Genomic DNA, 1,153,433 nt, shown 5'->3' on the forward strand with positions numbered 1-1,153,433 from the left:
TTCTCCCAACATGTACTCCTGCTTGCTGTCTTCGCTCAGAAGCTTGGAATTTGTTAGTTGTTCCAAGCACAAGACTAAAGATAAAGGGGGGCAGAGCTTTTCTGTGGCACCAAGGCTACCTCTACAACTACAGTCAGTTGACTCTTAAAAAGAAGTAAAACGTATTCTTATTCAATCAAGCTTGCTGTTGGCTTTTTTTTAATCTACCTGTTTATTTTCATTGTGTGTTATTTTATTTTTTATTGGCTTTTATGGAAACTAATTTTAATAGCTATTTTGTTTGTTTTGTGTAAAGCGCTTTGTGATAGTTTTGGCAAGAAATTAAAATACCGCCCTCCACTGTGTTTTTCTATGATAATGAGGAAATTTAAAAAGGAACAGTTTCTTCAAAGTTTGTTACAGCATTGTCTGATATTGATCTACTTTAAAGAAATTTTCTTTCAGGTGTGGAGTAATCAGTTAAAGTAAACTCAGGGGTTATCAAAAAATGGTCAGACAGGACCATATTAATGAGGAAATACTGTTATTTCTTTGCAATCAATGGCATATGTCAACACAACGTCCAGAGTATAAAGGCAAAAGTGGGTAGGTTTGCGGATGTTTTGACCAAAGCCAACTGAGTCTAAGATAGCATTAAAGGCTTTATTTAGGCATTCACTTTCAGTGTCAACATGGATGTTAAAATCCCCCACTTTAATGACCTTATCAGTATTTAACACTAAAATAAGAAGTCTGAGAACTGATCTAAAAATTGAGAATAAGGGCCACATGGACAATGCAAAACAACAAACAGAAATTGTTTTAGTACTTTGCAATTTGGATGAGGAAAACTAAGATTTAAATATTACAAGGAATTGTAGTTATTAATTGGTCTGGGACTAATCAATAAATCAGACTGAAAAATGGTTGCTACTCCTCCTCGCCCAGTATTACAAGGTATCTGAAAGTTTAAACAATTAGAAGGAGATGAATCATTTATACTAACATAACCCTTTTGCTGCAGCCAGATTTTTTTAGTAAAGGGGCAGTGCAGTCTGCCAAATGTAATCTAGACTCATGAAAGACCACTGAAATAGCAGAATAATTTGGCACTGAATTATGAGGTAAGAAAACAAGCTCTAGATACTAGCTTCAGCATCCTCTGCCACCAGTGACAACCAGAGCTACACTTTCTTAATTTTCTTGCAGTGCTCACACTAAGCACAACACATGGGAGGGTCACCCTCTTTCTGTTGACGGACAAGTAATCAGCATAAACCTCAACTGGGGTGCAACTGGCAGATACTTTTTTTTGGCTCACGATTCCCCTCCCAGCTACGCCCACAGCTGGAAGCCCTATGATCCATTAAAAAAAAAGTCACAAATAAAATAAAAAATTCTGAAAAAAAATGTTGGGAAGGAGGAACACTTTCCTAGGCCTTCTTGTAGAGAGGCATAATTAATTGTGTCCACAAAAACATTTTTGACATGACCATCTCAAGAATCCATCTGCAAAATAAAATCTGTACACCATCACCTCACAAACCACATTTTCTTGGCATGAACCAAATACTCACAAACTTTAATCCAAAGAATCATCCTGTCGGCTCCTCTAATTTCCTTTGTTATCTCTTTAAAAATAAAAAATAAAATGCATAATTTTTTATGATAGCAAAGGTTTAAATTACAGGGGGAGGTGGCTTTCACACTTTGTTTTTGTATCATTCTTTGTGTTAACGGTAGATGGCGACAAAGTAACCTAAACTGCATAAAAGAATTTACTGTGTATTTGGACCTCAAACAGATTTTTCACTTATTTACATCTAAACATCATATATCTGCGGGTTAGTTTTAGATGTGTATTTACATTATAACAAGATAACAAAAGATACTTACTTTAGCCATTTTACAGCTCTAATTTCAGAGACTTGAGTGTGGTATTCCTTTAAATTTCAGATATGCATTTGTGCTCTTGCTGAAACATGTTTCAGTTCTACTCCTATGGTGGTTGCAGCCAATGACTGTTATTTTTTTTAATATACTTTTTTGGCACTAGTGGCCTTTATTTGTATTTTTTGACAGTAGGCAGACAGGAAACAGAGGTAGAGAGAGGGGGAGACATTCAGCAACCCTACACCATCAACGCCACGCCCAATGACTGTTATTTAATAGTTCTACAGATGGAGGATCTCTCAATGTTTTCTGTAGATAGGTCTAGGATCTTTGTCGAAAGTCCAAGGAAGTCCAGTTTTTAAAAATTGTGTGGTGGTAATGTCGTTTATTCACAATAATCTTACAGGGAGGGGAAGGCAGGAAGACATGCAGCAAAGCTTCCAAGGTTAGTAGTCAAACCCCGGAGAGCTGTGTCTATAGTGGGCACCTAGCCTACATCAATACAGTGCCCCGGCATGAAAATCCAGTTTTAAATTTGCAACGAACCATGTAAGTGTTGTACAGATGTGGAAGTAAGTGCTCTGGTCAGATTGTTCTGGTCGGATGAGAACAAATGGAACTTTTTGGCCTGTAGCAATACCGCACATCATCCTCAACACATCATCTTCACAATGGAACATGGTAGTGGAAACATTTTGCTATGGGGATAAGGAGGATAGTGAAGTTGGTCAGAGTTGATAGAAAGATAGATGGAGGTAATGAAGCAGAACTGGATGAAAGCTTGTTAGTGGCCTTAGACCTTGAGACAAGGGGGAAGGTACCAGCAGGACGACGTCCCTAAACATTCAGCCAAAGCTACAGTTGAATGCATATCAAAGAATATTTGTGTGATAGAATGAACCAATCAAAGTCTAGATCTAAATCAAAATTGATGTTCACACTCTCTCCCTTCTTTCTGACTGAGCCTGTGCTATTTTGCAAAAAACAATGAACAAAAGTTTTAATTTCTAGATGTACAACGTTGGTAAGAAACAGACCCTAAAAGATCTGCAGCTGTAATTGCAGTAATTGTTATTCCAAAAAGTACTGACTCAGGCAGTCTGAAGACAAATGCACGCCACACTTTTCAGATTCTCAGTTGTTAAATCATGCGTCATTTTGCATCTACTGCACAATAATACTCTATTTTATGTTGGTCTATCAGACAAAGTTACTAGTCAATAGTATTTATATTTGCTGCACATTTCTGCTTAACATTTTCTACGTGGGGTCAAAGTACAATCAGGGGAGTGTAAATGATGATTAGTACAAAGTATGTTTACTGTTTATGTGATATGCTTAAACAGAAGGGTGCATGTAGCTTAACTCAAATCCTTAAAGTAGATTCTTGTTTAATCTTATTACATAAAGCACTGGCATGATATAATAATAATGCCTATTTATGTACTTCATGCACTCAATGGACCATCTGGTGTTAGGTTCATGAACTGACACCAGCAGTTTAAAGCACATCTCACACATGTGAGTGTCACAACTGGAATGCAGTGATCGCCTGTTAAGCACAAGAGAAGCAGTTTACCATAGAGATATAAGAATAGAGCGAATGACTGTCCACCTCTTACGTCAATGTTGCTGCCATGTTGCGAGTGGCATTTTTGATGAAGCAAATAAAAAACTTTGTAAGACAGTTTGTACTAAAGGCTTTAGGTCATTTTGTGTGACAATATGGTCTGTTGTGATACTGTGAGGCATTAGCAGCACTTGGCTCTTCTGTTTAACATTACGTAATGTTTTCAGAAATAAAACGAAGGAGAAAAAAGTCAAGATAAATTCAATGTCTAAATTTCTTTTTACAAGCATTTACTGCAAAAACAGAAGAAAATACTTTACAATTCAACTTTACTGTGAATTGCTGCAGTAATATTTAGTTATGTAACCATGGTTTCTAAGAACTGCTTCACATCTGTTTTACATGGAATCGACCAACGTCTGGCACCTCTGAACAACTATTCCAGCTCAGGATGTTAGGACAGCATTTCACAATTTCTCTGCATGTCTTAGTTTTAGGGGCTGCATGGTGGCGCCGTTGGCAGCACTGTTGCCTTGCAGCAAGATGGTCCTGGGTTCAATTCCCAGCCAGGGGTCTTTCTGCATGGAGTTTGCATGTTCTCTCCATGCATGCGTGGGTTCTCACCGGGTACTCCGGCTTCCTCCCACAGTCCAAAGACATGCCTGTTAGGTTAATTGGTAACTCTAAATTGCCCTTAGGTGTATGAATGAATGAGTGTGTGCATGGTTGTTTGTGTGTTGCCCTGCGATGGACTGGCGACCTGTCCAGGGTGAACCCTGCCTCTTGCCCATAGACTGCTGGAGATAGGCACCAGCTTCCCCACGACCCACTATGGAATAAGCGGTAGAAAATGACTGACTGATGTCTTAGTTTTAACTCTAGAGCTTTGATGTCACCCCAATTGTTTTTTATTGAAATATGGTCCAGGGATTGGGCTCGCTACTCTGTAACATTAATCTTGTTAGTCTTGAACCACTATTATGTTTGCTCTCTGTTGTGTCCATTCATTTTCATTTTATTTTTATTTTGGTCAATTGTTAATTTTTTGTTTTCTTCTAAAACACCCATTTCAAGGGCATTTCTTCTCCAGTATAAGCTAACATGAACTCTTAAATTATTTTGATGTTTTCACACTGAGACAATATGCCTGATATGCAATAAAAACAACCCATTGCATTGTTTGAGAACCCCCATTGCGTAAAGCCTGAGCCACCATGCTTGAAATGGGACTTGGAATAAGGGTTTTGTGGTTCCATGATTCAAAAAGCACAATCTTGCATCTGACCACAAAATGTTTCTCCATTTCTCTTCAGTGTGTTCTTTGGCAATTCAGACCATGCCTTTTTTTATTTTCTTAACAAGGTGGCTTTCCTGGGGCTTCTTGACAATAGTGTGGCTTCACGTCATCTTTTGTCGTTTTAGTGTTACATTACTTAGAGTTAACTGTAGACATTCTTTGATTATCCTAGACATAGGCTCTTCTTTGATCCATTGAAATGAATTTTTCTTTCCTGCCTCTCTGGTAATGATTTCAATATATATCTATATCTATATCTATATATATAGTCAAGTTTATTTATATATCGCTTTTCAGCAACAAGGCACTCAAGGTGCTATACACAAAGAAAAACATTACAATGATACAGAAAATCAAACAACAGAGGTAATTAAAGAAAATAAAGAGAATAGAATAATGGATAAGAAAACGAAAAGAAAATTGGACTGAAAACTTAACTAATAATGTTAAGATAGCACATTCAACGGCCACTCTAAACAAATACGTTTTTTATCTTGATTTAAAGCAACTTAGGGTTTTGGCGCTTTTACAGTTTTCTGGGAGTTTATTCCAGATTAGTGGAGCATAAGAACTAAAAGCTGCTTCTCCATGTTTGGTTCTGGTTCTGGTTATGCAGAGTAGATTTGAGCCAGAAGACCTGAGAGGTCTGGGTGGTTGATACACTGACAACAGGTCTGTAATGTATTTTGGTGCTAAGCCATTCAGTGATTTATAGACTAACAGAAGTATTTTAAAGTCTATTCTCTGAGCTACAGGGAACCAGTGTAGGGACTTTAGAACCGGGCTGATGTGCTCCACTTTCTTAGTTCTAGGGAGGACGCGGGCAGCAGCGTTCTGGATCAACTGCAGCTGTCTGATCGACTTTTTAGGCAGACAGGTGAAGACACCGTTGCAGTAATCAATTCTACTAAAGATGAATGCATGAATTAGTTTTTCAAGGTCTTGCTGAGACATTAGTCCTTTAATCCTGGAGATGTTCTTTAGGTGATAGAAGGCCGACCTTGTTACTGTCTTTATGTGCCTCTGAAGGTTCAGGTATGAGTCCATCACTACACCCAGATTTCGAGCCTGATTGGTGGTTTCTAGCTGTATTAAATGAAGTTATGTGATAACTTTTAAACGCTCTTCCTATTTTAGCCAGTTTCCAAACATAGTTGTGCCGATTAATAAAGCGAACCTGCTACACGCATCATGGAGGACGCGCTGACCCATTGTTAGACTCTACCTGCCTGTAAATCTATGCATTCTACCACAGACAATACACCATAAATTATGTCCTCGCCATGTTATGATTCGTGTAATTAATATACCAAAACCATTTGTATATGAAGGATAACATCCGAATAATGTATTTATCCTTTCCTATTTAAAGGCTGTAAGAGGCAATCAGTTTTTTTCCATTTTGCACAGTCGCTGATTGTTTCTTGTCGGACGCGTAAAGGAACGGAAACTAAACAGCCACGTAGTAAAAGGCGAAGCTGACCGAAAGGGTGAGTTTTTATTGTCATTTAGGGAATTTGTCATCTTATCATTTGCACTTGGGCGTGGTAATATACTTACATGACGTTGGGAAATTCGTTTATTTGCCTAAAATATTCCAGAAAACACATTTCAAGCGCCGCCGTTTATTTTAGCTAGCAACTTAGCACCTTTAGCTTCCCTTTGAATACAAACCAAGCTGTTTTGTTAGCATGCTAACTAGCTTTAGCCACATACAGCCTGGTCTGTCATTTCCTTCTCGCTAATGTTTGTCAACCTAAACAATCAAGCACACTAATGTCGATGAAACATCTATAGTCAGTTTATCAGGTATGGGTTTGAACCGTGCTGCATACCGTTGCTCTACAATAGGTAAATCCAAGTCAAAGGTCATCAAAGTGATTGATAGTCTACAGTAATAACATGGAACACAGAGGATGTTTTGGATCATACTGTTGTCTAGCCTATGATTTCGATCTCCTGAGTTCTAAGATAAAAGTAACATATTTGCACAGTAACTAACAAAATGACACTGCTCGTATTCGCTGAACTCGAGATTTTTTTGCATTTACTGTATATTTGCGATGTCTTGTCGTTTTGGTGAACACTGGAGTAGATTTTCCGAAAGGATGAAGCCTGTCATTTAACTATTTTACCCTTTTGAGCAGATTAAATACGGAGCCCTTATGATTTACGTGGTTTTGTCTAGGCTGCTCCTTCACAACGGAAAATTTGGCTGACAGACTTCATTCAGCTGCTTAAAGTTGACTTTGTCTTCACCGGCCGCTTATCAGTAGCCACAGGGTGTCATCTCATCAGATGCTCAACATGCGTTTGGTTGCGTTGCTGTGGTTCGCAACACCTGCAGCGTTTAGAGGAAAAGCTTTGTGCTTGTTTAAAAATGTTGGAAACTTAAGTGTTAAACGATTGTTGACGTCATTGATTCTATCGACTAGTCGAGGCAGCCCTATGTACAATTTAAGCTTATTTCAAGGGTACACAATCTACTTAACTGTTGTGGCAGCTTGTTTTAGTGCTGGATTCTAGCTTATGTTTGAAGTAGGCTGTGCTGTTACATAAAACAGGCGGTGACTGTGAGAAGCTGCCAGATGACTGGTTTATTAATTATCATCATTTTCTCTCCTCGATAACCTAAGATTAAACTGCTCCTCGCCACAGACATGTTCCTGGGTAGTGTCCATCACCAGAAGATGGTTTAAACAAGACCTACTTTGCAATAAAAGACCTGCAGTGCTGTGACTGTTCCTCTTCTCAGTGGAAGTGGATAGTGGCCAATCAGAGGTTGTTGAGATGGAGGCCAGTCAAGAAGTCCACGTTGTAAGATGCAAGGAAGAGGAAGACTTCACGGTGGAATGTAACACGACATTACAAAAAGGGCTAGAAAACATCCTGAAAACAAATGAAATTCTAAATGGTAAGTGCTGGTGCTGTTCTGATTGGATGAGATATGGTTTTTAATATGTTATTCAAATTGTGTGGCTTTGAATGAATGGAATGTGCAAATGTAGCTCCCCCGCCAACCTACACTGCCTGCCTGTGACATAAAGGAGGTCACTGGTCATGACGGATAATGTACCGCTAAATCTAAACTCCTTTGAGCCTCCTCCTCATTCATGCAGAGTATCAGGTTTGCCTTGTTTGGTTTTACCTCTGCACTTTGTTCTGCAAATGTCATTTTCTTTTGGTATATTGCTGCTCGTTTCCTTATTACAAAAACTAAGCTTTTACTGCTCTGTGTTACACAGCCCTTTGAACTAAGATGCTAAACAGAAGTCTCATTAGTCATCATAAAGGGGGCAGCTATATTTATGTTCTGCACAAAGCAAGCTTTAGGAGAAAAAAAAAAGTTCCCTGCGGCCTCTGTTTTGATTTTTGTGTTTTTAATATCAACAGCATTTACATTTAAGGAACCTCTCAGCTTAAAATCTGTGAACATGAGGGGTGATTGACTTTTAATAACGAGGCACTGTAGGACGAGTTTTCCTTTTTAAATGCAGAGCACAGCATTTGCCAACAGGACAAGATCACATACAGGTCATCAGAGAGGTTGGGTTTATGAGACAGTTGATCACTAGCAACCTAAACGTGCAATAAAAAAACAATGTAGGACTTCCTGCTGGTTAATACATCCTGGTATTTATCATTTTCTGCAGATTTTTTGGCTGTTTTTAATCATTTAAAACAATGCTTTCCTTTTAGCACTAACATAAATCAGGCACATGGTTCAAGTGGGCATCCATCAATCTCACCAGTGGGGAATAAGAAGCTTTTGATATGTATATAGTCCACATAAATCCCAAGTTTGTTCCCTTCCTCCCTTTTTATTTTGTGTATTTCTAGCACTCTATCAGACCTTCAGCACCTTGGGTGCTGTAATCTGGGTCATGAGGGCATTCACTGCGGTGAGGCTCCATCCAGCAGCCTGAATATTTTATTGTCATTCACATGTTGAACTCTTGACACTTGGACTACAATGGCCATTGGTCTATGCAATCCAATCGTCCTAAGCGATATTAATATTGCACCCAGCAATATAGCGATCATAAAATGTACCATTTTCCTTCCTGGATGACAGTGGTGTCCACATGTTGAATGAAATGTTAACAAGTGCACAGTTGATGGTGACTTTGCATTCCTACATTTACCCTTTAAATGAACAGAAGCTTAAATTAATAGAAGCTTAGCTACTTAAATAAAAATGTCTTGCCAAGAAAATATCCCCCATACCATTACACCACCAGCCTGAACCGTTGATACAAGGCAGGATGGATCCATGCTTTCATGTTGTTGACACCAAATTCTGACCCAACCATCAGAATGTCGCAGCAGAAATCAAGACTCATCAGACCAGACAACGTTTTTCCAATCTTCTAGAGCAGCCCGTCTGGCACCAACAACCATGCTACGTTCAAAGTCACTTAAATCACCTTTCTTCCCCTTTCTGATGCTCGGTTTGAACTGCCGCAGATCGTCTTGACCATGTCTACATGCCTAAATGCATTGAGTTGCTGCCATGTGATTGGCTGATTAGAAATTTGCGTTAACGAGCAGTTGGACAGGTGTACTTAATAAAGTGGCCAGTGAGTGTATAGTAACATTAAAAATGCTCTTACTTATGTGCTGTAAAAATGCTTTGTAGGTTTGAGCAATTTTGATTGTCTGCTGTTTAGCAGAAAGAGCAGAAATCCTTCAAAAATCCTAACAGTTTGTGAAAGAGGTGACGGAACGTATTTGACAGATGAAATACGTGTCTTTTCTGTCCCTCTGCGCTATGGCCACTTCAACTGGTGAGAGACGTTATTCATTTTACTTATTGTGCAAACCTCTTCAGCCTAGGAAGAAAAACATCCTGCATCATGCGTGCTGCAGCGTTGATGTAATCGTTTACTGCCCGACGGAGCAAATGGATTCATATACAGTTGTATAAAAGTAAATGCATCTGCAAGAAGGATTTGGAAACTAAGTGTTGCTGGAGTGTTGCCGACATTGTTGCTTGACGGAGTTGTTTGGCCAGTTTATCAGGACAATCACAGTCACTATAGTTGGGTCATGGGAGCCAATGGCTAAGTTTCAACTTCCGTAGAGGAAAGTTCACCTTGCAGGATTTTCACAGACAGATGTAAGAGCCCACAGAAAAGTGGCTCAGATCAGAGTAAAATCTGAGAGGTGTTCATCAGTATGAAATTCATACAAGTGTTCAAATATTATCTGCAAGGCTTGAGGACACCTCCCAGGCTCCAGAGAAATGTCTGCCATGACATATTTTGAAAGAATCTGTGAGGGAAGAGTTGTGTAAGATGTCACAGCTAGAAGCTACAGGCAATAAGAGTGCAAGTGATGAGATGTGGGGGATTTCTCTGGAGAGTATAATAAACAGGACAGAGCTTAGTAAAGAAAGGATTGTTTACCAGACAGCGGGTATTTGTTTCCAAAGTGCAATGTCACAACACAACTGGTAACAGCAGATGTTTAGAGGGACTGCCAGTGGTCTTAAACCTATTGCTTACAACAGCACGAATGCTGACTTTAGACATTTTCTTTTTGTCTATTTAGGTCCTCGCACTTCAGATGTGATGCCAAATGGAAACGGCCCAACAGATGGCTTTGGTGCTGCAGGAGGCACCCTCGCAAACGGATCTCCTCCACCGAGCAGCAGCTCCCAGGAGTCATCCCCAGGTGTGGCTGCTTATCCACCCACGATGGTAGAGAAGGCTGAGGGGTCTAGTGCAGAGGTCATGGTTCACAAGGGTGATGCTTTGCAGTCGCTCAAACTCAGTATGCCTATGCAGGAGACTGAACTGTGTAAGCAAAAATATATATATATGGTGTGAATGCCCCCCACCTGCTTGCCCTAATCTGTTTTTTTAATCCCATTTCATTCTTGAATGCTTTGGGTTTTAATCTTATTTTGATTACAGCTGGTAGACGGATTAATTTGGACTCTTTTAGTTCCATAAGTCTATCATCTTTCTACATTTCAAATCCGACGTTGGCTGCTTGATCAGTATATGGTGTGGGTGCTACATTTGGAGCATTGTGTGGGACAGTGACTGTTTTGGAACTAATCCCTGTGTTATGTTAACATTTCTTTGGTGATGTTGCTGTTTGCTATTATATGTGATATTTGCAAGCATGAAAATGTTGGTTATTTAGTTTGCCTCCACATTGTAACTTCCACTGGAAAATAACAGCATGATTCTACTGAATGTGTTACATGCAGAGTTCCTACACTGTCTTTCTTTTAGCTTTCTCCAGGTCTCAATGAGGATGGAAAAATCGCAGGACTGCACTGTATTATTATATTACTATATTTATTACTAATATCTTTTGCAATTGTAATATTGCATATATTGAAATTGCAATGAAAACTGCAATTCAAGATGTTGTGCATCTCTAGAAAAATGTTTTCAGATTTTACTCTTCATATTAGCTTATTTAAATGAGCTTTTTATATTTTATATAAAAGCATAGTCATAGTTTTAGTTAACATCACAGAAAACATAATGAACCAAACGTGTCTAAAAATGTGCAGATCGTTTCTAACTTTTAGGACAGTCTGGTCAGTCACAAGTCGGTGCAGTCCTAAAGTTTCAGAAGCTTTTTCTGTTTTATGCTAATTGGAAACAGTTTTACAAAATAAATATGATCATGTTTAGAGAAAGGCTTTAAGATGATCATCTCATGGGAAATGCAGAAAAGAGTGAACTTCCAGAAATGCTGTTACTTGTTCTGTACATTCAGTTTAGCATTACATACAGTATTTGTAGTTGCATGCAAAAAATGTGCATCTTGTCATGTCTGGGATATTGTAATGGGAATGTGTTGGAACCCTGGACGTGTCTTTACTATTCCATGGGGATGTTGTGTTGCTCTTCTTTAAATACTTTGTTTTCAAACTGGCATTTCGGAGCACAATTCCAAGAAGCTTTGTCCATCAGCATGCACCAACAGAATGAACAGGAACAGCTTCCTTGGAATTTATCAACTTTGTTGTGATTACACTAGTTTTGTTGTAAATGTCACTGTGAAGAACCGTCTTCAGTTTGGCTTACTTTCTCTCACTACAGCCAACCAGAAGCCGTCGCTAGAGATGGAAAATGAGGAAAAGATTCGTATGGAAGCTCGTCGGCGTCTGGAAGAGCAACTCAAACAGTATAGGGTTCAGAGACAAAAGGAGAGGGTGGGTGTATGCTGTCTCTGCTTTGGAGAGCTTTCGTTTCTGGTGTTTTTATGTGATTTTAGAAGAATTCAAGTTTGCTTTTAAAACGATTCATGCTCACTCAGAGCATTCATATAAATAGAATTGTTGTGCTTGTAGCCTGAGATTATTTTCACACAAATGATACATGCAGTGTGTTAAAAATATTTAAACCCCTTTTAAACATTCGCACCTTTTTTCACATTCCAAACGCAAAGGTTTTTCATATTATGTTTGGATCAATGGTGTGTTTTTGTGAAGTGGAAGGAAAATGATTCCTGGTTTACAGATATAAATAAAAATCTGAAATGTGTGGCTTACATATGTATTCAGTCCCCATTAGTGAGGTTGGAGTTTGTCCTGTAACCGGTGACTTGCTGGTTTGAACTCCAGCTCCGTACGTCTCAGTAGCTGTGCCCTTGGGCAAGACACTTCGCCCGCCTTGCCTGCTGGTGATAGTCAGAGGGCCCTTTGGTGCTGATTGAATGGCTGCCCCACGTCTTTCAGTCTGCCCCAGGGTAGCTGTGGCTACAATGTAGTGCTATACAAGTGCAGGCCATTTACCATTCTGTTTTGCTGGCTCAGGTTCTGCCAGATGGGATGGAGATTATTTGTGAACAATTGTCTTACCACAGATTTTTTGTTACATGGACATTCTAATTAATAAATGTGCTCTGATCTAGACCATCCAATTGTAGCTATGGCTGTATGTTTAGGGTCGTCTTGTTGGAAGGAGAACCTTCACTCCAGTCTCCAGTCTTTTGCAGCCTCTGACAGGTTTTCTGCGAGGACTGCCCTGTGTTTAGCTCCTCCCAGCTTCCCACCAGCTTGTTTAACAGGTTATCCCATCTGACCTGTAGATCTCCACAGCTCCTCCGTAGCCTGTTTGGTTCTTCTCTGATTAATGCTCTCCTTGCCCTTCCTGTCAGTTGAGGTGATTGATCACGTCCTGGTAGGTTCGTAGTTGTAAGGTACTCTTTCCATCTTTAGAAGATGGCTTGAACAGTACTCCATGAGATGTTCAGGGTTTGGGATGGTCTCCTACATGGCTGTGTCAAACTGCAAACAAGATGATCATGGTTGTCTTCTAGGCATTATTTGTGGCCTTTATATGTGGCCACAAATACAGGTCCTTCTCAAAATATTAGCATATTTCATCCAACCAATAAAAGATAAGTGTTTTTAATACAAAAAACGTCAACCTTCAAATAATCATGTACAGGTCCTTCTCAAAAAATTAGCATATTGTTATAAAGTTCATTATTTTCCATAATGTCATGATGAAAATTTAACATTCATATATTTTAGATTCATTGCACACTAACTGAAATATTTCAGGTCTTTTATTGTCTTAATACGGATGATTTTGGCATACAGCTCATGAAAACCCAAAATTCCTATCTCACAAAATTAGCATATCATTAAAAGGGTCTCTAAACGAGCTATGAACCTAATCATCTGAATCAACAAGTTAACTCTAAACACCTGCAAAAGATTCCTGAGGCCTTTAAAACTCCCAGCCTGGTTCATCACTCAAAACCCCAATCATGGGTAAGACTGCCGACCTGACTGCTGTCCAGAAGGCCACTATTGACACCCTCAAGCAAGAGGGTAAGACACAGAAAGAAATTTCTGAACGAATAGGCTGTTCCCAGAGTGCTGTATCAAGGCACCTCAGTGGGAAGTCTGTGGGAAGGAAAAAGTGCGGCAGAAAACGCTGCACAACGAGAAGAGGTGACCGAACCCTGAGGAAGATTGTGGAGAAGGGCCGATTCCAGACCTTGGGGGACCTGCGGAAGCAGTGGACTGAGTCTGGAGTAGAAACATCCAGAGCCACCGTGCACAGGCGTGTGCAGGAAATGGGCTACAGGTGCCGCATTCCCCAGGTCAAGCCACTTTTGAACCAGAAACAGCGGCAGAAGCGCCTGACCTGGGCTACAGAGAAGCAGCACTGGACTGTTGCTCAGTGGTCCAAAGTACTTTTTTTGGATGAAAGCAAATTCTGCATGTCATTCAGAAATCAAGGTGCCAGAGTCTGGAGGAAGACTGGGGAGAAGGAAATGCCAAAATGCCAGAAGTCCAGTGTCAAGTACCCACAGTCAGTGATGGTCTGGGGTGCCGTGTCAGCTGCTGGTGTTGGTCCACTGTGTTTTATCAAGGGCAGGGTCAATGCAGCTAGCTATCGGGAGATTTTGGAGCACTTCATGCTTCCATCTGCTGAAAAGCTTTATGGAGATGAAGATTTGATTTTTCAGCACGACCTGGCACCTGCTCACAGTGCCAAAACCACTGGTAAATGGTTTACTGACCATGGTATCACTGTGCTCAATTGGCCTGCCAACTCTCCTGACCTGAACCCCATAGAGAATCTGTGGGATATTGTGAAGAGAACGTTGAGAGACTCAAGACCCAACACTCTGGATGAGCTAAAGGCCGCTATCGAAGCATCCTGGGCCTCCATAAGACCTCAGCAGTGCCACAGGCTGATTGTCTCCATGCCACGCCGCATTGAAGCAGTCATTTCTGCCAAAGGATTCCCGACCAAGTATTGAGTGCATAACTGTACATGATTATTTGAAGGTTGACGTTTTTTGTATTAAAAACACTTCTTTTATTGGTCGGATGAAATATGCTAATTTTGTGAGATGGGAATTTTGGGTTTTCATGAGCTGTATGCCAAAATCATCCGTATTAAGACAATTAAAGACCTGAAATATTTCAGTTAGTGTGCAATGAATCTAAAATATATGAATGTTAAATTTTCATCATGACATTATGGACAATAATGAACTTTATCACAATATGCTAATATTTTGAGAAGGACCTGTAGATTGTTGGTCAGATTTTCCCACTTGAGCTGTGTGAAGCTCCCACTTCAGCAGCTTTTTTTAATAATAATCATCTTTGTTGGTCATTGCACATGTACATTACAGAACATTTAACCCATCCCTTATAGGGAGCAGTGGGCTGCCATTGTGTAGCGCCCGGGGAGCATTCTGGGGCTAAGGGTCTTGCTCAGGGACCCAGAGTGGCAATCTGTGGGATTGGAACCTGGCCCCTTGTGTCACCTCCAGAATGCAAACCTCTTGTTCTAACCACTAGGCCACCACTCCTCCAGGGCTACAATGACCCCGCCACTGTTTCTCTGATTAGTGCTCTCCTTTCCCAGCCTGTCAGTTAAGATGGACAGACATGTTTCCAGTCTTACTCATTTTCAGAAGATTGATTGAGAGCTCTGTTTGATGTTTAAAGTTAAGGATATTGTTTTATTTTTTTAACCCTACTTAAATCTGCTTCGCAACCTTATCCCTGACCTGTCTGCTGTGTTCCTTGTTCTAAATCATGCTGTTTGTTCACTCAGGTTGTTCTAGAATCCTCTTAGGCCTTCATAGAGCAGCTACATTAATGCTGGCAATAAATTACTCACAGCAGGACAATTGGTTGCAGTGAATTTCCTTTAGGATATCAGAGTAAAGGGGGGTAAATATATACATATGTAGGCCACGCTTTTTGGATTTGGTTTAATTTTGTTCCTTATGACAGTTGTGCACAATGTCATTTTGTTCTATTACATAAGGTCCCAATAAAATACATAGATGTTTGGGGCTGTGACTTGGGGGTTGTGAATACTTTTGTAAGGGACTGTAAATTACTTAATTAGGGAACTGTAAAAATGTTCTCACGTTGGACTCTGTCAGTCCAAGAGTTTGTATCTACAATGTAGCCGTCCATTTGATAAATTGCAAAAATGTATAGTTTTTCTGATTCTATTTTCCAGGCTCACCGTACCACTTCTAAAAGCAGGCCTTTCAGTACTCTAGATCCTGAACTAATGCTCCATCCTGAGGCACTTCCACGGGCTAACACAGTTGCCATGACCAAGGAGTATTCTTTCCTCAGGACCACCGTTCCACGTGGCCCCAAACTGGGTAGCCTGGGAATTCCCCCTTCCAAGGAGAAGAAATCCAGATCACCGCGCCCCAATAAAATTCATTCCTTAGCGGACTACAGGTCTACTGAGAGTGATGGTGGAGGTGGAGAGGGAGGAGGTGGTGCTGGCACTGGTGGGGACATGACCACAGCAGATGTCAGCCAGGGCTCCCTTCGGTCCTCCATTAGCTCCGTGTCTACACTGTCTGAAGTCAGCACGATGTCAGAGAGCAGCACCTGTGAGACGGACACAAAGGCTAGTACTTCTCTTCAGCTTAATGATAATTTGTCAGAAATCGATGGCAGTGAAGCAGGAGCGAAGGCAGGGAATGATGGCAATGATAGTGACAGCTCCACCTACAGCAGCGTGTCCACAAGGGGAACCTACGGTATGCTCTCTGCTGCAGTGGAAAGGCAACAAGGGCCGTACACAGTGGAGGGGAGGGAGATTGCTCCTGAGGCAATGGGTCAGTTCCCATCCCTACAGGAGGTGCTACAGGCAGCAAGTGATGAGCAGCATCTGCTGGAGATGGAGCAGGAAAGGAATGGGACTGCAGAGCCTCGCAGCCGGAGGGACAGTTTCTCCAGCAGGTATTTTATATTTGTGAAGAAACATAATGACATCAACTTAATACTATATTTTATTAGTCATTGCGCTTTATTTCTAGGTTAACATTTTCTTTTACTAACTCTGTTGCATCTGCAAAAATATTTTTATTTGATTCAGTGTTTCTCTGGAGAGTTCAGTGATGGGTCACGATGAAATGCTCCAGGTGCTAAAAGAAAAAATGAGGCTTGAAGGGCAGCTGGAATCCTTGTCATCTGAGGCCGGTCAGGTAATATAAACAGGGCATTAATCTCATTTTGTTCTTCTTCTTACACAAAATATTTAACTGTTTAATCACCCGTTCTGAACAAAATAATCTGGAGGCTATTAAACGTCGCACAGAAAACGTTCTACATAAAATAAGAATAATTGAGACTTTCAGCCCCAGTTATGGCAAACTCTTGGAATAAACCGATAAAACAAGAGGTCAGGAAAATACAGATGGGCCCAACACATTATTGGCTGTTTTATCCATTTTAACTCAGTGTTGTCTGTTTTTCTCAATAGCTGTGAGAAAACGCAAGCACACCCTCTTTCCATGGTAACACAACCATTGTGGTATTACTATTGGGTTTCTGCCTTAAAACAGTTACACGTCGTTAAAACTTTAGTGTGTTATATTAGTAATTAGCACTGTTACTGTATCTAGTTTCACTAAAACTATAGATTCCACTTGTATCCCATGGATGATGAAAATCCTTACCTTAATGAAAAGTTTCAGTCCGGATATTGCAAACACCATTCTACAGAAACGGCTTATTTAAAGTGTCAAACGACATCATGACAGCTGCTGACTCGAGGAGGTCTACAGTGTTGGTCCCACTAGACCTGTCTTCGGCCTCCTACACGGTTGACCACCGGATTCTTATAAACAGGTTGTGGAATCTGATTGGCATGTTGGGCCCAGTACTTCAGTGGTTCACGTCATATTTGGCTGACAGGAGCTTCAGTGTGTCAGCTAACCACATCATGTCAGAGCCTGGCAAAATGCTGTGTGGCGTGCCTCAAAGTTCTGTCTTTGGACCCCTCCTGTTTTTTATATGTTCTTCTTCTCGGTCAGATAATCCAACAGTTCAGCGAGGTCTCATACATTTATTTGCTGATGACCTCCAGTTGTACGGTTCGTTCAAGGTGTCAGAGGCTCACAAGAGAACCTCCCTAATCAACTGCCTGACACAGGTGAAGCAGTGGGTGGGCAATAATAGTCTACAGCTGCACTCAGAGAAAACTCTCATCATAGCCCCTGATAGTGCTATCCCTTCCATTAAACAGGACTTAGGTGATCTGAGCCTCTCTGCTAAAAACATACTGAGGAATCTTGGGGTTATCTTTGATGAGGCCATGTCACTGGATCACCATGCTAACCAGCTGGTTAAGAACTGCCTCTTTATCTGCATAAAATCACCAAGTTAGGATCCGTGGTGTCCAGAGAAGAGTTTAAAATGATAACTCATGCATTTGTGTCCTCGTGGTTGGACTAATCCAACAGTCTCTTTACTTGTCTTAACAAGAAAGAGCTGGCTCATCTGCAGTTAGTTCAAAACTCAGCTGCAAGACTTTACACCAGAACCAATAGGAGGGCTCACATCACACCTGGGTTAAAATCTCTCCATTGGCTTCCTGTTACGTATCGTACTCCGTTTAACATTTTATTTCTAACTTTTCAAGCCCTACATGGACAGGCTCCTGCCTACATTCGTAACCTAATTAAGCCTTACAGCTCGACTCGTAGTCTGTCATCCGGACAGAACCTGTTAATGGTTCCACAAACCTTCTTTAAAACAAGGGGTGACCGTTCTTATATAGCTACTGCTCCTTGACTCTGGAATGAATTTTCTCTCGAGCTGAGCTCTCTGGACACAGTTGATGTGTTCAAAAAGCTCTTTTAAAACGTATTTGTTTAAACAAACATTCCAGTCTTAACTGACCCAATGTTGCCACTTTTGTATTGTTCCATTTTAATGTTTTATATTGTATGTTTTGATTACTGTGAAACACTTTGTGACTCTGTGTTTGTGAAAAGCGCTATAGAAATAAAGTTTACTTACTTAATCAGTGTTGAAATTTCAAAAAGGCTGCCAGTGTTTCCAAATCGAGCCTTTTCTACAAGACTGAAGTTGAAAGCTCAAAGGGATAAAACAAATCAACTTTGGTGTTTTTTTCAGCCTTCCTGTTATCTGATGAAAGTCTTGCACTCTCCCATTTTCTCACAACCTGAATGAACTACTGATGTCTCTACATGTCACAGATATATAAAGCTCTGTGCTTCGTCTGACTTTGTTTAAAACGGCTCACTGATGCCAAACACAGCAGGTCATCCAGCCCCAGTGCTGTGGTCAGGACGAGTTGGTAGTGCTTAGTAATTGTGGGTTTAATGGACCAGAAAAAGGTCCCACATTGGTTTCCAACTGGCCACTGTCCAGACGATTTCTCTGGATAGAGGGTAGAGAACAAATGAGACACGGTTCACAGTAAAAAGTAACTTCTTCTGTCTTAATGCAGTAGTAGACAATACATTTTCCACTTGTCATCCCAGTACACCCACTATTTATAAAATGGGGCCACATCACAAGCCAAGAGCCAAATATGTAGATATTACCAGTATTTACCTGAAGCCTGTCACCCATAAAGTATTGTTATACTGGAAACTCCAGGAAGACTTTGCTTAAATGCTCTAATTACATACTCTCACCTCTAGGCTCTCAAAGAGAAGACTGAGCTTCAGGCCCAGCTTGCAACTGTCAATGCTCAGCTGCAAGCTAACAAACAAGAGGCAAAACTCAGCCAGGAGAAGCAAAGTGCTCTCACCACAGAAGTTGGAACGCTGCGACAAAACTGCAGCCAGCTAGAGAAGGCCATGGTGGAGCTCCAGGGCAGCTTGGAGAGCAAGAATGCCAGTTTGACTTCTCTCAGCAATGACCTGAAAGTTTCTGAAGACCAATATAAAAGGCTGATGGTGAAGGTGGAGGAGCTGCAAAACACTATGACTTCAAGGGACAGCACAGGTGATTAATGGAGACCTTTAGAGAGAAACATGTTTAGGATACCTTGCCCGTGTTTTTAAATGTCATTATTTTTCTGCAGTTCACGACTTGCGTCAGCAGATGGGAGGCCTTCAGAGTCAGCTTCAGCAGGTCCAGCTGGAGCGCAACACCCTACAGAGCCGACTGAAGACTTCACAGGCTGAGATCGACTCCCTCCAGCAGGTCAGACAGTGGTACCAGCAGCAGCTAGCAGTGGCCCAGGAGGCAAGAGTGCGACTGCAAAGTGAAATGGCGAACATGCAGGTAAGATCCAGCAGTGTGGCATTGAACATGGAACACATTGTCAAGACATTCCAGAGGGCGGTTCCCTTTAACATCTTTCTGTCTTTCAAAGGCTGGCCAGATGACTCAGTTTGGTGTGATGGAGCACTTGAAGCTGGAAAATGTGACACTTTCCCATCAACTGACTGAGACCCAACACCGTTCCATTAAAGAAAAAGAGCGTATTGCTGTACAGCTGCAAAGCATTGAGGTATATCGTCTTATCATCCCTTGTAAAAGCAAATGAAAGCTAATTGGGAAAACTGCTGAGTTTTGAAACACTTCTCTCATGCATTTTGAGCTCTGTTTGAATCGTTGGTGTGTGATGCAGGCAGACATGATGACCCAGGAGGCAGCCTACAAGCAGATTCAAGATGCAAAAACCATGGTGGAAGATGATCTGCAGCACAAACTGGAGGAGTTTGAGGAAGAGCGAGAGCACTTGATAAAACTTGCTAACACAGCCACAAGCCTGGAAAGAGAGCTTGAGCAGGTAGTCATTGCAAACTGAAGAGAAACCTGTGTTCTCCTGATATGGGCTGCAAACATTGTACCCTCCTCTAAACTACATCTTTCATTTCTGTGTTAGGTAAAGTTGACACTTTCCCAAAAGGACTTGCAGCTACAGTCACTTCAGAAAGAACATCTGGAGTTGATGCGCCAGCTGACAATAACTCAGGAGAACCTACAAACCAAAGAGCAGTCCATCAACCAGCTGGAAGCCAGGTACCAGGAACTGGAGGCCCAGTTGGCTGAGCTGCAGACTGAGAGCACTGCTAAGGAGGACACCATCCAGTTTCTCCAGAATGAAAAAATTGTCCTGGAGGTTGCACTGCAGGCAGCCCGGGCTGACAAGAGCCAACTAGATGAGGGAGCCGAGCGGCTGGGAGAGGACGTTCTGGTGGCTTCGGATATACTGGACCAGCTCAGACAAGAAGTTCAAATCAAAGGCAATCAGGTAAAAGATGGCGTGGATTGATTGATCACATTTTCAACACTTTCATGGGAGTTATCAATTCACAAATGTTTCAAAATTCTGTAGATTGAAACTCTGCAACAAGAAAATAATTCCCTGAAGAAACAAGCCCAGAAATTAAAGGAGCAGTTCCAGCAACAAAAGGTAAATGCATCTTCCTGCTTTATTCGTGAGTGCGTAGATTCTCCTTTCTTCCTCTGAAGATTTTAACAAAGTCTCTCAAATGTGTCTTACATTTAGAGACATTTCTCATAAATCACCCTGCTGGCTAATGCTGATGGTATTGTGGGAGGATGTATTGTAGAGCCAAACGGCAGTCAGATTCTCTGACGAATGCCTTTAGTGCTAGTTGACATGCCTCACTAAATGGAGCAATAAGTTGCTTTATTGCTCTGACAAGCTGTCACAGAGAGGGTGGAACTGATTGACAGAACAACAAAAAAGTTCAATGTACTGCATCTTTAAAAGTTGGTGCTTTTGTAGAAGCATCAGCACCCGTGTTTATCAAGTTAGTTTGCCACTGACGATAAAGGTTTTTATGAAAATGCTGCCTAACAATCTGCATGGTAGCCAGCATCATGTTGTCATATGTGCTTTGTGCTGAAAAGAAAAAAGCTGCATCTTACCTATTTGTATTACTTCCGCAAAGCAGAATTAGTTTGTTTTTATTGCTTTATCTCTAAACATTAATCTCACAGCCCACAGGAGTAATTTTATCCACAGTAACATTTGTAAAGCAAAATAAATGACTTTGGATTTTAAAGGTTCTGCACGAAGAGAACAATTTAGCTTTTTTTGTTTTTCTGTAATAGTTTGACTGTTCTAAAATAGACATGGATTGTCGAGTCTAAAACATGGATTAAAGTCTTGTAACCAGAGTTTCTCATGTGATCAGGCCTGAAAGTCAGTTGGATACTCAGATACACTTTTCATCAGAGAACAGGTGCGTTAAATTAGCCGGCAAGCTTCACAGACTTTGAGCTGTTAACCTGTAGAGATTATATTAACTGCATCTTCATAATGATGATCACACAAATGAATGACAGTCTTTATCAGATGAATTCAGTTTTTTTTTTTATTACAAAATAAACATAGCTTACTCCAACATCTTGTTCTCTTATGGTTAAACAGCAGAAACGTGATCACAAAGAGGCTTCCAGGGCTTTCAAATAAAACTACTTCCTGTTCTGACATTATCACGCATTTACTCACTACTTAATAGGAACAACTGGTACAAAGGGATTAAAAAGGCGTCAACTTCATTCTAATCGTTTTAGAGAAATTAAATGTATTTTCTTATTTGTTATGCTTTATCCATTTATATGTACCCGTTGTTACTGCTTAGACTGGATGCAGGTTTATTCAATTTCTTAATAGCTTTGCAGCCATCATACTGTTCAGGAAGGAGACAGGTTCTGTGTCCTAGAGACGGGCGTATTTTGGTATAAAATATACCAACGCTAGCTGAACACCAGAAGACCTCACGAAGACGCTGGCTGAACCTGGTAAGAGGGGGTCATTAAATACAGTGAAAGATGTCCTATAAACACTATAAGCCAGTATTTCAAAAAAATAAACAAATAAAAAGCCTGCGGACAAAGAGCTTAAATTTTGGACAAATTCTGTGGTCTGATGAAACTAGAACTGAAAAGTTTGGTCATATAGAACATTGTTACATTCTCAAGAAGTAGAGGGCCTAACAACACCATCCCAACAGTACAAGTGCATCTCAATAAATTAGAATATTATAGAAATCTAACAAACGAGCCTCTTCAGAACACATCTTCTATTTGCTGAGATGTATATGGGACAATGAAAGCAACATCTCGACTATAAATGGGTCTTCCAAATGGACAGTGAACCTAAGCATGCTGCTAATCTGGTTACAAAGTTGGTTAAGGACAACAAAGCCAATGTTTTTGCGGTGGTTATCAGAAAGCCGTCATCTTAGTTCGGTAGAAACTTTGTGGGCAGATCTAAAAATGTGTTTGTGAGCAAGGAGACAATAAACCCTGATTCAGTTGCACGAGTTCTGTCTGTAGGAAGGGGTCAGTTTTCTACTATACTGTTGTAGAAAGATCGTGGAAGGATACGTAAAACATTTCTCCCCAATACTATAGCTAAAAGGGCATTGCTATCAAATATTAAGAAATATATGTACATTTCTGATTTTTTTTTTTTTTAAATCTCATTATTTTGGCATATAGCAAATAGAAATAATGTTGGTAATCGTGAAACAGGAAGAGTTTAGCCTTGAGTTAATCGGAATCAGCTTTATTAGCCAGGTTTGTTCACACAAAGACTTCGGTTCCACTGGTAAGTGCAGCTGAGAGCAGGACTCCCGATGTGGAGACGATTTAAGTATATAAAATTTGGTTTAAAAAGTTTAATTTGAGACGAGGAGGAAAATAAGGTTATATTACTTTTTACACAATGTTATGTTAACATCCGGTTTCAACCGCATCTGACCTAAATTCACGGATGATGCAGTAGGATTCAAACAGTGCCATTTAATTATAAGGCCTGTGGCGTTTCCTGGTCAGTGCAAATATAAGCAAGACTTGTGACATCTCTTAAAGAAAGAAAAAAACTCCTGAGCTTAGTTCTGTTTAAACCTTTAATCAGACTTAAATGTTGTTTGATTCACAGGTGATGGTGGAAGCGTACCGCCGGGATGCCAGCTCTAAGGACCAGCTCATTAGTGAGCTCAAATCCACCAAAAAGCATCTGTTGGCTGAAGTGAAGGACCTGAAGCAGGAGCTGCTGAGCATCCAGGGTGAGAAGCAGCAGGCAGAACTGGAGCAGGCCCGGTTACAGAAGGAGGTAGCAAGAGTCCAAGAGCAGATGAACAACATGGAAGCCCATCTGCAAGCCATTCAGATTGAAAGGGATCAGCTTGAAACCCAAATTCAGGTACTGTCATTTATCCAGTTTTGTTTTTAGCAAATATGCAATTTATTAGGGGTATTTTGTTGTAAAGGAGAATGTTGTGTTTCCCTCATTACTCAGTCTCTACAGTTCGATCAGAGCCAGCTAGCCACTGTGACTCAAGAGAATGAGAGCCTGAGAAAACAGGTGGAGCAAATGGAGGCTGAAGCCAAAAAGTGAGTCATTTGCTGCTTAGAGATTTCATGAGTTTGAAACATTCCCAAAGAAATGATCCATGTAGAGTTTTATTTATAAACACAAATACAAGATGGTTCTTATACAATGTCTGATCCTCTCATATGAGTTGTACATTTACATCAACATCTTAATCAGGTTATTAGCATTTATAAATCTAGTATTGAAGAAGCATAGTCTGCCCACCAGCAGTGGCCATATTTTCTGCTGGCAAAGCAGCCTGGTTCATTTCTTGTGTGCACTGAAACAGGGCCATCTCAGAGCAGAAGGTGCGCATGAAGAGGCTGGGAACAGACCTGACCAGCGCTCAGAAGGAGATGAAAGCCAAACACAAAGCCTACGAGAATGCTGTTGGTATTTTGAGCAGAAGGCTCCAAGAGGCTCTGACTGACAAGGAGACAACAGAGGCAGAGCTGGTCAAACTCAGGGCCCAGGTATCAGATGGTGGAAACAACCATGCCTTACAGGTAATGTCCAGAGTTCATAGATCTTTACAATTCTTAAATAAATCAGCTGCTTCAGCATTCAGCCAGACATTGGGTATAAAAATGGTATTTGTGTCTCACCACAAAATAATTCTGTAAACAGGGGATCCTAGTGTAGGTAAATGTGTTTTTATTTGTTTTTTCAAGCTGAAACTTCAACCCTTACTAATTCTTCCAGCCCAAAAATATGATTAACTGATTAAACTGTTAATACAACATACAGTTTTATCTTTTCTTCAGGAAAAGATTGAGGCTCTACAAGCTGAGCTGCAGGCTGTGACCAAGAGCAAGACCATGTTAGAAAAGGAGTTGCAGGAAGTGATCACTCTCACCTCCACAGAGCTGGAGGATTATCAGGAGAAGGTCCTGGAGCTTGAGGATGAGGTGAAATAACGATAATCAATATCACCTCAGGGTTTTGCACTAAAACAGTTTTTTTGTATTTAATGATCCATGTATGAGCATGTATGATTTCATGTTACGGGTTGTCCTCACAGCTCCAGGAGTCACGCTGTTTCAAGAAGCGGATCCGGAAGTTAGAAGATGCCAACAAGAAGTTGGCACTTGAGCTGGAACATGAGAAAGGGAAACTTGCTGGTTTATCACAGTCCCATAATGCACTGCGGGACCATGCTAACATTTTGGAGTCTGCCTTAGCAAAGAGGGAGGCAGATCTTGTCCAGCTAAACTTGCAGGTGAAAAATCTCATCTCAGTATAGAAAATGCAGGTGAGAAGTTGGCTACATTGATTGTTCTGAAGGAGCCTTGTTTTACCCGTTTCTTTAGGTCCAAGCTGTTCTTAAGAGGAAAGAAGAGGAGGACCAACAAATGAAGCAGATGGTTGCAACTTTACAGTTAGCTTTGGAGAAAGAGAAAACCAAAGTGAAGGACTTAAAGGAACAGGTATGATGAATATCAGGATGAAGTGTGAATTGAAGCATTTAAAAATATCAGCGCAGCAGATTTTGGGGTAAACGGTGATTAGGCTCCTAAAGAATTCAATCCACTATGGTGGAGTCGTGTTGATATGCTTCCATGAAAGGAGTTCAACTTTTGGATCATAGGCCAATAATTTAGTTTAACACCTCTGGTTTTTCCAAATTTATCATTTAAGTCGGACAAACTTTTGGAAAAATTAGACCTCTTAGGGTGTGACAGTTAAGAAAAGATCTTGGCTTTTTCAAAAAATGTTGTTTCTTGTAAAGTAATTAAATTTTGTCTCAACATATGATTTTGCAATTAACGTTCAGTTAATCTAATCCATTGGATTTATCTAAACATCTGAAGAAACCAAAGAACTCACTGCTACTGCATGTCTGTTAATGTGTTAGCCCACACCAAATATAAAATATCTCAGAAAGGCACCAAGATCTACACACGAGGATTTTATGTACATGAAGAATGACACAACTTCAGACACTTTTGCTTGACTACTCCAGAAAATCCAGAATTTTTTTTTTTTTTATCTTCTAGCCCCATAAGGACCCTCTAGAAAATAAAAAAGTAGATTTTTTTTGATTTTTTATATGTTACATCTGTGTCACATCACATTTTTTAATTCCTCATTAGAATTAGGAGATTGTGTAAACCTTTGGTCTTTTTGGGTTGTAATTATGTGATGTGTCCTTTAGGTGGCAGCAGCAAAGGCAGAGGCAGCCCACAATAGACGGCACTACAGGGCAGCCATGCTTGAGCTGTCAGAGATCAAGAAGGACTTGCAGGCCAAAGAGGACCTGGTTAAAGCTCTGCAGAGCGAAGCCCAGAAGTTACAGTAGGTGCACCTTGCTGTGACTGAAGATTGCAATTAATAAAAAAATTGTGTTTTTAATACATGGTTGTGTTTGATAATGCACAGGTGCTGCACAGTTTGCTTCAGGTTTATTGTTGAATGCATCACACTCTCTGCAGGGCTCAGGATGACCAGCATGCTCAGGATGTTTCCAGGTTCCAGCAGGAGCTAGCTGAGGCTGATTCTCAGCTCCAGATCTTACGAAAACAACTTGATGAGGAGCTAGCTAAGCAGCCCCTCACCAACCAAGAGGTATAACACCCCACCCACACCTAAAATATAAAATCAAAGAAAAGCAAATAATTCCTTCCTTTGTTTTTAGGTAACGCTAAGCTTGGCCAGTTCTTTTCTTGTAGCTTACAGAATTGTGCTTGACACCAAAGTTTGGTTGTACAACCTTTCAGTTTTTCTCTCATCCATGCAGATCAAATGTCTCTGAGTTGCATGGATGTCTAACATATTCTGCTGATTCAGGTTGAGGACCTGAAGTGGGAGGTGGAGCAGAGACAGAGGGAGATTGAAGCACAGAAGCAGCAGCTAGAGATGATGGAACAGGGCCACCACAGAGAGCTGGACAATTTACAGATTGCACTGCAGGCAAGATTTCACTTTATTACATATACACACAAAACCTTATAGGATAGTTTCCAGCTTAACTAATGTTTATCTAATTTTACTGTGCATGGCATCACTTTGAACAAAGCTATCTCTTAATTTGACAGGAGGACAAACATGACATTGTGCCACTACTGCCACCTTTTGTTTTTGTAATGTAGTTTAAAACTAAAGTGAACCTGTCTGTTTCAGAACATCAAGGTGGAGCTGGACACCGTGCAGGGAGAGCTGAGCAGCACCAGAAAGGACAAGTTCATGCTTCAGGCCAAGGTGGGTGAGCTGCGGAACAGTATGAAGACCGTCCTACTGCAGAACCAGCAGCTCAAACAGGAGCTCAAACAGAGTCGTCTCAGGAAGGTAAAGCACCGTTGGCTGTTTTTTATGTAATGCTGTTTAAGAATTGTGTGCTGCGTAGCTAAGCATGTCCCTTTTAATGATGTTGTTGGAGCAGCAGCGCATGGAGTTGAAGAGTGAAGGGAACCCATCAAACCCAGTAACCCCGGTTAAAATCCCAGACTGCCCAGTGCCTGCCTCACTACTTGATGAATTACTGAAGCCGTCAACGTCTGTAAGCAAGGAACCTCTGAACAACCTGCACAACTGTCTACGACAACTCAAGTAAGCTAATTCTTGTGTCTAAAAGATTTAATTAAATGTGGTCATCATACTTTAGTAGTATTTATATCCCTTAAACCCTTCCACATTACAGAACATTACTACCGCAAACTTTTGTGCCATTTTTTGGGGATTTTATGTTAGACCATCACAAAGCAGAACATCATTGTGAAGACAAATAATAATTTAAAAATGTCAAGAATAGAAATCTGCAAAGTGTGGTGTGCATTTTTACTCTGATACCCATAAATAAAATCCAGTGCAGCCATCATTTATTACTTAATTAGTAAATATAATTCAGCTCTGTGTAACTCAGTCTCCAAATAAATCCAGCTGCTCTGTGAAGCCCTCAGCGGTTTGTTGAAGAACGTTAGTGAACAAACAGCATCATGAAGACCAAGGAACACAGCTAACAGTTCAGGGATAAGGTCGTGTTAAAGATTAAAGCAGGGCTAGGTAATAAAACTTTATCCATTGCTCTGGACATTTCATTGAGCACTGTGCCATCCATCATCTGTATATAGAAAACGTTTTGGTAGGTTTGCATTTATACCAGACACGGATGTCCACCTAAACTGACAGGCCAGACGAGGAGAGCATTATTCAGAGAAACAGGGCCATGGTAACTCTGGATGAGCTGTAGAAATCCACAGCTCAGGTGGGAGAAGATTGTTGAAGGACAACTATTTGTTATGCATGCCACAACATGATAGGGGCAGAATCAGGCTCTGCGGAAGTTTTTCTTTAGCAGGGACGGGGAAGGATGGATTGAACCAAATACAGTTTGCAACACCTGTTAGAAGCTGCAAAAGACTTGGGAGGTGGTTCACCTTCCAGGACAACAACCCTAGAGTCAGTTCAAAGCATATTAATGTGGTAGAATGACCCAGTCAAAATCCAGACCTAAATGTTACTGAGAATCTGTGACAGCTCTTGAAAATTGATGTTCAGAAGGGTTCTCCATCCAATCTGACTGACCTTGAGCTATTTTGCAAAGGAAAATGGGTAAATATTTTAATCTCTATGTGCAAAAGTGATTGATACATATCCCAAAAGACTTCAGCCAAAGGTCATACTCCAATGTATTGACTCAGGGGGCTAACCATACTTTTCCATTTTTCTTTGTTTTTTCACCGCTTCACAACTGTGGCTCTACTTTATGTTGTTTTTTTTCTCTGCCACATAAAATTCTGGTACAACCATAAACATTGCATTTTAACACGACAAACTGTGAAAAGTACATGTGGTATAAATACTGTCTTCACATTTAAAAAGCCTTTTTCTTCGTGCTCTCAGGGAGGAGATGGACAGCCTCCAGAGGCAGATGGAGGAGCACACAGTGACTGTACATGAATCAATGAACTCGTTGACATACACAGAAGAGGGACTGGCTCAACTGGGATTCCAAAACAATATCTCCAACTCACCAAGCGCTGTAAAACGCGTTGTTGAAAATAATAATGAATCAGAACAGCAGCAATCATAACTACACAACCTTTTTCGGAGGGAATGGGAGAGTATTATCCACACAGGCACTTTTGAGCCCCTTACTCCCTTTCTCTTAGAAATTGCTGCCAACATTTGGCAATTCTCCCACTAGCACACAAGTGCTTTTGCAGAGTAATACTTTCTATACCATAGCTTTATTCTTTTGTTTTTATTTTGTGGGTTAAATTTGTTATGTATTTGCCATGTTTATTTATTAAAATTTCTTAAATTAGAATATTTAAAATGAACAATTTCCTTATACGGATCCTCCATCTTTAGTTTTATTCCATTGGTTCCCTCACAAATTAGCGGTTTTCTTCTCTAGATTCCAATAAGTCCTCCTTGTAAAATCAGTTGCATTGATGCTGCTTAATGATGAAATCCTAATTCTAAAAAGTGTTTTTGATGACAGAAACTACAACCTGTTCTTCCATTTATTTGTGCCTGTTTACTTGGAATGTTGCCCATCTATTGTTTTGCTAAAATTGATTAACATCATTGGTTTGTAATGAAACTCACTCCTGTTCGTAAAGTTAGAAGTCATGTACAGTTAAGCTCACATATTTTTTGATTGCTTCTTGTTAAAATGCAGTGTTTGTAAGGTAATCATATCATCCTTCATTTCCAAACTGTAAAAAAAAAAATGTCTCAGTTATGTTTGTCTAACATGGACTAAAGTAATTTGTATGCAAAAAAGCCTTAAGCAATGTTTGAAATTCTGTACAGGACTTGGTTTTTTGGAATGACTGTTTTTTTTCTGGTCAGGGTGTGTGCAAGATGAGATGTTATTGTATAGGTAAACTAATCCTTACTGAAGAGCTGTCTATTGTAAGTAAAACACATGAAGTGATGTTGCACACTAGATTATCAAAACTGAACTGACGAAACAAGCTGTAAAAATGACATGTAAAGTTACATCTAATAACAGGTGCAATTGCTTGTTTATTTTTGATTGTTACATTTGGTACTTTCCAAAAAAAGAAAAAAACAAATTCACCAATGTTGGACTGTTTATGGGGTTATGGGAAAGTTCAGTTTTTCAGAGGGGTTGTAATTTCTGCATGCAGTTGTCCTGCAGCCCCTGTGTTCCAGGATCATAACTCCTTTGTCCTATACCACTTTATTCTTATAAAGGAGACAAAAATAATGCCTATTTTGGGCATTAAGATCATATGTACTCAGATTATATTATAAAATTATTTTGGGTTGTCTGCATACTTACCCTGGCTGTTTTTTTTTTTTCTCTAAAGACTGGAATTATTCCTGATTAAACAGTGGTGTTGGGAAATGTCATTGCATTCACTATAAAGAAAATTGCACTATTTATATTTCATTTCATGTGTTCCTTCACTCTGTGTGTGTGTTTTAATATTTCCCGTAATCGACGTTATTGCCGTAATTTTGTTCAGGCAATATGTTGGACTACAGCAGGTCCTGACGGACAGCATTTTGAAAACGTCGCGGTGAGAAGACACGTAGCTTAGCAGCCGGGGAGAGGAGAGGAGAAGGAGGAGGTAGACATGCTTTACTTAAAATATTTTTTTCGGCCGGTAGAGCATTATGTTTTAGCCCCCTAGATGTTTATAAATGTACAGTAAAGTCACAGAAAGAAAGGTCATGGTTCGTCTCGAGTGTTTGTGGCGTGTAACCACTAGCTTGTCATGCTAAACGGCTAATGACGCTGAACAAACAGTTCCCTGCATTAAATCAATAGGCTGAAATCACTAATATTTTTTCACATGAGGCTTTTGTTTTCAAATCCCTTTTAGAGCGTTGTGTACTATGTACATGTTGGCCCATAGACAATCAGTCTTTACGTCCCTGCATGTTCGAAAGTATCGTTCTGAATTATATCTCTTGTTGACGAGAAAACCCTGACATTTAGTTTATCGGGTGTTCATCAGGTCTTGCGTTTTAGTGCAAGCGGAAAATACGTACAGGCATAACATCTTAGTCATCTGCCCAATGGTGTGTTGGTTCAGTAATTGATGCCAAAACGGACCATTCTTTTGTAGTAGGAGACTTTATCCTGCTGATAGAGGCCACAGCCACTAGAGAAAACGGTCTCCATGAAAGGGTGTAGAAAGGCATCCGACAATGCTTAGGTAGGTGTTAGGTATCAAAGTAACATCCACGTGGATGGCACAATCCAATGATTCCCAGCAGAACATTGTCCAATACATTACACTGCCTCTGTCGGCTGGCCCTCCTCCTGTAGTGCATCGTGGTACCATGTATTCCCCAGATATTCTTATCCACACGATGGAAAAGAAAACATGATTCATCAGACCTCACCACCTTCCATGGCTCTGTAATCTGATGGTCATATAACCACTAGTGGTGGACAGGGGTCAGCTTGGGTACCCTGACTTGTCTTCAGCTATGCGGGCTCACATGCAGAAAACTCAGTATTCTGACACATTTCTTTCAGAACCAGCATTAACGGATTCACATGGCCCAACCTTTGCTCGCTCCCTGCATCAGAGACCGTCGGTCGCTCATCACCCTGTCATCGGTTGAATGGAAGCACCCCACAAGACTTGCTGTTTTGTAGATATTCAAACTCCGGCATCTAGCCGTCACAATTTGGCCTTTGTCAAGCTCGCTCAAATCCTTACGCATGTCTTTTTTTCTAACACAACAGTAAGAACAAAATGTCTACTTGCTGCCCAATAGATCCCACCTACTAACAGGTGCCATAATGTTGAGACGAGCACTTTACTTGTCTGATCATAATGTTATGCTTAAATTGAACATGCTTGTCATATTTTGTATTTGTTTACAAAAGGTTAGAATGGTTAAGAAACGATTCCCATGCTGTATAAGTAAATCACTGATACTCTTTTAATGTTGGAATCAGCTTCTGCTGTCCTATATTTGTTTGACGTTTATATTTAAGTAGTGTTTTTTTTTTTGGTTAATCGTTTTCTGCTCGGCGCTCGTCACATTCAAGCCGTGCTGTAGGAGTTTTCCTACTGGCCTTGAACGCATCGCGCGCCCTCCCTTTACAGTGAGCATGCGCATGACATGTTGTAAACAATGAGACTATTCCAGACCGTCTTGAGCTTTGTGTCTAAGTTTATCTGTGCAAAACTAAACGGTAGCCCACAGCTCTGAATCTTTGAAGCGAAATGTTTATCGGTGAGTACAGGGACGTTATCACAGATAGAAGCCGTCACTTACACGTGGATATTTATCAGCATCATTACCGCGTATCAGATTTGTTACGCTACAGTCCGAAAACCCATCTCGTATGACATACTTGGGCGTGACAGCATGCGAGAGAACAGACAAGAATTGACTGCATGTATCCAGCTTGCTATGGGGGTTGCGTTCCTCCTTTATTCAGCCGTAATCGTTTGGGCTATAACAAAGCAAAGCAGTTTGATCTGAGTCGTGTGTTAGCTTTTATATGCTCAGTCCCCGGCTTCTTAAGCCCGATGCTTCTGGTTAGCAAGCTAGCCAGCTGAGGCTAGCCCAACTTTAGTATCGTCTGTTCTCTGAAAATGAAGCGTCGATTAACACTTTTAACATTTGTAAACGTTTTACATGAGTGCTCTTTACGTTTCTATTTATTAAAATTGCATTTAAATTAATCTGAAGGGGAAAAGCTATAGTAAACGTTAAGGAAATTCGACCTAATGAGAGAGAGATAATGACCCCTGTATGTCACATCTTAGTTTTGCTGTGTTTTTCCTAAATGTGGTGGACCTTTTTTAAAGATACAGAAATTGGAAGACTTCTTATGCATGGTTATCTATAGGCTTACAATTTAATGTACTACATTTTTTGACATCGTAGATCTTATGGTTGTTTGTCTGATACATATATAAAGGCAGACAATAATATTCAATATTATTCTTTCTGACTGTGTTGCCAAGGTCGGTGTTCTATTTCTTTATGCGTAGAGATGCACCAATCAGGTTGGCCCTTGCTGGTGTGAATAGTGATCTGCAAGTCAGATACTTGAAAAACTGAAATATTTATCTTCATTATTTGTTGAACAAATTTTACCTACGATCTGTAACCATTTTCAGTATGTAAACACAACAACCAACTTTGATAGACTTTTATTTTTGAGTCTGATTAAAAATCAAATAAAGCTTGGGAAACGTATTCTTCGATGAATAAATGAGGACAATCTAAATTTGTCTGTAATCGGCCAGTCAGACTTCGAAGAAAACCGGAATCAGTCCAGAAAAGCCTGATTGGTGTATCTCTTATTCTTTCACGTCCTATTTCGTTATACTGTGTTTATTTATTTGCGTTATGAATGGTAGCCGGTCATAGCTCAGGTGTGTGTTGTGTTACAGGGAGCTGAAGCATGGAGGCGGTTCTGAGTAGGCTGAAGGGGCTGAGTGCTGCCGAGCTGTCTGAGGAGTTTGTTCGAGCAGACCTAAAGTGTGGCCCCATCACTTCTACCACCCGAGCCACCTATGAGAGGAAGTTAGCCCGTCTTCTGGCTGGACAAGAGGGAGCTCCTACTGAAACAGACAGTGGCTGTTCATCACAGAGCACAGATGACGTGGCCAGTTTCTCCAAACCTGTGGCAGGTGCCACCTCAGCAGTTTCACTTGAGACTAGTGCAGCCAGCAGCAGCTCCTCTCAGAGAAATGGTGAAGATTTAGAATTTGGTTATGGTGTGGGTCTGAACCCTCCAGAGGAGGAGGAGATTTCAGGAAAGTCAGACTTCAACAGCTCTCGTGACTACAGCAACTCTCAATTCAAAACAGAAACGCCTTCAAAGCCAGCACAAGTATCGCCAACTTTGTATTATGGAGTCTGTCCCCTGTGGGAGGATGTCTTGGCACGAAATGGTAAGACAGTCAGAAAGCCACATATAACTGATTCCACTGGGGTTCATGTTCTAAACTGTTTCCTTTTGGGCAGGAAATAACGCAGAGTTTGCTGATGAATTCCTAATATAAAAATAACTGTTTAAATCTGTCTTAGCTCTGTGATACTTTTAACTAACTGACCTTTTAACTAACCGGTCTAAAGTCCTCCTGAAGTTGATCCTGATTGTTTACCGATGACAACATTGTGAACTTTTCAGGTTCGTCTTTTCTAACTCGGTCTGTTTTTCCTTCTGGGTGTTAAGTGGATAGATTTTTTTCTTAGTTTTTGGTGTAACCAAATCAGTTTACTTTATATCAACTTGTTATTGTAGCAACGACTCATGCAGAGTTTTATTTAAAAAAATTCTTTGAATAAGCTCAGAACACAGATGGGAAAAGAGCCCAAAAACCTTCTGAATGCAAGACAAGACAGAAGCGTGAGGCTGGCTGCTCAGGACATTTGGCTCATGCTCCCTTCGTGGCCTTTAATGCCGGCCAGACACCAGGACTTAGCAGTGTTCATTTGCAAATATTAATACCCTTTTTCACATTTTGTCACATTGCAATAACAAACTTGTTTCTATGTAATCGATTAACACAAGGTAGCACATAACTGTGTAGTGTATGGTAAATAATACATGGTTTTTAAAATGTTTTACAGAAAAACAGTGCGGCATGCATATGTAATCACCCCTCTTTGAGTTATTGCTGAGTACAATAACCTTCTGCTGCAATTACACATTTCAATCATTTAGGAAATGTCTTTTGCAACCTTACACACCAAGGGACTGACATTTATACTAATTCAGTTTTACTAAATAGCTTCAGCTCAAACATGTTTTATGGAGAGTGAACATCTGTCAAGTTTCGCCACAGATTCCTAATTGAATTTTATTTAGCTCCATCTGTCTTCTAATTAACCCTGACCAGCTTCCTTGTCTCTGCTGAAGTAAGGAACTCACAGCTTGATGTTGATACCATCATGTTTCCCTGTGGCGATGGTGCATTCAGGGTAATGTGCGCTGTTTGTTTTTCCCCACACATAATAGTGTCCATGTCGGGAAAAGTGTTTAATTTTTGGTCTGATTCGTGACCAGAGCATGTTCTTCCACGTTTGCTGTGTCTAGAGTTGCACGATATTAGAAATTCTTGTGATGGTGACAATATTACTTAGTATTGTGATGATGATATAAAGTGCAACATATGTCTAATTTGGTCTCTCCTCTCTTTCCCATCTGGGCTTCCATCACCCTGAGACCTTTACCATTTTGGGTGATGTCATTTGTATCCACTAAGCATCTACTGCCCTGAGTCTGTCCAACTGGCTAAATATTACATTAGCATGTTGGCTAATATATTCCATAGAACCTGGAATATATTAGCCAACAATTATTGCACTATAAACAGTCCTTGGCGATATGGATATCGCACACACTGATATCCCGATGACGATATGTTGTGGGGCCCTAGCTGCGTCCTCTCATGGCTTGTGGCAAGTTGCAGTTGTGACTTCCGTTTTTTTTTTTCAACACAGATTTTCTTTGGAACATTTCCATAAAGGCTAGGTTTATGGAGTGCATGACTAATAGTTGTCATGTCAGAAGACTCTATCAACTGAGCTGTGGATCTATGCAGCTCCTCCAGAGTTGCTAGAGGCCTCTTGGTTGCTTCTCTGATTATTGCTCCTCTTGCCTGGCTGCTAAACACAAATCTGACCAGTAAGATGTTTATTTGTAGACAAAATTGAAAACCATGTCCACATTGAAGTGGAAACACAGTTGTGATGTTACTAAATGTGAAAAGGGTATGAATACTTTTGCAATTCATTGTACATTGAGGAAATAAAAATGTGGTCCCAGACAGAACTATGAACACCCAATAAAATAGCTATCATCTAACAGAGCTGGTGACGTGTGTGTGTGTGTGTGTGTGTGTGTGTACTGCAGAGGGAGCACATGTTTACATGGATAAGAAAGACGCACTTCAAGCTGTAAAGACCATGAAGGGGGCACGCTTCAAAGCATTTAGTAACCATGAAGATGCAGAGAGGTTTTCTAAGGGACTCTGTGACTATTGCCCCTCTCCAAGCAAGTCCACAACCTGCATCTCTCCCATCAAACTTGGACTGGTCGTCGGGAAAGGTAGGAAGTGTTTGGGTCACAATCAGACTGGTTGGGTTAGATGGAAAGCTAGAATTAAATAGCCATTGTTGCCTGTTCTCTGTGTTAACTTAAGCCTGCTCTTTGAACTTAATAGCATTGTTTCAGAAATATATATAAATGAATATAGTAAACACTAGTTTTCTTTTCCCTGTCACATCAGAAAACCTGGAGGTGGACACCATTAACAGGGAGCGGGCCAACAGTTTTAAGAGCCCACGGAGTCAGGATTTGACAGCCAAACTACGGAAAGCTGTGGAGAAGGGGGATGAGCAAGCCTTCAGCGAGCTCATCTGGAGCAACCCACGCTATCTTATTGGCTCAGGAGATAATCCCACTGTTGTTCAGGTGAGAATATGAAGCTAATATTTTGGTGTTACTCATCTCATTTTCTGAGATGCAGTGATATTGCAAGGGAAAGTAATAAATGCATTGAGTCCTTTGCAAGTTTCATGCATTGCTTCAGTGGATGGTCAAAAACACGGTTGGGGTTTGTGGTCACATAGTTCAGCCTGCATTTGATCAATTCAAAAAATGTAGCTTCTTGTGGACATTTGCTTGTGCTTCTGGCAAATTCCCATCAGCCTGTGCTGTCTTTATAGAGCTTTTAGTTGATCGGCCTACCATAATGGTCTGATGGGTTCTGCGGTGCACTCATGGCCATCGCTGTGGAGTTCTCTTTAAAACTCAACTCAAAGACCTTTCTCATCAGTACCTTGGTCTGTTGCCGAGCTGTCAAACAGCTGAAGCAGGTTTGTTGGGTTAATACAGGTTTGCTGCAAAGGTTTTCTTGCACCCTTCTCCAGATCAGTGCCTTGATAAATTCTGGCCCCAGAGAGTATGACTGAATTTGACCTGTTGTTCATAAAGAAAATTAGATAAGAGGAAGAATTTAATCATGCGGCAGTGTTTGAAAAGGGCACACTTGCATTGATTACGAGCATTTGCCAGCTTCCTTAACCAAGGGAAAATGTGTGAGACTAAATGTCCAGAAATGTATCTGCTTTCTGATGGAACATGTTGCATCAGGTTTTCTCCTTTGCAGGAGGGACAGTTAGTCACAAGAGGTGTTGTATTTAGCTGAGAAATCAAACTTTGCAATAATATCTGCAAACAAATTGCTGAACATTCAACATCTAATATTGTCTCTGGTTTGTGTGTGTCTTACTTAAATGGGTTTGAGTTGTTTAACTGTTTATTAAAACTTGAAATTCTTCACACCTAATAGGTTCTTTACCTTGAAGCGCAAATTTACCTGACCAATCACTCTTTGTCATGCACTTTGTTTTGTTAGGTGTTAGTTTAGACAACTTTAATCACTTTTTATTTTTACAACATTGATGTAACCCTCCACTTTTTTCACATTTTGTCATATTAGAACCACAGACTTTGGGATTTTCTTGGATAGTCCTGAATAAAATCTTTCGAAAGTTACCAAATTTGTAAATGGTCCACTTGTTAGTAATTTATTCTCAGCCTATATGGACTTTTTCTGAGAAGTTGGATGGAGAACTTGTAAACAAACAGAATTAAAACCAAGGAACACACCAGAAAATCCACAATACGATTGTTTAGAAGTATAAAGCAAGATTTTGTTCTAAAACAAACTTTAACACTTTACTCCTTTACATCACCCTGAACACACCATCTTACTGTGAAACAGTGGCGTTGATATGAAAACTGGTCAAAGTTAATGGTAGAAAGGTTGACCTAAACACCGGGCGATCTTAGAAAAGAAGAAAACTAGATGGAGCCTCCAATGGCTTGAGACTAGGGCATAGGTTCACCTCCCAGCAGAACAACAACCCTGAACATGCAGCCAGTTATAAAGCAGTTGTTTCGATCAGGGGTGTCCAAACTTGATTTCTTTTTTTCTAAGCCTGCCTGCCCCAGTGTTTGTGCTTATAACATGACAAAATGTGGAAAAAAGTTCAAGAGGTGTGAATACTTTTGCATGGCAGGTGGGGGGAATGGATCCGTATTAGGACAGATCTGAATAACATGCTTTTTACAGTGAAAGGACTCTATTGGTACTGATCGTTCTTTGAGCTCGTAACATTGAAGCCATAGTTTCACAAACTCTGGACTGGCTCCTCTATAAATAGAGAAACTCAGTCCGACATAGACCCATGACGCGTGTTGATACATAAACATCTTTTCCATTGTCAGCGGCAGCCTCCAGCAGCGACATGCTTTTAGCCAGCATCAAGAATAACTGTCGGTGTTAATGCTGTAAGATTTTCTCATCAAAACATGAAGTCCTTTATGGTTTTCTAAATGCACTATGTAGTGCCACCTCGGGAGGTATTTTAACATAACACTCCTAGCTGCTGTAACACAGCTAACAACAGCTGGTTCTTGATTCCTAGTCATTAAAAATAAAATAAGTAGAAGATAAATCTGAGACATAAGCTGGCAAAGCTGGTTTCAGATGCCGGAATATGAAAGAGAGAATAGACTTGAGATTGAGTGTTATGTCCATGTAATAGTTGTTCTGTGTGGTACCTCCAGGAGGGCTGCCGGTACAACGTCATGCATGTGGCAGCCAAGGAGAACCAGGCAGGGATCGCTCAGCTGCTACTGGACACCATGGAAAACCCAGAGTTCATGCGCCTCATGTACCCAGATGATCAGGAAGCCATGCTGCAGAAACGAATCCGCTACATTGTAGATCTTTACCTCAACACTCCAGATAAGGCTGTCAGTTCTATGTCCATACATGCAACCCACTGACCATTTATTATTTCCAGATGTATAAGCAGAGTTCATTTTATTTCTGTTTCCCTTCTGGTTTAGAGCTTTGAAACACCTCTCCACTTTGCCTGCAAGTTCGGATGTCCAGATGCGGTCAATGTCCTGTGCTCGCACCCTGACATCGATAAGAACTGCAAGAACAGAGATGGCCTAATGCCTGCTGATGTAAGGAGTCAAACACTTCATCATCTTGGTGAAACCACAGTTACTGGCTTGTCATAATGGAAATGATTCATTTCTATGTGAATATAGATATGGGAGCTGTCAGGCAGCTAACTAGAAAAACAATCTGCTGCTGTTAACCTGGGTGTAGCCGCGGAGGATGTGACCTTTTTAAAATCTGTTGGCAACAGCCACTGACTAAATGGCGCCAACTCATTTTAGATGGGCAAATTGTTCTGACAACAGTTGCTTGTGTGGACTTGGCTTTATTCATTTGTCGCCCCTCTTTCCACAGCTTATTTGTAGCAGAAAAAATAAAACCACAGAGGTGAAACAGAAAATAAGTGACTACCTGGAGGGTAAGGATGATTTTATTCCAGTGTTTGTTCTTCCTTCTCCCTACTCTTCAGTGCATGCAATAGAACGAGCTGGCTAATGAGATCTGTTACATGTTCTTCAGTTTGATTTGGACTTTTCAAGTTTTGTTGTGGACCAAAATATTTTTAAAGCTAGGATAGTGATCATATATTTAAGGGGATTTTGAGCCTGTGAACAGGTCCGTGTGTTAGCTATAGGTAAAAGGAAGGACCTGTATTTGCAGATTTCCAGCTTGCCAAGAGAGGCAACTATAATTTGGGCATTTTATTATGATCATTTTCTTGTCTAAACATTTCAATTTACAATTTATCCAAAAAGTAGAAAAGACATTTTTGGTTATTATTTCTATAGTTTGAAAACTATAGAAAGAAACTTTTTACAGTTGACTAAAAGTGATACTTACAGGTCTAAGCTTTAGAAAAACCAGTAATTTTATAAATGGCAGTTGTAGTGTTAGACCAGCACTGTAATGGTTTTAGAACCTGGACATTGCATTTCCTAAACAGCCACCAGCTAAATTAGCCAGCTCACGTTCTGGTGCTGACCAGTAGTGTGGCAGCACGCTCAGATAAACTTTGAGCTGGTTTTCAACTGAATATTTTGTTCTGCAGAGCAGTCTGATTAAGAGTCCTAAAGTTTCAGTTGTGCTGTCTCACAGACCGCTGCTATATCCCATTACTGAGGGCGACCGACAACACCTCCCAGCCCATCATTGGTGCTCCATGGTCGGCAGATTCCTCAGAAAGCCTGGCGCTGATCCAGCGGCACACGAGAAGCCCCATGGATCCCTGGATGACAGTCACAGCCTTCGCTGGCCCACTTAGCCCTTCTAAAGCAAGCTCACTACCCTGTTGCTTGAATATGTTTTATTATCAAATGCCATTTAAACCTGTTGCTGACCGCAACGTATTGTCATAACCCGCAGGCAGATGATTTTCGGCGATCCTGGAAGACGCCACCGAGAGGCCAGGCGGAGCTTTTCCGCCACATTCTTAAATCCGACCCAGACAGAGGGGCTGAGAGAGTTGGCAGGTACATCCGAAACCTTTCTGTATTTTTTTCTTTTAATATACAACCTTTGCGAATAGTGTTTTTAAAATAAACAGTTGCACTGTTCAGGCATAACATTACGACCAGCATGGGCACCCTGACTGGTCTCCAGCTACGCAGCCCTACACCCAACATAGTGTGATGTACTGTTTCTTCTGTCACCTTTCTATCAGAACCAGTATTAATTTATCTGGCAGTGGAACTACACTGGCTCATCTGTTTGATCAGATGACATGGAAAAGCCTTCAGTATTTTTACCAGGATGGGGATAAGGTTCATCCTGTGGTGCACAGGGGTGGCAGAATCAGGCTGTGGGAGTGCTTTGTTATGAGAGTTACACATGCAGTAAGAACAACATATACTACTGGTGGGAGTTGGGCGGCAATCTAAAAGGTGTTTGCAATAGTCAGTGTAAGGGTCCTGTAGTCTAACCAATAAATTACTAATGGATATCTTCTTGAAATTCAGAGACCTTGCTCACAGGATGGGCCATCCCTGGGCTGAGTATTGGGGCTTCCTGGACTGTTTTGTGGATCTGTCCTCCCATGAGGGGCTCCGTAAGCTGGAAGAGTACCTGAGTAAGAAGGATTTCAGTCACAGGGCTCATGAGGGGGCTGGACCGAATGAGACCAGCAACAGGTTCAAAACACCCTCTCCAGGTACCTTCTGCATGCCCTGACAAAGCCTTACTTATTGGAATAGAAAATAGGTTATGTACATATCATTTGTAATTACCTGAATAAATGTGTTATTTGAAATCTAATGATCAGATGCAGTTGCAGATTAAGTCGACCTTTTTTGATGAAGTGCACAATATTAATGGCTTTATAAATCCCTTTTGATTATTCTTTATGGTCTTAGGCAAGCCCAAAAAATTCTGCAACTCAATTTCAGTTGGGGCCTTCCTGGATGAGGGAGACGACATCAGCCTGGAGGAGATGAAAAATCGTCAAAACGCAGCACTGTCCAGTATCACCTCCTCTGTTGCGTCCAAAGACGCCCTGAAGGGAGCTGTAGGCGGGCGAGAGTTCCACATACCACTGCATCACCGCGGAGCGGACCTGATTGAGAACGCCGCCGAGCAGGACCTTCTGTGCTGCTGCAACGATGGCCTCCTGTCACCTGGAGTGGTCTGCAAAAACGAAGTGTGCTCTTCCTCCAGGGATCGAACTCACAACGGAGACAAGGTGTCCCCGCGCAGCTCCCCATCCTCCTCCTGCATGCTGTCGCCCATCTCCAACCTGATGGCGGAGTTTGAACGCATGACGCTCAAAGAGCCTTCAGACAGCCCTACAGGCTGCAGGGAGAGGAGGAGCAGTGGCAGGAACCGGCACAAGGACGTCCGACACTCGTGCAGCTCCTTCTCAGCTACAGACCTCAGCTCGGGGCTGAACCGCCTGTCACTCTGCCAGGAGGGCAGGGATCGAGCGGAGAGGAGCAGCAGTGGCAGCTCAGACGAATACTTTACCGCAGAGGAGAGTCTGGAGTCGCTGGGGAGGACTAGGGGGTCAGTGCCAGGGGTGCGCAACATCTGTGCAAGATCCAAGTCATGGGACCATGGAGGCAGGGACCTGAGCAGCTCTGGCTCCTCTGGCTCCTCTTATAAGTCTCTAGATGACTCCCATGAGTTCTTACCCAGGACCCCTCCGAACTTTAGAAGAGGACTTTTTATTGAGGGGTGAGTCACATTGGTTTCTTTCCTGTTTGAAATGTCAAACTACAGATTATTACTGCTTAAGTAATTCTCTAAAAGGTAACAAGTAACTTTCATATTTTAGGGTCTGTTAAGTCAAGCTAAATGCAACATATCCACAGTGGACGATAACTGATGATTGATAAGACTTTTGCTGATAAATCCTGCATGCTTTAACAGGGACTCGCCCACTAAGCTGGACAGCGAGGTCCTGTCTGCATTAAAGGACACTGATATAGATCCACAGAAGTATCCCAGTGTACATAAGTGGAAGAGCACAATGAAGTCATACTCTCCATCGGACATGCAGAGGTTAGTGGGTCAGCTAACGTTGCATTGCAGTCTGTGTTGTTTATGTTAACCTTACTTTAATGCATGTCTAGAAGAGGCTTTACTAACTGTCAGTAACTGATGTATTCAGATCATTATATCAGGTTATAATCATGTGCCCTCTTTATAAGATACTTTACTCAGTTTTGTATGATAAATGTATCACATTTTTCCATGTTACAATAACACATTTCAGTGTATTTTATTGGCCTTTAATCACCTAAATGTGCATTATTCCCTGTGAGAACAATGCTAACCACTCAGTGGAAAACGGGTCATAAACCTGCCTAATGAAGACTGTTTTTACAACCTTGTTCAGTGCCTTCTTCCAGTCATACCAGTTAAACTCCCCCAACACCAAACCAACTGACTGAATGACGTTAAGACTGCATAGTCCAGTGCCTTGCAGAACCATTTATACGCCCTGAACATGTTGTCATGTGACAACCACAAGCTACACTGGATTTTATTAGGTACACCTGATTGTAAAGCAGAAAGACGATGCGCGCTTTCTATATTTTTCTTACTAAAAATAAGTGAGGCACACGTTTGTGTTGAGCTCCCCAGAGTTAGAACTTTGTAGAACCGGCAGGTCTTTTTGGGCTTTTTGAGAGAAAATTCTTGCCAATTGTATTTTGCGAAATGGCTCAAGCTCAGTCAGATTAGATGCGGTGAATGGCAATTTTCAAGATGTGCTACAGGTTTCGTTAGATTTGGGTTTGGACTTTGACTGTGCCATTCCAAAGCATGAATATACTTTCTCAGCTGTGCCATTGTAGCTCTGGCTGAATGTTTTGGGTCTTCAGGGTGTTTTGTATGTTGGCCACAAAGTTCAGTTTTGGCCTCATCTGACCAGAGCAGCTTCTTCCACATGTTTGTTGTGTCCCCTAGAAAGTTTGTGGCAACTAGAACCTTTTATAGATTTTCTTTTATTAATTGATCACTCCTGGTTCCTTTACCATAGAAGCCAGATTGGTAGACTGCCCGATTAAAAGTTTTCTTAGAGACTGGAGTTTATTCTTTTTTTTTTCTCCTCCTCAAAATCCTTTTAAGTGCTCAAACTGGTTCACAACGTTCTCCCTGACCTGCCTGCTGTGTTCCTCGGTCTTCACCATGCTGCTTGTTCACTAATGTTCTCTAACAAACCTCTTCACACAACTGGGTTTATACTGAGATGAAATTACAGGATTGATGACTCTGTTTACTGATCAGGTGACTTCTGAAGACAATTGGTTGCATTGTGTTTTATTTAGGGGTATCGGAGTAAAGGGGTCTGAATACAAACGCATGCCAATTATTCCGATTATTTTTATTATTTTTATAAAATGTGTGTGTTTGCCACTTGGCAAACACACACTGCCTGGTGTTTGGCTGTCACATTGAATCCCAGTAAAATGCATTGACGTTTGTGGTTTCAGCATACCTTTGCAAAGCATCGCATGTGTCTGTGAAAGTTCAGTTTGTTGCCTTTTCAACAGGTTGGATACAGGGAACTGTAACCCATGTTTTGTGTGTTGCATAGTTGGCCAAGCCCTGCAGTAAAACCCAGACTCAGGATGCAGCATCAGACCTCCAGCTCCCCCAACAGCGGCTTGATGTCTCCCACCGGTCGCTTCAGTCCTGTCCGCCACGCTGCCTCACCAGACTTCAGCCCCAGCCGCTACAGCCCCGCCAGCATCGGCTACATCCAACGCCTCCGCTTCAAGCACCTGAGCGAGCCACTATTCTAAACTGCCCTCTCCTTCGACCACTTTTTCCAGAACTCTTCCTCGATTCTACAACCCCAGTTGCACCCAGGTCACAACAGCAGAGCGCAGAGACCCCAAACCTGACAGAAATATGCACAAGTGTCTGGAAGATTTGTATTGACGATGTATGGTACTACAACGTAAAACAGGAATTCTCATCACATTAGACTGTAAAAAGGAGAATCTGAAATGTTCGTTTATGTACTGTATGGGTGTGGACTATGTTGAATTCATGAAAAAGTGTTTGTGGCAACTGTGAAACACCTTTATCATAGCCGGAGTCGACGTTTTTTGGAATATTGTGAACCCAAGCCACACTTCTCCAAAGTTTAGCTGGTCACTAAAACCATGGAATCCTCATCAGGGTTCTGTCACCGAAAGATGTTGTGGAAAATACTAAAACAAGTAATTTGTCAATATTTTAAATATTTTTTTGTATGTTTGTCAGTAGCACAAAAAGTAAATGTTTTTATTAATGGTGTTTAAAAACTGCCATTTCCATGTTGTTCCTCAGTTCAGGAATTGCCTTAATTTTCTGAAGTGATGAACCCGTTTTCAGTTTAGACGCATTTAAGCTCATACATAAAATGGAAAAACCAGATCTTCCATATTTTTAGGTTAATCTGTAGTAAAATATTTGTTTTATGTCTATCTGGTAGTTCCTGGATGTCTTGACGTTTTCTTTGTCCCATTAAGGGCAGCCTTAAAATGTGCCATTTCCTTTTTTTTTTTTTTGTCTTTTTGGATTCTATTTGCACAAGCATGTCCTTCAGTGCGAGTTCAATTTGTTCGGCCTGTGCTAAACCTAGCCTGAGATCACCTTTTAAACTGGGTTTTTAAGCACTAGAGGGCAGCGTGACTCCAGAAGTAAACCCAACACCACAATCCAGACCTAATCGTTTAACAGGCCTGTTGAGATAACATGTCAACTAAGCAGAAGCTGCCTTATGTGATTAGAGCGCTGCATCATGTTACCAGCTAATTCCCAGTATTATAACAAAATGTGCTCCACAGAATCAACGTACTGGGAGTCTGTTCTGGCTCCAGTGTCCCAACTGTGTCCTCATGTACATGCGACTGGTTGAGGTTGTTCACAACCAGCTCAATGTTTAGATGAGGGAAAAAACAACTCTTGAATTTCCAAATTGACCATACTCTCTGAAGTTGAGAATGTTCTGAATGTATTTTTCTAACCTTTATCTAAGAGCACAATCCACTTCACTAAGATTGTATTGTCATTCTTGTGCTCTTAGGTGAGGAGATCAAATTCTGGTCTCTGAATGTTAATGAATGTGGAACTTTGAAAAAAATGCACCTAAAACATTTTAACATGCTTCTTGTGCTTTTAGCATTCTGTACTTTATTAAATTGGACTTTCATGATTTTTCTGTATGTATGGACTTCATTTGCTTTTATCTAATCAATAAATCTTCACTCCCACCTTCTTTGTGTATTTCTGGTAATATTTCAGAAAAACAAAAACAACCCGAGACATTTCAGAATTTATTTACCGCGTTACAACATATCCCCCCCCCCCCCCCCCCCCCCCCCACTGTACTATGTACACCTAACAGCATGCATGGACAGCTGGCTAGATAAATAGACCCTTTTTGGTTTAAAAATTAGTCACATAAAAGTCCTCAATTACATTCAGCAGGTGTTGCAGCAGTTTTTCACTTCTCTTGGCAATGGCATGGAAGTAATCACAACAACACAGTCTCACATCATGATGGTAGATTGATTAGAAAATGAATTCATCAAAAGTTTATTTTCAAGACACTTGAGGAAAAAAACTGAGATTTAACCCTGAAACCCATCTTTTTTAAAAGAAACCTGCTTTTCTCTGAGCCATTAGGTCCGTGTTAACTTGTCTGGAGGCATGAATCCTGCATCTCCCAGCGTCCTGAGGGCCACCCTGCCACTCGGGCGGATGGTGAGCCAGGTGATGCTGCCGTTGTGCAAGCCAATACGCAGCCAGCCCTCAGGGGGGAACTGCAGAGCCCTGAGTGGGAAGAAAGATAAAATATTACAAGGGGAAATATACACGTACAAGTTTTACAAATGCCGTTTGACGATACTATCTTTCAGCGTCAAATTTGTTTCCACACTAAAATGTATTTTTCTACACTTATCCTGACTTGGAAAATGATGGAATTAAATTCCAGGCTGTAGGAACCCTGCTCATAAAGAGCATTTAGTATTATGTTCAGAGGAACACTAAAGCTGGGAACACACACGACCTTCACAGTCGTCCCAGATTCTGAAAAGACCCGGTGTTCACACTAACAGACTGGTTCACGACTGAAAGACTGGAAATCACACACTTAACTGGACCTGCGGCTGGATCACACACTGCAGGAGTTATCAGACCAACTAAGGCCAAACTCTCATGAGGGTGTCAGTTTGAAGGAACAAACATACCAGTAGGTGGCGCTTTTCGTCTAAAATAAATGAGATACATTTTAAAATCTGTTAAGTTGAACCCACATGTGTTGACTGTGCTGTTTGTTAAACTCATGGTGAGAGGTTGGAGCATGTTTGCTGTAATCTTATTTCTACCTGAACAGACTAGATCATGTTTTGGCTGGATGGCAAAAATTAACATTAAGGAGGCATGATATACAGGTCCTTCTCAAAATATTAGCATATTGTGATAAAGTTCATTATTTTCCATAATGTCATGATGAAAATTTAACATTCATATATTTTAGATTCATTGCACACTAACTGAAATATTTCAGGTCTTTTATTGTCTTAATACGGATGATTTTGGCATACAGCTCATGAAAACCCAAAATTCCTATCTCACAAAATTAGCATATCATTAAAAGGGTCTCTAAACGAGCTATGAACCTAATCATCTGAATCAACGAGTTAACTCTAAACACCTGCAAAAGATTCCTGAGGCCTTTAAAACTCCCAGCCTGGTTCATCACTCAAAACCCCAATCATGGGTAAGACTGCCGACCTGACTGTTGTCCAGAAGGCCACTATTGACACCCTCAAGCAAGAGGGTAAGACACAGAAAGAAATTTCTGAATGAATAGGCTGTTCCCAGAGTGCTGTATCAAGGCACCTCAGTGGGAAGTCTGTGGGAAGGAAAAAGTGTGGCAGAAAACGCTGCACAACGAGAAGAGGTGACCGGACCCTGAGGAAGATTGTAGAGAAGGGCCGATTCCAGACCTTGGGGGACCTGCGGAAGCAGTGGACTGAGTCTGGAGTAGAAACATCCAGAGCCACCGTGCACAGGCGTGTGCAGGAAATGGGCTACAGGTGCCGCATTCCCCAGGTCAAGCCACTTTTGAACCAGAAACAGCGGCAGAAGCGCCTGACCTGGGCTACAGAGAAGCAGCACTGGACTGTTGCTCAGTGGTCCAAAGTACTTTTTTCGGATGAAAGCAAATTCTGCATGTCATTCAGAAATCAAGGTGCCAGAGTCTGGAGGAAGACTGGAGAGAAGGAAATGCCAAAATGCCAGAAGTCCAGTGTCAAGTACCCACAGTCAGTGATGGTCTGGGGTGCCGTGTCAGCTGCTGGTGTTGGTCCACTGTGTTTTATCAAGGGCAGGGTCAATGCAGCTAGCTATCAGGTGATTTTGGAGCACTTCATGCTTCCATCTGCTGAAAAGCTTTATGGAGATGAAGATTTCATTTTTCAGCACGACCTGGCACCTGCTCACAGTGCCAAAACCACTGGTAAATGGTTTACTGACCATGGTATCACTGTGCTCAATTGGCCTGCCAACTCTCCTGACCTGAACCCCATAGAGAATCTGTGGGATATTGTGAAGAGAACGTTGAGAGACTCAAGACCCAACACTCTGGATGAGCTAAAGGCCGCTATCGAAGCATCCTGGGCCTCCATAAGACCTCAGCAGTGCCACAGGCTGATTGCCTCCATGCCACGCCGCATTGAAGCAGTCATTTCTGCAAAAGGATTCCCGACCAAGTATTGAGTGCATAACTGTACATGATTATTTGAAGGTTGACGTTTTTTGTATTAAAAACACTTTTATTTTATTGGTCGGATGAAATATGCTAATTTTGTGAGATAGGAATTTTAGGTTTTCATGAGCTGTATGCCACAATCATCCGTATTAAGACAATAAAAGACCTGAAATATTTCAGTTAGTGTGCAATGAATCTAAAATATATGAATGTTAAATTTTAATCATGACATTATGGAAAATAATGAACTTTATCACAATATGCTAATATTTTGAGAAGGACCTGTATAGGTTTAGTCTATAGGGACAATGTTTTATTAAAAAATGTCAATATTCATTAAATGAAGTCCCATTCAATATGTGAATTGTTCAATAAGGTCATTGATTATGTTCTGTGTTTTAGTCTTGAAGATCCAAGTATCTCTCTGTTGTACTTGACAGCTAACAGTTTGCATCATGCCCAGTGCTGTTATTCATTTATGTTCATGTTGTTTGATAGCTACAAATAAAGTTTGCAGAAAAAGTCAGTCCCAGCCTCTACGAGTGTGTGAGGGGAAGCGACCCGACCTCAGCCACACTCAGACAAACGGGTAGCGTTTGCAGCTGGGTCCGTGATCCGTTCACACTAGCCGACTACATCATTCAACATGTTTGCTTGACTGCGACTGAGGTCAGACTTTGGTCTTCACCTTCTCTCACGCTTACAGATTTTTGTGCCGACTTGCCCTGCAGACTGACTGCAGCTGCTTTCCCCGGCTGGGAATCGGGTGTGGTCCCGGCTTTATGTGCGCGGGACTTTTTATTGCGATCGTAATTTCCCCTCGGGGATCAATAAAGTATCTCTGAATTTAATTTGAATTGAATTAGCGACCCCTGTAGTTTTAAGTGGCAAGAATTACCCTTTTCGAATTTTAAAAGTAATGCACATCATGTATGAAATTGATGGAAAAACCACTGGGAAACAACTTTTGGGGGTAAAAGAACAGCAGTACAGTCTGTTGGACAATGGTTAGCCAAGCAAAAAGCAGCAAACCCAAACTGGTTTGAGTTGAGGCGCCGCCACCACAAACCTGCAGACAAAATAACGGATGACATTGGCATGACACACGATGATCTCATAGCTGTCCTCTTTCTGCTTGGGGTCAGCCCGGTGGATGTAGCGGCGGAAGGCTGCCTCAATGCGAGCTCCGTCTTCATGGTACTGCTGGAGGACGGTAAAGAGGTTGAGAGCTACCTTTGCTGAATGAAAGGGTTCAAACTGAACCCTTTCATTCAGGGCAAGATCAATACATGGTGCTGCTGTGCACTGCAAGGAATGAATGATGGCTTTCAGTCCAAATACATGGAAAGCCTCAGAAAAATACATGCGGTCAAAATTTACTTCAAGGGTCCTTCTCATGATTATTTCCCAAAATCCAGACATCAATAACAGTTTTATCTAACATCACATTAATTCAGAACTGGAAAGCTCGTTTTTGAATTTTCAGCATAAGTACCAGCTGACAACTGAGTCCAAGATCACTTCAACATGCTAGAGTATTCCCAACCCTTGGACTTTTCCACATTTTGTCACATTGCAACCTCAGAGCTTCAATGTTTTTAATTTGGGCTCTAAGTAGTAGACCAACCAAGTAGAATCTAGTTGTGAAGTAAAAGAAAATGGATTCAGTTTTCTAAATTATTTTACAAATAAAAATCTTAAGTGTGGCATGCATTGTATGCAGTCCCCTTTAATCTGATGCCTTCATGGGTCACTTCAGTCCACCAATGTGTCATTTAATGTCTGTATAAATCCAGCTGTTCTGTGAAGGCCTCAGAGGTTTGTTAGAGAACATTAGTGAACAAGCAGCATGGCGAAGACCAAAGAACACAGCAGACAGGTCGAGGAGAAGATTGTGGAAAAGACTAAACCCCAGTTAGATTATTAACCAATCTGAAAATGGAAAGAGTATCGTACAGCTGTAAAACTACCGAGACATGGCTGTCCACCTGAACCCACTGGCTAGGCAAGGAGAGTTTTAATCAGAAGCAGCCAGGAGGCCAATGCTGACTCTGGAGGAGCTGCAGAGATCCACAAATTAGAACGTTTTGGCCTACATGCACAACACTACGTTTGACAGAAATCACAACAAATACAGGACAATTTTGGAAGAAAAAAAATACCTGAGACTGGGATGGAGGCCAACATTCCAGCAGGAAAACAACCCCAAACATTCAGCCATTGAGCTGCGATGGACTGGTTCAGATTAAAGCATAAGGACACATTGCAATGGCCCTGTCAAAGGTCCAGACCTAAATACAACAGAGAATCCGTGGCAAAAATGGTGTACTGATGTTTAGAGACTCTCCATTTAATCTAATTTAATTTGAGCTATGTTGCAAAGCACAATTTCAGTCTGTAAATGTCCAATCCTAGCAGACACATACCCGAAAATACCTGCAGCTGTAAAAGCAGCAAAAGGTGGTTCTTCCAAGTGTTAACTTAGAGTGGCTGAATATAAAACAAAATGCATCACACTTTACAGATTATTCTTTGTGATCAGGTTGAAAACCTCGCATCGATTTTGTTGTAAAGTGACAAAATGGAAAAGCTTCAAGCTGCATGAATACATTTGCAAAGCATTTTAAAGGAACAAACATTAATCAACTGATCAACAGCCCATTCCTGCGCCAGTGCACCGATGTACTGGCCATAAATGCTTTAAGCCTAAACCAGTGCTTCACACGACACCTGCTCACCAACAGGAAGCACACTCACTGAGCTCAACACGAATGTACAAACACAAACAGATGGAGCCAACAGTCCTTTCTATGGTCAGAGCCAGAGTGGGTTCACTCACCACAGCATCAGGCTTCCAGTGGGTGACTGGTGGAACTGGTTCTATAGGTGCACCCTCTCTCAGCAAGTCACAGCTCAGCAGCTCCACACCTACATTGGAATAAGATTTGGAGTGGAAAAAAAAAAAAAACAGTAAATCATGTTTATTTTGAGTTTCATCCTTTTCAATAAAGACAGAGTGAAGCTTCTGTGGTCAGGAACGTTTCACCACTCAACTACCTGGGATGTGTTTACTGATGATATGCGCAGTCTCAGTAGCCCTGGTCATGCTGGAGTGGATCAGGACATCGTATTTTAAACCTAACGCTGCTAACCTCTGACCCGTTAACTCAGCCTGCTCACGGCCTGAGAAAAGACAGAAACATAAAAACATCTGTGCAGGGAAATAAACAGACTGAGTGTTAAATGAAACAGTTAGGATGCAGTTAAGACCTAAAGGTGTGAGGAACCTCTCCGTGTCACCGTTTCCACTCAGGTTGTATTGGGAATGCCTGATGAGGAGAATGTGGCGTGTGGCTTTGGGTTTGCTGTTGTCCTGCTCTGAGCTGGGATCTTCAGTAACGCGCTCCTTCTTCCTTCCATTGGACAGCACAGATGGGTCTCTCCTAACAAAAAGGTGATTTTGAGATCAGTTGAGGCTTTAGTTAAAGAGCAGAAAACACTGTTGACCTAACAATGATTCAACATCATGAGCACTTTGAGGAAAATCTCCTAATGTGGCCTGACAAATCCCTCCACTCACCTGGACTTAGACTTTAAATTGACTTACATGCCACTGACAATCCATCTTGTTGAATAACAACCACACTAACCTAATTCTTGTAATCACGTCTTGACTTTGTCCAGAACCGGGTCAGAATTAGGTTCTCGGGAGTATGGTCCAAATCGACTCAGCGTTTACACATCTCAGATCCACCATAGAAGGCGATCAGTGTTTTATCAGCCATCGGATGAAGCAGTAAGCCAGAACAAATGTGAAGTAGTGATACGACAAACTACAGGGAGCAGTAGAACATTATTCAGAGAGCAAGCTGAGCGTCATCACTTCCTGACCCTCCACTGCCCGTCTGATGCGAGAAATGTGTCGACTGACGAACAGCGAGGCAGACTTTAACACGCTGAGGATGATGCACTGTTTAAAGCACTGAATGCCTTTGGACAGCCTGCGTGAGGTTTGGGACGCAGAGTTCAGACAGATATTACACATTATATTAAGCGTTAATTATGCTTTTTTTGTTGTACATGCTTCCTTTTTTAATTTAGGATTTTGTGCATGCCTACTTGTCTCAGGTTGTTTTCTACACATTTACTCCTAGACTTGTTTGTCCATTTTGTTTTGCTCCTTAATCAACTCTTTTCTGCAGAGACAAGTGAAATTCTCCAGTTAGAATCAATAAGGCTGTCTTATGTCATGCTTAGTTTGACATTATAACCAGCCCTCAAAGATGCTAACTCTTTATACTGGACTTAAGTTCTGGTGACGCCAACTATGTCAGCACAAATATACAATTACAGTCTCTGCAGTTTTAAGAAAACCTATTAGTTCATGATATGCATTCTTGCTTGAAATGTTGTTAAAGCAAAAGTTTGGCATTTTCCCTCAAGGTTACCATAGCATGATAATATCTTTCATGTCCATGATATTAGGAATTGTATTATTATTGGACTTTTGAAGGTGATGCAAAACCTTTCTAGGCTTATTGTTTAGGAATAAACTAAGTACTAGTTTCAGAGATGAAACAAGATGACTTCAAATAGGTTTGTGATATTACAGAACACCTTCTAGTTAGGCCTTAATTAAGAAATATCTTCTAAAAGTGATGCCAAATTTGACTGGATTGTCGTTCAAACACCATCTGATGACGTCAAACGCTTACTGTAAATGTCTCCTTAAGGATTAGGACAAAGTCTGATGTATGCTATTCAAGTCTCACTTTCAGTCTTCTATGATGTCCAGTTCTCCAACTGAACTTTACCTGAAATGAAGCACAGGCTAAGAACAAACAAGCCCAGTAGCGGTTCGGTCCATTCACTGCATACCAACTGAATTATGCCGGAAGTTTTACATGCCTAATTTTATTTGTAACAAAACCTAACAGCGAATACTAAAAGAAGAGGGAGCAAAGTTCGGTTTCTGTATACACTCAAAGAACCAGACGGTCGTGAAGATGTAGAGGAACCTACTTGTCCCAGTTGAAGTCCCAGCCAGGTCCGGTTGGGGCTGGTGTGTGGGTGGCAGGGGTCCAAGCCGGCTGCGCTGCATGAAGGACGCCAAATCTCGACCACCGGCTCGCCCCCTCTCCGCGGTGCTCCCCGAAGTACCCGCGGGAGTCGGCGGCCACAGCCGCGAACACGAGCGCAGCGGAGCCTCCAGCGAAGCTGCAAATAAGTTTGAAAGTTTTCCGGTACGACATCCTGCGTAGCCGTCGACGAGCAGGCCGAATAATACGGGCTAATTAGCTGAGCTTAACGGGTATCCTGCAAACAAGACACGGCACTGTTTAACAGCAGCGTCTCTTCAACTAAACGACGTTTAGCTGTTAATTTTAAACTTAGCAGTGTAAACCAAAACAGTCGTCGTATCAAGATCCTCTTATTATCTGAACAGTTGAAAAGTGACTGAATGAGAAGAAAAGCTAATCAACACAGACGCCTACTAAAACTATGGTGGCCCGTGAGAGTCAAAACGGTTTCGTTTCTCTCAAATCTCAGTGTTTACCACAAGAGGGCGCCCTTATGCACAATAGAAAAAGTCTGATTGAGAGAGTACATTTACTGGGAACAAATACACGAGCTTCTGCGACGCTGGTTTACTGCTTTAAAAAATAGCATCATTTTTCTTGAAATTTTTCCTCCGAAAGAGTCCCGTCAATCCAAAAAGTTTGTTTTATCTGCTCAACACCCCAAATATCTGCTGGTTGGAGGGATCGTGACACAAGAGGGCGCATCTCTTAGCAGTAAGCAGGAGGATAAAACCAGGTAGCAGTGATGCTGCGGATTGGGAGGAGTTTTCTTTAACAGACGATCTATAGTTGCAACGAGGTCAGGGGCGACCTGTCAGAGCGATCTGAATTCATTACCGTAATATCCTACAGGTAAACGTGAAATTATTAGCCAATCTGTTTTTATTTTTAGAACACTTTTCATACAAAAGGAGTGGAAAGACACAAAGAAAAAACAAATACAGCAAACACTAAAGAAATGGCGAGCTAAGGCCAAGCAATGTAAAGAAAAAACATACAGAAATGTTTTGCTGACAGAATAGTAGAAATATAAATTCTAAGAAGCATAAATTCTAATCTCACAGAATTCATCATATTTTGCAGATTCCCTCACTTTATTCATTACTTAAGATCCATCATTTAATCTCTGGACTGAAACAACTTTATTATGTTTATAGCGGCCACATGTTCCCAACCCACAGGTGCCTCCAGAAGGTTTTTAAATGCACGGTCAAAAATGAGCTACTGTCAATCAAACTTTTGGTTGGCAGCGCCAAACCCAAAAGCTTTAACCGTTTTATGGCGCAGTCGTGATTTAAAGAGGGCAGCCTCAGGAGTGAATAGGTGCGCACCATTTGTAGCCCAACCAAACACACTCGATGGACTAGATGGGCGTGGTTTGCACATCATTTCCAACCAGCATGTAAAGTGGACAAGCTGCAGACCATGGAGAAGACCTCACTAGGAAACGTGTGACCTCCACTTAATAACACGTGACCTTCACTTTTTACACGACTATACATGGATTGAATCTCTGGAAGTTTATGTTTTTGTGTTGTTTTTTTTTTTTTTTTTTTTTTACTGCAAAGAATATTTGACAGTTGTAGATCACCTGTTTAGTTTATACAAATAAAAATGTATCTTTAACCGATTCATTCTGATACAAATAGATACAAATAGTTTTAGGTATAAATCTGATTTTGCACCACACCAGTTAAAATTTGACCAGAAGGAGGCCAACATTTACATATCCTTTTAAATTAACGAATCAAATTGATGTTTCTGATCCCAGAGGAATCCTGATTATTCCCTGGTTGCTGTGCAGACCACGCCTAGCCCGCGCATCGATTGTCTCGCCGGGTTACAAATGGTGCGTACCCACTAACTGAAGACGACATTCAGTAAAGCGATGGTGGGTCTGGAAGTTTGTGTAGGCTGTAAAAGGAAACTAAGTAACATTAAACTGGCACAGTCTTAATGAAGTTTGGTGTCACTCAACACAAGATCAAATAACGGATCGGAGCGAATTAACAGATTTTAAAATCTAGGATAGATTTTGATGGCAAATTATTTTGACATACATTAAATTGCGGGCGGGAGGCGGTTAGTAGCCTGTAAAAGAAGACAGTATTCTTTAGCTCTTGATTTAAAAAAAAAAAGCAAAGAATACAATACAACAGTATATCTCCAAACATGTTATGACGCTTTCAGGTTTTGAAGGGAAGCTCCACCTTTTCTAGCGGTTCGGTGACCTCAGCAAGGGGCTGGATTGGAAGGGTGGGATTTCCAGGCTCTCGCAGAGCTCAGCGTATTCCTGCCTATTAACGCCTTGGACCTATGCGGCTTCAACGACAGCAGAGACGGATCGCTTGTGCCATTAACAGCCACAGAAAGGCCCGCATCTATACCCACCGCACGCTGGACGTTTCATTTCTTCATGCGCCTCCGACCGGAATAAATAATAGAGGAATGTGGAAAATACAGAATGCCCAACAGCGCTGGAAAGAGATTTAAACTCACCAAATACATCCCAGTGTCCACTGCTGCCACGCTCCTGGTGGGATCGACCACTTTATTTTTCGTTTTCACGTAAGTTTGCACCGCTCCTTCCACTCGATTGGTGCGTGTCTAGCTTTCCCCAAACTGTGTGCCCGCTGGAGTGCCCATTCACCAGTGGGACCATTGTGGCTTTAAGTTAGGACGGCTGGATTGAACCACCTAGATAGGAGAAGCGGTGATAAGGTAGAATGTCTTCACCGGCTGACCACCAGTAGCAGGTCTGCAATTGTGATGCGAGAAGCAGCCTTCTTTGTGCCTGAATCATTGCAGCTTCAGAGATTATTTTTCTGCGATGTTTTCCGGGGAAACTTCCTTTGACACATGCCAGTCTACTAACCCCATGATGGTGTCGGCATAGGCCGCAGATACTCACTTGGTATGATTTGGATTTGAGTCATGCATGGTTTATTGTAGTTAGAGTTTTCTAGGGAGTTTGTTGGGATTCGCAATCACAGTTAGACGCATTATGGGTGCCTGCAGTGGCGGTCTTTTCATGAATGTCGCCCTGGGCGAGCAGGCCCCTACATCTGCTCCCTATACATTAGTGTAGTCTCTTAGTGTTTTCACAGCTAGAACGGCCCATTGATTTGGAATTCCGAATGAAAAAGTTGGAATGCTAACATGGCTGCTGCTTATGTAAAAGGTAGGGGACGTTTTGCCTATAAACTATTTATTAGCACTTATGATTGTTTGTGTGTAAATAAACCAGTGACACAAAGAGTGCTGTACAGCCTGTGCAATGTTTCGCACAGTAACATATTCTTTAATTCACATACATTGTGATTGACATCGGAATCAATAATCAGTTAGCTTAGCAAGTTAACTGATTATTGAGTTTGATCAACTCCTGTACCTATTTTCATCTAGTTTCTGTACAACACATGGGGGTACCACACCAAAGTCTTATAGACTGGACCTGCAAATACGTTGTAGAAACCTCAGTGGGCTGAAATTTTTTTTTTCTTCAAGTTCCACCTCATGATGGAAGAACCCCCTGGACTGCTAGCTGTATCACCCAGATCTTTAACCACCACTGGGCAGGGCATTGTCTAAATTGTGAATCTGGGGTTCCTTTGGTGGAAATGACAAGTTCATCCAAACAGGGCCAGTAAAGTCTGCAATCAGAGCTTTGTTACACAGTTGCTAGGCTTTTGCTCCACACTCCCCCATCTGAGGAATGGGGAGGTCAGTGATGTGAGTGCAATACTAAGCTGACCGCAAAGAGAGTGATGCCATTGGTCTGAATTATACCTCTCACATATATTTCTACTCGCAGCGAATCCCATCAGGTTATGAATAAAATCCACATCCTGGTCTAACTTTATATCTGCTGTGTATCCTGAGGGGAGTTGGAAATGATTCTCGAAATGTCTCAACAACAGAGGTCTCTCACATCTGTATTCTAGAGAAATAAAACTGCTATTTGGGATGCCTGGCACCAGGGAAGCTGCAATACTGCATGTTAAGGATTTGTTCCATCAAGATGATTGCAGGACAAACCCAGAGCAAGCCTCCAATACTCCCTGAGTGCTTCTGTTTTCTCACACTCAATTCAGTAGGTGAGACTAAAGGAAGCATATGTTGTTTTTGTGCTCGACGTCCAAATGGGATTGTCTCTTTAAAAATCCATGCACTTCTGGTGTGCTGCTTGTGGGTTTGCATAAGCAAATAGGTTTTCTAACAATTCTCCATAAAGAATGAGTGCATTCTGGTTTAATAGTCCATAGAGTTACAATGCTAGCGAACATTTGAAAGCATTTGCTTTTCATAGAATCATTACTCTTTGTTTGGTTGGGTTACTCATTCTAAAGATGCATCCTGGAACAGATGGTTCAAGGTTCAGGATTAAGACTTCACTAATTTGCTCTTCTGTCTCCTTGCAAAAGGCCTCGTGCTTCTAACCAGGACGTTCCATTAAGTCACACAGCATCGATTACAGTGAACCCAGTCAGACCTCATCTCTTGCAGGAGTAGAAAGCTCTGCAATAATAGTGCAAGCTTGAGAAAGGCAGCATGCCTTTATCTAAAATCTCTGAACCAAAATAACATGAATCCAGTGCAAAAACAGGCGCCTGGCATGTGACATGGCCAGCAGATGTCAAGAACTCAAATGTATTGGTCTGTCATGTAAACATGTACAATATTGCCCTGGATACTGAGGCATGGAAACTTGTTCATTATTGTTGTTAAACTACAGCGCCTTGTAAAATCATTCATATCTCTAGGTGTCCCACCACAAACCGTACCATATTTTACTGGGATTTTATGTGATAGGCCTACACAAAGTAGAGCATAATTGTGAGGTGGGAGGTTAATGAGGTATGATGCTCAGCCCCAGCCGCAAGCCTTTGGGAGCCCTTAACAGGTTTTCCTTCCATATGTCTTCCCATCAACGCTGACCAGCTTCCCCCACCTTAAATAAAGCATCCCTCCAGCATGATACTGCCACCACCAATATTCTTTTAGCACAAATATAGATGTACTTTTTCTACATTTTTGTAAATCAACCTCCTCAGTTGCACATTTTGCTTAATCTGAGTATGCTACTGTTAGTAACTGTACAGTATATTCTATCGTTGCTCTCGGGGATGGTGTGTTTAGTTGGCAAAACTTGATTTTTGCCTTCGAGCCCACTGGATACGCATCCCCACGGCATGAGGATGCCATCACCATTATTCACCCTGCTGATGGTGTGGTACGTTAAACATACAGAAATGTCTTGCTTTATTTATTTTTTTATTTGTAAAAAACAATGTTTCATCTTCTTCAGTATTATAAAACACATACAGGTTTGTGGTTGTTACATGACAAAGAATTATGAATACTGAAAGGCACTGTTCGGTAGATTGAAACCCAGAGTTGCCAGCTGGCTAATTGGTGTCAAATGGTAAACAGAGGTTGGGAGCTGGTGCTTCCACATTAGCACAGCATGATCACAGCAAAGACTGTAGTTTCAACCTTTTCTGTGCCTGTGCAAAGATTCAGAGTCTCAGTGTCGCTCCAATTCGCTCCAAATCATCATTCCTGCAGTGAATAAGACTTTTTTTTTTTCTCATAACTTTTTTAGTGATTCCTCACAAAGGCTTAATCACTGCCTTTAGGCCATATGTCACATGGATAAATTATCCAGGAAACCAAACAGCCAGCTTGGCCTGTGCTGCCAAGCCTCACAGTACACATTTTGTTGAAACAATTAGATCATCTGGACAGGGCCAGTGTTCACCGGGTTCTTTTTTTTTTTGCTGTGTAGAGGTGAGTTATGAGAGAGGCTGTTGGTGGTGGCAGCCGGAGCCTACACACAGCACCGGCCCGGGAACAGAGCTGAGCTGCACGTGAGAACAGGCCTGAATGGAATCTAATCTTCAGCTTCCACAGCTGTTTCCTCCTTTTCACTGCAGAGCCAGTGAATCAGACATCATTCAGATCCATCCCAGCCTGTTGTTGCTCGCCTGTCCTTTAATCTGAGGTTCTTGTAGAGATTTTGAAGGTATTTCGGCATGTTTGTTGAGGGATAACAGAATTGTATGAACATATCAAACTGCAGTCAAAGCATCATTTTTCTATAATCCATATGCCTGTTGAATAAAAGCCTTTTTATTTCTTAATTCAAAGTGTTTTTTCTGGCTTCAGAGCAGAAATTCTTTTGAGTGGGACAGTAATTGAAAATCTTATGTCACGTCTGTTCATTGATCCTAATCTGCCTCTGCCGCTGTCCTCTTTTTGCCCCAGGGGTACAAGATTATGTAATTATTGCTGCTGTGGTCTTCATCTCTGGTGTCCGTCCTGTGGGACGTTGTTTCTTCCAGACATGCTGAGTTTGTCTGCAGCTAAATGAATTGTTGCTTTAACTAAACCTGTTTTAAGCCCAACATGGTGGGAGTCAGTCTGCTTTAAATACTGCTTACATGAAAGGAAACTACTTTGAGTTTATTTTGCTTATTTAAATGTGTGACTGCAGCAGACACTGTGTGTTGCTGAAATTGAAGTTGTGGCAAGAGTAAAGCATTTCCCTTAACAAGGAAACTGATTTACCATGTAGGAATGCCTCCAAGACTCTGTCCTCCTGATGTGATGCTCATTCCCAGGAATGATTGAAGCATCTAAATAGTGTTTTCTGTAAAATCAACCAATCCCATAAACAAGCTTCCACAAATACGTCTCTGGTGACATCACATAAGGCATAAGGCAAGTGATTGGAGTTACTTTGATGTGTTTTTTATGTATTTATTTCTCCGTCATAGGTGTTTACTTGTACTTTTTACAGCAAAATATTTAAAGTTCTCAAGGCATTCATTGTCATTGTTTTAATTCACAATCCACTGCAGTGTCAGCCATGGGCTGGGGGGCATCTGAGTCAAACAACCATGTTTAAGCTACTCAGATGCTACAGTATTTATACTGAAATCTAGCAAAGGTTGCTCACCCGCCATAACAATGACTACTGTCAACTGATTAGCTCTGGTGCCTCTTCTCATATCATCGATCCGAATACAAACAAAGTGGAATTAGGCAGGAAAAAAACACACCACTGGATTGTATCTTTAAAGACCAGTGCTGCGAGGGGTAGAAAAATTCCTCTCAAAACATCTTACCATGAGAGTAAAGATCAGTATTCAACTTTGCCCTGTCCCAACACATCAGGTATACATGAAGTATTCCCCAAAACAGTGTAGTATCATCACCCACTTTAAGTTTCAGCCTCTTACCTAACAGTCTAACAGTCACCACTGTTCGAAAGAAGGCCCAGCAGAGACTGTACTTCCTGAGGCAACTCAAGAAGTTCAACCTTCCACAGGAGCTGCTGGTCATCTTCTACACTGCCATCATTCAGTCTGTCCTGTCTTCATCCATCTCAGTGTGGTTTGGCTCATCCACAAAACAGGACAGGTCCAGACTGCAACGAATAATCAGGACTGCAGAGAGAATAATCAGGGCTGACCTTCTCTCCATCCAGGACTTATACAGGTTTAGGGTCAAGAAAAGAGCTGCTAAAATCTCTGCAGACCCCACACACCCTGCACATAAACTGTTCAGAGTTTTACCTTCAGGCCGCCGCTACAGAGCAGTGTTTACTAAAACCAGCCGTCACAGAGACAGTTTCTTCCCCCAGGCTGTTTCTCTGTTGAACATTCAATAGAGTACAAAACAACAGCATACAGATGTTGCAAATGCACCTTTTTATTATATATGTGTATATTGTACATTGTAAATATGTATATTCTGTAATACAAAAACAAAACCAAAGAGCAAAGTGTACCGGAGTCAAATTCCTTGTTTGTATGTACGAACTTGGCAATAAAGCTGATTCTGATTCTGATTCTGAAGATATGTGAGAGGACAAGCCTGTGCTCATCTTATACCCAAGATAAAATTCTGATGATCTGCACGAGACCAAAAGAAGTTGATACAGGTGCACCAGAGCCACAATATCTCTTTAGGATCACTCATAATATCCATGTGGGGCAGATAGCTGATGTAGTTTATTAACTGTACACAAGACCAACGGCAGGTTGTAGCAGAGGGGCTAGCTTTGACAGATTAGATAAGGATGTAATATCCTCTGCAGGTCCTCATTCGTCAGCAGCTTGGAGTGAGGGCCTGGAGGTTGACAGCTGCACTGCAGCACTGTGTCACTGGGACCAGGCACTGATAACTGAAGAAATGGGTCCTAATTCACAAAGGCAGACAGTGTAACCATAGTTGAAGGCTTCTTGTTTAACATTACACTCTGAATGGCCTTTAATAGTAAATCTTCTGTCTGTCCAGTGGTTTCTTGTTAATTTTCATTCTAATTGTGGTTTATGGCTTACCACAAGGCATATTTCCGCCCTACCCTGTAATTGTAGTCCGGTTGACTGACGTCCCTGCTTCTGCATCTACATAGTGATATACAGTGCCATGCAGGAGCAGACATACTCCTGAAACCTTTCTTTTGTCTCATTTAACCACAAACAGAGTATTTTATTGGACTTTTATATGCTAGATAAGCACATTATGGTGTGTAATGGTGAAGTAGATGGAAAAGGATTTATAGTTTTCAAAAATCATTTCAGTTTTAAATATGGTGCGTCTTTTAGGATAATTCTGAATTTCCATTTTAAAATATATGGGCTGCTTTAAAAATTGGATCTATTTGGAAATCATGAAACTCAATTGGAAATCTTCTATATGACTGAGCTCATTTGAATATATATTTCTGTATATACACCTTATCTGTTTGTCTTAAAAGTGCCTTGAAATGGCATGTGTTGTAAAGGGGTATGATCTAAATGAAATGAATTATCCTGAACTGACTTCAATTCAGAATCAAAGTCACACACAAGTCTTAGCCAACATGATCTGCAATATGTCACCCGGGTCTGTTGGGCCAAGGTATGTCCAGCTGTTGTGTCTCCTCAAAGTAAAACAAATGTGGTCCTCGTTGAGTGTGTTAATGCAGTCCCACAAAAATCTGTTAAAGGCTCATGGTGTGTGTTACAGTACATCAACAAGGATTAAAAAACCTTTAGCCCCTTCATGTAGGTTCGTGTGGCTGTGCAGCAGGCTGCTGGCAGAGCATTCAAGTCGTATGACGATCGGTATTATTGAGTAAAACCGACCCAGAGAATAAACGGGCAGCTCATTTAATCTAATTTCTTCTCAGTCTACCTGTCACCGCTGAACAACTAGGTGATTGATGATGATACTCGTCCATGGCACTCTGACAGCGCTCTATGCTAAACACACATGCTGCATTATTTTTTAGATAGTATAAGCACATTTGCTGGGTTGTAAACACTGATTTTTTACAATAATGATTATATTTGATCATCAGCAACCATGGCTGGGTTGATGAGTAATGTTTTGCTCAGCTTGTGCCTGATCAGAATTTCAAAATGCCAACAGGGTGAGATCATTGTTTGGTGATTATCATGCTTTATAAAAAAACAAATTAAATCAAGAACATCCTAATCTGAAGCAGCGGGTTATTAAGAATCTCATTTATGTGCTTAATAGTCTTATCTTGATTTTTCCAGCACATTTAGAGAACCAAACTTTTTTATTAGTTTGTCTTTATTTAGAACTGTGAATTGTCTTTTGAAGAAATTTTGCAAAGATGGTGTCATGATGTGACATAGCTTTGTTCAGGTGTTCCGATGGGGTCTTGATCAAAATCTTTCAGGGATCATTTGCAGTGATTTACTTTTTCTCTGCAGGTTTTATCTGTCTTTTTGTTTAAACTCAGTTAAAACGTATTTTAGTCATTGCAAAGCAGTACATTTTTGGGATCTCTGATGCTTGCCAAAAAAATTAATTGTTCCTTGTGATACCTTTGTTGAGCTAAATATGTCCATGTGGGTTGAGTGCACAGCAGTGTGTGGGCGAAAAGTCCGGGAAAGTGCAGCAAAGTGCTCTCAAGAGTTTTGCCGCGCTCTGTCACCCTCCCACCGGCTGAGCAAGCCCTGGCTGTCTGTAAAGTCTCCTCCTGGGGAACATGTGGGATCAATTTAGACCTCCAGCTCGTCCCTCCTTGGGTGTCTCCACCCTATTTCTCATGTTCTGCCGGAGGGAGACTGTGACTGGTAATAAGCAGAAACAGAGCTCTGAGTCCTAACATCAGAGGGCTTTCTAGGAGATCAAGGAGGCCATAGAGATGAGGCTTTTGGTGTTTACCAGGTCGTTGTGTCCATCTATGGGACGCAGAGGAGGACAGGGAGATGCGCTCTGAACAAACAGAGATGGTCTATGTGTGGAGTAGAGTGCAACCATTGTTCAGACCAGACATCAACATTCTAAACTCAAAGGCGGATATTTGACTTCAAATGACTGAAATCACGGTAGAGTTGTTAAAATACATTTGTTCGTTACTAATACAATTGTGACTGTATAACAATCGGTGATATGGACCTAACATTTTACCACCACATTCGGTGGTTTTTATTGCTGTGAAAATAAAACTGATAATAAAAGGTATAGAATAGCCATTGATGTTTTTGATTATAAATCTGCCATTGCATATCGGACATGGGCACAGGTTACAGGTACTGGCATATATCAATGTTTTCACACTGTTACGTTTTCAAACCTGCTAAAAATGTTTCTGTTGGACCATTGGTGCGGTTCCTAAAATCCCTTCAATCAGATACAAAGGGAAGAGCGGAACTGACCCGCATTTTCTTTAGCCCTGTGGCTATGGTGCCCACTGCCGTTCAGCTGGCTGAATTAAGTTTGCTACACTGTTTCCTTGCCTACAAGAAAGTTAAATTTGGCTGTTTTGGATATTTTTATTCATAAAAAACACAGACAATCATGACTACTTATGGAGCCCCACCCATAACTCTTCTTTTTTAAGGTTACACTGCAAGTAAATTTTATGCTTGCATTCCATCCTTATTGTAAAAGGATCTAAGTGCCATCTTTGCAAATGCAGGATCCATGTACCTGCTCTGACTGCAGCTTGGAGGGATTGCTGCACGAGGACTCAACCACCTGGACATAGATTTTTTTTGGTTTGCTGCTCCAGCACTCACACTCATCACTCTCACCAAGGTTGTTTCAATTCAATTCAATTCGGTTTTATTTATATAGCACCAATTTACAACACACGTTGTCTCAAGGCACTTCACAACCGTCAGGTACATACATTCCAATTAATCCTAACCATTGAACAATGCAGTCGGAGTTAGTTATTTATTCAAATTGGATAAAAAGTTTTTCTATCTAAGGAAACCCAGCAGATTGCATCCAGTCAGTGACTTGCAGCATTCTCTCCTCCCGGATGAGCATGTACGGACAGTGGACAGTCACTGGCATTGACTTTGCAGCAATCCCTCATACTGAGCATGCATGTAGCAACAGCGGAGAGGAAAAACTCCCTTTTAACAGGAAGAAACCTCTAGCAGAACCAGGCTCAGTGTGAGCGGCCATCTGCCACGACCGACTGGGGGTTTGAGAGAACAGAGCAGAGACACAAAGAGAACACAGAAGCACTGATCCAGGAGTACTTTCTATGGGAAGGAAAAGTAAATGTTAATGGATGTAATTCCTTTAGTCGTTTCACCTAGAAAGAAAGAACAGATAAACTCTGAGCCAGTTTTCAAGGTTAGTGTCTGAAAGAGAGCACATAGTTTGTTACAGTTAAGCTCAGTCAATCGCCATATCTAGGAGACAAAAAGGGTTAAACACTAAAAGACAGGGCCATGTGGATCATCGGTAGAGGGTGAGCATTAAGTTGTTGCCAGCAGAAGCTCAGACGATTCCCCTCTCCAGAAAGGTGTCACAGGTAGACACAGAGTCAGGCCACGTGTAGCTTATAGGAAGAGAAAAGAGAGAACAAGGTTAAAAGCTGAAATAACAGCTAATAATGCAAAATTGGAGAGTAGTGTGAGAATGTAGCGAAGAGGGTGAAAGTGGTCGTTATGTCCTCCAGCAGCCTAAGCCTATAGCAGCATAACTACACAGATAGTTTCACTTCAGATTATTTAGTTAAACGGCGCTTATTTATAACAATGTCGTCTCAAGGAACCCCACAAAGGGTCCCACTGATGGTCATTGTTATACTAAAAACCACAAGGATCGGGATACCTCTCTCTGTCAGACTGATTATAACCATTGGAAAAGAGAGGGGGTCATACAGCTAGCAGAAATGGAGGGTGTGTTTGCACCTCAACCATAACTGAGCCGGTTTAGGCTAAACCTGACTTCCCCTTACTCCAACCAACAGGGAGGGAGGAAGATGGATGTAAAAAATAAGGAAGATAGCTCAGGATAACCTAAGCCACTCTAACTATAAGCTTTATCAAAAAGGAAAGTTTTAAGCCTAGCCTTAAAAGTAGACAGGGTGTCTGCCTCACAGAGTAAAACTTGGAGCTGGTTCCACAAGAGAGGAGCCTGATAACTAAAGGATCTGCGTCCCATTCTACTTCTAGAGACTCTAGGAACCACCAGTAAACCTGCAGTCTGAGAACGAAGTGCTCTGTTAGGAACATATGGAACAATCATATCTCTGATGTATGATGGAGCTAGATCATTAAGGACTTTATATGTGAGGAGGAGAATTTTAAATTCTATTCTAAATTTAACAGGGAGCCAATGAAGCGAAGCTAAAATAGGAGAAATGTGATCTCTCTTTTTAATTTTCATCAGAACTCTTGCTGCAGCATTTTGCATCAGCTGAAGGCTTTTAACTGCATTTTGTGGACATCCTGATAGTAAAGAATTACAATAGTCGAGCCTTGAAGTAACAAATGCATGGACTACACACACACACACACACACACACACACACACAAATTATTATTTAATAACTTACTAATAACAGCTGTGGCAGTTAAGAAAATCCTGTTTTCACCATAAATAAGTAATGCATGTTTGTGTAACAGACAATATATCAGTTTGTATAGCTTTTATTCCAAGCTGATATACTTCTACCATTTCCATAGGGTGCATAAAGTGACACCCTATAAATACAAGCTCTGACTCTAGTTTGAAGCCATGAATCCACGGGGGATCCAGTCAGTCTTACCTCTTGACTTTTCGTAGTTCCCTTTGTAGCTCACTTTTCAGAGGTGCAGCCTCTGTTGAATATTATTTGAACACGTCTCTCTAAACACTTAAAAACAATTATCAGCTCTACATTAATGCAGTTGATCAAAAATAGAAACTTGCTTTGACATCCTGGAATTTGTTTTGTTTTGGATCTAAACATGTTTGAAAAAGATAAAGCCACGTGCTTTGCTTGTTTTATTTTGAGTTTATTTGAACGAGTAAACTAGGTGTGCTAAAAGGCTAAGAGTCACAGTTATAGTCCCGCAGTTGTGGTACAACTACCACTAGTAGTAATTAGGCTGCCTTTAATGTCACTTAGAAGGACGTTTATTAGCTAAATATGGTTCAGATTGGATGTTATGGTGTGGGCTGCTGAGAAACGTCCGACTTTCGCACTAGGAAATCTAACTTCACAGGGATAGCTTTGGTCATTGTTACAACCTGAAACTTGTCAATTTAAAAAAAAATGCAAGGCATAATTAAACCTAATTCTTTAACCAAGCAGGCAGTGCTAATAAATGACCTTTTTTCTCTTGTTCCAAGTACTTTTGAACTCTTGTCGACAAGTTTCTGTCAATGTGATGGTTTTCGGAAATCTGAATCTAGTTGAGGTGGTAAATAAAAGTTTGAACCTCTAACAACAGGTACAGTAAATTTTCAATGATAACCAATGAACCTCTGTCACTGGTATGTGTTTAAAGGTTTAAAAAATTGCTTGAATTCCAAAATTGCCTGTGGATAGTGTGTACGCTTCAGCTTATTTTGGAAAAGAAAGGAAATATCTCTTCTACAGTTTGAAACTGTTGCATTGGTTTTTAAATGTTAGAGTTCAATCCAGCCTGATCCTGAATCAGATTGACATCCAAGACTTTTTGCAAATCAGTCATGATAGCCGGGCCATCTGGAAGATTTTAGTGAACACTGTGGAATGTAGTTACATCTGAAAACTCCTTGTCTTATCTTTCCTGGGATGCAGATGTTTTCTTTTTGTTTTACTCTTGTTTCAGGAGATTCTAATGTCCTTAATTTCCCACTCTTAGAGATGAATCGTTTTCTTTATAGCCTTGTGAAACAAAACTTATAAAAAGCCAAAGCTAGCCCAAACACTCTCTAACAAGGTCATATTTAGTATGACAGGGATAAATTAGCTTGATAAAGTCTAGTTGAAGAGTAGCACGTCTTAGTTACATTTATGAGAGGTAATATTACATTTCTCACTGTATATTAGTTTAGTGGGCCTGAAATACAGGTGCAGTTGCTTAAAGTTACTTAAAATTATTTAATCTCCACTGCAAATTAGGTTTATTGGCAAAATATTAAATTACCTGCTTGCAATACAGATAAAATTAGAAAAATGTATATAGCTCATTATAAATAATATTACATACAGTTTCTCCTAATTAAACACAAAATTCCACTTTAATGACTACTGTAGTCTCAAAATTATTCAACACCTTCATGACTAGCAAGTTTTGACTTATTTGAGCACCCTTATTCATAGGCAATGACGGCTGGTGATATAAAGATTTTCGAGGTCGGGGATTACAGCACAACAATAAACTCCACTTTAACATGAATCCGTCCACTGCACCTTGCCAAATTGGAGCTGACCTTTTTTGTGCTTTTGGGTCAGTTGTGGTGTACACCTTGGAGTCAGGCATGAAGCTCTTTAGAACGTGTCTTACTGTGAAAACTGAAACCTCAGTGGCTGCTGCCACCAAGTCTCGCTGCAGATCTTTTGCAGTCGGTCGAGGCTTTTTGACCACCTGCTTCCTCAGAAATCTGGTGGGCACTCCGATAGCTTCCTCGTTTGATTTTTGCCTATAATCTACTTTGCAGTAAAGGTTAAAACTGTAAGTACAACAGTAGCTTAATCTTTTTTCACAAAAATACCTTTCTAGGTTGTGTGTAAAACCTTTTCTCCTGTCATTGCAACCTGTCTTTTGTGTTAAAAGAAGGAGTATTAGCTGTAGCAGGAGTCATTTAGTAGAGTTGGACATTGAATCTGGGCCCAAGGGTAGAAGCTTCATCCTATTTCAGGATGAGTATACTGAGATCTGATATCTGATTGTAGGCTGTGCGGTGGCGCCATTGGTAGCCTTGCAGCAAGAAGGTCCTGGGTTCGACTCTCGGCCAGGGGTCTTTCTGCATGGAGTTTGCATGTTCTTCCCATGAATGCGTGGGTTCTCACTGGGTTAATTGGTTTCTCTTAATTCCCCTTAGGTGTGAATGAGTGTGTGCATGGTTGTTTGTCCTGTATGTCTCTGTGTTGCCCTGTAATGGACTGGCGACCTGTCCAGGGTGTACCCTGCCTCTCGCCCGTAGACTGTTTGAGATAGGCACCAGCTCCCTAGTGACCCACTATGAAATAAGTGGTATAGAAGATGAATGAATGGATATACTCTGATTGTTTTTCCTTTTATCTTGACTGAATTGGCCCAGTTTGAAAGCAGGCTCAGAACCTGCTGTCTGACCTTTTCGGTAAAACTCTTTATGTCAACAGGCCAAATGAGATGGGAGCCTAAAATCAAATCATTAGGTCCGGTTCTGAGAGCCACTTTACTCCAAATTAGGTTCTTAGTCGGAGGCCTTAATCTGACCAGAGTTTGTGATCTAATTCAGTGACCTCGTTGCGCCTAATATGGTCAGCAGTAAGCCTTTTTATGAAAACTAAAGCAAAAAGCAGATTTTGTTGTTGTGCAAGGATGTTTCACCACCCCATTGCTTCTACCACCATATTCTTTCTGAACAGCATGAGTAACTGCTTAAATCCTTATTAAACATCTGTGGAGCTAGTAGGCTCTCAGCCAAATACTGACTGATTCTTTAACTTGTTTTAATTGTTGTTCCTTCTGCTATAACTGCAACTCTGGGGCTAAAGGCAAGAGCAGTAAGTCAAATGTACACCTGCTGCTAGTTGTGTCACATGAAGTAGTGGGTGTCTGGAGAGCCTCAGTGTAGAAGTGCGGAATTTGATTGGTTTTGCCTTTGATGCGTTTATGGAGGTCAAGTCAGCTTAGTTTTTCTCTAACTGAAACAGTCCACTTCAACTTTACTCACATTTTTCTTAATTTCAATAACACAGCAGAACTAATGTAACCTTTAGCATTGTTCCCAGGAGCACTCTTGCTTTTAGCATTTCTGAATATCGGGCAGAATAACCACTGAATATCAAATAGTTTCATTAATATCTGTAGGTCTTATTGAGCTCTGCACCTGCTACGCTTCTTAATTCACTTTGTACTCTGATCCTGGATATCTTCCTTCCACCTTGAGTTTTAGACGTCAGCTTGTGTCACTTCACATTTTGTTTCTACTCAGGATCTCCTCCACAGCTGCTTTGACCTGCCTAAAATCTTCACGATCTACAGCCATCCACAGGACACTACAGCTGATTGCCTTCTCAGTGAAAAGTGCAGCATTAACATTTAGGCTTGCAACGCTTACTCATGTGTGTCACAGCTCCAAACATGGCAGCTATATTCAGCTAAGGTCTATGAAATGCACTTATTTTAGTTTTCTTCTTAAGGTAGATTAAAGAACTTCCTGTGGGCGTAGCCTCGCCATGCACAATATATCTCACTTCATATTAATGTTCATGTTCAAGGTTGTGGAGTTTATTTCTGGTGCCTTGATGATGTTTCTACTTTCCATAAGCCAGGTTGATGTGATTTGAGAAGATTCCCCTGAGAATGTGTGCAGAATGTTATTGGCTCATATTGGGTATCCCTGGTGAGCTGTCACATTTTACACAGAATAGTTTTTTTGCACCTTCTCAGTTAAAGAGCTGCAAGTAAAATAATGTAAAATGAAATTATGCCCTTAAAAACCTAACAATTTGAACACCTTGTAGATGGCAGGTAATTTCATTTTGCAAAAAGGCTTTTCGTTTTCACTTGTTCATTTATGGTGCACATATAAAAACAACCTAAAATGATTTGCAGGAATTCTAAAAATTGACCTACACAATAAAATAAGAGATTAATCAAAAATCTGATACAAGGAGTTACTGAAAGAAAACAATTTGCAAAACCAATAAACGAGTAAAGATACAATGTAAGCGATCAAACCAACAAAAAGCCAGCTACGGTATCAGATTCAAATCCTGTTCAAAGAGATGTGTTTACAGGAGGCGTTTAAATTATTCATATTCCTGGACAAATTTACTATGAAACAGAAGACTGTTCCTGATGGCCAGTCCAAGTGGACATCTAAACAACTTTAATCTGATAAACATCATAGCCATTCATGCTAACACTGTTTTATGAACCTTTAAACTGTAATCATGTTTGCACTGGGTGGTTATTTATAAACTAGAAAAATTTGCATTTCCTGCAAAAATGCAGTGTGAATGCTGTTTGCTGAATTTGTTTGCTGAAAGCTGGCAGAAACAAGCGGACATTGCAGAAAATCTGCTTAAATTTAATGAATTAGAAGACAACTCCTGTTGAAAGCTGGCAAAAGTGGCTAAGGTTGACAGCAAAATATCAACTGAAATCTGATAAATTTGTAGAAATAGCAGAAACAGCAAAAAAAAAACTGTCATCTGATCTGTTTGAGCAGGAAGACTATTAGCTATAAAACAGCTTAACAATGTAAAGTTACCTCAAACCTACTTGATGAAAGAGTTGTTGAAATGCAAGAACTGACAAAAACTTTAAAAAAGCAGGAAAGAGCTGCCATAGATGAGCTGAAAAAGCATAGACTGAAGCAAAAATATAGCCTAAGAAGTTGAAGTCAGTGCTAAAATAAATTAAAAAAATGCAGAAATTTCAGAAAAAAAATTAACTAACAAATACGCTTAAGAAACACAAAAACAAACAAGAAATTGCCTAAAAAAAGTAAAAGTTTTCTTCAGCTAAGAGAAAAGAGTGGATAAAGAGAAGGTAAAATGATAACATTAGCATATTGGCTATCACTAGCATGAAGGCTGATATTAATTTAACCCATTTACCATGCAAAAAGCAATGTGAAAGCTAAAATTAGCTAAAATGCTAATGCTTACTACAGCCTATATTCAAAAATCTATGAAATTGCCATTTAAAATTATTCACTCTTCAGCATCCACACAATAATAATAATAATAAACTAGAAAATTTCGGAATAAATTTAGACGGGGCTTGCCTCTTGGTGCGTGCTTCTCGGACCAGAGCCAAAGGTTGAGGGGCTGAGGTACAGAACCAAAGCAACAGAACTGTGTGCATCACGTTTGAGGGTAGAAGGTTAAGATGTCTATCTAGACCTGTTCTTGTTTCAACAGTAATCATGCATCCTTGCATTGCTTTGGCAGTCGCCAATAAATAAAGAGTCCAGTTCAGAGATGTGTAGTAATAGGTGCCACCAGCCAATGGCATGGGAGTCAGGCCACTCACTGTTCTCCCTTCATTGCTATGGCAGGCCCCAACTAAGGAATTTTGAGGCTTTTATTTTGTAAATATCAGTGAGTTTATTTCGAAAGGATAAAGTAGATCCATTTCCATCACAGAGTCCCAGCAATAGTGTTAAGACCAATGCTGCAATTATCGCTGTGTGAAATATGAAGACGTTTATTTTGTAGGGTATGTCTAGGTGTTGTTTTGAAAGTCCAGTATAGTTGTCCTTTCAGGTCTGGCGTACTTCCACTACATATAAAGAACCTGGTTGCTATTCTAAAATCATTATGTATGCTATTATCAGCTTAAAAAATTACTACTACCTCCGGAAGACTGAGGCTTTAATTTTGAATGTTTCAGTAAGCTTTAGTTTAAAATGCCAACATGGTCCTATTTCCAACACTGGGTGAGCTCCAACAGTAGTATGAAGCCCAGTCCTGCAATTATTTATAATTTAAAATGTGAAGGCTTTTATTTTGTAGAGCATGTTTTGTCTTATTTTGAAAATCCAGCATGGTTGTCCTTTCAGGTCTGGGTTACTTTCATTAGTTACATAGAACCTGCTTGCTATTCTAAAATAATTATGTATGCTATTATCAGCTTAAATAATTACTAGTAACTATTAAAGATTGAGGCTTTTATTTTGAAAATTTCAGTAAGCCTTATTTTAAAAGGCTGACCTGGTCCTATTTCCTACACTGGATGAGCTCCAACATTAGTGTGAAGCCCAGTGCTGCAATTTTCTATATTTTAAAATGTGAAGGCTTTTATTTTGTAGAGCATGTTTTGTCTTATTTTGAAAATATAGCAGCATTGTCCTTTCAAGTCTTGGTTATTTCCATTAGTCATATAGAACCTGCTTGCTCGGCTGAAATCATTGTGTATGCTATTATCAGCTTTAAAAAATAATTTGTAAATATGGAAGGTTGATGTTCAGTGTAAAAAAAGGTCTTATTTTGAAAGTCTAGTGTGGTTGTCAGCTATGACTGACTTATTGTGATCACTCATGGAAGCTTCTGGTCTGAGCTCAGCCTCAGAGCCACTCTCTGTCAGAGGTTACTTAAGTTCACTGGCAGCTGTGTTCTGTTGATATGGTAATTAATGAGTGCCCAACAGCTGCTGTTTCTCACTCAGGCAGCACCACACTTTGTGTCTCATCATGGGCTGACTTTATAACATGGTGGCACATGCTCCTGAACTACTGCCCATAACTCGGAAACCGTAAGGGCTATCAACGTCATTCTTGGACGGTTTTTCTCAGAACAGACAGGGGAATGAGAATATTAACAAATTTTTGTTAAAAATATAATAATAAAGGCACAACACTAGGTGAAAAAAGGGAAAAATGGAGAAAAACGCAAAAATGCCTGTACATGCTCTCGAACACCGTCTAATACCTCGGAAACTATAAGGGCTATCAATTTGATTCATGCACTGTATTAATCAGCAGGCCCTGGTGAACAATCATGGCGCTTCTCAATTTTCTACAAAAATCTGTCTGGGAGGTGTAACCCTGTGAAAAAGTGGATAATTTTGACAATTTTTAACCTGAGTGAAGGTGAATTTTTCACTGTCAAACATACCTACTTCACAAGGAAACGATAAAAGGTATCCAAATCATTTTTAGACCGTAGGTATCAACAGGGATCTGTGAACAATCCTGGAGATTTTCGTGTGTCTACATAAATCAGTGTAGGAGATGTGACAGTGTAGAAAAGTGGATAATTTTTAAATTTTTAAATTTCAAGCGATTTTGGGAAGGACAGTTTTGGTACTCCTAAACAAACCTTTTTTATGACAAAATGATAAAAAGTATCAAAAAAATTTCTTCACTGTGAGCGCCAGCAAGGTCTGAAGATTAATTGGAGCAGAGCTCATGTCACTAACTTGAACAGTTTTGGAGAGGTAACAATTCGAAAACGTGAGTTTAAGGATTTTTTGCTCTGATTTTTTCTGAAATTCCTATAGGTTTTCCATTCAGGGTGTGTTGACTTTGCGTTGCTCCCTGGCGTGTTGCGTGAAATCCATTAGTCCCACATTAATGATCGTGACATTTATTGAATCATGAAAGAGCATCCTACATTTTGATGCCTAATTTGTGCCAGTAGAGTGAAAATTGAGCGAGTGAGGAGAGTTTGTTCATTCTTTCTCAGGTTCTTCAAAAACCTAGAGTGTACACTCTACCAACTGACGAATTCCGCCATAGGATTACATTATAAGATCAAAAACGTCACAAATCTTGCCTAAAATTTGAATCGCAATTGTAGAAGAACTGTAATAGATATCAAAAAGCTGAATCATTTGAAGATAGCTTAATGTCTTGTGAACATTTTAAAAGTTGAATGGTGTTTCTAGCTGAAAGTATGCAGAAGTAGTAAGCTGTTAAACAGCACAAGGTTTTAGCAGAATTTAGCAGAATGTTTAAGATTTTCCATTAATTTCAATGGGCCAAAAATTGGCACAAAAAGCTGAATATTTTAAAAAGTATAAAAAGTATTAATACTAAAAGTCATAGCCGTAATGTCCTAAATGAGCTGAACATTTTAAAAGTTGAATGGCTGAAATAGCACAAAGGATGAAGGAGGAGATAGGTGCCAAAAAATTTTTTATATATACAGGAGTTGGACAATGAAACTGAAACACCTGTCATTTTAGTGTGGGAGGTTTCATGGTTAAATTGGACCAGCCTGGTAACCAGTCTTCATTGATTGCACATTGCACCAGTAAGAGCAGAGTGTGAAGGTTCCATTAGCAGGGTAAGAGCACAGTTTTGCTCAAAATATTGAAATGCACACAACATTATGGGTGACATACCAGAGTTCAAATTGTTGGTGCACGTCTTGCTGGTGCATCTGTGACCAAGACAGCAAGTCTTTATGATGTATCAAGAGCCACGGTATCCATGGTAATGTCAGCATACCACCAAGAAGGACAAACCACATCCAACAGGATTAACTGTGGACGCAAGAGGAAGCTGTCTGAAAGGGATGTTCGGGTGCTAACCCGGATTGCATCCAAAAAACATAAAACCATGGCTGCCAAAATCACAGCAGAATTAAATGTGCACCTCAACTCTCCTGTTTCCACCAGAACTATCGGTTGGGAGCTCCACAGGGTCAATATACACGGCCAGGCGGCTATAGCCAAACCTTTGGTCACTCATGCCAATGCCAAAAGTCGCTTTCAATGGTGCAAGGAGCGCAAATCTTGGGCTGTGGACAATGTGAAACATGTATTGTTCTCTGATGAGTACACCTTTACTGTTTTTCCCACATCCAGGAGAGTTAAGGTGTGGAGAAGCCCCAAAGAAGCGTACCACCCAGACTGTTGCATGCCCAGAGTGACGCATGGGGTGGATCAGTGATGGTTTGGGCTGCCATATCATGGAATTCCCATGCCCAATACTTGTGCTAGATGGGCACGTCACTGGCAAGAACTACCGAACCATTCTTGAGGACCATGTGCATCCAATGGTTCAAACATTGTATCCTGAAGGTGGTGCCATGTATCAGGATGACAATGCACCAATACACACAGCAAGACTGGTGAAAGATTGGTTTGATGAACATGAAAGTGAAGTTGAACATCTCCCATGGCCTGCACAGTCACCAGATCTAGGCCAGTCAGGAAACGTTTTCCTCCACCAGTATCACGTAGTGACTTGGCCACTATCCTGCAAGAAGAATGGCTTAAAATCCCTCTGACCACTGTGCAGGACTTGTATATGTCATTCCCAAGATGAATTGACGCTGTATTGGCCACAAAAGGAGGCCCTACACCATACTAATAAATTATTGTGGTCTAAAACCAGGTGTTTCAGTTTCATTGTCCAACCTCTGTACATAACAATAATAAAGAGAAACAGGATCTCAATTGTGTGAATGCCTTCAGCACTCACACAAAAGCAAATTATTGTATGCAGGAAATACAGGTCCTCCTCAAAATATTAGCATATTGTGATAAAGTTCATTATTTTCCATAATGTAATGATGAAAATTTAGCATTCATATATTTTAGATTCATTGCACACTAACTGAAATATTTCAGGTCTTTTGTTGTCTTAATACAGATGATTTTGGCATACAGCTCATGAAAACCTAAAATTCCTATCTCACAAAATTAGCATATTTCATCCGACCAATAAAAGAAAAGTGTTTGTAATACAAAAAACGTCAACCTTCAAATAATCATGTACAGTTATGCACTCAATACTTGGTCGGGAATCCTTTTGCAGAAATGACTGCTTTAATGCGGCGTGGCATGGAGGCAATCAGCGTGTGGCACTGCTGAGGTCTTATGGAGGCCCAGGATGCTTCAATAGCGGCCTTTAGCTTATCCAGAGTGTTGGGTCTTGAGTCTCTCAACGTTCTCTTCACAAAATCCCACAGATTCTCTATGGGGTTCAGGTCAGGAGAGTTGGCAGGCCAATTGAGCACAGTGATACCATGGTCAGTAAACCATTTGGTTTTGGCACTGAGCAGGTGCCAGGTCATGCTGAAAAATTAAATCTTCATCTCCATAAAGCTGTTCAGCAGATGGAAGCATGAAGTGCTCCAAAATCTCCTGATAGCTAGCTGCATTGACCCTGCCCTTGATAAAACACAGTGGACCAACACCAGCATCTGACACGGCACCCAGACCCTCACTGACTGTGGGTACTTGACACTGGACTTCTGGCATTTTGGCATTTCCTTCTCCCCAGTCTTCCTCCAGACGCTGGGACCTTGATTTCCGAATGACATGCAGAATTTGCTTTCATCCGAAAAATTACTTTGGACCACTGAGCAACAGTCCAGTGCTGCTTCTCTGTAGCCCAGGTCAGGCGCTTCTGCCGCTGTTTCTGGTTCAAAAGTGGCTTGACCTGGGGAATGCGGCAACTGTAGCCCATTTCCTGCACACGCCTGTGCACGGTGGCTCTGGATGTTTCTACTCCAGACTCAGTCCACTGCTTCCGCAGGTCCCCCAAGGTCTGGAATCGGCCCTTCTCCACAATCTTCCTCAGGGTCCGGTCACCTCTTCTCGTTGTGCAGCGTTTTCTGCCACACTTTTTCCTTCCCACAGACTTCCCACTGAGGTGCCTTGATACAGCACTGTGGGAACAGCCTATTCATTCAGAAATGTCTTTCTGTGTCTTACCCTCTTGCTTGAGGGTGTCAATAGTGTCCTTCTGGACTGCAGTTAGGTCGGCAGTCTTACCCATGATTGGGGTTTTGAGTGATGAACCAGGCTGGGAGTTTTAAAGGCCTCAGGAATCTTTTGCAGGTGTTTAGAGTTAACTCGTTGATTCAGATGATTAGGTTCATAGCTTGTTTAGAGACCCTTTTAATGATATGCTAATTTTGTGAGATAGGAATTTTGGGTTTTTATGAGCTGTATGCCAAGATCATCCGTATTAAGACAATAAAAGACCTGAAATATTTCAGTTAGTGTGCAATGAATCTAAAATATATGAATGTTAAATTTTCATCATGACATTATAGAAAATAATTAACTTTATCACAATATGCTAATATTTTGAGAAGGACCTGTGGATGGTAGAGGTGGTGTGCCTCCAATAATCTTCCTGTGTGAAACACATTCTGAAGACATTCACTGCTAATACCTTTGTTTCTTAGCACTTACTGTTGTGTCAGATGGATACCCTGATCAAAAAGTAATTACATTTTGTGTTCTCAGTACCCTTTTTACACAGGAAAGATCACTGGTGGCGCACAGCCTCCTACCTCCATTTCCTGTTTAAATAATCATCGGCTTCTATGTAAAAAAAACAAAAAATGCAAACACGATGGCAGTTTAAAGGTCTACAAAAAGTGTTCACACAAATGACCAACGTCTTTGAGATTGTTGTTTTAAGAAGGTAGAAGTCTGCTTTTGGTTGTGGCCCCTCTCTGACAATTAGCTTCAGGTCAGGGACCAAGTAATCCAGATTTATAAAAAAGGACGATGCCAACACTACTACTACTGCATCTACTGTCTACTGCAGGTAAGACAGTTTTTCTCCTAGGAATGTCGTCTTGGGGGGCAAGATCAGAGCAACTGACACAAACACTTAAAGGAGACAAGATTTTTATGACTTTATTTTAATAACAGCAATGTAACGATTGTTTGAATCAATTTCTACATATTTTACATTCCTATAAAACTATTTTTATTACTAATATTAATGAATTCATTATGTATCTTTATCTATGTATTTATATCTGTCTTTCTACCTTCATCTATCTGTCTCTCCATATTTCTGTCTTTACCTTTGCCAAGAAGGTTATGTTTTTGTTTGGGTCTGTCTGTCTGTCCGTTTTTCTGTTTGCAAAGTATCTCAAAAAGTGATGAACAGATTTGGATGGAATTGTCAGACAATGAGCATATTTGAACAAGGAACAGATGATTAGATTTTGGTGGTGATGCGGAGTACATTCTGGACAACTTGGAATTCCCACATGGTTCCTCACCCTGTCAGCAGCTGAGATGCAGTGGCCAGAAATCTTCCAGAGTATAGCTCATCAGTCTGGAGAAAAGCTGACATGTGTCAATGACCCTATTGGCTTGGGGGAGTTCTGCATCCTTTAAGTGCTTTTCTGGTTCTATATCTTTATCTTTTTTTCTCCTTCTTTCTATCTTTATCTATAATGAGAATCTGAATTTTCATATCACTATGCAGTCTTGGAGATTCTGTGTGTAATTTGTATGATCAGTCTGTATGAGGTGATTTAAACATTCACTGGGTGTCATATTAAAGGGAAAACCAGGGTTTTAACCATGAATTTTGGTTTTTGGTTTTTCACCAAGAGTTAAAAACCCTGCTCATATTTTGTTTTTCCATATCTTTTTTCAACAACCAGAGTTCTGTAGATGTTGCACCAGCTTGAGTTCAATTTCAACCCAAAACATTAAGATCCCTGGCAAGTTTAGATTGAAAGCAATATCTTAATTTTATCAACATGTTTCTCCTGAGTAAAAATAAAATAAAAATCAAAAAGCAGATTTTGTTGTTGTCCAAGGATGTTTCACCACCCCATTGCTTCTGTCACCATATGCTTTCTGAACAGCATGAATAACTGCTAAAATCCTTATTAAACTTCTGTGGAGTTATTAGGCTCTCGGCCAAATACTCACTGATCCTTTAACTTGTTTTAATTGTTCCTTCTGCTATAACTGCAACTCTGGGGCTAAAGGCATGAGCACTAAGTCAAAACATACACCTGCTGCTAGTTGTGTCACATGAAGTAATGGGTATCTGGAGAGCCTGCTAGACATGATCCCTGGCAAGTTTAAATTGAAAGGATAATCTTAATTTAACCAACATGTTTCTCTTGAGTGAAAGTAAAAAACAAATTTACGAGCATCCCACCCAGAGTCCGGACTTCAATGAGACCGATAATCTATTCAATGAGCTATAGATAAGGGTTATGGCAAGGAACCTTCAAAACTCTAAAAACTTTGTGCTATTTGTAAATTAATTGTCAAAAATAGCAGAAACATCCAGAATGGCTTGCCAGCTATTATAAGAAATGTTTCATTGCCCTAATGCCAATAAAGGCTTGTCCATTTAATATTGTGAAGGGTGTGAATAAATGCTGACAGGTCATTTTATTTAAATATTCAAAAACTGGATGAAAATTGTGAAAATATGAGAGAAAAATAGTCTTCAGATGCCAGAATGTCTTTTTGTGTTTTCAGTTCGGTCTATCTCCAAACATCTACAGTATAATAACGAAATATTTATTCTGGATATAGTATACGTGTCCCTGTGGTAAAGACCAAAGAGAGTGTTGCATCACCTTTCAGGAGCTCGAAGACATAAAATCCTGAAAATGAGACAAAAGCGTTTTTCACAGGTCATTTAGTAGTTCAAGAAATGTAAAAATATAACCTAAAATGCACAATGTAAGAAATTATATTTGTATATTTAAATAAATATTCTTATGCTACAATTTGTTTATTTATTTTATAATATTCTATTGTGTTTTCCTTAATTCCTACACTTGCTGAGCATTCAGAAATCACACCTGATCCCAGGAAAGCCACTGGTCAGCTCTATGGTGGGGATGGGGCCTGGAGTGTAGTTGTTGGGTCTTGCAGGAGCAGCTTAAAAAGAGGTCTGTCTCCTAGGAGGGGGTGACATGGAGTGTGACAACAGCTGGCTGGGAAGCTTTTGCTTTGTTGTGGCATGGGTTGAGGTTTGGCGACAGCTGGCTTTGAAAAACACATAGAGATAATCAGAAATTAACCTGTGAGGAAAACAAGAACTACGGATGCAACTATTATTTTGGCAATCAATTAATCTGCCAACTATTTTTTTGATTAACTGATAAATAATCGAATAGCAAAAGATGCTTAATAGGAGATTTTAAATATAATTTGAACCACGTGAAGCTAAAACTATGCCACTTGATGAGATCTGGATAGAGCATATTTACAGACTAAGGTTTTTCATCTTAAGTGCAAAAGATATAAATATTTTTGTACAGTTTTGGCCTAATTATTCCTGAGAGGATTGTTCTTTTAGCAAATGACATGTTTTAGAGTCTGTATATTACAGTTACCGATTATTCAATTAATTAGTTATTAATTAAATTAGTTGACAATTATTTCAATATTCACCATTAATTTGATTGTTTCAGCAGAGACAAGAACTAGGAAAAACCATGCATCTGTGCATTAGTCTCTTACTACTACTGTAGATTCTTGCAACATAACATTTCACTCACTTTGGAGTATTTGTATAAGCTGTCTATCATGTTGAATTTAGTTCTTTTTGCCATTTATTTCCTGTCTAAAGTTTAGAATTAAGCAGAATAAATTAGAATCCTGTGGAAACAATAATGAACAGACTATTCCCATAGAAAATGGCACCTAGAGTTTCTTGTGCTGCAAATATACATGAATTAATTTCCAAAACTAAATATATTCTGTTACTTCTGATAAACCTCATATTTGGAGACACATGCACTTTTTGAATTGAAACAAAACATTTACATATGGATTTGTGTAGTATTTTTAGGGACTTGTTTGATTAATAACATACATTGAATACAAAGCAGTATTTATAGTAGATTTATAGTATCAAATCTCAGTATGGATTTCAAAGCAGAATCTGGACCGCAGAGTGAGATTCAGTAGCTTAGCTTGCAGTTTCCCTCCTAAGCTGGGGGACCTACAGAAAAATGGCAGTGGAGAATCAGGCTGGGGCTAATACATTCTCTGGGTCATGCTATGGGAAGCGTCCTTGCTCGGCTGACTTCACATTTAATCTGTGAGGTGGTTGTAAAGGCCTAATCAGTGCTGTTATGCCAGTCAGTCAGTCAGTCATTTTCTACCTCTTCTTCCATAGCGGGTCGCGGGGAAGCTGGTGCCTATCCCCAGCAGTCTATGGGCGGGAGGCGGGGTACACCTTGGACAGGTCGCCAGTCCATTGCAGGGTTGTTATGCCAGCATAGTTTTAATTTTAGACCCCTTTCCCCAAAGAACTTTGACTAATAATAACATTTAAGCATAGTTGGAAGAAAGCTGCTACTGTGTGTTCAAGACATGAGCCAGTATGAGATTTTCATGCTATGATAGCCTTGAGTAAAAATGTTATCACGGTATTTACAATTTACAATTGTAATTCTGAAAATAAATTTGCTTAATGGAAATATGACAGTTAAAATAAAGAAAACTAAAACTTGTTGCTAAAAGATTTTTGTGCTAGGATGACGTGGTTTTTTAGCCATATCAAAATTGTTGTATTTCTCAAAACTGCTATGGAAACGCTTGTTTCCCATTTCACAATTCACGTGATCAACAACCAGATGTTGCTACTGGCCAAAAAGACAAAGAAGATGACAGAAGGTTGTAGGAGGATGAAGGCACCGCATTTCTGGATTCTTGAGGAGAGTAGTATTTTGTACGTTTAGTTCGTGACAGGGGTATTACGAACATATTGGATTCGAAACAGCAAAGAAATATGAGCATTTACCAAGATCTTAGCGCGGCCATGAAGGAAGAGGGGTTCCACAAGCCCTGGCAAATCTCACATTCAAAATGGAAAACAGAAATACCTGGTGGAGAAAAGAAAGCTCGGCAAAAGCAGCACCGGTGAAAAAGATAAAATTAGTTTCAAATACTTCTACCATTCTCCCATACCTTTTTCAATGAGTTATCAGGCGAAAAAACCTATTCACTTGTGATTTTAATTACAGTCAGTCAGTCATTTTCTACCGCTTATTCCATAGTGGGTCACGGGGTAGCTGGTGCCTATCTCCAGCAGTCTATGGGCGAGAGGCAGGGTACACCCTGGACAGGTCGCCAGTCCATCGCAGGGCAACACACAAACAACCATGCACACACTCATTCATACACCTAAGGGCAATTTAGAGCTACCAATTAACCTAACAGGCATGTCTTTGGACTGTGGGAGGAAGCCAGAGTACCCGGTGAGAACCCACGCATGCACTGGGAGAACATGCAAACTCCATGCAGAAAGACCCCCGGTTGGGAATCGAACCCAGGACCTTCTTGCTGCAAGGCAACAGTGCTACCAACTGCGCCACCGTGCAGCCCATTTTAATTACATTTCTTATTTATTTGGATATAATTGTGAAATTGTGTTTTTTCGACATTAGCGGAATATCGCCAAAGCTTTGTGCACACTGAAAGCACTTTAAACCATTGGAATGGCATGAAGGACATGATCTAACTGCTTTTATTTAAAACAATAAAGCGACAATTACTGCTATTTTATTTACAAGTATAATATTCTCATTTTGATTTTGATACAAAGACTTAAATGGAAATATGGAATGAAGACCCACTAGAATTAGTTGCATGGTCAGATATCATTTAGTGTGTTTTCACTGGCACAGAGGGTATGTACTGGACCCTGAGGCAGAGCACTATGCTGTAGCAGACATGTGGCTCCACCCTAACACTGCTCCGCCCACCGCGAAGGCTCGGTGCTTACAGCACACGCATTGGAGCCATGTTGAGGTAATGCCCGGTGCTTCAGCCTGATGACCCACAGACAGAATGAGCAAGGGTATTGATATTCCTTTCATTGCATGAAGCAGGATTTACTCTACAGACTACACAGTGAAATTTTAAGTTTCTGTGACTTTTTGCCACTGTTTAACAAAAAACCCTACGCATAATGTTTAATAAATACATAATTCCAACAGTTATATGCGTTTCTCAGTTGAATTTGTCAGAGTACAGTTTAATCAGCATGCATTTACCTGTGAAGGTCATTTATCACGATCCTAGTCACCAGGAAGAACCACTTCACCCCTCAGTGTCTGAAGGCGCCTCGCTCAGCTTCAGTACGGGCCCTTTTTGCCACTGTCCATCTTTGAAATGCACTTACAGACATTGACAGGTTGGAGCAAGCATACAGTTCTATGGAACAACAGGAATGCTCTTGTACCTATCTGGTGTGCATGTAGACCCTTAATGCATGGTAAGCTTTTTTTGCTCAGCTTTCAACATTAGGCTACTGCTTTGTATTCAATGTATGTTAAAGCTCAGAGAGCCAGCAACAAGGGATGCCATTCAGACACTTCAGTCTGCTCATTTACAATCTGTTCTCCATGTTTCCAGGCTAAGTGGTGACTGAGTGAAGCCTATTTTTAACTTTTCCCTGTAACTGGAGCACGTCGATCTCTCATTGAAAGTGGTAACAAGACCATCAGGCAGGTAGTTGTCAATCAGCAGCCATGACAGTTATTGCTTATTTTAACTTGCCTTTGTCTCCTTTTTCTAAACATTTAAGTGGAATGAGAAAAAAAGATTAAAGTGGCAGTTAAGCAGTCTTGGGATCTGTTGTCTATTAATACAGTTGTTGCTGCAGCAAACATTTAGGTGCTTGCATTGAATTTAAGAAAATTAGTTGTATCTTTTGGGCTCACGCTTATCTTCAAGCCATGCCCAGAGGGAACCTAAAAATCCTTACTTGTGCTAAAATAAAGAATCTGAGGAGGCCTTCTGAATTTGCAGAGTAACAGGTCTAATGAAGTTAAATGTACCTTTTAATTATAGAAAAGCACATACTAATTATAATTTTTTATAAGGACATCTAGATCTGGACCTTATCAGGAGTTGAAAAACTTGGCAGCAATGTGCTTGATGTTTAATCACCCCCTGCCTATCAGCTAACCCGTAACGCCTGTCTATGGCTGCGATCTGTCTGCTGGAGGTATGAATGAAACAGATGGGCCTGGAGCTTCGGTCTCTCTGCAGCTCTGTTGATGACACCTGTTCACCACAAGTGTTCCTGGTGGAGCCACTTCTGCATGTGTCTGTGTGCACTCGTTGATCTTCTGCTGTAGATTGCGGTCAGATCAGACTCAAGCAGATGGACATAATAAGTTGATTTTTGTCGACCAGTATGGAATCATGTTGTTGCTCCAAACAGAGGACAAAGAATTTAGCAGGCTTTTGTATCTGTAGATTGTTCATTTTTAGAAACTAAAGTTGAAAGGTCAAAACAAACAGAGAAATTCTTTAAAACAACCAGCCTTCTGGTTATATGATAAAGTTGGCTCCAGGTCAGTATGCTCCTTCGCTGGTTCGTGAAAACATGCCAAGTTGGGCAGGAATTGACATCCTGTAGTAGCAGACAGCTCCTCTTTTTGACCATTCTTTTTTTTTGAAGGGGGGTTGCCTGGATGAACAGCCAACATGTCATCGTGAAAACAAATGTTCCTTTTTAAAAAGCTTCTTACATCATTTGTATTCATCTGACTTCCTTTTTAAATTTCTTATTCTTACTGAACAGAGCTGACTTTGAGTCGTTTTCCCACAGTCACAGCTTCCTCACCAAAGAGCGTTGAGCTTAGGTAACCTGTTATGTTTACTAATCGTCTGATTTTCAGACTTTCTGACTGGCTGGTGACCGTTCATGGCCACTTAAGCTGAAAATGAGCAGATTGCTAGATTTCTGTGCCATGGATGCCTTGCTTTATCCCTTTTGGTAAAGCCTTAACACAGTTTCTAAAAATGAATGTTACAACTAAGATTAACATAGTTTTCCTGTAGAAATATTCTTTTACAAAGACCAACAATCTTAACTCCAAACTGAGCAAATTGTGCATTTGTTGTAGATCATTTTCAGTGGCACAATGAGCAAATATTGTAGCAGTAGGATAGTGTATTACTTACTCACTGAAACTAAGTGACTAAGAATAAATTAACACGTCACTGTGACAATGTGGCTCACTGATGTGCTTTTAATGGGTTTTGGTCTCAGAGGAGCTTTACAACACAGAAGCACAATCTATATTAAGCCTCGATGACACAGGCAATGTCAAAGGAAGCAGTTTTTTGTAACATTTCATCGGTTATATTTGGAAACATTTTAAAATGATGCTCATCCCGGATATTTACTGAGCTAGAAGTCTTACATATGAACAAATTGAATTTGTTCGATTTTGCGAGATTTTGAGAGATTGCTGATTAGGTTGAACTGCAATTAATGTCAAGCAATCCTTCTCTTTAACAGTGTTTACCAATTTATTTAAACCCTCTTTTTTGCTGAGTTGTAGTGGACTAAAATAAATTTGCAGTAATCAGCATTGGGTTTAGGCAGCAACTGCTTGCCAGATTAGGACATTTAAAAGACCACAGTTTAAATGATTTAGAGCATCTGAGTCCCCCTCATTTTTCTGTTCTCCACTTACACCTGGAGCATCTCACCTGCATTCTATTTCTTCAAGTCCTGCCAGTCTCATGGTGCCACGTTTCCAACATCAGACATTGGCCCAGCAGGTCAGGATCAGAGCTTTGCCAGAGGCTACTGCCCAGGCTATTGCACTTTGTGTTCCAGACACCCATGTACATCTGTCTCTACACACCTAGCGAATTCATTTGTGCAATAATACTAGCCATGATGTCAGCACTTCGCAGCTTGAAAAAGGGCATATGTTTGCATATTTGCCACCTACATAACATGCTGCCAAACAAGCTATGCACATGTCTCCATATGTGAATTAAACAACCATGTTTGGTCATACTTTGGCACACACACAAGCCTGCCCCATGCCGAGTTAGTACATTTATACACACACACGCACACACACACACACACACACACACACACACCAGTGGCTCATTATCATATTTCAGCAGATTTTGCCTGGAAAAACACAAACAGCTGGTAAGACTGGAGCTTTGAATAGAGGAACGAGGCTCATTGTTGTAACATTTTGTCCCCCACTTCATATAAACAGTAGAATATAGCACATCCAAAGGTACTTTTTAAGACAGAATGTCAGGTCATTTGTTTGATCACGAGAAAGGAAGTTTACTTTCGTTTTCTCAATTTGAACACAACTCCAGCTATTCTTTCTACTGTCAGAAGACAAAAAAGTCCAAACTTTTTATCCAATTTGAATAAATACCTGAATCTGACTGCACTGTTCAATGGTTAGGATTAATTGGAATGTGTGTACCTGACTTTTGTGAAGTGCCTTGAGACATGTGTTGTGAATTGGCGCTATATAAATAAACTGAATTGAATTGAAAAACTTATACTTCTGTTAATTATGATTTAAACCAGAGATGCACCAATCAGAGTTTTGTGGCAGATTTCCTATCTCTGTGTTTTGTAAAGCTCTGAACAACCAAAACTGATTGTAGCTGACCACAAGGTTTCTTTAAGAACTTTAATATTTGAAACTTTAAGAGCAGAATTCAATACATTTTGTTCAAGCCTTCCTGATATGAGAAAACTGTAATTGTTTTATATTAGGGGCAAAGATGGTGTCATGTTGGCTGTGAGAGAGAGAGCAATCAATTAATCAGAGGTAGAATGATTACAGAGTTAAAATTTTAAGCTGTCTTTACCTGACTATGCAAATAATTAACTCAGTTAACATTACAAAAATGGCAGTCTCCATGTATATTCCCTGGACCAGCTGTACAGAAGTCAGAGTAGTGATTATTGCTAATTCGCTATATCATTTTATAGAGAATGTCACTTTGCAGGATCCAATAAAACAGGACGGACTGACACGTCTGTATCTGCAAAGAGACTGACACCTCCTTGTTGCTTCATGCTACCACAGGTCGTCTGCAGCATACAGTAATTATCACATCCGTTATGAAAGTGTCAGCAGGCCAGACAAAGCGACATAAGCCTTTGTATGGCAACATTTTTTTAAACAACCCATCATGGAAGAGTTAAGCTTTGAGGTGAGCAGAGTGGTCAAATGAGCAGTTCAAAGAAACAAAAGGCAATGTTGGACTTCTGTTCCCAGTGTAGGTGCTTAAACACAAAGGTGGAGGGAAATGTCTTTTACAGTGAGATCTGACTGCACGAAAGAGTAAACGGGCTGTGCACAAACACTGAAGGGAAAGCTGAGAGCATGCTTAATCAAGGATTTAGATCTGTTTTTTTTACTTTTTGTTCTGGAGCGAGTGACCGGTCATGGGTTTGAAGAGGTGTGATGTCATGGGAAGGATGAGCGTGGAAGCAGTGTCTTCTTTCCCCTGACTAATAATCCCTCCTGGATGAGATTTTTCACTCCACATAATCACAGCACCTTCTTTTGTCCCCTCTGCACATTGTATCAACGCATTCTGCTACTTTGTATCATGTATCTGCTATTAAATAAATGTTTTAATCTAAACCATATTTGTTGAGACACAGGTCATACAGGTCCTTCTCAAAATATTAGCATATTGTGATAAAGTTAATTACTTTCCATAATGTAATGATGAAAATTTAACATTCATATATTTTAGATTCATTGAACACTAACTGAAATATTTCAGGTCTTTTATTTTCTTAATACGGATGATTGTGGCATACAGCTCATGAAAACCCAAAATTCCTATCTCACAAAATTAGCATATTTCATCCGACCAAAAATAGAAAAGTGTTTTTAATACAAAAAACGTCAACCTTAAAATAATCATGTACAGTTATGCACTCAATACTTGGTCGGGAATCCTTTTGCAGAAATGACTGCTTCAATGCGGCGTGGCATGAAGGCAATCAGCCTGTGGCACTGCTGAGGTCTTATGGAGGCCCAGGATGCTTCGATAGCAGCCTTTAGCTCATCCAGAGTGTTGGGTCTTGAGTCTCTCAACGTTCTCTTCACAATATCCCACAGATTCTCTATGGGGTTCAGGTCAGGAGAGTTGGCAGGCCAATTGAGCACAGTGATACCATGGTCAGTAAACCATTTACCAGTGGTTTTGGCACTGTGAGCAGGTGCCAGGTCGTGCTGAAAAATGAAATCTTCATCTCCATAAAGCTTTTCAGCAGATGGAAGCATGAAGTGCTCCAAAATCTCCTGATAGCTAGCTGCATTGACCCTGCCCTTGATAAAACACAGTGGACCAACACCAGCAGCTGACACGGCACCCCAGACCATCACTGACTGTGGGTACTTGACACTGGACTTCTGGCATTTTGGCATTTCCTTCTCCCCAGTCTTCCTCCAGACTCTGGCACCTTGATTTCTGAATGACATGCAGAATTTGCTTTCATCCGAAAAAAGTACTTTGGACCACTGAGCAACAGTCCAGTGCTGCTTCTCTGTAGCCCAGGTCAGGCGCTTCTGCCGCTGTTTCTGGTTCAAAGGTGGCTTGACCTGGGGAATGCGGCACCTGTAGCCCATTTCCTGCACACGCCTGTGCACGGTGGCTCTGGATGTTTCTACTCCAGACTCAGTCCACTGCTTCCGCAGGTCCCCCAAGGTCTGGAATCGACCCTTCTCCACAATCTTCCTCAGGGTCTGGTCACCTCTTCTCGTTGTGCAGCGTTTTCTGCCACACTTTTTCCTTCCCACAGACTTCCCACTGAGGTGCCTTGATACAGCACTCTGGGAACAGCCTATTCGTTCAGAAATTTCTTTCTGTGTCTTACCCTCTTGCTTGAGGGTGTCAATAGTGGCCTTCTGGATAGCAGTCAGGTCGGCAGTCTTACCCATGATTGGGGTTTTGAGTGATGAACCAGGCTGGGAGTTTTAAAGGCCTCAGGAATCTTTTGCAGGTGTTTAGAGTTAACTCGTTGATTCAGATGATTAGGTTCATAGCTCGTTTAGAGACCCTTTTAATGATATGCTAATTTTGTGAGATAGGAATTTTGGGTTTTCATGAGCTGTATGCCAAAATCATCTGTATTAAGACAATAAAAGACCTGAAATATTTCAGTTAGTGTGCAATGAATCTAAAATATATGAATGTTAAATTTTCATCATGACATTGTGGAAAATAATTAACTTTATCACAATATGCTAATATTTTGAGAAGGACCTGTAAGTGGACTTGGTGCAAACTCCACGGTGCTGTAATGTCCAGCTTTTATCCAAAGTGCCTTTATTAGATGGAATGTAAATTTAGCATGGTTGCTGGCTCCAGGGATAATGGAAACTCTACCTATGGCAGCATAGAAAGAGTGAGGCGCAAAATAAAACCTGGCCTAAAGTTAGTTTCAACTTTTAAACTGGGAATGCATGGAGCTCTAATTATATCTTGTTGCCAAGCAGTCAGGGGTAAAGGAGAAAACTATTACTGACTTAATCTAAAACTGCCTCCTCACATGTTTGCAGAGAATTTCAAATTTAAACACAGCACAAACTTTATAATTATTACTTTTAAACCTTTCAGTGTCTGTAAATAATTAGACAAATGAACAGGCAGATGATAAATGTAAGCACCGGGGTGATCAAGCCTTTTCTGTGGCAGCTTCTAGACTTTGGAAAAAAAACTCCCGGCTGATTTAAGACTTATCTCTTACCTGGACCTCTTCAAGTGAACACTTATCTGTTTAGGATGGCTTTTAATGCCTAGTAACATGGCTTTGTTACATCTTTCAATTTCCCTATTGTTTCTTATGTTTCTTATTCTAATACTGTTTTAGTGCTTGTGTTTTGTTTCATTTTGCTTACCGTAAAGCATTTTGGTTAACCTAGTGGTTATTGTAAAGGGCTATATAAATACATGTGTTATTATTATATGTTTGAGTTGCTTTTTTTTAATTTTTATGTAGCCTCAAATGTGAAGTTAATAAGCACATTTTGTGAAACATTAATAATTTTGATGTATTTTCATTTAAATGATGCATGGGTATAGTATGTAACATTCCTGTGCCTGTTTGGTATATATAGTGTATATTGGGATGAAGGGTGTTGAAAGCCAGGAATAGTACATTTTTGCTGTGACGTCACCATCTTTTTCTTTTTTTCCATCCTTAATTATCACCCCACTTTTGGGCTCAATATTCGATGCTCTTTATAGTGTACGAGTGCCACCAAGTGGTCAAATCGTTATTAGCTGAAGTAATCAGATAACTGGGCCAAGTCTTCTGCACACTTTTTTCTTTTATTATCATCAGGCAAACTCATGTCAGATATCTACAGCACAAATAGAAATGTTTTAGTAAATACTTTACTTATTAGAACAACAAGAACAAAAACCTAGTTAATCAGTTCAGAAGTACAGGTAATTGATACATTAACTGTCCAATGATAAGAAAATATTTATATAAAGTAGAAGATGCATAGTCAGTGGAATAGACGATTGCAGGACACGAGGGTGAAGAGGATCACTGGAAGCTTTTGGGAAACTGCAGACAAACTTGGAACTGTGTTCTCTCCTCCTGCAGAGCTGTCTGTACATAACAATGAAAAAGGGACAGTAAAGTGTTCACACTCCACTAAGTTAGCTTTATATGAAAAGATGCTTTATGTTCACCTTCAGCTGCTCAAACTGATAACAGGTAGTGGGAAATCCCAGAGTGTTGTGCCGAGATTAGGCAATGGGCTTTGGGGAAGTCCCAGTTCAACCACCCGATTAGCTTAGTTTAGCTTAGCTTAGCTTAGTTTAGCTTAGTTTAGCTTAGCTTAGTTTAGCTTAGTTTAGTTTAGCTTAGCTTATTTTAGCTTAGCTTAGCTTAGTTTAGTTTAGCTTAGTTTAGCAGCCATACAAGCCTGTAAGTGGAGCTCTGCTGTTCAGAAAACTCCAAAAGCATATTTCAAAGTGGGATCATTCTTGATGAACTGACTGCACAGATGAAAATTTGAGGTCTACTTTCTCCCTTAAAAACATCTTGAAATCACTTTTAAATGGTATAAAAATTATACATTTGTACACTTTCTTCCGACATTACTGCTGCTAGTGGTGGATTGCCTTACTGCACACAAACTCGCCCCTTTAACAATCCCAGGGAATCTGAAGTCCTACCTCAGACCAGACCTTTTACCTGGGAAAGTGAAGTTATCTGGGTAAATTTGTATCAAAATGTGCCCTGGGCTTTTCACAAGCAATGGCAAAGGGGCTGTCGCCAGTTAATGCAGTTAAGTTCTGATGTCAGTTGTTGCTATGGGCAAATTACCATGTGCAACTTAAATTTATGCACTGTTTAATAGAGTTTCTGACATTCTGACTGTTGTTTTTGTTGAAAAGGATTACCTCCTCTCACCAAAATACTACAATATTGCCTGATCTGAAAGCCTTTTTACCATAGAGGAGAGGGACATTTAGGTAAAATCATCACTGTTTCTGTGTGGTATTAATGTATGAATGTGTAGGTGGATGAACCAAAGAGAAAAAGGGAGAAAAATGGGACAATATATACTTTTCAAAAAGCTGCTGGTTATCAGAATATCCAGTTTCAACAAAGCATTGCACTCTAACTGTTTTAGAACAATTATTACCATGAGCAGTATGCAGGAAACCCACTTCTCCTTGCGCTCTGCAGTCCTTTTTAAGCATTTTATCAACTACCAAAATATTCATTATTTGCATCTCTAGTCACAAGCAGAGGAAAAAATATCTGCTAGAAAATATCAAGAATAGTGTAGTAGGGCTCAAAAAATTATCTTCAAGCTGAACAAAAAATTGTTATAAGTTGTATTATAAAAATACTGGCTTTGATGGTCAGACTTAGGTCCAATACAAGCTAGAAATGCCCGATGGTCATCTTGCAAGTCCTCAGCTGAGTGACATTTCGTTCCTGTAATAGTATTTTAGAACATGAAAGAATTAGCAGCTGAACTGCTGTATACATTTCTTGGATGATGTGACCCAACACAAAGCTAAAAGAGAATAGATATTGGGTTCCAGTACAGAGGATGGGAAAGCTAGTAACTGAGCAAAAAGTATTCTCTTTTTATACAGATCTTCCATGTTTATAGGAATCCTGCTGCCTATTAAGGTTTTAGGTTTACTGGTAGTACAACAGGGTTCCTTGAAATTATTCTTTGCAATCAAAAACTACTTGCAGAAAGATGTCTTAGTCATTTTTTGCCATTTAAAGAAGCTTTATTCTTAACAATACTTTTGTGGCATGGGTTTTTGATTTGGAGGTCATTCTTATAATATACAGACCAGAAGGTGAGGTATCTACAGCAGATAAGATATTGACTGCTCTAAACCTCTTAGCAGAATCCCTCTTGGAAAAATATGTTTTCCCTTTAAGTCTCCCACATTACTTTTAAAAGTTTGAGTGTTGCATTTATAATGATATTTTGGCTGAATTGCAACATACTATTAATAACAATGTATTAAGTTCTTGATTTTTATTTAAATGTATTTAAAAAGAATAACAAAGCATAGCATTGTATTACCAAATCAAAGCATGTTGTGGATCATACAGCTGACGCTGCCACCATATTTTACACAGCCATATACCTGCAGTAGCCCTGAGACAAATAAAACCTGGGATCTTGAATAGAGTTTTGTATTTTTCACAGTCATGGTTGTACTGGGGTTATGTGAAAATATATACAAAAAAGAAGATGTAGTTGTTTACTGCTGACTACTAAAAGTAAAACATATGGTTATTCCATCTTTCTTTTTAGTTGCAAAAATAATCTTAGCTCTGTTAACCATTATAGCGTATGATTAAATAAGGCTGCACTAGTCTGACACTTAGCTGAACTTCTGCACTTAAATTTCCTGTATGTGGAACTCTCAGTTATAAGCTTTAATAAACAACCTACATAGACCCATACTGTGTAGATGAACTGCTGTAGTATTTGATGTGGATCACATCCTTCTGCCATGTCAGAAGGCCCTTTCACCCTACCTGCCGTTGGCTGTCATATTTTCCACTGTGGGCTGGAGCAACAGAATATCCTGACCAATAGAGCCCTCATTCATTCAGTACACCGGGGAAGAAGGTTGTAGGCTGCACTAAGTAACGGCTACTTTTACCGCCATTTTTGCGAATAGTTAAAGGCTTTGATGTTTCATGAAGAACATATTTTATGCATAAAGAGCAGTGCTAGTCATAAATAGAATTTAAGGAGGTAATGAGAAAATATTTTGGGGTGCTAAACAGACCTCTCTGTGTCGGAGGTTAATTTAATATGTTGGCTATTTATTGTAGTGATTTGCAAAACTATTCCTTTATTTTGAATTTGTCACCTTTTATAAACACAAATTTTAATGTATTCTATTTGAATTTTATATGATAGGCCAACACAATGTAGTCCATAACTGAAATGGCAGAAAAACGATATATTGTTTTTCACATTTTTACAAATAGAAATCTTAGAAATGTGGTATTACACATACATGTGTATTTGTCCTCCCTGAAACAGTACTATGTAGATCCAGATTTGACTGAAATTATGGTTATTTGGAGTATGTCTTTAGGATCTTTTCACGTCTACACATTGACATTTCATAACAGTTTCATGGATAATGTCTGTGAAAACTAAATACCAATTCTTGCCACAGATTTTGAACTGGATTCTGATCTGGACTTTGACTGGGCCATTCTAAACTCATGAACAGTGGCGGCTTGTTGAGGGGGGGTGCTGGGCGCCAACTCCATCAAAATTGCAGGAAAAAAGTGTAGACAGTAAACATAAATTACACAATAAAAGGTCATTATTACATCTGTTCAATCATGACATGTACTTTGACCTAAAACACTCTATTGTAGCTCTGGCTGTGTGTTGCCCCTACTGGTAGGTGAACCTCCATGTCAAGTTTTTATGTAGCCTCTAACAGGTTTTCTTCCTGGATTCCCCTTTATTTAGATCCATTCATCTGTGGACAAACTTACTCTTAGCTGCTTGCCTGTAACCAGCTGAAGAAAGGCATCCCCACATCATGATACTGCCCCCACCATGTGTTACCTTGGGGATGGTGTGTTTAATGTATTATGCAGTGTTGGGTATAATCCACACATAATGTTTTGCATGAAGGTCAAACTATGGTTTCATCTGAGCACAATGGTGATGCTAGGAAGAGTTAAAAGGATCTTTTGTTTGTTTAGATCACACCGATATCCTGCATGTATAATGCAGGTTTTACTCCGCACCTTTCACCTACATCTGCTTCTATGATTAATGGCTTGCACACGAGATGAGTGCTTGTTGTTGGCAGTGAAATAATTAGTGGCTTTTCTCTATTTAATATTATGAGACTGTGCCTCACCACCTCCCCAGGCATCACTGACAAATAAGCAAGAGAAATCTTCCAAATAATTCCCTTTTGACTTTACAATGTTGGTTAGTGCAGTTTCCTGGGGTTCATTTCTAGTTCATGTTCAAGAAATGGAGAATATTTTTGTTTCAAAGCTCTAAAACGTCTGACATCCTCGCAAAGTGAAATATTAAATACAACTCCCACCCCCAACACATGTAATCTGTTTAAAAAGAACTGAATTCCTGTTCGTTCTGCCATGAGGGTAAACTGTTTGACTCTGGTTTGATTTTGAACTGTGTTGCCAGCAAGGAGCTGATTCTCTTTCTGAGATAAAAAGGCGAGGAGTGCTCAGCATCTAAGTTTGAAAGTGACAGGAAGATGAGATGGAGATAAAAGTTGTGCAGTTAAAAATAGCAATGTAGTAAATCTTGCCAGATGAAGGAGTTTAAAAAAACTGCGATGTGGAGATGGTCTTTGTTGAAAGGCACAGAAAAGGAGCAGATCAGAGCAGAGTTTTATCCTTTATTCACTGTGCAAAGCTTGAAAAGTGTAATCACATTGACCGGTGTCTCCTTCTGCCTTCCCTTGCATCTGCCACCATCGGGATATTTAAATTAAGTCTTAAACATTAAACAAGTAAACATTTCTTTAGATGTGTTTAGTGAATACCCTGTGTATTCTGCTGCATCAAGTTGGCTTATGAAAAATATCCACAGGAAGTGGCGTTTGACCTGACTCATGATTCTTCTGCTTTTCTGTTTTTGCTCAATAATAAGAATTGTCTCAGTAACATTCTGAGCTTCCTGACAACATAATTCCTCCACAGTCATATGTACCACGGGATGTTCCTGTAGTAATCATTTCATGTGGGATATTTTGCCCCCTGATAGTGTGTCATGAGTTATGCTGATGGTCTCAGGCCATAATCTCAATGTTAAAGCTGTTCAGTGAGAGGCCTGATGGTCAGATCTATGTGGGTCTAGCACCTTATATGGCAATAAAGTTGAAAAAGAGCAACACTTAGGCTTATGTAAAAGGAGCAGATGCAGAATGTCCTTTCATGCCCATTAGCTGAGTCTCTCTCAGATGTCTAAAGCTATCTACTAAGAATCACTCAGAAAAATACTGAATTCTGAACAGAAGAGCACTGTATACTTCACTTTTTTTGCTCTTTGGAATTTTCAGCTTGACCAAATATTGGATTTGTTTGTTCTCTATAGGTAAACGTATAGAAATAATTAAGGTTCCAAAAAACACAGGTAAAATACTGTGACTATATATTCTGAAAGTTCCAAATTTGTACATAACTGGAAACTGGAAGCACCTTTGGTACTGCTGTGTTGCAGCATCAAAGCTTAAAACTCAACTTACATGTTGATGTTGATTAGTCCTCTGAAAGTGCAACAATTAGTCAGATTTGAGAAAAATTAACAATAACTTTAGAGACTGACGCAATTCAACTGCAAAATCAAATGTGTCCACTCTTTTGTTCCTCACTCTGGTGGGAGAAGTGTCACCACACCCTCTGGTAGCAAATCAAAGAGTTTCCATTCTTTTCTATCCCACCTCGAACATTGAGTGAACGAGGTCATTGCTTTGTCTGTTTTGCGCTGTATTCTCTCAGTGGATGTTTGCTGGGCTGTGTGTGACTGGGATTCATTACTGGGACTCAGACGGTGGGTTAAATGGTTTTCCGCCAGCAGGCCACTCATTCTTGCTGATGAAAAGCAGGGTTTTAAATCTTAGACTGAATATTTAGCCCGAAGGATGGGTTTTTCTTTCGGTAGGACCCAGTTTTTCACTCCCAGATGGTCCTTTAAACTGTTAGACACAGTTTTACAGACATTCTTTTTACCTGCTTTTTAATGAATTGTGACAACGTTTAACCTTGACACGGCTGAAAACTTTGATGGCTTTTGCCATCCTCTGTTGTAGTTTAGCAAACTATCGTTTTTTGTTTTGAAGATGATGACTAAGAGGAACTTTATAAAACTAACTTTATCATCCAAAATTGGTTACATTGAAAAATCTGTTTAGATAATTAGGAGCCCAGGGAAGGAAATGAATTGTTCTACATCACTGAACCATTTTATCATTGTTAGTCTCTTCTTGAGCTTGTTCCTCTGGTAAGAAGATCAACCTTCCTTGGTGAGCCAAGCTTTGCTGGCTTTTTGAAAAAGTCTATACATGCTGTCACCGTGATCTGAGATCAGGTTTTTATTTTAGCAAACCAGTAAGAAAATGTCTGTAAATGCCCACAGCATGATGCCACGCGCACACCAAAGGACCCCAAGCCTAAGTATGGTAGACACTTCACTTCTTCCTATAAAGAACTCCATATACTTAGTCCAAGTGTGCTTCCACGTATCTACTAAGATTAGTGAGATAACTATTTCCCAGTGCTCACTTTTACATTGCAGCTCTCCTGTTAATTCCACCAACCTGTTCACTGCCATTAATCTGAAGTTTAAAACATGGAGAGAAAGGGGACAGGTGTCATGCTTGCCAGGATGAATGATAGATGAGTCCACACACCAGAACACCAGAGGACCTTTAGAAGCCATTGGTCTTCTTTGGTGAAGGATTCAGCTTCCCAGTATTCTTAGCATGTGATAGCACTGGGATGCACAATCGGCTGCTTTACACTCACCAGCCACTTTATTACACACCCGTTAAACTGCTTGTTATCCAAAACAGCAACGCAGCCAATCACATGACAGCAACTATGGTAACATAACCATTTAAATAGCAAGTAAACCCTTTTCAGCATGTTAGTTTGCTAACATGAATGACTTTGCGAGCATTTTTGCACGCTTTAAAATTTCAGCTATTAATAAAACAATTTTATTAAACCAGATTTTTTTTCTGTACTATTAAAGACAGCATAAAAAATATAGATATAAAACAAAACCATTTGAGGAACTTTTGACAAGGAAGGCTTTTAATTTAACATGAGGAGAAAATATATAATTGTTGATGTAAGGATGTGTCATAAGATGTTGCTACATTAGCATTGACTCACTTTTACATAAAAATGTAAAATGGCTTTGTTGTTTATTTTTCATGCTGAACTCATCTCACCCATGTATAGAAGTAAAGGAGGTTTTTGAGAAAGTAAGGAACACTGTCCCGCTCCCTAACACCCCCGGCCTTTTCCTTCTTTCTGTTTGCTGCTGAGCTGAAATGGCCCATGGATGTCACATTGTGATCACAACAAAAGCCAAGACTACCCTGGCTGTACCAAATTCATATTTAGAAAGGTCATGATTGTGCTTGTGTGAATAGCTGGCTCCAAAGACTGCCCCAGGGGCCTGTCAACCATGTTCCACCCCTAAGATTGTAACAGATGCGGACTACTGCAATAAAATCCTTGTCTGCATATTTACTAGCTCCTTCTCCCATTTATAGTGAGATGAGTAGAGGGACTGTGATCTCTGCACTGTTTAAGGCTGATGTAGACACCACCACCCACAAGTTTTTCTATCGTCCTGATAGAGAAGGCTTGGTGGTTTTGACAATTTGGTTTCTGACCCAGGGGGAAAAATTAAATTAGCAGACCTTGAGCTCAGCTCCTTTTAGTGAGACCTTTGGTTAGTCGTGCTTCAGCTGTGCCATGATAACTCTGCACCAAGAAGGGTGTAATCAGCCAGACTTGCACCATGTTGACTTGTCACTTGCTGTCCGGCAAGTGTTGTACCTTCTCACAGGCTTTCCAGCTTCTCTTTAAACCTTAGTCAGAAAAAACACAGAAAGGTGTAAAGTAACACTTCCTCACACCCACTGACTCCCTCTTTTCCAATCTCCTTAATTTCTTCTGCTCCAACACTTTGTCTGCTGTCTACAAAGACAAACCCTGTTATTTGCAACCTTAACAGTCAGGAACACATGTAAAAGGAAGAAATCCAGCTGGAGTTGTAGTTCGAGTGACCCAAGCATGGCTATCCACCTAAATTGGCAGGCTGGGGAAGCGACAAAGCAAACATGTAGAGGAAGGAGTTGTAACCCTGGTATATCAGCCAGAGGTACAATGTAACAATTTAGACCCAAGTACAGTACAGACCAAAGGTTTGGACACACCTTCTCATTCAAAGAGTTGTCTTTATTTTCATGACTATGAATATTGTAGCTTCACACTGAAGGCATCAAAACTATGAATTAACACATGTGGAATTATATACTGAACAAAAAAGTGCGAAACAACTGAAAATATGTCTTATATTCTAGGTTCTTCAAAGTAGCCACCTTTTGCTTTGATTACTGCTCCGCACACTCTTGGCATTCTGTTGATGAGCTTCAAGAGGTAGACACCTGAAATGGTTATCCAACAGTCTTGAAGGAGTTCGCAGAGATGCTTAGTACTTGTTGGCCCTTTTGCGTTCACTCTGCGGTCCAGCTCACCCCAAACCATCTCGATTGGGTTCAGGTCCGGTGACTGTGAAGGCCAGGTCATCTGGCGCAGCACCCCATCACTCTCCTTCTTGGTCAAATAGCCCTTACACAGCCTGGAGGTGTGTTTGGGATCATTGTCCTGTTGAAAAATAAATGATGGTCCAACTAAACGCAAACCGGATGGAATAGCATGCCGCTGCAAGATGCTGTGGTAGCCATGCTGGTTCAGTATGCCTTCAATTTTGAATAAATCCCCAACAGTGTCACCAGCAAAGCACCCCCACACCATCACACCTCCTTCTCCATGTTTCACGGTGGGAACCAGGCATGTAGAGTCCATCCGTTCACCTCTTCTGCGCCGCACAAAGACACGGTGGTTGGAACCAAAGATCTCAAACTTGGACTCATCAGACCAAAGCATAGATTTCCACTGATCTAATGTCCATTCCTTGTGTTCTTTAGCCCAAACAAGTCTCTTCTGCTTGTTGCCTGTCCTCAGCAGTGTTTTCCTACCAGGTATTTTACCATGAAGGCCTGATTCACACAGTCTCCTCTTAACAGTTGTTCTAGAGATGTGTCTGCTGCTAGAACTCTGTGTGGCATTGACCTGTTCTCTAATCTGAGCTGCTGTTAACCTGCAATTTCTGAGGCTGGTGACTCGGATCAACTTTTTGTCCGTAGCAGAGGTGACTCTTGGTCTTCATTTCCTGGGGCAGTCCTCATGTGAGCCAGTTTCTTTGTAGTGCTTGATGGTTTTTGCGACTGCACTTGGGGACACTTTCAAAGTTTTCCCAATTGTTCGGACTGACTGACCTTAATTTCTTAAAGTAATGATGGCCACTCGTTTTTCTTTACTTAGCTGCTTTTTTCTTGCCATAATACAAATTCTAACAGTCTATTCAGTAGGACTATCAGCTGTGTACTGTATCCACCTACTGCACAACACAACTGATGGTCCCAATCCCATTTATAAGGCTTGAAATCCCACTTATTAAACCTGACAGGGTACACCTGTGAAGTGAAAACCATTTCAGGTGACTACCTCTTGAATCTCATCAACAGAATGCCAAGAGTGTGCGGAGCAGTAATCAAAGCAAAAGGTGGCTACTTTGAAGAACCTATAATATAAGACATATTTTCAGTTGTTTCACACTTTTTTGTTCAGTATATAATTCCACATGTGTTAATTCATAGTTTTGATGCCTTCAGTGTGAAGCTACAATATTCATAGTCATGAAAATAAAAAAAACTCTTTGAATGAGAAGGTGTGTCCAAACTTTTGATCTGTACTGCATATTCAATTGTTAAATCGTTAAATCAATTGTTAAAGCCCAGGGTCCATTTTCACAAAGAATGCTAGGACTAAAAGTAGCTCCTAGTAATGTCATTTTAAGGAAAATATTAAAATCTCTCAAATTCTATGTTTCTTATAATTTTACCTCGATAAGACAAAAGTTATTCACAAAACACCTTAGTCCTTAAGAGAGCTCCTAAAGTGAACAAATGTTAAGTGTAGGAATGAGGATTCTTAGTGAGTCTAAGAGTGTCTGAAGCAGACAAAATGGCATAAAGACAGAGAGAACGTGGAGATATTCTCTGTTCAATGAACAACAATGAATTAATTAGATCCCTGCACGCTCGATCATGCAGGGATCCACCCACTAAACAGCCGAGTAAATGAGCACATAATAGAAATGGTGGGTTAATATAAATGTACAACACAGTTTTCAGATTTGTAATAGTAAAAAAGGAAATAAAAAAAAAGTAAACTCCTACTTTAGTCCCAATAAAATACACAATACAAAGTGGAAGGTGGATGAATATTCTTGCAAAGAACTGTAGTGTACCTTTAAAATTAAGACATACATTCTGAATTAAAATATGGCCTTTATTTAAAATATTTAAATTAAAGTTTCCCCAGTGATTTCATCCAAACATTAGTATTCATCCAGAGTTAGGTTCCTCATCATTTCAAGTCCAGTATAAAGTCTTCACTCAACATAGTTTGAATGATAATGAGAGCAGTGGAATCGAACAAAAACATTTCTTTTTGGTAAAACAGAAACCCAAGATGCAGAGTAAGAAAATACCTAAATAGCTTTCAAAATGTATTAAATGCCTTCATTGTATCGATGGGTCAGTGATTATAACTGTATTATTACCAACTAGCAGGCAGAAAAGAAATCAAATAGAATTTTATTTATAAAGCACCTTTGAACACAAAAAGATCAAAGTGCTTTACAAAAAAGACTCAAAAACCATACCAGATATGACGGAAATTCAGAGGAATGTAAAACAATTTGTTAAAAACAACATAAGAAATCAATTAAAGGCTCTTCAAAAAGAAGTCTCCAGTTTTACCTTGAATGCTGAGAGGGTCTCAGCATTTCGAACCCAGGCTGGCAGCTGATTCTACATGAGAGGTGCCTGGGAGCTGAAGGTTCTGCCTGATGTTTTATGTTTAGGTACCACAAGGTAAGTTAAGTTTATTTATATAGCGCTTTTCAGACACATACAATTACAATACAATCACAAAGAAAATAAACACAGATACAGACACAGAAAAACAAATCAAATGATACTACAATCCTTCTAAGAAATCAAAAAATCTATGAATCCTTCTGAGAAATCTAATAGTCTCATCATTCCACTGAATTCTAATTAGGGAAGTTGAGTCACTGGTACAAAACAGCTTTAATCCACATTTTCAGGTGCTAATGATATATTGCTTTTACTGGTACTGAAGTTGAACTAAGTAATAACAGTCCATTGTAGTCTAATTAAGAAAGCTGGGTCATTGGTGTAAGAGCAGCTAAAGTCCAAATTACTAATAATATTTGGCTTTTGCTGGTAATCCTTCTGATAAAACAAAAAATCAATGAAAAAGTAATGAAATACTAATAATAATTGGCTTTTGCTGGTAATCCTTCTGAGAAATCTGAAAATCTATGAAAAATAATGAAATCACACATTTAGGTAAAGTAAGATAGCACGAAAAAAAAAATCATATTTCAGACAGTCTGAAATAGTACAAAAAACCTCAGCAGGGGTAAGCAACACACACATAAGTAAAGATTTAGCAAGGGTACGGTGGAATCTTGAGGGTGCGAATATATTTAAGTCTGAGTGTGTTTGCAAGAATTAGACTGTCAACACTGATAGAAGCGCCATTGTCCTTGAGAAGAGAGGTGGACGTTTTATCAATCGGCCGCATAGTCCTATCAGCACACAGCTGGTAGGGGAGTGCTGGGGAAGAGCATAGTGTTTATATAACATCCAGGAGATATTTTGTCGATAGCCAGTTAGCAGAAGTTGCCAAGGCCACATTGGGGCGCCAGATTTAGAAAAAAAATAAATGTTGTGGTTCAGGCAGTTGTGAATTTCCAACTACCTTAAGAGTTTCACTGGTATGTCTCAATTGCGAATCCAAATAGCCAAATTTCTGGTACTTTCCGCAGATCTCGAGCATACAACTTCTCCAAGATTATATCCTTTAACCTCTGAGTCCAACCGCTGCCAGGCTGCGATTCTGTTCAAGAATCGTGTCCAGCTTGCGATTCTGCTCTCTTAACATTTCAGTCTGAGTGTTGATTGCTCTACAGACTCCATCTAACATCGCAGGCAGCTTTGGAATGCTTTGAACAGCCGCCCACGTTTTGCGAATCACTTGATAAGCCAGGTAACCACCAACTCCAAAAAGCAGAAATCCTGTTATCAAACGTCCAAATATGTACACATTTTCTATGTCCTCGACCGACATTGTAGTCAGGCACACAATCTTCCACTGGTGCCAAGAATCCATTGCGTATCCAGAGAAGAACGTCCTGTCTGGACAAGAGGGTCTCCTTTACCCTGTCTTCCCGTTGAAAAGAAAAAAATTTGATCACTTACGTTGAGAGTCCAGCAGACCAAATCCATAATTTAAAAGTTTGGAGGATATGCAAAGTGAGGCTCTGAGAAAAATACAGTCTAAAAACAGAAGCAGGGATCAGCAGGGAGGGAGGGAGAGAAAACACGTGTCTTCCACCGAGAGCAAGAGAAAGAGCCACAAGTAAGTCTGGGAGCAAAGTGCTCTTTTTGGACAGTAAGGTACGATAATATGTTTAAGATAAGGAGGAGCAGAGCCTTTCAGAATTTGATTAGCTAGGGTAAGAACTTTAAGCTTAATCCTAAACTCAACAGGAAGCCAGTGGAGGACAGATAAAACTGGGGAAATGTGGCCTCTTCTGTTAATTAACATTAAAACTCCTGCAGCAGTTGTTTGGATCAGCTGAAGCCCTCTCAGACTAGCTTTGGAGCAACCAAGTAAAAGCGAGTTACGTTCAAACCTAGACGTTACAATCGCATGAACAAGTTTCACTATGTTACCTGAGAAGGAATACTTCTGATTTTAGCTGATTGTGGTGAATGACCAGTACCACTTCACTATTGTGTTTGGAAATGGAATGCTCAGTAGAACATCCTCCGAGAGTAAGGGTGGTGAAAGCCTTAAATTTCTTAAGTGTTTTTCCTAAGGCACACTTCCACAACCCATTCAGGGCTCCTTTTGTTTCCTTCCCTAATCAACAAAACAAAGTGAAAAAAACAAAAGGAAAAATGTATAATAGGAAAATACACCACAAGGAGTGGTAGGGGAGGCGCAGTGCTGGGAGACCAGTGGGTGGATTGGAGAGGATTTGGTCCTTTAAATAGAAGCACCTGTTCAGTTTGGATTAGTACAAAGCAGAGCTCTATTTTGGTTCACTATGGATGTTTCCTAATCCTGCTCTGCGACCTGACGGCAGCCTGGGTGTGAAGCTGCGTTGTGATGCTCTAATTTGAGGTTGTGGCAAGTTTGAATCATGGTATCCTGGTTTGACACCAGAATGTTACTGGTGCAGATGTCTGCATAGGTTGGAGGAAGCTTCCCTCTTTGTACAGCAAGTGTTGGAGGGTAAATTATACTGCTTTGCAAAAGTATTCACCACCCACAAGCTTTCTTACATTTGGTCACATTGCAATCACAAACACAAGTCGGTTTTATTAGGATTTTATGTGATAGACCAACACAAAGTAGTGCATAATTGTGAAGTGAAAAACATCACTAGCAGTGCACATTCCCCCTGAATCTCCATCTCCAAGGTGAATTATGCTAGTGGTAGCATAATGCTGTAGGAATGTTTTTCTTCATCTGGGAGAGAGAAGCTGATAAAAGTTGAGGAGAAGATGCCTATCACATAAAACCTCAAAAAATGTTCTGATGTTTCAGGTTGTAACCTGGCAACATGTAAAAAGTTCAGCAGGTATAAATTCTTTTGAAAGGCACTGTATTTACAGCTCATTGGTTAACCTCTCAGATACAGGTGTTCATGCTGTGAATGTTTAAATTGTTTAAAAAAGGCAGTTGTATTTCAAATTAATCTGGGTTAAAAAGGCTTCAAAAGTCTTCTACACAAACATCATTGGATGCACATGTGCACTTGGCCTTTCGGCCTTACATTACAGCTATGTGTTCATGTGATGCATATAGATCCACAGCTTTCACAGTACATACAGATTGTGGATTTGTCTAATCATCTGGTTTTAGTGACACTTTGAGACTACGTGGTATCGCTTTGCTTTTATTAGTTGACATAAATATAGTTTTCTGCTAAATTTACCAAATCATCATGACATATTGTATATGCACTCAAAAATATCCCCCTGTTGCAGTTTATAAAGCAACGTCTGTTATCTAGTGGCTGGCATCTTTTTATATCTAGCCCTAATTGTTTTCAGAAGATGTCCTCGTCCCACCCCGCCAACTCATGAAGATGTTTTTTTTTTTTTTGGCTGACTTCAAACAAACAAAATCACAGATGACTCTACTCCACCTGTAATTAGGTCAGCATGTATATTTATAGACCAACTCTTTTTTTTTTCCAAGTCCAAAAACGCAAAAACCTAGCTAGTTGGGCCTAAATGGCCCAAATTATGCTGATAGGAAACAGTTATTATCACTTTCTCTCATTAGTGTCAACCTCACAAGGGGTAAAATGAAAACTTCAGCAACAGTTGAAGTACTGGTAACAGACTTTATTAGCAGTCTGTTCAAGAACTTCAAGTGTTGCTTAAGGTTTTATCTTACCAGTTCGTTGTACCTCTTCGTGCACTTTGGAAGTTGGTGAAGTTATGTCAGAGACATTTGAACCTCACAAGAGGAAAATGCATCTCATCTAGGCTGCAACTAAGACATGCAGAGCAATGCAGGCTGTGTTTGGTTTCGTGTAATATTGCACAACTGCCATTTTCTGCTTGCTGTGGTAAGCCTTGCTCAGTTAAATGGCTTGAAATTATGATGTAGTTATTAAATCCTGCACTGTTCCTGTGAATGTGTTGTTTCTGTAAAAGCCCAGCTGTGCAGCCCCAGAAAAAGATCTCAGTAACCCCTGTAAGCGGATCAAGCCTCACATATTGCTTCACAATTTCATTAGGGGGCACAAACACAGGGCTGTCAGCACCATAATAAACTCCCCAGTGCAGCCGGAGCAGATGGTAAGACCTGAGCACCAGGGAGAGCCATCCATGGGAATCCCTTTAATAAGGGAAGTAAGCCACAGCAGGCAATTTGCCTGCTGCCTTTTCATATACAACATCCTTTAGTTGGCCTGTAAAGACCTGTGACACTATAAATTATTGACAGGATACTACAGGGCCATGATTTTTGTTTTTATCAAGTGTTGGTCAACAACAATTAGCTGTACATTTGTACTTTGTGCTATCAGTTTCTGTTATATAAATATATATAATATTGTTTTTATCAAAGATTTGGTCAGTTGTTGTAAGATTTCAGGATTTTAAATGGTTACGTAGACATTTTTTGCAGTGTATTTTGGTTATGGGTCAGAAAAGGTTATGTTGAGTTTGACGCATTTCAGAAGGACATACATAAAACACAACTTCCAGACTTGCAATACAAATATACTGACAGGACATAAATGCCAGCATTCAAAAACTGTCCATGCGAAAGGGTTTGAAGTGAGAACTAATCAATATGTTTGATAGACATAACACCTGTCAAGAGCCACATACATGTGGTGTATGGACCTTATACCGCTAACTTTGATTGCTGCTGGTAAATACTGTATAAATGATCAAAGTTATCTCTTTGGACTTGGAATCCAGTAGTTACTCTTGGACTCCAAAGACCCCTTATCTCCTGACCACAAGTTAACACTCCTTCCAGTTTTAATTTTTGAGACTTTCCAAAGAGCGACACTGCTACAGCTACAATCAGATGGTTTTAAGGTACTAGGTCTATCGTTAACTGGGACTTCATTTCTAGTTGTTTGTGAAAAATCACTACAAATTACCTACAAAGGCATTATTCTGCAGTTGTATTAAGCTGTAGATATTAGAGATGCACCGAGAAATTGTCTTATGACAGAAATCTGTCATTATTCAGCTTTATTAGTGAATTGGCCAGCCAGCAACTCAAAAATCTGATCAGTGAAAGCACCATACTAAGCGTTACCAGGTCCCTCTGGCAAAACTGTTTGGTGTGGATACTGTTACTGTGGGCAAAATATTTGGCCAGCTATTTTCTGTATCATTAACATGTTTAAAAACGAAGTCAGAGAAAACAGAGATGTGATAAGCTATTTAAAGGAAGACTGTATTTTTTCTGGCAAGTCTGCCATTCATTTAGGCTTTAAGAAAGAGCAGGATTTTGATCAGATAACAGTAAGGTGTGCACGGAGTGCAGCTAAATTACTGTTTTATCATTTTTATGTTGTAGCCTCTGTTATGAAACATGCTGGATTTGGAAATGTTGGCAGCATTTTGGAGTTAAGGTAAGAATGTATAATACACACATGGAGATTAGTCTTTTTTGTAATTCTAACCACACTATTTGTGCTAAATGCTTATACAAAAAAGCATTTAAAAATGTTAAATAATGGTTGAATTGTATTTTACACTATCTGTTCACTGGCAGACGTCAGCTCTGCTCCTTATATAAATAGTAATTTATGAATGCACTCCACAGGAAAGGCTGGAACACAAATATTTTGGAAGCTGTTCTAATTTCTTGCTATATATGATTCTGAAATAAAACTCAGAATCAGCTTGAATTAGTATCAAAGTGATTGTAAATGGGCTATAAAATTCTGATCGGTACATCTCTAGTGACGGCAGCTTTTTCTAAGCCACCCATTTCTATTATTTCTTTGGTCTGCAGGTTTATAAATGATTTATGCTGGCAAACATGAATGCTCTACCTACTCTGCTTATTTTTGTTGGTGGTGCCTAGATGCTGTAATAGGCACTGTGTGGGTTTAATGTCAGCAGCCTATATTTGCTGCTGTTCTATGGCAATCTGTTTGCCAACTAAGCAAAGCTCAATGGGGAGTGGTGTGTAAACTGGGACTTGTTGATGCTCTCATTTAAATGCTAACACAGTGAAAAACGGCTCCTGTTCAGGGTGAATGTGCTCAGTTGTGTACGTTGTAGTTCTGCATGTGCAGAAAGCAGGTCAGTAGAGTTTACTGACCCTCCAACCCACTTTCTGTTCCTTTCTTTGTTCCTAAGTTCTCAGAGAACACAGATAGGATTTTGCACAGTGCTGCCAGCCATTTTCACTAAAAGGAATCATTGTGTTGTCTTGTTGTTGCCTGAAATCAATGAGATTCTTTGTTCTCTGTGCAGCATGCAGGACGAGGAGGCTTATATAGACGTGTCATGTTTGTAGCATGCTGATTGTAGAATCAGCAGTTTGTGTTAGGGTTTTTTTTGTGTGTCCTTTGTGCTTTTAGAACAGTTGCAGAAGAACCAGCGTTTTGTGACAATTCATTCCAGACCATGCAGCTTCCCAACCAAAGTAGAAATGCAGGAATTATGATTTCTGAGTTGCCATAGTTCCTCAGAGGATTCCTACCACACTGTTTCTGTTTCTCAGCCCCTCTAGAATGAAATGTTAGAATTCAATGCGCTTGATTATGTTATATTCATGCATCTAGCTGTGGAGGTTCCCTTAAGCATGTGTTTCTATGTGCATACTTTGCTGCCTTCCGTGCCTCCAGCTGAATTAACCACCCTCCCTTGCTGATAGAAAAAAATACAAATCCCTGTTTGACAATACATGATTAAAATTCCTACAGATGTAAAGCAACCACAGATGAGTTCCTCCTGTTGGAAAGAGTGTGGGGAGTGTGCAGATAGAAATAAAGAAGGAAGAAGAATGGGTGGAATTGATGATCTTTAGGGAGGTTCAGTGAAAGCACCTGCCTCACCTCTGGGACACATGATGGATGAAGAGAAACAACTGAGCAGGGGATGCAGGGAGGGGAAGGTGGTTTGATTTTAAGGCAAAGAACATTTTGTTCTAAAACGTTCCCTTTAGGCTCAGCAGATCAGTGCTAAACATGGATGGGCTTCATTTGTGTTAAATTAACAGAACCAGTTCAAGAACAGTTTTTTTAAAGCACCTAAGGTTAAATGCCTATTGCTTTGTTAATCTCCTGAAACACCAATGTAGCTCTCATCAAATTCAAATCTTCTAAACAAATCTGAATAACCAGGCTCCAAAACGTCTGTAGCCTGGTTATACCAAATGTATGCTTTCGCCAGTGTAACTTTAGTACTAGTTCTTGTCTTCTGGCATGAATACATCATTACTACATTCTTCCAAATCTACCTAGAGTTGTAACAAAGAAGCAACCAGACTGGCACATTAAACAAAGTCTGCTGCTTTTGGTGCTCATTAGTAGGACACAACAAGATTAGGAAGTAGCGTTTAGTGCAAACATCACAGGAGTAGTTTTTTTTTTAAACACAATAAAATACACAGTTTAATCATCCAAATAGGAACAAAATGTATTATCTGTATGAAAGAATACTCATCATAAGCAAAAAATAGCCTTAACCTGTAACCTAATGAGGGTAACAGAGCAGATCATACTGAGCTGCTACCTCCGACTATTGGCAAGCAGAGCACTGACTCACACCAGTTGAGGGATCATTCAGGCGTGAGCGTGGAGGATGCAGTCATCTACCTGCAGCACTGAATGCTTCAACATCTGCTGAAGTCTGTGAGGGCATTTCCAACAGACAGTAGTTTGCACAGCTTTACAAAAGTTTTTTTCTGTGTGGTAGGGTGGAGTACACAGTCGGGAATCCATCGTAAGTCTGCTTGCTTTCAAAGAAATGAGCAGTCTTTCAGGTTTTTGTGGTGGTTTAATTTTAATGGAAAGAATAAAAAAATCTTGACTGCTGTTTGGCAAATCAAAGCTTCAGGTTGTCAGAACACGTAAGAACAGAGCAAGCAATAGTACATGGAAATCACTGCCGGTTTTAATGAGTGATGTTACCCTAATAGCCCAAATATCAGTGTCACACAGACAAAAGCAGATGATTCCCTGACCAAATCAGTTTACTTTTAAAGTTTCAGACATTTTGTGAAGTACCTAGGCTCTTGCATCAACAGCAAGCTAAGACAATGCTAAAGGTCTCATTTGTTAAGAAGATTGAGGAAATTTGAGTGTGTGTGTGTGTGTGTAAGCAGAACAATGCCTCAAAACCCTTTCTGATGCTGCTGAAGGTTCAGAAGCTTTTTGTGTTGTCCTTTGCTAGGCAATGGAAGCTGTCTAGAAAGACAGATAATTTATTTTTCTTTCTTTCTTTCTTTCAATGTATGCAGACAAAACATCGGCAGAGCATTTTCACATTGGAACTATTGGGCACCACTAGTTGTTTAGAAACAGCAGATAGAAACTGTCATGCTTTTTATACTTAATAAATCTGTTTAACCAAATGTTGATAAGGAGTAGTTTGACAATAGATTGGATGATCAGAGTTTAAATGATGACATTAAAGTAACAGAATTTTTTTTTTATTTTTAATAAAATGGGTACTTCACAAGAAGACTTATTATCAGTTTTTTTTTTTCTTGAATAAGGAACTGTGTTGGACTTGTGACTTTTCCACTGTTTTTCCCAGTTCCTTATCTTACCCATTGTCTAAACCTTCCATCTGTCTGTCCATCCATCTATTCATAGTGAACCTCTGTCTTGATACTTTAAAAACTGCTGAAAAATTGAGAAAAAGAACTAAAGTCTAAAATTCTGACAAAAACCTGTGGAAATCCTGGAATTAAGTAGGTTCAAAAAAATTAATAGATTGGATGGATTTTATGTATTATTAAACAATGTATCTAAAAGTTGTCTTCTAAAACTGCAGATGGAAAATTCTGTCAATACAGTCTAGGTTGAATGTAGGTTTATCTCTCTCTGTATTTCAGTTTTTATGCCTAGTGACATTGGAGTTGTCTAATATATCCCCATAAGTGTAAACATTTTACATCGTATGACTCAATTCTCATGTATAATATCAACAATCATGTTGAAGCTCATAAAGGTGACAGAAAATACCCTCAAAATGAATAACACACAGACATTTGTTGCTGTTTTTATATAAGGCATGAGATCAAGATCCACAGGGAGGCACATCTGGACATCTGTGCTGGGAGAGCAGGTCGGGTCCCAGGCGTACTCTATCATAATGGATCCAGGAATGTAAGCAGCCATGGAGGAAGGGCTATTATGGCACCCACTACCACACCACAGAAACCTCCCTTCAGATATGGAAGTGGTGCACTTCATATGGAACACATACACTCCATTGTAGGTTTTAAAAACACACACTTTAAAAATACTGAGGTGCTGGCTTACTGAACAAAGAGACCCTTGTACTGAGCAGAAACCTTACATTGTTGGTGCCTGGTAAAAGGGTATTTCAGGATTATGAGGAGGAGGTATGTTCTGATTTTTGAGGTAAAATTCGAGCCAAGCTGAGGTGGGTGGCAATAAGTTACATTTACTTGAGTAACTTTTTGAAGAAAAAAAAAATACTTCTAAGTTTTACTGCACTTTTCTTTGCTTGAGTAATATTGCTTTGAAGAAAATCTACTCTTAAACACAATTTTTGGGCTTCTCCACTCATAGCAGATCAATTTACTGAGTGTAGAACAAGAACATTTTAACCACATACACAGACACAAAGCCACACAGTTTATGGTAAAGTGTGACTTCTTGCATGATGCACACAAGCTTTTTCCAATTTTGTTTTTTATCTGCTGAGACTGCTATGCCATTTGGAGCGCAAGTAAATCAACAGGCACTCTTCTACCATACCTCATTTACCAACTGTAGATAATAGTTTCAAAAGCTTTATGTTGAAATGCAGGCTTTACTTTTTTTTTTTCATTATTTGAAAAATACCAGAATTTGTACATTATTTTATATGTTTTGTTTGTCCAATTACATAATTTCCAAACACAATTCAACAAACTAGACATTACATTTAAACAGTGACTTGAACACTTTCTTTACTCTCACTTGAGTTGTTTTTTTTATGATGACGTTTTACTGCTGGCTGAGTAAAATTATTGAAAAGTAACTCTACTTTTATTGAGTACCATTTTTGGTTATTCTGCCCACTTCAGGAGCCAAGTAATAAAGTAGTTGGAGCAGAGGCTGTGCAATATTGCAGCTCAAGGCGATACATTCATCAAACTCACCTGGGAGGGAGTGTTGCAAAAACATCTGAGTCTATGTGAAATACCTGACATCTCTGAAAGACAAGTGGGTAGAATATTCCTTGAGTGTAGGAAACAAGACTGTGACAAACTACTGTAGGAATGTGTGAAGCTGTACTTTCTGCCATCTTTTTGTGTATGAAGCTCCAATGGGTCGTGCATGACATACACGTCATCGTTGAAAACTGTGGGTGAGGCTGTCTTTATATGAGCACATCCCTGGACATTTTGTAGTAACAGTGTAGACTCATGCACGACATGGTTCATTACATATCCGACCTGTCCATGCATATGTTTGCAAACAATTGGTCCATAATTTTATTCTCCTGAACGACACCAACACCCGTGTGTAAGGTAGAAGAGCAGGAGGGAAGTTTGAAGATTGTGTGTGCAACTAGTAACAGAAATGAAATACATGAGTTAGCTTTTAAAGCACTTCTGTTTATCCATCTGCTCACAAATGGCGGGATAACATTGTGCAAAGTTAATAATTGTTGCCTGAGTTTAACTGACAATACCTGACTTTCAGGGACTGTAATGTTGTGGATTTACCAAAGATTTTATATCCATCATCAGACATTTATGTCTGATTTCAGATCTCCAAAGCTTTGACCTTCCTGTTAATCTCTTACTGGCCGGGTTTATTTTAAATTATATAAACAAATTCATTTTTGTGGTTTGTTGTTAAACAAATGCTGGTTTAAAGGGGACATATCATGCTTTCAAATCCTTCCTTTTCACACTTAAATCATTCATTTGTGGTCTATATAAAGTGGAACCGCAATGCTTTGGTCTGAACTCCTTGTTATTGTAGCTCCACAGGCTCCTCTTTTACCCCTGATCTGAGGTGCGTCTGAGAGCAGCTTGTTTTAGTGCCTTCTCTTTAAATGCTATTGAGGCCCTTCACTCCCCAGCCTGTTCGATCTCACAGAGCGTTCCACTTTAACCTATTACGCCATTTTTGTAAGCAGAGGTACAATTATCTAATGCCACAGAAACAAGACAAAAATGACAAAAGCAATGCCAAACTGTTTATGTAATAATATTCAAAACACGCAGTATGGTTCTGTCCTCAAGGAGCTAACAGTGAGCACACATCGCTAACATAAGCAGAAGGAACGATGTTACTGCTATCACACCGATGGCCAGGACGTCAAATCAACACACAATAAATTCATGTCTAAAATAAGTTTTGTTGTCATTTTAGCGTTATTTACAGCCTACTGCTTTGCTACATCCGTAGTTTCCATAGAAAGACAGAACTGACACCTTAATCACATGAAATCTCTCAACAAATCCTTCTTGATACTGGAGGAGGTTGCTGAAGACACTTGTCCTTGAAGTGGGGGAAATAGTGATTTCACCACTGATTTGGGTTCATTTCCATGAAAAAAACAAATTTAACCAGGCACTTTGAAGAGGTACTGATGCTGGGGAACGGTGTAATGATTTGTGTAGGTTAATGCACCCATCAACCGAACATTTAGACTTATCATCTTCAGTGCTTGGACTACAAAATCACAGCAAGAAATAAAGATAGCAGATATGCGAAATTGATCAGTCAGATGTCCATGACCATATTTAGCTGTTCTGCAGCAAATACTGTGATGTAATAGAGAATAAAAATGTAATAGAGAATAAATAAAAAATGATCAGATTGAAAAATATGACCGAAACAGAATTTAAAGATATCTACGCAGCACCTGAAGAGACTAAATTCAACGTTTCTGCATTTCTCCCGACTCCCAAGTGTATACAACAAAATGTATTTAAGGGCTAAAGAAGTGTATTTTGCATGATATGTTACCTTTAAATAAAGATTGTTAAATATTGACAGTGTCATAGCAGAAACCCACGGTAGATAACTTTGACCGTGGCTGTGACTTTTTGTTTATTTTGCTGGCTTGGCGATTATAGTGATAGGATTTTTTTGTATCTATAATGCAAACCTGTTGATCAATCACAAACTACTTGATTATTATTGATTTATTTTCATCATATACGTGACTTGTTTTTAGAGGTAAAAGGAGGTCCTGAACTCTGTCAGAGTGGGACACTGACACCACTTCCAGTAGTAGATGTTTGACAACAAATCTACTCAAGCCTTGCCTCTCTTTGCAAGATGATGCCAGAAATTATGGTTTGAAACTCTTGTTGGCACTGAAGCTGGATTGTTTGCTTTATTTCCTGGTGCTCAAAAGGACTTAATATGCTCTTATTTCAGACTAAAGCATCAGCATTAACTGGAGATGGGTCTGTGTTAGAGTCTCTCTTTTTCCTATTACCAATCGAGTCTTATGTCATCCATCTCTGCCACACTCTGTATCAGCTTAGGCCTGAGGCTGTGCACATTAAACTGATTGATAAACAGCTTATTAGGCTGATGGGCTGTGCAGGGGCCCATCAGCCTAATAAGCCCAATTTGCTGAGATTTGACACCAGCTACATTGTCGGTTCAGCTTGGTCCATTAGCTGAATGTAAACTGCATTATCACCGCTATGACTAACACTGTTATTTTCACACAGTGGCACCACGCTGCATAGTTTAAAGGTTATGGGTGGTTTTTTTTTTAAGTTGATAAATTGTGTTTATGCTTCTGATTTAGGCCTTGATTACATGATAATGTTGGTCTGGTGAAAACAGGAATAAACATTCCTGTTTTCACCAGACCAAAAACATCCGCCGTTGTCGTGTAAACGAACAGTTCGTTTACACGACAACGGCGGATGTTTTTCCAGAAAATGGCACAATTTGAGAACGAGCTCCAGAGTCTAATGGTTTGAAAACGTTACGGTCTCCGTTGTTGTGTAGATGGAAAAAATGTCATGTTTCTTACCGTGAAGCACTGGCTCATGGGTAGTATGACATGGACTACAGAGTACTTACTTGCGCGGCTGACTCTTGAATCTAACAACGGATCTCCAACAAAGTGCTCATTTTCTCATCTGTTTTGGAAGCAGGAAGTGTGTTGTTGAGTTTCAAAGAACATACTGCCAACTAGTGGCTTGGTGAGGGAATTACATACTTTTCCACATCTACTGTTGCCGGGTGAACGGAGATTGTAATTAAAATGTTGTCATTTAAATGTGTTAACAGAAACGGAAATAAAATCTGTTGTGTCAGACTGGTGAGAGAGTTCTACTTTAAATTTCTCTAGGTATGGAATCTGCATAGGTAATCAGTCTTCCTGTCTGTATAGAGGCAATATGACAACATATCTCACGCATCTGTGTAATTTATCTATTCTCCTATTAGCTGCAATTCAAATACTTGCAAAGGCATTTTGAAAACCCCAAAATCTTCACAATTGTTATGTTAAATTTGCAGTAACACTAAGTGTTACCTTTATTACAGACAAACATAATCATTAAGTACAGGTTCTGCCTTGTTTTAGGGGATTTTAGACTCCTTTGGCACTCTTATTGCAGTAGCTGTAGACTAAAGGGTGACACAGGAGTGGATTTTCTCTCCTGTCCCATCCCACTCCCACAGAAAAATGTCTTGTCCCATCCCAATCCCAGGCCAGCATAAAAAAAAAATCTTGTCCCATCCCACTCCTGGTAAATTGACTCACTCCCATCCCGCTCCCATTTAGAATGACTCCCACTCCTGTGCCACTCTCATTTTTGTTTTCTTCATTTAGTCTTTTGGCAATTTCTTTGAAGGACCAGTTAAGTCCCTGTTTTTAGCTGTAGTAAAGGCCAATTAAAGTAAAAAGAATAATAATGAAGAAATAATAAAATATCAAACAAGGAAACAGACCACGCCTATCTTAGCTGAATAAACAAAATGTACATAGTTGTATTTTACTCATTTATTGCATGATTGTTTCCTTTGAACAATGACATTACTTTTATGTTTCAAATTGCTGAAACGAAAGAAAAATGCACCTAGCAAGAGAAATGTACTTGGTGAACAAAAGTGCAAAAAGGCATTACCTTCACAATTTAGAAACTGTACCCCAATGGTTCACAGCCCTGGTCCTAAGGGACCGCTTCCCTGCAAGTTTTAGATGTGTGTCTGCTCCAGCACACCTGATTCAAGAATGGAGGGTCAAACTGGACAAAATTAAAATGATAAAATCATCAGTAAATAAATAAATGTTGTGAATGTCCCATAAGTGAAGTAAATGTAACATGAAAGTAATATAACATTAAATGTGCCATTAAATTAAAGGTACCATTTAATACATCATTATAAACAATAAATGTACCATTATATCATGAAATGGACTATTATGCAATTAAATGTGCCACTGAATAATTAAGTATAATTTTAAAGATGACATGACATAATTAGTGGTACACTTAATATTTAATGATGTATTAAATAAATAAATAAATAAATTGTACATTTAATGGTACATAAAAAATTTTTCTGTTTCACAACGTATTTATTTAATATATTCCCTTGATGAAGCCTTTCCCTTCTACTGTGGCAAAGGCTCTTAAATCTTTAGTGCACATGTGAGTAATTTTGTTTGTCAGATGAGACTTGACACATGATGGTACTTTTTGTTTGACGAATGAAGGGATGCACGGCTGATTCAATCCAGAATTTGCCTTACAAGTGTCCCTTAATCACTGATGTACTTGATTACGACTAAACACGTTTTACAAGCAGCATACTGCGTGTTAACACCGCTACATTCAACTCTCTTGAAGTTCGGTAATATTTGCGACTTTCCTGTGAGCTCTACGAGTTTAATAGATAACTCCTTACTTCTGACTTCACGTTGCAAATCCAATTTTACCACGTCCAGTTCTCCACCTGCATTTGCTCCCTCCATTGCTGCGTTCTGAACGCAGGTGGAAAACGTCAATCTGAAGCACTGTTGGCTTGTGGGTCGTGTAGTTCGTTTGACTCGCATTATAGTATAGGCTTCTTGGGAAAAAAACTACACAATGGCGGTGTCGATCCAAGTTTTTTTTCTTAAAGTTTATAACAAAGTTTCAGTTTTACATTTCCAAAGACAATTGATCCTAGTTTGTTTTCCCTCCTATTGGTTAGTTCCCGCTCCCGTCTGCTCCCGTTCATTTTTTATCCTGTAACGTACCAATCATGTGATCTTTACTAACGCTGTCTCCCATCCCGTGGGATTCCCATGGGAATCCCGTGACCCATGGGATTCCCGAACAAATGTCAGCCTCTACTGTGGACTAAGGGGGCTGTTCTGTTTTCTAGAGAGCAGCTTGTGTTTGTGTCATTTTGTGCTTGACCTCTCACAATTCAACCTCAGTTTCTTTTAGGGAGTTAAAAGAGAATTGGACTGACCTCACCAGTGTGGATGGAGCAGATTTTAGACAAAGTTCACTGATATGTTACTGTAATAGTCATAGTTCTACTGGACAGGGGGGCAGTGAGGGTGGGCAGTTATGGAAATTGAAGGGTCATTGTGCATTCAGCACACAACAATTTAGGTCAACAGCTTCTTGACTTGGTTCCTAAACTCTGTGAGTGCTTTGCGTTGATCTAACTCCTGCCTTCAGTCTCCATGTCTCTTTTGCTCTCTATTTATTCCTCAGCCTGTGAGTCTCTGTACCGTCTGCTGTAATTTTGGAATTCCTCCTCGGGTTTCAGCTCAGTTCCACTTACGTGCTCTTTTTCTAGCTTTTTCTTGGAATTGATATGGAAGCTTGATGGGGTTAACAGGTTTTTTATTGTTGCTAGCTTCTTAAATGTAATTAAAAATGCATTTATTAGACTCCTTGCCTGTAGCTGTCAGCTAAAGATAATGTGTGTACACTTGTGGGTTTAGAACAGTTTTAATCAGTGGTTCACAAACTCTTCAAGTAACATCTCAATTTATACCAAATGTATAACATTGCTGCAGTTAAAGAAAAAACCCAAGTAAAAACAGTACATTGCACATTTGATGATTTGTATTTGGATAACTAAATTCTTTACACACAGAGCCAAATACCTTTCATGAAATACAAATGGTCAGATGATAATAAATAATGTTTTATTCCTGCAACCTAACTATGTTTTATATGCATAGAAGCCATAATGAGAAGGGACTTGGGGATGCCTGGAGCCTTCCTATTTAAAACATCGGAAATTTGATTTCAAGGAGTATTTGAATACATTTTTCTGATTTGGAAGAATTTTAACAGATTATTTTTTTAAAGTTCCTTGAGACGACATTTGTTCTGAATCGGTGCTACATAAATAGATCAATTGAACTGAAACTGAAAACCTGACTCTCTAAAGTGATCCAGTATTGTAAGTAGGTTCTATATTAAGAGGCTCACAGCTGAGCATATTTTAGGAAGACCAGTTCCTCTGGACCACATTTGGTGTGACTGGTTTCACTACTGCTTAAGATTAAAATCTTTTTTCTTAAAAAAAAAAAAAAATAAGTAATGGAGTCCAACAGTTTTTACCACAGATCTTTAAGTTAAACACCATTCATTGCCCCTGTTGCCATAACAACCGTCCAGTTCCCAGCTACCTGAAAACAGGCTGCAGACCAAAATGAATTACTCTGTTGCCTCCCCTTGAGTTGTAACTCTCAAGGCTTCTGACAATGGTTGCATATGTGGGTTGTGGTGCTGGGAGCCTAGAATAAGATCAGTGAGGAATGTGACAGAGGAAGCCAACTTCAGCTGCATTTGCTTTCTTTTCTATGTGTTGGCCTTCATGACCACACCCACCAATGTCCAGTTGTGCTGGCACACACTTCTCTGGTGCTTCAGTCCATTTACCCACAGATATTTACTACACTTGTCTTGTTAAGCCACCGTCTGTTTTTAGCTCGATAAGCCTCATTTATTCTGGCTGACCCATAGTTCTGTACTGGTTTTCAGTTTCCCACGGGGTGCATGAAAAAAAGCCAACGCACATGTCCTCGCCCGTTGGAGAGCTCTGACCCTGCCTTACACAACACACATTGGTGTGTGTTCCCTCCAAGCTGTCTTTAATTAGGAAAAGTAATTGACATTTATTTACTGGATTATGAGAGCAGGCAGTGGTTATTTGTTGTGTTCCCTGTCAGAGACATTTCTCCCAGAGTCCTCATTAGAGGCATGATTGCCAAGATGAACAAATCCGTGGATTTCCAGTAATGCTACAGTTTAAAAGTGTTAGTAAGAGGATGAGAGAAGAAAAATTGAGGTATATATTCCTTTTGTTAGACAAATACACATTTGAGAGCTCACATCCCAACTCATTCTTTTAACACAAAGTAAACATTTTGTCTGATCAGCTGGAGCCATCTGCTCATTGAAATGTTTATCTACATTTACAGAAAGCTTTCAGGGGATTATTCGTGAAACATTATTTTCTGTGGTCTTTGATTCAGAATGGTTTTTATTTCACATTTACATTCAGATGGTCTTGCAAGGACAAGTCCTAATCAAGTAGTGAATGTAATAGAAATCATTCTTTAATTAATTTCCATGCCCTCTTGCCTGCTAGTCACTGTATGCTTTGTTCTATGCATCCTGATTCGGCCTCTCCTGCCAGGGCAGTGCGAAAACACTGACTCTCAGTTTTGAAACGTCTCAAGAGTGTAACCTTTGTTAAATAATCACAAGTTTTGACTGTAGAATTCCAGGTTGTAATCCTGACCAGAACTTTTTCTCTTCTACTCTGACCAAGTAAACAAGGACGTCTGTGTAGGCAAACTCATTTAAAGTTTGTCACAGTTTCACCTTTCCAAGGAGTTTGGTGTGACTTTGCAGAAGATATTCAGTGTAATCACTGTGACAGAAGTGTAGTTTATAGTATTGCTGCTGAAAATCATAGCTTTTCACTTCCAGAAAGGGAAACATTTTTCTTCTTCCACACCAAGTGTCTAAATAAAATTCAATTCAGTTTAATTCAGTTTATTTATATACCACCAATTCACAACACAAGTCGTCTCAAGACACTTCACAAAATCAAGTACATACATTCCAATTAATCCTAACCATTGAACAGTGCAGTCAGATTCAGTTATTTATTCAAATTGGATAAAAAGTTTTTCTATCTAAGAAACACAGCAGATTGCATCGAGTCAGAGACTTGCAGCATTCATTCCTCCTGGATGAGCATGTAGCGCCAGTGGACAGTCACTGGCGTTGACTTTGCAGCAATCCCTCATACTGAGCATGCATGTAGCGACAGTGGAGAGGAAAAACTCCCTTTTAACAGGAAGAAACCTCCAGCAGAACCAGGCTCAGTGTGAGCGGCCATCTGCCACGACCGACTGGAGGTTTGAGAGAACAGAGCAGAGACACAAAGAGAACACAGAAGCACTGATCCAGGAGTACTTTCTATGGGAAGGAAAAGTAAATGTTAATGGGAGAGAGAAAGAGTTAAACACTGAAAGACAGGGCCAAGTGGATCATCGGTAGAGGGTGAGCGTTAAGCTGTTGCCAGCAGAAGCTTGGACGATGCCCCGCTCCAGAAAGGTGTCACAGGTAGACACAGAGTCAGGCCAGCTGTAACTTCTAGGAAGAGAAAAGAGAGAGAACATAAAGTTAAAAGCTGAAATAACAGCAAATAATGCAAAATTGGAAAGTAGTGTGAGAATGTAGCAAAGAGGGTGAAAGTGGTCATTATGTCCTCCAGCAGCCTAAGCCTATAGCGGCATAACTACAGAGATAGCTCAGGATAACCTAAGCCACTCTAACTATAAGCTTTATCAAAAAGGAAGGTTTTAAGCCTAGCCTTAAAAGTAGATGGGGTGTCTGCCTCACGGACTAAAACTGGGAGCTGGTTCCACAAGAGAGGAGCCTGATAAATAAAGCACCTGCCTCCCATTCTACTTCTAGAGACTCTAGGAACCACCAGTAAACCTGCAGTCTGAGAACGAAGTGCTCTGTTAGGAATATATGGAACAATCAGATCTCTGATGTATGATGGAGCTAAATCATTAAGCGCTTTATATGTGAGGAGGAGAATTTTAAATTCTATTCTAAATTTAACAGGGAGCCAATGAAGGGAAGCTAAAATAGGAGAAATATGATCTCTCTTTTTAATTTTCATCAGAGCTCTTGCTGCAGCATTTTGAATCAGCTGAAGGCTTTTAAATAACACCAAGGTTTTTTACTTTATTATCGGAGGTTAATTTAATGCCATCCAGGTTAAGTGATTGACTAAGCGGTTTCTTTTTTAAAGACTCCGGTCCAAAGACGACAACTTCTGTCTTATCTGAATTTAGAAGCAGAAAATTTAAAGTCATCCAAGTTTTTATGTTCTTAAGATTGAGTCTAACATACAAGTTGAAGGTTTAGATGAAGCTAATATTTCTGATAACTCAGGAAGCTCCACAAGATCAAAACAGTCCAAACACAGATCAGGTTACACAGTTACTTCCAATGTTGTCTCACTTGCTGAGGATGAAGTAATCATCTTGGGGAGTATGTCAATGGTTTTATTTTTAATAAAATCAATTTTGTTTAAGAAGAATCCCATAAAGTCATGACTGCTGAGAGCTAAGGGAATGGATGGCTCAACAGAGCTATGACTCTGTGTAAGTTTAGCAACTGTACTAAAGAGAAACCTAGGATTATTCTTGTTCTCTTCTATTAATGATGAGAAATAAGCTGTTCTAGCTTGGTGAAGTGTCTTTTTATACAACAGTAGGCTATTTTTCCAGATTAAGTAGGAATCCTCTAGGTGTGAAGAGCACCATTTTCTCTCCAATTTTCTAACATTGTGCTTTAAAGTACGCAACTCTGAATTAAACCAGGGAGCAAGCCTGCTATGAATAATTACCTTCTTTTTCAAGGGGGCTGCATTGTCTAATGCATCACGCAATGATGAAGAAACATTATGAACAAGATAATTATTTGTGAAGGGGCAGAAACAGAATTATTGCCCTCCACTGTGTTTTTCTGTGATAATGAGGAAATTAAAAGTGGAACAGATTCTTTGAAGGTTGTTACAGCATTGTCTGATAATGATCTACTATAATGAAATTTTCTTTCAGATGTGGAGTACTCGGTTAAATTAAACTCAAAGGTTATTAAAAAATGGTCAGACAGCATAGGGTTATGAGAAAATATTGTTATGTCATTATACTCAATGCCATATGTCAGCACAAGGTACAGAGAATGAAGACAAAGGTGGGTAGGTTTGTTAATGTTTCGAGCCTAAGATAGCATTAAACGCTATATTTAGGCTATCACTTTCAGTGTCAACATGAATGTTAAAATCCCCCACTATAATAACCTTATCTGTATTTAACACTAAATCAGATAAAAGGTCTGAAAACTGATCTAAAATTGAGAGTAAGGGCCTGGTGGACGGTACAAAACAACAAACAGAAGTGGTTTTAGTGCTTTGCAATTTGAATGAGGAAAACTAAGGATTAAATATTCAAAAGAGTTGTAGCTATTGATTGGTCTGGGACTAATCAATAAATCCGACTGAAAGATGGTTGCTACTCCTCCTCCTCACCAAGTATTTCAAGGAATGTGAAAATTTAAATAATTAGTAGGAGTTGACTCATTTATAGTAACATAATCCTCTTGCTGCAGCCAGGTTTCAGTGAGGCAAAATAAATCAATCTGATTGTCACAAATCAGGTCACTAACTAGCAACGTCTTTGAAGAGAGAGATTTTAGGTTCAGTAAGCCACATTTAATTGTTTTATTTTTCTTTTCGGTCTTTTATTTTTATAAGATTTTCATTATTTCCTCCTTTTAGATTATTTTTTAACCTATTAAATTTTGGCCGTGGGTGAGACACTGTCTTAATAGGGTAATGGGTGGGTAGCAGTACAGAAGCTGCAGAGAGGAGTGTTAGACTACGACCCTGCTTTCTGGTCTGAACCCTGGGTTGTCAGAGTTTTGGAGAACTAATAGATTCGGCCAAAGTTTTGGAGAACTAATAAATTCGGCCAAATTCCTAGAAAGAAGAGCTGCTCCATCCAAAGTGGGATGGATACTCTCTCTCCGGATCAGACCAGGTTTTCCCCAAAATGTTCGCCAATTATCAATGTAGCCCACATCATTTTCTGGACACCACCTAGACAACCAGTGGTCAGGATTGGTACAATAGATTTAAAGTTACACATTTCTACAGAGTTTGAATCAATAGTCTTGTAAACTATAACCCCTCTGAATCCATCAGAGATCAGTGCTGAGATCTTTAAATGGCTTTCTAAACTTGTTGCTGTGGCCGGTGATTCCTCTCCTCAGAACAATGAAAAGATAGTAATGATAGAGTTTAATTATTGTATTTGCAAATACGTATTCCCACTGATAAAACTAAAATGTAATAGATTGACAGGCAATATTAACTGCATTTTACTTCTTGTTTTATTAGGGTTTTCAAAGTACGGTATTGACTTAAAAAACTTTAAAAAAACTTTAAAAAGACTTAAAAAAAAGACTTAAAAAAGCTCAACAAGCTGATAAAAAAGGCTGACTCTGTTCTGGGGACTCCTCTGGAACCTCTGGAGATCATTGTGGAAAGACAGATTCTTCATAAAATGAAGAACATTGTGGAGAACCCTGAGCATCCTCTTCATGAGACTGTCCTACAACAACAGAGTGTCTTCAGTCAGAGGCTTCTTCAGATCTGCTGTAAGACGGAGCTCTACAGGAGATCCTTCCTGCCCACAGCCATCAGCATCTACAACGGCTCTTTGAGGAAACCTTCATAATATGAGCTATAACAACATTTAATTTCCCTTTGGGATTAATAAAGTATTTTTGAATTGAATTGAATTTGAATTGGAAAGCATACTAGAAACGCACACAACTGATGAATCTTTTAAAATAAAAGGTTTCAGGGGAAAAACCTTCCAGAGCACATAGTTGAAAAGGAACAATAGTATGTGACCTATAGTATTTCAAACATGGCTCTTTATACACTCATTGTCTTTCAAATTGTTGTTTTAAAATGAGTATTGCCTAAAATAATACTTTGGGTTTTGTGTTGTTTAAATATCTACAACAGCTCTTTGAAGAAACCTGTATAATAACATTTAGTTTCCCTTTGCGATTAAAAAAGTATCTTTGAATTTCATTGAATTTTATGTTATTTTTTATTGAAAATTAACAATAATTTAAAGATATTTTTTTGGCACTAGTGGCCTTTATTTATGTATTTTTTGACAGTAGGCAGACAGGAAAGAGGGGTAGAGAGAGGGAGCAACATTCGGCAAATGTCACCAGGTCTGGGACTTGAACCCGGGACAGCCACTTTGAGGACTGTAGCCTCTGCACCTGGTCGCGCGCTTAACCCCTACACCATCAGCACCGCGCCCATTAACAATCATTTAAAGGGGTAAATTACAAACTGCCAAAGAAATGCAGCAAATGTCATGCAGCATGGCTTTATTGTAATGTAGTGTGCAAGCTGCTTTTGTGGAACAGAAAAAATTGTTTTCTTCACCAGGCAGCGGGTTGATAAATATGTAAATATACAGTATAAGAGGACAGACTTTGGGGCCAAAGTACTTCATTGCTTTTCATGTGGCCTCCTTATGCAATTATTAAAATGCAAATGATGCTGAGCTCTGAGCAAAAAATGCAGATGGAGATGAGCATGCCTTGTAGAATCTCAGGATCCTTCTTCATTGTGTGAGAGGCAGCCTTCTCCTTAGGCCCCTGGTCGCTAAACAGAACTCAAGAAGAACCTTGTTTTGTATTTCTAACATTCGTTTTCATTCACATATCTGTGTGAGCATTTCAACAATACTAAAAACAATCAATACAAAATAGCAATCTTAGTTTAAAAGTGTTCGGCGGCAAAATTCATTAAAGCAAGCTTAATGGCCACTCATGTTACTGTAGGACCCTGACATATAGCCACAGAGATGGGTCAGAAATTTAAATTCACTCATCATGAGCATGCATGTCATATTAATTGTAGGTTTTTATTGATGCATTTTAACCATTATTTGTTTCAGTTCGGAATGATTATACAACCTACAACTTCTCTGAATTTTAAAACATGAATTACTTGCACACGTTTAAACTTACAGAGGATTTTCTGTAATTCACAAAGCGTCAAAATTACACAAACAAACTTACAAAGCTGTCAACGAGCCTGGCTGTCGTGATTGACAGCGTAAACTTTCCTAGTTTGGCACCTTCCCGGCCCATAGAGATTTAAAACTTGACTCATTGAAACCTGACGATGTGGGCTTCCCTTATCTTTCGGTTCATGCCAGACTTTGGTGGTTCTTGGATTGTTCCTGATCATTAAAACTCATTTTCAATCATTTTACCATTCACCTAACTGCTGGATCTGAACTTTGAAACTTGGACAGAGTTAGATGTTCCAGCAGAACATTGATCCCAAAGAGGCATCAAAAACGGTTTTGGAATGAGAAAAATTGTTAAAAATGCATGAACTATTAATGGACAATTTACCAGTTTCTCCAAATGGTCATATATCCAGCCAGAATATCCCAGAAGCTTGGTGATGACTACATAAAATGTTGGGATGGTCGAGGTGCAACTTGCTCAGAGACATTTAACCCAATCTCATTAAAGGGGTATGAGCTTTTTAAAGAATTAAAGGTCTATTTATGATCCTGTGCAGTCTAGAGAATACCCACAATAAATTCAAACGTGTGCATCTAATTCTTGTTTTTAAACAGTCACTGAAGTTGTATAATGTAGAGTCATACCACCCAGAAAAGATTGTTTAAACAGTGATGAGTGTCTGAGAACGTCTCACCATGTGAGTAAAACTAAAGTTCAGGGTCAGGGGAACTCTAGAAGAACATTATTTACACTTTTTAACATTTTAGAGCAGAATTAAAAATATAAAACGTTTAAGTTTTTGCCTGTTACATTTTCTGTGTTCAGAGCTCACATTGAAATTGTTCTGCTCTGCTATTTGGGGTATGCATGAAAAACTCTTCCTTTATGAATGACACTGGGCCCGTGGAGCTGAACTTCATCTTGCCTCTTCAATCTGGGAAGTTCTGTTCTTGGCCTGACCTTCCTGGGACTGTGTTCAGCTCTCCCCCATCAGAAAAACATCACCCCTGTCTCCTCTGACAACAATCTCTGTGCTGATGTGTGTGAGAAATACTGAATGCTCTCTGCTGGGATGCAGAGCTTCAGGAGAGTGGCGCATCCCAAGAGTTGAGAGTAAGCAATGCTGACATTTCTGAATTCTAATTAGAGAGAGAGCAAGCGAATAATGAAGCAAACATCCATCAGAGCCCAATGTAGGGAAAAAACCTTTGAAGGACCTTTTTTTAAATTAAAATCTCCTCTCTGACAGGTGGAACAGATCTGACCTTGCAGCAGATTCTGCATCAGTGTCTCGGTGTAAGAATGGGCCTCCCATGTGAGTCCTGCTGAGTTCAGACTTATTTAACTAATCAATAAGATGGCTTTCTCACCAGGAGCTGAATGCATTACTGTAATTGTTCCCAGTGGCCCAGCAGCATTGCTTGGTGTTACAGGTGTCTGTCAGATTCAGCTTTAGCTCTAATCTTATAAAAGGTGGTATTCACAGCTTTAATAATCCCAAAGGAAACAATTAGAACATTATGATTAATATGTATGTAGAAGTTTAAGTTTGTGGTAGTTATCAAAACAGACTGAAAACTAAAGCACGTACCTTTGTACATACAGTACATACAATACAGCAGGTACATTTAAGCTTGAAAAGTACATTTTGTTGTGCACATTTTTGGGCATTTTACCAGCAACACAAAAGCATTCTTTAACCCTTGTAAAATAATAAATTAGTGCATTATATGACTGAAAGTCAACAAGGAAAACAGAACATTGAAAATGTTTTTCAAAGACATCCATTGAATGTGAAAAGATTACTAAAACATATTCCCCTTTTAGGACCTTTTGGTCATGTTTCTGAAATGATGTCACCAGTGTGATTTTGGGCTCTAGTTTAAGCAGTCTGCTTTAGTGATTTAGGGGATGAACTTAAAAACATAAAATAATTAGTTTTCCTGATTCCTGTGAGTTTGGTAGCTATGGACTTCAAGCTGTGGCAGAGGTAATCGGACTTTGCAGAAGGTAACTGTGGGTATTTTGTGTTATTTGTGCAAGTGTTTGCTAGATGTCATTTTCCATGTTTATTTTATTTCTCCAAGGTATATTTCAGAGACTTACTGAAAAGAGATTTACGCCTGCAAAATTGTTTGGACTTGACTTTCTAAACTGTTATATAAGGGTTCAGCCTGGTTAGCATGATCAACCTGAGAACAGAGGTCCGTACAATTAATTAAATCTGCTCTAATTTCAATCTCTCCACCTGTACTTGAAAACAATACAGTTTGTGCAATAAAGGTCTTAATCCGAACAAAAAAGATCTCCTGATTGACTTGATCATTTTCATATTCAGCTTTTTTTCCTTTTTCTCAGTAATACACTGGTCCATGTGAAAAGTAAAATAGATTTAGGAGATCTTGCAAGTTAAGAAATGATTGGCCATTGATTGATTATCAGGCTACTACTACATTCATCTCAGGTCAATTTAACTTCTACACCTTGTGCTTGCTCACTATAAAAAGGCTGGAGTACTTGTTCCTCCCTCTCAGGCTTTATTGCACGGTTCCATTCGGACTTTACCTGAACTGTTTAAAAATAAATACACATTTAACTATTTCATTTTTGGACAAAGAAATTTCATTGAACAGTAAAAGTTCACAATACGCAATTACTTGCTAAATTTCTGATTGCTGCCTCAGTCCAATGCCCAGCCATCTTTGTTTTTTCTGGTTGTTTTAATTGGTAATGGTGATGGTGAGACCACTTTGACTAATCTTTCACTGATTAGAGCAGCTGCTGATGTAATAAAGTATTAACTTTACTCCATTTTTTGCAGCTGCTTATCTGGCTCAGCAGCTTCCCACTGTGGGCAAAAATACATGAGCCTTTGAAAGGTAAATGCGTTGTTTTTGTAAGATGTTGGAACTGCTTGCTATTGCATTTTTGTGAAGATGCTTTGAAAGATTTGTACCAGGCCTGCTTGTTGCCAAAGATGTGATGACGGCGCAGTCCTGCGCACGAGAGCCTGCTGAGTGAAGTCAATTCCACAGAGATCCACTCTGATGTTTTTCTTGTAATAGTAAATACGATATCTGTCACAAAATGAGCCACTGAAGCTGTGTTCAGAAAGGAAGAGCACATAAAACGGACTTTTAAAATATTCTAGTTGTGGAGTCAGATAGTTTTGTGTTTTTGCCAGTACTTTTAACTGACTTAAATGGGGAAGCAGGAGTTTATTTTGAGGCATCTTACAACTTTGAAAATCTTACTTCAGTGCTGTCATTTATTACAGTGTATACAAAATCAACTAATTCTAGCACTGTAGAAAAATAATTTATACATATACAAATCGCTGGGTAACTTGTCAGAGTGCCCCATTTTCTTTCTTTTGCCTAAATCTCACAAAACCACTAAACTTCAACACAAGATTGTATTATTGCTGGAATAACATGAGTTTACTGTTTCAAAATTTTCAGTAGTTTGTTTTGATAACGTCCATCAAGGAATGATGAGGGTCTGCATGATGAGCTGTAGGGCTGAAACAATTAATCGGATTAATCGTGATTAATTGATTATTGAAATAATCGTCAACTAATTTAGTAATCGAATAATCATTAACTATAGTATACAGACTACAACATGCCATTTGCTGAAAGAACAACCTACTCAGAGCAGTAATTAGACCAAATTTTACAAAAAAATATTTACATCTTCATTTAAGATGAAAAAACTTCTTTGTCTGTAAATATGCTTTCTAGAACTGGCATAGTTTTAGCTTTAGCCTGGTTCAAATTCTGTAAAAAATCTCTAATTAAACACCTTTTGCTATCCGACTATTAATCGATTAATCGAAAAAATAGTCGACAGCCCAATCGATTAGCAAAATAACCGTTAGTTGCAGCCCTAATGAGCTGCAAAATGTTATAATCCTCTTCAGAATACAACAGATTGAGGAAAAAACATTTAGGTGACGTAATGATGTGGCACCAAGCTGTCTCTCTGGCTGTGGAAAACCAAACAGGTCCTTTTTAGTACAAGAAGTTAAGAACTTGCTCCAGTGCCATCCCCAGTTTAGCATTCAAACTGCTTTGGTGGAAAAATCCTATAAATGAGAAATCCCAGAAAATTGTCATCTTTTTGAATCAGTCCTGCAAGCTACTATTCCACATTTATACCAGTTGATATCTGTAAATAGAACTCAGTAATTGCTCCACTTTCTTTCCGTTCAGCACCAAACATTGTTACCAAGATTTTAGCAGCTATGTTGTAGTGGGCGCCAAACGGCCATTGTGGGCTTTCTCAGCTATGATAATTCAGAAACATTGGGCGAAAGAAAATTAATATTTACAGAATCCCTGAGGGAAGTCAGACATGACATAGTGAAATGAAACCTTCAACCAAGTGTCACGGTGTCACAGAGAGAGGCCAGCTCCTCCTACATAGCACCTTTTTATATTCTGCATAAGAGGACTGTTAGGAGGGTCAAGTGAGATTATTGTAAAACTTTATTCAAGTGGCTTTGAGGGTTGGAGTTTTAAAAATATGGCAGCGTGAGTGTGGAACCCCCCTTCCTTTATTTAGCCAAACTTCTTTACGAGTCTCTGGCTGTGGTAAAACCACAGATGAACAACTCAACTTTAACATGTCTAGAGTGACCACACAAACATTATAATTCACTGACACGATCCCATTTGGCACCAGTTTTAATATTATTTGATTTCAGCTGATAATATTTATTTGCTCATTAAGAGGAATTGCTGTAAATTAAACAGCTCCAGGCAGTTAACAATTCAATTCAATTCAAAAATACTTTATTAATCCCAAAGGGAAATTAAATGTTGTTATAGCTCATATTATGAAGGTTTCCTCAAAGAGCCATTGTAGATGCTGATGGCTGTGGGCAGGAAGGATCTCCTGTAGCGCTCCGTCTTACAGCAGATCTGAAGAAGCCTCTGACTGAAGACACTCTGTTGTTGTAGGACAGTCTTATGAAGAGGATGCTCAGGGTTCTCCATAATGTTCTTCATTTTATGAAGAATCTGTCTTTCCACAATGATCTCCAGAGGTTCCAGAGGAGTCCTCAGAACAGAGCCAGCCTTCTTTATCAGCTTGTTGAGATTTTTTAAGTCCCTGGCTCTGATGCTGCTTCCCCAGCAAATGATGGTAGAAGTGATCACACTTTCCACAACAGACTTATAGAAGATATGCAGCATCTTGCTGCAAACACCAAAGGACCTAAGCTTCCTCAAGAAGTACTGTCTGCTCTGTCCCTTCTTGTAGATGGCTTCACAGTTGCATCTCCACTCTAGTCTGTTGTCCAGGTGAACACCGAGGTATTTATACTCCTCCACCACCTCCACTTCTTCTCCCATGATGGAAATAGTTTTTGACTTATTCCTGTTTCTCTTCAAATCTACAATCATCTCCTTTGTTTTAGTCACATTCAAAATGAGATGATTGTTTCCACACCATGCCACAAAGCGGTCCACCACCTTCCTGTACTCAGCTTCTTGTCCATCTCTGATCCACCCCATGACTGCAGAATCATCTGAGTATTTCTGCAGATGACAGGAGTCTGTCTTGTACTGGAAGTCTGAGGTGTACAGAGTGAAAAGGAATGGTGAGAGTACAGTCCCCTGTGGTGCTCCTGTGCTGCTGACTACCTCGTTAGACTCATAACCCTTCAGTCTCACAAACTGTGGTCTGTTTGTCAAGTAGTCTTTGATCCAGGAGATTGTTGAGGCCTCCACCTGAGTCTTCTGGAGTTTCTGACAAAGCAAATCAGGTTGGATTGTATTAAATGCACTGGAGAAATCAAAGAACACGATTCTCACAGTGCTGCTGGCTTTGTCCAGATAACAGTGGGTTTGTTGAAGCAGGTGTATGATGGCATCTTCAACTCCAACTCCACAGCAATAAGCAAACTGAAGGGGGTCCTGATAGTTTATTGTTTGCTTACTCAGGTGGGCCAACAGGAATCTCTCTAGGACCTTCATGATTTGAGATGTTAGGGCAACAGGTCTATAGTCATTGAGGACTGATGGGTGAGTTTTCTTTGGTACCGGAACAAGACAGGAGGTCTTCCACAACCGGAACCTTCTTCTGTGCCAGGCTAAGGTTAAAGAGGTGCTGCAGAATCCCACAGAGCTGCTCTGCACAGGCCTTCAGGACTCCAGGGCTGACATAATCTGGACCTGCAGCCTTATTTCGATTCAGTCTCTCCAGTTGCATCTTCACTTGACTTCTTGAGACACACAGGTGGAAAGGGGAAGCAAAGGAAGCATCAGCATTTTCTGATATGGTTGAAGGCAAACATGTAGAAGCAGAAGTGTCTAGGGCTGAGGTGGAAGATAAAAAATGTGAGGTGTTACTGGACAGCTGTGGGTCCTGTGGGTCAAAGGAAGATGGAATGTCTGTTTGGGAACTGAACCTATTGAAGAATGTGTTCAGTTCATTGGCTCTGTCCAGACCTCCATCGGTCTGATCTTTTTCTGCTTGAAGCCTGTAATCTTCTTCATCCCTGTCCACACATCTCTGATATTGTTTTGCTGGAGCTTGCTCTCCAGCTTATTCTTGTACATCTCCTTGCTGTCTCTTATCTTGACTTTAAGTTGCTTCTGTAGCTTGCTCTCCAGCTTCTTCTTGTACATCTCCTTGCTGTCTCTTATCTTGACTTTAAGTTGCTTCTGTATAATCCTCAATAATTCTCTGTCTCCCTCTCTGAAGGCTCTTTTTTTCTTGTTAAGCAGGTCAGGTCACTGGTGATCCAAGGTTTATTATTGGGGAAGCATCTCACGGTTCTGGTGGGGATGATGTTATCCACACAGAAGTTTATATAGTCGGTTACACACTCAGCCATGGCATTGATGTCCTCTCCATGTGGCTGGCACAGTGCGTCCCAGTCTGTAGCCTCAAAGCAACCTTGCAGAGCTTCTTCAGCTTCGTGTGACCATTTTCTCACAGTCCTCTTTATTACAGGTTGTCTCTGAACAAGGGGCTCATATTTCGAGCAGAGAAAAACAAGATTGTGATCTGATTTGCCTAGAGGAGGTTGTGCTGTAGAGATGTATGAGTCCTTGACATTTGCATAAAACAAATCTAATGTTTTGTTTTCTCTGGTAGAGCAGCTGACAAATTGTTGAAACGTTGGAAGTGTAGCAGAGAGTGAAGCATGGTTAAAATCACCAGAAATTGCCACAAAAGCATTGGGGTTTTGTGTCTGTAGCTTAGCAACAACTGAGCTGATGGCATCACATGCAGTGTCAGCAACAGTGGAAGGTGGAACGTAAACTGTTACCAACATAACACTGTTGAACTCTCTGGGTAAATAATATGGACGAAAACTTACTGCCAACAGTTCAATATCTGGACTGCAGAGATGACACTTCACAGTAACATGTCCTGGATTACACCATCTGTTGTTCACAAGTACTGCCAGTCCACCTCCTTTACATTTGCCGCTCCTCTTTAAATCTCTGTCTGCTCGTATGGTTAAAAAGCCCGGCAGAGAGACGCTGGAGTTGGGGATATGATCCTGCAGCCATGTCTCAGTAAAACACATGATACTGCATGCCCGGTACTCTGGCTGGGTCCTTTGTAGGGCTTGGAGTTCATCCAACTTGTTTCCCAACGATCTCACATTGCCCATCAAAATCAACGGAAGAGATGGTTTGAACTTCCTCCTTCTCTCTCTTCTCTTAGCTCCTGTTCTGCATCCACGGCGTCTCCTTTTCAACTCATCAGGGATTTGGGGTTGTAGCTGAAGTATTATTTGAGCTTTTGAGATATTAATCAGCTGCTCCCGGTTGTAAGAAACAACCCCGTTGCCATGGCAATGCATCCTAACAAATGTCCAAAAATAGAAAGTATTAAGAAAAATCCTCCAAGCTGCGTAGCATCTGACACTGGAGCGGACTGTCATACAAAAAAAATCAACTGTATCCACCACAAGAGGAATAGTTCCCAAAAAAGAATAAATCAGAATCAAAAGTAACAGAGCTACTCCAACCTGCTGCCACCTTGAGCGGCGCAATTCTAGAATTAACCATCCATTGTTGCCACCTGTTTCCTCGGGTTGAGAGAGTGCTGCAGAGTCAATGACATGTTGCAGTCAGCTGGGGTTCATTGAAACAATTTTTTACCAACTGGTATAATAAACCCCACCAGTGTTGTATGTTAACAAGGGTTGAACTGAAATGTATGGAACTGAATTTGACTTGATTGAATATTTATTTATAAAAATGGTACCTCTCATCTTGCAAAGTACCTTAAAATAACATTTGTTTTGTATTAGCTATAAGTAAACTGAATTGAGTTATGTTATTTGTCTTGTGACAGTTTGGATTTTGAGCTTTTAGCAAAAACAGCATTTTTTTTCCTTTGTGTATCTTAAGAAGGTTAGTTTACATAATTGTAAATCAGATCGTTTCCTCATATCCCTGGCAGACCCAGGCACTGATGCAGCTGCAAATGAAAGTTAAAGCAAGTATAGTTTAAAGCATATGCGTTTAAACAGCAGATTCCCACAAATGTGTGTTTTTATTTGTGTTTTTAGGTGTCCCTGGTTGATGAAGGTAATCTCTCCAGCTGTGCCTCTCTACAATGGCCTGGTCTTCCTCTTTGTCTTGGCCAACTTCAGCATGGCAACCTTCATGGACCCTGGTGTTTACCCCCGAGGTTTGTACCCACATCTGACCTGAATGTCTTCCCACATTTGTCCTTCAAATATATTATCTGCACTATTGTAGATGAAAGGGACTTATGTTTCCATCCTTGTTAGTCCTGGAGTGGAAAGTGGATCTTTTATCGGCGGCATATTTATCACAGCACCAAGCTACAGTACACAGTGTTTCACTGCAATGTGCTCAGAAATGATAAGAACCTGTCAGGAGGAGGTTATCATTTTTCTCTTTACAAAGGGGTAATAATCAGCAGCTTGTAAAATCTGTGCCTGTTTCATCTCTTCATGTCTTATTTTGTTGGCAGCCCAAGTGAAATCATGTTAATTAAACACTGGCACCTAAAATGCTGAAATAAATCTCCAGTCAGCATTGTCAAAGTGTGTGTGAACGCTTGATAGCATGCACACTGTCCAAATGTTCTACATTTCTTGCCTGTAGGGAAAAAAAACATTTTTTGGATTGAAAATGGTTTGATGAGGATTCCAGGACTTTCCAGATAACTTCATCATGAGAAGAATATTTATATTCTCGTTAATCATTCAAACGAAGGCTGGCTTTGCTAATTTAAATGGTCAGAATAAGCAGATGAGTTTTTTGCACTTAATAGTGTTTGACTTGTAAGATGGAACAGAAAACTAGAGGGAAAAACATTTCTATTTAATCCTAGATAATATTCCAAGGAAAGGTGCAATAAAATATTTGTTTAGAGATTAATTAACATTTGTTAAAACAATAACTTTCCCCTTATCTGGACAGGATGTGTGTGTGCCCTTAACCCATCCCTTTTTGTCATTTGTGTAGTTTCCTTCTTTAGCTTTTTTTAAACATTAAAACTCTGCTACACTTAGCATTTGCTATCTTTCCAACAAAAACGGTAACAGCCAGTAATGAGCCCAAAAAAGGCAAGAGAGCATTGATAGTCCAACTTTTTATACCTCATAAGAAAATACCTTAAATAAAACAGAGTTTTAGGCATTGGCCAATTACAGGTATGAAGGTAAACCAAAAAAAGTTACGGTTTCAAAAAACGCTAAAATATTTGTCCCCACCTGTTGCTGAGCACTGCAGGTCAGCTGCAGATCTTGCTTACAAGGGAGATAAATCCAACTGTTTCGAAATTTTTCCGGTGAATTCTGGTGGTGAAAGTAAAGAGGCAACACATAAACCCTTAGGATAAGGATAACACTGTCTCAAAGCTATGATTATGAGGTTCGACCACCTTGTCTGTAAAGGAGCTAACTGCAGGCTGGCTAGCTGAGCAGATGCCTAACTAATTAACCAGCCAATATTTGCTCATTGTACATTTGTTACAGCAGAGACGTGTAATATTTTCCACAATAAGCCCTGGCAAACCACGAGTTTGTTTAATTTGTCTTTTTGATTAAATTCATATATCAATATAATGATAAATAAATGTTTGCCACAATGTTTTAGCTGCAGTAGGAATAGTCTTTTTTCAGGGAATGTGTTCCAAACAGGTTATGTTTGTTATGTTAGCTTATTATCTTGGTATTTTAATGTGTAAATAGCCTGTAGAGTTCTTCAACAGTTAACCAGAATATTACGGGTGATACCAGTGTCACAGTTTGAGAACCATGGAATTAAAATACTTGCAAGCAGTAGGTGTGGTCCTGGTTTTCCTATTTCCTATATTTCTGGTTCAGTTTGTTACTAACCCCAAACAAATTGAGCACAAAATGAAACTGTCTGCCACAGGACATTAACTACCAACCATCCATTATTTTATAACAGGGTGACGTTTTGTACCTACTTTGGCAACTGAAGATTTAAAGTATTTTCCATAATTTACTTGCAGTTTACTCTAGTGTGAGGAAGGGTAGTTGTGTGACTTTACTACGCAGAGGTTACTTAATTATTTTTGATTTGATCAATGTTTCTTTATTTTTTATGAGTCATTTGACCCAAACGAGAGCGAGAACCACAATAATTTGAGGTGAGACCTAATACAAAAGTTTTCAGCAAATAATATACATTCAAATTAAAATGAGATTTGAGCATTTATGGCACTTTATCAACATAAATCATTCAAATAAATAACTAAAAATATAAATAAAGTGAAACTCAATGGTTTATGTAGATTGCTGTAAATATGTTTGTTTACAGGTATAACAATTTAGGAGCAATTGTGCGTAAAATGGGTGTAAAGATCAGTGAAAGGGTGTCAGCTGGATGAGTTAATTGCCAACTCTTTCCTAATTTAAGCTTTTAAAACTGTTTCTAGCTTTAACTGTTATGAAAAGTAGTTTATAATAAAATCAATATAATGTTTAAGGGAAAAAACAATTACTACATGTAATAAAATGTAAAAATTCCTGACGAGCTTGATAATGAGGCAGCATAACTGGAACATGGGCCATATTGTTGATAAACTCCCTCAGCTATGGGTAGTAGCTACTGGCAAAAGCTTTGTCAGTAGTAATTAAATGCTAGCTGCTAGCTAACAAGAGGAAAATCACAGCATTTATATGGTGAGGTTGTTATTTATTGCTAATAAGTTTGTCATCTTGTATGAGGATGAATTTTCCTCAACTCATATCTTCCAAAGATAGTCAATCGAAGCCACTGTCTATAAATTTCAGCTGACATTCACATGAGCAATAATTCAAAAAAAGGATTAAAAATCCTCAAAAACAACCTAAAACGTACACTAAGCCTGCATTGTAGTTGGGTTAGTCTACGCAAGTGCAATTTAGACAAATTAGGACAAGGTTTCTCACTGTAAACATAATTCAAACTGGGTTAATAATCTGACAAAACAAATTAACATGTTTTTCAAAAACGGTGGAAAAAACAAACACTATACTTTCCCAGTTTCCTGTTTAAACGAATAAACGTTGAGAAGTGCTGCAAAATGTATGACATGGGCCAGTATTTTGCCTAGTTGCTTTAGAACAAATAGAAGAGAAGCCGAGAGAGAAGATGCACATTGCAGTTTGTGTCTGCTGTTTTGGCTGGCTGTTGCCTGCTAAAATCCATTTAAATTGACTTGAGAGCCATTATAACACAGCAAGTCTTCTTCTATGGAACTACTTATTTCTGTGCTCTGTCTTTTGTTTCTTTTGATTTGCTTTTCCGCTCTCTTTCTTTTTTATTTTACATGCCTTTGTACATGTTCTGCCACAGAACCTACCTGGCTTTCCCTGCGGTTATTATAGCACTGTGAAATTATTTTCAGTTGAATGTACCGTTTGATCAGGTGAAAGCCTTTTTTTTCTTTTCTGCTGCAACTAGGAAACAAAAATGCTTTCAGTCACAAGGTTAGGTTTGCATTAATGGGACAAAAAAATGCAATAAAAAATGGTTAAAGCTTGTGGTTTTTGTTACCATTTTTGGCAAACAGTGAGGACATTCCTACTAAACTAGCATGTAGAGAAGCTATTCATTCTGTACATAGGTCGCAACATGCCCATTAATCTGTCCTAATGTTCACAGCTGACTAAATAGCTCACGTCCACAGCAATGTTCATTTTTCTCTGTGTGTTTGCTCTCACTGAAGACAGCGAACAGCAGGGATGAGCTTCATTTAAGGTGCTTCCCTGTTGTCCCTGTCAGATGGAATCATAAATCAAAACCCTGCATCTTTCTGTACGTCTGCATTTGTCATCCATGAGTGAACTAAATGATTTTTGTCACGATCCATTATGTGTCTCTCTGCGTGCTGATAATGTCTTTGTCTGTGAATGTGTGTGTGTGCTGTAGCTGACGAGGATGAGGACAAGGACGACGATTTCCGAGCGCCGCTTTACAAAAACGTGGACGTCAAAGGCATTCAGGTCCGGATGAAGTGGTGTGCCACCTGCCACTTCTACAGGCCGCCTCGCTGCTCGCACTGCAGCGTCTGTGACAACTGTGTGGAGGTGTGCATGTGTGGACACAAACACACCATGTTTGACTTCAGCACACAGGCAATCCAAGCATGTACCAAGGTTACACTGAAAGTTAGGCTAATAATAGCATTTTTCACAAATCAGAAAAAAGTGATTCAGCAAGCTTGTTAAAATACTGCTGGATTTCATCTAATATGACTGGAAATTGGTTTATCTCCCAAGAACATAAATAAATTGGCATTGGTATTAAAGACCATAATTACTGGCATACTTGGTCACTTCATCCACATAATGCTGTTTTCAGCATCACCCTCTAAAATCCCACATGCTGTTAGACTAAATCAAGAGAGCAAATAAATGCACAGACATCAGGATGTTGTTATAGATCTACATACAACACATCAGAACTTTACAATGTTGCTCCAGCATCCCATTTTCTTAAGACTTCTATTGAGGAAGCAGATGTACATAAATGTTTAAATGTTTGCCAAAGAATGTCACTACCATAGGTTTACATAGACTGTATAAAAAGACTGTCTGACATTAAATTAGATTGAACGTTTCCTGTTTTAAGGCAGTTCAATTTTTTTATTTGCTAAAGGCTAGAATGTTTAGAGAGATCCTTTTTTACTCTCTTTAAATTCCGAAGTTGACCTGGATTTCATTAGTATTTGGTAGAATTGCCTTTTAAACTGTATGACTTGGGTCAAATGTTTTGGGTATCCCTCTACAAGTTTCTTACCATCGTTTGCTATAATTTTGGACCGTTCCTCCTTACACAACTGATGTAACTGAGTCAGATTTGTAGGCCACCTTATACCTCTTCAGCTCGACACACACATTTTTTTTGGGACTGACATAAGGGCTTTGTGATTGCAACTCCAAAACATTGACTTTGTAGTCCTTTAGCCACTTTGCAACTGACATGGCTGTATGCTTAGGGCCATTGTTCGCTTGAAAAACCCATTTGCATCAGGGCTTTAACTTCTTGGCTGATATCTTAGGATGTTGCGTCATTATTTTCACACAATGTTCTTTCCACATGATGTCATCTATTTTGTGAAGTCCACCAGTCCCTCATGCAGCGAAACAGCCACTCCTGATGCTTCCACCACCATACTTCACAGTTGTGGTGTTGTTGTCAGAGATGAAACTTTCCCTCTGTTTCCTTCTAATGTGACAAAAGTTGTACTCATCGTCTTTTGCTTTATCTGGGACTGGGTCGTGGGGGCAGCAGACTTGGTAGACGGAGATGCCCAGGAGACGCCCAGACTTCCCTCTCCCCAGACACCAATGCGTTCCCAGGCCAGCTGAGAGACATAGTCCCTCCAGCTTGTCCTGGGCTGCAGGTGGACCTCCTCTCGGTGGGTAGTGCCGAGGGAGGTGTCCGGAAGGCATCCGGTATAGATGTCCGATCCACCTCAACTGGCTCTTCTTGATGTGGAGGAGCAGCGGCTCTACTCCGAGCTCCTCCCGGAAGTCCGAACTCCTCATCCTATCTTTAAGGGAGTGCACGGCCACCCTATGGAGAAGCTCATTTCAGCCTCTTGTCTCTGGGATCTTGTTCTTTTGGTCATGACCCAAAGTTCATGCCCATAGGTGAGGGTAGGAACGTTGACCGACCAGAAAATCAAGAGCTTCACTTTTCAGCTCAGCTTTCTCTTCACCACATCGGACCGGTACAGCGTCCTCATTTCTGCGGCAACCGCACCGATCCATCTGTCGATCTCCTGCTTCATTCTCGCCTCACTTGTGAACAAGACCCCGAGATACTTGAACTCCTCCACTTGAGGCAGAAAGTGCAACCTGAAGAGGGCAAGCCACCCTTTTCTGGTCCAGTGTTCCACGGGTGTGACGAAAACCACAATGTTCCTCCTAAAGCTGAGGTTCGACTATTGGCCGGACTGTCCTCTCCAACACCCTGGCATAGGCCTTACCAGGTGATGAACAAGTCCAACTCCGAACAGTAAGGTAAGTTTTGGATTTGGCCTTGGGTTGATACAAACATTTCTCAAGAAATATGTTCATCTCTTGGACACAGAACCTGTCTCCTTCATGAACGGTAAGATTGTTGGATGTTCTGTTGATACTTGAATTTAACTGTTCGAATAGATGAACGTGGCTCCTTCAAGCATCTGAACATTGTACCCAAAGATGAACTAGACTTCAGAGGTCCACAGATCTCTTCCTGATATCTCACCTGATTTATTTTGATTTTTCAAGGAAGCAGTGTGTTTGAAGTGTTGTCCTAAAATACATCCACAGCTTTGCTTCCAATTAACTTAAATGTTGTGAATTAACCCATCATAAACTTACAGAGCATACGATACATAAGATCATTACCTAGGTTTTTCCAACATGCTGTACATGTCTGTGTTCTTTTTTCTAGTTTTTGTAAATATCTGGTTTCATCTTATCTTTTGTGGTTAAACAGCTCACTAATAGGGAAAATGGCTAACAGGCTTTTGCACCCAGTAACAACCTCCACACTGAAGCGTGTCATCAGTATTGTATGTTTTTTATAATGCATGCAACTGATTGGTTAAAAACTAGCCTGGCTTCATAAGCTATTATTTCCCTATCTTTTAATTAATATCATAAACATTTCCATAAGTTTATTAGATCTCACACATTTCTTTAAGAAAACAATTTAAGGTTTGACTATGGAGGCCTATTTGCCTTCATTTCTTCTCTTTCGCTATGTCATGGTAAATTTACCATTGTGCAGACTATCAACAGGTTAACTTACATCACTTTCTATTTTAGCATGCAAATAAGTGGACTCACATTTTAAGCAACCTCTTCTTAGTTTAATGCCAAAACCAAATTTAAATCAAAAACAGACAAATCAGAAATGTCTCTGAGGCTGAGAGAAAAACTTGAACACATTCACCACCAAGCCTCATGAGGTTCTCACAATAAGCTATTTTTTGTTTTCATGAAAGTGTTACTGTGTACTATTAATTCAAAATACAGTACAGACCAAACGTTTGGACACACCTTCTCATTCAAAGAGTTGTCTTTATTTTCATGACTATGAATATTGTAGCTTCACATTGAAGGCATCAAAACTATGAATTAACACATGTGGAATTATATACTGAACAAAAAAATGTGAAACAACTGAAAATATGTCTTATATTCTAGGTTCTTCAAAGTAGCCACCTTTTGCTTTGATTACTGCTCCACACACACTTGGCATTCTGTTGATGAGCTTCAAGAGGTAGTCACCTGAAATTGTTTTTCACTTCACAGGTGTGCCCTGTCAGGTTTAATAAGTGGGATTTCAAGCCTTATAAATGTAGTTGGGACCTTCAGTTGTGTTATGCAGGAGATGGATACAGTACACAGCTGATAGTCCTACTGAATAGACTGTTAGAATTTGTATTATGGCAAGAAAAAAGCAGTTAAGTAAAGAAAAACGAGTGGACATCATTACTTTAAGAAATTAAGGTCAGTCAGACCGAACAATTGGGAAAACTATGAAAGTGTCCCCAAGTGCAGTCGCAAAAACCATCAAGTGCTACAAAGAAACTGGCTCACATGAGGACCGCCCCAGGAAAGGAAGACCAAGAGTCACCTCTGCTGCGGACGATAAGTTCATCCGAGTCACCGGCCTCAGAAATTGCAGGTTAACAGCAGCTCAGATTAGAGAACAGGTCAATGCCACACAGAGTTCTTGCAGCAGACACATCTCTAGAACAACAGTTAAGAGGAGACTGTGTGAATCAGGCTTTCATGGTAAAATAGCTGCTAGGAAACCACTGCTGAGGACAGGCAACAAGCAGAAGAGACTTGCTTGGGCTAAAGAACACAAGGAATGGACATTAGACCAGTGGAAATCTGTGCTTTGGTCTGATGAGTCCAAGTTTGAGATCTTTGGTTCCAACCACCGTGTCTTTGTGCGGCGCAGAAGAGATAAACGGATGGACTCTACATGCCTGGTTCCCACCGTGAAGCATGGAGGAGGAGGTGTGATGGTGTGGGGGTACTTTGCTAGTGACACTGTTGGGGATTTATTCAAAATTGAAGGCATACTGAACCAGCATGGCTACCACAGCATCTTGCAGCGGCATGCTATTCCATCCGGTTTACGTTTAGTTGGACCATCATTTATTTTTCAACAGGACAATGACCCCAAACACACCTCCAGGCTGTGTAAGGGCTATTTGACCAAGAAGGAGAGTGATGGGGTACTGCGCCAGATGACCTGGCCTCCACAGTCACCGGACCTGAACCCAATCGAGATGGTTTGGGGTGAGCTGGACCGCAGAGTAAAGGCAAAAGGGCCAACAAGTGCTAAGCATCTCTGGGAACTCCTTCAAGACTGTTGGAAAACCATTTCAGGTGACTACCTCTTGAAGCTCATCAACAGAATGCCAAGAGTGTGCGGAGCAGTAATCAAAGCAAAAGGTGGCTACTTTGAAGAACCTAGAATATAAGACATATTTTCAGTTGTTTCACACTTTTTTTGTTCAGTATATAATTCCACATGTGTTAATTCATAGTTTTGATGCCTTCAGTGTGAAGCTACAATATTCATAGTCATGAAAATAAAGACAACTCTTTGGATGAGAAGGTGTGTACAAACGTTTGGTCTGTACTGTATTTCTGAGCCATTTGTCTGGAAATAATATCACAAGGTTGGATCTATGTCGACAGGTTTAAACTACACTTTTGCTTTTAACCCTTTAAAGACTATTGTCGCAAATTGGCCTCAAGCCGCCACAGCCCAGGTGGTGTATGTAGTGTCGCACTAATAGCTGCAGGTTTATACAGTATTCTACACAGACCAAGTATTATATTTAATATCGCTTTCTAGAGGTCAGAGTTATGCCGAACTACACCGAATTTAGCAAATTTGCATATGGAATACCTTTTGTTTTGTGCTGTATTGAAATATACTTATTTTAGAAATCTCCTTCACAGCAAAAATTCATAGTTTATTTTGTTGTATAGTGTAAATACATTTTGGCAGTGAGGGGTGAAGATCTCTTTTTAGATACAGGAATTTGCTATTAAGGACATTCTTAGATCGCATAATAAAAAATATATTTCTTCAAATAAAACCTTTTGGGATAAATTCCTGCATAAATGTCTTTTAAATATCCAAACGTTTCTTCACTGTGTTTTTTACAGTGGGAAGACATATTTCCCTGAATTTAGGAATGTTTGACAAACAATGTCAAGCTTTTAGGTGTCTTCTGGACCTTTGCCTGAGGAGGCTAATCATTTCAACAGCAAGATAAAAAACACATTCAAGATGCTTGAAGCTCACACAAAAACTGCCACCTGAGTCTAAATTCATGAATTTGTATGCGTCATATTTCCTCCCTTCCTCAGGACTTTGACCATCACTGTCCCTGGGTGAACAACTGCATTGGTCGGAGGAACTATCGTTACTTCTTCCTCTTCTTGCTGTCGTTAAGCGTTCATATGGTGGGAGTTTTCTCCTTTGGCCTCATCTTTGTCCTTCACCACAGAGAAAAGCTGGGAGGACTTCACACCACTGTCACGTATCCTTTTACTGCCTCAAGGCTAAACTTTAGTTTATACCCCAATAAAATATGATGCTCTGTAATGGATAATGGCCGCTGAGCAGTATTCTGTGTTCTACCTTGACTTGTGCTTCTAGCATGGTGGTGATGTGTATAGCAGGGCTGTTCTTTATTCCAGTTATGGGCCTCACAGGTTTCCATATGGTGCTTGTAGCTCGGGGTCGAACGACTAATGAACAGGTGAGGAAGCAGATAAATGACTCTGTATTAAAATCTACACGCATGTTTAAAGATAGCAAACAGAGACCTAGAAAGAAACTGTACACATGTAGCAAAAATAGTGCATTCCTTTCCTCTCTGATTTTTCTGATTATTCTCTTCTGTATTGAATTGTGCAGCCACATTGTCTATAAGTATTTGTGTGCACATTTTGTGTGTGGAGTGACCTTGTGGCTGCGCTAAGTGACGCATTGTGCTCCTCAGGTGACGGGCAAGTTTCGCGGGGGAGTAAATCCATTCACCAAGGGTTGCTGTGGCAACGTGGAGTATGTCTTATGCAGTCCCCTGGCACCCAGGTAACACGTTATACTCTGCTGTTTCCACGCATTCGTCTGCTTGTATGCATTTGAGAAACTTTTTTCTTCACTACTGACACGTGCAACATTTGTCTGCGTATAAGTGCAGATGTTCTGTGGGTTTGTGGCTCAATAAAAGCTCATGACATCTATGCTGTTGCACAGACTCAGCCCCACCCGATCACTGCAGTGATTAGACAGACCGTACTACGAGCCCCAGGACTGAGTCGGTTGCAGTGGTATTCTTTAAATGTAGTTCTGTTTGAAAGCAGCCAGCAAAACCCTGGAAGGAGCCAGATGGCTGAGAGATTTTACTCACTCTGCACAGAAACCGTTAGAGGGGGGCAAAGGCAGCCAACATTGTTTTTAGTCCAACTGAAAATCCTTAAAATGCAGAGGTTGAAATCAAAGTGAAATAAAACCCATCTGTATCTGCTGTTAAACTGTTGCTGGAAGATTTAATGAACCACTGGCTCAAATCGTGTTTAATCTGACTGTTAAAGGAAGTGCTGGTGCTGAAAAGCTTTTTAAATCTGGCAGCCAGTCAGTGATGATGATTTAACAATTTATCTTAACAGCAGCAGACTGCTTTAAAATAGCAAAAAACTATTTTTTTTTTTTTGCTCTATCCATATTAATTCAAGACCAAACATATCAGAACATATTCCCAATTTGGAAATAATGTGTTAGGATTTGGCTTAAACTCTTGGTTTTCAAACTTCTTATAACACTACCGCCAGATATGTTCAAAAAGCAGTATAATACGACTTATAGTTAAGCCCAAACCGATTCCTACACCTAGATTTAAATTTCAAATTGTTTTCATCCAACCAAGAAGTTGGTTTCTGACAGGAAATCAGACAGACTTCTCTGAAAAGACCATAAAATAATCTCAAAGAAATATTATCTTTGAAAACAAAAATCTGTTTTTATCTACATGCTATTAATAACAATTGTACCCTTGTCATTATTCAAGGGAGAAATGTTTGCTGGTATAACAGCATTAAAACCATTTTTTCGTATAATTGCTGACCAGCTTTCTGTGTGTTTCCACTGGTATTTTGCCAATCAAACTTAGGTGATAACGTCCAAGTCTTTGAGGTTAGAAGACCTCCTAACCGTCACTCTAATCTTCAGCTTCCTCCATAGATTCTCTATCAAATTTAAGTTGGGCTCTAGCTGGGCCTCTCCAAAACGTTCATATCATTTCTAAAGAAACATGCTGGTCAAATTAAAAGAACATTTTAACCCTAAATTTGCCAGAGGAATGAATCATTGTGGGCTTAACTGTATACTTTTTCAGTTTGTTGTATGATGTTATAAAAAGAAACAAGAAAAAAGTATCCTTTGTTACTTGCTTGATTGGTTGAAAAATACAGTTTCATTGTAGGTTTCATTTTTATTCAGAGCTGACATTTCGAAGTTGGAAAAATTATCAGAATGGTCTCCAAAAGTCAGAAATCCTTTGACAACCTTGACCTCAAAATCCAATATGGCAGTCTTCCATATAATACTTAGTGATAGCAGCAGTAAAGAAATTGTTTATTTGCATTCCTGACAGTTGTATTTTATCAATTCTTTCGCACACGGTACTATACAACCTCCTTTACTAAATATGTGGCATCATTGTTTAAAAGTACAAAATGCAGAGAAATACTTTGCATAGTTCACAATAGTAATAGTAGTTAGCCTAGTCAATGAGTAGTATGTTTTAGCTAATCCAACGGGTTTTTGAAATTGGAACTGAAATATGGTTAAGTTGGGTTTGATCTCATTCGCTTTCAAGTTCTGTTGAGGGGTAAATAGAACCCAACCTAAGTAGCCACCAGTACTTGATCACTTGTTCCTGGTTCACCGTGGTCCGCTTCAGTTCAGATTGGCAGTTCTCAAAAACATTCTCCACTGAACTTCCCTTTAGAGACTTTAAGACGCTGTTTTTACCTGGCAAATATTTGATACCAACATTTCCACAAAAAGCACAGGTGGTACCTGTACCAGAACATCGGGCCTTATTTTACTTTTACTTTAGATGATCATTTTAATTGTCTAAAGTTCAGTAGATGTCAGAAAAAAGGAGTCTGAGATGAAGATTCTGGTTGTTCATGTGCTGCGACTTTCTGCAGGTACGTGTTGGACCCCAGGAAGAGGCCCCGCATTAAAATCCAGCCCCCGTTCATTCGACCAGATCTCTCCGATCAGCAGATCACCATCAAGGTCAGCAACAACGGCATGCACAGCACCATAATCAACTCCAAGGTGAGCAGCTTGCAATTACCGCTGACCACTCCGGTCTTAGATTTACCATTTACACCTACCACTACATCAATCACAGCACTCCATATCCTCAATTCATGTTGTATTTCCCAATTTTAGACACCATAGTTAGTCATTTTCCATATGATTGCTGTAGGATGTTATTAGATTCTTGACTTCAAAAACAAGTGACTCAGGTGGGACACGAGGAATCTGATAAGTGATGATCCGGAAAGGTTGAACTGTTTGTCTGGTTTCAGTGCATGGCTAAACTAAGAAGACGAAAGCAAATATTTTACATTTCTGGTTTTATATCTTTAGTTATCTGTTTTTGTTGGCCACATGGAGACAGATTTACTTAACTTCGTTTTACAGACACATAATGATACCAATTAAAGGAGCTCTTCAAATAAAAACATGTTCCAAGAATCCATTTAAATGTCACCGCGATTAAGTGGTATCATTCCACAGTAAAAAAGTCATATATATCTATACATTTGAACATCTCAAAAAAGCATTGCACAATCCAAACATGGCTATCCACCTAACCCGACAGGGTGGGCTAGAAGAGCATTAATCTGAGAAGAGGCCTATGTTAACTCTAGAGGAGCAGCAGAGATCCACAGCTCAGGTGGGATAGTAGGTTGACATGATACTTATACACTCCACAACGTTTGCCTTTATGGAAAAGCAGAAAAACAAAACAAAACAAAACTTTTGAAAGAAGAAAGCCACGAGATGTCTTGTGTGCAGTTTGCCACAAGATGTTTAGTGGACAAACAAGTGAAAAAATGGCAAATAAGGCCAAAGATTAACCTTTTCGCTTACATGTAAAATGATATTTGTGGCAGAAAATGACATTGAAAATCACCCTGGAAACACCATCTCCATCATAGCAGGCTGATGCTCTTCATCCAATCTGACTGAGCTTGAAGTTTTTGCAAAGAATAATGAGCGAAACATTCTCAAATATCCCCAAACACTTGGACTATCATGATAAATCCTAATGAAATACATCAAAGTATAAAAAGCGAAAGGGTTTAAGAGGTATGAATACTTTTGCTAGGCACACCTGTTTAATTGTACTAAATTGCTAAGTAACAAACTGATACATCACTTTGGTTTGAATATTGCAAGTTTAGAACTGCACTAGATTTCCACAGCTTCCTTATCTCTGGTTGGCAAACAGCTTAATCCTTCATTAGCTGCTAGCAGCAAAACATGGCTGATTCCCACACCGAACAGTGTTACACAGCCCTAAACTTAATTAGCAAAATACTTGTGTAAGATGCAGAAAAATTGTATAACATGTATGTTTTACTTCCTTCATGAGCCTCCCCTTAGAAAAGAATGTATTTAACATGAACAAGTTTAACTCTTGCTTCACGCAGCCCTCCGTGGGAGTTGCATTAGTGCATCCTTAGCAACAACAGATGGTCCTCTGTTAAATGTGCCAATCCGCCACCTGTTCTGGTTGTCTTTAACACTCCCTCTCCTCCTCACAGTCCAAAAACAGCATCGACGGGCTGGACAGCAAAGAAACCCAACCGCCGCTGCCCCCCAAAGCTGACAGGTACAACCAGCTGAAAGGCCAGCTGACCTCAAGTGAAGGTAAGAACCCCCGCCACTCCTTCCCTTCCATTCATGGTATTCATGAGTCTTTAGTCCTCTTTTCTGCCAGGTTGCACCAAAAGACAACTTTCACAAACTCCATCCAAAGATCACAAGTGTCCTAGTTTTTGAGTTGGCTGTAGATGAGCAGTATAATAACTGTTCAATCCAATGTCCTTGGCAGTCGAGCCAGGCTTGATCTGTGGTGAAGAGAGCAGCTCTGCACAGTGAATCAGCATCAGATTTATGGAAAAAAAAATTAAGTGAAATTTTGCAACACGAATTGCTGCCTGTTTTTCATGGATGGTCCAAGAATTATTCCTTTGATTAAAAAAAGACTTTAGAAATCTGTGTAAAAGGTACCAACTGAGTAGGTAGAGCTCCATTCAACAGCATGAAGTGTCTGTAATGAATAAAGCAGTGTAAACAGCAGGTCATCTCCTAAGGATCCACAGTGTCATGCTGCATTATGTCAGAGAGCGCCTACTGATTATCCAAAGAGCAACACTGCCACCTGGTGGTGCTTTTAAGTGCTGCTGTTGTTTCAAATGGATCACCTACTTTGTGTAGGCATTGAAAAAAGGTCTCAATGTGTGGCGTGGAGATCTATTGATTGTTGTCATTGTTTTTAAAGGAGCAATGCATATTAACTAACATAAGCACTTTACTACATATTAGTATGTCAGATTCATTTAAAGAGCTTTATTTCCTCTACAGTCTGTGGCAGGTTGATGGTGCAAAAAAGATGAGAAAAACATAAATAACATAAATTACAAAATAATGAGTAACAAAATATTGAATACAAAACTTTATATGGTTGGTATGCAAAGGTCTTCTGTATAAGAGTAGGTGACTGCCCAAAAGCAATTCCTGTGTGGCATCTTAGTCTTTGCTGGTTACAGCTCTCATGGACAAGTTTTGATTTTGCTTAATGAATACATTGAGTGGGAGGAAGAGGGAAAGCCAAGCAAAGTTTTAAACCGTAATAAAATAACTGAAAATGCAATCTTATTTTTACTTTATTGAGTTAAAACTCTGCATTGATTGTAAGAGTATGACGTTTTATCCATTTTAAAATTAATTCCTTTCAAATCTTTCTATTGATTGCAATGCACACCTTCCTGTTGGTGGCTAACTGGTTGGACAATAATTCATCTGATTAAATCATGGCTCTGATTGAACTTATAGAAGCCTTTCTATTTAAATTGTTTCTTATGTGCCTAAAATATATAGAATTATACTTAATTATATTTGTGACTTATTTAACATTTGTTTTAAAGTATTCAGTTCAGTGTTACAATGGAATACTAACAATCCTGTACTACTGACAATCTTCCCTGCCACTATAACATCTGAAAGTCAATTAAAAAACTTTAAGAAGATCATAAACAGTTTTTAATATGAAGATGCAAGCATGAGCTACAGAACCAGTCAGAGATCTTAACCATTGTAGTTGACTGTTTATCTGTACCTCATTGCTTGTATTTTACTTGTGAATACACAATTCTGCCATCTGGATACATTTGACCGGTACCATGAAGCGGACAACGTTCAGGAAACATTTTACAAAATAAAAAGCAGAGTACCCAGTGTAAAACCCAGAGGTACACCAACCTTACTATCAACCATTTAAAAAAAATTGTCATCTATGCCAACACACTTGTTTTCTATTACATTTTTTCACTTCTTTTTATGCATTCTTAGAGCACAGCAGAGGTCATTTATAAAAAACAAAACAAAAGAAAGTTGTTGTTTTATGTTTTTTATTCAGAAAGTTCTGTTTCTGGAAAAACCCACCCTTCCACTCCAGCCATGTACAGATTCAGGCCGTCCTTTGGCACCATGCCGAAAGTACACTACCACACTGCTGGAGAGAAGGTAGGTAGAGTTAGTTTTTTTTTGGCTATAACTATAATTTTAAGGTTTACAAATGTTGTTTTTCCTTCTTTGCTCCTTAGATCATTATGACAGATGATCGAAAGAATTCAGCAATCATGGAAGAAGGTGTACGAGGTCATGACTACCGATCTGAGCCAAACCTTGACCTACCTGAGTACGCCAACGCTCCGCTCCACCGAACTTTCCAGTCCTCACCTCACCAGCTAGACTTTGATCCCGTCAGCAATCGCGCGCTCAGCCTAAAGCAAGGTCACCGTCGGTTGGAGAAGGGCCAGCTGCATGCAGTGCCACCCCAGTCAGTCACTTCTACACCATACAAGGGGGTTTTCTCTCCAAACACTCTCTCCAACCGTAATGGCAGTCTGTCTTACGACAGCCTGCTTAACCCCAGCATCTCTCCAGCCAGTGCCAATGAGTGTATTGCACACCGTGGTATGCCATCCGTGGGATTCCATTCACCCTACCTGCCCTCCAAAATGTGCCACATCCGGGAATCGGAGATCCATAGACAACAGGTTGCTCAAACGTACAGTCCAGTGATGCTGCCCAGGGGGATGGGCAGACAGTCCCCTCATCTAAGGGACAGAGAGCCATCTCCGGTGCGCTACGATAACCTCAGCCAGACCATCATGGCTTCCATCCAGGAGAGAAAGGAGATGGAGGAGAGGGAGAAGCGGCAGATGCTCCATGAACGCTCCCAGACCCATATCTATGCCCAGGACTCTGGCGTGTTCGATGCAGGTTATGGCCTACCTGCCAATGTTGGCTTCTCAGATGGACCTCGTGGGCCTGGCTCTAGAGGCCCGACACCCCCAGCATATGGAGGCTCGAGGGACAATCTGATGGGGGTCGGGCTGGTGAACTACGGCCAAAGAACCCCTGTGTTGCGCCACACCGGTTCCACTCTTGGCAGAGCCCCGAGGACTTCATCCACCTCCTTACACACAGATCACAGCAGCACCAACAGCAGCCAGGGCAGGGCCCCCAGCCACGAAGGCTCCTATCGTTCCCCTGTCCACAAGCCCCACTCCCCAGCCATGCCCCGATCCCCCTCCTACTCCCACCAAAAACTCTCCTACATCAGTGCTCACGACAGGACAGACTCCCCTCGGTTAGGGGGCCAGAGGTATGAATCCTGACATTCTGCCCCTCCCTGGGGACTGCATGCATTGTAGCCATTCAATGGGAACTGTTGGACTTTATAAGCAATCTCACTGGAAGCTCTGCTTGTTCTGGTGATCACAGCCAGCACTTCATCGGCTCTAATGTGTTACTCCTAACTGAGGCAACATGTAGCATCTTTGTCTGGTTGATGGTGTTCTGTTCTCTCCATTTATTCATTTGTTCTGTCGGTGTGACTTTGCACATGTTTCCTTCTTGTGTATGATTGCCTTCTAGAAAAGAAAACACCTTTTTGTTTCACAAATGTCTGTTTAATAAAATGATCAGAGTCCCCATTTGTTTTTCACGTGCATGCCTTTCACCTACTTGTCTTCCATCTCTTTTTCTCTCCACTAACAAATACACACTGAATGAAATAAATGTCATTCTTTGAGATCCAAACAGGTAATTTGCATGTTTCTGCAGTCAGCATTCTTCAATCTGCTTTGAAGCGCTTTTGTTGTTGAATCATTTTCTTTTTTTTTCTTTTGTCTTTCCACCTAGAGAGGCCATGAAAGTTAACGGGCAGATGGACTGCCACCTGAGCCCCAGTCGCCATGGCAAAGTTAAAAAGGTGACAGGCGTCGGAGGCACCACGTACGAAATATCCGTGTGAGCGAGGAAAGCCCCTCAGCTTTTAACAACAGCAGTGTACTGCAGAGAAATTCTCTTTTGTCCAATCAGGAGTTCTGTTTTGAGTTAACTTTCCAATCAGAGAATCTGATCGTGGGGGGCTGTCAAAACAATATCCGCATGAATCTGTCCTGACAGAGAAGGATCATAAGAACGCCACAAGCAGTGCTCTGTGTGTGTGTGTGTGTGTGTGTGGTGGGGGGTGTCGTCAATACTTCTGACTCATCATCTTGGTTGGTACAACAGAATATGAAGCTGCTGAAGGTCTTCACCGTGAGCTTCTGCAAGAAGTCTCCTGACCGAGTCCAGAATTCATGGTGCTTCACTTTTTTTCCTCCCGTACTGTAACATCATCTTCAGGGTGTTGTGATGAACGTTTTTGTGGCTTTGAGAGGTGATGAAGTGTAGAAAACAATACAGGAGTGGGCAGAGAAGGCTAAAGAATCCTCATCTAGTCTGATGGTTGCATTCCAAATTTAATTGCTTTTGATAAAAAAAACGAGAAACGCTAACTATGTGTTTGTTGAAAATATTTTTCTCAGGAATTAATGCAACCAGCAGACATGCTAGTTGACAGGAATTCATGTATAATGAATGTGTTGTTTTTTTTTTTTTTCTTGATATTTAGCGCAACATCTTTTTACCTTTTACAAAACGGCAGCTTGGAACTATTCGCCCTTGTTTTCAGAGAGTAAGATGTGGTTTCGATCTGACCTACAACACAAGAGCCGGTCTGTTATGTTTGCGTTGTGAAAGACCAGAATGCCTCATCACAAGATTTCTCCCGGTTTTCAGATGAGTCCAGACTTGCACAGCCCCAGAAAAAATCTCATGATCAAGTTTCATCAAATAAAGGAAACATGTATGTAATTTGTGCTTTAATCATGAGAACATTAAAACTTTTTTCTTGTGTAGGGGAAAAAAATAACTCATCTCTTTTCAAAATTTAAGGCTATGTTTTTTTTAACATGCCCATTTATTTGAAACGCATTTTGAAGTTGCTTTTTCGCTCAAACATTACCAGCCTCAATAATTGAGGCCCTTCTGGTAGATATGCTTGAAAAAGGTCTTAAAATGAATTACGGTAACCCTAAATTGCAGTAACATAATCTCAACCTGTTTTTCTTAAGAAAAGTAGCCCCAGAAAGCAAGTCGGGTTGAACAGTGGCAGTGCCCTGCTCAGATGGGTTAAATGCAGAAGACAAATTTTGTTGGAATGTAGTAGTGCAAAGACAAATAAAGATTAATATTATTACAGAAAGAACTACAGGGGTTGGACAATGAAACTGAAACACCTGGTTTTAGACCACAATAATGTATTAGTATGATGTAGGGCTTCCTTCTGCAGCGATTACAGCATCAATTTGTCTTGGGAATGACATACAAGTCCTGCACAGTGGTCAGAGGGATTTTAAGCCATTCTTCTTGCAGGATAGTGTCCAGGTCACTACGTGATACTGGTGGAGGAAAACGTTTCCTGACTCGCTCCTCCAAAACACCCCAAAGTGGCTCAATAATATTTAGATCTGGTGACTGTGCAGGCCATGGAAGATGTTCAACTTCACTTTCATGTTCATCAAACCAATCTTTCACCAGTCTTGCTGTGTGTATTGGTGCATCGTCATCCTGATACACGACACCGCCTTCAGGATACAATGTTTGAACCATTGGATGCACATGGTCCTCAAGAATGGTTCAGTAGTCCTTGGCAGTGAACGCGCCCTTCTAGCTCAAGTATTGGGCCAAGGGAATGCCATGATATGGCAGCCCAAACCATCACTGATCCACCTCCATGCTTCACTCTGGGCATGCAACAGTCTGGGTGGTACGCTTCTTTGGGGCTTCTCCACACCGTAACTCTCCTGGATGTGGGGAAAACAGTAAAGGTGGACTCATCAGAGAACAATACATGTTTCACATTGTCCACAGCCCAAGATTTGCGCTCCTTGCACCATTGAAACCGACGTTTGACATTGGCATGAGTGACCAAAGGTTTGGCTATAGCAGCCCGGCCGTGTATATTGACCCTGTGGAGCTCCCAACGGACAGTTCTGGTGGAAACAGGAGAGTTGAGGTGAACATTTAATTCTGCCGTGATTTGGGCAGCCGTGGTTTTATGTTTTTTGGATACAATCCGGGTTAGCACCCGAACATCCCTTTCAGACAGCTTCCTCTTGCGTCCACAGTTAATCTTGTTGGATGTGGTTCGTCCTTCTTGGTGGTATGCTGACATTACCCTGGATACCGTGGCTCTTGATACATCACAAAGACTTGCTGTCTTGGTCACAGATGCGCCAGCAAGACATGCACCAACAATTTGTCCTCTTTTGAACTCTGGTATGTCACCCATAATGTTGTGTGCATTTCAATATTTTGAGCAAAACTGTTCTCTTACCCTGCTAATTGAACCTTCACACTCTGCTCTTACTGGTGCAATGTGCAATCAATGAAGACTGGCTACCAGGCTGGTCCAATTTAGCCATGAAACCTCCCACACTAAAATGACAGGTGTTTCAGTTTCATTGTCCAACCCCTGTATGACAATCAGTGCTAGCCCTGACCATCACTTTAAAATAACTGCAACTGAAACATTTGTTTTTATCCATACTTTAAGATGATCAGAGTTTCTATGAACTTATTAGTAATCCATGACTCTGTTTCCCTGAGGTAAAAATATCTGACATACAGGTCCCTTCCTCTTCATAAACCTGGTCACTAGGCTTGATGCGGACCTTGCCGCCCACAAAGTGAGCAGAAAAATTTCCAAAGACTGGCATCTTATCAAGTCTCTATAGCAACCATTTGACACAATGTAAACAGGTTGTTTGGGATAATGCCTACCATCACAAAAAAAAATATGGAATTTGTAAAGCCTTTCTGGGACAATAACAAGAAAGCTCAATCTGTCTTCAGATCAGACTAAGATTGAACTTTACTGCAACATATTTAAGACATTTTAAATAAAATTTGGACTTCACCAGTAATATTCCCTCTCTTTGTATTCCCCAATCTTTCGAATTGTTCTAAGAGAAGACTAAGTGTTGTTCTTTTGACAAAAGGGGGGTGTACAAAGTATTGATAGCAGGGTTACCAGTAATTGGGCCACCTGTGATTTTGTTAAATACAATATTCTAACATGGTTTTGTCTACTGAAAAATTGTACTCGAATGATTTTTCAGTCAAATTGTGCTACAACAAAAGATCACCCTATTTTAAGTCCTTTTTACACATCTTTACCAGAGGTGCCAATAAATGCGTCCAGGTCTGTAAATATAAAATCACTATGAATTCACTAAATAATTCAGATCATGGATAATGGGTCAATCTAAATATTGCTTGTTTTACGTTGATGTGCAAGAATAAGTGTATGATAACTCGTAACTAATAGATTTGTGTTGTGGAAAATAATCTTAAAGTCACACGACTGGTTCTAATGGACAAACATTAAAGCTGCCTTGAGTAATCAATGCTGAATGTGGCTAAACGTCTCAAATACAGCAAACAGGTGACATCTGAGTGGAAAGAAATTGGACTATTTGCAGAGGCTGTCTGGCACAGCGTAGTGACATATTTTTTTGCTGTTGGAAGTGTAAAATATATAACTTTGAATAAAAGAGGAATTGATAAAAGCTACATGTTAGATTTGAATAAGAAAAGCCACTGTTGCCTTTTTAGTAGAGAAACTGTTTTCTACACAGCTGACTGTGTGTGAAACACTGCTGTACGCTAGGAGAAATGCAATCCTTGAGTAGGACGGAGCAGATAGTGACTCTGGAGAGCATTTTGGACTGGGCCAACCGTTTAAAAACATACCACAAAAGAGAACAGCTGCTGACAAGGTGATTCGAACATGCAAGTTATAAAATCCCTTTTCCTTTTATCTGGTAAGTTTTCATTTCTCCAAATTAAACGCAGAAAAGCCAGGGGGCGTGGTAGTCGTTTGCCAACACCAAGTTCCAACAGTTTGACCAACATGGTTTCTCTTTAAGGTCTCACCCAGCTGCCTTAACAAAACCCTTGTTGTGAGGCTGTGGTTAACAGGGCTATTTTGGCAAATCTCATGGTTAGGTGAACAAATAGAGACAGCTGTTTTGTTTACGTAACCCCTCTTTGACCTTGTGTCCAAATGCAAACAACTGTCATTCCACCTTAAGATGACTGCCATTACTCCAGTGTTCCTTTCCTAGGCTGGATATCACTGCAGGTCAGGGCCCATTCCTGGGCGGACAATAACCATCAGCCACATGCTGAATTTGTTTCCAGAACATATATGTATAATAAAGAATAAACTATAGCTGTATATGTGTTCCTATTTTTGTGAAGAGGAAATATTCCCAATGACCTGAAAGAATAAAATTTCCAGCTCTGAGTGAATCGGATTCATTTTTTACCACCTGCACATTGTCACAACTATTACCCACCCAGCAGTCGGAATCCTTAACCAGTCTTGGAAAAAAAAAAAAAAATGTACATGTCAGCATCATTACAGCAAATCAATTCAAAAAGTGAAAATGTGATTTATTAGTTTCTCAGAAAACTGGAGTGGAACATAAAGCCAATAAAAAGTGATGTGTAAAAATACTAAAATATGGAATACATAATCATGGAGAAAGACTACCAACCTAACAGTTGTTCAGCAGACAGTCACTGTAATGGAAAGCTAAGTGGAAGAAAAACATCTAGTGCAGTTGACCTGAGAGGATTGTAAAGGAAAGCCCATTTAGGAATTTGGGCCAAACAAGCTTATTCGTTTCATGGGCTACAACTTTTTGCATTGATTAACCATCCTTTAATCAGCTTCATGGCAATGGTTTTAATTTCGAGCAGGACTTGGCACCTGCCAAAAATGCCATAACCACTGTACAGGTGTGCTGGACTGTCCAAACAGAAACTATGGGGTATTTTCAAGAGAAGACACACCAGACCCAGTGATGCAGAGCTCAAGGCTGCTATTAAAGCAGCCCGGGTTTTCCTGAACACCTCAGCAGAACCACAGGCTGATCGCCTCCATACCACACTGATGCAGTAATTCATGCAAAAGGAGCCCCAACCAAGTACATACTGCAAAGTACATGGACAGTTTTTAGTAGGCACTAATTTCTGCATGAAAAAGATTTTTTTGTATCTTATGTTTCCTTTTAAAAAAAGATTTTTTTTCATTAGCTATGCTCCATCAAAATTAACATCATAAATATCACTATTAGTAATGAATCTATATAGTTTCACTTTTTGAGCTGAATTACTGAAATGTACAGGTCCTTCTCAAAATATTAGCATATTGTGATAAAGTTCATTATTTTCCATAATATGATGAAAATTTAACATTCATATATTTTAGATTCATTGCACACTAACTGAAATATTTCAGGTCTTTTATTGTCTTAATACGGATGATTTTGGCATACAGCTCATGAAAACCCAAAATTCATATCTCACAAAATTAGCATATCATTAAAAGGGTCTCTAAACGAGCTATGAACCTAATCATCTGAATCAACGAGTTAACTCTAAACACCTGCAAAAGATTCCTGAGGCCTTTAAAACTCCCAGCCTGGTTCATCACTCAAAACCCCAATCATGGGTAAGACTGCCGACCTGACTGCTGTCCAGAAGGCCACTATTGACACCCTCAAGCAAGAGGGTAAGACACAGAAAGAAATTTCTGAACGAATAGGCTGTTCCCAGAGTGCTGTATCAAGGTACCTCAGTGGGAAGTCTGTGGTAAGGAAAAAGTGTGGCAGAAAACGCTGCACAACAAGAAGAGGTGACCGGACCCTGAGGAAGATTGTGGAGAAGGGCCGATTCCAGACCTTGGGGGACCTGCGGAAGCAGTGGACTGAGTCTGGAGTAGAAACATCCAGAGCCACCGTGCACAGGCGTGTGCAGGAAATGGGCTACAGGTGCCGCATTCCCCAGGTCAAGCCACTTTTGAACCAGAAACAGCGGCAGAAGTGCCTGACCTGGGCTACAGAGAAGCAGCACTGGACTGTTGCTCAGTGGTCCAAAGTACTTTTTTTGGATGAAAGCAAATTCTGCATGTCATTAAGAAATCAAGGTGCCAGAGTCTGGAGGAAGACTGGAGAGAAGGAAATGCCAAAATGCCAGAAGTCCAGTGTCAAGTACCCACAGTCAGTGATGGTCTGGGGTGCCGTGTCAGCTGCTGGTGTTGGTCCACTGTGTTTTATCAAGGGCAGGGTCAATGCAGCTAGCTATCAGGAGATTTTGGAGCACTTCATGCTTCCATCTGCTGAAAAGCTTTATGGAGATGAAGATTTCATTTTTCGGCACGACCTGGCACCTGCTCACAGTGCCAAAACCACTGGTAAATGGTTTACTGGCCATGGTATCACTGTGCTCAATTGACCTGCCAACTCTCCTGACCTGAACCCCATAGAGAATCTGTGGGATATTGTGAAGAGAACGTTGAGAGACTCAAGACCCAACACTCTGGATGAGCTAAAGGCCGCTATCGAAGCATCCTGGGCCTCCATAAGACCTCAGCAGTGCAACAGGCTGATTGCCTCCATGCCACGCCGCACTGAAGCAGTCATTTCTGCAAAAGGATTCCCGACCAAGTATTGAGTGCATAACTGTACATGATTATTTGAAGGTTGACGTTTTTTGTATTAAAAACACTTTTCTTTTATTGGTCGGATGAAATATGCTAATTTTGTGAGATAGGAATTTTGGGTTTTCATGAGCTGTATGCCAAAATCATCTGTATTAAGACAATAAAAGACCTGAAATATTTCAGTTAGTGTGCAATGAATCTAAAATATATGAATGTTAAATTTTCATCATGACATTATGGAAAATAATGAACTTTATCACAATATGCTAATATTTTGAGAAGGACCTGTACTTTTCCAAAGACATTTTATTTGACTGAGATGCAGTTCATACATGGATACAAATGTGTGATCTTTACCAGCTTTTATTTGAAGTTGGAGGAAACATTTCAGATCATCTGAGTGCAAACGAAGAGCAACATTTCATCCATATATATGTATTTACAGATGCACTGGCACTTGGATGCACTGAAGAGTCAAGGCTGAAAACTTGTTGGGTGGAAAGAAAAGGAGTGGGCGGTGAGCACACAGATCAAATGGGGCACACTCCATTACATACACTTTACATGCTATGAAGTCTGGGAATGTCATGAGCTAAAACATACAAACTAAGTCTCCTGATCAGGAACATGAGTGAAGAAAAAAAGCTGCACAAATGGATGAACTGTTTTTACTTTGGACTTAATAAATTTAAAGACTAAAAGAAGCAAATATGAGATTCTTAATTAAGTGCATGTTATCCGTCTTTAACCCATAAGTGGACACTTTGATCTTGTAACACTCATCTGACACTCTCCAACCGTCCAGAGGGAAATCCTCTTGTAGTCAGCCAACTGAACTGAGCAAAGAGGAATCCAAGAGACAATTACCTCAAAGAGAAGTTTTTACCTTGTGATCTAATAGTGGAAGTGTGGACAGGATGCACAGGCCCACAGAGTGTCACCAGTGGGTTTCACCTTTACAATGCACCTCCATAATGCCTGGTTCCTGACCTGGTGCTGCTAAAGAGCAGGCTACATTATCCTCTCACCCTACAAATGAACTCTGCTTTAAAATAACAAAACAAATACCCCAATGTGGGAATCATTGCTACCACAAGCCTCTTTTCACAGTTTGTCAATAGTAATGTTGAACTCTCGAAAGTAAGGGTAGAAAGTGAGGGCTTCCACTGAGCAACGCGGGAACAGGGTCAGAGAAAAAAGATTTGTTATAAACTTAGCATCTGATATTTTCTCCAGTGGCTTGAAGGACTTGTGATCTTGAGGCAAAACAGATAAAAAAAAAACTAATATGCAAGAGTCCAAATTCAGTTCATATAGTCTATTGTAGAAAAAGAGGAAAAACTGAAAAAAAAAAACTGAAGATCAGCAAAGCAAGTTCTTGGTTCTTAATTCTTCTCCACAGCTTTCACCTCCTTTTTCTCATCTTCATTCTTCTCGGTCTCCTTTTTGACCTCTTCCTTCTTTCCCTCAGATGCCTTATCTTTTACTGAGAGCTCCTCCAGCTTCTCTGCCACCTTGTTTGCACTATCAGCGTTGCCTGTGGCAAAACAATACAAAGCATCGTGAGCTAGGAACATTTTAAGCAATTTTCTTGTCTTTCAATATATTCAGATTTCCATCACTGTTTTTCATGCAGCTAGAATGTGCTACCTCTTAAAAACCCAAATATCAGTACAGAAACACTTAAAAAGAAGCAGTAATGTAGCAGAACACAACACCAGCGTTTAGGTAAAGCTAGCGACGTTGCATTCTGCCAGTTTATGTAGCAGACAGAAAAAGTCCCAGGCTGAAGTAAGCAGCAGAGAACAGAGTGTGTCTGCATACTCGTGACACTTTGAGTCATATGCATCTTCACATGAGAATCTCACCAGCACACTTTGAAACATTCAAAATATTTTTTAGATCTCCAAAAAAACAAAACAAAAAACTACAAAGCTCTTATATTATGTACCTGATCCCTCTAGTTGTTTTTTGACCTCCTCTTTGCATTCATCGAACTTCGCCTTGAACTTCTGAGCATCTGTTGAAGGAAAATGCAGCTCATCAGCTAAAGCAAACAGGAACGGACCTCTTTAAATGGAAAATTAGAGAACAGCTGTGAATTATACTCACTTTCTGCGTTTAAAAAGCGTATTGCCAGGAGTTCTGGTTTGGGGCATTCGTCAGCATAATCTGCTAGTGTGTTCCACACCCACGCTCTGTCACTGCCGGCGTTGGGCTTCAACTCCATTTGAGGGCTGACTGCAGTTTACAAGAAGACGATAATGTTAGCAAGGACTGGCCAAAAATGCAGGCACTTGATGAGGAAAATACTCCTACAGTTCTATGAGTGTCGTACATTTAAACCAATGTGACATGTTACTTCAGTCCGTCGGAACCAGTTAAAAAGATCCCAGAACAAGAACTGATAAAAATGAATTTCCATTCATTCAGATGGGCTCTTCTAAAATACAGGTCCTTCTCAAAATATTAGCATATTGTGATAAAGTTCATTATTTTCCATAATGTAATGATGAAAATTTAACATTCATATATTTTAGATTCATTGCACACTAACTGAAATATTTCAGGTCTTTTATTGTCTTAATACGGATGATTTTGGCATACAGCTCATGAAAACCCAAAATTCCTATCTTACAAAATTAGCATATTTCATCCGACCAATAAAAGAAAAGTGTTTTTAATACAAAAAACGTCAACCTTCAAATAATCATGTACAGTTATGCACTCAATACTTGGTCGGGAATCCTTTTGCAGAAATGACTGCTTCAATGCGGCGTGGCATGGAGGCAATCAGCCTGTGGCACTGCTGAGGTCTTATGGAGGCCCAGGATGCTTCGATAGCGGCCTTTAGCTCATCCAGAGTGTTGGGTCTTGAGTCTCTCAACGTTCTCTTCACAATATCCCACAGATTCTCTATGGGGTTCAGGTCAGGAGAGTTGGCAGGCCAATTGAGCACAGTGATACCATGGTCAGTAAACCATTTACCAGTGGTTTTGGCACTGTGAGCAGGTGCCAGGTCGTGCTGAAAAATGAAATCTTCATCTCCATAAAGCTTTTCAGCAGATGGAAGCATGAAGTGCTCCAAAATCTCCTGATAGCTAGCTGCATTGACCCTGCCCTTGATAAAACACAGTGGACCAACACCAGCAGCTGACACGGCACCCCAGACCATCATTGACTGTGGGTACTTGACACTGGACTTCTGGCATTTTGGCATTTCCTTCTCCCCAGTCTTCCTCCAGACTCTGGCACCTTGATTTCCGAATGACATGCAGAATTTGCTTTCATCCGAAAAAAGTACTTTGGACCACTGAGCAACAGTCCAGTGCTGCTTCTCTGTAGCCCAGGTCAGGCGCTTCTGCCGCTGTTTCTGGTTCAAAAGTGGCTTGACCTGGGGAATGCGGCACCTGTAGCCCATTTCCTGCACACGCCTGTGCACGGTGGCTCTGGATGTTTCTACTCCAGACTCAGTCCACTGCTTCCGCAGGTCCCCCAAGGTCTGGAATCGGCCCTTCTCCACAATCTTCCTCAGGGTCCGGTCACCTCTTCTCGTTGTGCAGCGTTTTCTGCCACACTTTTTCCTTCCCACAGACTTCCCACTGAGGTGCCTTGATACAGCACTCTGGGAACAGCCTATTCGTTCAGAAATGTCTTTCTGTGTCTTACCCTCTTGCTTGAGTGTGTCAATAGTGGCCTTCTGGACAGCAGTCAGGTCGGCAGTCATACCCATGATTGGGGTTTTGAGTGATGAACCAGGCTGGGAGTTTTAAAGGCCTCAGGAATCTTTTGCAGGTGTTTAGAGTTAACTCGTTGATTCAGATGATTAGGTTCATAGCTCGTTTAGAGACCCTTTTAATGATATGCTAATTTTGTGAGATAGAAATTTTGGGTTTTCATGAGCTGTATCCCAAAATCATCCGTATTAAGACAATAAAAGACCTGAAATATTTCAGTTAGTGTGCAATGAATCTAAAATATATGAATGTTAAATTTTCATCATGACATTATGGAAAATAATGAACTTTATAACAATATGCTAATATTTTGAGAAGGACCTGTAGTTTCAGTAAATTTATTTCTGGTCAAATGTGATATGTTCAGGTGGGTTGGGGGAATACGCTGCAACCAGTGGAGCAAGGAACAGTGGGGGACAGGCGTAGCAGAGGCTACTCTAATGATGTAGCTTGACATCCACCTTACCTTTACCTCAGGCCAACAAGCAGGTTTTGGGTGGGTGTGATTATGGTGGAATGCATATTTATAAACTCAACTGTTTGCACAGCATTCTTAGCTTTGTAGAAACCAAGCTAAGCTGCTTATATATGATTTTTATTGTGTGATGTTACTCAGATTTAGACACAGGACAGCTCGAGAAACTCCCGGTATGATAACATTTTAAACAGGAAATTTTCTTTCTCGTAGGCAAGAGAAAAGTATTGGCATTCTTTCAGCCAGTTGACCAGCAGTTCACAGCAATATTTGGGGAAGGAGCAATACAGTTATTGAATGCTCCACACAGACGAAACAAAAATCTCTTAGGGCTTTGAAGCAATTGGGTTAACAATTTTGAAGATGTTGGCAGCATTGCTTTTATAAACTTTGGTGTATTTTGATAATTTGGTGAGCACACTATGTCTAGAGGTAGACAATATTCTGCAAACTGACTCACTATGATGATTGGCACAAATCTTCAAGGTTCGGTCTCTCCTCATCAGGAGGCGGATCGTGCCCTTCTCTTTGTGTTTCAGCAGCTTCACGTCACCAGTCCCCCTCTCCTTCCACTCTGGAGGATCATTCTCAGAGGCAAAACGATATAGTTTGGCCCGCCTGGGTAAACAGCAGCACTTTATTAAAAAGATACCAATGCAACTGAACTGCTGTGTTTCTAATCACAAACATGATTAAATCTGGCAGTGGGGTTTCACTGCTTTTAGCCAGGTGGAACAACCAATTATCCAACTTGGACTACATTAAATAAATTTTTTTTATCACAATTTAAGATCTGTGAAGCTTTTGATTGTAAAAACTTTTTTCTTTGTTCCAAACCTTGAAAAATTATAAAACAAATTCCATGTTTCAGGGACTGCTTAGGAACCTTGCAGCCGCACATAATAAGTGTGTCCAAGCTCATGTCTGGTGATATAAATATCCACTAAACTAAGTGCTGTATGTTTTCTGTAACAAGATTTAGCTGTTAAAAAGTGACAAAAACTCATCTCACATTTTAAAGAGCACCTCTTCATCCTCTTCTAATGTTTTAACATCCTGCTCAGGAAGAGACACGATGGGCTCAAAGTGGGGATCGTGATTGGTGTCCTCGGCACCGTCTCCAGTGGTTTCATGGTCTTCCTGGTCCTTTAAGAAAAAGGAAAATCTATTTTTTCCAACAATAAAAAGGGCTGCCACATGTAAGCAACCCCATTAAATCAAACTATTTTGAAATTATGTCTGATAGTGTATCTTAAAAATCAACTGAAACAAAGTGCTTTTTGTGAAGGCACCAACAGGCCATGTTTCAATGGGGGGATTATATGTGTAGCTTTTGCCACAGAGGGAACAGACAAAGCCTTTTGTACGTGGCTGCTGCTGAGCCCAGCCAACTGAATACTGTGTGACTTTATGTGATCTAAAATTAGGGAAGACATAATATCTTAGGAAGTAACATCAACAATAATTATTAAAAGGATACCAAGTTTAAAAGCAACAATTAGTTTAATGGTTTAAAGTTTTTTAACCAGCTAGAAGACACATATGTCGGTTTAGTTAGAGTGTTATAAACTTGGAGCTGGCGGTTATTGTGATCTCATTTGAATTTAACACCAGTCAGCAAACAACCTATTTTACTTGAATTTTCTGTCAACTTGTAAACTTACCCGGCTTATTAAAGAGGCCTCTACCTCAGCAGGCTAACACCTAATTGTTAAGCCTTAACGCTACTTAAACTCTTACTAATAAATCTACGGTATGTGGTAAATTACAAATGCAAACATGAACATAAAGCTACACGATGATCTGGTATAACATTATGCTAAAATACAACAATAAACGGAGTTTCTTTCTTAGGCGCTCTACCATTACCGCTAACATTAGCAAGCTAAAGTTAGCTACCAACATACTAGGGCAAAGGTATATTACCCTACTGAGACCGTTGTTTATGTGCATGCACACACACATGCACATTGATTAAGTTCAACTAACCTACAAAACAATAATAATCATATTATAATGAATTTTATCCACTGCTTAATGATGCTAGTGAGTAAAGAGGCTAACATGCTGACTGCCTGCACACTTCACAGGACTTCTCCGAGCTCGAAAACCTCAACTCTAAAGCGACGTGTTAAGGAAAAACAAGTATCGCAGCAGTCACGCACTTTTTAGGAGTCTACAAGAAGCTAAATAAATTCTCACTACGTTTTATGTCTGAGAAATCCATCTAAATGTATTTTCTAAAGTCAAATGGAATCAATGTCGGCTTCTCTTTTTACCTTTCTAAAATTTAGCAAATTTCCGCAACAAAATACAACTACCGTCAAAAAATTCTGGCTTTAAATAAACACCTATATATTAACCAACCTTAAATGCGTCATCTTACCTTCTGGTCTGCCATAATAAAGCAGATGTTAACAGATTATAGAATTTGTGTGAGAGGTTCAAAACCCAAACTGGCCGCCGTTTGTGTTCAGCTGCTCTCACTTCCGGCTGTAGCTTTCGCGCGCCGAATTCTCTGCGCATGCCTGCGCGCGCAGCGCGCAGCATGACAGCGCGCGAACAGACTTCCCTTCATCAGGAGCAGGAAATCTGACCCTTCGATTTTATTTCACGAAAAAGATACCTGAGGTGAAATAAATATTTATATAATAAACAAACGCGTTTAGTTTCAGAACTTTAACTACCCAAAAGCTGCCCCTGAAATCATTATATGTGGGAAGATTTCATTCCCAAACAAAATTACAAGAAAGAAAAACAATTTCTTGGGAAACTGCGGCCATGCAGATCAGCTGCCAGTTTTGCCTTGTTAGAAATGTACATAAATTCAAAGATTTCAAATCCCCATAGCAAATCATCTTCTACAAATTGAATCGGTTATTCACTTTACAGCAAATGACCCTAGGGTGGCACACCAAAAGTGAAAGGCATAAAATAACTTTTATTTTAGTTTTATTAGGGTGCTATCATATAGAAAAAAGGTGAAGGGTGGAGCCAGGAAAGATTGATTGATTCAAAAATGACATAAGTATGAACAACTCAATTTTGTAGGCCTAATCCTGAAAATATAATTAGGGTGCAAGATCCATTCCTACAAGATCAAGGCCAGTTATAATAAAGGAATAAAGAAATGTTTATATATATATATATATATATATATATATATATATATATATATATAGTGTTGGTAGCACTGTTGCCTTGCAGCAAGAAGGTCCTGGGTTCGATTCCCAGCCTGGGGTCTTTCTGCATGGAGTTTGCATGTTCTCCCTGTTCTCACCGGGTACTCCGGCTTCCTCCCACAGTCCTTAGACATGCCTGTTAGGTTAATTGGTCACTCTAAATTGACCTTAGGTGTATGAATGAGTGTGTGTTTAGTTGTTTGTGTGTTGCCCTGCGATGGACTGGCGATCTGTCCAGGGTGTACCCTGCCTCTCGCCCATAGACTGCTGGAGACAGGCACCAGCTCCCCCGTGACCCACTATGGAATAAGCGGTAGAAAATGAATGACTGACTGACTGACTGACTATATATATATATATATATATATATATATATATATATAAATTTCTTATTTATATATATATATATATATATATATATAAATTTCTTATTTTTATATATATATATAGTCTATGCCCAGTTCTGCTTATCTAAACAAGCAGTTTGTCTCTTACCTAACAAAGAAAGTGACACAAATACACAATTCATATTGTGACTTTTTATGATTTCCACAAATTTATGTGCAACAGATAGATAGACACGCAGACAAACAGACAGACAGACAGACAGAGTGTGGCTCTATTTTGTACTTCCAAATATGTTGAAAAGTAAGAGCCTGTTTTGTTGACGGCGCACGAGTCTGAAAGTGACACTGTCACTTTAAGAATCTCACAGTTGACGCTGCACGTGGTCGGACCAACATGGCGATACCCTGTACAGTTTAGGTGGAAGTGAAATCAACGTTAATAGCCGTCTAAAGGTAATTCAGTTGGAAATCATCCAGTAATATTGGGACAAAGTCCTGTATTGAAGTTGGTGAAATTAATACCGTGTGAAAAATCTGATTAATACCAAAAATGTTGACGTTTGCAAGTGTTTTAAGAAGCGTTAAAATCTCGTATGAATAAAACATCTGTGTCTTATGACAGCCAGCAGACTGATGGCGGATCTTGGTTGTGGTTCCACATCAGAGGCTTCATCCTCAAAGGAGGGTAAACCTGAAGATCTCACTCAAGAGTCCAAAACTGATGATCCCAACCCCGAAAGCATTGAGGCCACTTCTGACCCCAACATGTACCGTTACATCAAAGAATACCTCTTCACCTCAGAGATCTATAAAGTGGAGATCAGGAACCTGCCCAAGTTCATCGGCTTCAACGACCTGAAGAAGTTCCTGGCCAAGCACGGCCTGAACCCGCACAAGATCAAGCTTTTTGGGAAGCAGACATTTGCCTTTGTTACTTTTAAGAATGAGGAGGAGCGCGACAAGGCAATGAAGATGGTACATGGCATGCAGTGGAAGGGCCAGGTCCTGAGCGTCAGGCTGGCCAAACCCAAAGCGGACCCTATCATGAGGAAGAGGAAGCAAGAGGAGGGAGAGGGGCCTGGGGGGCAGACGGCGTCCAAGAAAACAATGGGAGGTGAGGAAGAGGAGCCGCTCACTGTACAGATTGCCAATGCTGTGACTCCTCTCTGGAATGTACCTTATGAGGAGCAGCTGAAGATAAAGGAGCAGGAGGTGGTGGAAGTTCTGCAACGACTGTCCAAGTAGGTGGTCCCATTTATATGGATCCATATCGGAGCTTTTTAATACAGCAGCAACGCTGAATGATGATGGATGCTCCAGACCCACTGAGTGTGTTCTTGCTCTGGATGACTCATTCCAATTCACCATCATGTTTGGGATGTTTTAGGGAGATAGGCAGCACCAACAAGGCCATGTTGCCGTGGATCTTTGCACAGAAAGGAAAATTCAACAAAATGTGTTGTCCTCTTGAAGCTATACGACCTTCTCCGACACAGGTATTTATCTACATTCTAAGAATGCAGTGCATTTTCTCCCGGTTTTATCATTTTAGTTTGAAAAAATAATAAAACAACTCATCCTCTGCTAAAGTGAGACAAATAATACATAAAAAAAAATCTATAGATATTACATCATGCATTTGTTCAGTAAAAACAAAGCCAGTGCACAGAGAGTTTGGAAAAAACCCAATATTTAGTCTTTGAAAAGAATTCAAGCCTAGCGGCAGTTTAAATTCACTTGGTAATCAGCAAGTGTTGGAGCAGAAGTCTGGATTATTTACATCGAAACAATGCCTAGAGGAAAAGTCATGAGGAACTGTCGGTGACCATCACTCTCAGAAGTTTTGTCAATTTTCTGAAAAATCTGGAGTTTAGTATACTGAGAAAATGATCTACCCAAATGCAGATCATTTCCGACAGCCATCAATCCTCCCAGGAATAAACGTTCTGGAAAAGCTACCCTAAGGTCAGATCATGTAGTAAAGATTAATGAGCTTTGAGTCTGTAGACCTAAGCATAAGGGGAATGTATGTTAGGAAAGGTTTGAGTAAGAATGGCTGGTTAGTGCCAGGAAGAAGCATCATCTCTCTGAGCAAACATGGAGGTGTAGCTTAGGTTTCCAAAGGTGGATCTAAACTTCCCTCAGGTCTTTTAGAAGAACATCTTTTGCCTAAACTAGAATAAAGTGTTGATGATCTGCCATAATTCAAGGATCTATGTTAGCATAAAAAACAGGAGATCATTTTATCCACAACATGTGGTGGTGGAAGGCTGATGATTTGGTGTTATCTTGGAGACACAGTTTTAGGGAGACGTTTGAGGCCATTTCTCTGACAACTGAACCGTGGTTGAAACCAAATCATACTGCCTTCCTCCATCAGTTTCTTTTTCTGTACCCACCACATCTGGTTCAGGGTCATGCAGTGATTAGCAGGTGAGCCAATCACAGTAATCAGTCATAGAGCCCATCCATGTCTAAATCAAAAAGTGTTCCTATTTAAGTTTCTTGTCCAATATGTCTTATTTGTTCGTAAAGTTTTCTGCTCGTGTTTCTGGCTCTTGGCAGACAGAGTACAGAAACAAGTGTGAGTTCCTCATCTCGGTGGGTGCTAACGGGGAGGATAAGACCATCGGTTTCCGCTTGGGGAAGTATAAAGGAGGCTCCTGTGCTGTGGTGGGACCAGCGGAGACCTGCCATGTGTCCCCCGAGGCTAAGACGATGGTCCGCGAGTTTCAGAGGTTTATCAGGTGCTTTGACTGCAAATTACCAACCTCCACAGGGTGTCTGTTGCCTTCAATATTTCATATATTTTTATTTTCGGTAACTTTGGAAACAGGACAACGCCATATTCAGTGTACAGTCCTGAGACATATGAGGGCCACTGGAAGCAGCTAACTGTACGCACTACGAGGACCAAACAAGCGATGGCTATCATCTTCTTCAACCCACAGGTGAACAGATATTTTCAGTTTAGCTGCATTTAATGTACTGTTGATTTCTCCCTTTTGAAGGTGTTTACTTTTAATTAAATCAATCAATCAATCAATTTAATTCAATCATAGAAACTTGAAGAAGAGGAGCTCAACACCCTGAAAAGCTCCATGAAGACCTATTTTCTTGAAGGAGAGGGTAAAGAAAGTGGCATGACCTCTCTGTACTTTGTTCGAGAGGGTCAGAGGTAAATAAAATCAGCATTTGATTAAGTGAGTCTCCAGATCAATCTGGATAACAAAGTTAATCACTTGTTTTCGACTTTAAAGAACATCTCCCAACCTAGAGGACTTGCCCTGTGAGCTTGTGGCTGGAGAGAGCTGCATTCACGAGGAGCTGCTCGGGCTGAAGTTCAGGATATCCCCTCACTCCTTCTTTCAGGTAAGCTGAAGGAACAGCTGGAGATTTTGTACATCGTGGCCGTTTCTCCAGATAAATTGGAGTTCAGCAACTGTTTCAGAATCAGACCAGAAATGGAGTGATTGTGTAAAAACCTCCTTTGGAGCAGTATCATAAACTGATCTTAATGATGAATACAGTGCTGCCCTCGTTTATGAGCACACTTGCTAAAAATATGTAATTACTAAAAGAAAAATGTATTCTTTTATTGCTGTAACATAATATCACATATTTATTATTCTCCTGGCATTTCACTGAGTTCATGATGTCATGCTCTCTAACATGGTTCCGAAGGTCCTTGGAAAAAGAATCAAGCCCACAGCATCACAGACCCACCACCATATTTAGCAGTGGGCATGAGGTGCTTTTCCACTCATCGATCCTTTGTTTTACACAAATCCACCTGGAGAGTTTGTTGTTGATTAGCTCAATCAGTCTTGTCTGAAGAAAAAACAGCTCTAGCTGAAGTCTACTGTGATGGAAATTCTGGCAGTAAGCATTCCACAGTGTATGACCTTTTTTATCTTACTCCTCAGAACATCTGTGTTAGAGGAAGAAGCTGTAAAAGCCATTATCAGAAGTTTAATGGTTCAGACCCATCTTTTAGGACGATGTCAGGAAGGGCAGTTAGGTCTGTTCCTAGATAACCTTGTCACCTTTGAACTCAAGAAGGGTTTGGGTCATAAAACACAGACTCTTTGCAGTTGAGATAACACTGTCTTGTTCTGGTATAAATACTGTGTGTAAATAGCGTTCGGGGCTTTGTTTAACTGACTTGCTCGGTGACATAGTCATTCAAACGCTGAATGCCTTTGAATAAAGCTTATTAAGACAAAGTCCGGATTTTCTCTTCTTGTGAGTCAACTTCTACCCACTTTGATAAGAAAATTCCACAACACTACATAGAGTGTAATGGATACAACACATGTATGTTTGTGATGGTAGGATAAAAACAACTTCTTCCTTTGGCATCGTTCCCAAAATACCAGTTAGCATGGAGCATCTAATAGTTGTTCAATTCAAGAATATTTTTTATTCATCCCAAAGGGAAATTAAATGTTGTTATAGCTCATATTATGAAGGTTTCTTCAAAGAGCCGTTGTAGATGCTGATGGCTGTGGGCAGGAAGGATCTCCTGTAGCGCTCTGTCTTACAGCAGATCTGAAGAAGCCTCTGACTGAAGACACTGTTGTTGTTCAACAGTCTCATGAAGAGGATGTTCAGGGTTCTCCATAATCTTCTTCATTTTATGAAGAATCCGTCTTTCCACAATGATCTCCAGAAGTTCCAGAGGAGTCCCCAGAACAGAGCCAGCCTTTTTTATCAGCTTGTTGAGTTTTTTTAAGTCCCTGGTTCTGATGCTGCTTCCCCAGCAGATGATGGTAGAAGAGATCAGACTTTCCACAACAGACTTATAGAAGATATGCAGCATCTTGCTGCAAACACCAAAGGACCTAAGCTTCCTCCAGAAGTACAGTCTGCTCTGTCCCTTCTTGTAGATGGCTTCACAGTTGCATCTCCACTCTAGTCTGTTGTCCAGGTGAACACCAAGGTATTTATACTCCTCCACCACCTCCACTTCTTCTCCCATGATGGAAATAGTGTTTGACCTATTCTTGCTTCTCTTAAAATCTACAATCATCTCCTTTGTTTTAGTCACGTTCAAAATGAGATGATTGTTTCCACACCATGCCACAAAGCGGTCCACCACCTTCCTGTACTCAGCTTCTTGTCCATCTCTGATCCACCCCACGACTGCAGAATCATCCGAGTATTTCTGCAGATGACAGGAGTCTGTCTTGTACTGGAAGTCTGAGGTGTACAGAGTGAAAAGGAATGGTGAGAGTACAGTCCCCTGTGGTGCTCCTGTGCTGCTGACTACCTGGTTAAACTCATAACCCTTCAGTCTCACAAACTGTGGTCTGTTTGTCAGGTAGTCTTTGATCCAGGAGATTGTTGAGGCCTCCACCTGAGTCTTCTGGAGTTTCTGACAAAGCAAATCAGGTTGGATTGTATTAAATGCACTGGAGAAATCAAAGAACATGATCCTCACAGTGCTGCTGGCTTTGTCCAGATGACTGGGTTTGTTGAAGCAGGTGTATGATGGCATCTTCAACTCCAACTCCACAGTGATTAGCAAACCGAAGGGAGTTCTGAATGTTGCTTGTTTGCTTACTCAGGTTTTACTTTAAGGCTTTCGATACATCTTTACCATAACCCTAATGCTCAATGCCTGTCCAGGTGGTGAAAGTCTGATGAATATTGTGTGTTTCCATCCAGGTGAACACAGGAGCTGCCGAGGTACTGTACTCAGCTGTGGGGGAATGGGCTCAGCTTGATCAAGACAGCACAGTTCTGGATGTTTGCTGTGGGACCGGAACCATCGGAATCTCACTGGCTAAAGTAATTATTGTTTTTACTGTATTTAATCAAAGCAGTCATGCGGGTAGTATTCACGTCTTCAGAATAAATTGATCGTTCCTTGATCATTTGACATCCGTCCGGCTGTACTAAACACATTTTAACGTTGTGTAACTTGTTAATCTTGTGGAAGATGTCAGCAACTACATGATGAAGAGGGTTCATCAAGTTTCAAATCTTTTTGCTTTTCTAGAGAGTTAAAAAGGTGATTGGGATTGAGCTCTGTCAGGAAGCAGTGGAGGACGCCAAAATGAATGCAAAGCTTAATGGTAAGACTCCGGAAACTAAACCACAGCTAACTTCTTACGTGTTAAAGGTGTCTCTTTTTGGTGGCCTATCAAATAGACATGAATTTATCTTTTCTTTGCATCTGAAGATCTTAGTAATGTTGAGTTTCACTGCGGAAAAGCTGAGGATGTGTTCCCCAACATCCTGAATGCTCTGGTGTCCCCCAACGTCACAGCAATCGTGGACCCACCAAGGGCAGGCCTGCGTGAGTACACAACGTAAAGAAATGGGAATGCAGTTTTTTTAAGAGTTGTTATGAGATACTTTCTTTTTTTTTTTTTAAAACACAGACTCCAAGGTCATCCTTGCTATCAGGAGAGCAGAACACCTGAAGAGGCTGGTTTACGTGGCATGCAATGCCAAGGCCGCCATGAGCAACTTTGTTGAGTAAGGATTTGTTTCACTAGACATGGGCAGGTGACTGTTCACAAGGTACACCAAGGTTGCCATTTCACAGAAGGAAGGTAACATTTATACAACCTTCACAGTTTGAAGTCCTTTTTAATGAGTTCTTAGAAAAATTGCTCCCCACCTGTTGCTGCAAACTGCCAGTCAGCTGGCTGAAAGAAGCTTATTATAGTGTCCACATGTTTACAAGAAGACTGTGGAGACTAAAGCAGCACCACCTATCACTCCTGTAAAGGCAACTTCGTTAAAAACTGAAATTGGACAGTGACAAATGTCGTGTCCATTAAGCTGCTGCCTGCTGGCTCTACTGGAGCAGACAGCCTGACTGATTAACCATCGCCTTCAAAAAAATAATTTAAAAAATACTATATTTAGTTTGTGTTTGCTATAGTTTTGATTTAGCTACCAAAATAAACATTGATAAAATATTTCCTCAGCTGTGGGAATAATTTTCTTTTCCATTTTAAAATAAACCATTAAAATGTTTTTGATATCTAGACGGCACTAAGACAGCTGTTATACAAAAAGCTGAATGTTTTCTGGACTTAATGGTGCAACTTTTTTTTTTGTCCTCAGCTTGTGCAGAGCTCCCTCAAACAGGGTTCACGGCGCTCCGTTCCGTCCGGTGCGAGCTATGGCCGTGGATCTGTTTCCACAGACGAAGCACGTGGAGATACTTCTACTGTTTGAGAGAGTGGACTACAACTCCCAGCAGCAGACTTAGCGTTGACCAGAAACAGATTCTCTGTAGTTTCGGCTTTCCGTTCTCTAAATGTATGCACACTTACTACCTTTAAGTTGACACTTTTTCCCTCTTTGGAAGTTTGTATCTGAAAATTAACTTAAGAAATGAGGTCTTCAGATGTTTTGTTTGGACATGCAGCATTTTTAGACAAGAACTAGCCCAGACTGTGTGAAGACCAAAAAAAAAGAATAAAGAACTAAGTGTGGCTGAATAAAACAAAGCACGTCTTTTTCTCAGTAAAGACATTTTATTTTGCATAACATACCATTGAAGTCAAGAGTTCAGGTTGCAACACAATTTCTAGGCAGCAACTTTTTAAACAATGTATTGATACAACTCCACATAAAACCAGTATATTATTTCTCTCCTTACACCAGGCTTGGTGAGACAACACGTACAGATGGGAAAACACATTCTTAAAGCAATTCACACAAACACAAGAGCATTGCTTAAACGTATGCCTCCTAAAACTGTTTTGTAGAAAAAGCACAGCAGTTTGTAGTTTTTGCTCCAGCTAGTTCCACAGGTTTTCTGCAACATGTAGATTTCTATAAAATGCATAAGACTGGATGAAAGCTTTGGTATACACTGCTCCTCCAACTTTTACAGGCTGCCTCTGAGTTTTTTTTTTTCTACAGTTGGCATAATCTACTGTAACAATGATGGAAAACATACAGAAAGTACATAACCCATTAAGACAACTCTGAAAAATCTGCACATGCTGTAGAGCACTTTCAGCTTGTCTCGACTTAAATGTACCGATTGCCTCAAGAGTAAATACTTTATCAAGTAAATAGGGCTTGGTCTTTCCACTTCCTGCTGAAGGGGGTTTTAGGTCCAGTATCTTCAGAGTCTAAGCCCTTCATGAAATGAATTAACTAAGGCAACATGTCGCTGTTTTTTTATTTTGAGTGATAAAACAAGAAGTGGTAGTGTAGAATAAAAAGCACCCAGAAGGAAACTTAAAATGTTTAACCTAGCATTACTTTGACGCTGGAGTGGGTTTACTGCAGTGTCAGGATGGAGGGAAGAAGAAAAACAAACCCAACCCTCCTGATGCATCACATCTGACCAGATGTCTCCCAGTTATTGACTGACCAACAGCAAGATGACTGAATATTAATCCAACCAGACACAAGTACATAAAAATACTCACTTCATGACGCATGTTCCTGTCATGCAAACGAACGCCACAACTTTTCAGTTTGATGATGAAATAAAGTACACTCACTTTTATTTGCCACTCATAAAATAACTATCATTGAAATACCCAATGAACAAGAATTTGCGTTCCAATTAAGTGAATGGTATAAATACAAGCATTAGTAGTCCTTCTGAAAACTTCAAGCACTACAAAAAAAAAAAAAGTAAAAGATTAGAACTTCAAAAGTAACACTTTGACAATATTTTGACAATGTTTGCATTGGCTTTTACAGCTAAAGAAGCATGCATTTCTGTTCTGATGCAGTTCATATTCTACCAGGTCTCGTTTAGGATGCCTCTAGAGAGGTAGACAGTTTTTCAATCTCTAGGCTCCAATTAAGTACATTCAGTCTTACTCTCACACCTACTTGCTCAACCTATAAAATGTAGCTGAAGGAAGCAAGCAGCTCTACCGCTCTGATCAGTGTGACACTATGATTCCTCATTGGATGTCAGTGATGTGTTTGTTTGGACACCATGATGCTGTGTGATGTTAGACAGTGACTGGGTTTCAGTGCTGTGGTTCATCAGTGATTCTGAGACTTAAACATCGACAGTGCAGAGGGGCTCGCTCCCAGGCTGGGCCGACTCCATTATGGTCATCTTGGGTTTCTTTCTCGTTTCCTCCTGATGTGGAAACAAAGCAAGTAACACATTTAGAGTGGCAGCTACTCAAGTATAGCACTACTATACAGGTCCTTCTCAAAATATTAGCATATTGTGATAAAGTTCATTATTTTCCATAATGTCATGATGAAAATTTAACACTCATATATTTTAGATTCATTGCACACTAACTGAAATATTTCAGGTCTTTTATTGTCTTAATACGGATGATTGTGGCATACAGCTCATGAAAACCCAAAATTCCTATCTCACAAAATTAGCATATTTCATCTGACCAATAAAAGAAAAGTGTTTTTAATACACAAAACGTCAACCTTCAAATAATCATGTACAGTTATGCACTCAATACTTGGTCGGGAATCCTTTGGCAGAAATGACTGCTTCAATGCGGCATGGCATGGAGGCAATCAGCCTGTGGAACTGCTGAGGTCTTATGGAGGCCCAAGATGCTTCGATAGCGGCCTTTAGCTCATCCAGAGTGTTGGGTCTTGAGTCTCTCAACGTTCTCTTCACAATATCCCACAGATTCTCTATGGGGTTCAGGTCAGGAGAGTTGGCAAGCCAATTGAGCACAGTGATACCATGGTCAGTAAACCATTTACCAGTGGTTGTGGCACTGTGAGCAGGTGCCAGGTCGTGCTGAAAAATGAAATCTTCATCTCCATAAAGCTTTAAAGCAGATGGAAGCATGAAGTGCTCCAAAATCTCTTGATAGCTACCTGCATTGACCCTGCATTGACCACAGTGGACCAACACCAGCAGCTGACACGGCACCCCAGACCATCACTGACTGTGGGTACTTGACACTGGACTTCTGGCATTTTGGCATTTCCTTCTCTCCAGTCTTCCTCCAGACTCTGGCACCTTGATTTCCGAATGACATGAAGAATTTGCTTTCATCCGAAAAAAGTACTTTGGACCACTGAGCAACAGTCCAGTGCTGCTTCTCTGTAGCCCAGGTCAGGCGCTTCTGCCGCTGTTTCTGGTTCAAAAGTGGCTTGACCTGGGGAATGCGGCACCTGTAGCCCATTTCCTGCACACGCCTGTGCACGGTGGCTCTGGATGTTTCTACTCCAGACTCAGTCCACTGCTTCCGCAGGTCCCCCAAGGTCTGGAATCGGCCCTTCTCCACAATCTTCCTCAGGTTCCGGTCACCTCTTCTCGTTGTGCAGTGTTTTCTGCCACACTTTTTCCTTACAACACAGACTTCCCACTGAGGTGCCTTGATACAGCACTCTGGGAACAGCCTATTCGTTCAGAAATGTCTTTCTCTGTCTTACCCTCTTGCTTGAGGGTGTCAATAGTGGCCTTCTGGACAGCAGTCAGGTCGGCAGTCTTACCAATGATTGGGGTTTTGAGTGATGAACCAGGCTGGGAGTTTTAAAGGCCTCAGGAATCTTTTGCAGGTGTTTAGAGTTAACTCGTTGATTCAGATGATTAGGTTCATATAGGGCTGGGCGATATGGCTTAAAAATAAAATCTCCGATTTTTTTATACCAAATCCCATTAATCGATTTAGGATATTTTGACCCCCTCCTTGAACCGTCACCTTAACGTGGTGGAGGGGTTTGAGTGCTCAAATGATCCTAGAGGCTATGTTGTCTGGGGCCTAAATGCCCCTGGTAGGGTCTCCCATGGCAAACAGGCTCTAGGTTTTGGGTCAGACAAAGAATGGTTCAAGAACCCCGCATGAAGAACAAAATATCGAGGCACGCGACGTCGCCCGGTACGGCGGAGCCGGGGTCCCACCCTGGAGCCAGGCCCGGGGTCGGGACTCGTCGGAGAGCGCCTGGTGGCCGGGTTGCTCCTCGCGGGACCCGGCCGGGCCAAGCCCGAACGAGAGACGCGAGGCCATCCCCCAGTGGGCCCACCACCTGCAGGGGGAACCGTGAGGGACTGGTGCAAAGAGGATTGGGTGGCGGACGAAGGTGGAGACCTCAGCGGCCCGATCCCCGGATGCTTAGGCTGGCTCTAGGGACGTGGAATGTCACCTCGCTGGGGGGGGAAGGAGCCTGAGCTTGTGCGGGAGGTCGAGAGATATCGACTAGATCTGAATCCGAGTGGTGTTTTGTTATTGGACTTCTGTGCTAGTCACGGATTGTCCATAACGAACACCATGTTCAAACATAAGGGTGTCCATCAGTGCACTTGGCACCAGGACACCCTAGGCAGGAGGTCGATGATCGACTTTGTTGTCGTATCATCAGACCTTCGGCCGCATGTTTTGGACACTCGGGTGAAGAGAGGGGCTGAGCTGTCCACTGATCATCACCTGGTGGTGAGTTGGATCCGCTGGAGGAGGAGAAAGCCAGACAGACTTGGCAGGCCCAAGCGCATAGTGAGGGTCTGCTGGGAACGCCTGGCGGAGCCCTCGGCCAGGGATGTATTCAACTCCCACCTCCGGGAGAGCTTCGACCAGATCCCGGGGGATGTTGGAGACATAGAGTCCGAGTGGACCATGTTCTCTGCATCTATTGTCGATGCTGCTGCCCATAGCTGCGGCCGTAAGGTCTGCGGTGCCTGTCGTGGCGGCAATCCCAGAACCCGGTGGTGGACACCGGCAGTAAGGGATGCTGTTAAGCTGAAGAAGGAGTCCTATCGGCTGTGGTTGGCTTGTGGGACTCCTGAGGCGGCTGACGGGTACCGTGAGGCCAAGCGTGCTGCGGCCCGGGCTGTGGCAGAGGCAAAAACTCGGGCCTGGGAGGAGTTCGGTGAGGCCATGGAGAAGGACTACCGGTTGGCCTCGAAGCGATTCTGGCAAACCGTCCGGCGCCTCAGGAGGGGGAAGCAGTGCTTTGCCAACACTGTTTATAGTGGGGGCAGGAGACTGCTGACCTCGACTGAGGACATTATCGGGCGGTGGAAGGAGTACTTCGAGGATCTCCTCAATCCTGCCATCACGCCTTCCGTGGTGGAAACAGAGGCTGGGGACTCGGGGTTGGACTCTTTCATCACCCAGGCTGAAGTCACCGAGGTGGTTAAAAAGCTCCGTGGTGGCAAGGCTTCGGGGGTGGATGAGATCCGCCCTGAGTACCTCAAGTGTCCTGATGTTGTAGGGCTGTCATGGTTGACAAGCCTCTTCAACATTGCGTGGCGGTCGGGGACAGTGCCTCTGGACTGGCAGACTGGGGTGGTGGTCCCCCTTTATAAGAAGGGGGACCGGAGGGTGTGTTCCAACTACAGGGGGATCACACTCCTCAGCCTCCCTGGGTATTGGAGAGGAGAGTCCGAACGATAGTCGAACCTCGGCTTCAGGAGGAACAGTGGGGTTTTCGTCCCAGCCGTGGAACACTGGACCAGCTCTATACCCTCTACAGGGAGCTCGAGGGTTCATGGGAGTTTGCCCAACCGGTTCACATGTGTTTTGTGGACCTGGAGAAGGCATTCGACTGTGTCCCTCGTGATGCCCTGTGGGGGGTGCTCCAGGAGTATGGAATCGGGGGCCCTTTATTAGGGGCCATCCGGTCCCTGTACGAGCGGAGCAGGAGTTTGGTCCGCATTGCCGGCACTAAGTCGGACCTGTTCCCAGTGCATGTTGGACTCCGGCAGGGCTGCCCTTTGTCGCCAGTCCTGTTCATAACTTTTATGGACAGGATTTCTAGACGCAGCCAAGGGCCGGAGGGGGTCTGGTTTGGGGACCAGTGGATTTCGTCTCTTCTTTTTGCGGATGACGTGGTCCTGCTGGCCCCCTCTAGCCAAGACCTACAGCATGCGCTGTGGCGGTTCGCAGCCGAGTGTGAGGCGGCTGGGATGAGGATCAGCTCCTCCAAGTCCGAGGCCATGGTACTCGACCGGAAAAGGGTGGCTTGTCCTCTTCAGGTTGGAGGGGAGTTCCTGCCTCAAATGGAGGAGTTTAAGTATCTCGGGGTCTTGTTCACGAGTGAGGGAAGAATGGAGCGGGAGATCGACAGACGGATCGGTGCGGCTGCCACAGTAATGGGGGCGCTGTGCCGGTCCATTGTGGTGAAGAGAAAGCTGAGCCGAAAAGCAAAGCTCTCAATTTACTGGTCGGTCTACGTTCCTACCCTCACCTATGGCCATGAACTTTGGGTCATGACCGAAAGAACGAGATCACGGATACAAGCGGCTGAAATGAGCTTCCTCCGTAGGGTGGCCGGGCACTCCCTTAGAGATAGGGTGAGGAGCTCGGCCATCCGGGAGGAGCTCGGAGTAGAGCCGCTGCTCCTCCACATCGAGAGGAGCCAGTTGAGGTGGCTCGGGCATCTATACCGGATGCCTCCTGGATGCCTTCCTCGGGAGGTGTTCCAGGCACGTCCCACCGGGAGGAGGCCCAGGGGACGGCCCAGGACACGCTGGAGGGACTATGTCTCTCGGCTGGCCTGGGAACAACTTGGGCTCCCCCTGGAGGAGCTGGAGGAGGTGTCTGGAGAGAGGGACGTCTGGGCGTCTCATGTACATGGTACATGTACATACATTTTGTATAAATATGTATTATTTGATGAAAATACATTAATTGCTTATGTATTAAATGTACTGTGTATTTTTTGTGGGAAAATGGCCATGAATGCATGTCAAATGACAAAAAAGACGCTATGTATGACATGTATATAAAATACAAAATAAGATTTACGAAATATATATAGATTTGATTCTTACGTATGGCATTATGTAGTTTATGTCCAAAGCACTGGAGGTTTGGCCACCCGATGTCTTTCAGAGCTTTAATAATGTTGGTGCCGCTGTCTGTTGTCATACAGATGAGTCGGTCTTCTGAAAGGTTCCAGGAGTTCAGAGCGTCTTTTAACCCCTCGGCAATGACCTGACTTTTGTGATCATCGGGAAAGTAAGCTGTTTGCAGGCAGACACTTCGTAGAGCCCAATCATCATCGACAAAATGCACAGTCAAACTCATATATGGCTCCATTGTCCGACTGGACCACAAGTCTGATGTGGCAGAGTAAAAACTTACAGCCGCCAGCTCTGTTGCAATCCTTTCACGTGTGCATTTGTACAGGTGGGGCAAGGCAACTTCAGCAAAAATATTTCCGGCTAGGTAGTACATACCTTGCGTCTAAAGTTTTCAGCAGGTGAATGAAGCCAGACTTTTCCACTGTATAAATAGGCACAGTATCTTTGGCAATAAACAACGTGACAGCATCCATGATCGCTTTCCATCGGGTCCCAGTCTTTTTGTAGGGAACACTGTATGAAAATGATTCCCCTAAGGTGGGTTGTTTCTTGGCAGGGATTTCTGGTCTGTTGTTGTCCTGAGCTTGTGTGTTGAAATTAATTCGTTGTGCTTCCACCTTTAGTAGCAACAGGCTTTAAACAGATTTTACAACGTGCTGTGTGCTGCTCCAAGTCCGTGGTCGCGAAACCGAACCAGTTCCATATAATTGATGAAGTCGTGCCTTTTTTGGGAACAAGGTCTTCCTTGCTAGATGCCATTTTCGGTGTTTCAGCGAGAGACAGGTCTACTGATGTCACTCAGCTACAGAGGCCCGAGGAGTTCAGAAAAAAAGTCAGATTTCCCAAAAATTAAATCTTCATTAATTGCAAATTCGAATTAATCGATAAAATCGATTTATCGCCCAGCCCTAGGTTCATAGCTCGTTTAGAGACCCTTTTAATGATATGCTAATTTTGTGAGATAGGAATTTTGGGTTTTCATGAGCTGTATGCCAAAATCATCCGTATTAAGACAATAAAAGACCTGAAATATTTCAGTTAGTGTGCAATGAATCTAAAATATATGAATGTTCAATTTTCATCATGAAATTATGGAAAATAATGAACTTTATCACAATATGCTAATATTTTGAGAAGGACCTGTACTTAATCTCTAGATTGTAATCTGAGAGAAGAAAATAAAATGTCATCCTGGTATAAACTAAGAATCATTGCAAACTACATTTGATTAGAGAACGATTAAGGCTGCTTTTCTAAATGGGACTAAATGCAATTATTGTCTACTGTTTAATATTAATGTAGTACTGTTTGTAGTGAAGGAACCTGTTTAAATAATGGGTCAATTTTATTTTTAGACAAAATGTGTGCATTAAGCTCTGAATGTAAGCAGGGATTGGTTTATAACGTTGGCTTTAAGGCTGAACAAGAACAGGTGTTCAGTCTACCTTCCTGCTGAGTCTTAAACTCCTGATCTAACAAAGCTAAGATTTTTTTTCTGCTAAGTACGCTGAAGGAAATACATGCACACGTTATGAGGACGAAACACCAAATACACAAGACAGCATTGAATCTCACCCTCTGAGTTGCCAGTTTCTTCATTTCTTCTTGCAGTTTGTTCAAGATGTGAAGGTTTGGCTTGTTCTTTTTGGCATACTGCTGCAGCTCTATTACACTCTTGTCTGAACTCTCCTGAAAAAGATCCTTTCATTTATGCTGTGTACTTGCAGAATAAAGTAGTAAAAGCTAGGCAGCAATCCACCCGTGTTTTCCTTTACAAAGTAAACCAAAATGTTGCAGCCATCAGGTAGAAAACATGCTTATTTGATTCTGGCGACATCTCTCACCTTTTTGACCATCTTGTTGCTTTCTCTGCCATACATGCGCAGCAGCGAGCCCCAGTTCTTAACGTGGGGGTGAAGCATCTGTAGGATCTTCTGAGATGCTAGTTGTTTGCCAACCCTCTTGTTCTTGCCTGGTGGCAAAGAAAACCAAGGAACAGAATTAATTGAAATCTCTATTTGTGTGATAAGTAAGGAAAAAAAGACAGTCTAGACTGACAGGATTTAGCGTTGCCCCAGGATTTGAATCTACTTACACCAGCCTCGCACTGTGTGTTTCCCACATGTCATAACATATTCACTCTTCTGGTTCTTTCCTGGGATCACCTCAAATTTAATGCTGGTGTCCCCCATTCCATGGTTTCTGCAACAAAAAAACATTTCTTTTCACAAACGTATGAAACCTCTTGGGAAACACCGAGTCCTCTTGGTGTTACAAAAAAGCTGCTAATTAGCAGCAGGAACTCAGTCACCATGCTTATTTAGGATGATCCCCTCTGATTCAATTAACTGCAGTCACATACCCCCAAATAAACTGTTTTCCTCCCGTTAGCCAAAGTTACAGGGCAATGTTCAATACGATGCAAATAGAATCCGGCTAATTTACCTTTTAAGGCACTCATGAAGAATCTGATATGGCGAAAGTAGACCTGCTTTGTTGGTCAGCTCGTATACTCGTGAATCTTCTATACTGATATGATTAAAATACTGCAGGACAGAGCACAATCAGCAGTACAACGGTTAGATCAAATTCAAGAGCTGCATTCACATCCAGCGGGAAGGAATTGTGTTGGAAACAACCTGCCCTACAAGGCCTCACTGATGAGGCAAAAAACGCAGCACTGTACCTCTAGTTCATCGCCCTCGACAGGTTTCTCCTCTGAGGTCTGCTTCACAAAGTCGGGGATGAGGATTTCCAGTGTGGCTCGGGCTGAAGTACAGCATGTTACAAGTGAGTGCAGTCCTACAGTCGCATCATCTCACTTACTCAATGTACCACTACGTGTATTTCCTGCCTTCATTTTATCATGTCACTGCACTCATTCATATGCAAGCATATAGAAATGAATAGATTTGCTTTAAAACAGGGTTCCATTCAAACTTAAACACTTTTCCAGGCTCACATTTCTATTTTTTCTCCTGTAGTTTTAAAAACATTGTTTAGCTTTAAGTATACCGTTACTTGGCATTTAACCCCGCCCAGTTCAAGTAGCAGAGGTCCAATTTAACATAGATGTGAATTTATCTTACATCCAAGAAGCAGTTAAATGTCCCTTTTATATTTGTATGTGTGCATGCAGTCCGTGAACCCTGGATGAAAATACAGATGGATTAAAACGTCCATCTGTATTTCATTCTAAATCAATGTACCACAGTATTTGTTAGGCTTTAGATTTTTTTTGTCTTTTTAAAAATTGAAGATCTGAATTCAACAGGAACCCTGTTTCCATCAGTTAACATCAGGTTGTCTCTAACTCTAACATGCACACAGACAGTTGACCCAAAGCTACTTCACCTTAGACAACAGCACAGAAAACTGTAAATGAAACATTACCAGCTTTGTTTTTGGCTAGTTTTTTACTGCTCGCTGTTCCTGTGCCGTAAGTGACTCCGTCTATAATCACTGAAGCACCAAAGGGCTCACTTGAGTTCTCTGTGGGGCACAAAAATACAGTCTGCTGAAAGTATTTACAAAGATTAGAATAAAACAAAAAACCCATAAAACTGCACTAAAATGTAGCGAGTGAAACAAGAATAAAACACTAGGGCTAAAAACCTTCCTGATGGGTAGGTAATAGATTGGTGTGTTTTATTTAAGTAAAAACAGACCGTTTCACCTGATGTGTCTCCAACTCACAGCTAAACATGTCAGTTCATCTCTGTTGCAAATTATTCAGTAATTTTCTAGACACATCAGAAAAGTCCTTGAAGTGCCAATGCAGTTCATTCCAATCATCTTCTTAAACTTACATCAAATGCAGCTAGAATGTACATATTGCAGGGCACATCCAGGTTACTGTACATAAAACAGCAGCCTTGAACGAGCTCCACTAACTTCAGTCACTAAAGATCAACTTACCACAATCAAAAAAGTTGTAAACAGGCCGAACCTTCAGGACCCGCTGCATATATTCATGCAGGATGCAAACTTCAGACTTCCCATTAGGATTGATGACAAACTCTGTTCAAATACAAACATTTACCTGCATCATGACTGTGACATAACATCCAGGTACGCGTTGTATGGGTGTCAGTATGGCTACACATCTCACCCTTCTTAGTTGGAGCATCTTGGACTGACAGTGTGATGAGTTTCTGGTTAGCAGGAAGGATCGGCCGCTCTGATTCTGCTTGCTTCCTCTTCATGTCTCTGTTGAACTGTCTGCGCTCAGCCCAGGTGCGAAACTTCTTGACGGTGACTTGTTCGAAGTCGAAGCATTTTTCCAGGTAAAAACGGAATTCTTCAAGTTCTGCAAGAAATTTTTATAAATATCCTGTAATAGGTCAAAAATAGAGAAGAACAAACTTCCATAGCCCGTCCATCATTGTCAAAAGTCCTTACCTACAGATTCATCTTTGCACACCTCTACCTTGGCCTTAACCTGGCCTAAGGCTCCTTGAGCAGTATCGTACGCCTGTGCCTCTTTTTTCTGCGTGCCGGTGTCATCCACACACTCTCCATCTTGGCCACCTTCATTGACGGTGGATGAAAGGTTCTCACCCTGCTCCTCGGCTGACTTGTCTGCTTTCTCCACAACACTGGCCTTCAGAGCAGGCTCCTCCACATTAGAGGTCACCTCCCCGTTCAGCTCCTTCTCCTCCTGGTCCTTCATTTTTTTGTAGTGTAGGCAGGGGATGCTGCTAGTAGGTGGGTCATGTTTCTGAATGAGAAACACCATGATTTCAGAAATATGCTTTAACATCTGATTGCCTTTCTGGTGTAAGATTATCTGTTGCTGACACTGAAGTGATCTATTGGAGAATTCATTTATTAGTCAATACAGGTTTTCATTAATCATTCCTTAACATGTGTACAATTATCACTGAGTCGATGCATGCCAGCAATACTCTTATTCATCACTGCTGTTCCAATATGACACTTGCTGCATCTCACCCTAATACTGCCCGTTCCAAGGAAGTAGGGTCTGGACCAGGTGACCACCCTGGTCTCTCTGTGCAGGTAGACTGGAATGCCTGAATTATGGAATGTCATGATCCACCCATCAGGAAGAGGCTCAGTTGGCGGACGGCCTCGACCTGCCACACAAAGAAAAGCAAAGGCAGGTAGGTCACTGCTACTGTGTGGCAGATAAGGAACAGATCCTGTGCTGAAGACGCTTAAAATGAATGAAACTGGTAAAAAGCCAAAAGCAGATTTGTTAGAGAAAAGCAGCTTTTTATGATGCAACATTTCATCACTGCATGTAGCGCTTTTTATCTTAGTATCAGAATGTGTTATTTATACATTTTATACAATTTCAATCACACCCACACCCTATTTATTTACAGTGTTTGTTTGCATCCCTGGTAAAGAAGTATAAAATGCCTTTAAATTAATCTGGATTTTACTGTAGTAGAATCAACTCAAACTGATACATTTAGGAAAATTGAATCTCTATATGGAGTACAGTTATTGGGTGGAAGAAAATTCATTGTTAGGAAAAAGCTGTTTTTCATTAAATCAACAGCGGCACAATTATCAGTAACCCCTAACAAAATTCATACAAAATACAAATAAATGCAGCTGCAGCATTTCTTTCATTTACACCCCAGTTGGATGTCGCATGAAACAAAGAATGCATATGTGGTAAAACACTTCATGGCTGCTGTTTGGTTTGGTGGAGGATCTGTGATGCTGCGGGCCCGTTTCACTCCTAAAGGCCTTGGAAACCTTGTTACGGTGCATGGCATCATTAACCTCTTGAAAGGCCAAATATTAACTAAAGATCTGGGCAACTCTACCTTGAATGTAAAAATGAGTCATCATTGGATCTTTCAACGGGGTCGTGACAGAAAAACACGTGACCAAATCAATGTTCTTCCCTGGTCATCTCAGTACCCACCTCAATCCAACCCTTCTACACATCTTAACTAGGAGTGCAAACAAAATGGTCTGTTATGTATATACAGACGCTCATAGTCCAGACGCCACACTCAACTATTCACCAAGTGACAACACCAAAAGTTCAAGCATGTCCACTACTCACTCTTCAAGACAGTCTTGATTTTGGTCACCATCGGCTGGACGCTCCCTTCACCGTCTCCGTCGGACTGATGATCACTGTCCCCGGGATATTTGTCCTCTGCTAGACGCATCTTTTTCGGGACTGGCATGCCCTCTTCCAGAAGAGCATCCACATCGTTGTCAAAGCCCTCCTGGAAGAGGAAGTGGTTAGGACCCGCAAATATCAACAGCCCGAAATACAGTCAAGAATGCTCACTCTTGGGGGGAACACAGAGCGAGCCACACCACGTATAAAGGAAGACTCGTCAGTTCTTCTTGAGAGCATAAAACAGAACAAAAAACAGATGATACAAAGGGACATTCTCTAAATTAAATACCATTTTATGCACAGTTGATTACTCCATCAAATGAATGATCACTCAGATTTTATAGGCAACTCAGCATTGAAGAAATATCCCACCCGTTACAGATTAGAAAAAGCTACAATTTCTTGCAAAAGCATCCAGACAGCATGTTAAACTTTGCCACATTTTTTTTAATTACAACCACAAACCTAAAATGTATTTAATTGGGATTTTGTGAGATAAACCAACATAAACGGGAGAGGAAACTCATTCGTTGTTTTCAAAGTTTCAGAGCAGGTTTTTAAAAAAATAGCACCACGAAGCCCAAGGAACACAGTCAGGGATACAGTTGTGGAGACGTTTAAAGCAGGGTTAGGCTCTAGAACAATATCTCAAGGGATATTGTGAGAGAATCTTTTATAGAAGAGTGACCTAAAAAACGTCATCCAGGCAGGGGAGACAGCAAACACGTGAAACAGGGTGATCTGGTCAGAGGAGATAACGACGGGCTTTTCTGGCACACATACCCAGTATGGTAGAAAAGTAAACCATCACTTTGAACACACCATCCCCACCTTTAACCATTGAGATGCGCTTTTTTCCCCAGCTGGGCTAAGGGAGTTGGTTAAAGCTGATTGGAAAAGAAGTGGTGCTAAATACAAGTTAGTCCTGAACGAAAACCTATTAGAGGCTGCAAAAGACTGGGGCAGAGATTCACCTTCCAGCAGGTCAAGCCTAAGCATACAACCAGAGCTACAATCATAGATCCATGTGTTGGACTGGCACAGTCAAAGTCCACACCTAAATTTAACTGAGAATCTGCAGGAAACATGAAAATTGATGTTTAGAGATGCTCTCCATCCAATTTGACTGTACTTGAGCTATTTTGCAAAGAATAAAGAGCAGAAACTTTTGTATCTAGATGTGCAAAGCTGGTAGAGACATACATAGCCCAGAAGACCAGGAGCTACATTTTTAAAAAGATAGTATTTACTCACTAAAGTTTGAGGTGGTATTTTTACAGAAAGGAAAGAAGACACATGAATCATTTTGCAAGGCACTGTATGTGGTTGTGGTACAAAGATTAAATATTTTTTTCCCAAACTCTCTCTTGTAAACATCCAAAACTACAGTGAAACAGAGCAATGAAATGACTTCGGAGTCTGAACAAACCTGAGTTTGCTCTATAGAGGGAGAGCCGTAAATGACCAGCCTCAATGCAAAAATGAGCTCATACGTACCTCATATGTGTAGGCCGCGGTCTCATCACCCACTTGCTCCTGCTGAACGATGGCATCAGACGTAAAGACATCCTGCTCCCCGTCATCCCGATCCAGAAAGTTCTCATAGTAGTCCTCCAACTCATCCAAGACAGCAAACTCTACCTTATTTTCCAGGTCTACCTCACTCACCTCTGACTTTCTGTCTCCTGCGTTCCCAGCTCCACTGCCTCCCTCAGTAACATCTAGAATGCTTGTCACATCTTGTATTTCACCATTGAGACACATTAAGTCATCATTACTTCCTGTCTCCTGTCCCTCACCTGTGTATAAAACCTTCCTGTCTTTGTTAGTACTACTACTACTACTACTACTAGTGCTGCTGCTGCTTTCAGTGAAGCTTACACTGATCTTAACATCTCTGAGCTGCTTCAAGTCTGGCAGAAACTTGGTGACCTGAGGAGCGTGGCGGGCTGTTCTGGGGCACCGTGGGTTGGGACTGGTCTCATTGGAAAGGTGGCTACAGAAAATTAGTGAGCCCTTGCTCATGAGCTCCTGCTTCTTTGCTTCCTCGTCCCCTGGGGTGTATGAGTGTCCATCACCACCAGAGCTAACGTCCATTACCTCTGCGTCACTGGACGTTTGCAGGGGAGGTGGTGGAGGGGCTCTGCCCTGGTCTGGGCCAAAATCATCAGGTGGCTCCAAGGGGAGAGGGGGGAGAACGTCGTCTATATCCATTTTTGTTTAAATTAAGACCCAAACTATATGGAAACTTGATGACTATGACAAAATCTCTACAAATTCCCAACTCAGAGAACATGCAGAAGCTCATCCCTGCATAGACGTACCAGAGGTGAATATGCTAAGCTGACTACATTGATCTTTTCATTAATGTAGACAGCTTTCAGAATCACTGTCTCAATTATTGGAAATCACAATGCATTCAGCTTATTTTGGGACAGTCACTGATCATTCTCCACTGCGGCCATCTAGGAGATAAAAGGAGAAAATTACCACAGAATAGATGTCAGATTAAAAATACATTTAAGATACAGGTTTTACTGTTAATGTAAAGTGCTTAGGTTTGTTTGGACGGCAATTTGACAAACGTTCATCCAAAAGTAAAAAACTAACTAATCGTAGCTTAAAATGGAGAGTGAGCATCCCCTCACTTTGTAGTTGCTCATACGGTAACGCTAGCATCGATGCTAACACGCAAACGCACAGACGTATGAAAACACACTTTGCAACCTAGTTAACAGCTCAGTAAAATGCTGAGGAAGTACTCACTGATAAATATGACAAACGTATCTCGTCTTATGGTTCTACCACCTTTTAAAATGATTTATTATTCCAACTGCCGCCATACGGTTCCAGCAGCAGACCCGCCATCTTGAGGGGAAATGCAACGGCAGGATTTACTTTTTATGATTGGTTGGTCAGCGGGCCAATCGCTGCGTCAGGCCACTGTTACCACGCAAGATTCATCCAATCAACAGATTGTCTTCAGAAGGAAGTTATGGATGCAAAGTTTTACATTTTCAGAGCGCACAGAGGATTTAGGCTTCACATTTTTTCATTGTTTTTGTTTTTATTTTATTTTAAAATTTATTTAACTGTATTGGCTTTTTCTTCTACCTGTTTTGTGATGTTGAAATAAGGGTGTTTCTTTCTGGCCGGGAGATGTCGCTATTTGCATGCCGTTTTAAAATTAGCTATATTGCCAAATTGTATAACTGAGACGAATTGAAGTTATTTTTTTAATGCTATTTTTGTGAAAGATAATATTTAAGCACCTGGTTTATCATATTTAGGCACAGATAACATTAATGACTTCACTCACCTACAGTTGCAGCCAGACGTTTACAAAAAATCATCATAAAGATAAATATTGTATTAATTTGGGGTTTTTAATAATGCATTTAATCCATTCTGTGTCCAGGATGGAATGATGATGGGTCATATATCTTCAGAAATGGTAGGCCTCATTTAAATTGTTTAAACTGGTTTCCTGACACAGAGCTGCCTGGAAACCAGTTTCAAGCATAGTGCATAGATTTTCAGTGGGGTTTTGGTAAGAGCCATTACAAAGGCTTAATGTTAGACCACTTGATCAATTCTAAAACAACTTTTTGATTAAGCTCTGGAAATTAGGTGAAACTGAATACTTTCGATGTAGTACTCATTTGTTTTTCCAACAACTGTATGCAATGCACCAGTACCACTGACAGCAGTACTGACTGAGCATGATGCTACCACCGCCATGCTTGACAGCTAGAACAGTGTTCTCAGGTTTGAAAGCCACAAGCAAAATGTTGAAACCATTTTCAGCCATTCACTGTCCCTCGTTGGCTTTTTAGCTCATTTGAGCCAAATGTGAGTGTTTGGATAAACTGCTTCCCTTGTCAAATAGTTGTATTCATTATTCAACCACAGGGATGCCATAAATGTATTACCTGAACCAACTTGCATTCAACACTGAAACATCTGTTGTAGCCAACACTGTCGTTTCAGGATTGTGTGACACCACTGAAAGACCCTAGTGGTTGTCAAAGTAATCAAACATGGAGCGAGTTAACGTCATCTGTAATCAGCAATATCAAAGTAGTTCTGCCCTCAAACTTAGATAATGTGACTTTTAAAGATCAAGTCTAAAAACTGAAAGAAAATGTATTTTTTGACAGTAATATAGATTTAATGTTAAACAGTCTGACTCCAACATTAGAATGAATCACAAGGATTTTGTGGTAACCATAATATAACAATAAATAAGACATTCTTGAGAATCCCAACAAGTTTGTTCTGTGACATGAAAATAGAACATTTTTATTCATAAAAATGTAATTGTCCTTTGGCAATTTATTTAAATTAGCACACTTAAAAAAACATTTCAAATCAAATCAAGGACAGATAATTCATGTTGCTGATGTAAATGAAGCAGCTAGCGTCTAGCTGAAGAAAATGTGCAGACAAGTTTTCCTGCTCATTGCACTGAAAAAGGGAAGGGCAGCTGCAGCAGAGTGGCCGACGGAGGGATGGAAGGGCAGGTGTTGCAGAAAGGCACAGAGTGGGTCTCCTCTCACTATGTCTTCATGCCTGGAGGTTGAACTGAAAAGAATTGGTGCTCCATTTGCTCGTGTCAAAGTCGAGCATTGTGCGCTCTGTGAAGGTGACGTTCCCTTCTGCATCTATCAGGATTATCGTGTTGGTCCTGAATGGGAAGAGAAAGGAAAAAATAACAATGGTAACTCTTAAAGAACAAGTCATCCAATAGTGATCAGCCAGGGTCAAACAGTAGCTCACTGTTTTTTATGAAGAATAAAAACATATGGTGCTTAACATAAGGTATTCTTAACCCTTAAATCTTTCCACATTTTGTCACATCACAACTATAACCTTTAATGTAATTTATGGAGATTTTATATGATTGACCAACACAAAGAAAAAATGATTTTTAAAAACCCCAACCTCTTGGCTACATTAGAGTCTGTATCTGCTAATCCACAGACTGTACCTATTCATTTTCTTACTGTGAAGGAGTGATTACAGTAGGGCAAGGGGTGTCCACCAAGTTGGCTAAAACTCGGCAAACCTGAAGCTAAAAAAACATGAATTTCATTGTAATTTTTTTTTACCTTTACATCTTTAAGAATAAACGTAACATGGAATATGTTTATAAAACAAAGTAGGCAGGCTTTTGTAGAAAATGGATCTGTAATTCACGTTAAATCTGATGAATAAAAAGTCTCACAGGTTCACCTTATCAAAGGAAAGGCATATCATTTTTGAACACTTTGGATCAATTGTTATTAGCTTTTCTGAGCAACAATAACACTACATGGGTCAGTCCTTCTTGAAAAATTGGCTGCAACTTTGTAACTGCCTGTGATGGTGCATCAAATTTGTACTGTTCTTGAACTGCAAGCGTGAGCCCCACAAAATTATTTTGGTGGCCACAAATGACCCCTGGGCCGCACTGTGGACACCTCTGGGGACTTCCAAGTCTCAATAATTGTCTGTTCCCTGCAGCCTAGGTATCCTTCCTGGCACAGCAGGTGGGAACAAACAGAGGGTGAAAGATAGAAAAGATTTGTCAAGGGTGGGAGACACTGACCTTGTGCCATAATGAGGAGAGCGGACACATACGGCTGACAGAGCCTGGATCAAGGACTTGCTGTAACCGTCACCCTGCTTCTCTTGAATAGGGTCAGGTGTGTTCCTACGAAGGGAAAAAATCTCTAAATTTCCAGACCCAAATATTTGCACTACATATTTAACCTAGATTACTTAATAAGTTGAACACTTATTAAAAAAAAGTTTTCTTTTACACTCTTAAGTGTGTGCAGGTTGATAAATCCCATCGCAGTGTGTTTTGTATCATGCTGTGTGTGTGCGTTAATCACTCACAGCTCCTCATTATTAAGGACGTTGAGCAGCTCTTGGACTAGTCCATCGCAGGACAGTGACTGGTCATTGACGATACTAGTGAAGAGCTGCTTGCCTTTCAGCAGCTTCTTCCACGGGGTATCCAGGAGGGAATTACTTAAGCCATAGATTCCTGCTGAAGAGACACATGTACAATACAGAGAAGTCTACACAATGTTTACCACTAGTCTGCTGGTGTCCTTTTGGCATGTACCTGAACAAATAACACAATCTGAGAGCAATACAAAGAGAAATGTCATGCAAACATGGACGGGTCAGTGGCCAGGAGGAGAGGTGGATGGGAGAATGAATGGTTTCTACAGCAATCATAATAAAAACACAGACCTGGATTCAGACGGATTGGTTCAGAGCTGCCTCTGTTTCCATAGTAACACACAGTGTCTTGTTTGACTCTAGATGGGACAAAGCATCATAGAAAATTAAACATTGCATTTAGAAAATTTTATGTATTTATGTGCAGGTGAGAATGCTGTGGCAAGAGTGATAATACATGTATGCTAATAAAATAAAAAAGTACAGCAAAGATGACTCTATAGGGTGAAAACAGCAGAACATAATACGTATGTTACACTATACTCTAAATAATTGGAATTAATAAGCTTGTATCACTTTAGTAAACAATTCAAATTGGAAAAAACTGAAGATACAATAACTGCAGGATTAAACATTGTGGCATACTACTGGGAAAAATGTTTGATTCAATGCTGCAAACAGCATTTAGCTAAAGTGTACGTCTCCTTTCGAACTGGCTCATTGCAGTGAATTAATTCATTTTGAAAAATCTATCCTACATCAAGGGCATCTGTCACAGATTTAGTACAGCAGGGAAAATCATAAATTATGACCAAATCTTTTGAAGTAGAAGGCCAGTGAACTTTTTGATGTCAGTTTTATGACAGCCATAGCTGTGGCATCAGTCAATCTGAAATATGTTGCAACACTGCTTCAACATCTAACCAGGGTACTATTTCATGAAGAGCTGGCAACGCAAGGACAGAGCATGCTGCCAGGCTTGTGATTGTAAAAGGGAAAATGTCATACATTAAACCTATGCATACCTATAGCTATACATAGTCTAATTATAAAACATAAACAAATCAAAATTCATTGTTTTTTAAAAATAAATAAATAAATAATTTAAAAAATCACTTATGTTCTTTGCCTATACAAAACATCCGATGTCCACAGATTGCATTAACTCAATAAACATTTCTCCAAACAGGTCCTCTGTATGGTCATCAACAACAATTGGCTATAGCAGCAGTTCTTTTTCTCCATGTATGAGCCAAATGAAGGAGAGAAGATTTGATTACAGGTGGCATCTTCCTTTATATCCACTACATGTTTGGCATTAGCTTGAAGTACCTTCTTAACGCTGCAGTAGGTAACTTTAGTAAAAATGTATTTTTTACATTTTTGTTAAAAGGGTCACTATGTCCTGACAGTAGAATATTATACAGCTGATCTGTGAAAAAAACAATCAAGCTCCTGTGGCTTCTCCCAGTGGTCCTACTGCCTTTTGCAGAAATACACTGCTCCCGGTCAGAAACAACCAATCGGAGCTAGGAGGAATGTCCTAGCAGTGTCAATCACGTTTGTGTATGCGCTGCTCACAGATTGCTTGTGTGCTGCAGTTGTGCTAATGTCTGTGCTGAAGGTGCTGTGCTAATTAATGGGGACCAAGTTTGTAGTCAAAGTATGGACAGGCCATTGACAATCTTAAGCATATTGTTGATGTTTCGTCCCTATTAGTGAATGTGTCATAACTGTTTATCCGCCGTCATCGGTGACCCTGCTTACTAGCCTGCATGTTCATGGCAGGCTAAGCTGTGGGGAAAGAGCGGTGAAGGAAGGGCTGTAGCACAGCAGAGTGCAGGGGGGCAGCTTTAAAGGCAGAACAACATCTTGTGGACACACTAACTGCAGATGAACCCATACAGTTTGAGTGGCATAACAGACAATGTACTGTAAATAGTGTTTTAACAGCTACATTGCTGCAGTGTGTTTGAACCCTAACAAGTAAAACACAGGCTGATTATGTGGAGAAAAGTGAGACGTACACAATCACGCCATGGCTGATATAAAGTAGGTTATTCCAGTGCCAGAGTTTTTTGGAACATCTGATTTTGCCATCAGAATAACAATGGTGATCAAAGCTTGAGCATTTTGACATGCGTCCAAATAGTGGCAGAATTTTGGTAGTTTTGAATGGCAGTTCTGGCTTAGTCTTAGCCATTTGCCACTGTTGTGACTGGGTAGAGTGTGTGTTCATCCTGAACGCTTGTCCCTATAGAAACAAATGAATATATTAAATGAACGTTCCCTTACAAAAGAGTATGGATGGATTACTTAAAATCATCAACAGATACAAAATGTCCTCAAGGTGGGTGCGAACTGACGCAGTTCCTGTTTGTACCCAAAATAACTTGGGTACAAAAAAAGGCCAAAACTGTAAAAGTATGTAACTGAGAAAGGAATTAATGACCAGCACCCAGCCATAAGCTTTAATATAAGCAAAACCACACCACTCTGAATAAAATATACAAGGATAGCCTTACAAAAGCATATCTAACACTTTTTAGCAGAACATGTTATATGTGTCAAAGAAAACCCCAGACAGACAGCAATCCTCTAAGCTGCCAACTGACATTGCAAAATCCTTCAGACAACAGCAATTCCACATCCTTAATATTGTTTCTTGTACCCAAAGCCAGCTAAACATCATAAATAAACAACAACAACACTGTCTGTGTTCCTATGGTGACAGTGAACATAGCAGCAATAGATGGCGTTGACACGAGGGATAACAGACACGGCTCCTACCAAGCACTGATGATAGCCATTGAATAAAAAAACAGATGGAAGTGTCATCTGAAGGAAAATAAAAGAGTTGGTGAGGGTTTTATTTGTCATCAGTTCTACAGTAACCAAGCACAAAGCATGAAATATTACTTTTGTTCTTGGTATTGTGACCTGAACTAAAGACCCCTCATGTCTGTGATGTGGATCAAATTGACCATGGAGGAAGCAGGTGGAGGGTTGGTGGAGAGAGAAGCCATTGCTGCAATGTGAAATTGGCTGGAATATTGAGGGTCCCATCAACAGGGTTGTGGGTTGATTTAGGCAAGGATGAGGAAGCAGCAGGGGATCAGGACCACTGGACACAGAAAGAGAGAGAGTAAAGAGCAAAGAGCATTTTTTTTTAAAGATGTCAGGCAGAGAGGTAATGAGTATGCTGGCTGGGAGCTGCTCTAATGAAGAGCCCTCTATGCTGGGACTGTAGAGCAATTTCCCAATCGCCAGCTGTGGTACTTGGATGAGCTTTCAGCAAAGGCAATGATGGTTACGCTTTTAGGCAAGAACAACATGCACTCATCACCTGACATCAGCAGGTACACCCACAAATACAGATATACAATAAAAGCCAGGGAAAGGAAACATAGCATCCCCCTTTAACACATGGTGTTGGCTGCAGCATGCTGAGTTGATGCTTTTCTTCAGCACAGACAGGGAATCTTGTCAGAGCTAATGGGAAAATTGATGGATACAGGGCAATTCTGGAAGAAAAGCCTGAAATAGGCTGCAAAAGAGTTAGAACTAGAGCCAAAATTCACCTTTTAGCAGGGCATTGCCCCTAAACACGCATTCAGAGCTACAACGTAATAATTTTGATCAAAGCATATTCTTGTTAGAATGACCCAGTCCAAACAGAAATCTAACTGAGAATCAGTAACTAAACTTGAAAAATTACGTTCAAAGATACTCTCCATCTCATCTGATGTTCTTAGGCAAAGACAAATCAGTAAATATACCAGTCTCTAGATGTGTAAATAGTGATCCAAAAGAATTACAGCTGTAATTGCAGTGAAAGATGATACAAAGTATTGAGTCAAGTGGGTGAATAGAAATGCATGCCACACTTTTCTGATTTTTATTTATAATAACAATTGAAAAACTATTTATGCTTTTCTTTTCACTTCACAATTATGTACTTCATTGTGTTGACGTATCAAATAAAATCCCAACAAAACACTTTGAGGCTTGTGGCTGTAACCAGACAAAATGTGGAAACATTTCTGGGGTTGAGGAATATTGTTGCAAAGCACCGTAGATCCACCTTAACTTAGTCTACTGCTGTAATTCAGCTAGGCTTTTCATATTCTGTAATAATGTTATTATATGTAATGTTTGGAACTTGTTGCCATATCAAAAAAACCATGAAGTCAAAACTTTATAAAATGCAACAGTTGGCCATGGCATTCTCCCAAAACCAACCACATTTCCCTCAGTGCTTCTGCTTGTGTTATGTGGGACCTTATCAATAAGAATATCTAAAAAATACATTGGATTAAAAAATCCTTTTTAAGGAAAAATAAATAGGTAGTTTAAAGGCCCACTTATATTTTTCATCATGAAATAATGAGCTCAGCAGAGGCTTTTAAGTTATTTTCTTTTATTTTCTACACATGAAATGTTCTTTTCTTCAAATGAAATGTTCTTTTCTTCAAATTCATTAGAAACTTGTTTTCCTTAATTTCTTCTTATTTGAAATCACTCAGTTAATGCTGAAATATACTGTGATCCATGACTAGTTTTATTCAGGACAAAGCAATGCTTTGTTCTTTAAAAGAGAATCTCTATTGTTGTACGCTTTTCACAAGGAAGAAGAAAAAGAGATTAAAATAACAAAACTCATTGTAGAGGTTCCTTTAAAACGGTTAGAGTTCATCCAGCCCTGATTCTTTGGAATATGTATTGTTGGCAGCACCACAGTGGTTCGAGTAGGTTTCTGCCAAGAATCACAACGCATGCTATTAGGCAATTAGGTTCAGCTAATTTCTGGAGTAATAATTTTAAAACCAGCTGCACTCAAGCTGGAAGCAGATTAAGTGAGGAATTTCTTAGTAGATAAACTTTAGAAGAAGTATCAAGTTCAGCAGATAGGTCTTAAGACTTTTACTTTATAGCAACGAACACCCCTAACATTGGCTCCAAATCCAAAGTTATCAGCAATATTGGAAATGGAGGATTAAAATATCAAACCAGGACTGATTTCTTTACATTTATTTCATTTTCCTTCCATTTTCATGGTTTTAGCTTCTTGGCAGGATGGCTAAAACCCTGGGAACTATAAGGTGGCCGCTGATAAAATGAATCACAACTCAATCAAACATGAGCCCATTTTCCATTGCTTGTAGAAAGCCCCAGGCTATGAAAAGCCCAGGTCGGGTTTCAATACAAATTTACCTGGGTAATTTCACTTTCCCAGGGCTTTACTTTTATGGGTAAATGGTCCTACTCTGGAGATGGTCTTTTCAGCTTTCCCTGGGCTTTACTAAACGGGCGGAGCTGTGCGTAGCGAGGCTTGGCACCAGCAGCTTCAGTAATGGTGGAGGTTAGTATAGAAAACAATCCTTTTTATACCATTACTTTGTCACAAAAAGTAGTTTTAAGATGTTTTTAAGCAAGAAATGAGACCTCAAAACTTCATCTGTGCAGTCAGTTCATCAAGAATGAGCCCATTTCAAATGTTTTTCGGTGTTTTCGGAGCAGAAGAGCTCTGCTTACAGGCTGGTCAGGATGCTGAGCTAACTGGGCAGTTGGACTGGGACTTCCCCAATGACCGCTGCCTGATCTCGGCATTCTGGGATTTCCCGGTACCTGTTATCTGTTTGTGGCGAAAGAAACTGAATATAAAGCGTTTAGTAGATATGTGGTGAATAACCACGAGTACCAGAAAATAAAACTGAATATTTTTGCCAGATATTTGTAACATTATAAGTCATTGTTGGCATTAATCATAAACTGTTGCACCACAGTTCAGTAAGACAAATGCTTTAATGCAGTGCTGATGATCAGAGCACTTAAAATTTTCCATTTATATACGATATATGTACATGCATACGTCTGTACTCTCGCCATTCCTCTTCACTCTGTACTCCTCAGACTTCCAGTACAAGACAGACTCCTGTCACCTGCAGAAATACTTGGATGATTCTGCAGTCGTGGGGTGGATCAGAGATGGACAAGAAGCTGAGTACAGGAAGGTGGTGGACCGCTTTGTGGCATGGTGTGGAAATAATCATCTCATTTTGAACGTGACTAAAATAAAGGAGATGATTGTAGATTTTAAGAGAAACAAGAATAGGTCAAACACTATTTCCATCATGGGAGAAGAGGTGGAGGTGGTGGAGGAGTATAAATACCTCGGTGTTCACCTGGACAACAGACTAGAGTGGAGATGCAACTGTGAAGCCATCTACAAGAAGGGACAGAGCAGACTGTACTTCTTGAGGAAGCTTAGGTCCTTTGGTGTTTGCAGCAAGATGCTGCATATCTTCTATACGTCCATTGTGGAAAGTGTGATCTCTTCTGCAATCATCTGCTGGGGAAGCAGCATCTGAGCCAGGGACTTTTAAAAGCTCAACAAGCTGATAAAAAAGGCTGGCTCTGTTCTGGGGACTCCTCTGGAACCTCTGGAGATCATTGTGGAAAGACGGATTCTTCATAAAATGAAGAACATTATGGAGAACTCTAAAGCTGGTCATCATCTATTATTTATCAGCTGAAACAAAATAATTATTAATTAGCTAATAATCTTTTAAACCAAATAAAGAGTAATGCCATCTACTGGTCTGAAGGTGAATTGCAGTTTTCTTCACAACTTTCCCATTCGTCACAAGGCTGATTTAAATAAACGGTCCGTAGTAATGGAAACAGAAAGTACGAGATTCCCTGGGACTCCTATTACCCGGGTTAAACTGGAGCTTTCGGTGGAAAAGGGGCTATGGTTAGAAATTATTATTTAAAGCATAATTAAGAAGAAGTCCCAATTTTTTTCAAGCCAAATAAATAGACATTTTTTCTAAATTAATTGGAAAGCCTTTATCCTTTTAAATCAAAGTGCCAAAACAAATTCTAGACAAATCAGCAGAGACAAAACATCCATTACAAAAGAAGGCTGACCTTGACCTAAACTCCAGCTGCATTTGAAATAATGTCGCCTCTGACAAATGAATAAAAGAACCCTCTAATTACAATTATAAAGTAGAGTCAGTCTCTAGCCACTCGAGGTGTTATTGATTGGGGAAGAAACACAATATTTCTTTAGCACTGCAGCGGAAAAGAAATAAATCGCTAATGTTGGTGGTTCTCTAAAAGATGAAGCCTTTCTTTCCTTCCCTGTGTTTCCTCTTTATCTGCAGTGAAATCAGCTGCCATCAGAGGTGGACCAGTATTTTATATATTTGCTTTATACTAAAAACTAGACAGAGCAGGCAAAACAGATGAGAAACAGTTTCCCGTCTTTAGAGTGAGTTGGTGCTGAAATTCCTTCACACAGCTCCAACTGGTACAGATATGAAAAGGGTATGTACAGAAAACATGAAACCACCTGATTGGGGGTGCTTTTTGTTGTGTTGGAGCTGCTGCTGTTTGGCTACCGGACAAAGATCTGCTTGGTGGATTTGTAGATATGTTGATCAAACAATGTAATGAAAGAGAAGCACAGGCTAGTTTCAGACCCCGCTAGAGGCCATGTTACTAGGATACAAACCTTCTGACTCCAAACTCCTCAGTGAAAAACTACCCCCCTCACACCTTTCTCACCCTGCAGGAAGTCATTTTAGTGTGTTTGAACGCATCTTCCAACCTTTCACTGGCAGACAGTGATACTTGTTTTCCTTGTCAGTTGCCTTCAGGGACCTCTAGCCGTACTACTATCTTAGCTTCCACTGAACCCACTTGGATTTCTCTCTCCCAAGCAGCTCACTAGGTTCACTAACTGTAGGCTGCTGAAGACGAATAAAACAGGCCAATAATTTTAATGTTGTCTAGATATTCTTTGTTTAATAGCTAGAAATGTGTCCAGGTATTACTTGTCCCGGCTCAACATATTTTAGTTATTCTTTGTGCTTAAAACGGCACATATTAAGAAGCTGTTTTGTGATTCACTTTTACACAGTGGCCACACATTTCAACAAAAGACAAAAAGCTTAAGCTATTTTAACACTAGTGTTTATTTACTAAATATCCAAAGCATTTGAAGAGTCCCAATTTTTTACCACTATGGAGATATATTTTACCTTATGAAATTACATACAGAAAGGTAATTGTTCCTTTTCCAACTATAAATATGCTTCCACGTAGACCTGACTCACCTGTGTCAGTGGAGAGAAAATAAAGGCTTATGTCAGCCCACCTTTCACTCACTTGAACTCAGCTGTAATGAGATTGAAGCCGTTGTACAGGTGGCCTTCTGCAGAGATCTTCTTCAGGTAGGAGAAGCTGTCTACATCCTTATCCATAAGGTAGTTAGATACAAGAAACCCTGCAGATCAGCAAAAGTTACTTCAAACAAAATTATTCTTTAAATTCACACTAAATAAACCAAGCTGAATTGTTAACAATAGATGCATACACTAGGGAGGTCCTGATCCAGTACCAGGCCTCAGCTCAGGGTCGTGATTGGGGCATTATTACACGATGGGTATCAGAGGAAACTCAACTCCAGGCTTCTGTTGTTGGTATATTGTGTGGATTTTATGCTAGCCATAACCCCCAGTGAGATGTACAAGCCGCATTTTAAAAATCATGGCCTATTTTTAAGGGGAACATTTGTGAAACTGTACTACAGGCCATGCAAATTTCATTGGATAATTTTTCCTAACAATCTAAGCTCTCTCATGACGAAATGTACTGTAAAGGGGAGACTACAATGACTGCTGCAGCTCACGATCTGTGTCGCTGCTCTGTGCTCATCCCCAACAGTCGGGGGGGAAGGAATCTGAAATACTAGTTATTAATTTTTTACAATAAAAGCAAAGGGCTAGCTGTAGGTTTTATCCACACACAGACTGATACCAAATTGGCAAATGTTACGAGTCATTTCAAAACAGACAGTAAACATGCTAACATTAGCCTAGCACGTCACCTAACCACTCCGAAATGAAACATCATCAGTAACATCAGTAACAGCGAGAAGTTCATTGAAGGGTGTAACTGTTTGAGTCAGACGTAATGCACGTTTCAATTGATGTCATATCAAAACACAATAGGTTTCTTAGCCTCGTTGACCCGTGTTGGAGCAGCGTATTAAGGCCGAGCTGCAGCAGCTACCGTTGGCACAAAATATCTGTTGCTGTCAGGAAAACCAGACACAGCAGCCTCCTGAACATCATTGGTGAGTAAGTTAAACCAGTTAACACAACATTAATTTAAACCATGTAAACACTGATAAAGATTTAGTGTGTTATTTTAAGTGCTAGCGAGGTATTAGCATATTCACGTCAGTATTTTAATCAAGGACTAGGACAAAAGCCTCCCTAAAAGAACCAAACAACAAACGCATTGATTCTGAACAGGTTGATTAACAACTAACATCACAGACATGCAGGACGGTTAATAGGAGTTTTGGGCCAGCATGTAATCAGTACATATACTCACTGCGGAGACTACGCCAACGCAGGCTTACCTCTTCCTTGTGCATTAGAGTTAGGATGTCCTTCCATGTAGTTTGTGATGGCAGCCAGCTTGCCCCTCTTGCTAATTCCTAGCCATGATCCACCTTCTTTACCATACTCTAGGTCCAGACCTGGTAGGAGGAATTAGTGGACTGTTTAATCTACAGAGCCCTGGAAAGGTGTTCGTATTCCTTCAATTATTTCACATTTTGCCACATTACAAACACAAACCTGATTATATTTTACTGGAATTTTATGTGGTTAACATAATTCCATGCGAAGTGTAAGGAAAATCTGACAAGTATGGGTTGCATTCCAATCCAGCTCCCTTTAATTTGATTCCTCTACATATAATTTGGTGCAATCATTTGCTTTCAAAAGTCACCTAATCCGTAAATCTGTAAATAGTGGACTCTGTGTACTAAGGGGCGAGGTGAAGTTTAATTTCAGCATTAATAACTTCTGTGAAGACCTCAGATATCTGTTAAGAGCAGACTGGTCCTAAAAAGAATCTGACAAGAATCTGACAAAAACTGACATGTTATAAACTTTAACAGACACCTTTTATTAAAATAAAGACCTTAAATCTTTGGTGTTATTTTAATAAACATCTCAATTAATGACTTCATAATGAAGTAAAGCTTATCCAGTTTAAAATACACTTTTTAAATCATTTTAATTATACCTTACATCCTTTATGATTGTATGTGTAACATGGGCCAAGAAATAGCAAAAACTTGGTCCTGTTAACCAGATAATACTGAAATATTTTTCAGTATTACCAGGATTTTTATATAGCAAGGACTACTTTAACATGTTGCATCCCCTTAAATGAAACCGAGTCAGCCCATAAATCAATTAGCTTCTTCCTTTCTGGATTACTCTTCTCCTTCTCTTCTTCACATTGTCCTATTAAAGGTGAGTATGTCTGCAGTGCTTCCTGGTGATCAATTAAGACAGGTCCTCTCCACTGAGAGCTAAATGGTCCCATTCCTCTTGGGGGGTAGATAGCTGCACAGATCCCACTGGGAGCTGTGGCTTACTTCCCTTCATGGTTTGTCTCCTTCAGGGTCCTGCTGCTGCCCCCCCTCCCCTCACGCCAACACTACAGATAAGGCAGGGCCATTTATTCCCGTCACATCGCATAAAAACAGCCATCAATTACGGACCCGCTGGTGGAGTCCTGACCCCTCTATTAAAGCGGTGAGAGTAGATTGATAACCAACGAGGTTATTTCTGTGTTTCCTTCTCACACAGGAAGAAAACAGAAATAAATTGTTTAAAAAAAAACAGCAAATGATTGATTTACTCTGTTTGGTTAAAATGTCCATTGGGCACCTGCAAATTGAATGTAGTTTACCTTAAGGTGGGTGGTGCTGTTCTATGGAAAATGAGAGGAAAACTATATTGTGAAGTAAAAGACAAATTGTTCCTTGACTATTGAAAGCCATTAGGTGAAGAATGTAAAGGCAGTCAGACAGTGATTAAAGGCTGTAAATATTCTGTAACTTGGATATTACATAGCAGCCGGTCTCTAATATACCAACTCACCACTGAGGATCTCACTGTTGGTCCCCCAGAAGTCTGCAGCTTTGGATGGTCTGTTGTAAAACTCATCTCTATTTGCAGCCAAAATTAGCCTGAGGAGAATGACAGAGCAGTCACAGAAGGTATTTTGTTAGATTTGGTCAATGAGCACAAAGCTACTGAGCCTTCTGGTGACAGGTGAGGGTTTTTTAAATGCACTGAAATAAGTCACAGATTTCAACATTATTAATCAGAAGGCACTGGGTGGCTCAGGAGGCGGACATGTTCTGTGTTTTTAATACCGAATTTATCTTAAATATCAAGTGAAGCAAAAAATGTGTCCTTTATTGTAACAATGCTTCTACTACCGTTGCATAATCTGTTGATTTCCCTTTAAATGGTGACACATTTGTAGGGAGAATCCATTTATGGACTTAGATGCAGGCTATTTAAGTTGCACCCATGAGAAACTTCCTAGATCCTCTCTACCAAAGCTTATTCTGTACTGACTCTTGTTAAGTGTATTATAGGACTGAATGATTAATGTTCAGAGAAACAAGACATTAGCAGTTTATTCTCTTAGTGTGTGGGAGAACTCTACACAGCCACATAAGCTTGGCACCTCCTCCCCATCTTGGTTACACACTGCTATGGGATGGCATCCCAGTCCTCAAAAAGCATCACAAGTCAGTCAACGTGGTTGTGTTGGTCACTGTGGCACAAACGACACACCTGAGGTGACTCCACAAGCGCTTAATGGGGTTAGAGGTCAGAGTTTGGTCTCTAAGAGGGGAAATATGAGATCTGCCACTGGTTGCAGAATCTCAACTTATCTTTTTTTTCACTGAGATTTCCTGCTGCTCAACCCACAAATGCATTTATGTGACACTATTTAAGGTGAAATAAATAGGACTTCCAACAGCAATATTTATTGGCAAGAACTCTTGTTAAAAGAATCAATCAACAAAACTCCAATGTTTTTAGGTTAAGGTTACAAACACAGCCAGTATGATTTTTAGAGAATTGTAAATTTCAAAGACTCAGCAGAGAGAGAGAGCTTGTTATTGTAATAGAGAAACATGACATTAAAGAGGTAAAAGTGATCTAAAATTGAACGCCAAAATAAACGAACCTATACTTCACTTGAAGCTCCCCTGATGTAAATGACCACTACGGATGTGCCCATTCTCTATTGGATTTTAATGGCGTTCCATGACTTCAACACAAATATTTACTGCTGAAAGCTAATGTTAACAGCCGGAACAGAAAACTGGTCTACAACGAATCTCCTTCAGTGGGATTGGCAGAGTGTGCAGGCAGGTTAGGCTAAGTGCTGAACTTTGACCCCGTTATCATTCAGACTGACACAGTGAGTAATGATGCCATTATGTTTATGCCATTAAAAAGAGAGACTATGTATCTGCTGCTACAGCCGTTACACCCTGCTAGCCTGTCACCATAAGTAAAGTACATTCACAGTGAAACAGAACACCACAGCAGGTCTACAGTACCGGCAACTTTTATTAGCACTACTGTGAAGATTTATAAAAAGGCTTTTAATGAACTCATCTTTTAATGCAACAGCCTCATTTTCCTTTTTAAAGAGAAACATTAACTTTAATATGACCCTAACCCTATATTATTTCAGTGCAGAAAAAAAATCCCATTTTAAGAAACGACTGGTTTTAACAAAATCACTGGGGAAATTATTAGTTTTACAGTTTCCTCAAAATAAATGTAACTGAAGCCTTTTTTTAAATGTATACTTTGCTTTCCTAATTTAATCAGAGCTCATTTGAACTTCAAATCAATTATCCATGACTTGCTGTTTCCCTGGGGTATAAATACACCGTGACACAGAGGCAAATACCACTAGACTTGACAGGGACCCATATTTATGTTGTGACCAGGTAAAATAGCTCACTGTTGTAAAACTGCAGCACAGTCACCAAGTCTCCATGACAACCATTAAACACTATGTACATGTCAACCGGTTGTTTGGAGGTAAGACCAGAAAGAAAGCGTTTTCTGTCCTACCATCACAAATGTAAACATGTGGAGTTTGCTGAAATATGTTTGGACTTTAACTGGAACTGTGTGTTGGTCAGGCGAGAGTCAGACTGAGCTTTTTAGCAACAAACCCTACAAGTAAATTTGGTGTGAAACAAAAATGTAAATACATTAAAAAGTATCTTATGTTCATTGTTAGGAGGATCAGTGATGCTGTGGGATGGGTTTTCTTCCAAAGGCCCATGAACTATTATGACATTTTGAATAGAAATATGATGAATTCTACCCGTGAACTGAAAAAAACTCGTTGGCTTGGTTCCATGTTATGCTCAATGACCAGGCTAACCAACATTAGCAACACAAGCTGATAAAGTATCTCTCTGCATCCTGTAAACTCAACACTGCACCAACATGCTCAAGATAACAGAGGCTACATAACACAATCATGTTTAACCGAATTAAAAATATAAAAATGAACAGTAATACAAATAAACAGTTTACCATCACAGCTTTGCAATATTTTAAACATGTGGCAGCCCTAATTAATGCTGAGGATTTTGCCACTTACATTTTAGACTTCAGGGCTTTTCCTGTTTATTTTTGCAACTCTGAACATGGATATTGCAACATATTCATCACAAAATAGCAAAAATCCAGCTCCTGTTACACTGCTGTTTAGAAATGGCTGTCAGGAAAGCAGCACTTAGAACTTTGCTTTCACGGAGGTGTTACTTAAAGCACTGCTGTAGCTTGAAACAAATGAAATGTTTATTTGTCAACAGAAATGAACATTTTACCTCTAAATTCTATTTCCATTTATTTTTATTTATTTACATACAAACTTGCATTTTATAGAATCTTATTGGCAAATATTGCAATTCTGCAAAGCAGAATGGCTTAAACTGACAATAAATGCACTGATTTAATCAACAGTTGAGCTTGGCTGTGGTCCACTGATAACTCTTTCAAGATGGCCGCTAAAACACAAGACCAGACTATCCTAATAGGGGTGTACCAAAGGCTAATGACAGCTTCTTGCAGCCGCGCTATGTGAGTCACCACTGTTACTGGAAACAAAGCAAACTCTAATGATGCTACTCAGGGCAGAGCATCTGCTATCGGCTCTTAAAGGGACGACCCCAGGCAAGCATCTCCATTCACAGTGTCAGCCAGCCAGCTGTATCATGATAGAGGCATGGTGGGAACCAGAGAAGGATTTTTTTTGTCCAACAAATAGAGCTTGTGAGCTCGTGTGAAACATGCCTTACAATGTTTGTGTGCCCCTGGTGATTTATCTCAAACCCTGAGGAAAGCTGGCATGCATATGAATTCTATGAATAAACTGTAGTTGTGTTTATTTGTTGTTCACTGATAACACAGAATTTATTTTTGTATTTGTAGACTGGGAAAAACCATTATTTCAGTGGCAAATCCGGGTGAGTGACAAAAAAATACATAGAGTCACCTAATGGTAGGGTGCAGGTTTAGTAAAGTGAGTGGGCGCCAGCCTTCCTGAATAAAAGATGTTTGAAAGAAACTTTACAAAATATAGTCAAAAAATTGCCAATGCCGGCGAATTTTCTGCAACAGATACAAAGGAGGTAGTAGGGCATTACATTCTCAGTATTGATCTGACAAATACTGAGCCAAAATGGAGGAACACGATAGAAAATCATTTTTATTTATGAAAAAGCTTATACAACTACCTTTAGCAGCTATATGTTGTATTACTTGTTTTTAGTATGAATGTGTTTCTGAAGTCATGTGGAGGAATTCTACCTTATTCTTCTACCCAACAACGCCTTGTTTGATTAACACTTGGGCTGACCAATCAGGTTTTTACTGACTGATACAGATTTCCAGTTTTCATTAAGATCTGACCTTCCTATACTGATTTTGAGAGATGTGGATTTTGTTTTATTATTTGAAGGACTATAACACAAAACTGTTCAGCTGAAAATGAAGGACTTCCAAGATTATCACAGTTTTTCTAACTATTATCTGATTTAAATGCACTCAAGAAAGTATATTAAGGTAAAAGTTGTTGGTTGACGTGTCGATAGTCCAAACTGGGGTTTTATTCTTGGTATTTGGCCAACCTATCACCAACCACATCTGTTTAAAAGAAAAATGGTCAGTGGCGATCTCTTGCCAACTGATTGGTGCATTTCTGGTTTTTAATTAGTTTTTTATGACATAAGACAAGAAACGTAAAAGTCCATGTCCTGTTGTCTATTAGTAAGATGATACACAAGAAAACTTTGAAAAAAAATTTGAGAACCAGAGCACTAAGTCCTTTAATGAGGCAGCAGACGATGGAAAAGATTCAAGCCCCAAGAACAAACAGTTGGTATGATGAGAACCTAATAAATGATGGTGGAAAAGACTGAGGTAGAAAGAAAGGACAAGCCAGTAACGGAGTAACCAACTGCCAGTCATAACAGAGTGGAAGCAAATTACAACATACCGTATGTTCCTTCCAAAGACATGATTATTCCTCTTATGCAGGCAGTGAAGGAATATTTAATGTTACACACAGTTCCTGCTGTTTGGCCTAGTCTTTGTTGAATAAATAACAGGTGTGTGAGGTTGTATTTGCCAGTTTTCAAGGCTGGCAACAATTATAGTATTTTTACCAAGCTGAATGAGGATACATCATTTGAATTGCAGTCCACCATCGGTTCACAACGTGCTCCACAAAGAGAGGAAACCTGTTTAAACACAGCTCTCACAGCAGCTGTATGTAAGGGAGCCACTATTTTTGTGATCGGTTTATTGCTTATTTATATTTTGATTGCTTTACTTATGGATTCAATAAATGCAACAAAGCACTACTGTGGCTTTAAATAGGTCACAAGCACATTACATTGCTGCTTGGGGAATAAGTTTTGTTGAGCCAACTTGCAAAAGCAGGAAAATACCAATACAAGCCAGAAATTGGAATTTAAGATAGAGAAATAACAGCATGTGGACAGTCATTTAGGCTGATTGGGATGCCATTTAACTCCTGCAGAAACACTACTGGTGTTTTGTTTGGTAAGGGATTAATAATTGCACCTAATAAAGCTGCAAATTAGTTTTAAAAATGCTGAATATTCTAGTTTTCTATTTGCAAACTATACTAGGCTAAACATAAATGTATCAGGACACAATGCATTTCACCTCTCCCCAGGTCCCTGTTAGTACTCATTACACAGCTCTGCTGTCCTCCCTTAGGCAGGGTCAGGGTTGCAGAAGGACCATGGCCAGGCAGAGTGTTCGCCCTTAACCTCTGGGGGAATATTATAAGCTTGATCTCCGTATTGCACCACAGCCCACACTGACGGCTTGTAGCTCGCCAGTCTTCGCTTCCAACTGAGAAGAGTTACCATTTACTGCTGGGCACGGCACATAGAGACTGCAGAAAAAAATCCAATGCCTTCATAAAAACTGAGGTCTTACATTTTTTTTTATATGAATAACTGTCAGAACAAAGCTTTTGTTGAGGAAGTCAGTTTAACATGTGAGTTGTAATACATTTTAATTATTATTGTCAAATGAATCTCATCTGAACCTCTAACTGAAAACACGCTTACAAATCACACAGCAAATAAACCCCCAAAACATACACTGTATTCCCAAAAGTATTCGCTCGTCTGCCTTCACATCCCTTTCCTAATCCATAAAGTTTAATTTGAAATGGACCCACCCTTTGCAGCTATTAAAACATCACATCCTCTGGGAAGGCTTTCCACAAGGCTTACTGTGTTTATAGGAGTTTTTGGCTATTCAAACAAGAGCATTTGGGAGGTCAGACACTGATGTTGGATGATATGGCCTGGCTCACAATCTCCACTCTAATTCATCCCCAAGGATCTCTATCAGGTTGACGTTAGGACTCTGTGCAGGTCAGTTAGTTCTTCCACAAAAAACTCAGTGATCCATGTCGTTATGGACATTGCTTTTTGCAAAGGTGCACATGTTGGAACAACCTCCCCAAACTGTTTCCACAATGTTGGGAGCATTAATTTGTCCAAAACGTCTTGGTATGAAAGCATTATGATTTCTTTCAACTGGAACCAAGGTGTCGGGTCCAATTCATGAAAAACAGCCAAACTTTACACAGTCAGGAAATGACTGTTCTCATGGAAAGTGCCAAACCCAGACTCATCCATTAGATTGCCAGACAGAGAGGCAAGATTCATCCCTCCAGAGAACACGTCTCCACTGCTCTACAGTTTATTGGCAGACTACTTTACAGCACTTCCTTCAATGCTTGGAGCTTTTTTGGCAATGTAAGGCTTAGATACTGCTGCTCACCCATGGAAACCCATTCCATCTCTCTTTATATGATTATATTATTCTTGAGCTAGTCTGAAGGCCACATGAAGTTTGAAAGTCAGTATCTATTGACCTTGCAGAAAGTTGCCTACCTCGGCAGACTATGTGCCTCAACATCGACTAACCACCCTCGGATTTTACATGGCCTTCCAGTGGCCGCTAATTCCAATCATTTCCACTTTGTTATACAGCCGCTAACAGCTGACTGTGGAATATTTAGTAACGAGGAAATTTCACCACATGACTTATTGCACAGGTGGCATTGTATCATGGCACCAAGCTGGAATTCACTGAGCTCAGGAGAGCGACCCATTCTTTCCCAAATATTTGTAGAAGCAGTCTGCATGTCTAGGTTCTGGAGGTGATTGGAAAACCAGAACTAAACAATTAGGAGGGGTTAGGACCTACTTCTGCTTTACAGATGGGCATCTGCGGTGATAACTCTTAATAACCGTTAAAAATCGGTACTGTTTTGGATGCAGCATCCAACAACGAGATGTTACTGCCTGTTCAGTGAAACAGGCAACAAAAGCTTTGCAGGCTGTATCAAAGGACTGTGTCTAAAAACACCTGGACAACTATTTTAATCAGCGCAGGAATTAATGAACAGACAAAACAAACATACAAGTATCGAAACAAACACATTTATAAATAAATACATAACTAATTAAATCACTTCAGAGTTCTGTCAACAACATGATCAGCCCGGACTACAGTACAGTAAATAACCAGTTAGTGTTAGGATCACTATGTTATCAGTACCAACGTGACACTGTCAGAAGATCACCAAAATGTTCATATTTTCTATCAGCCTACGGAATGTCAGAATGCTACGATAGCCGTACAGGCTTCAAATCCATCAGGTGATGGTGGAGATGACCAGTGGGTCACTGCAGACTAGCAACGGGCTAACTGAAATTAACACAGCAGCTGCAGCCCAACAATTTTCATTGTAGTAGTTCAGCAAACCTTAAAAGAAAACTACATTTCTTTTTAGATCATAAAAGAAAAAGTGGTTATAATAGAAAGAGATAAAGTCCAAAATGACATAAAGCCAAAAAAGCCCTGTCATTGAAATGAAATGGACCAAGTCACTTGTTTTATATTGTCTGCCTTCAGCGATTGTGCTGATTCTCACTCTGGGGCCTTCTGGTGGTTGTTTTGCGTGGCAATGCCTGGTGGCCCCATCTCTGTTGTGTCCCACCCCTGGCATTGATACCACTGGCAGCAACATCCTGTCTCATTATTTCTGGAAGAAGCAGCAGCACCCTCCAACAGGTTGTAATTCTGGGGCACTCTGATGCACCTGTTGTGAGAGCCTCTTATTTATCTTTACTGATTTTTTCCTGTTAAAGCAGCTAGGCTCCATCTATTGCGTTTCAGCCTGACAGACAGTGAGTTCACAAAAAGGGATTCAACAAAACCCTTTTTGAAAAAGTTAACTGGTTATGAGGCAGAGATACTTGAAACTACCACATCCAATCTTCTTACACCATCTGGGCCATGGATCCCCAACCAAGAGCAGGCTGACCAGGCACATTTTCCAGTTAATTTTCAACTGTTTTTCTTTTTTCCTGTTTTAGAGCTTTGCCACAACCCATGGACTTCCTGTTTGCCAAGGTTAAATTATCCCAGCAGTGATGTATAGGCTTCGTGTTTAATTTTGCTTAAAGAAAAGCAGCAGATAAAAGCTCCTAAATATTCTTCTAAAGAGTTAGATACAGAAATGAAAACCAAAGTGCAGGTCTTTTTAACTCACCTCACTCTAAATGTATTGGTGGAGTTGAAATTCAAATGCCTTTCTGCAACATGACTGTGAGTGACTGAGCCCAGTAACTTGTAGAATGTTTTATTGAACAATGTTTTATTGCTTTTTATAATCTGTGAAGTCCTGCTGGAATACTTTGCTGTTTTAAGTTAAATGAGCTCCTGTGTCACAATCTATTAAAATATGTCTATTTATGTCTCCCACTCTGTTGTATCCAAGCTGTGATTATAAAAGTGATAAGGATAAATGTTCTGCAAAATCCGCATTTTGTAAGATGGCTGATACATGAGCTGAGTTGTGACATTTTCCCCTTAACTATAATTCAATTTTCACTGAAATCTTACATAGCTATTTCACAGTGAGTTTCTTCAGATTCAACATGTATTTCATCTGCAGAAATATCATGGAGGACATTTTAAAGTTAATCTCTATAAATAGTTACGTAACAAAAATGCAACCCAGGTAGATTTTTTTTCCCCAACTCAGAAACGTTCCTGGACAGCACCTTAAAACAGCATCAGTCAAAGCTCCTACAACCAACTCCAAGCGACTGGGAGTTACACACAAACAAACCACTGTATTACTTAGCTTCTAGAACTGGCAGGCTGTTATGTTATGCATTGATCTGAGAACTGCCTTAAAACATAAAGCTAGCTGCCTTACTTGTGAGTATTTTATGAGCTTATTCATAGTTAATGTAAATGCATGGGCACAGTGGGAATTGGACTGGTTATTCCAGAGTAACTAATAAAGGTAGCCCGGCCCTTCCTGGTCTTCCTACTCAAAATCAGATTAACGACATTAAGCTTCCTTAACTCTTTTAGGACGTTTTTACATCGAAGCATGGAGCATCTTTGCCTTACCTGTAGGCATTTTTGGATGCAGGCCGGGGATCGAACTTTAAGAAGATTATACACATGGATGTTCTCAGACTTGATGACAGGAGTATCACTCAATCCACATCTGTCTTCAATTAAAAGGTTTATCTGAGGCAAAAGAGAAGAGGATGAAAAACATTGTTGCCTGTGCTTAGACCTGAAAGGGTATAATAAGGCTATTTCAAAGTGCACTATTTTCACCACTGACACCATACTGGGTGAGTCAACATAAAGGTGCTTTTATAGTGGAAAAAAAATTATAGTTTACACACATGAAACAAACATACCACACTGTTTACTGGAATTTGAACTGTATCTAAAAAGGTCATGACCTACTCCTTAATAGGTACAAAGAACTCCATGTAGTGAAACATAAATTTAAGCACATTTTACAATGAACTCTCAGCTGTACCATCTCCACCCATTGAAGGCTATAGTGACTAGCAAAAGTATTCATACGGTGTGAACCTTTTCACAACTTTTGCCCATTCTTCTTTGCCAGGCTTAAGATGTGCACAGGTAAACAGTTGTCCTGTCGACAGATTTTTCCACCCGAGCTGTGCATCTCTGCCACTCCTAAAGAATTACTATGGGTGTCCAGGCTGTCAGTTCAGGTTGATGGCCATGTCTTGGTAGACTTAGGGTTGTTGCACATTCTTTCCGTTTCCAGATGATGGATTGAACAGTATTCTGTGAGATATTCAAAGCTTGGGATATTGCATAATAACCCAAGTCTTGCCATTGAACTTTCTTATAACTTTTTCCCTAACCTGTCTGGTGAGATCGTTGGCCTTCACGATGCTAACTTATTAATGCTGTGATCCAACAAACCTCTGAGGCCCTGTACAGCAAAATAAACACAGTGGGACATCTGAAGGCGACTGATCGCACTGAATTTCATTTAGGGGAATCAGAGTAAAGAGAACTAAACACAAATGCATGCCACAGTTTTTTGATTTTATTTGAATGAAAAACATGTGCTCTTTTCCTTGCTCTTAAAAATTATACACTTGTTTTACATTAACTCCAAATGAAATATGTTGAGGTTTGCCAGTGACCGAATGCCAGTAAGTTCAAGCGGTGTGAATACTTTAGCAAGGTACTGTACCTAACAAGCTAAAGGATAAAGGCTGAGAGCTTCACCGTATATTCCACTTTATCGTTTACAATAAAAAAGGTCGAACTGAGTCGGCGAATGACATTGACAGAGACTATCGGTATTCATTTGTCTGAGCTTGCTATTCAGAATTCACAAACATAACTGTATTAATAATCGATGATGAAGGCTACTTTCGACATAACTTAAACCAAGTTAAGTCGCTGCTTAATAACTAGCTAACGCTAGCATACCAACAAGGCACTGCGATAAACACCAAGGGAAGTTCAGCTGCCTACCTGACCAAGGTGACACTACAGAACAGACATGGTCATTTGTTCAACAAAGTGTTTCCCAATCGGATTGAGCACCATTTACTGCTAAGAGCTACTATTCCGTACCCATTCACATTCCTTGTTGACAACTAAAAGGAAGCGCTTCCAAACAGTCGCCTCGATTTGTTCTTTCGGCCTCGCCAACGACGTTTGTCTGATTCACCATTAACCCCGCCTATCTGAGCATTTTAAAATAAACAAAACGAGCGCACATCTAACAGGGCAAAGCGTTTGGACGTTATCCATGGCTCCGCACCATTTAGCCTTCGGGGAGGCAAGCGAGACGCCATTTAGGAGGAGTTTACGCTCCACTTCAAACAACATAGCAATATTAGGCGGAGAATGTTGCACGGCCATCAAGAATGTGACCGATATGGAGTAGATGTCCACATTACTCTGCTGGCTTGTAATAATCAAACAGATTCAGTTAGTCTGCGTAACACAATTAATTTCAGGCAATGCGTTAACCTGCACGTAATCTTTGAAGTTTAGATTTTTATTTCCCTCATTTAGGTTGTCAGCAGTTTATGACCTAAAGAATTTTGACGCTGAATGACACATCTGCGATCCATTTAAGAGTTAAACGCTTCTCTTCCATCCAAATCAGACGACGGCTGGCGGTTAAGGACCACGAACTGAACCGTTGAAGACGCATCGGCTTCGTTGCTCATTAGAAACGATACGTCAGTGCGTCCGCCATATTGTGAGTGTCAGGTTAGCCGCTGAAACCCAAACAACTAAAGGGATGATTAGAACATTTAGGAATAACTAAGATATACGGTCAACAATTTTTGATAAGTCGTTTTTATACAATAATATATAATCACACACAACTATCAATTTAACAAAAAAGGATGATCAGCCAGACAATAAATAATATTCGCAAAACATAATAAGGTGCAAGAACGCGCTTTAACCGTCCTTCAGAACCATTACAATTAATTTAATTTTGTTTATACGAACTAAACTTATTGAGTGTTACTATTTCGTTTTATATGGAGGTGAAATCTCCTAATCTGTTTTTTATCCATTTTTTCTTATTCTTCTTCTAATTATTATTATTATTATTATTATAGAGTTTTATACAATACATTTAAATAAGCGAACCCATGACGCTCGTTTGGCAGATTAAAAGAATCATTTGAAAATAACCTTTAGCAGGTACTAAACATACTTTCATTAAGCCAACATTTCCGCATCAAAATGTTTTTATCGGTCTGTGAAATATTCTAATCCAAAATGTCCTGTTTTGATTTTCTGTAAGTGAAAAACATTCATGGTTAACAAAAATAAAGGCTTGATAAAATCAGTGTGTAGTTAATCGTTATATGCGTTTCGCTGAACATAAATGCAGTTTTCAATACCAGTGCAATTTAAGGAATACGACTATATTTGACTATATAAGGTATTTTCAGCAGCGCAGTTGACTGAACTCATTAGAGTTAATAACATATCCCGAGGATAATCTAATTATCAGTGAGAAATTTCCTCCAATACTGGTCGAGTGGCGGTGGGGCGGAGACACACCGTGACCGACAGCACCAGCACTTTTGTTGATGAGGGATAAAGCCTGCTCTGCTTTTCATTCAACTCAACGTCGCAGTTGATCATTTACTGTTAATAATAACCGCTTCGAATGCAACTTTGTTGCCAGTTGAGTTACTTTAGTTCTCGTACGAGACTCTCGACCGAGGAGACACACAAAGCTGGCAGGTACCACCGGAGATTTTGGAGATTTAAAAAAAAAAGAAACGAGTAGTCTCTGCTGCAGCCAAGTTGCATGCAAAATAACGGTTTTCCTCTGAGGCTCCGGGTCTACTCCGCTCCTCACAGGGGGCAGCGTCACTTCGCATTCGAGGACAACGATATGAACAGGAGAAACTGAGGTACAGTTGCAATACAATACAGCTCCCATTCTGTGCGCTGGTTATAATGCCAAGTTTTAGCTTGTGTCGTCGCTGCTCAGTAGGAGGTGGGTGTGACATAAATTAAATAGCAAGCATGTACTAAAACAGTCAAATAGCACCGGAAACGCTACATGGAACTGCGCGCTTCCATACAGAGGAATTACTTAAGGAACCGTACTGGATAGGACGCAAGAACCTGCTGTGTTTCAGCTTTGTTTACAGGGCTCTAGTTAAAATGAGACTTGGAGGGATGATTTTAATGTTAATGAGGGATTAACTGCGCAAAATAGGCAGACAAATATATATATATATATATATATATATATTTGTTTTTGCTCGTAGCTAGTCCTGAACCCGTTTTGCTAATGGATGCAGTGATTTGGAACGAGCACTAGCCGCAACGAGCTGTCAATCATCTTTCTAGTAGTCCATTGTTTTGCTCCTCCTGTTAGTGACGGAGTTACCATGGAGAGTCTTCCGGTCTCCCTCCGGTAATTACCTTATTTGGAGAAGGGGCGGCTATAAAACAGTTTGACCGGTGGAGTTGTTGTTTTAATGCGTAGTAAACGCTGTGAATGGAAGGGAAGGCTACAAAACGTACATCAGCCAAGACCTCAGACAAAGTAGGATGCAGTTAAAACCATTTACTGTGAGCATGGGGATTCACTTTGAAACTCAAGGTTTGAGATATTTACCCAGAGTGTGAACGTTGTTTCCTTGTATTTGTTCTTTTACTCCTCATGTTGGCTGCGCAGAGAAAGTTGGAAACACATTTGTTTACACTTATTCTCAATATTACTAAAGTAATACTTTGTATGCCCATGTAGCTGAATTTTATACCAAGGCAAATGAGTGGATAATGGCAGGAAGACCAAGACATAAGCCAGTTTGAGCACAAAAGGGTTACAAATGCGCAGTATAAGTATGCTCTTCGTTTCATCCCAAGAAATGAGCACAAAATGAAATCTGACTTAATGGCTAGACAAATTCAGTATAAAAGTGCATTTGAATTTTGGAAAGAAGTTATGGCCATGAAAACTAAGGTTTCTCTGCCATTTGTTGTTGAAGGTATCTCTGGTACAGATAATATTTTAGAACTGTGGCGGCAACATTACAGGAGGCTATTTAATTGTGTACATAGTGATTCTTGTAGTGTAAATGACATTGATAGCGCAGATGCAATTTTGTGTCATGAAGTCCATAAAGCGATCACAAAGCTGTCAAAAAAATAAAGCAGCTGGGGAATATGGTATCTCAGCCTCGCACTTAAAGTTAGCAAATGCACGGTTAGCTCCTCTGCTTTCCATTCCATCTGCTTTACAGCTTTTTTCACACATGGGGTTTTACCTGACTCTATCCTCACGGTTTTGTTAGCCCCTCTTATCAAACATAAAGCTAGGAAAATAGGCAGCTTGGAGAATTAAAGACCAATAGTGTTGACCAGTATTATATCTAAAGTTGTTGAAATAATTCTGATGGACAAGATCTCAAAATTTGTTGTATCTTCAGTTAGTCAATTTGGCTTTAAAGCTAAGCTGGGTACAGATATGTGTATCTTAAAGAAATTGTTGCTAAATATAAGACACAAAGTTCCTCAGTTTTTATGTGCTTCTTGGATGCTTCCAAAGCCTTTGATCAAGTAAATCATGGAAAATGTTTTAAGAAATTAATTCAAAAGGGTGTACCTAATTTTACTGTAAGAATCTCAACTTATTGGTATGCTCAGCAAGTGATGCTGGTCAAATGGACAAACGGTGTGTCTGCACCATTTAATGTTGGCAATGGGGTCAGACGGGGGGATTTTATCTCCTATTCTTTTTCATTTCTATCTGGATGAACTGTCAACAAGACTTAAGTCCTGTAATACTGGATGCACAGCTGGCAATCTTGTTTTAAAACAATTGGATGTATGCTGATGACCTGGTGGTTTTCAGTCCGAGCACTGCAGGGCTGCAACAGTTGCTTAACACTGCTTAACACATTTGTTCAGGCTATGGCCTGGAGGATGACCTTCAATACAATGCAGTGAAAAGTGTGGTAATGATACGTAGAATTAAGGAGGATAAAGTACTAAATTTCCAGATTTTTATCTGTCAGAAACAGTGTTAAATGTAACAAATAAAATAGAATACAGTGGGCATATATTTGTCTGATGATGAAGACATAAATAGTGTATTTTCAGAATGTAGAAGATTATATGCTCAGGAAAATACAATAGTACGCAAGTTTGGATCTTGTACAGATAAGATGAAAATAATGTTTAAATCATTCTGTACACCTCAGCCCAACTCTGGTTCAAGTATAAAAAAGGAAGCTTGCAAAGGCTGCAGGTGGCCTATAATGACACTTTACATGTGCTTCTCAGGAGGCCTAGATGGACCAGTGCAAGTGAGATGTTTGTCTCAGTAGGATTAAACACCCTGCAAGCTAACTTGCGTAAACTTATGTATGGCTTTATTTGTCAATTGAATGAATCTGTGGATCAAGTTATTATGTCTCTAGTTGATATCAGATGTAGTGCCATTCGTTACCAGTCCAGGATGTGGAGACACTGGTACATTTGTCTTTTTAATGTGCCTTTTTAATTTGTTGGATTTTATTATTGTTTGTTGTGTTTCTTTTTGTATATATTGGACTTTGAGTCTGTAATAAAGTTTGAATTGAATTAAATTGTAATATAATAAAAGGTGCATTGGCAGTATTATTGTTAATTATTGTGATCAGTTATTGCAATCAATCATATTTCCTAATTCCTCTCTTTCTCATCTGTCATTATGCTTTCAATACTCCCTGGGATCTTGGAAATTATAATCTGTTAGGTGTGGGTTTCCACTGCAGTAAGATTAAATAGGCTGAATATATTATTGGCATCCAAAGCATAAATTCCAAACACCTGGAACATTGTAGCCAAGAAGTGTTGAATTGCAAGCAGAGCTTTGTGATATTAATATTGTGTTGCATTAACTGATATCGCAATGACGTAATATATGTGATACACTGTGCAGCTCTGAGTATTATTGTTTGTACAGCTTTAACAACCAATGTTGTTTTTCTTTTTAGCTATTTGTGAAGACCCATTTTAGGATACTGGTTCCTTAGGGTAGGAAAGAAGCACAGTTAAAGTTGATTTAAATATTTGTCCTTTGCAAGAAAAAAATCTATAATTTGAAATCTACAGTCTGCACTAAAAGTAAATACATTTAGTTTTGTTCTTGTTGACTTGTACTGTAAATTTCTGAGGAAAACCATAAAACAGGGTGCAAAGCAGCACAAGAAAGGCAAAGTGAGAACTCGAGGAATTTGAGAACAGGGCCAGCCCAAGATTTTATTTATTTATTTTTGCAAAGTTTTAATTCCTGTAGCTGCTGCTATAGTGTGGAGGTTATTACCCAATAGCTGTTGATTAATGCCTAAATAAGTACTGATTTCTCTTTTGTTAGTTAGTCTCTTAAAATGAAATTCTATGTAGGCACATTTAGATTTTAACAGAATACACTTTGGGCTCATTTGCAGTCAGGAAGCAAGTTGTTCTGAGATTAAAATGTTTGCAGAGCAGTTTCTGGACATGACCAGAATCTATAGCCGTTAAAAAGTGAGCAAGGCTCCAGAAGAGGACTAGACATTAATACTAATGTTAAAATATATACATATGTTTGTTTGCTCTTACACCGACGCACAATGTGCTGAAGAAATATTTATGTCTGTCCTTTTTTTCAGTTCTCATTAGTTAACTTTAATGAAGCCCTATTTATTTTGTTAATCAAACTTTTCTTTACTTTTTTCTTCCTTTTCTGCTGTGACGTGCTAAATAGAGTAGCACCAATCTGTCTTTTTTGTGCTACCAATTGACAGTTTTTTTAAGTTTGATGTGACGATTCCCATTTTAATCATTCAATTTTTTTTATTCAAAAGACCATAACACCAACAAGATAAAAAAAATATATGTTGCAGGTTCTTCGATAGAAGTAGTAGTTTTCAATCATCCCTATTTATGCATCAGAACATGCCCCTAACCTTTTTTTAGATTTTTTTTAAATAAAACTCAAAACAAGTCCATCAACCTACATGCTGTTAGTTGATGTTTTTATAGACTGAGAGAGTTACAGTGGGGTGAACAAGTATTTGATACACTGCCAATTTTGCAGGTTTTCCCACTGGCAAAGCATGTAGAAGTCTTTCATTTTTATCATAGGTACTCTCCAACTGTGACAGAATCTAAAACTAAAATCCAGAAAATCACATTGTGAGATTTGTAAGTAATTAATTAGCATTTCATTGCATGTATTTGATACATCAGAAAAACTATACTTAATATTTGTTACAGAAATCTTTGTTTACAATTCCAGATATCAGACGTTTCCTGTAGATCCTGTAGGTCTGCACACACTGCAGCAGGAATTTTGGACCACTCCTCCATACAGATCTTCTCCAGATCCTTCAGGTTTCAGGCTGTCGCTGGGCAGTACGGACTTTCAGCTCCCTCCAAAGATTTTCGATTGATGATGATAAATAGAATCCACCTGTGTGTAATCAAGTCTCCGTATAAATGCACCTGCTCTGTGATAGTCTCAGGGTTCTGTTCAAAGCGCACAGAGCATCATGAAGACCAAGGAACACACCAGGCAGGTCCGAAATGCTGTTGTGGAGAAGCCGGATTTGGATACAAAAAGATTTCCCAAGCTTTAAACATCCCAAGGAGCACTGTGCAAGCAATCATATTGAAATGGAAGGAGTATCAGACCACTGCAAATCTACCAAGACCCGGCCATCCCTCTAAACTTTCATCTCAGACAAGGAGAAGACTGATCAGAGATGCAGCCAAGAGGCCCATGATCACTCTGGATGAACTGCAGAGATCTACCGCTGAGGTGGGAGAGTCTGTCCATAGGACAACAATCAGTCGTACACTGCACAAATCTGGCCTTTATGGAAGAGTGGCAAGAAGAAAGCCATTTCTCAAAGATATCCATAAAAAGTCTCATTTAAAGTTTGCCACAAGCCACCTGGGAGACACACCAAACATGTGGAAGAAGGTGCTCTGGTCAGATGAACCCAAAATCGAACTGTTTGGCCACAATGCAAAACGATATGTTTGGCGTAAAAGCAACACAGCTCATCACCCTGAACACAACATCCCCACTGTCAAACATGATGGTGGCAGCATCATGGTTTGGGCCTGCTTTTCGTCAGCAGGGAGAGGGAAGATGGTCAAAATTGATGGGAAGATGGATGGGGCCAAATACATGACCATTCTGGAAGAAAACCTGTTGGAGTCTGCAAGAGACCTGAGACTGGGACGGAGATTTATCTTCAAACAAGACAATGATCCAAAACATAAAGCCAAATCTACAATGGAATGGTTCACAAATAAACGTATCCAGGTGTTGGAATGGCCAAGTCAAAGTCCAGACCTGAATCCAATCGAGAATCTGTGGAAAGAGCTAAACACTCTCCATCCAACCTCACTGAGTTCCAGCTGTTTTGCAAGGAAGAATGGGCAAGAATTTCAGTCTCTCGATGTGCAAAACTGATAGAGACATACCCCAAGCGACTTGCAGTTGTAATTACAGCAAAGGGTGGCGCTACAAAGTATTTACGCAAGGGGGCCGAATAATATTACACGCCCCACTTTTCAGTTTTTTATTTGTTAAAAACGTTCGACACATCCAATAAATTTCATTCCACTTTACAATTGTGTCCCACTTGTTGATTCTTCACAAAAAATTTGAATTTTATATCTTTATGTTTGAAGCCTGAAATGTGGCAAGAGGTTGACTAGTTCAAGGTGGCCGAGTACTTTTGCAAGGCACTGTAGTTATATTCCCACACTAAAAACAATGTAGAAGTTAATTTGTGTCACAGAAAGTGTACTTTTCACAATTTAATCACAGCTTTTGCCAGTGTGGTCCACCATGGCTGCCCCAGCATGACCAATCCGCTTTGACCCGCAATGAATCATGGAAAATGATGGACCGCGAAGGATACTCACGACCCATCCTTCAAATCGGGCAAAAAAAGGACACATTTGTCGGCCGCATTTGAAGGAGTCTCGGAAGAATTCACATTAGATTCTTCAGGAGAAATACAATGCATAACACTTTGGTGTGAGGAGTAGACGTATGGAAGCCCTACAATGTAGCTCTTAAATGTAATCAATAGAAAATAAATTACCTAATACAACAACCCTGTGCATCTCAATGTAGATGTTTCAAGTAATGTTCTACAGGCAGAGAAAATGTTATCTTATTTGTATTAGCCTTGGGTCTATCTCGATGTAGTTTCATGGTCAGTGTAGCATTTCATATCCACTTGTGAATAAGGTTTAAGGAGCAACTGGAGTGCTTTATAGTTTTCCTAGTGTCTTGATCCTTATTGAACTGTGCAGAAATTACGTACTGGCCCTCTCTGAGTGCATAAGGTATCGAGACTAATAGAAGGTACAAATACATTTGTCAGTCAGTCATTTTCTACCACTTCTTCCGTAGTGGCGCGTGGGGAAGCTGGGGCCTATCTCCAGCAGTCTATGGGCAGGAGGCGGGGTACAACCTGGACAGGTCGCCAGTCCATCACAGGGCAAACAACCATGTACACACTAAATCACACCTAAGAGAAATGTAGAGAAACCAATTAACCTAACAGCCATGTTTTTGGACTGTGGGAGGAAGCCGGAGTACTTGGTAAGAACCCATGCATGCACGGGGAGAACATGCAAACTCCATGTAGGAAGACCCCCGGATGGGAGTCGAACCCAGGACCTTCTTGCTGCAGTGCTACCAACTGTGCCACTGTGCAGCCCTAAATAAATCTGTAATATATTTTATATGATTCACATCGAGCATTTATTGAATAGAAGAATCTAATAGTACAAACCCCAAATATACTGTCTGACAGGTACGTTTACATTCCTGTCAGACAGTATATTACATACATTACCAATATATTATTAGCACCTGAAAATGTGGATTAAAGCTGTTTTGTAGGAATGACTCAGCTTCCCTAGTTAAAATTCAGTGGAATGATGAGACTATCAATATTATCATCTTCTTTTAGCATAAGATGCTTTATTATTAAGAGTGGCTTGAAACCAATTTCTACCAGTAAACTTGGAAGGATTATTAATTATTCGTACTCCCAAGGATTATAAGTGTCATTTGATTTGTTTTTCTGTGTTTATTTTCTTTGTGATTGTATTGTAATTGTTCTTCCTCATGTACAGCGCTTTGAATGTCTTGTTACTGAAAAGCGCTATATAAATAACCTTACCTTACCTTACCTTACCTTACCTTACCTTACCTTACCTTACCTTACCTTACCTTACCTTACCTTACCTTACCTTACCTTACCTTACCTTACCTTACCTTACCTTACCTTACCTTACCTTACCTTACCTTACCTTACCTTACCTTACCTTACCTTACCTTACCAACATGTTTGTGTATGTGGAAGCTGAAATGACTGTGATTCAGAAGTTCCTCTGCTATTATGGATTGTGCATGATAGATTGTGCATGAGAAGTGTGTTCCGGTGGCTGTGAGCTGACTGAAGTGGTGTGTAATAGCAAGTGGATGGGACAAAGCCAGTCCAGGCCCAGAGTCAATGGTTCTTTGTGGAGGAAGCACCTGCAGGGCTCTGCCTTCTGCTCCTTAAGTGATTAACATTCACCTCCAAACTCCATGCTCTTCCCACCCTCCAGCCCCTCAGCCACCCATCCTGACTCTGCTCTGTTGACTTGGCACCTGCTCGGCATCATCCGCCCTGCAAAGCCCATTACTCATGTCTTTGTCTTGATAGCCAAAGCAATGTGACTAAAAAACTTTGTTCAGCTTGTGCCCATTCAATTATTGTCTTTCCCGTAAAATCAAGTCTTTATCCCTGTTTATTTGTCCAATTGGTTAATTAGGTGTTGGATGGGCACATAAAGCATCTGTTGGGTTAAAATGCATTTGTAGGAAAGGAACAGACTTAATGAACAGATTTACTGATGTTCTCAGTGAAGAAGCAAAATAATTTGTTGAAATCCAACATGGAGAGGTTTTGAGAGCTTCTCAATTTTATTTGGTGCATCTATTCAAACAGTGGGATGTTTATTTGAACCAATGAACAAAGTCTTAACTAAAAAGCATTACTTTAATCTGAAAAGTCAGAACCTTTTTCTGCATGTTTTGGTTGAGACTTCTGACTTAGTTACAAGAGAAAGTTAAGTTTGAAGCTAATCTCAGTAATAAGACTGAGAGACTTTGACATAAATAATTAGAACAAGAAAAAATGGTATATTTTAACAGTAATAAAACATGTTTCAGCAAACCTATCTACAAGTGCACTACATGGTTTCTAATTGTGTGTCTGATCTTGAATGAAACTGGGTCTGTTGAGCTAGTCCACCTAGACTCATCATGGGATGTGTATGTTGATGGTATTGGTTCACTCGCAAGTCGCTCCACAGTATCTCAATAAGATCAAGGTCTGACTCAGGACTTTCCAGGGCACAGAGTCCAGTTCTGCTTCAACTTTAATTTGCTTTAAAGATGGTCTCACATTTCCCTCAAGCACCATCTGATCCTCAGTTGACTTCCTGCATCTATGTTGGTGAGCTGGCCAGGTCCTGAAGTAGCACAAGCATACCCAAACCATGATACTTCAGCTCTATGCTTCACAGTTGGTATGAGGTGATTTTCATGGAATGCTGTATTTGGTTTATGCCAAATGTTTTCTCTGTTCTGGTGTCAAAATAATTTGTTTGTAGAATAATCGGTTCAAAGAACATTATTGCAGGAGTTTGGGTCTGAACACAGCTATTAAATAAGCATAGACTGCATTTAGTTATTTTTATTTCAAAATCTAGATTGCTCAGACTGATCAAACGTAAACTGGATAATTCTACATGCAAAATAAATTCTTTAAAAAAAAGGTTGAACTTAATTCTGTTTGCGAAAGGTAAAGGTTTCACAAATCCTCTCCATGTTTGAGTAGTCCATATATTCCATTTTTGTTTGTTCTGTCTAATTCTAAGGTACTTCTGATGCTTTTCATTGAAAACCTTCCTTTGTCAGGAGTTTTAGTGGAAATGGAATCGGGCGCATACAGGAGAATTGGAGCCTTGTATGAAGGATGGAAAATGTATTGAGAAAATTGTGTGGTCACACCCGTAATCAGAACAGTAATATTTTTTTAAAAATCCATTCATTGGAAGTTGAATTCAGTCAATGAAAAACACAAAATGTTCCCCTAACACATCTTTGTTAATACCAGTGGCATTGGTTTTAGGCTATACTCAGATGCTGCTATTGCTAGTCATATTCTCAGTGGGATTAATTTTTCTTTCTCAGTGAGTGGTTGTGTCCTTAAATTGCAGGGTCAGAGCAGGCAGCACCCTTCCATCACACACACAATGATGCTTGTTTCAAATTGGTTTTAAATCAGATTTTCTCAGCATCATTCCCCTGCCCAGTTGTTGGGACCTCCGTCTGCTTTGTTATTAGAGCATCAAGCGGCCTGAGCTTTGTAACATGCTGACTCGCTGATAATCCACTCCCCTTTTCTGACGCCGCCCCTGTGTCAGGGCTCTGTATTAACAGATAGTGCTGATTGAATTCCTCTCCTGAATATTCCCAAGCCCTGCCCACCTTCCCACCTCCTCCCCCTCTTCCTTGGTGGATTGAAAAAGCTTTACATCTCTGTTAAGTCTGAAAAAGAAACATACACATACACACACACACCCAATAAGATGAACAAACACATGTTTACTCTGAATATTCCCCTTGACTGTGTCATAATTGGATATTTATCAGTCTGCTGCCAACTGAGATGCTGGTAAACAGAAACATGTTTGTCTGTTTGTCAACTCATCCTGCTAGCTTTCCATATATGCTATAGCATACCTCCCTGCTCTACTCCCAAGATCTGGGTCTCTGTGTCACTGAAGGATTACCCCACCCTCCACGTTCTGGTGTGCCTTGATTATGTCCAGGGGTAAGAGCCGCTTAATTGTAATCACTGGAGCTGCCCTGAGCACTGCAAACAGAGGAACAGAGATCAGCTCAGGATGCACACTGAAGCACCATGCGAAGAACAGGAAAAAGCAACACTACTGCTCAAATTACCAAATATTATGTCCTAGCTCTTGAAGACAATTATATTTCAGTTAGCTTAAAATGTTTAGGCATGTCCAATGTGTCATTTTAAGTGATTTTAAATTCTTGCATGCAATTATCTGTTACTGACAAAACTAGATAACGCAGTTTTACTCTTTGAATTATCTGAAGAACTGAGGACAGCTGAGAATGTTTTTAAAATTTTTTTTGTTCATTTCCTAACAAAGCACTCATTGTCTAACAATGAGTGCTTTGTTAGAGAGTATATCTTTGCTCAGCTGTTAATTAGGCTTGCATTTGAGTTTTAAGAGTAATTACAAAAATATGTTTCATTTAATTTCAATCAACCTTTTGGCATATTCTTGGCATTTATTAGAGTAATCTTTTTTTATCTGCATTTTTTTTGCATATACATGTACCTTTATTCATATTAAGAATGTTATTTAGTTTATATATGTTGTTTGTTTTATTATTATTATTATTTATTACATCATATATAGGGATGATGCAATATATCTGCATTAATATATCGGTATCTGCCCCATAAGTAAAACTTGGTTGATATTAACAGCTGATTTTTATTTCTGTATTGTTGCCTTTTGTGTGTTGGTTGGCCATGTGGTATTTGTTTGAGGATGTGAAAGCGATAGTGATGCAGCACAGGACTGTGGTGTGGTTGTTTTTTCACAGTGTCCAAAGGGTAGGGAAATATCGGTAACATTGGTTATCGGACAATATTTTCAAATTGGTGCATTGTTTTCACTTTTCATCCTTCGTATTGTAAAGCTCCTCAGCAGCTTTGCTTCTGATATCTGATATCTGGGATGTTTATCACTGCATTTAATTTGTGTTGTTATGGCATGTATGAAGATTGTAGATTGCCTTGCAGCACAGAGGGATGAAAACACACTGATACTAGAGTGAAGGCATGAAGTTTTTTTTTTTTTGTTTTAGGAAAATTGAGTTTCTGAATTCCTGTAAACTGTGTAAATTAGAAACAAAAATAACTATTATTTACTGATCGAGATCAGGAATTAGGAAGAGTAAATGGAGGAATTATTAATATGAAGACGGTTTGGTTGTCATAAAAAAGCACAGGGGGATTTAACACTACACCATGTCCTCCTCTGCTCATATAAGGTTAGCCTCAGGTTAGCCTCTCTTACTGTCATATTTCCTGAAGTGGTTTATTGTTTTTGGACATAACCAGGCCAGTATTTAGGTAAGATCTAGGTCTAAGCCAACATGTGAGCTCGGTGTCTATTTTCTGTCAATTTTATCACTTTAGGCAGTTCACTGCAGAAGACCCCTCCCTGACAGACTGTGGCCAAGCTGGGGTCTCCTAACAATAGTTAGGGGGAAGGTCACAGAGCCCTGAGAAGGCTCTGACTCTTGGTTCAAACATGGACAGGTTTTAAAGGAATATCTCCCCGTTACCCAGATGCATATTGGGCCAGAAGAGTTTCTCCCTGCCTCCTCGCCAGGGAGAAACGTATGATTTTATGTTAAGAAAACATATGGACCATCAATCATTGGTATAAACATGAAATTTTCTGACAGGAGGCTCATTCGGCCCTAAAATATAAATATTCATAAATTTTGTCTTTAGTCCAACTTTTCTTTACGTTTTTTAACTTTCCTTTTCATGCTATTGCAATTTACTTTTTTATGATTTTCCATCAGTACAAAGTACTTTTTTCATATTTTAAAGCACTTTGAATTGTATTGTTCCTGAAATGTGCTATATAAATAACCTTCCTTGCCTTGCATGAACACTTTTAGAATGACTCAAAATGCCAACCTTCAATTGATACAATACAAAATCCTTCATGGAAGGCACTACACAAGAAAAAGGATGTTTCAAATGGAGTGCTCTTACCAACACATGTCCAAACTGCATGGGAGATTTACCTGATGAGTATCTACATGTTCTCTGGCGCTGTCCACCAGTCTGTGGCTTCTAGCTAAAAGCATGTGAAGACCTATCAACATGCCTAGAGTTTACAATTCCAACCTGCCCCTCTCTTTGCTTCTTGGTGACACCACAAAAGTAGATATGGAAACAAATAGATGCCACATCCTTTTTGCAGTCTTAAGCATTGTCTCCAATAATTGAATACATCATCACGTGGCGTAGGGGGTATGGCCATTGTCACCTCAGTATCAGTGTCTGGGGGTTATGGGGATGCTATTTCCAGGGTGGTGCTTTCCCTAGGTGGACTACACATTTGGGCTTTGCCCTGGGGTGGCGGTGGGTCTGGTATGGCTGTGTTGGCAGTGGGGCAGGGGTGCTGTGGCCGCTGGGACTGAGGTGGCGCTGAGCCGTGGGCCACTGTGCCCTCTTGTCTGGCCTGGTTCTCGCTGGTGTGGGTGGGTCCAGTGGACTGGGGTGTCAGGCCATGGGTGGCCCAGAATAGGTTCTGGGGCTGGAAAGGGGGTTTAAGGATTTTGGTATGTCTGGGTGGACAGTAGGGGTCTGGAGGCCTTCGTGGTGCCCGTGGCACTGGCTGGTCTGGTGGATCTCTGGGTCCTGGACTGCCAGCAGTCAGCTTGCTTCCTCATGGTGCCTTTGGAGATCTCTGGGGGTCCCTGGCCTCAGTCAGTGATGGGCTGGTGTAGGGACTGGGGCTAGCAATGTGGCTAGGTTGGGGGGCTCGGTGCCATGTGTCTCTCTCTGTGCTTCTTTGAGTTGGGAGCGTCTGCTCCTGTGCTGGCTTGCAACCTACTTCTGTGCTGGGCTTGGCTTGGTGCTTATTGTCTGGCTGCCTGGTACTACTGCTGCCTTCCGGAGAGGGCCTACCTGCCCTTTGTTGCTCTTAGGTGCAGTTTGAGTTCTGTTTACTTTCTCTGCACTGCCAAGCTCTTCACTTGCTATATTTCAGTTCATCAGGCCGGGGGGTCTTCCAGCCAGGGGTTGGTGCGGGTTCCTTGGCCGCCGGGGACCAGTTCCTGGGCTTGGCCTGCGCGGCTGGGGCTAGCAATGTGGCTAGGTTGGGGGGCTCGGTGCCATGTATCTCTCTCTGTGCTTCTTTGAGTTGGGGGCTTCTGCTCCTGTGCTGGCTTGCAACCTACTTCTGTGCTGGGCGAATGGCCAGCTTGGCTTGGTGCTTAATGTCTGGCTGCCTGGTACTGCTGCTGCCTTCCGGAGCGGGCCTACCTGCCTTTTGTTGCTCTTAGGTGCAGTTTGAGTTCTGTTTACTTTCTCTGCACTGCCATGCTCTTCACTTGCTATATTTCAGTTCATTCAGGTTTTTTTTTTTTTTTACCTTGTCCTGTCTGGCAGAGTAGCACTCAGAATCGTTATCTGAGTGCCAAGAAAAAGCTCAACAGATTTCTTTTCACAAGTGCTAACGCCATAATGCTCTGCTTGATATTTAGAAAAAAAACATTATTAGAAACTGCTTTGGGATTATTTAAAATTTTATAAACACGGAGATGGAAACGAAAAGAGAGAGAGGTTGGGAAAAAAGGAAAAAGGGAGAGAAGGAGAAAAGAATGGACGAGAGAAAGAAGGATGAAGAGTTGTAATCTTTTGAGTTGTAACACCCTAGAAGATTGCTTCTACACCTGCAAATACATATATAATAATAATATTTTTACCAAAAAGTGCACGGGACTAACAAATGCAAGATGTATTTAGTGGTAACTGCAGCTCAATATAGAATATCTGTGTATTTGTTAACATCTGAATCTAAACACCTGTGGGTTTAAGTGTGAGCGTGCTTGTTTATACAAGGTTTCTCCATAAAAATATGAAATAGTGAGTGTGAAGAGCCACAGACCTGCCCCCCTGGACCCGAGACAGACATGGAGGAGATCCAAGCCACAGACATCCAAAAGCCCCCCTGGGCATGTGAACCCCAGGAGAATCACACCTGGGAGTACAGCAACCCCCCAGAGAAGGAGGCGTAGACGAGGGGAGACCTTGTCTATGCCAGAGCAGATCCAGCCATGGACCTAGAGAGACCCTGGAGACCCTGGGACACATCAACCCCGCCAGGCCCTGGCAAGCAGGCACTGAAGACAGGCAGGCGGCTCAGACTAGTGCCGGCACTGCCTGAACCGGAGCAACCCCGGCCCAGACCCCATTCTGACCCCAGCCCCCAATGACCCCCATCCCCACCCGGAGAGGCGGCCATGTACAAAAGAGGGGTCTCAACCCCATGAGCCCCAGTATGAATCTCCCCACAGGGCCATCCCCAACCAGGACACAGATATCTCCCGAAAAGCCGATGAAGACACACCCACACAGTGCAAGCTCCACCCACGGCCCACTCCAAGCACCCCTGCCGCATTCTGCCCCCCACCACACAGCACACTGCGACGGCAAGGCAAGGGCCCCGTGCAATGCCACCCCAGCCTCCGCCCACAGGCGCAACAAAGCAGACACCACCGAGCACCATGCTCGCAACAGAAGGTTTATTAGACTCTATTGTTTAGGTGTTTGTTATTTCCCTGGATTCCTAGGTTAGATGTTTTAGTTTGTATTTTCTTCTAGATCTGTTTTCTCCCTGTTTATGTTCTTTTGGTAGTTTCATTGTTTACTTATTTCTGTTCACTTAGATGTTATCTCCCTTGTCTCCCCTGCTCATCTATGCTATTTTGCCACTCTCTATTAGTTGCCTTCAGTCTCCCTCCACCAGCAGCTTCTGATTCCCTTTTGATTAGCTCCCTTGGTTCAGTGGTCCATTCTCCACTCACCCTCAGTATTTATACTGTCTGGTTGTCATTGTTCTCCACTGGTTCCTCCTGTAAACTACCCTGTTGCCTCCACTACCCTGTCTTGTATTAGTTTGTAAGTCCTTTTATTATTATTATCAAAGACCATATTACTCTCCTTGTGCCTCCCTCACCGCTGTCTGCATTATGGTCTAACATCCACTTCATGACATGATCAGATTAAATCGTGAAGTAATTAAAGATTCCCACCCCAAACAGAAAGGATATTAGCCAACTGGATCCAGCCTTTTACTCAGAGATATTTTGCATTAGAGGCTCGTTGATTGTGTACCATGATCTATAAAATGATAAAATGATGATAAATGATCTATTTTCAGTAAACATAAATTCAGTAAACATAAATTGTAATAAATAAGAATAAATAGTGGTGTAGCTGTTTTGTGCAGGTTATCTTTCATCAGTGGCTCTTTTGCACCACTCTCACTTTATTCTGTGTCCTTCTCTGGTTGGCTTTATAACTGCTATATAGCACTGATGTAGCAATCATAAAGAAAGTCTATAATAGACATTTCACCAAGTCTATCATATCCTATGGACTGTTTAGGGTTTCTTTTGATTTCCAGCGACAACTTTCTTTTGTATCTTTCAGTTTCCTAACTTTTGGATTCTTCCTCAGTTTCTTGAAGTGGCTGATACCTTTCTTACTGATAATTTGCGACTTTGTTTCTATTTGATTTCTGCGCTGGAGCTTCAAAGTGTGAAATGAGGTTGGCACATCATCAAATGGTTTCCTGCTGAAGGGGGGGGATAAAGTGTCTGACTGGTACATACAATTTGTCTGCTTTAATCAGTAATTGCTTCAAAGAAAAAAAACGGAGGAAATTAACTGGGAGCGAAGGGTATTTTAATATTTCTCTGTTGCATAGTATAGTCAGTCTCCCAATGTCCATGCCTTCTAAACCTCATCAAGAAAAAATGTGATATTAGGTCTTTGCTGTCCGTGTTTCTCTAACATTTTAAGGATCCTGCATTGGTTTTTCTTCTTATTTGACTTGATTTGGAAGACCTTTCTCAATTCTCTAAATTTTTATGTTACTTAAGCCTCTGTTAAGAGATACTGAGATCTCTGCTTCCTTCTGCAAACGTCAATGGTACATGCAAACCGCAAAATGGTAAAATTAGGAAATGAACTGAAATGTGGTTGTGGCTATGGTTTTCCAGTCACAATGACCACCCAAAATGCTTTTATATTAAAGTTTACATTCATGAACGCTCACACATACTCAGGGCAACTCAGGGTACAATTCTTGCCCAAGGCCACACCGACGTGTGGTGGGGGAAGTTGGAATTAAATCCACAACCTGTCAAATGACTGCTCTGTCCTCTAGAGTTTTCTATGCAAATTCCAGCTCTAAGGAGGGTTGATACAGGTGTCTGTTCACAGAGATAATGACTTAAGTGTCAGAATCAGCCTCGAGTCGCACTTAATTCAGTAAAACATTTTGGTTTTATTTCAACAGCACAAAAAATAAGGACTTTGTGTTTAATAATTATTTCCTTGTTGTAACCGTGAGTCTATAATTCCCATACCGTTGGAAAACCTGTTTATTTCCCTTTTCCTGTAAGGAAAATGTTTTTTCTGAATTGAGCATCAGAGTTGACTATATGGGTAGCGCCCATTATATCTTGCTAAATCCTCTCTGCCAAGTTCAAATAGCCTATTCTGCTTTAGACTCATTTTTGGATTAAATTATTGCAGTTTGAAAATAAAAAACATTTTGGCATTATAACCGTGTTTAACAGCTAGGGGGCTCAGTAGTGTGTGGAATAACCTTCTTAAAATCACAATAGCCGCAACCAGGAATTGTCATAATTGAGGCAATGTGGTTGTGTTGGTCAGTCTGGTATGACCGGCATGTGCAAGCTGATTCCACAAGTGTTCAATTGGGTTGAGGTCAGGACTGTAGGCAGGGCGTTCCTAACTCTTCATTCCCTAATTCTGGAGGTAGCCTTTGATAAACTCCAGTCTGTTGGAACAAGTGCTGACATCTTAAGAGTATATAGTTCTGTTCTCTGATAGTGATGATATGGAAATGCCACTGGTTGCAAAATCTCATGTTGGCATCTCTCTGCAACGCAAGCTACAGACAGCTGATGTTTCACTGCACTTCGTGTTCATTGAAAAATTTAACATTCTCTTGGATTCGTTCACTCCGTTGCTCCTTGGTCCTTTTGTTCTATTTTATAGCGTGCCTTAGAACATGTTTATTGTTTAGGCATGACAACAAATGCTTTAAATCTATAATTAGAACATGGTTCCCTATTAGAATTAAAATCTGACTCAGAATGAGGAAGGGAAAGGTTTCATATACAGTGCACTATACAGTAAAGGAGTAAATAAAATGAAGACAAAATTAAAAGCTTGTTTAATTCGTTCAAATAAATTGACATTCAAAGCATTAATCTCTTTATATTATATCTCCTCAATTATAAATACATATTTCTGTTTTTAATGGATAAAAAATATGCTTCAGTAATTTTGAAAATAATTTAAAGCTGTCCATTATATTTTTTGCACTTTGAATTAAATGTGAAAAGATAAAAAAAAATTGTAGATAAATGATAAAACATTAATAATGTGTTCAATTATGCCTAAAGACAAATAGTACAGAATATGAAAATCATAACTTACAGCAACCTTGTGTTATAGGTAGACATGATGGCATGTGTTTGATGAGAAAATATTTATTTCAGTCATTTCAGACCTGAAGATTGACATTTGGACACCTTTGGTTTGCAGAAACATTTTTATGGTCAGAGCCCAATTTTGTCTCCATGGTGCTTAGATATTTACATGGAAAAATTAAGTTGAGTTGTTTTAAAAATTGCATTAATGTGTAGAGTATCTAATACTGTACCACAGCACTTTTTTTCACATACCCTGTAAGAAATTTGTTACCTTTTAATTTATTATTTGATGTTACATTTAATATGCTGATTTACATACACTCATCGTAGGCATGTATATCATATTCATACTTTAATTTTTTGTATCTATTTGACACACTATTTCCCGGGTGGATTAGTAATTTTTTTTTTGTCGTGGATTTAATCTTAACTACAGAGGGTCATAATAAAACATACATACTGAAATATAGACATGCAACTCCACTCATATTTTGTTCCTTAGCAAGTTGCATAGAAAGCAGACATGTTCTAGCTATTTAAACATTCCCTGACTAATTCTGGCTTGATACTGTATTCTATCACTCTTATTGACAGAAGTAGGGGAGCTCATTTACACTGGTTTGTGTGACATGGACCAGGCTATTAAGCAGAGTTAATAATTTTTCAACAGGTTTGAGGTTAGGGTCACACCCAAAACCTAACATTAGACGTCTTTATTGATTCCAAAACCAGCTTGATACATACTTTGGGTCATTGCCCTGTTAGAACACCCAGTTGTGTCCATTTTGAAAATGGATAAAGCAGGCTTATATTCAGCTTATGGAATGGCCTTGATCCCAACTCAACAGAAATTGTGCTTAGAAGTTGAGCCTATGGCAGAAAACCAAGAATTTTAACAAAATTTTACTAAATTTGCTAAAAAGACTTCTGAAATATCATACATCATTATGACAGAGAACTACTAATGGCTACGAAGAGTGTGTGTTGGATCTGGAGCTTGCTGTGGGACATTTAATCAAATATTTTTAGGTGTGTAGGTATGTTTAGATATTTCAGCCCGTATGTATGCTTCTGAGCCTGTGTGGATCAGAGAAAATACACAATGAATGATAATGAATTTAAACAAAATAGATACCAGTGTTTGTGTATATGCCAAGCTTTTTTTTAAGAACAATCAAAACTAGTCACAGGAAGCTGAAATAAGACTGATATGTTTCATTTATACTTGGAAGCTGCGGTTCAAGTGTCAGTAAAAGAATCTAATACACCTCCTGAAGTTAAAATTCCAACTTTGATGTTTGGGGGTTTCTTAGAAGCACAGACCTCAAAATCCGACATGGTTGCAACACATATAAAACACAGTGATAGCTACAGAAATGGAGTTTAACAAAAATTCAGACTGAAAGATTCACCCTCACCACCTGCTCCTTCCAATGACTCCTCCATGCATCTCCCCTCCATCCAATCAGCATCAAGTCTGCATGCCTCTTCAGCCAATCACCCTCTGACACTTCGCTTTTAAGGATCGCCAGTCATGGATCCCTCCTGCTCTTCAGCCGAGCTCGACTCTCCTCCACCCCACCTCCACCATCTTCCTTCCAATCTCCTCCCGGTCTCCTCACCTCCTCTGGCCTTCACCCCACCATCAGTCGGATCCCAGAGGGAAGACATCTCTAATCCTAAGCATAAGATGTCCATTCAAGCTCATGATATTCTCAGCAGTCATGTCTTCCTCTGGGGTCCGAGCGCCAAATAAATAATTACTTGCCAATAAACGTCTTTGATCGCCATCTTTGTGTTTCTTATTGTGAGTCTTTTCAGGTTGAAATAAACGTTTTATTTGCTGCTTTGAATGATCCGCTAGTCTAGCCTCTTTTAGCAGACCTGTTGCTACTGTTCGTAATCGTTCGTAATCAGTTTGTATTTGTAATTGTAGCCCTCTCGCTGAGCTCATCAATGAGCAAATTCATGGGTTTTCTGACTCACAACTGAAATGCTGTTAAGTGATTATATTTGCAGATTCAGATTCAGGCTTCCAAAGTAACAAGAAACAACGGGAAAGCCTTGAAATTGAGAAACAGCTTACATTACCTTGTTAAAAAAGTTTGTTTAATTGTCATTCATAAGGCAATTTTTCTATTGATTGACTTTTCTAGTACTTGATAAAAACAGGTGCGGAAACTGAAGTGCTCCTTCGGGTGTTACCATGTCACATTGGGGAAAAGCAACAATAATGTTTTCTGCTAAGCAAAGAAAAAAACAAAAAATCTATACTTTTTGAGAGAATCAAATCCCACATGTTACATGATAATGACAACGGGGAACTAAAGCAATGGGTAAGGCAAAAAAAGAAATCCCAATAAAATTTTTACTTCAGCTTTCTGAATGAGAAAAGAAAAAAAAAGAAGACAAAAAATCAGTTAACAGGCTAAAAATACTGTAATGTAACTCAAAGAGCAAAAAATGTATATTTACAATTAAATCGTGTTGCATTTTATAATGACACCCCTATACAGACAGACCAGAATTTATTGACTGGAAAAAAAAGGTCGAAAGAATCATACAGGTGTGAATATGTGCAGATTCAGTACGTGGAGCCTCATTAGACACTTAAGGTCTTTATTTTCACTTCACTGATGTTTTCTTTCCTGCTGCACTGTTCATTTTTTCTGAACATTCACAGGAGGTGTAATTTAGGTGAGAAAGGTGACAGAGTGCATCAATAATTTCAGATGATTTAAGAGAGAATATCATACCACAAATAGTCCTAGAAATTCGCCTATAAATAAGTAATGAGATCAATCTTTCGCAATGTTTTCAATGTTGCTAATGACTGTTTTCTGACTTTTAATGAGCTATAAGGATAGCATGTAAAAAAAAATGTTTTTATAAGTATATGACAGGCTTACAGCCATTAGTTTAACTTTGCATAAAAATGTGATACAAGTAAGAAGCAGCAACAGTGCTGCTGTCTTCATATAAAAAGAAAAAAAGCCTGCCTGTCAGTACATTCAGACTTTATTTATGCCTGCTTTTACCCATTGTTTTGGATGATGCGAGGACAATTGGTCAACATTGTTCTCACCAAGCCTGATGTGTCACCACAATAGTCCCAAGGAAATACTTTAGATAATATCTTTTTTTGTGGCACTAATGGCCTTTATATTTTTGTTATTTTTCAAAAGTAGGGAGACAGTTGGTGGGGTGGAGAGAGACTGGGACTCAAACAGCTGGGTTGAGGACTGAGGCCTCTGTATATGGGTTGCACAGCCTACCGCTACACCACACGCCGTGCCCCAAGATCAGACTTTCTTGCTCTTTACACAAATGAACCTGGACAACATGCAAAACTGTCTCATACAGATCTGGTCATTGCAGAGTAACAGGACATGAGGTCCTCCGATGTCTCAGATTATGTCTTAGTAAGATTAATTGATGTAGTAAAATTTCTTTGAAGACAGGAATTCATACAGAATTCATACTTGGAAGTCGGACTTTCTGACTTCCAAGTTGGAAATTTCAACTGCAAAACCCTCAAAGAATTGGAATTACGAGTTGGAAAGTCGGAGCAACAGGACCATACCCGACTTCTGCATTCAAGATGGCTGCTACTCACATCAACAGTGTTGTGACTTTTTTTAGCCGTTGTGTATTTTTTTGTAGTCAGATGTACACACTACTTTTCAATTATAATAAGATGTGATGTTTCAGCTGTGTTTGCATGCATACAATAGTGCATAGAGCAGTGTTTATTGTCATTGTTATTGTTGTAAGACTGCTGTTACAGCTGCTAGCAACACGAACAAAAACAAAGAGGAAAGTGGAACGCTACAACTTGGAGATGACGTAAACTCCAACTTCCAAGGTTAATGGAATGCACCACAAGGTTGGGAATGAAACCCCAGTTAATTTATTTTGTGTTCATTTGTGTTAGTAATATCTTGCCGTATTAGACAATTCCTTTGTGTTTAGTTACTAATTTAAGGTCACTAGTTTTATTTTTATTTTTTTGGGGTTCAGTTCAGGGTAGTTTGCTGGCTAATCAAGCACAATAACACCATGGGCACTGAACACGCTTTTTGCCTTTGGCAGTGTGAGCAGGTGTCAAGTCCTGCTGGAAAATGAAATCAACATCTCTATAAAGCTAGTCAGCAAAAGAAAGCGTGAAGTACTCCAAACCTTCTTGGTAGATGTCTGTCTGGACTGTGGACTCCAGGGAACCCAGTGGACTAATGCCAGCAGATGGCTTGGCACCCAAAATCATCACTGACTGTGGACATTTCACACTGGACTATATGCAACATGGATTCTGTGCCTCTCCACTCTTCCTCCAGGCACTGGTCCTTGATTTCCAAATAAAATGCAAACTTTCATCTGAAAAGAGGACTTTGGACCACTGAGCAACAGTCCAGTTTTTTTCTCCTTAACTCAAGCAAGACACTTCTGATGTTGTGTCTCATTCAGGAGAGCTTGAGACAAGGAATGCGACATTTGTAGCCCGAGTGTAGGATTCTTCTGTGCGTACTGAATCTTGATATGCTGACCCAGCCTCAGCCTGAATGGATTTTGCTTGACAATTCTATTAAGGCTGTGGTTGCTGGTGCACCTTTTCTACCATACCTACCTTTCCTTCCACCTAGCTTTGATGAATATTATTGGATACGGCACTCTGTGAACATGATGCACATGATTTATGTTTATTTCCATGTTGTGGCCAAGCAGCATCACGTACCTAATTTATGCAGGGGTCATGTGAGACGACCTCATGAAGAGGCTGTCAGATAAAGACAGGAAGATGTTTTTCTCCCCTACTTAAGAGCTGGCAGTGAGAATAAAGGGACACTGTCACAACATGAATGTGTTGAAGGAGATGCCAGCTTATTCATCAATGCCAGGCTTTATGTGTGGGAGGGTCTTTGATGTGCAGGGCTTGCGTTGCAGAGGTCCGCTGTGGATTGCGAAAGCCAGGAGCTTTGCCCAGCTGGGACAGAGTGATGGTGGATGCAAGCTGCTTTTCCTGCCGCCTACTGCAAAATGTTCTTGGTGAGAGGTTAACAGACCATGATAAAGAAGTAGTTTCATTATGAGAGATTGGGTACGAAAAGATGCTCAGTTTGAGTTTTGAGTGTTTACTTTAGAATTTAAGACCATCTTTAGTGATAATTTGTCATAGCCTAGTCTCTGTTTGAAATGTTGATGTCTCGTAAAGGGAGCTCTGTGTTTTTGTGTGTCTGTGCTGTCCAATTTTTTGATTGTGATTAAATCAATTCTTGCTGCTGCAGAGCTTTGCAGCATAGAGGGCAGTGCTGCAGTGGTTATGAAGCTTTTTCAGCTACTGACCGACATATACTGCAGTAATGTACAGCGGCTTCTACAAACACAGATTTAGGTAATTATGCCAAGGACTTCTGTCACATGATTTGCAGAATAATATAAGCACTAGAATCCACATAAAGCATTTAAACTTGACTGCTGATTGTTCTAAAATAAACAAAGACTGTCTTTGCATTTTTCCTTCCCTACTTTGACAAGTGTGTTGAATAAATTTAAATGCATGTCCTCAGTTGTTGCTATGGTATCTGTGCAAACACCCCTTCATCTTATGTGCCTTAAACACTGTAATCCTCTCATTCTGGTAGTTGCCCCACTTCAAAACCTCGGTTCCAGCAGCCCCTCTCCGAACTGTTGCAGTGTGGGGCCCTGTTTGTGCCAAGGTGCTGAGCCTGTGTTACTTCTGCTCATTCAGCCGAGTTCACTGTATTCACAACCGTGCTGTACCACCAGGGAACACCACGGAGGCCTATAAGAATCTTTATAGGATGAACTGATATGTGTAATGCCAGTTTTCATGTCCATGCCTGTGTAAAATTACAAGCCCAGTGTTAGTGCTAGCCCTGCAGCCTGTTCATCCATTGTTCTTATCTATAGAGGAGCTACTGTATAGGCCTGCACTTGGTTGCTGCTGGGTAAGTGATGGGTGATTACTTTGGAGCTCCAAACTGAGCTTTGGATTTCTCTATGAGGAAGCAGGGGAGTGAGAGTGAAAGAGATGAAGGGATAGGGAAGACTTTTCATCAATGGAGCATGGGTTGATTTATTCTGTCACTGTATTTGTTGCTGTTTCTTGTGTATATGTTCATCTGAAGACCTTTGCACTGGAAAAGGAAAATGATGAGGAAATCAATAGTCTCAGCTTGTGTGAAAATCAAACCTCTAATCTTTCAGACTTAGCGCATTCCGGTTGCAAGTCGGAAAACCAGTGCAATTTGCTAAATGTGGCGGTGGTAACCACTATCCACATTATGAGTCAATAACTATGTATTTGTTGCCATAGTATGCGCTCAAACACTAAAGAGGTTGTACTGTCCTATGTGTTCCACTAGTTTAATGAGACCCAAACTGTCAGTGGTGCCAATACATAGTTAATATCTACAACATTCACCACATTTTTTATGCACTGCAGCCATGTTGTAGGTGCATTTCAGGCTGGGAACTTGGAAAACCAGATTCCTAGTACAAATAGCATTCATCAAAAGACAAAAAGGTAAATGTGTATTGATAGTCACACTGTTTAAAATCAGAGCCAACTATTACATGTTCTAATGTTGATGAGTAGATTTTAAGTAAATATGATTATTGCTTAAACCATTATGCCTTTTTGTCATTCTGTTTTATATAGAATACCATCAGAAGTAGCTAAGTAGTTAATTAGCTGGATTATCTGCTTGGGTACCCAGCCTGCAGCAAGCTGTTTTACTGACATGCTACTTGTAAATTACTAACTGCCAACTCAAAAATGTTTAGGTAAGAATAATGGGTGGCACATGTGTATTTTTAAAAATTCTGGGTCTTGTTTGCTGGTTCTCCATATCAGAGTTTAAATCTTTAAGAAGCAAGTGAATTCTTTGTAGATGTGTCACTTAATGCAGGAAGCACTGAGACAGCCTATAGATTGGAATGGCAAGAAATGTGTGTAACAATGGGCAAAGTACCTTCTAAAGATAATTCTAAGCAGTGAACAAATAAGTAACTCCTGAAAGTTTTGCAAAACATTGCGTTTTACTTTTTGTTTTGTACTTTTCTTGTGTTTCTCTTACAAAAACATTTTTATTAACTCAAATCTAATGTTCTTATGTTTTCTAAACTTTGCCAAGTCACGAGTTAAAAATGAAGAGAAAGGTAATGAAGCCTCACCACCTTTGGTCTTTGGGAATTATATTAATACTGTGTAATGTCTTAGGACATTTACCTAATCGAGCTCCAACATTTACTACACTGAATTCTAAAAAAGCCCCAGATATTCCTCTGTTTGAAATATTTATTGGGCAGAAATTCAGTTAAAATACTTAATTTAGTTGTTCAGTCCACATTTCAGCTGTGTTATAAGGCAAAACAAGAATTCAAAAAATGCAAATGTCAACTTGATTTCTCTGAGCAGAATCAGGAACATAAAAAAATAAATTCTCTATCTGATTTGTTTGTCTTTTATTGCCTTGCTTTGATTAAAGTTTGTGTACCGCATGTTGTAGATTAAGTTAAATGCCCCACATTACCGTGCTGCCAACTGTTTCTGCAGAGAAAAGCTTAAGGCTGTGTCTGCTTGAAATGTTCTTGGCAAGAATGGTTCCATCTTGTAATTGCCTCAAATAATCTTCAGTCCCAATAAAATGCTGGATGTTAATGTGTTTTTTTCCGTGTGTACTAACGGCCCACGTCTAAGGAACACTGATTCAGAACGATATTACAGAAATCTTTTGTGACTGACAGCGGGGAGTATATTTCAATTTCGCTTTCAGATGCCATGCCATCTTCTCATAGGTCCATGGCGTAGCTGCTCCTGCTGGGTCTGCAATCTGCATTCAGCTGTTTGTGACACAATATGACAATTTTGACTAGTTTTTTTTTCAGAAATACCACTGCATCCTTTTGTGATTAAGGAATTTGCTAAAAAAATTATCAGAGACAGCACCTTTACACATGTCATGTGTGATGGATAGACACAGAATCATCACTGCAGCTGGGCCTTTAACATGTTCCAGTTTTGTAATGAAAGCTCTCCCCTCTCCTCCCCCTTATATCCTCTTTCTTCCTGTTTCCTCATAATCTGCTCTTTTGGGTTTTAGCCTATGGCATCTTAAAGCCCTTCCTCTTCAACAACTGGTGAGGACACAAAGGTTGCTGTCTCTGGCCACTACAAGTGTCTTTGATCCCTGTGTGTTTTCCAAACCTGCTACAATCCACTGTCTGCAAGGGTTCCTTCACATGCCAACCAACACATAGACTTCTTTAGACTCCACATGCACTGAGCTCATCAGAGTTGTTCAGTTCATGGCAGAAACAACATTCAGAAACTAAGAAAGCTCAAGGAAATCTGTGCTTTTTTTACAATGAACATTTTAGCTCATGTGCAACTCCTTTTTTTGCAACTGCCTCTAGCTCAGCTTACATAGTTGGAGGAATATTTTAAATCCAAATCCAGTCAAGTGTTTGTAATTCTGTTATATTGTGGGCTGGAATAAATCTCAACAGCAGGGACGGTTGGGTGCACAAATCATATGCACAGTGTGCATTTCTTAGTTACGTGTAGAGATGGACTCATCACAAATCTAGATTTTTTTTAATCCCCTATCCTTTGCAGTATCCTTTGAACACTTATAAATTGTTTATATCATTAATGGATGCAACATCACACCTTATGTGGGAGACAGGAATCACTACAAAAAAGGATTTAACTATCATTTCAAAACAAAGATTTTGTAATTATTATTGTGATTATATTATATAATATTTGTTTTAACAATAATTCAGTCTGTGAAGTGTTGTTCTGTGAATTCCAGCCCAATAAGGCAGTGATATTAGGACAGTAGAGAAAAGGGAGAAATGTGCTCTGGCATTACTGAACAGCAAAACTCAAACTCAAAACACAATTTCTTAAAATACAAGAAGTTATTAACACAAATAATTCAACTCAAAGTTCAATCAACAAACTCTTTACTATCCTAGAACAATCCAATTAAAACTACTAAAAATGAAAGAATAAGAAAAGCCAATTAACTACATACAAACGAGGAACAAGGGAATCAATACAAATAGTTAAAAACCATGACCAATAGAGTGATGCAACATTACCATTCAATATTATTTATGTGTGAGAACCATGGATTATCTTGAGGAACCTAAAATTAAGTTAAGTTAGTCTTAGAACTAACTTAAGAGTTGCACCTTTTGCCTGCAAGAAGACATTTGCGTGCAGGGTGTCTCCCCTGTCCGGCTCTTGCCTGAGATCTGTGTGGTAGTGACCACATGGAAGTGGGGATAGAGTTTTTGTTAAGGGATTTCAGCTCTGACTCCTCCTCTTCCTGAGCTGAGCTGGAAGTAGGTTAACGTGATTATCGAAAGGTGCAGAGAGGTTCATACTGGCATCTGGGATTCCGACAAAAGACAACATTATTTTGGAGTTGACATTTTAAATAGGCCTTAAGTTAAGTTAGCCCTTAGTATGATTAGATTTGTTAGCATTGCTAACCACGTCCCTAGAGCCAGCCTAAGCATCCGGGGATTGGGCCGCCGAGGTCTCCACCTTCGTCCGCCGCCCAATCTTCTTTGCACCGGTCCCTCACGGTTCCCCCTGCAGGTGGTGGGCCCACTGGGGGATGGTCTCGCGTCTCTCGTTCGGGCTTGGCCCGGCCGGGTCCCGCGAGGAGCAACCCAGCCACCAGGCGCTCTCCAACGAGTCCCGACCCCAGACCTGGCTCCAGGGTGGGACCCCGGCTCCGCCATACCGGGCGACGTCACGTGCCTCGATTTTGTAGTCGTCATGAGGGTTCTTGAACCGCTCTTTGTCTGACCCGTCACCTAGAGCCTGTTTGCCATGGGAGACCCTACCAGGGGCATTTAAGCCCCAGACAACATAGCCTCTAGGATCATTCGAGCACTCAAACCCCTCCACCACGTTAAGGTGGCGGTTCACGGAGGAGTAGAGCCGCTGGAGGGACTATGTCTCTCAGCTGGCCTGGGAACCCCTTGTGCTCCCCCAGAGGAGCTGGAGGAGGTGTCTGGGCAGAGGGACATCTGGGCGTCTCTGCTGAGTCTGCTGCCCCCGCGACCCGGTCCTGGATAAAGCGGAAGACGACGAGTACGAGTACGAGTACGAGCATTGCTAACCATAAACAACAGTCTCTGTTTGTATTCATGCAGAATGAAGTTCCTGAATACAAAGACAGCATTTCCAAATCCAGCATGTTCCATAACAGAGGCTCAAAGGTATAAAACAAAGGAACTTTAATATGTTCAGGTCAGTTTGCCTCTTCGGAATTTGATAAAACATTCCCAAGGTAGGTACAAATTCACATCCTGCGGCCGATGGGGCCTTTTTGTATCAAAAAACGTCCAGTTTGAAGTGGTCTGACCTGCAAAAGTGAAAATGATGAAGCAACAAAATGACCAGCAAATCCCTTTCTTTTAGTGTTATCTACTCCTCAGTTAGTAAATTAGCTACTGGTTGTCCTGAAGGTTGCTAGAACTACAAATGAGTCTCCTTTAGGGCTTAGGACCTGCAAAAGTTACTCAATGTTTTCATTATTATTATTTTTATTATTATTAGTAGTAGTAGTTGTATTTTTGTTTGATTGTTTGTTTGTTTGTTTTTTTATATAGATTTACTTTAAGTCTGTTTTGATTTTGAACCTTATGGTCTCTACTTTAAAGTCTACATTGAGTCACAATAAAAAATGAACATTTTTAAAAACACGTGATTTTATTTTTTATTATACAATCTTTAACAACAATGTAAGTAAACCAAAAAATGATAGTACAATAAATTTACACTGGCATGTGTGATTAATTTGCAGACTGGACAAGGACAGAGGGCTGCACGATGGTGCAGTTGGTAACACTGTTGCCTCGCAGCAAGAAGGTCCTGGGTTTGATTCCTGGCTGGGGGTCTTTCTGCATGGAGTTTGGATGTTCTCCACGTGCATGCGTGGGCTCTCACCGGGTACTCCGGCAGTCCATTACAAGGCAACACAGAGACACCCAGGACAAACAACCATGCACACACCCAGTCACACCGAAGGGCACCTTAGAGAGTTCGATTAACCTAACAGTCATGTCTTTGGACTGTGGGAGGAAGTACCTGGAGAGAGCCCATGCATTCATGGGGAGAACATGCAAACTCCATGCAGAAAGACCCCCGGCCGGGAGTCGAACCCAGGTAGTCGAACCCAAGTGTAGACATTCAAAATGCTTGTCAGCTGTAATGAGAAGCACTCGGTTGCTGTCTTTGCCAATAAAAGCCTTTCCACTGATTACGTATGAACAATTTTGCAAATGCCATTTGTTGGTCCAAATTTAATAAAAACTAAGAAACTGTGCTTTTTCCACAATAATGCCACCTCTACATTGTCATCTTGTCTTCAGGGAGATGCCTCTGTGATTTTCAATCAGATAGCGACTTCGTAGTTGAATAAATATACATTTCAGTCTAGATCTGCCAGTTACATAAATACTTTTGGAATTTACTATATTTGTGAACGAAAACAAAAAGACAGTTCATTATTTTGGCAAACTTTTTGAGTGAGAAAAATGTGTCAGTTTTGCTCAAACACAGTTTGGCTTTCACATGTAACTGGGCTGTTATTACCATTGACCCCTGATACAATCATTGAAATCTTTCTTAGATGCACTGCAGTTGAGAAATGTCAGGAGAATTCTGGTCACTTCGCATGTACAATTAATAGTTGCAGTGGTCCCGTGTGATGCACAGCCAAATTAATAAGCGCGGATGACCTGTGCTTCACCTTGCAGTACAGGGAAAGTTAGCAGACCTGTTTCTAGAAGAGCAACAGTTCCATTCTACTTTCCTCGTTTTTTCTGCCTTTTATCCAGATTCTTTGCTAAAAGCAATACAGACTTCTCTGTGGGTAAATGCATTCTCGATGTTGCAAAGCTTGGGCATGAAAGTAAATATGAAGTTGTAATTTTGCAATCCTGAGCCAAAATGTACCACTATTCATTATTTCCTGTTAGAAATTGTTGCAGCATAACGCTTCAGTGGCACACAATGGAAAGCAAAGCAGTGCATGTAAAAATCTCAGGGCTGCTGTAACCCTGGTAACGTTAAGAGGGAATTTGGAGGATGGCTTGTAGATTATTCACAGTGTGCAGCCAATAAGTTAATACAGAATGTCTTTCACGTGTGTAATTTTCACATTTGGGCACTGAGCAAGTCTCCTGTGGCTTTTCATTTCAGCTTTACCACAGCTGAAGTGAGTCTTGATTTCAGGGGAAGATTAAAATGACCATTCAGCAGCCGGCCAGTTCATCGCACTGTATCTCCACTGCTGTGAACATCTTTCACTATGGTACAATTATTTTTCCTCACTTCAGATGTTTCCTTGTGCTTCATCTCAGTCCTGCTGAATGCATTTGATTTTTGGACTATTGAGCCATAAGTTCCAAGCACGTTTTGTATTGCTACAAGCATTATAGACATTTAATATCTCTGCTGGCTTTGATGCTTCGCATACATTCCGTTTTACCATGTAGCCTTGTTATATTTGTGTGCCATAGTGGTACTCTGCAGTTTATTGCAGGGGTTTACATGTGTAATCACCACCATCACATGCATCTGCCCGAGGTAGGAGTGAAGTGTCTGCTGTTGCCTCTGTGTCTTTTCAGGCTCGGTTCCAATACTTCAGGACACTCACATCTTTCAGAGTTTATTAATGAGAAGCTAAAGGCCTCTTTGTTAAATAGACACTCAAAAAGACTTTAAAGCACATGGTTGGTTGGCTTAAACACAGGTACAGTTCCTTGCAAAGGGTTTTATACCCCTTGGACTGTGGCCCAGTCTGTCACTCATTTCATTTGGATGGAAAGCGATGATCAACACAAAATAACACATGATTGTGAACTGAAAGGGAAATAACTTTTTACAAATAAAACTGGGATGAGGATCAGCTCCTCCAAGTCCGAGGCCATGGTACTCGACCGGAAAAGGGTGGCTTGTCCTCTTCAGGTTGGAGGGGAGTTCCTGCCTCAAGTGGAGGAGTTTAAGTATCTCGGGGTCTTGTTCACGAGTGAGGGAAGAATGGAGCGGGAGATCGACAGACGGATCGGTGCAGCTGCCACAGTAATGGGGGCACTGTGCCGGTCCATTGTGGTGAAGAGAGAGCTGAGCCGAAAAGCAAAGCTCTCAATTTACCGGTCGGTCTACGTTCCTACCCTCACCTATGGTCATGAACTTTGGGTCATGACCGAAAGAACGAGATCACGGATACAAGCGGCTGAAATGAGCTTCCTCCGTAGGGTGGCCGGGCACTCCCTTAGAGATAGGGTGAGGAGCTCGGCCATCCGGGAGGAGCTCGGAGTAGAGCCGCTGCTCCTCCACATTGAGAGGAGCCAGTTGAGGTGGCTCGGGCATCTATACCGGATGCCTCCTGGACGCCTTCCTCGGGAGGTGTTCCAGGCACGTCCCACCGGGAGGAGGCCCAGGGGACGGCCCAGGACACGCTGGAGGGACTATGTCTCTCGGCTGGCCTGGGAACGCCTTGGGCTCCCCCTGGAGGAGCTGGAGCAGGTGTCTGGAGAGAGGGACGTCTGGGCGTCTCTGCTGAGTCTGCTGCCCCCGCGACCCGGTCCTGGATAAGCGGAAGACGACGAACGAACAAATAAAACTCAGAAATGTGTGAGGTCTTAACCCCTTTTACAAATAAAACTCAGAAATGTGTGAGGTCTTAACCCCTTTCACTTTGATACGTAAATTAAATCCAGTGTAGCCAATTGCATTAAGTGTATGGGGCAACTGCAAACCTACGAAGACATGGCTGTTCACCTAAGATGGAAGGCCAGGATAGGAGAACATTAATCAGAGAAACAGCCAAGACATCCGTGTTAACTGAAGGAGTTGCACAGCTCAAATCAGGCCTTTATGGTAGAATAGCAAGAGAAAAGCCATTGTTGAAAAAAAGCCAAAAGAAGTCTGTTGTTTGCCAAGATGAAGATCCAGCATACATGTGGAAAAAGGTGTTCTGGTCATGTGAGACTTAGTTTTACTTTTTGTGCAAAATTATTTTGGTGCTGCAAAACTAACAATGCACCTCACCCTGAACACACCATCCTTATGGAGATAGGCAATGGTGGCAGCAGCATGCTGTGGGGATGCTTTTCAAAATGGACAGGAACGTGGCCAGATCTAATGGGAAGAGGAAAGGAGGTAAAAAGGTCTTATAATATAAATATAAATAGGTTACCCAACCTATTAGCATGAGTAGAATTTAGCCCTCATTGTGAAAAAGAAATCTGACAACTCAGATCATTTGACTAGTTAGGTTCAAGCGGAAAAACGACAAAGTTATCTGCAAAAAGACTTAGTTACATTAGTTTTATCGCCTATGATCTTGCAGCCTTCTTTGGGGTCCTTTATAACAGCAGTCTCCTCGGTCAAGCAAACAAATAAATAATTAAATATATTGAAGCTAAAAAAGAAGTTTATGAATAAGTTTACCTTGTTCATCTATGCAGTTGCTAATCTAAAATAATCTTGTTCATCTATGCAGTTGTTAATTCTTGGCTTTTTCAAAACGTTGGATGGATTAAAGGAAGAGAAAAGATTACCTCGTTTAAAAACATCACTGGCACATAAAGGATCAATTCTTTCTTCCTTTAAACCAAAGTAACCAAATTCTTTTTTTCTCAGACTCGGTGCTACTTTCATTTTCATTCTGTTGTGCCTCATTGACATTGGGCTTCATAAAGCAAATTAACAGAGTGCAGAGAAAACCAATACTGTAGGATGTGATTCACAAAAGGGCAGCAATTTATTTTAATTTTACTGTTATGACAGAAACATTAATACAATCAGAAACAGTTCTGTTTGAGTGTATGAAAAAGTCCAAGTTGTCCTTGTCAGCTTTGTGGTTCCTCCTACTTCACAGAGGAGGTTGTAATCAGTAATGATTACATGCTCGAGCCATATTCTGCTAAGGAGACTCTCAGATTAACACTACTGCAGCATTGCATGTGTGCAATGTTAATTTGAGAAGAGACCGAAAAGGTGCTTTAGTGCTGGATTGCTCCTACTATAGCAACTTAGCTTATTTAAATATATTTGCTAACAATATGTGTGCAAGATGAAAGAGTTTACCTTTTGTAGCATGGCTGCGACCTATCACGTTCCAGTTTACCAATGTTAAATATGAAAACCTTCACAAAGACAGGAAGAGAGCTTGTACAAATCTATGCGTTTCATTGCTTCATTTGCAATCATTACTGTTATTTTCCCCCTGCTTTTATTTTAATGCCTTAACTCACCTTTTGCAAAAATGATTGTATGGATGCCTATTGCACATTGATTCTCAGGCATTGTAATACCAGGGTAACAGTTTTACCTTTACCTAAGTAATTACTTGCAAATACTACTTTACATCTGTTTAAGAGCTCATTTTAAGGTGTTATTGCCTTATTATTAGTAATGAAATATAAGTGCCTGCCCGAAAAATCATAGAATTCTTCATAAAACCCTCGAACATGACTCACATGTTCTTGGGTTTTACTCTTTTTGAAAAGGAGATTACAGTCCCTACATTAAACTCACAATAATGAATTAAGTGAGATTGAGGCTTGAAGAATGAGATGGAAATGCTGACAAACGGAAAAAGGGTTGGATTCAGTCTCATAGGATGATTATTGGAAATTTTCTTTTGGAAAGAGTTTTACAGGCCGATGTTAAAGATTAAAATAACTTAAAAGACCTTCAATTTGCAAAGATGCTTTTTTAAACTCTTTCATCAGATAATTTTGCTCATTGCATCTACAGTTAAGTTATATTCCAGAGGCAAGGCCCATGCTATGCTTGCTTTATAAATGAATAAATAGGGAAGGAAAAGTGCATTGTCACCATAATGCTCTTATCTTGAATACATAACATTTTTTTTTTTTATAAAAATGAGAACATCAATGCAAAAGACATCACTATCATGTATCTTGTTCTTTTCACAGTGAAGAAACAGCTTCTCTGAGTCAGGGATCACTATTTTGATTTGCTTTGTCTGAAACAAGATTGGAATTTTAATTTTAACCGAATTCGGGTTGCATTCCTTTGAAGGTGCCATAGCTCCACAGGGTCGGTGCTACTTAGCTGCTTTCCTAATGGCAAAGTTCAGCCCAAAGAGAACAAAATACTTTGGTTGTTGGATGCTGCTGTAACTTTAATGTTTGCAACTTTAAGCAAGTAACAGAGTGCTGTTAATTCCATTATCCATAAATGGGAATAGTGTGGTGCAACTGCAAAGCTACGACGTAGGGGTCCACCTACACTGAAAGACTGGGTAAGGAGAGCATTAATCAGAAGAGCAACAGAGAGGAAAATCATAACTCTAGAGGAGCTGCAGAGAAGCACAGCTCAGGTGAGAGAATCTGTTTACAATTGAAAGAAAAGAGGATGGTCAGTGCCTAAAAGTGAACAAAATTATGTGTACATGGTTTAGAATAACATTCCAAAAACTGAGAACTAGAGATATTGTATTTTCAGTATTGGATAATGTCTTTCTGATAGACCGCTGTAATCCCAAAGCTGTTGACCAATCTTCACCGTGGCTCAAAGCCAGCTTCTTTTCTCCGAATCTCAGTGTCCGCTCTTCAACAGCTTTGACTCTGAGCACAGTCCTGTTCGTCCAGTAGCCATCGATGCAGCCTGTCTGTAAATATCGAGGTCAGCATAAGCCACTCCACTGTGGCACAGCACCCATCACGACTGCCAGGGAGTTGATATGTGGTTCACACAGCAGCTGGGGAAGGTAACGAAAGTGCACGGTGTCAGCTAAATCCCTCCCTCTTCGCAGCTGTAGTGTGGACCATAATGACTCTTACTGACAATGTCATTTTTTTCTCATGTCTCGTTTTAATGGACTTGCAGGACACTGCTTACAGTTTAGAATGAAAAAGTGGCTGATCTGCACTGTGGGAGTGAACATCACTAACAAGTGCATGGAGGTGCATAGCGAGCAGCCAGGCTGAGCCCTCTTCAGCTCCGCGTATGGACACACTGTGCCTTACCTCTGAGCACTGACTGCTTAGACTCTTCAAGCTCCTTATGTTACAGCGCACATTTCTGTCCAGCGCTTGAACAGAAAGAACAAGGTTTTTACTCTGTCAGCTTTAACATATAGCTAAATGTTAATATAAGAAACCTGACTATTTTACAACTGCTGGAAGCTTAAGAAGAAAACTAAAATGCTTTGACAATTGTGAAATTCCTAAAGGTTCATCCTCACCGCAGGTGCAAAAGTGGAGCACTCTGACTAGTAGGCCTTAAGGAACATCATCTAACAGGTTCCTGTCGCTCTGCAAAAGGTTACAAAGCAGTTCTTCTCATAATAGAAAAACTCTTTTTTGAGCTTCATATAAAATGACAGTCCAATCTCTTTCCCTCCCCTCCGACTTTAAAGCCTAGAAAACAATAAGCTGGTATAGTCTGTGTCATCACATCTTTTTCTTTATGCGTCAGTGTGAGTATTGTTTTAAGACTATAGTCAGTGTATGATGTCACCCAAACACTGTCCTGTCTTTGAACTTTATGACATTTTGTCTATTACAACCATAAACTATTGGAAGTTTGCTTTTCAAACAAGCAATATATAAGGTATATATGCAAATTAAGAGAACATTTATGTGTTCTTTCAATTCTTTTTTTTTTTTTTTTAATCTGAAAGTTTGTATTCAGCTTCCTTCCCTCTGACACCCTTATATGAAATCCAACAAGCTGCTTTCAGGAGTAACATAATTAGTAAACATAGTCCACCTGTGTGTTTTAATTTGTATAAATCCAGCTGTTCCATGAAGGCCTCAGATGTTTGTTAGACATTAGTGAGCAAGCGGAATCCATCAGACAGACGTGACATTTAAAGCAGGATTATTTTCTAAAGCTATGTCCAAAGCAACATGTAGAGTACTGTTTAATTCATCATCTGAAAATGTATGAAAATGACACAACAAACCTACCAAGACGAGCTTGTCCACCTGAACTGACAGGAGGAACTGCAGAAACACTGCACAACCCCCTAAATACGCTATCCCTACTTTGAAGCATGATGGTGGCAGCATCATGTTGTTAGGATGGGTCTCGTCAGAGGGGAGAGAGAAGATGGTCAGAGTTGATGGGAAGATGCTCTCCATTCTTTCAGACTGAGCTTGAACTATTTTGGAAAAAAGAATTGGCAGAGTTTCCAGATGTGCAAAGCTGATAGTCATACCCTCAATAGCCTGCAGCTGTAACTGAAGCAAAAGGATGTTTATAAAATATTGGCTTAGGGGAGCTGAATGCAGATGCAGCACACACTTTTCAACTTTTCATTTGCAAGACATTCTATAAACCTGTGGCTGTATTCACAAAGAATCCTAAGGCTAAAAAAAATCGTAGAATTTCTCGAATTCTAAGATTTTTCTTAGAATTTTACCTCGGTAAGATTAAAGTGATCCACAAAGCACCTTAGACCTCAAGAGAACTCCTGAGGTGAGGAGGACTTTAAATGAGCCTTAGAGTGTCTTAAGCAGAGAAGATGGTGGAAAGACCAAGAGAAAGTAGAGATATTCTCCAAACAATCAATAACAATGAATTAATTAAACGTATAATCTTTTATAAAAATCATACAATTATTAATATAGAGATAAGGTAACCCTTATCATTCCCTTAGAGGGAAATTAAATAGTTTCAACAGTAGTACAGAATAAGGTGCACCTCTAGTAAGGTAATATTAAATTAAATAACCATAAATAAAAAGTGAACAACATTGCAAACAATATAATACATAATTATTTAAATATTTGCAGACTGTAAAATATTTTTAAAAATAAAATTGGAAACAATTATAAAAGCTCTCAAATATATATATATATATATATATATATATATATATATATATATAGTGCATATAGTGCTACCAACTGTGCACTCTTGCCTCGCAGCAAGAAGGTCCTGCCTTTGATTCTCGCCCGGGGGTCTTTCTGCGTGGAGTTTGCATGTTCTCTTTGTGCATGCGTGGGTTCTCACCGGGTACTCCGGCTTCCTCCCACAGTTCAAAGACATGCCTGTTAGGTTAATCGGTCACTCTAAATTGCCCTTAGGTGTATGAATGAGTGTGTGCATGGTTGTTTGTGTGTTGCCTTGCGACCTGTCCGGAGTGTACCCCGCATCTCGCCCTTAGACTGCTGGAGATAGGCACCTGCTTCTACCTCTGTTCTAGCTTCTGATCGCAGCACCAGACCTGCTCCATTCCACGCTGGTGCTAAAACAGAGGGAACAACGCATTGATCTGCTCGGGAATGCCTGTTTGTTTGATCCCAGGACCAAATCTACCTTTCAACACTCCTCTCTTCTCCTCCACCAGCAGGCTCTGCTCCTCTGTTCAGTTCGGTTTTCTCCACCTTTTTTTCTCCGTTTTATTTTGGTCATTTTACCAAACTAAACCTCATTATACAATAAGGTCATCACAGTAAAATGCTAATTTTTAATATTAGTATGAAATTAATTAATATTAAATAGATGCAATGTGAAAACAACCAGCATAGCAAGTAAACATAAAACTTAAAATAATGATGATAATGTATATATGCTACATTCAAACATTTTGATGCTGTGTGACAAATAATTTCATTTTGCTAAGTTTTATCATCATGATTTACACATTTCTAAATCCAGTCTAAATTCTATTATCAATTTAATAATTTTTCTCCACTGATTCTCCACTGTCTTTTTGCAACAACCAATCACAGCTCTTAGAAGACAGCATCACACCTAACAATGGGGTCAACCAGACCTCCTCACTAAGATAGGAAGTTCTGTCGTCTCCTAGCTTAGAGTCGCTCTCAGCAGCAAAGTGAATCACTCTTCAGTTAGGATAATTTTTAGGATAAGTTAGGAGTTCTCTGAGAGGACTCTGAGAATCTTTGTGAATACGGGCCCTAGTTTCCATTTCCTTCTATTTCATTATTTTTGCACTACTTTGTTACATAAAGTTCCATGAAACTACATTGAGGTTTGTACTTGCAATGTGACAAAATGTGAAAAACAATTCCATGGGTATCTTTTGGCAAGTCACTGTCCATGTGAAGGACTGAATGAAATAGTGATCATTTTGTTAATATTCTGGAGATTTTGTATTTAGACAGAACTGTGACAACACTGGGCTTGACATAGAATAAGGAATTGCACCTCATAGTTGTTCATTTGTAACTCTAAACTGACACTATCCTACTATAGTTTGGTGTTCCTTTTTATCCATATGTCATTTAAATTGGACAAAAGCAAAAAAAAAAAAAAAAAAAACGCAAAATCTGAAGTTTGACATCTGTAAGCAGCCTTTTTTTGAGAATTCTATCCAAGGATGGACAACATTCAGACCTCCAATATTACTTTTCAGTCTTGTCTTCCGTCTCCTCCTTGCCTTCTCTGTCCTTCACCCTTCTCCTTTTCTCTGAAACCCGACTGTCGCTGTGGCTTTGCTGTCATTCCTTTGAGGAGCTTCCAGCACATGGGAGCTGATCACATTTAAAATTGCTCACTATCTTGCTGAGATGAAATCTCGCTGCACAGGGATTTTCTTCTTAAGACGGCGCAAGGATTTTCTCGCCTTTACAGTAGAGACAAGCTCAGTTCTCCTTATTTCTTACTTCCCTTTCATGCTGCCGCCCTCACATTTCCACGGATTCCTCTGCCGAACATTATTCTGTCCATCATACATTTCTTCACAGTAAAGGTTTCAACCATGTACAGCAAGTGCTTTGTTTATAGAATGGCTTTGTCACTGAAGTTAGGTGATAACATAGGGATTTATTTTATGCTTTTATATTCCACCATCTTTAAACAGATCCCATGTCATTTCCTGGCATGTGCAGGTCAGATGATTTATAGTTGTGCTCGGCTGAGGGCCCAGGTCAGACTGACAGGTGTTAGAGTGATAGCAAATCCTTGGCAAAGATCATTTGGATTAAATGCTATGGCAGTGAATAGGGGGGGCATTTTCACTGCAGTCTTTATCTGCAACACACCAGTCCAGACTTTTATTGTGGATCTGATAAAATATCAGCCCATAGTGACTGAAATTGAAGCAACCTGAGTCTGAGAAGGCAACATGGTCACAGGTTAGTCAGCATATTGAACTGTGATTGACACCAGGTGATTTTATCTTTCTATGTGTACATGGCCCCTATTAATGTACTCTGCATGGATTAATGGCTTGATCCTCCCTGAGTGGCCTTTCAGCCCTTGTCAGTACAGGACTTGTTTCAATGTGGATAATCAATAACTTTAGCCAGGATCTTCACATGGTCTTGCGCTGTTATTCTGGGGTCTTTAGGTACATTTCACATCAAAATGTTCCTCCCTGAGATGCAGAACCTGTCTCCCTTCTAAACAGTAGGATGGATGGACATCACCATGGAGTTTAAACAGGCAAGTAATTGTTTAACGTGCGTTGTATTAATGTGACACCTTCAGACTTCTGGAAATTGTCCCCTAGGATGAACCAGACTCGTAGAGATCCAACATTTTCTTCTCAGTATCTTGACTGATATGTTTTGATTTTTCAATGATATCACACAAGAAAGCAATGTTTAATGTGTTCCTTAAAATACATTAACCGACAGATCTCCATTTAACTCAAATGTTGTAAATAACCTATCAACGGCTTACAAATCCATTGCTTCTGCATTTGAAGAAAGTTATGCTTACCCAAACAATGAAATGTTTTATCTGATTTAAGGTCAGTGGAAAAAAAAATGCTGTATGTTTTTTTTTACAGTGTATGCAAATATCAGGTTTCAGCTGTTAAGTCCGTGCTGGTTGTTCAGATCTGATCAACCTGCAGCAGTGACAGGGTAACTTGTTTTTGCTATAGGAGACATTCATTGAAACGTCTTCCTGGTGAACATTTTGCAAACTCTAAATAGACTTATGCATTTTACCAAAATTGGCAACAAAATAAACTATTTCTTTTAAGAGTTCAAAGCTGACAACTGTTACTGAGCCATATTGTCACCTGGGGTGAAGACATGCACATGGGCTAAATTTAAAGGCACTTTACAGTCATTGGGGTTAGAACTGTTAAGATCTCAGATATAGACACAGTAATGTCAGATTAATAATACTAATTAGATTGGATTTGAGTTTCTTTCATTAGAGTGAGAGCAATATTACAAATCATCTGTCTCAGTCTGACATTCCTTTCATATTTTGTAACGTCATCAGACGTCCATCTTCAGCTTTTACTCTCACTTTCCTCCTTATGGAAATGCTTCCTTGGATATTTCATGTCTTAAATCAGCTAAACCTCAATAAACAGATTCTGACAAAGGAATGAAAATACAATGGTTTTGTTATATATCTCCTAACTCCTTAGTTATTCGTTATTGTGTTTGTTTCATTGTGTTAAAACACCAAATGTGACAAATTTAATGTTATTTTCCCTTTAAGTATACAGCAATTTAATTAAATATAAATCAAGTATTTGCTATGTATATCCTCCATGGTTTTGTCTCTTTTAACCACATAACAAATGACCATTAATCTAAATGCTCCTCTAGGACTGCTAGCTTCGCTCTTACTTTTGGTTTTGTGGTCTTGTAGTGTTGCAGTACATAAGAATTGTAAGAAATATGGCAGATACATTAAATATGGCATCAACTGGCAATTAAACATTAGGGGTTTTCATTCTCTTTAGCCCCATTTCTACTCATAGTTACATATTAAAAGGCTGTGCGGCTTCAAAGCTCAGGTTACATTTAAAGAGAAGTTTTAATAAAAGCCAGAACCAGCTTGGGATTTGCCTCTTCATTTAGATTTAACACTTATGCCACAGGTGCCTGTCATATTAATTTGCTTGATATAAATGCTTTAACATTTTAATGTAAGATCCAGAACAAGTGATCCATGGGGCTTTGACTCACCCATTATTGAATCATAATGAGGGTTATTGTTGACTCTTCTTCTCTTCAATCTGTTCATCCTACCTGATCCTGTACGCAATGATAAACAGACGTTTTGCTGCACCCACTCAGGACATCTGGAAACTCAATAGGTTCAAATGCATGTCCAATATAGGCCATGTGTGTTTAACGTTCCTCAGCTCATCGTTTTAGGCTTTGTCTCGGTTTGTTTCCCACTCTAAGTTTGCTTGGGTGTTATGTAAGGTCAGCATAGGCTAACAGGCAGCAAATCGTTCAACCATCATTAATGCTGGATGTTTTCTCAGCATATCAGCCATCTGGAGGGTTTTAGTCAGAAGCAGAGGTCATCAGTTTTGAGATTTATGAGGAATTATTATTTATAGGTTCTGAGTCAGGTATCTAGTAGGTGGCTACTGTGTTCTGGAGACTCAGGATTTCTACTTTGCATTCCATGTATTTCAATGTATGCCATAACAGGCTTAGAGTGGTCACATTCCCATAAAAAGGTCAGCTGTTGATGCTTAGGACCCTTGCATGTTGAAGTGTCCTCTGGCAAGAAGCTGCCCCCTGCCCCAGAAATGCTCAGTGACGTGTTACTCTAGAGAAAAAGTGCTGAACTACTGAAGTGCCTATAAGTGTAACAGAAAGGCCTATAGATCCAAATGTCAGGTTTTTTTGGATTAGATTTGCTAATCAAACAGAAATGCTCTTCAAACATTTGATCAATGTGATAAATGTTATATGGATAGACATTAATACAAACCATAATTAGACTGATGTGTAACCAGAAGGGGAATTTTTAAAATCATTAACGTTACTCTTTAAAAAGTAAAGCTAATGTTCATCAAACTACTGAATTGAAGTGGCACAAGTGTACTGTTCTGACATATCTGTGATGATTTAAAGTGACCTCCATGAGCAAGTTTGTGTGTGGCTGATTTTGGCAACGGTTGTAATATATCACAGATTAAAATGTCATTTTTGGGAGCAAGTTTGGAGTTCATTAAAATGATGAGAAGTGTTGAAAATGGGATTGAGATTTTTATGCAGTGGATGGTTTTATTATGACGCCTTAGCTGCTTCAGTTAAGCAGTTGGAAGGGGCTTGATTAAAATGTCAATTAGTTTTCATATTTTATGGGAGTCACAATGACATGAAATGGGAAAATGTAAAAAAAAAAGAAGAGTTTTTTTCTCATTGCTTGGCTTTGACCCCTTTAAACCAGCTATTTCGTGTTGTTTTAGCCACAAGTTGGCTGCTAGGATACATTTTCATTATTGAACTTGGACCGAGTCTCTGCATAGCTCTAAGAGAACACTATCTTAAAGATATAAATTATGTATGGCAGGCCCTGTATTTAAATGGTGGCTGAGAGACTAGATGTGCTTACATTAAGCAATACCCTACTGATATAAAACAGAACGTGATGGATGGTCACAGCAGTTCAGAAATATTTTGTCTCTAACTTACAAGAATGGCACTGATGAGACTGCACAAATAACTTAGAATCCTTAAACTGCTGAGGCACTCACAGTCTGTACTGAAAATGGACTTACATATAAGAAAGTTATTTGAGTTATTGGGATGTGCTTCCATTTGTCCTAAAGTTTCCTTTGTGGCCCATACTGGGATTGTCTTGTAGTTTTACATTTAAGTCCAATTTGTATATTTTAATTTTCCCAGTCTGGATATTACACTGACGTGACAACCGTTACAGCGCTATCCCTGATAAAATAAAAACGACAAGGTGGATCCACTGCAGAAAGTTAACCTTGAAACTTTATTTTATAGTGACCATTTGAGCATCATAGTAAGAAACGATGAAAGAAAAACCTGTCAGTGCTCTCATTGATTGGAATCGACTTTGCATCCCAGTGTTTTTGCTCATGAGGCTTTCACTGACACAATGTATAACCATGACTCAAGGAGTTTATATAAATGCCAAGCACAGAAAGAAAATAAATATTGTTCCTGATTTTTGAAAACAATATAGAAAAAAGGTAATGTAAAAGTTTTTCTGTGTGATTCTTGATGCTAATTAAGTACTCTATTGTTCAATTTCTCATTCATTTGTATGTCTATGACCTGCTGCTGTAATGTTCTTTAAAATGTATCTATTACAGTGCCCAATTCTATACATTTTAATTTTAAATTCAGATTTCCTGTTAGCATGTTGGATGCATACTCTCAGCGTTTTAAAGCTAATACCTACTTTTGTAAAATAAATGAAACTCAGATATACAGTAGTTTGTCACCAACAGAACAACATGTCATAGTGAGCTTTTATATATATATATATATTATAATTGTTTTGCTATTTTGTCGTAAATCATTATTTAATCAAGACAAGTCTACCCTCCAACAAACAAGTGTCCATGCACACATACAGGGGTTGGACAATGAAACTGAAACACCTGGTTTTAGACCACAATAATTTATTAGTATTTTGTAGGGCCTCCTTTTGCAGCCAATACAGCGTCAATTTGTCTTGGGAATGACATATACAAGTCCTGCACAGTGATCAGAGGGATTTTAAGCCATTCTTCTTGCAGGATAGTGGGCAGGTCAATACGTGATACTGGTGGAGGAAAACGTTTCCTGACTCGCTCCTCCAAAACACCCCAAAGTGACTCAATAATATTTAGATCTGGTGACTGTGCAGGCCATGGGAGATGTTCAACTTCACTTTCATGTTCATCAAACCAATCTTTCACCAGTCTTGCTGTGTGTATTGGTGCATTGTCATCCTGATACACGACACCGCCTTCAGGATACAATGTTTGAACCATTGGATGCACATGGTCCTCAAGAATGGTTCGGTAGTCCTTGGCAGTGACGCGCCCATCTAGCACAAGTATTGGGCCAAGGGAATGCCATGATATGGCAGCCCAAACCATCACTGATCCACCCCCATGCTTCACTCTGGGCATCCACAGCCCAAGATTTGCGCTCCTTGCACCATTGAAACCGACGTTTGGCATTGGCATGAGTGACCAAAGGTTTGGCTATAGCAGCCTGGCCGTGTATATTGACCCTGTGGAGCTCCCGACGGACAGTTCTGGTGGAAACAGGAGAGTTGAGGTGCACATTTAATTCTGCCGTGATTTGGGCAGCCGTGTTTTTATGTTTTTTGGATACAATCCAGGTTAGCACCCGAACATCCCTTTCAGACAGCTTCCTCTTGCGTCCACAGTTAATCCTGTTGGATGTGGTTCGTCCTTCTTGGTGGTATGCTGACATTACCCTGGATACCGTGGCTCTTGATACATCACAAAGACTTGCTGTCTTGGTCACAGATGCGCCAGCAAGACGTGCACCAACAATTTGTCCTCTTTTGAACTCTGGTATGTCACCCATAATGTTGTGTGCATTTCAATATTTTGAGCAAAACTGTGCTCTTACCCTGCTAATTGAACCTTCACACTCTGCTCTTACTGGTGCAATGTGCAATCAATGAAGACTGGCTACCAGGCGGGTCCAATTTAGCCATGAAACCTCCCACACTAAAATGACAGGTGTTTCAGTTTCATTGTCCAACCCCTGTACTTTCAGTCGTGCTGAGAAAAAAGACACTGCAACCATAATAATGAATCACCAACTCATTCAAACATAGGCTTGTTTGTTTAGTCGCCTACACACACAACCAGCTAAGTCACTCGCTTTGCACATTAAACTGCTCATTCATAAGATCGCTCTGTCTTGCAGTTGTTTGATGTTAATTTCAGCTGCTATATCGCCGATAAACAACGAAAGAAGCGCAGAATATGCACAGAATGTGTCAATTCATGAAAGGCCCCTGAAACTGGATGTGCTCTTTAACCTTACCTAACCTGCAACAAGGTGACTTTTAGCCTTATTTATAGACTGCATGAATATGTCTGCCACGTTGAATGCTTACAGTTTAATTTCTTATAATTTTTTATTTTTATTTTTTTGGGATTAATAAAGATAATATCTAAATGTGTACATTTTCCACTAATAAATGTACATGAGTTTGCTTCCTCATAGATTTCAGAGTTCATCAGAGAATCTGAAGCATTGTAATTGCATTTAGGTGCACAGCGTTCAACCTTATGACTTATGACCCACAGTTTGACTTTGATGACCCCAAGCCGAAGTAAATGGTAAACAATGGCAGTGAGCTTCTATAACTTCTTTTTTTTATGTAAAGGAATGTTTTAAGACCTAGTGGCCTTTGTTTTTAATTTTTGTTTGTAAATAGCTTGACAGGTAATAGGGTGGAGAGCAGGGGAAGGCAATGCAGTTAACATCGAAGGGCCGGGATTCAATTCCGTGACAACCTGTGTCAAGGACAAAGGCCTCTGTACTTGGGTCCCATGCTTGACCCCCTGCAGAACCAGCACCACAATCAAGCGTCTATAACTTTAATTGGTACAAATCGATTCTGGCTTCAATTCTTCTGTGTCATTGGTTTCCATGCATGAAATGAGTAAATTCTGTATCACCTTAAATAGTGACATAATTAGTAAGTTCAGTGGCTCTCAAACGACTTCTCTCTTTCTGTCTGCCAAGTGATGGTCATTCTTTCTTTCTTCTTTCCTCTGTTGTTGACTGGAATGATGGCAATGGTAGAGGCTGTACTGCAGGTACAGGGGTTGGACAATGAAACTGAAATACCTGGTTGTAGATCACAATAATTTATTAGTATGGTGTAGGGCCTCCTTTGGCGGCCAATACAGCGTCAATTCGTCTTGGGAATGACACATACAAGTCCTGCACAGTGTTTCAGTTTCATTGTCCAACCCCTGTATTTCTTCAATGTGTTTAATATTTTCTAAAAGCCCAGTGATCTGCATTCCAGTAGCCTATAGTGGAGCAGTTGTTGTCATAACTGGTGCAACGCTATAAAATTCTGCTTTTCTCCCAGCTTGCAGCCTCACTCCTTAAAAAACCAATGAACCCTGTTCATGCTCTCTTCCCCGCCTGAAAGCTCCTCAGCTTTTCTGCTGCCCCTGGTTCAACTTTTACTACGGTTGACAGGGCTGGAGACGGAGCAGCCAGGTCAGACCCTTGCTCCATTACCTGACGTCAGCTCCTGTAATGGTGGGAGGTATTCAGCCATCCTCACAATGCCACTGTGATATACAACACATTTTGAGGAGATTTTTAAAACAATTCATTTTCATTAGTTAGCATAGTTTATTGTGAAAACTTCAAAATCGACCAGTATTTATTACAAGCAATAGATATAAACTAGCCTTTTTCAGCAGAAAATATGAGGTGACGTCTATGCAGCAGCATCTTAGACTGGTATAGGATGTTTGTGATTGGAGTATCAGTTTTTAAAAACAGTAACTAAGCCCACTGCTCCACCATGCAGCCCAGCAGCTAACTAGCCGTTTCCCTTTAAATGTACTGACAATAGCTACGTTGCACAGGTCCATTTGAGACCAATTTTTTAAAACATGCACTTGTCTTGCTTTTGACAGAAAATGTATTCCAAGCTGGAATCTTCACATACTCCATCTGTCCTGTCAGGCCATAGCTGGCGCACACATCACAGCATGTTGGGTTTGCTTTAGGTCAATACCTGGAATAAAAGGATTCCTACTAACGATGCACTGATCACAATGTTGTGGATATCTGCTCTCTTTTTTTTTATAAGATTTGTTTTGTGACACAAGAAGCCTTTATTTTGTAATTTTTCTTGAAAAGTAGGCAGACAAGAAATGTGGTGAAGAGAGAGGGAAGCAGCAGCAGGGACTTGAACCTGTGGACAGCCGCAACGAGGGCTGAAGTCTCTCTACACATGGGCCGCGTGCTCTACCACTGTGCCAGCGCCACACCGTGCTTTCTGTTTGTCTTGATAAACTTTGACCTGCTGATACAGATTTTCTAGCCAATTCTGGTTCTGGCAAGAATTCCTAAAACCTTACTCTATTTTTTCTATAGAACGTAGACCTTTACCTTAACTCTGAGACTTCCAGAAAATTGCCATCATTTCCAAACTATCTTTTAAATAACAGAAGTTGAGCTCAACAGTTGCTGTAGTACCTTCAGGCTTCCTATTATCTGCTGAAAGCTTTGTTCTCTTTCTCAGCCTAAATTTAAAAAGCATTTAACAGGTAAAGTGCATCCTCTGACTTAGTTTAAAACACATTGTTGATATTGAAAATTGCACATTTAAGTCTTCACTTGGTAACTCCATCCACACCGAGGAGTGTTCTGGCAAGTTAGACCAAGTAACAGGTATGGTCTGCTCACTGGTGGAAATAAATTGAGATTTAGATTTGTTTGACTGGCTAAACACTGTCAGGACTGATTCTGGTGATCAGCTGATTTCTCTGTGCATCTCTGCGTCTCCTCTGCCTCGCTCCAGATTGACATGCTCCATGGATCTTCTCTATGTTCTGTTGTATGAAATGTTTTTACAGACCAGAATTGTGTGTTCCCAGCTTTGTTATTCATTGTTTGTAACCCTGTGTGGTAGCAATGAGAAAAACACAGCATTTTCTTTGTGCTATGTTGGACTTGACCAGTAAATAACCAGAACTTTAAAACAGCATGCAGCTTGGTGCTATGGGAGTCTCACAACATATTCTATAGGCATGAGAAATTATGTAAGCCCACCTCAGATGCTTGGCATTCCAAGCAAGCAAGATCTGTTCTTCGGCATGGAGAGCCCGCTTCTTTCACTCATTAGCTGCAGCTGTTTGATAACATTGACTAAATAGTGTCCTGCAGCAGCAACTCTCTGGCTTTTCCAGCCAGTCTCTCCCCTATTCTGCCTGCGTTTACACCCATAGGTGGCAGCTGTGCTCTCTACATTTCTCTCTGACAAAGGGAGCAAACCCTCAGGTTCCCAAACAAAGATGTGTGTGTTCAGGCTCTATTGCACTAACACTAACGCTGCTACCTTCCTAAACCCAAGATTCATCTTGGTTCTTTCTTAATGACGACAGACATTTGCCACAAACAGCACAATATTAAATCTAGTAGTACTGAACTCTTCTAATTTGTCCCATTCTCATTTATCTCAGTCAGAATTTTCATATTGGCTGAGCTAACATTGCAGGACAGTAAACACTGATTATTAAAGAACAAGGGTAATGAATCATAACACAGTGGTCATTCAGCCTTTGTTGTTCTCCAGTAATGCAGTTGGCTTGGTAGAAAGACTCATGAAGATGCAACGTATTCTGGTAAAGCAGATGCAGCAAAGAAGAAAGGGATGGAACAGAGTAAGCGCTGGCATGAGATCAGCACTTGGAGGTCCGGATCTTGGCAGACGCTGGACTGTAATAAACCAAACAATATCACATTAACACTCAATGTCCAGCTTTAATGGGGCCTGGCTCTGACCAGCAGACAACACACAAACACAGACTATTGTTATGATCCGCTGTCTCCCCACTGACTGTTTAATTCTATGGCTCATTATTGCTTAAAACAAATTACTGAGCTTTTCAACACCCATTAATTTTCATGGTATAATAAATTAATCAGCTTGCTTTTTTCCCCCATCCTGTTGAACCCAATGGACACTTTCTCGTTGGACAAAATATCCGTTTATGCTATGTTGTGTATGTAAGACCCTCGTCCAGCCTGTCGTTGAAAAGCGATTAAAAGATACATTTTAGGCAGGAGGTAGACCATTGCTATTATGTAAGCATACAATGCCTTGCATAAGTATTTATGCCTTGAAGTATTTCACATTTTCACATTTTGTCACAGAACTCGATATTTTTAAATGGGATATTATGTGGTAGACCGACACAAAGAAGTACGTAATTGTGAAATGAAAGAAAATGCAGTTTTCAACATTTTCTACAAAGCAAAATCGGAAAAGTGGGTTTTGTATTTGTAATCAGACCCCATAAGTCAACGCTCAATTGTGAATCGGCTGGGACCATAAGTTCATATTGCTACACAGCTGATGCAAAATCTTTCTCTCGACTTTCTTGGTCGAGAGATAGTGAACCAACGAGTCACATCTGATTTAGTGGATTGATACAAAAGGCAGGTCTAACCAAGGTAACTTAATACAGACAGCTTCATCCCCTCAGAACCTCACCTAAGAAAATATCTGATCTAACCCTTTTAGGGTTATCCTGCTGTGCAGGTAACCTGCATTATCAACCTTTTTGCAGTCTGCAACAGGGTTTCTTACAAGATTGGCAGACATAAAATGTTGCATGCAAATATAATATGGCCAGAGCATCTTTTTCCCCTTTCGTTTTGTCTTCTATAAGGCAACTACAAATGAAAGTTCTTAAGACTTTCTTTCAACAATTGCTTTCTTTTTGCCACTCTTCTATGAAGGCCAGGTTTGTGCAGTACACAACTAATAGATACCGTAGACAGAATCTTCTACCTGAGCTTTGTATCTCTGCATCTCCTCCAAAGGCACCAGGGGCTGCTTAGGTGCCTCTTGGCTAAGGCTATCCTTACCACGACTGTCAACGTAGGTGGATGGCCATGTCTTTGCAGGTTTGGAGTTGTGCCACACTCTTTCCATTTTTAGATAATGAATTGAACAGAGCTCTGTGAGATGTCCAAAGCTTGGTATATTGTTTTACAACCTAGGTCTGCTTTAAAGTTCTTCACAACCTTTTCCCTGTCTGCTGTGTTCATGATGTTCACTAATGTTCTCTAAAAACCTCTGAGGCCTTCACAGAACACCTGGATTCATACAGAGATTGAATTACCCACATGTGGATTCTATTTACTAATTAGGCACCTTTTGAAAGTACTTATACATTTTATTTATATACATTTTAAAAAAACATTTACACCCAGTCAAATGTATGGACATACCTTTTCATTCAATAGTTTGTCTATTTTTATTAATACTTGTGGGAAAACCATTCGAGGTGACTACTTCATGAAACTTATCGAGAGAATGACATGAGCATGCAAAGCGGTAATCAAAGCAAAGGGAGGATATTTTGAAGAATCTAAAATATAAAAGATGTTTTCATATTTTTTTGTTTGCCACATAATTCCATATATTTTGCTTCATCATTTTGATGTTTCCACTATGAATCTACAATGTAGAAAGTAATAAAAATAAGCAAAAGCCTTTGAATGACAAAGGTGTGTCCAACCCTTTGACAGGTAGTGTACCTCTAAATATTTTACCAAGGCATAGTCATAGATACATATTACAGTACTACACAAATCTATTTTCATTGTAGGGTGACTGGCCTAAAACATATATATTATATAAATAGTTTGACATCAGCTAGCTACATTTCACCATTGTCAATGTCTCACCTAATGCTGTACCTTGTAGTTTTCAGTTGGAGCAATCATGTGCTTTTAATCAGACAGTTGCATAAATATTGTTGGTCCTATTGTAGAGAAAGCAGGATTCACAGTCTTCTGTCCATTTCATTGAATTTCCATTGTGTCCACATTTGTTACTGACAATAGCTGTGAGTGTTAAATCTAAATGAAGGGGAGCAGGTGACAGTGGTGACCTTTTTGAGTCTCAGCACTACTCTTATGGCTCCAAAGTGACGCCATTTCATGGAAGGTTTAGCACACTGGAAGTCACAAAATGTCGAGACACAGAACAGCAAGCTTGTAGGAATCCAGTGATTTAATCAAAGTTTCTTCTCTAGAGTTGAGTGCTGTAGCAAGTGTCACAATGACAGGCTGACTTCAAGTGGTTACATGTGATATGATGTGCATACCCAGCTGCCTCTACATTGTGCCTTTCATCCATCCTTAGATCCAGCATATTCTGTGTGTAATATCCCTTTTGTCAGTTGAAGCTCACCATAGCTTAGCTGTCAGCCCATAACAGGGCTCAAACATTTAGACAATCAATCACACCTTTATTTACGTCTCCACTTAACCTTATCTCCACTGGGTGGATAAAATGATTGACTCTACTTTAGCAGTACAGACAAACACAGTTCCACACTGCACTTTACTTCAATCTGACTTTCGTTGTCCTCCTTTTAAGATGAACCTACAAACAAGTATTCCAGCTGTGAATCATTGACGGGTTTTCATTGCTGCTTTGTGGGAAGGTTTAAAATACCAAAATATTTTGGACTTAATACCGCAGATCTAATTACTCCAGTTCCAAAAATCAAGAGCCACTGTCCTGCATATTATAGGCATCATCCATCCATCCATCATCCATCCATCATCCATCCATCCATCCATCCATCCATCCATCCATCCATCCATCCATCCATCCATCTATCCATCTTCTATATCTGTTTCCTTCATACAAGGTGGTGGGGGAGCTGGTGCCTACATCCAGAGGTCTACAGGCGAGAGGGGGGTACACCCTGGACAGGTCGCCAGTCCATCGCAGGGCAGCACAGAGACACACAACCATGCACATACCCATTCATACTTAGGGCAATGTAGAGAGACCAATTAACCCTCCAACAAACCAGATTCAAATAGTTTAGTAACATTTTCAGGATGTCATCAAATTTAGCAGAGGCCATATAATGAGTTATTAATTTAAAGCTGTATTGAAGCAGGAACACATCTAAAACTTTCGGGACACAAAGTGTTTAGCATCTGTTGATTCTACTGAGTTACAACTTCTGCCTTTCAGACACTTTGTTTCCTGGAATGATATAACTTTTTGCAGGTCCGATTTTGAAGATCATGAAATTAGTCTCACACCAAAGATGTTAAAGTGGATGATACACTATATTCAAAAAGATATGTTGTCTGTGTTGCTCTCAGTGTCAATACACAATCAAAGGTTCAGACAAATTTCACTCAAGTTTAGCTAATAATGAAAATAATGTTTTTTTTTTAATTCTTCTTAAATTGTAATTAATTTCAGAGCTGACATTCCTTCGCCATGCAGAGCTATTATTCTAAGAACATGTAGGTCTGGTTCACACAGTGTCAATCCAATCTCCAGACACACGGGGATTAAAACCAGCTCAAAGTATTGCCTTTATAACCTGTGGTCAAACGTCTGTCACTCAAATCATCACATCTTCTGTTTGTTCTTAGGGATTATTGTTAAAAATTAATGCTGCACAACATATTTAATTGGTATATGCAATATTGCAATTGCAAAGGACTGCTTGTATGTCATTTATGGTAGGCTATAATGTATGTGGCATGCATTTAAACTCTGCCTGCCAATAATACCATTGGCCATATGGATGAACTTTCCCTGCCCTTTATACCCTTATTGGATCGACGTCTCTGAGATCAGGATCCAAGAGCTCAGGGCGAGTGGTGAGAACATTGTGATGTCGAGAAATAAGCTAAATGTTAATTGCATTTAATATCATCATTTTAATATTCAAAAACAGTATGCTGTGCTTTTTTTATAATCACACAGCCTTGCTAAAATATTAATAAACTGACAGAATCTAAACAAAATTCACCATTCATCTATCTTTTGTCAGCTTCTGTTAATGTGTTTGTGCTTCAGCCAATAACAAATGCATAATATCATTTACTTGGCAAATGACTGAAAAAAATAAACCAGTAAAATCCTGTATAATAACATATAACAAGTCCTAGTTGAGCAATTTTATCACAGAATTTGCAGATAAGAAACTTCCCATAATTGTCTTTCAACACGGGATGGCATTCCAGGATGGGATTGCACGGGCTACTATTTAGGGGCGGCTAGACTAGCTGAATTGGGCGAGTGAAGACGCGTGATATGCGGTGTGCTCGGAGAAGGAGGCTTGTCAGTAGAGCCATTAGCTGGGCATGGATTAGAGCTGACTTGCAGGGAATAGCTGCACCACTGTTGCTCATCCTTTAAATAAAAGGAGACATTTTTCTCAAGTACACACACACCATGTGCACTCGCAAGTATAAGTGACTGTTGTGTTTTTGTCTGTGACTGTCATGGTATCTAGCCAGATATTAGCTACTAGCAGGCTGGCAGCTCACATATTTAAGTCCCCATGATAAAGTGGTGGGTGTGCTGCAAAATAACCTGATGCTGTGTGGTGAGTGTCTGAGTTAAAACCTGAAGCAAAAATAGATGAAGCAGTAGCTACAGCCACCAGTTGGCCTGCATAACAATGGGTTTCCATGGAGACTAAAAGCAACATTATTACTGACCAAGGAGTTTCACCGACTTCTTAGGTAACTCTTTTACTGCATAGGTATCCAGTGATGTACCAAGTGACGCTCCACTTGTGAGTTCTGTTGGTCTCCTAACCATCAAAAGGAAGGAATCTTCTTCATCCATCTGCTCTGGATAGGAGAAATAAAATGTTTTGTATTTTAGATGCATAGATGAAATTAAAGTTAACCTTTTGTCCCTTGTTATTTAAGGTACAGTAAATGCAAGGTGTGCCGTCAGAATTGCCGTCCTGTAGCTTAGTTGTTCATAGCATAAACTAAATTAGATGTGGAGTGCTGTTTCTAAATTATTTGACGTGTTTCTGAATCTTCCTCCAATTGCGTCATCAAACAAATAGCCTATTAATGGCATCTGAAACTACCATTACTCTCGTATTGTTAATGAAGGCAGGAAGGACTAGTGTTTCTGCTTATGTGAGAAGGTTCCTCATAGGAAGCTCTGCTACCATGTTATTGACTTCATTGCTGTATAAACCATACTTTGCAAACTAAATGTTCATGCTCCTAAAGGATTTTGCTTTCGTCCTTGCTGTCAGTCACAGCCTTTCATGTGTCACGCTCCAAAAAATGTCCAGTAATCATCAAGTTTGCAAAAATAATGTGGTTCCCTTTTAAAGGAATATTTTCACAGGATGAAGAATTTACATTTGTTCTGAGAATTCATCGTGTGCAAAGCAGTGGTCTAGGAAATTAAAGCTCCTAATTGTCTTTGTAGTTGTATTTTGCAAACTCATTGTATAGCTGCTAGAAAAATCCCATGTTGCATCTGACCTGGGGCTGTTTGATAGCATCACTGACAGTCTGCAAAAACCTGTGGCACAACCACAAGACCTTCCTCTCTAAGTCCCGCTGGGCGCTTCCATCTACCCTCTTTACATCTTTATTTTATTTCCATCCCATCCTTTGTCTTTGTTCATTCGTGTTTTTCATTCCTTTACCTATTCATACATTGTTTTATAATATTAGTATCTGTCTTGTAGCGACCTCCAGTTGCTGTTAAAATTAGGCAAAGTTTATGCAGCTGATACAGCCAGAGCAAAAAGTGGAAGACGTGATAAAATATTTATACCTCTATCTACAAACAGACGCAATGGATTTTGGGCTGACAGTGGGCCATAGCTACTGCAATAAATTCATCTTTTATTGCAGGAATTTAATCCTAAACTGAAAAAAGAAATCAAAACTTGAATTTTATTTATTTTATTGTGTGAGGAAAGACATCCAATCCTGGGAAATAATTGTTTTTAACAAAACCAGTGGTGGCACAATTGTTGGTATGACATTTAGTTTTGACTTTTCCAAGGTTGCAGCATACAGAAAGAGGGATCTTTAACCATTTTTCTTTGCACAATCTCTCTAGATCATCCAAAGTCCAGGGTTCTCTCTAATGCTCTCTTCTCCTTAGCTTACAGGTTTTCTATAGGATTTACGTTTGGGGACTGTAATGGCCAAGGAAGTAGGTTGATTTTGTGTCTGGCAAACCATTTGTACGGTGATTTGGCCTTACAGTATGTAGTCATGGCTTGGTTTGAATTCCTTGTTATTGTATCTCTCAGAGCAAGTCGTTTTGGTGTGGTCTCTTTAAATTCTATTGAGGCACTTGACACCCCGCCCCCCCTGAGGTCGCAGAGCATTCCACTCCACCCTGTTCGGCATTTTTGTAATTTGATAACAGATACAATTATCTAGAGGCGCAAAATATTTTTTATTCCCAAATTGATTAAAAGATGTCAACAAAGGAAGACCTATCCATTGAGCCTTACATGTTCGAGCCAGAGTCTGACCCAGAGCGCCTTCAAATGAATACATTGCATTGGTGTGTTATTACTGTATTTACACCTTCTCCATCTATACCAAGTAACTACATTAAGGAGCGTAGTTTACACTTCAAATCGGTTCTGATTCTAGGGGACACTGTCATGAAAATGTAACTCAAACAGAATAACAGATATCTACGCAGCACCTACAGAGGCTAAATTCAACTTTTTTTGCACTCCTACAGACTCCAAGTACACAACAAAAGGGCACTTGCACAAGGTTCCCAGGAAATTTAGAAGAGAAACAGGCCCACAGAATCACTGATCCTCCACCATACCAAACAGGGGCATGAGTTGCTTTTCCAAATATTTATTTGATGTTTCAGGCCTAACGCGGTACATACATAGTACAACTATGTTAGTTTTGTATGGATAGTATCCATGAACATGTGGATAGTTTGTGGCTGAATAGCTAAATCTTACTCTCATTTGATAGCACATGGTTCCAGTTACAGTCCCAGTAGAAGTAAAAACCTGTGTTTACACTCGCTATGGTCAGATGGAAAAGGTTTTTTCCTGGCATGCCTCCAAAACATCCAGCTGGAGAATCTGCTCATTGTTATGGAGACTTGGTGACCCCTTTGCTGCACCTTTCTAATTGTGAGCTACAGAGATTTGCGTGTGGTAGCAAGATAAATATGGGTTTTACATCCAGCCTTGTTGTGCAGTTCCAGTTGTTTTAAACATATTAGTTATTGCTCTAACTGTAGATTTGGGCACATTTAGGTGTCTGTTTTTCTGTTGCTCTTTTCTAACTGAAGATCAACACATATCTGCCTTACTTAAACAACATAGTTTTTTTTTGTTCCCATCTTCAAGATTGAGTAAGAGAAATCAGTTTCTGTGCCATGTCATATTTATAGCTAACGGAATCAGGAGGTCACTGATTACTGTTTGCAAATTTTCTGGACATTTTGATAAATCTAAGTAGAGCTTAAATAAAAGTGCCTTGATTACATTTACTGTATTTCATAGAGCGTGTTACATGCTCCATTAAGTGTTACCAGAGCTTCTGAAAGAAAAAAAGAAAATCACCTAATTTAGATGTCTTTCCTTCCACTGAGCAAATGTAATTTCTAAGTGTAAGACTGACCTTCTGCAACAAACAATAAAATTATTTAAAGACTTTTTACCCATCTTTACCAGGACCAATAGTTCTGTGGAGTGCTGTAGGTGTGTGTATGTGTGATGATGAGCCTTAATGCCCATGGTAGACCCAGAGTTTTGGAAACAGTGTAATAGTAGCAGAGCTGTCGGCTACCTTTCACAGCTCCACTGTTTGGCTGACACAAAAGAAATGCCACAAAGGATGCTGACCAGACCAAACCTTCATAGGTTACTTAAAGCAACTTGAGACAGTTTTTTTTTTTTGCCATCTTTCTACTTCCTCACACACGTTTCTTTGTTATTGGGCTCTGCAGCTCACCCCCTGTGCTCTGCCCCAAAGACCAATGAAAAAAAAGTTAAAAAAAATATTGCTATTTCATTTTATGAGCAAAAGCAGCTGGTGGCTATTTTTACACCTGCCGCGGCACAGAGCTGATATGATTTGGTACAATGTGTTTCGTTTACCTTTATATAATAGTTTGGCCCATACTTGCAGCTTTAACTTTAGAAGCCTCTGAGCTGAATACAAATATGTGTGGCGCTGCTGTGCTGCTGCTTCTGCATTGGTGTTTACCACTCCTGGAGCATCTCCAGACTCAGATGTATATGGGTGCAGGGTTGCATTTATGCCAGAAAGGTCTGTATTTGCAGTTTTGTAAGTTTGTGGAGTGTATAATGCAGCAAGGGGTAAAGTAGGGCAGAGCAGACAGTGCTGTGAAAAAGTATGAACACCCTTACTGATTTTTTGTACATGCCAGTTATTTTGTTAATAACTGATAATAAGTATTTTACATCACTGTGAAAAATTGTTGGCACAGTAGTCTTTACAGAATTGTTGTAATTGAGCCACACTGAGAAGGCTTCAGGTTTACCCTACCGGTCAAAAGTGTTAGATACACTTTCTCTCTTAGTGGGTCTCTTTATTATTATGATTATTTACATTGTAGATTCTCACCAAAGGAAACAAAACTGTGAATTATACACATGGACTTATATAGAAAACAAAAAGTGTGTAATCACTCTAAACAATTATATATGTAGCTGTTCTTTAAAACAGCTAGCTTTAAAATATCTACACTTTTGCTTTGATTTGCACCCTGCAGTCTCTTGATGAGATTCATGAGGTAAAGTCACCTGAAATAGTTTTGAAAAAAGTCTTGAAAGAACTTCCCAGAGGTTCATTGAGAGACGGCCAAAGGTTAGTATTTCAGTCAACACAGCAAAGGGTGGCTACTATAAGGAATCTAAAATAAAATAAAAACATAATTAAATAATTATTTTACAATTTATCTTTTGCTACATAATTCTATATGTGTTTATTCACAGTTTTGATGCCTTCAGGAAGAATCTAAATACAATGTAAATAGTCATAAACATAAAAAAAACAGTAAATAAGAAAGTGGTTCTGAAACCTTTGACCGGTAGTGTATATAGACTCTTTACCATCACCGTCCCAGTCTGATTTAAGTCTGGACTTTGACTATGCAATTTGGTTGTTATTTTTAAAGCCATTCAAAGGTGGGCTTGCTGGGGTGCTTTAATTAATTTTCCTGTAGCATGATCCATGTGTGCTTGATCTTAGGATCATAAACTGATGGAAAGACATTCTGTTTCAGGATTTTCTGGTGGAGAACAGGGACAAACAGGACAAACAACCTTGGATGCACACACTCATTGAGAGAAACCAATTAACCTAACGGTCATGTTTTGGGACTGTGGGAGGAATGCATTAGAAGAACATACAACCAGAAGACCCTAGGTCGGAATTCAAACCCCGGACATTCTTGCTGCAAGGCAGCAGTGCAACCCACTGCCCCACTGGGCACTGCTGCAAAGGTTACCAAATGATACAATTGTGGATATTGGCTCTCGCTGTGGTGCACTGGAGTCCCAAAGCCTTGGAAAGGGCTTTTTAACCCTTTCAAGTTGGATAGATGTCAATCACTTTCTTTAAATCAGGATCTGATGTGTTGCTTTTTGAGGTCTGTAAACCTACTTTGTGTTGGCAGACAGGTTTTATTTACATGATTTGTTGAGATCATGCAGTAATCATTCCAGGATGTGGCTTGTAAAATTCTATTAAAACACGTGGTCAATTACAGTTAATTCATGATTTACCATGAGGAGATCATTTAGGTCTAGACTGGTTTAGCATTTGGTTTCCCTGATCAACAAAATCATAATTTGAAAACATTTGTTTTGTGTTTACTCAGAGTATATTTGTCTAAATATTCAATTTTGTTGGATCAAACATAGAACCAAAAACAGAAAAACAAATCTGTAAGGGGACACATATATCCTCGCTGACAATATAAATGACACAAACAGCATTACATTAGCAGGACGTTTAGGACGTATTCTTGAGGAGCAGATCTCCCCTGCCTGATGTCACCTAATGTATCAAAGTTAGGCATGGTTCTCAACCATGCTTGTCCACAAGGAGAGGGACAAAATAATTTTTTCCTATTCTCTGTTTTGTAAATAAATCATCGTTGACAACACAGAATATCTGAACTTGCAGTTTTGAGTGCCACAAACCAGAAGTTGGAGTAGGAAACACATTCCTTGGTGCATTACCAGTATGAATCGATTATTGCTGTCCTCCAGTTTTTATAACAGTACCTTTAGTTTCTTGTGACACATTTTGCAACTATCATTTCACATATTGCTTGTGCTCCAAAAAAATCCAGCTGCAGACTGTGTGTGTGCATATGCTGTACATATGAGTCAAGAAAATCAATAATCCTTATTAGGACTTTTGATGCAGTATCCAGCTGAAGTGTTTTTATCCCTGGTAGTCTCCATTTTATAAACTACCAGGGGTGAGATGAGAGGTTAGACTCTGTGCTTCAAGTTGCACTTTGCTGCTGTTGGATTGATTCAAAAATGGAGAAGTCTTACTCACCTTTCACATTCACGATGGAATTTATGAAAATAAGGAAATAAAAGAAACCAGTAATGGAAGTATAGCATGTTTTTTCACAAAGACAGCAGTAAGACTCGTATTCATGTGAACGTAAAAAATAAATGAATCATTTCTGTCTGAAAATTACTCTAGAGACAGTAGGTGAAAAGGTTAAATGATGACACATAAAAGCTTTCACAATTTGACGGTTGGATCTGCTGTCTACAGAGAATCCTTTTGATACATGAAAGGTAACAAGAACAGAGGGACGTTTTGTAGTTTTATTCATATCTCAGCTGAGCTGTTTTAAAGAACAAAAAGAGAAATCTTTGGTGTGTAAGGTAAATTAGTTATTTAGTGGTTGATTTAAGTAAACAGCAAGAACTACTAAACTACTACTAAAGAAACTAAAGCTTAGGATTGTGTTTGAGATGATTTTACTCTGCTTTTTCCTCCTCCACCAGCAGTGAATTCATGCACCTCTGATACAGCATGTGAGGTCAGTGAGGTTTTTACTAAAGACATCAGATAATGCCACAATTTCTACAGGAAATTCAGGCTTTTGATAACTTTGCTACAAAATGCAGATGTAAAATTTTCAGTTGGGTGAAAAAAAGGAGATGCAGTTCTATTTTTTTTTCTAATACAATTGTCTCTCTCTTTTTGGTCATTTTGATCCTTAATTTTCCTACTTCCATATAGAACCCACAGCACTATTTTCATTATGACTGTATCCTGCTAAAATGATTGCAGAAAGCCATGCTCTTGCAAAAATAAGAGTTTGATTCATCTTTGCTGATTGGCTTGATTGCATTTTTATTCAGAACTTGTTGAATCTCTGCCCAAATTACATTCTGATAATACAGTACTGCATATTATCTATTTATTAAACTAAACCAACATTTAGAATCAGCATATGCTCAGTACATTACTTAAATCATCAATCAGCAGGTGCATGGCGCGAGGCTGTCAAGAGGGGGCAATGCCCCCTCAAACAAATGCCTGGCCCCTTCAAATCAATTCTCAATCAAATAAGCACAAGCCCATGCCTTGCCTCTTCCTCCCCTCCTCCTACACTTAAGGACAAAACATAGTCGTGCGTACTTGTTTCTGCGCGGACGTATGTGCGGACATGTCCTTGCAAGTTTCATTTTGTTTTTTTAACCGTGTTCTGTCTGGGAGAGTAGCCCTCAGAATTGTTGTCTGAGTGCAAAGAAAAAGCCCAACGGATTTACTTTCACAAGTGGAGCATTACAGCTAACGCTAACTGCTTTCGGATTATTTCAATTATTATGGACATTATTAAGAAAAAAAATAAGATGCACAAAAGAGAGAGAGGTGGGGCAAAAAGGAAAAGGGGAGCGAAGGAGAAACGATTGGAGGAAAGAAAGAAGGATGAAGAGAATACAAGATAACACCCTGCTTGCTTCTATACCTGCAGAAACATTCATGTTTTTACCAAAAAGTGCACGGTACATATGAATGCAAAATGTATTTAGTGGTAACTGCGGCTCAATATAGAACATTTGTGTATCTGTTAACGCCTGAATCTAAACACCCGTGGGTCTGAGTGTGTATGCACTTGTGTATACAAGGTTTCTCCATACAAATATGCAATAGCGAGTGTGAGGAGCCACAGACCTGCCCCCCTGGACCCAAGACAGATACAGAGGAGAGCCGAGCCACAGACATCCAAAAGCCCCCCAGAGCACAGGAAACCCAGGGGAACCACTGCCGGGACTACCGTGTTGATGCGTGTTGTTGTAGTGTGCATTTAAAAAGAAAAACAGGTGGGGAAGAGGGTCTGCCACGTTGTGGCGTTTACAATTGACCAATATAATTTCACAGTGACAGCTAATTAACCAATGACAATCACTGATTGATGATGTCAAGTTCAACAGATTCTCTTTTTCAAAATAAATGAACCATTGATATGAGTAAAAAAAACACAACATTTAGAAATTTTGAGATGTGTAGGTTTTTACATTTCTGCCACACATGGACAACTATTTTCATAGAATTTTCTCATGAATAGTTACTAAAAACACCCCAGATGTTATGAAAGCAGGCCAAATTTTAACAATCCTCCCAAAGCTATTTTTTTCCAGCAAACATGTTCAAAAGAAGCCCAACTGATGGGAGACCAGTCCACCTGGGCAAATTGCACAGCACTACAAAGTTTACCCCAATAAAGAAAACAGTAATCAACAACAACAATAAACATGCTGGAGCCATAATGTGAACACATGATGATACCCCCTTCACAATCTTGCCTGCCCCCTCACATATGCATGCCTAGAACCTGCCCTGGTACGGCGTAGCAGCATAGAGCATGACTCATATACGGAGGCTTCAGTCCTTAACACAGCTGTCCCAGGTTCAATACAGACACCGGAGACCTGTGCTACATGTCTTTCCCCTCTCTCCACCCAGGGTATGCTGTGTTTGATTATTAAATATGCCAAGATGTGCAATGTGACTAATTATCTCCACCTTTACCTATTTTTTATATGTATATTTTTGGCACAAGTGGCTTTTATTGACAGTTAAAAGACAGGAAATGGGCAGAGAGGAAAGGGGATTAAGAAGTGCAGCAACAGTCTCAAGATTGAAAATCAAACCCAGGACGACTGCATCGAGGACTATAGGCACCATTTATGGGGTGCCCAATCGAGAATTTGACTGAGGAAAATTGTTTTTGAGATCAATATTTAAGACCCTATGCTATGCTTTGAATGATCTTATGAGAATTGAAAAAGCCTTTATGGCTCAGACCAACAAATGGCTGAACAGTTAAAAGTGCAATTATTAAGTGGCAAATGTTTATCTTTTGGTTAATCTCACCATATGTATGCTGCCAAAACACAACTTTTATGTCTCCGTTTAACCATTGGACCTTACCCCACTACACTCACTGAGTTATTGTGTTCATATCAATGGGTGGATGGGTAAGAATCTCCTCCAGCTTGAAGCAGACAAGATAAACACCATCGCTTCTGGTCCTACACATGTGTGGATCAAGATCAGCTCAGCCAGACTCATTGTGGCAAAATACCAATGACCACGCCAGGAACCTGGGTGTAGTTTTGGACTTGGATTTAAATTTGACAGCCACTTAAAATCCGTTACTCAATCAGGTTACTAAAATCTTTAAAACATTGACAAAATTAAGGGGTTCCTGTAAAAACGAGACACAGATAAACTGGTTTATGCCTTTATTTTCAGTTGGTGAGAACAGTGCAACAGCTTCTTTCCTGGTGTTTGTAAAAAAGGCAGCTGCAGCTTATCCAAAATGCCAGAATCCTGACTAACCCCTGAAAATGGATCATATCACCCCGGTTCCTAAATCACTGGACTGGCTACCTGCTTTTCACATAATAGATTTTAAAATTCTGCTATTGGTCTATGAAGCATTAAATGGTCTTGGGCTGAAATATGTTTCTGGGTTGCTTTTTCCCAGAACCAGAACTAAACAAGGTGAGGCAGCATTTAGTTTCTGAGCACCTTAGCTCTGGAACAAACTCTGTGAAAACCTGGGATGTGCACAGGCTGTTGGTTCCTTTAAATCAGGACTGATGAGCTGTTTAAAACATTTGTTTCTTTTCTGCCTTTAACATCTATTTCTTTTGCTTATGCTTTTTTTTTAATGTCTTTCCATTGATGTCTAGTATCAAAGGAAGCCTTGTGTATGACATTGTGTATGAATGGTACCATATAAATAAACCTGCCCTGTCTTGGCTTATTGGAAACTCTGGGTTGGGCTGTATATAATATGTTTTGTAGACAGTTTTGATTGGTTCTATTTAAAGTTAAACCCAATTCAGCCGTTGTTGTAGGATTTTCCAGAGTTCCCACTTTTGTATCCTTTCACTAAAGCAATGGTTTGCAGAGAGGTGAAATGGATCAAAAGGATCTCATTGTACACAGGAATGAGTCAGGAGACGGCAACAATAAGCACCACATTATTATTTATATACTATCGTACAATGAAGACAGCTGTCAATAATTGGAGAAAATGTGGGGCAAGAGTATCTCAACAAAACTGGACATTTCTCCAACAATATTAAAAAGACAGAGAAGGCAGGAACAGGTCAAGGATTCTGCCAAGAGGCTGAAAGCAAAACTGAAGCAGCAACAATTGTCCTGATGTTTTGATTTTCTATTGTTGTCTCTGTTGCTCCGTGTTTTCCTTCCTTCCCGTGTTACTACTCTCACCGTTTTGTAAAGGACAGTTTTTTGTAAGTTTTTTGCTCTTATTATTGTTCAACAAACATTCAGACTGATTCTTGCCTGTTATGTGTCTGCATCCCTATACTAAACCGTGACAGCAATATATGTGGTCTACATGTGACAACAATCTCCATATTCTCTATATGTATGATCTAAGGAGTGCGTTTCCTAGACAGCAGCCTTTTTTTCCAAAGACAACATCCAGACCTTTCTAAATACTTCACTAAACCCTAGCATTTTGACGAGGGTGTGGATTCTTGTTCATGCATTCGGTAGATGCTTTTATCCAAATCGAGGATATAACAATGCAGTTAATATCAAAGCTAACAATAGGCTGCTAAGAAGGAACGCCAGTGGTCAGGTTCTGTAAGAGATGTCACAGGTGACAGTATAGGAATAGAGTGCATATGCAGAAGGAAATTGCTCAGGAAAGGAGGTAGGGTGCCTTTTAAGAGCCACTCTGTTTTTGTCGTTTGTGTGCAACATTAAGATTAATACAACAAAATATTACAGCTAGTGCTTGGGAAAAAAAATATTCTTTCTTTAATGATTAGTTTTGGTTTTGTAAAAACAGAAAACTAGGAAAAACACAAACATCCAAGAGCTCAAGTATTTCAGTGTCATTTAATTCTGAATTTTGTCCATGTTGGACATTACAGCAATTAACAGCCAAAAACAGCTGCCTTATGTTTAGTTAAATCTGTAGTTAGTTAAATTAGTAAGATCAAACCTATGGCTGGAAAGCAAATAGTATTTTGCATTCTTTTAAGATAACTCTTACATTTTGTTTCATTATAAAACTTATTAAAATCATATATCCTAGCAAATTAAACTTCATATCATTGACTGATAGGTATATTTTACCATAAAAAATGAGCATAGCTTTGGTGTGCATTTAGGCATTAGACCCTGCAACACATAGTTTGGTCAGAGTCACTTCTGTTAACTCCCCTCCATGTGTTTTTGTGTGTGAGTGGAACTGTCAATAATAACGAAGCAAGGTTCCTCTCTGATAGACTTCCACATTAGATAATCTGTCAACATGTATTAACCTTCAATAAACGCCTGAAGCTGAACTTTACAGAGACCAAGAGGACCTGTCAATGGCAAGAATCAAAGACAGCGTTTTGAAAATTTCTACAATGTGATGTAGAAAACATTGCCTCCTACATCTTTGCTTCCTTTGACTTAACTTTAACCTCTTCAGTGATACTGAAAATAGTTGACTTTTAATTTTCTATACTCAGTAACATGTGTTTTGTGGACCTGGAGAAAGCATTCGACCGTGTCCCTCGTGATGCCCTGTGGGGGGTGCTCCAGGAGTATGGAATCAGGGGCCCTTTACTAGGGGCCATCCGATTTCTGTACAAGCAGAGCAGGAGTTTGGTTTGCATTGCCGGCACTAAGTCGGACCTGTTCCTGGTGTATTTTGGACTCCGGAAGGACTGCCCTTTGTCACCGGTCCTGTTCATAACTTTTATGGACAGGATTTCTAGATGCAGCCAAGGGCCGGAGGGGGTCTGGTTTGGGGACCAGAGGATTTAATCTCTTCTTTTTGCAGATGACGTGGTCCTGCTGGCTCCCTCTAGCCAAGACCTACAGCATGCACTGGGGCATTTCGCAGCCGAGTGTGAAGCGGCTGGGATGAGGATCAGCTCCTCCAAGTCTAAGGCCATGGTTCTCGACTGGAAAAGGGTGGCTTGCCCTCTTCAGGTTGGAGGGGAGTTCCTGCCTCAAGTGGAGGAGTTTAAGTATCTCGGGGTCTTGTTAGCGAGTGATGGAAGAATGGAGCGGGAGATCGACAGACGGATCGGTGCGGCTGCCACAGTAATGGGGGCGCTGTGCCGGTCCGTTGTGGTGAAGAGAGAGCTGAGCTGAAAAGCGAAGCTCTCGATTTCCTACCCTCACCTATGGCCATAAACTTTGGGTCATGACCGAAAGAACGAGATCCTGGATACAAGCGGCGGAAATGAGCTTCCTCCATAGGGTGGCCGGGCACTCCCTTAGAGATAGGGTGAGGAGCTCGGACATCCGGGAGGGGCTTGGAGTAGAGCCGCTACTCCTCCACATCGAGAGGAGCCAGTTGAGGTGGCTAGGGCATCTATACCGCATGTCTCCTGGACGCCTTCCTCGGGAGGTGTTCCAGGCACGTCTCATCGGGAGGAGGTCCAGGGGACGCCCAGGACACGCTGGAGGGACTATGTCTCTCGGCTGGCCTGGGAACACCTTGGGCTCCCCCCGGAGGAGCTGGAGGAGGTGTCTGGGGAGAGGGACGTCTGGGCGTCTCTGCTGAGTCTGCTGCCCCCGCGACCCCATTCCGGATAAAGCGGAAGATGACGAGTACGAGTACGAGTACGAATATAGTCTATATGGAATCAGTTCTAAGTTATCAACTTTGACTAGCCACACACAGGGCTAATCACTGCCTGACTTGCAGCATCATTAAATCCCTTAAAAAGAACCTGTCTGACAACATGAAGTAGGCTAAAAGATCTCAAAAGGCAAATCGTCATACCTAGAAACAGATAATAAACAAAGTCATTGTCATCTATCAGTGTGGAAAGGGTTACAAATACATTTCTAAAGCTTTAGGATTCCAACGAACCACAGTGAGGGCCATAATCTACAGATGGAGCAAATGTGGAACAGTGACGATTCTGCCCAAGAGTGGCTGGGCTACCAAAATTATTCCTATACTTGCAATCAACCGACCTGGCAAATGTGCGTTCCCTGGCCAACAAGATGGATGAACTGATTCTCCTCACTTGTAAAAACTCTGATCTCTGTGGATCTGCCACCTTCTGCTTTACCGAAGCCTGGCTGAGTGAGAACACCCTGGACTGCGCACTTCTGATACCGGGCTTTCAGCTGTTTAGAGCGGACCGCAATGCGGACTCATCGGGGAGAAAGCGAGGAGGCGGAATCTGCTTTTATATAAACGAAGGTTGGTGGAGAGATATCAAAGTGTTGAAGAAGACATGTAGTCCTTTCTCATAAACTGTAAACGGGTTTAGTCACCGAGGGAGTTCACCTCATTTGAACTGGTTGCAGCTACCACCTCAAGTCTTCATTTCAGATGCTGAAAAACAACTGGCTGAACTGATAACAGATGTGGAGAAAGACATCCAGACTCTCTCGTCATTGTTCTTGGGGACTTTAACAAGGCAAACCTATCCAATGAACTTCCCAAATACAGACAGCACATTATGTGTCCCACCAGGGATAAAAACACTCTGGACCTCTGCTACACAACTTTAAAGGATGTATATTATGCTGTCACCATGGCTGCTTTGGGACTTTCTGACCACTCTCTGGTCCATCTCATCCCAACCTAAACCTCAAAGCAGATTTTACAGACCTGCTTTGACTGCACAGATTGGACCGTTTTTTGAAACTAGCCACAGACTGTTTTTGAAACTAGCCACAGATTTAAACTAACTTACTGAGGTGGTGACATCATACATAAGTTTCTGTGAGGACGTGTGTGTGCAGACCATGACCTTCTGCACATACAATAACAATAATCCTTGGTTCACTTCTCATCTGAGGCAGCTGTGCAGGGATAAGGAAGAGGCTCACAGAAATGGGGACCAGGCCCTGTTTAAGCAGATCAGGAACAAACTGACCAAGGAGATAAAAGCAGGGAAGAGAAGCTAAAGAAAGGCTTCTCACATGGAGACACTTCTGCTGTTTGGAATGGTTTGAAAAACCTGATTGCCTACAGGAGACCTTCCCCCAACCCTGAGCAGAATCCTTGCTTGGCAAATCAAGTTGAATGTCTTCTACTGCAGGTATGAAAAGCAACAGGTTATACCTCAACCCAACTCCTCCACATCCCATTCAGACTCAAATTCTTGCCATATACCAACCATGCTCCTACCTTCAGACCCCCTATCTACAGGTCCTTCTCAAAATATTAGCATATTGTGATAAAGTTCATTATTTTCCATAATGTCATGATGAAAATTTAACATTCATATATTTTAGATTCATTGCACACTAACTGAAATATTTCAGGTCTTTTATTGTCTTAATACAGATGATTGTGGCATACAGCTCATGAAAACCCAAAATTCCTATCTCACAAAATTAGCATATTTCATCCGACCAATAAAAGAAAAGTGTTTTTAATACAAAAAACGTCAACCTTCAAATAATCATGTACAGTTATGCACTCAATACTTGGTCGGGAATCCTTTTGCAGAAATGACTGCTTCAATGCGGCGTGGCATGGAGGCAATCAGCCTGTGGCACTGCTGAGGTCTTATGGAGGCCCAAGATGCTTCGATAGCGGCCTTTAGCTCATCCAGAGTGTTGGGTCTTGAGTCTCTCAACGTTCTCTTCACAATATCCCACTGATTCTCTATGGGGTTCAGGTCAGGAGAGTTGGCAGGCCAATTGAGCACAGTGATACCATGGTCAGTAAACCATTTACCAGTGGTTTTGGCACTGTGAGCAGGTGCCAAGTCATGCTGAAAAATGAAATCTTCATCTCCATAAAGCTTTTCAGCAGATGGAAGCATGAAGTGCTCCAAAATCTCCTGATAGCTAGCTGCATTGACCCTGCCCTTGATAAAACACAGTGGACCAACACCAGCAGCTGACACAGCACCCCAGACCATCACTGACTGTGGGTACTTGACACTGGACTTCTGGCATTTTGGCATTTCCTTCTCCCCAGTCTTCCTCCAGACTCTGGCACCTTGATTTCCGAATGACATGCAGAATTTGCTTTCATCCAAAAAAAGTACTTCGGACCACTGAGCAACAGTCCAGTGCTGCTTCTCTGTAGCCCAGGTCAGACGCATCTGCCGCTGTTTCTGGTTCAAAAGTGGCTTGACCTGGGGAATGCGGCACCTGTAGCCCATTTCCTGCACACGCCTGTGCACGGTGGCTCTGGATGTTTCTACTCCAGACTCAGTCCACTGCTTCCGCAGGTCCCCCAAGGTCTGGAATCGGCCCTTCTCCACAATCTTCCTCAGGGTCAGGTCACCTCTTCTTGTTGTGCAGCGTTTTCTGCCACACCTTTTCCTTCCCACAGACTTCCCACTGAGGTGCCTTGATACAGCACTCTGGGAACAGCCTATTCGTTCGGAAATTTCTTTCTGTGTCTTACCCTCTTGCTTGAGGGTGTCAATAGTGGCCTTCTGGACAGCAGTCAGGTCGGCAGTCTTACCCATGATTGGGGTTTTGAGTGATGAACCAGGGTGGGAGTTTTAAAGGCCTCAGGAATCTTTTGCAGGTGTTTAGAGTTAACTTGTTGATTCAGATGATTAGGTTCATAGCTCGTTTAGAGACCCTTTTAATGATATGCTAATTTTGTGAGATAGGTATTTTGGGTTTTCATGAGCTGTATGCCAAAATCATCCATATTAAGACAATAAAAGACCTGAAATATTTCAGTTAGTGTGCAATGAATCTAAAATATATGAATGTTCAATTTTCATCATTACATTATGGAAAATAATTAACTTTATCACAATATGCTAATATTTTGAGAAGGACCTGTATACTAAGGATCTCAGAATAAGATGTAAATATGTTCTTTCAGCACCTGAAGACAAGGAACGCCTCAGGACCTGATAATGCCTCCGTATCATGCCTGAGAGCCTGCGCAGACCATCTGGCACCCATCTTTACTGAGATCTTTAACAAGTCACTGAAGCTTTGTGAGGTCCTCATTAATAGCAAAGTGTAGTCAAATTCCTTGTTTGTCTGTACAAACTTACCAATAACTGGACTAATAAGGTGTTGAGCTGTGTCATCAGTTATTAGGTTAAGGGGGCAATTACGTTTTTACATACTACCAGGGTGATGTGGACAGGTTTTTTGCAAGATTTATTAAATCGTAAATTAAATCATGGTTTGGGAACCTTTGTGTATATTACCTTTTGCTATATTTGTCTGATATTAAAGCTTGTTTGAAGGCCTGAAACATTTAAGTGTGATAAAAAAAGCATTAACAGAAGGTGGAAGATACTTTTTTTCATTGCACTGTATACATCTTCATTATTTAAATACAGTATAACAGAATAGAAAGAGACATGATTATTTTCCACAGGACCACAATCGTGAGACTAACTGCATCACATCTCAGAACCCATTACTGTTTAGTATTTTTCTTCAGAAACCATTGACAGAAAGAAAGAAAAAATTATATTGTGACTTTTATTTTAAAACTGTTCAAAAATGGCAAACATGCTCTTAATTCAAACTCATCTGAGCTAACCTCTTCTTTTCTTTCTAGAAGAGATTTAGACTTTTTAAATGATACCTAACTCATACAGTTGGGTTTTGGAGAATATGCTGTTTGTATTCCAAAAACCATTTTTCAGAGAGAACGGAAGTAACTGAAAATAAAATTTTATTATGTAATTTCTGTGTGGAAATGTTATTTTATGTGCAGGTGTTTAGGAGCACCTTACATTTTTTTCTAAAGTAATTCAGTCCTGTAATTTAGTGTTTAATCAGTGTGCTCTATAGAAGACATTTGTATTTATTGACCAGTGTCACATAAATTTTCTTTGCAATTCCCTCATTGTCCTCTTGGTTCATTTTGTTATTAGGTTCCTTTTGGGATTTCTTCCAGTAGTCAGAAGGATACAGTCACTACATTTGATGAAGACCATAACGTGTAGACAATTCTGTCCCGACAAGTAGTTCATGGGTGTAATTATATAAATTTATCAAAATGCAACTTGTGGTGTTACTGGTTTTCCATAAACTGGTTGTATGGTGTTCAGTGTTAGAGTAGTGAAACCAGCTCGTTGTTGCTGTTTTCTAAGCTGTAATGGCTTAGGAACATACACCTCACAGTAAAAACTGGTGAAAAATCAACATCTAGCCTGCTTTTTCGATGTACAGGTTCATGTTCCTATTGTGTTAACTTTCAATATACCTTCCTGGATTTTGTTAAAATAAGGCATAGATTTTCTTTGTGACCAGCGGTGGTTGCTCTGATCTTTCTGCTTGGTTGCTTTTACGTTGCCCATCAGACTGTGAATGAGGCTCAGAGAATGTATGTGAGAATGGGGATCTTGCTCTGGGGTATGGATGAGCAGGCGGGACTGGCATTCATTAGAGGTGTCATGTGGGAGCAGAGGTGCTGTGAGCAAATTGCTTTTTAATTTATCATATTCCCTTTAAGAGCCACTCTCAACAGCTATTTGCCTACCTCTCTTTCTGCTTAAAAGCTGTTTGCATGTTTGCTGTGTATGTATTTGAGATCTAATAGAGGAGTTTTTATTGACCTGAAATCAGGAATAACACATTTTCCACCCTCTCATAATTCTGATGGCTTTGCATCCTAACAAGCAGTGAAATGTGAACATATCAAACTGTTCCTCCGTCAAAAGAGAAAAACCCACCACAGGGTTACTATGGTTGCTAATGTGATCTGGTTCTGAGCTCCATCTTCTTACATCTGGTTTATCTCACGCAACCCGACCTCTAAAACCTATGAAATATTAACCAGTGTAACGCTAATGGAGAATGCTCGATGTGATTTCTAAGCTGCATTCATTTCTTAATAATGTTCCTCTTGGGGCATTTGGAAGTAGGATGGTTTTTGACTAGTGTAGGCCTGCAGAACAGATCTAGGGTATACTCAGAGAACCTAATACTGACCAAAGAAAGTTGCGCAAGATCCTAAACTGAAATTCAAAACCTACATTTTGAACATTCCTAAATATTTTGATAAAGCTTTGGCCACCCCCAACCCGACTGTCAACATAGTCTTTTTTAATTTAATATAAAAGGAAAAACTAGTTGCCCAAATTTCTGTCTGAAACCATCAGGTGAGTATTTGTATTTTATCAAAAGCATCAACACAGCAGATGAACATCAAAGCTTTACAATGAAAACCTTGTCATCATTTTCGTAATAGATCTGACCCACATACAGAAGAACACTCCGGAGAGATAGATTAAGTAAAAAGATGTTTTTATTGTGCCAACAATAATCAGGAAACGTGAACTGAAGAATCTTCAACTGTATGGAAAGAGGGGCAAGAGAACTGGTGAAAAACAAGGATCTAAATGAGACAGAGCAAACTGCTTACTAAGTGGGTGCGGTCAGGTCGCCAGGGGTAGAGTGATTCGGAGTCCAGGTTGTCCAAAACAGAATTTGTTCAGATGATTTCTTTGGTGCTCTTTGAGTGAGCTTGGTGATTTCAGGAGAGAGCTCAACATGCAGATACTTGTGTTGGAGGGTGGACAGCCTATGCTTATTGCTAGGTCCAGGAAACAGAGGAAGCAGGAAACTGCCAGCTTGGTCTGAATCCAGATGGAAACAGTTGTTAGGAGACAAAGTCCTCAGAACGTAGGTAATCTTGTTCGTCCAGAAACTTCCGGACACAAAGTCAATGTTTAGAGAAGTAAATCCAGAGTTCAGGTTTTCAGCCTGCAAAGGAGCATAAAAAAAGTTACTTGAAAACAAAGAACAAAGCATAGCGTTAGTGTTGGCTGAGGTTGTTACCACTGAAGGCAAAACACTCTGGTGTCGAAGTGCTGGCAGCCTCCTGCTTACGTACTCCTCCAAGTAATCAGTGGAATAAGTCACACCTGTCACCCAGTGCACCTGAGAACTCCAGCACCATCTGAAACACTGAACACATGTAGCAAGCACAAAATACACAAACACAACCCAGATCCCGACACCTCGATGCTCTGAACTTCACATTCAATTCAATTCAATTCAAAAATACTTTATTAATCCCAAAGGGAAATTAAATGTTGTTATAGCTCATATTATGAAGGTTTCTTCAAAGAGCCGTTGTAGAAGCTGATGGCTGTGGGCAGGAAGGATCTCCTGTAGCGCTCCGTCTTACCGCAGATTTGAAGAAGCCTCTGACTGAAGACACTGTTGTTGTAGGACAGTCTCATGAAGAGGATGCTCAGGGTTCTCCATAATGTTGTTCATTTTATGAAGAATCCGTCTTTCCACAATGATCTCCAGAGGTTCCAGAGGAGTCCCCAGAACAGAGCCAGCCTTTTTTATCAGCTTGTTGAGTTTTTTTAAGTCCCTGGCTCTGATGCTGCTTCCCCAGCAGATGATGGCAGAAGAGATCACACTCTCCACAACAGACTTCTAGAAGATATGCAGCATCTTGCTGCAAACACCAAAGGACCTAAGCTTCCTCAAGAAGTACAGTCTGCTCTGTCCCTTCTTGTAGATGGCTTCACAGTTGCATCTCCACTCTAGTCTGTTGTCCAGGTGAACACCGAGGTATTTACACTCCTCCACCACCTCCACCTCTTCTCCCATGATGGAAATAGTGTTTGACCTATTCTTGTTTCTCTTAAAATCTACAATCATCTCCTTTATTTTAGTCACGTTCAAAATGAGATGATTGTTTCCACACAATGCCACAAAGCGGTCCACCACCTTCCTGTACTCAGCTTCTTGTCCATCTCTGATCCACCCCACGACTGCAGAATCATCCAAGTATTTTTGCAGGTGACAGGAGTCTGTCTTGTACTGGAAGTCTGAGGAGTACAGAGTGAAGAGGAATGGCGAGAGTACAGACGTATGCATGTACATATATCGTATATAAATGGAAAATTTTAAGTGCTCTGATCATCAGCACTGCATTAAAGCATTTGTCTTACTGAACTGTGGTGCAACAGTTTATAATTAATGCCAACAATGACTTATAATGTTACGAATATCTGGCAAAAATATTCAGTTTTATTTTCTGGTACTCGTGGTTATTCACCACATATCTACTAAACGCTTTATATTCAGTTTCTTTCGCCACAAACAGATAACAGGTACCGGGAAATCCCAGAATGCCGAGATCAGGCAGACACCAAAGACATGTAGCCTTTGGAAGTTTATTTAAACATCTTCTCTGCTTTTAAAAACCATCTTAATATTGGTTTGATTGGATATTTGTACTCCTGACATAGCTCAGCCCCAGACATATTTTTTCATTTAATAAATGAACAAATATGTTGCTTGTGGTGGTGTTTGCAGTAAATTTACTGCCACCATCTTAAATGCTAAGAATTCTGCCGATTTTTAACTTCTTATTTATCCTTTCATTGAACTTTTTCCATGCAGCCAATCTCATTTAGACAGGTTGACAGACTTGTTATAAAGCATAAAAAATTAGAATGTAACAGAGCAGAGGTTTTGTATTTGGTAGTGGGAGTTCACATGTTCTCACAGTGAATAGGGTAAAATAAAATGAAAATTTGGGCAGCAGATGGTGTCGAGGTAGAGCATGCGTACCATAAACAGAGGGCATTTGTTCTCAAACCAGCCGTCTGGGGTTTGATTCATGCCCCTGTGACCGTTGCTACATGTATAGCAATCGCAATGTTGTGGGTTTGATTCTAGCTTCTTCCAGCCACATTTCAGTGTGACCCTAGGCAAGGCACCCTTAGTTGCCTACAGATCTGTGTATTGGCTTATGAAAGTGTGTGAGTTCGACTAGATAATTTAGTTCTTTACTCTAATAGCGCTACAAAACATCAGCTCATTTACCATTATTTACATTACTGTGAGTCTTTAGGGTGAATACTAAAAAGTTTACTTTTGATGTAATATTCTGGCGAAACTGTGAAAAATGTGGGTGACTTAAGTGTTGTGGCAAAAACATAGGCACACCAGTGTAGCCAGTGGAAAAAGTTGGTGTGGGCACAGTAGGAAAGGTGTTACATAGACTGGATCTAAATATTACCTATAAAGAACAATTTTAAAATGGCCTCAAGTGATCACTTTGTTTTAAAATGTACAAATGACACAGATAAAAGCAGATAAAAAACCTGTGTGGAAACCCATTTTTGTTCAGTTTGGTTTTAGTGAACATTCTGAAGTGCCCCAACTGTGGGAGGCCATAAAGGACAGAATTAAATAAATGTTATCAAATAAACAAATATAAATATGCCATGGAACAAATAAATGTCCCATTAAATAATCAATTGTACCATTTATTTATTTAATGCATCAATAAATATTTAAAAATACCATTAAATTATGAGATGCACAATTAAATAATTAAATGTCCCATTTATTCATTTAACATACATTTTAAATGATTAATTAAATATATTTAATAATAATACAAAATAAATTCTTTTAAATTATATATAATTATTTCACTCTATATTTAATAATGTCATGGCTCCTGTGCAGCAGTGTCATCATGAAGTTACTGAAACTGTTAACTTGAGCCATCAAACTCAGTGGGTGAGTTAAGGCAGCTCCTTGACAGATCCTGACCTCTGATTGGCTGAATGAAATGAATTTATTTTAAAAAAAGGACATTTAATTTATTCATTTTATCATTTAAAAGGCATATATAATGGGGCATTTAATTATTTATTTGTGCAGGTCATAATTTAATGGTATATTTAATGATGCATTAAACAAATAAATGGTACATTTATTTATTAAATGGAACATTTAATGGTACATTTATTTATTCCATGAGAGATTTACCATTATTTATTTCATGATATATTTATTTATTTAATTTTGTCCCTTTTGGTACTCCATACAAACCAACTCTGTTTGCAGGTATAGCAGTAGCAGAGATTGTCAGGGTAATTAAGGAGCTCAGAGTGCAGAGAGGTAAAGGGCTAAGATAAAGAGCCGTATCACCTGCTCAACTGCAGGTCATGTTTTGTCATCATCTTGGCCCCTCAACAAACCACCCCATGTGGTTGTCTGTTGTACCACTCACACAGAGGCTCGTATTCTGCCCGTGTTTTGTTTACTGCTTTTCCTCTCCTCACTCTGTGTCTGTGCAACCCAACGGTGCTGCAGCAGTCCACTCACTCAGTGCAGTAGCACACTGAAACAGTCAGTGAATGTTGATTGTAAATTATAAATCCAACAGTCATTGCAGTCAACTTCTGACATGCTGGTGTATCTCCTTAACCCTAGAAAAAAATCAATTTGTTGTCATGATTAATGCAACTCATCTAGACAGTAGAGCTGGCTTGAGGGACTTTTGTTTGGCAGATTCAGTCTGCAGACTCCAAGTTAGGGTTCTGTATGGCAGTGTTAGGAAATGCATACAGTTAATCATCATGCAGGACTAAAGAGACATGAAGGCAGACGTTCCATATCATGACCCAACCAACTTTGTGATCAATTGCGTATGTTCTGTGTTTTGGGGTTTTGTAATTTGAGTTATTTCTGTATTTTCTATATTAAGCTCTGTTTTTTTTTTGTGTTTGCTTGTACTTGTAATTATTCCATGTTTCATGTTTCCATGTCATTAGTCCAGTCTTCTCAGCTCCTAGTCTTGCTCCCCACTCAGCTGCAATTCATTCTGTTGATTGTAGTCAATTGATTTCCATGTCACAATCATAAGAGAATTTAAGTACACCCTTTCATCAAACTTTTTGACAGGTGGGTGGGACTTCCGGTGAGGGCGGGACTTCCGGTTGGCGCCATGTGGGCGCCATGTGGGTGCCATGTGGGCAGGAGGTCACATGGTCAAGCAGGTGGTGTGTGCAAGGGGGCGTAACCGTGGATGCTGATTGGTTGTCGTCATTAGGGGCAATACCTTAAATGAGTCAATTAAAACACAGGGGTGTGTTTGTTATAAATAGAACAAGACAAATATGGTATTATCGGAAACTGTTTGGCATCAGCACCAATTAAAAATAGAGGGGGTGTGTTTGTAAGCATCGTTAAACCTTGAATAACCCAATGAAAACAATAGGGCGTGCTTTAGTGTTTACTTTAAATACAGAGATAAAACTCTGCATTTACATGCAGCATTCGTTGGAAAAAATAACTCTCGTTCAACAATGGCTAGAGTTAAGAGAGTTTATCGTCAAGCGGAGGAGAAACGCAACGCGTGCCAAGATGATGATGATGAACAAGCAACTGCATCATATACTTCCTCAACGGAGATACCTATCGGTATTCCCGTCATGACATACTCTACCAATGAGGAGGATCCAACATCAACTTCAACAACCATGGTTGAAAATCAGACCTCGTGTCGGCCAAGAGGTATGTCAGTTTTGTGCGAAACCCCAGTGACCGTCTACCAGTATTCATCCTGTGAATTGAATGCTCCTAAGAAATCAACATACTACATCTGCAGGGTACAAAGACCCCTGTTCGACACTCTGCAGGAAGAATGGTCTTTGGAGCCATATAGCCTGGTTGGCAGCTGGGGTTATATTTTCATGTATGAAATAGGAGAGCTTTGCATGTATCAATTGGATCAAGATGAGGTATTTAATGGATCACTGGCTCTGTGTACTCTCATCCACAGCGACTGGGCTGTGTTAAGGCTTGCAATCCCGCATCTTAATGATAGCCCTGAAACAGTCTCAAGGCAGGAGAGGGAGGAAGAAGAAGAAGAAGAAAATGAACTGTCTCCTCGACCTGTAAAACGGGCGAGAATGTTTCATATACCATCCGATGTTGAAATAGCTGAGAGAGAACCTCTCTTTAGCGCAGTGTGGGGGTCAAAAACCACAGCAAATGGCCGCTGGTCTTTTCGGGCAAGCAGACGCAGGAACAACCGGACGAGTCCCTCAGATCTGTTTGTGTTGGAGGCTTTCAATCAAGACTGCGGCGTATTCAAGACAATGCTGGCTCTGCCGTTTGAAGCTTGGGCAGAGAAGATGAGTGAAATTGGACATCGTCTTTCCGACCTTTTCCAAAAGTCACGAAGTTGGATCAATGTCATGTCAGTGAAAACAACGCTGACGTTTCCTGTTTTACGTTTAGAACGAACCCTCTTCTGAGGACACGCCCCTTCCTATGATATATATACGGGGGGATAACTGCAAGCTCACAGACACTGAGAATCGTATCATGAGAATGAGTGGACCGACACCATACAGGGATCTCTACAACCACCGAGCAGAGATCCACTTCTCTCCTGAGCACGATGAAAGCTTCAACATTGGACCATATCATCCGCCTTCCCCTGACCTCTTCTCACCATCCACCTCAACATCCTCATTCTCAGAGAACCACTTCAGTCCTGCATCACCTACAGGATACAACATGAAATATCTACCGCTTTCTCCAGACCTCTGCTCACCATCACCGCTATTCATGGCTGAGTCTGTAGACGCGAATGTCCTGCCTGAAGACATGAAGGTGGTCGTGGAGGAGGAGGTAGCCACCGGCTACTCACCCTCTACCGAAGCCCCTACACAAACCCTGGGACCGATGGAGGACCCTCAGCCTTCAGCAGAGGATGAGAGTAACCAGGAGGACGAAATTGACGGTTGGTTCTCAACCACCCTCATCAATACGGTGAAAACAGCGATACTTCATTTATTCAACATAACCTCTTTGAACTATCTCAGAGAAACCTGCTATGGATGTATAACGAACCACCCAAGCCAGCGTCAACACCATTGCCTGGAGGTACTGGGGGAGGATTATTACCAAGTCAACTTTCAACGCATCGTACGACGACTCGTAACCCCCAAACTCATTCCTGCTATTCAGAATCTTCTGGTACTTCGAAGCATACAAGCGGATGACTTCAGAGTGAAGACGATTACCAAGACGGTTTTATATGAACTGAAATCGGTACAAGGCATTCACAGTGCAATAGCGCACGTTTATGATCGCATGGTCGATGAGAAACATCTCAAACAACTTAACTCTGTTTCAGAGTGCTATGGACTGACAAACTGATCTCACATGTTTGATGACTTGTTGTATCATTTTTTTTTTAGTATTCCAGTACTTTAGTTAATCTGCATTATATGATTTTTCTTCTTTTTTCTTTTTACTATTAAATACAATTAAAGTAGGAACATAGTAACCTTTCCCAAAAGTGTTGTTTAAAAGCTAGTAGTGTTTGAATTCATCTGCATTTTATCTGATTTTGTTTTCTGGTTGTTTTTTTGTTTATATTAAATACAAAAATAAAATAAAAAAAATAAGGATAAATCTACCCTCCTGTGTGTTTTTTCTCATTATTTAACAAGTAATCGGCAGAGTGAGCATAAGGCAGAGATGGCAGGAAGACGGCTGATGAAGAAAGTATATTATAGCCCTTCAAATCCGGGAAGTTTTGGGGGTGTAGATAGGCTGAGGAGGGTTATGCAAGATGAAACGGGAAAGAAGGTTGCGGTTGAAAAAGTTAAAGATTTTTTATCAGGAGAAGATACCTATACTCTACATAAACCTGCAAGAATAAAGTTCCCGAGAAACAGAGTTTTTGTCACCAGACCATTGAGGCAGTTCCAGGCTGATCTCTGTGACATGCAAGCTCTGGCCATGGAAAATGATGGTTATAATTATTTATTAACAGTCATTGACATCTTTTCAAAAAGGGCGTATGTACGAGTTTTGAAGAGGAAAACAGCCGCTGAGGTGGTAAAGGCATTTGAATCAGTTTTTACAGAAAGTCAGATACCCAAAAAACTTCAGACTGATTTTTTAACAAGAAATTTAAGGTTTTAATGGAGAAACACGGTATTTAACATTTTGCCACAGCGAGTGAAGCAAAAGCTTCAGTGGTCGAGAGATTTAACCGCACATTAAAAACAAGGATGTGGAGATATTTTACAGCTAACAATACCCGGCGGTACGTCGATGTACTGCAAAACCTAGCTAGAAGCTACAACCATTCCTACCACTCCAGCATTAAAATGAGCCCTATGGAAGTGACCCCAGAAAATGCCTTTCAAGTGTTTCAGAATCTGTATGATGTCAAGTCCAACAGATATTGCAAGGACTCAGTGACAACGTTTAAACAAGGGGATCTTGTCAGAATATCCAAGGTCCGTGGAGTGTTTGACAAAAAATACAAACAGAGTTTTACGGATGAAGTGTTTACAGTGTATGACCGGATACCCCGTTCTCCTCCTGTATACAAACTCAAAGATTTGGATGGAGAACCTATCGAGGGTTCCTTTTACGCTGAGGAACTTCAAAAAGTAAAAATATTTAACGACAAGATGTATCAAGTGGAAAAAATATTAAAACGACGTACGGTCAAGGGAGTCAAACAGGTTTTTGTAAGGTGGAAAAACTGGCCTGAGAAATTCAACAGTTGGATCAAGTTTGATGAACTTCGAAACGCATAAAAAAGGTTTGCACTAAACATCACAGTTGACACAGCATCATGAACCGTCAGGTAGAGGATGATGGCTTTTACGTTACTCTTCCATCTAATGCTAGCATGGAAGTGTTTAAAAATAATACCAGTTCAAGTTTCCGTGTAAATTTAGCTCAACATATTGATTTAGAAGGCCAATGGATGGTTGCATTAGCCGAGATTTCATATCCTCATACATGGCATAATTTACCGGATTATGATGCCTACTTTGAATGGAGGAAGGTTGGTGATGTGGAGATCAATACGCAAAGGATCAGAAGTGGCTACTATAACAGCGTTATTCAACTCGAGACAGAGATGGAAATGTTTTTCAAAAAATTTATATCGGGTTTACGCATTAAATTCAGCAAAGTTCAAAAGAGATTTGCATTTCAAGCAAACAGTCCGTATGAAATACGCTTCTTCAGCACTCTAGCTTATATGATGGGCGTGAAACCAGGGGAATGGATTCATGTTTCTGAACCAAAACTGGCTCCTTTTCCGGCGGATATAAAGGCTGGTTTCTATCACCTATACTGTTACAGCGACGTGGTCAGCCCTCAAATAGTAGGCGACACTTTTGCACCTTTACTGCGGACCGTCAAAGTACAAGGCACATTCAGTGATATGATTACTCAGACGTTTAACCCCGCCCACTACCTTCCAGTCTCCAGAAGACATATTGAAAATATCAATATAGAAATTAAATCGGACCAAAACGTTCCTGTAAATTTCGTCTATGGAAAGACCGTCATAAGACTACACTTCAGACCGGTGATATCACAACGTAGCCTGAGATAAATTTTATTTGTATAAACTATTCCAGAGATATGTATATAACCTCTAAGATTGATTGGTTATCATTCATATTACGCTGGTCATTCAACACTGCATCAAGCAGGCAAGAGAGAACATGGCACAGCCAAGTCTGAGACGTGATCCAAATCGCTTTGTAAATTACTATGTAAGTCAATCAGGCGGTAATCTGCCAGGGTTTTATGGGGCCCCGGTCATGTACGGACGCGGAATTGGATCATTATTTTCAAAATTATTCCGCTTCGTATCCCCTCTGGTTAAAAAAGGATTTGCAATTGCAAAACCCCATCTTAAAACGGCTGCATCAAATATCGCTTCGGATGTCATTGGTAGAGCCGTGAGTAAAATGAGTGGTTCTACACGCACCGACGGTCAAGAAGGTTCAGGAATTATGGTTTTATCCAAAAGACCCAGAACAAGACCCCCTGGTGATCGTTTAAGGACGGTTAAAAAACGACAAACGCGAAAAAGGAGATCAGTCGCAGCTGACAAACGAAGAGGAAGGAAGTCATCCGCAAGTTTTGATATATTTAAATAATGGCTCTTTTACATAACAAATCATCAGAGTGCACGCTGGCAGAGTTGGACTTATTTTCTGCCCCGATGACACAGCTATCGATCGAAGATAAAATTTACACCGAGATCCAGCCTTTATCAGCAATCACAGATGGAGGGCCGATCGAGTTTTTCATTCCGGGAGACGGAGAAAAGTATCTGGATCTCAACGATACGCTGTTGCATCTCAGAGTGAAAATTACTAACGAGAATGGAACAAACCTGCCAGATGATGCACCTGTAGGGCTCATCAACTACCCGTTAAACACCATCTTCAGTCAGTGTGACGTCACTCTCGGAGATCGAATGATTTCACAATCCAGCGCTACACATCCATATAGAGCCATGATTGAGACATTGTTAAACTTTTCTGACGATTCTTTAAAAACCCAGTTTAGCTCTGGTCTTTTTTATAAAGACACTGCAGGTGCTCTGAACTCTATTGTTACAACTAACGGCCCTAACCAAGGACTTAACAGCAGAGCAGGCTTTACGGCAAATTCCAGGGAGGTACATCTCCTAGGCCCCCTGCATGCAGACATATTTTTCTGCGAGAGACTTCTTTTAAACTCTGTTGACCTTAAAATTAAACTTACAAGAGCCAACGATGCCTTTTGTCTCATGGCCGCAAGAGACTCCACTTACAAACTCAGGATATTAGGAGCATCTCTTTTTATCAAAAAAGTTACTGTCTCTCCAGCTGTACGACTGGGGCACGCTTCAGCTTTAATGAAAGCAAATGCTCTGTATCCACTTTCACGTGTGAATGTAAAAACATATTCCATCCCTGAAAATTCAAGGGTATGCAACCAAGAGAATCTTTTCTTAGGCGTCTTTCCCAAGTATGTGGTGATTGCGTTACTGGATCATGACGCTTTTACAGGAACACGCAATCTCAATCCGTTTGACTTTAATCATTTTGATATGGAATATTTAGCTTTGTGTAAGGATGGCAGACAAATTCCTGCTAAAGCCTTCCAGCCAAATTTTAACCAAGGTCATTCAGTGAGAGAGTATTACAACTTGTTTACAGCTACAGGACGACATCTAAAAGATCTTCCACTGAGTATAACACGTCAGGAATTTAATCAAGGATACTCTCTATTCACATTTAATCTTAACCCGGGCGAGGACACAGATGCTCTATCTCCAGTTTCCAGTGGGAATTTAAGATTGGAAATGCGCTTCAGAAACCCGTTGCCTCATACCACCACGCTGATCATCTACGCTTGTTATGATTCTATTTTAGAGATTGATTCAAAGAGGCGTGTGCTGGTGGATTATTATTAATCTAATCAGGCATGAATAATCATGAAATTGAGAGCCTGATGCGTCATCTGCTGGGAGATTTGTTTTGCAGTGTGTGGCCGTGCGACCAGCTGCCGCTGCTAGCTGACAAATTCCCAGGGCCGGGCTACTTTATTGTGAATACACATCCTTCACACATGCCGGGGGAACACTGGCTAGCTCTGACATTGGATGAGAATGGTCAATCCAGCTTTTTTGCCTCTTATGGATTCTCTCCCGATTTCGAGTTCTACCCGTCAAGCATCGTAACATTTTTAGAAGACAGATCCTCAAAAATATTGTATCATAATAATCAGCTTCAAAACACTCTGTCCACTGTGTGCGGTCACCATTGCATTTTTTATCTACAGGTCCTTCTCAAAATATTAGCATATTGTGATAAAGTTAATTATTTTCCATAATGTCATGATGAAAATTTAACATTCATATATTTTAGATTCATTGCACACTAACTGAAATATTTCAGGTCTTTTATTGTCTTAATACGGATGATTTTGGCATACAGCTCATGAAAACCCAAAATTCCTATCTCACAAAATTAGCATATCATTAAAAGGGTCTCTAAACGAGCTATGAACCTAATCATCTGAATCAACGAGTTAACTCTAAACACCTGCAAAAGATTGCTGAGGCCTTTAAAACTCCCAGCCTGGTTCATCACTCAAAACCCCAATCATGGGTAAGACTGCCGACCTGACTGCTGTCCAGAAGGCCACTATTGACACCCTCAAGCAAGAGGGTAAGACACAGAAAGAAATTTCAGAACGAATAGGCTGTTCCCAGAGTGCTGTATCAAGGCACCTCAGTGGGAAGTCTGTGGGAAGGAAAAAGTGTGGCAGAAAACGCTGCACAACGAGAAGAGGTGACCGGACCCTGAGGAAGATTGTGGAGAAGGGCCGATTCCAGACCTTGGGGGACCTGCGGAAGCAGTGGACTGAGTCTGGAGTAGAAACATCCAGAGCCACCGTGCACAAGCGTGTGCAGGAAATGGGCTACAGGTTCCGCATTCCCCAGGTCAAGCCACTTTTGAACCAGAAACAGCAGCAGAAGCGCCTGACCTGGGCTACAGAGAAGCAGCACTGGACTGTTGCTCAGTGGTCCAAAGTACTTTTTTCAGATGAAAGCAAATTCTGCGTGTCATTCAGAAATCAAGGTGCCAGAGTCTGGAGGAAGACTGGGGAGAAGGAAATGCCAAAATGCCAGAAGTCCAGTGTCAAGTACCCACAGTCAGTGATGGTCTGGGGTGCTGTGTCAGCTGCTGGTGTTGGTCCACTGTATTTTATCAAGGGCAGGGTCAATGCAGCTAGCTATCAGGAGATTTTGGAGCACTTCATGCTTCCATTTGCTGAAAAGCTTTATGGAGATTAAGATTTCATTTTTCAGCACGACCTGGCACCTGCTCACAGTACCAAAACCACTGGTAAATGGTTTACTGACCATGGTATCACAGTGCTCAATTGGCCTGCCAACTCTCCTGACCTGAACCCCATAGAGAATCTGTGGGATATTGTGAAGAGAACGTTGAGAGACTCAAGACCCAACACTCTGGATGAGCTAAAGGCCGCTATCGAAGCATCCTGGGCCTCCATAAGACCTCAGCAGTGCCACAGGCTGATTGCCTCCATGCCACGCCGCATTGAAGCGGTCATTTCTGCAAAAGGATTCCCGACCAAGTATTGAGTGCATAACTGTACGTGATTATTTGAAGGTTGACATTTTTTGTATTAAAAACACTTTTCTTTTATTGGTCGGATGAAATATGCTAATTTTGTGAGATAGGAATTTTGGGTTTTCATGAGCTGTATGCCACAATCATCCATATTAAGACAATAAAAGACTGAAATATTTCAGTTAGTGTGCAATGAATCTAAAATATATGAATGTTAAATTTTCATCATGACATTATGGAAAATAATTAACTTTATCACAATATGCTAATATTTTGAGAAGGACCTGTATGTCATAGAGCGTGCGGATTATCAATGCAGCAAGTGTTGTCGAAATACACCGGAGATGTGATTAAGAATGATTTAATGGTATCTAACTTTGTGAAAAAATATCAGAAATGTGTCATTAATCAAAGTTGTACATTTTATACTCACGGAACATGCTCTTTGGAGATGTTTCTGGATTGTTATGGAATTTAAAATGTCTTTTTTTTTTTTTTTTTCATTGTTTTTTTTTCTTCTTATGATTTAATATTTGTGTAATGATATCATATGTTAGTGTGTGAAGTAGAGAACGAAGTTAGACTTGAAAAATATAATCAATAAATATTTTATTGAATAAAAGAAATAGACTACATGTTTCATTTTCTTATAACGGTTTATGGTGAAAATGTAATCCATGGTAGTGGTAGTGTCGTCTTACGAAGAGACCTTTTTGATCTCCCATCAGCATTTTTTGGATCTTCCAGCTCAGATCTCGACCAGTAGGGAGAATGAGTTCTCTGCCTTCTTCTTCTTTTTCTTCTCTGCTTAACGCTGGGGGGTGTACCCCCATTTTCAATCGATGTACCCTCTGTTTTGAAACGTCTATATTCTTCACGAGCATAAGGGTTAATGACTGAAGATATAGGTATGTTTACTTCTGACATGGAGTGTAGAAAATCAGACCATCCTCGGGTTTGTGATGCTCCAGATTTTTTAAACGGAAGCATGAGATTTTTCAACAAATCAATCATGTGGGACCCCTTTATAATATTTCCGTTAAATACAAATTCACCTCGCGAAGTCCAACTCTCACTTCTTTCGGATAATTTCTTCAAAATGTACTCGGCATTTTTACGATTGTGTTTAGGAAGGCTTTTCAGTACTTCCGTAAGAACCTGATCCTTAGGGGCCTCGTCCTGCCCTGGGCCTTGTTTTTCTTGGGACCGCTCATGTTCAGGAACCTCTGTGTCACGCTGCAGCGTTAAACTGACCCACTGTTTTTCTTCTTTGACACCTTGCTTAAGTAAAGTCAGATACCTCTGGAGAAGAGCATCGTATCTCTTGATTTTTTCATAAGAAGTCAAACCCGGCTCGTTTAATATCGCTCTCATTTCAGCATCCAAATTCTCCTCCGCCGTCTGTCTGATGGACGTGTCTGACTGGGTCAGACGCTTGAATTGATGAGGTGAAATGAGAAACATCTTCTGCGATGTTCTGAGAGACATTATCTCCTGATGATTCCACCCACTAGATCACCGATCAAGGGTGCAAGAGCCGTTAAGATGGGCAGAATAAAACCACCTCGTTGCTTTTTGAGAGCCAACTGTTTAGTTTTTATCCCGGTTCTTTTATCACCCAACAATCTGATGATATTTCTTTGTTTCTTCAATTGTCAGTGTTGAGAGGGTGATAGTTTAATGTTACCTTTTAGGATATTCAGTGCAATCTCGCACAGAGCCTGAATAAAGTCGGGAGAGCAGTGTGCGAGAATATCTTTACGTTTCTGTGGACAGGCCTGGTACAAAGCTCTGAATAATGGTAAATTCCTTTTTATACGCGCAGACATGATGACTTACTTTGTTCTGGGTACGTACACAGCAGGCCACTGCTGAGGAAGTATCCCCGTTCTCAGTCTGAAATGTTCTGGGCAGGTAGGCGTAAAATCGATGATTAAATATCCATGAGCTTCTCTCGTTGCGTCTTCAAAACTCTCCAAGAAGAGACCCTTTTGAGATGGAAACATTTGGCGGGCCAGTATATTCAGCTGGAGTTTATCTCTCGGGTTCTTAAACAACACCATATAATTACAGTTCAAACTAATAGTGCGACTGAACTTTCCCTGATGAAATACATTCTGAGTCAACATCATAACACTCATATTACGATGGTGACGAAACTGGGTAAAGACCTTCATCACGTTTTCATCATCTGAGGCTTGAGCAATAACATCGTCTAGAATAATCAGATGATTCTGTTCAGGAGGAAACAGGTTTTCATCTTCAAAAGAATGAGGCAATCCTTCCACAAAGGTAATATTTTTATTCATCTTCTGCAATTCAGCATACATGGGTTGAAAAGATGTGTAAATCCATACAATATTTTCTGGAACAATATCCATGACATGATTACAGTTTTGTAAAATACTTTTTACAAAGAAAGTTTTCCCGCAGCCGCTGGGTCCAACTATCATACATGAGAAAGGTGCTCTAAATCTAGGATCAAAATCAATCTCCTGTAAATCCATGTGACTTTTTATTTTCTTTCTTCTTCAACTCTAATAACCGAAAGGCAGAGTTGTCCCGTCAGAAAAAAGACGTCTCTTATCATACACCAGTCGAAACTTTTTAAGAAATGTCGCGTTTGTCAAACGGAATCTCTTTTTATCCCTCCTGATCGTGTGCTGAGGGATTTCAATGACATCCTCACTTGACCCCTGTAAGTAGCCCTCAACCAGCCCTTTGATGCTGTCAAAATTGACCCTCTCGCTGCATTCATGCGTCTGAGTGATGCCTTTAGCACGTATCACTACTTTTTTACGGTTTTTAGTTTGGTATGCATAACTCTTGGGTCCTGTCGATGCAAACTCCGAAATGCTGTCACCATCTAACTCGTCAGTAAGATCACCCAGATAATTCCCCAATTCCAGAGGAGTTTCACCACTTTTTGTCACATAAATCAAACTGTCCGTGTCAATATAAATCAATCTGTCCTGTAACTTCTCCATGCTGCTGAGAAGTTTTAAACGTGCATAAGCGGTGGTGAATGCTGCTATAAACACATTATTTGACTTACTTGGTGGATATATGACACATTTGCTGTAGTTCCACTGCACTACACACATTTCAGGGTTGAAAAAATGAAAATAGTTAACCCTGTATTTACTCGAGAACATGAAGCTGAAAAAGTCTTCAGGGTTAGTGATGACTGTGGTCTGAGACAGATCACTTCTTTGCGCAAATTTCCCCCAAAAACTGTTTAAACACAATTTTGCAACCTGCCTTTTGGCAGGATTCATCTCGATTTTCTCAGGGTCTAATTGGATGCCCTGATGCAGTTTGTAGTCGCTTATATACTTTGACTTACTCTCCTGATCCACTGCTTCAGACGGATAGCCTGAAGTCTCCTGCTTACCCTTTAAAAAGCAATGAATGTAACCTTTAAAGATTGTATCACTTCTCTTTTCAAAATGCCACACCTCTGTGATTTTAGCAAGACGATAACTACACTCCAACGCTTTACAGAGTTCTACACTCGTCCAAACTCCCGTCAGAGCTCTTTCTTGATCATTATGCGTGCAAGGACCTGACTGGTAATTTAATTCAGCGCATGTGCGGCAGAGAGTGAACACAAGTTTACCTTGGGATGTTCTGTAAGGTAAAACAGGGAACAACAGGTTACGTGGTGGGTAGACCACAGCTTTGATTATACCGAAGTAGCTGCTGGGGTCATCAAAATCTTTGTAAATGATGGTGGGGTGTCCGAGGGGAAAAACGCAGTTGGCGTTTACATAAGGGTACAGAGATGTGTAATCCACATAGTGTACAGTTTCATCCGGTTCCGCTGTGTACCTCAACTTCATAGGACAGGTGCGTCCACCATACAGCGCATCCCGGGGGGATAGCGGTTCGGGTGCATTAACTTTCTCAAGAAAGCTGATCACCCCTGGGTCTGATTTTTTCATTTCAATCCACTCATGCTCCCATATGACTTCGAGACGAAGGCCGTACACAGTTTGTAACACCTTGCTTCTCTCAACAGTGGCTGCGTAAAACTGTTCAAATGCGACCCCTCTCAACGGACACTTGTCATGAGGCATGTAACACTTTTTACAGCCGTGGAAAAAACAGCCATAAAATTCAAACGCAACTTTGACACCGTTAATCTCTGCATACCCATCCACTGAATATGGCCCGATTTTCTTTTCACCCCTATTTAATGCATGCTCGATAAATATGGCTCTGCTGTCTGCAATCCAGCCGAGCCATTGAATGGACGCGCTAGAGAACGTTTTACTGCTACGTCTGTAGTCCAGAGGTGATGGAATGGCTAAGGTTTGAGGAGGAAGGAAATTGGTTACAAAAACCTTCATGCAGGCTGATGCTATTGTGATACTTTTAAACGGATCCACACTTGTCTCCTTAAAGAACTCGTCTCTGAATTTTAAGCATCCTTGAAAAAGAATTTCAACGTCATTTTTACAATAACGAATAGCTTCTTTCTTAAAGTCAAATACCTCTTTGCTCGCTTCTCTGTACCAGTTGCTAAACACCTGTTGTTCTTGAAGACTCATGCGTTCTACAGCGTAGCAGGATGGAGGAGGAAAAGGCCCCACATACTGGAGATGTTGTTCAGAGGAAAATAGGTGGGGAAAAAAACCCTTGCTTTGATCGGTAAAGCCTAACGCTTTCGGCATGGCACTAAGCTTCATGCACATGAAGGACAGGCTATCAATGTATTTTAACCTGTAATCAGGGTCGGTTAAACAGAGAAGTTTACTCCCTACCATGACGATATGAGGTTTAATCCCTAACTGCAGCATTGCTGTGAGAATCAGGTAACCATCGTACCCCCGCGCATTGTGCGCTATTAAGGTGTAACCTTTGTACATTGGCCTCCTGAAATGCAGGATAAATTTTTGGGTGCAATTCAGTCCATAAGCGTACCATTCATCACCTTTCAACGTTTTAGCACAGACCAGAAAGGGGGTATGCATGCCGCTCTCATTGACGAGGCATTCGAAATCATAAAAAATCAGTTTATCATCAAGCTGATTAATTGCACTGCAAGGCTGAATGTAACACTTATGATCATCGCATGTAATGTCTAGGCTGGGGGGTACATTTTCACCGCAAATACTGCATTTTACATTACACATGTGTGGTTTATTCGGTTTACTGATTGGAATAACGTATATCCGTTTGCATACTTTACACAGTTTTACCAACTCACAGTCACTCATAGGCCTTTCAGCACTATTTCTGATGCGCGGTTCCCTATGTCTGCTGAAACATGAAGAATTACGACAGATTCTTTGACAGCCTGCACATCTTACAGGATTGCTAATCTCTTGCATACATGTATATGTTCGACACACTGGACAATAACCTTCACAATGGTGTGTATTGGCATTCTGATAGCTGGCGTAACAGTAATTACAAATATATCTGCACCCCATAAAACCTTTGAGATTTTTTATCCCATAGTAATGACCTTGAAATAACAGCAAAAACAGAGGGTTTGAACAATCAGGGAAACTGGTCTCAAATTTACACAGAGCAGTAGAGCCCGTGGTTCTGTGAAACACTACAATTTTTCTCTTCAGAATGGTTTCAAATTTACCAATATCACTAAAAGTAACTGCTGTTTGCTCGTCGAGGCCTGCCTGATGCTGCCATCTCCTCCCCATTTCTACAGCATGGTGATCCGTGAGCTCAGGATCAGAGACGTGTGCGAGGCTGATTGCAAAACATAACTGATTACCGGTATTGTTTATAATATACAAATGACGCATTTTCTTATTAAACAGTTCACAGTCTAACGTTCCTGCAGCTTTATGCTTAGAACCTCCTGCTGGGTCATTAACAACCTGAAGAACAAATTCCATGTTATTATCTACAGGTATATTTGCATTCGATTGTACTAAATCGTCGAGGAAGTTTTCGAAAGCAGGCAGGATCATATTTCCATCATCTGTAACAGTAAATGTGATGTGACGATTGAGATTTTCACCCACTAATTCCAGCTGCACAACGTCGTTACGTCTGGTTAACGATCTCGCAGCGTCGGCTAATTCAATGATAATACGCATGATGTCTGTATAGAATGCAGCTAAATCTGGAACGTTACTTGGACAGGGCGGCGGTATGGTAAAAGGTCTCCTTATTTCATGGTTATTAAAATGTTCACGTTCAACCACGGCTGGAGGGTTTCGTCCTATTTGATCAGAACTAACTGCTATGTCCGTATTGAAATGACCCCCGTGCTGATCTGCGGCGTGTGACGTAGAAGGATTCTGATGACTGTCAGGTGAATCATTTTCCTCAATGCTGCTGTGTGGAGATGGTGCTCTATTTAAATCTTCAAGAGCCTGATTGATTACGTTTAAAACGTCACCGTGCCGATCTGCGGCGTGTGACGTAGAAGGATTCTGATTACTGTCAGGTGAATCATTTTCCTCAATGCTGTGTGGAGACGATGCTCTATTTAAATCTTCAAGAGCCTGATTGATTACGTTTAAAAAGTCACCGTGCTGATCTTCATTTATTACATTTTCACTGTTAGCAGGAGATGCATTTAAAACGATGTTATCTGCTACTTCTGCATTAACGGGAATTTCGTTAAGTTCATTAACTAAATTTCTTATTTCATCCAGGGCAAGTCTGATTCGGTTATCCATTTCTATGAACATAAGAAAAAATAAAATAAAATAAAACTAACCTACAGAAAAAAAACAAAAAACAAAACAGTGATCAGTTCAGTTTAAAATCACCTTGATGTCACCAAAATGCTTCTTTAACAGAATCTGACATGCTGCCAGAAGTGTTAACGATGAGGCCTTATTATGAAGATTCCGTGAGGCTGTAGAGACTGTCTTCCTGCGTTGTCCGTTTCTGTGGCCAATCTGTCCTACCATCAACGTTACCTCTGTAAGGAGAATGAACAAAAAATAAATAAATAAAAAAATAAAAATATGTATATATATATATATATATATATATATTGAAATAATCACATTGAAGCTGAAAAAAAAACAAAACAAAAAAAACAAAGGAATTCAAATTAATTCAGTATGTATATATGAATTAAAACGTACCGTTCATTAATCCACTCACTAGCGTTGCTCTGCTTTGTAGCGCAGAGAGTCACTGTCTTTTGGCCGGGGTTAAATATTCTGTAAAAACAGAAGACAATAATAGTTATCTTACGCTGCGCAGCACAGCGTTCATAAATAAAACGAAAAATAGTTTTTAAAATACACAAGTTTTTTTTTTAAATCTTACTCCGATTCTTTGCGGTAAAACCTCCAGATTTCACTTCTTGTTGAACTGAAACGGTGCCTCTCTGCTGAAAGCTGTCTTGATCTTTGAAAAGCGACCTTCTGGTGGGCGGATTCAATGTGGCATCTTTGGATGTATCTGTAAACAGGTTTATATGACATTTTATTGAACTATGCTTAAAATACATATATATATATATTGTTTTTATTTAATTTTTATTTTTTTTCTACCTTGCTGCTGCTGCTGCTCAACAGCTGTGTCTTCCACAGAGCTCTCAGTCGAATCTGTAAACAGTTTTTATCTGAGGTTTAAAATACATTCACTCTCAAAGAAAAATAGTTAGTTCTTAGGACTTACTTTCTGGTGGTGCCGGTAACTTGTCCGGTGTGTCTTCAGGGGAAATGATAATAATTGACGGAGGAGTATTCAAAGAATCAGTTTTAATTTCTGTGTTAGAAGAAAGTTCAGATGTTGTTGGGGTTTTTTCTTGTTTGGAAATAATTCGCCTTCTCAATTTTGACTGTCGATTCCAGCCGCTGAACCCGCCAACTTGATCATTCGGGTTTACCTCTCTCATCAAATCTATAAATTGAAACATTGTCAAGGGTTAACTATAATATATAAATGTATATATATATATTTTATTGCATTTAACATTTACTTACCATAATCTGATTTTGTCAAGATGAAATCATCAAGGTCATCAGCGGTGGGTTCTATGACAAAGAAACAAATATATATATATATATATATATAAACAATATATATAAACAAAATTAGAGAACATTCACATGCATTTAATGATTTCTTAAAGATGAATACTTACTTACTTACTTACTTACGTTTAAAGATGTCATTGTGCTTTTGTGAATTATCAGAAGTAGATTCCACAATTTCCGGGTTTCCTGAAATATTTACCGACATTTTTTCTTGTCAGTACTGGTATTTTCAATGTAACAAGTGTTATGGTTCAAAGACATTCAGCATTTGAAGACCCTGACGCTGAGGTTAGCCAATGAAACAGAGCCCCCGGACAACATTTGCTCACAGTATTTATAGCAGAACATGACAGTGTTATCTCAACTGCAAAGACTATGTTTTTAAGACCAAAACCCTTTCTTGAGTTCAAAGGTGATATGGTTATCTAAGGAACAGACCTAACTGCCCTTCCTGACTTCGCCCCTAACAGTTGGATATGGTATAACTGTAACTCCCTGAATAACCTTTTACTATAAGATGAAAAAGTAAATGTTTTAGAAAAGCTACAGGTAACTAAAATTATCATTCCTTTTTCCTAAAATGGAGTCTCTCATTATTCAAACACATCATTGCTAGAGTCAATTTATAACTTGGAAACAGTATACTGAAGTTCTTTTTTCTTCTGTTAATCTCATATTCGTCTTACCTCTTTCAGTTGCTTTTCCAGTATGTTGACGCAGAAGCTGAAGGTTTTTCTCGTTCCATTGATGTAGTGAAGCACAATCTTTTAATTTACTTTTTAGGTCTTTTCTATTTTGAACTGATTTAGACTGGCTCATATATTCAACAAATAGGTCCTGCTGTAAAGCAAAATGAACTTACAATTCTGTCAGGTTACACAGTTAATTTATTAGGATTTCATGTGATAGGTCAACATTAAGTTGATTATACCTTTAAAATATAAAAGGATGCATGTCTTTTTTGTTTTTAGATGTATTAATGCCTGAAAAACATACAGATTATTAATAACACCCTTAAACACACCCCTGTGTGTTTTAATTGGCTCATTTAAGGCCTTCCCCGTAACACCCTTAAACACACCCCTGTGTTTTAATTGACTCATTTAATGACGACAACCAATCAGCATCCACGGTTACGCCCCCTTGGACACACCACCTGCTTGACCATGTGACCTCCCGCTCACATGCCACCCACATGGCCCCCACATGACGCCAACCGGAAGTCCCGCCCTCACCGGAAGTCCCACCCACCTGTCAAAAAGTTTGATGAAAGGGTGTACTTAAATTCTCTCTATCATACCTCCACAGTATTTAGGCTCTTTGTTGGATCATTGCTGGTTCCTACTGTTTTTCTCATACTGATTACTTTGTCCTGAGTTTCTTTTGTGTTTTTCTGTAATTTCCTCATTTGTTCCATTAATTACTCTGTCATTCTGTCTGACACTCAACAACCTTCAGCAATTATGCTCCAGATGATTTCTTGTTATTCTCAGATTATCAGAAATTAGCTGCTGTTGTTTTACTGCTAATGTGTTTAAATACAAATGAAAACTCAAAAGCCTTAATAGCTTTTTATCAATTAAGAAATTTATTTCCCATTGCATGCATAAAGTAAATACTTTTTTCAGTTGGAAATGTATTAATTTAATCTCCCCATTTATTTGCTTATTACATTAAAAGTCAATGTTTATAGAGATGTTTTTGGTTTTACAGGACCGGCAGCTCAAACGTTGTGACACTGCTCTGACATCTGTAAACAGGCCCTGAGATTTGTATGGGTCATTCTTGTCCGCCAAAGGTAAGATCATCTTTTTTTCAAACCTGTCATGTTTTGATTTAGTCTAGCCAATCGGTGACACTTCATTCATTTTCACCAAGTGAAACAGCGCTGAAAAAGTAAAGCATTCATGAGATGCAATAATGACATATTTGGATTTTGTCTTTATTAAACATGGAACATTGGTTGCTGCGCTACTGAGTATATTGGGCTACTTTTAGCTTTGGATTGGAAATTTTGTTATTTGATTAGTTAATTGTTATTCAGCCACTTAATCAAGAAAAAACACAAATATTTACATTTTTTTTGCTCTGATTTTTAAATATGTCTCTTTTTTCATAATTTTACATTACTGCACTTAAACTGGAATATCAACACTGTACTGTATGTAAGATTGTGAGCATAGTTAGCATATCAGCATAATACGTTCATAATACATTTAGTCAGGAATTTACCTAATTGGGATTTCAGAGAAACCTGAACATAATTGCTTATTTGTCCAAATTCAATAGTTTAATTTTTCCTTAATTTAATAGTTAATAAAGGAAATATTATTATATACCAAAGGTTAGTTGCGAAGGGTTGTCAGTGCACAGTTTTATGTAGTCTTTCTATTTAATGGGTGTACTGTATCTTGAAAAAGATGCCGAGTCATCTACATGTATTGGTGTTGTTAACCAAAATGCTGAAATAGTTTGTCATGTATGATTCTGGATACTGGATTACATATGAGCCCTGATTTATTGATAGGCTTAAGCACAGACTTGAGTGACTTTGGTGCTTTGTTATTGTGACTTACATCACCCTCCATAATCACTGGCATCCCTACTAAAAATGTCGAAAGAGGCCAGAATCCAATCTTTTTTACAGAAGCATTGGATCACACTGAACATTTTAGAAAAATCCCATCTTTATTTGAGCCTTTTTATTCATTAACAAGCACACATTTGTAATGTTTAAAACAATATTAAACTACTTTTAAAATTTTCCTTATAGCCACACTAAGTGGCAGCCACTGGCTAGTCCAATAAAATAAATGTAACTGGCGCATTTTTGTAATTTATACACTTTTATTTATACACTTTTTCCAGGTGGATTCAACTGTCTCAGAACTTTAAATTAGTAACCCATGCCGTTCTGTTTCCATCGGATATCAATATAAAAAAAACAACTTTTTTTTTTTTTAGCTACTCTTCAAATGGGAAAAACAAGAGAGCATAGCATTTAAGTCAGACAGATATGCTTCATTAGTCACAAATGGCTAACAGAAAACACTTACTCACCTAAACTTGTCCAGATTTACAATCAGAGCAATAAAACGTTTAAAACAACTGGAACGAGGCTGGACAAGGACCCAAGTTATCTTGCCACCAATCACAGTGAAGGATGGTAAGGGAGGTATTAGCATATTGTGATAAAGTTCATTATTTTCCATAATGTCATGATGAAAATTTAACATTCATATATATAATGATATGCTAATTTTGTGAGATAGGAATTTTGGGTTTTCATGAGCTGTATGCCAAAATCATCTGTATTAAGACAATAAAAGACCTGAAATATTTCAGTTAGTGTGCAATGAATCTAAAATATATGAATGTTAAATTTTCATCATGACATTATGGAAAATAATGAACTTTATCACAATATGCTAATATTTTGAGAAGGACCAGTAGGTTTCTGCCAAAAAACTCTAGATTAATTTTTTACATATTTACAAGAAAAAACTTGGCTACACCCCTTTACAATGATCTGACATTGTAAAGACAGACAGTTGTCATGATTAGCTCAAATGGGATCTGGAATACATGCCTGAAACAGTAAGGAAGATGCTGCATCCAGTCTGTACCCAGAAGATGTCCCGATACAGAAAGAAAGCCCAGATGTATCACTTACACCTTAGAAAATACCCAGATGCGCATCTCATAAATTTACCACTTCAATCTTAGAGGACTTCTGTTTTTTTTGTTGGAAATGTCTGACTTTATAATCTCAGAAAACAGTAGAGTTTTTTTGGATAGATTTAAGAGGTATTTTTTGTACACATTTCTGACTTATCCTGATTTTTTTTTTTCTCATAAATATGTGAAACTAAGTAGAAATTTCGGAGTTATTTGGCAGATATTTTCTCCTCCGTGGTCACATAATTTTTATTCTTCATCTACAATGGCCCTAAGACTCAATCGTACTATAGCATGTGGGCACAGTCTTTTAAAAAAACTCTGGGTTCCCTTTCCTTTCACTGTTTTTCTAAAGTACTGATGTTCTTGTTTTGAGGAAGTTGGGTAAAGTGTTGTTCCTACCTGACCAACAATTCAGACTTTAATGCTGGTTGCCTGGGAACCATAGACTGTTGTTGCACTTATTTAGGGATGTAACATATCAGGAAGGAAAAAAAGCACAGCATAATGAACGTTCTTTTCCAGCATTTGACATAATGTTTCTCTTTAGCCACTGATTTACTCAACTCCTACAAACAAGGGTTTTTTGTTTCTTTTTCTGCTGAGGTTAATCTTCCAGACAGTTAAAACAAATCATTCCCAAGGTTTGGCACATCTTAACTCCAGGTCATGTTTTTTTTTGTCTGTTCTGAGTTTGGTTTTTTTTGTGAAATGGAAGTCCGCTACTGTAGGGGAGTTTCTTGGGGGAGCAGTAGATCAGCTGAGCTGCACCCCATCACCTCAACCAGGATTTGCCTCCTGGAATCGGATCAGAATCAGAATCTGCTTTATTTGCCAAGTTTGTGACACAAACAAGGAATTTGACTTTGGTTCTCCTTTGCTTTTAATGAAGGCATTATTGAGAAGCTTTAAAACCTGACATGAGGGGAAGATACTAAGACTTACATAAAAACTGGCACAAAACTGCAGACAGCCAGGTTGATTTGAAATACAGGTCCTTCTCAAAATATTAGCATATTGTGATAAAGTTCATTATTTTCCATAATGTCATGATGAAAATTTAACATTCATATATTTTAGATTCATTGCACACTAACTGAAATATTTCAGGTCTTTTATTGTCTTAATATGGATGATTGTGGCATACAGCTCATGAAAACCCAAAATTCCTATCTCACAAAATTAGCATATTTCATCCGACCAATAAAAGAAAAGTGTTTTTAATATAAAAAATGTCAACCTTCAAATAATCATGTACAGTTATGCACTCAATACTTGGTCGGGAATCCTTTTGCAGAAATGACTGCTTCAATGCGGCGTGGCATGGAGGCAATCAGCCTGTGGCACTGCTGAGGCCTTATGGAGGCCCAGGATGCTTCGATAGCGGCCTTTAGCTCATCCAGAGTGTTGGGTCTTGAGTCTCTCAACGTTCTCTTCACAATATCCCACAGATTCTCTATGGGGTTCAGGTCAGGAGAGTTGGCAGGCCAATTGAGCACTGTGATACCATGGTCAGTAAACCATTTACCAGTGGTTTTGGTACTGTGAGCAGGTGCCAGGTCGTGCTGAAAAATGAAATCTTAATCTCCATAAAGCTTTTCAGCAAATGGAAGCATGAAGTGCTCCAAAATCTCCTGATAGCTAGCTGCATTGTCCCTGCCCTTGATAAAATACAGTGGACCAACACCAGCAGCTGACACAGCACCCCAGACCATCACTGACTGTGGGTACTTGACACTGGACTTCTGGCATTTTGGCATTTCCTTCTCCCCAGTCTTCCTCCAGACTCTGGCACCTTGATTTCTGAATGACACGCAGAATTTGCTTTCATCTGAAAAAAGTACTTTGGACCACTGAGCAACAGTCCAGTGCTGCTTCTCTGTAGCCCAGGTCAGGCGCTTCTGCTGCTGTTTCTGGTTCAAAAGTGGCTTGACCTGGGGAATGCGGAACCTGTAGCCCATTTCCTGCACACGCTTGTGCACGGTGGCTCTGGATGTTTCTACTCCAGACTCAGTCCACTGCTTCCGCAGGTCCCCCAAGGTCTGGAATCGGCCCTTCTCCACAATCTTCCTCAGGGTCCGGTCACCTCTTCTCGTTGTGCAGCGTTTTCTGCCACACTTTTTCCTTCCCACAGACTTCCCACTGAGGTGCCTTGATACAGCACTCTGGGAACAGCCTATTCGTTCTGAAATTTCTTTCTGTGTCTTACCCTCTTGCTTGAGGGTGTCAATAGTGGCCTTCTGGACAGCAGTCAGGTCGGCAGTCTTACCCATGATTGGGGTTTTGAGTGATGAACCAGGCTGGGAGTTTTAAAGGCCTCAGCAATCTTTTGCAGGTGTTTAGAGTTAACTCGTTGATTCAGATGATTAGGTTCATAGCTCGTTTAGAGACCCTTTTAATGATATGCTAATTTTGTGAGATAGGAATTTTGGGTTTTCATGAGCTGTATGCCAAAATCATCCGTATTAAGACAATAAAAGACCTGAAATATTTCAGTTAGTGTGCAATGAATCTAAAATATATGAATGTTAAATTTTCATCATGACATTATGGAAAATAATGAACTTTATCACAATATGCTAATATTTTGAGAAGGACCTGTACTAGCATAGGATATGAAACCACTTTAACCACCTCTCAGAGTACTTGTTGGTTTTTGGTACAAAAATGCTGATTGGTTCAGTCCTCCTATCTCTTGATACACTGCAACTCTCATTTGCACAACAAATGTTTTAGGATTTCATGCTTCATGTCCCATCTCCTAAGCATTTTGGGATGGATAAAGACTGGAGCAAGTTGCCTTCTGTGGGCTAAATGTTTCTGGCAGGTTTGGAAAAGGTGAAATTACGGACAAAGTGTCAACGACTCTCTAAAACACCTTGTAGTTTAAGCAGGAATTAAACCTTTGAGTTACAAAGCGCAAAATACAACAACATAGACCTTGGACTGTTGAGCAACTGAAGTTGTATATCAAGCAAGAATGGGAAAGAATTCCACCTACAATTAGTGTCCTCAGTTCCCAAACGCTTATTAAATGTTGTTAAAAGCAAAGGGGATGTAACACAGTGGTAAACATACCCCTGTCCCAGCTTTGTTGCCCCAGAAGTTCAGAATGAGTACATATTTGCAAATAAAAAACAAAGTTTATCAGTTTGAACATTAAATGTTTTTTCTTGTAGTGTGTTCAGTTGTGTATAGGTTGAACAGGATTTACAAATCATTTAATTTTTTATTTCCACTTTAAACAACATCCCAACTTAGTTTGAAATGGGGTTGTTGGCAAAATACAATGATCAACACAGGACTCAGCGGCAGAAATGCAACGATTAGAGATTTGTGTCCAATTTGAAATGCGGATGCTAATTTTAACTAATTTAACTTTTTTTAAGAACTTTAATGAACTGTATGGCTGCACAATATTGGAAACACATGCCTTTCCGAATTTATTGTCAAATATTGTCATTACAATACTGATTGCAAGAAACACCCACATTTTCCTTACTCTTTTCTGTTCTTTGATCACAATCTCCCAAAGCTTTAGAATCTTAGTCACTAAGTTTTAGATCCGGTGTTGCATAAATAAATGTAATTACCCATGTATGTTATTTCCAAGCTGAGTTTGAATTCATGACACCAGAGATATTCTAAACCACCAAATATTGCATCCAAGCACACCTTTGTAATTGCACATTGAAATTGCAGCAATGACTGCGAAATTGTACACCTCTAATTACCTGTGCTCAAAAGATTTCACATAGCTTCCTTTCATGAGCGGTCATTACATACTTATATTAGAAGCAAGGGTGGTGGTTACATTGTGTGTAGCTGCTGTTAAACATGGTTTTACTGGTTTAAACGAAAGACCAAAAGATATGGATCTGTTTGTAGTATCTCATTATTAACGATTAGCATGATTAGCTAAATTAGTGTTACAAAAGTAAACATTATTTTTGTGTGTTTTAACTGATGAAAGAAGACTCTCACTTTAACTTTGAGTTTTATCAAAGACAGACACTATCCAAATTCATCATGTCTTATGACAGACTTCCTGTTGTCTTTTGGCCTGGGAACAATTTACGCTTTGGCCATTTCAACAACACAACTCCAAAACAAGGTTAGATTGATAGCTTCTTTTTGCACCTATAAAAGTTAGCCCAAATTACAAAAGTATGAATTTAAAGTCTAGCTCTCTGTTATAGCAACCTGAAAAAATAGATATGCCGCTGTAAGAAAATCTTTCATATGGTGTCTGACACCTTTTGTACAGTCTCTGACTTCATTTTTAAACAATTAATTTCTACTTAAAACAGCTGACTTCTACACTAAAGAGTGTCGTGCTTAGGTCAACCTGGTAATGCTTGTCTGTGGTGTGTTCTCTAATCTGACAAATAGTTGGATGTATGAGTTTACCACATGCCAGTCACTGTTTAGGGCCTGTGACCATCCAGCTTCTTGAGGCATCTATAGTAGATCTGCACAGCATTAGGAAAGCATCAGAATGTGATGTTATTGAGGACGATAACGTTTGTGATAAATCCACGTTTTTCTCTCTAGTCTCCTTTTACATCTGCTTCTTACACTCTCTGTGACCTTTAGCATCTTGGATACCATCATCTTTGTTAGGTGTGCGCTAACTCCAGAGAATCTACTCCAGATATTCTCTTGAGTCTGTATATTACATTGACATTCAAAGTGGGAATTTATGACTCTTGGAATGCAATAACCCACAATTATTGCATTCCAAACAGTCCTTTGCTATACTGATGTTAAACAAACTGAACCTGTGATGACAACATACACTCACCGGCCACTTTATTAGGTACACCTGTCCAACTGCTCGTTAACGCAAATTTCTAATCAGCCAATCACATGGCAGCAACCCAATGCATTTAGGCATGTGGACATGGTCAAGACGATCTGCTGCAGTTCAAACCAAGCATCAGAAAGGGGAAGAAAGTTGATTTAAGTGAGTTTGAACATGGCAATGTTGTTGGTGCCAGATGGGCTGGTCTGAGTATTTCAGAAACAGCTGATCTACTGGGAGTTTCACGCACTACCATCTCTAGGGTTTACAGAGAATGATCCGAAAAAGAGAAAATATCCAGTGAGCCGCAGTTCTGTGGGCGCAAATGCCTTGTTGATGTCAGAGGAGAATGGCCAGACTGGTTCGAGCTGATAGAAAAGCAACAGTAACTCAAATAGCCACTCGTTACAACCAAACCATGCAGAAGAGCATCTCTGAACACACAACACGTCGAACCTTGAGGCGGCTGGGCTACAGCAGCAGAAGACCACACCGGGTGCCACTCCTGTCAGCTAAGAGCAGGAAACTGAGGCTACAATTCGCACAGGCTCACCAAAATTGGACAATAGAAGATTGGAAAAACATTGCCTGGTCTGATGAATCTCGATTTCTGCTGCGACATTTGGATGGTAGGGTCAGAATTTGGGGTCAACAACATTGAAAGCATGGATCCATCCTGCCTTGTATCCACGGTTCAGGCTGGTGGTGTAATGTTGTGGGGGATATTTTCTTGGCACACTTTGGGCCCCTTAGTACCAATTGACCATCGTGTCAACGCCACAGCCTACCTGAGTATTGTTGCTGACTATGTCCATTCCTTTATGACCACAGTGTACCCATCTTCTGATGGTTACTTCCAGCAGGGTAACGCGCCATGTCATAAAGCACCAATCATCTCAGACTGGTTTCTTGAACATAACAATGAGTTCACTGTACTCAAATGGCCTCCACAGTCACCAGATCTCAATCCAAAAGAGCACTTTTGGGATGTGGTGGAACAGGAGATTTGTATCATGGATGTGCAGTCAACAAATCTGCGTCTGTCTGATGCTATCATGTCAATATGGACCAAACTCTCTGAGGAATGTTTCCAGTACCTTGTTGAATCTATGCCACGAAGGATTAAGGCAGTTCTGAAGGCAAAAGGGTGTCCAACCCCGTACTAGCAAGGTGTACCTAAATAAAGTGGCCGGTCAATTTACCGAGCGGCCCCAATTTCTATTATGTATCCTTATACTTATTTAGATAACAAAAACGTACAAATCTGTCTCACTTTTGATCAGTTCATGTGGGATTGTAATGAAATCTCATCCAGTTAAATTTATTCTTTGGCTTTTCTATGTAACAGAATCATCGCCACATTTTTTCATCATGCTTTACTTTGCCTGCTCAGAATTCCTGGTTTAGGTACATCAGGTTCAGATTGTAATACAGAGTAAAATGCAGGGCAGGAGAGGTTAAGTGCGTTGATGTAGGGACTGAACAGTTATCCCTCCACAAGCTTTCCCTCTAATATCAAGGTCAGCTTGTTCTTAAGTCCTTAGCTCTCAAAAATGTCATTGGTTTAATTAATTATCTGGAGACTCTCTTAGGAAAGACCTTTTTAATAGCGGGAGAATGTCCATTAATCAACTGGCAAGGGGCCAATTATGGTTGACGGTCACTGTGTGAGCTTACAGTGTGAGGACTAATTTGACCCCTCAAGGTCTGAGCAAGGGATTTAAATTTATATGTTCTTGGGTTTTATATAGATGGTATCACGTGCTCTTTAACAGCACAGAAGTTGGCCCTGTGAAAACTGTTTAGGTCTCATTGTGAGAGTAGCTCACATGCACTTCTTGCAGAATGAAGGACTCCACTAGTGTCAGAGAACACTAACCTTCAGTTAGCTACAGATATGTTCTGCACAAAATATGTTGCAATTACATGCTCCTAAGAAAAAAAAGAGTCTTGTTGGACATTGATGTCCAACTGCAGGTCACATATGCTTCAGATGTTGTTCATAGCATGTTCACCAGATGGCACATAAATATTGTGCTGTGATAAAGTTGTTGCTCCGTTACAAATCTAGTTTGTTTTTGCTTTTTTGTCTTGTTTAAATGTTTCAAATGATCAAATTTTAATTTTAGACATCGATAACCTGAGCGAATACAAAGTGCAGTTTTTAAAGGATTATTTTATATATATCAATAGGAAAGAGATATACCAAACCAACCTGGCTCTGTAAAAACATAATTGTTAAATAATGAGTGAGCTGTGATTAACCATATGTTTTGGTTCAGTTTCACTAGTAACATCCTAGCCTGGGACCTGGATGACCTGTAGTATCAATATATAATTTAAATAGAACTTATTTGACAACATGAAGTAGGCTAAAATATCCCAAAAAGCAACAAATAATTTCTTGATCTAAAGAAGAATAGAGGAGAACAAAGTCATATACATTTATCAGGTCTTTTCTCTCAAACTTCCCAGGAATGATTGACCTACTAACATTACTCCAAGAGTTCATTGATGATTTGCCCAAAAGGTCACAAAAGAAGCCAGAACATCCAAAGCAATGCAGACCACACTTGCCTCATCTAAGGTCAGTGTTAGTGCTTCAACAAAAAGACTGGAAAAAATGGCATCTATGGAAGGGTTCCCAGGTGAAACAGGGAGCAGGAAGGACCATTTTATATCTGCCAAACACCATCTTATAATCCCCTAGACCTTTGATAAAATGCATATAATAAAGAAAAAAATAGAACTTTTAGGAAGGTGTTACATCTAGTATAAATGAGGAGAATGATGCCTGAGGGTGGCTTTGCTGCTTCAGGACCTGAACAACTTGGCATATTTGATAGAACCATGAATTCTTCTCTCCACCAGGCAATCCTGATGGAGAATATTGTGAGTCCATAAATGACCCAAGGCGCATCAGGAAAGCCATCTCTGAATGGGTCAAAAGTAACAAAATCAAGGGTCTGAAGTGGTCTTGAATTTGATTATGAAGCTGTTGCAGGACCATTCATGTTTAAAACCTTCCAGTGTGAAAGCTTGACAAAATATTGCAAAGAAGTGGCCCATAATTCCTTCACAGTGACATAAAAGATTCATTGCAATTCCTTGTTTGTGCTAAGGATGACCCAACTAGTTATTAGTTTTAGGGGTAATTACCTTTTTACATAGGGCCAGGGTAGTTTGGATAGCCTTTTTTCTTAATAAAGAGACTAGTCATTATTTACTCAGGTTATCTTTGTCTGTGTCAGGATCTGGAGTTTTGTGTGTGTGTGTGCTTTTGCTTTTTTTACTATGCTCACTTCTCAGATGGTGCTGGAGTTCTCAGGGGTGCTGGGTGACAGGTGCAACTGATCTGCTGATTTCTTGGAAGTGTACTTAAGCAGGAGGCTGCCAGCACTTCAGCGCCAGAGTGTTTGCCTTCAGTGGTTGTTGTACCTGAACCTTTGGATTTCTCCTGTTGATGCCTGTTTTGCTGTTTTGGATTTTTCGACTTTTGGAGAAAGGTCTCTTTTTGTGGATTAAGATCCCAGATACCTGTTATCCTTTGTCTGGACAACAACCAGCTGACAGCTTCCTGTTTTCACCTGTTTTTGGTCATCCGAACCGAGGCATAAGCGTAACCTGTTCACCCTCCAACGCAAGTACTACCTTCCTGAACTCCTCACCTCGTCTTTCACAAACCTCTCAAGCAGTTCCAGAGAAACTTCTGTGTTGAACACCCAGACTCCGAATCCCTCACCCCCCCTGGCAGTTAGATTACTCCAACATAGTAAGCCGTTCCTTAAGTATAGTGTTTTGATTTATTTGCCCCAGGTTTACTACAGCATTTTGATTCACCTGCTTCTCCCTCTTCTTTTTGTACAGTTGGCAATCTACCCATTCCTGAACTGTTCCCAATTATCCTTGTTTAAGAAAATAAACCTTCTTCATAACCTAGTCTCTTCTTCTGAGAGTTCTGACCCACAGGCAGAATAACAATCTCGAGCATAATGACAGTCTGATATCAAAATTTGTTTCATAATTTGAAATATTGAAATGTGAGAGAAAAACCACCAAAAATAATCTGTAAGGTGCTTATTTTTTTTCACGTCACTGTACTTTGTAAGCTGATTCAACTCTGTCATGTAACTCATCTAAATGATTATGATGAAAAGTTGACCGACCTTTTTAGTGGTATTGAATATGCAGAGGGAGACTTGTCATAACCTCAACGGTTTTTAGAAAAAGGTAGAATGGTATCCTCAGAATGCATATAAATATATTTCTTCATTTTCTTTTGGTCCCTTTAAGTTTGTTTAAAACAATACAGTTTCAAAGAAAACACCTTCTTGTAGAGAATTTAAAGCTTAAATGCCATTTAAGTCATTTTGCCTGGGGGATTATTTCTTATTACCCTCTTCATTTGCTTCAGGAAGTAAATGTTCATTGTTCATTTTTACTTATTTAGCACCAGAAAAAGCCAGAAGATACTTTTTGCTATTTCATGCATTGAACACATATCACTGGACTTTACAAAGTTAGTACAAAGTTGGTAACCAAGTGAGGGGAGCTTTTTTTTATTGATAGGACAGAAAACAAGGATGATGGTTTTCAGCTGTGCAGTCAACATCAGTCCTCAGTCAACTGTCCAATCATGTTAGGAAATTACTTGTTGTAATATAACACAGTCACAGTCTTCACATCTGCATTTAATACATTAATGACACCAACCTTTCACGTAACATGCAGCTTCCAGCATTTCATCTGTAACGAAGCACCTAACAGGGGAAAATGTGGCTTCTCAGCCTTCTTAGAAGATTGCATGTTTGACCTGAGGATAAAATAAGGATGGAGGCAGAGGTGTGGTCAGGGTATAGAGTCCACACATGACTGTGGTTGAACAGCTTATGTTCAGTTGTCATGCCGATTGAAACTACTTGTGTAATCATTGCACAATAATATTGCTATGAACAGAATGCATTCCAGCTCAGTTCCTGCACCACATTAGTAGGAAACAGAAATCCTTTGGAACCAAATTATCATTTCGATGAACTGTTTTTTAAAATGTTGGTACATTTGTTTACAGCTTCTTTGAGTTACATTTATGACATCAGTGCAAAGTTAACGCACATTCAGGCTACTTCATCCTTGATTTCTGGGTGACTAAAAGTCATGATTTAATAGGTGCAATCCAAGGATGCTACACACACAAAAGAGCTAGTGTGCTTCTTTTAAGACACTGCTGCTTGTAATTTTAATGTGCTGCAAACAAATTGCATGAAAAAAAACCCCACAATATTTCATGTAAAGTGGAAGGAAAATTATAAATGGTTTTCAGCATTTTTTTTATTTCTATTTAGACCCCTTTACTCTGATATCCCTAAAAAATCCAGTTCAACTAGCTTCCTTCAGATATCTAAATGTGTGTAATTTAATCTCAGTCTAAATCCAGTTGTCCTTAGAAGGCCTCCGAGGTTTGTTAGAGAACATTGGTGAACAAACATCCCCGTGAAGACCAAGTGATGCAGCAGACAGGTCGGGGATGAAGTTGTGGAGAGGTTTAAGGAAGGAACAGTTAAACCTAAACCTATTTAGATTTTGAAATTTTTTTTCATTCAACCAAGAAGCTGGTTTCTGATAGGAAAACAAGGATAGTTTTTTTATCTATGGTGATGATCTCCAAGCCTTTGAGGTTGGAAAGCCTCCTTGCCATTACCTTAATATTTAGCTTCTTCCACAGATTCTCTATCAGATTCAAGGTAGAACTCTGGCTGGGCCGCTCCAAAACATTAATATTACCATCAATCAGAAACATGTCGATAAAATTAAAAGATTACTTTAAACCCAAATCTGCCAGGGGTTTGAATAATTTTAAGTGTTTATCCCAAGCGGTGAACATCTCACAGAGCACTGTTCAGTCCATTCATAACCAACCATTTTCATACTGCAGCAGCAAACTGACTTCAATCAAACTTGGCCCCAAAGTAACATAAAATATAAAAATGAAGCAGCTGTATGTGGAATATTCTGCTGTGTGTAACAAAAAAAAATGTAATTTGTGTTGTAATGCTATATTGCACAACTCCAATTCCTATAAGAAAATAGATAAAACCAAAATGTTGAAATGAATTTCTGTACCCTGCTCTGCTGTCAAACATTTTTATATGCTTCACACACGCTGATTGCTGTGTTTATCACAAAGATAATTAGCTGCTAGCACAGAGCTCCTTGCCTCTTTCCACTTTGTGCAATCTATGGTGGGGAGTTCAATTATGCTCTTGCTGTGGTGTTTAGAGACTGTATTTGGTTCCGCGGTGGTGTTGCAGCAGAGGGTAGCATCAGCAGAGTCCGTGAGCGTGACTAATCCAGGGATCTCCTGCTCGGTGTGTATGGCTGGCCGTCCTTCACGCCTCACCCCTCCCTGAATAACAGCGAGGCCTCACACATTGATAAAGTGCTGGAGAGGTTTTGTTTCTGTTCAGAGCATTATCACCAAAGGTTAAGCGGCTTTGCTATTTCATTGACAGATCCTGCAGGCTTCTGCACTGACGGGCTCTTTTAGTTCACTCTGTCCATTATAATGGCACATAATAACTGCAGACCATTGTCAAACTGTTTATATTCAAATACTTCCTCAGTACAGCCTTTTTGTCTCGACCAGATGTCCCACCAAGCACCGCTGATTGTAGGAAAACGGTAGGTGTTTTATGCCTGCCAGGTTATTCCTACCACTGAGAGCAGAAAAATAACCAGCAAAGATGTATGTGATAGAACAAACAAAAAATAGTGTGTAATCGTAACAGAGTAGAAAAGTTTCTACATTTCTTTTAGAAATAATATTGTGAAAGTGTGAGGTGCATGTGTATTCTGGCCATTTTACTCTGACTACCCAAAATAAAATCTACTGTAACTAACTGCCTGACAGGTTGAGTGAGTAAAGCAGTATTCACAGAAGTAAACTAGAGCATCGTGGTAACTCTGGAGGAGCTGCAGATATCCACAACCCAAGCGGGAGAGTTTTTCAACAGAACAACTATCAGTCTCTCAGTCCCCAGGTCTGACCTGTATGAAAGAGTGGCAAGAGGAAAGCGGTGGCAGAATCATGCTGTGGAGATACCATTTCTCCTATGGGAGAGGGAAGACCTTCAGTGGTCTATCACATAAAATGCCATTCAAATACATTAAAGTCTGTCCCTGTAACATTGCACAAATTGGAGAAGTTCAAGGGGTATGAATACTTTTGCAAGGCACTGTATCTTGTTAGACTTTTTTCTAGTGTTTGACCCTTTTTATTGCACAGCCCACACTTAAAATTAATTGTCAATCACAGCTACAGCCCTTCAATAACCTTAAATGAGCTTAATATGACAGTTTTCATTTCGGCCGTTGGAATGAAAATGACAAAGTTGATGTATGAAAACTTTGACCAAAGCCTTATCTGCAGAAGATAATTCCCTTGTTAGCATTAATTAATATAAATCCAGATTTGTTGGACTTGGAGACTGAAGGGCTACTCTGAGAAGAGGCAAAATCAAAGCAGGCTTTTACCTTCTTACAACATTTCCAATGTGAAAGACGTTGTGAGGGTTTACGCAAATGTTATTTCCAGAATCAGTATCAGAAATTTTGTTAACCTTTGAAATTGTTGTCACATTTCTTTGGGCAGCTCTCACTCAGCAGGTTACTATTTATGTGGGAAATAAAGGTAGAACTCAGTAGACTACGAATGATCTTCATGTGTCAAACATACTCAAAGCAGAACATGTGAAGTTTTTCCAGTCAGAGGAAATTGCCAATGTAAAAATGAAATATTGTAGAGGTTTGAGTGAATGCTATTTTATGGATTTTTACACCACTTTATTTCCACATGAGACAATTATACTGATCAGAAATTCTTAAGATGATCCCATCTTAGTACATGTTTCACTCAGGAAACTCATTGGTGGAACACCACTTCTTACCTCATTTTCCAATGTAAATTATTATTCACTTCTCAGTAAATAAATCTGAGGCAAACATGACAATGATTCAAAGGTTTAGAAACTAGTATTTGTACCAAGGAGACACTAGAAGTCTGGTTTGGTCTATGTTTCTCACTGACTAGCCCCTAGAGTTTCATATTAAGTGAATTAGTTACTGTAGGCAAGATAGTTTTCCCCGCTGTGTTTTAACAGAACTCTCACAAAAAATTGTCCCTTTAAAGATTTGTAAAAAAATCTTTGATCTGTATGTTAAAATGTATTTTTATTGTTGTCTCTGTCAGGTGTTTGTGACACAGTTCTGTTGCCAAAAAAATCATACAACGCAGGGCTTAAAGAACTTGTACAATTTGACAAAGGTTACTATCAAACTTTTTGTTATTGAGTTTGTACAGCGTAACAAGTTCCTTTTGACTTTTAAAATGTCACTGTTTGTGCCAGCTAGTAGATTAATGCCTTTTTATGCACAGTCAAATCTGTAGCTAGATTGAAGGAAATGGTCTGACAGGTTTCCTGAATTTAATGCATTCCCTATTCTATCTTTTGTTGTTGGTGAGTATTTTTTCTTTAAGGAATACATGTCTTAGTAAATTAAGAATTTTGTTTCATATTTTTCACTTACACTTTTACATTCACTCAAATCTAAAAGTATGACGTTGCTCTGCTCAGTGAACAGTGTGCTACATGATTGTTTCATGTGATTGCATTACTGGCTGGAAAGTATGTGACTGGAAGTACGTTTTGACCCACGTTTTTCTTTTATTCATTAAGACACTGTCATTATTATAGTTTTTTAGCATGTAATCACTTCATACTTACAGTAGCTACATTGTAGAAATATGTACTTATATATTTACACTGTGTTAATAAATGAGTTACTGCATGCTTTTTTGATACAGTCGACCATAATATTCTCTTAAAAAGGCTGGAATATGCTGTAGGGATCAGGGGAATAGCACTAGGCAGGTTTAAATCGTATCTGTCTGACAGATTCCAGTTTGTTCATGTAAATGATAAATCATCTTTAAATTCCAGGTTTAATTGTGGAATACCACAGGGTTCAGTACTTGGACCAATTCTCTTTACTATATATATGCTTCCAATAGGTCAAATTATTAGGCAGCATTGAATAAATTTTCACTGTTACGCTGATGATACTCAGCTTTACTTATCCATAAATCCTGATGAACCCAACCAGTTAGATAGACTACAAGCATGTCTTGAAGATATAAAAACTTGGATGACGTTAAATGTTTTGCTTCTAAATTCAGACAAGACAGAAGTTGTCGTCTTTGGACCGGAGTCTTTAAAAAAAAAACTGCTTAGTCAATCACTTAACCTGGATGGCATTAAATTGACCTCCGATAATAAAGTAAAAAACCTTGGTGTTATTTTTGACCAGAACATGTCATTTAAATCCCATATTAAACAAGTTTCTAGGATTTCCTTCTTTCACCTCCGGAACATTGCCAAAATTAGAAATATCCTGTCCAGGAGTGACGCTGAAAAACTAGTCCATGCATTTGTTACTTCAAGGCTGGACTATTGTAATTCGTTACTATCAGGATGTCCACAAAATGCAGTTAAAAGCCTTCAGCTGATTCACAATGCTGCAGCAAGAGTTCTGATGAAAATTAAAAAGAGATCATATTTCTCCTATTTTAGCTTCCCGTCATTGGCTCCCTGTTAAATCCAGAATAGAATTTAAAATTCTCCTCCTCACATATAAAGCCCTTAATGATCTAGCTCCATCATACATCAGAGAGCTGATTGTTCCATATGCTCCTAACAGGGCACTTCGTTCTCAGACTGCAGGTTTACTGGTGGTTCCTAGAGTCTCTAGAAGTAGAATGGGAGGCAGATCTTTTAGTTGTCAGGCTCCTCTCCTGTGGAACCAGCTCCCAGTTTTACTCCATGAGGCAGACACCCCGTCTACTTTTAAGGCTAGGCTTAAAACTTTCCTTTTTGATAAAGCTTATAGTTAGAGTGGCTTAGGTTATCAGGGAGGGAGCCTTCCTCCCTCCCTGATAAAGGGGAGTCAGGTTTGGCCTAAACCGGCTCAGTTATGGCTGAGGTGCAAACACACCCTCCATTTCTGCTACCTGTATGACCCCTTCTCTTTTCCAATGATTATAATTAGTCTGACAGAGAGAGGTATCCCAATCCTTGTGGTTTTTATTATAACAATGACCATCAGTGGGACCCTTTGTGGGTTTCCTTGAGACAACATTGTTGTAAATAAGCACCGTTTAACTACATAATCTGAACTGAAACTATCTCTGTAGTTATGCTGCTATAGGCTTAGGCTGCTGGAGGACATAATGACCACTTTCACCCTCTTCGCTACATTCTCACACTACTCTCCAATTTTGCATTATTAGCTGTTATTTCAGCTTTTAACTTTGTTCTCTCTTTTCTCTTCCTAGAAGCTACACCTGGCCTGGCTCTGTGTCTACCTGTGACACCTTTCTGGAGAGGGGAATCATCTGAGCTTCTGCTGGCAACAACTTAATGCTCACCCTCTACCGATGATACACATGGCCCTGTCTTTTAGCGTTTAACCCTTTCTCTCTCCTAGACATGGCAATTCACTGAGCTTAACTGTAACTAATTATATGTTCTCTCTTTCAGACTCTAACCTTGAAAACTGGCTCAGAGTTTATCTGTTCTTTCTTTCTAGGTTAAACGACTAAAGGAGCTACATCCATTAACATTTACTTTTCCTTTCCATAGAAAGGACTCCTGGATCAGTGCTTCTTTGTTCTCTTTGTGTCTCTGCTCTGTTCTCTCTAACCCCCAGTCGGTCGTGGCAGATGACCGCTCACAGTGAGCCTGGTTCTGCTGGAGGTTTCTTCCTGTAAAAAGGGAGTTTTTCCTCTCCACTGTCGCTACATGCATGCTCAGTATGAGGGATTGCTGCAAAGTCAACGCCAGTTACTGTCCACAGTCTCTACATGCTCATCCAGGAGGAGTGAATGCTGCAAGTCAGTGACTGGATGCAATCTGCTGGGTTTCCTTAGATAGAAACACTTTTTATCCAATTTGAATAAATAACTAACTTTGACTGCACTGTTCAATGGTTAGGATTAATTGGAATGTATGTAGCTGACTGTTGTGAAGTGCCTTGAGACAACATGTGTTGTGAATTGGCGCTATATAAATAAAACTGAATTGAATTGAAAAAAATAGAATTTTTAATTGTGGAAATGTGAGAGTATGGGGATGTGAGCAGTTGGGCCTCCAGTTGTGCAAAACCACCGCACTGGAATGTTAATTGGGATGACTTGTCTTCCTCTCAGATAAGGCACAGGGCTATGTTCAAAACAAACCAAAGACTGGGATGTCCCACTGTCTCAGCCCAGGAGACAGACGGGAGGATGTTGGAGATTGTCTGTCCCCGGCTCTCTCCCACGCAACTGCACACCCCGTGGCCTCATCACAAATAGAAAAACAGAAATATTACAGAGCGGGAGGTGATTCACAGGAAGACTCAAAGCGTGTGTATTATTAAGACTGGAGCACTACGGTTTTTAAGTTATGCTAATGAGGATCCTTTTTGGGGCTACAAATCTAACAGTGATTTGAATAATTTCTCTGCCCGTCCCTTCTCCTCTCCGGCTTGTTTTTGCATTGTTATTCCGTCTTCTTTCTATCCTATTAGTCATGTATTCAAGGACGCAGTCTTGGCATGGAGCTCGGCACATGCTGTTTAAAGGAGGTGATGGTAGATTAAACAGCAGCAGCAAAAACCTCAACGCAGACCTCTGATGGGAGACATCTCCTCCCACATATCACCTATAATGAAGTGCTTCTTTTATATTAACCTCCTCCTGCCATGCGTGTTTGGGTCTAGAACACAGGAAATCTTATGGAGTTTAAAACGTCTACACATCAATATCCTACAGCCATCCATACTCTCAATTACCAAACAATCCCATTAAATAACAGTAAAGCTTATCATGTATGTAATTAACACATTGGAATGATATTTATTAAAGGCATAATCCAGCTCACCAGATGAAGGGATACATGATACTGGATTCAGAAAAATTAGGTGAGAAGAAAAAAATAAAGGATCCCTTTTTTAAGTTAAGGATTCATAATTTACAAATTGTATTAAATTAGTAATCATGATTAGAACATTGTTATGTAGCATATTGAAGGAGGTTAGGCATCAGAGATTTAGTTTAGTTTCACTGGTCGACTTTATTGTTGTCATTTCTCAAAAGTAGATAGACAGGAAAAGTGGTGAAGAGATGGAGAAGACATGCAGCACAGGTCACCGTGGCAGGGACCCGAATCAGGGGACAGTCGCATCGAGGGCTTACGCTCAAGTTTACATGGGCCGCATGCTCAACCAACATATTTTTTAAAATGACCTAATCCTAAAGCTGCTGCATGTTCATGCAGCTGTTAGCGTGTTCACTTTGCTACAAGAATCTCCAGGTTTGAATCCAACCCATGACTTTTCAGTGTTGACTTTACATGTTCTCCCTGTGTTTGTGTAAGTTCTCTCCAGGTACTCTAACTTCCTTTTACAATTCCAGCCAGTGAGGTTCATCGGTTGAAAAGGGTTGCAGAGTTATAAAAAATAGATGGAGAACCTGAAAGAGGTCTATATGTTTACACTTTTAATCTAAGAGTTGTCTGCGTTCCAGTGGAATTTATCATTACATTTGAATTTACAAAGATGTAAATTATTTTCAGAAGAGCTCTAAAACTAAACTGTAAAAATAAAATAAAAATCCATGTAAAGAAAATATTAAATTGACATAATTTGCACACAGGAACCAATTTATAAGCATACACACAAAGTTTCTAAACTGTAACAACATTAAAGTTATTCATTTCTATGCTATTTTATTCCGTGTGCTCCCAGAGGCAAAACTCCATGAGCTGCAATAATAAAAGTAACAGCCGTGGTTGGACTGCAGTGTTCACAGCACCAGGAAGCCCTCTCATATTAGATTTGGCGAGCTCTACAAGTAAATATTGAACACAGGTTCTGAGTCTCTGCAGCTGTAGTGTAATCACTAACTAAAAGTTACTTGAGCTTACTGACTATGATATGACTGTTGTGGTGTATTTGTTCAGTCTGTTTCTTTAAACCTGATGCATTATACAGTACTGCAGCTTGTGTGCTTGATTTATGCCATCTTGAAGGCTATGTAGAACTGAAGAGGGTGTGGAACCTAAAATGCTAGAAGAGTCTTGTTTTACCATTACTTGAAAGAAAACACTGTTCACATGTACCATGTTGTTAGCCAACAAAAATTGAAGTGGGAAACAAATGTTGAAGTGGGTACACATAATGACACCAACAAGGACCTGTTTAAAACGGCAGAACTAAGGAACCAGACAAAGGTGATAGCTAGAAGAAGCACAGGTTCGGTGTATTTTCTAACACAAGTAAACTAAAAACAGGAAAAAAACTAAATGCACCAACATAGCCAACAAAAGCTGTCTCCCAGAACAAAAATCCACACACACTGCTGAACGTTGTTAACCTTCAAGCCCACATCATGAGAAACTGTGAATCCAATATGATCTGTATAGCTGCACTGGCTCACAAGTACCAGTGAAAACTTTTTTGAATCACATCCAGAAACTGAAAGGAATATAAGAAAGTGAATTCAGGTTTAGTCATCTGATGAGAAAATGTAATGAATGAAAATGTTTATGTAATTAATTTGCATATCTAAAGCAATTCATTGCACTTGGCACTTGGTTTTGATGTAAGTGTCCTTTGAACTGAATGTGATTTTCCAGTGATCCTTATTTATGCCCATTCTCATTGTAGGTACCTGCTAGTACAAATTACAGCTTTCTAAAAGCAGCTGCAGTGATTCAGTTAGTGGGTCAAGGTGCTCAGACGAGGAGCATCTGGTTAATTAATTGATTAATTTCTCAAAGCCTACAATGTAAGGGAACAAAACTTAACACTGTGAAGGTTTTCAGGCCGAGGTTGATTTAATCTGATAGCTGATAGGTGACAATTGCTCCCTTCACTGATTCCCAGAATGGGCCCACAGCAGGACCTTTGGCTCAAGAGAAACCGCATATGGAGAGGAGGTGGAGGGCGACTTGGTGCCAGTCTTTTATCTTTGTCAGATCTGCCAAACTCATACTAAGAAGCTAAATAAAATACTCTCTGGCTATTTTTAAAAAAGCTGACATGTTATTATTTGGGAAATGGCACATACAAAGCTATGGACCCCTTAATAGTTTAGGGAAACAAGTCAAGCAACAGCTGACATGAAGCCTATTTTAAGATCTCCTATACAGCTTTTTCAGACAACAATTTAAAACAAACAAAATCAGTTTAAAACAAACAAAAAAAAACTACCATCCACAAAGTTTTCAGGAAACAGGCTGACAAATTCTCTACGTTAGTGCCACACTCTTCTCAGCCAGTTTGACATTCACTAAACCATTATATGCCATTATATCAAGCCCCATCTGTACCCAGTGAACGTAGGCACACTGGGACTCTAGGTGCCTTCATATCCCATCATAAGACTTTATGAATGCTTCAGGTCATATCTGGTTATGCATATATTTTGCTTTATTATGAATTTCTTTCTGACCTAACTAAGCATTCATTTTAATGGTACTTTGAAATTCTGATGAGAGATCAGAAGGAAAACCTATTTTGTTTATCATTGTTTTATAGGTGAAAAAGGTATCTGGCTCTGTCCTTTCTAGAGATCACTCACATTCCTCACATTGATACAGATTCTCAGTGCCAAGATTGGGGAATCTCTTTGTGATTTTATCATGATTATTTATTGCTTTATTAGGGTTATATTAACACATTTGTCCATAAACTCAGTTTTCTATAAGCTGAAGAGTGTTTTTTCCAACAACCTTACTGGCCAAAAAGGTTATGCACTACAAAATGAAGTGAAACTGCACGTCGAAAGGTGATGTTAATATATTGCAAAGATTCAAGTTTCAGAACAGATGGATTACGAACAGATGGATTACGGACTTGGCTGTAGGGGAACGTTGCTAAACACGTCAGTTACAGCTGATTCATTATTTGCAGGTAATTTAACAGGTACAAATGTACCCAATAAAGTGGCCAGTGAGTATGCATCTCAACATAGAAACTGGTTTCTTTTAAACTGACTTTGCTTTAAACATCTCAATAATAATAAAAATAGTTACCATTTTCTATCTGTATGCTTTAACTTTAAAAGACTGTAGCTATCAGGATGACCTGGTCAGGCTCAGGTATGGGGCTTTCACTGATTGGAAAAGGGCTGTGTTTTGAGTTTCCCACTGACCGTTTACCAATCAGGATTGATCAAGTTGAAAACTAGCTGGTTCCAGGCAACAACTGATTTCTATGTGCATCCCTAGATAATATAAACTCAGAGCCCAACTGATTCCAGTTGAAAATGCCATGCATGATGACAAGGGGTTTTGTACATGGTTGGATGCCTGTGTTTGATAACTCAGATCAGTTGCAGGTAAATGCTGTCTGCTAATCTGAGTGCAACAAAGCAGACTGAGACTGCAACGTTCAGCAACAATATCTTAGCCAATATCTTTAGGCTTATCTTTAGCCAATAGCCTTTCTCTGCATGTAGGAAGCAGAGTCAGACCAGGGTTGACTGCTCCCTCTGTACCTCCATGTGTTTATTAGCGTCCTTTTCTTCTCCACTTGAACGCCACTAACGATATAACTGCTCATACAGATACCTCTTTCATTCAGCCATCTCCAGGGACCCAGCGATGCGACTCAAAAGTCAGACCGTTAAAAGAGGAGACAGAAAAAGTTCGGAAGTGTTAGTGTTACTTTCCCTCATCCCCTGGAGATGCACAGGGAAAATCAATAATTTTTCATTAACCTGCTTTCCTCCCTGTAAATGAGAACTCACAGCCTTGGGTGCCTGTAAATGCTGCAAAAGTGACAATGTTGGTGATAATACCTCTGTTACAAACTCACACATCTGCACACAAACAGTCTTGGTGAGAAGTGAACACCTCTCCTGCTTGGGAGTTTAACTTCCTTTATTTTTAAATCGTTTAAAAAAGTCGGTGGAGAATAAACTCAGTATGGGGTTTTTATAAGGCAGTCTTGCAAAGTATGTGAGAGAATTTAAGTACACCCTTTCATCAAACGTTTTGACAGGTGGGTGGGACTTCCGGTGAGGGTGGGATTTCCGGTTGGCGCCATGTGGGTGCCATGTGGGCAGGAGGTCACGTGGTCAAGCAGGTGGTGTGTCCAAGGGGGCGTAACCGTGGATGCTGATTGGTTGTCGTCATTAGGGGCGATACCTTAAATGAGTCAATTAAAACACAGGGGTGTGTTTGTTATAAATAGAACAAGACAAATATGGTATTATCGGAAAGTGTTTGGCATCAGCACCAATTAAAAATAGAGGGGGTGTGTTTGTAAGCATCGTTAAACCTTGAATAACCCAATGAAAACAATAGGGCGTGCTTTAGTGTTTACTTTAAATACAGAGATAAAACTCTGCATTTACATGCAGCATTCGTTGGAAAAAAGAACACCCATTCAACAATGGCTGGAGTTAAGAGAGTTTATTGTCAAGCGGAGGAGAAACGCAACGCGTGCCAAGATGATGATGATGAACAAGCAACTGCATCATATACTTCCTCAACGGAGATACCTATCGGAATTCCCGTCATGACATACTCTACCGATGATGAGGATCCAACATCAACTTCAACAACCATGGTTGAAAATCAGACCTCGGGTGAAATGAGTGAAATTGGACATCGTCTTTCCGACCTTTTCCACAAGTCACAAAGTTGGATCGATGTCCAATTTCATTCATCTTCTCTGCCCAAGCTTCAAACGGCAGAGCCAGCATTGTCTTGAATACGCCGCAGTCCTGATTGAAAGCTTCCAACACAAACAGATCGTCCGGTTGTTCCTGCGTCTGCTTGCCCGAAAAGACCAGCGGCCATTTGCTGTGGTTTTTGACCCCCACACTGCGCTAAAGAGAGGTTCTCTCTCAGCTATTTCAACATCGGATGGTATATGAAACATTCTCGCCCGTTTTACAGGTCGAGGAGACAGTTCATTTTCTTCTTCTTCTTCCTCCCTCTCCTGCCTTGAGACTGTTTCAGGGCTATCATTAAGGTGCAGGATTGCAAGCCTTAACACAGCCCAGTCGCTGTGGGTGAGAGTACACAGAGCCAGTGATCCATTAAATACCTCATCTTGATCCAATTGATACAGGCAAAGCTCTCCTATTTCATACATGAAAATATAACCCCAGCTGCCAACCAGGCCATATGGCTCCAAAGATCATTCTTCTTGCAGAGTGTCGAACGGGGGTCTTTGTACCCTGCAGATGTAGTATGTTGATTTTTTAGGAGCATTCAATTCACGGGATGAATACTGGTAGACGGTCACTGGGGTTTCGCACAGAACTGACATACCTCTTGGCCGACCAGAGGTCTGATTTTCAACCATGGTTGTTGAAGTTGATGTTGGATCCTCATCATCGGTAGAGTATGTCATGACGGGAATTCCGATAGGTATCTCCGTTGAGGAAGTATATGATGCAGTTGCTTGTTCATCATCATCATCTTGGCACGCGTTGCGTTTCTCCTCCGCTTGACAATAAACTCTCTTAACTCTAGCCATTGTTGAACGGGTGTTCTTTTTTCCAACGAATGCTGCATGTAAAGTGCAGAGTTTTATCTCTGTATTTAAAGTAAACACTAAAGCACGCCCTATTGTTTTCATTGGGTTATTCAAGGTTTAACGATGCTTACAAACACAACCCCTCTATTTTTAATTGGTGCTGATGCCAAACAGTTTCCGATAATACCATATTTGTCTTGTTCTATTTATAACAAACACACCCCTGTGTTTTAATTGACTCATTTAAGGTATCGCCCCTAATGACGACAACCAATCAGCATCCACGGTTACGCCCCCTTGGACACACCACCTGCTTGATCACGTGACCTCCTGCCCACATGGCACCCACATGGCGCCCACATGGCGCCAACCGGAAATCCCACCCTCACCGGAAGTCCCACCCACCTGTCAAAAAGTTTGATGAAAGGGTGTACTTAAATTCTCTCTTATGTGTATGAGAAAACTCATGCCTTTGGTCTAAGGTCGTTGTATTATATATATATACGTGGACAAAATGTTGGTACCTCTTGGTTAATGAAAGAAAAACCCACAATGGTCACAGAAATAACTTGAATCTGACAAAGGTAATAATGAATAAAGATTCTATGAAAATGTACAAATGAAAGTCAGACATTGGTTTTCAAAAACGCTTCAACAGAATTATAAAAAAAAAAAAATAAACTCATGAAACAGGCCTGCACAAAATGACAGTACCCCTGAAAATAATACAACCAAAGGGACATGTTAAATCAAGGTGTGTCCATTATTTGCATCACAGGTGTCTACATTCCCGTAATCAGTCCGTGGGCCTATATATAGGGCTACAGGTAGTCACTGTGCTGTTTGGTGACATGGTGTGTACCACACATGACCAGAGGAAGCGAAGGAAAGAGTTGTCTTAGGAGATCAGAAAGAAAATTATAGACAAACATGTAAAAGGTAAACGTTATAAGACCATCTCCAAGCAGCTTCATGTTCCTGTGACTACAGTTGCACATATTCACAAATTTAAGATCCATGGGACTGTAGCCAACCTCCCTGGACGTGGAGGAAAATTGATGACAAAACAAAGAAATGGATAATACGAATGGCAACAAAAGAGCCCAGAAAAACGTCCAAAGAGATTAAAGATGAACTTCAAGCTCAAGGAACATCGGTGTCAGATCACACCATCCAACGTTGTTTGAGGCAAAGTGAACTTAATTGGAGACGACCAAGGAGAACACCATTGTTGAAAACAAATCATAAAAAAGCCAGACTGGAATTTGCCAAACTACATGTTAACAAGCCACAAAGCTTCTGGGAGAATGTCCTATGGACAGATGAGACAAAAAAGGAACTTTTTGGCAAGGAACATCGGATCTATGTTCGCAGATGGAAAAATGAAGCATATGAAGAAAAGAACACTGTCCCTACTGTGAAACATGGAGGAGGTTCTGTTATGTTCTGGGGCTTGTTGGAGTTGTCCTTCTAAACTCCTGCGCGTTCGTTTATTTGGTCAAAGCATCTTAATTCTGTGCGAGAAGAACTAAACTTAAATGTCTAAGAAAACAAAACACGGACTAGAGGTTGAAGCTGATTCACCCGGCCGGGGAGAGAGGTGCTGTCTCTGTGTAGTCAGGAACACTTCTGCTTTTTTTCTCCCCTGCACCGTTCTTTTATTGAACACACACATACTACAGGAAATATACATTTTACATTTGTTGCGCAGTTTTCTCACACATTCTTTTGCTGAAGTTCATTTCTCACACACAGAATATATACATTTTACATTTGTTGTGCAGCGCCTTCTCAGTTTCTCACACATTCTTTTGCTGAAGTCAGTTTTCTCACACATCTTCAGGAATCTTCAGGGAGAGGAGTACCATGCCTCCCTAATACACTGCCAGCTTCTCACGATACAGACAGAAAACACCTGCAAGCGTTAACCATGAATAATAGACACTCATTGTGTGACCACACTAGAAGCTACTGTTTAAGGATTTTTCTAACTCTCAAAAACATAACTAAAAACTCCTAATAATAATCAATCTATAAGCAGCAAATCCCAAATATTTCTTAGCTTTAGCTACTAATGATAAGGCATTTATATTTCCACAGGCTGCTTTGCTGCATCTGGCACAGGGTGTCTTAAATCTGTGCAGGGTATAATGAAATCTCAAGACTATCAAGAGATTCTAGAGAGAAATGTGCTACCCAGTGTCAGAAAGCTTGGTCTCAGTCGGAGGTCATGGGTCTTGCAACAGGATAATGAGCCAAAACACACAGCTAAAAACACCCAAGAATGGCTATGAGGAAAACATTGGACTATTCTGAAGTGGCCTCCTATGACCCCTGACCTAAATCCTATTGAGCATCTTTGGAAGGAGCTGAAACATGCCGTCTGGAAAAGGCACCCTTCAAACCTGAGACAACTAGAGCAGTTTGGTCATGAGAAGTGGGCCAAAATACCTGCTGAGTGGTGCAGAAGTCTCATTGACAGTTATAGGAATTGTTTGATTGCAGTGATTGCCTCAAAAGGTTGTGGAACAAAATATTAAGTTAAGGGTACCATCATTTTTGTCCAGGCCTGTTTCATGAGTTTATTTTTTAAAATAATTCTGTTGAATCATGTTTGAAAAGCAATGTCTAATTTTCATTTGTTCATTTTCATAAAATTTTTATTCATTATTACCTTTGTCAGATTCAAGTTATTTCTGTGACCATTATAGGTGTTTCTTTCATTAACCGAGGGGTACCAAATATTTTATCCACGTGTGTGTGTGCATATATATATATATATATATATATGCAATCCTGCAAGGAATGGAGCACTATAACTAAAACTTTCAGAGAAGTAGAAAAAGTAAATAGAATATAGTTTAGAATGCACAGTCTGTTATAGAAAATGAAGTTTTAAATTATAAGATTCATCTCATGCAGTTACCATTAGGAGGTTTGTTCAACTCCAAGCTTAATATTGCTCAAAGCCCAAGTAATTTTCAAGCTAAACCTAACCATATAGCAAGTACACTATTATCCCATCACACTACTGCAAACCTACTGTATTTCAATGGTATACAAAGATGCATATCTGTTACTGTGCAATCTCTAGCTTAACCATGCAATGAATTCTGCCCTAAAGAAAGCATATATAACACACATATGAGACTCTGCTACATAATGTACGTGATGTCGCAGAAATGACCCAGGAGTTACATTAATTATGTGATATGTTGAGCTGCTCAGTTCCTGAATCATCTGTGTTAATGATTTGAATCTTCGTACTAAACTGGTGATCCTTGTAGGTTTGTTGTCATTTGTACTAGTTTTGATCATTCTTTGTTATTCAGTATGTCCCTTATTCTTGCCACATTCTATTCATTTCTCTAGTGTCAGTTAGTTCTTACCTTATTAGATTATTTCTTTCAGTTTAGCTTCTTAGTTTATTCCTGTGCTCCATTCCCTGGGCATTCTAGTTTATTCCCCCTAGGTAGGTATTTCTCTTTTCTTCTGGCTCTAGTGTTCCTGTTTTTCTCTGTTTAGCCTATCGGTGTTAATTAGTGTCCCTTCTTCAGTCTCCCTGGCTTACCTCCTACCTCAGCCGCTCTGCGTTATCTCCAAAATCACCGAAAACACGCCGGACTTATATGATTTGGTCGGATCATTCTGTTGATCCAAGATAACAGACTCACTGGAAATGCTACGGACTAAGATGATTCGGTTCACTGACTTTACTCACATTTACAGTAAGGTCTGACAGTGGCAGTACAACACCTCAGTAAAAGTGTGGCTCCATCCACGCAGCAGATAAAGAAAACCAAAACTCTTCAGGTGCAGAAGAAAAAAAACGATGTTTGTTTTTAGGACAGGGAAGATGTGTTTTCCCATCTGGATAATTTATCTCTCAATGACCACAAGATAAAAAACTGCCTTTATTGCTGTATAAAATTAATTTATTCTTTATTTTATACTTTTAAATTTTTATCGTTTGTCTGAGTAGACAGTTTACAAACTAATACATAATCGTCCACCTTAATCCACAGCGACACTTGAGGCAGGAAGAGGGCAAGCCACCCTTATCCAGTCAAGGACCATGGCCTCGGATTTGGAGGAGCTGATCCTCATCCCAGCCGCTTCACACTCAGCTGCGAACCACCCCAGTGCATGCTGTAGGTCTTGGCTAGAGGGGGTCGACAGGACCACATCATCAGCAAAAAGAAGAGACGAAATCCACTGGTCCTCAAACCAGACCTTCTGGCACTTGGCTGCACACATGGAACATTGGATGGATTCTCATGGAGCCGGGTAACTGGAGGTGGATTGCAAGTGGTTTCACCACTTTAGATATGGGGAACGGTCCCACAAAACGAGGTGCCAACTTCTTACTCTCTACTCGCAGGGGAAGAGCTTTGGTAGAGAGCCAAACCTTTTCTCCAACTTGGTAAATTGAAGCAGGAATACGCCAGCGATTGGCAGCTCTGGCTTGTACTTCAGACATTGCAGTCATGGTTCTTCTGGCTTTTCTCCATATACGTTTACACCTCATGGCAGACGCATGAGCAGACGGGATCTTGGGTTCCCTTTCCTGGAGGGTGAACACAGGTGGCTGGAATCCATGGACAACATAGAAAGAAGACAGACTAGTGGTGCTTGATGGAAGGGAGTTGATAGCGTGTCCACCCACGGTAAGTTGTGCAACCACTCAGCTTCACAGAGAATGCACAGCTTGGTCTCTACTTCTCGGTTACCCCTTTCAGATTGCTCTTCAGATTGGGGATGAAAACCAAAAGACAGACTGATGGATATTTCCAACATAGAGAAGAACTCCTTCCAAAAACGGGAGACAAACTGAGGGCTCCTATCCCAGACAAAGTCAGTGGGAAGACCATGGAGGCGGAACACTTCACGTGCCAATATCTCTCCCATTTCTTTTGCTGAAGGACACTTCGGCAGAGGAACCAGAGGGACCATCTTCGAAAATCTGTCAACGATAGTGAGTATAAAAGTATGACCATTAGATGAGGGCAAACCTGTAACGAAGTCCATTGTCAGATGAGACCAAGGGAAGTGGTCGCAACAACCCCAAGGGAGGGCATCTAGAAGACTTGGCCTGATTACATTGATGACAGGCTGTGATGATTCCAATCCCAATTCTGGTGGAAGAACTGGGATTGGACCAGGTGTAATATCTTGTTGATCCCTGGGTGACAAAACAAACATGACTTATGGCAAAACATAAGCACCTTTTGGATAAGGTGATCTGGTATAAACAGGTGGTCTCCTGGGCATGAATCTGGAGGATGATGATGATGATCTAGCATAGTGACAGTGTCCGGGAGGATGAAGTCTTCAGCACCACTTGTCGCAGAGTCAGAAAGTGCATCAGGCTTAACGTTCTTGGTCCAAGGTCTGTAAGATAGAGAGAAGTGAAAATGTCCAAAACACAGAGCCCACCTGGCTTGTCTGGGATTAAGTCTTAGCTGACTTGAGGTACTCCAAATTCTTATGATCAGTCCAGACGAAGAATGGTTCCTTAGCTCCCTCAAGCCAGTGCCTCTACTCCTCCAAGGCGAACTTGATAGACAATAGTTCCCGATCTCCCACATCGTAATTGCGTTTGGCTGGAGAAAGAGTCCTTAAAAAGAACCCACATGGGTGAACACAACCATCAGCTGATCTCTGGCTGAGAACTGCACCTACTCCAGCGTTTGAGGCCTCGACCTCTATTATGATCTGTCTCTCAAGATCAAGGATGTGAAGGACAGGTGAAATAGTGAATCGAGACTTGAGCTTGGTAAGAGCTTTATCAGCCTGATCATTCCACACAAAACTGACCTTGGATGAGGTGAGTGCATGGAGGGGAGATGCAACTTGGCCGTAATTACGTATGAACCGATAAAAGTTGGCAAAGCCCAGAAACCTTTGGAGCTGCTTCCAGTCAGATGGAGTGGGCCACTCTGAAACTGCTGTGGTCTTAGCAGGATCCATAGTGACTTGGTCAGGGGAGATAACAAAGCCCAAAAACAGGTAGAAGTAGTGTACAACTCCCATTTCTCAGCTTTGACAAACAGGTGGTTTCGGAGAAGACAAAGAAGGACAGACAGGACATGGAGCTTATGGGACTCTAAAGTTTGTGAGAAAATCAGAATGTCGTCAAGGTAGACATATACGAAATGTCCCATCATGTCTCTGAGGACATCATTGACTAATGCCTGAAAAACTGCAGGGGCATTGGTCAGCCCAAACGGCATCACAAGACACTCGTAATGTCCTGTACGGGTGTTGAATGTGGTCTTCCAGTCATCCCCCTCTCTGATACGAACAAGACGATAAGCATAATGGGAATCTAGTTTTGTGAAATACTTGGCCCTCTGTATAAGATCAAAGGCAGAGTTCATTAGGGGGAGTGTATAACGATTCTTAACAGTTATGTCATTAAGACCCCAGTAATTGATGCATGGTCTGAGAGAGACGTTTTTTTGTCCACAAAAATGAATCCAGTTCCAGCAGGGGAGGATGAAGGACGGATGATACCAGCCTTGAAGGAGTCCTCCACATAAGGTCTCATGGCGAGGTTCTCAGGAGCAGACAGAAAATAAAGGTGCCCCCTTGGCAGCAAAGAACCCGGGAGGAGATCGATGGCACAATCATGGGTGAGCGGGAAGCTTAGAAGCCACAGACTTGTTGAAAACCTCCTTTAGATCACTGTACTCCGGAGGAACCTTAGCCAGATCTGGGTAGGTCTCCTCAATTGAACAGACTGGGTCAGGAGGGGAACAGACAGAAACCAAACAAGATGCAGAACAATCTTTCGACCAACCCATAATGGAGTTGTTCCGCCAATCAATCTGTGGGTTGTCTTTTCTTAACCGGGTGTCCCCTAATACAATAGGTAACTGAGGGGACTGAATGATACTGAAGATAATCCTTTTTAAATGAATTCTCCCAATGGTTAGACAGAGGCTCTCACTAACTTGATTAGTATTTGATAGGTGATGGCCATCTGAAGCAAAAACTTTGTGCGATGAAGGGGCTGGACAGAGCTTGATGCCAAGCTTCTTGGCAAATCTTTAATCCATTAATTCCGTGTCAGCTCCCGAATCAATGAAGACTGACACCTGGTGAGAAATGGAGGAGACCACAAGATTAGCTGGGAAAGAACTAAGGGAGGAGAGAGTGGGAACTTTACTCTTGTTCAGCAGAGGTCCTCTCTGGCCTTTCTTGACACATTCTGTGATCTTGTGTCCCTTTTCACCGCAATGAAAACACAGATTCTGTTGTCTTCTTCGAACACGTTCAGCTTCAGATAATTTAGTGCGACCCAGCTGCATAGGTTCCAGATCCAAAGACGTCTCTGGAGACGCTTAGTTAATTCCTTCAAACAGATGAGGAACAGATCCTCTAGTAGATCCTGCTTGGTCCCCTCTATGGCCTCTTTCCCTTTTCCTTTGTCAGATCCTCTATCTCCTTTAAGGACTTTGGGTAATTGCGGGTAGTGAGTTCGTCCTTTATCTCCTCTTTAAGTCCTTGCAAAAACACATCCATTAGGGCCTCCTGATTCCACTGACTATCAGTAGCCAGCAAATGAAAGTTAATAATATACTAGGCAACACTCTGATTGCCTTGCTTCAGTGACAACAAGCCTCTAGCTGCTTCACGTTCAGGAAGAACTGGGTCGACAACTCTTATAGTTCCTTAGCCAATGCTGTATATGAACGACATGAAGATGACTTATTCTGCCATTTTGCAGTTCCCCATTGCTTCGCTCTGCCTGCCGGTAGTGAGATAACAAATGGCACTTTGGCCCTTTCAGAGGGGAATGATGAAGGCTGGAGCTTAAAATGGATCTCACACTGAGACAAAAAGGCTTTGCACTGATCATGATTGCCTCTAAACATTTTAGGAGGAGTCAGATGGGGCTCTCTAGTGGTTGAAGCGGGAACTGCAGGTTGAGAAGAGGGCTCCGAGGGCGGAGGAGTCTGGACAGCACTGGGCGAATAGAGGTTACGGAACATGCCCAAAATTTCATTCATGCTGGCATCGAGTCTGGCAATAGAATTCTCGACACCAAGACGCCACTGTTGTGCCAGCAAAGGGTCCATTTTGGCCAGCTTTTTCTGTAATGGATAACTCTGAGGACCCGGAACAGGCAGCAGGATCCGAGGGAGATCCTTTAATCTTTGTCCAGGGCACAGAAATGAAGTCATGCATGGGAAAGCAGATACAGCCTGACAGATCCAGGGATAAGGCAGGGAGGGTTGGTCAGGAGGCAGAAGCAAGGTCGAGACCAGAGCAGAGAAATCCGTGAGACAAAAACGAGATCAGATCAGGCAGACAGGCAAGGAAGAAATGCTGGATAACTACTCTCACAAGGCTTTTGAAAATTTGGCACTGGTTGTCTGTCAGAGAGCTGTATATAAAGGCAGCAGCACAGGTGGAGCAGATGAGGGGTAATTAGGGAGCTGGTTGGGAAGGAGCAGATGAAACCAATCCTCCTAAAAACTGCAGCCGGCAGACAGAGGTGATGCAGACAACCAGTGCTGAATCATAACATCTGTAATCATTTCCAGATTGCCCAATTTTTGCTGATGACAAAAATACACCTTCATGAGTACATCATTGAACAGTTGTCTACTTTATTTTTTTTAAACACATTTTTGTTGCTAAGCCATATTTTTGTTGTTAAACTAAAAAAATCCATTGAATTTACAATGTGGAATGGCATTTACAAAATTATTTTGAGTTTTTTTTTTTAAATCAATAGAAAATCTCTGACCGCTGTGCAGTGTTGAAGAGATGTGTCAGCCATGACAGCCCCACAACATCCAGAGATTTGAGGTACTCAGGCAGATCTCACCCCCCCGAAGCCTTGCCATCATGAAGCTTTTTAACCACCATAGTGACTTCAGCCTGGGTGATGAAACAGTCCAACTCCAAGTCCCCAATCTCTACTTCCACCGGGGAAGGTATGACGGCAGGGTTGAGGACATCCTCGAAGTAGTACATCCACCCCTGGTTCCCTCTCCTGAGGCGTGGGACAGTTTGCCAGAATCGTTTTTGAGGCTTTCTCCATGGCCTCACCAAACTCCTCCCATGCCCAAGTTTTTGCCTTTTCCCCAGGCTGGGCCGCGCGTAGCACACTTGGCCCCATCAGCCACCTCAGGAGTCCCAAAAGCCAACCACAACCGATAGGACTCCTTCTTCAGCTTGACAGCTTCCCTTACTGCCAGTGTCCACCACTGGGTTCGGGGATTGCCGCCGCGACAGGCACCGCAGATCTGACATCTTACATCTATGGGCAGCAGCATTGATAATAGACGAGGTGAATATAGTCCACTCAGACTCTATGTCTTCAACCTACCCCAGAATCTGGTCAAAGCTGGTCAAATAATAAATCAGACAATTACATAGCAGCATCTCATTACATTTTGATGTAAGTGTTACTGAAGTTCAAACAGAGCAGCAGGATGAGAAGAAATGGGATTTAGGTGACGATAAACGTGGTATTGGCAGATTGGTTTGATATGACAAAAAGGCCACAATTCTATAAACAACCACTCATAAAAACCAAGGCATGCTGAATACCATTTCTGAATACAATACACAATAAAACTTGAAACAGATGGACTACAGCAGTATAAGACCACATCAAGTCCACTCCAGTCAGTTAAGAACAGGAAACAGAGGTTACAATTAACACAGGTTCACTCAACCTGGACAATAATACATTGGAAAAATGTTGCAGTTCCAATTCCGATGCAACATTCAGATAGAATAATTAGAATTTGGCATACCAAAAAGTGTCCATTCCCCCTTGTATTGTGGGTCAGGATGGTGGTGGTAGTGTAATTCTTGGGACACTATGGGCCCCTTAGATCCCCCTGAGAATTCATGCTCTTTATTGTTGTTCACCATGTCTATGTCTTAATAACCACAGTGTACCTGACCCTACTTTTAGTAGGATAATGCAACATGTCACAACGCTTAATTCCTCTCTAACTGACTGTCCTCCAATGCCCTTCACAATCATGAAATCTCAGTCCAACAGAGCATATTTAGAAGGTAGCGGTTCCCCATGTACAGCGCTTTGAGTGCCTTGTTACTGAAAAGCGCTATATAAATACACTTGACTTGACTTGACTTAAACAGATCAGAGAGAGTAAAATTCAATTCTGATATCTCTGATTCCAATTTAAGTAGCACGGGGGTTCCCCAAGGGTGTTAGTTCGTCTTACCTTTTCATTTTGTACACAAACAACTGCATCAGTTCCCAACCCAACCAGTGTATAATAACATTTTCAAACGACAATTATTTTGAGTCTTCTGACACTCAACACTGAGAGGCCTTAAAGCTGCCTTAGATAAGTTTGTAGATTAGTGCAATTCTCGCAAACTAACACTAATTAACACGTCGAAAACGGTTAAACTGTTTCTGGACCACTAACCAATTAGTGACAGGGGTCCTGTAGTAATACATGGTAATTTTATCAAACAGGTCACCTTCATTAAATACTTAGGTGTTTACAGGGATAGTGATCTCAGTTAGCACACAAATGTGGCAAGTATTTGTGCAAAAAAATGTTTTTTGTGCTAGTTTTGTATGTATTTATCATTGTTTTTGTTTGAAATACTGTCTGTCCTCGTTGTGTTGCAGCATTTTCCCCCTTCTAAGACAAACATCTCCCTCAGGGGACAAATAAATGGACTTATCTTATCTTATCTTGTTCAACCCAGGACTTCATTGGTTCATATTTGACTTAGGATCATGTTTTATGGATCATCAGTCTGCAGCTGTGATGCATAAAACTGCTGCTATAATGTAGCCTACAAGTGTTAGTTTGTAAATGTGTAGATGACTGATTGTAGTGTAAATCACTTTGGAGTCCTCAGGCTTGATAAAGTGCTATACAAGTGCAGGCCATTTACCATTTACCATCTTCTATACAAATAAGTTACGTGAAACACTCCAACTCACTACGATGAGAAGCCAGAGTATTGCAATGTCTAAATTGTTTCTGATAGATAACGTTGGATGAAGTAATGGGTACAAATATTCAAAGAAGGGGAATCAATTCAGAAGAGGTGATTATTTCTGCTGATCAACACTCAAATTGCACAAATGGCTATGAGGTTATGATTTAATTCAATATTAATGCTTTTGCAAGAATGTGCAGTCTCTGAAGTTTATTAACAAAACACCATTACACAACCTCAATCCAACAGTGCTAAAGTTCTTAGTGCTCTATTGGTCAGCCAAGCAAAGAGGCCTGTCTTACTCACCCAGCCTTCAAAGTCCACCTAAAAGTGCCAAAAAGGAGATTTCTTGCAAAAGAAAGATCTAAGTGGGTTATTGGTGACCTGCCAAAGTAGCTGTCGGAGCAGAGAAATTCACTGGCCTCATCTAAAATTTCTCAGTATTTGGCTGGAGGTGATTTGCTGAGCCAAAGGGGACACGAAAGAGGGAACACTGCCATGGCATTCCCTGGATCCAGATGGGCCAAGACAGAAGGGGAAAGATGTAAGCACTTTATCAGGAGTCTACGATCCATAAGACACTCAAAGACTCAAGTACAAACAAAGGCAGAACTACATGTGAGGCTGCCAAGGTTGCAACTTACTTTGCACTCTGAGCTCTGCTGCCTGTGTGATAAAATATTTCCACACTGCTGAATATTTACACATTGTGCTATATACTTTGCTGCACATTGTGTTGTTACTTTCAAACAAATTTGAGAAATCTGTACAGAAAAACTGTAGAGTACGTTTGGGCTGGTCTGTTCTCCTATCTTAGTCTTACTCTCTTATTCCCCATTGATACGAGCCACATGGATGTCTATGTTTCCCTTCAACTATCTTGTGCTGCAGTTGTTCCTTTATCAAAACAACTAGTTGGTAAATAGCTTTTTTACAATTTCTCTATGTATTCTTTTCCTTTAAGTTATAATGCTTTATCAAAAGCTGCAATTTGCTCATTACAATGCTCAATTTTACAGACTACTGTTATCAACCAAAAATTACTTTTGAGATTCAGTATCCTACATTTATGTTTAATAATTGTGACACATGCAGTCTTAACAACAAGCCGTTTTAATGAATGGTCTAAAAATAAGACAATTTTATTTAATATTCACACACACACACACACACTTAGTATCAGTGTGAAACAGTTCAAGGTAATGGCTAAACAATTGCAGACAAAAGTGCAGCTAGAAGAAACCATGTAAGAAATATTTGAAATATTCGAATTTGGGGCAAATTTCAGTTTCCTGCAGTTATTTAAAGGAAATGGACATAGGGTTTTGTGTGACTGAGAGAGAGAAGTAGTGGCGATAACACAAAAAGTTAACCTTATTAGACATGAATCCTGTTCTACAAATGCAAAATATCAATATGACATTTAGAATTTTATTGTTATTGTGGTCATAATCTGGAAAGTCTAGTTACAGTTTAATAAGTGGGCACCAACACTGCCTTGCAAAAGTATTTACAGACCCACTCAGTAAATTAGAATATTGTTGAAAAGTTCATTTATTTCAGTAATGTAATTGAAGCAAATTATATAGATTAACTGCACACAAACTGCCTTTATTTTTGTTAATTATGATGATTATCTGCTTACAGGTAATGAAAACACCACATTTATGATTAGAATTACAGGGGTTAAACAATTAAACTGAAACACCTGGTTTTAGACCACAATAATTTATTGGTATGGTGTAGGGCCTCCTTTTGCGGCCAATAAAGCGTCAATTCGTCTTGGGAATGACATATACAAGTCCTGCACAGTGGTCAGAGGGATTTTAAGCCATTCGTCTTGCAGGATAGTGGCCAGGTCACTACGTGATACTGGTGGAGGAAAACTTTTCCTGACTCGCTCCTCCAAAACACCCCAAAGTGGCTCAATAATATTTAGATCTGGTGACTGTGCAGGCCATGGGAGATGTTCAACTTCACTTTCATGTTCATCAAACCAATCTTTCACCAGTCTTGCTGTGTGTATTGGTGCATTGTCATCCTGATACACGGCACCGCCTTCAGGATACAATGTTTGAACCTTTGGATGCACATGGTCCTCAAGAATGGTTCGGAGGTCCTTGGCAGTGACGTGCCCATCTAGCACAAGTATTGGGCCAAGGGAATGCCATGATATGGCAGCCCAAACCATCACTGATCCATCTCTGATACTTCACTCTGGGCATGCAACAGTCTGGGTGGTACGCTTCTTTGGGGCTTCTCCACCCCGTAACTCTCCCGGATGTGGGGAAAACAGTAAAGGTGGACTCATCAGAGAACAATACATGTTTCACATTGTCCACAGCCCAAGATTTGTGCTCCTTGCACCATTGAAACCGACATTTGGCATTGGCATGAGTGACCAAAGGTTTGGCTATAGCAGCCCGACCGTGTATATTGACCCTGTTGAGCTCCCGACGGACAGTTCTGGTGGAAACAGGAGAGTTGAGGTGCACATTTAAGTCTGCCGTGATTTGGGCAGTCGTAGTTTTATGTTTTTTGGATACAATCTTGGTTAACACCCGAACATCCCTTTCAGACAGCTTCCTCTTGCGTCCACAGTTAATCCTGTTGGATGTGGTTCGTCCTTCTTGGTGGTATGCTGACATTACCCTGGATACCGTGGCTCTTGATACATCACAAAGACTTGCTGTCTTGGTCACAGATGCGCCAGCAAGACGTGCACCAACAATTAGTCCTCTTTTGAACTCTGGTATGTCACCCATAATGTTGTGTGCATTTCAATATTTTGAGCAAAACTGTGCTCTTACTCTGCTAATTGAACCTTCACACTCTGCTCTTACTGGTGCAATGTGCAATCAATGAAGACTGGCTACCAGGCTGGTCCAATTTGGCCATGAAACCTCCCACACTAAAATGACAGGTGTTTCAGTTTCATTGTCCAACCCCTGTACATCAGACCAAAAAAACCCACCTTTTTTAATTAAAATATTTTGGTATTTTGAAAGATATGTTTTATAAATGCTTAAAGGTTGTTATTTTCAAAAATACTCTTAATCTGACAAACAGTCTTTACTGGAACACATATTCTAATTTATTGATTACGACTGTATATCCCACTTTTTTCACTTGTTTTCCTTTTTCTGCCACAAACGTCATTGTATTTTAATAAGGGTGACATGCATATGTGTGTTTATCTGTATATAAAATAATGTACAATCAAATGTCCTCTGAAGTCTCCTAGTCAGTAAAAAAAAGTGCATTTCAGTTTATTCATATAGTGCTAATTAACAACACGTCGCCTCAGGACACTTTACAAAAAAAAAGTCAAATAGTGAACAAACAACATCGTGAAGACCAAGGAACACAGCAGACAGGTCAGGGAAAAAGTTATGAAGAATTTTTAAGGAGGGTAAGGTTCTGAGAAATATCCCAAGCTTTGAATACGTGATGGAGCAATCCATCATTTCAAACAATTGGAAAGAGTATAGCGCAACTGCAAACTGACCTAAACATGGTCCTCTACCTAAAGATGAGCAAGGAGAACAATACTCAAAAAAGCAGCTATGGAGATATGATAACCTCTGGAGGAGCTGCAAAGATCATCCAGATAATTTGTTGACCGGACAATTGTTGATGCTGGAAAACACAAATGTTGCCATTATGGAAGAGTGGAAAAAAGAAGGCCTTGTTTAAAAACAGCCATAAAAAGTTCTGTTCCATGTCATCAACACAGCAAACATTTTTGGACTCCATGTTAAATGTTGTGTGTGGTGCAGAAATTATACCGCATATTGTAGCAGTAATTGCTATTGTAATACAGAGTGTCACTACATGGCAATACCAATTGCCTATTATAATCAGTAGGTCACCATTTTGTTCTTCTTTGTCTACTTTCTCTCTAAACTTAATCCCCCGTGTGTAGTCGGGCCGGTGTGCTCCCCAGTAATGTGTGGTAAAGCTGACACTTTATGTATAATCCCTTAAAAAATAAGTACTGTGGAAAGTTATAAGTTGTTGCTCATTTGCCTTCCATCTGCACACCTCTGCTGCTGATGTCATCTCCTCCTTATGTTACAATATCAACCTAAAGACACCATCACCATAGTGAAACATGGTGGTGGCAGCATCATGCTCTGGGGATGCTTTTCTTCAATTCGAACAGGGAAGCTGTCAGAGTTGGAACTAAATACAGGACAATCCTGGAGGTAGAGGTTGCAAAAGACTTGAGATTGGGGTAGAAGATCACCTACCAGCTGGACAACAGCCTTTAACATACAGATAAAACTAACGTGGTATGGGTTGGATCAAAGCATATTCTTTTTTTAAGATTGCCAAAACTATGTATTATTTATGCATGGCTTTAGCTCAGTCAGTCACATAAAATCCCGATGTAAGGCACTGCATTTTAAGGTTTTCAAATTTTATCTTAGGTCTGTGTGGGAATAATACCCAGAGACCATTATAACAAATATAACAAGCTGTTATCTATCTATATATATATATATATATATATAATAGAGGTGTAACTCACACATATGTCTTTCTGCTGATATTATTTTATAGTTAAAATGAATCTCCCAGTTTTAAGATGTTCTGTCAGTGGTATTGCAGTATAACTTAAACAGCCATCCTGTTAGATCACATGCTACATAAAGTCACTTCAGAAAGAAAACCTATGTGAACCAGACTGCACATCAATAGGTTTAATCTGAATCACTGAAGTCATCTATCACACTGCTCTGTGTGCTGCTGTGCCCCAGAGGATGCCCCAAAATAACATTTCAAATTGTGGGAAACAAGCGCCTCCATAACTCAGCCTTCTAACTGTCAGATAAATCCTGGCATGACTGATGCTGGGATGCTGAAGAAGAAGTGCAACCTCCGTCACTTCGCATACCCTCTATAATCTTAACGCTAATTAGGAGTTCTTTGTTTATATCAGCTCACATTTGGGGTTGGTACAGCTTGACAAGATTGTTACAGTTTAACTGTCAGTTCTTTGATCAAAGTGCCATGAATGAGGCCTGCTGTCTGAGCAAACACGATGGAGATTCTTCCCAGTGAAGATAGGAGCCTAATTTGCGTCTTGTTTCTGTGAAACCTCACAGCTGCCACTTTTCACGTCTCTGTAGCAAACTATTCTAGCTGTGGGCTTTTGCTCTGATAAGAACATTCAGTACAGATCATTTGTTCATGTTCTTGTTTGATTTTTACTTTGAATTTAATTGCCCTTCCCAAAATGCTGCATTTGACTCCTGCATACCCTGCTGGGCTTCCATGCATAATTGATTGCATGTAATGAAAAATGTGCCTCATTTACTGATGCAAGGAAATAAAATAACAAATTTCTGAACTTATGGTGTGTTTCTTTTTGAACCCTTGAAGCATATCTATTTTTGCTCTAATTGATATGATTCAGCTTCTGTGATCGGATCGGTCTGCTCTCAGAGTTGAATGTCATGTTATTTTTAATGTTATGGCATCATTTCAATGACATTTGCAGCAAAAATAAGTTTTTCTTTACTAATTAATCTGTACATTGTGTATGTAAGAACAAAGGTAAATAAAGATCAAAATGAGCTATATGAATCTTTATGATTCTGCGCTGAATTTCCTTGCCAAGTTAGCAACTTACCTTGGGTAAATAATGCGTCAGTATTACCCTTACACTCACCAGCAACTTTATTAGGTCCAACTGCTCGTTAAAGCAAATTTTTAATCAGCCAATCACATGGCAGCAACTCAATGCATTAAGGCATGTAGACATGGTCAAGACGATCTGCTGCAGTTCAAACCGATCATCAGAATGGGGAAAAAAGGTGATTTAAGTGACTTTGAACGTGGCATGGTTGTTGGTGCCAGACGGGCTGGTCTGAGTATTTCAGACACTGCTGATCTACTGGGAGTTTCATGCACTACCATCTCTAGGGTTTACAGAGAATGGTCCGAAAATGAGAAAATATCCAGTGAGCCGCAGTTCTGTGGGCGCAAATGCCTTGTTGATGCCAGAGGTCAGAGGAGAATGGCCAGACTGGTTCGAGCTGATAGAAAGGCAACATTAACTCAAATAACCACTCGTTACAACCAAGGCATGCAGAAGAGCATCTCTGAATGCACAACATGTCGAACCTCGAGGCGGATGGGCTACAGCAGCAGAAGACCACACCGCTGCAGGTGTATAAGCAAGCAGGTGTATAAGCAAGCAGGGTGTAATCTTGTATTCTCTTCAACCTTCTTTCTCTCCTCCACTCTTTCCTCTTTTCTCCCCTTTTTCCCTTTTGCCTTATCTCTCTCTTTTTCGAGCTTCTTTTTTCCTATTCATTTCAGTCTCCGTGTCCGTAACAATTGAAATATTCCCAAAGAAGTTTATAATAAAGCTTCTTTTATAAATATCAAGCAGAGCTTTAAAGCATTAGCTGTGATGCTCCGCTTGTGAGAATAAATCTGTTGGGCAATTTCTTGGCACTCAGACAACAATTCTGAGTGCTACTCTGCTGGACAGGACACGGTAAAAAAAACAAAAAAAAATTAAAGCAAAAAGAACAGGAAACTGAGGCTACCATTCACACAGGCTCACCAAAATTGGAGAAGATTGGAAAAACGTTGCCTGGGGGAGTAGCCTCCTGCCAGAGGGGAGAGTTTCAAAGAGTCTGTGACCGGGGTGGGAGGGATCAGCCAGAATCTTCCCTGCCCGCTTCAGGGTCCTGGAGGTGTACAGTTCCTGGAGCGACAGTAGACTGCAGCCAATCACCTTCTCAGCAGACCGAATGACACGCTGCAGCCTGCCCTTATCCTTGGCTGTAGCAGCGGCGTACCAGATGGTGATGGAGGAGGTGAGGATGGACTCAATGATGGCTGTGTAGAAGTGCACCATCATAGTCTTTGGCAGGTTGAATTTCTTCAGCTGCCGCAGGAAGAACATCCTCTGCTGGGCTTTCTTGATGAGGGAGCTGATGTTTGGCTCCCACTTGAGATCCTGGGAGATGATGGTTCCCAGGAAGCGGAAAGATTCCACAGTGTCAATTGTGGAGTCACAGAGGGTGATGGGGGCAGGTGGGGCTGGGTTTTGCCTGAAGTCCACAATCATCTCCACTGTCTTTAGAGCGTTGAGCTCAAGGTTGTTCTGGCTGCACCAGTCCAACAGATGGTCCACCTCCCATCTGTACGCGGACTCGTCACCATTAGAGATGAGTCCGATCAGGGTGGTGTCGTCCGCAAACTTCAGAAGCTTGACAGACTGGTGACTGGAGGTGCAGCTGTTGGTGTACAGGGAGAAGAGCAGAGGAGAGAGAACACAGCCTTGGGGGGAACCGGTGCTGATGGTCAGGGAGTCAGAGACGTGCTTCCCCAGCCTCACGCGCTGCTTCCTGTCAGACAGGAAGTCAGTTATCCACCTACAGGTGGAGTCGGGCACACTCAGCTGGGAGAGTTTCTCCTGGAGCAGAGCTGGGACGATGGTGTTGAAGGCAGAGCTGAAATCCACAAACAGGATCCTGGCATAGGTTCCTGTGGAGTCCAGGTGCCGGAGGATGAAGTGAAGGGCTAGGTTGACTGCATCATCTACAGACCTGTTGGCTCTGTAGGCAAACTGCAGGGGGTCCAGTAGGGGGTCGGTGATGTCTTTTAGGTGTGAGAGCACAAGGCGCTCAAAGGACTTCATCACCACAGAGGTCAGGGCGACGGGTCTGAAGTCATTAAGCCCTGTGGTCCTTGGCTTCTTGGGAACAGGGACGATGGTGGAGGACTTGAAGCAGGCTGGCACATGACATGTCTCCAGTGAGGTGTTAAAAATGTCTGTGAAGACTGGAGACAGCTGATCAGCGCAGTGCTTCAGGCTGGCTGGTGAGACAGAATCCGGACCAGCAGCTTTCCGGGGGTTCTGTCTCCTGAAGAGTTTGTTTATGTCCCTCTCCTGGATGGAAAGAGCCGTCCTCGGCGTGGGTAGGGGGCTGGTGGGGGGGAACTTCAAGGTGGGGTTTGGAGGTGCCAAGGCCCCTCTTGAGGTTGGAGAGATGGGGGTGGTGGATTGTGGCTGCAGCTGTTGGGGGGCGTCGTGGGGGATGGTTGCAGGACTGTCCCTTTGTCTTTCAAAGCGGCAGTAGAACTCGTTCAGGTTGTTGGTGAGGCGTCGGTCGTTGATGGAGTGGGGGGCTTTCGGCTTGTAGTTGGTGATTTGCTTGAGCCCTTTCCAGACAGACGCAGTGGTGTCACTGGGATTTGCACCAGCGTTGCTTATTGTCAGTGAGACTGGTCTTCCATAAACATGTGGTAGGTTGGCCTTGTTTATGTATGAGGGTGGACAAACACCAGTTCCATCAAGGCCTCATTTCCTCCTCCTCCTTCTGCAGTTCCTAAGGGTTACATCTTTCTCATCTTGAAGGTGCAGGAAACAGTGGCTTTCCAAGCATGTAGAATCTTCCTGCTTAAGCCATACTTAGTCTTTCTACTGTATCACTGTTTAAACCTCTCAGGTTGCCCCTGAGAGATGCAATAGGTCAGATTTTGTTTTGCGATTTGACACATGCCCTTTAGTCTCCAACTTGTTAGGATTTTTTCTACTGCAGGTCCCCAAGCAGTTTGGGGCAAAACTAGCCTCAGCTGTTTGTCTTCTTCAAACCAGTTCCTCACAATAAGTATGTATAAATACAATGATGTCATTGGGACATTCACATGTTGACTTGCACCTCCTTTTATTTTAATACTTTTTTATGTTGATTTTCAAACATCAAACAAATTACATTTTCACAATTATTTTATGTGTAATCATATATGACAATAGAGACTCACATGACTCACAGAAATGAAACAAAACCTTAAGCATTCTAATACATTTCAGCATAGACAAGACAGATCAACAGTACATAAGAAATGACATGCATAACTGTAGCTCCAGACCAGACAAGACATTCACATACTGAATAAATGGTTTCCATATTTTATTAAATTTGTTGGTAGAGCCATTTATGGTGTATCTAATTTTTTTTCCAGTTTTGGAGGTTTTGTGTCTTTTCATTTGGCCTTGCCAGCAGTGAGGAGAAGGCAATGACATGTTGTAGGAATATTGGTGGATTATTCATATTATTTGGGCATAGTGTAATGTCAATGATGGCAGTTATGGGGGAAGGCTAGATATTATAATTAAATACCTGGAATAATGTTTTATAGAAAACTTTCCAGAACTCTGCAAGCCTTGACCAAGACCATAACATATGATATGTTGTTGCCGGGTCCTAATTGCATCTGTTGCACTTGGGGTTAATATTTCGAAATATTCTGGCAAATTTAACTTTTGAATGATGTAGACGTTGTACGAGTTTAAACTATATTAGTGCATGACGTAAGCAAATGGATGATGTTTGCACTTTATGGAGGACTTTGCCCCATTGGAGGTTCATATTTAAAGAGGAGCGGCAAATGTAAAGGAGGTGGACTGGCAGTACTTGTGAACAACAGATGGTGTAATCCAGGACATGTTACTGTGAAGTGTCATCTCTGCAGTCCAGATATTGAACTGTTGGCAGTAAGTTTTCGTCCATATTATTTACCCAGAGAGTTCACCAGTGTTATTTTGGCAACAGTTTACTTTCCATCTTCCGCTGTTGCTGACTCTGCATGTGATGCCATCAGCTCAGTTGTTGCTAAGCTACAGACACAAAACCTCAATGCTTTTGTGGCAATTTCTGGTGATTTTAACCATGCTTCACTCTCTGCTACACTTCCAACGTTTCAACAGTTTGTCAGCTGCTCTACCAGAGAAACCAAAACATTGGATTTGTTTAATGCAAATGTCAAGGACTCATACATCTCTACAGCAAGACCTCCTCTAGGCAAATCATATCACAATCTTGTTTTTCTCTGCTTGAAATATAAGCCCCTTGTTCAGAGGCAACCTGTAATAAAGAGGACTGTGAGAAAATGGTCACAGGAAGCTGAAGAAGCTCTGCAAGGTTGCTTTGAGGCTACAGACTGGGACGCACTGTGCCAGCCACATGGAGAGGACATCAATGCCATGACTGAGTGTGTAACCGACTACATAAACGTCTGTGTGGATAACATCATCCCCACCAGAACCGTGAGAAGCTTCCCCAATAACAAACCTTGGATCACCAGTGACCTGAAGGACCTGCTTAACAAGAAAAAAAGAGCCTTCAGAGAGGGAGTCAGAGAATTATTGAGGATTATACAGAAGCAACTTAAAGTCAAGATAAGAGACAGCAAGGAGGTGTACAAGAAGAAGCTGGAGAGCAAGCTCCAGCAAAACAATATCAGAGATGTGTGGACAGGGATGAAGAAGATCACAGGCTTCAAGCAGAAGGATGATCAGACTGATGGAGGACTGGACAGAGCCAATGAACTGAACACATTCTTCAATAGGTTCGGTTCAGAAACAAGCTTCGCATCCCCCTCTCCTGCTCACAGCCAAACAGACATTCCACCTTCCTTTGACCCACAGGACCCACAGCTGTCCAGTAACACCTCACATTTTTTATCTTCCACCTCAGCCCTAGACCCTTCTGCTTCTACATGTTTGCCTTCAACCATATCAGAAGATGCTTATACTTCCTTTGCTTCCCCCTTCCACCTGTGTGTCTCAAAAAGTCAGGTGAAGAGACAACTGGAGAGACTGAATAGGAATAAGGCTGCAGGTCCAGATCATGTCAGCCCTAGAGTCCTGAAGGCCTGTGCAGAGCAGCCCTGTGGGATTCTGCAGAACCTCTTCAACCTTAGCCTGGCCCAGAAGAAGGTTCCGGTGTTGTGGAAGACCTCCTGTCTTGTTCCGGTACCAAAGAATACTCACCCATCAGTCCTCAATGACTATAGACCTGTTGCCCTGACATCTCACATCATGAAGGTCCTAGAGAGACTCCTGTTGGCCCACCTGAATAAGCAAACGGTAAACCATCAGGACCCCCTTCAGTTTGCTTATCGCTGTGGAGTTGGAGTTGAAGATGCCATCATACACCTGCTTCAACAAACCCACTGTAATCTGGACAAAGCCAGTAGCACTGTGAGGATCTTGTTCTTTGATTTCTCCAGTGCACTTAATACAATCCAACCTGATTTGCTTTGTCAGAAACTCCAGAAGACTCAGGTGGAGGCCTCAACAATCTCCTGGATCAAAGACTACCTGACAAACAGACCACAGTTTGTGAGACTGAAGGGTTGTGAGTCTAACCAGGTAGTCAGCAGCACAGGAGCACCACAGAGGACTGTATTCTCACCATTCCTTTTCACTCTGTACACCTCAGACTTCCAGTACAAGACAGACTCCTGTCATCTGCAGAAATACTCGGATGATTCTGCACTCGTGGGGTGGATCAGAGATGGACAAGAAGCTGAGTACAGGAAGGTGGTGGACCGCTTTGTGGCATGGTGTGGAAAAAATCCTCTCATTTTGAACGTGACTAAAACAAAGGAGATGATTGTAGATTTTAAGAGAAACAGGAATAAGTCAAAAACTATTTCCATCATGGGAGAAGAAGTGGAGGTGGTGGAGGAGTATAAATACCTCGGTGTTCACCTGGACAACAGACTAGAGTGGAGATGCAACTGTGAAGCCATCTACAAGAAGGGACAGAGCAGACAGTACTTCTTGAGGAAGCTTAGGTCCTTCTATAAGTCTGTTGTGGAGAGTGTGATCTCTTCTGCCATCATCTACTGGGGAAGCAGCATCAGAGCCAGGGACTTAAAAAAGCTCAACAAGCTGATAAAAAAGGCTGGCTCTGTTCTGGGGACTCGTCTGGAACCTCTGGAGATCATTGTGGAAAGACGGATTCTTCATAAAGTGAAAAACATTATGGAGAACCCTTAGCATCCTCTTCATGAGACTGTCCTACAACAACAGAGTGTCTTCAGTCAGAGGCTTCTTCAGATCTGCTGTAAGACTGAGCGCTACAAGAGATCCTTCCTGCCCATAGCCATCAGCATCTACAACGGCATTTTGAGGAAACCTTCATAATATGAGCTATAACAACATTTAATTTCCCTTTGGGATTAATAAAGTATTTTTGAATTGAATTGAATGGAATTCTTTATCAGTGAACATAACCCCCATATAGTTGGTGCATTTTTCCCTTATTTAATTAACAGAGGGATTAGCTTTGTCCATTGTTGTAACTATGAATCTGAAAATATTATTTAATATTTAATATTAATATTTTATGAAATAATATTTCGGTCTGTTAAGGGTTGTCCTGTGAACACCAGCCCAGTAAGGCGGTGGTATCAGGACAAAATAGAAAGGTGTGAGCCAAGCTCTGACATTATTGAACAGCCAAACTCTGCACACACTGTTAGGGCTTGCGAGATAGGACCCCAGAAAGCAGACAAGCAGGCAGCATGATGGTAAGTGAAAAAAAGATTTAATCAACTAAAATTCACTCACAGATGAGGCAGGAAAAAATAGAAACAATAAACAGGTAGGCAAGACAGGCAAAAGCAGACATGGGCAGAGTGGCAAGATAGGCTTGTCATGAAACACATGTGCATGATCCAGAAGACAAGACATGGTGTGAAAAATTTTTCCGCACTGAATAACTGAACAGGAGTGTATATATGGAGAGTAAACCAGGTGGACGACCAGGAGGTCATCCCCAGCAGGCACAGAGTTCAGGCGGGCAACCAGGAGGTTGTCCCCAGCAGGCACAGAGTTCAGGTGGGCGACCAGGAGGTTGTCCCCAGCAGGCACAGAGTTCAGGCGGGCAACCAGGAGGTCGTCCCCAGCAGGCACAGAGTTCAGGTGGGCGACCAGGATGTCGTCCCCAGCAGGCACAGAGTTCTGGTGGGCGCCAGGACCTGCAACACAGAGTCCTGGGCGGTCATTGGCGAAGGCGTGGAGACCGGCGACAAAGACGTGCAGGCTGGCGCCGAAAGAGCAAGCAATCAGGATGCTGGCAGCGAGGCCAGAGGAACCCATGAAGCGAGGTGTCTGGAGGTCTGCGGCGTTTCCTGATCCGCGACGGAGACTTGAGTCTGGCGTCCGACTTTGACCCACGCAGGAACCCTGGAGGCTTGGAGTTTGCATAGCCTGGCAAACCCTCAGAGGCTGAAGCAGAGCCTGACGAACCCTCAGATTTGGGTTCAGAGACCAGTACGAGGACAAAATGTTCCTTGAACTTCCCAGAGACAGGATCCGGCGGTGCTTCCTCCTCAAACCCTTCATCTGGGGATTCAGGAACCAGGACAAGGACCAGACTCTCAAAAAATCCCTGGAAGACCTTGAGACCAGAAGCAGGGACTGAGGCGTTGGCCGTACCCTCAGTGACGTGAGCAAGGGCTGAGGCGTCGCCCCGACCCTCAGTGGTGTGAGCAGCGGCTGAGGCATCGCCTGGACCCTCAGCGGCGTGAGCAGCAGCTGAGGCGTCGGCGGGACACTCAGTGACTTGAGCAGAGACGTCGCAGAGACCCTCAGTGACTTGAGCAGAGGCGTCGCCGAGACCCTCAGTGACTTGAGAAGAGGCGTCGCCGAGACCCTCAGTGGTGTGAGCAGCGGCTGAGGCGACGCCCAGACCATCAGCGGTGTGAGTGGCGGCGTGAGCGGCGGCATGAGCGGCGTCGTGAGCGGCGGCGTGAGCAGCGGCGTGAGCAGCAGCGTGAGCTGCGGCGTGAGCAGTGGCGTGAGCAGCGGCGTGAGCAGCGGCGTGAGCAGCAGCGTGAGCAGCGGCGTGAGCAGCGGCTGAGGCGTCGCCCGGACCATCAGCGGCGTGAGCGGCGGCGTGAGCGGCGGCGTGAGCGGCGGAGTGAGCGGCGGCGTGAGCGGCGGCGTGAGCGGCGGCGTGAGCGGCGGCGTGAGCGGCGGCGTGAGCGGTGGCGTGAGCGGCGGCGTGAGCGGCGGCGTGAGCGGCGGTGTGAGCGGCGGCGTGAGCAGCGGCTGAGGCGTCGGCGGGACCCTCAGTGACTTGAGCAGAGGCATCGCAGAGACCCTCAGTGACTTGAGCAGAGGCGTCGCAGAGACCCTCAGTGGTGTGAGCAGAGGCTGAGCCATCGCCGAGACCCTCAGTGGTGTGAGCAGCGGCTGAGGCGTCGGCGGGACCCTCAGTGACTTGAGCAGAGGTGTCGCAGAGACCCTCAGTGACTTGAGCAGAGGCGTCGCAGAGACCCTCAGTGACTTGAGCAGAGGCGTCGCAGAGACCCTCAGTGACTTGAGCAGAGGCGTCGCAGAGACCCTCAGTGACTTGAGCAGAGGCATCGCCGAGACCCTCAGTGGTGTGAGCAGAGGCTGAGCCATCGCCGAGACCCTCAGTGGTGTGAGCAGAGGCTGAGCCATCGCCGAGACCCTCAGTGGTGTGAGCAGAGGCTGAGCCATCGCCGAGACCCTCAGTGGCGTGAGCAAAGGCTGAGGCTGAGCCGAGACCCTCAGTGGCTTCAGCCGGAGCGCCCCTCTTACGGCGTCCTCTGCGGCGTGTGGAGGAGGTTAAGGTGGACTTAGTGTCAGGCTGTGGGGTGTCAGGCTGTGGAGTGGGCTGCTCTGCAGCAGCGCTCTGGAGACCTGACGTGGACTGAGCTGCAACATTGTCCTGCAGACATGGCGTGGGCAAAGGTGGGCGGCAGTAGAACTGCCTTACTGCAGTCTCATAATCCCTCTCCATCTGCCTGATTCTTTCCATCAGCTCAGGAGATGAATACATGAGGCTGGTCTTCCTGAAGCGCTTTATCTGGCAAGCAAAAAACCTTAAACGCTCCTCCAGCTCCGCGCCGACCTTTCTTGCGTCGGGAGGAGGGCGAAGACGTCACTGCCGGACCAGAGTGCGCAGCCAAGGGAGCAGGCGGAGAACGCGCTGAACCGCCTCACGCTCCATCTGCTCCAGCAGCAGTGGAGAGGGCAGAACCTCCAGGTCGGTCGGCAGATTCCTCATAGCAGCCTCCTTCTGACACTGAACCCAGCGATCCAAGGCGTCTGCCTTCTGCTTGTTGGCAGGGTCCATGGTTGTCGGAAACATTCTGTTAGGGCTTGCGAGATAGGACCCCAGAATGCAGACGAGCAGGCAGCATGATGGTAAGTGAAAAAAAGATGTAATCAACAAAAATTCACTCACAGATGAGGCAGGAAAAAATAGAAAAAATAAACGGGCAGGCAAGACCGGCAAAAGCAGACATGGGCAGAGTGGCAAGAAAGGCTTGGCATGAAACACATGAGCATGATCCAGAAGACAAGACATGGTTTGAAAAATGTTTCCGCGCTGAATAACTGAACAGGAGTGTATACATGGAGAGTAAACCAGGTGGAGCAAGGAGACAGATTATCTTGGAGCAGGTGAACCAGATAAAGATAATTAACAGACAGAACACAACATGACAGGGGCAAAACAGAGCTTCAAGGATACAAACAAACAAAAATCTAACTAGAAAAACATGAAACCAAAGCATAACCAGAAGCTCAATCCAAATACACAACTAAGCAAAACATGAATACAAAAACTAAAGCATGACCAGGAAAACAAACAGAAGAACGATTCAAAACCTTAAGTGTGAATAAAAACAAAAACACCCACAAATCATAACACACACATGGATTGAATTCACACAATGTTTTTAAATTACAAGAATTTATTAACAAAAATAAGTAAACTCAAAGTCAAACATATTTAAATCAACAAACTCTTTATTATGCTAAAACAATCCAACTAAACTACCAAACAGAATTAAAGAATAACGAAGACTAATGGGCTATGTACAATATAAACAAGTTTATTAAAGATGGTTGAAAACCATGACCAGAAGAGTGATGCAACATTACCATGCAATGTTTATGTTTGAGAACCAAGGATTAAGTCTTGGAACTAACTTAGGCAATAATTGGCATACCTTTAGTCAACCATTCACAATGCAAGATCAGATAAAACATTATTTTAATAAAATAATGTTTGAAGAATGATCTGCTGAATAAAACCAACCTTCTGGATGACTAATTCTCAACGGCGTCTCATTACATGCCTTTATTTATTAAAATAATATTCAAAGAAATATTATTAAGGAAGTGGTAAAATATTCAAGGAACGATTTTGGAAAAGAGCCAAATCTTTCTGGAGAAATGGGGCTTAATGGTGTTTACTTAGTTATCAAGTTTAGTAAAATAATGTTTAGGGAACTATTATTTACTGGATTGAAAACTAACATCCTTTCTGGGTAAATATTCTTTAGCAACAAGCACGTGTTCTTAGCTGTTAGCAGTTGAAGCTAACAAAAGAAGCTGATAGCTTAGCACCAGACTCAAACACAGACCTTTAAAAATACCGTCAATAAAAGGGTTAAAATGCATAAGCGCGGACGGCACATTATGATCAATCTTCTGTTTAAAATCACCCTTCAAGTAAAGTTTGTCTTAACTTTAAAAACACACAAACGAAACACAAAACTGAGCACGTGTGCTGCAGATAGCTTGCTAGCACCAAGATAGCAGAGTTTCACAAACAAAACCAAGCTTCAGAAAATGAAAACGTTCAGATCATTTTACCCTAAATCTCTCTGCCCAAACCCTAACCTTGTTTGAAGCGTGTTGAGGAGGAGTCATCCGGGCGACGACGACGACAAAGAAAAAAAAGAAGAAAGCTCTGTGAACAATGGGTTAGCTTCATCTGACCTCCGGAGCAGTGACTGGGCGGCTGCTCTTCCGGCCGACCAAACTGCACGTTACCACAGTGATGTGGCTCCTGTTGTCGTCCTTACAGACCGGAAAAAACCACTCCACTTGGCTTCGTAGAGACAGCGTCTCTACTGGGGACTTCTCTGGAACACAGTTTGCTTCTGCAGGCCTCAGAGAGAAAGTAAAGCAATGCTTATACCTTAATTTCCCCTTTTATATGAATGAATACCGGATACACAAACAGTAATTCATCCGCACTTAACTTAGTGCATATGATCGATGATCGTATGACACCCTCGGATACAGTTGAAGAGTTATGTCTGTTTGCCAGCAAAGAGACATAGCGCACTGTCTCCCCAGCCAGCCTCGCATGGAGTCTGGGTGGTAGAGATCGGACCATTGGAAAGGTGGGGGTTTTATACGGGCAGTGGCATCATGGGAAGTCCGCTCCTACCCCCCTTCCCCTTCTGAAGTTGTGCTGGAAGTCGGTTAAATGCAATTTATTTTGAAAGTTCCAGAAAGTTTGTACTGGAGTTTTAATGTTGAAATCCATGGCTGTGGGTCCCAACACCATTATAATTTATCATTGACACTCTTCCTTTATTTAATAGATTAACCTTCAACAGAGTCTAAACAGGGAGATGGAGGGATGTCTGAAAATTGACAAATTTCTTACAGACATATGTACATAGTGAGAATAAAATTGTATTTGATGGACCGTATTTTATTCAAATTCAATTCAAATTCAAGTTGCTGTAGCTTATATTATACAGGTTTCTTCAAAGAGCTTTTCTTCAAATTATAGGTAATTGTTGAAAGCCGAAAAAGGACTTTTCAATGTATAGGTCTGTATAGGTCTATGCAACATCTACCTCTAGTTTGCCAGGCCTGAAATTTAGTATTCAGCAAAGATGATTGAAAAAGTTGGTTAACACGTACCTCTTAAAAGTAAAAGACAAAATCTTTGGTTAAATCAATCAAAATCACTTTAAATATAGACTGTCAGTTATAGAACATCATGCCATGGTCAGTTTTCTATTTTTTGTGGTTTTGTTGTAAATATTTATTTAATCAAGATAAAAATGTGCCATCCCAAAAAGGCCACCACTCTCGCATACCTCTGGTGACATCACACAAGGCAGCTGGTGAGAGTTATTTTAAATACATTTATCGTTTTTTTTCCTAGTTGTTTTTCCCCTGTATTCATGCTTGAATTCCTCCATTAAATGTGCTTGGTTTAATTATATATGGTTGCAGCAAAATGTTTTTTGTCATATGTGAGAACCCTGCATAACTTTCAGAAAACAATAGCAACCACAAAACACATGGAAGCAATGCCAGATTTCATATAAAAGATCTTCAGAAATTACTTCACTTATTTTACCCAATTCATTACAAAACTCACAGTTGGCACATCCATGGCTGGGTCAATGCTTTCCATCGAGTTGTTAAACTGTATATACTGCTATACTGTACTGACAATTGCAATAGCGAATATGTATATCAGCCAAACACATGTCAATCAGGTAATTTAGTCAAAATATGTCTCAGACACATAACTCAGCAAGCAACTCAGGTCCAACTCGAAAACTTCAGAATCTATGTAAAATCTCTTAAAAGTCACTCGTCTGACGTAGCGTTTACTGATGTCAGCAGATCAGCTTGACTCTTTTCCCCCTTGTAATGCCATAGACCCAAAAACAAACTAAGCAAAATTGGCATTTTTTTTGCCATTTTGTCTTTAGTGTGATTGTTGTATTTTTGTGAAATCGTGCAGTGGGAATCCAGGTTGTATTTTTATTGTCAGTGTACATTTGTTAGAAAAAGAGGGACACCACTAGATAGTATCTGCAAACGTTTTTTGTGAGATGTATTCATGAAGCCACATTTTTCGAAAGGGTAACTTCTTTGTGTTTTCTTCTGGGAAGTACTCAGGATGCTCCTGATAATAAATGAGACAGTGCAATTTGCAGTCAGCAAACACTGTCTTGTGATGCAGAAATAACATTACACAGGGAAAAGAATCATAGAATGTTATTCCTCTGGGTTAGGGTTGGGTAAATAGTGGTTCACTACAGACCACACTGTATATTCAGTGGAATCAAGTGAGGAATATTGCTCTCTTCTGTTTTCACAGAGTTCTGTTTAAGTAATCCTCCCAACAAAATTACAATAATGACTATTTGTTGCGTGATAAATTAGTAGCACTGATATTTAATCCAGAAATGTTCTCCAACCTCAAACAAATACCTTTTGTCACATTTGCAAACAGTTTAAGCATAAACTTTTTCTTGGCTGACCTCCCATGCAGATATAATTCATGGTATATATCTCTGCATTTAGATGCATACGTATAGCTGACAAGAGTTAGATGAGATAGCTAGATCTTGTGATGAAATTCTTATTTTTCATTCTGCTCCATCCTCTTGCCTGAGTTTACTGGAACAATTCTCTGTCATTTGCTGTCCTCACCACGTGCAGAGGATTTTCTTTGAAGTTAAGTTATTAATTTTTTCCCCCTATAATTTCTTATTTTTAGATCTCTTATCATACGTAGAGGCTTTTCTGACTTTTTGTTTGAAGGTGAGGGCAGACTTTACTTTCAATTGGTGTCCTCAAGTAAACTCATAATGTTTTTTCTATCACCTTCAACAGGCCCTAGATGTGAGGTATTGACTAAGACCTGCCATCTGTCAGCTCTGATTGAAGATGTAGGCCTACAGTTTTGTTTGAGTGTTGTATTAGTATTTTAATATGACTGAAATATCCTCTCTTTATTGAAGATTACAGAAAAATCTGCTATGTGTTCTGAATGGAATTGTGCAGCCTAATATAACATTAAACATCTAGAAAAACAAATGTAAATTGGAATTTTGATTTGGTATTAACAAAAGAATCAGAACATTTGGCTTACTGAGATAGATAATTTTTGTTTTTGCTTTTCAAAAAAAACTAATTTTTGAAAAGGTATCTTGCTTTCAGCGAGTCAGTGGTTTTTGCTCCAATCATTTGAGTAGTAACAGTTTTTAACTGAAATTATGGGTTAATGTTTTGAAAATTCCAGATTCAAATAAACATACCCAAAATATTAATATTTTTTCTCCACTCATAGCAGCATAGCTTGGGTTAATCATTGAGGTTTTGGTCTGACAAAACAATGCTATATTTGTTTCGTTTGATGTCAAATTTGATTTGTAATTGAACCAAATAGCATGTTAATTGATGTTTTCAGGTACACATATTTCAAAAATCAATTGATTTAATACAAGCTTAACTGTGTTCTCGTTTCCATCAGACATTGTAAAGGATTTTTGTCCTAGTTTCAGATTTGAACCATTATGTTCCTTCATCTTTTATAGTGTTGTAGCTGTCCTAATGTTTAACCTTCATTCATGATGTTGGTATTATTCAAAATTTATATTAATGCACTTTCAAATGAAGTAATTTGATTTGTTTTTCAATACTTAGCAAGATTAGCTAAAATACCTACTTTAAACATTAACATTGGGTGGTTATTTATGAAGAAACTGATGATTTTTCTACAGAAAATGACGGCTGGAGGCGGTGCACCATCATTGATCTTCCTGTGTGAAATGCATTCCAAGAGCAGAACAAGTGTTTCTAGACAGAATACGTATCCTTGGACCACTGGAATATGTTTTTGATTTTAATTTACTTCTATAGCAGATGGTTACTCTGACTGGAAATGCTTTACATGTTCTATACGCGCTGTGTTTCACAGGTCGCTCACTGCATCCTAATGTCATTCCCTGTGTAAATAATTACCTGCTTCTTGTAAATAACTGCTCAGTGACAATGTAAAAATGGTTTACCCGTTCATAAAATAGATTTATGTAAACCACATTGATGTTTTAAGATAGTAGAAGTCCACTTTGGTCTTGCTCCCTCTCAGATCAACCACGAGTTTTAGCCTCAGGGACGAAAGTAATCTAGTATGGATTCATACTAGATGAAGACACCAAGAGACCTATCTACTGTAGATAAGACATTAACAGCTTGTAACCTTGTAGCATAACCTCAATTCCCCTGAACGATTCCTTTAATATATTTGGAGCCTGGCTAATTATGTAACAACATGACCTTGATGACATGAGTTTGCATATTTATTAATTTGTGAATGTTATAAATGGCGTCTCATACAATTCAACCTTGCTGTGTGACTCAGTAAATTTATTTACTTAGTGTGTGTCTGCTTATGTTTGTTTTCACTGCCATGCCTCCCCCCTTCAGAAGTGCTGAGGTCCATTTTATCCCAGAAGGGGGCAGCGCTCTGACCCCACAGGGGAGCCATGGCAGCAGAGGGTCAATGGAGATGTACCACCTCAGCTGCACAATCTGACAGACCTAATGCAGCTATTTGTAATGCGATTCTCTCCTTTCAGCTCTGGGCACTGTTATCAGTGGCCAAGCATGCTTGCTGCAGCAGGGTTCAGGCCAGCTCATCAGAGCACCATTCTCCTGGTGTCGCTGGGCCGCTTAACAAAGAATTGCATTAATCTGATAAGACAGTGGCTGCATCATTAAAGCTGTTCGTTATGATACCCGATCGATTTTACTTTCACATCAAAAGACACCTGTGTTAAAATAACACTCTTACGTATGGGCACTAAAACATGTAAGTACCAGAAACAACCATTTATTTTTTAGAAAGCACAGTTTTCTTACATTAACATCATACATCACAGTACTTTATAAAGTTTGCAATGGAAAAACCTTAAGCATTTCCATCAAGCAGATGAGGTGCAGGTGGGCTTACTGACTGCATCAACATTTCCAAAGAAGGAGGGAAGGAGATTTGAAGGGCGGATGATTTAGAGTTGTAAGAGGTTCAGAGGAGCAAACTTCATTTACATGACGAATGATACTGTGTGTTGTTCACACTTCTAGCAGGCTTGAATCCTGCAAGTGCTGTTTGTACAGGCTTTAAATAAAAATCAGAACAACTTCTGTTAAGTTTTGAATTAAGTGATCTTCCGGTTTATGGCATACCATGTCAGTGTTTACCTTCATCAGACAATGAACTTTAGGTCCCAAGCTAAACTGGAAAAGGGGTTATGATAGTGGCTTAATGCTCCCTCTCACTTTTGACTCCTTTTATCTGGTTTACAATAATTCCTTGGGGAAATATTTGGCTCTTTAACTGCTAAATGCTCCACTGAGTTCACCAGGTAATCATTCATGTTTGCTTGTCTGTCATTAGCTGCTGGCCAGCTACAGTGAGCAGAATGTTTATTATAGATTTTTATTTTGCCTGTCTGCTTGAAAAATATGTTTATGAACCACAAAGCTTCAAAACAGCTGAAAGAATGTAAGAAACGTTCTTAAAGAAACACAGACATGTATATTTTATTCAAGACATGACATTATTTGATTGAATAGTGCTTTATTTGATGAAGGTTTTTTTTTCGGACCCATCGCTGAACCACACATGCACAGAGGTCTAGTAATAACATAAAACATCCCAGAACTTGGGGATAACAAAGGGCATTTCTATGGGGTGCTTAGAAGGTCCTTGTGAAGGTAATTGTAGGGTACCGATAAGGTACTTTTGCAGGTTTTTAAAGGTTATCTATAGGGTTTCTTCCAGGCTACTTTAAGGGTTACCTACAAGTTTACTTACAGGTTACCTACAAAGTACTTACGGCTAACTACAAGAGTACTAACTTGGGTTCCCACAAGGTACTTATAGGAACACCTATGGAGTAATTACCTAAAAACCCATACCTGGTATGACAGGGGCTGAGTCAGAACCACATGTGACATGAACAGACTGCTGTTCACTGATTGGCCATGGAACCAGGAGAAATGAGAAGGTTTTCGCTGATGTAGTGCCATGATAAGTTAATAAAACTCAAGAGTGACTACAACAATATTGAGGACCACAATGGCCGGAGCGGGTCTTACCAAAATATAATTTTACTATTTACAAATCATAAACCATGCCTGAAGACTGAAAGAAAGAAAAACAACACATCAGCTTTCTGAATTACACACAGGCAGGGCGCTGTATTTAATAACATCCTAAATCAACAGATCATACATAAAATCAGCTGCTCAGACCCAGAAACCTTTCCTCCAAAACACACTAAACAAAATCACCATGAAACAGCGTGTTTGGTCCGTAAATGTATTGACGGTCCTTAAGTGAAACAACGTCTGCAGGAGGAGGGAGCAGGCAGAGAGCAGCTGCTCGTAATTAGACTGCCTGCATCGGGTAAAACGGGATGAAACCCCCCTGAATCCGAGAAGCACGAATGTCCAACATCCAACTTAAAGCTAACTTCACCGTGGTCAAAAAGTCTTTGTCCTTATTTTTGCCATGACTGAGACAAAAACTTCCTCATAAACCCCAAAATTTTAATTTCTTCAGGCAAACTTTGGAACTTCACCAGTTCAGACAGCAGCTCCCCAGTTCCCCCTCCCCACCCACATCCAATCCCCATGTGCCTTTTTTAATTTCTGGCTGGGCGGTGGTCCAGATTATTATCTCAATGGATTATTTTATACAAGAAAAAAACATATAAGACATTCTTGCATATACAACAATACAAACATTATTAGTATTTAGTTTATTTATGTTTTTATTATGTATTTATGTTTTCTTTTTATTTCTTTATTTTTTCTTGTTTGACACAGATTACTGTGACAATGTCACACAGTAATGGTAATATCAGCCACAGCACACTACACTGACAACTGGAGATGGAGCTTCAGTCACCAATAGGTCAGTGAAAACAGAACTGGTACCATACCCGGTACAGCAAAACCAAGTGGAGCCTAGCAGCTATGTCTAAAATGAGTCATTGGAAAAGGGGCTCTATGACCCTGCAAGCTACTTGTAGGCAACCTTGTAGTTACTGTGTTAGTATTAGGCTGTGTTATATCCTGGTACTCTCACTGGCTTTTTAGGACGTTGTTAAGCATTGGTCATATTAGGAATATATCTGAGATACATCCTGAAATGCACTTCCTCAACATTAGGAAAAAGTTTCAAACATTTATACGGGTTATCTGGTTGTTTTTCTCTCTGTGAAGCCTTAGTGCACTTCCACTCTCTGAGATATTAATTGCAGCTCCACATCCAACCGACTGCTATCCCATTCCTGCAGTAGAAGCAGTGTTTAATCACTCACATAGTGCTCTGAAATTCTTCCAGGCTTTGCATGGATTAAGAGGACATTACTTTGAAATGAGAAGAGAAAATGGTCTACAGATTCCTAAATTCTCCCCAGGGAGCTTTTGTTCCTCTGGACTTTTATTTTGGTATTTTCCACCTGCCTATATTTCTCCACAGGGAGCCTTTGCAGTTTTTCTTTCTCAGTACCTTAAATCATTCCTTTAACATAGTCTGACAGTTGGAAGCTATTTTGAATCAGGTACCCTTGTCCTTTGGGGTTTCGGACACTTGATTGAATGAGTTGTTGAGACAAGATTGTTTTTTTACAGTAGCCGGCAACACCCATCTAACAACCTACAGCTCTCAGTATAATGCCAAAGTACAGTAGAATAGTTTTGATCTATCTTGCTGACAATTTGCCGGAAAAGCATTCGGCTGCTGTTTTGCACATTACTTGCCATCTCAGCGTGTATTTGTTGTCAACTGTTAAATTTAGGAGGAATTTCGATGATGCACCACTACTGAAGTTTTCAACAGAGCATCTTACCCATCAAAGTCACAGGATGTTGGCAGCTGGAATTAAGGCTGCCTCTTCTCTGTCTTGCCATTACTGACTCCTCTTTTGTTCTGGATCTCCTGCTCTCTTTAATGATCACTTGTTTGTCAGCTCTGATGCAGGTTTGTCACGTGATGCTCATCAAACAGCATTAGAAACAGTATTTTCTCTACTTCTAGGGAAACCATCTGCAAACGTCAGCCAGAATGTGCAACAATGGATGACTACAAATCATTACAATTGACATTTTTTCAAAAATTTGCTTTTTGACTCTACTAAACACTATCGCCTTTTTGTGGGGAAAATGGCAATTAGTAGCTCCTCATTTGAAAGTATGTTATTTTTCAGAACAGTCAATGATTCACTTTGGTAAACAAGGATTTGATTGTCTCTCTTGTGAATCCTTTGCACAAAGCCCTGACATCTGATGTTGAATAATAGCTGTAAAATCCTTGGCACCAGTGAGCAGCATGTCGGTGCCAAGCTGGCCTAGACTGTAGGAACATGTCAGTTAAATTCTAGGTAAGGCCAAATGATCGCATTGATCTCAAATTGTGCTTTAAAGTTTAGGACTGTATTTGTGTGACATTTAGATCCAGCTAATTCTAGGATTGACCAAAAAGCTGAAAATCTAGACATGTCTTTTTGTATGACTTGGTCATCAATAGTGAAGGAGCAGAGCAGGACAATGATGAACTCTTGTGAGTGATGGATTAAGGCTGCCTCTCTCCGAGACAATGTGAGTTACCCTGTCATCCGACCACCTCTCGCAACCCGGCTGTACCACTTCCTGCCACAGCCCGAGCCTGGAGGGAATACAGATACAGTATTATTTCCTTCACCTACCTCCAAACTGAATGCAGTTTTGTTGAGGTAGAAAGCCGCACAGATATTACTCCCAGTAACAGAATAATCATATATAATAATCATATTTTTACAGCATTGTGTTCATATTTTTTTTGGGATATTCATGTCAAAGTTTGCAGGCTTGAACTCATGTCAGCCATTCTTGGCTCACTTGAAGTAGCTTCAGTGTGCAAGTTAATGGAGTTCAGTCTCAAAGTTTGTATTCCAGGACAGTTTCCATAATGCTTCAAAGGATTCAAGGGTGCATTGCAAAACAGAGCCACCCAACTTATTTAATAAATAAAAAAATCATCTTCACCTATGAGATAGCTGTCCTCCACTCTGCCTTTAAACCTTTTCTCTAGCCTGACAGCTGTGTTCCTTGGGCTTCATGATGCTGTTTGTTCTAATGTTCTCCAACAAACCTCTTAGGCCTTTACAGAACAGCTGGATGTATAATAAGATTAAATTACATACACATACTCTAACATAACATACTCTAATTACTAATCAGGTGACTGCTGAAAGTAATTGGTTGCGCTGGATTCTATTTAGGGGTAACACACTAAGAGGATGAATAGAAATGCATGCCACACTATTTAAATTTGTATTTGCAGAAACACTTAGCTTTTTCCTTCTGCTTCGCATTTAGGTACAGTACTACTTTGTCTCGATCTATCAAATAAAATCCCAATAAAACACACTGGAGATTGTGGTTGTAATGTGAAAAAATCTAAATACTTTCTTAAAAACTCTTCGTTTGTGCTGAATTTTTGAGGTCAGTTTAGGATATGCGAACATGAACATGTATGAATACAGAATGTGTTTTATGCAGTAACCTTACTGGTGCTGAAGGTTTCAGTGGTTTTATTACTTTAAGTGTGGATGCTGTAATTTTGAACTTGATTGTTTTCATCCTCTGGGAACAAAAGGTAATAAAGAAAGCTCTCTCTGTAGTAAGAAATGTAGCTTTTGGTGAACTTCACTTCCAGCCAACACACAGAGATACACCCTCACATAGACATATCTTGTTCTCTTATAATTCGGCATAAATGTCTGTGCTGTGGTGTTGTTTTTCTCCACTTAACTACAATTAGGCTAGTATTGCCAACAGTTAATCAGATGTACACTCCCCCCCCCACAATTTTTATCTGCATGCTAGCACTAACAAAATGTCCTTCTTAATTATGCAGTAATCACCACAAACAAAGTGTTTATTTTTGTGTAATGAACTGTGGTTTGTTGTCAAAGAAATACAATAAAGGCAGGCATCATGAGAGGCACCTTTAATTCATGGTAATTAACTAGAATGTCATGCATCACTTTAACAAACCTGTATAAATTTTACATACTTTCCACTTCAATGATTTATTCTAAACTAAAGCTTTTTATTGTCATTTTCTTATTCTCAGTAACAGTGTTTCATTGTTGCGGGTAACAAGGAAGACTTCACTTCCTTGTTTTAAATGATTTTGGTTGTGAATTGCGGCTACATGAATAAACAAAAATTAATTGCTCTCTTTTTTACAACTTGATGTGAACCTGAACACTGTACTGTTATCAGTTATCAAGTCTACATTGACTTTGTGACCAATACTTTGTTGTAACAGGTGTTGAACATAGCTAGCATTAGCTTGCCACAACTGCTTACATGAACAAACCCAGTGTAAAGTCTGTATCAGTAAAGTCTGAGCAAGTCGCTGTAAAGTTCAAAATGTTGGTCGTTGAGAAATTATGAGGTTCCTTCTGGTTTCTTCTCTAACCCAACAACACAGGTTTTTACCCAGTCTTTGGTTAAATCTACCCAACGTCTGTCCCGAAATCATAAACACAGCATTTGGGTTAAATAAATTTTCCAGCAGTTTTTTGTATGAAGCCCGGCTGTTAGAACATTGTCCATGTGAAGTTAGAACATCACATGGACATGGAGTGTATTTCAACTCAACATTTTAATAGCTAAACAATAGACTCCATAATGCATGCTGTTGTTTCTGCACCTAATCCCCCCTACAGGTCTACATTTTTAATAAATTTGTCTAATTTACTGTAAGTTTTAAAAGCAGGTTAAGGTCATTTATGGTTTAACAGATTTTAATTGATTTAGTTCCATCTGACTGATTTAACAAAGTCCTGTGAACTGTGATAAGCTTAATCTGAGGAAAGAAAAAACAATGCTCTCCTATATTCTACAGGGAATTTGCTATCCACTGCAGTACCAAGGGCAGATATTACAGACAAATAATACCCAGTTTGGGCACAAACCTGGATGCTTTGACTTTGTTATACTTGACACACTGTCAGGTGATGCAGCTGCTGGATTTGAGTTTCTCCATAATGAATCTGTAAAAAACTTACCTTTGAAAGGGGCTTCCTGAAGTGTATGAGAAAACCTAACAGTGTGCGCAGTCCAAAATACAAACTAGCCAATCAATTTCTCCTTCTTCGCTCCCTCTACCTTTCAAACTACTCAGCGAACTGACTTCATCTTGGCAGGGAGTCTTTCTCTCTGTGCCAAGGTTTTTTTTTTCAATCATTGCTTTTCATTAACATCTCCAGAGGCACAGAGTCCTGATGAGGGAGAACAATTTCTTCCTGCTCTAAAGATGAATAGGGATGTTACCGGTTCTATCTTAGCTCTCTGTGATGTTTGAGCATTACTAAAATCCATCCATCCCTCTGATGATGATGAAAACTGGCCTGTTTTATTCATACCAGCATTCGTGGTCTGTTAAAAATCCTTTTTGGAATTCTCAATTAATGGATTTACACCTAACAAACCCAGTCTGTACACACAGATGGAACATCAACAACACAATGGGTCACAATGGCTATGCTTTCAGCTGAACAATTACGTCAAAACACAGAGCTGTCAGGTGATTCTCTCTCAGTATGCGCTGTCCCACACCTGCTGCAGGAAAGTCTGTCTTGTTGGACAAAATTTTATTTATCAATTAAATCATCATAATCAATAAAAAGTAATAATGGTACAACATTTCTTTCAAAGTGTCAATGTGAAGTGCTATCAGCATGTGCCGTTGTCTGGTAAGGTAAGTATAAGCAACACACAATATTGTTCCAGCATGTACCAGCACTTCCATTTTTTCCAACACCTGTATCACAAGACAACCCCACTTTCTATCAGTGACCTGCGCAGTGCTTGTAAAATGAGCAGGAAATGGAAATGGCGAAAAAAAATGTATCACCCAAAGTTTGTCCTTGTGTTTCTCACAAAGGTTTAAACAGCATTCCAGGTATTTCATGGACATCTATTTTTCCTACTCAAAGTTTATTAGTTTGCTTATTATTAATTTTCTTGCAAAAACACGTCATTTGACATTAAGATTTTTATTGCTAAAACTGCACATGTGATGCTTAGAAGGGAAGCCTACAATGTAATAAGTGCAATCAGTTCTCTCTGTCATTTGGCTCAGGCATGGAGAAAAAAAACAGGTTGCTGCTGTGGCTGATTATTGCATTTAAAACCAGGCAAATAATTATTATAAATGTTTTTAATATGTGATTAACAGACCTCAGCAGATGATTTGCACTGAGAGGACATAATGAAAGTAAAAAACATAATATAACCACACAAAATACCTGACAAATTTCATGTCCATAAAGATACCCACAGTGACCACAACGGTCTGGCTGCTGACTACCTGCTTGAGCTATTTTTGGGAGCAATTGGGGAAACTGTGATGTCTTTTGTGATGTCCTGCAGCCCTGAGCTGTTAGTTCCATTTAAACAAAGAGACAGTTTTTAGTGTGTGAGAAGAAACCTACCCTTTTTACCTGTTTACTTTCACAAAGCTCACCTACCTTTTTTGTGTAGAGGATCTTTAGGGAGAGTAGGAGTGCTCACTCTATCCTTTTTCTGTTCAAGAGAGCAATCCATCTTCTCTTTACAGTAAGAGAATTGTCCCTCTGTGGCCACAGAAGACACATCCACATCCATTTATGCAAATGTGTTTCTGTTTTAAAAACATGTAGTTCCAAAGGTTCTTTTTGTGTCAGATGGGTGCATATTAAAATTACTTTTCTGCTTGAAAAATTATGGAAGAGCAGATTATAATTTATTTAGATCTGACCCTAAAATATGCTAATTATTGGCTTTTAACAATCAGCTAACTTGCTTATTCTAACCATGAGAAACATGTATAAATAACAGCATTTTTTTCTTCCCAAGTACAAAGAGGCTCTGACGGCTGAGACTAGGCCTTGATCAGTGCAGCGATCCCTAGACACTCAGCTCTTCACTCAGCCAGTTCCTCAGCTTGCAAGCCTCACTCCACATTCATTATTAATCACAGAATTTTACTGGGGTCCCCTTCTAACAGTGCGGGTTGAAGTGGTATGAAATATGCAATTGTCTGCATAATACACAGCAGGTGAGGTATCAGGTGCTGATATGGAGCACAAATATTGCATAAGAGATCTCTTATTACTGTCAGACTACAGAGCAGGATTGAGCAGCAGCAGTGGTGAGTGTCAACATTTTCCAGATTGACAAGACCAATGTAAATAATTCTGATTGGAGGGCAGTATTTGGAAGAAGAAATGTTGTCCCTCCAAGGCATGTCAGTTAATTTTACGTCCTCATTTACTGATAAGGTACTTTGTTGAATGCAGAACCCTGAAACAGTATCTTGTTACCCACATTTTATTCCTGTTTATTACTGGTCTTTGTTGCATTTTGACCTCGAGTATTTAAGCAGTGTGTCAGCCTTGTGTCACAATTGGCGATTTACCAACACCTCTTTAGCCACACAAAACCTTCTGCCACCCAAGTAATCATCGTTTCCCGTTATTAACCTCCGGTCAGCTCCACGGGATCAGGTGGGGGGTTGAACAGCAATAAGAGAGGGCAGCAGGCACATCATTTATTCATTTATCATCACAGACCATCAATTGTCTCATTCCCAAATCAGCTTGTTGTGCTGCTGACCTGACAAGTACAAAACCATTGCGTCACTTTAAATAGGAATTAAGCAAGAACTAATCTGAGTAATATTGTGAGTTGCGACTTTAGGTCAATATAATCTCCATTCAGGAGCCATGTGAGGCCTCCACAGGAATGCACAGAGAGAGAGAGAGAGAGAGAGATAGCACATACAGCTGGGCTTAGCTTCACCTTTGATGTTTATTGCACAAATCTGAGCTGTTCACAGCTTATCTGGGCTTGACGTGAACATACCAAGAAATCCCTGAAGAAAAGAAAATATCTTAATCATAGATACAGTAAAAAAATAGGTAAAGCAGCAACTTATTTTCTCTTTTTTCATTACCAATATGGTTCTGATCAAGGAAAGCAAAACATTCTTCATGTTCATTATTCACAGATGTATATTTTACAAAGTCAGTGTGTTGTTCTATTTAAACTGCTGAAAAATAAGATTTCTCTTGTTGCTTCTCAGTAAGACGTCTTAGTGTCAGGATGGAACAAGTATGATGAAAATGGCCTTAGATGAGAATCTAAAGTCAGTGGATAAAAGTCTGGTTTGAAATAACAGAAAGACAGTGTTAACTCAAATAAGGAACGAAGGTATGCTTCAAAACACAAAACCTTTCAACTTGAAGCAGATGAGCCACAGCAGCAGGCAACCAAACCGGATGTCCCTTCTGTCAGCTAAGAACAAGAAACTAAGGGTTACAATTCACACAGGCTGTCCAAAATTGGACAAAAACAGATTTCAGCAGCAATTAGGGTCCGAATTTGGTGTACTCAACATCAAATCATGCAGTCGTCAACCATGAATCAGTGGTTCAGGTTTCCGGTGGTAATAATGTGGAAGATATTTTCTTGGCACAATTTAGGCATAACAGTACAATTTTAGCATCATTTATACACCAAAACACAGCTGAATATTGATGCTGACCATCTTCATCCCTTTATGACCACGCTGTACCCATTTGCTAATGGCTACTTTCAGCCGGATGATGCATCAGGAACCCAAATAGTCTTAAGCTGTGAAATGTTTCTGGCACATTGTTGAAAGAATTAAGGCAGTTCTAAATGCATAAGGGGGTCCAACTCAGTACTACCATGGTCTACCTAATAAAGGGGCCGTTGTGTGTATTATTGCTGAGAAGCAACCTAAGCTCTGTTCTTCTATTCACGTCATCAACTGTATGAGATGAACTGCTGATGAACTCAATCTTCAACTAGGCTTGAAGCATTTCTAGAGATGTGAAGCAAATTTTAAGCGGCTGCTTTTCCATTAAAATTAAAGCATGAATGAATGTTAAGCTGCAAGGAAGTGTGGAAACAGGAGTGTTTGAAGCCATCATTAGTCACATCTTCATGGGGGTGGTCAGTCCAACAGTTCAGCTGGCAGGCCTTGTGTTTCCTCAGCCATCAAAGAGAACAGAGCCTGTGGACAGGTCTGATTGGATGACAGAACGATTCATCCCCTGGCATGATTCCTCAAAGATAATTTGCCCTGCAGTACTGATTTGAGACCTTTGTTTTTCTCTGTGTTTGTGATGTTTGTATTTCTCAAGTGTCTCAGTAAAAATGTGAAGGTCAACAAAGCCAACAAAATGGTTTCTTTGAAGTATTGAGTAAGTGTTGCCTCGTTAGAAACAATCAGATATCTGCCTGAGAACCTTCAGGCTCTTTTATTTAGTGAGTACTGATCACTATTATCTTTTCTTTGTGGGAAGTTCCTAGCTTGAAACTATTTGTTTAAAGTATAATTGATTAAAACGTTTTCTAAAATGGAGTTCTGACGAAAATTCAAACTGAAAGACTCACCTCCACCACCCGGCCGTTCTATGACTCCACCATGCGTCTCTCCTCCATCCAATCAGTGTCAGATCCCACATGTGTCTTCAATCAATCATCTTCCGAGGCTTCGCTTTTGAGGACCTCCATTCATAGATCCCCCCGCTCTTCAACTGAGCTTCGACCCTCCTCCGCCCCACCTCCACCATCTCCCTTCCATACTCCTCCGGGCTCCCTCACCTTCACTCCACCTCCAGTATCGGATCCCAAGGGTGGGGGAAGACTCCTCTAATTCTAAGCCTAAGACATTCATTCAAGCTCATGTCATTCTCAGCATTCATGTCTTCCTCCTGGGTCCGAGCGCCAAAGATGTAAACTTTTATCAATAAACTTCTCTAATTGCCATCTTTGTGTTTCTTATTGTGAGTCTTTTCAGATTAAAATCAGCATCATGGGTATAAACAGTCACTGACTAATGAAAAAGGTGGCAAATGAGTTTCTCTTTATAAAACTGAACATTTCTTAAATATTGTGACTGCTTCTCTCGTCAGTTCATATTAGTCACCTACAGCACACTACTCATGTATTGGCACTGCTGGTAAAGTCTGATCAATACATTCAGATTCAGTTTTTCACCTTTATTCATCAGAAAAATGTTCATGTTCCGACTCATCACCAAGTGCTGCAGTGGCTGCAGATCATGCCTCCAGTCAAAAGACTTCCATTTGTTGAAAGAATACAATGATGATTCAATTTTATTCAAGGTACAAGTGAAGTGGAGTTGAAAGGATGATTCAGATTATTTAATATAAGGCTCTTTGTTGAGGTTACAAGCAGCAGGTATTTTACCTTGAGTAGGCAGTAGTCAGATTTTAGTTTAAAGAAACAGTGATTATAGCTCAGCAGAAAGTCAGTGAAAAGTGGGTTTTTGCCATATTAAAATTTCAGTCTCAGAAATGTCATAGTACTTCATGCAAACTCTTTTATATTCTGTTGCTTCATTATCAGCTTCAGTAAGATATTTACCCGGCTGTTTATGATTACTTAGACCAGAAATGGTTTTCAGTCTGTTCTAAGATTAGTTCCATGCAAAGCATGTATTGCGATATGGAACATTGTCTTTAAGGCTTTCAACATGCCTATTCATGTAAGTCAATGGGGCCTAGCCAACAAACACAAGCTCACATTTAGACTATTTTGGTTCCCAACATTTGAAACAGGGATTTAAAGTTTACTCAACCACCTTATATTTTGCATCCTTGCGGTACCTAAGTGATAAATGCTTTGTCTTCCAGTGGTTTAATTTTGTGCATTGTGTAATTGTTGACACTTGCTGTTGGTGTGCACAGTCTGCACATTTAACAAAAATCTAGACTGCACAAGGTCTTCCCCAGAACGACTTGTTGGAGAAAGACAGGGCAACATGATCTCTTTAAGGAAGTTAATGTGATGTCCTAAGAATATTTGTACCTTTGGTTTTTGGGAAGAGTTAGCAGCAGGTTGTCTGCATAAACTAGAAAACACACATCATAGATAGCATAGATACAGAGGAGTGTGGTGTGTTTGGAAACCAAAAGCTGCCATATTCATTTAAGCATTAGCAAAAGATCTTGTCAATGTTAAAAGGAGAGCGTGAACTTGCAGTGAATCTTCCATATATTTGTTACTACATTACACAAGATTTTTTTTTTTATTAAGTATACGCTGTCAGTGGGCTGGCTGAAAAGTTTTACTATATATTCTTTGTTGTTTTTTAATCAGCAGATCTCCCCTGACGGACTGAACAAACGTCTTGACTCCAGCAGAGCTACTGCTGTCCTCAGCCTGCTTGTGGTCTGAGGGGACTCACATCAAAGGTACAGCCACTTTCTCTCTCTACAACCCATGCTTTCTTTAATCACAGTGTTCAGTTCATCACTGAGGTAATTACATTTCCTTTTTTTTTCTTTTTCACATTTTTTATTTCTTTGTTTTGCCACTTCAAGACTTTTCTTTCTTTATCTCTCTGTGGGAGAGCTTTCCATTATTACTGAAGTACCTCGTAGGATTTTTCTTTTTTTCAATGCATTTAAGAGTTTTATTTCCTCTAGGTAGGGTGCTGTAATTTGAATAATTCACACTTCTAAATCAGGTGGAGAAAACTGATTTTTAGTTCTCTTCACAGATCACAGTGTGCTTTAGAGCAGAAAGGCAGAGGGCATTTGTTCTGGACCAAGATATCTAAAGGCAGACTCAGACTCGTAATTGAATGTTTGAAGTCTGTCACCTATGGTTAGTTACAACTTGAGAAACTTAATTGCAATTTAGGTCTATTCTATGCTGCAAAGACACTTGTTCTTTTTTCCATGATTTTGCTTTTAAAACTTTAGAGAAGACGTTAGACAGATGGCATGAGCAGTGGCTAAAATATAGTTACTGATGTAGTTTTATGCTTTAACTGTGCAAACAATGACTTCCTTGTGGCTTTATTTATTTGCCTCCACTGAAAAACAGCCATTTTCTCAAAATTACACATACGCCTTTCAGAAACTTCACTCATTTATTGCTTATACTGTAATGTTTTTTGTTGTTGTTTTTTTTTAAATAATGCAGCATTAACATTTGAAACAGAAGAAAAGAAACATCTAAAACAGACAGCTTCCTATCGACCTAAATGTTTTAATAATTGCCATCTCCTTTTTAGGAATAACAAAGAAATGCATTGCATGTTTACGTATCTTCTGATACTTGTGCATGTGTTCGTACATATTTTTTCACCCTGAAATCTCAGACACAGAAAGGCGGTTTAAAGAAAAAGGATTGACTAAAATATGGATGTTAAACAGCAGCTGAATTCCTTTTCCTCCAGCTATAAAAATAATGTTATATATAGAACCCATGCACCTCACTAAGCTGTGTTTGTCCTGGCATCTTTCCACAATGACCTATTTGGGCATTAGCACTTTATTTAACATTGTTTAATGCAACTGGGATCCTGAAAGGGATTTTTTGTCCCTGAGAAAATGCTTTTCTTACTTCCTGCAATTTTGTGCTGTTTCTTTCAAACAGTCAATGATGGTGTAAAATTGTTCATACTAGAAGTTCATTAGATTAGACAATGATCTTCAGCACAGTAATCTAATTTAACATCATTAATAATTTATTCATGGGCATTGAAACACTTTTTTGAAAAGTAAGAGTGAGAGTAAGATTCCTAAAACCATTTTACATCACTATAGTGCCATGAAATATTACTTTAGTTAAATGGTAAATGGACTGAACTTATATAGTGCTTTTCCAGTCATGCAGACCACTCAAAGCGCTTTACACTAGAGCCACATTCACCCAATTGCCCTCACTAACGCTCACACATTCATACACCGATCGGTAGGCAACTTGAGGTTAAGTGCCTTGCCCAGGGGCACATCGACCTATGGCAGGAGAAAGCTGGAATCGAACCCACAACCTTCTGATTGCAAGATGACTACTCTTCCTACTGAGCCACAGTCTCCTAGTTAAACAAGTTTTTTTTTCAAAAAAATCTTAAGTGAGTAAGTGTTTCTCATTTCAAATATAATTAAATAAAACAAAAATATGTGTTTCTTGTCAAAAGGATATTGGTAAAGTCCTCTTTGACTAGTAGAAGATGAAACTGTTCTACAGAGGAAGCAGCAGGTGTCACATCTCTTGACATCCAGCAGCAGGAGTTGCCCAAGAAGTTAATCCAGTTCATTGGTCAGAAGTAATGTCTAGCTTCAGTCTCTATTGTCCAGTTTAGACCCTCGTATGAACATGCATTCTGGCTGATTCACATGTAAGTATACCAGCCTGAGAGTGAAAAGTCCCCAAATTCAGACTTTTATACTTTTTCACAAACAAAGCAGTAGCTGTAAAATAACTTAGAAAGTCTGTTTGGCTACTTTTGTTTCCATTGAAACACCTAAATGTTCCACGCTAATCTCTGCAGTGCCATCGTAGCCTTGGCCTAAAAGGTTTTTCTTCATAGTCCAGCCCACGCTTTTCACAAAATCATATCAGTTATAAAAAATCCAGCAAAAACTGGCGTGTCATGATGCATTCAAGTGCAGTTGTACATATGAGGTTTGCTCCCATACATTTGCAGTAAGTCAGCACCTTTTTTTTTTTTATATAAAAACTATCAACTAGGGTGGCAGCTGGGCTGACAAGGCTTTCTTTTTGCATAGCAATTGTCCCCCCATGCCACTCCCCTGGATCTGCCCATGCTAATAGAGAATGAATAACGTGAGATTTCACATAGCTCAGTATCTGCAAGTTCAGTCAGCTCCAGAAATGATAAATTATAAACTACATAGTAGATAGTAGAGAGACACTCACTTAGCAACTGACAGGTAAAATCCTGATTTATTTAATGAGATGATTGCAACAACTAAAACTTTTATCTAAAATGAAATCCTAATTCACAGTGCTCCAGAAAGCTGTATAATCTCTTTAGATTATCTGATAGCAGGGATGATTTTGATTATGCTGTTTACATTATTTAAACTGGGGCTTCAAGGTAATTCTGCTGCTTGATTGGAGGCACATGCCAATGGATGGTTCATTCAGTGTCTTTAGTGCACACCTGTATTTAGCCCTGTTTAGACACAGTCAGATCACTAAGGATGTATGTTAGTGCAAGGGGTGAACAGGGCTTATAGAAGCCAACTAGGACTGACTCATGGATTGTAGTGGTCTCCAGTAGCCCCTTTTCTGTCTCAGGTTTAAAATCAGATATTGTCTACAGCATGAGAAGACAGGTTTTGCACTGCTTCATCAGTCAAAGAGAGTCAAAAACAAAAACACAGCAGTCTGCTGGGCTTCCTCCTCAGCACTTTGTCATGCAGCTCTTCCAACATAACAACACATCTGTTTTCTTCCATAGTTCACTGGAGGTTATCTTTAGACAAACAAAATAAAAAAAAGCCTTGCATCACAGCATTTGGAGCTAAAATCCTTTCCTGAGCAAGAGAAGATAGATGACCTCCACTATCACCCCTAGCTGTGCTAATATAAAGTATTTTTATAAACTCAAGCTTTTAGCTTTCAAATCTAGTACAACAGGAAAAAAAGTGTCACGTGAAATGTTATCCATCTGTCACCATCATTCAGACCACTGCCATACTGGACTGCTTAGTGAAGGGCAAATATTTCTTGAATCATGCAGGTGTGCACACACACACACACACACACACAAGGAAGAGCAAGTGTTTTTAAGTAACCACCTGTGCCACTGGGAGCTTCAACCACAAGATACTGGCATCCTCCTGAAAGGTCTCTGATTTCAGTCTGTAGCTAAAACTAAACTTTAGGAGAAAAGAGTTTCATATTTGGGAATAATGCTCATATAGTCTATTCCTGATAGTTGATGAGTTGGTGAGAATAGTCACACCAGCTAGTTATCTTAATTCAGATCTTAATTCAAACTGATGATAATGCAGCAAAATTACCGACAGCAACGTATAAGAGATTAACTCTAGTCTCTAGAGACAGTTCAGGTTCTTTTTCCATATGGTTCATTTAAATTGCAAAGAAGATTTCAGTAACTTGCAAACGTATTTCTACCACTTAAATGTTTTCATAATTTGTCACATTACAGACACAGACTTCTATGCATTTAAAATGAGATTTTATTTGATAGGGTATTGTGCTTATTTGTAAAGTGGAATAAAAATTATAAGTGGATTTCAAAAACGTTTATGAATAAAGGTGTCAAAATTGGGCCATGTATTTGTGATTTGCCCCCCAGTCTCAAGACGTTGCAGAACCACCTGTCACTGCATTTACAGCTGTGATTTATGGGTATATGTCTCCACCAACTTTGCACATCTAGAGACTGAAATTTTAGCCCATTCTTCTGTGCAAAAATCCATCTTTCCTGTGTCACCTACATGGCTTAAGGAAAACTTTAAATGACACGTCTTATGACTTTTTTCCAGGATTCCTTCCATAAAGGCCAGATATGATGAGTGCATGACTAATAGCTGTCCACACATTCTTCCCGTTTAGCTCTGAATTTCTGCAGCTCCTCCAGAGTTACCACGAGCCTCTTGGCTGCTTCTCTGAGTTATGCTCTCCTTTCCTGGTATGCCAGTTTAGGTGGATGGTTTGGCAGATTTACAGATGTGACATACTCTCTCCATATTCAGATGATGGACTGAACAGTGCTGTCATTAGACTGTTCGCTAATGTTCTCTGACATGTTTCAAGCACATTTCAAGCACTTCACAATTATGCACTACTTTGTGTTGGTCTGTCACATTTATTCCCAACACAACACAAAGGTGGTTGTGGTGGTAATTTCATGAGGCGTGAATACTTTTCAAGTATGATAGAATACAAGATCAGCCTCCATAATTCCTGTTTGACATAAGCCCACAGTCCTCTTATTTCTACCTGATCCCACAATGTTGTCCGCAGTGTTTTATGAAAACATGAGATTTTCATGAATTTCTTGTCAAATCATGAAACAGACGATACGTTTTGTGCACAGTCTTTTGGAGATTTGTTTGTCAAAGTGACTCATAGAACTGATGGACAGACTGACACAGATTTATTGCTAGATATTTTACCACGCCTTTTTCCAGTATCTGCTGTTCCACTTTAAAATTTGCGGTTGCGTTTTTATTTCTACTGCCAAGCTATTTTTAGAGCTGTGTATTTACGCTGAGATGTGTTTACTGCTCAGGAAAAAGTCTTGCAACAAATTTGGAGCAGACACTCCACTATGAATTATAATTTATGTTTTTTTTTTCTTTTTTAATTAGTGATATTTATGCCATAAGGTGCTGAAATCCAACCCATGTGTTTTTGTGAAATTAATAAATCATTTTCCACTTTTTCCTGTTTGCTCATAATTATCCCCCCTCTTTACGAATTAACCACTTGGTGTTTAGAAATGACAGTCTTGGTTTGGGAGTTTATCTTCGATTTGTTTCCATCACATGAAGTTGGTAGTAACTGGAGCATGTGTAACTGAGACTGGGGTTAAACGTGCAGACCTTTGCTTTGTTTTTATCCCCTTTGACCGAGGCTATTAGCAAACATCTGTTGAGTCGGAACTTTAAAAAATAAAAAAAGCTGCGGTGGTGGAGGGGAATTCTTTAGATGCCCCTTCTCTTGCATTCTAGGCTATTTTAAGCAGGGCCAGAAGGAGGTGTTTAATGATAAGCTGTGTGGCATAGCTGACATGCTTGTCATATTATTCCCCCAGTGACTCAGGAAGCAACGGCTCAGTCGCCCCTCCAACCCCAGAGGGGTGTGAATCATTAGAGTCTGTGCTCAAGTGTGTCCAATCAGCATTGCTTTAGGAACCTCCACTGATGCCACTTATCTCAAGTATCGGATGACTTTTAATAAAGACAGGCATGTTATTTTCATATCTCTCCTTACAAAGCAGTGTTTCCATTTTGAACCCGCGGCACCAGCTGCCTTCTGCAAATGAACACCATCCAGGAATGTTTGGTGAGATCAACGAAGAGAGAAAGGTATAAAGACAAAGAAGTGGCCTTCTCTGTCATTCAAATGGATGTGGAGTTTAAGTTTCGGAGCACAGTCTCCTTGGCACACAGCACTCTGGATAGAGGAGTCAGACAAGATAAATAAATGATAAGCATGCAACAAACATCAAAGAGAGATTGTGTGCTTCAAAGGGAATGAGGACTTTGTGCTCAACAGGTCCTATATTAAAGAATGACTACTTTTCATGTGCACATAGTCTCAGACTGACATATCATGGACTCTGCTTCCAGAGTCCGGCCTGTTTAAAATTCGAATCATTGTGCCTGCATTGATGATCCCACCAGAGCCAAGCCACTCGTCCCCTATCTTTGTCTTAGTGATATGGTCAGTATGCTTTGATACGATGTGCCTCATCACATAATGTCATCTTTGCTGCTGAAGCTTTTTATGCTGGATCTGTTAAGTGTTTATTGTACAATGGTTCATTCATTAAAGACAAGGGCAAAGGGTTGAACAGTTTTTATTCTGTTTCATTCCAAAATTACCATCTGTCATTTTTCTGTAGCATTTATATGATAAGAACCATGGTGGAGGTGAGGGCTGGATGACAAGTGCTGTTTTTCGATTTTAAGTTCGTTTTCTGTGTTAACTGTGATAGTGTGGGCTGTATTGAAGAATTTAGCTAAGGAAAGTATTGAGAACCATTTGGTTCATCATTAGCAACAGTGAAAACATCCAAAAAATATACAGACGCAGAAATTTGGTGGCCTCCCTTTATAAAATTGTGTACAATGTTAAATAAATTGATCTTTTATTGCAGTAGCATAATATTAGTCTAAAAAAAACTCATAAAAGTCTAACCTTTAGAGTACTCATACTCGTACTCGTCGTCTTCCGCTTATCCGGGAACGGGTCACGGGGGCAGCAGACTCAGCAGAGACGCCCAGACGTCCCTCTCTCCAGACACCTCCTCCAGTTCCTCCAGGGGGAGCCCAAGGCGTTCCCAGGCCAGCCGAGAGACATAGTCCCTCCAGCGTGTCCTGGGCTGTCCCCTGGGCCTCCTCCCGGTGGGACGTGCCTGGAACACCTTCCGAGGAAGGCGCCCAGGAGGCATCCGGTATAGATGCCAGAGCCACCTCAACTGGCTCCTCTCGATGTGGAGGAGCAGCAGCTCTAGTCCGAGCCCCTCCCGGATGGCCGAGCTCCTCACCCTATCTCTAAGGGAGTGCCCGGCCACCCTACGTAGGAAGCTCATTTCAGCCGCTTGTATCCGGGATCTCGTTCTTTCGGTCATGACCCAAAGTTCATGGCCATAGGTGAGGGTAGGAACGTAGACCGACCGGTAAATTGAGAGCTTTGCTTTGCGGCTCAGCTCTCTCTTCACCACAACGGACCGGCACAGCGCCCCCATTACTGTGGCAGCCGCACCGATCCGTCTGTCGATCTCCCGCTCCATTCTTCCCTCACTTGTGAACAAGACCCCAAGATACTTAAACTCCTCCACTTGAGGCAGGAACTCCCCTCCAACCTGAAGAGGACAAGCCACCCTTTTCCGGTCGAGAACCATGGCCTCGGACTTGGAGGAGCTGATCTTCATCCCAGCCGCTTCACACTTGGCTGCGAACTGCCCCAGTGCATGCTGTTGGTCTTGGCTAGATGGGGCCAGCAGGACCACGTCATCTGCAAAAAGAAGAGACGAAATCCTCTGGTCCCCAAACCAGACCCCTTCCGGCCCTTGGCTGCACCTAGAAATCCTGTCCATAAAAGTTATGAACAGGACTGGTGACAAAGGGCAGCCCTGTCGGAGACCAACATGCACTGGGAACAGGTCCGACTTAGTGCCGGCAATGCGAACCAAACTCCTGCTCAGCTTGTACAGAGACCGGATGGCCCCTAGTAAAGGGCCACCGATTCCATACTCCTGGAGCACCCCCCACAGGGCATCACGAGGGACACAGTCGAATGCTTTCTCCAGGTCCACAAAACACATGTGGACTGGTTGGGCAAACTCCCATGAACCCTCGAGTACCCTGTAGGGGGTATAGAGCTGGTCCAGTGTTCCACGGCCAGGACGAAAACCACACTGCACCTCCTGAAGCCGAGCTTCGACTATCGGTCGGACTCTCCTCTCCAATACCCTGGCGTAGGCCTTACCAGGGAGGCTGAGGTGTGTGATCCCCCTGTTGTTGGAACACACCCTCCGGTCACCCTTCTTATGAACTGAATAAATGTACTAACTCTAAAGGTTGGCCTTCTTGGCGTCCCTGTCGGGGGGTGGTGGATAGTGCCCACCCCAGTCTGCCAGACCAGAGGCACTGTCCCCGACCGCCACGCAATGTTGAAGAGGCGTGTCAACCATGACAGCCCTACAACATCCAGAGACTTGAGGTACTCAGGGCGGATCTCATCCACCCCCGAAGCCTTGCCACCGCGGATCTTTTTAACCACCTCGGTGACTTCAGCCTGGGTGATGAAAGAGTCCAACCCCAAGACCCCAGCCTCTGTTTCCACCACGGAATGCGTGATGGCAGGATTGTAGAGATCCTCGAAGTACTCCTTCCACCGGCCGATAATGTCCCCAGTCGAGGTCAGCAGCTCCCCACCCCCACTGTAAACAGTGTTGGCGAAGCACTGCTTCCCCCTCCTGAGGCGCCGGATGGTTTGCCAGAATCGCTTTGAGGCCAACCGGTAGTCCTTCTCCATGGCCTCACCGAACTCCTCCCAGGCCCGAGTTTTTGCCTCTGCCACAGCCCGGGCCGCAGCACGCTTGGCCTCACGGTACCCGTCAGCCGCCTCAGGAGTCCCACAAGCCAACCACAGCCAATAGGACTCCTTCTTCAGCTTGACAGCATTCCTTACTGCTGGTGTCCACCACCGGGTTCTGGGATTGCCGCTGCGACAGGCACCGCAGACCTTACGGCCGCAGCTACGGGCAGAAGCATCGACAATAGATGCGGAGAACATGGTCCACTCGGACTCTATGTCTCCAACATCCCCCGGGATCTGGTCGAAGCTCTCCCAGAGGTGGGAGTTGAATACATCCCTGGCCGAGGGCTCCGCCAGGCGTTCCCAGCAGACCCTCACTATGCGCTTGGGCCTGCCAAGTCTGTCCGGCTTTCTCCTCCTCCAGCGGATCCAACTCACCACCAGGTGGTGATCAGTGGACAGCTCAGCCCCTCTCTTCACCCGAGTGTCCAAAACATGCGGCCGAAGGTCTGATGATACGACAACAAAGTCGATCATCGACCTCCTGCCTAGGGTGTCCTGGTGCCAAGTGCACTGATGGACACCCTTATGTTTGAACATGGTGTTCGTTATGGACAATCCGTGACTAGCACAGAAGTCCAATAACAAAACACCACTCGGATTCAGATCGGGGAGGCCATTCCTCCCAATCACGCCTCTCCAGGTGTCACTGTCGTTCCCCACGTGGGCGTTGAAGTCCCCCAGCAGAATAATGGAGTCCCCGGGAGGGGCACTATCCAGCACCCCCGACAGGGACGCCAAGAAGGCCAACCTTTAGAGTTAGTACATTTATTCAGTTGGAGAAAAAAAATCCCACATTGAGAAATAATTGTTTTTATAAAATCACTGATTTTATAAGAATTGTCAGTGATTATAAAATCACTAACAATTATTGGTATCCCGGCTGTCAATACTTTGCACGACCCCTTATCATAAGTAGAAATTGTTTTATTAACGGTTACTCTTTGACATATTTGTGTGTATTATTAGGGGCCGTTGTCATTTGTCTATGTATGTCAACATCAACCTGCTGAGGGACAAACAGATGGAAACTAGCCTTGGGCTATCCTGGTGCTGCCCCTGTTTTAAACAAATAAATCTAAAAAGGAAGCATTAAGTCTTTTATTGTATCAGGTTGAAGTTACAGACTGTCCATAGAGCAGACAGTTGCTCTAGATGGTCCAGAGTCCAATGCCCTCTCCTCTTCTGCTCACCCAACAGGCTTTCTATAGGGCATTGGGGTCTGGAGACTATGATGGTCATTAAAGAAGATTGATTTTGTGTCTGGTGAACCATTTCAGTGTTTTCAGTATTGATCTGGCCATCATTATTCTGCTGTAAGGTCCGATGACAAACGTTTTTCAGTTTATTGAGTCCACCAGATTTTTACCGAAAATCTTCAGATCTTTACAAGAATTACAGACGACATGCACACTAATAAGGTTCCCAGTGGCTTTGAAATACAAAATGGCCCATAGCATCACAGATCCTCCACCATACTTAACAGTGTGCATAAGGTGTCATGGTGTGCTGAGGCTGTGTAGGACCCACGTGCAGAGCGGAGCCGAGGAGCATCATGGTGAGTTGAAAATGGTTTGAATGATGAATCTACAAAGCCAAAACTTACAAAGAGCAGGATGATAAGCAACATGCAGGTAACATAAATCCAGGCAGGAAAAACACTAGGAAATAGCCAGGTAGCAAGCTGGGTAGTAACAGGGTAGACATCAGGGGGAACTTGTGGCAAAAAATGAAAACCAGAGAGCATAAATACTGAAGAAAGTGGACAGTGGACCAATGGACTGAGAGAGCTAATCAAGGAGAGGATTGGGTGCAGCTGGTGGAGGACGGCAACTGAAGGAGGTTGGTAAATTAACCCTAATAATCAGGGGAGTGCATTAACAGGGGAGATATACAAACTAACATATCTAACACAGGAATCCAGGGAAGTAACAAAAACTAAACAACAGAATGAATCTAATAAACCTGAATGAACTCAATAAAGCAAGTGAAAAATATGGCAGTGTAAGGAAGGTAAACAGAACTCAAACTAAAAACCTAACACGGGTAGATTATGACCTAAGGTGCTTTCCCACATATACATCATTGGTTTCAAACTATATCCACTTGAGTGATTTTTGTCAATATGCTAAATCAGAAAAAATCTCCCTGATGATCTTGCTCATTGTGTTTGAAGGTAAGACAATCTTAGGTTCTGGTCCAAACTAGTGGCTAGGAGCTGGAAAAAATGGGCCTTGATGTAATGCCATATATATCCCCTGGGGGAACTCTAACAAAATATGAAAAAGTCAAGTATGAATTTTAAGATGCTTCAGTAACATTTATTTTACAATGATTGTTATGGGAACCACTACTTGCGCTAAAAGTTGGATTTTTCCAAACCTTCAAAGTGATATTGTGTTGCTGCAATAAAATTTGAATTTATTTAAAGGCTTTTTACACATCTTTATGAGGGCTGCCACCACATTAGCCTGCATCTGTATAATCAAAGACGTATACTGTCACCTGTTCTTTTCATGTTAGCTTATTTTTAGACTTTACCTAAAACATAAGAACATTAAAAAAAACATAAAATGGAAGAAAGTTAGAGACATGCTGTCAGATAATGTTTGTTTCAGTTTAAAAAAAATGTCTTGCCTTTTCTCTTTTGTCTCCCTCCTGTTCTTGTTTTCCTCTCCTACCAGCTCTCCATTCTTGGTTTTGCTTCATTGCTGTGCTTCATTAGAACTGAGGTGACTGTTTTCTAACACCTGCTTATCTCCTTGGCCCATACTGTTGTGGATTTGTATTTCCAGCCTCCTTTGTTACCGTGCTGTCAGCCCATTGATATCATGCCTTTATCAGTAATGGATATCAGAGAGTGTGTGGTGTGTGTGTGTGATGGATACTGCATGTGTGATAAGTGTGGGTTATTGTAAATGATGGCTGCAGGAATCTTGCATGTGTTGGACGTTTGGCCTGTAACTGTGCTTGTAGGTCAGAAAGTGAAATGGCTGTATGCATGACTGTAAACCAATGACAGCACTGCTCCTCTACACTAGCTGTGATTGTTCATTTAGAGCTGTGACATCCTTCACCCCTTTTGGTGTTCCAAAAGCAAGAATATTGACTTCTCTCGGGTCTGCGCTGTGCCGTTCTGTTTTTTTGCCTTTGGAATTACAATTTGCTGCACTGATGTAAAACTGCAAAATTGTTTTGAATTTTATCAGGAGTACCTTAAGGTGTCTTAATGGTGTGATAGGATAAAACATCTCTGGGTGAGCAAACTGCATCCAGAGTAGAATAGCCCTCAGAGGCTTCCCTATGTAATCTACCATTGATGAAGAATTTTAATCATGTGCCAACAAGGTTTTGGCATTAAAACTACAGCCAAACCTAAACAGATTTGTTAATAAAAGGCTCCATGATCTATAACCCTACATCTTTATTCATCCAGTCAACCATTGCAGTTGCTTGTTTTTTTTTATTTTTTAGTAAGTGTTGGAATTTTGTTCAGAACATTTTTTGCTAAATACTGCATCATCACCCCCTCCCCCCGACCTGTATATAATTCCATACTTGACTTTACTTGACTTTCTACCTCATGCCACTCATCCAGCCTGCTGGGTCTGGGTGTCCATAATGACCTGGTACCCCTCCCTCCCTATTTTCTCCTCCCCCTTCTTCCTGTAATGGAAGATCTATCCAAGCTTCAGCCAACTGTGCACATGGAGGAGTATGACATTCGCTCTGCTGCCAGCATCCTGGCCTCGGTGAAGGAGCAGGAGGAGCGTTTTGAGCAGCTAACCCGAGCCCTGGAGGAGGAGCGCCGCAACGTCACCCTGCAGCTTGAGCGGGCCATTCTGCCACCTAACCCCTCCATCAACCAACCACTAGCATGGCAACAAGTGGTAATGCAGGTAAATGATGCCAGCATGCTGGCCAACGCTCCCCCTCCATTTGACTTTATTTAACCAGCATCATGCTATCATGTAGCTCCCTCTGTGCAGCCATATTTGCCTCACCTCCTCCCTTCTTCCATCTGAGCAAGCTCATTTCCCTGTTTGCTCATGGTCATCACTTTCTCATGATTGCAGGGATTCTGTAATCTCTGTTTAATTTCCTAGTGATTTGGGACACTTGTTCCTATTGTCTGAACCCACTGTCCTGGATGTTGTGCAATAATCTCCTCTATGGTGACCCCCTTCAAAAGGGAGCTGATGAGATTCAACCTCTCATTTTACCTGCCCAATCTGCGCCACCTCTCACCATTCTGTCTTATCTCCTCTCGTCCACCTAAAATTTATATTCATAATTTAGAAAAATCCAAACTTTTAATTTGAGTTCGTTCTTTCAGTGTTGAAGTAATCCAACCGTAAGAAGTAATTTGTCCTTTTTTTTTATTTTTACAAAATCATCACAATGTCATATATACACCTCAAACAATTCCTGAGAAAGTGTCCAGGAACTTGCAATCAGGAATGCATTGCTTCCTGTTTTTCTGGGACAAATATAATGCAACGGTTTTATTTTTTATTTTTATTACACTAAACACACCTGGAGAGTGTTGAAATCTTTGGATCTTTGAAATATAAAGACATCCCAGGGGAGCTGGTGCCTGTCTCCAGCAGTCTACGGGCGAGAGGTGAGGTATACCCGGGACAGGTCACCAGTCCATCGCAGGGCAACACAGAGACACACAGGACAAACAATCATACACACACCCATTCACACCTAAGGGCAATTTAGAGAGACCAATTAACTTAACAGTCATGTTACGTTAATTGCGGAGGTGGCTAGTAACTAGTTACATTTATCTAAGTACATTTTTTAAAACAAATGCACTGTTATGAGTAGTTTTACTACACTCTACCTTTTACTTCTGTTTGAGAAACATTAATTGTAATTAATTAACACAATTCTTACTTAAGTTCAATTTCTGGCTCCTCTACCTACCTTGAGTTACATCACCGAATGACAAACAAATACGTTTTAACCAAGAAGTCTAACCAGACACAGAAAAACGTCTGGGCCTGTTGAGACTTCTAGTTCATGCACAAGCTTCATTGTTCTTATGTTATTTTCCATCTGCTCAGCCTGTTGTGCCATTTGGATGTCAAGTAAATATTTAGCAAACAGTTTATTTTGTCATTTGAAGTACTTTGCACTGTTCTAACATCTACACATTGTGTACTGTAAGCACTGGTTTAAAAAGTTTGCTGTTGTGGAAAACAGTATTTTGTAATGCTGTGATTTATTTTTACTTCCAGCACCAGAATCTGCACATAATTTTATATTTTGTATGTATGATTACATTGTTTTCACAAATTAATCAGATGAAAAAGTACTTCTCAAGTATTTAGTACTCTTTTACAAGGCGAATTTGAAGTTACCCTGACATGATTTAACGATGGTCTAATCAGGCGTTAACGATAGATTAACACTGTGTTTTTCACTTGTAAAATCTGGATTTTCGATGCAGAAAAGAGCCCCAACATTTTCACTCAAGGCTGACTGCTGTGTGTGTGTGTGTGTGTCTCAGTGGGGACCCAATATTAGCTCTCTCCTCACTTTAAGTTTAATTGTAATGCTTTCAGGCTTCGCTTTAAATGTAACAATGTAAACTTAAGGCTCAGCCCCAAACTATCAAAATGAATCCATTATATTGAGTTTTTTTGCACCCTGATTTAGTTCTTTATGGGCCTGAGACAAAACAAACACGAGTTGAGAAGCTGCAGCTGCATTACCATGCTAACTTTTCTCAGTCTACTGTACGGGTGAGTTGTCAACACAGATGTTTTTTATTTCTACTATTAAAGATGTTGTCAACTCATGTGCTTAAACAGAATCAAGATTTTTTTAAAGGGTTAACCCTGTTAGTACCAAACAATATGTAGGCCATCTGGATTTATTTGGATTTTATGGCGGCAGAATTATCAAGAAACGTGCTGAGCTTCAGCAGCCTTAGCGTTCAGTATCTATATTCAGTAATACTGTGTTTACATGCAATAGGATTATAAAAGGCAAAAAAAAAAAAAAAAACAACTCTTGACAAATCCCATCTCCACTGACTGTATGATAAGAGGGTTAAAAGTGACCATGGTGGCAATTACAATACAAGTAGAACTAGACTGTTTTTCACTCAGAATTTTAGACTCATTTTAATCTCGAAGGAAAGCAGCTATTTTGATAATTCGGCCATAATAATAAACAGTTTATATAAGCAAATACAAACAGAGACAGTAAGATCAATTTAAGGTAGGTTACTAATTATAAGTGAAAATATAATCAACATACAAATGTATGAATGAAATTATGACCAACATATAGATTTTTACTCTGTATTCTCAACAAAGTATGTATAACTTAGTTTAGAATGTTTAGGTGGTGAACTATGAGTATAAATGAATTGATTTGAACCAAAATGAACTGAATTTAGAACCAGTTCTTGTTAGGTTCTTAGTCGGACATTGTGGTCAGTTAATTAATCCTCATTTCCCATGTCAGCCATCTTTAATGAATATTAGGAATTCCTACAATGTTGCTTAACGCAACAGACAGAGTATACTAACAAGCATCTCTCAATTCTGGCCGCTTGTAAATTAGGATGTCAACTCGTGTAATTGACACCACTGATGAAACTCATTTTTACATCTTTCTGAAATGTGTTCATCAGAAGTTAAACTCCAATCCAATTTGGGTGTAAGGTGGGAGTCTGGAAGGCGATATGTGAGCTGAAAACCCGTTCCACTCACATACGAGGTGTATGAGGGGATAAAAAACGCATCAGGTTGTTCTCTTCATCTCTGCCTTCCCCTTGCCTAGCTCTCACTGCACTCTCACACAATCCTGAGGCAGAATGATGGATTAAAGCCGACCATGGATCGCTAACTGAGGGTTTAGATTCACAACCCTAGTGCCAGACTTAATAAGGGTCTGACATTACTTAAAGCTAGGGTCATGGAGGAAAAGACTGGAGTAAGTCTGATTAGTAAAATGAGATGAAAGTAGACAACTAATGAGCATGATAAGGCACTGATCTAGATAGCACTACTCAACAGGGCACTAAACTCTAAAAGGACTTGGCCTAAACATCGCTGGGCAGCTAACACTTTTCTCTGCCTTTATCATTATTATCAGCTAATTGACACAGGCAGCTGAGCATGCAGCAAATAAACATGAGCCCAATTATCTTTGGCTGATGTAGATGGGTGCTTTAAACATATTGTTTTTCATTTTATTTTCCTCTATTCTGGTTTGTTTATGTGAAAGCAAACCACTAAACAGCACTCTTATGATTAAAATAAATGATCTAATGATGGCCTGACATTGTTATGGTGTGAGTGGAAATATATAGTATTGACAGTGCTTTACACTGCTTTCGGAGGGATTTTATGTGACAGTAGTGTATAATTGTGAGGTGGAAGCAAAGCAACATATGCTTTTTAAAAATCTGAAAAGTGTGGTGTGCATTAGTTTTCAATCCCCTTTACTCTGACACCCAAGTTAAAATCTATCCAAAGCTAACAAAATACAACCATCCACCCGCCTGGTATGTTGAATAAGGGAGAACAGCCCTGAGAAGTAGCCCAAAAATCCACGAAACTCTGGACTAACCTCAGAGATCTACATCTCAGCTGGAAGGTGGAATGTGGCGACCAGACAACTATGGCTACCTTCACACTGCAGGCGCATGCGGCCCAAATCCGATCTATTCACCTCCAAAAAAATCTGAATTGTGGCACTTTCATGTGTGATACTAAATCGGATACGTATCCGATAGTTTTCAAAGTGCCCGCAGTGAACAATCATCCAGACAGACTTCTCTACAGCAGTATCAGTCACTGCTCCACAATAGGCCATAGCTGTACTCTCTTTTGTCTTACCTTACTTTGTCCTACTATGATGTTGTCATAGTATTACCGGCTCCCATTGCTCAACAACTTAATAATAATGCAGTAACGCCGGCATCTATTATTACTTATGTAAACAGTGTGCTGCTGTGTGACTTCTACATTCTGCACATGCTGGTCGCTTTGGGGCGGTGAAACGTTCAGATTGAAGTCTGATGGCGGTCAGATTTTTTTCAGCCAAAAATCAGAATGAGCATTAAGACCTCCAATGTGAACATAGCCTATTAGGTATGCACTCATAAATCTAGCCTTTCTGGAAGGATGGCAAGAATATGTCATTGTTTAAAGAAATCTATAAGAAGTTCTATTTGCAGTTTGACAAGCCATGGGAACTGCCGGAAGGTGCTCCGGTCAAATGAGGTTAAAAGTGGGGTTTTTGGCCCGCATGTGGAAACCTATATCGGTGGAAAACAAGCAATGTTAATCACCTTGAAGCAACCATCCCAACCGTGAAACATGGTGGCAGCAGGACCATGCTGTGGAGATGCTTTTCTGCAATAGGGACAGGAAAGCTGGTCAGAGTTGACGGAAATGTGGATGGAGCTAAATACTGGGCAATCCTGGAAGGAAACCATTTACCATACTGCAAACAACTTGAGACTGGGTGGAGTTTTTCCTTCCAGCAGGACAACGACCCTAAACGTGCATCCAGCACTACTTTGTGTTAGTCACACGAAATCTGGTTTTAACATCACAAAATGTGGAAAAGTTCAAGAGGCGTAAAGTCTTCTGCACGACACTATTTGTAAGGCATGTCAAGTGAAGGTATTTTTTTGCCATCTGATGCTGAATTTGGGTTTTCCTTTTAGAAGAATAAGTTCCTTTTTTTTAGGAGATTGAGAAGTGTTGACCATTTTTCTCAAGCAAAGAGTGTGATGAATTTCTGCTCCAGATTTTAGCAGAGTGGAGATCCTCATTCGCCTTGATAATACACTTTATGAATACCCACCGATGAAGAGAATTACTGTTTTTCTTCACCATTCAGGCTGAATCATCAGGACAGTGCTGTCTGAGAGCCTATTAGCTTGTCTGAAGAAAATATTTGTGTAGATTCAGTGACATGGAACAACTTCACATAGAATCTAAATCAATGGACATCCCCAACTTGAGATCACTCACACACTGAGATCATGGCCCTTTTTGTTTAATATGATTCTGCCCCTAGTAATTGATTTTAGCCTGGAGGAGCATTATGATCAAGGCTTTGAAAGGTCAAGTAGTGGTGACTGTGTTTGGACAAAAGCAAATAGCAGTCAGAAAACCTTGTTTGTTTGGGACTGGGAGATTGGTGGCCTCATTCCACATATGCTAAAATGCCCATCTTTCTGCCTGTGGCTGCTGCCCAACACATGCAGAGATACCATCTTGAGGTTCATAGAAAAGGAAATGTGGTGTAATTTGTCGCTCTATGGGTATCATAAAATCTAGGATTTGGGTATTGAGATTCTATATTTAATGGGTTGCTGGTAGAGGCACATCATGTTCCGATGTTATGGTAGGTTTTCAAAGGTTGTGAGCTCTACAGAGTGGGAACAGTACAGCCTTTGATCTATGCTGAAGATGTACTATCCCTGCAATGGCAACCGGCAATCGCTCCAGCCTTCACCCCACCCCCCCAAAAAAATCCAGCCTAGGAACAATGGATACAAAAGGCTGTGGGTGCTATAGTGACAGAAGATCCATCCTTCCAATGCCCGAGTCTGGGAGCCCCTGTACCCTCGTAAATCACCTGCCTAACAATGAGCTTTAGTTCACCCCCTCTCCTCCAATGTCGTCGCCTGTCTTCTCCATCGCTGTGGCATCAACAACTTTCTTGCCTCCTAATCACATTGTTAAAAAAACATCCCCTTTGTTTATTGCTGTATAGCTCACTGTTCCCATATCCTTCCAACAACACTTTTTCCCCTTTTTATGAAGCGCATTTTCTTACTGTAAAATAGGCTGCTTATTGCACTTGGTTCTATCCCATTATCTCTCACTACAGATCAAAGTCTGATCCAGTTAAATCTACTACAGCATTTACTATACAGTTGAACAACTAAAGTTTCATGTTGGCCTTCAAAGACAAATGCAATTAAAACAGACTAAGCTTTTATTGTAAGGTGGTTTGTCCATTAATCTGTTGGTGGGCCAGTTTCTTCCCACACCTCATTAAATCAGTAGTTCTTAAAGGCCCCACATCAATAGGAAAATGTTTTATTATTTTCAGACGTTATTGTTAACTTTAGAGAAATAAACTGTTTTTATCAACAGTACTTGGACCTAATTTATATGATGTGATTCTACTGGAATCCAGAAATCAACTCCTAATTGTTAAGAGTTGATTCCTTACTATTTTTGGCATAAATAGTTTTTAGAAATAGTTTTAAAATGAAAAAAATGTGACACAGGATACTTTTGCAAAGCACTGTATTAGATACAATATCTGACATTAATATCTCAGTAGTTTTTAAAAAGTAAGCAGTTAGTTTGATCTCATGTTCTGGGAAGCGATGTATTTTCTATCATGCAAATCAACAAGAATGCAAAAGAGGGAAAAAAAGGGTGAAGAGATTATGTTTTTCTACAAGATAGTAGAATAATTTATTAACATTCTGTCAGTAGGAACAGACACCAACATTATACAAATTATGGGAACAGATAAAAACAACTGGATGAGAAGTAACAAACTGGTTTATTCAGCCAATCCTGCATTTCAGCACCAACCTTCAACTAAACCTGTAGTAAAAAGCCATTTTATATGGATAACTTTTGTTGTACACTCCATTGAAGAGTGGACAGCTCATCACATTGACTAGGACATTGTCCAAGACTGAAATTCTTTAGCGATCCTAAATTTCATGTACGTATTAGATCATTCTTAATTAAAATGAGATAATCATGGGGCAGCATGTGGTGTAGTGGTAAAGTGGGTACACCATATACTGAGGCTATTACTCCTTGTTGTAGCTGTCCAAGGTTCGACTCCTGATCTCAGGACTTTTGCTACATGTCTGTCTACTGTAAATGAGGGCCACCAGTTTTACAAAATCATAATAACAATAGATTTTGGATGCCAGTGCTTGAAGCATGTTGTCATCTTTCAACATTTAAAATCAAGTACATATTTTAGAAAGAAGAAAATTATCAAAAGAGAATATGCCATTGCTGCTCTAAATCGTACACATTTTCCACATTAGTTGCCGAGTTGAGATAATGACTCGTAAACCACATGAATAGGACTCCTCTAAGTGGACCAGTAAGTTCCTATAGTATTTCTACTTGGCACATCAGAATCAGAACCAGCTTTATTAGCCAAAATTGTGTACACAAACAAGAAATTTGACTTTGGTTGCAAGCGCTCACAGCATACAGATATTTAGTATAAATACATAAACTTTAGGAAATAGAAATAGAATAAGATAAAGGAACAGTATTGACATGTATGTGTGTATGTACAGCTAATTATTGTTTTTATAATATATAATGAAAAATGGTAAATGACCTGCATTTGTATAGCACTTTATCAAGTCTGAGGACCCCAAAGTGCTTTTCACTACAATCAGTCATCTGTCCATTCACGAACACATTCACACACTGACAGTGGTGAGCTACATTGTAGACATAGCTGCCCTGGGGCTGACTAACAGAAGTGAGGCTGCCATACATTTGGCGCCACTGGGGCCTCTGTCCACTATCAGCAGGCAAGCTATGTGAAGTGTCTTGTCCAGTGACTCAACGACTGAGATGGACTTAGGGGTTCAAACCAGCAACCTTCTGGTTACAGCCTTCCTAGTATCTGCTTACATTGGCTTTTGGTCAATTCACTCCCTTGCCAATTTGACAAAACTTACCCAAGGTCGTATACAAATCAACCAAAGCTGCAAAAGTAGAAAATGGCAAATTAGTAAAATGGCTACCAATAGTTTAGCCTTCATTTTCATATACCTCACTGGTACTGAAATTAGCTAACTTCAAGTCATCTTCCCACTGTAACAACTTCCATAACAAAGAATTGTTGTTAGTGCATACTGGTAGCTCATTGCTTTCAGTGCTTACAAATTTTGTTTGTGTTGTTGTTTTTGGCCGACTGGCTACTGATCGGGGTCAGTTCAGTTGACTATCACCCAATTCTGTTTACCAGCCAAGAAAGAAAGGCTTTGAGTCTTCCTTGCTATTTATGTTCCTCTGAGGAGGCCCTAACTTGTATCCATCAAATCAGGCCCAGTGTTGCTGGATCTAGTCCCTTTCCTGGTTCACCCTTCATCCCAGTTCATCACAATCCCTTCAAACTATTATAATCACTAAAAGCACAAATAAGAATATCCAAAAGCTGCATGTGTTTTCTTTAGCACACTCACTATTCAAGATCATCAGATGGGGTAAAATCTAAAGGACACTGCCTCAAGCTAGAACCTACAAGCGGAAATGAAGCCTCCTAAGGTTTTAGTGGATGGTCCTGGTGGTGTAAGCAGATAGTTTGGTGTAGCTGCAATGGTCAGAGACCAAACTTTAGCCCATCTGTTATTAATAAAGTCCTTCTCTCTTACAAGACCCCAGTGCCACCTGAGGAATGTGACCTGACCCTTTTTGGTGGCCAGCGGGATAACTAAACAAGTCTGGATGCAGAAATAAAATTGAAAACAGTCTCACAACTTTAACGTTGGGGTAAATGTGTGTTCTTCAAAGCCTTCAATTAATTATCCCAATGAGTTTAACATACCTGTGTGACATTTTTACTGTGTGACTTACAAGCTTGTAAATGGTGAACAAATGAGAAGCAGAAGCTTCAGTGAGGTTTGTTTTGGGTTGTTTCTCATGACTAAACCCACACCTACTGAGCAGTAACACTGCATAAAATTACAGATCCCGAGAAAGCAAAAACCAGATATAGAGAAACAAGTATTTTTCATATTATACCCCAGTGTTTACTTTTAATGTGTAGATTTTAATGTAGTGCAAATACTGCTTTAAATCTAAGTTCCTTGTAAATCCAAACACTCGTGTAATCTAGGGAGCAATTCTAATTAGATAATACAGGCAGATGTTTGTTTGAATGCCTGAGGCCAGAGTCTCCATTTAAGGAACTTTCAACACGCAGGTAAACCTACTAATGAAAAACAAAAATCCCCACTAGACCCTCCATCCAAATCCAAAAGCTGAATCAACTCAGCAGAGGCAACCTTAACTCTCAGCTCAATCATTGCTGTGAAATTAGCTCAGATTTTTGACTCAATCATTTTGGGATTTTCTGGTTCTTGTAAATTATTTTGTCCCCACCCGTGTGTGATAGAGATATTATCAGCCTGCGTGCTTTTAGCAGCAGAAATGTTTTTGCAGTAGCAGGGGTCTGCTGTTTGGTTATCTGCACATTAGAGACAGAGTCCAAAACACCTATTTGCTTTGCACTCTGGGTGACTGACTTGATGAGGTTTGATGTTGCCTTAGGCTGAGGTGCACCATGCCTCTCAAAATCCTGTGAAAAGGCCGGACATAGAGCCTGGAATTTGCTAACCTTTGGTCTTTTATGTAACAGGGTTGCACACATACACATGATCATAAAGTCATGCCGTTTGTCTGAAGCCAAGCCAGGCTGTTGGATCTTCTTCACAGATTTGCATATGTTAAAAGAGCAATGGGCAAAAAAGCTTCACTCAAAATATAGACAAGATGGACCTACAGAGCCTTGCAGAAAGTCATAGCCCTTGAACGTTAGCACATCTTTTATGTTACAACAAACCTCAACCCACTGAGTAAATATTAGTTAGTTAGTTAGTTAGTTAGTTAGTTAGTTAGTTAATTCAGTGACTGATTATGATTTGTATACTTGGTCTATGCATAGACCAAGGAAACTACCTTTATTTGTGAGCAAAAAAATTGAGAGTGGTAACTATGACATATATACATATTTGTACTATAACAACGGATGGAAACAACACACATTTAAATCTTAAGTGTCTGCAATGAAAGAATATCACCGGAGACAGAGAAGGAACTGAGTTTAATTTTTAATTTAAAACGTCCTCAATGTTATAAAAGCGATAAAATCAGGACTGATACATGTTAAAGTCCTTGACCTGTATAGTATTTACAGACAATGAGCAATCCTGATGAATAGATTATTTAGTAAAGATGTTAAGGTCCAGCCTATCTTATTTTAATCCCTTTCATTAAGGCTAGTCAATCTCAACTAAAACGTCCAAAAAGAGCATGTTAACAACTTCTCTAAAGATTTAAGTTTATTTTCTAACCAAATAAATATCAATTTTTACCTAGATGTCTACATACCATATTGTATGTTCATCTAGAAAATGCTTACTTGGAGTGTATTTTGTTGGGTTTATGGATTGACAGACTAAACACAAAGTAGCACTTGATTGTGAAGCTGGAGAAAAATAATATAAGGTTTTCAGTTTTTTTGCAATTCAAAATTTAAAAATGAAAATCGTTTTTTAGCCCTCTTTACTCTTGATACCCCTAAAACAACCCAGTGGCAATCCATTGCCTTTAGCTGCCTATGCTAACTCTAGAGGAGCTGCAGGGATCTGCAGCTCATGTGGGATAATCTGTCAACAGGATAACCATTATTAGTGCACAGATCTGACTGCTATGAAAGAGTGGCAAGATGAAAGGCGCTGTTGAAATAAAGCCATGAGCAGTTTTATTTGCAGTTTGCCACAAACGACGTAGGGGACACAGCAAACATGTGGTGGTAGCATTATGCTGTGAGGATGCTTTTCTTCAACAGAAACCGGGAGCCTGATCACAGTTATGAGAACCTTTACTGGAGTTAAACACAGGACAACCCTAGCCCAAAGGCACAATTATGCACAACACTATGTTGGTCGATTGCAGAAAATTTCAATCAAAATGTGCAAAAGTTCAAGGGGTATTAATACTTCTGCAAGGCAAAAGTCTGGTTTAGGCTAAATCACAAAGACGAATTACTCACAAAATCTTGCAGAAACATGGTATTTATACCATAAAACAAACTAACTTCAGCAGTAATCATCAAGATTATAGAGACTCCATTACAGGGAAAGGTATTTAAGAAAAATGATGTGTGTGCCATAATGTCAGATAAGCTCCCATTGTGTGTGTTTGTGCCTCACTGCTTGCCCTGGTTATGCGAGAGAATATCTAATCTTGTTATAGTTGTAGTACAAATCTTTATATGCAAATACATTATTGCAACATAAAAACAGAAAATAGAGCCCATTTGATGTGAAGTGATGGCATTTAAACAGAGTTTTATCTCCCTAAATTAGGCTAAAATTGCCTTTTTGGAAGACAAAAGCCCTATTAGATGGGACTGCAATCCTCTGCATTGCTGACAAGCCATTTTTCATGTGGAAAATAAAATATGATGGTAAAAGTCATTAAATAAGGGATTTTTTTCTTATTGTGTCGTAGTTAGAATAAACAGCAGTCAGTCAAAGCAGATAGTATTTCTCTTGAGGCTCTTGCAATTGTAAATAATTATTGTCTTCTGGCCTGAACACAGTGCAGTGTAGTGGAGCAGCAAAGCCAGTATTGTCTTTTTCTTTCCTTTCCAGAACCTCCTTTGTATTTGGTTGGATATTTTGTTAACTCATTCACCTCATAGGTAAACTTTAATATCAAGAATAATTTCCCCAAGTGGTGCCTTCTTGGCAAGCAAAATTATTTTTGAATTAAAATGCATTAAAACTCCTTTGAGACTGATTATAGTATCTTCATTATTTTGCATGGTAATAATCACAATATTTTTTTTTCCCCACTGCACATCCTGTTTATATTCAAACTTTTCTCTCCGTTCCTCTGTACATCTGCCATCATTAACGGAAGTGGAAAATGTGATGTTAACAGATGTAGCTTCACTGGAGGTGTCTGGCTGTCAGCGCATGCCTTGTTGCTGAACATTAACCCTTCTACCATCTGTTTCACACCATACATCTCAACAGCATAGAGCAGATTGCAGAGGCTTTGATTACAGCTCCTGGAAAATTCACACACCTTGCTGTTTTACCACTTCTGAATGTTAGCTGGCAAGACTCAAGATAATTCATTTTTCTTCACTTTTCTAGTCTGTTGCTAATTGCTGGAACAGATTAAATAATGAAAACTGCTAGACAGATAGATCCCAGCCACTCGACATATGTGTTGAAAATTCTTTTCAGCTCAATTTAATGTGCTGCAATCCAATTAGAGTGCCTTGCAAAGGCATTTTTGAGCTTTTTCATATTTGGGTTTGTCACATTCCAGCCACATACATCAGTGTATTTTGGGAATTGAAAGGAAAAAGATGTGATTCAGACCTTTTTTACAAATAAAAACCTGAAAGTTATTTTGTTTTTGGTCACCTCTGGTCATCAATACCCCTAAAACCAATCCAGTACAGCCAAGGGCCCATTTTACCTCTGAATGAGCTGCAGAGTTCAACTGTTCAGGTGTAAGGATGTGTTTACACCAATTCAAAAACGTTGCCTTTTAGGGGTGCATGCCGAAAAGAAAGCCCCTGTTTAATAAATGCCATAAGAAGTTTGATAGCAGTTTGCCACAAGCCTTGTAAGGAACACAGCAAAAATGTGGGAAGAACATTGCTTCTGTCACACAAGCTCAAAATGTATTTTTTATAGCTAATATGCATAGCCCTACATGTGTCAGATTCCCTTAGTGTAGCAAACATTTCAAAAGTGTGCAGGATACGGGTTGTCTGGGTAGGGGTGCTGAGTTTAGATGCAGGTGTGGGTGTTGTGGATGTATCAGTTATATCAGATATAACTGCTAGTCTAAATGTTGCTGTGTTATATGCTATTACACAGATGTTACTGGTAGCACTGAGAATGAAAGCTCAGAGTATATCTGAGTAAGGACTTTTCTGGTTGATTGGGCTTACTGAATGGTAGGCAAGTAACAGCCTCAGCTGAGCTCTCTGAACCTTCTTCAACCAATTAATCTTGATTCTTATCATCACAGACCTTGTTCCTCACTATTCTTCCTGTCTTCCATTGACTTGTCTGCCTTTTACGTTCTCTTAATTTCTGTCCTCCTTTCCTATCTTTCATAAATCCTTTGCACCGTAGATAGATAACAGTTGTTATTTTATTCATAAATATATTTAATTGCTTACCTCTAAAACTTCTTGTGCTCTATGAAACTCTCAGCCACCAGCAACTGCCAATCCTAAAAAGCAAGGGTTACAGGGGGAGCAGACTTAAACTAAAGTAAAATCATGACATAAATATGAACAATATCTAACTGAAATAGGTTGTAATTGTCCATCAATATTTTTTGTTTGCCTGTTTTTAACTTCACTGACAGGCTTTACCTTGAAATAGTTGCCAATCTTCTATTTATGCCCTTTTCTTTTCTGCCTCTTTCTGGTACTGTGGCAAGAAAACAATGGTAAGTTTAATAGTAACATGGGGGCTGTACAACTGCTTAATAATAATTACTTATTTTTGCTTGTCTATAAAAACAACATGAAGTCCTTAAGGGTGAATATGTGCTGCTCTTCCAGCCGAGTGTGTGCTTCTGACGCAGGGGAAACAGATACTGTCGGTGAGAACTATCTTGGCACGACACCTGTCAGAACCATCAACCTAGCTACCTTACGTCACCGATGAACAAACACAGCAAGAAAGGGAGTAGCCAATCAACAGCAGGTCTCACTGAAATCTGGCGTTGTGCTTCAACAAGGGACATGAGCAGAAGGGGGAGAGAAGTCAGGCAGCCTCAGCGCAGACACAGCAGGTCTAGAGAAACTCAGTGATGGCAGTAAGGGGTTCATTAAAAACTGTGTGGGTGTTGAATCCCGCCATCGGTTAAGGTGTGTGTGTGTTAAAACACCCACATCCCCCACAGGTGGAAACCTGTGGCGGATACTAACACTGCACATCACCCTGAACACACTATCGCCGCTGTGAAGCATGGCGAGAGCAGCATTGTGGTCTGGAGATTCTTTCCTTTAACAAGAACAGGTAAGCTGGTCAACGTTGATGGGAAGATGGGTGGAGCTAAAAACAGAGCAACACTTGAAAAACACCTGTGAAAAGGCTGGAAAAGACTTGGACCTGGGGCACAGGTTCATCTTCCAGCAAGACAAACAACTCTAAATATACAGCAAGAGCTACAGAAGAATGGTTTATATCCAAACATATGCCTGTGTTAGAATAACAAACCTAAATCTATTTCTCCAATCTTTGGCAAAACTTAAAGATTGCTGTTCACAGATACTGTCCATCTGATCTGACTGAGCTTGAGATATTTTGTAAGAATAGGCAAGGAAGGAAAAATGGACGGAGCTAAACACAGGGCAGTCATGGGTCAGGGTTTCCTTGTAGCTGTACAACAAAGTCTGAGCTGCAATGGGATGGTTCAGACATAACTCCAACTGAACATGTATGGCAGTTAGCTTACAGATGATATCCACCCAACCAGGCTGAGCTAAGTGTGACAGAAATGTGAAAAAAGTTCTTGGCTTATGACTGTCTTGCAAGGCACTGTAAGTATGAACATACATATGTTGCCCATAAGAAGAAAAGGAGTCAGACATGAGGTTACATGATGTAACGTGTTGTGTTTTTCACACCATTCCTCACAGTACATAAAAAGAGTTGGGGATTCGTGTAACTTCAACAGTGCACCCACACATACTGTATATGCTTCTCAGAGTCTTATTTTTTATCCTTCATATAGGGAGAGTTCAGACTGTGTTGACAAAGGCCTCTTGGAGGAGAGAAAGATGGTTTGATCTCATCCCAGACCAAACAAGCCTTACATTCAAGCCTGCCCCCACAAAGAGAATAGATTATCAAAAGAATTGCAAGTCAAATACAGTGACATAAAGAGGAATAAAATGTGAATATTTTAGGTTTGAGTTCTCCATTAACAATTATGGACGGTTTGGATTAATTTCTTAGAGACCCTGTGGATCCTGAAACACTGCTTCCTGCGTATTGTAGATGTTCTGTGACTTTAAAACTTTCCTTTATATCATTTTGACTCTGTTGACCCAGTGATGTATCTTCTTGTGTCTTGAGGGCCATATGTCCACTTATTGGAACGTAGCAGGGATTTTCTTGTTAAATGTCATTCTTCTGAATACAATGTGTATTATGTGGAAGTGTCAGTTACCTTCAAAACACGTTAGTTCAGAGAGGTCTGCCTCATACCGAAATGTAACATGACCTTGGTGTGCATATAGATGTTTTGTACAGGCGCTTTCAGGTAACCCACAAAACAAAGACACAAGAACTAACCAAACAGGTCAGGAAAAGAAGGTTAGGAGAATCTAACATTACACCTGGATTGTAAAAGGAAAAAACTATTATAGGAAGAAAAAACAAAGGTAGGAAGAATGCCACAGGATCTTGAGTAAAACCTGTTTTAGTCTCCCAGAAAAGTGGAACTGGAAAGGAAATTCACTATTCATCCTGACAATACATTTTGGGAATTTTGAAAGTATTGAAAATATTGATTAGAACCAGGTTATAATGCCAGAAATTGGTCTGCCTAGGCCTAAACACTCATCTGCCACCCAATACATGTAGCACCCAACGTTTACTTCTTTCAAATTCTGGTGATAGGCTCATTTGGAGCGAGCTTCCTATGGCATTTTTAAACTGAGCGTAGCTAAGCCCCAGGAGCACAAGACACTGTCTTCAGGCAGTTACAAGACAGCTTCCCTCATGAGGACTAGCTCAAGCCATGAGGACTAGCTCTAGCTGGATGCCCCGGTCTTCTTATTTCTAATGGTTTGTCCATTTCTGTGGTTGCCTACCATAAAGATCCTTGAATCACTATTGGTTGGACCCCTTTGCTTTGGGGAAACCTTAAAGCTTTGCTATAAACATTGTCTCCGGGATCCTAGGGGGGCTTAAACCCCTTTACCTCATTTAGGTGGTAGCTCTGCAGAGCAGTCCAAGTATTTTGGTGTCCTGAGTGGTGGTAGGCTGGTTCTGCAGAGCAGTCCAGGTATTTTGGTGTTCTGAGTGGTGGTAGGCTGGAGCATGAAATGGATGAAGTTTTTACTTTTTTAATGTGGGTGCCACTCCAATCAAATGTGGCGAAGAAGGAAATAGGCAAAAATGCAAAGGTCTTGATTTACTTATCCATCTATGTTCAAATCCTTAATATGGTCATGAGATATGAATCATGAGTGACAGAATTGAACCGTTAAACAAATGAATAAGCTTCCTCCACAGGTAAGTTGGACTTGGCCTTAGAGATAATGCTTAGGAGCTCTCTCTTCAAAGAGTAGCTTGAAGGGAAGGATGTTTCCTTGGAACCTTCCTTTGGAGGTCTTTAGGGCATGTCCTACTGGCAGGAGCCAGAACTCACTGTAGAACTTTGCAATGGGCTGGCTATGGCGTAGAATCTTCAGCAGGAGCTGTTGAGTGTTGCTGAGGAAAGGAATGTTTAAATTTCTCTTATGAACCTGTTACCTCTGAGACTCAAACTTGTAAGACAGTGAATGTATGGCTGGAATGGTGCATACCTATGGCAGGCCTCAATCAAGTTGACAATCAATGGAACAAATTAGATATTGATGAAAGTATTCAGCTTGAAACACATGTAGTTCAAAGAAGTAGAAGATCTGAATGTGTCCACATGAGATTGAGAGATCTGAACCCTGCAAATTAAATTTTAATCTAAATCCAACATTACGAAAATAATGTTGGATTTATACTTTATATGTGCACATATAAAGTACACATATTCGAATTTATGGTGGAACCTCAGAGTAATGCTGCTTCCTGCATCTGTTCTCATGAGTATTGGCTGGGGCACTTAATGGATTTTTAAACAGTGTAATGAAAATCCCTCGGTGTTTAAGTGGCTCAAATGGAATGTGATACTTCAAATCACATAAAAGAAAGGACTTTAACTGAGGGCACGAGGTTTGCTTTATTAAACTGCTCTTCTGTTGTAACCTTGGTTGAATTCTTGGTGCTGTTGTTGAAAGTAAAGAGATCTAAATGTAATGGTGCATGGTGAGCCAGGCCTTTCATTAGGAAGAAATGAAGCAGCAACATCCTGGGACCTAAAACTGTACTGCCGAGCTTGTGGAATGTGAAACCTCAGCCGTTTCCTCCTCTGTTTGCCATTTGTCCTTTCCCTGTTTTCGTCTTAGTCCAGTCATCCCTTTGCTCGCTCTCCTGTCTTTTCAACTGTCCCCTCAGAGTTGTCTTTACTTAAGCTTCCATCGGCATTATTAGATTAACATTCCTACCCGGTCTCGGTCACAGGCACAGTTATTTGAATGTGAATTCTTTCACGTACATCCAACCCCTCTCTTTTCTCAAGTGCAGTGAGAAGAGCGTCTCGAAAAAGAAGCTGTGTGTGTGTGCAGGGTGTAAAAATCTGCAGAGTAGCCCATGGGATGCCTTTGCTTCAATAGGGGCAACTTTTGTTTTGTGTGCGAGCCCCAGTCCCTCCCCTCTCTTCTTTTTTCTCCTCTCTCTCTGTCTGTGCCAACAATGGGGAGGGGCTGGCAGGCTGACAGACAGAGGCAACTGGAGAGCAGAGAGGGAGCTGGTCCCACCCCACTTGATGCCAGAGATGGATGGAAAGACATTTACCCAATCAGAGAAAGCTGCTACATTCCCAGCTCTTGCTGCCTTGTCTGGAACCCCCAACCCCCTCAAAGGGTTTTCTTTGCTTACTACCTAACTTATTTGGTTGTGTTCGGGTTCTGATCCACCCTCATGGTTTAGTCGAGCTCCCTTTCTTGTTAAAAAGGAAAGATTCTTACTTTGTCTACTAAGTCTCATCAATCCACACATGAATAACACATCTCTGTCAGATGAAAAATCCCTGTCCTTTCTGACCAGCCTCAGATAGAATTACACTGGCGAGTTGGGGATGTTTCTTTCAAAATAAAAGCATTAGTTTACAAAAAGCATGTGAAGCTTCACATTTAATAACTATATAAAACATCAATCCATAATATGAATGTTTTGTGATGTCTGTAAATGTTTTATTGTGTGTCTTATGTTTATGTTATCTGGAAGAAACAGCAACATTAAATACATCAGGAAGATTGTTGCAAAACACCTTTATTAACATTAAAAACATTATTTATTTATTTATGTTTTATCTATGTATTTGTTTGTTTGTTGATTCATTTTGCACCAGTGACACTTTGTTTTGCCATTTATTTACTTAGAGATTAAGACTAGACATTTCTCATAACTGTTGCTGCATGCCTTTAAAGGTATGTTACACCAACTATTTTGTAAATTCTGGAGGTCTGAATTTCATCAGGATATGTTTTTCTTTATAACTTGTAATTGTAGCTCTTTGTGAAGTCTAGTCATACTAGTTTTATATTGAAACATTTGAATATTGAAACATTTGAATATTGAAATATGTGAGTATTGTAAATGAATAAAAATATATTTTATCTTTCTCTGTTTGGTCAAAGTTAATTCAAAAGTAGAGGTTAGATTAGTGACTTCATTGATGCACCGTATTTTCATTGTTTTAAGAAGTACCAAATCATTACATTTGCTTACAATGCTTTTATTTTTAAAAGGGCGGGTCGACTCTGTCTAATGTTTTCATATTATATGTACTACTTTTTTTGCAGTAAAAATATTGCATTAAAGTGTGTCTTATAAGTAGTACCCTAGTCCACAACACAGTAAGTCATATATGGAATGATTGGTAAATTATATAGAATATCAAGAGATTTGCGTTACGAATTGGTGAATTTTTGCTACAAATTAAGCAATTTGTAAAATTTTTTACATTTTTTTTATTTTTTTGCAGCACTAGTGGCCTTTATTTCTTGTTATTTGAAAGTAGGCAGAAAGGAAGTGGGATGAAGAGAGGGGAAGGACGGAACTAGAACCCGGACTGAAGCCTCTAAACCCAGCAATGTTGTTCTTGACATAATATATGTGCAATTTCCAGTTTAATTTACTATCAACAATGACACACAAGGATTTTCTTTCAGAAACAAAATCTATTTCTGCACTACTTTTAAAATGTATCTAGGTTTTAACTAGATAATTCAGAAATATTGTATCTTATGTTTTACCAAAGTAAAGACATAAATCATTGGTGTGAAACAATTTCTTCATAATTACTATCTCTCTTACCTTATGCAGAAGCTTTAATGAGATACAAATTGTCAGACATACTATTGAACTTTTTCTTTTGACCCAAATGAAAAAACATTCTGTCCTGCTGCTGGTTTAAAACGTTTATAAAGAGGGTGGTACCTCGAAAACAGTATTTACTTATAAAAGGTTTGAGAACCTCCGTTCTTGCGTACTCCTTCCCATCACGTCCCAAGTTCTCGGTCAGTACGCGCGTTGTACTTTTATTTTCACGCAGAGCGCCGCCTCACTTCCTGTACATCTGTAGGTTACGTGAGCCGCTTGACGCAGCTGAGCAGAGGACGGCTGCTTGCGTCTGAGCCGCTGCCTCTGCGCTCACAGAGGGAAAACTCAGCGTAAATAAACAAGAAAAACGTGAGGAGCAGGAGAAGAGAGGAGGGAGAGGAGAACATATCCCTCAGAACGTTCCGCCGGAGATTTTTTGTTTTTATATAGATCTATTTTTTCCCTAAACGAACCGGGGATTTTGGACCATGCCCGCTGAAGTAAAACAGGTTAGTGTTGCGGTGTCTGCCACTCTCATCGTACCTTCAGCCTATTCTTGGTTTTCTTCAAACTGTTTAGTCTGTGAAGGGTGGTACACCTCTTAATCCGCTAGTGCCACTGTACATTTTTTAATATGCGTTTTCCCCCTCATACACCACAGATTAAAGATAATGAGATTTGTGGATGTCTTACAGGAGAGCGTGCATGTGCAATGTTTGCACACAAATACAGCGACTGCGCATCCATGCATTGGTTATACTTAAGTGTGTATTGGTCTTTGTATAATAAGCAATCCATACTTTTAGAACTCTTTAAATAGTCATCTCCATAACACATGTTTAGTTGCTGTGTGTGTGTGTGTGTGTGTGAGAGAGAGAGAGTGAGAGAGTACTGAGACTTATGAGTGCCCTGACACCTTCATAGGCTTAAATGTGTCACTGGCACTTGTAGAATGATGGGGCATGCTGTGAAGAATTGTTTATCCCCGATCATCGCCTGCAAGGCTCTGAATGAGCCCAGCTCAGGATTTATTGCCCATAGACTGTTGTGCCAAATGTGTGAGAAGCATGGCACTGCACTCTTTTTGTTCCTCACTCACACAGATTCCACAGGAATGTGCTTTTTTTTGCCACAGTGAGTTTGTTACCATGTCTCCGTGTGGGTGTGTGTGTACCAGGGCATGATATGCATACATCACTGGAAGCAGTTTCCTCTGTTTGAAGCGCATCCACAGGCTGCCTACACCATCTCACTTTTCTTTTTTTGCCGCCAAGCTTGGCATCGCTCAGATCCATAAAAAAAGCGAAGCTGACTCTGAGAAAAAAAAGGGAAGGAGAGAAACTATGATTGAATAAGGTCAACTTGTCATGTGGGTGAGAGGGGTGGGGTTGCCGAGCTCCTGTATGACAGATAAAAACATTCTGTCAACTTGCCACATTACTCTGATAATGAGTCTTTAACAGATGCTTCTGTGGTTGAGTGTTACCTGATGGCCAAAGGATAAGATGACTTTTCTCACCCACAAATTCTTTGTCCTTTGCATCTAGTGCTCTTTGATAAGTTTCACAGCTGGACTCAAGTACACCCACAAGTGTGTGTAGATGGAATAAAGGTATGGGAAACGTTGCCTGTTAGAAACCAGGCTCACCCAGGCTCAGCATGCCAGTAAGTTGAGACTGTGTTCTGTTTAGCGTCGTCCTGGAGCAGGTCAGGTCCTCCTGTGTCTGTGAGCCCATCCCCTCCCCCCAAAGACATAAATGGTTTTTGTGCTCAGGCTCAGGGTAGCTTTGTGGTGTGACCTTTTCGACTCCAATGTACATTCTTCAACTGGACCATCTCTGCAGTCGCTGTGTATTTATGTAACATTAACAGTTCCTTGGAAAGGCATTAAGGCTCCTTGAACTTTGTCCCCTTTTGTCACATTACAGGCAGATAATTTTGTATTGTAGTTTTATGAGATTGGCCAACAATCATCTTATGGCTTTCTTTCTTTCTTCTTGCCATTTATCCAAACAGGGGTCACTGGAAATAGTTGCTGGATTTTTCCACCTGAACTTTGAATCTCTGCAGCTCCTCCACAGTTACCATGGACCTCTTGGTTTCTTCTCTGATTAAAGCTCTCCTTGCCTGCACTGTCAGTCTATGTGGGTGGCCATGTCTTGATAGACTTGCAGTTGAGCCATACTCCTCTGTTTTTAGGTGATGTGCTCAGTGTGATGTTCTTGCGCTTTAAACTTGTTCACAGCTTTTATCATTTACATGTCTGCTGCGTTCCTTGGTCTTCATGATGCTGCTTGTTTTGTAAACAAACCTTTAAATCAGTTGTTATCAGAGGAGTATTGACAGCTAGGGAAATGAGACAAATACCACTCTTCCTTAACCTTGTTTTAATGCTGCTGTAGAGCTTACAGTAAATTAGTTTTCGCCCGCTGAAGATTACTGGATAGCCCACAATAAGTGGGGGGAGCCTGCACAAGGCTGAGTTAAAAATAAAGTGGCCTTTATTTGAGAGCTCCACCGTTAGGGTAGGGCCTGAATCCCCTGAATTTAACTGTAGTGGTTGAAGAATCTCGGGATCATGAAAAATAGAAGAACAGATTTGTTGTGAAGGGGGGAAAAGAAAACATTATGAATAATACAGGAGTCGTCATCTTGCCAAGGCCTCGCAAAACCTGACTTTACTTTTTCTCCGCAAGCTAGAAGGCCCTGTCTGAATAACAAAATAATTCATCTGTGATTCAGCCAAAGACTAAAGGACGTCTTGTCTACAGGCAGCGGGGTACTGCCAGATTCCTGACAGCAAGCAGGGGTTTGAGATGCAGCGTCTAAGTGTTCACCCCTCCCTCTCACATGCTTTTTGATTTCTTACTGAAATTAAAAAGCTGTCACAGACTTATTTCTGCGGGGGTGTTTTCGTATGACAGCTCAGAGGTCCCCGCCTGTCTTTTTCCATGCCTTTCCTCGGGCCTCTCCTACGTGACTGAAGAAGGTGATGCACAAATCAATATTTGAAGACATGTAGAGCATAAGGAGTGCCATTGCTCCGGGAATGGCAGGTCATACAAGAATGATGCCAATGACCGGAAACATATGAGGGCTCAATAGCTGCAGAGAGTCCATTAATGCAGTGGGGGTTGGGTGGGCCATGGGGTCTGCATAGGTCTTGATTGCTGTAGTGTTTTGAAGGCAAGAGTGTTTGATCACATGATGCTGCAAGCCCGGTGACACCTGGTGATGGTTTATACCAGATGGCACCCCCATCATGCAGCCTGTTCATGCTTTCTGTTTCCCATACTGTGGCTTGACATGTCACAGTATCTCCCACCCCACCCACAATGCATGCCACCTACATCTTTTGACGTTCACTAACGAAAATCTTATAGGAGAAAGCTGACACCATCTATGTACATTCACAAGAGGACCACCTTTCCACCAACATGCCTATATCAGCCCCATGGTTTTATTCCCATAAGTGGGTACATAACTGTTTAATATGACTACTTTGAAAATTTGGACATGCTTTTGTGCATAGGTGTCGAGTTTAATGATACAGTAAGCTCATTGGATAATGAGACAATACACAATAATGGGTATATAAGATTCTGGCAATATTTCTGGGAACAGTAAGAATCCCACTTATTTATTTTCATAAATAACTGTTTTAAAGGAGCTGTAATCACTGAAGAATATCGTACTCCAGGTTTGACTAGCCTTGCTTGTCTCAATCTCAAGGGTGCTAATGTGAAAAAAAGCATTAATAATGCACCTTTTTTTTTTTAAATAGAGTAAAAGGTTCATAAGCCTTAAACTCTGTTTTTGAGAACCTGTGTTCAGTGTGGTAGTATTTAAGACTTTCCTTTATTAATGATCAAATGCAAATACAGCCCCTTGCTTTGGGTCAAACCGGCTCCTACGAAGCATTTCCCAGTTCTAGCGTTTTTTAGCGACTAGACCTGACCCGGACTATAGAAGATCAATTCCTTTAAAAACTGCGAGATAACCCTTTACTTCTAGTTCTGATTGGAAGATACAAATCAGATGTGTAAGCGGCTAATGGTTGGCCAGTTTCAGTATTTCTACAGCTCTTTCAAATTGTTCGTAAGTTGTCCGTCACTTGTTCTTTTTTCTGCCGAGACCCAAATTTCCCTGCACAGATGGGATAACAGTGGTGGAGACTTCTTCATTGTTTATCTAAACTGTGTTTATGATTAAGTACTTCCCTTTATATCTGGGGCTAATACTAATATCTAATAAGGCTTTTAGGGACAGATTTCTAGGAGAAACATTTGGAAACTTTTGATTCACGACTCTTGGGACTTTTTCTGGCATAACTTCACCACTTCCAAGATGCATGCAGAGAATGGTCCAGATAAAGGCCACAAGCTGAAATGTGTTGGTCTGTTAATACCTTTCTTGTCTCAATGCAATTTTTTGTGTACATTTACCAAATGTTTTTCCACTAATTGTTTTAAATTTAACTTCATTGCATAAGTTTGTTTAATCTTAATTCACATGATGCAGCACTATGTCACACCTACTGAGAGGGTTAAGAAAAAACACACAACTAAAGTTATGCCCAAAAGTATCCATACCCCTGGCAGATTTAGATATTAAATTTTTGTCATTCAAGGAAATGAGACAGTCATCATTCAACCCATGCACTTAACTCTACATGCCTATGATGGGCGACCTTACACATATTACTCTCTCTCCCTTGTTGTGTATCACATGAACATGCCCTCCGGGTCGCTGGAGGACAAGAGGTCTCTGATGTTGGAAGCACTTACCTCCATCCTCCCTTCTTTCTTGGCTCTGATTCTGTTTGTCCTAACCCATTTGGCCACCTGACAGTGTGACCGATGTGGGCCTGCACTCCCTTCCTCGCTGTCCGACCACTGGCAAGAACCGTAATGCCCTCTCAGCTTTCATCATCATGCTGATGGAATTAGAAAATAGGTGAGTGGCAGTAACTTGGAAGGCTGGAGCCTGAGCTGCAGGAGATGGATGTCTTCACACTGCTACCTTTGGAAGAAGCACTGGGGAGAAGAAGAGGTGCATTAATGAGATGGGAGCTTATTAGATTATCTTAGTGGTTGCTTTTGTGTTTCCTGCTGAGCTCCTCAGAGCACCTGCTAAAGATTTGCTTGTAGATTGCATATATTATCAGGGCTAGACACTTTAGAGAAGGTGTCGGACATGTCTTGCACCAACACACTAATACACATACAGGTTTAAAAGGGAACTGGAATCATGGTCCCCCAACTATGTCCAATAAGCAGCTTTTTATCTCTGATACTGGAAACCAGCAGTGGCAGCAAAGTTTTCGATCGGGTAGATAAGAAATCCCCTTGGCCTGGAGAAGGCGAGGGATGTCTCTGTCACAATGTTAGAGAGGAGGCAGAAAGCTGGAGAATCAGGCTCTCTCTCTCAAGTCTTGCTTTGGCCCACTTTGAGGCAGTAACTGATGCAATGATGATATTTTATGATAGTTTTATGTCATTACTCTGGTCTAAATACATTGAATAAATTACGTAAAAGTTCATCCATAGGAAATAAAAAAAACCATTCAGATTTACACACATAAACACAATCATTTTATTGAGTTGCAGCATTAGAGTGAATAGGATCCATCTTCTCCTTTCCTTTTTTTCCTGTGCTACACATCGGGAAAGCTGCTGCTACTTGGGATCTTTAATAAGAGACCGGATGGATTCTGGGGCCCCATTTCTTCTTTTTTTTTTAAGAACCAGGGCTTTCCTTATACTTTGAAAGGCTCCAGCCTTTATGTCCTGCAACTGAGAACTTTTTCGAGGGGCCCTGAGGGGTAAGGTCAGAGTATTCATTAATTTTTCCTTAGCAAGAAATGCGAGAACAAATGCCTCTCTACTTCTCCATTTCTCTTTTTAGACTCCATCAGGTAACATCTGCAGAAGCGAGTGTCGGGAAGCTAAGGGTGGTTCAAGCTCCTCTTCCATGTTTAGTCTAGAACTTTCTTTTGAGGGGTTAGCCCACTTCCTGTTACTGGGCTTGTCTGGAAGCAGGCAGAATAGCAGGGAAACCATTGATCCTCCATCAGTGTACCATCTGTCTCATACTGCCTTTTGGGATTATTGATTTCCTCCAACAGCTCATCAGTAGGGATCCATCTGAGTCGGTGAAGCATTCAGATCATTGTCATGTGTCTGCACTCAGAGCACTTGCATACGCTCCCCTTTCCTATATAGTAATGTCTATATCATAATTCTGGGATAACAAGCAACAACAAATCCCCCCTTCATGGATTATTTGGTCATTTACATCAAACAACTCAATCTGTCCTGAGATTATGGGCCATGTAAAACAACAGTCATCTTGTATAATGAGACCTGCTGTATGCAATAATAGCGCAAGTACAAGCCAGGTTGTTGTGAGCGACATGTTATCTGCATCAGATGCCGTTGTATGATTTATCCACTACGTTATACCTTTTCCGCTATCCTGTCTTACTTCTTTTATGGTTTTTGTTGGATCTGTGACAGACTCCTAAAGGTGACCTGAGTCTCAACGAGGGAGCTCGATTCCGATTCCCATTCCATGTCAACACAAGATCTTAAAAGGCAGCATAAAATGACTTAACAGTCTTTAGATTTGTGATTGTGAATTTAAGCTTTCAGTGTTCAATTTCAGGCTTGAATCATAAACATGTTCTGGGACAGCTGTGTAATGTAAATCAAAAATTTAAACCAGGTGTGTACCAATACATTCAGCTCACAAGGTGAGATGATACACAATATTGGGTACACAGCAATGAGGCAACATTTTTGCAATATTTAACCAGAGATTCCCTATTTTTGTATGTCACAAATTCAGTAAAGGTTTTACGAATCACATGCTGTGCCTTAAGAATTTAGCAGTCAGTGTAGAGTAATCCAGTCCAGGTTTGACCGGTCAAAATATTGTGGACTTCATGCTTGTATCATTTTAAGATGGTCCTTATCTCAACAACGCTTTGTGTTTTCACAAATGTTTCACAAATCTAAAACTGGTTTTTCAAGAACCGGGTTTCGATTAAGAATTATCCAGTTCAGTTTGATTAGTCTAAGTTATTTAGATGTTTAACTAGACGTCATCAAATGCAGTCCGGATTGTTTAATAGAACTAAAACAATCTGTTAATTTAGCACTTTACCATCAGATGCAGAATGGTTGGTAACTTCAGTGTTGTTACAGGCTAATGGGTAAAGCTTTTTTTGCCGGTACCCAAACTGCTGCCATTCAGGTGATTCAAAGGTGGTGGAGGATTCTTCAGTACTTCGTCAAGACAACAAGGTAACTCAAGAACTACTTCCTGTCTTACTTCAAAATAAGTCTCAAACATAGATATAGGGTGTCAAGCTTCAAGCAATAATAATAGCTTACCCCCAAAACACACAGAATTCCAATTTGGCATACAATCTGACAGAAAATCAAGTCATATGATGTCCTTAGCAATTAGAACACGTTGAAGTAAATGAGGCGGCACAGACCAATTTTCCCTGACTGTCCGACCAAGAGTCTATTTTATTCTGACCTACACTGCAATTTGACGGGAACGTCATGATTAAGACAGGGAGTGATAAAGAAATACACATTGGCTTTGGGGAAAATACAAACGTATGCAAAAAATAAACATACATGGTTTACATACCCATAAAATGAGTTCAGGAGTACAGAAAAAAACAAAAAAACAAGTGAAATCACAATCTCGTACAAACTTGTGCAAGTGGAATTTTGTGTTTTTAAATCTGGCCATAATTGCATGATCTCGAGGCTTCCGTTACATACTCTCGCATGAATACTCGATCTTGTGAGTGGTCCAGTGGTCTGTCGACAGACGGACACTTTATCTGACAGTCATTTGCTGTCATTAGCTTAATAGCGGTGCTTGTTGTACCTCTAATTTGAACTTCTACGTATTAATGATTTTGACTTAAACAAACACATTTGTTGCAAAGATTTTGAAAAAATGTGGTCAGCTGCCATTTTTACATTGATATACATGAAGTATTTGTTACTTTTTTGCTTTACAGTTTGAATTTTCACCAGTAGTTCTACTCAGACAGGAAGTTTAAATTGTTTCCATACTATTTTTAGCAGGATGTCATGAGAACCAAAATATGAAAAACCAGAGTGCATTTAACTGTATGTCATTCCCACTCAAGTCAAGTGAGAATGCCTGTTGGGTGCCTGAACTGAGAACTGTCCGTTACTGACACACTGGTGCTTCAACTGCCCTGTTAAGGTCCGGTACTTCATTAGAATGCTGCTCTGAAACTCACAACACATAGATCCTGCTGTAATTGTCTGTAGCCCTTAGTTCAGAGGGAAGAATAAAAGAGAAAGGTTGAAAAAGATGGAGGGAAAGTCCAAACCGCTTTAAGCTAACCGGCCTTGGCAACCTCCAGCGAGCCCCCTCCCAGCAGCCTCAGCTCCAGCCAAAACACTGTAGACAGTACATACACAAACACTATGCTGACCTGTGGCGGGAGTTCAGCCAAACCAGAAACAGAACCTCCAAAAAAAACAAAAAAACAACAAGTTTCTGGTATTTCCAGCTCTATTGATGCTCCGGTCTGCTGGCAGCATGTGCTGTTAACATTTTTTTCTTTTTACAAATGATGCATCTAGACAGTTCTCTAAATGTCATATGCCATTAAAGATGTGGATAAAGCATTGTCACACATCTCCTCATAATCTCCAGATATGTGCCCAGCTCATTCCCAGAGGAGCCTCTGGTGAACAACGGAGCGATGCGCCTCTTTGCACATTCCACAAGCCTTTATTAGGCTGTCTAAGGAACCTTTGCTGCATGCAAGGCCTGCACTAGCTGCTGGGGCTTCACGAAAATACCATTGCACCCCCTCATATTGAATTTGTTCGGAATGAGCAACGGGCTGTGAGGTGGAGCGTACTGCAACGTTGATCTGTGCCAGCCAGGTCTGCAGATACGAAGGGACAGGTGCCAGCCGTCCGTGGAAGGTGCCGAGCTTAACGCTGCTAGGATTGGATGGCGTACAACCTCTGCCCCATGGCATGGGCTTTAAGAGCTGCCAGCATCCTGTTGCTCCAGCCAAGGAAGCTTTTAGTTTAGTAATAGAACATGGTGTTTGTGTTGTCTTTTTCCTGCAGAGGAGGTAGTGGAAAGAAGGAAAGAAGAGGTTTAGAATTTATTTGCAGCTGCTGTAGGAACAGCACACTTTTTTTTTGCTGTAATCATTCCCTGCTTGATTAGTAGAATTCACACCCAAGGCTATGCAGACTCAACACAGAGAGAGCCAAGCAAAACAGACACATTTTCCCAACTGCAGTTGCAATTATTATACTTATACTTTAACCGATTAGAGTTCTTTATAGAGAATATATTGTTATGTAGTGGCTTTAGTCACAGTTTTGCTTTTGTTGATGAGATCTTAACTGGATAGTGTCAGTCAAGGCCAGATGGTGAGACTCTATTAGCTGTTGAACCACTAAAGCACATTGTTCCCCATCATTTTTGTGGTGTAAGTGTCAAAGAAGACAGCAGCAAAAAAAAAAAAAAAAACCTCTAGCCTCTCGAGTTCTGTCAGCATTTCTTTGTAGGCTTTGTGGACTAAAAAAAAAGACATCTGTGGAGATTTAAAGTTGAAACGTGTTGTTTCTGAAACATACCCAGGTCCATCACAATCCATGTTGTCTTAACTGTACATGACTGGACCTCACCATAACACTCCAACAGATATTTATTTCCCTGTGGCTTTTTTAGGTTGCTGTTGGTTACCGAGCTGCTTTCCTAGATCCTTAGAGATTAAAAGAGGGGGCTCTGTTTAACAACATTATTGGTGTCCAGCTGTAATAAACCATGTTTCTTTTTCATTTCTTCTTTTGTTTTGTACCTTCTTGAACTCGGGATGTGTGGAAAAGCATGCTATAAGCCCAGCAAAGTCTCAGAGTTAAGCAAATAAGGCCTGTTGACACAGACCTCCTCGAGTTCCCGAATTCTTTCCATCATTTTCTGGTACAGTTAAGAAAGACCTAATCCAATCAAAACCGGTCTTGGTCTGTTTTGGGCTCTGTCTCTTTTGAGTCTGACTGTGCTAATGTGGGGGTAAGTTAAAGGAGTGGCCAGCTGCAGCCTCTGTTGTTCCAGCCTTCGGAGTGGTGGTAGGGGGGTGGTTTTGGGGTCACGAGTGGCTACATTCCAGGCCGCCGTTGTCAGATGGGAGCTCTTTAGAGCTGAAGCATTCCAGCTCCGACCCTTAACTCACCTCCACTGTTTTCCATGAACCACTTCTCAGCCCTTGAAGCATGACATGTATGAAACAATGTGGCTAATTGCTGCTGCCAGTGTCAGTAACAGGCCAGCAGAACACTCATCAATGCCCACGTTGTGCACCGCATAAATGTCACTTATCGGTGTTCCAAAAGTCACGGGGGACCTGTCTGAGCGTGGCTCCTTCCCTGATGTGCTGTGTTCTCACATTTGCTCATCTTGTGACTTTGACATGGCCCTGTTAAAATCTTTTCCTGCTAATGGTGATGAAAGCATTGTGTGTGATAAGTTCTTTACCGCCTGCTGTAATTAACCACAGAAATCTCAGATCCTCACCAAGAAGCAGCCATTATGGGTCATGTAGTAGTTTGGGGGACAAGCAGTAATTAAAGTGCATGCTTTACTGTAGCGCTGGCAAGTAGGAGACATAGTTGTCCATATTCCAAAATCAGTCCAAAGCCCCTTTTAACTGTCAGTTGTCAATAGAAAAACTAAGTTTCAGATTTTGGGGGATTTGATGTGGTAAACTAAGACAAAGAAGGGCATAATTTTATTTGGGGGAAACGATGCATGTTTTTTTTTTTTTTTCAAAAACATATCTGAAAAGTGTGTTGTGTAGCTATTTTTAACCACCCTAAGTCAGTACTTTGCAGAGCCAGCTTGTGGATTATGGTATTAAGAAACTCAAGACTTTGCCCATTGTTTTTTACCAAAAAGCTAAAGATCAGTCAGACTGGATCTGCAAACATACATTTCCTAGCCTTATTGCCCACTGATTCAGAGTTGGATTTAGGTCTGAACTTTAACTGGACCATTCTAACAGATGGATATGCTTTGATTTAAACCATTCACTTATTGCTCTGGCTGTAGTCTTAAGTCATTTACAGCCTTTAACACGTTTTCTTCTGGTATTGCCCTGTATTTAGTTTCAACCATCTTCCCATCAACTCTGACCAGCTTTTTTTGTCCCTTTTAAAGAAAAACATCCTCACAGCATAGTGCTGCCACCAACATGTATCATTATGGCGATGGTGTGTTCAGGGTGCTCACACATATCACTTTGCATGTTGGCTAAAGCATTAACATTTGGTCTCATCTGACCAGAGCACATTCTTCCACGTCTGTTGTGTCCCCTACATGGATTCTGGCAAGCTGCAAACAAGACTTATGGCTTTCTTGAACAGTAGTTTTCTTCTTGCCACTCTTCCATAATGACCAGACTTGTTAATTGCCATACTAAACTTTGACCTGTTTACACATTCTCCTAGCTGAGCTGTGGATCTCTGCAGCTCCTTCCCTTTTCATACTTTAAAGGACATACAGGTGGATTATATTTATTAATGAGGTGACTTCTGAAGGCAAATTGTTGCGCTTTATTTGGGGGTATTAGAGGAATAAGAGATGAACATAAATGTTTGCAACACCCATCCGATTTGTTATTTTCAAATAGTTTTTAATGCCATCATTTTCCTTCAACTTCACTATGCTGTACTACTCTGTCTGGGTTGATGACAAAAATCCCAAAAATACACTGAAGCTTGTGGTTGTAACATGATAAAATGCAAAAATCTTCAAGATGCATGAAAACCTTTCCCAAAGACATGCATGTGTGAGTTGGTCTATTTGTGGATGTGCCATAATATCGCTAGTGAACCAGATGCAAACAAGTAAATGTTATTCTATAGGAGAAAGTCTTGAATGATTCCCACCAACCTGTCTGAAATAGGGTCATTGCAACAGCCCTGTGAGTTGGATACTAAATCTTTGGGACTGGTTGCAAAGGAAAGAGTATTGTGTCCCCGTGCCATGCTGTGGTGTGGAAATCACACGAGGAACGTGCACGCACGGAGGCCGATCCAAAATGAGAGGCCTTCACCCATTCTCTAATATCGGAGGCTTGCAGGCAGCAGGGCTGGCGTGATGTCTCTCGCGCTCCAAGCCTCCAGTGCCAACGCCACAAGCTACTGCTGCTGTTCTCTCTGCTCTGGTCTCTGTGGCAAACAAGCCTCCTGTTTTGTTTCTCTCCAACAAACCTTATTAACTCCCCCTCGAGGCCAAACTCTTCTTCCTCTCCTCCATCACAGCTGTGCATATAGAGGAGTCATCCCTGCTTTGAATCCTTTTTATTGCTAGAGTTTGGGTGCACCTTTAAATCGTGGATATCTCGATGCCAGTTTGCTGCACATGATCACTCAGAAGTTTATTTAAAACTCAAACTTGAACACGTTCCGAATGGTTTCAGGCTGCAGAGTTTGGAGTGTTTGACTGCAGACATCATCTCTCCTGGGAAAAGCTGATATCTGCAGGAATGGTGTTTAAAACTCGCTTCCCCTTTCGTGATGTTTACAACCGAGTGACTCCGTTTGTGCGCACTGAATGCTGATGTTACAGAGCCTGGTTGGTACGAATAAAATCCTGTATATATTTGGTAGCATTTGTGAACTTTACGAGCAGCAGCACTGCAGTATTGTGCAACGATTTATTGAAGTGGGTCACCCCCTCTTCTATGGTGCTGAAGCTCCTGTTTTCTCTCACAGGAGGATGGTTAGGCCTGGAGAAATCTTCCACAAGCGGCTTTTATTAGGACTGTGACTGCACACATCTTTGTCCCACATGAATATATAGAGGTATATATGAATACTGGTTCCCCTATGAGTCGATTATGAAAGTCTATGTCTAACTTTACCATCAATAGCCCGATGTGCTTACTGCATGTTAGGTTTCTGCTGTGCTGAATGCTGCAACAAGGGAATCTAATTTGCTGAAGTGCAACCATCTTTTCTGTGGAATCAGATCAATATTTTTGGGTCAGATCCACTATAAGCCAGTTGTGCAATCTTCAGAATCTTACTCAAACTTACGGTTTGTTTCCCACAGTGATTTTTCTCACTTTTGGCTGGCGGTTGCAGCTTCGCTGTGCTGACTGATGAGTGTTTGGCTGCTCATGGATCTTTCTGTCCTCCCTGGCAGGCGGAGCTGCCTTAATTGTTGCATGCCTCTGGAACGTGCCTCGCTAATAGAGCTGCTGGAATTCCAATCAGTCAGCTTCATTTTCTCCCTCTTTTAATAATCCCATCTTTGACAAGCCGAGCTGCCTTGATATTGCAACAAAAACAACTTCAGTGGCGTTCTGGCCACGCAGGAGGCTGTGGCCCGAAGACGCAATGTTTCTCTTTCAAGCCTCTTATCAGTCTGCTGTGAAACTAGGATTCATGTAGGAGATGAAGATTTTATGGTAATATCTCTTACAAATGTGTTTGTGGGTGCCACTGTACTTGTCCTGTGCTTGAATAGTAACAAATTTGATGAAATCTGGCAACCATTGACTCAGACAGCTACAGATACTAATTTCTCAGTCTGCAGCAGCCTACAATAATTCAGACTGGATGAACAGGGAATCTGTTTAAATCTTACCCCTGAGAAAACCCCAGCATAATGTTTTGTTTTCTTGTTGCTGCTACTGATGCAGTTATAACTCCAGTAAAGTAGCTTAATTCAGGGCCGCTAATTCTCTTCGACATTGCTGAGCACTCACACAGGTGAAAGGTCCTGCATCCATGTCAGACATAGAGAGGCTTTTCCTGTAATACTGTAGAGATTTGCATAATGTGAGCTCATTCCTTGTTACTGGAGTTGTTGTGGACTAAACTGGGAATGGCACCATTCATTGAAATGGTCCAGGGGATGAATCATTGTGGATTGTCCCACAAGTCTGTGGAGGTTATTTGGTAAACTGGTATTGCAGTGTTCTCAAGTGAGTCATGAGACATGTGACAAGCGCCCCTCTGTCTGACCGCCTCTACCTTTCTCAATGTTCACTGCTCAGTCTTTGAGTTAAGGCTTAAACAGTCAAACAAAATAAATGGAGAAGCATTGATGCAATAAACCTAAGAGCTACCAGCCAACAACAACAACAACACTCTTCGGTGGAAAAGGTGTTATCGAAGGAAGAAGGAAACATTTATCTTAGAGGTGCGTCGGCTGTTTATTCAGGCTGCTTCAACAGAGAGCTATACATGGGTGGTTGCATCTTTTGCTATTTCATTGTCTTGCAGCTTTTTTGCCCGACTTTTTGGGGTATGAAATGAGGCTGTCTGCCACAGGCCTTCGATTTGTTCCTACCATGGGGATGTTTTATAGAACTGGTGAGTGAATTAACCCAGAGCAGGGAACAGGCAGGCTAGAGGTATTACAGCAAAGGTGCTCTGTTTTTTCCTTATGAGCGGGTATAACAGTATGATAAGCTTTGGTCTGTTTTGGAATATTTTGGATTTGAAAATGTTGATAGCCTTTTGGAAATGTGAACCTAAGGTAAGGATCTGTATTCTCTACAGGGAATATACACAGAGTCTACAGCTGAAGGGCAAATAAGTAATAGTAATACTGCTGAAAATTGTGATGATGACACTGATTTCTTACCATTACACAATCTTCCAGCTATTCTCCAGAAGCTTTAACAGCTTGTCGGCTAGAAATCTGGTTCGGGCATTTAGATTAGTTTTAGTCCATACATCTGGCCAAGTATATCATCCATATGCAGAGCATGATTGGAAGACACTATTATAGAAAACAATATTTTGAATGTATTTATTATGGTTCTTAATGTGAAATTAGAATCAGCTAAAACTGATAGTGGCAGGTCAAAGCTTTATGAAAATCTGAGATCAGAAATCTGCCACAAACCTCTGATCAGTGCATCCCTAAATCAAACAGCATTATATTCCACGCTGTTGGCCTCTGTCTCCTAATCTTTATTTTAGCTGTGGAGGAAGTGATGAAACTATTGGCGTAAAAGTAAAACCCCTAACAGACAGAGATGTGAGCACCTTGTCATCATATGGGTCTTGGAATTCCACAGAAGTGCTGTCTGATCTCTGCAACATGTTAGGAACATAAAGCCTTGTTTTATGCAGAAGAAAATGGCAGCGTTGCCTCCATGTGGGCTTTCTCTTTTGCCGTGCAGCATGAAATTGACATTTGGTGCACCGTCCAAAACCTGTCTCCAGAAACTCACATGCGTGTTACCGGAAATCCACAGTGTCTGTGTTGCTGTCCAAGTAAAGTTAAGCAGTTTTGTGTCAGATTTAAAAGCTTTATTCCTATGATCATCGAAGCAGCCCAGTGGCCGAGTATTGTTCAGAACGGTCCGGTACAGACTTGTTACATGGCTTATGGTAATTCACAGCCGTCTGCTTCCCAGACTGACTGATGGCATCATGCCCAGCTGGTGAAAGGAGATTTAAATAAGAATGAACTGCATTAATCATCAGTTTCCAGTTACACATTTTGATAGATTCTGTTATGTTTAGTTTGTCTGAGTTGTGAGTTGCCATTTTTCATTGTCTTTGCATAAAAATAGCAGCTTTTGCTTTCCCCTGAAACAGAGAGACATGTCCTCAGTTGTACAAGTGAGACTCCACAGTTTGCATGACACAGTGTCACACTCGCTGTGTGATGTTGTTATTTGTGTGGGCTTTGGATCCAGAAGAAATACTTCCTGTAGTTCTTTTTGAAGCTTGGAGGGTTGGGGTCTGTCGGCAACACATCACATTCATTTTTCATAAACTTTTTAGAGTTATTTTTTATTTTATTTTTAAACAGACTGTAGAACTAGCTGTAAGCCTGTTGCGTGATGTTTCTGCCCTGCGTCCTCCAATGATAATCTAAAACAGGCCGTTCCCTGTTTGATACATTCCACAGGTTTAACCGAGGTCCTCAGATATCCTCCATGTTTGGACTTTGTTGACCGATTTAGTTACAGACAAAAAAATATGTTTTCATCATTCTGAGGTATTGCCTGGTTTCTTCCTGAGGTCCGTGGACTAATGGGCTGTGGTCTGCAGATTCCAGTCCTGTGTTTTCCCCCCTCATCGGGCCATTTTCTGAGGCCCCACTGGGGTAGACAACAATAGAGTTCATATGAAATATTCACCATGACTGGGACATTCCAGCAAGCAGTTGATCTGCTGATCACAGCATTTCAGTGGTTAGATAAAAATCTGCTGTGATTGGGGGTCGAATGGGTGGGGATGGGAGTGGGGGGGATATATGCCCATGCTGCAAAGGTTCCAAAATAAGATTTAGTGGTTTTTTTATTGGTTGGTGTCTTTTTGTTATCTTCTCTGAATGTTTGGTATGCTAGACTTGCAGCTCTTTGCTGAGCTGTAGGTGTAGGTGGCTGCAACCTTTAGGACTTCAGAACAGCATCTTGAAGACTAGGGAACACTGCAGGCAGGTCAGGGGGGAAGTTGTGGAGACGTTTCAAGCAGGGTAACATTATGAAACATTATATACATTTCTGAATGGTGCACTGGTAATCCATCATCTAAAAATGGAAAAAGTCGGGCATACCTGCGAACCTACCAAAACAGGACCGTTCACTTAAATTGACAATGATGGAAAGGACAGCATTAATCAAAGAAGCTGCCTAGAGCCCTATGGTGACTCTGGAAGAGCTGCAGAGATCCACACCTCAGGTGTTTAGAATCTATAGACCAAACAGTTACTAGCTGTGCAGTTCACAAATCTGGTCTTTATGAAAGAGTGAAAAGACAAATGCCATTGTTGAAAGAAGAACATAACAAGTCCTGTTTGCAATTCAGCAAAACAAATGTGGAACATTTGGAAGAAGGTGCTCTGGTCAGATGAGACATTCAAAATGCTGTTTGTGGTGCAAAGTTAACACTGCACATCACTCTGAACATACCATCCCCATTGTGAAACACAGAGGTGGCAGCATCATACTGTGAAGATGTGTTTTTTCGAAGATGGACAAGGGAGCTGATTAGAGTTGATAGATGGAGCTAAATTCAGGTGAATCCTGGAGGAAAACCTTTTAAGCGCTGCATAAGACTTGAAACTATGGTGGAGGTTCCCTTTTCAGCCAGAAAACGACCCCACCTATTCGGTCAGAGACACATCAGAAAGGTTTAGATCACAGCATTTTCATGTATTAGAATCGCGCAGTCAATGTCCAGACCGAAATCCAATTATGTTGTAAAAATTCAAAATCAATTGTGAGAGATGCTCTCTATCCATTCCATTTGAGCTTGAGCTTTTCTGCTAAATTTCTCTCTTTAGAGGTTTAAAGCTGGTTGAAACAAACCCTTAAAACAGTGGCTGTACAAAGCATTGAAGGTGGAGCTGAATACAAAGGCATGTCACAATTTTCATGTTTCTATTTGTAAAAATATGTTCAAACCATGTATCGTTCTGTTTCGTTTCACTTCATGTTGGTCTGTCACACAACATCTCGATGAAATACAATGAGGTTTTTGGAGTTAACATGGAGAAAATGTAAATATACTTTCTCTCCTGCCCATCACACACTGACATATTGTTACCACCTTTAGAACAGCGGTGTGAGCGGTTTAGTGTACGATTTGCAATGTGTGACAGACCACCTCTGTGTATCAAGGCCCACATTCCTGCTGTGGCAGGAAGGAAGAAGACAATACTAAGGCCACAAAAGGACGGGATATTAGCAAGTATTATGGTTAATGCTGTTGGTGTTGGTCCAGCTCTCCCATTCAGTTCCCTACGCAGTGCTTTTGTAACCTCTGGAATCTTGTATGAAAAGCTGACGAAGACCTTTTGAAAAACTTGCATATCTGCCCCTTTTCTCACAATGTAAAAGCAGACAAAAAAGAAAAATAGTCCTGTTGTTATGTTCTCCCAATGAAAGATTTGCTTTTGATAGTGTGCCTGCTTTTTTTTTTTGCCAAAGCTCTCTTCATACAGCTCTTTGTCACAGAGGATTATTGAAGAAGGCTCTCACCATCCAGCATTTTTCTTTTCTAAACTCAAAAATAAAAGTTTTGTGTGTGTGTGTGTGTGTGTGTGTTCCTGTCTTGGCATCACAGTGAGAACCCTTTTCCCGATTTCACCATCAAATTGAGGACCATTTGTACCAAAGTGAGGACATTTTGCTGATCCTCACGACCTATTTTGCTAACGGTTAGGTTTAGGACTAAGGTGTGAATTGACTTTAGGTGAAGGTTAGGGTTAGGCATGCACTGGTAATGGTTATGTTTAGGGTTATTGTCAGGGTTAGGGCATAGAGGGGTTGAAAATGACTGAAAATCAATGGAAGTCAACACATGGTCCTCACTACATATAGCAAAACAAGAGTGTGTGTGTCTGTGTGTGTGTGTGTGTGTGTGTGTGTGTGTGTGTATGTGTGTGTGTGTGTGTAAATGCCTCTGTTGCGATATGCTTCAGTGCCCAGCTATATTCCAGAAAAGATATCACTGCCTGGCTGCTGGTGGGAAAATATCCTGAATTACAGAACATAAATGTTTGAAACAATGTATTTAGGCCTTCATTAAACATTGAGCAGCCAGCCTTCATATGATGGACGCTCCTTTGTGACCGCAGCTTATAAATAACTGTTAAAACTCATGTCTTTCTCTGCTAATTATTCCACTGTGTCATGATTTTACTAAGCACCCTTAGGAGTCTGAGTCTGTAAAAACCTGTGCTGGGAGCTGTGCTGCACTGCTTGAAGGAGCTTCTAACAATCCTTAGATGTAAAAAAAAGAAAAAAGTAAATCTCATTTATCTATGTTTATTAGATCATTTTGTAAATTTCTAAGCCTGCAGTGAGTTCCTCCGTGCATTTAAATATATGTTTCAGAGTTCGTTTCACATCTACAAGGTTTGGCGCCATACAACCTCTTAGCTGTCGCTACTTAACAAGAAACTTCTACACCACTGTCGGCCTGGCTGGACTCACCTCACACCCGCTATTCTATTTTAAGCCTGGAGACCGAGGTCCCAGCTCACACCCTTGAGTGGACCCCAGTCTGTCTGTGTGGGCTGGAGTGCTGGCTTCTCATCACTCGAGACGTTTTACACACGTGCCCTGGCCAGCAGCTGCCAGCTGGCGCAAAGGTAGCAGCTGCAGTAACCTTCCAGATGGTGAAGTCGTGCAAACCTCTGCCCAGTATACGCTGAGAGTCCAGAGGATGCTCATTAAACATTGCTTTCTTATAGGTGGGTTAAGGTGTTTGGCAGAGCAGTCCCACTAGGCCATAGAATGTACATGCAGTCACTGCCCCAAACTATTTACCCTCTATTTTTAGCCTAATGCACTATAGGCATGGGCCAGTATGATAACAGTATGATAGCACTGAGTAAAAATACCACAATTTCTTATTTTTTAATTTAGCAGAAAACTAACAGTCATTTTTTTAACGATCCAAAGTTAATCAAATGTATTATTAGTACAGTTATCTGTTCCATGTTATTATTATTTTGATATAGATTTAATTAGCACTGCACAACATCATGAAAATGTAATTGTGATACAATCGTTAAATACTGTGATGACAATACTGACTAGGATTAACCCACATTTTCCTGACTATTCTCTCTTTTCCATCATTACAGATTCCCCAATATTTTATGTAACCTTTAGCATCTCAGCCGATGAAAACATACCTCAAGGACAGGTAGAGACCATCAAACAGGCCATATATATCATTGTTTGAAGAGTGTAAATGCATTGCACTTAAAATATAATATCCAACCAAATATTGCATCCAAGGAAGTCTTTGCAATTGTCATTTTGCAAAATTTGATACTGCAGTGACATGCAATTTGATATATTTTTTGCAGCTCTAGACTTAATCAAAGACTTAATCCTGGATTCGGATGAATTACAGACATACTGCTTATAGCTTGCTAAATTTGGTTTTAAACAGCGTTACAATGATACATGAGTGGTGCCTTTTTGACTTCTATTCCGTAACTGTTCATGTTTTTCACTTTGAGCAATGTTGTGCCAGTTTACCCTTAACAAGAATTAGATCTGAATTAAGTTTAAAACAAATTAAATAATGTTCGTAGTTCACCATCTAAACATTCTAAAAGGACCCTGCTTTATTTCACTTATATCTAAATTCACCAAACAGGTTCTCCCGTTTACGTATTTTAATGCTTTCCTCCTCAAATGGCAAATGAGTCTCACATTTTGACAAAACACAATGCTTTTGCATCCACTTTTAAAGCATTATAAGGTTAGTGGTCCTCTTTAATAAAATATGGATTGCGTTTAAGCATATCAGCTGAGAAAACCTTTACTCATGTGAATGAAAGACATCTGAGCTAGTATTTTGGCTCCATACCTGAACGATGATCTGAGAGAAAAGTTAGAAACAGCAAAATGGATTAAGCTGTAGCTACATTCCTCTGGCTGCCTCTGTTGTAACTTCCATTCAAAAACAACATAATACGTTTGCCAAAAAAGAAAACTTGACAAAAAAAATAATAATAAGTTAGACAAAAAAACTAGCCCTAACCATTAAAATGCATAGATTAAATTAATCTATGTGTTTTGATGGTTAGGGCATATGCATTCAGTTTATATGAGTTAACATACAAGTTATTTATGCAAAAGTGACTGCTATTCATAAACAACACTGGCAACTAGTTGTTATTGCTTAAAATATAGAAACAGTATGACATCACATTTTTAATTCTTGCTGCATCTTGATACCAGTAATCATGTAGGCCTAGCATAGACTGAATCTGAAATACGTTTCTGGTGACATTATCTTTAGTTTGGATGTTGCTTTTCTTAAGTCATTCATTAACACTGATGTAATCATACAACAGCAATACAGTAGCAGTAGCCGCCTCAGGGTGGGGTTGTATTCCTCGGTGGACAGCCTGCAGCAAGTGCCCATTTTTCCTTCCTGTCGATGCATACTTTGCCCAGCTCCTGTTCATCTTCCAGTACAGTGCCAGCAACAAGAATCTTTTCAATACAATTAGACAAATGCATACTCAAGGGCTCAAGGAAATGGTTTGCCATGAGTTGGCAAATCTTATTGATTTAGTAGTATTGCTTTTCAAATTTCATTGCCATTTAGATAGCAAATGTACTAATATAAACATCATATGATATACCCCTATTAGATTTAATTAAGCTTGCCAAACATCCCTTGCAGATTCTGAAAAGTACCTTTATTTTCTTCAGTTAAGGCAGGGAGATGAGATTAAACTAATTTGACCTGGGTAATCAGATGGCTGGTGCATACCGGACATCCTCTGTCTGATGGAGACAAAAACACACACATTTCTCAGTGTTCTTGATAATCAGAGCAGCAGACATAGAGGCACAGTGGCTCTGTCAGCAGCTGCCTCTGTCCCTTCTTCAGGGTATATACAAGCCTCAGTTTCCAAGAAGTAAATGTCTAATTGTGGCTATTGTTTTTTCTATTATTCGTTTAGATGATCCATGTTTCCTCTTTAATTGGATAAAGGTTAAGTTAGTTGTGGTAATAATCCATAATGGAGCAACATTTGGAGATGGGTGAATGACAAAAAGTAATTAAAATCACATTCAACACGGCATAAAAGTAAAACATGGATAGCAAAATAACACAGATAGCATAAAAGTGGCATTCTATTAATCTATGAGATCTAATTGATTGATGGAGCGACTGTTGCCAGCATTAGCAACTTTAACTGTTCTGTAAACATCTTCCACAAGGTTTAGGAATGTGTTCATAGTTAGATGAGAAAACCAGAATTGCAGCTTCAGCTCTAAATCATTTCAAAGGTGTTCAAGAAGGTTGAGTTTAGGACTCTGACCAGTCAAGTTTCTCCACACCAAACGTTCTACACCTGCAGCCATGGAAGTGATTGGAACACCGTAATTCATTGATTTGGTGGTGTGACCCAATAGTTTTGGTGATATAGTGTATGATGTACACCTGGTTGTTGATTAGTGACTCCCATATTGCTTTAGAAGCTTAATAAATGGCCTGATATTTATTAAATGTTCAGGGCTGTTTAGCTTTTCCTCCTCTGACCCTTAATACAACAGCAGCAGAGACTTGGATATCACAGGTTCAAGAAGACAAACATGACTTCTTTTTTAGTTTGTTTTTGAAATATATGCTATCTACAAACATTTTTAATTTAACTAAACACATGTGGTATCATTTTACAGTTTGTTCCTGATTCCTTCTTTGGGAATTACTAGATTATTGAACAGCGAGGTTCATATTTCTACTTAGTTGCATTTAGTTGGGTTTAGGATCAGGAGCAACTCCCACTGATGTCCTGGGGGACTTTAAAGGGTTGGGCTGAAATTTCCTTCCTGTTGGGAGACATTTCTTTAAAGCTTGGATGATGTCTGTCATCCAAAGCAAACTGACCTACTGCTTATTTGGACAGTTTGAAGCCTGTGGCCTGTCATCACTCCTCTTCCAACTGATAGCTGTTTCGGGTGGAGATCCTGTTTACGGGATATCTAAATCTTCAGAAGTCAGCATTTCCTGTTGCAAGGAAAAAACCCCAGAATGATAGAAGATAATACAGAAGAGTGTGAGGGGGGGAGATGTTTACATCAAGAGGGGGGAAGATAGATAGAGATGTTAGGATATGTGTGTGTGTTTGGTTGATTAAAGGCTGGGTGGGGGGTTTAGCAGCCAGATGCTAGGCCTGCAGCTGGTTGGCTTTGTGGGAGGGGAGCCACTGTAAAATCAGCGGTGCCAGCGAAGTGGGGCTTAGAAAGACACTGAGAGGAGATAATCCATATTTCATCTGCATCCCCCTTCTTTCCTCCCAGCCACCTGCGGAGCATCACAACACCCAGAGCATGAATAGTGCATGACACAGAAAGAACATTTGAAAAGCTTTAACATGTTGAAAAAAGGCACATTTTTTCATATCCAGTACCTTTGGGAGTTATGGAGGGAGTCTGTTAAAAGATTAAAACCAACCGCAAAAACCCAACTAATAAAAAAAAAAAAGAAAATTAAAATATTCAAAGTTACTCATCCTTCCTTTGAATCAGTGTAGCCACCTTCTCAGTTCGGATCAAGCCCAAAGCCTTTGCGGTGCGTTCATACTGCATGTTCTCTGGAGCACTTTCTTCATCACTGGAACATGTGCTTTTCTTTTCCAGATATGTTGCTGTTTACCCAGCAAATGTTAGCGGTGAAAGCCACACTTGTAGTGAATTAGCCTCATCTTCAAAGAAGCCAGTTCTAACATTCCTTCGTAACATCCTCTTTCTGAGGAAGTACTATAGGCTGATTTAGGATGCAGAAGTAGGCCCACTACCAAAACAACGTTTCAGATGTCTGTCTGGTTTTAAATATTCATCGTCTAGTTGTAGCTTTGAAAGGAAGCTTAAAAGACACTCTTGCTCGCTCAAGCTCACGCACCTTCAAACACACAGAACACCAGGCAGCTGTTTATGTAGCTTTTTAATGACTTTTTTTCCAGTTGTGTCAGTTTCTGATTAAAAAAAACATAACTGCATAAATATGTCATTCATATTAAACCAATATAGATTTTACTGTAATTCAATTAAGCTCTTTTTATAAAACAGTGGAGCTTAAAATCCACTGGCCATGCCATTGTCTCCGTCTGAATTTAATGCTGTTACGAGCCTTGTCATAAAAAATGCTCTTTGAGAAGAGTTCGACTCTGCGAGATGAGAGAGATCTCTGATTTTGTTGTAGAGTGATGAGAAGGGCATCGTGTCTACGCACTCTGGTTGACCCACAGTTATCAGAACTGCAGTTGTTTCGCAGTGAGTTCTGGCTCCAGACTGCTCAGACTCAGAGATGGACTCAGAGGATCTTATCATTATCATTCTGGAGAAAAGTTCAGTTTTTAACCAGACCAAGGATATACATCTTGCATACAGTATAATAGCTGCATTTTTATATATAAAATGCTCTAATAGTCAGACAGTGATAACATGTACATAATCCAGAGGGCTTTATTGTTATATTTCATTTTATTCATGTATATGTGGTGTCAGACTTCTCTAAACTTCAGTTATTGTATGTAGATAACAAAGCCTGGCTAAAATATCCATACCCCTTCAGCAATTGTTTCACATCATAACCACAAATTTACATAAAACTGTTTTATTGGGAATTCTTGTGATAGACCAACACAAAGTAGAACAGAACTAAAGTGGAGAGACAGAAATTTTTGTTTTCCAAAAGAAACTTAAAAACTGTGGCATATATTTTTTATACAGGGCCATTTACTGTGATACCATTAATTAAAACACATTTCAGACAGTAGGCTTCAGAGGTCACCTCCTTAGTAAATGGGGTCCATCTATGTTTAATTTCATTTTAGTATAAGTACAGCTGTTCTGTAATGGCCCCAGAAGTTGCCAAACAACATCTCACAGTCCAAGAAACACATCAGACAGTCTAATGTTAGATGTAAAAAATATCCTTAATTATGAACACCTTATAGAGAACTGTTCAGTCCATCATCTGAAAATGAAAAGAGGATGGCAGAACTACCAAGAAGCCAGCTATCTGAAAGGCAGAAGATCTGAGCTGCAGAGATCCGCTGTTCAAGAGGGAGAATCCGCTGACTGGACAAGAACTTGCCGCAAACTCCACATATCTGAGTTCTAGGACAGAGCAGCAAGAAGAAAGCAATTTTAAAAAGCCTTGAGGATTCCTGTTTGCAGCAAAGTGACAGGAAAATGGAAAGCACACAGATACACATACAATTATTAATAACAATAAAGAAAGATTTACATAAAATGGAGGCTTTACAGAACTCGTACTCGTCATCTTCCGCTTTATCGGGGACCGGGTCGCGGGGGCTGTAGACTCAGCAGAGACACCCAGACGTCCCTCTCCCCAGACACCTCCTCCAGCTCCTCCGGGGGGAGCCCAAGGCGTTCCCAGGCCAGCCGAGAGACATAGTCCCTCCAGTGCGTCCTGGGCCGTTCGCTGGGCCTCGTCCCGGTGGGATGTGCCTGGAACACCTCCCGAGAAAGGCGTCCAGGAGGCATCCAATATAGATGCCCGACCCACCTGAACTGGCTCCTCTGTGGCTCTACTCTGATCTCCTCCCGGATGACCGTTCTCCTCACCCTATCTCTAAAGTGCCCGGCCACCCTACGGAGGAAGCTCATTTCAGCCGCTTGTATCCAGGATCTCGTTCTTTCGGTCATGACCCAAAGTTCATGGCCATAGGTGAGAGTAGGAACATAGACCGACCGGTAAATCGAGAGCTTCGCTTTTCGGTTCAGCTCTCTCTTCACCACAACGGACCGGCACAGTGCCCCCATGACTGCGGCAGCCGCACCAATCCGTCTGTCAATCTCCCGCTCCATTCCTTCCCTCACTCGTGAACAAGACCCCGAGATACTTGAACTCCTCCACTTGAGGCAGGAACTCCTCTCCAACCCGAAGAGGACAAGCCACCATTTTCCGACTGGAAAAGGGTGGCTTTACAGTAATATAGTGAATATAGTAAATGGTCCTGGGTTACATTGGGTCTAAAAACATTTTTTTTTCTGATCTGTAGGATCATTTGCTACCCACTGAGTTAAAATCAGTCCATTCTACAATTTGCCTTCATCCACCAACATGTTTACCTACTTTGTACTCCGTAAAGCCTTTAGAGCAGAGCTGAGCAAAACAGATGAAATATAAAAAAAATTTTATCTGAAGGAAAGAAATAATAAATAAAAGTCACTGGGCTATAGCTCAGGCCCCCTGACACATATACATCCAGCATCACCTTATCGCTTGACCCATTGAAGGATAGCTGTAAATCAATTGAGATTTCTCCAAAGGCATGTTCATGCAGCCAGTGCCTGTGGCTCTGAGCTGTTGCTCACAAAATGAATGTAATTTCTTATCAGACAGTTGGCACAAAGCCATAAAAATATCCTGGGAGAAGGTTTAATCTCATCTGACCGATGGCACGTTTGAAAAATGGTCACAGTTATTGTCATGGACTGCATCAGTTCTGCAGGGTATTATCTGTGCAAGCAAGAGGTTTTTTTCCAACTCTAGGTTCCTCTAAAGGTTTCAAAGCTTTGGGGTCATAGAACTTCAGCAAAATACAGGGGATTCCAGTCAATATGAGTTGTGTTTGCTCCAAAATAACCTAATATGAGGATCTATTAAAATGAATTCACAGTAAGGTTTCCATTGCACCTGTTGCATCTGAAGGTACAGGAAACAGTATATGTTTATACAGGTTTTGTAGTAAATAATTTTCCATGGAAGTGTGTTTTGGCACACAAATAATCTGGCACTGTCTCTGTAACCTCCAGGGCTCTTCCTGCCAAGAAGCCCATAGATTCCACTAACACAGCCCAACGTAACAGCCTAAATGGAAAAAAAAACATATATGTTATTCCAATAAAATCTACAATAAGCTTTACTGCTTTTAACTCAAGAGACCCAGAACGTACGCCTGTATTGTCAGAAAGGGAGGGGGTGAATATTTGCTAAATAGGAGACCCTGGGGCTGCACACACAGACGGGTTTGGAAAAGGGTGTCAGGGGGACATTAAGTGTTGCATTTGTAGTCTGACAGGAAGTGAAGCATATGGCCCCTCTCCAGCTCTCTACATCTTCCGTGGACCTCACATAAACTAAGCTTCTGGCAGAGCTTGTCTCACTCAGAGCCTCCCCCTCACTCTGCAGCTCATAGACACCCCCCTCCCCATTTCAGTCACCAGTCTACTGACAAAATCATGCTGACAGGAATCCAGAGGCTAAGAGGAGGGGCGCAGCAAATAAGCTGCTCTGCGGGAACCCAGAGTTAAACCATCGCAGCAAACCCACCCCTTGCCCCATACTCCGCCCACCGCCCGTCGACTGCTCCAGACTAGCGCTGGTCTTCATCCTTGCTGCTGAATTCTTCTTTCACCCGCTCCTCATGGCAGCGGGTGCTGCTGTCCAAACAGTTAAAACCTCAACTGTGGGTGCTGACCTCTCGCCACCGCTCATTGATTTTGTTCACTTGTAGAGCTCCAGTGATTTCTCCTTCTTTGTTTTCATTCATTAGCCGTCTTCTTTTCTTTGTCTCCCTTGCCACTTACCGAACAACTGCACAACTTATTTCTGCACCCATTGCTCCAATTTTCTGACTGCTGCCTTTAAACTACGTGGTTGAAGTGACTTTCTGGATCTTTGACTTCCAAACTGACTCCTGGCCATAATTCACGAGGAAAACATATGTGGTATGTGACTCCATGTGTGCGTGCGAGAGTGCTTGAGTGTACGTTGTGTAATTTAGGGCATGTTAGAAATTATTCAAAGTTTCAAAACATCTCCTGGCCAATTTGCATGGAAATATCACTCTTGCCACAGATTAAGGTGATGTTAAATGGGTTCCATGAGGGTTTCAGTCTGTCACTAGATAGCTTGCTCTGAGTGGGAAAATGCGGTTCGCGCTGCACTTTCGGGAAGCAATCATGTCTGAGTCTGTGAAAGCCTGGCTAAGTTTTGTCCTGTCTCTAGGCACTGGTGCAACGGAACAAAAGGGCACATCAGCAGAGGGTGACGCATGGGTTGGGGGGATAAGAGGGTATTTCGGAGAAGAGGTAGAAAAATCAGTACTGGCGGGAGGGAAATAATGGAAGCGTCTGAAACTAAGAGACGAAGCATGAAAGAGAGGAGAATAAAGGCCCAGATTTGGCTGAGGATCAGTCATCAGTGGAGAGATTAAGCTCCCATCATTCTTAGTTGTATCATCAGGAAGTCACCTCCCTCATTATTTTTCTTTCTATTTTTTTTTTCAATTTGCTATTTGTATTAGAGTCACTTAAAGCAGACTCCTGCTGGTAAAAACGTTTAGGCGTCTCATTTCCAAACTGTTTTTACAGAAGACTATTTTTTGGACACATAAATCATTTTCAATCTTAAGCTGTCCAAGTGGGTACGAAACATCCCCCTGCTGGGTACAGAATGGCACATGTTCATGATGAACAGTCCTGTGGCATATTTCATTCGAGAAGAGCAAAACTATATGGGGAGAAATGGTGAAGGGGGAAAAGACCAACAACCAGAGCATAAATACACAAAGAGAGCATGCTGTTTTGGATGTCTTCCACTTATTATCAGCCTTGTTAGGTTCCCCTACATCTCATCTTTCTTGATGTCCTTTCTTTCCCTTCTCCATATCACAAACCGGCTTTGTTTTGAGTGTTTGGATCATGTGGCCACTGTTCACATTTGCTTTTTCACCACGGTGTACTGCATTCTCACGCTCTCCCTCTCTTTCATTCCTGCTAGAACTTTATCACGTTATTCTCTGCTCCAGAGAGCTGCTGGTAGGGCAGGTGGTTGAAACAGAAGGGGTTGATGGGAAATTGGACGCCCCAAGGTTTGCTAGGCGATCTTTCCTTGAGAATTAATTGTGTAAGAGCCACGTAATGATTGCTGGCGTGGCTCTGGAGTGAAATTCTGTTAGTCGCTGCACAGGGGTCAGACTGAGTCTGAGCGTGTTGCATGTGTGGGTATTAGGAAGGAAGGTGACTCTGATCACACCAGAATGGTTGACCAGGTGGTGATCTGACAGAGTGCTGTCTGAAACCAAAGAACCCAAGCCTCCCTCCTGCTGCGTTCAGAATGAGACGTACAGATCTAATTTTTGCTCTGGTGTGGGAGTGAGTGGGAACGTCTGCTGTAGTTTGCAATTGGAAACACAAATGCCTGAACATATAAACTATGTACTGTAGATGATTGACTTTACTGCACTCAGTATGTCTACTTCAATAGAATTCAAACTTATAAATAAGGTTTTTATGTATTTTTGAATAGTTTTCAAGTATTTGTCTGTCCAGTCTTTATATTGTTGTGATATTGCCTAAACTGCAGCAAACATTTTTGCAGCTATTAGGTTGTTCTTTTATCAAAACAATTTGTGATGCAAAACCAGTTTTTTTTAAAGGTTCTGTTGAAACAGAGTTTTTACCTTTCTTACATATTTATTTAGGGTTTGAAAATGCAAATATGCACTGACTGCAGCTTTCCTGGTCAAATCACATGTCTGACTTCTGTAAAATTCTGACAGCACACTTCTGGGGTTTCTCCAACCCTTGCCTTTGGAGCCACATGATGCTTTCTGACCCTTCTGCAGTGGCTCTCTGCTGGTTTAACAAAACACCCTATGGTTTATATTCAGAATGGCAATATGAAAATGGGAGTTTTAGCAGTTTTGTGTAATTGTTGTACTTGGATATTGAAATAGGCTGCTGCAAAAAATGTATCAAGGTCTTACTTTTGATTTTAGCAAATATAATATGGATTAATTAAGGTGTGAACGATATGACACAATGTCATATCACAATGAACACCATATTAACACCATGAACATAATTTCATCCTTATTTCCCTACATAAAGTCATGACTCTTAAAGAAAAACATATACCACACTATAACTTAGGGCAAAGAGCATTTCTTTTCAAATTCTCATCAGTTTCAACAATTTTACCAACTTCTGTCAGGCAGAGTTGAAATATAAGAGATATTTTCCCATTTTTAAGAGATAAAGTACACTGTTTTAAACTGTTTTGTCCAATTTAAAACAGTGCATTTTAATTTCAAAATAAAACAAAAACACTTAGGTAGAGACCACTCAGCCACCTTATATAAATCTTTGATGGGTATGGTGTTAAATGTTATCAAAGTTATTTGTTTAACTTATCATTATTATTGGTAGCAGTAGTACCTGTGATAGTTTACATCATTATGTTATTGTGGCTGAGCTGAGTGCAATCAGACCCTCATACATAGTGCTGATAGTCAAAAAAATCTAGTGAGCTGATAAACAGACAAACCAGACCATCAAGCTAAATGTTTATTTACTCACCATTAGCTGTTTGGAAGCTTATAGCAGCTGGAGGAGCCTGAAGTTTCCCTCTGAACACAGTGAGGACAAAACATCTTCTAAATGGCCTTCTTTGTCCAAGTTCAAAGTAGGGCTACGTTTTGGTGATTTAACTGTCCGTGTTTTACTTCTATTGGTGTCTGCTGGATGCATTAGAGACGATGCGTTTGATGGACTATCAAAAATTAAAAATCAGATTTTTCTAAAAGCATGGTCACAAAATACAGTTTTAATGCCAATTTTGTTTTCAGCTAGCTATACTAGTAGCAGTAGTAGTTAGTCATGTCCCTTTATTGGTGAAATTGTTATGTTTTTTACATTTAAAAATATTTAAAATTTTATTAAGGAAAAAAATGTTTTCTGTTTTAAATGCCACTACTTCTTCAGCACAAACTTGATTTGCTGATAATGATGCATGCATAGCTAACCTTTATATATAGTATTAGAAACTTGATGTATATTCTGTCAGTTTACTGATCAATGGCAAACAGAAGAAACTTTTTTTTTTTTTACATTGTCAACAGTAAAACTAAAACATTACAAAAACATATCACAAAATTCAACTTTTCATTCTCAACACATATTGTAAAAGTGTGTTCCATTCATATCTTCATGTATTGAGATGATCAGACAAGTACAATGTTTTCTAATGACTTTATTTTTGACTGTCTAAACGTCAATTAACCAACCATCTAACCTCCTTTGCTTGAAAGCAGAACAGTTTAAAAAGAAAAATGTGAAAAGTTAAAAATGTCACTGAAACTGAATACATTTTACTCCATGTTGCTGTCCTGTAACCTTTTAAGGGAATATCTGCAGTTTGGTATGTACTATTCAACCTGTCGTGCAGTCATGGCTCATTCTCTTAAGTCCAACAGACGTTTTTCTTTGACTCGTCTTCAGAGAAACTCCTTATCTGCTTACTCTCTCTCACTTTGCTCTCTCTATTCTCAGACAACATCAAGCAGCTTATTGAACACTGATGATGAATGGGGGTGGACTAATGACAGATAGCTGGTTGGTTCTAATTGACACCGCTGTATCACTTAATCTCCTTCCTTTGTATTCCTAGTTTTCCTACTTTTCCTTTTTTCTGCATAGAATTTTATTATGGTTAAGATTGGCTGCTTTGGCGGGGGTGAATTTCTATCCATGATCTATCATAATTGTATGTCCCCACAGGAAAATGGTCTGGGCCTCTTGTCAAGGGTAATGTCTTTTGAAGGCATGGATTGTTGCAGCTCATGTTGAGCTATAACATACATGTTGTTAAGGATGATCTTACTTGGGTTGTATGCAACAGATTAAAATTATTCTTCGGTGGATTCATATAAGCATGTTCATACATTAATGAATCTGTCAGTGTAGCATTTATCAAATCTCACCCTTTTTTTCTACCCACCTTTTGCCATTTATTCTCTTTCTAACACAATTTGTACCCATGAACAAAATAGTTTGTACTCATGCACTTTACCCATTACAGTGGAGTTTAACTTTCTTTGTAGTTACGTATTTTCAGAACCAGATTTTAATAAAAATACTTAAATGTCACCTTATTTTAATTAACTCTATAATACTTTTTGAAGAATTTGTATTACACCTTGTTTCCATTGATTTTGGTTTTGATTGCTGTTGGAGCTAGATAACTCTTATGAATTACAGATTATGAATCTTGATCAAGCTTCAATATAACTCAGTTACCTCCTACTGGTAGATATTTTGTATTGGAGTCATATATCCATAGGAACTGTTGTAGAAAATACCCTCTGCCCACTCTACATGACAAAAGGTCTCTATTTATCCTTCCTTCCTTCCTTCCTTTCTTTATTATTTCATTCATATTGACAAAACCCTTCTGCCGTCTGAAGAAAAGTAACTCCATGTCATGATGCTGCCTTGATCGCAAATTGTGCTTTTGGTCATTTTCAGTGTGGGTTTTGTTCAAAATATATACTTTTTGGAGTAGTTATCCTTTAGATCATACCAAATTCTGCACAAGGTTTTAGAATGTTTTCGCCAGGCCTGGATGTTTTCTTGGAGAAAAAAACTTTTTTTTCCAACCCTACTTCTTAGTCCAGAGATGTAAAGAATAGGTCACCTGATACAAATCCATGCAGCTTTTCAGTGTTGCTGTCAGCCTCTTTGAAGCTACCCTGACATGTTTTCATTTTGTCTTTTAACCAGTTTCAGAGAAATTTCCTATTTTTTTAATATCACTGTCGCACCGTATTTTCTCAAATAATAACTGAATTCACTTTCCTATGGTGTATATAATGCTGTGTTTTTTGTATCCTGCCCTTTCTGATACCTTTTGTAGATTAAAGTCCTCTGATCCCCTGTAAACGCTCTGCAAACTATGGATATGGCTAAAGAATTAAACTGAGCTAATGTCAGAAAAATCCCACTCACACAGATTCTTCATAATTGATGTTAGGTCTGTGTTGTGATTATGAATATGAATATATCATTGAATATTTAATATTAATACTTGTCAAACATATTTCCATCAACAAACTCTTTACTATGCTAAAACAACCCAACTAAACTACCAAGCAAAATGAAAGAATAAGGAAGACAAATGGGCCATGTACAATATAAACAAGTTGATTAAAGATGGTTAAAACCATGACCAAATGAGTGATGCAACATTACCATGCAATGTTATTCATGTTTGAGAACCAAGGATTATCTTGAGGACTCTGAAAATCAAGTTAAGTTCGTCTTTGAATTAACTTAGGCAATAATTGGCATATCTTTAAACAACAATTCACAATGCAAGATCAGATAAAACATTAAAATGCTATTTTATTAAAATAAAGAATGATTTGCTGAATAAAACCAACTTTCTGGATGACTAATTCTCAACGGTGTTTAATTAGCTGCCTTTATTTATTAAAATAATGTTTAAGGAAATATTATTTTGAATAAGAACCAAACCTTTTGGATAAATGGGTCTTAATGGTGTTTAATTAGCTGGCTTTGCCTAGTACAAATAATATTTAAGGGATTATTGTATAATAATATATATAATATAATAATATATTTTCCTAGGGGCTGCACGGTGGCGCCTTTGGTAGCACTGTTGCTTTGCAGCAAAAAAGTCCTGGGTTCGACTCCTGGCTGGGGGTCTTTTTGCATGGAGTTTGCATGTTCTCCTCGTGCATGCATGGGTTCTCATCGGGTACTCCAGCTTCCTCCCACAGTCCAAAAACTTGACTGTTAGGTTAATTGGTCTCTCTAAATTGTGTGAATGAGTGTACGCATGGTTGCTAGTCCTGTATGTCTCTTTGTTGCCCTGCGATGGAAGGGCGACCTGTCCAGGGTGTACCCTGCCTCTCGCCCGTAGACTGCCGGAGATAGGCACCATCTCCCCCGTGACCCACTGTGGAATAAGCGTGTACAGCGCGTTATGGTCGGTCTTATGTGTTTAAAAACCACCCTTTAAATAAACTTTGTCTTAACTTTAAAAACACAACACAGAACACATCCTTAGCTGAGTGCTAGTCTCCTAGCATGTACTGTTGCTGAGTTTCCCAACACAAACAAAAACAAACGTCATAAAACTAACATTATTTAGATTATTTACCTCTAAAGTAATCTTCTCTGCCCAAACACTACCTCTTACGTGAACCGTGCTAAAGAGAAGTTGTCCTGGGCGTTGAGGAAAAACATCCACGTATGGGAGAACAAAGGGTTAACTTGCAGCTAACTTCCGTAGCTGTAGGGAAGGGATTTTAGCTGGCCTGGCCGAACCATACACAGAAGGCACTTTCGGCTCCTTGAGTGGCCGCGATGCGGTGGGGTAGCTCTCGCTACCTGGACGTACACGCAGGAAGGTGTGCGATGCGGTCCCAGCATTCTTTTCCAGGCCGTGGGGAAATCCTCTTCGGTTAGGGCTGCTTCTGGAGGCCTCAGAAGAAAAGCCAAGTCACGCGTGTCTCATTACACCCTTTATATGAATGAATGCCGGACACTCGAACAGAAAACCATTATTTAACTTTGCTGCATATGATCGCGTGATCGTATGACACTCTTGGATTCAGTTTGAAGAGTTATGTCTGCTTGCCAACAAGAGACATACTCGCTGTTTGGTGCCTCTCCTGTACAGTTTCCGTCTAGAATCTGCATGGAAAGAGAGAGATCTGTTTGTTGGAACGCAGAGTTTTTATTCAAACAATGATGTAATGGGAAGTCCGCTCTTCTTCTGTTTCTGGCTGTGCTGAAAGTAGGTTACTGTGATTTATTTTGAAAATTCCAGAAAAGATCAAACTGGCCTTTAAATGTTGTTGTCCATGGCTGGACCCAACATCTGTAACCAAGATGCTGAATGGTAAAAGTGGGTTAAAAGGTGCACACAGTAGTTGTCTAAGAGTCTGCATCCTTCTGCTATTATTGCTGCTTTTCTACTTTTTACATTGTTCCATCAAACTGATATATACTTATGTACAGTCTCCGGCACATGATCCCATTTTTATATTAAAAAGTAGTTTTTGCTGATATAAAGTTGTCTGTGGCTCAGTAGGAAGAGTAGTTGTCTTGCAATCAGAAGGTTGTGAGTTCAAATCCAGCTTCCTCCAGCCATAGGTTGATGTGCCCCTGGGCAAGGCACTTAACCTCAAGTTGCCTACTGATCTGCGTATTGGTGTATGAATGTGTGAGTGTTAGTGAGTGCAATTGGGTGAATGTGGCTCTAGTGTAAAGTGCTTTGAGCCATCTGTATGACTGGAAAAGCGCCATATAAGTTCATTCCATTTATCTTGTCTTAAAGTTTCCTTTTGCTTATACATTTGCATGTGCCTAACCCTTCTCCCCTTCCTTTATCACATTCCTTCCTCCATGCCCTTGATGTTACTTTATCATTCCTCTCTTAGAAATCCGCCATTAACTCACTGTGCTCCACCTCTCCTGCCCTTGACTGCTTTCTTGAGTCTCCTTGACTCACAATCAGCATTCCCGTTTTCCCCTGTGACTGGCAAAAAGCTGCGCTAGCCCATGGCCAGACGGCTTTTAATCATTTATTTAGGGGCTATAATGTCAGGTTCAACTCCAGTCTCCCACCTAGGCCCACTGAGACGAGGGGGAGGGAACCAAGGAGGTGAACAAGAGACGTTGCATTAAGCTCGGATCAAGAAATCAGTTTGTCAGCAATCCTCCAAGGACCCCCCTTTTCTTCCCATCCAGTGCTTTCCAAGAGCTACATACCTTAAACAAGGATACTGCTGCTTTAAAGTTGCACCCCGATTAGATTGCACCTCCTCTGGCTTTGCACAATGAGCCTGCAAATGCCCTCAATGTCATAGGGATGTAACTAATTAATTAACTGGGAACCCAGTAATTGAATATGGAGAGTTTACCCTGAGTATCCTTATCCAAAGCAACATAAATCCTTCAAAGCAAGGTCTGTAACGATGCATTCATCTCACAAAGTGATTTGTTTCACAAGTGTTTTAGCAATATCTTGGGGAAAGCTAAGAACTCCCATTTGTTGTTTTAACAAACTGAGTAAAAGTGTCCCAAATACCAAACTATATTTTAAATAATCTGTAATCAGTGTGGAATTTTCCAGTTCAGGTTTGACGAATCCTGGTTTTCAAGCTTGTCAACCTCTTGGGCCGTCCCAGTGCCAAAATAAAAACTGACTGGAAATTTTGTTGTGTTTTTGTAAATAAAATAAAATCTGAGATTTATGAAATCTTTATTTTAAAGAATGTTTAGTGTAGAATTGCACAGTTGATGTTTTTATCAGTTAAAGTATTTTGGATAATGAACCATGAAATGCATGCAGACTCAAGAAAGTCAACTTAGACCCACAACTTTGGTGTTTTAATAATGCATATTCATGTCACAAGGTCTTGTCACACCTCTTATTTCATTGCTTTAATTTTTTTTAGCAGATGCTTTTATGGGGATGGACCATGAACCATGGTGTTTGTTTTTGGATTACTGTCGAAGCACATTTTTAAGGAGAGACTGTTGATGACCGGATGCCAATAAGTGTCAATAGATGCAGAAAAGCAGTATATATTTTCCGCCTGACCTTTCAGTAAATCATCAGGCTTTATACAGTTAACTGATATTTCTTTCACTTCACTTGCTATTTTGTTATTTGTGAATCCTCAAGTAAGGCTGTTTTTGTTTTCAGCACACAGTCAGGAGGGTAATTTACATTTAGAACTTAGCATAAGATGTGATTGCAGTGAACTAATCAGCTCTGACCTTTTCTCTCTCTGTAGGTCTCTCCCAGTAGACCAGGGTCGTTTAGCCTGAGGTCAGCTGTAAAACAAAATCTTTTCCTCAGCCTGTTATTGACTGTCTAAATAAACCTGTCTCTTTCAATAAAGCAGATAGCCTAGTTGGTCATTAGTCCCATTATGGGTGCTAATGCCTGGTAAAAACTCTCATTGGAACCTTTTTTTTTTCCAGGTCTAATGACTGAACTGATTTTTAATTGACTAAGTAACTGGTTAGAGTGGAGCAGGTGCACAGTGTCCCTTTTTTTGCCTTTTATGTGGTGATACTTATACTCAAACTTCGGCCCAGGCCTTTTTCCCATCTTGGGCATAGAAGCAAGAGGGACGTGGGATTTGGCAAAGAGATCCTCTGCCTAAAACGTTTTGACTGATCAGCAGGAAAGACTGGAGATCAATGAGGACCTTTTGGGCATTGAAGCGTGAAAAAGCTGTCCAATCAATGAAGAGCTGTTCACTTATTAGTGTCTTCAAAGACATGAAGAAAAAAAGCTGTAATCCTTGACAAGCTGTCACCTGAAGAGTTTCACCAAACACAAGAAGGAAAAACTGTAAAACTTCTCGCTTTCTCCCTGATCTCACCCCATCCATCACCTCAGCTGTTTTTAGCTGGTTGAATTAAAAAGGTTCTGATTGGATCAGTTTTTTTTGGAATTATAAAATGAGTACAATCTCAGATGAGATTTTGTGTTTATTTTAAGCTCTGTTAGGATGTGATTAAGACAAAGTGAAAACAGCGAAAAGATTAGAACAGCAAATAATAAAATGTTACTGGCACTTTGCTGGTTGCATGTATAACTTTAACTTAAACTTTCATTTGGGCTGGATGGAACAGTTAGACACATTAAATCTGTGTGACCAACAAGCAATTCCTTAGAGTCTGTATTAGCAATATGGTCCACAAGTAGTCAAACCCCCTTTTCCTCTTTTACCAGGTAATCAGGAAACGTTTACTCTGACTCTACTACTCTTCCTCTGTCCACCTTCAGCCTCTCCACCTTTCCCATTACTTGTGATTTCCTCTTGCCCTCTTGGCTCCGTGATGTTTTCGTTGTCTGTGATCGCCTCAAATGCCTTCCTTTCCCTCTCGATCATGAAAGCTGTAATTTTGTCCCACTCTTGCGCACCAGCAGCCCATACCAGTTTGTTGCACATAGAAACACTGCCTTCGTAATGTTTTTTTTTTTTTACCATCAGCTGGAAATGCAGCAGGAAACATATTTTTCTCAAGGCTTTTTTTATTTGGTCAGGTAGAAAATGTTGAACTCAATACTCATTTTAATCCGTTGCCTATGGAGACATTTTTTTTTTTCAAATCTATGACCTCCCAGTAAAATATGGATCAAAAATAGTCCTTCCAGCTTTCACAGAATTTTAGTGATCAGTGAGTTGGAAAGTGTTAGCCACTCTGTTTTGCTGTGTTTGCATTAAGCGGAGTACTGTTTCCTTTGTCTTTCTGTTATATGTTTGAATTTTGCTATACTTCTGAGCAATTAGGTCAACACACGAGTTTGTTTGTATATGTAGAGATCAAGGTGGCCATTTGTTTTTTTTGCCTGAGTTTGATCCCAGAAAACGTTTTGTTTGGCTAAAGTCATTTTTGTTCTTTTGCTGAACTGCGTTCAAACTTTTGTAGACTTTTGGTGGGTTTTCCTAAGCTTTGACCTGTCGATTTTAGCCAACCCTGATTTCTCATTAGGACCTACAAAACAGGTACTCGTACTCGTACTCGTCGTCTTCCGCTTTATCCGGGACCGGGTCGCGGGGGCAGCAGACTCAGCAGAGACGCCCAGACGTCCCTCTCCCCAGACACCTCTCCCAGCTCCTCCGGGGGGAGCCCAAGGCGTTCCCAGGCCAGCCGAGAGACATAGTCCCTCCAGCGTGTCCTGGGCCGTCCCCTGGGCCTCCTCCCGGTGGGACGTGCCTGGAACAACTCCCGAGGAAGGCGTCCAGGAGGCATCCGGTATAGATGCCCAAGCCACCTCAACTGGCTCCTCTCAATGTGAAGGAGCAGCGGCTCTACTCCGAGCTCCTCCCGGATGGCCGAGCTCCTCACCCTATCTCTAAGGGAGTGCCCGGCCACCCTAAGGAGGAAGCTCATTTCAGCCGCTTGTATCCGGGATCTCGTTCTTTTGGTCATGACCTAGGAACGTAGACCGACCAGTAAATCGAGAGCTTCACTTTTCGGCTCAGCTCTCTCTTCGCCACAACGGACCGGCACAGCGCTCCCATTACTGTGGCAGCCGCACCGATCCGTCTGTCGATCTCCCACTCCATTCTTCCCTCACTCGTGAACAAGACCCCAAGATACTTAAACTTCTCCACTTGAGGCAGGAACTCCTCTCCAACCTGAAGAGGGCAAGCCACCCTTTTCCGGTCGAGAACCATGGCCTCGGACTTGGAGGAGCTGATCTTCATCCCAGCCGCTTCACACTCGGCTGCGAACCGCCCCAGTGCATGCTGTAGGTCTTGGCTAGATGGGGCCAGCAGGACCACGTCATCTGCAAAAAGAAGAGACGAAATCCTCGGGTCACCAAACCAGACCCCTTCCGGCCCTTGGCTGCACCTAGAAATCCTGTCCATAAAAGTTATGAACAGGACTGGTGACAAAGGGCAGCCCTGTCGGAGTCCAACATGCACCGGGAACAGGTCCGACTTAGTGCCGGCAATGCGAACCAAACTCCTGCTCTGCTTGTACAGAGACCGGATGGCCCCTAGTAAAGGGCCACCGATTCCATACTCCTGGAGCACCCCCCACAGGGCATCACGAGGGACACAGTCGAATGCTTTCTCCAGGTCCACAAAACACATGTGGACTGGTTGGGCAAACTCCCATGAACCCTCGAGTACCCTGTAGAGGGTATAGAGCTGGTCCAGTGTTCCACGGCCGGGACGAAAACCACACTGCTCCTCCTGAAGCCGGGGTTCGACTATTGGCCGGACTCTCCTCTCCAATACCCTGGCGTAGGCCTTACCAGGGAGGCTGAGGTGTGTGATCCCCCTGTTGTTGGAACACACCCTCCGGTCACCCTTCTTATGTAGGGGGACCACCACCCCAGTCTGCCAATCCAAAGGCACTGTCCCTGTCCGCCACGCAATGTTGAAGAGGCGTGTCAACCATGACAGCCCCACAACATCCAAAGACTTGAGGTACTCAGGGCGGATCTCATCCAACCCCGAAGCCTTGCCACCGCGGATCTTTTTAACCACCTCAGTGACTTCAGCCTGGGTGATGAAAGAGCCCAACCCCGAGTCCCCAGCCTCTGTTTCCACCAAGGAATGTGTGATGGCAGGATTGAGGAGATCCTCGAAGTACTCCTTTCACCGGCCGATAATGTCCCCAGTCAAGGTCAGCAGCTCCCCACCCCCACTGTAAACAGTGTTGGCGAAGCACTGCTTCCCCCTCCTGAGGCACCGGATGGTTTGCCAGAATCGCTTCGGGGCCAACCGGTAGTCCTTCTCCATGGCTTCACCGAACTCCTCCCAGGTCCGAGTTTTTTCCTCTGCCACCACCCGGGCCGCGGCATGCTTGGCACCATGGTATCCGTCAGCCGCCGCAGGAGTCCCACAAGCCAACCACAGCCGATAGGACTCCTTCTTCAGCTTGACAGCGTCTCTTACTGCCGGTGTCCACCACTGGGTTCGGGGATTGCCGCCGCGACAGGCACCGCAGACCTTGCGGCCGCAGCTATGGGCAGCAGCATCGACAATAGATGTGGAGAACATGGTCCATTCGGACTCTATGTCTCCAACATCCCTCGGAATCTGGTCAAAGCTCTACCGGAGGTGAGAGTTGAATACATCCCTGGCCAAGGGGTCTGCCAGACGCTCCCAGCAGACCCTCACTATGCGCTTGGGCCTGCCAAGTCTGTCCGGCTTTCTCCTCCTCCAGCGGATCCAACTCACCACCATGTGGTGATCAGTGGACAGCTCAGCCCCTCTCTTCACCCGAGTGTCCAAAACATGCGGCCGAAGGTCTGATGATACGACAACAAAGTCGATCATTGACCTCCTGCCTAGGGTATCCTGGTGCCAAGTGCACTGATGGACACCCTTATGTTTGAACATGGTGTTCATTATGGACAATCCGTGACTAGCACAGAAGTCCAATAACAAAACACCGCTTGGATTCAGATCGGGGAGGCCATTCCTCCCAATCACGCCTCCAGGTGTCACTTTCGTTTCCCACGTGGGCGTTGAAGTCCCCCAGCAGAATAATGGAGTCCCCAGGAGGGGCACTATCCAGCACCCCCGACAGGGACGCCAAGAAGGCCGGGTACTCTGCACTACCACTCCGCCCGTAGGCTGAAATGATAGTCAGAGACCTCTCCCAAACCCGAAGGCGCAGGGATGCGACCCTCTCATCCACTGGGGTAAACCCCAACACGAGTTGCTGCTTTTTGTCTGACCCGTCACCTAGAGCCTGTTTGCCATGGGAGACCCTACCAGGGGCATTTAAGCCCCAGACAACATAGCCTCTAGGATAATTTGAGCACTCAAACCCCCCAACCACATTAAGGTGGTGGTTCAAGGAGGGGCCTACAAAACAGGGTTTTACTTAAAATTTAAAGCATTTAAAAATTTGTGAAGTTTGTGAAGTTGACATTTTAAATTATTGTTAGTTTCCTACACTAAGGAGTAGCACAGCTGATATTACTTAAACAACAGTCTTACTGTGCATTCCCTAGAGGATGTAGATTTTTATTTCAACTCTCAGATTTCCAAAATGTTGCCATCATGGAGCACTTTGGTCTCTATTCAAACTCAATGCTAAAAGTCTTGCTCTCTCTCCCTCTCACAGCTTAATGTACAGCAGACATGGTTTGACATGTTGTAGGAAATATTTCACATTTAAATAGCTTCCTACTTCTCTGTGCTACCTCTGATTTCATTTTAAATATCTCACTAACCCTGAAAATGGCTAACTTTGAATCTCCTTCACTCATTGAAAAGTTTTAACTTCAAACAGTGTTGTAGGCAGTAAGACCTGGTAGCACATAATATGGTGCGCTCACTGTTGGATTTGTTTAGGTTTGTGGCAGGTCATTGGTGACATGTGTTAAGGAAGTTTCACTCTTCCTTAACTGTGGATTCTTCTAAACCGGACTATTGGCTATACAAAACATGTTAATTAAATTTTTCGCAAAAAAACATAATTAAATAATGAGATTTCACCTCCTCACCTCTCCCTTTTTTAACCTCCTTTCAGAATGAGCTGTTTTAGGGCTCTGGCACTTTAATGCAAATTAGCTGTATCTGTCCCCGCCCCCAGCCAGCACTTCGTACACGTGAAAAAGAACAATAAGTACTTAGATTTCATCTGCAGATTTGCCACGAACAATAGGCACTGAATTTTTCTTCAGTCTAAGTCTTTCTGCAAATCCCGACGTGTACGGATGTGAGTTCTCAAAGCAGTCCGTGGTGAAGGGATTTGTGCAAACTAGTACTGTCTTTGGCAATGTGACTGGAACATTACCCTCAAAAATAAAATGAAGCCACGAATCTCTGTGATCTGACAGCCGGAGAATGTGCATGGACACATATGGGTCTTTGCAGCCAACAACAGAACATCTGCCTTTGAGGGAGCCATTGTAAATCTTTACCTGACCTGTATGTCTAAGTAAAGGTAAAACCAGCCGGCAAGATGTGATCCTACTGAAAATCAAGTGGGTGGAGCTACACTTCAGTTGCTAGTCAGGGGTGGGACTCAGGTAATGTGGCTAGGTGCCAGTGTAATTGTGACGTTACAATTACACAGCTTTTGAAACTGCGCGTTTTCTTGAAAAAATAGAACATTCGTTTATAGTCAAAAAATGGGTGAATGTTTTTAATTGCGTTTGGACTGTTCGTAGAAGCATTAGAGAGCCAAGTGGATTTATAAAAAGGATAAAAAAGTGAATTTTGCATAATAGGTCCCTTTTAACAGTCTTATACAATAAAGAGAAGTTATCTAACCTAGAGTGGGGTGGAAAACCAGTTTAGGAGTGGTTCAGCCTTAGCCGTCATCATCTTCTCAGGCATGCGTTTTGCACATAGGAGAGCCTAGTGCACGCTCAACAGGTTCTAAAACATTCGTTAAGAGCAGCACTTCGATCTCCTTTTTGGTGTTCCTTTAGCTGTTGCTATTTTGTCTTTCTCAAAAACAGCATTAATTATAGCTCATCTCACTAAGAGCAGAATTGACACAGAATCACAAAGTCACTGACAGGCCACTATTAAATCTTCTCATGACTTAAAAAATATGATTAACTGTAAATAGCATGCTGGAACTTACTAACATTAAAAGTAACATTTTACTCTAACAGGGCCATTCAAGTTGAAAATCATTTGTTTTCTGACACTATTTCTCAGTAAATCTCTAAATTTAAACTATTTGGTCCAATTAAAAGTGCAATGACTCTGTCAATGTCTCCTAAAGGTCAAGTTGTAAACAGTTATCACTTTACCAACAGTTTGTTTGAAATTTCCTTCCTTCTTTCCATTTTTGCTCAGCTGTAGAACTTTATTCGAGTTGATATCTAAATCCTAATTTCCTTATAATCAATAAAACCAATGTAAACTAATGTAAATTTTACCAATGTAAATCTTGAATTGTCATGTTGCAAGTAGATATTTTACATAAAAATGCAGTGATGACTAATAATGCATATTCTACTAATGGCTGAAAAGGTGGAGTCATTATTACTTCAGTTGTTTTTCATTTTGCGCACAAAGCATTTTTTTCCCCATTTCTTTGTCATAGTCACTTGCCATTTATCTCAGGGTTTCAGTGGGATAAAAGCTTTTATTTCTGTCATATTAGTTTTCACACATTTCTACACTTTCTACAACTTTCTACCTAAAGCTTAAGTGTTCAAGTGTTCAAATCACAGGAGGCATTAAGTGTAATTCGCTTCATTTTCAATGTGCTTATGCATGCCCAGCTTTACTCTGCTGCATTCTAATGTCTTATATTGCTGTGGCAGCGCAGTTGAATATTCATCTTGCTGTATGTCTAACAGATGATTACCTGGAAGTTGTTTTTCGCCATGCTGTGCAACTGCAATCAGAAAAATCTGCCTGTTGAGTCCGAATTGCTTTAATCCCCCCCCCCACACACACACATCTTTCTGTCCAGGAGCAGAGCCCCAGTAACGCCACATCCCTGGCTATGATGCAGGAGCCACAGGAGGTGGTGGAGGAGACGGTCACCATAGAGGAGGACCCCGGCACGCCCACCTCCCACGTTTCGGTGGTCACCTCCGACGATGGAACCACGCGGCGCACAGAGACCAAGGTAACAGCTAGGTTACTCTGTGTTGGCAGAGGATGGTACTTATCTTGAAAACATGTGATAGAGGTGCAGTGATTGAATATTAATATTATCAGAATCATACTTTTCTGTTAAAACTTTAAACCTAAAAAGGGCACAGAAAAGGTTCTGCTACACACATACCCTCACACCTTAGTATGAAACCTAATAGCATTTGCAGCAGTTGTTGTTGCCTATGCATCCAGATGAATTCATAGTGTCAAAATGAATGCTATCAAACAGAAAACTCTGCTTGCAATCCCAGATTGTCATTATTAGGGAGTCTAAATCCCGTAATCCTGCTTTCCAGAGGGGTGCCTTCCCCCACTCACAGCCTTATATTTTTGTTTTTTTACTATCATGAGTCAATTTTTCTATAATTCTCCCAGTTGTGTGCTTCTCAAAACCTCCTTTGTTGATTTGTCTTCTACTGTGCTTTGTTGTTCTTCTGAAAGGATATGTCAACCAATGTGAAGGTGAGTGTAGTTTTATGTACCACTGCGGCTTTTGTCACCATGCCACCAATGTTTGCCCATACACACTACAGCAGCCGTGCACAGCACAGTCTGCATCTTTTCAAGCTAACACATTTTACCATGTTTTAAATCCCAGCTTGCTTCTACCTGTTAAGATAATCCATGCCTAATATTGCTTGCATGTTTTATTCCTCTTAGCTTGAAACACCTATTGGCTAGCAATACAACGTAGTTTAATCAAAATGAATATAACATTAAAATACAGAATCTAAGGACAATGAATTAAAATAAAATTAAAATATATATATATTTAATTTACAATAACCGTATGGAAATGCTTCAGATACACAAGTGCTGAAAACAAGTTCAAGTTGTCATCCATAATCTGTAACCACATGCTGACTAATGTGTTAACAGTCTGCACACCACTTCAAGAGGTGTCAACAAATTACATCCTCATTAACTGAACGTGTTCCTGTTTTAAATATGTTGTGAAATGTGGCAAACCAGTGTTTTCATGCATGCAAAACGTGCAGTTGCATAGCATTTATCTGTAGAAATATTGCTTTCAACTAAAGTGTTTCCTTGCAAAAGTCACACTGTACGTGCCTAAGCTGCTGCATTAATTAATGCAAGCACAGAATAGAGAGCTTCTGACAGGTTTTTGTTTTGAAAAAAATCAACTGAAAGAGCAATGTCAAAAATCTATGGCCATCGTTTGGTGGAACATGAAGCTGCAGAGAAATTCCTTTGGTCTCGAGGAGCAAGTTATTCTCCTGCTCAGTCGTTTGGGTGGATTTGGTTCATGTTTTAATAACGATTTCATGCAACCAGGAAAAGAATATACTGGAGGTCTCTTCCGTATACTGGTGTATTTGTTCACTAAAATGGTTTCTCTGTTAACCTAGTCACTCTAAATGACAACAACAAGCTTTTGCAGCGTTCCAAAAGAAATATCATGTATAAGCTGGTGTACCCTGCATAGTTAGAACAATGTCATATGGGAAGCACCAGGACAGTTTCAAACGTGTTGCTCTTGAGGAAAGAAAGCCTTTGTTTCATCTACTGGCTTACTGCCTTCTTTGGGAATTCGCCTAGCGTTCAGAGTGTCACACCAACTAAGTGGTGAATATTCAACATTTTATTTTGTCATTATTTTCTAGAGGTGTAACCATACATCTAGCTTGTGAGTTAAGACTAATGCATAAAATTGGTTTTCACAAGAATGAGACAGGAAGAAGTTTTCACTCAATGTTTTAAGGAATCTACAAACCACAAAGTATAATATGTTCCAGTTTTGATTACCTTAATATTGCAGTTTTTTTATGCTTTTCTTTTTTTTTAATATTTTGGCGCTAGTGGCCTTGATTGACAGTTATCAGACAGGAAATGGGCGGAGAGAGAAGGGGGGAAAGACATGCAGCAAATATGTCAAGGTTGGCAAATCGAACGCAGGACTATAGCCTCTGTATATGGGGTGCCCACTCTACTGCTACACCACGCAAAATACAGTTTTTTTTAATGCAATGTAGGCAGATTGCAAGTGGGGGGAGAGAGGGGGATGCAGCATAGGTCTCGGGCTTAGGGATTCGAACCCAGTATACGTTGCTACGCCAACCCCCACCTCCCAAAAAAGCTTCAGAATTTTCCCTTTTTGTGTTTTCACTAATAAAAGAAAGGGCTAATAAACCTGTTCATTGTTTTATTGTCCAGTTCAGGTTTGAGTAGTTTAGATTTTAAACTTCAGACGATGCAATGCAGTCAAATCTTTAAACTAGCTATTTCCTTCAGTGGCGATCGGAAACCCTGAAGTACATATTAAGTTTAATGTCTATAGGCTAACTACTTTCTGCTGCTGTTATTATTACAGTGCTTACATGCTGTTCATGTTTTCAGTCATTCTGCTGTTTTTTTTTTCACAAACACAAACGCAAACAATTTACTCGAGGCTTCTTTATTGCTTTTGAGTGTTATTAGCCAACACAGTGTGTTTACTGGCCGACTCTGCAAAACGTAGCACCTCAAGAATTACTTTCTTTCTTACTTCAAAATATAATAAGTTTGAAACCTAGTTTCAGGGTCTGAAACTTTTCATTATTCATTTTTGACAGTTTTTTTTATAAGAGAGATGCCTTTCAGTTCTGGACTTATTCGGGCTTTTTGTTTGATATGCAGACTTCAGCAGTGTTAAAAATATACATTTACATTTTTAATGTTAAATGTTAATTTAATGTTAAAGTGAATTTACCATATTTACTGTACATAACCTGCTACTTTTGAGGATTCTTACTTGCAAGGTTGGTTTGTTTTCTGACCTCCTCCATTTTTAATGGCCTGTACTTGTATAGCGATTTATCAAGTCCCCAGAGACCCCAAAGCGCTTTAAACCACAGTCAGTCATTTATCCATTCATACACTGACAGTCGGAAGCTACATTGTAGCCACAGCTGCCCTGGGTGGTCAGACTCTGACCACCAGAAGCAGGCAAGGCCGGTGAAGTGTCTTTCCCAAGGACACGACAGGGTTCGTACAGGCAACCCACCAGTTACAGGGCAAAACCCTACCACTGTCACCACCGTCGCCCTATGTTATGTGTGTCATTTTCTGGAAACCTCACATCTGGTATTTGTCTCTTCTCTACTGTATCAAACCTGTTCCAAACCCTGGCACTCAATCCAAGGTACCTACAGAACCATGATTTATGCACACTGTCACACTCCTGGTAGTGTAGCTATAAGTGCCCTTTAATGCAATAACTTAAATACATTTCAGACTGTTAAAACCACGTAATGACTCCTTCCTAGAAGCCCTTTTCAGATGACACTGGACTATTTCCACAGTTTGAGACATACCTCCTTATATTTAAAGCTTGCATTGCAGCATCTTGGATGCAGATAGCAAAATCGTTGCAGTAAGCCAATCCTTTTGGCTAACAGATGAGTGGAGAGCACTGTGCGGAGCTCCTACTCCAGGGACTGTGAAGCTGTAATTAAAAAGCCAGCTCTAATCCTGCATAAGGGAGGACCCAATGCCCTCTAGCCTGTTTACTATGAGGGGATTGGCCACATTCACACTCTTTCTCACACTCACATGTTTTATACACTGAGGGGAAATAATTTGTTAGAAATAATGCACATCAGTGCATGCAGCAAAACATCACAGTAATCAAAGGCTTGCTGAGGACCAAGGGGAAGGAAGCACACTATTTTAAAAGCTCTGGCACCCTGCTGAATAGAGAAGTTGGGTTTTTTCTTGAAATTGCTTTGTGGAGTAAAGCAGATTAATGTCTAGGGTGAACTTCTGGAAACTACCACCCATGTGATGGCAAACCAATCTAAAAGTAGATAGACTGAAGTAAACTCTTAACAATCATATCACATCTTTTGTGTGTTGTTTTTAACCTCTCATTTTCCATCTCTCCCATCATTTGTCAGCAGCTCACAGATGTATTTCTGTACATATCTGTTCTTTTGGACCAAAGTTTTGTGTCATTCTAACACACTTCTGTTCCTTGATGGTTATCCCCCATCTAACTACCAGATGATGAAACACACAAGCTTCTCCCATCTTCTTGATTTGCCAGCAGAAAAGTTGCTTCTGTGGTAAACATGTGTCCTGCAGCAAAATCAGCAAAGTCTTTTGTAAAATATTGTTAAGTAAACCAAAATGTAGTAGATCAATATCTCTGCTGTAAATAGAGTACAGTCTACATTCAGCAATGTTGCTCTTGGTGGTCCAGGGTAAGTCTTAGCTGACAAGTGTAGTTGTCATTGGATTTAGTTTTTCTATGAAACTGACAAATCAAATCAGTTTGTTGCCATTATATAACTAATAGCACACATAAAAACAAGCCATTGTTTGTCCGTGAACTTTGTGGTACACTTTGTTTGATGCCAAATGCTCAAAAAGGTTAAGAAGAGGGGTATAAGCAGTCAGTCTTAGTTTTTGTTCAGAGCACTGTTCTTGAATCAGATCCTGAACAGACGTTAGGGACCCTCCAATGGCCTTTTCAGTTCCCCTCACTATCCTTTGAAGGTCAATAAAATAAATAGTGGGAGACTCACATCAGCAGTCTTTGACCATCACCACTAAAAGGCCTCACAGTCCGAACCACCTTCCAGTTAATGCAAGATGTTTTCTGCTGGTTGGCCCATACGCAACAGACAGCCTGTTCTCTTCAGGTTTGTGACTAAACATAGGGCAATTAAACAATATATAACTTGACTTATTAATGTATTTCTCCTTTTAGGTTAAGATAGGGTTATAGTTAAGTGTCAAGGTTACAGTTAGGTTTAGGCGTTAGAACATGATGGCAAAGAATTTGGTAGTGAGCCGGAAAATCAACAGACCTGAGAAGGAAGTTTGATATTTTCTCTGCAGTCCTCTCCTGACTGCCATATAACAGCTCGAGTACCACGATGAGATGCAATACGTCTAAACACTCTGACCCACAGATTTGTAGATTGTTATCAGGATTTTGGTAGGGAGTGATGTTTGTTGCAATTTCCTCACAAATTGCACTCTCTGCTGAGCCCATTTCATGACCCCGCTGATGTTCTGCATCAGGAGAAGTCATCAGAGATCAGTACTGTGAGGAACTTAATGCTATCCACTCTCTCTGCTGTATGGGTGCTGATGCTGAGAGGTGGTTGCTTAAATCCTGACCTCCTTATGCTGATAATCATCTCTTTCCTTTTGCCCACGTTGAGCATCAGGCTGTTGTCTTTGCACTAGTTCTCTAGCTGCTTGACTTCTGTCCTTTACACTGATGTATCATTCCTATCAACAAATCCCACTACTGTGGTATCATCTGCAAATTTAATGATCAGGTTACTTCACGTGTGGATGCACAGTCTAAATTCTCAAGGTAGATTAACTACAGATTCTCCCTAGGTTTTTAGTTCATTCAGCTTAGAGTCAATTTGAGTAGGGTGCATGTAAACAGTCAATTATATCCACTTTCATCCTCCTGCCCCAGTGTGAAATACTTTCCCTTGGCCAGCATCCAGCCTGCTTTTCCTGCTGGCAGAGACACTGCATGAAACACTCACATGGACCAATGAAAGCAACATTCCTTCTCTCTTCTCTTTATATGAGGGAATGAGAGTTGTGGTTGACCACCTAAACAAATAAAATCATTTTACTACCAAAAATGGGCTTGGTAGTCGACCCTTGAGCAGGTAAAGTGGGAGTGAGTTAAAATGTTTAGCTCAAAATGCTAAATAAACATTTAACAGTCACATGAGCAATAACACAAGGTGTGTAAGAGCCTATAGGAACCAAATACAGAACAGAAGCCATTTCTATTTAAGTGCATTGTGAAACTAAAGCTACAGGACACATAATGAAATCTAAAGCAGCTGTTTCCAATTCATTTCTCTAATTCCAGCTTATCAAAGTGGTGAAAATCATCACGTGCCACACCTGCGATGGTGTCTGACTACTTGTTATTGGAGTCTGGGGCTGCCATTCATATCCCTACCCTACAAGAGACAGACCTAGTGGACCACGGCATCCTGTGTGATTTTGCTGTGTTTTTCCCTCTCCCCCTGTCTGCCTTCTTCCTCTTCTAACATCAGGTTTTAAATTTATTGCAGTTTATGTTTTTAATCATCTTTGCAGATGCTCTTTAGTTTGCATAAAAATCAGTAGCAGACTTCACCATCGCAGCCTGCTTAGCAACATGAACTGCTGCCTCCTCCTGTCTCAACAACCTGTACATGTATTATCCTGGTAAAATGAGGTTTTTAATGGCTTTTCTAAACTAGTAAGGACCGTGTCTAATTGTTTCCAGTACTGATGTTACATCCTTAGCCTTCTAAACCATGTAAACATAGAGGTTAGTGTAGTTGCTACATTTGTGGATAATCACCCTCACTATCAATGCAGCAGTTCTCTTTAAGCTCTGTTTACCCAACTTCAGCAGATTTCACCGGCTCCTCTAAAACCCAGGTCCCTAGTCCCACTCTCATCTTCCCTTGCGTGAAGGTTTAACATCTTGTGAACTTGAGCGTACATCAAAGGGTGTTTGAAAATGGGTGATAGATCTGCTTGCAGCCTTTGCAGATTGCCTAAAAACTGTGATAGTACAAGCCAGCTGGGCATGTGAAGGCAAGGAAGCTGTGTTCATTAAACTGTCCCCTCAGCAGCCATAGAAAAATAGAATGAAAGAAGACGACTAGCAAACTTTATGTTTCTACGGTTGATGTAAATATAAACTGTATTCTGTAGTTTTGTCTTTAGTTTACAAGACAACAGCAAACCTAGCACATCAGCACAAATATCTCATACCAAATATTAATTATGGCGGTGGAAGGGTGATGACTTGGGCTTGTTTTGTAACCATCTGACCTGGAGATCTTGAGTCGCTGTAAACAGAATTATTCCAGAGTGAAGTTTTAGGCCATCTGTGTAATAGCTAAGGCTTTGTTGAAACTGTGTCATGAAACTGTGCATAAAATGTGTTTGGAATTGGCGCTTTATAAATAATACTGAATTCAACTGAATTGAACAATAAAATTATTCTTAATACTGAAGAAAATCTACAATCTTCAATGGCTTGAAAAGAAAAGAATCAAGTAGTTGCAGTGGCCTAGTCAAAGTCCAGACCTCAACCTGAATGAACTTTGGGACCAAATGGGGCTACACACAACAGAATTACTACACCAGTACTAAACCACAACACCAGTACTATTCAAAGACCCTATTTTATTTATAATATTGGGTAATCACACATAAGTGTTTCTTTTTCATTATGACATACCTATACAAGTTATTGGATTTATAGTATGTTTTTCTGCACTGTATACAATAATTTCAGTGTCATGCAATTTTGACTGCAATAAATCCTTCTGATCTCAGAATGAATCATTTAACAGAATGGATCATTCCACTCTGTAGCATCACTCGCGAATTTAGAGCTACTGTTGTCATTCCTCCAGTCAGATGCTGTGCTTAAAGTTTGAAACAATGTCCCATCAAGTTAGAACCTTGAGTCAGTGGCTTATATTTAGTTAAATATAGTTATTTGAATGTGTTCTCATTTTACTAAGTGTATTACAGTAAGTCTAATAAACATCTCTCTATGTTGTGTGGACTATTATATTTACTAATGTGACATTTACCATTAGGGACACCCATCTTTGGTTGACCAATTATGAAGATGGAATTAGGTTTGTTGTTTTAAGGTCCTAACTATTCTAAAGCAAATGTGAATCCAGCAAATGACCTCTACATTTTAACCGTGCAAAGCCACTGCAGGCTGGTATTAAAAACAAACTACTCAGTAATTACCTGGAACATAGAAATGAACCTTGATGTTCCTGAAATGGGCTTTGTTATGTAGCTCAGTCAGGGTGTAATCAAGAAACAAGGCCAGGGTAAATTTCTATTTGTTTCAGCCAAGTTAATGAGGATACCGTGTTAAACAGCCAATCTGTGGTTTGTGCTTCTGCTCCTGGCCCCCTCCTGTGTAGTATTGGTTCATTCTTACTTGTCTTTTTTGATATATTTTCATACCCCTGACCTGCTACTGATTAAAACTGAAATTATATCTTTCATTCGATAAAGAAAGCACCATATAATTACCTGAGCGGGTGATCAATATTAAACCTCTTGAATGCAGGAATAGGAAGGGAGCTTTTTTTTATTGCTATTTTGGTTTCTTTCTCAAGCCAATCAGTGTGGGTCCGCTCCTGTCAAGTGGAAATGAACCCCCCTCCACCTTTTCCAGGGTAACATGAACTCCAAGAAGCCTGCACACATGCAGATCATAATGTATTTTCATCAGCCTCATTAATTGTGAAAATGAACGTATAACCCAGGCCAAAATAGGCAATTATTGGCCACAGGAGAACTAACTGGGCGCCTAAATTGTTTTTTGTATGAACAGAGGGCTGGTGTTTGCTGTCTGTGTTAGCCTACAGCAGAGGAAGTCAAGACATTAACCTAAAGATGAGAGTGGGCCTCAGAAATAGAGGTATACAGGTCTGGTTTTCTCAGTCTCCCAGCCATGGAGTGTGATACTAACCTTCTCCCCAGGGGGCAAATAGGATTCGGGGTCTAGTGGAGCAGCATTTACAATTTCTCATGTCTCAAAAGCCAGGAGACTCAGTCTGCTGATTCAGTTCTTAATGTGTATGTGCATCATTCCAGATCTGAAAGTTTTGTCTGAAGTGTTTTGTTGTATTTAGCAGCATATGTGTATAGCATCTATACTGCCTTTTTTCATTGTGGATCATTTTGGATTTCATCACTTGATAACACCTTTAAAGCAAAGATCCTCTGATCAGAATTTAGTGGTAGATTTTTGACCTCTGCTTTGACCGACCGCTGCGGATTTTAGCTGATTCTGAGTACTCTTACTATAATAACGCTAATATAAGAAGACATAAAAATAGCAATTAAAGGGTTTTTTACCATGTTATGAGCAGTCATGAACTATTTCTATTAGGAGCAGAGATGATAACAGTGTGTGTGACAGAAAAAAACTGGATTTAACTAATATTTCAAAACAAAATAATCATGGAGTGCACATTTTAAAACACTTTATTATCTTGTATCAGAGAATAATGCAGTACACATATAGCATTACTAGAGCAGCTGTTTCTAGGTCATTACCTTAAGTTGGACACTTCCCAAACCAGAAGGTTTTCGGGCAGACAGACGTTGAAAGCTCCAAAGGAAAAAACAGAGCAACTTAGCTATGCTCTGTTCAGCTTTCATGCTACCAGTGAAGTCTTGCTCTTTCTCAGCCAAAATAAACCATAGGCGTGTCGTAACGTCCTGTTGTTTTGCTTTTAGTTTCTTGTTATGTCTGTATCTTCTCTGGCTTCACTTCACTGATTTTGAAAATAGCTAACTTTGAGTCTTCTTCCCTTAGTAAATTCACACTGAAGAGTGTTGTTGATATTGGGACCTGGTAGTACTTTGGGATGAGACCATGGCCGAACAAGCTGAATGTCAGCCAATTCTAGTCACCATCTGAATATTCACTTAATATCTTGTTCAAGTATTGTTAACCTGTATGACAATAGCCTAACCATTGCTTTAAGAAAATGTTTTTTTTGTATGAAAGCTTAAAAAGTGGCTGCACATGCTTTTTAAGAGCTTATTTTGTGAATTGTGATTTTATAGCAACAGTTTCATGTAGTTCTTGGGGGATAATAATCTGAGCAAGGCTAACTACCAAGTTTGAAAAGAAATGTACAAAAAAATGCCTGTACCTTGAGTTTACCTGATTTAAAGCTGCAGCAGATAACATTTGTTAAAAGGTATGTTTTACATATTTGGTAAAACTGTCGCTATGTCCTGACAGTAGAATATGGACAGATATTCTATGAAAAAAAAAAATCAAGCTCCTCTGCCTCTTCCCAGTGGTCCTACTGCCATTTGGAATGTCTTAACAGTGTCACCCACGCTAGCTTGCCTACTCAGCCTGACAATTATACAATACTATCAGTTTGATGTCTGACAAATGTATTTGCCCCGCTTTCCAGGTGACTAAGATGGTGAAGACGGTGACCACCAGAACAGTGCGTCAGGTACCTCTGGGTCCAGATGGCTTACCCCTGCCTGAAGGCTCGTCCCCTCTGAGCAGCTACACTGATTCCATCGACCGTCGGTACATGAAGAACGGAGGTGAACGCTTCATCACACCCCAAGCAACCTCTACCCTGACACGCGCCTACAACAACTCCTACACTGACTCATACGGCGAGACACCAGAGAGCCAGTACATCCGTCACTACGGCCTGCATGATGGCTACACAGATTTGACGGACAACTACGGCAGTCTGTCGCGTGGCATCAACTTCCGGCCGCCGCGCTACCCCTACATACCCAACAGTTACCGTCCAGAGAACAGCTACACACTGCCTATTCGCAAGGACGACTATGGCCATGTGGCGCAGCCCCAGGTGCCCATGGGGAGCAGCACAGTGGATCTGAACCGCTCGCAACCGGAGCGATTCCAACCTGAGCCATACGGCTTAGAAGATGATCGTCGCAGCTTGGGCCATGAAGAAGAGGAGCCGTATGAGCTGGAACCCGACTACTCCACTGCCAACCGCAGAACCCTGCCAGGGGCCAACCGTGGCCGCACTCTCAGAGAACCTCTTCGCGATGTGCACAGGGTCAGGTAAGAGTCTGTTAAAGAAATCTTTAGTTTTATACTTTTTTAAAGAGGCAGGAAGATGTGGAGACATGACCGGAGGGGGAGGATGGAGGGGGAGTAAGAGAGCATGGCAGGCTTTCATAATTTATCACTCACTCTTCTCTTTTTTCAACAAGCTTCAGTGAGATGAGTACAACCCCTCACCTTTTTGGACTGGAAAAAGCCTGTCAGCCCTCAACAATGGACCCTAAAAACCAACTCTTGTCTGCTAATAGCTTTCAGTCAGTTTGTTGTCAGCCTTAGGAGAGCCTGGGGAAAAATGTCCATCCTAAAGTAAATTGGACCAAGGGATTGAAGCTGAGTCTGTGTGTTAAAGACTTCTTTTCGATCACCCATCTGTAGCAGATGGATATTTTCAAGCTCTGTGCACTTTTCCACTAATCTGGGAGTAAAATGTTTGGCGTCACTCCAGTTCTAAGGGGACCGAACGAAGAGGGTTTAGAAGCAAGAAAGAGAGCGAGTGAGAGAGAGAGACACTAGACCATGTGTATTTGTTTGGATCCTGATCGAAGATGGAACAGTAAGCAGGTTTCCAGCTTCTTAATTGAGCATTCGTACTGGATTTAAAGGCTTCCACATTGATTCACATGAGCCTCAAAAGAGCAGAAGTATAACCAGAGCCTCTGTCACTACACACTTGTGACTTTGCTGTGACACAAATACACACACACACACACGCACATACACACACACACACACACACACACACACACACAATAAAATCCCATCTTCAGAAAACAAGTCACTCCTGCATCCGCCTGGTAAGAGGCGCTTGCTGTGACAGGCAATTTGTAGCCTACCTTACATGTGTCACAACACAGCTCTAACAGCCATATACACATATATATATATATATATATATATATATATATATGTATATATATATATAATCAGACCCACAGAGACAGCAACTTATATGCATACCCAAACACCAGCATGCACCCGGCTAATTCTATTAAATAAACATATTTCCAATCCTACATTTGCATTTGTATTATTTCCTGTGCACTAAAATCCAACCAGGAGTATCAGAGTACTATAAGTAATTTTTTTCTACCTAAGAACAGTTCCTATCAGCTCCCCTGCAGCACACAGACTCTTTAGCACTAAGGCTGTGATTAGTATTCCTCCAAGAAGGGACTAGTGTCTCCAAAGTGCTGTAATGAATCTTAGGTTTAACGCGCTCTAATTACAGCTTATCATTTTATGCAAGCCTTCAATTATGCACAGACAAAAATGGTGATATTTAGTACTAAAGCGGCTTTCTGCATCGCTCATTTTGTCACCACAGTGGAGTCCATTGTGAGTAGCCATGCTGATGGGAATGATAATTTGTTGTTGAGGTTCGCTGGATGAGCTTAACTCGCAGACTTTAGGGTTCATTCTGACTTTGCATATAACAAATTAGGACCCTCCACATACTGTCACAAGTACATTCCCATGTTGCGTGCTGGCCTAATGAGGTAATAGCTGTGTCCTACACCAGTATGTTATTGTGACCACCTATTGGAAACTGAATACATCCCACTTTTGCCTGCAAAGTAGGTGTGTCTGGAAGCGTCATGGTGAAAGAACACTAGGGGTTTCTTTTTTTCTATCAGATTGCCTCTTGTGTTACTTCAGCCATTCTTAGCTGCTACAGCTGGGAAGTGATGCCAGTTTGGGGTCAGTTTTGGTGTCAGTGATGTTTTGGAATTATCTTTGTATCATTCAGCATGCCTGTAATGAAGCATTTATGTTCCTTGCCTCATTTACTTTTATACTTAACATCTGTTGGTAACGGTTATGTGGAATGTTGTATGACTCTAACTCTTATGAGATTAGGGCATGCTTGTTTTGGGTGCTTTCACTGACAGGAAGTGCTCTTTTTTCCTGTGTAGTCAGTGATGTGAGGACGTAGAGATCATTGATGGACATTTTTCTGTAAAAAGTCTGTGATAATTTCTCTTTCATCTACTTTGCATTTAAAGTCATACTGTAAGCTTTTTCACAATTTTGTAATTTTATATGTCACTGCTGAAGAAAATCCCCACATCATCCCCACAGCATGATGTTGCCTCCACCATGTTTTACTGGGGGGATGGTTTGTTCAGGGTCAAGTACAGTTTTAGATTTTGACCACTGGTAGTGTCCTTCATGTAGGTCAGTTTTATGCTTATTTGACAAGTAAACCTCCTTTAAATGTATTACAGAACAACTTTTTGAGTTAGAGAGGTTTGCCTTTCTTGATATTTTAATTTTTCTTCAGAGCATATGTTTGAAGACTTCAGAGTTCATCATAAACAACCACAATATCCAAGCCTGAATATGATGTTAGCAACATCAAAATAGTTTGTTGTAGGAGTCTATGTTAGGAATCTATGTTATAGCTTAGCTAATTTTAAACATGGCATCATATAACTGTCCTGCAAAGAATTTAAATCAAACATTTATATACGTAAAAGGGATCCAGCTCCAATTGCTCTGCAATACACAATGTTACTGTCAATAATGCAATGTGTTTTGTTTAGTGACAGGGTTAAAGCATACACACGCATGGAATACGTTGCCTTAAAATAGTGATTTTTGTAAAAAAGTGATTGTAGCATCCAGTTTGCAATTGAAGGATTGAATCTGCCTTATAATGTCTTTATTTCTTTCCTAGTCATTATATTATCAACATCACAGCACAGTGGGTCCTTTACATTATGTGCAATCACAGTTAACAGGCTGTTTTTTTTATTTTAATTTTTGACAATCCAAATCTGTTGACACATGTACCGAAGATTCTCACCCTGCCATCTGTCACTCTATCTCTGCCTTCTTCTGGCCAAAGTGACAGCAGACATTTTTGCGTTCCAGTTCGTACTTGCCTGTCAACATGCTAAAGCTACACGCGAAAACAGTTTCTGGTTTGTTAAATCGCATTGCTGGTGGTAAAGGATTACATTTGCATATCCCTCTCCCATAAATCTGCAAGTTTGAGTCATTTTCATATGTTTTGCGTCTTAATAAAGGCAAAAACGCTAAAAACCTTGCACACGCTGTTCCACTGATTTTAGACACGCACCTCGTTGTAGATCAGCTTTGCGGACGCAAACAGGTTTGCATGTGGTTTCGTACACGCAAACCTTTTGAAGATCAGGCCCTGTATGTTTTATTGCATTTAGCCAATAATTTTGATGGCAAGAATTTGTCCACTACGGGGCGGAAGGGCATCTTTATTCCCTTCATGTCTGGATAAGCAGTGAATAGATATCTTATGTTGAGTAGATCCTATACATTCCAACCCTTAACACATCATGACATGGTGTTTGTATCTATGAGGACCTTTCTGTGATTGTGGGGGTCTTCCTGCTAGTGTGATTAATAGCTGCTTTGGAGCTGACAGACCACAGGGGCGTCTTAAAACTGATCTCTAATGGCTCATCTCTCCTTGGGCAGTCCACTCCGCTCTAACCTGCCCACCTCCATGTAGAAGTTGCCATTTGCGCACGCTCACACACACATACACACCCACACACACACACACACACTCTCTCATACTTGTATAAAAACGCATGCATCCATGACCATATCTGCTTATCGCTTAATTGAGAGAGGTGGGGGTGTTTTAATCTAATCCGTTCATGTTTATATAGCGAGTGGCCCATAGAAGAGATGTGACCCTGGCAAGTTCATCCACCTCGTCCCTGAAGTTGCCAAAAGGCTTCAACTGTTTGCATATAAAAGTATTTATACCTTTTTTGCTTTTTGTCATGTTACAGCCACTTTATTAGCATTTGTGGGGATTTTATGTGATAGTCTGTCACTCAAAGTAGCACATAAATGTAAAGAGAAAGGAAAATGTTGGCCAACTGTTATGTGGATTTGGGTTCAGACCTCTTTTTCCTCGAATGCCTCTAAATTTAATTTATTGTAACCAGTTCCAGCTGGAAGGACAAACGTAAGGAGAGCAGAGCACCCACACAAACATCCCTAAATAAACGCCTGAATACACCCAAATAGGCCGGACATTAAGCAGCTCAATTAACACGAAGAGAGTGATCTGCCGTAATCAGGCTCAGAGTATTGCATTTGGCTGCAGAGAGACCCTTTCTCATCCCCTGAATACAGCCATCCCCGCTCACACAATGCCGCCAATATAAATGCAAATCCTGACATTCCCGTCACTCAGCCTTGTGACGCCTGCTTTACCAAAAGCCCCGCCGCATCAGCCCCAGATCTAAATGAGCCGCAATCTGCACAACTGTACATATTATCTGTGTGCCGATGTGGCTGTGTGTCATAGTGTGTGAAAAACAGTGTGGGGAATAATGAGGGAGAAAGCAGGAGGGAAATAGAGATGTAAAAGTGACAGCAGCGGCGGTTTATGTATGCAGGTCTGCGACATGGGGATGATTCTGAGATTGTGAACTGTGCTCTTCCTTCAACGGGTTATTCTTGCCTCCCTTTGCCATATCATGTTCAATATTCTGCAGAAAAAAACAAAATCTGGGTGATGGCTTGGGTGGTGAGTGTGTTTACTTCTTAGTGTGCGCATGGATGCATTTACCACTGCATAACCACCAGCACCGGTACACACACATGCAATTTTCCTGTGTTTTGCATGCAGTCTATCATGTAGCTGAGTGATGTTGCCAAACCTCAGTGCACCATTTGCTCTCCAAATGTCGTTCTGTAATCATAATCATGGCTTGTCCCTCCTTCTACACTGCGGACGCAAGCTTGTTCAGCAAAGCCAAGAAAAAACACACCTTCTTACAATTTGCATTCAGAATGCCTGATCTATTTAAATTAAGCCTAGTTTTGTTTTCTTCAAAGTATGTAGCTATTCGTAAAGCAGAATGGGATGAAGGATTTGCATGAGTGCTGTTTTCCACTTCCCTCCTGTGTTATTCCATGCCTGGAACTTCTGTATCAAACTACAGGGCCACTTAAAATTGTTCATATTCTTTGAACCTATTCATATTTTGACACATAGAACCTTACGAGTCAAGGTATTTTAAAGGAGATTGTATATAATGGACCAAGACAGAGTAGCACATGTAATTAAAAGTGGTTTTCACATTAAAAAAACAAAATTCAGGCCAGTTTTACTGTAAGAAAGGCATTTAGTAGAGATGCATTCAAGAGACCCATGGTAACTCTGGAGGAGCTCTTGTGTGAAAATCTGTTGACAGCACAACAAGGTGTGCATCCAAAAAAAATTGGCCCATGGAAGAAGATGCTCTGGTCAGATTCATTTCAATTTAAATCAGAAATACGTTATTAATCCCAATGGGAGATTAAATGTTGTTGTAGCTCACATAATGCAAGTGTCTTAAAACAGCCGTTGTAGATGCTGATGGCTGTGGGCAGGAAGGATCTCCTGTAGTGGTCTGTCCTACAGCAGACCTGAAGAAGTCTCTGACTAAAGACACTCTGTCGTATGACTGTCTGATGAAGATGATATTCTCCATAAGGTTCCTTATTTTATGAAGAATCCTTCTTTGCACTATCATCTGCGGAGGTTTTAGAGAACTCCCGAGAACAGAGTCAGCATTCTTTATTAGTTTGTTGAGTGCAGCTGTCAAAAGTGGTGGGAAGGTGAAAGGAGCTAAATATAGGACAACCCTGGGATAAAGCCTTTTAGAAGCTGTGAAAGATTTAGAATGGAGCAGAGGTCCGTCTTCCAGTAGGACAAGCCCTTAAACATTCAATCAGAACCGCAATGGAATAGTTTAGATCAGTCTTCGAAGTCCTAAGCTAAATCCAGCTTACAATCTGCAACAGGAGTTGAAAACCGATCTTGAGCTATTTTGCAAAGATGAATAGGTAGAAATTTCAGTTTCTAAAAGGAGTTGCAAGTGAAATGGCAGCAAAAGGCAGTTTGGATTGTTACATTTAAAATGTGGAAAAACATATATTCTTTCACTTAACAGTTGTGCACTGAGTTGGTCTAGCACATAAACTCACAATAAAATGCATGAAGTCTGAAGTAAAAAGTCTGGAGGTGTTAATACTTCTGCTGGACACTGTAGGTGTGACCTGAACTCCAGTTATGTGGAACTTCAGAGTTGAAAAGGTAACACCACAGTACTTTTACAAGGGACTGTATCTCTCTTTATCATTTAGTAGAAAAGGGTTTTAGGATTTTGACACATTGTTCAGGAAGGAGTTTATCTTTTAACTCATCTTGTATTGATTTCTGTAGCAGAGAGATGCACAAAGTAAAGTAAATGCCATAAAAGCCAATATGTTGCTGCGTGGCTTTATTAAAGAGGGATACATGAGAACCAAGGCAAGACAGCATATAGATCCCCTTCCAGTTTTCTCTTGATGCCATGAAGAAGCTGTAAAAGTACATAATTAATATAAAGCTCATTAAATGTTGAGCTTCATGTGAAATTTCTTGGTAGCAACTGACTTTGGACATCACCAACCACCCTGAAAGATGGCAAGAAGGGACCATCTGGATTATGTAATGAGGGTAAACAAGTCTCAAACTTAAACTGAAATTGCTCTGCGTAACTACAAAACAGTTTAGTTCGCTCCCAATGACAGAGTGATGCTTATTTTTTCCTGCCTTTTATATAAAATATAAATTTAATACATTCTCTGTGCAGCAATGTTATATATGTCTCTGGACTGCATATCACTAAAGTGGGTGTTGAAAATAAAAAGCCGACAACATTCCTGTCACTTTAGTGCAGCGCCTATGTATTCACCCATGTTCCTATAAAGAATTTATGAGGCTGTCTTTGGAGTAAAGAACGACAGAGAACAAACTCTAAGAGACCTCGGAAATGGCGGATCGTTGAAGGAAACTCCTCCTTTGGTGGACCACTTTGCTCCTTAATTCTGTCTCAGAAAACCGGTTAGAGCTCAGTACTGTTTAAGTCTCCAACACTAATAGCAGTAATGCTAATGAGGGTAATGCTAGCAGAGAAATCCCAGAGTGTTGGTCATTAACATTTCAGCGGCTGCATGCTAGTGTTTTGTGCTGTTAGCAAAGGGAGCCCTGCAGGCATTGTACGGGCTTGTAGTCCTCCCTGGGGCACTGCTTGGCTCTTTTCTCTGCTCCCTGGTGGAAGAGATATTAAATCCTTTTTCTCGGTTCCTTAAAGAAAAGACTTCACAATTCTTTCCCTCACAGCCTTTGCTTTTTCTGTTGCCGTGTCTCTGTTGGTTTGCAGTCGTTTTCTGTCTCCTAGTCGCTTTCTCTTCAACTCTATGTTTGTTGAAGTCTGATATGTTTGTTATGCCTTCCTGACAGGGAATAGGTAGCAGAATGCTGCAAATCATTTCACTTATTGCAAAGAGCCACCATCAGAGTCCCGCTGACAAATTTGATGAAAACAGAACCAAACATCAGATCACCTTGTCATCTCCTCTACCTTTCCCCCTCATTAGTCAGTGATTCTCACCTCAGTTGGCTTTTTAAAGTCTGCCCTCTGGCTGTGTGATTTTTCTGAGACAAATCTAAGTCACCCTCCATTTACCTCTTCCATCTTGTGTGTCTTAACTGTCCCCTCTTATCTTGCAGAGGGTACCCAGATGACCCCATTGAGGCAGAGCTGATTGATGAGCGCCACCCTTACATCCATGGTATGTATTCAGCACCACTTGCTCAGCCTGAGAGAGGGAGCATGGCCAGTCTGGACCGAATGGCTGGCCGACGTTCACCTTCCATCGACAGCATTCGCAAGGACCCCCGCTGGCGTGACCCCGATCTCCCTGAGGTTATTGCCATGCTGGGTCACCCAATCGACCCGGTGAAGTCCAACGCTGCTGCCTACCTGCAGCACCTCTGCTATGAGAATGACAAGATTAAGAAGGACGTGCGCCAGCTGAAGGGAATTCCTGTTCTGGTTGGGCTTTTGGATCACCCCAAAGCTGAAGTCCACCGCAAAGCTTGCGGTGCTCTTCGGAACATCTCTTATGGGAAGGACAATGAGAACAAGGTAGCCATCAAGAACTGTGATGGTATTCCGGCCCTTATCCGTCTGCTAAGGAAGACCAACGACATGGAGGTTCGAGAACTCATCACTGGTAAGATGAACATTTTCATAAAAAAATTGTTTTATTTTTTTTTAAGTCTAAAAAAACTGACATCTGTTTACAGTTGTATGTGTCAAAATAAGGAGTAAATCCTTAATTCAAAGTCACATTTTAGAGATTTAAACAGCTTATGACAGGAGCCAAAGAAAAGGAATTACACCTGTGGGTCCTAAACAGATTTCTGATTAACAATGTGCTGCTGCCACAGTTTGTGTTGTGAGAGACACAAATATCTGTGATTACTACAAACATGACTTCTAGGTGACTATATTTCAGTTTCACAGCAGAAATGCTGTAAAATGATTACAAGTTTATGGGAAAACACAGGGTTTTATTTCCGAACAGAGCTGTTTCTGCTCTCCTCTCTCCTCAGAGGCGATGTGTCGGACAACCCTTTCAGATTTCTTATAATTACACATTTCCATATTATTTGTAACTTGCAAATTCATTACACTGTTAAATTACTTCGACAGAATCAATAGGTTATAGTTTTATTGATGAAATTTATGACTCTTAATTCTGCGATAAAGTCTCTCTCCTCCACTCTAAGTTTCTCGGCGATCCCTCGGTTGATGCTGCTGCAGTGGGGGGAGTTACTGTTAGGCCCTGTTTTGAACTCCACAGTGGAAACACACAAAAAAGCTCCGCGATTAGGTTCTGCGGAAAAATTTTCCACATTGCATAGTCAAATGGTGCCTTTATTTGAACTATATTGCCAAATGAATTGGGTCACACCCCCAAATCAATGAATTCTGGTGTTCCAATTGATTCCATGGCTGCAGGTGTAGAAGGTTTGGTGTGGAGAAACTTGACTGGCTTGACTGTTTAATGTTTTGTCGCCTAGCACTAAAAATCTTTCCTGTCTGCTCTCAACTCTCTTCTTAACAATAAAGTTCTTCCTTGAAACTTTAACTCTAAGCAATAGTTCCTTAGTTGGGCAGTCCTGTCTAATGCTCTCTAGTAGGCTGTCGTACTCTTTATGTTCTGCATATCAGTGTGGTACTATTTATAGATACTAATTTATGTTACTGCAGTTCAGCAATGTTAATGTCGAAATATCTGTTTGAACCTCTTCATGTGTTGCAGGCAAGTTTGATTTTTTTTTTTGCACTATAACTGTGTGCATTACAGTTTGCTAGTAGGAGGAGATAAGTGTTCATTGAGCCTGCAAAGCTGCAAATCAGTCCTTAAGTGATCGGAGCTGCACCATAATGAGGTAATTCTGAGTCTGAGAGGCAGCTTTGATCACAGAAATGTGACAGAGTTACAGCTGAGTTAGTGTTTGAAAACAAATAAGGTGATATTTAATTACTTAAACCACAATATTCTGTACTGTAAGCAGAAAGACGGACTGCAAGTGAGAAGACCTCTCTTTTGAAAAACAAAGAGCACATGAGTATTGATCTCTGTAGAAACGTCTATGAACTGCATTGGAGAATGGAAGACATTTGAATTATTTTTGGATAAGCTATTGGATCAGGTTTGATGCTTTGGTGAAAGTCAGCTGGGAAATACATGTGCCTCTTTGTGTGTATGTGTGTGTGTGCGCGCTCAGTTTATTCCAGGTGATTTAACCTGACACACTCACACACTGTGGCATCTGAGAAGATATAAGAAGAGATTTTTTTTCTGTGCACTCGTGCGAAAAATAAGACACTTTAAAGTGAGATACCCGGACCTTGTGAAGTAGGTGCCAAGTGAAAACTCAATGTGCTGAAATTTAAGAAGAGGTTTTGGTTTTTCGATGGCTATACGGTTTAGGGGAGGAATGTTGTTGTCACATTAACTTTCAACAGCGGACAACTGTTCAACTTGATGTTACAATATTAATATCTGTGTGGTTGTCACCTTAAACGACGAACATACCTGCTATTATTTACACTGATGCCAGTCTTTATAATCCCAGTGCTTTATGTACCATCGTGGGCATGCATGCCTAAGTGTTTGCATAAGTGAGTCTCCTTTGTTTTGACAGAGATGTAGCAGTGAGCGATGACGGTGCTGCTGCAGAAATGATTGCCTTTACAGCACCGTGTTGCTCCCTATTGAAGCTAAAAATAACCCTGCACCACAAGACAAGGAGGATGGGATGGAATGAGGTGCTTTTCCCCCCTCTCTTGCTCATTATTCAGCCCTCCCACGCTCAGTCTCGAGTTTCTTTCACCCTTTCATTCATTATCCACAGACAGTGATTTTCGCTCTCTTGCTGGTTTACTCCTCATCCTGCTTCAGGTGGTTGTTGCCAGCGCTCCGGCCCTGCAGTAAACCAGCTCCTTACAATGCAGGCTCAGCTTGCATCCCCAGCCTCCCGTCTGGAATTGGCCATGCTTTTCTACAATTAAATATAATTCTGGGGTTTTAAATACGGGCTCCTTTTCTAAGTCCATGTGTTTAAGGGTGCGCTCTGGTACTCTGTACAGCCCCATACAAAACCACACACAGCTCTGTTTTGTCCTGGTCGAAATGGGTGACGTGGAAGGAACCTAGTGGTTTCATTTTCCAACACACACAAGACATGTAGACAAGTCATTTCTATTTTTAGAACTTTTTTTTTCACTTTTCAGAGTAATTCTATTTTCCTCTTTCAGCAGCCTCAGGGCTGTTTGTGGCCTCAAGCAAATTCCTTTGTAAAAATCGAGATTATGAGGCAGATATGTGCTGCTTTTTTGTCAGATTTAATTTTTCAAGGGAAACTGCAAACAAAGAAGATTGACATCAAATACAGAAAAAATAATAATTCTGAATACATAATGTCTGAGCACACATTTCAACGTTTATTGTGTATTTACTTTAGTATCATGGGTGCTGGGGTCTAAATGTCCGTTGCAAGGCAGCACAGAAACACACAGAACAAACAACCATGCACACACCAATTCACACCTAAGGGCAATTAAGAGAGACCAGTTAACCTAACATTCATGTTTTTAGACTGTGGGAGGAAGCCGGAGTACCTGGAGAGAACCCACGCATGCAATGGGAGAACATGCAAACTCCATGCAGAAAGACCCCAGGCTGGGAGTCGAACCCAGGACCTTTTTGCTGCAAGGCAACATTGCTACCAACTGCTCTACTGTACAGCTCCTATCTTAAACCATCCATCCGTCTTCTATACCCGCCTCTTTCATACTGGGTCGCAGGGGAGCTGGTGCCTATCTCAAGCAGTCTACGGGCGAGAGGTGGGGTCCACCCTCGACAGGTCTCCAGTCCATTGCAGAGCAACACAGAGACACACAGAACAAACAACCCCCCACACACCCAATTATACCTAAGGACAATTTTTTGGAAAAAAATAAACCAAATGAATGTGTTCTCCATTTTCAATAAGTATGACAATATAAGAAAAAAAAAAACGACACAGGGTCCTTTTTTTTTTTCTTATATTGTGACAGCATTAGTAGTATTATTAGTATTACTACCTTGAACTGCCACCTTAACGTGGTGGAGGGGTTTGAGTGCTCGAATGATCCTAGAGACTATATTGTCTGGGGCTTAAATGCCCCTGGTAGGGTCTCCCATGGCAAACAGGCTCTGGGTGATGGGTCAGTCAAAGAGTGGTTCAAGACACCTTCATAAGGACCATACAATCGAGGCACGTGACGTCGCCCGGTATGGCAGAGCCGGGTCCCACCCTGGAGCCAGGCCTGGGGTTAGGACTCGTTGGAGAGCACCTGGTACCTTGAGGGACTGGTGCAAAGAGGATTGGGCGGCAGATGAAGGTGGAGACCTCGGTGGCCCAGTCTCCACATGCTTAGGCTGGCTCTAGGGATGTGGAATGTCACCTCGCTGGGGGGAAAGAAGCCTTAGCTTGTGTGGGAGGTTGAGATATCGACTAGAAATAATCGGGCTCGCTTCCACGCACAGCGTGGGCTCTGGAACCCATCTCCTCGAGAGGGGCTGGAGTCTCTTTAACTCTGGAGTGGCCCTCGGGGAGAGGCGGCGGGCTGGGCTGGGTTTGCTTGTTGCCCCCCAGCTCAGCCGTCACGTGTTGGGGTTTACTCCAGTGGATGAGTGGGTCGCATCCCTGCACCTTCGGGTTGGGGACAGGTCTCTGACTGTCGTTTCGGTCTACGGGCCGAGCGGTAGTGTGGAGTACCCGGCCTTCTTTGCGTCCCTGTCGGGGGTGCTGCACAGTGCCCCTCCCGGGGACTCCATTATTCTGCTGGGGGACTTCAACACCCACGAGAGAAAGGACTGTGACACCTGGAGAGGCGTGATCAGGAGGAATTGCCTCCCCTGATCTGAATCCGAATGGTGTTTCGTTATTGGCCGCATGTTTTGGACACTCAGGTGAAGAGAGGGGCTGAGCTGTCCACTGATCACCACCTGGTGGTGAGATGGATTCGGTGGAAGAGGTGAAAGCCAGACAGACTTGGCAGGCCCAAGCGCATAGCGAGAGTCTGCTGGGAACATCTGGCGGAGGCCTCGGCCAGGGATGTATTCAACTCCTGAATGATAGATAAAAGTGTTAAAGTGGATGTTGCACATATATAAATCGCGACACAAACTTTAGGTTTACTAAAAGCAACAACAAAAAACTACTTTGTGTTGTGAGAGACACAAATATCTGTGATTACTACAAACTTGATTTCTAGGTGACTATATTTCAGTTTCACTGCAGAAACGTTGTAAAATGATTACAAGTGTATGGGAAAACACAGGGTTTTATTTCCGAACAGAGCTGTTTCTGCTCTCCTCTGTCGGACAACCCTTTCAGATTTGTTATAATTACACATTTCCATATTATTTGTAACTTGCAGATTCATTACACTGTTAAATCACTTCGATAGAATCAAAAGGTTATAGTTTTATTGATGAAATTTATGACTCTTAATTCTGCGATAAAGTCTCTCTCCTCCACTCTAAGTTTCTCGGCGATCCCTCGGTTGATGCTGCTGCAGTGGGGGGAGTTACTGTTAGGCCCTGTTTTGAACTCCACAATGGAAACACACAAAAAAGCTCCGCGATTAGGTTCTGGGGAAAAGTTTTCCACATTGCATAGTCAAAAGGTGCCTTTATATGAACTATATTGCCAAATGAATTGGGTCACACCCCCAAATCAATGAATTCTGGTGTTCCAACTGATTCCATGGCTGCAGGTGTAGAAGGTTTGGTGTGGAAAAACTTGACTGGCTTGACTGTTTAATGTTTTGTCGCCTAGCACTAAAAATCTTTCCTGTCTGCTCTCAACTCTCTTCTTAACAATAAAGTTCTTCCTTGAAACTTTAACTCTAAGCAATAGTTCCTTAGTTGGGCAGTCCTGTCTAATGCTCTCCAGTAGGCTGTCGTACTCTTTGTCCTGCATAGCAGTGTGGTACTATTTATAGATACTAATTCAACTCCTGAATGATAGATAAAAGTGTTAACGTGGATGTTGCACATGTATAAATCACGACACAAACTTTAGGTTTACTAAAAGTTTTCTTCCTAGCCTGCAACCTTCGGGAGAGCTTTGATCAGATTCCAGGGAAGGTTGGAGACATAAAGTCAGAGTGGACCATGTTCTCTGCATCTATTGTTGATAATGCTGCCCATAGCTGTGGTCAAAAGGTCCACCTCAACCCGGTGGTGGACACCGGCAGTAAGAGATGCTGTCAAGCTGAAGAAGGAGTCCTATCGGCTGTGGTTGGCTTGAAGGACTCCTGGGGCGGCTGAAGGGCATCGTGAGGCCAAACATGCTGTGGCCCAGGCTGTGGCAGAGGCAAAAACTCAGGCCTGGGAGGAGTTTGGTGAGGCCATGGAGAAGGACTCTGGAGGGGGAAGCAGTGCTTCGCCCACACTGTTTACAGTGGGGTGGGGAGCTGCTGACCTCGACTGGAGACATTATCGGACGATGAAAGGAGTACTTCAAGGATCTCCTCGATCCTGCCGTCATGCATTCCCTGGTGGAAGCAGAGGCTTGGGACTCGGGGTTGGACTCTTTCATGACCCAGGCTGAAGTCACAGAGGTGGTTAAAAAGCTCCACGATGGCAGGGCTTCGGCGTTGGATGAGATCTGCCCTGAGTAGCTCAAGTCTCTGGATGTTGTGGGGCTGTCATGGTTGACACGCCTCTTCAACATTGCGTGGCGGTCGGGGACAGTGCCTCTGGACTGGCAGACTGGGGTGGTGGTCCCCCTTCATAAGAAGGGTGACCGGAGGGTGTGCTCCAACTATAGGGTGATCACACTCCTCAGCCTCCCTGGGAAGGCCTACGCCAGGGTATTGGAGAGGAGAGTCCGGCCGATAGTCGAACCTCAGCTTCAGGAGGTTTTTGTCCCGGCCGTGGAACACTGGACCAGCTCTATACCCTCTACAGGGTATTTGAGGGTTCATGGGAGTTTGCCCAACTGGTCCACATGTGTTTTGTGGACCTGGAGAAGGCATTCGGCTGTGGCCCTTGTGGTGCCCTGTAGGGAGTGCTCCAGGAGTACGGAATCGGGGGCCCTTTATTAGGGGCCATCCGGTCTCTGTACAAGCGGAGCAGGAGTTTGGTGCGCATTGCCGACACTAAGTCGGACCTGTTCCCAGTGCATGTTGGACTCCGGCAGGGCTGCCCTTTGTCACCGGTCCTGTTCATAACTTTTATGGACAGTTCTAGGTGCAGCCAAGGGCTGGAGGGGGTCTGGTTTGGGGACCAGTGGATTTCGTCTCTTCTTTTTGCAGATGACATGGTCCTGCTGGACCCCTCTAGCCAAGACCTATAGCATGCGCTGGGGCGGTTCACAGCCGAGTGTGAAGCGGCTGGGTTGACGATCAGCTCCTCCAAGTCCGAAGCCATGGTTCTTGACTGGAAAAGGGTGGCTTGTCCTCTTCAGGTTGGAGGGGAGTTCTTGCCTCAAGTGGAGGAGTTCAAGTATCTTGGGGTCTTGTTCATGAATTGGAGTAGAATGGAGCGGGACATTGACAGAAGGATCGGTGCGGCTACCGCAGTACTGGGGACGCTGTGCTGGTCCATTGTGGTGAAGAAAGAGATGAGCTGAAAAGCGAAGCTCTCGATTTACCGGTCGGTCTATGTTCTTACCCTCACCTATTGCCATGAATGTTGGGTCATGACCGAAAGAACAAGGTCGTGGATATAGGCGGCTGAAATGAGTTTCCTTCGTAGGGTGGCCGTGCACTCCCATAGAGATAGGGTCAGGAGCTCGGCCATCCGGGAGGGGCTTGGCGTAGAGCCGCTGCTCCTCCACATCAAGAGGAACCAGTTGAGGTGGCTCGGGCATCTATACCAAATGCCTCCTGGACGCCTTCCTCGGGATGTGTTCCAGGCACGTCCCACTGGGAGGAGGCCCAGGGGACGGCCCAGGACACGCAGGAGGCACTATGTCTCTCGGCTGGCCTGGGAACCCCTTGTGCTCCCCCCAAAATAGCTGGAGGAGGTGTCTGGGAAGAGGGATGTCTGGGTGTCTCTACTGAGTCTGCTGCCCCCTTGACCCGGTCCCGGATAAAGCGGAAGACGATGAGTGCGAGTTTGAGTATTAGTATTAGTAATAATTCAGCTTCACTGTGTTCACCACCTTGTTGCTTACTTTATGTGCCATTATGTGTCACGTTTATTGGATTGTGATGAACAGTATACTTTTTGCCAAATTCTTGCAGGAGACATTATTTAGTAAAGCTGCACCCTGTATCTGTGGGTTTGGTCAATTGCTTTGCAGATTAACTTACTAGTGCACTTGCAGTACCTCTGCTTTTTCATCATATGTATGTAATGTTAGATGTGCTGTATGCCTTAATTTGGATTTGCATTTCTACAAAAGCTATGTCCATGATGTTATATGCTATAAAGCCCCTTTAAAACTTCTTTCTTTCTTTCTTGTTTCTCTCTCACATTCCTCACATCTTTGTTTACAACACGATTGATAGCCACTTAGACAGTCATTGTACTTGTGTTGTCTGACTCAGGCACATTTTCATGATACTTTAGATGAGACGGAAGATATTAAAGATGTCTTGATCAGGGTGTTTTTATTCCTGATACAAAACCTGAGTCACTTAGGAATATTAGCTGAAACTAAGTAACTCTTTTTTTTTTTTTCATTACTTTCTTCATAGTCTGAACGTTACATACACTAAGATTACAATGTATTTAAACAACTTGGGAAAGTCCAAATGAGAATGTTATGGTGCTGTAATCTTCTGATTGGTTCATTTAAAACATTGCTTCTTTGTGTAGCATCATAGACAGAAAATAATGAAGTCCTGAAGCTATCAGGAAGAGAATTGTGGAGGTCTACATATCTGGTTGATATTGGGTACAAATTTCCAGATTCTTCAAGTCAAGTCAAATGGTAAATGGACTGAACTTATGTAGTGCTTTTCCAGTCATACAGACCACTCAAAGCACTTTACACTAGAGCCACATTCACCCAATCGCACTCATTAACGCTCACACATTCATACACCGATATGCAGATCAGTAGGCAACTTGAGATTAAGTGCCTTGCCAAGGGGCACATCGACATATGGCAGGAGGAACCTGGAATCGAATCCACAACCTTCTGATTGCAAGACGACTACTCTTCCTACTGAGCCACAGTTGCCTCAAGTTTATTTATAAAGCGCTTTTCAGCAAAAAGGTACTCAAAGCGATGTACATGAGGAAAAAAATTATAATGATACAGAAAATCAAACACAGAAAAACAAATCAAATGACATTAATAATCCTTGGGAGTTTACTGGTAAGAGCTTGTTCTAATCCAATCTTTCTAATAGAGGTAATTAGCTCTGTGGTAAGGAATTCATCCTGTGCTTGAAGAAAAATTATAATATTTATCCTTGAGGTCGCTGATATGAGGAAGCTGTGGTTCCATCATTCAAATTGTAACAGTCATGGGCACTCACTGAAGTATAATTAGAGAAGCTGGGTCACTGGTATAAAACATTTTTAGTCCAAACTTTTTAAATACTAATGATGTTTGGCTTTCACTGATATGAAATTGTTGTAATACAATCCTAAGAAATCTAAAGATCTCTGGTCATTGGTGTAAAAACAGCTTTAGTCAAATTTTCATATACTAATAATATTTGGCTTTTGCTGTTAATCCTTCTGAGAAATCTGAAAATCTACGAAAAGTAATGAAATCACACATTTAGGTAAAGTAACATAGGAGGGGGAAAAAAATCATATTTCAGACTCTATTCTGAGCAGAATACAGTCTGAAGTAGTACCAAGAAAAAGGCCTTGTTCATCCCTTATCAATTATACACACATATAAACACAATGTAAATGTCCAACTATCATTGTTTGGGAAGGCAATGTGTTCTGCCTCCCTGAGGTCAAACGACGCTGGCTGAAGCTGGTAAGAAGGTCTCATTTTCTACAGTGAAAGGAGTCCTGAACCAACATGAGCTGAAATGACACTCAGAGAGGAGGAAGCCATGACTCCAAAAGAAATATAAAAAGGTAGATCACTGTTTAAAAATGCACTCAGGGATTTATACATCAATTTTTTTAGATCTGCAACAGTCAATACAGTCTCTCTGTCACTCTACACGTCATTGTAAGGGGTGAAAAATACATAAATTGTATGGGAAAATCCAGATAAATTAAATCAGCAAAATAATGCCCACAACCTTAAAGGGGACATATCATGCTTTTAAATCCTTCCTTTTCACACTTAAATCATTGAGTTGTGGTCTATATAAAGTGGAACTGCAATGCTTTGGTCTGAACTTCTTGTTATTGTAGCTCAACAGGCTCCTCTTTTACCCCTGATCTGAGGTGCATCTGGGAGCAAGTCATTTTGGTGCCTTCTCTTTAAATGCTATTGAGGCACTTCACATACTGCCCCCCTCGAGGTCGCAGAATGTTCCACTTTAACCCGTTCGGCCATTTTGTAGTTTGATAGCAGATACCATTATCTAGCGATGTAGAAACAAGACAAGAACGACAGAAACAATGCAAAACTGTTTATGTAATAATATTCAAAACACGCAGTATGGTTCTGTCCTCAAGGAGCTAACAATGAGCACACATCGCTAACATATGCAGAAGGAACGATGCTACTGCTATCACACCGATGGCCAGGACGTCAAATCAAGACACAATAAATTCATGTGTAAAATAAGGTTTGTTGTCATTTTAGCGTTATTTACAGCCTACTGCTTTGCTACATCCGTAGTTTCCATACAAAGACGGAACTGACACCTTAATCACATGAAATCTTTCAACAAATCCTTCTTGATACTGGAGGAGGTTGCTGAAGACACTTGTCCTTGAAGTGGGGGAAATAGTAATTTCACCACTGATTTGGGTTCATTTCCATGAAAAAAAAAAATTTAACCAGGCACTTCAAAGAGGTACTGATGCTGGGGAACGGTGTAATGATTTGTGTAGGTTAATGCACCCATCAACCGTACATTTAGACTTATCATCTTGCCTCTTCAGTATATTGGAGCTTGGACTACAAAATCACAGCAAGAAATAAAAATGGCGGATATGCGAAATTGATCAGTCAGATGTCCATGACCGGAACATAACAGTTGGAAAAACTTAACAAAGGATAGAGTAAAATAAACGGACCTTAAAATATGACCCAAATAGAATTTAAAGATATCTACTCAGCCTCTGAAGAGACTAAATTCAACGTTTCTGCACTCCTAACGACTCCAAGTATACAACAAAATGTATTTAAAGGCTAAAAAAGTGGATTTTGGATGAAATATCCCCCTTAAATAAAAAATTATTTTCAACAATGGCCATGAAAAATGTGGCCACATAGTTCATTACGGTGTTGGTTGACAATATCACAAACAACAGACCAGCCACTGGTATTAGCAGTCCTAATAAAGTTCTAAAACCACTTGATCACGCCCCAAAGCTGGTACTAGGGATCAGATCGGGACACCTCTAGAGGACAGTGAAGTCTTTTTTGAGAGAGACAATATAGCTGAGGTCTCCCAGTATGATCATGGCTGAGTTCACTTTCGGCATATTTGTATTTGTGTGCTGCCAAGCCCTTCCAGTTATACTCTAATGACTCTTTCTACCTGTTATCTCCCCTCTCTGACCACACACACTCACACATCTAATTTTTCTTCTTTTATGTACACAATCGATAAGGTGAGTGCCCATATTTTATGCATTCTGCATCCCCTTGTCTAAACCGTGTTTCCTCCTTCTTTGCCATTGGGAGTGTGATGGATGGCAGAAGGGGTGAGGAGCAGAAGGAGAGGAGGAGAACGGTAATGGGCAGAACTAAGTTAATAGCTCTGCTTGAAGAGCAAACATGTCTGCCAATGGTGCCTGGAAAATTTAATTAGCTCCTGCTACAGCTCCAGTCTCGTTCCCAGTCCTACCGCCATCCTTCCAGCCTTCCAATCAAAGACAAAAAGGAGCATGGTACATAAATGGAAAGACAAAGCCTGAGCAGAGAATCAGAAGACAAACGGACTTCCTTTGATGAATTTTAGCTTTGAATTAAAAATCACACATGAGCACTGTTTTCATGCTTTGAGCGGAACTTTGTTGTCTTTCATTAAGTTTTGACAGGAAAATAGTGCGACCCAGTCAGACTGTTTACCCCTCAGAAGTTTCCTCAGCAGATAAACAGCATTAATAAATCAGAAAGGAATAGCACTTCTAGACCTTGAAAGCAGTTTGACTTAGTTATCAAAGTTGCTTGTGAAGTTATTTAAACAGGGGCCATTTTGTGGATCCTGACTATTTGACAGAAAAATGAAGAAAGAAGACTTAGTAGTGTTTTGTTGTTGCTTTTAGTAAACCTCAGTTTGTGTCACGATTTATACATGTGCAACATCCACTTTACCACTTTTAGCTATCATTCAACAGCTCTGAATTTCTCACAACTGATGCTGTTCAGTCCTAGCTGTCTTTGTTTTGTTTTTTGTTTTTTAAAGTTATTCTGGTTTTACTATATTTGCCTTTAAGGTCAGTCATTAGGCACGTCTATATACATTTACACAGTGGTGTGCTCATACCAGGTGCTGAGTGAGTGTTTCTGCCTCAGGTCAGTTCTGCCTGGAAGACAGCAGGACACCCCTCGGGCGTCTGTCTCTTACAATCTGACAGAGAATAGCAGCCTGACTAAACATGATCCAGAATCACTGGCCTGAAACAGCGACAGGATGCGGGATGGAGATGGTCACTTCCACAGTGCTCTGTCATCCTGAATAACGCTCTGTCAGTGGGCTGTATGCCTGTCGGACTTGATGGATCGCCGCCACAGCAAAGACATGTCTTTCTCTCCCCTTTGGCTTATGTGATCAGTGTGGAGGTGACTGATTCCAGCAGACTGAGCAGTATTTCAGCTGGAACACTGGAGGTGACAGTGAGCCAGCCAGGGTGGAAAGAATTTGCGAGGCTGTGTGTTACTTATATCGTCATCCTGGGCAGGAAAAGGTCCTGGTACCTTCTGCTCCTTGGTACTGCTTATACTTTCTTTCTGTGCTGTTGAGAGCAGCAATTAAAGATAGACCATCTCAAAAGTTACCATGTAGTAGTTAAACAGATACCATCAAACTGTTGTGACAGTAACACTCTGGCACTGAGTTAAATCAATGGTGGGGTGGAATATTTTAACAAATGACGAAGATGTGCTGTTTGCTTACCTCCCATCCATTGAAAATATGTAACACATTACAGTGCTGAAAAAATATGAACATATTTTCTACACAGTTTGTAACCAGGATGCTTCTGTAAAAGGCTCATCCTGGTTCTGCCTTAGCTCTGTTTTGACTGAATACTGAATGCTGCTTGTCACAAACCGATGCTAAGGACACAACGTAATCAAGGTGTCAGTCACTTTTGCTGTGTGTTTTGGGTTGTGGTGAAATGTCCCACCAAAGCATTAGGTTCCAGACACCATGTTTGACAGTGAGGATGGTGTTCTTAGGGTTCAAAGCTTTTTCTTCTCTACGCCAAATGAAGAATACATCATTGTGGCCAAACAATTACGTTGTATCTGACCATAAAACAAAAGACTAGAAGTCTTCTTTGTCCAGATAAGCATTTGCAAAGGCTAAGCGGGCTTTTGAGTGCCTTATCTGGAGAACTGCATCCTCCTTGGTCTGCATCCATGGAACCCAGCAGTGTGGTGTGTCTGGTGCGCTGTCTGCCTTGAGACGTTGCCACCAGCAGAGCCCAGATTCACCAGGACGACGTTGGATTCTTTTTCACATTTCTCACCTTCCTCCTGGCCAGCACAGGCTTCCGACCGATCACGTCCTCTGGGATTTTCCACAGTCTTTTTTATTAATACTTTGCACTGGTATGGTAAGGACAAGGTAATTAGGATGCCTTAGAACAGCTTGGACTAGTTGGAATGGCATACAAATTTGTATTTTCTCATAGACTGTAACAGTTGGCAAAATATTTGAATAGTTTTCGACATACCACTTTTTGTTCAAATGTAAAAGAAGCTGAGAAATACTTTTTTCCACAATAATGCCTCAGGTACTTCATCTTATTATGTTATTGAAGACGCCCGTGTCATTTCTAATCAAGAAAAAAAACTTGCTGGTTGAATTTAATTAACTTTAAGTCAAAAATTGTCAGGTTTATAAATAATTTTGGGTTTGAGTGTCCATAGCAATATGGGAAACTGTGGGACAGCAGCTTACCATTCAGTTAGATTTTCATTTTATGCCTCTTTTCTTAAGGTTTGTATCCAAGCTTCTTTTTAATTTTGTTTCCGATTGGTGACACTGGCAGGAATATTACTTTGTCAATGGCATACACATAGTTTCATGATTAAAACCCACCCAAAGAGGTCAAGGGTGAGATATTCAGACCCAGTGGCCCAGTGTTACATTATGTCTAGCAATAGTATTACTGATTGAATCTGAATTTGTGTATTACTAAAGTACAACCTTTGAAACTAACAAATGTGTTAGTTTTGCAGGAGCAATCATGCAGGTTTTTAACTGGTTTGTTAAAGTCAAAATGTTTTCTTTGCACAGATTATATGAGCATTAGAATACGTTTTACTGTTTTAAAGTCTTGCTCCTGCAGCTTTTGAAAAGCTGCAGCCTTTCAAACGAGCTTTAAAGGTACTCACGCTTTTGTCGGTTTTCAGCGAAAGAACATAATTTTACATACGTTTTACATTCAAATAAAGCTTTAATTATGCTGATGGAAGAATATCTGTATGTTTACGTTCATGGCATTAAAATGCTGTAAAATAATCAATATTGAATTATTGAGGTATGAAGTTTACTGTGAACAAAGCACATCAATGTAATTACTTTAGCTTTGGTTAGGTTGTACTCTGGGAATATTTGCCCCTGGATGTAGACTGGCAGGCAGTATTTGCAACATTAATCCCTAAAGGGTCACTGAAATTAATCATGACAACAGAGTGAACATAGTTAAATTTTTTATGCCCATATATGTTCTTTAGATTGATGATGAAGTTGGAGTAGAGACGCAAAAGTTGAATGAAGTCTTAAACAACAGAGAAACACAGAACATTTGTTACCCTAAAGAGTTTATTTGCATTCATTCATTCATTGAACCTTTTTTAGGAAACAAAAACATTCTTTCCCAAATATGCTGAGAGGTGTGGAGTTATTTTTAGTCCTTGTGTGTGTCTGAGCACGACTGCGCAGAGGAAATACTGACCGTCTGGAAAATATAGGAACTATTTTAAAGAGTGGGGCCAGGATGTACAGCAGCTTCAGAGCTCTGCTAATGGCCCGCTATTAAACTGCAAAATGGATTCGCGCACCGCGGGTGTTTCCGTGAATGTGTGCTCGCAGTTTTATCAGTGCATTCATACATGCATTGAGCATGGCTGCATGTGCACGTGTGTCTGAATCTGTGTTTAATCTTAATACTGGAACTCCCAGCTGTTATTTCTCTGAAGCATGGGGCCAGGGGGCAAATATGTCATGAGAGAGAAGGAGACAGGCACGCACTGGAGTGTAAGTTATTTTCTGACACAGTATAGGTTTCTCAATGTGTAGAAAACTTACACTTAAAGTTTTCGTCCCACCCTTTAAATCAATACAAGGAAAGGACCAATAGGCAGGAGTTAAACACCAGTTTTAATGGAGTGAATGAGATGGTGATAGACAAAACTATTAGAAGGATTTATTTTCTGTAAAATATTTATATAAAACTTATTTGACTCCGTTATTGTTAGAGATGCACCCAATTAGAGCTATGTGGCTGGTTTTTAACCCCGGTTTTTGTAAAACTCTGACCTGCTGATATTTTCAAATCCACAATGTTCCATGACCGACAGGTTAAAAGTTTGAAAAGATAAATTTGAGCCACTTTGCAGTAACATATTGTGCTGAAAGTCTAGCTCTCTCTCTGACTTGCAGGATGAATGACATGACATCATCTTAATATGTTGTAAAAAATACAGTTACCTTTAAAAAAAGTTGCTTACATCTCTGTTCTTCCTCTGTCTTCATTTGAAAGCATGTCACCGATGCTGGAAATCGCTAGCTTCTTCCCACAGTAACAACTTGGACAACAATGAGTGTTATGGTTAGCATCGCATGGTAGCGCTTACTCATATTATGTCCACTGTTTAGAAAACGATCATGTTTTTGACTTTTTGACCACCCCGTCAGTCTCAAATCAGCTGATTGCAGTCTCCAGCCCGTTCCTTGCTGCAAATCTAATATATGTTGTTTTTCAACGTGGAGCTCCCATCACTTCAGTGTTAGAACCACATGGAACAGAACATTTTAGGTTTGTGACTTGCATGGCTGTGCTTCCAAATATTCCCCCTCTCTCTGCTTTATCTTCCTGCTTCTCTAGTGAACACCTGTTCTGCACACACCAAACTCTATCTAGTTTCCTGCATGTTTCTGTGTTTTTTTCTCCTCCTTTGTTCCATTTTGTTTTGTTTTTTCAGTCGTGTAAAATAGGCTGGAGGTTATGTTTCTGTGATTAGATGTGCAGCCACTGTTTCTTTGCTGCGTTGTTTGGAAGGTGACTGATGTGTAAAATATTTCTCGGTGCCGATTTCATAGAGAGAAAATAATCTGGTCGCACACAGCATGAACAACACATGATACAATAGACCTTTAGTAGTAATGCAGGGTATCATATATGAACTCTGTAAAGGAAGTAATAGTGTGAATGTTTCAAATAGCTGCCAACATATTTCAGTTAAATTTAAAGGTAAAGTATAGATCTTTTTTTTCATATGACTTTATGTGTCCAGTTTGTGCGTGGCTTAAAGCTAAGCTAAATGTGCTTTTGATTTCAGCAGTGAAGTCTGCTTGACTTGTGTCTTTGTCTGCTACAAACCTTTCACCACATTGCATCATTTTCATTTTCTTTCTACAATTTTCTTCACTACTCCTTTCTGGCTGCCTGTTTTGCAGCATCACCTTTCTTGTTCTTTACATCTTGTTACATTTTTCATTGTTATTATTTTTCTCATTTTTAAATCCACCCTTACTCCATCTCTTCTTAAATGTTATTGATCAGGAAGGAACAGTTCCCTCTTCCTTTTTCTCTTGACAATCTTTTTTCCAAATGAGCTCTTATTTTGCTCTTATTTTGTTTTACTTACTTATTTACTTTACCGGTATTCTCTTAATCTGTCTATACTATTTTTCTTCTCTGGCTCCCCCCTCAGGTACTCTGTGGAATCTGTCATCCTATGAGCCCCTGAAGATGGTGATCATCAACCATGGGCTGCAGACCATGACCAATGAGGTAATAATCCCCCACTCGGGTTGGGAGCACGAACCCAACGAGGATTCGAAGCCCCGTGATGCAGAGTGGACCACTGTGTTCAAGAACACATCTGGCTGCCTCAGGTACGGTTTGCATAAAACTTGATTGTACACAGAATCCCCTCAGTCTAGTATTTTTCCCAAATCTCAGCATGTTGTTTGCAGTTAAATTACTCACAACACTATTAATGCTACTTGAACCTTTCCACAGTTTGCTAACTTCAGTATATTTTATTGGTATTTTATGTCATAGACCATCATGAAGTAGAACACAATTGTGAATATGATTTTTTTTTACTCGCAAGTAACAGATGCCTAATTGGATTCCCAGTTGGATATATGTCCAGACTTTGACTTGACAATTTCTAAAACATAAATATGCTTTGATCTAACCCATTCCATTGTGGCTCTGGCTGTATATAAATGATATTTGTTCTGCTGGTAGAGCCTCAACCCCAGTCTCAGTTGTAGCAGGTTTTCTTCCAGGATGCCCTACATTTAGCTTCATCTATCTTCCTATCAACGTTGACAAGGTTCCCTTTCAATGTTAAGGGGAAACGTTCCCACAGCATGACGCTGCCATCCCCTGTTTCACCATGGGAATGGATGGTGTGGTTAGGGTGCACTGTTAGCTTTCTGCCACATGTAGCGTTTTGCATGCAGACCAAAGAGTTGTGTTTTGGTCTCCCTTGGCCAGAGCACCTTCTTCCAAGATTGCTGTGTCTCCTGTGTGGATTATGAAAATTTAACCAGGACTTTTTATTGCTTTTTAACAACAGCTGTCTATCAGCTATTTTTCTATAAAGGGCCTTGGACCACATGACTAACTGTTTCCTGTCCACACGTTGTCCTACCTGAGCTTTGGATCTGTGCAGGTCCACATTGGTTACCATGAACCTCTTGGCTGCTTCTCCAATTAATGATCTCACTGTTAGTTCAGATGACCATCATGGATTGAACAGTGCTCTATGAGATATTTAAAGATTGGGATATTGTTTCATAACCAAATCCTGCTTTAAACATCTCCACAACTTCATCTCTAGCCTGTCTGCTGTGGTCCTTTATGATGCTGCATATTCTCTAATGATCTCTAACAAACCTCTGAGGCCTTCACAGAACAGCTGGATTTATGATTGATTTCTGCAGGCAGTGGGATTGCAGAGTAAAGTGGCCTGAATGCAGTGGCACTCCACACTGTTCAGATGTTTATTTATGAAACATTTTATATTATATCTCCTTTCCCTCACAGTTTATAATCATGTGCTACTTTGTGTTGGTCCGTCACATAAAATACATGGAGGTTTTTGGTTGTAATGTGACAAAATGTGGAAATGTTCGAGGGACTTATGCAAAGCACTGTAAATGTTATTGTAGGCAAATAAGTTTTGGAAATACTTGCTTTTTTATGCTTTTTTTTAAATTAGTTAAATAGAAAAATAGGGTTTCTCTGCTAAATAGCTTGCAAAACATTTGGTGGTTGGAACATCTCATTTGTTTTAATGTGAAGCTCTTCTTTCTGTTCACGATTTTTTGGAAACTGTATATATTTGGGTGTTGGACCAGCATTTGGCGCATGTTGGATGGACTAAAGAATTAGCTGTGACTGCCTCCCGTCTTTATACAAAATAATAAATAAATTAAATTTGAAAAGACTTTTTTGAAATGATAATTTAGGAAAATACATTGTTGGCTTGTCTTGCTTTAAAAACAACAAATGTAAGCCAGTAATATGTTTTAAAATCTCAGACAGATTAAAAGCTTCTGGACAAAACCAGCTTTTAGGAGAAGAAAGGACGCAGAGAAACAACATGCAGAAATGAGGAGCCAGATGGTCAATTTATTCATATTCAATTTTCACAGAGTTTCCAGTATGTGCACACATTTAAGTGACCATCCTGGATTTAAGTGAAGATTACTTTTAATATACACAGCTGGGGGAAACAGCAAGCCTTTTCATGTTTGTTGTGACAAAGACGGCAGTTGCAGAGTGAGACAGGTGTGATTTATATTAGTCTGTTATTGGACCATGGATCAGGGTCAGATATAAGCTCTGTAGGTGCTTTATTGATTTATGATGCAACAGATGCAATGTTCCTCCCTTCCTGACCTGTGTATGTTTACATTGTGAAGAATGCTTGGCCGTCTGCACTAGGATTACTGGGCGTCTTTTGTCTGTGGCATCAAGAAAACATTAAACCTATTTACAGCTCGCTGCGAACCTCTAACCTCCGTTTGTCCACATGCAACATGTGATCACTCCTAAAGACGCTTTACAGGTTTTTCTTTTGTTTTTGGGAAGTAATTTACCCCTCATCCTTCGGTTACTCTGTTACTGTGCTGACACCACAACCTGGCCAACCTGACCACTACTATCAAACAGTCACTAACACCAATATAGTTAGTTCCTTGTTAGGACTGACTGAGGGGAAATCAAAGACAACGTGCAAAAGTGCTGAATGATGACAATCATTAAAAGAAACACTTTAGTACGCTCTACTGTAGGAGTACAATGATACATCCAGCTCCTGAGGTGAAACGATACATGAAATTGAGCTCACAAAACAAGAGGAGATTTTGGCAAAATTAAGATTCCCCATTTTTAGTTTTCACAGCAGAGTAAAAGTTTCACATACCGCAAACTGTGTATTTAAAGAATTCATAATTATCACAGACTATCCCAATCCAGATATGACCAGTTACTGTATTGCCTTTTTTGGTGTTTAATTTTAAGGTGGTGCTAATTGCAGAAACGCATTAAAAATGCTGAGTTTTTTGTGTTTTTAAAAACAGAATAAAGGTTTTATCCCTCCTTAAAGAATCTCTGTCTGGTGTAAAATTAGTGGGTTCAGGATAAGTCTAAGTATTTTAGATATTTTGCAAACATAGCGAAATGCTATCCTAACTCTGTGAGACAGCCCTTTAGTTTAGTGGTGATAGAAAATATCAAAGCAGATGCCAGCTTTGATGTTCCTAGTGGCTAAAACATAAGGCTCCCCATTAGTTGGGATATTGCAGACTCCATGCGGACTGTCCGCCGATGTTTGAGGTTTCATAGTGGACCATACCAATTTCTTACAATTCTGGTGTTAAATTTCTACACTACACACACTTTCTGCCATGGCAGACTAGGAGGAAGAGCTAATTTGCCTTGTAGCTTTGGAAAAACAACAAAAGAAAGAAGGTGGTTTATAAGGCTATTAAACTATGCTAGGGATGGAGAAGGGGAATACAACTGTCAGTGTGGAGATTTTTTCCCGCCGAGCAGTTTATTGCGTCACAGCGCGTACATGGTCGTAAAAGCTTGTGCTTGACAACCCTCAGCTTGTAGCGGCGTTTAAAACTCATCTGTATCTTGTCCATCACTCTGTCATCATTTCTTTTTTCTACCAGGTTCTTAAAATGCTGCCAGATTACATGATTTTAAAATGGTGGAGGCGTCTTCGTAATAGTTCACAGTCAGTCCAGCCAGATCTCTTTATTAATGGACTCTGGACACAGCAGGGCATCTCAAGAGCTCCTTCCTTTCTCACTTCAAAATAAGAGACATAAGCATAGCTACAACCAGCTGTCATACCTCTACTTTACAAAATCATCCTGACAGACACTTCATTAGACAGACATCGCTTTTTCTTTTACCATTGTGAGATATTGTGCCACGAGCCAAATAAAATCTGGAAACCAGACCAGTTAAATCTGAAATTAAATCCAGCTGAATTACTATGACTTTAACACTAAGGCACCTGGGTAATCAGGGTATGACTGTCTTCAAACCAAGCAGCTGCCCCCATGGCTCCTTACAACAAGCTTTCCTTTTACAGCTGATCACAAGGGAGCTGTTTAGCAAACACTCTCCTTCTAGGTTGCCGCTGACAGACACTTCTGCCTTCCCAGCTCTCTGATCACGTTTATTCTGTAATACATTTCAACTGATGTCGTCAGTGTTTTCTTCACCTCTTAGTTACTCTTCTTCAAATTGGAAATGTCAAGGAGGAGTTGTGCTTGTTTCCCTAAAGCGTCTAGAGAGCTCATTACTACTGTGAAAGCATTGTTATATAGTGTTACCCTATGAATGGATAGCTTTTTTTCTATTTATCTGAAACCAAAGTTTGTTTTGGCTTTTTTTATAGAACTTCCACATTACATATGCCAGCATTACCATATTAAGTTCAAACAAACCTTAAATCCAAAAAAAAAAAATATGTTTGCTTATGGGAAACAGTAATAATTACATATACAGGTTATGAACAACTGTGGCTCAGTAGGAAGAGTAGTCATCTTGCAATCAGAAGGTTGAGGGTTCGATTCCAGCTTCCTCCTGCCATATGTCAATGTGCCCCTGGGCAAGGCAGTTAACCTCAAGTTGCCTACTGATCTGTGTATCGGTGTATGAATGTGTGAGCGTTAGTGAGTGCGATTGGGTGAATGTGGCTCTAGTGTAAAGCGCTTTGAGCGGTCTGTATGACTGGAAAAGCGCCATATAAGTTCAGTCCATTTACCATTTACAACAACTCCCTCATAATTTACATTAACACAACTAAAATTAGACCTTGTGGTTATAAGATATTTGGTTTTTATTCTCTCTTACACTTTGCTTTCTTTAACACAACCCCCTCTGGCTTTAAAAACAGTGTGGCAAATATTCTTTCTTTTTATTTAATCGTTATTTAACCAGGGACGACAGATTAAATACAATATTTTTATTTATGACTGTGGCCTGAAAAAAAGGCAGGGAAAGGGAAGGAAGGGGCTATAAGAGCAGACAAAATGTAAATAACAACAAAGCAAAACAGCATAAAGACTGTGCTCAGTAGTATTATACAATATGCAAACTAACTTAATTTTTTATTACTTTTGTACTGAGTTATGAGCTTTGCAAATCTGCAACACTAAGCCCCTTTTATTTTTGCACATTTTAATGTAGAAGCAGCCATAGTAACATCAATGTGCAGTATATCTAAAGGTAAAAGGAGGAAAATGTTGGATATCATTGAAAGCAAAGTCTGACCACATTAAATAGATCCCCAAAATCTATAGAACTCATGCTGCCTTTTAAAAAAGGCGGACACGTGAGGTTTCTTGTAAATATTTGGCCTCTAGTGTATGTTGTTGAATTTGTAAATGTTATATATGGAAACGTCAAGAAAACATCATCATTTATATATAGCATGGGTCTGTTTAAGATGCACCCCCTTACATATCGTCACTGTCAGGCTTAAACCTCCTATTTACATTTATGTTAAGTTGACCAATAGTGACAACATATTGTTTGTGTGTTTGAGTGATGGTTGTAAACCACACAGTTTCACTTTTTACCATAGACCAATATCTGGTTTTGTTATTTTTTCCATAATTTAGGCCTGACCATCTTGTGCTGAAAGTTCTCAGCTCTTGGGGTTATGAGTGGCCCCAAGTGATCATTTAATTATTAGCTGAATTAATAAAAGAAAATTATCATATTGATACAAACTTCAAGCATTTAGCATGCCAAGGTGAATGAATTCTCATTGGTGCAGACAGTGTGTGTGCAAAGTGTAGCATGAGGTTAAGTAATATTATTCTCAAGTCACTGCTACAATAATTACCCAGCAGTTGGGTACATTTTGTAGTAATGACGCATTCGTGCTGTAAATATGGTGTCCCAAACTGTGACGCACGCTTATGCCACTGATTTTTTTTTACCTGTATAAACGAATTTGCTGATGCCTGGCATAGCTGGACATTACTAATGCTATAGGAGCAAATACAAAATACAAAAGACATGTAGGGTCACTATTTATCTAACCTTACGGATCTTTACACGCCATAGAAACATGAAGAAGTTACACAATACTTTGATGTGAACATAAAAATGTAATTTTGGCTTTGGTGGCTTTACCTCTTCTTTCCAGAATGAGCCGCAGTCCTATTCTTCTTCTTCTTTCCCTTGCTGTTTGATTCCTCTTATTTTGTTCTGTTGACAGTTGTAGTTCATGGGTCCAACTCCTGAGCCCTCACAGAATAAAACTCCCAAATTTATTAAGGTATTTGCTTTGACATAACCATACCAAGAGCATTAGATGTTTTTTTATATGCAAGGATTTTTAGTTGGGTTTGTTTATTTAGTTCTACATAATGTGGGTAAATATTAATCAAAAATTGCATTGATTGATTAAAAATTATTTTTTCCAGGTTTTGCTTGTAATTTCACTCATTTTATTTTCCTCTTGTTTCCGTCAGAATAGCTTCCATTTTCCATGAATCGGCTCCTTCCCTGCTGTATTTGTGCTTTTGGCTTCCTCTCAGAGTGACAGACGGTAGTAATGTGTGAAAGACAGAGTGTGTGTGGGTTAACGTGCTTCATGGCTGGCTGTGCTGCCTCCGCCCCGCCTGGGCCAGCCAAGCCTGTCTAGACTGTAGTCCACAACTCGCCTTGCTCTAAATGTTTGTGGTCGATGTCCAGGACAATATAGCCCAGAAGCAGCACCAGTTATACACAATGTGTTACATTGGCTGTATTCAGTGAGTGTGGAAGCTTGATTTTAGTTTTTGAACCTTCTGCTCTGTATCAACTTTGGTGAACCAAAAGGGAATGCTCTCTGATGTAGCTGAGAGAAGTCATGGAGAAGTCATACCATTTGACATGAGGGCCTCAAAGGAAGCACTGCTGTTGCTGCCTACCGCTGCCTTTCATGATTTTATTTATTATCTGTCATACTGTGTATACTTCTATTGTGTTCAGATTGTAAATGTTTCACTTTCTATCTAAACACTGTATCCCCATTTTAACAACCTTGATTTGTACTTGGCTCATTTCTGTCACATATTAAATCAAAGCATCACCCCCACTCTTTTGACCCAAGATGCTGGCCCTGCTGACGAGGATGTGTATCCATGGCAACTGTAACTAAGCCCATAGTTGCCTAGACGCAGGGTTTGTGCACGGGGGAGAAGTGCTGATGCCAGCGAGAATCGGTTTACCGACTCCAGCAGAGACCCACTTACTCCTCAGTGAAGCCAGGAATAGTTTTTATTATGATGGCCTCCTCGGTTGATAAGAAGCTGCTCAAATAAACAGTGTTGGACTTACCAAAACAGGAAACAGTGGGTCTGCGTTTGTTGTGACTGGTAGTAAGGTGGTTCTGAACTGGAAATGTTCCCAATAAAACGACGGATTGTCAGCCAAGTATGACAAATTGTTCTGCGCTGCTGTGGTGTTGAGAGTAGATGTAGTCTGTAGCTTAGAACATTTTACTTTCAATTAACAAGAAAGATAATTTCCCCTCTCAAAATTGCATTTTCCATCTGAAAATGTATTTTGAAATAGAAATATTTGCTGCTTCATACCCTACAGCTTTGTAGGCACAGTTATAAAAGACAAGAAGGTGGTAACTACCTGAGATTAGACATGGGCCATTACGAAATTGTCACATTATTGTAGAGTTGAGAGAAAAATCCCACGGTTTCATTGTATCAAGGTATTTATAAGAAATCAACACAAGAATGTTTCTCACCTGACCTCTTTGCTTGTATTTAAAGTAGAAGAGCAACAATGATTACATTGCTGCTGCTAAAACAATAACATAGTGTTTATTTCAATTCTACTGGTATTTGTGACAGATATTCACAATTGTGGGAGAATAAAACAAAATAAGGAATAAACACTTTTCAAGAGTTATCGTTTAGGTTGACCCAAATGCAAACAGGAAAGAGGCATGTTGGTGAGAAAACATTTTGTTAAGGAAGAGAGGACAGGGAACCTGGGGGACAGCAAACACAAGAATCCAGCAATGAACAAATAAAACCAGGGAGCTTAAAAACTGAAGAGGTGTTATTAGTGGCCTGAAAACCAGCTGAGACTAAATAAAGGAATACAGAACAGCTGGGCAAGAATTTGGGAACTGAGAGAAGGTGACTGGTAAACACAGAAACAAAGACAGGGGGAGCCAAAGAGGACATAAAAATGATCTCCATCCATCCATCCGTTCGTGCATCTATTCATCCAGTGTCTATACCCCTTATCCTAGCAGGGGAGCTGGTGCCTATATCCAGCGATCACTGGGTGAGAGGAAATACCAAAGCAATTAAGAGTCCAAAGAAAACACAGATCTTTGGGTGTTTTCTTTGGAAACACACCTGCTGATTTTAGTAGAAGTTTTTAATAGAATATTAAAGCTTTGCTTTATTAAAAGAGCTTTAAACCTTAAGACTGGTTTGACAAAATGTTTTAGTGGATTACAAACTCGGAGTTTTTAAAACCCTGGTATACCTTGATGCATATAACTGGGTCACGTAAAGTACATCAATAAAAACTCAATAATTACAGTTCAACTCACTACATAGAAATCCCGGCCTGGGTTTTTTTTTAATGGATACAGTTTGCATGTGTTTATTTTTTAATACATTCTATTACTAGTGCATATGTTAGTATTACTCATACAGTACCCATATGTAATTTAAGCCAAGACTTTCTTAAATACAATTAAGGAAATCAAATGTTCTCACTGCAGGGTCTGATATGCAGGGAGCTCGACAGACTCGCCTTATTGCATGTTGTCACCATGGATGCGCTAATTTGTTTATTGTGTAATCAGAAATGAGTCCAGGTCACAACACTGGAAGACTATACATTAATTCCCCTTACAAAAAGATCATGTAATTAAAAGGAGGGTGCCCCACACAGATGTGCCTCTTGTAAATTTCTAAATGTAATCTTAAGTGAGAGAGTAATTGTGGCACTCCATAAGTTCCTCCACCATGACTGTCTGTGTTTTAGGCGAACAGATATTTGTCTTTTTGTAACCAAGTAAAGATGATATCCTTATTTCAGTCAGCTTACCGACAGGCTGCAGCAACAGCAGGCAGAGGGACAGTGCTGTATGACTCTCTCCATAAAACCGTAAAAAAGGACTTTAAATCATATGAACAGTTTGACTTGCTTTTAAAACCACATTGATTTATACAATCTTTGTATTTTGTTTTTAGACAAAAATGTTTTATTAACTTGACTTTATGGACACAACAAACTTGTAGCTGTGCAGTTTGCAACAAATAAACACATGTTTAACACACTGTGTGAATTGAAGTGTGAGAAATAGTCAATTTGTCCTCAGTAATCTTTGAACAGATGCTCACAGTAACACAATGAGACCTGATGATAAAGTGTGCTTCTGGCACTTTTAATCCGACAACAATACATGTCAGTTTTACTTTATCACTTTTTGTCCCTTATTTATTCAGCCATTGTGAGAACTATCTGACCAATAACGAGATAAGAAGCCAAATCAATAAGTTAAATCCGAAATGGGATCAGTGTGGTGAAAGCCTAACCCGAGGGTGAGCATATGGTCCTGCAATGCTGTTGTTAACCTTGCAGGTTGATAGCAGAGGACAAGCGGGTCTCCATCCATCTCCATCAGTCCTGCTTCAGCCCGTTCCTCCCAGCTGCTCCATTGTCCTCTGATGACCAAGCTGTTCTGTGTGACCTTCACACCCACACTTTATCTGAAAGGCCTCAGACACTATAGACACATCAAGATCAAGTTTAAAAAGACCCGTCAGTGTCTCTGCAGATAACACATACTCTGTTTTCTTAGTGCACACCTATTTACTCTCAGTCTCTAAAAATAAAAAAATGGCACAATGAGAACAAAGACCGACCAGAATTTACTGAGTTATGAAAAGCCACCAAAAATGAAGCAAGTGTGCACTTTGGTCCCAAAAGTAATTCCAAAGTTGGACCTGTTCACAAAATGATTCTTATGAAGTTTAATGTCTCTTTTCCCATATTCCACCAGGCAAATGACACAAACACAGGACACTGAGCCACAAAATTAGGAAAAAACATGTTTTGGTCATAAAAGATCTTGTTTCTTCTGAAATGTTTCCTTTTCAGTTTCTGCTCTTCTGGTCCGTGAAAATGCCCATTTAATTTCTTTAAGGATTGACACAGGCAGAACTAGAGCAACAACATAGAAAAGCTGAAGATCTTCATTATTTCAACAAAAGGAAAAACAGCCAAAATGATCATTGAAACCTGAATGGACAGGTTTTGACGACGATAAACTTTTATATGTAAAGTAGCTTCCAAATATCTGCACATCCGGGGTAAAATTCCAGCATTTAGAGACCTAAAAAATCCTCACCATGATATATCATTTATCATACTATCAAACTTTAATGTGATACATACCCTGTACAAATAAAAACACTGCAATGACCTGGTTGCACAGCTGTGCACACTCTTAAGCTCATATTTTGTTGAAGCACCTTATGATTTGATTTCAGCACTCAGTCTTCTGGAGTTCACACTTGCCAGCAGTAGTTGTTAATCGGATCAACCTTAAAAAAATGGATGACAACAGGTTACTGCAGCTTTGTTTACTTTTTGTTTTTGAGGTATTTGTTAGATTTTGACTAGTTTTGTGAAAGATACTTGTTACAGTAAATGGAAAAATTAGTGGAAAATAATTTATCATGGTATTAATTTTTAAGTCTCAAAGGCCTGAAATTTTAGGCAGTTATTCTATGAACTTCTTCACTAAAGCAAATGTGTTGAATCTGTTATTATTTTTGGTGTTTTCTTCATGCTGGAGAAAAACCAAATTAAAGGACCCTACCTATAGGCCCCAAAAATGTTTGCTAAACTTAAAATGTATGGCGCCACTTCAGCTGAGATTGGTGGAATGTTCCCTTTTACAGTTACCATAGTAATCAAATACTGCTTCCAGGAGACACTGGATTCAGCAATGAGTTAGTGAATAATGTCACAGACATTGATGCAAAGTTATTACAACGTAGGCCTAAGTCACCCTCAGAATAGACTGAACTTCGCTGGCTGCAGCCTTATCTCTTTCTGAGTATTCTTATGAAGTTACAAACTTTGACAGATGGTAAAATGCCAGGATAGCTCCGGATCAATACTCATCAAAACCTAAAGGTCATAAACCATCTAAAGGACTATATATTTAATCACCAGACAGCAGCAGCTTCCCTGGCTGTCTTCACCAACAGATGCACGTCCACAAATGTCTCACATCCAGCCCTCTTCCCAACAGACTCCTGAAAATGAAACAGCTGCCAATAAAACTCTTGTTTATGCCAGCCCCCAAACTCGCCCCTGTCAAATAAATCACAGACAGACGCTCCTTTGGATGTGTTTACAGGGGTGGTGGCGAATGTTTTTGATGGTTAAAGACAGATGAGTTAGATGTATGAGAGAGACAGTGTTGCCTGTACTGTCTGCCAGGCCTCCACTGAAGTTGAGCTTTGCTTTGCAGATTGCATGTTTAAAAATGGCTCTAAAGACAAATGGCTGCAGCACTTTTAAACAGAGGTGCAGATAAATGATTGTTAATTCATATTCATTAGCAAATGCTAACAGATGATCTGTTATTTGCTGCAAATGTATTGTTTTATACAACGCAGCACTAAAAATCTGCTTACCTCTGCAAGGCTGCCTGTTTCCATAGGACTAACTGGGGGTCAGGTAATGGGATTAGGTGGGTTGGAAGCCATCATAAATGATGTCCCTGGTGAGGAACAGAGAACCCCGTCTATCCTTTAACCCTCTTTAGAGCCTTGACTTTCACAGCCAGTCTGACAGACACACTAAGGCTGCTCCAGCTCTGCTGCTAAACCAGCTGTCCTCAGGGTGCTCACTTGTGTAAGAAGCAAAGCTTTTCACTTTTTACCCCCAAAAATATTATATATTAATAATTTTCCCTGTTTTGTGCTAAAGCTGTTTTGAAAATGTCCATATTAGTCTTTGCAAAACAGCTCACTCTTAGTCAGTTTGGATGGAGACTGTCTGTGAACATCTATTTTTAAGTCTCGCAACAGATTCTAAATTGAATTTTAGTCTGAAATTTGACTGGGCCTTCCCTTAAAAATGCTTATTTTCCAAAGTGTTCCATTGTTACTCTGTATATATGTATTTTGTCGCACGCTCTTTGTCCTGCTGGAAGGTGAACTGCTACTCTAAACTCACATCTTTTACAATCTAAATGGTTTTCCTCCGGGAATACTCAGCAATCAGCGTCAAACCATCTTCCAATCAGCTTTGACCAGCTTCCCTGTCCTGTTGAAGCCAAGCATCCCCACAACTTGATGCTGCCAGCACCATGTTTTATTGTGTGTTCACTGTGATGTGCAGTCTTCTACTTGTCTGCTGTGTCCCCTTCATGGTCAAACGTCAGACTTCTTATGGATTTTATTCTACAATCTCTTTCTTCATGTCACTCTTCCATAAAGGTCTGAATTGTAAATAGTAAAACTAATAGTTATGCTGTTATCAGATTCTGCCACCTGAGCTGTGGATCCCCGCAGCTCCTCCTGAGTTACCATGGACCTCTTGGCTTGTTCTCTGATTAATGCTCTCCTTACCCAGCCTTTCAGTTCAGGGGAATACCCATGGTGTCTTTGTTTGTTTGCAGTTGTGCCATACTATGTCAGGTTTTCGGTTAATGGAGAGATTTTGAAATATTGTTTTATAACCTAATCCTGCTTTATACTTTTTCATAGCTATTCCCTAACTTGTTTGCTGTGTTCATTGGTCTTTAAGATAATGTTTGTTCACTGATGTTCTCTAACAAACCTCTAATGCCGGGATTTCAATTAAAAATAAATCACACACAGGTTGACTGTATTTACTAATTTGGCGACTTCTAAAAACATTTATGTTCTGGATTTCACTGAAGAGTATCAGAGTAAGGGGGGCTGAATACAAAGTCACACCACTTTTTAAAATTTCTAACGGTGTTTTTTTCGTAGTTGAAAACCATGTTTCCTTTTCTTACCAGTTTTGCCATTATAGTTGGTTGTAACGAGGCTATACTTTAAACCTTTAACTACATGCTCATGTGGAGTGAATGCTGGAAGTCAGTGGATCGATTTAGTCTGCTGGGTTTTCCTAGACTTTTTTAACAATTTGAATGATAACATGGAACTTGACTACATTGTTTGACAACAAGGATCAATTTGGACTGTATGTAGTTAAATTTTTGGTGAAGTGCTTTAAGAGGACATGTTTGTGAATTGGTGCTATATAATCAAACTGACCCAAATTGACTTAAGGACACTTTCCCACACATGCAAACTCTGTGTGCTTTCTTCCTGCAGAAACGTGAGCTCAGACGGGGCAGAGGCTCGACGCAGACTGAGAGAATGCGAGGGACTGGTTGACGCTCTGCTGCATGCTCTGCAGTCCGCTGTAGGGAAGAAAGACATGGACAACAAGGTAGAAAATAATCCAGCTTCCATCATGTGTGCAGTGCTACAGCAAGTGTTTGCTGGAGTCAACACAGACTCCAGCAAACAGTAGATGCAGGGTACAGCTGATTTTATCGCTGTCTCTCTCTTTTCTCCTCAGTCTGTTGAAAACTGCGTTTGCATTATGAGGAACCTTTCCTATCACGTGCACAAAGAGGTGCCGGGAGCTGAGAGATTCCAGGACCCATCGGCTCTTCAGCCTCCCGGATCTGTGGGACCACAAAGGAAAAAGAAGGATGACGCTGGCTGCTTCGGAGGAAAGAAGGCCAAAGGTGAGAAGGGGAAAAGCAGGAGACAAGTGGGTAAAGACAGAAATAATAAAGGTGCCTGGAAAGTGGGGATGTTTTAGTTGTTCTAACCTTTTCTTAACTGTGTTATGTGTGAATGTCTGCCTAGATGAATCTTTCTTCCTCAGGCTATTGGGAAAATGACACTGTTATCTTCCTGCTGTTCAACAATAATCGCTGCAATTAATCAGTCAGCCAATGAGAAGTGAAAACCAAACAGTGACCTTGGACTCTGACTACTTATCAGAGTCTCATCAGTTAGGATGTTAAGCCCACTCAGGGGTTACATATGTACAAATTCATACTGAAATAATTAATCCACATGTCTATAAACATACACTGAACATTTAGATGTTAGAGCTAACCTTTTTACATCCAATAGGCCTCATCTGGCCACACCAGCCTGTGTGAAAATTGAAAATGAGACATGCATGTCTGCAAGCGAATAAGAAAAAAATGCTTCCTTTGTTTTGAAAAGCAGCCTTTGGTTCTGATAATAATACCTAGAAATGTCAACTCATGATAATGAAATATAGTGTTTATAAGAACACCTGGACGGTATTATTACATATTACATATATTACATAGACATTATATTTAGAGAATTCAAGTTAAAGTGACTGCTTACTTTGTGGAAAGATAGACGTCTTCTTCATTTTTAACAGTTGTTATTGTAAACCATCATTAGATTATGTTAAGTAAATAAAACGGTTGTGCTGTCAGTTTGCTAGGTAACGTTTTATTTTTCAGTCGCGATGCCTACTGTTGCCAGAAGAAGATAAAAATGATATTTATAACGTACACTGCCTGGCAAAAAGACTCCATTATATTGAATATAATATTTAATGTAATATTTAACCCCGACTGCAATGAGTTGCTTCTCATTTCTTAAACAACCATGTCAAAACACACATCCTGTGGTCGTGGAAAAGATGTCAGTCTGTTTCATAAGGGACAAATCATTGGCATGCATCGAGCAGAGAAAACCTCTAAGGAGATTGCAGAAACTACCAAAATTGGGTTAAGAACTGTCCAACGCATTATTAAAACTGGAAGGATAGTGGGGACCCATCATCTTCGAGGAAGAAATGTGGCCGGAAAAGAATCCTGAATGATCATGATCGTCGATCACTTAAACGTTTGGTGACATCAAATCGAACAAAAACAACAGTAGAACTCCGGGCTATGTTTAATAATGAAATAAGAGCATTTCCACACGCACAATGCGAAGGGAACCCAAGGGATTGGGACTGAACAGCTGTGTAGCCTTAAGAAAACCACTAATCAGTGAGGCTAACCGGGGGAAAAAAGGCTTCAATTTGCTAGGGAAAATAAAGATTGGACTCTGCAGCAATGGAAGAAGGTCATATGGTCTGATGAGTCGAGATTTACCCTGTTCCACAGTGATCGGCGCATCAGGGTAAGAAGACAGGCAGGTGAAGTGATGCACCTATCATGCCTAGTGCCTACTGTACAAGCCTGTGTGGGCAGTGCTATGATCTGGGGTTGCTGCAGTCGGTCAGGTAGTATGTGTTCAAAGAATGAGGTCAGCTGACTACCTGAATATACTGACTGACCAGGTTATTCCATCAATGGATTTTTTCTTCCCTGATGGCACGGGCATATTCCAAGTTGACAATGCCAGGATTCATCGGGCTTGAATTGTGAAAGAGTGGTTCAGGGAGCATGAGACATCATTCTCACACATGGATTGGCCACCACAGAGCCCAGACCTTAAACCCATTGAGAATCTTTGGGATGTGCTGGAGAAGGCTTTGTGCAGCGGTCAGACTCTACCTTCAATGCAAGATCTTGGTGAAAAATTAATGCAACACTGGGTGGAAATAAATCTTGTGACATTGCAGAAGCTTATCAAAACAATGCCATGGCAAATGGTGCCGTAATCAAAGCTAAAGGCTGTCCAACGAGTGTGTGACTTTTTACTTTTTTGGTAGCGCCTTTTTTTTTTTTTGGCCAGGCAGTGTATTATCAAGAATGTACTTGGAATAAATGCCTTCAGCCAATGATCTGGCCCTTCAACAACAGTCTCAGTTTACACTTACTTAACCAATTGTTTCCTGCCTATTGTTTCCTGCCTTTGCTTGGTCACCTTCAGGAAATTATGATCTGTTTTTGTGTTGACATGTGTTGCACTGCACCTCACACACACACACACACACACACACGTCTTTTTTTCACCGTACCTATTCTCTCTTCTCCCTGCTTTGTGTTTTTTGGCATTGCTGCTGCTTCCTTGGATAACTATAGAGGAATGGTTTAATCAAGGTGAGTGCCCTCCCCCCACTCTATCAGCTTTTCATTCTTCAGCTCTCCTCCTCCTCATCTCCATCCCTCCCCCTCTTCTTTTTTTCCTTCTTCCCTGGTTGTAGAGTACAGTTAGAAATAGTTTTGGGTGTCTTCCAGAAAACCCTGAGAAAGTTCCATGGTCTTGAGAAAATTGTAGTGTTGTATTCATTCCATGTGCATTCCCTTGCCATAGCTAACAGCCCTAGCTTCGAAACAGACTTTTTTTTCCTTTTAGATATTTTAAACTTCCTAGTTTGTAGAATTTGTAGAACTATTCTTACATCAAGACAAAGGTTTTATCCCTTTTAGTAAAGCTGCTAAATGGAGCTTCCAACGGAGGCGTCTCTGGCCTGATCCCTTTTTGTTGTGCCAAGCATACACGGCCAAATGTATTGTTCGCTGGTATCTAGTTGTCTACTTGTGAGTGTTGAAACTTCACATGATGTGGATTGTTGTTCATCAGACAATTCTTGTTACTGCTTTCTCTGGGCAATTGCTGCAGTGTGATTATTTACGATAAATTAGGTTTAATGCACATTATCCACAAAATACATTAGTTCTAAAAGATTAGTCTAGGGGAGAATACACTGCTTTGCAAAAATATTCCTACCCCATTTAACCTTTCCACATTTTGTCATGTTCAAATGACAAACTTAACTGTTTTCATCCTTTTCTACTGTTACATAGTGGTGGCAGCATCATGCTCTGGGGATGATTTACCTTTGTAGGGCCAGGAAAGCTAATGAGAGAAGATGGGAAGATGGAGCACTGTTAGAGAAGGCCTGTTAGAGGATTAGAATGACTTCAGGCTAGGGTAGATGTTCACCTTCCAGAAGGTAAATAACCCTAAACACACAACCAGAGCTATAGTGGACTAGAATCACTTTGTCACCATCTAGTGGTCAGGTTTTTTGTATAGGTTTTATTTGGGCTATATTCAAAACAATAATTTTAACAAATATTTTTATTTAGATAATCTTACATAGACTCAGGCAGTAAGGCATTATCTGTCAAAACATTTTCTAAGCCATAAATGTTCCTTCCACTCTACAATTAGGCAGTGCATTGTGCAACATGATAAACGCGTGTGTGTGTGTGTTCCTGACTTGGCATCACAGTGAGAACCATTTTCCCGATTTCACCATCAAATTGAGGACCGTTTGTACCAAAGTGAGGACATTTTGCTGGTCCTCACGACCTATTTCACTAACGGTTAGGTTTAGGACTAAGGTGTGAACTGAGTTTAGGTTAAGGTTAGGGTTAGGCATGCACTGGTAATGATTAGGTTTAGGGTTATTGTCAGGGTTAGGGCATAGAAAGTGTTGAAAATGACTGAAAATCAATGGAAGTCAATGGGAGTCAACACATGGTCCTCACTACATATAGCAAAACAAGAGTGTGTGTGTGTTTGTGTGGCACCTTTTACCTTGAAGAATCAGATGAAGAGTGACTGGTACATTAAAATATATAAATAGCTGAAAAAGGTGCAAAAGCTTCATTTGTCTAAACGAGGTCAATACAATTGAAATTTTTTGCTTTCTTCTTCTTTTGACAAGTAGTAGGTGGTTCCCACATGTACTTCATGACTCTATTGTGCTGAGAAATAAGGTGTTGTGTGACTGTGTCACTGTATATGTGAGCTGACCATTAGCAGGCAGAACTACAAACACCCATAAACCCCCATACCTTTTAAAGTCCTCTAGACACAGTGATATTTACAAGGAAAGCGTAAAGGCACGAAAAAATGGTGCAGTTATATTGTTTACCTAAGGGTGGGCTTGTGGTAGGAACATATCAGATTGAGGTTGATGGTCATGAAATTTCCACAGTGGGAATTCTGTTCATTCCTATCTCCCTGCTTCATGTGTAAATTTAAACATTCCTGCTTCCTTTTAGGTGGATGTGCATCCTCATCAGTATCATATCAGCCCAGTGTTAGTTTGCATGTTTAGTTTGGACGTTTACCATCTCATCCCCATATATGTGTTTATGTCATACATTTTGGTTCCACATGGTCAAATAATACTGATATCACCCCTCCAAACTCATGTCAGTGTAATGCTTGTGTCTGTTAGGCTGTCCCTAAAAATCAATGGTTAGGCTGCTAACATTATCTTCTCTCCTTATTCCCCCATGCAGGCAGAAAGAATGGTGAAAACGACAAAAACTACGACACATTGGATCTACCTAAACGTACAGAGCCTTCCAAAGGTAGGTCCTTTCCTGGGAAACAAGAAGAACATCCCTCTGTTAACAGATTATTTGAGGAACCTCTGATGAAAGAGCAGATAAAGTGTTTGGAGGCAGGTCAGGTGAAGAGATGTTGCTCTTTCTTATCTGTCATAGTGTCTCTGTGGTTTTATGTCACCAGTGGGATAGCTGATTATTATACACTTGGGAGAACATTGGTCCTGTAAACCCACTTTCTGCTCAACACCATGCTCCACAATGTATTTAGGCACAGCAGAAGAAGCAGACCTTTATTTTACAGCGAGCTAAGTCCACATTTAAAGAACCTCTACTAACCACAGAGTCTTTTTGGCTTTGACATGGATTTATTCTTCCAAATTTCTACTTGTATTTCATGATTAGGGTTGAAGCTAAAACATTTGCCTCCAAGTAACATACTAATCAATGATTTGATTATTCAAGGAAAAAGTAGTCCTATCAAAGCATATTATAAGCATCAACTGCAATTGTTCTCATCTTAACAAAAAGCTTTACAAGCAACAAGGGAGAATAAAAGGATTTGTCCCAGTATGTCAGTATTAGTACTGTATCTGATTTTCTGCTCCTCACCTATTTACACATAAAGCAGACATGTTGAGCATTTCCTGCGGGGTTATGAGCCAGACCGTTTCTTGGCCACAGCCAGAACTTTCCTGCACTCGCACTGACCAGTCTCTGTGCTCTGCTAACAACTCATTTCACTGGTTATAAAAAATAGTTTTACAGAGGTGACAATGTACTTCAGATCTATTGAAATCACTGTGTTAGAGCAACAAAAGAGGATAAAACACAACACAAAAATCACAAAGCAATAGATACAAGGTAACGAGTATGAATGTAAGTAACACATAAATGACAAATTTACAGCTAATAATAAATATTACTGCTATTACAATGTAAAGAATAAAATCATTAAAAGAAGTAGCAATCGCTGTAAACATCCGTCTTCTTGTGAATTCCCTATAGAGAATGCAGATCCTGAAATTTCCAAATGGCTGCCCACATGTCTTAATCCAGCATGAGCCATAACAGACAAGTAGAAAACACAAAAGAATAAATAAAGCAACTGTACTCTGTTTAGCCTTCATGTTATCTGCTGACGTTGACTCAAGGTCAATTTACCCCTTCGCCGAATTGATGAAACTTGACATCCCGTGAGAGATGGCTCCTTTTCCAACCTAAAAACGTTAAGCATAAAGTGACCAAAATGCAAAAGTGCAAGATGATGAAGGAGCGAAATCAATGCTTGGCTGCTTTGGAAACTGACTGTTGTCCACAGATATGTGCTTTTCTCAACCCTCCTCTCTCTCTGTATGGTGATTTTTGAACAAATATAGGAAAGCCCAGAATTATTCATACCCCTGACAAATTTAGATTCACTCAACTAAGATGTTTATTCCTGTTACTACATTTGGTCCCTCAAAAATAATAAAACTATGTCAAAAGAGTAGAATTGACCTGTTTTGACATTGTATTTAAAAAATAGCATGTGAAAATGTATTGATACTCTTCTCAATAATCAATGGAAAAATCTTCTATCTACTGGCGTTACAGCAATCAACCCCTTATTATAATAACTTACCAGCTTTCTGCATGTTTCCACTGATATTTGGACTATTTATCTTTGGCACTCCTAGTCATTGAGTTTGGAATGCCTCCTTGCCATCACGCTAATCTTTAGCTTTCCCCAAAACCCATCAGATTTAAGTTAGGACTTTAGCCTGGCTGCTTTATAATGTTTCTCTACTTCCAGGTAGAAAAAACATGTTTGTGAAATTAAAAAAAAACTTGAAACCTAAATCTGCCAGGGGTATGAATAATTTTGGAGTTTGGTGAGCTTGGTATCCAGACTCTGTTAGTCGTTGCATGTATAGTTTTTGTTGTTTTAACAGGCATTAAAAATAGCTCTAGACACAAAGAGACATTCAGTACTTACATCCATGGGGTTAGTGGAATATGTGTATGAGTGAGGATGTTACCTTACCCTGTGTGAAGGTGTGTGTTTGTGTGAGTGAGGACATCCATCTGTCTTCTCCTGTCTGTGGAATTTGCTTGCACTCCTCAGACAGACATATGTGATATTCACACATCGGCACCTTTAGTGGCAACCTCCCAAAGTCTGTATCACTTCTTTTTTCAGTTATAATTACCTACATTAACACAGCAAAGAGGGCTCTCCTTCAGCTAGATTACTGCTAATTGCTGAGCTTTTCAAAGTTTATACCATTTTGCCTTTTTTTCTCCTATCACTCACTAAATAGTTTGTTGTAAAGTTTTCATGGGTCTGTAGTTGAGTATGGGTTACATTTAGTATGTTAGACACCAACCCTCTGAGTCTGGAAAAACAGGTAGGGTCGTTTTCTTTTCAAGCCCAAATGTTATGCACAGCTTTGTATTGTAAACACCAGTCATGCATTTTCTTGCCTGCAGACAGAAAAATCTGTTCAATTTGAGGTTTATTAGCATTACATGCATAACAACTAGGTACATAAGCTTAATACCCAGAGCCAAATCCACATTAACCTTTAGAGCACATTTTTCTCTTTCTCCTCTCAGCTGCTGATTCAAAGGTGCACGGCACTGCAAGAATGCAGAAGCCTTGCTTGTTTTTTCCTGTCTCTATGTGGTTCAGGCACTTACATGCCATCACCTCTTCCACCGGTCAGCTGTGGAGACTTTGCTGGGGCAGCAGCTGTCATTTTGTGGAGATGGCTAAAGGAGATATGGGAGATTACATGTGTATCCTGAGCATGATCTGTTGTCAGATAGAGGGAGGTCAATGTGTGGAGCAGGCTGGATGTGGCAGTGGCCATTGATTAATCTTGATGTTGGTGTGTGTGTGTGTGTGTGTTCCTGTCTTGGCATCACAGTGAGAACCATTTTCCCAATTTCACCATCAAATTGAGGACCGTTTTTACCAAAGTGAGCACATTTTGGTGGTCCTCATGACCTATTTTGCTAACGGTTAGGTGAATAAGGTGTGAATTGACTTTAGGTTAAGGTTAGGGTTAGGCATGCACTGGTAATGGTTAGGTTTAGGGTTATTGTCAGGGTTAGGGCATAGAAAGGGTTCAAAATTACTGAAAATCAATGGAAGTCAATGGGAGTCAACACATGGTCCTCACTACATATAGCAAAACAAGAGTGTGTGTGTTTGTGTGTTGGAGGAAGATGGAGAAGGACAAACTACAAGACTACTACTTGCAACATGCTCTGTTGTTCTACAATATTTTTTTTAAACCAGCATTATCAGGAATTTATGTTTTAATTGTTCTGCTGTCAATTAGGTTCTTTATTCACATAGTATCTACATAGAGAACATGGTTCTTTCTCATTCTGGAGAGGTGCTGTTATTTTAGAGGTCTGGATTAACATGGAAAACTACAAGTATAGAGAAATAGTTGTGTTTTCAGATTGTTTTTTACCAATCTTATTCTCTACAGGTTCCATCTCTCTGTCCCTCCCACTGCAGAAATAGGTACTTTAAATTCATAAGGAACTCTTAGGTTTATGCTTTAAAAAGTGCCTAAAAAGGAATGAAAACTCTGGACATTTTAGTCTGGAAAGGTGTGTGGCATGAAAAACGTGTAGAAACCCTATAGGTAAGGAAAATCTAAGGAGAAAAAAAAGAGGTGTATGAAGACTGGAAAAAAGTCATCCCTAACGGCCAGTAATTCCTTCAGGATGTGTTTGGTTTAAGCCAAATAGCCACTGAAGTACAGGTAGGTGCTCTACAGTCTGTTAATATTTAGTCTTCAAGTGAATAATAGGATTCTATTAAAACTCAGTGCTGTTATAAATACTTGAGGCATGGTTGACACAACAAACAATAAAGGGGTAGTAATTATTAACATTCAATGCACCTATGATTATATCAACATCATAAATAACACCCCAAGTATCTAAACAAATGCTAATATCCCAATTTACTTCTTTTCTTTTCATCATCAAAATAATCATTCAAGAAGGATTTTGAACATTTGAAATATTTCACATTTTATTTGGACAGAGACATTTTAGCCTACCTTTCATGCCACCTTACCTGATTCAGTCTGGCAGTGAACAGAGACAGATTGCAGGCGGATAAAGTACAGAATCAGGACCCTGAGGAGTGGATGGATATTTTCATGCTGGCCTAGACCAGAGCCTGAGAAAATGAGAATAACAGTGTAACCAAAGTAATTAGCTGTTAAAAGAGCACTTTGTGTGGCAGTGACTGAAATTATAAAACACTTTCCCAGCACTTTACTGCAACCACATAATTTAACTTTCAGATTTAAAAAAAGGGTAGAGTAAGGTAGGAGAAATCGAAGGGTTTATGTGTGAAAACTGGGATTGCATAGAGACCTTGACTCCTTTCTCTTCACTAAAATAAACTCCTGTTAAACATCTGTTTTTTTCCTCCTCCTGAGTTGTGTCCCAGTCTGAATGGAGGTGCAGGGAATACTGAATTAGTAGTTTGTTGCATTGAAAGGGACGCTGTGTATGTCTCGGATTAATTAGCCTTCACCTGTTTCTGCAGAACCCATCTCTACCTTTCCACACTCATCTGGCCTCCTTCACACTCACATTGCTCCACTGTGCTGTCATGGCTGGGTGCAGACAAGGGAAAAGCGCCTCACATCTTCTCTGAGTGTGTGGGTGTGTTCTCAATGAACCGAAGCAAACACACCGAATGAAAACAAGTGTTTGCTTCTCTGTGAAAGTAAAATGAGAATCCTTTGACATTAACAGAGGGGGAAAGCTTGGGTCCTAGTAGATGTACATACTGACAGGTCATTTTCTCAGGTTGTTTCCGTAACGTTATGATAACCTAATCACAGGTGGCATCTCTTGTACCGCGAGTAATTTTGCTTTGACAGTTTCTTGTACTCCTAAATTCCAACATGTTAGTTTAATAAGAAGAAGCAAATTTATAGTTTGACTCGACTGAAGAATAGGAAAAGGTAACAGAAAGCAGAATGAGTGGCGTGTGACCACTGAATTTGTTCTTGAGTACATCACCCAGTTGACACCTTTACTAGCTCCCTGGGAAAAGATGGGTAAAATGCCCTAAAAAAGCACTAGTATAATCCCATAGTAAAAAAATTAGAAAAATCCAATCCTTTTAATCTGAGAACATTTACTCATTGGGAAAAAGTACCATATTTAGATTTATTTTTTATTTTTAACTTTTTTAGTGTCAAGGAACTTCTCATTAGGAATCTATGACTTCCTGTTTCGCTGGGGATAAATATGATGTGACACAGAGGTCCTTTTTCTTGCCACTAGGCTGCATGAGGACACATGAGAAACAGGATGGTAAGGGTCACTGTTAGAGAACGACAGTGAAAAGTGACATCTTGGGTTTTCCAAATCTTCATACCAACCATTAACCACATGCAAGCTGGTTGTTAAGAAGCCTTGCCATGAATAGGCCTTTTTGTCCTACCATCACAAATGTAAACATTTAGATTTAGCTAAATTCTAAAGGCTCTGTCCTTTAGTAATTTGAGACTAAAACTGAGCTTTTCAGCAGCAAACACTAGAGATTGGTCTGGTCCTTGGGCGGTTTAGACCTTTAGAACTGCTCCTGGTCCGTGTTATGGCCCCTGTATTAAAGACATAATACTAAATGAATTTCTTATTATCATATGTGCTGGGACAGAAACTTTAACTAATTGGTCCCTTGGATCAGTTTTATTTTTTACCTTTACAGTTTTACTTTAACAATGAATAAAAAATTAAGGTGTTGCATGTTGGGCTTCAGCCATACTGTGATAGGATCACAGTTTTCATCTACTAGATCAGGGGTCTGAAACCTGTCATGCCAGAGCCGCAAGTAGTCACCTCACAAAAAAAGCAACTTTCAACTTGTTTGCTCTATTGCATAGCTGCTTTTTATTGGTTAAGAGAGACAGCAGACAGTCTGCCCAAAGATTTGAGTATTATCCTGTTGCAGAGAAAAAATATGGTGAAACAGGTTCATTTTTTAACACTAAATGTCTTATGTCATGGCATTGGTCGCAGGTCTCCAGCGGGCTGGAATCTTTCAGGTTTTCTGTTTCTGCTTTGTTCCCAAACTAAAAGCATATCTCTGGATTCTAAATTCCAAGTGGCACAGATCACGTAAAAACGTATCCTTCCTGTGGAATCTAACACCCAAATAGTGAATGCTGGCTTGAATGATGAACTTGCCCTTTTGTTCTAATTGAACTCTCCACTCAGTCGTTTCTGTTTGCCTCATTCCTCCACCTCTTTCTCACTTGTTTCTGTCACATTTTGCAGTGAGGTGTTCTTCTAAGTGAAGATGGAAACCTCATGATCCCCTGACCCAGACATACAGAGGTCCAAAGCAGCAGCAAAAGGCATCCATATGGGTGTATAAGCTTTCACTGACACAGTCAATTAAATTCAATTGAAAAATACTTTATTAATCCCAAAAGCAAATTAAATGTTGTTCTATATATTATAGGTTTCATCAAAGAGCTGTCGTAGATGCTGATTGCTGTTGGTTGTGGCTCTTTGCTGACACAATCACACTGTGGTTCTCACTCTGGGCTCCTCTGCTATATTGACACATAGCATCCTTCCACATACAGTTGGATGCAGACTGTCTGGCACCTTACAGTAATTACTGTATCTGTGTAGCCTCCGTCATTGCAGTTACCCTGGCATCAGCCTTTCTTTTGCCAAATATGTAATGTGTTGTATGGTCTTTTTTGCACTGGAGGTTGTCATGTCCCGAAGGAAACCTACCCCGCCCTTTAGAAACAGAGGTGAGTTTATCATGAAGAATTATAAATGGTTTCTCTTGCTATGCCAACACTCAGATGAATCAAAGCAAAGCAGGATAAAAACAGACAGAAGCTAAAGAAAAGTGCTGTATCTCAAGGTAACTTCTGGTAAAATAAAGAATAAAGACAAAAAAAAACACAGAACTGAGAAATTGAACAGAATTTTTTTTTTTACTGTGTATAGCTGGTTTTATTTAACAAGCACAGCAGTAAATACATTTTGATAGCGATCCAATGATCAAAGATTTTGTAGCTGATTTCTAATCTCGGATTTTGTAAATTCTAGACCTGCCGATAGCAATTCCTTTTTAAGAACAATAAAAAACATCGGAAAACATTTTGTATAAGTTTTGGATAAGTTGCGAAATTAAAGAAGGTTAGGGGACAGAGAGTTATCTATAAATTAAACCAAACTAAAAAGCTTTAGTTCTTTACAAAATAGAATAAAGCTCACTAACATTTTATGCATGCCTGGAAATTATATGTGCACCACACCTCAAGATCTTCAACTTTTTTCAATGAAATCATTTCAAAATAAGTAAACAGCTTGAAGAGACCTTTTTTGTGATGGATCATTAATATTAGTGCTGGTCACAATATTTAATATGAGGAGCAAATGCGACTTTACACCTTCTGAGTCCGAGAGAGCTGTCAGTTAAGTTGGATTTTACCATTATTTCAAAACAAAGACAAAGTGACTACAGTTGACATTTTAAGCTTAGCATCTTACAATAGCGAATAGGACCACTGCTGATTTTTTTGGTTTCCGACCCACCATTCAATAATCAGGGACCTTGGTCAAGGGTTAAACTACATAATTTAAGATTTGGAGGAAAGTAATAATTAGGACAAACATGTTTGAGGCAGAGGAGTGCTGCCTGGTGTGTCTACAAGGGATGCTTTAATCTGATTAAAAGCAGATTAAAGTTTTGCTGACTATCACATTTAGGGAAGAAAAACACAGAATTCCACAATGTACTATTTGTCCACAATCTACCTGTACAATGGAGCAACTGCAACTTTTTAAATGTGGGACAGTAAACTTGTTTTCTGCTCCCCCATTTTATGACCCCAAAAAAATCTAATTCGTCCCTGCAGTTCATAAAATTTGCAACATCAAAGTAAGAAATAAATATTATAAATAATTTTTAAATTGTAGTTCCAACCTTTGTCATATCTAAGATGGTACAGGAAAGGTCACAGGAAAGGTCAAATCAATTCGTTTTTTTGTGTGTTATAATAATGTTGTGTCTCTCTCACTCACCACGAATCTGATGAAATGCACAGATTCATGGTCACAGGTCCGAACCGCCATGCGATTCGGACCTGTGACCATCTGCAACAGAGTTGCCTGCCAGCATATAACCCCTCACACACACACACACACACAAACACACACACACACACATCCGTGTTTTACTATCTTTATGAGGATTTTTCGGTTACTTCCATTGACTTCCATTCATTTTCCTTAATTTTTTGTGCCTAACCCTGACCCTAACAATAACTGAATTCATACCCTAGTCCTAAACCTAACCCCTGTCCCAAGAACGGAATTTGAAAAAGTGAGGACCAGGAAAATGTCCTCACTTTGTCAAAATGTCCTCACTTTGCGATAAAAATACGAAACATTTTTCTCACTCAGCAACAAGTACAAGAACACACACACACACACACACACACAAAATACAGAGGCTCTAATTCAGGATCTCTGGCACAAAAGCAAAGCGATTTAAACCTTTAAACCATACTAATCAGTTTTTGTAGTTGCTGGTGTGGATGGACGAGGGATGGAGGTGATGCTCCATATTTTTCCAGATTTGCTCCCCCATTTTTGCAGAACCTATCAGAACTTGGGAAACTAGATGATGAAGAAGCGCATCTAATAGGAGCAAAACCTGATCCTGTCCCTGGACTCCAGTTCTGCTGAGAACATAGCGTTATTAAAGTTTTTCATCTTATGCCTTGGAAAGCTGTATGTTTTTATAACCTAAGGTCTTGATAAATGACAATAAATCTGAATATTTACAAATAAAAAAGATGGAAACAGATGACTGAGAAGAGAACAACATAACAGTGTACCAGTTTTCAAAGCCAGCTTGTTTGACTGGGCTGTGATTGCAAACATTTTAGCGTTTAATACACATTTGATTCAATGATAGGTCCATTTAAGCCGGTGGGGGAAAAACCATTTCATTTTTACAAACAAAAATGTGAAATGTTGTTGTGTTTAGGTATTCAGATCATCTGAGTCAATACTTTGAAGAACCAGGTTTGGCTGAAATAAAAACTGCAAGTCTTTCTAGGTATACAGGTATTCTAGGTAAAAAGTTCCTATGGTGTTAATACTTTTGGACGTCAGTGTGCAGTGTAAGAATTAACTGTGTGTGTGGTTAGAGCTTATTTCGTTCCATCACCCAGGTGCCATACTGAGTTCCTGACCATCTTGCACACATTCTCCATATGTGGTCTGTTATCTTCCTCTGTCTTCAGTCCTTGTTCCAGTCACTGCTGTATCTCTCCGTCAACCCCCTCTCACACACACATAAAAACCGTCACATGTTCACACACAGTGGCAGTCTTCAGGATTATCTCTGCTTATTCCCAAAGCCTGGACATCTAAACTTCAACCCCTGACTCCAAACTGTTAAGTGCCTAATTTAGCTTTTGTTGCTGTTCATCGCTTTTTTATACTCTAGATTTAGAAAACTGTATTTCTTTGCTGCCAGTTACGTGATCCACGCTTCCCTGTTGACAGTTTATTAGACAGCTGTCCCTTCCACCATGTAATATTTGTAGCTAAGCCTCCACTATTTCTTCTTGCTCTCTGTACAACTTTCCTCTCATTATTCCCAATAGTTTGTCCTTCTTTCCCTGAAAGCCACCAAATCATTTCTTTTCTCCCTTCTATTCAGTCGCTTTTTCTTTTCTTCCTTATCCATTGCCATTTCTTTGCATATCTCAACATCTTTCTTCCTGTTTTTCCACTCCCCCTCAGTCTTTTGCTAATATACATAGAGATATATAACTTGTTGGAGCTCTTGTAAATGTGGACTATTAAACTTCAGACTTTCACTCTGAAGTGAGCAACCAAAAAAGAAAACATGGACAATCCATCATCCCCCATTGCTTTTTATCTAAAACCTACTTCTCCCTTTCTCTATTTCCTCTTCCCTTTTACTTTCTTTTGCTATCCTCTTGTTGTTGCATGAGTTTAAATGTGTTTTGTGTCTGGGCGAGGACGTGACTCGCCTGGGTAAGGAGAAGCAGGCACTTAAGGTGATGCTGATAGACTCTTCAGCCGTAGGAACAGTCGTGCAGGCAGACACCCACACTGAAACACTTGAAAGCGCACGTAGACGTCTCCTCCCTCTGACACACTTGAGTGTCTGACAGAGCCGTTACTGCTACACTGGGCACAAGCTGGGCTTAGCCACTAATTGCTAGAACTTTGGTCAGTTCCTGTGCAATTGGAAAAACATGACATATGAATGATAAACATCCCATTGAAAGTTGAGCTGAACAGAGAATCCATATTAACCAGATAAATACATTTAACCTTTTCTCCACAGTGACAGGATAAGGTACATAACTTACTGACTAATTTTTATTTATTTATTTTTAGATGTAAATATAAACTTACCATCCAGGCATTCAGCTTGCAAAAGTGAGTAATTCTTAATCTGAGAAGAGATAATCAGTGGATTGCAGAGCATGTTATGTAATAATGCTATTAACAGGTCATTGATTTGACATTTGAGTAGAACTTGTATAAATTCCATAATAGGGCTCATATGTGCAGTACATCTCAAATTTTAGAATTGCAGTCGCAGAATGTCCAAGAAATTTATTGCAGCCTGGCTTAGCTACCGATCAAAGTATGCCAAAGCATCAGATGTGAGAGCGCTGTTTACCTAAGGCAGTAAGGCGTTCCCTGGCATTGAAAAGCAAGGCTTATATGCAATATTGTGATGGATCATAAAGCACACAATTCTTATACTGTTTAATTTAAAAATTTAAATATGCATCTCCCAAACACTTGTGGTTAGAGCCATTTTGAGTCATTTTGCAGGACTGAATTCGGCATTTGGTTCTCACCATTTTAGTCTTTGCCTCATTAGATTATACTCTTTAAAGACAAATATAATTTATTGTGAATGTAGATTAAATGACAGTATAAGTACTTTATAGGAAAATGTTGTGACTTTATTTCATTCTTTAAGTTGATGCTTAGGAAACTGAGTCAGAAATGTTCCCCTGCAAGTTGTATTTTCATTTCAAAGCAGCTAGATGCATAACTGCTTTTTTCTGCTTTTTCTGTAAGTAAGTAGTGATATACTCTTGGAAACAGAGCATACCTTGTGTCTCAAAACCTTGAATGTCAGCAGTTTGCATTCCCATCTGTCATTTAGAATGAAATTTTAAAGCGATTTGTTCAAATCAGTTTGTCATAAAAAAACTGTTACATCCTCCAACAACACTATAAAACTGACAAACGTTGTTAGTATGCTTTTCATCCACCTAGATTATAACGTCTTCACCTAACACACTTGAATTTAATCTGGTACCTCTACCTCAGGCCCTACAACCAACTCCCGTCAACAAAAGGGACACTGGATAGAAACAGTCGTAACATAATCACTGTTAAACCGCTGAGAAGGTGAATAGCTGTGTGACACATTTTTGAATTATCTACAAAAACAAAACATAATAGAACTGTAATTTGGCAAGGACAGAAATGCTGGTTCTGTCCTTGTGTCCAGAAGTCAAAGGTTGCAGTAAAAAAACATCTCTTTTGGACTTTTTGAAAGAAGTTTGTAGATATTTTAGACAGTCCAGTGCCAGTTCATCAGCAGGTCTGTGCTACCAGTGCTTGATTCTTTTTACCAAAAAGGCACAGCAGGGCTTCTCTGGCCTTTGAGAACAGAAAAGAGGAAGAAGCCGCTTTCACCGCAAAAACAGCTTGCTACTAAGAGTCCCATTATGCTAATTGTTAGGATTCCAGACTTACGGTAGTGCATAAGCAGACCCTTTCTGTGAGATGGCAAAGACTGAAGGAGGTAGTGACAGAAGGGTCAGGGCTGCACAGGGCTTCCGTTCAATCATCTCAACACGTCAGTACATTTTGTAGCACAAAACTGATGGGTAGCTGTCGAAGAAGGAGGCCAATGGCCACCTTCTGCCTCTCTTTGTCAACATCCAAACTAAGGCCAACCACCATGTGGGTATGCTAATGTATGCTGCCCTGGGGCTGCTCATAGAAATGCCAATCTGTGGCTACGGCCTACTGACTATGAAAGGATACAATGAACTCTGTCAATCTGAAGGGGTGACTGAAGGTTGAACAACTCCTTTCAGACCAAAAGAAGCTCTCGCTTGGAACATCTCTTAGATATTTAAGAAGAAATGTTTACATACAGTACTCTGCAAAAGTTTTAGGCAGGTGTGAAACATTGCTGTAAACAAAGAATGCTTTCAGAAAAAATAAATGTTGATTATTTTTATTAATTTACAGTCATTAAGTGATTAAGAACAATCTTTAGCGTAAAGAAGAACAACAATAACTGTAAATGATGGTGTGACCTCCACTAAGCCCTGATCTGAGCATCATGGAGTGTGTCTGGGATTACATGAAGAGACAGAAGGATGTGAGAAAGCCTACATCCACTGAAGATCTGTGGTTAGTCCTCCAATATGTTTGGAACAACCTACCAGCCAAGTCCCTTCAAAATATGTGTGCAAGTGTACCTAGAAGAACTGGTGCTGTTTTAAAAGCAAAGAGTGGTCACACCAAATATTGATTTGATTTAGATTTCTCTTCTGTTCATTCACTGCATTTTGTTGATTGATGAAAATAAATGATTTACACTTCCATTTTTGAAAGCATTCTTTGTTTACAGGATTGTTTCACACCTGCCTAAAACGTTTGCACAGTACTGTATGTAAACATATCTTTTTAAATATCTAAGAGTTGTTCTAAGAGCTTCTTTTGGTCTGAAAGGAGTTGTTCAACATTTCCTGCCTAAAACATTTGCACAGTACTGTATATCCAATTAATTGTTAGTCTCTTTTGTCTCAAATGTGAACTCATAAGAAAAGGAATTTTTAACTACTGTTTATTCAGTCATAAGGAAAACAAACCCCGCCCCATGATTTGACATGTAGAACATTCTTTAGCATCAATAACTTAAATTAGTCTTTTTTCTCCTGCTGTTGTGTAGGATTTTGGATCACTCTTTTTGCAATCTTGCTTTAGTCATGAAGGTTTGCAGCAATTGTTGAGGCATAGCTCTCTAAGGTTCCACCATGGCATTTCAGTCAGGTTGAGACCTTTGATGTGTTGATGACTCACTTTGGGCCTAGCTTTTACTGGCAGAGAGATTACTTCGTATTTGACTCTAAAATACTTTGCTATACAGAGGAGTTCATGGTCGACTCAATGACTGAAAGGGTGGTCAAGTCCACATCATCACCTCTCCGCCACTGTGCTTAACAATAAGTATGCTGTGTGTGTTAAAAGACTGTTTGCTTTTTCCCAAAAATGGCTCTGTGAATCATGGTGAGACATCTCTACTTTGGTTTGATTTGTCTATAGGATGGTCACACTTGCTGATAGTCAAATAATTAATTGCATGACACTAAACGCACCTGGCTGCTGTTTTACATGTCAAATCCTATGGAAGCAGATAGTGTGTACTTAGTATTTTCCCGTGATTGCAGTAAAGCACATTTTCACAGTGGTCCTCCATTACAGAAATTACTGTAATGGGAACCGTGGGGAGGGAATTTGAAAGTCAACAAATGTACTTCAGTGAAATTTACACCTAGCATCAACATGCATCTTAAATCAGGGCCTAATTATAGTCAGCACAGACATTAACATGCATCTTTAGCCTTTATATACTGTGCAGGTTTCTAATTACCAGAGCTGATATTCTGGTGTCAGCTCATGTCACCTCCTTTGCTGATGCTTCAAACGTTTTTATACTCACCTCCAAGGATAATGCTACATAATTTAAAAAGTATGCCACTATGGTAGTTGGTACATTTGCATTTTCTCCAAAACTGAAACAGTAAATGACAGCTGTGTTTAATATTTACAGATTTACTCTGTGTCCAATATTGTTGTCCTATTCAAAGTATTTATCATGTAGTACAAAACTGACATGTCTGTTAACACCCTCCATGTGGTTGTGGTCTAAGCAGCATAAACAACTTGAAAGAAGCATTATTGGCTACCACTGAAGAACTTGGACTCAGCACGCTGAAGGCCTCCGTGAACTCTGCCAATTTACATGTTTTGTTTATGTGGTGCCATCGCTCACCTTTTTGTTTTTTAATAAACCCAAGAGAGTTGAGAGCTTTTTTTGTCTCACCCATTCTACTTTTAATGATGTGCAATGTTAGTCTAATCACAGCACTGTGACTCCTGCCCCGAGAAAGTCTTCATTAGCGCCACAACACTGTCCTATGTGTTGCGTGCGCTTACATAAAGATGCTCCGACATAAAAGAGAGACTTGTGGGGTTAAATGTGCATGTGTTTCAGATGTGGAATGAGACCAGATACTTGAGGCTTCCCAATTGGAATGATATCATTTGTCTCTGTCTGACGGAGAATGTGACCTTGTGGTCAGCATTACTCTGAAAGCACATTTTTGTTTTTCCTTTTGCTTTGTCTCATTTTTACCTTGGAAAATAGTTCTCAAAAAGAATAACAAGAGCTCTTCATGTGGTGTATTTCCAGAAAATTCGTTGGGTATAGTTATTAGAGAATATTTGATAATTTCTCTTTTATTGAAAGGACATCACAGCTACAGTGCTGCAAAAAAGTATTTCCCCTTTACAGCTTTCTTCTCTTTTTGCCTTTTTGTCATCTTTAAATGTTTCAGATAATCAAACACATTTTAATATATGACAAGGATATCCTGGGTAAATTTATAGATAGATTTATATGTTTGAACCAACCTGGCACTCTGTGAAAAAGTAATCGCCCCATAAACCTATCTAGCGGCAACCGCTACCATCAAGCATTTCTGATAACAGACAATCACTTGTTTGCATCACCATGGTGGACTTTTGGCCCACACTTCACTTCGTAATTGTTTTAACTCAGCCACACCGGAAGGTTTTAAAGCATGAGTGACCTATTTAAGGTCATGTAGGAGCTTTTCAGATTTAGGTCCAGACTTTGACTAGGCCACACTAGATGCTTCATTTTGTTTTTTTAAACCATCCAGTGGGGGACTTGCTGGTCTGCCTTCGATCCTTCCGCATTACAATTCAATTCAATTCAAAGATACTTTATTGATCCCCGAGGGGAAATTAGAATTCAAGTACAACCCATCCAGACATACATCATGACACAAGACAAGGGGGAGATGGGTCACCGAGGCTTTGCTGTCCACTCAGAGGCGCTGCCCTTGTTAGATGAGAAGAGGCCACATTAGGTAAGTAGAGGAAAAAAATTATATTTCACACTTTATCCTTAGCAGGATACAGTTTGAGATTGCAAAAAACCTCAGCACAAAGAAGCAACAAGTTTACAAAACAACATCATGCTGGGAACGGTGAAGGTGGTGTGAGGGGGTGCATATGTTTATCTTGAGGATGTGTGTGTGTGCAAGTGAATGTGTGCAAGTAAGTCCATGAAGCACTGTCACAGAGGCCATTGTCCTTGATGGTACGTTGGAATGTTCATCAACCGTCCACAAAGTTCTGAGCAGGTCATGTTTACATAACTTCCAGGAGAAGTTGAAAATAGCCAGCCATCAAGGCCGTGCAGGGGAGCCAGATTCAGAAAAACAATAATTATTTGGGTTAGGCTGACTCTTAATTTTCCGTCAGCCTTGAGAGTCTCGCTGGTGCTTCTCAAAGGCGAATCCAAACAGCCAAATTACCCAGGTGGGCTTGAGTTTAAGATCACAAACTGTTGGCTGGACATTGCAGTTCAAGAGTTCTAGTAGACAGCAGAATTCATGGTTCCACCAATTACGGCAAGTTGTTTAGGTCATGGAGCTATATAGCAGCCCTAGACAATCATACTACCACCACCATGTTTGACTGATTATTTATTACTTATTCATACATTCTGAGTTAGTTTTAGACTAGGTTAGTTTTAGCCTTGTTGATGTCAGAGGAGAATGGCCAGACTGGTTCGAGGTGATAGAAAGGCAACAGTAACTCAAATAACCACTCGTTACAACCAAGGCATGCAGAAGAGCATCTCTGAATGCACAATATGTCAAACCTTGAGGCGGATAGGCTACAGCAACAGAAGACCACACCGGGTGCCACTCCTTTCAGCTAAGAACAGGAAACTGAGGCTACAATTCGCACAGGCTCACCAAAACTGGACAATAGAAGATTGGAAAAATGTTGCCTGGTCTGATGAGTCTCGATTTCTGCTGCGACATTTGGATGGTAGGGTCAGAATTTGGCATCAACAAGATGAAAGCATGGATCCATCCCACCTTGTATCAACGGTTCAGGCTGGTGGTGGTGATGTAATGGTGTTGGGGATATTTTCTTGGCACACTTTGGGCCCCTTAGTACCAATTTGAGCATCGTGTCAACGCCACAGCCTACCTGAGTATTGTTGCTGACCATGTCCATCCCTTTATGACCACAGTGTATCCATCTTCTGATGGTTACTTCCAGCAGGATAATGCACCATGTCATAAAGCATGAATCATCTCAGACTGGTTTCTTGAACATGACAATGAGTTTACTGTTCTCAAATGGCCACAGTCACCAGATCTCAATCCAATAGAGATCCTTTGGGATGTGGTGTAACGGGAGATTCGTATCATGGATGTGCAGCCGACAATCTGCAGCATCTGTGTGATGCTATCATGTCAATATGGACCAAACTCTCCGAGGAATGTTTCCAGTACCTTGTTGAATCTATGCCACGAAGGATTAAGGCAGTTCTGAAGGCAAAAGGAGTCCAACCCGGTACTAGCAAGGTGTACATAATAAAGTGGCCGGTTAGTGTATATTTAGGAGAAAATCATCAGCTGTGAGTGTAGTAGTAAGCAATGTATTGACCTACCTAAACTTCATGACAGGTGAGAAAGTACAGTAAGAGACAGTCACCTTGTGTTATTCTGACGCTGCTCCTACATTACATTTTAACGCTGCTTGGTGGTTACATTGTTTTTTGTTTTAAAATTGGCCAGTCGAAAACGAAATACTCTAAAGTTTTAAACATGGCGCTCAGAACATTTTAATTGTCTGCTGTTCCCCATGAGAAACCTCTAGATTGATTCTTTCCTCTGGTCCAGCAGTGAACGGGTGTTTGGTTAAAGCATTAGGTTCTTTGTCCTTTGGTTCTTGTCTTTAGTTCGTAACATGATCTGTTGTTTTTTTGTTTTTTTTAGATGTTTTAGCCTACTTCTTGTTGCTATCGAGGTTCTATTTAAGTGATTTTTACAGTTCTGAAAATAAAGTATCCTCAGTTTTCCAAAAGATGTGGTTTATCACAGTCAATACATGACTTAACTAGGGGCACAATGACTTTTTCACATAGGGCCAGGTTGGTTCATCCATCAATCAAAACAGTTTTTTGTATTTGCTCTGGTTATTTTTGTCTGATATTAAATTGAGTTTGATAATCTGAAACATTAAACTGCAACTCAAGAGCAAAAAGGGAAGAAGGGGAACAAATTCTCCTTCATGGCACCGTCCATGCTTGCTCTGCTTTGGGGAGGTGCCATGCTGTAAGTGTCCTGGAAAAATGAGCTGCATATAGATAGAGTATTGGTGTAAATGCAAAAAGAAACCTGTAGCTGGATGTAGGTAGACAGAATCAATGGACATCACATTTTGACATGCCTCACCAAGTGTTCGGTGTGTTTTTGGATTTAAGTGTGTGCATGGTGGTGTTTGCAGAAGGCACTTGACTATCTGAGAGCAAAGCAGATAGACCTGAAGCTGTGGCGATTGCTCTAAGACTGCAAGGGAAGCTCAGCTTCCCCTAAAATGTCAAAAAATAAGTGATCAAATATATACTGTTGTGTGTACATGTTATTGACTAAATATGCGCTACAACGCGGTCAACTTCTGTTCAGAATCAACTTCTTATCACTGGTAACGACACGGCTTTCCTCTCACTCATTCCCGCAGCTTCACAGTGGTTTAAACAGTGAGTTCAAAAGCGAAGGAAAAATGCTGGGCTTTGTCCCGCCCATCGGACGCTCAGCGTCTCTGGGGGTCTATGGGGCAGCCTCGACTGCAACGAAACAAGACAAGTCATTGGATAAACGGTGGGCTTTGTTCCGCCCATCGGACGCTGAGCGTCTCTGGGGGTCTATGGGGCAGTGGGCTGGCCCGGACGATCAGCGTCTGCATGATGATTGGATGATCTGTCTGAGGCTGAATCCCTTTTTGATTGACAGCGAAATGAGCGAATCAGCGATCTTGAAATTGAACTTCTCCTCCTTGAAAGACCAGCATCCGCCACTGCCCTGAAGATGTGTGAATGTGAGGAGTTGGCCCCAGTCTGGGATCATGGAACAGTCTTCATTGTGTTTACATACATACATTTATATGTGCATGCACATCAGTGCACCCATTGTTATTTACCAGTCTGTCACACTGGAATACATTGACCTCAGTGTTAACCAATAGTTGAGCTGCCTGAACCTACTTAATGCTGTAGCTCTTTACCAAGCATCACCAAGAACTAAACTCTGTTTCCAACCCAGTTTTTATCCTGTGGAGCACAACAAAGCCCCTCATCTTTGGGACCCCGGCACTAATTGAGTGTTACCTCAATTGCAGAACTGGTCACCATCTCGCGCTTTAAAAAATAACCTGCTGCTCCTCCCCTCTCAGCCATTTAGGCACATTTCCCTGCTTGTGTCCATTCATATCTCTATGACTGTGTCACAGCTTGGTTTCTGAGCGTAATTGTGTGCACTGCTGTATATCAGAGCTCAGCAGGAGTCACGCAAGGATGCCACAGCTGTGTGTGATGTGCCCCACCAACATACAAGTGTTGGAAAGAGGCTCATGGGGCTGAGCATGCAGGGAGTCAGCATTGATGCTGGCTACGCTTTAATGTTTTTATTTATGGCATATGTTTGTATCATTTGCTTTCAGCATGTGGTAGAGACGTAGATGCAGAATGCCAGCTGCATAGGAACACTGTTTGATCTGCGGCAAGATTAAAATGCTGCACTTTTTTCAATATATTACTATACGTAATCCAGTATGGAAGTTATCAATGAGCATAAAGCATATATATGTGTATATATATATATATATATATATATATATATATATATATGTGTGTGTGTGTGTGTGTAGATATAAGCTTCCAGAACTCTCTGAAGCTCTCTCTCTGAAGCTGTGAGCACTATCTGATGACTTGAACTGGCATTTTTAGACTTGTTAGTACGTGTTTCACAATTACACTAAAAAATCATCTTACACTTTTAGTCGCTATGGCAACTGCAATCTCATCTTTGGTTGGTAGTTCGCTGTCATTTTGTGTGGAGCAAACACTATATGCTGCTGTTATTAGAGCCTACAGTACAAACAACATTTTTTTCCCGCTCCACTGCAGTTATTTAGATCTGTTAGTGTATAAATTGTAAAAGTACATACGTACATGATTCGGTTTGTTGGAACCACAGCCATGGGGACAACATGAATGGCCAGTATGAGCTCTTCTGGAACTTTCAAAGTAAATCGCATTTACCTACTTCCAGCACAGCCAGGAAAAGGGGTAACAGCGGACTTCCCGTGACGTCACTGTCCACATAAAAACACCGCTCTTGCTACATCCTGTCTCTTCTACGTGGGTCCCCCAGGGGAACTGGACGGAGGGACACAGCGCGCTAATGTCTCTTTGCTGGCAAACACATAAACTCTTCAAACTGGATCCAAGAGTGTCATACGATCACGCGATCATATGCATCATAAGTTAAGTACAAATGAATTGCTGTGTGTGTATCTGGTATTTATTTGTGAACGGGGTAATTAAGGTACAAGCGTGGCTTGACCTTTCTCTCTGAGGTCTACAGAAGCAAACTGTGTTATAGAGTTCCCAGCAGAGACCCTGTCTCTATGAGGCTGAGTGGAGCAGTTTTCCCGGTGTGAAGGAAGGACAACGGGACCGCATCACTGTGGTTACAGCAGTAACGTGCAGTTTGGCCAGCAGGCACAGCGAGCTGCCCCTCCCCACAGCTACGGAGGTTAGCTGCAGCTAACCCTTTGTTCACAGTGGATGTTTTCTTCAAACTTTGTCGCCCTGGACAGCTTTTCCTCAGCACGGTTCACCTAAGAGGTTAGGTTTGGGCAGAGAGAGAGAAGTGATTTAGAATGAAATAATCTAAACATTATTTTTGTTTTATGACGTTTGGTTTTGTTTGTGTTGAAACTCCGCTATCTTAGTGCTAGCAGATTATCTGCTCAGCACCTGTGCTCAGTTAGTGTGTTCTGTGTTTTTTTTTTGTGTTAAAGTTAAGACAAACTTTATTTAAACGGTGATTTTAAACACAGATCGGCCATAATGTGCCGTCCATGCTTATGCATTTTAACCCCTTTTTTATTAGTGGTATTTTAAAGGTGTGTGTTTGATTCTGATGATAAGCTTTAAGTTTCTTTTCTTAGCTTCAACCGCTAACAGCTAAGAACATGTGCTTGCCTGCTAAAGATCATTTACCCGAAAAAGTTTTCAATCCAGTAAAATAATATTTCCCTAAATATTATTTTACCAAACTTGAAAACTAAGTAAACACCATTAAGCCAATTTCTCCAGAAAGATTTTGTTCTTATTCAAAATAATATTTCTTTAAATATTATTTTACTAAATAAAGGCAGCTAATTAAACACTGTTGAGAATTGGTCATCCAGAAGGTTGGTTTTATTCAGCAAATCATTCTTAAAACATTATTTTATTAAAATAATATTTTATCTGATCTTGCATCGTGAATGGTTGTCTAAAGGTATGCTGATTATTGCCTAAGTTGGTTCCAAGACTAACTTAACTTCATTTCCAGGTTCTTCAAGATAATCCTTGGTTCTCAAACATAAACATTGCATGGTAATGTCGCATCACTCTTTTGGTCATGGTTTTGAATCATCTTTAATCAACTTGTTTATATTGTACATAGCCCATGAGTCTTCCTTATTCTTTCATTCTGCTTGGTAGTTTAGTTGGATTGTTTTAGCATGGTGAAGAGTTTGTTGATTGAAATATGTTTGACTTTGAGTTGACTTATTTTTGTTAATAAATTCTTGTATTTTAAGAAATTGTGTGAATTCATTCCATGTATGTGCAGAGTTTTGCTGTTCAATAAGGTCAAAGCTTGGCTCACCCTTTTCGATTTTGTCCTAATGCCATCGCCTTACTGTGTTGGTATTCACAGGACAACCCTTAACACACCGAAATATTATTTAATAAATATTAAAGTATTAATATTGAATATTAAATAATATATTCATAATCATAATTACAACAGGTTATTGGGGGTTTGTCACTGATCAAATGATACATAATATTGTACTCATAAACAATATTTTTGCAATATTTTGGGAAACGTGTTTAATTGTAAGATGCCAAAAAAGCATTCAAAATGTTACATTTTTGATTTTCATAAACAGAATAAGGGTTTTGTAGATTTGTAGAAATATTCACTTTTACACAGGTTTGATTAGTTTAATGATTTTAGATTTTGAAGCAGAGATAATCAAATGCCCCAGAAGCCCTGAAATAGCCCAGCACCAATTAGAAGATGCAAACTTTACCATTGTTAATGGGTAACTATTAGCCAGTCATGATTTCCTTAAAATGCATAGAAAGCCTTCCTTTTTTGTTTGTCAAAGCTTTTATTTTCTGATGAATGCCACAATTCTGCCACCAGGATGAACACAGATGGAGGCTTCTCTAATGCTTTTGTAACAGAATGTTGACGACATACAGTCGACTGTCAAAACTAGTCAGGACCACGGTGTCAAGCTTAAAGCAAACATCTTTATTACCAAGGCTCCTAATAGTAATAGCTTACACTAACCTCACCTTATAATGTCATGCTGGCAGCAACTACACAGTGAATTGTGAACGAGAATTCTCTTTTTAATATCTACATATTGAAATATGGTGTATTATAACAACCTTATTACACCCCTAATATACATCACTAATACAGTTTTTATGCCACCAAAAACTTTTCACTTGCATATACTGCCATAAACACAAACAGAAGCATGATGTTGGAAGAACCTCATCATGTTTTCAGTCTGGCACAGAGTTGTAGTAGGTCTCATCTCACTGACAGCTCCTCTCCGTGTCCAGATTGTAATTCTGTCCAACAAACTGACAACCAGCACCAACAACACCACTGTCAACAGAGGCCAAGAATGCAAACTGGCAAGGGGATAATCAGGAGCGGCCTGACGTGGTGACATTAAGCCCTCACTGCAGATGCAGATGAATATAAAGCTTTGGCAGAAATATTTTCTGGCTCAATAAATAAAATATCCCTCTAATGATAAAAATGGATTCGTGAATCCTCCCACCGTTCCATTCCTTCCATTAACCTGAACAAACTACATATTGAATATTATTTGATTCAACTTTGTTGTAATCGTAATTTAAGATGGTTTTAAAAAAGATTTCTGCAGCCGTTCTGGTGATCTTTAAGAGCTTTCTATTCATTTCAGTCAGGTGATTGACCGTTTTGTTTGTTATGCCACGTAAATGTGACCTTTGAATCATTCAAGCACAAAAAGCTTCCTAAATTCAAAAAAATAGTACAGATAACATCATTTGGAGACTGTACAAGTACTAGGCTGAAAATTGGCAAAGAAGTAGTGAAACTCCAAAGTAAAAACCTTTGAAGGCCTTCAGAAGATTTGCAGAACTAATAATGAACACTTTAAGAGATTTTGTAAAAGTCTGATTTCTTATAAGCAAGGTATTGCATTTCATTTGGTTGTTAGAGCAAGAACCACATAGGGGGACCTCATGTGGGGGAAGAAATATAGTGAATATGCTACCAAGAGTTCAACATGCCTGACTTTTCCTCAGACAGAGTCTTCCTCGGAGATGAAATGCCTTTCAACAGGCCTAACAGTCTCCAGTCTGCTGAGTTTGCACCCAGTACACCCAGAAATATGAGGCAAATGCAAAATGTTGCTGAGTGGAGGGTTTGCAGGCTTCCTCCTCTCTCGCTGTGCTCCTGAGCGAACCTTTTCATGTAATTCATGTTCTAGCACATGGTTACAACCTGGATGCGACATCTCTAACTTGTGCTGCTTTGCTGAGAATCATTTTTTTAGCCCCTGAGGAACACTCATGTGCCACCTTGGGTTTTTACAGGTCAAAATGACAGGGCTATTAAAATGAAGACACTTATTTTTGCTTTAAGAGATAGTGCCTTAAAGCTTTTAAAAATTTGGTTCTTTAAAATGAACACAACATTCTTCAAACAGCATCTTCAGTAACTTTCGCCCGATCTGGCAGTTCCTCCCACACACATTCTGGTAGAGAGCTCTTGAAGGGAAACGCCACAGGAAAGAAAACCATTGTCAGAGGTCCTGAGTGTTAACAACCATGTTGCTCTGTCTGAATTTGGCAATCTGAGGGAAGCCCAGGCCTCTCTGTAAATGATGGGTGTGATATGTGGATTTAGTTGGACTTAAGGACACAAGTTTAATTTTATGTTTCTGTTACCGCCCAAGCACACAACTTGCCCTCTTCCCTATGTCACTATTTTTAAGTTCCTAAAGAGGAATATCCACTTTACATTTAGGCAAGACATTTTTTCATTGCAAAAATTTTCTAAAAGCCTGGTTAGTCTCTGTGCATTTCTCCTACAAGGTTACTATATATTCATTCCCACAAAAATAGAGGAGTTTTAAAATAAAAGCTAACCTCAGAACACATGAATAAACATGAATTTGAAATGTGCTGTGGTAGAAAATAAAATGTGAAAGATTATTTTACCCGCTATTTTCATAACTTCTGCTTACTTTAGACGTGGTATGAAGAAGATAGTGAAAACCTTTATTATTCTTTTCCAAAAGCAGATTTGTAGAGATTGAGCAAAGTGAGCATTAGATGTTTACATGTTACGTATGGGCTGTAAAAGACAAAATAAATGTTTTAGTCAAGTGTGAAAATCTATTTAAAATAATTTTTCTTTAGTGTGATGGTTCCCTCTATATAGCATGGCTTTATTTTTAATAATTATTTTGGGACTGATTGTCTTGCAAAATTGGTGTTAGCCAACAGGGTTTTATTAATTTACAACCAATTCAAAAATAGTAGCAGTTGACATATTTTACTGAATGTTCCAATTAGTTGCCAATATGTCTAAATTCAACATGTGTGACAGACAGAGGCTAATGAGAGAATAAAATGTTACTTGGCTGTAATATTTTTAGCTTTACAGGTATCTAGTGAATTCAGCTGCTGGTCGACTTGTTTGTGAAAATGTTAGGTGGGTGCAGTTTGAAATCCTGTTGCAGACAGCTTTATTTGACACCGACTTTTTCTACAGAAACTGCTAAATGATGTAGGAATATAATGACCAGCAACTGCCAAAGTTTAGCTCTTTGTTGTTGTGGCCTGAATTAACCCTTATAAAATATAGTTTTCTTTCTAGAAGTGACAGCTAACTTTGAACAGTTAAATAGCTAACTGGATGTTCTTTCCTCGGTAACATCTTCTACACCATAGGGTGTTGCAGTTAGCACGACCTGGCTGTGTTTAGGTATGGTGCATCCACTAATCAGAAAAGATTAAACTTTTGAGTTTTTGAGCTGAAAATTCTCCCATCACCAGGGGACTTTATTGATGCATCTCTGCGTCCTTCAAAGAGTTTAACAGTTTAAGGTTACGTTGTTTGGTTGCCTCCATCATATAATTGTACATACATTGTGTTCCTTGTGGAACACTAATGAGCTTATTTGTTTAAAGTAAGAAAAACCCTTTGATGGATGAGTTTGATTTAAGTTTTTATTAGAAGCCTCTGCCTCCCTCGTCGTGCCTGCTCTGTCTAATAGCTGATAAATGTAATTAGGTTTCCATCACAGAGAGGAATAATGATCGACTGTGGCTGAACTTCTTGTGTGTTAGTGAGATAAAACTCCCTCTCAGATAGTCGGGGTTCAGCCTTGAATGTTGGATCAATAATCTCTCCTTGTGTTCCCTTGTTATTGTCGAGTGTTTTCAGTGGTGATGCTCTCATGTTGCTAAGCGGACATTCTTCTACAGATTTTTTAAAAGGGGCTCCTCTCATTGTTAGTTTCTGCTGAAAAATTGTCTGCATGTTAAAATTGTGAAAGCTTTACTGAAAATAAAATGTTTCAACCCACATTTTGTGTCATTTGCAAAGGTCTTTCACTGGTACCAGAGGTGTTGTACATTATGGTAAACCCAAGCTTATTTTCTCTTGTTGTGCAGAAAGACTGAAATAACTTTTGTAATACATTTGCTGGCTCCTTCACAAAGCCGATCTGCCTCATCTGTCCTGCCAGCAGTTTAACAATTTGTCTCTATGTGTCCCCCTGCAGGCTTTGAGCTGCTGTACCAGCCTGAAGTGGTGAGGCTCTACCTGTCTCTGCTGACGGAGAGCCAGAACTACAATACCCTTGAGGCAGCTGCAGGGGCTCTGCAGAACCTCAGCGCTGGACAGTGGACTGTGAGTCCTGGGATAGGGGAGGGTCCAAAGAGCAGACACCATGTTCAAACTGACTTTTGCCTAATTGCACACTTTCTGCAAAGTTTGATGTTGGCCATGGCCTTTCAGTACATTTTACAGCTAGAAACACCAATTAGGTGTAAATGGCATCCCACTCTGCTTAAACAGAGGGCAGGAACAGTATAACTCTGAAAGCAGCAACAGAGTTAAGCTAAATGTTAAACTCAATGTGCATTTACTACGAAGGTGACTGCCAGTCAGCTGGATGAAAGGCTTTAAGGACATCCAAACTTAATAGATTTTGATCAAAGAAACTGATTTCCAGGGTTCCTACAGTCTGGAAACATATGGAAAAAAATATGATTTAAGTATTTTCCATCCATCTCTTCCTTTCTCTGCTTTTTGGGGGTTCCATATTTGATGTTTTTTTAGTTTTTTGTATTGATGCTTTCAAAAACTTCTGAAAAAAAAAAAAGAACTTCTGAAAAGGTGAAATTCTGACATGAAAGACGTATTGAGACCTTGGATTTTTTTGGAGTTTATATTTTTACCATTTTTTTTATTTTATAGTATACAGGCAGAGAATGATTAGAGAGAAGTGGGGTAAACATGCAACAACCTAGGGTTGAAGGATTCGTAGCCTCTGTACATGGTGCGCACGCTCTACCTTTACATCAAGCTACGCTCCGACTTTTACTTTTTACCTTGAGGTCGGCGCTACAGAGCACAATTTGCAAAAACTCTCACTTTATAAATATATATCATGTTTATATATTTATAATTAATGTATGTAATGTATGTGCGCTTGAAACAAAGTCAAATTGGAAACTAAATTTAACATACAGCCCACTAAATCTAATTACAGTGAAATTAGCAACTTTTGCAGGCCCAGTCTGTCAAATGGAAAACCTTAAGAAAACGTGAAACCTAACTCAGAATCTTCCATCCAGTTCATGACATGATTAGATAATACATGTACACCACACTCATGTGCAGCGCTTTTGACGGTGGGTAAGAAGAGTGGCTCTCCAGCCACAGTCAGGTAGTCACTCCAATCACAGCAGTTGTGGAGCTGCTAAGAGGATGTGCGGTTCTCAGGCTGTGGTAAATTATCAATGCAAAAGGGCTGGCTGTCAAATGCTAGTTTACGCTAAGCACCTTAGGCAAGAGAGGTCACCTGTATTTCTTAGCAGACAGGTAGCACTTAGCGCACAACTGCGTTATCACCAAAGTCCTTCTCTTCAGGCCTGTGGAGCAGACTAACCTTCATCATTCACATTGAGCAGCATCAAGCTCCAATTTCAATGGAAAAAACCACAAGTTCTTTAGGATTTTGTCTTTCACTCTGTTGTGCAGGGACTTCAGATAATTTAGTACTAATGACTTTTAGCTAATTGAAATTAGTATCCCATTCCAGATAGGTTTGCAGTTGAATTGACCACAGTGATAGTTTGTGTTCATGGCCCTTTGGATTGGACAAAAGCATATTCTGACCCATGACAGACTATCAGAGGTTTTCAACCCTACTCATTCCCTGATTTTTGTCCTTTTCACACATTTTCCACAGCTTACTACTGCCACCTGGTGGCTCATTCATTCCCAATCTCTCTTTAATTGTATCCCATGGGGTAGCAGTTCTTAGAGAAGAGACGCTTTTATGTCAAAGTTAATGTTTTATGCTACAAAAAACAAGAAGTAAAACCCACTGATGATTAAATTCAGACAAATTAAAGCACATGTCCATTCAGAGCCCCACTATGCAGTGAGCTGAGCAGAAGGAGAAGCTGCCTGGCAGCTGCTGAGTGACTGATGGAGTGTTTGTGCTCACAAATGGGAACGGGGCATGAGAAAAGGAAAGCTTATTTTTTGCAAAAGGATTCCCTCCGCTGTCTTCCAGTGGTCCAACTACATTCGAGCCACGGTGCGGAAGGAGAAAGGTCTCCCAATCCTGGTGGAGCTGCTGCGTTCCGACTCTGACAAGGTGGTCCGAGCTGTGGCCATTGCTCTGCGCAACCTTTCTATTGACCGACGCAACAAGGATCTGATTGGTATGGAGTATTTATTAAATCACACATGCTTAAACAATGGAGATATGCTTATTCTCCCGGGTAACTACTGAAGCAATAAGATTAATGTTAAGATTAAAAGGCTATACTGAACATGACATCTTCAGATGTTTTTTAATTATATTGCAGATCTAAGGAGATTTGACTGAAACTTTAACTTCAAGCCTTTGCTGTCTTCAAAAATCCTTCCCCTTACAGGAAGTTACGCCATGCGGGACCTTGTGAGCAACCTGCCCAGCGGTCAGCAGCGACCAGCTAAGAACCTGGAGGAGGACACCGTGGTCGCAATCCTCAACACAATTCACGAGATTGTGACGGACAGCTCCGAAAACGCTCGGTCCCTTATCCAGGCCCAGGCCATCGAGAAGCTGGTTGCCATTAACCGGACCAGGTGAAGGTTTTAAAATATACCAAAACAGTTTCCTGAGCTGGAAACTGTGACAGACCAACACAAAGTTGTGTACAAATGGAAAGAAATTAAAAGATGGTTTTCAGCAGTTTTTGAAAATAAAAAAAACTGCAAATTTATGGGTATATATATATATATATATATATACCCCCCCACTAACACAAATTCCTGTAGAACCACTTCTACAAAAGACAATCACTTATACCTCCAAGTGTATCTTGGGTTTGCTCCTTGGACATATATAGACAGCAACTTTCCCATTTCAGCTTACAGCTCAGTCACACTTATGCCAGATTCTCGTTTGGGTCATTCAAACACATGAATGTGGTTTGATCTAAACCATTCTGTTGTGCTGTAGCTCTGGCTGTTTAGGGTCATTGCTCTGCTAGAAAGGGAACCTCTGCCCCTGTGCCTGGTCTTTGGCAGGTTATCTTCTAGGATTGTCCTGTGTTCCATCATCCGCTTTGACCAAAATCCCTGTCCCTGCCTAAGAAAAGCATCCCCATAGCATTACACTTCCACTGCCATATTTCACCACAGTAGTTGTGTGATCACATAGATATCTAATGTTAGTTTTCCATCATATATAGTGTTTTGCATGTAGCCCAAAAAGTTCAGTGTTGTTCTGATCTGATTGGAGCACTTTGGATCTCTGAAGCTCTTCCAGGGTTACCAGGGGCCTCTGAGTTGCTTCTCTGATTAATGCTCTCTTTGCTACCCTGGCAGTTATGGTGAAAACAACTTCATACTTGTATTTTCCGATGACGGAATGAAAAATGCCTCTTGCGTTCTTTGAATTTTTGGATATAGTTATATAACCTAACTCGGCTTTAAACCTCTCCACAACTGTATCCCTGCTCTTGGTCTTCATGATGCTGTGTGTTCACTAATGTTCTCTAACAAACCCCTGAGGCCTTCACAGAACAGAAGAGTTTATTTTGAGACTTACTGAGACATACAGGTGGTCTCTATATAGTAATTTGTCAAATTTAGATGTGAATGGATTTTACTTAGGAGCATCAGTGTAAGGACTGAATACAAATGTGCTCTGCAAGTTTTTCCTTTGTAAATAATTAGTAAAATCATGAATCGTTTTCCCTCCACATCACAGTTTATCCACAGCTTTGTGTTTGACTATCACAAAGAATCTTCCAAAAGCCCATAGCAGTTTCTGTAGTGTTTCCAGGGGTGAAAAGTTTAAGAGGTATGAATACTTTGCAAGGCACTGAGAAAAACGTGTGTGTTTAAGCTATGTGATAACTTTAGTTAGGCCTTGGAAGCTAGTTGAAGCAGGAGCTTTTTGTTAGTATTCATGGAGAATAGTGTAATGCATCTCTAATAGTTAGAGTTTGCCTTTCACATACTGAAACGTGGGAGCCTGCAGACATTTCTACCCACCACACATCATTAAACAGGCTTTTACCACTGGAGGTGACGTTGGTGGTGGAGCTCTGAATCTGTACTTTTCAGACTGATTTTAAACACTGGAGGACTGACCTACCTCATAATGCACTCTTATTTTACAATCAGGAGCCCTATTCAAAAGCTTATTATTGTGTTTGGATCTATTGATCCTATTGGCAGCTGCTAACTACCATGAGTATACATTGTTTAGTCACAGAACAAAAAGCTTTGTTCCTGGGGTTAGCGTACTCTGATGTGAGTCACCCCCCAAACCACTTTTTAATTAATACTGGTGCCTCAGAGGTAACTAATGAAAAGAAATGTGCGCTCATCTGGTTATGAATTAAAAACAGAAGCAGAGCTTGAAGCCAGGCGTGGAGGCAGAGCCTTTGAATAAAGTGATTGATCGCAGCCGCACAGATCCACCACACCAACTGTCACTGTCAGGGGGTTAGATTGGCTTTCTTGCTCTAATTTCTCTTGTAAATTCTTCATTTATTCACTTCTTTATGTGTCCCACCCTCAGCCAATCAGCTCGTGAAACAAAGGCAGCATCCCACGTACTGCAGACGGTGTGGAGCTACAAGGAGCTGAGGAACACTTTGACTAAGGATGGTTGGAACAAGAGCCACTTCCAGGTGCAGACCTTTATTTTAGTACAGGTTATTCAATTCAGTACTTCCTGCCCTGTACCGGTAAAAGTTTAGTGATTAAATAGCACAATTTAATCCACCATGGCTTACATAAATCATTCATTAATTCATAAATCCACCATCATTCAGCACTTTCTATTCTCTTATTGTGCTCACTCTATATGTAGCACTTAACCTCAACAGTCAAACACTATTGAAGCAAGTTGGGCTTCAGCTTCTTGCCAAAGTAATCTTTGAATGTTAGTGGGCTTTATTATCACACCATCATGATCTTCTGGCTGGAACCACACAGCCACAGTTGTGGTTGCCACAGTTATTGTAAAGGAAGCATGCCAAAAAACAGAGTAGCTCAAAATTTCAAATCACAGTCAACATTGGTGTGGGCAATATCCCAACCACAAAGGGATGCAATATGTGGAAGGCTAGCATATTTCAGGTGACAGGCATTAAAACTAGTGATGCTCTGATCAGGCTTTTCTTGGGCAATACCAATTTGCAGTTTTCCTTGAGGTCTGAACCGTATCTAATAAACCAAATCCAATTTTTTTCCGGAGTGCTATGATACCTAAAACATACAAAGGAAACTATCTAATTCTTCTTCTTCTTTGTTCTTTGATAGAGGTAGTGGTTTTGAATCCAACAGATATAGAGGTTACAAGATTACCCCTATTGATGCATTAAAGTATATATCACCAACCTTTATCTGTCGATGAAAGTAGAAGCTGGTGGTTGATGCTTTTCAAGACCAAATGGTTGCAGTTTTTATTTTGGATCCAGGTAATCAGAAAGTGAAACAAAATATTATTTTTCAGTGTTTTACCCTCCAATCGCCACTCAGGGCCAATCTAAGGAAAGCAAGGGAGATTCTGATCTCAGGCCGACTCTGACCGGTGAATCCTTAAATACACTGCTCCACAATAATATATTTGGCTTCCTCGATGCCCACAACTGATATTTAATTTAGTAGATAAAGATCCTAAAGCTCAGGGTGAGTGATGGGGAAATCATGATGGTGGAAAACAAAGATTATTGTGAGGAAAAGTGGGTAAGACACTACGACTATAAACACAATAATTAGCAAAAATCTAAAAAGGACATTTTCTTTCCTGATATTGTGCAGCCTTACTTAAATATAGTGTTTAAAGATTTCACACAAACATTGTTAAAAAAAGGTAGTTTCTTTTACATAAGTTGTCTAATAGGAGTGTATTTCCATAAAAACATTTTAGAAGCTCCCAGTTTGACTCTCCTGAATTCCTAGAATAATTAGAAATACATCCCATAAGGCTAAAATTTGTATACGCATATGCAAAGATCAATCTAAAGTCGCACTTAAGCTTTTTCACAAAATTGAGATAGTTACTGCATTAAACTGAAGCATTAACAGATCTGACTGAGTTGTGTTATATTGCTGCTTTATCTCTTTACTCAGCCTGCTGTGACGGCCACCCCAAAAGCCACCAAGAATGGCAAACCAGGTTATGACGACACCACTCTGCCGCTGATGGAGAAGAACCAAGGTCAGTCTAAGTGTCTGTTTCGTGGAAATCAATTATTTTGTGTTCTAGAGAAAAGTGCTTCCTTTTCTGCTATTGTTGTCAGAAAATCTTACATGAGTCTGTCCTCAACCACAATTACAAATTCAAACACATAGTAAAACTATACATTTAATAAAGTGTTTTACTAAAAGACTCTCTGTTGTCCTCAGACTGGAACTGTAATATTTGGCACATTTCAGATGTGCTACTGTGTTGAATATCCTGTCGGAGTGAGTCACTTTAGTTTAAGCTTCAAACTTGAGATGATCAGGGATAGCGATCTGAGTCCTTTAAGGTTAGGCATTTGTAGTCTGAGTCTGATATGTCATTAAAATCAATGCCACATATATGCTTGAAAGCTAAATCTGATTTGAAAAGTGCAGTGAAATAACCCGTTGCGTTTCTTCGTTGTTACACTTATTGACTCACCAGGGACTTTCAGGATGCTGCAGTTTCCTTTATGAGTTTCTTCCTGACAGAGACAGATATTTTGTTCCAACTGGAGTTTCTGCACATCAGCCTCGATATGTTGCTCCAACACATGTTAACTAGGTGGATAAGGCTACTGCAATGTTCTGACAACAAAATGCCTAAACCATGCACATCTGGATCATTTGTTTCTTAACACATATGTGACTATGCTACAGCTACATCCTTCAGTAAACACGTTTTGCTCCTCCTCTAATGATGCTTTAATACAGAGAGGTTTGCTTAGTTGCTAGGCTATTGTTAGCATGTTTGCTCCCTGTTTTTGCCCTGTAAAATATTTAAATGTGGTTTTGGTCAATCGTGAGTGGAAGACATCTACAGAAAAGGTTCTTTTTCTGGTCACATCACATAGACATCCCATTAGCTGCACCAGCCAATGACGTCTCCCTCTCACACTGTGAACATCACCTTATTATAAATGTGAAAAACACAGACTGTGCGGGAAAACATGGGTTTGTCTGCAAATTACGGCTGTAAATTCATTCATAAATATTAACTAATTAATCGCAAATTAGTACAAATGAATCGAGATTAATCACATTTCAAGTCAACTTATAATAAAAGGATAAGTAAAAGTCATTTAAACAATCAATTTAAACCAAAGGATACTTTAATAGTTTTGTTTTACCTTGACACCCTTTCTGAAATCTGTGAAATAAAAACAAAACTTGCTGTTGTATAAACAAGTGCATCACCATGCGTTCATTTTGTGATTCAGAACATTGACTGTTTGGGAAAAAAAAGTATGAATTAGTGTGATCCGTTATTGTGTTGTTGGCTTGCTTGGACAGTGGCACACCTCACGCTCCAAACTGCTGCAAAGTAGTCTGTCGGAGCCCCCCTCCCTTAAACGCTGCTGCCACACCAGGATGCTTTGCCTTTAGATGATATGTCAGTGATGAAATTCTTCGGTGAAAAATTCACCCTTGCAAACCAAGCAGGTCATGTTTTGTCCAGAGCACCGTCTTGTCACAATTTAAAACACAATTGTCCATTTAGAAGCATGTCTTTCTGTTTTTCCATCGCTAAGTTTTCTGAACAAATGAAAATGTGTTGGTAAATGTGGAGGGCCCCCTTTACAAAGTAATGATTGAGGTCATTTATTTTAACGCATCAACAACAAAAAAACGCAAATAGTTAACACGATAACTACCCTACTACAAATGAATGGTTTGGAAGCTGTGCACATGAAAATAGTCTGTCATTGTCAAAAACCAGCTGTGCAAAATACATCTGTGTAATATGCCAGGGATGAAGGTCACAAAACATTTAAAAATACCATCATTGGGACCATGAACCCGATTTGGGTTTGGATCAGAACATTGCTTCTTCTAAGATTAAAAAATGTTGTTTCACATAATTCTTGAACAGAATATAAATTCGATTGTCACGTTTTTGTGTTAGTGCTGAACGACTTTTTCTCCGCAAAAAGAAAACCAGATATATGTTGTCTTAAAGAGCAGTTCTGCCTGTAAATAAAAGGGAATTTGTGATGCGCAATGGCTCGACAATAAGCATCCTTCTGACCGAAATTACAAAAGCAAAGCAACACATTACTATGCTGGATTTTGGCAGTTTGCTGTTTTTCTTTTTGCAGCCATTTGGTGACGCTCATGTCCTCATTCTCAGTTTGCATTCTTTGGTCGGTGCCCAAACATCATTACTGTTGGAAAGCTGCAGTGTTTTATATCTGCTACTCTGTTTGTCTGCAGCTGCGGTCCTAATGGCACAAATTGTTTGTTTGTGTCTGAAAGGTGTCATATCACCATGTACAATGGGGCACTGGTGATAAGACTCTTATGGACGAGCTGGGTCTAGGTAAGAGCCAGGCTGTGTGGAAGTCCTCAGACAAAAGAGAACTCTATTTCGGCTAATAGCTCTCCAGCATCTAATAGTGCATTATTTGATTTGACGCCTCTCCTATTAGATCTCAAATGTTGCCAAATATTTTGTGGTGCCTGAAATTTTGAACTGATTAGGACTCAGGAATCAGTTGTGACTCTTGAGGGCAAAAGTTTTCATCCTATGTATGATTCTTCCTAGATACCAAACGGACCCTCCTGGGGTATAAGGTACTTTTTTCGGTCTAAGCCCCTGAACATGCATCAGCCAAATCGTTCACAATACCACTTGGCACATTTACTAAAAATCTAAAATGAGGGGCCACAAAAAATACTCCATTGAAAGTGGAACTTGGAAGTTGTAATGCAACAGCTTTATGCCTTATAACATTTTGGGAGGGAGTGCAAAACTGCTGATGTACATTTAGAGCTAAAATAAGGTAATCAAACTTTTCCCCCTCCATGATATTCAACTTAAATGAATGAGAGAGAACTGCTTCAAAGAGTTTGAGCTGCAACTGAAGCTTCTCCACTCTGACTAAATGACTGTACTTTAAACTCTGGAGCCATTCTGCAGCTGTTTGTTAAAGCTTTTATCAAAGTGATTTAAAAAAAACTGTACTTTGATACTGCCATACATTTAAGCTCTAAAGAAGAAAACACTTTCATAAGCTTAAACATGTGGAAAAGGAATATGTTTTGGGGGTTTTATGCTGTCTTTTTGTACGTGACACAACTATTTATAGAAACATTTTAGGAAAACTGCCACAATATTACGATACATGTATTTTATCTGTTAAGATCTGTTATTTATGTTTTTTTGATGAACTACCCGGTATCATGCTAATCCAAGACTGGCTCATTCATTTAACTTTATCAGACATGTCTGAATAAAAGTGGGAGAATAAAGAAAGAGAAAATGACCATTGCTGTCACTTGATGAACCCATTAAAATGACTTACTTTATGTCTGAGCTTCAGGTAGGGGTGTCCTGATACTAATCTGAATCATTTAAGAATAAATGTTTGCTAATACCAATTTCGCAGTCTGATTATGGTAGACATGGGTCAGTGTGAGATACCATGGTTTCATTGTATTTACACAGACATTTAAAAGAAAAATGAATAACATGACATCATTTTTTTAATCAAAAACAGCTTTCCAACCAGCTCATAGCTTGCCAGCTGTGATTTTAAAATGCTTCTTTAATAACTCGTCCCTTTGTGGTGGTGTAGCGAGCTAAGTCTGTCTTTGATACGAGGGACCCGGGTTTAAATCCCACTTTTTTTCAGGAAAGGCATCTGGTGTAAAAACACTGCCAAGTCCGTGTGCAAGTTGGAATAGCTTTGCCACTGAATAAGGAAGCGGCCAGTGATTGTGGGACTATTTGGAAACAAAGCCCACATTTGTCAGACAAGAAAAAAGTGTAGTAGCTTTTTGTTAGCCAGGTGACTGGTAATGTTCAGCAACAGGTGTGTCTATTCTTTTTTTTAGTTTTTGTTGAATATTTGGTTTCTTCAATAAAATTGCATCTTAGACCTGTTGACAATGTTTTTGTGTTTCTAAAGCTAGGTAAACACTACCAAATCAAGTCTGCTCTGATATGATGTGCTAATTCAACTCATAGCATACTTCAGTGCAGTTTCAATTAATCATGTTTGGGGAAAAAACATAGAGAAAAAGGTTGTTCTCCTGTTTCATAAATTTGGTGCCTTTTCTGGAGTGCCAGAAAGCGTAATGAGTAGTATTTAAGCCGTGCTCTGTGCAGCGGTACCGTACACAGCTAGCTGTCTGAGCCTGCAAGGTTATATGACACTGACAGGGAGGTGCAGCAGTCAGAACAATCTCTGTTCTACCATAAACATCACTTTTTTAAACTGTCTTTAGCCTAAGTGAACCACAGACATGTCTTAGCATGTGGTATAAAATACAATTTCCTTTCGAATAGTTTCTTACATCTACAGGTCCTTCTCAAAATATTAGCATATTGTGATAAAGTTCATTATTTTCCATAATGTCATGATGAAAATTTAACATTCATATATTTTAGATTTATTGCACACTAACTGAAATATTTCAGGTCTTTTATTGTCTTAATACGGATGATTTTGGCATACAGCTCATGAAAACCCAAAATTCCTATCTCACAAAATTAGCATATTTCATCCGACCAACAAAAGAAAAGTGTTTTTAATACAAAAAACGTCAACCTTCAAATAATCATGTACAGTTATGCACTCAATACTTGGTCGGGAATCCTTTGGCAGAAATGACTGCTTCAATGCGGCGTGGCATGGAGGCAATCAGCCTGTGGCACTGCTGAGGTCTTATGGAGGCCCAGGATGCTTCGATAGCGGCCTTTAGCTCATCCAGAGTGTTGGGTCTTGAGTGTCTCAACATTCTCTTCACAATATCCCACAGATTCTCTATGGGGTTCAGGTCAGGAGAGTTGGCAGGCCAATTGAGCACAGTGATACCATGGTCAGTAAACCATTTACCAGTGGTTTTGGCACTGTGAGCAGGTGCCAGGTCGTGCTGAAAAATGAAATCTTCATCTCCATAAAGCTTTTCAGCAGATGGAAGCATGAAGTGCTCCAAAATCTCCTGATAGCTAACTGCATTGACCCTGCCCTTGATAAAACACAGTGGACCAACACCAGCAGCTGACACGGCACCCCAGACCATCACTGACTGTGGGTACTTGACACTGGACTTCTGGTATTTTGGCATTTCCTTCTCCCCAGTCTTCCTCCAGACTCTGGCACCTTGATTTCCGAATGACATGCAGAATTTGCTTTCATCCGAAAAAAGTACTTTGAACCACTGAGCAACAGTCCTGTGCTGCTTCTCTGTAGCCCAGGTCTGGGGAATGCGGCACCTGTAGCCCATTTCCTGCACACACCTGTGCACGGTGGCTCTGGATGTTTCTACTCCACACTCAGTCCACTGCTTCCGCAGGTCCCCCAAGGTCTGGAATCGGCCCTTCTCCACAATCTTCCTCAGGTTCCGGTCACCTCTTCTCGTTGTGCAGTGTTTTCTGCCACACTTTTTCCTTCCCACAGACTTCCCACTGAGGTGCCTTGATACAGCACTCTGGGAACAGCCTATTCGTACAGAAATTTCTTTCTGTGTCTTACCCTCTTGCTTGAGGGTGTCAATAGTGGCCTTCTGGACAGCAGTCAGGTCGGCAGTCTTACCCATGATTGGGGTTTTGAGTGATGAACCAGGCTGGGAGTTTTAAAGGCCCCAGGAATCTTTTGCAGGTGTTTAGAGTTAACTCGTTGATTCAGATGATTAGGTTCATAGCTCATTTAGAGACCCTTTTAATGATATGCTAATTTTGTGAGATAGGAATTTTGGGTTTTCATGAGCTGTATGCCAAAATCATCCGTATTAAGACAATACAAGACCTGAAATATTTCAGTTAGTGTGCAATGAATCTAAAATATATGCATGTTACATTTTCATCATGACATTATGGAAAATAATGAACTTTATCACAATATGCTAATATTTTGAGAAGGACCTGTATGTACTTCCTCTGACTTCATTTTTAGGTGCCTCGCCACCTCCTGTAAAATAAATCTAACTTTGATTCCTCTTCACTCCGTAACAACTTCAAGATGGAAGCGCTTTGTGGTTAGATTAACCTAGTGGCACCTAGGTATGGTGTGTTCACTGACCATAAAAACATCAAATTATGACCGCTCGGTCGCTGGTCAGAGCTGATGAAGCAGAAAATCATCTGACTTAAGTCAGCTGATGATTTCTCAATCTGTCTCTAGAAATGGTTTCTATGAACAATGTATGTGTGTTCTGCTTTATTGAGTATTTTTTCGGGCCCTAAAATATAAAAGTGTAAGTTTAGATGTATGAATAATCCTTATGTTTATGTTGGAAAACGTTCCCAAAGGACAAGCTTTGTCTCTGTGTCTAGGAAATCTTGAAACAAATTATCCCAATCAGAGGAATGAGCTGACCACTGTTTTCTGATCTCATTAGATGGTTACTCCACCATTGACCAGAGGGACAAGGACTGCAAATACAAAACAGATGACAGTTTGGCGGACCTGACAGAACGGGAACCATTAAAGGTACACACAAACCTCTTCTTATCTCATGTGGTTCCGAGGGCACAGACAACAAGAATTTCATGTGGAAATATTATCCCTTGTTCTCTCCCCGTGTCTCTCTCCTTCCCTCTCTGTGCCTTCTGTGGTGGTCCTCATTAGAAGCTCTTAATTCTATCGACCCTTTAAACAGGCTGGAAGTTGTCGTCCTCAGTTAATGTTGCCACCATAGCTTAGAGCTGTGGACACCCTCAGATCTTTGAGCCACTAGTTAATTGCCTGTAAGCTTTTGGAGTCCATAAAGCAATTAATCTGGGGCTGATTAAAAGAACCGTCAACAAGCACACTTCCTGGAGAGGAGCCTTGTTACAGAAATGAGCACACTGTCGAACTGTCGAGAGGTCGTTTGCTGATTATGCAGCTAGAGCTTGTTTATTGTCGAGCGGAGTGAGAAGATTATGGCCTCGGAGGATGGCCGACATGTCAGATGACTTTCAAGTACTTTTTGGCTGTTTAGGTTTCATCAAATTAAGTGCGTGATGGATGAGATTTCCCTTGGGGGAAAATTAAACATCTTCCTGCATCAGTTCAGCATATACATAAATTAAGGTTCATATATTTACTTTACTTCTGAGGGTAGGTTTAAAGTATGTCTGAGGTTATATCAAAAGTTGGTTACACGCAATTAACAAAAAATTAGGTATTTTCTTTAAGTGACAGCTTACTGATAACTAATGTGTAAGGTTTCTGATTAGAGAAAGGTTTAAGGTTTAGGAAGTCTGTGTAGCCTTTTCTGTTCAGCTTCCACCGTGACCTCAGATAACTTTTCATACATGTGCTCTGCTGCAACACTGCAAGAGTGAGTGCATTTACTTCCACCTCAGCAGGCTTTGGTTTTGATCATTAGTGAGATATGATGTTTACACGAATTGTTCAAAACCTCACTGCATCATATCAAGGTCCCTCATAAACTATGCACAGCTGCGTCTGACTTCTCACTAACTTCAAGGCAAAAATGGTGAGAAAATAGAAGCATCTTCAGCAAACCAATGCTTACCAACTGCACGCATTAATGTAACTCAAGTGTGGATTAACAATAGCCTTAAAGCCAAACATATTTGTTCCCAGTGAACATCCAGTCACATCCCTGCAGTGAGTTGGTGTGTAGTAGATCAGTGAAAGAGATCAGCTAGAATAACAAGTGTTTGCTACTGAATGATGGTGTAGTTGCTCCTGAACACAAGATTTGAATGTGAGGGGTGCAAGTCAGTGAAATCAGTGGTGTATGGTCTGCATCGGTGGAGAATGGATGTGTAAGTGTCGTAGTGCACAAACAAAAACAATTCAGAAGTCCGTTTAGGTGTAAATAACTGAGGGTCCCACCAGGTCCTCAAGTGTCCAATGTCAGTAATCAGAGTTGTAAAACCAAATGTAAGCCCAGCCTGTCCACAAGAGACCTGGAGGGGTCGTAACACCAGTCATAACTTGGAAAACAGTGCAAATCTGGACTCAGTATCACCTATTTTCCAGCAAATACAGCGCAAAGACCAGATTTTACTATATCTTAACAGTCTTCGAAGTTTACATTCATTATGGACATGATTTGTAATCAGTTTCAATGATGTGTTGGAACTGTTCAGGATGGAATGATTATGAATCCAGAATCTGCATTTTTTTTATAATCCACAAAGGATCAAAATGTTCCAGATAGGTTTCAAAACATTGGAGTACATACACTCCCTCTAACAGTTGCACCAATTGTCACCAGGGAAACCAGACATTTTTGTAGCCATCAAAAAGCTTCTGGCATAATTCTGCCACGTTTCTTATCAGAAATAGAATTAATTATACCTGGTTGGTTTTATGGCAGAGACCAGGCTTTTAAACATGCTAGTCAGCTTTAATAATTCCAAACCCAGTTTTGGTGTGTGTTCGGGGTGATTGTCCTGTTGGAACACCTAACTGTGTTTCAACCACCTGAAGGAGACCAATTGGAAGGTAGTCCTTGTTCTTCTTCATTCCACCCATCTTGTGCAATGCATCAGCACCACAATGGCAACAAAACAGGCCCTTGACATAATACCACCACCACCATGCTTGACAGTTGACACATTGGTGAACCTCACCTTCATTATTGCAAACAGTCTTCTTGTTCCTGTGTTTAAACAGCTCAACCTGTGTCTTCACTGAACATAGAATTCTTCACTAGAAGGCATTTGACTTCCCCATATGGGCAGCTATAAAACAGTCATGCTTGACAATGTTTATTTTTATTTTAGTGGTTGGCACGCTCTCAGTCTGTATCATTGTAAAACTAGCTTCACTGTGGACAGTGCACTGGTGTTAAAGCATCTTCTAGAGCATTTTAATTGCATCATAACCAGATTAAATGGACATTCATGATGACCAGATGTATACTACTGATGGGCTTTGTGTGTACATATCGATACATTATTATCATTTGTGTCAGTAAACATCCTTCAGTTTATTCAGGTTTGGTTGAAGAAGATTCAGTTTTAAGTAATTTCTCAAGTTGTGGGAATGGTTCTTTTTGAAGGTCTGATATAGTAACTACACTGAACAAGAATATAAAAGCAACACTTTTGTTTTTGCTCCCAGTTTGCACGAGCTGAACTCAAAGATTTAAAACATTGTCTATACACACAAAATAACAATTTCTCTCAAATATTGTCCACAAATCTTTCTAAATCTGTGATAGTGAGCATAACTAATCCATCCCACCTCGCAGGTGTGGCATATCAAGATGCTGATTAGACAGCATGGTTATTGCACAGGTGTGCCTTAGGCTGGCCACAATAAAAGACCACTCTGAAATGTGCTTTTTTGTTTCTTTGGGGGGGTCTGAAAACCAGTCAGTATCTGGTGTGGCCACCATTTGCCAGGTTGTTGACTGCGGCCTGTGAAATGTTGGTCCACTCCTCTTGGAGTGTGTTTTTGTTCAGTGTAGTTCTCAAGCTACAGTTGTGCTCATCCTTAGCCTGTACAGGTCTCTGAGCATTACTGTGAAGCTCTGTGTATTTTCTAGACCTGATCCTCTACCTGCTTTGAATGCAGCTTATTTCCTTTGCATGCTTTGTTTTGCTGTTTTCTGATCTCTCTGACTTCTTTCCAAAGCTCTCCTTGTGGCAGGGAACTAACTCTGGCTTCTCTGATCCAGGATGCAATCCATGTTTGTTTTCAAGCCTTTACGTAAAATGTACTGACCTCTTTGTTTTACTGTGTTTTTGTTTGTTTGTTTGTTTTCCTAACCCGTCCTCCCATGGCGACAGAATGATACAAATAGGAAACACTATATTAGGAGTAACAGGCCTGCGGTCAGTCTGGTGGACGCTTGTGATGTTAAGCCTCAGCCTGTTGACTCCTGGGTCTAAGTGCATGCATGGTAGGTCTGTGAAAAATCAAAAGTACAACCCTGCACTTTCTAGGTTTGATTCTTGCATCATTTTCAGCTGTCTTAGTCAATAATTTCATCCCTTTTTTCCCTCTTCACCATCACATTGCATCATGTAGATCCTCATGTACTGCCCACTGAAACAGATCCCAGATCAGCTGAAAAATTTGTTTTATGATTTTGTGTGTAGAGATCCATTGGGCAAAAAGAACCCCCTAACATATTTTCCAAAATTGCAAACCTGCAGTGCAACACAGCAAGCATTCAGCTTGTAAACACATAACGAGACTTCTCCTCTCTGTATCACTCATGGAGCATTGACAGAATTTGTTCTCTGTTTACAATTCGACTCCGCCTCCTTCATTGAAATGTACGCCCAACGCCTCGCTCTCTGCTTCCCCCGACAACCTTTGCTGGAATGGGTTCGCAAATGATAGAGGGGAGTCATTCTCTTTCTAAAGAGATGCTTCAGGGACTCAGGTGGCCCTTAATGAAATCCTCCCGGGACAAAGAGAAAGATATGCACACGAAGCACTCCTGTCTGCATTCTTAAAATATGTTTCTGGGGTAAAACATTTAAAGTATTGCAGAATGAGTTTCTCAAGGTTGCTAGCTGATCAGGGTTAGCCTCTGTTTCCCTCATTGTTTTGTCATCAGCATGCTTCTCTTCTTGCCTCCTCATCACTGCTGTGGTCCCCTGCTCTTCCTATTCCTGCTTTCCTGATTTCCACCCTCTTATCCAAGTCATCTTTGTTAGTGGTCATCCATTCAGTTTTCTGTTTACTTTAAAACACGCTCTCTAATTTAAGTCAGATGATTTTCATTGGGCTGTCATTGTACCTTACATGGTAACTCTTTAAGTGAAAGTAGTTGTATTTTGTTTCTCTTGTTAAAAAAAAACTACAGGTAGCTGCAGGTAAGTTGTGTTCATGCAGGATTTCATCAAGCATATGTTTAGCCATTTTTTGCATTCCACTGCCATCCATGTGCACTGTTGGGGCTGAAGCAATAACAGGAATGACTTTTAAAGGGCATATATAAACATTTCAATGATTATTGGGCTTATATATTGCTATAGTTATATTAATTTCAATGACTGAAAATGAGAAGTATAGGGGGGGAAATGTGAAAGAAAATGGCAAGCACAAGCCAGCAGAAAATTTGATAGAGGGATGACGTGAGATATAGAACCAGAGCATCAGTACATAACACAGTGGCCATCTAAGAAAAAAAGTAGTGATAGTGAAGTCTCCAGCTTGAATAGGAGTTCATAAGGTGAAAATTTAAGGGGGATACGTTAATAGAAAAATATTTTTTAAGAGGGAGTAGCAAACGTATTGGGTCAGCATTCTACCCAGAGATTTAATAGCACTCAGTGGTGAGCCCAAGCTAAGTAATGTAGGTGTCAAAACATTATTTTGACTACACCATCTCAAGTTCTCATGCCTCTCAAGCTCTGTAAGTGTCATCTACTGTTTTCTCACACCAACTTGCCAAGTGTGGTGATTGGAAGAGAAGTTAAAATGCTGATATATTATCAGTGTAGATGCAGTCAGACGCTCTGTCATTTGGCTCAGAAACTAAGAAAAAAATGACTTTATTACCTATAATGGTGTTTGGTTGTTCCTTCGCTTAGTCACGATTTCAGTTGTTTATTAATCTTTGGACAAAGAATGTGTTTCTCTGTTAGAAACACAATTTTTGCCCGCTGTTTACTCTCACAAAGCTCGCCCTTTTTTTCCTTGATGGCGGATCCTTTGGGAAAGTAAGAGAGCTCACTTGTGTCTTTTTTGTGTTTCCACATGTCCATTTAACATATTCCCATTAGAAAGACCTTTTTTGTTAAGAAAACAATCTCTGATATTTACTTCAGCAGACATTTACGCTCTGTGGTTCCAGACAGCACGTCATCTTCCCTTGGGGTCGCTTTATTATGTAGTTCTAAACAGCATTTGTTTCAAAAGTATGTTTTTAAATGACTATTTTGTTTTGAAAAACAATAAAAAGACCAGTTGGGATTTTCTTATGTTTTTAACTTTCAAAGTTTTTTTAAGCTGTAACAAATGAAGGTATTTGCCCTTTAAGTACTGAAGAAGTGGAAACTCTTGGTTTTGTGTCTGAAAGAGTTTCATTCCAAATTGGCAAATTGCTTTTCTAAATAATCTTTTTTCTAAATAATCTTTATTACATATGCGTATTATTAATTAAACCATCCTAAAGTGGTGTAGATTTTTGGACTGAAACTCCATTTTCCTGTTATTTCAAACTGCTGGCTGTGTTCTAATATTTGTTTTCCTTTCTTCAGGCTTCAGGCTTAACACAGCAATAGTGCGACATCCCCAACTACAAGAGGATCTCTCATATCGCCACTGCCATTTCACGGGAGCTCATCTTTGGAGTGGGACTTTTTACAGAATAGAGGATTTCAAAAAAATGTGGCCACAACCGAGACTACCCAGCAGCAGTCATGTTTTTCAGAGAAAACAATTTTTCATTTTTAAAAAGAGTAACGACACTTCCTACTCAGTCATATCTACATTCCTCGGCATCATGTGAATTTCACAATGTTGACTCTTGCTCTGAGAGTAAATTTGAGTAAGGCTGGCGGGAACGCAATGTGCAGAAGAGGCAAAGTAAAGCAGCATAGAAGGAAAAGGAACGTGCACTGAAAGGATACCTGCTGGGAAGGAAATGGGAAATGGATGCTCCATTCTTAATTTCAGATTTCCTGTGTGGTTTCGGGAGTTTTGATGAATTTTGATTTGTTTGATTTTGGTATGTTGTTTTGAAGACAGAGGGAAGAGAAAAACAAAGGTAGAGAACCAAGCCTGAGAAGAGCTGTAGCATCATAGAGAAACCAGTAAAGAGCCTGTTTTCATGAACTAAAATCCATCTGGGTTCACTGTGTTATTTTTTAATACAAAAAAAAATGGCACTGCTTTTACATCAGGAGTGTGAATCAGGTGATCAGTTTCTGGGTTTTGTAGTTAGGAACCTGCAAGTTGGGATCTGGAGAAAGGCAAGTGACATTCTGAGTTAGCGTGGCGTTTCATCTTCACACGACATCACAGGAGGAAGCTCTAATGGTTACAAAAACAAAATCAGAAGAGATTTACGGTTTCCTTCATCCTGTATGAGCCAAACAGCTTCACTCACAGAACCGCCATTTCTCGTATGAACTCTCAGGTTGTGCAGCGTTGCGGCATCGCGAGTTTCCTGGTGGGTCGCTGTTTGTCAGTGTTGTGTGCTGAAGAGGATTCAAGGCATTATGTTTTTAAATTATCTGTATTTCTGAGGAGAGCAGACTGTAAAAAAGGATTGTTCTAAAAGCATTTTTGTTGGGTTTTATATAAATGTACATTAGAGTAAAACACAAAAATTGAAAAATAAAAAAAATTGCCATATAAGAAAAATTGCATTTCTTACCTGTATCACCTTGCTTGGAAAGCACATTTCATTTGATGAAGGCTCACTGTTGTTCGTAAACAAGAAATAACCGTGTGTCAAATGTCGTCAAGCCACACCGGCAGTCACCTATTTATATTTTGTATTTGTGGAAAAGGTTACAGAAAGGAAAACGTATATGTTTTGTTGCAAAAGGATCCATGTTTTGTGGCAGAAGAGATGATTTTTAATTTAAAAAATATATATATATAAATATATATCTTCCTCATGCGTTTGGATGTGATTCGATTACCACCACCCCACCTTCTCTGCTACATGTTAGAGGAAATGATCCAGTAGTGAGCATGACGATCTTTATATTGTATTCTTTTCTTTTCAAGTGCCAGTTTTTCTTTGTGGAGTCATTTGGATGTTACCTAATCCACTCGTGCAAGAAGAGAGTTGGTCTATGGCTGAAGACAAAAGGACAGTGCTGCACGACAGTGTGTAAATTAAAGATGGGTCTTATAGTATATATATTTTTTACAGTTGAGATGCAGAATCATGTTGCCATTACAGAGAATCGAACCTGATCTGGTGTCATGCGTCTCTCACTCAAGGCAAACGGCATGTGCCTGTGTTCGAGTCTGATTTTATTTTTATTTTTGTTCGTGACGTATGTGACTTTGTAAAGCTTGCATATTTTACACAGTGTTTACAAAGGTGTATGTTGTGGTAAAAAAATCAATGAACTATTAAAAGAACTGTTCCTGTGTATTAAAACCCAGATTTCTAAAAACAACAACTACAAAAAAGTCATCATAACCCAAACAACCCTCGTGTGTGTCCTCAGACGTGTGTGCTTTTCATTAGACAAAGACCCACATGACTGTCTCCTTCTTAAATGCACTACCACAACCAAAGGATCGGGAGTTGAACTCATCATTTTTAAAGTAATAAAGGGCTCTTGGTTGTGTTAATGTGCAGCCCGTTGTGCATTTACATAACATAGAGCCACACGACTGTGCTGTAAAATCCACGGACACGCATGGAATCAAACAAACCTACCTGTGTAGATACAACAGATTCAAGACCGTGCAACTAAAGTAACTGAGTAGCAGACGTGTTTGTACCTATCATGTGCCTTAATCTTTTCCATGCTAGTTAAAGATGACTGTGTTTTATATAACTCCATTTCACATCTTCCCTTTCATTCCCTGTGTCAGCCCCCCACCCCGCCATTCAGCTCATCATTTCATCCATCCAGGCCCCTCTACCCTGACTTGCACCTCACTGTCCCCCTCCTAAGTAGGTTTGACTGTTGGCGGGTTGCTGCCTTGTATTACATTGTACTATAAACTTTTAATGAGTTAGAGAGCATATGACAAATGGATTTGATTTCCTAGAGAAGTAAAGCCGTTGGAGCTTTCGTAGTGAGCAGAAGCGATGCCACAGTGACAGAATGTATTATGTTAATTTTACTAATACCCAGAGGCAAATATTACGCTTGTTAAACATAATGGAAAAATACTGGTTTGTAGAGTATAAATTTGGTGTGTTTTCAATAAATCATGCCTGGAAATTAAGGGTTGTCTGGCTCTGTGTCTAATTTGCTTACATTCAAATCCAATTCTCTCCACTTTATAATAGGGTGAAAATATATTTTTTCTTCAAAAATATCAGTTTCTTTCATTCATCACATGATTACTTCAGGTAAGTCTCCTTGTAAGCAATAAGAATGTGTCTTGATTTAGCCATGGATATAACACCACTATGCAAGTGGCTCCACCAAGTGAGATACTCAAAGAATATCGGGATTGGGGAAAAAGTAAATCAGACCTTTATGGATAAGTGGCAAGATTAAAGCAACAATAAGTCCTGTTTGCAGTTTGTCCAAAGTCATATAGGGGACACAGCAGACATGTAGAAAAAGGTGTAAGATTAGACTGTAACTATAATGCTTTCTAGATGTGCAAAGCTGGTGGAGACAAACCCCAAAGACTTGCAGCTGAAGCTACACCCAAAGGTAGTTCTATAAAGTATTAAATCAGGGGGAATAAAAACAAATGCATGTAAAAACCTAAGCATCCGGGGATCGGGCCGCTGAGGTCTCCACCTTCGTCCGCGACCCGGTCCCGGATAAAGCGGAAGACGACGAGTACGAATACGAGCATGTGAAAACCATGTATAATTTTCCAAACATACACTCCTTGTGTTATTCTTCCACATATAATACCAAAGATTTCTTCAAATCTGAGGTTAAACCATGATAAAATGTGAAAATGTTGAAGAGGTAGAAATGCTTCGCTAGGTACTCTATACTGTAAGGTGGAAGTGCAGGACACCAGCCCTGTGTGGCCAAAGGTAACATTTCTGAATTTAAAGGTCTAAACAAAAAAGGCAAAACAAATACCTCTTCTCTCCTCCTCCACAGTCTGATAGAACCCTGCCTGGCCGATAGGCCGGCTAACCATCCAGGTAACAAACAAAGCTACTTAATTTGCATCCTAAACCTCAGGTGAAAAAGTTAAAACTTTACTTTGTTCAATTTTATCTGAACAGAGCAGGCCAATCAGCTAGAATGGTCCCTGATTACTTCTATTTGACTCATTTTTTTTTTTTTTTGCAAATACAGTAGACAGGTTCAATATTTCATTTAAATACATACTGTACAGTATCAGGCAAAATGAGCTCGGTAACATTACAATTCATTCACTGCTAAAAATTCCTTTAATAAAGTAAATGTTCAGTAAATGTGGTGCATGTAATCTAAGTTGTATTTTCAGTTTCTGTGTGTGTAGAAATTATGATGTGATCAGAATATTTTAATATGTAAACAGCAGACATCATGTTATAAATTCTAAGGACTTTGGTAATCTCATTAATCCTAACTCTCCAAGAATAATTCTGTCACATATGACACTGGCTACATGCAGAAGTACAGATGATTCTTCTTATGACCATATTCTCTTCTTTTGGTTTCATGTTCTTTAAGATTGTATAACTTTTTCTGGGTATAGTTGATTTACGCTGTAGAACAGTCACTGGTTACTCATTTAGTGCGACCTACCTGGTAAATTCGGTAGGGTAACCTGCTTTGCTACAATATAATCTTGTATGGCGCAGAAGATATTTTGTGAGAAAATAATGCTCACTTCACTGTTTTTCTATTTTCTCTTTTCTTTTTCTCTTGTCTTTGATCTAGTCTATTTTTTTCAATTTTGGTTTTTAATTTTGTGAATTTAAAATGGTTATTTATTTTATAAATAACAAAAAATTAAGCCAAGTCAGGGGTACATTGAGCCACCTGGGGGTATATTGACCTGAAGATACTGTATTCATCTACATGACAAAATCAGATAGCTTTAGTTGACCTATATGTGCTCTCTAATGCCCCTTTTCCACGGCTCTATTTAACACAGCTCTCACCCGTTCACCCTGCTGTTCACTGATTGGCCATGGGACCAGGAGAAATTAGAAGGTTTTCGAGGAGGTAGCACAGGGAAAAGTTCATCAAACTCAAGAGCGACTACGATATTATTAAGGACCACAGTCCTTACGTGAACCAGTGTCTGCAGGAGGAGGGAGCAGGCAGAGAGCAGCTGCCTGCTATCAAACTACCTGCATCGGGTCAAACAGGAGGAAGACCCCGCTGAATATCCGGAGCACGAATATACAATATCCAACCTAAAAATTCACCACAGTTAAAAGTCTGCAGTTTTGCGCTTTAAAGTCTTTGTCTTTGTTACTGCCATGGCCGAGACAAAAACTTCCTTCTACACTTCTTCATGCAAACGTTGGAGCTTTACCAGTCCAGACTGCACCATCTCTCCTCTGTGCTTCTCCTGCCACACCCCGGTCGTATCAGAACCCCTGAGCCTTATTATTAGCCCATGGAATATTTTATACATGAAAAAAACTTGTATTTGAAATTCTTGCATATACAATACAAACATTATTTGTCTTTTGTTTATTTATGTTTTTATTTTTATGCTGTGGTGGCACTACAGAAGAGTATGCCTCACTAGAATAGACAGGTTAAGTGGGAGAAGTTACATGGCAAGAAGGTTTCTCTGTACATGTGTTTTACGGGTCCAGTTCCTTGTTTTAGAGAGATTAAAGCTCTGATACTCAACTCTAGACTGTTGTCTAATTTTTACTAACTTCACATTGGTGACCCCGACACGATCAACATGTCTTTGGGAACCGGTGGGGAGGGGGCAGCAGCTGCTCCTGCTTTTCCCTCACTGTTTTTGCAGCTCAAGTCAAGCTTCCAGGTTTTTGGCATGACCCGCACCCGTGGTTCCAGCATATCGAGGCTCAGTTTCACCTCCACGGACTCACAGCGGACGACACTAAGTATTATCAGGTGGTTGCTGCGCTCCACCTCTCCGCCACCCACCACGTAATGGGATTTTGAGGGATCCACCGGCACCCAACAAATACGACACTCTCAAACAACTCCTTCGTTTGTTCCAGCTGTTTGATGCAAAGCGAGGAGACCAGCTGCTGCCTCTTAATAACGTACATGCTGATGGAGAACATACTAATGCTTCTGGGCTTGGGGTTGCTTCTAAACTAGCAAAGGCAAAGGAGGAATTTGCCACCATGGAACGCCTGGGGATTGTGCGCCAATCTAACAGCCCATGGGCCTCTCCACTTCACATGGTTCCTAAATCTGATGGCAGCTGGTGCCCCTGTGGTGATTTTCACAAACTGAATAACATTAATGACCAGTTCCCCGTCCTGCATAATCAAAACTTCTCTGGGCTGCCATATTCTCTAAATTGGATTTGGTGAGAGGTTACCACCAGGTGCCAGTCAACCCACAGGATGTTCCGAAAACAGCAGTCATCACCCCATTTGGACTTTTTGAGTTCTTAAGTATGCCATTTGGCCTTATGGGGGCATCACATGGATTCCGGTGGCTGATGGATTCTGTGCTGAGGGGTATGTCTTTCTTGTTTGTTTATTTGGATGACATTCTGGTCGCCAGTGCCTCTGCAGAGGAGCACCTGGTGCACATTCGTGAACTTTTTGAACGGCTGCATGAACATGGACTGAATCCTGCTGTCAGTTTGGCCTATTGGCCATTGATTTCCTTGGCCACCATGTCTCTCCACAGGTGGTAGTACCCCTGCAACCCAAGATCAAAGCTATCACTATTTTCCTGCACCCCTGCACCACCAAGATGCTGCAAGAATTTCTGGGCATTGTAAACTTCTTCAATCGGTTCATTGCACATGCAGCCCAGATTATGTGTTCCCTACACGAGGCTCTGAAGGGCAAGAGGGTTAACCAGGTAGTGCACTGGTACCCAGACAGGGTTCAGGCTTTTGAAAAGGCCAAGTCAGTCCTTGCCAATGCTACCAGGCTGTCTCATCCATCCCCGGTTGCCCCTATCACCCTCACTACAGACGCTTCCGATTATGCTGTGGGGGCGGTGTGTGAACAGTGGGTTTCCTGTGCTTGGCAGCCTCTTACCTTCTTTAGCAAGAACCTCTGTGACACGAAGCGGAAGGACAGCCTTTTGATAGGGAGCTCCAGGCTTTTTTTTCTGGCTACGTGCAATTTCAGGTTTCTTATGGAGGGCCCCAGGTTCACTGCCTTTCACTTTTGCCATGGCGAAAACTACTGAGCCATGGTCCGCACTGTAACAGTGACAGCTCTCAGCCATCTCAGAGTTTACTACTGATATCCAGCTTGTCGCTGGCAAGGACAATCTGGTGGCTTACTGTCTCTCCAGGGCAATTGTGAGTTCTGTGATCCTGGGCATTGACTTGAGAGGGTAGCGTTCCAGGATGGGATTGTTACGCTTTTCTGCAATGTCTCCACTGGGCAGCCTCGGCCTGTGGTTCTGGCGAGTATAAATTGATTTTAAAGGTGGTTTTGGCATAATCTGGATTGTGAGTGGATCAAGATGGCTAGTTGTAGTGGGGGGCTTTCGGAAGATGAAAATATGGATGGTCCATGGTAGGAAATTGAAGGCGGGGAGGGGAAAAGATAGAGTTAACAGGGGACTAAATGCTGGTAAAAGAGCTCTTGATGATGAGGAAGAAAGAGTTGAAATAAGAAAGAAAATAATGATGGAAAACTTTAAAATTATATTAAAGTTTAAGGCTGGACAGGATATGATTGGAGTAAGTCCTATCAGTTTGTCAAATGGATTAAAGAAAGTTGTTGGAGATGTAGAGTTAGCTAAAGTCTTAAGGAATGGAAGCCTACTTATCATTTGTAAAAATGATGAGCAAAAGAATAAGGCCCTAAAAATACAAATGGTATCTAAAAGAGAAGTGCTGGAAAGAAAGGTAGTTGGGGAAGAAAGAGGAGTAAAAGGAGTAATATCAGGGATTCCTGTTGGAGAAAACTTGGAGGAGCTAAAGAAAATAATAAAAGGAGGAGAGATCACAGGGATTACAGGCTTTCAGGAGTGGGGAGAAAATGGACAGTACATCGGTATTACTGGATTTCAAAGATAAAGTTTTGCCTGATAAGGTGATGATTGGTTATCTGAGCTTTAATGTAAGAGCTTACATTCCACCACCTCTCAGATGTTATAAATGTCAAAGGTATGGACATATTGTGAACATTTGTAAAGGGAAACAGAGATGTGGTAGATGTGGAGGTGAACATCCTTATGGCGAGTGTGGAAACAATCCAGTTAAATGTTGTAACTGTGGAGGAAGTCATACTGCAGTATATGCAGGGTGCTTGGTAAGAAAAGAAGCAGTTGAAATTCAGAAAGTTAAAACTGATAAGAGAATTACTTATGCTGAAGCAGTGAAAGAGGTAAAAAAATAGTTATAATGATCCAAAAGCAAATTTTGATAGGAAAAGAGGGGAAGACAATAATCAGTGTAATATTACATTGGAAAAATTGATTCCTTTTCTAGCATATAACATAAATTGCTCAGAACAAGCAAGAACTAAAACTGAGAAAATAAAAATCATTGTAAAGGCAGCTACAAAGTTTTTTAATGTCAAAGTTTTATCATGGGAAAAAATACATGATGAACTTAGACATGGGGAAGGATCATCAGAAGCTGAGGCTTCTCAAATTGTTACATAATTCTAATATTACAATGGATCGCTCGTAGTCTAAGAGCAAATGGTCAGGAATTTAAAGCTTCATTAATAATTTAAATACAAAACCAGACATAATATGCATTCAAGAAACATTAGTGTTCATGGTTACTCGGTCTTACGTAAAGATAGAATAAATGGGAATGGAGGAGGTTGTGCCATATTCTTAAAGGAAAACATAAGATTTATTCAGCTCCAAATAATAACAGACTTAGAACTTATTGCTGTAGAAATCTGGACAAATAATGGGAATATTACAATAATAAATTATTACAATCCTTGCAAACAATTAGTAAAGTTAAAACTTGAAACTATCCTAGAACACTGGAGAGGGAAAATAGTTTGGTGTGGGGACTTCAATGCACATAGCTCTTTATGGGGAGATCAAGATGATTATAATGGAGGAATTTTAGAAGAGATGATTGAAGATAAAGAATTGGTAATATTAAATAATGGAGCAGGCACTCGGGTTGACTTGGTAAGAGGTAAAGAATCAGCTATTGATTTGACCTTAGTTTCTTAATATTTTGCTGATAGTTGCAGCTGGAGAGTATGAAAAGAAAGCACAATGGGGAGTGATCATTATCCAATTTTTGTCAGGATGGGAATAGATTCAGAAGGAGACCAGACCTATTTGTAAACCTGGTAAAGATCCTAATTCAACTGAAAATTATAGACCAATAGCTCTAACATCATGTATAGGTAAAATTATGGAAAAAATGGTAAATAACAGATTAATTTATTTTTTAGAATCTAAGAAGAAGATTAAGCGTTATCAATTTGGATTTAGAAAAGGCAGAAGTACAATAGATCCTGCATTATGTCTGGAACATGAAATTAGACGGGCTCAGATTAATAAGGAGAATTTAATAGCAGTTTTCTTAGATGTGGAAAAGGCTTATGACATGTTATGGAAAGAAGGGCTGTTGATTAAAATAAAACAAATAGGTATAAGGGGTAAAATATATAGATGGATAAAAAATTTCTTAACTGATAGAGTAAAATAGGTGGGGAAATAAGTTCAAAATATCAAGTTGAAAATGGTACTCCCCAAGGTAGTATAATAAGTCCTATGCTATTTATTATAATGATTAATGATATTTTTAGTAGTATAGATAAATCTTTTGGTGTTTCATTATTTGCAGATTATGGTATTATTTGGAAGAGGGGAAGAAATATAGAATTTGTAAATATGAAATTACAAGAGGCCTTAAATAGTGTAGAAGCTTGGGCTTTAGAATGGGGATTTAGGTTCTCAACATCCAAATCTAAAGTTGTTGTTTTTACAAATAGGAAATTAAATAGTAATGTAAATCTCAAATTATATGGGAATGTTATAGAAATTATAGATCAAATGAAATATTTGGGTATCTGGTTTGATAAAAAACTTACATGGAAGATACATGTTGGTAAAATAGTTGGAAAAAGTAAAAAATAAATTAAATATAATATAATGAGATGTTTGAGAGGTAAAGAATGGGGAGCAGATAGGAAAGCATTAAAAACTATTTATATTGGACTAATTTGATCAATATTTGATTATGGATGTATTTTATACAATTCAGCATCAAATAGTATATTAAAAAAAATTGATAGAATACAATATCAGGCATTAAGACTTTGTTGCGGAGTACTCCAGTACTCCAGTACTCCAGTTTCAGCTCTACAAGTTGAGATGGGGGAGATGCCACTGGAGCTCAGGAGAGAACAATTAGCCACAATTTACTGGACAAATATTAAAGGACATAATGAAGGTCATCTTCCATATGTTTCGCTGCAACCTTGTCAAGAAAAAATAAAGAAACAAATTAATAGTTTTGGATGGATAATAATAAATAAAATAAAAGATGTTGGAATAGATGACATTTTACTTAGTCCTGTGGTTGTTATTCCTGTTATTCCATCATGGATCTTTGAACAGGCTGAAGTTGATTTAAACTTACTGAAAAAAGGGAGACAGTTAGGAAGGAAAGAGGTGGAAAGTTATATAGAAAAAGAATATTCAGAATATATACAAATATATACAGATGCTTCTAAAATATTAAATGATAAAGTAGGTATAGCATTTGTAATTCCTGATTTAAATATTATGAGAAATAAAAGAATAACAGATAAATTGACAGTGTATACAGATGAATTAATGGCTGTTTTAATGGCTTTAAAATGGATTGAGGAAACAAAACAGAGGGAGGTTTTAATTTGTTCAGATTCAAGTAGTGCATTAATAAGTATTCTAGAGTTAAATTCAGAATCAAGGCAAGATATTATATTGGATATAATACAATTTTTAGGATTACAAATTATGGTTCTCACGTTAAACTAGTTTGGATTCCTGCCCACATTGGTGTGGTAGGAAATGAGTTGGCTGATAGTTTTGCTAAGAGTGCAGCAAAAAAGAATATGGTTGATATAAATATTAAAATAAGTAAAAATGAGGTAAAGAATATTATTAAAATGTATATCAAGAAAAAATGGCAAGAACAGTGGGATAGAGGAGGCAATGCTAGATTTTATTATAGCATCCAAAAAAACGTTGGGGAATTTAGGAAATGTAATAGAAGTAAAAAAGAAGAAGATGTTATATCTAGAATAAGGTTGGAGATACAGGATTAAATAGTACTCTTAAAATGATGAATAAACATACAGGTTGTTGTAATTATTGTGGAAAATTACAAATAGTGCAACATATTTTTTTAGAATGTAATAAATATGTTCAGGAAAGAGAGGTATTACTTAGAGATTTAAGTAGGAATAAAAATAAATTAGACATTAGGGACTTGTTTCAGAGATCATCTGGGGATGTAATTTTTAACAGTATTTTTAGTTTTCTAAGAACAGGTATTATGGGAAGATTATAATAGTTAAACGTCTGGTCCATACTCCAATCTGGAAGGTGGCGGTAATGCACCTAAAAGCTGTTTGCAAACCGCCATTAAAAAAAAAGAAAGAAGAAGAAGATGAGCTGCACGATATGCCTTTTTCTCCACTTGAGCACCTGCCCCTATTTATTACTTTATTCTGGTATTATTAGGACTTTATTCTCGTAGACCTAATATTATGTCTATATTCTCGTAATTTCCAAAAAACAATTTGTTTTATTCTGGCACTAATACTCCGTCGTAGAAATGCAATCAAATTTCAATTTTCTTCCTTTAAAATTAGAGTAATTTATTTCAGGCAATTCTGTAACCAACCTTTCCGGTCCGGGGTCCTTCCACAATAACATCATGGCTGCCCTCTGTAGAGGCAGACATAGGTGGAAAGGATTGAAAGGTTTGCTGGTTTTTACCAGAAACTTTACAGGTAACGGACATTCTATTATTCAGAAGCGCTTGTGTAGACCGGCTGGACCATGTCTATTTCTACACTGTGCTTGACGCATAGATTTTAAAACGCTTCGGTGGCTTTTGTAACTTCGTCTGCCTTTACATACTAGTTGTATTCCTTTAAAAGCTCATCTTTCTTAAATATTGTTTTATATGTGATATTGGAGCCAAGGTGCGAACTGTACAGTTTCTCAACACCCGCCTGTCTGTAAACTAGTAACACAGCTTTATTAGAAGGTAATATGATGTCACTGCCTTTATTCTCGTACAAGATGTTTTCTATTAGAGCAACACGAAGTAATGCACAACTGAAAAGTTGAAGGAAAATGATATTTATTTTTATATTTGTTACTAATAAAAATCTGAACAGTGTGGTTTGCATTTGTATTCAGGCCCTCTGAGGCAACTCGTTGTAGTGCTGCAGCTGCAAGTCCTTTGGGGTCTCTAAAAACATTCCACATTTAATGTTGCATTCTTCTTTGTAAGATAGCTAAATGTTAGTCCTGAAAGCTAACAGCAATTAAGGAATTTTCAACATTTGACCATTCAAACATGAACAAGCATTAGTTTAAACTAATTAAACTGTCAAAGTTATAATAATACTAAATACTATTAAAAATATGAAAACTAGGAAAACATTTAGTTACAATATTATTGCTGAAAATTATAATTGTGATTTTGATTAGCCCACACTTTAAGGGCAATTAGAGTCCATCCAACTGGCCAAATATATTATTTATATGTGGTGTGATAGTCAGAAAGGTCAAATATAATATCCAACCCAATATTGCGCAGAAGCAATCCTATGCAATTGTGATTTTTCCACACACTGATATTGTGATGTGGATTGCGACTTAAAATATTTTGCTGTTCTAATTCCACTACCTTGTTTCACAGTGGAGAGGGTGATGTGCAGTGTTAGTTTTCCAATACAGAGTTTTGCATGTAAGCTAAAAAGTTCATTTGCGGTCTCATCTGTTTCTTTAATTTTCTGTAAAGATCATGAATATTAGCTGTCCTTTTTGACAGTTTCACCCACACGAGTTGTGGATCTCTGGAGCTCATCCACAGTTGCCATGAGCCTCTACCCTTTCAGTCAGTTTAGACGGATGACCTTCGTCTGAGTCTCGCTAGGTTTACAAATAAGCTGGATTTAATAGTCCTGTGACATTTTCAAAGCTGAGATTAAATTATACACAGATGTAATGTTTCCTAATTAGGAATCAGATGCACTGGACTTTATATAGAGGTATTAGATTAAATGAGGCGCAGTACATATGCATACCACACTTTTCAGATTTTTACTACAATTGTAAAGAACATTATTAGGAAGCATAACTCATTCTATCACATGTAATGCAAATGTTTTGATGCTTGTGGTTAAAAAAATGATAAAATGTGAAAAACGTTTGTGACAGTTTCTGGTGGTCATTATTCAGTATCATCTCACAGGGAGGTATGACTATGACTTGGTGGTTATTGGTGGTGGTTCTGGAGGCCTGGCCTGCTCCAAAGAAGGTGAGCCTTTTTGCCTGTTTTCCGATGTATATAATCCTTTGTCAGATACCTGATCTAATTTCCATCTAAAAAACACATTGTTAATCCACATTGCACAGCGGCACAGCTAGGACAGAAAGTCGCTGTTCTAGATTATGTGGAACCGACTGCTAAAGGTAAAATACTTTGTACATAATTTTCTCCAAACATGGGGGTTTCAAAAGGTATATTCTCTAAATGCAGTTAATTTTGGGTCAAACAGGAACCAAGTGGGCTCTTGGTGGCACATGTGTCAATGTTGGCTGCATTCCTAAGAAGCTCATGCATCAGGCTGCTCTCCTTGGGACCGCCATCAAAGATGCAAAGAAGTACGGCTGGCAGATGCCCGAGACAGTCCACCATGACTGGTAAGCATGACTAGTGCAACATCTGTGTGGAAATACGTTGTTTTCTCGAGGAAATGCTTTCTTAACCAAGCATTATGTGAGATTCCCCTACTTATGCCCAAATGGTAGCTGTTTAACAGGATTCTGCACAACTTATCAGGTGATTTATTCATTAGATTAAATTTGCTTATTAGTGAACAGCACCATCTTGTGGTGTAGTTGGAGGAAAACACCCCTCCAGCTTGATGTTAAGAGTCTACTGTGATATGTTTTTTTTTCCTCATAACAAATTTTAAATCTTATCAGAATAGAAACTTAGCATAACACATTGTTTTAGTGTAATTTCAACCTGTTAAGAAAATCGCAAGCGGATAAGCAAGGAGTCAACGTAAAAAGATGTTTTAATTTAAAGTGAGTTATCATTAAAAACTCTGGGATGTTTTCCAGGGCTACAATGGCAGAGGCAGTCCAGAACCATGTCAGATCTTTAAACTGGGGCCACAGAGTCCAGCTCCAAGACAAGTAAGTGACAAAAGAGACTCTAACTTTCTTTCTAAGGAACCTGTTGACTTTACTATTACGGCCTTATTGCATTCATTCATTCAAACATTTAAAATAAAGAAGATAATGAGTGAATAAGAGCACATGTTTGAGGTATGAAATATCATAATGAATATAAATTTATTCTCTCCAGATAAAAAAAAAACTCTACTTTATATTAGAGCTGCAAGATATATAAGATTGCAGTTGTAGCAAAATGCTTCAAATCTCAATTGCAAAGGACTACTTGGATACATAATTAGTTAGGCAGCTGTATTTCAAGCGCCATGGATAAACATGTTGCTTTCTAATAATGTATTTGGGTCGATGCTTCGGTGACCAATCGCTGTCCTTGATCTTGATAACTGAGATCCTAAAGCTTAGGGAGAGCGCTGGGAATATTTTTATGATTATGATGAGTTTGGGTTGATCATAATCAATATTTTCATCACAATATTCAACAAAAGTGTGGCGATGTTAGGTTTCCCGAGGATCATGCAGCCCTATTAGAGATGTACCAATTTGTTTTCTAGCTGATTATCTGGTTTTTGAGATGTTAGTACCAATTTGATAAGTTTCTTGTTTCTCAAATTTAAGAAGATTTAAGAACAGCTCTTAAAATCTACATTTCTAGCCTTCCAACTGTGAGTGATCTCATGTTGATAAAGAGGTCTTTGTTAAAATAATTTTAGTAATATTTTCAAACTAAGACTAAATGATTACAAGGTAATGTTTTAAGCTGTCTTTAGGGTCTTACATTAGTGATGATAGTGGGTTTCCCAGCATGCATTGCTAAAACAGCATAGGAGTCTCTATGTGTCTAGATCCTTAACTGACCTTTGAGATTTCCAAAAGGACGTCAGCATTTCCATTCCAGCCTGTTTCATAGCAGACAGAGGTTAGAAGCTTAAAAGGAAAGCAAGAAACACTCAAATAAATCCAGTCTTTCTGTTGTTGCCTGAATGTATCTGTCATTTCCTGACTTGTTGTAGAAAACAGTTTTCCTTTTTTAAAGCCTTGTACATCAGTGTTCTTCGTCTAACTTCATTTTTGAACACTTCATCGATACTGAAAATAGCTACCTTTGACCTTTTCACTCAGTACCAGCGTTCACTCTGAAGAGTGTTGTGGTTAGCTCGACCTGCTAGCACTTAGCCGTGGTGCTTTCTTTGATCAGAATAAGGGCTGATCAAGCTGTAAATAGTTCTCTTGTCATCAGCTAAATTTCTTGGTGCATTTCCATCATCTGTGTTTAGACTGTTGACACCTCATAGTATTTCTTCAGTAGATTTCTTGGTTTTCTTGTCTCAACCACAGACTGCTTCACTCTGAGGAGTTCCGTGTTTATTTGTTGTTGATTGGTTTTCGACCTACCGCGTTTCTGTTTTTGTCATCACATGAGCTTGCCCAGGGCTCTACACATGTGTTGCACACACTGCTGCAGGACTGATCAGCAGCAGAAGCCGCACGTTGATAGAGTGCCTGCTGGAGGGTGAGCAGTTGGTAAACTTTTCAGTCCGATGAGATCATTTGCTCAGAATCAGATTTGTAAGGATGCTTCCGCAAGGTTTCTTTCTTTTCTGTTTTTCCACTCATGATAGGGGACATTTTTTGCATGTTTTCTTAGACTAACTTGTCCCTCTGAACCCTTCATTGTGTAATGTGGTAATACTCTTATGTTTTGTGTTTTGCAGGAAGGTAAAATATCTGAACCTCAAAGGCAGTATGCTGGATGAACACACAGTGAGAGGTCTGAGCAAAGCAGGAAAGGAGGTGTGCCGTTTTATTTCATTTTGTTTTAAATTAGAACATAGGAAAGGGTTTGGGTTAACATTCATCAACCCATCCATTTATAAATGAGACGTTCTGTAGAGGATCACAGGTGCTGGACAGGCAGTAATAATAACAATATGTTTTATTTATAAGCACCTTTCAAGACTCTCAACTTCGGTTTACATCGATAATATAAAGACAACATATTGGGAACAAAGGTGAAAAGTACTACGTTGAGAAGTCATAGGTGATGAACTAAGTTTTATGGTACGGTTGTTTTCTTCATGGTCTGTGAACACATACGGAGCAAACACAAACACTTAACAAACATTTACTGAAAATTTACCTTAAATACTTAATGAAAACATTTTAAAGTCTTGGTTTCATTTTTACGATATCTGCATCCACATTGGCTCTGAAATTCCAACAGAAACACTGAAATCCCCATGGCATCTCAGTAGGTAGCAGTGATTAAAAGAAAGTTTAAATGAAGAACATTCAGAGCATAGGTAAAGCCATGCTGAATGGGATGTTTTTGACCATTTCCTCTGAGTCAGAAACATTTCCAGCACTTGTTTGAAGTTTAAGTTTGTCATAATGAGGGCGAAGTGAAATAGTGGTGGAAAAAGTAACAATAACAGCTCTTCTCCTGTGGTTTTATGCACAAAGCAACAATATATGCATGTATCAAGTATATTATCCCCACTTTGCTACTTATAAACACTCGTCTTTGTCAAGTCTGCATGGGTTGTTAGAATCTCCTCTTTGAAAAGTGTGAATGAAGTGTGTTTTCCTCACTGAAAAATGTGTTTGTAAATTGATGAGAATTGCAAAAGCAGCATAAAATGTCCACTTTCCAACATATCTGTGTTAGTTTAGACAGGCTCTAAGTCTGGAATTTTGAAATTAAAATGGTTTTGGATCCTGAATACAAGGATCCATTTCCACTATGGGGGCCTCAAGGTTTTTTCTCTAGATCTACCTCTGCTGTTTTTTGTGTTGTGTGTTTTGACTGGGGTCTGAAATCTGGACCGGTTATGTAAATGACATCCCCTGAAGCTGATAGAATGGGGTTTAAATAGACTGTACCAGTCCTGATTTGGTCCTGGTTCCTGCACCTACACTGGTTCCTGAAAAGGTTCCTGCATTGGAAACCCACCTAAGGCTGCATTAACACACACACTATGTTCTGGAACTTTAGCTTGCATCCACTGTTCATTAAAGCCCACAAGAAGCTGAGCACAAAAAGTCAAGTCGAATCAAATTGTTTTCATTGTTGTGATGTTTCTTCTAAATAAACAGCAGAACTAAGGGACTAATATTCCTGCCATTTTGCACCGTTCCAGCTTTGTAGGTTATTGAACAATCAACATTCTTTGTTTTTCTTAGTTAAATCATACTTTGAATTGAAAAAAAAATAGAATCCCAGGACTCTCGTCTGCCTCCCGTCTGCATTGTTTGACTGGTTTCACAGTTTTTCTGTCATCAACTTCATACTGGTCACTATAGAGACCACTCCGTTTTATTTGACATTTCCTTGTTGCTTTTGAATATGAACAAAAACAATTAGCTCACATTTCCGTCTCCTTTCCTGCAGACGATCCTGACTGCCAAGAACATTGTGATCGCCACAGGTGGACGACCCAAGTACCCCACACAAGTAACGAAACACTTCTACGGTCCTAAAAAAAATCCGCTCTGTGTTTCTGTCACCTGGCAGACACTGATATGGTTACTTTGGTATACGCTGTAGCTTCACCGTGTAAAAATGGTTGATTTTAGAAAGAACACTTTTTTCTCTTGTTGTTTTTTGTTCACAGTTTTATTTTTTGCAGATTCCTGGAGCAGTGGAGCACGGCATCACCAGTGATGACATCTTTTGGCTGAAAAGGGCTCCTGGAAAAACGTAAAGGCTCTTTCTTTCATGCTTTTATTGTATTTGGTGTATATATTCTGACTCTATATGGAGCGCTGAGTAAACCGACCATCTGACCCTGAGACTTTTAGTGCTACCTTCTACCCACAGCACTGCTTTGCTCACTGACAAAGCACATCCCACTGTCACGCAGCGTTATCTTTCAACAGGGACGTGCAGTATGTTTTTCTGACTTCCTGTCAGCCTGTCTTCGCCTCATGATTCAGATTAGCAGCGTGCATCCTGACCTTTACAGAACAAGCCCTTTAATCCAGCCATTTAGCTGCTGTCATCGCCTGGTTAATTGGGCCTTCCCTGACGTTTCCTCTTGGCACGTCACACGCACGGTGACTAGCGGTTGTGGTATACCTGGGCTGCGGAGGCTGTTTGCAACGTGATGAGAGATAAAAGGAAATAAGTATTTCGATATTTAAGCACTTTGTACATGTAATTTGTCTGCACCTGAGGACGAGGAAGCACAAAATGTTCTGATTGTTTTCATTTGTGTGCGTGTATTTTGACATTGGTAAACAGTCTACCTCTGTAATTTAATCTCAGTATAAATCCAACTGTTCTGCGAAGGCCTCAGAGGTATGTTAGAGAACATCAGAGAACAAACTGCATCATGAAGACTAAGGAACACAGAAGACAGGGAGGGATAAACCAAAACACCAAACTTTGACAATCTCAAGGAGCACTGTTCATTCCATTATCTGAAAATGGGTAGAGTGTGGCACAGCAGCAAACCTACCGAGACATGACCATCCACCTGAACTGAGCAAGACAAACATTGATCAGGGAAGCAGCCATGATCTCCATGGTAACACTGGAGTAGCGGCAAAGATCCACAGCTCAGGTAGGAAAGTCTGTCAATAGGACAACTATTAGGCATGTACCAAACACATCTGACCTTTACGGAAGAGTGGCTAGGAGAAAACTATAGTAAAAAAATGAAGAAACAAACATAAAAAGTCCTGTTTGCAGTTTGCGAAAAGCCTTGTAGGGGACGCAGCAAACATGTGGAAGAAGGTGCTCTGGTCCAGACCAACACTGCACATCACACTTAACTTATGTTGTGGGAATGGTTTTCTTCAGCCGAGACTGGGCAGCTGATCAGAGTTGATGGAAAGATGGAGAGTTGAACACAGGGTGAGTCTGGAAGAGAACCTGTCAGAGGCAGGTCGGTACTAAACATGGAGTCAGGGCTACAACGGAATGGTTTAGATCTTAGCATATTCATGGGATAGAATGACCTATTCAAAGTCCACACCTTTATCCTATTGAGAATCTGTGGCAAGACTCCAAAATTGCTGTTTACAGAAACTCTCCATGCAATCTGACTAAGATTTTGTTATTTTGTATAAACCTTAGTCTCAGACAAGCCCCAAAAGGAACAGTAACTACTGCAAAAGCTACATCTACAAAGTATTCCCTCTGGAAAGCTGAATACATCTTTACGCCACACTTTTCTGATTTTTGCTTGTAAAATATTTTGAAACATGTATAATATTCCTTCTGCTTCACAGGTTTTGCAACTTTGTGATTAGATAAAAAAAATACTAGAAAATATTTAACTTTGTGGAATTAAACTTACAAAATTGGGAAAAACCGAAGGGGGTGAATACTTTTAAAAGAAACTGTCTATATGATGAAATATAGAAAATTCCTTAACGTAAATGCATCACTGTACCTGCAGCTTTTACTCAGTCAAGACATTTTTGAGGCTACTTGAGCAGAGGAAGTGCTTTGATGTAAAAGCGTGGAGGTTAGGGGAGCGCTCTACCTCCCTGCAGGCGAAGGTGGCGTTAGCTGTGTTTCAGCAGTGGATCGTTCTATGAAGAATCTTAAACACAGAGGAACGCTTGAACTTAAGATGTTTTGGTCTGTCAAGCCATCAGCTATGCAGGTGAAGTCCAAGGAGTTGTTTCTGCAGGCAGGATGGGTGTGTGAGGTAACGGGTGAGGGACGGGTGTGTAGTGATTCCTCAAGCATACTTACACACACACGCACACACACAGTTAAATGACAGATTTAGCCTTGGGGCTGAAGTCCAGAATTGGATCCCTTCATCATGCTATCAAGGGAAAACACAAGGCGTGTGGAGGAAGTGGTCTAACTGAAGGTCAGCGTGAACAGCCAACGTGGTTTTAGGGACGAAAGTTTAAAAATCACTAAGAACTTAGACACCAAATATATTTAATCTGCGCAAAGAGAAAGCAAATGTTCAACCAGCTGCCAGCTTGGTTTTAAACCCCAACGTTTACCACATCCATACATGAAAGACTAGACTTCCTTGTTAAATATAAAGTCAATAATACAATTTTTAGAATGTTAAGTTAGAGAAACTTTGTCTTTGGAAGGAATAAAAATAACACAGGTTCCCTTTTTGTTTACACAAATTTAAAACATATAACATGGTCAGTTGTTTTTAAGCAGAAAAACTCATCGACTAACCTACTTAAATCATAGGACACTGGTTATTACTGTTATAATAATACACAGACAAAAGCAAAAACACAGAACTGAGTAGTACTCAATTGCTTATTGTCCAGATATAATACCGTTCTGCTCGGTACAGAGTACCGTAAAGACAACAAGCTTTACGGTATTAGTTGGTTAATTTGTCGAGCTCCCTGCTCATGCATCACCCTGCATTTAGCTGCTTAACAATTATGCTGAAGCCACGTATTTAATCTTTGAGCCACGGCTGTCTGCAATCAGAAATATTTTTTTAGCAGCCTTATTTGTGTGTTCTAAACAAGGGGAAAGCGTAGTAGTCTCCTTTAGGCCAGCTGTCTGGGAGGGTGTAGCAACATGTGGGGGAGGGGCGGCCCTGTGCTACTCTATGTCTCAAATAATGAGAGAAAACTTGTTATAACCTTGGTACACCTCAATAACAGTATCCAGCCTGAATTTTCTTTGGTATAGGTTTATCCTTACTGCCCCGTTGTGGTGAAACTACTTTTAAAATGTAAAAGACACCCAGGATGGATTTTGTATAACTGACAAACTAAAATTTCCTACAAAATACACAACAAATATTCCAAGGATAAAAAATATTGACTTCATCTCATCATGGAATTTCAAATATCTATATAATATAACGTTTACTCAGATCTCAAAAATGTTCGAGATGCTCCAAGCAGGATAACTGCAGTCATGTGCAGTCTTATAAGACATGGAAAAGGTGTTGCAGGTTTTTTGCTAGAGGTAGTAGTTTGAATCCAACCACTCCCAGGATTAACAGTTGTGTTAAGTAAAAATAAGGTTAGAGACACACACTTTAATGGATTGATCGGAGAAAATATCATTCCTCATTCTCCCCCATAAATCCATTTAAGTGTTAGGCAACTGGTTGTTGAAAATCCTGGGAGTGGTTGGTTTTGATGCGACTTGTTACTAGGAAAATATCATCTTTATTAAAGTTTTCCCTTGACCTTTCAATCGAGAAAAGAGATTTCATCACTGATTCCTGACGTATGGATAGGTGCTTTTTAACACAGATGTCAGAATCTGTTTTATTCACAGATGAGAAAACAGAGAAAAACTTAAAGCCGAGTTGTTAGTACTTTAGTCTTCGAAGTAAGATGCATGCATTTCAGACATGATCCACAATAATCTCAAATAAAAGCCTTTAATTAGTGGAATAAAAACATATGGCCTTGGACTAAGCTCAGGCTATAGCAACAATGTCAACCTACTTGGTGAGAGATACACAAGAATGCGATATTGTAATGCTTATCAGTGATGGGGCTTTTTGAAGAGTTGCCCAACAGGAATTGGAACACAGATCAGAACAAACCTCCCTCAGTAAGGAGCTGTCAGGTTGCTACAGGGAAGAAAACCAAAAGAGTTTTACCAAGTTTTAGATTTTGGACGACTTCAGATGAAGGTTGAACTTGACTGATGAGTCCTTTCAGCTACTCCCTTATGCAGGGGTTGCCACAGCAATTGATTACACGTTGCACATAGACTTGGCAAGTTTTTACGCCAGATGCCTTTCCTGATGCATTCGAATCTTAGGCCACCGTTTCAAAGACTGGACTTACCCTGCTGCACCATGGAGGGACAAACTTGAGCTTGTCTGTCTCCATTTAATTGCCTGCTTTGACCACAGTCCTTGCTTCCTATTTGTCCATTATGTTTTAATGAATACCTGAATACATTCTTGTACATCCCTGTTCCATGATATAATCTACCAGTAAGAGTGTATGTCACTGCTTTGTAGATTTGTAAAACACAATAAAACATATTGAAACTGGGTGACTGAGACGTATCCTCTCTGATGAAGGGTTTGGACCACAATAAAGCTCTTTGTTTTTTAAGCCATGTCCTAATCGAAGCAGGGCAATCGTTGGGGCTTTTAGTGGCCGGGGTTAACATGGACAAGGGCAGGATGTCCCACAGGCAGCTACATCTGTCAGCTGGAGCAGTCATAAAGGGAACGGGGTCTGGTTTGGTGTTGCTGAAAGCAACTGAGAAAATGGGGGATGTCCATACAGGTGACGGACTTCACTCAGCAGGCCGACATGTGGATTTAAGCCCTGAACATGTTACACATGTCATCTGCAGGGATCATCCTAAATGCTTCCAATTAGCCCTCCTCAGCACCACTGATCTTTTTGCTGGATTTCAGCAGAGATTCGCCTGGACCACACACATAAATCTGTAGGTTTTACTCTCCTGGTTTTCTCTGTTCTCTTCACACCCCTGAGGTTAGGAGGCCTTGTAATTCATCACCTCTCTAATTCTAGGATTTGGAAGAAGACACATGCAAGTTAGGGTTAATGTTGTTTTATTTGGCTAAAGTGTACTGAAGAATAATGAAATGTATCTTATTGTGTTGGTAATCCTTTTAAGAGCTCTGTCTTTGTATTGCAGACTCGTGGTTGGAGCCAGCTGTATCCTTAATCTGCCTTGGGGGTGTGTGTGTGTGTGTGTGTAAGAAGCCCTTGTGTTTGGTCTGCCAGACTTCAACAGACATTGTACAGGATTTGAGGAATAGGTGACATTGGGCACTAGACAAATTATTGGTTGTAAATAATTTGTTTAACACTTATTTTAAGCCAATGTAATTCTTTTTTCAGTCTGAATTAAGTCTATACTGGTCATTTTCACCTACAGTGGATGAAATAAGCGTTTGAGACCCAAAAAAACTCATTACTTAGAATTCTATGGAGAAATCTTTGTAGGCAAGCATGGTGGTAGGACATGTGTTGGGACTTTTGGTCCCTACACATGTAAGGAATTGCCATTGGTGTTCTTGGTGACCCAACTCCCTTCAGATCATTACCAAGCTTCTCTCCTGAAATCCTTCTGCTTTATAAACACAGTAAGTTTAGACCAGGAGTGTCTTTAGTTAGTTGGTTGATCTGCATGCCGTGTGAAAATCCAAACTGTAGGAGCCAGAATTCTGTCTGGACTGTGAGGAAACAAATACTCAAAGTATGTAAAAGAATCATGTTGTCATTTTCCCCAATATCTTTAAATATCATATTTAACATTTTTATTTTAGAAAAAACAATCATAATCAAGGACACTACTGCTATCCTCAACGTGGCTTAACACAGATGTTGCTCTCGAGTGTGCCGGCTTCCTAACAGGCATTGGCTTGGACACCACAGTGATGGTTCGCAGCGTCGCCCTCCGGGGTTTTGATCAGGTATGTCCTTCACAAACAGTCTGCATGTTCAGAAGATCTAGAGTGTAAATCTGGTCCCCTCTAAAAGTAGATAACGTGTCTCACTTTGTTCAGCAAATGGCAGGTCTCGTGACGGATTACATGGAAGCTTATGGGACCAGGTTCATGTGGAGGTCTGTGCCGAAAAGAGTGGACAAGCTCTCCTCAGGGACCCTGCAGGTGACGTGGAGCGACACGGAGACAGGCAGGGAGCACAAAGACACCTACGACTCTGTGTTATGGGCAGTCGGTGAGTTCTTGTGTAAGGAATCGTGTTTTTGAACGTGTGTTTGCATCCTTTGAGTGCTTGGGTGCATCTTAATCTCAAAAACACATCTATGTGGCCTGATAATCCAGAACCAGATTAAAATAAAAAATGTTACTCTGGCAATGGCTTTACTCTGAATAATGTACTTGAAAAAGTTCAATGAATTTAATTTGGTTTTTGTTTGTGAAAGACCGACACAAGGTAGTGCTTAATTGTGAAGTGGAAGGAAAATGAATCATAGGTTTCTTTTTTTCTTTTAAAAATGAGTATTTAACAATTGTGCCATGAATTTGTATTCAGCACCCAGAGTTATTATTTCGCAGAACCCTCTTTCAATGCAGTTACAGCTTCCAGTTATTTGGACTATGTCCCTACAAGTTCTGCAGGTTTAGCTCGAGCTGAGGCAGTTTTAATGGAATGTCTGTGAACATCAATTTTCAACTCATGTCACAATTTCTGGACTTTCGTTGGGCCATTCTAATAAGTGATTAAAATTATTTCTTTGTAGCTCTGGCTGTTTGTTTAGGGTTGTTGTCCTGCTGTCGTATGAAGTTCTGCCCCAGTTTCAAGTCGTTTGCGGCTTCCAACTAGTTTTCTTCCAGGATTGTCCTGTAATTAGCTCCATCCATCTTCCTATCATCTCCATCCAGCTCCACCTGCTGAAGAAAGCATCCCCACAGCATGATGCTTCCACCACCATATTTCACTGTGGAGATAGTGTGTTTAAGGTGATGTGCAGTGTTAGTTTTCCGCCACAGAAAGCACTCCTTCTTCCTCCCTGTTCTCTACATGGCTTGTTACAAACTTTAAACAGGACTACTTACGGCTTTCTTCTTGCCACTCCTTCATTAAGGCCTTATTTCTAGTATAGACTAATAGTCAACTTGTCTTTTAGCAAATCTCTGGTGTCTTCACAAAACAGTTGTAATTATATTGAGGGAAAAAAACAGGCTCTCTTTACCAATTTGGAAACTTCTGAAGTTGGTTTATCTAGATTTCAATCATGGGTGTCAGAATGTAGGGGGCTGAATACAAATGCAGGACACTCTTCAGATTTATATGTAAAACTTTTATGAAAAATGTACAATTTACTTAAAAAATTTGCATTGCTTTGTGTTGGTCTATCCAATAAAATCCCAATAAATACTTAGATGTTTGCAGTTGTAACCCATGCAAACGTGAAACAATTAACGGGATATAAGGACTTTTGCAAACATTGTAGCATTTTCCACTGACTCCGTGGTCCCTTCCACCAGGTCCTTTGTCATCCTTAAAAAAGTGCAGTGTCAGCATGCACTAGATGAATCTAGCCTGAAAACAAAGTAATAAAGCCTAAGTGATGGGAATAGGCAGGGGAAGTGTTAGCCGCTTACTGCGGGCTCCCCAGTTGGAGAAGGGCAGGACGGAGCAGGATGCACCCAGGCGCGGGTCACCACGTTCCCCTCTTTGTTCTGTCTCTGCGCCTTCCTGCCCATGCCAGCTCTGCGGAAACCAACCTCGCATCTGTCATTGCCCGCCGGGTCTGCGGCCCTCTGCCTACCAGCACCTGCAGTCATCTTCCTCTTTTTCACTGTTATTCTATCATGTCTCCTTTTCCACCAGCAGAATGGTTCACAGTGGAAGGAACATCTGTCAGGGCCGCAGCAGCCGGTGTATTTGTATCAAACCCATTTAAAAGCAACACTTCCGAAAACCTGACTGTAAGGCTTTTACTTTATTTTAGATCAGGCATGTAAGGAGGGGTGTAGGGGAATCATTGCTCGGTACGTGTGACAGGGACAAGGATGCGTGCGACCCTGCAGCTGAAATGTTGTTCCTTCTTCCTTGTCCTGGCTGAAGACTGCTGCTGAGAGAAACACATGGATGACCTGTGTGAAATGCTGCATACCATGTGCTTGCTGGATTCATTAAAAATCGTTGAATTTTGCCATCATTTGTTGGAACCGTTAGGTTTAAGAACATATATGCACAGATCAGAGATATTGTTGCTGATATCTGATCACAGATTGTGTAAAACGTTCACCTGCTGACACCAGTTTTAGTTGATTCCAATTAGGAGCCATACATCCCATAATACTCTGTATAATGCTTTCTGGACCAGCACATGTGTGAGAGATGAGTCTTACACAGCTCTGCAGTTAAACAGTAGATTGTTTGTTTCGGTTCAAAGTTGCAGCGTTGACATTGTAAATGTGTTTTTAGTTTCTTCATACAGTCATAATAAGTAAATTAGAATATTGAAAAGTTCATATATTTCAGTAACTCAGTTCACTATGGGAAACACATGACATAGATAATTTACACACACAGCCCATATTTGTAATTATGATGTTTTTCCACTTACAGCTAATAAAAGCACGACCTTTAAGAATAGAATATTACATCGGACCAATAAAAAACATTTTAATGCAGAAATGTGGGCTTAATAAAAAGTATGTTTAAAACCTGCTTAAAGATTATTATTTTTAAAGTTACTTTTAATCTGACAAACGAGCCTCGTTGGAACACATATTCTAATTTATTGCATATGAATCTATTAGCGATTAGCAGGATTTGAGGATTACTAAGATGAATCCTTGTGTGTGTGTGTTCTTATAGAGTAGTAAAACCTTTACCTAACATTCCCAAACAACGACCAACGCTTCTGAATGCAACATCTCCCATGACAGATAAAATGGGACTTTTCTGAAGGAAGAAGCAGAGTAACTTTGGCAAATATGGTCAACTTCCTGCTCTGGTCTTACTCTTCTGTTGTAGCAGCCTGAAGCAGCAGCTGACATGCCTCCACATTTTAAACACGGATACTAAAACTAGCTAACAGAGTCTTCTTCACTCAGTAACAGTGCAGTTTCTCAGTGCTTGGGTATAGTAGGCTTCACTGATCGGGAACAACACGGTATTTGTAGCTTTCAGATGATCGAGGTGAAATTCGTCTTGTTCTAATCATCTGTGAGGCGACAGAATTCTTTTTGGTTTATCTTTATTACATTTTATTTATGTTGGTAAAAAAAATCAACTTTCTTCATCTTCACATTAACTCAAAGCAGTTCCAAAATCTTACAGAATTCGTCACAGCAGCTTCCTCTGTTTTGGCGTTACCTTGTGATGGCAACATGCTTATAAAGGAGAGGTTTTGTTCCCATACGGTTCAGTGAGAACCGGCAACAATGCGGCCTGCGCTCTTTGATGTGCGTATGTAGGAGTTATGAGCACAAGGCCACTTCCTTTTGCTCTGGCCTCCATGAAGGAGCCAGACTGGGGTTCCAGATCTCTGTGGAGTTATTAAAGGCCAGAGGGGCAACAGGGGACAGTATCACCACTGTCTACCACATCCTTCTCAATGGCTGCGCGTCCCTCCACCTTTCCCCTGCTCCTTCCTGACATCCAGGTGTGGCCACACAAACACGGCAGGAAACAGAACATTTCCAAACTTCCTGTCTGCGTAATGATGTTGGACACTAGAGTCTCTGCCCCTGCTGCCCTCTACTCTGCCAAAGGATGTCATTAAACATATTTCCTTATTTTTAAAGGGTATTTGCTTCTCTGTTTTATACAAGAGTCGACTTCCTAAAAAGATTAGGTTTGTGTGGAAGTTCCTAAACTTCTCAAATGGCCACTTGGGACCTGGTCCAGAACACAGTCAGTTACACAGTAACTATATACAATAAAGCCCAGCTTCTCAAACATCACTCACACATTCTTTTATAGCTTGTCCATTTATTTAATTACTTTTTAGAGTTAAATGTTATCAAGTAAGGGAGGTTTAGAATTTGAGCATTTCAGCAACTCTTTCTACCCAACAGATGCTCTCAGGGTCACGTTGATCGATTTATCTATCATTTTTTAAAATTTATGATTTATTTTAGCTGGAAAGATCCAGAGAATGTTATTTACAAGAATGTCCTGGGACAGATGATGGCAGTAAAATACAACACACACACACACACACACAGAAAAATCTTTTTCTTTTGGTTCTGAGCCAACAAAGAGCCGGGAAAGAATTAACAGGGACTCTGATTACTAGAGACCGCGGGGTTTTTCTGAAATAGCTGAAAGGACAAAACCAACCAGACATGGACAGCCGCATTCAGAACAAATCCTCCTTTATGTAATTTGGTGAGTGTATCTGCTACTTTGTGTTGATGTCTATAAATGAAACACACACACACATATTCCTCTATGTGTCCACAGAATACAGTCTTCAGAATAACACTTTCCTGATCTTCAGGATGCAGATGTGTTAAAATGTTTCCACAACATTTATTAAAACTTTGTAATAGAGCAAAAACATACAGATAAAAATCCTCAAATTATATACTAGGCATTTTTAACTGCTTGATATATGGGTAGAGGGTACAGCATAAGTTTTGTTTTTTAGTATTCAAAACTAGGTTCGATTTGCACAAACGTACTGAAGAGAATTGAGATTGTTGAAGATCATAAAGTGCCTGATTAGATGTGAATGCAGTAGAGTACATGGAAATGAACCCCTGATGCTCCTCAGTCATTATGATCGAGAGATGATTTAGGTACAAACTGCTCCCAGTTCCTCAAGCAAATACAAAACTAACTTGAATGGGCCCAAAATACACAATTATAAAAATTACACTATTTTTAGGCTTTTACTTATATTTAAATGAACATTTAGATATCTGAAATTATTTCATGACGTTACGGCAGCCGGTCTTCACATAACGTTCTTCATCATGACCATGTTGATGAGCACATGTGACTCGTAGATCCAGCTCCCAACACTTAGCACTAACAATGTGGCTAAAATGGTGCAGATAATTGTGGGATGTAACCTTTAATCATTTACATGTTTTTTTTATCCAGCGAAAAAAGCCACTGTTCTTACCGATCTGTTGGCAGAAAATTCTGTTCTTGTTCCTTTCTGTCAGAGTTTACCAGGAAAATGGGATTTGGGTAGAATGCCTTTACATGTTCATGTAACATAAACTCATGCTGGCTCTATTAATACCCGGCTGCTCGTGGTTGTCTCTTATCTGGCTCACAACTAATTTCTACCGGCTGATTTAATTTTCTGTAAGGCAATTTTCTTACTTTTAAATTGCAGGACACCTCCCTTTTCCTTGATACCGATTACAAACCATAGATGCTACAGTTTTCTTCTCTGTAGCCCCACATCAGTCTGCGTCTTAAAATCTTTTTTGGCTTGAAATGAAACACATTATCATCACGTCTTGCGGCAGTGTGCATGATCCATTCCACCCCAGCAATAACAAGCTGCCGTCACATTGCTCTCCGTTTTGTCTGTGTTCATTTGTTCGATCAGATAAGCTTCCAGCTCTCTCAGACATTTGGTGTGGCCGTTTAGCTTCCTCTTTATGTCACAACAGGCTTTGTTCAGATTGGCCAACTTGGTCGGTTGTGTGACTGCATCAACAGCTCTGCCAAGTCTGTCACTGGCCAGCCTGTTGTCCACTAACTGCAAGGCTCAGCTTGCAGCAGCAGTACTACAGTACTGTTTAATAATGAAGTAACCTCAGTCTTACAAAGCTGGAGGTACAAAAGTCCAATCTGGGATGCAACAATGTGATTTTGTTAAAGTTGTGAAGCCTGAATCACATATGGCCAAACAAATCACCAAAGTGTTACGGGTAGCACGCCTTTTAAAAGATGTACACTCTAATAAATGCTGTAGTATAGCTTTATTATTACATTAGGACCTTAAGATTATAATTTGTGTAAATCTTTTTGCTGAATGAAACAATATTAAAGAATAAAACATAAGTCATCCAGAATCCCTTGAGTGTAACGAAACTGCTTTTAAAAAATATTTTGTTAGATGAATGACTCGTTACTCACTGCTTATTTTCCATAGTGGCCGTGATAAGTTTACATCCACTCATTATCAGCATGAATATATCAATTTCGGGCTTTTATTGATGCATTAGGACTGTTGACCAAACAAAGACCAAATTAATGCCATACCATTTTTAAAATGATTGCTACAATCCTATTACTCTTGGGCTGCAGTCTAACTGGTGGCACTGCTGAAACAATGTTCGGGTGCATCCAAACCTTTACAGTTTTTTCGCTACCTCAGTATTACATCCTAAAACATCAGATTTCTGTCTCTTCTTATGCAGATGTAGAGCATAAGCAGGGATGTAACAAATGAAAGATTGAATCATAAATGTTGCTTACTGATTCAGGGTTTTGTATTACATAGTTATTACATATTAATTCTATAGCCAGCACTAAATGTTTTCTATATTTCTGTGAGTGTTTCAGTGAGATTACCATGGGGAAAAGGTTCAATTCCAAAAGAATTTAATAACTTCTCAATTCGCAAAATGTATATATTTTTTAAGAAAGTGGCGGTAATTTCAGAGTGAAATGGGGCCGCCACAATGAATATCTGTGTAAAAAGGCTGATGCATAATTCCATTGGTTGTTGCTTGTTAGGTGTTCATGACAGTCACAAACACAGACAGTTCATCTAGTATTAAGTAAGACTGTGCTTTAACGAGCCGAGAAGATCTTGTAGTGTATTTTGAGCTTTAGAATTTGACATTTGAACTCCAGGGTGCATGTTTAAGGCTCTTATTTTGAAGGTTTGCAGGAAGGTGTGGGTGTACATCGTTTGTCACCCAGTGAGACAGTCATTGTGCTGCAGCTCATCCCGCAGCTGTCTGTGAAGGAGTGGCCAGGCTTTCTAAAGTCTGTAGGTCAAGGGCTTCAGGTGAAAACCTCAGTGTTTAATATTTTAGCAGTTTTACTGAATGGAAGCAGACACTCAGCTACAAGCCAGTCATCCAGTTAGTCCGCCTGACGAGCTGTTAACGAGTCGAACAGACAAACCAAAGACTTCAGAATAATGTATCCAACTAGAAGTGTTAGGTGGTGTTAGCTGAAGGCAGGTAATCTTGAGTACTGCAGAACCAGCACTGGACCCGGTATCACCTGAGGATAGATGAACCCTCAGGATGTTACTACCACCACATTAGCAGTTGGCATTGTGTTCCTAGCTTTGAAACCTTATTGGGCTTGTCCATGTGGGCAGCTGCTAATATTATTCAAGCTTGAAGGCGAGGTTATGTCTAACATCCATGTCTATGTAAAACCCACGGTGACGCAAGTAATACAGCATCTTCATGCTGGGGAGTAGCTTGCACCTTGGTTGTACAAAGCATTAAAAAAAAAACATTTTATCAATGAGCTCATTTTTAATAACTCTATAACCACAAAATCCCAAAGGTTCACTAGTACCCAGTGTAGTTGGAGGATGTCATTCATTGCAGTGTTTTGTTCTTAAAGACAGGAAAATATTTAGAAGTCCAGCCGTAGGGAATTGGTCCTGACTGGCTGACTTCCCTTCTCTCCTCTCTGCTCTCTCTGTGTGTTCTGTCCCATTCACCCGCACACGTTGTGGAGAACTAGACAGCTCCCTGAAGCCCCCCTCTCCAGGTCTGAGAAATGGGGGGAAGGACGTTGTCCTTCGGCTCCAGCCAGGAAGAGGGGTCTCGGGGGTTTGTTATTCTTGCTGTCCGATAGCATCTACATGGGTTCCTCAGGCCCTGGCTGTTTATTATGCTGCCCAGACAGGTTGTGAGGAGCTGTGTTCAGGAGGGTGGAGCATCTGGCCCAAGCTCCATCACCATGGAGACCTGCTGTCGACAGCATCGGTCAGTCATCTGCCCAGAACGTGTCAGAATTTGCACCTCGGGATGTCCCGTGGGGTCTGCAGGATCCCCATTCCCAGCTGCCCCTCAGCTGCCCCTTCCTCTATAGCTCAGCTCCTCAGCTGGCCAGATGTTGCTTGATGACTATGATTATCAGTTGGGATTTCAGGATGTTAATGAAACTTATATTTGAAGACTTTATCCCAGATCATTCAATCAAAGGTGTTGAGTTTAGCATTCAGCTTTATATTGGCAATGAATTAAAGTTTCTATAGCTATACGCGACAGCAGGCCTTAGGAATGCATTACTGGGTCTACATCTTTCTCTTGTTGCATATCTACAAGCCTGGTATAACCCAAAATTCATCTTGGGGGATCTTGTTTTGTGTTTTGTATCACCAATACTCTGTTAGTTTGGCTAAAGATTAAATGGATTGACATAAAACCTTTTTTAATGAGAGCGCATAATCAGGATAAGTGATTGTTTGAATTGTGGCCTGAGCAAATGTGTTTGTAAAACTCCTATTTTCCCCTCTGTTGGTTCCTCATCAGGAAGAGCTCCTGAAACCAAAGCCCTTGGCCTCGACAAGCTGGGTGTGCAGCTCAACAAGCAGTCGGGGAAAATACTTGTAGGCCCTGACGAATCTACCTCGGTGCCAAACGTCTACGCTTTCGGTGACATCAGTGAGGTAGGTGTTGTCAGCAGACGACAGGCTGACAGCAGAAACAGTTCTGATAACAATTGCAAGAGGAGAAGCAACCTACGATTAATGATTGTAATTATGACTACAAAAACACAAGATGCCACAGAAGACCATGCCCATCCAGGAAACTGGAAACACTTTTCATACAACTGGCCCAGGTGTGTCTTATTAAACCAAAAGTAACCATTTCAAACTAGTTTAGTTACAGGTTTTGTTTTCACCTGCTATATGATAGGTGTAGGGCTTTCAAAGTAGTTATACCCTTTAAATATTTTCCCACTTTGCCACATTAAAACACAAACTTCAGTGTGTTCCTTTGGACTTTTTTGTTGTAGACCAACTCAAAGTTGTGCTTAATTGTAAAGTGGAAGGAAACTGAAACTTTTATTTTCAAATATTTTACTAATAAAAATCTGTAAAGGGTGCCGTGCAGAGATCCACAACTCAGATGGAAGAATCTGTTGACAGCACAGCTATTATTTAAGCACTTCACAAATCTGCCCTTTATGGAACAGTGACAAGAACTAAACCAGAATAAGTCCTGTTTGCCTCAAGCCATGCAGGGATCACAGCAAACCCGAAAGAATGAGACCTGCTCAGATGAGACCAAAGTGAACTTTTTGAGCTGCATGCAAAATACCATGTGTCGCAAAAAGCTGACATTGCACATTACCTGGAACACACCATACCACCATGAAACATGGTGGAGGCAACATCATACTTTGAAGATGCTTGTCCTCAGCAGGAACAGGAATGCTGGGAAGAGCTGATGGAACGATGGGGAAGCCTGGAAGACGATCTCTTAGGAACTTGGAAAAAAATTGGATCAGAAGTTCATCTTCTAGTAGGACAATAATCCTAAAGCCAGAGCTAGACAGGAATGCTTATGATGTAAACATTTGTGTGCCAGTCAAAGCCCAGACCTAAATACAATTATTTGTAGAAGAGACTTGTAAATTGACGATTAGAGATATTCTCCATCCAGCATTGAGCTGTTTTTAATCTTTAGATGTGCAAAGCTGCTAGAGATGTACTCAAAAGAGCTCCAGCTGAAAATGACCATTCTACAAAGTTCTGACTCAGAGGAAGCTGAGTACAAATGTGTCCAATACTTTTCATGGTTTTATTTGTGAACACTTTGTGAAGGCCATGTCTCATTTTCCTTCAACTTGTCAGCCTTTCACACAACATTCCAATAAAAAACATCCACGTTTGCTGTTTTTATAAGAGAAAACGTGAAAAGGTTGGGAATACTTGTGGAAGGTAAAAGTATTCCCAGCCATTTACAGGCAAAAGGTTTGTTTAAAATGCCTGCAGCTAAAACATTTAGCGTTCAGTCGGTCTTAATACCTGATAGTCTTTCTAAAGTTGGACTTCTTGCTTGTTGAGTCGTTGCCACATTTTATTCAGTCGGGGTCCAAATTGCCTTTTTTTTTTTGTATATAATTCCAGCTTTGTGCCTCCATGCAAAGTAAATTGTTTGGTAAAATCAAGCAGGGGCAATGGTTTAGCCTAGCATATAGCCTTAATTTACACATTTTACCATTTAGAAAATACTAAAGTCTGTCTGGGAAAACTCAGTTTGCCTTCTTACTAGCTCCACAATAAAAGCCTAAAAAATTTGCTAATTTTCATAGCGTCTTAGTACACTGTATGATAAAAAAAAAAAAAGACCTAGGTGAGTTAGGTTTATGGTCAGAGGCTAACAATTATTTTATTTCCTCACCTGCCATAACCTGAATAATGTGATCCTGCAAAAGCATGGTAGAATCTCTGGGACTCGCACTGTGTTATTATAAGTTAAACTTGCTGCATGTCAGCATTGTTTTTTCTACCACAACCGACTGTGAGCTTCCTTCCTGCCTCCCAGGTCTCATGACACACACACACACACATACACACACACACTGTGATTGATGGCTCGCTTTGATAAGTCTTTCTCTCGTCTGTCTTTTAGCTTTTCACAGCAACAGATACATTGTTTCCCTCTGTAGGTAAAAGCTAGTAGACTAGTATTTAGTTAGTGTGTTAAAATTATTTCACAGAATTTTTTTTTTTAAGATGACCAAAAACTTCATTTCGATGATGCATTCTGTCTGACTTGTAAACAGTGGCTGGAATGCTGAAGCACACATCCATATACGTGCAGAGGCGCGGGAGATGTTTGCTGACAACAGGATGTGTGTTGGTAATTAACAAGTTGAAGTCATGTCTTTAAATCTGCCCTGCAGCCCTACTGTTTCCTGAACTCCTCAGGTGGATGTGCATCTCCATGGCTATACATCTGTCTGTTGGCAAGCCGCCCAAACACTAAAGGAAAACGCACAGAGGAAAAGATTTTCCAAATGATTGCACTGCTTTGTATTATTAGAGACTGAAATGATGTAATATCATTTTTTTCATCATTTATGTCTGTTTGCATGTAGATGTAGTTTTTTTTTTTAATTGGCCAGAGATCAAATGTTGCAAACCTTTCATTTCTAACACAACAGTGCCTTGCCAAAGTATTCATACCCCTCACATTTGATCACATAACAACCACAAAGGCCAGTGTGTTTTACTTGGATTGGATTTGATTCAATCCATCCTGATGTGAGGTGTGCATTTGTGTCCAGTCTCCTTTACTCTGATACCCCTAAATAAAAATCCAATGCAGCCAATTGTCTCAGAATTGTTGTATCATTAATCTCAGCATAAAGCCAGCTGTTCTGTGAAGGCCTCAGAGTTTTTTTTTTTTTGGGAGCATTAGAGAACAAACAGCATCATGGAGAGCAAGTAGCACAGCAGACACGTAGGGGAGAAAGTTGTGGAGAAGTTAGGAGCATGTTAGGTTATAAAGCATTATTTCATATTCCATATATCTGAAAATGGAAAGAGTTTGAGGCAACTGCTAAACTACCAAGACATGGCCTTCCACCTAAACCTATCAGAGAATCAGCCAAGAGGGCCATGGTTAGTCTGGAGTAGCTGTGGAGATCCACTCTTCAGGTAGGAGAATAGGACACACACTGTACATCTGGCCTTTATGGACCCTGAACACACCACCTCCACCGTGGTGGCTGCATCATGCTGTTTGGATGTTTTTTTTCAGCAGGGTAGCTGGGTAGACTGGATAGGAATATAGATGGAACTAGGTGCCATTCTAACACATTGTGTTAGTATGGCCTAGTCAAATTCCAGAACATGATCCAATCAAGAATCGTCAGAAAGACTAATATGATGTTCAGAGATGCATCCATCTAGTCTGACTGGGCTTCAACTATTATGTGAAGAATAATGACGAACATTTCAGTTTCTAGATGTTCAAAGCTGGTCAAGACAAACACTTGAAGCTGTGACCGAATCGAAACATCGTACATTTTAAAAACAATGTTACATTTTCTTTCAACTTTACAATTATGTACTCTGATGTGCCCGTCTATCGCATATAATCCCAATGAAATACACTGATGACTGAGACTGTAACATGACAATGTGGGAACGTTCACGGGGTGTGAATACTTGTGCAGTAAAGGGCACCGCATGGGTACATCAAGTATCAGTCACTGAGTATGAGTTCAAATCCAATTTTTCCTCATCTGCAGCAATCCCCCTGCCTATGCAGGTGTTTACCAGCAAAGACAAAGAGCTGAGCATTAAGAAAGATGATTCAGTACTATACTCCATTCTTATTGAAGCTCATAAATATCTTATTATAAGCACTCTTCCAAGCAACCTGTGGGCATGAGGGGCTAACACAGGATTATAAACGTTTTTTTATGTAATCATAATTAACTTGTCATTAAATTGAGCATTTAATATGTTTGCTAATAGGCCTTTAAAAAAAAAAGTTTATCTTTGTTGTACCCTTTAACTTTATCCTCATGTATACATTATTAAACTGTCAATATAAGTCTTTGACCTGTTATTACTTTTACAACGCTTACTCAAACGTCAACACAGCCTAACATACGATATAAATAAATGCTAGTCATGCTGCAGGTATATTGGAGTAACTTGAAATTTCTTTTGTTTTAGGGTCGTCCTGAGTTGACCCCAACTGCCATTAAGGCGGGAAAGCTCCTTGCCCACAGGCTGGTCGGTCACAGCGCCGACCTCATGAACTATGACAGCGTAAGGCACAGTAACAGTAATAAGTCCCTTCAGCACTCGTGGCTTTTTGTGTTTATTGGTTTCTGCCAGTGTGAAGCTGTTATTTGGTTGGTCTCTCATCTGAACCTCCCCTCTCTCGAACCGCTAGCCTAGGATGATTCATAGCATAATGTGCCAGCATTTTCCACAATGGCATCATTCTTCCTCAATCTGGGTTTATGTACACATCTGTCAACAAGCTTCAGCAAAGGGTTTATTACAGTGGTTGTGTTCAGAGCAGATTCAAGGTTTGTTTTATTTGTAATCCTAAATGTATATTCATATATAAATATTTTCACATGCATCATATTTTCTATATGATGCTTTTAAAATAAGCAATGGAGCATTTCTTTCAGTATTAAAATAAACATAGATACATAACATAACGTGTGACATTTTGCCAGTTTTGTAATTTAAATTTCCAGAAGAAATAACAAGTCATTTTGGAAAACTGTAAGCTTTCCACTTGTGTTTGTATGTCTGTGTGACAGGTGGCCACGACAGTGTTCACCCCACTGGAGTACGGCTGTGTTGGTCTATCAGAGGAGGAGGCTGAGAGGAGACATGGAAAAGATGGGATAGAGGTAGGATCTGTCATTCTAGTGCAGATCTGCTCGGTTTGTTGACAAATGGACAGAAGTGCACATCAAAGACACAAATATCACATTCATTTGGAGCTTGAAATGATGACAATAAACAGCTTTAATGCATTTCATAAAACATAAAAAGGGTGCACAAGTCTAAATTATAAATACCCTCAATAATATCTGTTTAAAGGTCCTTTAGCAAGCTACAGAAAAATTGCACATTTGTTCTAGCAAACAATAAGTTTCTGGCATCGACCTGGTTAGGATATTTGACTTCTCTTCTTGCTAGAAATGGTGGAGCTAATTTTAATTGGTTAAAAGTCAAGGAAGTCAATCTTTTTAAATCAATTCTACTAAGAAGAAGTGGTGAAAAATCCGTCCAGATTTATGCATGATACCTTAAGCATGTGACGGAGGTACAACTTAATATATGTCACTACTTGATATGTGCCTCCATGTATTTTTTTAATCATTGAATTTTCTTTCTTTCTTTCTTTCTTTCTTTCTTTCTTTCTTTCTTTCTTACTCATGACTTTCCTTCTTCCGCTGTTGGGACTCTGGCTGGGCCACTCCTAAACATTAATATCAGTCAGAAGACACATGTTGGTAAAATTGAAAGAATGCTTTAAACCTAAATCTGCCAGGGTATGAATAATTTTGGCCTTTACTGTATGTCAGGCCCAGCCCACTGTAGACATATCTGTCATAAATTAGAAATGTTAAAATCACCATTAAGGACTGAGGAGTCTAGAATGTTAAATCTGAAAAAGTCTGGAATTTTCACATGAAAAATGTGCCGAACATTACCGTGACAGTCATGCCTGTAGCGGGTGCTTGTAAACTTCTGAATAAAACTCTGATTACACCTTAAAAACATGCATGAAACTACCTGTTGCTGGATAACCAAAATAATGAAGTTAAATCATTTATTTATTTAAAAGCAGCTGTACCATTATTTGAGAAATTGGAAAATATTCAAGCTTTATAAACAGGTAGATTAGTCTTTGTTCAGGATTCTAATGTATTATTCATGTAGTTATTATCATGAACTTGCTTTAAAAGCACAATGCCCCACAACAGCTATACAAACACTGGCACACGCGCACTCACAATGCATTAGCAAGTGGCTCTTTATTTTCCCTGCCAATGTACGTGCACAAGGTGCCAGATGCTAGCAACACCTGCAGAGGGCTGACGATAAACGGCGGAGCTGGCGAGCTGGGACTCCTGCCTTTGAGTGACAGGCAAGCAGGAGGTCTGATTGAGGTGTGTATGGGGCGATGACAGGATTGCTGAGATCTGAAGACGATCTCAGCGATCCCCCCCCCCACCCCCAACAGCTGCACGGCCCTCACAACTTGTGACAGCACGCTCGCTCACAGAAGAAAATTCAGGACATGCCCGTCTCAGTGAGGCCTAAAGCAGTGGGGTGTTTATGTTTTGGGCGAGAATGAAGGCAAATGAAACTTTGCAGCTTAGTTTTTTTTTCCTCTTTGACAGAAGATTTGTGCTGATTTGTTTGAGTTGTAATGATTTAAGTTGCATTGGTTCTTTTACTACCAGCTCTCAGTTGTCTGATTCCTTTTGTTGCAAAATTGTACTTATTTTTTTAAAGAGAGGTATTCATAACTGTACACAAAGTGCAGAAGTGCTGAAATCTCCCCGTGTTTTTCTTTGATGCTCCACTGGATAGTTTGAAGTCGCTGTGAGGAAGTCGTTGGCAGATACTGAATGTGAGATATTTTAAAGTTACCTTTCCTGTTTGTGTGACGTAATGTTTGTCTCTGCAGGTTTTTCATGCCTTCTACAAGCCTCTAGAATTCACCGTTGCAGAGCGTGATGCCAGCCAGTGTTACATTAAGGTAACCCCAGAAGTATTTCATGGATACTTTGAGTATCCTGTGATCCTCAGGGTTCAATCACAATCTTGAAATCAAAGTATGGCAAAAGGAAAGTTTCTATTTCCTGACTTTGCTTCTTTCTGATTAAATATCTTCTAATAATGTATAAGCCAGTTGGCCCTGACAGATTACACATCAGACTTTAGTAACCATTTTTTAGCCATCACTTCCTCCACCACATCAAGTTTTTAGTTGAACATTTTAGGTATAGCTACCTTGGAATCCAAACGAGCATGTTTCACAGACAGATGTTTGAAGAGGGAGCAGATGTTAGGAGAGGGAGGAGATGGAGACAATACTCAACTCTGAGCACATGAGAAAAACAGCAGAGGAGTGTTTCTTCCTGTCTTATTTTTTCTTTTGTTACACTCTTTAGTTTTTACTAAAGTTGCAGTTGATATAATCAAGGCCTGACTTTAGTGGAAGCATTTGGTTTAAATGTAAATTCAACTTATTGTATTTATATACTAAAAATGGCCAGAAATCGTGAAAGTATGTAATTCTTCTTTTAATAAAACAAATGCTAGAAACCTTGGATCAGACATGAAGCATGAGGGGCAGTCAGTAAGGCATCTGTAAAAAATGTGCCTGTATTAACTAGAAATGTCAACCATGCAGCTGTTTCTGACGCCTTAACTTCTCGACTTTTCGTTTGTGTTGTTTTCTTTTTAACCTCAGGTTATATGTGAGAGGGGAGGTCATCAGAAGATTCTGGGTCTCCATTTTACTGGTCCAAATGCTGGGGAGGTTATACAGGGTTTCTCTATGAGTTTGCAGTAAGTTGAACAAAACTCTGGATTACATTTTCTGTATGCATTTGATGTTTTTATTGCGTGAGTGACTGAGCAGTGAATGGCGAAGAGAAAACAGAAAACATACATTTTGACAAAGAGGTATAGGAGCACAACGGCGTTAAAGTCCCAAAGTTGGGACCTAAATCTTTAAATTTATTCACTAACATTTGGGAAGTTAATTACAAGTAGTTTTGTTTGCAGATGAGACATCATTTCAGGGAATGGCTTAAAGGCTATTGTAAAAAAAAAAAAAAAAGTTTAAGTAATTAAGTTAATCTCAAGTTGTTTAATGGGATTTTTAAACTGGACTAAGACAATAAATGTGATTTCACAAAAAGGATTAAAGCTATTTGGAAACACCATATGGAGTATATAAAATCAAAAATATGCAAGTATTCCAATTTTTTTTTAATGACCGGTTTATATTTTGTTTCGCTCACTTATTCTTCCCCGTTAATGTTTAGATGTTTTTGGCACCACTTATTATATAGCATTAAGCCTTTGCTTGTTTTACAAAAAAAAGAACTACGTTATAATAATCTTACATAATGCAAATGGAAAGGATTATACCAACAGTCTGTTTTAATTCAGATGCCGTATATATGAATGTTGTTAATTATATGCAAAGGTCAAAGTTCATTCTTGACAAACACTTTGCGGAAGCTTTTTGTGTTAACATCCACTGATCATGGGAGAAAAATGCCTTTGTAACACGTATGCTTGACAACATTAAAATAGATATGTACCCTGGGAGACTTAAATAATTATCAGTTATTCAATTTAAAAACTAGGAAAATATATTGAGACAGTAGGAACATTTCGTATGATGTTATTTGCAAGTATTTGCTGAGTTAGAATTTGCGGCATTGAGATATTTAACAAACCTATGTGGGGTCTGGCTCTGTTGCTCAACACTCTTTTCTTGACGTTTCAGAGAGTTTTGTGTCACAGATCTGTTAGGTTAATCTCAGTATTGATCATAGTGTTAGCCTTCATGTCGGTCTTTAGTGGAGTCAGCTTTTGTTGGAACCTATTTTGTGAACGTAGGACTTTAGTTGTTTTTGATTAAAGCTAGTATTAATAAGTATATTCATGTGTGCCTCTTAGGTGTGGAGCAACATATTCTCACCTGTTGCAGACAGTTGGAATCCACCCCACCTGTGCTGAGGAAGTGGTCAAGATCCACATCACAAAGCGCTCTGGTTTGGACCCAACAGTCACTGGCTGCTGAGGTTAAGCACCTTGGTTTCTGAGCACACCGAGCACACAGAGTCCCTACGTGGTTTCTCAGAAGGCCTGGGTTTATGCTGCTCTCTCTATTTTCATCTCTCCATTAAAATCTCCCAGTTTTACTGTACTTGCAGGGACTGTTTACTGCACCCTCGTCTGCTGGAGGGTCTGGCCACAGGCCACTGATTCAGGTCATCATTATCTGCTAATGCCAACAACCAGGACTGTTATTGTCCTATAAACACAGACGTGTGCTATGAAAGAACAGAGCTATAGATCAGGGTAATGAGAGTGAGGGCCCTGTGCCGAACGGGCTTCTCATAAATAAACAAACACATCAGTCAAGATTGAAAAAAAATATTTAAGATTTTGTCGAAAATTCACAAGAAATGCGGAATGGGTCTGAATTTTCTTCTGAATATACGTTCTGCAAATATTGTTGTTTCTCTGGCTGTACTTCCTGTCCATTTGTCTTCGAGGTGACACATACCATACACCCCCCCCCCCAACATGACACTGATGGATGGCCCCAGGGCCGTCGCTGCAGCGACACCGCTCCATTTCCCATGGACACACACACACAAATAGTCAGCAGGGCTCCTGTCAGTCAGCCTGCAGGCTTGGACCAAGCAGCTCCAGCTTGTTTTCGGCTCAGCAGAGTCCTGCAGACCCCTTCATTTCCCCCTATGCACTTCTCCATGAACAAGCATGGACACACATACTAATATGTACTGCTAAAGGTGCATGAATGCCACATCCAAGGCTTACGCAGCTCCATTTATTGATAGTACTCATCTGAGTATTTCATTTAAGTTGCACTACCCAAACTTACCCAAGGGTGGCACTGTTGCCCTCCAGTTTTGCAATATTTTCTGAGCCAATAATGGAAGACAGGATGAAGCAGTCACTGTATAAAATATAAGCCAGAATGCACTCAGGTTGCACATTCAATCCCTTTAATCCCTGTTAGAGATACGTGCCTCCAGAAGAAGCTGGAAAGCAGTCTGACTTTATTGGTGCCAAGCTGATAAAGGTTATCTGTTGTATATTTACATGGTTGGCAGGTTAGCCCTCAAGAGTCATCATCCTTGAAGATAAGGAGACTTGTTTATATCAATAAAGCATTAATGGACCCTTGAGTTTGCCAAAATGCTCAACTGTTCAACCTGCTGCTTGTGTCAGACATCTTGGCTGTATTAAGTCAATGAGGAGAGAGGAGAAGATGTCAGTAACCAGCAGAAATCGAAGAAGTCAGCTGGAGTTTATTTCTATTTGAACTCTAATCTGCCGGGTCTGATTAATGATTCCGATGAGGGGAGTGACAGATCGTCAGGAGATGGAGAGATGGGAAAAAGAGAGCACGAAAGCTACCAGGTTTGTTTGGGCCTCGGCCTGAGGAGAGAGAGCTGAGTACCAGTCCCGGTTGGGGAGGGAAGGGGGATTCCTGTGTGCTCTGTTCAGGGCCGAGGTGCTGACTGAGGGACCCTGACCTCCGCTCAGCAGGAACAGCTTGACTCTATCACTTGGAGCACAGAGGGCTCATGTGCTGTAGCACAGCACAGCAGGGGCCATGGAAGGGGGGGGTTAAACAGAGAAGGAGGGGCACCCTGGGCCAGGGAGCAGAACCATCCAACACAATACTGAGTTGTGCCCTGGGTTACTTAGTCTATGTTCCTGTGCTTAACGAGCCACTTCAGGGGCCACCAAAGTGGGCCCCAGGCATTGTAAGGGAAGTCATTGAGACCATTGGTTTAACTGTAATATCTGTTTGCATTTTACCCTTCCCTTCCCTTCTGCTGTGTCCTGTGTCCTCTCATATACACACATATCACACATAAAAACACTTATTTCTTTAGTTTTACTGAAATATCTCTTGATTGATTCCTGTTTAGTATTGATATTGAGGTCAAATATTTGCCCTTTAAGCCTCAGCTGTGCTCCACGGTGCAGCAGTGTGCGAGTGGGGGTCAGGGCTCAACTTTCAGGTCGGCCAGCTAATGATGACCTGCACTAAAATCCAGAACGGGCGAGTGCAGGCCTGATGTCACCTGGCCACAAACTGTAGGACCTGTAAATAGAGAAATGTGATTTTAGTATATATATAAAAAACAACCCTGTTTACAGTATCAATAATAAAGAAATGATGACCACTGTTTGAATGCTGCGTGTTGTATTTTAAAGATTGAAGGTGTTGGTATTCCAGCAAGGTATATGAGCGATTTGTAAAGAAACAAAAGTCAAATGCACTTACAAATAACATTAAAATATTTAGAAAATTGTTTCCACGCCAAGGATTTGTAAAGAGAAACAATCTCATACTAATGCCTGATTCAGCAGTAAATTAGCTCAGTTTAGCAGAAATACTTACAGGAACTGCCATTCTAGCTTTATCCAAATAGGTGGACCTGTGTGGGTTTATTCTATATTACTTCTATTCAAAAAGAGACATTTAGTTTTTTTATGCTTACCGTTTTACCACTTTTAAAAAGCTGAATGTTTGGTCCTTTAAGAAGAAGCCAATAATGCTGATGTCATACTAAACTAATCAGCCATTTTTATTGTTCTACCTTGACAAGTATTTACTTGTTATCCAATTCCAGCCAGGAAGGCATGCTGGTCATTTTAGCTTTTCACCATTTTATACTTTTGCAGTTTTGGTTCTTTCGTGCACAACCTTTTTTGGGGATGAGAGGGAGTCGTCTCCCAAAAGATCAAGCATTAACCGGTTCATGCCTACACAGACAACCAATGATTAAAAGCTGTGTTGTCAAAACATTGTACCACATGGGCAAAGTTTGTAAGGTTCTGAGTACACACCGAACATAAAAAAAATGTTATATTTCATTTCAGTAACAATTCGAAAAGAATATCTGTTGGATTTGATTTTTTTTTTAATCCCTGCTAAACAATGAACTATATTTTAATTGAACGAAGAAGTCTGATTTTTTTTAAAATAACAAGGATCCTGTTTTCCTGATTGAAAGAAAGGAATTGCACTTTGGGCACCCCGATTTCAAGTAATCTACCCATCGACACTCAAAATGACATATGATTCAGTGGCTGCAGTCACTAGTCAGTGGCTAGTTTTAGATGCATATTAATGGCTCACCAACCAGGATACCATAAAATAAATTCTGTTTCTTACTTAAATGTCAAGTCAATGAGGACCAGGGACTCTGGTGTTACAGTGGAAATATGCCCATACACAGCTGAAGGCTTATGATCCTCAAGTTTATATTTGAGTCTTCCTGATGAGTGCTAAATTAAAGGGCTGTTACAGTATTTCAAGGACTCCCGACTACATATGATTTAGTCCAAAATAGAAAATACTTAGACTGGTAAGACCTAAAGTGCATCGCTCAACACTGAACACGGAATCTTTAAAATTATTTCATTTGTTTGCTAATACGCAAGCATGAAAACCTGGCTTTAAAGACTGCTTAAACTTGAATTATATTATGAGGCTTATGAGGGGATGAGAACCTTAACAAATGGAATCAGCTATAATATTTTCCAACTCTAGTATATGATAAAATTAAACATGACATTTATGTAATTTTACATTTGTTTTAGATCCGCAATTCATCCTTAATTCTAAACTAAAAAATTAATATACTGGGGTTAAATATTGATGTACAAAATGGAAGTAGGTGGGTAAAAAGGATAAAGCAAGAAATGAAATTGGCGAATGGGTGAATTGACCCACAGTTATTCCAGAAACTGTTCAACATTGTGTGGTAAATTTGCAGATAGTTCATAGGTATTGGTAAATTTTAAGTTGTTCTGATGAGGAAGAAGTAAAATAAAGAAAAACCTGAATTAAATGCTTAAATAGTATGCGATGTGTTAATATGTAAGAAACTAAATGTGTGGCTAAATGTGGGCCATGTGAACCCGAAACATTTTATAACAACTGAAATATAGAATTCTGCTATATTTAATCACAAATATGTTCCTTATTCTGGAAAAAAAAAAAAACTTTATTCACTGATAGCAAATTTACAGTTTTGCAGCTAAATGATAAGACTGTATATATTATGTTGAACAGTGTGTGACCTAAACCCAGAGAAGCATACACCATGTTGCAGGACATTTACACCACAGCTGATGCACTGGTCCATTCAAGTGGTTTTGATAGCAAACCACTATTAGAATAGATGGTCACACTCTGACCCTGAGTTGTCTCTGCTGACAGCTGGCCCTGCTATGCAACCCCTGTCACTCAGACCTGTGCACCAACAATAGCAGAAATTCCAGCGTGTTTGTTTGGTTAAGGAGAGAGCTCTCTGAAACCCCTGAACCACCTCGAGATCCACGGCAGCCTCACTCACCCTGAGAACGAAGCCGGTGTCAGTCCTTCTCCAGACAGAGGGAGGAAAGTTCAACCACTCTCAAGAATGCTCGGCCCCATTTGGCAATTGTGTCTCCTCTGTTGCTCCACAATGGAGCAAACGGGTTAAATCCACCTTGAAATGCACTTTAGTAGAACATGTCAACATGTCAAAGTGTGCTTGGTTCTATGCTCCGTCTTAATCCAGCCCATTGAACGCTGACAGTTGTCTGTGAGTCAAATATTCACAGGGTCTTTGTCACTCTAGCTCCTGAGCTCTATCAGCCCTGCTGGGAAAGCACAAGTCTTGTAACATGTTAAAACACACTTGCTGGTTATACAGCACTGCAGTCACAGCTAAAGCATCGGGGAAAGGAGAAACTCATACAAACCTTGTGTAAACATACGCTAAAAATGAGGGAGAAGCTAAACCAAGGCAAGGATTACTGGCTGAGAGATAGGTATGGCACAGTCATGGCTGTGCTGTTTTTCTGGCAGTATTTGGCTCAAGGTCTGTCATTGTGAGCTGCCTGCAGGGTGTGGATGGAGTGCAGTGGCAGCAAGGAGGATCTTCTGGAAACTTGGTGTCTGAAAAAGAAACAAAAAAGTTGCTCTCCCAGATTTAACTACAGATTTCAGTCAAGACATTTGCAAAGAGGTCTCTTTGATTAAAGTGTTTTGATTCTCATCTGACCTCCCTGGAGTCTGACAACCATCCAGTGAAGCAGGAGCTTTGAACAAGACTAAGGCTGTTGCCTTTTTCTGGTCTTTAAGATGCAGGTTCACTCAGTGCAGACAGCATTTTCCTCCTGTCTGCCGTGCCAACACACATTGCATTTTGTATACTCCTAGTTGGGAATGTCAAGGTTGCCTGATTTCTTTTCCTGCTCCGACAGCAACAGGTTTGATTTTGCTACAAATGTTACCCTTTAGCTGAAAACGTAGAGGGAAAATGGATGAGGCCAGCTTCTGTCAGGGTGGGGGTCCCTTTTGGTTGCCCAGTAGAGGTGAGGGCCTGTGAAATTAGCTTATCTGACCTCTGATAAGAACAGGATACCCTCAGGAATGGCCCAAATTCAATACACATGACTTCTGCGGGCAGCCTTTTCACTGAGGGGATGCAGTTGTTTGGAAAGGAGCTGTACTGTATCAAGCTGCAGGAATAAATGGCCTTTCTGCAACAGCTCCAGCTCAACTAGTCTTACATCTATCTCTAGGTGTGTAAGATGTTTGCTTTATGGTCTCATAGCTTGTGGTTGAAATCCCCAGAAGCCATCTAGAGAGCAATTCCAACCAGCAACATTAGCTCCTAAATTATGTAGTCAGATCGTCTGCCACACAGGAAGCTGTCTTATTACCTCTGGAAGCAGCACAAAGATTTACTGAGCTCATGTTTGATGACAGCATACAACAAAGGAGCCATGTTTGTGTGTGTGTGTGTGTGTGTGTGCGCTTTTGTGCCAAATCATGCCTGTTGGAACTTTAGCTGTTTGCATGCGAAAACAAATCACTTTCACATTCTCTTAATGTCTGGATCCAAAGAAGACACGTCATGTCTTGCTCTCTTTGTTTGGACTTTCAGGAATCGTCTTAGTTATTGTCTGTTGAATCAGATACACTTACATTCTCTACACTAGTCGTCATGTAGATTTAATTACCAAATTAATTTGCTATTGTTCACTACTTGAGCCAACCCTGTAATGAACAATAGGGCCTCAAGTGGACAGGTTAGAGTCAGGTAATTAAAGCTAAAGACTAATGTTATTAGATTACAGATCAGGTCTACAAGGATTGTAATGCGGCTGTAGATACAATCAACAGCCCTCATGTATTTTAAGAAAAGCTTGCAGCAACCATTTTGCCATTTTGAACTAAAAACTATTTCAACAAGTATTGATCTCCTTGAACCTTTTCACATTATGTGATGTGAGCACCACAAACTTCCATGTGTTTTACTGAGATTTTTGGTAACAGATCAATACAAAGTCATAATTGTAAACTGGAAATCAATAGTGCATTGTTACCAAAATGTGGCCTGCATTTGTATTCAGAACTTAATAAAGTGTAACCAATTACCTTAAGAGGTAATCAGAGGTACAGGTTGAGGAGAAATTTAATGCAGTTATGCTATTAAACAACATCTTAAATTTGAAAATCTCACAGGTCGCTGTTCACTCCATCATCTGAAAATGGATAGAGTATGGCTCAACTGCAAAGGTACCAAGACAGGCTGGGCAAGGAGAGCAGTAACAAATAAGTAAATCAAATTAATAAATCGGTGGCAAGATTGAAACTCGATGTTTCCAGATTTTCTTCCCAATCACAATACATTCATGCTAGTGGTTGTAATGTGACAAAATGTGAAAATGTTTAAAAGGTGTAAATACTGTCTGAATCCCACTGACTTTGGTAATTTATTGTATTTATTGTTTTTTATTTTTCTAAACTTGCCAAAAATAAAAACAAAATAAACTTAAAAAACTCAGTTTTACTAACGATGATACAGTCTGAAATTAGGTTAAATCTAAAACCCACTGTTACATTAGTCTAGGCTGTCCAGAGAGGATATATTTCCACTCTGATCTGAACTTGACACAATTTAGGAGATAATCAGTTTTACAAGCTGCTGCATAACAAACTACTTTTTGCTTCCGACAGAATTTGCCAAACACCAGTAGAGCAGAGAAATCAGCAACACTGAGCTGACAGTTTCCCTCTGACTGTGTCTGCTTCAGGGCTCTGGTGTTATCAGTCTGAGTCACATCACATAAATCAATGTGCCTTCCAGTGCCATGACGGCTTCCTAATCTGCAGCCAGCACATCTGGTTGCAGATGGAAGAAACTGCTTGGGCCTGAGCTGAGCAGAGATCACAGCTATTGCTTATTGTCATGTCCACAACCATTCTTATAGTAGGATGAGAATCAGACAGGTAGAGTGGATAAGGACTTGTTGTTTGATGCAGATGGACTGCACGCTAACCTCGCTTTGTGGCTTCTGTCGGTGGCTGCCTGACAGATTCAGTCTTTCCTGTTTAACTAATTAAAGGGATGGGTGGCTTATGATTGAATCAGGCTCTCACATAAACACCAAACAAAATTCTGGATGCTCTGTGCAAGCAGTGCTTCAGAAGCACATACTTACGGCTGACTGGGTTTATTTGTTTGCCGTCATCTGAAAAGACATTGATCTGTATTTGCATGAGACAGTGTGTGTCAGCCCGTGTCTTTTCAAGTTGAGGGGAATCTATATGTTCTAGATTTAAAACTCTTGTGCAGCATTTACTTGTGTCCACGCTTGCGACTACATGTAAATATCCACATATCCAATGCTGTGGAGATACATACAGTGAGGTGTTAAATGTGATTTACCACATTCTTTGAAAGGCTGTGTTCAGTTTCATCCAGACATGATTACTGCTAGGCTAGTAGTATCAAGAAATTACCTACAGTAGAACCCATCAGACAACACGAAGCAGACTAAAAAATCTCAAAAAGAAACATATCATGTCCTCATCTAAAGAAATTCAAAAACAGATGATAAACAAAATAATTGATATCTATCAATCTGGAGAGGGTTAGATAGCTATTTTTGAGGTTTGGGGGCTCCAACAAACCACCCTGTGGGAGCCATTATCCACAAATGGGTCAAACATGGAACAGTGGCGAAGCTTCCAAACTGTGGCTGGCCCATCAAAATTCCTCCCAAAAACGTTTTCTGATAATAAAACTTGTCTGATGACCTGAAACATTTAAGTGTGACAAAAGAAGCAAAAACAGAAGGAATATGTAAGGGGGTAAATACTTTTTCATGGTACTGTTGCTCAAAACTCCAAAAGATTAGATGGAGATCTTTGAGGATTGCGTTCCATCCATCTTCCAGCTCTGACCACCTTTCTTCCCTGCTGAATAAAAGCATCCCTACAGAATGATTTTGTGACATCATTGTTGTTGATGTTGTGTTAAGGGTAATATATTGTGTATCATTTTTCTTCCACTTCACAAATAGGCATTAGTTTGTGTTAATTTATTTGATAAAATCCCAATAAAATGCAAAAACGTTTGTGGTGTGATTAAATGTGAAAAGGTCCAAGAAGTATGAATACCTTTGCAAGACACTATAAGAAAAAAACTTTGATTGTAACACCTTTGAAGGAGTACAGCACAGGAGTATCAATCAGATAAACAATAAATTAATCTTACATTTCTATAAACGATAATCACTTAAACGTGTCAAGGTTGAAACAACTGGTTAAGCTCTCCAGATATTCTTTTGATTAAGAATGTTCGTTGGATGTGCCTAAGGTTGCTTCTACTGTGATAAAGGAAACACTGGAATTATACCTTAGCAATTGTGAGCAGACTTGACAAAAAAAATCCAATCACAGCCATATAATAGAGCACCCAAATCTCATGAAATGAAGCTTACTTTTATACGTTTTTTATAAGGAAATCTTTGAATCTTAGATACACAGCAGCTGTTGGAGATACTACAAGTTACATTATTAGTGATTTATCTATTAAAAACTTTTCCGTACACTCTTGTTCTAAGAAGCCATGATGTTTTAGTATCTATTCTTGCTGGATCAGGTATTTGCATGCACATTCTTCCTTAAACACTATGAAATTAAAAAAGACAATGAAATTTTGAACTTACATGTGATTTGTCCAAGTAAAAACCATTGCATTCACAGGCACTATTTCTGCTGTGAGACAGTAAAGTTAGAGAACTCATGTTACTTGTTTGGTAGACATGGCCTTGAGAAACAGCTTCATCACTAAAAGGGAGTTTCAAAAAGAACTGATAAGAACATTAAGCTAGACACGGGTTGCCTCCCTGCTTCACTGTTCCGTGGGAGGACGGTTTAGGGCATGCTGATAGTTGCATTAAAACTGCATTTTGCTCCTCTCCTCAAAGTGATAGCAAGGCCGGTCACTCTTCGCTCTTTCTGAGTTCTCTCCGCTCACACTTGCAGAGATGCCCAAGAAAAACATGAGCCAGCAAGGCCTCAACATCACATTTGATGATACCAGCAGTACTCCTGTTTGCTATTTCTTCTTCCTCTACAGATATATCTTAATGGATACCCATCCATTTATACCTAAAGTTATAGCCTTGATTGATTTCAGAGTTCAGGAAAATTCCTCAGTCAGTGTGTTTTCAAAGTCATTTGATAGAGATTTGTACTGCCATGGGAAGCGTATGTAGAGATGCCATATTTCTCCTGAATACGAATGCATTAAAATAATACTTTAGAGCATTTCTTGAGTGTTTTGTTTGTGTTGCAGATGATATTTAATTTTTACCAAAGGGGTCCACTCTTGTAGTCCTCCTTCTCTGTTATTATTTGGGGTCCCTTTCTACCATAGTGTCATATTAATGAATATCACTTCTGCACCACTATGTGGGTAAGCCTATCTCATAAAATCCCAGTAAAATGCAATAAAATTTGTAGGGTGACAAAATGTAAAAAAACGCAAAAAAAACGTTTAAGCATAAATCTTTCTACAAGGCACTGTATAAAGCAAACTTCTTGATGTTTATTCCTGAGTTGCTCCACTGTCCTCCTTCTCTCTATCATGAGATGATAGACTGGTGAAAGAATACCATCAAACCGAAGCCTTAGAGCTCCCATCTATGTCAATCCCACTGTGGTCTGCCGGCTGCCCAGTCTGACCCACAGCCTTTCTAATTTGGTGATGAGCTGTAAAGTGACCTGCCTGCCCTTGCTGGAACAGGAGTGGGATTCCAGGGATGGGCGACATTGTAGATGACACACAGCCCAACCCTGTCACTCTCTCCTGGTCCCACTAGGACCCACAGGGAGACCAAAGCACCTGCTCTTAAGGGCACTCCAGCATTATCCCTCTGCACCTGCCTAACTTATAGGTAAGGTGAGATGCCAGAAATAATTGATGACAGTAGTGTCTGTGTGGGCAGAGCAGGAGACACTTCCTCAGTCTCCTGCAGAGGGGTTACTGTCCTGGCACTTCCATTAGTACTAATTGGTTTGAAGTCAGCCTTTCCATGTTTGTCAGTGGGTGCTCATGTTTTTAATCAATTTCATTAGGGAATTGGTTTTATTCCTATACTGCATATGTACCTCTGATACTTAGGCCTTTGGTGTTTCTTGGTTTGATTGATTAGAGCTTGTTTTTCTCTCTCCTGCTCAGCCACCTGCACTCTTTATTGTTTCATTTTTGGGGGGGGGGGGGGGGGGGGGGGTTCAGGAAGATTGACTGACTCTAATCCAAGTCCACAGAAGAGGTTTAAAACACTCTGGTTTCAGCTAATCTTCCAGCTCAGACCTAGCCGGCCATGAAAGTCACTTTTTCCATGATAGGAATGGACAAATAAAGGTCTTTCCCAGCACTCCTATGAAAGAAGTCTGTGTGCTCTGCGGATTAGAGCCCAGTGTTTTCTGTCTCTGTTTCACAATTAGACTGAAATGGTTGACTCTTCAGTCTGTGGTGTTTATTGCAAAAGGTTGTATATTGAAACTACATAATCATATATTTTGTCATATCACAATAACAGTTATGAAAGTAGATCTTTTTTTTAAGAAAAATGTGATATGTGTTCCTAAGAAGCAATCAGAATTTGTTAAAACAGATTTATTTTATGCTCAAGTTTTACCATTGTTTCCGCCTCTCTGTTTGCTCGGACGCGTTCTCCTTTTGCTCTCTAATTGCTTGCATTCTTTTACTCTTAACTTCTTCTCTTTCAGCCGAAAACTACATAAAGGTTGGACTAAACTTCTTTAAATCAGTGACACTTAATGATTTTTCAGAGGATTTTTATTTGAATCGCTTTAGAGAGGCGGACCAAACGGCATTAGGAGCAGCTGCACTTTTCATGGAAACACAAGCCGATCAGCACAAGATGTCTCCACTTTCACAGATGACATTGACAAAGAAAATAGCTTCACTTCCAACATTTTGTATTCTATGAATCAGACACTAGCAGCCTTGGCCTCCTACAGGAGACGACAAGAGTACACAAAACCTGATAAGATGCCGTTCTGAAGAACAACTGCAGCCTGCTTAGATAAGGAAGAAACATGGAAAATTAAATGACACAGAGAGAGACTTCTTCATCACTAACACAAGTGGCCTAAAATGTAAAAAGGTGTTTTTGGGTAAATTTGACTTTTGACTGTCCAGATAAAGGGCCCTGCTCGAGCTTTGTGTATGGCCATCACAGGGCAACAAAGAGACACACGGCCAAAAAGGGACACAATTTGGACTTAATCATCAGTAAGGGTCTGAATATTTCCAAGGTCTTTCTAATGGATGTCGCCCTATCTGACCACATTTCTGTTATCTTTGAAAGCATCATTTCCATCGACCCAATTAGCCAAAGAGATTTTACAAGAAAACGCCTTTTTAAGGATAGTGCAACTGAAACCTTTAACCAAGTTACAGTTTTTACTGTAACTAAGTAGATGATTTGATTCAAATAATAAACTCCTCGCTTTTGTCAGATGTTTTCCCCTTGGCCTTAAAGGCAGCAATTATCAAACCACTGTTGAAAAAGATCTATCAGGACAAGTTGCTATTGCAAAATTACAGGTTCATCTTAAATCTCCCATTCATAAGGTTTTAGAAAAAGCTATGTTTCAACACTTAAATGTGTCTTCCAGTCAGGTGTCTGTGCTCATCACAATACCGAGACTGCCCTTGTTAAGCTGCTCAATGACATCCACATAAATGCAGACTTTGGAAGATCCACAGTGCTGGTATTATTAGATCTCAGTGCAGCATTCAACACTATTGATCATAGTGTATTACTGGAGCGACTGTAGAACTGGTATAGCACTCAACTGGTTTGAGTCTTACTTGAAGGACACGGACTTTATTGTGTCAGTAGATAACTTTACATCAGTTGCTACATCTAGAAACCACAGATCAGGCCAGAAACCTGGGTGTGTGATGGGCTCAGACCTGAACCTTTAGGGACTCATTCAGACAATTACAAAGTCTGCCTTTTATCAACCGAGGAACATTTCTGAATTAAAGGACTAACGTGCCAGCAGCATCTTAAAAAACTCATTCATGTGTTTATCTTTAGTTAAATCAATTACTACAACAGTGTCTTCACAGGTCTGCATAAAAAAGTCAATCAAGCAGCTGCAGATTACGTTTTCTTTTTTTAAGTTTTCTTATGTTTTCATCATGTAAAGCACTTTAATTGTCTTGTTACTAAAATGTGTCATACAGATAAACCTGCCATGTCTTGCAGTCTCAGTAATATTAATAATAAATGAAGTTTCACAGTTGTTTCCTTTTGGGTTTTTTTCTTCAGCCCTCTAAACACTATGATCACATGTCTCAATAGTAAGTCATTTTAGAATGTAACTAATAAGTATGGAACAACACATCAGTCAAAGTTTGGAAACAAATTCTGCTGTCATTCCAGCTGCGAACCTTCTGGGAAATGTCTCTAACAGGTGTGCACATAAAGACTTTGTTTTTGACTATTCTTTTTAGCAAAATGGTTTTTAGCTTAGTCAGATTGGATTGAGAGAATCTGTGAACATCAATTTTCAAGTCTGCCCACAATTTCTCAATGAGATTTAGCTCTGTACTTTGAATGGGCCATTCTAACATATTAATATTGCTTTGCTCTAAACATCTTCATTTTAACCATGGCTGTATGTTTAGAGTTACTGTCCTGCTGGAAGGTGAATATGCACTACAGTCTGAAGTTGGCACCCAAAACCAAAAATTGTTAGATGCTTCAAAAGACTCGAGACTGAGGAGGACGTTCACCTTCCAGCAGGACAATGTCCCCAAACATACAACCAGAACTTTAATATAATGGGTTAAATGTGGGCTGCATGGTGGCGCAGTTGGTAGCACTGTTGCCTTGCAGCAAGAAGGTCCTAGGTTCAATTCCTGACTGGGGGTCTTTCTGCATGGAGTTTGCATGTTCTCCCCATGCATGCATGGGTTCTCACTGGGTACTCCAGCTTCCTCCCACAGTCAAAAGACATGCCTGTTAGGGTAATTGGTCACTCTAAATTGCCCTTAGGTGTGTGCAGGGTTGTTTGTGTGTTGCCCTGCGATGGACTGGCAACCTGTCCAGGGTGTACCCTGCCTCTCGCCCATAGACTGCTGGAGATAGGCACCAGCTCCCCTGCGATCCACTATGGAATAAGCAATAGAAAATGACTGACTGACTGATGGTCAAAATGGCCATCTCAAAGTCCAGAGGTAAACCATATTGAGAATCTGCAGCAAGAATTTAAAACCAATGTTCACAGAAGCATGCAGTCTGAGCTTAAGCTGTTTTTCAAAGAATGAGCAAAAATTTCAGCATCCAGATGTGCAAAGTTGGTAGTAACAGGATTCTTAGAAATGTTCATAATAGCAACAAAACTAGCAGTCCGTATGCTAACACTCTGAAAGGAGGTGTGGAGTATGTGTCTAAATTTAAATAACTGCTTTGAAGAAAGTGTTCATGTAAGAGTGATAAACGAGACTGAGAAAAAAAAGAGAGAGACGAGCCGTCCTGTGTGTTTGAGAGGGGGGAGAGAGAGGAGAGTGAATAGCTTTTCTGTTCAGGCACATACATGGGCAGCTGGTCATCTAGGCAGGGGTCCTTGAAGTTGAGTTTCCCTGGCAACAATTGACAGCACCGCAGTCTTCAGACATGGTAGTTATTCTTTAAACTTTTTATGGGTTGTTTTTTTTTTCTGTTCTGTAGACTGAAAGTAACAGAGTGGAAGCAGGCAGAGAACAGCTGCCATGTAACTGTACTGTCTGTACGGTGTTTGTAGAACTAGCTGTGGGGTGTTGCTAGTGTTTAGCTAATGTTAGCCCGTTTATTGTTCAGATTCTCAGGTTTTAACCCAAACGTTCTTGAGAAACTATTGTTTTGTAAGTTTGTGAGCTGGTTATTTCCTAAATTAGGTTAATCTTCTGACTGAAAAATGTCAGTGAACACCCTGAGGAGAGATAACGTCCAGCTCCGTGGAAAGAACTGAGTAGCATACTGAGTTTAATCTGAAATTTGTTCATCCTGTAATCAAGGGCCAACTCATTTAAAACATCGTCTTTACAAGCAATCCTGATTTTTTTTCTCCTCAGGGTTCTCTTAAAAGATGTAACAATGATGCTGTGGGTCAAATGTTCTGTGAATCGTGTGCTGCAGCACTCTGCTAGTGTAACACCAGATAGAGGACTACTGTTTTGAATGAAGTCAGCTGGGAAGCTTAATTTATAATCCCATGGCATGCTGTCTTTGTAGCTGCATGGATGAGACAGACCTGTGTCCGAGATCTCAGGAGATTTCAAATATCTTCATAACTCATTATTTGTCAAAAGATTTGATACTGATAAATTGGAAGAAATCCAACTATCATCTAAGTGCATTTAAGTTGTGAAGAAAAATTCCATTTCATGTTTAGACATTGTTTTCAACAAAATCACAATTTGCACAGTATTTGTACCCCTATTAATCCTTTTAAAACTAATTTGGATTCATCATTTTTTCAAATAATACTTAACTTTTTAAGTTCTCTAAGAACTTCCATTTAGTACTGTATGGCCTTCTGACTCCCCATAACACCAAGGCAGGTTTTTTTTATCCAATGGTTACAAGATTTGAAAAATGTCCAAAGCTCACTGTTAGACAACTCCTTGCAAAGAGTGGTGTCTTGTGTTCACCTGGCGTCCATAACAACCATTAAACACCACATGCCAATGGGTGGCTTGGGTGGCATGCTAGAAAAAGCGTTTTTCTCTCTTACTATCATAAATGTAAACGTGGAATTTTATGAACACTGCAATGGAACCTTGTGCTTTAGTCAGATTAGACTAAATTCGAGCTTGTTGGCAGGAAAGACTCGTGAAACAAAAGACAAGCAGGTGGAATAGCCCCTGATGCTCCTGCACCAGGTTTCCTCTAGTGGAGTATCAGTGATGCAGTGGACCATTTTTGTCTTCCAAAGGTGCTGGAAACCTCGCTGGAGTGCATTAAATCATGAAATATTCTAAATACCTGAAGATTAAAAAAAAAAAAAAAAAAAAAATAGTGGTTTGTGTCTGTGGATCTTTGAACAAAATAATGATCCAAATCAATACAGAAATGGTTCATTAGACACAAAATTAACAAAATTCAGAAGATTGTGCAGTGATCTGGTGAGAAGAGAGCACAACAGAGGCCCCATGACTCTGGACAATCTAGAGAGGTTGTTTGAAGAGGAATGGTCAAAGATCCTTCTCTCTGTATGTTCCAACCTTGTAACATGTTTTAACAGAGGAGTAAGTGCTGCCCGTTAGACAAAATAGGATTCTACAACGTTATTATTACTATTATTGTTGTTATTATATACAGTAAATATGGCATCAATATCAAATATCTTCCCAACCTGAAATAGTACCAGCAGAGGCTGCTTCCATACATAGAAGTAAAAAGCAAATTAGGAAATGAGATTATACATTAAAAAACTAAATGAATAGTACATAACAGAGAGAGATAGACAAATAAATTATTATTATAACAGTTCAAATAATTGTGCCACTAGGGTCTTTGTTTAAAGCACTTATGTCTTGATCCTTTTTTACCACTGAATAAATGTGCTTATAATAAAAGTTGGATATTTCAAAATTTTTCAGTCTTACTACCCCATTGAGATTAAGTTTTTTGTATGGTTTTTACACTTTTTTAACATTGGTCCTAATAAGTATGGTAATCACTGTATTTAATCTTGGCAAACATTTTCTAATGTGATAAATGGCAGATGCACCACTGTGATGACTGTACTATATATTTTCTAGGTGGTTACATTTGACAGGAGGATGCTTGTTGAACTCTGGAAAATGTTTACTATGGACTAATACTTAAACTCTGGACTAATACTTAAACTCTGACAAACCTTTCATTGTTCTTAGTTTAGTGTGCACCAACTGGCTCATAACTCCCCAAACATGACTGACAGCTGAAGCAGTGGGAGGCGTGATGTTTGACATGCCATAACCCTTGTTTTTTTCTTGTGTTCTTAATCTCTTGCTGTATTAATCGGATTACAGCACAATAAATATTTTCTTCTTTTCATGTCTTTGCTGTATTCACAGTCAAATCCCAACAAATCCAGAAGGCCATCACACCCAAAATGCCTGGTGATGTACGATGACACTTGAGCTGTCAACCCTCTTGTGTCCTTTTGTGCTGTAGTACCCAGGTAAATGACCTCACAGAGGAAATGGCTGATAATGCAAACAGATAAGGCTCCTGGTACCTGTTGACCACAGTCAGAACCTCCTAAATCAGGTCTTCCTGACATGTCGCTCCATCTGCGACTGCCTTAGTGACACCCACAAGGCATTGAGTTCTTATCTCCCCGGCCCCTGCTTTGCATTCACGCCATTCATGCGAACAATGCTACCTCTTCCTGCTCATTGGATCTGTGACTGACAGTGGGTGTTGGTGCACTTGTGTCTGACTTCAGTCTCTATCTGACACCGGGCTGTTTGTCCAGTCTCGATACCCCCACCAAGACACAATAAAAGGCGTGCCACTTCCCTTGATGTTTTTCCAACTGGACCTTAATAATGGAGCTTGGTCTCTACTCTACACATCGGTTTCCTCCTTAGGAGGACTTGCATTAGACGGGGGAGGGTCAGGGCAGAAGGGCTTACTAATGGTTAGTTCACTACCTACTGACCAGCCAGCAAGGTGGTAATGTCATTATGTTCAGAGGGTAAAATGCATGTAAGCAACAGATAAGGTTGTTGCCCAATTTAAAAAAACAAAAAAGGAATGGCTGATGTATAATGGGATAACTAGAGATTGGGTTGGGTTTGGAAAGCAGGTTAGCCTAAATATACCAAAGAATAGTTGGTCTGATTGTACCTGTTAGAAAATACACCTAGATAAGAACATAGCCCTGTATGACATTCTCACAATATGATAACCTGGATTAAAGTAAGAATTTGTGGTGTGTATTACTTAAACAAAAATGCAAAATTGTTTATTAATTGTTTGTTTTATTAAAAACAAACAAGCAACTATTTTTCCTGCTGCTGCTCATATAGGACAATTATTTATTGGTATTTTGGCAATAACACAGATCTAAGACATTTTTGCTGTTCTTCTTGTAGCGTAACACAAGTACAAGAAGCTAATATTAGCTTCTTGTACTTGTGTAGGGTTATCTGCTGAGGTAGCCAGCCTGCAGTAGGCTGCTTAACAGACATCTCACTCACAATTTGCAAATTCTAGTTTTGCAACAGCATCCCCATAATAAGGGTGACATGCTGCACTCCTCTAGTTTCTCCATCATGACCCTGTCTGGTATTCATGATTGGAAATATTTCCATCCATCCTACCAACTGCAACACCGTGCAGCCTGGAAATATTTCCTTATAGTGAAATTAGGTTTTCTTGATTTTAGTCATTAAGTACTTGATTTTTCAGGGGTGCGAAATGGAGCCATCTGCCACTAAATGTTTACTACCCACAATGCCCAGTTTGTACCTGCTTTAACAGGTGATGATTTAAAGTAATTTTGTAAAATCTAGTTGTAGTCTACTGTCTTGAAAGGTTATATGGTTTCAATAAATAACATCTTCTATATAGAAGGTTGTTTACTGCTATTTTGGTGTGTTCATGGGCCTCAACTGTCAACTGACCCAAACAGGGATCAGAACTAAAAGAAATAGAAATATTGTGTAATATGAATTTTTCAGAAAACAATATCCAATTAAATTAAAGTTGTTATGGTTGTTTGCCTTTATAATTAATGAAAATACCTAACAATGAAGAGAAATAAGCTGATAGCACAATGGTTTTAGTACGGAATGGAAATGGGAAAGCACATAAAGTGGGTAAGAAATGAGGGTATGGATTGATTAAGTGGTGAACTGAGCTGGAGCTGCTTCCACTCTGTGCTCCATACAGACAGAGAAAACTCCAGTCACTCCAGCACTTTCTCTGGCATCTCTGTGGCGTTACTTTAAACGTTAGGCCGAAAAACGGTATCACTTTTGGCACCGTTCTTTTTACCAGCAAACGACCCATGCCTAACTGGAGCTTCTGAGCATTGTGTTGGAGTTAGGTTTTCATCTTGTAGGACATCTCATATTCTCATCTCATAGGACTGATATCTGAGCTTCAATCATGGGATCCTCCGTATTGGCTCCCATGAAGCAGGCATATTATAAAGTTCCTATAATACACCCTTGTGATCAGTATATCCCTCCCTTCCTGCTCTTATTTATGAATGGCACAATTTTGACAAAGGGGGCAACTCAGGTTGGTAGCTGCTGATCACATGATACTCGGTACAGAGTGAGGAATGTGGACAGGAATCCCTCCCTCGCCTCTAAACTTTGATGCAGAATATCATAACGAATACGCCTCTCAAGCCCCCGACACATGCTGCGAAGAAGATGAGGGGGAATTGGTGCTGCTGTTGTGGAGGCATGAAGGGGGCACAGATAGTGGCTGTTTGATCTGAAGGTCGCCAGCCCCCTCGATGGTGTTGAGAGATCCTTGGCGGACGAGGCTGGCTCTTATTTAATAACATGAAGGGGAAGCGGACCTTTCTCTCATAATTAGGCCTAATTACCTGGTAGGTGTGGACAGACAGCCCAAAAAGAGACAAACTGCCTTTATCCACAGACTTAGAGTCAGATTACTCTGAGCTGTCTTATCTGTTTGGAGGCCAGCAGGAGCCTCAGTACTCCTCACTTGCCTTCTTCTTGCTGGCTCCTGTATCCAGCCCTGCTATATTAACCAGTCAGCCTGATTTATTACAGCCTGGTCCATGGTACTGAAGTTTAATTATACATCATCATTACTCTTCTCTGTAAATCAGAGAACTTTTCATGTGAACTAGTCCAGAAAGTAGAGAGGGTGAAATAGATTTCTGCTAACCTATTTTTCATCTGCAAACATCTGTGGGGCCTGTGGGAGGTATCTAGTTGGCCTTTCTGTAAAAACTCCCATCTTCTACAGCTGGACCGGAAAAATACATGTGCATCACCGAGACTTTAATCCAAAAAGTTTGACAAACGTTGGCTCGATTGCCTCCGTCTGTTGGTAAGAAACGCTCTAGGGGTCCATATGAGTGGGTTTGAGTGACGTCTCACCAGTGGCTTGTTTGTTTGCAGTATCTGTGTCTCTTTTCCTGAGCCGCCTGCATGTTTGTGTTTGGGTTTGTGGGCGACTCACTTGCAGCCACAACAACTGGAGCCATTGTTGGGGGCAGTTTCAGGGACTGGAAATGGCTGATGTCTGGAAAAGAGTGGCAGCAGTCCCAAGAGGAACTTGTGGCGGGGGAAAAGTGGAAAACATACTTATATTTTGGTTTGATTCTGTAGCAGCGGTTTTCCAACTTTATATAACAAGTACCACCTCAGTAAATACTAAGTTTTTCAAGTTACCAGCATACAGACAGAGGTAACTGAGTAGATTAGCCAATTAAGAGTAAGAACAGTAAAAACTAGGACATTAAGAAATTACTAGGGTAACAAAGTATTTGGTGAGAATTCCATTCAAGTACTGAGTAACAGTTTAATTGTAGTGCCTGATTTGTTTTTTAGAAATGATGTAATCACAGAAAATTCTAAAATATTGTACAAAGACTCGTATTTCTGAATGATAACGGGAAAAAATAATACAACACTGACATCTTTAACAAACTGAGGAACAAACACACATTTACAACAGATTAAATACTGAGAAATTAGTTTTTTTTTTCCCTAGTCATTTCCTAAAACCTGCAGTTGGCATTGGTCAGAAAATACCTGATCGGTGCATTTCTTCTGATGATTTCTTTCTCCTCAGATCTTCACATACATGCTGCTACAGGGTTGTGAGAGTAAAAATACAGAGAAATACATTGTTATCGGGTTGCGTTCCTAATAACAACTGGTTATGATTCCTGGTGGAATGTTTTGCAGCTTCTGGTCTTTAGGACAATGAGAGGAGCTAGTTTTAGGCTGTTGTATCTGTGACTCAGAGCTTCATCAGACTTGCTGCAAGAGGACAATAAGAGATGTTTAATCCACCTGTTATCAGGAAGAACCTCCTGCTCAGGAATGCAGCCTTACTCACCTTTCACAGGAGGAGCAGCTTAACAGATAACCTCTTACAAAAACATTCCTTTTTATCTTTCCTTTCATACAACACAAAAATGACTTTACACAGGTATTGGTGCAAGGCAACATTTTTGGTTTGCTTCATAGCTACATATCCCATCAGGCGTCTCCAGACACATTCAGATTTTTGGGTTTTCTTTGAAGCCTGACATGCTGAATTTTGGGAAATCCCATTCTTTCTAAGGAAAACACCACTTACGAACTCATTCGTGGAGATGTTGCTTTAATTCAACAAATAAATGTAACAAACATTGACCTTTAACAACATAAAATTGTGCTGCTGGTTCTTTGATTGAGGAAGTAGTTTTGAATCCAACAGTAAATGAAAGGATTAGAGAAAGATCCCCATTGAAAAACAAAGTTAGACAAAGACAGCACTGTTTGTGTTTATAGACCGAAAAAAGTTGGATTTTTTTGTTTTGATTTGATTTGACCTTCTGGTCAACACGGTTGTACACAGTCTTGAAAAGTCTGGAATGAAAATATTTTCCAGATCTGAATTAGTATGGAAAACTGTATTTTCTGACTTTATTACCTGAAGAATGGGTTTATCAAATCAGTGTACATTTTATCCTTCCTTTTAAATAAAATATGACATAATCCTGGATGGATGGATGGAGATGGATGGATGGATGGATGGATGGAGATGGATGGATGGAGATGGATGGATGGATGGATGGATGGAGATGGATGGATGGATGGATGGATGGATGGATGGATCGAGGAACCCTTGAAATGTGGGTGATCACAGGGTGATTGATTGATCCTCATCAATAAATACTGACCGTAAATATCTCAAGCAATCATAATTTTATGCAGGTGTTACTTTTGAATTGTTAGAATGAAAACTCATTGGAGTTCTTGTGAAGCTGGTGTACCGACTGTGTCCTTGTGTGACTGCAGTCCTGTGGGCTTAATTAGGCAGGCTTGTCAGGGGTCTCCGTCTCTCTGCTTCACAGGTTTACATGGACAATTTAACCACTAACCTCCTGAAATGAGCTGCTTCTGAATGCCTCAGGCTCCAGTTTCAGTGTCTGCTGATTGCAGGGAGTGAGGGGTTGTGATGAGTAAAAGTAGACCGGGCGGCAGCATGTATGTAAAGTTTTCTTTTTTTTTTTTTTTTTTGAGAACGTTTCAGAAATGTTAGGCTATTATTTTGTTCGAACACAATTTACTTTAGTTGTTCCAGTGCTGACTTAATATGTGGCAGAATTCATTTAGAGGTGATCAGATGTAATGCATGCTGGATCAAAGTCCAACTGTGTTTGCTTAACCTTTAAAATCTGTACGACACCTTGATTTTAACAGGTTTTTATGGGAAAAAAAACAAGCACTGGATTTAGCCCAGAATCACTAAGAATTCCTTCCATGTGAAGATACTTGAGCATCATTTCCTCCCAGCATGCCTGAGGTTGGTTTGGTTTCCTCACCTGTCCAGGCTACAAACGATATAAAATCTGAGATGTTACCTTTGCCTCTGGGACAACGGCTGTTGATCGCGAGAAGAATGACAAGCCCAAATCTCTGTCTGTTTACTGTAATTAAAGTGTCATGAGTTTTGATTTATGATGCATTGAGTAAGAGGTGTTATCACATGGACTAAAAGGGAGGGAGGATTGAGAGGAAGCCACGGGTGGTTGTAGTTATGGAGAAAAGGGGAATCGAAGACGGTGCACTAAAACAAACACAGTGCTGTGTTAAACCAAAATCTTGAGGGCAAAAGGGTGACTGCCTCTGTTCAGAGTTTCTGCATCAACAAAACTGTTGGAGCTGTTGATGAAATGACTTGACTAAACTTTACATTAATCTCAACATCTTAACCTGAGCATTTACGTTTTGCAGAAGTTGTTTAGTCTCATGCCCAGTTTTTGATAGAAAAACATTGTTTTTTACAACTTAATCCATACCATGAGTATCTCAGTGACAACAGTACATATATTTAATGAAATCAGATGTAATTTTCTCTTGCAGTGTTTGTAATGGTGATGGTCTACAACCTACTTGCATTGACACGCCAGCTGCCTGATTGATCGATGTCCCGTCCTGCTCCGTGTCCCATTTATACTCTAAGAGGGGCAAGCGCTCCTCTTAACACCCTCCACTTCAGATGCCCTGGAGGAGATACCCCCCTGCTGTTTTCTGGGTGAGTCAAACAGTATTTTGGGTGTTTCTTTCTGGTACATTTGATAACTTACAGGTGTAGCTCTGAGTAGAGCAATATTATGTCTCAATGACTGAATTATAAAAATCAACAATGAGGAACCTATTGTAAAATGTGCATTATTGAAGAATTTGTTCATTTGTGTATGTCATTTATCAAATGGACTTTTTTATCTTTGTGTTCCTCTTTTCATTGATTTTTACAGTAAAAAAGGAGTAATAGAGAGACTATATGGGTCACAGTAGCTTGCTGTCGGTCTGCTTCAGACGGCTGTGTGGTAGAGACCTGAACACTAGACAAACAGAGACATTCAACTGAACACCACTGGTTTATGAAGCAGGAGAACAACTTGGCCCAACTTTATCAGCACCTGAAGTACCAGAAGCACAAAGAAAACATGTCATAAATTAGATCATCAAGGAATCATATCAAAACAGGCAGGACGGGAGGTGGGGCCATTACTGCAGACTCCTCTGTGCAGATATCCTCGGCAGATGCAAGATGTGGATTCACTGCAGAGTTTTTGAAGCCGTACAGGTCCTTCTCAAAATATTAGCATATTGTGATAAAGTTCATTATTTTCCATAATGTCATGATGAAAATTTAACATTCATATATTTTAGATTCATTGCACACTAACTGAAATATTCCAGGTCTTTTATTGTCTTAATACGGGTGATTTTGGCATACAGCTCATGAAAACCCAAAATTCCTATCTCACAAAATTAGCATATCATTAAAAGGGTCTCTAAACGAGCTATGAACCTAATCATCTGAATCAACGAGTTAACTCTAAACACCTGCAAAAGATTCCTGAGGCCTTTAAAACTCCCAGCCTGGTTCATCACTCAAAACCCCAATCATGGGTAAGACTGCCGACCTGACTGCTGTCCAGAAGGCCACTATTGACACCCTCAAGCAAGAGGGTAAGACACAGAAAGAAATATCTGAACGAATAGGCTGTTCCCAGAGTGCTGTATCAAGGCACCTCAGTGGGAAGTCTGTGGGAAGGAAAAGGTGTGGCAGAAAACGCTGCACAACGAGAAGAGGTGACCGGACCCTGAGGAAGATTGTGGAGAAGGGCCGATTCCAGACCTTGGGGGACCTGCGGAAGCAGTGGACTGAGTCTGGAGTAGAAACATCCAGAACCACCGTGCACAGGCGTGTGCAGGAAATGGGCTACAGGTGCCGCATTCCCCAGGTCAAGCCACTTTTGAACCAGAAACAGCGGCAGAAGCGCCTGACCTGGGCTACAGAGAAGCAGCACTGGACTGTTGCTCAGTGGTCCAAAGTACTTTTTTCGGATGAAAGCAAATTCTGCATGTCATTCGGAAATCAAGGTGCCAGAGTCTGGAGGAAGACTGGGGAGAAGGAAATGCCAAAATGCCAGAAGTCCAGTGCCAAGTACCCACAGTCAGTGATGGTCTGGGGTGCCGTGTCAGCTGCTGGTGTTGGTCCACTGTGTTTTATCAAGGGCAGGGTCAATGCAGCTAGCTATCAGGAGATTTTGGAACACTTCATGCTTCCATCTGCTGAAAAGCTTTATGAAGATGAAGATTTCATTTTTCAGCACGACCTGGCACCTGCTCACAGTGCCACAACCACTGGTAAATGGTTTACTGACCATGGTATCACTGTGCTCAATTGGCCTGCCAACTCTCCTGACCTGAACCCCATAGAGAATCTGTGGGATATTGTGAAGAGAACGTTGAGAGACTCAAGACCCAACACTCTGGATGAGCTAAAGGCCGCTATCGAAGCATCCTGGGCCTCCATAAGACCTCAGCAGTGCCACAGGCTGATTGTCTCCATGCCACGCCGCATTGAAGCAGTCATTTCTGCAAAAGGATTCCTGACCAAGTATTGAGTGCATAACTGTACATGATTATTTGAAGGTTGACGTTTTTTGTATTAAAAACACTTTTCTTTTATTGGTCGGATGAAATATGCTAATTTTGTGAGATAGGAATTTGGGGTTTTCATGAGCTGTATGCCAAAATCATCCGTATTAAGACAATAAAAGACCTGAAATATTTCAGTTAGTGTTCAATGAATCTAAAATATATGAATGTTAAATTTTCATCATGACATTATGGAAAATAATGAACTTTATCACAATATGCTAATATTTTGAGAAGGACCTGTAGTCCTTTAGTTTATGTTGAAGCGTTGTTGGTACATTAGAGCAGCTTGCTAAAAGCAGACATTCTTGTTCTGGACGAGTTCACTGCCTCTTTACTTTCACAACAAACACATGCTATTTTTTTACTTTACACTTTTAAATAACTGGCAGGTTTTTAGAGCTTCACAAACATTTACAGTAAATTAATCCTATTAAATGTGGGTTATTTTCTGTTGAACTGCTGAAATGTTATACATTGACCACAGGATTACAGAAATGTTTTAGTTGATACTTTTTTAGAATTTTGAAAAAAGAAATCAGATTTCATTTGTTCCCAGTACATTGGAGGTTTTGTAAAAATAAAAATTAAAATTTTGCTCGATTTTGCAGGTCTGCCAAAGGTGCTATCCACATCTGGAACCTGAACAGCAGGAGGGCAGAGATGGTAGTAGAGGGTCACTGTGGTAATTCAGTCATTTGGGTCAGCACACTGCGGTCAGGAGATTCTCTCATCAGGTAACAGCTTCTAAAAATCTGCTACAACTGGTTGGTCTGCAGACTCTTGCAAAAATGTATATCCTCCTATCATAATTTTCATTGCTGTCTCTTTAGAGGATATATTTCTTAAAGGTGCAACGATTGCAATAGTCTACTAAAACAAATAGTGTTTGCAATGCTGGATATATATTTCCCAGCTTCATGGAGGATAACTTTACAACATTAGGTCGGTAAGAGGTAAACATCATGCAGACAATCAGCCAGTCTGACTTCGCATGTTCAGCTGTGACAGTGTAAAGTACGACTCCACATGTATAGTTGGAAGGCGGACAGTGGGTTTATTTATTTAGTAAGGCTGTGTTGAATACATCACTACTGTCATGACTGATTGATAATTTAAGGTGAGTTGTGTATGGGTCCTAAAAACTGTAACCTTTGACCTTTTTCAACTTCTCTCTGTGGATGGAGCAGCCAGGGACGTGACATGCAGGTCTGCCTGTGGGACCTGAAAGAAAGCCGCAGTGAGGCAGTGGACTCTGTGTGGACGGGCAGTGTTGGATTCTGCCAGTGCTCATTGCTGGAAACGAGCCCGTCAAACTACCTGCTGGCCTTTGCTGGCTCGCAGACCGAGGAGGTGAGACGTCAGCCTCAAGGAGTGTTTTGTAAAAGTTTGTGAGTCAGTTTTTCACTTGCTTTTTCATCTGGGCATGCTGGGATGAGCTCTAACGACCTACAGCGCCAATGTGTGAATGTCACATTTGCATTATTTTGCAAACCGATACCATGTGATTAGAATGCATTCTATTGTCTCACTTTAAAAATTCTTTTTTTGGATTTGTTAACACAGATATAAGGGGAAATGTTCACTGTATCCATTAGAAACTAAGGTCAAATATTCACTGGCACATGTTGTTCAGCAGAAGAGGCCAAGTGGCAGATTACTAGTTATACATTCTAGTTCAAGTATAAAGACTAGTGTAATAAACCAGAACAGACTGCCTTTTATTGGATTTTCTCTGCTGACATTGAAATCTCTGGTATTGTTCAGGCTTTTAGTCCTTATTTTGTTAATGGAAAATTGTGTTTCCAAGTATGAGCTGCTTTCTTATTTCAAGGTTTTCCTTATATGAAATGACTGTGATCTGTGCTCCGTAAGTGTCCTGATTCCACTCGTGGATTGTGAGAGAGTTTGTCAAGACTTAACATGATACATAAACATCACATCTGCTGCCAAAAACTGTCACACGGCGATCAGAATGGCATCATTAAAAAAACTGCGTGGAAGAGCACAAACTTAATAGCGGCATCTTGCTACATCTCCAGTCAGAATCTCACATGCATGAATGTCATTAATTCAGAGCTTTTAAAGATGTTTTCTGGATGGACAAACAGCTTTAATGAATTTTAAAGATGTGGATCTACACTTTTGAATTTATTGTGAATTTTATTTTATTTTATACAATTTAAAATTATTCACAAGCTTTACTATATACATGTACCCCCTCTAATATTTGGTCAAATCTCTCTTAGCAACTTGCTAAGAAATGGTAACATTTTTGTAGCCATTACAAGGTCCTGGCAGATTTCTGACAAAGTTTGACCTTCTTTCTCATCAGAAACGGTAAAACGTGTTTATGATGGTTGGTTTCCTGCCAGGGTCCTGGCCTTGAAGCAAAGCACACAAATTTATAATTACACTAAAGTCAAGACCACCACACAGGCTAAATATTAACCTGCTTTTTGATCATGTAACATTTGTGATATATGTGTATTAGCAAAGTACTACTTTATTCATTCTTGAACTATTTTGATGTTTAAAATCATCACAACTCTGGAACCACTAAGACTCAAGTCTTTTTGTAAAGTGAGCATAAGCCAACATAGACTGAGAGTAGTGTTAATCTGGCAGCTTGTCTGCATTTTACTCAATCTTTAAACATGTTATTTAGTTTTACACATCTGTAGTTATTTTAGTTTTCTTCGAGTTTCAGTCGACTAAATCCCTGTAAAAATTTAGTCTAATGCATTCTTTGTAAATTTAGCTGACTAAGATATGAAGTTCTAGAGGAATGAATTCTTATATCTGTAAGGAAAATATTTGTTATACAGGTCCTTCTCAAAATATTAGCATATTGTGATAAAGTTCATTATTATCCATAATGTCATGATGAAAATTTAACATTCATATATTTTAGATTCATTGCACACTAACTGAAATATTTCAGGTCTTTTATTGTCTTAATACGGATGATTTTGGCATACAGCTCATGAAAACCCAAAATTCCTATCTCACAAAATTAGCATATCATTAAAAGGGTCTCTAAACGAGCTATGAACCTAATCATCTGAATCAACGAGTTAACTCTAAACACCTGCAAAAGATTCCTGAGGCCTTTAAAACTCCCAGCCTGGTTCATCACTCAAAACCCCAATCATGGGTAAGACTGCCAACCTGACTGCTGTCCAGAAGGCCACTATTGACACCCTCAAGCAAGAGGGTAAGACACAGAAAGAAATATCTGAACGAATAGGCTGTTCCCAGAGTGCTGTATCAAGGCACCTCAGTGGGAAGTCTGTGGGAAGGAAAAAGTGTGGCAGAAAACGCTGCACAACGAGAAGAGGTGACCGGACCCTGAGGAAGATTGTGGAGAAGGGCCGATTCCAGACCTTGGGGGACCAGCGGAAGCAGTGGACTGAGTCTGGAGTAGAAACATCCAGAGTCACCATGCACAGGCGTGTGCAGGAAATGGGCTACAGGTTCCGCATTCCCCAGGTCAAGCCACTTTTGAACCAGAAACAGCGGCAGAAGCGCCTGACCTGGGCTACAGAGAAGCAGCACTGGACTGTTGCTCAGTGGTCCAAAGTACTTTTTTCGGATGAAAGCAAATTCTGCATGTCATTCGGAAATCAAGGTGCCAGAGTCTGGAGGAAGACTGGGGAGAAGGAAATGCCAAAATGCCAGAAGTCCAGTGTCAAGTACCCACAGTCAGTGATGGTCTGGGGTGCCGTGTCAGCTGCTGGTGTTGGTCCACTGTGTTTTATCAAGGGCAGGGTCAATGCAGCTAGCTATCAGGAGATCTTGGAGCACTTCATGCTTCTATCTGCTGAAAAGCTTTATGGAGATGAAGATTTCATTTTTCAGCACGACCTGGCACCTGCTCACAGTGCCAAAACCACTGGTAAATGGTTTACTGACCATGGTATCACTGTGCTCAATTGGCCTGCCAACTCTCCTGACCTGAACCCCATAGAGAATCTGTGGGATATTGTGAAGAGAACGTTGAGAGACTCAAGACCCAACACTCTGGATGAGCTAAAGGCCGCTATCGAAGCATCCTGGGCCTCCATAAGACCTCAGCAGTGCCACAGGCTGATTGCCTCCATGCCACGCCGCATTGAAGCAGTCATTTCTGCAAAAGGATTCCCAACCAAGTATTGAGTGCATAACTGTACATGATTATTTGAAGGTTGATGTTTTTTGTATTAAAAACACTTCTCTTTTATTGGTCGGATGAAATATGCTAATTTTGTGAGATAGGATTTTTGGGTTTTCATGAGCTGTATGCCAAAATCATCCGTATTAAGACAATAAAAGACCTGAAATATTTCAGTTAGTGTGCAATGAATCTAAAATATATGAATGTTAAATTTTCATCATTACATTATAGAAAATAATGAACTTTATCACAATATGCTAATATTTTGAGAAGGACCTGTACACCTAGGTGAAACATTTATCTTTAAAACACTTAAACTTCATGTGAATTTCTTTGTTCATGTATCAAAAGCCAAAATGCCTTAATAGGATGTGTGTTGTACTCAAAATACAAACAACGTTCTTCATTTAATCAAAACTTGTCAAGGCACTGCCACTGAAAAGTAAAGTTTGCACGTTATATTTAAAAACTAAAATAATCAGATTGTAAAAAGGTGTCCAGGCAGCATTAACATTAGGCCTGTTCTCCCTCAACATTAAGTGTTCATATGAAATAATAACAGTTTTTCTATAATCATCATGTTCTTACAAAATATTTGACTAATATTAGACCTGACTAAAATTTGCCGTTCTACAACATTGTTATCTAGTTTTTACAAGTTGACAAAAACTGTTAAAATAATTCTAGTTATTTAGGGTTAGTTTATTAGTTGTCATCAGGAAAAAATGTTTTCACAGAAAACTACGCTGAAGATATTTGTCTGTGACACAGACACTCTCAAGCCTGAATAAGACTTGGAAAAAAGTTTGATGGATCAATCAATTTGGCCATAATAATAAGACATGATGTCAAGCATGGTGGTGGCAGCATCATGCTGAGGGTCCACTTTTAAATGCAAGTGGCAGTGTCGATGGAATAATAACGAAGGAGGAGTACCTCCAAATTCTTTATTTTCCTTAAATCAACAGCTATGTGGTTTAATTATGGATACATTTATCCCAAGCAAACTTTAATCCTGCTCAAACTGGACGCTTAATCCTGGTTCTGGAACAGGTAACACAGGCTAACAACAGTCTTCCAGAATGACCCGGACTTCAACTCTATTAAAAGGTTTACAGACATTGATTAAAAGCCGAATCCATGCCAGGAAACCCACCAATTTAAAACAATTCAGCCAATTTATACAAGGACAGTGATCAAATATCCAACTAGAATTATGCCCGAAGCTTGTTGATTACTACCAAAAGTTTGTGGGTTTTTCTGCAATTTGCTAAGGGATTGTTATCTAAATATTGTTGTTAGTATGCATGTATATATTTGAGCCAAAATGTAAGATTTTGACCCTGTGTGGTTTAGAGAAAGTCCACAACTTCTCGCCGGCACTGTAAATATAATATTTTAAGCCAGAAACTGTCAAACAGTAATCAGAATGTTTTTATTATTAAACCACTGTGGAAGAATTTAATCTGGACCAGCAGCTAAATATCGTTCGGTTTTGGTCATGGTTGGTAACTTTCCTTTTATTGAATGCTCTTGTCTAAAGCACCTAATTGCCCTCAGCAAGCCTATGAAAGTAAGTTAAATTGTGCCTGTCAGATGGTAACTAATGAAGAAATCCATGTTGCTTGATAAAATAATCTAAATTGCTGTTTTCACTTTGGCTGGTGGCTAAGGAGTAAAGGAACCCTCGGTCCAGCTTGGAATGAAATCACACTTCTGTCTGTCTTGTAGTTAATTCACAACACCCGCAAGCTTGTATGGTTTTGTGTGGAGCCAGTGTCTGAGAGGTGACACTGGATGGGGAGAAGGCAGCCAGCTATTCAGCCATCTTTTATTGCCTTCAGATTCATGTTACGCGTTTCACTTGATGAGGAGCCACACTTGAAAGGGACGAAGCGGTCACCTGATCCAGTCAAACGTGCCTCCGCTAACCCCGGTCCAGCAAGCCAGGCACCAGGGCGCCTGTGACTCCCAGCACCTCAATAATGCCATTGTCCCAACAGACACAGACAGAGGCACACCTATGTAGCCAGAAAAGGCAGACCAAAACGGACTGCAGCCCTTTTTGTCATTTGGCATCTCCCCCCCCATTCCACAGACATAACGGGCCAAGACAGATGCTTATCATGTATGTGCAAGTAAAACACCCTCATTAACCAATTTTTTGGCAGAAACAATGCACAGGCTCATGCCACAGAGTAGGCACAATGGCGTGATTTAGTGCTGCGGGCAAAAAAAAGAAAAGCAGGTCAGTATTTGGATAAATGACAAGAAAGCAGACAAAACGTTCTTACTGAGGTGGTTTTTCTGTTTACTGCTTACAGTGACATTCCTGCCAGCAGGTAACTGCTGTGTCAGAAACATTAATTAATAATGTGGGCGTTTTATTTATGGGGCAGTTCGATGCCACACAAGAACAGAGATCACCTGAGGCACAGACGAGCCTTAAAAGCTCCCTTTGTCAGGCACGCAGAGGTAAACATGCAGGACAGATGTGGCCTAGTGATAAAATACAGATCGCTCCCTTAAAGGGCTGTTTAATGTGAAGCCTAATGAGGATGAATATGCGAATCATCAGCCGGGAGGTAGCCAAAGGAGTTAGTTTTGCTCCTAATGTGGGTACAAATGCATGCACTTTATCACTGGATCCATTAGTTGTAGTTTAATAGAAGTTGGTTCCAATGTGTGCTGGAAAACACCGGTCATGTCGCAGGGTCAGGCTTTAGTGGGATGGATTATAGATGGCGTGGCAGCCGTTCTGTGCTAGTTGATGGCGGACTGATCTGTGAAAGTCTAAATAAAATTAATGACATGATGATGGTTGCCGCTGTAATATTTGAATTCAGCAGGCAGGCAGGTTATAACTTGGCAGGCAGCTTGTTAACAGATAGTGTACCCCTATGTGCTTCCCCCAAATATGTAACTTTCTCAATTGGAATTTGCCCCAAGCTATGTAGGGGACACAGAAAACAAGTGGAAGACGGTGCTCTTTGCAAATTATAATGTGTGGCAGAAAAGTAACAGTCTATGTACTATGGTAAAATGGTGGTGGCAGCATCATTTTGTGAGGATGTTTTTCTTTACCATGGACAAGGATGCTGGTCATAGTTAATGGGAGGAGCTAAGTACAGGGCAGCCTAGAAGAAAACTTGAGGCTGAAAAAGACTTATTAAACATTTACCATTTTACCATTTGCTGGAATGGCCCAGTCAAAGTCTAGACCTAAAACCAACAAAACACCTGTAGCAAGACTTGAAATTTGCTGTTCACAGATGATCTCTAGCCAATCTGACGTGAGCTGTTTTGCAGTAAGGTTTGTACTAAATTGTCAGTCTCTAGATGTAACAAGCTGGTAGAGACATACCCCAACAGACTTGCAGCTGTAATTGCAGTGAAAGGTTAACTTAACACCACAAAAAAATAGCAAACCATGTATCCTTCAAAATTATGCACTACTTTAGGTTGTTCTCTCACAAAAATAGCACTAAAATACATAAAAGTGTATGGTTCTAGGGCACAGCGGTGTCACAGTGGTAAAACGAGCGACCCATATTCTGGGGCTTCAGTCCTCGACACCCGACCCAGGCGACCTTTATTGCATGTCTTCCCCCTCTCTCCACCCCTTTCCTGCCAGTTTTCTGTCGAAAAACTGAGAAAAATAAAGGCCACCAGTGCAACAAAAAAACCCATAAAAAAACAAAGCTTATGGTTCTAACCTGAGACAATGTGAAAATGTTTAAGGTATGAATACATTTACAAGGCAGTGAACAGATACCAAAGACAAAAAATTATGTTGTATTTTGGGTCATCTGGTTTAGCCCGAAGTCTTTAGACAGCATGACTCTGGTATATTTTGTTTTTCATCTCATGTGCATTTTAACATCTAAAGACGAACAAAATGATATGAGCCCCAAATTTTCTGCAAACACGCAAAAATCAAAGGAAGAATTGTCCAACTGAAACATTTCATCTGTTCTCCACAGATCAAGATTTTTGAGATGCCCAGTAAGAGCCCAGTCTCCACGCTGATTCCAGACACAAAGCTGGGAATGGTCATGTGCATTAAACTATGGAAGGCAAGTTTGCTAAACTGTCCTCTTGCATCATTACACATTTTCTTCCCTGTTTGTTTAAAGGATCATTTTTTATACCTCAAACCTGTTTTCTTCTGATTGGCCCACATCACACGACAAGATGCAGTAACAGACAAATCAACAAAAATGTACACGCAGGAGACATGGTGTGATTTACGGCCCAGCGACTCGTCCCGGGCCATTTTTCCATGCGTTGCTTTTCAGCTGGCAGCCAGCCCCAACACTGTAATTAGAGCGTTTGGAAAGGCCGTGGGTTCACAGCCATATATCAGCCTGCAGCTGTATATCCAATCTGATCTGGGCACAAACGTAGCGTTGTGTTTTGTAGACGTTGTCAAACGTTTTATTTTCCTCATTAATGTGACCCTATAACTATTTTCATGGTTAATAATGAACTTTTTTGATTTTTAGGACTTTGGTTGGACACTCGCTGCTTTTGTGTACAATGAGCTTGTTAAAGTTTACAGGCAACACAAATGAAAACCCTGCTTATCATGTTGAAACTATGGTCAGGCAAGCTGCCGGGCCTGTACCCTCTTCATCCAGGTACTATTAAATAAAAACCCAAACAGGTGACAGTCTGTTTTAGAGTGTGCAGACATGTTTTTTTTTTCCAAAACCTTTATTGTTTTACTTTGATTTGACTGCTATGCCTGCTTTTCATCTTCTGATTTATAAACCAATGCTGTTGAGTGCCAAGAAACCAAATGATCAATTATAGCATTATAAATTATGTAATACCAATGTAATACAGCACAGACAGCTGTCTGACTTCAAAGCTAAAGGGGCTCAGGTGATCATAAATCATTTGAACAGAGGCCTGCTCGTCTGTTACACTTATTGAGAGGCTCATGGTCCAAGCTCTGGGAAAAAAGGGTCAAAACATAAATGTATTGCTGCATACAAATCCCTCCTTCTCTGTCTAATTAAATGATTTTATCAGACAAAAGAAAGAAAAATCCCTCCACATCAAATGTTCGTATGCTGCCCACTGTTTCCTTGAACCCATATAGCTGGAGGAAGCAGCTGACACAACCACCCGTGTCTCTGACACACACTCCAGGAAAGTCCCACCCACAATTATCTCTTCTCTCCATCATCCCTCTCATCATCAGTCTCTTACCACTGCATAGGCAAACAGTGATGGTCCTCCTTTCTTCTAAAAACAGACTCAGATTTCCTGTCAGCCTACAACACATTTGTGACACAGACCCGATTAAATGCAGTTTTACATATATTCTATTTTACTTTATTGTCTCTTAAAATTAACCCTACTGTAGTGCTGGAGATATAATATTTAGCAAAAGTATTCATACCCTTTGAACTACAAACCACAAATGTCTTTATTATATAGTGTAATGTAGTATTGTTTTTTTTTAATGTTATATAATATTTTATTGGGAGTAGTAATATACTAGTGCATAAGTGTGCACTAAATGTTAAAGGAAAAGAGTATGTTTTTTCTCACATTTTTATTTATCTTTAAAATTCTGAAATGTGGCACGCACTTGTATGTTAAACCCCCACCCCGGAAAACGCTTTGATAAATCAAGTATTGCTGCTGTTGCTACAGGGCAGTCAGATTGGAGGTAGATCATCTGTCAAGACTTTCCGGAGGTTCTGTTACATTAAAACCCAATAAAACACCAGCTCTATGGTCCATGTTTATAAGAAAATGCGGGGTATGACTTTATCCTAAAAACGGTAGAGCACACCATCTTAATCTCCTCATCTGACTGCCTGTGATACAGTCAATCAGACCAAGAAGGATCAAGTAGGCTTTGATGAGGTGAACAATCGAAAGTGGCTCCACATGTGGGCTTGACATGTGCGAGGACGTCGGGCTTGGCCGCGGGGACGGTAGTGATGTACGATGTGCAAGGTTAATAATGTGAACAGAGGCTGGCTGGGAAAAGGGAAATGTTCCTTAACTGATATCCATCACTCTGAGCTCATCACCTCGCCGCCTCGTGGCCATCACACCATGGTAGGACCAGGACGACAACCACTGGACACGATTGGTTCCTTATGTTAAAACGGCGGCGGCCTGAGGCCTGTGCCGGGACATCAGCAAACAGACTGCAGGCTTGTTCATGGATTCTAGGGAACCAGATTTTCACAGTAGTTTCATTTCTAGGTCTTTTAGAAAATATCTCGGTGATTACTTTCACATCAACCTATTTTTCTTGCATGTCTAATGAGTTCCCTTCTCACTTCTTACATGTTACATGTTAAAGAGCTCAGGCTTATCATCGTGCCATTTTTGATGATCAAGTTCATTTTAATACAGCCAACCTCTGTATCGTATTTAGAAGTTAAACAATTTTTAAATGTTTATTAGAACCAAACTCCTTCCATTATCTGTATTTCCATCCAGCTGTCCCTTTTCTAGTGGATCAAATCTATGTAATTTGAGGACAACTGAAATATTTTTTCTTTCCGCAGATCATGTTTTAGCCATTTACATAAAGGTTCTTTATGTCTTTTGCCTTGTGGTTTTCATTCATTTATTTTTTAAATGCTGTGAGGTGTAAATCATAAGCATATCAAAAGTCCCAATACACCTGGAAAAGTATGAATAATTGAACATTTTTTGTTCTTTACCTAAATAATTTTATTGAAACTTTTTTTAAATTGCGGACAACAAAAAACAGTTTATCAACACAAAAAGAAAAAGTATAACAACACAGTGGGCTATGAACAAACGAAACAGAAATGTTTCAGAGACAGACCTATAGATGTTGTTGCATGTTGAAATTTTACATTTCCTTGAGGGCATTTCAAACATTTTCTCCTGTTGAGCTGGATGTAATAATTCTTGTGCTTCAGGCAAGCAGAATATCAAAGCCACGCATTTATTCAATATGCCAAAACACGATGATATGCCGGATATCAAGTCACAACTCTGCTAAAATAAATTAACTATAGTGACTGAAGTTTAATTTTATCTCTAATCTAATTTTATTAATCTCCATCACACAAAATATACTGTTTGTATTTTGAATTAACTGAAAAATTTGATTATTTTCTCTGGGCAAATGTAGGAGGAAATAAGAGTATGCATGAATTAAAAAAAACTTTATAAGTTGAGGATTTCTTCCCTGTTAGGAGGTATAAAATGGAACCAGAACCAAGTATTGTCAGTTAGAGGAGAGAACAGCATCTTTCTCCTGCAGTGCAAAGTGTAAGGATTTTAGAATAAAAATGTGTGTCAACCAAATTAACATCCTCCGAATATAAAACCACATGGCAGAAACATTTTCATCAAAATGTATAAAACCTAGAGTTTTTTTTGCAGTATTTATTACAGTATGAGATGAGAAAATGAGTATGACATGTTTGACTTAAAAAACCGCAGCGGCACCTTGATGCATTTTTCTGATGACAAAAACAATGTAATATTTTCCAGAGAAATATCACATTGAAGTCTTGGAAAAGGTCGTTGTTTGTACTGTTGCTCTCTAGCAAGAAGGTACCAGTTCTGACCTGGAGTTTTTCTTTATGGAGTTGGCATGGGTTCATGACTGTTAGGTTAAGTGGTCTCTGTTAATGAACCTTAGGACTGAGTGTGTGAGGGCATGGTTGTTTGTCTGGTGTGTCTCTGTGTTTCTTTGTGATACCTACCCATCACAGGGCAACGCAGAGAGCCCCGCCTCTTGCTCAGTGACTGTTGGAGATAGGCACCTGACCATCCCGTCCCACGCCAAGGCTTTGCGAGGAGGAGTCTGGGTCCTCAAAAAAGTTTGAATCCTCCTAGAGATTATTATCCAGATAAAATAACTAAGCCCAGTCTGGCTGAATAAAAACAAATATAAATAAAACATGTCTGTTTTGAATGGCTCAAGATCCAGCTCCCTTCAATCAGCTGTAAATCCCTTCTCCACTCATGGTGTAGCAGCTTGAATTTACATCAGTAACCAGCTATGACAGACCCAAATACGGTGAAAATCCAAACAATTAAAAAGCAAGTCAATGTAATTAGTTATATTGCTTTAAGTAATTAAAATAGTTACAATACTATTTCATTTTAAATGAAGTACTTTCTACATTTAACCAGTTACATTTTTGAAGTAACCTACTCAACACTGGTTACAAAGGATCAAAATGATCTCTTCGGGCAAAGGTATAGGTCAGGGGAAGGCTACAAACAAAATTCCACAGCATCATCATGTGCAGTGAAGACTGTCTTTAATAATTGAACAAAATATTAAAAAAAACAACCTTGTGACATTACAGGAACTGAATGTTCTTTGCAAATAATAAAAATAATAAATGGAGACTGTTCAGTTAGGTTTCCAAGAGTCTGACACAAACACTGAAAGAGAAGCAGGTGGTGGTTCTGTTCTGCATGTGTCATCAGTCTCTGTTTCCTCAATATCTCTAGTCTAAGGATTGCCAAACAGAATCCTTTTCTTCCAAAAAAAAAAAACATCTAGTACTGGCTAAAATCTCCTAAAATGTTGTCAAAGAAATGTGTAATGGTCTGAAGAAACCAGTCTTAGACCTCTGGGCCACAATTCCAAAAGATACGTTTGGCACAAACTTTACAGTACATCTCCAATGACACATCATACCAAGAGTGAACAATGGTGGTTTCTGTAAAGATGGATGAGATTTACGATCAGTTCCTTATGCCAGTGTGTCTGGTATGTGGTATATGTCTGCTCAAAAGCTAAAGAAGAAGAGTTTTATTTTTTAGCATCACTATTCCTAGATCAGCTGTAGTCTAAGCTTTGGTTAAGCTAGGTGTGTATTTGTTGGGATGTGTTCAAACTTAAAATAAGAAATGGTGGTTTTTTTGTGTGAATGTGTGTATGAATGGGGGATTACTGATTGTAGTGTGAAGCGCTTTGGGGTCTCTGGGGACTTGATAAAGCGCTATACAAGTAAATGCCATTTACTGTTTACTGTGAGTGAAAGTGTACATCCAAATAAAAAAAGAAGGAATTTTCAAGAGTAAATATGGTCCAGCCAGAGTCCAGAACTAAATCTGACAACGTGGGGTCGCCTGAAGAGAACTGCATACAAGATGTGTCCTCACAGTAGATAGATGTGGACAACATCTTCAAGATAGATTTATTTATGAGTCAAGATGTGGGCTGCTGGCAGACTCATACCATAGAAGAAATCAGAAGGCATTTTTAACAAAGCGTTAATTTAAGGATGTGCAAACCTATGCAGCCTGTTTATTTTAACTTGATTTTTTTTCCTTTACAGTGAAATTTACAAGACAAATGTAGCATTAAAGGTGAAAAAATTTTTTTTGAAATGATTTATCATGGTGAGTTATTTTTTTTTGAAATGACAAAAACCTATGGTGTGTAGACTTATGAGAGCCATGGCATGCTTGTCTGACTCAGCAGCTGAAGTATTTCTGATTAAAAGATGTCACTGTCATATACATTTATGCTTGCAATAGAAACTTTAAATAATACTATAATAAAGCTAGTATTAAAATACATTATGTACACACCCAGTTAGAAGTTTAGTCCCATTGTGTTTCATTTAAAATAAGGCCACTCCAGTTTCCTTGTCTGGTCCTGCTTCTCTGGGTAGTTTCCAGTCGTCTGTCTTTCCAGCTGTTCTTCTGTGATGAATCTCCACCCAGTGCCCCAGACCCACTCCAGCAGAGAGCCCTCTTGTAGAAAGGCCTGTGGAGGATATAATGAATTAGGTGTCTACCCAGGGTTCCCTGACCTCCGACCCATGACATCATCAATCAAGGAGGTCCTTCGCTTAAGTGAAACGCTGGGCCCCAACCTGGAACGCTTAGCCCGGTCCCTGCCGGCTAGCAAGGGGCCACTGATTTTCACTTGTTTTTATTTGTTTTCATAATCCCTCCGTGTTCGTCCTCGCTGATGTGTTTGGAAGGAGTACACGACTCTGTCTATAATTTGTTTTAAGCTGGAAGAAGAGAAATATGGAGCGTTAACAGAGGAGAGGACTTGAACATGGATGAAAAATGGCTGACATGGTCTCTGTGCACATATGGAAAAAATTTCTTTCCCTCCTGACTTGCATGGCACCCCACTTTTTTTTCCTAAAGGCCTGGTGTTATTTTGAAACAAAAGGTAGATCCAGCTCAATGCAGAGTATCTGTGCCTATTAGATCAGCTGAAGTGTAAGTTTTTGTTAAGCCTGACAAAGTTTTGCTCAACTAGGTGTGTATTTGTTTGGTGTTTTCAAACTTGAAATAAGAAAATGTGTGTGTGTTTTTTATATTCCTTTATGTTAAATTGGTATCTCAAGAAAGTAAACAGTCTCATTATAAATCCCAAAACTCCCTGACTTCACTGTTTCAGTCTTTTTCTCCCAGTGTTGGTTTAATTCATCTTTACCTTATTATTTACATAAGTTTGATATTATCACAGCTGTATCATGTTTCTACAACTGTGCAAGATTTACCCTTTTAATAGAACTGTACTGTGCATATTACAACCTGTTCATATCCTTTAAGTGTTTTGACATTTTGTCACTAGAACCACAAACAACAATGTCTTTTACTGGAATTTTATGTGATAGATCAACGAAAAGGGGCACTTTTTAAAATGAAATCTGAAAAATGTTGCATGCATTTTTGTTCAGCCCCCTGATTGAATATTTTCTAGAGGCACCTTTTGCTGCAAGTACAGCTGTAAGTCTTTTGGCATATGTCTCTAACAACTTTTCTCATCTAGAGATGGAGTTTAGCTCAAGCTCACTCAGAAGAGCTTCTGTAAACATACATTTCCTGCAACAAGTTTTGTCGCAGGTTTTCAGTTAGATTGATGTCTGAACTTTGACTACGCCACTCTAATACATAAATGTACTTTGAGCTAGCTCTGGCTGGTTGCCATATTGAATGGTGGACTTCTGTCCCAGACTCATATCCTTTGCTGTCTCCTTCAGGTTTTCTCCCCTGATTGCCCCGCTTTAGGCTTCTTCCTTTCAACTGACCAGCTTCCCTTTCCATACTTTAGTAAGGCGTCCCCACAGCATGATGCTGCCAGCATCATGTTTCATGGTGGGGATGTTCTGTTCAGGGTGATGTGCACTGTTATTGTTCTGCCACGCATAATGATTTGCATGTAGGCCACAAATGTCACATGCATCCTCTTAAACATTTTTACTCTCTCACTCCTACACAAAGACCCAGCTTGTTAAGTGTACAACTAATATTTGTCCTGCTAACATATTCTCCAGTCTGAGCTGTGGATCTCTGACGCACCTTTAGAGTTACCATTGTTTTATTAGCTAACTATGCTCTAAACTTCTTAACAAATGTCTCCCTGACCTGTCTGCTGTGTTCTTTGTGATTCTGTTTGTTCTCTGAAAAAAAAACAACCTCAGAGGCCTTCACAGAACAGCAGGATTCATACTGAGATTATATTACACACACGTCCTCTCTATTTACTAAAAAGATGGCTTCAGAACAGAGGTATTATCATGGCTTTGTACTATCACAGTACATTTTGCTGAAACAGAAATGTGTGCCACACTTTACAGATTTGTATTATTTTAAAATAAATTATTATTTTTAAATAAATAAATAAAATAAATAATTGCACAAGTATGCCCTACTTTAAATGGTTCTATTACATAAAATCCCGATAAAAAAACATCTAAATATATGGGTATACTGGGACAAAATCTTTGTCAGGCACTGTTACCTCAGTGACTCATTCTGGTTCTCATACAAATAAAACAAAAGTTGCTTATCAAGTACAAATGTTTACTAAACAAACACAAAATAAATGTTTGTATAGTGATAGACGTTAAAAGTGTGTAATATTCATGAGGGATAAAACTGTACTGGTGTGCTGCAGAAAGCAGCTGGCTGATGAATGGAGGCCACAGCGTCTGAGTGTCAGCTGCAGCTTCCAGGCTGATAACCTTTGCTCCTCTCAGCTCCCAGCACCACACATCGCTTTCTGTGGCTTTCTAAACCTGCTGCTCATCTCACATCTTAACTCATGCTGCTCTCCTTCCCATCCTGCTGTCCCTCCTCCTTTCTCCCATCGTCCTCCCTCTCTTGCAGTCTGACTCAGGTCTTGGACCTCTCCTGTTTGCTGGATACGAGGATGGTTCCCTGTTGCTGTGGGACGTAACCCAGAGGTCCGAGCTGAGCCATGTCAAAGCCCACCCCGAGCCCATCATGTGCCTGACCTTTGACCTCAGGCATCTGAGGGGTGTATCGGGCTCCTGTGAGAAGAAGCTCTCCTCGTGGATGCTGGACAACCAGAACAACATACAGGTCAGGAGGCTCAGGGCTTATCCAACTGATTTTGGCATGTTTGTTTTTAGGCTACAACTTTGGGGAGTCTAAAAATGTGTTACTGTTGTCTGAATTATCAAATCCCTTTTATTTTTACAGCTATCAGTTGCCATTAAATTTTTTTTTCTTCTTAGGTCTTTCATTGTTTCCTGTTTCCTTCAACCTCTAGTCCTAAATTATAGATATAACCTTTGTTTAACTAACAATATAGCTTTAGTCCCTCAAAATCAGCATTATTTATTATTCTAGCTAGATATATGTTGCAATATTTTTAATATGCTGACTTGCTGTCTTTTTACAGACTGTAACTTGTAACACGAAGGGGTTCATGTATTACCTCTGAGTATTACGACTTGCTTACTTGTTGTTTTGTGTTTTATTATTAAACTGGTTTCTAATTATTTCACGTCATGACATTAGAGTTCTCACATTGAATGACTTTGACCAATGACTGACCAGTAGGAAAAATCCAATCTTTTCCCAATAGGTAAATTCATAATACAAGGCGCTACCAGGTTGTGCCAATACAAAATCTCTCCAGTGTGGTAGTTGTTACTGTGGGAAGAAGATTCTAAGTTAGCTATTTTCCGTTTTAGTGAGGTGTTCAAAAATGAAGTCAGCAGAAGTAGACAGATGTAAGAGACTGTTTCAGTTGAAACTGTATTTTGCTGAAAAAGAGTGGGGGAGAGCAAAACTTCCAGCAGATAACAGAAAGGTTGTTTTATCCTCTTGAGTGTTCATACTCTGTGTATCAGGAAACATGCTAGCTTTGGAAATGTTTGCAGTATTTTCAAAATCTAAGACTTAAGGTTAAGATATATAGTCTCTAGGGATACCGTTCGGGTAATGCTAACCAATATAACTGCAGTAATATAAGTTAAAATCTAAAGTCCATAAACATTTTGTCGGTTTTACAATATTAGTTAAACCCTGTTGTACAGCAACTGTTCTCTCACAAACGACATGACATCACCTCTGCTCCTAATATGGACGATGGTAAGGCTGAGATTCCCTACCTACTAACTGATTGTTGCACAATGGTGATCTAAGCCCCATGGAGTGGAATAAATGGTACCAGAGGAGAGGAGAGTATTGGCTTTCGCCCGACTTGCTTGAAAAACATTAGGGGCCAAAGAGGAAGAGGCTCAGCGGGGCTCCAGGGGCCATAAATCAGCTGCTGGTTACACAGTGTTGGCAGGGCTAGGGGCCAAGGGCCAGACTGAGGCTGTCACTCTGAAGTCAAGCCACCCACAGACACACTGAAACATGGTCTCACAATAGATCTTGTTAATATATTCAAAAATACTAGTAATTATAGATCTGACAAATCTATTTTCTAATACTTTTTATGGTGATGAAAGTGGAAATGTACTGATATATAGGAGTTTATAAAGTATTATAGCAGGAAATACCCTTGAATCACAATACTTACAGCTTCTCACACAAACATGTATTTTGTGAGTGTTCCAGTTTATACTCCAAAGCCCCTGCCACACTTAAAGAGATCATATTAGCTTTTGTACCATAATTCATTTTACATAACAGCTAATGCTTTAGAGACTTTATGCCTAATTTGTATCTGTATTTTCTCTTGATTTCATGAGCAAGTAGGAATGCTTCTATTTTTCAGTCAAACCTCGTGAATCAAAGCCAAGAGGAACCCAGGGCTGATATAGTAGACTTCTGCTCAGCGAAGGGCTATTATTCTTTCCAGGGCTTTTTACAAATGAATGCTCGAATAAGAAATATTTGCGGAGCTCAATTTTCTCACCCCGAATATGTGTCTAGACAAAGACTGCGAAGGATTTCAGTCAGTATACCATAAACAAAAGGCAAGCAGTTATTGGGTGTATTTTGCTGAAGCAACAAAATATTGATTCAGCGTGTAATCCAGGATGAGGATGACAGGGGAAAAAGCACAAGAAAGAGGAAAAGGATCCAGTTGGGGCTTTTAAATTACTCCGAAGTGCAGCTCAGTGTGACGTCCAGACAGCTATTCTCGGTGCTTCCCACAGAAGTATCTTTGTGTGGCCCAAGTAAGGAGGTCCTGCCGGGTGGCTGGTCCGGGCCATGGGTTCTGACGGACGACCTGCGAGAGGTAATAAAAATATCAAAACCTTAGAGGCCCCTAAGCTAAACAAAAAACACATCTGCAGTAAAGGGAACAGTGGTTCACAGTGGGAGGCTGCAATAAAGACTGAGGAGACTGTAAGTGCCACAGCATCTCGCTTCCCACAAATTACCGCCGCATAAAGCCCAGAGTACAGTGGAACTGGCTGGCAATATTACTGAAATCCAGGCAAACTGGATTTGACACAGAACAGCACGGTTATGATTTAATGAAGCTGAAAGTCTATGAAGTGAGCTTATCTAGGGCAGATAAAGACTGATAGGCACAGGAATGGAGGTTAATGTGTTGCACATGCCTCCCAGAGGCTTTTATCTGCCGTGTGACCCTGCTGGCCTCAGATTGTTTCATAGTAATGAAGCATCATCTTCAGCCCTGTTTCCTTTTTACCATGCGTTTTTAGGAAAGCGTTAGTGAGACAGTGAGGGTGTCAGGGTTTACAACCCATTAAAATACACCATATATTTAAATACAGACAAACTTGTTGGCACACCTGGTTAAAGCCATAAGGTACATTATTCTCACGCTGACAGATTTAACAAAGTCCAGTCTTTAATTTGAGTACATTGATTCTGTGAAGGAAAAAAATTGTAATTTTTGTTTTGTACAAATTATCCCCATTTTTGGACCGCCCTGCTCAAATGCAATAGAATAAGTCTAGCTGACAGTTAACCAATTCTCCATCACCACCATTTATTTAAGGACTTTGGTACACATCTTTACTAGGGGGTCCAATTAGACACAGATCTGTTGTTACCCCTGGGTAAGATGCATCTTTTAATGCCAACCTTAAGTTTTATTCAATAGCAAAAGCATTTTTTTTACAAAATTACATGTAGCACAATTATTTATACCCCTGCCAAAAACTGTAAAATAAATGTAAGTAAAACACTTTTTTAGGTTGATCCACGTTTGTTGGAACATTTAATTAGTAATCTATGTCTTCCCCTAAGGATAGAAAAGGACACAGGGCCACATTCCTTTTAACCACTGGGCTAGCCAAGGACCCATGTTTACCACCTGAGCTCTCAGCAAAGAGTGGCATCTTGGTGTCAGCAAGTCTCCATAGCAACCATTACATCGACATCCCATCTGGCTGTTTAGGAGTGAGGCCAGAACTAGGATTGAGCTTTTGGCCAGCAAGAAAAGAATGAAAAATCTCTTCAGGTCCACTGTTGGGTACGGTAGAGGATCTGTGATGCTGTTGGCATGATTCTCTTCTAAAGGCTACGGTGAACTTTGAAATAACGGGGTAATTGTAGGAATACAATTTGTTGGCCTTTGCAAGAAAGGTTGTCGTTCGGTCTTTCAGCAGCATAATGATTTAAAACATAAGACCAAATAACCACAGCGATAGCTAATCAGACAAAAAAAAAGTCAACCTTCTTATTTGTCCCTAGAGCTTAATCTTAGTGCTGAGCTGAAGAGAGGACGCAGGACTATAGGCAATCAAATAGGTGTGGTACTGTTAGTTAGAAAACAAATTCCTAACAATTTTTTATGAGAATATTATACTATGATAAAAGCTTAATTTATTTTAAGGCTTTTTACAAATCATAATGATGTGTGGCAACTGCTTCTGTGTTTAGGCGGCTGCATTGACGAGTTTGTTCTGGAGAGAAAAAACACAGAGGCTGGGGCCTGCAGCAGGTGAAAGCAGGTACAGACAGAGGAAGATTTGCAGAGTAAATCAAGCATGGCCGACAGCAAGCTGTGGCTGATGACAGTTCTTCACAGGAAGTCGTGCTCCTTGTCTTTTAATGGTACTGTGAAAATATTCCCACCCAGTGGTCACCTGCATGGTTTCTCTGTAGTAGAATGGTTGTCCTGATCTCCTGGTCCTCACCAGGCCTATTCTACTTCTGCTTTTTTAACTGATGCCTGGGGAGCAAAAACAAAAAATCTATACATTGTCTGTCCCAATACTTCCTCTTCTCTCCTCTGGTCATCTGTTTCACACATTCATATCATGTCAGCCAGAGCCCAGCCCGAACCGACAGGGTGACAAAAGGCTATAATCTCCCCTCTGTGAGTGTGATTCAGGGACAGGGTGTGTCAGGAATACCTGTGAAAAAGCTTCCCAGCCGCTAGGCCAGAGTGAGTGAGCGATGATGGGATGTTTCAGTAGATCAGTGTTAACAACAAGACGTGTGCCAAGATGGGGAGAAAAGTGGAGCAAAGTGTGATTGAAACCTGCTCGAATGGGGGATCCCTTTCAACATGTGCTGAGTCAGAAGAAATGGGACAAAAGAGGATCCTGAAGTGTGAGTTTGTGTCAGAACAGTTGTAGACCCACAGAGAGCAATGTGGGCCCTGCTGTTGAGTTAAACTGGTTAGCCTCCTGACATCTGGGAAAGTTGACATTTAGACAGTCAAACCTGCAGGGTGTGTGTCTGCATCCTGCAACACACACCATACGGCGTACTACAGCAGATAAAAATGAAGCTGATAGTTAGATGTGATACAATCAGGCAGAAAACAAATGTCCCCATCACAGCTAATGGATCTGACAGATTGAGACCTGGTTATTTGCAGTAATTTAAAGTCAGCTCCACTTTTTAAATAACCAGTCAGCTCTGCTGAGCCCCAGCAGCAAATCAAATAGGAGAAAAGTTTGATGTAGAGGGATCAGAGCTACAAGGATTACAGTGTTGCCAGGAGGAGCGAACCAGAGCAGAGATGTTAACAGCGGGATTAAAATATCCAAGAGATAAAAGTGGGAATAAGATGCTAAAAAAAAACAAAACAAAAAACTGGTTGATAACTTGAGATATCAATACTTTTACTGAGATAGTTTAAACCTCCACTGATGAAACTTTTTACAAGTCTTAAATTATAGTGTTGTCATGGAGACCAGATGACCCAAAGATGGCACCATTTGTTGCTGTTATCTAAGCATTGAGCTTTGGTGATTATTTTGTTATTTTCCTTCATTCCGAACATGTCCAGCCTTCTTTGTCACAGTTCCAATTGTTTTAAACGTTCTGATTATTGTAGGTATGAGCAAGTTTAGGGTAGTACCTATATTCCTTCTGCCAGTTCCTCGTCTGCCTTACTTAAATGACATGTTCTCTTGTCTTTCTCATTTTGAAGATTGACAAAGAGAAATGAGCCACTCCTGTCATATTTCTACCCCAGGAAAACAAGTTGTAGACCACTCATGAAAAGGTTCTACTCAGATAAACTGAGTGAAATAGAAATGAAAGTAAGTCTTAAGTACATTTATTGTAAATGGATTATGAGGCCTAACATTATTGTGCCTCCTGTGATTTTCTTTACAGTTTCTTAGTGTAGGATTTTTTTCACCCACTAAATAGATGTACTAAAATAAAAGGGTAGGGTTTTTTTTTCTACATTTGTCAGTGTAAGATTATGCTACTGCAATAAAAAATTTATTTATTTTAAGGCTTTTAACCGATTTTTACCAGGGGTAACAATAAATGTGGGGGACTTATTTCAACAGCAAATTAATATTTGTTATGTAGTGTAAAAAAAAGCAGACTGATAATTGGACTCAAATCTATAATTACAGTCCACATTACTTTCTGTACCAAGAAGGAGAAATGAACACAGTTGTGGTTGTAGGTCACTTCATGCTGGGCTGATGTTAGTTTTTTGAATGCATTTATATGGCCAGCATACAACAGCCCACCCTGATTTTTTTTTTTTTTTTACTAAGTTGATATTTTTAAAGCATTCAATTTATTTACACAATTGCGACTTTGTTTATTAACAGATCATTCAGGTACTTGAATTTTTTTTCTCAGTTTATTTCAAACACCGTTGCCACGAAACATCCCCCAATAAATAGTGAGGCAGCAGCCGAGGGCTGCATTCATCGCTGCACATGGGCATCTTTCATTTTAAATAATGCCACTGGACAACCTCACTTCCGTGTAACGTTTATCTCTCCTCTCTCTCGCTCTCTCGGATAGAAAGTAAAAACAATTAACGAGCCGGCCTCGCTGACTGACCATTACTGCAATCATTAGCCGTTTACCGCCTGCAGTTGACCCTTAAATGAAACAAATGCCTTTTCCTGACACAAACTATGGGAAGCAAAACAAACAAAAACAGACACTTAAACCCATCATTATCAGGCCTCTAATGCAGACCAGATGGGGAGATGTAGTGGCATACCACATACCTGAGGTAATAACAAAGCTCCAAATAATCTTTAACTCCCTGCTTTTCTCTGGATCCGTTTATCCGGCTTGTTTTGTCCGGGGCACACACTGCTTTACACTTCTGGGACCATCAGCAATGGGTTCATTAACAAAACAAAATAGGGAAATCACACCACTGACTGTTTTGAACTTAGCTTCTTTTTTTTCTTTTTTTCTTATTCAGCTATGATCAATGACATTCCTCTCTGTGTTCTCTCTCGCTCGCATTCCTCTTGATTCACTTGGGCTAGGAGTACCTGGCTTATATCTTCCACATGCAGCTTGCGGATGGTTCCTGCCCAGAACAGGAGCACTTAGATATATTCTCCCAACATCTCCTCCCATCCAAGGCCCATTAGTCTCCCCAGACACAACTTATGAAGTCAATTTTACGCTGTCCAGTTTGATTTCTGCTCCCACATCCAGATGTTTCCAGCCCATGTAGTGATCCAGCAGATATCCCCACGCTGCGGAAAGAGCACGTTCGCTCTGCAGGAATGCCCGCCACAGCAGGCCCTTCAGATAGTGATCTGAGCCATTTATTATAATATGTCAGAATGTTGCCCTTTTAGAGAGATTGATACAGTCCTTGGGACAGTAGATCACAGGGAGAGGGGGGCTGTGGCTAATCTTTAGCAGGCAGACGCAACACCGGCATATTTATCCAAGGTCTTCACCTGCTGACCATACCTTTCAGTGAGAATGTAATTTATCAGAGAAGCTTGAAGCAGCTGAATCTCAGCAAGTTTTTTCAGCGAGATGTCCATTTCCTTTTTGCTACGACACAAGTAACTCGGTTCCCCCCACCACGCTAACTCCAAAGCAAATAATGGGACTCGGAGAGATTTACTCCGGGCTCTCGTGCCGTAATGTTTTATGGCCGATGATTGAGTCCCGGGAGTTTACGGCCATGTTCAACAGACCTCCAGCCTCACACTTGGACCTCCATCATCGTATCAGCTGATAGCATCTCTGTGTGCGTGTTTTTGTTGGCCAAACTTTCCTAAAGAGAAGTGACTTAGTGATTTATTGACCTTATTTTTTATCTTTCTTTGTGTATTTAGCTTTTACTTATGCTTTTCGTCCCTTCTTTTGCTTGAATAATAGGTTTACTTTGTTTTATTCTTATTAGACAGAGATTACAAAGAAACTACTTGATATACTCTTTAAATATGTGGCGGTGCTTTCAATAAAAATGTTTATCACTTTACTCAAGCAAACTGTTTATTAAAGGGGTTTGTCTCTGTGGTTTTACAGCTCCAGGACTGTGTGATGCTGGTCAATCCTGGTGTTTCTCAGCTCCGCATCAGGGATGATAGCCGCCTGCTGGCATCTGCGGGCTGGGACCACCGAGTGAGAGTATTCGGCTGGAAGAAGCTGCAGCCGCTGGCGGTCCTTCAGTACCACACAGACATGGTGCTCAGCTTGGCCTTTTCTGATCACCAGGACCCCAGGCAAAGACTGCTGGCTGCTGGATCCAAGGACCAGCGCATCAGCTTGTGGTCCATTTACAATGAGCGAGCTGACACAGGCTGAGTCTCTGTGCTCTGGGAGGATTTTCAGAGGGAATTAAAAAATATCTGCGCTGGTTTATAGTGACCCAGTTTTTTTATACCCTTCCCAGTGACTCATTTTTCCAGCGTGAGTGCATACAAGTAGGCATGATTTGATGCATAGATGAGATAATCTAAGTAACTCTTTCATCTCCTGTTCAATTCTAAACTTACTACCTTTATTAGATGACCTGAAGCATCTTTATTCTGTTTTCTGCATTATAAGAAATATTGGAATTGTTAAAAATTAGAATTGGCTGGTCTGACCTCCAAGAAAACTAGAAACCAGGCACTGGACAGGAAAAACCTGATCAGTGCATTTCTTTAACTTTAACGGTAACTTCTTGAAGCCCTTATATACTTTGATGTTAGTAAATGGCCCAAGCCTGCTTTCACGTCACAGAGCTACATTGTATGATATACATTACCATTTTATTAACTATATTTCAATCTTTAAATGCCTTTTTTTTATATTTTTATGCCAAACATAAAAGTTATTGGGTCAGTAACGATTACACACAAATGTGCCTTTGTGCCCTTGCTCCTATACTAAAGGACATTTTTCCAGGGACAATAAACCTTCTTAGTCCTTGGAAAACATTATTACTTTTAAGTTTGTAATGTATTCTATATATTGTTGTCCATTTCACAGAAAAATTAAACCACAAATAATTGTATTTCTTTTTTAAGGGTTTGTAAGAAAAACATTCACAATTTTGAAAAGGGAATTTTGCAGAAAAGGTCCAGTTTTTCATATAAGATGAAAGTCCATTTAAAAAAAAGCATATGTCAGCCTAAAACCATAAAATGACTGAACAAGAAAAAATGTACTCTGTACCATTAGTTTAATTTCTATGCTAATGTTCAGATAAAAGAACTGCTAAAACCTGCCTTTCATTGTCCTCCATTCTTAAATCATTGCTCATTTATGACCACTTTGTTTAAGGTAAACACTGTGGACTGTGTGCAGACCTTTAGGTTATTCAGTGAAGGGCCTGTAAATGAACAATATGGCCTCTAAACTAAAGATTGCCTCCCACTTTAAAAGCTTTTTTCTATGTTACAGTCCCATACTTTTTCTGGTACATTCTTTTAGATCTGCCCCGAGCTGCTAGCTTAGTTAAAATGTTTAAATCAAGCAGCAGTTGAGCTCTTCAGCCTCCTGTTTGCTAAAGCCTAACTCGATGCTCTGCCACTATGTGATTGTGTTGACTTATTAGATGGAAGCTTTGCTTCAGTGGACCTGAATTTGAGGTTCATGGCGCACCTGAGCAGCTTTGTAATCCTGTGTTGTTATTCTTGGAGCTTTTAGCTCAACATGCAGCCCCTCCAGTCTGACTTGGGCTGTATTCATTAAACAAAGTTAACCATGACAGAGAACAGAAGGAGGGCTGCCTTAGTGGATTCCTCAATTACTAGTTTTGGTATCAAGTCGGTGTGATCTACTTAGAAACTGATTGTTTCGTGTTAAATGTTCTGTTGTTTTACCTCAAATAAAGGAAATGTGATGAAATACCAGGGATCTATAAAGTTGAAGATTGTTAATGAAAGATGGCCAAACATAGATGTCTTCTCTGAAACACATAAATGAACAAGGTCCAAAGGAGATAGAGTGGTGCTGTCTTTTATTTCACTGCATCAAATAATCCTGTATTCAATGAGCAACACAGAAGCATATATTTTACAACACCCCACCACGAGGGCAGGGGCCAGAGCTTCAAACAGCCGACGTTCTGCTTCATAAATGGCTTTGTCTCTTGGGATGATCCCAGGGGGAAAAGATCATCGTGCTACACAGGAAAGGCCTGAGAAATCAAACAACCAGATGAGCAGAATAGTGAGACACCATTAGGAAAGAGAGGAAGGATGAGGTCATTTGCCAGACGAGCTGCTTTGCTGGGCTGCTACTGTCACGGAAAATAAAACGTGTAATTTAAAATTTTCTGCTTTTAATCTTATTTTAAAAGTCGTGTTTTAGTAAAGAAACTAAGAAGTTATTGAAATCGTTAAAATACACAACCTCCTTTTTGCATGTTTTGGAGTATAGTGGCAAAGATTTAATGACTTGTTTCAAATGCTCATTGCAGGAATTCATCTATACCTTTTGTCTTTGACCCCTGTGGTGACACCTTGCATTCATGGTAGCTTCCTAAATTCATGTTGGCTTTGAACAAACACTCAACCTGGTGTGGGCCAGCTTCCGTCCATTCTCTGATAAATCAAATGCTGGGTCCATTGGTGCAGATGTGCTCTGAATGGAGCAGTCAGAGACCCATCGGCCTCAGAAGCGCCTGCTGGGGCGCTGGCCGTAGACCTCGTAAATCACCTCATAATGGATCCTTTAGGAAGTCAATAAATGGACGGGGACTTTCCGCACAATGGGGCTTGTGCTTCACTTATCACCTAACGTGTGTCTTCTCTGGCCTTTAAGGTTAAAGGTCATCTTGGCTTTGGGATGGGACATAATCAGACAGGTTGCACGACTATGTGCGTGTGTTTGTCTGTGTGTAGATCAGAAAATTCCCTAAATCACTACAAGTTTTCATGGATAACATTCAAAGCAAGGGCCAGCAAGCTTGATTTAGTTATTTATGAAACTTAAATAGATGAAAATAGTGCCTAGAAATGTTTTAAAATTAAAAATAAATCAGAGTTTTTCTCATTTGGTGTCAAACTGGTTTGTTTCATATTCATAAACTGAAACACTGTTTGCTTTTAAAGGACAGTAGAGGGTGTGTGTACATATTTGTTAGCAACTCTGGCAAAGATGTAACAAAAGGCATAAAATTAATTTCTCTCTTTTTGCAGCAATATAATCTTTGAGCACATTTATATAGAGGGGAAAAAAACAAGTTTTTTTTTTTTTTTTGTCATAATAACAAGAGGCATGATTTCTGGTACCACTAAGTATCTCAGAATCAGCTTTATTGCCAAGTTTGTACAGACAATCAAAGAATTAGACTCCGGTGAACTTTGCCGTCAGTGAAGATTTATATGTATATATATGTATATATATATATATATATATATATATATATATATATATATATATATATATATATATATATATATATATATATATATATATATATAAATAAAATAATGGAAATGTACATATATACACAACCGACTAGAATATAATGTGAGATCAGTCCATGGTGTTGTTTTGGAACTCTGACTGTCAAGTGTTCATCAGAGAACAAGCCTGGGTGTAGAAACTGTCTCTGTGGCGGCTGGTTTTAGCAGACAGCGCTCTGTAGCACCGACCTGAAGGTAAAAACCTAAACAGTTTGTGTGCAGGGTGTGTGGGGTCTGCAGAGATTTTAGCTGCCCTTTTCCTGACCCTAGACCTGTATAAGTCCTGGATAGAGGGAAGGTCAGCCCTGATGATTCTGTCTACAGAACTGATTGTTCATTGCATTCTGGACCTGTCCTGTTTTGTGGATGACCCAAACCACACTGAGATGGACAAAGACAGCACAGACTGAATGATGGCAGTGCAGAAGATGACCAGCAGCTCCTGTGGATGGTTGAACTTCTTGAGTTGCCTCAGGAAGTACAGTTTCTGCAGGGCCTTCTTCCGAACATTGTCTATGTGTGAGGACCATCTCAGGTTTCGAGAAATCGTGGTTCCTAGGAACCAGAAGTGGTCCACAGTCTTGAGTGGGTTGAGTTCCAGATGGTTCTTACCACACCAGAGCTGGGTGAGCTTCTGGTGGAGGATGTCTGGGTTGATTTTGTTGAAGGCCGAGCTAAAGTCCACAAACAGGATCCTGGCATCCATCCCTGGGTGGTCGAGGTGTTGCAGGATGAAGTGTAGTCCCAAGTTGATTGCAACCTGCCAACCTGTTTGCCCAGTAGGCAAACTGCAGGGGGTCCAGCAGGGGCCTTGTGATGTCCTTCAGGTGCTTCAACATCAGTCGCTCAAAGGATTTCATGACCACACGTCAGGGTGATAGGCCTGTTGTCATTTAATCCTGTGATGGTGGGTTTCTTGGGTAATGGGATGATGGTGGAGCATTTGAAGCAGGAGAGAACCTCACACAGCTCCAGTGAGTAGTAGAACCCATTTAACTGATTTGCCAGGCAAGAATTTTGCTCTGGGTTGGTGAAAGGCTCCTGTACGCAGTTAGGTTCTTCAACCCATTCCAAACAGCAGAAGCATCTCCATGTGAGAAGCTTTTCTTTAGCTTCTCTTCGCTGCTTTGATCTCCTTGATCAGTTTGTTCCTGGTCTGCTTATACAAGGCCTGGTCCCCACTGCTGTGAGCCTCTTCCTTATCCCTTCGCAGCTGCCTCAGATGAGAAGTGAACCAAGGATTGTTGTTATTGTATGTGCAGAAGATCTTGGTCTGCACACACACGTCCTCACAGAAACCGATGTTTGATGTCACCACTTCACTGAAGACATCATACATCTCTTTAAAATAATAGTTTACTTTTTTAGATTGATCAGAGTTTTTAGGAACTTCTGATTAGTCATTCAAGTCTTTTTGTTTACCTGGAGAATAAATAGAGAATAAATGATTGGACACACAAGCTTACTGGTCAGTAGGTTCAATTCAGTTCAATTCAATTCAATTTCATTTTATTTGTATAGCGCCAATTCACAACACATGTTGTGTCAAGGCACTTCACAAGGCAATTCAATCTAATCATACAGATTTCAAGTCAGGTACATACATTCCAATTACTCCTAACTATTGAACAGTGCAGTCAGATTCAGTTATTTATTCAAATTGCTTAAAACGTTTTTTTGCTGGGTTTCCCCAGAAACCCAGCAGACTTTGCAGCAATCCCTTTCTATGAGTATTTTCTATGGGAAGGAAAATTAAAACATTGATGGATGTAGTTCCTTTAGTGGCTTCATCTAGGAAGAAAAAACAGATTAACTCTGAGCCAGTTTTCAAGGTTAGAGTATGAAAGAGAGCACATACAGTTAGTCACAGTAAAAGCTCAGTCAGTAGCTATGTCTAGGAGAAACGTTGGGTTAAACACTGAAAGACAGGGCCAAGTGTATCATTGGTAGAAGGTGAGCATTAAGTTGTTGCCAGCAGAAGCTTGGGACGGTGTCACAGGTAGACACAGAGTCAGGCCAGGTGTAGCTTCTAGAAAGAGAAAAGAGAGAGAACCAAAAGTTAAAAACTGAAATAACAGCAAATAATGCAAAATTGGAGAGTAGTATGAGAATGTAGCAGAGAGAATGAAAGTGGCCATTATGTCCTCCAGCAGTCTAAGTCTATAGCAGCATAACTACAGAGATAGCTCAGGATAACCTAAGCCACTCTAACTATAAGCTTTATCAAAAAGGAAAGTTTTAAGCCTAGCCTTAAAAGTAGACAGGGTGTCTGCCTCACGGAGTAAAACTGGGAGCTGGTTCCACAGGAGAGGAGCTTGAAAGCTAAAGGATCTGCCTCCCATTCTACTTCTAGAGATTGTAGGAACCACCAGTAAACCTGTAGTCTGAGAACGAAGTGCTCAGCCTTGCAGTAACAAATGCATGGACTAGTTTTTCAGCGTCACTCGTGAAAGAAGGAAATTCTAGAAACTTGTTTAATATGGGATTTAAATGACATGTCCTGGTCAAAAATAACACCAAGGTTTTTTACATTATTATTGGAGGTCAATTTAATGCCATCCAGGTTAAGTGATTGACTAATCAGTTTCTTTTTCAAAGACTCCGGTCCAAAGACAACAATTTCTGTCGCCTGATTATAGAAGCAGAAAATTTAAAGTCATCCAAATTTTTATGTCTTCAAGACATGCTTGTAGTCTATCTAACTGGTGGGCTCATCAGGGTTTATAGATAAGTAAAGCTGAGTATAACAGTATAACAATGAAAATGTATCCTATGTTGGCTGATAATTTTACCCATTGGAAGCATATATATAGTGAAGAAAATTGGCCCAAGTACTGAACCCTGTGGTACTCCACAATTAACCCTGGAGTTTGAAGATGATTTATAATTTACATGAACAAACTGGAATGTGTCAGACAAATACAATTTTAAACCATCCTAGTGCTGTTTCCCTGATCCCTACAGCATATTCCAGCCTTTCTAAGAGAATATTGTGATCAACTATATCAAATGCAGCACTGAGATCTAACAGGACAAATACAGACACAAGTCTGCTGTCTGAGGCTAGGAGAATATCAATATAGGTTGGATCAGGACCTGACCAGTTTATTCTGCCATAGTACAGTGAGTGGGATCAGAAGGGGGGTAAAGAGAATTCCTAAGTTCACTGTGAAAAAGTCGCAAATAATGGCATTACAAAAGAAGGCATGCCCTGAAAAAAGCTTTTTCTGCTCTACCATCACAAATTTAAACATGTGTACTTTGCTAAACTCAACTAGGATTTTAACTGGAACAGTGTGCTTTAACCCCCAGTCGGTTATGGCAGATGGCCGCTCACACTGAGCCAGGTTCTGCTGGAGGTTTCTTCCTGTTAAAAGGGAGTTTTTCCTCTCTGCTGTCGCTACATGCATGCTCAGTATGAGGGATTGCTGCAAAGTCAATGCCAGTGACTGTCCATTGTCGCTACATGTTCATCCGGGAGGAGGGAATGCTGCAAGTCACTGACTGGATGCAATCTGCTGGGTTTCCTTAGACAGAAAAACTTTGTATCCAATTTGAATAAATAACTAACTCCGACTGCACTGTTCAATGGTTATGATTAATTGGAATGTATGTACCTGACTGTTGTGAAGTGCCTTGAGACAACATGTGTTGTGAATTGGTGGTATATAAATAAACTGAATTGAATTGAATTGAATTTGAGACAGGGCTTTTTTGCAACAAACACTCCTGATGGTTTTGGCATAAACCAAAGGGTGAATGGCTGGAAACACACCTTATGTTGACTGTTAAGTAAAGAGGATGATCTGTGAAACTGTGTGCTGACAATTCCTCCAAAGGCCCGAAACATCTTGTGGGTGTGTGGCAACATGGACTGTTTAAAATACCATTACATTAAATTAATCAGGTGGACTCCACCAGAAAACTGGAAATTCCACATGAATCAGTCTTTCAACAGGATAATGATCTAAAACATATGACCAAATCAACAAAGACATGACTCACCAGACATAAAATCAACCTCCTGCCATGGCCATCACAACCTCCAGACCAAAATGCTCCACATGATGGAAACATGATGACCTGAAAAGAGGAGAGCAACAAGAGAAAATCCAGTACTGTGGACAATCTAGAGAAAAGAAAATATCAAAGATCCCCGTCTCTGTATGTTTCACGTTATAGGGGAAGACAAAGGGCATCCATGGATACGGCACAAGGCTCAGCAGCAAAGATTCACGCTTTGCTGACCGAGTATATCAAATCCTCGATAGGCCTGTCACAACAGATGATCCAGAGGAGTGTCAAGTGATCTTCCAGGTCACATTATCATCTGTCCTTCCCTCCTTTGTACGTCAGTGGCAAATATTTGGGGCCTTTTTTTATCTGCAGAACCAGGCATTTGGAGGTTTTAAGCAGCATAAATGGCTGTGGCTGTTGGGCCTTTTACTCTGATGCATACACATATTTGTAAAAATAATTTGAATAGTATTGACAGTGTCTAAATATGTTCATGTCTATAAAACCTTTATCATACAGCGTATATGGAGTTTAGACGAAAATTCATAATGAAAGACTCATCTTCACCGCCCGCTCCTTCCAATGATTCTTCTGTGCGTCTCCCGACCTCTAATCGGCATCCTGTCCGCCTGATTCTCCATCCAATCACCTTCCGACGCCTTGCTTTTAAAGGAGCTTCTACCGTGTTCATCTTCACTTGTCAGCTGAGCTCATCCCTCCTCCACCCCACCTCCACCATCTTCCTTCACATCTACTCCTGGCTTCCTCGTTCCCTGGCCGCCAATCCACCACTAGTGTCGGATCAGGGGGAAGACATCTCTAAATCTAAACCTTTCAAATGTTCATCTTAGGTCATGTCATTCTCAGCATTCATGTCTTCCTCCCAGATCCGAGCGCCAAATAAATAACCATGTAATTTCACATCATTAAACCTTTTTTAATTGCCATCCCTTTTCCTTGTAAGTCTTTTAAGATTGAAATGTTATAAATACTTCAGAGGGGCTGTACTGATTACATTCAGCAGATACAGATGTGCAGTTCATTACATGTTCTCCAGCAGGCGCAGTTTCCACAGTTTACTGCTTGAAGGCTGCAAATTAGAGCTTCAGTGCCAGCTCTTCTCTAATTTATACCAAATCACTGACAACTACTCTTTAAAATGTTTATCATGCTAAGTATGGCAGAGTGTATTTTGGAGTATATTGCAGTGCACCCACAGTTTAATTCTTAAAGTGTGTTGCGTCTATTCACCTTTATGACGTGTGCAGATCAGAGGACAATATGCTTAAAAAAATATGTTAATATGCTTAAATACTAAAAATGAGATGCTTATACCATAAGTATTTTTTTTATATTAAGCTGTTTCCATGTATCCATATTTTGCCCTTTTCTGCAACACATCATGCATGATTTATTAAATGGTCATTAAAATATACTATACTAAAACTGTAATTGAGGCTGCAAACTAAACCCACTATTACTTTGGAAAATAAAACTATTTTGTTAGGATATCTTTGAATATATTTAGCAAAAGTTCAGTATGCCACTTTGGGTTGTGGGGGTTATGTTGTGATTTTCATGTCAAAATATTTTTTATGTTTAAAGGCTCACACAAAATTATCAATTTCAAAATTAGACAGTTATTGAAAGATAAAGGTAGCCAATAGCTTGGATCTAAGTCTTGTTTTACTAAAAAGCTAAAGCTATGTAGTAGTATGTAGCTATCTTACCCTAACCCCTGCACATGCTAAATTAAGTCAAGATTGTTCATTTGAATATAACACATACAATAGAAGCAGATTAGCAAAACTAGGCATGACTCCATCAGCTAGATTGTTGCAAAGTAATATATGCATGAAATATACATCAGCAGGCATTATTGGGAGGCATTTTGCTATCTTTGCTGCTTTAAACCCGAGTGGTTTGAGGCACCATCAAATCAATCGTCTACAAGAGGTTATAGCTTACTTGCCAAAAGCTCTTTTGGGGTTGGTCGTCAAATCTTTACATATACAGTAAGTTTAAAACACTCCTGCAATGTGGAACCTGTTCTCAGATGTTTTTTTTTATTTTTTTTTTTTGCTTTTAACAAAATGTGTTAAATTTACTTTGTTTTCAATAAAATAATTTAATTTTACCGAGTCTCAATCTGAAAAAGTAAAACAAAAAATTTTACCTTTGTTAGTTTTTACTGAAACCTCATATACAACTACACAAATAAACAGAGCCATCCGAAAGCATTTATGAAGTAAACTGCTGCTTGAGGCCTCCACACCAGCATAGCCTCCAATGGTGCTTGATCTTTCACACAGAATGCAGGGCTTTAGAAAGCTTTAGAAATAGAAAGTATTAAATGCAAAAAATGTTGGGATCTAAACAGCTGAAAGGTATTAGCTGTAAGCATACAGAGGAAAATTTTTATCATGTGATAGTTATTTTACCTGTCAAAATCTAATGTTACTAGCTCATCATGCTGCTGCCTTTCTTTGTGCTCTAGTTACATTCATGCACACGAACAAATTAATCAACTATTAACACTTTTCCATGTGTGCTTGTAAGCAATAACTATGATAAATTTGCTTAACTGGTGGGACACCAAATCAGTTTCTGTCGAGGGCCCTACATAACCTTGGGCCGGCTCTGTGGACAGTTAAACCCCATAAATAGGGTCAGTTTCATTAATTGTTAATATTTTTCCCAATTAATCACAAAAAATGAAAAGGATACCAATTGCTTGACAGAACGTTGAACTTTGATTTATTGAAGGTATAGCTATTGAATAATGTTTTTAATCACGAACAGTTCATACAAGAATAAAAAGTGTGTCAACCCAACCTTGGTCTACCGCTTGGAATCTCGCGCGCTTCCGTCAGGCTGGTCCGGCCATTGGTGCTTTTCGCTCGGCCTGACGTCTCCAGGGCGCCACCAGAGGGTAAAAAAAATGGATAGATAGGCCTTATAACATAACTAAACAAGACCGTGAAATTCGTTTATGAGGTATATGGCTATAGTTGTATGGAGTTGTATTTCACTTCATTTAAATAGTTAATTTTGGCACGAATAAAGTGCGTCATTGCCGTTTTTTAAACATTATCTCTGTAACGGGCTGCCATTTTTGTGAACCCTTAATCTGGTACGTTTTATTAAAAAGGGCAAACTTTTAGTAAAAATGTAGCAGCTAACGCGTAACTCCTACACTTAGGCTAATTCATCATTACTGAATCCACGTCATAAAAGTATGAATAAAAAATGTAATGTAGGCATTAACGTACATTTCTGGTCATTACACTAAAACAAACAAACAAAAATGATACACCCAATTAGTCGTGATTTGAATGAGTGGAAACATTATTTAACCTCTGACACCTTTACAAGCCATTTAACAGTCAGAGGTCAGGCGCCCCCCGGCATCCCTTTTCCACGCTCTCAGCACTATGGGAGTCGAAAGGAAAAATAAATATCGTGATGAATCATTAGGTAACGCTTTCCTTTGCATCTTGACAGCCACAAAGCCGAATTTTTCTCCCAAAGAGATTAACCTTGACAACAAAGCATTCCTTAAATAGGACTTCAGATAGGAGATGGCTGCACAGCCGAGCAGAGGGGTCACATTCTCAAAATTTCGCCAAGTGTTGCTTTATTGATGAGTGATGATATTCTTCTGAGGAGAAATTAAAAATAAAGACTTTGTCCAGTAGGGAAATATTTTTTTACACTGCCAGAGAAATTAGAGCTATAACGGGACAACAATATGCATTTTTATTCATTTCAAATTAAATGTAACTAAATACTTTGCAGAACAGCATACATGCTTAAATGTCCAACACCTAAGTTCAATGTGTTTTCAAAGCAATAATAACCAGTCTCTGCTTTGATTTATTTATTTTTTTTTGCATTTAGGATTTTAATTATGTTTTACTCCAGATAAGATTTTTAAATGCTTTATTTAAAAAAGAAAATAATTGCAATACCAGTCACTTTAGCAGTTCAGTATTGTTTTTCTGATATTTTATCTCAACTAACAGGTAAGTGTGCATGTGTTTCCTTAAAACCAGGTGCAGATTTCACCATTTAAATCATTCTAATATTTGGACAGCTGGCCAACCAATAACTGCAAGAGCAGCAACCTTAACATATCTCAACATGACAGATCCGATTGGACATTGTTGAACAATGCTATCAGTGAGCCTTTTTTTCAACCATTCCACCATTTTTGCAGACAGCACTTCAAATATAAGATTTGCACAGATATTTAATGTTTATTTTACAGATACAGAAGAGTCTTCCTGCTTTGTTTTTATTTACTTGTTGCAAGTCAGTGCCATGGTACAAGCTACTCAGAGCGGCTCAAGATGTTCATACATTTTCAAAAAAATGTTTTCCCTTAAGCGAAAAACTCCCAAAACATTTCGATGTATTTTAACATCCTCTCTGATGAGCTCAACATGCAAACATCTCGTCTACTAACCTAGAAGGTTCATGGGACTATATAACATATGGCTTTTTTGAAAGCAATAAAAACAAGGCAAATCAAAAAGTGCATTAAAAAGAAAAAAGTCAATCAATTCCAGTCTGTGATCAAAAGTCCTGTCCGTGTTAAGGAAAGGGTCCTCCTTTTTCCTCAGCCTGATGGCTTAACGTCTGCACTGCTCAAGTAGGAGCTCTTCCAGTTTGAGTTCAAAGGTGAAAGCAGACCCATTTGAGGGCTTAGAATAGGTGTCCATGCTTAGATTTCCTTTAAATAAATATGACAGGATTTATCCAGCAGAGGGGGGTCTCAGCCTCTGATTAAACCCCACGTGTTGCAGAAACCATCAATACAATGAACTCTGTTGCTGTTCCTGCCTGCTAGGTTTCCCACAGTGCTGTGCGCCATTATCCTTGATGGACAGCAGTCATTATCTGGGCCCATAGTCGTAGTTAGAGGGGCCGCTGGTGGCTGAGTACATGTTAGTTGTGGCGGTATTCATGTGGTGATGGTATGTGTGTCCTCTGATGCTAGGTAAAGGGTAAGGTGAAGGCCTGGTCTTGGCTCCTAAGTAGTGTTCATAAGCAGTGGGGTACTTGTAGGGGTGGTGGTGCAGGGTGTCCGGGGGCAGAGGGTGGGGATCAGGCCGCAGGTCGTGCGGAGGGCTCGGTCGGCCGCTTGTTAGCGGGACGGCGTGAAGGCCTCCTGGGACCGGCAGAGCCGGGCTAAGGACACGAGACATCAGCTGGTGGGCCGGGTCTGCATGAATCGGGGTGCCACTGGGGTCTCCTTCATATTCCCGTCTGGCATCTTCTGTGAACATTTGGAAAAAGTTAGAGAAAACCCGACTGAGCATAGTATCTGCACTCAGAGATGCTGTCAGTTACATCAGAGATTCTTTAAATGCTTGGTCTAAAACTATTTGATTTTAAAGTGATCATTTCCTTTTTCCACAAAATTAGCAGTCCAGTAAAAACAGTTTTTTATGTCTTTGGACCAAAAAATTGCAATATTAATTAGCTGTTACAAAAAAAAAAAAAAAAAAATACAGATGAAATCATGGATTTTACTTCAGAGCTTTAAGTGTATCTCTGGAATAAATTCCAAAAATGAATCTTAATATAAAATTAAAATAAAAAATAATGCCATCTCTACAGCTAAGATAAAGCTTTTTGATTACTAAATATTTTAGGTAAGTCTATTCAAAGACAGCTAATATAATAGCTAATTATTATCAGTCCTCATTACCTCAGATTAAAAAATCTAATTTTCCCTCCAGTTTTTGTAGTGCTCTGAATCTGTGAGCGGTTATGCAACAGCATAACGACCTCTATTATGTTGCCAGTGCCTGCCATTGGCTGGCTGACTTTTGATGTTTAATTCAAAACCAACACTAGCCTGATACAGCAAATGCACCACTGCACTTCAGTCAAGTAAAAGAAGTAAAGCAAAAAAGTCCAACGGCTGACAGAAATACAGCACTACACACACAGACGGGCTCAACAAGCCTCTGTTGGATATTTGATCACTGGCAAGAAGTTTGAAATGAAACAAAGAGCAACTTGCAGACCTTTTTCTGTGCCGTTCTGCTGAGGGGGAGATGACATTGGGTTTCTTGTTCTGGCAAAGGCACTCATTATTGGCAGTGAGCCGGGCCTGTGATTCCTGGGCCTGCAGCGGGAGATTGGAGACAGTTTAAAACTCCCTTAATGATTGTCAAGGACACGATTTCTTTGGATCTTAAAGGGATGGATCCACATTTTAATATTCTGCAACAATGTGTGTGAGCATCATTTTACAGTTAAACAATGAAAAATTAACATCATGTAGAATGTGAAGCGTAAAATGACATTACATTATATAAAATAATTCAACAAAATGTTGCTTTCATTACTGTTGTTTGGTTAATGCTTTCTAAAAAAAATCTGCCACGTATTAATAAACATAATTCTGAAAAGGTCAGTGTGCGTGTTTCATGCATCTGAGAACATGGGCAGAGTTTGTTCCACTGCTCTGCTCCGCTATTAGGAGTCAAGCAATTTGTCAGTGACAGACAAACACAGTTGATTGATTTTCATACAATATCCAGTGATTTCTGTAATTCCTGACCCAACACATGGGGTTCTAACTAACTCCACCCACGTGGCACCCCTACATGACATCCAAAACAAGGAAACCAATTTGCAAAAATATTTCTAATCTGCTTGGCTCTAATTTTTTCCCTCCGTTTTTTATGATATGTGAAAACACGAATATTTGACTGCAATGTTTGAGTGTAAATAAAGCTCACCAGTCTTCTGGGTCACAGTCCCTGAAGCCCTTTGCAAACGGATTACTGGCTATCTTCAGCTGTGTGATCTGCAAAGCAGCAGAAAACAAACACAAAATCTAATCTCAGTGCTTAAAACACAATCTTCTCTGTTTTGAATGTGATTTGAAAAATGAAAAAAAACAACAAAAAAAACACGATTATATCATATGTATTATTTTTGTTATTGTTAATATTACCTGCATTATTGCATTAATAACATGCCATTTTAATATCAGTTACATCAAATTATATCAGAATCTTTTGCAGTATAGCTGTCCGCTTTTGTCTTTGTTGCAAACTAAACAATTTTACTGATAACTGCTGAAAATCCATAAGACTCAAACTGAACATCCAGTGACGGGCACGCTCCCTTTTACACTCAGAACCCATACGGTCTACAACTGAATAATGACAAAGAAAAAAAAGATAGCTAAAGACCATTTGTCATGCGGCTAAAAACAATCACTGGGGAAAAACGAATAAAAATACTGATTTGGGAATATAAACATCCAGATGTGAATGTGGAACAAAGCAGAGAACATAAGCATCGTTCAAGGACTTAATTAAAACGCGCATGACATCTGGCTTAGATCATTTATTCATTATAAAAATGAAAAAAGTAACCACTTGTTTTAACTTTACTGCCTGTGTTTAATGCTATCACAACGGCCTGAGATGTAAACACGTATCCACACACTGCAGACTGCATACGGGATTGGAAACACCTCTTACCCGGTGGTTCTGGTACGCTGTGACCGCCGTGAAGCGAGTCTCCTCAAAAACAAACGTCTTATAATTTTCCTCTGCGTATTTCTCGCTGTCCTTTCGGGGATCGACATAAACCACATGGAACCTGGGCTGGTAGCGGTGCATGGAGTTCAGGATGATCTGGAAAATAACGTCAAAGTAAGAAAAAGACTTAGATTACTCCATATTCCAAAGGGTTATTTTCGCAGTTTTAATTACTGCTTAAATTACTGTAATAGGCTAAGAAACTGCTGTGAGCAAAATTTAAAAATAAATATTTAAATAAAAAAGCTAAATATAAATATTTTAGCTTTAGGTATATTTATTTTGATGACATACACTCAACATGGGTTTATGCGCATAATTGCTCAGTTAATAACAAAACAGTTAAATTTGAAAATTCGCTTAAAAGAAATCCAGTATTTTCATGCCCCTATAGAGGACACACAGATGTTGAGATGTTAATCTAAGTATTTACCTGCTTATTCATAACTATTCTTTTATGAAATGTCGAATGTATTTCCTTATTTCATTAGTAACCCATATAGTAAAGACAAGTCAAGAGGGTTGGTGAAATACTTTAGTTTTGGACTGCAATGTTATCCGCGATGCCGTTTTTGTGATGATGTCGTTATTATCCAAAATATCATGCATGGGTGCTCAGTGGAATAATTTTGAGGGCTAAATTACTCTCTGGTAGTATAATTTCTGCTTATTACTCTACCAAAGCTGTGCTTGTACTGCTAAGTTCTGTTGCTTTATATTTAAACACCATGAAGATGAACTAATCCTTTTCCTGGACTATTTGACTTTATCTGAAGGTACTCTGGTTCACCGTGACGCAGGACAAATGGCGCCGATTAGTTTCCGTCGCTGTACTTACATGTCCGTTGTCGTCCAGCAGGTTGTTTGTTAATTTGAGTTTATCGAATGAGACGATCTGTTTCATCCACTGAGCGCCCTTGGCTGGAGAGTCAGGGTGGTAATGCACCCTCCCGGGTGTAGCAGGATCAGCTTTACCCGCCACCAGCCACGACGAGCTGTGGAAAGCATACCTGGAAGGGCCATAAAACATAGGATTCACATTATAACTTTATGCATGTAAAAAAAAAAATATTTCCCAGCTAAGGCCAGGAAAATCCGGAACAGTTTGATCAAATTAGACAGCGTGGAAAATTTGTATGCAATCCCCAAATATTGTGGATTTAAACACAGTAATTATGGAAAGATTTTCAATAGTCCAGTTCAACGCAATTAACAGTAATTGTTTGATGTTTTGGTACCTTTAAATTTGTCTTTGCATGGATCGTCTCACTGCCTGGTCTAATTTAATGTTGCAAAGTGACTGTGCTCACTGAAACTTAATAAACACGCACACGTACAAAAAGCCGGTTGAAAGAAAAAAGAAGCTACCTGTATCGTTTGTCATCTACAGGCAAGAAGTCCATCAGGAGCATGTAGTCTGCCATGGGATCCATCCCAAATATTTTCACTTGGAACGTTGGAAACATTCTCCTAAGAGGGAAAAGAAAACCACAGGATGACCGTTTAATTTTTAGCTTCAACTTGCATTTCCTTCACAATATGTGACGTAAAGTCCTGTTTGCCTACATGCGGGTCATTAAGTGTGTTGTTGTTGACTAAATTACATGGTCTCCGTGGAGTGCACGGATAAATACCATCAGGCGTTTTGCTGGAATATGTGAAGCTCAAGGCCAATTTAGTCTGAACTGCAGGCAGGAAGACATCACTTTATGATTGTTAAAACTCCTGCAACCTCTCCGTGCGTAACTGGATGAAGTCCCTCCAAATGTGGATTCCCGTCTGATTTGTTTCTAAGTTTTTCCCCCCCCCGAATATAAATGTACCTCTTATGCTTTTTTGACGAATCCCTGATGTTTTTAGGTTAGTGCAAATATAAATACGCACTCTTACCCGGGTGTTAATCTGGGTGGAAATGCTCAGATAATTCTGAACCTGAACTTTCTATTTGCACAAAGGGGACAGCTGATTTTTATTAAAACATTCACTGACGCATTTATATTTCTTCCTGCGCGCTGAAACAAATATAATTAGTAAAGGAGGTTTGTAGTGCTTCAGCTGGAGGTTTTTCTGGGCCTCCTTCCACCCTGTAAGGCTTATTTTCATCCTAAAAGTTGCTTAAGAACCTGAGAGGAAAGTTGAGTAATCCACCAGTTGAGTCAGTGAAAGGGATCCCAAAATCAACGCTCAATTAACGTCAATGTTGTGGCTAGGTGAGGCTGAAGGAGCGTTTAAAGTGCTCTGCAGCAGATCTCCTTTCTCCTGTCAGACAGCGCGGAGAGGGGAAACCCAAGCCTCCTTTCAGGCCGCAGCTCTCTCCTTATTATTACCTCTGCATTCTAATAAAAAAAAGCCCGGGTGTGTTTGCCGCCTTTAAAACTGGACAGTTTACTCAGTGGAAGGTAAGTTTGGTAACAGCGACCAAACTTACCATTAAATTATCTTTGCTGCAGACAATCCTATTTATGGAGGTTCAAATCAAAATGGAAAAGCACCGAGGTGAGAAAAGAAAGATGTGGCAGATTTTGCCGTCGACATTTTAATTCGTCGTAAAAGGCGCACAGAAAAGAGCCCGAATATTTAGCGTAAAAGAGGAACATTAAAGCCGACGGTGGAGAAATACAGCAGAGAGAAACGGCCGCCTGTTATTTTAGGTTCCTTAAAATACAGCAGCGTGAGCTGACACAAACTACAGCAAACAAAAAACCTGAAGTTTATTCAAGAAAGAAAGCTATTTTATTCGGCCAAATAATCCCAGACATTAACGGATGTTCGGACAATAATCAGTAACCTCAAATAAAAGAAAACAAAATACTGAATTAAACTGTTTTTAAGATCTGTAAAAAAGTTTTCTATTATACAAGCGTAAATTTGCAAATATATTGTTTGAATAAAGACGAGTTAGGAATTATGTGTGTGTGTGTGTGTGTGTGTGTGTGTGTGACCTCACTACTGATTTGGTACGGTGACGCAGTGTTTTCAATGATACTGCTTCAATTATCTAATAACATGAATAATATTATCAATAATAGACATAATACTAATTATGTCTATTATATTTTACGTCGTATTGTCATCTCTGGCGCAGATGATTCATCTTTGCTTTATATTAATCCACTGATCTGGTTACTTGTTACAGTAAAACATGTCCGATCCTTTCTTGCCCGCGCTTTAACGTGCACTCACCTGCCCGCCTTGGTGACGATCATCTCCGTGCCCAGCTGATTAAACTCGTCCCATAAAGCCTTCATCTCCAGCTGGACGTTAATGTTGGCCACCTTGGGGTTTTTCTTCACGATACTCTTGCTGTTCGGCGTGGAGTTGGAGGACGACGAGGAGCAGTTGGGTGTCCCGCTGTCGCTCGGCTGCCCCTGGCTCTGGCCCGGGTTGGATCCCGGGTAGTTGTAATTGTGCTGGGCGGCTGGGCAGGGCTCGAAGTGGGACTCATGTTGGCTGTAGGGGTCCCCGGGGGACGGGGAGAGGTGGTAGCCCCCCGGCGTGTTGAGGCTGCTCAGGCTGCTCGTTGTGAAGGCTGCAACATCGCAAAAATGGGACAGCTGCGTCAGCCACGGGCTGGATATGGCTGAAATCATCCCAGAAAGCTGATTTTACTTTTTAAAAGTCGACTAAAACACAAACAGTAAAAACAGAAGCAGGGTCGGATAATTTCCCGATGAAAAGTGTGTGGCTCAAATGCACCCCTTTCTGCTCAAACGTTGATCATAAGTCCTCGAAGTTGCATCCACTGCGAGCTCAGCCTTACTAAGGGCTTCCTGATCTAAAACAGCAGACTTCCCAAAAGTGACGAAAGATTTTCAAAAAGTGAAAAAAATCCTCATCGAGTCGCTGAACTGCGCTCAGATACGCGCTTCGAGTGCGTGTGAACTGCTTTTTCCTTCAGATCGATGGCACTCTGACTCTGCGCTGTGCGCCGCTGCTGTGTGTTAACACCGAAGCCCAGTCTTCTCTCTTATCTGACGCAGAGGGCCTCCCCTTCGCGATAAAAACCGGTTCTTATTTCTATTTAGATAAGGAACTGCAGGTAATGTGCCTTTTCCTCGCCGTGGGACGAGACTGATTGACAGAGAAGTGCGCCCCTTTTTAATGGCCTTTCCGGCACCCATTTAACTTTTGGATAAGGGTATCGCCCACATTTGCCCCCGTTAACAAACAATAACTGATCCGGCCTGCAGAGAGGAGTGCAAGGTAAACACTGATTTGCATGGATAAACAAACAGGCTGCCGGTGACTGTCGCTCTAGTTTATGGACAAATACATGAGCTGGATGGATATGGACCCCCTCTCTGAGGTGGATGGGCTTATTATGGTCTGTTTTTACCATTACGCACGGGGTGCCCCTGTAAACCCTCCTCCCATTGGCTCTTTCTCGACGGGATCTTCACAAGTGCTGACTGAACGCCGTGGGGACTTGGAAACGTTGGTCTGCCGACCTTTCTCCCTGCTGCAATCAGTGCAACAGTAGTCAAACTCTATACTTTTTCAATCTTTTATTATTCCTTCCATGCATTCCACACAGCGCACCAACAAGTGCTTTTGTTTGTTCTAAAATGTTCGATAAGCTGAGCATACCGCAGGGGTGTTTATGTCATGTCGGGGGAGTTGTACACATGCTACAGCAGCCCATATGAGCATGAACAAAAAGATTTTTACCTTCCATTTCCCGGGTGACAGTGCTGTAGTGCATTTTACAGTAACCCTGGCTGTCCAGACGGGTGCCCTGTTTGTCAAACGCTACGTTTCCTGCTCGCTCTGCAGCCGAAATCAGAGAGTCAATACTGAAAGCATTTGCCTTTGGAGAGAGGGGACTGATGTCGTCCATAGGCAAGGGACTAGGTCGTTATAAGCCGACCCCCTCCTCCTCCAACCTCAACACGTCTTCCTCTGCTTTCCAGCCGCGCAGAAAGCAGAAGAAGACAGTGCACGGTGCAGAAGAACATTCACCAAAAGGGAGTTTCTCACATTCCGCCAGTGGCCGCTGCGTAGTGCGAGAGTCAGGCTTGAAGCGCTTCTCTGAAAGTAGTCCAGGTACAAAGATTTTCCGAACGGATCAAAATATATAGTGCATCCGCAAAGAGCAATCTTTCATCGCTTTTCCTCCGGTCGCTGACGGGGTGTTGTCGTCAGAGTCGTGTTTCGAAGAGAATCCACTACTGCCACGAGAATGTCAAAAGTGAGCGAGACAGATCCACGCCTCCCCCTGCACCACTGCAGGAAAAACGCGTATTGCACTCTGCGCTCAATGTTTTATTTCAATAAGTCCTTGTCACTCACTTGAATTGAACAGCAACGTCACTGAATGTCCGGCTCCAAAAAACTGCGCCTCTTTTTCCAGTAAATGATGGTACTTACGTTAGAGGTGCGTGTGCGCGTTTTGGCGACCTCAGCTCAATAAATCCTCCGGAGTTTCTCTGGTACATCAAAGGCTACATATGAAGCTGAAAAATCTTTGTTGTGCAGTTTAAATTCAAATGGAAGCCTTGAAAGCAGATACGTCTCTTCTGAGACAAAAGCACATGATTGATATATACTGAACTTCTTGGAGAACTTACAGATTTTAGATATTTGGATCACTTAATGCGCACTTTTTAAACCTTAATAACATTAATCAGTGCTTTCTCAGTGTTTTACTTAGTAAGATATGGAAACAGTAACAGTCTCCCATCTTAACCGAAATCATTTACTCTTTACACAACGAACAGTGTTCAATTCAATTCAATTCAGTTTTATTTATATAGCGCCAATTCACAACACATGTTGTCTCAAGGAACTTCACAACAGTCAGGTACATACATTCCAATTAATCCTAACCATTGAACAGTGCAGTCGAAATTAGCTTTTTATTCAAATTGGATAAAAAGTTTTTCTATCTAAGGAAGCCCAGCAGATTGCATCCAGTCAGTGACTTGCAGCAAGATGGATACATTTTATTGAAAAACAATCAAACAAAAAAATATTGGTCAGTAAACAGATGGAGACACCATGCGTCACGCAGGCCTGAGCTGGACTTGACCTCTGCGCCTCCTGCTGCCTCTCGGCTCATCGGGGGTCAGCCACATGTGCGGCAACTGAAGATGAATTTAATATGTGGAAGTTGGTGCGATAGGAGCAGATAGAATTTATTTTACACCGTCGGCCAACAGCGGCCTCGTACTGGGAAAGCGGATGGAGAATTTAAACCCTTATTTGTTATTTTGCTCTGTGGCGGGCAGAGAGCGTAAAGAAACTACTGACACATGCTTGGATCAAATATTTATTTAGTTATAGTTAGATAGATAGAAAGATAGATAGATAGATAGATAGATAGATAGATAGATAGATAGATAGATAGATAGATAGATAGATAGATAGATAGATAGATAGATAGATAGATAGATAGATAGATAGATAGATAGATAGATAGATAGATAGATAGATAGATACTTTCATTGGAGGGCAGAGTCTGGTTTATCAGACACTATACCATCATTGGCAGCTCACTTCACCAATGCCAAGTCGGAAACTCTCTTCCTAAATACTCAGGTGCTAACAGACAGAATACAGATTCAGACGGAAATGGGATGCGACCGCGCTGGAATCCACTCATGTCTCTGCAGCGGTCAGGGTGAAGGCTTTTAGCACTGCGCCTTTGAGCACAACGACAAAAGTTCTAATCAAATAATTATATATAATAAATTACAGAAATTAAGAGAGGCAGAGTATTCAGTAGTCTGCCTTTTGTCCCTTCATAGCCAACATAAAAGGCATAATATGGAAGAAATTACATGAGAAAATGTTCGAATACAATAACTGCACCACAAAAAGTCAGTTTTGGAGAGTAATAAATATTGCAAATTAAAAATATTCAGATTTTGATCAAGCATCTTGGTTCTCGAACGTAATTTAAATATCAATAAATTCTAGCATTACCCGCTTTACTTTGATAATAAATCCAGACCAGACATTTGAGTTAAAATTTAACTGGATATGTTTCAGTCAACTGCGGCTCTGCGCGACAACAGAGAAAAACGAAACATGATATGAGATGTAAAATGAAGAAATGTATAAAGTTCAGCTCTAAAACTGTCATAAGACCTGTTCTATGTAAGGGTCCTGTGTTGGAGCAAGAATTTAAGTGTGCGTGCAGCTTTAATCGGTTTGGCAATAGCTAATAATAAAGTCAAACCTGCCTCTTATCCCGAGGCAGTGGGCGTTAAACGGCACATCTCAGCCGTAGGTATCAGGGAAAAGTCTCACATGTTTGGATTATTCCTGTTTTACTGATGCGCTTTAATCACACATTTCTTTTCAACACGGAGAAAACAAACCACATGAAGAAAAAAATATATATTTCAGAAACTGTGTGGATTTAATCTCATTCATACAACTGTCTTTGAGCTGTTAAACTACAAATAATGTCTACTGAGAAATATTGCTTAAATATTTCCACACAAATTATAAATAATTCGTTACACATTTTCTAAGAGTTGAAATTAGCTCTGAGAGCTAGAATCTGGTATAAAACATGTTTTTTCTCTGAGAATATTGCTGTTAGCTACACAGTCCATGTTCGTTTAACAAAATAAACTAATTCTAACTGTGATTTTAAAGTGAACTTGCAAATAACATCGTTTTTTGCCAGGTCTTAAAGTAGTATTACGTATAAATTACGTCCAAATAATAATAATAATAACATCTGACAACAAATGGAGCAGTTTTCCCTGATTACAGCCGTCAATCTGTGTTAGTCTGCTGCCACCAAAATAACCTGAACTATTTTAGGTCAGATTAGATTTATCAAGTTGTGAGTCTGCTTGATAGATTTAGTGATTAGAAAACAGTCAGAGAGCAAAAATAATGTTTTCAAATTGAAATTCAAGGTGCACGTTTGTTCGTGTGATAAAGGTACATAACAATAATAATAATAACTTTTCTGAGCTTCAGCTAAAGAGTAGTATTTTGTTCAAAATAGCAAGATTCTATCTATCTATCTATCTATCTATCTATCTATCTATCTATCTATCTATCTATCTATCTATCTATCTATCTATCTATCTATCTATCTATCTATCTATCTATCTATCTATCTATCTATCTATCTATCTATCTATCTATCTATCTATCTATCTATCTATCTATCTATCTATCTATCTATCTATCTATCTATCTATCTATCTATCTATCTATCTATCTATCTATCTATCTATCTATCTATCTATCTATCTATCTATCTATCTATCTATCTATCTATCTATCTATCTATCTATCTATCTATCTATCTATCTATCTATCTATCTATCTATCTATCTATCTATCTATCTATCTATCTATCTATCTATCTATCTATCTATCTATCTATCTATCTATCTATCTATCTATCTATCTATCTATCTATCTATCTATCTATCTATCTTCAGGCATAGGGAACCCTAGCCGCGTTTGGCCCTAACACTTGTAGACTATAATTACGTCTCCCGATCCAGGATGCTTTCCAGATCTGTTGATAGTTTCCCTGCTGTCTTTTTTAATCTGTGGCGTCTGGTCCTCATGAACGGGAGGTCTGTGTGGTCCTGTTGTAATAACACGCCAACCAGCAAACCAAGAACTCCCGCCTCATTAAACTGGCACAGATGATCTAATAGCAAGGCTTGATGGCCGCCATTTTTCTGTTAGCAGTAAACAGAGATGCGGTTGAGTCATATCTGCGCGGAGCTGGGGGCTCGTCTCTCTCCTTTCTCAGTTTAATCCGCATTAAAGCATGTCCCCTGATGTTTTTCAGGAACAAGAGGATGCCTCTGTGTCCAGGCTTAAATTTAACGAGCCGCTCCGTATCACAGACACGCTGATAAAGTTATTATAGTAGCACGCCCCAGCTTACTCAAGTAATCATAAAATCAGCTATTTCACATTCATGCCCCGTGACTTGTGCTGTGCGGCGCACCTCACTATAAAACCTTATCCTGTCTAAATATTAGTCTAAATCTGGGTGCACGGAGAGGAAGCTGGCCGATGACAGGAGAGGGCCCGGGGTGTCCGGTCTCCCTGCGGGGCCAGGGGGAAATGTGCGGAGAGACGCGCGAAGTTACACAGCGAAGGAAATATTCCAAAAGGGGACCACGTACAGGGGGGTTTGTATAAGCAGGGGAAATAAAAAAAGAAACTACTTTAAAAAATGTAAAACATTTAATGAGCTATTTATTGAACCAATCAGTCTCATTTCAAATCATTTGAATATCAATGCTTCATCTAATGTTCAAGTGACATTTCTGTACATTAAATAAGGCCAAGTGAGCATTATGTGAGTCTCATGAAATAATGTTATTTATTTTGTTTAGATCTCTAAAAAAATGTTAATAGATTATTTCTACGTCAATATAAAGCTGTTATCAGGATAAATCACAAACACCGCTGCGCTTCAAGTTCTCAAAGCTGGCCTTTCATAATGTTATTTAGCTCCAAGGAATGCAGTATCACAAGCTTATTTTTTATTTATTGTACTTTTTCTTAACATGGAACACAATGAATAATAAATAATAATAATAATTCTAATGATAACTCAAAGTCAGTATAAAATGACGCGAATACATTTAGCAGGTGCAGGTATCCAGCAGCCTTACAGCGCCTGTGGTGTCTCATTTTGTCGGCCGACCCAACTTGTGAATGCCTTCATTCTCTTCTCCATTTCACACATGTGCTGCCCCTCTTTACCGAAATAAAACATCCACATCAGCGCAAACAGCGACTATATTAAAGAGTTTTTCCAGCTCATAACGTCCAAACATTTGGCCACACTGAAGAGTTCTTCGATGCCCGTCGTTACGTGTTTGCCGTTTGATACTTGTTATTTCGTTTACATATATTTGGAACGTAAATCGGCTTTTTCAAGACCTGTTTGTGCCTTTTACTGCTTTGCATAAAATAATCTTATTAGCTTATATTTTGCGCGCAAATCTAAAGAGTATTTGAACGAATTTGAATGTCACAGTCGATGGGATGCTGTGCTCACACTATGTTACAGGTGTTTGTAGATTTGCATTTGTGTCCGTTCACTGATCCATAAAGTCGACTACACTATGATGATTCTTTGTTTAGTCTTGACACAAAACGTCTGGAAAAGCTTAAGGCGCATAGAGATCTAAACAATAACTGAGCATCATAACTGGTGTGCCTGCATGATATATTCTTTGATTTTATTTCTCATTTTTTGATTTTTAGACAAAAATAACGTTTACTTTCATTAGCGGAATAACAGATTTGTTTTGTCGCTTTAAAAAAAAAAAAAAAAAGACACCATAAACAGCCCATTTCCTTTTTGGCATATAAATATTGTTTTCCTGTTCAGCCTTGTTCTCCTGTATTTTCTGGGGGTCATCATAAAAAGGACATGTATAAAACACAATGGACATGAACACAATGGCTGGCAATCGGTGAAAAAGATGGTTCCCCTGTGTCACACTCAGGCAGAGTCCCTCATAAATTCCCACACATGAAAAAAGGCAAAGAAAGCTGCAGAGGTATTTCTTTATTAGCAATAAGATGTAAATGGAAGTGAATGCAGGTTTGTATTTGTAGAATCTTCTTTAACCCATGCTCCAGAATTGATGAAGAAAAACATTATATATTACTTAGCTGCCATGGTGTTTGTCAGCTGATCAGCTGATTTTGTGTCTGATGTGATGTCATCAATCCAAAAATATCCTGCTGTGAAAATCCATACTACATTAGCCATCGTTGTGTTTTTAGTTAATGTCCCCTTGTTAGTGAAAAAATAGACAACTGGAGAGTATCTTTTCAAAAAGTGGCATAAAATGTCTTTTTCTACATATTCTACATATTTTTACAATGAATATTAAAATGAGAAGAAAAAAATAAATCAATTTTTGCTTTTACAGTTTTCTCTGACGATTGTCAATTGTACTATTCGTTTATTTTGGGGACTTCACGTGTCCCCTGAGAATTATTGAGGCCTAGCAGCTGCCAACAGTGCCCAGCAGCAGACTCTTACAGCCCTGCAACCACGTTCTTTTCTGATGCTCTGTTTCTCCATCATTTTCTAATGGAGAGAGTAGTAGCAACAAGCTATCGTATAACTACCAGGAGATTACTAGTCTAATCATGTCTTCACAAAATACTATACATATTTTTCATTTATTTTATCAGAAAATGAACTCAGTAATACATGCATTTTACACTCATATTACAGAAAACGTAAAATACCCCTTTTCTGTTACCGTTTCATTAAGGTGGGTTATGAGTTTGAGAAAAGCAGAACAGAGTTTGGAATGTGTGTAGGACATCAGAGGGGTGGGGTGTGGGTGGGGGTGAGCTGCGCTCTGAGTCAGATCTCTTTTCAAAATCACTTCTTCTCTTTCCCTCCCGTCTTTGTTTTAAACTGGGAAGCTTTTAGCTTTTCAAAAGTATCCTTTTCCTATCTGTGGCGCGGCGGTCCCGGTCGTCATCACCTCGCCTCTCCTCCCCCCAGTCCTATAGGAGGGCCGGTAAATAGCTGGCATTCCTGCCACAAAGAACTGGTGATGTGGGCCTAGGGCCTCCGTGATCTATCCAAATTAATTAAGGCGTTTCTTCTCTCTAAGCAGGATCTGCGGCCTTTGTCTCTCTAATACGTCTTAAGCCTAGTATTAAATGTGAGGGCAGAGTCTGTGCTCATCATAAATCTGTCACTGCCTGCTTGGCTCCTTCCAGCCTGGCCCCTGATCCTAAATAGGCTTCACCGAAGATCCTCCATCCCTGCTCTCGCTCCTTGCCTCCTCCTTAGCTGCTCCCTACAGACTTGGTATTTATTTAAATATGAGAAGGCCTGCTTGTTGTTTCTGGCAGAAGGGGTTAGAGGCTGTGACCCCCTCCTCACCAACAACCACCATTTCATGCCCCTCATTCCCTAAGCATCTTCCATCCCCTGTCTCTCCCCCTGTCCTTCCTCAGCTCGCTGCTGCTGATTTTGTGAACTTGAACTAAAAGGCTACTTGCCAAAAGACCTTTACAGGCTGGTCCATTGTGCACATGCACAAGTGGATTGGTGTTTGAGTGCATGCATGCAAATCCCATTAACTACATGAACTCCGTGACTTAAATTAATAACTGTGTTAGTGGAGTTAATGTCCCAGCCAGCAAGGTGGTCAGAGTCTGCTTTTTCTCTCTCAAAATGTATCTGATTTAATATTTCCTTTAAACCTTTTGATGTTGGAAAATGCACTTTGCAGCTGCCTAAGATCGTTTTGTTTCCCAATCATTTTTGGTTAACTCCATGTAGAAACCTATCTGCTTGTGTCAAGAATGAGTATAGCCTAGCACTGGTGAGGGGATGAGTCTGTTGGTCCTTCTCAAATTTGAAAAGCTGAAGGTGTTTAGTGGGGATTTGACTCTGCAATCTGTTCTGAGTCAAGAGGTCAAGATTGCTTCTCAACAGAAGCAGAAGGTGGATAACATGTCCATTAGACACCCCTGCACCAACCCATACAGTAAAATTAGGGGATCAGAGACTTGCCATCATTTGACCTCCAGGAATGCCGATAGCAATCCTATGGGCCGGAAACACAGAGCAGAGGAGACAGGAAAATGAGCTACAGTGCAGTTCCTGACAGTGCGTATGTGAGACTTCGGCTGAAGGGGAAAATTGTACTTTTCCTGTGCTCCTTTTCCACTTTGGACCACAGGACCATAACCCCCAGTGCTGGAGTGGGGAGGGTTATGGTCCTGCATTCTTTGTAGTTGGCAGACTGCGGATCAGCTGTTAATCGGCCTTTTCTCCATCAACCTGGTTCCATGTTGCAAAAATTTCCCCTTCCAGAAAATGTTTACACTGAGCATAGCTCAGAGTAAGGTGACCTGCAGATTTTTGCTCAGTTGTGGCTTAACTTGGGATCAGTTATATTTCAGGTCTTCAGGTCACAGATTCCACTCTGTGGGTCTTGTCAACTAGTCACGCACAGAATGTGTCAAAAGTGGCCTCCACCAATCACTGCAAACACTCTGCAGTCCGATGGTAATTACAGCGATTTATCATGTCAGGGTCTCCCTGCCACCACATGTTTGTTTTGATCTCTTCCTCAGCAGCACAGTGACAGTGAAAGATGAGGGACCATGTGGTGGGGCCGGCACTGTGCCACGAAAACCAGCGTCATAGGCAGCCGCTCCGGGTCCCAGCTCGGGGTTCTGTGCTAAGGCCAAAGCCTTATAGCACAGTACTCCAGGTTGAAGTTTGGAAATAGGAAGCTCAGTAGGGAGTGGGGGAGATTTGACCAGTGTGCTAATTGCAGACCCAAAAGTGTAACTTTAGGTGATGGGGGATTATGGCATGTTGACTTGTGTTCACCGGGGGGGCTAATGTGACACTCAGTCCCCACTGAGCGGACAGTTCTCGGAGCCCCCTGGAGTGGGCCGGGGGGTCTGGGTCACATTAAGGAGGTACTGTGTGGCCTGTTTGGGCAGCCCACATGAGCAGCTTCTTTAAAACAAGCACTGCTGTGTCCGTAATGTCAAACACTTCCTCCTTTTGCATCCATTAGGCAGCTTTGGTGGTGACGAGGAACATTTGAGAAGCAAAGAAAAACAAAAGGTCCAGAGATTACATGGCTCTGGGTAATTAAAAAAATTCTCACTTAAAATACATTTTAATACATTTTGGTATATTGTGTTAAATTTTCTTGATATCCATTCACTTTATTTGTCAGATTTTTTAAAAGTCAGTTTTAAACATTTGTGGTGATATTTATTATTTGGTGCAAAACCTTTTACAATGTTGTCTGAGAAAAATAAGTGTGATCTAAATATTATTTTATAAACCTCTTTTTTTTTTAAATGTTTCTGAAGATTTTACTTTAATTTGAAACATATGATTTTTTATTATAATTACTGATCCAGATATTTTTTGAAAATAATTGTTGAATAAGAAAAAAAAAAACAGTAAAAGTTTTTTTTCTAAATAAGAAAAGAACAAAAACAAAATTTCTGATTAAATCATGTACTTGAACAATGAAAGTAATAATTACATTTATAAAATAAACTATTTCAACAAACATTTAAAATATGAAGGAATGTGTTTAGTTAACAAACTACAAAAATATAAGATATATTCTATGCACTGCATATGTAAGTCCAAAATGAGGTAACATTTATCCAATGTTACCTCACTGCTGACCTCATTTGTTTTATTTTATTTAAAATAAAATAAAACAAATCTGCTTAATCCATAGAAAACACACACATAGAAATATATTTTGTCTCCTCTGAAATAGTAATGAGTAGATGAAGAAACATAAAACTTACTTCCTAATACAGAAAAGTAGAGTAAACACTTCATCTTCCAAATAAACGTCATGATAAAAATCAGGAATTTTTGCTTTCATCGTTGAGTTCCACTTATTTACTAGCTTTCAGTAGGTGTATTTACACTAGAATTATTCACCTCAATAATACTTTCATATAGCATTCCATAGACTCCTATCATCATCTACCGCTTTGCAAAATGTGGGTCGACCTACTGACAGATGAACGAGGCAGCACGGACAGGCTGAAATCTTTCTCATCATATGTGTTGAAGCAGCCTCCCATGTGGCTCCGAGAGGGCCTCACCACTGAGTCGAACTGAGCGTGAAGAAAAAAAAAGCATCTTTGTGTTTGGGTCTGATTTCTCAGCTCATTAATCCTCACTGCGGTCATGCATTGTGTCTCACAGAATGGCATCTTTTAGGCATCTTGGATGTAATGATATTTATTTGAACATGTCCTGTCCTGCTGCATTTCTCTGACTATCTGACATCATGTCCAACTTCCAGAGTTGTATTTACTCATGGCAACGGCATCAATTTATCATTTTCCTGTTTTTATTTATTTTACTTAACAAATTGTATATTTGGCTGACCTTAATTTAGTCCTGCTTTTTTACCCACAGACAAAATATTTGAAAAAAAGCTTTTTCACAAAATGCATTTTACTGCAGGAAACATTCTCAAAATTGTAAAATTTTCAGCAGATTTGTATTTGAAAGCAACTTTAAATAAAATTATACTAAATGAAAAAAATATAATATTGATATGAGCAAAACATTTTGGTACACCATCATTTTAATGATTCAGTAAATACTGTTGAATAGTCCCAGGTTTGTGTTATAGTTAGAGTAGTAAGAGTGAATAGATTATGTGTGGGTTTCTTACTTATATAATATTTTATGATAATTAAATGCATGCATTGCATGTTGCCATTTTAGAAATATTTGTGTTCTGTTGCTGCTTTAAGCTTCGTTACCGATTCATTCTGATCTCTAGCAACAGATTGACTATGGGGAATGTTCGGATGGAGAGATGGTTTGAGTGTGTGTGAGTGTGTGTGTGTGTGTGTGTATTGTAGGATTCATAAACAGCAGGAGCTCCCCTGTGTGGTTTGCTGTTGTAAGAACACCTGGTACTGGATGGTAAGAGGTGGGCATGTGGGGGTCCGGATCAGAGCGATACAGCATGAGGAAGGCCCTTGGACCCTATTTTGAGGCACAGAGATTCTAACAGGTCCAGATATAATTGTCTGATATAGCTGTCCATGATCAAAAGCATGTGAAACATAACTGACTAATATAAGCATCTGTTTCTGATTGCTCAGTTCTCAGCCTGTGTTCATTTTGCTGAAACAACACCCAGAAAATTCTATCATCACACTTTCTCTTGACGTGACGTAGTTGTGACAACAATTCCCTCATTATTCATACACACACCTCATGCAGATCTGCACAAGAGTTCTCGTGTTCACATGAACAAATATGCTTATGGAAGCTAACAGAAGTCCTCATCTATGCTAGTGGGTTTTAAGCATTTTTTTGCTCTCACAAGTTGCTAGTTGGGATATTTCCCAGCTTCAGAAGCAGCCGAAAGCTGGATCAGGTGTCCTTGTTGAATATGTTCAGATTGCATGAGCTCTCTCTGGACACTGGACACTTCATTGACCCCCACCCTCTAAATATTTACCTGACTTGTCTCCGTGGGTGGTGGGCCATCTAAAGAAACATGTATACACACGTTCACAATGATGGATTTTTTAGCATACACACGCAAGGGTTTTACTGATTTATGTTTTGAAAGTCGATATTGATGTTGTTTGGGCCCAAGCTAAGTCATGCTTCTTTGAGTTTTTTTGTACTTCCATATCTAAAAATATGTAATTTTTTGCCTTGAAAAAGCACACACATGATTACCTTCTTCTAAACCTGATCTGTTTTTATGTTTGCTGTGAACCTTATTGCTCCAAATAATCACAAATCTTCACAATCACAGAAAAGTATTCCTATGGAATTATGCGATAGATACACACTCAAATTATTAGATAAATGGTTAGAGGAACAATCTGGCTCACAACACGAATGCAAGTCCATTCCCGAGTCAAGCCTCATTGGTGTCAGCACTTTGAAGTTGTCGGCTGCTTGTTTACTGATACAAATTAGCACGTTGGCAGTCTTCAGAGGAGCAGAGAGCGTGGCAAGCTTTCTGGGTGGTGGGTCCTGCGCCCCCAATGCTGGAGGAATGCTTTCAGATCGGCTCATCAGGTTGATGGTCCAGAGTCAGGCCACTAGAGGCCAGAGTAAATAGATGTAATGGCCTCATAGTCATCAGAATATCTTCTTGTCACCCATCCTTATGATCCGTTGAAAACATGGATCTTCAGAAAATATCATAACATTTCATTCATGGAAGGAAGACTATTTTAATGTTTTCACTTTAGATAAATCCAATGTCAATGAATTTTCAATTCTTACTATTATTTTATTCATTGGTGCAGTTGTGAAATTAGTTGTGGAAGTAGTGTAAGCTACATTTTTTTTCAGTGTAGGTCACAGAGCGTTAATTACTCTATCTGTGCTGCAGCTGCAAAGAGTTAATAGTGAATAAATAAAAAATTGTATGGAGATGTACCTACTGTATGACAAGATGCTAAACTATGCATTGATTTCTATTTACAGGCATCCTGATTTAGCTGAGAAGAAACAGGAAACAGGTATCTGCTTCATACAGAGGAGTGTACTCAACCAGTACAGAATGAAGAAGCCGAACAGCAGGGATCTCTGCAGCTTCTTAGAGATGTGAGAACGCCACACTCCAGTGACCGGTTCTCATTTACTCTCTGTGTGTGTGTGTGTGTTTGTGTTTGTGTGATTAAAAGACCTAAACAAAAGCACACACAAATGTATAAGTAAATATAAATATGCTTAAACGCAACTACTATAAACATTTAATGGAGACGTTATATTAACATTGTCATATCTCTCTCTCTCTCTCTCATTTTCATTATATATATATATATATATATATATATATAATGAAAATGAGAACATTTTGTGTGTTTATATGTTCCTATTTGTCGTTCATCTTAGACTCTGGCAAATATTGTAGCACCCCCTTTAGGCCAGTTCTCGAAGTACAGAAAAAAAATGTAAAGCCACTAGTTTTGTAAAAATCTTATGAGACTAAGTTAGCAATGTGTAAGAGGGTTTTTGACTAATCCATCTTTGTGTGTGTGTTGTTACGTGAGGTGTGTCTGCTTTGAAGGTGGGGCAGAAAGGAATTATCTACCCCTCACCCAGTTAACCATCGTACTGCTTCCACCTTGCCACTCCCCCAGTAGTTTGCATCAGCCGTCACTGTCACTCACAGAGTAGTGTGTGTGTGTGTGTTTGTGTGTGTAGGATGGCGTGCATTATCGTAGGCTGAATAAACAGGTTTCAAGTTTGCCAAAGAAGAGTGCAAAGAAGGGTTAGGTAATATGTCGCCATGAAAACTCCATAACATAAATTAAACTCAGTATATTGCCTAGGTTTTGATAAGAAAAACAGTAATCATCCTTCACTGTTAGAAAATTTGGGGGTTTCATCTTACACCCACACATGAGTCTATCATACAGTTTTTATAGTTTTTCTCCACAAACCTGAATTAAGGGATTTCAAACTGTAAAACTGTAATTCATCTTCTCACTGATTGTCAGACACAATCTGAATATTTGCAGATTAGCTCACATCAATCTAACCTGAAACTTTGCCCCTAATGTCACATCTAGTTGTATTTTTGAATGTATGTGCTCTTGTGCTGCCAAAAAAACCAAATAGAAGGGACAGGTTCATAAATGCAACCTGTTAACAAATAGCTGTAAACCTTTGGAAACAACAATAAAGACTCAAATTCAACATTTATCATATAAAATGATCTGACAGTAAGATGTGTTGGACTGCATCCCAGCAGGTGATCAATTGTTGTCTTAAATGCAGAAATACAGTGGTGTTGTTTGGAAAAAATAGTATAGCCCCTTAGTAAAATAAGTATAAAACGTCCCCTTGAATGCAAGGCAGACATTTCTACAGTGGTCAGGTTTTAATGAAGGAAGTAGGGAAGATTATAGGCAAAGGAATGGATGAACAGATAGACACATCTTTTATACAGTAGGATAATGAAAAAAGTATGGAAATACACAAACTTATCCAGACCTGGACAATTTTAAAATCATATTCCATAGTTTCCCTGCAGTAAGTACTAGTAACATACTGTGTAATGTATGATCAGAATGAATGCGCTCTTACATTTTAATAACCAGAATTGAACCACTTGAATTTTAATACTGTTTGCATTTCTGTAGTTTCAATCCTCATTATTTTGCCTTCTTGTAACACCTTTTCCTTTGAGTCTCAGGCTTCTGTCCTTACATTTTCTCTCTTTCCCCCAACTTTCAGCCTGCTTCCCACCTCCCCCTAGTTCACTGATTTATCCCCTGCCCTGTTTTCTCTGGCCCACATGGCCCGGGGGTTTGCCCCTGCTCAACTCATCCGGAACCAATGTCATTGGTATCCAGTTAAATAAATGGCCATATAAATTTGCACCAATAAAAAGTCTGGGTGCTGCTGGAATGTGCGGCGGCTTGTTGATGAGGGGACTGGAGGGCTGGTGCAAAATCCCTGCAAACCAGAGACAGAAAAAGTTTCAGACAGCGTGAGAAACATTGGATGTGTTGTGGACGGTTGACTGTGTGTGTGTGGGTGTGTATGTAAGGTTAATTTGCTGGGACTCTGAAAGAGTGGGCAAGAGGGAAGCAGAAGGACAGGCAGTGGATTCTGGGCCCCTGTCCATTTCTCTACCTTGAACGAGACCGTAGGGACACTTTAAATCAGCCCACCCAAAGAAACACACACCAATCAGAGCTCTGTCAGACCTTTCTAAAACAAGACAATCATGCAGGAGATTGTGTGTGTTCTCTCTGCAGATGGATGTGTGTGTTTTTCTCTACATGTTGCAAACCTGTGCTTCAATTCTCATATTTAACATGTATTCATTCATAACATTATGCATTTTTGATACTCTACAGATGGTCAGTGAACAGTATCATTGCTGTGTTCAATGCCCTGTGAAATGAATCACAATCTGAATAAATATTCAGTCAGGTTATAACCAAATCTATATTTTATTCAGCTTTTATGAGATAAACAAACACGATCAGATGAGAACAAATAGATTTTTTTATTTTTGGCCTACATAAAAACACTACATGAGGCATAAAACTAACCATGTGCATCACCCTCAACACACTATTCCCACACTGAAGCATGGTGGTGATAGGATCATGCTGTGGGGATGCTTTTCCTTAGGAGGGACAAAAAGTTGCTGAAGGTTGATAGGTAGATTGATGGAGATAAATACTGAAAGAAAATCTTTTACAGGCTCTTACATACAGTGTAGCACATTTTTCAAATAAAAAAACAAAAAAACAAAAACAAAACAAAAGTCATGCATCTATTTCCTTACACTTGAAACCGGTGCTTTATGTTTCTGATGGACTTACATTAAACCTGAATAGAGTACATTAGGATGTATGGCTGTAAAATGGTTTTATTCTTAATTCCAAATGTAATGCATTTGTGGATTTGTAAATTAATGAGTTAAATCAGTGTTTAGGATTGGTATCTATAATTTTTAGGGCGTAGGGCAATCCCTCCGTACTAGATTTCCTTTCTGTTGGTCCTGTGTGTAAATTAGAACTATTCTCATTTGATACATGCTTTTAATGGATATTAATTAATATAATGCAAACTAGAGACCTTTAGATCTGCTAATTCATTTTGAATAAAATAAGATTCTTGGTTACCCTGACCAACTTTGAGAGAAAAAATACATTTTGTTTTTTGTATTACAGTTTAGCATGCTATCTCTATGGCTTATATTAATGAAAGTTTTCTGTAAAGTTTAATCTGGAGCAAACCTCTGCTACTTATACATCATATCCAGAACTGAACCACCTAAACTGTAATAATAATTTTAATAATATTGCATATTATTTATTAGTGCCTTTCATAACACTCAAGGACACTTTACAAAAATGGGCCAACAGTCAATAAAATCAAACATGAAAAAGGTAAAATCAAATTAAAGGAAAATATGGAAAATACAAGTAAATATGTAAATATAATTATAAATTAGTACTTGAACTCTGACCTTACTATCCAACAAACATGCTCTTTACAGAAGTAAACTTTGTTTTTGTTGTGGTTTCCTTCCACCCCAGTCTGTGTGTTTACGTTCATCTCATTTATCAGCGCGAAAGGCAGCAGCTGGCTGGTACCACAAGAGAAAAATGTTTGACCGCTTCCCGAACCAACCCTGAGATAGGAGCCCCTGTGGGAAACAGGGTGGCTCAATATTATTTCTCCCACCTACAGAGGGATGTGCTTAACACAAGGGCATGGGAGAGCCAGCATAGGGGTTCAAGCTTTAAATTCACACCACAGCTCATTGGCAGCAATGCCAGAATGAAAAACAAAAAAGAACAATGCCAGATACTCCTTTCAATATCGTCTTCTAATGCAATGTAAAGCACAACCCCTCCACCTGCAACAATGCTAGCTAGCTGGCACTATAAAACAAACACACCACACTTGCTGTTAATCTGCAGAAACTTTATTTGAAGCACAAGAAGTTCATGGTACTGCTTTGTGGATTTGTGAAGAAGTTGGAGTGTTACCACCCCCCAGCACAGGGCATACAGCCTAACTCCTTCTACCTTGTCCCCGTTTTGGAGCTGAGTGACTGGTCCACTGTGTGATGCCAGTGACCCGAAACCCATTTACTGCCTTAAATCGCTGCCCCTGTCCCCCACCTCTGGCTCCACCACTCTCCACTGCCACACCACTAACCTCATGGCTGACTCCTTCAGACGGTGACAAATCACCTTCAGATCCATAAAAAGACTGCGCTCAGACTCCACCCCACCCCTCCTTACAGCCTGCCCCGTCTGCTCACAAAAAGGATTCCTCAAGCTGAAATGAAGCAGTGGGCCTAAACAACACTGCCCAACACCCTCTTCATCTCTACCTCATATCTGTGTTTTGATCAGACTTACATGGAAAAAAATAAACATTGTTTGAGCAGGATGTTGACAGATCAGTTGGAAAACAAGAGGACATTCATCATTGGGAGATCTGACACCGTTTGGTGCATGAGAGTCTAAACTTGTGTATATGTTACATTTATGTTACATGCAATGAGAGAATGTTCGTAGGTCAGTTTTTTGAAGCATATGTTTGCATACCTGTTGCTTGAATCGGTCTCTTGCAACATAACTGTCTGGCTGCCAGGTGAGGCAGTAAATCTATCATTCCTGCTTCGTTTACCTACCACTTCACAGAGCTGTATGTCCAATGTAAACAACGTTTATCACTGCATGCAAATGAGCTTCCATAGCTGCGGCCTCTACAAAGACTTCATTCATTCTCAGTGCTGGGTTTTACCAGGGAAAGTGAATCTTATTTTCTGGATTACAGGCTTACTCCTGGTCTTTTTGCTCTCCTTTATTGTTCCTTTCTAAGATTCCTTTCAAATGTTTATATTACAAATAGGATTGTGCTCCAAAGCCAAAATTAAAGTTATGACCAATATCTTTCCACATAAATGTCATGTTTCCACCTTGGCAGCTCTACAGTGAACACAGGAGAAAGGATTTATGTCTTCTCCACCTTCTCTCCTCCTTATCTCTCCTTATTTCCTCTTCTTGTTACTCTTCACCTCCCCTTTTTTCTTTTATTCCTGCCTCCTGTCAAGGAGGAACCTGTCTGCATAAATTACAAGGAACCCACCTAGTCACCATTAACTACACAAGCTGTAGTTACAACTGGATTTGTGATGTCCCACGATGATTCCTTGTTGGCTGTAACAGGCAGATATTACCACTGAGCGAGGGTTGAGCAAATGCAGCACGTGCAGCTGTAAATTGTGGGGCCCTACTGGGAGTTGGAACAGATTTATAAGACACTAATAAGCACTATCTCTCAAGCAGATAACACTACAAGACACTTGTCTGTGCATGTGTGTGAGAGAGATAGTGAACAGGAAGGGAAGAAAGAAAATGAGAAACTTCTGTTTTGTCACACAACATGTGTAGGTAATATTATTTTAATAGAAAACTGCACGGATTTACTTGGGTAAACTTGAATATGATTTCATAAAATCAGTTCACACAGGACAAAGCAACAGAGAAAAACAGAATACATTTTAAAAAATGATCTGGAAAATCCCGAAACTACCATTTAACTACATTGCTGTGTAGTGAGAAGGTACTCAAATTGAAACTATAATGTTGTAGCAGTGGGCTAAATGATGAAAGGAGTATGTGGGAGTATTCATCTTGATAATTTTTTTGATACTTTGGTTCTTTATGCAAACAAACCAACAAAAACAACATGTTTTTACAGCAATGTAAGAATTTCCCCTTTTTATTTAACTATTGGCAATCTATAACCTACAACATGTCTGTAACTTATACTGCAGTAAGCCTAAATTCAACATTTACCCAGCCTGCCTGAAACTATTTCACTAATTGACAGTTTTTCGAGTCTGATAGTCACAGTTTAGAACAGCTCAGAAACTCCAGTAACAGTGCAAGGTTATCACTCTGCTCTGCAAGTCCTCCAGAGCTGCTGACAGGAAGTCAGCTGAGGTAGTGTTGATATATCGCTTTTTTTTTATTTTGATTTTAGCAATCAATAATAAACATTATAACAGCCTTTTTTAGTAAGGATCAGTCAATAAAAATCAGTTTCCAAGTTGCTTCGTACAATCATGTGACAATACAACTTATAAAATTGAGTGATAAAGAAAACCCCATAGACTAAAATACAAGTCAAACTCACAACTGCTCTGCATGCTGTTAAAAAACAATAATAATTAAAAAAAAAAACAATTTTCCCCTGTTGTTGTGCAACATGTGGCAACCCTCAAAACCAAGATCATTTTCAGAAGATCATTGTTTATGTGTACACACAATAATCTGTTCATTAGTTAGATGTAATTATGCAACCCAAACAAAACAAAGTTTTAAATGGAGAGTTGGTGTTGAAGTAGGAAGGGCAAGAGTCCAACCAGAGATGGGGTCTCAAGTTAGCAAAGTGACTTGTGAACATCTCTGGGTCCACCTATGTCGTTCACACTGACATTCATACTCAGAAACAGCTCTTTCCTTCCAAACGTGCCTTTGACAAATCAGACCACTGTGCAACAGCAACTTTTCTTTCTCAGAGAAGCAGCAATCAAAAAGAATCTGCTATTAAAATGCTTTTATATTCAGCAAGGCTCTGTATGAAGTTAAGACATGTTTCCTGTCAGCAGAGATGTTGGTTTAAAAACTTCTGCTTGCCTCTAAGAGCTGCTTTTGACAGAGCAACAATACCATGAAATCTTGCTGAAGAAACTTGCACGCAGCAAAAAAGAAAGCTAATATGCTGATGTTTTGATTGTGTGGATGTTTCTCCATTTGTACCTTTTGCCCTTCATTGTTGTGTGCGTCTCTGTCTCTGTGTGTGTTCACCTGTGACAGGGGCTATTCATTAGACAGGGATGAGCTCATGAGGGTGGGTCCCACAGAGAGATTGGTGAGTGTACCTCAAATCCAAGGTTAATCCTGGCCTTTCACTCTCGAGAGTCTAGTTAACAGAAAGCGTGGTGGGTGGGTTTGGAAGGAAAAGGCAGAATTGTGAAGCATAATCGGACTGTGCCTTTGTAAAAACACAAGGGAAAAAGATAATTTTCTATTAGTGTTCAGACTGAACAGAAAGGTTTCCAAAATTGCAACAAAAATTATTTTTGAAAAATAATTACCTTCTTCACCGACGATAACACCCTAAACCCAGTGGCTTACAAAAGTATTCACACCAAGCTTTTTCATATTTTTGTAACAGGATTTACATTATGTGATTGAACAGCACAATGTAGTGCATGATTTCGAAGTTAAAGGTCAATCTGATTTTATTCATTGTGAAAAAAGCTGTTGGCTTCCCTTAGAGCTCTGAAGCTCCACACAGTGAGCCAAGTGTCCAACCTCCGACGGTGTTCCACCTCAACGGTGTCCGACCTCTTAAGGGAAGCTGCTAATAGACTGGAGGAATTAGAACGCTGTTAAGAACGCCTGCCGAGTTTGTCATTTCTAAATGCTTTTTGGTGGGGAAAATCCATGCAGATTTGAGCTATGCAGGCTAAAGCTAACGAACCAATAGGCAGAAGTTGATGCCTGAAGACACAGCCCCTCCTCATTTGCATAATGAGGCAGAAATATAAAAAGCACAGGCATAAATAAATAGCATTGAACAAATAGATAGAGTAAAACAATACGAAGGAAAAAAAAACAGACCGAAAATATTAAAACATACACATAAATAATGCATTTAGAAATAGGGTAATTAATACATAACATTGAAAATATCAGCGGATAATAACTGAAAAGGTAATTATTACAAAGGTGGATAAATAAAGAAGCTAGTCAAATTAGATATTTACATTAATGTCTCATTGAATCCTTTAATTGCTGCCTACATTTATTTATTCACTGCATTTTTCGTGTATTTAATCATATGCTTATTTATTTATTGAGCATTAATGTATTTATGTATATATTATTCAATATGACAGGACTGGTCCTTCATATGTATCTTGTTTCAATTCCTTAAATTCAATTCAGTTTATTTATAAGCGCCACTTTACCAAAAAAGTAGCCTCAAGGCAGTTTACAAAAAAACATCCAATTTATACACATAGATAAAGTGTCACGGCTGGTATGGCGGAGGACCCCAGAATGCTGACAAGCAGGAAGCAACGTGGCGTGGTGAGTTGAAAAAAAGATTTAATAATCAAAAAGAAACTTGCTGGCAGACAGGTAGTTGCATATGCAGGCATGGACAAACATAGGCAAAACAGGCTTGACAGAACAGGCTTGGCATAAACAGATGAACTGTAATGTTTCCGTGTGGAATGAACAGAACAGATGTGTATATATGGAGCAAGAACCAGGTGAAATGAGGAGACTGAATACTAGATGCAAGTGAACCGAATGAAGATGATTGAAAACAGACAGGAGAGAACAAAACGTGGCTGGAGCAGAACAGAGACTCTTGAATACAAACTAATAGAAACACAACTAAACTATGAAATTAAAGCATAACCAGATCCAAAAACCTAACCTGACAAAACAAGAACTAGAAGACAAAAACTAAAGCATGATCAGGAAAAATAATAAACAGAAACATGATTCAAAACAAATAAATAATAACAATAATAATAATAATAATAATAATAATAATAATAATAATAATAATAATAATAAGAAGAAGAAGAAGAAGAAGACGAACCCAAAAGCACCCACAAATCATGACATAAAGACAATTAGATCCAATCAGACAGACAGACTCGTTAACTACATACATTCCAAGTTGATCAAATGTTAAATGGTAAATGGCCTGCACCTGTATACTGCAGACAGACTGAGCGGGGTCTCGAACTGGCAACCCACCGATTACGTGACAGGACAAACTCCTACCATTGTCGCCCTGGTTGCCCAAATCCTCCCAATCCAACTTATCAAACAATGCAGTTTATTATTCAAACTAAGAAAAACGTTTTCTATCTAAGGAAACCCAGCAGATTGCGTCAATACATTGACTGTGCTGCATTTACTCCTCCTGGGTGAGCAAGTAGTAACATTGGAGAGCTGATCGCATTGAGTCTTTAACTTTGCAGCCATTCCTCATACCAAGCAAACATAGTGTGACAATGGAGGAGAACTCCTTTAACAGGAAGAAACCTCCAGCAGAACCTGGCTCAGTATTATCATCCATTTTCTGTGGCTGAATGGAGGTTTGAGAAGACAGAACATACACACAAAAAAAAGAAACACAAAAGTACTGATCCAGGAGTACTTTCTATGTTAAAGAAAATTTAAGGAGTTTCTGGCAGCAGTAGCTTCTTCAATGGCTTTATCTATGAGAGGAACACAGTTAAACACCTCCGAGTCAGTTGTAAAATCTTTAGTTAGTTGCAGAGATATCTCCTTCAATTGCTTTGTGTAGGAGAGAGTCGGGAATAAACAAAGAAAGACAAGCATGTGTATAATCTATAGGAAGAGCACATATTGGGAGCAGGAGATGGGATTATTCAATAAATCTGATTGAAAGTTGCTATTTCTCGGTCAGTATTTTGAGGAAGACAGAAATGTAAATTATTAGAAGCAGCTGATTCATTTTTACGAACATGATTCTTCTGCTGCAGCCAAGCTTCTGTGAGACAAAATACATCAATCTGATTGTCACAAATCAAGTCAATAAGTAATATTTTTAAAATGAAAAGATAGCTAAATAAACGTATTTGAAGATAGAGATCTTATGGTTGATTAACCACATTTAACTGTTTTTAATCTTTTTATTTTGGGCTACAGGTAAGACACTGTCTCAATGGGGTAACAGCACAGAAGCTGCAGAAGGGTGTGATAAACAACAACCCTGCTTCCTAGTCTGGACCATGGGTTGTCACAGTTTTGGAGGACTGATGAATTAGGCCAGATTCCTTGAAAGAAGAGCTGCTCAGTCCAACGTGGTGTAGTCTCTGCTGAACAGACCGGGTTGTCCCACGAATGTTCACCAATAATCAAAATACCCCACATTGGTCTTAGGACACCTAGACAACCAGTGGCTGAATGATTGCATGCAGCTAAGCATGTCATCACTGGTCAGATCAGGGAGGGGCATGGAGAAGATTATGGAGTCCCACATTGTTTTGGCAACTTACACACGCAACTTTTTACTGGATACACGCTCATCCTTAGACAGCAGTTTCAGGTAGGACTTAGTAGGCCTCTGGAGAACTATGGTGGAGCCAGTCCTCCAATTCTAAAAAGGCTCCAAAACTTTAAAAATACTTTGTTTTTTTACATGTACCATTATTGCTAAATGAGGCAGAGGAGTATATAAACATCTGACACACAGAGCAGGAGAGAGGAAGAGACTTAGACAGAGAATGAGAAACGGCCGGATGAAATGGCCAGTGCTAGTGACCCTTGAGCATGCATGATGGAGAAAAAATTGTGTGAAACACAAAGTGTTCCCAAACGTGAAGCGCACCAACAAAAAACAAGTGGCTGTAACATATTTAGGTGTTAGAATAACTAAGAAGGGTTACAGTAAAGATAAATTATGTGAAGTCGAGAGAATCAGGGAGAGCGAGCAATTCCATACAATAGCCAAACAGGAAGTGACACAACATGCTTTACCCACAGCTACCTTTTGTTGGTCTATAACAAAACTATTTGAGGCAAATACATTAAAGGGTTTGGTTGTAACATGACAAAAATTGCTAAAAATAATCAAAGGGTATGAATGGTTTTGCAAAGCACTGTAAACAACATGAGCAGCATATAGGCATGAGGTCTGTGTGGGTTTAAAATTTGAATAAAACTTGAAAACGGGCAGAGAGGGTTTTGCTCTCACACACATTTGAGCCTTAACCCTTTTCATACATCTCTAAAGTGGTGCTCACACACTTTCACATTGAAAAAAGCAAGAATCCGCTGCAAATGATGAAATTCATCCATGGATGAATTTACTTCCATGCTTCCCAGAGTTTCTTTCCTTCTGCTGCCTGCCTGACTGATTGTTTTACTGAGTTTTTGTCAACAGAGAATTCCACAGGAAACAAAAGTAATTAAGAAATACTGATGCTGGATACATCTATTTTCTTTTCCAAAATGATCATTAGCAAAATGTGGCTGCAGTCATTCATCACTGTACAGAGGTACTTGGCATCAGATATACATACGCGCTGCGGGCCTATCCCAACATTTTTCTTGGTGATGACTTCATTAGAGCTCTTTGGTGTCCTGTAAACATGTGTCTCTCTGGGAGATATGATATAACCACTGGACTAACTGTTCATCTGTCTTCCATACACGTGTTAAAGCATAATGTCCCAAAGCAATTCAAGGAAGTGGCCAAAATGCTGGAATCACTATGACAAGGGCTTTCATTTGGTTCAGTGATAAGTTTGTGTTAACTGTGAAATAGGCTTGACGACATGTTCTCAGAGAAATATGAGGCAATTAGTGATGTTCCTAAGAGGAACAACATTCAGCACAACATCAGTCAAATAAAATGAGAGAAGAAAATGTGGCATAATTAACATACACAGTTTCTGCAAAGACAAATAGTTGGTTCACATTTTAAGAAACGTAAAAGTCTTCCAGCCCAATGTAACCCTTTCAGTACAGAGGGCTACTGTAAATGTGTATACCTATAAACATTGAACTTTAGTTCAGAGGAAATTTGTGTGTTTTTGTAGGGTTACTATTTAAATGTCACACATGTCATACTTTGTATGCCAGATGGGATGTTTTGGCGGTCAGTCCTGGCAATTTAATTTTACTTACTTTTTTTATCCATTGAAATATGGGTGCATGTGCTATGCTAAATGTATAAGCATAAGCATGCATATGGATAATTTCTTTCTCTTTTTCCTCAGTAAAATTCAAACATTTTTCAAGCATTTTCCAGGTAAAATTTGAAACCTTTCCAGCACCACACTATGGAGATAAAAAAAATACATTAAAACTAATTAACACAGTTTCAATTCACTATCATATAGAATTACTATGAAATGGACATGGAGGCAGAAGGAGCCTAAACTCCATGAGAGGCACAGCATGCATGACGGAACATTGCGGCGCCACAGCTACATTTTGCATAATCAAACCATTAGCTAACCACCTTTACTAGTGTTTTCAATAAAAATGTTTTGTTTTTGCACATTTTAAAATACAGTAGATGACATAAAACCTTTGATCGATCCATCCTTTAAACAATCAATTTGCAATTTACCTGCACAGTTGTAACATAGCCGAAATCCCTCCCACTACTATGACTACCTTTTGCATGACTCGAGAGCACAAACTGCCATCGTGAAAAGCTGCAGGTCCTTCTGGCATATGTTGCTGGAAGCTACTTGAGGATTCAGTCCTTGTTTTCACCATGTTTTGTATCTGGAGTTTTCAAGCCTGCGGTCATTAAAATAGCAACCGCCTGGCATGTCATTTTCTCCTACTCACCAGGGATGTGCTCAATGTAGATTTACCTCATAGCTATAGCGGCTGGTCTTTTCATCAGGTGATGTCCACTGCTCACACACTGGCATTACGAAAGGAGCAAACCCACTCTGAGCGGCAGCGCAGCTTTGTGAGACTTCATTAAAGGCAAAAATGATCACTCCATTTTGTGCCTTTAACATAAATATATCAAATTGTACTTTTTAATCAACTTGTTAGAGTGCTCTTTATTACAAAACTGTCCAGTTAGGATATCAAGCACTTTTGATATCCTAACTTTATATAGTAATCAAGCACTTTCCACACCTTGAAAACATCTTGTTAAAATTCAAGTATTTTCAAGGATTTCAAGCACGTGTTCGAACCCTGTTCTTTAGTCTACTGGTCTTCCTTGTTTTCAAATTGTAGGGATTCCAAAGTAGTCCTGCATCCATATCTTTAATAGCCACTAATCAAGAGCTGTTGCTAGTTTCACCAAAATAAAATGTCTGTAAAATGCTTTTAGCTGACAATATTTACCCTACGTGTTTTAAGCAAATGTTGTTTAATTAGAAAGAACAAGGTAAAACAAAAAACTAATGCACCCTATGATTCAGAGGGCTTAGAGGGGAGTTCAGTGTGATTGTAATGTATTTCTTTAGGATTATGTATTGGGATTAATTTAGTAGGAGTTTTTTTTTTGGTTTGTTTGTAGAAAATGTGAACAGTTTTTATTATAATTCCATCTAAATATGTGTGTTGCAGTAATTTTTATTATGTGTTCCAATGAAAATGGTTATCTAGTTGGGCTAACAGTTTTAAACATGATATAGTGTTGAAGTGGGTTGTTTTCGTCACCTTTTAATTTTGAAAATAAAAGAATGAAAAACATACTGTGGTCACTTTCAACTTCTTCGACCCATTGCTACTTTTTTGGTTCCTCATTCCATGACCGCTTGACCTGCAAAACATTGTGGTAAATATCTGTACTTGGGTCTCATCTGTCCAGAAATTTTTTTTTCTATAAGTCTTGTGGTTCATTCAGGTGCAACTGTGCAAACCTATGTCATGCTGTCGTATTGTTTTTAAAGAGACGATGTGTTCTCCAGGCAACCTTTCAAAACAAGTTATACAGGTCCTTCTCAAAATATTAGCATATTGTGATAAAGTTCATTATTTTCCATAATGTCATGATGAAAATTTAACATTCATATATTTTAGATTCATTGCACACTAACTGAAATATTTCAGGTCTTTTATTGTCTTAATACGGATTATTATGGCATACAGCTCATGAAAACCCAAAATTCCTATCTCACAAAATTAGCATATTTCATCCGACCAATAAAAGAAAAGTGTTTTTAATACAAAAAACGTCAACCTTCAAATAATCATGTACAGTTATGCACTCAATACTTGGTCGGGAATCCTTTTGCAGAAATGACTGCTTCAATGCGGCGTGGCATGGAGGCAATCAGCCTGTGGCACTGCTGAGGTCTTATGGAGGCCCAGGATGCTTCGATAGCGGCCTTTAGCTCATCCAGAGTGTTGGGTCTTGAGTCTCTCAACGTTCTCTTCACAATATCCCACAGATTCTCTATGGGGTTCAGGTCAGGAGAGTTGGCAGGCCAATTGAGCACAGTGATACCATGGTCAGTAAACCATTTACCAGTGGTTTTGGCACTGTGAGCAGGTGCCAGGTCGTGCTGAAAAATGAAATCTTCATCTCCATAAAGCTTTTCAGCAGATGGAAGCATGAAGTGCTCCAAAATCTCCTGATAGCTAGCTGCATTGACCCTGCCCTTGATAAAACACAGTGGACCAACACCAGCAGCTGACACGGCACCCCAGACCATCACTGACTATGGGTACTTGACACTGGACTTCTGGCAATTTGGCATTTCCTTCTCCCCAGTCTTCCTCCAGAATCTGGCACCTTGATTTCCGAATGACATGCAGAATTTGCTTTCATCCGAAAAAAGTACTTTGGACCACTGAGCAACAGTCCAGTGCTGCTTCTCTGTAGCCCAGGTCTGGGGAATGCGGCACCTGTAGCCCATTTCCTGCACACGCCTGTGCACGGTGGCTCTGGATGTTTCTACTCCAGACTCAGTCCACTGCTTCCGCAGGTCCCCCAAGATCTGGAATCGGCCCTTCTCCACAATCTTCCTCAGGGTCCGGTCACCTCTTCTCGTTGTGCAGCGTTTTCTGCCACACTTTTTCCTTCCCACAGACTTCCCACTGAGGTGCCTTGATACAGCACTCTGGGAACAGCCTATTTGTTCTGAAATTTCTTTCTGTGTCTTACCCTCTTGCTTGAGGGTGTCAATAGTGGCCTTCTGGACAGCAGTCAGGTCGGCAGTCTTACCCATGATTGGGGTTTTGAGTGATGAACCAGGCTGGGAGTTTTAAAGGCCTCAGGAATCTTTTGCAGGTGTTTAGAGTTAACTCGTTGATTCAGATGATTAGGTTCATAGCTCGTTTAGAGACCCTTTTAATGATATGCTAATTTTGTGAGATAGGAATTTTGGGTTTTCATGAGCTGTATGCCAAAATCATCCGTATTAAGACAATAAAAGACCTGAAATATTTCAGTTAGTGTGCAATGAATCTAAAATATATGAATGTTACCTTTTCATCATGACATTATGGAAAATAATGAACTTTATCACAATATGCTAATATTTTGAGAAGGACCTGTATTATATCGTCTTCTACCTGTTGAAAATAAAAAGCGTACATCTAATGGTTTACATTAAGAATATGCCATTGACCTGAAAGCCTGCTGGATTTTACTTTAGTCTGCAGCTTGTAAATAAATTTTATCTACCTTACCTATTTATGTATGGAGGACCGATCCTGACAAAATAAAAAATAAAAGCAGAAATATATATTTTGTTTTTCCTTTTCCTTAGACATGCATTTTCATCAAGAAATGTATATATTTTCTTTTTCCTTTTCCGTACATATGCCTTTGTTCTTTTTACATTTCCTCGTCTCTCTTTTTCCTTTACCGTATGCATTTCTCCTTCATTTTGCAAATGAGGAGGGCTGCCTTCTTCTCTCCAGCTCCTCTACTATTGGTCAATAAACAGGAAGGAGTAGAATCCATGTGCAGGCCGAGCGTGTGTCCCAATTCAAGGGCTGGATCCTTCCAAGTCCGTACTTGTGGGTCGATTACGTCACAGCGCGGCGCTGAAGGTCTGTCAAATGCGGCAGACAAATGTGTCTTTCTTTTGCCCGATTTGAAGGATGCGTTGTGAATATCTTCGCGGTTCATCTTTTCCCATGATTCATAGCGGGTCGAAGCGGATAGGTCAAGCAGGGGCAGCCATGGCGGACCACAGTGGCAAAAGCTGTGAGTAAACTGTTAAAAACTACACTTTCTGTGACACAAACTTTTACAATGTTTTTAGTGCGGTAATATAACTATGTAGACGTGAAATATCTGCTTGATTTATCTAGACATCGCTTAATTTTAAATGTGCTCCGACGTGTTCAGTGTTTTCCGTTCCCGGCGTAGTAACCGGCTCGCCTCGCCAGTCCTACCGGCGGTGAGGTGAGCTAGCCCGGTAGAGATCTGACCGGACTATCGGCACTAAGCTCCCGCTGGCAGTCATCACAGTGAACGTTTAACACAAGTGATTTCTAACAGTTTATGTTATTATTTTAATTGTTACTGAAAATCGATTTAATATTTTATGTAGCACCTTATTTTGGTGCCATTCTTTGGAAAACAATCCGTCCATTCTCTGTACCCTCATGTCCTCCCTGATCAACTCCATCATCTCCTCATATCTGTCCCTCTTTCTTTTCTGACCCCTTCTTGCTGGCTCACTGTATTCCTTCTCCATCTGGTTGCCCACCGCTCCGCTTGGCCCTGGAGTGTCCTGGATGGAGGTAATTAGGACAGGAGGTGTTGTGGAAGGCCTCTGTCCCAACACCTCATCCATAAGGACAAACCAGGGCCAAGTAGCAGCAGTGGGCTTTTCACTGGCTCCCTCTCCAGACCCTGGATACTTACAATCCTAAAGTTAGATGGAATAAAAAAAAAAAGAGTTGACTAAACAGAGAAACCAACAAGACTTTTAGAAATATTTTTTTATTTGTGTGTGACATGAGAACTTATGAACATACTTTATTTTTTATATTCTTTTTTTTTTTTTTTCAAATTGTCCCACATTGTTTTGGCCTGCAAAGGGGATGACCTTCCCCTGTTGGTCCATCTTCTCCAAAATTGTCCTAAACCGAAAGAAGTATGTTAAAGACTGGATGGATATTTATGAAAGTTAGAAAGATAGGAGTTATTGAAACTGGACAGAAACTGACTGTAAAGAATGTTGTTATTGTACCTCCAAGCCACGGTGGCTGAGTTTTTAGCTCCAGTAAAAAGGTGGTGGTTCTCACCCCTGAGCTTAATAAACTGGCCCGTCTGCTCCTTTGTACCTAAAAAAAAAAAATATGAAAATACCAAAAAAAAAACCATCTTGCTTAATATCAGAGCAAAAATAAAGCCTTTTTTAATTTCACATTTGTCTTAATTTGAAGAAAATATTTCTATGCAAATGTCTAAAACAAGCTCTTTCAAACTTTTCACTTCTTTACTGAGATTCACTTACATTTGGAGGTGTATTCCTCGTCGGGTTTACCTGGAATCAGAAATTATAATGCTAACTGAATTATAAATAAACTTTTAAAACATATAGCACATTTCTTCATTAAAAAATCATATTGTAAAGCTTATTTATTCTCAATCACACTCTCCAGTGATACAGTTAGATTACATAAAACTGTCCATTTATTCTGGTTAACCTTAATATCACCTGAAATATTAAATCGATTTTCAGTAACAATTAAAATAATAACATAAACTGTTAGAAATCACTTGTGTTAAACGTTCACTGTGATGACTGCCAGCGGGAGCTTAGTGCCGATAGTCCGGTCAGATCTCTACCGGGCTAGCTCACCTCACCGCCGGTAGGGCTGGCGAGGCGAGCCGGTTACTACGCCGGGAACGGAAAACTCCGAACACGTCGGAGCACATTTGAAATTAAGTGATGTCTAGATAAATCAAGCAGATATTTCACGTCTACATAGTTATATTCCCGCACTAAAAACATTGTAGAACTTAATTTGTGTCACAGAAAGTGTAATTTTCCACACTTTACTCACAGCTTTTGCTGCTATGGTCCGCCATGGCTTCCCCTGCTTGACCAATCCGCTTCGACCCGCAATGAATGATGGGAAATGATGGGCCGCGAAGGATACTCACGACCCATCCTTCAAATCGGGCAAAATAAGGACACATTTGTCGGTAGCATTTGCTCGGAATGATTCATGAATTGGGACAGCCTTCGTCGCCTCGCTGTAACGTAATCGGCCAACGAATACGGCCTTCGAAGGATGCAGCCCTGAGGCTGACTTCGGCATTGGTACATTCCCTTTCCGGTTGATTTTCTGAAATGTAAAAGTGTTTTCTGAAATGTAAATTTGTTTTCTGAAATGTTAATTTGTTTCGGTACTTGTAAAAGTGTTTTGCACCCCACGACCACCGTACAAACCTCATCAAAGAAGTGAAAAGTTTGAAAGAGCTTGTTTTAGGCATTTGCATAGAAATATTTTAATATGTTCTGCAAATTAAGACAAATGAAAAATAAAAAAAAGCTTTTTTTACACTGATATTAAGCAAAATGGGGTTTTCTTTGTTGTTTAGGAACAAAGGAGTAGATAGGCCAGTTTATTAAGCTCAGGGTGAGAATGACCACCTTTTTACTAGAGCTAAAAACTCAGCCACTATGGTTTGGAGGTACAAAAACAACATTATTTGCAGTCAGTTTCGGTCCAGTTTCAAAAAATCCTATCTTTCTAACTTTCCTAAATATTCATCCAGTCATTAACATACTTCTTTTGTTTTTCCCTCTTTCCCTTTGCTTGTTTAGGACAATCCTGGAGAAGATGGGCCAACTGGTTGTCTTCATGCAGCTAACGACCTCAAACAGGTGCTTCCAATTTAGAATAATAAGTGGAGTGGAGACGGACTTTTCAGAGGCGAACTAACAGGTCTTTGAGGGCCAGAATTTTTGCTGATTGCCAGGTGTTTAAATACTTACAGGGATTGGACAATGAAACTGAAACACCTGTCATTTTAGTGTGGAAGGTTTCATGACTAAATTGGACCAGCCTGGTAGCCAGTCTTCATTGACTGCACATTGCACCAGTAAGAGCAGAGTGTGAAGGTTCAATTAGTAGGGTAAGAGCACAGTTTTGTTCAAAATATTCAAATGCACACAACATTATGGGTGACATACCAGAGTTCAAATGAGGACAAATTGTTGGTGCACGTCTTGCTGTCGCATCTGTGACCAAGACAGCAAGTCTTTGTGATGTATCAAGAGCCATGGTATCCAGGGTAATGTCAGCATACCACCAAGAAGGACGAACCACATCCAACAGGATTAACTGTGGACGCAAGAGGAAGCTGTCTGAAAGGGATGTTCGGGTGCTAACCCGGATTGTATCCACAAAAACATAAAACCACGGCTGCCCACATCACGGCAGAATTAAATGTGCACCTCAACTCTCCTGTTTCCACCAGAACTGTCCATCGGGAGCTCCACAGGGTCAATATACACGGCCGGGCTGCTATAGCCAAACCTTTGGTCACTCATGCCAATGCCAAACGTCGGTTTCAATGGTCCAAGGAGTGCAAATCTTGGGCTGTGGACAATGTGAAACATGTATTGTTCTCTGATGAGTCCACCTTTACTGTTTTCCCCACATCCGAGAGAGTTACGGTGTGGAGAAGCCCCAAAGAAGCGTACCACCCAGACTGTTGCATGCCCAGAGTGAAGCATGGGGGTGGATCAGTGATGGTTTGGGCTGCCATATCATGGCATTCCCATGGCCCAATACTTGTGCTAGATGGGCGCATCACTGCCAAGGACTACCGAACCATTCTTGAGGACCATGTGCATCCAATGGTTCAAACATTGTATCCTGAAGGCGGTGCCTTGTATCAGGATGACAATGCACCAATACACACAACAAGACCATATCAGAAGATGCTGATGCTTCCTTTGCTTCCCCCTTCCACCTGTGTGTCTCAAGAAGACAGGTGAAGAGACAACTGGAGAGACTGAATAGGAATAAGGCTGCGGGTCCAGATCATATCAACCCTAGAGTCCTGAAGGCCTGTGCAGAGCAGCTCTGTGGGATTCTGCTGCACCTCAACCTTAGCCTGGCCCAGAAGAAGGTTCCGGTGTTGTGGAAGACCTCCTGTCTTGTTCCGGTACCAAAGAAAACTCACCCATCAGTCCTCAATGACTATAGACCTGTTGCCCTGACATCTCACATCATGAAGGTCCTAGAGAGACTTCTGTCCACTGTCATCTGAACAAAGCCAGTAGCACTGTGAGGATCATGTTTTTTGATTTCTCCAGTGCATTTAATACAATCCAACCTGATTTGCTTTGTCAGAAACTCCCGAAGACTCAGGTGGAGGCCTCAACAATCACCTGGATCAAAGACTACCTGACAAACAGAACACAGTTTGTGAGACTCAAAGGTTGTGAGTCTAACCAGGTAGTCAGCAGCACAGGAGCACCACAGGGGACTGTACTCTCACCATCCCTTTTCACTCTGTACACCTCAGACTTCCAGGACAAGACAGACTCCTGTCATCTGCAGAAATACTCGCATGATTCTGCAGTCGTGGGGTGGATCAGAGATGGACAAGAAGCTGAGTACAGGAAGGTGGTGGACCGCTTTGTGGCATGGTGTGGAAACAATCATCTCATTTTGAACGTGACTAAAACAAAGGAGATGATTGTAGATTTTAAGAGAAACAGGAATAAGTCAAAAACTTTTTCTATCATGGGAGAAGAAGTGGAGGTGGTGGAGGAGTATAAATACCTCAGTGTTCACCTGGACAACAGACTAGAGTGGAGACGCAACTGTGAAGCCATCTACAAGAAGGGACAGAGCAGACTGTACTTCTTGAAGAAGCTTAGGTCCTTTGGTGTTTGCAGCAAGATGCTGCATATCTTCTATAAGTCTGTTGTGGAAACTGTGATCTATTCTACCATCATCTGCTGGGGAAGCAGCATCAGAGCCAGGGACTTAAAAAAGCTCAACAAGCTGATAAAAAAGGCTGGCTCTGTTCTGGGGACTCCTCTGGAACCTCTGGAGATCATTGTGGAAAGACGGATTCTTCATAAAATGAAGAACATTATGGAGAACACTGAGCATCCTCTTCATGAGACTGTCCTACAACGACAGAGTGTCTTCAGTCAGAGGCTTCTTCAGATAAGCTGTAAGACGGAGCGCTACAGGAGATCCTTCCTGTCCACAGCCATCAGCATCTACAACGGCTCTTTGAAGAAACCTTCATAATGAGCTACAACAACATTTAATTTCCCTTTGGGATTAATAAAGTATTTTTGAATTGAATTGAAGACTGGTGAAAGATTGGTTTGATAAACATGAAAGTGAAGTTGAACATCTCCCATGGCCTGCACAGTCAACAGATCTAAATATTATTGAGCCACTGTGGAGGTGACTGTGGCTCAGTAGGAAGAGTAGTTGTCTTGCAATCAAAAGGTTGTGGGTTCGATTCCAGCTTCCTCCTGCCATAGGTTGATGTGCCCCTGGGCAAGGCACTTAACCTCAAGTTGCCTACTGATGTGTGTATTGGTGTATGAATGTGTGAGCGTTAGTGAGTGCAATTGGGTGAATGTGGCTCTAGTGTAAAGCGCCTTGAGCGGTCTGTATGACTGGAAAAGCGCTATATAAGTTCAGTCCATTTATCACTTTGGGGTGTTTTGGAGGAGCGAGTCAGGAAGCGTTTTCCTCCACCAGTATCACGTAGTGACCTGGCCACTATCCTGCAAGAAGAATGGCTTAAAATCCCTCTGACCACTGTGCAGGACTTGTATATGTCATTCCCAAGACGAATTGACGCTGTATTGGCCGCAAAAGGAGGCCCTACAAAATACTAATAAATTATTGTGGTCTAAAACCAGGTGTTTCAGTTTCATTGTCCAACCCCTGTATTGGCAGCAGTAACTCACAAATAAATTATTTTAAAAAATAATTGTTTTTGTTTAGATTATGTCTCTCACAGTGGACCCCTCAGACCCCATGGAGGTGTTTGCAAGTATAATATTATAGATGTGATTAATGTTTGAGGGGTATAACTAATTGTAATATTTTGTGAGCACCATTTTCTAATTCTGCATATTTCTGATTACATCTTAGTGATGTGGTCCAGCCAGCCCTTTAAACTTGATGGATGAAAGAGGCATCACAAACATCTGCAGACCACTTGTGTGATGCTTCGCTCACCATCCAGAAAGACTAACCAAAGGTCTCAGTTGCAGCATCCCATCCATGTCTCTGACCTTGCGAGAGCCACACCACCAGAGACCTTCTGTTCAGAAAGACATCTGCCTTTTTGTTCTGTTCAAAAGGTGTTCCAGGAACCGGTCACTCAGGTTGATCCTGCAGTCCCCTTTATAAATACTTGTACATAGTTTTATTTTAAGCCTTTTGTGTCTTGCAATCTTCATCTGTTTGAATGTTATTTTTTCCACATTCTGTTTAGAATGCTATTTGTAATTTTCAAAATAAACTTTGTGTTTAGAAATTTAAATTAAGTTGATGTATTGTTAGGTCAAATGGAAATTAAATACATTGGTGACAAAAACAATTTTGAAAGTTAATAGAACAGCTTAACACTTCTGAACAAAACTTATTTATTTATTTCTTATGTAGCACCTTATTTTGGTGCCATTCTTTGGAAAACAATCCGTCCATTCTCTGTACCCTCATGTCCTCCCTGATCAACTCCATCATCTCCTCATATCTGTCCCTCTTTCTTTTCTGACCCCTTCTTGCTGGCTCACTGTATTCCTTCTCCATCTGGTTGCCCACCGCTCCGCTTGGCCCTGGAGTGTCCTGGATGGAGGTAATTAGGACAGGAGGTGTTGTGGAAGGCCTCTGTCCCAACACCTCATCCATAAGGACAAACCAGGGCCAAGTAACAGCAGTGGGCTTTTCACTGGCTCCCTCTCGGGACCCTGGATACTTACAATCCTAAAGTTAGAAGGATGAAAAAAAGAGTTGACTAAACAGAAACCAATAAGACTTTTAGAAATATTTTTTATTTGTGTGTGACATGAGAAGTTCTGAACATACTTTATATTTCCTTTTCATATTGTCCCACTTTTTTTTTGGCCTGCAAGGGGGTGACCTTCCCCTGTTGGCCCATCTTCCCCAGAATTGTCCTAAAAAAGCAGAAGGAAAGAGGGAAAACCAAAAGAAGTATGTTAATGACTGGATGGATATTTATGAAAGTTAGAAAGATAGGATTTTTTGAAACTGGACCGAAACTGACTGCAAAGAATGTTTTTATTGTACCTCCAAGCCACGGTGGCTGAGTTTTTAGCTCCAGTAAAAAGGTGGTCATTCTCACCCCCGAGCTTAATAAACTGGCCTGTCTACTCCTTTGTCCCTAAACAACAAAAAAACAAAAAACAAAAACCCATCTTGCTCAATATCAGTGTAAAAAAAAAGCTTTTTTTAATTTTACATTTGTCTTAATTTGCAGAACATATTAAAATATTTCTTTGCAAATGCCTAAAACAAGCTCTTTCAAACTTTTCACTTCTTTACTGAGATTTGCTTGCAATTGAAAGTGTATTTCTCTTCAGAATTATAATGCTAGTTGAATTATAAATATACTTTTAAAAACACATATAGCACATTTCTTCATCGAAAATGAAGATTTGAAAGCTTATTTATTCTCAATCATACTCTCCAGCGATACGGTAAGATGACATAAAATTGTCCATTTATTCAGGTTAACTTTAATATCACCTGCAATGTCAAATCGACTTACATGAACAAATAACACAATACATTAAAATAATACTAACATAAATTGTTAGAAATCACTTGTGTTTAACGTTCACTGTGATGACTGCCAGCGGGAGCTCAGTACCCACAGTCCGGTCAGATCTCTCCAGGTCTTGGTTGCTGGCGGAAGCAAGCGGGCAGTTACTATCGGATCGGAAAACTCCGAACACATTGGAGCACGTTTGAAATTAAGCAATGTCTTGATAAATCAAGCAGATTTTTCACGTCTACTCACAGCTTTTGCCACTGTGGTCCGCCATGGCTGCCCCTGCTTGATCGATCCGCTTTGACCCGCTATAAATCATGGGAAAAGATGGACCGCGAAGATACTCACAACGCATCCTTCAAATCGGGCAAAAGAAAGACACATTTGTCTGCCGCATTTGACAGACCTTCCGCGCCGCACTGTGACGTAATCGACCCACAAGTACGGACTTGGAAGGATCCAGCCCTTGAATTGGGACACACGCTCGGCCTGCACATGGATCCTCCTCCTTCCTGTTTATTGACCAATAGTAGAGGAGCTGGAGAGAAGAAGGCAGCCCTCCTCATTTGCATAATGAAGGAGAAATGCATACGGTAAAGGAAAAAGAGAGACGAGGATATGTAAAAAGAACAAAGGCATGTGTAAGGAAAAGGAAAAAGAAAATATATACATTTCTTGATGAAAACGCATGTCTAAGGAAAAGGAAAAAGAAAATATATACATTTCTTGATGAAAACGCATGTCTAAGGAAAAGGAAAAAGAAAATATATACATTTCTTGAGGAAAACGCATGTCTAAGGAAAAGGAAAAAGAAAAAAATATATACATTTCTTGAGGAAAACGCATGTCTAAAGAAAAGGAAAAAGAAAATATATGTATTTCTGCTTTTATTTTTTATTTTGTCAGGATTGGTCCTCCATATTTATCTAGTTCAAGTGTGCAAGTTATTGAGTTGTCCCTGATTTTTACTGATTAAACTCCAGAAACATTGCATGCCAATTAGTTAAAAGAATCACCAACAGCTTCCACATTATGCTAGTTTTTTCATTTTAAAAATCCCATCTTAACACCAGAAACATTGATGTTAAAAATGCCGCTTGCAGTCAATTTTTAATTAGATTTAGTTCTCAAGATCCCTTTTGGGTGTTTTCTCACCATCGGAAGGGTGGGACCCTGACCCCAGTTTTGGGAACCACAGATTAGAAAACTTTTAATAAAACTTGAAATTGGGGAGAAACTATAAAACAGTCAAAACAAAACGTAAAATTTGTGATTGCATGAATGTGACTGATTTACAACATTCATAAACAAAGAGAATCTGCACCAAAAATTACTTTTCCTTTGCACATTCTATTTAAAAAAATAAAATCAGGATAGACTTTTACCAGATTCGAAGAAAGAGAAAAACAAAGTGCACTTGATTCAGCTCATGTAATGTCTGAGAAGAAGAAATACACCATGAAAACTGTTTGACAAACCCATTAATCGGGACAAGGAACTAATGTTGCATGTTAGTTAACTAAAAGTCTTAATCTATTTGCACAATATGTTTGTGGTGGTTTATTTACACAGTTACTTCCTCTGCTGAGTGTTTCTATGTTTTTATTGAGAGTAACATACGAAAGGACAAAGATCACGATCAATGAGAATCATCATGACCCTTTGCATTTTCCTGGTCTTTCATTTAGTATGCTGCTGCTACTGCTTAGCACCACTAAATCTAAAGAACTAAACATGTAAAGTGGAGTCAGCTTGTCTTCTCACTGTTTGTGTGTGTCTTCTTAGTTTTGTCAGCGTTGTGGGTTTGGTGGCAGGACCAAAATGCAGATCATGGCGAGGAGGCCGCATGATGAGTAGAAGACGTTTTTAATATTAAAGCAATGACTTACAGGCAAGTAGTCCAGGCGTATAGTCAGGAGATAAACAAACCATAAGGAGAAATTCGGGAATACAACAAGGGGTTGTCAATGTAAGGAACCAGCGGGGAACGATGAAAACTACAGGGGTCGGACAATGAAATTGAAACACCTGGTTTTAGACCACAATAATTTATTAGTATGGTCTAGGGCCTCCTTTTGCGGCCAATACAGCATCAATTCGTCTTGGGAATGACATATACAAGTCCTGCACAGTGGTCAGAGGGATTTTAAGCCATTCTTCTTGCAGGATAGTGGCCAGGTCACTACATGATCCTGGTGGAGGAAAACGTTTCCTGACTCGCTCCTCCAAAACACCCCAAAGTGGGTCAATAATATTTAGATCTGGTGACTGTGCAGGCCATGGGAGATGTTCAACTTCCCTTTCACCAGTCTTGCTGTGTGTATTGGTGCATTGTCATCCTGATACAAGGCACCGCCTTCAGGATACAATGTTTGAACCATTGGATGCACATGGTCCTCAAGAATGGTTCGGTAGTCCTTGGCAGTGACGCGCCCATCTAGCACAAGTATTGGGCCAAGGGAATGCCATGATATGGCAGCCCAAACCATCACTGATCCACCCCCATGCTTCACTCTGGGCATGCAACAGTCTGGGTGGTACGCTTCTTTGGGGCTTCTCCACACCGTAACTCTCTCGGATGTGGGGAAAACAGTAAAGGTGGACTCATCAGAGAACAATACATGTTTCACATTGTCCACAGCCCAAGATTTGCACTCCTTGGACCATTGAAACCGACGTTTGGCATTGGCATGAGTGACCAAAGGTTTGGCTATAGCAGCCCGGCCGTGTATATTGACCCTGTGGAGCTCCCGACGGACAGTTCTGGTGGAAACAGGAGAGTTGAGGTGCACATTTAATTCTGCCGTGATTTGGGCAGCCGTGGTTTTATGTTTTTTTGGATACAATCCGGGTTAGCACCCGAACATCCCTTTCAGACAGCTTCCTCTTGCATCCACAGTTAATCCTGTTGGATGTGGTTCGTCCTTCTTGGTGGTATGCTAACATTACCCTGGATACCATGGCTCTTGATACATCACAAAGACTTGCTGTCTTGGTCACAGATGCGCCAGCAAGACGTGCCCCAACAATTTATCCTCTTTTGAACTCTGGTATGTCACCCATAATGTTGTGTGCATTTCAATATTTTGAGCAAAACTGTGCTCTTATCCTGCTAATTGAATCTTCACACTCTGCTCTTACTGGTGCAATGTGCAATCAATGAAGACTGGCTACCAGGCTGGTCCAATTTAGCCATGAAACCTCCTACACTAAAATGACAGGTGTTTCAGTTTCATTGTCCAACCCCTGTAGAGAGCTTATACGTTGAGAGAAGTGGAGTATGGACCAATGAGACAGGGAGGCAGGTAATCAGAGGAAACATGAAACAGGTGTGGACCAGGCTGCAGGGAACTGAGGAAATATGTTACCATGGAAACGGGAACTAGACAACACAGAGACAGGAGGGGAAAACTAAACTAAAGACAACTCTAGGGAGCATAAATAGTAATTCTAAGAAGAACTAAACAGGGCCATGGGTAAAAGCTAAACTAATGGAAAACAGACCTAAGGAACCCTATATAATATAAACCCTAACATAAAACACAAGGCTAAATCTGGAAGGAACACTAACCAGACAAAGCAGGAACATGAAGAACCTTACTAAAGAGCTTGGCTGGGAAAGAACAACTAATTTTAAGGGGAACAAGCAACTGGGTAAATAACAACAAAAACGGGTCTTAGGCCAAAGGGAAAAGGGGAATGAATAAACTATAAGAATGCAGCACAAACAAATAACGTAACAGTAAACAAGCACAGAAACACTAAGCGAGAAACAAACTAGAAAACCCGAAGAAGCAAAGAGAACTGTTCTAATAATAATAATAACCAGAGGAGAAAACCACTCTAAGTAATAAATAAATGAGAAAGCCACCACCAAGGGAACAATGGGCGAGGGGAGAAAGAACTACTAAAACTAGTTGGGCAGGAGAGAGAACAAAACTAACATCAGGGTAACAGAAGGAATAAACAAACATAACTATTAAACCCAAAGGAATAGAAACACCTAACTGAAAAGTAAACAAAACACAAAACCAAAACAAAGTCCAAAATGGCAGATCCTGACAAGTTTAGGCCAAATGTTGTGCACACAACAAGAGGAAAGAGTGATTTATGATGGCCTGGAGAACAATTTAATTGTTTAAAGACACAGTTTTGCAATACTCAGCAATCCTGAAGATGTGTTTACAGTCAAAACCAAGCTCGTAAATCACTCGCAACAACTGCTATCAGAGAGAGGTGTTTAAGAAGATGGAATCAGGAAAGAGTGAATTGTTGCTGTTAACAGAGTTAACACCTGATGAGTCTTTTAAGAACAAATGAATGATATCCACATAAAAACAGGATCCATTTGGCCCCAAACTATCAGCTTCCAAAGAACTCAATTCTACACATTTGTGTTCACATTTTTTTCAGATGTCTAAATGAAATTGCAAAAGCTTTTACAGAATCAATTATATCTCAAAAGAAATAACTGTAAATGCAATTAAAATTAGTAATTTAACATAACACTGTAAAATGTATAACATTTTTATAAATTCTTATACTTTTCCTGGTCTGATATAACTTTAGCCAGTCGTAACAACAAACCTAAATCAAAAATACAGTCTGTGTCATAATCAATTTTCTGCTTTTGTCTGATGCTCAGTGCTACATTCATGAGCAAAATAATGCATTTGCATGACGCTGAATCAGCCAAAGCATGTACGCTTCGACCATCACTGCTAATATGCAAACTTCATCTTTGTCACTGTAGTGTTAATGTTTCATGTTTCAAAATCATACAACCACACTGAATTGACATTGGCATATCTAAAAAAAGAAGCCACATAGCAAGGCTGCACAGCTTGGTGACTCACCTACAAGGAAGCAACAGGAAGAAGAGGAAAACATTTAGTCACTTGTTGTAACTTGCTGCATCCAATAGAAAGAAAAAGGAAATTACAGTGCTTGTTTTTTGTAGAAAGGTGTTGTGCAATCAGGAAGCTTATATTATTTCATATTTAATTAAATAACCATTCAGTCTGTCAAGTATTGTCCATGGAATACCAGCCCAATATGACAGTGGTATTAGGACAATAGATAAAAGAGTGATTTGAGTACGGGCATTATTGAACAGCAAATTCTGCACGCGTATGGAACAAACTCACAACAATTTCTTTCCAAAATATAAAAATTTATTAACAAAAACCATTCAATTCCAACTTAAATATATTTCAGTTACCAAATTATTTACTAGGCTAGAACAGTTCAACCAAAGCTATCAAGCAAAATGAAGGAATAAAAAAAAACTAATGAACTAATGAACAAAGGAACAAGGGAACCAATAAAAATGGTGTAATGATATCACAGTTCAATTACGTTTAAGAACCAATGTTTATTTTGAGGAATTTGGAAATTAAGTTAAATTAATTTTACAACTAATTCAGGAAAATAATTGGTATTTCCTCAAACAACCATTATTTTCATAAAATATTTTAAAGAATGATTTGCTGAATTAGAAATCCACCCATTTTGATCGCTGATTCTTAATGTTTTAATTTGCCATCCCTATTTAAATAACGTAATATTTGAGGAAATATTATTTGTTGGATTACAAATCTTTTGGACAGTTGATTTTTTACATTTTAACTAGCCATCACATTTAGTAATGGACTACTAAAACGGCTGAAAGGAACATCTATGGACTCTTATAAGACGGCGATGAGTGAGATGGAAACATTTGACCCCAGCTTATAGCTTGTTTACCTCTTCTTTAAAGAAATACATTATTTAATTACCATTAATATACATATTAATGTGTGTCTCAACGCTGGCAGTGCTTTATGGCCGATCTGGCTTTAAATGTTTCATTAAAATAAAGTTTGTTGCGTAATGGATAACCTGGTGATTCTAGTCCAGGCAACAATTACAGAGGCAGAATTCAGGTTTATTGATAAACAGGAATTAACAGCAGGGTCATCGAGGGGTCTGGTTTCTGTTGGTCGGTTAAATTATGGACAGAAAGGGCTTTGCAGGAAGGGAGGTGAGTCATGCCACGGAGACTGAGATTGACAGAGGAGGCTGTAGTGCAACGATTGAGGTTCTCTCTGTTCTTTGTCTAGGCAGCGGTGTGTGAAGTTAAAATAACTGAATCTGACTGCACTGTTCAATAGTTAGGATTAATTGGAATGTATGTACCTGACTTGAAATCTATATGATTCGATTAAATTGACTTAGCCCATTTTAAATTTACCCACCTTTCACACAATGCAACAGGAAACAGCACTCTCCAATTATTTTTACCTCTGCCTTCCTCCCTCCCTGTTTGATGGAGTAAGGGGGAGTCAGGTTTAGCCTAAACCTTCTCTGTTATGGTTGAGGTGCAAACACAACCTCCATTTCTGCTACCTGTGCGACCCCTTCTCTTTTCGAATGGTTATAACCAGTCTGACAGAGACGGGTACCCTCAATCCTTGTGGTTTTTTGTATAACAATGGCCACCATTCGGGTCTAGATGGACAAACCTTATCAGTTTATTATTTTACTTAGTACCCCTACACATAGCCCATTCTAAAATGGCCAAACTAACACTCAGTAGTTCATTCTTACCTCCCCAACAACCCTACACCATTCCAGACCCTTTGTGAAGTGCTATGAGATGACATGTGTTGTGAATTGGTGCTATATAAATTAACTGAATTGAATTGAAGTTGGAGGATTGACAGGCAGGAGGTTACAAGGGTAGTTCACAGGAGATGTAGTGAGTACTGTCCTTGGCACGCAGGTTCCAGGAAACTGAAGGAGGCTCTCGGTTGGGTAAGCACAGTGAAGTACTTCCAGCTAAACACAAACTTAGACATGGACCACAGACTGGGGAACATCCGGGGCTGGATTTTCAGGGTAAATCCACTCTGGGAGACAGGAGCAAAAACACTCAGGTAAGAGACACGTCAGAAAAACAAGAGAAACAGAATGGGTCTGCTGGTCTGATTACCACTCAGGTGAGTTAACAGTCTGTTGCCTTCTTCAGGGTTCCTGCTGCTTAAGAGCTCTTCCTTGATTAGCTCAGATGATTCTCAGCTGTGTGATTGTACCTACCAGTCGCACCCTGCAGGAAGAGGTGAGACAAACTGCACACGCAACACTAACCTGTGCTCAGCTCTGTGACATGACAGTTTGTTTGAGATGGAATATTTCACCTTCCTCATCAGATTGCTTGTTGGGCAACTTAGATTATGTCACCGTGGAGACAAATTCAGTTCACATGGTTTTTATCGGCTTATGTATTGCAATGAAAATTATCCTCATGAATTAGAAAAATGAAAATGTTCTTAGTATTGACCAATATAGACACCTTTTGTTGGATTACATAGGTCTGGAGACAGCCCCTGCTTACACATCAGGTCAATCTCTCTGGGCTCCTTTGATCGGCTCCATCCCCTAGAGGGGGTGGGGAACCTTTGGCTCCATCCTGCAGGGTGTGGTTGCTGATATTGGGGGATGTCTGGGTTTGGGGCATCTAGGGTATCCCCTGGGTTGGGGTTGCTGGGGGTTCCTGGCTGCGCCTTAGGGTTGTTGGGGGGTATGTCGCCAGGGTTTTGGGCCGGTGCTTGCCCTGTATTGATGCAATGGGGGCCTAGGGGGTGTTTGGGCATGTTGTTCCCTCTTTAGTGCAGCGTATTATTGTTGTGCTGGACTGGCTGGTTGGCTCTTTTTTTTATGGAGTTGGGCCGTACTCTTGGTTGCTGCTGCGCACTTTTGGCTGGTTTCTCTTCAATGGGGGTTGGTGGCTTCTTTGGTCGGAGGGCTGGGTGTCGGGTCTTGTGCTGGGTTTGAAGGTTTAGGTGGTTTCAGGGGGCCTAGTGATGTTGGTCTGGTTTTTGGTCAATACTCGGGGTTCAGTGCCCGTCCCTAGCCTTGGGCTCGATGGATGTGATGGTGCCTCACTCATTTGTTGGAACAATGTAGGTGCCTATTTGGGTCAGCTGGGTTGCTGGCTACCTGGGAGAGCATTTTGCCCTCCAGGCCTTCAGTCTCCATCCCTGGACACCACTTTCTGACCGCTCCATCACACTACCACTCAGTCTTTCTTGCATGCTCTCCCCGTGCATGCGTGGGTTCTCACCGGCCACTCCAGCTTCCTTCCACAGTCCAAAGACATGCCTGTTAGGTTAATTGGTCTCTCTAAATTGCCCTTAGGTTTATAATGAGTGTGTGCATGGTTGTTTGTGTGTTGCCCTGTGATGGACAGGCGACCTGTCCAGGGTGTACCCCGCCTCACGCCCATAGACTGCTGGAAATAGGCACCAGTTTCCCCGCGACCCACTATGGAAAAAGCGGTATAGAAAATGACTGACTGACTGACTTAATAAAGTTTGTCGTAACTTAAAGATACAAATGAAAACAAAAATAGCCTCAAAGCTTAGAGATCTGTTCGCATTAGCTGAGCAGATAGCCTGCTAGCACTCAAAATAGTTCAACCTTTAGAAACACACACAAAGCAAAGCATCATGAAATGAACAATGTTAAGATTGTTTCATACTAAACAAATTTTCTCTGCCCAAACACCACCTCTTATGTGAACTGTTCTGAAAAAGGCGGAAGGGAGGCCCAAAGGGTGCTGCTTTGGGTAGCTAAGTTGGCTAATTATTTTTCATTGAAGTGAAATTCCGTGTCAAGGAATATGGCGGCCCAATGAATTCCTGTAAAATAACTATAACTGAAACCTTGTTTTAGTGATGCTGCATTGATGGTTTTTCACTCTCAATACCAACCTGGGTAATTTTAGAATAGGCATTTGGTGAAACTGGGTCTAAGTCAGATATGTAATTAAGATTAATGTTGTGTATATTACATGGGTATTTTGATTATATAAGATTTAAGCCACTCTCCAATGACATTCAGGACACTTTTGTAATTTTCTTACAGCAAAAACTATTCAGTCCCAGCCAGGAATTCTGCAGGAAAGCCTCAATTCGTTGCTGAATTTAACGTTAAGGCAGCCAATGTGATGTTCTGTCAATGTTTCACCTAATATGCATAAAGATTTATCTTGTATTTCTGCACATAGCTGACTCAACACGTACAGTTACTCTCTTCAGTAAACCGTTACTATTTTTAAAAAGAACTGAAGCATTAGGTTGCTGTCATATGTGACAATTTTAGTTTCCCTTCTGCTCCCAGTTCAGACAGTTTCCAATTCCAGCCTATGGGAGGGTTTTTGTAATGCTTACACTCACAGTTCAGTCCTTAAATGGACAAAGGAGCAAGTACAGTTTTTGTTTTGAAACAAAGAGAGTACACTTTCATCCCTCTTATTTTCTCCTAATAATTGTTTTGAAAATCTAGAGGGTAAAACTATTCTCCCATTATTTTATGGCTCAGCTTATCATCATTAATTATAGTTACATGGAATACGCTGTCATTGAATGAGTGATGTTTAAACAATTTAAAGTAATTTGTGGGATTTTCCTAAGACTTAGTGTGAAAATATTTCTGACCTTAATAAAGTTAGTTGAAGCTTGGACCCAAGGGTTTGACATTTGGTGCCAACACATCTTATGGAGAGTCTCCTGAAACACATCACCAACAATAGACATGGCATGACATTCCAGGAAGTCAGGAGGACTTTAATAGCTCACGCCTCAACAGAACGACAGAACAGATGAAGAGGAGAACCGATGGAAATAACTACCGGAATAAGTGAGATGTGTGACGTTCCACACTATTTAAGGTAAATAGTGCAGAATAGCACACTAGCACAGTCTTATTAACTGTGCTAGTGTGCTAGGGTGATTGTGGAAATTCTTTGGGTGTTTGCCATGAACATCACCTGCTGCCTATCTGCATAATTTCAGAAAGATTTTCCTGCTGCACACACTTTCTACAAGCCCTCCTGTAAAGAGAATTCTGTTTGACTCCCAAATAGCCTGAGGAACCACCTGTGGTGAATCAAGAAAGTAACATTTTGTTTTGTCAGGTATTACACTGAGACTGTGACCCGGTCAGGGTCCGAAACAGTCAGCCCATCCAAAAGGGGTAATTACAAGCGTGGCTTCCTTTCTAAGCCCTACAGAATCTGAGAGTTCGCAGCAGAGACCCTGTCCCTGATGACTTCGAGTGAAGCAGTTTCTCCAACAACCTGGAGAAAAAGTTTTTGGAACCGCAGTTCTGCAAGCTGATGCAGCTCAACCTGCTACTCAGAATAGCCAACATCCTTTGTTTTACATGCCACAAGGCTGGACCGGACATAGGGACGACTACGCTTCTCAACTCATTGCCCTATAGGACATGGATGAAATCATCTAAATGCTGTTTATTTCATGATGTGTTTTGTTTGTGCTGAGAAAGTAAGCTATTGAAGTGCTAGTAGGCCGTCTGTCCAGCTTATGTGAACAGACTTCTAGCCATTTGTTGTGTTGTGTTTTGGCAACTTTATTTAAAGGGTGGTTTTAAACACAGATCGGCCATAACGCGCTGCCAGCACTCATGCGCACATTAAGGTGTATATTAATGGTATTTTAAGGTACATGTTTGACTTGAAAGGAGTGGTAAAACAGCCTGTGTTCATTCCAACTGCTAATGTCTGATGCTGGCGCCTTTCAAGTTAGAGGTTTACATGTGACTTGTCGCCATCTTAAGTCCATAGACATTCCTCCTCGCCATTTTGGTAGTCCGTTACCCAAGGCGATGGCTAGTTTAAAATCAACCGTCCAGAAATGTTGTTGATTCCCATTCCAGATAATATCTCCTTAAATATTGTTTTACTAAATAAAGACAGCTGATTAAACAACATTGAGAATTAATTATCCAGAAGGTTGGTTTTTATTTGAGCAAATTATTCTTTAAAATATTATTTTATTAAAATAATGTTTTATATACTCTTCGGATCTAGCATTATGAATGGTTGTTTGAAGGTATACCAATTATTGTTCTAAGTTAGTTCCAAGACTAACTTAACTTAATTTCCAGGTTCCTCAAAATAAACCTTGATTTTCAAACATAAATAACATTCAATGTAAATATTGCATCATTTTATTTGTTATGGTTTTTTACCATTTTTATTGACTCCCTTGTTAGTTTATTTGTATGTACTTCATTGGTTTTCCTTATTTTCATTTTAGTTGGATTGTTCTAGTATATTAAAGAGTTTGTTAATTTAAATATATATGTTTTACTTGACGTTGAATTATTTTTGTTAATAAATTCTATTTAGGAAATTGTGTGAATTTATTCCATGTGTATGCAGATACCACCTTCATATTGTGACTGTCGACTGTCGCTACATGCTCGTCCAGGAGGAGTGACTGGTACAAGTCACTGACTCGATGCAATCTGCTGGGTTTCCTTAGATAGAAAACCTTTTATCCAATTTGAATAAATAACTGAATCTGGCTGCACTGTTCAATAGTTAGGATTAATTGGAATGTATATACCTGACTTGAAATCTGTATGTTCGATTGAATTGACTTAGCCCATTTTAAAGTTACCCACCTTTCACACAATGCAACAGGAAACAGCACTCTCCAATTATTTTTACCTCTGCCTTCCTCCCTCCCTGTTGGAGGGAGTAAGGGGGAGTCAGGTTTAGCCTAAACCTTCTCTGTTATGGTTGAGTTGAAAACCAGAGAGAGGTACCCCCAATCCTTGTGGTTTTTAGAATAACAATGGTCACCAGTGGGCTCTAGATGGACAAACCTTATCAGTTTATTATTTTACTTATTACCCTTACACATAGCCCATTCTAAAATGGCCAAACTCTAACACTCAGTAGTTTATACTAACCTCCCCAACAACCTCACACTATTCCAAACCCTTTGTGAAGTGCCTTGACACGACATGTGTTGTGAATTGGCGCCATATAAATAAAGCTGAATTGAACTGAATTGAATATTGGGCTGGTATTCACAGGACATCACTTTTCAGACCAAATTATTATTTCATTAAATATGAAATCATGTAATTATAATAATAATCACAATCACACATCATTTGGATTTGCCCATTAGTCTTTGAATTATGTGCTCATATCTCTGGTTGAAAGTAAGTCAATGTGCTTAGAAATGAAGTCACTCTTTGTCAGTTTTATTATCTTTTCCCTGCACTATCAGCAAAAACTTCCTCATTTCTCCTGGTCCCGTGGCCAGTCAGTGAACAGCAGTCTGTTCACTTTAAATATAGTCCAACTCAGCTCCGATCGTACCTCCTCATGAGCAGGGACCAAAAAAACTAGGTACCGGTACAGAAAGAACAGTAATGGAAACGCTCGCAAAGCGAGTGGAGTGGAGACAAGTAGGGCCAAATTGAGCCAATGGAAAAGGGGCATTCATGCTGTAAAATGTTTCAGCTATGCTCTACACAGTTCTCGTGGGATGCTGAGAATATCTGCTCCATATAAATTAAGCAAAGCATGCATAAGGACAGGATGCTGGGGCAGTTTCCCTTTCATCTTCAATGACATTGCAAAGAATGGATTATTACTGAAAACCCAGATATGTTAGACTAAACTAAATAATGTGCACAGTATATTTTAAAGTTATGCAAGCCATGTACTCAAAAAGGCTGTGGTTGCTAAACATTGGCCACAAACAAATCATAGGCAGTATGATGTGATATCATTCTGATAATGAGCATTTGAAAAAAATCCTTGATTGGGACTGCCAATCCAATGCCTGGGATCAGATTGGATAGGAGTGGGACACTCTTATTTTTCTTTTAATTTATGGATTGCTTTTGCAAACTTTGTCAGAGTTCTAACAACTTCTAATAGTTAATCAGGACTTTCTCTAAGCCCCGTTCTTTTAAACGTAGGTCATACTGTGATCCTTTGCCTTTGTAGCCAAAATCATTTAATGTGAAAATCTCTGGTCATAACTAAAGTTCAATTCAATTTAGACACATGTTGTCTCAAGGCACTTTATAAAGTCAATTTAATCAAATCATACAGATTTCAATTCGGGTATATACATTCCAATTAATCCTAACTATCAAACAGTGCAGTCAGATTCAGTTTATTATTCAAATTGGTTTAAACATATTTTACAGAAAACTAAGGATACCCAGCAGATTGCAATGAGTCAGTGACTTGCAGCATTCAGTCCTACTGGATGAGCATCTAGTGACAGTGGACAGTCGCTTGCATTCACTTTGCAGCAATCCCTCACACTGAGCATGCATGTAGCGACAGTGGAGAGGAAAACTCCCTTTTAACAGGAAGAAACCTACAGCAGAATCAGGATCAGTGTGAGCGGCTAAGAGCCACAATAGGAACACAGAAGCACTGATCCAGTCATACTTTCTATAGGAAAGAAAAGTGAAACCTTAATGGTCCTTTACTGGCTTCATCTAGGAGAGAAAGACAGCTAAACAATTGAACTCTGAGCCAGTTTTCAAGTCTAGGGTATGAAAGAGAGGACATACAGTTAGTCACAGTAGAAGCTCAGCCAGTAGCTATGTCTAGGAGAGACAGGGTTAAACACTGAAAGACAGGGCAAAGTACAGGGGTTGGACAATGAAACTAAAACACCTGGTTTTAGACCACAATAATTTATTAGTATGGTGTAGGGCCTCCTTTTGCGGCCAATACAGTGTCAATTTGTCTTGGGAATAACATATACAAGTCCTGCACAGTGGTCAGAGGGATTTTAAGCCATTCTTCTTGCTGGATAGTGGCCAGGTCACTACGTGATACTGGTGGAGGAAAACGTTTCCTGACTCGCTCCTCCAAAACACCCCAAAGTCGCTCAATAATATTTAGATCTGGTGACTGTGCAGGCCATGGGAGATGTTCAACTTCACTTTCATGTTCATCAAACCAATCTTTCACCAGTCTTGCTGTGTGTATTGGTGCATTGTCATCCTGATACACGGCACCGCCTTCAGGATACATTGTTTGAACCATTGGAAGCACATGGTCCTCAAGAATGGTTCGGTAGTCCTTGGCAGTGACGCGCCCATCTAGCACAAGTATTGGGCCAAGGGAATGCTATGATATGGCAGCCCAAACCATCACTGATCCATCCCCATGCTTCACTCTGGGCATGCAACAGTCTGGGTGGTACGCTTCTTTGGGTCTTCTCCACATCGTAACTCTCTCGGATGTGGGGAAAACAGTAAAGGTGGACTCATAAGAGAACAATACATGTTTCACATTGTCCACAGCCCAAGATTTGCGCTCCTTGCACCATTGAAACTGACGTTTGGCATTGGCATGAGTGACCAAAGGTTTGGCTATAGCAGCCCGGCCGTGTATATTGACCCTGTGGAGCTCCCGACAGACAGTTCTGGTGGAAAGAGGAGAGTTGGTGGAAAGAGGAGAGTGCACATTTAATTCTGCCATGATTTGGGCAGCCGTGGTTTTATGTTTTTTGGATACAATCCGGGTTAGCACCCGAACATCCCTTTCAGACAGCTTCCTCTTGCGTCCACAGTTAATCCTGTTGAATGTGGTTCGTCCTTCTTGGTGGTATGCTGACATTACCCTGGATACCGTGGCTCTTGATACATCACAAAGACTTGCTGTCTTGGTCACAGATGCACCAGCAAGACGTACACCAACAATCTGTCCTCTTTTGAACTCTGGTATGTCACCCATAATGTTGTGTGCATTTCAATATTTTGAGCAAAACTGTGCTCTTGCCCTGCTAATTGAACCTTCACACTCTGCTCTTACTGGTGCAATGTGCAATCAATGAAGACTGGTTACCAGGCGGGTCCAATTTAGCTATGAAACCTCCCACACTAAAATGACAGGTGTTTCAGTTTCATTGTCCAACCCCTGTATATCATCTGTATAAGGTGAGCATTAAGTTGTTGGCAGCAGCAGATTGGCCAATGTCCGCCTCCAGGAAGGTATCACAGCTAAACACAGAGCCAGGCCCGATATAGCTTCAAGGAAGTTTCTCTAGGAAGAGAAATAACAAAGAGATAATGTAGAGTTAAAACCTGAAATAACACCAAATAATGCAAAATTGGAGAGGAGTATGAGAATGTAGCAGAGAGTGAAAGTGGTCATTATGTCCTCCAGCAGTCTAAGTCTATAGCAGCATTACTACAGAGATAGCTCAGGATAACCTAAGCCACTCTAAATATAAACTTTATCAAAAAGGAAAATTTTAAGCCTATTCTTAAAAGTAGACAGGGTGTCTGCCTCACCGACTAAAACTGGGAGCTGATTCCACAGGACAGGAGCCTGATAACTAAAGGATCTGCCTCCCACTCTACTTCTAGAGACTCTAGGAACCACCAAAAAAGGTGACCTATGATATATCAATCAGAATTAGAAATGTTTTGGGGAAATTATGCAGTGTGAGTTCTGCTGTGACCGACGTCTGACATTTTGCTCAGTCAGAATTGCTTTTGTCACTGTCTCCTTTCCCTCCTGTCATTCTTTTCAGCATCCAGTAAGTGCACTACCAATTTTTTTTTAAATCGCAGAAGGGCTTTAGACATTCATCAAAAGTGGAAAAACAAGAGAGCATGTCATTCAGCTAAGACAGATGTGTATTGCTGTAGTAGGATAACTCATTTCTGTTCAAACTTAATTCAATCAATCAATAGTTTATTTATAAACCCCTTTACATGGCCAGTTAAGGCAACCAAAGGGCCTTACAATTAAACTTGTCTATACGCACTATCAGAACCAAATGATCAAAGGTAAACTGTGATAAACAAGACTGGACAAGAGCCCAAGTTTATCTTACGGGAGAACGGCAAGGCAGGAAAAAACCCTCCAAAGATAACTTTTACAGGGCTGCAGCAAAAGTGTTAGATTATACTGCAACAAAACCAGATTGTTTCATGAATTTCTGCAAAGCCGTTTACACATTCTCACCAGGTGTAGCGGTTATTTTGGAGGGGGCCGTAACTCCGTACTTTTGCTGCATTTTATCTCTAGGGTAAAATGTAAAGCAAACATTAACACAACTCTGGACTTAATTTAATTTGAAGGTAACAGGAAAACTGAAGATATACTATAGATGTGTTACATGTAAGCCAGCTGTTCCTAGAAGGTTTAAATAACCATAAAGGTTACACTCTGGAGGATCACTGGTCAGTGAGGCTTTATCCACCTTTCCTGAGGTTGACCTGATGTCCCGAGAGACCTGAAGGGTTCAGGAGGAAGTAGATCATCCGTGTGTGCTTTAGACCCCACTTCCTCCTCTAACTTCTCAGGAGGTCCGGTCAAGGCTGGCAGCCCCTCAAAGACGTCCTTCTTTTGCCCCTTACCCTCAGGGAGAGCAGCCTCCAACATTTATGAAAAGTCAACAAGCCCTAATTGTAGGATCAGCTTACAAACTAAATTCTTCTTGAGTCTATTAACAACTGCAGTTAATTATAAGGCAGGCGAAGGGGTGTTTGAATGAGAGCGACAGCAAGAGGAGGTGCTGCAGGTACTTGATGGAAGAGAAGCTCTGTCACTGTCAGAATACACCAGCTTGCAGCCATGTTAGCTTTTTTCTGGGAAGACCTCCCAGACTTAAGTAAATCTCATCTTCATTGGCCTTTGTGCCAGGGATTTGCTCTAATGAAGAGGAGGATCACTGTGGTAAATCTCACATTGTCAAAATCACATTTAGACAGTTTTCCTTCAGCTTCAGTGTGGCAGGTTTCACAGTGGGGTCCACCTTCCCTCTAATTACACCCATGGACAGCTGAGGGCTCATGCAAAAACTACCTCAGCAAATTGTCGGGTCAAAGCTGGCTAGAACACTACCTGCTACAGTCAAACACAGACAGTAATAACTGTTACGCACATATTGTGCATAAACCTTCCCATTTACATTATTTTTATTAGTCTACTTTTTAAATGTATAAAACAAGTGTCTAATTTGATCTGCAGTTTGTATTTTAGTTCACAAATATTTTGTGTAATTGCAACTTTGAATCACACCCTAAGGACCAAATCTGAAGAAGATGAGATGTTTCCAAACTCCCTGCTACATTTTCCACTCTGCAGCATGTCATAGCAGCAGCTCTCAGCCTCACAAAATCTTATGAACCTACTGTTGTTTGATCTGTGTTTCTGCTACTACGTTTGCTGTCGTTAGGAGTTCAGATGGAGCCTCGTGGCTCTAAGCCTCTCTTATTGAATTCTGTGTTGACTTTACGAAGGCCAGACTAAGACACAACCAACAGGTGTTAGTCTGAAGGGGGACTGAACAGCAAGATGTTCCCTTTGACCCCGGAGGGAGAGTGGACAGCTGCAGTGTTTGGGTGTGGGACACACGTTGTTCACAAGATAACACTGCCTTCTAAAAGTTTTCACACCTCTTTAGCTTTTTTGGATTTTGTTATGTTACAACCACACATTTCAGTGTATTTTATTGGGAATATATGTAATAAAACTCAAAGTAGTGTGTAATTATATAGGGAAGGAAAATGTGTGGCATACATTTGTATTCAGCCCCCTGATACCCTATGTGAAATCCAGTCGGTCTGTATGTTATTTAGTTTCAGTATAAATACAGCTGATTTGTGAAGGCATCAGAGGTTTGTTAGAGAACATTGGCAAACAAATGACATCATGTAGACCAACAGGCTGGGTAAGGAGAGCATCAATCAAAGAAGAACCCAAAAGGGTCATGGTAAGTCTGGAGAAGCTGCAGAGTTCCACAACTCGACTGAAAGGTGGGAGAAAGCTATAAGCCACACACTCCACAAACATGGCCTTTATACAAGAAGAAGGCTAATGTTAAAAGATTCATAAAAAAAGGCCCAGATAGTTCACACAGCAAATGTGGAAGAACATGCTCTGGAAATGAGACCAGAGTAAACCTTTTGTGTTTAGGACCACTAACACTGCACATAATACCAGACACACCAACCCCACCATGAAACATGGTGATGGTGGCATCATGGGGTGGGGATGTTTTTCTTCAGCAGGAAAAGGGAAGTGAATCAGAGTTGATGGGAAGATACAGCAATACAGCTGAAAACAGAGCAATCCTGGAAGAAAAAATGTTAGAGGCTGCAAAAGACTTTCTGAAACTATTTCAACTGAGCTTGAGCTACAGGTCCTTCACAAAATATTAGCATATTGTGATAAAGTTCATTATTTTCCATAATGTCATGATGAAAATTTAACATTCATATATTTTAGATTCATTGCACACTAACTGAAATATTTCAGGTCTTTTATTGTCTTAATACGGATGATTTTGGCATACAGCTCATGAAAACCCAAAATTCCTATCTCACAAAATTAGCATATCATTAAAAGGGTCTCTAAACGAGCTATGAACCTAATCATCTGAATCAACGAGTTAACTCTAAACACCTGCAAAAGATTCCTGAGGCCTTTAAAACTCCCAGCTTGGTTCATCACTCAAAACCCCAATCATGGGTAAGACTGCCGACCTGACTGTTGTCCAGAAGGCCACTATTGACACCCTCAAGCAAGAGGGTAAGACACAGAAAGAAATTTCTGAACAAATAGGCTGTTCCCAGAGTGCTGTATCAAGGCACCTCAGTGGGAAGTCTGTGGGAAGGAAAAAGTGTGGCAGAAAACGCTGCACAACGAGAAGAGGTGACCGGACCCTGAGGAAGATTGTGGAGAAGGGCCGATTCCAGACCTTGGGGGACCTGCGGAAGCAGTGGACTGAGTCTGGAGTAGAAACATCCAGAGCCACCATGCACAGGCGTGTGCAGGAAATGGGCTACAGGTGCCGCATTCCCCAGGTCAAGCCACTTTTGAACCAGAAACAGCGGCAGAAGTGCCTGACCTGGGCTACAGAGAAGCAGCCTGGACTGTTGCTCAGTGGTCCAAAGTACTTTTTTCGGATGAAAGCAAATTCTGCATGTCATTCGGAAATCAAGGTGCCAGAGTCTGGAGGAAGACTGGGGAAAAGGAAATGCCAAAATGCCAGAAGTCCGGTGTCAAGTACCCACAGTCAGTGATGGTCTGGGGTGCCGTGTCAGCTGCTGGTGTTGGTCCACTGTGTTTTATCAAGGGCAGGGTCAATGCAGCTAGCTATCAGGAGATTTTGGAGCACTTCATGCTTCTATCTGCTGAAAAGCTTTATGGAGATGAAGATTTCATTTTTCAGCACGACCTGGCACCTGCTCACAGTGCCAAAACCACTGGTAAATGGTTTACTGACCACGGTATCACTGTGCTCAATTGGCCTGTCAACTCTCCTGACCTGAACCCCATAGAGAATCTGTGGGATATTGTGAAGAGAACGTTGAGACACTCAAGACCCAACACTCTGGATGAGCTAAAGGCCGCTATCGAAGCATCCTGGGCCTCCATAAGACCTCAGCAGTGCCACAGGATGATTGCCTCCATGCCACGCCGCATTGAAGCAGTCATTTCTGCAAAAGGATTCCTGACCAGGTATTGAGTGCATAACTGTACATGATTATTTGAAGGTTGACGTTTTTGGTATTAAAAACACTTTTCTTTTATTGGTCGGATGAAATATGCTAATTTTGTGAGACAGGAATTTTGGGTTTTCATGAGCTGTATGCCAAAATCATCCGTATTAAGACAATAAAAGACCTGAAATATTTCAGTTAGTGTGCAATGAATCTAAAATATATGAATGTTAAATTTTCATCATGACATTATGGAAAATAATGAACTTTATCACAATATGCTAATATTTTGAGAAGGACCTGTATTTTGCAAAGAAAAACGGGAAAAATGTCTAGCTCTACATTCTCAATGCTGGTCGCGACATATCTTAAAAAACTTGCTGTGATAATTGCAAAAAAAGATGGTTCTACGAGGAACGCACATATTATGGGCTGAACACAAATGTACAGCACATTTTTCAGAAACAAATCCACTTACCATTTTCCTTTTACTTAAGACTTAGACCAACATAATATATAGTGTATATCAGATTAAATCCAAATAAAATACAACAACACAAGTTTTGTGGTTGTTATGTGACAAACTAGGAAATGTTTAAGGGGTGTTATTACTTTTGCAAGGCACTATCCACAGGATGTTTTTTGAGTCATGGCCAACAACACATCCATCGCAGATAAGTGCATATAGTAGTTAGATACAATTAAAGACAAAGACCAAAGTGAAAGCTGTAGGCCAACTAGGTCTTTAGGCATGCTCACTTTCAACTTAACATCAACATAAAATGCTTTGGTTAAAACAAGAATAACAGTCATGGTGTTCAGAAAAATGATGAGACGGATAAATGATGAGAGGGACTGCTTTAAAACTTGATAAATGTGAGGCTTTTAAAAGAAGTTTGAATCACTGTTCTTGTGTAAAGGACTTGGGACTCCTGACTTTTTTTTCAAACTTTCGCTCATCTTACTGACACCCAATCTGTACTTGCTCCATATTAGCTCCAAGGACGGATCAGCAATGTGTTTACTGCTTTACAACGCTGCTGTGATGTCAACTTTAGCAGACCCTTTCCCAGGAAAAGGTCAGAGATTAAAGGGGGAATACACAAAATATTGGCAACTGATGTTCAAATGAATTTGAACTGTTTCTCTGTTGACTCTGGTTTTCTTAGAAATCTGAGTAAGCTGTGTTGTACAAACAAAAGTGGTGCAGTAACAGAGCTGGGTTGTTTTAACCCTCCACTGTGAGGCCGGCAAGTCTGACAAGAACTGGGAAGTTTGTGAGGGACACAGCAAGTTTAAGAATATCTTTATTAGGACTCCCAAAGCAACACCAGAGCAAATTGCTGGAACCATACACTCCCTTTGCTTCGTTCACCCTCTTTCTTACTCCCTGCTCTTAACTTAGCTCACAGCTTTCACCTCACCCCAGTGTCTCCCTCCTGTCCAGCTGTAGACAACAAAAGCCCCTAACTATTTGGCCAGCCAGCCAGCCAGCCAGAGGGCCCTGCCAATCATCCTCTGCTTCTTCTCTTGCAGCTTTGCATGAGTCTTTCCATTGCATAAATGCCACAAAATACCTTCTGAGGTTAGTCAAAATAGCAGATTTAAAGTTCCACGCAATTTACCAAGAGCTCCCTTCAGCTTAATAACTTTGTCAGGTCACTGAATTACAGCTGTGAATGCTAAACCTTTAGTTTACACTTACGGATTAACATATTATCAGAAGCACATTTCACCTACACTGTCTGTTGTGTGGTGTCTGTGTGATAGATAATGCGTTACAGAAGTTTGTTTAAAATGTTTTACAAACAAAAATGGAAAGTGGGCATGGATTAATATTTAACCTCCCAGAGTCAATGGCCCCTTTTCCACCGAAAGTCCCAGGATTGAAATACCTGAGATCTTATTTATCCAGGTAGGAGGAATCCCAGGTAATTTGTGTGCTTACTGATTCCACTGCTGTAAAAGGCCGTGGAACATTTATTTGAAAATCAGCCTAATGACGTGTGGGTAGGTTGTGAAGATAACTGTACTACATCTCCAGTCCACTCGGTGGCGGTAATGAGAAACCAAAGGCCAAAAAAGCAATGCCTGGCCGAGAACCCTGTATCTTTTTTCTTCCAACTTTATTAGGAACAACAAAACAGTACATGACACACATCAAGTTGAGAAAAAAACACAGCAAGAAATACAAAGAAAAAACCTTTCTTGTAATTTAATTAGCTCCATTTTATCCTCTTCTGTCTGAGACTCTGGGGAAAGCTGTAAGAGAAGCCCCTATTCAGCCATCTTTTCAAAACAAGATGGAGAACACACAACTGACTTTGATCCTTAACTCACCTCAAACCTTTCTACTTATAAATTATTTTTGCCATAACTGACAAAAAAATATTAGATGATGACCCGCTTTTTGCCAACTTGCATCTGGCCAGACCCATCTGAACTGACCTGTCCCCCGACAACTGCATGATTCATTTACAACAAACACTGATTAACCCACTTATTTTTCTTTCAGTATTATCATTTGAGATATCTACAGCACAGAGAAGAAATGTTTTAGTAAAAGTTTTGTTTATTAGAATAACAAAACACAACAACCACAAAAACAGATAATCAGTCGGCAACTGATACCATGACTGTCTAAACATAAGCAAATATTTATATAATGTAAAAGATGACAAGGAAACAGTGGAGTAGATGATGGCAGGATAAGAGGGTGAAGAGGATCGCTGTGAGCTTTTGTGAAACTGCATCCAAACCTGGAACTGTGGTCTCTCCTCTGGTCTCTCGCCTGCAGAGCCATCTGCATAAAACCATGAGAAATGGACAATTATAAAGCATTCACACTCCACTTCAAAATACCTTTTCATGTAAACCTCTAAGTTAGGTTTACATGAAAAGGCAATTTTAGGAAAATGTGGATTTCTTATGTACAAGGAAAAGTAAAGTGCTCTGTTTGGTCATTAAGGGGTACTCTATTACAATACTTTTCATACTATGAATATAAATGCCAAAACATTGCTAGGAAGACAAATTAAATGAATTTGTAGTGGAAGGAAAAACTGTGGGGAGACAGTTTATTAAATACCTACTTAAACTTAAAATGTCAAAATTTTATATTCTGGTACTTGCAGTTAATCACCATAGAAGCACTGTACCATACCATGCTTTATATCCACTTTCAAATTCTCCACAAACAGATTGCAGGGAGCAGAAAATTAGAGGGGAAAACACATTTCAACCGCCTGCTAATGTTGGGACCCATAGCCATGGATTTCAGCATTAAACTCCGGTACGAACTCTTCTGGAACTTTTCAAAATAAAGTACATTAACCTTCTTCTGGCACAGCCAGGAAACGGGATAGCTGCAGACTTCCTGTGATGCCACTACCCAAATAAAAGCACAGCTGTTGTTACATCCGCCCTCTTTCCACACGGCCTTCGAGAGGGACCGGTCAGGAGAGGCCCAGCACACTGATGTCTTTTGCTGGCAAAAAGACATAAACTCTTCAACTGGATCCAAGGAAGCCATACGATCATCGATCATATGCAAATATATGTACGAATGAAATACTGTCTGTGTATCCGGTATTTTCATTCATGAACGGGGAAATTAAGGTGTAAGAGTTGCTTACTTTTTCCTCTGAGGCTTGTGACACAAATTGTCCCAGAGAAGTTCCCTACAGAGACTCTGTAGGGTCTCTATGAAGCCGAGCGGAGCGGTCTCCCAGTCTGGAAGGAAGACAACAGAGACCCCATCACCGTGCAGTGGCGTTGGCGGACAACGAGCCGTTCTTCATCCACAGCTGGAGGTTAGCGGGAAGCTAACCCTTTTGTTCACAGAATAAACGCACCTTCTGATCGGGAGAAGCTGAGGAGGTTGGCGGGAAGCTAACCCTTTGTTCACTGTGGATACCTTCTTCAAACTTCATCGTCTTTTGGACAACATTCCTCACCACAGTTCAGAGGTTAGGTTTGGGCAGATTAGCAGTTAGGATGAAATGATCTAAGCGTTTTTCATTTTATGAAGTTTTGTTTGTGTGAAACTCGGCTACCTTAGTGCTAGCAGGCTATCTGCAGCACACGTGTCCTGTTTTGTGTACTTTGTATGTGTTTAAAGTTAAGACACACTTTATTTAAAGGGTGATTTTAAACAGAACATTGATCATAACGCGCTGTCAGCGCTTATGCATTTTAACCCTTTTATTAACCCTGGTATTTTAAAGGTATGTGTTGATTCTGGTGCTAAGCTATTAGCTTCTTTGTTAGCTCAACTGCTAACCGGTAAGAACATGTGCTTGCTACTAAAGAGTATTTAACAGAAAGGTTGTTAGTTTTCAAGCTAGTGAATAATAGTCCCCCATTTCTCCAGAAAGATTTGGCTCTTTCCAAAATACTCTCTTAATAATATTTCTTCAAATATTATTTCAATAAATAAAGGCAGCTAATTAGACACCGTTGAGAAATGGTCATCCAGAAGGTTGGTTTTATTCAGCAGATCATTATTTAAAACATTATTTTATTAAAATAATATTTTATCTGATCTTGCATTGTGATTGGTTGTCTAAATGTTTGCTGATTATTGCCTAAGTTGGTTCCAAGACTAACTTAACTTCACTTCCAGATTCGTCAAGATAATCCTTGGTTCTCAGACATAAACATTGCATGGTAATGTTGCATCACTCTTTTGGTCATAATTTCCAATCATCTTTAGTCAACTTCTTTATATTGTACATAGCCTATTAGTCTTCCCTATTCTTTAATTCTGCTTGGTAGTTTAGTTGGATTGTTTTAGCATAGTAAAGAGTTTGTTGATTGAAATATGCTTGACTTTGAGTTGACTTATTTTTGTTAATAAATTCTTATATTTTAAGAAATTGTGTGAATTCATTCGATATATGTGCAGAATTTATGCTCTTCAATAATGTCAGAGCTCGTCTCACACCTTTCTATTTTGTCCTAATACCATCGCCTTACTGGGCTGGTATTCACAGGACAACCCTTAACAGACCGAAATATTATTTGATAAAATATTAAAATATTAATATTAAATATTAAATACAATTCTCAGATTCATAATTCTAACACTAAGCTTGTGGCCAGAGCGGAACTTTGGTACTCTGAAAACTCCGTAAATGTAGGCACACTCATGATGAACTGATTGCACAGATGAAGTTCTGAGGTCTACTTTCTCGCTTAAAAACATTTTAAAACTACTTTTTGTGACAATTAATTTTATAAACATTTTTCTACTCTCACCTTTTCCATTTCGCGCTGCTGGTGGTGCAATGCATTTTGGCATATCTTGCTGCACAGAACCTCACCCTTTTAACAATCCTAGGGTAATCTGAAAAGTCCTACCCAAGACCCTTTTATCCATTAAAGAATGAACTCAGGAAAAGTTAAATTACTTAGGTAAAATTGTGCCGAAACACACAGTGGGCTTTCAAAAGTCCTGGTAATGATAATATTCCTGCAATGGAAAAGGGACTAATAATTTAGGGTATATCTGTAACAGTTTTGCACATCCTGAGGGTGGAAAATGTGCTCAATAAATCCAAAGTAGTTCCAATAGATTAAATGAGTCCATTTTAACACATAATCTTAACATCTCCATTTTAGCTGTGGTTGAACGTTTAGGGTTCTGCTGGAAGGTGATCAAAGTCTTTTGCAAAGATCTTAAGAGGTTTTCTTCCAGGATTTTCCTGGTTGGTTCATCTTCCTATCAACTCTGACCAGCTTCACTGCCCCTGATAAAAAGGACATCCCCACTGCATGATGCTGCCACCACTGTGTTTCATCATGGAAATGGTATGTTCTAGTTGATGTGAAGAATTATTTTTTTTTCTATACATATTGTGTAGCATAGTGGCTATAAAGTTCACTTTACATATCATCTGATCAAAGCACCTTCTTAATATGTTTGCTGTGTCACCTGCATAATTTGAGGTAAACTGCAAATACCCTTGGGATTTCTTTCAACAATGTATTTGCTAATTAGGTGACCTCTAAAGCCAATTGATATCACTGTACTTTATTTAGGGGTATCCGAGTAAACGAGGCTGAACAACTGGAAAACTATGTATCACTTTCCTTGAATTTAATAATTAGGCACTATTTTGTGTTGGTCTATCACAAAAGAATTACTGCATACATGTGCAGTCAGGTCAAGCTACAGTAAATATTTTTCGTTTTAGATATATTATGATTAGGCTTTTTCAACAAAGGATTAAACATAGTGTGAGCAAAATAGCTGTTAATCTCCATTTACTCATCTTTTAGTATGCCACATCTAAAACAACAAGTCATTTCAATGCTTTAATTCTTTAGAATCTGCAGCGGTTGTATGTTGCACCTGTGCACACAGTTGCTTTATGCATAATATCTTTGGACTTAAATGTGTTTTCTTTACTATTGCTCATCAAAGGCAGATTTAGTGAGTACACATTCTTCTGTTCGACAGTACTCAGCTTCATAATCTTAGGCACTGCAGACTCAGCAGCACATTATAGTCTCATTAAAGGAGAAGAAAAAATGACAAACTCCTTCAGTTTTTTTTCTGAAGACATTTGGACAACAGCAGGAGGAACTTCTGACATAAGTTAGATCAACTACTATATATGTGTATATATATATATATATATATATATATATATATATATATATATATATATATATATTTATAGATAGAGACAGAGAGACCTGGAGATCTAGGAAAAGTTGTCTTGGTGTTTGTTTGGCAATGGGTATGCTCATGTTCACATTGTTGGAGCTTTAAATTCTAACTTAATGTGCATGGTCGAGTACTAGACTATAATTGTCTGTGATTCATCTGACAAACCCTTCTGCTCACACTTCCAGTTTACTCGAACATTTTGACAAAATGTTATATTGTTCTGAACGCCTGCTTAAGCAGGATAACAAACAATTACAAACGTATTCCCTCCTGTGTGACACAGTTTAGCTTCCTCAAAGCACTGAAGGTGGTGACTGACTGATACATCTTCCCTCAGGGCCTATGCAGCAACATGAAGCTATACAGCGCCTATCCTGGCTGCTGCTGGTGACACAATTCTTGTTACTTGATACCTTCAAATCTTTTGACAAACACCTAATAACTGAAGCTATTTACGGGTTAAATTAAGTTCACAATTAGTCATGGCAGATAAAAAAGGAAGTAATCATTTAATTTGATCAACAAATTTCTTCTGACTGAAAAAAATTATAATGTTTTAGAGTGGTCCAGCCAGAGTTCTGACATGAATTTTAAAGAGAATCACTGAAGCGACCTAAAAATTAGGGTAATGGCAAGAATGCTTTTCAGCCTAAATAAATCGTTCAAGTATCAGTAAAAGCTGCTCAGCCATTAGAAGAATTGTTTGATTGCTGTAATGCAGATTAAAATGTTTCCATTCATTATTTTTACTTATTATATGGTGTTCGATTCAGGAGTGAACAGCTGTTGCAAGCTAAAAGAGCAGTTCTATTTCCCTTTTATGGCACAAAGTTGTTATGTTCTTTAGTGCCAGTTAGGTATGGCAAAAAAGGGGGACCAGATAAAAAAATTCCAAACATTCTGGCACTTCTAAATTTTGTAAAATTGTACTATTGTACACTTCAGTTTAGCCAAATTAGTGGCAAAAAATGTTTAATTAAAGGTTTTATCTTGATTAAAGATTTAATACTAATGTACTGTGTTTCTTGTCTTCTGGCCATATTAAAATAAAACATTTATACAATAAAATGCCACAGAGCATACTGCAAAAACTATGTAATGATGCAAATAACATGTTAATAATGAATGATGTAATGGTAAATGGCCTGCACTTGTATTGTGCTTTATCAAGTCCTGAGGACCCCAAAGCACTTTACACTACAATAAGTCATCCACTCATTTATACACACATTCACACACTGACAGCGGTAAGCTACATTCTAGCTACAGCACACAGGGGTAGACTGACAGAGGTGAGGCTGCCATGCAATCGGGCCTACCGGGCCCTCTGACCACCGTCAGCAGGCAAGGCAGGTGAAGAAACTTGCCCAAGGACAAAGCGAATGAGACAGACCAAGCAGGGGTTTATAGAGGCAATCCAGCGGTTACAAGACGAACCCCTACCACCAGAGCCACCGTCCCCCCAAATTAGTAATTAACCAACAAGACTTTGGTTATAAGAAAATGATAAATGAGCGTGAACGAGTCAATGAGGAATGAATTTAATTTAATAGTTTTTAATCTGTTCTGTATTCTGCTGAAAGCCAAAAATGCATATAAATCATAGACTAACAAAATAAATATTCTGAATATTGGGATAAACTTGCTATCAAAACAACATGAATATAAAAAAATGTATGGAACAAGTTGGTTTAGATTTTGCACATGAAGTCATTATCGACTTATAGACTGACAGCACCTATAAATGGAAAAAGGTAAATTTTAAGACCTTGATTTATTCGTCAGTGTTTTCATGTCTCTGTGTCTCCTAAGCCTAAGGTGTGTTGCGGCATGCCCGTGTTGGCCATCTGCCAAAGCTGTCATCAAACAAAGAATTGATGCACTCCCCTCTGGGCTTTTCCTGCCCATCGTTGACTTTGACTAGAATGAAAGCCTCTCTGCCAGGAAAGATTATATGTCTTCTTTAAAACCTTCCTGTGACTCTGCCAACTGCAACAAAAATACCAGGCTGCGAATCGGGAGAGATGGGGGAGGAAAGGGGAGGGGTTCAGTCATAAAAAAATGCTTTGTACACCCCCCTTAAAATGGCAGTGTAGATGGAGAATGTTACTTTATAGGGGTGACAAATTGCAGATATCTGTTGTGGCTTCGGGTGAGCATTTAAAGGCAGATTGCCAGTTTGCCCGGCTTTGACTGACTGCTGCACCTGACCGTGCACAATCCATGAGATCAACTGCCATCACCAGCAGACAATGCACTCTACCAATGAAGAGCTGTGCAAGCTCAGAGACTCCACCCACTTGGCAATCTCATCCAGTGATGTCTGTAGAAAATATCTACAACCCTCCATTTTCTTCTCTCCTGTGAGCTTTTTAAATGAGATGATGAATGATGTGGTATCTCCCAGCAGCATGGCCACACACACCAGTGGGATTTATGCATCCATATGACCCATGCCGCAGCCAGAAATCTAGATCATTTTTGCACTGTTGTTTTGTTTTCCTTTCCGTGTCTGTTTCAAGAAAGCAACAGGGGATCCATTTGTGAAAAATATTTGTTTTAGTTGTACTGTGGAAACTTTGCAGCTGTTAAAACCTGAATGTGAATGATAAAGTGTTCAGATTTTGTCGCTTTTGTCAGGAAAAATGATTTTGTTGGAATTACATTGAAGACTAAATAACAAATTTTAAACAGCTTGTGAGCAAATATTACATTTGTCTTTTTTGCAGCTTATGAGAAAAACAGACCATACAACATGTTGGATCAGATGCTCATCATCAGTTTTAGTTCATGTTTTTAGCCATTACATTTTACACCATTTAAAAGAAATTGTTAAAGGCACAGTTACATTTAAAAGAAATTGTTAAAGGCACAGTTACACACTGAATCCCTTCAGGAAGTTTTGAAATTTATGAATCGTTATGTAGGTTGTAAGCATTTATCTACCTGCACTTAATAACTCTCTTGGTGAATTCATTCAATAGAAATCTAGATTAGTTGATCACCTGAAGCAGAAGCTAACAGTTGGTATGAGGTGGTCTAAAAACAAAGCCGACTTCTAGCATCTTAAAACAGCTTCAGTGTTAAAATTTCAGTTTAGTTTATGAGAGCACTATTTTGTGAATCTTTAAACCACCTTTACGTGTGCTTGGGTGCTTCTCAGCTGAAGTCATTTCTGGTTTATGAAAATCCTGATTAGTGTTAGCTGTGTTAGCATGCTAACACTTTACTCAGAGTTGTGAAAAGATTACATCTACTAAACATCAACAATAAATTGATGTATTGTCAAGACGAACATACAAACATTAACATTAATAATTTATATTTTAATTAGTCAGGAAAATATCTCAGACTTGTGAAAGAGAACAGCAGCAGCCTTAAAATAATCTCCATATTGATGTCGGAGTCATACATTTTGGTCACACAGTTGAACATGCGCAGCTCAATAGACATCGCAGCTCTGACGTCACCGGGATTATAAATCCGCCGAAAAAAAAAAAAAAAGCTTCGTTGCCATTTCCAGCGGGTCTCACGGGACGACGCAACGGAGGCGCATATCTGGAGAGACAAAAGCTCGCAGGCGAACTTGTTCTCCACAAGGCCATTCCCGGAAGAGTTTGAAAGCTGGAAATCTGTCTGATACAAGAAGGTCAGAAGATTCATATACCGATCGAAGACTACGCCGACACCCGGCACAGGTCAAAACCCACAGAGGTTTTATTTCCAAGGAGATGAGTTTCCTCCTTGTTGATTCAGTCGACTAAACGGTTCTTCATATTTTCCCCTCCTGGACGGATGAGAAGTTTACTGTTTTTTTTTCTTGAACTGATCACAGACCCGTGATCCCCCTCCCTCATTTTTCTTCAGACCTGATCCATCCTCAACTGGTGGAGAGAAGAAATTAACGTCAAAGTAATCTTGTTCTTTTTATATTAAACAGGATAGGTGCATTAAGAGGTCTGGGCCTCACCGTTTTATCAGCTGATCGCTGCAATCAACACATTGGCACACCAGGAGGACTTCTCTTTCCTTTTAACCCAAATTGCACATTTTGCCCATAAAACTGCTGGTTTGATCTTCATAGACACTAAATACTAAATATATATATATATATATATATATATTTTTATATTTCAGTTGCTGATCTTGCTGCATATGTTGACCTTTTCAAAAATGTATTTTACATGGGTCTAAGTGTGAAGAACAAAAATGTATTTCATTAAACCTAATGTTGTGTAAAGTCTATGAATTTTTTTGTTGATGATTCACCCTGTTTTATGTATTGCGTGTACTAGGATGAAGGGTGTAAACATGTATATATATATATATATATATATATATATATATATATATATATATATATATACACCTTGACATACTGCCATGACTTTTGCTAAGTCATGGCAGATAAGCAATATTTTCTGTGACCTTCCTGTCTCTTTTTTATGTATATGATGGAGTGGAATGACCATCTGGGAATGAAAGTTCAATGCTCTGTACACAATGTATGAGTACTCCTTAGTGGTCAAATAAGTATTATCTAAAATAATCCAAATGGGTCAGGGGCCCCTGACATGTCAACAACTGCGAGCATTCGAAATGCAGAGGTGAGTGCATATTTATCAGTCAAGATGCTCACTGCATAGTGTAGCTTGAGATCAAATTATATCATTTTTGGGTTACTACTGCGAGAATTAAATAGCATTTGTGGTGCATTTGTGCAGTAAATGAGATGTCTCATTTTTGCAGTAATTTTTCAACATGTCTTCAACATGTTCTGATGCAGACTGATGTAGTTGGACATCAGGTTTGAAATGCTGCATTGTTTGATTGTTTGTACAACTTAGAAATGCAAGATAGATGCACGGTAGTATGACAAGGTGTATATATATATATATATATATATATATATATATACATGTTTGTGTACTGATAATTTTTCGTACGGCTCTTTCAGTTCGGCTTCCATGTTTACCGAATGAGTGCAGCACTTTTTTTAAACCTGAACACACACAGAACCTTAATTTGTAGTGCTGAATTTCTTTTCACGATGTCATAAAGGACTCCTTGTTATAACTAAAATGTAATAACTGTGAAGATTAAGGTTTTTTATTCAGTTACTGTGATGGGTGAGAAAGAAAGGTGGGCTGGACCAAACCTCTACGTCTGTGTTTTTCAACAGCAATAAGAAATGTTAGGTCGGTCTTATACAAAAATTCATAAACATTTCTTTTTTTATTTATTGTTGTAAAATCCATCTATCCACCTATTGTCTATACCAGCTTATCCTTTAATTATTGACAAAGTTAAACCCAACCTCCAGTCAGTTCAGTACAGGCTAATTTTTGAAATGGTACAATATATTAATAAATGTTCAGTGTTTTAGAAAGTAAAAAGTATATACTTTCTTTTTTCTGGTTGAAAAAGTACCAAAAACGTATCAAACCAGGACTTTTTTGTCCCGTAATGTCCCTACTGTCTTTGCTTTTCTCTGTAGTAGACAGGTGACCTGTCCATGCTGTACCTTGTCCTGTCCCCATTTTGTCCTGCTAAGGGTTGAAAGAGGAAAGTTAGGCAGACCCAGCAGTTATTGAGCAAAAGATGGGGTACACAGGGGACAGGGGGCCTGCTTCTCAATACTGAATGGGAGTAAGCTGTTGAATGAATAAAAAAAAAGTCGAGTCTAACATACAGTACATTCAAACTGGATAGGCTGCTTTTATCACTATGACTTAAAGAATTCTTTAAACAAATCACGGTCAACTGGTAAAACTAATAGAATCTTGGGTTTTGCATGATTTCTCTGAAGTTGATTCCATTTGTTTTTTCAAACCACAATAATAATTTGTTCATTTTAACAGCTTTCTGCTATATTTATACAATGTTAATTATTAAGTTGGGGAACAGAAGCTCCTGCTTACATGCTGCTACTTTCATAGCCAGATGTTTGATTTGTGACCTCACTACCCTTACACTGCTAGCCATACATCATATACACCAACAAACACATCATTTTCCTTTTTTGAGGACATACACACACTGCAGTACCAGTGAGATTGTAGTGTGACTGAGTGATGTTCTAATGAAATAAATCACGCATGCTAAGTCTGGCTTACACGTTAATTGTCTGTGGGACTCTCCTCCATCCATCCATCCTGACTAGACCACCCACAGTGAGGAAAGTGTGCCATTCCAGTAAAGTGTGTCATCTCTTTGGCTGTCATAAGATAAATGTGGCAATGACTTATTTAAAGTAAAGGATTTTAGATGTTTATTCTCATGAATTCTAAAATATATAACTTCACATTACAGCAAGATTCATTGCATCTTAATGTTAAGATATATTTAGACTAGACCCCTTGCCTACTATGTTCTAACCCTGCTGGTTTCTGAGGCATAGGGAGGATTTAGGGCTAACGCATGATTGGAAGTAGCTGGTGCTTGATGTTGAAAAGTCTGTTGTTAAGGGTAAGCAGCTTTCTTTCTCCTCTGACAGAATTCTCTTTGGCTAAGCGCCCCCCCCCGCCAAAACTTGCTGAGAAGGTCCAGAGTTAAACCAACAAATGGGCTGGATGATGAAAGGGGTGAGCAGCAGGGGGGATCATGCCATGAACCCAGGGTCGGCTTTAATTCCTGATTACTCTATCCTCTGTTTCCCTGTCATTGGCACATAGTACACACCAAAAGTGAGCATAACTTTGGTGATTCCGGAACAACTGATGCACACAGTCCTCGTGCTAATAACCTGTGACCTGATACAGACTTTGAGCCGAAGAGAAAAGTGGGACATACAGCAAATTAGATAACTAAAAAAATATTTTGGGTAACCAGGGCTGCAAACATTTTTAGAAATCCAAAGTGAACCCATCAGCCTTGTACATGGCTGGCTTGTTTTTCAAGTTTTTCATTTGCTGCGTTTGTCAGAAGACAAGACGGAAGTCATCTCCAGTCAGCTTCAGCTACCCAGAACTTGACTCAACTGTGAAAATATGGGTGGGGTGGGGCAATGGGAGGTATTTTATCTTGCAAGTATCTTATGCTCATACAGTGTGTCTCCATGGATGTATGAGGTGTGTAAGGGGAATCTGTGGGGGTTGTTCTTTGAACCAAAGATTGATTTAAAAGGACTGGTCGAATCAAGATGCAAGCGACTATTGTCTGTCATTCTGCTGAAATGTTTGAAACAGTGGGGGTTGAATAAAAGATGTAAAAATGTAAAGTGACCACCCATTTTGCTGCAGGCAACAAAATGAGTTGTGAGTAAAAATGATCTTGGCTTTTGACATTTCTCTGCAGCAGGCTGGACAACTTCCTGAAGATAAGATAAAGCATTCCTGCAAACCTCCAAAAATGAAATAAATCATCTAACAACAGTTATTAGCTGCACATTCATATTCTGAGCTCACATTTGCACATTTGTTCATGCCTAACGATTCCAATAAAAGCAACAGAAACAAACACAGCTACGCACCAAGACATATTATTTGTTTTCCTTCAAGCGGACTACATTTTGCTCTGCTCCACAGGATGTGAGGCGTGACAGAAAACACATATTATTTTATTTCCCTGATCAAAGGTCCTTTTTTTCCTCAGTCTTGTTTTTTTGCACATGGAGCTCATCAAGGAAGAACGACTTGTTAATACTGGGACTGCTCAGCTGGAAAGATGTTTTCGAATGCTGGGCCACTGAAAAGACAGAATGTAATAAAACACCAGCCAGAGCTGCTTCTATGAGCTCCAGAGCTTTCCCCCATCACAAAGGAGTCAATCCCTAAAAAGGTTTTGCATGTCGAGCGGAGCACAGCAAAGCTCCTTAGAACAGGTCTGCATCACTTTTGCTCAGATAAGGATCAGGAGGTGTGATAGTACTGTGAGATTTTCCACGTTAGTATGTAGACGACCTGATGGCCCTCGAGTGCATGTGAGCATACACCAAAATGCCTCATTTTGCCCTGAGACATGTTTTAACTCCAGAAACTCAGAGTCTGCACCGGGGTGGCTTACTTCTAATCTTTCAGTGTGCTTATATATGTAAAGGCAAAATAAGATGTGTTGCCCTTGGAACATGTTGACTATGGTTGCTTTTGTAGCTGCCTTCTTTAAATTTTTCTGGTAGCCATAAAAAAATTAACAGAACATGCAGAATTAAAATATGTTACAAGGATGGTCAGTGCATCACAGTATAAAACACTAAGCAAGTGTGCAACTACACCTGCTGTAAACCAACACAGTACTGTATTACAGCTTTAGTTCAGTTTTTAGATGTTGTGGGTAAATAGGGATAGTTTGAACTCTTCATAACTGTACAGTGCCTTACAAAAGTATTCAACTCCTTGGCTTTTTACATATTTTTTTACATTCTACATGTTTTTTACTCTTGTCAAGTGTCACAAGGTCTGTCAATATGAACACACCTTTTCTGAAAGACCCCAGAGGCTGCAAAACCTCTAAGCAAGAAGCATCACACCATGAAAACCAAGGAGCTCTCCAAACAAGTCAGGGACAAAGTTGCTGAGAAGTACAATTCAGGGTGGGGTTATAAAAAATATCAAAATCTTTTATGTTTCCCTGGAGCACCATCAAATCCATCATCTTTAAACGGAAAGCACAAGGTACCACAACAAATCTGCCAAGAGAGGGTTACCCACCAAAACTCACAAACCAGGGAAGGACGGCATTAATAAGAGAGGCAGCACAGGGACCAAAGATGCATGGTGAACATGGTGGTGGCAACATAATGCTGAGGGGATATTTTTCAGTCAAGGGAAAAATAGATGATACTAAATATAGAGATATTATATTCTTGAGCAAAACCTGTCAGTCTGCCTGTGACTTGAGACTGGGACTGAGGTTTACCTTCCAGCAGGACAATGACCTAAAGCATACTGCTAAAGCAGTCCTTGAGTGGTTTAGGGGAAACATTTGAATGTGTTGGAATGACCTAGTCAAAGTCCAGACCTTCATCTAAATTAGAAACAGTGGTTAGAAAACCATCTAACATGAAGGAGCTGGAGCGGTTTTGCCTTGAGGAATGGGCAAAATCCCAGTGGCAAAAAGTGGCAAGCCCCTAGAGATTTATCCAAAGTAACGTGCAGCTATAATTGCCAAAAACATGGCTCTACAAAGTACTGACTTTAAGGGGGTGAACAGTTATGAACTCTGAAGTTCTTCTGTTATTTTTTCCCATTCATTGTTTGCTTCACAATTAAAAAAATAATACATCTTCAAAGTTGTAGGCATGTTCTGTAAATGAAATGGTGCAATCTCAAACAATCCCATTTTATTTACAGGTTCTGAGGCAACAAAACAGGAAAATGTTAAGGGGTGTTGAATACTTTTGCAAGTCACTGTATGTTGGACGTTATTTATAAAGAATTGTATGAGAAGAGTTGAGCACAACCATTTACATTGAGACGCACATCGAAAGCCTCAGAGAGATCCTCAGCGTCATTGCTGTTGTATTTTTCAGACTTCCCTCTACTTCAGATATCCATTATACCAGTGCCATAGAAAGAGAGAGTTATGACACTCTTTGAACTCGCCGATAGGCGGTCACGTGCTTCATGTAGCTCTCAATAGTTCCAAACATCTCAGCGGTGTCAGTCAGGTTGAAAGGCTTCAGGTGCGACATAACGCAAAAAGTGACTTTTTTCACTCTTTCCTGTGACTTTTGGTAATTAAATAATAACGAACTGATTACTGGCTACTAAGTCATAATTTGAAAAGCCTGACAGAAGTAACAATACCTATTATAAATGCTCTTTCTGATCTCCTCTGCATGCTAGCACATGCTAGCATGGGATGCTATAACTGTATTCTGTGCCAGCAGTTAAGAGCTCTGATCAAACTTACCTTCAGATCTACATCCTATACTACGTGGAAAGATCTATTGCCTATGTATTTAAAAATAAATATCCAAATATTACAGATGGAAAATGAGCAGAATTAAAATTGTATTTAAAAATTTAATAATTTTTAAATGATTGAGGAAAATATGTAGCTGTATGAATATATGACTGAAGACCTGGGATGAATTCTTACTTTTTGTAGAAGGCATACTTATTCTTTTTTTTGCTGCCATGTGAACTGAGTACTTGTATCTATAACAGAGTTGATTGTGACTGTAGTCTGACAACTGTTGTAAAATTGTAATTCATTGACTAAAATGTTCATTTAATTGAAAATGTAGTTAAAATCGTATTAGATGACAAAACAACTGAATTGTGCAAAAATAAATGATCAAACAATTTATTGTAAGATATGTAAAATGCAAAACTAGCTTTAATAAATAAGTACTTGCACTACCATTTATACAGTTTATTAATTACATCTGCACCAATAAACTGTATCTGATCAAATCTGGACAAGGTAGAAATGTGCCCAAGTCCGAATGAGTGTTCATCCTCCTTGGCAGCAGCTCCTTTTGAAGTCAGTCACCACATCTGCTGGCCTCCCAGAAAACAATACAGAAACAGTTTAGAGGACTCAGAATCAATCAATATCATAGCTAGAAGGCAAAAAAAGTAAATGTAGGTCCAGCAGGTTACCATGGTTGTGTGTGCTGCATTTGGATGCATCAATCGGTCAGAGAAAGGAATCCGTATGTATGGCTTCCCAAAAGATCCTGAAAGAAGGAAAAAATGGTTGGTTCAAGTCAGTAGAAGCAACCTCACCATCACCAGAGGTCACAACAACAGGAAACTATGTGCTGTAAGTTCAATCTGCACTGGAAAATGCACAAGTGCCTAATGAAATGTGCAAGAAAATAAATAAATAAATCACTTTACAGGCACACTTTGAAAAAGGACAGTTTGTGAGGGCACAGTCAGGCCAAGTGAGACTGAGGGCTGATGCCGTTCCAACCCTTTTTCTTCATCGCCCAGAACCAAAGAGGAGTAATGAACCTGCAATGAGAAGTCCAGCAGAAATTCCACTGCATGTTGATCCACTGACTAGTGATCACACATATAGTTCTAAAGTAAACTTTGGTACGAACCGTGTTAAATAATACGTTTGAAATTTATTACATAATCTTCATGCCAATAGTGCCATTATAATTTCAGAGATGAAGGAAGGAAGAAACAGAAATGAGGCAAGTGAGATGAGGGAAAGTGAAGGGGAAAAAGAAGATGAAATTGTAGCCTCAAAGGACAGGGACATGCCAGAAACTGATGAGCCAGGGTCAACAGGGCAAGAAGTATGCATCAACAGGGAATACAATCAGGAAACCAAGGTGAAAAAGCTGAGGGAGGAACTAGAAAACCAAAAAATTCACATAAGAACAATAGAAGGAGAACTTCACAGACAGAAGAAAATTAATGCAGTCCTACGAAAGAAAGATTTAACAATGGAAAAGAAATTTGGCAGCATTTTCACAAAAGATCAAATGAAAGCTATTGGCATGAAGAGTAAGAGAGGCATTAGATGGAGCAAAAACACATTAAAAAAAGCCATACAACTTCGCTTTTCTGTGGGCTCAACAGGCTACAGGCTTCTTCAGGACATGAGTGTCCCTCTCCCTGACATCAGAACCCAGGAAAGAAGATTGCAACACATTAAGCTAGAACCAGGTGTGCTAGGAGACGTTTTCAACATGCTCCAACTAAAGGTTGACAGTTTAACAGAGATAGAAAGAGAATGTATACTTACTCTAGATGAAATGGCAATCACCCCTAGTGTGGAGCTGCACCTAGGAACAGGGAAGCTGTTTGGGAATGTGATGCTGCCTGGTCACACAGGAGCTGCAACACATGCATGTGTTTTTAGGTTGGCCTTACAAGTGTCCCTTAATCACTGGTGAACTTGATTACGACTAAACACGTTTTACAAGCAGCGTACTGCATGTTAACACTGCTACATTCAACTCTCCTGAAGTTCGGTAATATTTGCGACTTTCCTGTCAGCTCTATAAGTTTAATAGATAAATCCTTATTTCTGACTTTACGTTGCAAATCCAATTTTACCACGTCCAGTTCTCCACCTGCGTTTGCTCCCTCCATTCTGAACGCAGGTGGAAAGCATTGATCAGGCTTGTGGGTCGTGTAGTTCGTTTGACTCGCATTATAGTATAGGCTTCTTGGAAAAAAACTACACCATGGAGAGTTTTTTTTCCCAAAGACAATTGATCCTAGTCTATTTTCCCTCCTATTGGTTAGCTCCCGCTCCCGTCTGCTCCCGTTCATGTTTTATCCTGTACCGTCCCAATCACGTCATATTTACCGATCCTGTCTCCCATCCTGCCGGATTCCCATGGGAATCCCGTGACTCGTGGAATTCCCGAAAAAATTTCAGCCTCTACCAGAAAGTTGAAAAACTTTTCAGAACAAGGTCCAGCAAATCTGTCATGGAGCTCCCAAATGCCATGGATACTCTAGAGAGAGAAGCAAATCTATTAGAAAGCATGCTTCCTTCATGTCACGATGTGCAAAGAAAAATAACCACCAGATTCATCAGACTGAGACTAAGAATAGCAGCAAAACATATCTTTAATGAAAGAAAAACATTCTGGCCAATGCTGGACATCTTGGATGTAAAAGCCAGGCGAATAACACGAAGAAAAAACAATGTCAAACCTCATCTTGCACCCCAACAAACAAGCCCTAAGCAAACACCTTGACTGTTACCACGGACCTTTGATTGTTTAAAAGTATTTTTTGTTACTGTTCTACTGTGTATTGATGCTAATACAGGTCCTTCTCAAAAAATTAGCATATTGTGATAAAGTTTATTATTTTCTATAATGTAATGATGAAAATTTAACATTCATATATTTTAGATTCATTGCATACTAACTGAAATATTTCAGGTCCTTTATTGTCTTAATACGGATGATTTTGGCATACAGCTCATGAAAACCCCAAATTCCTATCTCACAAAATTAGCATATTTCATCCGACCAATAAAAGAAAAGTGTTTTTAATACAAAAAACGTCAACCTTCAAATAATCATGTACAGTTATGCACTCAATACTTGGTCGGGAATCCTTTTGCAGAAATGACTGCTTCAATGCGGCGTGGCATGGAGGCAATCAGCCTGTGGCACTGCTGAGGTCTTATGGAGGCCCAGGATGCTTCGATAGCGGCCTTTAGCTCATCCACAGTGTTGGGTCTTGAGTCTCTCAACGTTCTCTTCACAATATCCCACAGATTCTCTATGGGGTTCAGGTCAGGAGAGTTGGCAGGCCAATTGAGCACAGTGATACCATGGTCAGTAAACCATTTACCAGTGGTTTTGGCACTGTGAGCAGGTGCCAGGTCGTGCTGAAAAATGAAATCTTCATCTCCATAAAGCTTTTCAGCAGATGGAAGCATGAAGTGCTCCAAAATCTCCTGATAGCTAGCTGCATTGACCCTGCCCTTGATAAAACACAGTGGACCAACACCAGCAGCTGACACGGCACCCCAGACCATCACTGACTGTGGGTACTTGACACTGGACTTCTGGCATTTTGGCATTTCTTTCTCCCCAGTCTTCCTCCAGACTCTGGCACCTTGATTTCCGAATGACATGCAGAATTTGCTTTCATCCGAAAAAAGTACTTTGGACCACTGAGCAACAGTCCAGTGCTGCTTCTCTGTAGCCCAGGTCTGGGGAATGCGGCACCTGTAGCCCATTTCCTGCACAGGCGTGTGCACGGTGGCTCTGGATGTTTCTACTCCAGACTCAGTCCACTGCTTCCGCAGGTCCCCCAAGGTCTGGAATCGGCCCTTCTCCACAATCTTCCTCAGGGTCCGGTCACCTCTTCTCGTTGTGCAGCGTTTTCTGCCACACTTTTTCCTTCCCACAGACTTCCCACTGAGGTGCCTTGATACAGCACTCTGGGAACAGCCTATTCGTTCAGAAATGTCTTTCTGTGTCTTACCCTCTTGCTTGAGGGTGTCAATAGTGGCCTTCTGGACAGCAGTCAGGTCGGCAGTCTTACCCATGATTGGGGTTTTGAGTGATGAACCAGGCTGGGAGTTTTAAAGGCCTCAGGAATCGTTTGCAGGTGTTTAGAGTTAACTCGTTGATTCAGATGATTAGGTTCATAGCTCATTTAGAGACCCTTTTAATGATATGCTAATTTTGTGAGATAGGAATTTTGGGTTTTCATGAGCTGTATGCCAAAATCATCCGTATTAAGACAATAAAAGACCTGAAATATTTCAGTTAGTGTGCAATGAATCTAAAATATATGAATGTCAAATTTTCATCATGACATTATGGAAAATAATGAACTTTATCACAATATGCTAATTTTTTGAGAAGGACCTGTATGTTCCAATAATAATTCTTAATTTCTTTTTCTGTCTTGAGATAGATTCTAATATCTACTTCAACTTCACCCATGACTGTGAATACCAACTTTGTGAAGGTCTTAAAATCTTAAAGTCATTTTGTTCAGACATATTGATTCAGCTCTTATTATTTTTAAAGACATATCTTGTTACGTTGTGGTGCTTTGTATGCAACATGGTTCAGCAGTTCACTTAAGCCATTTTCGTGTGGTTTACCTGGAAAGGAATAATAAAAAATGACACATCTTCACAATCACGTTTACTGATAATGTCCCTATTTATGTGGCCATTGTTGACAAACAATCTATAACTTTAACTAAATTAACCATGCCAATATCACAGTATTTTTCAAGATGTGCTAGTTCAGTAGTTGGAATTACAATAAAAATTAGAAAATTATCAATGTTAAGAATGTAAGCTGTAATGGACATTTTAAAATGCTGAATCAGACACAATGAGATAAACCCGTCTAAAACCCGCCATGCTTACAATGAGCTAGCTGCAGTTAAAATACAACAAGTGAGTTAACATGCTTAATTAACTAAACCTGGTGATATAAAATATTATTGCTAAACTGCGATACAGAACAGTCAACTAAAGCCTCACAATATCAATATAATGTTGTATTTTCATCAACTTACCGTAAAAAATCCTTACAAAGCACCGAGAATGAACTACGTCCAATGCTGGAGCTGCTAGTGTTTGGAACTATTAGTAGCTCCATGACCCACGTGACTTCCGCATTCCATTCTTTCTGTAGAAGTCAATGGGAGTGTCGTAACTCTCTCTTTCTATGGCGCTGCATTATACTATTACAAGGACTAAAGACAGGAGGGCACAGTGTTACATTAAAGCTTATGAAAACTTTCCAATTGTTATTCCAAGAGAACACTTATGAAACTCATCTAACATAAATATTGTTATTGGACACCTGCAGGGTTTTCGCCAACTGAATGAACCGGTGAAAGAACTACCTAAACAGATGGATCCAATGTAAAAAAAAATAAATACAAATGGACATGTCTGGCAATGTCAAAACAATTTCTTGACTGCATTAAATAGCAGATGCACACCAAGCAAAAAAAGCATTTCCAATTTCTACTTGATGAGTTTAACCACCAGATTGTAAAGAAAATGTGGAAAATTTATTTTATTTAACTCAAATTCCTTCTCATCATCCAGGGGGAGATTAAAGCAGAGTTTCTGCTCCCTTACCAGATTTTCTAGGCATATCTCAATGGGAGGAGAGCCCAGAGAAGACCCAGAACTCGCTGGTGGAACTATCTGGCCTGAGAACGCCTTAAGATCCACCAGAATGAGCCGGAGGGTGTGCTGTGTGGTGCGGGTGGGATGGAACATGCTTGGAGAGGGGCTGTGTGTGGAGCTTGCACTGTGTGGGTGTTGCCTCATTGGCTTTTCGGGGATGAAGCTCATCCCCGCTGGGGCGGTCTGCCTGTCTCCACCCCTGGAGGGAAGGGCACCACCTCCTGTGTCCAGGTGCTGGTGGGTATCAGCACCTGGACCTGGGAGTATAGAGTATGCATGGGGAGTGTCTTTACATTGGGTGCGTGGGTGTGAGTGCTTTTATGTGTACGCATGAGGGTGGGAATGTGTGATTGTGACTGTGTGTGTCTGTTTTTTGTGTCAGGTTGGGTCTTGGGCAGCTCCCTCTCCTGGATCAGTTTAGGCCTCCCATCAAATGTGCGGCCTATTTCCTCCCCGCCACACTACCTGCTGGTGGTCGGTGTCTCTGCCTGTCGGTGTACTTGTGGTTCTTGGTATCCAGGGCCGGGTGCTTTGGTGTGCGCTGGCTGACTCCCAGTAGCTGCTTGACGGGTCCTGGACCCCTGGGCTCTGTCGGGCCTCTGCTTGGGAGTGATATGTCCCGGGATCTCGGGGTCCATGGCTGGATCTGCTTGGGCGTAGACAGTGGCCAGCGGGGCACTGTGGGCTTGTCGCTGCAGCCCCCTGCGTCAGGATCTGCCATTTTGGGTTTTTTTGATTTACTTTTTCTCTATCAGGTGTTTTTTATGTTTCTTCAAGATTAGTTGTTATGTTTAGTTATCACTACCTAGTTTATTGTGTTCTTGTGTTTCCCTTTAGATCTACTTTTTCCGGGTTTTGTTATTTCAGTTCAGTTCTCTTTTTCAGTCTGTCATATTTATTTCCTTTCTGTTAGGTCATTGGTTGCAGTGTGTCACTTAGTGTTTTGTGTTTGTTTACTTTTCTCAGTTAGGTTCCTTCATGTTCTCAGGTTACTTTTGTTAGTTGTTATTTTCCAGATTCCTATACTTTGTTTGTTAATAGTTTCCTTAGATCTGTTCCCTGAGTTTTGTTATCTAGTTTTGGTTTCCCTGTTAATTAAGTTTTGGAGACCTTTCATTAAAGAAAAAAACAATTTTCTCATCATGCTGCTGCCCAGAGTTTGTCTGCGCTTTGGTCCCACACAACCTCAAACCTTGACACCCTGGGGCTTCTGCACTGTGGCTGGTGGGTGGTTCCCCTAGGACTCTCCCCCGCTCTTCTCTGGGGGGCTTGCGGTAGTCCCGGCGGTGGTTCTCCTGGGGCTCCTGAGTTCTGGGGGGCCTTTAGATGCCTGTGGCTCGAGTCTCTTCCGTATCTTTCCCGAGTCCAGGGGGGCAGGTCTGTGGCTCCTCACGCATGCATGTTTTTATGGAGAAACCTTGTATACACAAGCACTCTCACACTCAGACCCACATGTGTTTAGATTCAGGAGTTAACAGATACACAAATGTTCTATATTGAGCCGCAGTTACCACTAAATACATCTTGCATTGATAAGTACCGTGCACTTTTTGTTAAAAAAGCTGTTAATATGAATGCTTCTGCAGGTGTAGAAGCAAGCAAGGTGTTATCTTGTATTGTCTTCATCCTTCTTTCTTTCCTCCATTTCTTCTTTTCTCCCCTTTTCCTTTTTGCCCCACCGTTCTCTCTTTCATGCTTTTTAGTTTTTTCCTTTTATTTCTGTCTCCATGTCCGTAACAATTGAAATAATACAAAAGCAGTTTCTAATAAAGTTTCTTTTTATGAGTATCAAGCAGAGCTTTAAAGCGTTAGCTGTAATGCTCCACTTGTGAAAGTAAATCTGTTGGGCTTTTTCTTGGCACTCAGACAACACTCAGAACGCTACTCTGTCGGACAGGACACGGTAAAAAAAAAAAAAAAGAGTGAGCTGGAGGGTTTTGCCAGGGAGAGGGATGCATTAGTTTCCCTCATGGACATTTTACCCCATTTCCCAATCTCACATAAGCTGAAGTCAATGCATGGATGCTTATGCAGCAAGGTTGCATTTTTGTGCAAAAAAAATGCTCTTTATTTTAAACGTCATGCACAAACTGCCTAAATATTTTTAGAGTGCAGGAAAAGATGTTTAAACATCAATGAACATATCATCTTAACTTTTTATGTGTATTCCCTTAGCACATACTTACCAAACATGAAAATAATTAAAATAGTCACAGTCGAAAGCTTAAATTGCAGAGATGGATATTCATGTTGTTGCAAAGTACGTGTTATACGTTGTCCAAATGCATTTACTCAGTTACTTCCATCTAAATGTGCTAACACAGTAATATGCAGATATGTGCTCAAGTATTTACAGTGAGTCACACTGATTACAGTGTAAAGTTTGTACATTCTTTCCTGCTCCATCTGCATACAGAGAGAAAATAGATCCCTGTGTTTAAGCATCGAGTTTAGAGCACTGCAAGATGAGCCCTACTGTAGGTACAAAAGTGCTTAGTTTATGAGCTTTGAAATGTTTTTCAGGGAAGCTCATGGCTAACTGTATGCTTTGCCAGTTTAAACACATTACTGTTAGTCAGATACATGCTCAGAGCTCCTGTGAGGTCCCCTGCAGGTTTAGTTAAACGTATTATGTGTACAAAAAGATGCCGACATCATTATGATTTAATCTTTCTTAGGGTAAATTGCATTCATTCGTCACTTTAATTCCGCACCTCTGATCATCTGACGGCAGTAGCACTTTTTCTACCTGGACAGTAAAGAACGTGCAGTAATTAGGCTTGTTTTTTTTTTTTTCTTAAAATACCCTTTCAAATATTTGGTGTTTAACTCATGATTCCTGCATTCATTCACAACTTGATAGCACGGCTGCATCGCTTGTTTTGGATGTCTGACAGCTCCTTGCAGCAAGGGTGTAATTAATCAGGACAAAGCTGTGCTGTGCCTCTGACAGCTGTGATTGATTGGGGAAGTTGCTCAAGCTGACAGGGTTTGTCAGGTCAAAGTTATGACTGTCATTTCGAGCAGATGAAAGGCCCAGTGACTGTACTGTATCAGTGTGATGGATAACATAGCTGTAATGGCTATTTGTCGTCTGGAGTGGAATGTGTCCGTCTCAAGCGCTGTGATTAGTTTTTTTGTTGAGTTTGTCTAGTCTCTAGACCTTTCAGAGATGTCAGGTAAAGAAAGAAGCAGTGCATGACTCAGCTCCAACTTTAATGTTGCTGTTCGCCTCTGCGTTTCCATGATGCAACACTAATTTCAGAAGTTAGAGAAATTCATGGAAAATGCAGAGAACTTGGCTGAGGGCTCCAGACTCATTTTTCAAACGTTTTTGATTGTAAAGCGATTAACTTATATTGTATTATAATAGAGAAGAATAAAGAACACACACACACACACACACACACACACAGACCAAAAGTGAAAAATAGTCTCACATGGTTTCACATATCTTGTTTACCCATGAAATTTATTTAGCCTTCCTCTGCCTTCTGACAGGTTTATGACAGACTGTTGCGGGCGTTGTTTGGTGTGGAGAGTTAGATTCCACTGAAGCACGCTGTGGTTCTCTGCCAAAGTTAACAAAGAAGTGATCTACAGTATGATACCATCTGTTGTCTCTGATCTGTGACTCAGTGTTTTTGGACAGGAGCCAAACACCTACCTTCTTTTCTCTCCTCCTTAACTGATAATTGTCAGATTCTTAAATATTCTCCTGATCAACCTTGTCAATAAATGTAAGGCATAGTATTGTAATGTCTAGTAAGGCTATTTTTTTTTTTTAGGGGGGTGCTGGTTGCTGCTGTAATTCTCTTACAGTACAATGACACACGTGATAGTTTCATACAAACACAGGTAACTCTGTCAGTGTAAATTGACTATGTGTCAGAATGGCAGATGGTAGTATGTTTGTGTTAGCTTTGCACTGGACTGCGACCACCACACCCAATATCACTTTAAGTAGGCTATAGCAACCATGTTTCCCAAACACGATGTACTGTGGATGGACTGTGTCTATATACACAATAAGTTACTCTGTATTCATTAGGAATATATACAGATTAAAGGTGTAGTACAACAGAAACTGTTTAAAAAAAAAATCGGTAAACAGTGTGAAAAAATTCTGTCCAGGTTTGACTGGAACATATATTAAGGTATTTATGTACGTCTCAATCTAAAGTGGTGCTAAGATTTCATTAATCTCAAACTTTGTTTAAAAAAAAAAATGGTTCTGCTAAGATTATCCAGTTGAAGTTTGGCAGTGTAAATAATTTAGATTTTAAAGTGATGATGATCCATTGAACTCCAAAATTCACAAATTCATCATATTTCCTTAAGCAACCATGCACCTATAACTATGATGGTGATGGAAAAAAAAAACAAAAAAAAACATTAACTCTACCTGTTAAACTTTTAACACATCATTATTTAAAGATGAAGATTTTTCTAGGTTGAAAGAAAGAGGACCGATATTTTGAAAATAAGTAATCAGCCTATTATCTCTTCTGGGATCTATTTGAAACAGCAAAAGTTGTTATGCCTGGCACAATCATACTCGTACTCATCATCTTCTGCTTATTTGGGACTGGGTCATGGGGGCAGCAGTCTCAGCAGAGGCACCCAGACTTCCCTCTTCCCAGACACCTCCTCCAACGGGGATGCCCATTGCGTTCCTGGGCCATTCGGGAGACATAGTCCTTCAGTGTGTTCTGGGCCTCCTCCCGGTGGAACGTCCCTGAAACACCTTCCAAAGGAGGCATCCAGTGGCATTTGAAACAAAGGCCCACCCCAGGTCCTCTCAAAGTGGAAGAGCTCTGGTCTCCCTTCTTTTGAAGGGGGGGGGGGGGGGGGGGGGGGGGGCACCAACCCAGTCTGTCAGTTCAGGGGCACTGGACAACACTGAGCAACAGAAAAAAGCTTCTGGAGTTACCTTTAGCTGTCATTATGAGGTTTGTAAAGTCCGAAGAGCAGAGACTGACTGTGGCAAACCAAATTATTTCATAATGAAAGAAAGCAAGAATTCACAGGGGGGAATCACAGACAGTGTAACGGAAGAATCCAGCTAGGAAAAATGAAAAAAGTGTGGTTATATTTAGAGGGAAAAGTGGAGAAAGACCTTAAATGCCGATTACTTAGTCAGGGAATTAGGAATTAGGGATATCTCAATTGGAAACTTAGTATCGGTATCATCTGCCGATAGGGCTATTTTTTTACAAAATCTGGTAGAATCGGATTTCGTCACGTGATTGGGTTGATCCAGTTTTAACATGAGTTTTCAGCATCATCATCATCCTTTAGAGCTGCTGTAAATCAAGATTATTTGGATTATTTGAGCAGCAGATCATACTCAACTTTGTTGCACTCCGTTGGCGGGTATTCGACCGTCGGATCCTAGTCATTTTGGATTCAAATTTGAAGAGTTATGCCTTTTCACCCGCAAGGAGAAATTCCCATGCGGTGCCTCCCCTATTTGGGCCTTGGTTAAGAGTCGCGTGTAGGAGTGTAAAGAGTTTCTGCAATTAAAATTATGGTCCTCCCTAAAATAAACTATATCTTCTCAATGATCCCAGATAAATCACCCCAGACTTGGTTCAAAAGCTTATATTCCATCATATCAAAATTTTAATGGACATCTAAACATTCACGCAAAAGTTTAAAATGTTTACAAAAGGCTAAAATTTAGGACTGTAACTTCCAAATTTTTACTCAGATTACCTGGAACATGGATTACATTATATTTTAAAATAGATTTGGAAAAATCCATCAGACAGTCTATAGATAGAAATTGAACAAATGCTATGTAGGTAAATCTGTATCTCAGATATTGCATCTTTCAGCCCTTTAATTAAGCAGCATAGCATTTTGAAAAGCATCCATGTCAGTACATCGCCTGAGAGACTGGTAGGGATATCTCAAAATGACATTTGATGGAAAAGATTTATTTCCCTTTAATGTTTTAGAACATTCGTATAAAAATAAATTAGTTCAACTATCACCAACTAAAAAATTTATTATCCAGTTAAATTTTAATATTAAACAAATAAACATAAAACTTTATCTAGTAAAAACTAGCTTCCTTAAACTTCAACCCACAAAGATACTCTCAAAAACCAAAAGTAGATTCAACAATCTCACTTCCTGTCAGTAAATGGGATGTTTATTTATCTATTGGTACAGATTCTTAACTACTGGCGTAAAATTTGCACAAACACTTTACACCTTATGACTCAAAATACCAACCTTCATCTTATATAATACAGAATCCTTAATTAAACGCATTAACAGGAAAAAGATGTTTCCAATGGGGGGTCTCACTTACCAACACATGTCCAAACTGCATGGGAGATTTACCTGATAACTATCTACATGCTCTCTGACATTGGCTGCCTTTCTATAGCTTTTGGATAAAAATGTGTGAAGACTTATCTGCCTAGAGTACACAGTTACAATCTGCCGCTCATTTTACCTTCTTGGTGACATCACAAAAGTGGATTTGGAAAGAATGATTTGCCTCACCCTTCTTGCAGTTTTAAGCATTGCAAAATAAATATAATTTATAAAAAAAAAATTATCAGATTTTGTTTCCATAGAAGTAATATCTGCTTGTAAGACAAACCAGCAGACAAAATTCAAATTGATTTGGTCTCTAAAAAGGAAATACATCACTTAGTGGCATTTAACCCTACAGTTTTTTAAATAGGCCTGGTCCTCAGGGCCCACTGTCATACATATTTTAGGTGTTTCCCCGTTGCCACACACCTGACCTAAATGAATGGGTGATTTACAGGCTTCAGCAGCACTTCAGAGCCCCTGAAGAAGTAATGGAATCGTTTTAATCAGGTGTACTGGAGCAGAAATACATCTAAGACATAAAGGACTGTGGGCCCCAAGGACCTGCATTAAGAAACATTGGTGTAGGGGGTTTGGGTTTTGCTGCCTTGGAATCGGGGGTCGAGAGTTATGTGGATGTTGTCACCGGTGTGGTGTTGTGCCTAGGCGGACTGTGCATCTTCAAATAAAAAATAATTACTTAATTCCTTCAACTGTGTGGTTACCCAAATCAGGGCTGGGTACCCCGGAAGCTTGGGGCCTGCTCTGGCTTTCGTTGGGGTGGCTGCATGTGTGCCAAGTGGGGGGAGCCTCACTGCCGAGGCCTGCGTTGTTTCTGGGGTTCTGGCTGGTCCTATGGTTCTCTGGGTACTGGGCTGCTGGCGGTGGGCTCGGCTCAAATTGTTTGCACGTGTTCTGCCATAAGGGGATGGGTATACCTTGTGTCTGCCTGCCTGGGGCTCCTTCCGGAGCAGAGTCCTGCCTTTGGGTGCTGTGTGTTTAAGGCCTTCTACAGGTCCTTCTCAAAATATTAGCATATTGTGATAAAGTTAATTATTTTCCATAATGTCATGATGAAAATTTAACATTCATATATTTTAGATTCATTGCACACTAACTGAAATATTTCAGGTCTTTCATTGTCTTAATACAGATGATTTTGGCATACAGCTCATGAAAACCCAAAATTCCTATCTCACAAAATTAGCATATCATTAAAAGGGTCTCTAAACGAGCTATGAACCTAATCATCTGAATCAACGAGTTAACTCTAAACACCTGCAAAAGATTCCTGAGGCCTTTAAAACTCCCAGCCTGGTTCATCACTCAAAACCCCAATCATGGGTAAGACTGCCGACCTGACTGCTGTCCAGAAGGCCACTATTGACACCCTCAAGCAAGAGGGTAAGACACAGAAAGAAATTTCTGAACGAATAGGCTGTTCCCAGAGTGCTGTATCAAGGCACCTAAGTGGGAAGTCTGTGGGAAGGAAAAAGTGTGGCAGAAAACGCTGCACAACGAGAAGAGGTGACCGGACCCTGAGGAAGATTGTGGAGAAGGGCCGATTCCAGACCTTGGGGGACCTGCGGCAGCAGTGGACTGTGTCTGGAGTAGAAACATCCAGAGCCACCGTGCACAGGCGTGTGCAGGAAATGGGCTACAGGTGCTGCATTCCCCAGACCTGGGCTACAGAGAAGCAGCACTGGACCGTTGCTCAGTGGTCCAAAGTACTTTTTTCGGATGAAAGCAAATTCTGCATGTCATTCGGAAATCAAGGTGCCAGAGTCTGGAGGAAGACTGGGGAGAAGGAAATGCCAAAATGCCAGAAGTTCAGTGTCAAGTACCCACAGTCAGTGATGGTCTGGGGTGCCGTGTCAGCTGCTGGTGTTGGTCCACTGTGTTTTATCAAGGGCAGGGTCAATGCAGCTAGCTATCAGGAGATTTTGGAGCACTTCATGCTTCCATCTGCTGAAAAGCTTTATGGAGATGAAGATTTCATTTTTCAGCACGACCTGGCACCTGCTCACAGTGCCAAAACCACTGGTAAATGGTTTACTGACCATGGTATCACTGTGCTCAATTGGCCTGTCAAACTCTCCTGACCTGAACCCCATAGAGAATCTGTGGGATATTGTGAAGAGAACGTTGAGAGACTCAAGACCCAACACTGTGGATGAGCTAAAGGCCGCTATCGAAGCATCCTGGGCCTCCATAAGAACTCAGCAGTGCCACAGGCTGATTGCCTCCATGCCACGCCGCATTGAAGCAGTCATTTCTGCAAAAGGATTCCCGACCAAGTATTGAGTGCATAACTGTACATGATTATTTGAAGGTTGACGTTTTTTGTATTAAAAACACTTTTCTTTTATTGGTCGGATGAAATATGCTAATTTTGTGAGATAGGAATTTTGGGTTTTCATGAGCTGTATGCCACAATCATCCGTATTAAGACAATGAAAGACCTGAAATATTTCAGTTAGTGTGCAATGAATCTAAAATATATGAATGTTAAATTTTCATCATTACATTATGGAAAATAATGAACTTTATCACAATATGCTAATATTTTGAGAAGGACCTGTATTGTTCACGTCACTCTAACAACTGTTCATTTCCAGGTGATAAACATGTTCACACACACTCACTTAAAACAATCACAATTCCTGCACATACACCCACACACCTATCCCCCCAAACCACCCTCCCATGCACACACACACACACACACACTCTGTAATGAGTATCCAGAATGCGAAAGATGTGGGGACTTGTTGAAAGCGAACGCAATTGACGTTGTCAGCCAGCATGGCCAGCAGTCTTTATTAGTGTACTCTGTTAACACACAGAACAATAACTTAAGAATTCCCTTTTTTTCTTACCTCAAAATAAAAGTCTCAAACAAATTTATAGGGTGTCAAGTTAAAAGTGGGCTCCTTGCCTTCCCTGTCATGTCGTCATGTGTCTGTTTGTGTTTTTGTTTATTTCCTGGTTTGGTCTGGTTTGGGAAATATTAAAACCTGCACTTACCTTCATTCGTCATCTCCTGGCATCCTTCACTGCACATTGGTCCTACCTCTAAAACTCACTTCATGACAGTCACATGCTGACAGCATCTAAAGAGCGCTAGGTGTTTGAATAACAGTTGAAACAACAGTTTATTGCTCTCCAAATATTAATACATTTTAATATTTCTTATATTTCTTATAATGTTCTCAAACAAGTACACAAAGCACAAATTATAATATATTTAGAAGCAAATAAAGGGAAAACTGCTTTAAAATGGAAGGAAGCATTCAACCATCCATTGTTTAGAATACAATCATAAAGTAAATTATATAGTGGCAATTCATAACAAATGTCTTCAGCAGTTTGCTGATAAGTTAACTATGATACTTTGTTCAGCAACATTATCTTCACTGTTCAGAAATGGTGTTGTAGCAAAATGGTAGCACTGGGAGCCACAGTGTGGTGCGGTCACAGATTGGGAAAAGATTGGATATTTGAGTTTCCAACCAGCAGGTAACCAGTCAGAGCTGAATATTGACCAATTTTGGTCAGCACCAGATTTTTCTGCGCATCTCTACTTTGTAGTTCAAATTTGATATTATAATAATATTATATAATATTCTAATACCTTACACCGTTAGCTGTCAATGACTGGGTCAGAAGATGACCTTGCTGCTAAACCACAGGTTTTATAAATGGTCCCGCTTGATGAAGACACAGTCAGGACGGAAGTGCACGCTTCAATGACAAACTCAGACAAAATGCTGTAAACTACTTAGGATGGTGGTATACATATTTAATAATTTCTCTTGTTATGTGGTGGAAGACAATTCCCCATTTCCCTCGCTGCTACAGTTGATCAACATTAGTAATAAATTCTTTGTGGTTTGACAACATGTGAGGCGGACTTTCATTGCCTGCAGAGACTCAGCACTACATAGTCCCTCATTGTCCCATAGGTTTTACATTACAGTTGGGATTGTGTAGATCCCAGAGAGATCACGATCCCACGTCACCTCTCCCCCTTTTTCTACCACTCCCTCTCACACAAACAAGCTACCCATCCCCCACACACCCCATTATTTGGATTTCCTCCCACACAACAATCTATGTTAAGAAAGCTAATCTACAAATCCACACTGTTGAAGACATATGAGCTTTTGCGCTACATTTGTGTTTACATCATGATGACTTGTCGAAGCTTGTTTTCCTCCATTCAGTAAAAGTGTCAGCCTCATTTATTTTCAGCTGCCAGGAGCCTCAACTGGGATCTGAAGATTGTGTCACAGTGGAAAATGTCACTGAGGATTACCTTAATGGGTCACTGATTATCCGTTGTACCTGTTGGATTATGTCTTTTGAAAAAAGTTCATTGTGTCTATTGCTTTACTCATTTTTTTCAAAAAGTTGTTATATAAATGTGAAGCTTCTGATTTCCACAGAAAATGGTGGATTCAGCAAGAAATCAGGTAAATCAGACTAAACAGGTTTACTCTCAGATAGATAATACTGTCTGTTCAAACATTTCTGATAGGAAAGACAAACAGATTTAAGGGTGGCCTGAGAAATGAATGCAAAAACCGAACTATATGAGTCAATTATGTAATAGAGGGATAAACATTGTTGTCTGATCCACAACATTTTGAATAAGCTTTGAATGAGCAACATTTTATCTGCCTGTTTGATGTAGGTGGGAGAACAACATGGCTACCTCCAGATTTGCTTTATTGCTTTGGTATTAACAACACAGGCTTATTAACAGTTCCAGCTTACTAAAATCAGCAGTGTGTAACAACTACCAGCTGACTGGCCAAGTTACAGATATTAATCATCCCAAGTTTCCTCCATGCATGTATCATTTTGAATTTAGCTGGAGGTGCGGAAGTGGCCAATATGGACAATGTGGCAAAGAAAATACAACATTCTCACACTAAAATAACAGATCTGTTAATGAGAATATACTGTTCTTTTTTTTTGTTGTGTTTCTTGGTGGTAGAAAATCATATGTCCATTAATTTTGTTCATGTTCCTCAAGCTTTTGCATTCTATGTATAAAGGGTATCAAACTACCAATCTTCTGCTTTGAGTGCAATTATAGCGTCCACACCAATTCCCACTGATCTTTAAAGGATTTGTCTATCTTATACATCTTATTGGCACCTATGGGTATCGAAAACATACATTTATACCTAAAGCAATTATATGTTGAATGTAAAGAATCAAGATGTATTTTCGCCCTACTTTTTTTTTTTTTTACAAAAAATGCTGCCAATTCATTGGTAGATTATAAGGATCAGGAAATTCGTTTTTTCCCATTTTCTGCCCCTCACCAAATAAGTTGAGTGCTTTAAGCAGATCAAGTCTTTTTTTAGCCAAATCCTGCAAGTTTTGTGTTCACACTTAGTGATACAGAAAGAAAAAAAATGCAATGTTCACATACATTTAAGAGCAGTTCATTTAGTGTTTCTATTAGATGGGAAAGAAGTGGATTAGGATACTTTTTCCTGAGCAACAGTCCAGTGCTGCTTCTCTGTAGCCCAGGTCAGGCACTTCTGCCGCTATTTCTGGTTCAAAAGTGGCTTGACCTGGGGAATGCGGCACCTGTAGCCCATTTCCTGCACACGCCTGTGCATGGTGGCTCTGGATGTTTCTACTCCAGACTCAGTCCACTGCTTCCGCAGGTCCCCCAAGGTCTGGAATCGGCCCTTCTCCACAATCTTCCTCAGGGTCCGGTCACCTCTTCTCGTTGTGCAGCGTTTTCTGCCACACTTTTTCCTTACCACAGACTTCCCACTGAGGTGCCTTGATACAGCACTCTGGGAACAGCCTATTCGTTCAGAAATGTCTTTCTGTGTCTTACCCTCTTGCTTGAGGGTGTCAATAGTGGCCTTCTGGACAGCAGTCAGGTCGGCAGTCTTACCCATGATTGGGGTTTTGAGTGATGAACCAGGCTGGGAGTTTTAAAGGCCTCAGGAATCTTTTGCAGGTGTTTAGAGTTAACTCGTTGATTCAGATGATTAGGTTCATAGCTCGTTTAGAGACCCTTTTAATGATACGCTAATTTTGTGAGATAGGAATTTTAGGTTTTCATGAGCTGTATGCCAAAATCATCCGTATTAAGACAATAAAAGACCTGAAATATTTCAGTTAGTGTGCAATGAATCTAAAATATATGAATGTTAAATTTTCATCATGACATTATGGAAAATAATGAACTTTATCACAATATGCTAATTTTTTAAGAAGGACCTGTATTATATAGCGCCAATTCACAACACGTCGTCTCAAGGCACTTCACAAAAGTCAGGTACATACATTCCAATCAATCCTAATCATTGAACAGTGCAGTCAGATTCAGTTATTTATTCAAATTGGATAAAAAGTTTTTCTGTCCAAGGAAACCCAGCAGATTGCATCCAGTCAGTGACTTGCAGCATTCCCTCCTCCTGGATGAGCATGTAGAAACAGTGGACAATCACTGACGTTGACTTTACGCAATCCCTCATACTGAGCATGCATGTAGCGACGGTAGAGAGGAAAAACTCCCTTTTAACAGGAAGAAACCTCCAGCAGAACCAGGCTCAGTTTGCGTGGCCATCTGCCACGACCGACTGGAGGTTTGAGAGAACAGAGCAGAGACACAAAGAGAACAAAGAAGCACTGATCTAGGAGTACTTTCTATGGGAAGGAAAAGTAAATGTTAATGGATGTAGCTCTTTAGTCGTTTCACATAGAAAGAAAGAACAGATAAACTCTGAGCCAGTTTTCAAGGTTAGAGTCTGAAAGAGAGCACATAGAGTTAGTCACAGTTAAGCTCAGTCAATTGCCATGTCTAGGAGAGAGAAAGGGTTAAACACTGAAAGACAGGGCCATGTGGATCATTGGTAGAGGGTGAGCATTAAGTTGTTGCCAGTAGAAGCTTGGACGATGCCCCTCTCCAGAAAGGTGTCACAGGTAGACACAGAGTCAGGCCAGGTGTAGCTTCTAGGAAGAGAAAAGAGAGAGAACAAAGTTAAAATCTGAAATAACAGCAAATAATGCAAAATTGGAGATTAGTGTGAGAATGTAGCGAAGAGGGTGAAAGTGGTCATTTTGTCCTCCAGCAGCCTAAGCCTATAGCAGCATAACTACAGAGATAGCTCAGGATAACCTAAGCCACTCTAACTATAAGCTTTATCAAAAAGGAAAGTTTTAAGCCTAGCCTTAAAAGTAGACAGGGTGTCTGCCTCACGGACTAAAACTGGGAGCTGGTTCCACAGGAGAGGAGCCTCATAACTAAAGGATCTGCCTCCCATTCTTCCTGTAGAGACTCCAGGAACCACCAGTAAACCTGCAGTCTGAGAACGAAGTGCTCTGTCAGGAACATATGGAACAATCAGATTTCTGATGTATGATGGAGCTAGATCATTAAAGGCTTTATATGTGAGGAGGAGAATTTTAAATTATATTCTGGATTTAACAGGGAGCCAATGACGGGAAGCTAAAGTAGGGGAAATATGATCTCTCTTTTTAATTTTCATCAGAACTCTTGCTGCAGCATTTTGAATCAGCTGAAGGCTTTTAACTGGATTTTGTGGACATCCTGATAGTAAAGAATTACAATAATCCAACCTTGAAGTAACAAATGCATGGACTACTTTTTCAGCGTCACTCCTGGACAGGATATTTCTAATTTTGGCAATGTTCCTGATGTGAAAGAAGGAAATCCTAGAAACCTGTTTAATATGGGATTTAAATGACATGTCCTGTTCAAAAATAACAACAAAGTTTTTTACTTTATTATCGGAGGTAAATTTAATGCCATCCAGGTTAAGTGATTGACTAAGCAGTTTTTTTTTTAAAGACTCCGGTCCAAAGACAACAACTTCTGTCTTGTCTGAATTTAGTCAGTCAGTCAGTCAGTCAGTCATTTTCTACCGCTTATTCCATAGTGGGTCGCGGGGAAGCTGGTGCCTATCCCCAGCAGTCTATGGGCGAGAGGCGGCGTACAACATGGACAGGTCGCCAGTCCATCGCAGGACAACACATAAACAACCATGCACACAGTCATACACCTAAGGGCAATTTAGAGCGATCAATTAACCTAACAGGCATATCTTTGGACTGTGAGAACCCTTGTTCTTGCTGCAAGGCAACAGTGCTACCAACTGCGCCACCGTGTAGCCCTTGTCTGAATTTAGAAGCAGAAAATTGAAAGTTATCCAAGTTTTTATGTCTTCAAGACATGCTTGTAGTCTATCTAACTGGTTGGGCTCATCAGGATTCATGGATAAGTAAAGCTGAGTGTCATTAGCGTAACAGTGAAAATTTATTCTATGCTGACTGATTATTTATATATATGATATATATATTCAAAAATCTAAATAAATGGATCTGAATATATTTCTGAATATATGGAATGAAAGTCGGAATATATGGAATGAACCCTGAATATATGGAATGAAAGTCTGAATATATGGAATGAAACCTGAATATATGGAATGAAACTCTGAATATATAGAATGAAAGTCATCAAGGAATTATGGGTAATGTGGTCCGTGGTCCTAAACAGAGAAGGGAAGGGCAGACACTTCTAGTTTTTATACTATCATGACGTTGTCACTAAATAAAAAATTTTCCAGATGTGTTAAGCAAAAAAATAGACCTTAATATGTTATCTGACCAGTCAGTTTATCAACATTGAGCATAATTTGAAATTTAGCCTGAGGTTTTTGAAACAACAGAGCTCGGTTCACAGATCGCCTTGGCTGCTGAACTATCCGAGCAGTTGGAGTGGGGTTTCCCCTCTCACTCCTGTCGTATGTCGGATAAGCACGCTGTTATTTCCCGTTACCCGTTACTTGTTAGTGGCGGTTCAATTTCAGTTTTGTGGCGAATAACAGCAACTACCAGATTATAGAATATACAATTTTTCTCCTTAAGTTTTTGATTGTTTCAATTAATTTTCACATTTTGTAATCTCTAACCTCAAATTAATTTTCTGTATCTTCCCAAAATAATTTTGGGTCAAATTCATAGAAACAATGGTATGGTGTATACCGTGGTGATCAAACACTTTAACCGTTCCTTGTACATAACAGAAAAAAAAAATCTCTAAGTTTGACTTCATGTAAACCTCCCTTGTGTGAATTCTTAATTGTTTTTGATTTTTTCAGGAGGATAGACCACATTTCCAAATTTGAATCTCTTATCTTTTTACCTTGTAAACATTTGTAGACAAAAGCTAAATAATCAAATTCAGTCTCTACCAGCAGATAAGTGAGTTTGCAGAAGACTCGTTCTGGATAAAATCAATTGACAAACCTGTCAGGAGAAATAATTAAATGTGTTAATCATTTTTTAGACTGCCTTAAGATGTCCACAAGCAGAGTTTGGACCTCAATCCTTTGATCTTAAGTGGTTAACATAATCCATCCATCCATCCATCCATCCATCCATCCATTTTTCCATCCATCCAACCCGTTTATCCTTTTGGGGTCACGAGGGTCTACTGGTGCCTATCTAGTCATCGGACGAGAGGCAGGGTACACCCTGGACAGGTTGCCAGTCCATCGCAGGGCAACACAGAGACAGACAAGACAAACAACCATGCACACACACACTCACACCTAAAGAGAATTTAGAGAGACCAATTAACCTAACAGTCATGTTTTTGGACTGTGGGAGGAAGCCGGAGTACCCAAAAAGAACCCATGCATGCACGGGGAGAACATACAAACTCCATGCAGAAAGTCCCCAGGGTGAATTTGAACCCACGACATTCTTGCTGCAAGGGCTAACATAATACAAAGCAAAAATGTAATGCCAACCCAATCCCACACACTGCACTTGGCACTACTAAACACTTATGAACACACTCCTTTTTCTTTTATTACCATCTGGTAAGCTCATTTAACATATATAGCACAAATGTAGAAAATATTTTATTAGTAAAAACTTTATTTGAATTACAGATACAGTCAGCAAGTACAGGGAATTGATAGCTTGGATGTCAAAACACCAGCAAATAATTAAATGAAGAACATGAGGAAGAAGGGGAGTAGACGATGTCAAGACATGAGGGTGAAGATGCCAAAAATGTTGGGAGGATAATGTCACACAAATGAAATATTAAACTGAGTAAAAGTATTTTAAAAATTAGGAAGAAAATCATACATTTTATAATTTGGTACTTGCAGTTATTCACCTTATACCTAAAAATGCATACTATCTCACGTTCAGTGGCCACTAACAGAAAACAAGTAGCAAGAAATGACAGCGTGCCTATCCGAGATAAGACAGGGGTGAGAGGTGAGATCCCATTCCAACTCCGCTTAGTTTAGCTTAGCTTGGCTTAGCTTCGCAGGCTGACCGGCTTGTGAACTAAGCTGTGGTGCTCCCAAAACCCCAGAACATATTTCAAAGGTTGCCCATTGTTGATGAACTAACTCGTCACAAACATTTTTTTGTTATACTTCAATGCTTAAAACATCTTGAAAATTTCTGCGACAAATTCAGAAAAGTATGCAAATGCTAAGTGTCCACGCTAAGTGCTAAGTGTCTCTGTTTACGACTATTGGTGGTGCAAGGCATTGTGGGATATGATGCTGACTCAAGTCCGCAGAAGGATGGATCCTCAATAAAATGGATGAAATAAGAACATATATGTGTTCTTTTAGAGTACTTCGTTTGATGTGTACTTTGGGTTGGAACAATGCTTGAGCTACTGCCAATGAAGTTTCGAAAGTAGCGAAAAACACACCTACAGACAAATATGCATGTTTTGAACCACATTACCCATAAGTCCTCAAGGCCAGTCTGACTTTCATTCCATATATTCAGACTTTCATTCAATATATTCAGACTTTCATCCAATATATTCAGACTTTCATCCAATATATTCAGACATTCATTCCATATATTCAAGTTTCATTCCAAAAATTCAGACTTTCATTCCATATATTCAAGATTCATTCCATATATATATATATATATATATATATATATATATATATATATATATATATATATATATCAAGTCATTAACAATGCAGCAATGCAATGGGGAAGAAAACTCCCTTTTAGCAGCAAAAAACACCTTCTAGCAGAACCTGGCTCAGTGATAGTGGCCTTCTGCCCCAATTGACAAGGGAGTGGGGAGACAAACTTCAACACTTCATTTGAGACCTTAATATCAACAACACAGAGTTAGTATTACAGCAACTGTACTTCTGCAAATATTATACAAATATATCCAAATATATAAATATGATCCTTTTTTTGTTTTCTTAACAACAATAATGTGTAGAATTAGGAAACATCAGCTAAACTTTCTAAATAATAGAGACATGTGTCTTGGCAGTGCACACTGGCCCACACATAGATCACTGCTTTTTCAACATATCAAAACATAATGAAATAAAATTTGATAGTGTGTTCACTTTATTTACCATTTGAGCATTTAAAATAAATTAATAAATAAATAAAATAAATTATAAATTTATAAAAGAAAACAAAAGCTTGTCAGTGTGTAAGCTGCTCTAAATCTGTGTTTAGTGGTTTATTTATAGGCTTACCTTCATACCTGCTCAATGCACAACATGTTAGAAAAATATCTGCTTTCAAGTTGTGTTGATGGATTGCCAAGAAGAACCTCTGCTATTTCATTACAAACAGCCCTAAATCAAACTTGTCACAAGTTTCCGGATTTAACGAGGCATCTGGTTCTTAAAGAGACAAAAATGTATTATGAGCAACCACTACGAGGGGTTATTTTTCACATCTGCTGTGACAAGAATCTCAGAAAGATTCCTGCACTGCCCACAAACTAACAAGTGGCAGGTATGTTTTTCCCAACAGCTGATATAAAAACATGTTAAAGTTTAAAAATAGAAAAATGAAAAGAAGTGATGTGAAAATACATAAAGACAAGGAAAAAAAAATATATATATGACTAACTTACAGAGCTTAAGAACTGCAGGCTTTAGCTTGGCGGACATTTTGAGAAAGATCCTCAGATGTTTAAAGCACGGACCTTCCAAAATCTTTTTTATAGTCAGAAACCTTTCTAGTTTATAGCACTTTAGGGGAAACAAGTATTTTTTTTTTACATATTTGTTAAAAAATAAATTTTCCTGTTATGGGTTAACAGAAGGTCTTGCAAGTCTTTCTCCCGTTAATTGTTACAAAACATTGGTCCATTGATAAAAGTATCTGAATTTTATCACTCATAACTTTTTTACTCATAACTTTTTCATACATAACCTTATACAGGTCCATCTCAAAATATTAGCATATTGTGATAAAGTTCATTATTTTCCATAATGTAATGATGAAAATTTAACATTCATATATTTTAGATTCATTGCATACTAACTGAAATATTTCAGGTCTTTTATTGTCTTAATACGGATGATTTTGGCATACAGCTCATGAAAACCCAAAATTCCTATCTCACAAAATTAGCATATCATTAAAAGGGTCTCTAAACGAGCTATGAACCTAATCATCTGAATCAACGAGTTAACTCTAAACACCTGCAAAAGATTCCTGAGGCCTTTAAAACTCCCAGCCTGGTTCATCACTCAAAACCCCAATCATGAGTAAGACTGCCGACCTGACTGCTGTCCAGAAGGCCACTATTGACACCCTCAAGCAAGAGGGTAAGACACAGAAAGAAATTTCAGAACGAATAGGCTGTTCCCAGAGTGCTGTATCAAGGCACCTCAGTGGGAAGTCTGTGGGAAGGAAAAAGTGTGGCAGAAAACGCTGCACAACGAGAAGAGGTGACCGGACCCTGAGGAAGATTGTGGAGAAGGGCCGATTCCAGACCTTGGGGGACCTGCGGAAGCAGTGGACTGAGTCTGGAGTAGAAACATCCAGAGCCACCGTGCACAGGCGTGTGCAGGAAATGGGCTACAGGTGCCGCATTCCCCAGGTCAAGCCACTTTTGAACCAGAAACAGCGGCAGAAGCGCCTGACCTGGGCTACAGAGAAGCAGCACTGGACTGTTGCTCAGTGGTCCAAAGTACTTTTTTCGGATGAAAGCAAATTCTGCATGTCATTCGGAAATCAAGGTGCCAGAGTCTGGAGGAAGACTGGGGAGAAGGAAATGCCAAAATGCCAGAAGTCCAGTGTCAAGTACCCACAGTCAGTGATGGTCTGGGGTGCCGTGTCAGCTGCTGGTGTTGGTCCACTGTGTTTTATCAAGGGCAGGGTCAATGCAGCTAGCTATCAAGAGATTTTGGAGCACTTCATGCTTCTATCTGCTGAAAAGCTTTATGGAGATGAAGATTTCATTTTTCAGCACGACCTGGCACCTGCTCACAGTGCCAAAACCACTGGTAAATGGTTTACTGACCATGGTATCACTGTGCTCAATTGGCCTGCCAACTCTCCTGACCTGAACCCCATAGGAATCTGTGGGATATTGTGAAGAGAACGTTGAGAGACTCAAGACCCAACACTCTGGATGAGCTAAAGGCCGCTATCGAAGCATCCTGGGCCTCCATAAGACCTCAGCGGTGCCACAGGCTGATTGCCTCCATGCCACGCCGCATTGAAGCAGTCATTTCTGCCAAAGGATTCCCGACCAAGTATTGAGTGCATAACTGTACATGATTATTTGAAGGTTGACGTTTTTTGTATTAAAAACACTTTTCTTTTTTTGGTCGGATGAAATATGCTAATTTTGTGAGATAGGAATTTTGGGTTTTTATGAGCTGTATGCCAAAATCATCCGTATTAAGACAATAAAAAACCTGAAATATTTCAGTTAGTGTGCAATGAATCTAAAATATATGAATGTTAAATTTTCATCATGACATTATGGAAAATAATGAACTTTATCACAATATGCTAATATTTTGAGAAGGACCTGTATTTAGACTAAAGCAAGTAATGTCTTGGCTGGTTTGGGTTTGCAGGACCAATGTGTAGACCACAGTCTGACAGCCACATGGTTTGTAGAAACATTTAATAACAAACTAGTAACTTACATGTAGTGGTAGGACATGAAACGCAGGCAGGGTAACAAACATAGAACAGGTATTCAACAGTAGGGTCCAGTGGTGACTAATGAAAACCAGAGTGTTTAAATAAAGATGTAGGGTGTAAAAACGACCAATGAACAAGAACAGCTAATCAGATGAATTGAGGAGCAGCTGGTGGCGGGGAGAATGCAGAACAACTGAAGGAGGGAGGCTAATAAACAGAGATGAGTGGCAACAGGGAAGTAACAGAAACATCAAAACACTCGAATGAACCAAGAACCTAGTCTTCTATAAATAACTATAAAACATAAATAGGGACCTAACACAGGTAAATCATGACAGGCTATCAATATTACATGAACTGTGTGCAGTTGATGATTTATAGTTACGGATGTTGTTGCAATACTGTGTAATCTATTTACAAATATCGTATGCATAATATTTGATTATAGTGTAACTGAACATGTATACTGAACAGTTCCGATCGGCCCAATGGTGTAATGTAGGATTGCAGCATAAAGAACACACCAACCAGAGTTTACGGAATTCCCTTTAGCAGTAAAGCTGCTGTATGAAAAAACTACAGGTGTGACAGTTAGAAGCTGTAACAATGGAGAAAAAAGGTGGATTGAAAGAAAGCTTTATGTTGGCCCTGTTTAACAGCAACAAGTATGTGAGTGGTTCTATGCCAAACCCGAATATAAACCAAAGTACTGTGGCCTCCACCAGATCTGGTAGGATTATTAAACACAAGCTGAAAGTAAGAGAGCCACACTACAAACCACACCGTCTCATCTGCGTTTTAGTCGGGAAATACACCAGTCTTTTATTAGCGAGTACAAGCTACAGTTTTCCACAACGTTTCCAAAGCTTCTACTACTGCCCTCACCGATCATCATAAGGCTCATCTCTATACAAGAACAGCATTGATCAAATACAGGCCATGTTCTATATGTGCATTTGACTGGTTGCATGTTTTTATTATTTTATGTATTTTTTACTTTAGAGAATCTTTATGTTCAGACAGTTTTTATCTAGTAGCTATTTATTCAGCCGGCATTGAATAATGTATAGCAAACCTTTTTGTTTGTTTGCCTTAAAGGTATAGCTCAGAATTATGGAAGCGAGATTGATGAAGTTTGTATCAGAAATAGTTAGCTTAGGTAGCAGCGAAATGTCACATCGCCGTAAGTACATAGAATAATTAACAAATCCTTGAAGTGCTTCAAGGCTAACAACTAGCCAGACGGTCCTCCATTTCAGCTGATTTTAGCCTTTTTAAACAACTTAAACTAAAAATGTTCATGTCTGGGGGATGCAATGTTGAATGAGCCTGTATTTTCACAAGGCACTATTGCTAAGTTTCTTGCTGCTTTCCCGGTTTTATTTATGTTTTAACAAACTCACAGTATGGTGACATCTTTCTATGAGATGTAAAGGAACTGTTTGCTGATATGAGCTTTACAGAGTCTTGCCTAGGAAAATCACTTCAACATAGTTATACTAAAAACATACGGAGTTGTGACATAAACAGAGTCCCGTTCCAACATTTGTATCAGCACGAATGTTTAGTAAAGCGTTCATGTGAACATATTAATTAATTTAAACTGCTTTACTGATCTCTTCTTCAAGTTAAGTGAAAACCATAGAAACATTTTATCATGTATGTTAATATTGTGTGTTTATACTCATCCACCAGCGACGTATTTCAGAACATATCAAGCTGACTGCCTGTCCACCTGGAGTCCATCAAAGTTGCCACTGCTGGCCTGGCAGCTGCACCAGTGTACCCTGAGATACCGGACACCCCGGGGATGACGACTCTGATGAATCTGTGGGCTCCCTGCCCTGTGGCCTCCGTCAGATCCATCCTAGTGAGAAACAAGTGTGTCTGACTGACCCTGACCAAGCACACTCCAAACTTACACTCACACACGCATTCATACACACACTTCCTGTGGCCTCTGCTGCCTGCCGCATCATTAATACCAATTGGCCTTTCTTTATGGCTGCAAATATTTTTCACATGTTCCCAGATCACCTTGGGTCTCTGTGGCCACAACAAAAACACTCATCTCTTTGTAGTCGGAGCAGAAAAAACACATTTGTTAACATGATTTGTGAGACTTTTCAGGCTGCAAAGAGTGGTCGCACGGTTTCTGAGTGGGTGTGGATGAAGGGCGGGTGAGGGTTGGATGGACGTCAGATCCCTTTCTGCAACATCTGTGTGATGGTTCCTTTATTGTGTCTACAATACAGCTGGCAAGGGAGTCTGTTAAACACCAATTAGCCACATACACATAGGCTCATTGTCAAAATAAGGCAGCACACAGAGGAGTTTTCTCTTGACACATTAATAAGTTTCACTCAGACGATATCAGTAGACACATCTCCACTGGGTTCATTTAACAATTACAAACACTCCAGAGGGAAATGAGGAGAAAGAGCCAATCTGATGTGTATCCAACAAGTGTTGGCTGCCTGCGGGTCTACTCTGATTAACATGATAAGAAGGAGGAAATAGATCAAAACTTTGTTTGCTTTTTAAATACTTTTTAAATCGAGCTACACTGTATAAACATCTCCAAGAAAAAGCGTTGATTTATGAAAGTCAATTTTAAGTTCTCATGTACATTATTTAACCCATAATTGCCTCGAACACAACAACAACAACAACAACACGGTCATAGAAAGATAACTTAGCAAGTGTGATTCTGTGTTTTAGAAGCCAGAGAACTTTTGCTCCCAGCACCACCCAGAGCTCCTGGAAGCCTTCTGGTCCTGCTTTGTTTCTCAGTAAGCAGGAAGCCCTGATGCCACTGTCCTGTGTTTTCTTTTCACTCAGCATATTAGACATGGCTTCACTCTACCCTGATGCTGGTATCAGCTTTGTGCATTTGAGTCTGCCTTTGTCTGCATCTGAACGAGCACAGTTTCTACTTTTCCACTTGCACGTGCATCCATGTCCCATTTTTTTAGAGCCAAACTGTTGCCAAGAAACAAAACACGTTGTAGAGTTCATCAGATAAGACATTGCCAGTACCTTGTATCCCATCACCTCCTCATGTTCACATTTACTTTGTGTTTGGCAAAGATAAAACTGTCATTGAATGTTTAGCACTTTTATGACATATGCTGTGTGAATTATAAATAAATTTTCAAGGAGACAAATATTAATTTATATACAGCAGCTTTCGAAAGATGTCTGATGTGTACGTGATAATCAGGCTCCTTATGTAAGCAGCAAAACTTATTTTGATGATGGTTAGTGCATAATGGTTAGTGCATAATGTTTGATATGTTTTCAGTACAGAGATAGTTGACATTTTCTAAAACATGGTTCTATGTAATTGTCAGTAACATAATCCTAATCAAAATCTTAAGAAGAAACAGGAGAAAGAGAAAATAAAATAGAGAGGACATTTATTTAAAACAGACAAGAGCTCTCAGTTAAGATGGATGCTCCCTGCAACCTAGCCAGCCGCAGTCAACACCGCTGGACAGCCAGAAGCTCCATCTATTGAAGCAATGAAGAAACAATCTCCAGTGCGAACTCCTCTCCATGCCAGTAGTGCTCAAAGGTTATAGGACCATCCAGATTAAATTGTTTTCTTGTCAGAAAATAAAACGTTCTTCCGCATTACAATGTTCCATGTTTGATGTGTCCTTACAAAGTCCAAACAGACTAGATCCCAGACGTGGCTTTTAAAGGTGTTTTATGTTCTTTAAGCCTGTTTCTCACATATAGCAGTCTTATAGTTACTGGGCTAAAAGTCAGTATCAGTAAGGGCCTAAATCTGAGTCAGGAATCTGACTGTGTTGGACAGCCTGTCAGATCCTCTGGCTCAGTGCAGGTGAAAGTTTTGGGTCCAACTTTGAGAGCGAAGGAGAAGTTCAAATCAGTACAAGTCAGCAGTCCTACTGCATGCCATCAGGGGTCATGACAGGGAGAACGTTTGGCAGAAAATAACATGAAAGCCAGATGCATATGCAGATTTTGACATTTTAAGGCAATGATCTTGAAAATTTTATCATTTGATGAGGAGTTTGCAGTGTTCATTAAATTGCCTTTTCCATGTTTTGTCTCCTGTTTATATTTCTTCTTTTTGCATCTTGAGGTTCTACCAATAATGTGGTTATGATGTTCTAGAACGATGTACAAGTCCTTTTTATTTCTTACCAGGTCCTATGATTTTAATCAGGAGAGTAGTTGTCTTATCTCTAGAAGATAGATGTCACAACCTAGGGAGTTTGGTGAAAAGTGAATAATTTCTCAGAGGCATATATATTTATTCATATAAATAAGTAATTATATTGACATTAAACAACTGAAACTGAAAATGTTTGTATCCTGGGATAAAGCCCTATAGCCCTAAAACCACAAACTAACTGTTAAAGGACATCTGTCTACTATCGGTAAGGGGCCCAATACTGATAATAACTTCCCAGAACTTTACTTGAAAATTTCCGAAGTAACCCTGTGAGATGAACATTGCTACAGCTGGGATAGGATAGGAGTTCCCAGCAGGAGGCTTGATGGGTGAGCATGAGATGTGCTCACGTCAGGGGATGGGATGTGTCTGTCTGTAATGACAGGGTGCCCAGGCAGCTGGATCCTGTTTTCCAGTATGATCCAGGAGCGTAGCGGGGCATGGGTTGCTCTGGCTGTGGGCCCTATGTTCATTTGTGGGGCAGCACTGCAGTACTAGGGGTGATTCACAAGCATATCAAGTTAAAAAGAACCGTCTGGCCACAAAGGGACTTCCCTGCTGGTCTAGAGTAAATGTACGTGTGTGTGTGTGTGTGTGTGTGTGTGTGTGTGTGTGAGTGTGTTTGGCAAGGGGTTTTATGGTGTGTGGAAGAGCAAAGCAGGATGGGATCAATGGGATGAAGTTAGTAAATTTCCCTTCATCCATGGAGATGGTTACAGCTCATCCTGGATAAGAGTAAGGCTGATGTCTGTTCAAATATAGATAGGCTTGGTTAATATTTATTGTTGCTTTTCATGCTGTTAAGTTCATTATGTGATCATTTGGTAACCTGGGTGGTTGTGTCTGTGGACTGTTTCCCACCCAAGGGTGCACCGCGCCGCTGCGGTCCCGACACAGCGCAAGTTGATCAGGTTTCCTTCTGTATGCTTCTCTGACTGACTTGGCAGAAACCAATAAACACCAGTCCCAGCTTTATACCTACTTTGTCCAAAAAAAAAAAAAGATTCTTGCCAGCCAAAACATGCAAGGCATCATGGCTAAAGTTTTTTTCTCCTTAGTTCTTTGGCTTCTATGTTGAAATTCCATGCATACTTAAACAATACACATCATTCATGTTAACAACACAACCTTAAACTTGAGATTCACAGAGATTGGTTTATTCTTCATCTCCCTGTGTCTGGATCTTTTTTTGTGATGCCACTGATCCTCTGTAGGCCATCTGTCTTTGTTGAGACTTTGGGGTGGTCGTTTTGGGTGTTTGAGCCAGGCCACCTTCCTCTGGACGTTTGAATCTGCCTGTATCTAGACTAGACTGGTGTTCCTGTTCCTCCTCTCACCCCCCACGCCTTTTGTTTCATGTGGTTTGTAACTGCACATGTGGCTTATATAATGTACTGCTTGCCGTTTGACCCCAGTCCAGCTCATTATCGGAATCAAACTTGCTTTAGTCCAAAGCAGAATAAATAGGTAATAAGTTTGTCCCATTGGCAACGATAACATCGTTATTACCTAGAAACATACTGACTCATACTGTTTGTTTTATCAAAAATACACAGTATAGTCCCTCAGAAAGGGATAAATATTATTTTGTTAGCTTTCTAGGTGTTACATCCAGGAATGCAGGCATCTTTAAGAACAGGACCAACTAATGTGATTGATGTTAAACACAAAATGAGACATGGTTTAATGCTGCTGTCCCCGTTTCAGCCTCGATGCGACAGACAAGTCTGCTACCAGGATTGCTTATGTCATGGGTTGTGCATGTGTTACTTTCCATGTCAAATGATCAATAGATCGACAAATACAACTTTGATCTTTTTCTTTTGTGAAAGTTCAAACAAAATTCTCGCATTATTGATTACAGCCTGCAAAACTATGAAAAAGGGAAGAAAAGAAATAAACAACTTGGCCTCTGCAGTTTGGTTTATCTTACTATAAAAACCACAGAAAACACAACATGACACTATTCCAAGCTCTGTTGAAGTCTGGTTTGCAGGGATTTTATATGATAAACGAACACAAAGTAGTGCATTGATCTAAACAATTCCATTGTAGTTCTGGATGCATGTTTTGTGTCGTTGCTCCGCTAAAAGGTGAAACGCTACCCCTAGTCTAAAGTCTTTTGCAGCCTCTAACATTTCTTATCAGGATTGCCCTGTATTTAGCTCCATCCATCTTCCAATTAAGTCTGAGCAGCTTCCCCTGACAATGTAATCCATAAGGCACGATGCTTCACCATTATTTTTTGCCAATGGGATGGTGGGTAGAAGTTTGTTTGTATGCAATGGATTTTAATTTTGGTGTCTACTGACCAGACCAAATTCATTCACATTTTCTGATTTGTAATATCTTTCATCGATGCCTTTCTTCGTCCCTATTTTCCATAAAGACCAGATGTTTGAAGTACACACCTAATAGTTGTCCTCTTAACAGATTCAACCACCTGCACTGTAGATTTCCCTGAGCATCCTCTCTTCTTGCCTGGCCTGTCAATTTAGATGGACGTCCATGTCCTGGTCATTTGTAGTACACTCTTATCATTTCAAATGATGGATTGAACAGTTATCTGTGAGATACTCAAAATGTGGAATCTTACATATGTTTTATAACCTAAAGCTGTTATAAACGTCCAGAACCTTCTCCCTGACCTGTTTGTTGTATTCTTTGGTCTTCATAATGCTTTTTGTTTATCAATGTTGTCCAACAAATCTCAGAAGCCTCCAAAGAACAGTTGAGTTTATACTGATATAAAATTACATACAGGTTGACTCTATTTACTAATAAGTGACTACTGAAACCATTGATTGCACTGGATTGTATTTAAAGGTATCAGACTGAAGGGGCGGAACACAAATGCACTCCCCATTTTTTCATATTTTTTTCAGATTTGTAACCAGTACAAAAGATAAATCATTACCTTTCCACTTCTTGTTTATGCTCACTTTGTGTTGTTTGGCACACACAATCCCAACAAAATACATTGAGGTTTGCGGCTGCAACATGGCAAAATGTAAAAAGGTTTAAAGGGTACTGATAATTTGAAAGGAACTGCATCTATAGTTTTCTGCATCATTTCAAAATGTTGAAGTTTTGCACCTCCACACATTAAAAGACTGCATGCCTTTGAATCTGTTAAGATGCGGGGTGGTTCTCTTTCTGTTTTATTTGCCTGTCGCCAGTGACAGTACACCACCATGCCTGCATCTTAGCATATTTTCCTAAGACGTCAGTGTTTAGGGAATGTACTGCCATGGACTTGAGAAGGTTGGCAGCCTGTGCAGAAAAATGTATGCACACAAGTTTACAGTCAGTACCTTACTACACGCACGCACAAATGCACACAGTTAAACAAAGTGAGCCCTATAACACCAGTTTGACTAGTTGTGCTCTATGCAGTCTGACACAAAGTTCCTGTCATACAAAGACAACATAGAGGAATGTATGACTGCTTTATTTGACAACACGCAAACTATGTTTACTTTACTACCTTGCAGTTATGGCTGGCATTCATTTGCACAAGCACTATGCAAGTCCCACATACAAAGCACAACCATACAACTATAATCCTAAATGTTTTACCAATTCAGTAATAGCGTTTTTATGTGATAATTGACATGAAGTTCTCCTCTATTAGTCTTGCGTTTTTTGAAGTCAGTAGTTCTCATTAATAAATGCTCTGTTGCTTATTGGATGGTCACAGTAGCGTGACCCCTCCTCCGTGTTTCTCTGAAAGTTATTCACACCATATCAGTGTTCCCTCTCTACCTCCAGAAGGCCCATAAATCACTTTCCTGTAAACAGTACTGACATGCAGCCTGATGTGTTTTTCGATATATATTTAGGAGACCACAAAGGCCTGAAATCTGAGCCTGCCCATGTTTAGGAGACAAACTGTAGAGAGACTGTGCTCTCACATGTGTTTCGGGTGTTGCCCAGAGCCCAAGTACATGTTAGACACACATGGCCTTCAGCTAATTTGTTCTTATTGTTACAAATTACAGTATGTTGTCGTGCTTAAGCATGGTAATGCTACTAGTAACAATAACACAGATTCAGTTGACGCAGTGGCTGGAGGAGCTATGTGAGGCCACCTCTGATCTGGCTAACTGCTGAGAGTTACACGTAGGGAAAGGTTCTTGGTGTAAACAGATTCTTAGAGGGACATACAGCATTGGCCTGCAGAAAAAAATCTAAAGGAATGACAGTTAAATAACATTCACCTCATAGCACAAATATCTGTGTTATTATGCCTTACAATAAAGATGTACGACTGAGAGGCATTTGATTTTCAGACATGGGAGAAGCTTTTATCCAGATATTATATGCAGTTGTATGAGTATCAGATATCACTGCAAACGTAACAGTAATTAATAACAGGAGCTGGCTCAAAGACGACAATTTCAACAAATACTTGTGTGAACCCACCGCAGAGAGGCCAGGTGGAGCAAACACTTTCATGTAAGCCACAACAATAATTTTGGTTCTTCAGATGTAGGATTGTTTCCATTTCACTTCCAGCAAGGCACGTTTCTTTGGACTGCTGAATGATTAATTGAAGGGTTCAAAAATGATGTCACTTTATTGATAACTTTTTAGTTGATACAAATCATGAAAAAACATTCAGGGAGTTAAGTTGCTGAGAAGATTCTTCTGCAGTTCTGAAAATTCCTTATACCCAAGAGCAGATACATTTATTAGAACCTCTAGTAAAGATGTATAAAAAAACTATCTTACAATACACTCATCTTTTATTGCTGTAGCATATTCTTAGACTTAAGCTTTTTGAAAAAATCAACTCTTTAATCTAAGTACATTTAAGTAATGTGTACAGAAATAGCGCTTAGCAGTGCTATCAAGACAAAATATATTTTCTAATAATATAAAAGTGTATAGTTTTCTGAATTGGAATCGTATACTTTGGTCAGATGAGATACAAATGGCAGCAAATACTTCAGGTTGGTGAAACAATTAATAAATATGTGGAGAAGCACCTCATGCCCACCGGTAATTATAGTTGAGGATTTGTGATGCAATGGACCAGTTTCCATTTAGGCCCTGGGTACCTCTGAAATAGTCCAGGGCCTGGGCCACAGAATATTCTAGAAAACATGTTACATGAGTTTAAGAAAAGATATCATAAGAGAGAACTCAAGAGAAATGATCAAAAACCCACATCTCTGAATGCTCCAACCCTGTGAAAGTTATAGCAGAAAGCTAAGAACTCTCATACTGGCAAAAGTTAGTTCTACAAAGTATTGACAGCAAGTGATTTTGTTAAGAAATAACAGTATTTATGTACTGAGATTTAAGGCTAGAGTTTTCTAATATTTTGAGAGTGAGGTTATGCTACTGCAATAAAAGATGGAGTTTATTTTAAAGCTTTTTACACATCTTTACCATGCATGGAAACAAAATTGTATAACTCTGAAGCAGAATTTTATTTCCCAAATCCTATTTCACCTCTTTCCTGTGGACATTTACCTAGTGTTGTGGCCCTGAGCTTAACCTAAAGTGGCACAAAAATAAGGAAGGAAGGAAGGATAAGTGGACAGTGAGTAAGGACCTGGGGACAGATTTTGGGGCCTGGCTGGCTGGGGCCATGAAGGGATTCCCCAAGGATCAGTCTTGGGCCCAGGTGCAGGGTTCTAATAAGGATGGTGGAATTACACAGAGGAACACACTTTGAATTTCCCATCCCGATGCGATTTCTCACTCAACACAGTGGCCCTTTTTGACCTAGGATTAGTTTCCCCTTCCAAGTTTAGAAAGCAGGATGCCGATCCATGCACACACACATCAACACAGCCCCGCTACCTGAAAACCAAGGGATAGTCTGGTTTCCCTTGGGACAGATAATGCCGTCGCGCCTCTTGTCTGCAACGCAGCCAGCTTGGTCTTCTCACAAAAGAAAAGGTACCCATCTGGCAGGCCGAACAGGGAGCTTTTCTCTCCGTCCCGACATATTCATCCCAACCTTTGTAGTGCAGTATGTTCTTCATGCTAGGTTGCCCCTGTGTTTGTATTTAATGTTCAGAGAAACAAACATGTTTTTTTAGTACAACAAAAAGCCTACATGGATCATGTCCTTTGCATGTTTAGTTGGGTTTGTCTGTCATGCATTATAAACATTCTGTATGACATGTTTTCATGTCTGAGAGAACTCTGCCACTTCTGAATTGCAAAACCAAAACAGATGATCAGAAAAACATTAAAAGGGCAGCAGCAGCTCTGCGTCATGTTTTATGAAAGCAGTATTTGTTCTAGTTTAGTTGTGAAACCAAATGTGTATCACTTAAGCCTGAGCAATGGTCAGCTGTATGTTTTCTCCTAATTATGCTCAAGCTGACAATATGTAGTTTCACAGGACAACCACCTCCTTCAGATCCAAGGAAGATAAGTGTATTGGTGGGGGAGGAGTGGACCAGAAGTGGTGAAAGGGTGTTTGCAGCCTGAGAATGTGGCTGTGGTTTTGCCTACACCTTGTCTGAGGGTTTTCTCTATCTCTCCTTTGTTCATGCACTTCTCTTCCTGGGTAGGACTGTGCTGCCAAGCTGTGCTATCTGTCCTCATATCTTCATTGGCTTCCTCACACCTGTTGATAAATAGCATCCTCTCCTGTCAACAGCCACCCAGTAACTCGTGGCTTGGAAGAGTCAAAAACATTATCTTAATGTGTCCTGTGCTATTTTCAGCTTCTGATCTTCCTAAAACAATTCTTCTTTGTAAAATATTCTTTGTCTTTGTTCTATTAACATGTTCAACTTCAAATGTGGTATATTTCAATTTAGTTATTTCACGCCATGGATAGGCATGTACCTATATTTTCCTTGTTGAGGACACAGCTTAGAGCAGAACTGAAAAACACAATGCCTTGGAAAAGTATTCACACCCCTTAAGCTTTTGCACATTTTTGCCCTGTTACAACCGCAAACAACATTTTTAATTTGGATTAGATGTGATAGCCCAACACAAAGTAGTGCATGATTGTAAGGTGGAAGGGAAATAAATTTTTCTAAAATTGTTTTTAATTTTTTTATTTAAACCTGAAAACTTTGCCAGACATTTGTAATTAGCTTCCTTTACTACAATACCCCTAAATAACATCCTGTGCAATCAGTTACCTTCATAGGGCACTTAATCATTCTACCTGTGGATTGGATCTCACTACAAATACAGCTGTTTTGTGAAGGCCTGAGAAGTTTGTTAGAGATTAAAAAACAAGCAGCACCATAAAGCACCATAAAGACCAAGGAACACACAAATAATATCCTAAGGGTTGAACTTCTCACAGAGCAGTGTTCAGTCCGTCATCTGAAAATGGAAAGAGTATGGTACAACTGCAAACCTACAAAAAAATGGCCATCCACCGAGGTAGACAGCAATACAAACATTAATCAGAGACCCACAAGGTCCATAGTAAGTCTGGAGAAGTTACAGAGATCCACAGCTTAAGGGGGAGAATCTGTTGAAAAGAGGACCATCAGTTGTGCACAGTTGTGCACCAAAGGAAGTTGCATCTGCAGTGTGCCAAAGGCCGTTTAGGAAGTAGGAATGCCTGCATTCAAAATAGAAAACTAAGACAGCACATTAACTTTCATACTCTATCCCCATAATTAAACATTGTGGTGGCAGCATCATGCTGTCAGGAGCTACATATACTGCAATTATAGAAGTAAACCTATTACCTAAAATTATTTTCACACTGCAGGCAAAGTGACACACATCTGACTTTTGGCAATATGCAATCCATATCTATTTTTTTCTTATAGTATGAACAGCACAGTGATTTTTCTGCACCAATCAAACACAGTTCACTTCTATATTTGGTTCTAAATTAATTATGTGTGTGTATTTTTTTCCAATGCGACCTCAGTCTGATTGGGTATGTCACATTTCAACCAATTTTGTTGTCATTGCACTGAAGGAGGCCGGAAGTGGCCAAAACACACTTAGCAGATGTGAATGGTTCTCTGTTTAATTCACACTGTGTGCAGTACCACACCACTTACACGTACTTCAGCCGGAACACATTGAAATGCTACTTCCTGTAACTGGAGCCGGTCTCTTGCTAAATAAGTCTGGCCTCAGCATCTGCAAATATTACAGCAGACACTGTTGATGGAGCTGCACTGCATAACCTTAGAATTGATACACAAATGCTGATGTGTAGTATCCATATTTACTGCAGAAAACAAAGCTAGCTGTGTGTAATGTCCCTTTTCCTGCATATGTAAACGCTTTACAATGTAAATAAAATTACATGAACAACAAATTACACGAACAACAACAACAAAAAAGTTTTCCGGCCCAGAGCCGAAGATAATAATTCGACCCAAAATTACACCGAAACAAAGAGATTTCAAATATGTATTTAATCTGAAATGTAAAACTTATGATGATAAACATGCCTTAGGCTCAGAATAGTGCACTGCATCACAATAGGGAAGAGGCCAGAGCAGAAACAATGAGGATGACCATGATATGAATTGATAATTTACCCATTTTTTGACCTTTCCAGATGTAGCCCAGATATTTGGGAGGACAAAGAGTTAGCAGAGGATGAGAAGAACACATAAGTGGTAAGCACAAACTCAAAGTGATCTAACCAAACTGTGTCAAAAGTCTTGCTAGAGAGAGAGGTGTTATTTCCCCACACACACGTTTTACAGTAGTCAGACACTTTTCTAAAATCTGTAATTTTTAATATGTGCCTGGTAACGATCTCATGGTCCAAAAGGGTAACAATGTCGGTCAGTCTAGGGTTGGGGCACACAGTAACAGGCAGAGATTTAACATCTACAATGTGCAGAGCGACAGTCAACAGAAGAGGTCAAAATACAAAAACAAGGTCAGTAACTTGGCACCAGGACATGGACGTGAAATGTTGAACCTCTAGAACAAAAGTGATCAGAGAAGATCTGAAGGAAACTCATGGGAAGAGGTGAGAGCTAAATACCTAAGCTCACATGTGCAGTTGATAGGGCTGATTAGGAGCTGCAGGGATAGAAGTGAGTGCATTCCTTAACGTCATTTGTCGGGTCACCATGAAAGATGTTATGACGAGATGATGTGGGAGGAGATTACTTCTTAGATCTAGAGCAACGCTTCTGGAGCATGTTCAGAGACGAGCTGTCAGGTCAATCAGTTAACATGTCATCAATACATTTGCATAAAAAAAAAGTAAAACACCTGGGATTGCACATGCAGTCTGGATTTTTTCATATTCTGCCAATTCATGAACAAAGTAGAATGAGGAAATGTTCCTACTTACAGGGCTGTGTGCAGTTTGCTGTTGCCTGTCTCTTTCACCTACCTTCTGTGCAGGGGGAATTGGCAGGCACGGTCCCGCAGCTGCAGCTTGTGAGGAGTAATCAGCAGGAGCATAAAGAGGAGCTGGAAACCAGAGGTAGTTTGATTGCTCTTGTAGTTTGATTGCTTTTGTAGTGGGAACCAGGCCTACTTTTCTGCTCTTGAGTGATTGTTTCTCACCTAATCTAAATCCTGTCCTCACTGCTCCAGATTGGCCGAGTTTGGTCCGCACAGACCCACCAGGGAACCCTGAAGAGACCCGCTCTCTCTGTCTGGATGTCACGTCTTGGATCTTCCTCTATGCCCACTCCCTCGCTGAGGCTCCGCTGCTATTGCTCACCTACAGGGGTTGGACAATGAAACTGAAACACCTGGTTTTAGAACACAATCATTTATTAGTATGGTGTAGGGCCTCCTTTTGCAGCCAATACAGCATCAATTCATTTTGGGAATGATATATACAAGTCCTGCCCAGTGGTCAGAGGGATTTTAAGCCATTCTTCTTGCTGGATAGTGGCCAGGTCACTACGTGATACTGGTGGAGGAAAACGTTTCCTGACTCGCTCCTCCAAAACACCCCAAAGTGGCTCAATAATATTTAGATCTGGTGACTGTGCAGGCCATGGGAGATGTTCAACTTCACTTTCATGTTCATCAAACCAATCTTTCACCAGTCTTGCTGTGTGTATTGGTGCATTGTCATCCTGATACATGGCACCGCCTTCAGGATACAATGTTTGAACCATTGGAAGCACATGGTCCTCAAGAATGGTTCGGTAGTCCTTGGCAGTGACGCGCCCATCTAGCACAAGTATTGGGCCAAGGGAATGCTATGATATGGCAGCCCAAACCATCACTGATCCACCCCATGCTTCACTCTGGGCATGCAACAGTCTGGGTGGTACGCTTCTTTGGGTCTTCTCCACATCGTAACTCTCTCGGATGTGGGGAAAACAGTAAAGGTGGACTCATAAGAGAACAATACATGTTTCACATTGTCCACAGCCCAAGATTTGCGCTCCTTGCACCATTGAAACTGACGTTTGGCATTGGCATGAGTGACCAAAGGTTTGGCTATAGCAGCCCGCCGTGTATATTGACCCTGTGGAGCTCCCGACAGACAGTTCTGGTGGAAAGAGGAGAGTTGGTGGAAAGAGGAGAGTGCACATTTAATTCTGCCGTGATTTGGGCAGCCGTGGTTTTATGTTTTTTGGATACAATCCGGGTTAGCACCCGAACATCCCTTTCTGACAGCTTCCTCTTGCGTCCACAGTTAATCCTGTTGGATGTGGTTCGTCCTTCTTGGTGGTATGCTGACATTACCATGGATACCGTGGCTCTTGATACATCACAAAGACTTGCTGTCTTGGTCACAGATGCGCCAGCAAGACGTGCACCAACAATTTGTCCTCTTTTGAACTCTGGTATGTCACCCATAATGTTGTGTGCATTTCAATATTTTGAGCAAAACTGTGCTCTTACCCTGCTAATTGAACCTTCACACTGTGCTCTTACTGGTGCAATGTGCAATCAATGAAGACTGGCTACCAGGCTGGTTCAATTTAGCCATGAAACCTCCCACACTAAAATGACAGGTGTTTCAGTTTCATTGTCCAACCCCTGTACCTGCCAGTCTACTCTCACGATCTTTGCTGCCTACTTCTCCTGAAGAACAACAACAGTGACAGCATGTTATCCCACCATCTGACACAGCCACCTGTCAGTCTCAACTTCTGAGAGTGTGCTCTCCTTCCCAGTATCTCTACATCTACCTCTAATTATTCACAGGAGAAAGTCTTTCCATATATTCCACATCCTGTTATTTTATTCTGTATGAGTACTTGTTGATCTAACTTAGATGGATAATGGAATTTCAGATTGTCCATACTTTTTATTCCTTTTACTTCTTATCTTTGTTTGGTTCTTTTTTCTGCCCCTCCCCCTTTGTGCTGCTTCCCAATAGGAACATCCATTGAGGTATTAAGAAAGAAAAACACCAGATACCTCATCAGCTCCATACTGCCTATTGTTAGTGTTGTCAGTGTTGTATGAGTGTGTGTAAATGTGTGTGTGTTCAAGGCAACAGTGTGTTAAAGACGTATGTCACAATGGTAAATGGAGGTGGAAGGTTGCTAACAACTTGAGACACATTTCACGCCTCTGCGACTATTTAAGGTTACAAATGGTGTTAAGTGATAACTTCTTAAAGAGCAGATCACAATGCCTTCAGATGTATTCAGGATTTTTCAATATGAGTTTAGTTGAACTTGTTTTGTAGCCAGCACTTACTGCTTCAAGGTTTCTTGAAGCAGTAAGTGACCATTGGTCTAATGGTCTAATTCATATAAAAAATTATTCTTCTGGAAAATGTATGATCCTCTTATATCAAACATTTAAAAAACAAGAAATTAAGATTCAACCATTATTTAAACTGACTAACCTGATGAATGGTAAAAGGTGCACATGTTGCTTTAGGTCTGAATAGATTGAAACAGGAAAATAATAAATGTTTTAATGTTTTAATAAATATCTGTGTGTGCAAGAATATTTTAGAATATTTCTATATACTCCAAATGTAATCATTTCTGTGAAAAAAAGACAAATTGTTAAACTTCAGGAAACGTATTTGTTTTTAAAGCTAGTGCACAAGTGAACGCAAAGGCCTGCATGGACCCATTTGTAAGGAAAAATGGTCGCATGAGAACTTTTTTTCTCTGACAGATAAGCATTATGCAGTGCTGTTAAAACGTGATTGCTCCCTTACAGGTTTTTTTTTCTGTTTTTGCTTTCTTTGTTACATTTAAATATTAAAATTTCACTTATCACACCTTATTATTGCCTGGTCTGTAAAATCAAGAAATTGCTTAAACTGAGCTGATTTGACAACATGGAGCACACTAAGAGATCTAAAGAAATTAAAAGTAATTGCCATTAAAAAATATATATATATGTAAAGGGGTTGAGAGAGGGGAAAGACATGCAGCAAAGGCCAGCTGGGCCGGGAGTCAAACCCGTGACAACTGTGTCTAGGACTTTACTCTCTGAATATGGGTCGCACATTTTTCCCCTGTGCCACCACCACGGCCCCAGCATTTCCCCATCATCAAGCATTAGGTTTGCAAACTAATATGCTTTATAAAAATCATTTTGATGGCTCGTATTTAAATCCTTCTGTTCCTTTCCATATTGTACAAATTTCTGAAGAGGCACATCAACCAGGAACAACAAAAAATATGTAGAAATATGCAGAAGATTTACTGCAGTTAAAAAACTACTATGTCAATTACCATAAAAAAAAAATCTGATTTCACCAAAAGGCTATAAGTACACGTGATTTTGTCAGGTTTTAAATTTACACCTATAAAATAATCATAGGACAGGAGAACCTCATAACAAACTAATAATGTGTTTAAAATATAACAATGAAAAAATGTAAAGGCTACTGTAGTTAAAATCTAAAAGACAATGTAAAGTAGAATCCTAGATGGACTCTTTAGGAGGGGTTTAATATCAACATTTTACTTTAAACGTTTGGGTGGAAAAGTATTTCTATAAATTGAGAAAAGTTTGAGCTGCGTCAGATTTAAGTTTAGCTCATTCATCTTTCTCTTGATGCAGCTCACCTAACTCACAGCAACGATTCTGATCATTCTTTGACATTGGACAGTTTCCGACAGCCTAAAGCATCAAGACCTGTTTTTGGTCTGCTTTACTGACCACGATATAATAGCTTGTTTTTTTTCTCCAGTCTTCTACAGTAAGTCAGACATGATTAGTGAATATGTGTTTTAAGATGTAATTGGACTGTAAAGCATTTCTTAGTTGCGATACAAATCAGTCAGGTACAGATGTATCAACAGACCACAACACAATGGGTGACGTCTGATTGTTATCTGTGATATTCAATTTGTGGGAACATCATCCCTCTGTATTATCCTGTCTTGGATTTCGATGTTTGGTTCCAGTTAGGCGCAGCCAGCTTAACCTACTTGTAGACCTGCAAAACTGATACTAGCAGCCTCCAGGGGAAAAATGGAATAAAATGGCCCAAAGATGGATGTAGCATAATTACCTGAGGTAACAAATGTTCCTTATGATTTATGCCCAGCTCGGGTTGCTTTATTTTCACATTGGTACAATCCAGCAGGAAGACAGTGGTGCTGGTGGTGTAAACCCTGGGGCAGCTCTGTGCTGATTCTCAGCCAGGAGGCAGCAGACATTGACTAATGGGCTATTTGAGACCACCGTCATTGATATTTACCTCATTCCTTCTCACCCGAGCACTGTCTCAACAATGTTAAGGCTCGCCATCACCCTTTGTTTTTTTTTTTTCCTTTCTTTTTTTCCACCTTAGGAATGGGTGATGCCAAGGGCCATTTTCGCTCATCTTTCCTAAAGGCCCACCCATTGGTGCCCTGGGGCAGAGGAGTTGGAGGCAGAAGGTGAGAGGGAGATGGAGAGGGGGCAAGGTCAGACTGAAAGCTCCAGGCATTGTGAAGAAACACACACTTCTCTGTGTTTTCACTTGTCTGGTTGATGAAGTATCATACTCTTGACATGACTTAGGGAGAAAAAAAAATGTATGCTTTAGTCTTAGGTGTGATGGAAATAAATTACAGTCGTAAAAGGCCCACTGATATGCCTTCAATTCAATTCAATTCAATTCAGTTTATTTATATAGCGCCAATTCACAACACATGTTGTCTCGAGGCACTTCACAACAGTCAGGTACATACATTCCAATTAATCCTAACAATTGAACAGTGCAGTCGGAGTTAGCTTTTTATTCAAATTGGATAAAAAGTTTTTCTATCTAAGGAAACCCAGCAGATTGCATCCAGTCAGTGACTTGCAACATTCCCTCCTCCTGCTGACTTTTTAACGATTTGGTGTGTCTGGAGGGCGTAACAAAAGGTATTCTGAGCTTTCAAAGGCTTTATGATTTTTCTCCTTTTTTAGCATACCTGTAAGAAACATTTAATACTGGATTTAGCAGTTCAATTTATGTAATGGTGACCAAGATCTGTAGATTTGCTCAGAATAATTAAATCCCTTATCATACAAAATTCATTGCCTATGTTACCATTGTGTATTGCTCAGGGTCTTGATTTTCTTTTCATTTTGATTTTACAATTACCTTGTGTCGGTTATTTTAAATGTATAGGTCTTCTTTGGTAGTACAAACTAATTAACTTTTCAGGTTGAACTCTGAGGTCATGTGGAAGTTCTCAACCTCATTGCTACATATGATTTATATTAATCCTTATTTGGTACCTTGGCATGCCGCATGTGAAAGTTTGGAGATTCGAGACCCTTTTGTACATTTCTGGTTACCTTTGGCCCAGGTGCTCTATCTCACACTCAGCACTTTAAATTACCAATGCTATCAAACATAAAACATATAATCCATATTTACAATGGAGCAGTCACCCTCTCATTTCTCCTCTGCTCACAGGATAACAAATAACCACACGGATGATTTCATCAGGATAGGTTTTATTTAGAAATAAAACAACCTAATATTACACTACAATATACACTCCAAAGCAGTGGAAGCTCTACACAGGAGGTACTAATTTCTCAGTTCACTGGAACTAATCACCTAATTGAAAAATGGCTCCACTGAGACTGATGCGTCAACAGAGGTATGACAAACAGTTATAACTAATTACTGAATCAAAACCATTACCCAGGGCAGCTGTGAAGATGATAAATCATGCAGAAGAATTACACCAGCTCAGCTTAGTGGTGCACCACTATATTAATGTATTTTATTCAGTGATTTATGTGTTGATGGGTAATAATAATATATGCAGCCTCTGAATGTTAAATTCAAAGTTGGATCAAGTTTCTTTTGCTGTGTGCAACATTGTGCACTCAGCAGAACTTTAAGCTTTAATTCAGTTTCAATTCAATTCAGTTTATTTATATACAATTCACAATTCATGTTACAATTCACAACACATGTTGTCTCAAGGCACTTCACAAAAGACAGGTACATACATTCCAATTAATCCTAACCATTGAACAGTGCAGTCAGATTCAGTTATTTATTCAAATTGGATAAAACATTTTTCTAAGGAAACCCAGCAGATTGCATCCAGTCAGAGATTTGTAGCATTCACTCCTCCTGGATGAGCATGTAGAGACAGTGGACAATCACTGACGTTGACTTTGCAGCAGTCCCTCATACTGAGTATGCATGTAGCGACAGTGGAGAGGAAAAACTCTTTTAACAGGAAGAAACCTCCAGCAGAACCAGGCTCAGTGTGAGCGGCCATCTGCCACGACCGACTGGGGGTTTGAGAGAACAGAGCAGAGACACAAAAAGAACACAGAAGCACTGATCCAGGAGTACTTTCTATGGGAAGGAAAAGTAAATGTTAATGGATGTCGCTCCTTCAGTCGTTTCACCTAGAGAGAAAGAACAGATAAACTCTGAGCCAGTTTTCAAGGTTAGAGTCTGAAAGAGAGCACATAGAGTTAGTCACAGTAAAAGCTCAGTCAATTGCCATGTCTAGGAGACAGAAAGGGTTAAACACTGAAAGACAGGGCTGTGTGGATCTTCTGTAGAAGGTGAGCAATAAGTTGTTGCCAGCAGAAGCTTGGACAATGCCCCCTCTCGAGAAAGGTGTCACAGGTAGACACACTGTAAGGTATAACACAATATTTTATACTCAAAAACTATATAAACAATAGTCTGAGACATAATGCACAAAATCTGGGGATTGCATTTTTATGATATTTTGTGAGTTAGATGTAGTGTTGAGCAAGTTTTATGGTTTAAGTATGAAAAGCTTATTATTTGTGTCTTGTGTTCAGATTACTGTTTGTTTTCCCTTGTTACAAATGGTCTTCAGGGCCCATTCAGACCTGACATCAGAATGTCCCAGTTGATTCAGATGCAAGTGGACAGTTTGAATGTTTACATCTGGCATTAAATTCCAACGTGATTAGATCTCAGTTACCAGTTCAATATATGTAAGTGTATAAGTTATACATTAGTTATGCCACAACTTGAGGTCTTTATTTTGTCAACTAACAACCCCTCAGCTCGTCTACTGATGTTTTTGTCAAATCACTTATTTAACCAGTCTAAATCATTAACATGGTTCAAATTCACAGAGTAATGGTTATTTAGTAAAAAGAATATCAACTGAAATATGTGAAATTAAGTCGAGCTCATTGCCAGTTTACAAACACTAAAGATTTGCTTATCGCTTAAAATTGCAAACAGAAACTTCTGGAGTTTACTAAAGACTGTTTGGATTTTTACTGGACCTGTATACTTTGGTGAGATGACACTAAAATTTTGTTTTTTGAACAAACATTTGATGTGGATCAACCCAGAATGGAAACCTGGAAAAACATCTCACGCCCACTGTCAGTTTGGAGGAGTTTCTGTAATGCTTTGGGCCTGTTTTTCTTTTAGAGATTTCTGGGAGCCTACTGACATTGAATAGCATCATGTTCTATTTAGAATATAAAAAGATTTTAAATAACAGGAAGAAAAAACATATATCAGTGAAAATAGGTCACTAGTTTTTTAAGGACAATGAAACTAAAAATGAAGCCAAATGAACATCGAAATGGTTCAACAGACATAAAACGAACATTTTTTCACAAACACTTCACCCCCCACAGAGCTAAATCCTACAGAAAACCTTTGGAAGTGAGCTGGATCATTGAAATAGATTGTGCAAAGAGCAATGGTCAAAATGTTCTTTTCTGTATGCTCCAACTTTGTGAAATGTTGTTTAGATATTTTTCAGTGTAAGATTGTATTAATGCAATACAGGATTATTTAATTTTAAGACATTTTACAAGCTTGCTAATGATGACAAAGGTGGTAAAGGGTGATGTAGTGCCAAGTCTGGATGAGTCCCTACTGCTAACTGTTACACCAGCATTTAACCTTTTGTATTATTATTATTATTATCATTATTATTATTATTATTATCATTGTTATTATTATTCAGACAGGATTTATTAGGCATTATATAATTTGTTCATGCAGGGGTTAAACCTGCCTGTATGCCTCTGGATCGTATCTTTGTCTGGATCCTGCTCTTCCTTATACCCTGTTATTGACAAAAGGTTCCCTTTTCCAAACATGTGATATAAAAACCATAAATATTTACCAATCAGTACCAAACCTAATGTTGTCTTCTTGAAAGATGATTTGTATTAACAGGGAATTCAGATAAACACAAATCAATAACAATGATGAGAGAAGAGCACTAGAGTTTATTGGTATTTACACTAAAGACTGTGTTGCTCTGCGGACAATTGCAATATCTACTAATGTGATACATATAGAACATAGTAACACAGAATGACTTAGATGTAATTAACCAGGTGTGACTATTCAGAAAAAAAAAATACTTGGTGCTTGCTGCTATTTTGTTGCTATTACTTTGGTATTATTGTAACATACCAAACCAGCAGTGAGTCTATTCAGCCCTTTGTTTTTTTTAATACAGGGTCTGCAAATGTTTCCTAATGATATAATGGTGAGTTAACAGACATTATAGAACTACCACCTGAATGTTAGTTTGTAAAAACGTGATTAAAATACAAACCCAATGGGCAACAGTAATGCAGTTTGTTCATGGAATCAACATAGAGGAGCTGTAGTCTGTGAATAAGCAGAGTATTAACAGCCAAACTTGTGGCTAGGTTTTAGCATGCATGTAATTACAGTGGATATAAAAAGTGTTGTCTGTATAGCAGTGGAAAAATGCAGGCAGACAGGAGGCTTACGTGGATGCAAAATATGAAAAGGTTTAAGGAAAACTTACAACTATAATCTGCATAGTGGCAGCACCAGGAAACCCAAACACTTATGTGATGATAACAACAGTATGATTAAGCATGAACTAAAGAGGAATACACATTGAAGAGTGATCAGTGGAAACAGGACATGGGTGGGAGAGCTGGAGCTGCTGAGAGAGAAACCCAAAGAACAGACAGAAAAAATATGATGGTTAGAATAGAATATCAGATTGTGTGAACATCTTTTTTCCACAGCCCTCTTCGGGTACCCCTAACAGATTTGTTGTCATATTTGGCTCTGAATTTTGGCTATATCCGGGGTCTGCAACCTTTACAATCCAACGACCCATTTTACCCTCAGTTCCTCTAAATAAAACTTGTTTAGTTACATGACCTTTCGAAAAAAGACAACTTTTAAATTTTGGTAGATATTTACTATAGGGAATTGTTTGTCATTTTTAAAGAACCACTATTTTATTTCTATTTTTAGAGTTTAAAATAATAAAAAACAGAAACTTTAAAACTGCAAAAAGGAGATAGATACATTGTCTTCTATGGGATGTTGATATTTGTGGAAAATGATGTAAACAAATGTAAACATTATCTTACAACTTAATGACAAGAAAGATATACAGTACAGACCAAAGGTTTGGACACACCTTCTCATTCAAAGAGTTGTCTTTATTTTCATGACTATGAATATTGTAGCTTCACAATGAAGGCATCAAAACTATGAATTAACACATGTGGAATTATATACTGAACAAAAAAGTGTGAAACAACTGAAAATATGTCTTATATTCTAGGTTCTTCAAAGTAGCCACCTTTTGCTTTGATTACTGCTCCGCACACTCTTGGCATTCTGTTGATGAGATTCAAGAGGTAGTCGCCTGAAATGGTTTTTACTTCACAGGTGTGCCCTGTCAGGTTTAATAAGTGGGATTTCAAGCTTTATAAATGGGGTTGGGACCATCAGTTGTGTTGTGCAGGAGGTGGATACAGTACACAGCTGAAAGTCCTACTGAATAGACTGTTAGAATTTGTATTATGGCAAGACAAAATCAGCTAAGTAAAGAAAAACGAGTGGCCATCATTACTTTAAGAAATAAAGGTCAGTCAGTTCGAAAAATTGGGAAAACTTTGAAAGTGTCCCCAAGTGCGGTTGCAAAAACCATCAAGTGCTACAAAGAAACTTGCTCACATGGGGACCGACGCAGGAAAGGAAGACCAAGAGTCACCTCTGCTGCGGACGATAAGTTCATCCGAGTCACCAGCCTCAGAAATCGCAGGTTAACAGCAGCTCAGATTAGAGAACAGGTCAATGCCACACAGAGTTCTAGCAGCAGACACATCTCTAGAACAACTGTTAAGAGGAGACTGTGTGAATCAGGCCTTCGTCGTAAAATAGCTGCTAGGAAACCACTGCTGAGGACAGGCAACAAGCAGAAGAGACTTGTTTGGGCTAAAGAAAACAAGGAATGGACATTAGACCAGTGGAAATCTGTGCTTTGGTCTGATGAGTCCAAGTTTGAGATCTTTGGTTCCAACCACCGTGTCTTTGTGCGGTGCAAAAGAGGTGAACGGATGGACTCTACATGCCTGGTTCCCACCTTGAAGCATGGAGGAGCAGGTGTGATGGTGTGGGGGTGCTTTGCTGGTGACACTGTTGGGAATTTATTCAAAATTGAAGGCATACTGAACCAGCATGGCTACCACAGCATCTTGCAGCAGCATGGTATTCCATCCGGTTTGCGTTTAGTTGGACCATCATTTATTTTTCAACAGGACAATGACCCCAAACACACCTCCAGGCTGTGTAAGGGCTATTTGACCAAGAAGGAGAGTGATGGGGTGCTGCGCCAGATGACCTGGCCTCCACAGTCACCGGACCTAAACCCAATCAAGATGGTTTGGGGTGAGCTGGACCGCAGAGTGAAGGCAAAAGGGCCAACAAGTGCTAAGCATCTCTGAGTGTTGGAAAACCATTTCAGGAGACCACCTCTTGAAGCTCATCAACAGAATGCCAAGAGTGTGCGGAGCAGTAATCAAAACAAAAGGTGGCTACTTTGAAGAACCTAGAATATAAGACATATTTTCAGTTGTTTCACACTTTTTTGTTCAGTATATAATTCCACATGTGTTAATTCATAGTTTTGATGCCTTCATTGTGAAGCTACAATATTCATAGTCATGAAAATAAAGACAACTCTTTGAATGAGGTGTGTCCAAACTTTTGGTCTGTACTGTAATTTAAAGGGATTGTGAGGCAGTGTAAAAATATTACAATAGCCTTCACACCACTTTACTTTTATAACAGTCTGTTACTCTGACTTGCAGGTATCGGGCCGCCGAGGTCTCCACCTTCGTCTGCCTCACAATCCTCTTTGCACCGGTCACTCACGGTTCCCCCTGCAGGTGGTGGGCCCACTGGGGGATGGCCTCGCGTCTCTTCTTCGGGCTTGGCCCGGTCGGGTCCCGCGAGGAGCAACCCAGCCACCGGGCGCTCTCTGACGGGTCCCGACCCCAGGCCTGGCTCCAGGGTGGGACCCCGGCTCCGCCGTACTGGGCGACATCACGTGCCTCGTTTGTGTAGTCCTCATGAGGGTGTCTTGAACCGCTCTTTGTCTGAGCCATCACCTAAAAGGGTGGCTTGTCCTCTTCAGGTTGGAGAGGAGTTCCTGTCTCAAGTGGAGGAGTTCAAGTATCTTGGGGTCTTGTTCACGAGTGAGGGAATAGTTGAGCGGGAGTTCGACAGACGGATCGGCGCGGCTGCCACTTTAATGGGGCACCGGGTCAGTGGTGGTAAAGAGAGAGCTGAGCCCAAAAGCAAAGCTCTCGATTTACCGGTCGGTATACGTTCCTACCCTCACCTATGGCCATGAACTTTGGGTCATGACCGAAAGAACGAGATCCCGGATACAAGCGGCTGAAATGAGCTTCCTCCGTAGTGTGGCCGGGCACTCCCTTAGAGATAGGGTGAGGAGCTCGGCCATCTGGGAGGGGCTCGGAGTAGAGCCTCTGCTCTTCCACATTGAGAGGAGCCAGTTGAGGTGGCTCGGGCATCTATACCGGATGCCTCCTGGACACCTTCCTCGGGAGGTGTTCCAGGCACGTCTCACCAGATGGAGGCCCAGGGCATTGCCCAGGACATGCTGGAGGGACTATGTCTCTCGGCTGGCCTGGGAACGCCTTGGGCTCCCCCCGGAGGAGCTGGAGGAGGTGTCTGGGCAGAGGGACGTCTGGGCGTCTCTGCTGAGTCTGTTGCCCCCGCGACCCGGTCCCGGATAAGCGGAAGACGACGAGTACGAGTACGAGTACGAGCTTTCAAGTAGTGAGTCACATCTAAGGTGCCAACATTTTGTCTTTAAGCAGCCATTGTGTCCATATATTTATACTATCTTAATCCTTGGGGGTGCAGCTAGTGCTTATCTGCAGTGGTCAATAGGTGAGAGAGGGGGTACAAACCAGGCAAAATGGCCCATCCATCACAGGACAGCACATTGAAATACAGGATAGACAACCATGCACAAACACACACCTGAAGACAATATAGGTCACTATCGTACCCAGAAAGAACCCATGCAGACACTCCCAGATAAAGTGGAAGACGGCGAGTACGAGAACGAGATTTATTTAATATATTTCAAGCCTTTATTTCTTGTAATTTTGATGATGATGGCTTACAGATAATGAAATATAAATATTCAGTGTCTCAGAAAATTTGAATATTGTGAAAAAGGTAAATGTTACAAATTCATGGTGTCACACCTTAATCAGCTATTTTACTCAAAACACCTGCAAAGGTTTCCTGAGCCTCTAAATGGTATCTCAGTCTGGGTCATTGAGCTACACAATCATGGAGAGGACTGCTGACTGGACAGATGCCCAAAAGACAGTCATTGACACTCTCCACAAGGAGGGTGAGCCCACAATGCTAAATAAACTGGTAGAGTGCTGTATTCAAGCATATTCATAGAAAATTGAGTGGAAGGAGACAGTATTGTAGGAAAGGGTGTACCAACACCAGGTATAACAGCACCCTTGAGAGTATCATCGGGCAAAATCCATTCAAGAAAATGGGGGAGCTTCACATAGAGTGGGCCAAGGCTGGACACACCGCATCAAGAGCCACTATGCACAGATAAATGCTACACATGGACTACAAATGTTACATTCTTGGTGTCAAGTCACCCCTTAAACAGAGATGTCAGAAGTGTCTTACCTGGGCTAAGGAGAAAAAGAATTGGACTGCTGCTCAGCGATCCAAAGTTGTCTTTTCAGCTTAAAGTACATAAACATTTATTTCTATTTGTAATGAATCTATATAAAACACAAGTTTCTTATTTTGAAATGAGTGGGAAAAAATATTGAACTTTTTAATTTTTGATATGTACCTGTATAACCTTTGAACAGAACCTCACTTAAAAAATCCTGAACTATCCCTTTAAGAGCTTTTGTGCAGGGGTGTACTCACTTCCTTTGTGATGACAATGCATCAATCTAAGTCCCACACAGAGTATTCAAAAATCAACCCGAGGCATTTCTTTTTGATATATGTCCTCACAAATTGCTTCCTACACTACACCCACAGATATTCAGGAGTTCCATATTACTCACTTACTCATACAGACACATTCCACAGCATTGTACAAGCATAGAATCCTTCCACATTATGCAATATTTCACAACCTCTGTGAGCTGAGCTGAAACTGTACTTCAATTTGCCTGTTCCATTCATCGTCATGCACAACCAGCCACAGGTATTCGTCCTGAGAGACGCTTGTCACAAACTGCTGCCCATCATATCAGAAACAACCTTTTCCCCATGCAACCCTGGATCAGCCTGATAGAGTCTCCGACAGATATAACCCAATGGTACACTCATTTTAATGGGGCTAAAGCTGCTATCTGGACCATTGGGACTGAAACACAGGGGAGCTCCCAATACATTCTCCATTACTGGGCTCATTCATCAGTTAGCTCATACTCTGGGATGGAGGAGTGGAGAGTATTGTAACATTGTTTGGAAGCTGACTTTTCCTGCTATCATAAAACGTATCACATTACACAATCATGTGCTCTTTAAGACTGCAGCCACCTTCTCATTTTTACTTTGTTGCACCTCTGGTTTTAAGTGTTGTTTCAGGTTGCCATATCAACATCCATTTAAAATACATCTTTGGGTGCTCGAAATGATGACAGATCTAATCTAAAACTCCTCCTCTTCCCTTTGAACTCTACTGCTCATTTGCTTTCTCTCTCTTTTCCATGTTTCCTCCACTGTCATCTCATTTAAACAAGAATGGAGCAGAACAGAAAGTTAGATTCTAGCAGCTTTACACAACAGACTCAAATGTTTTCCAATTCCACTTATAAAATAGCTCAAGTGCCGTCAAATTAGAATGAGAGTGTATGTGAATATGCATTTTTCAGATTGTAAATTGGATTTAGATCTGAACTTTGACTATTTCATTCTAACAAATGCTTAAAGACTAAATATTGATTGAATATTTTCTTGCAGGCCTAGGACCTCCTTGTGTTTTGGAACAATTATCTTCACAACTTTCCTCTCCCAGCTAAAGAAAACACCTCCACACCATGATGGTGTCACCACCATGTTTCACTGTAGGGATAGGATGTTCAGGGTGATGGGCAATGTTTGTCTTTTGCCACATTTTGCAGAGTTAAATGTGAATTTAATCTTACTAGAGAACCTTTGCCCACCTGTTTGTTTTGTCCCAAGAGGTGCTAGTTACAAGCTAATGCCCCTGGCAGGAGTCACAAACTGGCTTCTAGCAAACTCCAAATGGGAATTCCTTTTCCTTTCTTTCAGCAATGGCTTGAAACATGACATACTGTAAAAGAGGTTTAAGGGTTCTGCATACTTTCTGTAAAGCACAGTACAATGCAGTACTCAAAAGTACTTGGGTTTGCATGACATTTTAGGTAGAATCACTACTTTCCTGCAGCTGTAATTTAGTGCTGTAGACATCAGAAAATCAGATGTTAAAGGAAATAATACAACTGCTTCTCCATTTTCTTCAACTTTACAAACACTCCTAAGCAAAAAACATCTCTTACACTCAGGGAAACTGCCTGAGTTCCTGTGCAAATAAACAACAGCAGACACAGTTAAGACAAAACAGCAATTATCAAGAAGAGGGGGAGAGAGAGAGCGAAAGAGAGTGAGAGAGAAAAAAAGAGAGAGAGAGAGAGAGAGAGAAAGAGAGAGAAAGAGACTGTAACTGAGACGATTTAGCTCACAGTGTTTTCATGTTCACCCGTTTTGTCTTTACACGCTCCGTTCCTCTGTTTTTATGGCACAGTTGGCAGTTTTCCCCTGCAGATGAATGTACCTGGATTTGTGCTGTAAAGTTCCCTGTGCCATTCAACTTGTTTGCATAAATAGTGTTTAACACTTGGATGATCGTAAAGTCTTTACAGACTGATCCCTCAGCATGAGAGTGCTGTTATCCCCAAAGACAACAGGAGTTCATTTAAAGTCATGTTGACACCAAAGTCTGAGCTAAAACCATGTCTCTGTGTGGTTGGTTCAGGTTCTGGGCTTCTAAATAGGCCTGGGTACAAATGTAGGCATGTTCCTGTAGGTGTATAAACTAACTCTTAAGCCCATCTGACAGCATAGTTTGATTTTTTAAGAAGCCTTGCATGAAAGCCTCTCCACCCTGCTTTAAGGAATCAGAGACTTCATGTAATCTCCTTTGTAATGGGAGGTTGGGATTCCTCTTTTTGCTGGTAGTGCCTCTGAGGCACTGTGGGAGATGTTGTTTTTGACCTAAAAGCCGTTAAGCCTTTTTTCTAAAATTATAATTGGTTGATCCGTGCAGAAGCATCCAAACGGCTAAAAAGACCTCAGTGACTGTGTGTCTCCTTTTTACACGCAAAAAAAAAGAACAACAAAAAAAGTGTGGGCAGATCCACATTTTTTTCTGTGTTAATATTTAATCTTTTTGCAGGAATGTGGATTTATTCTGTGCTTTTATAGGGGTGGTATTATCATGCCACCACCAGATTAGTTGGCACATTGTCAGTCTCACTAGAATTTCTGGAGTGCCAGATTTAAACATTTAAACAAAAGTTCTGAAAAGTAAATCAACATATTAGAACATATTGGTAAGGTACTCTATGAATGTTTTCTTTTTCAAACTGGCATAAAAACAACTATGAATGAAATAAAAGCCCCTGTTTAGTAATGGCTTCTCCTTGCTGTGTACCTTGTGTATTTATGGTTATGTTCAGATTATATTTATCATGATGGTTGCAAATGGAGCATTTGAAGAGACAACTGTGCAATAAGATAAACTGTTTAAATACGTTTCTTTAGGATGACTCATATTTCTGATTATATATTTAGCCAAAGGTGTTAAAAGAGATGGACTTTTACTTTCTCATGTTTTTACATTGTAGCTATAAACTGTTCACAGTCTTGCTATCTTAAATCTAAGGTTGTAAATCTGTGGTACCACTGCAGGTACTTGCGCTGCCAGATTTGCATCCTCAGTTTCTCATTACAGAAACCTTCTCTAAATACATTTATGATAAAATATAAATGTTAAGATTAACCTATGTGACAAATATTCCAGGTTTGAGTTCAAATTGAATAATTCCTTCTTTTGTTTGGAAATTCCCCAGTGTCTTAAAGTGTATGTTTCAGATGATCTTAGGTAAGGTAAGGAAAGGTAAGTTTTTTATATAGCGCCTTTCAGTAACGAGACACTCAAAGCGCTTACAATTTTAAATAATGTTTAGCTGCATATCTCAGTGTACAGAGTGTCTTTCTGTCAGCAGCCATTCATTTCACACAATCTTTAAGCTGTTTTTACTATGCTTTGTAATTTTGACTTCCTGCAACAGGTGGGTAACATGTTTTTAAAGTCCCACATGGTGATTTAATTGAAATGGTGTGTTTCTAGAAAGGAGCCAGTGATGACCCCTCTTTGCTGTTGTCCTAATTCTAAAAGTACAGAACAGGTTCTTATTTTTATGAGGGAACTTATGGCAGCTTGCCAGTAAAAATGTGTATATGTGTAAAGTAATTTCCTTTGTGCCATCTTGCATAGTCTTTAAGAGTAGATGTGAATTATAATCCAAGAGTTCTGTATATTCTTTCCCATTAATATAGAGGACAACGACCTCTATATTGATGGGCATCTGTAAGCAAGCCTATGTTGTGCAGTCCGGATGCTTATATTATTATAATATTTAATATTTAATTGAATAACCATTCGGTTTGTCAAGTATTGTCCGAAGAAAACCAGCCCAACATGCTGGTGGTATTAAGACAATAGATGAAAGAATGATTTGCGCACTGGCATTATTGAACTGCAAACTCTGCACACATATGGAATACATTCACAACTTCTCTCCAAAATATAAGAATTTGTTTAGAGAAACCATTCAACTCCAAGTTAAACATATTTCAATTAACAATCTCTACTAGGCTAGAACAATTCAACTAAAACTATCAGGCAAAAATAAGGATTTAGGAAAACTAATAAACTATGTACAAATAAAGGAACAAGGGTATCAATAAAAATGGTGTGATCTTATCATTCAGGGTTATCTATGTTTGAGAAACAAGGTTTTGAGGAATTGAGAACAAATCAGTTTTAAAACCTAGTTCTAAAACTAATTTGTTGTAAAATTAGATCAATAATTGACATTGCCAAAATAAGGTGAGATCTTTCCATGAAATCCATCAGAATCAGAATCAGAATCAGAATCAGAAAAGCTTTATTGCCAAGTACGTTTTTGGACATACAAGGAATTTGTTTTGGCGTAGTCGGTGCAATACAGTACAAATTAAACAGTATAAACATATCTACAATATAATATAAATATATGTGCACAGTTTTAAGTGAGTGAGAGTAAATATAGAGCAGTATAAGATGCAAGAGCAATACAACAATGCAGGTGATCATTGTGCAAGTATGGCAGTGCAAGTAAAGCAGGAGTCCGTGCTGAGCGTTAATGTAACGCATAGAGTTACAGGTTACAGGTGTCCTGTCAGCAAAAAAAGGGGGGGGTGTGGGGGAAAGGGAGAGTGTCAGGGTGGTTTCCGGGCTTTGTTAACCAGGCTGGTGGCAGATGGGAAAAAACTGTTCTTGTGGCGTGAGGTTTTGGTCCGGATGGACCGCAGCCTCCTGCCAGAGGGGAGAGTCTCAAAGAGTCTGTGACCGGGGTGGGAGGGATCAGCCAGAATCTTCCCTGCCCGCTTCAGGGTCCTGGAGGTGTACAGTTCCTGGAGCGACAGTAGACTGCAGCCAATCACCTTCTCAGCAGACCGAATGACACGCTGCAGCCTGCCCTTATCCTTGGCTGTAGCAGCGGCGTACCAGATGGTGATGGAGGAGGTGAGGATGGACTCAATGATGGCTGTGTAGAAGTGCACCATCATAGTCTTTGGCAGGTTGAATTTCTTCAGCTGCCGCAGGAAGAACATCCTCTGCTGGGCTTTCTTGATGAGGGAGCTGATGTTTGGCTCCCACTTGAGATCCTGGGAGATGATGGTTCCCAGGAAGCGGAAAGATTCCACAGTGTCAATTGTGGAGTCACAGAGGGTGATGGGGGCAGGTGGGGCTGGGTTCTGCCTGAAGTCCACAACCATCTCTACTGTCTTTAGAGCGTTGAGCTCAAGGTTGTTCTGGCTGCACCAGTCCAACAGATGGTCCACCTCCCATCTGTACGCAGACTCGTCACCATCAGAGATGAGTCCGATCAGGGTGGTGTCGTCCGCAAACTTCAGAAGCTTGACAGACTGGTGACTGGAGGTGCAGCTGTTGGTGTACAGGGAGAAGAGCAGAGGAGAGAGAACACAGCCTTGGGGGGAACCGGTGCTGATGGTCAGGGAGTCAGAGACGTGCTTCCCCAGCCTCACGCGCTGCTTCCTGTCAGACAGGAAGTCAGTGATCCACCTGCAGGTGGAGTCGGGCACACTCAGCTGGGAGAGCTTCTCCTGTAGCAGAACTGGGACGATGGTGTTGAAGGCAGAGCTGAAATCCACTAACAGGATCCTGGCATAGGTTCCTGTGGAGTCCAGGTGCCGGAGGATGAAGTGAAGGGCTAGGTTGACTGCATCATCTACAGACCTGTTGGCTCTGTAGGCAAACTGCAAGGGGTCCAGGAGGGGATCGGTGATGTCTTTTAGGTGTGAGAGCACAAGGCGCTCAATGGACTTCATCACCACAGAGGTCAGGGCGACGGGTCTGAAGTCATTAAGCCCTGTGGTCCTTGGCTTCTTGGGAACAGGGACGATGGTGGAGGACTTGAAGCAGGCTGGCACATGACATGTCTCCAGTGAGGTGTTAAAAATGTCTGTGAAGACTGGAGACAGCTGATCAGCGCAGTGCTTCAGGCTGGCTGGTGAGACAGAATCCGGACCAGCAGCTTTCCGGGGGTTCTGTCTCCTGAAGAGTTTGTTGACTCTCCTGGATGGAAAGAGCCGTCCTCGGCATGGGTAGGGGGCTGGTGGGGGGGAACTTCAGGGTGGGGGTTGGAGGTGCCAAGGCCCCTCTTGAGATTGGGGAGGTGGGGGTGGTGGATTGTGGCTGCAGCTGTTGGGGGGCGTCGTGGGGGATGGTTGCGGGACTGTCCCTTTGTCTTTCAAAGCGGCAGTAGAACTCGTTCAGGTCGTTGGCGAGGCGTCGGTCGTTGATGGAGTGGGGGGCTTTCGGCTTGTAGTTGGTGATTTGCTTGAGCCCTTTCCAGACAGACGCAAAGTCGTTGGCTGAGAACTGGTTTTGGAGCTTCTCAGAGTACAGTCGTTTGGCCTCTTTCACTGCCTTGCCAAACTTGTACTTAGCCTCTCTGTATATGTCTTTGTCCCCACTCCTGAAGGCCTCTTCCTTATCCAGTCTTAACCTTCTGAGTTTAGCTGTGAACCAGGGTTTGTCGTTGTTGTAACTCACCCTGGTGCATGATGGTACACAGCTGTCCTCACAGAAGCTGATGTAGGAAGTCACAGCCTCTGTGTACTCGTCCAGACTGTTGGTAGTAGTCCTGAACACATCCCAGTCTGTACAGCCTAAACACGCTTGGAGATTCTCCTCAGCCTCACTGCTCCACTTCCTTGTCGTCCTCACAACAGGTTTGCAGAGCTTTAGTTTCTGCCTGTATGCAGGAATCAGGTGGACCATGATGTGGTCGGATTGGCCCAGTGCAGCACGTGGGACGGCGTGATAAGCGTCTCTGATGGTGGTGTAACAATTATCCAGAATGTTGTCCTCTCTGGTCGGACATTTTATAAACTGTCTATATTTGGGGAGTTCGTGGGTCAGATTACCTTTGTTAAAGTTGCCAACGACGATTACTAAGGAGTCCGGGTTGGTCCGCTCCACACTCAGTATCTGGTCGGCGAGCATGCGCTGTGCGACCTGCACGTTAGCTTGCGGCGGGATGTAAACACCGACCAGGATGAACGAAGCGAACTCACGGGGGGAATAGAAAGGCTTACAGTTTATGATGAAGGCTTCCAGGTCTGGAGAACAGTGCTGCTGAATCACTGTCACGTCGTTACACCAACCACTGTTGAGGTAAAAACAGATTCCTCCACCTTTCGCTTTGCCGGAGAGTTCCGTGTCTCTGTCCGCTCTGTAGAGCTGGAATCCTGCCAGCTGCAGCGCAGAGTCCGGTATTAATCCACACAGCCACGTCTCCGTGAAGCACAAAACTGCCGATGAATAAAAGTCCCTGTTTTTCCCCAACAGCAGTTGTAGTTCCTCCATTTTGTTGGGAAGTGAGCGCACGTTAGAGAGAAATATTCCAGGTAACGGTGTTCGTAGTCCACGCTGGCGAAGACGTACCAGCACCCCAGCCCGTTTCCCTCTCTTCTGGCGTTTCACAGCGTGAACAAAGGTGAGCGCACCTTTGACCAGAATGTCCAAAAATTCCAGAGCAGTAGGCAGAAAAGTTGGAAATAACTCCTCTGGTGTAGTAGCCCTGATGTTCATGAGTTCTTCTCTGGTGAGAGAGCTCCGGGTACCATCACAGAAGGCCGTTTTAAAGCAAAAAACAAAACAAAACAATGCGCACCAACACGCCGAGGCGACCATTTGCGGCGCCATCTTGGATCATAATGCAACATTCATTAACTGCTCACAGTTAAATCCATAAAAGTTACAATAAATATCCTTATATCCTTATGTGTAATCCATACAACAATTATTAAAATACACAGTTGAGGCAGTGGAGAGTGAAACAAGCATATTCTTATATTCTGGAACTGAGAGACTGGAGAGGCCTGTGTGGAGCTACATATTAACTGTCTTATCTTTTGCAGAAATATAAACAAGTGTATCCAATGAAATGATGTATGAGGATTTTACATTCTTTTACATGTATTAAATGAAATTATTAATCTTTGATTATCAAGTTAAAAGATGTATGATTGAAATATGGTTAAGAACTGATACTTAAAGTAAAAAACATTAAGGTTTGAAATTCTCAATCAGCTATATATGAAAGAGATATAACGTTAATCATTTGTGAAGCATGAATAAAAAGAATGAAGTGATGGTTTTGTAACTGTTTTAAAGTAAATGCAGAAAGCTGAGAATGGAACGTGTAATACTGTGTAAAGTTTAAAACTGAGCAGATTAGGGAGAGAACTATAGGATGACTAGGAGTGACCAGAGCCAGCTGCATGCTGACATGAATCCTTTGAAGACCAGCGCAAGGAAGGGAGGATGAGTCTACAGCCAGCTGTGTGGCTATTACTGGTATCTTCAAGGCCGAAAAACAGCACCAGAAAGTCATGATGACCATGACTAAGTATTGAGCAATAACATACTGGGCAAAAGTATGTTGCAAAATAACTAAGAAGACTGACGAAGGGTTGACCAGTGAGGGCATCTGCACTATAAGAGCAGTGCTAAGAAAGGGAACTGCGGTTGTTTCCTCGCAGAAGACCAGCGACCAAGATCGGACGGAGAAAAGAAGCTCAGATGGAAAAGGAACAGAGACACAGCCCAGCTGATCGACTGCATTAAAAAAGAGGATCCACCCGTTTGCCTTAGAAGGACTGTGCCTCAAGATTAAGAATCTGATTTCATCTAAAGCCTTTTTATCCAGACAACAGAAGTGAACTTGATCGGTGAACAGCTGATTGCTCTAAGTTTCAGACTTCTGGAAGTCCTGAATTAACTTCATTTATATCTCAGGGTTTCCTTCAACTCTTCAGCCTCTGGAAACTACTGTCTTCGGAGACATATAACAACAAAGATCCTGTTTAACCATCAAAGCCTGGAGCATCAGTGCCTGCCACTTAAAGGAAGAAAACTGAAGATAAAGTCGTAATCCTTTCAAGAAACCATTCTTTGTTACCAGAAGAAACATCTCCATCAGGTGCATGGATGAGCCTCCATCTTTAAAGCCTCTCCAAACTCACTAGTTTCAGCATCAGGGTAAGACAGGTTGAGTTGATTAATTCATTTCTATTATTGAAATTAAATTTAAGCTGTTACTGACCCCTGCAATGTTACTAATTAAAGAAAGCATATAAAATTCTAGTTAAATCATGGACATTCAATTATTTCAGTCACCTTATTTTTGGTTTTTCATTGGTGGTAAAAAGTCTTGTTGATATTGTTAATATTTTAGGATGTTTTTATAGGTTGCCTTTGTTGGACCACTTGTTTGCTGAGTATTGGATTATCTGCCCGTTGTTGGACGTCACTGTGCCCCTCCAATGGCATCGGCCATTTTGTACCCAGGACAGCCCGCTCCTACATATCCCATCAAGCATTGCGACTGATATGACTGGGCGTCCCCAGTCTGACGTCACAGGATGCTATATAGGAGGCGCTCATGTTTGAAAAACTGCCTTCAGCTGGAACCCCACATCCAGGGATCGAAGAGCGTCACTTTAAGAGAAGAACTCTGTCCAGAGTTTCATTCATTCTCTCTCGTTGGACAACGAACTATTCATAACTGAAGTTTTTGGACTAGGAAGGCCAGAGATTTCACTTTTGCCGATCGAAGACGTGAGTTAACACGTAACTGGAGACACGGAGTTTCGGAGAGACGAACCGCTACCGTGTTTCATTTTCAAGTCGACTTTGATGGTCAGATCTTATTTTTCCTTTTTGTCAAGAAGACCAAAGGACAAAGACTGACCGTTCCCCTGAAGTTAATTGTGGACGCACATTAACTTAACCCCACTTTTCCTCGCTCGAATTCCCTCGCTCAGGAAGAAGACGACTCAAGTAAAATCCATTTCTTTTTTTTAAATTTCTTTATTCAAGTCCTGGGCAGGGTCAGAGGTTGTAGAAGCGATCAGAATCGCTGGTTAGGATCTCACGTGTTCTGAATAATATGTGCATGTAACCTTGCTTGTTGAAACTTTGATGTGTTATGTAATATCGGGATCCGCCGTGTTCCCCAGAGCTGTCTGTGTTTACTATCTGAACGCAGGTGCGTTGCAAAACTGGACTGTTAAAACGACCTCATGGTAAAATTCTCCATTTTACCTTTGTCTTCAATCTCACTGTGCTAGCTTGCCGCCAAAAGTTATCAATCCTTTGTGTTCAGGAGTAAAGGGGGGAAGTTTTATGATCAGAAGATCATAAAAGACACTCTAAGCTGCGCTCCAAACCCCACCAGTCATCACCACACCCCCCTTTTCATATCTTCTCCTTTCCTCTGTTGTGCCATAAACTGCTGGTTGACTCAATACATACCCACTACCGTTTTGTTGATTTTGGTTTATTTAGATGTGTTTACCCCTGTGTATGTAGAATTTTGCATGTTGAGTAGGTGAAAATTAATAAATATTCACATAGATAAAGAGAGAGCGTTTGGTGTTTCATTGTGTGCAAAAAGTGATGTGTCAGTCAAAAGAAGGTTCAAGTTCCACACGTTTTGGCAGAAACGGTCGATTAAACAGTGACATCTCCGGCAATAGTTATTAACTATTACGGAGTATTTAACGGTTGTAATTGTCAGAGGCGTCGAGCCACAATTACAACACCAGAAACCTCTCTGGTCTCGATTCGTAAATGAGGATTTATGGTTAAGAAATTGATTTTGTCAGATTATGATTTGTAATTATAATTATTGATCAAGATTATTCAATCAATAATCATACTCCCAACACCTTAGCCAAGTTTGTTAAAACAGCGCCCTTGGGGCTCGTGCCGAGCCACTAAAGTTAACCTAGCCCATATACCAAGAGCCAGTTGTAAAATTAGGGAATGAGCAGCCGTGAACAAAAATGACTGTTGAAGTATGAATGACTGCGGTGAGCTACTCAGTCGTCCAGACCTCCAGTTGAAGAAGGGCGAGACTTTTGTATGAAGGCTGTCGGCTAGGCGAGTCATTTCCCGACACCAGCTTAAACAGAACTTTCAGTAAACCTGCTTAGTAAGACCTTTCAGGTTTAGGGAAGTCCGGACCTATTGGATGGAGAGCTGGATTGAGCAATCCTTTTAGACATAGAGAAGTAGGAGGGAGGGGTTAGCTCATCGGACAACGAAAAAATATTTTCAAACAACCAATCACAATGCATATTCGGAAGAGTAAATAAAACATTATTCTAATGAAAGGATATATTAGAATGTTGCTGAGGTCGAAATCAACCTTTTTGGATAATGAATTAGTTTTTGTATTTTTTTTTAAATTCTATTTAAGCTGAATTCTATTTAATTGATTCTAAATGTAGTTTACTTTACCATTCCTATTTTGGTAAAATAATATTTGAGGAAATAATATTTGTTAAATTAGAAACCAATAATCTTTTTGGATAATTGATTCTTAATATTGTTTAATTAGCTATCCTTATTTAGTAAAATAATATTTAAGGAAATTATATTTTCTGGATTGAAAACTAATAACTCAATTGGATAATTGATTCTTAACTAGCCATCACATGGGATAATGGACTACTAAAATGGTGACGAGGATGTTCTAATGACTCTCATAAGATGGCGATCATTTGTATGTAAATATTTGACTTTACTGGTGCTAACATTGGCAGTTTTGGTTAACAAAGGAAAATAGCTTTTTTACAACTCTTCGGGGCCTCTCTGGCACAGGTAACTTTTCTGCAGAAGCTCAGAAAGAAAAGTTTCAAGGTACACTTCTCTTACCCCTGTTGCATGAACCCTTGGATATTTGGACAGCAGATCATACTTAACTTTGTGGCTGCTCTCGATCAGTGGGTACTGGAACTTCAGATCGTAGTCAACTCTGGATCTAAGTTTGAAGAATTATTTTGGCTTGCCAGCAAGTCGGACATCTGTCTGGCCCTCTACTGAGTCTCGTGGTAGAGGACAAGATGAAGTGGGGAAAGTGTTTTTGATAGTGGCTCCATGACATCATGGGTATTCCAGCTGTGACTTCTCCTTCCTGGAATGGCCTAGAAGTAAGTTATAAACTGCATTTAAAGGTGCAGAGAGGTTCCTACCAGCATCATTGTGCACAGTTCAGAGTCCATGTTTTATCCATGTTATTGATCAAAGGCTGGTGGCACACACCTAACTTCTATTTTTTAGATATTTAGTGCAGCATTAGTCCACATTTTCTATAAATACAGTTAAAATGTAACAACCTTAGAAATCTTTACCATGCAGTAAAACGAAGGTGCTTCTTAACAAGCTTTTTGAGAGTGTGTAAGATTTATTTGGCTGTTACCTTAGAATGGTTCTTCCTTGCATTTAAATTGCAAGGGGTTCAACCATACATTTCGGAGCCAGACTTTGACCTTAATGACCTCTAACCCATGATGGACACTGCTGTGGTTGGCAAAGTTTAAAGATACTACTAAAAAAAAAGATACTGTGTTGAAGAGAACGCCTATCAACTGCCTTACGCCTTGTATTATGTCAGCAGAAGTCAGGAGGCTTGTCTTCAGAGAGTCAATACTCTCCCTATTAAATGATTTTCAACAAGAAATTGTGTAAAAAAATAAATAAATAAATAGAAATGGTGACCATGGCATGTTGTTCTATATGTGTTTCTCAACTGAGTTTGATTGATTATAAAGAAAAGTCTGGAGAGCAGCATTAACATTTATTATTGGCCAAAAGCTGCAATTGAGACACATTCCAATTTCAACTCTACAAACAGTCAATAGTCTTTGAGTGAATCACCTTAAAGGTCACAAAGTAGCTTGCCTAGTCATCATCGAGCCGCATACTGATTGGCTGGCTGCCTGCTCTGCATTGTTGGGTGCCTTAACTGAGCAGTAGGCTGTACTGATTTGCTGTTTGGAGAGGTATTAGAGCTGTCACACACACAAACACGCAGATGTGTTTTTTAAGATGATGGGTGTTACAGGATTAAAAAGAAGAGAAGTCAAAATTCCTGTTTGGAAGATGTGTTGAGGCTTAAGTTTCCCCCACTGCCCATGACACACTGGAAAAATCTCCCAGCAGGGAGTGAGGAACAACGCGTCAATCACACTGTGGGCTGAGGGTAAACACAGAGGTATTCAGTGACCCAAAAAGAACTCTTTGGGTTTCTTTAAGATTCGCGTGTGCTTCTGGCTTGTGTCTCTGTGCATTGTAATGTTGCCATGCAACTGCATAGTTTGCGGTTGTAGCAACACTGCACCTGAGTAATTCTCTCTACATAAAAGCCTGCGGATCACATTTATGGGTGACTTTGAATGTACTGCAAACCCTGAACTTATTATACATTTGCAGGGAAAAGTGTATGTCTTGAACTTCCATGAGGATCTGATTCCAAATGAATGCAGAAGAAAATACCTTCTATAGAAACACGCAGAAGAGTAATATTTTATTAAAAAAAATCATTTTTGGGGAAAATGCAGGATACAATTATACCTGCATTGTTTGTAAAGGGTTGTTGAGGACCGTAAGAGTATCTCCTCTGAAAAGCTTCTAGTTCTGTTTGAAGAACTACAAGAGAACAAGCATTACAAAGCAGGAGCACTTGAGTGACTAAGCTTGATGTCATCATCTCAATGAAAGAAACACTGCCAGGGCCTGTAACAACAGAAGGAACAAGGATCAGCTTCCCAACGATTGTCAGCCAAACAATCAACTAAAATGCCTGCATGTGTCAACACCTCCAAGAAAGACTGTAGCTGCTTCAGTGTGTAAAATGTGTGTCGTCACTGTAACATGTACAAGGATTCCATCGAAAGAGTATAAATCAGGTCTTACAGAATAGTGTGTGTTTGCATATCATCATCTGCAGTTATCTTATGATATTTTTGGAACAGTGACAATTGCTTTAGTGTACTCATCACAATCTAGGATGTGTGCAGTCTTATTAGCTTTAAATCTCAAAGTCACAAAGTAACCTTTGGAAAAGCTGAAAAGTGATTTATGTATTTTTTGAAGTGCACCAGTCGCTGCATTTTTGAAGTGCACCAGTGAGGGTGTTGTGGGAGCACAACAACCCAACAGCATGGTGCTGCCACTCCCGAACTTCACAGTTGGGATTGTGTTTCCAGGCTTGTAACATTGGTCATCATGGCCATCATGGGGCTGTGGGGGACTTTCAGCTTATGTTGGCACAGAGTCATTTCACTGTTGATAATGAGACTCTCTAACCAGCTTCAGCTAGCATCTGCCAGTAGAGGTTGATATGAACCTTTTGCGCAAAAGCATATTCATGCCTTGGACACAGGATAATTGTTGTACATTCCCATGCTACTTATATTTCATATAATTGTTAGAACAAACTAATGTGATACCCAGTGAAGAATCTGAGTTGTGGAGGTCTCCAGTTCTCTGCCTGATATCTTGTCTGGTTTCTTTTGAATGTTCTATGATGTTACACAAGGAAGCAGTGTTTAAAGTGCTGTCCTAAAGATGCCTCGGAGCTCCTCCGGTCCTTGGTCCCCAGAAGCGATCACTCACTTTATCTAAAGACTCGTAAATCAACAACTCTCAACCAGTTTCTAACTTTTAGCTCCTTTAATCTAAATTAAGGCAGAGGAATGTTTACAGAGATCAGTGCTGAGGCTCCCGTCTCGGACCGTGGCCTTCTGTTAGAGGATGACGAAGAGCCCCGATAGAAGGTCGCACATAGTTTTAATATCTGGCACTCCAATGCAATGGATGTGCACTCCCTCAGTGATTATCAGTAGACTATGTGTCACCATTGTGGTGTCTATCTGTTAGATTGTGTAGTAGCGGGTGTCCATCCTTAATCTAAGTGTGCTGTAGTTTTCTAATCAACCCAGTTATACCAGCTGCTCCACTATCAAACCCAGTGCCCCAGCCTCAGATCATTTATGACAAACCTTGGGCCTCTTATTCTTGTACTGTATGTCTATGAGCATTATTGTCGTATTGTAACAAAAGGGAAACAGAACTTATATTTTATTTCACTATAGTATAAATGGGAAAAACAGCTATGAGCATATTAATAAAGGTTATTCCCAACATTATTCTGGCATTCTTGGAAAGACAAACAGGTGCAAAAAATGAATATTTATGTGGTTCCTGGTAAACTTACATTCTTCTTATATGCCTCATTGTGAGTCGTGTATTTTTCTTTGCAGTCTTCAGGCAATGTGAACATATTAAAGTACAAAAATCTTGATTCAATTTTCCATTTGTCACGCTTTAAGAAAATGTGTAAAACAATTCTTTCTCCATATTTAGTTCTGTAATCTGACTTCTTGCAGCAGGCAAAATATTCCAGTTGAAGAATTACAGAATGACGCCAGGTGGTGTTTCTGTTAACTTTCTAACATAGAAGAAATAATATAATGTGCATTAGACCCCACTGAGCTTAAAAAATGACACTGCTCATTACTCCAGCTTGTAGCAGGAGTGTTGGTGCTGAGATCAGGGTTTGGCATGCTGTGCCCGTCCAGGTCAGCCAGAGGTTATCTGAGCAACATGAGGATCTGACACATTCTGGAGCTGCAGAGGTTTTCTTAGGATAGATGGTGGGATGGTCTCCATCTTCAGCCATCACAGGGCCTGGCAGCACTGAGACTTAGGTTACTGGGAGCCCAAAACAATAGGAACGAGGTCATGGCACATACTCCAGTGGTCCCCCTCAGTTCTGTTGATTATTTTACATATGTGTGCTGTCTGACCCAGTAGCATGCAACTGTTGCTTTTCATTATACCCACTGATAGAAGGATCCACTTCCCTCTGACTTCATCTTCCTTCAACAACAACATCTCTGCATCAAACTCCTCCACCCAGAAACAGACCTCCATTATCTTCCATGTTTGCAGCAGTAAGCAGGTCACTAAAGCCTAAATTAGGACTCAAATTACAACATATTTAATCTCTTCAATTCATCTAAAAAGCTGTTTTCCTGCAGTGTGTTTCAGTTATTGGAAAGAGGAGCAAAAATTGAACTCAAAAATGGCTGTCCATCTAAACTGACAGGCTAGGCAAGGAGAACATTAAGTAGAGAAGCATCCAAGAACCCCATGGTAACTCTAAGGGAGCTGCAGAGATTCACAGCTCAGGTGGGAGAATATGTTTAATGGACAAGAATTTTGTTTTCAAAACCATTCCTCTTTTTATTGCAGTTTATTTTCACTGTGGTAGGTTTGGAAGACATTAGACGTTGCAGCTCTGACGTCACCCGGGATTATAAAACCCATGGAAAATAAAGGTTTGTTGCTATTTCCAGCGTGTCTAACAGTATGATGCATTGGAGGCGCATATCTGGAAAGACAAAAGCTTGCAGGTGAACTTTTCCTCCACACGGACATTCCCAGAAGAGCTTGAAAGCTGGAAATCTGTCGGACACAAGAAGGTCAGAAGATTCATATACCGATTGAAGACCACGCCGACACCAGGTGCAGGTGCTAAACCCGCAGAGGTTTTATTTCCAAGGAGAGGAGTTTTCCTCTTTGTTGATTCAGTCAACTAAACGGTTCTTCATATTTTCCCCTTTTGGACAGATGAGAAGTTTACCGTTTTTATTTTGAGTTGATCATGGACGTGTGACCTCTCCCCCCTCGATTTTCTTCAGACCTGACACATCGTCAACCGGTGGAGAGAAGAATCAACTTCAAAGTAATTCTTTTATTTTCATATGAAATCAGATAGGTGCATTTAGAGATCTGGGCAGGATAAGGCATGGTTTAATGTGATTTAGAATCACCAGTTGATACCAAGGTATCAACTTGTAGCACGCAAGACTGATTGAAGTGTTTTATGCTGAGCCCTGTTTAATTTCCTGTGCAAGGTGCATGTTCATGTTTTTGTCCGTCTGATCCCAAATCAGCCAGGAGTAAGAAGTTGGACTTTAAAGTTTTCCATTCAAAGCAACTGTGTTACCACTCCTTCATGCCAGTTTTATTACTGCAGTTTTTCCACTGAGTTCCCACCTCAGTTTTATGACCCTTTGTTCATTTGGGGCAATCAGCACACCAGGAGAACTTCTCTTTCCAAGTTAACCCAAATTGCACATTTTGTCCATAAAACTGCTGGTTTGATCTTCATAGACACTCAATGCGCATATATTTTCTTTTATTATCATTGTTAGGTAGTCATTTTTATCCGCTTTGTATAGAATAGTGCTAGTTAGTTAGGTGAAGGTTTTTGGACCAGAATGGTGGTACATCAGGGCTATATGGCTTCAATAAATCTTCACATGTATATTTAAGAGAAGCGTTTGTGTTTATTTTGTGCAAGAGCGATGTATCTGTCAAAACAAAGTCAAAATTATCTCACCTTTGGTGAAGGTGACATGGTTTTTGTTTAATAATTATCAATTATTAATGAGAATTTACTATTTGTAATTATTAAGGGCTTTGAGCCCATAGTCACAATACCAGAGGACATCTCTGATTTCTATTTGTAAATAATGATTTTGGTTAAGAAATTAGTTTTCTGAATTACGACTTTCAATTATAATTTTTGATCAATATTAACTAATCAGTAATCATAATCCTTAGAGCTTGAACTTGTAAAGTGCTTTATCAAGTCCTCAGAGACTCCAAAACACTTAACACTACAATCAGTTATTCATCCATTCATGCACACACAGCTGCCCTGGGACACACTGACAGAAGTGATGCTACCAGACACAGGCGACACCAAGATTTAGGACATAGCAATAGGGACATGGTGAAAACAGAAACACAAAGGAGAACCAAAATCCAAACACCTCTCGACCATTCTCTTTGTGCTGGCAATCTAGCCATTGGCTATTGCCACAAGCTACCAAATCATCTCTGACATTAGAATAAACAATATTGAATCCAAAATTTGATTATTTGCCAATTACATTATTTTAATGTTGTCCAAATTTAAATGTTCAATTTCCAAGCTACTCAAAATTGTTGGCTCATTTGGTAATATCTCTGGTAATGAAATTAATGAATCTAAGTCAGTCATCCTTTTTTTAAACACTCCAAAATAATTAAACCACACATCCAAACAGTGTTCTATGTTGCCAAAAACATCTTCACTTATCTCTGTATAAAAATTAGTCCAAAAAACAGTCAAATTGGCACATGTAAGCTAAGCGCCGACAATTAAATCTGTTAAAAAATCAATCGATAGATGGTCTATGCTGCTGCTATGATTTTTCAAAATTTCCTTATTGTTTCCAAGCCATGCCAATTAACCCTCCAGTTGATTTTTGTCAGATCCTGGTTATTTTTGCCTGCTACTAACCCTTTTCCACCAGTAGGGGCGTTAGGAGCTGAGTTCTGGGTGGTCAGGTGTATCGCATGAGTGTCATCAGCTGGAGGACTATAAGAAGGAGGCGAGCTAGTACTTCGACGCCTGAGTGTTTTGCCTCCTCGTGGATACCAAAGCCTAGTTCCTAAGAGATCTCTGGAAGACTTCTAACAGTTTATGGATTCTGGATTCTCGCTCTTCTACCCGCTGGCTGCCGGATCAGACGTTTGCTTCATAGCTCCAGGCAAACTCTGTCCACCCTCCTCCGAACGTTGCAGTGTTGCTCACAGCCCCTCCAGGATCATAACCTCTCTCCCTGACAGACCTAACTCAACCGGACGTAAGCTCTCACATAGAGCACATTGTTAAGGTTTCTTTGGTGGTGTCTTACCTGCGTTCACTTTTCTCTTGCAGTCGCTCAGCATCCTCTGTTTCCAGTACCTGGTTCTACAAATAAAACTTCTTACTAAACGCTTCTCTGTTTAGTTGTGTTTTTCTGCATGTGGGTCAAGTCGGCCATTAACACTATGACAATTTTGCGCAAACATACAAGCAAATTTCTTCAAATCAGAAGCTTTATTTCAAAAACTCAAAAATCTCTAACATTGCCTACTCTCACTTCAGAGGATTTAGCAAGAAACCACTACTTGAAGAAGGGCCTGATATCTGAATTTACGGAAACATCAGAGATGGTCCAACAGAATCTTGAGAAAAAAAAAGACTGGCATACTGTGAGGATTTAAAATGTAGTATATTGATAGAGGAATGGCAGAGAGCTTGCCTGACGCCCCAGGCACAATCTAACAAACAATCATGAATGTTCAGAAATGCAAAGTTAAAAAAAAAAAAGTTTTGTATGTAATTTTACATATTACGAAGTTATACTGAATCCATGTCCTAAAATACGTGTTTTAGGGATTCAGTCAGTTAAACAAAATGAACCACAAAACCACAATGTATTGCTTGTTACAGGCAAAATACACTATAGAGAAACCGTGTAAATCTATTACCATACATGTAGGGCCTAGCTGTCTGTTTTCAATTCGTTAACTCTGGAGTAACTTGCTTTTATAAAAAAGATGTGGAGAGGCTGAAGAAAAGAAGACAAGCTATTCTCACGTAGCTCTAAGTGTAAATACTCTGACTTCAAAAAGATGTAGGGAGATTTTATGTTGTTTTTGAAATGTAAAGGAATGTGTGATGATGAATAAAAAAATGAACAAAATAATTGTACTCATTTAATTTTATATGGGAGACATGTTTTATGTTATCTCATGTAAAATCAAGGGAACCCACATGTACTTGACTGTTTGAAAAAAATAGGTGAGAAATGGAGATGATAATGTTTAGTTGCCAAAGACTGAAGAGGGCAGTTTATTACTGAAACCATATCAACTGATGCCTCTCTAATTGGTCTATAATCACAGGTTTTGGACTAAATCTCAACCTGCTACCCTGATGTAATGAACTGTGATTTAACTGTTTGGCACCTTGAGGGTTTATGTTTTTTTACAGGTATAATGCATGTGTGTGTTATCTTTCTGAGTATTTTATTTCAAACATCTAAAAACACAATAACCACACAAAAATAATCTCGATAAATAAAATGGATTGGGTCTCTACCACAGTTTCATGAAGGTAATATAAAAAGTAAGCTTGCTGGAACTTTCATGGTTATGTTCCAAAAACAATTATGCAACCACATTATGAGAGGAATGTTTGATGGTTCTGTGTTTATCTGACTGTCAACTCACCAATGTCTATGTCTTGCTTTTTCACTGCATTGCTTGTCTTGGGGGGAAAAAACTGCCTGGTTTTTGCCATGTCCTTTTTTTTATGAAAATAGATTATTCAATAACCATTGTTTCTGATTTTAGAGAGACAGAGTTCGAAAACATGACAAAATGATATCACTGGCTGGAGGCAGTATCTAACTCAGGGTTTCCTGACAAAAGCATTGAAATATAAGGGTGCTTTCACTTTAAAAGTTACTGATCATGTATTAATTATGGGTCATTTCAAAAGCTTACTGAGTTCTAATCAAGCAGAATACGAATCATTCCCTTTTAGGAGCATTACCTTCTTAAAACATGTCTTTGCATGCCTTTATATAAACAATTTCTTGTCATAGCTTAAGGGTATTAAGCACTGGATGTTCATGGTTTCAGGAACCCAGTCTTTGGAATGAAATATTATTTTGTTTTAATTTAATTTAATTTAATTTAATTTAATTTAATTTAATTTAATTTAATTTAATTTAATTTAATTTAATTTAATTTAATTTAGGTTGCACGGTGGTGCAGTTGGTAGCACTGTCGCCTTGCAGCAAGAAGGTCCTGGGTTTGATTCCCGGCCGGGGTCTTTCTGCATGGAGTTTGCATGTTCTCCCCATGCATGCGTGGGTTCTCACCGGGTACTCCGGCTTTCTCACACAGTCCAAAGACATGCCTGTTAGGTTAATTGGTAACTCTAAATTGCCCTTAGGTGTATGAATGAGTGTGTGCGTGGTTGTTTGTGTGTTGCCCTGCGATGGACTGGCGACCTGTCCAGGGTGTACCCTGCCTCTCGCCCATAGACTGCTGGAGATAGGCACCGGCTCCCCCGCGACCCACTATGGAATAAGCGGTAGAAAATGACTGACTAATTTAATTTAATTTAACAGTGAGTGTGTGATACATGTGCATCTGTGTAGGTAAGTATCACCATTCTACCATGAGTGTGAATACTTTTGCAAGGCATAGCAGCAGTCTGATGGTTCTGCTTTAGAGGTCGCGGTACGGTTCACCTGGTGCCAGCAGTTCAAAAAGGTTGCGGAAAGGGTATGAGGAGTCTTGTGCTCCACAATCTCTGCTTTGCCATCTTGCTTCTTGTTGTGATGAATATGTTGCAAAGGTTGTGATGGTGCTTTTTTGGAAATCTTTCACATTCATAATTAGGATCAGTTATGGGGTGAATATGTCATGCAATCGGCATGTTGTTTGTACCAATTAAATTACATATCAATGTTATTTGTAGAGATTTCTTCTGCTTTACAACTAATTATATATATATATATATATATATATATATAGAGAGAGGTTGCAACAAAGATTATTCCCTCTTGTTCTATTGTTCCAGTTGTTCCTTGATGAAAACATGCATTACTGACAGGTGTGTGTGTGTGTTTTTGTGTGTGTGTGCGTGTGTGTGTGCGTTTGTGTGTGTGTGAGCAATCATCATGAGTCCGGTCCATTGATTGGCGGAGAAGGAGAGGCTGAGGAAAAGAAGAGGAGCTCTTGTTACATAGCTCTCCACCTGTGTGTGTTGCTGAGTAAACAGGAGCTGTTGTCACAAGTGGAAGGCAGACTGCGGTTTGCTCTCAGGAATAGAATTTCAGCTTGGCTCCTCTCTTTTGATTTCACCGCACAAAGCTGAGCAAGCTAACAGCAGGCCCGCCCCATTGTGTTTCTTCTGAGGCGTGATGGATGGAATCTGGGATAGCACATTCTAACTCAGATATTTGTCTCTACCTGTCATGATTTGTGGGTGTTTCTGGGTTCTTCTTCTTATTATTATTCTTGATTTATTTGGTTTTGAATCATGCTTCTGTAATTTTCCTGGTCATGCTTTGGTTTTTGTCTTCTAGTTCATGTTTTGTCAAGTTAGGTTTTTTGGATCTGGTTATACTTTAGTTTCATGGTTTACTAGTTGTGTTTAAGTTTGTATTCAAGAATCTGTTCCAGCCACGTTTTGTTCTCTCCTGTCTTCAATCATCTTCATTGGGTTCACCTGCACCTAGCATTCAGCCTCCTCCACATGCCGCAGAGGACGTCGTAAGAGTAATGCCTCAGCTCAAGTCATCAGGGATCTCGGCGACGCCACAGCCCATGCTCAAGCCACTGAGGGTCTCGGCGATGCCTCAGTTTCTGCTCCTGGTCTAAAAGCCTTCCAGGGGTTCAGCAAGAGACTGGTCCTCGTCCTAGTTTGTGAACCCTGTGACGAGGGGTTCGAGGATGAACCGCCGCCTGAGCCTGTTCCTGAGCAGTTCGAGAAGGAGCTCGTCCTCGTCTTGGCCTCTGAACACAGAGACGAGGGGTTCAAGGAGGAAGCGCCGCCAGATCCTATCTCTGAGGGGTTCAAGGAGCAGCTTGTCCTCGTTCTGGCCCTCCAAGGGTCCCCCAGACTCTGCATCAGTCTCCGAGGGTCCCGTCGGCGCTGCATCTGCCTCTGAGGGATCGCCAGGCTCTGCTTCAGTCTATGAGGGATTGCCAGACTCTGCTTCAGCCTCTGAGGGATTGCCAGGCACCGTGAAGGCCAAGCCTGACTCCAAGCCTCCGGAGTTCCACCGCGTTTCTGGAGGGTCCTCTACGCTCCATGGTCAACCTCCTGATCTGCTGTCCCGAGGGTCCTCTACTCTGCTCGGCCAACCTCCAGACCATCAGTTCCTTCGTCGCCGGCCACCAAGGTCTCTACGTCCCTACTGGCCTCCTTGTCTTCGCCTTCACTGCCCACGACAACCTCCATGGTCTCTACGTCTCTGTCGGCCTCCAAGTCTCCGTCTTCACCACCGCTGTCGGCCTCCACGGTCTCTATGTCTCTGCTGGCCTCCTTATCCTCGCCTTTGCCGCCGGCTGCCACATTCTCTACGCCTCTGTCAGCCTCCACGCCTTCGCCGCCGACCGCCCAGGACTCTGTGTTGCGGGTTGCGGGGGTGTGGGGGGGGGGGGTTCTGTCTTGATTTGTGGATGTTATTGGGTTATTCTTCTTCTTATTATTATTATTATCATTCTTGATAGGTTTTGAATCATGCGTCTGTATCCTGGTTTGTTTTCCTGGTCATGGTTTAGTTTTTGTCTTCTAGTTCATGTTTTGTCAAGTTAGGTTTTTTGGATCTGGTTAGAGTTAGGGTCCTGCTTTAGTTTCAAGGTTTACTAGTTGTATTTAGGTTTGTATTCAAGAGTCTCTGTTTGGTTCCAGCCACGTTTTGTTCTCTCCTGTCTTCAATCATCTTCATTCGGTTCACCTGCTCCTAGCATTCAGTCTCCTCGTTTCACCTGGTTCTTGCTCCATATATACACATCTGTTCTGTTCATTCCTCGCGGAAACATTTTGGATCACTCTCTCTGTTCATGTCTTATCCTTTGATCGTGCCAAGCCTGTCTTGCCAGCCTGCCCATGTCTGTTTTTACCTTCACCGTCTGTAGTAAGTTTTGTTGATTAAACCATTTCACTTACCATCATGCTGCCTGCTCGTCTGCATTCCGGGGTCCTCCGCTACACAAACCCTGACACTATCACTAAGACAGGCTCTCTGTGTTTGAAGTGCTGACTGGAAAGCAGCTTCACACTACTTATAAACCAAGAGACTTTTTCACCAAGCTCATTTCCTCTCATCTCGTCATGTCCCCCTTTCAGCTCCTCTCCCTCTTGCTGAGATGCAGACACCCCAGCTTCTGCGTCTATTACCCAGTGGCTGTGCGCCATTACTTCTGTTGGTTAGCCACATCTCTCAAAGCTGTCAGTCAGTTAATGTGGTCAGCTGGGCCACCCTTTGTGATCATTGAAGTGAGGGTGAAGAGGGAGAGAAGGAAGGCAAGAAAATGAAGTTGAAGAAAGAGGCAACGGAACTTTAAAGGATTAGAGGTAAGATTTTCTGATCTCAAATGCAGATGCTGAAGATAAATAAATCATGAAAAGAAAAAATAGAATGAATCTTTAGACTTGTGATGATCCCTGAGAGACCTTTAATGACTTGCAGTGACTCAGTCCTCGGCATAGTCTGTGTGAATATGTATGTGGAGAGATGGACACACTGAAACGACTAAAAATATGGTATGAAGAGAAGTGGTGCTTGACTTGAGTTCCCTGATCTGATTCCATTTTGGTGTGGTGTGGTGTGTGGGGGGGGGGGTACTGTCTCCACTCACTGGTTTAAACGGCAGTTAATATGATTTAAATGTGAGTAACCACTAACCTGCAGTAGATAGCTGTTTTGGCATCTTCAGCATACATATTATGGAGGCTAAAGCTAACACCTTGAGGGGCCATGGTCAAAATATCTTTATCCAACTCCAATCTCAAAACTCTCATAACGGTTTATGTAAACACTATTTTTATAGATGGAGCAGTTAAAGAAGCTTAGGAATATTTACGTATGCATGGCAGTTAAAAATCAAAAATAAGCCTTAAGCATTTATACTTTTTTTACTTTAAAGTTAGATTAATTTATATCTGACAGTTATTTTGACTACATAACACTTTTCATGTCCTGTTCTCTACAGAACATGGAAAGAATACTGAGCAATGGTTTTGTTCACTAAGGTTATTGGATGCGCCCCATTGCCAGCTGTTATTTTCAGTGTAAATGTTTCTCCTTCTGATCCAATTTGTGACGCCTTGGGATTCAGTTTCAACACAGGTACGATAGATAAAGATAAATCAGGAGATTCGGCTTGATTCACACAAATATTGTCAACAATTCAGTATTACTTACAAGAATTTATTAAGAATACTGAACGTCAGGAATCAGTTGGAATCAGTTAACTATTTGCCAAAAGCATCTAAGAATCTGTTACAATTAAATTTGAATTTGTTACTATTTTTGACAATTCGTGGGATTTTCCATCCAGATATAATAAAACGTGATGAAGGACTAGCAGGAGTGAATGTATTTGAATGATGACTGTTGATATTTAGAAGTTAAAATGTTTTAAGTGAAGGGCTTTTTTTGCCAATAAAGTGCTTATTTTTGGACTTAAAATGTAATAGGAAACAAAATAAAATAAATACATTTTACTTTGTTTTATTTTTCTTATTTATTTTTAAAAGTTCAATTTTATTGTTTTGTTTTTTTTGCTTGTTTTTTTACTTTTTTAATAATTATTGTTCTTATTTCTTATTTTTGCTTATTTTTAAGGGGACAATGGCCTTGAGTGGTCAAGACAATGCTTCATGAACCCCCGAGTTGGGAACACATAGGAATGCCTACGAATCAACAAGTAATTGGTTTTGATATTTAAGAATTAACCAGGAATCACTCAAGAATGAACTGAGATGTTTTGAATTTGGGGGTTCTGCACCAAAATTTTAAACAGCTCAAAAGTTTTGCCACAACTTCCAGATGGCTCAAGAATTGCAAGAACTGACTAAGAATAAAATATGAATCAGTTATGAATTCAAGAATTTATTACGATTCAACTAAGAATCCTACGATATGGCAATTCTTGTTGATTCGTGTTATTCGTGGTCTGTGTGGAGTACTGGTATAACTAAGTGCTTAATGTAAAATGTCAATATCTTTTTAAGGTTCTTAAAAACAGTTTTGGCATAAACTGCTATGATGGTTTTGAAGTAACACTTGTTTTAAAGAAGAAGAGATCTGCTTCAGTCTAGAGACTTCATATGGTTGCCGTTAACCAGCCTCTGGGTCCAATTAATCTATATTATGCTAAATGAAAACACCAAGAGAATTATTTGGCAGCACAAAGATATTAACTATCTATAACCTTGTAAAAACGGGGCTTTATAAAATTACGTATTTACTCTAAAAAAAGGCAGAAGGTGTTTTATTTCTATTAGTGTTATCAGGCTTGTAAGGTTTTCTGGCACCAAAATATGATGAACTACACCCTGATGGTATTGATCCTACTTTGGCCAAATATTCAGCTCCAAATTCTGTCATACATACAGGACTTGAGATTTTATTTCAATACTTTGACAGACCACACCAAAGGGATGGCAGAAAACTCATCATTGCCTGTCTGAATAGCTTTAAATGGATTTAATCTTTAATCCACGTTGCTGTCAACAGCTTTTTCTCCTTTATAGACAATTTAGAAACAGACTATAACACTTTTTCAGCTGAACAGAAAAGCCCCGCACATATCTGGTTTTTGTCTGCATCTGCATAAAGGGAACAATCAGCTGTGATGCTGGTCGTGTCTTGGACAGTGAGTAAATGGTCTTGAACAAAAACTCCTAAATCCTGAAACAGGCAAAGAAAGAAAATCATCACATAGAAATGAATTGTGGCTTTTTTGTGGTATCATGGATTTGCAGCAAATTATTACCACGTGGTTAGTGAAAAGAAGGAAAAAAAAGGATTTCTATATGCAGCAGATGTTGGTTACATGAACAGTAGGTTTTGTTTGCTTTCACTAAGGCAAAACTAGTTAATACAATTCAGCCATATTAAGGTCTAAAATGTCATTACCTACTGAAGTTTTTTTCTAGTAAGTGTGTACAGGACAATGAACATGCAGCTGATTTAAAACATGTTATGGTGGCCGTGCTCAGTATGACAAAGGAACCTGTAACCTGATACAGAAACAAGTACTCTGCACACTGGTTTCTCTCAGCTGTCATGTATTCCATCACATCAAATGTTCCAAAAATGAGCTGTAACAGATACTGTACAGTGCTCCAACAAAGAAGAGGCATGTCCATGGCCGCTGCTGCAGCCGCGAGCACTCTTCTTTAACCTGGGAGCAGGCAGGGGTCCCTCCACTCTCCACCTGAAAAATCACTTCCTCACAGAGCCATCCAAAAGAGAGGCGGATACCTCCAAACTTCAAATGTACACTGATATGCTTTTTACAGTGATTGTGCAAACCAGCTAGGGAGTACACAGTGTTCAGCAGGGCGAAGTGTACTAGCAGAGTATTTGAGCTCCTTCTCTGAGGAGGAATCCAGGTTTTAATGAGCTTTTTGCTACCTCTAAACTTCCAAATAATGGTCTGGCAGAACAACACAGAGAGCAAATGTTTGGTGTGTATAGTTCAACAATGCAGCAGTCTGTGTTAGCTTGGAACTTTATTCACACTTACAGCTGTCGTCTTTCAGAAGAGATTTATTAGGCCCGAGCTGGAAGCCTCCAAGGGCCTATTCCAGCTCGGGCCTAATGGAATTGTAAGGTTTCTTATTATTCTGTTGCGTCTTTGCGGGCAATTTGGGGGCTTTGCCATGAACCAGAACATGTAAGATTTTACCCAAAATTGCCCCCCGCATAAAATTTTTGTTCTTTAATGTTGTCGCCAGTGGGCGTAGCCAAATCTCTTAGCCACGCCCCCAAAGGTGAGATAGGCCAAACCGTTAGTCGTAGAGATCTGAAATTTGGCAAACAGGTAGAGCTCCTCAAACTAAGAAAAAAAGTATCTTGGGGGTATGCCGTAAAACGCTCAGGAAGTCGGCCATTTTGGGTCAAAGGCCAATTTTTGGCCGTTTTTCACTTTTACTCACCTCGAACTTTAACAAACTCCTCCTAGGGAATTTGAGCTGTCGACTTCATATTTGGTCAATATACGGTTAAGGCATGGGGGATTAAAAGTTATCAAAATCGTGGGTTTTCGGCCATGTTTAGGGGTTGTGGCCGGGGCGCGAATGCTCAAAGTGAAAAATTGCAATAACTTTCCCAAAGAAACGCCAAATCACACCAAAGTTGGCAAGAAGGAGGACCTTTGGGTTCCCAACGATGCTATGGGGTCATATATTGACATAATCAAAGCCACGCCCCCTGAGAACAGGAAGTCAGTTTTTTCACTTGGAAAGGTGCTTCTGTGACCCTCTTGACCCAATCAACTTGAAAGCGTGTCAGAAGACAGATAACTAGTGGGTCTAACTTCGTTTGAAGCACAGTGACTTTTCATAAAAGGGCGTGGCCGTGGTGGCGCGGCGAAGTTGGACGTCACCCCATGGCCATATGTTTGGCTTTAATTTCCACATACATCATCTGATCTGGCTGGGATGAAGATCAGCTCCTCCAAGTCCGAGGCCAGGGTTCTCGACCAGAAAAGGGTGGCTTGTCCTGTTCAGGTTGGAAGGGAGTTCCTGCCTCAAGTGAAGGAGTTCAAGTATCTCGGGGTCTTGTTCACGAGTGAGGGAAGAATGGAGCGGGAGATCGACAGACGGATCGGTGCAGCTGCCACAGTAATGGGGGCGCTGTGCCGGTCCGTTGTGGTGAAGAGAGAGCTGAGCCGAAAAGCGAAGCTCTCGATTTACCGGTCGGTTTACGTTCCTACCTTCACCTATGGCCATGAACTTTGGGTCATGACCAAAAGAACGAGATCCCGGATACATCCAGCTGAAATGAGCTTCCTCCGTAGGGTGGCCGGGCACTCCCTTAGAGATAGGGTGAGGAGCTCGGCCATCCGGGAGGGGCTCGGAGTAGAGCCGCTGCTCCTCCACATCGAGAGGAGCCAGTTGAAGTGGCTCAGGTATCTATACCGGATGCCTCCCGGACGCCTTCCTCGGGAGGTGTTCCAGGCACGTCCCACTGGGAGGAGGCCCAGGGGACCACCCAGGACACGATGGAGGGACTGTGTCTCTCGGCTGGCCTGGGAATGCCTTGGGCTGCCCCCGAAGGAGATGGAGGAGGTATCTGGGGAGAAGGACGTCTGGGCGTCTCTGCTGAGTCTGCTGCCCCCGCGACCCGGTCCCGGATAAAGCTGAAGACGACCAGTACGAGTATGATCATCTGATCTGCACCAAATTCAATGTGATTGATCCTAGTCCAGTCCCCAACAAAGATCTGATGACATATTTGGTGGGCGTGGCCTAATTCGTCCACAGCACCCCCTAGAAAAGTTTAAAAAATCAGCCCCAAGCCATGCTTTGACCGAGGATTGTGAAATTTGGTGCACATATGTATCTTCTCAGGACCTACAAAAAAGTATCTTGGAGCATTGGTCCAAACCCAATTTGGCCATTTTGGATTGAGTTTGTCATTTTGACCCTGGATTTGCCTTTTCTAGCCCGCATATCTGAGCGAACTCCTCCTACAGAGTTTGACTTAGAGACTTGAAAATCACTCAGTATACTCTTAAGGCACTGGGAATCAAAAAATATCAAAAGCTTTTTGATACATGAAAGCATGTGGGTGTGGCCACGCCTCAAAATATGACTTCTTGCCATAAAAGACGAAATTTATATAGCTCCTACAAGGAAAGTTACAGAGACCTGAAACCTTCTGAGATTGATCTGCCTCCGGCCCTGAACAATATTCACTGATCAGATGCTCACATCATCGAAGCCCCGCTCCCTGAGAACAGGAAGTGTCATGTTTCACTTAGTGTGGTCCATGTTTGATCCCCTTCACCTAATTAATGTGAAACTGTCCCAAGTAACAAATGATGGTCTAAGACATGATGGTCTAAGACAGTCGCCAGTACTGACTGCTTTAGCTGGAGGGTGTGGCTATGATAGCGTGGCGAATTCTGATGTCACGCCACGGCCATACGTTTGGCTGTAAATTACACATGCATGGTCCAATTTATTCCAAACTGAATAGGGATCATCTTTGACAACTTCCAAACACCTGTATTGGATTACATTTTAATTTGAATCAACAGCACCCCCTAGGACACTTCAAGGGCTATATCTCCCTCATACATCATCGGATCCACTTGAAATGTAGTATACATAATCATGAGTTAATGATGGACATGTTGATACAGTCAATAGATGACATCACTTTAGCCCCGCCCACTAGGAAACAAATGAGTGTAGCTTCCAGATGGAAGGTCCGATTTACTCCAAACTGAATATGGTTGATGTTTGTCAGCCCCCAAACAGCTCTATTGGATTACATTAAAATTTGGATCAATAGCAACCCCTAGGACACTTCAAGGGCTATATCTCCCTCATACATCATCGGATCCACTTCAAATTTAGTATACATCATGACTGATCAATGCTTAACATGTTGACACATTTGATGACATCATTTCAGCTCCACCCACTAATAAACAATTAAGTGCAGGTTCTCTCTGAAAGGTCAGATTTCCCCCAAATTTTAAATGCTTCTTGACTGACCAGAACTCTGCATGACCGAAGATCATACGACATGTCGTTCACAGTCCCCCTCAGTGGCGACGTTTCAAATTGAACGGCGGTCTCATTGGTGGCATGCAGGCAGTGCTGAGGTGCGAGGGCCTTCAATGCTGCTTGCAGCTTTAATTCTCTTTGAAACTGATTATGCACTGGTGCCACTGTACATATGTTTGATCAGTTATTCAAACTTGTATTATTATTCAGTATCTTACAATATAGTGGTGGTTGATTGGTGGTACAACTAAGTGGTTGATTGTTTTTAAATTCTGTTGTACAGCATAGTAAAATAACCTTATTTTGATTTTCTTTTTTAGAAGGAAACCAGGTTTCTGTCATGATCCGCACCAATTTTTGTTTCTGTTGTTGTAGTTGTTGTAGTATGTAATGAAGAAAAGCTGAAAATTAATCAATAAATATATACCACAGTTAGTGTATTCTTTTACGTCACTATTAGTCGCACCAGTCAAGCAGGCCAAAAGCAGAGTAGTGTGCTGCCCGCCCTAAACCAATTGCTTTTGCTTTTTTAATGACATAAACATTTTGGTCATGAAATTTCTGTATGTGGGTCACAAACATGACAGAGGCAGCTCCATGTTCGTTTGGGTGACGTTTATTGTCTTTTTGAGGGAGCTGCTCCAACTGCAGAATCTAATGCTTCAACATCAAGAACGAACTGCTTCAGAGGGCCTGGCTGACTCAAAATGGGCACCCTGGAGAATCCGGACTTGAGTTCAGAAAAAAGCTTTCACAGCAGCCAAGGACTCATTGATATTGCTTCTCCATATACTCTCTCAGGTATGCTTGAAGGTAGTGGGGCACCAGAAAACAGGTCAGTAATACAAAGGGTCTATGTGTTGGTAATGACATTGTTCTGCAAATTAATGCCACACTTCTCAGATTTTTTGGAGTAAAACATTTTGAAAACCATGTTTCATTTGATTTCCACTTCACATTGACATATTATTTTCTGTTGATCATAAAATCCCACTAAAGGGATTGAAGTTGGTGGTAATGTGGGTAAACAGGAAAAGGCTAAAGGGGTATGAATACTTTTGCAACTCTGTGTATAAACATATTGTAATCATGCATAGTCATGCTGCATCTCTGAAATGTCACATTGAGTAAATCAGACAGCATGGTTTCTTTGCAGGAAGCTGTTTTCTTACACACATGAGGCTTACAGACTTAACAGCTAACGGTTGTTTCCTTTTCAGTTTACAGGTGTCTGGACGATGTCAGTGTTTTGAGGCAGACTCAACACTTGCTGTGCTGACAGCATCAAGCTTGTGTGTGATAAGACAAGCCTACTGCTGAACCGGTGCCACCCCAGCTCCCCTAACACCAGGAGCTCTGTTACCGGAACAAAACCACAAGCCTTGGTTTTGATTTTATCTGACCAACGATTTCTGCTAAAAAGAGGACTGTTTTTTCATCTTTTATTCATTTGACTTATGGATATGAGCTCACAAAGTAACTACAGACCTATAGAGTCTATAGAGACTTAAGAAACCTTGAGGTGTTAAGTCACTTGCCCTAGAAACAGTTCCTTAAGTAACTCCCCAAATACTTGTTTTTGAATCTCCAACAGAAGCTTCATATTTCAGTCAGCTTCTCAAGTTCTCCATATCAGTGCTTCATCTTGAACAACTGCCTCTCAAAAGCCTCGATTTCTTCCATGACTGACTTTTTCAGCTCTCGAAAGAACACAGATTAATCTGCTGTTTATTTAGCTTGTGAGGAGAATTTGTCTCTTTCTCAGCAGAGCGATTTATTAGAACCTTTTTTTTTGGCTTTACATTCTAATGTCAGGTTGAAACATTTTTGTCAGATGAACCTTTGTTTCCCAGTTCAGTCTTTCAGCATAAGATGAGCTACTCGTGGGTAAGGTGTCAGCACCTTGTTTAGCAACATTACAAGCAGCCAAGAAGGTCAAATGTCAAACACACAGGATCCACACAGATACAACGTCTCTGAATATTTCTGAGCCACTCAAATCTCAAAGCATTGACCTGATTTTTGTTTCATTGCAAACAACTAAAACTTTAATTGATGCTTTAATTGAGTTTTCTCTCAAAACACACGTAGTATAGAAAGCTGGTAATTTCAATTAACGTATATTAATCTGAGTTAAACGCAAATCATCTAAAAGTGATCTGAGACAAGTTGGTTGCACCCATCTGATCTGAGAGTGAAGTTGTTAGGTGTAACATACAAAAGGCCTTTAGGTTCACATACTATGCAAACTAAGTGCCAGCCCTCAGAAATTAAAATCAAATAAAGTATATCTGGTTGATATGTAAAAAGATGTGTAAAAAGTCTTAAAATAATAAAAACACAGCTTTTAATATGAGTAGATTTATTCCATGTGGGTTGGAGTTACACTAAGAGATATCTGTTTTCACCAAAAATCAACAGTTTTAGTAAACACCCTTTTATTGGCAACCCTAGCAAAGTTTTTAAAACAAATGTATTTGAGGCATTTGATAAATTCCTGTTTTACTTTGACCAGGGGACCTTATTAGAGTTTCTGGCATCACAAGCTCTTTAAAAGTGCCAGAATATTTTAAATAAAAGCCTTGTGGACTCTACCAGTTAAGTGAAAATGCAGGGTGGGTGTTGGGTCTTTTGGTGGGCATTAGGTCCTTCAACACAAAAGTGGTTCAGCAGACACTAATTCATCCTTCTCTAATGGCCATTTCAGTCCCCAGACTTAAATCCTATAAAAGGCTTTTTACCCATCTTTACTAGGGATGCCAATAATTGTCATTTTACAAATGTGTTCGGAGTTCTGTGTACAGAATTGGTGCTGCGATGGACTGCTGACCTATCCAGGAAGGAAAAATAGATGGATGGATGTTATGGAAGTGTTGGGAACCGATATGGATCTCAGTTGTGGACAATAGTGTTTGAGTTTAACATTTCAGCTTTTGTTTATTTTTCTTTGCCATGGGACTGTTTGGGGGCTGTTTAGAGTGATTCAACACTACACACACACCTACAGCAGCAGCAGAACAGACCTGCTATCCGATGCTTTAGATTCACACACACACACACACACACACACACACACACACACACTTATGTTTCTATCTTTTAACTGGGCTAATTTTCTTTCTTTGCACATTAAGTGAAAAGTTTCAAGTAAAAAAAAAAACAATTTCTTTAACAGGTTCCTCTGTTTTGTCTCAAAGGGTTTATTTTAGCAAACACACTGTTGTTTGGTGTAAATATATATGAGACGTCCATGCAAAAACCCAGGCACCAAGAACAATGATGATTATATTTTTCCTTTGTTAGCCATAAGCATCTGTGCCTCACTGGAGGATGTGGTGAGCAACTGTTTTCTCAGTCTCACTGGGAGACTTAGCCATGGACTATCCAAGTAAACAGTTTAACCAAAATAAAACCAAAACTATCGCTCCCCATGTTCAGTACGCTGCGCTAGCTCAATAAGAGTTGGCAGCAACATGTGCTGAGTTGGTCTCTCAAAGGAACACTGCGTTCAAGGATTAGGCCCTGGCTGCCAATGTTAACAACAAATTGAACCGTGTTTCCTGACATTAACCAAGCACCAGCCCTCCACACTCCACCGTGCAGGGCTGTCAGTGGGGGAGAGCCTCAGAGTGCTGTCACTTCACTCTTACCTTCTAGAGTGAGCTTTGTGGCTTTAAGATGTTTTGACATGAGCCTTAATGCTGCCCTTGCACTTAGCTGAAGGTTTCGGGCTCAGAATGATGTTCATGTCGAGAAAAACTGCTGTATTTGGCAGCAGTCAGCCTACAAAAAAAAAAAAGAGTAGGGCTTTTATTTATGGCCGAGTGGAGCAACTGTAAGGTGTAATGGATGTCACTCACTTTGGTTTGTCTCTCTAAGAATCTGCATTGCTTTTAAGCCTACTGGTTACAGACTGGTTACAGAGTGGAACTTTCCATCTAAAATGATCATCTTTTTATTTAAATTAACCAGTTTGACATTTCTGAAGATATATTATCTTTGAGTTTTCTTTTAAACCTGCCTTGTCCTTATGAACTTGAGTATATTTGAGGACTAAAGTCCAGTATATGTGAGAGGTGTGAACATTAATATCAACTATGACAGTGTATAAACAGGTTAATTTGTAAAAGGCAAGCTTGAGTTCCATCCAGCCGTATGTGGGTGTGGTGTCTATCAGGTTTGTCTGCTAGACCAAAACTAAGTTGTTCATCAGCATTGCAAAGGTAATGTCTGCATGACTTCATTGTCCGATCTCAGTGATGTATGATCATAACAACCTTTTTATAGGCCAGAGATTATTCCTCATTGCTGTTGACATTTACACACACACACACACACACACACACACACACACACACACACACACACACACACACACACACACACACAGAGATAATGCCATTTTGCCATTACACTACCCCTACAGTCCTAGTTAAATCCTGCCACTGGTTTCTCCTGCCTTTAATAACTACTATGATTCACTCCTCACTCACTACTGGAATTGTTCCCCCCTTCTTAAGATTGCAGTTATCACTCCTACACTAAAAACAATGGATCAGTTCCCAACAACCACAATAATCTCCGCCCCATTTTCAATTAACCTTTCATCACCAAAATACTAGAAAAAACGATTTGCCATTCACCTCCATTCCCATTTAACTCACAACCTCTATGAACAATTTCAGTCTGGTTTTCATCTCCAACATAGTACTGAAATCACTCTCATGAAAATCACAAAGGATCTTTTGATGACAGCTGATTCTGGTTTAATTTAGATTCTCGGGGATTTAAGTATCTCGGGGTCTTGTTCACGAGTGAGGGAAGAATGGAGCGGGAGATCGACAGACGGATCGGTGCGGCTGCCACAGTAATGGGGGCACTGTGCCGGTCCGTTGTGGTGAAGAGAGAGCTGAGCCGAAAAGCAAAGCTCTCAATTTACCGGTAGGGCTACGTTCCTACCCTCACCTATGGCCATGAACTTTGGGTCATGACCGAAAGAACGAGATCCCGGATACAAGCGGCTGAAATGAGCTTCCTCCGTAGGGTGGCCGGGCACTCCCTTAGAGATAGGGTGAGGAGCTCGGCCATCCGGGAGGGGCTCGGAGTAGAGCCGCTGCTCCTCCACATCGAGAGGAGCCAGTTGAGGTGGCTCGGGCATCTATACCGGATGCCTCCTGGACGCCTTCCTCGGGAGGTGTTCCAGGCACGTCCCATCGGGAGGAGGCCCAGGGGACGGCCCAGGACACGCTGGAGGGCTATGTCTCTCGGCTGGCCTGAGAACGCCTTGGGCTCCCCCCGGAGGAGCTGGAGGAGGTGTCTGGGCAGAGGGGCGTCTCTGCTGAGTCTGTTGCCCCCGCGACCCGGTCCCGGATAAGCGGAAGACGACGAGTACGAGTACGAGTACGAGCTTTCAAGTAGTGAGTCACATCTAAGGTGCCAACATTTTGTCTTTAAGCAGCCATTGTGTCCATATATTTACACTATCTTAATCCTTGGGGTTGCAGCTAGTGCTTATCTGCAGTGGTCAATAGGTGAGAGAAGGGGTACAAACCAGGCAAAATGGCCCATCCATCACAGGACAGCACATTGAAATACAGGATAGACAACCATGCACAAACACACACCTGAAGACAATATAGGTCACTATCGTACCCAGAAAGAACCCATGCAGACACTGGGGGAAAATGCAGGCCTTGCCCGGGATTTCAACCCAGGACTATCATGCAACAACTGTGCCACTGTGCAGCCCCCCAGGCAGTGTGCAAAGGGCTATAAAATACCTCCAATCTTTAAGCACTCATAAGGATAACAAGAGAACCAAAAGTTAAAACTTAAAGGCAGACAAGCGGTACGATCCAAAGACATTTCATTTTTTTGAGGCATAGAGCAGGGCGCTGCAGGAGAAAGAAGAAGAGAAAAAAAACTGGCAGGACTGAATGAGTTGGATGGTAGTGAAAAACCAAGGCTTTATTTATAGAGGGGATAAAAATCAAAGGGATTACATGAGGCAAATTAACAGGAAACAAGATAAAACTGAACAGAGACTACACAGTAAAATGGGAGGTAAAGATGACAAAACCAAATAGAACTAAGTCATACCAAAACAGAGAGGATATGCTAACGTTAGCCTATCAATTCAGCAGACTGCTCTGCATGAAAACATTGGATTGAGATGTGTGTCTTTTGAGTCAGTTAAGCCTTTAGAAACAAAAGGCTGGCCTGTAGTAAATCCTGCTGGAACAAAATCTCTGTCGCTGTCCAGCAAAAAACGATATAGCAGCATCTAGAATGTCACAGGTAATTGAGTTGCTAATGTGTTATTTTACTGCTCTTTAAAGCTACTGAGTTTTTAAACATTTTTACGAGTTATTGGACTGAGATGCAGTAGTGGCAAATGTACAGTCTGAAATGACTCAAATGGGGACATCTCTAACTTTTAGGGGTTCTGCTCCATTACAACTACCAAGGTTTTAGCACTCAGATGAAAACGTTTAAATCCCAAGCTGATATATTTTGGGTGAAGAAAAGAAACAGGTTACATCGGTCAGAAAAAAAGTGAGATTATAAAGTTAATTTTAGACAAAATTACTTATTATGCATCAAATATTTGATTTTTTTTTCTAAAATAACAACATTTACTCAGGTTGCCATTGTCTAATACTAACAGTTGTTTGATTACCTTAAACTTTTAAGTGGAATGAAAGCAAAAACAGAATTTTTCTATTCTATATTAGGGAAATAACTTTTTAAGCACTGTAATGCACATTTGTTTTTCTGTTTTGTGGTTTTATCAGTTTTCATGATTTCTAAAACTTTTTATCACCAGCCTTTTTAAAGACTTTTCTTTAAATAGGCTGCTAAACATCTGTTTAAAATGCCACTCTCTATTTGTTGTAAGCATTATAGTAAACGACAAAATTTGAATAAACTGATTTGATAATGTGTATTTATTCTAAAGAGCTTGTCTTAGAGCAATGTAATGTACTGGGAGGAGATATACATCAATTTGAACTGTAAACTGTGAACAGTCTCAGTCTTAATTAAATATATGCCTTAAGCTTTGGATAGCGATAAAGCAGACTAATTTAATCGGAAAAAGAATCTCTGGAAGCTTAGGTATATCAAACAGAGGAGGGTGACGCCTGCAGATAAGGCTGGTTTAATCCACTGTGTGCTCTCCAAACCCAAGGCCCTCTGAAGTGTTGTCTTAGGCTATAGTTAAAAGCTAGACCACAATACAGCTCCAGCAGTCAGCTACCACAGATTTTCACTCTGTAATATATGTTTCTGCTCAGTCACTTGTTTGTTTGTCAGTGGGTTAGACCCTTTTTGGAATTTGACATATGATCCACCTCTTACAGACAATCCATCGACAAAGTGGAAAAAGTTGTTAAGGTTTTCTCTGACGATGCATTTTTTCAGCAAAATAATCTAGAAAAAAAATTAGGCGGGACAAGCATTTTTTTTATTATTTGAAAAGATGGCAACTTCATATGCTAGAGTTTGTAAGGTGTGAGTGATGCACTCAAAGACTATACACTATACTACTTGGACTATAGCAACAACTCTTCTGAAAGCCTGTTTTACTTATGTTCTACTTTGGAGGAAGTTACACCTTGACCACCCTACCACCTGGGAACCCAACTAATTTATACTGACCTTTTCTTTGTTTTAAATACAAATTTTCATCCAAGACGGCTGCTTCAGTCTTTTTCCAGAAGGTAGAAAAAAACAGCGCCCATGACACTGGATGGAGCTGCTTAGCTATGTATTACTGCCATCTAATGGTCACTGAGTTACAAATCCTGCATTTAAACCCTGCTTTGTTATTAGTCTGTTATTAAAATGTTTCATACCAAACATTCAACCCTTCTGGATCAATTCTTTATAGAACCAGCACCATTTGCTGCTGCTTTTCATTTCTAGGCACTGAAATGTTTGCCTATTTTTTATGAAATAAAAATTCCACCTCAGATAGGTGGGATGGAGCGCTTACATAAACAGTAAATTTCAAGCCTTGCCATGGATTCTCAAAACTTCGGGTGGGACAATCTAACACATTAATATACAGTACGTTATTCTTAACCACTCAAATGATAGCTCTAGCTTTATGTTTAGGGTCACAAGTCTTCTGCACCCTGTATTTAGCTCCATCAATCTCCCCATCAACTGTGACCAGCTTCCCAGCTAAACTAAACAAAACAGAAAAAGAAAAAAATCACAGCATGATGCTGATGTTGTGTTAATGATGATGTACACTGTTAGCTCCCCCTTACACGTAGAGTATTGGATGTAGCTCTAAAACTTCCATTATGGTCTCATCTGTACAGAGCATCTTCTTCCCAAGTTTGTAGTGTCCCCTACATGGCTTGTGGCAAATTGCAATCAAACTGTATTTCTAGTGAACACGACTAATAGTTTTAATGTTAAAAGATTCTCACACCTGAGCTATAGATCCCCATTAGCTCCTCCTGAGTTACCACAGACCTCTTGGCTGCTCTCTGACTAATGTTTTCCTTACCCAGCCTGAGTGTTTCAGTGAGCAATCGTGTCCTGGTAGGTTACACTGGTGCAATACTGTTCCCATTTTCATATTAAGGATAGAACAATGCTTTGAGATATGTATGTCCAAAGCTTGAGATATCGCTCTATATCCTATCCCTGTCTAACAGTTCAAAACTTTCTCTCTGACTTCTCTGTTGTGTTTTTTGGTCTTCATGATGCTGTTTGTTCACTAACAAACATCTGAAGTCTACACATAACTAACCCAGATATTTACTATTTAAGTGGTTTCTTAAGGTAATTGTAACCATGCATTTGATTTAAAGGTGTCACAGGGAAGAGAGCTCAATACAAATGTGTGCCAAAGTTTTTAGTTTGTTTTTTCTCTAAAAAACAAAAACAGAAAAGACAACTGTGGTATTTTAGTTCCACTTCACAATTGTGTACTACTTTCTGTAGTCTATCTCACAAAATGCCAATAAAGTACATTAAAAGTTGATGATTGTAACATAACAAAATGTGAACAAATATATTGATGCTTTTGTTAGGGACTGCAAAAAAGTATATAGAATAAGTTCTAAGCCGCTGGCTAAGGGTATTCTGACGGCGGTGTTGTCTTTTCCCTCAGGTGTGTATATATATGCATTCTTGATCCCTTTCAGCTGAGACACCTGCCTAAATATTGGTTCTCAACAAATAAAATCTTGAGCCAATTCAACCTAGCCTCGTCACAGCGGTCCTCCTCCTTTGTACCTGGAGCCTAAAGCTCTTAAGGTCCATTGTGAATTAATTACATGTATCCAACAAATAAAGTCTGCAGCTGGCTCGTGGCTCTGTGTACATGGCAATAACTCATAAACACAGAAGCATAGTCTTGAAAGCAAGCACACAATGAGGATGGTGACAAGTATCGGTTTCACAAGCGGAGGCCAAACAGGGCTCCACATGTTGGGACACACTGAATCCTAACCGCACACTTAAAAGCAGCACATTGATAACTGTATCTGCTGCCAGGACAATTCACCTGCTGCCATCTCTCAGCGCCACCATTCACAGCTTTTACTATCTGTGTTCTGCCAGGGCAAAATGGCATGTCATCACCTCACTATATTGATCAAACTTCAGGAGCAAAGTAGAGCCCTCTACTGGACATCCTATATAGCTTATAAAAGAAAAAAAAAAACATTTTAAGGCCTTCCCGTTCCTCCAGTGATCTGACAATCTCTCCGGCTTTGGTGTTTGGTGTCAGTAAACAAAGGGCTGAAAGGTGCCGCACACCTCTTTAGAAAACAACACAAAACACGCTTTAACTGTAGCTAACAGGCTTTCAGTGCATCACAAACACAGAGCTAACGTGATCCAGCTCCCGTAGTGTTACCGTAGTGTTGTCTGCTGACAGCTCCTGTTAGGGCTCTATTGTGTGGACATGACCGTGGAATACAGAGAGGTAGTGGTTAAAAGCACAAAGGGGACATGGGTGCATACTTCTCTCGTTCTCCCTCTCATCACAACTGCCTTTTCTCCCAGCGACTGCTCTGCTGAGCGTCTAGGATGGATGAGGATCACCAGGCTTTGCCACCAGTCCAAAAGACGAAGGTGATGGGAGGAGGGGTATCCTGACCCACCAAAGACAGGTGCTGGCCAAGATATGAATGGTTCATAATGGTGCTGAAGGATAAGTTGCTCTGAGAAATTCTGGATGGAGTTGAAAGCTTTTTCTCAGCTGCTCCGGTCCCACTCTTCCTCTGGTCATTTGTCTCTGCTAATTGCTGTAGCAAAGGTGCTGTTCTGTCCTGACACTTTGGACATCTTTAAGGCTGAGGAAAAAAAAAGAAAGCTGGTGGGATATATCCATTGCCCCTGTAGTTTATTTCACCTACGTCAATTTTAACCTAACAGAACACTGTTCAGTTTAACAGTTTGTCTTTTTTTACAAAAGCTTTTTTTTTTAACTAGTTACTTTGTCTTAATTGGATTTTACCTACTTTATAAACTGTGTAAAAAACTATGTTATCGATGTAAATAGGTTGTTATAAAGTATTTGGAGTTTTGATTGTAAGATGGGTCTGCAACTGAAGGCTTACAACATTGTAAAAGGAGCACAATGTCACTTGCAAAAATTTAATTAATGCAAATTAAAAAAAAAAAATCAATTAAACAGCAACGCCCCTGCCACCCAACCTAAAAGAGAGAACTCTAAGAAAAGAAGAACGAGGTTATTGTATTTACAATGATTCCCTAAACAGACATATACAAAACGTTACTTTATGTAATATAATTGCACAACATTTTAAAGACCTCTTTTCTGGCAGGTGGTAAATGTTGAATTTAATTACACATTATGAGCTTGTTAAGGCAAACAGAAACCCAAATCAAAGAAACAGTTTTACCAGCCAGAATATTAATAGAAGATGCAAAATGGACAGAACAATTAGCAGAAAGATGTAATATCACTATGAGCTTGTGGAAAGCTGTGTGGAACAGTCTAGTCAGAAATTAGCTGAGATTCATTAGCTGATTTGGCCAATCCACTGATCATCAGTCCATGGAATAATATTAAAACAGCTACAATAAGCTTACTGTGATCATCAGTGATTCTGATTCTATTACAGGTAGGTGAACTATTACAGAAAACTTAACAGAACTTAAATTACAAAACTCTGAACTAATGCTTTATGGGTAACACATGCTGATAAAAAGGTTTACATGTCAAAAAATATGCCCCTACTAACAGCCAGTGCCTCAAGTTGGGGCGCTTAAGTCCAGTAATCTTTTTTGTCTTAAGTGGTGTGATGCACTGCAGCACTCCCAATATGTGTTCCACTTTATGTGAAGAATCAAACTTTAGTGCAACAGGCACAAGTTAAAAATGACAAATTTGCTCCTTTGATTTTGTGTATAATAATCTAAAACTGAACCATGAATAATGTGTGAATATGATAGGGTGGGGTGGCAGCCATTCATCCCAATAATATGGCAAGTAGAGAAAATAACTGTATCACCTTTTTACTCATAGACGTAACTGATATATATGACGCATTGATTTCTGAGATCTAAATATGTTGATTGGATTTCTGTCTCTTTCAAGGTTTTTCTATTTCATTATGTGCTTTATTTCTCAATTTACCTGCAATATAAACAAGCAGGTTTCGAAAAGTCAGTCAGTCAGTCAGTCATTTTCTACCGCTTATTCCATAGTGGGAAAAGTCAAACTGTTAAAATAAGTATTAATATAAAGTAAAAATTATTTGTCAAAATAAAAGAAACCAATGCATTCTAAGGCAAACCTAGCTGTTTACATTATATAAAATCTCTTTAGACATTCTCACTGTACAGTACCTTGTGAAAGTACTCGGCCCCCTTGAACTTTTCAACCTCTTGCCACATTTCAGGCTTCAAAGATAAAGATATAAAATTCTAATTTTTTGTGAAGAATCAACAAGTGGGACACAATCGTGAAGTGAAATAAAATTTATTGAATGTGTCAAACGTTTTTAACAAATAAAAAACTGAAAAGTGGGGCGTGCAATATTATTCGGCCCCTTTACTTTCAGTGCAGCAAACTCACTCCAGAAGTTCAGTGAGGATCTCTGAATGATCCAATGTTGTCCCAAATGACTGATGATGATAAACGGAATCCACCTGTGTGTAATTAAGTCTCCGTATAAATGCACCTGCTCTGTGATAGTCTCAGGGTTCTGTTCAAAGCGCAGAGAGCATCATGAAGACCAAGGAACACACCAGGTAGGTCTGAGATACTGTTGCGGAGAAGTTTAAAGCCAGATTTGGATACAAAAAGATTTCCCAAGCTTTAAACATCCCAAGGAGCACTGTGCAAGCAGTCATATTGAAATGGAAGGAGTATCAGACCACTGCAAATCTACCAAGACCCGGCCGTCCCTCTAAACTTTCATCTCGAACAAGGAGAAGACTGATCAGAGATGCAGCCAAGAGGCCCATGATCACTCTGGATGAACTGAGAGATCTATATGGGGTAAGAACGCTGTCAAAAACAATGTGTATGTAAGACGGAAATGTGTGCATATTAGTCAATAGTTGTGCATAAGTAAAATCCAAAAGAGGTATTGTATATTTTCTCTATAAGAATGCAAAATAAAATGTTACAGCTTCAAGAAATTACAAACACAAAGTTCAAGTTTACAGTTGTGGTTTATTCTTTATGAATACAATATGCTATAACAGTTTGTGAATACAATTTATTTTCTATGAGAATACGAATTTACATCAGCGATTTGGTGTCACGTGATCTCAGGCTCGAATATAGTGGGTGGAGTTATACAATGATGTACAGTAGGTGGCAGTATGCACCTCTGAATTTGTTGCGAACCGACAGCAGAAGAAGAGAAGAAGAAGAAGAAGAACAAGCAGCAGCACTACCGCCAAGATGACGGACCAAGAGTATATATTAACGACATTAAGACATATATAAACTTTTTAACATTACCTGGCTTTGTACCATAGTTTCTTGGTCCATTCTTTTGGCGCTAGTGTTGCTGCTTCTTCTTCTCTTCTTCTGCTGGCGGTTCGCAGCAAATTCAGAGGTGCATACTGCCACCTACTGTACATCATTGTATAAATCCACCCACTACATACTATGTTTTAGCTTGGTATTTCATAAAAATAAGAACAATGCTTTATTTATAATACTCTTGATTTCCCCCCCTATCTCCCTTCTGTTCCTAATATTCCTTTTAGACTGAATTATCTCCCATTCCGGCACTACGTTTACTGGCGGTGAGGAGTGTGACAGCGCATGCGCAACGCGAATCGACCAACTATGCTCCACTAACCAGCCTGAGATCACGTGACACCAAGTCGCTGATGTAAATTCGTATTCTCAAAGAAAATAAACTGTTATAGCATTTTGAATTCATAAAGAATAAACCACAACTGTAAACTTGAACTTTGTGTTTGTAATTTCTTGAAGCTGTAACATTTTATTTTGTATTTTTACAGAGAAAATATACAATACCTCTTTTGGATTATACTTATGCACAACTATTGACTAATATGCACACATTTCCGTCTTTACAGACGCATTGTTTTTGACAGCGTTCTTACCCCATAGATCTACAGCTGAGGTGGTAGAGTCTGTCCATAGTACACTGCACAAATCTGGCCTTTATGGAAGAGTGGCAAGAAGAAAGCCATTTCTCAAAGATATCCATAAAAAGTCTCGTTTAAAGTTTGCCTCAAGCTACCTGGGAGACACACCAAACATGTGGAAGAAGGTGCTCTGGTCAGATGAAACCAAAATCGAACTGCTTGGCCACAATGCAAAATGATATGTTTGGCGTAAGAGCAACACAGCTCATCACCCTGAGCACACCATCCCCACTGTCAAACATGGTGGTGGCAGCATCATGGTTTGGGCCTGCTTTTCGTCAGCAGGGACAGGGAAGATGGTCAAAATTGATGGGAAGATGGATGGGGCCAAATACAAGACCATTCTGGAAGAAAACCTGTTGGAGTCTGCAAGAGACCTGAGACTGGGACGGAGATTTATCTTTCAACAAGACAATGATCCAAAACATAAAGCTAAATCTACAATGGAATGGTTCACAAATAAACGTATCCAGGTGTTGGAATGGCCAAGTCAAAGTCCAGACCTGAATCCAACCGAGAATCTGTGGAAAGAGCTGAAGACTGCTGTTCACGAACACTCTCCATCCAACCTCACTGAGCTCGAGCTGTTTTGCAAGGAAGAATGGGCAAGAATTTCAGTGTCTCGATGTGCAAAACTGATAGAGACAAACCCCAAGCGACTTGCAGCTGTAATTACAGCAAAGGGTGGTGCTACAAAGTATTAACGCAAGGGGGCCGAATAATATTGCATGCCCCACTTTTCAGTTTTTTATTTGTTAAAATTTGACACATCCAATAAATTTCATTCCACTTCACGATTGTGTCCCACTTGTTGAGTCTTCACACATAATTAGAATTTTATATCTTTATGTTTGAAGCCAGAAATGTGGCAAGAGGTTGACCAGTTCAAGGGGGCCGAGTACTTTCGCAAGGCACTGTATATATTTTCGTACATTTAACTTAACATATTTAAACTAAGGGCAAATCCAGATGGCTTCCAGCTAACAAGACATGATGGACCGTGTTGGATTCACAAGACTGAGAAGAGATTTTAAGTGTATTTCAGTTGTCTATTCTTGGAAAAACAAATTATGCAACTGTATCGTTTTCATGGCTGAGGTATAGTTGTCAAAAATCAAACACTGCTGTATAAAATCTGTAATCATTGAAGTATTATCTAGTTTAGTTTGGATCAGTCTAAGTATTTCAGGTTTAGTGTCAAAATGTATTCAAAAGTGTGAAATGCTGTTTTACTTCTGACAGGAAGCTACAAAGTAAAGGCTAGCTTTTGCATTTTAAGAGGCAAATTGTTAGTGAATCATGGTTACCTGTCATAGAATTCTCACAGTACAAATAAGTCATTTTAATTTATGTTTCATTCTGTGGTCATTTTTTGTTCCTTCTAAGTACCCAAAATGATTTCAAAGTTATGGAAGCGTCTTTAACGTGTTGTTGGACTGAAAACTTTATCAGTCAACTCTGTAAACACAACAGGGCAACTCAAGATCTGCTTTCTTTTGTACGTCAAAATAACAGTCTAAAACCAGTTGTAGCTATGAACAACAGGATGTGAAGCTCAGGATTCTTTATTCAAGGCCCATCACAACTGTTCACACTTACGCTGACAGTAACTGGACACAGACACAATAAATATTAGGGGCATTTTAATATCATGAGATTTTGTTTCATACCTACTGTTTATTTGATGAACATTTATTGATATCTTTTTTTGGCTACCTGGTCATCATCTTGAATACCTATCTTAAAAACTGTACATTTTTAATGCCATCTGAATTTAGCTAGATAAAAATACTGCAAGTCATGCTTGCATAGCCTGTTTGATCAATTCTAGCAACTTTTTAAACAGACAATGGTACACCACCAAATCAGTGAATTCTGGTGTTTCAATCACTTCCGTGGGTGCAGATGTATATAGTTTGGTGTGGAGAAACTTGATTGGTCTGCACAGAGTCCTGACCTATGAACATACGAAATCTAAATCTGGTGGAAGATGTTTACAGAATAGTTAAAGTTGCTATTGCTGCCAACGGTGGGTCCATTAACAAATTGGACCTTATAGGTTAGGAATAAGATGTCATCAAAGTTCATGTACATGTAAAAGTAGACAGACAAATACTTTTGTGACTATAGTGTATTTAGACATTAGTAGATGTCTTTATGCAGGTGTCTTTTTATCCTTTCGCTTTTCAAACTTAAAAAAGATAACAAACTTATCTTATCTGTGACTTTTTGACTAACATTGTCTGGGGTACACTGGTCCTTTTTTTTTACCCATAATATTTTTTAAATGTGTGCTGTTTATAATGATGGCTGCTTTTAGAAATATAGTGATGTCATAAAGCACAGCTTTCATCCTTTGATCCAAAAGCTCTCCAGCAGAATGCCTCATGTCCTGTTTTGAGAGACTTAATCAGGTTTTCCATATTAAAAAATGCTCCAGGTCAGTTAGGTCAAAGAGACAAAAGCCTTTATGAAGGGGGGCTGGAAGCTCTGTGTGCCAGGGATGACAGACGCTGAGATTTGATTGGCTTGTTCCTGCACGGATGGGATTTGCTGTCAACAGGTCCCAATTAGCCCAATCAGAGTGGAAGGAAACGGCACAGAAAGGATACTCTGTTAGTGCCACCATGTTTGTGAAGCTGATAAAAAAATAAAACAAAACACAATCACTCGTTCTTTCTTTCCGCCCCACTGAGCTCCAGCCTGAGTCTGTGGGGGCAAATTAATTTGGGATTTAGACTTGCTGTGGCGTTGCTTTGTTGACACTAGCTACAGCATGGGGGCTACATTGTTGTGGCCCTAAACGTTGCTGTTGATGTAAATATTGTCTTCTGCAATTCTTTTGTGTTTCTGAATAGTATTTGGTGACCAAAGCTACTTCCTGACACAAATGTGTCATCGAGTCTTTCAGATTGCAGTCAAACACAGCCGCTGTCTGAGCAGCAGGCCACATCTTGGGTGAAAACTAATTTATGAGAGAAAAATGTAGTCAGGGACAGCCAAAAAGGAGGGTGAACCACAAAAACAGGATGGTGAGTCATATTGGAGAAATAAAACCGAGGATGAAAAAAATTCAGAAAAGAGATTTAAATTTGACACAGAGGTGTATTTAAAACACATAAAATTAACTAGAGAAATACAGAAGATCTTGTTAAACTTAAAAACTAAGCAAACACAGCTAAGGGATGTAATTTAATATACTGTAATATAGCTTTAATATCATGTAGAATAACATGTAAGAAATGAAACATGCTCTGAATACAATGAAGAAAACAAGAAATCTAATAGAACTTGGAGATTCTTTAAAGCAAATAACCATCCTGGGACTTTGACCACACCAGCTAATCAGGCACAGCTTAATGAGTGATGGGACATTGACCTCTGACCTGAGGAAGTCATTTAGCTGGAGAGGCACTGAAGGTCTGATTCATGGTCAGAAAATCATCCCTATCTCCATGCCCAAGGATGCCAGAGGTGAGGATGGACAGGTAATTGGGGAGGTGGGGTGAAGGTGTAGTTCTGATTTTGATCTGCCAATTTTCTGTGTCTGAAATGAGTCATCCTCCAGAGGACACTGGAAAAATAACATTATAGAACATATTTTTCAAGAACATATTCATTTTTTAAAGCTTGTTCATAAAATGATTTTTGATATATAAATTTACATCGTTCTATTCCAGAAATAAATAAATTAGTTAATTAAAAACACTTTGATGTACAGTACTGTTCAAATGTCTTGAGTCATTCTTGCAGCAGCCTCCTACCAGATTTCTTCTGTTTTTTCTTTTTATGTCACACTTACATGTTTTAGGTCTTTGAACAAATTTTAAAATCAGACAAAGAAAACCTGAGTAAATACAAAATGTTGTTCTCAAATGATGATTTGCATCTTACATTACATAGAAATCAGTCTGCCACTGAAAAACTGTCCCAGTTTTAAATAACTGGAGGAGATAAAACCATCACTAACAACCTTATTGCCATCTCTCAAAACAAAAAACCTTTGCCAAACAATCAGTTTGTTTACTTGTAATGTTCTTATCGGTAATAGAATAGGATAACTGTAAAATGCTGAATCTTTGAGTTTTTTTTAAATCAAGGATAAAAACCCATTTGTTTAGAGTTGCATTTGACTGGTAAACATCATTGATTTCAATCTGTAGTCCAACTTTTCTTTACTTTCATTTATTATACCAATGCCATGTACTTTTTTCCTATGTGATTTTTTTATGTTTTCATTACATACATTACTTTTAATATTCTTCTTGCTGAAATGTGCTTTACAAATAAATTTGCCACAACAAAAATGTTAAGGAAATAATAAAGAACATTACTTTGCCCTTATTTAAACATTCTTATGAAAATAGTTGCAGGTTACATTATTGGATCGTGTCTGCTCTAGAGGGTTTTTGGTAGGAACACTTCGCTTTGTTTCAGGTTATTTGTGCTAATTGGAAATAGAACGTGTTGTGGCCCTGCTTTTGTTTTGTGTTTATAGTCTGATTTTCTTAAGCAAGCTTAATTAAAATTAAGCAAATTTGCCTAACAAATGCATTTCATATCTGCTGTGTAACATAATAAGTATGCTGCAAACTCCTTTAGTTTACAAATCCAGTGTTCTGTATGCTGCAGTTGCATGTTTTGCTTGTACTGTTCAACAACAGGTAAATCTCATCTAGATCTGTCCTGAACCGATGAACTGAAGAAATATACTTCAAGCCTATTTTTACTGTTCCGAAAAAAATAAAAAATCTATAAAATTTTAAACACCTGAATACAGTTTTGCCACATATTTACCCTTTTCGAAATTACTCCATTTTAGAAAACCAATTGTATCTATTATTAAAATCTCAAGTACTTCTGTTATTTTGGTAATAAGGGGGTATAGAGAAGGGCACCAAACCACAAATATACGTAGGGCACCAAAATGGCTAGAGCCAGAGCTGGACTAAACAACAATAGCCCTAGAATGTGTTGACAACTCATCTAGGTGGTCACAAAACAACCCTGAACAACATCTAAAGCACTGAAGGCTTTACTTTCCACAGAACAGTTAGTGTTAGTGGTTCAGCTAATGAATGGACAAAAGTGGTGTCTATTGGAGAGTTCCACTGCTAAACAAAAATAACACAAAGACCTGTCACACATAGCACCAGGCTGGTTTAAAGGTGTAATTTTTAATTTCCTGTTTAATGTCTGAACCTTGAAGAATTATCCTGTGCCTGTAATGGAATGAGTTGGATCAGATGACTGTGCAAAAATAGCCTTTGATCAATTTAAACCAAGTGTCATCACAGAGTAGTGATCATAAGACCTTAGATGTCTGCAGTTGTGTACAGCACTTTAAAAGTGGTACACTCTTAGCTGCATATGAAAAAAAGTAAACAAAAACAAAAAAACAAAAAAACATTATAGCTATGTTTATAACGGGCAATCATAAACAGCAGTTTGATGCATTTTCTTTATTTGGAGTAAGATTTATCTTTGCTTAGTGAGAGAGAAGAAGAAAAACTCACTTTTCCAGAGTGAGAGTTACCAACCCTGTCTAAATGCTGTCACAGTCAGGTACAAATAGTTTTTAAAAACAGCCAAAGTCTTTTAATTTTAAAGACTGACATAAATGACACATCAGTCTTGAAAAGGTGAGTTCAAAGAAACAGAGGTTGGTTTCAAGCTTTGTCTCATATGAGGAAGAATATGAACTAAAATGATCTTATTGGCAAAAAATAGGGTTAAAATATTAATGACAAGACAGAATTTTGAACACAGTCCACAGGTCAGAAATTATTTACACTGGCTTTTTTTTTTTCAATTCTCAGGTTCATTTAGATAAACATTTTGAAGGGATTACTGTTTTTGAAGAGCATTGTTGTGAATATCCAGGGGAGCAGAGAGATATCAGCCTTCCATTGATTGAATGTTTCTCTGCACTGCCAGGATGCACACTGAGAACCATAACATGGCGTGTTTATGCACCTTTTGGATTCATTTAAAGACACAGTTTCAAAAAGCTTCATAATCAGTGGAAGATTCTTGAAAAAATTTTTAATTTATTAAGTCTGCTGCTAAATGCTATTTCTGTAAAAAAATATTTCACAAAATAAACACATTCCTCTCATTAACAAACTAGGCTTTTAAAAGGTATTTAAAACTAGCTAATAGTTGAGAGATAGAATATTTACTAGTGAACAGTCAATTTCCCAATAATTTAGACATAACAGAGCTCAACTCTGAATATCACATCTTCTTAAATGTCAAAAAATTACCGAGTATATTGCTAATATAATTGTTCTTTCTGTCGATTCACCTTGCTAAAAAAGATTTACATCAGAATTGTGTTGCCTGAAAGAGAAAATAGACATTGTTATGAAGTGCCAGTCAGTGAGTTCAGTCAACACACTATCTCTTTGTAAGAGGATACACTGAGCTCTGAGGTTATTTTAGGGTTCACAGTCACATCTAAGGAACTAAAGGACCTCTGGTTTTTCTTTGGAATGTCAGACGGACAACATTGAAGAATCTTTCAAGATCAAAGCATGGAGATCAAACACACTGCATCCACAGAAGGAACACAGTTTGTATGGATCTCAGTCAGTGTCTGAGCCCAAAATGAGCAGAAGGGACCAGCAGAGCAGCTGAGTGATGTATGCAAGCTGTCAACCAGGTACTGTTGTCCACCCTGCAGAGCTGTGATACAGGACAACAGGTTGGTTACACTCTGGCTCTGGACCCTGTGTTCCTAGAGGTGGATAATCACACTGCTGATGCTCACATTCTGGAAGGAACAAAGCAAACTGCAGTACAAGAAAGTTATTTCTAAATGATTTTTATACCAAACTCTGAACAAAAAGGTTTGTATGAATTTTCCTCCTCTGTTTTTCCAAAACGTTAAACTTGAGGCATCTTTGGTTTGGGGTCAAACAGGCAGACTAAGAGAGCCAGACATAAATATTTAGGAGCCCCCTGAGATTTTTCCGTAGAACATTATTCTAAGAAAGCAGAGAACTGTCTGTCTTTTTATATGGAGTGTAAAAGAGTCTGGACATTGAAAAAAAATAAAGAAACAAAAACATCTGAATTTAGCCAGACATTTTAATTTTACATTTAATTTTTTGTTTCTTTACTAAATGTAGAAATGTACTTGGTACTTCTAAACTAAGTTAAATATTTTGGGTGATATATTTTGGAACTTGCCTTGTTTCACACTTCGTCATGTTACAGTCACAGACTATACAAGTCCTTCTCAAAATATTAGCATATTGTGATAAAGTTCATTATTTTTCATAATGTAATGATGAAAATTTAACATTCATATATTTTAGATTCATTGCACACTAACTGAAATATGTCAGGTCTTTTATTGTCTTAAAACGGATGATTTTGGCATACAGCTCATGAAAACCCAAAATTCCTATCTCACAAAATTAGCATATCATTAAAAGGGTCTCTAAACGAGCTATGAACCTAATCATCTGAATCAACGAGTTAACTCTAAACACCTGCAAAAGATTCCTGAGGCCTTTAAAACTCCCAGCCTGGTTCATCACTCAAAACCCCAATCATGGGTAAGACTGCCGACCTGACTGCTGTCCAGAAGGCCACTATTGACACCCTCAAGCAAGAGGGTAAGACACAGAAAGAAATTTCTGAACGAATAGGCTGTTCCCAGAGTGCTGTATCAAGGCACCTCAGTGGGAAGTCTGTGGGAAGGAAAAAGTGTGGCAGAAAACGCTGCACAACGAGAAGAGGTGACCGGACCCTGAGGAAGATTGTGGAGAAGGGCCGATTCCAGACCTTGGGGGACCTGCGGAAGCAGTGGACTGAGTCTGGAGTAGAAACATCCAGAGCCACCGTGCACAGGCGTGTGCAGGAAATGGGCTACAGATGCCGCATTCCCCAGGTCAAGCCACTTTTGAACCAAAAACAGCAGCAGAAGCGCCTGACCTGGGCTACAGACAAGCAGCACTGGACTGTTGCTCAGTGGTCCAAAGTACTTTTTTCGGATGAAAGCAAATTCTGCATGTCATTCGGAAATCAAGGTGCCAGAGTCTCTGGATGAGCTAAAGGCCGCTATCGAAGCATCCTGGGCCTCCATAAGACCTCAGCAGTGCCACAGAATGATTGCCTCCATGCCACGCCGCATTGAAGCAGTCATTTCTGCCAAAGGATTCCCGACCAAGTATTGAGTGCATAACTGTACATGATTATTTGAAGGTTGACGTTTTTTGTATTAAAAACACTTTTCTTTTATTGGTCGGATGAAATATGCTAATTTTGTGAGATAGGAATTTTGGGTTTTCATGAGCTGTGTGCCAAAATCATCAGTTTTAAGACAATAAAAGACCTGAAATATTTCCGTTAGTGTGCAATGAATCTAAAATATATGAATGTAAAATTTTCATCATTACATTATGGAAAATAATGAGCTTAGTTTCAGTAAAAAATTTAAATAGAACCAAAAGCAATTCTGAACAAATAGGATTGCACCTTGATTAAAAGACCTCAGAGTTTCTTTTTTTTTTTGCAGCACTGCAGGCCTTTATTTTTATTAAAATTTTCTTTTGGGTTGAGGATTGAATCCTCTGTATATGGGTCGCACACTTAAATGCTACTTTATACCCCGTGGGTTTCAGCATTTTTGCTGTTTTCTTCCAGATTAGGGGATCATAAGAACTGAATACTGCTTCTCTGTGTTTGGTTCGGAATCTGGGAATGCAGAGTAGAATTAAACCAGAATACCTGACTGGTCTGGAATGTAAGCAATTTCGAACTCAGGTGATGTACTCTACGTTTTTAAGTAGTGCATAATTGTGACATGAGAGGAAAATGATGTGTATTCAGAAAAGATTTTACATAAAATGTAAATCTGATAAATGTGCCATGCATAAATCCAGGACAAGAATTGCCTTATTAGTTAACATAATCCACCTGTGTGTAATTTCATCTCAGTATAAATTAAAAGGTTATCCGAAGTTTGTTGAAGAACATTTGTGAAAAAACAGTATTATGAAGACCACAAAATCCAGCAGATACATTAGGGAGAAACTGGGGAAGTTTTAAGATGAGGTAAATTATAAAACTAGAAAAGCACTCATAGAGTGCAGACCTCCGCCAAGTCAATAGGGTCATTGATGAATGTCAGCATTTTTCCATACTAATGAGCTATACTCTGGATAAATTCTGGCCACTGCATGTCAGCTGCTGGAGGAACCATCAGGGAAATCCAAGTTATGGCAACCATGGTCATCCTTCAAAACAATCCTGGACCCAGATAGTGCTTCGCATCACCACCAAAATCTAATCATCTGTTCCTTGTTGTAATATGCACTTTGTCGGAAAATGTAACCCAAAGTTGTTTGTAACGTTTTGAGATATTTTGCAAAAAAACAGACAGCTAGACAGAGAGATGCCATCAAAAACATAACCTCCTTGGTGGAGGTAACAACAACCCAAGCATTGAACCAAGATATACCAAGATATAGCTTTCTACCTTACATGAAAGGGCAGGCAATGAGAGCAGTAATCACAGGAGCAGCCAAGATGGAATCTATGGAGAAGATACAGAAAACCACAGCTCAGGTGTGAGAATCTGTTGACCGCACAACTACTAGTCAAGTGCTCCAGAAATCTGCCCATCTATGGAAGAATAGCAAAAACAAAAGGCCAAAAGAAATCCTGTTTGCAGTTTCTCATGAGCCATAGGAGACACAGCAACTTTTTCAAATAAAACCTTTTGACCTAAATGCAAAATGCTATGTGTAGTGGAAAATTAAAATCCAGAAGACATAATCTTCACAGTAAAACATGGTGGTGGCAGCATCATGCCACAATAAGAGCCAATAATTCCATGATGAAAATGTAGCACATCTCCAAATAGCCACATTAACCATGACTGATTCAATTGCTTTTATCTGTCCTTGTTCAACAATCACTGGCATTCCGTTTAAGTCAGTAATTAAGTTCTTATTTCATCTATTGCTAAATTTAGAAAGAGATTATTGTGGAAGAAAGGGAAAAGCATTTATTTAAACAATGTTTTTAAACATTTCAGTTTTTAACATAGAACTAAAACACTACTGTTATAACAATCTAAGAAATTTTACTGTTTTGATCACAAAATTCCCAGTTGAGGTGGTGTTTGCAAATAGAACCATAGTAGAAATGTTCTGACGTGGTAGTTTGGTAAAAGACATGGATGGCTGTCCGGGTTAGCACAGTCTTTCTTCTTTTACCCAGGATCTCTCCTTACCAGAGACCAATTTTACATGAACGTGAAGTTCAACGTGAAAATACTTTTGTCCTGCGGCCTTGTTCCTCCTGTTACCCTGACTGATCTGTTTCAAAGACTTCTTTGATGCTAACATTTGCCCAACTAGGTCCCTACATTTACACATTGAAGAAAGCACTCATAACAACCGGCTGCCAGTCAAACCTAATGTAATCTGACCTGAACCACAGGCAGCTCTTAGCTCTCAGCCTACCAGTTGGTCATTGATGAAAAAAAAGCAAGTCTGATGCTTGAACAGCTTTGTCCAAGCTATAAAACAGCAGGGAGTAGAGTCACATCCAAGCAGTCCATGTTTGTTCAAAATAGGCGTGTAGAAAAAGCTACATTTAGGGTGTTAAGCGTCCACTGCAGTGAACGCACTGCTTCACAGTTTTACTGAGTCCCAGCAGACTCCTGGGCCAGAACGTACGCTTCTAGTAGTATTCAGTTAAGAGTAATGGGGATTCCTTTTACTAGCTAGTTGACCCTTGTGTAAAAAGAGTACCTTAAAATTCACACCAAAAGACAAAATAATAATAAAAAAATATATATGTATATATATATATATATATATATATATATATATATAAATATATATATATATATATATATATAAATATGCAGATGTGTATAATGTGTATAACAATATATATGTGTATAATATATGTATATATATAAATTTATATATAAGTGGCTGAATGAAGTCTCCAGGGTGCTTTAGAATGTGATTTATGGTCAAACAGAAACACTGAGACAAGAACTTATGGCCTGTGAATTGTTTGTGTTAGCCGACTTATAAAAGGCATAACCTTGTCAGCTTTGACGGTTTATGGACTCAAACATGATTAAGGTGAAGCGTGTTTTTTCTGTTTGTACCATGCATTTGGAAAAATCAGCTGCAGACCAGATGGCCTTTCAGTTCAGATCGGAAACAGAGAAACAAGGTAACAAGAAGAACAAGAACACGAAGAGCAACATATAGTGAGAGCAAGATCAGAAGAAAATTATCAATAAAATGTATTAATCACCAATTGTCTCAGGTATCTTCTCAGGAAGTAGGCTTATTTGTCATAAAATTTTAAATAAAATGTCTGGTTAGCTTTTATACCATTTACAAAATCAAACACGTATGACGAACATGCAACAAAACTAAAGCCACGTTCAACCGGTAATATTTTCTGCTGTCATATTTTACTTGTTCTTGTCTTATTTTCCCCAGCCATGAGCAGTTCCACAGCTGCCTCCACATAGTCATGATCCTCACATTTTTCATACAGTGTAGTATAATATGAGATAGAGTGTGAAGCAGGATGGTATCAAGGTTTTGGAACACCAAGTTTGACAGACAAAAAGTAATCTGGCCCTCAATGTTTCCTGTACTTTAACAATGTGTGTGTTGGGTTGAAAAATGCCAGAAAAATGTACAAAATAACTACTTCAAAAGCAGAAACCATGTTTCTACTGAGGACTAAATGACAAGATACTAGTAGTACAAAACAGGAGTGATAATTTGCAAAGCTATAACACATCAGAACCTCAGAAATACAAAATAAATAAAGTAACTAACATGATGTCACAGCAACAATATTTTTCTCATTTTATTCTTTTAAAAGGAAATTTTGTTTCTACAATTTTCTAAAAAATCTCCATCTACCAACCTTTTCCTGGCAGTGTTATTGTAAGATGGTTTGTGTCTGTACCTTCCAGTTTACAGTCCTTTACAATAAAATGGTTTGTTTTGGTAGCTAATTAAATGTAGTGATCTGTGTTTTTAGGTAACTGGTCCGAAATGTAGCTTTTTCATCTGTTTTGATAGTGATGTAACTACAGACAGAGCTAATTTTCATTAGTGTAGACAGGACATAAGATGGATGAAATAAAACATGTAAAGTAAAATTTGTAGAAATCACAGAACAAAAGAACTCCAAGAAGCCCAAAGACCTGAGAATCATTGCGGAAGATCAATGGTATATAGTCAGCAACAATATTGGAAACAACTAATTATTGCATAGACTAGGTCCCTGTTCTTTTATAACAAATTTTCCAAACATCACATATTATTTCTAAGTGTACATCAATGTTTTCTGATTGTGAGAACATGGAGCCAACAATCACACTAAGAGATAATTTCCCACAGTGGCCACCCACACTAAGTCACTGTAATTTAAGAAGCTTTAGGTATAAGCACCACAAAAAGACATCTGGAATAATATGAACAAGACACTTTCTAAAGTGTCAACACTAACATTATTTCTATGCTTCTCTTTTTCTGTTATTCCCATATATTTTCCTATTGCGGTGGTATTCACATCAGATCAGGGCTCTTAAGTCCAATTTGTGGATTTACTGCAAATCTGTAATCGTGCTAACACTGAAGTAATTCAACACTTCCCATGAAATATGGTCAACGGATTGCCCCGATATTAGGTGATGGCATGCTTTAGCTTGTTTCCCATGCTGTTTTTAGATGTGTTATGGTTGTGTGTATCAGTCATAATGCCAAGGTCATGGCTCCTAGATGTGTTTTCCACTATTAGAGTTCATTATAGCTCATTAGACCTCAGCTGCTTGTCTCTTCACCCCTCATAACATGCTCTCACACACATTTATACACATAAAACCTCCTGAAAGGACAGATGGTCAGTCACACATGCAACACACAAACACACATACAGTCGAACACACCCCTTCCGTGCCAAATGGCAAATAGCGCCATAGGCTGAGTGTTCCTAGAAACTGATGTTTGGTAAACGGAGAAGGCTGGGAGTCCAGGAGGGGAGTGGGGGAGTGCAGCAGATGGTTCGGTTTCAGGTCCCACTGGGTGCATTCCCTCACTTGAAACCACAGTCCAAGGTAGCATGGCTGTCTGGAAAACAAGTTCATCACCGGTTTCTGACACACTGCTGCTAGATGAGGAGTGGGGGCGGTTGTTTGTACCACAGTGAATGATAGGAGCTGGTAGGGCCTGAGATCTGTTGGGGTCCAGTCAAGCCACTTCTGTTGAGGTTCTCCACAAACAGCACATTTGGCTCTTCTCTGTGTGGGGCTGTGACTTTTGCCATTAAAAACATTCTGTGGACCAGCTTTTACAGTCATTCAGCAAATACCCAAAGAGAAAGGAATTAAGGGTGCTCGAAAGCTAATACTCTGGCAGTAAGAGCTAACTATAAGTGTGTGAATGCTGGTTCCTGATGAGAACTAAAGCAGCAGTTGATTCACGAATCGGAATTGCATGTAAAAGATCTGACAGAGGGTTTGGGAAATGAGCTGGGAACATTTAAACTTTTGTCACTGGTTTTGCTTTATTCTTGTAGCTATTCTTATTTCTATCTGTACTAGTTATACATGTTTTATAGTTTTTAATTTCTTAGAAGATCTGAAAAAAATTTCAAGCAGGGGATTTATGAGCTGGAAGACAACTGGCAATGGCAGTCTAGTAATCTTGTAATTTGGCACAGTCCAAAGAGTGTCCCAGGGACTATTTGTGGCTCTTGCAATGACTTTGTGAACCACCAATCAAACACAGGTGGTTGATGGAGATGGACATTTAAAAAAAAAATGTTTTGCGCAATATTTTAATTAACTACATACAATTTTCTCAAAATCAAAAACGTTAGGGACAATGCAAAGTTTAATTTTGATTTCATAGTGAAAAGGACTACAAACATCCAGTGACTTTTACTCAGAAACAGACCATTAATTAGTGATAGAGATGATGATGTAGTTCTGTTGGTGTCTTCAAGTCATGACCTACAGCGTGCTCTGGAACAGCCAAGTGTAATGTGGCTGAGATGAGAGTCGGGCCAATGTTTTAAATTGGAAAACAGTGTTCTGCTCTCTCACAGTTGGTAATCAGTCTCTGCCGTAAGTGGAGTAATACAAATATTTTGATGTGTTGATGTGTCTGAGTGATAGTAGGATGAAGCAGCAGATACACAGGTTTATTGGGATGTATCTTGTACACTTAAAGGTTTTGTGGGCACATCTCACTGAGAGGAGAAAGCAGGGGGACCCAGAACTAGCTGAAAGGAGTACATTATTCCTGTAGCATTGTAACGCTTGGGGAATGGATACTGTTTCTTGGAAAAGGGATGTTTCTCCCCGAGACCTGTTACACCTTCCCAGAAAGGTGTAAGAGGATGGATGGATGGATGGAGATCTAAAGAATAGCTAGTTATGACATGAAGCCCAGAGCCAACAGTGACCTTGTCTGCCAACAAGTGAGGAGATAGTACAAGACAGAATAGCTACAGATGGGCGGCAGCTAATTGATCAAATTCAAATGTATCTGAAAAGCACTTGGATATTGTTTTTGCCCTGGTTAGCTGTTGTCAGATGAGGTAGATCTAGGCATCTTTTGACACTTTTCGGGTTAGATTGTAGCTCACAGACTCTGATAGAAGTTTTTGTTAAGTTTGTTTAATATTCCTGTGGATATGATAAAAGAGTGACATTTTACCGATACTGAACTGTGTATCTGTCAAATTCTGCTTTTCTTTGAATTTTTTGGGGGCGGATGGGGCTCAGGTGATACAAGTTTGTCGTGTAACTGGTGGGTTACCAATTCGACCCCCACTCTGTCCGTCTCAGTCGTTCGTGTCCTTGGGCAAGACATTTCACCCGACTTGCCTGGTGGTGGTCAGAGGGCTCGGTGGCGCCTGTGTATGGCAGCCTCAATTCTGTCAATGTGTCCCAGGGCAGCTGTGGCTACATTGTACTGTAGCTCACTACTTTCAGTGTGTGAATGTGTGTATGAATAGGTGAATGACTTATTGTAGTGTAAAGCGCTTTGAGGTCTCTGGGGACTTGATAAAGCATTATCCAAGTTCATTTCATTTACTGTTTGTTCTCTTCTAAGAACTCTCAGAGTTAGTTAGTAATATCTATAAGTGCAATTGGATCAGTAGCAAATGATTCAACGAACAAAGATACATTTTTAAATTTTATTGTGGTGTGGTTCTGGGCGCAAAATAAAGATTTAGCAAAAGACATTTGTTTTTCCTTTCATGTAGAAGGTCAAGGTTACAGAAGTCCTCCCCTGCTGGCAGTCTTGTGCTGAAGTGCACTGACCAGAAGCAGGATGCTGGTAAAATGAGGAAAACACAGCAGGAGAGGGACTTTTAGTGTAGAGAAAGTCAGTTACAGTGAGCAAAAAAAACAGCAGGAGATACAGTAGCTTCATGCCTCTTCAGAAACAGGGAGAAAAACTTTCAATTACAGTCGTCAATTATTTGTCAGGATTTGGAGTTCGGCTGCCTGCTGCTTACACCTTTTCGACACTAGGTGCCGCCAGTAGGAGTGTACCTGAGGCGACAGGTGTTGTGCATCTACTCATCAGCTGGGAAGCATATAGAGGAAGGTTGCCAACACCTCGGTGCCTGAGTGTTTTTGCCTCCGTGGTAATTTCTGACCAGCTCTGAAATCTTTGCATGATTTTTACCATGGATATCTTTTGAAGGATCTGTTGTTGCGAACTCTAACTTGCTTTGTTACCTGTTCCAGGTGTGAATCCTACCTGATCTGTTCCAGTCCTCCATAGTGGCTAAGGCTACTTCCTGATCTAGTCTGTGCATGGCAAGCTGAACTCCTTTCCTGACATTTATTCTCTCCCTGGTGGGTAATTTCCGGAATCTCCAGTAAGATACGTTTATGTTGGTTCATGTTTCTGAGGTTCAGCCATTTATCTTTTCTCTTTGTGTTTTCACAGTAAGGAAGATTAGACTCGTCGCTCCTGTTGTTCCTGATTAATCTTTCAATAAAAACTTATTCCTTGTACAAAGTTCTCTGAGAGTCTCTGCATGTGGGTTAAGTCGGCTGTAAAAATCATGACAGAACACTCAGGCCAGCCTAACCCAGCGGAGAACCTTCAGAGAACTTTAGCTGAACAGTCAGCAAATTCATAAGCACAGTTCTACTCTCCAAACCCTCCTAGATAGACAGCTGCAAACAAACCAGCAGCTGGAACATTTGGCATCACTGTTTCAAGGTGCTTGTAGTTCTGAGTCTGCCGCGCCCATTGGGGGTGCTGCTGAGCCACTGGAGGCCCAACATCCACCACCTTTTCGAGATGTTTATTCTCCTCATCCTGAGAGGTTTTGCGGAGAGATGGGTGGATGTCGTGGTTTTTGACTTCCGTGTACGTTGGTGTTTAACTGGTCACCTCAAGCTTTTTCGCATGATGAGAATAAGATTTCTTATGTTTTGAGTTTGTTAACTGGAAGGGCGCTCCGATAGGCGGAGGCAAGGTTTCCCAACTGCACTGGTTTTGGGTTGTCATATGAGGATTTTATTAAGGAGTTTAAACAGATGTTTCATGTAGCTTCAGATCAGTCCTGTATTGCCCGCAAATTGTGGGTGTTGAAACAGCAGAATCGTCCTTTAGCGGACTTTTCTATTGATTTTCGTACATTAGCTGTATCCTCAGGCTGGAACGCAAGCGCGTTAAAGGCGGCATTTTTCCAGTCTTTGAACGAGCCCATAAAGGACGAACTAGTCCTTGTAGATGAAACAGAAGAATTAGATAAGTACATTGATTTAGCTATCCGTATTGATTCTCGCCTACGGGAAAGGAGGAGGAATCGCTCCGAGAGAGCGCTGGAGCGAACCTCTCCGTTTCCTCCGTCCCCGTTACCAGTGTCATTAGGGCCTCAAATCAGCCACCCCGAGACCAAACCTATGCAGATTGGGAGAGCTAGTTTTCCGCCTGGAGAACAACAACGACGTCGAGAGGCCAACCAGTGCTTCTATTGTGGTACTTCCAATCATTTAATTTCCGGTTGTCCGGTTCGGCCAAAAGTGTGGGTCCGTCGGCTGTGATGGGGCAACCGACGGACCGATCCTCCAGTAGTAAGACCCCACGTTTCACGTTACCAGCTACTTTGTTTGTTAACCATCACTCTGAGGTTTTATCTGCCCTAGTTGACTCAGGTTGTGATCTGAACTTGATTGATTTTGTTTCAAAGAAAGGGATTTCCACAGAAAGATTGACCCAGCCACGTCGGGTTTTGGCCTTGGATGGTTTATCTCTTCATGAGATCACCCATCAAACACTGCCTCTAGAGCTTGTTTTGTCCGGTAATCACCGAGAAGAGGTATCTTTTTTTGTTTTTCCCATAGCTCAGAGTACATTAGTACTTGGTTTTCCTTGGCTCCAGCGCCATAATCCCCACATAAATTCGGCAGAATTACAGGTAGAAGCGTGGTCTGAGGGATGTCTCAATTTGTGTTTACAGTCAGACATCTGTCCTACAGCCCCTGGTGAGGAAGGTATGGAGGAGGAACTCTCAGACTTAACCAGAGTTCCCCCCAAGTATCATGATCTTAAGACGGTCTTTAGCAAGTCTCGGGCCCTGTCTCTACCGCCTCATCGACCATACGACTGTGCCATTAATCTTCTTCCTGGTGCCCCTTTACCCTCCAGCCAACTCTACAGCATCTCCGGGCCGGAAAGAAAAGTAATGGAAAAATATATTGCTGAGTCTTTAGCTGCTGGGGTTATTCGTCCCTCTTCGTCTCCTTTAGGGGCAGGTTTCTTCTTTGTGGGGAAAAAAGATGGAGGTTTACGCCCTTGTATAGATTACAGGGGTTTGAACGCAATTACTGTTAAAAACATATATCCTCTTCCTCTGCTAGCTTCTGCGTTTGAGCCTGTACATGGCGCTGTTGTTTTCTCTAAGCTGGACCTCAGAAATGCCTACCACTTAGTCAGAATCCGCCAGGGAGACGAGTGGAAGACAGCATTTAAGACTCCTCTGGGGTATTTCGAGTACTTGGTGATGCCTTTTGGCCTAAGTAATGCCCCAGCAGTTTTTCAAGCTCTCGTCAATGATGTGTTGAGAGATTTTTTGAATAGTTTTGTAATTGTGTACCTGGACAATATTTACATTTTTTCCAGGAGTCTAGAGTAACACTGCCACCATGTGAGACAGGTTCTACAGCGTCTCCTTGAAAACAGACTGTTTCTTAAGATGGAAAAGTGCGACTTCCATCAGTCAACCATCAGTTTCCTGGGTTTTGTTCTGGAGGAGGGACAAGTTCGTGCCGACCCAGGAAAGGTCCGAGCAGTAATGGACTGGCCAGTACCTGACTCGAGGAAGAAGTTGCAGCAGTTCTTGGGGTTCGCCAACTTCTACCGAAGATTTATGAGGAATTACAGCCAGGTGGCGGCCCCATTGAATGTGCTAACTTCCACAAAGACGACCTTCAGCTGGGGTTCGGAGGCTGAGACTGCCTTCACCCGGCTGAAAAGACTGTTCTCTCAAGTGCCTGTTCTGATCCGTCCAGATTCTACAAAACAGTTTACCCTGGAAGTAGACGCCTCGGATTCTGGGGTGGGAGCGGTGCTCTCCCAGCTTTCTGATCAGAATGGAAGGCTTCATCCATGCGCCTTTTTCTCCCGTCGATTGACCCCTGCTGAATGAAACTACCAGGTTGGAGACAGAGAGTTGCTGGCCATTAAGTTGGCCCTAGAGGAGTGGAGGCATTGGCTGGAGGGCGCTGAACATCCTGTGTGGTCTGGACAGACCATAAAAATCTGTCATACATTCAGTCAGCTAAGCGTCTCAATGCACGTCAATCACGTTGGTCTCTTTTCTTTTCTCGATTTAATTAGTCTATTTCTTTTAGACCAAGTTCCAAGAACATCAAACCAGACGCTCTATCCCGCCAATTTGAACCTGAAGATACAGAGAAACATAATGAGTCTATCCTGCCGCCTAGCTGTACCGTGGGCTCTTTAACCTGGGAGATAGAGGACTTGGTGCGGCGAGCTCTCCCTGATGATCCTGGGCCAGGAACTGGACCTCCTGGAAGGACCTATGTTCCAGCATCAGTGCGATCCAGAGTGATTGGCTGGTTTCATTCGTCCAAGTTCTTTGCTCACCCTGGTGTCAGTAGGACTATTGCCGCAATCACCAGACGCTATTGGTGGCCGTCCCTTCACAAAGACGTCAAGGAGTACGTGACGGCCTGCGCAACATGCGCTAGAAGTAACCCTCTGCAGGCTTACTTCAACCTCTCAGCATCCCTGGTCGACCCTGGTCCCATGTGGCCTTGGACTTCGTCACGGGTCCACCATGTTCTCACGGAATGATTGTTATTATGACCATTATTGACTGATTCTCCAAGGCCTGCCACCTGGTTCTTCTCAGAAAGCTGCCATCGGCCCTCCAAACTGCTAAATTGATGGTCAAACATGTTTTACGCCTGCATGGCATCCCCTGATGCCTGTTGTCCGACAGGGGCCCTCAGTTTACTTCCCGCGTCTGGAGACATTTCTGTGTAGCCCTAGGGGCGAAGGTGGCGCTAACTTCCGGTCATCATCCCCAAACTAACAGCCAGGTGGAGCACCTTAACCAGTAGTTGGAGGTGGCCCTGTGGTGCGTGACGTCCACCTGCCCGCTGAATGGAGTGACCACTTTGGGTGGATCGAATACGCCCACAACTCTCATGTCTCCTCAGGTTTTGTTGGGATACCAACCTCCGTTGTTCCCGTCGGAGGAGAAGGACATCACGGTTCCTACTGTACAACACCACATACGGAGATGTAAACGGGTTTGGAATGCTGCCAGCCGGGCACTTCACCAGACAGCTGCCCGAAACAAGCGCTATGCAGACCGTCGAAGACTGCCTGCTCCTAGTTACCTCCCTGGTCAGAAGGTTTGGCTCGCCGCACGGGACATTCCACTCAAGTCCCTGTCCAGAAAGCTCTCTCCCAGGTTTATCGGACCCTATGTAATTGATTCTCTCGTGGGTCCTGCATCTGTTCGCCTTCGTCTGCCTCCTAGTCTCCGTGTTCACCCTGTTTTACAGGTTTCTCAGTTGAAACCTGTTCAGACCAGCACGCTCTGCCGTCTGGCCTTGCCCCCTCCGCCCGCCCGGGACTTTCAGGGCCACCCTGTCTATTCTGTTCGCCGCATTGTGGCCTCTCGACGACAGGGACGTGGACATCAGTACCTCGTTGACTGAGAGGGGTATGGTCCGGAAGATCACTCCTGGGTTCCGGGTTCCTTCATTGTTGATCCCTCTTTGATCTGGGATTTCCGGGCCCACCAAGCAGTGTCTTCTGGGCTGCCAGGAGGCGGCCGTTGAGGGGGAGGTGGTGTCAGGATTTGGAGTTCTGCTGCCTGCTGCTTACACCTTTTCGACACTAGGTGCCGCCAGTAGGAGTATACCTGAGGCGACAGGTGTTGTGCATCTACTCATCAGCTGGGAAGCATATAGAGGAAGGTTTCCAACACGTCGGCGCCTGAGTGTTTTTGCCTCCGTGGTAATTTCTGGCCTGCTCTGAAATCTTTGTATGAATTTTACCATGGATATCTTTTGAAGGATCTGTTGTTGCGAACTCTAACTTGCTTTGTTACCTGTTCCAGGTGTGAATCCTACCTGATCTCTTCCAGTCCTCTGTAGTGGCTAAGGCTACTTCCTGATCTAGTCAGTGCATGGCAAGCTGAACTCCTTTCCTGACATTTATTCTCTCCCTGGCGGGTTATTCCGGAATCTCCAGTAAGATACGTTTATGTTGGTTCATGTTTCTGAGGTTTAGCTATTTATCTTTTCTCTTTGTGTTTTCACAGTAAGGAAGATTAGACTTATCGCTCCTGTTGTTCCTGATCAATCTTTCAATAAAAACTTATTCCTTTTACAAAGTTCTCTGAGAGTCTCTGCATGTGGGTTAAGTCGGCTGTAAAATCATGACAGAACACTCAGGCCAGCCTAACCCAGCGGAGAACCTTCAGAGAACTTTAGCTGAACAGTCAGCAAATTCATAAGCACAGTTCTACTCTCCAAACCCTCCTAGATAGACAGCTGCAAAAAACCAGCAGCTGGAACATTTGGCATCACTGTTTCAAGGTGCTTGTAGTTCTGAGTCTGCTGCGCCCATTGGGGGTGCTGCTGAGCCACTGGAGGCCCAACATCCACCACCTTTTCGAGATGTTTATTCTCCTCATCCTGAGAGGTTTTGCGGAGAGATGGGTGGATGTCGTGGTTTTTTACTTCCGTGTAGGTTGGTGTTTAACTGGTCACCTCGAGCTTTTTCGCATGATGAGGGTAAGATTTCTTATGTTTTGAGTTTGTTAACTGGAAGGGCGCTCCGATGGGCGGAGGCAAGGTTTCCCAACTGCACTGGTTTTGGGTTGTCATATGAGGATTTCATTAAGGAGTTTAAACAGATGTTTCATGTAGCTTCAGATCAGTCTTGTATTGCCCGCAAATTGTGGGTGTTGAAACAGCAGAATCGTCCTTTAGCGGACTTTTCTATTGATTTTCGTACATCAGCTGTATCCTCAGGCTGGAACGCAAGCGCGTTAAAGGCGGCGTTTTTCCAGTCTTTGAACGAGCCCATAAAGGACGAACTAGTCCTTGTAGATGAACCAGAAGAATTAGATAAGTACATTGATTTAGCTATCCGTATTGATTCTCGCCTACGGGAAAGGAGGAGGAATCGCTCCGAGAGAGCGCTGGAGCGAACCTCTCCGTTTCCTCCGTCCCCGTTACCAGTGTCATTAGGGCCTCAAATCAGCCACCCCGAGACCGAACCTATGCAAATTGGGAGAGCTAGCTTTCCGCCTGGAGAACAACAACGACGTCGAGAGGCCAACCAGTGCTTCTATTGTGGTACATCCAATCATTCCATTTCCGGTTGTCCGGTTCGGCCAAAAGGGTGGGTCTGTCGGCTGTGATGGGGCAACCGACGGACCGATCCTCCAGTAGTAAGTAGTACCCTAATTATTTAATGCCTTAATTCCAACCCATACATAAACATATTTAAATTTTACTTTAAAAATTTCAGTAATGTATACAATTGGGACATAAGTGATGTTAGTCTGCTTCCTGCAGTGCAATAACACATGTTACTGTGAATCCTACACAAGGAACGAAGATATGGTCAATACAGTAAAGCAAAATATATTGCAGTTAAGACTTGTTTATATCCCAGCCAACATATGGGAAGCAGATTGCTCACATTATGACCGTGTTGACTGGCTGCCTTTGCTATCTGCCTCTGTAGCACCTGTGCTGTGCTGGGTTTTAAGATGCCACTTACCGCAGAGCTACGTTCCTCTCTGAAGTTTGCACATTATTAGAAGATAAAACTTCCTCAGCAGAAAATGTGCAATAAATTTGCCATTATTCATTGAACTAAAACCTAATTATACAACTGATATGTGCTGACACTGATGACAACAGTGCCTTGCATAACCATTTATACCATTTCAACTTTCCTACATTTTGTCAGATTACAACCACAAGCTGCAATGTATTTTATTGGGATTGTATGTGATAATCAAACACACACTATTGCCTAAACGTGCAGTGGGATGATACATGGTGATGCACATTTGTAATAAGTTCCCATTTAACACCTTTAACTGCAGTTACTGCTGTAAGTCTCTGGGGTGTGTTTTTATGAGCTTTGGAGAACTAAAGTTTAATAACTTCCACTTCGGTCTTTAGTCTTTGCTACTGTCACTGGCTTTCCTTCTGCTTTACCCTTCCTTTAGGTATGTGTATAACACCTGACCAGTTTCTATTTCCTTGCTAATAAAAAGCATACCCACAGCATGCTGCTACCACCTACATGGTCTAAAGTGTAGGATCAGGGACGTGCACAGATAGACGCTAGGTGGTGCTAGAGCACCTGCCCTTTTATCCTTTGGAGAAAAAAGTGGCCTCCTGAAATCTTTTTTTTTTTTTACAGTGTATAGTGTGGGGCCCAAGGTAACATTTCTGAATTTAAAAGCCAATAATACCAGTGCCCCATGTTGAAATCCCCCCCCCCCTTTCGCCAACACACATACGTGTCCCGCCTCGTGTGTCTCTCAACGGAGACGGGCTGCGTGCAGAGCGGAGAGTTGGACCTGCGCTGGTAGATAGAGCCCTACCTTGCCGACAGGACGGCTAACCATCCAGGAAACAAACAAAACAAATATACGTGCTTCCTAAACTTCAGATGAAAAAGTTAAAGCTTCACATGCCACCATTTTATCTAAACAGAACAGGCCAATCAATGGCATACCTTTACCCGCTATGTCATCTATGGCCACCACCAGGCGCCAGGAGAATGTCTACAATTTAATTCTTAGATTAGAAGAAAAAAATAAATTCTAATCTATCACATAGATCTACGTATTACATTTGCTATTATGGTCCATGATGATTTCTGTTTGACTCATGTTTTTTTTTTTTTTTATTGCAAATAGTGCCAAATGAGCTGGTTAACATTACAATTCATACACTACTAAAATACCTTTTAATAAAGTTCAGTAAATGTGGGGCATACAGGCTAGGTTGTATTTTCTACTTCTGTGTGTGTAAAAATGATGACGTGATCAGAGTATTTTATTTTCTAAATAGCAGACATCTTATCAATTCTCAGGACTTCATTCATTTTTATTCTCTAAGAATAATTTCTGTCATATATCACACTGGCTACTTGCAGAAGTATAGATGATTCTTCTTATGATCATATTCTCTGATGTTGGTTTCGTTTTGACTATAAAGATTTTATAACTCATTTTCTGGGTATAGTTGATTTACGCTGTAGATTGGTCACTGGTTACTCACATTTCTGAAGGTAACTCATTTAGTGTGACCTACCTGGTAAATTTGGCAGTGTAACCTGCTTTGCTACAACATAAGGTTATTTGGTGCAGAAGACATTTTGTGATAAAAGTACAGAATTATATAGTCAAGACAGACCCGTTGTGCTCAGTGTGTAAAAAGAAAAAAAATGAAGGATGACATAAGTTTCAAATTTGACTTAGGAAGTTCAGGTTGTGAATCAGTATTCTAACTTTAAATCAGTCTATGATAATTTTGTTACCTTATTAATCTTAAGAATTTTGTCAAATGCATTCTTGTTTTGAGTTTTTTTTTTTGGGTGGTCATTTCCCTTCAACCCACATTAAGGTCAGAATGCTGGAGTTCATGATCAGTGGTTGTCAAGTGAAAATATCCACCTGAGCTGTGGATCTCTGCAGCTCTTCCCCAAGTTACTGTGAGCCCCCTGACTGATTGTTTGATTAATGCTGACCTTGCCAGGTCTCTCAGTTTAGGGGGATGGCTTTTAAGTTTTAAGCTACATGCTTGGAATATTGCTTTACATTCAAAATTGTCTTTGTACATCTCAACAAATTTGTTTCTGGTATCTTTCTTGGTCTTTGTGATGCTGTTTGTTCTCTAATATTTTCCAACAACATCTGACGCTGTTACAGAACAGCTGAATGTATTGTGAAAATAAATTACACACGTAGACTCTGTGAGGTGAATTCCAAAGGCAATTGCTTGCTGTGAAGGTATTTAAAGGTGTCAAAGTAAAGGGACCCATTGATTACTTTCTTTGCTCTTCAGAATTGTGCACTACTTTGAGTTGGCCCATCACAAAAGTGCTAATAAAACACATTGAAGTTTGTGGTTGTAATACAACAACTGTGAAAAAAAACTTAATCAGTTTGCAAGACACCATAATTTCACAAGCAACATTAATCACATTCTCAGTTTTTTTTTCCGGAGTTGATTGGTTTAACTATTGTTTCTAATGTCCTAAAGAAACATGTTTTATAATCAATCCTGTTAGTTCATGTAGAGCCACTGTAATGCCATCCTCTCCTCCATTGTTATTGGTTTTACATGGCTAATGGTTTGTTGAGCAATGAACAATCTGTGTGTGGTTTACTTCCACGTGTGTGTGTGTGTTTGCTTCCACAGTCATATAAATTGGTAACACCTATGTGTAAGTGCAGGACTGTACATCTCTGTTGCATTGTCCCACCTTGCGGTTCAAAGGATCACTTATGGGCAAAGACTATTCATGAGGTTACACTGGTCCTGTCAGGGTGGCTGAGAGTAATGGAGCTTCACTTTGTGTCTCTGCTCTGTTTTCTCAAACCCCCAGTCTGTCGTGGCAGATGGCCGCTCACATTGTGCCTGGTTCTGCTGGAGTTTTCTTCCTGTTAAAAGGGAGTTTTCCTCTCCACCGTTGCTACATACATGCTCAGTTTGAGGGACAGCTGCAAAGTCAATGCAAGTGACTGTCTACCGTCGTTACATGCTCATCCAGGAGGAGTGAATACTGCAAGTCACTGATTCAATACAATCTGCTGGGTTTCCTTTGTTGTTGGGACCCCAGCCATGGATTTAAACATTTGAAGGCCAGTTTGATCTTTTCTGGAATTTTCACAATAAATCACAGTAACCTACTCCTAACTCAGCCCAGGAACAGAAGGACAGCGGACTTCCCGTGACGTCACTGTTTAAATAAAAACCCCGCGTTCCAACAAACAGACCTCTTCCACACAGGTCCCCAGCGGAGCTGGAAGGGGAGACAATTGAAGACAACTCTTCAACTTGAATCCAGAGTAACTACAATCACAAGAAACAAAGTAATAAGCTTAACTTGGCTTTTCTTCTGAGGCCTCCAGAAGCAGCCCTAATTTAAGCAGATTTCCCCCCACGGCCTGAAAAAGAAGGCCAGGACCGCATCGCACGTCCAGGTCTGTTTGGGCAGAGAAAACTAGTTTAGAGGAAAATAAACTAAATAATGTTCATTTTATGACGTTTGTTTTTGTTTGTGTTGAGAAACTCAGCTATGGATGTGTTCTGTGTTGTGTTTTTAAAGTTAAGACAAACTTTTTTAAAGGATGGTTTGTAAACACAGAAGATCGGCCATAATGCGTCGTACACGCTTATGCATTTCAACCCTTTTATTAGTGGTATTTTAAAGGTATGTGTTTGATTCTGGTAACCAGCTTTAAGTTTCTTTTGTTAGCTCCAACTGCTAACGGCTAAGAACATGTGCTCGCCCACTTTATGAGTCAGCTGAAGATCATTTACCCAGAAAGGTTGTTAGTTTCCAAACCAGGAAGTAATATTTCCTTAAATATTATTTTATTAAATTTAATAACTAATTAAACACCATTAAGACCCATTTATCCAGAAAGGTTTGGTTCTTATTCAAAATAATATTTCCTTAAATATTATTTTAAAATTTCCTTAATAGTCAAGTCAAGTTTATTTAGATAGCGCTTTTCAGCAACAAGGCACTCAAAGCGCTGTACACGAGGAAAAACATTACAATGATACAGAAAATCAAACACAGACAACAAATCAAATTACATTAATAATCCTTGGGGGTTTACTGGTTAGAGCTGGTTCTAATCCAATCTTTCAAATAGAGGTAATTAGATCATTAAGTCCTCGGTGGTTAGGAATTCATCCTGTGCTAGAAGAAAAATTATAATATTAATCCTTGAGGTCGCTGGTATGATTCAGCTGTGGTCTCATCATTCAAATAGCAACAGTCATGGGCACTCACTGAAGTCTAAGTGGAGAAGCTGGGTCACTGGTAGGTCCAAACTTCTTAAATACTAGTAATGTTTGGCTTTCACTGATATGAAATTGTTGTAATACAACCCTTCTGCGAAATCTAAAAATCTATGAATCCTTCTAAGAAATATAAAAATCTCTGGTCATTGGTGTAAAAACAGCTGTAGTCAAATTTTCAAATACTAATAATATTTGCTTTTGCTGGTAATCCTTCTGAGAAATCTGAAAATCTATGGAAAGTAATGAAATCACACATTTAGGTAAAGTAAGATAGGAGGGAAAACAAATCATATTTCAGACTCTGTTCTTTGCAGAATACAGTCTGAAGTACTACAAAAAACCTCAGCAGGCGTAAGCAACACACACATTGGTGAAGATTTAGCAAGGGTACGGTGGAATCTTGAGTGTGCGAATATATTTAAGTTTGAGTGTGTTTGCAAGAATTAGACTGTCAACACTGATAGAAGCACCATTGTTCTTTAGAAGAGAGGTGGAAGTTTTATTAATCGGCCGCATAGTCGTAACAGCACTTAGCTGGTAGGGGAGTGCTGGGGAAGAGCGTCGTGTTTATAAAACATCCAGGAGATATTTTGTTGATAGCCAGTTAGCAGAAGTTACCAAGGCCACATTGGGGCGCTGGATTTAGAAAAACAATAAATGTTGTGGTTCAGGCAGTTGTGAATTTCCATCTACATTAAGAGTTTTATTGGTATGTCTCAATTGCGAATCCAAATAGCCACATTTCTGGTACTTTCCCCAGATCTCGAGCGTACAACTTCTCCAAGATTATATCCTTTAACCTCTGAGTCCAACCGCTGCCAGGCGTTCAAGAATTGTGTCCAGCTTGCGATTCTGCTCTCTTAACATTCCAGTCTGAGTGTTGATCACTCTACAGACTCCATCTAACATCGCAGGCAGCTTTGGAATGGTTTGAACAGCCGCCCACGTTTTGCGAATCACTTGATAAGCCATGTAACCACCAACTCCAAAATGTAGAAATCCTGTTATCAAAAGTCCAAATATGTACACATTTTCTACGTCCTCGACCGACATCGTGGTCAGGCACACAATCTTCCACTGCTGCCAAAGATCCATTGTGTATCCAGAGAAGAACGTCCCGTTTGGACAAGAGGATCTCCTTTTCCCTGTCTTCCCATTGAGAAAATTTGATCAATTACGTTGAGAGTCCAGCTGACCAAATCCATAATTTACAAGTTTGGAAGATATGCAAAGCGAGGCTCTGAGAAAAATACAGACAAAATCAAAAGCAGGGATCAGCAGGGAGGGAGGGAGAGAAACCGTGTGTGTCTTCCATCGAGAGCAAGAGAGAAAAAAATAATAATAATAACAACAATAATAATAATAATAATATTTATTTAAATGTTATCTTAATAAATAGTCAGATAATTAATCACTGTTGAGAATTGGCCATCCAGAATGTTGGTTTTATTCAGCAAATCATTCTTTAAAATGTTGTTTTATCAAAATAATGTTTTATCTGATCTTGTGAAAGGTTGTTTAAAGGTATACCAAATATTACCTAAGTTAGTTCCAAGACTAGCATTACTTCATTTCCAAATTCTTCAAGATAATCCTTCTTTCTATAATGTAAATAACATTGCATGGTAATGTTGCATCAGTCTTTTGGTCATGGTTTTCATTTTTAATTTACTTGTTTATATTGTACATAGCCCATTAGTCTTCCTTATTCTTTCATTTTGCTTCATAGTTTAGTTGGGTTGTTTTAGCAGAGTAAAGAGTTTTTTGTTTGAAATATGTTTGACTTTGAGTTAACTTATTTTTGTTAATAAATTCTTGTATTTTAAGAATTTTGTGAATTCATTGTGTGTATGTACAGAGTTTGGCTGTTCTATAATGCCAGAGCTTGGCTCATCCTTTTCAATTTTGTCCTAATATTATTGGGCTGGCATTTACAGGACAACCCTTAACAGACCGAAATATTATTTAACAGAATATTAGTATTAATATTTAATATTAAATAATATATTCATATTCATTATCACAACATTGTAAAGTGCCTTGAGGTGACGTGTTGTGAATTGGCGCTATATAAATAAAACTGAACCGAATTGAATTAGTACAATTCTGATTGACTATCTTCCCCTTAGCCAACAGCGAACAGTGACCTTTCACATGCCAGGAGGACAATATCCCACCATGAATTATAGGCACCTAAGCCCACAGGACCACCACACAATACTAGACATGCTGTAAAATCTCCTTGCCGCCAGGTGCCCCTATCAGATGTTATTTATCCGTTTGGATGCACAATGGTTTGTGTTAGCTGTCTCAGTCACACAACAGTTCCTCACATGAAGGATAGGAATGTCAAAACAGAATGGATCACCTGCAAGTTCACACAATAGCCTGACCTTGTGCTTTGTGCTCAATGGATAATGTAAAATACTGCGGGGGGAGGGAGTATATAATGAGCGCAAATTGGCGTTATAATCCTGTGACAGCTGTCATTGCTTACCAGGCCACCTCACATCACTATTCCTTAGTGTATTTAATTTACATGAACATTTAACCACCTCCAAGAAGTTTATTACATTAACATCTATTGGGGCAGTGATACTCCAGATCAGTGATTCCCAATTGTATTAAGCTTCTGATGCACAAAATAACTGAACAGACCTGGGAACCTACGTATTGTTTAAGTAAACAAAAAGTCAAACCAGCCGACAGCCTTGCCTGGACCCGTGACAAGATAATCTTAGATAGGCCCCCACCGATAGCAGATAATATTCATTATCATCCATCATAAATTCATTTATGTGATGCATGGATATCCAGTTATACTGAACTTTAATTTCTTTTTTTTTATTTGCAACTTTTCAATTGTGGCACTTTGACTTTCCATACATACATGTTGGGAGGTCCAAATTCTTCATATTTTAGGCTACTGCTGGTGTAGTATGTTTATACTTGAGCCCAATTTCTTTGTGCCAAAGCTTTCTTGTAGCAATCTTGGAAGTCTAATAATTGGCAAGCTGAGCCTCTATATAGAGCACAATATTAATTTAATCAAAGGACTCATCTCCAGCCACAGGAAAATACAAAGAAAAATACGCAGCCTGAATCTGTCCCTCCACTGCAGGTCTGGCAGCCACTATATTACTTTGATCTAAAGAAAAAGTACCGAGACTGTCACCTGAGCAATATGCCCCTAGCTGCAGGTACACCTACAGATTAAAACTGGACCTCTCTCATATCTGTGTCCTGTCCTCTAATGGCGCTAAAAAACTTGGCTGTTTCTGTCAGAGACATGGTGTGTCTTCAAGCTAATTAATGTTATTATTGGAACAGCTCTGTCAGATAAGTGTCAGTGGCTACGCTGTCCCCTTTTTCTGCCAGGTGATTTAATTTAGCCAAATGTGCTAAAACTGTCCCGAATGTGTTTTTCATCTCATAATAGGGAATTTGGTCAAATAAAAGTGCTGATTTCCATTATAGGACTCCTTCTGCATGGGATATTATTTGGTCACGACATTTACCCTGTGTATCATCAAAATGTACAATTGTACATAGCATAAAATCAATATAGTGGAAAAAAATCGAACTATATCTATCCTTTTATCTCCAACTGGAGGAATTTTTTGGGAAAAACAAAAGATTTAGCAGTGAAAAACAATGTAAACATATTTACAAAAACAATACAGACTATATAAACAAACTTGGTGACCACAGGAATTTCTTGCCAACTGAAATTGAGCTGAGTGAAGCTGACACCCTTCCCATATGAAAAAGTCCGGTAAATAGACCGAATGGTTAATGCTTCGTTTGTGCAGATTTGTGCCGTTAAAATTTTCGTTGTGTTGCTATGGTTTCTGAGATATTAAAGATTTTTTTTAGGTCATCCAGAGGTCACCATCCCCCCATTTTGCTCCATATTGAACCAGAGTGGTTTACTTTTTTAGGGCTTCGTTTGTGTTGTGTAAAATATTTGTTTGTGGTGTTATGGTTTGTGCTGTTATGGAGATATTCTAAGTTTAAATTTTGGCCAATAACGTCACCAACACCCCAGCTTGCTCCAAAACAAATCAGACCGGTGTTGTTTTAGTGCTTCGTTTGTGCATGTTTGTGCTGTTAAAATATTCGTTTGTGCTGTTATGGTTAACGAGATATTATAAGTCTAAATTTCGGACGTCACCAACAACCCAGCTTGCTCCAGAACAAAACAAACCAGACCAGTCTTGTTTTAGTGCTTCGTTTGTGCATATTTGCGCTGTTTATGAGATATAAGTTTTAATTTCAGACGATCACATGACTTCACCTAAATTGATTACGTCCGTCTGTGCCAGACAACACCACCTTGTGTGGAAGTGGATTTCACCAGCTACAGCCTACCTTGACAGGAATTGATAATGTCTATGGCCTGCGACCGTTGTTATGTAATGTTAACATAACATTTATAATAGCTAATATCTAATGCTACTCAGCTTGTTGTCTTCTTAAATGCTTTTGTGTGTAAATTTGTTAATATATTGTGTATAATGTACTTTTACTTTAATCAATGAAATCTGTAATGTATTTTAATTTTTTAAATTTGTCAATCAAATTGCTGTTAATAATTGACATATTAAATGTCTTCAAGGATTAGGAAATCGAGCGTTGTTTGCAACTTTAATTATAAATAAAGTTCTCACCCAGTATCTGCTTTGCCTGCAATCTGCCCCGAATTAGGAGAGATGAATGGATGGATGGATATTGTAGTCATGCATTCAAGTAAAAACACAACTGGTAATATAATTTGACGTCCACAATTTTGATACATGTTGAAATGAAGACTTAGCTAGGCTTTGTCTCACAGATATGACAGTCATATTCATTCATGGATGCTTTGGAGCATCTGTGACCATAGAGGGCTAACGAACATTTTCAAAATTGAACAGGTACTTTCAGTTGTAAGCCAAGTAGTATAAATAATAATTCATTTTACTTGCTGGCCTCTTTCATGACATCCAAGAACACTACAAATTAAAAAACAATAAAAAAAATATATAATAAAATAAACTGAAATTAAGAACTATTGGAAATGGCTAAGAAATGAAAGTGAGAATGACGGTAAGTAAAAACTGATTTAATTAACAAAACACTCACTACAGAAGAGGCAGGAACAAAACAGGCAGACAAGGCAAGCAAGACAGGCATCGCATGATCCGAAAAACAAGACATGAGCATGATCCAGAAAATGTTTCCGTGCCGAATGACAGAACAGGTGTGTATTCATGGAGTGTGACCGAGTGAAACAAGAAGACAGATTAACTAGGTGCAGGTGAAACGAATAAAGTAGATTGACAGGACAAAACGTGGCTTGAGCAGAGTGGAAATCCAAGGATACAAACTAATAGAAATACAGCTAGAAAAACAAGAAACTTAAGCATAACCAGGAAAATAATAAACAGAAGAACGATTCAAAACCTTAACTGTGAAACAGACCAACAAAACCCAATAACACCCACAAATCATAACAGTATGGTCGCCTTTATGCATGGAGTATTTATGTTCTCCCTGTACATGTGTGGCTCCCTGGGCACTTCAGCTTCTTCCCACTGTCCAAGGACATTAGTGTCAGGTTAACTGGCCATTAGGTATGAATGTGTGTGTGTACAGCTGTTTGTCCTGTGTGTATTTGTGTTGCCTTGTGATGGACTTGCAATATGCCCGATGACCCACTTTCCAAAACAGTTATGAAGCAATTCAGTGCTAGTCTTATAAACCTGATTAAAATCAAATACAGTGTAGTTAAGAATAATGGTATGCAAAAACAAAATCCACAGAAAACATCAGGTAGAAGTATAAAGTTGCATTTAACACAATAAAATACAATAGTAACAACAGCTGCCATGTTTTTGTCAACAACAAATCAAAGGAACCAATTCTCAAAGGAACTTCAGGGAAGACAGAATACACTAATCTGCAAATGTGAAGACCCCAGAATACATGTGGCTAAACTGTAGATAAATCTGAGCTTTTTTAAAACATAAATGGACTACTTTCATGATAACACAAAAAAAGGAATTTCAATACATGAAGATGGAGAAAGTCATGTCTCCCAAAGACATTGGAATAAAGTCTGTGTTCTCTAAATAAATTTAGATAAGTAGTCCTGAAAATCATCTCTTCATTATGAAGGCAGTCAAATAGATTTCAGTAAAAAGAGAAAGCATTTGATGGATGCTGTGATTTCCATCTGGTCTTTCTTTAATGTGGGTTGTTGGAACAAAAGCTCTGAAATGGATGTTGAGTGGTTAGCATCACCGAGCAGCATGTTTGGTGACAAAAGAAGATAGCACGCCAACATCTCTGTCATGCTAGGTGTGAGTGATTTTTCTTATCTTCTTAAAGTTCTTGTTGAAAGGTTCTTCCACACCTATGCACTTGTGACATCATTTAACGCCTGTAAAACACTTTCTGTCACTACTTGTTCAACAGTACTCAGTATACTTGCTAAACTAAGTGCTCATGACTTAGTTGTGTTAGACCTGGGGATAACATCACAAGCAATTTTCTAAATCTATAGTGGACTAAATATGTTTGCATTTTTCAACCTATGTGTTAAATGCAAGTGTTTGAGCTTGTGTATGTGAATATGCAGCTTAGTGGGTGTGAGATGGCTATCTAAGGCCATACATCAGACCACGTGTGGCAGCGGGCCGGTGTAATTATCAGGTCTCAATGGGACGCTGTGTTATTTTTGCCCAGGGAGAGATGCTTATCTGATCCTGTCAGCAGCCACCTGGATGGATGAGCCAGGCTCTCCGGAGCACTGGCTCACCTTCCCTCTGCACCAAAGACAAGCTGGCTAACTTCCCTCATACAGACCTGAGCAACCTCTGTTCACCTCCAAGACAAATTATCTTTGCCAGAAGGCAAGACTGAAAGAGCTGAGAGAAAGCCAAAGAGACGCTGGCCTTTAATTAAGATTTAGCAGCTTTCAGAGTCATCCATCTCATATTACGTGATTATTATAATTTGTTGTTTAACTCTAATGTAATTCTTTTTTCTAATCTGATTTTAAAAAATAGTCTTTGGCTTATACCCGTAACTGTCTTATCTATCTTGTGTTTGTTTGTGCGGCTTATGTTTTTATGCATAACTTAAAGTGAGTAAATAAAAACATTTCTATCCATCTGATATTTGAGCATTCAAACTATGTGCTCTAGTTAAAACAAACTGTCACTGATGCACTGTTAAAAAAAAAAAACATGACATGATTCTCATAACTTGGAGGTCCTACATATAGCACACATAGGCACAGAAACCTCATACATGAACACAAGTATTATGCACATGACCCAATATTGCTGTTGCTCATTATCATGCTCTGCCTTATAGTTTCTGGTGGGGAATTGGACTTATTCACTGTTTAACCACTAATGATTTTTTGAGCTCTTAGTGGCACCCAAGCTTTTAACTCCTATCCCAAGATTACAAGTTGCTACAAAAATTCTTGTTTCTGTGAAACAGCACGTGAGAATGCATTCTGCAGAATGAACGAAGCAGAAGATGCTGAAGAAAAAGTAACAATAAGCAGTAATTAACTGAAGAAAAGGTGCACTTTTTTATGGTGCACCTTTATTGGTGGGGCTATCATGTGTGTGACAGTTGCTTAAATATGTGCAGAGTTTCAGATTGTTCTCTTCTCTAATATTAAAATCAACCTTGGCAAAGAAGGACTAATGATGCAGACCAAATTATTTAGACTATAGTGATTTAAAAAAGAGATTTGGACTCTTCACTTTTAATAGAACACATGGTGACCCCAGAATAGTAACAGTAATTGTCAGGTTTCATCTATATTCCTATCACACTATTGCCTTTCTGTTTGTGTTTCAATAGTGCAGAAAGATGAGCTAAGCCAGGCTACCACCAGTTATTTGGGCATGAGAGCTTTGAGACACCATGTAGCATATTGCTACAAAATCATTGCAAGTGCTACTCAAACGAATGGCCCAAAATCTCATGCTAGTGCAAAATGCTCTGTCTGTCTGCACTCACCTCAAGATCATTACCGTAAAAAAAAAATCATTAAAAAGGAGACATTTTTAATAACATTAATTCACTAAGTGAAACCCATTACATAACTTAATTACACACAGAATGATGTTTTCATGTCTTTTATTTCTGTTAATTACGATGATTTTCCACTGACAGCTAATGAAAACCAATAGTCAAGATTAGAATATGACATCAGACCAATAAAAAAATATTTTTAATACAGAAACATGGGCTTAACAAAAAGTATGTTTAATACCGGCTCAAAGGTTGCTATTTTCAGGTATTTTAATTTGACAAGCGAGCCTCATCAGAACGCACATTCTAATTATTTAAACATGACTGCGGATGCTCTGAAGTAAACATCTATTAAAAGCTAAAATATTATAGCAGTTTAGGTAAATGGTTTTTACTGTTGTTTAAACTTCCTTACTATAGCTGATAATGACTCTGGATCATTACATTTTCTATCCTATTACTTGTCTTCTATGTGTATTTCCAGTCTAAATAATCATCAGCTTCTGCATATATCAGCACTTAGTAGAAATGTGAGAAAGGTTTAAAGGTTTATTAAATAGCTTTTGCAAAACCCACTATAACATTTTTCTCATTGAAGTTTTTTTTTTAAGATGATAGAAGTTCTGCTTCGTTCCTGGTGTCTCTTTGACTTGCCCATAGCATCAGCCTCTACAACCCACTAATGTAGATTGATACAAAACAGGCACCAAGAGAGTTATCTACGGCAGGTGAGATATATCCTGCTTCTGACATCTCAACAGAACCTCACATTAAAATTCCTCCACTATCCCATTATTCACACTTTTATCTGGTTCTGGGTCTAACGCTAATGTTACACATTATGTTCAAGAAAACAAGTAATTCTGTGGCTTTTGTGATGTTCCACATTGTAGTTAAAAGAGCATTTATACAGTACATGAGAAAAAACATTCATGGCTTTCTTTTGGCTGCATTGGATTTTCCTGAAAAAGCTTGTGGTTGCCTGAAACATCTCCAATCTGCTCTCATCACAATCAGAGGGAAGTTTTGCTGCTGTGGGCGATGGCTCTGGGAGTTAAGAGCTGAAATCTAATGATAGTTTATATATAAACAGTACAGATCAAAAGTTTGGACACACCTTCTCATTCAAAGAGTTTTCTTTATTTTCATGTCTATGAATATTGTAGCTTCACACTGAACGCATCAAAACTATGAATTAACACATGTGGAATTATATACTGAACAAAAAAATGTGAAACAACTGAAAATATGTCTTATATTCTAGGTTCTTCAAAGGAGCCACCTTTTGCTTTGATTACTGCTCCGCACACTCTTGGCATTCTGTTGATGAGCTTCGAGAGGTAGTCACCTGAAATGGTGTTCACTTCACAGGTGTGCCCTGTCAGGTTTAATAAGTGGGATTTCAAGCCTTATAAATGGGGTTGGGACCATCAGTTGTGTTGTGCAGGAGGTGGATAGAGTACACACCTGATAATCCTACTGAATAGACTGTTAGAATTTGTATTGTGGCTAGAAAAAATCAGCTAAGTAAAGAAAAACGAGTGGCCATCATTACTTTAAGAAATGAAGGTCAGTCAGTCCGAACACTTGGGAAAACTTTGAAAGTGTCCCCAAGTGCAGTTGCAAAAACCATCAAGCGCTACAAAGAAACTGGCTCACATGAGGACCGCCCCAGGAAAGGAAGACCAAGAGTCACCTTTGCTGCGGACGATAAGTTCATCCGAGTCACCAGCCTCAGAAATCGCAGGTTAACAGCAGCTCAGATTAGAGAACAGGTCAATGCCACACAGAGTTCTAGCAGCAGACACATCTCTAGAACAACTGTTAAGAGGAGACTGTGTGAATCAGGCCTTCATGGTAAAATAGCTGCTAGGAATCCACTGCTGAGGACAGGCAACAAGCAGAAGAGACTTGTTTGGGCTAAAGAACACAAGGAATGGACATTAGACCAGTGGAAATCTGTGCTTTGGTCTGATGAGTCCAAGTTTGAGATCTTTGGTTCCAACCACCGTATCTTTGTGCGGCGCAGAAGAGGTGAACGGATGGACTCTACATGCCTGGTTCCCACCGTGAAGCATGGAGGAGGAGGTGTGATGGTGTGGGGGTGCTTTGCTGGTGGCACTGTTGGGGATTTATTCAAAATTGAAGGCATACTGAACCAGCATGGCTACCACAGCATCTTGCAGCGGCTTGCTATTCCATTCGGTTTGCGTTTAGTTGGACCATCATTTATTTTTCAACAGGACAATGTTGGGATTATGAATCTGAGAATATCTTTTGATATTTAATATTAATATTTTATCAAATAATATTTCAGTCTGTTAAGGGTTGTCCTGTGAATACCAGCCCAGTAAGGCGATGGTATTAGGACAAAATAGAAAGGTGTGAGACGAGCTCTGACATTATTGAACAGCATAAACTCTGCACATACATGGAATGAATTCACCCAATTTCTTAAAATACAAGAATTTATTAACAAAAATAAGTCAACTCAAAGTTAAACATATTTTAATCAACAAACTCTTTACTATGCTAAAACAATCTAACTAACTACCAAGCAGAATTAAAGAATAGGGAAGACTAATGGGCTATGTACAATAAAAACAAGTTGATCAAAGGTGATTGAGAACCATGACCAAAAGAGTGATGCAACATTACCATGCAATGTTATTTATGTTTGAGAACCAAGGATTATCTTGAAGAATCTGGAAATTAAGTGAAGTTAGTCTTGGAACCAACTGAGACAACCATTCACAATGCAAGATCAGATAAAATATTATTTCAATAAAACAATGTTTTAAATAATGATCTGCTGAATAAAACTAACCTTCTGGATGACCATTTCTCAACGGTGTCTAATTAGCTGCCTTTATTTATTAAAATAATATTTAAAAAAATATTATTAAGGGAGTATTTTGGAAAAGAGCTTAATCTTTCTGGAGAAATGGGGCTTAATGGTGTTTACTTAGTTATCAAATTTTGTAAAATGATGTTTAGGGACTATTATTCTGTAGCTTGAAAACTAACAACCTTTCTGTTAAATACTCTTTAGCAGCAAGCATGTGTTCTTACCGGTTAGCCGTTGAGCTAACAAAAGAAGCTGATAGCTTAGCACCAGAAACGTACCTTTAAAATACCAGGGTTAATAAAAGGGTTAAAATATATAAGCGCAGATGCGCGTTATGGCCAATCTTAAAATCACCCTGCATGTTAACTGCCGTAATACGGCTACTCGTTTGTCCTACTCTCAGGCAAGGAAAACCGCTTCACTCGGCTTGTAGAGACAGCGTCTCTGCAGGGACTTCTCTGGGACACCGTTTGCTTCTGCAGGCCTCAGAGAGAAAGTCAAGCCAGGCGTGTACCTTAATTCCAGTTTTTATGAATGAATACTGGGTACACAAACAGTTATTCCCTCATACTTAACCTGTTCATATGATCACGTGATCTTATGACACCCTTGGATCCAGTTGAAGAGTTATGTCTTTTTGCCAGCAAAGAGACATTAGCGCGCTGCCTCTCCGATTCCGGTCCCGCAAAGAGGAACAGTGAAAGAGATCGGCTTGTTGGAGAGGGGGTGCTCTTATTCAGACAATGGCATCATGGGAGGTCTGCTGCTACCCCCCTTTCCTCAGTTGCTGGAAGTCAGTTAAATGCAATTTATTTTGAAAGTTCCAGAAAATTGTGTACCGGAGTTTTAATGTTGTTTCCATGGGTGTGGTCCCAACAACAATGACCCCAAACACACCTCCAGGCTGTGTAAAGGCTATTTGACCAAGAAGGAGAGTGATGGGGTGCTGCACCAGATGACCTGGCCTCCACAGTCACCTGACCTGAACCCAATCGAGATGGTTTGGGGTGAGCTGAACTGCAGAGTGAAGGCAAAAGGGCCAACAAGTGCTAAGCATCTCTGGGAACTCCTTCAAGACTGTTGGAAAACAATTTCAGGTGACTACCTCTTGAAGCTCATCCACAGAATGCCAAGAGTGTGTGGAGCAGTAATCAAAGCAAAAGGTGGCTACTTTGAAGAGCCTAGAATATAAGACATATTTTCAGTTGTTTCACACTTTTTTAATCAGTATATAATTTCACATGTGTTAATTCATAGTTTTGATGCCTTCAGTGTGAAGCTACAATATTCATAGTCATGAAAATAAAGAAAACTCTTTGAATGAGAAGGTGTGTCCAAATGTTTGGTGTGTACTGTATATATATATATATATATATATATATTATTTTAAAAGACCATAGATGATGCACAAACCTGAACAGATCAAAGTTTGCAATGAACTAACATGAGTAATGTCGCTTTGGTTTGTTTCTTGTTATTCACCACACAGCAAGCATTAATTTATTGGTCCCATGATCAAATGTTTAAAGTCATTTACTCTTTGTGTGTACGCAGGACACTAGGTCATATTGTCCTACAGGAAACTGCAGGGCATTTTCCCAGTGGCGGGAGGGGGAGATTGTCTGGTAGTTGGGCTGCTGGTGGCACAAGGGTTTGATAAGTCAGTCAGCACCAACACAGTAGCCTTTTATGGGCGGACTTATCCTCAGCCAAGGCCTTTCCTGCACATTTCTTCCAGGCTTAGTTACCACCGCTGCTGGAAAGGGTACGATCATTATTCAGAACACGGGATCAAAAATAAACTATTCCCCTAAGCACCTTTGAACAAAGATGTTTTGTTGACTTTGTCTGACACTGAAAACCGAAGTATAAAGGGTAACGATTTGGAAGCATTGTTCTGGTGCTGAAAGAACCAGAAACTAAAAACTGTGTAATTAAATTGTTTCACAGAACTTAGCCAGAATAAATTCAATGGTTTTATTTAGTGTTTATGCAGAGGTCATGGATTCACCTCTTTATGCCGAAAAAATGTATTTTTTCAATGAAACCTATTCCACAAATAGTGTGATACTATGAAAGATCTGCTACATTACCATAGTTTTTCATAGATAAATCTTGTTACTCCGCTGGACTCAGTCAATTGTGCTTAGAGCTACCAGTCTCACGTTGAAGCATCTGGTTTGTAATAAAGCCATATTAGCAAAATGCCATATCCTTTGCATAGACTTCTAAAGTCGTATGACAGGAAGAGCCAAAGATAGCAACTTGATTTTTAGAGTATTCATCAGCAGTGCAATCCAAATCCTTTTTGTTGTTTGCATCATTTCTATCTCCATGCCTGATCAGTCTGGACTTTTCAATAAGGGGCTTTTAAAGTGGAAATAACAAAGCTGATCTTCCAGTGTGTGCAGCTTGGTGTGCATATGACGTACAGTAGCTGTGTTTTACCCAGGCAAATGCCACTTTGATTTTGTTTATCAATTTGACCTTCATCAACAGTTTCAACAACCTAACTTCAGTGTCCAGTTTGCTATCAGTGTGCCCGATTTGTCTTAGAAGTCAAAGCTCAGATCTGGGAATCATGTCATAACTGAGTTGAACATATTCTATTTGCAAATCAGTGGGATTTGGTGACTGTTGTATTGCAAAATACTAAGAGCAATACAAGCAAATAATGTGTTTTTCTTTGTGTTATGTGAACAATAATATTTACACAAAAACAGCACTACCTATGCCTCTGGTTTAGTGAAATACCAACCTTCAGAAGTGGTAAATAATAGTTTATAGCTGCAGCTTTCACATCGTTTTATTTCCGTAGCAGCCATATGGGATAATATACTCCAGGGTGCTTGGAGACATCTGACTTTCCCAGTCAAAATTCCAACTTCAGTGCTCGTTCTTGATGTATCCCATACTAGCAATTTGAAAAATCTGTGAAACACGAAGCACGTTTTATATTTTTATGATTAACAACACTGTCCTATCTTTCCTTTTAATGAGTTTATAGCAGACATGCTGACAATACCTGACTTTCTGGTTAGATTTGAGAAGAAGCTTGCTGCCATAAACATCAAGCTTGGTGGTATACAGACCACAGTGCCTAAACATGAACAACAAATGATAGACCTGGAAGTATAGTTTAATGAGCTGTTCTCCCCAGAGGCACAGATAACAACCAGAGCCAATGGCAAAGAGAAGATGAAAGCTAGAACCACCGACCTTGAGGGGAGAAGCAGACGCAGTTGCTCGCCCTAAAATGTTCTCATTTTTTTTTCTAATCTTCTGGTTGATTTACTGAGAAAAGATATACTACCTTCCTCGCCTGAGCTCAACATAGCCGACCATGTGCTTACACCAGCACATGATGGGAAGCTTAGAGCAGTAATTATTTGCTTTCAGAAGTTTCAAACCAAGTACTTGGTAATCTGCACAGCTGGTTAAAAAGCTAGGTCAGCTGAAATATGATGGCAAGCCAATCTACATATAAGTGGATTACCGCCTAGAAGTACTGGACCAGAGAGAAAAGTATAGAGAAGCCATGCACCAATTGAACCTGCTGAACCTTGGCCCTGTTGCTCTATCCATCCTGGCACCTTACCTTAGTGGAAACAGCTAAAGAGTTCCCTGGTCTATACTTAAAGTGGGACACCACGATGAAAGAAGGTTGGTCTGAACTGGAGAGAATGCAGGAATGTGAGAGGAGGTGGTGCATCAGAGTCATAATGCATAATCTTGTGAACAGACCTTCCTAAAGAGTTTAGGAAGACAGTTTGCCTCTTCACTAATTTATACCCTCAAATGATCATTTTGTCCCAATCTATTCTATTTTGCACCTGCAACTGTCCAGTATTGTGTCTGTGAAGGAATAAGTCGACAAATGCTCAGTACAAAATGTCCAGCAGCACACAGCTTGTGTACAAAAGGGCAAAAAGTGCGAAATGACAAAGAAATTCAGAAATCCCCAAAGCTGGAACACTACTGTGTCACTCACTGCAGGGTTTTTAAAGTATTTTATTCTAAGGTATAGACTGAGTAATGTAGTCAAGGAGTCATTGCAAACATAACGGCATATCCTCAAGTCTCTACCTATTAGTCCAACATAGGGTAGAACGATTTTAGACCGATGTATGAAGATATTAGGCTGTGTATTATAATATAGTCAACATCCATAAATACTTACATTTCAGCTGCTGCCTGACACAGCTGTAATCCCATAATGACATGGCTTATTATTTAAAAGCCTCACTTCAATTTAGAGGCTCCAATCAGCTACTTGTCATTGAGGAGCACTTTCAATTAACCATCGAACACTGTTTGTTTGTGATGTATAGCGCAGTTCAAGCTTTAAAATGCTCTCAGCATTTAACTTCAACCATGATGATGTTTTAGAAATACATATTTTAAATATCATATCCTGAAAAACTTCTTAGCTGCAGGAAAAATTACTTTCAGTCAAATCGCATAAATAAAATCAAAACCTAGTATGATTGCAAAAACAGCAGAAATTACCGAGACAAATTATTTAAAAATATACTTTTCTTTTCATTGAAATGTTTTTGGTTTTATTCCCCAATCTAGAAATACCTTTGTGACCCCTCTTTTGACTTTTCCCCCCAACCCGCATATCTATGAGACAGGAGGTTTCTGAGAAGAGGTGGATGTTCTCCCCCCAACCCCCCGGAGGGAGCTGCGGTTACTGAAGCATGTGGCTTCATTAACAAATATCTGTCTGTTTGCTGCAGTAATGAGGAAGGCAGCAATTTAAAGTTGAGAGGAGACGCCTGGTGTCCCGACAAGTGGGGCAACCTGCTGGTGTCAGTCAAAAGCCTGAAGGTTCATCACCAGGGCATCTCCAATGTACCTGCCTCCATCACTGCTGATATACATGCTTATATGGATCTGGGTAGGTAGAGGGTGGACAGGGGTTCCTCAGTAGTGTACATGTTTATAGAAGGTGAGAGGAGAAAGAAGGGAATCACATGGGGCTCTCCCACCCCCCTCTGGCCAGAAATGGTACTGACGTAACGTAATTTTTTTTTTTAACAACACTTAGAATATGCACTGTCCTACATGTTTCACGTGTTTCCCAGCTGTCACACAACTGACCTACATGAATGGGTGATTAACAGGCTTCTGTAGAACTCGATGGCAATTTGAGGAGGACATGCAATCATTTGAAGGAAGTTTGCTGGGGAAGAGACACATTTAAAACATGAATGACTGTGGGTCTTGAGTATCAGGATTTAGAACCTCTTGTCTAACCTATTCTGAATGCTTACATTTCTATTAAATTCTCTGAATATTCAAATGTGCTAACAATTATAATTATACTTTCTTGAGTAGTTTACCTTTAACTTAAACTACTTAATTTCTTCGTGAGACATTTGGTCATTTCTTTGCAAATCTTTATCCAATTTATTATGACAGACCGATGCAAATTAATGCATAATTGTAAAGTAAAAGAAAAAGGATTAATGATTTTTAAAAATTTTTTACAAATACAAATCTGAAGTGTTGTACTCAGCTCATTTCATCCTTATACACCAGTTTAAAATACATTGCAACCGACGACCTTCTAGAGTTATGTGATTAGTAAACAGAATCCACTTCTCTCCAGTTTAATCTTATTATAAATCCAGCTGTTCTCTGAATGACTCAGACGTTTAGTGAACAGTACTGAATAAACAGCATCATGAAGACCAAGGACAACAACAGACAGGTCAGGAAGAAAGCTGTGGAGAAGTTTAAAGCAGGTCTGGGTTATAAAAGTGTATGCCAAACTTTGAACATCTCACAGATATGTTCAAATATAATCATCATCTGAAAGAGTATGGCACAACTGCAAACCTACTAAAGACATGGGCATCCAACTAAACTTACAGGCCTGGCAAGGAGAGCATTAATTAGAGAAACAGCCAAGAGGTCCATGGTCACTCTGGAATGGCTGCAGAGATCCACAGCTAAGGTGGGACAACATGTGGGAAAGACAACTATTAGTTGTGCATGCAAAAATTCCGGCCTTAATGGAAAAGTAGCAGGAAGAAAGCAATGGTTGAAAGAAAGATATGAAATCTCAACTTCTAAGTTTGCAACCAGTCATGACAGGAAAACACCAAACATGTGAAAGAAGGTGTTCTGATCAGATGAGACCCAAATTATACTTTTAACCAAAGTCCCTATTCACAATTTAAGCTATGCTGCAAAGAAAAGACAGCAAACATTTCAATCTATAAATGTGCAAAGTTGATAGAGACATACCCTGAAAGACTTATCTAAGCACTGATTCCGGGGTGCTGAATAGAAATGCAGTCCACACATTTCGGTATGCTGCAGCTTAGGCCAAGCTACAATTATAAGGGAGTGCAATGCGACTTAATCTCGCCGGAGGAGGCTAAGGCATACATTCAAACAATAATTATGCAATAAGAACACTGCAGGACATTGTCAGGAGCACTTCTTTTTTGATTGCTCCACATGGGAATGTGCACTGCTGAAAGTGTGTTTAATGTTTCATTTTTTCTCTTATTCTGATATTGTACCCTTGTTGTTTTTTGGTTGGTGTGTATGCATGAGGGTGCTTTTTTCCCCTTTTTTTTCTTTCCGTGAGGGTGAGGGGGAAAATAAAGAAGCTCTTCCTTATTTACCTTGAAAAATTTCTGGTTCTATTAGATTCATGACTTGGAATGTAATAGGTATGAATAGCCCCATTAAACAAGCTAAAATATTTTCACGTCTAAAACGCCTGATAAGGGATCTAATGTTGTTGCATTGTAGTTATTTATGGATGGGGATCAGGTTAGATTCAGATGCCCATGCATAGAACATCTATTTCACTCAATGTTCAATTGAAAATCCAGTGGGGTGGCTATTCTAGTTAGCAACAGAGTGCAGTTTACAGCCTCAGAGATTAAGGCAGACATAATTGGGTAGAGATTAAGGCAGACATAATTGGGTAAACAACATTTATATTGTCCCTGTCTTGCTTATCAATGGGCATGCTCCCTACTTTGATTTCCAGGTTTTACTGATAAACTATTGAACAAACTCCCTTCTCTTCATACTTATCTTTTGATATTAGCAGGTGTCCTGAACTGTTATTGATACCATCTTAGACCATCTTAGACCCTGACCCAGTCCTCTATGACCAGGTCAATTTCAAAGTCTATGCTTCAGAATGGGTTTGTGCATCCTTAGGGGTTTTTTAATCCAGCAACAAAAGCCTATTCCTTTTTTTCTCAGGTACATCAATCTTTTACAGATGTTGATTATTTTTGTGTGGTTGGTTCCCTTATATCGAAAGTACTATGAACTGAATATCACCTAATTGTTATTTGTGAACATGCGTTACTTAGTGTTGATTTCAAACTTATACTTCAGTCTTTCTTTCCCCAACACCCTGGAGGTTTAACTCTTTGCTGCTCTCAGTTGAGGCATTTTTAATCTTTATCAACTCCACAATTGATGAATATATAGCCTTTAATGAAAGTGACACTGTCACAAAGTCATTGCTATGGGAATCTCTTAAAGCGTATCTGGGTGGGCAGACATATGCTTCTCTGTTCATTCTGGTAACGACCGTAAAGCCAATCTTTAAAATCTAATTACACAAATTTATCACATAGACAGGCAAATTGGAGCTAAGTCAACTCCTGATTTAAACAGAAGAGAGCTCGATTTGCAGACTGAATTTGAATTACACTCTACAGTAGATGCTGAGCTCCTCCTACTTCACTAAAGCTGAACCTATTTTAAGCATAATGATAAACTGAGTAGGCTCTTGGCCCATCAGCTAAAAAGTAAAGTTTCTTCAAGATTAATACTTCAAATTAAGGCACCAGGCTACTTGGTTTCTGACTCAAAATAAGTGAATAAAGTTTTTAGGCCGATGGAAACAACATGGTTTTAAAACTTTTAAAGAACTTTATAAAGATGGTACTTTCTTCAGCTTTTCTGACCCGTCTTTGGAGACAAATCTTCCAGCGACTCATTTGTTTTGTTTGTTTTCAAATTCAGCATTGTACTCCTACTCTTTTTCCATCTTATCCTTTTCTTCGGAGTATCTAGCCATGGGAGGAACTGTTACCCCTTAAACCAAATAATAAATCGGTTACATCTCTAATATATTAAAAAAAACTTATGGCTCTGGATATCCATTCTGTTATTACTAGGAGGGCTTGGGAACAAGAGTTAGGCATAACAGATGGTGTTTTACGCCTTTGGAAATCCTCCAAGGCACTTTCAGTTTCTTTCTGGTTCCGAGATGTTATGTTGTTTCTAAAGTTGGAGAAGATAGGTCTAACAACAAAGACAATTTGAATCAGATGTTGGGCCTTTTGTGAGCTAATGCAATTAATTGAACATCTTACCATCTGACTGACAAAATCACCTCCACCCTCATTTTCTTTGTTTTTCCCTGTTGTGCGTGGGTCTGTGCATCTGTGTTTGTCTTTTGTAGGTTTGACCACTACAAATTAGTTATCTTGCTGTGTGTTATTTGTAATGTTGTGACTATGAATCTGAATATATAATTTAATATTTAATATTAATACTTTAATATTTTATCAAATAATATTTCGGTCTGTTAAGGGTTGTCCTGTGAAAACCAGCCCAGTAAGGTGGTGGTATTAGGACAAAATCAAAAAGAGTGAGCCAAGCTCTGACATTATTGGACAGCAAAACTCTGCACACACACAGAATGAATTCACACAATTTCTTAAAATAGAAGAATTTATTAACAAAAATAAGTCAACTCAAAGTCAAAGATATTTCAATCAACAAACTCTTTACTATGCTAAAACAATCCAAATACAGTACCAAGCAAAATGAAAGAATAATGAAGACTAATGGGCTCTGTACAATATAAACAAGTTGATGAAAGATGGTTGAAAATCATGACTGAACGAGTGATGCAACATTCCCATGTGTCGAAGCCGTCTCTGCTTCCTCGGGTCCGTTGATTTGGGCACAGGTTTCAAAAGACAGAAATAAACACAAAGTACAATCAGCTTAAGTTCGCCTCTGCGCAGAGCAAGAGAGATGCCCCAGTCAACACCTGCGAGCAACAACTCTGCTCTCTCTCTGCTTCCAGCTCGTTTTATTAAGTCTCCAGGGTGTGTTAAACATTTCCTTTTTTACGTATATCATATCACTCAGTTGTATAGCATAGCAGTTCCTTATGTCCAAATAAGGAGTGCTTCTTGTTATTACTTCCAGCAGACTCATCTTATCTTGTCTCCGGCACTCCCTGTCTGCTGCACCCCCCTGTCCTTCACCAATTTATGACCTCTATTTGCACATTCCAGTTACACACATAGATAGTTTATATTCTACAACACCCCCTTTTGAACTCTCAATAAGAGTTCACACCCTAAAATGTCCTTTAACCAAGTACTTCTAAGAATAAGTAGAAATAAGTAAAAATATTACTGTACCACCTGTAAAACGAGAAAATCATTAAGAAAACATGCATCCATCTTATCATGCGTCCATGAATTCACACTCTGAGTCCTCATCCTGGTTATGGTCAATTTGCAACAGTGGCATCGTTATCTTTGGATCCCTCTGCTCAATTGTGGAGGTGACGAGGCACACCATCAGAGAACGAATGCATGGCACACAACAACATCCACAGGTCACCATTATAGCTACAAATACTGCAATAGAAATCATCAAAGACATTATCAAACCCTTCCAGTGTCCAAATATGCCTGTCATCCACTCCTCCAGGGGATTATCAATTCCAGAATGTTCATGCATGGTGGCGGAGAGGGTCTTAAGTCCCTCTAAAGCCTTTGACACTGAACCATCCGGTGCAGTGTTATTGGGAATAAAGGTACAATACATATCTCCAAACATGGCACACACACCTCCTTTTTCAGCTAACAACATATCCAATGCCATCCTATTTTGAACTGCCATGAGGGAAGTTGGGGCCAATTGTTCAGATAAACCTTCTACAGCGTCTCGAGTTAGATCGGCCAGACGCAAAACATAATGAATATAATTAATGCGGTCTACGTTTTTGTTGGGCGTTACTGGGAACAAGGCAGCTATAATAGGGATGTTTTCAAATCCACTCATTTGGGACTCCTCGCGGAACTCCAATTGCATCTATATAGGTGGGGGAACCCTGACTCGGGTCAAAAGTGGTTGGAGCGCTTCTTTTCATAATATGTCTTCTCCTCCTACGAGTGAGTGCCAGTGCCTTATTTTGTTGATATGTCACAGAGGTAATATTAGGGCCAATTAAAATCAACGGGGCCTGCAACCTGACCACTGCACATACTCCTATGGTGTTATTTGGTATATTAGTGAGAAGTCTATATCCTCCGCAGTAGTAATATAATCCTGATCGTGCCCAAAGTCCTATCACTTTCCCAGATGTGGTGGTATTACACCAGTCCGAGGGAATTTGTCCTACATTCACCTTTGGGGTGTTTGAGGTGAAATTGAAACAAGAATATGTCCCATTCAGCCTCTGGGGAGTGAACGGTCCTGTCTTAGTATTGTTTGGGATGGGTGGGAAGATGCTAGCTAGTGTGGTACAGTTGGCTGGGGTGGCTTCTTTAGTTAGTTGTAACATGCAACTGTACCCCCAAGCATCTTCCGGATATAAAGGGGCTGGATCAGTGGTTAAGTGTGGTCTTGCAGATGCACATGCAATGCAGTCAGACCTACTTTGTTCCTTCGCAGTTTGGGCCATCCACTGCAACCAAAGATTATCCTCTGCATAACCTGTGGCCATCTGTATTATGTCAAAAAGTTGCAAGGTGGAGTAGTCTACTTTTATTACCCCTCCTTGTGGAACCAGTGGTTCAGGGACAGCAGGAGCCCTGGTGGCCTGCACCTGATAAGTTTCCTTATTCAAATTAACTTTTATTATTGCCTTAGGGCCTGTTCCTGATACCTCTACTCTCAAAATGAAATAAATTACCATACCCCCAGAATGCGATTGTGCATGTAAGCCGCGTGACAATGACTTCATGGACAGAAGTAAAGGATTCACCCCCCCGGGTGTGTTATGGGTCATTTCTTACCAGACTAATTTGTTTGGCTGTATCCTGATATCCATATGTGTAAGTGGGAGTCCACCTGCCAGTATAGGCCAACACATGCTCCCAACCTTCACACAAACTATGACAATGCATGAAAGAGAACACAGGTCGCCCCTTAGCGCAATCAGCCTGTATTATGGGGCTACCACATAAATACACATCATATCCCCTCCAGGCCGTCGGATTTTGCCCGCAATCTATGACTTCACACAGGTCAAACTGAAAAGAAGTAGTTGCCCCTAACATGTAATTTAGTTCTAATCCCCCATAATATTTAACGCATACGTCCTTGGATGGAGTTACCCTAGACCTTTTGGACACCTTCCCGGAGTGGTTTTCAGAACATGTCTGGAATGGAAGTTCACAAAAATACCATAGAATAAACGTAACAATGAATACTGACAGAAACACTCCACCTATGATGAAACTCCTAGAGTCTAGTTCCCTTGCTTTGGGTACTCATTTTTCTTAAAACTTATGAAACTTAAAACATAAACATATGAAGTTAAATCATAACCTGAAAAAGATACAAAAAAATCAAAATGTAGTATAAAATATAAAATGTTCACCGAACAGTGTCTTCTGGGGTGGGAGGGAAACTCTACCACTCCTAGTGAGAGGGAAACTCAATCACTTCCGCCTCTTCTTCTGCTGTTCTTCTCCTGTCTTCAGCTCTCAGGGCAGACTAACCCTGGGCTAATTTCTCTCACCCGGGGATTATTCTGCTCCTTCTTGGGTGAGAGAAGTGAGATTGTCTTTTCCTGTGTTTTCGCTCAGATCTTCCTGGACCTGAGAAAGGGATCGTTGCGGTGGTTCTGCTCCTGCACACTGGCTCCAGTGATACCAAGTAGCACCTTACTCAGCCTCGGTTGTCTCAATGGTGAGAGTGTGAAAGCCTGAGAGTTCACAAAGGCCACCACATCATGTGATGTCAATATGTTAAGAGGATGTCCCATCACTACGTGAGCTGTTTTTTGGAATATTTTAGCCATCCCTGCTGCGTGTCGGGTGCACTCATGATGTCTTTGTTCCATATTGTCCAACATTACACTTATGTACATTAGCACTGTTCTTATTCCCCCTTTTTTCTGGAACAGCACACCATTTGCTGTGTGTGCTGTGATAGAAACATCCAACTGGAAGGGCAACGTGTAATCTGGATGTGCCAAATGTGCAGCTTGCGAGAGGCTGGTTTGGTTTTTAAGTTAATGAATACCCGGTCAGCAAATGGGTCAGTTAGTGGAGCCTGTGAAATGAATGAACCTCCAAAGGACAGTTCAGACCCAGCAGTGGAATGTGAGCAGAGAGAGGCGGGGGCTGAGGGGGAGGGAGCAGGCGGTGATGGGCCAGGAGGAGACTGTCCATTTACTGGCGGCAGATCACACACGCTCACGTGTCCCCCAGTAACTTGCAACGTGGGGTATAAGCCTGCGGGGGGAGGAGTGGGGGGCATGGTGTGTGATAGAGTGGGCTGATGTGCGAGAAGTGCATATGATGGCGGCATTTCAACTGTACTGCTATCCTTAATCTGTCTGCTTTTCCTGTCTCTTTTCTCAGTCATAGCACGGTCACTACTTTGCCACAGCAAACCCATCTGTGACCAAAATTTTTCATCCTTTTCTGTTTTGTCTGTAAGTTCCTTCCACTTTCCTCTTCCCAACCACCTGCTGTGTCTACACTGTTTGTCAGCCAACTCTTTCTCCTGTTTTGACTTTTTCATCTTCAACCAGAACCACTTGCCAACATTCTCTCTATCTGTCTTGCTTTTTCCATCCTTTGACAATTCATTTATTTTAGAATACATCCGTTTAACCAACTTCGGCTCCTCTTTATGTTCATGTGATTTTTTAATAGCAGCTTTCATTATTAGCAGCTGGTTCTCTATGCTCTTCCATGGACCATTCTGTTCCTCTCCACTATTATCTATTTCTCTATAAAATTCACCTTCCATCTTATGACAACTACTATCCTTTTTTCTAAAAGATATATTTTTAATGCGTTATCACAGTGACTCACTAATTCAGTTCTGGCCGACCGGGACGTATGGCACGCTATGTCCCGAGTTCCCGGTCTAATTGAAGGTTCTCTAATCGACCTTCAAGACACCAGAACACATCCACCCCCCAGGAGCCTGTTTTCAGTGGCCGGTCCTTGTTATTACCGTCAGGTCACCAGACCGAACACTTATCCAATCCCCCGGACCTTTCACACCGTTTTTGTTTTAACCCGCAATGGGAGCCGCTCGCTGCTTGGCGTTCTTCCCCACTCAACAGCTTTCATTCACTCGTGTTTTCCTAATTAGTCTGTTCTTGCCGGGGTGTGTGTCCAGCTCACAGCTCATTCATTTAAACTGTAAATCTTGTCTGGTCTTGCAGGGGTGTGTGTCCAGCTCACAGCTCATTTACTTTTTGACCCTAACAACGTCTGATCTCGTTGGTTATGTGTCCAACTCACAGCTCATTCATTTAACTTTTATTTCTGTCTGGTCTTGTTGGTTGTGTCCAACTCACAGCTCATGGCCGGTCTTACAGTTGTAATAACTTCTGTTCACGGATCTTAAGAAAAACGTCTCGAACTCGCAGGACTTCCTATTCTTACGGTGTTATTTTTCACCGTTTATAATGTTTTATGTGCTTTAGTACTTATCAACGTCTGTAATCTGATTTTCACAAAGAAATATCTCCGTTATTCATCAGCATTCATACACAGTGTATTTGCCTGGTCTTGTTCTCAGTTATATGTAGAATTAGAGGTTTCTCAGTCCCCCGGGCCTCTAACCCAACTTAATCATACTCCCCCGTCGAGGACATATGCTGAACCGTTACGTTCGACTATTTTTTTTCACACAACACCACCACTAAATCTTGTAATATTCTTAAAACGACATCCTATTCAGCAGTTTAAATCCTAGTCAACCTTTATGACACTCTTTTTCTTAAGTTTTAGCAGACTCAGACTTACTAAGACATCGGACACAATATTAATTTAGCCTATCAAAAATCCAAAAGCAGAGTTTGATAAAACAGGTTCTGCTTACCTTTTCTGTAGTTTTGGCTGGCCTGTGTCCGGTGTCTGTTGGTCCTTGTCAGTGATCCCAATTTTCACCTGTTTTCCCAAATCCCGGACGACGCCCCCAAATGTCGAAGCCGTCTCTGCTTCCTCGGGTCCGTTGATTTGGGCACAGGTTTCAAAAGAGTGAAATAAACACAAAGTACAATCAGCTTAAGTTCGCCTCTGCGCAGAGTGAGAGAGATGCCCCAGTCAACACCTGCGAGCAACAACTCTGCTCTCTCTCTGCTTCCAGCTCATTTTATTAAGTCTCCAGGGTGTGTTCAACATTTCCCTTTTTACATTTATCATATCACTCAGTTGTATAGCATAACAGTTCCTTATGTCCAAATAAGGAGTGCTTCTTGTTATTACTTCCAGCAGACTCATCTTATCTTGTCTCCGGCACTCCCTGTCTGCTGCACCCCCTTGTCCTTCACCAATTTATGACCTCGCACTCCCTATCTGCTATTCCCCCTGTCCTTCACCAATTTATGACCTCTATCTGCACATTCCAGTTACACACATAGATAATTTATATTCTACACATGCAATGTTTATGTTTGAGAACCAAGAATTATCTTGAAGAATCTGGAAGTGAAGTGAAGTTAGTCTTGGAACCAACTTAGGCAATAATCAGTACACCTTTAGACAACCATTCACAATGCAAGATCAGATAAAATATTATTTTAATAAAATAATGATGTGCTGAATAAAACCAACCTTCTGGATGACTAATTCTCAATGGTGTCTCATTAGCTGCCTCTATTTATTAAAATAATATTCAAAGAAATATTGTTAAGGAAGTGGTAACATATTCAAGGAAATATTTTGGAAAAGAGCCAAATCATTCTGGAGAAATGGGGCTTAATGGTGTTTACTTAGTTATCAAGTTTAGTAAAATAATGTTTAGGAAAATATTATTTACTGGATTGAAAACTAACAACCTTTCTGGGTAAATATTCTTTAGCAGCAATAACGTGTTCTTACCTGTTAGCAGTTAAAGCTAACAAAAGAAGCTGATAGCCCAGCACCAGAATCAAACACACACCTTTAAAATACCGTTAATAAAAGGGTTAAAATGCATAAGCATTATGGACGGCGTTATGGCCGATCTTCTGTGTTTAAAATCACCCTTTAAATAAAGTTTGTCTTAACTTTAAAATCACACAAACACAGAACACACAACTGAGCACGTGGTGAGCAGATAGCCTGCTAGCACCAAGATAGCTGAGTTCAACACAAACAAAACCAAACTTCATAAAATGAAAAACGTTCAGATCATTTCATCCTAAATCTTTCTATCACTACGCCCATACCTAACCTCATGAACTGTGCTGAGGAGGAGTTGTCCGGGCGACGACGAAGTTTGAAGAAATGTCCACAGTCAACAAACGGTTAGCTACAGCTAACCTCCTTAGCTGTGGGGAGTGGCTCATTCTGTCCGCCACCAAACTGCACGTTACCTCAACCATGGTGATGCGGCTCTTGTTGTCCTTCTTTCAGACCGGGAAACTGCTTCACTCGGCTTCGTAGAGACACCGTCTCTACCGGGAATTCTCTATAACACAGCTTGATTCTGTAGGCCTCAGAGAGAAAAGTCAAGCCAGGCTTGTACCTTAATCATTATCCTGTTATGAATGAATCTACTGGATACACATACAGTGATTCAAATTTGTGTTGTAAAATCACAAAATGATAAAATGCACTGAATTGAATGAACAAGTTAGCAAGTAGCAAAAGGTGGGAAATACATTTTCTTTAGTTGAACAGACCTGAACATGTTCTTGATCCCCAGTCCCCTTACTGGAGACTGGTTAATTAACAACATATCTGGTTAATATTCACAAAAAGCTAATCACAAACAATTTGTTTATCTTCAAACTAATTAAGCTCTCCTTTAAGGTTGTTGAGCAGCATCCTCCCATTTTGTGGTCCTGTTGTGCTGCAGTGAAGCAGAGCCTGTTTTATCAGCTTGATGAGTTGAGAGTGGTGGGCCAGAGCTTTTTATCTCAGCACTGACACACGGATGAGCTGACAAATGACCAAGCTGATGGAGTAACTGATGGAGCGAGACGACATGAACCAACGAGCCAAACTGTTGGTGCTTTCGAAGTTTATCGAAGCATGCCAGTGCTGATCTAAACCCTTGGTGGGTTGGGTCTCATTCTGTGTACATATAAATGTGCCTTTGAGCACAAAGACATGTTTTCTTCCAAGGTTGTTCATCAGTGTGTTTACTGTATCCTGCATATGTGTAAACGCGACAGTTTATGCATTATATATGTCAGTCTTCACGCTGCAGGCTCTCTTGCATGTGTGTATAAATATGTATGGATAGATGTTTATTGCTGTGCTATCTGATCAGGGCCCTCTGAAGCTTGGGGGACTCCAGCATCCTCAAACATCCTTGGAGCTGGAGCACCAGACTGAGTGTAAACAGCTAAAAGCAACAAGTGCCTTGATCAAGCAAACAGATAGCAGATGTGAACAAGGACGATGACTCATGGCTTCCTATCAAATAACATGGCCATGTTGAACAAGCAGGAAGGGTATTGCATCTAATAACCCAGGCTTTGTTTCTTAATCTTGAGTTTTCACAGTTTAAAAATTGTCTAATTCTGAAATTATTGTTCATCAGTCGATAACCCTAACTCTCTTTAGATAATTCTAACTTGTTGTCTTAAAAATCTCTAACTCTAAACCAGAAATGCCTCCCACACACATAACACAGTAAGTCTTTATTCAGAGGGTAAAGGTTTGTTTTGGAAAAATGGGTTATAAAACCTCCAAATGGAATAAAGTGGGTTGTCTCTTTAAAGCTGCTGCAGTATTGTTCATTTAGCTCAATTCAGTTTGTTAAAATAGCTCCAAGTCACAATAAATGTAATTTCAAGACACACAGACAAGACAAACAGGTCCAAATTATATTCAGAAATATATAATCAAATCAATCATATCATACCGATTCAAATTCAATTAAATAAATTCCAGTAACATCCTAGTTATAATAATACAGAGCTGTCAAGTTCAGTTTATTATGCCATTTGGTCAAAGGTTTCCAATCTAATGATGCACAGCTGATTGCACTGAGACATTGACTTTGGATCAATCCCTCTTTCACTCCCATTAAAAGGAAAGACATCTTTAACAGAACCTGGGTCAGTGTGAACGGCCATCTGCAACACCCAATACAGAGCAGACACACAAAAAACACAAAGCACTGGTCCAGGAGTACTTTACTGACTTCATCTAGAAGAGAAATGCAGCTAAACACCTAAACTCTGAGACAGAAGTAAAATCTAACAGTTGAAACAAGTACATAAGCAGCAATAGCTCCTTACATGGGTTTGATCAAATAGTGGGTTACATGACAACCTTAAATATTTTTATCATTAGCTGTAAGTGTCATATCTGCTTGTGTTTTGAGTTCTTGAGTTTGTGTTTTTGTAATATTAACTGGTCTGGTCCTTTGTTTTCTGTCTCCCTGCACCCCAAGGCCACACCTGTTGTGTGTTTTCCCCTGATTGTCTTGTCACGTTTGTCATTGGTTCCCCATGCTGTTCAGTTTTGTATTTAAGCCTGTTTGTTCCACGCTGGTTCCTTATGTTATGTTATGTGTATGTGCGATCTCGTGTGTTGGCTACCCTGTCTGTATCCTGCCATGAAAAATAAAGACTCATCTTACCTGAAAACATCGAGTTTCAGGAGTTCTTCCCCGCATATTGGTCCATCAAAAAACCAAATTATGACAAGTGGAAAATCATCATAATTACCAGAAAAAAAGGCTTGAAAAAGTCAGTCTGTGTGTAATTAATCTATGTAATGTATTTCATGTAGTACATTTAGGTATTGGAGGAATGGGCCAAATCTCCAGCCTATTATTCTGAGAAGCTTTTGAAAGGGTGCCTTTGACCTTAGTCATACAGGAAAACCGGAACTCTTGAGTTCTGGTATTCCCTCTGGCATTATTCTGTCATTTAGCAAATAAAAATCCTTTATCATCCTTTATCCTTTAATCATGACTGGCCTAAACCAGGAAATGTATAGTCAGAGAGTGAGCGATAACGCCCCCAAAAAACGTTTTTGGCTTTTTATATAGTGTATGGGCAGTTAGGCACAAAATTTGTCATGCCCTCTCAGGTTTAAACATATTTTCACTTAAGTTAAAAGGTTGTTTCTGATAGGAAATGAGACACCAATCCTTCAAACACCAATAAAAAATTTAAAGAAAAGTACCAGTTTAAAACAAAGTTCGTTCGTTCGTCGTCTTCCGCTTTATCCGGGACCGGGTCGCGGGGGCAGCAGACTCAGCAGAGACGCCCAGACGTCCCTCTCTCCAGACACCTCCTCCAGTTCCTCCAGGGGGAGCCCAAGGCGTTCCCAGGCCAGCCGAGAGACATAGTCCCTCCAGCGTGTCCTGGGCCGTCCCCTGGGCCTCCTCCCGGTGGGACGTGCCTGGAACACCTCCCGAGGAAGGCGTCCAGGAGGCATCCGGTATAGATGCCCGAGCCACCTCAACTGGCTCCTCTCGATGTGGAGGAGCAGCGGCACTACTCCGAGCCCCTCCCGGATGGCCGAGCTCCTCACCCTATCTCTAAGGGAGTGCCCGGCCACCCTACGGAGGAAGCTCATTTCAGCCGCTTGTATCCGTGATCTCGTTCTTTCGGTCATGACCCAAAGTTCATGGCCATAGGTGAGGGTAGGAACGTAGACCGACCAGTAAATTGAGAGCTTTGCTTTTCGGCTCAGCTCTCTCTTCACCACAATGGCACCACAATGGACCGGCACAGCGCCCCCATTACTGTGGCAGCCGCACCGATCAGCTCCATTCTTCCCTCACTCGTGAACAAGACCCCGAGATACTTAAACTCCTCCACTTGAGGCAGGAACTCCCCTCCAACCTGAAGAGGACAAGCCACCCTTTTCCGGTCGAGTACCATGGCCTCGGACTTGGAGGAGCTGATCCTCATCCCAGCCGCTTCACACTCAGCTGCGAACCGCCACAGCGCATGCTGTAGGTCTTGGCTAGAGGGGGCCAGCAGGACCACGTCATCCACAAAAAGAAGAGACGAAATCCACTGGTCCCCAAACCAGACCCCCTCCGGCCCTTGGCTGCGTCTAGAAATCCTTGGTTTATTAATATGTGATTTGTTATTTTTAAATATTGTATCTTAGTTTTGTAATGTCGTCCTTATGCATTAGTTGCACAATGCTGAGGGTAATCCTCAGTACTAAACTACATGACTAATATTTGTCCTGTGCCCGTTCAAATATTCAGGCCAACTTGAGCAAAGCCTCTGGGCCAATGGTATCTTTTAAAACAACAGTCACGCAGCAGTAAATAGCAGGTCCTCGAGGCATGTGAAAATAGATCCTTGAGTGATGCTTTACAGAGCTCATTGAGTTTCTGGTGCTGTGCGCTGTAGGTCAGACATGAATGGTTAATGTCACAGTAGGATACACACTCTGCATCATTTCTGTGCTGTGAGTCACTGGCCACAACCTGGCCAACCTAAACCAAATATTTCATTTACAATGTAAAACACGCTTGCAGTCATAAACACGTGGTGGGCCGTGGCCTGAAAAATGATTTTAAACAAAACTGTGAGCGCACCCTTTTCTCTCTCACCTTGTGAGCGTTTATTTATGTAGATTGGATAGAGTAGCGTGTAATTATTTCACCACTGTCAATGTCTTCTTGTATTTATTCTTCATTTTCTTTCCTCTGCAGGGCTAAATATTGTCTTGGGATGAGGGAAAACAAGAAGCACATCTATCTTTAGGAACATATGGGCAACTTGATGATGTATTTGATTGCATATATTAATTATATGAAATTTCCACAACAGTGAGAGGTCCTAAGTGTGTATTCCAGGTATTAATTATAGGTTTTTGAGCTAATTCCAGTCATTTGGAGTTTAATTAGAAGCTGTGTGAGTGATTGTGTGCTTACATTATGTTAGTGTAGCTTTTGCATATATTTGGATTTAAAACCTTAACCTTTGCAATCAAATTTTTAAGCTCTAGTATGTGTGCTCGAAATTGGCCCGTTAAGTATTTTTTTGTGTTGTGTCTGAATGTGTCTGGTTTTTCCATTTCCCCTAAACTCCTTTTAAATAAGACCAGTGCCATTGAGCTGTTTATTGGTTCAAGGGTTCTGCAGTGGTAATGATGCATGGAGAATGATGTGGGCTGAACTGGAGACAGGGAAGCCTGCAAGCTCTGGCCTTTCTGAAGTTGCATTTAACCCAAGTAAAAAGATTGCCAAACAAAATTAAAAGAGCACATGCAACAGAGTATGCGTGTATGAAGGCTTTTTCATCCTTAAATGTCAAGATGTCTAAATTCTGGTTGTTTTTCTTGTACCTTGAAAGTCATTCAGTTCAGTGGATTGCTGCTTTTAAAATATGCATTAGATGCAGAGAGAGAGTATGCCTCGATAAGGAACATTATGCTGGTGTTTAAAGCAATTCTGTGAACCTACAGCAACCTTTGAAGAGAAGAGTGGTAGTTATGCTTTAATTGATTGGGCATAACATTGATTACCTGGCTGATAGTGTGTTGGTCCTCTTTTAGCAGCCATCACAGCCCTGACCCGTTGAGGCATGGACTCCACTAGACCCCTGAGGTATCGCTGTGGTATTTGCCACCAAGATGTTAGCACCAGATCCACAGCTGCCCGATTGGACTGAGATTTGGGGAATTTCTGAGACAAGTCAACACTCAAACACATTCTTCGGCTCCTCAAGTCATTCCTGAAGCATTTTGCTTTGTAGCAGGGTGAATGTTCCGTCTTAAAGAGGCCACATACATGTACCACAATGCATGAATCAAAGTCAATCAGGGAACCACGTGTTCCCTAAGTAAGCAACCCACACCATTCCGGTCATCAATAGGAATGAAAAGAAACCATGATTTATCAAACCAAGCTACCTTCTTTTTTGCTCCATAGACCTGATGTCCATGTGAATGTGCCCCCTGACTGTTCTGTAGCCATACACTAATGCACTGTGTATCAGTTAAAAGTCTTCAGGTGATTCAAAACGCTGCAGCAAGAGTTCTAATGAAAATTAAAAAGAGAGATCATATTTCCCCTACTTTAGCTTCCCTTCATTGGCTCCCTGTTAAATCCAGAATAGAATTTAAAATTCTCCTCCTCACATATAAAGCCCTTAATGATCTAGCTCCATCATACATCAGAGATCTGATTGTTCCATATGTTCCTAACAGAGCACTTCGTTTTTAGACTGCAGGTTTACTGGTGGTTCCTAGAGTCTCTAGAAGTAGAATGGGAGGCAGATCTCTTAGTTATCAGGCTCCTCTCCTGTGGAACCAGCTCCCAGTTTTAGTCCGTGAGGCAGACACCCTGTCTACTTTTAAGGCTAGGCTTAAAACTTTCCTTTTTGATAGAGCTTTTAGTTAGAGTGGCTTAGGTTATCCTGAGCTATCTCTGTAGTTATGCTGCTATAGGCTTAGGCTGCTGGAGGACATAATGACCACTTTCACCCTCTTCACTACATTGTCACACTACTCTCCAATTTTGCATTATTTGCTGTTATTTTAGCTTTTAACTTTGTTCTCTCTCTTTTCTCTTCCTAGAAGCTACACCTGGCCTGACTGTGTCTACCTGTGACATCTTTCTGGAGAGGGGCATCGTCCAAGCTTCTGCTTGCAACAACTTAATGCTCACCCTCTACCGATGATACACATAGCCCTGTCTTTCAGTGTTTAACCCTTTCTCTCTCCTAGACATGGCAATTGACTGAGGTTTTACTGTAACTAACTCTATGTGCTCTCTTTCAGACTCTAACCTTGAAAACTGGCTTAGAGTTTATCTGTTCTTTCTTTCTAGGTGAAATGACTAAAGGAGCTACATCCATTGACATTTACTTTTCCTTCCCATAGAACTTACTCCCGGATCAGTGCTTCTTTGTTCTCTTTGTGTCTCTGCTCTGTTCTCTCTAACCTCCAGTCGGTCGTGACAGATGGCTGCTCACACTGAGCCTGGTTCTGCTGGAGGTTTCTTCCTGTTAAAAGGGAGTTTTTCCTCTCTACTGTTGCTACATGCATGCTCAGTATGAGGAATTGCTGCAAAGTCAACGCCAGTGACTGTCCACTGTCTCTACATGCTCATCAAGGAGGAGGGAATGCTGCAAGTCACTGACTGGATGCAATCTGCTGGGTTTCCTTGGACAGAAAAACGTTTTATCCAATTTGAATAAATAACTGAATCCGATTGCACTGTTCAATGATTAGGAATATTTGGAATGTATGTACCTGACTTTTGTTAAGTGCCTTGAGACGACATGTGTTGTGAATTGGCGCTATATAAATAAACTGAATTGAATTGTAACACCTTTCCATCAGAACAAGCATTAAGTGCTTCAGCAGTTTGAGCTACAGTAGCTTGTGTGTTGTATCGGACCACATGGGCCAGCCTTCACTCCCCTTACCACCAGCACCTATTAAAGGCTTTGGTTTTTTTATTTTTATTTTGGGGCATGTTGCTGGTCACATACTGTAAGTGCATTATATCTGAGTGTATAAAATGCCTGTGGGGACCCCTGTTACATTGGTAAAACATGGCAGTGCTCACTGTAGTAAAAGGTTGAAGAAGGTGGAGTCAGAAACAGGAGGACCAGAAGCTAACCATCTCCACATTAGACTGAGGCATAGATACTTGTCCTTGTATAATCATGAAGATTAAGACTCATAAATTCAGTGCTATTTACAAGATAAACCATGTGTCACAAAACAAAACAAAAAACATTCTTCATCACATTGTGTTTGTCCGAAGGTTGGGAGTATGGTCAATGTTTTCTGATTGAAAGGAGGTAAAACACAATATTTCTACTTAAATTTAATTCTGAATTTAATGAATACACATATAAATACATATATAGAAGATCAATTTGGTTATTAAGTATAAGTTGAGCAAAATCTTGCGTAGAGCTACACAATATATTGGTGATATCAATGTATGCAGTATTGATATCATGGATTGACTGGATGCAATATTTGGTAGACAATTATATTTCTGGTTCCATGATTTCATGCCTATCCTGCTTATACTAGATTTATCCAGTTAGATGGGTTCCTACTACTCAAGATCCCCATTCATTATGTAGATGATGCCAAAGCTCACTGAGAGTTAAGGGAAACGCACTGTCTTTAACATGCATTCAATGTTTCATCGTGAAGCATGCAGAGAAAGGACAGATTTCTTGACTTGAACTGTTAGAGGTGTCAATTCAAAATAAACAGGACCAGTGGTTGCCACTGCTTGGAGCGTAATACAGTACATCAAACAGATGCTTCTGGTGTAGGTTGTTTGGTAGAAAATTAGAGGAATGTGATTTTCAACACACATGCTACCCTGCTGATGTGTGTTGCCTTTTAAGAAAACAATGTGACCATGGAACAATATGAGAAGAAAATGGTTAATGACAATCAAAATCATTATTGCGATTGCATGATTTCCTAATATCGTGCATCACCCCTGCAACATAATAAATAGTGTCAAAGAGAGATATATTAAACCAACTGAACTGACTTTCAATTTTCAAGCTGGAAATTTGCCCTGTGGGCTTCACTATTTGATGCTTGGAGCTACAGCAGACATGATTTTATTGAGAGACTAGGTTATAATCTACTAGGTTCCTTGTATCTGTTTTTTCTAACCTGAAAATAACTAATGCTGACTGTCCTCTCACAGGTTTTTACATTTGTGACAAAAACATCATGTCAGTGGGAGACACATGCTACATGATCTACATAGGAAAGACAAGTGAGAATAAGTAGTGTTTGATTGGCTATTAGGTACAAAAATGTGTTACTGAAGATTGTACAATAATGACATTTTTATTACCTTGTAGAGCACCTTAAATGTTACCTAGTAAAACTGTAAAAGTGCATTTTCTTCTGTGAGTTTTCCATTTAAATGAAAACCAGAATGTGCACCGAGATTAAAATGACTGAATGAACAAGCTGACACGTGTAAGTGACTGTTGCTGAAACCCCCACCGTGTCATTCTTTTTTTGTTTGTTTATAGTATAGAAGTGCTGGTTAGAGGCTTGCACCCACTCACCATTGGCATGAAAGTCATATTATTTGTTTTTTTTTAATGATACATTGAATCATTCTTTTTTCAGGATGGAATGACTGTATAACATGAACATTCAATGAATAAAAAAAAAATATTTGATGCACAACTTTAAATATAAAGCCGGATTTTTCTGATCAACACAGGATCAAACTGGTTAAGGGTTTAGGATAAGTGTCCCTTATCCTGATCAGCTTACAGTGAAGCTAGTTTTTAATCATCTCACCTGGTTAAAGAAAGGTTACATAAAAAATTTTTTTATACATTTTTACAGGTAACATACTTTCTTCTTGTTGCAGATGACGTGGTCCTGCTGGCCCCCTCTAGCCAAGACCTACAGCATGTGTTGGAGCGGTTTGCAGCCGAGTGTGAAACGGCTGGGTTGAAGATCAGCTCCTCCAAGTCTGGAGGTTCTCGACACGAAAAGGGTGGCTTGTCTTCTTCAGGTTGGAGGGGAGTTCCTGCCTCAAGCGGAGGAATTCAAGTATCATGAGGTCTTGTTCATGAGTGAGGGGAGAATGGAGCGGGAGATCGACAAACAGATCGGTGTGGCTGCCGCAGTAATGGAGATGCTGTGCCGGTCCGTTGTGGTGAAGAGAGAGCTGAGCCGAAAAGCGAAGCTCTCGATTTACCAGTCGGTCTACGTTGCTACCCTCAGCTATGGCCACGACATTTGGATCATGACCGAAAGAACAAGATCCTGGATACAGGAGGCTGAAATGAGTATTTGGGTCATTCATTTTGGTGGACAGACCGGCTAGGCTTCACAGTTCGACGTGCACAGCTCAACAGACGTCGCAGCTCTGACATCACCCTGGATTCTGTCTGATACAAGAAGGTCAGGAGATTCATATACCGATCGAAGACCCCACCGACACTCCAGCGCAGGTGGAAACCCACATAGGTTTTATTTCCAAGGAGATGAGTTTCCTCTTTGTTGATTCAGTCGACTAAACGATTCTTCATATTTTCCCCATTTTGGATGAATGAGAAGTTTACCGTTTTTTTTTTTTAGTTCATCACGGATGCGTAAAAACCCCTCATTTTTCTTCTGACCTGACACCACTCCTCTTTGCAGAATTGGCATAACGTGTCAGTAATCCAAGTGTGTACTGTTAGTGTGTGCTTCTGTTTCCCTGAAATAGCAGGTCCAGTTGGTGGGTGGAAATGAGCTGCTGCTGTCCTTCACACCTACCATTGATCCTCCTTGAACTTCCAGGTTGACGTCCTCTATGAAGCTCGAGCATTCATGTGCCCAAATAATCACGGCAGCGGTCTTGTGACAGTCAAATAACCAAACCGGTTCCTTTCAGTGGAGCAATGCTAAGAGAGACTGTGTCTACACGCCATGAGATTTTTGTAATGAATTACAGCAAACCAACAACTTCTTAAATGACATCAGCGATTTAAACTTAACTGAAAATTAAATGTTTGTCAGCTCGTACCCGTTTAGTTCTACAGTGTCTGCATCAAATCCAAATGGCGCTGTCCAGCTGCTGCCTTAAGCCTAATCATAGTGTCATGCTAAAAATTGTAATGCATATCAAATCATTGTAATAATATGAATATGCATCCTAGATTTGTACTAGAACATTTGTCACCACAATCACTTACAGATTGAAGATGTGTTGATGTGGGTTTTTCCTGTTGAAATATCCACTTGTTTCACAGTTTCATCCCTTTTACCTAAAATGTCACCTCAGATTAAAGGAAAAAACCCATGAACCACCAAAACTCAGGTCTGTTACAAACCGGAACACCAGTGTCACTTTCCACAGTGAAGTGAGCTTGTTATTATCGTGGGCTGAGCTACTAAATAGCAGCGCCACCTTTAAACGTGACTGAAATTTGCAGCTGTCCTACAGACAAGCCAAATGTCTTCTGGAGACGAGTTCAATGGTTACAGGGGGGGGAAATATTTAGCTTTGTTTGGCCATAACGATGACAAAATATTTGGAAGATTCAAAGTGAGGTTTTCAAACCCAATAACCCTTTACCAGCTGCCAAGAATGGAGGTGGTGTCATGATTGGATCAATTTTGCTGCCAATGGTACTAGTGAATTTAGTTCAGTTCAAGTCAGTTTCCTTATATAGCGCCAATTCAAAAGAAATGTATTCTCAGGGCACTTTACAAAAAGAAGTCATTTCAATCCAATTATACAAAGTAAATTACACACAATGCAAATTGATCCTAGTTCCCAAACAAGTCAAGTTCAGTTTATTATTCAAAATGAAATAAAAAAAGTTTTCTATCTAAGGAAATCTAGCTGATTGCATTGAGTCAGTGACTTGCAGCACTCAGTCCTCCTGGATGAGCATGTACAACAGTAAACAGTCGATTGCACTGAGTCGTTTACAAATTCCCCTTTAACAGGAAGAAGCCATCAGCCGAACCAGGCTTGTTGTATGCAGCCTGTCTGCTGGGAGAGACTGCCAATGGTAATGGTACAGTGCATAGGAAGACTACTTTCAAGTTAAACTCAAATCAGGTACTAGTTGGCTGACACTTGGACCCAACTGAGTGCTCTAACAAGGCAATGATCCCTAACGCACATTAAAAGTGGTTTTGGAATTGATGCATGGCCTCCACCTTAAACCTAAAAATAAATAGTTGGATTATACTGAAAAGCCACGCTTGTGTCAGGAAATCAACTTATTTAAATGAGATTTACCAGATTTGTGATTTAAAGAATGATCAAATATTTAGCCTGAATTATTTCAGTAGCTTGTTGATGGGTACAGAAACCATGTTGCTTCGATGTAACTTCATAAAGAACATTTAACAAAATATTAGTGAGGGTTACATGTATACATTTGAGTCTGAATTTATAATGTATACGTACTGTATAACATTAACCCTTTTGTGGTTTAAAAAACTCTATAAAATTGGGTGAACAAGTTTGTTCTTTTTCTTATTTTCTTTTTTTAAAGATGTAGGTTGCAAAATCATTCCACTGACATGCCTCATTAAAAGCCCCTAATTAGTATGACATTGATCCTGATTATGAGTGTATGTAAAGCTCTGAACAGCATACTATGTTCTTTTGTGTCTATGTGTGTGCATGTGGAGATTTGAGTCATTACTAAAGTAGTACCTGTTATACTGGGGTGGTTTGTTGTAGGACCAAAGTGCAGGAAAGACCTCAGGAACATGGTAAGCTTGTAGAATTTAATGATCCAAAACTCAATGATACATGGCTAGGAAGAACAAGGACACAGTAACAAGTGGGAACATAATGGTAGGAACCAGTGAAGAATAATGACAACCAGAGAGTTTAAGCACAAACGAAAGTACAGGGAGAACCAATTAACAGAGAGACTGATTAATTAGGGAAAACAAGGAACAGGTGTGAGTCAGACTGCAGGGAGACAGACAAACAATTAACATGCTGAACACAGAACAGAGGGTAAACTAAGAACCACACTAGGAAAAATAAACAAGAACACAACACAGACAAAGGCTGGATACAACAGGACCTGGCAAGTTGGAGATGTTCAATCAAACCAGGGAACAGACCAAAGAAAAACAGCTAGATAAAACAAACAAACAAAAAAAAAAAAACAGGATGATCATAAAAACTAAACGTATACAGATGCATGGACACTAGAGAGTGGTGAAGGTCATTTTAAGTCTACTGTAGGGGTGAATGTGTGCTGGATGGGTGGTTATGTGTGTATTTGGGTTGAACCGGTCCACACAGTTGTTCAGTCAGAATGTGAATGAGAGACAAGATGGATCAGGACCAAGCAGGTATGGAAAATGAGTACATGAATTGACTGAGGAGGTAAAAAGATATCAAATGTCAGGTTTGTGATAAAATTAAAAACCTTGAAAGATTTATTAGAGGTCTTTAAATAACATAAAAAGGCATTTCCAGACTACCCCTTTATGGTTTTGTTGCGGTATTTTATGACATCACAGGGGCACACCCGCACATGGCAGCAACACAGACCGCAGTAAAGAATCTGATATTTCTCTAGATATATTTCAGTCACTATCAGAGAGAGATGCAGCAGAGTCAGAAGAAAAAAAAGTCAGCTTTCATCAGATGGCAGAGCACAAGTGCTGCAATGTGCGGACGGCCATCTACTTCCACCAGTCTATTTTTGCTAGATGCCGGAGCACGCCGGAGTCAATATGCATGAATCACATCGCACCACCGGGAAACAGAACGAGAACATCCAGATTTTCAAAATAATTCACTGAAGAAAGACTAGGGCTCTGTGCCAATTCCTATACTACAATCAACACCCCTCGACGAAGTGTCTACTTTGTAAAAGTGCATGTATGGTTTCAAGTGCGCTGGTTACAAATGTGCAAAATTGGAGAATTGGGACAGTTGGGGTTACGTCATCGACTTGCACCTCTGCGCCGAAACTGCGACATCAAAAATGGCAAGACCAGTCGGTGTTTTTGCGGTCTTGCTGCTAAAAAATATTTAAAAACTGAAACAAGCAATTGTTTTGAGGAGAAGAAAGCGCAGGAATTGAAGGAGGCCTATACACCAGACTCTCGCCGCAGCAGAAATGTTTGTCCATTAGGTAATTTAAATGTTACGGGCTACTGACTAAAAAACAATAAATCGCCGGCTTGCTGTCTAAAGTTTACACGGTTCATATCCTGATTTGAAGGTTGATTACAATAATGGTTGTAATTGTTTTTTTCCTCAAAACCTCACATGCAGCAATGAATTGTGGGCAATATTCTTCGGCAAAGTCCGCTTAGATGTGCGCTTAGCCGAAGTATGGATTGAGGGCGAAAAGGGGGCAGAGCGAAAGACCATTTTGGAGAATTGGGACACACTACGCCCTCGAACCCATCAACGGGTACGTGCAATTGAGGCAAACAAGGGTGGAAGTGCGAGTATTAGGAAAGGACCTAGATCTCGCTTTATTAATAGGGCTTGTGAATGTGATGTCAGCACCGCAATGCATTGCGGAGCTTATAGTACGGAGGCTAGTAGGGGCAGCTATCTTGTTGGAGCGGTTCGGTTTTGGTTTGATTAAATATTCTAAAAAAATCGATACAATGGCAAATTGTTGTTGGGTTATTAACTGCCACAATCAGTCTCAGGAAAACAGATCCCAAATGGAGTAAATTTTTCCATTTTCCAGCGTGGAAGCAACACAATGGAGCACTGATGGCAGAGCTCACAAAGAGGCGCTGGATGGCATGAGTGGTGGCTGTAAGGCGATCTAACATCTCCACCATTTCCCAAAACATGTTTGTGTGTTCACGGCATTTCCACTCAGGTAAGTTTATTAAAGTCATATTTAAATCCTATTTGGTACCTGTGAACTGCACATAAGCTGCAAAGCTACATATGTCTAGCATGTATTTCCATCTTAGGGAAGCCAGTCTATGGCGCGGCGCTGGTGGTGTTTGAGGTTAAGCGCGCGACCATGTGCAGAGGCTTCCCCCCTCCTTGCCCCGTTGCTGTCTACCTACTATAAAAAATTTTAAAAATAAAATAAAGGCCTGTAGTGCCGCAAAAAAAAAAATATATATATATATATACAAAAGAAAAAACAGTGTTCATATGGTAAAGCGGTGCATTGCTGTTGGTGGCAGTAATACTACAACAGCAGCCGTTACTCTGCACTACTTTCCTGAACCAAAGAGGAGCTGGAAAACTGAGGAGGGACAAATGGGCTGGTCCCACCAAGCACAGCCATTTGTGATCGGAGGACTTCTCTGCAAACTGCTCCAAACAAGAAAACTCTGAATTCACAAAAGAAATGATGACAGAGGTCGGGATATTTTAGAGACGAAGGAGAATGATGAAGCATCAGAGCATCTGATGTAAAAAGATCACTTAAGAAAAGGTTGTTGCTGCTGTTGCTAAACAGATTAAGGCTCAGCAGGTAAGAACACTTCCTTGTTAAAAAAGTACATTTATATGTTAGCAGTTATTGTTAATAATTAAAAATCCAAAATTATTATTTTTATTATTAATAATCTGAAATTATTATTATTATTAAAATTAGATAAATTACATGCGCAGATGATAGATTTAAATAAATGTTTCTCTAAAGATTCTAACATAAACTAAACAAAATGACACACCAGGTAGTGTCCTCAGATCTTGAATCATCCCGTGTGTCTGCTGCTCCTGCTCCATGCTGCTCACTTCGTCTCCAGTTGTTTCACTCAGTGCCCTATTTACTGTAACCCTAGATTTACACTGTATCTGCTCTGGTCCCGTCCGATTCGGTCCGCTGCGTAGCCCAGAGGAGCTCCAAGAACTATATGCAGATTGCGCAATAAAAGACGGTGATAAATGCAGTAGCAAGTACAACACAACTAATTCTGTGAAAGTTAAACTGTTCTTTTATGCATACAGATATTTTCACGTGTTTTGTTCCCTGAGTTAATTTGTTGCTTAATCAGAATCAGAATCAGCTTTATTGCCAAGTTCATACATACGAACAAGGAATTTGACTCTGGTACATTTTGCTCTTTTGTTTTGTTTTTGCATTACAGAATATACATATTTACAATGTACAATATACACATATATAATAAAAAGGTACATTTGCAACATCTGTATGCTGTTGTTTTGTACTCTATTGAATGTTCAACAGAGAAACAGCCTGGGGGAAGAAACTGTCTCTGTGGCGGCTGGTTTTAGTGAACAGTGCTCTGTAGCGACGGCCTGAAGGTAAAGCTCTGAACAGTTTATGTGCAGGGTGTGTGGGGTCTGCAGAGATTTTAGCAGCTCTTTTCCTGACCCTAGACCTGTATAAGTCCTGGATGGAGGGAAGGTCAGCCCTGATTATTCTCTCTGCATTCCTGATTATTCGTTGCAGTCTGGACCTGTCCTGTTTTGTGGATGAGCCAAAGCACAGTGAGATGGATGAAGACAGGACAGACTGAATGATGGCAGTGTAGAAGATGACCAGCAGCTCCTGTGGAAAGTTGAACTTCTTGAGTTGCCTCTGGAAGTAAAGTATCTGCTGGGCCTTCTTTTGAACAGTGTCTATGTGTGAAGACCATCTCAGATCCTCAGAGATGGTGGTTCCTAAGAACCAGTCTTGAGTGGGTTTAGTTCAAGGTAGTTCTGACTGCACCAGTGTACCAGCCGATCCACCTGCTGTCTGTATGCAGCCTCATCACCGTCCTGGATCAATCCAATGACAGTGGTGTCATCTGCAAACTTCAGGAGTTTCACAGACGAGTCCGATGAGGTGCAATCATTTGTGTACAGGGAGAAGAGGAGTGGGGATAGAACACACCCCTGGGGGGCACCAGTACTTATTGATCTGGATCGGGAGAAGATGCTCCCCAGTCTCAACTGCTGCTGTCGGTCCGTCAGGAAGCTGTTGATCCACTGACAGGTGGAGGCTGGGACGTTGAGCTGGGTGAGCTTCTGGTGGAGGATGTCTGGTATGATGGTGTTGAAGGCCGAGCTGAAGTCTACAAACAGGATCCTGGCGTACGTCCCTGGGTGATCGAGGTGTTGCAGGATGAAGTGTAGACCTAAGTTAACAGCATCATCTGCCGACCTGTTTGCCAGGTAAGCAAATTGCAGGGGGTCCAGCAGGGGGCCTGTGATGTCTTTCAGGCACTTTAACACCAGCCGCTCAAAGCCGCTCTAATTTGGTGCATTTAAAGTTTAATTGCTCGGTTTATAATGCCTTAGTAATCCAGTAACTGATCTAATGTTAACCGCTAATACATACACGTGTATATATAAATATTTGTGTGTATTTATTAAAATAGCGAGGTTTAGTCCATCTTTAGTGAATTATTTTGAAAATCTGGATGTTGTACTGGTTCTGTTTCCTGGTGGTGCGGGATGATTCATGCATATGGACTCTGCAAGTGTCTGGCACCCGGAAAAAATAGATTCTGGTCGACGTCCGCAGGCTACAGCACTTGTGCTCTGTCATCTGATGAAATCTGACTTTGTTCTCCTGACTCTGCTGCGTCTCTCTCTGATAGTGACTAAAATATATCTAAAGAAATATCAAATTTTTTGCTGCTATTTGTGTTGCTGGCCATTGTAGCAGCAGTCAGTTTACCTGCAGGGGTTCACCTCTGACGTCATAAAAGAGCGCAACAAAATCACAAAGGAGTAGTCTGGAAATGCCTTTTTAGTGGAATTAATGACCATATCTCAACAACCGTTCATTTTAGTGGCATGAATTTAGTGTTTAAAATATTGTATCAATGTTTCCTTTCCATAAATGTAATTGAATTTATAATAAAAATTTGATGTTACAGGCACTTTAAAGATCAGCACCTTAAGTAATTAAGAAATACTCAGAGGCATAATCCTACAGTGGCTCTGTGCAGGTTTTTTGTGTTAGTGCTGTGTTTCTCTCTGCCTGCAGAGTGTGACCAGCAGGTGCTGCTGCAACAGGTGTGTCTCGTTAAGCCCAATCGCCTCTTAAGGAGCAGGAACCTGGAGGGAGGCATCAGCCCGTTGTCTTTCCCAGCGTGGTAACCTCACCATGTTCCGCAGTTCTCTGCATTTCCTAAGCCTGCTCTAATCGAGTTTCTTGTCCTGCTTTACAGATCTGATCACTCTGTGACAGTGTCCTGGATTCTAAGCTCCTCTTCTCTGTATTCATGCTCTGGCGAGTTCTGGAAAAGACTCCTTGCAGCTCCAACTGTAAGCCTCCCTTCCTTTCATACCTCCAGCCCTGCAGCTCTGAGATCACCTCATGGAAACACCAAACCCTTGTTCACCTGCCTGTCCACACACCAACACCGCGTGCTCAGCTGAAGGATCACAAAGAGGGAACCTCAGTATGGAGAGCTGTTTCATTCACAATTAAATAAACAAATAAATACTGCTATTGATAAATTATTAATAAATATTCCATGACATAAATAAATAGCCCCATAAAATAAAACAAAATGATTGTTAAAATAAATTTTTATCTTATTTTATGTAATTCAGTCAGTCAGTCATTTTCTACCGCTTATTCCATAGTGGGTCGCGGGGGAGCTGGTGCCTATCTCCAGCAGTCTATGGGCGAGAGGCAGGGTACACCCTGGACAGGTCGCCAGTCCATCACAGGGCAACACACAAACAACCATGCACACACTCATTCATACACCTAAGGGCAATTTAGAGTTACCAATTAACCTAACAGGCATGTCTTTGGACTGTGGGAGGAAGTCAGAGTACCCGGTGAGAACCCACGGATGCACGGGGAGAACATGCAAACTCCATGCAGAAAGACCCCAGGCCAGGAATTGAACCCAGGACATTATTGCTGCAAGGCAACAGTGCTACCAACTGCACCACCGTGCAGCCCTTTATGTAATTCATTTCAAGATTTTTATTAATGTACTTAAAGATTTATTTAATTGACTTATTTCAGCATGTGGACTTCATGACACTAATGAAGGGTCTTGAAGGCCACAAGTGTTACTTCAGTGTTCAGCCTATCAGATGTTTGACCCTCTCAGTTTACATTGGAAGTTGGACAAGTTGTGCTGGAAACTTTTGGATCTTAACCTAGCTATTCTGATTTTCTTGATTAAAAATAGCTAACTGTAATGAGTGTAGCTGTTAAAGCAAATACCGTAAATTCCGGATTATAAGCCGCTACTTTTTTCCCACACTTTGAACACTGTGGCCTATACAACGGTGCGGTTAATGCATGTTTTTTTGCGTGCCGCCAAAAACATTTTGCCTGGTAACAGTAGACCAATCAAATTGATGAGTAGTTCAAAGAGGTCCAATGAACTTGTGCGATAAATCAAGAGCACTTTCACAATTCAATTACCTGTATTGTAAATCAGAGATTTATATTCACCCTCATCAACATGGAAAATCACCAACGGGTTTCAAAAGGCTGGACTGCGGCGTGATTAAGGGGACCTGCTGCGCTCAAGTGAGAGCGACAACGAAGAGGCTGAAGTGAGTGACGAGATCCTGAGGCTGTTCAATTCGGACACTGAAGAACAGGACTTTGATGGTTTCAGTGCGCAGGAAGAAGATGAAGAAGACGATCAAGGACTTTTGACCTGGTAGGCTGCAGTGGATATCAGTTAGGAGATATTGGAATGCTGTTCGTGCACTGTTCAATAAAAAAGTATTAGCAACAAAATGTGTGTGTTACTGATAACGTATGTATATTTAAAGGTAGCCATGTTACAGGCACTGTTCGAAAAAAGGCATTTGCAATATGCATTTGTTTATATTATCATACGGATTAAGTTAAACGTTAAAAATTCCTCACATGTAATATCTTTCTGTGCAAATCATATTGCAATGTGGGACACCCACGGCTTAAAATCCGGTGCGGCATGTACAAGTACAAAATTGATTTTCTTTCTAAAATTAGAGCATGAGGCTTTTAATCAGGTGTGCTCTGTAGTCCGGAATTTACGGTATATATTTCCTGCCAACGTAAGTGGACCAAGTACCGAACCCTGTTGAGTACCACTTTTTACTCTGAAAACAAACAGAAAAACACTATTAACATTGACTACCTGGAAGCTGTCACATTAAAATCAATTGAGAGCTGTTCCCTTGATCTTGATAATATGCTAAAGCCTTTGTCGTAACATTTTGTAGATGATTGTGTCAAAATGTGCACTGAGATCTAGTAGAACCAGAATTGTGACAAGGCCATTGTCAGAGGTAAGTGGATATTGTTTGTTACTTCAATCAATGCAGTTTTAGGACTGTGGTGTGCTCTGAAGCCAGGCAAAAACTAATAAAAAATATACCTATTGTGCTGTTATTGGGTTAAAATTTGTTTTAGAGACACATTTTTAAGAATTTTGAAGACAAGGGAATATTGGAGATTGGTCTGTAATTAGACTAATTATCATCAAGGTACATGTAAATAGGAATCTGAATTGTCTTCTTCTGCACCACAGCATGCCCTTGTAGGCTTATTCAAAACAAAAGGCAAAGGATAGTCTGAACAGTCGGAATTAGCAAGGTCACTCTTTCTTCAAAGCTAGGCACTGTGCATGCACACACACACTCACACACAGGTGCTCATTGTTCGGTCAGGCTACTATCATCCTTCATGCCTGGGGCTATAGATCATTGTAGAGAGAGTCGGAGAGGGGCTCTTTAAAGTAAATAGGGTTCAGCAGAGCTCCTTTTTCTGCTCAGATTTATTGGTCTGGCATTCGACCCCGACTGCCCTATGCATGAGTGGGTCAGGTGACGGGTCACTGGTGTGTGCGCGTGTGTGCCTTATTGAAAATGGTAATTGACTGGTAGTTGTAAGTAAGAGTTCAACTAGAGGTCCCTGGAAAAGGCTTGTTGTCATTTAGCTACCTTAGTTTAAATGTAGTAATTATTCCTGGGTGTGCATTTTTATTCAGCCTCCATCTGTATGTTTAAGAGACACTAATCTTCTGGAAGGTTTTCCTCCAGGATTGTCCTGCATTTACTTCAATCCATTATCCCTCCAAAAATGGGCCATACGCAGACATCTTTTTATGACTGTTTAGGGTTGGCCAGTCTTTATTTACCCCAGGAAAATAGGTTGAAAACTGGACCTTTTTTGCACTTAGGTCCCATCCAAATTTAGCTTAAACAAGAACATGAAAAGTCAGCCTTAGTTAACCCATTTAATCAAATATTTATGTTTTTATTTTTCAACCATATTTTTATGTTGTTTAGATGGAAGGTTAAGACCTGTTTTCTATGTATAATCAACTGAATTTTATTCAGGTGTTCCCATCAAATCAGAACAGCTTCCCTGTTTGTGTATCACAAAAGCATTCCCACAGGGTGATGCTGCCACTACTGTGTTTCACCATGATGGTGGTATGATCAGGGTGAAGTACAATTGGCAGTTTTCTGCCATGTATAGCATTTTGTTTCCACATAGGCTAAAAAGGTCAAATTTGATCTCCTCCGACCAGAGAACCTTCTTTTACATCTTTGGTTTGTCCTATGTTCACTTGTGGCAAACAGTATGATATCCTTTCATCAGTGGCTTTCTTTTTGCTAGATGGTCAGATTTGTAAACTACGCAACCCATAGTTGTCATGTAAACAGTTTCTCAGTGGGATAAACTTCCAGAGTTCCTCTTTGATTATGCTCTCCAGCCAGGTCTGTCAGTTTAGATGACCAGTCGTGTCTTGATAGGTTTACGGCTGTTTCCATAATCCATAATTTTCACATGGCTGAATAGTGTTCCATCTTCGTGATGCAGTTTGTTCACTCCTGTTCCTTAACAGCATCAGAACAGCTGGATTTAGTGTGAAAATACATTACAGACTAATTAGGTAATTAGGGCAATTGGTTCTACTGGGTTGAATTTAGGGGCATCAGAGTAAAGGGGGCTGAATTCAAATGCATGACACACTTTGCACACTTTGCACACTCTTTCTAGTTCCACGTCATTATGATGCCTTTCTTTTTGTTGCTCTATTAAACAAAAACTCCGAAAAACCTACTGAATGTTGTGGTTATGAAATGACAAAATGCAGAAAGGTTCAAAGATCAAATGTTATTAATACTTATGTGAGCCACTGAGTATGTATTATTTATTCCAAATCTATGTCCATGTTATTAAGCACTAATTTAATCCAAGTATATTCTCTTTCTCTGATAGGAGAAAGAAAACAGTGATCCATCCAGCTAACCTGGAGCATTAAAAACTTCCTCTAGAGATAAACTACAAAGTCAATCAAGCATGATATTCTACCACCCCATTGACACTCTTGTCTCACTCTCTCTTTGTTTCCCCTTTCACATACATTCTACAGGTCCTTCTCAAAATATTAGCATATTGTGATAAAGTTCATTATTTTCCATAATGTCATGATGAAAATTTAACATTCATATATTTTAGATTCATTGCACACTAACTGAAATATTTCAGGTCTTTTATTGCCTTAATATGGATGATTTTGGCATACAGCTCATGAAAATCCAAAATTCCTATCTCACAAAATTAGCATATCATTAAAAGGGTCTCTAAACGAGCTATGAACCTAATCATCTGAATCAACGAGTTAACTCTAAACACCTGCAAAAGATTCCTGAGGCCTTTAAAACTCCCAGCCTGGTTCATCACTCAAAACCCCAATCATGGGTAAGACTGCCGACCTGACTGCTGTCCAGAAGGCCACTATTGACACCCTCAAGCAAGAGGGTAAGACACAGAAAGAAATTTCTGAACGAATAGGCTGTTCCCAGAGTGCTGTATCAAGGCACCTCAGTGGGAAGTCTGTGGGAAGGAAAAAGTGTGGCAGAAAACGCTGCACAACGAGAAGAGGTAACCGGACCCTGAGGAAGATTGTGGAGAAGGGCCAATTCCAGACCTTGGGGGACCTGCGGAAGCAGTGGACTGAGTCTGGAGTAGAAACATCCAGAGCCACCGTGCACAGGCGTGTGCAGGAAATGGGCTACAGGTGCTGCATTCCCCAGGTCAAGCCACTTTTGAACCAGAAACAGCGGCAGAAACGCCTGACCTGGGCTACAGAAAAGCAGCATTGGACTGTTGCTCAGTGGTCCAAAGTACTTTTTCCGGATGAAAGCAAATTCTGCATGTCATTTGGAAATCAAGGTGCCAGAGTCTGGAGGAAGACTGGGGAGAAGGAAATGCCAAAATGCCAGAAGTCCAGTGTCAAGTACCCACAGTTAGTGATGGTCTGGGGTGCCGTGTCAGCTGCTGGTGTTGGTCCACTGTGTTTTATCAAGGGCAGGGTCAATGCAGCTAGCTATCAGGAGATTTTGGAGCACTTCATGCTTCCATCTGCTGAAAAGCTTTATGGAGATGAAGATTTCATTTTACAGCACAACCTGGCACCTGCTCACAGTGCCAAAACCACTGGTAAATGGTTTACTGACCATGGTATCACTGTGCTCAATTGGCCTGCCAACTCTCCTGACCTGAACCCCATAGAGAATCTGTGGGATATTGTGAAGAGAACGTTGAGAGACTCAAGACCCAACACTCTGGATGAGCTAAAGGCCGCTATCGAAGCATCCTGGGCCTCCATAAGACCTCAGCAGTTCCACAGGCTGATTGCCTCCATGCCACGCCGCATTGAAGCAGTCATTTCTGCCAAAGGAATCCCGACCAAGTATTGAGTGCATAACTGTACATGATTATTTGAAGGTTGACGTTTTTTGTATTAAAAACACTTTTCTTTTATTGGTCGGATGAAACATGCTAATTTTGTGAGATAGGAATTTTGGGTTTTCATGAGCTGTATGCCAAAATCATCCGTATTAAGACAATAAAAGACCTGAAATATTTTAGTTAGTGTGCAATGAATCTAAAATATATGAATGTTAAATTTTCATCATGACATTATGGAAAATAATGAACTTTATCACAATATGCTAATATTTTGAGAAGGACCTGTAGATGTGATTTCTCCTCTGCAGCATAATTGAATTCCTTTAACCTGCTTCAAAGAGCTTTCTATTCTGTGTCAGTGACAGGCAAATTGTGTAGGAGGGGATAATCTGGGCAGAAGGAGGAGGGGGGGGGGAACGCTGTGATTAAGTCAGAGACATTGCTAATCTGGCCACAGAGATTCCTATCAGATAATAAGCTGGATGTTTAGGACAGGGTCTTGTTTAGCAACACCACTTCTCCACAGGGTGCTTTTCTGATTCAGCCATCAGCAGAAGGACATAAGCAGTCTTTAGAGTGTTTCTCTTTCACAGCCTGCATCAAAAAAGCCCACAATCTGCTTGTGGGTTAAAATTTATGTTTTTATCTGAATGTGTTTTTCTATGTTTATATCAGCTTGTTTGGGCTGAAATGGCAGATTTGATTTTTGACAATTATACACATTTTAAAAGTTTACAATTGAATAAAATGTTATCAGAGCCTGAGCATCTGCAAACTGTGTATAAAAGCAGATTAGTTATGGCAGTTACTTTATGTATTATTTACCAAACCCAGACAACTGTTGGACTGTTGAAGATTCTAAACTACACAACCAAACAAACATGCTCAATCACATTAATAGGTTCAGTGTGTTTTTACCCCCCAGTGTAGGCTGCTGTGGCTCAGTGTAAGGCATAGAGGTAAGGCAATCAAAACGTTGTTGGTTTGATTACAGCTTCTCCTGTCATATGAAGCTGAGATTTTGGAGGACCAACACATAAACAGGACAGTGGGAGCTGTATGGTGAGTAGAAAAATACTTTAATGAAAAACTGAACTGAAAACAGGCTGGAGTAATTCATAGAACACGGGCAGGACATAAGGTAAACTAGCAGGGCAAAAAGGCAGTAACATGGAAACATGGAATCAGGGAAGTAATGGAAAATCGCCCACTATTCCACTCCATCAGTGTCACAATGATGCATTTAGGTACGGAAACATGGTACCGTTTGATTTTAAGTGAATAAGTACCCGGTAGTACCTATGGAATTTGGTCGATACATATAAAAGTACAGAATTCGGCATCCATTCCTAATTAAGGTCTACATGCAAACCTTTGGTACTTGTGTAAAGGTAAGACATCAAAGAATATTTTTCAAGTAGAATCACTATTGCAACTATTACTATGTCTGATGTATTTGTTAGTAAACAAAAAGAAAAGCAAACACACCACACACAGCTCAACTAGTGGCAGTGAGGCTTAAGCACCATGACCTGGTCAGAACATAAAGTAGAAGAAACAGTTCTGAGATATGTAAACACATTCTAGTATATGTCTGTCTCAAATCTTTTGCAGCCTAGCCTGTGCTCCATCAATCTTTTAGTCATCTCTGACTACCTTCTCTGTTCCATACCATGATGTTGCTACAGCAGAATGCAAATGTTGCACTTTTACGTCTTGTAAAAAATATTATTGCACCTCATGTTTTGATACATACGAGGGATTGCTTTGTAAACCCCTCCTTTTGTTTATACAATCTGTGAAATAATCTTTTTTCTTTAATTGCGAATGTTTGTTATAATTCAATTAAAATAAAACTGAGACTATACACAAGTTAGATTTTATGTGGACAGTGGCGCAGTTCTTTGTACGCGTGGGTTATACTTCTTCCTTATTTCAACTTTTAAATTATTTTCTAACTTCTAGGTGATCTGCTAAAACTCTGTGTGTTTAAAGTAGGCCAACATTAACTCAGAATCTAAAACCTGATGATAGCCAGAGGGAGACAAATCTGCAAACAATATGTTAGCCAAAGAAAATCTTCGGAAACTGGGTGACTTTATCTGCATCTGAGTTCAGCACAGAATGTTCTTGGCCAGGCTCTGGTAGTTTCAGTCCCTTTCTGGTCACTGCAGATAACCACTGACTGGCCTCTCCATGAAGTTTTGATCACATCCAGCAGAGAGGTTTAGTTTATCTTGGGAATTCTGGTTAGCTAACTGTCCCAACTGTTAATGGGGAGAATTAAAAGCATTCACATTCTGTAGTTTTTCTTGGAAATATGGCAGCGAAGGAGCATAAAAGACTCTGGACCCCTGTTTCTTCCATTCCCTTTAGGCCCACCATTAGAGGTCCATCAGATGTGATTTACGCCCCTGCTGTTAGGTTGATGGAATTTTAAAGACAGATACCTCATGTCAGAGCAGCCTCTCAACCATTGCGTCTGTCTTATTTATGAGGCCTGTGGAGTTCAGCTCCAAAGCTGATCATTTTTTCATGCAGGAGGAGCCTGTCTGTGGTTAGCAACATAAGCTTTACCAGGGGAACAAATAGGGAGCATTGTGTTATATGACATAAAGTCAGGCATAAATAACTAAATATATTTTTAATAGGATTAGTTATTTGTTAAGTCCCCAATAATATGAACTTGTAAACCTCTATCTTTCAGTGTCAGACACTAATGCAAAATTCTCAAAACTGCGACACATGGACACTGACTTGTAGAAATGCTTATGCTTCTTGACCCTTTTCACAGTTTGTTACAATCACAAACTTCAATGGCTTTTATGTAATAGAGCAATAAAAATTAGTTGGTAATCATGAGCTTGAACAATATTAATCAGTTTTATTTTACTGAAACAAATCTACAGTAAAAGGTGTGATTAGTTTTTTTCAATTCGCTCTTCTTGTCGTGATACCACAAAAACACCCAGTGTAAGCAACTTTCTTTAGAAGTTACCAAATAAGTAAGCAGGGTCCACTTGTAAGTTGATCACATGAGAAATCTAGCTGTTCATTGAAGGCCTTGAAGAGGTTTGTTATAGAACATCTATGAACAAGCAGCATCATGAGGACCAAGGAACACAGCAGACAGGTCAGGGAGAAAGTTATGGAAAGGTTTTTGGTTTTTCATAAAAAAATACTGACAATATGTCACAGAGCACTGTTCAATCATGACAACTTCACAATTGTGGACTATTTTGTTGTTGGGACCCACAGCCATGGATCAAAACATCAAGACTTTCTTGAACTTTCAAAATAAATTGCATTTAACCTACTTCCAGCACATTTGGAAAAGGGGGGTAACAACGGACTTCCCATGATGCCACTGGCCATATAAAACCACACCTTCCCAAGGAATCAATCTCTTCCATGACATTGACGACCGGGACAGGAGGGACACACGTGCTGATATCTCTTTGCTGGCAAACAGACACAAACTCCTCAAACTGGATCCATGGGTGTCATAAGATCACGCGATCATATGCAGAAGGTCAGTATGAATTAATCGCTGTATGTGTATCTGGTATTCATTCATAAAAAGGGGTAAATTAAGGTACAAGCGTTGCTTGACTTTTTCTCTGAAATCTGCAGAAGCAAACTGTTTTCAGAGAGTTCCCAGCAAGCCAAGTGAAGCAGTTTCTGAAAGGAGGACAACAGGGACCGCTTCACCATGGTTACCAGTAACTTGCAGTTTGGTTGGCCAGACAGCGAGCTGCCCTCCCCAACAGCTCCGGAGGTTAACTGAAGCTAACCTTTGTTCAAAGTGGATGTTTTTTCAAACTTCGTCGCCCCGGACAACATTTCCTCAGCACAGTTCAGAGGTTAGGTTTGGGCGGAGAGATAAAAGTATTTAGAACGAAACAATCTAAATGTTTTTCATTTTATGAAGTTTGGTTTTGTTTGTGTTGAACTCAGCTATCTTGGTGCTAGCAGGCTATCTGCTCAGCACATGCTCAGTTTTGTGTTCTGTGTTTGTGTGTTTTCAAAGTTAAGACATGATGATTTTAAACACAGAAGGTTGATCATAATGCACCGTCCGCGCTTATGCATGTTAACCCCTTTATTAACGGCATTTTAAAGGTGTGTTTGATTCTGGTGCTAAGCTATCAGCTTCTTTTGTTAGCTTTAACTGCGAACAGCTAAGGACACGTGCTTGCCTGCTAAAGAATATTTACCCAGAAAGGTTGTTGGTGTTCAATCAAGTAAATAATAGTTCCCTAACATTATTTTACTAAATTTGATAACTATGTACACACCATTAAGCCCCATTTCTCCAGAAAGATTTGGCAATATTTCCTTAAATACTTTACCATTTCCTTAATAATATTTCTTTAAATATTATTTCAATAAATAAAGGCAGCTAATGAGACACCGTTGAGAATGATTCATCCAGAAGGTTGGTTTTATACAGCAGATCATTCTGTAAAACATTATTTTATTAAAATAATATTTTATCTGATCTTGCATTGTGAATGGTTGTCTAAAGGTATGCTGATCATTGCTTAAATTGGTTTCAAGACTAACTTAACTTAATTTCCAGATTCTTCAAGATAATCCCCGGTTCTCAAACATAAACATTGCATGGTAATGTTGCATCACTCTTTTGCTCATGATTTCAACCATCTTTAATCAACTTGTTTATATTGTACATAGCCTATTAGTCTTCCCTATATTTTAATTCTGCTTGGAAGTTAGTTTGATTGTTTTAGTATAGTAAAGAGTTTGTTGACTGAAATATATTTGACCTTGCGTTGACTTATTTTTGTTAATAAATTCTTGTATTTTAAGAAATTGTGTGAGTTCATTTCATGTGTGTGCAGAGTTTTGCTGTTCAATAATGTCACACCTTGGCTCACCCTTTTCGATTTTGTCCTAATACCACCGCCTTGCTGGGCTGGTATTCAGAGGACAACCCTTAACAGACCGAAATATTATTTGATAAAATATTAAGGTATTGATATTAAATAATAGATTCAGATTCATTGTCACAACATTGTGTTGGTCTGACATAAAATTCCAACATTATTATTATTACTTTATATATTCAGGAAAGACTCGTTGAGATTTGAAATCTTATTTACAAGGGTGACCTTGATACAACCCTAAAACCCTTGAACAACCCTAAAAGACATTACATATTAAATTTTACAAATTATGAAACACCAAAATATACATAAAACATATAAGGTAACATATTCAACAGTGTAGTCAAATATTAATCAATCAAAACATTTGCATTCAAATCTTCGACTATTTAAAATGTTAAGCATTTGTTTAAATTCACTCAGAAAAACAAGTACTGTCAAATGTTGCTCACTCTGGAGCTGATTCCATGCATAAGGAGCATAATACTTAAATGCTTTTTTTCCCGACCCAGGGCAAGCCTTTGGTATCGCATAGGACCAGATTTTGTGAACGAATATAGTAAGATCCTACACCTTTCTGGATAATGTAAGATGTTAGATATAAGGCCAAGGATAGCTTTATAAATGAGGATATGCCAATAATTTAATGCATACCAATCAAGCTAGAGTACAACATGAGGACTCAAAGTATTAAGGTTAGTGATGAATCACTAACTTTGCTGAACAGTAGGATTGATGGAGCTGATTAGGTGCCTGCTGAGGTGTGGATCCAATGGAATACATCAATGTTGTTGGCATAACAATGGAAATCAAATATTGGAAAAGGTTAAGGCCAGTCAATACTTCAGTTTAACTGAAGAACCAAATGTTTATGTTCGCCACCTCAGCACAATTAATTCTATTTTACTTTGCTCTGCTCTACTGCAGACCGCTTGTGCTTTGTTAACAAACACTGGAGGTCACCAGGACCTGGTGTCATTATTCAGTGACTGAGAGATCTACAGGCCCTCTTTTCTTGCTTCATTTTGCTGCAGGTGATCCCAAACAGCCAGAGCATGATGGATGGCACCTGACAGAGGGCTGACAGCGACTGGAGGGAGAAACACACAGACTGGGACGCGATACCACCACCACCACCGCTGGCCAAGCCTTTCGGAGGTCAGGGCAGGAGTTTGCATTTCTGAAAGCAGGAATCTCTGTCGACGGGTGACATTTTATCAGACAAGAGTTCAGATTGCTGTGGCCTTTGCCTGGAGGTGATAAACATAAGGGTAGTGTGAACAGAGGTTCAGCAGTGGTTTGATTTCCACTGTTTTTCAGGAAGAAGCTGATAAAAGTGAACTAGTAACACTTTCTACTCCATCAGCTAACTAAATACCATTCAGCAATTCACTTACACTTTTACATGCTTTACCAGCTCTAAACGCAGTCTGTAACTATGACATGCTGAATTTCCTTTTGTGACTAAATAAAGAAATGTCTCTTTGTCTGCCTGTCTCTGATTGCTGAGTCAAACATACACTTAGCTGCCTACAGAGGATCAGGTTTCAGACCTTTTTCACAGGCGGTCCGTAGCTCCTCAGTGAGTGACTCCAAGATAAGATTTGAATCTGTGTGTGTATGCTGGTGCATCCACTCTGAAACCAGGGCCATGGACCCATCACTTAGGACAAAAGCTCATGTCAGAAGGCAGTGTCCACTACTTTTGCTATGTCACCACACCTCACACTCTTAAGTCTACGTACATTATTGACCCCTGTCCAAATGTCATGGAGTTACTGGTCGCCTGCGGGATGTGATTCATTTGACATGAATGTAAATTTTCTCTGATGCCTATTTTAATGTTTTTCATAACCAGTACATATTGATCAAATAACAATGTGATGTTTATGCAATATTTGCATTCATTGTTGCCATTAACTTTATTATTAATACTTAGTTTTGTCATCTTTCCTTTTATAGAATGCGGGAGGGGACCGTCGACTGAGCTGAGCTAAATGTACTGTTTCTCATTCTTATAGACATTACTACAGGCTCTATGCGTCCCTGTTGAACTGGGTTTCTCTCTAAGCCCACTTACAGAGCACTGACTACCATTAACTTTCTATGTTCAGTTTTTCTTTCTTAAGGAAAATAAAATCCAGAGGCCCCTGTTTTTTTTGTGTCCTTGCCTTGTCTGCTCATTCCCACACTGATTGAAGCAGCTGGTTGCTCACACTAAGACTGGTTCTCCTGGCAGTTTCTTGTTGTTTAAAGGAAGTTGTTTCTCTCCTCTGTTGCCACATTCTTACTCAGGATGAGGGATGGTGCAAAGTTAAGAACTTGTGCAAAGCTTCCTAAGATAGATTCCATTTTACCAATTGGCATTATATTAAGAAATAAATCAGACTATATTTTATTACAATTACAATCAAATTAGACTATATACATTTGAATTAGTCTATGTGATTCAGTTATTTTATTTTGAACTGGGTGAATTGATTAAATGTCTCTGTATGTAGACTTATTGTTTATATTGTAAAATGCAGTGAGAAGACATTTGTTGTGAACTGGTGTAATATAAATTAGCTGAACTGAAATACGTTTATAATATTAATTATTAATATGTATTTGTTGACCTGGGGATATGGTGGAATGGGAGATTCGCATCATGGATGTGCAGCTGACAAATCTGCAGCATCTATCATGTCAATATGGACCAAACTCTCTGAGGAATGTTTCCAGTACCTTGTTGAATCTACTAGCAGGGTGTACCTAATAAAGTGGCCGGAGAGTGTATAAGAGCACCTACCACAAAGTAGAGCAAAACTGTGAAGTCAAAGGAAATCCATATGTTGGTTTTCGACTATTTTCTGATAGAAAAATCTTAAAATCTGAAATTCATTTTTATTTAGCTCCTTTTTACTCTGATACCTTAAATAAAATCCAGTGTGACCAACTGCCTTTAGAAGTCACCAGAATGTTAATAGACTCTCAGGATAAACCCAGCTGTTCTATGAATGCTTCGGAGGTTTGTTAGAGAACATTAGAGAACAAGCAGCAACATGAAGAACAAGGATAACAGCACATAGGTCATGAATGGTTTGAAGTTTAAAGTAGGTTTAGGTTTACTCCATCATCAAAAAATAAAAAGGAAAATGTATGGCACAGCTGCACATGACAAATACATGACTTTTTACCTAGGCTAACAGGACAGAGAAGGAGGCAATAGTCAGAGAATACAAGGAGCTTTAAAGTTCCACATCTCAGAAGCAAGGATCAATCAACAGAACAAGTCTTTGTTTTGCAACTCTATAAATCTGACCTTTACGGGACTGTTGTATCAAACATACCTTTACAGAAAGAAAATCATGATAACTTAAGTTTGCAGTTTGCCAGATAGAGGACAAACTGCATGTAGAAGGTTTTCTAGTCAGATGAGAGTCAGAATTAAACTTTTTGACACCCCAGCTAAAATGTATATGGAAAAAAACTAACATTGTATATTGATTGCATTAACATACCATCCCCATTGGGAAATATGGTAGTGGCATTATCAGGCTATCGTTATGTTTTCAGCAGGGATAGAGAAGTTGGTCAGAACTGATGGTAAGATGGGTGGGGCTAAATACTGGGCAATCCTAGAAGAACACGTGTTGGAGGTTGCAAAATACTTTATAGACAGGGGTGGAGGTTTACATTCCAGCAGGACAACAACCCTTAACTCTCCTTAATGTCTTTAATGCAACAATGGCATGGTTTCTATCAAAGCATATTTATGTGTTAGAATGTCAAAGACTAGATGTATCACATAGGATCACAATATAATACATCATAATCTGTACCTATGAGGAGACAAAATGTGAAATAGGGTTTATGATTACTCCTTCAGAGCACTGCATTGTGAATGAACCTTTGTCTATCACCGACTTCAAATTAAGGCTAAACTCACGCTAAAAATTATCAACAGTTATATCATGTATATCTACTGACTTGTGTTAAAGGCATTGCTCGAAAGTATTTCTGCAATCTGGGTTTAAACACTATGTTAGCTGATGTCAAATGAATATAGATCTTTTATTTAAGAGTATAGTCTTCTAAGCCCAGTATGTGCTACACAGATCTGAGGGAGTTCACTCCAATTGATCACCTCATCAGACAAGCCTGGTTGAAAGGAGACCTAATTAGGTGATGGAGATTTACGAGTGAGAACCTGCACACTATGGCTTACCCTAGCAAGCAGTTGTAAGAATTATGATTATTGATTAATTAATATTTATCAAGAATTATAATTTAAAATCATAATTTAAACAAAATGTAATTTCTTAACCAAAAATTACTTACGAATAGAAATCAGAGATGACCTCTGGTGGTGTAATTATGGCTCAAAGCCTTTGATAATTACAATTATTAAATTCTCAGTAATAATTGATAATTACTAGATGTCACTGTTTAATCAACCACTTCACCAAAGGTGGGGGAACTTTGACCTTATTTTGACAGACAAATCACTCTTGCTCAAAATAATCACAAACATCTTCTCTTTATCTACGTGAATATTTATTAAATCAACAGCCCTGATACACCTCGCTATTCCGATTCAATAATCTTCACCTAATCACGCATGCAAAGTTCTGCATAAAAGGGTAAAATATCTAACGAAACAAAATCAAACAGCATTGAGTGTGTATGAAGTCAAATCAGCAGTTATGGCAAAAGAATAGAAAATATGGTACTGAGCAAAGCTTTGGGAGGGGCCTCCACCAAGCTGCCGTCATAAAACCCCCAAAGTTGGAGCTCAGTGAAACACAAAGGATCATAAAACTCTAGATGGCAACCAGGCGAAAAACACGAAGAGTGCAGACAAATAAATAGTGAGTTTTCACCATGAGGTTCTAGCAGTCCAACTTTAAGTTCACCTGAGTCTGCGCTCAGGTGTTCAAAAACCCTTTTAGACACGAACAGCTTCAAAGTGCAGCGGCTTTTGGAGTCCAACAGCATTCCAAGTTTCAAAAAGACATTGCGTGCACATACAACTTAGAACACATTGGACTGTAAGTGGCGATTCTAAATCGCCCTAAAATCCTATTCTATCCTGCCCAAGCTATTTCTAATAGAAATAAAACAAAACGGGATTACTTGCTGTAGTCTTCTTTAGAACAAGGGGGAGAGAGAGGAGGGAGAAGTTACGCGTCCGTAACTAACTCAGAGGGAAGCAGTCATCATCGTCCTTGGCCTCCTTTGGCAAAGGGGAAAATTATGACGGACTGTCAGCAGTCAATTGGAACAAAACAAGGAGGACGATTTCATCTCCTTGAAAACCTCTGTGGGTTTTGGTCACGTGTTAAATCCACATCTTCGGTTTCCAGCATAAAAAGCAATGGTGGGTGTCTCCTGTGCCCTTATATAGTCCACTGTGACATCAGAACTGCGAGGCCCCTTCCTATCAGTTGCATTACCTGCTGGGAGTTGTGGTAGCAGACCATACTGGGGTCTTAGTATCAGATGACACTGGGAGGTATAGTAGCAAACAAATGGTCCAATACTCTAAGGCACCCTGCTCTGATGGATGAATGTGATGATGAGTTCTTAGTAATTACAGGCTCTGGAGGTCTCTACACATTTTCAGTTTTACCTGATAGCTTTATACATGATAGATGTCTAAAGCAAGACATGAAAGGAAAACTCATATTTATTAGATAGTAGCTCTCAATGAGATTGTCTTGTCAATAATTTCTTTTTTATCAGCTGAAACTGAAAGAACTGGGAGCACACTAAAAATCTTAAACAAAGTCCTGCAAGGTAAGAGCATCAGCTTTACATAACAGCTCGAAGTAATGTTGGAGAAAACCAGTTTTTAATAAGATCCACAGAACCACCATTTTAGTCCAAACCTGCAAAATATTTACTGCCATCAGCCCTCTGAATCTTTTTTTGTGCAAAAAACATAGATACCCTTCAACAGGCTGTGTGTTTTACAATCACATTTGAGGACATTTATGGACACTTAATAATTTTGACAATGCTAAAAAATCAAATGATATTAATGAACAATAAAACTGAAGAAACACCCTTTTCATGTAAAATGCTATTTAAAAGATGCTATTTCTGTGGAGAATAATTTTGGACACCCCACATTTATTACCAGTTAATATGATTAATATTACAACTAGGTGTCACATTAGGTGCACCAAATTAAACGCCATTAGTCAGGATGTTCGCCCTGTTTCAGCATTAGACATCTAGTTTGCTGTGCTTGTGACCCTTAAAGTGTGACCGAACTGACAAAGAAAAAAATTTAATTGACAATGACAATTCAGAGATTTAAAGAGATCTAAAAAAAATTGACTCTACAAGTTTAAATTTCATGAAAGGTGTGCAGGGAGGAAACCTTTGCTTTCGAAGAAAAATTAAGGTCAAACTAAAAGAACGAAGAACACCAGGACTTAATGGATAATGTTCTTTGGACAGCCTAAGGCTACGTTCACACTGCAGGTCTTAATGCTCAATTCAGATTTTTTTGTGAAATTTGATTTCTTTGCATGGTCGTTCACATTTTCAAATATGTCTGACTTGTAGTGTTCTCCTGTGTGAACTGCATTCATACAACTTAAGTGTCCCGCATGCGCAGTAGACGACACAATGACATCACATTAGAATTGGCAGAAGTAAATATGGATGAAAATGTTGGACTGTGACTTGCGATTTTTAAGTTATTTTCCAACCGAAGTCAGCACATTAACAACGCAATATTTTTAAGAAGACCGAAAAGAAAGTTAGCCAAATCCGCCTTGGTTGTTGTTTTTCTTTCGCATAGCAGGACCCAGAGTAGTGACGTTTGTCAAGTGACGTACAGGTCAGATGAATGCGACCTGGCCCTACACACACAGGACGCATTTGAAAAGATCAGATCTGTATCGAATTTAGGACCACATATCCAAGTGACCTGGGTCGCATTTGAAAAAAATCAGATCTGTGTCGTTCTGACTGTCATGAAAAGTTTTGATACAGGTCGCATAAGGGCAAAATTTCAATTATGCAATTATTTGGACACCAGAACAGAGGGCATGTCTGTCATAGACCTAAAAAAAGACAAGACAGCGTTTCATGAAAGGAACGTCATGTGAAGTATAGAGCTGGCTAAGTGTCATGGCTTTGGAATGCTGTGCCGCAGCAGGACCTAAGCAGGTCACCACCATACTTCACATGTCACACAATCAAATCCATGATGTATCAAAGGGTGCTTGAGTAAAAACTAAAGCAAAACTCGACCCTGCATCATGACAATGACCAAATATATACCAGAAAGTCCTCCAAAGACTGGCTGAGAATTAAGAAGTGTAAAGTCTGGAGCCGAGTCAAAGCCCAGATCTTGATCTCAGTGAGATGATGTGGGGTGACTTGACTAGATGCAAGAAACCTCTCAAACATCTCACGGCTGAAAGTGGATAGTGGGGCAAACCTTCCCCAGATCTATGTTAGGGGCTGGTAGATGGTTACAAGAAGTGTCTAATTACATAAATTTCAGCCAAAAAGGATAAGACTAGCTATTGGCGAGTAGGGTTTCCTAACTTTTTCCTCAGTTAGAAAATTAATATTTGTTTATATCTCTGGTTAAAAATGTAAAAAAAAAAACCTTGACTTTATTTTACTGTTTTCCAAAGATTGAAAATAAACACAACTCAACATCAGTATGTGAACATTTCTAAATAGAGAATTGAATAATTAATATTGGTGTTCTGATTTTTTCACAACTGTTTGTTATACCACTTTTAACAGCTTTCCAACTGACTAAGGATTGCTATTCAGCTGCATAGTGCCAATTATAATCTTGCAACAGTAGGGAATGCTCTAGCTTCCCCAATAACGAAAGCAAGTTTGTCATATCTGCGGTACCCAGATGACAATGTCATACTACAGTGCTCGCTTATAAAAAAGGAATTCAGAACATGGGGGCATTTAGGAGGAATGAAATTGGCACCTGACTTCCAAACATAAGATAACTTTGTTTATCTTGCTTTCATTTATTAAAGCACAAAGTAACATACTTTATAACATTATTATTGTGGAACAAAGAGGTAGATCACTAATGATTTAGGGAAGCGTGAGCTACCTTGGTCAAAATTCTTGGCAAAAATGAATGCAGCATGTTATCAGAAAATCCTTAAGGAACAAATGCATTCATTACCCTGGGAGCTGCACACTGATGTACTGTACTTGGATGCTCCAACATGACAATGATCCAAATCACAAGGTTGAGTTGACCTGTCATTGGCTACAGCAGGGAGAAACGCTCTAGAGTGAACAACTCAGTGTACTGACCTCACTATTATTGAACCAGTTTGGGGGGAACTCAAACATGTAGTGCATGCTTGACAGCTAAAGAATTTACTGAAACTGGAGGTTTTGCCAAGAAGAACAGGCAGCTGAGAAAATACAATCCCTTATCCACAACTACACAAAATATTGAAAGTTTCAAGCAATGCTTAAAACAGGGTTACATTATGTAAACATTAGATTAGAGTCATTTGGGTGGTTTCTATTGTCCTTAAGTTTTAAAAAGAGCAAACACAATTGCTTGAGAATAGATTGTTTTACCCAACAACCAACCATAAGTGAAAGAAAGGGATTTGTACTGTCATTCATATACTGCCAGGGTATGTAAACGTATGAGTACCCTCACAAAGTTATTATTTTTTGTAAATCCACAGCATGTATAACTGTTGTCTTCTTTGTTAAGTATTCATTCACCTCTCCTGATCAGCACACATCTGTGCTTGACAACTCTGAGGCTCTCTATAACTTATGTTCTTGTAAGACCCTGGACTGGCGTGCCAATTAAGCTGTTACATTCCTGGACACTGATGAAGACATGTTCTTCCCACACCCAATAAAAGTACTGAATGGTATTTAAAGGTCTTCCAACATAGCAACAGAAAATATTGTTTGGATGGATAGCAAAAAGGTAGGTTGTCATGATCCTTGGAAATGGATTTCCCTTTGATTATCTGATCTCACATTACAGCCAGCAGGAGGTTCAGAAGGTCACTTTGGTGGAGCGGTTTGAATCTAAGAAATCTAAGAAATATTGAATCTAAGAAATGTTATATTTTACCAATGTATGGGTCACATTGTACATGCCAAGAATGTTGTCCATTCTTCCATTCACATCACACGATCAGGCTGGTAAAGAGGAAAAGTATGCATCCAGTTTATAAGAGTAAGAGTTAACCAAAAACCTTAACATAGTGGAGTGCTCAAATGATCCTAGAGAATATGTTTTCTGGGGCTTAAATGCCCTTAGTAGGGTCTCCCATTGCAAATAGGCTCTGGATGATGGGTCAGACAAACAGTGATTCAGACGTTTTCATAAGGAGCCAGATGCTCGACCAGGTTATCGACGAGCACCAGGTGAGTTTGTGCGGGAGGTTAAATGTGGGCTCTTGCAATCCATCCAAACAATAAGCAAACCCACGCCAGCGGCAGGCTGGCTTGCGGTTTGCCCCCCAGCTCAGCTGTTTTGTGTTAGGGTTAATCCCAGTGGATGAGAGGGTCTCATCCCTGCGCCTTCGGGTCGGGGACAGGTCTCTGACTATCGTCAGAGACTCTACACCACCACTCGGTGGTGTAGAGTCCGGCCTTCTTGGTGTCCAGGGGTGATGGATAGTGCTTTCCCAACACTGTTTACAGTGGGGGTGGGGAGCTGCTGACCTCGACTGGGGACATTATTGGGCGGTGTAAGGAGTATTTCAAGGATCTCCTCAATCCTGCCGTTAGGCATTCCCTGGTGGAAGCAGAGGCTGGGGACTTGGGGTTGGACTCTTTCACCACCCAGGCTGAAGTCATCGAGGTGCTTATAAAGCTCTACGGTGGCAGGGTTTCGGGGTGCATGAGATCCTCCCTGAGTACCTCAAGTCTCTGGATGTTGTGTGGATGTCATGGTTGACACGCCTCTTCAACATTGTGTGGTGGTAAGGGACAGTGCCTCTGGACTGGCAGACCGGGGTAGTGTGTGTTTCAACTATAGGGAGATCACACTCTTCAGTCTCCCTGATAAGGCCTATGCCAGGGTATTGGAGATGATAGACTTGCCAATAGTCAAACCTCGGTTTCAGTAGGAGCAGTGTGGTTTCGTCCCGGCTGTGGAACACTGTACCAGCTCTACACCCGCTACAGGGTGCTCGAGGGTTTATAGGACATTGCCCATCTGGTCCACGTGTGCTTTGTGGACCTGGGGAAGGCATTCGACTGTGTCCCTTGTGGTGCCCTGTGGGGTATGCTCAAGGAGTACGGAGTCAGTTTTCACTCCCTGCCTCTTTCAGCCCTCTAAGCCTGTTCTGCCCTCACCTACTTACCAGGCATTTTTTTCTTTTTGATTATTAAATCTTTTACTTACCACGCTACACTGCTTCCTGCCTGTCTGCATTCTGGGGTCCACCACCACACCTGGCCTGACAGCTACCAGAGGAGCTCAGACAAGATCTGTGTGATATAACTTACCTCCTCCTGGAAACCTCACTTCAACAACCACAGTAACCTGTACACCTGACTCACTGATCTCTCTTCCTCAGTGCAATGACCAACAGAAACAAGGCTCCCAGATGCACCCCCTGCTTCCCCGCATTTATCAATAAATCTTTTAAATCTAAACCTTGTCTTCATAATTGTTGCCTGCTCTAGAGTCAATTTCAGCCATGACATAAGTTGGACTATAGAAGGAGGATCGAGGACCACATGGACAGCAACAACAATAGCCAGGTGTGGCAGGGGATCTTGCAACTCACTAACTACGAGACCAGTGCTCAGTGCTGCTGAGAGTGACACTTCGATGGCAGATAAGTTGATCGTCTTCTTTTCCTACAATGAAGTGGTGCCACACAGTCAGCTGCACCACGCCCTACAGCCCACAGCAGCTTCAGCCTCGTTGTGTAGGATCGTGAGATTAGGTGCACACTGCAGTCTGATGAGAATGGATGCTGGTCCAGGACGGATGCTGAGGGACAGGGCTGACCAGCTTTACCGGGATTTTTAACCATTACCTGTCCCAATCCACTATCCCACCCTGTCTGAAATCCTAGATCATTGTCCCTCTGGCCAAGAAACTCCACATTTCAAGCTTTAATGACTACTGCCCAGCTGCACTGACAGCAGTGGTCATGAATGCTTTGAACATCTGGTAATAGATCACATCACATCACATCACTTCTCCCCAAACAGTTTAACCCCCACAAGTTTGCCTACAAGTCAAACAGATCCACTAAGGATGCAGTAGCCACAGCTCTCCATGCTGCACCCTCTACACCTACGAATCCACCCCACTCACCACCAAAACACCATTGTCAATTTCACCACATGACACCACAGTGGTGGGGCTTATCTCTGGGGCAGATGGGTCTGCCTATAGGGATAAAGTGGTGCAGAGAGAAATACTTGCTGCTCAACATCCCCAAGACCAAGGAGATAATAGTGGACAATTGGACTTTTTGTTTGCTACTATACCTCCTAGTTTCGTCTGCTACTACACCTCCCAGCATGAATTGCAGTTAACAGGATGTGCGCGTCACAGCTCTGATGTCACAGTGAGCTTTATAAGAACATGTGAGACGCTCCACCATTGCTCTTTCTCCTGCTGGAAACCGAGACGAGGTTACCATGATACAGAGGCGCGCATCATTCTTGAGAAGAAACTCACATGTGGATTTTCATTCTCCTCTCTGGCCAAACTCATGAGAAGCTCAACGAACTAAAAGCTTACTGGGATAAGAAGACCAGTAAGTTTATCTAAGGCTTGGACCTGACACGCAACTCAAACCCATGGAGGTTTTCCAAGGAGACAAAATGTTCCTCATTTTTGCTCCAAGGGACTGCTGACGGTCCATCATAGTTTTCCCCTTTTGCCAAAGGAGCAGAAGCCAACCATCTTTGAGTAATTCCATTCTTGTTTCATTTCTGTTACAACAATAGAAATAGCTTGGGCAGGATAGAGGAGGATTTTAGGGCAATTTAGAATCACCACTTATTGTCGTCCAATGTGTTCTAAGTTGTATGTGCATGAATGGCCACAGCCAGGCTTTAAAAAATACTGAGGTCCACCAAACATTATCCCCCTGCACATCAGGTACAAAGAACACCAAAACTTCATTAAAATGGAAGCATTTCTTTAAAATGTAAGTGACTTGAATTCAACATGTATTTGTGTGTGTATGTGTGTGTGTGTGGTTGTGTGTAAATCCATGGGGAGCGACATCATCTGAGGCAACAGGGGACTTGGGGCAAAACTATGTTGACTCACCGAAATGACATTATTTAGTTTATATGAATGTTGATTGTTCACAGTGCACAAGCACATTCAGAAAACAAGATTTGAGTACCTCTGTACTCAACTCTCACCTGTCTCTCCTGACATTCAAACACAGGCAAAATTTATCCACCTGCCTTACTCTCTTTAAATCTGAATTCATTTTAGATTTGATTCACTGAAATATTTTTCTGAAAGAACACAAACATAAATATAGTGTGCTTTATTAAATAATACATACATTTAATAGTGAAACTGTAATTTTGTATTGTATTCTTTGGAGTAAAATTTAGTCTGGATATATTTGTAATAACTTAACACATCTATCCATGTTCAGCAGTAGTCTAGACTGAAAATAATAAAAGCCAGTCAGTTTTTGTTTGTTTTGAGCAACACAGGAGCATGGGGCTCAGCAATGTATCCTGGCTGGAGCGGATGGACAGCAGCCATCTATTTAATCTCTTTTTATCGTCTGGATTAAATAAACAAAGCATCCATGTTCATTTATAAAACCATTAAAAAAAGTCAATCTTTCTGTCTTAATTTAATGGATGGAAACATTAGCTCTTGAAACAGAAACATTAGTCTGTCACAGCTGCTCACAAAAAATGCGACAACACAAATCAAACAATGTCGTCAATGGGCTGTAGCTATTCTAACTAAACTTAAACAGTGTTATGAAGGGTGAAGACTGGTGAACTGTTATTTGGAGAAGAACGTATTTCAAGTAGAATATTTTTAGCAAGTCATCTCTGCTACATTTCACCCTAAGCTGCACTCTTCTTCTTCTGGTCTTTATTTTAGCAGTAGAATATGCAAAGCTGCAGTCTTCTTCATAAACACCGAGTTTGGCTGCTTTACACAGTTGTAGCTCCTCCTATAGTAACCTGGTGGAGCTACTCAGAGAACCATTTCGTTCGAAAGCATTGTTTTGATTAATTTTTTATTTTATACACAGCAGAATAATACTGAGGTCCGTACCTTGGTGTCCTCAATGGTATCTACGGCCATGTGTGCTTGCAATCTCTTATTGAAGCTTTGACCTTTGTTGGACTCTGTTTTGAAGCTGTGTTTGTCTTACTGTGTTTTGAACAGCTGAGCGCAGACTCAGATGAACTTAAAAGTTGGACTATTAGAGGTCTCAGAAGCCCTGAAGCTGCAGGTAGAACCTCATGGTGGAACACTCACTGTTCTATTGTCTTCACTCTTGTTTTTCCACTGGTTGCTGCCTAAACGTTTTACGACCCTTTGTGTTCACTGAGCTCCTACTTTTGGGGTTTATGACTGCGGGTTGGTGGAGGCCGCTCCAAAAGGGGCTGCCTATATGAATGTATTGCTGTCTACTGGTTACATGTCCCACATTCCAAGTAAACCCAAAGCTTTGTTCCATTATCATTTTTGCCCATAAACTGCTGGTTTGACTTTCATAGACACTCAATGTTGTTTTATCTTTGTTTGGTTAGTTATTTTACCCCTTTTTTGTGTAGAATTTTGCATGCTTGATTAGGTGAAGATCACTGAATCAGAACAGCAAAGTGCTGTTGATTTAATAAATGTTCATGTAGATAAAGAGAAAGAGTTTGTGTTAATTTTGAGCAAGAGTGATTTATCTGTCAAAATAATGTCAAAGTTCCCCTACCTTCAGTGAAGCGGTTGATTAAACAGTGACATTTAGCGTGATTTTGGTTAATAATTATCAATTATTAATGATAATTTACTAATTGTAATTATTAAGGGCTTTGAGCCCATAATCACAACACCAGAGAACATCTCTGATTTCCATTCGTAATGATTCTTGGTTAAAAAATTATTTTCTGAATTATGATTTTTAATTATAATTTTTGATAAATTAATTAATCAATAATCATAATCCTTACAGGACTATAGAAAAAAAGGGGACAGACATTTCACCACTAATCATGGTAGGGGATTGTTTGGAGAAGGTGGCTGGCTTCCGCCTCCTGGAAGTCCACATCAAGGAGAATCTGACCTGGAGCATGAACACCTCTGAGCCGCTAAAAAAGGTCCAGCAGAGACTGTACTTCCCGAGGGTGCTTAGGAGAGACAACTTCCCGAGACTGCTGGTGTCCTTTTATTGGTGCTCTATCAAGACCATAACGACCTACTGCATCTGTATGGTACACCAGCTGTACAGTGGGTGAGAGATGGTCATTAAGGCAGACCAAAAGATCGTTGGCTGTCCTCTCCTCACACTTGGAAAACTTCACAGTTCCTGCTGTCTCTAAAAGTGCATAACATCATAAAGGACACTTTCTCACTTGGGTTACGCTTTGTATGAACTGTTACCATTAGGCAGATGCTACAGATCTATGGAAGCAAATTGTTACCATATTTCAAATGAAAAAGCATTTTCAGAAATGCTTTTTCATTTTAAGAATGTGGCTGCATTGTTTGACTCATAAATGAAATTAGTTATCAATAATCCTATTTGCATTTTAATTTTCTTCTTCAAGACTGCTCATTCTTTCACTTAATTAAAATGAAAAAGAAAAAGACATTTGAGATGTATTTTTTAAAATATGCCCCAGCAAATAGATACCAGAATTCAATTTGAAATGTAAAATTTGAAAATGAAAAAGCATTTCCAGAAATGCTTTTTCATTTTAAGAATGTGGCTGCGTTATTTGACCCATAAATAAAATTAGTAATCAATCATCCTATTTGCATTTGCATTTTCTTCTTCATGACTGCACATTTTATGCCATAATCAAAAAGAAAACAAAGCAGACATTGCTTTTTCGTTTTCGTGGTCTGCCCGCAAAGTACTGCCCAGAACTCGAAAACGAAAAAGCATTCCGAGCTGCGGGCGCAGAAGAGTGACGTCAACAGCCGCTCTTTCTCAGCTCCCTGCTGACCGAGCAACCCATCTTGTTCGGTGGGAGGCGCTGTGCACGTCTGCAGTGCATTACATTGCAAACGTGCCGAGAAATTGATTGAATTGCAGCAGGACCGAGCTCAATTTGTGGCAGTGGCAGGAAGAACTGGTAGTTCCGGTGGCAGGCAGTGGCATCCTTGTGGCAGCCTTATGGCCTGGGAGATCAAGCGTGTTTTTAAGCATTTATTTATATTTTTCTGTGAGTGACAATTCAGAATAGCCGCTCATGCTCTATAATAAACCGGCTGTTTGTGCAATAAATCGTCATCCTTTCAACACGTCACACATACACATAGTGCTATTTATTTTCCATGTCAAGTAAATACAATCACCTTATGTTATGGGTCTAAAGCTGTTTATTAAATAATAATCAATAATGAAATCATTATGTAAACGTAACAGGCTATAACAATAATGACAACCCATTTGCCGATAATCAGCATCAGCTTCCACAAACCAAACCACTAACCGCATTGGCAAGTTTTACGGCCGGTGTGGCACCTTCTGGCATCCACGCGGAATCCCGTGCCACCGTGCGGCAAGCTGTGGCAGTTCCGGTGGCAGCTTCGGTGCCACAGCCTGCCACCGAAGCTGCCACCGGAACTGTGGAGCTGCCACAAATTGAGCTCGGTCCTGCTGCAATTCAATCAATTTCTCGGCACGTTTGCAATGTAATGCACTGCAGACGTGCACAGCGCCTCCCACCGAACAAGATGGGTTGCTCGGTCAGCAGGGAGCTGAGGAAGAGCGGCTGCTGACGTCACTCTTCTGCGCCCGCAGCTCGGAATGCTTTTTCGTTTTCAAGTTCTGGGCAGTATTTTGCGGGCAGACCACGAAAACGAAAAAGCAATGTCTGCTTTGTTTTCTTTTTGATTATGGCATAAAATGTGCAGTCATGAAGAAGAAAATGCAAATAGGATGATTGATTACTAATTTTATTTATGGGTCAAATAACGCAGCCACATTCTTAAAATAAAAAAGCATTTCAGGAAATGCTTTTTCATTTTCAAATTTTACATTTCAAATTGAATTCTGGTATCTATTTGCTGGGGCATATTTAAAAAAATAAATCTCAAATGTCTTTTTCTTTTTCATTTTAATTTAGTGAAGGAATGAGCAGTCTTGAAGAAGAAAATGCAAATGCAAATAGGATGATTGATTACTAATTTCATTCATGAGTCAAACAATGCAGCCACATTCTTAAAATGAAAAAGCATTTCTGAAATGCTTTTTCATTTGAAATATGGTAACGATTTGCTTCCATACAGATCAATTAAAGCAATGACAAGCAAAAACTGTTTCTATAAAACAGCAGAGACTAAATGTACATCCTTCAATCAAACGAGGTGTGAAAATTTTGACAGGTGGGCGGGACTTCCGGTTGCTTGGACATCCTAGGGCGGGACTTCCGGTGGTGGGCCTGGTAGAGATGATCTAAAAACAGTGAAACAAATGAACTGAGAAAATAGTTAAAAAGTAAGCCAAACATGGAATTATCTAACATTTTATGAGTGCTCAGTATGCTGTTTCCAAATTAGAAATGGATTCTACAGCTAAAAGACTTTGTTTGGAATCATGAGAGACTCCATTTGGTAAAATGGATGATAATTTTAGTTACCTTAAGCTTTTCTTTTTTCATCTTAGAGCAATAGTTATTGAGGATTTAGAGAAAACAGTTTTCTCCTCATCCCACGTGGGAGCCAGAGGTTGTAACCTGTATGTCTATGTACAACATCACAAGAAACTGAAAAAATAAAAAATAAAGGTTGTAAAGTCCTCAGACATGTCACTGTTTATTGAATTAAGGCAGACATCCACAGCTGTTTCTTGTGTATTGTCTCAGACACAGTCTTCACACTGACCGTACTCTTTTCCTGGCCCAAAGTCTTGACCATTGTCTCAGTCAATACACATCCACTGTTTATTGAATAGGTGATCAGACCTCACACATCTGCAGCTGTTTCTTGCGTATTGTCTCAGACAAGGTTTTCACACCAACTGTAGTCAAAGTAATTAAGAGGACTGTGCTTTTTTCCTGGCCATAAGTCTCGAGCATTGCCTCTGACAATTCCCATCCCCTGTTTATTGAATTAACACGTCTGCACTGTTGCTGAGGTGTCTTGGGGGTGTGTGGCCAAGGGGCGTAACTATGAGCGCTGATAGGATTTTGTCCTTGGAAACAGAGAAGGTGGCGTAGTCAGTCATCCTGGTTCTATCGAGAGATACAACGCAATCTTTACTGGGAGATCGGCTTCAAATCTGGTAGCTAAAAGTTTATTTTTAACCAATTGCACTGAAATATTTTTAGAACACTTGTAAAGAGAAGCAAAAAAAAATGTCAGAACATATTTCAGGAAACGAAGAAGGTGGTGAACATTCTGCTTCTATCGAGAGATACAACACAATCTTCAGTAGTAAGTATTCATCTTTAAGAATTCCTTAAGTGCTTGTGAATGTTCGTTGGATAATAATAATGTTTAACTTATATTCTTTAGAACCCACGAGTGACGAGCTGGATGGTATCGTTTTTACACAGTCTGACTATGGCAATTATTAACTGCAACAACATCTGGTTTAATCAACTGGTGAATGCTATTTTGTGATTTAAAAAATAAATGAAATACATTCTACTTACAGATTTAACAAGTGACATATTCCTGAACGTTGGAGAGGTCAGCGTTTGTAACCGTCTGCCTCCGAAAAAATCAAAGTTGAGATGGAAGCTTGTCTTTAAAAAAGACAATCCGATCCCAGCTAAACATGAATACCGGTTATCAGTTATGCTTTGCCATAAGTCTGGCACACGTCTCTGACTCTAACCTTACTGATAATCAGGCTTTAGAGCTGGGGAGGGAGTGGCAACACAGGGCTGGTTTAGATGATGAGACAGCAGTAACTTTCAGCGACATAGGTGAATTTGAAAACATTCTAAAGAGAAAAATTGTAGTGTTTCACAGAACTGTTACAGGCTCTGCAGCTCTGTGTAAATTTGAGACCAGTTTCCCTGATCAATCAAACCCTCTCTTTCTGCTGTTATTTCAAGGTCACTACTATGGGATAAGAAATCTCAAGGGTTTTATAGGCTCGAGATACATCTGTGCATATTGTTACGGGAGTTATGAAAAGCCAGACACACACCATTGTGAAGGCTATTGTGTGTCACTCATATCAATGTATGCGTCCCCTATCTGGTATGTGTTAAAATGCTGAAAGGTGTGGAATGGCATGCTTATGGATTGAATTGCACCCAAAAATTTCTTCTCCATTTCAGGAGACCGATGTACAAAGGCTTTACCTTAATAACACACAACGCACGTGGGTATGACAGCTACCTGATTCTCACAGCTATGCTGCAGTTAGGCATTAAATCTCATCTCATCATGCAGGGAAGTAAAGTTCTCCGTTTAACCGACCCTGATTACAGGTTAAAATTCATTGATAGCCTGTCCTTCATGTGTATGAAGCTTAGTGCGATGCCAAAAGCATTAGGTTTTAGTGATAAGACCAAAAGTTTTTTCCCCCACCTATTCTCGTCTGAGCAACATCTCCAGTATGTGGGGTCTTTTCCTCCTCCATCCTCCTACGCTGTAGAACGCATGAGCCTTCAAGAACAACAGGTGTTTAACAGCTGGTACAGAGAAGCGAGCAAAGGGGTCTTTGACTTTGAGAAGGAAGCTCTTCGTTATTGTAAAAATGATGTGAACATTCTATTTCAAGGTTGTGTTAAATTCAGGGATGAATTCTTTAAGGAGACAAGTGTGGATCCGCTTAAATGCGTCACGATAGCCTCAGCCTGCATGAAGGTTTTTGTAACCAATTTCCTTCCTCCTAAAACCTTGGTTATCCCCTCACCTCTGGACTACAGGCATAGTAGTAAGATGTTTTCCAGCACGTCCATTCAATGGCTTGGCTGGATTTCAGACAGCAGAAAAATTGACATCGAACATGCATTAAACAAGGGGGAAAAGAAAATTGGTCCATATTCTATGGATGGGTATGCAGAGATTAACGGTGTCAAAGTTGCGTTTGAATTTTACGGCTGTAAAAAGTGTTACATGCCTCATGACAAGTGTCCTTTGAGAGGGGTAGCATTTGAACAGTTTTATGCAGCTACTGTTGAGAGAAGCAAGGTACTCCAAACTGTGTACGGCCTTCGTATCGAGGTCACCTGGGAGCATGAGTGGACTGAAATGAAAAAATCAGACCCGGGGGTGATCAGCTTTCTTGAGAAAATGCACCTGAACCGCTATCACCCCGAGATGCTCTGTATGGTGGACGCACCTGCCCTATGAGGTTGAGGTATACAGTGGGGCCAGGTGAAACTGTACACTATGTGGATTACACATCTCTGTACCCTTATGTAAATGCTAGCTGCGTCTTTCCCCTCGGGCACCCCACCATCATTTACAAAAATTTTGATTACCCCAGTAGCTACTTTGGCCTTGTCAGAGCTGTGGTCTACCCCCCACGAGGTCTCTTTTTCTCTGTTTTGCCTTACAGAACATCCCAAGGTAAACTGGTGTTTACTCTCTGCCGCACATGTGCTGAAATAAATAACCAATCAGGTCCCTGCAGGCATAATGATGAGGACAGAGATCTGACAGGTGTGTGGGTGAGTGTAGAGTTTTGTAAAGCGTTGCAGTGTGGTTATTGCCTCGCCAAAATCACTGAAGTTTGGCATTTTGAGAAGACTAGTGACACAATCTTTAAAGGTTACATTCATTGCTTTTTAAAGGGTAAGCAGGAGGCTTCAGGCTACCCTTTTGAAGCAGTGGATGAGGAGAGCAGGTCAAAGTATGTAGCAGACTACAAACTCCACCAGGGTATCCAATTAGACGCAGACAAAATCGAGGTGAACCCTGCCAAAAGACAGGTAGCAAAACTGTGCTTAAACAGCTTTTGGGGAAAGTTTGCGCAGCGAAGTGATCTGTCTCAGACCACAGTCATCACTAACCCTGATGAGTTTTTCAGCTTCATGTTCTCGAGTAAATACAAGGTTAACTACTTCCATTTCTTCAACCCTGAAATGTGTGTAGTGCAGTGGAACTACAGCAAACGTGTTATCTCTCCCCAAGCAAGGTAAACAATGTGTTTATTGCTGCATTCACCACCGCTTATGCACGTTTAAAACTTCTCAGCAGCATGGAGCAATTGCAGGACAGATTGATTTATATTGACACGGACAGTTTGATTTATGTGACAAAAAGTGGTGAAACTCCTTTGGAGCTTGGAAATTATCTGGGTGATCTTACTGACGAGCTTGACAGCATTTCGGAGTTTGCATCAACAGGACCCAAGAGTTATGCATATCAAACCAAAAACCAGAAAAAGCTAGTGATACGTGCTAAAGGTATCACTCAGATGCATGAATGCAGCGAGAGGGTCAGTGTGGACAGCATCAAAGGGCTGGTCGAGGGATACTTACAGGGGTCAGGTGAGGGTGTCATTGAAATTCCTCAGCACACGATCAGGAGGGATAAAAAGAGATTCCTCTTAAGAAATGCTACATTTGTTAAAAGGTTTCGGTTGGTGTATGACAAGAGATGCCTTTTTTCTGATGGGACAACTCTGCCTTTTGGTTATTAGAGCATAAGAACAAGAAGAAGAAAGATAAAATAAAATACAAAAAATAAAAAATGTTGCATTCTGTCGATTTACAGGAGGTTGATTTTCATCCTAGATTTAGAGCACCTTTCTCATGTATGATAATAGGACCCAGCGGTTGCGGAAAAACCTTTTTTGTAAAAAGTGTTTTGCAGAATTGTAACCATGTCATGGATGTTGTTCCAGAAAATATTGGGTGGATTTACACATCTTTTCAGCCGATGTATGCTGAATTGCAGAAGATGAATAAAAATATTAAATTTGTGGAAGGATTGCCTCATTCTTTTGAAGATGAAAACCTGTTTCCTCCTGATCAGAATCATCTGATCATTCTAGACGATGTTATTGCTCAAGCCTCAGATGATGAAAACGTGATGAAGGTCTTTACCCAGTTTCGTCACCATCGTAATATGATGGTGACTCGGAATGTTTTTCATCAGAGAAAGTACAGTCGCACTATTAGTTTGAACTGTAATTATAGGGTGTTGTTTAAAAACCCGAGATATAAACTGCAGTTGAATATACTAGCGCGCCAAATGTTTCCATCGCAAAAGGGTGTCTTCCTGGAGAGTTTTGAAGAAGCAACGAGAGAAGCTCATGGTTATTTAATCATCGATTTCACGCCTACCTGCCCAGAACATTTCAGACTGAGAACAGGCATACATCCTTACCAGTGGCCTGCTGTGTACATGCCCAAAACAAAGTAAGTCATCATGTCTGCACGTTTAAAAAGGAATGTCCCATTATTCAGAGCTTTGTACCAGGCATGTCCACAGAAACGCAAGGATATTCTCGCACACTGCTCACCCGACTTTCTTCAGGCTCTGTGTGAGATTGCTCTGAATATTTTAAAAGGTAACATTAAACTATCGCCCTCTCAACACCTGAAATTGAAGAAGCAAAGAAAAATCATCAGATTGTTGGCTGATAAAACAACTGGTATCAAGCGGAAACAGCTGGCTCTCAAAAGTCAAGAAGGTGGCTTTATTCTCCCCATCTTAACGGCTCTTGCTCCATTGATCAGTGATCTAGTGGGTGGAATCGTCAGGAGATAATGTCTCTCAGAACATCGCAGAAGATGTTTCTCATTTCCCCTCATCAGTTCAGGCATCTGACCCAGTCAGACACGTCCGTCAGACAGACGGCGGAGGAGAATTTGGATGCTGAAATGAGAGCGATATTAAACGAGCCCAGTTTGACTTCTTATGAAAAAATCAAGAAATATGATGCCCTTTTCCAGAGGCATCTGACTCTACTCAAGCAAGGTGTGAAAGAAGAACAGCGGGTAAGTTTAACGCTGCAGCGTGACACAGAGGTTCCTGAACATGAGCGGTCCCAAGAAAAACAAGGCCCAGGGCAGGACGAGGCCCCTAAGGATCAGGTTGTTACGGATGTACTGAAAAGCCTACTGAAGCATAACTGTAAAAATGCTGAGTACATTTTGATTAAATTATCCGAAAGAAGTGAGAGTTGGACTTCGCGAGGTGAATTTGTATATAAAGGGAATGTTGTAAAGGGGTCCCACATGAATGACTTGTTGAAAAATCTCATCCTTCCGTTTAAAAAATCTGGAGCATGGCTACCCCAAGGGTGGTCAGACTTTCTACATACCTTGTCAGAGGTAAACATCCCCATATCTTCAGTCATTAACCCTTATGCTCGTGAAGAATATAGACAGTTCAAAACAGGGGGTACATCTATTGAAAATGGGGGTACACCACCCAGCATTAAGCAGAGAAGAACAAGAAGAAGAAGGCAGATAACTCATTCTCCCCATTGGTCGAGATCCGAGCTGGAAGATCCAAAAAATGCTGATGGGAAGTCAAAAATGTCTCTTCGTAAGACGACACTACCACCCCGATGGATTACATTTTCACCATACACCGTTATAAGAAAATGAAACATGTAGCCTATTTCTTTTATTCAATAAAATATTTATTAATTATATTTTCAAGTCTAACTTCGTTCTCTACTTCACACACTAACATATGATGTCATTACACAAATATTATATCATAAGAAAAAACAAACAATGGAAAAAAAAAAAAAAAAAAAGACAATTTAAATTCCATAACAATCCAGAAACATCTCCAAAGAGCATGTTCCGTGAGTATAAAATGTACAACTTTGATTAATGACACATTTCTGATATTTCCTCACAAAGTTAGATACCATTAAATCATTCTTAATCACATCTCCGGTGTATTTTGACAATACTTGCTGTAGTGATAATCCGCACGCTCTATGACATAGATACAAAATGCAATGGTGACCGCACACAGTGCACATAGTGTTTTGAAGCTGATTATTATGATACAATATTTTTGAGGATCTGTCTTCTAAAAATGTTACGATGCTTGACGGGTAGAACTCGAAATCCGGAGAGAATCCATAAGAGTCAAAAAAGCTGGATTGACCATTCTCATCCAAAGTCAGAGCTAACCAGTGTTCTCCTGGCATGTGTGAAGGATGTGTGTTCACAATAAAGTAGGCCGGCCCTGGGAATTTGTCAGCTAGCAGCGGGAGCTGGTCGCACGGCCATACACCACAAAACAAATCTCCCAGCAGATGATTCAGCAGGTTCTCAATTTCATGATTATTCATGTCTGATTAGATTAATAATAATCCACCAGCACACACCTCTTTGAATCAATCTCTAAAATAGAGTCATAACAAGTGTAGATGATCAGCGTGGTAGTATGAGGCAACAGGTTTCTGAAACGCATTTCCAAACTTAAATTCCCACTGGAAACTGGAGATAGAGCATCTGTGTCCTCACCCGGGTTAAGATTAAAGGCGAATAGAGAGTGTCCTTGATTAAATTCCTGACGTGTTATACTCAGCGGAAGATCTTTTAGATGTCGTTCTGTAGCCGTAAACAAGTTGTAATACTCTCTCACTGAATTACCTTGGTTAAAATTGGGCTGGAAGGCCTTAGCTGGAATTTGTCTGCCATCCTTACACAAAGCTAAATATTCCATATCAAAATGATTAAAGTCAAACGGATTGAGATTGCGTGTTCCTGTAAAAGCGTCATGATCCAGTAATGCAATCACCACATACTTGGGAAAGATACCTAAGAAAAGATTCTCTTGGTTGCATACCCTTGAATTTTCAGGGATGGAATATGTTTTTACATTCACAACTGAAAGTGGATAGAGAGCATTTGCTTTCATTAAAGCTAAAGCGTGCCCCAGTCGTACAGCTGGAGAGATGGTCACTTTTTTGATGAAAAGAGATGCTCCTAATATCCTGAGTTTGAAAGTGGAGTCTCTTGTGGCCATGAGACAAAAAGAATTGTTGGCTCTTGTAAGTTTAATTTTAAGGTCAACAGAGTTTAAAAGAAGTCTCTCGCAGAAAAATATGTCTGCATGCAACGGTCCTAGAAGATGTACCTCCCTGGAATTTTCCATAAAGCCTGCTCTGCTGTTAAGACCTTGGTTAGGGCCGTTAGTTGTAACACTAGAGTTCAGAGCCCCTGCAGTGTCTTTATAAAAAAGACCAGAGCTAAACTGGCTTTTTAAAGAATCCTCAGAAAAGTTTAACAATGTCTCAATCATGGCTTTATATGGATGTGTAGCGCTGGAAATCAATCGATCTCCGAGAGTGACATCACACTGAATGAAGATGGTGTTTAACGGGTAGTTGATGAGCCCTACAGGTGCATCATTCGGCAGGTTTGTTCCATCCTCGTTAGTATTTTTCACTCTGAGATGCAACAACGTATCGTTGAGATCTAGATGCTTTTCTCCGTCTCCCGGAATGAAAAACTTGATCGGGCCTCCATCGATGATTGCTGATAAAGGCTGGATCTCGGTGTACATTTTATCTTCAATTGATAGCTGCGTCATCAGGGCAGAAAATAAGTCCAACTCTGCTAGCGTGCACTCTGATGATTTGTTATGTAAAAGAGCCATTATTTAAATATATCAAAACTTGCGGATGACTTCCTTCCTCTTCATTTGTCAGCTCCAACTGATCTCCTTTTATGCGTTTGTCGTTGTTTTTTAACCGTCCTTAAACGATCACCAGGGGGTCTTGTTCTGGGTCTTTTGGATAAAACCATAATTCCTGAACCTTCTTGACTGTCAGTGTGTGTAGAACCACTCATTTACTCACTTACTATGACATCCGAAGCGATATTTGATGCAGCCATTTTAAGATGGGGTTTTGCAATAGCAAATCCTTTTTTAACCAGAGGGGATACGAAGCGGAATAATTTTGAAAATAATGATCCAATTCCGCGTCCGTACATGACCGGGGCCCCATAAAACCCTGGCAGATTACCGCCTGATTGACTTACATAGTAATTTACAAAGCGATTTGGATCACGTCTCAGACTTAGCTGTGCCATGTTCTCTCTTGCCTGCTTGATGCAGTGTTGAAGGACCAGGGTAATATGAATGATAATCAATCAGTCTTAGAGGTTATATATATCTCTGTTTATACAAATAAAATTTATCTCAGGCTACGTTCTGATATCACCGGTTTGAAGTGTAGTCTTACGATTGTCTTTCCATAGACGAAATTGACAGGAACATTTTGGTCCGATTTAATTTCTATATGGATATTTTCAATATGTCTTCTGGAAACTGGAAGGTAGTGGGCGGAGTTAAACGTCAGAGTAACCATATCACTGAAGTCGCCTTGTACTTTGACGGTCCGCAGTAAAGGTGCAAAAGTGTCGCCTACTATTTGCGGGCTGACCACGTCGATGTAACAGTATAGGTGATAGAAACCAGCCTTTATATCTGCCGGAAAAGGAGCCAGTTTTGGTTCAGATACATGAATCCATTCCCCTGGTTTCACGCCCATCATATAAGCTAGAGTGTTGAAGAAGCGTATTTCATACGGACCGCTTGCTTGAAATGCAAATCTCTTTTGAACTTTGCTGAATTTAATGCGGAGACCCAAGTTCATTTTTTTGAAAAACAGTTCCATCTCTGTCTCGAGTTGAATAACGCTGTTATAGTAGCCACTTCTGATCCTTTGCGTATTAATCTCCACATCACCAACCTTCCTCCATTCAAAGTAGGCATCATGATCCGGTAATTTATACCATGTATGGGGGTATGAAATCTCTGCTAATGCAACCATCCATTGGCCTTCTAAATCAATATGTTGAGCTAAATTTACACGGAAACTCGAACTGGTATTATTTTTAAACACTTCCTTGCTAGCGTTAGAGGGAAGGGTAATGTAAAAACCGTCATCCTCTGCCTTGCTGTCCATGATGCTGTATGAATCGTTAGGTTTTAGCACACACCTATTTTATACGTTTCGTAGTTCATCAAACTTGACCCAACTGTTGAATTTCTCAAGCCAATTTTTTCAGCGTACAAAAACCTGTTTTACACCCTTGACGGTGCGTTGATTTAATATTTTCTCCACTTGATACATCTTGTCCTTAAATATTTTTACGTTTTGAAGTTCCTCAGCGTAAAAAGAACCCTCAATAGGTTCTCCATCCAAATCTTTGAGTTTGTATACAGGAGGAGATCGGGGTATCCGCTCATACACTGTAAACACTTCTGTAAAACTCTGTTTGTATGTTTTGTCAAACACTCCACGTACCTTGGATATTCTGACAAGATCCCACTGTTTAAACATTGTCACTGAGGCCCTGCAATATCTGTTGGAGGTAACATCGTACAGATTCTGTACACTTGAAAATCATTTTCTGAGGTCACTTCCATTGGGCTCATCTTAATGCTGGTGTGGTAGCTGTGGTTGTAGCTTCTAGCTAAATTTTGCAGGACATCAATGTACCGCCGGGTGTTGTTAGCAGTAAAATATCTCCACATCCTTGTTTTTAACGTACGGTTAAACCTCTCAACTACAGAGGCTTTTGCTTCACTTGCTGTGGTAAAATGTTCAATACAGTGTTTCTCCATTAGAAGCTTAAATGTCTTGTTAAAAATTTATTTCCCTGCATCAGTCTGAAGTTTTTTTGGGACCTGACTTTCTTTAAAAACTGATTCAAAAGCCTTTAGCACCTCTGCAGCAGTTTTCCTCTTCAAAACACGTACATACGCCCTCTTTGTAAAGATGTCAATGACTGTTAATAAATAATTGTAACCGTCATTTTCCTTGGCCAGAGCTTGCATGTCACGGAGATCGGCTTGGAACTGTCTCAATGGTCTGGTGACAAAAACTCTGTTTCTCGGGACTTTATTCTTGCTGGTTTATGTAGAGTATAGGTATCTTCTCCCGATAAAAAATCTTTAACTTTTTCAACCGCTACCTTCTTCTCCGTTTCATTTTGCAAAACCCTCCTCAACCTTTCTAAACCCCTAAACATCCTGGATTTGATGGGTTGTAATATACATTTTTCATGATCCTTCTTTCAGACATCCCAGTTTTATGCTCACTCTGATGTCTACTGTTAAATAATGAAAACAAAACACCTGAGGGTATATTTATACTTCGTTTTTTTTATTTTGTACCCGTATTTAATAGAGAAACAGAAAAAAAACACATTCAGATAATAAAGATCAATTCAAACATTGCAATCTTTAAAAAACAAAACTGTTATATATGTATACCAGTAGAAAGGCGAGAGAGAATACAGAAAAGACAAAACAAGTCATCTGAGATCGGATCGTAGCACTCTGAAACAGAGTTAAGCTGCTTGAGACAGTCATTACCGTTCATCTTATCGTACATATCCGTGATTGTACTATGGAAGCCTTGTACCGATTTCAGTTCATATAAAACCGTCTCTGCAATTGTTTTCACTCTGAAGTCCTCTGCTTGTATGCGTCAAAGTGTCAGAAGTTTCTGAATAGCAGGAAGGAGCTTGGGATTTATGAGTCGTCGCACGATATGTTGAAAGTTGATTTGGTAATACTCCTCCTCCAATATCTCCAGGCACTGATGCTGTCGTTGGCTCGGGTGGTTCGTTATGCACCCGTAACAGGTTTCTTTGACATAGTTCAAACAGGTTATGTTGAATAAATGAAGTATCGCTGTTTTCACCGTATTGATGAGAGCGGTTGAGATCCAGCCGTCAATTTCATCACCCTGATTACTCTCCTCCTCCGGTGAAGGCTGAGGGGCAGGTATCGGGTCTGGAGTTTGTGGGGAGGGTGAGTAGCTGATGATTGCCTCGTCCTCCACGATCACCCTCTTGTCTTCAGGTTGGATATCTGTGTGTAGACTCAGCCACGCATAGCGGTGAATAGAGGTCGGGAGAAGGCGGATCATACGATCTGAGGTTGTATCCTGTCGGTGTCCCTGGATTGAATAGGGACTCAAAGAGCTGCGACGATGAGGTGGCTGGTGAGTAGAGGTCTGGAGAAGGTGGATGATATGGCCCGGTGTTGAAGCTTTCATCATGACCGGGAGAGAAGACGGTCTCTTCTTGCTGGTTGTAGAGGTCCCGGTATGGTGTTTTTCCGTACGCTCCATACATTCACAAGGTCTGCCGCCCACCGTTGTGAAGAAGAACTCGCAGTTAGACCCTGATATATAGCGCAGGAAGGTGGGAGGGTCCTCAAGAAGGGGAGTGGGTCCTCAAAAGAGGGTGGGCTTTAGATCCACAACAGGGAACGTCAGCACTCTTTTCACTGACATAACATCAATCCAGCAGCGTGAGTTTTGAAAAAGGTTAGAAAGACGCTGTCCAATTTCATTCATCTTCTCAACCCAAGCATCATATGGTAGAGCCAGCACAGTCTTGAATACACCGCAGTTCTGATTGAATGCCTCCAACACAAACAGATCTGAGGGTGTCGTCTGGTTATTCTTGCGTTTGCTTGCCTGAAAAGACCAGCGGCCATTTGCTGTGGTTTTTGACCCCCACACTGATCACCTATTCAATAAACAGTGGATGTGTATTGACTGAGACAATGGTCGAGATTTTGGGCCAGGAAAAGAGCACGGTCAGTGTGAAGACTGTGTCTGAGACAATACACAAGAAACATCTGTGGATGTCTGCCTTAATTCAATAAACAGTGACATGTCTGAGGACTTTATAAACTTTATTTTGTATCTTTTCAGTTTCTTGTGACGTTGTACATAGACATACAGGTTACAACCTCTGGCTCCCACGTGGGAGCAATAACTATTGCTCTAAGATGAAAAAAGAAAAGCTTAAGGTAACTAAAATTATCATCCATTTTACCAAATGGAGTCTCTCATAATTCCAAACAAAGTCTTTTAGCTGTAGAATCCATTTCTAATTTGGAAACAGCGTACTGAGCACAGAATTTATAATTCTGTCAGGTTCTCTCTTTTTATCAGAATTTTGTGTGATGTGCCTGCATTAACCTGAGTGACCTTTTAAAGTGGATAAACTACATGTCTTGTTTTTAGATGCAAAAAACATCTAAAAACATACAATTAGAAAGATTTGCTTCCTTGTAATGACAACATCCGGCTAATGACAACATCCGGCTAATGACAATATCCGGTTAATGACGATATCCGGCTAATGACAACATCCGGTTAATGACGATATCCGGTTACGTCACCAGAAGGCCCGCCACCGGAAGTCCCGCCCTAGGATGTCCCAGCCACCGGAAGTCCCGCCCACCAAAATTTTCACACCTCGTTTGATTGAAGGATGTACATTTAGTCTCTCTAACAGCAATAGCTAAACTTAACAGCTAGAATGTAAAAGAGATGCAATAACGTGAATGTGTGTAAATGTGCTTTTTTTTATGTTTTTCTTTTATCTTTTTAACAACAGCTTCTATTTTTCTGTTTTACATCATTTATGTATTGCTCATGCACAGACCACATAGCTTTTTCTCAATTTTGTTGTACTTGTGACAATGACAATGAAGGATTTTCTGATTCTGACTAAAGATCAACTGAACATTCGGAAAGTGAAGTTTGCTGCTCTCTGAGTGCCCTCATGTGGTCAAAAACTATTTGATTAACTATTTAGAAGGTCAAGCTATCAATATTTGAACTAGTGATGGTAGGTTCGGCTTATTTCAGCGAAACAGCTCTTTTGGGTGATCGCCCAAAGAAGAATCGCAAAATGTTGAGGCTGAGGACCAGAAGATGGGAGTAATGTGGGCTGTCAGATCTTTTCCCACAAATCTCATCACCCTTTGAGATCTTAGATTTTGTATATCATCAGAATGTCTTTGACTTGTATCCAAATTGAAGCATGGCCCTAAGACTGCTACTCACCCTCCTGTGACAGTAGCTTCAGGGGAAAGAAGCTTTTGACCGCTTAAACGACTCAAAACACATCTGATATCCACCACGTTATGGGACAGGCTGTCACCCCTTCCTCTCATTGACATTAAATATGAGGTCAGGAAATCAATGGACATGGATGCACTAATAGGAAAGCCTCTGTGGTCCAGGACTGTTTTCAGTGCACAAACTGGTCTTTAGTGAGGTAGCTATGTAGTAAAAGGGAGAGGTGGACCTGGACACACCTCCTCTGTCCTATGCTTCATCTCCAAGTGTGCTTCTACCACGGTGCGGTGGAGAGCATCCTATGGCACGGCAGCTGCACTGCTGCTGAGAGGAAGGCTCTGAAGAGGGTGGTAAAGGCTGCACAGAGGACTGTGGGAAGCAGTCTTCCTACCAGCTCGGACCACTACACATCACGATGTAGGGGTAGGGCCCTCAGCATCATGAAGGACTCCACCTATCCTGCATACAGACTGAGGAGTATTTAGAGCAAGACCACCAGGCTCAGAAACAACTTCTTCCCTAAGGCTGTCAGACTGCTCTACTCAAGCCACACTCTGTGGACTATCTCATTACACACTGACCTGCACTAAATACTTCACCCACCAAGGTGCAGTATTTCACTCACTTATAAGGGCAATATTAAGGACTACCTCATGCTTTACATGTGTATTTAATACTTTCACTATTTAACTGTGCAAATTATTTTTTTGCTCTTCTCTGCAAATATTTTGGATGTTTCTACTCCAGACTCAGTCCACTGCTTCCGCAGGTCCCCCAAGGTCTGGAATCGGCCCTTCTCCACAATCTTCCTCAGGGTCTGGTCACCTCTTCTCGTTGTGCAGCGTTTTCTGCCACACTTTTTCCTTCTCACAGACTTCCCACTGAGGTGCCTTGATACAGCACTCTGGGAACAGCCTATTCGTTCAGAAATGTCTTTCTGTGTCTTACCCTCTTGCTTGAGGGTGTCAATAGTGGCCTTCTGAACAGCAGTCAGGTCGGCAGTCTTACCCATGATTGGGATTTTGAGTGATGAACCAGGCTGGGAGTTTTAAAGGCCTCAGGAATCTTTTGCAGGTGTTTAGAGTTAACTCGTTGATTCAGATGATTAGGTTCATAGCTCGTTTAGAGACCCTTTTAATGATATGCTAATTTTGTGAGATAGAAATTTTGGGTTTTCATGAGCTGTATGCCACAATCATCTGTATTAAGACAATAAAAGACCTGAAATATTTCAGTTAGTGTGCAATGAATCTAAAATATATGAATGTTAAATTTTCCTCATTACATTATGGAAAATAATGAACTTTATCACAATATGCTAATATTTTGAGAAGGACCTGTACAGTCTTGTACCAGTTCTTACTAGTTCTAAATTCTGTAAATCCAGTTTAAGATTAATTAATCCATGGTAATTGTTCACCACCTAAACACTCTATACCAAGTTCACAGCTCCAGCATGAACTGGTTCTTGTTCATTTATCATATTTTGTCTTAAATATGCATCAGCTGTTCTTATTCACAAATTTGCATGTTTTTGCTGTCACAAGGGAAAATACATTTTAAATTTTAAATGAAAAGCAGCCCATTAAAACTAATTTCATAATAGCTACTTTTATAGCAAGGTTGGTGTTTGTCTTTTTGAAATTCCTGATCATATTGATCATAAGGAAATTAGCTGTCAATATCTTCAAAATCAGCACTTTACATGCAGTTTATATGGGCTCTCAAATTAACGCTCATTGTGTCGGGTTTTTCAACCCACGCGACCCCCCCCCCCACAGCAGACATACAACATTCCCATTACACCTTGGTCAATAGTGTAATGGGAATGTTAGAAATGAAAAATGATAAGCTAGAAATAAAATAAACAAGTTAAATCCAAATACGCAAAGCCTACTCACACATTAGTCCTTATTTTTAGCCTTGAGTGTTGTTAAACGCAACAAAGCAAGATGAGCTCTGTGTTGCTTATACTTTATGCAGGCTGGCAACTCATCTTGGGAGTTTTTCTTGTCAGTGTCATGTTAGCTGACTGCTTGCTTATTTATCCAGCTTTAGTACTGTTGGGACTCAGCCATGGAAACAACATTAAAACTCAGGTACACTGGAACTTTAACTGACTTCCAGCAACTGAGGGAAGTGGGGGTAGCAGCAGACTTCCCATGATGCCATTGTCTGAATAAGAGCACCCCATCTCCAACAAGCTGATCTCTTCCACACAGCCTTCGAGAGGGACCGGATAGGGGAGACAAGCGCGCTGATGTCTTTTTGCTGGCAAACAGACATAAACTCTTCAAGTGGATCCAAGGATGTCATACGATCATCGATCATATGCAAAGTTAAGTACGAATGGAATACTGTCTGTGTATCCGGTATTTTCATTCATGAACGGGGAAATTAAGGTGTAAGAATTGCTTACTTTCTCTCTGAGCCCTGCAGAAGCAAACTGTCCCAGAGAAGTTTCCTACAGAGAAGCGGTCTCTACGAAACCAAGCGGAGCGGTCTCCCAGTCTGGAAGGAAGACAGCAGAGACCGCATCACCGTGGTTACGGTAACGTGCAGTGTGGTTGGCGGACAGAACGGGCTGTCTTTCATCCACAGCCACGGAGGTTAGCTAGAAGCTAATACTCATACGGCCCCGCCGCCCCCGGCGACCATTAAAAGTTAAATGTTGATTAATACTTGAAATCCTAAAAATAAAAGAATAATACTTGAAATCCTAAAAATAAAAGAATAATACTTGAAAACATAAAAGTAAAAGAATTTAAAAATCTGCCCTGTTTATGTCATCATTGTACTTTTTCTCATTTCACTTAAGCAACAACTTCTTTTGATTTTCTGCTGTAAGGTCATTTTATGAAATACAATGTATGAGTACATTCAGGCTTTTGATGTGATTTATTTACAACATGTCATCATAATCGTCCCCTTCATTTTTGTGCATTTTTACCTGGTTCAGTGTTGCATATGCCACCGTGACCGATACCAGAAATTCTGTAGGAATGGATGTGCGTCATGTTCTTCCGTCAGTGGTCTGAGATGCATTCTGTCAGATGTCCATCTCTTCCGGTGCGGGATCGCCTCCTGTGGATCCTGCTTTAGACAGAGAAAGAGTCCTGCTACCAGAATTAAGCTCAGGCTTATCAGTCCTGTCCACATGTTACAGAGAGCCATTTTATAAGTTGGGCGCAGATCAGCTGTTTTCTTCACCGGTTTGAGACACTGGGCCCTATGGGTCCTCCAGTCCCTTTGTACCCGGGCTTCCTCTGCTACCCCGTTGGTTGATCTGGCTCCAGTAATGGCAAAACTGGCTTACAGTGGCTTTCATGGATCCAGGAAGGCCTCTCTGCTATTTTCAAAGCTGTGGGCGTTGTCAGGAGAACTTGAAACGGCCCTTTTTACCGAAGAGTGCTCCAATCCTTCCGGTGGAGTGTCTTAATCAGGACTAGGTCTCCAGGCCTCAGGTTGTTCTGTGGGATAGGAGCAGAGATTATCGGCAGACCACTGGACATTTGTGTTTCTTTTGTCTGCAACATTTTATTAATCCACTCAGCTAATGAAGTTTCCTGTTGTACTTTCTCTATTTCATTCATGTCAGAGGGCAGAGAAAACGGTCTGCCATGTACTATTTCTTTGAGAATACAAATTTACATCAGTGACTTGGTGTCACGTGATCTCAGGCTCAGAATATAGTGGGTGGAGTTATACAATGATGTACACTAGGTGGCAAATGGAGTAAGGCCAGTTTGATTTGGAGTTATTCTCATCCATAATTAAACCAGGCATAGGCATTCGGGCCATGGCCTCCCTGTTTCCCATCCCTTGTTTTCCTTAATCTTTAACTGAAACCCTAATGCTTTGGAACATAGTTCTATTACACTATTTACAAAATGAGTTCCATTATCTGACCTTATAATCTGTGGGATACCATATGTGGGGAAGAAATGTGTCACTAGGTTCATCTATTACAACTGGGCAATATTTCTTCCCCCGTGTTTGCAACAAATTATGCATGATCTGCAAAAATTCTTTGCATAGTCAGAAAAATTTAGTGTAGAATTAATGCTTTACCATGTGTGACATATTCCCCCCTTGACACATGGGTCTTCCCAATGTGTCACTGTAGCCGCTGTGTTGTATACATTTTTTGGGAGGATTGGTTTATCTTCTATCTGATAGATGTCATCTTTTTTCTGTGCTCCTCTCTTTAGCCAGGCCTTTATTTCTGTATTGGGTGCTGACTGTTGGGCGTCTTTCAGCACGTATGTGTCTATAAATAGCAGATCTGACATTTTTAGTGTTAGGGGTTCTGTTGCAGCTTTCTTTGCAGTTATGTCTGCAAACGTTTTCCCCTTTGTTTCCGTGCTAGAATCTGTTTGGTGAGCCCTACATTTACAGAGTGCTATTTTACCAGGTAGCTGTATTGCCGTTAATAATCTTTTCAAAAGATTAAAATGTGTTAATTCTGTTCCTGGTGATGTTTTAAAACCTCTATTTTGCCAAATCTTTGCGTGGTGATGTACTGATCCGAAGACGTATTGGCTGTCCGTGTATATAGTAAGTGCTCTCACTACAGCATATAACTCTGCAGTCTGGGCTGAGCATGTATTTGGTAGAGATTTAGCTTCTATCATCCTATCGATGGTTGACACTGCATAACCAACTATTCTTTCCATATTCATCTTTAGATGCTGAGCCATCTACAAAACACTGTTTGTGAGTTTGATAATGGTGTTTGGGAAATATCTTGTCTAGGTTTTGTATCTTCTTCTACCTTTGTTTTACAGGAATGGGGTTTACCATCTTCTGTAGTAGGTATTAGAATACGTGGATTTAAGGGGCATATCTTTTAGAGTTATGTTTGGCTGTGATAATAATAGCAATGTCAGTGTGATATGCCTTGCATGTAGCGTCAGGTGCTTCTCTTAATATTCCTGACTTCACAATATCTTATATTACTGGCTTAGTACCTTCTTCAGCTTCTGGCTTGAAGGGGTATTGGCAGACTAATAGTCTTTTTTCAGATATTAGTTTTAACCTTGTATGGTGGGAACCCTTTACAGGTCCTTCTCAAAATATTAGCATATTGTGATAAAGTTAATTATTTTCCATAATGTCATGATGAAAATTTAACATTCATATATTTTAGATTCATTGCACACTAACTGAAATATTTCAGGTATTTTATTGTCTTAATACGGATGATTTTGGCATACAGCTCATGAAAACCCAAAATTCCTATCTCACAAAATTAGCATATTTCATCCAACCAATAAAAGAAAAGTGTTTTTAATACAAAAAACGTCAACCTTCAAATAATCATGTACAGTTATGCACTCAATACTTGGTCGGGAATCCTTTGGCAGAAATGACTGCTTCAATGCGGCGTGTCATGGAGGCAATCAGCCTGTGGCACTGCTGAGGTCTTATGGAGGCCCAGGATGCTTCGATAGCGGCCTTTAGCTCATCCAGAGTGTTGGGTCTTGAGTCTCTCAACGTTCTCTTCACAATATCCCACAGATTCTCTATGGGGTTCAGGTCAGGAGAGTTGGCAGGCCAATTGAGCACAGTGATACCATGGTCAGTAAACCATTTACCAGTGGTTTTGGCACTGTGAGCAGGTGCCAGGTCGTGCTGAAAAATGAAATCTTCATCTCCATAAAGCTTTTCAGCAGATGGAAGCATGAAGTGCTCCAAAATCTCCTGATAGCTAGCTGCATTGACCCTGCCCTTGATAAAACACAGTGGACCAACACCAGCAGCTGACACGGCACCCCAGACCATCACTGACTGTGGGTACTTGACACTGGACTTCTGGCATTTTGGCATTTCCTTCTCCCCAGTCTTCCTCCAGACTCTGGCACCTTGATTTCCGAATGACATGCAGAATTTGCTTTCATCCGAAAAAAGTACTTTGGACCACTGAGTAACAGTCCAGTGCTGCTTCTCTGTAGCCCAGGTCAGGCGCTTCTGCCGCTGTTTCTGGTTCAAAAGTGGCTTGACCTGGGGAATGCGGCACCTGTAGCCCATTTCCTGCACACGCCTGTGCACGGTGGCTCTGGATGTTTCTACTCCAGACTCAGTCCACTGCTTCCGCAGGTCCCCCAAGGTCTGGAATCGGCCCTTCTCCACAATCTTCCTCAGGGTCCGGTCACCTCTTCTCGTTGTGCAGCGTTTTCTGCCACACTTTTTCCTTCCCACAGACTTCCCACTGAGGTGCCTTGATACAGCACTCTGGGAACAGCCTATTCGTTCAGAAATTTCTTTCTGTGTCTTACCCTCTTGCTTGATGGTGTCAATAGTGGCCTTCTGGACAGCAGTCAGGTCGGCAGTCTTACCCATGATTGGGGTTTTGAGTGATGAACCAGGCTGGGAGTTTTAAAGGCCTCAGGAATCTTTTGCAGGTGTTTAGAGTTAACTCGTTGATTCAGATGATTAGGTTCATAGCTCGTTTAGAGACCCTTTTAATGATATGCTAATTTTGTGAGATAGGAATTTTGGGTTTTCATGAGCTGTATGCCAAAATTATCCGTATTAAGACAATAAAAGACCTAAAATATTTCAGTTAGTGTGCAATGAATCTAAAATATATGAATGTTAAATTTTCATCATGACATTATGGAAAATAATTAACTTTATCACAATATGCTAATATATTGAGATGGACCTGTATAAGCCCTACATCAGTTGATGATTGGGACCACAGTTCAGGTGGGACAGCAGCTAGGGCAGGATGCATGTTGCTCTCTTTGCTCTCAGCTAAGCCCTGTATTTGTCCCTCTGCCTCATCTAAATGTGTCCTTGGATGGACTTTGACTGTCCACCCTTGAGTGAGCTTCCAGATTTCTGTATTAGGATCTACTTTCGACAGTGTCAGTGCTGTTCCTGCAGAGGTTTAAAGCCTTTGTTTTTCCAAATTCTTCTTATTATTATTCTTATTTTTATCATATTTCATAAAGTAAGTCCTTATTACATTTAAAAATGAGATCACTATTTTTGGTAGTTGCTATTATTTTAAATAATGCTTGGTTTAGTTCTTATTAAAAATAAAAATAAAAACTCACTCACTGATGAACACAAAAAATGAAGGGCATATTATATCTTATAATCTTAGTTTGTCTTACCCAGTTTTATAGATACACCGTACAGTTTCAGTCAGCTTTGTATTTAGTTCAAGTAACTAAAGTTTGTTTCAATTAACTCAAAGATGCATTACAATGAAATCAGTCATTCCCATTCACACACATTCACACACTACTTACTTATTTATCTGTCAGAGTAATTTTATGTGCAAAAATTTGAACATAAATTGACTTCTATTATTCTTAAAATGCACATCGTTTCCCCATAACCACTTTTGTTTCCACTAGGTCTGTTTTGAATGCTTCAATTATTTTCTTTATTCACCAAGAATCAATAAGGTGGTCTTAGTGCTGTCCACCTTAAAGGTGTTGTCTGTTGGGTGTCATGTTTTCATTGTCAGGTCAGTGAGGTTCATAAGTCAGTCAGAACCTTGGTCATTTGGTCTGTGCACATAATGTTTCATAGATCCAGCCTATGATTAGTCAGCAAAACTTCCACCTATAGGAGAAAAATTGATTGTTAATAAATGAGCTGCATTTCCTAGGAACACTGTCTTCCTCCTGGATGAGCATCCCCTTTCCACTTTCATCATTGTTTCTTTCACATATTCACTCAGATCTTTATATTATATCAGTAGGTGAAGTTGTTAGTATCTCATGTAGACTGACATATACTGTTGCATTTGGAGAGGATCTCAGATTAAATAAACATAGATAGAGCTTCAATCCAGGTTAATTTTGTGTCTGCAGACTTTAGCCAATTTTTCTTTTTTATACATAAAGAGCAAGATTCAAAACATTTTCAAAAGGCAGATTGTGGCAGAATGTAGACAAAACTGCTTATTGATTGACCAAATAACATTCAAGCACACAATCACCATATTAAAGGCTCTACTCCTAGAGAATCACATAAACTTCTGGGGTCCTGTTTTGGCCCACGGACCTTGAGTTTGACACATGCAGGATAGTGTTACAATCTTTATCAGACGTTTCAGCAGAGACAGACTTCTGCTGTATGCAGAAGTTTTATCTTTGTTTTCAGGCAGCTGCATCTCTTTGTCAAGGTCGTTTCACAGAGCTGAAATTTAACTTCTCTCAAAAAGGGGAGAATCAACAATGCACACAATCTGAGCAAAATATGGAATTATTTCCCTGTAAAATGAATCTTTTGCATTTTATCATGCTATTGTTGGTAGTATAACACCATAGAATGATTTTTAAAGCACCTGTTTCTCACTAATACTTGCCTACAAAATTCTGTGCTTTTCTTTAGGCCTCATTATTATAGCTATGTCAGTTAAAGGCTGCTCTTGTTGTTTTTTTAATTCATCTTTTTGTTTTAATCTGTTTATCAACTGTGTGCACTCAGGGACTGAAAGGTCCCCTTTGAAATTATAATCTGGCAAGGTTTTTTATTGTCTCTTGAATCTTTTGAATGCATAATCTCCAGTTTAAGATCCCCGTGTAGTTTTAGGATTTCAGTGATAATTAAGTTACCTGAAAATCCGTATTTTTATGCCATCGTGTACATATTTCTGTTTTAAAAGGGTTGCTTGATTTATCTGGCTTTTTCTCGGGGGCTTGAGGAGGTGCTGCGGCTACACCTTCTTCCTCCTCCTCACGCTGTATCAATGCCTGTGTGCGCTCTTGGAGGCTGCCGCCTCTGCTGTCTGAAGGCAGCTGTAGTCTCCTCCTCTGGCCACACCAAAACTGCGGCTGTTAACTTTTCTTTTCACTTCTCCCTCTTATCCTGCCTCTGTATGTCTCACAGCTTGCTCTGTTCCAACCATTTTTCTGAGAGTTTATATTCAACCTTCCATTGTTCTATCTTTTGTCTTTTTTGGTTTTCATTATTTCTAATTTTAAATCCCCTTATAATTTTAAGATATCGTTAATATTTAGTTTACCCATCTATGACAGATCATACCTGCTCCTTTTACATAGTTCTCCATAAACTTTACATTCCCTTCTAAGTCAATTAGTTTACTTTTTTTTTTTTTTTCCCTATTATGTTTTATGTTAGTTTAATTGTAGTATGAATGTCCCAGATAAAAGGTCACTGGCATGAGACTTTAAGGAGAGGACATTAACACGGCCTTCTACTGCGACTAATTCGCAGCGGTGTTAATTTTCTGGAATGAAATCCGACCTTAATCTCCAAAGTCACCAAAATTGATAATCTGGGTAAATAGCAAAGTGCAGTTTTCAAATGATTTTATTAAGGGGAAAAAAAGCTGTCTAAACGAACCAGGCAACATTTGGTGGCTCGACGACTGTCAAGTGTTTGTGATTGCAAAAACTTTTTTATCATCCACACTGGAAAGCATTCGAGCATGAACAGTCCATTAAGGGTTAGTTCCAGTTTTTCTGACATGAGGTTCTGTGAAGTTATTATAAGTAATTGTTTTCTTACCTCGGCAGTGGGCAACTCCAGTCTTCGAGGGCCAGTGTCCTGCAACTTTTAGATGTGTTCTTATTCCAAAACACCTGAATCCGTATGGCTAAGTACTAGGCGTGTACAGAACTTGACTGCATACTGAGGAGATAATTCAGCCATTTGATTGAGGTGTGTTGGGCCAAGAACACATGTAAAAGTTGCAGGACACTGGCCCTCGAGGACCGGAGCAACCCTGCCTTACCAGTTGTAGAAAGTTGTTATATTACCGTGAGCTTTTTGAAAGTAAAGAAATCCTCAGCTAACAAGCGAGTCATAAATATAGCAACTAACAGTTAAAAGCCCTGTTGAGTAATGTAGAATATAAACTATCTATGTGTGTAACTGGAATGTGTAGATAGAGGACAGAGGGAGTAGAGGATAGAGAGTGCAAGGTCATAAATTGGTGAAGGACAGGGAGTGCCGGAGACAAGACAAGATGAGCTTGCTGGAAGAAAATAACAAGAAGCACTCCTTATTTGGACATAAGGAACTGTTATGCTATACATGAGTGACATGATATATGTATATGTTGAAAACACCCCTGAGACTTAATAAAACGAGCTGGAAGCGGAGAGAGACCAGAGTTGTTGCTCGCAAGTGTTGGCTGGGGCAACTTTCTCTCACTCTGCGCAGAGGCGAACTTAAGTTGATTGAACTTTGTGTTTATTTCACTCTTTTGAAACCTTTGCCCAAATCAACGGACCCGGGGAAGCAGAGACGGCTTCGACAGTAATAACAATCTATAATTTCACAAGAGACCATTGCCTGACAATGGTCTCTTGTGAACAGTTTGGGGCTGTTTAGCTATATACACCCTATGTTCTTATGTGGAGTCTGGTTGATTGAGCCTGACATTTATATCAATCTGCTAGATCAGCAGCCACTCGTCACTCCTCTACTTTTGCCAAGAATGGCATAAACTTTTGGATTTTGAGTCAGTTGTGCAACAGTAAGTAAGTAAGTAAGGTTTATTTATAAAGCGTCTTTCACAGACATAAGTCACATTAAGATCTACCTGAAAAACACAATTAAATCATGACATGAAAGCCTGGCGGAATAGAATAGTTTTTGAATGGTTTTTAAAAATCTCTACAGTCACCAAAGCGAAGCTGCGGTGGCAAACAGTTCCACAGTTTCGAAGCCGGAGTCTGAAAAGCCCTGTCCCTCTTGGTTGTCAGCCTTGTACGGGTGACATCCAGGAGGTTTTGTCCTTGTGACCGAAGGCCATGAGGAGCAGAGTGCTTAGTTAAAAGCTGACACAAATAGGAGCCTCGCCATTTAGAGACCTGTTGGTAAGGACATGAATTTTAAAACGGATTCTAAACACAACTGGGAGCCAGTGTTAGGAGTATAAAAGTGGGGTGATATTAAAAAAATTTACTAGTTTTTGAAAGAAGTCTGGCTGCTGAGTTCTGAATAGCTTGAAGGCAGGAAGTTAAAGATCTCTCCAGACCTATAAACAGGGCATTACAACAGTGTAGACGGGATGACATGAATGCATGGATGTTTTCTAGATCTGCTCAGGAGACCAAAACAAGTATTTTAGAGATGTTTTTTAAACGAAAGAAACAAGAACAGCATCGAAGATGGTTTGTTCCTGAGCTTTTCAGGTTTTATTATTATCTGAATATTATTCAAGCAGAATCACCATCAACTGATGCGCTCTGGATCATTGTCCTTCTGGATAACCTAAGTGTTGAGCATAAGCTTGAAGTTAGTCTGTGGCCTGATCCTGTCCTTGAGAATTTACTTATAGGGAGCAGAAATCCTGATCCCAGTAATATCAAAAAAATAACTTTGCAACTCTTTCCAGTCTAACAGATGTCAATGTCTTGTTCCCTTTTTAACCAGAAATGTGGTTAATCACAGTTAAATCATGATTTAAAAAGCGAACAGAGACATTTTTACACATGGTCAGGTTGGTTTGAATAGGTTTTTTATGATCGTGTCAACATTAGAAGTTATAGGTTTTATAGGTTTGATGATCTAAATCATTTACATGTGCCAAAAAAACATTAACAGAAGAAATCTGTAAGCAGGAAAATATGTTTCTACAGCATCAAGTACTGGGCAGTTTTCTGGTATGTGTGTGTGTGTGTGTGTGTGCATCTGTGTGTGTGTGTGTGTTGGCCCTTACTTCCACCGGCATGTGTGAACATGTTTGTGTTTTGTGTATTGAGGTGAATGTAAGCTGTATGTATTTGTGTGCACCAATGTTTATGGGTATTACTTGTTTTGCAGCTATGTGTGTGTTTGGATTGTACCAGACCACATGCTCCAATCGTTAGCAACAGATGGCCTAAGAAGATGCCAAAAAAGCAGCAAATTCTGCCAGTAAACTAGCTTCTCAGTCAAATTAGGGTTGCTAGATTTGAAAATGCACTCTGCTGTAAAAAAGCACCGCAATGAACTATTGTTGCTTTTGTGTATGAAATGTTTGGTCATAAACAAAAGAAAAATGCTTTACTAATGGTATGTTTAGAAGATTGATGTCAAACGTAATGAGTGCTGATGGGTAGAATGTAAAAAGGGGCAGCTATCCAAATACTACACCATCATGAGTTCCTACTTGCAAACTGTGCTGCTTTTTACTTGTTTAGAGGTGTCAAAAAGACAAAAAACATAACTTTATTGAATCTTCTCATGGGTCTGTCTGTATCCAGTTTTTCTGAGTGCATCCAACTTATTATTTCAAACTTTATAAATTAAATGTTTTTGTTTTCCTATTTACGTATTAAACAGCTTTTTCTTTACACCCCCCACCGGCACAATAATTAAGATTGGGGTGTTTAAGCAACTTTAAATGTTATATGGTTCTTGGTGCCAGACGCTGGTGAGAGCATTTCAGAAACCGATGATCTACTGGTATATTTACAACACAACCATTGTTCAAGAAAGAGAATACAGTGGTTGTTGTGTAGATGAAAATGTCCTGTTGATGACAGAATTTTGAGAAGAATCGACTAGTTTCAAGTTGACAAAAAGGTAACAGTGGCTCAAGAAATCTCTACAAACTGGCAGATGGGCTTCAGCAGCAGAAAACCACACCAGATGTCACTTCTGTCAGCTAAGAACAAAAACCTAAGGCTCACAAAAACTGGATTATAACAGATCAGGAAGCTTTTGCTTGGTCCAATTTTACCTGCATTACTCACTAAGGTCAGAGTTTGTTGTAAAAAGATTCATGCATGGATCCATTCTGCCTAGAATAAATTGTTCAGGTTGTTGTTGGTGGTGTAATGATGTGGGCAATATGTTCTAAGTGCACTTTGTGGACCTTGGTACCTACTGAGCATAATTTAATGAATCCTACATCCAGCAGGATAATGCACCATATCAAAAGTGGTTTGCCTCGTGTGACATTTCAGTTTTGTCTTGTTAGACCATGAAAGTATTGGAAATCATCAAGATGTTTTTGACAAATGTGAGGCAATTTTTTGTCTTCTTTTGGTCAGTGGTGGTGTTCACCATGGACGTCACCCATGGAGGCCATTTTGCCCAGTCTGTCTTTCTAATTGTTGAATAATAAATAATGACATTAACTGAGGCAGGTGAGGCCTGCTGTGCTTTAGATGTTCTGGGTTCTTCTTTGACCTCCTGGATGAGTCATTGATGCAATTGTGGTAGGCTGGCCTCTCCTAGGAAAGTTAACCATTCTTCCATGTTGAACACATTTGGTTATAACTGTGTTTCATTAAATCCCTAAAACCTTAGAATTGGCTTTGTCACCCCTCCGAGGCAGACATACTGTATGTCAATGTCAAATTTTGTTTCTCATCTGTTCATAAATGTATTTAGATCATGGTGTGATGTGGTATTTTTTTTAAGATAGTGTAGCCTACTGCATGCTGTCAGACAGATTCTATTTAAGGGATTCCTTGATGTTAAATGTTTGACAGAAATCAGGCATGGGTGTAGCTCATGAAAATAATAAAGGGATTAATCACAGTTCATGATTTAACAAGGGAGCAATTATTTATCACATGGGCCAGATTAGTTTGGTAAGCTTTTTTCTTTAGTAAATAAAATAATTTAATAACATTGTTTTATTTGTTCTATTCATGTTTGCCTGGTAAAATTAGCCTGATCATCTGACAAATATACAGGTCCTTCTCAAAATATTAGCATATTGTGATAAAGTTCATTATTTTCCATAATGTCATGATGAAAATTTAACATTCATATATTTTAGATTCATTGCACACTAACTGAAATATTTCAGGTCTTTTATTGTCTTAATACAGATGATTTTGGCATACAGCTCATGAAAACCCAAAATTCCTATCTCACAAAATTAGCATATCATTAAAAGGGTCTCTAAACGAGCTATGAACCTAATCATCTGAATCAACAAGTTAACTCTAAACACCTGCAAAAGATTCCTGAGGCCTTTAAAACTCCCAGCCTGGTTCATCACTCAAAACCCCAATCATGGGTAAGACTGCCGACCTGACTGCTGTCCAGAAGGCCACTATTGACACCCTCAAGCAAGAGGGTAAGACACAGAAAGAAATTTCTGAATGAATAGGCTGTTCCCACAGTGCTGTATCAAGGCACCTCAGTGAGAAGTCTGAGGGAAGGAAAAAGTGTGGCAGAAAATGCTGCACAACGAGAAGAGGTGACCGGACCCTGAGGAAGATTGTGGAGAAGGGCCGATTCCAGACCTTGGGGGACCTGCGGAAGCAGTGGACTGAGTCTGGAGTAGAAACATCCAGAGCCACCGTGCACAGGCTTGTGCAGGAAATGGGCTACAGGTGCCGCATTCCCCAGGTCAAGCCACTTTTGAACCAGAAACAGCGGCAGAAGCGCCTGACCTGGGCTACAGAGAAGCAGCACTGGACTGTTACTCAGTGGTCCAAAGTACTTTTTTCGGATGAAAGCAAATTCTGCATGTCATTCGGAAATCAAGGTGCCAGAGTCTGGAGGAAGACTGGGGAGAAGGAAATGCCAAAATGCCAGAAGTCCAGTGTCAAGTACCCACAGTCAGTGATGGTCTGGGGTGCCGTGTCAGCTGCTGGTGTTGGTCCACTGTGTTTTATCAAGGGCAGGGTCAATGCAGCTAGCTATCAGGAGATTTTGGAGCACTTCTTGCTTCCATCTGCTGAAAAGCTTTATGGAGATGAAGATTTCATTTTTCAGCACGACCTGCCACCTGCTCACAGTGCCAAAACCACTGGTGAATGGTTTACTGACCATGGTATCACTGTGCTCAATTGGCCTGACAACTCTCCTGACCTGAACCCCATAGAGAATCTGTGGGATATTGTGAAGAGAACGTTGAGAGACTCAAGACCCAACACTCTGGATGAGCTAAAGGCCGCTATCGAAGCATCCTGGGCCTCCATAAGACCTCAGCAGTACCACAGGCTGATTGCCTCCATGCCACGCCGCATTGAAGCAGTCATTTCTGCCAAAGGATTCCCGACCAAGTATTGAGTGCATAACTGTACATGATTATTTGAAGGTTGATGTTTTTTGTTTTAAAAACACTTTTCTTTTATTGGTCAGATGAAATATGCTAATTTTGTGAGATAGGAATTTTGGGTTTTCATGAGCTGTATGCCAAAATCATCCGTATTAAGACAATAAAAGACCTGAAATATTTCAGTTAGTGTGCAATGAATCTAAAATATATGAATGTTAAATTTTCATCATGACATTATGGAAAATAATGAACTTTATCACAATATGCTAATATTTTGAGAAGGACCTGTAGTGTAGGACCATTCTCCAGACAATAACTTTTTGAAATGCCACAGAATACATCTATCTGGAATCATCAAGAATGTGACTGATTGTATTAGGTATACGATGACATGTCCAGCATTAAAATGCATCAACAACAAAAACTATTAACAAAGGTGGCCATTTACTATTTATTGTTTCAGTCTGTCTTTAGTTTTCCTAAGCTAGTCTTGCAGACAGAAACAATTTGTTCGTCCAATTGCCTAGTAGAGGGGTGTTTTTGTCCAGGTGAGTGTTGTGTGTTTTTCTTAAGAAATACAAAGGTATACGCCTATTCCTACTGCATGTTATTCCTTCTGAAAATAAGACAAATCAAGAGAGAATAAAATAATCCTGAATGTTGTGTTTTTATCTTAATTTTTGTGTTAGTTTCAAGCTTGCAAAATATTAGTGCAGCAAGTGCCCAGCTTTACAATTTACAGATATTGGGGAAACATTCTAAAACTAATTAAAGTTTATATACATGAAGTTATTATGTGACATGGTTAAACAATCAAATTTTCCTTATTTGAGCCTTAGGAACATAAGTTGTTTTTTGGCATTCCGCCTCATTTGTATGTCGGTGCAGAACTCATCAACAGTTTCCTCCTTTTAAGCTTAAAATGCCTAAATCAAAGAGCAGAATGTTGGTGTTAACCTCGGAAGATCAGCCTACTTAAACCAAATGCCCACTCCTGAGCAATAACTCCTTTCACTCAGGATAAAAAGCCGATAGCTGATAGAAAAACAAAATGAAGGTGTAGGTGCACTCAAAGTAATTTTCTCAAAACAAAACGAAAACATGGTGAGTTAAAGACAGTTGGACACAGATTTTATCCTCCTTTGGACAGAAAGGACTTAGATCTAAAGACATTTTGCAGGGAGAGATCAAACAGGGTTCACCTAAACATGCCTTTTCTTTCTTCCCTCCAAGTTTTTTCAGGGCATTCTGACTGATTACTGAAAGTCTAGCCCTACATGGCTCATTAATGCTGTCATTTGAGCATGTGCAATTGCTGAAATTGTATCAATGTCTCCTTTAAGCTTCCCTCAAAAACGGTGCAGAAGAAAGAAAATAATTTTTGGTTCTTTGCAGCTCTTACCACATTAGGATTCAGAGGAAGTATTTCACATCTGTGAGAGTGGGATCAAAAGAACACCTCTTTTTCTTCTGAAAAAACAGAAGGAGGGACCAGTCCTGAGTCCATTTCTGAAAGCGACCACCCTGCTGAGAGGTTCTTATTGCCCTTGAGTCAGACATTTAACGCCATCTACTGAAAGAGCCAGCAGGAGCAAATCATCTGGGACTTATGGGGTTGAGATTTGCCAGCGAGAGAACCAGTTCAGAGAGCTGTGGAAGGAAGTGAATTGAATAAAGCTAAATCTCTGTATTGTTTTTCAATCTAGATTCTAAGATACCTTCTTGCTCAAGGGAAGGCTGATTTCTACTTAAACAGTGTCTCTTGGGGAAATATCCAAAGTCTGGATATGCTAATAGAAAATCTGTTAGCAAATATATCAAGTAGCATGTTGAGGAACAGCCCCCTGGTCCTCATTGTCTGCCTCTGGAGCTGTTACAGGGTCAGCATCCTTTCCTTTTCCAGCTTCACTATCCTTCTTTTCCACAGGATGGCGATGCTGTGCTGCAGCAGAACATATCTGGCCAACCATAAAGCTGGTAGCCCATGAGTCACTCAGCAGCTCAGCCAATTGAATCACAGGGGCCACATCAGCACTCAGGAAGCAGCTACCTAAACTGCCTTGCTGATAGTCATCGCTTGCTCTGCTCCCCTCTAGAGACACACACACACACATTCACATCAACGAACAGCTACTGTATGCTTGTGCCAGCTCCCATTATTCCCTCTTTAAAGTCCTTTCAGTAAGCAGCTGCATAGTTTTCCCCTGCCATATCTACTTGTTGAGTTTGAAAGTTTGTATTTGGCTGATTAATCAATGGAAGAATTTAGGTCTGTGACACACAGAGCCATTCACATGAACCCTGACGCATGATCACACACTCTCCAGATCCTTCTACGCAAGGGTTTTGGGCATAAAGAAAGACACATCTACACTCACTTATTTCACTCCTCCTTCCCGCGTCAAGCAGTTGGAGCTGGAGATGTGCTGATATACAAGGAGGAGGTGGAGGGACAAAGCACCCCTCTGTCTCATTGCCAGTGCCCCTGCACAGCAGTGATTCTGGTTTTCCATGGTGCTCTGTTTGCTGTTTGTAGGCGAGTGGGATGATGGGAATGTATGGCTGTACTTTGCATTTAAATTATACCCCAAATTATGCATCTTTATGCACAGCAGCCCGGTGAATTTGTAGTGTAAAATAATATTGTGCCCCTTCTTCATTTCAACGGCTCCTGGGAGAACATGTCGCTGCCCTCATTCATAGAGGCAGGGACTGTTGAAGTGAGCAGACGATAAGGAAAAGTTTAGACTGGGACATTAACAATATGTAAATGATTAATAGTTAGACTTTTTTTCTTTGTGTATGAAAAAAAAACTAAACAAAGCAATACCAAGCTTGTTCTGGATTTGCAGTAGACAGTTGTGAGCAATAATATTATACAGCATAATACTGCAGAAAGACATTAGAAACCTTTCTACAAAACCAGTATGTCTTCAACTAGTTTTTTTAATTCTGTTTGTGTTGAAGTTGTTTAAATCTCTTTATAGTAACTTTTCTGCGATGAAGTGTTAGTTCCATGCCTCCTAATTGTTAATTGCTCTTTTATATTGCTCATTGCCGTGTCTCATTCCTGGTTTTGCTTCTGTTTAGTGGTTTCGTTAGTTTTTCTAGTTTATGCTCATTAATTTTTGAATTGTGATGCTGAGCTAAGAAAAAGCCAAAAATAAGTTGTTCTTATAAGTTATATTTTCTTAAAAACGAAACTACTCCAAGAACTATAGTGGACAAATCCAAGCATGAAAGAATTGGTGAATCAGGAACAAGTTCTAGTGGTTCTCACTTACACTTTACAGTTGTCTCAAATGGGACTTGTCAGTTCATGTGCTTGGTGACAAACCTAACTACATTAAGTATTACGATGTACAACAACAACTGCTACAACAAAATACTGCTCTGCATTTTGCCCTTTCAAATCCTGCAGCTACTTGTTCATTAAAGAAGAATGTACAGTACTGGGCGTGAAATATTTAATGAGATCTAAATTATGAGAGTTGTAAATGTTTAAACTGCTTTTTAAAACAACTATCAATAAGTTTCAAATATTTTGAAGCCATTTCAGATTTTGAAGTCAAGGTTGTTGAGAAAAATCCAACTTCACTATTTGGAATTCTAACTTCCAGGGACTTTCTGCTATTTTTTAACTTTGAAAGTTTAACTTCTGACTAAAATATTTATGTATATTTAAACTGCATCCTACTGTACAAGAACGTACACATTGCCAGTAAATGAGAACTTTTTTTATTCAGATATTCATTATTTTTTTATTTTTTTATGATAAAACACATAAAACTGATAAAGTCCAACACTCTTTTGTACTATCGGAAATTTCAGCTATGTAACCAAGTGTTGTCGCTACAACAGGGTGTCAAACCTAAAACACTTTTCTTATATCCAGGTATTAAAGCTTTGAGCTTAACTCATATTACACTTCACCACACAGTTATGTTGACACAACCACTCGATAGCCAACAGCTGTGACGGAAAATATTTGTAGAGCCACAAAAAAGGGTGTCTGGTGGTCCCCTGGCAGTAGAACTTGTAACACAAATTTTTCTTATCTACCAAAATGCCCATCAATAATCTCTGCCTTTTATTGCCCACTGCCCTTACTACACTTAAAAATTTGATGTCTCTCCACTCTCATCTCCTAAAAATCTAGCAACCATGTAGCAGCAGGACACTCAGGCAACAAACAGTTCTTAGACCATACTGCTGTGTGTTGTCGCTATGCGCTGTGGCCCTTATATATGGGAGACCTGATAAATGATGGAGGCACAATCTAATTTAGAACAAACACATCTTATCTTTTGTGTGAACACACAATCTTTATGAGGCGGAGAGATTGATGATTAGATCCAAGCAGAAGTGGCAGTGGAATAACATTATTCATCTAAGCATTGTCGTCCTTGGGCACCACGGCTGGTGGAGTTATCTCTGCTGTCATTAGTCAATAGTGAAACTGTGTCAATTCTTTACATGGAAACAATCTCATGTCTGAGAATGCATATAAGAAATAGCAGATAGAGGAGGGGTTTTCTGTGAGGAATCCTCTCCAATTTTAAATACACTTTGATTTCTCTCCATTTGTTTTGCTCATCAAGTCAAATAAAGCTAGTCTAGAGGAAGACTGCTGAAAATATGAAAAGCGCATGATAGCACCAGTGTGGCAGGTAGAAGATTTTTAACAAAATGTTTTACAAAATGAAGGTAAAAGGCAGGATGGAACTCTTTTTCTTTCTTTCAGGTCTTACACCAGTTATGGTTTGGTTAATTAATCTGTCTTGATGGCAACTCCCTTGAAAGGATGCTACTTAGTTCACCTTTCACCATTTTGTCTTGTCATATATCCATTTCCCAATAATGAGTGAGCTCATTCACCTTCCTTCCTCCTCTTTTCTTCATTTGATGTTCCATCCCATCTCATTTCTGTCTACCTTCTTGACAGTTCATAAAGCAAAGCACCATATGAAAGCACACTGTGCTGCGCTATCACACAGGAGAGGTGGTGAAATAAGACAGGATAGTAGCAAGAGAGACAAAGAGGTTCTTTACACGAGATGGAAAGTGTGAATCCAGTTAAAAGGTATACCACAAGCCAGTAGTTCTTATTTCTCTGAGGTAATGGCTAAAGTCTTTGAAGTCGGTGTGAAGGATATTAGCAGTGCTCTACCTATAAGCTAAAGAAATCAAGTTCCCCTTCTGTGCTGAGATTGGAGAATACGTGTATCCCAAAGCACCCCAATTGAAATCCTTAGTGTGTATTTGCTGCAGCTAAGCTCTTTGCTCAGCAACAGAATCCTCCATGAACTAATGCACAACCAAGAACATCGGCTCTGAAAACTAACCCTGCAGCTCCTGAATTCAAATTCCTGTTGAGGCAGCTTTCAAGCTTAGCAGCACTGCAGGATGCTGCATAAATTAAATCACTGGAGGGTGTGGGGATCAAGCACTGCCTGCTTGTGCTGGGCCATAACTCCCTAGACCATGTTGGTGAAGAGGAATTCCCTTGTGAGAAAAGGGCGCCACCTTTAATCCTATTAGTTTTTGTTGAGGTCCACTATACTACCTCTTGTAATTCTTTAGATGTCTAGATTTCAGTCAAAAAAATCAGGAGAAAATGCTAGTGGATACATTCATATTTGTGCCATTTCTATGTGCCCTGTTATATTTTAAAGCAGAAAGGAGGCAGCAAATGATGAGGATTGGGAAGAGAGGCTAGTGTCATGATGTCAAAGGTGGAACCAATAATTGCAGCCCTGACCCCTCTCATTCACCTTTCTACTTGTCTTGCTGCTTCGTGGAGAAAAAAAAGAATCTCTCTATGACTTAGAACATCTTATTTCCTGTGGCAGCTAGTTCAGATAATGTGGAGCTGTGAAAGAAAAAAAACAACAGTGGCTTTGGTTCTCATCCCAGTGCAAGGCATAGTGAACAAAAAGGATGGGGGAGGACATGTTCTATTTCAGACACACATTGCTTTCAGGATAACTGTAACCCCATTGTTCTTCATCTACCGGTAATGACTTCACCGTGGCTTCCTGTCACGTGGTAATGACTTCACTAACCTCAGAAGTGATGCAGCAACTGACCATGGTTATAACTGTTTTGGCTTGATATGTTGTCAAATGTCAGTGAGAAACTTTCATACAAGTAATGCCACATACAGGATTTATAAGTTTCAAACAGGTTTAGTCATGGCTTCAGTTCCTTATAGTATAGTAAATAGTAATAGTGTCATGTTCCAGAAAACATGCAGAAACCATTAAGAGACCATAATATGGTTTTGACATTTATTAAAAATGAAGACTGGTTTCTAACGAGGTTAGTTTGTCTGAGGAAAGGAGAGGGAGAGATATTAGCAAGGTGGCAGAAATGATGAAGATAATGTTCTGAGACTGAGTGGAGATGGGTCCTGAATTTGAGGAGAGGTGGCAGCGCAAAGGGGAAGATTCCGTTGGTTTAGAGGGAAGTTAAGTTGTTGATTCTAAGGAGAAAGCCGTTGTGCCAGGGCTTTTCGGTGGTAGGTTGAAAAGCGGACGTGCAGAGGAACTCAGGGGTAGAAGGGGCAGTGGGTGGTGAGGCTGTGTAAAGGTTTTTCAAGGGAGTTATGGAGAACTTAGAGTATGCTCAGAGGATGAATTTTGGGAAAACGTAAAAAGGTCACACTACAGTGATATTAAATAATGGCAATAGGGTATTTAACTAAAAACATGCAATGGTGATTTCCTCATCTCAAACAATTTATTGAAACAAAAAAGGCAACTCAGGTTTCTCCGATTTCAGATGTTGAGAAAGTGCTGGCCACTCTATTCAAGGTACCCCAGTCTCCCTAATGATTCAACCTTGAAGAGCTGGAGCATTATCCTCCATGAAGCTGTGTTGTTCATTCAAGGGCACAATGACTGGATTTATGATGTCATTCAGGTCGTATGGGCTTGTCACTTTAACCCTGACAAAGTGTAGGGCAGTTCTGTATTGACTAGACACACTTGCCCACACTATAACACCAGCACCACCAAAGACTCCTCTGGTTACAACAGTGGCAGTTGCATAGTGCTCTACTTGATGTCTCCAACATCGTTTGTAGCCATTAGTTCTGCTCAAAGAGAATCCGAGAACAGAACTGAGGCCCACTGCTCCCCCGTCCAGCGTAAACGCTTCCTGGTCCAAGGAAGATGATGATGCCTGTGCCTGGTGGTGTGGTCAGGTACCCTTGCAGCTGTCTAGAACACAGACCACGCTGATGTCAACATTTTGAATGGTCTAATGTGACACTTGGGTGCCTCTAATCTCCTCATGCCTGGAGTTGAGTGGCATTCATCATCCAGTTCCACAGAGCACTGTTCACAATGAATCGGTCATCAGTGTGGGACATGGCTACAGGACATCCATTTCTATGCTTTTCTGTGACTCTTCCAGTCTCTCGGTATATCTCTTGCAACATGCTGATGACACTCTAAGCTCAGTAACCAGAGGTACTGTTGATCAACTGTCGGATGTTGTCTTTATCTCATGATGTAACATGATCTAAAAATGTGAACAACATGATGAGGAGGAATGTTTAAACACCAATTCTGATTGAACCAGGAATTTTTTTTTCAAATCATGGATCAAAGAGCTGTTTTGAATTAATCTCTGTGTTAGAGAACAGCAAGTTGTGCAACACATAAAGGTCACCTATAAGGGAAGGTCACATCAAGGTGCACCTGTCCAACTGCTCGTTAACGCAAATTTCTAATAAGCCAATCACATGGCCGCAACTTAATGCATTTAGGCATGTAGACATGGTCAACACGATCTGCTGCAGTTCAAACTGAGCATTAGAATGGAGAAGAAAGGTGATTTAAGTGACTTTTGAACGTGGCATTGTTGTTGGTGTCAGACGGGCTGGTCTGATTATTTCAGTGTTAGGATTATGAATCTGAGAATATTTAATATTAATATTTTATCAAATAATATTTCGGTCTGTTAAGGGCTGTCCTGTGAATACCAGCCCAGTAAGGCGATGGTATTAGGACAAAATAGAAAGGTGTGAGACAAGCTCTGACATTATTGAACAACAAAAACTCTGCACACACATGGATTGAATTCACACAATTTCTCAAAATACAAGAATTTATTAACAAAAATAAGTCAACTTAAAGTCAAACTTATTTCAATCAACAAACTCTTTACTATGCTAAAACAATTCAACTAAACTACCAAGCAGAATTAAAGAATAGGGAAGACTAATGGGCTATATACAGGTCCTTCTCAAAATATTAGCATATTGTGATAAAGTTAATTATTTTCCATAATATCATGATGAAAATTTAACATTCATATATTTTAGATTCATTGCACACTAACTGAAATATTTCAGGTCTTTTATTGTCTTAATACGGATGATTTTGGCATACAGCTCATAAAAACCCAAAATTCCTATCTCACAAAATTAGCATATTTCATCCGACCAATAAAAGAAAAGTATATTTAATACAAAAAACGTCAACCTTCAAATAATCATGTACAGTTATGCACTCAATACTTGGTTGGGAATCCTTTTGCAGAAATAACTGCTTCAATGCGGCGTGGCATGGAGGCAATCAGCCTGTGGCACTGCTGAGGTCTTATGGAGGCCCAGGATGCTTCGATAGCGGCCTTTAGCTCATCCAGAGTGTTGGGTCTTGAGTCTCTCAACGTTCTCTTCACAATATCCCACAGATTCTCTATGGGGTTAAGGTCAGGAGAGTTGGCAGGCCAATTGAGCACAGTGATACCATGGTCAGTAAACCATTTACCAGTGGTTTTGGCACTGTGAGCAGGTGCCATGTCGTGCTGAAAAATGAAATATTCATCTCCATAAAGCTTTTCAGCAGATGGAAGCATGAAGTGCTCCAAAATCTCCTGATAGCTAGCTGCATTGACCCTGCCCTTGATAAAACACAGTGGACCAACACCAGCAGCTGACACGGCACCCCAGACCATCACTGACTGTGGGTACTTGACACTGGACTTTTGGCATTTTGGCATTTCCTTCTCCCCAGTCTTCCTCCAGACTCTGGCACCTTGATTTCCGAATGACATGCAGAATTTGCTTTCATCCGAAAAAAGTACTTTGGACCACTGAGCAACAGTCCAGTGCTGCTTCTCTGTAGCCCAGGTCAGGCGCTTCTGCTGCTGTTTCTGGTTCAAAAGTGGCTTGACCTGGGGAATGCGGCACCTGTAGCCCATTTCCTGCACACGCCTGTGCACGGTGGCTCTGGATGTTTCTACTCCAGACTCAGTCCACTGCTTCCGCAGGTCCCCCAAGGTCTGGAATCGGCCCTTCTCCACAATCTTCCTCAGGGTCCGGTCACCTCTTCTCGTTGTGCAGCGTTTTCTGCCACACTTTTTCCTTCCCACAGACTTCCCACTGAGGTGCCTTGATACAGCACTCTGGGAACAGCCTATTCGTTCAGAAATTTCTTTCTGTGTCTTACCCTCTTGCTTGAGGGTGTCAATAGTGGCCTTCTGGACAGCAGTCAGGTCGGCAGTCTTACCCATGATTGGGGTTTTGAGTGATGAACCAGGCTGGGAGTTTTAAAGGCCTCAGGAATCTTTTGCAGGTGTTTAGAGTTAATTCGTTGATTCAGATGATTAGGTTCATAGCTCGTTTAGAGACCCTTTTAATGATATGCTAATTTTGTGAGATAGGAATTTTGGGTTTTCATGAGCTGTATGCCAAAATCATCCGTATTAAGACAATAAAAGACCTGAAATATTTCAGTTAGTGTGCAATGAATCTAAAATATATGAATGTTAAATTTTCATCATGACATTATGGAAAATAATTAACTTTATCACAATATGCTAATATTTTGAGAAGGACCTGTATGTACAATATAAACAAGTTGATGAGAGATGATTGAAAACCATGACTGAAGGAGTGATGCAGCATTACCATTCAATGTTAATTATGTTTGAGAACCATGGATTATCTTAAAGAATCTGGAAGTTAAGTTAAGTTAGTCTTGGAACTAACTTAGGCAATAATCAGTATACCTTTAGACAACCCTTCACAATGCAAGATCATAAAATATTATTTTAATAAAATAATGTTTTGAGAATCATCTGCTGAATAAAACCAACCTTCTGGATGACTAATTCTCAACGGGGTCTCATTAGCTGCCTTTATTTATTAAAATAATATTTAAAGAAATATTATTAAAGGAAATGGTAAAATATTTAAGGGAATATTTTGGAAAAGAGCCAAATCTTTCTGGGGAAATGGGGCTTAATGGTGTTTACTTAGTTATCAAATTTTGTAAAATGATGTTAGGGACAAATTATTTACTGGATTGAAAACTAAACCTTTCTGGGTAAATATTATTTGGCAGCAAGCACATGTCCTTACCTGTTAGCAGTTGAAGCTAACAAAGGAGGCTGATAGCTTAGCACCAGAATCAAAGCACACACCTTTAAAAATACCGTCAGTAAAAGGGTTAAAATGCATAAGCGTGCACGACGTGTTATGATCAATCTTCTGTTTAAAATCACCCTTCAAGTAAAGTTTGTCTTAACTTTAAAAACATATGTTAGGTATTAATTAGTCAACTCAGAGGCAAGAACGATACAGAGTCATATTTACTTGCAGCAAGAGTAGCTCACACTTTGCAGTGCAAATTGCCAAAGTATTAGCACCCCTCTCTCTTTATTTATACATGCTGGTTCACACACAGTTCAACAAACATTCAGGGTGTGTGTGTGTGTGAGTGCGTGTGTGTGTGTGTGTGTGCGTGTGTGTGTGTGTGTGGGGGGGGTCAGAAAGGTTAGGGTTCATGTGTCTTGATTTTAAACAAAGAGGGAGTGAGGACTTGGTACCAGTCCCTAGATGTTGCTGATAAAAGCATAACTCACTCGTCTGACCTGTATCACTTTCTGTGGCGTGTAGGAGGGAAAAGCACTTAGAGCAGACATGAGTGATAAACAATACAAAAGTTTTCAAACCCTAACAGTCCCCCCTTTTTTATCACGAATAAAGTCATCATGATTAGATACATGTAAAAGAAAACACTCTGTGTGAGCGAAAAACCCATGGACTGTAAACAGATTATATTGTGGGAAAAATACTCAGAGTACAATAATAATATAATAAATCAAAGAAAACAAAATGTAGGAAAAGTAAAAGAATTAAAACAAGCCTTGTTCATGTCATCATTGTACTTTTTCTCATTCCACTTAAATAGCAACTTCTTTTGATTTTCTGTCCTTAAAGTCATTTTATGAAGTACAATTATGAGTACACTCAGGCGTCAAAGATATTTTGATTTACAACATGTCATCATAGGAGTAGTGGTCTTTATTTTGTAGCTCGGTAAAATAAACCATTTCTGTGTCATCATAGTCATCTGTCTTTGGGTTCAGTGTGGTGTCAACATTTACACACAGTATTTAAAGAGTATGTGGGTGTTATCTCGACTTAAAAGAGTTTGTGCTTTACAGCCCTAAACCGTCCTCGGGTCAGGGGTAACAACCATCTGCTTTTCCTGAGACATCACCCAAAAGGAATGGGTTTTAACCATTAAACGTCTGATCCTGGTTTTTACAGCTTCCTCCTCTAACACAGATGTTCTGAAGAAAGAGAGGTAACCTAAAGGTCATACACTTTGGAACTCCTTAGAGCACTTAATACAAGGATTTCCATTACAACTCCTTTCTTCTGATTACAAGGTAATCACAATTAAAATATAAAAGAAATTCTTCAAAACCATCAACCCTCTCAGCTAACAGATAATCCAAAGCCCTTCTACTTTGCAAACTCATGTTCTAAGAGCTTGCTGCTCCTCGGTCAGAACAGTGAAACCTTCCTCTCTAATAATGGACTGATTGAATTATATGTTGTGACTGTAGGTAGTAAGTGAGCTAGATAACATACTCCAGACCAATTAGCAGGCAGATACAGATATAATCTATTTCCACACATCCAAACCATGTTCTTAGGACAGGGGTACCCATCTCTACTAAGAAAAGTAACAAGAACCCTGGTTAATTTACCTGCCTGGTCATACAACTTTACTTCCATGCGGTACGGCTGTAAGAGTAAGAGTTAACACAAAGGGATCTGGGACCAAAGATCCTGAAATAGTATAAGCAGCAGTTCTGATAGGACATGACTCAAATTGATGTCTGTTGATTAAAGCACATGAAACAGATATAATAGTTTTGCAACCTTCTGTCTTTCCAAGGAAATAAGGTGTGTTTTCCTCCTGTGCAATACAAATATCTGTACCTATATTTGGATATCCAATTGATTCCTATTACCCCAAAATCTATAAAGAATTCCTGTAGTAGCACATATTAAATTAGTCTCACTAGAAAATCTACTAACATTTCTGCTTTGCCTTACAATATAATTCCTCACCCAAGGAAAAACAACTTCCACCAGCTGGTTATGTTGCCTATCTGAAAAGAAAGTAGTATCAATAGGAACAGGTACTAAAAATGGTTGATCATTAATAGCACGTGAAATCAGACAACAAACATAGCAACTGTCATTTCTTATCTTCCTCACGGTTTGATGCATCAGTTGCCACCAGACATTATCAGCATGATCATGGCAGTCAGAAAAGTGATGAATCTCTCTTCGAATCAGCTGATGAGTATTATTGGCGTAATTACTCAGATTAGCCACACATTGTCTTTGCCGTACCTTTCCCCAAATGAACACAAGAGTAATAAAAATACTTGCAATACCAATCATTAGCATCAGAACAGACCATCTTCCATATAGCTGCATCGTGACCTTGAGGTGGAATGTCCTTTCTTCTGATACTGAAAGCAAACAGTTTTTTTTGTCAAAGAAAACAAATCATACACAAAACTCAAAAATCCTGCTGCCTCTCCTGAGTGGTTTCTGCGCTTCAAACTGCCCTGTTACCAGTCTGGTACAGGTGGGCGGTCGTAAGAAGCTCCTCTAGAAATATGTTTAGAAACAGGAACTCTAACCTGCTGGAAGTTAGGCTTCCATAGTCCAACTAAACAATGGTGGAAATGAACACATTTCAAATTTGTACCATAATGATAGATATCAAGCAATAAACATGAAAGTTAGATAAAAGCATCCGAGATTTCCTCCTCAGGGTTAGTTTCGCTGTCAAATTGGGAGAAAAGAATTTGGCTGACCCTCGCTGTCCAGGCAAAGGAGCGCCTAGTAGCCACCAAATGTTAAGACATTAAGGAGAATAAGCATCATGGCGCATGTTTGACTGTCTCTCTGTTGCAGACGTCGCCAATCCATCATCCAGAGAAAGGTTATGTGCAAATGTGTAGAGGTCTTCCCTGTATGTTTCCTATGTGTCTCTCACTGTGATGTGTGCAGTGAGGCAAATGACATTATGATTTCTAACTTTCAGGCAACGCGATGGCCTTAAGTAGATTCTGAAACAACGTTGCACTGTCCAAGAAATCGTGCCCCTGTAAGAACAGTGTTCTTCAACCACCTCTTCAATCACTCGCCAGTGATCAGCTTCCAGTTTTTTGTCTTGTGGTGGTCTGCTGTCCTCACACCTTTCAGGCCGTGGATGATTCATTTGGAGGATGACTTGTCCTGGAAGCCAGATGAAGCTGGAGGATCTGGAGCTTTCCTGCAGCTTTCCTGGGTGACTAGTAGGATCTGATATGGGCCATTCCAACGCCTGGACTTCCAGTGTTTTCTCCTAGATTCTCTGATCAGAATCCAGTCGCCAGGAATAAAGGACTGGAGGGTGGAAGTGGCTGTTCCTGGTAATGCAGCCTTCACCGTCTGGGAAACTTGAGAAAACACAGTGGACAGGTTTTGACAGTAAAACAACATTCTATCTTCACACAAAGATATGGAAAAAAATTGATCTTGGCAATATCCCCATGTTACTTTATTCTGACATTCGCCCCTTCTGGCGCAGGGTCCAACCCATGCGACAATCCAGCAAAAGGTTTAAACAAAAATCTTCTAGTAACCAAGATCACATTACATAGAACCAAAGAAATGAATTCTGACATAACTATGTGTCTCTATGAATTTAACGAAAGCAACATAAATAAAATCCAGATGTTTTTTAACTGCAACTCAGTTCCATTAACAACAAAACACAAACTTCAGTCGTTGTACAGTTCAGTTGCAACACGTTCTCACTCCCAACTCGTCACATTTGGACGATTGGTCAGGCTCCCTCTGCGTCACGTATTGACGCATCGGGTAGCCCCTTCTCGTCATTATTTGACGTGCAGGGTGTATTGCAAACGACCTCAGCGGCACACAGCGCCACCTACGAGTGTGTAATCTACTGTATTCTTTGTTTTATTTTTGTATTATGTTAAAATAAAAATAAGGCCTTATCCATAACCATGATGTTACGATGACATCTTTGACTCTGGTTTAATTCTACCATATGAAATTATGTACATGTTTCTGTTAAAATAAACAAAACAAAAAAAAGGAAAAGAAAGCCGTCCAAAGCGGAAGGTAAAATCACGACTTAATTTGGCAAACCGGAGGACAGCATCTTTTACAGCTTAAGTAAAATGTGCACGGATTTTAGCACTTTTTTATGCCTTTCAAAAAATTATAACGGACTCGTCGTTCTTTTTCCCGTATCTTCAGTTACCGACATTCAGGGAGGTCTATAACAGTCAATGAGAGCACCCTGCACATCAAATAATGACGAGAAGGGGCTACCCGATTCGTCAATACGTGACGCAGAGGGAGCCTGACCAATCGTCCAAATGTGACGAGTTGGGAGTGAGAACGTGTTGGTTCATCAATATTTCACTTAGAAATTAGTCACATATCATCCTGATTTGTCTTGTATGAGGATAAGTATTAGATTAATGGAAATCTAATGCAATTCTGATGCATACGCTCTACAAATTTAATCTAATAAATAATTCCTGTCAAGTATGAAATCATAACTCTGATTCTTTATCAAAAATATATTCCTTACTTTTGGCATATCTTGAACTAATGGCACCAGGGAAAACTTTCAATCTAATAAATCACCAATGATTCTGCATGCAAAACTAATTCTTCAAATTAGTTTAAACTGTCATTAACCTTTTAATAGTAAAACACATAAATCTAAATGTCATGCTACATCCTTAACTATTATACAAAAAAAACATGTTTTTAAGGCAACAATCACTACAAGCCTTTTGATTCTATTGTCTCTTAAACAGTGTGAAAACTTAGGAAGGGAGGTGCTGAACATTTCCATGAAAGTGAAGGCATGAACCAACCTGGTAGGTGGGCGGAGTCAGGCAGCACTACCCTCTGATGGGCAGCCTATGGGCAGGACCCACAGTTTCTTCATTCAAACCCATCTTAGTGTACCTTAAACTGCAAAACTGTTAACATGCACCTACCTCAGAAACAAGCTGCTTCTTAACTCTCCTGAAAACTCAAAGTTTTAATCAATCTGGAATTTAGAAACATTATTCTAAACATGGATTATTGTGTCATGCAACATATAAACAAACATTCATTCCAACAAAACAAAGACAAACAAATGGCCAAATTTGAAGTTTCAAAAAATTCAAAGAAATTTTTAACAATCTCTTTTCAGAATGTTTTCTCAGCCATGTCTTTTAATGCTATAATTGATCAATGTTGTTATGACTATCTTCAGGATCATTTTTAAGATGAGTGCACATAGTCCAAAGAGATCTCAAAGTATTTAGAAGCACAGCAACAGTTTTCTCTTAAATGAATCCAAATTAACTGATGCTGAAACCTTTTGCCAATTCTTTGTACTGTAATAATAATAACTACAATCCTGAGGGTTATTGTTATAGTTCTCTTTTTGTTTGTCTCAATATGATCGCAGCTGTATTCCAGAATTCCAGAACATTTTTATGGTATACCCAAACAAAACAAAAACTGCAGCGTTTGACTTAAGAAACTTGACTCAAAACTGGACTTTTCCCACATAGCGTTTCAAAAGGAGGACACATATAATTTTCCTTAATTTGGCTATTTAAATTTTGAGAGTTGGGGAGAAAATTATTACTAGAACCCCTCTTTAATAATCCAAATGCTAATAAATGTTTCAATATTTTATGATATAGTAATCTGAAATTACCTTGAGTACCTTTGTACTCCTAGGTATTCTTTTAATCTTTAAACCCTAAGAAATCAAACAAGGAGACTGGAGTTTGAGCCGACCATCCTCTTTAGTGTTGAGAGGACTTTTATTTTTTTCTTTTCCTAAAATGAAGGATTTTACTTGTCTTTATTCCGTTATGAAAATCCTAACCTTGGTTCCAAAACAAAACTCTTCAACCCCAATCTGTGTCCCCCAGAATAGAAATTTTGAGTATTATTGCATTTCAAAGCCACCAAATGACTGGAACCCATCATTGGCTTAGATCTGTTTTAATTTTTTGTGTGGTACCACTGTCCAATCAGATTCTTTCTTACCTTCAAATTAACCCAATTTTGCCCATTCTCATTTTAAAGGTTTGTTTTACCAAGGAAAATGTGTTTAACAAAACCAATTACTCTCAAAAGTTTAAAATGTTTTAGCCAGTGATATCTTAGAAAACAAGTGTTTTAATATTTCTGTGCAGCACAGAACTGATTAGGTTTCCTTTCCTTCCCCAAAGGGAGAAAAAAGGACCTGCAGAACCAAGCCTTTCATAGTTTTTGGTCAGGACCTGTTATAAGGTACAGTGTAAATCAACACGCTACATGAATCAGAAGAGGGAAGGAAAAAACTAATATAACCTCTTCCCAGCAGCTGCTGTGAAAAATAATGAATTTGTACTTTCCATAAGCGTAAGTTAGCACTTGCGGACAAAAACTGCACCCCACTGTAACTACTGTGTCAGAGACTGTATGAAGACCATCTGCGGTAGAACTAAGCCTGTTTTAATGAGGTCTCTAACCATAAGATTTATGGGATACAGACTCACAACAGAAAATAATGGCTGAAAGAGAAGCCCATCAGGCGTTACGCATGCAATGGGTTTTGAAAATGCTCCTTCATGAGATCTGTCCTGAGAATAACATAGAAACACACCTTTTGACGATACTTTTCTAACCCTAAAATAATATTTTAACCCGCTATATCTGTCAACGTCAAGCAAGCGCATCACATGAGCAGTGGTTAATAAGCGTTCTTCGTTGCAGAAAATAGGAAAAGATTTATGCAAATGTGTGTGTGTTTGTACGTTAGCCCCCTCAGTTTCTTGATCGCTCCAGAGTCAGACTGTCATGGCAACCCAGGCCCTTCCCAGGTCTGTTGGTGGGACATTCACTCCTTTGTCCACTTTATCTTCTCCAGGAGGGAGAAAGAAGAAACTTTGCTCCGGCCTTTTTCTCTTCTGCCCGCATAAGATGTGCTTTCAATATAAATCCAGTGTATCGCTCTTCTGGCTCTGGCAAACAGCAGGATCGTTGTCCATCTCAGTGGGTTTGGGCCAGACTTCTTCTGAGTTTTGTTCTGGTGGAAACTCACACTGTGATTTGTAGCAAGCAGACAGGCAGGCAGGCAAGCAGGCAGGCAGGCAAACCCTCTCTCTTTCAGGCCATGCTAAAGAAGCATCTCTGATGGAGTAGCCATGAGAAGGGCAGGTTTCTAAATCTAGACTCAAAAATGCAAATGTTGCACTCAAATCCCATATATATGTGTATGTATGTGAGAGGCAGAAGAAAAAGTTTAGTATAGGTTCAGATTTTGCACACAGAATTATTATCAGTCAGTCAGTCAGTTGTCCACCTGCCTGTCACTTCCTTTCATAACATGCACTATACTCCTTTCCTTTCCGACTGATCACAATATTTAAAACAAACAAAACTTCCCGCAGGAAAGTTTTAACTCTATAACACATTAATTGATGCACTCTGTGCTTTTTAATCTTTTTCTTATGTTTTTAATTTTTCTTATCTCCATCCATCAACTGTTTTACTTGAAACTATTTAAACTATTTAACTTATTTACACTCAAACTTCCACTCTGTGAAAAACCAAACTTATCTTCCCAAGTTAAAGCACATTTAACACAATCATCCCCACCTTTTCCTTTCGTTTTTTAGGAGATGATGGTTAATGTGTAATACAAAATAATATACATTATATCATACAGAGCAACGTCTCACCCAGATATATTTGTAGACAAATAGTTCAGATCCAATCGGCCAGAAGCCGCAGGCGGGCACTATAGGACTCCCTTCCGTAAAATGGAGGTGGACTGAGGACAACGTCTCAGGCTGGCCAGGCGTTCGTGTCCCCTCCTGCGGTTCCTCTGGCACGTTAGATCAATTATAGTATGAATGTCCCAGATAAAAGGTATTTTTTAATCTGGGCAAAAGAAAACACAGGACCAGCAGAATCTTGCTATGATTCTTCCAAAAAGGCTTAGTCCTCCAAACACACGCAACAGCGCTCACACAGTTAGTATTTTAAGATATTTATGTCCCTTCAGCAATATGTATGGTCGACCTAGCTTAATTTATGAGCTCCCTTATTATGCAACATTAAATTTCATTTCCTTCCGGCGAAATGTTACCAACCAAATTATCCAGTTCCCTTACGGCGGAATTACCTAGTTGTTTCTGATCTCCTTGCGGCGAGATCCTACCTAAATTTATCGCTATTTCTTTCCAGCGAAATAAAACCTATCCAATTGTTGTCTCCTTACGGCGAGACACTACCAACATGTTTATGTTGATATAGATGTTTTTTATGTTACCTCCCTGCTCATCTGTGTTGATTAGTCCCTCTCCCTCAGTTGCCTTTAGTCCCTCTTCCACCAGTTGCTTCTCATTAACTTCCAATTAGCTTCATTGGTTCATTGGTGCATTCTCCACTTATCCTTAGTATTTAGACTCTCTGGTTTTCTGTTCTTGTCACTGGATCGTACTGCTGACTTCTGCTGACCATGTCTCTGTGTTCGAGTTAGTATGCCTGTCTGAGTTCTGTCCTGTAAGTTATCTCTTCTTATTACTAATATTACGACTGAGACGGAGGAAGCGGGGGTTCGAACCGGAAACCCACGTGTTACAAGGTGAGCCACTGTAAACCAAAGTTATTTTAGAAGTGATGTGTTTAGACAAGAAAAGGGTGGAGAGAGATGGGGGAAAAATATACATATAAGGTTTTGGTATTGGTTTATAAACCCAGTGTGTCAGGGACTCAGAGTCTCTGTATATGGGGTTCACACTCTACTGCTAAACCACTCAGGGCCCCTAGTGTCTTGTGGTTTGAGATCTTTTAGCCTACCTCTTGAAGACAAAAGGTTCTCTTTAAATTATTTCTTGATTCAAAAGGCCAGGCAGTAATCAAACCCAAGTCTGCCTTTAAAAAATAGACCAATAAAAGTTAATAAACAATTTAACAAGGGGGGGGCTATAGTTCATAGAATATAATCCATCTAGCTTGGTTTCAGTAAGAGTATTAAGCCATACCTAATGAAACCAAATTGCAGTGCTTATAATGTAAAAAAAACTGTATATCAGAGGGAAGTTTTAAACTAGTTTGCAATGCTTGGGAATTTTCTTTATCTCAGAATGAATTTGGGTGGTATATATAAGACACTATTTTGTACAAACGTTTTGCTTCTCCTGAAAAGCTCTCAAAATGCTGCAGTCATTGAATCAGTTGTGAAAATTTCTGGTCATGGAAATAACGCTTCTGTTTATTATGATACACCACCAGTTTCAGATTCGATTAAACTATGTCAAATCTATATAGGAAGCTGACTTAGAGGTCATAGTGCAGAGGCAGAACAGAGCAGAATGATGATAATTGAAGGACAAGCGTAGAAGATTGACTCAGTTCATAATTATCAATAGAATTGACTCCCTCACAAATACATACTATTGTAGAAAAACTTTGCTGGTCATAATGTTCGTTTCTCTATCACTTCGTTTATATTGAGTAATCCTACTACACTCAGAGGCCTGTCCCCATCAATTGCTGTTTGTACTCAAACGTTCTTAATGTTGGGAGGAACGCGCAAGGAGATGTCACTTTTGCTTTACTATACGTTTTATTTTTAATGGCATCTTAATGCTTTATTGCCATACTTTTATTCATAATATCATTGTTTTTAATGTTATGATTGTTTAAAATTTTAACTATTCAGTATGTGGTTTCACTTTACAGCCTCAGTAGAATCTTGAACTTTCAGTTCCAGATGATCAGGTGATTAATAATATGGAAACAGAAAAACCTAGACAGTGACATCTTTTTTATTTAGTTATTTTATTTTTTATTATTTTTTTAAGTTTCATCTGGAAAAAGTAACACAATCTGTCCTGATGCAAAAGACCACTGTACGTCTTAATTTGGTGTATGTGCGTGGGCACATCTCACATGATACGTACTTCATATGAAGGACAGGACTTAACTGTTCACAACATTTGATAATTTTCTTTATATCAGGGCCCACATATAAAGTGTTTTAGATACTCTAACATACATGACAATAGTGCAACAGCGAAACAGTAACTTAAATAAGCAACTTTTATTGTCAGACAATAGTTTTCTTTCTTTTTTTCAGGTTTGAATTGGTGTCTGTATGTTTTTTTTATATTGTTAAAAAGCCCACATTGTTATTTTATAGTTACCCCATTAATTGAGCTAAGTTCTGTTCAGTTGTAGCCTGTTTCTCTGTAAGTTTAGGAATTGCCACGCTCTTGAATGCACCATAGCCATTCTGACGCTAGTAAATGCACCGTTCATTGTATGTGATGCTGTGCTGCGCGCATTAGCTGGTTCTGCCGATCCACTCAGATCCTTTACTGTTCCTAGATTCATCTGTGTTTTACTGGTTTATTGCTGTGTGTAAATGCCACAAGGTGGGCTTTGTACTATGTACAGTCCTTTACAACTTTAGTTATTGATTTTGTTTGTTTTATTTATTGTTTGTTGCCCCACATTCTTCCTTGCATATTTTCCAGCAGTGTTGTTGTCAGTCTCCTCAAACACCAATGCTGGCAGGATAAAATGCCAGTCTATGCTGGAAAGCACCAGCACAGGTTTCATAATTGAAGAGAACAAGGCAGAGAGGGGGCTGATGCAATCAGACTTGGATAAGAATGAGTCCATAATTAGACATTCTTCTTGTTCTATCTATAGATGTCTTTTCTTTGAGGTTGTCCCTTCTTTTGGCTGGAAGTCTACAGTATTATTGGGTTTTAATTAGAGAGCTCCTGATGAGAGTCAGTGCTTATGGTGTCCTAGATAGGCCAAATGCGTTGGTATGAGCCCTAGTGCTCCAGTGCAAAGGCTCCCCAGCTGTGCCATCTAATGAGAGCTCCAGTCTCTGAGGGAGGGGGCTGAAAAAGGGAGGATGAGTGAAAAAGAGGACAAGGTGTGGTACACAGAAAGATAAAAGAGCTGGACACTCTTGAAAGTCGCAACGTAGGACACGGCTGGATTATAGACATTAAGTTTCTTTATGAGTTTGACCATAAATATGAGTATGGTTACATGAAAAAACATACAATGAAATGATCAGAAAACATCTTGAGGCTAGAGGGCGAGGACATGTCAAGTAGGTCAAGCTCACTAGTCTTACAGAGCAGGGTAAATCAGGCTCAATCCTCCTGAACTCTTTATTCCAACATTTAATTGGATGGTAGAGGTGTAATGATGTATACAGTTCATAAGAACAAGACAATAGTTACTTTAATACTTTAAAGAAAAGCTTAATAAGTAAAGATTTTACAAATTAGTGTAGAAGAATTTAGTCATGTTTTGACTTCTCAAAGTGCTGCAGTTTTTAGCCAGACTCACAGGGTGTTCCTAATGACAAAAAGCAGTGAAGTTGCTGTTTACAGTAAAAGTTATATAGTTTTAAAAATCTTTGTTGAGTGTGGAATCTAAGTATAAGAACATAGTAAGTATGATTAAATGTATTCCATATTAACAAAAAAAAAAAGTGAAACATGGATGAACATGGATGAACAACCTCTGAACTCTTCATAAACAAATGCCAGTATGAATCTCTGCACCTTTCAACATCACACTAACGTATTCCTAACACAGCCCAGGAAGAGGAGGAGTCAGAGCTGGAATATCTGACCCAAGAGCAGGTTCACCCCTTCGCTCGGTCTCATTCTGGCTGAGGACAGCGGCTAATGGAGGGACCAGACCACAAGTCAGCTGAAAACCTAGAAATCCGCGGGCAAGTAAGGCTTCTACTTTGAAGAATCCTTGGGTCCAAAAATGACTAAGATCACGCTGATCGTATGCAACAAAGTTATGATTTTGCTGTTCGAGTACCCAGCATTCATAAAAAGATTGTAATAAGACTAGCATGGCTTGACTTATTCAGCCTCCAGAAGCAGCCCTAACTGAAGCAAATTTCCTTCTACAGCCTAAAGAAGAAGTCATCGGGCCGCAGCATCGCACACCTTCCTGCGTGCACATCTAGGTAGCAAGAGCTACCCGCACTGAAGTTGCCACAACGTGCCTTTGTCGTACAGTTCGGCCAGGCCAGCTAAACAGCCGACCCCCTAAAGCTACAGAGATTAGCTACAATTCTACTTCCTTTAATGTCCACACGTGGATGACCAGGATAGTTTCGCTTCCATCAACTTGCAGCCCAGGAAACCCTGTCTTCAAAACAGTTCACGGGTAGTGTTAGAGGTAGTGTTTGGGCAGAGAAGATTAGTTGAGAATTAATTAATCTAAATGATGTTCGTTTAATTACATTTGGTTTGTTTGTAATGAGAAAATTCAGCTAAGAGCTAGCAGATTAGCTGTTCAGCTAATGTTATATTCTGTGTTCTGTTTTTAATGTTAAGACAACTTCATTTAAAGGGTGGTTTTTGAACACAGATCAGCCATAACAAGCCGTCAAAGCAGATGGTATTTTAAAGATACGTGTTGGATTTTAAAGGGATGATAACTAGCTATAAGTTTCTTTTCTTAGCTTCATTCGCTAACTGCTAAGGTAACACGTGACTTATGACCGCCATTTTATGAGTCTATTTAGAATCATTTATCCAAAAATGTTGTTAGTTTCCAATCTAGGAAAATATTATTTCCATAAATATAATTTAACTAAATGTGACAGCTAATTAAACACCATTGAAGGGATGTCGGTGCCAGTGGCGCAGTTGGTAGCACTGTTGCCTTGCCATGTTCTCCCCCGTGCATGCGTGGGTTCTCACCGGGTACTCCGGCATCCTTGCACATTACAAAAACATGACTGTTAGGTTAATTGGTCTGTCTAAATTGCCCTTAGGTGTGTGAATGAGTGTGTGCATGGTTGTTTGTGTGTTGCCATGTGATTGACTGTTGAACTGTCCGGGGCGTACCCCGCCTTCCGCCCGTAGACTGCTGGAGATAGGCACCAGCTTCCCGGTGACCCACTATGGAAGAAGCGGTATAGAAAATGACTGACCATTAAAGGAGGTTTAAAAAGCTGTCATCTGCGGCAGCGACTTCAGTTGGTTCCTTAGAGGCGTAATGTCTTCTAAGGTAAGAAAGTTGGAAGTATTATTTCATTATCTAATTTTATATAGAAATATTTTAGTTTGTACGGAAATTTTTCATATCAAGTCAATAGTCAAATAAATTTTTTTAGGGGAGAAACGTAGCTACCCTTTTAGTTGGTCAATGACATAGATATTTCACTTGATAACTTTTGTTATCATTTGTTTTGTTCAATGTATATAATACAATGTGTATTTTTAGTATCTTACCTTTTTAGCAAAAATACTGCCAACTGCTGGTGCCTTTTTATTCCCAGGACAGATCTGAACTCCCTCCATTGCTTGAAAACCGCCCCGACATTTACTCTAGTCTTGTTCTGTTGCAGATCAGACTCCAACTTTGCCCTTTTTGTCACACTAGACAAATCTTTTTTTGTTTACTCTTGTATGGAATCTGTGATGGGGTTTGAGATGCACTTGTGCCTGGCCTTTTGTGTTCCATCTTCTAAAACTGTCGTCTGCCCATGGTCTCTCGTTCTTGTTCGCTAAAGTGTCATAGTGGTGGAGACTCTTAACATAGTAGTAGGAGCAGGGTAAACGATGGCGCACAGCACATCACACCCATGCGCACGCCCTGAGAATTTGGCCCGAATCATTCTCTCATGAACTGACTAATTTAGCCTGTAGAGGCAACTGCGGTAAATTGAAGATAACTCATTTTACATGTTGGGCAATTGGAAGGACATGTAAAGGAAAGAAAATAAATAACATTTAACTTAAAAACTTGCGCTATGCACCTTTAAGACTCATTAATCCAGAAGGGTTTGGTTATTATTCAAAAAAATATTTCTTAAATATTATTTTTACTATTTCCAGGGTACTCGAGGGTTCTTGGGAGTTTGCCCAACCAGTCCACATGTGTTATGTGGACCTGAAGAAGGCATTCGACTGTGTCCCTCGTGATGCCCTGTGGGGGCTGCTCCAGGAGTATGGAATCGGGGGCCCTTTATTAGAGGCCATCCAGTCTCTGTACAAGCGGAGCAAGAGTTTGGTCCGCATTGCCGGCACTAAGTCGGACCTGTTCCCAGTGTATGTTGGACTCCGGCAGGGCTGCCCTTTGTCACCGGTCCTGTTCATAACTTTTATGGACAGGATTTCTAGAAGCAGCCATGGGCCGGAGGGGGTCTGATTTGGGGATCAGTGGATTTCGTCTCTTCTTTTTGCAGATGACGTGGTCCTGCTGGCCCCCTCTAGCCAAGACCTACAGCATGCGCTGTAGCGGTTCACAGCTGAGTGTGAAGAGGCTGGGATGAAGATCAGCTCCTCCAAGTCCGAGGCCATGGTTCTCGACCAGAAAAGGGTGGCTTGTCCTCTTCAGGTTGGACGGGAGATCCTGCCTCAAGTGGAGGAGTTCAAGTATCTCAGGGTCTTGTTCACGAGTGAGGGAAGAATGGAGCGGGAGACTGACAGACAGATCGGTGCGGCTGCCGCAGTAATGGGGGCACTGTGCCGGTCCATTGTGGTGTAGAGAGAACTGAGCCAAAAACGCAAAGCTCTCGATTTACCGGTCGGTCTACATTCCTACCCTCACCTATGGCCATGAACTTAAGGTCATCACCGAAAGAACGTGATCACGGATATGAGCGGCTGAAATTAGCTTCCTCCGTAGGGTGGCCGGGCACTCCCTTAGAGATAGGGTGAGGAGCTCGGCCATCCGGGAGGGGCTCGGAGTAGAGCCACTCCTCCTCCACATCGAGAGGAGCCAGTTGAGGTGGCTCGGGCATCTATACCGGATGCCTCTTGGATGCCTTCCTCGAGAGGTGTTCCAGGCACGTCCCACTGGGAGGAGGCCCAGGGGATGGCCCAGGACACGCTGGAGGGACTATGTCTCTCGGCTGGCCTGGGAACGCCTTGGGCTCCCCCCGGAGGAGCTGGAGGAGGTGTCTGTGGAGAGGCACGCCTGCAAAAATACTGGGTCTCCTGAGTCTGCTGCCCCTGTAACCCGGTTCCGGATAAAGCGGTAGACGACAAGTATGAGTACGAGTTTTTACTCACCTGTACAACATAAAATTGCCTTAAAATATCACCTCCTGTGCAAAATGCAGGTTGGTTGTCTGCTCTATCAACTTGCCTCTGCAGCGAGCAAGAGTACAACCCTGCCCTTGGCAGACCACATGTTCACATTCAAAACAGAACATTTGTTGTCCTGGTTTATTTAAGCCCTTTAGAAAGTCAAATCAACATAAACCTAACTTTGCACTTGTAATGGCGGCGGCCATGGAAGCATCGTCCAATGTTTTAAATTATTCTGCAGCTAACAGACCATGGTACTTCTATTGTCTTCATTGTGTTAAAGCATGATTTTTACACCAAACAAATTTACATATATTTATTTTCGGCCTTTAGTAATATCTATTTTTGCAAGCTTACAAACTATCAATTTAGCTGTTAACAGTCTTAACCTAGCTTGAGCAACAATGCCACAAAATCCAATTCAAAATCAAAAGTCTGTAAAATAGTTTTCCATCACACCGTATATCTGCAAACAAAAAATTAAGCTAATCTTGGCATATAATTATAAAATATTTAATCTTTACCTCGTGTAAAACAGCATTTCTGTGAAATGTTCTGGGCTTCAGTGTAGATTGTCTTCTGAAGCTAGGTAATGGCGGACAAAAGAATTAGCGCAGAGTGATGTGAGTGACATCATGTGGTCACGTGACCCGATCACCTTTGACCTGAAGTAGATATTTACTTAGAGAGAAAATGCTTTAGTTGATTTTATCTATGATAAGGGAGTTTTAATTTCAGGTAAAGTGAAATTAACGGTTTCAAATAAGAAATCCCAATTTTTTTAATATAAAAAGCTGCACAGTGGTGCAGTTCGTAGCACCCTTGCCTTGCAGCAAGAAGATCCTGGGTTCGACTCCCGGCCGAGGGTCTTTCTGCATGGAGTTGTCTCCATGGGTTGTCTCCGGGTACTCCAGCTTCCTCCCACAGTCCAAAAATATGATTGTTATGTAAATTGGTTTCTCTAAAATTGCCCTGATGCATGAATGAGTGTGTGCATGGTTGTTTGTCCTGTGTGTGTGTCTGTGTTGCCCTGCAATGGACTGGCAACCTGTCCAGGTTGTACCCCATCTACCGCCCATAGACTCCTGGAGGATAGGCACCAGCTTCCCCGCGACCCATTAAGAAGTGATAAAATTTTACAGACTGACCATATAAAACCTTTATTGAACTACAGCAGGCAGGTAGGCAGGCTTTGCCACCTTAGCCATGGCTTTACCCATGGCTGTCTGCAGCACCTGTAGAGTTACCCTGGATCTCTTGGCTGCTTCTCTAATTAATGCTCTGCATGTCAGCTTAGGTAAACAACCGTGTCTTGGTAGTGTTAGAATAGTTAAGTTTTTAAGCTAATGCTGAGTGTATTATAATATTCAAACTGCAAGTTTTCTCAGTCTGGTTTCTGAGTGTAAAGGGTAACAAAATCAGTTTAACAGAAGCCATGTAGATGCCAGACAGGAATCTATTAATGTTTTTGCATATGAGTTTCAGAGAAGTGGTTGTGGGTCTTTAGCAATTAGGAAAGAAGGGTGAGCTATAATTGTCTACTGTCGCTGCATGAAGGATGTGAAAAATAAAGTATGCCAAATAAGGGAAAGATCGAAGTGCCGCTCTCAACGTATGCACTAGTACCCTCTTGAGCGTCTACAGGGCTCTACTGTGTGTAAAACACATGCCCGAGAAGAAGATGACACATGACCTGGACCACTCCTAAACTGGTCCCTGCCCCATCCAGTGTTAGGTAGTCATGCTTTGCTATATAAGAATGTGCAAGGTTAATATAGGGATCCTTTCGGGTTCCCGAGCTGGTCCACATACTTGCATGTATTCCGGTATCCAGTGGAGCAAAAAAGGTAATTGAATGCATACTTATTATTATTAATTTACTCTTTTCTTAATTAATACAGTCTGAATGATTACAGCTATTTCTACTGTGATCATACTACCTACTAACAGTCTTCCTCCCTGGTTAGAATAATCCATGGTTAAGGAACAAATTTTCCTTAAAAAATATTGGTGGCCCTTACAAGACCTGGTGAAGAGGCTGAATTGGCGGAGACCTGAGAAGATTTCCCAGGAGAACCAGTGGGCTTCTGAACTCTGCCACACTCACAAGTCAACAAGCAGGTAAGCAAAGACTTTAATTTTGTGGATTGTAGTGTGTTGAATAATAGGACAAAAATGTGTGTGTGTGTGGAGGTATGAAGTAGCACCTCAATTTGCAAAACTGTGTAATATTAAAGTAAATTCTTTTCTGTGTTAATTAAAAGAGGAGATAAACCTTCGTAAATAGAAGACCGTAATCAATGGGTTACAGAAAAGATGCAAAGAGAAAATAGAAGACTGAAGAGTTAAGAGAAAGAGAAGATAAGTAAGAGCAATGAGATAATAAATATAGGAGCTGAGCCAAACAGTAGTTCAAACACAAAAGGCTCGAGCTGAGTCGAAGTAACAGTAGACAAAGAGTTCAACAACTAAAAATGTTACTATATTTTTTAGACTAACTAAAGTGCAACGGGGAAATCATGTTTCCTCCTTAAGACCAAACCAGGGCAGGGTTGAATAGGTCTGACTCAAGTGATGTCGTGTTGTAGAATGTAAAATATAGATAAAGAATAATTGGTTATCAAAAGTAGTTAAAATAGGCTTAGGACTGTGTTTTTTTGCTGGTTGATTTTCTTGTGGACATAAGTGGCTTGCAATAAGAAGCATTTAAAGTTTAAAAGGCTGACAGTAAAAACAGGAAGTGTAATTGCTGCTGTGTCCTGGGCGGTTGTGTGCTGTGAAAAGCACTGAAGTATATCTATAGATAGGAACAGAAGGAGATGTGTGAAAGGCTACAAAAGTTGTGTGAAAGGCTGTGCGATGGCAGATAATGTAAAAACTCTTGTTCAGTTGAAAGAATGGATGGTAATGAAAATTTTCAAACATGGTGGGATGAAAGATATACAGAAGTTGAAACTCAATCCTGAGCCCCTTTCCAATAAAACCCTTTCAGTAGTAGGTGTCTCTGGGACTCCTCAAACTCAAGCCCTTACTGTACCATGGGCAGTAAAAGATGAAGGCCAGACTGACACACCAGTACCTGTATTCACTTGACTGTCCTGGCCAACTATGTGGAAAAGATTTGGCTAACCAATGTTGGGACCCAGCCATGGATTTCAACATTACACTCCGGTACGAACACTTCTGGAACTTTAAAAAAAGAAGTGCATTAACCTACTCCCTCACAGCCAGGAAATGGGATAACTGTGGACTTCCTGTGATGCCACTACCCACATAAAAGCACAGCTGTTGCTACATCCGCCCTCTTCCACACGTGTTTCGAAAGGGACCGGATAGGGGAGACAAGCGCGCTGATGTCTTTTGCTGGCAGAAAGACATAAACTCTTCAACTGGATCCAAGGAAGCCATACGATCATCGATCATATGCAAAGATAAGTACGAATGAAATACTCTCTGTGTATCCGGTATTTTCATTTATGAACGGGGAAATTAAGGTGTAAGAGTTGCTTACTTTTTCCTCTGAGGCCTGTGAAGCAAATTGTCCCAGAGAAGTTCCCTAAAGAGACGCACGGTCTCTATGAAGCTGAGCGGAGCGGTCTCCCAGTCTGGAAGGAAGACAACAGAGACCCCATCGCCGTGCAGTGGCGTTGGTGGACAATGAACCATTCTTCATCCATAGCTGGAGGTTAGCGAGAAGCTAACCCATTTGTTCACAGAACGAACGCAACTTCTGATCGGGAGAAGCTGAGGAGGTTGGCGGGAAGCTAATCCTTTGCTCACTGTGGATACCTTCTTCAAACTTCATCGTCTTTTGGACAACATTCCTCACCACAGTTCAGAGGTTAGGTTTGGGCAGATTAACAGTTAGGATGAAATGATCTAAACGTTTTTCATTTTATTATAGTTTTGTTTGTGTGAAACTCAGCTACCTTAGTGCTAGCAGGCTATCTGCAACACACATGCCCTGTTTTGTGTACTTTGTATGTGTTTAAAGTTAAGACAAACTTTATTTAAAGGGTGATTTTAAACAGAACATTGATCATAACGCGCCGTCTGCGCTTATGCATTTTAACCCTTTTATTAACCTTGGTATTTTAAAGGTATGTGTTGATTCTGGTGCTAAGCTATTAGCTTCTTTTGTTAGCTCAAATGCTAACCGGTAATAACACGTGCTTGCTACTAAAGAGTATTTAACAGAAAGGTTGTTAGTTTTCAATTTAGTGAATAATAGTCCCTAAACATAATTTACTGGATTTGATAACTAAGTAAACACCATTAAGCCCCATTTTTCCAGAAAGATTTGGCTCTTTTCCAAAATACTCTCTTAATATATTTCTTCAAATATTATTTCAATAAATAAGGGCAGCTAATTAGACACCGTTGAGAAATTGTCATCCAGAAGGATGGTTTTATTCAGCAGATCTTTACTTAAAACATTATTTTATTAAAATAATATTTCATCTGATTGTGAAGGGTTGTCTAAACGTTTGCTGATTATTGCTTAAATTAGTTCCAACACTAACTTAACTTCATTTCCAGATTCTTCAAGATAATCCTTGGTTCTCAGACATACACATTGCATGGTAATGTTGCATCACTCTTTTGGTCATAATTTCCAATCATCTTTAATCAACTTGTTTATATTGTACATAGCCTATTAGTTGTCCCTATTCTTTAATTCTGCTTGGTAGTTTATTTGGATTGTTTTAGCATAGTAAAGAGTTTGTTAACTGAAATATGTTTGACTTTGAGTCAACTTATTTTTGTTAATACATTCTTGTATTTTAAGAAATTGTGTGAATTCATTCCATGTGTGTGCAGAGTTTATGCTGTTCAATAATGTCAGAGCTCGTCTCACACCTTTCTATGTTGTCCTAATACCATCGCCTTACTGGGCTGGTATTCACAGGACAGCCTTTAACAGACCAAAATATTATTTGATAAAATATTAAAATATTAATATTAAATAATATTCTCAGATTAATAATCACAACACCAAATTGCTAATCAACATCTCATGTTCCCCTGCTGACCCTTGTTGTCTCGCTCACATGAAGGACTTCCTCCCAGAAATCCTTACATCTTCTATGTCGCTCCAATGTTGGAAACCTTGGCTTTGCACTCTCAATCCCTACAAACCTTTGGATGAACTCCACCATACCATGAACTAAAGAACTGGATGTACATCCACACGGTACATCCAAAAAATTGCACATATGGTGAGGTGCCATAAATTAAAAATAAATACAAGCCATGGAGTGCTAGCCTTTTTAGGCTCTCAAGCCATAAACATGTCAGCTGGAACGAAACAAAAAATGATGAAATCCAACTGCAGCCTCAAATCACCTATGTTATAGAACAAGTGAACCTTACAACCACAAAGCTGCAGACATCAGACCAGTGAAGAGCTGGCTGCACATCAAGTGAAATTAAGAGAGGACCTGGAAAAGGCTCCCGTAGTCATCTCAGAAGGCGCAACATTTTCACCCTTATTGCTAATGAAATAGCCACACAGATCTGTGGTCATCCATACGCTGACCGCAAAGCTTTTTCTTATGTAAAAACTCTCAGATATTCCAGACTGGATAAATCTGAAATTAATACTTGAGTGGACATAAAAAGCAGGGCAGAGATAAGAGCAAGAACTTTGTGATGGCATAGACTAATAAAGGCAGAAAATAAAGAGACCTGCGGGGGCTTTTCATTAGGCTAACGTATGCTTTTGCACATCCTCACTTTTCCCTCCACTGCCACCATATCAGGGATTTTTCTGTCTCATTATGACATCTGGAGAAAATGAGGACAGAGGAAGCATTTTGTTTGACATTGTTTCAGACTGACATGGTGGGAATAGTGATTTGGCGATATTGATTCTTCTTTTGCACCTCCTTCTCACAGCCATGCTGAGAGAAGCTGAGAGAAAGAGGCACATTTTAGAGGAATACAAACACCAGGTTGTGGTGAACTTTTAAAGACAGAGGAGGAAAGGGAAGCTCTACATTTTTCCTTTAGTTTAATCCTAATTAATTAAACTCGAGAGTTTTTACATTTTTATTAAGCAAATGTCTTCTGAAGCCTAGAAAACACAATCACTTAAAAACTGTTTCATAGTTAGGATTAATGTATCTACCTGACTTGAAATCTGCATGACTGGATTGAATTGACTTTGTAAAGTGCCTTGAGATGACGTTTTGTGAAATGGCGCTATATAAATTAAAATGAATTGAATTGAATAGTTGTTCCACTTGGTATACCAAGGTTCTAAAAATGTCTGGTTTCAAAAAAGCTTAGCTTTTACTTCATGCTCTTCCTATGGTTTAAAGCTATTCTAATGAGATTCATGTAAAGTGCCAGTAAGCAGTTTTGACTAGGTTTAGAGTAATGTGCAAAGCTCTTCCCTCAAATGTTGTGGTACACTTCCGGTCAGCTAGCTGAAAGAGCCCTCCCAAGCATCTGCAGTGCTTACAGCAAAAACAACAAATAGTTTTGATCCAAAAATGGAAGAGAGTAATGGTCTTGAAACAAAATTAGAGCCAATGATCACTGTATTATAGTTGTTGGGTCATCCTCCATTTTGGTCAGGTAAACAGAGATTTAAGCAGAGTTTATAAAAAACCCGCTGTTGGAATTATGATTATTGATTAATTAATCTTTATCAATAATTATAATTAAAAATCATAATGTGACAAATTTTATTTCTTAACCAAAATCCTCATTTATGAATCGAGACCAGAGATGTCTTCTGGTGTTGTAATTATGGCTCAACACCTCTGATAATTACAACCGTTAAATACTCAGTAATAATTGATAACTATTACCAGAGATGTCACTGTTTAATCGACCGTTTCTGCCAAAACGTGTGGAACTTCAACCTTATCTTGACTGACGAATCACTCTTGCACAAAATAAGCACAGAACGCCTTCTGTTACCACCTATGTGAATATTTATTAAATCACAGCCCTGATACACTTGCTCTTCCAATTTAATAATCTTCACCTACTCAAACATGCAAAGTTCTACACAAAAGGGGTAAAATATCTAACTAAACAAAATAAATCAAAACAGCAATGGGATCAAACCAGCAGTTATGGCAAAAATGATAATATGACAAAGGGGTGTGGTGGTGAGTGGAGGTGGGGGCGCAGCTCCAACTGTAACTCAGTTATACTCAGTCATAAAACCTCCCCCAACTCTGCGAGGCGAGCAGACAAAGGGTTATAAAACTTTTGGCGGCAAGCTAGCAAGCAGTAAGGTTGAAGATAAAGAGAATGGGGAATTTCACCATGAGGTTATTTTAACAGTCCAGTCTCACAGCGCACCTGCGCTTGCTCTCAGGTGTTCAACAACCCCGCAAAACACACACAAAGCTGGGTGGCGCAGCGGCTTCCAGGCATCCAACACGGCACATCAAAGTTTCAATAAAAAAGGATTACATGCACATATCATTCAGAACACATTAGATGAAATAGCGAATCTCATCACATTAAAACGTCCTGTACCCTGCCCAGACTTTGTAAGAAAGAAAGAAAGAAAAATAAAGGATGGGTTTTACTTGTCGTTGTCTCCCTTCTGAGCGGGGTTGAGAGAGAATGGGGTGGAAGTTGGAAGTTACTGTGCGTCCACAGTTAACTTCAGGAAAAGCGGTCAATCTTCGTCCTCTGGGCTCCTTGGCAAAAGGGAAAATATGATCTGACCATCACAGTCGACTAGGACAAAACAAGGTGGCTCCTTGAAACTTTGTGTTTTTTTAGTTACGTGTTAAACTCACGTCTTCTATCGGCAAAGTGAAATTTCTGGCCTTCTTATTCCAGAAACCTCAGTTATGAATTCTTCGTTGGCCAACGAGAGAGAATAAATGAAATCCACTCGGGACTCTTCTCCAGGTGATGCTTCAGATGTTGGTAATTGTGTCACGGTCTCCAGCTGAAGGCGAGTGTTCAAAATGGGCACCTTCATATACAGGTCCTTCTCAAAATATTAGCATATTGTGATAAAGTTAATTATTTTCCATAATGTCATGATGAAAATTTAACATTCATATATTTTAGATTTATTGCACACTAACTGAAATATTTCAGGTCTTTTATTGTCTTAATACGGATGAGTTTGGCATACAGCTCATGAAAACCCAAAAGTCCTATCTCACAAAATTAGCATATCATTAAAAGGGTATCTAAACGAGCTATGAGCCTAATCATCTGAATCAACGAGTTAACTCTAAACACCTGCAAAAGATTCCTGGGGCCTTTAAAACTCCCAGCCTGGTTCATCACTCAAAACCCCAATCATGGGTAAGACTGCCGACCTGATTGCTGTCCAGAAGTCCACTATTGACACCCTCAAGCAAGAGGGTAAGACACAGAAAGACATTTCTGTACGAATAGGCTGTTCCCAGAGTGCTGTATCAAGGCACCTCAGTGGGAAGTCTGTGGGAATGAAAAAGTGTGGCAGAAAACGCTGCACAACGAGAAGAGGTGACCGGACCCTGAGGAAGATTTTGGAGAAGGGCCGATTCCAGACCTTGGGGGACCTGCGGAAGCAGTGGACTGAGTCTGGAGTAGAAACATCCAGAGCCACCGTGCACAAGTGTGTGCAGGAAATGGGCTACAGGTGCCGCATTCCCCAGACCTGGGCTACAGAGAAGCAGCACTGGACTGTTGCTCAGTGGTCCAAAGTACTTTTTTCGGATGAAAGCAAATTCTGCATGTCATTCGGAAATCAAGGTGCCAGAGTCTGGAGGAAGACTGGGGAGAAGGAAATGCCAAAATGCCAGAGGTCCAGTGTCAAGTACCCACAGTCAGTGATGGTCTGGGGTGCCGTGTCAGCTGCTGGTGTTGGTCCACTGTGTTTTATCAAGGGCAGGGTCAATGCAGCTAGCTATCAGGAGATTTTGGAGCACTTCATGCTTCCATCTGCTGAAAAGCTTTATAGAGATGAAGATTTCATTTTTCAGCACGACCTGGCACCTGCTCACAGTGCCAAAACCACTGGTAAATGGTTTACTGACCATGGTATCACTGTGCTCAATTGGCCTGCCAACTCTCCTGACCTGAACCCCATAGAGAATATGTGGGATATTGTGAAGAGAACGTTTAGAGACTCAAGACCCAACACTCTGGATGAGCTAAAGGCCGCTATCGAAGCATCCTGGGCCTCCATAAGACCTCAGCAGTGCCACAGGCTGATTGCCTCCATGCCACGCCGCATTGAAGCAGTAATTTCTGCCAAAGGATTCCCGACCACGTATTGAGTGCATAACTGTACATGATTATTTGAAGGTTGACGTTTTTTGTATTAAAAACACTTTTCTTTTATTGGTCGGATGAAATATGCTAATTTTGTGAGATAGGAATTTTGGGTTTTCATGAGCTGTATGCCAAAATAATCTGTATTAAGACAATAAAAGACCTGAAATATTTCAGTTAGTGTGCAATGAATCTAAAATATATGAATGTTAAATTTTCATCATGACATTATGGAAAATAATGAACTTTATCACAATATGCTAATATTTTGAGAAGGACCTGTATAGCGTCCTGTGACGTCAGACTTGGGGCGCCCCGTCTTATCAGTCGCAATGTCCGACGGGATCTGTAGGACCGGACTGTCCTGGATACAAAATGGCCGATGCCATTGGAGAAGCATAGTGACGTCTAACAACGTGCAAATGGTCCAATATTCAGCAACAAGTGGTCCAACACCGCGGAAACAAACGCTTGACTGCCATTTCCAGCCATAGTGTCACGAGATTACGTTCAGCGTGATATCTCTGGAGAAATAGAAGCTCGAGGGCAGGTTTACTTTTTTTCCACACTGACCAATCCCAGAACAGCTTGAAAGCTGGAAATATGTCTGATACAAGAAGATCAGAAGATCCATATCCCGAGCGAAGTCCGTCAGACGTGACCCAGGGGAAGGTGAAAACCCACAGAGGTTTTGTTTCCAAGGAGATAAGTTTCCTCCTTGTTTTCCACTTGACTGCAATGGTTCCTCATTTTTCTTCCCATTTTGGACAGAGGAGAAGTTGACCGTTTTTGAGTTAATCACGGATGCGTGATGACTATCCTCCAATCCTCCAGACACCTCCTCCAACTTCTCCAGAGGGAGCCCAAGGCATTCCCAGGCCAGCCGAGAGACATAGTCCCTCCTGCGTGTCCTTGGCCGTCCCTTGGGCCTCCTCCCGGTAGGACGTGCCTGGAACACCTCCTGAGGAAGGCGTCCAGGAGGCATCCGGTATAGATGCCTGAGCCACCTCAACTGGCTCCTCACGTTCTTTCGGTGATGACCTAAAGTTCATGGCCATAGGTGAGGGTAGGAACCTAGACCGACCAGTAAATTGAGAGCTTCACTTTTCGGCTCAGCTCTCTCTTTACCACAACAGACCGGCACAGTGCCCCTATTACTGCGGCAGCCGCATCGATCCGTCTGTCGATCTCCTGCTCCATTATTCCCCCACTCATGAACAAGACCCCGAGATACTTGAACTTCTCCGCTTGAGGCGGGAACTCCCCTCCAACCCGAAAAGGACAAGCCACTCTTGCTCCTCTCCGTGTTATTCTCATTTGTCCATAAACTGCTGGTTTGATTTTCATAAATACTTAGGGCCTGATTTTCAAAGATCCCAAATAATGGGTGTTAATTTGCGTATACTATAAATAAATTGCACGTGCAATAAGTGGGCGTGTTGCGTGCGATTGTCAAAGATTGCGTGTGCAATGGATAACAGATACAAAACAGATGCAGACCGCCCTATTTAAATAAGGAAATTGCGTGTGGTACTGACTGGAGCAAAACAAACAGATCCTCTGCTCTGTTGCTAGAAATATGCAGGGATTGTTACGCGACATCATTATAAATGATCCAGGTGCTGATTTCTTCCTTCTGTTCCATTTGGCCCTTGCTTTTCTGGACTCTTACAGTTAGTTAACTTTTGTTGTGCTACTCACAGCAGGTTTGCCATCTGCCCTGACGAGATTATTTCTCTTATCTTGCTCTACGTAACTTGCAAAACAAATTGGTCATATTAACAATATAGAAGACAAATATGTCTGTTAATAAATTTGTCTCCCTTGATCTTTTAATTATTTTCGGAAACTCACTGGCTTCTGTTGTTTTTTTGAGAGTATATGTTTGAAGAGTCCAGAGTTAATAATACACAGCCACAATATTTAAGTTTGAACATAATATTAGCAACATAAAAATAGATTGTTGTAAGAGTTGGCAATCTGTATGTTATAGCTTTGCTAATTTTAAAACATAGCGTCACATAACTGTCCGGCAAAAAAGTTAAATCAAACATTTATGTACGCAAAAATAATTATTTAAAAATATATATTATTTTTCAATAATTTTACTAAATTCGTTTTGTTTGTTTTGCCAATATTTACAACGTGTTTGATTTGATGAATTGTTTTTTTGTGACACAAAATAATTTTTTACTGCGTAAACAAAACCCTCCCCTGGCATATGTTCACATTTAAACAACATAATCAAACTGATCCAGCTCCAATTGCCCTTCAATGACATAAAATTACTGTCAATAATGCAATGTTTCTTTTTTTTTGTGACAAAGTTAAACCATACACTGTCCCTGTTACCACATGGAAAAGCTGCCTTAAAATGGTGATTTTTCACCTACTAAGAATTGATTTTAGCATACAGTTTGCAAATGAAGGATTTAATCTACCATATAATGTATTTAGTTCTTTCCTGTTAATTATAGTATCAACATCAAAGCACAGAGGGTCTTTTGCATGATGTGCAAGTACAGGCTGTGCGTGCTTGATCAGTTATGTGTGCATTTTGCCATGATCAGGTTTGTGTGCGTTCAGCAGATGATCACTGTCAGGTTCAAATAACTTAAAATACTTATAACAAACACAAAAAGAAGAGAAAGACAAATAATTAGTTATTTTACTTGCAGCAAGGAGAACGGACAGAGATGTGCTTTCAGTTACAAATCTCCTACCGCTCTGAGAACCATCTGTCTGTACCTCTCTTTTTATTATCTTTGGGGGCTCCCTAGTTACAATAAATGTTGCTCTCTTAAGGATGGGGAAAACAGATGCATCGTATACAGGTCATAAACACCATTATCTTGTAACAACACGCTTCCACAGTCTCCCACGTCTTAAGATCAGTGTGTTCAGCACAATCAGCCATCATCTTTATGACCTCCTCAACTGTGACTGCTTCCTTTCCAGCTCCACCTTTGATCCTTGCCTGCAGACAAACTCATCACATCCTTACTCACACATACATCATAGAAAGGTTATAAAGATCAAATAGTCAAGTTAAAGAAAAGGAAAAACATATAAGATGAAAAGAAAAATATAAGATAAAAACTATATACAATTATTCCAACATTTCCCCCCTGTTTATCTTATATTTGCTCATATTCTCATATCACTTAAACAGCCACTTCTTTTGGATTTTTAACTGCAAGATAATTTTTCATGAGCACAAATATAATTACACTCAGAGGTACTTACTGACATTTAAATCACAGAATCATATAGAAATGGATCTGGGTACAGGTCAGAAAAGCGGTCAGTCGGATCCTCATCATCTTCATCATCCTGATGTTTAAATAATGGATATAGTTGGGTAACTCTGTCTTCCATAGGAGAAATAGCTGTGGTGATGAGACAGTTAAGCAGAGAATGAAAGCAGGAATACAACAACATCCACACAATGTCAAAATTGCAGCAAACACTGCAAAGGAAATTATTACTGATGACACTGAAATTTTATACTTCCCAAACACATCCAGCCAGGAGTTCCACATCGAGGTGTTTACTCCAGAATGCTCCTTCATTTTGCCATTTAGAGATCTCAAACCTTCTATGGCTTTAGTTAGGCTGCCATCAGCAGCAGTGTTGTTAGGTATGAATGTGCAGCATTTTTCTCCAAAAATGGCACAAACATCTCCTTTTTCAGCTAACAACATGTCCAAAGCAATTCTATTCTGGAATGCCATCAGGGAAGTTGAAGCCAATTGATCATGGACAGCTTCAAACCCGCTTTGTGTCCAATTTCCTAGTTTTTGCACGTTGTAGTGGATATAGTTGATCCTGTCTACGTTTTTGTTCATCGTACACCACCAACAGATACTTGATTCAAATCCTGCAGCTACTTGATCAGCCAATTTATAGGCATCTGGCACCCCGCGAGGTACACCTATAGCATCGATGTACATAGGGTCTCCCTCAGTCTGCCAAGCTGCAGCTCTGCGTTTTCTATTACGCCAGTCATGTGGGATTACACTAGATAGTCCACGTGTTACCTCATCTACTGACATAGGATATACTGAAACTGGTAACAATAAAGTAACTAGAGCACAGAGTTCTGTTACATTTGTAACGGAAGGTACAAGGTAATCGATCAAACAACCTGTCGTCACCACACCACCACCAAATGTCTCCTCTAGAGACTGGTTTAAAATACTTATTTACTTGTACAATTGCAGTACACCATACTGCAGTGAGATCTCCCAATTTATTCCCTCTCTCTGTCATATTTATACATGTGTAGTTTCCAGTGGTGACCCGTTTATGGAATACTGGTTTGTTCTTATCTGCTGTAGTTACAGGAAAAATAGAATCCCAGTGCTGACACATTTCACTAGGATTAGTTTGATTCATCACTTCTATCACACATTTTTAAACGCGGAATTTTCTTAGTATTTTTGTTTAAATACTTAAACAGGACTCCAATGTCCTTGAAACACGGAATTTTCAGTATTACTTCTTAATACTTCGAGGACTCCACCGTCCCCTTTTTTAAACATGGAAATTTTAGTATTACTTCTTAATACTTTTACAGGACTCCGCCGTCCTACTTTTACCTGTTAGGGCCTAGGATTCACAGGGTTTTATTTCACACAATGACCCCCAGTCACTCTTTTTTAATCCAAACTCAACTCACCACTTTGTCTTCTCCTCTCTCTCGGAGTTTCATCAGCCGTCAGACCCCAGCGGGCGGGCCGAGATTCAGTCCCAGAAAGGGTCTGTGAGTCTCCCTGATGAAGCCTGCCGTGCACACGGTCTTTACTGGAATCCACCAACCCGCTGGAATCCTCAGGCGTAATTTGAATCCGGCTCCGCAGGACCAAATAATGTCAGGTTCAAACAACCTAAAATACTTATAACAATCACAAAAAGAAGAGAAAGACAAATAATTAGTTATTTTACTCGCTGCGAGGAGAATGGACAGAGATGTGCTTTCAGTTACAAATCTCCTACCGCTCTGAAAACCATCTGTCCGTACCTCTCTTTTTATTATCTTTGGGGGCTCCCTAGTTACAATAGATGTTGCTCTCTAAAGGATGGGAAAAAGAGCTGCATCGTATACAGGTCATAAACACCATTATCTTGTAACAACACACTTCCACAGTCTCCCCCGTCTTAAGATCAGTGTGTCTTCTGTTCAGCACAATCAGCCATCATCTTTATGACCTCCTCAACTGTGACTGCTTCCTTTCCAGCTCCACCTTTGATCCTTGCCTGCAGACAAACTCATCACATCCTTACTCACACATACATCATGAAAGGTTATAAAATCAAATAGTCAAGTTAAAGAAAAGGAAAAAAATATAAGATGAAAAGAAAAATATAAGATAAAAACTATATACAATTAATCGAACAATCACTGGCAACGATGTTACACTGGAATGATGTTGAATGAAGTGTTGCAAGGAGATTTACCATAGGAAAGATATCATGGCTTTTGTTTGTGATTGGCACAAAATCTTAGATAATAAGCTTAGATAATCCTAAATAGAATCCTCTATTCTCATCTATTTTTAATATTTTTTTATTTTCGACAGCCCAAATCTGTTGACAAATTTACAGAAGATTCTCTCTCCATGTCACCTGTCATTTTATCTATACCTCCTTCTGGCCAAAGTGACAGCAGACATTTTTGCATCCCAGTTAGCATGCATTTAATCGTGCCAAATTCACACGCAAAAATTGCACCCGCAAATCATTTCAGGCTTTGAAAATCACAATCGGTGGTAAGGGATGACATTTGCATATCCTCCTCCCATGAATTTGAGTGTTTCGGTCATTTTCATATGTTTTACATATGAAGGCAGACACGCTAAAGTTTGCGCCCGCAGTTCTGCTGATTTTGCAAAGGCAATCAGATTACCACCTCGTCTTTAGACTAACTTTGCTGACGCAAACAGGTTTGCATGTGGTTTTATACACGTAAACCTTTTGAAGATCAGGCCTTCAGTGTGCATATATTGTTTTTTTGGGGTTTTTTTTTAGTTAGTAGTGTACGCCTTTTGTAGAACAGTCCATGCTAAATTAGGCAGACGTTGTTGACCAGAATATTCAGTTGTAAGAGGGACAATTGGTTTAATAAATTTTCACATAGCTAAAGAGACAGCGTTTGTGTTTATTTTGTGTAAGAGTGATTATCTGCCAAAATAAGGTTAGTCTTCCCCTCTATTCGGTAAAATGGTTGATAACACTGTGACCTTTGGCGTGGTTTTGGTTAATAATTATCAGTTATTAATGATAATTAACTAATTGTAATTATTAAGTGCTATGAGCCCAGTAATCACACCAACAGAATGTACCTCTGATATTTATGTGTTAGATATTATTTTTGGTTAGAATTTATTTTTTCTAAATTATGATTTTTAATTATAATTTTGATAAATATTGATAATTAATAATAATAATCCCTCACATAATGCCGTCTTAACTACAGTTGAAAAGCAGCGAGGAGTCTATCTGTCAAGCAGGTAACCGCAGTGTCCCTCTCTCCCAAAGATTCAAGTCGGGACTCTGGCTGGGCCACTCCAAAACAAAGGATTTTTCTGGTTAGAAGAAAGATTTTGCTCAGATACAAATATTATAATTCATTTGGGGCTTAACTGTTCAACCTTACCTTAACTCTGAGATTTCCAAAGGACTGCCAACATTTCAAAATCCACAATGTTCCATCAGAGTTTGAAAGCTCAAAACTATAAAACAACTTTGCAAGGAACACAATGGGAGGGGAATAAGTTGTTAGGGTCAAACTCATAAATGTTTTCACCTGTGTTAAGTTGTGTAGCAGAGAAAGCTACACGCTAATAAGACTGAGCTTTTGCCGTGTCAATAATAATTATTATGAGACGACTTGGGCTGCTGAATTGAAGCACCAATTTAGCAGATGAGCTTCCAAACAACCTCCAAGAAACAAAATGGCACTTGGCCAAAGAATGTGTCAGAATTCTTATCCTGCTTTTTTTCTTACCGCTTATTTCTGTTACCTTGTCCTCCCTGCTTGTCTTTGGTGATTCTTCCCCCTTTTTGTCTCTGTCACATTTTTAATGTGAAGCTTTTTCTGTCTCACTTTTGAGAACTTGTACACAGACACTCATTTGTACATCATACTTTTTGTGCCTAAAGAGCTAGGAGCATTTTTTGTTTTACTTACTGTACTTACACACGTACCCACATTTTAAACATTAACCAGGCACGTGTGTAAATTTACAGTTTTCTTCTCTCATCGCACCTCTGAGGACACACAGACCCTGTGATTTGACCAAGAAACCAAAAAAATAGTTCAGCCACACACATAGTGTAATCTTGAACAGTTTTTTTTTCATTTGTGATGTAGTTGGAGAGGAACTGCAACACACTAACTATCCCCTACAGAGACACAAAGACGGATAGAGAGAGAGAAGCAGAACAAGGGGAGTAGGCGTAAATTAGGTAGGAAAGACAACCAAATAGAGATGAAAAGATGAGAGATGGTTGCGCTTGGTAAATGGATTTATCACAGACAGAGAAAAGACGTTGCTGCTATCATTGTGTGAAGACAATGTAATGGAAAAAGGGAGCTATACATTTTGAGTGATATAGATTTTGTATTTAGAGTATATTCTGTATGAAATAATATTAAAGCATAAACAATGATTTTGCCTCCAGCCAGGAAATTACATCCCTGCAAAACTAAAAACCATCATGGATGAAATGTAACTGGGTTTTGGCAAGCTGCCGTCCAACACCTTGATATGGAAATAATTTATTTTAATTTTTACCATCAAATCATCTACATGTGGCTAGAGAAGCATTATGAAACAATATTATCCTTTTTAGACATCAGTAACAATAACATATCATAGGAGGAAGTACAAATTACAGCTTTATACAGCAAGTTTATGTAACACTATTATTATATCATTAAACCATATCTGATTTTGTTTTTTGTCTCCTGATAATGAAGAAACTGTGAAACCATGTCAACATAACAGAGTCTTTCCTGTGGATTCAGTGAATTTGTTGGAGAGGAATTGTTTATTTACACACCCAGCACTTGGGAATATTGCTGTGTATTTTCAGTTGTGTTTCTGGCAACCTGCCCAACTCCAGCCAAATATTCAGACTTTTGAAGCTCCTGTAGGATAATCTCTCTCTCTTAAACTCTGTGCTACATTAGTGTTGAGGCATTGCCCCAGATTTTAATTTGGTGTATTGATTTTCTCCACAATATCAGCATATAAAAAAGGAAAGCAAAAATTCAATGATCTAACTGCTTTAATCTGAAGCAAAAAAGCAACAATAATTCCTACTACTACAAAACCAAAATTGATTATTACACTTATGATAATATTATTTGTAACATAGTTTTATATCTGAGAATTTTTCATTTGATCAGTTTATTTTAGATGTTGAATTGGCGATGATCATGTTCAATCCAGTTCCTTAAAGAATTCTTAAACTGCCCACAATAAAAAGCTATGAAGCAGGTCCCAATGTTAGCGGTTTTGGTAGCTGGTGGTTAGCCAGGAGGGTACTCTGTCTTTCTATACCATCTGTTAACGTTTCTTTTTCTAGTAGGTACCCAATATGCTGACAGACAAACAGCTTACAGTAAAAGTAGTGGAGGCTTACTCAGTGCTTTTCTAACAAAGTATTTCTCTGCCAGAAGATAAGATTACCGATTAGCTGCGTCTCAAACATACCACTCTAATTCCAATGAAGTTGAGACGTTGTGTAATATGCAGTGGTGGGCCGTAAGGGCCTGCAGGGCCTTCTCTGCTAGCCCTGTAAATTAAAAAGTGTACAATGTCATGATAATTTATGTTGTCTGTAATTTATTTGTGTAATCTACAACTCAGTTGCTTATATTGTTATTAATAAGGTTTAACTGTAATTTCCTTCTCAAAAAGTGCCTTAAATGAACCTCGAGAGCTGCTCGTCCTCAGGACATGCTTTACAGATTCAGCTACCCTTTTGATGGAAGACCACACATTAACATGATAGCTAGCATGACTGACAGAATTATCAGCCAATCAGAATTTTACAATGACAGTGCATCCCCCCTGCTGTCAGTCAAGAGCAACCCCTCTGTATTCCCTGCCACTGTGAACTTGATATTTAAATAAAATGGCAGCCACATCCGCACTCTGATTGACCTCATTGCTGATCTATTAAAATCGCCTCTTAAATCTCCTCCAGATGTGCGTCTATTAAAGGTGCTCTTTCAGAGATAAAAAAATAATAATTAAAAATGGAAAACCCATGCCAAACCTCTATTCACTAACACATGCCTGTAAGAACTTTGTAAAGCATTTTAAAAACTGTAACTACGAGTGCTACGAGTGGCTAACAGCTAGCACCGAGCACAACAAGCTATTTTGCTGACCACGTTTACTTTTCAGCTCCAACAGTGGGACATGGAATGACACTGGTTTTAGCAGTTTGTACAGCTTTACAAAAGCAATCCTTAAACACCACTGTTCTGAGAGGCATATTATGTTTGTAGTGCACTTGAAAACATTTGGTTAACATTGAGTGGATTTGCAGCTGGATGAACAGAGAAAAAGGGAGATCAGAGCTCACAACGAGAGGGTCAAGAATAGCCGCTACATCTACATCAAACGATAAATCCAAAGATTCCCTTAACCGTGGGAATTATTCGTAATTATTGACACTGCTGGCAGACCATAACTTACGACATCAACTCAGCCACTGTTTTTACTGGCACAGAAAAATTCAAAATGACCTTATTAATTCACACGCTAAATGAGCACATCGCAGGGGAGATTAAACAGACAAAGTTTGTTGCAGTTGTAGATGAAATGACTGATTTCAGTAATGTGCCACATCTTTCATATGTCCTCAGGTATGTGACTGAAATGGAGGTGAAAGAAAGATTTCTCAAATTTGGGGATGTTACAGGGAAGAAACGAGCACAGGATCTAACAGGACCTGTTTTTTACTGGACAACTTGTAGCTCAATGTTACGATGGAGCAGCTAATATGGCATTGGAGCTAAATGGAGTGCAGGCATGCGTAAAAGGCGCACTTCCCTGGGCCCTCTTCGTGCATTGTTATGCACACACTTTAAACCTGGTCATGTTCCAAGGAGCATCAAAGATCATAGAATGCAATTTTTTTTTGCTAATCTCGGTGGATTGTCAGCATACTTTACATGCTTTCCAAAAGGTACTAAACTACTGGATGAGTTTTGCTCGTGGCACAGGTGAGGTGGAACTTCACTAGCAGGCTGGTTTGCGCTGTCTATGATAAAAGAGCCGAGCTTGTTGACGTGTTTCAGAACATTCTTGATACCGTTGGAGATTTTGATCAGGAAACTGTCCACTGTGCGTCAGGACACTTGGCACACTGCCTTCATTGGGATATTTGACATCGCAGATGTGTTGTTTGCCAGAATTTATGATTTTTGCCAAAGTGTTGAGAGAGAGAGCAAAATTTTGTAACATTTTTGAGGAGACCACACAAACCATAGATCTGCAGCATGTCCAGTGGGAAGGCTGACACGCGGGAGCACTATAAAGGGTTTCACTGATGGACAACATTCACACACAAATCCGGAACAGATTTGAGGATCACAACAACATGAGGTTTGCTGTACTTTTGGATGTGGAGCAGTTTAAGGCATTAAACCAGACATTTCCCGAGGCAGAGCTCAGACGTTTGATAGAGTTATGGTCTGCATTTTGATCTGAATTAACTGAAAGCTGAACTCAAAGTCATATACAGCATGTCAAACTTTCACAGCAGATATTATTAGCGATCTCCTGGTCCTTTGAGGAGGACGGGCCTTTCAGAAAGTATGACAGAACTGAATGCACTTACATGTCTGATCCTGACCATTCCTGTGTCTACTGTTCTTTTACTTGCCGAATTTTTTTTATTTGCATATTGGTAAATGCAATGCCAATGCAATACTGCATGGTCACTGTATTGTACTGCACGACATGCGTGTTGTCTAGGTATAGGCAACTGATGTGTACTGAAGTCCCAGACTGGAACCCCACAGCACACCACTGGTAAAAAGAGAATAAAAACACACTACAGTGATTTGGAAATCTTGTTCAACCTATTTTAGGCATCACGATAACCTAATATTTTCTGTTTTTGACCGTTTTTTTTAAGTCACGGAAAAATCTGAAGGGTATCTGTCATTTTGGCAGACTGCAATGTACACCCATGACCACTTGGTGGAGAGTTAGCATATTAATTAGTGTTGATAAAAGAGGGACTGGTGCAGTAGAAGATACATCAGCCCTCAGCAAGGATGTTAGGTGGGAGTACAGATTTCAGTGGGAGCAATCTCACTTGAGATATCTGATTAAGCACAAGCAGCTGCACAGTTCAGCTCCATCCGCACCAGGGGAAAATTGTGAGACTGTGCTAACAGGCCACAGCAGGTGATCTATTCATATTTTGAGTGCAGTTGTTTAATTTCATTATTTAAATGTAGTCTAGCTACTGGGACCACAGTCAGTCAGTGTTTTTCGTCACTGCAAAGGAAAAGTTACATGTATTAATCTGGTTGATGTGGATTCTCTGTTCAGCTTGTTTGGAATTAATATTAATTAAAACGAATGAAAATAAATGCTATTGAATGTTTAATTATTATCATTTAAAAAAATAAAGTGACAGGTAAAAGTAGATTATATTAGAATTTTTTTGACCCTGTCAGTCAAAATGACAGACAATAAAAATGGCTAGCGCAACCTATGACCTACAGTACAGACCGAAGGTTTGGACACACCTTCTCATTCAAAGAGTTTTCTTTATTTTCATCACTATGAATACTGTAGCTTCACACTGAAGGCATCAAAACTATGAATTAACTCATGTGGAATTATATACTGAACAAAAGAGTGAGAAACAACTGAAAATATGTCTTATATTCTAGGTTCTTAAAAGTAGCCACCTTTTGCTTTGATTACTGTTACGCACACTCTTGGCATTCTGATGATGAGCTTCAAGAGGTAGTCACCTGAAATGGTTTTCCAGCAGTCTTGAAGGAGTTCCCAGGAATGCTTAGCACTTGTTGGCCCTTTTGCCTTCACTCTGCGGTCCAGCTCACCCCAAACCATCTCGATTGGGTTCAAACTTGGACTCATCAGACCAAAGCACAGGTTTCCACTGGTCTAATGTCTATTCCTTGTGTTCTTTAGCCCAAACAAGTCTCTTCTGCTTGTTGCCTGTCCTCTGCAGTGGTTTCCTAGCAGCTATTTTACCATGAAGGCCTGATTGACAGTCTCCTCTTAACAGTTGTTCTAGATATGTCTGCTGCTAGAACTCTGTGTGGCATTGACCTGTTCTCTAATCTGAGCTGCTGTTAACCTACGATTTCTGAGGCTGGTGACTCGGATGAACTTATCGTCCGCAGCAGAGGTGACTCTTGGTCTTCCTTTCCTGGGGCGGTCCTCATGTGAGCCAGTTTCTTTGTAGCGCTTGATGGTTTTTGCGACTGTACTTGGGGACACTTTCAAAGTTTTCCCAATTGTTCGGACTGACTGACATTTATAAGGCTTGAAATCCCACTTATTAAACCTGACAGGGCACACCTGAGAAGTGAAAATCATTTCAGGTGACTACTTCTTGAAGCTCATCAACATAATGCCAAGAGTGTTGTTGAGAATTAAAATCATGTACTTTCATGCTATTAGTTTAGTTTGCATGTGGGAAAAATAAACTGAGATTTAACATGAGTGTGCCTTGAGGAGGAATCACAGATCACAGCAGGAGTCAGGATAGAACAAGGGTGAAACAGAGGTTAGGAAGTTCTCAACAACTGCAAGCAGTAAATGCTGGCTGTATGGATAAAAAAGCAACAACTGCAAGCAGTAAATGCTGGCTGTTTGGACAATAAAGCAATAAATGTCGACTTTTGGGCTAGGTATAGATACCACAAGGGAGCTTGGCTGATTTACAGCCCCAGACTGCATAAGGGGGAGGCACAGTTAGTAAGCTTTGAAGTTGAGGGTATAAGATGGGCAGGCATTTGTAATGAGGTAGACATCTGGATAAACACAGCCATGCATTGCTGAAACCTGCGATCTCTCCGTAAGGCCTTACGTAATTATCTTTCTTTGTGTTATTCTGTATGTATTCATTTTGCATTGGAAATCAATGGACTTATTATCTTCCAAATTAAACTTGTGTTAATCTTAATTTCCTGTTCTTCATCTGTTCTTTGTCACAACATCTGGACTGGGTGAGGTTGAGGCCGCAAGGATATTAGTGATAGCATTATTTTATCTCAACAATTTGGTGCCGTGACGTGGATGTCGTGAGCATAACCGAAGGGGATCGCATCATCAGTGGTTTTTACTTGGCGGTTTCCCCGCTGTATGATGTGATGAACCTGAGGTGTATTTAAAGGGCCGCGCTGAGGCAGTTTAGAAGAGCGGTTAGGATAAAAAACTCTGTGCCCCAGAGCGGGTCGCTGGCCTAGCCCCTCTTCTACCGGACGCGGAGTTGCGGATCGTGCTGAGATTTCCACACTCTCAGCACAATCTGCAAAACGTGGATATAGTTTAGTCGGGGACGTTTGGCCTTAGGAACGGGTTGGCTCACCCGGGGGTTCCGCTCACCCCAAACAAGACGCACTAATAGGAACAGTTTGCCCTGCCGGGTCGAAAGCAACCAAAAGTGTGGCCGTTGAGGTCGGAGTAACTTCCCTGATCAGGACCTAAATGTTACACTTAGTTAACTAGGAATCTTTCTCTTTGTTGCCGGCAACCATAGGGGTTTCAACTGTCTGCTCTGCTTTCTTTTTATTTCCCTTTTCTCTCCTTGCTGTGCACAGCGTGTGGATGCGTGTGTGTGTGACTGTGTGTGTTTGGCTGCGAGTTGTGACATCATCGCAGGAGTTGTGAGAACTTTTGAGGAAACAAGCATTGTGATTCGAACACTGGTTGGTTTTGTACTTCAGTTATCAAATATTAATATGTATGGTGAGATTTACAGGCAGTTTGAGGATGTTGAATGAAGACAAAATAGATGAATTGCAGCGTATTTGGATTGCTCAAATAGATTCAAACGACGTTAATAAAGTAAAAGAATGTCTGGAAAATGCTGTCAAAGTGAAGGGAAATACGTATAACCAGGCGCGTAGTTAGACCTGGCCGGGCTTCTTGATAAAAGACATTTAGAAATATTAAAACGATGCAGCCACAAAATGGTATTGGACTTCACATTTTTATTTAAGAACAATCAGCTTTTTAAATTGTGCTCCATATACTCACGTCCCACTCCACAATAACCTGACAATGAGGTAAAAGGAGTAGACAAAAATAGTTATTTGCGCACTCGGCTCATTTCAGAGCAACCGCGGAGCCAACCGAAGAGTGGGAGGCTGGTGCGGGTGTATTCAGGAAAAGGTGTAAGCAGAGCGGTATAACCCAGACGAAGATAGCGGTAAAACCTGAATGCTAACTTGGAATAGGTTAAAACGTTTGTCAGCAAAATTCAGATTAAGTTCTTTTCTAAATACCTCAAAATGTGTCATTATTTGCTTCAACAAAATGGTTTTTCTTCAGTCCTAAACTCTGTTTCTCCTTGTCCTTCATTTAGCTTCTAACAAAAATAAACAGTACAATTAATGCAAACCTTTTTTTGTTTGAATCACAATAATTTACATTCAGTCTAAAACCAGCAAAGACAGAGAACTGGTACAATATGTCCTATATTATTTTAATGTTAAATTACCTATAAATTGTCAGAGGGTGTGTTGAATAAGGGCAAATATGCATGAAATGTGGAGGACAAGGCAGAGAGAAATCGGAAGCATTTAATGCAGCTGCTTGCGTGGTAAAGAACTAAACACAGACACCGAGGCGTCGCCTTCACCACCGTACATCCACCCTAAAAATCCGTTTATTGAGGCCATGGTTAGATGAGTTAAATTATTAGCTGGTCTAACTTTAGCATGGGGAGATTTCAGACAACTTTTGGGTCGCAGCACTACATGTAGTAATCTCCAAGTTATTGAGAATGCGGCCAGCACCTCTTATCAATACGATGCAACACCTTGTTTTGCTGTGGCTGGAGGGATGGGAGACACTCTGCGTGACATGTTCCCATCTAAAATTCAGACACCGTGCTTTAATTTTTCTGAGACGGGCGACCACATGTTGTTTCTTTATGAGGCGGTAGACATTTGTATCAAACAGACAGTGACTCGATGGAGTTCAATATTTTAGAAAAGCTGTGATGGATGGAATACCTGAAGGAAAACAATGCGATGAAACCCAGATTTAGGAAGGTTTGGTCACGCTAGGTGGGAGAGACATTTGTTACACCACATGCAGGAATATTTGGAGGAGAAAAATAAACAAATAGAACACGAAAAGAAACAGCCTGATGCATTAGACAAAAAACTTAAAACTGTTCAATTAACCACAGTAAGATAGAAGAGGAATAGTCAAAGCCTGATAAGAAAATGATCACTGCAGAGGCTGTAAGAGGAGCAATTGGATTATGGCTCCTGTTACATCTCCGCCCACCTCAGCAGCACGGGGTTGGTAAAACCTCCTCAAATGATACTCATAGCTCCTACCAATGTATATCAACTGGCCCCACCTATCCAGTGGGAGTCACAACCATATAGTCCTCGTGGCTGGGCCAGGGGTGGGCCGTTTGGAAAGAGGGCCGGACGGAGGGGTGGACAGGGAGGAGCTGGTTCCTCCTCCTACCTAGTATGTGGGCAGACGGATCATGGGGCCCACAGCCATGGGCAAGCCCAAAAGGAGCTCCTCCATCCTTGTATCAACCTCTGGCACAACAAGCTCCTGTCACCGCACAACGCAGCACTCACACTTGAATCCAAGATGGCACCGAAGATGGAAGCCTCGGAGCTTCGATCTCTGTTTGTTTGTGTATTTTGTGTGTTTTTATTTTTTTTCGAGCCACAGTTCTGTGGTGTCGGGCCACAATCCTGTGGTCTCATTCAGTAGAGAGGAACTTCTCAACATCAGAGAGTCCTCTCTTGGGATTTTTTCACCATCTTTCATCGATCCGAGGTTCCCTGAGCTCCTGGCAAGAGGAGCTGTGGCACTATATGGGATACTGCGCCGAAAGCGTGCTGGCGCGCTGGTAAAGCTCCTCAAAACAGGAGTTCGTACACCACTGCCTTCAATCCACCTGGCAAATGTCCGCGCTCTAAGCAACAAGATGGACGAGCTGCTGCTCCTCACCGGTAAAAACTCAGACCTCCGCGGATCAGTGGTTCTCTGCTTCACCAAGACATGGCTGAGTGAAAACATCCCGGACCGCGCACTGCTGTTGCCAGACTTCCAGCTGCTCAGAGCGGATCATCCCATTCAGGAACAAATTTGACCCGTAAAACAACCAACCCCCAGGTCGGCAGATGATGCTGTTAACTTAGGTCTACACTTCATCCTGCAACACCTCGACCACCCAGGGACATATGCCAGGATCCTGTTTGTAGACTTCAGCTCGGCCTTCAACACCATCATACCAGACATCCTCCACCAGAAGCTCACCCAGCTCAACGTCCCAGCCTCCACCTGTCAGTGGATCAACAGCTTCCTGACGGACCGACAGCAGCAGGTGAGACTGGGGAGCATCTTCTCCCAAACCAGATCAATAAGTACTGGTGCCCCCCAGGTGTGTGTTCTATCCCCACTCCTCTTCTCACTGTACACAAATGACTGCGCCTCATCGGACTCATCCGTGAAACTCCTTAAGTTTGCAGACGACACCACTGTCATTGGACTGATCCAGGACGGTGATGAGTCTGCATACAGACAGCAGGTGGATCGGCTGGTACACTGGTGCAGTCAGAACTACCTTGAACTGAACCCACTCAAGACTATGGAAATGGTGGTGGACTTTCGGAGAACACCACCCCCATACACCCCCCTCACCTTCCTCAACAACACTGTATCAGCCGTGGATCACTTCAGGTTCTTAGGAACCACCATCTCTGACGACCTGAGATGGTCTTCACACATAGACACTGTTCGAAAGAAGGCCCAGCAGAGACTGTACTCCCTGAGGCAACTCAAAGTTCAACCTTCCACAGGAGCTGCTGGTCATCTTCTACACTGCCATAATTCAATCTGTCCTGTCTTCATTCATCTCAGTGTGGTTTGGCTCATCCACAAAACAGGACAGGTGCAGACTGAAACAAATAATCAGGAATGCAGAGAGAATAATCAGGGCTGACCTTCCCTCCATCCAGGACTTATACAGGTCTAGGGTCAGGAAAAGAGCTGCTAAAATCTCTGCAGACCCCACACACCCTGCACATAAACTGTTTAGAGTTATACCGTCGGGCCGCTGCTACAGAGCACTGTTCACTAAAACCAGCCGCCACAGAGACAGTTTCTTCCCCCAGGCTGTTTCTCTGTTGAACATTCAATAGAGTACAAAACAACAGCATACAGATGTTGCAAATGCACCTTTTTATTATATATGTGTATATTGTACATTGTAAATATGTATATTCTGTAATGCAAAAACAAAACAAAAGAGCAAAGTGTACTGGAGTCAAATTCCTTGTTGGTATGTACAAACTTGGCAATGAAGCTGATTCTGATTGTGATACCACAGTGACACATCCCACAGAGAGGTCCAGACAATGGGAAAAAGGCAGAACCCATTGTTCTAGTGGAGTTAAAGGGACACATTGCTATTTTTTGTGAACACTGAAGCCACCTTTTCCACGTTGAATATTCCTCCATCTAATAAAATGTCTTCTCTGATGGGGTGAAACAGACTCTGCCTGTGTCTACACCTCTTCACACTATGGTTGGAAAACAAAAACTGTTGCATTCATTTGTTGTTTCACCTGACACACCTGTGAATCTACTCGGCAAAGACATTTTGATTGCATTGGAAGCTACAATACTTTGTTCCATGGATGGGTTGGTTGTGACTTTTCCAGATGGAACCACACTCCATGCAGCAGATGGCCCTGAAGCACATCAGTATTTACTGCAGTCTGTAGTGGAGCCTTGTGTGGACATTTATCACGGCTTCATTGAGCCTTAAGCCCCTTCTAGTGCTAGGGTGAGGTCCAGTTTCCCTATCTGGAAACCCTGGATTCGGGCCCTGGCTCCTTGCGGCCCAATACCTGCTCTGCCACAGGGGACTTTGTTTTATGACAGAAATGAGAAAACAAACAGATTGGTTTCAGGAACAGTTTGAGGAATATTTAGAAGGAAAATATGGACCATTTCCTCTAAAACATTTATGAAATGTCTGATGAAGCTGTACCTCACATATCTCTAGCTTTGCATCCGAGTCATCAGGCCAAAGAACTGGGAGGAGTAGTGAAACGTTCCCTTGTAGCCACTGATTGGCAACCTACGGCTGTCCCAGCCATTTCTTTTTCTCCCTCCACTAATACTTATTATATTGCAGTGATTGCCTCTGACTCTGCCATGCTAGAACACCGGCAGCTTTCTAGAGAACATGGCAGAGAATTATCTGATTACCCTCTGGCAGAGGTTGTTTTATCCAGTTGTCCATCACATCTATGGGCTCAGGGACCCACTGATGTTGGATGTGTGAACATTGCCCCTGTGGAATTTAAGTTACAGGATGTCTCCCCTATCTGGCAAAACCGGTACCCACATTCTCCTGCTGCAGAGGCAGGAAATACGGACACCATTGAGGGGCTGTTAAAAGCAGGTGTGTTAGAACCCTGCCAGTCCGCCTGGAACACCCCCATTCTGCCGATAGAGAAGAAAGGTACTGGTAAATACAGAATGCCTCATGATTTAAGATCCATTAACAAAATCCTGAAAACACCAACTGTAACTGTTTCAAATCCGCATGTTGCATTGGCATCTTGCTAATGCTTTCTTCGGCATCCCTCTAGCTGAGAACTGTAGGGATGTCTTTTCGTTTACATATAAGAATCAACAACTGAGATACTCCATATTGCCTCAAGGGTTTGCTTTATCCCCAGGTATTTTTAATCAGGTTCTCAAACAGCAGCTCCAAGACTGCGTGTTGCCAGCGGATGTGACCCTAATTCAGTATGTTGATGATTTACTGATTGCAGCCAAAACAGCAACCGCGTGTCTTGAAGCTACTAAATCTATTCTTTTACATCTTGCAGAGAAAGGTTTTAAAGTAAGCAGGAACAAAATGCAGCTTGTGAGGAAACAGGTTAATTTTCTAGGACAGGTTATTTCAGCAACAGGAACCCATATGTCTTCTGCACATAAATCTGCCATTTTACGTCATTCTAAACCATGCGTGGTGAAAGACGTGTTGTCATTTTTGGGTTTGACGGGCTATAGCAGAAACTACATCCCTGATTAACAACACCACTGAGATTTTTGGGGAAACAGCAGGGGGTGAGAAATCTTAATGCAACACTGAACTGGACAACAGAAGAAGAGGAGGTGTTCATTACACTTAAAGAGCTGCTATCATCTGCTGCTCAATTGGCACTCCCAGATTATTGTCTGCCTTTTTATTTGGATGTTTCTGTAACAGCCACTGTCGTGAACGCCGTGTTGTTTCAGAAAAAAAGGGGGATATAGAGGTGATTCAGTATGTTAGCTGTATGCTAGATAATATGGAAAAAGACATGTTGATTTGAAACAATGGTTGAGAAGTGGATTTGTGACTGCAGCACAGAAGCCAATCAAACATGAAAATTAAATGAGATTTGTGGCTCGAGCCATGTTGCTGCCTAAAAAGGTAGCAGGTTATGCACGCAGCTTCAATTTAGTAAGTGTTGAAGCTGACCTTTGAACATCTAAACTTGGAAAAAATCAAACAACATCACAAAAGGGGTTCTCCCCTTGAGGAACTTACTGTGTGGAACAGAAAAGGAGCAAAAGAAGAAGATGGCCTTTGGAGAGGCCTTGGTGATAAAAGTTGTGAAGCCACCAAACATGAGAGAACACATTTCGGAAGAGGCACATGGCACATCACATGTAGGTATTTTGCAGGTGCCTATCAATCCAGAACAATGGTGGCACCCATATTTAAAAGATATGATGAACTGTTCCATCTGTGGATAATTCAATCCAAAACTTACGATGCATTCATCTGCAGGTAAGTTTAAAATAACACCCAACCTGGGAAAGAGATACTCTGTGGTAATATGTTTAATTAATCATAACATTTCCAGACATGACTCCCGGAAAAAATAAGGTCTGATAATGGAAATTATTTCAGGAACATGGATCTACAGCAGGTGGCACAAATGTTGGGACTAAAACATGCTTTCGGTACAGTATATCATTCTCAGTCACAGGGCAAGGTTGACAGAATGAACCAAATATTGAAAACATAATTGGCTAAAATCTGTGCACAGACTAAATTAAATTGGGTGGATGCTTTGCCAGTTGCTTTGATGTTTGTCAGGATGTCTGTTAATTAGTCCACAGGTTACACCCCACATGGACTACAGACTGGGACCAGCACAGCGGATACCAGGACAAACAGGTGAATTTGCACAATTATCTTGTAACACTTTCTTTAATGAGTTGCAGACCCTAGCAGCAGAGTTCTCCAGAGGACTTGAGGGAACAAGAGGCCCATGTGGTACCAGGAGTCACCTGGGTGTAGCTCAAGGTCATCATCAAGCCAGGAACCCAGGTTCACAGGCCCATTCCAAGTCCTGGAAAGAACATCTCAGGTGGTTCGTCTGAGAGGAAAAGGAGAAACCTGGTATCATTGTGTGTGTGAGGAGCCTACAAAGTCACAGGCACCAGAGGTGTCTTAAAGGGGCATAATAAATCCCCTGGAGGCTCACCGGTGTGATCGCACTAAGCTGAAGAGGATTTATCCACTCCAGAGACTTTTTCTTTTAGTTTTCAAGATTGAAAGAAGAGGATTTATCCACTCCAGAGACTTTTTATTTTGGTTTTCAAGAGGATTTATCCACTACAAGGAGTCATTATATTCAACTAATCAACAGATAAATTCAGGACTGGGAATCGGAACATATGTGACTCTTGATTTTGATTATGTGATCAATGAATGTGGTGATTTTCTTTTTTCCTGTCAATTAATCTTTGGAGCATTGGTTAATGCTGTTGTTGTTTTATGTACTTGATGTATGACTTTGAATCAACATTCATGACTAAATCCCACAGTGTGTGAAGGTTATAAGCTCCTGGGTAAGTGGTATTGATCTGATACAAAGAATAAAAATGGTGATGCATGGTTGGGATGTTAGTTGTAAATGGAAATGTGGGGGAGGTTTAATAATGACACTTGTGGGAATAATTGTATTCTTGATGTGTGATGTTTTCCAGAGTGGTGAGCACCCCTCCAGTCCCAATTTCCGCAGACGTCGTCATCTACTCAGGAAAATGACTGAAATATCGGATACATCCATTAAAAGACATGGAGGTATTGAACTAGATTATGTACTTGGCTCATTTACCACATTTCAATTTGATCTCTGTTCTGTGTTTACATGTGAGGGCAGTGAGCAAGCCTTGACTAAATATAATGTGTATCTGAGTACCTATCAGAAAGGTGCGGTGGATGGTATGGAGAACATCGGCATGCTGTTTTGTCATTTGGGACACTAAACAGGGACACATACTGCCGGATAATCCATATGCAGAAACATTTCAGCATTTGGTGACCTTGACAACTGGAGGTATTAATCCAATATTACTCAGCATTGGAAGAATACAGAGCAACCCCTACCAAAACCATAATATTACAATAAGGCCACCTACTCTTAGATGTGGAAATATGAGTTCCGGATTGTATATGTATTTAGGAGTAGATTTGCCAGGATGGCTCGCACAAGATCAGGGTAGAATTGTTAGAATTAATCTTGTTTCTGTTATGGCCAAAGGTGGTGAAGTGAAAACCCCTGTGGTTCAGATAGACTATAACACCTTAACCCCGGAAGATGTTATCCAAGGGGCTCTGGGAGTTACAGTCAGATGTGTGGTTAACGTGGATGGCTCAGACAGCACGTGAGTTGGCCATGAGCAATTGTATAGCATGTGCGGCTGCTAGACCAACTCTAGTCACTGTACCCGCTCCCATATATGAGAGAGTGGATCCACTAGGATTTAAATGTATGCTTTTGTTAACTCATGGTAAAGAAATCCCTGCATGTCATACCTTAGCAAAGGTGTTTCCGGTAATTAGCAATAGCTCACTGGTAGGTCCTTTTTCTCCTCGGAGTGAGGGATATGAGTATCCCTGTTTCAATTTTACAGGGGTTACTGAAAAACCACAGTTAAAATTGGGAACTGTCTGTCCATCAAAACGTACCCAGCTGGCACTGTAGGACACTGGGCCCGAGAAGGTTTATATTACTATTGTGGTGGAAGTGTTTTATTAGCCCAAACTTCCCCTAAGGCAGTAGGAAGCTGTGCAATGGTGCGGCTAGTGGCTCCATTGCTTCTCTGGGGGGAGAAATTGCCACATGGAGGAATGGTGAGGAAGACCAGATCCTTTGATCTTATGGACAGTTCATTAACTTATATTGATGCAATTGGTGTTCCAAAACAGTTTAAATTAGTTGTTCAAGTGGCAGCTGGGTTTGAAAATGTACCGGTAATTTCAGCAGTTTTTCCTGTAACCCCAAATAAAAATGTAGACAGGATCAATTACATACATTACAATGTCTTAAGGTTGGCAGATCTGACACGAGATACAGTTGAAGGATTGGCAGAACAGTTGGCGCCTACTTCTCTTATGGCTGTGCAGAATAGACTGGCTCTGGACATGTTGTTGGCTGAAAAGGGGGGTGTGTGTACAATGTTTGGTGACATGTGCTGTACTTTTATCCCAAATAATACTGCCCCCGATGGTTCAGTGACTCGAGCTTTAGAAGGCTTGTATACGTTAAATAAAGAAATGCATGAATATTCTGGAATTGGCAGGGGACTGGAGGCGTGGTTCACAAACACCTTTGGTAAGTGGAAGAATATAATCATCTCATTTCTGATTTCATTTTCTGTATTTATTGGTATTCTAGTAACATGTGGATGTTTTTGTGTGCCATGTATTCGCTCCCTTACAGTACGACTCATAACGTCAACTATTGAAAAAGTGGCAAGCACTCATGCAACTCCATATAATATGATGCAAAATGTTGTTGCTGAAGGTTGGGAATTAACGGCCCAGTTGTAATTCATGGCTTACCTTTGTCACTTCGCAGAGTACCTATCTTTTGATGTGCATTTGTTACTTATCATTCCTACATTTTTGAATACTGACCTCTTTTGCAGAGGTCAAATGGGGGAATTGTTGAGAATTAAAATCATGTACTTTCATGCTATTAGCTTAGTTTGCATGTGAGAACATTAAACTGAGATTTAACATGAGTGAGCCTTGAGGAGGAATCACAGATCACAGCAGGAGTCAGGATGGAACAAGGGTGAAACAGAGGTTAGGAACTTCTCAACAACTGCAAGCAGTAAATGCTGGCTGTATGGACAATAAAGCAATAAATGTTGACTTTTGGGCATGGTATAGATACCACAAGGGAGCTTTACAGCACCAGACTGCATTAAGCGTTGAAGTTGAGGGTATAAGATGGGCTGGCATTTGTAATGAGGTAGACATCTGGGTAAAGACAGCCATGCTTTGCTGAAACCTGCGATCTCTCTGTTAGGCCTTACGTAATTATCTTTCTTTGTGTTATTCTGTATGTATTCATTTTGTATTGGAAATCAATGGACTTATTATCTTCCAAATTAAACTTGTGTTAATCTTAATTTCCTGTTCTTCATCTGTTCTTTCTCACAACATCCGGACTGGGTGCGGTTGAGGCCGCAAGGATATTAGTGATAGCATTATTTTACCTCAACAGTGTGCGTAGCAGTAATCTAAGCAAAAGGTGGCTACTTTGAAGAACCTAGAATATAAAACATATTTTCAGTTGTTTCACACTTTTTTGTTCAGTATATAATTCCACATGTGTTAATTCATAGTTTTGATGCCTTCAGTGTGAAGCTACAATATTCATAGTCATGAAAATAAAGAAAACTCTTTAAATGAGAAGGTGTGTCCAAACTTTTGGTCTTTTCTGCATATGCCATTGAATACACTACAAAGACAACATTTTTAATGTTCAAATTGATAAACTTTATTGTTTTTTGTTTTCTTTTTACAAGTATTTACTGATTTTAAATTTAATGCCTCCCCATCGATATGACATCCGCCAAACTCATGTAAGGTCCACTGCTCCTGCTCAAAACAGCATAAAGAAGGTTTAACTTAATGTGAAACGTAAATCAATATGTGTTTGATTACTCTGTGGCTTCCAAAAGGACCCAGATGTGTGACAAAAAATACCAGAATTTTGGAATTGAAATTGAATAATTGAAATTGAAATTAAAAGTAGTCAAACTGAAATGTCAACACAACAAAATACATGTCCAAAGCATATTAATTCAGTCTGAATACAGTTTCAGTCTGGACAAGTTTCGGCCCATACATAGGAGGGTAATAGATTTTTTACCACGATAGTAACATAAGGTATATTCTACAGTAGACAAGTCATTATTTGTTAATGTAGTAGCTTTAGTAATAAAATGCCTAATTTGCAAGAGTATAAAAAAGCCTAACTTCTCCAAATCAAACACAAGACTGATTTTCAAATAAGTCCCTCAGCGTTCTGATACCCTTGTTGAATCATTGTTGAAAGCCATGATCATTACAAATTCTAATAATTTATACAAGTAGGGATTTTTTTGAACAACCGGCAAAAGTTAAGGGAGAACACCGAAGCTGACAAAAGTAATGTGACAAAGTTAACTGTACAGGAAACACTAAGAGAAAGAATTAAAGATAAAGAAATGTAGAGAGCAAACAGTGAAAGAATATGACAGGAGCAGAAGTCAAAAGCATAAATTACAGGCAGGTGCAGAATTGCATGTGAATCCCATTGAAAACGTGGTAGGAAACAAAAAGAAAAAAGCCACACTGTTAGGTTGATGAATGATTCAACTGCAGCAGGAGACGCTCTTGCCTCTTAATCTTATGCAGCTGACCTTGGGCTTATGAGCTGTAATAAAACGTGGCCAAGCACTCCTGAAATTGGTCCACTTGACGTGATGCTCCGCAGCCTTCTGCTGCATTAGCATACGGCTTTTATAAAGTGCGGTCGATCCGACGTATAAATAATCATCTGTACGGGACTGCGAGGGAGATGATGAGGGGGATGATTAGGATGCTGAAGACAAGGAACACAGCCAGAGGTCAACAGTGATGAAGAATGATAAAGGGATGAGCAGAAAACATAATATGAATGGTTAATTGGGAATAAAGGGAAAGTGGTTATTTGTGTGAATTTAATGAGAGGTGAGGACAATGAAGTATTGTGATAGGGATGGAGAAGATCATAAAAAATCAAAGCACAGAAAGGCAGATTGATGTTGGAAAGCAGAAGAAAAGAAACCTAATTAAGCCACTGGTTTTCATGGCAGTAATAATAATATGGCCTGAGATGTTTTCAGCATTGTCTTTATGTTCATTAAGTGAACCTCACTTTGCTGTTGTCGAATCTGTCGGGATAAAATTTGAAATGTCAAATCTCAGCACAACATGTTCTGTTTCGGCAGTGGCGGCAGCTGTGAGTGGGAGGATGACGATGAGGAAGACCAAGCGCAAGATTATTCCATCACTTTTTTAACACCTTCAAATTTGTCCTCTGTGGCCGGCATCCACCTTACTCTCATAGTCACCCTCTTCCTTTCCTCAAAGGGATAAAAAGAAAAGAAAAATACCACCTTCATCTTATTCTGAGAGGGTAATAACAGCGGAACAAACATTGCATCTCTTGGGGTTTGGCAGGTATTATCTTCTATCCATTATTATATTTCAGTGAAGTCCCTGTGCTTCTCTACAAAGACTTTGCAGCACAAAATGGAGCCATGACACACTAGTGCTGGCCATATATAGATTAATTTCTCTATTTCTTTTGACAATTAGTCGATTCACTTCAGTTTGGAAATAATTGGATAAAATATTTGAATATGAGGCAAAGAAAAAGGTGGTTGAAATTAGAAAATATGATAAAAAGTCTATTCTTAGTATTTAAAATGCATACTTCAATAGACACGTGTTGGATAACAGAACTGCGATCAGACTGATTAAGTTTTATTTATGAAGTGGAAATCTGGTAACTAAGTCAATCCTGGACACGTGTCCTGGGAAGACAGATTTTGGTCAATTCTAAATTATCTCTACATGATAAAATTTTTAATTTACAGAACTAAAATAAGCACAGAAAATGTTGATTCTAGCCTTACTTTTTTTTGCAGCGCTAGAGGCCTTTATTTTTCAAGTTTTCTGACAGTTGGCAGACAGGAAATGGGAGGAGAGAAAGGGGGAAGGCATTCGGCAAAGGTCTCCGGTTCTGGGACTTGAACCCTGGACGGCCTCTTCGAGGACTGTAGCCTCTATGCATGGGTCGTGCTCTTAACTCCTACACCATCAGCACCGCGCCCCGATTTTAGACTTACTGTCTGGGTGATCCTTATTGATATTAGGAAAAGAGGCGATGTCACACAGTGTGTGTGTTTGCAAACGGCCCACAGTATGTGTGTGTGTGTTTGTGTGTGTGTGTTACAGAGCGTGAAATAAGGTTTTACCATAATTAAAAAAAAAGATTATTAAAGCTGACTTTTAAATTGTCTTTTAGATTGTATATTAGCAGTTAACAGGACTAGCATAGCTAAAATAGCAGTCTCCTAAAGAATATGCTGTAATTCTGAGGTTTCCAAAAGATGGCCATCATTTAGGAACCAGCAAAATCTATGAGAAACAGAGGTTGAAAGGTTAAATTTTCTTTTTAGCATTTCTGTTATCTTCTGACAGTTTTGCTGTCTCGCTCTCTAAATAACTCACAGGAATGTCTCGTTAGTTGTAGATACTGGTTCCTTTTACGTAGCTTCTCACATCTCTGTTTTTTCTGTCTTAATTTTAAACACCGTGCTGTTCTCTTTCTGCCGTAACAGCATTCACACCACCTTGTTTTTCCAGTCTTTGAGTTTCCAACCAATCTGTAACCTTTTATTGCAATCAATCTGAAAATTGACCGATTTTTAATTTGGTTGTGAATGTTTCAAGTATTTGCTAAGCTTTCAAAGTTAAATCCAACATGAGCTTAAAAAATGTGTGTTTTTGTTTTTTCATTACATGCCTAATATGTTACATTGACAAAAACAAGCACATGCGGATCAGTATTAAGATTTTCTTGAAATTGTGGTTATTGTGATAGCTCTTTAAATTGTAGGGGAGTTCAATTTCAAATTGTTTTATACAGGAAGGTACCTGCTTTCCACTATGCCACCTGCCCTTAAGGTCTTTTATGAAGTATTGAAACATCACTTGTTGTACATGGGTGCACTGAAGTGATACCCTAACGCTTAGCTGGGTTCATGTTCTTTATAATGTTGCTATCAATATTGTAGGTTTTCTGTTTCTCTTTGCCTTTAATGTCCTGAAGCAACCTGCACACTATCCTATAAACTGTTCAGCCCTGGCAAACATTGCTGTAAAAACTGTGCAGTTCTTTGTAATAATCACAGATTCATGCAACATCTTTATCAATCTGGCAAATAAAAACCTCAGTAGATGTGGGTAGAAGCTTAAACCTATAGAGATCTATACAGAGCAATCAAAAGAGACTCAAAACAGTGGAATAAAAAGCCAGAATAATCAAAGTGGCACAATGGAAAAGGATGCATCACTGGAACCATAAAGTTATACAGGTCCTTCTCAAAATATTAGCATATTGTGATAAAGTTCATTATTTTCCATAATGTCATGATGAAAATTTAACATTCATATATTTTAGATTCATTGCACACTAACTGAAATATTTCAGGTCTTTTATTGTCTTAATACGGATGATTTTGGCATACACCTCATGAAAACCCAAAATTCCTATCTCACAAAATTAGCACAGTTCATCCGACCAATAAATGAAAAGTGTTTTTAATACAAAAAACGTCAACCTTCAAATAATCATGTACAGTTATGCACTCAATACTTGGTCGGGAATCCTTTTGCAGAAATGACTGCTTCATTGCGGCGTGGCATGGAGGCAATCAGTCTGTGGCACTGCTGAGGTCTTATGGAGGCCCAGGATGCTTCGATAGCGGCCTTTAGCTCATCCAGAGTGTTGGGTCTTGAGTCTCTCAACGTTCTCTTCACAATATCCCACAGATTCTCTATGGGGTTCAGGTCAGGAGAGTTGGCAGGCCAATTGAGCACAGTGATACCATGGTCAGTAAACCATTTACCAGTGGTTTTGGCACTGTGAGCAGGTGCCAGGTCGTGCTGAAAAATGAAATCTTCATCTCCATAAAGCTTTTCAGCAGATGGAAGCATGAAGTGCTCCAAAATCTTCTGATAGCTAGCTGCATTGACCCTGCCCTTGATAAAACACAGTGGACCAACACCAGCAGCTGACACGGCACCCCAGACCATCACTGACTGTGGGTACTTGACACTGGACTTCTGGCATTTTGGCATTTCCTTCTCCCCAGTCTTCCTCCAGACTCTGGCACCTTGATTTCCGAATGACATGCAGAATTTGCTTTCATCCGAAAAAAGTACTTCGGACCACTGAGCAACAGTCCAGTGCTGCTTCTCTGTAGCCCAGGTCAGGCGCTTCTGCCGCTGTTTCTGGTTCAAAAGTGGCTTGACCTGGGGAATGCGGCACCTGTAGCCCATTTCCTGCACACACCTGTGCACGGTGGCTCTGGATGTTTCTACTCCAGACTCAGTCCACTGCTTCCGCAGGTCCCCCAAGGTCTGGAATCGGCCCTTCTCCACAGTCTTCCTCAGGGTCCGGTCACCTCTTCTCGTTGTGCAGCGTTTTCTGCCACACTTTTTCCTTCCCACAGACTTCCCACTGAGGTGCCTTGATACAGCACTCTGGGAACAGCCTATTCGTTCAGAAATGTCTTTCTGTGTCTTACCCTCTTGCTTGAGGGTGTCAATAGTGGCCTTCTGGACAGCAGTCAGGTCGGCAGTCCTGTATTACTGTGTGTAATTTGGAAAAGGGGCTTTAAATAGCTAAATTTTAAAAACGCTTTTTATAAATCCTTGGGATTGGCCTGTGGGGAAAGATAACTGGGGTTTATAGTTTAAAATTATGGATGATTAAGGAATCTAGGCTTTGCAGTCATGAAGTGTAGAAAAGACGAGTCATGGAAATAAAGATGTGCCATGTCATATTCAGGTTGGTAAGTAATTAAGGTCTGAAAATGCTTCTGGAATTCGAAGCAACCAGTAAAGAAAATCATTAACAGGTTGTATTTCATCTTTTTTAAGTTAGAGGAATTTAGCAGCTGAAGTACCCACAGTGTTAGAAATGGAATGAAGAGCAGCAATTTTTACATTAAGACAACATAAAGATACTGTAAAATTGTCAATGTTTTTTGTTGTCAGGGATTGTATCCTTTTAGTTCAGTAATAATTAAGATTTATTTCTTGTTAGCTTTATACTATTTGCCATCTGTCTGAAGAAAACATTTAAATTCAGACCATAGTGAAAAAGATATCAGACAGTGGTCAGTCTTTGCCTGGCAAGTTAATGTTTCCGCACTCTTGTTATTTCTGTTTCATATTGGACTCATTCTGGTATTTAGATATTCGTTACTCCCCTGGATTCCCCTTTTAGGTGTTTTGGTAGGTCCATTTTCTCCCTGTTGATTATGTTCCTTAATTGCTGTTAGTTTTGTTCATTCCATTGTTTACTTATTTCTTTTCACTTAGATGATATTTCTCTGGACTCTCTGATCATCTGAGTTAATTAGCCTCCTTACTTCAGTTGTCTTTGTCAGGGTGTGACATTTTGGACTTTGTTTTTGGTTTTGTGTTTGTTTACTTTTTTGTCTAGTTTGGGTTTTGTAGTCATGTTTGTTTGTTTCCTTTTATCCTAATAACTTTGTTCTCTCTATTGCCTCCTAGTGTGTGTTGTTTTCTCTCCTCTCGTTCTTAGTTTCTTAGTGGTTGCTTTCTTATTACTTTGTGTGGTTTTCTTCTTATTATTATAGTTCTTTGTCTTCCCTGTTTTCTCTTGTTTAGTTTCTCATTTAGTATCTCGGTGTTAGGTACTTGTACTTTTTTCTAGTTTAGTTCCTTGGTTTAGTTTCTATAGGTCCAGCCTCCCTTATAGATCAGCTTTAGTTATTGTTTACTTTTGGTTTGCACATATTCTAGTTTTCTGTTTCCTTTCCAGTTACTTCAGTCAGTTTGGTTTAGTTTTGTTTACTTTTCTACTTAGGGTTTCTTTATGGTTTCTTTGGTTGTGGTGTTCTTTTGTTCCCTCTAGTTTCTCTGTTTACTTTAGTTAATTATTTTTCTAGGTTCTTATGTTTCTTTGGTTATTTATAGTTTCATTTAGATCTGGTTCCCTGATTCTTGTTTATTCAGTCCTTTACTTAGAGTTTTGTTTTTGTTGCCATGTTTTCCCCTGGACATATGTTAATGTCTAGTTCCTCTCGTGTTCCCTTTGTTTTCTAGTTTGGTCACCGTAGCAACAATTCACATTCCCTCAGTTCTCTACTGCCTGGTCTACACCTGATCTCTATCTCTCCTAATGTCTGCCTCTCAGTTCTTATTGGTCCATAATCCAGTTCCCTCTGTTTATAAGCTCTCTGGTTTTGATTGTTCTTCGCTGGTTCCTCCCGTTCACTACCCTCGACTATGTTCAGAGTTTACCATGTTCCTGCAGAGTCAACTTTTGTAAGTCTTGGATTTCGACTATGTTTGTACCTGCAGTGTTCTTTGTTTTGTTTCTTTGAGAAGAACCTTTGGAATTAAAGCTTAAGCTTTTCTACAACATGCTGCTGCCCAGCTCTTGTGTGCACTTTGGTCCGCCGCAAAACAAGAACGTGACAGTCTTGCTTTATCTTCCACCAGCTGCTGCCGATTTCTTCTGAACATCTTCTTTGTTTAATGGCCCATTCTCCTCCTACCCTAGTTTTTTACCCTATGGTTTTCATTGTACTCCACGGGATCCAACTGCTTACCTCCTTGATACATGTTACATATCCTAGTGTCCCTGCCTGTACCACTACCTGTGTTTCTGTTCTGTAAGTTCTTCATTCATTTAAGTAAAATTAAAACTCTTTGACTCACCACATGGCTCCCATCATCCTGCTTGCACTTTGGTCCTGCTCCACCTCATCTTACATCCCAAATGGATCCCGCCAGCAAAAGGATGCAGCAACAGAAGTGTTGGGTCATCCATTTTGGTCAGATGAACCAACTGCGCTGCGCAATTTTACAAGCATACCTCAGCATTCATCGCAGCGATGGGCAGTGAAGCTGCATCATCAGAGCTATAATAGCCGAGGAAACAAACTTTTAAGCACCATTTACCAGCCGTAGTGAATCATTACGACATAAGGGGGCAATGTCTGGGGAATAGAAGCTTGCGGGCAGGTTTACTTTTCCTCCACACTGGCCATTCCCAGAAGACCTTGTAAGGTGGAAATATGTCTGATACAAGAAGATCAGAAGATTCATTTCCAGATCAAAGACCGTCTAGGCGCAGGTGAAACCCAGCAAGGTTTTATTTCCAACGAGACAACCTTCCTTCTTGTTTTTTTAGTCGACTGCAATGGTACCTCATATTTTGCCGTTTTGGACAGATGAGAAGTTTACTGCTTTTGAGTTGATAACGGACATGTGTACTCTGGTCTGGTCCCCACCCCCCTCCAGGTTTTGCCTCAAGACATACAGTGAAGAGAAGAAATCAGCATCAAAGTAATTTTGCTCTTATTATATTAAATCGGATGGGTGTATTTAGAGGTCTGGGCAGGATGAGGCATAGTTAAGGCGATTTAGAATCACCTTATTAATTCAAGGTATCAACTTGATTGAAGTGTATTAAGCTGAGTGTTTGATTTGCTGTGCAAGTGTGCTGAATCATGCAGCATGGATGCGATCAACAAGGTGCGTGTGTGTGTTTTTGTCCGGCTGATCCCAAATCAGTCAGGAGTTAGAAGTTCCCGCCTCAGAGTTTTATGACTCTTTGTTCGAGATTTGGGGCAATCAGCTGCTAGTGGCTAAGAGCACGGCCCACCGTCTACCAGCTGATAGCCACTACCGAGACATCAGCACACCAGGAGGGCTTCTCTTTCCAAGTTAACCCAAATTGCACATTTTGTCCATAAAACTGCTGGTCATATCTTCATAATCACTCAATGTACATAAATTTTATTATTATTGTTAGGTAGTCATTTTTTTCCCTTGTTTAGAATAGTGCTTGTTAGTTAGGTGAAGGTTTTTGGACCAGAATGGTGGTACATCAGGGCTATATGGCTTCAATAAATCTTCACATATATATTTCAGAGAAGCATTTGTGTTTATTTTGTGCAAGAGTGATTTATCTGTCAATATAAGGTCAAAGTCCCCCCACCGATTGGTGAAGCGGTTGAATAAACAGTGACATTTAGTGGTTTTGGTTAATAATGATCAATTATTAATGATAAATAACTAATTGTAATTATTAAACCCTTTGAGCCCAAAATCACAACACAAGAGGACATTTCTGATTTATTTTCGTAAGTAATGATTTTTGTTTAAGAAATTATTTCCCTGAATTATGATTTTTAATTATAATTTTTGATAAATATTAATTAATCAATTATCATAATCCTCACAGGAGTTTCAGCTGAACTTTGGAAGTTTTTCATTCGACACAGACTGCAATCTGGACCTCATGGCCTGGCCACTCTATTGTTCATTCCATCATTTTATTATCCTTGGAGTTTTATGACCCTTTGTTTGAGATTTGAGGCTATCAGTTGAAGTGGCTAAGGGGCATGGCCCTACCATTCTACCAGCTGATAGTTGCTGTCGAGAAACACACACACACACGTAGAAAGGCTTCACAGCGTGGTGGTTTTTGATCACTTTTCCAAGTTAATCCAAATTGTTGTGTTATTCATTTGTTCATAAACTGCTGGTTTGATCTTGCCCTCCTTCTGAGGCCCCCTCTGCCCGCCCTGGTCAGGTAGTTTTGTTTTGGTTCTAGCCTTCCTTCCAGGGCCTGCCCTGTTTGGGCTGCGTTGTGTTTTGTTTCCTGTGTGCTTAGCCAGAGCAATAGCCTGATGCAGAGACAGCCAATGAAGAGCCAATGGCTGCCAATTCCTGACAGCGTTGCAGGAGAACACAGGCAGTCCTGCAACCAAGTGCATTAGAAGCATTTAGTAGCAGTTATGCTCAATATTAAGATGATTTATGGCTAAATTAGAATATAATAAAAATATTTTAGTAATCAATGGTAACATATTTATTCAATTGATTTATGACATCCAAAAGTATGTATTTTAATTATTCATTTATGTTAGTTTAGACTATTATAGCTTACAGCTAATGAAAACCCAAAATTCAGTTTTTCGGAAAGTTTGAATATTATGTATAAAAAAGGATGTTTAGTTATGACCTAAACAATCACGTGAAAGACTGCTGACTACAAAGTTGTTTTGCTACTAGTCACTGACACTGTCCACATGAAAGGTAAGACACAAAAGATTATTGCTAAAGAAGTTGGTTCCTAACAGAGTACTGCATACAACCATAACATGGAAACTTGAGTGGAAGGAAAAGGTTTGGAAGAAAACGGTATAAAAGCAACAGGAAGAAGAGCAATTTCCAACGGATTGTGAAGTAAAGCTTGTAGTGGATTTTCTTATCAAAGTGGGAGAGAAGACAGCTCATTAAAAGAGAAAGACCGGACTTTGTCTTGTAAAAATTTATTCAAAGGCAGTCAGTGTTTGAATGACTCTGTCACTGAGCAAGTTAGTTAAGCAGAGCAATGAACAAAAATCACACACAAGTATTTACACCACAAATGAGGGTGTTATCTCAACTTCAAAGAGTTTCAGACATATGGCCTCCAAACCCTCCCCGGGTCAGAGGTAACAAGGTTATTTATGAGGGCACCCATTTACCCTCCCTTGAGGCATACACATCAGGAGTCTTAACCATAAACCTTCTGATAATGGTGTTGGACCACTTGTTTGCTGAATATTGGACCATTTGCACGTTGCTGGACGCCACCAGGCCTCCTGGCGTAAACTGAACTAAAATGGACATGCACGTCGTCTATACTGTCTGATCATGATGGAGGACGTTTTCAACTGAGTTTCTATTTTAAAATAGGATCGGAGATTAACCTGATGTGCTCAATCATATTTGAGGAGGTGAGTAGAGCCATGCTCTCCTTCAATGAACCATTTCAGGTTCACGCTTGTGATGTAAGCATCACCAGCCGCACCCAAAACCGATCATGCATCACTAGTTGGGTGGAGATGGACATCACACTCGAAGACATGACTCTGGTGCACCCCATCTATATGTGCACATTAAACAAAGAGCTTTTTCTCTTTGTGTGAACACTTACAACCCCAAAGTGGTGGAAGGTGTACACCTGGAAACCATGTTCATACCAGAAGTGCTACTAGCATTCTGGCTGGGAAATTCATCAACCATTAGAGAGCTGTATGACCGCTTGTGCAAAAACAAAACCCTTGTAACTGAAGCACAACACAGCCACACACTCCTTTTAGCAGACGGACTCCGCCCTCTCCTTAAGACAGACAGAGTGTGCACCTCCAGTGTGCAGATTGGCATAAAACAGCTTTCCCATGCTCTCAGCATGGTTACAACAGACCGAAGTGGGGTCACATTATCCTACGCCCATTACTCTCCTGTAGGGTGCCATAGGAGCTACAAAGCCACACACCACACCCTCCAACAGATGGTGCACTGGCCTCCAACGTCTCACGATGTTTAACCTGGCGGCAGGTTAAACATCAAAGGATGTTTAACCTGCCGCCAGTTTCAGCCACCCCAGCCAACCAGTCAACCTCCGCTTCAGTGAATGGGGGTTGCATTACCTTGGTTCCACCTTCAGACCAACTGGGTCGAACCAGCTCCAAAATTAACAGGAGGTAACAAATTCCTCCTAGCTGTGACATGCAGCTTCATCAAGTGGGTTGGATGCTTGTCAGAAAAGGTTGACACCGTCATCCCAGCTGTTGCTGTTTTGCTGAACCAGATGAAGTCCTACATCGAACTCTCCTCCCCAAGAACAGAGCTTGTCTCCATGTCCGGGAAAGGAGAGACCAGTGCGTAGGACTAGTTAAATAGGTGCATGTTTTATGAACTCACACTAACATGCACTAATCACTAACAACTTTCTTCAACAGAAACAGTTATAAATATAACTACCTTCTAGGACACAGTATTAAACTGTAAGTTGGCACAATATTTTTCACTCTGCATGCACTGCAGACCCTCACAGAAGTGATTAAGAATGATTTAATGGACACACACATTGCCAGAGATTTCATGCAAAATCTTATTAAAGGAGGTTGGTTCATCTGTAGACAGTCCCACCAAGGCACAGATACCTACTGGCCTAGTTCTGCGGAACTTAGTAGGGAAAATCCTAAGTCCAACACAGCAGACACCTTGCAAGCTCCACAAACACACCTGACTTATAGCTTAGGTACTGCAATTCAATTATTATTTTTCTCCCTTTTTTCACATCTAGATATTTTAGAGACAGGAGTCATATTAAAACCCATCATCATTTGGAAGAGCTAATGGTTTAAGCCTAAACTTGTTTTAAACATTCGGTTTTTTCCAAGATTACACACCGCATATAGGCAGGTTAAGCATCTACAGCTCAGGATTGATTCCCTCACATTCATTCCCCCATGGTTCATAGCACCGCCTTTGCCAATGACACAGCCAGGTTCCACTGCCTAATAGAAGTTGGACGAATAAGCTATGAACCATGATTTTGTTTATTTTTATATATATATACATATACAGGGGTTGGACAATGAAACTGAAACACCTGGTTTTAGACCACAATAATTTATAAGTATGGTGTAGGGCCTCCTTTTGCGGCCAATACAGCGCCAATTCGTCTTGGGAATGACATATACAAGTCCTGCACAGTGGTCAGAGGGATTTTAAGCCATTCTTCTTGCAGGATAGTGGCCAGGTCACTACGTGATACTGGTGGAGGAAAACGTTTCCTGACTCGCTCCTCCAAAACACTCCAAAGTGGCTCAATAATATTTAGATCTGGTGACTGTGCAGGCCATGGGAGATGTTCAACTTCACTTTCATGTTCATCAAACCAATCTTTCACCAGTCTTGCTGTGTGTATTGGTGCATTGTCATCCTGATACACGGCACTGCCTTCGGGATACAATGTTTGAACCATTGGATGCACATGGTCCTCAAGAATGGTTCGGTAGTCCTTGGCAGTGACACGCCCATCTAGCACAAGTATTGGGCCAAGGGAATGCCATGATATGGCAGCCCAAACCATCACTGATCCACCCCCATGCTTCACTCTGGGCATGCAACAGTCTGGGTGGTACGCTTCTTTGAGGCTTCTCCACATCGTAACTCTCCCGGATGTGGGGAAAACAGTAAAGGTGGACTCATCAGAGAACAATACATGTTTCACATTGTCCACAGCCCAAGATTTGCGCTCCTTGCACCACGGAAACTGACGTTTGGCATTGGCATGAGTGACCAAAGGTTTGGCTATAGCAGTCCGGCCGTGTATATTGACCCTGTGGAGCTCCCGATGGACAGTTCTGGTGGAAACAGGAGAGTTGAGGTGAACATTTAATTCTGCCGTGATTTGGGCAGCCGTGGTTTTATGTTTTTTGGATACAATCCGGGTTAGCATCCGAACATCCCTTTCAGACAGCTTCCTCTTGCGTCCACAGTTAATCCTGTTGGATGTGGTTCGTCCTTCTTGGTGGTATGCTAACATTACCCTGGATACCATGGCTCTTGATACATCACAAAGACTTGCTGTCTTGGTCACAGATGCGCCAGCAAGACGTGCACCAACAATTTGTGCTCTTTTGAACTCTGGTATGTCACCCATAATGTTGTGTGCATTTCAATATTTTGAGCAAAACTGTGCTCTTACCCTGCTAATTGAACCTTCACACTCTGCTCTTACTGGTGCAGTGTTCAATCAATGAAGACTGGCTACCAGGCTGGTCCAATTTAGCCATGAAACCTCCCACACTAAAATGACAGGTGTTTCAGTTTCATTGTCCAACCCCTGTATATGTACGGTATCTTTTATTGTTGTTTCATTTTGTCTCAGGGTTATCAAAAGCTGATGACCAAAAGAATGTATTGATGATATGAATGTATTGTTTGTATTTTCTCATTGAACAACATAGAAAGGTATGAGTTAGTCAGAGTTTAGTCCTGTCCAGGCTAACCTCTACTCTGCCCAGTCATAGGTTTTGAGGAACACAGAGACAGATTGTTTGTTCTGCTTCGCCACGGATCACTGATTGTTCAGCAAAGGACAGAATGGTCCCAGTAGCTTCAAAGACTGCAATTCATCTCACCCTTTGTTGGAACACTTGTTTGCTGAATATTGGACCATTTGCACGTTGCTGGACGCCACCAGGCCTCCTGGCATTTTCGGCCATTTTGTATCCAGGACAGTCCTTTCCTACAGATCCCGTCGGACACTGCGACTGATATGACGGGGCGTCCCAAGTCTGACGTCACAGGACGCTATATAGGAAGGCGCCCATGTTGAACACTTGTTTTCAGCTGGAGACCGTGACACGGTTACCAACATCTGAAGCATCATCTGGAGAAGAGTCCTGAATGAATTTCATTTATTCTCCTTCGTTGGCCAACAAGAAATTCATAACTGAGGTTTCTGGAATGAGAAGGCCAGAAATTTCACTTTACCGATCGAAGACGTGAGCTTAACACGTAACAAAAAAAACCCATGGAGTTTCAAGGAGACGAATCACCACCTTGTTTTCTGTTCTAGTCGGCTGTAACGGTCAGATCATATTTTTCACTTTCGCCAAGGAGTCCAGACGACGAAGATTGACCGCTTTTCCTGAAGTTAACTGTGGAAGTACATTAACTTCCAACTTCTACCCCTCCCTCTCTCAACTGCGCTCAGAAGGAAGGCTTCAACAAAGTAAAACACATCTTTTTATTATTATTATTTTTTTATTTCTTTATTAGGAATAGCCGAGCAGGGTAGAGGAGATTTATAGTGCGGTTAGAGTCGCCATTTAGAGTCTAATGTGTTTGGAATTGTATATGCATGCCATTGTTTTGAAACTCGCTAGTACTTTTGGAGACCGCCGTGTCTCGCAAGTGTGTCTTCACCGTGCAAACACCTGTGCGCAGGTGCGCTGTGTAACTGGACTGTTATAATAACCTCATGGTGTAATTCACCATTTTCTTTGTCTTCAACCTTACTGCTTACTAGCTTGCCACCAAAAGTTTTATAACCCTTTGTCTGCTCACCTCGCCCAGTGTTGGGGGATGTTTTATGACTGAGTATAACTGAGTTACAGTTTGAGCTGCGCCCCAACCTCCACTCACCACCACATCCCTTTGTCATATTATCATTTTTGCCATAACTGCTGGTTTGATCCTATACTGCTGTTTTGCTTTATTTTGTTTAGTTAGATATTTTACCCCTTTTGTGTAGAACTTTGCATGTTTGAGTAGGTCAAGATTATTAAATCGGAAGAACGGATTGTATCAGGGCTGTGATTTGATAAATGTTCACATAGATAAACAGAAGGCATTTTGTGTTTATTTTGTGCAAGAGTGACTCGTCAGTCAAGATAAGGTTGAAGTTCCACACGTACTCGTACTCATCTTCTTCCGCTTTATCCAGGACCGGGTCGCAGGGGCAGCAGACTCAGCAGAGACGCCCAGACGTCCCTCTCCCCAGACACCTCCTCCAGCTCCTCCGGGGGGAGCCCAAGGCGTTCCCAGGCCAACCGAGAGACATAGTCCCTCTAGCGTGTCCTGGGCCGTCCCCTGGGCCTCCTCCCGGTGGGACGTGCCTGGAACACCTCCCGAGGAAGACGTCCAGGAGGCATCCGGTATAGATGCCTGAGCCACCTCAAATGGCTCGTCTCAATCTGGAGGAGTAGTGGCTCTACTCCGAGCCACTCCCGGATGGCCGAGCTCCTCACCCTATCTCTAAGGGAATGCCCGGCTACCCTACGGAGGAAGCTCATTTCTGCCGCTTGTATCCAGGATCTCGTTTTTTCGGGCATGACCCAAAGTTCATGGCCATAGGTGAGGGTAGGAACGTAGACCGACCGGTAAATCGAGAGCTTGTAATATTTAATCTGCACACCAAATCTCTACCCATCAAATTTAAAGGACACAAAGGAGACACCATAAAAGAATGTTTTAACTGTACTTTAGACGAACAGAAAAACTTTCCCTAACTGTTTCACCTGAAGCAGAAACAGAATGGACATAACGACCACTCAGTTTTGGCTGCTCTTTAATACATTTAGCTGATAAAACAGAGTGTGTCACTCCTGAATCTACAACAAAAGAAATTTCTTCACCCATCACCATCATAGAAAACATAGGCATTCTTTTAAAAGCAGGGTTATGTGTATGGAGATACGTGCCTGGTAAAACTACAGAGGCACCTTCTACGTGTATTATGGCCTCTGTAAGCAATCTATGTGAATCAGTATCATCATGCAACTGTGTGTGTGTTTGTGAAACCTCACGCTCCTTAAAAGACCCCTCCTTAATGCGAGTGGCAAAATAATTTCCATTACAGTCCCATCTCCCCATCAGTTGCCGCTGTCAGGCTTCTTCAGTTTCTCTGGACATTCATTCTTCCAGTGTCCTATTTGTCCACAGTTATGGCAAGCATCGGAGCAGGACCACTGTCCCCATCCCCAACCTCTGCCCCGGCGTCCCCGGCCTCGTCCTCAAGGAAAAGAACCATGTTGATTTGTGCTGTAATACAGGGTCAGAGCCGCGTTATGCAAATCAGTATCTCTTTTGTCCGCTTCTTTCTTCTTCCCTTCGTTGATAACGTCATCGCTGTGTAAAGCATGTCTTTTCAGCTCCTCAAAACGCACCCCATGTCTCCAACCAACATAAAGAGTCTTAGTTTGTGCTGCGATCTCAGGGAGAAGTCCTTCCATAATATATGCACACAACATCTTTTCCCAGGGGCCCAAAACAGTAAAGTCAGCAGGGCATTCCATACCTGAATGTTTATTGAACGCTTCTTCCATCCGATAAAGAAAATCAGCGACAGTCTCATCAGGACGTTGCTTGACTTGTTGTAGCACGGCACAATCAGTCAGTGCACAAATGTTCCACGGCATTATACCATGGCCCATTACGGTGATTCAAATCCCCATTTTCACCACCGGTTGTCACAACAAGGCGCACTGCAGGATCTGGCAGTCTCAAACCAACTAAATCTCCATTTTTGATTTTTGCTGCAAGGAGCCGGCGAATTTCTGTGCCAGTAGGTCTCATTTCATGGCATAAAGCTTTAAGTTCCGTAGCAAACTTTCTTCTGTCTTCTGGAAATAACGCAGTGCTGGCTTGGATGTCTGCTGAAGTCCACGGTCGAAACACCAACTGAGGCTCATTCGTTCCGGCTACTTCCAACAAAGGGCATTGATAATCTTCTTCCTCTTTTTTATCTTCTCCTCGCTGTTTTCCACTTCGTAACCATGTAAACTCATTAAAAGTAACAGGAGAGGAGAGGAAAGGTATTTTCTGGTCCTTTGATGATCCCGGTCGCTGCTCATCTGTAGGCTGGCGCATAATCACACCTTCCGCTCCGCTGGAGCCGCTGCGCTCGGTGAAGTCAGCCTGCAGCGTAGGTGGATGTCTGAGTTGACTCACGGGCTGATGCTGAAGCGGACTGGCGAGTTCTCCTGACTGACTTGCGGGCAGATTTGCTGGTTGACCTACTGCTGGAGGAGGACAGGACTCTAGATCGAGGTCTGCCATCTGGAGGGCCCGCAACTCCGTCTGTAAAGATGGATATGGACTGGAGGTTGAAGCGTCACTAGGTCTATATGGGGGTGGAAACATGGGGTCATCACCGGTATGACCAGCATTGTCGTACCTGTTCCCCACAACCCTGGACAAATCTTTTCTCCCTGCTATCGGTTTCAATTGGGACATTCTTTCCCTATGCATAGCCTCCGTAATCCATTCATTCCAACACTTTACCCATATTTCTGTCTGATCCAAATCTTGTTTTTTAATCCTTTTTTTATTTTCTCCCAATCTCCATCCATCAACTGTTTTATTTTATTCAACGGATTTACACTTAAACTTCCACCTTGTGGAAAACCAAACTTATCTTCCCAAATGAAAGCACATTTAACACAATCATTCCCACCTTTTTCTTTCATTATTTTATAAATCGCAGAATCTGGAGAAGGACCCACCACTGATGCCTTTCAGGTTCCGGAACCCATATTTTTTTTACCTGTTCAGCGGCACGTCTGCCGACTGGCTTTTCTCCTTTATAATGTGTAGAAAATTGCAAAAAGCCACCCGCAAAACCCTTTTGTTTTGCTTTATCTCATTGTTACCAATAAGAACCTCCCTGTATTCCTTACAGGGTGACCTGGCAATCAGCTGATGTCCTCCTTCTCCCAACTCCAGAACCTAATCAATTAGTTATGATGGTTAACATGTAATAATAAAAAAATACATATATTATACAATTCAGAGCAACCTCTCGCCCAGATATATTTGTAGACAAATAGTTCGGATCCAATTGGCCAGAAGCCGCAGGCAGGCACCAGGACTCCCCTCCGTGAAATGGAGGTGGACTGAGGACAACGTCTTCAGGCTGGCCAGGCGTCTGTGTTCTCTCCTGCGGTTTCCTCTGGCACGTTAGATCCTGTTCGTGACGCTAAAATTGTAGTGGATTTTCTTATCAAAGTGGGAGAGAAGACAGCTCATTAAAAGAGAAAGAACGGATTTTGTCTTATAAAAATTTATTCAAAGGCAGTCAGCGTTTGAATGACTCTGTCACTGAGCAAGTCAGTTAAGCAGAGCAACGAACAAAAATCACACACAAGTATTTTTACCAAAAATGAGGGTGTTATCTCAACTTCAAAGAGTTTCAGACATATGGCCTCCAGACCCTCCCCGGGTTAGAGGTAACAAGGTTATTTATGAGGGCACCCATCTACTCTCCCTGGAGGCATTATCATCAGGAGTGTTAACCATAAACCTTCTGATAATGGATTTAGAGTCCATCTGCTCTTAAGTACTAAAACACAGAGGTCAGAGGAGACAGGTAAACTAAAGGTCATAGTACTTTAGAAAATTTTAGAGCACTAATAAAAGAATTTTCCATTACAAGCTCATTCAAGAATGTCAAGGAGATTCACAAGCATGAACTGCTGCCAGAGTCAGTTCAAGAGCCTCCACACAAAGATGTATCCAAGACATGGGCTACAAATTTTGCATCATTTCTGCTTAGACACTCTTAAGGACTAAGGAGGGCTAAAGAAAAAAGAAGTGGACTTTTGCTCTGTTTTCCAAAGGTCTCTTTTCAGATTAAATGAAATTTTGCATTTCAATTCAAAATCAAGGTCTCAGAGTCTGAAGGAAAACCAGACATGTACAGATTTTGAGCTGCTTCACATTCAATGTCAATTTTCCACAGTCAGTGATGAATTTAAAGGCCATGTCATCTGCTAGTACTGGTCCACTGGATTTTCTGAAGTCCCCAGTCAATGCAAACATCTACTAGAACATTATAGAGCACTTTCTGCTCCCCTCCACTGACAACTTTTATGGATTTCATTCTCGGCACCTATTCACACTACTAAAAAGTAAAAATACCTGCCTTGATGATAATGTTATCACTGTGCTGGATTGGCCAGAAAATAAGCATGACGTGATCCGCATAGAAAATCTATGTTGTATTGTCAAGAGGAAGATGAGAGACAACAGAGCCAACAACATAGATGAGCCGAAGGCTCAAAGGAAAGCAACCTGGTCTTCCTTGACACCTAAGCAAAGATTGTCTTCATGCGACACTGCATTGATGCAGTAGTTCATGCAAAATGGGCCCAACTAACAGTGCAGCATGTGAATAGTTCATATGCCGTACTGTTGTACTGAAAGGTACTTTTCAGTAGGCTAGAATTTCTCCATTACAATTTCTTTTTCATTTATTATTTTCTGAGAAAATGAAATTTTGGGTTTCATTAGCTGTAAGCTATAGTCATAAAAATAAACAGAAATAAACACTTGAAATATATCACTGTGTATTGAACCTTGGTAATAAATGTGTTTCAATTTTTGAATTGAATTAATGAAAAAATAAAATGTCTAATGTAATTGTGATTTAAAGCCATACTAGAGGACAGTTTATATGTATGTTCCGGAGCAATCCAAGAACCACAAGGTTCAAGTCTTTCATAAACACTAGTGTCACTCTCCAAAATAAAGCCAGTTTAACAACAACAGGAACTTGGATGGTGGTGACCAAGAAAGAAGATTTTATTCCAAAATGGACATTGTCAAAATTGTAGGTAGCCTATGTCTAGAACAAAGCTTTGTGGTATAATTAGTTCTAGTTAGGTATAATTAGGCCTTCTGTTATCTATATGAATTTCTAGGTTAAGACCTTTTGAAACAGTTGCATATATCTAGTCCAGTTAAAAATCCAATCAACTACTGTATTTAAATCTCTGGTACTGCATCTGCAGGCAAAAGCGCCATGAATTCATTAAACAGATGATGGCTTGGCTCATTCAAGAGAGTGTCTTCTTCAGAGTTTTAACCAATGTGAGAGAGATCAGTCAAAGCTGTCTGCTATTTCACTTCACAGCCTGACCGAATTCTGCAGTCTCAGTTTGTTTTCGGGTTAGTTGACCTCATATCAGCAGATACAGAAGAAGGCACAGATCCCATAAAACAGAAAGAAAGCTTTCTCATAACAATTGAATCAACATTGATGTTACAATAACTGACATAAAGTAGATGTGCTGGCTGGGCGGCTTTTGTGCACACAGCATCAACCTAAAGTCATCTTGTCATTACACTCAAGATATTGCAGAGATATTTTTACTGCTTCACCTGCTCACCAGCCTTGTGATTAATTTTTATTTTAGAGGTGAGTTCAAGAGTCTCTTCAAAAAGTTAATAAAATTCTGTTTTGTTTTATAGATGTTAATGTCTAAGTAGGCCTTCACCTTTCTGTATTTGGGATCCTTTTCTTTAAATGGGGGCTCATTTGTAAGGAAAATGCATTTGTGGGCTTAGGAGCAGAGTTAAATATGGGTTATACCCATGAAAAAAATATCAGTTCTTCTCTGCCTATGCAACACAGTTTATTTTGTGACTCTTTCAATCATCCATTACCTATACCCGCTTATCCTTGCAGGGTCATGGTTGGGCAGGTGCCTTTCTCCAGTGACCACTGTACAGGAGGTGGGGTACCCCCTGGACAGCTGGCTAGTTGATTACAAGGGTGCTGCTGACCCTTGTTTGGTGTTATTAATTTAACAAAGTGGGGCTTCAGTAGTACTGTGGGAGAAATGTCACTGCAACAGCCTGGTACAACTGCAACAGCCTGGCACCTCATCTTCATGATGGTCATCAGCTTGGTCACACACTGCAGTAAGATGGCATCTCATTGCTTAACCAGCATTTGTCTCAAGTCAGCTAATGCGGGTGTGTTGGCCTGGCAAGAATGGCACACTCAAGCCTTTTTCACAAGTGTTCAGCAGTGTTTGGGTCAGGGTTGCAGGCAAGCCACTCCATCCTGTCCACTCATAAATTATTTTGGTAGTATTTGGTAAATCCCACTCTGTGGGGATGAGCATTGACATCTTGGAGGAAAGTGTTAGGTCCCTAAGACTGGAGATGTGAGATCAGCACTAGGCACAGATTATCATCTCAATATCTCTCTGTATTGAGATTCCCTCGTGTGATGGCAGATGTTGTTTTCCCAGTGAGGGAGCTGCCACCCCCGACCATCACACTGCCACCCCCAAAAACTATTTATCAATGGCAGAGGAGATTTGGCAAGTTTTTTATACTCAACTCTGGTGCTCAACCCACAAATACATTTCCCTTATGAATGTTGCACTGCTTTAGATTAAATAAACAGGCTTTCCAACAGTATAAGGTTTAAAATCCAGAAGCATTGTCAAAACCAAGAATAATCAACCAAACATGCATTTCCTTATTTTCTGTGATAAGTATGGATTTCTAGAAACTGGCAGCTCAACAAAATCACACAGTTCAGTGGGCTACCTGTATCAAAAGCTGGTGTAGATTTGGTTAGGAGAATCATCATAGGAGAGGTTCCTTCTGTGATTTACCAATCATATATCCCGACCAGTCCCAGCATATGAACAATGCTGTTCATATGCTGTATAGGTGTCGATACATCTGACCGCTGAAAATAATTGTAATTAAAGATCACATCCCTATATATTCATATTTTTAATCACCCCTGCAACAGAAATTGCAACATGATTGAATAAAGACACAATCGGTTATCGAAGAAGTCACCAAACCTTTTGAATTGTTTAAATGGCAGAAGCTTGGGTTCTCAGTAGATAAAAGAAATTATGATAGAGTGACAGAATAGATAAAGATAATGTGTTAGTACTGTGAGACGGCCAAACAAGAGCTAGGTACCAAAACTGGCATTTGCTTCGAAGGCTTCTATTGGCATAAAATTAAAAGATTATTTTAAAGTTTGTTAAGGAATCTGGGCTGCATGTGATCATTTACAGTTCAAAATGTAAAATTTACTAGATAATTTTACACTTAAACTTGGGTTTGATTATTTTCCACTGATTATAGATTATCTAACCTGTTATTGTATTTGTGAAAGCTTTATTCTATTTGTGAAAACCAAATGTTGGTTGTCTTGTCAGTGTCTTGTCTGGTTGTTGTCATGAATCCAATATTGTAGATTGCCTTATCTCATCAGCAGAATACATATGGATTCACTTCAATAAAACACCCTATCTCTCCCAGGTAACTGTTTTTGATACTGTCCTTCTTGTATTGTATCATAATTGCTATGCTCTTTGTCCTCCAAAATGGTTAGTGTACATATTTTGTGGGTAACATTGAATCCGCACACTTCAATCCATGTGAAGTTTGAATAATTTACTAGCAGCAATAGGGCTACATCTTTAAGTAAATGATATGTAAAAATCAGAACAGGGGTAACTTAAAAATTTATATACAAGAAAAGATGGATAAAAATAATATTTTTATCTATAAATTTATATATTGTTGTTTACAATCAGTCTAATTAGCTTTAACTGTTGTATTTTAAAATGTCTTTTGTATTGACAACTTTGTGCAATTATTGTGACATTTAATTATTTAATTAAATATTTTGCTGGCAATTTCCAGTTGAGTCACTCAGTATTATTTACCAGGCACATATTTGTCACAAAGTATCTGTATCAGATCGGTATAACCGATACCACTCTGAATTCTACTCAGTATCAGATCAAAAAGGAAATCGTGGTAGAGTTCCAATGATGTTCTACTCCTTTCCTATATAATAAACATGATACATCTTTAAAGTAATCAATCTCTAACTTTTAATTTCTCTAAGATTAGATCCTAAAACCTTACATAGTTTAATTGTATTTTTGTTGACAACTCAAAAGGTTTTAACACAAATGAGCATCAAATATGTTTTTGACTAATAAAATCTGTCCATCAGTATTTGAGTCTGTTTTTTGCAAAGATGTTTAAACTACCCTTTATTCTTTTGCTGTGTTTTGTTGTTGTTTTATTTGTTCAGTTTCCTAACTCAGAAACACAAATTATTCAAGTATGCTAAATTGATAAATAGAGGGCTGATCAGCTGAATAATACTTGATGCTTCCTAGGTCCTCTGCAAGATGTTTTTTCCCTAATTCTAGATTTTTAAGCCTGATCTTTATGTGGTTCCCCATCTTTTGGAGAAAGTTGGATCAGAAATATACTAGACTGAAAATGAGTAAATCAGCACCTAAAGACCACCAAAAAAAAAATCACCACGTCAAACAACACTTATGGAATCGGCAAAAAATTAAAACAGTTTGTGATTCGTAAAACCTGTCCACGGTGGACCCTGCCTCTCGCCCATAGACAGCTGGAGATAGACACCAGCTTCCCTGTGACCCACTATGGAATAAGCAGTGGAAAATAACTGACTGACTGACTGACTGATTTGTAAAACCTTTGTCTTGTTTATGTAAACAAAGAATTGGGACTTTTGGTTGTTCAACAAATATTGGAAAACTCATTCTCCAATCATCAGACTCCAAACAGACAATCTGTAGTAGTTTGTTGAGGATGTCTTTTAAGATGCAAGCGTTTTTAGTGAAAAGTCTATCTTCAGCCTCTAGCGGGAACAAATTTTATTGTATTCAGGCACATATGTATAGGTTCTGCTGCAATATATCTAAGAAAGACTACCTACTAACAGTGTAACAGTAAAGGGGGATTGCATTTACCAGCGTGCTTTTCTTTTTTTTCAGTTTACCCCAGGCACTGATTGTTTGAGAGCCTGTATGTTCTGGTTTTTGATCTCTAATTTGGAAACCTAATCTACTCTTGAGCAGCATTACACTAGCTACCTTGGTGAAGTGAATCACTTTCGTAATACTGAAAATCCTGAATCAATAAACATTAGTTTTGCTTGTTAGTACAGGCACCTGGTTGTATTAACTCGTACTCGTACTCGTCGTCTTCCGCTTATCCGGAACCGGGTCGCGGGGGCAGCAGACTCAACAGAGACGCCCAGACGTCCCTCTCTCCAGACACCTCCTCCAGTTCCTCCAGGGGGAGCCCAAGGCGTTCCCAGGCCAGCCGAGAGATATAGTCCCTCCAGCGTGTCCTGGGCCGTCCCCTGGGCCTCCTCCCGGTGGGACGTGCCTGGAATACCTCCCGAGGAAGGCGTCCAGGAGGCATCTGGTATAGATGCCCGAGCCACCTCAACTGGCTCCTCTCGATGTGGAGGAGCAGTGGCTCTACTCCGAGCCCCTCCCGGATGGCCGAGCTCCTCACCCTATCTCTAAGGGAGTGCCTGGCCACCCTACGGAGGAAGCTCATTTCAGCCGCTTGTATCCGGGATCTCGTTCTTTCGGTCATGACCCAACGTTTATGGCCATAGGTGATGGTAGGAACGTAGACCGACCAGTAAATTGAGAGCTTTGCTTTTCGGCTCAGCTCTCTCTTCACCACAACGGACTGGCACAGCGCCCCCATTACTGTGGCAGCCGCACCGATCCGTCTGTCGATCTCCCGCTCCATTCTTCCCTCACTCGTGAACAAGACCCCGAGATACTTAAACTCCTCCACTTGAGGCAGGAACTCCCCTCCAACCTGAAGAGGACAAGCCACCCTTTTCTGGTCGAGTACCATGGCCTCAGACTTGGAGGAGCTGATCCTCATCCCAGCCGCTTCACACTCGGCTGCGAACCGCCACAGCGCATGCTGTAGGTCTTGGCTTGAGGGGGCCAGCAGGACCATGTCATCTGCAAAAAGAAGAGACGAAATCCACTGGTCCCCAAACCCGACCCCCTCCGGCCCTTGGCGGCGTCTAGAAATCCTGTCCATAAAAGTTATGAACAGGACCGGGAACAGGTCTGACTTATTGCCGGCAATGTGGACCAAACTCCTGCTCCGCTCGTACAGAGACCGGATGGCCCCTAGTAAAGGGCCCCCGATTCCATACTCCTGGAGCACCCCCCACAGGGCATCACGAGGGACACAGTCGAATGCCTTCTCCAGGTCCACAAAACACATGTGAACCGGTTGGGCAAACTCCCATGAACCCTCGAGCACCCTGTAGAGGGTATAGAGCTCCTTGAACCACCACCTTAACGTGGTGGAGGGGTTTGAGTGCTCAAATAATCCTAGAGGCTATGTTGTCTGGGGCCTAAATTCCCCTGGTAGGGTCTCCCATGGGAAACAGGCTCTAGGTGATGGGTCAGACAAAGAGTGGTTCAAGAATCCCTCATGAAGAACAAAATATCGAGGCACGTGACATCGCCCGGTACGGCGCAGCCGGGGTCCCACCCTGGAGCCAGGCCTGGGGTCGGGACTCGTCGGAGAGCGCCTAGTGGCCGGGTTGCTCCTCGCGGGACCCGGCCGGGCCAAGCCCGAACGAGAGACGCGAGGCCATCCCCCAGTGGGCCCAACACCTGCAGGGGGAACCGTGAGGGACCGGTGCAAAGAGGATTAGGTGGCGGACGAAGGTGGAGACCTGAGCGGCCCGATCCCTGGATGCTTAGGCTGGCTCTAGGGATGTGGAATGTCACCTCGCTGGGGGGGAAGGAGCCTGAGCTTGTGCGGGAGGTCGAGAGATATCGACTAGAAATAGTCGGGCTCGCCTCCACGCACAGCGTGGGCTCTGGAACCCATCTCCTTGAGTGGGGTTGGACTCTGTTCTACTCTGGAGTGGCCCACAGGGAGAGGCGGCGGGCTGGTGTGGGTTTGCTTGTTGCCCCCCAGCTCAGCCGTCTCGTGTTGGGGTTTACCCCAGTGGATGAGAGGGTCGTATTCCTGCGCCTTCGGGTTGGGGAGAGGTCTCTGACTATCATTTCAGCCTACGGGCCGAGTGACAGCGCAGAGTACCCGGCCTTCTTGGCGTCCCTGTCGGGGGTGCTGGATAGTGCCCCTCCCGGGGACTCCATTATTCTGCTGGTGGATTTCAACACCCACGTGGGGAACGACAGTGACACCTGGAGAGGCGTGATCGGGAGGAATGGCCTCCCCGATCTGAATCCGAGTGGTGTTTTGTTATTGGACTTCTGTGCTAGTCACGGATTGTCCATAACGAACACCATGTTCACACATAAGGGTGTCCATCAGTGGACTTGGCACCAGGACACCCTAGGCAGGAGGTCGATGATCGACTTTGTTGTCGTATCATCAGACCTTCGGCCGCATGTTTTGGACACTCGGGTGAAGAGAGGGGCTGAGCTGTCCACTGATCATCACCTGGTGGTGAGTTGGATCCGCTGGAGGAGGAGAAAGCCGGACAGACTTGGCAGGCCCAAGCGCATAGTGAGGGTCTGCTGGGAAGAGCCCTCGGCCAGGGATGTATTCAACTCCCACCTCCGGGAGAGCTTCGACCAGATCCTGGGGGATGTTGGAGACATAGAGTCCGAGTGGACCATGTTCTGCGCATCTATTGTCGATGCTGCTGTCCGTAGCTGTGGCCGTAAGGTCTGCGGTGCCTGTCGCGGCGGCAATCCCAGAACCCGGTGGTGGACACCGGCAGTAAGGGATGCTGTTAAGCTGAAGAAGGAGTCCTATCGGCTGTGGTTGACTTGTGGGACTCCTGAGGCGGCTGACGGGTACCGTGAGGCCAAGCGTGCTGCGGCCCGGGCTGTGGCAGAGGCAAAAACTCGGGCCTGGGAGGAGTTCGGTGAGGCCATGGAGAAGGACTACCGGTTGGCCTCGAAGCAATTCTGGCAAACCGTCCGTCGCCTCAGGAGGGGCAAGCAGTGCTTCGCCAACACTGTTTATAGTGGGGGCGGGAGACTGCTGACCTCGACTGAGGACATTATCGGGCGGTGGAAGGAGTACTTCGAGGATCTCCTCAATCCTGCCATCACGCATTCCGTGGTGGAAACAGAGGCTGGGGACTCGGGGTTGGACTCTTTCATCACCCAGGCTGAAGTCACCAAGGTGGTTAAAAAGCTCTGCGGTGGCAAGGCTTCGGGTGTGGATGAGATCCGCCCTGAGTACCTCAAGTCTTTGGATGTTGTGGGGCTGTCATGGTTGACACGCCTCTTCAACATTGCGTGGCGGATGGGGACAGTGCCTTTGGATTGGCAGACTGGGGTGGTGGTCCCCCTACATAAGAAGGGTGACCGGAGGGTGTGTTCCAACTACAGGGGGATCACACTCCTCAGCCTCCCTGGTAAGGCCTGCGCCAGGGTATTGGAGAGGAGAGTCCGACCGATAGTCGAACCTCGGCTTCAGGAGGAGCAGTGTGGTTTTCGTCCCGGCCGTGGAACACTGGACCAGCTCTGTTGTATTAACTATTTACAGTAATAATGAGAGAAACACTGATTTATTTAGGCAATTGGTCTTCTGTAGAAACTGAAATAAATAATGCTTTCAAAATTACTAAAGACTCTAAAGACAAAGAAAGAAAGCTTGTTCCACAGTTGAGGTACAACAGTCTGGAAAGAACAATCCAGTGTGAGTGTGTGCTAACAATTCAGCAGTACAGGAAGGAGCTTGCAAGGTCCTGAAATCTAGTCATGAATTAAAAATTAATTCTAAAATTAACCATCAACCACTGATAACAAATTTAAACAGTGATGTCTACTCCTATGTTTATACCAGTTGAAAGTCTTCTTGCATAATTTTGGACCAAGTGAAGGTGATCAAGGCATTTCTGTTATACCATATTAAAAGTGCAAGGTGCAATAAAATGCGCAATGACAAGTGAAATGTCAAAATGTCCAATGTCTTGCCCAATCAGAGGAACCACGCTTTTCAGGACAGAGATCAGACACTGCTTTCTCAGAGTTTAGTTGAATGGTGTTTAATTTTAATGTTCGGTTTGTATATTTTTAGACACTCAGGTAATACATACAGTTTCAAAAACATTATTTTGAATTATCTGTACAATTGTATTTGCTTAGTTACATACTTGTGTTTTTCCAAGTGTTATCTTGCCTCTAAGTTACCAACTGACCACCATTTCTTAAACACTTACCTGGATACTCACCCTCTCAGAATGGTTCCTACTGGTCTTTAACTTTATGCAGCCACCCACTACTACATACCAGTTTGCCTTTATGGTAATCATCTACATCCTCACATTGCCTGTCCACCTTCAGATTTTTCAAACTGTTGTCAGTCAGTCATTTTCTACCACTTATTCCATAGTGGGTCGCAGGGGAGCTGGTGCCTATCTCCAGCAGTCTATGGGCAAGAGGCAGGGTACACCCTGGACAGATTGCCAGTTCATCACCAGGCAACACACAAACAACCATGCACACACTCATACACCTAAGGTCAATTTAGAGTGACCAATTAACCTAACAGGCATGTCTTTGGACTGTGGGAGGAAGCCGGAGTACCTGGTGAGAACCCACGCATGCACAGGGAGAACATGCAAACTCCATGCAGAAAGACCCCAGGCTGGGAATTGAACCCAGGACCTTCTTGCTGCAAGGCAACAGTGCTACCAACTGCGCCACCGTGCAGCCCAAACTGTTGTAATTATTATTAATATATTATGTAATATTCAATATTAATATTAGTGAAACGGGTGAGCTAAGCTCTGGCATTATTGAACAGCAAAATTGCACACACATGGACAAATTCACACACACACAAAAAAAATCACAATTTCTTAAATAGAAGAATTTATTAACAAAAATAAATCAACTCAAAGTCAAACATATTTTAATCAACAAACTCTTTACTATACTAGAACAATCCAACTAAACTACCAAGCAGAATGAAAGAATAAAGAAGACCAACTACAGTATAAACAATATAAACAAGTGAATCAAAGATGTTATGTTTAAGAACCAAGAATTAGCTTGAGGAATCTGGAAATGAGATCTTGGAACTTAGACCTAATTGGTATACCTTCAAACAACCATTTACAATGCAAGATCAGATAAAACCTTATTTTAATAAAATAATATTTTAAAGAATGATTTGCTGAATAAAACCAACCTTCTAGATGACAAATTCTCAATGGTGTTTAATTAGCTGCCTTTATTTAATACAATAATATTTAGGAAAATATTAAGGAACAATTAAAATATATTTTAAGGAAATATTATTTTGAATAAGATCCAAACCTTTCTCGATAAATTAATCTCAATGGTAATTTAGTAAAGTAATTTTTAGGGAAATATAATTTTCCTAGATTGGAAACTAACAACCTTTCTGGATAAGCCCGAGCGTTCTGGTACCGGTATGAGCAGAGCCACGCCCATTTTTCGCCATCTGTAAAAGTAAGTAAAACACAGTAATTTTTTTACTTTGTAGATCAGAGTCGGAGGTTTTATTGTTGATAAACAATTAGTAAAATTTTGTTTTTCACAAATACTTTTGGTTTTTTCAGCACTTTAAACACACAAAATGCCATTTAAAGGTCTTTCAACAAAGCCGACTTTCGGAAAAATGCTTCGGTACAAGGACATATTCTTGTCCACCCCTATGTAACCAGTATCTATGGAAACTAGAGACTCTCACCTATCCAACGAGGTTAGTCTGATGTTGTCCTGTAACATCATTTCCTTGCGGACAGTGGACAGTCTCAGGTGCTTTACGCACAGGTATCATTGCGGACAGCAGTAAGCACGGTCAGCTTGTTGTTTCAGCAAATCTCTTCGGCTGCGTTTTTTTCCCGGCTGGATTTCAGTTCTTATAATGGCGCAGAAGAGGAAACTGACTGCTCTGGAAGTTTTGGAAGAAGTTACCAGGACGAGCGACATTGAAAAAAAGGATTAATCAGATTCTTCAGCAGCTGGTTGCGAGAGCCTCGCACAGACAACTGTATTCCTCCGTCTTCCACCCGGGCAGAGAGATATGCATAGATGAGCGGGTGGTGGCGAGCAAGGCCAGAATAGGGTTCTGTCAGTATATGAAGGACAAGCTCACCAAGTTTGGTTACAAACTGTTTGTTTTAGCTGATTTATGTACTGGTTACACATGGAATTTTTTCATCTATAAGGGAAAGACTGAGAAAGTTTAACGAGAAGGCCTGAGTGTAACATCAGTTACGGAACTGATGGAGTTTGACCTTCACCTTTATGTAGATAACTTCTACAGCTTTCTGAAAACCACAAGGAACTCCCTGCCCAAATCAGTTGGGATAGGAGACATGAGGTGGCGCAGAAAGACGGACTGCTATTTCTCATATGGAAGGACACCAAGAAGGTCACTGTGTGCAGCTCCTTTCACAAGACCTACAGTCGAGACACTGCAGAGGAGTGTGAAGCAGGTGGGTCAGTGGTGCGTCAAGAATATTGCTGTTTCTTATGCTGTGAAGGATTATAATGAGGAATATGGGATAATGGGAGGAGCGGACTTATCTGATGCCTTCATCCAATACTACTCAGTACAGGGAAAAACCATGAAATGGTATAAGACATTTTTTTATCATTTCATAGGCATTGATGTGTTAAGCTCTTTCATCCTGTTCAAAATGTTGGCCATTGGAAGAACAGAGACTCTGTTATCACAGAGGCAGTTCAGGGAGGTCCTCATGAAAGAGCTTATTGATGAATCTCAAGTTGCTATTGCTGCAGCTAACCCAACAGCTGGTCGCTCCAACATTTGCATGCCAGTTTATTATGGTCAGAATGCCACTGACAAGGTGAGAAACTGTGTTCTGAAGGGAGCAGGGCAAAATGACAATGATTTCCTACAATGGAAATCAGTGCTTTTATTTAACCAAATTCAATTCAATTCAGTTTTATTTATATAGTGCCAATTCACAACACATGTTGTCTCAAGGCACTTCACAACAGTCAGGTACATACATTCCAATTAATCCTAACAATTTAACAGTGCAGTCGGAGTTAGCTTTTTATTCAAATTGGATAAAAAGTTTTTCTATCTAAGGAAACCCAGCAGATTGCATCCAGTCAGTGACTTGCATCCAGTCAGTGACTTGCAGCATTCCCTCTTTTATGAGGAGAAAAACACATTCAGCACAATTTTGGCACATTTGGCTAAATTGTTTCAAAATCAACAGCTCTGCCTGGCACATTACCCACTAAAGCATTTGTGGAACAAATATGCTTCAACTGATTCAGTCCAAATTTGCTGCAATTATAATCAAGATGTTGATGAATACAACAATGAATACAATGTGGGCTCTCCTAGGATTTCTAAAGGACTTTCATTGTGTTTTACAATGTTTATTTAGAAAAAAAAGTTTAGACGAGGTCCAAAAAATTTGTTTAATCCCAAATCAGACATAACAGTTGCAATAGTGGTTCCACTGAAAACATTATTTTACCTTTATACAGTTACCAAAGGCTTGCTTGTAGACCTTAAAGCCAGGGAGCTATTTATGATTTATTTTAGCTATGTAATTTCAGGCAGAAATTGTTTCTAAAACCCTTAGGGATTAACAAGTTAATCCATTCATAAGATGGTGGTCATCAGTCTGGTGTTACCTTAGTCGATAGCGGTTTCAGCTAACAAAAGAAGCTTATAGCTTGTCACCACTCCTTTAAAATCAAACATTTAAAATATGCCTTTAAAATATCATCAATAAAAGGATCAAAATGCATAAGCATTGACGGTGCATTACGGCCAATCTGTGTTTAAAAACCACACCTTTGTTTTGTCTTAACTTTAAAAACACAACACAGAACACATCATTGGCTGGGCAGCCAGTCGACTAGCATTTAGCTGAGTTTTCTCAACAGAAACAAAAACTAAATATCATGAAACAAACATTATTTAGATTATTTCATTCTAAACTAATCTTCTTTACCCAAACTACCTCTAACGTAAACGGTGCTGAGGAAAAGGTTTCAGGTTTACGAGTTAAGGGAAGCAAAGCTGTTCAGTCATCCACATATAGACTGAACTATACAGGTCCTTCTCAAAATATTAGCATATTGTGATAAAGTTCATTATTTTCCATAATGTAATGATGAAAATTTAACATTCATATATTTTAGATTCATCGCACACTAACTGAAATATTTCAGGTCTTTTATTGTTTTGATACGGATGATTGTGGCATACAGCTCATGAAAACCCAAAATTCCTATCTCACAAAATTAGCATATCATTAAAAGGGTCTCTAAACGAGCTGTCCTAAGTGGACAGTTTGATTTCACAGAACTTTGATTTACTTGGAGTTATATTGTGTTGTTTAAGTGCTCCCTTTATTTTTTGAGCAGTATCCATGTTTCATAGTTGCACCGGATTATGCATGTATTTATTCACAATTCACAATATTACTTGGTCTGGAAAAAGACAGTTTAACAGGTTAAAATGTTGAGTAGCTAATAGGTTAAGCTAACATTTAGCTGCCTTCTCTGAAGGGAATCAGCAGGGTGTACAAGGGCTATAACCACACAAAACTCCAGTTGATATTGAGTGACAAATACAAAAATTATACAAATAAATTTTGGCAAAAGCAACAAAGTGAAACTTTTGCGTATTATGTTATTTTTCATAAAATTACTACATCACTTGCTACAGGCTATGTGTTGATTTAAGAAAGCATATCGAAGTTAAGTGTTTAATCAATTTCTTTTTTTTTTTTTTTTTTGTCTTTCAGCTTACCAGTCAGACCTTCAACCATTAGAACCGACCACAAATGTGAGTTATAGATAATAAACTATCATCTGTACTACAGGCGGCATCATACCTGTATATTTGTTTATTGCTGTTTCAAGTGACCTAATCCTATATTTTAAGATGACAAGACATTTTCACTATTACCATTGTTTTGCCCATGTCTTTAGCCTCTATTTTGCACAGCATCAGAACTAAGTTGTGGTGAATTATTTATCCTAGAAATAGTGTAGTAACAGTACATTTAGTTGAACTTATTGGTACAGTCAAACATGTGTATTCATATTACAAACACAAGCTCTCAAGATAACATAACGCCAGGTTACAAATAAATTAACATTAGGTTATAAACTTTTGGTTTCCCCACAGTCATTTCATGTCAAGAAAAAACACAAGCTAACTTTATTTGTAGTTTGAAAGAATTTTATAACTGTGCCTTTTCTTTCTAACTTGTCTTCTCTTTTGACCAGCTTTATATTTGGAAAAAAACTTAATGCTGTTGGCAATGGCATCAGCAGAACCTCAAGATATACATGTAATTATCTTTAAAAACGTTAGCAGTTTGGTTTGAAAGTTGTCTGAATTGCTTATTTATTTAACTTATCTAAATTGCAAACTTTTTTTTAATAGGGCATTGTACGACAACAACACTTTATATCCAGACTGATTGTGAAATTGGAGACAGCCCTCGCAACAACACCTCTCAACACAGATTTTTTGGAATTTGCATGTCGTCAGGAGCTGTACCTCTGGGAAGCACTTTCTAGACATGTGGAGGTCCCAGCAGAAATCATACAGGCCTTACAAGGCTTTATGGGAGCAGTTATTGAATATAATGAATATTTTCAAGAAGTGGCAATTAGCAGCACTGTAGTTGGAGAAATGGGTCGTCGTCGATTTAATATTGGGGAAGAAATATTGAAAGAACGTTTGGATATAAATTTGTCTGTTGACTGCATTTCAAAACTACTCAATGTTTCCTCAAGAACCATTCAAAGAAGGATGAATGAGTTTCGTCTTTCCGTCAAACAGAGGTACAGCCAGATTTCTGATGATGAGCTTGATGAAGCAATCCAACAGATAAAGACTGAAATGCCCACAGCAGGTTATCAAATGGTGAAGGAAAGACTAGTGTCCTTGGGAATCATTGTGCATTGGCAAAGATTGACTGCATCAATGCATCGAGTGGACTCACTTGGTATTTTCTCGAGACTGACTGGATTGGGTGAGGCATACTTACTCTGTCAGAGGACCAGAGTCCCTGTGGCATGTGGACACAAACCACAAACGTATCAGGTGAAAATTACGTTGTTTACTGTTTGATAATAAAAATAAAATATATAATTATAATAATAGTATCACTTGCACTACAGATTCAACATAGTCATTTTTGGAGCTGTTGATGGGTACTCCGGGAAGGTACGTTGAAATGTTTTCCAGCAGCAGTGGTATCAATATTGCTTATTATACTGTATAATATAATCACATAAGTAACCATACCTACTACTATTACACAGGTTATGTGTTTGGAAGCTGCAACAAACAACTGTGCAGCAACTGCTTTTGCTGCCTTCAAAAGAGCTACAGACCGTCATGGCGTACCCTCAAGGTAGGTAGCTAATACTACTTGTTCCTACTTCATGATTCCCCCAAACTACCTCTTCACCTCTTTTTTCCCCTTAAATTGCATAAGCATAAAAAGCATTTGTTTTATGTACAGGGTCAGAGGCGACTAAGGAGTGGAGAATGTTGACATTGCCCGATATATGTTTACTGTGTGGGGAACTGATAGGGGAAGCCACATATCTGGGAAAAGTGTGTACAATCAAAGGTAATCATCATTAGATTTCTCACAGTGCCAGTTTGTCACTGCTGTTGTCAATTTACAAAAGAATCTGGTTATAGAATCAAACGTCTATGGCAAGACATCAGGATGTGTGTAACTTCACACTATTACAGCGCACTTCACAGCTTGGATGCAGAACACTTGCTGTGTCCTCTCAAGGTACTGAAATAAGACCTTTCACAAACTAGTAATTTATTTTGCATCCACACTGTTCCATTTAATTATACATTTATTAATTTGTCTTCCTGATGCAGGAGATCTTTTTTCTGTCCACCAAACATTCCTTCCACAACTCAACCTAGACCTGCAGACATTCGTAGAAGGTTGGAACAACCACCCTGTCTGGACAGAAGGGAATAGAACTCCAGAGCAGATGTGGTTCTTAGGAATGATGTCTAACCCAATAACCCAGCCAGAAAGTAAAATTTCTAAATAGTTTAATGTTGTATATGGTTTATTAATGTACAACAAAGCTACGACTACAGCAGATAAATACTTGGAAACTTGGAAATACAAGCACAACAGAGAGTAAATCAAGACCCTTGGGGCATTCTTTCTATAGTATAGACAAGGTCAAGCTTCAGTTTCTCAATCTAGTGGTACAAAATAACTGCTCAAATTCAAACAACATTTACAAATGGCAGGGTTTTTTCTTGGCACTTGTCCTATCAAAGTGAAAGTTTTTATCTGATTTGGACATATATAAATCCTACACTAGCCTGTATGCACAAAAATATAAAATGTAATAAAATTGTCCAGTATTAAGAATTTATGAAAATGTTGCTTCATTTGTTCACAAACTGCAGAAACGATACTGTCTTGGTCTAATGTTAGGATTTACAAGAGCCAGACATTGACTGGGATGTTGCAGCAGAGTACAGACCAGATGCAGAAGGGGTAATTGTGGTTCCAGAGTTTGGCAATCCCTCACTGAAGAGCAGCACACTGAATTACAGTTGCTGTTGGCTCAACATTTAGGGCAAACAGACACTAAGGAGCTTTATCTGTTGTGCAGAGAATATGTCAATGCTGCCTTGTCAGATTAATATGTATTTGAAATAAAAAGATCAAACGTGATTTCCAGTGTTTTATTATTGTTATTATTTTTTTTATAAAACACACATATATGTAAATGTTTTACAAATAGCAATAAACTAGATTTTTATTGTTTCATATACAAATTTGGCAGCCTAGCCCCAAAACATTACAAATTTCACAAGACAAACTGTCTATTTAAAACTAAAGTGAGATTTAAAACTATTGAAAATAATCAAAAACTAGGAACAGCCCCCAGTTTTGGTCCTGTTAGTACTTAGTGTCTGCTAAAATCAAATCCACCACAGACTGCCTGTGTAAGAATATTTTCAAAATCATCATATGTTGTCAAGTGATGTGTAGGAAAGGTGATTGCCAAAGCCCATGCATTGACAATGGGAAAGCACAAAGTTTGTGACCCATACCGGGAGGTACGGTCGTGATCAAAATTCACAGTTATCCGATATGAATCTCGTTTGGCGTCTGTTAGTGGCACATGTGCCTGGCCTGAAACCCACTGGAAGAAACTTTGCACTGACAACTGCTTTGCTCCACAACCATTAGATGGGCTCCCATCTTGATTGTCTTTCTGGAGGGAAAAAAATAATGTCACAAAAATACCATACATTTTGGTTGCACCCTTATGCACCATGTGTGAGCTAACGAATGTTAATGTGTAAATCTGCTTCTCAATCATGTATTTACATATTCAACTATTTCATTTTTCTTTGCAAAACAGGAGATTGTTTTCTGGAAAGTTTTTTTTAGGGTAACAGAGTGGTATTTATGAAGTGGCCAGTGCTCTGTAGCTACCTTGGCCTTCCAGGTTTTGCAAGAAGTCCTGCAAAAAGTTGATAATGTTTACTTCCTTCCGGTGTCTTATTGATCCTTTTCAGTGAACTGAGGAGACAGAGCCTGTAGAAGGAAGTCTGCATCCACCTCAAAATAAGTTTTAACAAAATGTGTGAATTAGATCAAATTAACCTGCCAATCAAATAAGCCAGTGCAGTGATATCAGTAAACAGTCTGAGGTTACTACTTTTACAACTGCAGTTGCAACAAAGTGCTGCATATGTAAAATCAAGAAACATTGCAAACAAAGCACAAGGAAGAGCAGCAAAAAAAATAAAAACAGGTTGTGCCAAAAGCCAAAGAAAAGAAATGCGTTTTCAGAAAGGTTTTAAAAGTGGACAGTGAAGGGGCCTATAGAATTTTTACTTACCTCTTTTTGTCGCATTCTGAGGTTTAGAGTGACCAAAGAACAGGCAGCTTGGCAGCTGCATGTTTAAAAGGAGACTTTTTCTTTTATTCAAAGATAAGTTCAAAAAGTTTTTCCAAACGTAGCAAAATCACTGCAGATACAAGAAATCCAAAAACTTACAAAGTTAATACTGCAGGAACATAGTAGGCAGAGTACATAGATGAAGGTAGGTGAACGGAGATATGAACGGGGATTCGAACAGAAGGAACCAGCGAGGAACAAACAAGAACAGAGAGCTTATGAACAGAGGGAAGTGGAGTATGGACCAATGAGAATGAGAGATAGGAAATCAGGAGAGATGAAATTCAGGTGTGGACCAGGCTGTAGAGAACTGAGGGAAAGTGAATAGTTGCTAAGATGATAAGGCTAGAAACAAAACGAAACACGAGAGCTACCATAACATAAATCCATAGGGGAAAACATGAGGGAAGCTAGACAATAAAGGCAAAACTATGGACAAAGAAAATAAATCAAAAGAAACATAAGAACCTAGAATAATCATTAACTAAAACAAACTGAGAAATTAGAGGGAATAGAAGAAACACCAAAACAAAATAATTAACAAAGAACCCATAAAGGAACCCTGACTGTAAATAAACAAAACCTAAAAAACAGAAAGGGAACCAGGACGAGGAGGAACAGAGAAAATAAACTAGTAAACAAAGAGCGCAGGTGAACAAATACCAAAACATAAATAAACACAGATATACTAAATGGGAAACTAAAATAGAAACTACAAGGAAGACAAGGGAACTAGAAAAACAACAAACATAATAATAGTCATAATCATAAGAAAACCATCACAAGTAATAGAAAAGAAACCACTAAAGGAACTTGGAGCGAAGGGAGAGAAAACAACAAACACTAGGAGGCAGGAAATAAACAAACAACCAAGACTACAAAACCAAACTAAAGTCAAAACATAAAACCACAACGAAATCCAAAGATGTCGCCTCACGACACTTTTAGGTTTCCGGAAAGGAAGAGCGGCTGCAAAACCTGGCGGTGATGTGGCAGCACCTCATTTAAACCATTGACGGCCAGTCCTTCTCTAAACTGAATTAGCACCGGTATGAGCCTAATCCCTGAATGCAGTCTGATGGCACTAGTAAAACAAATGCAAATCCAGTAATGTTTTTGTAAATCAAAGTGATTTGTTTAATGCTGCATTAACATACTCAATAATAGCCTTTTTCCGATCGCTGTGAATGGGACCTGTGTCACCACACGCTCCAATGGCATCGGACAGGTCTCTCGGTGTCTCTCCTTCCGCACCTTCCACGTTAAACAAATCACATCTGTTGGTACCAGTTAAGAGTTTAATTTACCTTTTGAATCAGATTCTGGATTTCTGTATCAGTAACCTCCAGCAAATCTTCATTTGTTACTTGTCCATGTCACAAAAAATGTTAGGACCAAGTTGAAAAGAAGTTTGGAGCTGATAATCCTTGAACCAAACTGGTGGCAATGATCTCCCCACAGATTCTTAAAAACAGTAAAAAGCAAGTTAGGCTATATTGCTCTTTAATTGCTGGATGGCATTATACTACACATACTTGTATCTGTTATTCTGGTAGTAGGAAAAACTATATTTAGGGTTTTTGCCCTTCTATGCATCTCCTTCAAATAAATTCAACTCAAGGCATCACATCATTTCTATTAAGAAAACAGTTTGCCATTTACAAATCCTTTCTAAGAAGGTATCTTGATGTTAGTAAGGAATACATACCGGTAAGAAACGCTCTACGTAGTGCTCCATCATCAATGCCTTGTTCTCCAATAAAGGAAACACGCAGTTGGTTCTTGGGGGAGGCCTGTGTTTCTGTCTGGCCAACTGTTTCAGACCTCTCTGGTGGAAGTCCTGCCTTGTCACATTCATGTTAAAGGTTTTTGTGTTGTCAATTCTTTCTTGTAGAAACCTCAGGATGTCTGATAAGCTATTGACAACAACAAAAACATATTAAAACAAGTTGTATATAAAACCTAGCTACATACAAAATTGTTAAAAATGCATACCTGCTCAAGTGCTTTGAGGTGTCATCTGCACCTAGTATGGTGCCGTGAAGAACATATAAACAAAAAATCTGTTTTAAATCTTTGATAAAACACTCTGAACAATGTGTATGGTAAAAACATGTACCTGTGCCATTCCTTTTCACCAGACATGCTGGCATGTATTTGGATAAACTCCTGTGTGAATTCATTATCACACAATGGACAGGAATCCTATTATAGACGTCATTTCAAAATAACTAGTGAACAAGCAATCATAGGAACTCTATACTGACTAGCATCAAAGTTGCTTAAAACATTTTGTGTATTGCTTCTTTGCATGTTCCATGTTTTCTGTTGTACCCTTTTGGTTATTTACAGCTCTGTCATCTTCTTACATTTTTGTCAGATCTCACTGGTGAACTGGGTGCCTATAGGAAAAATTATAACACATGTGTACATATGAAAACACATTAAACATTTTATTTATATCATACACCTCATTGATGTCTGATGTACTGAAGCAGGTATGTACATGAACAGAGAGAAGTTGGAGTGGGATGTTGTTAAAATAAGGTGAGATCTGTCCATGTATTTTATGCAACATTCATTAACTGCTCACAGTTAAATCCATAAAAAACTACAATAAATATCCTTTTGTGTAATCCATGCAATAATTATTAAAATGCACAGTTGAAGCAGTAGAGAGTGAAACAAGCATGTTCTCATATTCTAGAACTGACAGGCCTGTGTGGAGCCACATATATCCTGCCATATATTATCTGTCTTATCTTTTGCAAAAATATAAACAAGTGTGTCCAAAGAAATGATGTATGATGATTTTACATTCTTTCACATGTTTTAAATGAAATTAGTAATCTTTGATTATCAAGTTAAAAGATGTATTATTGAAATGTGGTTAAGAACTGAGAGTTAAAGTAAAACACATTAAGGGTTGACATTCTCAATCAGCTATATATGAAAGAGATATAACGTTAATCATTTGTGAGGCATGAATAAAAAGAATGAAGTAATGGTTTTAAACTGTAAACGAAGTGAACGCTGTAACTAAAAGTTTGAGCAGCACCGATGTAAGAAATAAAGCCTCTGTTTAAGAGGAAGTGTAATGTTGAGTGAGACAGGAATAGAGCAGATGTTCAGGAATTGGGGAAGTGAGAGCTGCAGCTTATAGCACAAGGCTGATGACTGAGGCGGGGGCGCAGGTCAAAGAAGAGGCCAGCAGACAGCTCAGGACTGAGGTGATGATGGCATGTCTGATATGGACACGATTCGGGAAATTCCAGAAAAAGAGATCACCTTATGTCACGGGTGACCAATAGGACAGCCATGGTAACAACCACTGGCCAATGAGCACAAAGAGTTTGGTGGAAATGCTCTATAAAATGGGCAAGAATAGAGGAACTAGTTGATTGTTTCCTCGCAGAAGACCAGCGAACAAGACCGGAAAGACGCTACAGATGAATCAGAGGACCAGAGACACAGCCTAGCTGATCGACTTCATTAAAAAGAGGATCAACCCGTTTGCCTGGAAGGACTGTGCCTCAAGATTAAGAATCTGATTTCATCTAAAGCCTTTTTATCCAGACAACAGAAGTGAACTTGATTGGTGAACAGCTGATTGCTCTACGTTTCAGGCTTCTGGAAGTCCTGAATCAACCTCATTTATGTCTCCAGGTTTCCTTCAACTCTTCAGCCTCTGGAAACTACTGTCTTCGGAGACATATGACAACAAAGTTCCTGTTTAATCATCGAAGCCTGGAGCATCAGTGCCTGCCACCGAAAGGAAGAAAACTGAAGATTAACTCGTATTCCCTTCAAGAAACCACTCGTTACCTGAAGAAACATCTCCATCAGGTGCATGGATGAGCTTCCGTCTTCAAAGCCTCTCCAGCCTCATTAGTTTCAGCATCAGGGTAAGACAGGTTGAATAGATTGATTTATTTCTATTATTGAAATTATTACGTGTTGCCGAATTGAAGCTGTTACTGACCCCTGCATAAGCGTTGCTAATTAAAGAAAGCATATAAAATTCTAGTTAAATCGTGGACATTCAATTAATTGAGTCACCTTATTTTTGGTTTTTCATTGGTGGTAAAAAGTCTTGTTGCCTGGTTCTAAGAGGTTTTTATAGGTTGCCTTAGCCAAGTTTGTTAAAACAGCGCCCTTGGGGCTCGTGCCGAGCCACTAAAGTTAACCTAGCCCATATACAACGAGCCAGTTGTAAAATTAGGGAATGAGCAGCCGTGAACAAAAGTGACTGTTGAAATGTGAATGACTGCTGTAGGCTACTCAGTTGTCCAGACCTCTAGTTGAAGAAGGGCGAGACTTTTGTATGAAGGCTGTCAGAGGCTAGGCTAGTCATTTCCCGACACCAGCTTAAACAGAACTTTCAGTAAACCTGCTTATAGTAAGGTCTTTCAGGTTTAGGGAAGACCGGACCTGTTGGATGGAGAGCTGGATTGAGCAATCCCTTTAGACAAAGGGAAGTAGGAGGGAGGGGTTAGCTCATCGGACAACGAAAATGTGTTCAAGACATGAAGAACATCACGCTCTAGGCATGACCTGGAACTCCTTTGCCGTAAAAGGGAGGGGAGTTGTGTCCAGCACCTGTTGTATAGGCATTATATACAGACAACCACGGCCACCCCAGGACTTTACAAGACTGCTGCTTGTATACCCCATCTCTTCTGGGGTGATCACATTGAGCTTTCTTTGGCCCGATCCTCCTGTTGTTAAAAATTTACAAAATTATTAGCCCCTCACATACATGTTAAAAATATTGAGTAATATTATTTATTAATATTTAGGTTTTGATTTTACACATAGCTTTATGGATTAACCAGCCCCCTTCCAGATCCTTCATTTTTGGATAAGTCTCACAAAGAATGAGTAAGATCTGTCAAAATAACATTAAAATAGTTTAGCAAACATTGTACCTTTTAAAATGCAAAAATTGCACTCAGAAACAGATTAAGGCAAATAAAAATAAAAAAATCCAAAGAAAAACAGACAAGTTTACAAATAAAACATATCTGATGGTATCAACAGTATGTAAATATTATATGTTAAAAAAAGTAGTATGCAGAAACTTCAGAGGGTGCTGCATAAGGTACTAAGCAATCTGAACGTGCAAGCAAAGAATTGGTGTTTTCCTGGTCCCATTAAAGAATTTGGAGGGAATTATGATGATGAAATACCTCCTTGTGATTTGCATCCTCAGGAATTTGGACTGTCTTCTTTCCTAACCCAGCTTGAAGAAGGGTTAGCTCCTCAGAAAGTTTTGGTGTTTTTTCTGTGGGTTTGTGTAAAAGGAAAAAAGCCACCGGTGTTTTCTTTATGCTTACCCTCTTTACTGCCTTTCCCTTTTTGTCTTTAAAAAGACCTGGAAAACATCATTTAAAAAAGAATGGACAACTTCAAAGTTAATTAATAGCTTCACATATATTCTCCACTCTTAGAGAATTTGTCAAAATACAGAAATATAACACATCATTGGAAATGTTTTTCCAAACCTGGCCATGTTTTGCTGAATTGGGGTGGAACATGAGGGTGCCTCACTATGTCCATGTCATCCTATTGCCTCTCCCCCTGTTCCCTTTCCCCTAGCTGCCCCAGCAGAGCTTTGTCCCTGAACTTAATTATACAATACATTACACAATTATAATATTATCTGTAACATTAACAGCAGCAGTGCCATCTGCACAATAACGTATTAGAGCAGTGGCGCCAGATTGCAACAACTATTTTATACATTCAAAACATATTCCAAATAGACTATTATATGTAAATCATAACCATGTTGTGTACAGTGCTCTATTTTACATACCAGCTGGGTCACTTGCTGATCGCAGCATAGTTAATAAATTTATGGCCATGCTCCGCAACTGCTCCTGAAACAAAAGTACATCATTACACCCACATTCCCAGATATTTACTTTAGTTCCCAGTAAATGTAGTGTAATTACCTCCTTTGAATCAGTCATTTCCTGAAATAATCTAGAAAGAATAAAAAACAAGAGCGCAGAGATAAAATAAAGTACAGAGAAACAAAACATGAAACAGTATACAATTTCATTACAAGATTTATACAAGCTCTATTTGTCTTGGGTTTGATGTATTAGCTAGTTATTATTCATATAATGAATCTCTGTTTAATATAGGGGATATAATGCAGAAGTAGAATTGATCATATTTAAAGACACACCAAAAGTGTCTGCATTACAGTCTATCCCGTGTGTTTTTTGGTTGATATTTTCTAATAGCAAGAGATTAGCATGTGCTTAGCCCATGTGTAGAAAAAAAGGGCCATAGGGTTTATTAAGTATATTATTAATGGCTTGCAAAGACTTTAATCCTAGTGCTATAATTTATTTGTATAATTTTTGTATTCGTCACTCAATATCAACTGGAGTTTTGGGTGGTTATAGCCCTTGCATCCCCTGCTGATTCCTTTGCAGAAGGCATCTAAATGTTAGCTTAACCAATTAGTTACTGAACATTTTAACCTGTTAAACTGTTTTTCCAGACCAAGGTATATTGTGAATTGTAAATAAATACATGCATAATCCGATAAAACTATGAAACATGCATTATGCATGTATATATATCAGTGTTGCTTCCTAAGTGGACAGTTTGATTTCACAGAAGTTTGATTTACTTGGAGCTATATTGTGTTGTTTAAGTGTTCCCATTATTTTTTTTCAGCAGTATATATATATATATATATATATACCACCAGAACATGACTACTGTTTGCAGGCAGGTATAATATTATAGATGTGATTAATGTTTGAGGGGTATAACTAATTGTAATATTTTGTGAGCACTGTTGGATGGGTGCAAAAACTTGTTATCACTCATGTAAAAACTTTGTGTTGCAAGGCACCTGCACTATGCCTTCCTCCCTGTGTGTGTGAGATCATTGTTATCTCTGTGTGAACCAGCCTCCTTTCCGTCTCACACACACACACCCTGTCTGAACTGTCTGTTGAACTGTGTATATAAATAAAGAGATAGGGTGTCAAAACTTTGTAGTTTCACTGCAAAGTGGGCTACCCTTGTCACAAGTAACTATGACTGTATCGTTCTTACCTCTGAGTTGACTAAATAATACCTAACATTTATTGGTCCTTCGAGCCGGATTAATTCAATAACCTTATTTCTCTTTGCTTTAACAGTGACTCTGGGATCCGTGGGGGAAGCCTGACGTCGAGCGAAGCACCGCTGCACAGCCTCCTTTAGCCGGAGTGGCTGAAAGTCCCGGTGTGTGTGAATTCACACCTGGCCAGTGGGTTATTGCCTTCCTCTGCGCGGGGTGACTCTCACAGGGTCCAAAGAGTCACCAAGAAGTCAACTCCGAGGTGAGACAGTTTTAAAATACAGTTCATAGGAAAAGTACTTAACAGTCGTTGGTAGTGCGTCGCCGGTAAGGACGCTGCATTAGGATGGTTTTATTCCACCGTGAAAGGGATAGTGACAAATTTGGTACAATCCCGCCGTGAAGGGGATTAAAGAAAACGACTGAGGATTATTCTCCTGCGAGGGAATAGAGTAAGCGCTATATAAATAAAAGAAGAAAAGTACTTAAAAGTCGTTGGTAGTGCGTCGCCGGTAAGGACGCTGCATTGGGATGGTTTTATTCCACCGTGAAAGGAATAGTGACAAATTAAGGTAGGGCCCCGCCAAGAAGGGGGCCAAATAAAACGACTAAGGGTTATTCCCCTGCGAGGGAATAGAATAAGCGCTATAAAAGTAAAAAGAACGGAGTAAATTGAGCTCATAAAATAACACCAAGTTAACTTAGAAAAATTACAAGGTACCTGAAACTAACTGTGTGACTGTGTTGTGTGTGTTTGGAGGACTAAGCATTTTAATAGAATCATAGCAGGATTCTGCTAGTCCTGTGTTTTCTTTTGCCCAGATTAAAACTACGTACTGGTGACTTTGGAGATTCAGGTCGGATTTCATTCCAGAAAATTAACACCGCTGCGAATTAGTCGCAGTAGAAGGGCGTGTTAATGTCCTCTCCTTAAAGTCTCATGCCAGTGACCTTTTATCTGGGACATTTATACTATAATTAAACTAACATAAAACATAATGGGGAAGAAACAAAGTAAACTAATTGACTTAGAATGGGAGGTAAAGTTTATGGAGAACTATGTAAAAGGAGCAGGTATGATCTGTCATAGATGGAATAAAAAATAAAAAACATGGGTTTTTGGGCAAATTAGATACAAAGGATGTCTTAAAATTACAAGGGGATCTAAAATTAGCAATAATGAAAACTAAAAAGAGAAAAATAACAAAGAACAATGGGGAAGAACAGAGAAAAAGCTCTGATTTAACAGAAATATGTGCACGATGGCATAAAAATACGGATTTTCAGGTAACTTAATTATCACTGAAATCCTAAAACTACACGGGGATCTTAAACTGGAGATTATGCATTCAAAAGATTCAAGAGACAATAAAAAACCTTGCCAGGTTATAATTTCAAAGGGGACTTTTCAGTCCCTGAGTGCTCACAGTTGATAAACAGATTAAAACAAAAAGATGAATTAAAAAAAACAACAATAAGAGCAGCTTTTAACTGACATAGCCATAATACTGAGGCCTTAAGAAAAGCACAGGAAAAAACTTTCAGCTTAACTGAAAACAAATAAAGAGGGGCGGACTGCCACCCATTCCAGGTTAGAATACCAAGGTAGCCCCAAATTATAAAGACTAAGAGATGGTTTTAGAGGACGTGGTAAAGGAAGTTAAAAGAGGAGGTGACAATGTGGACAACATGGAAACTGTCCAACTGGACAACCCAGTGAACAATGACTAGAGAAGAGAGAACAGAATGTTGTTAAAGAAGTAATCTGAGAGTAAAAGATTTTGTAGGCAAGCATTAGTGAGAAACAGGTGCTTTAAAAATCATTCTATGGTGTTATACTACTAACAATATCATGATAAAATGCAAAAGATTCATTTTACAGGGAAATAATTCCATATTTGGCTCAGATTGTGTACATTCTTGATTTTTCCTCTTTGAGAGAAGTTAAATTTCAGCTCTGTGAAACGACCTTGACAAAGAGATGCAGCTGCCTGAAAACAAAGATAAAACTTCTGCAAACAGCAGAAGCCTGTCTCTGCTGAAAGGTCTGGAAAAAAAAAAAAAAAAAATTGTAACTCTACCCTGCATGTGTCAAACTCAAGGTCCGCGGGCCAAAACCGGACCTCAGAAGTTTAGTGATTCTCTAGAAGTAGAGCCTTTTAATATGGTGATTGTGTGCTTGAATGTTATTTTGTCAATCAATAAGCAGTTTTGTCTACATTCTGCCACAATCTGCCTTTTGAAAATGTTTTGAATCTTGCTCTTTATGTATAAAAAAAAAAAGAAAGAAAAGAAAAATTGGCTAAAGTCTGCAGACACAAAATGAACTTGGATTGAAGCTCTAACTATGTTTATTTAATCTGAGATTTTCTCCAAATGCAACAGTATATGTCAGTCTACATGAGATACTAACAACTTCACCTACTGGTATAATATAAAGATCTGATTGAATATGTGAAACAAACAATGATGAAAGTTTTTCAACAGGTGATGCTCATCCAGGAGGAAGACAGTGTTCCTAGGAAATGCAGCTCATTCATTAACAATAAATTTTTCTCCTATAGGTGGAAGTTTTGCTGACTAATCATAGGCTGGATCTATGAAACATTATGTGCACAGAACAAATGACCAAGGTTCTGACTGACTTATGAACCTCACTGACCTGACAATGATAACATGACACCCAACAGACAACACCTTTAAGGTGGACCCCACTAAGACCACCTTATTGATTCTTGGTGAATAAAAAAAAAAAGAATTGAAGCGTTCAAAACAGACCTTGTGGAAACAAAAGGGGTTATGAGGAAACGATGTGCATTTTAAGAATAATAGAAGTCAAATTATGTTCAAATCTTTGCAAATAAAAATTACTCTGACAGAGAAATAAGTAAGTAGTGTGTGAATGTGTGTGAATGGGAATGACTGATTTCATTGTAATGCATCTTTGAGGGACATTAAAAGCGCTAATAAAGGTCTGATGTTCTGATGATCTTTGCCAAATTTATATCTTAATAAGGTTTCCAGAATCTTTTTCAAAAAATAATTTAAAGATGGCAAAGGTTCTACCTCTACTGAAAATACTGATAACCATAAGAAAGTTCATAGACCCGTCTTGAATTTTTCCTAATTCTTTTACAAACAGGTTATTTAAACTTTCATGTGGCCAAATGTCTGTGTTTGACTTTCTGTTTTTGTGAAATAAATGTCTGTTTCATGTTATGTAAAAATTAGAGTCCTCAACATTACCATAATAATATTAGGTCAGTTCTCTATGGTAAAACAAAAAGATTTTAACAGATGTTTAGACTTTTTCCAGTCAGGTTCAAAATGATTGAATTAGACTCAAACTTAACATAAGATGAAATGAACCTTAACAGAATTACTGGACTGGACTGAAATAGAGAAAACGTGAGTTAATTGAAACAAACTTTAGTTACTTGAACTAAATACAAAGCTGACTGAAACTGTATGTTGTATCTATAAAACTGGGTAAGATAAACTAAGATTATAAGATATAATATGCCCTTCATTTTTTGTGTTCATCAGTGAGTGAGTTTTTATTTTTTATTTTTAATAAGAACTAAACCAAGCATTATTTATAATAATAGCAACTACCAAAAATATTGATCTCATTTTTAAATGTAATAAGGACTTACTTTATAAAATATGATAAAAAAGAATAATAAGAATTTGGAAAAACAGAGGCTTTAAACCTCTGCAGGAACAGCACTGACACTGTCAAAAGTGGATCCTAATACAGGAATCTGGAAGCTCATTCTGGCGTGGATAGTCAAAGTCCATCCAAGGATACATTTAGATGAGGCAGAGGGACAAATACAGGGCTTAGCTGAGAGCAACATGCATCCTGCCCTAGCTGCTGTCCCACCTGAACTGTGGTCACAATCATCAACTGATGTAGGGCTTATAAAGGGGTTCCCACCGTACAAGGTTAAACTAATATCTGAAAAAAGGCCATTAGTCCGTCAATACCCCTTAAAGCCAGAAGCTGAAGAAGATACTAAGCCAGTAATACAAGATATGTTGAAGTCAGGAATATTAAGAGAAGCACCTGACGCTACATGCAAGACATATCACACTGACATCACTATTATTATCACAGCCAAACATAACTCTAAAAAGATGTGCCCTTTAAATCCAAGTACTCTAATACCTACTGCAGAAGATGGAAAACCACATTCTTATAAAGCAAAAGTTGAAGAAGACACCAAACCCAGACAAGACATTTCTCAAACTCTTATACCAGATTCATGTGTTGTGTTTGTAGATGGCTCATCATCTAAAGATGAATATGGAAAGAATAGAGTTGGTTATGCAGTAACAACCATCGATAGGATAATAGAAGCTAAATCTCTACCCAATACATGCTCAGCCCAAACAGCAGAATTATATGCTGTAGTAAGAGCATGTGAATTACATGAGGGACAAATACTTACTATATACACAGACAGCCAATACGTTTTCGGATCAGTACATCACCATGCTAAGATTTGGCAAAATAGAGGTTTTAAAACATCATCAGGGACAGAACTAACTCATTTCAACCTATTAAAGAGAAAATGTCAGATCTGCTATTTATAGACACAGACGTGCTGAAAGACGCCCAACAGTCAGCACCCAAGACAGAAATAAAGGCCTGGCTAAAGAGAGGAGCACAGAAAAAAGATGACATCTATCAGATAGAAGATAAACCAATCCTCCCAAAATATTTATACAACACAGTGGCTACAGTGACACATTGGGAAGACCCACGTGTCAAGGGGGGAATATGTCACATCTGGTAAAGCATTAATGCTACACTATAAATATTTCTGACTATGCAAATCATTTTTGCAGATCATGCATAAGTTGTTGCAAACACGGGGGAAGAAATATTGCCTAGTTGTAATAGATGAACCTAGCGACACATTTCTTCCCCACATATGGTATCCCACAGATTATAAGGTCAGATAATGGAACTCATTTTGTAAATAAATTAATATAACTAAGTTCTAGAGCATTAGGGTTTCAGTTAAAGATTAAGGAAAACAATGGAAGAAACAGGGAGGCCATGGCCCGGATGCCTATCCCTGGTTAAATTATGGATGAGAATAACTCCAAATCAAACTGGTCTTACTCCATTTGCCACCTACTGTACATCATTGTATAACTCCACCCACTATATTCTGAGCCTGAGATCACGTGACACCAAGTTGCTGATGTGAATTTGTATTCTCAAAGAAATAGTACATGGCAGACCGTTTTCTCTGCCCTCTGACATGAATGAAATAGAGAAAGCACAACAGGAACCTTCATTAGCTGAGTGGATGAATAAAATGTTGCAGACAAAAGAAGAACAAATGTCCAGTGGTCTGCCGATAATCTCTGCTCCTATCCCACAGAATGAGGCCTGGAGACCTGGTCCTGATTAAGACACTCCACCGGAAGGATTGGAGCACTCCTTGGTGGAAAGGGCCGTTTCAAATACTCCTGACAGCGCCCACAGCTCTGAAAATAGCAGAGAGGCCTTCCTGGATCCATAAAAGCCACTGTAAGCCAGTTTTGCCGTTACAGGAGCCAAACCAACCGACGGGGTAGCAGAGGAAGTCCGGGTTCAAAGATGGCCCAGCGTCTCAAACCGGTGAAGAAAACAGCTGATCTGCGCCCAATTATAAAATGGCTCTCTGTAACATGTGGACAGGACTGATAAGCCTGAGCTTAATTCTGGTAGCAGGACTCTTTCTCTATCTAAAGCAGGATCCACAGGAGGTGATACCGAACCAGAAGAGATGGACATCAGACGGGACCCATCTCAGAACACTGACGGAAGAACATGACGCACATCCATTCCTACAGAATTTCTGGTATTGTTCATGGTGGCATATGCAACACTGAACCAGGTAGAAATGCACGAAAATGAAGGGGACGATTATGATGACATGTTGTAAATAAATCACATCAAAAGCCTGAGTGTACTCATACATTATATTTCATAAAATGACCTTACAGCAGAAAATCGAAAGAAGTTGTTGCTTAAGTGAAATGAGAAAAAGTACAATGATGACATAAACAGGGCAGATTTTTTAATTCTTTTATTTTTATGATTTCAAGTATTATTCTTTTATTTTTATGATTTCAAGTATTATTCTTTTATTTTTATGATTTCAAGTATTATTCTTTTATTTTTATGATTTCAAGTATTATTCTTTTATTTTTATGATTTCAAGTATCATTCTTTTATTTTTATGATTTCAAGTATCATTATTTTATTTTTATGATTTCAAGTATCATTATTTTATTTTTATGATTTCAAGTATTAATCAACATTTAACTTTTAATGGTTGCCGAGGGCGGCGGGGCCGTATGAGTATTTCCCACAAAATATAATCTGTTTACCGTCCGTGGGTTTTCGCTCATACAAAGTATTTTTCTTACTCGTTTTTATATTAAATGTTTTTACTTGTGATAAAAGGAGGGACTGTTGGATGGGTGCAAAAACTTGTTATCACTCATGTAAAAACCTTGGGTTGGAAGGCACCTGCACTATGCCTTCCTCCCTGTGTGTGTGAGATCATTGTTATCTCTGTGTGAACCAGCCTCCTTTCCGTCTCACACACACACACCCTGTCTGAACTGTCTGTTGAACTGTGTATATAAATAAAGAGATAGGGTGTCAAAACTTTGTAGTTTCACTGCAAAGTGGGCTACCCTTGTCACAAGTAACTATGACTGTATCGTTCTTACCTCTGAGTTGACTAAATAATACCTAACAAGCACCATCTTCTAATTCTGCATATTCCTGATTACATTCCTGATTAGTGATGTGGTCCAGCCAGCCCTTTAAACTTGATGACGTGGACAGCGGAAAGAGGCATCACAAACATCTGCAGACCACCTGTGTAATGCTTCGCTCACCATCCAGAAAGACAAACCACAGGTCTCAGTTGCAGCTTCCCATCCAAGTCTCTGACCTTGAGAGAGATTTAGCCACACCGCCAGACTTTCTGTTCAGAAAGACATCTGCCTCTTTGTTCTGTTGAAGAGGTTTTTCCAGGAACTGGTCACTCAGGTTGATCCTGCTGTCGCCATTGTAAATACTTGTACATAGTTTTATTTTATGCCTTTTGTCTTGTAATCTTGATCTGTTTGAATGTTCTTTTTTTCCACATTATGTTTAAAATGCTATTTGTAATTTTCAAAATAAACTGTTTAGAAATTTAAATGAAGTTGATGTATTGTTGGGTCAAATGGAAATAAAATACATTGGTGACAAAAACAATATTGAAATTTATTAGAACAGCTTAAAACTTTAAGAAACAATCTGAAAAAAACTTAATATTATTTCTTATATAGCACCTTATTTCAGTACCATTCTTTCTAAGATGGAAAACAGTCTGTCCATTCTCTGTGCCCTCATGTCCTCCCTGATCAACTCCATCATCTCTGTCCCTCTTTCTTTTCTGACCCCTTCCTGCTGGCTCACTGTCTTCCTTCTCCATCTGGTTGTCCACCGCTCCGCTTGGCCCTGGAGTGTCCTCAGGGATGGAGGCAATTAGGACAGGAGGCGTTGTGGAAGGCCTCTGTCCCACCATCTCATCCATAAGGACAAACCAGGGCCAAGTAGCAGCAGTGGGCTTTTCACTGACTCCCTCTCCTGACCCTGGATACTTACAATCCTAAAGTTAGAGGGAATAAAAGAAGAGTTGACTAAACAGAGAAACCAACAAGACTTTTAGAAATATTTTTTATTTGTGTGTGACATGAGAACTTCTGAACATACTTTATATTTCCTTTTCATATTGTCCCACTTTTTTTTGGCCTGCAAGGGGATGACCTTCCCCTGTTGGCCCATCTTCTCCAGAATTGTCCTAAACAAGCAAAAGGAAAGAGGGAAAACCAAAATCACCAGATGGATATTTATGAAAGTTAGAAAGATAGGAGTTTTTGAAACTGGACATAAACTGACTGCAAAGAATGTTGTTATTGTACCTCCAAGCAATGGCTGAGTTTTTAGCTCCAGTAAAAAGGTGGTCATTCTCACTCCTGAGCTTAATAAACTGGCCCGTCTGCTCCTTTGTCCCTAAACAACAAAAATAAAACAAAAAAAACATCTTGCTTAATATCAGTGTAAAAAAAGCCTTTTTTAATTTTCCATTTGTCTTAATTTGCAGAATATATTAAAATATTTCTATGCAAATGCCTAAAACAAGCTCTTTCAAACGTTTCACTTCTTTATTGAGATTTGCTTGCATCTGAAAGTGTATTTCTCTTCAGCTGTACCTGGAATCACGAATTATAATGCTAGCTGAATTATAAATATACTTTTAAAAACACATATAGCACATTTCTTCATCAAATATGAATATTTAAAAGCGTATTTATTCTCAATCACACTGTACAGCAATACGGTAGGATTACATAAAATCGTCCATTTATTCAGGTTAACTTTAATATCACCTACAATGTCAAATGGACTTACATGAACAAATGACACATTACATTAAAATAATACTAACATAAACTGTTAGAAATCACTTGTGTTTAACGTTCACTGTGATGACTGGCAGCAGGATGGGTTAAATCAAGCAGATTTTTCACGTCTACACAGTTATATTCCCGCACTAAAAACATTGTAAAAGTTAATTTGTGTCACAGAAAGTGTAATTTTTTACAGTTTACTCACAGCTTTTGCCAGTGTGGTCCGCCATGTCTGCCCCTGTTTGACCAAACCGCTTCGACCCGCAATGAATCATGGGAAAAGATGGACTGCGAAGGATACTCACAACGCATACTTCAAATCGGGCAAAAGAAGGACACATTTCGGCCGCATCTGACAGACCTTACACGCTGTGATGTAATCAGCCCACAAGTACGCACTTGGAAGGATCCAGCCCCTGAATTGGGACACACCCTCGGCCTGCACATGGATCCTCCTCCTTCCTGTATAGTGACCAATAGGAGAGGAGCTGGAGAGAAGAAGGCAGCCCTTCTCATTTGCATAATGAAGCAGAAATGCATACGGTAAAGGAAAAAGAGAGATGAGGAAATGTCAAAAGAAAAAAGGCCTGTGTAAGGAAAAGGAAAACATTTACATTTCTTGATGAAAACGCATGTGTAAGGAAAAGGAAAAAGAAAACATTTACATTTCTTGATGAAAACGCATGTTTAAGGAAAAGGAAAAACAAAATATATATATTTCTGCTTTTATTTTTAATTTTGTCAGGATTGGTCCTCCATAGATATCAAGCAATAAACATGAAAGTTAGATAAAAACACCCGAGATTTCCTCCTCAGAGTCAGTTTTGCTGTCAAAGTGGGAGAAAAGAATTTGGCTGACCCTTGCTGTCCAGGCAAAGGAGCGCCTAGTAGCCACCAAATGTTAAGAAATTAAGGAGAATAAGCATCATGGCGCATGTTTGACTGTCTCTCTGTTGCAGACGTCGCCAGTCCATCATCCAGAGAAAGGTTATGTGCAATGTATAGAGGTCTTCCCTGTATGTTTCCCTACTGTGTCTCTCACTGTGGTGTGTGTGCAGTGAGGCAAATGACCTTATGATTTCTAACTTTCAGGCAATGCAATGGTCTTAAGTAGATTCTGAAATAACGTTGCACTGCCCAAGGGATTATTGTGCCCTTGTAAGAACAGTGTTCTTCAACCACCTCTTCAATCACTCGCCAGTGATCAGCTTACAGTTCTTTGTCTTGTGGTGGTCTGCTGTCCTCACACTTTTCAGGCCGTGGATGATCCAGTTGGAAGATGACTTGTGTCCTGGAAGCCAGATGAAGCTGGAGGATGGAGCTTTCCTGCAGCTTTCCTGGGTGTCTAGTAGGATCTGATATGGGCCATTCCAGCGCCTGGACTTCCAGTGTTTTCTCCTAGATTCTCTGATCAGAATCCAGCCGCCAGGGATAAAGGACTGGAGGGTGGAAGTGTCTGTTTCTGGAAATGCAGCCTTCACTGTCTGTGAAACTTGAGAAAACACAGTGGACAGGTTTTGACAGTAAAACAACATCCTCTCTTCACACAAAGATGTGGAAAAAAATTTATCTTGGCAATATCTCCATGTTACTTTATTCTGACATTCCCCCCTTCTGGCGCAGGTACCAACCCCTGCGACAATCCAGCAAAAGGTTTAAACAAGAATATTTTAGTAACCAAGATCACATTACATAGAACCAAAGAAATGAATTCTGACACAACTATGTGTCTCTATGAATTTAACGAAAGCAACATAAATAAAATCTAGATGTTTTTAACTGTTACTCAGTTCCATTAACAACAAAACACAAACTTCAGTCGTTGTACAGTTCATCAATATTTCACTTAGAAATAAGTCACACATCATCCTGATTTGTCTTGTATGAAGATAAGTATTAGATTAATGGAGATCTAATGCAATTCTGATGCATACGCTCTACAAATTTAATCTAATAAATAATTCCTGTCAAGTATGAAATCATAACTCTGATTCTTTATCAAAAATATATTCCTTACTTTTGGCATATCTTGAATTGTCAGCTAGCTTAATGGCCCCAGGGAAAACTTTCAATCTAATAAATCACCAACGATTCTGTATGCAAAACTAATTCTTCAAATTAGTTTAAACTATTTCATTAACCTTTTAATAGTAAAACACATAAATCTAAATGTCATGCTACATCCTTAACTATTATACAAAAAAAACATGTTTTTAAGGCAACAATCACTACAAGCCTTTTGATTCTATTGTCTCTTAAACAGTGTTAAAACTCAGGAAGGGAGGTGCTGAGTGTTACCATAAAAGTGAAGGCATGAACCAACCTGGTAGGTGGGAGGAGTCAGGCAGAACTAACCTTTGATGGGCAGCCTATGGGCAGGACCCACAGTTTCTTCATTCCAATCCATCTTAGTGTACCTTAAACTGCAAAACTGTTAACATGCACCTACCTCAGAAACAAGCTGCTTCTTAACTCTCCTGAAAACTCAAAGTTTTAATCAATCTGGGATTTAGAAACATTATTCTAAATATGGATTATTGTGTCATGCAACATATAAACAAACATTCATTCCAACAAAACAAAGACAAAACATCAAAGACAAACACATGGCCAAATTTGAAGCTTCAGGAATTCAAATAAATTTTTAACAATCTCTTTTCAGAATATGTTTTCTCAGCCATATCTTTTAATGCTGTAATTGATCCATTTTGTTATGACAATCTTCAGGATCTTTTTTAAGATGAGTGCACATAATCCAAAGAGATCTCAAACTATTTAGAAGCACAGCAACAGTTTTCTCTTAAATGAATCCAAATTCACTGATGCTGAAACATTTTGCCAATTCTTTGTACTGTAACTCTGTAATAATAATAACTACAATTCTGAGAGTTATTGTTATAATTCTCTTTTTGTTTTGCTCAATTTGATCGCAGCTGCATTCAAGAATTTCTCTGCTCAGGTTAAATGCCAAGAAGTATTTTAAGTCGGCGTTGACATTTTTATGGTCTACCCAAACAAAACAAAAACTGCAGTGTTTGACTTAATCAGAAATTAAGATAAGAAACTTGACTCCAAACTGGACTTTTGTCCACATAGTGTTTCAAAGGGTGGACACATATAATTTTCCTTTATTTGGCTATTTACATTTTGTGAGTTGGGGAGAAAATTATTACTAGAACCCCTCTTTAATAATACAAATGCTGATAAATGTTCCAATATTTTATGATTTAGTAATCTGAAATTACCTTGTGTACCTTTGTACTCCCATGTATTCTTTTAATCTTTAAACCCTAAGAAATCAAACAAGGAGACTGGAGTTTGAGCCGACCATCCTCTTTAGTGTTGAGAGAGCCTTTATTTCTTTTCTTTTCCTAAAATTAAGGATTTTCTTTATTCTGTTATAAAAATCCTAACCTTGGTTCCAAAACAAAACTCTTCAACCCCAATCTGTGTCCCCCAGAGTAGACATTTTGAGTATTATTGCATTTCAAAGCCACCGAATTACTGGAACCTATCATTGGCTTAGAACTGTTTTAATATTTCTGTGTGGTACCACTGTCCAATCAGATTCTTTCTTACCTTCAAAAATAACCCAGTTTTTCCCATTCTCATGTTAAAGGTTTGTTTTACCAAGGAAAATGTGTTTAACAAAACCAATTACTCTCAAAAGTTTTAAAAGTTTTAGCTGGTGATATCTTAGAAAACAACAAGTGTTTTAATATTTCTGTGCAGCACAGAACTGATTAGGTTTCCTTTCCTTCCCCAAATGGAGAAAAAAGAACCTGCAGAACCAAGCCTTTCATAGTTTTTTTCAGGACCTGATAAGGTACAGTGTAAATCAACACGCTGCATGAATCAGAAGAGGAAAGAAAAAAATTAATATAACCTCTTCCCAGCAGCTGCTGTGAAAAACGATGAATTTGTACCTTCCACAAGCGTCAGTTAGCACTTGCGGACAAAAACTGCACTAAACTGTATGTACTGTGTCAGAGCCTGTATGAAGACCATCTGCAGTAGTTTTAATGAGGTCTCTAACCATTAGATTTATGGGATACAAACTCTGACAACAGAAAATAATGCCTGAAAGAGAAGCCCATCAGGCGTTACACATGCAATGGGTTTTGAAAATGCTCCTTCATGAGATCTGTCCTGAAAATGACATAGAAACACATGGTTCCTGCTGAGTTTTGGAGATGTTGTAACTTTCTCTGCTTTTTAATAACTTTTAATAACTATAATAATTGACCCTGAATATTCCACGATGAAAGAGAACTTGCTTCTCTAAAATAATTAACTGGAAAGTATCAAATGAGCTAAGTTATCACCCTTTTGAAGATACTTTTCTAACCCTAAAATAATATTTTAACCCGCTATATCTGTCAACGTCATGCAAGCGTGACACATGAGCAGCGGTTAATAAGCGTTCTTCGTTGCAGAAAATTGGAAAAGATTCATGCAAATGTGTGTGTGTTTGTACGTTACCCCATCAGTTTCTTAATTGCTCCAGAGTCAGACTGTCAGGCACACAGTCCTCTATCAGTCCAAAAACAACCCAGGCCTTTCAGGTCTGTTGGTGGGACATTCACTCCTTGTCCACTTTAAGTTCTCAAGGAGGGAGAAAGAACTTTGCTCCGGCCTGTTTCTCTTCTGCCCGCATAAGATGTGCTTTCAATATAAATCCAGTGTATCGCTCTTCTGGCTCTGCAGCAGCATGGATCATTGTCCATCTCAGTAGGTTTGGGGCCAGACTTCTTCTCAGTTTCGTTCTGGTAGAAACTCACACTGTGATTTGCAGCAGCAGGCAGACAGACAGGCAGGTAGGCAGGCAGGCAGGCAGGCTCTCTCTCTTTCAGGCCATGATGAAGAGGCGTCTCTGGCGGAGTAGCCATGGGAACGGCAGGTTTCTAAAGTCCAGACTCAAAAATGCAGATGTTGCACTCAAATCCCATACATGTGTGTATGTGTGTGTGTGAGAGGCAGATGAGAAGTTTAGTATAGGTTCAGATTTTGCACACAGAAATATTATCAGTCAGTCAGTCAGTTGTCCACCATAACATGCACTATACTCTTTTCTTTTCCGGCTGATTGCAGTATTTAAGACAAACGAAACTTCCTGCAGGAAAGTTTTAACTCTTTAACACCTTAATTGATGCACTCTGTGCTTTTTAATCTTTTTCTTATGTATTTTTATTTTTCTTATCTCCATCCATCAACTGTTTTATTTGAAACTATTTAAACTATTTAACTTATTTACACTCAAACTTCCACTCTGTGAAAAACCAAACTTATCTTCCCAAGTTAAAGCACGTTTAACACAATCATCCCTACCTTTTACTTTCCTTTTTTAGGAGATGATGGTTAATGTGTAATAAAAAAAATAAATAAATAATAATAATAATAATACAGAGCAACTTCTCTCCCAGATATATTTGTAGAGTATGAATGTAAAAGGTATTTTTAATCTGGGCAAAAGAAAACAGGACCAACAGAATCTTGCTATAATTTTTCCAAAAATGCTTGGTCTTCCAAACACACAACAGCATTCACACAGTTAGTATTTTGACATATGTATGTCCCTTCAGCAATATGTATGGTCGACCTAGCTTAGTTTATGAGCTCCCTTATTATTACTCAACATTTAATTTCATTTCATTCCGGCGAAATGTTACCAACCAAATTATCCAGTTCCCTTACGGCGGAATTACCTAGTCGTTTCTGATCTCCTTGCGGTGAGATCCTACCTAAATTTATCGCTATTTCCTTGCGGCGAAATAAAACCTATCCAATGCAGTGTCCTTACCGGCGACACACTACCAACGACTTTTAAGTACTTTTCTTCTTTTATTTATATAGCGCTTACTCTTATCTCATGTACTGTATTTTAAAGCTATCTCACCTCGGAGTTGACTTCTAGGTGACTCTGTCGGACCCCCCAGGGTAAACCGGCGTCGAGCAAGACGATAACCCACTGGCCAGATGCGAATGTCACACACCGGGACTTTCAGCCACCAGGCCTAGGTGCGGCTGTGCGGCAGCACTTAACTCGACGTCAGGCTGTTCCCGAAGATCCGCCAGTCACTGCAAAGAAAAATAAGATCAGTTTAGTTCTTATAATCTCCGGCTCGAAGGACCAAGTTAATGTTAGGTATTATTTAGTCAACTCAGAGGTAAGAATGATACAGTCAATTTACTTGCAAGGGTAGCTCTACAGTATAGACTACAAAGTGTTGGCACTCCTGTCTCTTTATTTATACATGCTGGTTCACACACAGCTCAACAAACATTCAGGGTGTGTGTGTGTGTGTGTGTGTGGGTGGGGAAGGGGCTCAGAAAGGTTAGGGTTCATGTGTCTTGATTTTAAGCAGAGAGAGAGAGTGAGTGAGGACTCGTTACCAGTCCCTAGATGTTGCTGATAAAAGCATAACTCACTCTTCTGACCTATCTGTCTTTCTGTGACATGTAAAGAGGAAAAAGCCCTTACAGCAGACATGAGTGATAAACAATACAAAAGTTTTCAAACCCCTAACAAGCCCTTACTCACAAACTCCAGTTTCCTGAAAAAAGTTTTCATCTCAGCTGCATCAGCTGATCACGGTTAGCAACAGAGGTCACGGGGCGGGGATAGCGGAAAAGTGGCCAATCATAGGCAGGTAAATGTCTTTTTTTTTTTTTAAAACAGCCAAATGTTTCACACGAGCGTGCAGGAGTAATCCACGCGCGAGCAGATTGATACACAGAGGGCACAAAAAGGAGCATCTCAGGCGCATCTGTGTTGAGTTTTGTGCCCGCAGCATAGAGTGGTCATTGGATTGTGCACGCGTGGGACTTCCAATGCGCACATGGAACGTAATCCACATTCTCCTAGAATTAAATTAACTAGAATTAATCTCCTTGCTGTGTTCTAGAAGTCCAGCTTATTCAAAAGACCCAAAGTTTTTAACTGGTTCTACTTTCAAATATTTGATTAGTTTTAAAATATGACAGAATTATTGATATTCTTACGTGAAAAAGTTGATCATGGTATATCACTGCAACAATGTTTATTGGAACAATACTAATACTCTTATCCTTAAAAAATAAGTTTGAATGGAAAGGATTGAAATGGACTACATAATCCAAATATGCAATTGTTTCTTGCTTAGGGTTCATGTGATAGTTTTTAATTTGAATTGTATTGTTTTTTCCTGTAAAAACGATTATATCTATTGTTCTATTCTTCCCCTTTTCAACCAATTACTCATTGTGCATGTAGCTGTTTACACATGGTTTGGATGTCAATGTGCTAGTGATTAAGTGTTGCTTGTGAGAAGTCTCACTGAATACGCAGGAGGCATACAGTCACACATGGCAGCCTGCCGTCCAGAAGAAGTGTGTCCATCACTTTCCTCTCCACTCATCTTTTGCCTTTAGACGCAGTATTTCCCTGCGACACAAATACAGACTTTTTAAGAAAAGTTGCACAGTTTTCTACAAGACTCATTAACACCTTTTTAAGGTTTTCCTCTAGTCAACTCCAGTGTAATTGGTAAAATACAACAAATCTGGCTTTATAATAAATAAACTTTCCTTAAAAGCAAGACTTTTACCCTCAATTTAAACGATTATCGATAAGCATGTCTTGATCATTCTTTTGTGCTACTCTTCTGAGTTATTTAAGAATAGGCACAAAGCCCATATCTGATGCTTCAATAAAATTAATACTATATTTTATGTGCTTTATAGCTTTAAAATGCCCACATTAAACTTCAACAGCATTAGATGGTGTGTATTAGAGTTGTGACCCATTGAACTCACTCACTCGTTCTGCAACTTCCTCACCACTACGGGTGTAACACATCATCATACAAAAATATCCGGTAACAACCCTGCCAGTTAAGCACGCATGTGTCCCAAACAAAACCAGTTTTGCTTTATACCTGAACACATACAGAATCTGCGGAAGTAAGTGTGCCATGCAGTGTTCTGGAGTGCAACTTTAAAAAGTGACATAAAAACAAAACAGACGATACCCAGCTGTAACTAAATTCTGCTAATTGGGACATTAAGGTTTATCAGAGAGCTACAGTGGAGAAAGTTGAACCAATCAAAAACTTTAAATCAGCCTGATGACGTATGTGGAAATTGTGAAGAAAACTACACTACACCTCCAGTCCAGCTGTAACGGAATGCAGCATGCATTCCGTTACAGCTGGAGCTTTGGTCCATTCTCAATCACAAAAATACACTAAAATATGTCCCTTGCATAAATTAGAGAAAACAACATGCAGGTCTTAAACATGGCAGGTGAGCGAAAGTTAGAATACTTGAATACTCTTTCTCCAGCATTTGCAAACCTGTCTGTCAGTTAATTGGATTGATAAATTCTTTCTCAAGACTTTCGGATTGTTCTATAAATTGGTTGAAACAGTTTTTCCAAATTACTGTTCTTTCCACAATTCCGTTAATGAACAAACACACCCTCCATTTCTGCTACCTGTATGACCCCCTCTGTTTTCCAATGGTTATGAGGTATCCCAATCGTTGTGGTTTTTAGTAGAACAATGGGCTCAGTGGGCTCTAGATAGACAAACTGTCTACTTTTAAGGATAGGCTTAAAACTTTCCTTTTTGATAAAGCTTATAGTTAGAGTGGCTTAGGTTATCATGAGCTATCTCTGTAGTTATGCTGCTATAGGCTTATGCTGCTGGAGGACATAACGACCACTTTCACCCTCTTCGCTACACTCTCACACTACTCTTTAATTTTGCATTATTTGCTGTTATTTTAGTTTTTAACTTTATGTTCTCCCTCTTTTCTCTTCCTAGAAGCTACAACTGGCCTGACTCTGTGTCTACCTGTGACACCTTTCTGGAGAGGAGCATCGTCCAAGCTTCTGCTGGCAACAACTTAATGCTCACCCTCTACCGATGACCCACATGGCCCTGTCTTTCAGTGTTTAACCCTTTCTCTCTCCTAGACATGGAAATTGACTGAGCTTTTACTGTGACTAACTTTATATGCTCTCTTTCAGACTCTAACCTTGAAAACTGGCTCTGAGTTTATCTGTTCATTCTTTCTAGGTGAAACGACTAAAGGAGCTACATCCATTAACATTTACTTTTCCTTCCCATAGAAAGGACTTCTGGATCAGTGCTTCTTTGTTCTCTTTGTGTCTCTGCTCTGTTCTCTCAAACCCCCAGTCGGTCATGGCAGATGGCCACTCACACTGAGCCTGGTTCTGCTGGAGGTTTCTTCCTGTTAAAAGGGAGTTTTTCCTCTCCACTGTCTCTACATGCATGCTCAGTATGAGGGATTGCGGCAAAGCCAGAGACTGTCCACCTTCGCTACATGCTCATCCAGGAGGAGTGAATGCTACAAATCTCTGACTCAGTCTCTCTGATGCAATCTGCTGGGTTTCCTTAGACAGAAAAACTTTTTATCCAATTTGAATAAATAACTGAATCTGACTGCACTGTTCAAAGGTTAGGATTAATTGGAATGTATGTACCTGACTTTTGTGAAGTGCCTTGAGACGACATGTGTTGTGAATTGGCGGTATATAAATAAACTGAATTGAACTGAATTATACAACAAGCAATGTTACATACTTGGTGATTAATGTTTCTCCTAGATTGGCAGACATAAAACTAAACCACCTCCCTCTTTTAAAAAAAGTGAAAGATGATCTCACTAGATGGAAATTCCTACCCATATCACTCATGGGCAGGGTTGATGCAATAAAAATGATGGTCTTGCCAAAAATCAATCACTTATTCTCAATGATCCCAAATAAACCTCCTCCATCACTAAATGTCTTTGGAAAGATAAACCCACGTGTATTAGCTCAAAAATGCTGCAAAAGACCAAAGATAAAGAAGGACTAGATTTGCCTAACTTTCATCGTTACTTTTTAGCCAACAGGCTACAATACATCTCAAAATGGTTTAAACACAGTCCTCCAGATGTACTCTGGCTAGACGTAGAACAGACATTATGCAATAATATTAAGATCTCAGATCTACCATTTATTAATTCAAATAAAAACGACATGAATGCTTTAAAAGCCTCAATATCAGCACCTCTCTGACAGCATGGTGGGAATATCTAAAAATGACAGGGTCTTCACTAATCCCATGCGAACGCATACCCATCTGGAACAACCCTGACGTCCTACAAAAAAATTATATGATAAGCTTTCCAGATTGGATGAGTAAAATTGAATACCTGCAACATATATTCGAAGGAATTCTGTGTATCCCATTTAACAGATTAATTATACAATTATCCTTATACCTGACAATTACATCCACGCACTATGGTTATATACACCTGTTCAGAGGTTCTGCCGCCTGATATGTGAAGACTTATCAAAGTGTCTGAGATGTAATATTTCACCTTCCCCCTCAGTTTGCTTGTTGGGCAACTTAGATGATGTCACCAGAGAGACAAATTCAACTCACATGGTTTTCACTGCCTTATGTATTGCTAAGAAAACTATCCTCATGAATTGGAAAAATAAAAAAACCTTAATATGAACCAGTACAGAAGCCTTCTGTTGGAATATATAAGTCTTGAGACAGCCTCTGCCTCCTCATCAGATCAATCTCTCTGGGCTCCTGGGCTTCATCACCTAGTGGCGGTGGGGCAACTTTGGCTTCGTCCTGTGGGGCATTGTGGCGGATGCGGGGGAGTGTCTGGGTTTGGGGCATTTGGGGTGTCCCTGGGCATTGGTGGGCGTAAGGGTCTCTTAAACTGGCGGGTAGGTACCATCTCATTGCAGGTGCTCTCTCCTTCAAGGAGGATCTGTGGGAGGGGGGATCAAGGTGGAGGGCTAGAGGGTGGCGTGGGGGGCTGCAGCGTGTGAGGTGGGGGGGTTGTGTCCTCTTGCATGTGGGGTCACCGACAATTGGATCGGCTGAGCAGTGGTGGTAGAGATAAGCTGGATAATGTTTCTCCCTAGGCTATTGTTGCAGTGACAGTGATGTGATGTGTCTGCGTGGTTGCGGGGGTGTGATGGTGCCCGGCCCCGAGTGCTTGCCGCTGGCCAGGGACCTCTTGCAGGATGAGTTTGTCCCATCTTAGTGTGTGGTGGGGGCTCAGTTGTGAGCTCAGTTCTCCCCTTTTCCTTTTTTCCCCCACTTTCTCTCTTTCGTGCGTCTTTTTTTCCCTTTCCATTTCTGTCTCCATGTCCGTAACAATTGAAATAATCCCAAAGCAGTTTCTAATAAAGTTTATTTTCATGAATGTCAAGCAGAGCTTTAAAGCATTAGCTGTAATGCTCCACTTGTGAAAGTAAATCTGTTGGGCTTTTTCTTGGCACTCAGACAACAGTTCTGAGTGCTCTCGCACAGGACATGGTAAAAAACAATAAATAAATACAGGAAAACTGGAAGAAAGAGTTCACCAATCATCGTTGCTCATCACATAACCCAGCCCCTCAACAATCCTGGGCTAATCCAAATGTCCTACCAGCACATGTCTTTTCTGGTCATTGAGGTAGTTGGCTGCATAATCAGCCTGGTTTTTTCACTTTGTTTTGAGTGCAGATGTGCAGATTCCAATGTCCTCAAGGTTTGTTTATACAATCTTAATGTACAATTAACATGTACGCAGAATTGCTGATTATTGTGCCACCTTTTACTCTGACTCAGACTCTTGCCTACATAATAAAGCTCACTTAAAAAGTGGACTTGCCATAAAGAGAGCAGCAATAATGTGGCCTAATATATATATTTTTTTACTTTCATTTGAACAATGTCCTCTGCGGATGACAGATATATAAACCTTATTTTCAAAGAAAGACTCTCTCTTGAGATTGTGACATCTCTCAGAAAAATCTCAAATTGGCACATTTGGTCTACCATCCATCTATGTGTTTATAAACGCTGATAGTGATGGCTATTGTGAAACGCCTGCATGGCCGAAGGTTGTTTTTGTACTCATTTGAACTCCCTAGTTATTGTAACTGATATGAAGTAAAATATGTAGATGGCATAAATTAGGATGAAGTTGAGCTGCATATTTATGCAGAGGTCTGTGTGCTATAATACCTTTGGCTATGCATCTCATGCATCATTCCCTCTCTGTGCTCTCTCCCTCTCTTCTAAGATGGTATTCTGAGGTGTAGTGACAGTTGTTGAGTGGTGTTAGGGAAATAGTTGATTTTAACATTGATTGCTGCCATTCATTTTGAGCAAATAATGAAATTATACTTCTGTCACCAAGTTCAGATTGATGTACAGTATGTCTGCATGTTAATTTGAGCTAACTATAATGGTATATTATCAACTCAAAAGTCAAACTACAGTATTATTCTATCCATGAATTTTTAGTGTCCTGTTAAAAAACTCAGTGACTCCTCTGCCACTGTCCACCTGACCTCAGATCTCACCACATGTTTGTGTTATTAGCAACCTCTTCTGTTTCAACCAAAAACTGGAATTAACTTTCACCTTAATTTCAGAATTTAACCATAGTGTTTTTTTACTTTGAAAATATACTGAAGCAGAATGTAATATAATGAATAAGACAGTATCAACTTTTACTATAATTAATAGTGAAAATACCATACTCTAAAATAACAAACATGTACTTTGGCCTGAATAAAGGGATTATTACAAGTCAATTTACTCATTTTTTTCTAAAGGATCAAAAGTAGGTGTTTCACTGTAGGTCATTTGTTGGACGTAGAAGGCGGAAATATTAGGTGTTTTAAATTAAACTATTTTTTGTGTCACAACCATTCAGAGGTTTCAATCCGAAGGACACAAATCACGCCATATTTTTTTGTTTTTAAAACACTGTAGTTTATTATTTAACTGGCATACATTATATTTTAATATTGTATATATATTTTTTTGTTTTTCCTCTGCTTCATGCCTGTTCTCCCTGACATATTTGTAAATTTTTTAATTTTAATAATAAAAAAACTCTTGTATTTGGGTGATACACAGCCTAAGCATGACACAAATTGAGATCAAATTGTTATGATCTGTGGGTGTTTTTGAGTTTCATTTCATGGCTGTTTTCTTATTTCCATGTTGTTCATTTGTTAGATGTTGCCTTATCAATGTATTCCTTTATGCTTAGTTTATAGTTTATTCTCCTGCTTTGTTTTATTTATTATATTCTGTGAGATTTCTTCGCTGTGTTCCTTTGCCCCTGCTATTATTCTCTCTCTCCCTCAGCTCCCTGCTTTAATTCTGATCAGCCGTGGCTCATTCTCACCTGCTTTCCCTGCCATTCTCTCACTCTCGCCTTGTATGTACTAGTTGGTTTTCATTGCTTCTTTGCCGAGATCTTCTGTTACTCTGTTCTGTGCCTCATATTCATGGACCTCAGGGTTGTTGTCTGTTCTATGTTTCATGCTTCTGTGTTGCCTGTACGTTTTGATTTTTATTATTAAAGCTTCCACTCATCATGTGGCTCCCAAGTTCCTCTCTGCACCTTGAGCCATCTACTTCTCATATTAAGTAAAAAATATATTTTCTTTGTTTAAATGTTGTGTTAATTTAATTCTAATTTACATAAAAATAACTATTTTAATAACTACTTGTGTTTAAGCATCATTGATATAAAACATATCCTATTTGCAAGGGCAAATTTCAAAACATATAACAATGTTTAGATTGAAATACTGTCAAATTATCCTAATCAGTTTTTGTTAATATCAAACTCTTAGTCCAGGGTCGTTCTCACACAAAGTTGCAACAGTCAATACAGTCTCTTTTTCACTGTTTTCACTGTTGTCATTGCAAAGGATGAAAACACCAGATAGAAAACCTGTTTCTTTGGTATAAAAAAAACCTGCACAGACTTCAACACAGGTTTGCGAGCTGTGTCCAAGAGAGCAGACTGTGATTTAAAAAAAATGGCCATTAAGATTAAAACAGTGTGTCTTGCTAGGAGTGTAGCTGACATTGAATTCCAGACAGTAGACCAACAACAGGTATGAGTTGATTTATTCAGGGTCTCATGATGCAGATAATTCAAAAGAGCTTTGATCAGGATAATACCTGAAATCTGATCGGGACATCCCTAGTTAAAGTTTAATATGAACTAGGCTGTTTATAGAAATTATTGTGAAAATAACATGAGCAAACAAAAGCACAGTGGGTCTATGAACCACAAGAGAATTAGGGAGAGCAAGCTCCTGCACCTCTAAGTTCCAGCAAATCAGAAATTTAGCCTTTAGATTAGCTGATATATTCATCATAAATTCTCTTCAAGGCTTAAGTTCCAAAACAAAATGTTAACTTTAGTACTTGTGTTTCTTGCCTTCTAAAAAAACACCATACAATGCTGTTCCTTAATTTCTCTCATTCAAAAAATGTTTTCCAAATGAAAGCAAATTATGACCAGAACTAAACTCACTCCTAAATTACATTTTACTATAAATTATGCAACAAAAATGATTGTCACAGTTCTAATTACTCAAAGCTGCATTTATAGATTTACCTAATAACATGTGATGTGCATTGTACATCTGTTATGCTCTAAAATGCCCAATTTGTATTGCTTTTCTTTTTTGAGCTTTTAAAACTAAACGTGGCTTTATCTCCTGCACACAGCAACTAAATGAGTTGAAGGCTGAGGGCAGAAGATAATGCAAATATATTCTTCTAAATAAATTGAGAATTATAGATGTGTGCATTGTGCTCAAATGTTATCAAATAAAAATGGACATTGGGTTTCAGATGAAGGTTCAGGTCTCACTTATGAAAGATGGTAAAATTGAGTGCTGTAAAAACCAACACATGATTAATATCGCCTCTGTGAAAATTAGAATGTGTGAATTTGGAGGTAATTAAAATGGAAACATGGTAAATATTAATGTCATACATTTTAAAGTTTTCAAATTTTGCTTCTAAATTCAGACAAGACAGAAGTTGTCGTCTTTGGACCAGAGTCTTTGAAACAGAAAATGCTTAGTCAATCATTTAACCTGGATGGCATTAAATTAACCTCCAGTAATAAAGTAAAAAAGCTTGGTGTTTTTTTTGACCAAGACATGTAATTTAAATGCCATATTAAATAGGTTTCTAGGATTTCCTTCTTTTCTGTCACAGTGGTTTGGTATTTGTTTACGTTTAGTCTGGTGTTTTTCTGTTCTAAGTATGGTTAAGTCTTGAGTCCTCGTTTCTGGTGTTTTATTTTCTAGGTTCTGTTCTGGTAAATGTGTTATTAGTTGTATTCTTAGATCTATTATCTTCCTGTGTTCTGGTCCCTTGGGTTTGTTTACTGTTTGTCTTGTCGGGTTCCTCATGTTCTCGTTTATCCCTATCTGGTGCACCTGCCCCTCTGTCTTCCTGCTCGCCTGTTCCACACCTGCGTCTGTTTCCCCTGATTACCTACCCTATTGTTTCATGTTCACCTTTGTCTGCATTTAAGTTCGTCTTTGTCCTTTGTTGCACGCTGTGTCGTTAGTCTTCTTTGTTTGTCAGTTCCTGCTTTGTTTAAGTTTATGCTGAGATCCAGAAACCAGGACTGTCTGTTCATGAACTTACCTGGATGAAGTTACCTGGATCTCCTGTTTAACCTCCACCGGCAATTGTAAGTTGCCTCTCCTTATTAAAGAATGATATTCTCTCAAACTGTCTCCGTTCGTCTTGCACCTCTGGTCCACCCACCAAATGGAAACTTTGACACTTTCACCTACGGAACATTGCCAAAATTAAAAATATCCTATCCAGGTGTGAAGCTGAAAAACTAGTCCATGCATTTGTTACTTCAAGGTTGGACTATTGTAATTCTTTACTATCCGGATGTCCACAAAATACAGTTAAAAGTCTTTACCTGATTCAAAATACTGCAGCAAGATTTCTGATGAAAATTAAAAAGAGAGATCATATTTCTCCTATTTTAACTTCCCTTCACTAGCTCCCTATTAAATCCAGAATAGAATTTAAAATTCTCCTTCTCACATATAAAGCCCTTAACAATCAAGCTCCATCATACATTAGATTTGATTGTTCCATATATTCCTAACAGAGCACTTCATTCTCAGACTGCAGGTTTACTGGTGGTTCCTAGAGTCTCTAGAAGTACAATGGGGAAAATATCCTTTAGTTATCAGGCTCCTCTCCTGTGGAACCAGCTCCCAGTTTTAGTCTGTGAGGCTGACACCTTGTCTACTTTTAATGCTTAGCTAAAAACCTTCCATTTTGAGTACGCTTATAGTTAGGCTTAGGTTATCTTGAGCCATCTCTGTGGTTATGCTGCTATAGGCATAGGCTGCTGGAGGACATAATGACCACTTTCACTAACTTCGCTACTTTCTCATACTACTCTCCAATTTTGAATTATTTGCTGTTATTTCAGCTTTTAACTGAAATAACATACATACAGTGACTAACTCTATGTGCTCTCTTTCATACTCTAACCTTGAAAACTGGCTCAGAGTTTATCTGTTCTTTCTTCCTAGATGAAGCGACTAAAGGAGATACATCCATTAACATTTACTTTTCCTTCCCATAGAAAGTACTCATAGATCAGTGCTTCTGTGTTCTGCTTCTTTGTCCTTTTTCCTTCTCTGCTCTGCTCTCTCAAACCCCCAGTCGGTCATGGCAGATGGCCACTCACATTGAGCCTGGTTCTGCTGAAGGTTTACTCCTTAGATTTTAATAAACAACAACGTTGGTTATCATAACTATGCAGATGACACACAGCTTTTTTTTCTTGCTCTGCTCTCGGTGGAGGATGCACGCGTTTTCTCTCCCTCCCTCTTGCCTGCTTCTGTTTCTGCTTTTGTCTGTGTTTTTCTCAGAGCCTCACTTTATATATCTTCCAAACTTGCAAATTATGGATTTGGTCAGCTGGTCTCTCAACGTAATTGATAAAAAAAAACAATTTCACGGGAAGACAGAGTAAAGGAGAACCCTCTTGCCCAGCCGGTACATTCTTCCCTGGATACACAATTGATTCCTGGCAACAGTGGAAGATTGTGTGCTTGACTACAATGTCGTTTGAGGACGCAGAAGACATTTATATATTTTGATTTTGGATAACAGGATTTCTGCTTTTTGGAGCTGGCAGTTACCTGACTTATGGAGTGAGTAGCAAAAAGTGGGCAGCTGTTCAAAGCATACCAAAGCTGCCTGCGATGCTGGATGGAATCTGCAGAGCAATCAATGATCAGACTGAAATGTTAAGAGAGCTAAGCCGCAAGCTGGATACGGTTCTTGAACAGAATCGTAGCCTGGAAGCGGCTTTTGGACTCAAAGGTGAAAGGATTTAATGATGGAGAAGGTTGTTCGCTCGAGAACTGTGGGAAAGTCCCAGAAATTTGGATATTTGGATTCGCAATTGAGAGATAACAGTAAAAATCCACACAACTGCTTGAACCACAACACTTATTGTTTTTCTAAATCTGGTGCCCCAACGTGGCCTTGGCAACTTCTGCTTAGTGGCTATCGACAAAATATCTCTGGATGTTATGTCAACATGGCGCTCTTTTCCACCACCCCCGAACAGCTGTGACCCAGATAAGACTTTGCGGCCGATTGAGAAAATTTCCATCTCTCTCCTCAAGGACAATGGTGCTGTTTTTGTGTTGACAGTCTAATTCTTGCACACACACTCACAGTTATCTATTCGCACCCCCAGGATTCCACCTCATTTCTTGCAAAATCTTTTATTTTTGTGTGTTGCTTAGCCCTGCACCTAATTGCGTGATTTCATTACTTTTTCATAGCTCTTTAGTTTTATGAGGAGGATTACTGTCACTCCTCTGCTGGACAGGTGTGGTAAGGCATATTTGTCACTTCCCATTTTCGCTGTTGCACTCGGTGGATTGTTTGGTGTGTGTGAAGGCTCTCTCGTTTGATCTGATTTCTCTCTACCATGATACCTCTTACTTGTTCTAATACACAGGCACGTTAAAACACATACTTTCTGTTGCTGCATTTATTGTTTGGGGACTCTAATTGTTTTACACGGTTTTTCTAGTAGTGGTAAGGGGTCGCTAGCGTAGCGTTAGCGTTAGCTTTAGCTCCACCATGGCTACTCGTTCTGCTGTTTCTCTCTCTGAGTCTCCTCCTCTCTCCTGTTCTCTCTGTCAGATGTTCAGTTACTCCTCTGCCTCCTTTAGTAATAATGGTACGTGTAATAAATGTAGCATTTTTGTAGCTTTGGAGGTGAGAGTGTCGGAATTGGAGGCCCGGTTCCGCGCTGTTGAAAAACCAGCAGATAGCCGAGGCCCCTTAGCCAGCACGGAGCCACTGAGGGTAGCTCCCCATAGCAGTCCTCGAGCACAGCCCGAGCAGCCGGGCCTCAGGCCGGCTGGGTGACGGTACGTAGAAAGCATAGTCCTAGATCCCAGCCCACTTGGTAGTGACTTGGTCACTACCAAGTCTGTGTTTCTAACAGATTTTCCCTGCTCAGCGACACACCCGCTGAGAAGCCAACTCTGGTAATTGGCAGCTCCATAGTCAGAAACGTGGCACTAGAGACACCAGTGACCATAGTCAAATGTCTGCCAGGGGCCAGAACGGGTGACATCAAATCCTACCTGAAACTGCTGGCTAAGGAAAAGCGCAAATACAGTAAGATTGTTATTCACGCTGACGGTAATGACACCCGGTTACCAAAGTTAGTGTTGTTTCAGTGTGTAAGTTTGGCAAAACAATGTCGGACACATGGTAATTTTCTCTGGTCCCCTCCCCAATCTGACCAGTGACGACATGTTTAGCCACATGCTGTCATTCAACCGCTGGCTGTCTAGATGTCCAGAAAACAATGTGGGCTACATTGATAATTGGCAAACATTTTGGGGAAAACCTGGTTTGATCCAGATAGACAACATCCATCCCACTTTGAATGGAGCAGCTCTTCTTTCTCTTCTACTATAAATGAGTCAACTCCTACTAATTATTTAAATGTTCATATTCTTCGAAATACTGGGCGAGGTGGAGTAGCAACTATCTTTCTGTCCGATTTATTGACTACTTCCAGAGCAAACAATAGCTGAAATTCTTTTGAATATTTAATCTTTAGTTTTCCTCATCCAAATTGCAAAGCACTAAAACCACTTATGTTTGTTGTTTTGTACCGTCCACTAGGCCCTTACTCTCAATTTTTAGATCAGTTTTCAGATCTTTTATCTGATTTAGTGTTAAATACAGATAAGGCTATTATAGTGGGGGATTTGAACATTCATGTTGACACTGAAAGTGATAGCTTAAATCTAGCCTTTCATGCTATCTTAGACTCAATTGGCTTTGCTCAAAACATTAACAAACCCACCCACCTTTGTCTTCATTCTCTGGATCTTGTGCTGACATATGGCATTGAGTGTAAAGACATAACAATATGTTCTCATAACCCTGTCCTGTCTGACCATTTTTTAATAACCCTTGAGCTTAATTTAACCAAGTACTCCACACCTGAAAGACAATTTCATTATAGTAGATCATTATCAGACAATGCTGTAACAACCTTTACAGAATCTGTTGCACTTTTGATTTCCTCATTATCACAGAAAAGCACAGTGGAGGGCAATAATTTTGTTTTTTCCCCTTCACAAATTGATTCTCTTGTTCATAGTGTTACTTCATCATTGCGTGGTGCATTAGACAATGCAGCCCCCTTGAAAAAAGAAGGTAATTATTCAGGTAGACACAGGTAAGTGTCTACTTGTGACACCAGAAAGGTGTCACAGGTAGACTCTGTGTCTACCACAATCTGACACCTTTCTGGAGAGGGGCATCGTCCAAGCTTCTGCTGGCAACAACTTAATGCTCACCCTCTACCAATGATCCACATGGCCCTGTCTTTCAGTGTTTAACCCTTTCTCTCTCCTAGACATGGCAGTTGACTGAGCTTTTACTGTGACTAACTCTATGTGCTCTCTTTCAGACTCTAACCTTGAAAACTGGCTGAGTTTATTTGTTCATTCTTTCTAGGTGAAATGACTAAAGGAGCTACATCCATTAACATTTACTTTTCCTTCCCATAGAAAGAACTCCTGGATCAGTGCTTCTTTGTTCTCTTTGTGTCTCTGCTCTATTCTCTCAAACCCCCAGTCGGTCATGGCAGATGGCCGCTCACACTGAGCGTGGTTCTGCTGGAGATTTCTTCCTGTTAAAAGGGAGTTTTTCCCTCACCACTGTTGCTACATGCATGCTCAGTATGAGGGATTGCTGCAAAGTCAACGCCAGTGACTGTCCACTGTCGCTACATGCTCATCCAGGAGGAGTGAATGCTACAAGTCTCTGACTCGATGCAATCTGCTGGGTTTCCTTAGACAGAAAAACGTTTTATCCAATTTAAATAAATAACTGAACCTGACTGCACTGTTCAATGATTACGATTAATTGGAATGTATGTACCTGACTTTTGTGAAGTGCCTTGAGACGACATGTGTTGTAAATTGGCTCTATATAAATAAACTGAATTGAATTGAACTGAAATGAATTGAATTTAATTGAATTACCAGCGAAAACCAAACATTATTAGTAATAGAAAATTTGGACTATAGCTGTTCTTACACCAATGACCCAGCTTTCTTAGTTAGACTACAATGGACTGTTATTACTTAGTTCAACTTCAGTACCAGTAAAACAATATATTATTAGCACCTGAAAATGTGGATTAAAGCTGTTTTTTACCAGTGACTCAGCTTCCCTAGTTAGAATTCAGTGGAATGATGAGACTATCAATATTATCATCTTCTTTTAGCATAAGATGCTTTATTATTAAGAGTGGCTTGGAACCAATTTCTACAAGTAAACCTGGAAGGATTATTAATTATTATTACTCCCAAGGATTATTAGTGTCATTTGATTTGTTTTTCTGTGTTTGATTTTCTGTATCATTGTAATTTTTTTCCTCATGTACAGCGTTTTGAGTGGGTTGTTGCTGAAAAGTGCTATATAAATAAACTTGACGGCTATACGTTACGATGTCCCCAGGTGACTATGAACCCATTCAAGTGCTGGGTAAATGCTTAGAAAAATCAATGCTTGGATGTGCCACAATTTTCTTCAGCTGAATCAAAACAAAACTGAAGTAATAATCTTTGGACCAAAGGAAGAGTGTTTAAAAGTGAGCACACAGCTTCAGTTAATATAGCTAGAAACTACAAATAAGGCTTGAAACCTGTGTGTAGTGATGGACTCAGACCTGAACCTTCAGAGGCACATAAAGACAGTAACAAGGTCAGCCTTCGATCACCTAAAGAACATCTCCAGTATTAAAGCACGCACTAATGTCTCAGCAGGACCTTGAAAAACTAATTCATGCGTTCATCTTTATGAGAATTGATTACTGCAACAGTGTCTTCAAAGGTCACCTAAGAAGTCGATCAGACAGCTGCAGTTGATCCAGAGTGCTGCTGCACGCATCCTAACTAGAACTAAGAAAGTGGAACACATCACCCCGGTTCTAAAGTCCCTACACTGGCTCCCTGTAGCTCAGAGAATAGACTTTAAAATACTTCTGTTAGTCTATAAATCACTGAATGGCTTAGCACCAAAATACATTACATACTTGTTGTCAGTGTATCAACCACCCAGACCTCTCAGGTCTTCTGGCTCAAATCTACTCAAATATACCCAGAACCAGAACCAAACATGGAGAAGCAGCTTTTAGTTCTTATGCTCCACTAATCTGGAATAAACTCCCAGAAAACTGTAAAAGCACCGAAACCAATAGTTGCTTTAAATCAAGATTAAAAACGTATTTGTTTAGAATGGCCTTTGAATGCATTATCTAAACATTATTAGTTAAGTTTTCAATCCACTTTTCTTTTTGTTTTCTTATCCATCATTCTATTCTCTTTATTTTTTTTTATTACCTCTGTTGTTTTATTTTCGATATCATTGTAATGTTTTTCCTTATGTAGAGCACCTTGAGTGCCTTGTTGCTGAAAAGCGCTATATAAACAAACTTGACTTGAATGTTAAAAGGGAGTTTTTCCTCTCCACTGTCACTACATGCATGCTTAGTATGAGGAATTGCTTCAAAGTCAACGCCAGTGACTGTCCACTGTCGCTAGATGCTCATCCAGGAAGAGTGAATGCTACAAGTTACTGACTTGTTGCAATCTGCTGAGTTTCCTTAGATAGAAAAACTTTTTAACCAATTTGATAACTCAATAACTCAATCTGACTGCACTGTTTGATAGTTAGGATTAATTGGAATGTATGTACCTGACTTGAAATCTGTATGATTCGATTGAATTGACTTAGCCCATTTTGAAATTACCCATCTTTCACACAATGCAACAGGAAACAACACTCGCCAATTATTTTTACCTCTGCCTTCCTCCCTCTCTGTTGGATGGAGTAAGGAGGACTCAGGTTTAGCCTAAACCGGCTCAGTTATGGTTGAGGTGCAAACACACCTCCATTTCTGCTACCTGTGTGACCCCTTCTCTTTTCCAATGGTTATAATCAGTCTGACAGAAAGAGGTACCCCCAATCCTTGTGGTTTTGAGTATAACAATGCCCACCAGTGGGCTCTACATGGACAAACTTTATCAGTTTATTATTTTACTTAGTGCCCCTACACATAGCCCATTCTAAAATGGCCAAACCCTAGCACTCAGTGGTTTAATCTAACCTCCCCAACAACCCTATACCATTCCAAACCCTTTGTGAAGTGCCTTGACACGACATGTGTTGTGAATTGGCGCTTTATAAATAAAACTCAATTGAATTGAATTAATTTAAAAAAAGGAGGTTTGGCGTTTCTCCGGACCAGCTCGCTTTGGTAGCCGTCAGCCGACCGAGCAGTGTTCCTTCCCTATTCCAAAAAAGGTGCCTGATACCTACCACTGGGTTTAACTACTGGGCGGAACGGTGGAACACATTTGTCATTGTCTTTTTCCTTGAAATAAATCTTTGAAAAGATATACTCTTGTTTGTATATTTGACTATTTTGAATAACAGACTACTGCCTAAACCACAAGCCCATGGTGTGCATCAGTGATTATTTGAGTCCTTAGTTTGGTTGATTTGTTTTCTTTGACAAATAGTCACCACACATAGCCTGAAAATAATCCTACAGCATCCCACCCGTGTTGGCAATTTGAGAGCACTGTATGCCGAGTTCTGGACCCTAAACAACTTCATTTACTGGAAAAAAAAATTAAACGCGATGAACGATAAAACTGAAGTGGTAAAAACAGAGGCGCTAAAATCTAGGCAGTGAATAAAAACGGGCAACGTTAAATTTGATAACCTTACAATTTATAACATTAATATTTACTATGTTACCAATTTAATTTTCACAGAGGAGAAATTAATCACACTGTTTTTACAGCACTCACTTTTACCATGTTCAGTATTTAACACCTTCAATTCATTTCAAGTCAATGTTTGTTACTTTTACCCCTCATATGAACAAACTGTCACACCTAAAATATCTCTGTTGTATGCACATAAGCACAAACTCATTATAATACATACTGCAGCAAAAGCACACAAGCATTCCAACACTATTCTATTGTCAACTGATTTCTCTGGGACAATTCTGTAGACAATTCAGGGTGTCACGGATGTCAGAAGTGACTGTAACACTTTAGAAGATTTTGGGAAAAATTACTAGAAGCTACGTTTGGGAGACCACAAGAGGATACAGGTATAAACTGGCGAGTTAAAGGTTGAGATGAAGGTGAGGGAGGAACAATCAATTCTCTGAAATCTCTAAATTTGGAATTGATGATGGATACCTAAGTGGGCCTGAAACGCTCCACAGGGAAATGACTGAAGTAGGCGAAGGAGGAAAGTGCAAGAAAATCGGGATAGTAAGAAATAGTGGGGTGCACAGACATTTTGGGAGGCAGGTACTCAAGTGGAAAAAAAGGGCACCTTGTGCGGCACATTGAGCTGTCGGTTGCCTTTGTAGTGTGAGATTTATTACAGGCACAACATGAACATCATTTATATGTATTACTAAGCACCTCCAAAACAAACTGTCCTGTTGGTTGAAGAGAAATGACCACCCAGGAAAAAAAACTCAAAACAAGAATGCATTTGACAAAATTCTTAAGATTAATAAGGCAACAAAATTATCATAGACTGATTTAAAGTTAGCTTACTGATTCACAACCTAAACTTCCTGAGTCAAATTTGAAACTTAAGTTTTTTTCTTTTTACACAGTGAGCACAATGTGTTTGTCTTGACTATATCAATCTGTACTTTTACCACAAAATGTCTTCTGCACCAAATAACCTTATGTTGTAGCAAAGCAGGTTACACTGCCAAATTTACCAGGTAAGTCACACTAAATGAGTTACCTTCAGAAATGTGAGTAACCAGTGACCATTCTACAGTGTAAATCAACTATACCCAGAAAATGAGTTATAAAATCTTTATAGTCAAAATGAAACCTGTCAGGTATAAACAACCTAAAATACTTATAACATCACAAAAAGAAGAGAAAGACAAAGAATTAGTTATTTCACTCGCAGCGAGGAGAACGGACAGAGATGTGCTTCAGTTACAAATCTCCTACCGCTCTGAAAAATATCTGTCCGACCCTCTCTATTTATTATCTTTCGGGGGTCCCTAGTTACAAAGAACGTTGCTCTCTAAGGATGGGAAAAACAGCTGCATCGTAAACAGGTCATAAACACCATTATCTTTTAACAACACACTTCCACAGTATCCCCCATCTTAAGATCAATGCGTCTTCTGTTCAGCACAATCAGCCTTCATCTTTATGACCTCCTCAACTGCGACTGCTTCCTTCTTAGCTCCATTTATGATCTTTGCCTGCAGACAACTCACACATCCTTACTCACACAAACATCATGAAAGGTTATAAAATCAAATAGTCAAATTAAAGAAAAGGAAAAAATATAAGATAAAGATAAAAACTATATACAATTATTCCAACAAAACCAACATCAGAGAATATGATCATAAGAAGAATCATCTATACTTCTGCATGTAGCCAGTGTGATGTATGACAGAAATTATTCTTAGAGAATAAAAAATAATGAGATTACAAGTCCTGAGAACTGATAACATGCCTGCTATTTAGAAAATAAAATACTCTGATCACATCATCATTTTTACACACACAGAAGTAGAAAATACAACTTAGCCTACATTCTCCACATTTACTGAACTTTATTAAAGGTATTTTACTAGTGTATGAATTGTAATGTTAACCAGCTCTTTTGGCACTATTTGCAATAAAAAAAAAAAAACATGAGTCAAACAGAAGTCATCATGGACCATAATAGCAAATGTAATATCGACATATATGAGATAGCTTTGAATTTATTTTTTTATTCTAATTTAATCTAAGAGTTAAATCGTAGACATTCTCCTGGCGCCTGGTGGCGGCCATAGAAGACATAGCTGGTAAAGGTATGCCATTCATTGGCCTGTTCTGTTTAAATAAAAAGGAGGCAGGTGAAGTTTTAACTTTTTCATCTGAAGTTTAGGAAGCAAGTATATTCATTTTGTTTGTTTCCTGGATGGTTAGCCGGCTTGTCGGCAGGGCAGGGCTCTATCTGACGGCGGAGGGGAGGAGAGAAGAGGTAAGCTGGACCAGCGCAGGTCCAACTCCGCTCTGCACGCAGCCCGTCTCCGTTGAGAGACACACGAGGCGGGACACCTATGTGTGTTGGCAAAGGGGGGGGGGGGGGATTTCAAAACGTGGGGCACTGGTATTATAGGCCTTTAAATTCAGAAATTTTACCTTGGGCCCCACACTATACACTGTAAAAAAAAAAAAAAAAAAAGATTTCAGGAGGCCACTTTTTCCTCCAAAGGATAAAAGAGCAGGTGCTCTAGCACCACCTAGTGTCTATCTGTGCACGTCCCTGGTAAGAAACAAGATTACTGAAGAGAAATTGGGAAGGGAGGATATGAAGGAGGAAGCGACGTCTACGTCGCTGCTCGGGCCTTAAATGGTGATTGGTCCTCTTAGGACTCAGCTTCAAGTGAATCAGTCAACCACCTTCTGGCTGTTAAGTCAGCAAAGAATAAAGAAGAGGAGAGGTGGGCAAGACAATGCTGATGAAGAGGAGGTGAAGGAGCGGTCAGGGGATTAACCACGGGACTTGACAGCAACCACCCTTTCTAGAGTACATTTACTACTAAAACTCTAGAAAAGTTTGGGCTATTCTAAGAACCAGTAAAAACCGTCAATTAATATGACATTCAGGCCAGCTTAAGTGTCGGTGAACTACAAACCAGCAATGTGTACATAAATAACCCACAAAACAAAATATAATATGATATAAACATTTTACATTTAACATTATTACAAGAATCTTTAAGTTAGACTTGAGTTTTTGCATGGATAATTGTACTGTGTTTAGTTTTCTGTATTCTACATTGCTGTGTATTTTGTTTAGTGACCTTTCTTGTGAAGCACTTTGTGATATCTGTCTGTGGGAAATGTGCTATATAAATAAACTTTTACTTACTGACTTATGTTTACTTTTTTCTGACAGCATGACTAAGACTTTAATGCAATATTATTTTTAATGGCTGACAGAGTAACTGCAACCCACATTCAAACTTCTGCCGAACAACAACTGCAAAAGTAGGTGATATTACTTTACTTTTTAATAAATTGGTGATTGCTACTTCCTGCAGACTAAAAATACTGTTACCACATCACAAAAGGACTCCCACACTGCCTACAGACATGGTAAAAAGAAAATATGCCATTTTCAGTGATAAAATTTGTAGGACATAATAAAAACTGTTTTATCATTTTTTAGTTAGTTTTATTTCAATCAAACCTTATTTGTATACAACAGATCCACCACTGTCATTATTTAATAAAGTATTTCCAATATTCCAAAGAGGTAAAGTAACAGCAGTGACCAGTGGAAAGAGGTATATGGCCATTTTCATGATTTTTCAGAGAGAGACATAATTTACGAGCAGAAAACATTCAGCACAGAGATGTTTGACTACAATGAATAGTTATGTTTGGCAAAAACTTGGCATGCTGTAACATATCAGCCAAACACCTAAAACCAACTATTAAGAGAGATGATAATTTGGGCACCTTGAGACATGACCTCATCTGTGTTACAACGTATTCGGTGCAAAGCTGATGCTATCTCTGTGAAGCTAAAATTTGGTCCAAAAGTTGTGCAACAAGACGATACAAACAGCAACAAATCTACAATAGATGGCTAAGAAAGAAAATATTAAAATGAGTTGCAATTTTCCAGTCAAAGTTCAGACCAACCTGATAAAATACAGTGGTGGAACCACAAATCTTAAACTAAAGTAATATTGTAAAATAGAGTGGGCCAGATTCCTGAATTACATTATATTTTTGAGATAGGAGTTTTAAGATGCAAAGAATTTTCACTTCACTCAGACTAGCTGTTATTTTCACCCTCTCGGCAAAAAGCAATATATTAAACCACTAAGCCAGGTATCTACTGCAGGTACGTTATTTACTACTATTAACCTTTCAGCAGAAACCCACTTAAAATATCTAAATTTGGCCTTTGATAGCTTAGATTTTGTCACCACATGAGACCTCGTATTAACTGTAAAGTTAGTTTTAACTTTATGATGTAAAACCTATTTTATGCCTTTATAAACGTTTTTTCTCCAGCCTTGGAGTAAATCTCAGAACACTGAAGAAATCCTCAGAGTTTATACCATCTTTTTTATCCTCCACACTGAAATGAGAAACTATGATGAAGGACCTCTACTTTTCTGGCTCTCGTCTGAGTGAACAAAAAGCAAAACTGCGACTCTATCTTGACGACAGGCAGGCTGTGCTCTGTGTCTGGGTTCCAGCTGGGTACTCTGAAATATTCATGGTATAAATATTGCAAGGCTCTGCGTCTAATAAAAGCTCTGGTTTTTATTAATGAGGTGATAGAGGAATCCATTGATCAAGCTTTCTGTTTTATGTCATGAAGATTTTATCCTCTGTTTGTCTGACATTCCGACACTTATTTCTTTCATACACTGTAATCCTCAAGTTTAGCACCAGAACTTGCTCCTCTTCAGATCACATGAATATTAGCACAAAGTCCTTTTTTTTGTCTGTATCAGTCTTTTCATGTTTCTCTCCCGGCTTCTGCAGCAGCACTTGTCTGGTTTTAAGAGGAGTCCAATTAACCAGCAAGTCTGGAAGAGATCTGGCACTTTTTTATTCCACTAAATTGTCAGCATGTTGGTCTAAATGAGGTGCCCTTGATATCGAAGTACAGTGATATTGAGGAAGACATGCTGGATGAGGTTCAGTTAAGCACTGGAAATGTCTCCTGGCTCATTTTTTGCTACTTTAATGATAAGTTGAAAGGATGCTGAACTACAACCTTTACTCTATGAATCTGACAAGCAAAATATGTCTTACAAAGTGAGGTACAGATTATTGCAAGACAATGTTCCACCTTTCACCTTTTGAATGATTCAAATTCTATGTAAAAAGTGTGTTTTTAAATTCTGAAACAAATGAGTTTCACAGTATGAAGCTGAATACAAATGCGCTGTGAGTTACCTAGAACAAAGGTAAAGTGTCTGGTGCTACCGGTCACAAATAGTTGCATTTACAGCAAGTTTGTTGCTTTGCAAAGTGTTGAATGCAGAATAAATTATTAAAAAGTGCACACTGAAAAAAAATCATATTTTGTTTTGCCTTCAGCTTTATGTTTTCATAGTTTTCTGTTCAGTGACATCTCAAATAACCTTCTCTTTCCGGCATTGAAGGAGACCTGCTCTAGTGTGAATCAAATTGTTTATTCTTACTATATGTTCATAGTGTCCAATAAAAGGTTTTACAGATAGGTTTATTTCATCACTTGAAATGTATTTTGTTACAGTTATCATTGTTTGTGTTTATCATAAACAGGCAGAACCATATTTTTTCAAAGAATTGAAAACAATGAAGAGGGTGCTTCTCTACAATAGTATAAAAGAAGCTGGATTGTTTTCTATCTGAATGCTGAGTTTAATGGAAATGTTTCATAAAAAAAACTTGGACAGAAATCAAGAAATGTTGTCTGTGGTATCCAGGCAGAGTTTATTTTTTCCTATCATATTCTGCTAATCTCTCCTTTGACATACACTATGTTTTCAACAGTGTTTATAACGCTCAAGTTATTGATTTCAGATGTCCCAATTACTTTCATAGCCACAGTTGTATAAAATCCAGCACCTCAGCATGCAGACCACTTCTATAAAAGAACGGGCCGCTCCCAGGAGTTTAAAGAATTCCATTGTGGTACCATGATTGAATGTTGAAGTGAAGACTCCAGCAACACTTGAAAGAATTGGAAACTACTTTATTAGCAAGACTTGATTAAGGCCACAAGCCAAACCACATTGGTCTGCTAAAAACGTTTTTGTGTCAATAATTTTGAGTGTTGCTGGAGTTTTTACCTCACCAGATCTTTGTCCATCCCCATGCACCTTGGGAGTGAAGTTGTACCATAAACCACTGCTACCATGATAAGATGCCACCTGGGCAATACATCCAATCATGGAAATTCCTTGTAACTAAATATTTCACAGTCAACCGTTAGTGGTGTTGGGACCCACAGCCATGGATTTCAACATTAAACTCCGGTACGAACTCTTCTGGAAATTTCAAAATAAAGTGCATTAACCTTCTTCCGGCAAAGCCAGGAAATGGGATAACTGCGGACTTCCTGTGACGCCACTACCCAAATAAAAGCACAGCTGTTGCTACATCCGCCCTCTTCCACATGGCCTTCAAAAGGGACTGTAAAGGGGAGACAAGGTCTCTTTGCTGGCAAACAGACATAAACTCTTCAACTGGATCCAAGGAAGCCATACGATCATTGATCATATGCAAAGATAAGTACGAATGAAATACTGTCTGTATATCCAGTATTTTCATCCATGAACGGGGAAATTAAGGTGTAAGAGTTGCTTACTTTTTCCTCTGAGGCTTGCAGAAGCAAATGGTCCCAGAGAAGTTCCCTACAGAGAAGCGGTCTCTATGAAGCCGAGCGGAGCAGTCTCCCAGTCTGGAAGGAAGACAGCAGAGGAAGACAGCAGAGACCGCATCACCGTGCAGCTGGTTGGCGGACACGACGAGCCGTTCTTCATCCACAGCTGGAGGTTAGCGGGAAGCTAACCCTTTGTTCACAGAGCACCTTCAACCTCACAATCCAACTAACTGCCAAGCAGTTAGTTGGATTGTTTTAGCATATTAAAGAGTTTATTGATTGAAATATGTTTGACTTTGAGTTGACTTATTTTTGTTAATACATTCTTGTATTTTAAGAAATTGGGTGAATTCATTCCATATATGGGCAGAGTTTATGCTGTTCAATAATGTCAGAGCTCGTCTCACACTTTCTATTTTGTCCTAATACCATCGCCTTACTGGGCCGGTATTCACAGGACAACAGGACAATCCTTAACCGACCAAAATATTATTTGCTAAAATATTTCAATATTCATATTAAATATTAAATAATATTCTCAGATTCATAATTCTAACAGTGGTATTATAAAAAGTGGGAATGACAACAACTCAGGCATGAAGTGGTAGGTTATGTTAAATCACAGAGAGGAGCCAGCAGATGCTGTGTAGGTGAGCAGAGGTCACCGACTTTCTGCAAACTCAACATCTACAGGTCATCACATTTCATGTGGCCTTTAGATTATCTCAATAACAGTGCATATAGAGCTTCATGATATGGGTTTACTTAACGAGGAAGCTACATCCAGCTCTTACATCATGAAGTGCAATACAAAATGTTAGGTCCAGTGGTGTAAAGTTCTTTGCCACAGGATTCTAGAGCAGTGCAGATGTGTGCTCTGGAGTGATGAATGATACCTCTCAGTCTGGTAATTCAAAGTATAGGTTCGGCTGTTGCCAGGAAAACAACTTTTAACTGACTGCTTTGTGTAACGTTTGGCACAGAGAATGTTATGTTGTGGGGCTTTTTCTGGATTTGGGCTTAGTCCCTTGGTTCCAATGAGAGGAACTTGCTTCAACATGCTTTAGTTTGTGGATGGCCTCTTCCCTTTCCAACTTGACTTTGCACCACTGCATAAAGCAAGGTTCGAAAAGACATGGATTAGTTAGCACTGAAGTTGACAGACCTGCACAGTGTACTTACTGAACCCAACTCGATAAAGCACCTTAGCGATGAATTAGAGTGAAAACTTAGCCAGACCTTCTTGTCCAACAACAGTGGCCAACCTCACGATTCTGGAAGAATGGTCAAAATTACCATAAAGACACTTTTAAACCTTGTGGTACCTTTCTCAGACATGAAGCTCTTATAGCTGCATAGGGTGTGGCGACATCATATTAACTCAAACCTAAGGGCAATTTAAAGAAACTTTTTAACCTACAAGGAGTCAAATTCCTTGTTTGTATGTACGAACTTAGCAATAAAGCTGATTCTGATACAATGCATGTTTTTAGATTGTGTTGGGAAGCCAGAGTACCTGGGGAGAACCCAGACATGCACTTGAAGAGCATGAAAACTCCATACAGAAAGGTTCCAGCTGGGATTTAAACATTCTTGCTGCAAGGCAAGAAAACTAAAAACCACATCCCAATGCAGCCCGCAATGTAGTAAACCAAGCACAATTTGGATGATATTGTTGCAGCCCTAAAGACAATTCTTGAAGGACACATAGCTAGTGCTTTTTGGAGACCTTCAGTCATTCATAAATTTGCCTCAAATGGATATAATACCACCACAAATTATGTGTGTTCTTTTTAAGACAACTGTGCAGTGAATAGAAAAACATTGTTAATTGCTTAATATATGGAGCTCTTGCCTCCCTAGATTTGGTAACTGTTTTCATGTTGGCAACTAGAGACATGCTCCACTTGTTTTGTCCAAGGAGGATCTGCTGGGAGATGTAAGGGTTTCGATTTAAAAAAAAATGGATGGAATTGGTCTGGCTTTGAGGCTCCTAAATATTTAAAGATGTAATAATACTCAGAAACACATGAGGTTGAATTAATGTAATGATCACCATGACACTTACTCCAGAAATGAGCAAATTACTGATAAAGCCATCCAGATGGACATAAGAGTGGTTTTGTTTTAGTGGGCATCAGTGTTAAAGCAAGTAATGTATTTGTACATTACATGTATTTGTTGTTACAACAACAAAAGGACTTCCATTAAATGTACTCTTCACACTAGTAACCCATGAACAGTGGTGGCCCAAAAGCCTACTTTTATGTAGCAGTTACTAAACGGTAACTGCCACATAAAAGCAGTAAGGGAGCTGATAAAAAAAAAAAAAAATGTTTTCAGTATTGTGAAACACATTGGTGTTGTAAGCCTGCATGTCAGCTGTCCACCATATTGAATTTCAAAATGGTTGCCTTGGATATCAGGGTGACTGATGTTTTCTACTAACATTTGATGTCTCATATACAGTATCACAGAAAAATAGCAAGAACACTATCAATAACTGTAAAGGTAATGGAAATAGTTTGAAATATCATACCTGTCAGTATAAAAGTTCCATTTTAACTGTGCAGTACAGTTAGATACCAGGGGTGAGTTAAAACCCAAAATATTTATGTTAAGCAAATACAAATAAGGATCAAAGATCATGCCATTTCATGTAGAGCATTGAGTACATGTGCCACATCTGCAATGCATTTTAATCAATTAAATACTCTGGAAACTGTGACACTACACAACATTTGCAATACAGAGTGTGTCATGTCTAAATATATATCCAAATCACTAAAAAAAGGTCAGTCAGTCATCTTCTATACCGCTTATTCCATAGTGGGTTGCAGGGAAGCTGGTGCCTATCTCCAGCAGTCTATGGGCGGGAGGCGGGGTACACCCTGGACAGGCAGCCAGTCCATCGCAGGGCAACACACAAACAATCATGCACACAGCTAAGAGGAATTTAGAGAGACCAATTAATCTAACAGGCCTGTCTTTAGACTGTGGGAGGAAGCCGGAGTACCCGGTGAGAACCCACGCATGCACGGGAAGAACATGCAAACTCAAAGACCCCCGGCCAGGAGTCGAACCCAGGCGCAAGGCAACAGTGCTACTAGCTGCGCCACCGTGCAGCCCCACTATAAAAGGTATATTATGAATTCAAAACTACAATAGTAGAGAGAAAGAATTAGAGTGCTGGTTCTGGGGAGCATTTACATCACATTGTTTACACAGAGAGTTTCAGTTCTTCTGCTAGAGTTAAATGAATCTTCTGAAAAATTGACCTGAGCTGCTCCACTGCTGTGGTTCTTTGACACACACAGAGCAAAGGCTAGAGAACAGACAGTAATCCCAGATAAAAGCTGTTTTTGAAAACTGCCCCCTGTTCTTGCTGTTGTTTCCTGGTGGTGTCACACCCGCAGCTGTTGCTCCAGACCAGAAAAATTGCAAACACAGCAAAGTGGAAAATTGTACACTATCAGTAGACCTGCACTTGTCTTTTTTTGCATTTCCCGCATTAGGTAGTTTGTTATACTTCCAGCAAATGTGACACGCTAAAATTGATATATGTCGGGGTGCGACATTTTGGACTTTGTTTTGTGGTTTTGTGTTTGTTTACTTTTTGTCTTGATGTTTCTGTTTTGGGTTTTGTAGTCATGTTTGTTTATTTCTTTTGCTCCCTGTTAATTTTGTTCTCTTTCCTGCCTCCTATTGTTTGTTGTTTTCTCTCCCCTCGCTCTTAGTTCCTTTAGTGTTTGCTTTCTTATTACTTGGTATGGTTTTTCCTATGATTATGATTATTATTATTTTAGTTCTCTGGCTTCCTTGGGTTCTCTAGTTTAGTTTCCTGCTTAGTATCTGTTTATTTATGGTTAGGTATTTGTTCTCTTTTTGCACTGTTCTAGTTTATTAGTCTTCTTTCTTCTGCTTGTCATTAGTTTCCCCTTCAGTTATTTTTTTCTCTGTGGTAGTTCCATTTTTAAGTGTAGTCTTTTCTAGCTTAGTTCCTCAAGGTTATTTTTTTCTTCCAGTCCCTCCTGATAGGCTAGCTTTGGTTATTGTTTACATCTTGGTTCGCATTTATTCTAGTCCTCACGTTCTCTGCTTCCTTCCCAGTTAGTTCTGTCAGTATTGGTTCAGATTTCTTTACTTTTGTAGTTAGGGTGTCTTTATGGTTTCTTGTGTTAATTCTTATTTTACCAGTTTCTTAGATCTTAGGTTGTTGTGTTCTTCTGTTTCCTCCAGTTTCTCAGTTTCCTTTAGTTTATGGTTATTCCTGATTCTTATGCTTCATTTGGTTATTTATCTTTGTGTATAGTTTTGCTTAGGTATTGTTTATTAGTCACTTCTCCCATGCTTTAAGTCTTTGTATTAGTTTCACCTGTTCCTTCAGCCTCCCTGCTTCCTTGTCACACCTGTTCCTAGTTATTTTTGATTATCTGCTCTTTGTTACCCTCTGTATATTAGTTGGTCTAGTTTCATTGTTCTTCGCTGGTTCCTTTCATTCACTACCATCGCCTAAGTGCTGTGTTTACCATGTTGCTGCACAGTCAACTTTGTAAGTTTTTGGATTTTCGACTTATGTTTGTACCTGCAGTGTTTTGCTACGCTTTTGGATTATTCTTTGAATAAAGAAGAAGCCTCCTTTAAACATGCTGCCACCCAGCTCTTATGTGCACTTTGGTCCGCCTCAAAACCCGAACGTGACAATATATGCACAATGCAATATAGAAAAACTATATTCTTTAATGACTAACTACACTGTGCGCATTAATCCTGTTGATAGTTGGTCCAATATTCACTACCTGCAGTGGTAGTTGAATTTTTACTATTTAGCAATTGAGATGTTACTGTCTTGATATACAGGTCCTTCTCAAAATATTAGCATATTGTGATAAAGTTAATTATTTTCCATACTATCATGATGAAAATTTAACATTCATATATTTTAGATTCATTGCACACTAACTGAAATATTTCAGGTCTTTTATTGTCTTAATACAAATGATTTTGGCATACAGCTCATGAAAACCCAAAATTCCTATCTCACAAAATTAGCATATTTCATCCGACCAATAAAAGAAAAGTGTTTTTAATACAAAAAACGTCAACCTTCAAATAATCATGTACAGTTATGCACTCAATACTTGGTCGGGAATCCTTTTGCAGAAATGACTGCTTCAATGTGGCGTGGCATGGAGGCAATCAGCCTGTGGCACTGCTGAGGACTTATGGAGGCCCAGGATGCTTCGATAGCGGCCTTTAGCTCATCCAGAGTGTTGGGTCTTGAGTCTCTCAACGTTCTCTTCACAATATCCCACAGATTCTCTATGGGGTTCAGGTCAGGAGAGTTGGCAGGCCAATTGAGCACAGTGATACCATGGTCAGTAAACCATTTACCAGTGGTTTTGGCACTGTGAGCAGGTGCCAGGTCGTGCTGAAAAATGAAATCTTCATCTCCATAAAGCTTTTCAGCAGATGGAAGCATGAAGTGCTCCAAAATCTCCTGATAGCTAGCTGCATTGACCCTGCCCTTGATAAAACACAGTGGACCAACACCAGCAGCTGACACGGCACCCCAGACCATCACTGACTGTGGGTACTTGACACTGGACTTCTGGCATTTTGGCATTTCCTTCACCCCAGTCTTCCTCCAGACTCTGGCACCTTGATTTCCGAATGACATGCAGAATTTGCTTTCATCCGAAAAAAGTACTTTGGACCACTGAGCAACAGTCCAGTGCTGCTTCTCTGTAGCCCAGGTCAGGCGCTTCTGCAGCTGTTTCTGGTTCAAAAGTGGCTTGACCTGGGGAATGCGGCACCTGTAGCCCATTTCCTGCACACGCCTGTGCACGGTGGCTCTGGATGTTTCTACTCCAGACTCAGTCCACTGCTTCCGCAGGTCCCCCAAGGTCTGGAATCGGCCCTTCTCCACAATCTTCCTCAGTGTCACCTCTTCTTGTTGTGCAGCGTTTTCTGCCACACTTTTTCCTTACCACAGACTTCCCACTGAGGTACCTTGATACAGCACTCTGGGAACAGCCTATTCGTTCAGAAATTTCTTTCTGTGTCTTACCCTCTTGCTTGAGGGTGTCAATAGTGGCCTTCTGGACAGCAGTCAGGTCGGCAGTCTTACCCATGATTGGGGTTTTGAGTGATGAACCAGGCTGGGAGTTTTAAAGGCCTCAGGAATCTTTTGCAGGTGTTTAGAGTTAACTCGTTGATTCAGATGATTAGGTTCATAGCTTGTTTAGAGACCCTTTTAATGATATGCTAATTTTGTGAGATAGGAATTTTGGGTTTTCATGAGCTGTATGCCAAAATCATCTGTATTAAGACAATAAAAGACCTGAAATATTTCAGTTAGTGTGCAATGAATCTAAAATATATGAATGTTAAATTTTCATCATGACATTATGGAAAATAATTAACTTTATCACAATATGCTAATATTTTGAGAAGGACCTGTACACCTACAAGTTCATGTTGTAACATTAAAGTAAAGCCCTTTAACTGTCCAGGATAAGGATATTTTTCCTACCATAATTTCCATACCCTTAATCCTGTTTTCCTTCTACTGCCTATCCTGCCTCATCAGCATCATCATCATTTTAGCAGATTGCATAGCTAGTACATTTTGTCTTCCCACAGAGACCTATCTTAGACTAAGTACCTTCATCAAGCATAATCCACTAAGTAATCATTAAGAACTTCCAGCCAGTTTAAAGTATCTGTCTGCTACGTCTATAGTAACTGGAAAGGGAGCAAGGGAGTAGGGATAAAGAAGCACAAGGGTCAAGAAACCCTGTGCCATATGGACAATACTTAAAGCGCACAGACACACGAATCAAGTTTAGTTATAAATTCATTCTCATTCTGACAAACTGCATTAAGCTTTGAAATGTTTTTGTAAGATAACAGTTTAATAGGTGGAAGTTAAAACCAACCTGCAGTGGAAAATCAGTCATATTTGTTTTTTATAAACTTTATTTCATTCAGTTTTTTGTTTATTTTACTATGCAACATTACAAGGAATAAATAAATACTGACAATGTTGTTTGGTTATATAGCCTGTAGTAAAACATATTAGAATCGTGTAATCACTAAATATTGGAGCCTTTCTCAGCCTTCATGGACTGAGTTGTGAGCTACACCCTTCACTCGTGCTTCACAGGTTTACATCAAGCAACAGTAAACCATTTAAATTCATACTCACATCCACAGTCAGTTAGGATTTATAATTAAGTTCTTTGAGCATGGCAGGAAGATGAAGCATCTGAGGAATGAAGCACAGATTGAGGGATATAAAGATTCTACATCTGTCCTGATATGCAAAAATATTCTAGCTAATATTGACTGATAGCAAGTGTCAAACAGATATATGATCATCACCTCTTCTTTTGTTGGATTGAGAGATTGGTTACACTTTCACATTGATACCCTATAGCTGGAAACCCTTGAGGTGAGATTGTTGTTATGGAGGTGAAAGTAGCCACAAGCAGTAATAATAATTTTTAAAACATGTACAGACCCATTCAGTAAATTAAAATACTGATGAAAAGTTCACTCAGTAGTTAATTGTAACCTCCCCAACAACCCCACACCATTCCAAACCCTTTGTGAAGTGCCTTGAGATGACGTGTTGTGCATTGGCCCTATATAAATAAAACTGAATTGAATTGATGAAAAGTTCATTTATTTCTGTGACATAGCTTATTGAGTGAAACACATTATATAGATTAACTGCACACAAACTAAGGTTTCCAAGCCTTTATTTCTAATTGTGAGAATTTTCTGTGTACAGCTAATAAAAACACGACATTTAAGATTAGAATTATATCAGACTGTAAGGATTATGATTATTTATTATTGATTATTTCAAAAAAATTATAATTAAAAATCATAATTCAGAAAAATTATTTTCTTAACAAAACGTCATTGCTTACAAATAGAAGTCAGAGATGTCCTCTGGTGTTGTGATTATGGGCTCAAAGCACTTAATAATTACAATTAGTTAATTATCATTAATACTTGATAATTACATGCATGGCCCAGGTCCCCGGCCGGTGCATGTATCCCTCTCGTGGACTGGTGGGCTGGGGCTGCTGGCGCTGTCTGGGGGGGTTGGGCGGGCTTGGAGGTGTGCTGCTCTGCTGGCTGTCTTGTCCGAGGGGGGATCGGGGCGGTGGGCGGGGGGGTGGCGTGGAGGGGCTGCGGGCTGTGGGGTGGAGGGGTTGTGTCCACTTCTAGGGCGTGGCGTCACTGGCGTTTGGATCGGCTGGGCGGCGATGGAGGAGCTGAGCTGGATAGGGTTTCTCCCTGGGCGGTCATTGCAGTGGCAGTGATGTAGTTTTTTGTTGCTGAGGGGGGCGTGGTGGGGTCACTGGCCCTGGGTGCCTGCCGCTGGCTGGGGACCTCTTGGTGGATAAGTTTGTCCCGTCATGGTGCGAGGTCAGGGGTCCGGTTGCGGGTGCGGTGCTGGGTGGGGTCTGCCCTGTTGTGCCAGTGGGCGTGGTGGCATTGCGCAGGGCGGCGTTGCGCGGGGCCCTTGCCTTGCCGTTGCGGCGCGCTGTGTGGTGGGAGAGTGGGGCGGGGGTTCTTAGAGCGGGGCTGTGTGTGGAGCTTGCGCTGTGTGGGTGTGGCTTCATCGGCTTCTCGGCCACAGAGTTCACCTGTGGGGGTGTGCCCCTGTGGGGGTGGGGATTCGTGGCATTTGGGTTCGGGGGGATGTGTTCGATATCGGTGTCCTTGTTGAGGGTGGCCCTGTGGGGAGGTTCTTGTTGGGGTTCACTGGGGGTGGGAGACCCATGGGGTTGGGATTGGAGCTCGTTGGGATTGGAGCTCGTTGGAATCATCACACAAGACAGACATTCTGTCCACATAACATTTTTAATATTCCACATAACAATATAATTTAAGATAAACTGTGCTACTTTTTTTTTACAAAGTTTGTTTCACAAGTAACCCTTCGCATTACTAAACATCCTTTGGTTTGAATAGGTTGGTGATCCCTGATGTTCAAACCAGAACTGAACCTATTTAGGAGCCTTGTGACAACTTGTTTGAAACAGGCATGACACAGCTGAAAGTAAATTTGTCTTTGCTTACTTGCTGTGAGCCGACAGTTCTAATCACTACACCATCCAATATGTTATTTGCATTTTCCAATTTATCGGCCTCAGGTGAAAAAAAATTCTGGAATAAACAGGAATCAGGTCTGTAGGAACCTCAGGTGTTCCATCGCAGAGTAATTGCATACAAGCTGCAAATGTTTTGGCTTCTCTTTCTCTTCAGATTCATTGATAAGAAAAGCAGGAACCCTTAATAAAGACTTTGTGGAGCCAATGAAACTCAAAGTCTAAGTAAATGCTGGGAGACAGAAAACGACTCCTGAAGCAAATTAAGTGAATGAAAATAAAAGCAACTAAAGAAAAATGGCCTGTAGTCTTGAGATTTTCAGTGATTAACCGCAAACATTTTCTGTAAAGAAGAAGCAAAAAAAATACATTATGGGAACTAAATCAGCTCTGAACACAGATACAAACACAAAGAAATGGAAAAACTACAGAACATTAGACCTGAGAGTCATGTGGGAAGTGTTCTTGTGATTGCAGCATGCATGGCTGCATCTGGACCTGCTTCAGTGGAGTCCAATGATGTTACCGATAATGGCAGCCAAATGAACTTTGAAGCATACAGAAGCATCTTGTCTGTGCTGTCGCATTTAATTAAGGAGTTCAAAGGGAAGAAAAGGAGGGAAATGGGAGCCAAGTGGGTTCGATAATTTAAAGATTTATTCTGTGGTGTTGTGTCCATGGAGGCTCTATTTCTGACAAATGGTCAGTCAGACAGTAATGGCCTCAAAGTTAGCTGGCAATAAATGGGAATTGTCTCTAAATATCTAATGGAGTGCAGAAATCTTTTCATGTAATTATGTGAGGAATGAGATATCAATATGTCTATTAACATTTTCTGAACTGTGCTCTTGATGTGTGCGATCTTGTCCAGTTGAATTAAGTCAGACAACTTGAGAAAAGCACATCAGCTTAAGCTCTTTTCTTCTTTAATGATTAGGTGTGAGATTTGCTATTAACGGACAATTTTTGTAATTCCCCCTCGGACCATGTTTGGTTAGACAAACTCTTTTTAGCAGATTTTGAACCCTGTTAGGTGGCAGCTAGGTTAGCCTCTCCTAAATTAGCGACCCGAAAAGTAGTGTTTAGTGCTAAAAGTATGAAATACACAGACATGCACCCTTTTTTAAAACAAATTAAACATGTATTGGAGCTAGTTAATTCAGTTATTAAATATGATAGCAAAGTTTCTAGATTTATTTATTTATTATGAATTTTGTTCTATGAACTAAAATATGCTTTCCCTCACTGTTCTAGTTTAATATAGGATTTTGCTTACTAGTATACATTTATTTACATGTAGACTTTCATAATATTTTAAATGTGTCACAGAAGTCCTAAATAGATGTGGTGCTCCTTTGAGCTTGAATGTGTTTTGAACAGAAACAAACATCTAAGAAGCCTGCTGTTGTGTTTTATTTAATGAGATTCTACTATAAAGTCGGCCTCAAGCCACCGTGGAGAAGGATTTATTTCTCCCCGATCTTGCCAAGAACACAACCCCTGTAAGTCAGCATCTAAAGAACACATTCACAGTTTCTCCATTTCCACTCAGTGTTTACCAACTTCTGTCTTTCTCCTTCAGAGAGATCCCACGTTTGTCCACCAGTTCCAGCCCTGGTTCCAGTCTGACCTTTATCTGTGTTTCTAAATAAACTGTTAAAACGCTGTCTTTGGCCTCGTGGTTGTGTATCTTAATTCAATTCAGTTTATTTATATGGCGCCAATTCACAACACATGTCGTCTCAAGGCACTTCACAAAAGTCAGGTACATACATTCCAATTAATCCTAATCATTGAACAATGCAGTCAGATTCAGTTATTTATTCAAATTGGATAAAAAGGTTTTTCTATCTAAGGAAACCCAGAAGATTGCATCCAGTCAGTGACGTGCAGCATTCCCTCCTCAAGGTGGCAGCAGGTTGGAGTAGCTCTGTTACTTTTGATTCTGATTTATTCTTTTTTGGGAACTATTCCTCTTGTGGTGGATACAGTTGATTTTTTTTTTTTGGACGACTGTCCACTCCGGTGTCGGATGCTGTGCAGCTTGGAGGATTTTTCTTAATACTTTCTATTTTTGGACATTTGTTATTATGCATTGCCATGGCAACGGGGTTGTTTCTTACAACCGGGAGCAGCTGATTAATATCTCAAAAGCTCACATTATACTTCAACTACAACCCCAAATCCCTGATGAGTTGAAAAGGAGATGCTGTGGATGCAGAGCAGGAGCTAAGAGAAGAGAGAGAAGGAGGAAGTTCAAACCATCTCTTCCGTCGATTATGATGGGCAATGTGAGTTCATTGGGAAACAAGTTGGATGAACTCAAAGCCCTACAAAGGATCCAGCCAGAGTACCGGGCATGCGGTATTATGTGTTTTACGGAGACATGGCTGCAGGATCATATCCCCAACTCCAGCGACTCTCTGCCGGGCTTTTTAACCATACGAGCAGACAGAGATTTAAAGAGGAGCGGCAAATGTAAAGGAGGTGGACTGGCAGTACTTGTGAACAACAGATGGTGTAATCCAGGACATGTAACTGTGAAGTGTCATCTCTGCAGTCCAGATATTGAACTGTTGGCAGTAAGTTTTCGTCCATATTATTTACCCAGAGAGTTCACCAGTGTTATTTTGGCAACAGTTTACGTTCCACCTTCCGCTGTTGCCGACACTGCTTGTGATGCCATCAGTTCAGTTGTTGCTAATCTACAGACACAAAATCCCAATGCTTTTGTGGCAATTTCTGGTGATTTTAACCATGTTTCACTCTCTGCTACACTTCCAACGTTTCAACAGTTTGTCAGCTGCTCTACCAGAAAAAACAAAACATTGGATTTGTTTTATGCAAATGTGAAGGACTCATACATCTCTACAGCAAGACCTCCTCTAGGCAAATCAGATCACAATCTTGTTTCTCTCTGCTCGAAATATAAGCCCCTTGTTCAGAGGCAACCTGTAATAAAGAGGACTGTGAGAAAATGGTCACAGGAAGCTGAAGAAGCTCTGCAAGGTTGCTTTGAGGCTACAGACTGGGACGCACTGTGCCAGCCACATGGAGAGGACATCAATGCCATGACTGAGTGTATAACCGACTATATAAACTTCTGTATGGATAACATCATCCCCACCAGAACCGTGAGATGCTTCCCCAATAACAAGCCTTGGATCACCAGTGACCTGAAGGACCTGCTTAACAAGAAAAAAAGAGCCTTCAGAGAGGGAGACAGAGAATTATTGAGGAGTATACAGAATCAAGTTAATACAATTCAATTCAGTTTTATTCATATAGCGCCAATTCACAACACATGATGTCTCAAGGCACTTCACAACAGTCAGGTACATACATTCCTATTAATCCTAACCATTGAACAGTGCAGTCGGAGTTAGCATTTTATTCAAATTGGATAAAAAGTTTTTCTATCTAAGGAAACCCAGCAGATTGCATCCAGTCAGTGACGTGCAACATTCCCTCCTCCCGGATGAGCATGTAGAGACAGTGGACAGTGACTGGCATTTACTTTGCAGCAATCCCTCATACTGAGCATGCATGTAGCAACAGCGGAGAGGAAAAACTCCCTTTTAACAGGAAGAAACCTCCAGCAGAACCAGGCTCAGTGTGAGCGGCCATCTGCCACCACCGACTGGGGGTTTGAGAGAACAGAGCAGAGACACGAAGAGAACAAAGAAGCACTGATACAGGAGTCCTTTCTAAGGGAAGGAAAAGTAAATGTTGATGGATGTAGCTCCTTTAGTCATTTCACCTAGAAAGAAAGAACAGATAAACTCTGAGCCAGTTTTCAAAGTTAGAGTCTGAAAGAGAGCACATAGAGTTTGTTACAGTTAAGCTCAGTCAATTGCCATGTCTAGGAGAGAGATAGGGTTAAACACTAAAAGACAGGCCTATGTGGATCATCGGTAGAGGGTGAGCATTAAGTTGTTGCCAGCAGAATGCTGGAGAGACGCCCCTCTCCAGAAAGGTGTCACAGGTAGACACAGAGTCAGGCCAGGTGTAGCTTCTAGGAAGAGAAAATAGAGAGAACAAAGTTAAAAGCTGAAATAACAGCAAATAATGCAAAATTGGAGAGTAGTGAGAGAATGTAATGAAGAGGGTGAAAGTGGTCATTATGTCCTCCAGCAGCCTAAGCCTATAGCAGCATAACTAAAGGGATAGCTCAGGATAACCTAAGCCACTCTAACTATAAGCTTTATCAAAAAGGAAACTTTTAAGCCTAGCCTTAAAATTAGACAGGGTGTAGGATCTGCCTCCCATTCTACTTCTAGACACTCTAGGAACCACCAGTAAACCTACAGTCTGAGAACGAAGTGCTCTGTTAGAAACGTATGGAACAATCAGATCTCTGATGTATGATGGAGCTAAATCATTAAGGGCTTTATATGTGAGAAGGAGAATTTTAAATTCTATTCTGGATTTAACAGGGAGCCAATGAAGGAAAAAGGAGGGGAAATATGATCTCTCTTTTTAATTTTCCTCAGAACTCTTGCTGCAGCATTTTGAATCAGCTGAAGGCTTTTAACTGCATTTTGTGGAAATCCTGATTGTAACGAATTACAATAGTCCAGCCTTGAAGTAACAAATGCATGGACTAGTTTTTCAGTGTCACTCCTGGACAGGATATTTCTAATGTTGTCAATGTTCCGGAGATGAAAGAAGGAAATCCTAGAAACCTGTTTATTATTGGATTTAAATGACATGTCCTTGTCAAAAATAACACCACTGTTTTTTACTTTATTATCGGAGGTCAATTTAATGCCATCCAGGTTAAGTTATTGACTTTTCTTAGACTCTCAGAGTCTAAGAAAACTGCATTATGACAGTGGCATTTTAATTTGGCAAGATTTTGTTTCCGCAGACTTGTAAGAGGTAGATGTTTTTTTGTGTATTTATAAAGGTCCTAAAATCATCTTAAACTGTCTTTGCCATTATTGTTTGGACTTTCACTTGTTCATTGTACCACTGCTCACTGCCTCCCTGTATATATTTGTTCCCCAGTATTGTCGTCATTGTCAGATTGTTCAGTTACCCTGTGAAGCGCTTCACATTTCACCAGTTCTCTGCCTTCGGTTACCAACAGTTTCATATATCTGGTTGACTTGGACAGCACATTTCAATATAATTCTGTCTGCCTCTTGCCTGTGACAGGGTCCTACAACTTAACAACTCATGACAAATTTTGCCTTTGGATGTTTTTCTTTTGGAAAGTGCCTTGAAACGATTTTGTTGTGAACTGGCATTATATAAACTTAATTTAATTGTTTTGTTTCCTATCATTTATCTTCATGGTTTGGACCAACTCTGGAAGGACGTAGAGACAACATGGTGACTTTACATTACCCACCCAATTATTTTCCTTTTTGAGACATTGCAATCGCAATAGAACTGTTAAATTGGAGCCTTAGTCCATCTGGATGTTACTTGATTAAAAGAGTAAGCTAATCCCCCTTGTTGGCATGAATTTGAATGGATTGCAAGCTACTCTTTTGATTTATTCTTTAGACCATAATCAAGTACGAAAGGGAACTCTGTCATAACAAATGATACCCTAAAAATACCTAAAATCTCGGTAGGTGTGCATTTCTGTAGAGCAGATTTGTTTTTTAACCACTAGAAGCATCATAATACTTTTACATTTTAAAGATGCATTCGGGTTCTTGGCAACAACCAATTAATGAGCATTTTACTTATGTCTTCATAAAACAAATCAAACACTATGCATCATCCATCCAATTTGTGATAGACCAACCTTTTGCTATTCTTTTTGTTCTAGCCTATTAAGCTCATTTAATTTTATATAAATTCGATTAATTAGTAATAATCATTAGAGATAAAGACAGAGGCATAAGATTAATAAATGGGGAAAAAGAGTAAGAACAATATGGCATTTGTAAGGACTCTGTGTTTTCTGAAACCTTGATAAAGTGCGAGGCTGGGCGTTTTGATACGACCATTAATTAGCTCTCTCTCCCTTGTGGGGTTTGCCTGATTGAGCAACTAATCGTTTGCTTTAAAGTGCTGAATGAACAAACGTGCATTTGTGCCCTTATCACACTAGCACATGCACAAGTTTCAGTGAGCTTTGTTTGCTTTCACTTTTATTGCATGGCTTATTTCCAGATGTATTGGTGTATGTGCTAATGAGAGTGTCTCTCTGTGCGAGTTGGGTCTACAGCTGCTTTTCTGCGTCAGCATTTCTAGACACTTGCCTAAGATTGTTTTTGTGAGGTTGAAATGCCAGGGGATTGGCCCAGTACACCTTGACAGAAATAATCCTGTATTTTCATTTAATTGCTCGGAATTGGATTAGTAATACATTTTCAGAGGCAGGTGTTGGAGCTTGTCAACCCATGCTCATCATGCATTCACTGTGGTCATTTAGATTAGGCCTCTAATCTAAATGCAAACACAGCTGCACGCTCATTATCATATTTGGTAGTGAGATCTATATTTTTTGGCCAGTTCCAAATTGTTGATCTTGATTTAAAGACTGAAAATCATGCATATGTAAAAAATGCCCATATTAATCACAGTTTCAGAAAGCATTTAAAAGCAGCTCTATGCTTTACATAACTTCCATGATTCTGCAGTTAAATAAACATAATCAAAGTTCTCGGATATCCTATTTTTAAATAAATACATTACTCTTGCTTTCATCTCAAAGGTGTTAGCATGTTTTTTTTAACTACAAAGTGTAGTGCCTTGGCATATTTAAAAACGGTTGGCCAAAGTGCCGTACATTTGGAGAATAAGTAAAAATAGTAAAGTCAAATCAGACATAAAACAATGTTAGACACAACATCTCATGCAAAAGGACAGTTAAAAATTATATAAAAGAAGATAGAAGATAGGAGGATAAAATAAGATAGAAGGAGCCTGCCTAATATGTAGAGGCAACCCGTTCAATAACTTGGAGGCAGCAATCCTAAAAGCCCAACCACCTCTGAGCTTCAGCCTCATCTCAGAGTCAGAGTGAGGGTGAAGAGAACTTGAAAGATAAGGTGGAGCAAGGCCATTAAAACATTTAATAACAAGAAATCAAGGTAATCAAAGTGTGAATGATCTTTTCAAAATCCTACCTGGACAAGATTGTCTTGATTTTCCCAATTTGTTGCAGCTGGAAAAGGATTGTTTTTACTACAGAAGTGACTTCTGTAGCAACATGTGTTGAATGCATATTTACATTGTTTGCATGAATGAAAAAATTAAAGCTTCCTTCTGGCGGAATAAATCAAGTTGGATACCGTAGAAGAAAAGCTGTGGCTCACTTCCGGTGGCCCGCGCTAGCAAGTCAAAACAAAATACGAGGAGCGGGATGGTTGAGGAAAAGGAGGTCGACTGCACATTTTCGCGGTGGTATTATTCTCACTATTTTCAGTTTGTAAAAGATAAGGATGAAAACATAGTAGTGAAGTCCAATTTGTGTGATACAACAAAGGAACTATCGACCTCACGAAACAGTACAAGTAATTTAAAAAAACACATTCAACGATGTCATGCTAACAAAAAACTGAAAAATCCCCTGCTGGATCAGACAAGAGAACGTTCCCAGGGGGGAGGAGGAGGACACCGCAACTCCTGGAAAAAGTCTGAAACAAAAAACGTTAAAATTTTGTAAATCGCCAAAGCTGCTAGACCCACGTAAGGTTAAGAGGTTGGTGGCAGAGTACATCATTGAAGACATGCAGCCGCATGTTAGTGCTGTTTTAATGCTTCAATATTAGAGATGTGTTTGAATGTTTCTCTGAGAACAATTTTTTTAATTTATTAGCAAATGTGTTAATTTGTGTTAATATTAATATCACACAGTCACAAGCATAATAATAAATGTAAAATAATGTTTTGTTTTACAGTAATAAAACAAACACAAACATTTTCAGTTTCATAAAAAGTGTTCAGGAGTGAACACAAGTTTAATTACGATTTTCTTACTTTTCAGCACACACTGCCAGACAGGAAAACCTTTGCCAACGAGTTGGATAAGGCCTATGCTGCAATGGAAATGGAGTTGAAGAAAACAACTGAAGCACAGGAGTATGTATCAACAACCGCTGATATATGGACTCCAAATTATAAAACCTTTTTGGGAGTGATGGAATGCTGTATTGATCCATAGACCCTAGAACGAAAAAAAACAAAACAGTAATTGCTTGTAGAAGATTCAGGGGTCGACATACAGGTCCTTCTCAAAATATTAGCATATTGTGATAAAGTTCATTATTTTCCATAATGTCATGATGAAAATTTAACATTCATATATTTTAGATTCATTGCACACTAACTGAAATATTTCAGGTCTTTTATTGTCTTAATACGGATGATTTTGGCATACAGCTCATGAAAACCCAAAATTCCTATCTCACAAAATTAGCATATTTCATCCGACCAATAAAATAAAAGTGTTTTTAATACAAAAAACGTCAACCTTCAAATAATCATGTACAGTTATGCACTCAATACTTGGTCGGGAATCCTTTGGCAGAAATGACTGCTTCAATGCGGCGTGGCATGGAGGCAGGCCAATTGAGCACAGTGATACCATGGTCAGTAAACCATTTACCAGTGGTTTTGGCACTGTGAGCAGGTGCCAGGTCGTGCTGAAAAATGAAATCTTCATCTCCATAAAGCTTTTCAGCAGATGGAAGCATGAAGTGCTCCAAAATCTCCTGATAGCTAGCTGCATTGACCCTGCCCTTGATAAAACACAGTGGACCAACACCAGCAGCTGACACGGCACCCCAGACCATCACTGACTGTGGGTACTTGACACTGGACTTCTGGCATTTTGGCATTTCCTTCTCCCCAGTCTTCCTCCAGACTCTGGCACCTTGATTTCCGAATGACATGCAGAATTTGCTTTCATCCGAAAAAAGTACTTTGGACCACTGAGCAACAGTCCAGTGCTGCTTCTCTGTAGCCCAGGTCAGGCGCTTCTGCCACTGTTTCTAGTTCAAAAGTGGCTTGACCTGGGGAATGCGGCACCTGTAGCCCATTTCCTGCACACGCCTGTGCACGGTGGCTCTGGATGTTTCTACTCCAGACTCAGTCCACTGCTTCCGCAGGTCCCCCAAGGTCTGGAATCGGCCCTTCTCCACAATCTTCCTCAGGGTCCGGTCACCTCTTCTCGTTGTGCAGCGTTTTCTGCCACACTTTTTCCTTCCCACAGACTTCCCACTGAGGTGCCTTGATACAGCACTCTGGGAACAGCCTATTCGTTCAGATATTTCTTTCTGTGTCTTACCCTCTTGCTTGAGGGTGTCAATAGTGGCCTTCTGGACAGCAGTCAGGTCGGCAGTCTTACCCATGATTGGGGTTTTGAGTGATGAACCAGGCTGGGAGTTTTAAAGGCCTCAGGAATCTTTTGCAGGTGTTTAGAGTTAACTCGTTGATTCAGATGATTAGGTTCATAGCTCGTTTAGAGACCCTTTTAATGATATGCAAATTTTGTGAGATAGGAATTTTGGGTTTTCATGAGCTGTATGCCAAAATCATCCGTATTAAGACAATAAAAGACCTGAAATATTTCAGTTAGTGTGCAATGAATCTAAAATATATGAATGTTAAATTTTCATCATGACATTACGGAAAATAATGAACTTTATCACAATATGCTAATATTTTGAGAAGGACCTGTACATATGATGCAATTGCAACAGAGCTAGAGGACATTTTTTCCCAATGTGGACTAACCCATAAAAAAGTGACAGCCTGTGTCAGACAGTGGTAGTAATTTTGTGAAGGCATTCAGGGTGTATCAGGCGCATCAAGTGGAGTCCGAGGATGAGGAGATTTAAAGTGATGATGATGTAACTTTTACTGATATTCAAACTGTATTTACCACAGATGGTGAGGATGCACAAAATAGCCTTTGTGTACTGCCCCACACCACAGATGTGCTGCTCATAGTCAAGTCAAGTCAAGTTTATATATAGCACTTTTCAGCAACAAGGCACTCAAAGCGCTGTACATGAGGAGAAACATTACAATGATACAGAAAATCAAACACAGAAAAACAAATCAAATGACACTGATAATCTATAGGAGTTTACTGGTAAGAGCTGGTTCTAATCCAATCTTTTTAATAGAGGTAATTAGCTCTTTAAGTCCTCTGTGGTAAGGAATTCATCTAGTGCTAAAAGAAAAATATTCATATTAATCCTTGAGGTTGCTGGTATAAGGCAGTTGTGGTCCCATCATTCAAATAAGCTGGGTCACTGGTATAAAACAGTTTTAGTCCAAACTTTTTAATTACTAATAATGTTTCATACACTAAATCTAACTGCAAACAATGAGGTTGATGCATGACTAGGTTCCAATTCAGAATCAAGGGGTGTGTATCGCAGTGCCACAGTAAAATGTTCAGCAATGTGGACAAAAGCTAGCCTCTCCTCATTTGCATCAGAGTACCTGGAGGAAGTTGGTTGCAAAAAGTTGATTGTTCCAACAGCAACCCATTGGAACTCTTGCTTCAATGCCTATGCATGGATTGCAGAAATGCCTCTCTCCGTCATTAACAACATCTATACAAAGCGTCAAATTACATGCTTGAATGAACAAGTGTTCCAGTTTCTTAACGAGTATTGTTTGATTATGAAACCTTTCACGGTTGCTCTCGACATCCTACAGGGCAAGGACACCTGTTTTTATGGACCTTTATAACCAACTTTAGAAGTTCTGATTAGCAAGACTTTAGCTACTAAAAATGACTGATCACAGATGACCATTGGCCTGCCGCAAGTCATTGTTGGTGCAATAAAAAGTAAATTTGCCTATATTATTGACACAAAAGAAGCCCTGCTCTCAGTTGTCTCTCTCCCCAAGTTTAAGCTCCGCTGGGTAAAAGAGAATAACAAATGGGATTTCATCAAAACCCTCCTTACAACAGTGTCGCTCTATTCAATTAGAAGATCCTTCTGTCACTTTGCCCTGTGTCACTCAAGCTGCCCCCTTCTCTGATGAAGAGGACTTCTTTTCATTTGAGGAACACCATGGTTCAGCAAGTAATGAATCAATGTCAGTGGAAAGTGAAGTTCTTTCCTGTTTAAATTCAGCCTATGAAATGTCTCCACCAGATTCCTAGAATCAAAAAAGTTGCAGTGCGATACAATGCCCCAACACCATCAAGTGCACCAGTGGAAAGACTGTTCAGTCTTGGTAGTCTTGTTCTAACATCTAAACGTAACCGTCTTGGTGATGAATGCTTTCAGCACCTTCTTTTGATGCAATTTAACAAATATTTCAGTCAGATGGACTGTGGAGGAATGCCCTGTACCCCAACAAATATCAACTAAAGTGTAAAACAGTGTTAAACCTTTGTTACTTGTATTTCTAGTGGTTTACTCTGAGTTATTTATTTTTTCTTATTCTGGCTTATTAATTGTCCAAGAATGCAGCTCTTATTTAATTTGTTACATGTGTGTTCTGCAAAATTCTTGAGTATGACTACACTCAGGATATTCCTTTAAATAGCTTTTACTTAAAAGTCATAGCTTCATTTTGTAAACAAACATTTGTAAGGAAATGCTTGTGCCTGTGTTCTGTTATTGTTAAGCACGACAGCACATTTGATTAGTTATTTGCTGACTGATGGATATTGAGGGTAATGTTTATAGCCTATGTTTTAGGCACTGTTTTAAATGTGTTGCACTTTTCCCAATGAACATGGGGCATTAAGTTTTGAGAAACAGGTTTACCTCTAAATGTTGTGTAAGTAAATATTGACTACTTTTGGTTTTGGTATTGATAGAGTAGGCTACTTCTGTAAAAAGTAAAAACATTTTATATTTGCCAAGCAGATTCAGAGGTGCTAGTGATTTAATAAAAAGAGTAAAATACCATATTTTGTCTTGTCACTCTTGTGTATGTATAAGCTGTAAATTGATCAGTTATTTTATTTTAGAATGCTGCCACATACTTTAGGTATTTTTCCAAAAGTAACTCAATGTAGTGTAACTCGGTTACATTTTTGAGACCGTAATATATTATAAAAATATATTATCTTTTTAAAGCTGTAACTAATAATATTGAATGTCTTACAACTTGCCCAACACTGGTAATTATCAGCATCAGTAGCTAAAAATATATAATTAAAACCCCTAAAAGAGCAGAGGAATAGTGTGAAGTGCTTTAAAACCTGACTGAAACACCGCAGGAATACCATTTCTATCTTAAAATGAATTTAATTGTGTATATATAACTTTCTCCAGTATTGTTGAGAGTAATGGGAGTTTGGAGATAGGCCTAAAATTAAAAAAAAATTAAAGATCAACAAATGTTTTCTTTAATTTTTTTTTTTTTTAAAGAAAACATTTGTTGATCTTTAAAAGATCAACAAATGTTTTCAGGGCTGCATGGTGGTGCAGTTGGTAGCACTGTTGCCTTGCAGCAAGAAGGTCCTGGGTTCAATTCCTGTCCGGGGGTCTTTCTGCATGGAGTTTGCATGTTCTCCCCATGCATGCGTGGGTTCTCACCGGGTACTCCGGCTTCCTCCCACAGTCCAAAGACATGCCTGTTAGGTTAATTGGTCACTCTAAATTGCCCTTAGGTGTATGAATGAGTGTGTGCTTGGTTGTTTGTATGTTGCCCTGTGATGGACTGGCGACCTATCCAGGGTGTACCCTGCCTCTTGCCCATAGACTGCTGGAGATAGGCACCAGCTCCCCAGTGACCCACTATGGAATAAGCGGTAGAAAATGACTGACTGACAAATGTTTTCTAATCAAAGGTTGCATAGCAGCATGGACTGTAGCACCAGGCACGACAGTTGTGGCAATACTGCTACTGACAACAGCCAGGACAGAAGATCCTATGGTATTAAAAACAAATGGGGAACAGAGATGTTAAACAAAATAGGCATGTGATAAGAGAACACAGCTTTACAAATGTATAAATTGTTTACAGATAACTGCAGTGATAACAAGTCAAGTGTTTGCTCATGTTCTTGCGTGGAGCTAGTCACAGACTGGACAAGATTAAAACAGTCAATAGGATTAGTGGCTTTTCAGGACAACACACATGGATGTTAAAATCATATTATTGATTTAGTGATCGCTCCAGAGATCAGAGAAATTATTTAAGACGTTATGGAGCTAAATTGGGGCCACAAAGTTTCCCCGAAAACATTTTTTTTTTGAAACTGACAAAAAAGAATTTAAAACTGAAAAGTATTTTTGCAACTGAAAAAAAAAAAAAAGAGAGAAACCAGACTCTCTCACAGACTTGCCACAAACTAGCTAAAGTATTGCAGCAACAGACCAGCACATTATTCATCTCAGGCGGTTTCTCTCAACTGCTTTAAGTATAAATATGTTTGTTCACTCTCTATCTATGTTTCCCATGCGATATATTGACAACCAGCCTTTATATTATCACCTGGTTGGCGCCCGCAGACGACGAGGAAGCCATACTGTTTTACTCCCGTCGGCCCCCGCTGCTGCAGTCTGGCGGATCTTCTGCTTTACTTTGAGAGCATGGGAAATGTCCAATGCGGACTGAAAATGCTGCGCAAATTTGTCAAGATCATAATTTCTCAAATTATATTTGTGTTATGTGCTGATATAAACAGCTGGGATCAGTGAAGCATATCCAGAATATCGATGTTTTAAAGAGATTTCTAGTTCCCACAGTTCCTGAAGTCAACACCTGGGAATATTTCCTGTAGGTGCCTAAGCTATCAGTCATCATTCCACACCCCATGTCATCTATGTCCCGCCCAAAAACCAAGGGAGCAGCAGTTTGAAACTGAAAAATAAATCTGACACTGAAAAAAAACTAAAAAGTATCAAAACAAACAAAAAAAAAAATCAAAAAAGTAGTTCTAAACATTTCTTTTCAGTTTTAAATCTTTTTTTCAGTTTCAAAAATATTTTTCAGTTTCAAATCCTTTTTTTCCAGTTTCAAAAAAATGTTTTCAGACAAACGTTATGGCCCCAGTTTAGCTCCATAAGAACTCCTTATTATACTAAGGGAGTCTGTAGTCTGTGCACACAGGACAAGGTGAGGGTGACTCAATTCAAACATAATCAACTCAAAACTGGAGGAATTGATCAGTGCTGAGAGCTGCTTCCACTCAAAATGTTCCTAAAACATCCGCTATTATCACAGCCCGATGTGCTTAGGGCCTTAAAATATGTCTAGTGCAGTGGCAACTGCTCAGAGAAAACATTGGGCTCACCAACACTGAACCAGGCTTCAATCATTGGGAATAAAAGTTTTGTTTGCTAAGGATCTAGCATTTATCACAGCTATTTTAGTAAAAGACATGGAATGCTATTAGGGTTAGGAACTACTTTTGTGGACAGTGTCAACTCCATGCTGGTAATTGAATGGCACTTTCAGACCTTCGTTATGCTTTGGGAAACTTGAAAAAAAGTACCACTGCAAATGTTCAGACCATCAGCTCCATCTGCCAGAAGGCGTCAGCCCAGACGCAGGGACAAATGTGGAAGCCAGCGGGTAACATTAAGAACCTGTTTGAGGACCCTCCTCCTTGATGGTGTTCATCACTTCTCTGTCTCCTGGTGTTCACTGGAGCTAGTTACCTGGTCCCCGTGGTTAATTTAATGGTCATGTTAAGCTCCACTTCACAATTATGCATCATTTTCTTTTCGTCTTTATGGTCTAATACCAAAGCATACGTGTGTGGCTGTAACATGACAAAAAGTTGTACAATAACCACACTGTTAATGTGTTTTCTAGTATTTTTACACCAGTATTAGTTGGACTGCAAACTGGTTAATAACCAATGAAATTACAAAGATTTAAAAAGTCAACAAACAAACATGTCAAACAGCCATGTTTATAAAGTTACTCCAGACAACCCGAGGTTCTTTAATAATTTAAAATGAAGGATGAATTCACACTGAAAAACAAAGAGGAATGTCAATAAATTATAAACAAAGGTGCTGGAAGAGATGCATGATCAATGAAGGGGAACACGATTCAGCACATTTTCACTGTTCGCTTGAATGAGACTCAGTTTAAAGATTCATCAATTGTACATAATTGAGAGGAAAGAGAGCTGTCCACTTGAAAAGGATTAATTATAAAGCTCAGTGTAAAGCAAGAGCTGTACTAGTTTTCTCAAATCTTGAATTGTTGGGGCTTGTCATACAGTGTTGCAATATGAAAATTATTTTAAAGGTTATTATTTAAGGATGGCAAATGGACTGAATATATATTGTCCTTTTCTAATTATATTTCCCTCTCAAAGTGCTCTATCATGCCAGCCCCATTAACTCAATTGCACTCACACCCTCGCACACATTCATACACTGATATGCAGATCGCCAGGAAACTTTGGTTTTAAGTGTCTTGTTTTGGGACAAAATGACATGTGAAAGATCACTAGTCTACCTGGTTAGTCACGGTCAGTGTTTAGTTTGTTTCAGCACTTTGTGTTTTCCTCTCATCAGACAGTAAAGCACAACACTAAGTTCTTGATCTTTAAAAGGTTTCCATGTACAAATAGACACACGAACTGGTTTGCGTGCGCAAAGCTGATCTACAAACCAGGTGCACATCAAATTGCATGTATAAAGTCCACAGAACAGTGTGCACAAACTACTTAGCGTGTTTGCTTTGATGAATATGGAAAACATGAGATTTTTACCCAAATATACAAATTTATGGGAGGAAGACATGCAAATGTATTTACTTACCACCCATAATGCCATTTATCAAACCTGAAACGGGTTGGGTATGTGCATCTATATTTAGCATGTTTGAGAGGCAAGTGCAAGCTGGCACGCAAAATGTTGTGTCATGTTATTTAACAAACAAAACAGCCACCAGAGACCAGAAAACCAGGTCAAAAGAACAATGAAGGAAAAATAAAACTGTCATGTGCGCAAGACAGATTATTGAATTGTTATTCTCCCTCAATGTTCCTTTACGGCTCTGTATAAGGCACATTCATGTGCTTTGTACACTGTTTGGGTCAAGCAAGTAATATCCTTCAATTTAAATCAGTTGTCACAGGAAGAAAGCTGAAAGCTCTAATAAAGTGGGGGACGGGTTGCAATTGGAGTTGTCAGAGCATGCGCCGTGGGAGTTGGAGAGGGGTTGAATTAGTTGGCGGAGGAAAATAAAGCTGTTTAGATCTGTATTTTGATGTGGGTTTGACAGTGGCTGTGAGCTTTTCTAGGATTTTTTATTGATATTTCATGGTTTACCTATAGCGTTTAGTTTTTTTAATGTTTTAAAGCTTATTACTGTTGTTTCGTAGCACACTGAGATACTTATATAAATGCAATTTAATACTGCATTTTTCATTATTATTACCTCTAACTCCAAGGCTTTGAACTTCATCTTTCTTTTACAGCCTCTCTGTTCTCTGACACTCTCTATGGTGACAGCCAGTACCACATGCAATTTCCTGATTTAAATAGGGCAGTCTGCACCTCATTTGCACCTGTTAAACGTTGCCCATGCAATCTTTGTAAAACACATGCAACACGGCCAATTATTGCGTGTGCAATATTTTATTTGCACAAGTAATTTAGCGCTCCTTATTTGGAGTCTGAAGGTCAGGCCCTAATTAGGCTTTTCATGTTTGTTGCCATGAGGTTTCATTGTTTGATCAAGTTGCTCAAAACAAAACAGTCAGTCAGTCATTTTCTATCGCTTCTTCCATAGTGGTGTGTCCATGGTTGTTTGTCCTGTATGTGTCAAAACAAAACACTTTTGCTCAAATACCAGTGACTGTTTGATTCAGAACAATAATTAAGTTAATATCCACCAACAAACCTTTTGTTCAGATTATTAGCATCTTTGCCAACTTTGGAAACTGATAGTGAACCGGTTAGCTTTTGCTGTATTGGATTCTGCTAACTGTAAGTCTGCTAACAACATTCACAAAACGTAGCAGCAGCCAGCTGAAGGCATACTGTTGGCTTACTATGCGTGTACACATGACGATTTCATTGTCACCATAAAAAAAGAAGAAGAAGAACATGCCATTGTGTGACATGATTTGTTCCACTAAGCAGCATCTATCTGATAGGCAGCAGTTTTTCTTCTAGCTATGGAGGGTGAATACAACCTGTGGAGGAGTGACTGTGAGGTCATTACCAGCCTGGCATCTCAAAACCCGTGGCCTCACCTACGCAACTGCTTAATGTTTACTGGAAGGGATAAGTCTAACGCCAACACACAGTAATACCAGTACGTTATGTGTATCAACCATCAAGGGACAAATGACAACCTGAAGTTGCATGTGAAAAGGAAACACACAGCGCATGCCACCGAGTTTGAGGAGACGTTTCAGGCTGGTTCCTTCCGTGGGAAACATAGGCTACCTACTGCTTCTAGTGGTAGTACTGATAGCTGGTTCTCACAGCCATCCGTAAAACAGCATGACAGTTCACTATACCCAAAACCATTGTCCAAACTGCTGGCATTGGTGTCCGTCAATCTGCGGTGGACAAAGGTATTGTTGACTTGTTTGTCAAGAACATGCTGCCACTGCATGTCATGAAGTCCCACACCCTTTTGTGGCCTGGTCAAGACACTGAACACAAGTTGTCCATGTCCCAACACACCCTGGGCCGAAGAATGTGTGTAAGCCATAAATAGCTGGAAGAGTATATTTGTTCTGATATGTTTGTTACTCACACTGTTTTTCAAGATGCTGGGAACAAAGATAAAACATTCTCAAATGCTTTCACTGCTGTGCCAATTGAAAATTTTTAAGTAATTTTTAAGTAATTTATGATACGCCCTGTGCGTGCAGCATTTGACACAGACTGAGTGACAGCCAACTGAGCGGTTGGCGTTAGCTTCCACTAACTTCCCTATTTGTTCATCATTCTGTTGTGTGTGCATATCTGCAGCAAAACAGGCTTTATATGACAACATTTAGTCATGTGATTCATTTTAAAATATTTTAAAATATTTCTTACAATCCCGTCATTCAGAAAAGTGTATTTTTTGTTTCCTTTTCAACTGAGTGTTTTCTTGTTTCCTTTTTTTTTGTTCTCATTTGCTTGTTACTTCTTTCTCTTTTTTCAGTTATATAGCGCTTTTCAGCAACAAGACACTCAAGGCGCTGTACATAAGGAAAAACATTACAATGATGCAAAAAATCAAACAACAGAGGTAATTTAAAAAAAAAAATAAAAAAATAAAGAGAATAGTATGATGGATAAGAAAATGAAAGGAAAATTGGACTGAAAACGTAACTAATAATGTTTAGATGGCACAGTCAAAGGCCACTCTAAACAAATACGTTTTTAATCTTGATTTAAAGCAACTTAGGGTTTTGGCGCTTTTACAGTTTTCTGGAAGTTTATTCCAGATTAGTGGAGCATGAGAACTAAAAGCTGCTTCTCCATGTTTGGTTCTGGTTCTGGGTGTGTAGAGTAGATATGAGCCAGAAGACCTGAGAGGTCTGGGTGGTTGATACACTGACAACAAGTATGTAATGTATTTTGGTGCTAAGCCATTCAGTGATTTATAGACTAACAGAAGTATTTTAAAGTCGACCTTTTGTGATGACCTCTCTTTCTCAGCCAACTGGCCGGTTGTTTCTGCTGGAGCTGTTGGAGGCAGTGTTATCATTGTTGTTGATATTCCATGTTCTCTGCTGAAGGTCAAAGCTGCTGGTGGATTATTTACTGAATAGAAGAAATTAGATGTGAGACGTCTGGCTCCTGGCTTGTTCAAACAGAACAAGCTCCTGGCTTGTTATTCCCAAAAATATATTAAAGTTGTCGATGAAGTTTCCAGGTGTGGTAGCACATGTTTTTTAACCACTTATTAATCATCAGGAGTCTTGAAAAAATCTCATCTCCACAGAAAATTGGTGCAAAGGGTCCGCTGAGAAACACCTTGATATTGAGACCTCCAACAATATTTCGAAATGATTGAAATCCTCCTTCAGTCCTTCTGATTTTTTCTTAGCCACTTCATCCATGGCCCCACAGTGTATAATAAGGTTTTCTAGAGACTGGCGCTTTTCTGTGATTGCAGGAATATTCTCTGAGATATCGGACACCACGTTACTGGTACCAATCATAACTTCTGTGTTTTTCTTGTTGCAGAAGTTTTTAATCCCATCCACAGCTGTGTTGCCCACTGCTAGGGTTCCTGGTCCGGTGGGGCGCTTTTTCTCTGCCGTCAACTTGTCCTGCTTTCAAGTTCAATTATAAAAACATCAAAATCCTTTAGAAAAAATAAAATTAAAATAATAATAATCCTTGGGAGTTGCTAGTAAGAAGTAGTTTAAGTCCAATATTTCCGTAATTTTGGCTAAGAGATAAAAAGTTAGGAGTAAAAGAATGCAAGCAAGCAGGGAGCTTAGGAGAAAAGCGTCTGAGGAGGCAGAGAGGCGGAAGCAGAAGATCTTAGATGTTAACTCCTTGTTTGCTTGTTTCTGGCTTACCAGTTCTGTTCCATTTCTAAAATGTGAAAAAGTATTCATGTTCCAAAAAACCCTCCCACCATAATACATCATTCTGAAGGTTAAGCTAAGATCCATCAATCCAGGACAAAAAAACATGCACACTCACACTCTCAAATAAGGGAAATTTAGATTTTCCATTTACCTAACATGGAGGTTTTTGGACTGTGGAGAGGGCCAAGGCATAGATAAATCCCATGCATGTACAGGGGAAAACATGTGAACGTCACATTAACCTTTGCGTGTTTTATATTAAATATCACACTTGGATGTTGCAAGTGTGAGATTTGATCTAGTGACCTTCTGGTTGTGAGGCAGCATTACTGTGTGAAAATAACTCAACATTAGTCACATTTTTCAAAATATTTTCTAATGTGAAAAAGGTTTTTACTCCTGCACGTTTTAAAGTTATGTGAAAGTTTTTTATTAGAGTGATATTTTGTTCTTGTTTCCTTTTTTCTTCATGTGGCCAACAGATAATTTTAAAGGAGGTTCTGGTTGTTCTCAACTTCCAACTTCTCTCAATTACTAAGGCCACTCAGATCTTCAGACTGTTTTTATGCCCTGGCTCTGAGGTCTACCTTCACACCTATCATAGAGCTGAAAGTCTTAAAAAGAGCACTTTGCAATGGTATTCTTGTAAACCTTTCCACACATGTCATGATACAACAACAGATTTTGAATTATTTTATTGGGATTTTATGGAACAGGCCAAGACAAAGTAGGCTAAGTGAAAAGAAAATTATAAGGATGAATTATTTTTACAAAAAATCTAAAAAGCCCATTTTTCTCTGCTATCCCAAAATAAAAAAACTGGTGCCAACAAAAGGTTGTGTAATTAATAAATAGTCCACCTGTGTGTATTTAATCTCAGTGTAAATCCAGTAGTTCTGTAAAGCCCACAGAGGTTTGTTAGAGAACAAACAGCATCATGAAGAGCAAGGAACACAGCAGGTAGAGAGTTGTAAATACGTTTATAGTAGGGTAAGGTGGCAGTGTCCGTATGGTGGTGGCAGTGTCCTGATGTGGGGAAACTTCTCTTCAGCAGGGAAAAGGTCAGACTTGATGGAAAGTTCAATCTGAGTGGAAGTAGTTTTGAAAAGAAGAACTGGGAAAATTCTCAGTTTTAGAAAGCTGTTAAAGACATAGCATAAAAGACATTTGAGGTGTCATTGCAACAGAAGGCGGTTTTGAAAAATATTGACTGTGAGCTGCTGAATATAGAGACGCACGTCAGGTTTGTAATTGTAAAACAAATAATTTTAACAATTTATGATTTTCCTTTCAACTCCCAAATACATGTAAGCTTCTGGTAACTGACTGTAGAATGGTTTAAGTGGCATGAAAACGTTTGAAATGCCATGCATCCAATTGTTTGTGTCTGCTAACTTAATATGTCTGCAGAGTGTCATTAATCTGTTACGCCCTTAATGCAACTCAACCTCACTTAAAGTTGTTGGGGTTCTGGTTATGTAGGTTGTTTTTTGTTCTTGTCTGCTATTGTCTGTGTCTAACCTCTAGTAGGCGCTGGTGACCGTGGTGTAAGGTGACAGGTGTTCTCCATCCCCAATGATTACTCCCTGGAGTATTTAAGCAGGAAGCGGCCAGTATCTCACAGTGTTAGCCAACCGTGGTATAGCTCAAGCCAAGTATCCTTGTTGAAAACCTAAGTCCTCGCTTCGCTCTCGTCTAACCTGTTGTTTCCTCTTTAACAGTGTTATGCTGGAGACCACCTGGTTTTTACCCAGACTCGCCTCCGACTGATTGTTCCTATTCCTACCTCGCTTCTCGGATTACAGAAGATATTTGAGGGTTTCCAATGTGCAACCAAGCCGTGATCTACCGGACATATTCATCAGCTGGCCGCTTCCAAACTTCAACCATCAAGGACAACTAGAGCGAACCTTGTCCACCCTCCACCACACCCACGCCCGACAATCAAAACAGACCCTGCAGAGCTGGACGCTGTCCTCCTGGATCAAGTCACTAGAGGCAAACCTCACACTTGCCCTCATCAACCTCAGCCGCTTCCAGTTTCCCCACGTACTCTCCTCCTGGCGGTTCACACACCCCAATCTAGTAAGATACAGTTTCAGTCAGTATTTGCTCTTCAAAGTGAACCGTTATTCACATTCTGCTTTTCTCCCACACAGTTGACGAGAGTTTCCAGCCGGTACAGACCTAACATCTACATTCCTCTAATAAACCTTAAACTTTTCTGATTCTCCTGAGTGTTCTCTGCATGTGGGTCAAATCTGTGTCTAAAACGATGACAGAACACTCAAGCCAACTGGACCCAGCAGACACACTCAGGGGAATTATGTCTGATCACTCTCACCAGATTCATGCTCACGATTCCAATATCCGTGCCCTGGCCAAACAACAGAGACAAACAAACCTGCAGCTCGAACAGATACCCGCCATGTTGCAGCATTCTCTGAGTAGGGTAACCACCCCAATACAGAAGGTGCAGTAGCGAATCCTGAGACACAACAGCTCCCTCACGTCCGTGACGTCTCTTCCCCTAGTCCGGACAAATATTCAGTTGAGGCGGGTGATTGTAGAGGTTTTTTACTACAGTGCTCACTAGTCTTTAACCATTCTCCACAATCATTTCCCCATGATGACACCAAGATTTCCTATATTATTGGTCTGCTAACAGGGAAAGCTCTTAAGTGTGCAGAGTCTCGTTTTCCTAACTGTTCTCAATTTGGTTGTTCCTTTTCTAACTTTGAAAAGGAGTTTAGAGAGATATTTTCTTTTGAGTCTGAACAGGTTACTAGAGGGCGTAAATTATGGGCTTTGAAACAGGGTAACGGGCCTGTTACAGAGTTTGCCATTGACTTCCATATCTTAGCGGAAGCCTCAGGCTGGGATAGCCGGGCTCCTAGATCCGCATTTTTGTCATGCTTTGAATGAAACACTTAAGGATGAACTAACGCCAGTTGAGGAACCAGAGTCTTTAGAGGGGCTAATCGCTAAAGCTATCAGATTGGAGAGTAGAATGAGAGAGAGAAGGAGATTTCGTTATGAACGCAGTGCTGCCAGAACTCAGCTTACCTACCAGTCACCTACTGTTCTGAAGACGTCACCTTCAGACACAGCTATTGAAGCTGAGCCCATGCAGATAGGACGAGCTCGTCTATCCTTAGAAGAAAGGCAGAAACGTAGACGGACTAGGTCCAGCTGAACATTTTATTGCTGACTGTACTTCTTGCCCCCTGCGGCCAAAAGAGTTGGTCCGTCGGTAGAAGGGTGGGTACCCACGGACTGAAAAATGTACCCGTTAGCCTCCAGATTTTGTTTATCGGCCTCGCTACTCTCTCATCACTCTACCCAGAACTTGTCTGCCTTAAATGATTCTAGTAGCGAACAAAATCTTATAGATGAAAATTTTGTTAAAAGTGAGTCTGTTTAAAAAAAGACTAAAACTGATGTTTTTCAACATGTACTGGGATGAAGAGGTGAGGTGAATGGTATCTCATCTGAGCACGGTATGTATGTGTGTGTGTGTGTGTGTGTGCGTGTCTGTGTTTCTGCTGTGTGTTTGCATGGGGTGCATGGGGGTGCTGGGCCCTCTTCTCTGCTTCTGGTCCTCTGTGGCTGTAGCCTGACGCTGCAGTTGTTGCAGCCTGGCTTCTCTCGCTATTCCTCGCTCTGTGCCTCGTGGTGGTGGGGGGCAGGTCGGGGTTCAGGGGACTCTTGTGGACGGCTTGTTAGTTCAGGGGGGTCCTGGGGATCTTGTCTGCCTCTTTGCGCTGTGGGGTGGGGGGTTGGGATTGGTGGGGGGAGATGGTGGTGGTGGAGCTGTGGTGTTGGATTGTGGCTCTGATGATTTGGGGGGGGGTCTCTAAGTGCCGATATACAAGAATATGAATGTGGATTTAGGCCTAATGTGTGGTGTGTTTCTGTGTGTGTAGGTATGCATGTGTGCAGTTACATGTACATATGTGGAGGTACATGTTTGTCTGTATGTGTACATATGTATATGTATGTATATGTGTATATATGTATGTGTGTATGTGTATATATGTGTGTGTGTATGTATGCATGTATATATATGCATGTATGTGTGTATGTATGTATGTATGTGTATGTGTATATGTATATATATGTATATATAAATAATTGTGTATATATATTTATTTATTAGTTTTTGCTTTGTGAATTCTGGATCAAAAACATAGATGTTAATTAGGAAGGTTACTCAAAGTTAATTTAAGTGCAATTAGGGGGAGAAGGGGTATGAAAAATAAGTTTTACTTCTTCATACCCCTTTTCAGACAATTTATATTAATTAATAATCAATGTCAGATCTCAGGTTAAATATACTGACAAGTTTGCTTGTTGGAAAATGTTTATTTTACTGGTTTCTATTTGTGTTTAAGTTAATTTAATTTATTTGGAACTGGAAATTTAATTTAATTTAATGTTTACCAAACACTTCTTTGTATGGTATTTGGATATTTGTTTGTTTGTTTTAAGCATTTCTGAAATTGAGTCATTTATTTACTGTTGTTTGTCATTGTCTGAAATCATTGTCTGAAATAAAAAAATAAATAAAATAAAAAAGCTGTGTTCATGAGTGGTAAGGGATATCTATTTTTAATTGTTATCTCATTAAGGCCTCTATGATCAATGCATGGTCTCAATGAACCATCCTTCTTCCCAACAAAAAAGAAACCAGCACCTGCAGGAGAGGAACAGCGTTGAATGTGCCCTGCCTTTAATGCCTCATCAACATAACTCTTCATGGCCCTGTGCTCTGGACCAGACAATGAATAGGTTCTGCCTTTAGGGGGTGATGTGCCAGGAAGCAAATCAATAGCACAATCATAAGGTCTATGGGGTGGCAGAGCTGTGGCCTTGATTTTATTAAAAACCTCCTTTAAATCATGGTATTCTTGCGTTACCTTGGATAAATCCGCATAGGTTTCCTCAACCTCATTCTCCACACTGACCTCCGTAGCAGCAGACAAAAGACAGTCAGCGGAACATGACTCAGACCAACCCAGAACTTCTTTTTTCTTCCAGTCGATGTGAGGGTTGTGTTTCTGCAACCAGGAGGCCCCTAGGACTACAGGAAGTTCGGGTGAATTAATGATCATGAAAGTTACTTTTTCTTGATGATTACCTCCAACTGTTAAGGTAATCTCCTCCGTCCTGAGATGTGAATTGTTCATGCTGTGACCATCCAAAGCTAGCACTTTTCTTGTGTCAGCTGACGGAATAAGATTTATGCCATTCTTATTTGCAAATGTTTCGTACATGAATTCAGTATCTGCTCCTGAATCAATAAACACGGCCCCTGGAGAGACAAAAAGAGGTTTGAAAATGGGCAGGAAACAAGAAGGAGGAGGCAGATAGTTGACTTCGGCTCAGTAGAGACCTCCCTTCCTGTGCTGAGCCTGTCCTTTTAGTGGACACCTGAGTGCTAAATGTCCCTTCTCCACAATAAAAACAGAGCTTGAATCTTCTCCGACAATCTTTCTCCTCAGGGGTAATCTTGGTTCTGCCCAATTGCATGGGCTCACAATTATAATTTTCCACAGTGAGAGGTGACCGACTCCTTCTCTCATACCGGTGTGCAGAAACCTGAGTTAATGATGAGCGACCCTTCTCGTGGCGCTTCTCCTTCCTTCTCTCTGCCAGCCAAATATCAATGCGAGCAGCCAAATCCTCTAGTTGTTTCAGGGAAGAAGGATAGTCACGGGTCATTAGTTCATCCTTGTTGTCTTCGTTTAATCCTTTCATGAATGCATCCATTTGTGCTGCCTCATTCCAACGGCTCTCTGCAGGCAACAAATGAAAGTCAATTATATAGGTCGAGACAGGTTGATCACCCTGTTTGAGGGACAATAATCCTCTTGCGGCCTCACAACTTGGAATGACCGAGTCAAAAACATGAATGAGTTCCTTGGCAAAAGTTTCATAAAGATCACAAGATGTACAGGTCCTTCTCAAAATATTAGCATATTGTGATGAAGTTCATTATTTTCCATAATGTCATGATGAAAATTTAACATTAATATATTTTAGATTCATTGCACACTAACTGAAATATTTCAGGTCTTTTATTGTCTTAATACAGATGATTTTGGCATACAGCTCATGAAAACCCAAAATTCCTATCTCACAAAATTAGCATATTTCATCCGACCAATAAAAGAAAAGTGTTTTTAATACAAAAAACGTCAACCTTCAAATAATCATGTACAGTTATGCACTCAATACTTGGTCGGGAATCCTTTTGCAGAAATGACTGCTTCAATGCGGCGTGGCATGGAGGCAATCAGCCTGTGGCAATGCAGAGGTCTTATGGACGCCCAGGATGCTTCGATAGCGGCCTTTAGCTCATCCAGAGTGTTGGGTCTTGAGTCTCTCAACGTTCTCTTCACAATATCCCACAGATTCTCTATGGGGTTCAGGTCAGGAGAGTTGGCAGGCCAATTGAGCACAGTGATACCATGGTCAGTAAACCATTTACCAGTGGTTTTGGCACTGTGAGCAGGTGCCAGGTTGTGCTGAAAAATGAAATCTTCATCTCCATAAAGCTTTTCAGCAGATGGAAGCATGAAGTGCTCCAAAATCTCCTGATAGCTAGCTGCATTGACCCTGCCCTTGATAAAACACAGTGGACCAACACCAGCAGCTGACACGGCACCCCAGACCATCACTGACTGTGGGTACTTGACACTGGACTTCTGGCATTTTGGCATTTCCTTCTCCCCAGTCTTCCTCCAGACTCTGGCACCTTGATATCCGAATGACATGCAGAATTTGCTTTCATCCGAAAAAAGTACTTTGGACCACTGAGCAACAGTCCAGTGCTGCTTCTCTGTAGCCCAGGTCAGGCGCTTCTGCCACTGTTTCTGGTTCAAAAGTGGCTTGACCTGGGGAATGCGGCACCTGTAGCCCATTTCCTGCACACGCCTGTGCACGGTGGCTCTGGATGTTTCTACTCCAGACTCAGTCCACTGCTTCCGCAGGTCCCCCAAGGTCTGGAATCGGCCCTTCTCCACAATCTTCCTCAGTGTCCGGTCACCTCTTCTCGTTGTGCAGCGTTTTCTGCCACACTTTTTCCTTCCCACTGAGGTGCCTTGATACAGCACTCTGGGAACAGCCTATTCGTTCAGAAATTTCTTTCTGTGTCTTACCCTCTTGCTTGAGGGTGTCAATAGTGGCCTTCTGGACAGCAGTCAGGTCGGCAGTCTTACCCATGATTGGGGTTTTGAGTGATGAACCAGGCTGGGAGTTTTAAAGGCCTCAGGAATCTTTTGCAGGTGTTTAGAGTTAACTCGTTGATTCAGATGATTAGGTTCATAGCTTGTTTAGAGACCCTTTTAATGATATGCTAATTTTGTGAGATAGAAATTTGGGGTTTTCATGAGCTGTATGCCAAAATCATCTGTATTAAGACAATAAAAGACCTGAAATATTTCAGTTAGTGTGCAATGAATCTAAAATATATGAATGTTAAATTTTCATCATGACATTATGGAAAATAATGAACTTTATCGCAATATGCTAATATTTTGAGAAGGACCTGTAGACCTGTCATGCCATTCAGCAGTTCCCCACTGTTTTGCCTTTCCTGCCAGCAGAGATATAACAAACGTTCAGTGGGAAAGGATGACAGCTGAAGCTCAAAAGGAATTTCACACTGAGTTAGAAAAGCTCGACATTGGTTTGAGTATCCCCTGAACATCTCAGACGGAGAGAGGCGTGGCTCCCTTACCTCTGCTGTTGTCCGTGTTACTTGGGCGTGGTTTCTTTGTGACGGTGGCGGCTCGGCGACAAGATTGCCAGAACGTAGTGTGGAAATTATTTCCTCCTTGCCGAAACCCAACCAGGAAAGGGTCTCATCAACGTGGGTACGCCACTGTTGTGCTGGCTATGGGTCCATTTTTGGCCAGATTTTTCTGCTATGAATCAGAAAAAGGCGGACCCAAGATTCAGCCAGAAACAGTACTGAAAGTTTAAAAGGTTTATTCAGCCACAGGAAAACGTCCCACAGGTAACACTCCTCACAGCTTCCAGGAATCACTGAGGCAGAAAGAGGGATTAGTGACTTGTAGTCTCTCCAGATTTTGCAGGGATCAGAAAAGCCACTAACCTGCTTTTGTCTTGAGTGGAACTTGAAACCCAGAGGGGAAACCTCAGTGGGCGGCAGGCGGTGATCTCCACAGCACAGGTAAGAAGTGACTCCAGGTTGAATAATCCGAGGGCTAGGCTGGCTCAATAATCCAAGGACAGAAACAGGGTCAACGATCGGAACAAGAAGCGTCAGGCAAGGGGCAGTCAGAGGCATAAACCAGATGCAGAAAACAAGGTCGTCAACCAAAATCTAAATAGTCCGACAGGGAGCAGGCAGGGGCATAAATCCAAAAGGCAAGGCAAGATCAAGAACAACGATCAGACTGGAAGGAACGCTGGATATCTACTCACACAATGGCTTTCAAAAATCTGGCACTGTCTGCTTGTCAGAGTCAGTATATATCAGGGAAGACACAGGTGCTTGGCATTCCACAGGTTGCACTACACTGCAGCAGCCACCAGGTGCATCTAATCTGCTGATTGCAGCCAGGGAGACAGTGTAGAGCAGACGTGCCAGAATCATAACACCGCCAAGTTTTCGGCTCACCCTAGGGTGAGTCAAACCATTGCCTTAATACGTAGGCAATTTTGGTGGCCATCCCTTCACAGTGACACTAAGGAATATGTACTTTCTTGTGCGGTGTGTGCTAGAAATAAACACATCACTCAACCTCCTTCAGGCGTCCTGCAACCTCTGAACATCCCAAAACGACCTTGGTCTCATTTAGCCTTAGATTTTATGACAGAGTTACCCAGATCTAACGGCATGACTGCCATACTTACCATTGTGGATTGTTTTTCTAAGGCTTGTCATCTAGTTCCACTAAGACGCCTTCCTTCTGCTTTCCAGACTGCTCAGTTATTGGTGAAATAATGGTTTTCAAACTCCATGGCATTCCTCAGTACATTTTGTCCGATCGTGGGCCCCAATTCATTTCCCAGGTTTGGAAACAGTTTTATTCTGCCCTTTGGGCCAGGGTGTCTTTAACTTCAGGTTACCCTCCCCAGTCTAACGGTCAGACTGAAAGATTAAACCATCAGCTAGAATCGGTACTCAGGTGTCTGACCTCTTCAAACCCCCTGGACTGGTGTAAACACCTTCCCTGGGTGGAATATGCCATCAACTCGCAAGTTTGTTCTGCTACTGATGTTACCCCATTTGAGGCCTCCATGGGTTTCCAACCACCCCTGTTTGCTGCGGACGAAGGTGATTTTGCCGTCACCTCCGTTCATTGTCACATCCGCCATTGCAAACAGCTTTGGTCTGCGACGGTTCGGGCACTTCACCGTACGGCTACTCAGAATAAGAGAATTGCAGATCACAAACGTCGACCGGCTCCGGTCTATCATCCCGGCCAAAAGGTTATGGTTGTCTTCTCGGAACATTCCCCTGAAGGCCATGTCCAAGAAGTTGTCTCCTCGTTTCATTGGTCCTTATATTATAGAGTCTGTCATTGGCACCTCTGCTGTCCGCCTCCACCTTCCTCCCTCACACTTACCCTCATCAACCTCAGCCGCTTCCAGTTTTCCCACGTACTCTCCGCCTGGCGGTTCACACCCCCCAATCTAGTAAGATACAGTTTCAGTCAATATTTGCTCTTCAAAGTGAACTGTTATTCACATTCTGCTTTTCTCCCACACAGTTGACGAGAGTTTCCAGCCGGTACAGACCTAACATCTACGTTCCTCTAATAAACCTATTAAACTTTTCTGATTCTCCTGAGTGTTCTCTGCATGTGGGTCAAATCTGTGTCTAACACGATGACAAAAGTGAATCAGCTGATCACAATAGAGTGATGTCAAAGATTCTTCCCTTCATCACACTGTGAATGGTATTTTCTTCCTCACAAACAAGTTGAGTTCTTGATATAATAACACTTTGATGACTTGAGTCGTCTCCTGAGAGAAGCCAGCCTGAACACCCTGCTCATAAAACTGCCATGTGATTTTAAGAGATGTGACAGGTACTGATGTAATTGAACATTATTGAAGCTCCCTCTGACTCAACATCCTGATATTGAGTTGTTCCTCTTCATACTGTATCCATCCTTTCCTCCCTGTGGCATCATCTCTCTGTTATCTGAAATTTCAGCTGGTCACACTCACATTGACTGGGAAATAAAAGTCTCAGAGAAATCCTGCATATTGACTCTTGTCGGGCTGGTCTTCACTAAATCTTCCAGGATCAAAGAGTGGCTCTTTATTAGGACATACAAGACTTTGCATTTAATTTCTCTTCATCTTTCTTCCTTTTCGCTCTTAACATGCCACGCACTCTGCTTCTCTTTCCCAAGTGGCCTCTCTTAAACTCTCCCAATTCTCGTTTAATCAGTCTCTCCTAAAATGTATTCTCACTAAAACCACACACTACCTGTTTTTCTCTCCAGCCTCCCTGTATCCTCCCTTCTGCCTCATGATGAATTACTAAAACAGAGATGCTTTGCTGGAGCTGACTCCAAGGTAGCAGAATAGGATATTTGCCTTCTGTCCTCTGGGCTTTTTGTCTGTCTCATTTCATCCATTTTTCTGTCTGTTTCTGTCTAGAATCCTTCTAAAGTCAGCACAAAAAACCAAAATCCTATCATTCTGACATTTGGTCCCTTACTTGGCGTCTCTCCTCTGAAAAACACTGCCATTATTGTGTGTCCTCATCGCCTAATGTCCGTTTCACTGTCCCACTATTTACACTCCATCAAATAGAATTTTCCTCTTTTTAACTCTGCATCTAGCTGTTTTTATAAAATTATTCCCTGGCAGTTTTCATCGCCACTTGCTTACTCCTTTCCCATAATTAGGGCATTATTGTCACTGACCCTAACAGCCAACAAATTTGCTCTAATTAAAACAAAAAATCAGCTCAAAATAGTTTTCAAAAAGCATTAAGAGGTATCCATAGTCATTAGAATATTTAACTTCTTTAATTGTATTGAGATTTTATGTGATGAACCCAAAAAAGCTTTTAATTGTGAAATGGAAGAAAAAGGATACATGGTTTTCAAATATTTTACTTATAGAAATCTAAAAAGTATGTCATGCATTTATACTCAGGCCGCACTGAATTGATTCTATGTAGAACCACCATTTGCTGCACGTGCAGCTGCAAGTCTATTGGGGCATATTGTTTTCTGCTTTGCTACTCTAGAAACTGAAACTTTTCCCATCTCTTCTTTGCAACACTCTTTGCTATTCTTGCTTTCTTGTTAGTTGTCGGCTCAAGCTTAGTCAGGGTGGACGTTAATATTAATTTTCAAGTCTTGGCACCGATTCTCATTTAGATTGAGGTCGTTGGGCCATTCTAACACATGAATATGTTTTACTATAAACTATTTGTAGCCCTGGCTGGCTACAAGTTTAGTGTTGATGTCCTGCTAAAAAATAAACCTCTGCCCCAGTGTTTTGGAGCCTCTAGAAGGTTTTCTTCCAGGATTGCCCTGTATTTAACTATCCATCTTTCCTTCACTTCTGGCTAGCTTCCGTTTCCCTGGTGTAGAAAAGACTTTCCCACAGCATGATGCTCGCATCAGCATGTTTCAGCTTGGGGATGGTCTGTTCAGGAAGAAATGCAGAGTTGTTTTTCGACCATTTGGCCTTTTTCATGCAAGCCAAGAAGTTTCATTTTGGTCCCATCTCAGCAGTGCACTTTCTTCCACATGTCTGCTGTGATCTCTTCATTGTTTTGTAGAGTGCTGACAGAATCTCCTACTTGAGATGGGGTTCTACGTAGCTCCTCCAGAGTTACCACAGCCGCCTTGACTTCTTTTTTTTATTTTGCAGCTGATATATTGAACAGTGCTCCATGAGATGTTCAAAGCTTGGGATATAACCTGTTTTAAACGTATCCACAATTTTCCTACTGACCTGTCTGCTGTGTTCCTTGGCGTTCATGATGTTGTTTGTTCTCTTATGTTCTCTAACAAACATGTGATGCCTTCACAGGACACTTGGATTTATACTGAGATAAATTACAGACAGGATGACACTACGAATGATCAGAACATGACTTTTTTTGAATATTTCAGAGTAAAGGGGGCTTAATTTATAGTATAAATATTTTCCAACATTCATTGGTCTATACTCCTGTCATCAAATGTGTTTGTTGTTGTAAACTTTTAGTTCTATATACACTATAGTGCCAAAAGTATTTGTCTGTCAACTTTTACTTTATGCACATGACTTTTGATGATGTTGGACCACTTGTTTGCTGAATATTGGACCATTTTCACGTTGCTGGTCGCCACTATGCCTTTCCAATGTCATTGGCCATTTTGTACAGCAGGTTAGTCTGTCCTACAAATCCCAGCCACCACTGTGGCTGATAAGACTGGGCGTTTAAGTTCTGATGCCCCACTGAACTATATAAACGGACTATGAGACAGCCCACACTTTGCTTCCCGTTGGAAACCGGACCAACATCTGAAGCATCTAATTCTGGAGAAGAGGTCCCACGTGGATTTAATTTATTCTCCTCGTTGGCCAACGGAAAAGAAAAATTCATGAAAGAGGTTTCTGGAATAAGAAGGCCAGAAATTTCACTTTGCCGATCGAAGATGTGAGTTTAACATGTAACAGAAGAAAAAACCCTCACAGTGGTTTCATGGAGATGGATCGCCACCTTGTTTTGTTCTAGTCGACTGCTGACGGTCACATCATATTTTTCCCTTTCGCCAAGGAGGCCAAAGGACGGAGATTGACCACTTTCTTGGAGTTTAACTGCAGACGCGCAGAAACTCCTCACCCCCCTTTCCTCTCCAGAGATTACCTTTCCAGGCCCGTACTTGTTAGGTATTATTTAGTCAACTCAGAAGTAAGGAACGACACAGAGTCAGTTATACTTGCGGCAAGGGTAGCTGTGCAATACAAACTACGAAGTATTAGCAATCCTCCCTCCTTATTTATACATGCTTGGTCACACACAGTTCAAACAACATTCAGGGTGGGTGTGTGTGTGTGTGTGTGTGTGTGTGTGTGGGGGGTCAGAAAGGTTAGGGTTCATTTGTCTGGATTATAAACAAACAGAGGAAGTGGGAAGTGGCGACCTGGTGAATAGCCCCCAGATGCTGCTAAAATAATAAAAGCATAAAATAATAAAAGCATAAAAGCATAACTCATTCTTGTGACCATCTCCCTTCCTGTAACATGTAAGGAAGGAAAAGAACTTACATGAGTGATGAACAATACAAAATATATAAAAACCCTAACAATTCTGCAGTCATAGGGTGGATCGGAGATGGACAAGAAGCCGAATACAGAGAACTGGTGGACCGCTTTGTGGCATGGTGTGGAAAGAATCATCTCATCTGTAACGTGAATAAGACAAAGGAGAGGAGTAAAGGAGGAAAACAAGCTAATAAAGATGGTTGGCTCTGTGCTGGGGACTCCTCTGGAACCTCTGGAGATCATTGTGCAAAGAAGGATTCTTCATAAAATAAAGAACATTATGGAGAGCCCTGAGCATCCTCTTCATAAGAATGTCATACAACAACGGCGTGTCTTTAATCAGAGGCTTCTACAGATCTGATGTAAGACAGACCACTACAGGAGATCCTTCCTGCCCACAGCCATCAACATCTTCAACGGCTCTTTGAAGAAACCTACACAATGTGAGCTACAACAACATTTAATTTCCCTTTGGGATTAATAAAGTATGTTTGAATTGAATTGAATCATTCACATATTGTCCTATAATAATATCTATTCATATTACTCAGTATTTATTTTCTTCTTTGTTGTTTTTTACCACTTTGTCACAGAACACTGAATATGTACTGTATCTTGAATACAACCCCCAACGTCTTCGTAAACAGACAGTGACATCATTTATTTCTTCTTTAACTTCTCATATGTTTCCGTTTTTTTTCTCCTTTACCTCCATGTCAAGTCCAGACCCCAGGGCCCAACCACTGGCCTGACAGCCAGACAGGGTCCGACTTGTCCATCAGGGTTGAGTCAGACTGCCAGTTGCGCACTCTGTCAGTCAGCCTTTCCTGAGCTCTCAGCTCTGCAGAGGTACCCATTAACAGGGGAACTTGCATGGAAAACATTTCCCTTTTGGCTACCGCAACACAAATGAGCATATTAGTATTCCACACAGCAAGGCACTTTCTGTGCACTCACTAAACGCGTGGCATCGTGCTGCTTCCAAACATTGCAGAAAAATCAATGACATCATAGCCACATAATTGCATGTTACCAGCTGAGCCACGAGACTCCTGTGCCTTTGTGTGTAAGTGAACGTGAAAACACTCATTGTGTGGAAAAACTTGTACACCAGGATCTGTTCATTTGTAGAGGGAAAATGGTACAGATCCTGGGTTTCATCCACTAAGCATTTGTTTCACACAGCAAAATTGGATGGCTCTCCTGTGAATTCGAGTGCTCAGTTTGTATCGCTGTACAGATAACGTCGAATGAAGTTCATTCTCACACGCTCTATCCCCTGGGTTTCTTAATATCTGCAGACGAATGCTGCACCATCTGCACTGCTCAGCCCAAGAAGAGGAGGAAGATGGGAGGAGGAGAGAAATATTATTCTTATAGTTGCATTTGCTCCAGTGCTACGCAGTGACCTGCCACTCCGTTTCCAATTTCAAAATTCATATGCAGAACTCATCCTTGGGGAAGCTCAGCTACCACCTCTTCTTTGTCTCCTCATTTTTCCATCCTACTCTGATCCTCTTTCACTTCTTCTTTAAACTTTATCATCTCATCCCGGCCTGCTCTCAATTCACTTTTTCAATTCTGAGACTCTTTGAAGTCAAAAGTAGCCGCAAGACTCCCTCCTCTCCTCTTGATTCTAAGCTCTGAGGGTCCTAACCTTTTTTCCTCCTGTCCATATTCCTCCTTACTGTGTCATCAGTCTTCCGCCAAGCCTCTCATAACTCCCAGGCCAGTCCTGCTAATCTAGTTCCCTTCCTTTTTCTCTCAGGCTGCATTGTTCTTGCTTAAAAAACTGATTTGGGGATAGAGGTGAAGTAAATCTTTGGTGACTGAGTCCCCCTCAGTCTCCCCTCTGTAACTCTTAGTAACTCTTAGAAAAGCCTGTTTTTTAAAACAGGCACAGAGATGTAATATGATACAAATGGAATGTAGCATAAACACTAAAGCTCCTCTAAAAGAAAAATGCTGCCCCATCCCCTCCCCCACTTTTCTGTTATTGAGATTGCAGCCTGTTGTTCTTGTTTCAGTAGCTTATTTTGTTTCAGTGGCATGTTAGCAGTGAAATGACAGTTACCTGGTTCTAATTAGCATTAGCTCAGGTCTATATGCTGCTATTTCATGAAAATAACCTGTTACTTTAGCAATACCAATGTTGCAAATTGACTACTTGCTAAATTAGCTCTTAATAACTTAAAAAAAATACATGCTTTACCTGTATGAGTTTTTCAGATTTGACGGAGAATTCTTAAATTCCAGACACTCATAGTTTGTAGACTGGCACAAAACTGGCAGAATCTGCCTGTGTTTGGGGTTTTGAGTTCTGTTTACTTTCTCTTCTCTGCCCTGTTCTGCCCTTGCCTTATTTCAGTTCATTCAGATTTATTCAGCCTGTTGTTTATGTGTTTGTTATTTCCCTGATTACATGTTTTAATTTGTATTCTGTAGATCTGTCTGTGTTAGGGTTTTGGGTTTGAGTTCCTAGCCTGTTCTCTCTTCATTCTTCAGTTCCTGTTTAGGTTAATCATTTCATTCTTTAGATAATTCCTTTTTTTGTTTTTTTTCCTGTGTTAGATGAGTTTGTTTAATTTTCCTTATAGATCTGGTTCCTCTCTGTTTAGGTTCTGTTAGATGTTTTGTTGTTCCCCTTGTCTCCCTGCGCACCTGTGTTGTGTTTGTTTGATTGCACCCATCTGATTTCTGTTGTATTTAAACCCGTGTTTTCTGTTCCCTCATTGTCTGTTTATCCTCCTGTTATCCTAGTCATATGTTGTCGTGTCATCCGCCCCGGTTCCTGAGTTTGCCTTCGTGTCCAGTAAGTTTAGTTTTTTTTATTAAAGGTTAACATCCACAATGCACCTGCCAATGTCCTGTTGCCCCTTTTGTCCTTCGGAACCACAATCATGCCACTTGACGTCTCCAGCACCTGCTCCACGCTGTCTGCCGTCACCTGCTCCACGTAGCCCGCCAGCACCAGCTCTCCGGCTCCAGCGTGAGCCTTCAGAGGAGGATCCTGCTCAGTTGGCCATGAAGCCAGAGGCCTAATCAGACTGTTTGTTTGCTGTTCCTAAGCCTGCTCAACAGCAGAAGCCCCTGCTGCCTCATGACTTGGCTGCAGATGAGCGTCACAGTGTTCCTGTTCCTGATGAGCATGTCTGTGTTCCCGCCTCAGCTTCAGCTCCCGCCTCCACTGAGGGTCTTTCCAATGCTTCGGCTCCTGCTTCCTCTGTGTCATAGTGCTGAACAGCTGTTTGACCCACATGCAAAACCACACTCAGGAGGCACAGAGCAGTTTAACCAGTTTATTCTCAGCAGCTTAGTTCTGACACCGATTAGGCCCGGTGAAACAATCACAGCCTTTGGCACGAGGCGTCTCAGGAATTTCTAGAGGAGTACAGGTGTAGTCAGTTCAGGAATAGTTCCAGGTTAAGTTTTTCCCTCCACCAAACGTGCTTACTTGTTCAGGTAGTTCTGGGATTGTGGAAGGTAAACCTGTAGGGGTCTTAGGGTGCTAGTGTCCATGGAGGTGTCAGAGGAGTTTAGGTGCAATATCCCTCTTCATCCAGTGGCAAAGGCAGTCTGATCTTTGTCCTCAGAAGTCAGGGGTGAGTGCTGAGATCAGACAGATACCTGTAACCAGAACGTTAGCTGTAGATTTGTTGGTCCTTGGGGATTTGGTCTGAAGCTGGTCCCGGGTCTGCCCACACCTCACAGGTACAGAATCTGAAGTAGAAAGTACAATGTGAATACTTCAAAGTACAGAGTAAAGCCAAGGTACACAAGTGCTTAACGTTACCACAGTGACAAACACTCAGCCGAAGAAAAACTGATGGCTTGGCTCCTAAATACACCATCCAGGTGAGCCCTAACGAGCTCTGGTTGACCAACACCTGTAACTGGCCAACTCCTCATGCTCCTTGAAGGCTTCTGGTGGTCACTGGAGGAGACAGGAACACCAGGCGCCCGAAACCCCAACACTCTGAGGGTTGGCTCGTGCCTCAGGTCCTTCTTCTGAGGGTCATCGTAATACTTCGGTTCTGGCTTTTGCTTCTTCTGAGGGGGCCTTCGTGATGCTTCAGCTCCCGGAGGCTCAGTGCGATGACTCAGCTTTACCTAACCAGCTATTTGTCACTGAGTTTCTTGAGGGGTTTGAGGACGAACCACCTCTGTCTCCAGTGCCCGTGCAAGGGCTCCACTGCAGATCTTCTGGGCCTTGCCAAAGGTTCCTGCAGGACCTTGCCAAGGGTGGTTCTTCCTAAAGCTACTCTGACAAAAACACTTTGTATTCACCTCGATTTTTTTGTATTGATCTTATTCTTTGAGCTGACAACATCAAAGTATTTATGCTCTGTTACCTGGCACCTCTGCCACCATATCAGTGAATTCCAATGTTCTAATCACTTCCGTGGTTGCAGGCAGGGCTTGACATTAACACCCGCCAACCCGCCAAATGCGGGTGAATTTTCAGTGGCGGGTAACACAGCCACTCCAACAAGCCACTTTGGCGGGTTGAATTATATATAAAGTTTTTAATTGTAGTTTTCTCAAATGGGATCCGAAATAATAAACAAGTTGAAATGCGACACTACGACACTACAACTCCCCTGAGCACTGCCTGCGTACAGTGTTTGCTATCTGGTCCGTTCATGACGGACGTCTCTTTAGACAGACGGTCCCTTTGGAGAACACATTTGTGAAGCGGTGGGAGCGGTAATGTGGAGGTAATGTTTCTACTTTGTACACTGCTAGTGTTGCCAAGTCTGCTTATTACAAGCGACTTTGGGCTTGTTTTCCTCTAAAGTCGCTTGCAAATCTCGTGGGTTGCGGTTTTGTGGGCTTGTTTTTGAATGTGAAGTTTGGGCTTGGCATTCCTTCCAAGTGAAACCCCTTGATTATCTCCCAGCTCCCACAATAAAGCAAAACACAAGTGGTAGATAGTTTGTCCTTTCCACGTCGCTGTTTCCTGGTTTTAGCTCCCACCACAGTTGACGGCACACCCAGAAGATACTCACGCTAGAGCCCAGAGTGACAGGGAAACGAGTCATGAAACAGCGTCAGAATGAGATGCAGTAAATGTGGACAATATGGGAAAAATTTTAATACAGAGTGGGAGAAAGAGAGCACACTGCAAGACAGGATCTGACCTGAGATGGGAGTCTCCCATCTGATTCCGCAGTGTAAAATATGTGCTCACAATGCCTTTTCTTTTAAACAGACTTTAAATAAAGTTTTTTCATGACTATGTTTATTGTCATTTTGCTGTTAGGTATGCAAAACGCACTTTTCTTTTGATCAGTTGTTATTAAAAATTTTCAATTGTATAATGCCATAATAAATGTATACATTTATGCTGTTTAGAAGCGCCTCTGTTTTACACAGTGGTGTAAAGCCAGTTTGTATTATTTTGGGCTCGTTTTGATAGAGCTTGTAGCTTGTTTCTCTCACGAGACCTGGCACCATTGATCACTGCACATTTTCATATAAAAAGGAGCTTTACACAGAACCTTGTCTGAGCTGAATACCTGATAATGACACGAAGAGGTAAACATTTTATGTAGTCTTGATATGACTGTGTAAAAGGGTAATTTACATTTTAAAATGTTGTAAATCTAGTTAAAGTAAACTATAGCATGCTATAGTCAGCTTTAATCATATTAAAGAAATTCTCAACAACAAAACTGTGGCTGGTGAAAATGCGGAGTGGCTAGTAACTTTGGAAAACCACTAGCCACAGTGGCTGGTGAACAAAAAAGTTAATTTCAAGCAGGTGTGTAAAGTTTGGTGTGGTGAAACTTAACTGGCTTGATGATGTGACCTTGATGTTCAAAAAGTTCAAAGAAGGTCACTATTGTCCAAGAAGGTAAATCAGGCCTGTGTTGCTAATGCAGATGGACAATAACTGGATTGTTGAGGTTATTCTGGCAGTATCAACTGTTCACTGTAGCATTCAGAAGGCGAAAAGGAATTCTCTACTGAGTAGACTTACTTTCCCCAACTATAACATCTTCACCTCCAAAAGCTTTTTGGAGGTCACAGTATGGTGACAACAGTGGCTAATGCATAGTGTAATGCCTAATGTCACCTACAGCATTTGCGGCCATCATTTCTTCTAAGTGTGACTCTATTTTCATCTGAGGACTGTGCTGGTTCTCTGGCCTATTCAAGACAATGACACCTGTACCTGATGGTGTATTCAAGTACCCTTGCAGAGCATCTGACATGCAGAGCATGCTGATGTTATTGTTAGGTGTCATCTTGGTTTTATGATGTTAAAATGGGAACAGTAAGATGAAGAGAACCATTTAACTGTCATTGAACTAGAGCATTTAGGGGTTGTCAGATTAGATTATTTTTTTTTCTTAATTGCCTTGTTAGAGAATATCATGTTATGCAATAACTAGTGAAACATGGAACAGCTGGACAGGTGAATTAAAAGTTCAGAGAAGGTCTAATTAGGTTCACCTGTAAAGTTCATGGTGCATTTTAGGTACATTCTGAAATTTTATCAGAAATCAAATATCCCTAACTTTTTGTTAGTAGTGTACATATCCTGTCTGGTCAATGAACACCTTAGAATGCCCCAGAATGATTTGAAGGTTGTTTTTTAAAGGGAAAAAACAAACAAAGAAAGGGAGAGACAAAAAAGGATAAAGAGAATACAGGATGACACCCTAGAAGTCTGCTGCTATGCTACACATTCAGAATGAGCGAGAAAAAAACCAAAAAAACCACAGGGACAAACAATACGTGCATATATGTATTTAGTGGCAACCGCAGCTTAATATAGAGTATATCTGTATATCTGTCTACACAGAAGGATTTTGTTTAGCAGAGGGATCTATGGTTTTATAGACGGACAGATTAATGAAAACAAAATGTTCTCACTCTCCATTCTCTCCATACGGCAACAGTTAGGAGAAAATACGAGGCATTTTTTAATGTCAGGATTTTAAATAATTGCCTAAATTATTTTTAATATTTAGTTTTTTTCTGTTTTATGGCGTTAAAAGTACAAATCCAACCCGATGTCCACTAACTCATTAGCTGTAGTTTTCATTTTGGTAGTTAGACTCCTGTGGACCTTTTGTCTTGACTGTATCAGGTCTACCAATCATTGGTGACTGGACGTGTTCGAATTGTTAACATAAATAATAATAGGTTTTGGTCACAGTAGATTTAAAATCTCTGTAGCACTGCCTGAATTCATATGTTTTTGATACTTAAAAAGATTACATTTATAAGAAAGAGTTAATGCCCCTCCATGGGCTGCCAGCTTACAGTGGTGGAGGGGTTTGAGTGTCCCAATGATCCTAGGAGCTATGTTATCAGGGGCTTTCTGTCACCCAAGGCAAACAGGTCCTAGGTGAGGGATCAGACAAAGCGCAGCCCACAGACCCCATATGACAAATAACATAAATGGAAACAGTGTTCCCTCGCCTGGATACGGGTCACCAGGACCCCAATGTGGAGCCAGGCCTGGAGGTGGGGCACGCTGGCGAGCGCCTGGAGGCCAGGCTGTCATCCATAACGCACAGTCTGGCTCTGGGACCAGTCTCCTTGAGAGGGGTTTGACACTCTTCCGCTCTGGAGCTGCCCTTGGTGAGAGGCGCCGAGCCTGGGTGGGCATACTTGTTGCCCCCCATCTTGTTGCTTCTATGTTGGGATTCAACCCTGTGAACGAGATGGTAGCCTCCCTTGGCCTACGGGTGGGGGGATGGGTTCTGAATGTTGTTTATGCTTATGCACCAAATGGCAGTTCAGACTGCCCACCCTTTTTGGAGTCCTTGAAGGGGGTGTTGGAAAGCGCACCTCAGGGGACTCCCTAGTTCTGCTGGGGGACTTAAATGCTTGGTTGGGAGGAATGGCCCTCGCATTGTGAACCTGAGTGGTGTTTTGTTATTGGACTTCTGTGCTCACCATAGATTTTCCATGACTAACACCATGTTCAAGCATAAGGGTGTCCATGTGTGCTCTTGGCTCCAGGACAACCTAGGCCGCAGTTCTATGATTGACTTTGTTGTCGTGTCATCTGATCTGCGGCCACATGTCTTGGACACTCGGGTGAAGAGAGGAGCGGAGCTTTCCACTGACAACTGCCTGGTGGTGAGCTGGCTCCGATGGTGGGGGAGGATGCCACTCAGAAGTGACAGACCCAAACGTACCTTGAGGGTCTGCTGGGAACGCCTGGTGGAGTCTCCGGTGAGGCGGAGCTTCAACTCCCACCTCCGGGAGAGCTTCAAACATGTTCCGGGGGAGGTGGGGGGACTTTTAATCCGAGTGGGTCATGTTCCGTACCTCCACTGCCAAGGCGGCTTACCGGACCTGTGGTTGCAAGGTTGTTGGTGCCAGTCGCAGCGGAAGGAGTCCTACCAGGTCTTTTTGGTTTGTGGGACTCCAGAAGCAGTTGATGGGTACCCGCAGTCCAAGCGGGACGTTGTGGGTCGCTGGGCAGATTAGTTTGAAGACCTCCTCAATTGTACCGGCACGTCTTCCACTGAGGAAGCGGAGCCTGGGGACATTGGGGCGGGCTCTCCGATCAGTGGGTGCCGAGGTCACCGAGGTGATTAAAAAGCTCCTTGGTGGTAAGGGCCTGGGGGTGGATGAGATTCGCCCGGAGTTGTAGGGTTGTGTTGGTTAACGTGACTCTGCACCATCGCGTGGACATCGGGGCCAGTTCCACTGGATTGGCAGACCGGGGTGGTGGTCCCCCTATTCAAAAAGGGGGACCGTAGAGTGTGTTCCAACTATAGGGGAGTCACACTCTTAACCCTCCCTGGTAAGGTCTATTCGTGGGTCTGGAGAGGAGGGTCCGTGAGATAGTCGAACCTCTGATTCAAGAAGAGCAGTGCGGTTTTCGTCCTGGCCATGGAACACTGGACCAGCTCTACACCCTCAGCAGGGTCCTGGCGTGTTCATGGGAGTTCGCCCATCCAGTCTACATGTGCTTTGTGAACTCGGAGAAGGTGTTCGACCATGTCCCTCGGGGAGTCTTGTGTGGTACTCTGGGAGTATGGGGTACAAGGCCCTTTGATACGGGCTGTTAGGTCCCTGTACGACCGGTGTCAGAGCATGGCCCGCATTGCCAGCAGAAGTCGGACTAGTTTCCTCAACAGAAACTAGTCCGCCAAGGTTGCCCTTTGACACCAATTCTGTTCATAACTTTTATGTACAGAATTTCTAGGCACAGCCAAGGTATGGAGGGGATCTGTTTTGGTGGCCATAGGATTGTGTCTCTGCTTTTTGTGGATGATGTGGTCCTATTGGCTTCATCAGCTCGTGATTTACAGCTCTCACTGGAGCAGTTTGCAGCCAAGGGTGAACCGGCCGGGATGAGAATCAGTGCCTCCAAGTCCTAGGCCATGGTCTTGAGCCAAAAGGGTAGAGTGCCTTCTCTAGGTTGGGGGGGAGGTCCTGCCTCAAGTGGAGGAGTTCAAGTATCTTGCGGTCTTGTTCACGAATGAGGGAAAAATGGAGTGGGAGATCGATAGATGGATTGGTGCTGCGTCAGCAGTGATGCGGGACGAGCTGGCCTGAGTGGCTGGGAAGAGGGAAGTCTGGGTCTCTGCTTAGGCTGCTGCCCCCGCGACCTGACCCCGGATAAACGGAAGACGATGGATGGATGGATGGATGGATGGTTGGATGGATGGATGGATGGATGGATGGATGGATGGATGGATGGATGGATGGATGGATGGATGGATGGATGGATGGATGAGAAAGAATTAATGATTCCATGCATCCTAATGCACCTTTAATGGCTTTCTTGAATACAAATAGGCTCACGGTCATATAGATCCTCCTCCAAGTTTCAACATTCAACATGGTAGACTCACCACCCCGTCTTGTCCAATCAATCCTCACTGGCTGCTCCAATCAATGGCAGGTCCGCACTCCTCCCCGGCCAATCATCTCCCAGGGCATCACTTTTAAAGACCATCTGCATGTAAGACACCGCTCTTCTGCTGAGCTTTGACCCTCCTCCACCCCTCCTCCACCCCTTCCCCACCATAGGCTCCCAACTGCTTCCATACCAAGGCCTACACCACCACCAGGATCGGATCCCAGGGGGGAAGATGTACCTAATCATAATCATAAGATGTTTATTCAAACTCATTTCGTCCTCAGTGTTCACGTCTTCCTCAGGGGTCCAATCGCCAAAGAAATACTCTTTCATTAATAAACTCTTTAACAGTCTTCTTGTTGTTTTTCCATTATGTGAGTCTTTCCAGGTTGAAATAGGAACGGGTGCCAGTCAAGTCTGTATATTATTGATAGAATCTATTTTATTATCTTTTACTACCTTTTTTTGAGGTGTTACTTCAGCACCTCTTCCAGCACTTGGCACCCTAGGAGTTTGCTTTTGTGGCCTATGCCAAGAGCTGCTTCTGAATGACATCTTAGTGCGAAGACCCAGTCAAAGTCCCAGTAGTGTTCAGCAAAATGTCACATGTTTAGGTAAGGTTTGTAATTGTAGAGGAGAAAAGGTGTTTTCCTTGCCTACCGGTTGGTATGTAGGTGTTATGATTCTGGACTGTTTGTCTGCACCATTTCTGTCTGCCTGCTTATTATCTCTGTGCTGCAGCTATTAGGAGGATTGCTTTTCACCTGGTCCTTGCCAGCCAGCTCCCTAATTACGCCTCACCTGCTCCAGGAGTCCACCTAGCTTTATAAGCACCACGCTGACTAACCGTGCCAGCTTATCAAAAGCCTTTGTATGAGTAAATATTCAGCGTTCCTTGCTTGCCTGTCTGCCTGATCCTGATTTCGTTTTTGTCCCCTGGATTTCTCTGCTCTGCCTGGCTTCTGTATTCTGGACATCTATCTTGCTTCTGCCTCCTGATTACCGCTCTGTGCCTAACCCTCGGATACGCGTGCCTGAATCTGCCTCCCCATTCATGACCTAGTTTCTGTGCCCTGACCAACGATTCAAGGCTCTCCTCAGATCCTGTCGCCTGATTCTGCTTCCTCAGCTCTGGCCCAGTTTCTGTCCTTTGACCATCGCACTCTGCCAATTCACTGGTATTGCAAACCTAATATCCTGTGTGACGTTTTCCTGCAGTGTGCAGTCCATCACACTAAGGAGCCGAGATTCAGTTTCCTTATACTCCGACGGATTCTGAAAAGGTTAGTAGCTTTATTTCTGAGTTAAGGCTTATTCTCAGTTTTCTGCTCAGCCACTAACCTGTCTTTTCTCCCTCTGAGGTTCCTGAGCCTTGCAGGTGATTTCCTGCTGAACATCACCCAAAACTCTCAATGAACCTTTTCAATCTTATCTTTTGTGTCTGGCTGAAAATTGGGGTCCTCTGTGCTACCCATTACAGAACAATCTGGCCAAAATGGACCCTTCGCCTGCAGGTGGTTTTTGCGATCTCATTACTCGCATGCAGAGCTAAGCAATGGGGCACTGCAGAGTGGCAAAACAGGTCTCTCCTATTCTGCATCCGCTAAGGAGCTTATTAGAGTTTTTGATCCTGTCCTTCCTGAACGTGAAGCAGCTACAGGCAAACAGACAGAGAAGACGACACCAAGTAATCCCGTTTTGTTTTTATTTCTATTAGAAATAGCTTGGGCAGGGTAGAGTAGGATTTTAGAGCGATTTAGAATCGCCACTTATAATCCAATGTGTTCTAAGTTGTATGTGCATGCAATGTCTTATTTAAAGTTTGATTGCTGTTGGAATCTGAAAGCCGCCGCACATTGAAGCTGTGCCTGTCTCAATGTGTTTGAATACCTGAGCGCAGACTCAGGTGAACCTAAAGTTGGACTGCTAGAACCTCATGGTGGAATACTCACTATTCCATTGTCTTCACTCTTTGTGTTTTTCCACTGATTGCCACCTAAAAGTTTTATGACCCTTTGTGTTTCACTGAGCTCCAACGTAGGGGTTTTTATGAGTCCAGCCTAGTGGAGGTCACTCCCAAAGCTTTGCTCAGTACCATATATTCTCTTGTTTTGCCATAACTGCTGGTTTGACTTTCACACACTCAATGTTGTTTTATCTTGTTTAATTAGTTATTTTACCCCGTTTGTGTAGAACCTTTGCAATGCTTTCGATTCATAAGTAGTGATGTTTGGTTAAGAATTCAAATTGGTTCAAATTATGATTTCAAATTATAATTCTTGATATATATGAATTAATCAGTAATCATAATTCTTACAGCATTATACAAGTTCATTTAATTTACCATTTACCATTTTAGATGGATGGTCATGTTACTCCTGATCTCGGTGTGTTCCAGTAATGTACCTAGAGGAAAGCAAAGGCATTTTTCAGTAATAGTAACCCTACCAGTAAGGACATCAATCCTGTTGTTTCAGTTACTGTTCTGTCAAGCTCTACTTGAAGAATGTAAATTAGTTTCTTGTATACCTTTTGGTATTTTCTGCAGTGCTGCATTCTTTGTGATCCCCTCTGAGTTTTGGACTTGTGACCACCTCCATGACCACCTCCATGTTCAGCTAATGGATAGATTCAAGGAACTGTAGCTATCATAATGCATGCATCCCAAGTGTTGGTGCGTATGCTCCTTTTTACAATCCATTGTCTGCTCCAGTCCATTTTCCAGTCAGACTTGCCAGAGAAACAGAGTGAGAACTCCTCTCCTCTATCTAGACGGCTTTTTGTTAAAGCCGTCTAGATATGTTTCTGCAGTCAAGGCCAAGTGTCTACCCTGTTCTTATCACTAGTACATCTGTGGTTTGACACCAAGCAAGGTTTTACCTGTCAATGCTGGTCCTATGTGCTGGATCCTGAGCTCTGAGAGGAAACCTTCATGGCTGCTGACATTACACTCTCTAGCAGACAAGATGGGGAAAGTTAGAGAAAGGGCTGCTGGAAGTGTTTGATCATAAACAATTCGGTGTTTTGTCTTTTCGTTCTGCAACACAGACAGGAAAGGCAGGGAGGTGGAACATAGATTAAAAGGAAGGATGGGCCAACAAGCAAGCAGACAGAAAAAACGGTTCATCGGTGAGGAAGAAAGATAAGCTGAAGGATGAGACACGGGATGAACAAAAATGAGAAGAATATGATCTTGGACCAACAATGTGATAGTGAGAAATATGATAGAAAGCCATATTGTAAAAACAGAGGCACTAATGGGTGAACAGGTAAGTGGCAGACAGACAAAGAAGCCCTCAGATCCAGTGGGACTTGTGTCAGAATGTTCTGATATGCCGTAGAGGAGGATTTTCTTCTTTTAGTTTGGGCTCTTCTGCTAAGTAGCATTGCGATACTATCAGCCACAAGCTGATACCGGCTGTGTGTGTGTGTGTGTGTGTGTGTGTGTGTGTGTGTGTGTGTGTGTACATATGGAATTGCATTAACCTTTCTGGCTTTGTTGGTTAAATGTCAGCATGGTGCATGAAATTGAATTGGTCATTGATTCAGAAGCAAGACATTTCTCCCACTCAGTGGTAGACAAGTAGCATTCTATGAGATTGAATCAGTGTGATCCTGGCCAGGAACAAACTTCAGCATGAAAAAGGAATGCCCTGGAAAGAGTAAAGGAAGACATCTGTTATGTATTTTTTCAGTCAAATAAAACTGTCTATCCTATTAAAAAAGGGTTAGCACACTTTTTAAATGACAAATCACATATTCAGTATTTATGAAGTACAGTGATATGGATATGAATATGAACATATTGAAATCTAAATTATGTATGAGAGATTAGAACTTTTCAGAGCAATAACTTTGGCAAAAAGCGTCCCAGCAGCATTGTATCCATGCTTCTGTTGTTAAGCTTGGAAAGAAAAGTTTAGTTTTTAAATGTTTTTACAAATGAAAATCTGGGTGTGGAGTGCATTTATTATTTTGCCTCCCTGAGCCTGCTTTTATGAGCTTTGCAAATCAAGAAACTAAAAGTTTTTATCAACTCTTCTTTGCAAAAATACCACATATAAACACATGACATATGAATACGCTTTGATCTAAAGCATTTTATTATAGCGCTGACTGTTTGTTTAGGGTCTATGTTCTACTTTAACATGAACCTCCAAGCCAGTCTCACACTCTTGTGGCATATTGCCAACAAGACTTTTTATGACTTTCTTTCAACAATGGTTTTCTTCTTGACCCACTTCTATAAAGGGCAGATTTGTGACAGGCACAACTAATAGTGGCACACTTTATAGAACTTCCTACATGAGCAGCGGATCCCTGCAGCTCCTTCAGAGGTACCGTCCTGTCAGTTTAGATGTAGGTGATGCCCTAGTTTATACTAGTGCCATGCTCTTTACATTTACAGATTGATTGATTGAATGGAGTGATCTGAGATGTTCAAAGGTTGAATGTTGTTTTTGTATAACCCTGCTTAGACTTATCCACAACTTTCTTCCAGACTGTCTGTGGTGTTGCTTGGTCTTCATGATGCTGCTTTTTCGCTTATGTCCTCTATCTATCCTCTGAGGTCTTCACAGAACAGCTGGATTTATACTTAGATTAAATTACCCACAGGTGGACTGTATTGACTAATTATAGAAATCAGCTTCATTGGAATTTATTCAGGGGTATCAGAGTAAAATTGGCGGAATACAAATGGACATCACAATTTTATGATTCTTGTTTGTAAGAAAGTTTAAAGCCATGTATAATATGAATCTCAATTAACAAGTGTGTCTGTAACATGACAAAGTGTGAAAAAGTTCAAGGGGTATGAATACATTTGCAAAGCATCATAAGCATATGAGACTGTTGCAACAAAAGAATGGACCAGTCTGTGTGTACCTCATGTTACTACTTTAGAACCTTTACTATTATAATTACCTACCTTCCCAAGATCGACAGCCTCATAGGGACCAAAGTTCAGTTTTCATGCAGTAGAATCTCATTTTTAGAGTCAGGGCTAAGGTTTGAATAAAGTTTATGTTATGGTTAGAGTTAGGTATGCACTTGCAGTGGTTTAGGTTATGCTAAGTGTTAGGGTTAGTAGGAAATGGGGTCACAAATGAACATCAAGATAGTAAGGATAGTACGGTCTTAGTAAAGAAATGCAAAATTATAGGAAGTTTCGCTTTAACCAATGACCTTACTGCTGAAATCATGCAGACTGTGTACCTGGGTTTATTGTAGTGGCGTTTCCATGTTCTTGTTGTTCCTGGGAGAACTATCTAACTTTATATCTGAGTTCAGTGTCAATAAAAGACCTTTCCAGTTTGCTGAAACATTTCACAGAAACAATCTTGCAGGGAAAATTCACCCGGAGTAATATTTGATTCGACTTGTTTGCAGCTGGAAGTTTCGGTTTGATTTGTTTTAAAATCATATTTGGCCAGAAGCGACTAAAGCATGTTGCTTTACAGCTGGGTGTGCATACCCACAGCCTGTCAGTCCTGAAAGTCTTTGGTCTGCTTTAGAACTTTGCAGCTTCCCAATTCAATCTCAGACTTTTACGTTACGTAATCATGTTAAAGCTTTACCGCAAAATGTTTAACCAAATGTTTTCAAACAGCTGTATTTTGTGAAAAAAGGGTCAAACCCTCACGGACTGCACAACTTGGTGTTAAACTTTTGGCCTATTCAAACTGACATTTGGCTATTCTGCTGAATTGATGTGCTCTGCAGTCCTGATGAATGCATAAACAAATCTTGACCTTTGTACTCGTTTGTGGGAGTTCAGTATTAATGGTAAAGACGTGGGAGCAGTGGCAGAGAGGTGGCATGGGAGAGCTGTAGAAACATCCAGAGGTGAATTCTACAACAATGAGGAGCAGTAAGAATCCTGCTGCTCAGGAGGTCAGCAGATCGATGTGCGGGGATTACACAGTGCGATGTGGATGTCGATAGGTCAGAAGACATAGCTGCTAATGAAGCTGAGTTATGACTCATTTATCTGGCTTCTGGCCACACGTTCCACTATCTGTTGTTACATGCTGCTTTAGTTCTCTTTCATCTGTTGTTCATTGTCTTTTTTCTTTCTTTCTCATTTGAGACTTTCTTCTTTTCTTTTTCAATTATCTCCAATTAATTTTCTTCTTTTTGATCATGCTTTTGTCTTCTTAACTTTTATCTTGTTTCCTTCTGTTTTGCACTCAATGCCCTAAGGTTTATTGTAACTAAATCTTTAGGATTTCAGTTTCCTTTCATAGAGAGCGTTTTGTGGAACTTTGCCCAAATATCCCAAAATAACCTAAGCCTGCCCAAAGAATTCCACACCCTCTGTTCCTGCTGTGTTCCGTTCCGACCAACAGAGCAATTCCGTTATTATGGTAATTAATGAGAACAGTTCCACATTCTCCATGACTACTCTGAACGTCACCGTCAACGGAGTTCTCTGTTATGGAAGAACCCCAATATTCTTTACCATTCCGGTCCATTTTGCCCCGGCCAGGTCAACCAATGTACCTCAGGCGCATGCTTTCTTTGGGCTCCAAGGAACTTGCAGTGGACATATGTTGCATTTCAATGACAGTATTGAAGTTAATTTATATAACTTTTACCTTAATGCGTAATGTTTCCGATCCATTTTGAACAGCATGATGACCTCCTTCCCCCCACCCCCAGGCAGCCCATTTCAAAAATTCCTTGAGGAAACCCTATATCGTCAAGTCAAGTTTATTTATATAGCGCTTTTCAGCAACAAGCCACTCAAAGCACTGTACACGAGGAAAAACATTACAATGATACAGAAAATCAAACACAGAAAAACAAATTAAATGACATTAATAATCCTAGGGGGTTTACGGGTAAGAGCTTGTTCTAATCCAATCTTTCTAATATAGGTAATTAGCTCATTAAGTCTTCTGTGGTAAGGAATTCATCCTGTGCTAGAAGAAAAATTATCATATTAATCCTTGAGGTCGCTGGTATGAGGCAGCTGTGGTCCCATCATTCAAATAGTAACAGTCATGGGCACTCACTGAAGTCTAATTAGAGAAGCTGGGTCACTGGTAGGTCCAAACATTTTAAATACTAATAATGTTTGGCTATCACTGGTATGAAATTGTTGTAATACAATACTTCTAAGAAATCTAAAAATCTCTGGTCATTGGTGTAAAAACACCCGTAGTCAAATTTTCAAATACTAATAATATTTGCTTTTGCAGGTAATCCTTCTGAGAAATCTGAAAATCTATGAAAAGTAATGAAATCACACATTTAGGTAACGTAAGGTAGGAGGAAAAAAAAATCATATTTCATATTCTGTTCCCTGTTTTCCTGATCACCTGCCCTATTGTTTCATGCTCACCTTCGTCCCTATTTAGGGCTGTCTTGTCCTTTTGTTCGATGCGGTATCGTCATGTCTTTTTGTCATGTCCTTTGACATTTCTTTTCATGTCGCGTGTGATGTCTCCATTGGATACGTGTTCTGCTCGGGATCCTGTTCGGTTCTGTTTTGGAGGATTTCTTTGTTATCTGGATTTTCTGAACCCCCTGCTCCTCGCCTGTATGTGAGTTGACTGAAAATGAAAGGAGTTTTCCCACTGATCCTACTCTGCCTTCTCCGTACTTTTCTGCCTCTGGTCCACCACAAAAACGCAATATGACACTATGCTGCTCTTTGAAAATTGCAAATGAGGCTGCTTTCAACAATTGTTTTCTTCTTGCCATGCTTCCACAAGATTTGTGTCAGATTTGTGGAGTACACAACTCTGCTGCTCCTCCAGAGTTACCGTGGGCCTTTTGGGTGTTTCTCTCCAATTAATGTTCTCTTTTCTAAGCTTGTCAGTTAAAGTGGGTGGCCATGTCTTGCTAGGATTGAACAATGTTTTACAACCTAAACCTGATTAAAACGTCTTCACAACTGCATTAACAGGGGTACTAACTGACATATATAAGCTATAACTGGGGTACTAACTGGGGTATTAATGAGCTGAAATAGACAAGAGAATGTCAAAGAGACAAACAAAACTGAACCTACATGGGATCCCAACAGCAACATTGTCCTCAAAATATACTGGAATTTGTGATTGTAAGGTGACAATGTGAAAAGGTTCAAAGGGTATGAATAGTTTTGCTAAATGTCATGTTTTTATTAGCTGTAAGCAGAAAGTTTTCATAATTAATAATTTCATAATCATCTTTAATAAATATATCTGTGTGTGTTTTTGATCTACACACGTGGACAAAATTGTTGGTACCTCTCCGTTAATGAAAGAAAAACCCACAATGGTCACAGAAATAACTTGAATCTGACAAAGGTAATAATGAATAAAGATTCTATGAAAATGAACAAATGAAAGTAAGACATTGTTTTTCAAATATGCTTCAACAGAATTATTTAAAAAAATAAACTCATGAAACAGGCCTAGACAAAAATGATGGTACCCTTAACTTAATATTTTGTTCCTTTTATGATTTGGGTTTGTTTGGTTTTTTGGTTTCAAGTTTTTTCTTTATGTTTTTCACAGTTAAGGTTTTGAATCATTCTTCTGTTTATTATTATTATTATTATTATTATTATTATTATTATTATTAGATTTTTGAATCATGTTTCTGTTTGTTTTTCTGGTCATGCTTTATTTTTGTCATCTTGTTCATGTTTTGTCAAGTTTGGTTTTCGGATCTGGTTATGCTTTTGTTTCATGTTTTTTACGTTTCTGTTAGTTTGTGTTCAAGAGTCTCTGTTTTGCTCCAGCCACGTTTTGTTCTTCTGTCAATTAACGTTATCCGGTTCACCTGCACCTACCTAATCTGTCTTCTTGTTTCACCTGGTCACACTCCATATATACACACCTGTCCTGTTTAGTTCGGCAGGGAAACATTTCTCAAATCATGTCTTGTTTACAGATCATGCTCATGTCTTGCTTTTTGGACCATGCCATGTCTGTCTAGCCAGCCTGTTTCTGCTTTGTTCATACCTCATCTGTGAGTGAATTTTTGTTGATTAAATCTTTTTTTCACTTACCATTACGCTGCCTGCTCATCCGCATTCTGGGGTCCTATTTCGTAAGCCATAACAGTTCCAGAACCTTTTGAGGCAATCACTGTAATCAAACGATTCCTGTAAATGTCAGTGAGATTTCTGCACCTCTCAGCAGGTATTTTGGCCCACTCCTCATCAGCAAACTACTCCAGTTGTCTCAGGTTTGAAGGGTGCATGTTTCAGCTCCTTCCAAAGATGCTCAATAGATTTTAGGTTAGGGCTCATAGAAGGCCACTTTAGAATAGTCCAATGTTTTCCTCTTAGCCATTCTTGGGTGTTTTTAGCTGTGTGTTTTGGGTCATTATCTTGTTGCAAGACCCATGACCTCCGACTGAGACCAAGCTTTCTGACACTGGGCAGCACATTTCTCTCTAGAATCTCTTGATAGTCTTGAGATTTCATTATACCCTGCACAGATTCAAGACACCCTGTGCCAGAAGCAGCAAAGCAGCCCCAGAACATAACAGAACCTCCTCCATGTTTCACAGTAGGGACAGTGTTCTTTTCTTCATATGCTTCATTTTTCAGTCTGCGAACATAGAGCTGATGTGCCTTGCCAAAAAGTAAAACCTTTGTCTCCTCTGTCCATAGGACATTCTCCCAGAAGCTTTGTGGCTTGTCGACGTGTAGTTTGGCAAATTCCAGTTTGGCTTTTTTATTATTTGTTTTCAATAATGGTGTTCTCCTTGATCGTCTCCCATTAAATCCACTTTGCCTCAAACAACGTCAGATGGTGCAATCTGACACTGATGTTTCTTGAGCTTGAAGTTCAGCTTTAACCTCTTTATAGGTTTTTCTGGGCTCTTTTGTTACCGTTCATATTATCCATCTCTTTGTTCTGTCATCAATTTTCCTCCTGCGGCCACGTCCAGGGAGGTTGGCTACAGTCCCATGGATCTTAAATTTCTGAATAATATGTGTAACTGTAGTCACAGGAACATGAAGCTGCTTGGAGATGGTCTTATAACCATTACCTTTAACATGCTTATTTATAGTTTTATTTCTAATCTTCTGAGACAACTCTTCGCTTCCTCTGGTCAATGTTGAGTGTGGTACACACCATGTCACCAAACAGCACAGTGACTACCTGTAGCCCTATATATAGAACCACTGACTGATTACAAGAATGTAGACACCTGTGATGCTAATTAATGGACACACCTTGATTTAACATGTCCCTTTGGACACATTATTTTCAGGGGTACCATCATTTTTGTCCATGCCTGTTTTATTAGTTTATTTTTTTAAATAATTCTGTTGAATCATGTTTGAAAAGCAATGTCTGACTTTCATTTGTTAAGTTTCATATAATTCTTATTCATTATTACCTTTGTCAGATTTAAGTTATTTTTGTGACCATTATGAGTTTTTCTTTCATTAACTGAGGGGTACCAACAATTTTGTCCACATGTGTACAGGTCCTTCTCAAAATATTAGCATGTTGTGATAAAGTTCATTATTTTCCATAATGTAATGATGAAAATTTAACATTCATATATTTTAGATTCATTGCACACTAACTGAAATATTTCAGGTCTTTTATTGTCTTAATACAGATGATTTTGGCATACAGCTCATGAAAACCCAAAATTCCTATCTCACAAAATTAGCATATTTCATCCGGCCAATAAAAGAAAAGTGTTTTTAATACAAAAAACGTCAACCTTCAAATAATCATGTACAGTTATGCACTCAATACTTGGTCGGGAATCCTTTTGCAGAAATGACTGCTTCAATGCGGCGTGGCATGGAGGCAATCAGCCTGTGGCAATGCTGAGGTCTTATGGAGGCCCAGGATGCTTCGATAGCGGCCTTTAGCTCATCCAGAGTGTTGGGTCTTGAGTCTCTCAACGTTCTCTTCACAATATCCCACAGATTCTCTATGGGGTTCAGGTCAGGAGAGTTGGCAGGCCAATTGAGCACAGTGATACCATGGTCAGTAAACCATTTACCAGTGGTTTTGGCACTGTGAGCAGGTACCAGGTCATGCTGAAAAATGAAATATTCATCTCCATAAAGCTTTACAGCAGATGGAAGCATGAAGTGCTCCAAAATCTCCTGATAGCTAGCTGCATTGACCCTGCCCTTGATAAAACACAGTGGACCAACACCAGCAGCTGACACGGCACCCCAGACCATCACTGACTGTGGGTACTTGACACTGGACTTCTGGCATTTTGGCATTTCCTTCTCCCCAGTCTTCCTCCAGACTCTGGCACCTTGATTTCCGAATGACATGCAGAATTTGCTTTCATCCGAAAAAAGTACTTTGGACAACTGAGCAACAGTCCAGTGCTGCTTCTCTGTAGCCCAGGTCAGGCGCTTCTGCCGCTGTTTCTGGTTCAAAAGTGGCTTGACCTGGGGAATGCGGCACCTGTAGCCCATTTCCTGCACACACCTGTGCACGGTGGCTCTGGATGTTTCTACTCCAGACTCAGTCCACTGCTTCCGCAGGTCCCCCAAGGTCTGGAATTGGCCCTTCTCCACAATCTTCCTCAGGGTCCGGTCACCTCTTCTCGTTGTGCAGCGTTTTCTGCCACACCTTTTCCTTCCCACAGACTTCCCACTGAGGTGCCTTGATACAGCACTCTGGGAACAGCCTATTCATTCAGAAATTTCTTTCTGCGTCTTACCCTCTTGCTTGAGGGTGTCAATAGTGGCCTTCTGGACAGCAGTCAGGTCGGCAGTCTTACCCATGATTTGGGTTTTGAGTGATGAACCAGGCTGGGAGTTTTAAAGGCCTCAGGAATCTTTTGCAGGTGTTTAGAGTTAACTCGTTGATTCAGATGATTAGGTTCACAGCTCATTTAGAGACCCTTTTAATGATATGCTAATTTTGTGAGATAGAAATTTTGGGTTTTCATGAGCTGTATGCCAAAATCATCCGTATTAAGACAATAAAAGACCTGAAATATTTCAGTTAGTGTGCAATGAATCTAAAATATATGAATGTTAAATTTTCATCATGACATTATGGAAAATAATGAACTTTATCACAATATGCTAATATTTTGAGAAGGACCTGTATATAACGTGTTTAACTTAGTGCTGGAGTTACTAAAATCATTTATTGAATTAGTCTCAAACAAAAATGCATCACATGATGCCATTGATGCCATTGCTTGTACTATACAATTGCTGCTGCTATAGGAATATAACATAATGATTATTATGGTCAAAATCAAATTGTCCACAACATTCAGGTGTTGTTGTTTTGTCTTTGACACATAGACCATCGTACAGAGTGCGAGTAAGCACATTTTACTGTTGTCATTCACACTATTTAAATTTTTTGTAAATATTCTAATTGCTCTTCTTGCTGCTCTTTGCATGGAGTAACACTAAAGGGTTGCTTAACACACAAGCTGCCATGTCAACTGTCCTTTTAAATAAGCATCAACGCAACACTAGTGATGGACAGTACTCATATAGAGTCCACATCATGACTTTCCAAACAGCTGACTGTCCATCCGTCTGTCTGTCCTTTCATCAGTCCGTCCTTCAGTCCATCCTTCAGCTCGTCCATCCATCCACCCATCCATCCATCCATCCATCCATCCATCGTCTTCCACTTATCAGAGTTTGGGCCGTGAAGACAGAGGGAACTCCAAACTCCAGACATTCCCCTTCCCAGCTACATTGTCCAGCTTGTCCAGCTCAAGGCCCACAAAACACATGTAGACCGGAGAAGCATACCCCCATAACCCCCTTAGAAATTATCCAAGGGTTGATGTTGCACAAGTGGTTATACAGTTAAGGCTGATTATGTATTGACTGTAGGACTGATTCGTGAGTATAAACACACTTATGCAGGTGAAAATAAAGCCCTACATTCTCAGCGTCATTGATCCTCGCTGCCTCTTG

General features: G+C 40.2%; 13 protein-coding genes, 5 long non-coding RNA genes and 1 other non-coding gene across 57 annotated transcripts; 9 read left to right on the forward strand and 10 right to left on the reverse strand.

The window, feature by feature from the left end:
- Positions 1-5,581: 5,581 nt before the first annotated feature.
- On the forward strand, positions 5,582-30,203 carry golga3 (golgin A3). Of its 7 annotated transcripts, none has more exons than XM_047381258.1 (24): positions 5,582-5,616; positions 7,398-7,653; positions 10,293-10,541; positions 11,807-11,919; positions 15,716-16,458; positions 16,595-16,703; positions 19,173-19,479; positions 19,559-19,761; positions 19,853-19,990; positions 20,111-20,272; positions 20,369-20,737; positions 20,822-20,899; positions 23,405-23,668; positions 23,765-23,859; positions 24,129-24,345; positions 24,604-24,747; positions 24,861-25,058; positions 25,150-25,266; positions 25,995-26,134; positions 26,272-26,404; positions 26,627-26,749; positions 26,960-27,124; positions 27,219-27,385; positions 28,679-30,203. In XM_047381258.1, exons 2-24 carry the CDS (start codon positions 7,530-7,532, stop codon positions 28,866-28,868), a joined length of 4,548 nt encoding a protein of 1,515 aa, XP_047237214.1. In that variant the 5' UTR covers positions 5,582-5,616; positions 7,398-7,529; the 3' UTR covers positions 28,869-30,203. The 7 variants fall into 7 exon arrangements, with proteins under 7 accessions (XP_047237214.1, XP_047237212.1, XP_047237216.1 ...); XM_047381256.1 differs by lacking the exon at positions 5,582-5,616 and adding an exon at positions 6,083-6,229 and having other exon boundaries at positions 7,376-7,653; XM_047381260.1 differs by lacking the exon at positions 5,582-5,616 and adding an exon at positions 6,083-6,229 and having other exon boundaries at positions 7,376-7,653; positions 10,293-10,415.
- An 88-nt stretch (positions 30,204-30,291) lies between these two features.
- Positions 30,292-45,422, forward strand: ankle2 (ankyrin repeat and LEM domain containing 2). 3 transcript variants are annotated; one of them, XM_047381263.1, is made up of 13 exons: positions 30,292-30,384; positions 33,184-33,687; positions 35,655-35,849; positions 36,031-36,215; positions 38,379-38,567; positions 38,664-38,786; positions 39,079-39,142; positions 39,820-39,995; positions 40,087-40,193; positions 40,680-40,870; positions 41,073-41,889; positions 42,085-42,216; positions 43,757-45,422. In XM_047381263.1, the coding sequence occupies exons 2-13, from the start codon at positions 33,195-33,197 to the stop codon at positions 43,962-43,964; spliced, it is 2,880 nt and encodes a 959-aa protein (XP_047237219.1). In that variant the 5' UTR covers positions 30,292-30,384; positions 33,184-33,194; the 3' UTR covers positions 43,965-45,422. The 3 variants fall into 3 exon arrangements, with proteins under 3 accessions (XP_047237219.1, XP_047237221.1, XP_047237220.1); XM_047381265.1 differs by having other exon boundaries at positions 41,106-41,889; XM_047381264.1 differs by lacking the exon at positions 30,292-30,384 and adding an exon at positions 31,890-32,011.
- A 292-nt stretch (positions 45,423-45,714) lies between these two features.
- pgam5 (PGAM family member 5, serine/threonine protein phosphatase, mitochondrial) lies at positions 45,715-53,425 on the reverse strand. Of its 2 annotated transcripts, none has more exons than XM_047381270.1 (6): positions 52,952-53,425; positions 51,200-51,372; positions 50,987-51,112; positions 50,769-50,857; positions 48,999-49,132; positions 45,715-45,984 (listed from the first exon to the last, which is right to left on the reverse strand). In XM_047381270.1, the coding sequence occupies exons 1-6, from the start codon at positions 53,179-53,181 to the stop codon at positions 45,834-45,836; spliced, it is 903 nt and encodes a 300-aa protein (XP_047237226.1). In that variant the 5' UTR covers positions 53,182-53,425; the 3' UTR covers positions 45,715-45,833. The 2 variants fall into 2 exon arrangements, with proteins under 2 accessions (XP_047237226.1, XP_047237227.1); XM_047381271.1 differs by having other exon boundaries at positions 48,999-49,129; positions 52,952-53,424.
- zdhhc8b (zinc finger DHHC-type palmitoyltransferase 8b) lies at positions 51,380-150,695 on the forward strand. Of its 3 annotated transcripts, none has more exons than XM_047381269.1 (11): positions 51,380-51,939; positions 132,221-132,342; positions 136,068-136,225; positions 141,539-141,711; positions 141,831-141,933; positions 142,177-142,268; positions 144,392-144,524; positions 146,027-146,132; positions 147,904-148,010; positions 148,091-149,157; positions 149,697-150,695. In XM_047381269.1, the coding sequence occupies exons 2-11, from the start codon at positions 132,234-132,236 to the stop codon at positions 149,806-149,808; spliced, it is 2,160 nt and encodes a 719-aa protein (XP_047237225.1). In that variant the 5' UTR covers positions 51,380-51,939; positions 132,221-132,233; the 3' UTR covers positions 149,809-150,695. The 3 variants fall into 3 exon arrangements, with proteins under 3 accessions (XP_047237225.1, XP_047237222.1, XP_047237223.1); XM_047381266.1 differs by lacking the exon at positions 51,380-51,939 and adding an exon at positions 53,958-55,578; XM_047381267.1 differs by lacking the exon at positions 51,380-51,939 and adding an exon at positions 53,958-55,578 and having other exon boundaries at positions 144,392-144,482.
- Positions 89,799-113,689, reverse strand: LOC124877775. Its single transcript, XR_007040602.1, has 3 exons — positions 113,636-113,689; positions 97,368-97,538; positions 89,799-90,039 (listed from the first exon to the last, which is right to left on the reverse strand). It is a non-coding gene; the product is annotated as an uncharacterized LOC124877775 (long non-coding RNA).
- Positions 150,696-156,743: 6,048 nt separating the features above from the next.
- ranbp1 (RAN binding protein 1) lies at positions 156,744-163,151 on the reverse strand. The gene is made up of 6 exons (XM_047380362.1): positions 162,995-163,151; positions 161,621-161,754; positions 161,069-161,226; positions 158,509-158,637; positions 158,348-158,416; positions 156,744-157,933 (listed from the first exon to the last, which is right to left on the reverse strand). Exons 1-6 carry the CDS (start codon positions 163,007-163,009, stop codon positions 157,782-157,784), a joined length of 657 nt encoding a protein of 218 aa, XP_047236318.1. The 5' UTR covers positions 163,010-163,151; the 3' UTR covers positions 156,744-157,781.
- On the reverse strand, positions 158,092-158,216 carry LOC124878649. The gene has a single exon (XR_007040835.1). It is a non-coding gene; the product is annotated as a small nucleolar RNA SNORA77 (small nucleolar RNA).
- A 1,301-nt stretch (positions 163,152-164,452) lies between the features above and the next one.
- Positions 164,453-171,605, forward strand: trmt2a (tRNA methyltransferase 2 homolog A). Its single transcript, XM_047380240.1, has 12 exons — positions 164,453-164,590; positions 164,760-165,378; positions 165,525-165,633; positions 166,703-166,884; positions 166,974-167,088; positions 167,200-167,315; positions 167,398-167,509; positions 169,808-169,930; positions 170,142-170,217; positions 170,325-170,441; positions 170,527-170,623; positions 171,221-171,605. Exons 2-12 carry the CDS (start codon positions 164,771-164,773, stop codon positions 171,366-171,368), a joined length of 1,803 nt encoding a protein of 600 aa, XP_047236196.1. The 5' UTR covers positions 164,453-164,590; positions 164,760-164,770; the 3' UTR covers positions 171,369-171,605.
- Positions 171,606-171,616: 11 nt separating this feature from the next.
- Positions 171,617-186,271, reverse strand: dgcr8 (DGCR8 microprocessor complex subunit). Its single transcript, XM_047380239.1, has 13 exons — positions 185,479-186,271; positions 183,916-184,084; positions 182,823-182,965; positions 182,271-182,589; positions 181,981-182,178; positions 181,788-181,889; positions 181,263-181,361; positions 180,556-180,638; positions 180,315-180,415; positions 179,965-180,071; positions 179,714-179,841; positions 179,445-179,558; positions 171,617-173,219 (listed from the first exon to the last, which is right to left on the reverse strand). Exons 1-13 carry the CDS (start codon positions 186,193-186,195, stop codon positions 173,136-173,138), a joined length of 2,364 nt encoding a protein of 787 aa, XP_047236195.1. The 5' UTR covers positions 186,196-186,271; the 3' UTR covers positions 171,617-173,135.
- A 1,857-nt stretch (positions 186,272-188,128) lies between these two features.
- Positions 188,129-211,512, reverse strand: tango2 (transport and golgi organization 2 homolog (Drosophila)). 4 transcript variants are annotated; one of them, XM_047380242.1, is made up of 9 exons: positions 211,365-211,512; positions 209,853-209,975; positions 200,916-201,004; positions 199,376-199,495; positions 198,115-198,232; positions 190,228-190,295; positions 189,865-190,018; positions 189,572-189,676; positions 188,129-188,668 (listed from the first exon to the last, which is right to left on the reverse strand). In XM_047380242.1, the coding sequence occupies exons 2-9, from the start codon at positions 209,906-209,908 to the stop codon at positions 188,548-188,550; spliced, it is 831 nt and encodes a 276-aa protein (XP_047236198.1). In that variant the 5' UTR covers positions 209,909-209,975; positions 211,365-211,512; the 3' UTR covers positions 188,129-188,547. The 4 variants fall into 4 exon arrangements, with proteins under 4 accessions (XP_047236198.1, XP_047236199.1, XP_047236197.1 ...); XM_047380243.1 differs by having other exon boundaries at positions 189,865-190,015; positions 211,263-211,449; XM_047380241.1 differs by having other exon boundaries at positions 211,263-211,449.
- Positions 211,513-212,811: 1,299 nt separating this feature from the next.
- On the forward strand, positions 212,812-549,259 carry arvcfb (ARVCF delta catenin family member b). Of its 12 annotated transcripts, XM_047381035.1 has the most exons (23): positions 212,813-213,184; positions 305,807-305,891; positions 315,051-315,162; positions 374,731-374,825; positions 385,878-385,925; positions 386,872-387,092; positions 449,424-449,582; positions 450,053-450,073; positions 459,571-460,211; positions 467,755-468,260; positions 484,810-484,993; positions 498,005-498,122; positions 498,255-498,426; positions 500,710-500,727; positions 502,888-502,959; positions 528,280-528,407; positions 530,305-530,455; positions 530,672-530,864; positions 532,813-532,924; positions 534,372-534,459; positions 540,810-540,901; positions 544,168-544,280; positions 546,595-549,259. In XM_047381035.1, exons 6-22 carry the CDS (start codon positions 386,901-386,903, stop codon positions 544,267-544,269), a joined length of 2,949 nt encoding a protein of 982 aa, XP_047236991.1. In that variant the 5' UTR covers positions 212,813-213,184; positions 305,807-305,891; positions 315,051-315,162; positions 374,731-374,825; positions 385,878-385,925; positions 386,872-386,900; the 3' UTR covers positions 544,270-544,280; positions 546,595-549,259. The 12 variants fall into 12 exon arrangements, with proteins under 12 accessions (XP_047236998.1, XP_047236991.1, XP_047236990.1 ...); XM_047381034.1 differs by lacking the exon at positions 315,051-315,162; XM_047381036.1 differs by lacking the exon at positions 315,051-315,162 and having other exon boundaries at positions 374,734-374,825.
- An 8,458-nt stretch (positions 549,260-557,717) lies between these two features.
- txnrd2.2 (thioredoxin reductase 2, tandem duplicate 2) lies at positions 557,718-589,292 on the forward strand. 4 transcript variants are annotated; one of them, XM_047381701.1, is made up of 17 exons: positions 557,721-558,059; positions 559,535-559,600; positions 559,699-559,755; positions 559,842-559,986; positions 560,413-560,487; positions 562,200-562,278; positions 563,876-563,938; positions 564,114-564,184; positions 569,075-569,094; positions 569,764-569,855; positions 569,949-570,123; positions 578,343-578,479; positions 582,512-582,607; positions 583,117-583,209; positions 585,003-585,074; positions 585,792-585,889; positions 587,015-589,292. In XM_047381701.1, the coding sequence occupies exons 1-17, from the start codon at positions 557,984-557,986 to the stop codon at positions 587,136-587,138; spliced, it is 1,539 nt and encodes a 512-aa protein (XP_047237657.1). In that variant the 5' UTR covers positions 557,721-557,983; the 3' UTR covers positions 587,139-589,292. The 4 variants fall into 4 exon arrangements, with proteins under 4 accessions (XP_047237659.1, XP_047237660.1, XP_047237657.1 ...); XM_047381702.1 differs by lacking the exon at positions 557,721-558,059 and adding an exon at positions 558,129-558,319; XM_047381703.1 differs by lacking the exons at positions 585,003-585,074; positions 585,792-585,889; positions 587,015-589,292 and adding an exon at positions 583,802-584,996 and having other exon boundaries at positions 557,718-558,059.
- LOC124877995 lies at positions 589,007-596,231 on the reverse strand. The gene is made up of 4 exons (XR_007040644.1): positions 596,123-596,231; positions 591,860-592,055; positions 591,469-591,754; positions 589,007-589,205 (listed from the first exon to the last, which is right to left on the reverse strand). It is a non-coding gene; the product is annotated as an uncharacterized LOC124877995 (long non-coding RNA).
- Positions 596,232-601,000: 4,769 nt separating this feature from the next.
- On the forward strand, positions 601,001-636,878 carry gnb1l (guanine nucleotide binding protein (G protein), beta polypeptide 1-like). Of its 5 annotated transcripts, none has more exons than XM_047382166.1 (9): positions 601,076-601,123; positions 603,547-603,653; positions 609,547-609,718; positions 612,249-612,374; positions 612,828-612,990; positions 619,777-619,869; positions 627,905-628,120; positions 631,859-632,032; positions 635,693-635,815. In XM_047382166.1, the coding sequence occupies exons 3-8, from the start codon at positions 609,609-609,611 to the stop codon at positions 631,988-631,990; spliced, it is 840 nt and encodes a 279-aa protein (XP_047238122.1). In that variant the 5' UTR covers positions 601,076-601,123; positions 603,547-603,653; positions 609,547-609,608; the 3' UTR covers positions 631,991-632,032; positions 635,693-635,815. The 5 variants fall into 5 exon arrangements, with proteins under 5 accessions (XP_047238120.1, XP_047238122.1, XP_047238124.1 ...); XM_047382168.1 differs by having other exon boundaries at positions 601,077-601,123; positions 631,859-631,929; positions 635,693-635,855; XM_047382163.1 differs by lacking the exon at positions 631,859-632,032 and having other exon boundaries at positions 601,080-601,123; positions 635,693-636,878.
- Positions 636,879-647,008: 10,130 nt separating this feature from the next.
- On the reverse strand, positions 647,009-655,884 carry tbx1 (T-box transcription factor 1). Of its 2 annotated transcripts, none has more exons than XM_047380462.1 (8): positions 655,323-655,884; positions 653,838-654,183; positions 652,023-652,124; positions 651,493-651,664; positions 650,595-650,750; positions 649,842-649,909; positions 649,122-649,222; positions 647,009-648,361 (listed from the first exon to the last, which is right to left on the reverse strand). In XM_047380462.1, the coding sequence occupies exons 1-8, from the start codon at positions 655,489-655,491 to the stop codon at positions 647,982-647,984; spliced, it is 1,494 nt and encodes a 497-aa protein (XP_047236418.1). In that variant the 5' UTR covers positions 655,492-655,884; the 3' UTR covers positions 647,009-647,981. The 2 variants fall into 2 exon arrangements, with proteins under 2 accessions (XP_047236418.1, XP_047236417.1); XM_047380461.1 differs by having other exon boundaries at positions 647,009-648,364; positions 655,323-655,880.
- Positions 655,885-727,121: 71,237 nt separating this feature from the next.
- Positions 727,122-729,614, reverse strand: LOC124878444. Of its 2 annotated transcripts, XR_007040775.1 has the most exons (5): positions 729,107-729,614; positions 728,537-728,628; positions 727,675-727,791; positions 727,435-727,511; positions 727,122-727,332 (listed from the first exon to the last, which is right to left on the reverse strand). It is a non-coding gene; the product is annotated as an uncharacterized LOC124878444 (long non-coding RNA). The 2 variants fall into 2 exon arrangements; XR_007040774.1 differs by having other exon boundaries at positions 727,675-728,628.
- A 306,539-nt stretch (positions 729,615-1,036,153) lies between these two features.
- On the forward strand, positions 1,036,154-1,042,271 carry LOC124878172. 4 transcript variants are annotated; one of them, XR_007040670.1, is made up of 9 exons: positions 1,036,154-1,037,027; positions 1,039,332-1,039,372; positions 1,039,819-1,039,883; positions 1,039,979-1,040,644; positions 1,040,722-1,040,767; positions 1,040,866-1,040,957; positions 1,041,069-1,041,179; positions 1,041,254-1,041,353; positions 1,041,449-1,042,271. XR_007040670.1 is itself a non-coding variant. In XM_047382001.1 (9 exons), the coding sequence occupies exons 1-5, from the start codon at positions 1,036,815-1,036,817 to the stop codon at positions 1,040,749-1,040,751; spliced, it is 1,026 nt and encodes a 341-aa protein (XP_047237957.1). In that variant the 5' UTR covers positions 1,036,154-1,036,814; the 3' UTR covers positions 1,040,752-1,040,767; positions 1,040,866-1,040,957; positions 1,041,069-1,041,179; positions 1,041,254-1,041,353; positions 1,041,449-1,042,271. The 4 variants fall into 4 exon arrangements, 1 of the variants encoding a protein (XP_047237957.1); XM_047382001.1 differs by having other exon boundaries at positions 1,036,154-1,037,038; XR_007040671.1 differs by lacking the exon at positions 1,039,819-1,039,883.
- On the reverse strand, positions 1,042,269-1,044,054 carry LOC124878173. The gene is made up of 3 exons (XR_007040674.1): positions 1,043,452-1,044,054; positions 1,043,043-1,043,168; positions 1,042,269-1,042,818 (listed from the first exon to the last, which is right to left on the reverse strand). It is a non-coding gene; the product is annotated as an uncharacterized LOC124878173 (long non-coding RNA).
- Positions 1,044,055-1,105,329: 61,275 nt separating this feature from the next.
- Positions 1,105,330-1,120,285, forward strand: LOC124878457. 2 transcript variants are annotated; one of them, XR_007040778.1, is made up of 5 exons: positions 1,105,330-1,105,707; positions 1,105,993-1,106,087; positions 1,118,974-1,119,085; positions 1,119,168-1,119,531; positions 1,119,606-1,120,285. It is a non-coding gene; the product is annotated as an uncharacterized LOC124878457 (long non-coding RNA). The 2 variants fall into 2 exon arrangements; XR_007040779.1 differs by lacking the exon at positions 1,118,974-1,119,085.
- Positions 1,120,286-1,153,433: the final 33,148 nt, after the last annotated feature.

The sequence above is a fragment of the Girardinichthys multiradiatus genome, chromosome 12, assembly GCF_021462225.1.
Source record: "Girardinichthys multiradiatus isolate DD_20200921_A chromosome 12, DD_fGirMul_XY1, whole genome shotgun sequence".
Taxonomy (NCBI): Eukaryota; Metazoa; Chordata; class Actinopteri; order Cyprinodontiformes; family Goodeidae; genus Girardinichthys; species Girardinichthys multiradiatus.

Coding starts and splice junctions, on each gene's coding strand:
- golga3 (XM_047381258.1), top strand. CDS start 7,530: ATGGAGGCCAGTCAAGAAGTCCACGTTGTAAGATGCAAGGAAGAGGAA. Junction 26,750..26,959: donor ATTTACAGATTGCACTGCAG/GCAAGATTTCAC, acceptor TGTCTGTTTCAG/AACATCAAGGTGGAGCTGGA. Junction 27,386..28,678: donor AACTGTCTACGACAACTCAA/GTAAGCTAATTC, acceptor TCGTGCTCTCAG/GGAGGAGATGGACAGCCTCC.
- ankle2 (XM_047381263.1), top strand. CDS start 33,195: ATGGAGGCGGTTCTGAGTAGGCTGAAGGGGCTGAGTGCTGCCGAGCTG. Junction 38,568..38,663: donor TCAACACTCCAGATAAGGCT/GTCAGTTCTATG, acceptor CTTCTGGTTTAG/AGCTTTGAAACACCTCTCCA. Junction 40,871..41,072: donor GTTCAAAACACCCTCTCCAG/GTACCTTCTGCA, acceptor TTATGGTCTTAG/GCAAGCCCAAAAAATTCTGC.
- pgam5 (XM_047381270.1), bottom strand. CDS start 53,181: ATGTCGTACCGGAAAACTTTCAAACTTATTTGCAGCTTCGCTGGAGGC. Junction 51,113..51,199: donor GAGGTTCCTCACACCTTTAG/GTCTTAACTGCA, acceptor GTCTTTTCTCAG/GCCGTGAGCAGGCTGAGTTA. Junction 49,133..50,768: donor ACTGGAAGCCTGATGCTGTG/GTGAGTGAACCC, acceptor ACCGTCCTCCAG/CAGTACCATGAAGACGGAGC.
- zdhhc8b (XM_047381266.1), top strand. CDS start 55,475: ATGCCCAACAGCGCTGGAAAGAGATTTAAACTCACCAAATACATCCCA. Junction 55,579..132,220: donor ACTTTATTTTTCGTTTTCAC/GTAAGTTTGCAC, acceptor TTGTGTTTTTAG/GTGTCCCTGGTTGATGAAGG. Junction 141,712..141,830: donor GGACTTCACACCACTGTCAC/GTATCCTTTTAC, acceptor TTGTGCTTCTAG/CATGGTGGTGATGTGTATAG.
- ranbp1 (XM_047380362.1), bottom strand. Junction 161,227..161,620: donor GAAGAGGTGCTCTTTAAAAT/GTGAGATGAGTT, acceptor CTGTTTACCCAG/GCGGGCCAAACTATATCGTT. Junction 158,417..158,508: donor ACGCTTTTTAAACGCAGAAA/GTGAGTATAATT, acceptor TTCCTTCAACAG/ATGCTCAGAAGTTCAAGGCG.
- trmt2a (XM_047380240.1), top strand. CDS start 164,771: ATGGCGGATCTTGGTTGTGGTTCCACATCAGAGGCTTCATCCTCAAAG. Junction 167,316..167,397: donor TTTGTTCGAGAGGGTCAGAG/GTAAATAAAATC, acceptor TCGACTTTAAAG/AACATCTCCCAACCTAGAGG. Junction 170,624..171,220: donor GCCATGAGCAACTTTGTTGA/GTAAGGATTTGT, acceptor TTTTGTCCTCAG/CTTGTGCAGAGCTCCCTCAA.
- dgcr8 (XM_047380239.1), bottom strand. CDS start 186,195: ATGGATATAGACGACGTTCTCCCCCCTCTCCCCTTGGAGCCACCTGAT. Junction 184,085..185,478: donor CCGCGGCCTACACATATGAG/GTACGTATGAGC, acceptor TTCCTCTTCCAG/GAGGGCTTTGACAACGATGT. Junction 180,416..180,555: donor TCGAGGGCGATGAACTAGAG/GTACAGTGCTGC, acceptor TCTGTCCTGCAG/TATTTTAATCATATCAGTAT.
- tango2 (XM_047380242.1), bottom strand. CDS start 209,908: ATGTGTATAATCTTCTTAAAGTTCGATCCCCGGCCTGCATCCAAAAAT. Junction 201,005..209,852: donor GCATCCAAAAATGCCTACAG/GTAAGGCAAAGA, acceptor CATTCTCCTCAG/GCTAATTTTGGCTGCAAATA. Junction 199,496..200,915: donor CAACAGTGAGATCCTCAGTG/GTGAGTTGGTAT, acceptor TCCTCCTACCAG/GTCTGGACCTAGAGTATGGT.
- arvcfb (XM_047381035.1), top strand. CDS start 386,901: ATGGAGGAGTATGACATTCGCTCTGCTGCCAGCATCCTGGCCTCGGTG. Junction 484,994..498,004: donor AACACATCTGGCTGCCTCAG/GTACGGTTTGCA, acceptor TTCTTCCTGCAG/AAACGTGAGCTCAGACGGGG. Junction 498,123..498,254: donor AGAAAGACATGGACAACAAG/GTAGAAAATAAT, acceptor TTTTCTCCTCAG/TCTGTTGAAAACTGCGTTTG.
- txnrd2.2 (XM_047381701.1), top strand. CDS start 557,984: ATGGCTGCCCTCTGTAGAGGCAGACATAGGTGGAAAGGATTGAAAGGT. Junction 569,095..569,763: donor ACTCGTGGTTGGAGCCAGCT/GTATCCTTAATC, acceptor GGCTTAACACAG/ATGTTGCTCTCGAGTGTGCC. Junction 570,124..578,342: donor CTCTGTGTTATGGGCAGTCG/GTGAGTTCTTGT, acceptor GTTCCTCATCAG/GAAGAGCTCCTGAAACCAAA.
- gnb1l (XM_047382164.1), top strand. CDS start 609,609: ATGTCCCGTCCTGCTCCGTGTCCCATTTATACTCTAAGAGGGGCAAGC. Junction 612,991..619,776: donor CTGGCTCGCAGACCGAGGAG/GTGAGACGTCAG, acceptor TGTTCTCCACAG/ATCAAGATTTTTGAGATGCC. Junction 619,870..627,904: donor TGTGCATTAAACTATGGAAG/GCAAGTTTGCTA, acceptor CCTCTCTTGCAG/TCTGACTCAGGTCTTGGACC.
- tbx1 (XM_047380461.1), bottom strand. CDS start 655,491: ATGGACGACATCAGTCCCCTCTCTCCAAAGGCAAATGCTTTCAGTATT. Junction 651,665..652,022: donor GTAGATGACAAACGATACAG/GTAGCTTCTTTT, acceptor TGGCCCTTCCAG/GTATGCTTTCCACAGCTCGT. Junction 649,223..649,841: donor GACTGTGACCCAGAAGACTG/GTGAGCTTTATT, acceptor CTCCCGCTGCAG/GCCCAGGAATCACAGGCCCG.
- LOC124878172 (XM_047382001.1), top strand. CDS start 1,036,815: ATGGAGTTTGACCTTCACCTTTATGTAGATAACTTCTACAGCTTTCTG. Junction 1,037,039..1,039,331: donor GTGAAGCAGGTGGGTCAGTG/GTGCGTCAAGAA, acceptor TTTGTCTTTCAG/CTTACCAGTCAGACCTTCAA. Junction 1,040,645..1,040,721: donor ACAAACCACAAACGTATCAG/GTGAAAATTACG, acceptor CTTGCACTACAG/ATTCAACATAGTCATTTTTG.